This window comes from Tyto alba, unplaced genomic scaffold (genome assembly GCF_018691265.1).
Source record: "Tyto alba isolate M040663 unplaced genomic scaffold, T.alba_DEE_v4.0 Super-Scaffold_39, whole genome shotgun sequence".
NCBI classification, from domain to species: Eukaryota; Metazoa; Chordata; class Aves; order Strigiformes; family Tytonidae; genus Tyto; species Tyto alba.
Genome location: NW_024881314.1, coordinates 7,865,477 through 8,962,282, shown reverse-complemented (window position 1 = coordinate 8,962,282; position 1,096,806 = coordinate 7,865,477). Strand labels below are relative to the sequence as shown.

General features: G+C 50.2%; 45 protein-coding genes, 5 long non-coding RNA genes and 1 other non-coding gene across 158 annotated transcripts; 29 read left to right on the top strand and 22 right to left on the bottom strand.

Moving 5' to 3' along the window:
• Window positions 1–53,107: 53,107 nt before the first annotated feature.
• Window positions 53,108–122,565, bottom strand: MGAT5B (alpha-1,6-mannosylglycoprotein 6-beta-N-acetylglucosaminyltransferase B). 3 transcript variants are annotated; one of them, XM_033002391.2, is made up of 18 exons: window positions 122,281–122,565; window positions 115,813–115,925; window positions 97,924–98,068; window positions 86,543–86,655; window positions 85,128–85,201; window positions 83,472–83,642; window positions 82,474–82,638; window positions 81,637–81,806; window positions 70,782–70,913; window positions 69,927–70,060; window positions 69,143–69,273; window positions 68,508–68,513; window positions 66,698–66,853; window positions 65,828–65,974; window positions 64,141–64,257; window positions 57,122–57,196; window positions 56,330–56,604; window positions 53,108–55,165 (listed from the first exon to the last, which is right to left on the bottom strand). In XM_033002391.2, exons 1-18 carry the CDS (start codon window positions 122,346–122,348, stop codon window positions 54,967–54,969), a joined length of 2,391 nt encoding a protein of 796 aa, XP_032858282.1. In that variant the 5' UTR covers window positions 122,349–122,565; the 3' UTR covers window positions 53,108–54,966. The 3 variants fall into 3 exon arrangements, with proteins under 3 accessions (XP_032858282.1, XP_032858284.1, XP_032858285.1); XM_033002393.2 differs by lacking the exon at window positions 68,508–68,513; XM_033002394.2 differs by lacking the exon at window positions 70,782–70,913.
• A 29,842-nt stretch (window positions 122,566–152,407) lies between these two features.
• MFSD11 (major facilitator superfamily domain containing 11) lies at window positions 152,408–173,278 on the bottom strand. 3 transcript variants are annotated; one of them, XM_033002497.2, is made up of 15 exons: window positions 173,225–173,278; window positions 170,696–170,855; window positions 170,300–170,471; window positions 168,696–168,751; window positions 167,569–167,676; window positions 167,057–167,136; window positions 166,862–166,958; window positions 164,662–164,720; window positions 162,192–162,333; window positions 161,304–161,344; window positions 160,084–160,149; window positions 157,364–157,489; window positions 156,225–156,399; window positions 155,090–155,225; window positions 152,408–153,758 (listed from the first exon to the last, which is right to left on the bottom strand). In XM_033002497.2, exons 3-15 carry the CDS (start codon window positions 170,393–170,395, stop codon window positions 153,585–153,587), a joined length of 1,356 nt encoding a protein of 451 aa, XP_032858388.1. In that variant the 5' UTR covers window positions 170,396–170,471; window positions 170,696–170,855; window positions 173,225–173,278; the 3' UTR covers window positions 152,408–153,584. The 3 variants fall into 3 exon arrangements, with proteins under 3 accessions (XP_032858388.1, XP_032858387.1, XP_009966284.1); XM_033002496.2 differs by lacking the exon at window positions 173,225–173,278 and adding an exon at window positions 172,652–173,154; XM_009967982.3 differs by lacking the exon at window positions 173,225–173,278 and having other exon boundaries at window positions 170,696–170,913.
• Window positions 173,279–173,494: 216 nt separating this feature from the next.
• SRSF2 (serine and arginine rich splicing factor 2) lies at window positions 173,495–178,023 on the top strand. 7 transcript variants are annotated; one of them, XR_006166319.1, is made up of 5 exons: window positions 173,507–174,178; window positions 174,541–174,851; window positions 175,217–175,320; window positions 175,975–176,086; window positions 176,585–178,023. XR_006166319.1 is itself a non-coding variant. In XM_042802705.1 (3 exons), exons 2-3 carry the CDS (start codon window positions 173,817–173,819, stop codon window positions 174,842–174,844), a joined length of 666 nt encoding a protein of 221 aa, XP_042658639.1. In that variant the 5' UTR covers window positions 173,495–173,611; window positions 173,785–173,816; the 3' UTR covers window positions 174,845–178,023. The 7 variants fall into 7 exon arrangements, 3 of the variants coding, with proteins under 3 accessions (XP_042658639.1, XP_042658640.1, XP_042658638.1); XR_006166317.1 differs by lacking the exon at window positions 175,217–175,320 and having other exon boundaries at window positions 173,510–174,178; XM_042802705.1 differs by having other exon boundaries at window positions 173,495–173,611; window positions 173,785–174,178; window positions 174,541–178,023.
• METTL23 (methyltransferase like 23) lies at window positions 177,833–179,567 on the bottom strand. Its single transcript, XM_042802707.1, has 5 exons — window positions 179,377–179,567; window positions 179,198–179,302; window positions 178,884–179,121; window positions 178,486–178,570; window positions 177,833–178,177 (listed from the first exon to the last, which is right to left on the bottom strand). The coding sequence occupies exons 1-5, from the start codon at window positions 179,440–179,442 to the stop codon at window positions 178,009–178,011; spliced, it is 663 nt and encodes a 220-aa protein (XP_042658641.1). The 5' UTR covers window positions 179,443–179,567; the 3' UTR covers window positions 177,833–178,008.
• A 322-nt stretch (window positions 179,568–179,889) lies between these two features.
• JMJD6 (jumonji domain containing 6, arginine demethylase and lysine hydroxylase) lies at window positions 179,890–192,591 on the top strand. Its single transcript, XM_042802703.1, has 7 exons — window positions 179,890–180,135; window positions 180,884–181,272; window positions 184,246–184,532; window positions 185,860–185,995; window positions 186,118–186,256; window positions 186,919–187,046; window positions 188,732–192,591. The coding sequence occupies exons 1-7, from the start codon at window positions 180,007–180,009 to the stop codon at window positions 188,766–188,768; spliced, it is 1,245 nt and encodes a 414-aa protein (XP_042658637.1). The 5' UTR covers window positions 179,890–180,006; the 3' UTR covers window positions 188,769–192,591.
• Window positions 192,592–199,224: 6,633 nt separating this feature from the next.
• On the top strand, window positions 199,225–229,574 carry MXRA7 (matrix remodeling associated 7). 6 transcript variants are annotated; one of them, XM_042802477.1, is made up of 6 exons: window positions 199,227–199,706; window positions 207,167–207,262; window positions 209,867–209,927; window positions 213,901–213,994; window positions 216,545–216,625; window positions 223,598–225,309. In XM_042802477.1, exons 1-5 carry the CDS (start codon window positions 199,341–199,343, stop codon window positions 216,576–216,578), a joined length of 651 nt encoding a protein of 216 aa, XP_042658411.1. In that variant the 5' UTR covers window positions 199,227–199,340; the 3' UTR covers window positions 216,579–216,625; window positions 223,598–225,309. The 6 variants fall into 6 exon arrangements, with proteins under 6 accessions (XP_042658407.1, XP_042658411.1, XP_042658406.1 ...); XM_042802475.1 differs by having other exon boundaries at window positions 199,231–199,706; window positions 213,895–213,994; XM_042802473.1 differs by lacking the exons at window positions 216,545–216,625; window positions 223,598–225,309 and adding an exon at window positions 228,404–229,574 and having other exon boundaries at window positions 199,225–199,706.
• Window positions 229,207–260,321, top strand: ST6GALNAC1 (ST6 N-acetylgalactosaminide alpha-2,6-sialyltransferase 1). Of its 5 annotated transcripts, none has more exons than XM_033002216.2 (12): window positions 229,207–229,316; window positions 244,734–244,877; window positions 246,904–246,939; window positions 247,222–247,320; window positions 250,090–250,723; window positions 254,896–255,064; window positions 255,261–255,432; window positions 255,810–255,948; window positions 256,328–256,431; window positions 257,019–257,108; window positions 258,397–258,496; window positions 258,919–260,321. In XM_033002216.2, exons 2-12 carry the CDS (start codon window positions 244,792–244,794, stop codon window positions 259,087–259,089), a joined length of 1,800 nt encoding a protein of 599 aa, XP_032858107.2. In that variant the 5' UTR covers window positions 229,207–229,316; window positions 244,734–244,791; the 3' UTR covers window positions 259,090–260,321. The 5 variants fall into 5 exon arrangements, with proteins under 5 accessions (XP_032858107.2, XP_032858108.2, XP_032858105.2 ...); XM_033002217.2 differs by lacking the exon at window positions 229,207–229,316 and adding an exon at window positions 239,420–239,521; XM_033002214.2 differs by lacking the exon at window positions 229,207–229,316 and having other exon boundaries at window positions 244,794–244,877; window positions 246,396–246,939.
• A 1,179-nt stretch (window positions 260,322–261,500) lies between these two features.
• Window positions 261,501–265,340, top strand: LOC122154391. Of its 2 annotated transcripts, none has more exons than XR_006166287.1 (2): window positions 261,501–263,428; window positions 264,245–265,340. XR_006166287.1 is itself a non-coding variant. In XM_042802591.1 (2 exons), the coding sequence occupies exons 1-2, from the start codon at window positions 263,138–263,140 to the stop codon at window positions 264,703–264,705; spliced, it is 735 nt and encodes a 244-aa protein (XP_042658525.1). In that variant the 5' UTR covers window positions 261,501–263,137; the 3' UTR covers window positions 264,706–265,340. The 2 variants fall into 2 exon arrangements, 1 of the variants encoding a protein (XP_042658525.1); XM_042802591.1 differs by having other exon boundaries at window positions 264,262–265,340.
• Window positions 265,341–267,866: 2,526 nt separating this feature from the next.
• On the top strand, window positions 267,867–280,553 carry ST6GALNAC2 (ST6 N-acetylgalactosaminide alpha-2,6-sialyltransferase 2). Of its 3 annotated transcripts, none has more exons than XR_006166301.1 (11): window positions 267,867–268,171; window positions 273,708–273,800; window positions 273,921–273,978; window positions 274,616–274,790; window positions 275,563–275,728; window positions 275,814–275,952; window positions 276,130–276,233; window positions 276,394–276,477; window positions 277,079–277,178; window positions 277,422–277,743; window positions 280,404–280,553. XR_006166301.1 is itself a non-coding variant. In XM_033002477.2 (10 exons), the coding sequence occupies exons 1-10, from the start codon at window positions 268,047–268,049 to the stop codon at window positions 277,587–277,589; spliced, it is 1,212 nt and encodes a 403-aa protein (XP_032858368.2). In that variant the 5' UTR covers window positions 267,867–268,046; the 3' UTR covers window positions 277,590–278,739. The 3 variants fall into 3 exon arrangements, 1 of the variants encoding a protein (XP_032858368.2); XR_004408527.2 differs by lacking the exon at window positions 280,404–280,553 and adding an exon at window positions 278,557–278,739; XM_033002477.2 differs by lacking the exon at window positions 280,404–280,553 and having other exon boundaries at window positions 277,422–278,739.
• Window positions 279,920–283,490, bottom strand: LOC122154401. The gene is made up of 6 exons (XR_006166303.1): window positions 283,422–283,490; window positions 282,516–282,613; window positions 281,368–281,457; window positions 280,560–280,623; window positions 280,138–280,270; window positions 279,920–279,997 (listed from the first exon to the last, which is right to left on the bottom strand). It is a non-coding gene; the product is annotated as an uncharacterized LOC122154401 (long non-coding RNA).
• Window positions 282,681–282,756, bottom strand: LOC116964094. The gene has a single exon (XR_004408550.1). It is a non-coding gene; the product is annotated as a small nucleolar RNA R38 (small nucleolar RNA).
• Window positions 283,491–300,637: 17,147 nt separating the features above from the next.
• LOC116964084 lies at window positions 300,638–309,326 on the bottom strand. Of its 3 annotated transcripts, XR_004408540.2 has the most exons (5): window positions 309,312–309,326; window positions 308,589–308,836; window positions 302,690–302,773; window positions 300,831–301,891; window positions 300,638–300,652 (listed from the first exon to the last, which is right to left on the bottom strand). It is a non-coding gene; the product is annotated as an uncharacterized LOC116964084 (long non-coding RNA). The 3 variants fall into 3 exon arrangements; XR_006166321.1 differs by lacking the exons at window positions 300,638–300,652; window positions 309,312–309,326 and adding an exon at window positions 309,211–309,244 and having other exon boundaries at window positions 301,237–301,891; XR_006166320.1 differs by lacking the exons at window positions 300,638–300,652; window positions 309,312–309,326 and adding an exon at window positions 309,156–309,170 and having other exon boundaries at window positions 301,237–301,891.
• Window positions 309,327–316,951: 7,625 nt separating this feature from the next.
• CYGB (cytoglobin) lies at window positions 316,952–334,329 on the top strand. Its single transcript, XM_033002445.2, has 3 exons — window positions 316,952–317,475; window positions 328,252–328,483; window positions 329,115–334,329. Exons 1-3 carry the CDS (start codon window positions 317,333–317,335, stop codon window positions 329,277–329,279), a joined length of 540 nt encoding a protein of 179 aa, XP_032858336.1. The 5' UTR covers window positions 316,952–317,332; the 3' UTR covers window positions 329,280–334,329.
• Window positions 334,330–344,897: 10,568 nt separating this feature from the next.
• Window positions 344,898–367,010, top strand: RHBDF2 (rhomboid 5 homolog 2). 4 transcript variants are annotated; one of them, XM_042802664.1, is made up of 19 exons: window positions 344,898–345,005; window positions 355,231–355,379; window positions 357,666–357,812; window positions 357,930–358,054; window positions 358,617–358,809; window positions 358,881–359,093; window positions 359,646–359,771; window positions 360,151–360,284; window positions 360,553–360,765; window positions 360,913–361,024; window positions 361,435–361,509; window positions 361,927–362,088; window positions 362,232–362,332; window positions 362,794–362,920; window positions 363,024–363,118; window positions 363,367–363,442; window positions 363,883–363,983; window positions 364,238–364,391; window positions 365,066–367,010. In XM_042802664.1, the coding sequence occupies exons 3-19, from the start codon at window positions 357,690–357,692 to the stop codon at window positions 365,483–365,485; spliced, it is 2,550 nt and encodes an 849-aa protein (XP_042658598.1). In that variant the 5' UTR covers window positions 344,898–345,005; window positions 355,231–355,379; window positions 357,666–357,689; the 3' UTR covers window positions 365,486–367,010. The 4 variants fall into 4 exon arrangements, with proteins under 4 accessions (XP_042658598.1, XP_042658600.1, XP_042658599.1 ...); XM_042802666.1 differs by having other exon boundaries at window positions 344,907–345,005; window positions 355,256–355,379; XM_042802665.1 differs by having other exon boundaries at window positions 344,907–345,005; window positions 355,252–355,379.
• AANAT (aralkylamine N-acetyltransferase) lies at window positions 359,298–370,058 on the bottom strand. Of its 2 annotated transcripts, XR_006166294.1 has the most exons (4): window positions 369,784–370,058; window positions 368,814–368,968; window positions 367,859–368,419; window positions 359,298–359,308 (listed from the first exon to the last, which is right to left on the bottom strand). XR_006166294.1 is itself a non-coding variant. In XM_033002230.2 (3 exons), the coding sequence occupies exons 1-3, from the start codon at window positions 369,938–369,940 to the stop codon at window positions 368,114–368,116; spliced, it is 618 nt and encodes a 205-aa protein (XP_032858121.1). In that variant the 5' UTR covers window positions 369,941–370,058; the 3' UTR covers window positions 367,453–368,113. The 2 variants fall into 2 exon arrangements, 1 of the variants encoding a protein (XP_032858121.1); XM_033002230.2 differs by lacking the exon at window positions 359,298–359,308 and having other exon boundaries at window positions 367,453–368,419.
• Window positions 370,059–370,152: 94 nt separating this feature from the next.
• LOC116964029 lies at window positions 370,153–378,604 on the top strand. Its single transcript, XR_004408506.2, has 2 exons — window positions 370,153–370,620; window positions 378,309–378,604. It is a non-coding gene; the product is annotated as an uncharacterized LOC116964029 (long non-coding RNA).
• Window positions 375,071–378,302, bottom strand: LOC122154399 (collagen alpha-5(IV) chain-like). Its single transcript, XM_042802668.1, has 2 exons — window positions 377,209–378,302; window positions 375,071–377,170 (listed from the first exon to the last, which is right to left on the bottom strand). Exons 1-2 carry the CDS (start codon window positions 377,444–377,446, stop codon window positions 376,401–376,403), a joined length of 1,008 nt encoding a protein of 335 aa, XP_042658602.1. The 5' UTR covers window positions 377,447–378,302; the 3' UTR covers window positions 375,071–376,400.
• A 2,571-nt stretch (window positions 378,605–381,175) lies between the features above and the next one.
• Window positions 381,176–447,237, top strand: UBE2O (ubiquitin conjugating enzyme E2 O). Of its 4 annotated transcripts, XM_042802661.1 has the most exons (19): window positions 381,176–381,577; window positions 415,981–416,040; window positions 416,654–416,719; window positions 421,267–421,377; window positions 422,326–422,423; window positions 423,896–423,959; window positions 425,730–425,873; window positions 426,527–426,636; window positions 427,505–427,655; window positions 428,455–428,957; window positions 431,760–431,914; window positions 433,362–433,474; window positions 434,581–434,706; window positions 435,896–435,985; window positions 438,338–438,995; window positions 439,921–440,057; window positions 440,584–440,787; window positions 441,505–441,562; window positions 443,152–447,237. In XM_042802661.1, the coding sequence occupies exons 1-19, from the start codon at window positions 381,215–381,217 to the stop codon at window positions 443,913–443,915; spliced, it is 3,975 nt and encodes a 1,324-aa protein (XP_042658595.1). In that variant the 5' UTR covers window positions 381,176–381,214; the 3' UTR covers window positions 443,916–447,237. The 4 variants fall into 4 exon arrangements, with proteins under 4 accessions (XP_042658595.1, XP_032858330.2, XP_042658597.1 ...); XM_033002439.2 differs by lacking the exon at window positions 416,654–416,719; XM_042802663.1 differs by lacking the exons at window positions 381,176–381,577; window positions 416,654–416,719 and adding an exon at window positions 403,904–403,922.
• A 1,669-nt stretch (window positions 447,238–448,906) lies between these two features.
• On the bottom strand, window positions 448,907–456,963 carry SPHK1 (sphingosine kinase 1). Its single transcript, XM_042802679.1, has 5 exons — window positions 456,384–456,963; window positions 451,506–451,655; window positions 451,121–451,215; window positions 450,756–450,871; window positions 448,907–450,235 (listed from the first exon to the last, which is right to left on the bottom strand). The coding sequence occupies exons 1-5, from the start codon at window positions 456,799–456,801 to the stop codon at window positions 449,452–449,454; spliced, it is 1,563 nt and encodes a 520-aa protein (XP_042658613.1). The 5' UTR covers window positions 456,802–456,963; the 3' UTR covers window positions 448,907–449,451.
• Window positions 456,964–464,464: 7,501 nt separating this feature from the next.
• Window positions 464,465–491,393, top strand: PRPSAP1 (phosphoribosyl pyrophosphate synthetase associated protein 1). Of its 6 annotated transcripts, XM_042802470.1 has the most exons (12): window positions 464,465–464,628; window positions 465,200–465,221; window positions 465,351–465,462; window positions 474,000–474,052; window positions 475,672–475,738; window positions 479,965–480,137; window positions 480,575–480,690; window positions 481,753–481,808; window positions 482,342–482,487; window positions 488,710–488,780; window positions 489,458–489,604; window positions 490,284–491,393. In XM_042802470.1, exons 3-12 carry the CDS (start codon window positions 465,380–465,382, stop codon window positions 490,440–490,442), a joined length of 1,071 nt encoding a protein of 356 aa, XP_042658404.1. In that variant the 5' UTR covers window positions 464,465–464,628; window positions 465,200–465,221; window positions 465,351–465,379; the 3' UTR covers window positions 490,443–491,393. The 6 variants fall into 6 exon arrangements, with proteins under 6 accessions (XP_042658404.1, XP_032858102.1, XP_032858103.1 ...); XM_033002211.2 differs by lacking the exon at window positions 465,200–465,221; XM_033002212.2 differs by lacking the exons at window positions 464,465–464,628; window positions 465,200–465,221 and adding an exon at window positions 464,677–464,797.
• Window positions 491,394–493,733: 2,340 nt separating this feature from the next.
• QRICH2 (glutamine rich 2) lies at window positions 493,734–504,502 on the top strand. 5 transcript variants are annotated; one of them, XM_042802464.1, is made up of 20 exons: window positions 493,734–493,771; window positions 494,033–494,436; window positions 495,425–495,529; window positions 496,027–496,095; window positions 496,294–496,338; window positions 497,302–498,643; window positions 498,785–498,879; window positions 499,019–499,110; window positions 499,229–499,343; window positions 499,517–499,720; window positions 499,978–500,103; window positions 500,337–500,411; window positions 500,701–500,865; window positions 501,107–501,228; window positions 502,267–502,332; window positions 502,586–502,687; window positions 503,279–503,432; window positions 503,630–503,717; window positions 503,844–503,951; window positions 504,290–504,502. In XM_042802464.1, the coding sequence occupies exons 2-20, from the start codon at window positions 494,080–494,082 to the stop codon at window positions 504,487–504,489; spliced, it is 3,630 nt and encodes a 1,209-aa protein (XP_042658398.1). In that variant the 5' UTR covers window positions 493,734–493,771; window positions 494,033–494,079; the 3' UTR covers window positions 504,490–504,502. The 5 variants fall into 5 exon arrangements, with proteins under 5 accessions (XP_042658398.1, XP_042658400.1, XP_042658399.1 ...); XM_042802466.1 differs by lacking the exon at window positions 493,734–493,771 and having other exon boundaries at window positions 493,887–494,436; window positions 495,443–495,529; XM_042802465.1 differs by lacking the exon at window positions 493,734–493,771 and having other exon boundaries at window positions 493,887–494,436; window positions 499,981–500,103.
• A 2,521-nt stretch (window positions 504,503–507,023) lies between these two features.
• On the bottom strand, window positions 507,024–512,047 carry UBALD2 (UBA like domain containing 2). The gene is made up of 3 exons (XM_042802759.1): window positions 511,808–512,047; window positions 511,089–511,151; window positions 507,024–507,632 (listed from the first exon to the last, which is right to left on the bottom strand). Exons 1-3 carry the CDS (start codon window positions 511,925–511,927, stop codon window positions 507,312–507,314), a joined length of 504 nt encoding a protein of 167 aa, XP_042658693.1. The 5' UTR covers window positions 511,928–512,047; the 3' UTR covers window positions 507,024–507,311.
• Window positions 507,641–509,844, top strand: LOC116964087. The gene is made up of 2 exons (XR_004408545.2): window positions 507,641–509,269; window positions 509,606–509,844. It is a non-coding gene; the product is annotated as an uncharacterized LOC116964087 (long non-coding RNA).
• Window positions 512,048–516,288: 4,241 nt separating the features above from the next.
• On the top strand, window positions 516,289–541,387 carry RNF157 (ring finger protein 157). 13 transcript variants are annotated; one of them, XR_006166282.1, is made up of 21 exons: window positions 516,289–516,530; window positions 522,051–522,169; window positions 525,053–525,073; window positions 526,676–526,764; window positions 527,341–527,487; window positions 527,910–528,027; window positions 528,142–528,208; window positions 528,352–528,395; window positions 529,269–529,316; window positions 529,603–529,674; window positions 530,229–530,388; window positions 530,644–530,756; window positions 531,066–531,304; window positions 531,393–531,501; window positions 531,711–531,822; window positions 532,168–532,439; window positions 532,605–532,670; window positions 532,969–533,017; window positions 534,507–534,617; window positions 535,229–538,303; window positions 538,766–538,849. XR_006166282.1 is itself a non-coding variant. In XM_042802556.1 (21 exons), exons 1-20 carry the CDS (start codon window positions 516,443–516,445, stop codon window positions 538,301–538,303), a joined length of 2,085 nt encoding a protein of 694 aa, XP_042658490.1. In that variant the 5' UTR covers window positions 516,291–516,442; the 3' UTR covers window positions 538,766–538,877. The 13 variants fall into 13 exon arrangements, 9 of the variants coding, with proteins under 9 accessions (XP_042658490.1, XP_042658489.1, XP_042658496.1 ...); XR_006166284.1 differs by having other exon boundaries at window positions 516,291–516,530; window positions 532,243–532,439; XM_042802556.1 differs by having other exon boundaries at window positions 516,291–516,530; window positions 538,263–538,303; window positions 538,766–538,877.
• A 1,904-nt stretch (window positions 541,388–543,291) lies between these two features.
• FOXJ1 (forkhead box J1) lies at window positions 543,292–548,992 on the top strand. Its single transcript, XM_042802593.1, has 3 exons — window positions 543,292–543,361; window positions 544,580–545,154; window positions 547,919–548,992. Exons 2-3 carry the CDS (start codon window positions 544,651–544,653, stop codon window positions 548,717–548,719), a joined length of 1,305 nt encoding a protein of 434 aa, XP_042658527.1. The 5' UTR covers window positions 543,292–543,361; window positions 544,580–544,650; the 3' UTR covers window positions 548,720–548,992.
• A 12,012-nt stretch (window positions 548,993–561,004) lies between these two features.
• On the top strand, window positions 561,005–584,097 carry EXOC7 (exocyst complex component 7). 12 transcript variants are annotated; one of them, XM_042802484.1, is made up of 22 exons: window positions 561,005–561,190; window positions 561,991–562,056; window positions 562,894–563,078; window positions 563,767–563,872; window positions 564,397–564,619; window positions 565,915–566,082; window positions 567,105–567,116; window positions 572,087–572,179; window positions 573,172–573,240; window positions 574,581–574,726; window positions 575,053–575,205; window positions 575,911–576,009; window positions 576,582–576,644; window positions 576,921–576,987; window positions 579,712–579,750; window positions 580,810–580,875; window positions 581,575–581,695; window positions 582,116–582,211; window positions 582,503–582,566; window positions 583,098–583,139; window positions 583,321–583,454; window positions 583,843–584,097. In XM_042802484.1, the coding sequence occupies exons 1-22, from the start codon at window positions 561,131–561,133 to the stop codon at window positions 583,943–583,945; spliced, it is 2,175 nt and encodes a 724-aa protein (XP_042658418.1). In that variant the 5' UTR covers window positions 561,005–561,130; the 3' UTR covers window positions 583,946–584,097. The 12 variants fall into 12 exon arrangements, with proteins under 12 accessions (XP_042658418.1, XP_032858271.1, XP_032858272.1 ...); XM_033002380.2 differs by lacking the exon at window positions 579,712–579,750 and adding an exon at window positions 579,418–579,456; XM_033002381.2 differs by lacking the exons at window positions 567,105–567,116; window positions 579,712–579,750 and adding an exon at window positions 579,418–579,456.
• An 8,519-nt stretch (window positions 584,098–592,616) lies between these two features.
• On the bottom strand, window positions 592,617–596,004 carry GALR2 (galanin receptor 2). The gene is made up of 2 exons (XM_033002485.2): window positions 595,470–596,004; window positions 592,617–594,136 (listed from the first exon to the last, which is right to left on the bottom strand). The coding sequence occupies exons 1-2, from the start codon at window positions 595,808–595,810 to the stop codon at window positions 593,356–593,358; spliced, it is 1,122 nt and encodes a 373-aa protein (XP_032858376.1). The 5' UTR covers window positions 595,811–596,004; the 3' UTR covers window positions 592,617–593,355.
• A 3,977-nt stretch (window positions 596,005–599,981) lies between these two features.
• SRP68 (signal recognition particle 68) lies at window positions 599,982–616,142 on the top strand. The gene is made up of 16 exons (XM_042802595.1): window positions 599,982–600,137; window positions 602,119–602,185; window positions 602,667–602,780; window positions 603,741–603,936; window positions 604,734–604,816; window positions 605,655–605,764; window positions 606,137–606,219; window positions 606,461–606,601; window positions 609,889–609,987; window positions 610,305–610,369; window positions 610,686–610,845; window positions 611,530–611,624; window positions 611,864–611,993; window positions 612,407–612,482; window positions 613,328–613,380; window positions 613,859–616,142. The coding sequence occupies exons 1-16, from the start codon at window positions 599,996–599,998 to the stop codon at window positions 614,084–614,086; spliced, it is 1,842 nt and encodes a 613-aa protein (XP_042658529.1). The 5' UTR covers window positions 599,982–599,995; the 3' UTR covers window positions 614,087–616,142.
• Window positions 616,143–622,745: 6,603 nt separating this feature from the next.
• Window positions 622,746–650,701, top strand: EVPL (envoplakin). 4 transcript variants are annotated; one of them, XM_033002531.2, is made up of 24 exons: window positions 622,746–622,836; window positions 623,485–623,578; window positions 625,598–625,740; window positions 631,965–632,064; window positions 632,574–632,728; window positions 633,375–633,498; window positions 634,129–634,254; window positions 634,533–634,571; window positions 635,306–635,467; window positions 636,065–636,172; window positions 636,817–636,912; window positions 637,380–637,505; window positions 638,426–638,572; window positions 638,712–638,866; window positions 640,362–640,459; window positions 641,301–641,482; window positions 642,241–642,419; window positions 642,854–642,992; window positions 643,534–643,727; window positions 644,261–644,411; window positions 645,029–645,112; window positions 645,198–645,308; window positions 645,931–646,023; window positions 646,881–650,701. In XM_033002531.2, the coding sequence occupies exons 3-24, from the start codon at window positions 625,667–625,669 to the stop codon at window positions 650,328–650,330; spliced, it is 6,093 nt and encodes a 2,030-aa protein (XP_032858422.2). In that variant the 5' UTR covers window positions 622,746–622,836; window positions 623,485–623,578; window positions 625,598–625,666; the 3' UTR covers window positions 650,331–650,701. The 4 variants fall into 4 exon arrangements, with proteins under 4 accessions (XP_032858422.2, XP_032858423.2, XP_009972321.3 ...); XM_033002532.2 differs by lacking the exon at window positions 623,485–623,578 and having other exon boundaries at window positions 622,747–622,836; XM_009974019.3 differs by lacking the exons at window positions 622,746–622,836; window positions 623,485–623,578 and adding an exon at window positions 623,816–623,876.
• Window positions 650,702–654,407: 3,706 nt separating this feature from the next.
• Window positions 654,408–659,563, bottom strand: CDK3 (cyclin dependent kinase 3). Of its 3 annotated transcripts, none has more exons than XM_033002378.2 (7): window positions 659,436–659,563; window positions 658,402–658,479; window positions 657,924–658,044; window positions 657,219–657,389; window positions 656,706–656,807; window positions 655,704–655,907; window positions 654,408–655,307 (listed from the first exon to the last, which is right to left on the bottom strand). In XM_033002378.2, exons 1-7 carry the CDS (start codon window positions 659,561–659,563, stop codon window positions 655,182–655,184), a joined length of 930 nt encoding a protein of 309 aa, XP_032858269.1. In that variant the 3' UTR covers window positions 654,408–655,181. The 3 variants fall into 3 exon arrangements, 2 of the variants coding, with proteins under 2 accessions (XP_032858269.1, XP_032858270.1); XM_033002379.2 differs by having other exon boundaries at window positions 654,408–655,281; XR_006166346.1 differs by lacking the exon at window positions 654,408–655,307 and having other exon boundaries at window positions 655,877–655,907; window positions 656,013–656,807.
• A 1,908-nt stretch (window positions 659,564–661,471) lies between these two features.
• On the bottom strand, window positions 661,472–666,123 carry TEN1 (TEN1 subunit of CST complex). 2 transcript variants are annotated; one of them, XM_042802786.1, is made up of 4 exons: window positions 666,100–666,123; window positions 664,037–664,143; window positions 663,760–663,917; window positions 661,472–662,406 (listed from the first exon to the last, which is right to left on the bottom strand). In XM_042802786.1, exons 2-4 carry the CDS (start codon window positions 664,120–664,122, stop codon window positions 662,270–662,272), a joined length of 381 nt encoding a protein of 126 aa, XP_042658720.1. In that variant the 5' UTR covers window positions 664,123–664,143; window positions 666,100–666,123; the 3' UTR covers window positions 661,472–662,269. The 2 variants fall into 2 exon arrangements, with proteins under 2 accessions (XP_042658720.1, XP_009971004.2); XM_009972702.3 differs by lacking the exon at window positions 666,100–666,123 and having other exon boundaries at window positions 664,037–665,054.
• A 29-nt stretch (window positions 666,124–666,152) lies between these two features.
• On the top strand, window positions 666,153–686,499 carry ACOX1 (acyl-CoA oxidase 1). Of its 2 annotated transcripts, none has more exons than XM_042802785.1 (14): window positions 666,153–666,351; window positions 667,478–667,637; window positions 676,500–676,660; window positions 678,388–678,495; window positions 679,019–679,138; window positions 679,698–679,813; window positions 680,008–680,177; window positions 680,531–680,693; window positions 681,399–681,589; window positions 681,823–682,002; window positions 682,654–682,759; window positions 682,847–682,990; window positions 683,801–684,007; window positions 684,907–686,499. In XM_042802785.1, the coding sequence occupies exons 1-14, from the start codon at window positions 666,225–666,227 to the stop codon at window positions 684,955–684,957; spliced, it is 2,004 nt and encodes a 667-aa protein (XP_042658719.1). In that variant the 5' UTR covers window positions 666,153–666,224; the 3' UTR covers window positions 684,958–686,499. The 2 variants fall into 2 exon arrangements, with proteins under 2 accessions (XP_042658719.1, XP_042658718.1); XM_042802784.1 differs by lacking the exon at window positions 676,500–676,660 and adding an exon at window positions 673,397–673,557 and having other exon boundaries at window positions 666,162–666,351.
• A 1,563-nt stretch (window positions 686,500–688,062) lies between these two features.
• On the top strand, window positions 688,063–704,679 carry FBF1 (Fas binding factor 1). 2 transcript variants are annotated; one of them, XM_042802783.1, is made up of 31 exons: window positions 688,063–688,367; window positions 689,016–689,128; window positions 689,457–689,484; window positions 690,171–690,212; window positions 690,528–690,618; window positions 691,051–691,111; window positions 691,649–691,699; window positions 691,839–691,983; window positions 692,400–692,480; window positions 693,296–693,394; window positions 694,279–694,432; window positions 694,630–694,763; window positions 695,182–695,284; window positions 695,403–695,792; window positions 696,463–696,540; window positions 696,839–696,933; window positions 697,613–697,662; window positions 698,437–698,481; window positions 698,567–698,701; window positions 698,902–699,002; window positions 699,440–699,646; window positions 700,164–700,271; window positions 700,578–700,717; window positions 701,012–701,130; window positions 701,262–701,384; window positions 701,760–701,945; window positions 702,687–702,863; window positions 703,049–703,186; window positions 703,292–703,424; window positions 703,750–703,904; window positions 704,483–704,679. In XM_042802783.1, exons 2-31 carry the CDS (start codon window positions 689,126–689,128, stop codon window positions 704,564–704,566), a joined length of 3,456 nt encoding a protein of 1,151 aa, XP_042658717.1. In that variant the 5' UTR covers window positions 688,063–688,367; window positions 689,016–689,125; the 3' UTR covers window positions 704,567–704,679. The 2 variants fall into 2 exon arrangements, with proteins under 2 accessions (XP_042658717.1, XP_042658716.1); XM_042802782.1 differs by having other exon boundaries at window positions 688,066–688,367; window positions 693,281–693,394.
• Window positions 704,680–705,306: 627 nt separating this feature from the next.
• On the top strand, window positions 705,307–709,927 carry MRPL38 (mitochondrial ribosomal protein L38). Of its 2 annotated transcripts, none has more exons than XM_033002395.2 (9): window positions 705,307–705,398; window positions 705,615–705,794; window positions 706,324–706,479; window positions 706,562–706,770; window positions 707,157–707,229; window positions 707,791–707,836; window positions 708,217–708,375; window positions 708,774–708,910; window positions 709,260–709,927. In XM_033002395.2, the coding sequence occupies exons 1-9, from the start codon at window positions 705,332–705,334 to the stop codon at window positions 709,394–709,396; spliced, it is 1,164 nt and encodes a 387-aa protein (XP_032858286.2). In that variant the 5' UTR covers window positions 705,307–705,331; the 3' UTR covers window positions 709,397–709,927. The 2 variants fall into 2 exon arrangements, with proteins under 2 accessions (XP_032858286.2, XP_032858287.2); XM_033002396.2 differs by having other exon boundaries at window positions 705,308–705,398; window positions 706,351–706,479.
• An 88-nt stretch (window positions 709,928–710,015) lies between these two features.
• Window positions 710,016–716,669, top strand: TRIM65 (tripartite motif containing 65). Its single transcript, XM_042802546.1, has 6 exons — window positions 710,016–712,287; window positions 712,785–712,880; window positions 712,955–713,188; window positions 713,576–713,747; window positions 714,123–714,203; window positions 715,526–716,669. The coding sequence occupies exons 1-6, from the start codon at window positions 711,841–711,843 to the stop codon at window positions 716,059–716,061; spliced, it is 1,566 nt and encodes a 521-aa protein (XP_042658480.1). The 5' UTR covers window positions 710,016–711,840; the 3' UTR covers window positions 716,062–716,669.
• Window positions 716,670–718,116: 1,447 nt separating this feature from the next.
• TRIM47 (tripartite motif containing 47) lies at window positions 718,117–728,259 on the top strand. Its single transcript, XM_042802544.1, has 6 exons — window positions 718,117–718,865; window positions 720,708–720,803; window positions 721,367–721,597; window positions 722,175–722,370; window positions 723,019–723,093; window positions 724,317–728,259. The coding sequence occupies exons 1-6, from the start codon at window positions 718,158–718,160 to the stop codon at window positions 724,940–724,942; spliced, it is 1,932 nt and encodes a 643-aa protein (XP_042658478.1). The 5' UTR covers window positions 718,117–718,157; the 3' UTR covers window positions 724,943–728,259.
• A 2,235-nt stretch (window positions 728,260–730,494) lies between these two features.
• WBP2 (WW domain binding protein 2) lies at window positions 730,495–738,640 on the top strand. 2 transcript variants are annotated; one of them, XM_033002493.2, is made up of 8 exons: window positions 730,495–730,624; window positions 732,374–732,482; window positions 733,033–733,168; window positions 734,750–734,842; window positions 735,171–735,287; window positions 735,514–735,636; window positions 736,784–736,860; window positions 737,026–738,640. In XM_033002493.2, exons 1-8 carry the CDS (start codon window positions 730,566–730,568, stop codon window positions 737,077–737,079), a joined length of 768 nt encoding a protein of 255 aa, XP_032858384.1. In that variant the 5' UTR covers window positions 730,495–730,565; the 3' UTR covers window positions 737,080–738,640. The 2 variants fall into 2 exon arrangements, with proteins under 2 accessions (XP_032858384.1, XP_032858385.1); XM_033002494.2 differs by having other exon boundaries at window positions 730,519–730,629.
• Window positions 738,641–741,310: 2,670 nt separating this feature from the next.
• On the top strand, window positions 741,311–762,248 carry UNC13D (unc-13 homolog D). Of its 3 annotated transcripts, none has more exons than XM_042802769.1 (33): window positions 741,311–741,595; window positions 741,862–742,093; window positions 749,684–749,716; window positions 749,988–750,095; window positions 750,460–750,519; window positions 750,791–750,857; window positions 750,942–751,119; window positions 751,485–751,529; window positions 751,971–752,039; window positions 752,261–752,330; window positions 752,661–752,765; window positions 753,103–753,195; window positions 753,451–753,554; window positions 753,822–753,939; window positions 754,523–754,647; window positions 754,924–755,014; window positions 755,310–755,366; window positions 755,773–755,870; window positions 756,100–756,151; window positions 756,467–756,597; window positions 756,931–757,051; window positions 757,650–757,793; window positions 757,979–758,077; window positions 758,333–758,539; window positions 758,708–758,776; window positions 759,133–759,212; window positions 759,403–759,508; window positions 759,591–759,662; window positions 759,783–759,866; window positions 760,166–760,286; window positions 760,885–761,008; window positions 761,399–761,604; window positions 761,717–762,248. In XM_042802769.1, the coding sequence occupies exons 3-33, from the start codon at window positions 749,684–749,686 to the stop codon at window positions 761,821–761,823; spliced, it is 3,144 nt and encodes a 1,047-aa protein (XP_042658703.1). In that variant the 5' UTR covers window positions 741,311–741,595; window positions 741,862–742,093; the 3' UTR covers window positions 761,824–762,248. The 3 variants fall into 3 exon arrangements, with proteins under 3 accessions (XP_042658703.1, XP_042658702.1, XP_042658701.1); XM_042802768.1 differs by having other exon boundaries at window positions 741,770–742,093; XM_042802767.1 differs by lacking the exons at window positions 741,311–741,595; window positions 741,862–742,093 and adding an exon at window positions 747,318–747,514.
• Window positions 762,249–765,275: 3,027 nt separating this feature from the next.
• On the bottom strand, window positions 765,276–811,299 carry UNK (unk zinc finger). 8 transcript variants are annotated; one of them, XM_042802288.1, is made up of 17 exons: window positions 811,092–811,299; window positions 792,376–792,585; window positions 790,552–790,728; window positions 789,981–790,111; window positions 789,716–789,851; window positions 787,442–787,559; window positions 786,350–786,434; window positions 784,308–784,450; window positions 782,956–783,003; window positions 781,861–782,061; window positions 777,565–777,633; window positions 776,700–776,874; window positions 775,457–775,558; window positions 773,762–773,950; window positions 770,766–770,947; window positions 769,964–770,221; window positions 765,276–769,570 (listed from the first exon to the last, which is right to left on the bottom strand). In XM_042802288.1, the coding sequence occupies exons 1-17, from the start codon at window positions 811,187–811,189 to the stop codon at window positions 769,415–769,417; spliced, it is 2,478 nt and encodes an 825-aa protein (XP_042658222.1). In that variant the 5' UTR covers window positions 811,190–811,299; the 3' UTR covers window positions 765,276–769,414. The 8 variants fall into 8 exon arrangements, with proteins under 8 accessions (XP_042658222.1, XP_042658226.1, XP_042658223.1 ...); XM_042802292.1 differs by having other exon boundaries at window positions 770,766–770,863; XM_042802289.1 differs by having other exon boundaries at window positions 781,897–782,061.
• A 3,522-nt stretch (window positions 811,300–814,821) lies between these two features.
• LOC116964072 (histone H3.3A) lies at window positions 814,822–816,616 on the top strand. Its single transcript, XM_042802287.1, has 4 exons — window positions 814,822–814,952; window positions 815,448–815,589; window positions 815,671–815,824; window positions 815,916–816,616. The coding sequence occupies exons 2-4, from the start codon at window positions 815,462–815,464 to the stop codon at window positions 816,042–816,044; spliced, it is 411 nt and encodes a 136-aa protein (XP_042658221.1). The 5' UTR covers window positions 814,822–814,952; window positions 815,448–815,461; the 3' UTR covers window positions 816,045–816,616.
• A 782-nt stretch (window positions 816,617–817,398) lies between these two features.
• LOC116964051 lies at window positions 817,399–824,099 on the bottom strand. 4 transcript variants are annotated; one of them, XM_042802547.1, is made up of 16 exons: window positions 823,990–824,099; window positions 823,555–823,662; window positions 823,398–823,470; window positions 823,095–823,251; window positions 822,954–822,999; window positions 821,974–822,032; window positions 821,832–821,867; window positions 820,754–820,806; window positions 820,339–820,471; window positions 820,042–820,238; window positions 819,776–819,821; window positions 819,610–819,675; window positions 818,983–819,042; window positions 818,752–818,834; window positions 818,476–818,570; window positions 817,399–817,767 (listed from the first exon to the last, which is right to left on the bottom strand). In XM_042802547.1, the coding sequence occupies exons 1-16, from the start codon at window positions 824,024–824,026 to the stop codon at window positions 817,628–817,630; spliced, it is 1,389 nt and encodes a 462-aa protein (XP_042658481.1). In that variant the 5' UTR covers window positions 824,027–824,099; the 3' UTR covers window positions 817,399–817,627. The 4 variants fall into 4 exon arrangements, with proteins under 4 accessions (XP_042658481.1, XP_042658483.1, XP_042658484.1 ...); XM_042802549.1 differs by having other exon boundaries at window positions 817,399–817,753; XM_042802550.1 differs by having other exon boundaries at window positions 817,399–817,640.
• A 662-nt stretch (window positions 824,100–824,761) lies between these two features.
• GALK1 (galactokinase 1) lies at window positions 824,762–829,801 on the top strand. The gene is made up of 8 exons (XM_033002375.2): window positions 824,762–824,940; window positions 825,625–825,814; window positions 826,141–826,260; window positions 826,788–826,923; window positions 827,314–827,495; window positions 827,737–827,887; window positions 828,337–828,499; window positions 829,597–829,801. The coding sequence occupies exons 1-8, from the start codon at window positions 824,773–824,775 to the stop codon at window positions 829,666–829,668; spliced, it is 1,182 nt and encodes a 393-aa protein (XP_032858266.2). The 5' UTR covers window positions 824,762–824,772; the 3' UTR covers window positions 829,669–829,801.
• A 302-nt stretch (window positions 829,802–830,103) lies between these two features.
• ITGB4 (integrin subunit beta 4) lies at window positions 830,104–866,303 on the bottom strand. Of its 4 annotated transcripts, none has more exons than XM_033002372.2 (41): window positions 866,214–866,303; window positions 855,537–855,628; window positions 855,135–855,217; window positions 854,519–854,620; window positions 853,848–854,052; window positions 853,216–853,312; window positions 852,587–852,758; window positions 851,649–851,912; window positions 851,148–851,237; window positions 850,861–850,983; window positions 850,546–850,713; window positions 850,181–850,257; window positions 849,816–850,027; window positions 849,422–849,525; window positions 849,153–849,251; window positions 848,340–848,466; window positions 848,078–848,197; window positions 847,464–847,570; window positions 847,118–847,151; window positions 846,468–846,656; window positions 845,837–845,940; window positions 845,332–845,390; window positions 844,662–844,685; window positions 844,348–844,496; window positions 844,088–844,267; window positions 843,353–843,501; window positions 842,801–843,005; window positions 841,695–841,855; window positions 841,160–841,340; window positions 840,802–840,939; window positions 840,074–840,256; window positions 839,738–839,869; window positions 838,516–838,716; window positions 837,426–837,599; window positions 836,760–836,933; window positions 835,655–835,804; window positions 834,787–834,975; window positions 834,354–834,509; window positions 833,735–833,899; window positions 833,190–833,306; window positions 830,104–832,590 (listed from the first exon to the last, which is right to left on the bottom strand). In XM_033002372.2, exons 2-41 carry the CDS (start codon window positions 855,616–855,618, stop codon window positions 832,448–832,450), a joined length of 5,589 nt encoding a protein of 1,862 aa, XP_032858263.2. In that variant the 5' UTR covers window positions 855,619–855,628; window positions 866,214–866,303; the 3' UTR covers window positions 830,104–832,447. The 4 variants fall into 4 exon arrangements, with proteins under 4 accessions (XP_032858263.2, XP_032858262.2, XP_032858264.2 ...); XM_033002371.2 differs by lacking the exon at window positions 866,214–866,303 and adding an exon at window positions 860,430–860,923; XM_033002373.2 differs by lacking the exons at window positions 836,760–836,933; window positions 866,214–866,303 and adding an exon at window positions 860,430–860,923.
• Window positions 866,304–869,924: 3,621 nt separating this feature from the next.
• Window positions 869,925–900,621, bottom strand: LOC104368460 (SAP30 binding protein). Of its 4 annotated transcripts, none has more exons than XM_042802303.1 (11): window positions 900,461–900,621; window positions 900,211–900,320; window positions 897,119–897,166; window positions 883,134–883,176; window positions 876,486–876,574; window positions 873,900–873,991; window positions 873,378–873,438; window positions 872,845–872,896; window positions 872,386–872,444; window positions 871,084–871,168; window positions 869,925–870,442 (listed from the first exon to the last, which is right to left on the bottom strand). In XM_042802303.1, exons 1-11 carry the CDS (start codon window positions 900,579–900,581, stop codon window positions 870,261–870,263), a joined length of 942 nt encoding a protein of 313 aa, XP_042658237.1. In that variant the 5' UTR covers window positions 900,582–900,621; the 3' UTR covers window positions 869,925–870,260. The 4 variants fall into 4 exon arrangements, with proteins under 4 accessions (XP_042658237.1, XP_042658238.1, XP_042658239.1 ...); XM_042802304.1 differs by having other exon boundaries at window positions 900,467–900,620; XM_042802305.1 differs by lacking the exon at window positions 897,119–897,166.
• LOC116964083 lies at window positions 892,854–896,684 on the top strand. Its single transcript, XR_004408539.2, has 2 exons — window positions 892,854–893,254; window positions 896,516–896,684. It is a non-coding gene; the product is annotated as an uncharacterized LOC116964083 (long non-coding RNA).
• A 34-nt stretch (window positions 900,622–900,655) lies between the features above and the next one.
• Window positions 900,656–939,940, top strand: RECQL5 (RecQ like helicase 5). Of its 3 annotated transcripts, none has more exons than XM_033002318.2 (20): window positions 900,656–900,735; window positions 901,315–901,445; window positions 902,680–902,801; window positions 904,616–905,131; window positions 905,850–905,955; window positions 906,428–906,539; window positions 908,693–908,855; window positions 909,223–909,305; window positions 930,888–931,115; window positions 932,585–932,684; window positions 933,187–933,223; window positions 933,999–934,057; window positions 934,205–934,281; window positions 934,753–934,846; window positions 935,310–935,450; window positions 935,910–936,583; window positions 936,796–936,874; window positions 937,744–937,995; window positions 938,500–938,572; window positions 938,697–939,940. In XM_033002318.2, exons 2-20 carry the CDS (start codon window positions 901,325–901,327, stop codon window positions 938,795–938,797), a joined length of 3,138 nt encoding a protein of 1,045 aa, XP_032858209.1. In that variant the 5' UTR covers window positions 900,656–900,735; window positions 901,315–901,324; the 3' UTR covers window positions 938,798–939,940. The 3 variants fall into 3 exon arrangements, with proteins under 3 accessions (XP_032858209.1, XP_032858210.1, XP_032858211.1); XM_033002319.2 differs by having other exon boundaries at window positions 900,682–900,780; XM_033002320.2 differs by lacking the exon at window positions 900,656–900,735 and adding an exon at window positions 900,800–900,899.
• Window positions 911,027–927,734, bottom strand: SMIM5 (small integral membrane protein 5). Of its 4 annotated transcripts, none has more exons than XR_006166246.1 (5): window positions 927,063–927,734; window positions 920,871–920,956; window positions 918,492–918,645; window positions 916,774–917,099; window positions 911,027–911,861 (listed from the first exon to the last, which is right to left on the bottom strand). XR_006166246.1 is itself a non-coding variant. In XM_042802307.1 (4 exons), the coding sequence occupies exons 3-4, from the start codon at window positions 918,616–918,618 to the stop codon at window positions 916,978–916,980; spliced, it is 249 nt and encodes an 82-aa protein (XP_042658241.1). In that variant the 5' UTR covers window positions 918,619–918,645; window positions 920,812–920,956; window positions 927,063–927,715; the 3' UTR covers window positions 915,855–916,977. The 4 variants fall into 4 exon arrangements, 1 of the variants encoding a protein (XP_042658241.1); XR_006166245.1 differs by having other exon boundaries at window positions 920,812–920,956; window positions 927,063–927,715; XM_042802307.1 differs by lacking the exon at window positions 911,027–911,861 and having other exon boundaries at window positions 915,855–917,099; window positions 920,812–920,956; window positions 927,063–927,715.
• A 955-nt stretch (window positions 939,941–940,895) lies between the features above and the next one.
• Window positions 940,896–970,605, bottom strand: MYO15B (myosin XVB). Its single transcript, XM_033002434.2, has 48 exons — window positions 970,535–970,605; window positions 970,027–970,151; window positions 969,773–969,890; window positions 969,100–969,275; window positions 968,562–968,655; window positions 966,747–966,824; window positions 965,106–965,163; window positions 963,436–963,566; window positions 963,235–963,330; window positions 961,194–961,429; window positions 960,931–961,109; window positions 960,709–960,781; window positions 960,065–960,271; window positions 959,878–959,957; window positions 959,575–959,672; window positions 959,306–959,393; window positions 958,851–958,880; window positions 957,888–957,998; window positions 957,610–957,704; window positions 956,798–957,022; window positions 956,206–956,302; window positions 955,709–955,855; window positions 955,221–955,410; window positions 954,996–955,086; window positions 954,239–954,446; window positions 952,638–952,750; window positions 952,045–952,104; window positions 951,729–951,804; window positions 951,099–951,217; window positions 950,758–950,876; window positions 950,173–950,314; window positions 949,925–950,036; window positions 949,430–949,590; window positions 949,043–949,155; window positions 948,863–948,926; window positions 948,552–948,624; window positions 948,094–948,170; window positions 947,631–947,707; window positions 946,919–947,049; window positions 946,220–946,314; window positions 945,861–945,938; window positions 945,433–945,541; window positions 944,937–945,085; window positions 944,420–944,547; window positions 943,288–943,421; window positions 942,689–942,822; window positions 942,093–942,233; window positions 940,896–941,823 (listed from the first exon to the last, which is right to left on the bottom strand). Exons 5-48 carry the CDS (start codon window positions 968,622–968,624, stop codon window positions 941,764–941,766), a joined length of 5,046 nt encoding a protein of 1,681 aa, XP_032858325.2. The 5' UTR covers window positions 968,625–968,655; window positions 969,100–969,275; window positions 969,773–969,890; window positions 970,027–970,151; window positions 970,535–970,605; the 3' UTR covers window positions 940,896–941,763.
• A 31,980-nt stretch (window positions 970,606–1,002,585) lies between these two features.
• LLGL2 (LLGL scribble cell polarity complex component 2) lies at window positions 1,002,586–1,036,008 on the bottom strand. Of its 9 annotated transcripts, none has more exons than XM_042802625.1 (27): window positions 1,035,870–1,036,008; window positions 1,028,349–1,028,456; window positions 1,021,995–1,022,092; window positions 1,020,914–1,020,995; window positions 1,019,534–1,019,649; window positions 1,018,754–1,018,912; window positions 1,017,813–1,017,975; window positions 1,017,490–1,017,622; window positions 1,016,667–1,016,721; window positions 1,016,319–1,016,473; window positions 1,012,750–1,012,967; window positions 1,012,185–1,012,252; window positions 1,011,022–1,011,175; window positions 1,010,809–1,010,913; window positions 1,010,275–1,010,567; window positions 1,009,865–1,010,018; window positions 1,009,382–1,009,532; window positions 1,008,574–1,008,690; window positions 1,007,880–1,008,046; window positions 1,006,865–1,007,129; window positions 1,005,987–1,006,137; window positions 1,005,205–1,005,242; window positions 1,004,685–1,004,732; window positions 1,004,120–1,004,162; window positions 1,003,830–1,003,887; window positions 1,003,333–1,003,394; window positions 1,002,586–1,002,956 (listed from the first exon to the last, which is right to left on the bottom strand). In XM_042802625.1, the coding sequence occupies exons 2-26, from the start codon at window positions 1,028,421–1,028,423 to the stop codon at window positions 1,003,341–1,003,343; spliced, it is 3,120 nt and encodes a 1,039-aa protein (XP_042658559.1). In that variant the 5' UTR covers window positions 1,028,424–1,028,456; window positions 1,035,870–1,036,008; the 3' UTR covers window positions 1,002,586–1,002,956; window positions 1,003,333–1,003,340. The 9 variants fall into 9 exon arrangements, with proteins under 9 accessions (XP_042658559.1, XP_042658560.1, XP_042658562.1 ...); XM_042802626.1 differs by having other exon boundaries at window positions 1,002,586–1,002,953; XM_042802628.1 differs by having other exon boundaries at window positions 1,003,830–1,003,884.
• Window positions 1,036,009–1,037,594: 1,586 nt separating this feature from the next.
• Window positions 1,037,595–1,048,087, bottom strand: TSEN54 (tRNA splicing endonuclease subunit 54). Of its 4 annotated transcripts, none has more exons than XM_033002535.2 (12): window positions 1,047,993–1,048,087; window positions 1,047,734–1,047,892; window positions 1,046,330–1,046,393; window positions 1,046,102–1,046,185; window positions 1,044,036–1,044,134; window positions 1,043,677–1,043,729; window positions 1,043,226–1,043,324; window positions 1,041,459–1,042,093; window positions 1,040,845–1,040,905; window positions 1,039,987–1,040,103; window positions 1,038,725–1,038,898; window positions 1,037,595–1,037,974 (listed from the first exon to the last, which is right to left on the bottom strand). In XM_033002535.2, exons 1-11 carry the CDS (start codon window positions 1,048,019–1,048,021, stop codon window positions 1,038,748–1,038,750), a joined length of 1,551 nt encoding a protein of 516 aa, XP_032858426.1. In that variant the 5' UTR covers window positions 1,048,022–1,048,087; the 3' UTR covers window positions 1,037,595–1,037,974; window positions 1,038,725–1,038,747. The 4 variants fall into 4 exon arrangements, with proteins under 4 accessions (XP_032858426.1, XP_032858427.1, XP_032858425.1 ...); XM_033002536.2 differs by having other exon boundaries at window positions 1,037,595–1,037,954; XM_033002534.2 differs by having other exon boundaries at window positions 1,037,595–1,038,898.
• Window positions 1,048,088–1,079,594: 31,507 nt separating this feature from the next.
• LOC104357446 (melanin-concentrating hormone receptor 1-like) lies at window positions 1,079,595–1,084,988 on the bottom strand. The gene is made up of 2 exons (XM_033002500.2): window positions 1,084,711–1,084,988; window positions 1,079,595–1,081,232 (listed from the first exon to the last, which is right to left on the bottom strand). The coding sequence occupies exons 1-2, from the start codon at window positions 1,084,766–1,084,768 to the stop codon at window positions 1,080,184–1,080,186; spliced, it is 1,107 nt and encodes a 368-aa protein (XP_032858391.2). The 5' UTR covers window positions 1,084,769–1,084,988; the 3' UTR covers window positions 1,079,595–1,080,183.
• Window positions 1,084,989–1,096,806: the final 11,818 nt, after the last annotated feature.

The window sequence follows — 1,096,806 nt, the reverse complement described above, 5'->3', positions numbered from 1 at the left end:
TTTCATTTTCCCTCGGTGTAATACTACCAGGGCTGCAGCCAGCTTTAAATGTTATGTATCTCATTTGTACAGCTGAACCTGTGCTGTCTGGCTGATGGCAGGGACAGCTCTAAAAACAAACTATTTTTTTTTTTTCTCTTTTCGATAAAAGAAAACATTACCTTTCTGAGATTTACACACTAGATCAAGCATAAACTTGAATTATCTCCCTCTTCTTTTTTTCCAGGGAGCAGATAATAGGTAGATCTATCCATCCGTCTGCTTTGTTACACATCGCCCAGCTTGGCAGCATTTCTGTTGCTATTAAACCATGCTCATCCCCCCTTGACATTTAAAGGGCCGTTATATGATTACTGTCACAGTCTCGTACGTGAATCCTTAAACCAATTCTCTCCTTCTCTTCCTGCTGATGATGGATTTGCTCGTTTATGCCATAGTAATTTGCCTTTTTCATGCTGTGCTCCAGCAAAATGCTTTCACTGTCAAATGTGGTTTTCTGTACAGCCCTTCCCTGTAGTGCCATGTTACAACTGAGCAGCTCCAGGCAAATTGGAGGTGCCCTGTCTTTCAACAGCGTTAGCAAAACAAAATAGTGTACACCTTTGGGAGGCTGATCGGGCCAGGGTTGGATCCTCCTGCGCTCGGAGTCACTGCTGCCACAGTGTGAAACGTGGCAGACCACAGTGCTACGATCGATTCCTGTTGATGGGACCATCAGCTACCACGGCTCCATCGCCCACATGCAGGATGTCCTATGGGACACGGGGACATTGGCTCCGTGGCGAGGAGCACATGGCACTCGAGAGCAGGGAGTCAAGGCTTCCTGCCTCTTTGGGAGCCTCTTTTCCAACTCTTTTAGAGTGGGAAACGTTGTCAGTTTGAGGGATTGCAGCTCATCCATCAGGTCAGCGCACACATGGGGGGAATGTGCAGACCAGAGGGTTTTTTTTTTTTTTTCACCAGAGATTTTCCAGATGATCTGCAAAGGGGAGAAACATATCAGTGCACCAAGTCCTGAAAGACCCTTTTGGCCTCTCCTGTGTTCTCCTGTTGGCAAGATGAGAAACACCAGGGGTGGTACCCAGCTCTGGTGGGCAGTTTTGCCAGAAAGTTGGTCTCTTACCCATCCAGGCACTGAGTTAAATGGGTAAAAGCGCTTACCAGAGAGTGGGAAACGTAAAGCTGAGCCCTTGTCTCATTCATCAGTTTGTAATTTGGGTGTCTGATGTGAAAACCTGGCTCTGTACATGCTCCCAGCCTGCTCCCACCACACACAAACTCCTGCCTCTCCTAGGGCTGCTCATATGGACAGACTTCATCTGCCCTCGTGAGCAGGAGCATCCATGTGCTGTGGTTCCTGCCACCTCAGAAACAAGCCGTGAGCGGGGCTACCCTGCCCCATCTTGCACTTGGAAAATACGGCCAGCAGAGATCAAAATGCAGGTGTCCCCCTTGGAGAGCATCACAGCTGGTGGGGTGGCAGGTCATGTCACTCGGACACCTGAGCCCGAACTGCTCGAAGCATGCCTGTCCATCCTGCCACGGGGCTGCAGCAGAAGCTTGGGGATCTCTGGCTTAACCTGAAAAACAAAGTGAAAATTTCCTTCTCCACAGAGCTCAGTTTTTTCTAGAATTACTCTCATCAGCATCTCCTCTGTTCCCAATCTCGTGCTACAGAGAAGGTTGCAGAGGTTCATGTATCTGATGAATTGCTATTCAAACCCACTTGCTTGTAGAGAAACATCCTCGAACAAATCCAGCTGTGCTGGGGAAAGATGTTTTCTCTCTCAGGCACTTGTCACTGTCCCCAGCTGGAGGTTTCTCTCCCATCAACCTGCCAGCAGGGCAGTCTGTGTGCACAATTTAGACGGAGCCAGCTGGGCTGATGTCCTCTACTCCAAAGACGATAAATCAGAGAAGCAACCCGATGAGTAATGCTACAGTGGCCAGGCACGCTGCTGATCATGGCACATCCACGCTGCTGCCTCCCACCTGCCAGGGGCTTTTTTGAAGAATAACTCATTGTGGCAAAATTTTTGCCAGATCCGGTATCATATGGCTGTGCTTCCCTCCTGTTAGATGTACCAGGTATTATTTATCCTCCAGCAGACAACATCGAGCTGCCAAGCAGTATGTCACAGAGCTTGACTAACTTCTCAGGCACAGACTGAAGCTGTGCCCAGCCCCGAGCTCCTCTCTGCTGCCTGGTGGCTCAGCACTGCGTGCATGAATTAATGCCTGCAGAACAGCATCCTCAGACCTCTTCATAGAGCTGAAACAAATCCGAAAGTGGGACGGCGAGTCCTCCCCAAACTGCCCAACCAGCACACCTGCAAGGGTAGCAGTGCCCACGCCACAAGCTGCTGCAGGATGCTAACTCCTTCCACTGGCACAGCTGGATCTCAGCGATGATTTTTCTTGGCTGTGTGCATGACTGCAGGGCAGAACCCAACACCAGCAGTAAGTCAGCCAGCCCTCCCATAAAAACTGTGCAACAAGAACAGCACTGCAGGCTGGCAGGGAGGTGTTTAGTGTGCCTGCACGTTTTGGGGGTAATAACCAACTTTAACAACAGCAGACCCCTGCTTAAGTAGGAGGAAGTCTGGGCAGTGCAGAGATGGGTGGTAGCTGGGACCAGCCCTGAAAGGACCACGGCAGTCCCCTTTATTCTGTGCTCAGGTAGCCACACTCTGAAATTCCTTGAAATACTCCAGAGCACTCCTTTTCCACCATGTACCCTTGTAAGCGAGGTGAAGTCACAGCAGCAAACAGGCAACCGGAGGCACCCCCGGAGCTCTGATCACTGAAATTACCCCAAGGAAATTCCTCCATATTGCGTTCTGGGGACCAGCACTGACCCCCTCTTGCTCTGCAAAACCCACAGCTCTAAACATCCCCCATGCCCAGCCAGGCACTGCCACTGCTCACAGAGCCCCCTGCCCCCCCTGCCACCTGCCCACCGCCCCGACGAGCTGTTTTATACAGCTGCAGCTGCACCACAGGTGCTTCCAACACAGGCACCTCGGATGAGTTGGTGCCCTTTGCAATCTCCTTCTGTTGCATTCCTATAGAGTTTGACCAATTTGCATAACAAACGCGATATAAATGTCAAAATTGGCCACATCCATATCTTATTTTCACTTCAGATTAATTGCATCATTTTGACTCTAACTTGCTTTTGCAAATAGCTGTAGCCTGGCACACTGGGGACGTTGCCTTCCCGGATCTCTGGGGCTGTGCTCCGAGAGCCCAACATCCATCTTACTTACGGCCACCCGAGAGCTCCTGCCTTTCCTGCAGATGCAATTAGCTGCTCTGCCACTACTGCCCAGCACAAATAGACCCAGGGAGGAGAGAAAAACACATGTTGAGCCAGGAGACAGACCCGCATGGCAGCCCGGGGAGGCAGATGGCCTCTTCTGCATGCCAAGAGGGAAACCGAGGCAGAGACATCCAGGGGTCTGGCTCTCCGTTGCAGATCCACGCTGCAGATCCGGGTTCCCGGTGCCACCATTGTCTCACTGATTCACAGTTTCTCACAACGTGCCTTGAGAACGGATGAGCTCAGGGTGTTTTTGCAGATGCAGGGTGAGGAGAGACGGCTCCAAACCCTGGTCCCTTCCAGACTTATCCACGTGCTCCATTCCTCCTCCTGCCGAGCTGTGGATAAACCCTATACAAATCCTATATAAACCCACCTGCTGCTCTCCGTGACGGCCCCAGTGACTGCAACCACTGCCTCCTGTGGGGCACAGTTTGGGCTTGTACCTCAATGTTTCAGAATCCCTAAAGCACCACTTTTCACTTAATTCTGCAAATGCAAATGAGGATTTGCAGGAAACCATTTGATTCAGGGGTTCATCCTTTATTTTGGCAGATAGCATCAGTTAAACGCCTGCTTATTTCTGCTTTGTGAGAACAATATAAACCACTTAAGTACACATACAAGATAGACTGATCCATAAGTGCTTATGAGCTGTTTGATTTACCAGGGCGTCTTTATCTTTGCTGAGTATCTTACAAAGTCATTTATTATTTAGCAGTAAATTAAAGCAGAGGGTCTGTGATTTTCAACAACAGAAATTAATATCCCAGCACTCCTTTGTACCATATATATCTATAATTTACAGCACTGAAATTGGCCAGATAGAGCTGCGAGACAATCCTTTTCCCCTTCTCCCTTGTTACCTCCTGATTACTGCTGCACAGGGGGAAATAAAAAATGGACTCGCAGGAGAGATGCTCAAGTCAGTGAAGGATAGTTTTAAATTAAAAGTCCAGTTTTTGTGGCTCTCGTGAGATCCCCTTCGCTTCCCACTCTGCCCTCCCACACACATCACTTACGGATAATATATTGAACATGCTGCAATCTCGCCTTGAGACCGCAGATTTTTAACCTCACTGGTTCTATGCTCAGGGTTAATAACAATAATAATAATAACAACAACAATAACAATAAATAATAATAATATAAATAAAAAATAATATTAATTCCACCTGAAAGCCTCACAAACACATGCTGTGGCTGCTTTGCCCACCCCTTCACAGTGCAGGGGTGGCCATGGTACCCGCAGAGCTGGAGCGAGTGGTGTCTATCCAGAGACACAAGTGACAGCGAGGACAGAGCTTTGCCCTCTGAGGCTCCATGGACTCATAAAATCTGTGAGTGATTTTAGGAACAAGGGTGGGGGTGTCACACTGGAGAAAAATACATCCTCTGAGCTGGCACCCCCATCCTTTGGGTCTGGGCCAGGTCGCCGCCAGCAGCCTGGAGCCACGTTCAAGAGCAATAACATGGCCAGAAAGTTTTATGGGCTGTGTCGGGCTCCGGCTGACACAAAGAAGCTAATAATTTATAGCAATTTCATGTACTACAAAGGCAAACCATGTCCCTCTCGGATGTAGCTCTGCAAGCCGCAGGGATAAATCAGCTCCAGCAGGGAGCAAATATGAGAAAAGCAGAAGAATGACCCCAAACTTTCCACTTGGCTTCTCTGGAAGGAGGAGGGTGAAGGGGCCCTGCAGTCGCCCTCCTGGGGCAGGTCACGTCCCGACCGACCCGTACGGGTGCCCGGGCTGTGCCGGGGTTTTGAGCCCTGCCCTGAGGCACCGTGCCGTGAACCCAGACAGCCGGCACGCTGCCTCCAACATCTCCTTTTGTCCGTGCCCGCAGGAGCCCCCAGTCCTTCTGGAGCCCACCTGGGCTGCAGAGTAATGAGGTTTTGCACCCCAGGAGCTGTGCAGAGCCATTGGGGTGGCAGTGGGGGTGTGTACACCAACCACTCCTCACTCTCACCAGTGAAACGAGGCGTCTCCACAGCAAATTCCTCATGTTTGGGGCCTCCACGGGGGCAGGATCTGTGCTTTTGGCCCACAAATCCATCTTCTGGAATAACCCCAGGAAACTCAGCTCTGCTCTGGATGCTGCCAGCTGGGAATGGCACCCACGGGCAGCACAGATGCTTTCCCCCTCTCTAACATCTAACACCCCTGTGTTGGAGCAGCACAAGCCAACCTCCCAGCATCTACCAGAGGTGTTTCACCGCACCAGCAACTGGGGTGTCACCACGCCAGGACCGGGGCCACTCTTGCTGCAATTCTGCACAACATTCTGCCTCAAGAACCAAAGTCCCTGGCCCGGTGATCCTGCAGCATTGGACGGGATGTGGTACCCCATCACCTTATTTTCACCATGCTCACTTGCTGCAGTACCCCAGGCAGCCAGCTGGCTGGACCACTGCTGAATTATACGGGCACCCTTCAACTTAGCTAAATTAAGAGAGTCAGTTGTCTTGCAGCAAGACAGTTAAAAAGGAGGAAAGACATCAGGAAATTCAGCTTCAGCCTTTAACAGGTCACGTTTTCCCCCTCTCTTCTTCTCAATGTGGAGAAATTTCCAAGGAGAAACTGTTGCAGTATTGTCTGTTTTGGGGAAGAAAAGCAAGGTGATTAAAAGCAAACATAAAGCAAGAGCTGTGGGCTCCCCGGGGCTCCATTGCCTCTGGCCAAAGGAAAAAGGGAATAAAAGTCTGGAAGCATTAGAGCAAGACATTTAAGCTTTGAAGATCATATCAGCTATGGATGAATTAAAACACACAATAATTAGCACCGAAAGCCACCATACCTTAAAAGATGGGGAAAACTGGTTTCTTTGTGCTCATCAAGTCCTTCCAGCGATGCTCGTGCCAGGCTGGTTCGTGGTCCAGGCTGGCAGATCCTCACCGGCAGCGTCTGCGTGTCGCGGCTGAGCCACTCGGGCTGGGATAAGGGTTATCGTCAGGAAACACGCTGCCGTTTGCATTTCTTGGGATGCAGCCCACCCTTGGAGCCCCTGCCCAGCGTGGGGCTGGGGACAGCAGTGTTCTGTTCCCCCCCCGGGGCCTGCGCTAAGCCCCGAGATGACGTGACCTGGAGGTGGAGATAAGGTGGGAGAACAAAACTCCTCCATGAGTGTTGGGAGGCACCTGAAGCTTATCTCCTCTGTGCCTGCCAGTTGGAGGTTACAGGCTTTTATTTTCTTCTTCCCAGGGGTAAGGGAAAAAAAGAGAAATAGGAAAAAAACCCATCCTGAATGCAAAACATGAGCCTCAAATAAATATCACGGCTATGTTATCCCATTAAAAAAGCATTTAGCTTCAAGCTCTGAACACCTTGGGCCTTACAATGCTGGGCTCTGACTGCGATGAGCAATGGGAATATATATCTGCCAGCTGCTCTTGGCTCCTACCTCCCTGGCAAACCATTTCCTCTTCTCTTAGTGCAGAATTTTTTTAGCAGGGCCACTTGGCTTCACACCTGCCCAGGAGTTAATTTGCTTGAAAATCAGCAAATTAGATTATGTACTTCTGTAGATCAGGGGTCATGGGCATGGAGGGAGGTCCCAGCTCTTCGGGGGTTTCACCTTCCCCTTTGGAGAGGGGTCAGGCTCCCCTCGCTGTGCTCCTCCTACCGTGGAGCTGGAAACGGGGATTTTGAGCTGCTAATTTCTATCCTAGTTCTGCAGAAAAGGGATGGCTGGACCATTGTGCTCTGATAGTCCTCTGAGGGCAGTCAATCAACCAAATCTTCTGCAGATGAATGGGAAGGAACCACTTTCCTGCGTGCACATGCACAACCGGGGCAGCGATAAGGATGTTCAGTGGAAAGAAAAAAACCCAGGCAGATTCCTATCAAATAATACGTTCCCGTATAAGCGTTTCTCAGCAGCCTGGAGGCTGAGCTGAGCTCTGTGGCACTTCGAGAGGGAAGTTCAGATCAGCATAGATTTAAAAAAAAGCTGTAAAACTGTGTTTGCACTACAACAAAGTGAATTAGGTTTTGCTTTTTGGTGGAGGAGGTAAAATTAGTCCAGGCAGCAAGGGTCAGCTCCAGCTCCAAGAGCCACTCCACCCATGGGCAGTGCTGAGACATGGGTTGTACTGGGTGGTTGCACCAGCTCAGGATTTACAAGCTGTGGTTTTGGGCACAGAGCAACATCTTCCATTGTTCTTGGTGAGGTGACAAGACCAGGTGTCATGTCACCCACCTCCATCGAGAGAAACCCACATCTGTGGAGCTGGGCACATCCCAGCCCCGCCAACCTCAACATCCTCCACTCTTCAGCGCTGCCTCTCCTGCTACTTCTGTTTTTCCTCCCTTTTACAACTTTTAGATCAATTTGAGCAGACCAAGGCTGACCCAGGCTAGCCCCTCCTGCCAAAACTTTTCATTCCTTTAGATGGAAAAGATGTGAGAAAGCATGTTTCAAAAGACAGCAGCCATGCTCCTGGCTGCCAGAGGAGAGAGGAGAAGGGCGACAGGGTGGGTAACCTGCAGCTGGCAAAGGTTTACTGTTAGATATATAAAAAGCCCTGGAGCAAGCCTTTTCACCCTGGACCATATATTTAAAAAGCCTTTTCACCCTGGACCATTTAATGACTCCAGATATCCCCATCTGCAGAGCCAGGGAGGTGACTGGGACACTATTTGCAAGGTCCCTGCCTGGTGCATGCAGCAAGGGGGTGGCTTTCCCCAGGCGGGTTGGCATCCCACCAGGGATGGGGACCTGTAGGAAAGGCTGCACCCCTTGTTTTGGCTTCAAGCAGCCACCCCCCCTGCCAGCTCTAAGTGTCCCCATTGCCACTAGATGTCAGTGAAGACTGGAGCTGTGGGAAGGGATGATCCTGGCAGCAGTGCTGGGGAAGCAAAAGTCAGGTCCTTGGATATATGAGCATCCCACTGTACCCCTCCCTGCAAAGTATGGGGACACCTAGTGTGACCTGCCACTTCCAGGCATGGGTTTGGAGGTTTGCCCCGTATCTCCTGAGGGGCCAAAGGCTGGGGAAACCTTTGAATCTTGCAGCCAAAGGAGTCCCAATTCCCCGTTGCCAGCACTAAGCAGACAGCATCCTTCAGCCAAGCAGGCAACTGCTCCTCATCAGGCAATGAGCAGCATGTGAAAACAGCAAGGGAAAGAAATCAGGCAGTTTCTTTGAAGGATGTGCTACAAGCAGCATGTTAATGTGCAGGGAGGGGTGGGACACAGGGTTTTCGAGGGAGCTGCACGGACCATTCTGCAGGCTGGCATGGGGTGAGCTGTGGGGTCAGCTGTACCCCAAACCTGGACTCTGCACTGCCCCCAAAGCCCTGTTACCAGCAATAATGCATCAGCTATTTAACACCCCCCTTAAAAGCATCCACCCCTTCCTAAATCAACTGTTTAACACTGTGCTAAAACATCCTCCCCTTCCCAAGTCTTGCCAGATCCCCTGCTTTACCATTACAACAGGCTCCACGCCAAGCACAAAGAGCTATTTCGTCTTTCCTACTGGGGATGGACCATGTCAGAGCCCCGAGCTCTGCCGGGATCTCACGGGACAAGGGGGGCCGAGAGCAGCCCCCGACCTGGCTCCTCCATCTCCAGAGGTGCAGACCCGGGGCTCTGCTGCTGCCCACAACTGCAAAACCCACATGGGAGCAGCTCCCCTCCCCAGCAGGCTGGGCTCACTTACAGCATCAAAACATAACAAATAAATAACAAATACCTTATTTTCATGGAATGGGAGGAATAGTGAAGTTACTGAGCTGAGTGGAGCACTTTGATTTTGTACTTACTGAATTACGACACATTGGCTTCAACCTCCCAATGAGGAGCAGTTTCCCATCACCAGTGGACGATTATTTAGACAGAGTTTGAAATAACTTCCCAGCCTCCCCCAGCAAAACTCAACAAGATCAACCCTTTTCCCCACAAACATTCCCTGGAATTACCATTGTCTAATAAAAAAAAGGTGCTTTACATCAAATTCTCAACTACTTCTAGTTGTGGGCTGGAGGTTCACAGGTACTAAATAGTACAGGATGGTAAAATTCCCATGCTCCTGCCAACTTTCCTCAATGCATATTTGGAGGCTCCCTTTGTTCTCCCTGTTTCCATTTCCAACACCCAGCCACTATGTGCTCCATCCCTTAAATACAAAAAGTGCAATTTCCAATCCCATTTCCATTCTTACAAATGTCTTCTAGGATTCAGAGGGCTGCAGAGGAGCAGCCCCTGCTCTGCAGGGCCCACACCCAGAAATCCACCCAGAAGTCCACACTGATTAAAAGATACTTGATTTCCACTATAAGATAGTATAGGTTTGGGAGGGTTGGGGGTTATTTATTTTTTCTTTTAGTTTGGTTTAATTTTTTTGGTGTTACTTTTAAAAGGTCTATTTGCTGAAGGCATTCTTGCAGAAAAAGATTGCCTCGCACTCACCCGGGTTGGATGGAGATTAGTTTGATGGGCTGGAATAATCTATGCTGACCTGGGGCAGAGCAAGGTGGGATGCTCTGCCAGATTTCACAAGATTTTAGCCAGCGTGCACAGGGATGTGAGGGTCTCGGTGCAGGGCTCAGCAGCTCTGCAGTCCAGGCTGACAGGGAAAAGCCAGAACCGAGCAGCTTTGCCGCGGCCTCGAGATGCTCACACGGATGCTGTGAATACTCAATGGGATTTGCAGGGTATTAAACCCACCCTGAGATGCCTTTTGGAGCCACGGGGGTTGGGGGACGCTCTAAAGAGACACATTTGGCTGAGCCCTGACTGACAAATTCCAGGGTGGCCCCATGGCACAGTGGCGGGGTGTCACCGCTCCTCCCTGTCCCCTGGGGGACAGGACAGAGCGAGGCCGCCCCGGGGCAGCCACCCTGCCATCCCTGCCCGGGTAATCACCCATGAAATAATAGCTTAATCTTCAGCAGCTCCATCGGTCCTGCTCCTGGGCTCAAGTCACACCCGTTGTTGGGAAGGGGTAACAAAAACCCGGCCGGCTCCAAATCCACAGAGCTGGGGAAGGCAGGGGGCTGCCTCTGAGTTAATTGCATGAAAGAAAACAGCTATTAGACTTTCTGAAGCCTTCTGAAGAGAATTAAAAGGGAATTAAGTTGCTCACTTCAGCTTAGTCAGTACAAATAAACCTTCAGCTGTTGGATTAGCAATGCTGGAGCAGGAATGGGAGCAGTGGCTGCTGGAATTTCTTTGGTGTTTTTTTTTTCCCTTTTTTTTTTTTTGATTCTTGTCATTCAGGGCAACAGAGTGTCAAACCTGCCTAGATCCTCTACAAGAAAGGTCTGCCATTGCATTGTGATGCTATTGCTTCTATTCCTCATGGAAATAAAAGAGGAAGCAAAAAAAAAAAAACAACAAACAAACAAACAAAAAACCAAACCAAACCCCTAATCCTAAATCACACTGATACCTTTTATTCCCACGAGAGTCCAATGCAGATCTCATTTTCATATAATATTGGACAAAGAAGAATACCTGGCAAATAAAGAGATGCTCTCTCCCCCATCTGCGTGCAGTTTGCTCTGCACAGTTGAACTCATGCTGCACCTGACAAGCAAGATGAACCCAAGCAGAGAATGAACTGCCAAATAACCGCCGCCTGCAATCGGACTTGGAAATAAAATTAAATTGACTTAATGAACAAATGCTCTGTTGATGGTACCAAAGCACGGTTTGAGAGGAGTGGCCCCCTGAGCACCACCACACACCGGGGATGGGTTTGTGCCCTGAAAGCATTTGCAAACAGCCCAGCCTGACCAACGGGTGAGGCAGAGGAATCAGGCAGGACGGGCACGAAAGCAGCTGGGGGCAGGGGGGCCTGGCCCTGCCCCTTCACTGGGTTATTTGTATAAATGTGAGGAACCTTCATTTCTTCCCCCAGTGATTCCAGGTGCAAGCCAGCTGGCTTGTGCCTCAGTTTCCTCAACTGCAAAATCACACTGTTTTCTACAGTGCATGACTGGGTAGCAGCTTGCAAATCTGCCTGTTATATCTCTCTATATATGCACACACATATACTGTTTATAGTGGGAGAAAGAGGAATTTCTGGCTAAGATGCAGGACATCCCTCCCTCCCTACAGACATCCTAAGAGGGGGTCACAGCATCGCAGCCTACAGCTGTGTTTGCCCAGTTAAACCCAAGCAGAAGGCAGGACTGAGGCGGAGGCCGGGTGCCAGATCTGAGTGGGGTCAAGCGAGCCCAGGGGGGTTTCCATCGCCCGGGCTGGCTTGGAAGCAGATGTTCTGCAGCACATCGACAGATGCTGCATTTTTGCTCTGTTGGTGTGCAGGCAGTCAAATGCCGGACGCCAACTGAGGCCACTTTGACTGGGATTTGTACGGTTTCCCTGCGAGGGGTTTCGGTGAGGTTAGAAGCATTAAGCAGAACCTTGAACCCCACCAATGTTAGTAAAGCCACGGTGCTATGAGGGGGGGAACCCTGCAGGTCAGGTTTACCCATCTCCAGTTCCCTCCCAACAGGGTCCAGCTTCACCATGGAGCCAAACCCCACACCCTAAACAGGAACCATCACCTTGGCCCTATTGATAACCAGCTCCCCACCCCCTAATGAGGATCTTGGCCCAAAACTAAGTGTGTGGGGGGTGAAGGGAGGGTTGCAACAGAACAGGAAAGCATGAACATGCCTGAGCATCCCGGCTGAGCGGTGCCTTGCCACCTCATTCCCTGCAAGACAACTCTTCCCGAGGAAGGAGAGGGAGCTCAGGGAGCTTGTGCACACCAGGGTGGGCTTTTATACCTTCATGGAGGGTCTCGGGGGGACCCAGGCGCCCTGGCTCCCGTCCCAGCTGCCGGGCACAGGGCAGGGAACCCTCACCAGAGAGCATCAGCCGTGGCGGGGTTTGCACCGAAGGAGCTGCAGGTTTCATACCCGGCGTGAGCGAGCAGCCGGCCCGGCAGCAGTGGCTGTTTGCCTGCGCACGCTGCAGACCCTCACTGCCTGGGAACCAGCAGGGTACCGGGAACGTGGGCGCAGCTGAGCAAATACCGTCGCTACAAGCAGTTATTAATTGGATAAATCTCATACATTTTGATGCTTGTGGAGCTCTTTCAGGGAAGTTTCAGTGGCTGAGAGGTTATTCCTCCTTGCCTAGCTGCTCTGGGAGCACCCTGGGGTGCTGGGTGGTTGTGGGTGCTGTAAATCATATGGGGACCTTGCTACACCCAGACACTTGGGGAAGGAAATCCCGCTGTGCACGTCTGCATGAATATAATGGCTTGTGGCAGAGAGAGGGCATGGGGGGAGAGAAAGGGGAGTTGCCTGAGGGCACAGGACACCCACAGCCACTGTTCCCTTTGGTTTCACAGACCTGAACACAAAGGCTGCAGCCTGCTGTCCGCCCCAACATCCTGGGTCCCCCAGTCCCTTTGCCAAAGAACTATTCCAGCTGCTCTCAGTGCTACTCCCTGCTAGCCCAAGGTGTTTTCCCAAACACCAGCCCGAAGGAGAGGTTCAAAGACAGCCAGGGCAAACACATTTGAAAACGGCACAGGTAAATACTTACGGCCCCAAGTGTTTGCTCTGGATTAGGCAGCCAGCACCAGCTCTGCCTGTGCCCCCCAAGATCCTCCTGCTCTTCTCTCTCACTCCACATCCCTCCCACTGCTGAGAGACCCTCATGCCCCAAAAAGATGGGCAGTGGGCTGAGATCAGGCTGCACTAGAAAAAAAAAAAACAGCAAAAGGTTCATGTGACAGGTAAAACCCTACAGCACAGTCTGGGCTGGATGCTGATGCTGCCCAAACGCCCCACAACATCTCAGGGGCTGGCAGAGGGGAGAGCTGCTGTTTTTCCTGGCTGTAAGGGGACATCAGACAGTGGAAGAGTCAAGAGCAACACTCAAATGAAGCGGAAAAGGAGGGAGATACCAAGCCTTGCTCTCCAGAAAGGTCACCCACGCAGCATCTTTATGCACAGATAATGATCTGCACGGGTCAGCGCTTCCCACCCCGACCCTGTGTCCTGATGGCAAATAAAACTGCGCTGTTAGCACTGTGTTACTCAAGCTGAGGGCAAAGCTATCAACCAATTTTCCTCTTATGGAGCTTGGAGACAAGGGGAGTAATTGCAACCCCAGCCCGTGCAGGGAGAAGGCTGACACGGAATGAGGGTGGCAGAGCAAAGGGGAGAGGCAGATCATCCTTGGAGCATTTTCACTGTCACCAAAAAGCACTGTGATTGCTGCGGACCCAGGGAAGGGAGCACAGGCAGCCCAGGGCTGGGATCACCCTGCGTTCAAGCCAGGGGCTGGCTGGCTGCAGCAGGAGCATCACCCCAGAACTTTAACAGAGGCATTCCCACTGGGGAGAAGAGGAGTCACCTCACAGCTGACCTCTTACCAAGCCTTTCTACATTTCTTATTTTCCAAGCAGCTGCTTTTTTGCATGCAAATAATACTCTCCATCTCCACGCTGCCACTGCAGAGAGTGGACATGTCACACACATGGGGACAAATCCCACAGCAGCCACCTCCTACAGCCCAAGAAAGAAGCTGACCCAGCTGAGCTTCAGGGCTGGCTTCACCCCAGCACCCTGGGATAAACCACTCATCCACTGACCCCCCAAATCAGTGGGACCTGAGCTGCCAAAATACAGGTTAAGACAGCAGCAGCTGGACGCTGCTGCCACCGAGATGCCAAGCCTGGGTGCCTCTCCCACTGATGCTATTCAGCCTGATAAAATCCTTTTGATTAAATTTTCTGGCTTTCAGGGTGCTGCACTGTCTGGCATGTAACACTTCGGCTGTTAACGGGGTGTTTCATCTCTGTGTCCCCCCTCCTCCGTGCCGCTCGCCTCTGGGCATTACTGAGGTCTCCAGGTGCTCCCTTCCCTGTTTGGATCCACGCAGTCCGTAGGTGTTTTTCTTCTCCCTAGCTGCAAGACAGGGGTAGCAGGGCCCTCGAGGAGTCTGAGCCGTACCTTGGGTTTATTTGAGGGTGGCAATAGACCAAAATTGCTTTGTATGAGCCCTCTGGGATGGACGGTGCAAGAAAAAAGGACAAACCAGGGCTGGCAGGGGGGATCCTGCCACCTCCTGTGTGATGTCCCAGTGGGTCCCACCAGCCCCTGTAATGCAGCCCAGTGCGCGTTTCATCTTTGCCTCAACTTTGTGTGCAGAGAAAGCAAAGCACGAGCTCGCTTTACCTTCAGACACTCATCTCCATCGCTGCCGGGGCCGTAGAGAGCATGCGAAGCCTCTGAGCTCCTTGGCACATGCCTTGCCCCAGCAGCATCCCCCGAGGGACGGACCCCTGGAGAAATTTCTCAATAACTGCTGGGACAGCTCCTGCGGGCTCTGGCTCGGGCGTTTATCCGGGCAAGAGGCGTTTAAACACAAAACAAAGGCTGGTGGCAGACGAGATGGGGAACGCGGCCGGCGTCCCAAAAGAAGTTTAACCCTTGATCATCCTCCGTTTTGATATACTTTTTTTTTTTTTTTTTTAAGATAGAGAAAATATAAATTCCTTCATTTTAAGCAGCTGCCATGTGGCCCTGGCCAGTGGCGAAGGCAGAGGCAGTTCAGAAGCCCTGGGGAGGGGGACGGGACCGGAGCGGCTGCTCCGCCTGAGTGAGCAGCATCCGACCCGGCCGCAAGCACCGACCTGCTGCACCCAGCCCGGAGCTGGTGCACGGGGTCACTGTGATGAGCCTCGTCTTGCTAATAAAATAATGGAACATGATCGCCTGCCCTACTCTGATCATGGCCAATATCCATCACATCAACCTCACTCACCGAGAGATTTATTTGTTAATGAGTGAGAGGAAAAAAAAAAAAAAAAAAAAAAAACAAAAGAAAAGCCTGTGCAAGGCTCCGTTCTGCTCCAAGTGATGCTGGGCTGGTGCTGCAAAACACGGCCCTGGAGCTCATGTGGGTTTGCACCAAGTGAACTGGGATCAGAAGGTGCCTGAACCTTTCCTGGTAAGGCTTGGGCTCCTGCTGAGCTGGGGATGGTAGTTTGTTCTGGGATGATAGAGCACTGAGGGTTTAAAAGAGGCTTGTTAGGCAATAACTCAGTGCCCATGCTCCAGCTCTAATTAACAGGGTTTGCACCCTGCCCCTCATTACCCAACCGGTGAGGAACAACCCAACTGCTCCAAAGGAAAAATGAGAAAATAGAAAGAGAAAAATGCCTATAGTCTAACTTTGCTAATAAAAGACATGACAAGGTTAATAAATGCAACCTTTCCTCAGCTGCCCTTGATGTTCCAGAAACCATCCCCTGCTCTAAAGCACTGGATGAATTTTTTCTCCTTTTCAATACTGAGCAGATTTGGCTGCCTGGCACAGCATTTTTTTTTTTCCAGATTGGTGCAAAGCATCTGGGTCTGATCTCAGGGGTTCAGATCCTCACGAAGGATGGAAATTTGTGAGCGCATGGGGCAGGCAGCTGTCACTCCTCACGGGGCCATCCAGGCTAAAAAAGAAACTGCTGCAATCATTGTTTTGGGGGCATTTAGAAGGATTTGTGTGTTTTCAAGTGACATCCTCTGGACTGGGGTCTAGATGTTTTAGATTTTGATATTGTGTATTAATTCTTCCTGGATGTTATCAAGGTAACTAGTGAAATGCAATCCAGAAGCACAACCCCATGACTCCAAGGCTGCGATGAGAAGTAAAAGGTTTCTACCCTGCAGGGAAAATCCCTGTGTTCATACACAAACAATATGAAAAACACAAGTTTTTTTTGTAAATGAGCAAAAATCCTGTGTTTCTGCCTCTCAGAGATTGGGCAAAAACCTGGGATTTACTGGAGGTGTGGGCCATTCCAGGACATCAGCTCTTGGGGCTTCTGGGGGAGTCACTGCCTGGGATGGGCCATGAACCCCCCAGACAACAAACCCACTGCCTGTGGCTGAGTTTCCCATCCATTAATCAATAAATATAGGGTATTTTCATGGAAATCAACCAGTTAATGAACAATTTGCAGGTGGAGCAAGAGGCCAAATGCCTCCAATAACAGCAGCAAACTCCTCTCACCTGCCCCGGTTTTTCCACAGCCCCTTTTCCACGAGCACCCTTGGCTTTCCTCCATGTCTGCATGTCACAGACACATCCCTCCTCTCACCCCAGTGTGGTTTAGGCCACAGCAAACTATACACTGAATAGGTCTGAAACATCAGTTTGGATCTTCTTTTCCTGTCTCGGAGCGTGGGCAGCTCTGTAGGCAAACCCTGCTGGGCAGGAGGTGGGCAGCCAGGCAAACCCAGACTGGTCCCCAGCTCCCCTTGTCCCCCAGCCTTCACCTCGCTGTTGAAGCCAAGACCAAAGGTGAAACCTGCCTGAAACCATTTTTCTTTCTTATTTTCTATCTTTCATATTCTTTGCACAGCTCTTCTGTCTGGCAATATGCTAACACTGCCACCAAATTGAAGTTGGAAGATTAGAGCAATCAAATCCATTTCCACAGGGTACATTTAACTGGACAGGTTTTGCTTTAAACCTAAGTACCCTACTGGGGATTCATTACCAAAATCCATCCGCTTCCCATTTGTTTCTAATGGGAGGGAAGATGAGTTTTGAATAATTAAAAGCCAGCTCCTCTCTGCCTGCCTGCCGCTGGACAGAGCAAAGGTTGTGCCACTGTCCTGCCCGCTCGGCCCTGATCCAGGATCCGAGCTCAGCACTATGTAGTAACCCTACAAACCCCCTAAACTATTTAATAACCCTAAACTATTTATGATCCCTACAAAACCCCCTAAATTATTTATAAAATCACGGAGTGGTTCGGGTCGGAAGGGACCTTTAAAGGTCTGGTCCAACCCCCTGCAATGCCCAGGGACATCCTCAACCAGCTCGGGTTGCTCAGAGCCCCGTCCAACCTGGCCTGGAAAGTTTCCAGAGATGGGGCACCCACCACCTCTCTGGGCAACCCGCTCCAGTGTCTCACCACCCTCATCATAAAGATTTTTTTCCTTATATCTAGTCTGAATCTACCCTCCTTCAGTTTAAAACCATCACCCCTTGTCCTATCACTACAGGCTCTACTAAAAAGTCTGTCTGCAGAAGAGTAACCCTACAGCCCCCCCCCCCCCCCCCCCCCCAAGCTCCTATTTGCAGGACACACGCAGGATCCAGGCTGGGACATGAGCTCCTGGGATGGGCGCTGGGCTTTGCAATGCACCGGCTGCACGTCAAGCTGGGCACCAGGAGAAACCAGTGCTAAAAAAGAAATCCCCCTAAAAAAAGGAGCCAGGGAACTGATGTTGCCCAGATTAAAGCTCTTCCACATACTGGTCTGTAGTTGCATCACCTCTGAAGGGCTGGGCTGCCCAAGCACATCGGATGGCAACCGCTCTCCCTGCAAGGGCAGTGGGGGAAAGTGATGACAAATTCCTCCAGTTAATTAAAAAGCCCCACTCCACAACGTAGCAGAGCTTTTGAAGTAATTTATGAGCATTTATTCATTTTGTCCCAGCACAATCTCTGTGGAAATGTAAAATTCAGCTACTGTATTATTTTCTCTTTGCATTGACTGGAAGGAGAAAGAACGAGTAGATTCTGTTAAATTAATTATCAGCATTGATTTCTTGTCTTTTTTATATTTTTATCCCGAGACAGAGCCCTCGGTAACTTTGAAGAATCTCTAGCACTCAGGCTCAGAAAATTGATCTAGTGGTTTCTGTGAAGAAGCATTTCCAAGCTCCCCTTCCTCAAAATACACTCTAAATGTTAATTTGCATGCTCGAAAGGAACTGGGTGATTTGTCATTATATTTGCCTCCTCTCCCAGATGTAGCTACTCGTTCCCTTCTTAATTGATTTTCATATTTAGATTCAGTTCTAGGGAAAGTAATTTGGGGACTGAATCGGAGAGAGAATTAATAGCTGACAACAAACAGGAACTTCGATGGGACTTCATTAGGCCATCCGAGCACCCAAACTGGTCCTCTCTTCCTCCAGCAGTTTAATTTTCTTGATCTATTATAAATCATTATATTGAAAAATAGCTACTAAATAGAGACTCCTCACTGCTTTTGCAAAGCAGAGGCAAAAGCTACCAGGGAAGATGGAAGAAATTATTTGCAGACATTCATTGGAAGAAAAGCCCTGGAGGGTCTGTCCCTGCACCGCCAGGTGCCGGCAGCAGGTCGGGTGTGCGGGATCCCCGCACCAGCGCAGCCTGGGGCTGGACCCAAAGCACAGTGGGGTCACTTCCAGCAAAAGTGGGTGCCACGGAGCCGGGCGTGATGCATGTCCCCACCCAGGCATCGCGGATTCACCTTGGGATGTGTCTGCACCTCCAGCTGCGTACGGCGGGAGCGGGACCTGCACCGCGGAGGGGAGAGAAGCCCGAGGAGGTGTTGTGATGTGCCCAGAAGTGATCCCCTGTCCTGAGGGCACCCAGGGGAGCACAAACACAGAAAACAGCACAGGAATCTCCCGGGATAATTGCATTGCAGGCCTTTTACAGCTGGCACCCACAGCTTGCAGCACCCCTCGCTGGCAGAGGCCACCCAGGCAGTGATCGTGTCCCCTCCCCACTCAGGGACCTCGAAGCACACGGGGTGCTCGTGACGGCCAAAGAGCTGCTGGAAGAAGCCTGAAGCCCCGAGACACCCTGGTGCTGGCGATCCCGCCGGCCCCTGGGGCTGCTCCGAGTCTCTTGGGCAGCCCCCAGGGATGCCGTAGCACAGCCACCCCTTTGATAGTCTCTACCATCCCAGCCCTCTCGTTAACGTTACTTAATTAACAGTGACAAGGACACCATGCAGTGTAGCAGTGCTCCAACTGATGAGAATTACCCATCACCAAAAAGTTCCCCTGGTTGACCAGCCCAGGGAGCTGCAATTCCACTTCAACTCTGGTTTTACTCACTGCACTTGTAGCACCTGAACTTGTAAAAAGAAACCCCATCTCTTAAGGAAGAATTGTTTTTCTGACAGTGTGTTTCATTTAGGGCCACTCCGAAACTGGCTGACTGGAGAAAGTAGTTTCTTCCTCTCTCCTACTGTTCTAAACACAGTTAATTCTTTTATAAATTAACTTGCACAATGTCACAGTACATTACCTCACCTTGGAATATTTTTATTCTGAACTTTGCATGGCTGATAAATGGAACGATGCTTGGATTTTCTCTGGGGATGTTTTACCCGTAATGTAACTTATTAAAATACAGCTGACTGCAGAAGAAATAGCACTTTTTCAACAGGGTCCAGGTTATTCAGCGAAACATGGGCAATGAATAATGGTTTAGGGCAAAACTGATAATTCAGCAGCTATTATATGGACTGGCCCTGTGGTTTCTTTTAATCATTGGAAATTGTTAGGCAAGGTGCCATGGACCACCAGCTAGTTAAAAAGCAGAGATGTCCAGGAGGGGAATGGCACAAGGTCACCTCCAGGGGTGACAACTCAGGGGAGCCCTGCCAGCGACGCTATCCCTGCCCACGCGCTGTGGCCAGGGAGCTGTACCCACTTTGGCAGCTGCTATGGTTTATTCCAGCATTTTATCCCTGTCTGTGAAATGCTGCTTTACTTATAGCAGGGGCGGTGAGGTAGAGCAAGGCAGTTTTATATCTGTGTGCATTTGCTTTCTCCCATCTGTGGGGCAGGATGGAGCAGCATCATCTCGCCTGGCATTGCCGGTTGCTCCCCTGGATGTGGGGGTGCCCATCCTTTGGGGTACCCCATCCCCTGGCAGCCAAAGGAGGGGATCCCAGCCCTTACTGCCTGTCCCTGGAGGGTGGGAAAGGACTTTCCCCCCTCCCAAAGGTTCAAGGATGCTGGGCACATTTCTCCAGTTGTTGCCTGCATTTGCAAAGGCTGCCCTTCCATTCTGCATCGGCCCCAGCTGTGTTAGGTGCCACCGTCAGCCCGCAAACACCTGCTGCCCTTCAGGGCCCCCAGCCCATGCCGTGGCAGAGGGGAGGTGGCTGCTCACACTGTCCCAGCCCTGCTCCCAAACCAGCTCCCATTTTAGCCACTGGCAAGCCCAACTTGGGCCCAGTACACACCAATGGCCAATTTCAGGGGCCAAGAAGAGAGAAGGTGGCTCCCACCATGGCTGAGGGACAGACATAATCCCTGATGCTCCAACCTTTCCACCTTTCTAGAGACAGACATGGGCCACGTACCTCAGAGCACCGGGGAACGAAGGCACTGGGATGCCTCCAGCAGCATCACAGCTCCCCTGCAAGGTGGGGCTGGGGGAAGCTGTGGGGCAGGCAGCCCTGAGCTGCTCAGGAGCAACACCTGCCTTTGGTCTCCTCCCTCCTCCCAGAAAATAGCAGCTGCCAACCCTCTTTCTCCCTTTCCCTCCCTTAACCCTTCCCTGCCTGCAGGCCCTTGGCTGTAACCCAGCCGCTCCCCAGGCTGGGCATCAAGGGGACATCTTGGGGAGAGCTGGCACTTTCGTGTTGGTCCCGTCCCATTCCTTCCCTTTCCAGCCCCCCCATCACTACCCAGGGTATTGCTTGGATGCTACTGGCGGTGATGAGAAAAAGCAGATGATAAATAAAAGCATTTTCTGAAGCAGGGTTAACCCGGAGAATGAGTGGCAGAGGGGCGAATGGAGCTGTGTGAAGGATCAAGGAGTAGGTGTGGGGGGGGATGGGAAGGAAGGTGCAGCATGCCCTCAGGTGGAAGGGGAGAGCAGGCTGGCATCACTCCACCCAGCCAGCACCATATCATCCAGCAGGCAAACTGCAGTGTGTCGGGAGGCTTGGGCTGGCCCCAGCCCAGTGACATCCAGGGATGCTGACAGGACTGCCACAGGCTCCAATGGGTAATGCTAAGTGACCACTTAAGTGCTGTGCCTCAGTTTCCCAACTCGCCCCCCCCCTGGGCTAGCCTCAGATACCAGCAGCGTTGGTAGTGACATGTCACATGTCCAAAGTACAGTGAGAAAGAATCTCTGCAGAGAGCTGTAAATCCAAGTCAAACACTTCTTCAGATCTCTTGGGAAGCTCAGACAGTAATTAGCTCTGACAGCAGGACCCCAGCTGGCAGGAGGGCGGGAGCATGGTCTCACAAGCACTGGGCACTGCTTGCTTAGAGCTGGCTCCCCAGTCCTGCCTCATGCCAGAGCATCCCAATTTCACCCACGGTGAGGCTTGAAAAATCCAGAGGTTTGCACTTCTGGAGTCTGCTCAGTGTTTAGTCGGGCTTAAAAAAATCCTCTTGGTTTCTCTGTACCACCTGCATCTGAGCCTGGCCGGGCTGCCTGGGATGGGACACGGTGAGCAGGATGGCTGGAGGTGACAGGGTGCTGGAGGAGGGCAGCTGCCCGAAGGATTTCATGAAAACCTCCTCTGCATTAGTTACCCTGTGCCTGACCCGGCACAGCCCCTTACCCGCAGCACGAGGGGCTGCAGCTTGCAAGGCTTGGCTTAAACTGCCCCAGACAGCACCCAAAGACCTCCCTTTTACTGATTAGCAGGCATCTCTGCTTACGGCTCCTTGAGACTATTCCTCCTGTCTTAAATAAATGCCTCCTCTTCCTCCAGTGAAATCTGCCTGTGCAGGCAGGAGCCCCCAAGGCCCGACCGCGGGAGCTGCTGGGGCAGAGCTGCCCGGGAAGCGGGGCAGCAGCCGCTGCTTTCCCAAATACCTTCTTAATTATGAATGATGAACACTTGAAAATCTGACCCAAGGTGGCTGTTGTTGAGTCATCCTCTGTTTAATTGCTTGCAAATATTACACTGTCTCACAGTGTGGGCTGTAAATTACCAGCAAATAAAGTGTGGAAGCTACTTTACAGCTAATATATTGCTTCTTGGAAAAGTTTTTGATTAAATGAGTCTTTTTGCTGAGCTAATAGGCCCTTCCCTGGGGATCAGGTTCCAGTGAGGGGTGCAGGAGGATGCGGAGTGGAGGACTGGGCTGGGGGATGCTGCTGTCTCGCTGGACCATGCCTGCACCTTGCAGGTGGGAAGAGCCACGGGGGGTGAAGCACAGAAACATCCAGTCCAACTGCTGTGACGATGTTTGTGCCACTTGCTGAGAGCCTCAGAAGTGCCAAGTAATATTTATCAATATTTCCCAATACCCCCCAAGGTGAGTCTTTTTGAAGATTTCAGCATGAGGGTTCATTAAGTGACTTCAAGTGAAAAAGAAAAAAAAAAAATTCAGCAGTACAGATTTCCCCGGAGGCATCTGTTATTATCGTCTTCCCAGTTATGAGTGATTTATCCCTGATGTTCCTGGCTTGGCATACACTCTGCAAATTATTGTTCCCATTGTGAAACCAGCCCATCTTGACACTCGGGCAGAGGGGACGCAGCCACCACGGGTGCCAGCATCCCTCTGCCTTCGCCAGCAGTCCCCAGGGGTCTGGGCTGTCCTGCTGGAACATCACCCGTCACTGGTGTCTCTTAAACTCCAGCCATGGGCAGCCCTAGATGATTACAAATTGTTGCAGGAAATTTTGAGATTGGGATGAAGCTTGAAGGTCTCTGCTGTGGGTTGCTGAAGCCTTTGGGGCATCTTGGCTGGTGCCATGTGGATCTTCATGGCCGCAGTTGGTGGTGACCCGAGTCAGGCAGGACTTCTGCCAGCAACCAGCCCTATTAGGAAGGTCTCCAGGAAGAAGACTGTTGAAACTGCCCCCAAATTTAACCTAATTTTTAAATTCCCATCTCTGGTCAAAGGTTCTCCGTCTACCACCAAAATTCATCTGTCCCAGGAGAAGGAAGTGACAGTCGTTTGGGAATCAGAGGAAAGGTGATGAAAAGCAGAAAATACCAGCAATGCTGCTGAGCCACATTCCAAAAATAGATGGTGTCTGAGCAAAGGAAGAAAAAAGTGTCTCCCCTCCCTGCCTTGAGCTGTCCGGGTTTTTTCCGGGCATGTGATTAAATGAATTAGAGGATTTCAGAGAGTCCCAGGGCTGAGCTGCCAACAGGGAAAAGTCCCACTGGGGATTTGGCCCCAGCACTGGCTGGTGATGGCTCAGGACTGCAGCAGGATCTCCAGTCACATTAAAATGACAAATTTCCAACCTGTGGCAAGCATGAAATCATGACTTGGATGTGGTTTGTCCATGACTAACAGGAAATACGATTTCACATAATTTCTAGATCGTTCCCATAGTCATGCTGAAAGGAAACTGTACTCTTTGAAGCAAAGCATCCCCCCAAGAAAATCAAGGTTATTTCAAGGTTTTATAACTTCCCATTGGCTATCAGAAAACAGGAGGCAAAATCAACAGCAGCCTCAATCAAATATACCCCAACTCACTGTATCCCTCTGATTTCCTAGAAAAGGCAAATTGTGTTAAGAAGCGCTACTGATTTTTCTCAGTCTTCGCCCATAACTCCAAGTTGAAGGATAACTAACTGATGAAGGAGCTTCTTTCTATGAAGGCACTTACTCTGCAAAGAAATGCAAACTATAATTAGCAGGGTTTTTTTCTTTTGGTGTGCACAACCTGCAAATGCTCATCAATCCTCAGGGGCTGCTGCATGGGGAGATGGGTTATTTATAGGTGTTGAGCAGGGGTCAGTCCTTCAGGCATTTCAACAGCAGGTGGTGGCACAGATGAGGATTTTTTTGAATCAGTCAGTGGGTTTAGCTACATTTAAACTCAAAGCAGCACCCCGAGGCGGAAGGAGATGTGTCCACGGTCTGTCAGTCCTGCTGTCCCCAACACTGATGGCTTTTAAAAGTCCTGCATGTTCCCCCCTCCTCCCCATCTGCTTCAGGCACCTTGTCATGACTTGAGACTACAAAGGAAAACCACAGTTCCTATGAAATCTAAATGGGAAATTAGATTTATGTTTATATCAAGGATGAGGGATAGAAAGACTGTGGTTGTTTTTTTGGAGTGCCCAGTTGGGGTGTTCCTTGCCTGGGCTCACCCAGCATCTCCTGCAGACCAGTCGCCCCACTGGGCACCCACCTCATTCTTTATTTGGAAAATATTAACCAGCCCTTAGAAGAAGCCTAGGGCAGCCAGAAAGCCATTTCCTCTACCAGAAATACCTAGAAGAGAGCAAAAGAAGTGGGGAGGAAGGAAGTTGTAAAGCAGAGGAAACTGTAAGGCGTTCAAAACCTCAGGACGGCGACGCTCGGGAGCTGGAAAGGCATAAAAGAGTATCTGGTCTTTGTTCACCTCTGGAGTCACAGCTCTGGCAAAGATGAGCAAGAACAATAAAACTGCCACCAGTCCTAGGTTTTCCTTGATGAATGTTAAGGATTTTCTCAATAAGAACTCTGAATAGTGTGAAAATAATAACGGAAAATATTTTTGTGGTCTCCAGGGAGGAAGATGCACATAAAATGGTTTTTCCTGGCTGGGTCATGCTGGCAGTGGCCCTGGGTGCAAATAGCTTCTGCACAGATTTCAGGAGCCACCCTTGGAGAAACACTGGAAGGAAATGTGTCCTTCCCTCCTTCCCTCTCTCCTTCAGTTAATTTTGTATTTCTCTTTCTGGCTGTGCTGCAGAGAGTAATGAACGTGGGTGATTTGCCATCAGATAAATTGCATGCCATTAGCTGCCTGTTTAGAGACCATATTTCCTCTTTGTGATGGGAGCTCAGTATCTTTCCAATGAGTTATTACGTGGAGATCTTCTAGACCTGGACTTTAAGTACCGAGCAATTACTGCGCCGTAATTCCAGGGCTGCTCGCCTCCCTGCTAGACAGTCTCTTAAGCCTCATCAGGTTGACTGGAGGAAGCTTTTTTAGTTTCAAAAGAATAGCTTAATGGCAGCTGCTTTGAGCAGCTCCCTTTTCCCTTCTCCTTTTCCATTCAGCCTTTTTCAGTCACCCACTGCAATCTCCTCGCCCTTCCCAGCAATGCTGGGTGGTGAAGGAGGAGGTTGCTGGGGCTCCAGGGTTGTACCTTGCAACATGAGTGTATTGGAAATAACAGAAAAGTGGCCAAAACCTTGTACCTACATGTGCATTAAAGCATAGCACTGCTGCCCTGTCATGCCCAGGCTCTCCGGGGGGGGCTGGCACAGCCACACGTCCCAGCTTAGCATCTCCCAGGGGTGCAGCTCACCGCTGACCCCGCTCCCACCTCACCTGCCCGGTTCCTCCATCACCGCCTGCTCCAGTGGCCTCCAGCAAATTCCTCCCTGCTCCAGGGCCGTCTGCCCTATTTGCAAAGCAGGAAGAAAAATCCTTCCTTCCCTTTGGGAAAAGCTCTTTGCCTTGGGACACAAGTCCAGAGGCCCCTTTGTATCTTTAATACAAGCAATTTTTGCCCTCCAAGCACCCAGTCGAGGCCAGCAGCAGAGGTTCGAGTGGTGGTTTCGACTTTAAATCTCATTATTGGGGGAGTATCAGCTTATCCTGTCCTTTTCTATACCTCAAGGGAGTAATGGGTGATGTTGAGGGCCCCATTTGGAGATGTTTGAAAAAAAGGTTCCCAAGATAGGCCCATTTTCCCCTTTTAAAAAATGAATTACAAAACTAATAGGTGCTTCCTCAAGCTTTGAATGGAGCTGGAGTTGAGCCTGGCTCTTGTCTGACATGATCACAGCGTGGGTTGGAGGGAAGTGCTGTGGTTGCGAGAAACAGGTGCTCTAAAACTGAAGGAAAAACACCAAAGCTTTGCAAACAGACTATGCTGCTTCCCTCAGGAGCTGGAGGCTGAGGGAGATGATGTACCTGGAAGCATCATCCCTTTTAGCGAGCACAAGCAGCTCCTCTGCCTCCAAACCTGTACAACCACTGTCAGAGATTTGCTCCCCAGAAGCGCATTTCTTTTTTATTAAAAAAATACGGCAACAACAGGCATAAAACTCAGGGCTAAAGCTGTTAATGCAGAGTTCACGGTGTCTGGGGCATCTCATACATTTTTAAATGTCTCAACCTGTAGAAGTGGAAAGCAAGACAGCAGAGTGCCCCGGGGCCACCCCGCTGCCCATTCGACTCCTGACCCGGGCACCTCCTCTTCCTCCCAGGGCACCTGGGCTCCCCACTGTCCCCAGCAGCCCGGACCACAGGACAGGAGAGGGTGCAGTGGGCTGGGATGTAGTGGGATGGGATTAGTGAGGTGGGATCAGTGGGATGGGATATGGTGGGATGGGATCCATCAAGATGGGATGCAGTGGGGTAGGGTCAGTGGGAGGGGATGGGGCAGGATGGGATCGGTGGGAGGGGATGGGGCAGGATGGGATCGGTGGGAGGGGACACAGGGGACAGGGTGCAGCGAGCCATGATGCAGCAGGAAGGCCGAGCACCTGCGGGTGCTTCCCCAGCCCTGCTGGGAGCCCTTTCAGGAGCGGGGCCCAGCTCTTGCAGCAGCCCCAAACATAAACTCTCAGCAAACAAGTTTATTCATGAATGACAAATAATATTAATTAAGGAAGAACATTCCTGATGAGCAATTAACACCTAAGTAAGCCTCAGATAGATGGAAAGAGGGAGGGAGGGAGGGAGGGAGGGAGGGAGGGAGGGAGGGAGGGAGGGAGGGAGGGAGGGAGGGAGGGAGGGAAGGGCGACAAGCTCCATGAACCCCTGATTTATGTGTAAGGGCAAATGCTGCCTTATAGTAGACATGGTAAGACTGAGCTAACAGGAAACTTGCTTTTTTTTTTAATCTTTTTTTTTTTTTTTTTTTTTAACAGCTCTTCTTACTTTTGACACCTCTCCACCTTCAGAGCTTGGAAAGTCTCCCAATACACTCACAAAGGCATCGCATGCCTGACAGGCTCGGTGGGGTGACCCTGGCCGCTCTTGGCTGCAGAGCTGCTTGTTTGAATCAAAATCTCTTCCTATTCTTCCTATGACTTTGTTCCCCCTGTCAGATGAAGGAAAAGCATGCTGTCCTGGGACAAGCCAGGCAAGATATCCCACACCACGGTCAGCTTTGTCTCTCCCTTTCCCTTCCCCAGAAAGAAAATAGGATTATTCTTTGCAACATTGGATTTTTTTGAATGACCAAGTAATGGAACAAACCTACAGGATATATTTCAGCCTCCCAAACTGCTGACGTTGAAATGTATCCAGGAGACCAGGCTAATACTGGGAGTATTTTAAATAGATCAAATAATCATTGCTTTGCAAAGCCAGATTTTTATGTCTCAGGCCTCAGGCAGGTAGAGTTCAAGTGTGTTTCGATAGTGTATTAATAGTGTATTAATGAAGCCCGCATACACAGCTTGCGATCTTCAAAGGCAGTCTTGTTTTTGAATTGTAATTGTCCACTGAGAAATGACAAAACAAACAGCAATTACATTGAAAAAGGGATTTTAAAAAATTATGCCAGTGGGACTGGAGCTCATAAAACAGCGTTAGTGATGTATACACATTAAACTGTTGCCAATTGCTGGTGAATTGAAAGCACAGAAGTGCCTTGTTTTCTTGATTTCTTTCTTTTGCCTTTTTTTATTATTAAATTTCCGCAGTGTGAGTGATGCCCAGGGATGAAGGCAGATGGTGCCTCTTCAGCCAGACCCACAAGGAGCTCCCAAAACATCCCCAGAGTGAGATGGGGACCGGGGCTGGTCCCCTGGCACCCCTGAGCTCACAGGAGACAAGGTCCCTGGAAATGCCGAATAATTCCTCCTCACCCAAGGTGCCCACTGGAGCTGCGGCACCAGGAGCTCCCTCCCAGCATCGCTGCCCTTTAGGAATGAAGCTGCAGGCCACACCCTGAAAACTGCTCCAGCTTCCCCAAAAAGATGAGAGCTTACCTACCCAGAAGACATTTTTATTAGGATGATGCTAATAATCTGTTATTTTTATTAGGGTGGCACTGTCCGTCTTTATGTGCAATCTGCAAAATTCTTTTTCACGAGATAATATAACCCACGCTGGACCCAGTGTGTAGAAAACTGTTGATAACAACATGGGGCCATTTATTTTGTGTGGTATTGTTAAAGTGAAAACACCAGCCAGACAGCAGTGTCCAATTACTGTCAGCTCCTACCTGCAAATAGGGAAAAATTTCCCTTCCTAGGAAGGAGAAAGAGAAGTTATGGACTGGACTCGGTGCTGAGGCAAGGCAAATAATAATAATCATTTCTGTGTCTGGAAAGATGAGGGGCTGAAGTGCTCCCTGCCGGCTCTGCCACACTGGGTTTCCACCTTTATTTTTGGAGCGTTTCTAATTTCAGACCGGTTTCTCTTTACCTTAAGTACACTTTTCTATTAAAAATGGAGAAGTGTATTGTTGAGATCTAACCTACTGTAATTTAAGTAGCTTGTATAAAAACGTTAAGCAGCACATGGTTGCTGTCAGCTCTAAAACCACTGAAGCATTAGAAGGCTCTGGCTGAAGGGCTGGATCCAGTGCCTGCCAGCATCGCTACCCTCCAAAAGTGCAGGCAAAATAAATACTTCTCCGCATTGACATTTTCCACTAATTTAGTCACTGCAAAACCAAGGAATTTGGGATGAGAAAAAATGGAAAAGCTCATTTTCCTTTTCCTGCCTGTGAATAAAACCTAAGTAATATATTAATTTTAAAACCATAAAGAATATGAAAATCAGGAACAAAGTGCTCAGCTCCCTCACTGCAGATAGCACTTATCTTGTTTAGAAAATCAGTTTTAAATGCATGCTCAGATAAGCTTATTTTTCTGTCTGTAGCTAGCACATTTTAAATGGTTTTATTCAACTAATAAAAAAAAAAAATATTTGATGCTGATTTTTGGGCGTCTTAAATTGAAAACCAATTTCCATCCGAAAAGACCATGGTACACATTGTGAGTCCAAAATTAATAATCATCTCATAAAAAAGAAATGCATCATTCCCTATATTATAACATAATAAAGTGCAAACACGAAGAATTGCAATAAATGTACATTTAGCTACATAATTACTTAAGTAACCTCTCATATATAAAGTGTTTTCTTCTGTTTAGCAAAAAAGGAGTTGTAAAAGAAGTAAACCTGCAGATTAGTGGTTAGCAACCAAGAAGAATTGAGTTAAGAAAATAAATAAAACGTACAAATGAGAAACAAGATTAAAGCTGATCATTTAAACCAAGCTTTCCTCTTTGATAATTCAAATCATGATTAAAATGGGTGGCTGAAATCGATCGTCTCTGAAGCCTTTGGCTCCAAAGCTCCTTCCACCCCAAGAAGGGCTGGGGCAGGGTGGGGGGCAGCCCTGGCATGCTGAGGGATGCAGTGGGACATGGTGGGACAGTGGTGGGGAATCCACTGGGTTCCATCTCCCCCTGCAGCTCTCAGGCTGGTGCTGAGCTCTCATGGATTAAAAAAACCTAAATTACATGTGCCCAGAGCTGCCCAGGCTCGTTAAATCCTTCCCAGCCCTGGCTCCGTCAAATGCCACACGCTTGGAAAGATGCTTGTTCTGCAGTTGTTCCTGACTGCATGGGCTGAGGAAAGAAGATGGGGATTTGGAGAGAGCCAGGGGCATTAGAAAAGAAGCAGCTCGGTGGATGATGCTCTGTTTTGATGCACATCCCATGGTGTTCAGGAAACAATAAGTGTCCCAGAGCCACAGAGCGAGGAGATGGGGTTCCTGCACCCACCGAATCCATCCCCTCCTGAGTTTTATATGGGTGGGATATGCAAGTTTTAACAGGGTTCCTCCCAGGTAGGCTTTCTACACGCCGGGTAGGGGGAGAGGGGGCAGCAGGTGTGTGCCAGCCCCACAACATCTGCTAACCCACCCCACCTCGGTGGGAGATGGGAACCACCTTGCCGCTGCCAGGGCTGTTAGGGTGCTGTGGGGAGCCCAGGGATGCTCTGTGTTCACAAAGCCTTATGGCAGCACCACGCCAGGACCCCCCCCACCCATGGCCATGCCACCACCCGTGGGTTTCCCACTGCTGGGGAGCAGTGAGGGCTTCACATCCCTCCATGACGGGCTCCTGTTGTCCTCTATTCTGCTCCTGAAGCAGCACAGTCTTCTTGGACTGGATGGGGAGATGTCTGAGGAGATGATTTAGGATTTTAGCAGGGCCTGGGGCAGCCCAGGGGACGTGCAGGGCCATGGAGGTGCAGCTTCCCACTGGCTATGGCAGCATCCTGGAAAGACACTCAGAAAAAAAATCCAATTTCTTCCTCACATCTCGCGCTCTGACTCGCTTCCAAAGCACACCCCCGCTCCCAAGCAAACCAGACCATCTTTCTTCCATACGAAAGAGAGAGGCTCAGCAAGATGTAGCAATAATCTGTCGTTTTCTATTTCACTGCTCAGTGAGGAGCCTCTGGGGATGGCGGGGAAGGAAAGGGACCTCAAAATAGCGGCAGACTTTCTGTGCAGCTGGAGAAGCTTTCTGGAACAAAGAAAAATTTAGAATAGAGCAAACATTCCCCTTCCCCATTCCTACAGCAAGGAAAGGGTTCGAGTGCAAGCGAGATGAAACACCCTGGTTTTGCTTGGTTGGGAACTGCTAGCAGGACCCGCTTGGAAGAGCCAGGAGGTTTCAGAGGGGCATCTACCATCATCAGCCAGCTGGGACATCCAGAGCTGGGACTCCAGGGTCACGCCTGCTTTGGAAGCTGGGTTCATTTCTGCTCCCCCGCCAATATGTTGCCCAGCCTCATGTCTCGGCATCGATTGCTCCATCCGTGGAACAGTCAGCTCTCATCTTGCCTGGGGACCGCTGTGCAGTGCCCTGGCAGCGCAGGGCCAGCGCAGCCCCGGGGTCCCACCCGCTCTTTGAACCCTCCAGAAACTCATGGCTTTGGAGTGAAACCTAAAAGGGCATTGGCAGAGTGCTGGGTCTGAAGGAGAGGCAATCCTTGAGCATGTCATCCAGGGGCTCCCTCCGAGCCCTTGAGAAAGAGGGGAACGCTAAAGATGCCCCCATCTCCTCTGGGAGGAGCATCCCCATGCCAGTAGCCAGGCTGGCTCCAGGAGATGAGCTGTGCACGGCTGGCACAGGAGGAGCAACCCAGCAGCACCGTGCCAGACCCTCCCTGCTCTGGGACTGTGAGAGGGACAGGGACACCCGTCCCCACGGGACAGCTGCGTGCCCGCAGGGCTCGGTGCTGACTGCCAGGGCGCAGGGGAGGCAGCAAGGGCATGGCCAGTTTGAAGCCCGTTGCCTGCAGGTGACACCCTGCCATCGGTCCCCTGCCGTGCCTCCAGAATGAGATCTGAGCATCTGAGCTTCATACTCTTCATCAAACACTGTAGGCCTTCATCCCCTCTCCCCATCATCCGCCTGCCCTCGGAAAAGAGGGGAGATGCCTCAAGCAAACACAGGGGACGGTGCCCTGTAGCCGGGGCTGTGGGACTTGCTCTTTGCTGGGGATGGAATGGTGGAAGGACCAGGAGAGTGTAATTCCTTCTGCTGGAGCATACAAGCAGAGATTTGGTCTCTGTAAGGGGTGAGAGGCACCTTTGCATCATCCAGCCTTGAGGAGGACTCAGTCCCGGGAGGGTGCAGACCCCACGGCTGGTTCCCTGCCCAAGGAGCAAGCAGCAGGGACCAAGCTGCCATGAATTTTGGTGCCTGCCTGACTCGAGCTCTGGCCACATCAGTAATTTCCAAGTTCCTACCACCACCTTGTTAAACCAAACTAGGCATAAGCTGAAAGCAAGCCGTGGCAAGGAAAGTGTTTGCAAAGCACCAGCACCAGATGTCCCAGGTCCCAGGTGAGCCTTGTCTACAGTAAAATGCACCAGCTCAAGGCTTTCTTTGTCTTGCCAAAAAACAAGCGCTAAGGCTAAGCACAGGCCTCACACTGCCAAGGGGTATAAATTGGCACCTATTAACCATCCTGAAAATAACTCTAGCTTGTTTGACATAATGAGGTGATTAAATCAGCATGAGAAATTCTGCTTCTTGAAGCCAACAGGACACGGCGAGAAAAATTGTGTTTCAGATCTCAGCACAATTAGGGAAAGGATGGAGCGCTGTTTGTGGAGGGGGACATCTGCGTGGGCTTCATTGAGCTTGCTGCACCACGCCAGCAGCAGCAGGCCAGGGCAAACAGGGGGTCTGCATTGACCCACAGCCCTGCCTCCTTTGTTAGTGCTCTGAGGACTGGGAAAACACAAAGATTGCCTAATGTGCCTGATTTCATCGATTTTTCAGCCCCCCCTCAACCCACTAGGGCCTGCAAGGACATTGCTGCCCTGGGTGCCAGCCCCAGTCAGTGACCTGCCACCATCTCCCACACCTCCTGCCCACGTGTTTGCCTGCTGCCAAACTCCTGATGTAGAAACTCGATGTGTTAAATCTGGTGTTAACACAGACAGGCTGCCTCAGGACAGCCTCTGTTAGCAAAGAGGGTTTCAGCAGAGTTTGCTTTTGCTTTACCAGACAGGGGAAAACACCCAAGAAAGATGCTGCACAGCGTGTAGGCCTGACAGTAAATGAAGGGAGTTTGACAAGTTGGCGAGAAGCATCCAAGCAGTGTCTCAGGTTGGTGTCCTCAGCTGCTGGAACAGGAGAGCATCTCCATGCCACGATGTAGGAGAGGATCAGCCAAGCATGAATACATGGGTGAGAGCTCCAGAACTCAACCTTCTGCCAACACCAACTCCCCCAGGGCTCCTTAAGATCCCAGGGGAGCTCTTGGACCTCCCAGCCCTGTGCTGCTTTGGGCGAGCTTCAGGGTGTCCACATCAGCATGGATCTACAGAGCTCCAGCAAGCCATCCACCTCCATCCCCCTGTAGAAACATTTCCATCAGATGTTCAGTGACCTTTAAAGAGTTGTCTCTGCTTGGCCAGCTCTCATCTCCAATGATTCGGTGCCTCTCCAGTTCCTGTCATGCAAATGGAGGGATGGTAAATCTTTGGCCAGCAGTAATTCACATCTAGACATCACAGGGACTGAGGATAATGAAGGTTTTTGAAATCAAATAGTCCCTAAACACTTTCAGGTGCTGCCTTTGCCTTTCTATCTTTATGCTTCAGGGACAAATCATTCCTTACAATCTGTGTTCCCAGACTCTTTTGCCTGAACTCTGGAGAAGGATTTCAGTTCGGTCTAGCACGGTGTACAGTCATTTGTCATAAAATTATTTTTGTTCATTTATCTCCATTCCGCCTTTTCAAGTCCTTTTCTTGCGTGCTACTTCGGCCAAATTCCCAATTCCCTGAATTTATTATCACTATAAAATGGTTGCCTGCTCCACAGCATGACCTAGACGCGCACCCCACTGCGATGCTTTAGAGGCCTTCGTCTGTTCCTATGGCAACCGGAAAAAGAGGCAAGCACTGCAACCAGCACAGGGATGGATCCTGCACGGATGCTGACACCCCGCTCCCAGATGGGAGGCTGCGAGGAGGCCAGGAGAACGTGGGGGGATATGCAAAGGTGGGATGAGTGGGGCAGAAACACATCTTCCTGGTGTTTTCTGTTCCCTCATAGCAGGTCCCTGCTGGGTCCGTGGGTAGCCAGGAGGACACGGCTCCCCCGAGATGCTGGATGGTGCTTGGTGCTTTGCTTGTCTCAGGGGGGCACAGCGTGCTGCGCTTGAAGCTGGGGTGGGATGGAGACAACAAGCGCTCAGTGGGACGTGGATTTAACTGTGGGGACAGGGATCTCAGCACCAGGTCACCAGGGTACCCGCGGTGCTGCCCACCCACCGAAGCCAGCACGGTGCAGGGACCTCATGCCCCATCATGGCACAAAATCCTGTGCCCTCCTGTGCTGGCCTTGCTCTGGGTTCTTACTCTGGTTGTCCTCCAAGCAAAATACCACGCAGAAATCCACTCTCCCCAAATCAGCCATCTTTGCCACAAATAGATGCTTCTGCAAAATCTACTGCCTTTAACCTGTTGATAGACATTAACACCTTTACTTTCATTTACTGATGTTATTCTCTCTTAATTCTTTATTAATCAATTCCCACATCAGCCACTCCATCAGTTTGCCCAGGATCAAAGTGGAGTTGACAGGCCTGTAATTATCCAGGTCATCTCATTTATTCTTTTTAAACATTGGCAGAGACCTCACCTGGGAAATCAGTGGAGCAGATTCAGCTCTTGTTGTTGACACGGTCATGATTTTGGTTTTCCTTCTGTGATGGGTCCCTCCCCTCAGGCTGGGGATCCTGGGGGAGTTGCCTAACCAGCACCTTGCCTACAGCCACAAGCATCATCCTTATCTCCCATAGCATCCCAGCTTCCATTAAAAACTAGAAAAACAGCATGGAAGGACTGTTAATGTTTCCATTAAAACTGGAAAGACATCCTCTCTGCAGTGTGGGGACCAGCTCCTCTGCTGCCTGCAGAGCATGAGCTGAGCTCAAGTATGACAGCTTTCAGACATCACCACAATGTACAGTGTATTTCCTAAACACTCCCTGGTCTGGGGTCCATTAGTCACCTCCTCACACAACAGGATGGTTTTCCCCCATTTCCAAATTTGAAAACAAATGTTCAAAACTGAAGCAAATAAATCTAAATCAGCCTCTGGCCTTGCCCCAGGGGGAGAATTGCATTATTTTCTTCTGGAAATAACCCAAAGGGGCTACAGATTCCCCCACCCCGGGTGTTCACTGAGGTTCCTGACCTGGTGTCCCCATCCAGGTCAGGGTGACAGCACATATGAGCAGCCCCACAGAGTTGGCCACAGCCACAGGGCTCAGCCCTGAGGGGGAGGTGATGGGCAGGACCCTGTGTGCCCCCTTCCCTACCGAGGGCAGCAGTGATGGGACCAGAAGCTGCCCCTGCAAGGACTCACAGCTCTTTGGCCCAGGCTGAGCTTTCCCTGGTCAGTTAAAATACTGTGAAGCTGCAACAGCCTCAAAGAAAATGAGAAAAAGAGCATTTGCAGACAGAAAACATTCATATCGGGGCTCCTTCAGCAGATAACTTATAGCCACCTGTAAACTACGTGCAGCATGTCTTCCGAGGCCAGGCTGCTTTTAACACCCATCAAAAGATACTGGAAAAAAGTAAAGAGGGATGAACGGAAGAAGCAACACTACGGAGATGCACCCTGGCTGCATCGATGGGGAGGCAGCGCATTTACATGTGCCTATTGCCTCTGATCCAGCACTCCTCGTGCCTGATTTTACACTTACAGAGGATGCTGCTTCTCCAGGCAGCGCCTTGAGCAACCTCCCGAGCCCCGCGCGTAACTGCTGCAGACAGTACAGAGCACTGGGGAGATGGATGGGAAATAACTTCTCTGTCTGCAGCCACACGATCGTGACATGCTGGCAGGAGAGACGAGCAGAAAAGCCTTCGCTCACTGCCATCTGGCAGCTGGAGTCCAGGGAGCTGGGGCTGGAGGTGAAGGAGAAAATAGCTTTCCTGTTTTCCTGCTTGTAGGAAGAAGCAGAAGGTTAAGTTGGGACCAAGAGCCGGTTTGCAAGCCTGGCGGGGAGCGCAGAGCCACATTCACGACCTCTGCTCACTGCTGCAAGAGCTTCTCCCTGAAGACGTGTGAAAACATGGGGATTTTTGGTGCTGGGAACCAGAGTGGATATCACCAGGCTGCATCCAATGTTGATCAAAACCCCTCCGGGAAGCGGCTCTATACCAAAGGATTTGTGTGCGATTGCTGTTCAACGGCAGAAGGGTTTGTTATGAGCAAAGGCACCGCGGCGAGGATACCAGGGGATGAAAATCCGTTGCATTTTAATGCCCAAGGCTGGCTGAGGCTCAGTGGCCTTCCCCTCTATGCTTTCTAATCCTGGTTTGTGCTTCCCAGCCTCCCAGCAGGACACTGTGGGAGACAAGAGCATGAAGCAAAAGGACAGTCTGCTTTGGGGAGGAGGTGGTCCGACTGCAAGGGATGCTCTGCAGGGCTCAGCACCACGGGGACTGCTCAGCGCTGCTGAGAGGAAGGAGACAGCAGCAAACCCCACAGCAGCGTTTGCCAGCCCGGAAAGCTTGCAAAAAAATAACGGCCTCCAAGTAAGTGTTTGAATGCAAGTTGCAGAGCAAGTGTTGCTGCAAGGCCCTCACAGAGGAAGCTGAGCACCGCTCCAAAAATTTGGGTCAAGGAAGGGATTGAGTCAACCATCTTCCTTCCCTCCTCTTGAAGGCAGATTTGCAGGGTCCTCGGGCATGGGAAGGGACCTGTGCTCCAGGGCAGCCTGGGGGACACTGTGGGGGCTGCTCCCATGCAACACATCAAGCTCCAGACAAGCAGACCCAAGGAGCCCGTGCTGGGCTGGCAGGTGAGTGGCACCGCTCCCACACTGGGAGCAACCTATGTCAAAGCAACACCAACATTTCCCACCAAGATTTCTGAAGGTGAAATCACTGCATATGCCCAGGCTACTTCGTTTTTCATCTCTCCTGGCTGCGAGCTGCTCTGCTCCTTTCCGGCTGACCTTGGGCTCCTCTTTCTGTTTGCTGCCTGCCCCATCCTTCTACCACAGAGGTGGGATGCACCTCTCTCCAGCGACGCGAGGGGATGGCCGGGGGCAGCACGGACACCAGAGGTGGGGGGGACCCCACCACGTCCCTCTGCCCACCACAGCCACGGCAGAGCCATCGGCAGGGAACGGTGCGCAGGGCCACAGGTTGCACGGCCCCAGCCAAGAGCATCCTTGCCAGTGCTGCAAGCCAACTCACACTGCAATTTGGAGAACCACCACCGACACGGAAAGGACAAACACCAACCACTTTCTGAGCGTGACAGGCAGCATTTCCATATGTCCCTATTTCTGGCACAATAAACCCCATCACATTATAAGGAGGGAGCACACTGATGTCTGAAAGGCTTTTTAAAAGCTTTGATACACGGGTGGTTGTTAAAAAGCCTGGCATCGATTCTCCTTGCACATCCCTGCCAGCCCATCCCTCCCTGACCTCCCAAACCCGCAGCTTTGCCAGCAGTAGGATCCCTTTGTATGGCAGCATTTTATATAATGCACTCAATATGACGAAGCTAGGCAGTAGGACCCGCAGAAATATTTTGAGCACATCTAAAGCTGCTTGTTAACCAGAAGACAGTTACAAAGAGCACAAACTACTTACTGGGATATTACGGCTTGCATGTGCTGCTTGAGCGCAAGACTCATTGCTACCCGGCAAACTTCTCAGGAATTCAATAGCACCGAGGAATTAATAGCTGCGGGGATGAAGCTGTGAAAAATAAATGGGCTTTGTTTGGTAGCTTCCTGCCACTTATGGAAAACAAAGTGGTTTCAAACGCTGGGGACTTGAAAGCTGGGTATTTTTAAATTAAAAAAAAAAAAAAGAAAAAAAAATCTAAAGAGATTTCCAGCTGACATCCAAGCAGTGAGATGAGCTTGTTTGGGAAGTGTTATGGAAGGAGCTGGAGGTGTTAGAAATGCTTGGCCCTTCTTCCCTCCCGTGATAGCATGAGGACAAACTGAAAGAGCCTTCAGCCTCACAGGGTCTGCATCACACCGCCTCGCTTCTCAGCACTGCGCTGGGCTTGGGTGGGACATTACCACTGGGATGCCAGGAGGTGAGACTTCTTGCAGGAGCAGAGGCGTATGTGCCATGGGGTGAGCATCACCCCGCTCGCCCCACACCGAGGGATGGGGCAGGACAAGGAGCCTCCGACCCTCAGCAAGGAGGCTGCAAAATCTGCTCACCTGTGGAAATACAGCCCAGCAGCTGGAGGAAGGCTTTCTCTTATTTACAGCAACTTTCCGGGAACCTAGGTCTGAACTGAAAGCTTTTCCTTGCTTTTCAAGAAGCTATTTAGTCCTCTAAAGAGAAACACACGGCATCTCCATAAATTTCGGCAATGTCCAGAGGGCAGCAGGATCAGAGAAAATGCCCTGACCATGAATGCATCAATCTCTTCAGGAAAGAATCAATTTTTATGTGCTTGTAGCTGTGGAGATTATTGTTGACCTTGTGAAATCATAAAAAGAAGGCATTTTTGGCACAGTCCCTGCTTTCATCTGGCTTATTTTTCTCTTCCTCTCTCCCCCACCTCCCTGTTTTTGGAAGGTAACTGCCTACTTTGCAGGCAGCCTGCCTACAGCAACCTCCTTTGGAAATATCCACGCATCTTTTTTTTTGCTGAAGGGAGAAGAACCCCTGAGTGTCCCTGGGATCCATCTCCTTCCGGGGGAGCTCACCCAGCCAGTGCTCAGGTTGGCATCAGCAGGGCACAAGCACAGGGCAATTTCTGCCGGTGAGATGCACCCAAAGTCATTAGCATGCTCATTTAACAAATTCTTACAGCTACGTTTTTTTTCACCATGCACCTACAGGCTTTATGTTCACAGGTCAAGCTGGGCTGTTTAGTCATAGAGGGTCAAATAAAGTGTATATTTCTGTAACAAGTGACCTCATAATTTAAGTCCATGCACTCTTAAAGACACCTGCAACATCAAATTTTGCTCTGAATATACCCTCAACACCCTTTTATGGGCTCTCAAAACATCTGCTTGCATGGGTGCATTTCTACAGAAGAACAGACCCCCAAGAAACCATTTGGAAACAGGATCAGGAATCTAAGGGTTTTTTACAACAATCTTCCCCCTGCTCTGCCACCTCCCAAGCCTTGCCACAGGAAGGGTTACGGGGTTCTTCCTACAGCAGTGCAGATGATAGGTATTACAGCATCTTGCACCAAAAGTGCCTGAGCAAAACTCCATGAAGAAAACCCCTCCTCATCTTGAGTTTTCACAGTGCCTCCCTGAAGCAGCAGTGTGGGATGCTCCAACAGCTGGTCCAGCCTTGGATGGGTGCCTGGTCCCCGAGCTACGTTAGACAGACAGACACTGAGACTACCAACGCTGTTCCTTGGGCCATTTTCTTTGCCTTGCCAGCTAAGGAAACTGTAGGGATGCTCTTATATATTGTAGATTGCAAAGCTGTTAAGCTTTGAGGATGACACAAATGAAGAACTAACAAACTGAAAACGTTGTTCTTTCCCCCCGTTCCCTTGGAGCAGTGCTGTCAGCTCACTTCATGCAGGCTCTCACTTGGACCAACGCCCTGGTTGTCAGCACTGTGACACAGGGAGCAGCCAGGCAGCACAGGGTCCTCCCCTCAGATGGACCCATTTTGCCTTGTCATTAATTACCCATCTAAGGAAGCAGCAAATATTTTTCCATGTAGTGCTTTGGTGGAAAAAAAAAAAAAAAAAAAAAATTGATAGCAGAAGCTCTAACATCCCAAACCAGCAACTAAACCAGATCTCTTGCCTTTTCCTAGTTGCACAGGCTCTGGACACAGCAGCTGTGGATATGGGGAAACACACTCATGCCATGAACATTGCTTGTCACCCCATTTCTTACCTGCCATAGCTGCAAGCCAGGGCCGCCTGGGACTAGCACTTAGCCTACCCAAACTTGACATTTCCTTCTCTTTTCTCTCCCCCTCAACTCCCCTCCCATAAAACAGCAAACCTAACATTCCTCCATGCAGCTTTTGGCCCCCAGCACCTTTGCAGACCCCATCCTGAGCTCAGGTCTTTCTGCCAGACAGCAACACTACTCCCTTACCCACAGTAGTGATAAAAACAGGGCTCAGACCTTCATAGGTTTTAAAGAAAATGATAGTAGAGTTTGACCCTCGCAAAGGGCAGGACTGGTGCTGGGCTGCTGCTCCCCTGCATCCAGGCTGCCTGGCTCACAGTCATGGGCAAAAAGCTCTGCTCCTAAATGAAGGCAATGCAGTGCCCCAGCAGAATATGATGAAATTAATAAACAAAATGCAAGGCAGCCAGTAAGAGCAGCGCTTTAATCAAGTCAGATGAAAAATTAAGTTTTAAAATAAAAATTCTCAGATTCAAATCTCGTTTTTCCCATCAGCAGTTCATGAGCTGCTCATCTCTGGAGAATGAGCAAGAAGAGAGGACGAGGGCTCTGCCGAGCATGAAGAGATGTGTCTGGGTCGTGCTCCCCTCTGCTCAGCACAGCACCAGCTCCTGGTGCACATCCTGAGGAACGTTCAGTGCTGGGCTTTGCCTGATCAAGCCCACCTGCAACCATCACCACAGGTCCTCTCATGGGGACCACGAGCATCCCACAACCAGGCTTTAAACCCAGAATTGCCCGTTGCCAGATGCAAACCCGGATCTGGCAGGAATGGCCCCGAGCAGCACCCCAGGCTCCCCGTGGGCATTGGGTCATGCTGATCCAAGAGCTCTCCTCCCCCGATCACCGACCCCTGGGCATCCAAGCACGGGAGCTATCCTAACTGCTTCTGCCGCTCTCCTCACCTCCAGCCCCGCAGCTGTAGGATCCCTGCACGACCCGTAAGATTCATTCAGTCCTCATTAACTCACGGCCACTATCAGAAAACAGGGACAATTGCAGCAAGCCAAGCCAAGGAGTGGCAAAGATCCATCATCCAATGACCAGGAGCATAGCGCCAGCCCGCCCTGTTTTTATTTTGGATACACAGCCCAGGGCTGCCTTTTCTTTTTTCTCCAGCACCCAACCAATTAACTAAACAGGAAACAGCAATTAACCTGGCATTGGCCTCTCTACCACCCTGTTAGCAATCCTCCCTTGAAGGAAAGCTAACAGATTTCCCTGCCACTCCAGACAGCTTGAGGGCACAAAATCAGCCATAATTTTTCATCCTCTGACCCACTCCAGCATCCCATCTGTCCTGTGGTTCCCAGCCCCTCCAGCACGCTGCCCTCACCAAAATGTGCCCAGCAAATGCCTTTTAAGTGAAATCAGATCTGAAGAGTTTTGCTTGGCCAGCACCTCTTAGCCGCTTGGCCTGGGAAGATTTGCAGATGCAAGTGCCTATGGATGCGTCTCAAGAGCTGGCCGAGCCCCCAGAGACGATTTTGCACGGTGCCCCCCAGCTCTGGGGGTCGGGGTTAGCATGGCCAGCGCTGAGCAGTGCCGGGCAGGGGGTTAGTGCCAATCTGGGAGACCCGGAGCACACAGATGCACATGGAACCCAGCACCACAGAGCTGGGCGGTGGGATCTGTTTTCTCACCCAGCCCTGGACAGGCTTTGGGGCTCGCTGGGGTCTGATGAGCATTTAATCTCAGATCAAGAGCGAGCTGCTGTTTCCTTCCTTCACTACAACCATTTTCTGAACTAGAACCGAGTCCCCAGCCAGGCCAGGGCATCCCCAGACCGCCTTGTTCAGTGCCCCATCCCTGCATCAGATATTTCATGGGTCTCAAGTCACCATGGGGCAGCCCAGCCCTACAGCACCCCAGATCAGGGCAACTCTCCAGCTCTGCCCCCATCTGCCAGCCCCCACGCTAAAAACATCCCCCACCTCTCCCCAGGCTGCTGAGGGCTGACAGTGTGCCCAAGAACCCCTGGGACAGAGCCAGGCCCCGCTTCAGCCAAATCTGTCAACATTTCAGCAGCCTCTGTCCCTGCTCCGATTGCTCAATTCAGTTAGCTGGACGTCCACCCCATCCCTGTGCATCTCCAGCTCGCCCATCACTCGTGGCATCAGGGCAGCCCTTCTCCACTGGCACAGACACGTGCCTGGTGAGGCCGCTCCTTCCACCCACAACCTGTATCAGCCTGAGCTTCCCCAAAACCCAAGGACAGGCTGCTCCGCAAGGCAGCTGTGACCTGGGGTCCTCTGCTCTTCCTGCACGTGAAGACACGCTGCAGCCTCTCACCAAAATACCTCACCCACTTCCCGGGAGCATCGCAGAAACTTTACTGCTCCGGGATGAGCTGCAGGGCTGGATCGTGTTCCCCACAAAGCATCACACCCTTACAGATCCCACAGGAATAGGGCAAGGCACAGGTTTTGTAAAACTACTAAGGGGAAAAAAAAAAATAAAAAATATATATATATATTTTCAGACCCATCTTCTACACAGACAGTCAGCTCTTTGAAAGCCAAAGTGCCTTGTAAAATCTGGGTCAGTTTTGTGAGATTATTTTGAAGGAGCGGAAAATCATTTTGACAACTTCAAACTATCCCATTTTGGCCTTTTTTTTTTTTTTTTCTCCCCTGAATAAAGACAAAAATGACTTTTTGTCTTTATAATCTACTGAAGTTAAATCAAAGTTAAGACCCAAATAAAACACCCCAAATGACTGGTGACAGAGCTCTGTGAACTCTCCCTGCGGAGCTGGTGGGGAGCAGCAGGTCTCTCACCCAGACCAGCGCTGCCACAGCTGATTAACTGAGTTGTTAAATCTCTCCTTGTCTCACCAACACTCATCATTTAAGCCCAGTTCCTTCATATTTCCAGCCCAGCAGACATCACCCTAAGGGACAGAGACCAGAGAGTTGTGTTCCCATCCAGGAACCACAGATGCACGGTATATAGGAAGGGGATGAGAAAATATTCCCACTACAGCAGAGGAACATCCCTGGCGCAGGGATGGAGCTGGTTGTACCCCGTCCTTACTGCAGGCTGCTGCCCTGCCCTGTGCCCCAAGGGACGGGCTCGCTGCCCAGCCACAGGCAGAAGCTGCCTTCAAAACCCACCCCCACCCCCCCAAAACTGCCAAACCCACCATCCCACATGTGATGAGAATCACTTGGGGACATAAATCTGGGTGACAGCAGCGTCACAGTGCGCCAGGATTCACCTGCTTCAGCAGAGATCTCATCCTAATCAGCATCACCTTCCCTCCTTACCCCACCACTCCCATTTCAGGAGTGACTTTCCCTAAATACAGCCCAAACGGTGCAAGACAAGGCTTTGATGGGTGGAGAGGTGGTGAAGGATGTCACAAGCCCACCCCACGGGCAGCAGATCACCCCCAGGCCCCTCGGGGGGGCTACACCAGCCCCACCTGCACGAGAACCTGCTCCCACAGGGATGATGCCAGAACTCAAATGGGCTGCGCTCCCACGCCGGGGTGCTGGGTGCTCCCAGGGCCACCCGCTCCAGCACCCTCCCGCACAGCTCATCAGGCTCGGCGGCATGAGGACTGCAGACAGAGCAGGTGATAATTTCATTTCCCTTTCAAATGAGGCCCTGTTCCTTCCCCATCCCCAGCACCTCATCAGCAGAGCCGTCATCTCCACCCCCCTCCCCACCAGCCCTCGCCGCCTCCTCCACTCACTTCAATTTGTTCACCCAGCCCTGACAAACAGCCATTTCCATTTCGCGAGGAGCCCTGGCTGTCACTGTGTTCTTACAGGCTTGTTGCAGACGGTTGATCAGACAGGTTTGCTTATTAATGAAGTTATGACAGTTAACTATTAATAACAACAACAACTCGCTTTTTCTAGCGAACAGTTCCCTGAGACCTTACCCGATGCCAGTTGCTGAAGGCCATGGCTGTATGGCTATGCTTCTTAGGATGGGATGTTGCAATGGGCTGGTGCCTGTGTGGAAAAGGGGCTTTGTGGATGTGGGAGGAGGTCTGAGGTGTGGGTGCAGTGAGCTGGAGAACCCCAACAGTTCCCATCTCAGCACGATGCTTCCCCTGAACCCCCACTCCTGCAGCCCCACCGCTCACTCCTGGCAGGGAATATTTTAATCCCCCCGTTTCCCCCCTCCTTGAGCCCCTTCATCGAGGCTTTCCCAACCCCACTGTTACCCTGTGAGGGGTGGGGGTCCAACATCAGCCAGCCTGAGTCCACAAGCTTTGCCAAGACACCGACTCATTTGCTATATTTAAACAGCCCTGGGAGCACTCTTGGTCTCAACAGACCCACTCCCCAGCAAAGGTGCTTTTGAGCTACACCATGCCGTAGCAAAGTAATTAAAAGCAAGCCTGAAATCTTCCCAGGGAACTCAAAGCACAATTAAGGCTACAGAAACCTCCAGAAAGCAAAGGCTCGGAGCTCCCGAGGCCCCCCCCAGGCAGGGGATGGGTGAGGGCCCTGGGTGGGGGGGCACAGGGGAGCAGCCACAGGGTCACGCTACCTCCTGGCATGGTACCTGCCTCAGTTTCCCCACTCTGGTTAATGCACAGTCTCATGCAGCACTGATTCAGATCACAGCAGTCACTGACCTCCCAAAGAGACCTGCACCCCATGGCTGGGATCCTGCACGGCCTCGGCTGGAAATCCTGCAGGGAGCAGAGAAAGAGGCTTTTACTGGGGTTCCCCCTGAACCTCTCCTCACCCAGCCCAGCACACCGGTGCCTCACACTGGTGCCCTCCCAGCCAGGATCCCCCACACCTCTACCCTGGCTGGTAGGGCACACAGTCATTCCTGGGTAGCCAGGAGGCACCGGGGATGGGCTTCATCCTCCCCCAGCCCTCCTCCCTGCAAAGCAGATAGATGCTGGGCCTGCTAGAAAAAACCAAGACAGCCAGCAGGATCCAGCCCCACTTTCATTAATTTCTGTTGAATAATTAAATCCTGGGAAGTTAATACTTTCTGCTTAAAAACTCAAATTGCAGTGTTTGTAATTACTGTTTTATTGAAGCATTAAAAATTAAAGGCCGTCCTGAGGTTGCAGTTAGCGTGAGAGCTGTGTTCAGCCCCGGGGAAGAGGAAGCTGAGCTCTTGGGCACCAGCCCAGCAGTGGGGGGGGACACAGCCTCTCCATCCCTCCCCCTGCCATAGAGGGCAGGTTTTGGGGATCAGCAGTTACAGGAGAAGTAAGCCCCCCAGACCTGGGGGTCCTGGCCACAAACCCTGCCCAGCTCAGCCTGGTTCCTGAGACTCAGGCTGCCTATCTCAGGATGGGGGGGGGACTCCTGACAGCCCCCAAAAGATCACCCGTGTCGTTGCCAACACCACCCCAACCCTCCCCACAGAGGCAGGGGATACCAACTCACCAAGCCAGTCTTGGAGAAGCCAACCATCCCTCTTCCTGCAGCCAGGCTCCAGGACCAACCCAGACCCCCCACCTGCAACAGCACAGCCTGAAACACCCCTAACAGCCCTTTATAGGCTCCAGCTGCTCCCACTCTCCCTGTGCCCTGGGCTGGGCTCACTGGAGCCTGGGCTGGCTCGAGGCTGCTCTGGCTGGACCCCTGGGAATAGGTAATGAGGGCAGAAAGGTGCTTTTAGGACCACAACTGCAAGAAACCCCTATATTCCCCCTCCCAAGTCTTATGTGCTCCCATCTCTTCACTATCACTTCATCCCATCCCCAGTGGAGATACTCAGTCTTGAAATTTGCAGCCAGAGCATCCACTGGCCCCATGGGACATGTTGGGTGGGAGGATGTCGTGACGTGGGGTGCCTTGCCCTGCCCCAGAGCAAGGGGGCAGGGCTGGTGTGCCATGTCTGACCAGCAGCTTCAGGGCAGACACTAAATGGATGGAAATGTCAGCGGGTGTTTTTGTGCATGTAAAAAGGTGAGCAGGCAGGTTGGAGAGTTACCAGCTCGTGGCGAGGTGCTCATCACCTGCGCGTGGAGCATCCCTCTGCCAGCTGCTGGCGGGGACATGCAGCTGGATGCAGGGGAAAGGTGGGGAGAGGACGCGGTGAGAGAGGGAAGAGCTGCTTCTCCTCTGTCGTGGGTGTCATGGAGCCCTCAGACCCCACCACCTCACGTGTGCCAGCCCGATCTGTGCCAGGAGCAAGGCTGGAAGGACCATGGGGGCACCCTGGGGTGTTTGAAACTGCTGCATGGCAGAGTGAGCATGGCCCATGGGAAGGGTGACAAAAGCCACCTCGGTCCCCACTAAGGACACCTCTCTCTTGCAAAGGAAAGGCTCAGCCCAGGGGTGAAGAGGCCTCCCTTGTTTTCCCAAAGTCCTATTTTAGGAAGGAAAACAAACATCAAACCCAAACAGGAGATGCTTTATTGGTTCTGGATGAGGAGGAAGAGCTATTGAGCGCTATTCACATCACCTCACTGCTGCCAAGCCAAGAGCATCCCCCATCCCTCCCACTGCTCCTGCTGACCCCTCATCCCAGTCCTGCTCTTCCCCCCCAGCCTCTGTGGAATTTCTCTCGGGAAATGTGGCTCGTGTCACATTTCCACCCTCAGCCACTTTAATGATGGTGTTTCTGTGCAGTTCACAGTCCTGAGTGTTGGCAGATTATATGTCCAAGAGCCCAGAAATATCCACCAGCTCTTTCCCTACCAGCCTGCATTATTCCAGTTTGGGATGTTCAGTTCCCCAATTTGGGGCCACATTACTCCAGTTTGGCTTCCTGGTAGCCCATTTTGGGGATGCAGTGGTGCTCAGCCCTGCTCTGGAGCTCCAACCGTCCCAGGCATCCCATGCTGCATGGACCAGCACTGTCCCCACAACCTGGGGACCAGCCCAGCTGGATGGTCCCACAGACTCCCAGACTGGTTTCCATGACAGCCAGTTTTCAACTGTTTCATCGGTCTCCATGACAATAAGACTTTTCCCTCCCTATCCAGGGTGGTGGGGTGTTGCTCAGAGGTTCCCACAGCAGCTCCCCCTTCTTGAGAGTGTCCCCCCGTCCCCAGCAGCTCTCCCAGCTCTCCCCAGCAGCTCTGCCCTCCAAGCAAACCAGTACAACCAGTGCAGCTCGCTACACCTGCTCAGACAGCATCTACCCGGCTACCTGAGCAGACAGATGGGGCACAAGCTTGCTGCAAACTCAGTGAGAGACAACATCCGTTTTTCTTCCTTCTGCCCCCACCTCACCCCCAGCCCTGAGGGTTTCCCGCTGCTGTCTGCTGTAGCTGGGGCCACCTGGCAGGTACTTGGCACGCTCTCAAACTGAGACAAACAGTGTTGTAAACCTGGTAAGAGAAGGAGACAAGTTTTGTAAAAATGACACACGGCAGATGCAGATTAATTTTATTTTACAGTCCTGTTGAGGATTTTGAGCGAGTCACCGATACAGGACTAAAAATACCTCTGGGGTCCTCGAGTTTTTATTTTTCCCGTTCAACAACACTTTTAACAAAAACACTCAACCAAAATAGCATCTGCAAAACCGGATGGAGCCCCGCGCGGGCGATGGCGGGAGCTGGAGGTGGGGAGGTGCGAAGGCACCGGCTGCGCGTGGGGCGGCCGGGGGAGGACGCAAACAGCGTGGCCCTTCCTCTGCGGCAAAGCACGCTTTCGTTGAAGATAACCCCCGAGATCTGCAGGGCACAAGTTCTCTGTGGCTTTGGATAAAGCTGAGCCAAATGGAAGAAGGAGCATAATCCTGTATTTTCTGCGCTGCTAAATATTGACAGTAATGATTCCAGGGGCTGCTGCAGTGAGTTTGTCCTCCCTGGGGCATTTAACAGAGCTTTGTCCAATGGCTTTGATGCCTCCAGAACACCAAGCATCCAATATTCCCTTTGGGACCATGCTGGGAGCCAGTCCTTGGGGTGAAGCCTCTCCAAAAGTTCCCCTTTCAGCCCCCCAGCAGGTCCTCAGTAGGGCTGGAAAGGACCTGAAGCCAAACCAGTACTGACAGCATCTTTCCCAGTGCCCGGGCAGGAGCGAGGGGAGGGGGAGGGGGGTTGGGTTGTGGGTGCTGGGCATGATTCTCACACTGTGGCCCTGAAAGCAAATTCCCCAAGGTAATAGCAGGAGAGGGGTGCAAGGAAGAGGTGTTGGGAGTTTTGCTGGGTGAGCTTTAGGGAACAGTGGGGGGAAGCAGGGTGGATTTGGAGCTGGGGCTGGGCTCAGTCCTGAGCTGCCGCTGGGACTGGGAGGAGCCCAGAGCCCACCAGCACCCGTGGGACGAAAAATGAGATGAAGAGTGGTGCAGGAGGAAAGGAGCCTGTATTCCTGCTGTGACCAACCCGCCACAGGAGGACACTGCTAATTAACGTGCTCAGCAAAAGAAGAACAAGCAGATGTTTTCATTCAGGCTCTTTTTAGCATAAAACAGCAGTGGAGAAGGACAAAAACAGTCAATGAAATCTCCCCGCAGTTCGGTTTTCTGCGGGAAACGGCTCAAACAGGAGCATGAGCAGCGGAATTCGCAGTGTTTGTGGCAAAGTGGCAATGATGCAATCCAGCGCATCACGCCCTGGCAGTTGCAGGGGGTCACTGGGTCACACAGTGCTGTCCCCCCGCCTGTCCCCCATCCTGGGGAGCAGCATGTTGAGGGGACCAGACCCAAATCGATCCCCTCGGGATGTGGCTGGGCGGTAGCAGTGGCTGCTCTGGTGTCAGGAACACGTAACTCCGCGTCCTCTGCTTTTATAATAAAGTTAAGACAGATAGTGCGGTTGTTGCTTGAGGGGGAAGGATGATTAACCACTATAATCCCAATTACAGCTTCTAATTGGGATTAATTTGTCGAGTTAATTAAGTGTGGAAATCCATTGCCTCCCAGATTTCTTTTATGAACTTCTTGCTCCCGAGCCCAGTCCCTGCCTGGCCACATCTGGCCACAGCTGGAAGGACAGAGGAGCGGTCACTGCTGTGTGATGACGCGGAGATTGCTGTGGCACTGCCACCGCCAGTGACAGCCAGCTGGGCTCCACTTTAGCACCCAGTTGCTGCTCTTCATTTGAGCTAGATGGAGAGCTGGGGACAGGAACCAACGTGGCTCAAACCTCCACACCAAACCCGAACAAGCCATTGCAGAGGGACAGAGATGTTGCAAGAGCCTGGGGACAGCGGTGGCCGAGGAACATCATTGCAGCTGTATCGGAGCTGCTGCACGGGGAGGCTGGTGATGAAGGATCCTTGCAGGTAAAACTGGTGCCACGTCCTCCCTAGCCTCCAGGACAAACCGTGCAAGGAAATCCCAGTGGTGAGAGCAAAGAACACGGGATGAAGCACACACAGCAGGGATCAGTGGACAGTAAAGGTGTAGGACTGGCAATGCCAGGAAAGGGGAGACGCAGAAGTTCGAGTGCCTGGACTCTGTCCGAGTGTTCCTTTCCCCAAGGAAAGCATTGCCAGAAGAGTGTGGACTGGGCTCTGCCTGGCTGCAATCGCTGTACAAAAAGACATGGACCTGCTCGAGCGGGTCCAGAGGAGGCCACAAAAATGATCCGAGGGATGGAACACCTCCCCCTTTGAGGCCAGGCTGAGAGAGTTGGGGTGGTTCAGCCTGGAGAAGAGAAGGCTCTGGAAAACCTTCTTGCAGCCTTTCAGTACTTAAAGGGGGCTACAGGAAAGATGGGAGCAGACTTTTTAGTAGGGTCTGTTGCAATAGGACAAGGGGTGATGGTTTTAAACTGAAGGAGGGTAGATTCAGACTAGATATAAGGAAGAAATTTTTTATGATGAGGGTGGTGAGACACTGGAGCGGGTTGCCCAGAGAGGTGGTGGGTGCCCCATCTCTGGAAACTTTCCAGGCCAGGTTGGACGGGGCTCTGAGCAACCCGAGCTGGTTGAGGATGTCCCTGGGCATTGCAGGGGGTTGGACCAGACCTTTAAAGGTCCCTTCTGACCCAAACCACTCTGTGATTCACATCTGCCCCAGCACTGCATGGCCGGGCTCATCTTGCTCCCCTGAGATACATGTACAAATCATGCCCCTGTTCCCACTGCCGCACACGGCAAGACAGCTGGCAGAGCTGCTGGTGCTTCCTATTATTTTTCTCAACACTCTGCTGAAAATTAATTAATTCAATTAATTGATTAAATAAACAATCCTCCATGCTCAGCGGCACTGAGCCAGCTGTGCACTGTGTTAAGCTGCAAGAACATCACCCGTTCCAAGGCTGACTTGCTGGGTCCCAGTCTCAGTGACATGAAGTTGGGATAATCTGGGAAGGAACTGGGGCTGGCAAGTGAGGGATTCCAATGCAATGGTCAGCAAAAAATTGCATGCACACCTCTGCAATGGCTGCATTTCCATGGAGGTTGCAAAGTCTTTCCTGATTTCTTAGAGATGCTGGCAGATGCTTTGAATCCTTAGATGAAAGGAACAAAATTAGGGCAGATCATTATTTCCTGTTTTCTGGCTTATATTTATAGAAAAGCTGACACATCTGGCAGCTCACTCTAAAACTAAAAGCAAACCTCTGACCTGTCTCCAACTGGTCTTTACTGGTTGCTGAGTTCCAGAGGGTGAGAGGCAGTAGGAGCCTTCCGAGAGATGGTGAGGAGAGGGGCTGCACACCCCCCAGCCCCTTTCCTCTCAGCTTTCCAAAGCCAGCAGCCAGGTGTTGGGAATGGCCACATTATCCATATATTTTTGCCCTCCTGAGGCTCTTTGCAGGCAGCAGTGGCACCTGCACCCAGGGGCCCTGGCTGGAGGACAAGCCCCACAGAGGCACCTAACCACCACCAAACAGTTCCCCCTCTCCCCATCATCCCAACCTTTAATTTTTCCCACTTTCCAGACAACCTGGATGCCAAGGTCTGGATCCCAGTTTGGCTCCCACTCTGCCCAGACTGGGGGATGTCCTGTCCCTGCCACCAGCACTGGCAGGAGAAGCTGCATCCTCAGCAGTTTTGCTCTGCTTTGTGGATGGGATGTTGGTATTTCTCTGCCTGCCTGGGGAATAATATTCAATGGGCCCTATCTCTCCAGAGAATATATCGATCTAGAGTTTTAAGAGCTTTCTGCTAACGAGCCACAATGAGTGTTTCTGGGCATCGCTGCTTGAGCTGGTAAGAAAGGGAACACTCAGCCCCACAGCTTTGAAAGGGGGTTAGACACACGCACACACACATGCCAAGTCCTTCTACTGGCAAAAAAAAAAAAAAAGAAAAAGAAAGAATAAAAAAGAAAGAAAGCAAAAAAGGCAAAAGATTTCACTGCTCTTTTCACTCAATAAGTCTGAGGACAGATTTTCAATTTGCTAACTTGCTTTATGGCTCTGGCTTTGCCAAAGGGAGCGAGAGATGAGGGAATAGGACAGGAGATTAAATGCATTCGTTTATTGTGGGAAGTCTTTCTAAAGGGGGAAAAAAAAAATTAAAAAAAAGGAAAAAAAAAAAAAAGAAGAAGAAAGAAAGCATGACACCAGGGAGACAGGACTCAATTAAAGCAAGACCTTGAAATACATGAGCCAGTAGTCCTGACCGCGGGTCCATTAGACATCCCTGTCAGGCGGCGTGCTTTGGTTCCCAGAGGCTGTGTGGCAGCTAGATCCATCACCTGGGGAAATAACCACCGGTGCTTACATCTTCAGCAGCTCCTTGATCTAGCGATAAACCCGTTAGGGAAAATAAATGGGTTTCTCTTGCCTGGACTGTCCGCATCACGGATGCAATTTGCCAATTTGCCATTTTACCGGGTTGCTGATAAGCAGGGGATCGGGAGGGAAAAGCCGCTTAACGATTTCCTAATAAAGCCCCAGATAAGAGCGGAGCCACGCTATTACCTCCCTCTGGCTGTGATTTACAGCCCAGATTGCTGCTCCAGGAGCTAACGGCGGCTGAGCCTCTGCAGAGGAGGGTGCTGGTGCAGGGAGAGGCGCCCAGCCGGCAGCGGGATGCTGCGAGGGGACGCTGGGGCAGGGACCACCCGCCCTCTCACCAAACCCCCCCCGCTGCCCCAGCTGCACTGGCAAGGGAAGGTTTTGATGCCATTAACATTAAAAACAGGGGAGAAAAACAGAACTCCAGAAGGAAAGTTCTGAGTGTAGTTACTAAGAGCAAGGCTCAGAAACAGTAGTTACTAAGAGCAAGGCTCAGAAACAAAAATCACCCCTGGCTCCATTTCTAAGTACAGAAAATGGATTTCCGGAAAAACATCATTCTTTCGACACGCCTGTCCTGGTTTCACAGCTGTCAAGAAGAGGAAAACAGGCTAAGAAAAAAACAAAACAACAAACTTCCAGAAGGCTCTGCCCGCTGTGATGCCACCAGAGATGCCATCAAAAGGTCCACAACCCCCCGCCCCAAGGAGACCCCAGGAGCTCCCTACACACATGCTCTGGGTTGTTAAATAAACTGTTTCATCCACCAGCATTGGAGGGTGTATCTGACAGCTCCTCATTTGATTTTTAATTGTTTGATTTTATTCAGAGTTTTAACACTGTTTCCCCCTCTTTTCCCCCTCCCAACTGGGGATTTCTTCTTTGTAATTAGTTGTGGTAATTAGAAACTCTTTCATATGCCAGCACCTTGGCTTCTCTTTAAATCTCTTCCATGCTCCTACTTAGTAAAAAGTTAATTTAATGTCTGTATCATCCTCAGATCTCCCTTCCAGATAGAACTGTGTCCTGGCTGGGGAGATCAGGGCAAGTGCTGGAGACTTGCTTGGAAAAGGGCTTGGGAAGGCAGCGGGATGCTCCAGTGATTGCTCGGGCACAGCCAGGGCCAGAAACACACAGAGAAAAAGCATTTCCAGGTGACAAAGTCCCTTCTCTTTTACTCCATCTCCTCTGGGAGCTGCTGTTGACCCAGCTCCTCCAGCCCTTGCTGCCACCTCCATGTCAGGGTGCCCAGGACCAGCAGCGCTGCAGGAGTTGATATGCCCCACGGCCCTGGCACACACACCCCACACAACAAACAATCTGGTGCCGATTCTGCCCCAAAACCACCGTTAATACCCAGCGTTGGCGTTACCCAACCAGCCAAGACCCCCCCCTTGCCCCTGCGTGGGGTGTTAGAGACCGAGGCATCACCCTGGGGCTCCACACAGGCCGAGGCACGAGGGGCTGTCCTGAGCACCCGCACTCTGGTCCCTGATACCTCCAGCGCCCGCGAGCGATGTGCAGTCACCGATGGGCCAAGAACGGCTTTTGCCCAGGCAGCACCCACCGAGAGCAGGACCTGGTGCCAGCTGATGGGGCAGAGACGTGACAGGTAATACCAGAGCATCGCTCAGCCCCATCACCCAAATTTACAGGCTGGCTTGAGATCCAACAAGCTTCCAGACAGATCATTATTTCCCATGACAGCGGCAAAGGTGAGCCAGCCGCCTTTTATTTCAGCTTGGAGAAAAATGCTCCTGCCAGGGGATAATTGGGACTCTGCAGCGGGAAGCAGGCACTGGGCTGCCAAAAGGTGAAGGCTATTTTAAAAGCAGCTGAGCAGAACCAGTGGAGAAAGCTGCCAGGGGAGCTGGTGCAATGAGCACTGCCTTGAGAGGCATCCTGAGCCTCCCGGTCTTTAAAGCTTGCTTAGATCCCCAGCAAAACCAGGTTTTATTTGGTCCTTACAACCCTGGGAAGTGAATCCCTGGTGGTTTCTGCTTACAAATCCCCCGTGCCTTTCCCGGGCCGGCTCCTGCCCACCCAGCACTCGCAGCAGCCGGGGCGAGTGGCGCGGGAGCCTTTGCCAGGCAATGCTTTGAGACCGAGATGAAAGGTGCCATAGAAAGGCACAAGGTATTGCTGTTCAGCTCTGCAAAGAGAGGTTTGCACTGCTTTTATTTATACACATGCTGGCTGCAAGACACAAAAATTACTTAATCAATCCTTCCCCTTGTCTGGTGTTGCAGGCGGGATGGAGGCTGCCTATGCAATTTTGCGCTGAAGATGACAAATTGCTCCGGGATAATGGCAGCGTCTCCAGCTCCCGCCTCATCTGGCGCAGGATGCGGCTGGTCTCGCCGCAGCGGGCTCACGGGCTCGGCTGAAGGGATGCCAGAAGGACACAAGCACCATGCGTGTCCCCCTTCCCGGGGCCAGAGCGGGGAGATGGTGAGGGAAGCTGGGGTCTGCCTGGTGTCGTTGCAGAGCTGAAGGAATGACATTTTCTCCCCAAACCTGGCTGCAAGCCACTGAGCCGCGGGGAGGATGGGCTGGAGGTGCCAGGGCTGCGTGGCACAGCTCCAGCGAGCAGCTGGGTCGTGGGGGAGACCTCGTGTACTCACCCTGCCATGGCACTGCTCGCCATCAGTCACCTCGAGACGGGGGGAGGACAAGCCTGCCGGTGTCTGGGACGCAGTGGTGACCCTGTCAGGACAGGCTGCCACCCCACCGGCTTCCCTTGCTGGCTGGGCCAGGAGCTCTTCCATGCAGAGAAGGGCTGGGAGGGAATTCCCAGCCACGTGTTTTACAGGATGCAGGAGTCTCACCATTGAACGCTTCCAATCAACAGAAGGGCTGAGCACCGACCTTACAACAATACACTCAGCCTTGCTCCAGTGAGCAACCCTACAAAAACAAACCAGGTCACCGAGCAAACCTGGGGACATGCCAGGAAGGGAAATGCTGGCAGCAGTGAAAAGTCCCCTAAAGTGAGATGAATGGCATGAAGAAAAGTTAAAGAAGCGAAGACCATGCACGGTTGCTTGGAGCTCACCTCCTCCTGTGGCTGCAACATCTGGGGCACGCAGAGCCACGACGGTGCTTTCGCAGCTGCTGTGTTGCCCCCTCTCCCCTGGCCTCGGTCTGTGCCCACCAGCAATTCCTCTCGGCTGCTGCAGCACATCCTCCTTCCCACCTGCTTATTCGACCCCCGAGCAGCCCCTGTGCCCCCGCTGCCACCTCCGATGCCTCGTTCCCTGGAGGGATGTCCAGCTCTGTGCACAGCCCAGCGGGGCAGAGAGCAGCCGAGGGGCTGGGGGGCTCGCTTCAGCATTGCCCTGGGGACCAGCATCCTTCCCGGGACCCCTCCCCAGCCCCATTCTGCCCTGTGCTTCCCAGGGACAGCTTGGGGGCCACCCAGCCCCACCGGCTTCTTTCTGGGGGCACCATGGGTGCAGACCCCGCTGTGTCCATCCAACCCAGCCGCCCTCCTTGGGCTTTGTCCTCCCCCAGCTCCGCAGCCAAGGCAGGCACAGGCAGTCCCCCCGTGTCCCCCAGCACAGCTCTGCCCAATAACTCCCACAGAAGGGCTGGGTGTTGCTTCCCCTTTAATTTACCACTTGTCAGGGGGGAGGGTTAAAAAAAAAAAAAAAAAATCAATAAATAAAACAACCTAGGATGCTTGAAGAGGATGAAAACCCTGAAACTGCAGTCTGCTGGTGGCTTGTCCCATCGCCAGAAAAGGGGAAGGGTGTCCCCAGCCCCCACCTCCCCACCACCCTGTCCAGGTGGGTTCGGTTGTGGTCGGATGATGCTCCTCGAGAAGAAAATGAAACAAAAGGTCAGGACACGGTCATTCACAGCTGACTGGCAGATGAAACAACCCCCAGAGTCTGACACCCCCGGCTCACCCGCCGGGAGGGACCTGTCCCACCTCCCTCATCTATTGCAGAAGCTTTCAGAAAAAGCCACTCGTTGCACGTTGCGTGTCACAAACACGGAGGGGGGACACACCAAGTCACAAGCAGTCCCTGCACAGAGCCACTTGTCCTTTGCGGTAGTCGCGGCAGGGGCAGAGGCGCCGGTACTTGGTGTTGTACCCTGCACAGCTGAAGAGCAGCGGCTCCTTCTGGAGGTAGCACTCGTGGACGTTCTCAGCCACCGCTGGGTAAAGATGGTTCATCTCGTACTCGGTGCTGTCGCAGGTGATGCTGAGCCTGGGAACGAAGACAAAGGTGGGTTGGTTCAGGGCAGGAGGCTGCCTGGGGTTTCACTGAAGGGCTTTTAGTGCTGTTCTGTCCTTCCCAGGGAGGTTCCTTCACTAACCGTTGGGCCAGATCTTTGCCGGTTGCACCAGGAACTGTAAGTGTTCTGTTTGGCACCCCCTTGGCTAGACATGAATGCTTGTCACCACCCCAACACAACATGCAGGAAGGGGTGACCCTCACTACTCAACCCTGAAGCCCAGAGACCACCCCAACCCTTGCATGGGCCATGGATGGCTCAGGAAATCACACACGGAAATCCAACCAAATCTTTTATATCCCTCCTGCTGACCAACAGGTCTGTCTGCTCTCCGTGGACACCTCCCACAGCAGCTAATGTCCCCTGGAAGGGCACATGAGTTCAGTGGATGCCCATGTGGCCCCTGCTAGCTGGGATTAGCCAGAAAAACTGGGGTGATCATCAGTGAACACCCTGAGGAGCAGCAGAAATGCCCGGTGTGGATCACGGCATCCCTCTCCTCCCACCTGTGCCCGCATCTGCAGATGGAGCAGCAGTACTAGCATCACCCTCCCACCAGCCCCTCTCAATCAATGAGTCCCTGAGCCAGCTCATTTTAAGGTCTGGAGGGGGGCATGGAGGGCAGAGAGTGAAATCCAAGCCCCAGCTGTAATTTATCACATAAAAATGTCAGTGGGACTCACAGCGCCTGCCTGACCAGCATGACAGCAATGGTAATGCTTGCATTTTAATTGCCCACAGAGCAGCAAGGAGCCCAGTGGCAGATTTATACTCTATTAAAACTTCACCACTGTGTTCAAAATGCAGTTTTATAGAGAAAGACATAAAAAAAGAGAGAAAGGGAGAGAGCGTGGAGGAGGTGGAGAGGAATGGGGTGGGAGAGAGAGAAAAACGTGCCTGGAAAGGCTATCGTTGCCTTCTGAAGTGTGAAGCTGGTCAGGGCCAACACATGCAAGCAATGGGCTCCTTTGCGGGCAGTGCCCTGCCTACATCACCTTGGGCACGAAGGCACCTCCATGGGATTTCGGGAGGGAGAACACAAGGAAAATGGGTGCTGGGGATGGGGGGAGCAAAGGGAACATCGTCTGGCTGATATCCCCCCTCTCCCCCACCTCGCTGAGAAGGTCACAACTCACTGGAGAAACACCTCCTTCTTGTTGAGGAACCTGAAGAAGGTGGGCTCGCAGACCAGCCCGTGCCGCCGGCACGTCTGGGTGCAGGTGTGCCGGGTCTCCGACACCCACACCTGCAGCGAGTCCACGGGGGGCCAGGCGTGGGGGTCCCGGCTGGCGCTGGGGGACCACACCAGGTGGGTGGCATTGGGGGACAGGGCCAGCGGGCTCGGAGGGCTTTGCATAGCAGGACTCTTGGCCTTGGGAGGCAGAGGAGGAGATGACATGTTGCAGAAATCCTAGTGGAAGAGAGGACAATGGGTTAGTGCCCGGAGGGACAGGGTGAGACGTTGGGGATAAGGAAGGGAGGCTGCTGGTGGGACAGGAGGACACTTGGGCTGCTGAGTTTGCTCCTCAGGTTTTGGTCACCTGCATGCACAGATGGCATCTCCTACTGTGGGACATGAAGGCACCAGCCACCTCTTCCTTCTCCCAATGCTGCCTTATTTTCTGCAGCAGAAAGGCCTTGACCCAGCCCCAGCCGCCCCGAGCCACCTTCCACCACCCCCCAACACCTCTGGTTCATGACAAACCTCCACCAGCCCCCATCTATCTCCTGGTGCTTTCTGCAATTAGGCTGCACAGGGCTGGGACCTGGCGTCCCTTGCTGGGGACCTGCACTGGGTCGGTGGTTGGTTGCCCAGAGGAACAGGACTGGGCCCATGGGAGGGCAGGGATGGTTCCCCAAGGAAACCAGGGATGGTCGCCCAAGGAGGACAGGGATGGCTGGCCAGGAGAACAGGGATGCTCCCCGACCTGGTGCTGAATGTAGGCATGGATCCGCTCCAGCATCCCCTCGCAGGTGTACTCGTAAGGCAGGTAAGGGTCCACCTGTGAAGGGAGAAGAGCAGAGCACAGAGAGCAAGAGGGGACAGCCTTGCACTCGCCCTGGGCCCAGTGACCCGGGAGAGCAGTGCCCCGGGCAATGGCTCTCCCCACGCGCTGAAGCCCACAGCTTGTGTCTGTCCACCAAAGCACGTAGATCAGAAAACTAGGACTGGAAAAACTTCACAAACCATAAAGCGCTAGAGAAAGACAGTAAAGGATTAATTTGTGTTCAATCTATGTATTGGTGAAAATGAAGTCACCCTGTTCTATTTTAGCCTCGCTTTTCTTCATTTTTGGTAAGTTATAAAATAAAATCAGTTTTCATGCAATAAGTCACTTCCAATTAAAGTCTGAACTGTTTTAGCCCAAGAAACACTCCACAGCTGCGGGCAAGCAGGGGGAGTAATTTTAAAATACAGGGGAAGAGTTAGGACTGGTAAAGATGCCAAGGTAATCCAGAGCAAGGGCATCCCAGAGGTGCCTTGGGTCGGGTCCAGCATCCTCTGTTCCTCTGCTCCTGCGTGCTCTGACCTCGGCATGGCTCTGCCTGCTCAGCGAGGAAGGTCCAGGCTTTGCTGCCCCGGCACCACGACCCACCAAACCAGCCGGTGAAAAGCCCAGGGCTGGGACTGGCTGTGCACAATACAGGGAAGTAAAAAAAAAAAAAAAAAAAAAAAAAAAAATCTCTCTTTTCTCACTGCCACTTTGCAGGGAGTTTGCTGCCCAGTGTGGACGGCTCTGGTGGGGTGGGAGCCAGTGTCTTTCCCCAGCCCCAGGGCTGTGGTGGTCCCCACTGCCACCGGCACGGGCTGGCACAGGGCAGGGAGGCAGCAGCCGGTGGCACACGAGGACGGAGCAAACGTTGATGTCGGCGCTGTCGCTGCTCCCCCACGTTGCTAACTGCTATTTATACCGAGCCAGCAGCACTTAAACTACCGTGTATTTTTAGCGTGGGTTACGAAACACTGCCGGTCTTTGGGAGACTTCTGCCCGCGCTCACTTCCTGACATCGCACCTCCCTGCCCTGAGAGTCACCCTGGGGTCCTGCCAGGGGGAACCCCCTCCTCTGCACAGCACCTCAGCAGCGTCCCCCAGCCGAGCGCGTCCCTGGCACGGCGGTGGCACAGGTCCCAGGGCGGCCATAGCCCGGGGTCAGCGGTGATTTTTCCCATGGCAAGAGCATTGCCATGAGGGCTGTGCCACTGATGCACCCCTTCCCTCTAGAGCAAACTATTTTTTAAGGAACTTTCTGCCCTGGGAAGACAGATTTTTCCACACCGTTATTTTTCCAGAGAGGTTACACGAGGCACAGGACATCGGTGCGTGGAAGGGGCTGGTCCTGAAACCCCTCTTTCCCCTGTGTGTCTCTGCAGAGCTTCATGCAAAAGAAGGATTATAAGCAAAAACACTGCAAAGATAATTAATCTGGAAAACACCATTTCTCCTATTTTCTGAGATCTGCACCTCCAAAATAGCTATCTCCTTTTGAAGTACCCATCAAATCCAAGCTCAAAGGCTCAGTCTGCTGAGAAGATCCCTCTAAGCATTTCCCTGCCATAAATATCCCACCTGAGATCTCAGCCAGGCTGGAAATCACAGCTGCTCGCTCTAATTACAGATGTGCACGCTAATCAGGGCTGACACAATGACAGGCACCGATCTTGCCTCTGAATTGCTGATGGGCGTTCAGTTAACTGGGACAGAGTCCTCCACAAAGCAAAACTGCCCATCTCAATCATACAAAGCCTGAACCGGGCTGGGTACTGGGCACTGCCTGGCACCATTTCGAGGGAGACAACCACCCCCTTGCTCAGCATCACCAAGGCTCGGTCTCGCCTTACCACTGCTTTCATGGCTGTAATGCTGGGGGCTTTTCCCAGGACCCCATTATACCAGGCACGGCGCAGATGTAATTCTGTAAAACAGCTTCTTTCCCGCAAAACCCCACTGTGGTACCCGGCAAGATGCGGCACATCCACAGTGGGGTGGAGGCAGGTGATGCTCTGGGCACAATCCCACCTGCCCCCAGGCTCCCAGGAGCCCTGTCAGGTCCAAGGGCACCAGGAAGCTGTGGCCGGAGCCCCCTTCGGCCCCTGCTTCTCCAACCCTGACCCCCGCATGTGCCCCTCTCCTCCCCAGGGGCTCCCCTAAAGGCTCTTGCTCCCCCGTGCCCCTCTCCTCCCCAGGGGCTCCCCTAAAGGCTCTTGCTCCCCTGTGCTCTCCTCTCCTGGTCTCGTTAGGATTCAGCTCGTGAGCCCAGGACCGATAGAAAATGCCAATTTTGAGAAGATAATTGTTTAATTAAAAACTGACAGGCTCGGCCACCTCTTGACAGCCACATCATTAATGCCACTCCCCGTGCTGGGAGCTCAGGATCTCCCTAGAGCCCCAGGGGGGAGGAGGAAGGGGGGCTCCGAGGGGGGACCACTGCATCCCGCTGCCTGGCGGGGCAATGCACGGGATGCCACAGCGGGGAGTGGAGGGGGTGGTGGAGATGGACTTTGCTGTTCTTTCCCTCAGGCGTTGGTGGGGAACACAGGGCCAGAGCTCTCCAGCCCCAGTGCTCTCCATCAGCCAAACGGGGAGTTACTGGTGCCCCATGGGGACAGCGCCACAAGACCCCTCATTTTATAGTTTCCAGCAGGAATCCCAGAGTTGAAGAGAACAATAAGTCTCTCCCTTGCTCAAAAGGAAAAGGGAGGAAAAAAATAATCCAAACATCATCAGACAAATAAGTAGAAAAATAATGCAATTCTCTGCCAGCACGTAACAGCAGGCTGGGAACACTTTAACCAGCTATTTTCGCTGTGATGTTTAATATGCCACTCTTTCAAGCATAGTCTGAAATGTATAATTTTCTATTATATTCCTGTATGTTTGACTTTAATATAATGAAGCCTTCTCCCTTCACTACACCAGAATATTGGGTCTATTAAATTGCTTGTGTGAGGACTATATTTGACAATGGAAAAAGCTGAAGGCCAAGAAAATGGTGGTGCTTGCAAACCTCTCTCCTTCTCCAGCCTCCAACCCCTGGCTAACAGCCATCACCCATCACCAGCACAAGAATCCCGCCATCACCTTTCCCGGGGGATGCAATTTGTCTCTTGGCCCTGTGCGACTGTGCCAGGATTTGATCTCTGGGGTAGAGAGGTTTGGTGCTTCCAGGATTTCAGTTTTCCTTACAAATAGGTCAGGGATGTGAGCCATCGGGGAAACCCCAAGCAGCTCCAAAGGGGGAATGAATGGCAGAGGCGCAGCTTGCCAAAAACCTTCCCCAGCAGTTGCAGGGTGACCTGGAGTCGGTGCAACCTCCAGAAGGATGAAGGAGGAGAACACAAGTGCTTTTCTTGGGGGGAAAAAAAACATATTGCAAACCCAAGCCATGTCCAAGCCAGATCTCTCTCCAGAAAGAAGAAGTTTCTTTCAAGCAAATCTAGGTTGGGTAGGGCCACCGGCTGCATCTCGGCTCCTTTATTTGCACAAATACGGCAGGCAGCCCTGCCAGCAAACCCGGCTGGCTCCGAGCACAGCAAAGGAAGCTCTGCCAGCCCGGCCGGAGCTGCAAGGACAGCACATCCCGCCCCGAGGTGCTGCCCCGGGTGTCTGCAATATAAATCAGGATGGCTGTACAGCCACACCGGCAGCGATCGGGCTGGAGAGCCATGGGCAGGCTGGGGCAGCCGCAAAGTAAGGCTGAAACATTGCTGAAGCATCATCCAATCCCCCAGAGCCACGATGCTCTAAACCAGGGTGAGCTGGTTGGACAGCTGGACCGTATCCAAATTAACTACCAGGTTCATGAAAGCAGCTCCCAAAGCCCTTGAGGGGTTGCCAGCACCCCGGGTCCCAGTCCCTGGCACCCCAGTTCCCAGCACCCGTCACAGTGTGGCTGCCACTGGGAAAAGCTGACGGCAGAGGCAAAGCAAAGGAGACATCTCACAGCTTCCCACAGCATCCCATATGCCCCAAAATATTTTACTGAGTTTTGCCTGGAAGATGCAAAACTAAAGCTGTGAGGTAAGTGATTTTTCAGTCTTACAACAACAACAAGAAAAAACAAACAAACAAATGACAAACAAAAAAAACCCCAAACAAACAAACAAACAAAAAAAGAGATAAAAAGAAAATCCATTTCAGGTCAATTTTCAATTTCCAGCATTTCCACCCATCAAGGAGGGGAAAAATGCTGTGTTTCAAGTTTGGCAGTCTGTTTGGGTTTGTGAAGCAAAGGGAAATGCATCGTTTCGGGTACAAGCCTTGCTTTCAATAAACTGGAAGGGTATTTTCAAACAAAGGCAGGCATATGGGAAACAAAAACATATTATTTCATTCTAGTAACGTTGAAATGAAATGTTTTCACTGAAAAAAATAAACTGGTGGTGATTATTCTGAAACACAGACAATTTTGTTAAGATATTCTGATAACAAAACACCTCATTCTGCCTTCGGGGAAAAAAAAAGGAGTCAGTAAAATAGTTACTCTGAGCTCCAGTACCTGGCTAAGAACAGCAACACTAAACAGCCCAGCCACCAGCTTTCTGCCACTCCTCCTGCCAATGTCATTGTTTTCAATTCCTGCTGTGACACACTATTTTAAAGACAAGATACCAAGGGATTCCTGAAGCCAAAGCACATAATAAGGTTTTTAAACCTGTAAGGTAGGTCAATTTTTAGGCTTAATTGCTTTGACAGCTTTTCTAATAAAGCAGACCTTTCTATTTAAAAGACTAAAAGGGAAAAAAAGGGGAAAAAATGAAGTTGCTGTAAGTTATTCACACTCACTCCCTGCTCTGCTTCGGGAGGATTTATACAGTATTTTTTAAAAAACCCAGAGAGGTGAGTTGTGGGATTAACCCAGCACGCTTCTCGGTGGGAAGGAATAACGTTTCTCGCGAGCAACTGCACATTTTCAATGCAAGTGGGACGACAGCACATGTTTTTATTAATTTGAGGCAAATTTAGGACTTCAACCTCCCAGCAGTGGAGGGTAATTACAGCAGTTGGGCTCTTCGTGGTAGGGGGCCTCAGGGTGGGGGTCCCTGGTCCCGCAGAGGTGGGTGGCAGCTTTAGCTGCCCCGTGGTCCCAGAGGAGACAGAGTTTATCCGGCTACATGGGGTGTCATGCTGGGATGGAAAACAGAGAGCAGCCGCTCTGGGATGCCCGGCCACCGTTACAGACACCCTTGTTCCAGCTCTGCTTTCCCTGCCCTCCATCAGCTGTTTAGCAACTGAAGAAATGTTAAATAAGGGAGGGAGGCAGGACGTGTTGCGACTGCACCGCAACTGCATTTACAGAAAGAGTGGGAACAAGGAGAAAAGCTGAGGTGGGAGCTCATCTTTGGACAAAACAGGGATCGGCACAGCAGCAGCACGTTCCCAGCGAGCACCCGGTGCTGGAGACAGCAGGTCCCCCACACCAGCTCCTCCTGCCTGGCGCCCATCACACCACCAAATCTTTTCCTAAAATCCTTCTTTCTTCTTTTATTTTTAACCAGAGATTATCATTAAGCATCTAAATGACCTGGTGCACATCCAGTTGACATTGCAGTGCAACACGGCTGCTCAGGAGCCAGCAGAGCCCTTTCCCCTCCCTAATTCTCCAATCATTTTAAAATTATTTTAATGGCACAGCAGCACCAGGCTTCACTATTTTCTTTCTCCTTTCTAGAAAAACTGAAAATTTCCTTCTCTTCTCTCTCCTGAAACAGAGACCAGCAGCTCCCGGCCAGCCGCCCACGGCGTTGCCTTCGCCTCAGGGCCATTTCTCCAGCCCAGATGGTGGAGGGTCAAGCACTGACAGCTGGCCCGGCAGCATAGCAGCAGGGATGTAATTATTTTTAATTTAATTTTAATCGAGATACGGGAATGAATGTGCAAAACAACAACTGTTTTCATAAGTCGGGTTTGTCCGGTCTTTGCAAACTTGTAGAGAAAATCAGCGCGAGGTGAAAAGCTGTGGCAATCAACCACGATAAGGTCTGAGACCTGGGCAGATGGCATGGGCACATCAGCTGAATAAAGTCCCCAGACTGCCACAGACACACAGTTCTGCAGTCTCTAATTCAGGGAAAAGTAAGGATGACACCTCTCTGGCCAGCACCACCCACGTCCCCCCCAGAATCCCACCCAGCACCATGAACCCCAGAGTCCTGCAGCCCAGTGCAGAGCCCTGGTTTCACAGCGCATCGCTGTCCTCACGAGGGGACAGCTCATCCCGAGCGAAACAAATTGCAAGCAAAACGGAGATGAGCACTTTTCTCCCCTCGAGGAAAATTGACTTTAATAATTTGGACAACTTGAAAGGCTCCTGCCACAGGGCAGGAGGTAAATATTCATGAGGGAGTGTTTCCAGGGCAGGTGCAGCAGGAGCGCTGCCTTCCCAGGGGGTCTCCACATCCCCCCCCCTTCCTTACACCCCTTCATCCTTCACAGAGGCAACTCCTGCAGCTATTCCTATTGATTTGCTTGATCTGAATGATAACAGTGAACAGAGAAATTGGGGAACAGCAGGCGCAGAGGTTGTCAGCTCTCGGGGTACTTGCAGGGAGTTGCTCTCTGGGTTTATCTTTGCTTCATGCCAGGTCCCAGCACTGCTGTGCATCTCCAGCAGCCTCAGCCTCCTGGTCCCAAACCTCATCTCCCTTATCTCAGCTTCCCCTTGCTCCAGCTCTGCCTGGAGGATTCCCAGGGGATCCCTCAAAGGCACAGTGCTGCCCTGGGCAAACACCAACAATGCTCGGTACGAAAGCACAGCGAGAACACAAGTCCCCCTGAAGCTGCAGGAGAGGAGGATTTCTGCCTTGCACGTGCAAATAATTTCAAAGGGGAAGCAAGGAGGGAAAAGCAATTAACACTCAAAAGGGAGAGCCGGGCACCAGCAACCACTGCTGATACCTGTTCCTGCAAACCCAGCAGATCGCCCTGCCACCTCCTCCGAGCCGTACCTGGGTCCTCATGATGGTTTTGATAGCAGCTTCAAACTCTTCGGAGTTATTGTAGTCGACAGTCCACACATGTGGCTTCCCGATGAAGTCTTCGGCATATGGGTGTTGGGAGGACACCTAAAACACAGCAGTGGGGGCTGGTTTTGGCAATCCCTGCCAGAAGAGCTGCTGTCTACTGCTTACACCCATGACAGCAGAGTGGAGCAGCAGGCTCAGGCACAGACACCTTGGGTTTTAACCCACAGCACATTGAGATGTGCTGGAAAAAGGTTTCCTCTGAATCCAGGTGCCCCCCGACATCAGGCTGATGCTCTAAAATTCCTGCTGGGTTGGGATGCCCCATTCCCATCAATAGTGAAATTGCCTCCACAGCCCTGAATATCTCAACCTCCATAACATTGACCTGATCCACTTGTGGGTCTGGAGTGGCAAAACTGGACCAAAACAGCAAAGGTCTCTGAAGGCACCATGTCTCCCAGGTTTTCCAGCTCCAGAAACAAGGGTAAGAGAAAATCCATCGCCACTGAAAGCTGGGGAAGTCTGGCACTGGGAGAAAGTGGTGCTGAAAGCTGCATTGCCCTGATACCGCAGGCAGCCCCACACACTGGTACCCCATAGCTACCTGCCTCTCACCAGGCAATTTTTGGGGATCTACTTTTTTTGTTTCAGCCCCTGAGATGCCTTTTCACCCCTACACTGCTGCGAGGCAGCCAGACCCACGATCTCCTCTCAGGAAGGGAAGAGAGAGGATGCTGAGCAGAGGAGGTGTTTTGGGGGCACCACAAAGCACTGCAGAGGGGCCTGAAACCCTGCCAGCTGGAGGAGCAGAGCAGTGTATGCTCTGTATTTTATTCTCTAGCTTGCTGTCCTTACCCATTTTTTTCCTAACAGATCAATCACCTCTTTCCCCTCCAGCATATAAACACCTTGGGGCATTTCATAACCCTCCCCCCCAGCTATCCTCCCAGCTCTGGGCTTAAGCACAACCACAGCACCCACTCGGGATGGGTGCTAACACCGGCACCTAACTAGGGGGGTGCATGGGACAGACACAGGGGTCCAGGGCAGCCCAGTGCCCCCCACCCCATGATGGATACCACCAAGCTGGGCTGAGCCGCATGGCCCCCCAGCAAAGCCCTTCTCGGCAGGAGTGACCGTTGCACTGCATTATCCACTTTATTAATAATAAAAGAGGCAATTTTCTCAACTCTTTAACTTTTAAAGAGTTTCTGCCTCACTTGGATTGAATTCCCAGTGACAAGCAAGTCTGGGAGGGATTTTGTACCCCTGCAATACCACAGAGGTCCCAGTGTCCCTCTGGGTGTACAAAAGGATGAACAGGGGAGCAATCACCCCAGTTTGGGAGCAGGGTGAAGGCTGTGTGTGGATCTGGGCTGATGGGGAAGGAGCTGGTGTTTGTGGTCTGCAGAAGTCGCCTGCACCACGTTCTCCTTCACAACCCCAAACCCGCCACAGGGCCCCTTGCATCCAAGCGCTTTGGATGGAGACCATGTGAGGATGGGACTCCATCTGCAGGTATCTGCAATTCGGCATTTGGAGGAATTCTTGCCAAAAAAAAAAAAAATAAAAAAAAAAAATTTCTCAGTTTAACAACTGCTTTTCCACCGTCTGGCCTGAATCCCAGTGGTTCCACCCAGCCCATCCACCCACCTCCTGCCAGACTCACCTCTCTCGACGTCGGCTTCCCACGGAAGAACTCATGGTTGAGGGAGCTGTGCGGGGGGTTGAAACGTGCCTGCAGGAAAACGCAGCCATTGGCGATTGCCTCCAGCGGGGCAGGACCCTCATAGGGGAACCCAAAGCCAATGAAGAGCTGCAAGGGAGAAACCCACGCGCTGGTGAGTGAACGTGGCCAACCCCCATGGGAAAGTCTCCCAAATAACCCACCAGCATCCCTCTGCGCTGCTCTGGTCCTGCACACCAAGCCTCTAAGGCAGCTCCATGTGGTTCAACACGCCAGAGCTTAGATGTGCTAAAAGCTCCCCTTGCTCCATGGCTCACAGCCCGTTTGCACAAGGCAGCGGGGTGTTCAGGAGCTGCGAGTTCCCCCAGAGTGGCTACGACCAACATACTGGCCCTGTATGGAGAAATACTGTTTTGCCAAAGCCATTTGGGCTAGTGAGTCAACCACACTTCCCCCAGACACCGGCTGAAGGTGACCAGGATGTGCCCGCACCCCACATACCCGCTTCAAGAATCCCATTTATTTTTATCACGGCTGTGGGGAGAAATAAAAAAAAAAAAAAAAACAACAAAACCACCCCACTTAGTAATAAATTAATTAATCAGGTAACTTTGTGCTCTGTCTGTGGACAGTCTGCAAGGAGAAATTCATCAGACACATCTTGATTTGAAATTATGTGCTCTGCTCAGCTCCCGGCTAATTAGCCCTGCTGATAACGCCTGCAAGCCTTGGAGGAGTGCAGATAACGGCCTCTCCCCCCTCACACCTCCCCCTTTAATTAGGTTTTCTTTCTCAAGGCAGCTGAGTCCTCGCTGCTGGCTAGTTAACGGGGTGCAAGGCCCTCTCGCCCACCTTCGCCTTCCTCAGCAGCTGCTGAAACTCGTGCTGTGGCAGCAGCCCGTGGTTCTTCACGAACGCCGGGACCTCGGGCGGCCGCTGCGTCTCGTAATAAACCGTGCCGTGGATCTCCATGTACTTATTGAGGATGGCCAGGAACTTCTCCTTACCCTGGGGAGGAAGGCAGAGGTGTGAACCACACCAGAAGATGGGGCTGACCCCCACCACGTTTACAGGGGCAGATTTCACTCTCAAACTGCCGTCCCTGAGCACCCGCGATGCTTCAGCCCGACCCGCAGCCGTGCAAAACCCGCACCCTCCCGTCTGCATCCCTCGGACACACAGCCTGGACCACCCCAGGCTCCCAACAAGCCCGGACAGCTGCGGGATCCAGCACCCTGAAAATCATCACCTTTGCAGAATTTTTTTTTGCTTGGAAAAAACACACAGGGACCATCCTTGGGATGTTGCATTTTCAGCTTGTTCCAGTGCTGCAGTGGGCCCCAAAAGCATGGAGACCAGGAGGGAATAAGGAGGTATAAATGGGGAATTTGAGAAAACTCTGCATGTTGCCTTAAATCCTCTCCGAACACTATATTTCTGCCCTCAGCCACGTATCCCTGGACTTCTCTGAGGCTGAAAACAAGCGCTTTTGGTGAGGTGAACCTGTGACCACTAACCCCCAAATCAGCACCATTTTGATATCAATTCCTTAACGCAAAGGGTTTGGGGAGATGGGAGTGAAACACAGCTTATAGTCCCTGGGTAGCTCCTGGCATCACCGAGCACCATCAGAGGGGACCGATCCCGCTGCACAGTGCGGGGGCTGGCATGGGAGATCCCCTCCACCCCTGCATGCGAGCACCATGAGCTGCTTTGACCCATGGAAGCTGGGCAGCAGCCTGATGAAAACAGCCTTTCCCAGCTTATTAAAACTTCAGCTCCTGTTGCAAGCCGGAGGTGAGAAGTTCAGAGGGGTAGGAAATGAGAAATAATGGGAAGGCAGGTTTAATTAAGTGTTTCTAAATGTCAAAAAGATCCTGCTCTGGGGACAGCGCCTGGTCCAAGGCTTGTAAATAAGCACCCAGCCCCAGAAGATGGAGATGCTCTTTTCCTTCCTAGACCTCAAAATCACTCAAAACAAGGAAAAGCTTCTCTTCCCCCTTATTTTGTTACATGGGGTGGCACGAGACACAAAATGATGCCCAGGCATCCTGACCTCAATGAACAGCCACCAGCAAGAACTAGCCCCAACCCCTTCACGCAGTAATAAGTTACCCCAAATATGCAGTTTTGGGGAAACTGATGCTGTTTGTGAATTCTGGCTAAAAGGAGCAAACGCTCGTAGCACTAAAGATGGAGGGAAATGTCCATTCTGAGGTTTTAACTCTCTTTAGCACCTTCCCAAATTAACCTAACTAAGCTCAGATAAAACTTCTGGATAAGAAAGGGTGGGGGGAATGGTAGAAAAAGAAGACAAGATATTATAGCTCTCCCTCAAATGAGATTTAGTGGGTTTCAGTAGGTTTTTTAGGAAGCCACCAAGCTAGGGGGATGCTGGGGGGATTTGGTCTCAGATGTGGGAAGTGATGGAAAAGCCACAGACACCAGTGAATAGGACACGGTGTGGCTGGATCCTGGCCCACCGCAGGCTTCCCTGTGAGGGCAGAGCCGCTCATCAGGAAAGGTGGGGATGGGGAGGAGACACGGCCGCCGGCTGCATCAACCTGCATCGATCCCAGCAAAGTCAACTCCAGCGAAACCTTTTCTCTCATGAGAAGACGTGCAGAGGTAAAGCCCAGCAGCAGCTGGTGCGGTACAATACCTGCAACTGGAACAGCCCCAGGCGGCATACAAAGGGGAAAAAAAAATAGAAATAAATCAAGAGACAATGAGAATTAGCTTCTTTTTTTTCAGAAAGGAGCTGGCTAGCTCTGGATAGGCAGGGAGGAGTACAGACGTCCCCTGGCCGCTACCGGAGATGCAGGGGGGATGTTTTGGGGTATTGCCCCCGTGCAGCTGTCCACCCCTCTCCCCAAGGTGTTACAGGCGTGGGTGGGCAGTGGGGCAGCACAACCCCCTTTCACAGGGACAAACCATCTGCATCATAACACAGGAAACCACCTAACGGCAACCACAGTAATTAATTACATAAAATAATTGATATGAAATCCTCAGTCTAAGCAGCCTGTTGGGAGGAAGCATTGCCCAGAGCAAAGACCAGGGGACGGGGTCTCACCAGTCTCTGCCCTGTTTGCTCAGAGGCGCTGGACATGTCACATCAGTGCAGCAGCCTCAGCTTTCCCTCTACAAATGGGATAATGATGCTTCTCTACAAACACACCGAGACCTGTGCTTCAAGAGCTCGGGGTAAGAGGCAGAGGCTGCTGCTGCCTCACAGCTCTGCCTCCAGCTGCCCCTGCCCGGCTGGGTGCTCCCCCCAGCGCCGAGGACACCCACCTTCCAGATGCTGGCCTCCTTCCCGTACACCACTGCCATGCTGCTCACTTTGTTGGACTTGATGAATTGCCTCTCCGTCTTGTTGAGCTCCTCCGACACGAAGCCCATGAAGGAGTTGTCAGGGGTGTGAGCTGTGGACACCAAGAGGAGAAGACACGTGGCTGGACAAAAGTTTGCTGAGATCTCCTCAGGGCTGAGGACGCAGCCCCATTGCAACACAGGGGCTGAGATGAACCCAGCTCCAGAGCCTTGCTGGAGGCTTGGAGGAAAAATGGCATGAATCCAAGCAGCTCATAAAATACAGGCTTTGGAACTCACTCAAGCAACTTTTTAAAAAGTAGGGCATTAAGGCTGCCAAATGGGCTTTATCCAGCCAGGAAAAAGCAACTTTTGAGTCACCCAGCAGCCAATAGGTCACAGAATCACTGAGCTGCCTCTCACCTTTAGAACCCCAGCTGAAGTAAAACCAGGTTTTGCAACCAAAACCATCCCATTTCCCCTCCCGGGAGCTGGAAGCTCCTGGCTGTGCCCTGTGTTTGGCCCTGACTGTGCTGGAGCCAGCAGCCCATGGCAGAGGAAGGAGCCAGGTCTCTCTCCCCTGAGCATTTCCATAGCCCAAGAGATGGCCAAGCAGATTTGGGAGCGAGCAGGCGGGGAGAAGCAGGAGCGGAGCGGGATACGACAGCACTGCCCGTGCATCACCTCCTGAAGGAGGGGAGACCTGCTTCTGTGGTGCCTGTGAGCCCCCCGACACCGCCCCGCCGTGTCCCTGGCCCCCACTTACGGAACATGGTCATGAACTGGGTGGGCTGCAGGTTCCAGTAGCCCCAGTTGGTGCGATAGCCGCGCAGCGTGGCGTACTCCTCGTGGTTGTACGCTGGCTCCGTCCCAAAGGTATCGATGACCCGGACGCGGCACCTGGGAGAGGAGACAGGACCCGAGGACCTCAGTTTGAGAAAGTCCCACTGCCGGGGACATCTGGTGTCCCCAGGCAGCTCAACCCTTGTCTGCTCCTCGAGCGGAGGGTGCGGGAGCATCCCAAGCAGGCTTTCCCCACCCACTGCTCCCTCATGTAATGAGCAATTTCTCCTTGCAGGGCTTTCATCTCCCTGACGGTTGCAAGAATGATGTATCTCCTGAAGACTTGTTAATGCTTTTCCCAATATCCCAGCAATGCTGAGGTAGGCATTACCAGCACAAGACCGAGGAGAGAAGGGGAGCATCAAGCAAGGGAAGAGCAAAACAAGCTAAATGTGAGAGCAAATGCATTTATAATAAAAGCAATAATACTGCTTGTCATTTTTCTCTCTAATAAAATTGTGTAGGATAATGGAAGAGATGGGAGAAAACATAATAAATAGCAGGACTATCAGCACTAAATTAAATTGCATATTTTCCTGGATGGTGATGTACCAGGGGATGATGACATTTGTCTTGATGGCGAAGGAGCCAAGGATGGGGCTTCTTGCAAATACAAAAGGCTTGCAGTTCCCTCTGTGCTATGGCCACCCCTGTCTGCAGGCACAGTACTTGAAGCACCGACACACTGCAGGCACACCCAGGGTCCTTCGAGGTCATTAACATTAGTCTCTGCCTGCTAATTAATGAAATGGGGAACAGGAGGAGTGGCTTTGCTTACCTGTATTTCTTGAAGGAGAGCCCCATGTGCTGCTTCATCTGTTGGAGACCATGGTAGTCGGTGTAAATCAGGTCGAAAGGCAAAGGATTGGTCAAGGGGCAGTTTCCCCGTCCTGGAGGCACCCCTAAGTGACTGGGGAGAAGCAGGAGGGCCCGATCAGCCCCCCAGCACCACAAAATCCCTGCAACACACACACTCATTTCCCTGCTGGGCGTTTAACATAGGCCATCAACCAGCTCCTTAGTTGGTGGAGGCGGAGGCAGATGGTTCTCCTCTCCCCAGTCTTTATTTCCTGGGCCAAAAATATGAGGTTCGGGGAGTCCTGGTCCCTCCCCATCTTTTCACCTGCTCCAGCCAAGTTCCTGCTCCTCCCACGTGGATGATGAGGCTTTTGCACAGCATTCCCAGCCAGGGCTCACCAGCATCTCATTCGACACAAACATTCCCCTGGACCTCTCTTGTCGAAGACACCAGATTTCGTTTGCTTTCATTGCAATCACATCAGTGACAGACTTGTAAAGCCATGTTTCCCCTCTTCCCTGCCTGCAAGGCTCCCATCTTAGCTTAAATCTCCCCGTTCCCAGCCCCATATTCCTCCCAGCACACACCATGCACGGTTTCTGTTACTCCAGTCCTTACAGGTACCCACCACATCCCAAAGCACCCTCAGCTTCTCCTTGACTCTGCTGGCACTGCTTGTCCTCAAATGTTGTGCACATTTCATTATTATTTCTCATTTTTGTCCCACTTATGAAATAGTTCAATAAAGCCAGGGCAGCCAGACCCTGGGTCTCACTCAGTGGGTTTTCAGCCAGTTCCTTACAACAGCCATACTAAACCCCTCTTGCCTCCTCCAGCAGATAAAACACATTATGAAAATCCAGATAAACTACATTGACTACAATCTCTTTATCAAGATCATCAGTTACCTTGCTGCCAGGGTGATATGCGATTAATCCAGCATCATACAAGGCTGGTAAACCTGCGGTATGTCTCCTTCCATTTTCAATTACCTCTGTGAACTGATGAATCCCTCTCTGCAAAGCTGTTTCACTAAGTGTACCACTGATGTCAGCCTGACAGCCCATCTGCTTGCCTGGACCACGTTTCCTCCTTCTCAGAAAAAAACCTGTGACACCTTCCAGCTTCAGTAGGTTTCTCAAAAATCCTTGTTACATGTACTTGTGATTTCTGAGTGCCAATTTGCTCAGAAATACAAATGATCCACCCCTCAGTTTCAATGCTCTTGCATATTTTTCCTCCTAAAGACAATAAGTCCTCATCCTCACTCTCATAACTCCACTCACACCCCAAGAGCAACAGAAACATCCTCATGGAAAACCAAAATGTTGAGCTGATTTGGTTCACCCAGGCTCTGCCCCACTCCTACCATGCAGTCACCCCATTTCATTCTCAATCTTTCTAACAGGGATGAGGAATTTCTGTTTTATTTTGCAAGTCTGAGCTCAGACAGTGTGAAATCTCACCCTTAGCTCCTGCCTGCCAAGATGTCTGTCTTTGTTTTCTTCTGGACTCTTCACTTACTCCTAGCACCTATTTGGAGATGGGAATTTATCCCAGACATCCCTGTAAGTATTTTCCCTTTTCTTAGGAATAAAAAGTCCAGACAGGTTTTACATTCCCAAGCTTTGAAGCTTTCCCCCTATGTGACCTCTCTTACTCATTCTAATCTCTCTGCATTTCCCCTTCTGAACATGAGAATCCTCTTTCCAGCCCTACCTAGGTTTTCTGTTGCTCAGTTGAAGCTCCAATGGACCCACAGTCCAAGGGTCCATTCTCTGAAGAGCACTTCCATAAGTTCCTCATCGCTTGCCCAGACCTACAACTATGCACAGCATTTCATCTATTGATCCCATGGCTGTTTGCAGAGGAAATCAATGGCTCTCCCACCTGGGGAACAGCCAAGCAATACAGTTATCACAAGCATTTCCTCTCCAATCTCTCACTAGTCTTCACCAACATCATCACAAGGGGTCATACATAGCCAGTGAAATTGGTTGGCCAATAGATATGAAAAAGGGCTCTTGGTCTGCTCCTGGCCATATCTCCCTCTTCTTCTGATATGGCTTGCAAGCCCTTGAGCGTTGGGCACCACGATCTTCCTTCCAGCCCCACCCTGACCTGAGACTGCTGAAGGGTCATCCCAAAATACTGACCATGACTCCAGAAAACAAGTAAATGTGGAACCACATTGCTTGCTAAAGCCAGGAAAAACACACAATTTCAATTTAAGGCGAAGAGCTGTGTTTGCAGCTGCTTCATTGCTCTTGTCAAAAAGAATATAAGCATCAGCTCCGGGCAGCCCGGCTGGGTCAGCCGCAGGGGAAACAGGTTGCCGTTTTATCACTTTTATGCACAATTTTACATGACATGGCTGATTGGGAATATGACAGGAATAGAAGGACTCTCACCTCCAACAGTCACCTCAGTACAGTAAATAGGGCAACACGGAGACCTACCCCTCCTGGGGAGGCTGAAGGGGAAGGGGAATTTTTAAGCCAGTAAAAAACCCCCCAGGATTTTATAGAGGTGCAATACTAAATACCACATTTTCTCACATACATGCTGCATTTTCCTCAGTGATCAGCCAAATGGCAATGCTGATTTACACCAACTTGGCGCTGTGGTGGAGCTACTCAGCTGATCCATAAACCTTGTATTTAACTAGAAATCCTCAAACCATAACATGTCTCTTGCAGCATACCCCGTCCTGTAGCTGGCACACATCATGCAAGCCGCTGCATTACAAAATAATCCGTAATTTTTTGAAAGCCCTAACCAAGCTTGACAAGGGGCTGCAGGAGACAGTAATTGGTGTATCTCATACCGAAGCTTCCAAAAAACTTTCCACCGCTTATGTAGAGCAGGTCGGGCTCCCCTGGCTCCCGCTTGTCACCACGATCTGCCACACGTCCCCTCTCTGGGTGCCCAGGACTTGCCACATCCAGTTACGCTCCCAGCGCCAAGGCTGCGAAGCAGGAATAGATCTAAAAGCAGGACCAGCGTCTTTGAAGCAGAGCATCTCTCTCATTTACCTCCCTCATCCTTCCTAAACACTTTATAACCACTGATCTTAATATTCCAATCATGCAAATCCAGGCTGCACCTCAGAGATGGGGGGGATTTTTTTTTCATTCCTCCTTATTTAAACATTCTTTATTCAAGCTTTCATCATTTGCCAGTTAAGTCAACTAATTTTCTGCTAAACCCAATTTCACTCATGGTTGGAGTGAGATTTCCCTGATTTTTCCTCATGCCATGTACTATTAATGGCGCTTGAAATTATGCAAATAAAATTGATGAGTGCAAATGCCTTCTTCTCAGCCAGTGCAGCCAAGAGATTTGTTTTTGAAAACCACTTGATCCCAGCTCCTGGAGAAACCTCCCCTCCCAGACCAGCCAAGGGTGGCGAGCAGCTCGTGCCCGGGCTCAGCACCTCCAGAGCCCCAGCAGGTGACCCAGTGGCTTGTCCCATCCCGACAGGCAGGATTAGTGCAGCGGCTCAGCGCTCGCTCCTCTTTGGGAGAGAGCAGCCGAAGCAGCTTCCATCCAAGGGATGGAAGCGCTGAGCTCGCCTCCCCTCCAGCTGCCTCCACCAGCTGTGCCTACTCCAGAATAAACCCACAGCAGCTCCTTGTCCTGCTATTTTCCCCTTGTAGGTACTTTAATCAACCAGGGGACGCATTTCTTTCCCAAGCACGGTGCAGGATCTCTGAAATCAGATGACTGCAGGGTTATCTTTACATCCCATTGACCTATTTTCATATCAACCCAACATTTCCTTCCACGTTATCACTCCTGGGGCTGAAAAGTCCAGCACTAAATGGATCTCGTGGGCATCTGCTGGCAGGTTGGGACAATATCCTGTATTATATTTAATTGCATCTTCTCTGCCTGCATCTGATGTCATCAGCAAGGCAGACTGCAGCAGGGGAAATGGAGGAGGGCTTCTTTCCTTTCTGCTCCCTCACCTTCTCCTTGTCTACAAGAGCCCAGCAAGAGCCCAGCAAGCACAGGGCCATCATCCAGGGGACGAAAGGTGCTGGAGTCAAGCCCGAGCAGCTCCCAGGGGTCTGTGACAAGCCCATCACAAGCAATTTAAAGTGCAAATCGGAGCCCACGAGATGGAACACCCCACTGCCTGGGCTCTGCTCCCAGCTCTTCCTCCTGCTACAAGGGACACAATGACCTCAAAAGGGAGGTTTTTCAAGCTATTACAGTATGTTTTTTAAAGCCACCTGCAATGGTTTTACTTTTGCAGTGTGCATTTGAACTGTTTTCTCTGGCCCATAATCAATCCTGTGGGACACAGCCCTACCCATCTGGGGGGTGAGGTCTAGCAATCAATTTATTCATTTCCAAGGTTCAACAAAACCCTGTTTTCCCATCATGGCAGGATGCAGCGCTTGCTGGAAACCTTAGCAGCACGTCCCCAGAAGACAGCTAATGCTCAGATTTTGTCACTCGTCTGACCAGCAGCAGCTCCATCGGGTCTGGGCAGGGCTCTGCCTGGAGATGCCCTCCGCTGGGAGTTCCCCAGGAAGGCATGTTTTCCGGGCTGCAAAGATAAGCCATGAGGAGTGAAGAGTGCTGGATGCTTTGCATCTTATAAAGGGATTGAAAGCCTCCAGAAATGGGGATTCAACAGTTCTGCGGGGCTGGAGGCTGGGTTTGATCCAGGGGATCCCCGTTGGACCATCTCTGGGTCCACTGAAACCTCCATCCTCCCCAACCTCGCCAGCCCAGAGGGCTCCAAGTCCCCGCAGGGAGGATCAACCCTCCCCACATCAGGCATAACCTCTTCTCACCTATATAAATTACCCAGCAATTAATATGGTTATGATAATCTTTATGTGACAAAGCAGAGGTTTTCACAATGGCAAAGAATCCAGCGAGCAAATTGTCATTTGGCTACAAAATAAACATATTTCATGAAAGAGTGTAATTTAACAGCTCGGTAATTCCTGCTAATTTGTGCACCTTTCTCTCCTACAAAATAAAGCCCTCAAAGGTGGAAGAAATCCCTCTCTGTTGCTCCTCACTACGGCTGGGCAGCTCATCCCTGCTCCCCATGTAGCTGCTGACAGCAAAGCTCCAAGCCGCCTCCTCGGAGGCGCCAGGAAGCCACTGTAATTAAAGGGAGAAGCTTTTGCAGTCTTGTTTCGATGTACCCAGATTTTACTTGTGAAGCTACACGGCTGCATCTCTGCAAGCAGCTATATCCAGCTGAAGAGGGGAGGAGCAGGGAAGATGATGGGATCCACCACTCCCCGGGGCAAGAGCCACCCTCCCAGCCGGGCAGGGTCAGCCCCTGGGGATGCACAGGAGGGTGCCAGAGCAAGAAGGTCTTTCTGGTCAGAAATTCAGCAAATAATTAAGAAAATTCCCAGGAAAGAGAAATAATTACTTGGTCTCCCCCTGGGAGCAGCAGAAGCTGAGCACTCACGTGCTCACGGTGCCTGGGCAGACCCTCAGATGGGCTGTCGCCTGCTGTCCCAACTGCCCCAGAAGCTCAAAATGAAGGGACAGTTTTAGCCAAATCTTCGCTATAGCAAAGCCAATTTCTACCCACTAAAGCCCCACACTCCTGCCTAACCCATCACCTAAGATATGGCTGCTGGAAACGTTTCCCGCTTCAATTACAGACTGGAGAATCCAATAAAGCTCAGACACACCATAGTGTGTCCAGCGTTTGTGTAACCTCTTGGTTCAGACTTTATCACCTCTGTCTTAGCAAGGGATTGCAGCGGTCAAGTACCCACAATCAGGGGCACCATCTTCAGCTCCCACCGAGACCTGTAACCAAACCCTCAGCCTTTCCAAAACCCGTAACATCCCATACACAACCATCTCCCAGAAACATCAAAGCCTGGCCAGAAAAAGAACAACCCAGTAGCCCTAACAGCTTACAGAAACACTCACTTTCAAGTAATGGGAACATCTGATACTACATGAAAGGATGAGATTTCCTCCCCACCAGTGTGGAGCTGATAAATCCCACAGCCACGCCACGCAGCTCCATCAGGACTGCACAAAACTGGTCACTTCTGGCTGTTTCCACACGTAGTTCCTGGCTCGCCCACAGAATGGCAAGGCTGTATTTGCCAGCTGGCGAGGGGAGGTGAAGCCTGGAGCCTGGACATTGCACAGGTGTTCATGTGAACAGATGCAAGACAGAAAGATAGCTTTTACCTGCCAGAAAATAATTAGAAATGCCTTCGCCTGGACATCGTATTTCCATTTGAACAGCCCTTTTTGCAGCCTGAATACACCTTGGTGGCTGTGGAAAGCACAGGAAAATAGCAACGATAATTATGTGCCAGGCAATGAGAGGAGAGCAGTGGCAGCAGGAGCTTGTCCCACTGCGGGGCTGGCCCTGCCACAGCCCGCCCATGCCACCCTGGCACACGGAGGGTGGCTCCTCACCCAAACCACACACCGGCCACAGCGACTGCTCAGCAGGCAAAGGGCTGCCAGCGTGGGTTACAAGCTTGTGTTTAAAATTAAGTGCCTTGCCAGGGCCAGTATAAGGAGTCCAGAACTTGACACTGGAGCAATTAAGCTCCGAGAACACTTTGTAAAGCCCTGACCCCACGAGGCATCAAATCCTGTTTTCTTCGACTTTCTGTCCTGCCTTATGAGCAGTTCATTTCAAGGGGACCATTGCAAAAAGCACCTTTCAGCATCGCCAAGATCAATACTCCCCGTGGCTCCTGCAGCTCGCAGCACCGCCCCCCCGCCCCCCCGAGCCTCTCCCTTAGCCCCCCAAAAGCAGCTGGAGATGCCGACATGACCATTCCCGTGACCTAAGGATGAGGGTAGAAGCAGGAGGTCCCATCAGTGCCCGTTGTGCCCCTTCTCCTGGGGGGAAAGGCTGAGCACATCCCTCCCTGCCTGCCCCTGGGGCGCGGGGGCTCTGGAGGAAGAGGCTCAGTTTATTGTGGCTTTTGCACTGGCGCAGCCATCGCTCTGAAGCGCTGCTTACAATTTCCCAACATCTCCTTCTGAGCTGCCTTGTTAACAACCCAGATCAGGTCTTTCAGGCACTTCCCACTCCTCCCCTACCAAGCAACACACACATGTACACCCGCCTTGATTCTCACTTCCCTGAAGCACATTTTGGCTACCAAAGCAGCACAAGGGGTCTTCAGCAAGAAGAAAATGTTTTCATTCAGATTTGGGATGTTTCTTCCTTCCCTGCTTCAAGACAGGGCTCAAAATGCTGCCAGCTCCCTCCAACACACCCAGCACAAGCCTCGTATGGGAAACAGCTCCTGACTCCCTGCTCCAGCTTGACACTTTGCTTTTCTCCCTGGGGAGCTGCACATGCCCAGCAACGCGTTGCGCCAGCCTCTAGATAATCCCATGTTTCACCCCTTGCCTGCCAAGACGCATTGGAAGAAGTTCACAAAGTCACTGCGAAATGCAAAAGAGGACAAACATCTGCACCGCACTAGTTCAACTACAGGAGAAAAATTAGTCTCTGGTAGGACACAGCAATGGGATTCACAGGTCTTTAAGGTCAATAGTGGGAAAAAGATAAACTGGATAAACTAGCTCTGGAAAACCAGAGCTGAACTCAGCAACTTTCATCTCAGACCTCACAGGGACATTCAGACAGTGCCCAGCCGAGCCGTGGAGCAAGCCTGCAGATCCCCAGAGCTCCCTGGCTGTGCTCCAGAATAGCACTTGTCACCTAAACTGGGGGAAGAACCATTAAACTCCCCTGCTATTCACAGCTTGGCATCTGCTGCTCTTCCCGTTGGAGCTGGCCAGGATGGAGAGGTGTCCAGCACACACAGTCATGCTCCTGACCTGTTCGTACTCCCAACCCTCCATCACCAGTTTTTTGGATCAGGGACTTACTTTTCCTCCTCATTTCCCTGATCCCCAGCATTTCAGACCCAATCCTGACCACCACTTCCAGGCACTGCTGCATTGCAATCAATATAGATGCTAATAATGAACAGCTCTTAGATAACTACTGGCTGAATTGTACACAGGCAAACCTTCCAGTGATCTCTTGCCAATGATCAATACATGTAGAAAAATCAGCTCAGAAACTTGAAGAGACAAAACCAAACCAGGACAGAGCTTATTCCGTGCTGAATAATTTATGGACAACAGCATTTGCTCTGTGAAGGCCATGCTGGGCAGGAGCAGCCACAGCTTTGAGCCATGAAAGGAGCAGGGGGTGTCAAAGAAAAATAAAACAGAAGCGGACTCAACATTTCACGTTGCCGGAGCAAAGTATCCTCAAACCCACCCTGACATTGGTGCCAGCCCCACTGCAAGCTCAGCATGAGATACCCAAGACAAGAGAGGACAAATTTAGTCCCAGACTTCAGCAGAGAAAAGCTTTGCTGTTTCAAGAGGTGGCATGGGGGCAGGAGGAACAAGAAATCCGAGTAATTGGGCTGAACCTTCTATGGCAACAAGGCTTTAGCTTTGCTTCATCCCTGCAGCCCAGCTCCAGCCCTTCATGCACCCCCTGACTCTCTGTGTACCAACCCCTGCCCAAAGCTGTGGCTACAAGTAAAGTCTCCTCCAGGCTTTTACGAAGAACCCAAGATTAACTATTAGCACAACTCAGGATTAATTACACGTGTTCTGCTAAGCTTCCCGCTCGCTGATGTTTGGGCGAAGGCTTATCTCAGCACTCCTCAGAGCCACCACTAATGCCATACCAGTCTGACAGCAGGGATGCTGCTGAGAGGTCTACAAGCACGGAGCAGGATCACCGGCACCGCTCGGTTCTCCCCTCGGGGGGGACCTCTGGTCCCCCTCCAGCACCCACATTAACCCACCTCTTGATGGGCAGCAGGAAGGGCCCAGCAAACACTGGGCTCAGTCTCCAAAGGGAGAGAGGGGACCCAGCTACACCCCCAGGTCCTGCTTCTGCTTGCCCCAGCCCCACCAGCGTGGAGGTGGACCCACGACGTGGGTGTCCAACACTTAAAATGTCATCAAATCCAGGCACAGAACAAGCACTCAGGGAGGCAGGGACAGTTTCTATCACTGGGACAGAGAAGTGCAAGATGTGCAGCCCCAGCCAGGTTCGCTCACTCCCCATCACAGCTACGAAAGAGAAAAGACAGAGGTGCCATTCCCAGGCATACCAGGGGACACCTCCAAATCCACATGAGAAGAGGAGGTCTTATCACGGCCAACCGATGTGGAAGCTCCTGCACTTCTGAGAAAGGTGAAATACTACAGGCAGCAACGCAGCTCTCTCCAGAGTCACTTGCAGGGGGAAACGGATGCTGCAAACCCCCCCGTAAGACTCAATCAGTTCCTTCCCCTCGTTAAACAACCACCATGAGGCTCTTCATTAAAAAACACAAACAAGAACCACACAACAACACAAACCTCCCAGCCATTAACTTTTTTCATCTTTGAGTACACAGATATTATTTAGCATGTCAATTTAGCTCAGCACGCCGCGCAGAGATCACCGTGATGCATGCCCGCCTCTTTGAGAAGCTGCTGCTTTTTGCATTAGGACCAGGATTATTTTTTTGAGTTAATTAGTCGGGAGCTAATTCCATTTGTTAATTCCGAATGCCGCAGGGGCTGGGTTGGGTTTTTTTGTTGTTTGTTTGGTGTTTTTTTTTTTTTTTTCCCCCAGGATTGTTGGTTTTTTTCACTCCCTTCTCAGCACGGCTCATTATGCAGCCGATGCTGGCTTAGCATCGCCCAAAACCTGCCCAGTCCCTGAGGCAGCTTCAGGCTTTTCTCAGTTTATAACCCATCTTAATTTGCATTTTCCCTGGCACTTGCCCTCCACTCAAGATGTCTCACAGGAGGCAAGAAAATCTTATGAGGTTACAGGAGGCAGCAGTGTCAGCCTGGTAATAACAGAACTGCATCAGCAGAGAGGAACGCAGCACACAGTTATCTTCTCATTCTTACTTTTTCCATCTAATATTGGTCCCTCTTGGAGACAGGGTGCTGTCTAGGGACACTTGTAGGGTGGTCTGGCATAGCTGTTTGCATACTCTCACCTTGCATCGCCCCATATCCCATGGCAGAAAAAGCCCATTCCTCTGTGGGAAGTGCCCCAGCAGCAGCAAATTCCCCTGCAGGTCCCCAAGCCACAACCAGCACCTCCTGAGGAGGCACTCCTTGGTGGCTGCCACCTCTCTGCAAGGGATGCACGTTATTTTTGGCAGCCGCCCCAGCTGCCTGCCTTGCAGCAGAGCAGGAAGGGAGGGAGGGACGGAAGGAAGGAAAGAAAGAAGGAAGACAGCAGCCACCGCTCCAATAACACTGGCAAAGCCACTGGGGTCGGGCACAGCCGCGCACAATGGGAAGAGCCAGAGACCTGCAGGACACCTGCATCCTGCAGCCACGTGGCCACCAGCCCTGCAGAGACCATCGCTGGGGAGAAGGGGGGTAAAAGGGAGCCCTTCCCACACCCAGCTCTAGGCAGGCATCTGGGGACACAGGTGATGCTGTGTGCTGACAGCAGGGGACTAATGCTGTCCTGATCCAGCGCCGGGACCAACGGGCAGAGCCTTGCCCCAGATACCTCCACATCAGCCCCATGCAAAGCCCTGCTGCAAAGCCTTACTGCAAAGTCCTTCCCACTCTCCTGGGCTGCAGGAGGGATGGGATCGATCCTAGCTGTGATGCTGGTGGTCTGCACCCACCCAACACTTGTACCAGTACGGCACCAGTGCTGCCCGAGATGCAGGTGGGGGAAAAGCCACCCCTGAGCCTTTGCAGACCTTGTGCCTTGATGCATGACCTCGATGTGATCCACACACACACACGGGGGGGTGGGAAAACCCTCTTGGGGGGTACCGCGGACCCATAGCACTGCAGCACCCACCTCTGCAGCTCCTTCAGGGAGACCGTGACCCTCAGGCTGTGTCCCAGGAGGAAGAGGGCAGCCAGGATGTCAGCCCACTGCACCATCTCTCCCAGAGGGCCCCCCTTCAGCACCCGCGGGCTGAAAACATCCCCCGACTCCTCCGTCAGGAAGCCGATATGGATCAAGATCTGGAGAGACATGGAGAGGGGTCAGTGCTGGGACGGGTGGCGCTGGAGAAAAGGGACAATTTGGGTTTTCCAGCCCAAAATGACTTATGGTCCCCAATTCCCTCCAGCTCCTTTTGCATGCTGTAATTAGGGAAATCAGTTGGGTGTAAAGACAAGTGATCTATGTCCAATTAGCAAAGACCCAATAGTCAGAGTTTACCAGCTCCCATTGACCGGGACTCTGTATTTTGGGACCAGGCTCACGTTCCTGATGTACATCACAGTCCATCCCACAGACCAGAGCCAGATCTCCCGGCACACAGGGACCAAAGGACAGGCCACCACAAAATCACCAAAGGGAGGGCCAGCAACCTCATCACCTCTGCAGAGACGTGCCAGACTCCCTGCCCGCTGCCGTTGGCTGTCTACCAGCTGGACACTGTCTCCTACCCACCAGGACCCGCCTTCAAAATTCACCCCACTGTTCAGCACCACCAGTCCTGTGACATCCCAAACGTGTACAGAGTCACGCCCACGTACCACAGCCCAACCCTGCAGACCCACATGCTTCCATAAATGAATTTTCCTCCCAGCTCGCTCACATCCCAGCTGTCTCCACTCCCTGTGCTCCCAAGGGCTCAGCTTTCCCATCTCCCCACCATGACTTCCCCATGCAATTTGCTCATACGTGTTTCTGGTCCCTTTGCTGGCCCTTCAGCTTCTGCTCGAGGCGCCGAGCCGCCCGCAGCCACTGCTGGGCCAAGTGCCGGATCCTCTTCTTCATGAAGCTGAGGGACTCCTTGCCCGTGCCGATCAGCTCCAGGAGGCGAGCCAGGTCGCTCCGAAAAGCTGCCTGGGAAAGGAGCACGCTCTGCATTTTGAGTGTATGGAAAGCAGCTGCGAGAGGAGCCCCTGGCCTGGCGGAGGTTTGTCCATCGCAGCTGAGATGCTGTGGGTCCTTCCTGGACGGACAGCTTCCCCTGGTGCCCCCAGACCTGACAGCAGAGCCCCTCCACTTCATCCACCAAATCCCAGGGGCCCCGTTGTACCCAGAGCATCTCATGACACCCCAGATTCCTCAGTACAGGAAAGACATGGACCTGCTCGAGAGGGTTCAGAGGAGGCCACAAAAATGATCCAAGGGATGGAACACCTCCCCTTTGAGGCCAGGCTGAGAGAGTTGGGGTGGTTCAGCCTGGAGAAGAGAAGGCTCTGGAAAACCTTCTTGCAGCCTTTCAGTACTTAAAGGGGGCTACAGGAAAGATGGGAGCAGACTTTTTAGTAGGGTCTGTTGCAATAGGACAAGGGGTGATGGTTTTAAACTGAAGGAGGGTAGATTCAGACTAGATATAAGGAAGAAATTTTTTATGATGAGGGTGGTGAGACACTGGAGCGGGTTGCCCAGAGAGGTGGTGGGTGCCCCATCTCTGGAAACTTTCAAGGCCAGGTTGGACGGGGCTCTGAGCAACCCGAGCTGGTTGAGGATGTCCCTGGGCATTGCAGGGGGTTGGACCAGACCTTTAAAGGTCCCTTCTGACCCAAACCACTCTGTGATTCTATGAAAACCCACGTGAGGCATCATGGCCCTGCTGACACTGGGAACATTTATTTCCCTCAGCCTTCAAGCCAACGTCTCCCCCCTCAAGCCCCCCAGAGCCAGCAGGACACAGGCTGCCCCCACCTTACCTGCGCCCGGGGCAGCGGCGGGGGGGAAGGCGAAGCCGCCGTCCGGTTTCGCCACAGCAGGGGAGGGCAGAACCACTCGACTTCGCTGAGGTAGATGAGGAATGAGCACTCAGTGCCGTCCACACCAAAAAACGCATAGCAGGGGTCGGAGGTCCACCTGGCCCTCATCCACTGCGAGGGGACAAAGAAACACGTGGGGCTCGTCCTCGGGCTGGGAGGGGACGTGGCAGTCCTGCGAGCTGCCCCTGCTATGAGCAACCTCTCTCCATCACCTTTCTCTAGCTGGGAGCTGGAAATGAAGGGCAGAGGGTGGATAAAGGGCTGCAAACCAGCATGCTCCCAGCACCAGTGCTGCAGTGCTGGTGTTTGCCCCCCCCCCCCGGCGCCTCCAGGGCACATGGGGCAGAGAAGGAGCCAGAAGGGTTTGCTGGGGGCTCCCCGGGTTTCTAGCACTGGTTCCAGCACCACCACGTGCCTTCCCCAGGGGCACAACCATTAATCCCTAGGAAATTATACACCACAGGGTTTTCTTCTCGTTAGCTTTGCTGGGGAGCGAGCCGAGCTGCTGATCTCATTGCTCCAGGCGCAGCAGGGCAAGGAGACAGATCCACCAGTGGTCCCCGAGGATGACTTCACATGAAGGAGAATAACCAGCAAGCAGAGCAGTGATTTATCATCCCCTGCAACGGCTCTTGCCAGCCTCTTCCTAATTCAACTACAAAACCAAATCTACTCGGGAGACAGGTCACTGCACCCAATATGTAAAATGCAGCAATCACCCAGATAGGAGATCGAATTACAGCCTTCCACGATTAAATTACATTCCGAATTTATTCAAATTGTGGAAGGAAAGGATGCCTAGCACCAGGGGAAGAGGAAAATACAAAGTCCCTAGTATCATTTTAATACACATCTTTTCAGGGAGACTGAGCCCTACAAAAGCCTAAGCTTGAAGCAGAAGGCTAGGAAGAGGAGGGAAGAGAGAGATGCTTTTAATTAGTTCCTGTAAATATGCTCTCTGACAAAGCAGTCACGCTCTGGGCCAAATGTCAGGCTATATTCAGGTTTAAAGAGCAGGCCAGGTCAGGCAGGACATCCTATTTGAGATGGAGGTCCTGGCCACCTTAACAAGATACTCTTCTGTGCAATGCTGAGATTATTCTCCAGACATGACCTTACACTCCAGATATTTAAAAACGATGTGACAGCACTTTCTCCTCACCACGCTTCTGTCTTTAAACACAGAAACTACAGGCAGAGAGGGCTGCAGGCACAGGCGGTCTCACAGAGCTGGTTCTGCTGCTGCCTGCACACCTCGGCACCATGTCTTCAGAGCTTCACACGAAGGTATATGCCTTATTATTGGGGGAAAACAGTTACATTTGTATAGCAAAGGCTCCCAGAGGAGCCTGGACACCTCCCTTGTGTTTTCTCCTCACAGCACATCCATGCTTTGCTTTCCACATCTTTGGCTCTGTTCCTCTTTCTGCAACAGGCTTCACCTTTCTCATTTTAAAGCAAACAGTTTTATTCTGGAAAGAATCCCTCTCCCCACTGCCCTTCCCACTCTAACCCCCAGAGTCGTCGCTTTGTGCCCTTCCCAGCAGCTCCCACCCCAGGTCGAGACCCTCTCCCAGACAGGGAACCCCAACTCACCTCCACTTTCCCAGCGCAGTCAGGGTACTTGGGGTCCCTGGGCACCTCGCACTGGTCCCTCCTGCCTTCCACCACTGCAGAAAGACAATTTTGGCATGGGGAGAGCTGGGATGTGCTGGCAGAGCAGCGGGATGGGATGGGGCTGCCAGCCCCCAAGCACATTCATCGGCACCGCAGCTGGGCTGGCAGGCAACCCCATCCCACTTGATGTAGCAGGACAACAAGATGTGAAGCATCTTCCTCAAGGTCACGGAGGAAACAGAGGAAACCCCCCAGCCCTGCTTCGATGCTGAGAGCACACTCCCCTTTCATAAATCTCAGCAGGTCTCTTTACAACACCTCCCTGCAGCTCTCAGCCTGGTCCAGACCCCAGGTCTCACCTACCCATGTTCCTGTTAATCATCCATAAGCAGGCTGCAGTATCTAAGGAAGCGCTTGACAGCCTTTACACCATAAACTTGCAATAAAAATTGTCCTGCTGAGCAGATGAGAGAAAACTAATCACTCAGGGTCAACCCCAGAATAAGGCACAAAAGTAGCTAAAAAGGTAATAGGATCTTTTATTTCTCTGTGGTTGGATCAATAAAAGACACCACCCCTCCCATAAGTCCTCCTTTGCCTATAACGGGAAAAGAATGAAGTGGAAGAGGCAACAGAAGCATCTTCTACTTGATGATGCCAGTCCAAACCCCAGAAACCATGCAGCCATGTGGATAAACATCTGGAGAGCCCAGCTGCTCTCCCAGCACTACCGGCGTGGGATGGGAACATTTCTCCTGGCACTGGATCCCAGCCCCTATGCTTTGGATCCAAACCACCACAATTTTCTATCCAGGTGTTTGTACTGGCACTGCTCCTCATCTTTAATTCTGCATTTAATTCTGTGGCATTTATTTCTGACAGCAGTTCAGATTTGTCACCATTCCTCCCCCTTGCAGGCATAAGTTTCCAAGATCTTGCTCCTCTACAGATTGATCTCCCCCCGCTCTTGAGTCCTCTTGGGCCAAGTGAGGCTACACTTTTAGGAGAACATCACTGCTGTTCAGAGACCATGGAGCAGGGTTCCCTATGCAGCCTGCTTTTCCAGCCTTCCTGGCTGTAATAGCAAGATGAGAGTCCTGGAAACCTCCGAGAAGGCTCAGACCACACTCAGGACCTCTCCTCCCGCAAAGAGATGGTGTGACCATATGCTGCAGCTGCACAGAGCTGGACACAAACAGCCCTAGGAGGTCTGCCAAAGAGCTTCAGGTGCCCTACTTAGTCCTGCAGAAGGAGTGAGCTGGGTAACCTCAGACCAGCATCCATTTCCCTGCATTTTTACCAAATTTTTTGTGGTAGGTTTGGCTGGATCTCCCTATTGCAACTGCAAAATGCATAAGGAGGTTTGGAGCACGGGGACCCCTGGGGACACTCACCTTTCCCGTTCAGGAGGCTGTTCCGGAGAATCTGATCTACTTTTATTGCGATGTCTGAGACATTTTGAGCTATAGCTTGGATCCTCTCCATCAGCCCGGCTGCTGGCTGGAACCTGGGAAAAAACAAACAAACAAACAAACAACTAATAGACCCTGAAAACTTGATGTTTCCCAGTGGTGACATGACCCCCAGGGGTGCTGACAGCAAACTTGCCATCCTTGGCATCTGCCAGCAGGTTGAATTTAGCTCCAGGAAGGAACATGGGAACGCCTGGTCCAGTGTGCACGGGGCAAAGAGGTCACTGCCCTCCAAGAGGTTTCATTAAAAATCTAAGTAAATCAGTACTCCGTCATTTTTCATGGTGTGCTGATGATAAACACAGACACATCTGTGCATTTTACATGGGGAAAAATTAAATAGGCTGGAAAAAATTGTTTTTCTTATTTCAGATGTGCTACGTTTGAAAATCCTCCACTGTGAATATTGGCTTTGTGGTGCATGTAGGAAGCTGTGCTGGGAAAAAAAGGGATTTAAAAAAAAAAAAAAAAAACAGAGAAAGGAAGGAAAAACCGGAGGAGGGCTGCGGATGCTTGTGGGCCTGGGGCAGACTGTCAACAGATGCAAAACACGCAGGACACGTGGATGCCCTGAGCCAGACCATCCACCAAAGATTTAGGCGAGCAGATTTCCAGGTCCTGGGCCAAGGGCTGTGCAGGGACAGGGTGCTGGGGCGAGCACTGGCAGCACTGCATGAGCCAGGCTTGAGCTGGGCATCGCAGCCCCAGCAGAGCCCGCAGGCACCTTCCCACCAAGGCTTGAGATCAGATTCCATCGCTTTGAATCGCTGCATATGCCATCTCTCAAATTAAACCTCGCAATCAATACCGTCCTGGGTAAACAGCACCATTAAACTCATCTACATAACACATTGTGTAGGCGGAGCGACAGAGCACTGTAAAGAGGCCAGGTGTCAATTAAAACCTGGTGTAATATATAAAAGGGTAAGAGAACTCAATCCATCAGCAGCGGTGCCCTGCCAGGCTTGACAAGGAGCAAGCTCTCCACCCCCAACGCCTCGCCTGCCACTTCCACCACAAACAACCACGTCTCGACGAGCACGGTTACCGCAGTAAATAATTTCCCCTTCTGCAGCATCTGGGTCATAAGTTTTTCCTCCTGCTGCTGCCGAGATCATTATTATACAAGGAAATATCATAAGCAGTGAGCACAACCGAAAGGGCTACACCTTGAATACTCTTGGCACAAAAAATATGTGCTGATGTCAGGCCCTTCCCGGTGAAGTTTTATGTTTGTTCTCCAGCAGATCAGTGAACCCAAAGGCTGGGATTTAAAGTACCTCTGTCCTCAAGGCTAAAAAAATCCTAGTTTTATGAACCGATACTGCTTCGGTTGTTGATTTAAAGTCCATTCGCTAGCAGCAAGCAGCCCACATTTTTCCTTCTGGCATGGTTTATGACCATCAATATTCAGCCTGCATACCTCCACAGGGAGCCACATATCTTAGGCTTTTAAGAAATAATAATTAAATGCAGAGGACACCATTGCCCCCAAGTAACTTTCAACCTTTGCAGAGAATAAACCCCAGGTATCCTGCCAGCTACTGTAACGGCAGCAGCAGGGTGGTTGCTCATGAGACCCTGGTAAAATATGGGCACAGAAATGACCTACGATAAGCTCTGCCTATCAGCGTGGCTCTGAGGAGATAAAATGCTCCCAGTCTGAGGGCTGCACGGCTCAGCCAGCTCTGAAATCTTGCAAACCTCACATTTCTGCAACACTTTTTCCACCAGCAAGCAGCCATCAGACCATGCGGGTGATGCACAGACACTCAGTAAACCCAGAACACCTGGGATGGGCAATATAGGAGCAAATGTCACAAAGACGCAGTGAGTTTAGAGCCAGTGAGCCCAACCTCCTGCTCCAACAACAAGAGAGGGATGTTGGCTTGGTGGAGATGTTCCTCAGGTTTCTTCATCACTCGTGGCAAGGAGAGAGGACAAGCACAGCCATGGCAGCCCTGCTCCCACTCTTCAGAGCACCTAGATTAGCCCACAATCCAACTTCTGCCTCCTCCTAGAAGCTACCCCAATTCTCACTGGGGTCCAAAACCGCTCCCAAACACCCAAGTAATCAGGCAAACCTCAAAAGTCAACAGCAGCCTTGGTCCCCATCTCCTCTCTGACGACCTCCAGACCTCAGCTCAGCCAGGGCTCAGCACTGGGCACCCACAAACACATTCAAACAAAAATCACGACTATTAACCTAAATAAATGGCTTTCTCCCAGGCGCAGCCTTGCAGCCAGCCTAAGTCCTGCCAGCACTCTGGCCACAGCAGTGGTTTCCACTGGGTGATGGATCTGGCCCAGCATCTATGCCAGCTTGCCCACCTCTTGTGAGCTGCAGCTGCTCCCCAAACACAAAGATTTTAACTCGGACACCTTTGGTGTTAAATATATGTCTGATCATTGCACTCAGATAGCACTTCCAGCTCTCGCAAAGAAGACAGCCATGTCACATAGGCTCCGTGAGGCTTTCCCCAAAACACAGAGGGTTACTGCAAAGTGACACAAAAAATGTCCAACATGGTTCTTGGCATATATTAAGAAGATGGAAAACTGGCAGAAAACGTCCCTCCAAAATAAGGAACCGGGGTCAAATTTCCCACTGCTTGCATACTCATCACCCTTACGCGTCAAACTAGTTTTCTCCAAATCCCCATGACTTTGAGCGAGGGATTTCATTCTTGGGGTGAAGAGCCATGCTCCCACGTCGGGAGCACTGACGGCCTTGGTGTTAGCACTAGCATGGGCAGCACAAAGTCAGCTGCCTCGGTGTTGCTATCTGCTGGGCAACAAGGACCTCACTTGATAAGAAAATTACATTTAACGTATTAAAGAGATGACAAAAAGGTTAAGAGTAAGTTACATCACCTATCATTATAGTGATTTGTCATCTGGGCAGAGGACAAGAAAATAAGACATTTAAAGCAAAACCTCAAACACAAAAAGGCTTTCTGGAGCTCGTCAGCATTTGATGCCTTATTCTTAGTGACTGGAGACACTGGGAAGGACAAGGTAACTGGCGGCTTCTGCTCAGTGACAGCTAAGCAGAAGGGGAATATCCCACCACGTGCCTCCATCCGAGCTGGGATGGCAGCACGGCCTCCGCCAGCCCAGCGGAAAGAACAGCTTGCTTCCAGCGCTACCACTGCACAGGGAGCAGCAATAGGCTTTTTTTTTTTTTCCTTGTTGCTTTTTAAATTTTTCTATAGTGACAATATAAATGCCACCAAAATGTGCTGGGGCTGTGCCAGCTATTGAAACTATAGTAAATTACTATGGGTTTTCTAGAACAAATTTTTCCCTGGGACCTTAAAACCGTTTACTACAGCAAATACAGTACTTTTACTTCTAACCATCAATATTGATTTCATCTTTATTATTTTCAGATTTATATTTCCCCATGTTGATGAAGATTCAGATCACACTGTGCTTGATAATGCACTGTATACAGTATTCATCTCGTTTCAAAAACTGATATTAAGATGTATCTTTCCCCACTGGCAGATCATTTGCCATATAATATAGCCAGAGGTTGAGTTTTCCTTTACTTTTTTATGCATTAATTTGGTTCCCTTCACTTTGTCTCTTGTCCCCAACTCCACGGCAGCAGCTCAGATTCAGCCTGTTTATCTCTTTACAAGTCACTGTATTTTTATTGCCTTTTATAAAAGTGGCATTATGAAAAGATGAATCTCTTTCTATTTGTGTGTTGTCTTCATAATACAAGCCCTAAACATATTTGCTTGCTCATCCGATATTTCTTGCTATTAACTGGTGAAAGCAGGGACTTTGGGAAGACCAATACAGATGGAGAAAAGCAGATGTTCTGAAGATAATGCATCAACAAATGCAACATTCGCACAGAGCAGTTTACCAAAGGATTTCAACTTGCTCATTACAATGCCTGCACTGGCATTTGCCTCTCTAAAGACTTTTTTTTTTTTTTTTTTTCCCAAAGACCCAAGGCAGAGCAGAAAGCAGCTGGGGAGGGTGCACAGGGTTGGTGCTGGGCTCTCAGCGCTTCCCTACTCTGGCAACACAAATCACTCCCCAACATCCAGCCCCACGACAGCCTCGCTCTCCAGGCCAGGGAGCTGAGATCCCAGAGGCGGCACTGATGGATAACCCTTCCCAGCAATGAGAAAAAGGCCTTTCCCGTCCTCCTGGCTCCTGTTGCAGCTTTTGAGGCACTGCCTGTTAAAACAGCTGGGGTACGTCCTGGAGAAACAAACCCCCAGGGCATCTCCAGCCAGTCACCCATGATCTTAGGCTCCTCTCCCCATCCACCCACCCTGGTGGGATGAGCTCAGAGTTGCCCAACAACCAGCGGGGGACAAGCTGAGGAAAGCCAAGTGGTGCCCCCGGGGACGTGGGGAAAAGCCTGCATCCAAGTGCTGGATAACTAAAAAAGGTGATTTGAATCTTTAAGAAGACAGAGCAATTAAAAGCTTTGCTCCTCTGGCGTAACAGGATCCACGCAGAACTCATTGATGCTGGAGGCAAAGCTTTTCTGGAGAATTCACGTCCTTGTGCTCATCTCTGCAACCTCTCTGAGGTGGCTTGCACACGAAAGGCTGGGAGCCAGGGCTGCCCACGGGGGAGAGAGCAAGGACACAAACACGGACACACAAGGGGGTTACCAGGCAGCTGATGCTCTCCCTAAAACCGGGGTCACAGTCCCCTGACACCGATGCTCCCCATGGGGGGTGTAGTGGCAGCGATGGCCAGGAGGGTGCCCTGCTCATGAGGCTCAGCTGTGTGTTTTCTGTTTATTTGACTTGTAATCCTGGTTTTTAATCCTCCTAACTCTGGTGCTGGAGCTATTACCCTAAGCTTGGATAAACAACCTTGGCTTGGTTTGAGCTGGTGGTCCGTGCAGTGGGTGGGGAGGATGCAGGATGCCGTGATGGGGAGCACAGGGAGGGTCCCATGCCCTGCTCCGCTTGGGGAAGGCTCAGACCCCCAGAGAGCAGAGCAGAAACCTGAAGCCCTGGTCGCTATCAGCTTGGCAGAAATTTATAGCAATATTGGGGGAAAAAAAAGTGCTGGGGCTGAGGCACAGGACTTGCTGCTTTGCTATCGCCAGCGCAGGCTCTGCCAGCTTGTTCAGCTCCTCGGTACCTTTCCTGACATCAAACAAGGACAGGGATGTTGCACCTAGCTTTGCAACCTCCGAGAGCCACGTATAAGAAGCCCCATACCACTGATAAATGGTCTTACTCTTCATAGGCAGCTCCAGCCAGTCAACTGGGTAAAAATTTAAAAAGAAATAAAAATATTCCAAAACTCAAAGAACAGTGTATTCTGCCAATATAATTTCCAGTATCTCTGTATACTGCAATCTTTTCCACTACATCTCAGGGCTGAGACAGACAGCTCAGTCTCCTCTCCATGAACACCTGAATAAAGACCTGAGTACACTCTGGCCATGTTTGCGCTCGCTGGAAATTTACCCTGGGCAAATATCCCAGAGAACATGTTTTGGGATGGGAATGTTCCTTGGAAACTCATCTGAAGCAAGTATCGGATGATGCAAGGGCCTAGCCCTGCCTGAACTCCTCCAACACCAAGTTACATAATAAATCACGTAACAAATACTGGAGCATTTTACTCACCAAAGTACACCCATTTATTTTAATTTCAGTTTACTGTGGGTGACGTTTCTCACACAAATGCATTTAGAGGACCAGACCCTGAGCTAAGCCAAAGCCCACAGCTGCACGCCACAGAGAAGGACGCTGACATTTTAACAAGTCGGCAATAAATTTCATGAAAAATATTATGAAAACCAACTTTCCAGTCAAAGCCAGTATATCGCCAACATAGGGAGAACTTGCCAGCAAAGTATAACTGAGATTATTAATTAAAATATTTTATGACTGCTATAAAGTGCTCTGAGCTCCTTCCCAAGCAGAATACAAAACCAAAGCCACAAGCTCAAACCTTCGCTTTCCTCCCGACTCCCAGAGCAGACCCGAGCCGAGCCATATGCCCAGGCAGCAGCGGGTTTTATTTATGTGAACACGAAGGGTGACGGACAGGAGGGTTATGGGATCAGTCACTTTTATATATGTTAATCTTCACTTGATTGGAGCATAAATCGGATATATTTGCCTAGGTGCTTGAGTAGCCTGATGCAGGCTGCGAGAAACCACCTTTGGTGAGCTGTGAAGACATTGCCAGCCTCGGCAGTCCTGACTAAGAGGGACCTGCCCAAAAGTTAGACCAAAAATACCCAGTTTTGATCACGATCCTGGGGATGAGGGATTGCCTGGATAAGATGCTCTCCCAAGCCCGTTCTTTTCTACAGTCCCCAGCCTCACATTTGCTTTGCCAGCTGGGTGTTCCATGGGCATGCTCCACTTCATTTTGGAAGGTTTATTTTGGCAGCCTGTGTTTCCACCATTGGCACTACAGACTCCCCAGACACCCTCTTCCCCCTCACCCATGCTTCCCCCAGCTGCAAAGCCCCCAGGCTCACCCCTCCGGAGGGGGCTGCTTGCTCCCAGCTACTCCAAAATGAGGGACACCCAATGGAGGGTTAACAGGAACTGATTTTCCTCATAGGGTGAATCAGACACACAGCCTGGGCAAAGGCACACTGGTGCCACACTCCTCCCCACCCCACATCACCACCCCCCCAACACTGCCCCAAAGCCCTGGGCTCTGCTCGCCCCAGGGGATTGGGAGCCAAGGGCTTTGCCTGTGCAAGCCACCCGAGACAACACAACCAACCACGGCACAAAAACGCCAGCAACAGCAATTTGCCTCCATGTGTTAACGCATCAGGGAGCCTCATTTGCAAAGCCCTGCAATAAAGCAGCCTCCGGCGTTTCAGTGCTTCCAGATGAAAAGGCACAAAATAAACAGAAAGCAAAGCCTATCGTAGAGTTAGGTCCAGCAAATCGAGCTGGAGGTTTTGGGGGAGATACAAACCTGGGAGCAGGGCGGGGAGGGTGTGAGTGACCTGGACACACATGAGCACCAAGACCCCTACCACATTGGTGATGCCCATCACCCTCTGGCTGTGGGTCTCTCCCACCAGACCCAGAGCCCCTCGGTCACGGTGGAGGCACAGTTCCCTGGTCACCCTGCTAGTGGTACATAGCCACCTCTCCACTCTGCCTTAGAGAGAAAATTAATTTATCTCAGCTGCCCAAGCATGAATTTCCCCACACATCATCTCCCTTGAGTCTGATGGGGACCCCAGACTGTGGGGTCCTCAGCGACCCCCTGCACTGTGCCCATCCCCTCCAAGCTAACACAGAAAGCATCCAGGACCAGGCTGGAGACGTCCTCAGAAGCTAGCAAGAAACAACCCACCACCCCTGCCAGGCTGAAATGGGCTGCAGAACATGCGAGGAAGGAGAGCACCAGGGAGGAAGGCTCCCGCAGCGCTGGGCTGTCCTGCCCAGCTGCATCCCCGACGCTGTTCCTGCAGTTGAGCTTTGCTTAGCAAAACATGCACCCAGCAAAGCTGGGCTGGATCACAGGATGGGTCTCCCCTTCCCCACAGGCTCTGCCCGCTCTGCACAGCTTTCACCCCACATAGCAGCACCTTCACCTGGCAGATGCCTTCGTTAAGCGCCACAGCATGCTGAGGAGATGGGGAGACGGTGCACAGAGGGGTGCAAGACCGCTCCGGGCTCACCTGGATAGCAGGGGACTGTGGCATCTGGCAGCAATTTCACTAAAGCCAGTTTATCAACGGCAACAATTCAGGAATTAATAGAGCCAGGCTAGCAGGATGCAGGAACATCACCCATTTAGTGTCATATTGTAAGCCTTTTAATTACTGGGGGAATATGGAGTCATGTAATGATTACAAGAACAAATACTTAAAGTGTGTGGAAATTAACTGAGCCTTGGCAGTAATTAAGCTTGAAGATTAATCAGTCGTTTGCAAATAACACCCTTTGCAGGCTAACCACTATGTGGGGAAGAGAGATGCCCAGGGCTGAGAGCATTGCAGACCCCAGCCTTCCCCTCTGCCACCCCCTGGCAGGCATGGGGGGGCAGGGGCAGCCCTGCTCCTGGAAAAGGGCTTTTCTGAGCCCCAGTGCTGCCAGGTTTCAGTGCCAGCTTGGGTCAGCCACTTCAGACCCCCTCCCTCCCAAGCGCTTTCCAGTGGGGGACCAATATTTCCACTGCAAACTAATATTTCCCTTGCCCAGTAAATAGCTTTCCAGGAGGCTTCCATAAGTACTTCTAATTTCCTTCCCCTCTGATGATTTACGAGGGTTGCATTCATTAACAGCAGTATTGATTTTTCTGCAGCTGACTGGCAGGCTGCTCGCCCTCGTTAGGGAATCCATCACTTACCTTCCCAGCACGGGCAGGGTGCGGGCAGAAGGGATCCAGCAACACCCAGGCACAGAGTAGGCTGGTTCACAGGTACAGCCTGTGTCCCCTTACCCCAGCACGACATCCCACAAAACCCCTGGGAAGCTCTTCTAAGGAGGTTGTTGGACATTTGGATGGTCCAAGAGTTTTTTCCAAAGCACTGCAAGAGGCTGGCAGGTACATATAGAAGCATCTATAGAGTATTCAATCAGACAACACCTACAGAGCAAGAACGATCTTGGAGTAACATTCAGCCACATAAAGCTGCCTTCCCTGGCAGCTGGGAGGCTTTCCAAGACAGGTCATTAATTACACCCCATATATTTATATTCCTCCTTGAACTTTCTAAGGGGAAAAGCCACCCCTGACCTCCACCGGAGTGGTGCTGGAGTGGGACAGTGCTCATGGGCTATTCCATAAAGCCCACTGAAGCCTTCACTTCCTTCGTCTTCATTGGGGCTCTGCAAACCCAAGCCCTCCCAATTTAAGCTCCTATGTTAAGCAGGAGAGTGCTTTGTGAAAACAAGCATTAATCCACTTTTGTGCAGGTGGAATTGCAAAGTCTGCGCTCGGGGCTTTGCCAAGAGGGGAAGGAAACTAAGGCAGCCACCATGCTAACCACAGATGCTTTAAACAATAAAATCCCTTTGAAATTAGCACCCTTTAATTGTATTATCTTTTGCTGACAGCTTCAAGTTGGTCACTGGTGATCAAAGAGACAGAGAGGGAAGGCGGAAACAAGCATTTGGTGGAGTCCCAGGGTCCTAATAATGAACAGCACCAAGGCATCTCCACGGCCACGGGGCTGATCGGGGCTCAGGAGACCCCGCTCGGTCGTGGTGCAGTTGGTGGTGCCCATTCCCCCTCGGCACAGGGCTTCCCCAGAAAAGGTACCCAGAAAGGGTACTATGGACGAGGTAGTGTGTGCGGCAGCAGAGACGGAGCCACTCAAACCCGCTGAGACCCAGCAGACCTGTAACACTTCCAACAGGTCTCCTCTGACCACAGACCTCAGCCAGACCCAGGAGCTGCAGGGAAGGAGGGCAGCGCTTGGGAAAGGCTTCACAAGTGTTTGCAAGTGCTGCCAGTGCTTCTTTAGAGACCGTCACAGCAAAAATCCATCCACAAGAAACCCCGCCATGATGCGGGCATCTTCATCTGGAGATGCTCTGCCCCATGAGCAAAACCTGATTTTCAGAGACTAGATGGGAACAGGGAGATGACACAGATGGGCTTTGATGCAGGATCAAGGGAAGGGACTTAAATGCATTTAAGACGTAATTTATAAAGAGCAAAAGGTGATAAACTAGTTGTCCCCAATTTTCTATTCCTGAATATTAAGACATCTGCAACCTCAACTGCTCAAGCCCATCCCAGCACATACACAAAAGCTGAGGCTGTTTTGATGTGTTGGATCCATAAGCTCCCATCCTCTCTGGTCTCTCCAAGCGATGGCCCCAGAGTCACCAGCCACACAGCAGATCTGAAACGCAAGATCCCCATCTGCAGCAATTGCTGCCAGTTCACATAAATGCTTTTAAGTTTATCTCTTGGCTGCTGGTGTACAGAAATTACCATCACATGAAATTATTGGTTCTTTTAACACAAGATTGGCCAAGAAAATCATCAAATGTGAGCAAGCACCTTCCAGTCACTGGCTGTAATAGTCCTGTCCATTCCTCTCTGGGATTACTGTTGTCCAACTTGTATGCTTGGGTACCAGCCAGTCTCGTAATGACAAAATCCCCAGCACCTGCCATTACCGAGGTAAATTATATTTTTCAGTGGTTGAAATTATGTTACTTAAAAGGCAAGACCATGCTCTCCAAGGCTGCCTGTGCAGCTTTAATTCATGTGTGCACGCAGTATGGCACAGCACAGCCTTTAATTACAGGCTCACTTACTCTATTTTCCATTACAGGCAAAAAAGAGACTCCTAAGGAAAGCAAGGGAGAGAAATGGAAACGATGATGGAAACAGGGAGGCACAGGAACTCGGGTGGGCTGTGGAGCATGGCCACGGAAGGAGGCAGAGGTGGGAATGCCAGGCGGGAGCACAGAACAGGGCAGCGGTGACCGCTGCATGTCACATCCCTGTCACCCACCACTCACGTGTCACCTGTGACTCCACCTGAGCAAAATCCATGCTGGCATCTTTTCCGCATTGCAAAGTTTATCCCAAATGCTGCCCCTCATTTTTTTCATCTCTGCTCCTCCACATTCAAGTCACTTTAGTTACTGTTTTTGCAGGGCTTGGTGTGACAGCCCAATTAGTATTAACATATATTTAAAGGTTGTCAAAGCAAAGGGAAATGTCTCTTTAGTAAAACAGCATGTCATGACGGGAAGGTCTGACAGCATCTCTCAAGCTGCGAGCTGGGATGGATGCGGTACGTGCATCACAGGCAGCCAGGACACCAGCTCTGTGCAGCGAGTGTTCCAGGGGACAACAGTTTGCTCCTATTTTATTTGAAACCTTGCTCAACTCCAAGGCTGGGCATGTCAGCCCCGGATTTCAATCAACAATCATTTCAACAGGTACCTGAAGCACATGGGCACAAAGAAACCGGCCTGAGCTCTCTTCAGGGTTTAATGGCAGAGGGAGCACAGGCCATGCACCAGGTGCTGCTCCAGCCATCGGCGAGTCCCACCGCAGCACGGTGGTGAAGAGACACCCTCCCACACTGCGACACTAGCAGCTGGGACAGGTGCTACAAGTAATTGCAAAAACGACGGTAATTTCAGAAATCCCAAAAGAAAAGGGTCCCAGAAATGACAAACAACAAGACTGCAAAACATCTGCCCGAGCCCCATGCCCTGGTGGGCTCCACCATCCCCATGCAGCAGCTCAGCCCGACACCTCAGAGCACATCAGGGGTTTTTGTTCCTCCAACCCCCCCCGAGCCCGGCGCCGCTCCGCAGGGTCTGCATGGGGCATCGGCGCAGCCGACTGACCTGTCCAGAGGGAATCGCGCTTCATCCCCTTTGTGGAAGTCAGTGCTATTTTCCAGCCTGGCCAGGATGTCCATCCTCTTCATCAGCATCTCCAGCATGTCGCTCATTCGCCGCAGCACCCCTCGGGACTCCAGCGCGCCCATCACTGCAGGCACACAAAGAGCAAGCGAGACACGGTCACGGGCTGGGCGCTGTCATGTCAGACCAAGAAAATCCCCCTCCCCACAGCTTCAGCCCCAAACCTGCCTGCGGTCCTGCCCTGCTGATGGGCTCAGTGCTCTATGGACCGTCTCAGTGTTGTCTAGTCCCCAAAATCCCCTCCCTGGCTCTGCCAACAGTCCCCTAGCCCCATCATCCTGCCCAAGCACTGCTTAAACTGTGACTGTGCCCAAATCCAGCTGGGCTGCTACAGCTCCAGACAGCCAGTGCTTATACCAGCCCTGGATCCAGCTTCCTCGCCTGCCTCTCTGGGCATAAACTCCTGGCTTGTCCACCCGATCCAGCCTGTCCTGAGTGCTTACGGGAAACCAACTTCATTCTCAAACACTAACCAAACAGCCTTTCATTTTGCACTTCTATTTTTCACCCTCCAAGACACACCTAGCCCAGCATCCTGCCTTTGACAGCAGCCTGAAGGGGATACTTAAGGAAAAACATGGGAAATGGAGCAAATAGGTAGTCCTCCCCCAGCACATCCTCTCGGCAGCACCGTATTTTCCTGTTGCAGAGAAGAATTTCTTTTCTACCCAAATCTGCTACAGGGTGGGTGCCCCAGCACTGGAAATACCTCTGTCTCAACCACTGCATCTCAGCAAACCCACCCCAGCAGGAAAGGCCCCCAGTTCCCAGCCCTGTTTAACACTCTGCTTCCTACAGGTCTGCACAGCACCAACCTGCTGCTGTGTTGAAAACACTGGGTAATACACAAGCTCCTGGCTCCCAGTTTGATCTGCTGTCTAGTGACAGGCAGCCCTGAGCCTGAAGCCAGGGAACAGAATATAAAGCTCCTGTTTCATCTCAGCGTGGCTCATTTCACATTAGTAATAACTTAATCAGTGCATAATCCCCTGAACTTCTCCCGTTTAGCTTATCTCTGCTGTTCCACTCACATGTACTTTTCAAGAGGCAGCACATATTTAATTTAGGGAGCAGCAGGAGCCGGGTGGGCGACACTGGGAAGGCAAGCGGCTGCTGGACACCCTGGGTGGCTATAAGGACTTACGGACAGCTCATGCATCTCCAAACAGATGCCAAACCGGGTCTTGCAGAGCCAGAGGGTGGCTGTGCTGGTGCATCCCCTGGGTCCCCCCCCCCCGCACAGCACCCCACACCCAGCTCAGCCCGGGCGGTGGGATGGAGTGGGGCATTCCAACAGCTTCTCCTCGCCGCAGGAGCCAACTCGGGCCACGGTGCACATCAAACAGCACGGAGACCGGCTTCAGTGAGAGATCTAGATGGTTTTGGTATTCAGATGAGAGCGGTGCGTACGGCCACGGTGGGAACCAGCTCACCGCAACGGCTCCCACGGCTGCAGAGATGCAGCCCCGGCTCCCTCCCCACTCCCCCAGTAAATCACTCGCTAACCCCAGCTCCTGGCAGCTGCAGGTCGGTTCTCCAGTGCTGAGGGCAGAGGGCTGCATCGGCACCGCAGCTGACCCGGGGGCTTCGGCCAGGCGCTCGCCCCGGCAGGCACTGAGAAAGCCTCGCATCGCCGCGGCTGCCTGTCGCTGTCGGACACGCAGCACGTGAACACAGGGCTACAAGCCAAGCCCTAGTCCCCCCCGAGAAGCTGACACCAGGCCAGCCAGATCTCACCAAAGGCTGTCTTCCATGCTTGGCTGAGAGTATCAGCAGCACATCATTTTTCCTGACACTATCTAACAAAACGGAAGAAAAATTGAGAGCAAAAGCAATTCCTCAAAAAAAAAAACAAAACAAAATTAATGGAGGCTGAAACTGGGCTCTTCTCCAAATGCTCCCTGTGCTCCCATGACAAGAAGTTGGTGATTTCTGCTTGAACCGGTAGGTCCCCGAGGTCCTATGTAGCCCCAGACCTCCCTGGATGGGTCTGGGAACACAGAAGCCACCTTTGTCCATCCCATCAGGAAGGTCTCCCAGTCCTCTGGGTGGGACGCAAGTCACAGCCTGTCCCATTAAAGAGCAGAAGTGTTAATGAACTCACAGTTAAAAGATGCTATGGGGGGGAAAAAAGTGGAAACTTGGACCCTGGAGCTCAGTTTGAACAGAGGCCTCCCCAAACACAGCTGAGCAAACCAGGCAAAGGAGCAGCCAAGAAAAACAGAAAATCTCTGAGATCAGCTTAAGTCAGAAAATGCACATCAGTTATTTCCCCATGGGACTGAGCCCACTCCAGTGACATCCCTACCACGGCTGGGCTGTGGTCCCAGCTCATGGCCCCCAGCACCCCAGGCAGCTTCCAGGACTGATCACCCCCTGAATGGGGATTTCTGTTCAGGATCTGCTCCTGCTCTGACATCCCAGCGCTGCCAGCGAGTCAGAGCTGAGACCTTGAACTCAGTCTTTGAGTGAGACGGAGACTGCGTGTCCTTCACGGGAAAAGGTCCCGACACAACCCCTACAGCTGGCCAGAAGGGCTTAAACCACAACCACCACATTTCCATGGACACAGTGGCACCCCTGGCTCAAGGATTTGGATCCCAGCTTCTTTTGAGGACGTCAGGTCGTGCTGGCTCATTGTGAAGGTGCAAGGATCATGTCTGGGAAGGCCATGGAGACGACCGAGAGACGTTGCTGCCTTTGCCACTCAGGGCTGGGCTGTCGCCCCAATTTGTAGCCAGGCTGCATCTGTTTAATTACAAAGGCCTGTTTAGTGGTACAGCTTATTTGAAATTTAAATGGCTGCTCACAAAGCCCAGGCAGAGAAACAGCTCTGGCCCCCAGATTAAAAACCCACACACACGTATTGAGCTCATCCCCACAGAAGAGACCTGAGGAAAGCCCTTTCCTGAGAGGCTTGGGATGGGTCCCAGGAGCCTCTCCAGCTCTGCTAATGGAGCCTAATCCTACCCTGGGCAGGAGGACAAGGGAAACTGAGGCACAGAGCTACAAATGGCTCGTGTTTCCAGCAGGCAGCAGCGAGCTGACATCTGTGCCAGGCACCCAGGGGTGCTCAGCGCCGCATCCCCAGCGCCTGGGCAAAGCTCCCCGGGGATCACCCTGCGCTCGAGCAGGAGCAGGAGATGAAGATTTCCTGCTGCTCAGGCTACATCCACACCCCAGGCAATCCAGCCAAGGATGCCTGCTCTGAGCCCTCACTGCAGCAGCACAGCCGACAAGACAGCTCTGCTCCCAAACCCCTAAGAAGGGATGAGGGTATTCCCACTGGGGAATTAAACCATTTCCTACTGGATCCTGGAGAAGCCAGCAGAGAGAAGAGCCGCAAGCCCTGGCCCCGCAGCCGAGCCCCCAGCACCAGCCCGGCCCCCCCGGCTCTCGCGCTGGCTTTGCTGAGATTTCCTCTCGTGCCACTGCCACTATCCAATTTCACAGTTGGTTTCGAGCGCTTCCAGGATGCTTTTCAACAGCAAAGCTCTGAGTTTTGCTGTCAACAGCGAGCAGAGATATTCCTTCTCCAATAAAGAAATTAAAAATCACTCAAAATTCTAAGCAAAAATAGTAATAAAAAAAATCCCAGCCTTCACTGGGTTATCTTTTCAGGCACCCTGCCAGAAAGCAGAGCTGTCACGGAGCACATCTCCCCCCAGCCCTCCACAGACTCCTGGAGATGAAGTCGAAGCCTTTCCTCGTCAACACCTCTATTTTTCTGTTCTTGGTCTTTTTTGTTGTTGTTGTTGTTGTTGTTGCTCCAGAAGCTTAAAGAGGATAACAAGAACGATTTGACATTTTTGGCAATGATTATTACATCCCCTGGAAAGTGTGTCTCATTAAAACCAAAAGAAAGTAGGAAAAGTGCTGAAGCGACTCTTTTAAAAAATGCAAGAGCCAGGATTAATTTGTTAACCTGAAGCAGAGACCCAGACACCCGCCGAACGGCTGCTCGGCTGCCTGACAGCACACGCCAGCGACAGGGATGCGGAGGATGGAGACCAGCCCGACCGATACCCCCAGCTTCTCCCCTTAAACCAGTGCTGATGATCCCCAAGAGACTTGCAAACGGCACTGCAGGCAGACAGGATAAGCCCAAAACCAACTCAATAGCATGAAGACCCAGTAAAATAGTCCTGCAAACCACTTTTTTTTAAAAAAAAGCAAGCAAGCTGCTAATTACAAAGGAAAAATATTCTAATTATCCTTGATAATCAGCAATGATGGGAAAGAAAACATAAGTAAAACTGCTCAACAGATTAATTGGAGTTTGCTAAAGTATGACAGGTTTTTGACAGTTTTCCTGAGTGGCAGCCACTCTTTAAAGGCAATCACTGAACCTGACAGAGGTTTTCATAGCAGCACTAGGAAATAATGATTGCAATCAATCATATCTTACTGGATTTCATGAGACATGCTGGTAAACACAGCAGAGGGAGGAGAATTATTTATGGTGCTTCAGAAGAGCATACAGCTAAGTAATTGGATGAAATCAGGGGAAAAAAAGAAAGCATCCCCTAAGGGTGATGTTGAGTGGAAGAAGAAATAGTTTTTCTGCGAAATCAGTGGAATAGTCAACAGACAATATGCTCAAATTTGGTTGGGTCGAAACCCTGGGGAATTCACTAACGATGCTCTCGTCTTTGAAATACCTTCTTGGAGTGAATACATCCCTGGGCAGGCGTCCCACCTCCTGCCACCAAAACCTCCAGGAACGGGAGTCAGGACAGACGTGCGGGTGAGTTTTGCTGCGTGTGCAGACTGCCCTGGACACGACTGTGAAGTTCAGTGCCAGATGCCTTGGGGCAACCGCACAGGAGCGGAGAGCAGCTGAGAAAGCAGAGTTTCACACAGCATCTCCCAGCGCAGCCACGGAGCGGGGGGCTCTCTGCCAGGCAGCCCAGTACGGGGGCTGGGACCGGCGGAGATGATGTGAAGTGGTGCTGGCAAAGCCCATGTCGTGCTGTGGGGGAAGGAGCCGATGGGAAGGAGTTTCCATGCTCAGATATCATGTTTTGGGATCCTGAGCATCCTCCCCACGCTGCCCCCCCCATTGCTCACACGGGGACCCACCTCCACCCAGCACTGCACAAGCACAGAGGGGGCATGCAGGATGTCACCCCATCACGCAGGTTTGTGTGTAGCTCTGGGACACTTGGGCTGAGGTTTTAAAAAGGAGCTGAAAGCATTTGGGATAAAAAATTGCAGTTTGGGGTCATGTACCCTTTACCTGCTTGGACTGATTCAAAGCTCCTTGCCCTAGATGAGAGCTCCCTGTGCTTGGGTCACTTGGCCCCATCCTGCTCAGGGGATCTCACACTGCTCATGATGAGGAGATAGGGAAAGAGGGGAAATGGTGTTTGAGCTGCACACCAGCACTCAGCCCAACACATCCCTTGTGTTTTCCTCCTAGAGGGTGCAGGACCCTGGTGCCACCCCATGGGTGCAGAGGTGCCACCTCGCCCTGGTCACTTACAGGAAGCTTTTCCACTCCAAAACTGGTCCAGTTTCAGTGGGAACAAAAGCCTCCCTAACCCAGCAGCCACAAGAGCCCATCTCCCAGGGGGAGACCGAGGAACAGCCTCAAGCCACACCGGTGTGAACGGTGCTGAAACATCCCCCTGATATTTAAAATGCATTTCCATAATATATCTCTGCTGTTCATAATACGGCTGATTTGTTGTTGATTTTACCACCCCCTCTTCTCAGACATAAGTCTTATCCCTGCCTGGCTATCTCGCAACAGCTGAACGCTCGAGTACAAGAAGGGAATTTGCTCAGAGATGGTAAGATATTACTTACGTCCATTGAAAATACCAGCTGAATTAATTTCAATCTAAAGCATCATTTGCTTTGCTTTGGTTTTCTCCTTTAAAGGACAACTCCAGGCTACTTAAACCCCTCAAAAGAACAACGTACTCTTGAACAATTTTTCTTGGAAAAGAAACTGGAGGATCTCTACTGCTGCGCAGCCGGATCCAGACCTCACCGCCCAGCTCTCTGGGTGGCTGGTACCCGGGCCTGTCCTGGGGACCCCATCCTCCCGGGAGGGCACCCACCCCAGCACCTCCCCAGTTCCCAGGGAGCAAAGCACCAGCCCCCTGCTTCTCTCCTCCTCCCATTACTTTCACTATTGATTTTGATTCAAGCAGATTAAAAGACCAAAGAGCCAACTAGCCAAGGGCTTCAGCTAACCCTGACACATAATCCATTACAATCACAGCCCAGGGACCCAACACTAACTGGCAACAAGAAAGTCCAAGGCCAGGCTCAGGCTGGCAGCGATGGCCACCTCCTGTCTCCATCCCTTCGGCACCCACACTCAGGCAAAGCTGCTCCAGGGATGGATGAGGTCCCGCTGGGTGACTGCACCCCTCGAGGGCACCCACTCACCAGCATGGGCACCCAGCCCGTTGTTGCCTCCAGAAAGCCCACCCACACTTGCCATAAAATAATAAATCCACAGAAATTTAAAGTTATACAGAGACAATATGGACCTGCTTAGCCAGTGCCCCAAGGCAAACAGCACAAGGAGCTGCACAGGGAGCTGTCATGCCAGCAGCAACAATTTGCACCCACGAAGCAGGTTAGGGGCTGCCAGTGAAGCAGACGCTTCGGTACAGCTCCAGCTGCACCACTGATCTGCTGCTGAGCCGCTGGAAATGGCCGGCAACAAAGTGGTTCCCCAGTAATCAGCCAAATTAAGCAGCCTTAAGTCACCAGCTGGTAAAATAGATTACGTTCCACCTGCCTGGTATCATCCACCCCCTGGATTTATCCATCCCTTCATCCACTGTTGTGCAATCAGCAGCAAACGTGCAGCCTCAGGGACGCTTTCACCCCCCTTCACCACATCTGTGGGCAGGCAGAGCCCACCAGACCCCGTGTGCCACTGCCCAGGCCAGGCAGGAGCTGCCCCAGGACTCTGCTAACACAGCCGTGTGCTCAAGAGACCCCCCCCCCAGCTTTCCTACAGCCCCCCCCCACACACACACCTGGGAGTGAACCCCCACAGCGCGGGGACCGATGCGCTGCAGAAGTTTCCCGGCTGAAGGCGAGAGCCGGCTGCGCCGTGGCACGCCTGTTGCCTAAAACAGCACCAAAAGATGGGAAGCAACCCCATTCGGCCCCATAAATGGCTCCTGCAAGCACCACCCCACCCCGATGGCCAGGCACTGCTCTGCCCACCCCGCACAAAGCCTCATCCTTGGGCCCCGCTCTCCCAACGGCTTCATGAGCCTCCCCCCCCCCCCCCCCAGGAGGGTGATGCCCACCCCGGTTTCACAGAGGAGGTTGGTTGGAAAGAAGCCACAGAGAAGTCCTGAGCAAACCTCAGCTTCCACCCAAGGTCCCACCAGCCCTCCTCCCCCCTGCTGCTGCGCAGAGCAGGGAGAGGGGTGCCAGCCGGCTGCCCCCCTACCAAACCCACTGGGTCTGGGGTCTCGCTCCCCTCCGCCCGGGCAGCCCTTCGGCTGCAGGACCCCGAGCTGAGCCTGCAGAAGGGGCTCCGGCCTCTTCTCCACCCCAACCACCTCCCCCTGGCCCCTGCACAAAAGGAAAGGCCCTGTAAGAGCAGACTGCAGCTCTCTATCTCCACCCTAACACATGTTTGCTCCCTATTTCCATATAAATAAGAAAAGGCAGGAAGCTGAGCAATACAAATAGACACTTACTTTCACAGACAGGAGCATTTCATTACCACATTGGAGAGCGCGGGGCTGTTCCTCACCAACTTTTATCACTCCTTACCCCCCCAAACACACACCAGAGACTTGATGTTCCCTATGGGACACAGGGATGGTCCCACAAGTCCTGCCACAAGCTACCACCCTCCAGGCAAAATGATCTTGGTCATGTCTTCCTCTTCCCAGCAGACCCCGGAGATGGGCTGGGGGAAGCTGGTAGCTGGGGAAGAGGAGACTAATATGCCCAACCCCAGCACAAGCCACAGTGCAGGTTTTATTTATTTTTTTAACCTCATCTTTTTCCCCCGTCTCGTCCCCCTTCCACTTTTTTTAAGAAGTACCAGTAGGATATTTTTAGTTGCTCCTCTATTGCCAGCCAGCACTATTTTAAATTGCATTTTAAGCTGTTCTGCAGTGCTCCAAACACCTCATGCTGCAGGCAAGGCTTTCAAACTACAAGATTAACATTGATTTTAAATAATTTCCTAAAACATAAGAGCTCCAAGCACAGGGCTCACTCAAGGGCAGTTGCCAGTAGCAAAGCCCAGAGGACACTGGGGGTCCCAGGGCACAGCTGGACCCTGCACCCAGCTGGATGCTGGCAGCACCAGGGGCAAAGCTGGACCCCAGTTTTGCAGCCGGGACCCCCCAGCTCCAAGCAATGAGCAGCACACATGGGTCCCACGGCAATGGGGCAGCCTCAGAGTGGCCCCACAGACCCCCTCCATCACCAACCCTCAGTTTGGTTCTTGGTCTTTAGAAGAGAAGCATCTCTCTAAGGGCATCAGCATTTAACTCGGGTCATTCTTATAACAGTCCCCATTGCTGGCCTGGGGAAAACTGTATTATCAGGAGATAATGCCCCAAGGATTGCAGGAAGGCAGCCCAAACCCCTTGGGCAGGGGAAGGATTTGACCCAGCATGTGTGCGCCCCAAGATCAGCCAGAGAAAGGCTTTGGGGGGCTCAGCACCACCATCACTCCCCTGGCTCCTCACACCCAGCGCTCGAGCCCGCAGCCTTATTTACAGCTGCCCCAAAACGTTACGTTTCAGAAACAGCAAAACTCACTAATTTAACATTTCCAAAATTACTACCATTTCTCCTTCAGCCAAAAATAGTGGCCAAACAGTGCTGGGCATCCTGCCACTCTGTTTCCAGGGGCGAATAAATCATCCCCTTCCTCCAAACCCATCAGCCTCCGCCAAGCCCAGCGGCCGGATCCTTCCAGCAACAGCAGCAGAACAGGACCCAAAGCAGAGCCCGCAGGAGCCGGGGGGCATTGGCAGAGCCATGGGACGAGCCTCAGCTAATCTCTGCCCAAGCTGAACTGAGCTCTGGTCTCTCATTTAGGCCACAGAAACAAATAAATCAGTGGAAAAAAAACAGCTTTTACAGAAGCTGCTATGGTTCCCACTGTGCTAGTTTTATTTTCTGAAGTATCTGCTGCCTCCCGGGCTCAGGATGAATTTTGATTTAGGAGTGAAAAGGGGTAATAAAAGCATAAAGAGCCAGTAACATTCCTCCTGGCCATGGTGGGGTGTTTGCTCATCACACATTGATGGAAATGCCATTTGACTTCCTTATGAGCTATAGAAAATCAATTCATTGATTTAATCATTCCCTGGGAGTCGCTGCTCATGGGGATAACAGTGCGGAGGCCAGCGGGATGCTGCTCCTCCCTCCTCCGACACGGCGGCGGCAGGGAAAGGGCCAGCGCACATCACTGCACCCAGATCTTCATCTCTGCTCCACCAGTTTAAGACTTGTGAATTCACACTTCCATCCTCCAATAAGTTTGGTGGCATTTTATTTTTTTTTTAGTCTTCAGACATTCAATTCTGAGCAGCGATTGTACGAAATGGGCACTTCTTCAGCAAGAGACATGTTCCCTGGGTAGATTAAGCCTTAACTGCTACTACAGCAGCCCTTACACTTTCTCTTACCCCTCTGTGCCCTGCAAAGCACCAATCTGTATTTTACTCCCCCCAGCACATCCCTGCAGAAGTGGGCAGTAACCCCTGGTGTCACGTGGAGCCCCCACAGATGCCTTCATTTTCCTTATTTTAACAGCACTCATTTCCCTGCCTGCAATAGCAATTTAATAAGAGCAGTAAAGTTTTACATTTCCACATTAAACTCCCTTTCCAAGGGTGAGCTGGAGATGGGAGCACGGAGCACGTTCACCAATCCGACAGGGATGCAGCACTCTGGGATCAAAGTGGGATGGCCCATGGGCACACCAGAAGCAGCTGGAACAGGAGAGGACACATCCTTTTAATCAACCCCCACTTTTACCACCCAGGCAAAGCAACGGTCTGCTCCAAAAAAATTAAGATTAAAGACACCCCTGTGATGCCCACGGGGGTACAACCCATGCACCAGCCTCTCGCTGGTGGAGCCAACAGCACTCGCACCCCGGGGGTGCTGCACGGGGTGCAGCGGGGCAGCTGACACCCACCATCACTCCCAGCAGCACCCACCACCATCGCCAACAGCCATTCTTCAGCACAGAGCACCCACTTTAACCCTTAATTAAAGAAGTCTCCTCATACTCGACAGGAAGAGCAGAATAAGTTGTTATTGCTGCCACGTACGGCATTATCCCTTCAAAAGAGGCCCTGGAGCGACAGAGCATCTGGCAGGAGCCGGCAGGGATGGGGGCTGGGGGGGACACAGTGTCTGAGGCAGAAAGCCCTCACCCTGAATCTGGGCTCTGCCTTGCTTTGGGGTCTCCATTAACCCCCTTCTCCCCACCACGAGACAACACTCCTGAGCTGCTAGAGCACAGCATCCCTGGGCCAGCTGGAGAGCCAGCCCCACCGCCCCAGCATTTTTCCATGGGAGGAAAAAAACAAAAAGCCCATCTTTGCCAGCACAGCTCCTCACCAGGGAGGTGCTCCCAGTACCAACCAGCTCAGCTTGACACCAACCAGGCAACTTCTTACAGCATCAGCTGGCTGCTCCAGCACCTGAGGCTGCTTGGAGAGGCTTTGGATGGGACGGATGCAGGGAGGCTGGAAATGAGTCCCAGGCACTGAAATGCTGCACAGCACGCTCCCCGCCATGGGTCTGCCCTGGCTGGCACCCCGCCAGTGGCCAACAGGCTCCAGGAGACTTTAATCCAGCTCTGGATGCAGCAGCAGAAAAACTGAGCATTGGAGATGGGCAGGATCTGCGTGTCCCAGGTGGTGCCAGGGAGGTGACACCCACTCACCCACACCCTCTCCGTGGGGACCTGGGGACACGCTCCAGCTAACGGCCCCACAGGCACTGCGGGAAAAGGGGAATCAGAGAGGGGAACCTCCTGCTGCCTTTTGAGAGGGTTTTGCATAAGCAAATTCTGGATTCAGATCATGAGAACAGCCTCATCCCTCCGCCTGGACAAGCACCCCAGCCGCTGCCTGCACCGGCCGCTGAGACGTGCTCAAGCAGCGAGTCCTGACAAGCTGCTTACAAGGTGCTGCAGACAGTTATCCAGAGCTGCTCAGCAGACAACATCAAAACATAACACAGGCAGCCCAGGAGAAGGTTATAACTCACTCAGGAAGAAATGGGGAATAATTAACACTGTGTTTGCACAGCAGAGTCTGCCCATGTTTCCCCCTGTCACTGTCACTTGGTTACAGGAGTCTTTGCAACTGGTTCTCTCCTGTCACCTTCACCGTGCATTAGAGGCAGCAAGATAAATTTATAACTTGCTTGACTTTTTGAAATTAAAGGAAACATGAGCATCCCTAGAACTGCAAGTCTGTGCATCACGTCTCAAGGAAGCAGCAGCCCAAGCTTTCCCTCCTGGGTGCTCTCTCCAGCGAGGTCAGTTAAGAAAAGGGATTGCCAAAGCCACAGAGCAACTTTTGGGTATTTTGCCCAACTAAAGCTCTTGTCAAAAGAACTATGTGCTCTGCTGAGAAGAAATAACTGAGGAGCAGGTTGGGATCTGTCACAAGTGGCAGTCACCCAAGGTTGCAAATGGGTCCAGAAATTACCTTTCCCAAGAGAGAGGAAACTGGGATGTGAGGATGAGCACATCTGTGTTTTGCTTTAAAGCTTCCTGCTGTAGCCATGCCCTCTCTGACAGAGCTGAACCAAGCTGTCCCCTCCTCTGCTGTCCTCCCTCGCGATGAGCCGCATGCAGCAGGTCAGGATCATGCACACAGACCTCCTCCTCCTCCCCTCCCAGCACAGCTGACTGTGAGGGAAGATGACAGAGTTATTCAAGCTCACTCTGATCGTTAGCAAAACCAAGCTTGACCTTTCTGCATCTTCTGTGAGAACAAACGGCGATGGTACCTGGCCACGCTAACCCAGCTGGGATGCTGCTGGAGCAGAAGAAAAACCAGCAGAGACAGGAGCAGGAGCAAACGGCCACTCTGAGCAGATCATGTAGTTTCTCACATTTCTGTTTGGCCTCTTTGCTCCACTCCTCAGGGAGCAATTCAGGGGACTGAAATAACATGAGATCCCATTGCTTCACAGTGCTATGACTCTGGAACGGTGAAGATGCCCTACAAAACCCCAAGCAACCTTCAACATTATCTTCTGCAGCGCAAATCTCATCCCTCCTCCCCCCTCCACCAACATCCCTGCTCTGGAAAAAAGCAGAAGCTACAAACACCAAAGTATTCAGCTGTGCTGCACAGCCCTAAACAATCCCCCTCTCTCCTATTCTGTGCTCATTGATGGAAGAAATTGCTTTAAAGCAGGTGAGACTCCAGGAACTGGATCAAGCAACAGCCATGGGAGAGGCAGAGCACTCCAGTAACTGGAACACAGGAGGGGTGCTGGGTTTGGGGAGAGCAGGGCAGGATTTCTGCCTGGTGATGTTAAACACCATTTCCAGTGCAACATGCCTTGGCTGTTGTCTGCTGGACCTCCCCTGAGTGTCCTATACCCCAACACAGCAACCAGAGCCATTCTGATGCCCCAAGAAAGCTGCGGTCCTCAGCTTCACCCACAGCCTGCATCCAGCACAAGATGCCACAAACCAGCAAGGGGGGCTTCCCCAGCAGGCTTTCTCCATAACTTTTTCCACATTTCTTTTTCTTTCTCCGCAAAACGAAAGCAAATGACCAAATCTCAGAGGCTTTTGAAACAGAAGCTGGAGTTTGGCCACTTGCACTTTTGCTGTGCTGCAGTCCAAGGGAAGTCCCCGCAGGCGCTGATGCACTGCCCACCTCCAGACAGATTCCAGGTCAAGGCAGTCACCATTGCTCAGCTGCAGGAAATCCCAGTGGCACGGGACTGCCCTGGTCCACGAGCTGTTTAATATCCCATCAGGGTTCATACCCTGAAGCCCCAAGGAGATCAGACCCCAAGACACACCTCAGCAATCTGGAACAAGGTGCAACAGCCTTGCAGAGGATGTGCTTCACCCCTGCTCACTTGCATTTTTCAGGTTGTGCGCTAAAATCAGCTCTCTCCCGCTCTAGTCCTTCATCCGGCCCCTGTCCCCACTGGTCCTGTTTCCAAGCCAGTTGAGGAAATGCAGCACAGGAGCTCCATTGTGGTCACCAGCAGGAAACCAGCTGGAGATGGTTCTGGGAGCTCATTTTGGGGTGGAAAAAGGCAGGTGTTGAGCTCTCAAGCTGAGCACCAATCCAGGCAGGAAACACTTGAAAATGGGTTGAAAAGACAGTTATGGGAACAGTAAGCACACAACTCCAGTGCTCAGCAAACCACCACTTCCCAAAGGCATCGAGATTCAAGGGCCTCAGCACAAGAACTGCTGTTGCAGCACACAGACCCTGAGATATCTATATGAACTACTCAAAGCATGTGTATCAAAGTACCACCAAGGTCAGCTGAAATTAAATCAGAGCCCTCTTGCAAGAATCAGCAGCCCACAGTGAGGCCAGAGCTCAGCTCCAGCCACTTCAGGTCATCAGGACTTGTCCTGCAAATTCCTCCAGCACCTCGTACCCTACCATACAGGAATCCACAGCAGGAGAAATCAAAACTCTTCCCATTTTTTAAACTAGCTACAGCAGTTTCGGGCAATATTCTAGCCACCTCTAATCATGTTTTAACACTTAATAGCCTATTTTACTCTGCTAATCCTCTGCAGCAGCAAGCTCCACCAGCGGGGATGTACATCACCACCAAAACCAGACTGGGGCAGAGCCACGGGCGGAGGGACTGCTGCCAAATCCCTCCCCAGCTGCACCACAAGCACCACAATCAAAGATTTTGGTGCTTCTTCAGGATCAGCCCCTACCCCAAGACAGCTTGACTCTGTCAGTAGAACAAAATCTAAAGAAAGATGCTCTGAGAAAAAACAAACAAACAAACAAACTCACAAACTTTTTAAATTCTAAAGAGAGGGAGAGAAGAGGGCACAGAAAACTCAATCTCTCGAGTCTAGAGCCCTTCCCAAAGCGTCTCCCACATTCAAAATTTATAGACTTGCCTGTTTTCTTTTTTTAATCTATATCTTTGTTTGTAGAGCAAATTCTCTCTGTGGCCATTTCAAAACAAAGGAACCTTTGTCTGTGTTTACTTGACAGCAGTGGATTAGGATAAAATAACTTGCATTTCAGAAGATTTTTTTATGTATTGTTAAGAAGCAAAACCTCTGCTGCATCAAATCACCAAGCAGAGAATCCATCTGAGGAATGATTTCTGGCACACACCAAGTAACTTGATTTTGGAGAGAGCCCCTGAGAAGGGGATTCACATATAAAGATGAAATTTTAAATGGGATTAACTTTTGGACTGTGACATTACCCATTTCTCCTTTTCATGTTCCTGTCTCACATCTATCTTCATTTTGGTTTGTGACCAGCTGCTTGCACAGTTCAGAAGCCAAGAAAGCTCTGGGAAATTCCGGGGCATTTTCATAAGCTTCCACTTGGATTGCAATATCCGAGGTTCAGTGCTGGGCTGGTCAGGACACCCAGGAAGAAATAGGAACGGCCCCAGACTATACTGGACCATGAACTGTGAGCTTTACCACTTATCCACAACCCAACAGGATTTCTCCAATGCCAATGATTTTTAAGTGCTCAGGGGCTGGGTTTGACCCCCGGGCTCTTTGCAGCCACCCCAACCCTGCAGGCATTTAATCGCACTGGCAGCTCCGCTGAGCCCACGGGACACGTGGAAACAAGGACCAGAGCAGAGAGCCACAAAATCCCCTAGTTAGGGCCACAGGAGCAGACCCTCGCTAGCCACAGCCATACCTGACTAAATACACCAGCCATGCTGGTAAAGCAGCCCACACCCAGAGCATATGGGGAGAGGATGCTGCCAGCTTGCAATGCAAAATTAATCAATTAACGAATAATGCTCAAAAGGGCCCATTAAACCCAACGCTTCAACGAGCTCATGCACAGAGGAGAGCGGCGGCAGGGACCAGGCGCCTTCCCCGGGCAGGCCCACCAGTGCATCCCAGAGGGTTTTACACTGGGAGCCCGGTCCCAGGAGACGTTCAAGCCTGGGTTTCAATGTATGGCAGACCTGAGGCCACACACCCAGTAACTCCTCCAAAGCCAACAGCCCTGAATCTGTCCAGGTTTGTGCAAATGCTGGCCCGATTCCCACCATTACTCACATCAAGAGCTAATCAGCCCAGCAAAATTAACCTGGTCCTTTGAGCTTGTCTTCAGACCAGCATTGTGTGCTTAACAGCAACGATAACAACCAGCAATATTTCTTGGGTTTCCTTGGGATCCATAACGCATGTTAATTAAATGCCAGTTCGTTATTCAAACAGACCTACTGAGACTTTGCAGCACTAAGCAGCAGCATATCCATTCCTGTTCCCACCAACCCACACCGACTTCAGCGTGTATTCGGTGCTCCTGCACGTGAGCTCAGCGTCCCCCCAGCCAGGAGGGACCCCGCCTGCCCCAAGCACAGCAGACCTGGGGGTCAGACCAAGCTGCCCACAGCCTCACACCAGCCAGATGTGGTTTAAAAGTCTCCAAGGATGGAGTTTTCCCATCTCACCAGCTTCCCGGAGGCTCTAACTCCCTATTTCCCAGTGGCGTTGCCCAGCATGCATCATCCCTCTTGCCTTTTTCCATGGGTGTGATAGTTGGTTTTTCCAGCCATCAGAGTCTCCCCCCAACAGCCACAACCTTTCAAAGGTGACAGAGTGGGCTCTGAAGTGACACTGGCCAGCTCCTGGCCAGCCCCAGTCTTGTCCATGCTCTGAGGTCTTGGTTCTGCTCTGCTTTCGGGGTTTCTCACCCCGTGTAGCTGTGTGCAGGGAGCCCTGCTGAGAACAGCCACATCTCCATGCGGGACAGCCAGTCCCTATGTACCAGTATCACAGGAAAGGCTGAACCCTAAAAGCCTGAACCCACTGTTAGACAGCTAGAAAAAGCCTCTCGGGTTGTGCCTGCCAAGTCCTGGGGACAAAGAATACAACCTTCTTCCAAAACAGCATCCTTCTTCCAGAGACAGGAGAGAGGATGCTTTGTGTTTCAAAACAGTGTGCAAGACCATGAATGAACCAAATCTTCACACAACAAGCAACACAGCAACAGCCAAATTTGCAGCAATTCATCTGGAAGCAATACCTTGCTTGGCAAATTTATCCAATAAAGGGGAAAAAAAAAAAGGTTTTACATTTAATTTCTGAGCTTTCTAACAAAGCAGGACTTGCCTCAGCCAGTTACAAACCTAAGAGACTAAAAGCCTGAAAAATTAGCGGACCTAAGTCATAATTTATTTCTTTTTCTTCTTTAAATGAGACCAGCCAGCCATTACCAGAAGCGACATCCAGAGCTGCGCAGCCTCAGAGCATCTCTCCTGACCAGCAAGGCAGGCGCTCAGAGCACGGGCCCTGGCAGAGCCAAGGGGGCCCACCACGACCCGGAGCTCAGATGCAAGAGGGTGAATCCATTTACACACCTTGATTTAATCCCCTAAAGCAGTAAGCGTGGAGAACTCAGAGGTGTGGGAGCCTGAAGAAGGAGGTTTCTTTTGATCCAGCTCCAACACTGTGCTGACATTGTGCCCAATAGACAAGAGACACACAAGGATGGGAATTGGTGGACTTAAAGATCTGGGTTGAATCGATGACAAGTATAACGATGGGGACCACTATTCCACTCCAAGGCATCCCGAAAGGGGATAAAGATGCTGAATAATTGTATTTTTGCCATCATTTCACCACAACTTTAGAGTCCTCTCGGGTGGGACCAGGGACTTCTGCAGGTTTCTGGAAACCATTGCTGATGTTTGCAGCACGACCTGTGCCACCGCACAGCTCGGGCTGGTCCCACAGTTAATCAGTCCCTCTGCCTTTCTTCTAGTTCTCTGCAAACTCCCTGGGGGCTCTGGGGCTCTCCTGGGACAGAGGGCAGCTGTAACAAGTGAAACCTTTTATTCCAGACTTAGGAATCTTTTCAGGGCCCATATCCTCAAAAGCCAAATTTGGAGAAGGCAGTGGTCTGGGGGATCCTGCCCAGAAAAGCCAGGGCAAAGCTCAATTCAGTGCAGCAGCATCCTCCTAGAGCAAGGGTTTCCCACCATGGAAGCCGTCTCCTGTACTGACTGCACAGCTCACCAAAAAAGGTGTTTTAAAAAATGTAACAGAAAGCACGCTTGCTGAAAATCAGAGTATTTCTCTTCTACATTCCAGTACCTCCAAGAAACCACAAAGGCCTTCTATTTTTCCTGTCCCTAAGGAACAGTTTCCACTCCCTACAGACCAAAACTGCCCAAAACCACTGAGCACTCCAACCACTTGAGCCAAATCCTCAGCACATCAAACCGGGTGCAGCCCATGCAACCCACACCACCACCACCAGTTGAAGGTCTGATTCCATCAGTCCCAGTCACCGGTGTTTTCCCATCACTCTGCTCAGAGCCAGGGTCAGCATCCACACTACGGCACACACGAGCCCACCGTGCCCGTACACCTCTGGGTGTGAGCACAGCCAGGTTTTAGCCACGTGGCTGCAAAGTGCCCCGTGCCACGGCAAGAAGGGCCAACAGGACCCTGAGCCATCCTGACATCCCTGGAACGGGTCGGGAGGGAGCTTTGGGAATGGAGGCACCCGAACACCATCCTCCCTGCATCCCTGGTGCTCATCAGCTCGGCTGAACCATGCGTGTGGGGGTCATGGAGCATCACACGGGACGGGACGGGCACGGAGCTGCACTTACCTTCGGTCCGGATGGTGAAGGGCGAGTCTCCCAGGCGCTTGGCTGAGAATTGCCCTCCCAGCGACGTCATCAGGAAGCACAGGGTGAAAAATCCAATGCCCAGCACAAATATCCTGTGGGAAGAAGGAAAGCAGAGCTGTAACGAGGAACCAGTTCACTCCTGGGACAGCGCCACCACCCTTTTCCCCCCTGGGGTGACCCCTCCACACAGCAGCAGGAGCTGCTTTGCTTTGGGGTGTCAGGAAGACACAGCTGGGACAGTCCCTGCCTCCTTCCCAACTGCTCCATCCCCGTGGCTCACCCCATCCAGCCCAAGCAAGGAGCACCTCTGCGATCCCAGCCCCACGAGAGCACCCCAGTACCTCACCCCAACCACGGCCAGACCCACACGTGCTTCATCAAGAGTCACAAGATGCTTCTGTGCAACCCTGGCACCGAGCAGGAGGGTTTTCCCTGAGAACGCCCTCTGAAATCCCTGCAGCCTGCTCTGATGGGCAGACCTCGGGAGGGAGCGGAGGACTTGCACCTCAAGTGGGAAAGCTGAGCCAGACCACGACTGCTCTGACGATGCTCCACTAGATCCAGCCCAATAACCCAGACCACATGAACTACTACAATAAACAATACCCATTTTTCCCCTGGGAGAGCCCAGAGAAAAAACTGACCTTGTACCTTCCCTTCCTCCCAAAGGATCTGAAAAAAAGCCTTTTTTTTTTTTTTTTAAAAAAAAGGTCTTTTGTTCCCTCTGTAACTAGGCCACCGGTATTTCTCATTGTGTCCAGCATCACCTGCGCAGCGTGGGCAGCCCTGTGCACAGCAGGACGAGGAAGGGACCCACGCCTGTGGCACACACAGTGGCCTGGGACCATCCCATTGCTGCTTTGTACGTCTGAGCTGGCAGGAAAGTGGGTCCCACAGGGACACAACAGGCAGGATGCCGACCCGCACGTCGCTCCCAGCTCAGCTCGTGGTCACCTCCAGCTGTGAGAGAGGCAGGAGCTCTCAGCACCACCCCTATTCAGGCCAGTAACTTTTTGAGGGGTGGAAAGGCTGAAGGCAGGAGCTCTGTGCAAGCAAGAGGGTTATTGTGCCCCATGGAATGTAAAGCCAAGCCTTCCCATCTCCCTGGTGTGCAAGAAGAGCACGCTGTGCCAAGGGACAGATGCCCAGCCTCTTGCACTGCTCAGAGATGCTGCCGTGGCCTCCAAGGCTCCGTGGAGGTGCAGGATCCTCCAACAGACACACGGGCAAAGCCCCAGCAGAGCCGCTGCCAGGCACCGTGTACGACAGCTCCCAGAGCCGTGGGGATCCCAGGCAGCCAAACCCAAAGAAAATTTCAAGGAGGAGAAGGAGGAGACAACTGCCAGCCAGCTTTGTGAAACAACGAGTTTGTCTTTAAACAGATAAGTCCTATGTGGGATAGGGAGCTGGGTAAGCCCTTAGGGGTACCCGCTGGCATTTCTGCCTCGCAGCATCCAAGCCAACGAGGACAGGAACCAGTAGCTCTCCTTTACAAGTTCACAGCATTATCCACGGGGCTCAGGAGCAGCACACAGAAACACAGCACAGCCACCCAGCACTGAAACCAGGCTTCTGCAGAGAAAGGTTTGCAAAGGAACACCACAGCTCTCCATCTAATCATTATTGTAGAGTTAAAAGGCAGAGGATTAGGAGCCAGCCATTAAGTCTGGGCTACAACATGCCAGCATTGCAATTATCTGTTGCTGGAAAAGGCTGGCAAATGAAGTAACTTGCTTCAAAGCACTCATTAGCTACAGGAAATGTTGTGGAGAGCTGAAGTACAGCATCAAGCAGCTCAAGAAGGACTGGGTTTCCCCAGGGAGATCTACTGGAGGAGCTGCCAGAGCAGGTCCCTACTGTCCCAGCACAGCATGGACAGGCTTGTCCTGCCCAAGGAGGCTCCTGGGCAAGACATGGCACCTTCATGGGACCTCACGAGCTCCCTACCTTCATCCCACCAGCTCCAACACTGCTCTCACACAGCCAACGCACACCCGAGCCCCAGACCCAGGGCAGCTTTGCTCACTGCATCGGACAGCTCAAGAGCAAAGGATTTTCTCTGCCTGCTCCAAGGAGGGTGCAGATGAGCATCTAACCCCCATCCATCCCCCCCACCAAATCAGCTTTGCATCAGCACCAGCTGGGTCCCAGCAGATCCAGGTCACTCGGCCATGGGCTCTGGACAAGCAGCTCCCAATCCCCTTCTCACCTAATCAAGAGAAAAAGCAACACCCTGATCTTATTAGCATTAACAAGCTCTGCCAGCAGCACGCTCAACAACAGCACAAACGTTCACTAACCCTTTTTCAGCCCCACAGCCGGGCAATGGGAGAGCTGACCCACCTGGGAGAGGGGATGTTCAAGTGCACCAGTAAAACTGCCTGCCATCCCTCTGCAGGCCCTCCAGGAGTGAAGCAGCTCAAGTCCCTTTTATTTCTGAATGAGCCTGCCCTGGGGGGTGGAAAGCAGTTTAAATAAACTATGAAAAGCATTGTGCACTTGGCTAATCCAGACTCCCCTCCCTAAAGGCCTGGCTGTAAGCATGGTTGGCATGCCCTACAAGCAACCGCCGGCAGAGCACAGCCATCCCCTCCCCAGCAGATGCTGATGAACCATCCAGCTGCCGGCATCTGCGCACAGAGATGACTACGGGCCTCAGCCCCTCTCCCAGAGCAGACCTTGGAGATGGGTTTCCAGAGAGCTGTGGTCCAGCTCCAGAAGGGAGGTGATTGCAGAGGCGGCAGAGCATCCCTGTGAAGGAACATGGTGTCCCATAAATTGCTTGGAGAGGGAGTGATTTGGGGACATCAGTCCATTGCCATTATCACACCCTGCGCCCAACCACACAGCACAGTGCTGGGTCTGGAAGAGGCTCTTGGAAACATAACGGAGGAGATTGCAGCATCCAGCTCAGCCTCAGAGAGCTGAATTTGTCCTTAGAGCAGGAGGGGGGGGGAAACACTGTCTGCTGTGGCACCTCCCTGGCCAGAGAGGACAACAGCACAGTGGAGAAGGCACATGCTGGAGGACATCAAAGCCCAGCCATGCCCCACAGCCAAGGGTCCTCCCTGGGAGCACGTCATGGTAAAAACCCACCTGAAGGCCCCATCCTGCTGCCAGCTGCTCCCTTCCCCAAGGGGCACTTTAACGAAGCATCACCTGATTAAATAATCAAATCTGATCCTGCTCTTCATTCTCACCCTTCCTACTGACAATATCTTCATCATTATGCAAGACCTTTTTTAATGCATTTTAATCTTCATAATTATACTCTAGCAAGGAGTGGTTGTTAAACACAAGAAGAAAAAGAGGAAGGAAAGAACAAGAAAGAGGAAGGAAAGAACAAGAAAGAGGAAGGAAAGAACAAGAAAGAGGAAGGAAAGAACAAGAAAGAGGAAGGAAAGAACAAGAAAGAGGAAGGAAAGAACAAGAAAGAGGAAGGAAAGAACAAGAAAGAGGAAGGAAAGAACAAGAAAGAGGAAGGAAAGAACAAGAAAGAGGAAGGAAAGAACAAGAAAGAGGAAGGAAAGAACAAGAAAGAGGAAGGAAAGAACAAGAAAGAGGAAGGAAAGAACAAGAAAGAGGAAGGAAAGAACAAGAAAGAGGAAGGAAAGAACAAGAAAGAGGAAGGAAAGAACAAGAAAGAGGAAGGAAAGAACAAGAAAGAGGAAGGAAAGAAAAAGAAAGAGGAAGGAAGGAAAAAGAAAGAGGAAGGAAAGAAAATTCATCACCTGGGCACAGTTCTGGTGCCAAGTCCCTCTCCACATCCTTCCCAAACTGAAATGTTCACAGTTCTGGGTTCTGGCTTGGTGCCCAAAAGAGAAGGAAGCCAAATCCTCTGAGCCTTTAGTGAAAATTGGAAGTGATGCCCCAGTCATTGCAGATTGTGGCCCATGGAAGTGAAAGCTGGATGCAGCCAGGAGGGTCTGAGCGATGAGTTGGGAGGTGATGGGGAGAGGGTGGCCAGCAGCACCCAGCTGGACAGGGCTGTGACACTGGGACTGTCTGTCCATAGCGCTGCATCACCCAGCTGGGCCCCACAGCAAGAGTATTACACAGGTGCATGGGGAAACCAAAGGCTACAGAGACTCAGAACATCCTTTACTAGACAAGTTTTCAACACCAAAGTCTCTTGTGCCCAAAAGCTGCGCCACAATTTCTAACAGCAGCAGCAGTCGGGCTAATAAAAGATGCTCCCTCTCCTGCAAACCTTGTTTTGCTCAGAGCCCGACACCGTCATGCTGCTGTTGAAATGATGCGCAGCCACAGGAATCATCCTCCACAAAGGGGACCAGAGTGAATTCTCTTACTGGCCAATGTTCCCGGCGCACAGAAAGCCTGGCTTTGGTTTCCAGCTGGCAAACGCCTGAACTCCCCATCTTCAGCACAACCAAGAGCTGGATAAGTTGGACCAGGGCTCCACAGTGAATACTTGCCTAAATCTGGCCCTGTCACAAATTAAACACCCTTTGCTGCTGAGATGAAGTCAGAGCCATCCTTGGGTGTTTCTACAAATGGCTTCTACGCTGATTTGCTCCCTCTCCGTATTTGCTGCAAGCGCTTTCAGAGCTCAGGGCTTTGCATTGCTTTGCTAAACACGTCTGGAGCATGGTTAATGAAATGTTTTGGTGCAAGGGGTCAGGTTTCCTGTTCGCTGATGGCACCACAAGTTTACACCAGGCAGGAGCTCACACCATGGGCTTCCCTAGAGCAGCGAGGCTCTTCCCAGCCAGCAATGAGCACCCAATTTACAGGACCCATCCTGATTGCCAGTATCTTCTCCCACTCCTGTAGGTCATCCCTGATTCACACCAGCTGAGAATGTGGGATACTGGTTTTAGGGGAGCAGTGCTGATTTGCACCAGGTTACAGCTGGAGTGGGGCAGTGCCAACGCTTGCGCACGCTGGGCTGGCAGCAAGGGGACACGGGACCGTGACATGGAGGGGTCATGCTCAGCGTGACACCAACGTGGAGGGAGTGCGGAGCTGGACACTGCAGGACAGCTAGGAGAGGGTCTTGGGAATTCCTCCTCTTACACAGGGAAAGCTTGGCTGGTCAATAGCTGGTTCCAGTGGCACCCATACTGGTCTGCACTGGTTTGAGAGCAGAAGCCAGCCCAGGGCACACAAACAGGATGGTGCAGGTACTCTGCCGTGGATATCGGGGACCTTGCAGCCTGGTGCTCTCCTGTCATCACAAACCCCTCGCTCACACACATCCCAATCTCCAGGGGGACTTTGTGACTCGCTCCCTGAGCCCGATCCCAGGTCACTGATGAAGACGGGCTTCCCCTGCCCCCGGGGTGATGCCCAGGGCACGGGGGAGAGGGGTGCTCAGGCCAGTCACTTCCTCACTACAGACTTCAAAAACCCACTTAAGAAAGCAAATAGCTGAGCAAAGAGCGTACCCCTGGGGTGCGTGTGTCCTTCCCACCTCTCTCACTGTCATTCCCCACCCCACGCTCGCAGCAAGCCCAAGCCATGGGGACCCTCACAGCCCAGCTCCACCACCGCTTTCCACCATCCCCTCGGCCAAGTTCCCCAGCCCCAGGGCACTGCCGCGGGATCCAGCAGCAGGAGTCCCTCCAGGCAAGCAGGGAAGAACGTGGCAGCTCCCGGGGAGAGGCAGACAACATCTACAAACCTGAGTGCAAGTGGCACAAGCACAATCCCATCTTCCCTTCCAGCTCCGGGCGGTAGCCTGGGCTAAACCAAAAGGCAGCGGGCAGATCCCAGGTGAGTCCTCAAACACAGCGGGGAGCGCTGACAACCACCTGGCTGGGCTCACCCCACCCTGTGCTTTGCCCATCTGTGGGTTTTTGGTCCCTCTCCCCATGGGAAAACCAAGCAATTGGCATCTCCCATGTGTCTCAAACCTGGGAGCAACCAAAGCGTATCTCCGGTGAAATAAGGAAGCTGGAGAGCAAGGATTGAAGAGGGGAAGCGAATGTATGGAGGCAAAAATGGGGAAGAGTTACACCAAGGGGAAAATAGCAATAGGTGAGCACAGTCGTGCTGGAGCCAGAGGGTTTCAGGCTTGAATATCAACCCCAGTCCGACTGCCAGTTCAGGGTGGGTTTCAAAATCCCCGTGAGCACCAGCAGATTTAAAGCAGAGGAACAGATTCCCCGCAGGTACCAAGATCTCCAAGAAGGATATTAAAAAAAGAGACGGAGGCAAATAGCCCTGTAATTAACCCCCAAAAGATACCGGCGTGAGGAGCGAGTCAGGAGCCATCAGGCAGCGAGTGCTGCAGGACCAGCACGCTGACCTGCGGGCAAACTTGCCTGGATCCCCGACATCCTAATCTGGGCTCAATCCCCCCCACCCCACGGCGAGCTGCAGCCTCCCCACGCAAAACGTGCTCCGACAACCGCTTCCCACCCCGCAGGGACCGAGCAAGGCGGGGGAGAGCCGGCAGGAGGGACAAGAAAATACCAACTTTACCTAAAGGGTCTCAAGGTGACGAGGCATCTTCTGACCATTATCTTCCCATCCGCGTTGACTGTGATCATCGTTCAAAGTTGCGGGGGGGAGCGGGGAGGGGCGGCCCCCGCACCCCCCCCACACCCACCCACCCACCCAGCCGCTCAGCGGGGGGAGCGCGGGGCTCCGCGGGGGCGCATGGCCGGGCGCGGAGCAGCTCCCCGCCCGCCCTCAGCCCTCCCCGCTGCCGGCCGAGCCCATCGCCGCTCCGCTCCGCGCAGCCCGTGCGGGGCGCCGCGCCCTGCCCCGCGCAGCCCCGCGCAGCCCCGCGGAGGCAGCTCCGCCCCGCACCGCCCCGCGGAGGCTGCGCTGGGCGCGGCGTGCCATCTAGCGGCAGCCCGGCTGGGGAGGGGGGGGGGGGGATACCCGGGGAGAGGGGGATGCTGAGCAGAAGGCGGGGGGACGGCGGGGGGAGAAGGACCGTTTCGCGGGGGGGGGGGGGGGGGGGGGGCGGCCGCACCCCGGGGCAGGTGACAGCCCCCCCAGCGTGGTGACTTCGGGAGCTGGGGACGGCCCTTTGTTGAGAAAAGGGGGTGGGGGGTGTCAAAGCACGCCACCGCACAGCCCCTCCCGCGGGGTCTGTTTGCTTTCGGGGGCTGCGAGGAGCAAGGCGAGCCCCGCTTCTGGGGAGGGGGGGCGGGGGGGGGGGGGGGTCTGGCTCTGGCAGCACCGCCCTGCGGCTTTGCTTCCCCATCACCCTGTTTTCTTTGGCAGGGGGTGGGGGATTGTCACAGTCACGGCCCACGACGTGGCTTCCCAATGTCCCCAGGCACCCCTGGGTGCTGCCGACGGGACCAGGGTGGCGTGGAGGGGCCGGGGCGGGGAGACAGGGAAGCGTCCTTGGGAAGACAAAGAAGAGGCCATGAGAGCTGAGACAGGAGAAGCAGCTGCTGAGCTCAGCAGAGGTGTTCCCGGCTCATGCATGAGAGGTGACAGGCACAAAAACCTCCCAAAGCTTGGGACTTAAAGGAGCCAAATGTACACAGAGCCCCGAGGCACCCCGTTTCCAGCCCCCGATTCGAGGTGCGCCCCACCAGAGGTGAGGGAGGGGATGCATCGCCCCGTGAACACAAAATTGCAGAGAGCTGGAAGGAGTCTGTGGTCCTCGGGCTCTGGGACAGGCCCAGGCTCTCGTCTTGGGAGGGGGGGGTGGCTGTGGTGCAAACAGGGCCCCCTCGTGCCATGCTGGCCCCGTGGCTGCCCGTCGCTCTCTGCGCTTGGTACCACCGTGGGCACCATAAAGCACAGGGTGGCACTGGGGAAACCTGCCCCTTTGCCTTCCCCATGGTGGGATGCTCTCCTCCAGGGTCTTTCCCAGCCCTTCTCCATCCTGCTTGCTTCCCAGGCAAGAAATGTTCCTCCATCCCCAACAACCCTGCACGGCTCAACCATCTACCTTACGAGTGCTGTGCAATTACAAGGCCCTCCCAGCACCAAGCAGCCACCCCTTCTTTTATAAACCAGCTGTGGGCTCTCTGCTTTTGCAGAATCCCAGCGTTTTCCCATGAGGCTGATGAAGAGGAAATACCGTATTATGCCTGTTGTCATACCGTAACTCCGATTTCCATAGGGATCCCAGGCACTCACTCTACTTCCTTCTCCCTGATGGAAACCAGGGGTGGCTTCGGTCAGCAGAGCTCCAGGTAGCATATGCTGCAACAGCATCAGCCACAGGCGAGCTCAGAGATGAAACACAGCTGGAAATTTTCCACGAAACAGCAATTTCTCCCCATGAAACAGCACTTTTTGCTGAGGAAAAGTAAGAAGAAAAACCATATCCTTTAGTGTTTCATATATACAAAAGGAATTTTGTGTTCATCCACATTCTTCATGGGCTGGGAACAGGGAAGGAGTCATTGCCGCACCAGTTCTGAGCAGGATAATACCGGGCTGAGGCAGATGGACACACAGACTGAGGATTTGCAGAAAGTGTGGCTCAGAAGCAGCAGTCAGCACCATCGAGCCAAATTCAAACCCTTAGGTCAGTTCTCCCTGATCTTCAATACAGGCAGCTCAGCATCTTGGCAAGGGCAGCGCTCCCCGAAGCCCGTCCCCGGGGACACTGGACATCCCCATGCAGACCCCCTGGGCTGGACAGACACCGAACTCCAGCCAGGGTGGCTCAGTCCTTGCCATTTTGGGTGCAGTTGGGAGTCTTCTGGCGCATCTGGCCTCTGGAAAAAGTACCTGGTTTTCTTAACCTGGATTTTGGGCAGGGAGGGAAGCAGCAGACTGATGAAGGTGCTGTGGGCATCCTGTCACCCCTGATCTCTTTGCTCCTGCATGCTTCCCCCATTTACATTTCCAGCTCCTGCTCCTCTGACAGGTGACCCTTAGTCCCCATCGGAGCTGTAAAACCACCTTAAAACCAGGTGTTTCCCCACTTGCTGCTCTCAAGAGCACTGAGCCAGCCAGCAGCAGGAGGCAGACCCTTTCACTCGGAGACCAGCTCAGCATGATGGGGCTGGAAACCCTCCTAATGCACGTAAACACACAACATGAAGTGGTCAATGGAGCAGCCAAATCACTGCCTCCAGCATGCCAGGAGCCAGCTGTGCCTTCCTGAGAGGCTGGAGGGGAAACAGAGCATCCTGTGCCAGGGAGTGAAGAGCAGGGGGGCTACAAGAGTTCCAGTGTGAGGTGAATTTTGCTGTGGGATGGGACCCCCCTCTCACCTCCGTAAGGGTAGCGCCAAGGTCCCTCTGCACATCCCACAAGTTCTGGGTGGTGCCAAGTGGTAGCTCTTCCCTGAGGCCAATGGCAGCAGCATCCTAGCAGGAAAAGGCCGGGGTATGGCGAGGCAGGACACATTAATTTTGTAAGACTTAGGGGTGAGGGTCATCGCAGGGGAAAAGGGACCGGGGAGGAGATGGTGCCCCCTCCATGCATCCCCCCAGGGCTGACCCCAGGCTGGAAATGGCTCCCCAAGGACCTGGCCATTTCTCCAGCAGGCAGAAGGCAGCTCAGCCACTTTGGCTTCCTCCAAGTCCCTGCTACAGCAGCAGCCAGCAAAAAATAAAAAATAAATTAAAATGCAGAAATCTGCTCTTGGCAATCCCCATTCAACAAGCTTTTATTTTGGCTCCAATCAGCATATTAGACGGCAACTCTGCATTATCCTGCATGGTAGCACTCAGACATTAGTGAGGTAGTAACAGCCCCATTAGCAATGTGCAAAACCCCATAAACCCGGCAATTAGCGGGGGAACCCCGATGTGCAGGGACAACTCCGTGGCCAAGCGAGGGAAGGAGTGGGGGAGGCCCCCAGAGCCCACTGCTCCCCTTGCTGCAGGTCTCCTGCCTCTCGTTGCAGAACATTCAGCCTCAACCCGAGTCCATGAGGCTGCGTGGGAGAGGGATTGTCCGGAGATGGGGAAAGGCATCTCCCACAGCCACAGCCTGGGAGGGTGCTGGGGTTAGCAGGGAGCAATTGCTCTCGCAGTGCTGGCCGGGGAGCCAGGCAGAGGTACCTCTGCTGCTCTCAACTCCTGCCAGTGACATCCCATGCAGTGTCCATCACCCCGCGGATGAGAATGTGGCATTCGCTGACCCCCCGGGGCCCCTGTCCCCGAGGAGAAGTGTTGCAGCAGACAGTCCCTTCCCTGTGCTGCTGCTTGAAACAGAAGCTTAATTAACTGCCAGTTTTCTGTCTGTTGAACGGGATAAATCTAAAATCCAAGGATGGTAATAAAGCTGTGAATTATCTTCTTCAGCAGCTGAGAAGCAATGGCCCCAAAAATCAATACAGTGAAGTTATATGTACACACACGCACACACACACACGTGTATATATTTGTTATTATTTCAAATCAGGCAGCAGCAGGGAATAGAGAGAACCAACGCAGCAGCCAGGTGGTATGAAAGAAACCAGTTTTCCAACAGTTAGAGCCCCTGCCCAGCCAGAGGTAGACATGGAGCATTGCTGGTAGAGGCTCCAGCCAGCCACCTCCACAGTCGTGCCAGTAACCCGGGGCAGAGCCACGGCTCCAGCTCCAACACCAATACATCTTCCAGCAGCCAGGACTCACCCTGTGCCACTGGCCCAGCAAAAGACCTCGAGGATTTTTAACTGATCTTTAGTAACCCTGTTACCATGAGTCCCAAAGCTCCCTAACCCAGCCACTGCTGGGCAGAACATGATGGATTAGATCACCACAACTGGGGAAAAGGGGTTATAAATGCAAGGTGGGCTGCAAACCACCATAGATAAAGCTAAAATTATCATGTTCCAGTAAAGGGCACAGACTGACAGTCATCACTGCTCAGCTGCAGGCAGCACAGCCACGGGTACCTCTAGACAAGTCACAATGACTGCATTTATGTTGGCTTTTGGCGAGTGATGTCCAAGTGCTGCCAGGGCTCCAAAGGCAACCCAGGACCCTCCAGAGAGTCCCTGCTCCAGCCCAGAACCCTCTTTAATGCTTTCCAAAGCCTGGGGCTCAGACTCTGCCCATGTTTCTTCTTGGAGCCTCCTCTCGAGCCTCAAGCTACTGGGTCTTCATGGAAAAATAATGATCACAGAGGAGGAGAATCACAGCAAACCACTGAGTTGTAATGTGCTATGACAAGCTACTTTCTCAAGTTCTCCCCGCACACACTTTTGCCCTTGAGATAAGAAATATAATTTGATTGCAGGAGTTGCAATGCCTAAATGCTTTGGGCATAAGATCACTTAGTCACAGTAACTTCTCCATCCCCCTCAAGCGACATTGCTGGGTACAAGGCACTCTTTATTGATATAAAACAACTTCGCTCCATCACTGGCTCAGCCTCAATTACTGCATTCACGCCTCTGTCCATCTCTGTAGCAACAAGGCGGTAAGGCTTCAAGCCTGGTTCTGATCTCCCGCGCCAGCGAGCATCCCCAGCCGCCCCGCCGGCACAGAGCTGCCAGCACCGTGGTGTGCTCTGGCCGTACCGGGGGCTCCTGGACAGGCAGCCCTGCTCTACCCCTGCAGCGGATCCAGGCTTTCTGCCTATTCCCAGAGACATCAAAAACAGCCCTAAATTTGCTCCTACGTTGATGTTTGGAGAGGGCACTGAGCAAAGAGCAGGGAGGGGGTTGGCAGTGTCCTAAAGCCGCCTTTGCATCCCCACCCACAGGGAGCCCAGGAGCCACACGTGTCCCCAGGACCACTGAAGGGGGGACCAAGAAAACCTGGGAGGGGTCGTGGCTGGTGGGACATCTCCAACAGCAAGCAGCTGCCAGCACACTGAAGCCGTGAGTGTTGAAGACTTACCCTCTGGTTTAGGATTGCAGCCTCCAGAGGATGCAACGTTTCCCTGCAAAGCTTAAAACCCCAAGTGCTGCTCAGCTAAAAGGCAGCTGCGAGGGGGCACCTGGCATGACCCTGGGGAGTGTTTTACCCACCTTGAGGGACCCAGGGCTGTCCTCGGGTCCCTGGGGCTCTCTGAGTGACTGAGGTTTTGGTTGAGTGCAACATAACCCCAGGCAGATGATGTTCTCTGCCCCCTCCTTCCCTAGGACAGCAGCTGGGAGCCCAGCGGTGACACACAGCATTTTTGCATGGCTGAAAGGTCAGAGCCAGCAGCATCCCCCCGGGGGACAGATCTGGCAGGGATAGGGGCTGGTTGCAGCCCTCAGCAGTCAGGCCGGGCTCTCCCAGCTCACCGGCTCATTCCGTGCTGCTCGGGGAGCAGGAGGGACATCACAACCCTCGCTGGGCTGGGGCTGCCATCGCCACGGAGTGCTGCAGCCCACGGTGCTGGTAGCACAGCCCAGGAAACACAGCGCCGGTGCTTGGGTACCTGCTGGAGGTGCACAGCCAGGTCAGGTGTAAAACGTGGGATTCTACAGCTCCCATCGGCACAGGGCAGTGTCAGCACAGACTCACAGGGTGAATTCAGGCAGCTCCTGCCCTTGCAAGCCTATCAGCGCTGTGAATCCTGCACTTCCATTAGCTGCTAATTCACTTACAACAAAGGAAAATAATAGAGGTAAGGACCACTTCTCAGCTCCCAATAGGATTATATGTTTTGAGAGCAGAAGGGAAGCTGAATTTCCCTTTCTCTACTCGGAGAAAGAAATGAGTGCATTTTTCTTACAGTGTTAATTAAAACCAGCAACGACCCTGGCTTCACCAAGAAGAAAATGCAAAAGTTAAAAGGAAAGACCGAACCAGCTTTATCAGTCAGAAAGGTTTCCTGACTGCCCTGCTGCAAAGGGACATGCCCAGAAGAAACAAAGGCAGCAATTAAAAATTAAAGAGCTGTACAGCAGATCACTGAGATGTATTTGTATCCCTGCAGTGCATTAACAGGGCTGCAATTCCCCTGGGGGGAATTCCTGACACCCTCTGGCAGCTCTGCCCAGCTCAAGTCCAGGCAGGGAAGAGGAAACAAAGGAGGGACCAAGCCCGGGGTAAACGAGAGCAGCAGGGCAGGGTGGAAGATGCTGAACCACAGCTCCCAAGGGGAAGAGAACATCCTTCCTTTGGGTGAGGTTATTTGAGGCTAAACAACCCCAAGAGCCTCCGCCGGGAGGAGGACAAGGCAGCACGTTCTGGGTTGGATCCAGACACCTCCAAAAAAAAAAAGTCCGACCCGAGGGCTGGATCTGTCCCTTTGCCGGGCAGATTTCTCAGAGGTGCCAGTTCAGGTTTGCCTTCTCCTCTGCCTTGCTGTCACACTCAGCTGAGCAGCATTTTCCAGCCCGGTGCGGTCCCGGGAGGACACTCCGTTGCTCAGCCATTGAATTAGCATTGAAAGGACATCACACAGGGGAGGCCGCAAGAAAAATAGTCTGGAGGAGCCTCCCAGGCTTATTAGCACGTTATACTGAGCTCCTGCAGCAAGTGCTGCCTCCCTGCATATGGGGGGTGTCCAGGGGCTGCCGGTGCCCTCCCAGCCATCCTGTGGGGTGGATTTTACATCCCCTGTGCCCTCAAGGCTCGGCCAAATGATCTCACTGACCTGACGGCATCATCATGTGCAATTTGGAGAAGTGTTGGAGCTCAGAAAAGAAGGAGGATGCAAAATGGTGCACCGTGGGGCTGGGAAGAAGGGAGAGCTTGTAACCCCCCCATGACAGCCTGCCGCATGTGCGTGGACTTACACAGGGGCCCAGGGTTCATACCGACAGCCCAAAGTGAGCCCAAAGAGCCTGAGCAGGACACTTCCACCCCCTGCAAGGCATGGGGGAGTGCCAGAGCTGGGAGTCACTGCAGTTAGCAGCTGGCTGCTGGAAGGCTTGCACCAGCATTAGCCAAATTAAGAGGGACAAGGCATGTCGAGCTTCAGCTGTAATTAAAGAAAATCAAGTCCAGGGTTAGGAGAGCAAGAACTCTTCAGCCTTTAATTACTGCGGGAGAGTCACCGCTGCTGAGCGGAGCTCGCAGCCCTTCCTGCTGGGGGTTGTAAGGCGTTTGCCGCCTCTGCCCCTCCGGCACAGTGTCCCCGAGTCCAGCAGCCACAGTCCGAGCACCCAGCGGGGAGCTGCGGGCAGTGGGGGTCTGTGTCCCCATCCCTTGCAGCCCATCAGAGGGGAGAGAAGTGCCGTTGTCTCAGCCAGGGCAGCCCCGCAGCTCCTCCAAACGCTGGCGTGCCCCGGGCAAAGCGCTTCTCCTGCTGACATACAAGCGCAGCTCTGCAGCCGGGCAGCAAGCACGCCCCTCTGTGATGGGACCCGTACTTCCCCATATTTCATAAACCCGTCCTGCTCCCTCGCTTATTCCTTGGCTAATGAAGCCCCAGCTCTCCGCTGGTGCTGCCTCGGCTGCCGCATCCCAGGAAGGAGGGCTGCAATGCTGGGATGCCCCATGGCAGCACCCATTCCTCTCACCCTGGCTGTCCCCAGGGAGGGAGCCCAGGAGGGTGTAGAGCCCACACCATTGTAACTGTGGAGGTGATACAGCTCCAGTGGCAGCCAGGGCTCCACAGGCTCCTGCATTGCTTATTAATGCAAGTTCATTAGCCACAAACAGAGCATTCGCGCATGGCATCTCCGCAACGCTGACCCCAGCATCTCACTCACCTTATCTCACGTTTCTCACAGATAATGGGGTAGAAGGCTCAGCTTTTGTTGCTGTTGGTCCCTGGGAGCTGGCAGGGGGAGTTGGGGGAGACGACAGCCCAACCACACCAGTGCTGAGCAGGAATGCCAGCGCTTCGCTCCAGTAACAAGCTGGGAGAGCTGCGTTTTGGGGATACCTGGGACACCTCTGTGCTGGGGACTGGGTATGGCAGGATCAGACCCCAAACAGGGTCCTCTGCTGTCTTGCTTCGGACACAGCCTGGAGCAGAGCAGGAGAGCCCAGCACAGTCCAGGGCTCCCTGGGGTACCCTCACTACAGCGAGGACATCGGGAGCCTCCAGCTGGGTTTGGGGCTCCCTACCTCCTGCTGGGCTTTCCTTCCAGTCACCCCATCAGTAAGCAGAGGGACAGAGCCACTGCCATGCTCTGGATGCTGCCCAGGCCCATCTCTCACAAGGCTCAGCCAAGCTACTGCACCCCAACACCCCCAAAAACACACAGCAAGCACAGCAACAGGATTGCACCAAGCACCCAGTGCTCATGGAGGCAGACACAGATAGCGGGCACAGGTAGATTTTGTTATCAAAACTCTTAACACAAAGCACCTGGTAGACTCTGGGTGCCACGAGCACCTTCCTCACCCTCCCAGCAAGGCCAGCTCCAGGCCCAGGGCGCAGCCCCAGCAGCTGCTGGTGCTGGGGATTATCCAAGCATGGAGCAACTGGGGATTGAGAAGGTGACACCAATGCACAGACCTCTCCAGCCAGCACGGGGGGATTGCTCAAGGTGATTTCTTTGGGTCCTCAGCAGCCCTAGCTATACTGAAGATTGGCTGCTATGGCTGGAGGCAGAAACTGAGGGAAGTCTCATTTTGCAGCCCCATCTCTTCCAAAAGTCTTCAAAAATCACCTAGGAAATCATATATTGACTTATTCAAATTCATAAAGCAACAATTGGAAAGCCCCCAGCTATAGGCTGAGATCATGCAATTAGACCATTAAAAAATAAACCTCTGAAACCCTCAGACATTTAAACCTGATAGGCCATATGAAGAAAAATGTTCACTTTTCATATACAATGAGTGGAAATCACTTTAGATTTTTATTATTATTATTTTAGAAGGGAAATAAGCATATTTCAATCCAGTCAAGAGTGAAATTGAGTTTAACAACAAAGCAATTTCTATTAGTGGAGACCCAGGAAAAAAATATAGATGAATAGAAAACTCACAGAGAAATGTGTCAGACAATGGTGGAATTAGGAATTAAAAGTGACTTTGCTTTACTGCTGATAATATAAGCACATAATGATCTACCTCCTCACTAATGTGCTCCCTTCCCAGATAAACACTGTAAAATCACAACAGCAGAAAAGATTGGGATTTAATTCTGCTCCCCTCCCAGCAGGGAAGGGAGATAGTGCTGTGCTTCGCTGGCCCCCCTTGGGGCTGGTCCACCCTCTCCTAGACAGTGCCTGGAGCACGATCCAGGACTTTCGGATCCGCAGCAGGATGCTTTAGCCTGGGCTGAAAACGGGGTGGCTTTCACCCCTGCTGAACATCTGGAGTCGCCCTTCTGAAAAAACAGCCTGGTGGGGATAACCAGGGGGGCGCGGGGTGCCCCTCCGTGCCAGCCCGGCCCTGCCAGCCCCCCGGCTGCCCCGACTGCGGGCAGCAGCACAGGCAGCAGCCTGGCAGGGCTCGCGCTTCCCAGAGGCAACTGCTGTTGGGAAAGGATATCTAATCCCCCAGGACATTTCCCGGTGTGCCTCTCCCCCCTGCTGCCCAAGGAGACCAGTCCTTGCACGTGTCTGGGAACTGGGGCTGAGCTTCCCAGGAGGGACGAGGAGCCATTGCAGCCCTCTCCTCCAGCTCCCAGCCCCAGCAATCTCTTTGGTGAATAATAACCTGTAATTAGCTGCTTTGTTTGCTTGGCTTTGGTGTGTGGCTTGCTTTCAGGGTGGCCTCCTGCCCCTTTACCCCAGCGGGGACAACAGAGAAGGGAGAAAGGTGTTTCTGCCTCCTCCAGCCTCGATGCCCCGGGGTGGATCTGGCCGTCGCCGATGGGGGCTGTGAGAGGAGAGGACCCCCCGTGCTCCCACTACCCACAACTGCAGGGTCTGAAGCAGGGGGTGTTCAGCAGCGGCAGATGCACGGGGCAGTGGATGGACAGCATCCCTGTCCGGGAGAGAGGCAAAGGAGAGCTCCTGAAGCTGGGCAGACCTGCCAAAAACCACCCTCATGAACACCAACTCCTGGCCAAATCCTGCCCTAGCAGGCAGGTTGTGCGTTCTCCTTCACGTCCCACTATATTCTTTCCCATCCTCCTCGTCACCTTCTCTACTCACTGCTCGTGCTTTTGGGGACGGGCAGCATCCAGCTCTCGGGTGTCCCCCACCACCACTGAGCCACAAGTGACCCCGAGGGGCCGCATCCCAGGGCGCACAGCATCACCGTGGGTTCTCTCCAGGACACCATGGTGTCATCACTCCTTATCTTGAACCATTTCCATTGCCAAGGATCTAGGTCGTTGGGTTAAAAATTGAAAGTTTGAATAGTCTAAAGTATCAAATCCTAAAGCAATTACACTGTCCTAAATCTTTATTGGCTTTAAAGATTAACTTCTCATTTCCAACGAGGCAGCTCCACTTGTTTCTCCTCAGCAGGATTCACAATTTGAATATGGAGACAAAGGAATATTGATCACACCAAAAAAATTACTAAATTGAATTTTTTGCACCATTTTCTTTCATTTTTCTTTCTGCTGTTCTTCTGCTATAGACGAACCAGTGAAGTTGAACTGCTGCAGAAGCTGGAGATGGGGTCACCAGGCGCTCTGTCGTGGAGGCTGAGAGGAATGCAAAACTCAATTTCAAGCAAGTCCTGTTCCCCTGTTCCCTTTGAAGTCAATTAGGCAGCTCACAAGGACCTTGGCTGAAAGGAGACGGACGGAGGCAATCAGGGGGAGAAGCAGCTGAGTAAGAGAGCAGTAAAAGCACGGAGCAATTCCCTAAAATGTTGCTGATCCATCAGCTAAGAGGGCCTGGGAAGGAAGACAGGATCCCAACACTTGATTTTATACCAGCACTCCATCCCCAGCCCAGCAGAGCATGGCTGGAGCACGCTGCCAAAGCCACCCCAGCCACGGGATGCCAACACAGTGGGATGGCTGTGACACGGCACACGGTGGGTTTTCCCTGGGGTCGGATCCAGCCATGCGTTAGGAACACAGATGTGTCCATCAGGGACAAGACCACAGCCAGCCCCAGAGGGCACTGGTCCCCATCCTGGGGGGATTCCCCTTCCTCCAGGCTCAGGAGTGCCCTGGCACAACGGGTGTCCAGAAAGGGGCACCACAAGGAACACGTGGTGACATTCGTGTGGCCCAGAGGGGCCCTGGCATGGATGGAAGGCTGACAGAGAACAGGCAGTTCCTCAGGGCACAATGGTTTGGGTTTTTTCCCCTACATTTACTTACAGATGAGGGAAGAGTGTGCAGCTGGCAGAGAGCGTGTCCCCACATATACTCACGTCAAAGCTGCCTCAGGTCCTGTCTCTTCTGAATTTCCCAAACCAAGAGGAGAAAAATCAGAATCAGCACATTGAGGAGCAATTGAAGCTGTGCTTGGCATTTGTGAGGATTGATAAATCTCCTCCAATACCATTAAATAACCAGACTTCACTCCTCGCTCAGAGGAGGGAACATCCCCCCTCCAAACAAACACCTGCAATAAGACACTTGCAATTACTACTTTGTCTCCTGGAAACTAGTAAATAATTCAAACCAACCTCTTTTTTTCCTTTTGTTTTTCATTTTAATTAATCCACATAGAATTTTGTCCTCCAAACACAATCACAGAAGCACAGGAACAGCAGGTAGAGAATCTCATTACCCAGCTTACCAGCCAGATCCTAGAGCCATTATTAATAGAGACTTCACCACGCGAGGAATTAATAAAACCCGATGGTGAGGGGGAAGGGAAACGCTCCTCCTGGAGTGCATCACCCTCTCCACCCTGTCCCCGATGTCCAGCGCTTAGGGGTGCCAGGGGGTTGCCGTGCTGTAAGGACAGCCAGCACCTCGCCTCCTGCAGCACCCAGTTGCTTGGCCCTGCAGCAAAGTGCCACCTTCCCCTGTCAGTGCACGTGGTCCGGGAGGAGCTGCCGGGTTCAGAGCGAGGTGAGGAGATCGCGAAAGCTGCCTCAGCGTGTGCAGGTCATCACACAGACTCTTGGCAGGAGGCAGAGCCCAAATGCTTGTCTTCACGGTGCCACGTTAATCCTTCCTTTCTCTCTCGCTGCACCAGTTACACCAGTACCAGCCGCATCTGCAGAACACTGCCTTGGCGCCAGGAATTACTCTCGTCTGGTGGTGGCATTACAGAGATGCAAACGCCTGGGCCCTCCCAGGTACCTGCACTGGGAGGAGAGAGCAGGACCGTGTCCCCCCAGCCCCCCAGCTGTGGGGGCAGACCCCTGCGCCCAGCTGCTTTTGGGGGTTCGGATCCTGCCCCAACACTCACGCCTGCGAGCTCACGGCTCTCCCACAGCGAGCACCCAGCCTTCCGTCCATCCCTGGGCGGCTTTCTGGGTGCTGGGTCCTCTTTCTGGGTGACCCCATGAAAGAGGGAGGTGTTTTTGTAAGTGCCCAGAAGCAAAAACCTCCTCCTTGGAGCACCCACTGTACCAATGGTTTCTTTCCTGATACAAGGCAGTCCCGATGGGGCAGTACTGAATATAGGCAGGCACACGAGGGACACCTTCTCCCAAGGGATGCTGCATGCAGTCGCATAACAACTGCCAGAGAGGAAAACACCAGTATTAGCTGGAGCTGCTTGCATGGCCATGGCTGGCTAGCAGCACACACTTGCTCTGCGCTTTCTTTTCTACCCGACTTCTTTTCTCCTCTTTCCCCCAGACCTGAGAAGCACCGTGCTGGGCGTGCAGGCTGCTGTGCTGCAAGGCAGGGAGGTGCGATTCAGCTTGATGGCTTCTCCGTCTTGATCAGCTGCACTTAGACAAACAGCAGTACATCAATAAGCAGCTCTAATTAGAGGTGTTAATAGTGCCGGGAGCTGGGGGAAAGCATATCGAGGCAGGAGGGAGAACAGTTTGCAATCTAAGGAGAGTGATGGGAGGAGCTGGGAGACCTGGGATGCTCAGGACCTTCCCTTTCTACTGCACACCCAGCGGGTGGGACAATCAAGCTCCAGGAGCCCACGTGAAATTGTCAGGGAAATATTCCCCATGCTGATTTTCTTGAATTATTTATGCAGATGTTATCACGCATTCATATTTTATGGAAGTCTTGCAAAGCCGTGATCATGGTTATTCACAACCACTTGCTCCCTTCCAGAAGTCTCCATCAGTGGTGGGTGTGGGGACAAATCCACTGTGCAGGTCACACCTTGGGGACCTTGGCTCCCCACAGCACCGGGGACAGGGCAGCCGCATTCCCAGAGCACCAGCACAGGCTGGGTTTTACCCCTCCATCCCAGTATCCATCCCCCCAGTAGCTCCAGGGCACAGGCACCCCAGGGCAGAGGGGACAAGGGACACTGACAGCTACGGATGCAGCACAGCAGCACTGCTCCCACCACAACCCAGCCCCTGCACCTGCCACCTCGGAGCCCTGATCCTGCAAAGCAGAGAGGATCTGTGGCCCCAAGGAGGGACCCAGCAAAGGGTCCGTTCCCGCAGCACCATCCCCTCTGCCCAGGAAGCTGTCACACAGCGCTGCTGAGCAGGACAAATGGACAGGAGCTGCTCTCCCAGTGGGTGGGATACAGGCTGGGGTGGAGGGGACCCCTGGGGCACCCGCTACCTGATGGTGAGCTGTGCCATCCAGCCAGCTCCAGTGCTTCCACTGCTTTCCCAGTGGCTGTCTCCCTGGAAACTGGAGCCCGTGCAGAAGTGGGAGGCAGGAAGGGGCATCCCCTTTCCTTTAGGAAAGTTGGGTGGATCAGCTGCACAGCAATTCTCTCCAGTAAGGGGGATGGATGGAAGGCCATAGGGCTTCTGCTGCCTGGCTCGAGGTGCAGCGGGCAGTGACCCCTCCTGCCCAGGGCTCCCTGAGGCTGCGGAGGAGCATGAACCATCCCCACATCTCCATCTCCTTTGGGGTCATGAATACTCAGGACCCTGACTCAAGGCCATGTGGAAGGGTGACAGTCTCTGCAGGAAAAGCAAAGGACTTTGTGGGGAACGAAGAGGGAGCAGGAGGAGGAAGGGGCAGGGTGTGGGTGGGGTAGAAAAGAGTAAGGGGAAAATTTGAGGAATCCGAGAAGAGGTGCTCAGAACATGCTGGAGGAGGATGGGGCTGCAGGGAAGCCTGTCAGTACCCAGCAAAGCAGAAAGTCAATTATATTAAGGTAAAGACACTGGATATTTTAATTCCCCGCAGCTCCTGCTCCTCAGAGGACAGCAACGATGTCTGAAACGCAAGCAGAAATTAAACAAGAGGCATCTCAATCTGATTGTTCAGCCTGCAGAAGGCCTGGGGAGCAGAGCGGAGACACGGCTCAGAGGGGGGGCAGAAAGGAGCAGCACGTGTCCCCAGCCAGCCCCAATGTCACCCATCTCCAGGAGGTGCCGCCAGCACTGCCTCCCCACCATCACAGTCTGGTTTTTGCTGTTATTTCTTCCCCTCTGGGGACACCCCGGGAAGCCTTTACTCAAACCAGGCTGCCTCCACCTGCAGCAACCTCCATCTATTTCAAATAAAGAACCTTCCCCAAAAAGGGGGCCAGAAACCTCCGTTCTTGCAAGGCAGAGCAGGGGGATGCAGACAAAGGGGCTCTGCCACGCTCAGGGCTGCTGCTCAGAGCCTCATTTATCATCTCCCAACGAGAGGGGCATGGCCAGCCTCCCCGCACCGGGCACAGCATGAGCAGCACCCCAGCACCGGCCGGGGTTAATCACATTTGGCCTCTGCCAACAGCATCTCGCAGCCTGGAGAAGGAGCAGGCTGCGTCTTCAAAGGCAAGCAGGAGCCTGGGGACTCACCCGGAGCTGAATTTCCTCGGGGAGCTTGCATCAAGCTCGGAGAACCAGCGATTTATTCAGGGAGCTACTCCTTGGAGCATCTGCGAGCAGTAAAGCTGTAGTACAGGCATCTGCTTCAGCAGAGAGGGGTTGTGAACAACACGGGGTGATTTATGGGGCAAAAGCTGCTGGTTTAGCACAGGGTGTACAAACACAGGGTGACCCTCGGGGCTGGCTGGGGCAGGAGAGCTGCCACCAAGCCCAGAGGGTCCCTGGGTGATGAGGTGTGGGTGGCCAGTGCTCCGGGACAGGGACACCCCCACCTCCCCACAGCCCAGCCCGCAGCACCACGCCAAGCAGGCTACGAGCCCTGCGGCTGGCAAGTCAAGAAACAGAAGAGGCAGGGAGACCACATCTCAGCTCCAAACCGACAAACGACCCTTTTTTATCTTTTCTAGGCAAACGGTTTCTCCAGTTTTTGTCTGGAGCAGCCAATCAAACATAAAGAGTTGCATCTGACTGTAAGGGGAAAAAGAAGAAATCCAGGTCTATTAAAAATAATGAAGGACACCTTGACAGTGTCCTTTTAATGTAATTAAAAACCTATTTAAGGGCATGCCAAATGTTTACTAATTAAACAAGCGCTTCATTCTGTACCCATAATGAAAAAAGTAATTGTGATACTTTTTGCAAATCCCAGGTTTTTAAAGAAATAATTACATTATAGCAAATCAGGTACTAAATTGAACCATTCTTTACCTGCTGTTATTTTTGCTCTTTTGCTCATTTTGTGCAGCAAACTGAGTCCTGAAATTACCTGGGACAGATTTTTATTCTGAATAATGAATATTTCAAAGGAAATAGGAATAGAGAAAGAAGAAAAGCAGAAACCGTTAGTGGGTCCTGAAACCTTAATATGTGTCTGATGTGGTTGGAACAGACTGAAATGTGTCCATGTGGCTGTACCCCCGGTGCACAGATGACAGGTCCCCAGCAAACCTTCCCACCACTGTTCCATCACTACCACCAAGGCAAATGAGGGCCAACAACAGAGGCAAAGCCTCTGCAGCTTGGGCACGAGGGGTCATAGAATAGTTCAGGTTGGAAGGGACCTCTAAAGGCCATCTGGTCCAGCTCCCCTGCAGTGAGCAGCGACACCTTCGACTAGATCAGCCCCCCAAGCAAGATTGTCATGCTGTGCGTTGAGCCAGCCATAGTCGATGCTGATCACCTGAAGATGGTGGTTTCCATCCTTAGAGACATCCCAAACCCAACTGGAGGTAGTCCTGGCCAACCTGCTGCGGGTGGCCCTGCTCAAGCAGGCAGTTGGACCAGATGACCTCCAGAAATCCTTTCCAACCTCAGCCTGTGATGACCATCCTGAGGAGCAGGAGGGCAGGAAAGATGGTCTTGTAGGAAAGGTGACGCTGCACACCACAGCCCTGCCTGCAAAGCTCAGCTCCGTGCTCAGATGCAATCGAGAAGTCACATAACATCTTTGTGCCCTACCTGCAAAACAGGGTCCTCAGCTTAGACCACCAATTCCTCCGAGGCAGGACTATCCCCTTGGTGAGCATCTACAGAGACCTGATGTGCTGGAGCCACACGTCCCAGGGCTCCCCAGACACTGCCAGGCTGCCAGTGCTGCCCCCCAAAACAGCTCTGAGCTCAAACGTGGAGGGAGGAGTGAAGGAAACCAAGCACTCCCAACCATGTCATTAATAAATACACATCACAAGAGTTTCTCTCTGCCTCTTCCTCCTGCAGATACTCTCAAAAGCAGTCCTGGCCAAGAGAAGGCTCTTATTTCTGTACCAGAGCACACAGCACTAAATTGAACATGGCTCTATAAACCGCCCAGCACTTGCTTTTCAGCCAAGGTGCGTGCATGTGCTTCAGCCCACCGGCTTTACCTGCCTTTTTTCTCAGACACAGACTTTGAACACAAGCCCACTAATCTAAGATGACACTGGGCTCAATCTAGAGAGCAGCAGGGAAGGCGCGGCGGTGACCAAGCATCTGTGCAGGCAGGCGGCGGATGGCTGGCTCCCAGTTGTCGGGTTGCAGGGGCCTTTGATAGCAGATGGAGCCTGATTGCATTTGCTGATAATGGATTAGGAGGCTTATCTCTGATCTCGACTTTCTCCTGGTTAGCTGATTTCTTGAGGGGCTCTGCAGGGAGGTGTTACAAGAGATTTATTAACAAGATGAACTGCAATGCCAGGAAAAGCTACTTCTGCAAAATGCACTTTCCCTCTCACGCATGAACAGGCTTAAACCCTCCCCCTGTTTGAATGTACTCAGCATCTTTCCTCCTCGGGGGACTTGAGCAGATCTGCTCCTTCCCTCACGGTGGGCTGGCAGAGTTTCATCAATGCAATGGGAAGCTGCTGCAGTCCTTGCCCAGCGAGCCAACAGCCTCCAAAATGTCCTTATTTGCCAACAGCATATATAAGCACCTTAAAAGTTCAGCACCCAGGACAGAAGAAACTGTAGGTAGAGGTGGTTTGTCCCCAGCACCATCACAGCCTTTCCGCAGGACCAAACTCCTCTCGGCTGCTCTTGCAACAGGATGCAGGAGCCCGGCTCTTCCCAGGGCCAGGGAACAGGCAGCACCTCCAAAGATGTCCTGGTAAGTTCAAGGATTGGCTTTAACACCCAGGGGTTTTCAGGAGCTGGGGCTGACTGACACACCAGCCTTTTGGCTCAGCTTCTGCAAAAAAAGGCAGATGCTCCCCATTTACCTCATGCAGCCTCCACAAATAACTGAGTGCTTCCAGCAGTGTTGCCTGCTCCCCGGCAGGCCAGCGAGGCATGCTCGAGCAGCGGGGAAGGAGCAGACATGCAGTCCCTTCCTGGGTGCCAGGCAGCTTATTTGGGCTTCCTGAAAGCAAGCATCACATCTGGAAACCCTGCCTGCCCTCCGGAATGTCCGATGCGGCCCCAAAGCAGGGCTGTTCCTGCAGGGATCGATCCCAGCCCAAACTAGAGCTAGCTACTGAAGCCACACACTACTGGCCAGCAAGTCTGAATAATTGATTTTTCAACTGGTTTTCCTTGAATCTGATCCACCAAGCACGCCTCATGCTGCCCCAGAAGTGGGCTGCTTTAGCAACAGTCCCATCCTGCGGCTGAGGAAGCCAAGACCTGCTCCAGGGCACCTGTCTAAGGCCAGCAAAGGAACCAAGGTTAGAAATTCAGACCTCAAAGCTCAGCTCACTAGACTGCCACATCTGGACATGGGATGAGGTGACACCGCTGAACCTTTGAGATAGATGTGACCACAACCACCTACCAAGCAGTAGCTACAGGGGAAGGAAGGAGCAAAGAGAGATAAGGTGATGGGAGAGGGAGACAAGAAACAGAGACAGAGAGAGAGGAAAGCAGGGACATAACCCACACATTCGTCACCCCAAATCCACCATGGGAGTTTTTGCTTGTTTTCTCTACAGGCACAAGTCTTTACTGCTGCTTTCTGCTGCTAGGGAACAGGGTTGACCTGGTGGTACTGGTGTTGGGCTCAAGCAGAGCGGTGCAGCCACGCACAACCTGTGCTGCCACCCAGGCTAGAGCCTGACCTCAGGCTGGACTGTGCACAGCATTTCAGAGAGTATTTAGCTTTGGGGAGAAAAAAGCAGGCCACAACCAGCCCTGCTCTTTCTCCTAGATTTCAGGATCTCCCAGAGCACCTCCTGGAGCAGAGGCAGGAGGGGGAGGTAGTGCTGGCCATGCGCCTGCTCTGCCCAAGAGCCATGTCCTGAGCTGCCTGCTGCCACCCAGCGTGTCCCATTCTGGCCAGCATGGTTTACCCTAAACCCTTCCAAAGCAAACACAACAGGTGACAATAAAGCAGATACAGCACCTGGATGGATTCTGGATTTTCTTTGCCAGCATTTCTCATCAGCTGCTGTTTCTCTGTGCTTTTGGAGTCTGCTGCTGATCTATGAACCCTTGGCTAGTGAGAGAGCACAATTCCCCCGTCCACACAGTCCACGGACACCTCCGAGTGATGCAAAGCTAAAGCGCGCATTCATTTTCCCCAACAAAACCACCCACTGATCCACAGCACCGCTCTGCACAACAGGACATGCCATTTCACATTAACATAATTACTTGTATTGCAACAGCATATGGAAAGCCAGGGCCCAGGTTGTACAGACACTGCTCCAAAGCATCAGCAATTCAACTCAACAGTCATTTATTCAGCTCTCTGGTGCTCCTGTGACATGCCTGAGCCGCACAGCAGCAGCCAGCCTGGAGAAGGGCTTTGCATCTGACCCCAAAGGCAGTGGTGAGGATTCAGCCAGAACTGGGATTCTGACAAAAGGATGCAATAAGTCAGCACAGGCATATGGGAGCAGGAGTCTCCCTTAAACAATAAGCAACCTGCTGCATGTTTAATCTTATGCTTCACTACAAGCTAAATAAATTGGCTTTTTCCGAAACGATGGCCACAGTGCATACCAGCACTGTGCCTGGGAGCCTGACAGCATCTCAAAACCAACATCCAGGATGAGCTGTTGAGATTAACCAAACCCCAGGTCGGATCAGAGCAGTTGTGCTGCCTTTTAGCAGCCTGCTTCCTTCCCGAGACTCAACCCCTTATCTTGTAACCTTATCTCCCTGGAGACCACTGTTAGACTGTCTAGTCACCAAATGCCATTGCAAAAAACAAGCGCAAGTAACCCCCAGGGATACAGACCAACAAACCTTGGTCTTCCTCCATCAGCACATGGGATATTTGCAACAGATGAGGCCCCAGGCAGTGGATTAGCACGGTAAGTGTGCTGCTCAGACTGCACAGGAGCTATTCCTGTGTCTGCCTTCAGATCCAAGGATGAAAAATGAATTCAGCAACCAAGCCACAATTCATCTCAGCTGGCTAAGGTCTGCCTTTGCAGCCAGGATCCAAGCACAGACACCACTTAGCCCGGCCAATTTCCTGTGTTGATGCTTCACCCAAGACCCTGGTGGGAAAAAGTCATTAATTACAAAGGCTGGAATTGTCTCTCCACTAGATAAGGCGGAAGCCAAATGCAGGTCAGCAGCTGTACGTGCCCAACAGAGCAGTAAATTCTGCCAGCAATTGCTTCTACAAACCAGCCCTAGCAGGAGACGACACGAGTGCTGCGTGCTCCAGCTACGGGCCCAGCTTGGTGGGTGGAAAAATGATGCCTTGGGGAGGAGAGATGCTGCCACGTTCAGAACTTTATTGCCAGCTGTAGCCAGCTAGAAAAGGCTTCCTCTGCTCCCCCTGGGCTCGCTGCATCTGCGTATTTCCACCCACTCATCCACAGGTGCTTTGCAAAGGAGGTCAGGAGCTCTGCGGAGGCACCGTGCCCCGTGGTCAGCCAGCAACCACAGGGGCAGGACTGATTCCCACTGTGTGGCCACGACATCCCCACCCAAAACAGAGCAGGTATGTGGGACCTCATCTCCTGCACCCGAGGCCCAGCATGGGCCACGTAACTTCATTGTGCCGGGCTGGCTGCCTGTGCAGTCATGCTGGGAGGGTGAAGGTGCTATCAGGGTCACACACAGCCACCACCCCCCCCAGCCAGGCTTCTGATGAATCACTTAAATGCAAAAATATCACAAAGTGCCTCCCATTCCACACAATATCCTCAGAGGGTAATACTCGGAGGCTCTTACTCACCTTCCTGAACCAACTGGATGAAGCTGCCACCCCACGAAGGGCAGGGGAAGTTTACGGGATCAATCCACATCCAGACCACCATCCTGTCCACCAGTCCCTTACCAGGTGGCCATGAATTTCCCACCAACGCCACAGCATCTCCACATCCCTTCCTGTGTTCTTACACACCCTCTCTCCAAACCTTTCTCCTCCACAGCTAGAAGGATTTGCTTCAAAATCCAGTCCTTCCCAGTGGGGAGGAGGTCAGCCCCTCACCTCTCCCTGTTTGTGCCTCGGTTTCCCACCCAAGCTGACCCCACACCCAGGACCTGCAGCCTCCACAGCCATTCAAACAGGGACAGCAGCTCCTGCTGACTCTTAGCTGGAGCGCAGAGTTACCTTTACACCAGGGTGCTGATGCACCTGAACTTGCCAGTTTGCTCATCACAGGGGGCCCAGTGCCTCTCCCACCCCATCAGCAATTCCTGGTTTATGTCTTGTGACAGCAGGAGAACGGGACCCCTCACATTTAGTGCCTCAAAGCAAACATCACTTCATTCCTTTCCTTTTGCTCTGTACAAAATACGCTCCAGAGGCCTCAATTATAAAACTAAACCCACATCTTCCATTTGTGCTGCACAGTACCAAACACCTTCTTATTAATGGAGGACAATTACCATTATTGACACAGAGATAAATGCAGAAACACCATCAGAAGAGCTCATATGAGAGCAACTGTATCCCACACCCTGAGCCACAGAGCATTGTGTTCTGGCTGCTTCAGGAGGCTGCAAGAAACCCTTTGCAAACACACGGGACAACCTGCTGTCACTCAAGCCTCTTCCTGGTCTCTAGTGCTTAGAAATTGGCTTAAATCCCCCAGCACAAGGTCTGAGAGCCCTTCTGCTATTTCCGAGGTCATTGATTATGACAGCTGGGTCTATCAGGGTTTTACATGCTGGAAGTGATGCAGGTACAACAGCCAATTAACATTATGCACACTCTGTCACCTCTCAGTCCCCACAACCTCCCATCCAAGCCACGGTTCTGCAGAAAGAGTTGCTATTGAGAAGGACAGCGGAGAAAGAAGAAAGAAAAAAAAAAAAAAAAAAAAAAAAAAAAGAAAATTATCTTGGATCCCAGCCCAAGCTTTTCTCTTTTTAAGATGCATTTCAAGAATGTGCTGGCTGGTAACCTCCTCGAGTTACAAGGGAGGCTGCTTGTCAAAAGCTGACCTGAGCTGGATTTAATTGAAAGCCAGTTGCTGGCGATGGGAGTGAGATGGGAAAGGGCACCTTGGGGAGGCTCGCAGAGAGCCAGGAGCAGTCGGGGTGGGCAGGAGCTGTGCGAGCAGAGAGTACCCTCTGCAGCTACGCCGGGGAGAGCCAGGCCCTGGGTTTGGAGAGTCCGGGCTGGAGACTCAGGGCTGTTTTGCCTCAGCTCCTGCCTGTTAAATCAGACCCAGCCTGTTTGCTCTGCAGTCAGCACACACCGAGCCTTCCGCAGGGTTCATCAGAGCAACGTAACCCCAGACCCGGCAGCGAGCGCGCCCGAAGGTCTGTCTCACAGCGCCTGGCCGTGGAAGCCCATTTCAAGGTGTCTCTCCGCAGAGGTTTTCCTGCAGAGCTGCCCGACCCGGCGCAGGTACAGTGCATTTCTCTCCGCTTCCCCCAAACCGCACAGCTTCCTCCGCTCAGGCCGCACGCTCGCCCTCCTCATCAGCGGTCAGGCCAGCAAAACAAGGGCAAGAGCTAGCCAGGGACCAGCCGGGGTCACCCCCCGGGGATGCTGCTGCAGGTCCTCCGACAGCTTCACAAACCAGCGAGTCCCTCGAGCGCTCACAATCTGCCTCTGTTTATCATCCCATAAAGATGTAACTCTTCTACCTCCCAAGCCTCAGGCAGGAGGGCTTGTGTTAAATTTTTGGACAGTATTTTACATCTCGTGGCGGGAGAAGAGCTGTTTACAGCTACAAGCAGCTCCCAGGATGGCAGTGCTGTCTGGGGATTTGCAAAGTGGATTAGCTGGGAACAACCAACTGCTAATCCCAGCTCCAGCGCTGAGGATGCCTGTTGCCTTGGGCATACCACTTGACTTTCTGTTTCAAAATTTGCCTGTTTCGCAATATTTATCTCCTGCATTAAGGTTTGGGTTTTTCTTTTTTTTTTGGGGGGGGGGGGGGGGGGGAGAAGGGATTTATTAGCAGAGGAAAACCAAATCAAGTATTTCACAGCAGTACTTTGCAGTAAAAAATATTGAGCAGTCTCCACATCTAAGTATTATCAATATTCTAAGCCTTTAACTCCACCAGAGACAAAACAAGTTCATCTGAGAGTTTCAGTCAGTGACCCAGGAACATTATCATTCTTGCTAAATATAGCCTCTCATGAAAATATTGACCATCAAACTGCGCTTTCCTCTGCTTAGAAATTACCAGGGTATTCCTGCTACTTTTCTCTGCAGCCTAAGCCCCTGCCACAGTAAGGCTTCTTCACCACCTAAAAAGAAGTTGAATTTTTACTGATGCAACATGACCCTTCATTCCTCTCAAAATGAAGTGACACATGTATGCACATACACCAAGTAAAACCGAGCCCCGCCACAGCACACTGCCAGTTGAAAAGCCAGTGAAGACAGAGGGCTGCTCCTGCGCTCTGCACAAGCCGGGCCTACAGGTTCATCTTCACGGACAATCAAATCTGAGCTTTGCTGATGGCTCGTAATTGCTACTTATCAACACATTCCATAACTCCCAGTTGCCTAAATATGAAAATAATCCCCTCATTTTCCTTCTACATATTTAAGCGCTCACCCCTGCTTCTCACTTGGCTTGTTACCAACCTTGCCTGGCCACGGATAACTCCAGCCTTTGGCTCCCTCAGACCGAGATCATTTGCTTTAATCCTGCAGCGAATCCAGCCCACGGTGGGGTTGACCTGGTGTTGGAAAGCAGACGAAGACCCCCCTTTCCCCCCCCCCCCCCCCCCCCCCCAAATTTGGACCAGTGTGTGTAAAACTGCCTAAGCAAAAGCAGCTTATGCCCTGGGAACCCTTTCCCCAGCCCAGTGACAAATGCCAAGCAATACTTTACTTGCCTGGTGAAAAAAAAAAAAAGCTCATGGTGGGTAAAAAGAACAAGGTCGGACTGTCGATAGCCTGTGGTAGCCTCAGGATGCATCCAGCAGCCCAGAGCTCCGTCCCCAGCAGGTCCCCTGGGCTCCCCAAGCACAGACAGTTATTAAGGCGGGTCGAGCTGCTCAAGACGTGGGAGCGGCAGAAGCGAGGGCTCTGGAAGGCAAGGCAAGGGAGTGGGGTCACCAGCGAGGGCCCAGGCCCTCTGCAGTGTCCCCGGGGTGCGACAGGCACTGCCCTTAACTAACAGCACTGCAGGGCACGCCTGGGTCACCCTTGGCACAAGGGTGTCTGACCCGGGAAGCACGTCTGGTCCACGAAGCTTCCAGTGCTGCAGCATCTCCAGTCCCCCTCCCCTCCCAACTCCCGGCACGGGTGGTTTATTTGTTTGCTGCAGAACATCATAAATATTTTTATCAGCTAGCAAACTTCTAAATCCAATTGCTTTCTGCATGAAATGAAACCCAGTGTGCATAATGCCCTTTCCTCTCCCTACAGTCATTTTTTATGTGTGTATCAAATCACAGCAGCGCTAGCATGAAAAGGCAGCGAGCGCTGTCCCACGCTGATCCCGATGAAGCACTGTCCTCTCTGCCACTGACTGCAAAAGGGCAGCACCTCGTGCCTTACCAACACGTCTGAGAATTTGCAGAATTAAGCTCTTACGAAGTATAATTATTATAATTATTCATAAATGTCATTGAGCTCTGCCTGTGATTGCTGCTCAGTTTCACTCTGCAGTGAGGTAGGGATGGCATATGAATGTGAATGCTGGAACACTCATTTTTCAGACTCGCTCATGGCCTGTTTTCACCAGAACTTCCAATTACAGCACAAGTGCCCGTTGTACCGGTGAGCTTAGCACTGCCCCGTGTCCACCCGCCGCACCACCCCACGCCCATGCCGTTAGCCTGCTGCCTCCGAAGGCAGAGGAGGAACCCCAGCCCTGTGGGGAGGAAGAGCAGCTACTTCCATCACGTTGCAAGGCTGGGTCACCTACACACAGAGAAAATACCTGAATGGAAGCGTCAGCTGATGAACACGGTGGTTTCACCCTGTGTCAAGCTGAGCACAAGACAATGTGACAGTGGTGGTTTATAGCCCATATAAATATTTTATAGGAATATGTATAATGGAAAGTAGTTTAGAAGTTTAGTCTGCGAATTTTAGATGAACATCTGGAGAAATTTCAGCAAGGGGAAAGGCTGAGTGCTCGCTGCCATCCTCCACCTGCGTTTTCCTCCATCGATCATGCTGCTTGAACAGGACAGAGGCACTCCAGAAACTTGCGATTCCACCTGCTGCCCTCGCTTTTAGCCCCAGACACTCCGTCTCACAGCAGCGGAGCACAGCACGCAGCCCTGAGCATCCTCTGCTGCTTTACTGCTACAGAGGAAATACTTTACTTCGTTAGCACAATCATTCAGTGCTGGAGCTCTTAAACGCTCTGTACCACAGTTCTACCTCTGTGAGCACAAAACAAATAATGATGTATGGTGGTGAGGATCTTTTAAACAGGTTATTATCTGTGTAATTGTTTTTTTTTACAAAGATTAATAATCATAACAGACTCTGCAGGTCAGGCATTACCACAAGATGAGTGGCTCTGACAATAAGCAGTCACCACTGCATTTAGTAAGGATGCTTAATTGAAGCTAATTTCACCAAGTGACCTTAACAAATAGCAATTTCCCTTTAATATGACAGAATGAATGATTCTTTTTCATTTAAGGCACAAACCTTCTATTTTTTCCCCCTTCATGATCTAACTTTGAAGTGCAAACTCCTAAATGTCCTTTTATCCAAAGATTTAAAGGACTGTGCACAGTAAAAGCTAACCTGCAAGGTTCCTTTCTATTTGTTCACATAAAGGATTTTACAGTCAGCTACTGAATACAGATTTTTTCTCTCAGAAATCAGAATAGCAATGCCATCCAAGGATCACACTAGGGGAACCACAGTGGATTTTGTTGCATCTGCAAATTACTGAATCTCAAGGGAAAAATGAAGCAGGCAAAGTTTGTCTGTACTGGCCTCCTTGCATAAAGCACTTGTTACCTTCTTTCAGCATCTTCATCTCTGCAATCATGTTCTTTCTCACACAGCCCAGCCAAATGATAGCCAGCAAAGCTGTTCCCTGCTGCTGCCTCCACCTCCTTTAATTGCAATATGAAACCAGATTGAATCATGCCTTTTAGCCTCACAATTTCTGACTGAACAATAGCCCTCCACATCTACATTTAATTTTAGATAAACAGCAAGCTATAATCCACAATTATGACAAATTTTGTAGAGTCTGAGACATACAACACTTAAGCTAGGAGAAAAACATCCAAAGCCATGGGAAAGGATACTGAAAGAGGAACCCACAAAAAACCAAACAATATTAGACATACTCCTCTTGACAAGGGGCTCAGTTTTCAGAAGATGGGCTTTGAAACAGGGCAGGGAAAGCAAACGACGGACTGAAGCAGCCACCCTGATTTCCCCAAGACATTTCACTAGCCTATGCCACAATTAGAATTAAGTGGTTCAAAGGGCTGTTGGCACTAAACTAAACATTTTCATTTTCCTAAGAAGGACCTTACAGGTGCCACAAAGCACCTTCGAGCTCCATCAGTTAAGACTCTCCCTTTTACAAAGCCCCTGGCACGACAAGAACAATTCTGACACAAGCGTATTAACAAAAAAACTGTCTGTGATTCACTTTCATTTGCACGGCTGTGACCACAAAAAGAAATATAGTGAAGAGTCAGGTACACTCACTTGAAATCAGCATTTTCATTAGGATAATCACTGTGTGAGCCTGTTCTCAATTACCACCAATTCTAAACAAAGACATCTTTTATTAAGGTAAAATAGTTTCAATCATTTACATTAGACTTCTGCACAGTGTCAAAATGTAAACAAGAGAAAGGATAGCTTGGAAGAGGACATGTCAACAGCTGAAATAACCAAGATAGCAGAGAAAGTATGAAACAAATACAGTCAGTGCCAGTAGCAGTTAAAACACCCAAACTCAGTTGAACAAAGCACCCCCTTCAGGTGCCTGCTGACACTTAGTTTCAGACTTGCTCTCAATTGCACTTTTAAGGATGTTTTTTCTGCTCTCTCATTAGTGCTTCTCTGTGGTACTGACACCACCTCTGAAGTTAAACTTATCAAATCATCATTCTGAATGTATCAGTGAAAACTACAACAGTCTCAACATTGCTTTTGAACCAGTGTGGTCATATCAGAATGGCAAGTATCTTGTTAAGCAGCTAACTTCTCAACTTCATCATCATCTTTAAATTCTCCCACTTTTTAATATTTATGCCAGTGTTAGAAGACTTACCAAGGAACAAGGAAACATGGTATTAACTACTGTTGCCATTCAGTTAGCTTAAGTGGGGTATGGATAAAGTCTCTGAATTATCTATTAGCAATAGTGGTGCGGATAAAGTCCTGGAAAATGCATTTTTCTAGAAAAAAAAAAAAATATGGTCAAGATTGTAAGGTCCTATCTTAACTAACACACAGTTCAAGTCAAAGTTGAGTATTGTGTCTACTGGCATGATGTTCGACATAGTGGTTCCTATTTATACTGATAGCAAACAATTAATCGCTGCTCCAGAAAACAATCACTGAGGTTCTCTTCATACACGCCTACTCTTCAGAGGCAAGCTGCTATGCAACCTCTGCAGAATTACTGGCACTTAAGACAGGTTGGTGTCTGGGAAACCACATTCCCCAGCTGAAGTAAACTCATGGAATTCAAAGAAAGCCAAGTGGAGCTTTCTCTGTCTGGTTAACCGGCACACAGTCCTGAATTTATGGTCTTCTGCACTTAAAATTACTTTTCCATAAAGTTATACCACCAAACTCCACCAGGAAGTTATTTTTCCAGTATAAAGTGGCCACAAAAATTAAAGAACTATACCAGCAGAAGACTTCTTGATTTTAATAACTCTACCACAGGAGGGTTTTCTGCCAAGATAGGGACCTCAGCAAAGGTATGGAGTTTGGTTCTGGTTTGGTTTTCACTTTTGTTATATCCCTTATGAGTTTAGCTGTATCTGCAGAAATTTATAGATTAGAATTACTTAATAAAGAACATTTTATAAGTAGTATCCCTCCTTATCTCAACTTACTAACATAGATTGTACCTAGTGAAATTAACACAGCAGAACTAAAAGCACGTTACTTATGAACCAAGTCTATAGTTGTAGAAATTTTCTCTTTCCATATATTCATACATCAAAATTAAAACCAACTGACAAGACAAAAATACAGATTATATGCTTATATGACATGCATTAAAGACTAATTTGTAGCCGCTTCTTTGGCACTCAAATGTCACGAATAACAGTTTTCATTTCCTCTTTAGCGTTTGTTTGAAAAATTTGGGATGTGCTACGTCAAGATATTAAGCCTGAGTAACAATCTAAAAGGATGAAAAAAAAAACAAACCAAAACAAACAACAAACAAATGAAAGACAGCTTCTTTGCAGTAAACCCAAGCAACTTAATGTGTAATTTCCCTTATAAAGATAAAATCCCCAATATAAAACAAACCCACAATATCACAATTACAGCAAAAACTTAATTTAACAGTAAGCTCCCAATTCAGATTAACATGAAATTGTTCAAAGGCCAAGGCAGTGGAATGAATGAGGTGCAGTCTCAGGGCTGGTAAATGCTGATAAAAGATTAAGAGATGGAATCATAAACGGATGTCAGCATTACTACTCTTGATAATGCTATACCAAAGATTTTGACCAAGCTAACAATTGTGTATAGCTGGATTTTTCATCTCCTGACAAATCAAAGAAATATGAGTAAGTGAAAAGCAATCATGTGTCATCATCAGCTTGAATAACTGAGAACTGTCTCCTAAGATCAAATGTCAATAGCAATACTTATACAGTTAATAGTAAAAAAAAAATTGGCTATCCATGATGTAATTTTGAGAATTTCACGATTTCTTGTAAAACTTGACACAGAACAATAATAATTCATTTTAACGACCCAATAAATAGTTCTGAACAGCCTTCTAACATTATCTGATATCGAGCTGGACCAAGCAGAACAGAGAAAAAAAATAATGCATCAGATTCACAGAGGCACTGAAAAATCCACAAATCCTAGTTCATTAGTATCCCTGAAAGTTGGTCTCAAAATGCTTTTTAAAGCTATGTAAACTTAGCAATTTATAATAAAACAGTTGATATAATTCTTATATGGCAGATGAACAACACAAGTTCATCATTAAAAGGAATCAATTTAAAAAGCCACCTCATGAGAGATGTAACCTAGCTACAATTAAATGGCAGTTTTAAAAACACAATTTACCCATCACCATTAGACCCAAGAATCACTTTTTCCCCACCATGTACTGTAAGATAAAATTGTTCCTGATGAAATTTCAAGTCTTTCTTCTCTTGTTGGTATGTAGGGGAAAACAGGTCCCAGGAAGAGTTTGGAGACAAAAGTCAGTAATTCCCTACCTTAAATAACTTTTTTTATCCCTTTCAGTACTTGGGAGAAAATACAAATGTGTAGCAACAAGAGAATTCTGATCACTGACAGAATCCTATCAACTGTATCTTTTACAGTGCTCAGTATATAAAAATAGTATGCTTCAAGTTACAGGATAACACAGGAGTGGATAAGAAAGAGGCATTAGAATGTTGCTAGTCACATTAATCATATATATTGATTGAACACTGAATGCTTTTTCAGTTTGTCTGGCAAATTGGAATGGCTTTGGTAACCCCTCACTCAAGTGTGTGTTCTGCCTCATTCTCTTTTACATCATTCATTAAATCTCCTGGGAATACACAAAGACTTTCTCTCCTGGCAGTCCTCAAAGACTTCTTTGCTTACCAAATGTTCAGGTGCCCTCTCATCCTCCCATTAACACCTTACTGATTACACAGCAAAAACCCCCAGTGAATTTAAAAATCCCTTTCTATATGCATGTAAAACAATCCCTCTCTGTTGATTTACTGTGCATGAAGAGGGCTGTGCTTCTTGGGAGTTGTATGTTACCTGCCCTGTGAGAGCAAAAGTGGCAGCAAACATCACAGGAGATACCCTACTCCCTCACCAAGTTTAACCTTGGTGAGGAGCTACTGACACCTACCAAGTCAACCTTTTTTTTCACTTATCTTTAAAGATAAAACACTAACGTCCTGACTGTGCATAAATAAAAAGGTCAGTGAATGGTACTTTTCTAAAAATAGTTACATGGAGTGTCTAAAAGCACCTTCTCAATGTTCCATATCTGCTCTCAGTTGCATCTTGTTTGCCCACCAGACAGAAACATAACTGCAAGTACTACAGAGTCATGGAGACATAAAAATCAAGGTGAGTTGCATTCACTGTATTATATAATCTGTAACAGTTTTGGATTAAAACATAGTTTACTATGCTAGTATCCTTATTTTCACATTTGGTAGAATAAGATTACAATACAGTCTTCCTAAAGTATAATGAATGAAACAACTTACGTCAAGCGTTTCAGGTATTTTTAGACTATGCAGTAGAATAAACACTGCAAGATTATTCTTACACTTCACATTCTGAGTCTATTTGCACTTTTAAAAATTATCTTAGACAATGCTCCCAACTCAGATTTTGATGAAAATTTAACTGAAGTGCAAAGAATTATTTGGGAGTCTGAGAGGGAAGCAGTGTCTTACGGTCCTTCATACAGCATTACCCTGAGAAAGTTGGAGCAGCTATCCCAATACAGCTCAATTCTGTGATGCCAAACGAGGACACTGTTTTCTATTATCAGTACTTCACAGATCTCAGGATCACATCCTCAAGATGGCTAGGAGTAACTTCTTCCAATTCTTGTAAAATCGTTCATGTCCCATTACAACCTAATTCGCTTCCTTCAAAGAAACCCATGCATCTGAGAGAATTTAAGCACATGGAATAGATTAATAAACAAACAGTTGGGAAACAAAGAGCTAGGTGATACAGCATAAGGCAGCAACATTTCCCACAGAAATACTTCTGCATATCTAATTGTTGAAAAAGTCAATGACAAATTGATCTCTCAGTTGTGCAGACACACTCTGTGATATAATGTACCTTATAAAAATATCACTCATTCAATACAAGAATTCAAGTGTTTGCAGAATTAGAATATAGGAAAAATAATTTACAGGGAAAAGATGAAACTGTAATTCTGTAGTGCATGGTAGAGTTAAATTAGGCAATTACATTCTGAAAGGTACATCTCAGAACAGAGTTGTTCAATACATAGATCTCTACATTTCCTTCCATTTCTAATACTGGATTTTTAAGAACATGCATACCATGCTCGGTTGATTAAAGCAAGAAAAAAGCCTTTCAAATTGGCATTTTTTTTTCTCTCATGTTTCACAATCTTTTAGACTGACAGTGATTTAGTAGTAGCTTCCTCCATCTTCATCTCTGCAGCAGCTTGATCTTTTCACCTTCTCGCGTCACCTCACAATAAATGTGCTCATGTTTTTCCTTATGTTGGACTAGGCATGGTATCTAGATCAAATGCTGCTGTAGTCTGAGCCACGGGCAACAGGAGCTGCTGCTGCTGCTGCTTTCCACTCCACTGTAAAGAAAGTAATTGTTCCGAAGAAGCCCGCAACCACCATGATCAGGAGTTGCCACTGCAGAAGGAAGTAATTGCTGTAGAAATATGCAACTGCAGCACAGATGGACTGAAAGAAAGAAAAACACAGCGTAAAAAGATTGTAAGTGGAGATATCCAAGCTAGTATTACTTACAAGGATTATTAAATTGACATACACACAGTTTAATATGCAACTCTAGTAGTACGCTGCTGTAGAAGATATATAATCTTAAAACTTCATTACACCTCAACATATGTCTTAATGCGATGTACAACAGATGTAGTTTTTACTTGTTATTTAACTAGTGTTCACTGCAGAAAGTGAAGACAAAACTCAAAAGTGTTTGCAGCATTGCAAGTGCAGGTCTCTGGTACTTGAAAGCAGTTTGACTAGAAACAACACTGTCAAGGCTTTAAGAAAAAATCCAGAAAATTATTTCTAGCTTTACAGCATCACAAACTAGTCTATATCAGAATAGCTAGAGGCTTCAACAAGCAGTGTTGCTTACTTGCAATCTATCCTTTTTAAAGGTAAAGTTTTCATTAGAGCTCATATAAAGAATCTTTGTATTCTACATCTATCTCAAATTCTTACACATCACTGAGAATGATATACAAATGGAGCTGTGCATAAGGAAAAATAAGTATTTTTCTGAAGCAAGCAGCTGTCATCTTCTAAACTAGACACCCGCTGACCTCTGCTCCCAGCACTAGCTTGCTATTAGTGTGACCATGCATGAACAGTGTCAATGCTTTGCACCACCAATTTTCTACCAATACCTCTGATCAACACAGATCTTGGCCTGGAAAGTTCAGTACAAAAGAAGATTAATGCCTGTGAGTTAACTGATCTACCCAAAATACAGCAGTTGTATTTATACTGTGTGAAGACTTTTCATCAAGTCTCCAGCTAAGGTAGATGCAGTCATTCTGGCATTCCGACAGCTTAAGGACAGATAAACATTACTTAATTCTTCTTTTGTCTGTGTACCCACCTGATAACTCCCCATGATATGCCACAACACCCACAAACTCTTCAACTACTATTTACACAACTTGTTTCCTTTTAACTCACACCCCTCTGTCAGAGACTTCTTTGAGTAAGTAAATTCAGTAAATGGTTATTTAAATAAAATCCAAGTCTGGTTAACGGCACTAGCCTTTTGACTTTAAACTACAATTCCCAACACTTCTAAATTCCCTCAAAACTCTTAATAGCAGTTTGATTATATAATTACACCAAGCTATGCAACCAAGCTACTCGTACCTAAAAACATTCTCTCCTGTGAAAGACAAAAAAGCCAGGCTGAAACCCTTTGCAGAAACAACGTAATGCTTCTTAGCTCATTAAAAATCCCAGCCCAGTATTTCAATAACATTCCAACAGTCATACTTCCAAGAAGTTGTGTCATGTAATACCTGAACAAACTTAAAAATGGCAAAGGCAGGAGCACTGTCTTCTGAATACAGGAATCCTAAAATACTGAGGAGCTGGGTGTTAAAGCAGCTGTCCCCCAGGCCCAACAGAAAGCTGCAGAATATGGCCACCTCTTTGCTGAAGGAGAAAAGAAAATTTAAAAGCCATTCATTCAAACAGCTTACACATCTATAAACTATTTTTGGCAGACTTATTTGGAAACTGAGAAGGGAAGAAAGTTATCAAACTTTAAATTTCACTGGAAAGGATCTGGGGACACTTGGTTTGGCAAAAGAATAGTTTCATCAGATCTCAATTTCTTGAATGCTAAACCTTCTGTTATTGTTACCTGCAGTCAAGCCTACACTGAATTAGAACTGCTAGAACAACTCATTTTTGTGCCTGGAGCCACAAAGCCCACAAGGCAGTGATTAAAAGCTGAGATACACATGGTGAGTTCATAAAAACTGCAGGAATAATAGAAATATATCAATTCATTTTGCAGAAAAATACTCCAGTTAAATAAAGACTAATCACCAGCACAGGCACAATTACTTATAATTGCAAGTTAGCAGCTGTATCTATACAAACTGACAACACTGTATTTTCACACAACGTGGCAAAAATACACCCCAAAAGAAAGTTACAATGATGAGATAAGAAAGCTCCCTATATTCTTCCCCTAACACTGAGTGGTATAACAGACAGGCATGGCATGGCTCCAGACCAAGTGGACTTTGACAACAAGAGACTTTGGAAACCAGTGCAACAGCGCAAGGCTGGTGCTTCCTGCTGTAGTAAAACTGAGCCCAACAGTGTTTTAAAATAAACGGAATTCCTGACATTTAGCACAATAGTTGCTGGTCTCACTATTGTACCAGATCTCAGGAATGTCGGTTCTTAGTGACAGGATTACTACCAAATACCCTTGTTGTTTTTATTCTTACGCCATTTAAATTCCTAAATTGGGTACACACTGGTAGAATATCTACCTTTAATAAAAACAGAATTCCTAAAAGCCTTTTCTATGGAGTTAGTCACTACACAGAAAAGCAGCTTCAAGGAGTTTTCTATTACAGGAACAAGCTCTTTATATGCATCATGAGTTGTACCAGCCAAAGGAAAAAGTTTACATACCTTGGAATCATGTAAGCAACATCATCTGTTCCTTCCATAGGAGCAATAGGAGCATCATTTGGCATGTTGAAAAAAATTAAATAAAAGGCTATGAAATGGACAATGATGCCTAGCATCACAACAGGGTTCCTGCCAAAACGATTATTCTTGCTTAGTAAACCAAACAGTCCTCCACCTGTATGAGTGGAAAACATTGGATAATTAAATCAGAACTGAAGATGTAAAGAACAGAACCAAATACTAGAAAAAAAAAATGCTGAAGACTTAGATTATAAACTTCCCCATAATGGATAACAAATTGACAGACATGAAAACAGCCCCAAGGAGTTTGACAGATCTGCCAGCACCATTTGCCAGATGACATAATCTTTGAGTTGCTAGAGATGTCTGAGAAATGCAGGAAGGAGATTTATCAGATGATTGCTGATGAAGACACTTAACCTTTTTCAAGTATCTTCCCAGCAGCCACTGCTTCCGCCAGTATTGCAACACACTAAGTGAAAATGGATACCCTTGTGCTTAGCTCTTAATTGCAAAAACATGCATATCTCTATAGATCCAAGTCGCTAGTGAACAAAGACAGTGGGGGCTTTGTTGTTGTTCTTTAAACACTGCAGAACTTCAGTTTTAAGCAAAAAAAATTGAATGAATTACCTGTATTTAATTTTATTCAAATATCAGATCATTTAACACAAGCTAGCATTTTTAAAAACATCTTTAGTGCAATACTTTAATAAATTTTAAATAGTTATGATATCACTTAAGAAATAAAAATGCAAACAGAACACTATTTAAAAACAGAATATTGAAACACTGACAATTCCCCAATAACACTGTAGCCTAATGTTTCTCTAATTCTAAGTCTTAGGTATTTCTTTGCACTAACCCAAAAAGAATGCAAAATTTTAGGATTCATAGTCATCAGTATTTCACACCCTAGTCTGCATTCACTGTACATGGTGTAATGTATAATTCACAGTGCAATAAGGAACCACACTGACAATTTTATTTCTAATATTTCATTTTTTGTTTACATAATCATTGCTGGAAGATTGAAAGACACTCTTCAGTTAAATACAAAAAAACCATTCTGAGTAACTAAATCTTTTTTGTCTATAATGTGGTAAATTTAGACTCACCTAAAATTTCTCCAACACCAATAAAAATTCCAGAGAGACCAATAAGACTTTTCTCTTCACCGCCAAACCTATTTACAGCACCAATACATGTTCCATATACTCCAGAAAAGAACGTTAATTCCAAACCTTTGAAAGAAAACAAACAAAATTGATAGATGTACTCTTATGAAAGTTATTTAAAAATTCTTTATGTCTAAAGGCTGTTTTTTCCTAAAGTATCTTTCAAATACATATATTTAAATGAGATATGTGTAATAGAAGCAATTAGGGAGTTTTAAACTATGTAATTAGGATATTCTCCTATGCCAGTTTACAAAAAAATGTATTAGAAAAAACAGTGTCACATGCACTTAGGTTCAGTACTGCTTCTGTTGACTACAGAATCTCTACATAGATTGTAATTTTACTTTTCAAGAATTCTGGAATTTCACATGTAAGGGTTTTTTTCTCCCCAATTTATGGCATTCCTAGGAAAGACTCCTTGTACCTCCAAATACCAAAAGAGCTAAGATTCCTAAAATGGACAGCTGCTTTTCTATACATAATGAACTAAAACTGAGGAAGAACAACTGCTATTTGTTTAAAGCTCTCCTTTCTACTGTCATTACTGTGAGGAAAAGTAACATAGCTGAGTCCATCAAGCAGGACTATAAGCAACCATCAGTGTAAAAATACCAGTTCCGTAATTGAAAGCATATTTAAAACAATGCAAAGTGTTATGCCTAAACAGAGAAAAATAGTTCAAAGATAGAACCATTTCTAATTTACATCCTTTGCTACTGCAAAAATATGCTACACCATATCCTGGTCTATAGGTAGCAGGCTATCCAACATGCTATATGAACTGCATAGCCTCAAAAAGGGGTGAACTTTGAGCAATCTTAATAATCCAATCATCCATTTTGCAAATAAAAGCTTTTGTTGGCTTCATGGGATTTTGTATTTTTCTACATAAAGTGGCAATATTGACCAAGAGCCACCAGATGGCAGCAGCTATTTTTTCCAAACTGGACTGATTTTTTTTTCCTGCTACCTCTAAAACCAAATTTCAGATTAATCAAGCAAAACCTGACTGACTTCCTTCCCTTGTTATCTTGCTTCACATTCCCAGTGCACTAAACATCTAAGAGGAATTCAAGTTAGTTAATTTACATTAATGCAGCACTGGAGATGCTGTGAAGTAACTTGTAGCTCTGACTAGTAGCGAGTGCAAGCTGACTTCATAGCTACTATTTGCTATTTCTCTACAAGAAGCTGACTGCAAACTTCAGCAGAAGTTATGGAATTGTTTATAGCTTGTTTGCATCTAGGTCTTGCTTTCTGCCTACCAGAGCTAACAACAATTTTTCATAACAGTGAATCAGAGCTGAAGAGCTGAGGTTCTGAATATGCAGCTATGCTTCCTAAAACTTAATCTGATCATTAACAGAACTACATCTGAGCAAATAAGGAGCAAGAACCCCCCTCAAAAATCTGTTAAAGGATCCCAGTAACATTTTGAACATTTTACAGTTTTTTTGTGGAAGAATCACTCGAGTATATGGCAAAAATAAATGTATTTTTATTTTACAACTCATACCTTGGTCTAACAGTGGCAGACGTGATTTCAAGTTGCTAAAAAGAAAGCAAGCTTTTGCCACAGCAAATACTAGTGACAAAAAATAATTGAAAATGGCTAAACTTTTTCCCAGTAGAACCAAGACTAAAATGAAGACTGTTAGTAATCTCCCACACTTCAGTGGAGGGGACACTAAAAGCATACTGTACAAAAATAATTTTAATTCAACAATCTACTAATCTATTTTAATTAAATAATCTACAACCTATTAACCCAAATCACATACAAATCAGCTATGTAAGTTTTGCCTAATCCTCAGTTTGAGTGACCCATTACTGTGATAAGTAATAGAAGAATTTTGCTTTCCCTAAAAGTAATTAAACAATTACTTCCTAGGCTAAAGCTATTATTAGTACAATGATCCAAATTTTAAGAAAAGTGAAAGACTTTACTACTGGGAAAAGGGGGGAATTGATCTGAGGAAACACCAACCCAACAGCCCCCCCTCTTGGGATGCTCACCAGATGATCCATATCACAGGGTGGTAACTCCTTTGCAATGGATTGAGAAAGAACAGAATGGGCCATCTCTGGTATCCCTTGTCCTTGAGATAAGAGAGGAACTGAAACCACTGAGCCATAAAAGACAAAGGAGCTGCAAATTGGCCCAGACTTGAAGGACAAGGTGTATGTGACCACAGGACTGAAGAAAGAAGATAAGATTGTAGAAGAAGCCAGGAGGCTGCCGAAGGTGTTGAAACCGGCAGCTGCGTGGATAAAAGGGGGTTTGAAACTTAAACAATTTGGTGAGCCTGGACGGAGCTGCGACTCCTCGGCCACCCCAGCGGGGCATTTACTCTCTTACCTTAATAAAGATTCATTAATCCATATTTGGATGTGATTGGCCTTAATCTACCTATAACAATTACTGTACTGAACCAAGCATTACTACATCTGTCAGTATTTGCAGATTTAGGTGCACCCCTCCTCCCATACAGAAACACTGTCCAGAACACAGGAATGCCATAGTAACTTGCTCAATGTTAACTGAATTATTCAAGTAATATTTGCAGAGATATGGAATTGCAATCCTACTCTGGGGTTAGAATTCCAAACAAAGCCCTGGCACTGCTATATGATTATACACTCTGCTTGCTTCATACCTGTGTAGGCTGTTGTAACACTGAGAAGCAGAATCTCTTTGGTGAAGCTCAGCTTTATAGATTTCTCTGTAAAGACACAGTAATGGAAATTAATATGACCAGTAACACTATTAAGCGCTTCCTTTTGCTCTTCACAAAAATAGGTTAAAATTATACAAATTTTTGTATAATTTTATATAATTTTATGTGTGATTATTACAGGAAACAATGCTAAAAGAAACTATCCCTGACTTGCCCTTTGAAAGAAAAGCTGTTATCTGAAATCCTATTTTGTAAGAAATGCAAGGGGGGAAATATCAAAGAAAAGATACAGTTTTCAGTTAGCAGACAATTTTCTGCTCATTGTACTTTTGTACTCTCAGTTCATGGCAATTGTCTCCTAAAAGGATAAATAAGTACTTAGTGAAGATCACCACTCTCAAAACAAACTTAATAGTCACAGGCAGACCACATTAAACTTCCAATTGAAACTGAAGATGCTCCAGTTCAAAACTGTTGCTTTTAACTGATTTCATTTGATGGCAAAATAAAACAACATGTAACTTCATCTTGTTATGTTAGTGAATTTTAAATTTTTTTAAAAAAACTTTCATGCACTAGCTTTTCCAAGTGGTGACTTGCTCTTTTTGAGCTCACCTGTATAAGGAAGCTGTTGTAAAGTAGCTTGGATCTGAAACTACATCAAAGAAGTACCCCTCCAAACTTCTCCTGGACTATACTAGTACATAATTGAAGCGAAGTCTATGCTTGTAGTCAAGCTTTGTCTGCATGGTATGGTCACCTGAAAGGAGCACTTCTCAAGTGCAGACAGCCAGCTCACACCAATCCCACATCAACAGTAATTTGCCCACACATTAGCTCAGTGGTTCCCAAGCTTTTTCAGTTGCAAACCCCATTATGGCTAGGCTCAAAATCACAAATGTTCACACAGACAACTGAATTCCTATCAGTCTCAAAACTCATCCATCCTGTGTCCCTATGTGAAATGTCATCACTGGTCTGAAAAACACTGCCACCTGGCAGTCATTTTTCAAAGCAGGACATTGCTGAAGGTCTGTATTTGATGTGGAATAACTGAAATGCATTCTTAACACCTTATTTGTTCACAAATTTTTATTTTAAGTGATTTGTCCATGATCACATTATCAGCAGAATCATGGAGAGCTGGAAAGGATATGTCAGTATTTTTTGAAGCAAGTCTGATATGAAACAGTACTTACTGAAGGCAGCCACTGCTCTTGTCATTTTGTTTTGTGCAGACCTGGGTAAATAAATGACTTAAGTCAAAATGGAAAGAGAATAACCACACTGTATCACTATGCTGGAAGGCAGCTTAACTTTTCAGATTCTCTGTACGTCTTCTAGCCCAGCAGTAGATACTGGAACATGTTAATATATTATTAAAAATTTCTGAGAATCTAAACTACTACCCAGAAAACTTATTTGCTTTCTGTGCTAGTGAATGCCATTCAAAAATTAACCCACTTAATAGAATCTTTCTTCTGAGCATTTTTAGCTTTGAACATTTTTTCACTGGCATACTTACTGATGTTTTTCAAACATTTCCATTGTTCTTTAAATAAAATAAAAATATTTAAAATGATGCCTCAGGCAAAACTGTACTGAATCTATCTGTGTACCTACACATTTCTGATGTATTTATCAGGGTGGCATATATATATATTTAGAGAAGATATGAAAAAAAATATTTCAGTATATAAAAGATAACCTATAAAAAGCAAATAATGTCTGCTTATTCCAGCCCTTAAAATGGGCAGATAAGGGCAAGACAGACTAGGAAAGGCAGATATGTGTTTAATAATAATCAGTGGGAAAAAGAGATAAAAGTTAGCTCTCCAAAGACATTTACTAATGGAAAAACTTAATGTGCAGTACTGCACTCCACCCTTGAAAATATCTCATATAAAGAACATTAATTCTCACTTGTTAAAGTACAGACACTTTTCTATTAAATCTGTAAATTCTACAGGTTGTTCATAACATTCATGTTTCCACTGTAGAGGGGAAAGTGAATGCACGATGTTCCATTGAGGAGTAGGAGCACAAACAAGTATATGTGACAACATGTTATTGCCACGAGCACTTACGAGCTGTCCCTCAGGATTTCATTAGCAGAAACTTCCTCCCCTGGAGCTTTTGTGTCCTCTTGTTTCCTAATCAGAAAGAACAGAACTGTGCCCACAAGACTGATAACAGTCAGAGCAATGAAGACAGTTCTGCGATCGCTCTCTGTGGAAAAACAAAGAAGATTCATAACCAGATGTGCAAAAGCAATTAAAACCAATTCAACTACCTTCCAAAAACTAATACAGACATACTACGTAACAGCGCTTAAAATGCATATCAATTTTCTAACTTACCATTCACATGGAGCAAAAGGTACCCAGCTGCTGGCAAATTCCTATCTGTTTTATGGTGCTAATAAAATACCTGCATATTAAAGAGTGTCACTCACATTTTCTGCCATGCAAATGCTATGAGCAAGGAGGAGCCAATTAACAAATGACATGCATAAATCATTAGCAGAAGAAAGTATATCTTTTAAGACTTTGATAATTCAGAGTCGACATAGCAAAGTACACCAAAACTCTTCAGATTTCTAATAAAAAAAAAAAAAAAAAACAACAAAAAACACCAAAAACCAAGCCTCTCAACAAGCATCAGAAATATTAGCACTGTACTGTCATGAACTGGTAGGCTTGTAAGCTACAAAGGCCTTAAACTCACTGAAATCTAACTGACACAGCATACAGTGTACAGCTGGAAGAAGGTAATTGCTGCCCTATGCACCAGCTCTGCTGCACCAGCCGACCTGTTTGGCACAGGAAAATCTGTATTACAGAAGTTTTTCCCATGCACAAATACTAAGCAGAAAAAAGCCAAGAAACGGCTAATAGTTGTGATTGAACTAGTGTATGATTCTGAAGATATTGTCTACATTTGTATTTACTTCCCCTTTAGCTTAAAGGTAAACATAAAATTGTTCTACATCAATTAAAATTAACCTGTATAATTACAGATCAAAGAGACTATGTGTTTCACCTTGAAATACCTGTAAAATTTTCATTTAGGTGGTAAAAGGAAGGAGGAATTGATTCTTAAACACTGTCAGATCATCTGATACCATTTTTTAATAAAGAGGAACCTCAAGACATTTAAAGATGTAAGGAAATGTAACAGCAGAACTCCCTCAAAGTTAAGTGCTCTATTCTGTGGCTAGAAAGAGCAATGAAATTTAGAATGCAAAGAATTTCAGACCCACCAGATCCAAAGTGTCTCCTGTACTTTCAATAACATTTCAGCCTTTGTGTTAAATGTGAGGGAATGCTGGAGCTGACCTTTAAAAATTAACATTAACGTGTGCTGAGCTAGCACACCCAAGTCCGTGGGAAACCTGAGAAGGTGGATTTAACAGAGACATGGACTATTCATCTCAACAGAGCAGTGTTTCTGAAGCCTGATAATTATAATTTAAAAATCAACATCTTATTCCTGATTGACTACAGCAGAAATATCCTTATCTTTTAAATGTTAAAAGGCTTGACCATTCTAGTAGATATTTTACTTTAACACTACAATAAAGAGTCTCACAGTCATTACAGAACAGGACCGTGGACCCTATTTATTTACACAATGTTGGTTTTCCAGCAATACTCAGGTTTTGTAATTAAAATCTTACATTTTGCTCTATTTTCACCATTGCTGTTTTCTTAGCTGATACCACCCCACCCTGCCTTGTTTACTTAAGCAGAAATCTCTGCTTTAAAACCAGTGAGTCTCAACCACTATCCAGCTTCTTCAGAATATGAAGTTTACTTTTCTCTCTGCTGCTCTTTACCAGTCTGGCATGATGTCAAATGAAAAAAGCTATAGAATTAATTACAATCCCATTAGAAAGTTAGTCTTCATAAACTACACCAAGAAAGGAAAACTGAGTTCTTTACACACTCTCCCAGCAGTGCTGCTAGTTCAAGCAGCAGCAGCCCACTCTCAGTCCACCTGCACGTCCCAACCTCTGTCTTGCTACTGCTCTGTTCTAGCACAGTGATTAGTGCAGCCATGAAGTGAACTGCGATGGTTTTCCTTTCTTTTCCTTTATTTCATAGGTTAAGCATTCTCCCATCTGATTCAGGACAGTCTACACCAAGAGAGTACTTTGGAACAGGACAGTGTGTATATTAAACATACAGCCATTCCAGAATAACTTTCCCCAAAGAAATGTGTATTTTGGCGTAAGTGTATCTGCACAGGAAAAATCCCTGAGTAGCTATGGTGGAAAAATAAATTCTGAAGAATTTCATAGACAATATCCTAAAAGAAGGTACTCAGAAGTGCATTGCATGCAGGAAAAAAAGTATACATAATACAAGGGCCATGAGTACCATGGAACACAATCAAAAACATGCTCCAAAAATACAGTCTATCTAACAATAAACTGGAAAAAAAATGTCTGTTATTGTACAAGTTTATTGCCACTTTTCAGTTCATTATTTCATCTGTTTATTCATGCTACCATATTTTAAAGGATAGCGTCCCATATAAACAAGCAATACCCACCTGATATGTGAGTTTTTCCTTGCCAAGCAAAGTATATGTAGAGGTTTCCAAAAAACAAGCTGTAATCAAAAAGGACAACAAGGGTGAACAGCACTTTCTATGGTAAGATTAAGGTTGTAGCATCATGGTAATACTATTCTATGCAGAAAATAGTACTGTGCAATCATGAAAGGAATAAAGACACCAGCCACTATCTGTGTAAACTGCTTACTCTATATAAAACTTCAAACACAGTAGAGGATTCTTTCCCATAATGTTGGCTTTCTATTTTAAGCAATCAAGACAAGGTGGTAGCACAAATATGGACATCTACATCTAAAGTGCCTCTGTCTCTAATTTTGGAAGGGTATAGGTTAGAAAGCTGACATATTTATGGAGATGATTTTGTAATACTGCCTTGGAAGAGTCATGTGTCTTGTCTGAAGTATTGCCCAGCAATGCTAAAGTGGTTAACAGCTCAAGGGAAGTTCTGTGTTCCTACCTCCAGTTTCTTGAAACACAATAATTCTGATAGCGATTCAAAAGAGCCTTACAAGTTTCCTTATATAAAGCCATGCATTTTACTCACTGTAGAACACACGATTAGTTGGGTTTGTGGAAATTGCTACTCTGATAACATCCTGATATGTTAATGCTGAAACCTGAAACTTAAGGAACACAGGAAGTGTGCCACTGGTTCAGAATGATGTTCTACTAATCCAGTATTCTGCCCCCACAACAGCATTAGCAATGCCATCTAGCGCACACTTACCAGCCTAAGCACTTTCTGCAATTCAGTCTCCTCAATATCTCCCAATATTTAGAATTCATAGAATCACAGAATGGTTTGGGTTGGAAGGGACCTTAAAGATCATCTAGTTCCAACCCCCCTGCCACAAGCTCAAAAGTTTAATCACCCATTGTGTAAATAAATACTTGATCTGTTTCCAACCAATCATCTTCTGATTTCACCAGGCGACCCAAGTTCTTGTACAGCAGCATTTGGTGAGCAACAGTTCTACACTCAGCTCACTTATTACCTTCATGTTTTAGTAACCCATCAGTATAATCCTCATCAGATGCTTCTTCTCCAAAGGAAAGAGTCCTAGACTTTTTACTCTCTACAAGTCAGCAGCTCTATCTTTTTGTACAGTTTTGTTATTTTTCCCTATACCCCTATTTCATTACACTCTCCCAAGAGGCATAAACCATATCTGCACTAAATACTCCATGGCAGCAACGCAGCATCCACTACCTTGTTTTCACTACCTTTCTTGATGCTGAGCCTTTTGTTAACTTTTTTGGTTGATGCTGCACTCGAAGTTTAGTATCGGAGAAGTATCAACAAGACCTCTTTTCTAACTTCTGACTGCCAGGTCCAACTTTAGTATCTTCACTTCAACTTCTCAGTAAGCAAGGTCTGGCTGCTCCCTCAGGGAAGGAGGGCCAAGAATCAAGGGGTATAACACATCCAGCAGAAAAGGTGCCTTGTCAGGTAGAGACCAGCCCAGCAGTACTTGAGCAAGGCAAGCAGGGCAGACCCAAAGAGTCAACCAACAGTCCAGACAATCCTACAAGTTTATGTTGATGAGGCCGGTCTGAGGTCAAGCTGGGAAGTCCATCCACAGGCCAGAGACAGGTCTGGTGATTGCCATGCAGATCCACAGTGACAAAACAGAACAAAGCCAAGCCAGGAAGTCAGTCTGTGGACTAGGGTCTAAACCACCAAGATCCATTGCAGAGTAGGGGCATGGCTGTGGCTAAGCTGCAGACTAATACTCCTCCAACAGAGCTCCAGAAGACTACCAGGCCCAGGGCTGAGTTTAAATGGGGCTCCTGGGCCCATGGGCAGATGGGAAGGGTGTGATGGAGGTCCCAGGTGAGGTTTTTCAGGACCATCAAGGCTTATTAGTGCACTCATCATCCTGACACAAATTAGCACAGCCTTCCACAATCAACAAGATTTCTGTTACATGTCAAATGCTCCCCTAACAGAAATGTATCTTTCGGCATGGTGAGAGCAGAGGCTTGCAATATGTAACTTTCATTCATTGTTCTATAATGCACAACAGCAATAGAAATGTCGCTTCGAGCTGTCCCTCCCATTTCACTGACTGCAAGGTACCAGTGGAGTATCTTTTGATGCAGTGTCCCACTTATCAAAAAACGTAAAATGTAGAATGTGTACACAACCAAAAGAGGATTAACAAATAAAGTTTACCTGGACTGCAAGAGCGCCCAAAATATGCCACTGTTCCTTCCAATGGTGTTTTCATCAGAATTTACAGTCAAGCAATTTCCCTGTGCTGTCCAGAGTACTGAAATATACAGAATATATTGCTCAGGAAATAAAAATATTTTAGAGATATAGTCAAATATAGCAAAGAATAGTAAGCAGAGTAAGAACAATGCTTACCAGCAGCTGCAATGCCAATAAAAACAGAAGCCGTGTAGAAAGCCCATGTAGCAGGTTGGATAAAAACTGCAATGTATAGGCTAGAATAGAACAGACCAGTTTATTGAATACAGACTTAAAATGGACAATGGCCTTTAACAATCAGGTATCTTACTTAGCTTCTTCTAAATCAGCTACTCTTAAGTGACATTGGAAAATAGTTTAGGTTGTACATGAAAAAAAAGTAACCTTTTTACTCCACTAAGCACATAGAATTTTTTTTCATATTGTCATTAGTCTGAGACCACCACATGGACTCCGCAGTCAGCAAAGTCTGGAAATACTGTGGAAAAAATACACTCTGTTTCCAGTAGGCTGAAGTACTCTGCGGTTACACCTCTACTGATACAGTATCTCTGCAAGATGCCTTCCTTAGACAGTACAATTTCATGTGTGGCATGATAGCCTTCAGTTTGATAAAACAAAAGAAACATTTCAAAGGAAGCAGACAAAAATTCAAAATTAATACTTACCTATAAAATATGCCACTAACAACCATGGCGAGTTGAGGTCCTACTATCGCAACCACTGAAGGCGATACAAGATTTGATGCAGAGAATACTCCATAAATAATGGACATGCTACATAAATAAACAACAAAGACGATTCAGTATTTAAAATAAAATACAGGGTTTACGTGCAACTGATTTAAGAATGTTCAGTCAATTCCAAAATCTTGAGTTTAGTACATACATAACTTAAGTAACTGCGTAACTTTAATAACCTTCCTTTCTTCTGTTACCTTCACCCACTGCACTCTATAGGGGAATATAGGGGTGTACAGTGTTTTTTGGATTGCTGAATAGAGTCCCAAACTATTGCAGGAAAGCACGTCTTGTAATTTACAATATGCGCTTGTCAAACTGTGCCTTCACAATAATTCCTGTATTTTGTGCCCAGTACCTCTGGAGGAGAATGTTCTAGAGCCTCATGTCTATCACTGAGGTTTTCATTTTCTCCCAAATACACCACAGAAATTTTATACATGTATTTTGTGCTAGTTGTATTTTTAGTTTAAATTAAGACAGTAAACCCTTCAAAGCAGCAACCAGGTTTTCCTTTATGACAGATTATTTTGGCATACAAAAGGTCCCTGATGATGCTTTGTGAGTTTGGCTATGCCAGTGCAATAAACAAGCAGAACGGCTTTTTGTGGCTTTGCTTCTTGTGTTTCTGACTGCTCCTTTCACATTTCCGTTGCAGTATTTCCTGGAAGTTGATGCACACCACCTATCCTACACAAACACACAGAAGTGTACAAAGGCAAACAACCAAGGCCTTAGCTAGCAGTTTTGTTTATTTTAAAACTTCCACATTCTTCATCTCCTAAGACAAAATGTTGAGAACGTGATGACTGTATGGTATTTGTTCTCCCTACAGAGAAAATATGCAAAACAGATGTGTAGTTCAACCAGAAATAATTCAGAGTAGAACGAGAGTGAGTGTGAGAAGCCTACGTTTTAAACTGTTTTAAGTATGCTATTAAATTGTGAAGTCAACAGGACACTACAATCTCTTGAAAGTTTATCTCTACCAGACGGAATTATAACTAGCTTCACCCTGCAAGGAGCAAAGTAATAAGAAGATCTGTGTAAATTACCTTGTGTAGCCACTGCCATGAAAATCTGTGCTGTTCAAATTTGTAATAACAGTTTGCTGTGAGAAGAAAATCATACATTGTAATATGTTAGAATATATCTTGTAGTTTGAGAACACTTGCATCAGTTTAAAGTCAATATCGAACATAAGAATTAATCATTAATAGAATCTACAAAGTACTTAAAATAATTTAAAGTATTAATTACAACTCACAACAACTCCACAATGAAAGTGAAGGAAATAATTGGCACAGAAACATCTATGCTTGAAGTAGTAATCAGTACTTTAGGATTTTATCATGATTTCATCAGAGACTTTAAAATATTTCACAAAACTTGTTTCACTAAATGCCCCTCTTAGATGGATATGTATGACTAAATTTAAAAAATGGGAAAAACAGAAGTCTAAAAATGCTCTTAACTTGACCAAACTATGAGCTGCTTGTAAGAGTTTCCGTTCTTTTCAGCTTCCTGTTATTTCCCTCTTCCTTTCTTTTTCCCTTGAATCAGCTTTAGTGATCATGAGACCATGTAATTAGTTGATTGGCAGGCAGATCTGATTGAAAGTCACTTGTAATGACTTTAATGACAATAAATTACATGATTGCATGATCACTAGGTCCAATTCAGTGAGTTGCTGTGAATGCATGGCAGAACTTCCAGATCACTGGGCTGTACTTACATACTCATGTTCAGTATCATGCTGTACTATGACTTTTTATCCTAAGTAGTTATTTCTGTAATGCAGTGCAGGATGTTTATATGTCTGAACCCAGCAAGGATTCCTCTTGCACACAAGAAAAGAGAAGCTGTAAGACCTGTAGGCTCAAGAGGTATGTTGAAATCTAACAGTCCTTCAGGCATATAACTAATATGGGAAGCAACGTCAGCAACTCAGGAAGTTAGAGGATCTGGGCTGAGTATGTCAGTAGCAGGATTGTAAAAACGTAAGTAGTAAGAGTGCAATCTGTTTTAATAGTAAATTTGGATTATGTTATGCTCAATTTTGCTTCAGCACACAAAGAGATACATGACACTAAAGCAGTAAATTACTTATTCAGATGAAAGGTGACTTGGCAGTTCTAGCAATTGTGGAAGTCTGACTACTTGTCAGATGATATCCTCACACTCCCCCTCAATGTCTAGTTTGTTAGAACAGAAAAAGATGCTCGATTAGGAAAAACACTCTAGGAAAAACTAGTGACATGGTTAATAATAATAACTTGGCCAAATATTTTGAAAGGGATTGCATAGAATAATAAGAAATATGAAAGGTCCAATGTAATTCAATTGTTAAATATTGCAAGTGTCAAACCAGACATTATTTTAAAGTTCAGACATTTTATAAGGTTAATTTCCTACTTTCTAAGCAATCTGGCACAGGTACATATGCAGCTATGCTATCTTAAAGAAATAAATTGCTTAATTATCCAGTTAATCAACTTATTATAGTTAACACTAAACCAAAATAAGAGACAAAATGTCAAGGTGTCTTGCACATTAAAAAAAACTGAAATAAAGTAACTCTTATATTGGAGTACATAAAAGACAAAAAAGGACAAATCAGTGTGATAGAAATGTGACATGTTTTGAAATTCACACCTACCGCAATATTTCCACATGTTTGGAAAGCAGTGAATATAAACATAAATGAGACTCCCAAAATAATTATGTTGAAAAGTTTTTTTGATTCTGGAGACATTTTGTGGTTTCTTGCCAAGTCCTCAGTCCTCAGTCTGGAAAAACTCTATTTCCTTTTAAAAGTTTCCTCTTAACCTCTGTTAAAAACAAACAAGTAAAAGTAATAAAACAAACAAAAAGCTTCAAAAATTACAATTACTAGCTTCTAGGACATAACCATCAACTAATCAAGAAATCTGGTAACTTTCTTAAATAATGTACAACAAAATCAGTAACTCGAGGGAGAAAAAAAAAACACACAAAAAAACAAACAAGCAACCAATGGTCTAGTACAAAAGGTAAAGACCAAGATTCTCTCTACCTTTTCCCATGAAGTTAGCAGAGCAGACTGCAGTATGCTACTTCTTCCTGACATCACTTTCTCCCAAATGAAGCAGTTTTCCAAGTATCAAGCTAGTTAATCAGCTTAGTTTCTTGCCATTCTTCTAAATCAGAATTCTGGTCCACAGCTTTTAAATCACCTGACAAGGGAAAGATGAGACATTCGTACACACAAGTCATTTCCATGCACGTTAGACAGGAAATAAGGAACATTTCACAATCTAGATCAGCTGATCCAGCCTAGAAAGCCCTTGTGCACTATGGGAAATGCAGTTTTATGAAAGTACACTTTTTCTACTTGAAAGAGTAGAAATCTTCTAATCCTAAAAATATTTATACTAGTTTCTAAGAATTATTATCTCCATCCCCTAAATAATACCCATCAAGTTAAAAATAAAAGTCTTAGAAAGTCATCTAAGAAAACTGCCAAATTAGCTGAACTCAAACACGCAAATAATCATTCCAAAGGGAAAACAACTCCCACCTTGGAGAAACTACATGCTACCAACACACATGCTCTGCACAGTGCTTCTGCCTTTCATGGTTTCAGTGACTCAAGAGAGGAAAGAGTCTCCATAATCTTTCATTGCTTTGTCTCAAAGAACAACATTCGTTTTTAGTAATTACATACCTTTGATATTTTACTTCATAGTACTTTTAAATAATAAATTTAAGATCAATTGATCTTTAACTTTTTAAGATCTCTGTTAAAACATCAGCAAAATTGAAAGAGGCTCACATATTTTGTATCAACTGAATGGCTGCCTTTTACTGTTACTATCTTCTGTCCAAGTCAGGATTGGAGCATTCAGCTAAATCAGCTCCATTTAACTGCTGGCCAAAGAGGAAGGGGAGGAAATCCAGAACTTACTGCAATAAATGACCAAACAGCAAATTTTATCTCTGCTATCTACAGTGCAGGACTTAAAATCTGCATCCCTGCTATTGTTGCATATTTAATGCTTTTAATTCCAGAGTTGTATTTTCTAAAAAATGCGTTTTTTTCAAAACAGTGTTTATTTTTCACTTGTGCAAGAAAGTCAGGATGATTATTCAGAGGTTGCTTTATAAGGATCCAATTAGAATGTCAAGGTGGGTTTTTTTAGCACGAGCAAAGCTGTCATGTTATGTATTTAGTGTAAGATTTTTAAGATCCTGTAGGCACTGTGTCCCACTCATGCCTTCTTCCCCTCATGCCCGCATAAGCATTCATCTAGCTGCACAGCAAACTGGGCTGGTGTGCTGGGCCAATTCTTTTGGCAACAGCAGAAGCTTCTACTGAAATGAGTGAAACTAGAGAGGAAGGGACACAGGAAACCCCCTGTCGTTCCACGGAAACCATTGTAAAGATGTATTTCAAATTTATCCTTAGAGAAAAAGTTTCAGCAAGTGAATCAGAAAATTTTTAATCAAGATTCTTGGGGAAAGAAGAACAAACAATATATCATGACCAATACAAAATATGCTGTACTAGTTTATTTTACTTTTTTGTAGTAGGAAACAAATGGTTGCTTCTGGGTTTGCATTGTTTATTTTTATACTTCTGTACAAAATATATTAAACAGTTACAGTAAGAATAAGGATTTATATTCTAATTCTGAATTTGCTTTCTCATATAAATACTTCCATTCCATTCAAGAAATCAGTAGAGAACTGCCTCTTCTCCGCTTGTATTCTTTTTTTAACACAGCATTATGAAACAGATGGGTAGAAACATCACTGTTGTAAGATGAGAACTAGGTATGACTGTTTATGCTTGGAGCTTGGCCATTTTATTCAGTGCCTTAAGCGACAGAGCAACTTTTGGTGCGGGAGTGCAACTTTCACTGAATTCCCTAGACAGAACTCGGGGAATCTCCTTGTCATCCTTACACAAGGGCTGTGCTAGTCTTCTCCCTCATTCCAATTTTACCACGCATGCTACCAAAACACGAACTTGCAGAGAGCGCTGTGTGTAGAAGAGGGTACCTAACGTTTCCCAGCTCGACTCACAGCTCCCTCACAGGCACCCGCGCAGCCGGTGGAGATCGCCTCGTAGCACCGTGCGGGCAAGAGGCTCTGCCTCCATCGCAGCGCGCCTGGAGCTGCACGGACCGCGGCGGCTTCCCCCGGCACCGCTACCGGCGGGAGGTGACGGAGCGCCCGCGAAGCGCCGCGCCGGCCTGCCGGGCCCCTCGCAGCGGCAACCAGAGCACAAGCCCGGCTGCAGCGGGGGCAGGAAAGACACACAACTCCCGCAGCAGCTACCCCAGGAGAACTGCCCCCGGAGCGGCCGGGGCCCAAAGCCCCAACCCGCCTCCCCTCAGCGCGCTCTCCCCTCCGCGGCCGCCATTTTAAACCGTCAACCTCCCCGCCCGCGCGAGGGGCGATTCTCTTCATTAACGTGGTTGGTTTTTTTTTTTTTTTTTTTTTTTTTTTTTTTTTTTTCACGCGGCAGTTGTTGCCCACCTCTCCTCCCCCCAACAGACAGGGAGGTCGCATTATTTCCGTTTTTGTTTTTTTTTTTTACCGTTTTCGGCACACATTGTTCAAAATTTCCCCGCCTCCGCCAACTCCTTCCGGGTCACGGCGGAGCCGCCTCAACGGCCACTCCCAACAGCGGGCGGGTTGATAACTTAGAGGGCGATTTTCTGCTCGCCTTCCCGCGGCCAGTGAGGAGAAGAAAGGAAGGGCAAACGCCGGGCGCTGCGGGCGGCCGCCGCCGGGACGCGGGGGGCGGGCGGGGCAGCGGGCGGCGCCTTCACTTCCAGGTCGCCGGCGGCCATTTTGTGGCGTTAAGTCGGCGCGCGCGGGCGGCGCCCCGCTCATTTCCTCCGCGGTGGCGGGCCGGGCTGGCCGCTCCTGCCGCTTCGCCTCCGCTCCCGGCCTCAGGCCGCTGCCCCCCCGGACCCCAGAGGTGGGTGCCTGCCCCTTCCTCTCCGCGGAGGACCTCGCGGCGTTCCCCTATGCCCTGTAGCTCTCTTCCTTTCTGGACTCCGCTGGGCCACCCTCCGGTGTGAGGCTCTTCTCCCCCTCAGGGCCGCGCCGTTTCCTGACTCGCCCCTCTCCCCTCGGGTTTCTTCTCCTCAGCCGCCGCCGCCCCTCAGGGGCTTTTGCCCGCCATGAGTTACGGGCGCCCTCCGCCGGACGTGGAGGGCATGACGTCCCTCAAGGTGGACAACCTGACCTACCGAACGTCCCCGGACACGCTCCGGAGGGTGTTCGAAAAGTATGGCCGCGTGGGCGACGTCTACATCCCCCGGGACCGCTACACCAAGGAAAGCCGCGGCTTCGCCTTCGTCCGTTTCCACGACAAACGCGATGCCGAGGACGCGATGGACGCGATGGACGGGGCGGTGCTGGATGGCCGGGAGCTCCGCGTGCAGATGGCCCGTTACGGCCGCCCGCCCGACTCGCACCACAGCCGCCGCGGCCCCCCGCCGCGCCGCTACGGGAGCAGCGGCTACGGCCGCCGCAGCCGCAGGTGAGCGCCGGGAAGGGGGGCGGCGGAGTTTCGGTGACGAGACGGGACTTAAGCGTGCGCCCGGGCACCGAGGGCCGCGTGGTTTCGTTTCCTTTTCCGTGTGACTTCGTGGCGGGCTTGGGAGCGGGGGTTTAGTAGAAAAGGTGCGTGGAGTTTCCTCGGAGCGGAAGGGTTTCGCTCTGTAGTAGGTTTAGCCCCCGGCCACTCACTCTGAACAATGGCGCCCTCAACGCTCGTTTTCTTGCCCACGTGGGTCCCGTTCCACCCTCCCTGGCCCGAAGTAGTTGCTGAAGTCTGTTGCGCTGCCCGTGTTCAACTTTTTAACACTTTTTTTTTTTTTTTTTTTTGCTGGTGTGCTTTAGCCCTAGAAGACGCCGTCGCAGCCGATCTAGAAGCAGGAGCCGCTCTAGATCCCGCAGTCGGTCCCGCTACAGTCGATCCAAATCCCGGTCTCGCACACGCTCTCGGTCTCGCTCCACCTCGAAGTCCAGGTCTGCCAGGAGATCCAAGTCAAAGTCCTCATCTGTCTCCAGATCCCGGTCCAGATCAAGATCCCGGTCCAGATCTAGAAGCCCTCCCCCTGCCTCAAAGAGGGAATCCAACTCTAGATCTAGATCTAAGAGCCCTCCCAAGTCTCCGGAAGAAGAAGGAGCTGTATCCTCCTAGGAACATGGTAATGTACCTCGGGTTCAGCATATGTTGCATGTTACTTTATTGTAGCACTTAGATGGGGTGTTGGGTAGTTCTTAGAGTATTAATAGCCTGAACCAAGTGAATCCTAGTGGGGCACATTGTTAGATTTTTTTGTTTTTGTTTTAGTTTTTTTTTTTTTTTTTCTTGAGCAGTGCTTTTTGGTTATTGGTTTAAGGAAATTAATACCAAAGGGCTTTCTACGGAGAAATTTTTTTTACAGAGAAAAATGTTTTGTTGAGAGATTAATGACTTGGTTTTAATAAAATATTGTATGAGACGCAACCTATGATGAAAATGACTATTTCTTACTGTATTTATCCAACATCTGCATTTTCCCCTTTAAAGCTGCGGTCTCCTGTTTGCTAAAAGAATATTGGCCAGTATTGCAGATTTTAACTGATTTGGCTGATCCTCCAGGGACCAGTTTCTGTGGGCGTGTATTGGAGCAGGTTTGTCTTTAAATGTTAAAGATACACTATCCTTTTATAATGGAAGATCGGTTCAGTGGCCGTTATACTGACTGGAGGTAATAACCGTTCTAGAAAAGTGGCAAATTCCTTGCAACGAGAAAACCATGGAAACTAGTTTTTCCTCAAGTCGACATCGTGAAGAGGCGTCTAAGGATACACTGGGTGGGGAAAGGATAGTGTGTCTTTAACCCTTCAAACTGTTTGGTCCTATTTTTAAAAGGAAAGGGCCTAAGCTAGCTCTGAAGTTAGATAATTGTAGCAAAATTAGTCATACTTTGTTTTGAATGCTAATTAGAGTTTAGTTAAGTCTTTATGAAGAAATACTAGTTTTATAACTTTTATGTAACTTTTAATAATCTACGGTTGAACAGGCTGAATTGAAGTTAATGGTGGCTTGATCTACAGCCTGATGCTTATTCTTCTTTGTAACTAAATACTTTGTCAGAACCTTACATTTGGCCTCTGAAGTAAAAGCAACACATGGGGGGAGGTGGAACACTATGGAAATTCCTAAAACTTAATTAAATTAGGCAAAGCCAGTTGAAACACAACTAGAAGTATACCTGAAGTCATCCACACAGCCGAAAGAGACAAGGTAGAAACGTGGCTGAACTTTTCTTTCTTCAAACCTAGATGCATCAGATAAATGAGAACCTACATAAAGGACGCCTTTGGGGGGAAAAGATCGCTTGAGTCTTCAGTCCATTGGAGAGACCCCTGGCATGAGCAACCAGCTGTTGAAAAGGTTATTTTGTAACATTTTGTCTAACTTTTTACTTGTTTAAGTTGCGCCTCAAGTGGCAGATTTTACATTTTATGTGCCATTTTGTTGCTGTTATTCAAATTTCTTGTAATTTAGTGAAGTGAACGACTACCGATTTCATTATTGGCTTGGATATTTGAGGTAAAACTTCATTTTTGTTTATATAGTGCTGACTTTGATTTGAAATTAAAACCGATGGTAACTTGCTGCGTCCAGTTTCATACTGAGGAAACATGCAGCTAGTATATGCTGAGTAGCTAACTGTCAAAAAGTATTCTCAATTTTGTCTTCATTCCTTAAATAAAATTCTGCAAAACTTCAATTTGAAACTTACTGTAAATGCTTTATTACTTTGAATTCAAATAGTATATCTTCAAATTCAAATTGGTAGAAATCTTTTCAGGTGACAGTTGATATTTGAAAGGATTGTTTTATCAGACTCAATTCTAATCTCTTCTCTTATGTATTTTTGTGCACTAGGCGCAGTTGTGTAGCAGTTGAGTAATGCTGGTTAGCTGTTAAGGTGGCGTGTTGCAGTGCAGAGTGCTTGGCTGTTTCCTGTTTTCTCCTGATTGCTCCTGTGTAACGATGCCTTGTCGTGCAGAAACAAATGGCTGTCCAGTTAATTAAAATGCCTGACAACTGCACTTCCAGTCACCCGGGCCTTGCGTAAAAATAATGGAGCATACAGTGAGCACATCTAGCTGATGATATACACACCTTATTTTTTCCAGAATGATAAAACATACCAACCTACATATATGAACTTGCATATGAGAAATGTAATGTTAAGAAAAGAAATGGTTCATTCCTTTGTAAGTACTGATTGGTGTATCTTTTGCTTAAGACATTCTGTACTATACCCACTGTCTCTGTAGTTTAATATTAAACATTTTTCTGTGTTAACTTTTCTCAACTTAATGTCTGAGTCAGCTTATTTTTAGCTTGAAAAGATTTCTGCAATTACACTGTCAATGTTTAACTTCTATATAGTAACTGAATGCATTCAACTGCTTATAAATTTTATCCACTGGGGGCTTTTAAATTACTGTGGGCAAACTTAAGTAGTGTTGTGACTAACCCGAAGGTTGTATGGCGAGTATTGCACACCAGACTATAAATAGTCAGGTCCAACAGACGGTGTTACGGAAGATACACACTGAGCAGTACTAATTGCATTTGCTGTGTGCTTGCCCTGACTCAATAGGCTGCTGCTTGCTGGTAGCTAATCTTACCATGATGATTTTTTTTTTTTTTATTTGGATACCAAATGAATTGTAACTTTAACCATCATGTGTCAAGGGTTATTGTAATGCGTTGTTAACTTCATGCATGTATGTTAAATGGGAATGGAAACATTTGAATATTCGCAGTCTGGCTTGACTGGGGATTAAAAGTACTTTTCTACGTATTGAGGAGTTTGTATGTTCCAGGACTGTGTGGCTAGTGGCAGTCTACGGATTCATTTTAAAACAAATGGACTGGCTTCTGTATATGAATCTTTGGCAAAGAGCTTCAGTCCTGGGAAACGGATCTTACGGGGATATTTTTTTATCTTGAAAGAGTGCAGTTAACTTTTCTTCATAGCTGAAGTTGTGAATTTAAATTGGATCTTGTGGATTGTCAGGTGGTTAACCTATTTTGTGTAGTGGCTTACATAATGGAATTGAGTCTTTGAACTAATACATGGTCTTTGGGGAGGAGCACAAATTTCTCAAAAGCCATAGCTGAAAAATTGAACAGCTTTATTTTTACAGTGCATGTTTTAAGAATTACTGCTAAGGGGATCTGCTTCCCAAAAAATACACATGAGGTTTGCTGTAAACAGGACTGTTTTCTGCAGATCTGTGCTACAGTGAACAGTTAAGTATCATCTTGTATTGGAACCAATAAGTGGAATAAACTTAAGTACCATCTGATTGTGCTAGTGAGATGATCATCATTTCAATCGTATGTCTTCCTGGTAGAGAAGAGCTGGCCAAGTGTTCTTTGTCTGCATTGAAAGAATGTAGGGGAATGTGGGTATGCTTCAGCTTCCATTTGCAGAGCAAAGCTTCGATAGACCAGTCGGCACTGAGGGGAGGAAATACCGGTGTGTGAAAACATCATCCAAGTTTTTAACATACAGTAATTACAAGAGACTGTCACCAAACTTATTCAGTTCACAAAACTGAGTTTATAAGTTTTCTAGTCAACTGTAAATTGGTGGTTTTTGGATTATTTTCTGTTTGGCTGCTACTTGGCTAATACCAGCCTGACTCACAATGTGTGAGGAGCTTCTCTGGAATCGGTGTGGTGGTGCTTCTGAGAAGTTACCACTAAGAGCTAAAACAGGGAGACAGGAATTAAGATTTGACTCTTAAATATGCAAAAGAGTTTACCTTCGGACTTGGTAAGTAGTCCAGAATTGAGCATGTGGATTCTTTTGTAGCAAGAAGTAAATTGTAGTTAAAATATCTTCAAAGTCTGTGTAGTTTGGGGAGATGAAGTAGTGTTGGTTAGTCTCTGGATTCTAGGTACAATTAAATATGTCTGGTTATGTGAAAGAGTAATTAAAAATCAATACAGGACTAACTGCCTCTAGGAGATTAATTATTCTATTTTCTATTTGCCTACCCTCTGATGGTATTTATGACAGATTGATGCTAGGTTTACCCCAAGAATAACAAGTTCAATAGCATATTATCACCTGATCTCTTGCCAGTGTTCCCAGTACAGCTTGGATAAGAAATCCATGCCGTTTGTCACAAATCAGAGATACCCAAGAGTATTAACATACCTTTTGGGTCAAAAAAGACATCCGATCCTAAAATAATATCTACGGGAGCGAGAGCGAGCAGCTGTGGTGACACGCGCCCCCAGGTCAGCCCCAGGACAGGGACGTGGGGCAGGCGGTTCAGCAGGCAGCTGCTCCGACAGCGCTGCAGGCACCGCGGCAGCTCCTCGCTGTCCGACAGCGTCACTCGGGCTCCGCACTTGGCCGCCAGCACGCCGGGGAGGCTCACGCCGGCACCGATCTGAAAGCGGGGGGGTGTTCAGGGAGGAGGACAAGGGAGGGGGGCGTGCGGGGGGGGGGGGGGGGGGCGGCGGTACCTCCAGCACTCGCTTGCCGCGCAGGCTGCGCCGGTGCACCCAGAGGTACTGCGCCAGCACCACGGCGCAGGGCCACACGTACAGCCCGTACTGCGAGTCCAGCACCTGAAACACAGCGAGGGCAGCGCGGGGACGGCGGGTCCCGCCCCGCGTGTCCCGCCCGTTCCCTCTCCCGGTACCTCGGGGATGCGCAGCGCCAGCGCCTCCGGCCCCTCGCCGAACCGGTACCGCCGCGGCTCCCCCATGGCCGCGCCGCCGTCCAATGGCGGGTGGAGACGTCACGCGCCGAAAGCCGCAGGGACCCAATCGGCGGCTTCGTCCGGGAGTAGCGTCACGCCGAGCACCGCCTCCTCCCCCACCCCCTCCGAGCGTCGCGGTTAAACCGGTGCCCTGAGGGCGGCACCGCGCTGGCCCGCACGAAGCTGGCGACGCGCGGCCGCGCCCGCCGGCTGTCAGAGCAGCAGCGGGGCGCTGCGCCCGCTGGGGGAAGCGGAAGGGCGGCGGGGCGCTCCCGGGGCGGCCTCGGTGGCGAAAGGGCGCGGACAAGGGCGACCGCCGCCCCTCAGCGCCCGCCCTCCCAACATGGCGGCCCGGCCGCACCGCGTCCTCGCCTGGGCCAATCGGAGCCGGGGGGCGGGCGAGGCGTGGCGGAAAATGGCGGCGCGGCCAGCCAATGGGAAGGCAGAGGGGGCGGGGCCAGGGCGACAGCGGCGGCAAGGGGGTGAAATTTCTCGAAGGTGCCGGGGCCGGGCGCGGAGCGGGGCCGGGGGGTGGTGACGGCCCCCAGCGCTGCCGCCGGTACCGCCGCCATGAATCATAAGAGCAAGAAACGGATCCGCGAGGCGAAGCGCAGTGCCCGGCCCGAGCTGAAGGACTCGTTGGATTGGACCCGCCACAACTACTGCGAGACCTTCCCCCTCAGCCCCGCCGCCTGCAAGGTGCGCCCCGGCCGGGCCCGCCCCGCCCCGCCTCGCCTGAGGGGAACGGCGTGGGGAACGGCGGGGGGGGGCCCTGAGGGGAACGGGGGCTTGTGGGGAATAGGGAGGCCCTGAGGGGAATGGGGAAGGGGGGCAGGAGGAGACACACGACTGAGGGGGGGACCCGAGGGTGTTGGGGAGGCCTGAGGGAAGTGTGATGGGAGCGGGGAAAGGGGTCTTTCTTAAGGCCGGGGTTGCTTCAGAGCTGGTGGGGCTCCCTGGGGATGCTGGCCCGGGGAACCTGAGGGGGAGGGGGAGGTCAAGCGGCACCCGCGGTTTTTTCTCCTTCCACGTGGCGAGGAGTGCGGGGAGGTCAGGGCCCCGCCGGCGTGGGATGGGCACCCTCAGCGCCGGAGCGCCCACGTAATTCCCAGGCGCTTTCCCCAGGATCCCGGGGGCGGCGATGGGGGGGGTGAAATGCAGCAGGGAATGTGTCAGCTCTGGGTGACACCCTGGGTGGAGAGGCCACCTAGGATGGAGGAGTGCCAAATGGCTTCAGCCTGCTGCTGTTACTGATGGGTGTGTGGAGTGGGGCATGAGAAGTAGGATTGCAGCCTCAGGGAGCTTAAAATAACACGTAGGCAGCTTGGTGCCCTGGTGATGCGTGGAGCAAAATACGAGTGTGAAGCTCCTCCACACTTAGAAAGCTCAGCTCTAGCATGCTAGTCTCTTGTAATATCTGTTCTGTATTCGTCTCTTGGTTTCACAGGATAATGTGGAGAGGGCAGATGCCCTCCAGTTAACAGTGGAGGAATTTGTTGAGCGTTATGAAAAACCTTACAAGCCTGTAGTCTTGCTGAATGCCCAGGTGGGCTGGTCTGCCCAAGAGAAGTGGACTCTGGAACGGCTGAAACGCAAGTATAGGAACCAGAAGTTCAAATGTGGGGAGGACAATGACGGTTATTCTGTGAAGATGAAGATGAAATACTACATAGAGTATATGGAAACCACACGCGATGACAGCCCGCTCTACATCTTTGACAGCAGTTATGGAGAGCATCCCAAGCGCAGGAAACTCCTGGAGGACTACAAAGTACCAAAATTCTTCACTGATGACCTCTTTCAGTATGCAGGGGAGAAACGAAGGCCACCTTACAGGTATAGTACAGTGATAGCAAGATAAAAGTAGGTATTTTCCATTCCATTAGCGATTCCTAAATAGGTATGGTTGTCTTATATGGAACAAAGCAAAAGCTTTATGTTTGCTCTTCTGAGATGAACATACTTCCATAACTCAGAGGGAAGGAAGGGCACATTTGTGTATCACAGTTTCTGGTTCTGCCACCAGTGTTGCTACAAGTTTGGGTTTGTTTCTTTTTTTTTATTAAGTCAGTTTACCTCACTTAGATTTTTTTAAAAAATTACATAGTTACTGAAAGTTATGAAGGTTCATTTCTTGCTATATGTGCCTTCTGGCTTTCAAATTTTACGTACCTCAAGACTAGCTCCTTGGTTTTGCACCAATGGCTTATGTACAGTGGAATTTTGTTTAATTATGAGTCAGGCTTTTTTAGGTCAAGATCTTAATCTAGATTAGTATGAAGTGTGGAGACTAGTTCTTAGCTTCCCTTCAAATGATTTTGAGAGAGAACAGTATTTCACATCTGTGTAGTCTTTTTCAACTGTTTCTTTGGAAGGATTGAAAGATCTTTCTTCTGACTGGAGGATTGAAATGACACTTCGTTCCCGAAATCAAGTCCGACAACCTTGTATTGAGGCTGTTAGATACACAAGGGATTTCTGTGTTAATGTAACACTTCATAGCAGTATGAGCATAAGCTCCCACGTAATTAAAATCTTTACAGTGACATTATAATTGTCAGAGAATGCCTTGCCCTTTGAGTGACAGGAAACTGTGATGTGGGTTTTCTAATTTTTTGGGGTTTTTAAAATAAAATGGAACAAGTAGTGAATAGTGGTACTCTTCTCTGCAATCTCTTATACTTCTGTAGTCCAGTTGTACTTTTGCAGGAGTGAAGCATGAAACTCATTCTATTTAAGATCACTGAAGTAGGTGTGTTTACAGTGTCATAACAGACCCTTTTTATAATTCACTTCTAAGAAGAATGTACAATGCTATGATCAAACTCAAAAGCACACCAGTAGTTCCTAGTAGAAACTGAATATGCTTACAGAACTGTCAATCATTTATCCAAGCTACAGGTAAACTAGATAATGTGGTTGTGACTCACTTATATTGCTGTCCCTTTCCCCCACACCCTCCCAACCGACAGGTACGTGCTGAGCACCTTGCCTGTGAGCTTGGTATTCACAGTTCCTGTACTTTGTTCTGGAAAATGTGGGTTTGTTTGAGACTGTTATCATTTTCTGAGAGATGAGTGATGCAGGAGAGCACACTGATGCCTCCTTGGAGTTAGGTGTTTCATCTAGGTACAGAAACAGATTAAGAGTATCCAGTAGTATAAGCGCATAATTGAAAATCCATCAGGAAGTGGTGCTTTCTCATCATATGATCAAGATAAGAACTGTACAGAGTGACCTCTGGATTGAGAGGTGTGTGATAGCGTATAGATCTTAAAGTAAGAACTAGTGCTGTTTGGAGCATCTTTGTTCGAGTTGTTCCTCTTTGCAGTAAAGGCAGTAATTTTTGGAAGTCATTCACTGGAGCAGCTATTTTAGTTTGGTAGAGTGTTGGGGTTTGGGTTTTTTTGCTTTTAAACTGAAGTTACAGGTTGTGAAGTTTTTAATGGTAAATTTGATGTCTTGTGGCAAACTGGGTTATGTTCACTGTAAATTAAACATCTGGAGGAAGATGCTCTAAATGATAGTGTTACTAAATAAGGGGTTTTAAATTTTCTGCACACACAGATTTGGGTTATAGTCAGAAAAATTATATTGAACAGTGCGTCTCTATACCAGGCAGATTTCTATGTGTTTCATTTCTTCTGTCTTCTTAGAAAAGCCTTTGACTGTTTTGCTTGTGGTTTAATTAGCCTTCCAAGGCTAATATGAATCTAAAGAGTAAATTGACAATAGAAGTGACAAACACCTTCTTAGTTACCTTTTTATGGCTCCTTTGTGAAGTAGGAAGAGCACAACTTGATAACCAAACTTACAGTTCTACAACTGGTGCTAGTAAATGATACTTGAAAACCATCTTAGTTTACACCTGTATTGGAAGTGGGAGATGGAGAGCTTGCTGACTTTCGATATTCTCTGTACCTTTGAACTCCTCTTGCTGGGTATCATCTGCCTGTCAGCCACACAATGGAGGGATCTTGTTCGTGCATTTAGTTTCTACGCTCTCTGCTGCCCATTAAACAATTACTGCCATATTTTTCCTCTTGACACCTGATATTAAGTCACCTCACTTAGACTGCTTTATCTGGTATGGTAGATCTTGCTGTTCTGTTACAGGGGAAATGAGCAATTGAAGGTGCTGTTGCTGTTAAAACATGTAGAGTAGATAAAGCTCTCCATTGGGAGAAATAGACCTTGCAAATGGCAATGAGAATATACACACCAAATCCTGAATGGTCACTGGAGAATGAGCTCCATCTAGTTAAATGTTAGAATGAAAAGCCTGTTGTAAATGAACAGAAGGCGCAGAGGGAGGCCAGGGTTGCGTAACTTTGCTCTGTTCCTTACTTGTGTTGCCTTTTGTTTGCTTCTCACTGTTCTGCAGTTCTGGATCTGTTTGAATAGCAAATTTTAGAAAAACATAGCACTAGGAGGATCCTCCTGCATAGTAAGAATCCTAACGCAGACTGTTGTGACTTGTATAGTGATGTCAAGGTTTATGAATGTGATTATTTTATTGAAGAACTGTTTAAAATAAAATACAGCTGTGAAATATAAAAAGCTATCTTCACTTTCTTGTCCCAGAGTCATTCCTGTCCCAATTCATGTTGGTTTTTAGGTTAAACCCATGTTGTATCTTTTTGCTGTAGTGTGAGCTTAACAATCTCAAGAAGGTAAATGAAGGAACTGTAACTAACTGAAAGACGATTTTTTTAGCTGGATGTGAAATTAACAGCTGTAATTTTCTTTCTAATATGGTAGCTATTTGCTTGCTCTATGACTAAAGGACTTTTGTTTTCCCCCATGCAGATGGTTTGTGATGGGCCCACCTCGTTCTGGAACAGGAATTCACATCGATCCCTTGGGAACTAGTGCGTGGAATGCCTTAGTCCAGGGACACAAGCGTTGGTGCCTGTTCCCTACCAGCACTCCCAGAGAGCTGATCAAAGTGACGCGAGAAGAGGGAGGGAACCAGCAGGATGAGGCTATCACTTGGTTCAATGTCATCTATCCTAGGACGCAGCTCCCCACCTGGCCTCCTGAATTCAAACCCCTGGAAATCTTACAGAAACCAGGCGAGACAGTCTTTGTGCCAGGTATGTACAAAGCTCTCCAGTAAGAAAATCTGGAAGGCAAAACCATATTTTTAACATTTGTGTGTGGTAGAGATTAAGAGAATATTCCAGCTTTCTTCTGTGGCCCCTCTCTTACAAAAGAAACTATTTGAGATGTTTCAAAAGGGATATATATTGCAAGGCACATTTTGAGACTATTCAGTTATTTTCTGAATGTGGTGAAACATATACAGCCTGTAGCATAGGATTGCATGTGGTAGAGATGACAAAACAAATGGGACCTGAGTTGCAGCACCACAGGAATGTGGTCCTGAACTAAATTGCAGTAATAGGAAACTGTCAAGACATAAAATAATAGAGGTGTTTGAATACTAGTAACTCTTAGACAAAAATGTTTGAGTTTATATACACTGTAGCAAATTTTTGACTGAATTTTGTAGCCTGGGTAATCTGACTGCATATGATTTTTCTTAGCTGTGCGTAAAGAACTACTTAGGGCACTGACACCTTCCACCCACCTATCTGTGGTTATGCTTCATCTTGCATTTGAAATCAAAAGCTAAAGAAAGATCTGATAAAGATGCCATTCTTTTTGAGCGGCTGCACAGTATGTGCCCATTATTACTGGGAGATGAGGTGACTAGTGGATAAAGCGGTGAGTTCGGTGCCAGATTTTAACCTCTAAATCTGGCATCATTTTGTGCAGCATGGTCCATAGCTTCTATCCACATTGCTTGTCTCTAACATACAGCTGCCTTTGTGTTTTAAGATTGCCTTGTGATTGTCTTGGCACTTATTAGTGACTCCTCATTGTACCTTCTGTTAAGATTTTGTAGCTGTTGGGTTCCATTAAATTGTTTCCTTAATCTTTTTTTGAGGTTATAAATGGGTTGTAAGAGCACCTTGACTATTTTTATCTTGTGTGAGGAAACAATTTTGCATCTATTTTTAAATGGAAGGCTACTCTGTAGTCATAAGAACCTTACTAAATCAGCCTGGAAAGTGCTCTCCAGCTTATCAGAAAGGGTCTCTGTGTGGTCTGGGTTACCATAGCTCTTGCTATTAAATAAACCATCAGTAGCCAGTGTGTTGCTGTCAAGTCAGATGTTCCGTACCGTTTGTGAGCTGGATAATTTGGTCAGGGTGTTGAGCAGCCTTCTGTAACAAGACTGTAAAGCATTGGAGCAAATGCTGAAATAATGAGGAAAGATAACATGGTGGCAAACTCACCTGGGTCTGGGTGATAAGTTCCAATTTCCACCTGTACTGCGGTAAAAGTATACATGGCTGTTCTTGAACTTGCTTTCTGCTATGTAGCCAGAAATGGTCATTGCTGTTGTGTTTATAGGTGGCTGGTGGCATGTAGTTCTCAATCTTGACACAACTATTGCCATCACGCAAAACTTTGCCAGCTGTACCAACTTCCCTGTGGTGTGGCACAAGACGGTAAGAGGGAGACCCAAATTGTCACGGAAATGGTACAGGTAAGAGTTTTAGTAGCTTTCTTTTTATATTCTCTATTTAAAACAAAAAGCATAAATACCCTATTCATTTACATGCAGTGGTATTGTTCAAAGGCTAACTCTGAAATTTCCACTGTATTTAGGATCCTAAAGCAGGAACATCCTGACTTGGCAGCCTTGGCTGATTCAGTTGACCTGCAGGAATCTACTGGTATTGCTTCCGATAGTTCTAGCGATTCTTCCAGTTCCTCAAGTTCCAGCTCCTCAGACTCTGATTCGGAGGTAATGCTTTTTACTTCAGAAGGTGATCAATATCCTGTAGTTATATTGATATTTTTCATACCTGATCATGTGTCTTCATCCTAATATTCCTGTCTTATGGATGAAGTTAATAGAAAGCAGCTAAACAAATCTACATGGTGGAGGAGCCTGTGGTCTTAGCAGGTTCTGTTTGCTGAAGCCTCTTTTTGTATTGCTAAATGAATTCTGTTTGTTTGATCTATGTTTATATTATATATAAATCTGTCACCCACTTAGCTAAGCCATGCCTCTGTAAAATGGCTGCAAAATGAATGTGTTAAAAATGAGGAGAGGGAACAAGATCTGAAACCGAGACTGTCAGTTATGACAGGGGACTTTTCTAGGCAGCCAAGTGTTTAAGAAAGCACTGAGTCTGCTCTTGGAAAATTAGGTTCTTTTAAGGAGCCAAAATGAATGCATCAATTATCTTGCCCCAAGCCAGCTTAGTCAGTGATGAAATCTAAGAACATACCTGTTCCTGTTTTTTAAACACTTAGATTTTATTTCATGTGTCTAATCTAAAATAGCACGTTCTTTGAATATTGATTATGCAGGGTTGCTGAGGTAGCTCTTACGGTGAATTCCACAGCAGTAACAGTTCAGTAGGTTTCTCTGAATTCTGGTTTAATCTCTTTGTACTTCAGTGTGACTCTGGCTCTGAGACAGAGGGGATGATGCACCGGAGGAAAAAGAGGAGAACATGCAGCATGATGGGTAACGGTGATACAACTTCCCAGGACGACTGTGTGAGCAAAGAGCGCAGCTCCTCCAGGTGACCTGATGGCAACTGTTGTTTTTAAACAAGCAAAAGACAATGCAAGGCAGAGCTGGCAGACTTCAGATAGGGTGACTCATCAGGATGGAGAGCAAGGGGTTCCTTGCAGAACATAGAGCAATTGGCCAGTGGTGATATCTTCCCTCCGTGAATTATTTTAATTGCTCCAAACTGAAAACTAAGATTCTTGGGTTTTTTTTTTAAATTCATTTTTTAATTTTATTTAATAAACAGTTTTATTACTTTTTCTAGTTGTCTCCTTTAATAGAGAAAGCATTTTATTTTATTTTTGGTTAATGGGAGAGGTGGGATATTTTAACTCTGCTCTTCAGAGACCACAAATGAATAGTAAACAGTTAAAGATGAGGAATGATCAGGCAAGACTCAGGTTTCGATGTCTTGTCCAAATGGAAAACCTTCAAGTAGTTGTATGGTTTCACTTATTTTTGCTTGAATTACATCAATTTGGCCCACTGCTTTATCTGTTAAAGGCAAAAGTAATCTCAAATACCAAATGTCTGTGTTTACCTACTCAAAAAAAAAAAAAAAAAAGGCAAGTTTGTAGTCAGTCTGGAGGGAGGGAACATTAACATTGCAGAATCAAGAATAGGTATCGCTTAGGGTAAAGTTGCTGAGGAAGGAAGTTCTCTAGTCTTGCCAGGTTAAGAACAGTGAAACACTGGGAATCTGAGACTGCACCGCAGGGAGGAACTTAGAAATTCTCTGCTAAATGAAGCATTTTTTTCATATAGCAGAGGCTTGCCAAAATTTGTAAGCAAACTCCTTGCCATTTGGTTAACCAATGCTGCTGGTTTAGCCGCCTGCCTGCGTTCGGGCGCTGTAGTTACTGAGCTGTTGGATGCTCCTGGGCTGGCACGGATGCAAGCGCTGTGGCCTGCTAACGGTGTGCAGTAGTAATTCACCCGAGGAAGTTCAGGTTCCCAGTATCACACCTGACTTCCTGGTGTAGGGTTCTGCCTAAAGGCCTGTTTGCTCCTGTACGTGTTGCCATTTATCTCACTGTGACATATTGCTCTCTTGTTTTCAGGAGTTGCTCATAACTGAATACAATTGAATTACAAGTAGAGAGCATCATTAAACAGTTGGGAGACAACTGTACTGACTGCTTCTTTTGCCCTGGAGGTTTTAACAATTTGTTTGTTATGACATTGTCAAATCCCATTTCAGCAGTCAGTGTGAGTTCAGCCATGGAATGAGCAGCAGGAGATAACAAACCTTAATGCAGATCCTGTTTTTAAAGAAAAACCCTACAAATAGCTGTAAAAATGCAGAGCACACATGCAGATCTGTGCTTCTGAAAATCCTGTGCATTTTAAAGATGTTTGCACTCCAAACTTTGGAATGAATACCTTAAATATTAAGAATTAGCCCATTGCCTAAAACACTTGCTTTCCAAGGTTCCACTGTTCTTCCTCTTGTATGTCGTTTCACTCTGTGAGGACAGGTGGGTTTTCTGCACCAGCTGTGTGATGGATTAGTTGATACAAGCAGTTCCAAACATAAAATCTTACCTGGCTTGTACAGTTCTGTAGGAAGAATAAGCATACAATTAACCTGCATGCTGTGATATTTTGTTTTTGTTTTTTGTTTTTTTTTTTTTTTGTCCTGATATGAGGGGAAATGCTACCATTGTTGACAGGCAGTTATACTTTTTTTGACAGGATTAGGGAATCTTGTGGAGGCCGCAGCTACCCCTGAGAGATAACAACACCCGCCTAGAGGCAGCTGCCGATCGAAGCTCCGTTAGCAGCCAGCCAGCTCTGTTCCTACTCCCCTCTGCTTCTATTTCTCACAGTCCTTAAGTTTTTGTCACTCTTCCTCAATCCAGACATCTGTCTTCATTATGTGCTGTCGAAGGTTGGCTCCTTAATAACTTCTAGGGGAATGCCCCGACTCTACGTTATTGTGCAATGCTTTGTCCCCTCTGCGCCCCGAGTGAGTGCACTAATCACCCAGCTTTGGGTAAGGACATGCCAAGTATTTAATGGGTCACGTAACTGGCAAGGAAGACAACGGTCAGTTTTTAAAGAACTCTTTTTAAAACCAGCAGGTAAATCTAAAAACCTGCCTTGCTTTGACACTGTCATATGTTTACATGTTGTCCTGTACACTTGAGGAAAGGAACACCAGCCCTTTTGGCCTATCTGAACGTCCAGCGGATCTCGCACCAGAATTTCAGGAAGGGAAGGTGGTATGAGTGCTCCAAACACTGAAGCAACTTCAGCGGAGGTGACCACCGACCTGAAGCATCTTTCATGGTCCTAATCTACATGCATACATCTAAAGTGCAACACCTTAACCAGCAACGGTCCATTTACTTTTGCTCTGTGTCTGTTATGATGACTGATAACAGAGATGCACTAACACCTTGCCACAGGAAGCGTGATGGAGCAGGAGAATCCTGGAGTTTCTTGGACAGCAAAAACCGTGGGGGGAAAAAGTCAGCATTTGCCAGTAATTACAGTCTTTCAGGTGCAGGCATGATGTTTAGCACTAGGGAACAACTGACAAAGTCTGACTCTTGTATGATAACAACAGTTGCTGGGTTTTAAATACCAAGCAGTTACAGGGCTGTGGGCTCATTCAGGACAGGGTAGTTCACACGCCTACCTGGCTTTTCTTTGAGGTCATGGGTTCAGATATTTCCGGAACTTGCGGTGCCAATTGTAAAGGGCTGGGAGGGGGGCATATTGTTGTTCTGTGCTTTTTAAAAATGCAGTGTGTTGCTTAAGTCTGTGTAGATGCATCTGTTTTATGCTGGGTAAAGCGCTCATCCCCAAGGGATCTGTTGGAGCTGCTGGGGTTTTTTTAGTGGAGGCTTGTGCTGGTAGCGTCAGCAGAGGTCTGTGGCTGAAGGTGCGCTGCAAGGAAATGATCCTTTTTCTCTGTCTGAACAGCACAGCCAGAAGCTAGCTGTGTTAGGGTGCTTCCTTGGGTGCTCTGCTGAGACCGAGGAGGTGGGTATTAGATCTCACCTCAGCTGTTCTTCTTTGGGAGAGGAAACTTGACAGCAGAAGAGGTGTGCATGTAGTAAACATGCAATAATGCCCAGGCACTGGTAGCAGAATTAGAAAGCAGATTGGCAGCTTTAACTGTGACTTTCTTACACATGGTAGATATGATGGAACCCAAAACACTGCTTGTCTGGGTTTTCTGATCTCTTTTTTTTTTTTTTTTAACCTTGTCTCTTCTTATTTAAACACTCTCTCCCTTCTTAGAGACTGGGCCGTATCCTGTTGTACAAGGGAAGCTTAAATATGTTTGTCAGGATCTCTGTTTCTGAATCTTCTATGCCAGTCACTTTGTGTAGGAGCAAGCGTGGTGGTGGAAAAATGGAGAGAAGGAAGGTTTTTTGATAGACCTTTAGCTGTCCAGACTCCTGGATTTCCTGTGATAGCCAGGTGTAAGTGGGCATGCTTGCTCTGTAGACTGCTGCAGATTCTTCCACAAGATTACTTAATATAAAAAAAAAAAAAAAACTTCTCAAACTCCTGGCATTTCTGGCCAAGGTTGCCTTTTTTTCCTGCCCGGTTGAACAGCCTGGGAGCCTGCACAATCTGTACATCTCGGAGCAGGCTGCAGGTCCTGCCTTTCGGAAGAACATGGGGTCCTGGGAAGGCGAAGGCCCCAGAGTTTGAGCTCTGTCACAGCGAGAGGAGCCCTTAGAGAATGGCCCACTGCCCTCTATGGTGGCTTGACAGTTAGTATGTCAGGAAGATAGCTTATGCTGTAGCTTGCAATTGCATTTAGCATGCACGGTTCAGTGTAGCAGTCTTAAAATCTTACATGCACATGAAAGCCTGATCGCTGTGCCAGGAAAACCCCACCTCTACCACCAGAAGCACAGTGTGAAGATCCAGAGTGCAGTGTGTTCTTCCGTCCCTCTGAACTCTTCCATGGTGTGAAATAAAAGTTTCAGACTGAAGCCGGTGTTCGTTTGCCATCCCTCGCAGAAAAGCAGTGTGTTTGAAATGGACTGCAGGCATCGTGATACCAGCAACGTTCCACTGACTTCTCCACGAGGCACTTTTTGATACGAAACAAAGGTGTGTCTGTTTAGGCTACCTGGGAATCAGGACTCCTGGGATCTCTGGTTCTTCCGCTTTCAGGCTCTTGCCTCAGCCAAATTGGTCAGCTTCTGTCTTTGTTTTAGTCAGTGAGGAAGATACCTACCTCACAGGGGTGTTGTGAGGCTGAAACGTAATTACTGTGTAAGATGCTTTGAAGTCATCCTCCCACAAAAAGTGTTCCAGACATCCTAAGCAACCTGAGACTTCCGAACCTGGTGTAAGCTTTCTGTAGCAGAAAACATTGGGGATGTTGTTCAGCACTCTTGGCCACGTGGTGTTCTGTGGTGGCCCTTCCAGAATTGCTGTGTGGTACATAAATTGTAGCAGAACAAGGCTTTTTGTTTTCACCAGAGTTTAACTGTTGGCATTTCATGGTCTGCTCTGAATGGGAGGTCCTGCTAGATCGGGATTTTTTAAAATAGGACTAGATTAAATTATGTCTCATCAGGGAGTCAGCTTCACTGGCCTTACAGGAAGGGAGCGAGCTGGTACTTCCCAGGCCCTCATTCCAGGCCATGTGAATGAGGAATAAAGTTAAAAACTCTGCTCCCCTTGTGCCTAGCTCCATGCTTGTGGGAGGCTGACTTGGGAGAGTGGGGTTTGTGCTCTCCCTTCTCCAGGCTTGTGCTTCTTGGGGCGTCCATGTCTTTTGTTCCGACCCCACTGCTTTTGTGTACTGTAGAGCCCCAGGACATAGCAGGCTGCCGGCCCAGCACCCGCCGGTGCTTTGTGGGCTGCCCCGTTCCCGGGGGACGGGCCGAGAGCCGCCCGCTGGGCCCCGACTGCACGCTTCCCCGTTGTACTGGGTGTAGGGGTGTCATGGTCCTGCCTGCTCTGGCGAAAGGTAAAGGGAGTTGTGAGCTCTGGCCGTGCTTTTGAGTCCAGTAACGAGGACAGGCTTGTCTGCTATGACAGTGCAGGAGCAAACGAATAAATACCCTGTCAGGACTGTAGATGGGAACAACAGGCGCGCCCATCTCGGCACCTGGTCCCTGCACAAGTGCTGTGGGAGCAGGTGAGGCCGTGGAAGCACTGGCTTACCTTCCTCCCCATTCCAGCTCGGGAACGCTGGCTCCAGTTTGTCTTCTCAGTTACATTAAGCCTCTCCAAAAGCTTAGAAGAAAGACAGCAACCTCTTTCATCATTAACCTAGACCCTTTTCCTCCCTGAATCCCCAGCCGTTGAGGGGCAGGAAGCAAGACTGTTGACTGAATCACATCTGAAATGCCTGTGTGGGCTAAATGTAATGGGAGGCTTTTGGCATTCCCCTTGCAAAGGGGGGAAGGAAAGAGCTTACCGATTCGTTTGACAGTCACCCCGTCTGCTCCAAGCCCTGCCACTGCCGATAGCTGCTTTTATCACGCCATCCAGCAGAGCTGGGATACTCTTGTCTTGTTCGGATGATTGTGGTTTTGCTTTTTATTTTAAATAAAATCAATTATTTTGCATTACCCTGTTGGCTAGTCACTTTTTATCATATCATGCTCTGAAAAGAAAACTACAGGTGTACTCCTCTGTTTCCCAAAGCACCGCCCTACGCTAAACAGTGTTCAGGTAATGGCTGTGGGGGTGCTTTGGGGACTTTCCCTAGTTCTTTCTCATGTGGTTAGTACGTCTGTGTGGTGTGGGGTGTGCTTTGGAAGCTGCTGGGGCAGCTTTGGGAGAAGGTTTGTGTCAGTAGCTTGGTTTCCAGGCTTCAATGTGTGCTTTTTGCCTCTTCCCTGTCCTCCCCGGGCTGCATTACGAGAAGCCTCGTGTTGTATTTCTCTTGCCACCTAATACTGGCAAGAGGGAGTTCTGTCTTCCAGGTGTCACATGCTGCTTTCAGCTTAGCTTCTCGCCAAGATGCACAGTGCAGAGAGTTGCTGTGGAAGGGCTGGGCTCCAAGCAGAGGTGACCGACCTTCCCCCCCACACCCCGGGGGCTCGGGGGGCAGAGCTGCCCCCCAAGGGCGCTCCGGAGTGGCTGGAGCTGCCTCGGAACAGATTTGGCCATGTAGTGGAACAAGGATTGGGAAAGTGGAAAAACTTGTATATTTTGTTAGTGAGGTTTGTTGAAACCAGTAACTGTAAGTAAATAAACTGAAACACAGTGTGGGACAGCAGCCTGGAGGCTTCTGAAATATTTATATCAAAATACTGTAGAATGAAACACCTTGAAGGATAAATGGTTTTGTGGCAGCAGACAGCAAGTTTGCTCGTTTCTGCATAAAACTCTGTCCTTCCCAAATGCTGATGTAAACATTCTTCTTGTTTATTGTCACCTACAAAACCGGTTGTGTTTTTTTTTTCTCTTTTCCAACTGCTGTTCAGAAGATCTCTCCCCGGGCCCTGTTCACATCCTCTGCTAGACGCTGTAGCTCGATGCAGCCAGGCAGTCACAGTCAGCGACTGAGCCCCTGCTCCCCTTGTGGGCGCGTCCGTGCTTGGCATTTAACAAGACCTAATTCCAGAAAATGATATGAATTGTGGTGGCTGAAAGCTATGTAGAGCCTTTGTAGAAATGCTTTCATAATGCATCTCTTCTGCTTTTCATTCCCAAGAGAGGCCCCTTTGCGTGCTCCCAGCTTCAAGATATTCCCATTGTTCTTCCTAATTTGCAGGTACTGCTGGTATCTCCTTCGGTGCCACTGTTGCCTTGCAATCTGGACTGGATTAATTTTTGTTCCTCTGATTTAGCTACCTATCTTCCCTTTTGTGACAGTTGCAACCCAATACCTCATTTCAACAAGGAGGATGGCATACTGATCTTTTTTAACGGCTACTGGGGAGCCAACAGGACACGGTTACCTGAGTGGACATGTGGGGGTTGGATTGTCTGTGCTGCACCCTTGCTGGTGTTCTTGCTCCTTTTCTCTAGTTTGATGCAAAAGCAAATAACTACTGCCATTGCTTTTATGGCAGTTAGAAAGCAAGTCACAAAGAGAACCGGGCTGCGTTCCTACTTGAGTGTTAGGCACGGCACTAAGTAGCTATGTGTTTTAAGACTGATTATTGAACTATTATGCTTGCAGCATCTCATCTTTTTGTTTCAAGACACGTAAAGACTCCTCTGTGGGACTGCACCTCCTCTGTTTCTGGAGAAGTATAAATTGAGGCAGGTAGACCTGATTTGAAATGCATTCACAAGGAATTAATCATTCCATGTCCCTTTTGGTTTGAGAGCTGGCAGCTCCCACCTCTGTGTGATGCCTGTAACTGTTGTGTGTCCTCTCTTTCAAGAGAAAGACCTGAAACTGTGGGGCTGCCACCGCAGCGAGCGTCTGCAGCCTGCTGGGAGGAGGAGGAGGAGGAGGAGGAGGATGGGGCAGCTGGAGGAGCAGCAGCTGGTCCGGCCATGCCCCAGCTCTGCTAGCAGGGAGGGCGTTCCAGGGCTGGAGGGGAATTTCAGCATTGCTTTCCTGATGCTGTGCTGCCTTGTTTAGACCCAAGGCTGTGGCTTCTCTCAGCTGTTCTGCCGCGGTCAGGATGGCACTGGCTGCCAGTATCCTTGAGCTTTTGGTTCGCTTTTAGGACTATCAGCTTGTCTTCAAGGGCAAGGCTGGTTGTACAGCTGGCTCAAAACTTTGAAGACCATCAGCAACAACTCAGAGCCTGCCCTAGCTCAGGGATTAGACTGGAAAATTAGTTTTAACATGATGGAAGAGCTGCACTGGGTGCAACCAGCAGCCTGGCTAGCAGAGGGGTTAGTAGTGGGAGCCTGGGGAGAAAGTACAGCACCCACAAGACAGCTTTTTGGTAGGATCCTTCCTTTCAGTGGGAGCCAGGTACAGCCATCCCCGCCCTTCTGCTGGCTCAGACCTCTTGGTGAGCTGAACTCTTCTTGCGGTGTTTAGTTTTCTGCCACTTGTGAATGGAACCAGTTCTCTGAGCATCACTGCGGCATCGGTGCTAGCACACAGCTGGGTGTGAAAAAGCAAATGAACAGGCAGCCAGAAAGGTCAGTGGCCTCCAAGCCTCTGTCAGGTGAAGAACAGGGCAAATACGGTGGCGCTCCCTGGGACAGCTTCTAGTTTCTGGCATCAACGCAGAGAGGATGTTGCTGTTCCTGGCAAGGAAAGAGTGGTATTGGTGACTCGGAGCATGACTTGGGGCTTGGAAAAATAATCTGAGTTTGGACTGGTTCTAAAACCAGTCGGTGCTCAAGCTTTATGTGAGGGGAAATGGGCTCTTGGAGGACCAGGGAACACGGAATCATCTGTCTGGAACAGGCGCTGCCTGAAGTCGCTGAGGTCTGTGCAAACCAGCAGCTGCTGCTTTCCCTGCTAGAAACCCACTGGTATCTGCTCACCTCGCTTCAGGATCTTGTACTCCCGTGCCTGGGTTCCAGCTGTGGGGGGGGAGAGGGGTATTGGAACTCCGCTTGCTTCAGCCGCCTTTCTCACTTTGGGGGGGAGGGATGCACCCGTGCAAGCAGAGGATCTCGGAACAGCTACTGCCTGCACGGTTCGCGGGAGGGAGTGAGAACATGCGATGTGGTAAGTCAGGTCTCCTGTGTGCCTGCAGAAGGCTCTCCCGGCTGCTCTGCGCGTTATGCCTGGGAGCGGTGCCGACCGCAGCGGCCTGGGCTGTGGGGAGCCAACCCAGCTAAATCCCTCTCGCAGGCAGATTTGCAGCGCAGCATTTTCCGTGGCGGGGGATGCTTCCCGGAGCAGTTGTCACCGCAGCTCTCCTGAATCCTCCTTTGTTGGTAAAAGCTCTTCAGCTGTCACCCAACCCTTTCCGCCCCACCCCACCCCACCCCCCCCCCCCCCGCCTCCGCTGCGGCCTGGAAAAAGCCCTGGAAAAGCAGCTTTTGTGGGGGGCTGGGGCTCAGCAAGCTGCTCCCCCCAGGCAGCCCCTTCCCTGCCCGCTGCCGGTGCAGAGCCGCTCGGCTCCCGAGCGAGGGCAGCCTGCTCATGCGCTTTCCCAGCGCTGGGCGGCCCACGGCAAGGCTGGTACCCCGGGCTGGGATGGGGATGTGGTACCCGAGGAGGCTTGTCCTCCCCAAGCCCCCCCCTTGTCCGCAGTCTCTGTGCAGAGGCTGTGACAGCCCCTCCGCAGCTTGTCTCTCCCAGAGCTGGCGGGCAGGAGCAGGGCAGAGATCCCGGGCTGGGAGCCATCCCTGGCGTGTGAAGCCATCTCCTCCTGTCCCCAAGCCTGCAGCCGCTGGAGCCAGAGCTCTTAATCTTGCTGTTGGGTTGCAGTCCCCTCTCCTTAGTTTTGGAGAGGCACGGTGACAGCCGTCCTTTGGGAGTGCAGTCCAGGCAGCTGTGACACCAGCCCAGCTCCAGGGAAGCGCAAGTGAGACACCACCAGCTTCCACGGGCTCTGCTGGACATCAGGTTTCCCATCTATCTTGGCAGTTCAGAAACACAGCAGCATATTTTTATGAGTGAGTTGATGGGAGAACCCTACAGCTAACCCCTGTCCCTCCCAGCGGGAGCCTTGCTGCATCAGGACAAGTTTACACCATCCACTTGCCTCTGGAGAGCCACAGAGGGGATAAGTGGATATCAGACGGGACCTGCTGAGCCTGGTTTCTGCTTGGGGGAATCGTCCCCATCACATCATATTCTGCAGAAGAATCTAGCTTCACCCCAGGTCTGGATGTGGGGAGCTGAGCCCAGCTGCTGATTCTGCCACCTTGTTTCTATATGAAGTTAGCTCGGTCAGAGCAAATGTTCTTGCAGACGTGTCCTTGATGCTCCTGGCTGTTGCTCTCAAGACCAGGAGTGGTGTTTTTCAGAGGTGTCTGAGCCCTGCAGTTCTCATGACTCCTACGAGAGCGACAGGTTCCAGCAACCTGATAGTGAATCACTGCAGGGCCAAAGGCAGAAGCTGCTAAAGGTCGACTCTGGCTGTAGCTCCTGTTTGGTTCCCCCATTAGTGACCCCCACCTCAGAAGCCGTGAGGGCCAGTGCCTCGTATTTTAAGGCAGTGATAAATCCTGCTTGGGAGGGTACCCGCTCAGTGCTCAGTCTCTGCACTGGGTTAATACAAGCCACATGCTACTGTGTTCCTGCGTGGGCAAACACCCTCTAACACTTCCCACCAAGAGCCATGGAAAATGTACAGTGCCAGGGAAAAAGAGCAGGAGATGTCCTGGATGTCAGCAGCAAGCGAGGGCACTGTGACAGCCACAAAAGTGTGTAAGGCCAAGTCACTAGCAGACCACAGTGGCCAGTCTCTGTCAGTTTCACCCAAAATTCCTCCTTTTCCCCAAACCTGAGAGTCTACCTGAGCACAGGAGCAAAGACCCAGTCCCACGAGTTTCCCCACCCTGGTTCTGTCTCCTGCTGTGAAGAATTTCCAGGGCTCGGGGGAAGTCTCAGAAGGCAACAGATGCATTGGATTTGGGACGATGCCTTCGTGGCTATCGCAGGTGGTCAGCTCAGCTCTGAGGTTACTTAAAAAACAGAAGAAATACAAACCAACCCGATTAACTGCTGATTCTCAAACACACAGCGTTGTATCCCGTACCCGAGGCTGTGCCAGGCTCTAATCAACGATCACCCTGGCCTCTCAGACAGGCTCTGTCATAAACCCTTTGGCTGAGGCTCTTTAGTCCTTCTGCCCCTGGAAGGGTCTTCCAGAAGCTGCTTGGGAGAGAATTTCAGTCTCGCTGCACTCCAGACCTGTTTATACCCCTTTGTATCTACCTGGTGGAGCAGTCCTGGCTGTCACATCCCTCGTGCTTTTCCACTACTTTCATCTAACGAGTCAAACTTTTGGAAGCTGGTAGCTTCACCAAGCTAAAGCATGACTTTGGACAGGAAGGGAGAAGAAGGGATCAAATATACATCGAAAAAGATGCTAAACCAAACAGCACTGTGGTGCTACCATCTCTAGGTGTTCTGGCTGAGCTCTGGAGCAGCTCTGATGATCGGGGCCCAGGAAAGCAAAGCTATGCAGGAGAAGGGAAGATAAGTACCATGGTTGGTTGTTACTAAGAATACAATTATCTGTATGCTAATGATTGCCTGCCTGATAAGATTACCAATAAAGACAAAGTGCAGAGAGGATCATGGCTTCACTTCCTTCCTCCCACCCTGGGGATTTAATCCCATCTTTGTCCATGTTTTGTTTCTAGCCAGTCAATAAAAATCTCTGCTCTCAGAGATATCTTGAAAGCCTTTTCCCTGGAGGAAAATTTGGGGGCAGATTCCCATGTCTGCTCCCCTCATGCACAGCTGGGAGAAAGCTCTGTGGTGGTTTTACCCTGGCAGGAATAGTTTAGGCCTTCTAATTTCAGCCTGCTTTGTAAAAGGTTGGCTAATCCTCCCAGCAGTCTCAAGAGGCAGGAAATCCTTGGTGGCAGAGTCTGGAAGGATCTGCCAACCCCTTGGCCAGTCTCCTTGCCAGCTTGAGATGGCTCTTAGGCACCTCCCAGTTTTTGAGCCTGTTTTTCAGACACCCCAGAACAAGGGGCTGGGGGGGCAGGGGGAGGCTCTTGCAGCCCAGCTGCTCTCAGCACCTGCTTACCTGCTGCGTGTGACAGCAGTTTATGGCACAAATGTGTCACCGATATCGCCCGCAGCTCCTGGGGAAGCTGGAGTGATGCTCTGAAGCTTGGCGTAGACGTGCTGGCAGATGCTCCGCACCGAGGAGAGTCAGGACAGCCCTTCCCTTGCCCTGCCAGCTCCTCTGCTACCCAACCGCGGGCTAACATGGTGTAAATGCTCATTAAGCACTACGTGGAGGCCAGCTGACACCCCAACCTGCACAGATCTGCAATCGTGCAGAGCTCACCGAGCCGTGGGTGCCCGTCTGCCCGCAGCGAGCATCCCAGGAGACGGAGACCTGCCCGAGTCAGAGAGTTACGAACGGTGCAAGTGCGTGCGCAGAACGGTTTGGGAGCGATGGTTTTGGATATGGGGCAGTGTCTAATGCAGGGTCCTCCTGTCCCAAGCCGGACGCTGGCATCAGGCGGAGCCGGGCTGCCTGCAGCGCAAACCTCCCTTGCCCAAATCCCACCCGTGGGTGCGGGTGTGCATCCCCGGCGGGGTGGGGGGGATGGCTCCGGCTGCCGGCTCCGTGCGGGAGGGGGGTGCCGAGGCCGGGGCGAGGGGGGGGGCCGGGGCTGTGGGCAGGGCCCAGGCAGATGACGCCGGGTAAAGCCGGCTGAGAGCCTGCCCAGCCCCGCCGCAGGCCGAGCGGGCTGGGCGCGCACCCTCCGCGGCCGCGCAGTCGGGTCGGGCGGGCTCCGGCAGCAGGGCGGGATGGACGCGGCTTTTGACTTGTACCTGGCCGTCCCGCTGCTCTTCACCGTCCTGGCCCTCGTCCTCGCCTCCGTCTTCGTCAGGCTGCGGAGAGGCGAGGGCGAGCGGGCGGCGGAGCGGTCCCGGGAACCGGCAGCGGCTGAGCCGGCCCGGGAGGGCGGCCCCGGGGCGGCAGCGGGGCCGGAGGACGAGGGGGGCCGGGTGCCGGTGGAGGAGGTCGGGGCGGGCGAGGAGGGGAAGGAGGCGGCTGCCGAGCAGCGGGAGGAGGCGGCGGAGCCGGGCCCGGCGGCCGAGCCCAACCCCGCGGCGACCGAGAGCATCCCCCGGCCGCCGCCCGCCCAGCCCCGGGAGGATGCGGGCAGCACGGTAAGGCCGGCTCGCTGCGGAGCCTCCCCCCGTCCCCCGGGGTCCTTGCAGCCGGTGTCGCGTCCCCCCACCCCCCCCCCCCACCCCGCAGTGTCCCTTCCCGCGGGTGGCAGGGCGGGAGCGCAGCGCCCGGGCTTTGCCTCTACGACGAGAGCGATCCCGGTAAAAGCCGCGCATTGCCCGCGGGTGGGGACGAGCCCGTTGCCCCCGAGGGCGGCGGCAGCAGGGAGGTGTTTCAGGTTCCCTTCCGCCGCAGCCCCCCCCTCCCCTTCCCCCCCCCCCCCCCCCCAAGGTATACTCTTAAAAATAATCAGGATAATGAAGATTTAAGGGAAGAGAAGTGTATGTCGGTGTGACCCCCTCCTGGGTGCACATCCAGCCCCTGGGAGCCTTCTCCTTCTCTCAAGAGCTAATCCAGGTGTTGGGGGGGACACGACGACAGTGTGTGTTTATTCTTGCTCTCTGCATCCTCTTCCTATGGGCTGCAGCAAACTTGCCAGCACAGGGTTCCTTATGCTGTCCCCAGCCGTCGGCTCTCCTTGCCTCCCCCAGGGGAAAGGATTGTTTTCTCCCTCCCTCCCAACCCCAGCAGGATGCTGGCCCCGAGGTCTGAGCCCTGGCTGAACTGGGGGGGGGCTGGTGGTGACAGCAATGCCTATAAACACCCAATAAATCCTCCTCCTGCACCGGTTCTTATTTTAAAATGAAAGGGGAACCCAGACTCTGTGGAAAGAGCTTGCTCTGCTCTTGCCTGGTTTGGATGCGACCCGGTGACAACCCGAGGTGTCTGAGCACTGGTGGCTTTCTCCCAGGGCGGTTCCTTGTCCCAGTGTGGGGGGAAAGTGAGTAATGGGGTGGCTCAGAAATGCAGGAGTGTTGCGTCGTCTGTGTGCAGACAGCATGTTTCGGCTGGGGAGCGCAGGCCTGGGGCCCAGGCGCCTGCTGGCTATTATTAGCAGCATTTGTAATCCTCAGCGACTGTATCCAGGCTGCCGGGCAGCACGCAGCCAGCCCTGGCCTTGGAAAGCATTGCCACTGACTCACTGGACGGCCTTGGGCAAGTCCCAGGGGGTTGCACACTCCCCTCTGTATGGGTGATGCTCTGCAACGCCCAGGGGTGAGCCCTGAGCCGCTCCCAGGGCTGGGGTGTGGGTCTGCCTCCCTGTGCCCCTCCTCACCTCTCCTCGTTGTTTCTGAGCCTCAGAGCTCTCCCTCTCCCCTTCCCAGCACCCCTTGGCCATGGGTACAGCTCTCCAGCAGCCCCCCTCCCTCGTCGCAGCGTCCTGGAAGCCACATCTGTCCGTCTGCCCCGTGATCTATCGGTGCATTTGAGTACTGGGATCTCTGTCAAGCTGGAGAGCCCCTGGGCTGCCGTTAGCCAGCTGGGGCCCGGCTGGGCTAGCTCAGCACCAGAGCTGGCCACCCGGCCGGAGCTGCTGAGGGCCCGGGGCGCACCCAGCGCTCTCTGATGAAGTGCAGCACCTTGTCAGGACAGATGGCTGTATGCGGTGCTGCCAGAGCTCATGGGTTCATCTGCTGTCTCGCTAGCTTGAGTCTTCTCAGGAATGTTTCTCCTCCCCTCTGGCTGCTCCTCAGTCCCGATTTCCTTGAGCAGGCGCTGCTGTAATGCTGCTTGCCTTCAGAGATGGGCTCAGCTCCTTTATTCCCCACTCGGGCACGGGTTGTGGTAACGGGGTTTGCATGTCTGGAGGCGAGCCCTTACTCAAGGCACAGGGGTCTTGTGTCCCCCAGAAGCCTGGCTGGGCCCTGCGGGACCGGGGTCTCTGCTGTGCCACCCCTCGTACAGCAGAGCAAAGGGGACGCAGGAGCTGAGTAGGGTCCTGGCCAGTTTTTCCTCCTGGGAAAGGGTTACCACACTGCAGGAGTAAGGCTCTGGAGCTGAGCGGCATCTCTTTGGGAAGGACAGTGACCAGGCGGTGGCAGGGAGCAGGGGGAAGGGGGAGGGATGCTTCTCACTGCTGAGTAAGTGTTTGGGAGCGCTGGCCCGCGCGTGATCTCGCGGCTGCCAGGGCTGCTGGGCGCAGGCTGCCCGGCCGGGGCCGGCGGTGCTGGGTGGCACGGCGGAGCGAGTACGTGCATTTCCAGCAGGCACCACACACGTGGGAGCGGGGAGCAGTGCCCGGGCTGCTGCTCCGCGGGCCAACCCTGCAGGCAGAGTGGGGGACACCGTCCACAGCCCTGCAGAGTCTCCCTCAGGTTCCCTGGTTTTGCTCCCTGTAAATATCCTCCAAGTTTTTTCATCCTCCTCCTCCTCCAGCACCGCTTTGGCCAGAGCCCAGCAGATGTTACATGCAGGGATGGGACTGGCCTTGGCCAGAGCAGTGAGTGCTTTGCAGGCGGCTGCTGGTGGAAATGTGCCCTATCAAACCTGCCTTGGCTCAGCTGAAGGCTGCGGTCCCCTGATGTGACTCAGCAGACGAGGCTCCCAGATGCCATCCGCTCGGCCCCGGGCTCCCAGCAGTGTCGGGGCCGCTGCAGGATCAGGGCTTCTCAGTACATCAGCAAGCAGAGGGCTGTGCTGGACACTTGGAGAGCTTGCTTTCCTTTTTATTTGTTTTTGTGTTTTGGTTTTGTTTTTGTGTTTTTTTTTTTGTTTGTGTTTTTTTGTTGTTGTTGTTGTTGTTGGTTTTTTTTTTTCCTCCCTCCTGTTTGCTCAGCACATACTGCACCAGGCTGGTTCAGATTCACTGCAGCCATTAACCACTCGACCAAAATGCTGATGGATGAACCCATTTGGGGAGAGCAGCCTTGGCATGTTTAATGGCTGGCTGGAGCTGTGCACCCTGCTGCTTCCTTCCTTCCCTTCTCCCTGCCTCTGCAAACCGATATCAGCTGCGTGGCTCAGCTGCCCTCCTGCTACCTCCTCCTGCAAGGGCAGGCTGCGATGTGAAGCCAGCTGGTAAAATCAGAGTAGGTCGAGGCTTCCCTGCCCCTCTCTGGGAAGAACAGGCTGTCACAGCATCGTGCCCGCTGTTATAAAATGAAGCAGTGGCAGAGCAGGGAAAGGAGCCCAGGAGTCCTTGTTTCCATTAATTTCTGGTAGTGGTTCCCCTTGTCTCTGCTGGCTCTCATCACTGAAAAAAAAGTTAATTAATGTGTTGCTGTCTGTTCTCATCCCCATCCCCAGCTTGTTAACGCATGAGGCAGCGCTGTCAAAGCAATCCCCTAATGAAAAGCTGTTGGGTGGGAACCACAGCGACGCTGGAGCTACTGAGTCTGGTGCTTGTGAGAAACAGTCAGAAAACTTCAATTCTGTATTAAGTACTTCTGTTCTGGAAATGGCAGATGGCCGGGACCGGGCAGGGTTTTCAGTGGTGGTCCAGAGCCACCCCTGGGATGCCATCCTGGCCGGGATGCTCTGGGGGTGGGGAGGGCAGTGCCAGGCTCTCTGCCCGGCGCAGCGGCCTGGTTGGTTTGCCAAGGGTTAACCACAGCTGGTGGCTTCAAATAGAGCAGGATTAAATGGGTGACACTGGGGAGAGAGGGGCCAGCTCTGGAGGTGACCCAGAAAGGTGGAGGGGGCCTCACACTCAGAGCTGTCCAGCTCGCCCCAGCCAGGGAGTCGTGCAAACCCAGCCTGACCAGGGCAGCGGGTGGTGCTGTCACCCGGACAGCAAAGGCACGAAGGGGATGTCACCTCCGCAAAGCTCCTGGCACCTTTGTTCTGTGCCCCCCCCCCCCCAATCTGTGCCTTCCTGGGGTGCTCCCGGTGCCTCCAGACACCGTAGGCAGCAGAAGCACAAACCACCCAGCTCCTAGCAGGGACCTGCTTTACGTTTAAGAAGTCCGCATCTCCCTCTCTGATACCTCCTGCCTGCCTTAACCATGCTGGAGGGGAGAGGGTGTCTAATTAGTTTGGCTTTAATTGGCAGCTGTGCAGGCTGGGGCAGGAGCTCTGCTGTCCCACAGCGTGGTGGGGAGGGATACGCTGATGTGCTATCCCTTGTCGCAGCCTTGGCAGCAGCACAGGCCCCTGCCAGCAGGATATGGGGCTCTCCAGCCGGACCCATAACTGCTCAGAGGTGCCCCAGTTCTCACGCAGTGCAGCCTGTGCCGATAACGAACGCATCATCTCTTACAGTGGCTGCAAACTGGGAAGGGAGGCAGGACGTGTGTCACCCCCCCAGGGAGGCTGTGCACGTGCCGTGACCCCCGTGGCAGCCCAGCCGTGGGGTTGGAGCGCAGGGCTGCTGCTGGGACACGGCGTGGGGCACGGTTGTGTCGGGGCTTTACGCCGTGTCCTCGACAGCAGGTTTGGGAGGTTGGGCTGCTGCCCTCTCCCTTCTGGGCTGGGTACAGCCCCGGGAGCCTGCCCAGAGCTGGTGGGCTGCTGGAGCAGAGGCCATGGGGACTCTTTGCCTTCTGAAGTGCCCACCCGTGTGAGTGGCTGCCAGGTAAGCCTTCAAGGCAAGGGCAGGCTTTGCCTTCCCCTGCTCCCTGCCCAAAGCTGCCATCTGGCTCGTCTGTGGCAGCAGGAGAGGTCCCGGTGTTGGTGCCTGTGGCGTTTGTTTGCCGGAGGCTGGGGCAAAAAAGGGAGAGCAGCAGCTGGGTGCAGTGCTGGGGTGCTGCAGCGGGGCGTGATGCTGCTGCAGGGATGGGTGCTGCCGAGCCGGGACACCTCACCCTGCTGTGAGACCCACCGGTGTTTTCCTCATCGGATCTGGCGCTGCCCGACCCCTCGCTGGGGACTGGGTGGCCCCGGAGCTTCCGCAGGGCTGTGGCCGCTCTGTGGCTCGTCCCTGCCCACAGCAGTGACAGGGGGACGGGTGGGAGTGGGTGCTCCCCACGCTTTGGCGGGGGGTCAGACCCGTGAAGTGCTGCCTCCGCACGCGGCGCCCCCCCAGCCGGGCTCCTCGGGGCTGCCGGGGCCAACTCCTGGGGTAGGAAACTGCTCTCGTTCTGTAGCAGCTCCTTCTCTGGCTGGTGTGAGGATGGAGAGCTGAAAGGGAGCTGCCAACGTAGCAGCTGCTTTGCTTTGCTAAACTCTGCCCCAAATTATTATTTATTCTTTCTTTTGAAAGGCTTCTTCCTTCCCCTTTTCCTCCTGGCTTTTCTCTTTCTGGCTGGCTGTCTCTTGTCTGCTTTCTTTCCCTCTTGCAATGTCTTGCATCAGGCTTGGAGCAGAAAGTGCAGCCATAAATGGCAACACACAGGGCCCGGGAGTTTAATCCAAGACAATTTTCTTCCCCTGCTTTACAGCTTGGGATCTTCCCTTTTCACAGAGCTGGACTGGGGCACTCAGTCGTCTCCCTCCCGCCCACAGATGCTGGGGCTGTCCCTATGAGCGAGGACAGGGAGAGGGACACACCAGCCCCACAGCCTCCTCCCATCCCTTCTGAGAAGGGAAACCCGTTGCTCATGCATGGAGGAAGCGGGGAGGAAACGGGCAGAAATAAGCTGAAAACCAGATGAGGCTGTGATGAGGAGCCCGGCCTCCATCTTCTGTAGGGCTGGGAGAGGGCTGGCACGGTGGCAAAGCCCTGAGGGGGGATTTTGGGGACACGATGCCAAGCTCTGGCATCTGAGCCATCTTCCCGTGGGAGACTTGGGGCTGTCTGTGCCCAAAATGTCCCTGGAGGCCTTGGCCTTGTCCCTGCTTTGGTCCAAAGCCTCTGCTGCCGGAGTCGGCTTCGCGCGCGGGCGTCTCGCTTGCTGGCCATGGAAGACAAAGGGCAAAAGCACGTTTCTGATGATCCAACAAATGCTTCGGCTCTGAAGCCAAGAGCTGCCAAAAGCCAAGACAGATGTATTGCTGCATTGTTATTTAAGGTAAACGACCTGCTGGATTTTAACCCTGCGGTGGCGGGTGCTGGGCTTTCCAGTGCCCCTGGCGAGCTGTGCAGAGGTATGCTTCAGACGTCAGCAGGCAGGGGATGTGCTGGGGAGAGGGCTGGGGCCACCCCACCCACCAGCAGGAGCAGGCAGGGAGTGTTCCCAGCCCTGCGTGGCCCTGGGGCCCGGCAGCTGCTGCTGAACGTGTCCCCTTGCCGATGCCGGCGGCAATGCAATCTTTGTTTGCTGCAGCAGCTGGTCTGGGCGGCCCGTGTCAAGTCTCCTCCAGATGCTCCCGGATAATGACGTGCATGGTCTCCCTGCAGTGCTTCTTGTTGCCTTTTTTTTTTTTTTTTTTTTTTTTTTTCCTGTGAGGAGGCTTTCTTGGTCAGCATGCGACCGTGGAGAGATGCTGGCTCACAAGCTGGTGGCTGGAGCACTCGGGTCCCTGCTTCTCCAGCAGCTCCTGCTGCCATCTGGCCCTGGTCCACCAGGGTCCTTCATTCCCCACCGCTCCAAAAAGTCTCCCTGCATTGCCCCTGGGCTGTACTTCTCACAGAAGAGCAGTGCCCAGGGTGCCATAATGTCTTGTTCGGTTGTCAAGTCTCCCAGCATTGCCCTAACACCTTCCCCCTCTATTTTTTAAGCTTCAGGGCACTGTCCTCACCTCACAGAGCAACCCCCAGCTCAGCTGCTCTTGCCCCACGGCTGCGAGGGAGCCGGCACAGCAGCACTCGCCAGCCACGGCAGAGCTGAGGAGCCCTGAAATTTGGGAGCAGGCTCCCTGGAGGTGTTGGGGTGCTATAGGCAGGGAGGGCTCTCCCTTCCGCCCCGGCTGGCAGGGGCTGCAGGCACAGCCAGGCTCGGGGTGGGGGTTTTGTCCGTGTTGACAGGTTTTCAAGCCAGCCCAGAGGCTGCTCCCAGCCCGGCACTGGTATTTCGCTGCAAGGCTGGTGGACACGATGTCCCTGCTCCCTGCCCACGCGTATCCTCCTCCGCGGCTGCCCTCCCAGCACAGCGGGGAAAGGTTCAGCTGAGAAGTGTCTGGGCTGGGAGAGGGCAGGGGAAGGAAGGCTTTGCACGGGGATCGAGGCTTCGCTGCGTTCAAAGCTGATGTGGGGCTGAGAAGGCAGAGAAGCCCCAGCTCCAGGATTGCAGCGGGGGGGGGGGGGGGGACGGACAGGAGGGTTTCAAGGGGGTATTACCCAGCAATGGAGAAGGCAGCTGGCAGAGCAGGCCCTGCAAGTGTTAACGAACTGAGCGTATCGTGCTGTTCCTCTCCCCTCCTGTGAGCCCTGATCTGCTATATCAGCATCCTGGGCAGCTGCTTCCAGCCCTCCCAGGACACCCCAGGTAGCTGGCCAAGCTGCTTCCCCCTCGCCGACGGCTCCTTGCAAGGGTCCCGCGGGCTGGGGCTGCCGCAGAGGGCAGCTCAGAACTCCAAACCCTGGCTCCAGGGCTGGGCATTGAAGGTCGCTGGTGTTCCTCGCTCCAGCAGCCATGCCGTGGCTCGGCACGCGGATGGGAGGCAGCTCGGGCACGGGGCAAGGTGGGCTGCCGGCCACAGCCTGAGGTTTTTCCGCGTGTGCTGATGCTGTCTGGGCTGGTTGTTTGAGCCCAGGGAGGGCTCGGGGGTGTTTGTGCTCAAAGTTTTTGCCTCTTTCCAGATACCACCTTCGGATGCCTCACCTGAGTCCAGCCTCGGGCACGTGGGACAAGCGGAGGATGAATGTGGCCATGAAGCACTTCCCAACAAGGCAGAGGTGCGTGGGATGGAGAGCCAGCCCAGCGACGTGTGCTGGTGTCCCTGCGTGGAGGGGACATCGTCCCAGGGTAGCAGGGGCCGTGGAGGGGGGTGGGTGGGGGGGCAAAGCTTGCCTGCTGCGCTCCCCCGAGGGGGTTTGGGTGGGCTTTTAATGGCTTGGTCTGTTGAAAGCAGAGTGCTCCAGTTGCAAATGTGCTTCTCAGATATGCAGGGAGCAATGCTTGGCTCCTGGGGGGGGGCCTGGGGGGCTCTGGCAGTGGGGCAGCGATGGGAGCGAGCAGCCCTGGCGAGGCGGGGGGCTGCAGCACGGGGGGAAGGGAGGTGCTGGCACCTGCCTCTAAGCCACCCAAGCAGAAGAATGTTGTGCAGCAGTGAAGCTACTGGCTGCCACGAGCAGGGGGTTCCCAGCACAGCCACGGCACGTTGCTGTCACCTGCCAGCCTGGCATCCCCAGCGGCTCCCTCTCTGCTCCCGTCAAAAGTTTCTTTGCGTTGAAGCAGAGATATTTTCCTTCCTTGGATGTTTGGCACCCAAACTTCTCACTCGATTCCACTGGTAAATGCTCAGAAATGCTCAGTTCCTAACGCCTGGGCAGGGAACAGGATAAAATATCCCTTCTGTGCCAGCTCACAAGGAGACGGATTCGGGGAACTGCTGCCCCAGGCTTGTGGCCGAGTCCCCAAGGCCAGGGCTGAGCATCCCCTCCCTGCACCCCCATTGAGGCCGCTCCTTTGGGTGCTTCCCGGCTCCCAGCCGTCCCTGGGGGAAGCCCAGGTATCTGGTGGGACGTGCCCCTGTTTGGAAGCATGGCCCAAACCAGCTGTGGCTGTGGGGGGCCAGAGTCTCAGCAGCTTGTCCTTCTGGGGAGCCGGAGAGCTGGGTGGCAAGAAGAAGCCAAATGGCTGTGAATAATGTGCATTCCTCACTGATGACAAACTAACCTAGTTCTGGGTCGGAGCTGCATACCACACTCCAGCAGTTTATCTAAAACTGTGCACTGCAAAGCCAGTGCTCGGCTCTGCCCAGGTTCCTTCTTGGATCATCTTCGTTTCCCTCAGGTCTCCTTCGCCCCAGCTTTTCCCGTGTCCCCCTCGATAGCGTGGTGGCTCGCCAGATCCCCCCTGTGCTCCCTCCCCTCTCTCCCACGTGCTTTACCCTTTGCACGCCAGCCCCTTTACTTTGAATGGGATGCATGGGGCCAGGGAGGATGCAGGAGGATGCTCCAGGGCTCGGCTCACAGGGGTTTGTGGCCAGGGTGCTGTGTTTTACGGGAGGAAAGCACATACACAGGGACACTGCCACATGTCCCTGTCTTATCAACAGAGCTGGAGTGTTCCTCTCCCTCCCTGCTTGCAGTTTGCGTGACTTTCTGCAAGGGGAAGGAATCTGAGCTTGATAAAGCTTGTCGTAGCTTGTAGGAGGCAACCCCCAAAACTTCCAAAATCGCTTTGTGTTTTTTAAAAAAAAAAAAAAAACAAAAAACACAACAAATATGCTGCTGCTGCTCTGGTCTGTGCTCCAGAGATCAGCTGTGCCAGCACAGCACGTGTGGGCAGGCCTGTCTTGGAGGAGCAAGGAGCTGGGGGTCCATGGGCTGCTGCCAGCCGAGGCTGGGAGGGGTCCCAGTGGGGTCCCAGCACAAACCCCCCCCAGTGCTGGCTCTGACCACTGGTCCTGGCTGGCGAGCGCTCCTGTGCTTCGGTGCAGCCGCTCGGCCCATGGCTGCAAGGTGGCTTTTGCTGGGGACCCACCTTCTCCTGGCCTGGGGACAAAGGAGAAGCCCCTGCCACTTGTGGCTCAGACCCCTGCACGTCCCCGGGGAGGGATGGTGCTGGCAGGGGGGTGCTCAGGCACAAGGCTGTGCCTGGGGATACTGAGATAGCAGCTGCTTCTTAAAAACCTCATCTCCCCTCAGTTATGGGGAGGCACTTGCAGTTTGCAGCCTTTGGGTGGGACTGCAGTAAGAAAGACCAAATCTTCCCCCCTGCACTGACCAGTGAGAGGAAAGCAGATTAACGAACCTCGCTCATTAGCGAGCATCCTTTCGGCCCGTTCCATGAAGGAGGCAGGGAAGGGTTACCCAGCCCCACCACAGGAGCTCTGGTCTGTGCCTCCCTGCCCCGCCGGCTCTGGTGCCCTGACTGAACACGGGTGATTTAGCACAGCTAAATTTATCAAACACATATAATTTATATAGGTTTCTTTTCCGAGTTAAGTACAGGTGGCCCGTCCACCTGGGTCCAAATTGGTGAAAATTTAGTCAAGTCCAATTATTAATGTCAATTTCTGTTTTAAAGACGTGTCATGAAAAGAACAAGTCCCCACCTACTATGTTAAAATTCCAGTACTCTGATCATTTTCCTACCTGATCTAACCCCCCTACGATCCTTCCATGTCAGCTCTTCCTACCATTTTATTTTTTTTGAAAGTAATACAGTGTACAGATATTACAACTACAATGTGATGATACAATTAAACATTTTCTACAGTTCTTACTTTACTACTAAACATATGGATAATGTCAACAGAAGAAAACAATGCACGATTAGACAATCGACGTGCAACTTTCTCCTCATGGCTGCTCGGTTTTTAATTCCTCCAGGAGGAAGATCTGGACTCAGAGAACGAGAAGCTGGTGGTGAGAGAGCCAGAGGATGAGGATGGTGAGTGCCAAGCAAGCCAGCACCCTGCAGGGAGGGTATGGATGGGTCTGAGGGGCTGAAGCACCGAGTGCTTGGGGTTGGTCTCGTTTCTTGAGGAAATTCGTACCCCGGCAGCAGCCCCTGTTTGCTTCCCCTGATGCTGCCCTTGGGCTGTTTGCCACAGGGTACCTTTGTGATGGAGCAGCTCCTTGCTCACACTCAGGACGATCTCCAGGGGCTTTAGTCAGAGCTGTGTTTAACTGATTAGCCAATTAGTTGATTGGAAAATGATTAATTGACTAATTGGGGTGATAACTGTTGCGCTCGTAAGAAAATGAACCAGATGGTGCCAAGCAAGTGTGTGTGTCTGAAGGACACTCTGCTCTCCTGAGCAGCCCGGGAGATGCTGGGATGTCCCCAGGAGCTCTTGCCCAGGGGCAGCAGGAGAGCTCGGGGTGTTCCCCCTTCCCTGCCCCACTTTCTGCTTGCCCTTTTTAAGGTGCTGTGTGGCAATCCCCCGGCCTGGGAGGATTACATCTAATGCCACAGGGAATCAAATTTTAATCCTGGTGCTGTGCCCGCGAGGTGGGGGAAGCGCCTTTGGAGATGCGGTTCCCAAAAGACACTTATTCTACCCCATTAGGCTTCCTCACAGCACCGGTGACGGGGGATGTTACCCTGTGGGAGACCTGGTTTGAGGAATGATCCTGCCAAATAGATGCTCAGTAACTCTGCTCAGCCAGGGCCTGCCTCTTTCAGTTCAGCTCTATTTCAGGGCTGCTCTGGCACCTCGGTGCATCACCCCAAAGTGGCTGTGGCTTGGGATCAGGAGGAGATGACAGTCCCTGGCCATGAGCCATGGCTAGCCCAGCATCCTCCCTAAGCACCTCCTGCAGACAGCCATCGACTCCTCTCCTGAATTGTTTACACCATTTCTGAGGTGTTTTACGATGGGACCGGGTAAAGCAATGGCCCAGCCATGATGAGGCGAGCAGAGCGCAGCTGGGAGTAACGGCGGTGCCCTGGCTTCGAGGGGATCAACCTCGCTCCTTCCTTCACTGTCTCTCCTGCGCGTCGCTTGGCCCTGGCCCAGCTCAAGCTGCTGAGCCGCTGCCCGGCAAGCCTGCCAGCAGAGATTCCCCTCGGGCATATGGGGATCGTGCAGGCAGTCTGTCACCAGCCCGGGATGCTGCTGTGGTGGCCAAAACCACCAGAGCAGCCACCTCCGGGCGTCGGGCAGGGAGCTGGCAGGGAGCACGGCGGGAGCGAGCCTGCTCGGGGCAGAGGTGTGCTCCGGGGGCTGCCGGCACCCTGCCAGCCCGGGGTCACCGAGCTGGCAACGCGAGGGCAGAGAGATGAAAGACAAATGTTTCCTTTAACATGAACTCACGGAGGCTCTGAGTAAGTAGGTCACCTCGTATTTCTGTAGTGCTTTTGCTGTCCACGTGAAAACCCAACCTCCCCTTTTCTGTGTGTTTCCTGAAGTTTGTTTTCGGTCTGCAAAGTTCCTCAGCTCAGAAAACAGCCAGTGGTTTCCAAAGCCACACACTGGCTCCTTTTTAATCACAACATGTGGGCAGGGAGGTGGGTAGCTTCCTCGCCTTGCTCTTCCCCTATTCTTTTCTGGTGGGATGGCAATTAAACTGCCCTTTTTGGGGACAGGCAAAATCCCAAATCTCAATTTACTTGGCAGAAAACCATGTGAGGGAAATGATCTTAATTGTCCTTGAAATCAGGCAAGCTATACAAAGGCAATGAAACAGGTCCTGCTCTGCACCGGGGTAAGAAACAGGATGTTACACCCTCTTTTTTTTTTTTTTTTTGTCCTTTTAATATCTTCCAAAGCAGCAGCCAGCTGAATTTTCTTTCCATGCACTTTTGTGGCCACCTGAAGGGCTGATAAGCCACAGCATTACTGCTTGTTTCCAGCTGGCCAGCCTTGTTTGTGTGCCCGTTCAGAGGGTTTTCCCACCGAGGGAAGTGGGATGTGGCCGAGCTGAATGTTTGGGGCTGCAGGACAGGAACATCAGGGTGCTTGTGTTCGGACATTTGTGAAGATGCTAAGGGAAAGGGTTTGCCTCATCGTTCCCCCAGGAGCCCTGATGGTGTTTTGGGATTAGAGGAACACTCCGCATCGGTAACTGAGCAGTAATCCACCAGGACTTCCCAGGGAAGCTCCCCAAGCTCAGGGATGTGGAGATGTAAAGAAGAAGGGAGGAAATGTGCCTATCTGCAGGGAAGAGGTTTCTGTTAAATTCCCAGCCCGCTACCACCTCTCCGGGCACACTCCATACACAGCAGCAGTGACCTTGCAGTGGTCGGCACGCTCCATCCCGTTCCTGCCCGTGCAGCCTGGCACAGCTTGTTTTTGAGATCTCGGGTTTCCCCATCTACAAAATGAAGCTCTGACTTGCCTTTTGCGTGGGGGTCCCCGAGGCCTGTGAGAGCTCTGGCAGCAGCTGAGTGCGTGCATGAGCTTGGGCTGGGAGAAATCGCTAAATCAAGCAGCTGACCTTGGACGCAGGGAGAAAATCCTTAAGAGCAGTACCGGCAGGAAAATAGAGGGAAGCTGCTGATGCTGAATTCTTCTGGGTGTGAGGAAGGGAGGAGGGGGGCTGTGGGGTGTTTTTAATTTGGGCAGGTGGAGGAGGGGAGATTTTCATTAAGGTGGTGCCTGCAGTAGCAGCAGGGAGGGTTGGAAGCGGCTTCCCTAGGTGGCTGGGGACAGGCGATGTTTCAGGGGAAACTCGGGGGAGTTTCACCACTTTCGGGGTCTTGCTGATGCTGAGAGGTATCATCCGGGATATTTGATTTGTGGATAATGTGCAAACTTTCAGGGCCTTGAAGATGACACAATAACATCTTCCTTTTGTGGACCCCTTAGAAGTATCCTCAGGGCTCTGAGGGTCGGTGGAAGTGGCAAATGTTTCTGGGTGGATGGGGAAAGAGCAATGCTAGATGGCTGGATGTGAAGCAGCTGAGTCCTGCAGTCCTTGGGAGATAAAGGCTCGCAGATAAACAGCCCACAGACTAACCAATAAAGGCAACTACCCGAAGCAGCCGCTCTTCCTGGGCTGCCCTTCGGATTGACCTCCACTTCTGTTGTTTTCTCCCATCTGTAGGAAGATAAAGCAGGGGAGAGGTTTTTAAAAGCAAATAGTGCTCAAACAAAATCCGATTGAAAAAGGATTGGCTTTGGCTCAGAGTCCGTGAGCTTCGGTGCTTTAATTAGCACAGGGCTGAGGCCACCGGGCCGGGTAGCAGACCACCCAGGCCTGGAGAAGGGGACCTCAGCTTCTTCTTCGGGTCTGTCGGCTGGTGACAGAGGGACTTGGTGCTCCTGGGGCTGCCTCGGCTCAGCTGTGTGCAGCCCCGGGATTTGAATGTGGCACCTCCTATTTTCACAAGCTTTGCCAAGGGCTGCAGGAGAGCTGCTGGGCTGCGTGGCCCGGGAGAGCTCTGCTCGTGGGGCCATCCGTGAGCCCCAAGCATGGGAATGGGCTCCTGGACGAGGAGAGGGAGCGGGGAGGAATGCAAGTCTGGAGAGGAGAAGTGGAAAATGCTGTGAGCTAATCAGGGCAGGATTAGCATGTCTTGATAAGCCAAGATGGGGCTGCAAGGCTTTGAATCCAGGGAGAGAAATAGCATATGGTTCCCGTGCTGTAGGATTTACTTGTATCTGCTTCCAAGCAGGGCTGCTCGCTCGCAGCTGTCCTTGCTGTTTCCAGAGCTAGCTGCAGCCAGGACTCCTGCCAGCAACACCTTGGCTCTCCCCTGCAACCCACACAGCTTCCCCAACACCGCCCAGGCCTTCTGGAGACTGGAGCTGACTGAGGAAAAGCGTTTTGTGGTGGCCGTAATGTTTGGGATGCGTGTGCCAGAGCAGGGGTCAATGAGCATCTCGAGGGAACAAGGTCACTGCTCTCAGGAAGTCCCTGGCTCACATGATCTCTTGCTCTTCTTTGTCTCTCCTTCTCCTACTGTCTAGCTGCAGATGAGAGGTTCTCTTTTAAATACAGTCCTGGAAAGCTGAGGGGAAACCAGTACAAGTCAATGATGACCAAAGAAGAACTCGAGGAAGAACAAAGGTAAGTTGAGTTTCCTTTTTCTTCTTGCCCAAGGCTACCTGGTCAAAGAACACTGGGTGTGTTCAGACCTCTCCCACCCCATACTGCCTTAGTCTCATTGCACCGTGGTCCAGACTTCTCCCGTTCAAGAAGACATGAGAACAAATAAAGTCATGCTGATTTGGGAGATGGAGACCCTGTGGCCCTATATACATTTGGAGCTGTTCAAGCTCCTGGATGCTTGGACCAAGTTTTCCAGCTGATGCAAGCTGGTGTAGTTCCCCTGATTTCGTTAGCACTGTGTTGATTTACACCTGTTGAGGATCTCTAGCTACTTCCCCTCCCTTTACACTGTGGATGGCCTCCAACCTGTGGATGTGGGCTTAGCTCAGAAATACTGGAGCAAAGTGAGTAAGTGTGGAGCTTTAGAGTTCCCTGTGATGGGTCTGAGACTGGAAATGTCCGTACTCAGGGCTGGCTCCTCAGCTGTCAATGAGGATTTGCCGTGTAATGGGCCGGGTAGAGATGGAGAATTGCCCATCTCACACTTTTCGCTAAAGTTCCCTCCTCAGCCCAAGACCTGCATGAAGAAAGCAAGAGCCTGTCCTGTTACCAAAAATGAGATTTCGAGCTCAAGAATTCGCAGCCTATACATGGGAAATAAACCCCAACCTTGCACCTTGAGCTGCAAAGCCCTATCCAAAGCCAGTCTGGGCTGACAGTGTGAAGTCTCTGCCCATGTGCGGAGGGAATCCTTTGGCCCCCAGGCATGCAGAGCCCACACTAAACTAGAGATGTCAAACCCCACGGCCAAGAGCTTTGCTCTACAAGCAGGCTCTGTGGCAGGCTGCTCCCTTGCAGATGTGTTCAGCTCATACCCCTTCCCTCCTGGGCAAGTTTCAGGGAACTGATTTCCCAGGGGTGGCTCAACAAGCCTGGGAGATGCTGTTCCCTCCACTGCTGTCCCAAGGGCTGTGGGACCCAATTCTCCACCCAGGGGTGTGCACTTTCTCAAATGATGTGGGGGAATCTGTCACCCCTTGCCTGTGATGCTGTGGCCTAAGTACCACCACAACTAGCACGGTGTAAAGGCTCGACACGGACCAAGTGGAAACTTGAGCGCAGCAGGGAAGGCAAGGATGGAGGGATCACACCTCACCCCTGGGACAGGCATGTTCCTGCTGGCAAGCCTTGCCTCGAGGCCCTTGGCCAACATCTCTGCGTTGCCAGCAGCTGGGCCGGCCGAGGTTTGGCTCTGGCGTGGGCAGGGCACCGTGGTAGGCAGCGTAAATCCAGAGACCTGCCCAAGGGCTGGCACTGACACACGCTCACTCTGGTCCTGAGAAAGGCTCAGGTGGTGCTTGGGGCTCTGTACAGGCTGCCTTCACTAGCCAGGCCTGCAGCCATTCTTTCCACATAAAACCCAACTTTCCCAACAAGAGATGTATTCCTTTCACCTCTGGCTTCTGGGCTCCCAGTCGTCCTCAGATCTTGGGCTTCACCTGCCTTACGGCACTGCCAGGAGCAAAGATCTGCAAGGGCTGTGCGCTCTGGGGTCAGCAATGGAAATGAGCTCTCATTTTCTCTGGCACAAGATTGACTCTGCATTGGTGGCATCAGGAAAAATGTTTTTTGCTTTCTTCCTTTTGTTATGCCTTTACCGTGCCTGAAGCCCCCAACCTGTAAAATGCTAAGCAGGTTTGTTAGTGTCACTATATTTTTCACTTGGGGAAGGTGGTGGTGGAAGGAATTCACTGAGTGAATGTCAGAGAAAACCGTGGGGCTCAATGGGAATTGCTTTTCAGGATCCTGCTAAGCACCAATGCAAAAATCTACCTGCAGCAGGCAAATTCAAACCCTTTGCACCAGCAGCTCCATCCAAAACAACTGAGCAATTGCTGGACGGGTTTTCAGGGCCAGGAGTCCTGCAGGGCCTTGGGCTGGTTCCTCTGTGGCAACAAATGTTCCTGCTGTCACCTGGGGACACCGAGGGGACATTGCCTACGGACTGCAGTGGGATGGAGGTTTTGTACTCAGGACTGTAGACCAGGCTCCAGGGGGTGATGGACCTTTCCTGGGCACATCGGGCCCCCCAGGCATCGCTGCTCACATCCATCTGGAGCAGTCCCAGGGCAGGACAGTGCACCTAGAACTGATGGCCAGTGCCTGGGCATTGGGTGCACTGGAGGCTCTCAGCAGCCTTCCACACCGAGGGCCATCGGGAGACGTGTTTTTCCTACTGCTCCTTTATTTTCTTTTCTTCCATATTTGTGTTGTTCATCTCTTTAAGGCAGCTTTGTGAATTTTTTTTTTGTCTTGCTTTGTTGCTGGCTTACTTTCCCCCCCCACCAAATCTTCACTGCGGCATCAGCAGCTTTTCATTCCAGGCCTCGCAGGCGGTGTAAGGGGGCAGGGCTGCTGCAGGTAAGCTCCTGGGCAAGCTGAGCGCAGCGGCTCAGCCCAGTCCTGCATCCTTCTCCCTCGGCAGACCCATCCCTCTCCCCAACCTCCGTGCACCCCAACCATGCTGCTGATCTGCTGTGACCCAGGTTTGCCACCTTTATGTTGCAGGATTGAGCTGACCTCTGATCTCACATCTCTGTAGCAAGTACCTTAGGTCCTCGGCCACAAACATTCTTGCAAATCTTCTTGGTAAGGACACAGTGTTTCTTAGAATTAGTGGTACCACTGATAACATCTGCTAATGTGGATTTTTTTTTTTTTTTTTTTTTTTTGCTTTTGGGTTTCATTTTCTGGGGGAGGGTTTGTTTCTGAGCTACAGTTGACTGCCTGTCCCACCTCCCTCCGTCCCCACCTCCCTCCCCCTTCCCTTCTCATAACAGATTAATGAGTCTGCTCCCCTCTGTCTCCATCTCGCTTTCCACGAGCGCTCCAGGGGGAACGTGGGCTCTCATGTTCAGATGCTCACCTCTTCTGTCTCAGATGCTTGAAGCTGGACATCCTATGACCACTTCTGTTTACTGATTTGGAAAACTAGGGCTGCTGAGTGAATGGGTAGTTATCCTAAGGTGTGCTGCCAAAGCAGAGACAGGCTTAGTCTTTGCTTTTGGCCCTGTTACTCCTCCAGTTCTCCCATGGACCAACAGGTTCCCATGTGAAGCAGGTTGTAAGCAACATCTCAAAAATGCAAGTGGATCCCCCAGACCCCCTCAAGGCTACTTGTTGTGTTGATCAGAAATACGAGTCTTAATTTAGCAAGCCCTATTTTGGAGGTGCCACCAAAAGAATTACTTGCCTTTTCCAGGAAGAGCTATAGGACTTCAGACAGGAGAGGACAGGCATGCAGAATATCGGATTATTTAACCAAAACCCCACTTCTGCTCAAACCTGCATCACTCCAGAGGTTGTGGCTGTCTTGCCTAGTATTCACTTGAGTTTTGTGGCTTTGAACTGGTGCTAAATCTGGACTAAAAGGGGAAGGAATGCGACCTTTACTGAGTGATGCAACTTCCTGCTTCTGGTTACTTCAGTCTTAAAAAAATAGAGGGATTGTTCAGTGAGGGAGGACAGTTAATCTAGTTGGCAAATACATTTTCTCGGGTGGTGGCTGTGCTCGATCGCACCTGGTGGGTGACCAGTACTAGAACAGAAACACGTAGCGTTTTCTCCCCTCGGGGAGAAAAACAGTCTGGGCAGGAAGAGGAAGAGTGCAGGGGAAGGATGCAGCCCTTAATCAGGCCAGCAGAGTGAATTTCCCAAATCCTTTTCTTCTGCACCTGAGGCTTTTGGCCATGTATTGCCAGCTGTAGCTGCCAGGGTGCAAAGCACTAGTTCAGGCTGAGATATATGACTCGTAGCGGTGCAGCTTGCCCCTGTTCAGACAGGGCTGAACTGTGTAGGCATGAGACACAGCCCACAAGGGCTGACTGGTAGGTGTTGCTGTCCTGGCTGGGCACCTCATGCAGACGAGGGAGGAAGAGGAAGGGCTCCCCAGTGTGCCTTCAGGGCCTGGCTCGCATGAATGTATTGAAGTGGTCTCTGCCAACTGCTCTTCAAACCTCCCTTGGGGTTGACAGAGGTTATTGGGTTTTTTTGCAGTTAGAAAGGAGTATGATCAGAACTCTGTTGAGCACTGGTAGCTGCAACAAGGCTCCACTCAGTAAAACAATAAGGAGAAACAACTCTTTTAGGTCTCTGCTTTCAGTTCTCTCTTTCCATGAGGCAGAGCAGGTCCCAAACAAGTCTTGGTTGGCCGTGGTGATGCTCAGGGGTTGAGCTGTCTGCAATCTGTCCTTCCCACTCTTCACTAGGTGTGTTGGCTGGAGGAAGGAGAGCAGATCCCATCTGATGGTATGTGGAAAAGTCTCTCCTCTCTGTCCTCTCTCTTGTTTCTGGAATTTAGGAATCGGTGGGGGTGGAGACCCAGAAGCTGCCCATGCGGGGGCCCTCTGCTAGGGCACCCTTGCAGACCCCTTGAGCAGGGTCCAAGTGAATGGCCCCAGACTGCTCAGACACACTCTGCTCTTTGCAGGTGCACTCATGGATGGAGTGGGTGATCCCCCAGACCACAATCCAATCTCTGTAAGACTGAGGAGAAGGTAGGGATGGCTGCCCAGTTTCCTTGGCTAATGGGCCTGGTTCCCATAGCCAGGCAACCCATTCTAGGAGCAAATTCTCTCCCTGCCTCTCAATCCTCTCATCTGTCCAACCATGGATGGGTTGAAGAGACACTGCTTGAATGCAGACTAGATTTAAGCCTGGGGCTCAAATGCAAGTTGGAATTCATGCAAGGGGAATTGGGTGGCTGTAAATCTCATCGCAGTCCTTTTCTTGGTGGTAATTTAGCAATGGAAACCTGTCTCCTCCCCAGCTGGGTTCACAGTATCTCTTGCTTATGAGGCACTGACTAAAACTGGGCTTGGACCCTGGAGTTTTCAGCAAGGCAGGGTGCCCTTGATGGACCCTGCCTCTAGGGAATGGCAGAGAGGAGAGACCTTTCCCTGCTCTTCCAGACACCCCAGATCAAAGATGCAGCTGTGGCTTGAGGGAGACCCGTGCTGAAGTTTGGTTTTGAATGAGACAATGCTTGTGATGACAACTCTGGAGCACACAAGGGCAGGAAGCAGCTGCAGGGGTTTAATGACCGTGTTGACAAATCTTGACCTATTTCAAACATCTCCACTACTGGCCCTCCAAAAATAAGTGGGTGGACTGGGCTGGGGGAGGTTGCATTTCTGGAGAGCTCTCCATCGGCATCTGTCCCTGTCCACCCCCTGCATTGCCATCACATAGCCCTGGCTCACTTGCTTGCTCCCCCTCTGTAGAGAATGGGATCTGGGCCTTTTTCTCCTCTTCTTTTGCTAACCTTCACACCCAACCCAGTGGCTTTGCTGTCCTGTCCTCTCCAGCATGGTGCTTCTTTTGGATGGGGGAAGCTGGTAAGTTTGGGCTTTCTTTGGGGTTTTATTATTTGTTTGCTTTTCATCTTCTGCAGCACGATAGTCGTCCTGGGCTGAGGGAGGAGGAGGAGCAGCAAGGGACTGCAAAGCCTAGGGCCATGTGGGATTCTTCAGGTCAGGCTGGCCACTGCTTCACTGCAGCCACCAGCCACGGGGATGGCACCGACCATGGGCAAGGCTGCTTTCAGCCACAAAACACCCAGTGCATGAAGCACATTTCCCTCCTACCTGCCCCGTGTAGGAAAGGGGCCCTGGGTGTTTGGGGGTCCCTGCTGAGCTCCCCCTGCTCTGATGTTCCCTCTGTAGGTGCCAGACTCCACTTGTATGAGGAGGGAGTCTCCTGGTGGCCCGGTGCTGTTCCCTGCCTCCACCATATCCCTGGGGAAAATGTCCCCTGACCTGCAAGATGTCAGTGGGATTGAGCTCTGGTCCTATTTATAGAGCATCCGATTGAGTCACGAGTACCCATCAGCTTTAAAAACTGAGCAAGTCAGGATGCCTCCCTCAGAAACCCAGGGAAGGGGAGGCCAGGAAGCCCCTTCCCCGTCTCCTCTTCTTCTGTCCCAGAGAGGAAACTTTTGCAAACTCCCCCGTAGCCTTTGCAGGGTGTGAGTCTCTGACCCTGCCCTGACATGAGATTTCAGACCAGACAGCAACTCTGCTTGAGCTCCTGGGTTTTTTCTTTTGGCTCAGGTCCTGAATTGTCCTAGCTTGTGGCTGCTTCTCTGTGTCTCCCTCACCCAACGCTCACAACTTGTCTTCATCTGCTTCCGCTTAATCCTGTGCGACATGAGCATTTTGCCGTTCTCTATCCGCTAACTCGCCGGGAGCCGGGCTCTGCCTCTCCTGCGGCCAGGGCAGACCGAGGGCTGCGGGGAATCAGGGCATCACACCAGGCTGGGTGCAAACTGGTAGAGAGCAAGCTTGAGCACAAACACTGATGGAGGAAAGCACAGGCTGGCCCATCCATGGCTTTCCCCACCGCTGCGGCGTTGGCTCGGGGGGTCAGGAGTGTTGCAAGGGGCTGGGCACACAACTGGAGGAGGTAATCGTGGCCTCTCAGCTTAAGCCACCTTCCTGGCTGTGCTCTGTCCTTTTGGGCTGTTGTTTCTGTGGCTGGGAAATGTGTGAGGCTTCCACCTTGAAACAGCAGTGGGTAAGGTCTGCTTGGGGGTGGCACAGTCCCCAACCCAACCGACTCCTTGCCAGCCCCGATCCTAAAGGCCACAGGACTTGTGCTCTCTGGTCGCGCGGGCTCTGGCAGCCTCGACTGCTTTCCCGGTGTTCCTGAGGAGCAGCAGCTATTTCCCGAGGTCGAGTGCACCTTTCAACTTTTCTGTCCCACTGGAGGAATTCTGGATTTGTGTTGATAGAAGCTCCCTTTGGTACCTCTCACTCTCCTGCTCTTCTCTTTTCTAAGCACTGACTGTCTCTCACTGTTCTGCATTTAAGTCCTCTCTCTCTGTGTTTTACCTGTTGGCTGAAGCAACAGGCCCACACTTTTGGGACCACTGGGAAAGCTAAGATTTAGCATGTCATTCCTGACATTTTTCCTGCGATACCCTGATCCTGGATAAGGCTGGATTATGATCACTACCAGAAATGAGAGGGTAGCTGTCCCCACAGTAAAGAAATGGGAAGCAGCGGTGATGGGACCATCTCCAGCAGTGAGATGGGAGGGAACTGCCTGGAGAGAGCTTGACCACCCATTGCCAGGTCTGCCCAGGGCCTTTCTTCACTGCTTTTGATCCTCAAGGGGATCTTAGCCTGTCTGGAGTGAGAAGAGTCTGGAGCCAGATTGCTACCTGCCCTCCTTGCCAGGATTTCAGACCAGAGGACTGATGGTCCTGACAAGCCAAGCACCTTCTCCATCTGCCAGGGGAAGGAGCTGGGAATGCTCCACATTTCTGAAAATCAGCTTTCTGAGTGAAACTATTTGTGAAAAGGGCACAAGCAATTACCGGAGGTGGTTACAGCAAGATGCTCTGGGATATCCTTAAAGTGGGTCAGGATTCCTCTGGAAAGCTACAGTCTATGGATGGGTTACAGGATCTCCTGACCTGCTACGGATTTTGCACACATGAAGGATAAATGCACGTGGGAATGCCACCAGCCCACCCCATTTGTCAGTGCTGGGATGCTGTCTGCTCTCAAAGGCAAGAAGTCTTGTGCCAATGCCATGACTGAGTTGGAGTGAGGGGAGTGCTTCTGAGGCCAGTTTCCATGCTTCAGGAGAAGCACAGTCTTTTGAAACCTTCAGTACCTGAGCCTCCCTCATAATCCAGGACCTGCTCTTTATGAGCTTCCCGTTCTCTAGCTGTTCTTTGCACGGAACATGTCCAGCTGACAAATCATACGATTCTCTGATTTGGCACTCAGCTTAGGCCAGAGCAAAGATATTTGGATAATCTATATCTGAAGAAAGAATATGGACTTCCAGCAAAAGAAGACCCTAACCTGGTTTGATTGATGTGCTGCTGGGGGAAAGCACGCCGATCAGGTTGATTTCATTGTCCAAGGTGAACAGAGAGGAGGGAAGAGCCAAGCATAAGCAGTGGCTCAAAGCTCTCAGCCTCCATCCCAAGCTAATTAAGTCTTTCAGGCTCCATGGCAGCAATGCCAGAGCTTCGCAGCCTGAGGGGGTTATATGGCCCTGATGTCCCCAGTGTTGGACTGCCTCATTCTGTTTAGTCTAATCCCCCTCACAGCTTGTTCCAGGAGCAGAAAGGGGTATCCCTGTTGTGCAGATGGGGAATGTATGGCTCTGACAGGCATCCTCCATTAAGTTCATGCTTGGTTCAGGATCTTCTCACCCCCGCTGTTGGCCCTGTCCTGGAGGTGAGTATCCCTGTGAAGGGCTGCAGGCTGCAACTGAGCCTCATCCACCGCCCTGACATCCTCCATCCCTTGCCACTCCAACTTCGGCATGCTGGAGGGGACCTCTCCTGGGCCCCTGTGGCAACAAGCTTATGCCCTCACGCGTGAAATCTGATTATGCTTGCGTGACTTGAGCGGGATGATCCGATTCTCAGCACTGCGAATCCTGCAGAGTGATTATCCACTCCAGAGAATTTCTTTTCTTTGTCCTAATGGGCTGGCCACTGAGCCTCCGCAGCGTTGCTTGAGTAACCCAAGTCTCACATGGTGCTTCACCGTGCATCTCCCATCCAGGATCTGGGTTGCTGGCTGCACTTGTGAGGCTGCTGGAGAAGATAACCTTTTGCAGAAGAGGAAAAGATGAGCCTGTAACTTGCCTTCATGCTGTGGCTGGCAGGAACAGAGGACTTTCAGATGGGGTTCAGGTGTTACAGACAGTGAACCCTATTCAATTCAAGAGGAATTAGGCTGGGGTGCATCTATGCATAAGTGCCCAGATAATGTGTGTTGTAGCTTCCCTCTACCTTAGTGCAGGTCTCTGTGCCCATGGGCAGCTGCCCGGCCCACTGTCGGGTGTTTCCCATAGTGGATGGTGGGCCATGAGAGATGCTGGGGCAATAAGGGCAGAGTGTCTGAAGGGTTCAAGCTGAGAACAAGGGACCAGGCTGTTCAACCCTGGCTTTGCTAACAACATGCTGCCAGACCGCAGGGAGTGCCTGGATGGCCCCACCCATAAAACACATCTAATCATCTCAGCCTCCTTCCCTGGGACACTGGGAGGGCTTCCCATCAAAAGGAAGCCCCGTGACCTGCAGAGAATCTTGGGGGTTTTGCCTCTTTCCCTTGAACAGACACATCTGTAGGAAGATTGAGAAAGGTCGACCTGTTCAGGCACACTGCCCTGTGAAACTGGTACTTGTTCCTGGATCATCTGGCTGCAGGTGGGGAGAGGAATCTGGGCTGGACAAAGGTGCCAGCAGCCCAGGGAGGCTCTGCACGGGACAGTGAGGCAGTAACCCCTGGAGCTAACAAAGGCTTCCAATTAGCTGGGCTTCTCCCAGGGTTGTAACTTAGATTGGTGCCAGACGAGAGGATTTACACGTCTGAATGGGTTTCGACTATCCTGCTGCAGGTGATGAAGCGCCTCTTTCTTAGAGGTGTGAGGTTTGCAAACAGTGGCTTGTTCTGCCCTGAGGTGGGAAGTTGCCTTGCCTTCCCTGCCCACACACACACTGAGTGTTCCCCCTGCTCATTTATGTGAATAATAATGAACCAACCTGAGGGGTGAAATGACTGAAATGATTTCTCTCCCTGTTTCTCTTTGCAGAACTGAAGACTATATGAAGTTGTCCCTAGCCTCCTCCTAAAGGCATCCCTTGGCATCTTTAAAGGCTTGAGAAAAATACCAAAACCAACCAAACACACCCATAAGAGAAATCCATAAACCCTCAAAACTTGGGATCCCCTCTTGGTCTGAAGTTGAGTTCTTCAAAAACTCCTGTGGTGTCAAGTTTGAGGAGATCCTGTTGTGTGGCTCCATGGACTGGGGCTGGGCCCAAGCAGTGACTTGAGTTGTGTTTGGGGGGCTCGGATGAACATTCCTCCCTCTCCCCGAAACAGAACCCAAATTGGACACTGTATATGCAGCAAGCCTACTAGTTGTGTTCATTACCATGTATTAGGCCTGCCATGAAATCTATGTTGTTCCTTTATTGGGGTGGGTGAACCATAGCTCTTCTCCCAGACCAGCCTGGACCTTATACCAGACTATCAAGTTGTTTCTTCCTGGGGCCAAACTCCTCATTATTGCTGGGGGGTGGGAACTGCCTGTGATTCCAGATGTTGTACAATGCTGCTTTATTCGGAGGGGCGGAGGTACAAAGTGGGGTCCAAGTGAGGGATGGCAGATGGTAGCTGGACTGACTCAGATCTTGCTTCTGTAGTTATTTTAGCAGCGAGCTGATTCTGTAGGTAGACAGAAGACTTAAGAAGTGACAAAGACTGGTAGTTCAGCTGTTCTGCTTGTGGTGGAGGTTTAGGAGATCACGCTTTGGCTGCTGATAATATCTGGATTCTCACTTTCCCCCTAATCTGGTTCCCAACAGGAGAGACCCAAGGAGGTAGCTACGGCATCAGAGGTTCCCTCTGGCTCAGGTTGAGACAGTGGGGGTCCTGGAAGAGACACCCTCCCCATTCCTCTGCCTGCTTGCTGTTCCAGTGTCCTCTTCTCGTGCTAGCCCTGTGGCTTGTCCACTGGAGCCAGAGCTGAGTGCATATATCTGCTTCAGACATAGCAGGTTTCAAATCAAACCTGGCTTGTTTGTGAGAGTGAGAAGAGGGTCCGAGTCCTCTAGCGATGTTGTAGAAACACCAGGCTGGGTAGGGATGTGTCCTTCAAAGTTTCGCTTTCACTGCCGGACAACTGCCTCTTAGCTAACGCTGCAAACATATCAGAAACCCAGCAAGCTGCTTTTCTTTTCCCCCTTTTTAATTCCTATGCAGACAATACTTGAAACCTTGTACACAGTTGTCCTTTCCAGCGCCTGGGGTCAGCAAACTCTTCATAAAAGGGCTCATTTAAAGAACAGTAGGAAGCTTCAGCTTTAGGAGAGGCTGGGCTGCCTCTTCCCAGCTGACAACTGCAAGCGTGTTCAGTGGTTTGCATATGAATTTAGGCACATCTGGACCCTCTGCTTCAACATCCCGCTGGTACAGCCGCTGTCTCCCCGCAGTGCTGGCTGGCTGACTCTGTGTCCCAAGCACCCAACTATGCAAAGAATGCCTTATATACATTGTGTTTAAGTTACATGGCAATATGTACATTAAGCAAAGTCTATAGTCGAGTCCAGATTTTTGCTAGTGGCAGCGAGTCAAACTATTTCTTCAACTCAAATGGCTGTCTGGGTATTTTTTACTTTTGTCTGTTTTGTTTGTTTGTTTTGTATCTGATGGTGGCTCTTATACAAAGGACTGTAATTCTAGTGGCTTGAATCTGTAAAAATTGCCTTTGTTTGGTCCAATAAACCTTTGAATAGTTTATTTGGTTTGTGCTTGTTCTCCCTGCCTCCAGCAGCTTGTAACTTCTTTCTCAAGAGATCTGTGTTGAAAATCTGGATTTTAGGTTAGAGGTACATTCTGTCTTCCTATGCCTTTTAGTCCATAAATGATTCCACTGGCTTCCTTAACAATAGGGTCCGACCAGTGGCAAAAGTCAGGGATTTTCCCTTATTTCTGCTGGAGCAACGCTGTGTTGCAGCTGGATCCTGGTCTTGTTTGGCTGCAGAGCAATTAGCAACTCAGAGCTCTGCCCAGGATTTCAGCTGCTGTGAACACTGGTGCCTAGCAGTTCCTGAAACAGAGATCTCCTCTGACATACTTATGGCTCACTGCTCCAAACCTCCAGTTAATTGTAAAAATCTTGGACTGAAATGTCTGAAAAGAGCCTAAGGGAGTTAAGTATGAAAATTCAATTGCCTATCAAGAAGAATTAGGCTGCTTTGAAAATCTTTAATTAATCTATTTTGTCAGCAATAAGTAAAATCCTGTTTGAGCTCCTGAATCCAAGTAGTTTTGAGGACAGCACTTACGGGACCAGAGAATGATTTTACTTGTGAATGGGGTAGCTTTGATCTGAAATCATCAAAAAACCCCCCAACCTGGAGCACTACAAGGTTGTTTTGCAAGGTCACCTTTGATAGGAGAAGCTCCTTTTTGAAATCAGTTTCATATTTTTGATGCCTTACTCTTCCTTCCCAGGGTCTTTTCTCTCTTTATCTTTGTTTCGCTCTCCCTTTGTTGTAGATTGGGTATCGCAGAGAAGCAACAGCAGTAAGACCTCTTTTTCATTTGTTTTTCAAATGCACTCATGTTATTTGAAGTTGAGGGGAGAGCTAAAATGCATTGATGTTGTGCTTAAAAAAATAAGAGTGAATATTGTCTGTGATCCTGATTTTGGAGGTTTGAAGACAAGGAAACAGGCCTTTAGGGGGTTTCAGCAGTGTTAATGTCTGTGAAATAACAAGTGAGGGATGCAGACCTGTGCGGAGCCCTCCCAGCTGGCATGCATTTCAGGCACGTGAGGCAAAGCTGTGTATTGAATTTCTCCACACCGGACTGGAAATGTGCCCTCTGGTGCTCAGCGGTGATCTAAAATAAAATATTGATCACTAACGACTGTGCTTCCCTTCCTCTTGTCTGGAAAGGGCAGCTGGATGCCGTTCATGTGAGCACACAAAATTACAGAAGAGACACACAAATCCAGGCACCTGACAGCCTGTGGCCAGAGCTTTCATAACCAAAAGATCCCACATCATTATGAGGTTATGTTTGGCCTTAGGACAACTGCATTTTAATTGCAATAGAAAGAATTTGCAAATGAGCTTTCTCTTGCCAGGATCTGCTTTTTTCCTGCCCTGCCTGCCGCAATGGTGCAAAGGAGGACAGCCTGCTGTTCCTGCTTCTGCTGGGGCTTAGTCCAGGAGAGGGGAAAATGCAGAGCCCCACTTGGCAGGAGCTCAGCATGCAAAGGCTCCTCTGCTCCTTCTTGGCTGTCTCCTTCCATTGATCTTGCTCATGGTGCTGTTGCTTCTGATGTGTTGATGCTGTCCTCTCTTCTTTCAAGCAAAGACTGTGTCCTGGTTTTGCATGTCAATAGGTATTTCTACCTCTCCTGTTACTGGAACAGCTAATATCTTGTCCGCACAGGACTTGCAGAAAGACTACCAATGGCGTACATTTAAATGGATTAACTACAGTGCATTAAAGCCTTGCGCAGAAAGCTGGCTGTAATGGGGACAGAGGACTCTTGACAGGGTGACCATGTGGAAGTAAAAGCCAGACTCTATCTCTCTAGCCTACGAGAGGTCTAAGGATGCTAAACAACCAGGAGGAGCTGGGATTGCAGCAGATCTGTGCTCTGAGCTGCTGAGCTGCCACTGAATTCTGGCCCCACAGTCATGTAGGGGCAAAATGAGCCTTGAAGTAACGGAAACTGCTTCTCCCTTGTTACAGCCATAAAGCACCACAACCTCATTGGTTCTTTTAATCTCACACAGGAGAGTCAGGTATGAGGTGTGCTAGGCAGTACTGAAATCTGATCCCAATCAGGTAAGAGTCTGGCAATGAGAAAGTACCAGCCCACAGCTGACCCTGACTGGAGCCAAGGTGCACATTCATTTTGCCCTAAAAGAGGATTTTTTTAGACAGTTGTAGACAGTTCATGAGCTACTTGGGGACAAATGACACTTCTGTGCTGCCCACCCTCCTCTATTCCTGAACGATGATCATTAGATGTATGACCAATATAAGCCCTCCCATAAAGCCTCCTCAAATAAAGCCCTGTGACAGAAACAGATCTTTGTGCTGCAGAACATATAAACTGGTTAACTGCTTCAGATTAGGGAAAAATCAGGAAGGATACCTCTGCTATGCAGAGAAGGCTGTTAATCGTCTACCAAGGGACTTTCTAGGGATGGAAATCTGAGCTAGGTGGTCCACTGGTCAGCCTCTGCCCGCACAGGGATTGCCTCATTGCTGGACTGGCTACATGTGTCCATCTCACCATCTGACACTGGCAAACAAACCCTTGAATCAAAGCTGATTTCTATCTGTGATCTTATCTTCCAGTGGCTGATTAGTCATGTCCACACTGGAAGGTAGACTAGTCTCTAGTTTTAAGGTAGGGTATGCATTTAAAATTGAATACCTGTTCCTGAATTACTCTGTATCTACATACTGTCATTACAGATAGAAAGGACACTGTGCTGATGAAGCTTAATCCAGTTTCATTATGGAGTCTGCTAAACTGGGACATGTTGGTCTTATGGAATTCTACAATTGAGTTACCTTGAAACTTTAAGCATAGATAGTCTCTAAGGAACTCCAAAGCTATGTTAAAGCAGTCTGGTTTATCTCCATATTTAAAGAACTGCAGAGAGACGTGCAGGATGATTGGATGGATGGGAAGGTGGAGGAAGGAGAACCAGAGGTTATCGCCTTCTTACATAGGCAGATTTCCTAGTAAGGCTTGTAAAATGACCTGTGTTTGGTGTCATGCTTCATTTCACCATGCTGTTCTTGCTCAAAGTGTCTTCTGGGGACTGGCTATTCCTACTTCTCCTTTTCTTCTTGACAGGGTTCAAAGAGAGCAGCTGGCTGCCATCTTCAGGCTCATGAAGGAAAAAAGTGACACATTTGGAGAAATGTCTGAAGGAGACATGAAGGAGCAGCTTAGACTGTATGATATATAACCTTGCAGCTGGTGGAGACTATGTCCAAAAGTCATCCTGGCCCTTATTATGCAGGACACTTGAGGCTGTAGTGCTATATACATGTTTCCATAGTTATTTTGCAGTTCCAGTTTGTTTGCAAACGCATATAGGCCTGTGATATGTATCTCAAAAGACTTTTAATTTCTCACCTTTTTTACTGTTTTCCCCTGAAGAGCTTTCATGATATTTTCACCTTCTACAGAGATTTTTACTTCTTTCTGGCTGAGTTATATGTCTCAGCCATACAAAGCAGTTAAACTTGCAACTTTTTTCTCACCATGCTTTATAAAAATGAACTTTCAAGCCTCGTCTTTATCAGTTTGATATCTGAAGAAAGCCAAGATGATAGATATAAAATGGATGAAAATAATAGAATCATAGAATAACTCAGGTTGGAAGGGACCTAAGGATTTCTGTAGTCCAGCCTCCTGCTCTAAGCTGCAGCAGCTGTGAGACCAAGTCAGGCTACTCAGGGCTTTATCCTGCTGGGTCTTGAAAACCTCCAAAGACAGAGACTGCACAACCTCTTTTGGCAAAGAAGCTTCCAATCCTACAGTTAGAAAATGAATAGCCAAAGGCAAGGCATTAGTGCTCCGATTAGAAGCAAGTCACTGTTCTCATCTCCTTGGAAGGAACACTTCATCCTCCTTCATGCTGGCTTTTTGAAACAAATCCAAGTCAGTTCTGGCTGACCTTGTTGAGCTCATCTTCATGCCTGAGAAAACAGCAGCTAACTTCAACCTGGAAACACAAACATCTCTTCACCTCTTGACAATGGTAAAGTAGTACAGAAAGGTGGCTGGCTTTTTTACAAGGATGATTGTGTCCAACTCAGATCCTGTTTTCCTAATATAAAAATTATGTGGGAAACTACATACTTAGGAAGTATCTGTGAATTTATCAAGTATTTTGAACAGTTTTGACCAACTCTTGGTGGTTTGGATAGAGTAAAACAATGAGCATTCCTAATTTTAACTGAATGTATTCTGGTGTACTTATCTCTCCTATGAAATCCTATTAAATACTCATCAGGAAGGATTTTATCAGTTTTAATAACTGCTAACAAAGGGAGGCAACATTTTCTGACCCAGTTTTAGGGAATGATCTCTTAAAGGATTAGGTTTGCTTTATTTTGTGTAATCCTTTTGAGTCTGGGAAACCAAATATCTCATTATCTGGTCACTGTTTCCCACTACAGTATATTCCATAACACTGTACTATTTAAGAGTAATTTTATCTTCTAACTGTTTTCACTTGAGTGAAGATTAAACTGTTTTTACTACCAGCCATGATTTAATCTAAATCTAGTGTCTGAAAATTACCTCTTCTTATTCAACATGAAGGAATTAAGTAGGAAGAGGAGTCTCATGATGTGAAACACCACACTATCTTGCTGTCTCCCTAGGCCACAATTTCCTTTGTCAATCTGTTCAATGAAAGAAATGTAGAAAATTTGTAAATGGGACTTCTGCCCAGTTTAAAATTGAAAGCAGGATCTTCTTCTAAACTCTTCTTGAAAGTGAGCAAGGGAGAGTTAAGGTTTAGTTGATTTTTAGTCTTTGTCTCATAGACTTTAGTTTATTTCCAAAATATTTTTACATTTCTTATGTTCGGGGCTTCTCTGAATAGGAACATTTCCGGGGAAAAAAAAAAAATCCTCAAACCCCTCAGCTTCACATTATGCCAGCAGTGATAACACTGATTAAGGCAAAGCAGCTGACATGAAACCTGTCCTGCTTGCACCAACTCTGAGCGTGTCACCAAAACGTTAAGAGGCTGTTAATGACAGCACAGTGGTAAAAGATCTGTCATTTACAAGGCCCAAATTTAAGGCAGAAATGAAGCTGAGTAAAAAAGCCTCTGCCCAAGCCAGGAAAACAAAGGGATATCTGGATGTAACCCCCCTGGTTTTTCAGTGTTACATTCTCTCCGCATGCCGTTGCCAGGCTGTAATACAGAGGAGCCCCCCGGTCGCGCCCGTGCGGGTCGGGGGCGGCAGCAGGGAGGGGGCGTTCGCAGGCTGCCTCGCACGTCCCAGCTTGGCTGGCCAGCTTCTGATTTCCTTTGCCCTCAGGGCTCATCAATATTTATACAGGAAATTTCACCAGTTGCTATGGCAGGATCTCCCCTTCTGGGTATTGTCCTTTAAATATCACCGGCTGCTTTTCCTCAGCCTCACGCAGGGTTGGAGCGTGCAAGGCGGCCGTATGAACACACCGCGGGTGGCAGGGCCGGGGGGGGGAAGGCACCGGGAGGGCCCCCGGGGAAACCCGTCTCCCCTTTGACTGGGGCTGCACACACGGGCGGCAGATCCCGAGTCAGCGCCTGCGGTGAGCGGCCTCTCAAGGCCCGGTGTAACACGGGGGCCACGGGACGGCGGAGCGCGGGCAGGAGGCAACCAGCCCCGGGGCCCACCCGCCGCCACGCGGAACGGGACTCGTTTGTCCCCGGCCGGCCGCCGTGACGACGCGACACGGCAGGGGCAGGTCGGGACAACGTCAAAAAAAAAAAAAAACAAAACAACAACTTTTACGACGCAGTGCGCATGCGCGCTGTGTGGGCGCAGCGCGCTGCCAGTGACGTGACGCCCCCGCCCTTGCCAGCAAGATGGCGGCGGTTGCTCTGAGGGTGAGGCGGGGCTCGGGCGCCATCATCCCGCCGGGAGCTCTCACCGGTGTTTCGCCTAACCCAGAGCCCGCCGGAGCCGTCAGGGCGTTTGTTTCAGTGGGTTCGGAGTGGGAGTGCTGTGGCGTCAGTCGAGGTGACCGTGGTTTTAAGCTGTTTTTTAGTAAAACCACGTTCAGTGATGGATCTTGGTATCTGCCGCTGCTGGCAGCTTGGGAAGTGAGCCCTCTGTCCCTCTAAAAGTGCCCAAAGCAGCGTGGGGTGTGTGGTGCTGCCCTCACGGGCGTGCTTGGCAAGAACAGTTCACCCGAGATCTTTGCCAAGGTACTTTGTAGCCATGTTCTTTCAGGTGTTCTCAGGCGTGTTCCTGACACCCCACAGCATGCTTTAGTGCAGTCTAGTGGTGTGGCTCTTCATCCTGCAGATAAGGAATAGATTTTGTTGTCTTGATCTAACCTTGGGTAGGTCAGAGAATGAGAGAGTTTTGGTTGGCATCCTCGGTGTTCCTGGATGTGTTTCTCGTTTCTGACTCAAGCAGTATTTGAGCACCAAAGATCCAGGTTTAAAAAAAGACCTGGAATGATTTAGTTAAGGAGCTTTAGTAAGTGGGGGAAGGTAAAGGTAGGGGAAAGAGCAAGCAGAATTCCCCTCCTCTGCCTCTGTAGGTAGCTTTGCTAGGGATTTCAGGTTTGGAGACTTCCTTTGTAGATCATTTAAATGTGCTTTTTTGCATACATTGCTTCTGGAATTGGTATACTTCGTGCTCCATGATGCGATAGCATCTGCTTTACACTCTAAAGCTGTTGTAAGTTACATAAATTGGGCTTGGCCCAGTGCATGAGCAGTGTAGACAAAGTGGATGTACCAACAGTACGAGGAATTGTGCCAATGGACTTGGCAAGTGTATCTGATAGTGAGGAGGTGGGTTTCCACTGTCCTTCCCTTTGAAGGAAATGGGAATAGTTACAGATGGGAAAGAGTGGCCCCATACCCACCGTAAACCCCTGCTTTTTGCACCTACAAGGTTACTTTCCATCTTATGCTGCCTTTAGCGCTGTTCAGGGAAGTTACGGGATTCTTTGCAAACTGCACCAGATATTTTGAATAAATTCCTCAGGGGCATTTCGCAGAATGAAGGCAAAAGTATTCATTAATATCCACCAGAGGAGAACAAGTAGGAGTTTCCAGACCAGCTTTGGAGTTAAATAAGACTTAATTAAGACTTAACCCCCCCCCCCCCACTACTTCCCACTCCCCTACCCCAGTCCCTCATGTCTCTTAATCACTGTATCCAGGCCACATACATTTGACAGGGAATTAAATCCAGAGTCTCTGAATTTATAATAGACTGGGTTTATTCCCATAAGAATAATGGGAACAAGGTTTAAAAATCATGTTGTAGATATGAATCCATTTTAGAGAATATAATTTCCTCTGGGGAGTGAAATAACTAGTTCTGAAACTTGCAGTAACTGGTGACTATAGGGAATTTGTGTAGTAATCAAGCAGTGAATGTGTGGCACAAGCATCTCCTGCTTTAAGAAGACAGCTTCACCTTTATTATCAATGACACTTGTTGGTGAATTGCACTTTGATGTAAGGACTGTACAAGAAAGGCCAAAGAGACATACCTCTATAAAACCCTTCATATTGTAGCCTTTTCTACCTACGTTTCTCTGGAAGTTGTCTGACCAACATAAGGTGGTGGGAAATGTGCAGTGGTGTCTGCTATCTTCTGCTTGTGGGAGGTGAATGGTATTTTGTTTTATTATCCTTTCTCCATAATATGACTAAAGCTTTTCTCACAAAGGTGAGTTTTTATAGGGATTTTGACATGTTCTAGGAATGTAATCTTTCTTGTGAGTCCTCTCTAAATGTCAAGTGAAGCAGCAGAGATTCTGATCTGTGAGAACTGAGTGTTCAGACTGAGTTACGGAAGCAGCACTAGAAGGTAAGGATTCATAAAGATAAGCTCAGAAGATGGGGATGGCGTGCTAGTACCATGGATTCGAATCTGGTTTTCTGCTAGGATGAGAACGGAGCAAAACATGGAAGTCCTTGTGATTTATTTGTTTTTTAAAAAACTTTTAATAGATCTATTGGGCATCAAACACATCCAATCACTGAATCCCAGCCAACAACTCTGGAATAGCTGTGGGACGCTCCTTTCTCTAAAGGGGAAAATCTCTTGTCTGAAATGCTTTCTTAATTCCCAAAGTAGGTCAAGAATGCAGTCATTGAGATACGTATGTGTAATGAGTGAGTCATGGTGTGATCAGCTGTTGGGAATGCTGTGTACTGCTCCCATTTGTTAACTGCTAAATTGCATTGGGAACAATAAACTAACAGAGGAGGTATTACATAGTTTGCTTCATCTTCATTTGTCTCAAAGAAAGGGGATAATTGATTTTGTTTTCTCTGAGAGGGTAGTGTCAAACTTACTGTGGGGATTGCAACTGTTTCCAAGTGTTGAGCCAAATTGTTAGGAATGCCGCCATAGAAAGAGATGAAAGAGCCAACCAACATTGTCCCGGGGAATCGTAAGTAGTCTCAACACATCTCCAAAATTGGCAGTGTGAACTGGGCCAGAGATGGCAGGGAAGGTTGCGTTGCCTTCATGTGATCTCGTATGGACTCACTGCAGCGCATCTGGCTGCGAAGTTGTTCCCAGTGGTAAAATCCAAGGGTGTTGTACAAGGAGTCTGTCTGTCCATTGGGATCCATTTTTCCTTCTCTGCAGTGGTTAAGAGATTGTAGCCCTGGTGCAAGGAAAGGTAACACTTGGAGAGAGACGGTGCTGCGTAATTTGCTGCTGGCAGAGCTGCCTGGCAATAGAAAGTGTGGTTCTTTTTGGAGCTATCTTTTACCACTCCCCTGAAACGGCTCACATTTTCTTACCCAAGGCTAATGTAAATGCAGCCTTAAAGTGCTCACAATTGGAAGAATGTTTATATACTGCATATTCTGTAGATAATTGTGGGGAAACATGAGGTGATAGGAAAAGAGAGTACTGTTTACCCACTGGATGGTGCTGTTGTTTTATACAAATAGCAGAGGGGTCCTGCAAAGCTCCAGCTGAGGACTTCCAAGTACAGTTTTGCTTCAGAGAGAATTAAGAAGGATATGTACAGTCCTTTTCTCCTTAGCAAATCTCTCACAAATCCTCCATGTTGTGATCTGCCCGTTACCCAGCATTCCTGAGACTGGCTAAACTTAGCTAATGAGTACAAGTGGGAAAACTCATGTTTTCTGAGCAATTCCTCCTGATCAGGATGAGAATTTTTCTAAAAATCTCATTTAAAACTTCCCTCAATCCCTCAGCCCCCAAGAGTTACGCTTTGTTTTACCTGTGGGGTGAGTGGTGGCTCAGTCAAGTGTAATAAACTAGCTAAGAGTCACCAGAGGAAACACTTGTTTTCAGAGCCTGTGGTTATACTTCATTGTGGGAGAAAGGGAAGACACATTCCTTTGATGAAACCACCTTTCCAGAGGCCAGGACCTGAGTTTGAATTTTGTTTACCTGCCATAGCATCAGATAAGAGCTGAAATAGGTATTTGTGACTTTATTCTAAGGTCTTGTAACTTTTTATTGTGTTGTTTTATAACTCTCTCTTAAAGTTACAACTGCAATCTTTATGAAGGAGAGAACTTTGTGCATCATTGCCTCTGTAATTTGTCTTCCTTGTCAACACCGTTACAGCCTTCTGCTGGAAAGGAAGCAGGGAATAGTAGCCTGTGTGGTGTGAGAAATTGTTTTGCAAGCTCTGCCTATGACTCAGTTTCTGGAATTCTGCTACTGTTAATTGATGGAAGTAGAATTTAACTCAAGATGCTAGTTTTAAGGAAATGGGAGAGTGGGAAAGGAAGTGGTGAAAGTGTTTAGTTTGTAGTGTGTGAAGATGGCTGCACTGGTTCGGTAACTTTTCTGAAAGGTGATACTGTTAGTGCCTTCCAGCATCAGAGGACTGGCTGCCAGCTTCTTTCAGTTTCCAGATACCCCAAATTCTGGTAGCAGAGGAGAACTCTGCAGAGAAAACTGCAGTCTGCTGGCAGTAGATGTTTCTGACAACCATTGCTAGTCTGTGGAATCCAGGTAGAAAACCCTTGTGTGATAGCATGGGTTCAGCAGAGCATTGTGTTCTGTGTCACTGGCAGGGCTTTTGTTGGTGCTGGTGCTCCTGCAGAGATCATGTCTGAGTTAATGGAGAGCTGATCTGGTGGGAGGCAAGCATGGGTGTCACTGACCAGGGTCTAGAGAGTGACTGGCAAATGCGGGGAGAAAGCAGAGGTCAGAAGAGAGAGTATCTTATTTTGAGGATGCCGGTGGTTCGAATAACAGCATCAGATTCATGCCTTAATTTCTCATCTTATTGTAAGCTGTTTGGACTCACAGTAGTGCTTCCCCTTTTAAAGCACAGGATCTTGCTAATCCCTCCTGTCACCCTGAATTCCCTTTAAGCTGCCACTCTGTGTGGAGTGTGTCCTTTCATGTCAGAAAAGACCATTTAAAAATCCAGCTGTTTCCTTTTGGAGAAAAAATATTATAGCCCAGAAGCTAATGAAGATGACTCTGACCTTTGGAGGCAAGAGGGATTTACTGTAATGTGACTGGATGGATAAACCAGGACTGTCTGGGGAAACAGATTTGCAGGGAGATGCAATGACTGACTGCCTAGCCTTATCCCAGAATCTGACGTTTGTACTAAGTCAGATCTATGTCTTTTGCGAAATCGAGGAGTTATACTTTCTGGATACTTCTAAGATGTGGTCTGTGTGTGGTCAGAATGCCTGGGAGACAGGCACACACCTGTTGATCTCTGAATTTTCTGTTTGCATTGGCTTTTTGTTAAAAGATCTCTGTGTGTGTTTATGCACTTCAGTTTTGATCAGCCTGGGTAGATGTTGTCTGTTCCTCTTCCATGGTGTTTGTTTTGTTTGTTTTTCCACTGTGATGTGAAGCTGTTGGATGAGTTACAGAGGGTGTTACCTGCATATTAACAATAGAAAGACCAGTGGAAACCGGATGGAGAAAATAGAAAACCCAGCTTTTCTATGTATAGACTATGCTGAAATTTTCACACCCACACACTTAAATCAACTTTGTAGTGGTGAAGTTTGACTTTTGGCATGAGCAAAAAGACTTCTATTTCAGGCAGTGCTGCATCAAAATTGTAGGCTGGGTATTGCCAATTCTTTCTCCTCTGTGGGCTGTGTTTCTTTGTCCTGCAATAAAAGATTTCCTGTGTCTCATCCGCCGTCCTTGAGGCAGGACAGAGCTCTGTGACCTTAGTGAAGAAAGGGAGTACCACAGTGTATGAACCCAGCAACCTTGAAATAGAGGCAGAGGCATTCTGAAAACTTTTTAGTGGGGGATTTTATCTTCCAGCTATTTTCAAGCTGTCCATGAACACCCAAGAGTGTTGGGCCTCAGTTCTTTATTCTCATTTTGTGTGTAGACCATGACAGTTTCAACAACGCTACAATCACACTGTTAAATTGGCAGTGCTGTGAGTGGGTTGATGAGATGGTTCCCTAAAATGTCTCAAGAAAATTGCACACTGTCCTACACACCTTCTTTGTTTTTTTAAAAAAATGCTGTCAGCACAGTTTAGGTTGGAATTTTTCTGTTTGGCTGTTTGATTTAACACACCATTCAGGCAGCTGGAAGATCCAGCAGTCCTTTGTGCTGCCCCTGAGATCGGCGAGGGACTCTGGCTCCAAGCTTTCCTTTATCCCCTGTTCTCACAGGTGAACATCCACATCAGAAAGCAGAACTAGGGGAGAATATAACTTACTGCAGCAGAGAGGAATTCCTGTGTGATACAAAGTCATAAAAAGAAAACCCTGCACCAGTGGCTCTTGGATCCGAGTGTTGATCTTGAGGAAATACCTCCTGGGAAGCTTTCAATGCTGCAGTGTTCTGCCTGGGACTCAGTGCAGTTGTGGCTGTGAAGATCCTGCTAACTGTGGTGTTCTGAGGGCTGAGAACTTGTGCAGACAAAATATGGGATGGTCCCTCTCCTCTTGCACTTTGCCATCTTCCCTGCAGCTCAGCAGTCACCTCAGAGATGCTGCAGGTTTACGAGAGGCCCCTTAATGCGTGCTGGGCTGCTAGTGGAGCTGCTCCACTGCTGGTACTCATGGGGAGTGGCATCTTTATTTCTGCAAAATGCTGGGTGCGCAGGCAGAGAAGATGATGGATGTGCATCCAGTACCTTTATACTGGTGTCCCACAGAAGTGCTGTCATGGGAGGCCCCTCCATTTCCAGGCTCCCTCATGACAAAGATCTGTCTTTGCAGCCGAGCAACACTGCCTGTCCCGTGGAGCTGTGGGAGCACCTCCTGCTCCCTCTGGCTCCCACCATCCTTTTTTGCCATCTCCTCCTGTAGCCTTTTGTGGCCAGTGGTTTCTTAGTAAAGGCTGGGTTATTTGTGTTCGTACACAGATATTCTGTACCCAGGAATGATCTGCATCGTGCATGACAGTTTGTTAATATTTATACTGGCAAGCCTATGATGACGGTGTTGATGGTGTTGATGCCGCTGCTCACCTTTCTGCAACAGGAGATGAGGCAGACACCCTCTTACAAATTGTATCAAAATATGGTGGGCTTTATCCTGACCTCATCAGTCATAGCAGGTGACTCAGCTGAGAAAAAGTGACTGCTTCAATGTCTGTGGGGTCACACACATGCAGACACTTGGGGTTAGGATCTGGGAGCCCAAGACTGACCCACCATGTTGTCCTAAGGTGGGAGAGCGTGTGGCAATGGCAGAGTTCTGTCCCCTCAACCTAGAGGCTCATCAGCACGTGATGGGATAGCAGAGCTGTGACCTGAGACCCCCTCAAACAAACATTCTCTCTCTAAACAAATCTACCAGAGGACAGGACACTGCATTAGCTGTCTGCCTCATGTTCTCAATTGGTTTTCCTTCTTTATGAGCATAAAATATGACAAAATAGCCATATGTAGAGCTAGTTTTGGAGAAAGGTATGACTGGGGTACTGAGAACATGCTCCTCAGGTCACTTAGCTGACGGTATTGACAGGTGTGTTGTTTAAAGTTGTGTTTAGGTGCACATAGGAAGGGATGGTGTAAGGATGGTCAGTTGTTTGCCAGTTCTCATCTCCATGCATTGATTCCACTTGCCTATGGCAGTGTCAAAACAAGGTTTGATCACCTGGACTCTGCTCCGAGTCAAACCAGGTTAACAAAACATGAGTGTGACTCGATTTGGCCTGCAGGAAGACCCTGGTAATGTTGGTGACCACCAAGCCTGTCTTGATTTTGGGATTTCAGGTGCAGTTAGCAGAGCAGGATGGTAGAGCAGGTATCTGTGAGCTAGCATATTTAACCCAGGGTCCCCGGCACAAAATTAAGAAGCCATAAGATACAATTTTTGTTGACTTTCCAGACTGGTGGTTCACTTCAAACTTTGTAGCTGATAAACTTGCACATGGGGTATGTGCAGTGAACGGCCTTTTTACTGAAGCGTGCACTATTTATTTATGCATAAATAGAACTGCAGTCTTCTGGTTTACTTGAAGTTGTAAGGCCAGACCTTGCCAAATGCTGATATTAAGAGAAGTGAGCGGCTGGCTCAATAGAGCGTTCTACAGTGAACAGTAAACAACTGAAGGTACTGGCCTTCTAGAAGAACTGTCTTGCAATTCAGCTGCAATCCTTAGGCAATAAATTGTTTTACAGGATAACAGAGAACCCAAAGACTAACCACAAGACAAGATGGCAATTTTTTTTTTTTCTTGGATAGATTAGATAGCAAACCATGTGAAATTCCACAAGTAAAATGCCACCTATTTATCTTGAAAGAGAAAGAGACAATGTGAGTTTTGTAGATGTGAGTTATGAGCGAGATAAAGCTAATTCTCAAATCATATTTTAGGGAGGACCTGAACTTCCATCCATGAAACAGTGTAGTTATTTTAATGTGCTTGTGGGGCACTTGACATATCCAGATGTTTTTAACAGATCAACCTCCCGAATAACAGTGAAATAGTTTGGCAGTGGCAAAAAAAATAGCCCACCTTAGACTTGTGAGCTGCCAAAGGATTGTGGTTTCAGCTGTCGGGGTTCTGAGGATGTTATAGTAGGGCCACCAGTGCCTAGGTGAAGCTGGAAACAAAAGAAGATATCCATGAACTCTGGGCAAAAGCGGACTGTTGGCACCATCCTAGTTAAATTCTCATGTGATTAACTGCCTTTTACTGCTCTGTCTTCTTTCTCTTTATTTCAGAGACATTCTGTTTGGAAAAGCGTGGGGTGCTGTAGCATGGCTCCTCATATTCCTCTCAGCAATGACTGCCTTTCAGTAGCAACTGAAGGAAACACAGTAAGGTAATTTGTGAGTGCTTTAGGGTAAATTACATAATGTTTATAAACCCAAGGTCTTGTTATTTGCTCTTGGATTCTCAGAGCGCTTTATCATATGGATTCACAGAATAGCGCACACAGTTAAACAACCAGAAGAGTTGTGTTCCACAGTCCTCATTTTTCTTCAGAACTCTTGGTGTCCTCTGCTCTTGCTTATTCTGTGCATTTACTCTTACGATATTAAATAATTTAGATAACTGGGCTATGTTTACTTATAGTTAAAATATCAAGGGGTAAATACAAACTCAAACGTTGACCAAGCTGAAAGGTGAGGTGGGGCAAAGGGGATGCCCTAGATGACAGTCATTGGAGTATGACATAGTGGTGCAGATTGCTTAGGGAGAGGGAGGGAAACCTCAAGTGCTGAAAGATAGGCAAGCCCCAACTGACGCCTGCTTAAAGTTACAGGGTTGGTGTAAATATCACTGAAGCTTGGAGCTGCATGAGATGACCTTTCAAGTTGTCTCTTCAGGCTTTGTTGCTGTGACTGCAGTGTAACTCATTCTAGATGAATGGGTAGTGTGTCAATGAGTACAGAATGCCTGCTACAGAGGAGAGAGCTGTGAGGGCAGGCTAGTGGAAATTAGCACAAGGGCTGGACACCACCTGAATTTGACATCATGCGGTTAACAACACAGCTTAGACTGTTCCTGTTGTAGGCCTGATCATTCTCATTTGGCAGATTAAAATGAAGACACAAGGCTTGAGATGGAAGCTGCAGAGCTAGGAACAAACACACTCAGTGTACGTCCTGCCTGACTTCTCCATGCCATGCTTTTCACTGCAGTGACACCCATCTTTAGGAAGCACTGCTCACGGAAGGCGATGAATGATGTCATCATGCGGCATTATTAGAAACAGGATTATTGTGCAACAGGAGTGTCCTTCCTGGAGATCTAAGGCCTGTGAGACAAACCCAAATTGAACAGATGTTAAGCAGCTTCCAAGGAACCAGGAGAGGAAGGCTTGCCTTTCCTGAGTGCAAATATCTCCCATTTCTACCACACTAACACAGTGTGCTGCTCTCCTGCCCAGCAATTACTTTGCCTGGGGTTTTCCCAGTATGAGGTTGATAAGTGTTGTGTAACTACGGTGGCAAAGAATTACATTCTCTCCATGGCTGCCAAAATATTCTGTCAAATTAATAGGAGGAGGATGGAGATAAGTAGCACAGGACCTTCTAGGTATCTAAATAAAGTAGGAGAACATCTGTTAAATAGATGACCAGACAAAAGAGAGAGAAGGAAAGAGAAGCATATGATTTCCAGCAGTAAATCGATCGTGCTTCTCACAGGACCCTGTGGCTGTGCTACTCCTGCAACTAAAAATGTGACTGCACTTTTCCAATGCATCTGTCAGTCAGGAACAGAGGAAGGCATTCTCTTCCAGAGAGGAGGCCACATTTTTCCAAGTGTGAGTCAGGGACACAGTGATTTATACCACTCAAGAAGCAGGCTTCCATCTTGCGTTCCTGTAGCACGTTTCACCCCCAAAGGATGCCAAATGGCACATTTGTCCTGCCAGATGTCAAGAGGGATGGTTTCTGGTGTTAAGTCAGTGGGAAGAATATGAGAAGGACCGTTAGCAAGAAATATTTCACTTCTGGCTCTAAAATTAGTAGACCCACACACAGATATGCATATCTGATTTTTGCAGCCAGATGTGAAGTGCTGAGATAATATGCCTGCATTTTTTTGCCAGGGGTACAGAGAGGGATTTGGGCTTTATGATTCTTGTGTTTTTCTCGCTCTGGAGTAGTGGAAAGTCCTGAAATGCTCCTACTCCTGGCAGCTGTCAGGGACAGGAGCTGGAGAGGCTGCTTTTCTGATGGGAAGCCAGCTAGCCATGAGTTTAATAAATTATCTCCTCACCTGTGTGCAGTACTGCCCTGTTCCTTGGGGGAGCAGCTCTCTGAGAGATTCCTAGTCAAGCAACAGAGTATTTTCTTCCTTTCCATCAATAGATTTTAAGGGAGAAAAAACCCCACAACACATATCTGCCCTGAAGTGGTGTCAGTTTTGTGTCTGTCAGCTCTCAGGTGATATGCTAGACTTCCTGCTGGGATGGCAAAAGGCTGAGGGAGGCATTTGGATAAAGGATCCCTGGTTCTCTTCAGCTTGTGTAACTCCAGCTGATGTTTCCAGCCATTGTCACTGGGAGTGTATTTTTCTGGTTTGTGTTTTTTTTTTTTTTTTTTTTTTTTCTTGAATTCTATTAAATGAAGTGGCTCATTAGTCTTCTCAGCTTTGTGTATCTCAGAAAGGAATGCTGGGACCAGAGCCATTTCAGTATTGCAGCTTAAGCAGGATGGGGTGAACGGTGAAGAGCTCAAGAGGCAGAAAAGCAGTCTGATGGAAGACTTGGTCTGCTTCATGCAATACAGAGAGGTTAACACCTACAGCGGTGGCCATAGGGAACATGCTCAATAGCGAAGTAGTCATCGTACTTACAGAAAGAACTAAAACAAGTTCTAGTGACCAGAGACTCTAATCTGGCCAAAATCAGAGCACTTACACCCCATGTCCCAGTGATTGCTCCAGGCAAGGACTTTCCCTTGTACTTGGGAGGCTGGAGGAGCCTGTCTATGGTCTTGTTACCACCTGGGAGAGGGGGAAATATTCCAGCTTGGATCCATATCATCTGCCGTCACAACACAGATTCAAGGTAGTTTCTTTACTGGGGCATTAGCTAGTTAGGGCTGGATACCAAACACAAAACAGCACTAATAAAAAACCAAGAAGTTTTGCATACTCTGTTATGTGGACACTAAGGAGGCACTTGCTAGTGTTTCACCATGAAAGCCACTGTCTGTCTCTGTCCTGGGGCATTTCAGCCCATGGAGAACACAGACCAGTTGGCTCACTAAGCAGTTCCCCACCTCCTGGCACAGTTCTCTGAGGTTTTGCTCTGTGACAGAACTGGGGGTATTCTTGCAAGTGCAGCAGTAGGAGGGGTGGGGGCTTTGCCTTGATTAATGCTCTTGTCTCTGGTTGGTTGTTGTGTTTTTGAGAGATTTGGTGCAGAAGGGAAAGGACTTGATGGAAAATGGCCAGTGAGTGTGCAGTGAAGGCAAGCTGGAGAGTTTTTGGGCTATCAGTTTTGTTTGGTGAAAGTGAGACAAATAGCTGTGCAGAGTTTGCCCTTGTTATTTCTTCCCTCACTGGATTCCCAGCCTGAAAGCATGTGCCCTGAAGATGACTGAGAGCAAAACAAGAACCTACCATTTCCAAGCCAAGCCTTTGCTAGCTTAACTTTTGCTAACCCGCATGCACGACCACTGAGCAGTTACATGCTGCAGGCAATGTCATTCTTTTTCTCTCACAGTTATAACTCACTCAGTTCTTATATCATCAAGTAATACTGTGGACAGGCCCAAACAGCCCCAGCTTCTTTAGCAGCTCCTTATTCCACAGGCTTCTAGTAAAGTACTGGGTTTGATATGTTGTAGGCATCACTGAAAGACAGATTTGTCCTACAGTGAAGCTTGATGAATTTGTAGAACAGCTCTGTTCTTAAAGCACATCTTGTGTGCCCTGTTCCCTTGCCCAGAGCCATGGGAAAGTGGAAAGCACAAAAGTCACAGGCAAGTAAACATGATTTGATACACAGCCCTATGGAGAACATGCACACAGACAAATTACTGTCATATTTCAGACGCTGGCCAACACCCACAACACACACATCTTAAAATCTAATGGAGATAAAGTTTGTTTATGAAAAAAAACAAAGCAGAAAGCTGCCTTTTATCAGTCCAGGATGTAACTAAGGATGTAGTTAAGTGGATGTGGAATTAAATAGACTGTTGAAAATGGAAAAGAACTAACAGTTAACTGTCTTCATTTGATGGCCCCAGGTGCAGTTTGCTTAAAAAAAAAAAAAAAAAAAAAAAAAAAAAGTCTTGTTTTCACAGCACTAAAGAAGAAGAATTTCTGGTGTGGGCATTGATGTTGGTAGCTGGACACACTGAACATGGAACAGCAATGCTGGGCTCAGAGTCTCTATGCTGTGAGAGAAGCAGCATCTCCTGGGATTGCCAGTAGGACTTCCAGGGAAACATGCAAAACCTCTTGTTTGGAAAAGGAGGCTGGCATCTGGCCTGTGGCCCTGGAGAGGTTGCCAACCCCTGCGTTAGGTGCAGTTTTCGCTTATTTTCCTGTCTGTGGGCTGGGAGCCCTGTGTATCCCAGGAATCATATTCTTCATAGAGCTTTATAAGGGAGCAGCTCTGCTCTTGGCCTCAGTTTTCACCAGGTTATCTCTCAGGAGTTACAATACATCCCAATTTCCCAATCTGACCTCGTGTTTGAGCTAACCAGCCTGGCTGCCTGAGCTCTGGCAGACTGATCGTAGCAGTAGAGGTGGAGGATGGTGAAATAATACTCCAAGGAAGTGAAAGCCAGTACTCTGACAGGGTTTTTTTTTTAGGTTTTCTTTTCTTACACCAAGAAGGTGAAAAACTGTGTGTTTTGCATAGCAAGCCTGGTTTTGGCTAATGTTCTTGCCAGAGATTTGGATATCCCCTCAAGCAGAGTCTTTCCTGAACATAAAGTGCTACAGACATGTTCTCCACAATTTCCATCCCAGTTCCTTAAAAGCAAAGAAAGCTGTCTTTTTCTGGTTGTAAGAATCTTGCTATCCTTTGTGGCTCTTGGTTTCACAGTCATGTTCCATGGAGGAAGTTGAAGGAAAATGTTTGGTACCTCAAGAACTTACCTTTAGGGCTCTATTAACAAAAAAAGCCTTGTAGTTTCACACAAGCAGCTTCTTCCTGAAGAAACATAGTGCTTGAAAGAGGAAGGCTAACATGAAGCCGTTACTATGTATGATGCATATCAAGTGCTTCAGGACTGATAGTTGTTCCTGTAAGAATGTCCTGTTGGAGAGCCTGTGGACACAGAGTTGCTACTTCCCTGCTGCACACCCAGACCCATAGCCCACCTCTCTGGAATTGCCTGGAGCTAATGGGGGCTGCCCAGGAATATGGCAATACCCTGGCTGATCCCTTTTTCAGTGCCTGTAATTGTTCAGCAGATCTCCTTTGATCCTAGGCTCAGTTCAACCAATAGTGAAATGTTTTGCTGTAGATGGAGGCAGGATTGTACCCTGGACTAAACAGCCTCCCTCATATTTCTTCAGGGGCTTTTCAAACCTGTTATTGTTTAATTTTTCTCTCCTAGGTCCTCTGATAATCAATGACTTGCACTTAAATCCAGAAAGACTAACTTGTCAGGAAGTATGGACAATAAAGAAATGCAGCTACTGCTGAGCCTTGTACAGGGAATCCTTGCAGCTTTTTGCTGTGATGCATGGTGGGGTACAAGGTAGGTGTGAAACCTGTTCACTGGCTTTCTTGTAATGTAAAGCAAACATCTTCAGTTCTCTGTGTACTCAGTAACAGTGTGTGTGCTAGCTTACGAGATCTGTGATATTGTCAACAAAAGCTCTTTTATATCTGAGCTTAATTTTTGATAAGAGCTGTGCAAAAGCAGCCTATGTTCTAAGAAGCACAGCCATCTCCCCTTGTAACTGTCAGGGTTAGTATTTAACAGCTCCCCATGAGTTAAAATAGCCCTTTGCTGTAGCATGTAAAACTACATCTCTGGTACAGGTAAGCTTTTCTCTGGCTGTGGTGTTCATCTCTTCTAATCTTTCCCTCTGCTGGTGGGGAGATGTAGTCTGGACTGCCAAAGATCCGTCTCCAGGCAGACCACTGATTTTTGTGAAGAGGAGAGGATGAGATATGTATTGTGGAACTTGGGGTGGAGAGAGAGATTGTCAGGTGCTACTTATCAAAGAGAAGCAACGTATCCCAGGTCTGAATATGCTCGTGGCTCAAATCGAGGGTAGTGCAAACCCCTAGGGTTGCAGCAGGGATTCATTACCCTTGGAGTGTTTTGTGTGCACATGGCATTAGTGAAGCTCTGTTTTAAACTGACACTGTTCATGAGCAAAGCCTGATTGTACTATACAAAACCCAAACAACCAGGGTCCCACTAAGGGCAGTAGTGTAAAAGGCGCTTATCTTCTGTCTGTGATGGCATGATTCACAGATATGAGAAACTTAAAATTTATTTTGGTGTTATGTGAAATAAAAATTCAAATGTATTAAATGCTCCCTTGAAACCAGCTGAATTTCCAGGGGCTGTATTGCGGGGGTCTCCAGGGTCACCAAGTTCTTTTAAATTCTACAACTAGCCACAGACTCAAATCCATCCAGGTCCTATTTTGGTGGTGAACTGACATAGCTATCATTTCCTGGCCACTCAGTGATCCCTGTGAAATGATGGGATGGTTCAAAAGCCAAAAGTAAAAGACCAATCTTAGCATTGGTACCAGAGGCAGCTTGACTGAGAGCCCAAAAAGAAGAGCAGCTGAAGAGCGTGTACTGCTGCTATCTGTACAAGCAGCTTGGAGCTAAGTGGCAAACTCTTGATTCAGCTTGGGAACCTGAGCTGCAGGCAGGCCTGTGTAACGAGTTTATCAGCAGTAGCATGGTTAGATTGTGATGGAGTTGGCACCTTTCAGACAAGTGGAATGCTGGATTGAAGTTTTTCCAGTTGCCCTAAAGGCAGGTCAATTTTATTAGAGAGGGAGAGTACTGTCTGATTCTAAGCCCTGTACTCTAATGCTTTACCCAAGCACTAATCTGCCTTTAAACACAAACTCCTCTGTTCTATGGTGGGTTTGCAAGGAATCTGACTTGTTTCAAAGCAATCACAAGGTAAAATGGATGTGTATCTAGCTGTCAGCTTTTGGGGGCAGGTATTGCTTCTGGATTGGAACTACAAGCAACTACTGCATGAAGAAGAAAATAAAGATCTGTTTATGGTTATGTCTAGAGCCCTTGGGAAGGTGGTGGTGGTCTGAAAGCTGATTTCTTTGACTGTAACTGTGGCTACTTCCATAATTCACACAAATGTTCCCAGTGATGCTTCCGCCCGATTAGAGGTAAAGAGTTTCCTTGTTATACTGGGCTAACCTCATTAAGGAAAATACAGGAAACTTCCACTGTTTGCAGTAGAAGGTGTTTCTTTCCCAACTGTGTGTTGCAATAACCTTAGGGTGATAGAGGGGAACAGGGCAAAGCTGCTGTCTTGTCTGAGAAATGTTGGGAGAGAGGGTGTGCATGTTCTTGTAGGGAAACGCAGAGAGAAGACCAGCCCACTCATTCAACACACCTTTGGAAAGCACTGCGTAGCAGGTACCTCTGGGCAGCAGCAGCAGAGCCTCTATTGCTCTCAGGCATCTCACCATGTGGTTTTTCAGGAGAAGGCTTCCTAAAATTCCCAGAGCCTTCATTTGGCTCGTTGTTTTAATACACTTTTTCATCTTCATTGCTAATTTCAGCTCCTTGTTTGGCCTGTCAAAGACAAGGATTTTCAGGTAAGAGACCTGCTTCCTTGTGATATGCACTGTCTGGATAGAGTCCTTGTGCTCACTTTCTCTGTCTCTGTGTCTTTCTACAAACTTGCACTTCTGAGTTAGGTGAGCGCTTTGTTTTAGCAGACCACATTGTGTACAAGCAGAGCACGGTGTTGGAAGATTCACAGTCAAAAACTTGCTTCTGCTGGGTTATTAGTTTCCAGTGTTTCCTTGTATAGCTGTTTAAGAAAGCAATTTTTGCTTTACTAATGCTACCTGTTTTCATACTTTGGCACTGCATAGTATTTGCTTTTCCTGGTGGCTCCCAGAAGGACCTCATTCAGCCCTAGTCCAGATTGCATTGCTGGACATTGAATTTGCTGGGATACCTTCGAATTTATGGTGAGTTCAGCATCTGCTTCCTAATAAAAATTCGCTGCATACTGGGAGACCAATGTCATGCAGACATGATCAATATATATATAATTTTTTATATAAGTGGTCAAGTAAATCCTACAAGAATGAGTGTGGAGGGAGTTGCAGTGTATACTGCAGTAAAATGTCTCCAGCATTGTTGGCAGGAAGCACTGTTCCTTGCATGAGTACAGCAGATATCTGAGCTTTTCCTACTACAAGCATGCTTCGCTTATGTGTTGGTGCCCTGTGTTGTGTAGAGGAAACACCACGCCCCAACCTCCCCACCAGCCCTCATGGTCCCAGCTCTCACAGTGAGCTCAGCTGTCTCATCTTGGTGGGGTTAGTTTCCAGCTGATGCCTCAGGGCTGATATTGTGGGGGCAGGCAGGAGGGGTGAGGCTGGGAACACCTAAATCTGTTCTGGAGGTGGCATGAGCTCAGATCCAGTGACTTGAGACCACACCCTGGGGACAGCTATCAATTTGGAGAGGTTGGAATCTGCACAGGGGAGGTGGGGGGGGGGGGGGAAAGGAGAACAGGAGGAGGTGTAGAGAAGTGAAATGAGTTGTCTTTGATCACAGAGCCCATCAGTGGCAGAGCTGGGACAAGAACTGGCTCTCCCTGCCCAGCTGCTTGAAGCGATTTAATTCTGCCATAGTTTCAGATAATAGAAATGTCTGTATTTTTGCAACTTAAGTAAAAGACAACTAGGCATGAGCTGTATGTGGTTATGTGTGTGTCAGGTTTTTTTCCGTACCTTTATGTGTAACGTAAAATACACAAAGCAGCATTTTTATGGTTTTATCCTCTATTTGTCCTAGGGCTTTGTAAATGGAGAGGAAAATGACAGTAAATGTCATTGAGCTTCTGCAGTTGTTTGCCAGCTGGACTCTAGAGCCTGAAATTTGATGAGCTGCTTTGACCATTTGTCTGGATTTAAAAAGCTGGTCAGGAGAGCAGGGTCCTGTGCAGGCACAAGTGCCTGGCCATGTGGGTCTGACTGCAGGGAGCAAGGTTTTGGATGTGAAGGGCCCTTGATTTTACGTTTTAGTCTCTGTATGTTTGGCACAGTATTTGAAATGAAAGTGTAATAGAGATGGGTTGGAGTCTGTACCCTGCAAGACAGCACATGCGGAAAGTCTGGGGCAGGGGGGGTTTGTCATACTGTCCTGTTTTATTTGTTCTCTGCCCTTTAATTTCAAAATTTTAAACAGCATCTTAAAAATACAACAGAAAACCATCCAGGGATTTAAGAACTTCCTCAGCTACCTTACCAAATTTCTCTCTATTTTGAGTGTATATATAAAATCTTTCCTCTTATTAGGCAGTAAACAGTAACACAAGTTTATACATGAAGCACTGTGATAGAGAGCAAGTGCTGTGTACTTGGTTGAAGCTGGCTAATGATTATGGGGGGAGGTAGAGAAAGAGCTGTTAGGCCACTTACCACAACCTCTTTTGCTTAGAAATAGCATTGGAAAGGTTCAAGTATTTATCTGATACAAAATGATTTTTAAAAGCCTTAGTTGCTAATTTCCTAATCACTGTAATGAATGCCATACCACTCTGAAGGTTCAGCAGCAATTGAACTGTTATCTATAACCTGTTATCTGCAGCAGTGCTTTTTTTCCTGTTTATCACCTCGGAAGCAATCCACAGCTCTCTGAAAGAAATGTGTTATGCAAGAGGTGAACATGAGTGTGAAATCAGACTGCCACGACTACACCACCGGTTTATCCTGAAAAGCTCTGCTGTACATAAAAGCTCAGCTGCAGAAATTTTTCACCTTCCTTTTTCCTGTTCCACCCTCCAGCCATGTGCAGATAAGAATGAATGTTTGGGAAAAAACCCCACTGCTTCTGCCTTGATTTTTTTGCTGGGTTTCAGCCCAGTCTTGTTGCAGGTGGCTCTTCTGCTGTTGGCAGCTGTGTCCTCCTATGATATCCTTCTACCTGCCTGTGCCTCTGAATTGGGCAACAGAACAGCTGCAATATTAGAGGCAATTGCTGAAAATGCAGAGATTTTACATTTTTAAGCTTCAGAGTATATTTTAATAGCTTCAAAGTGCCTAAGACCTGTACCTGGCAAATGCTGTGTGATACCATTGCACTGGCTGGCTGAGAAGGAGAGGAAAAAGTGCCTTGTGGCCCCCAGTGCTCAAGAAGCAATGTACAGTAAAGGAGTTTCACTTCTTAATGTCTAATATTGTCTCTCCCTTACTGAATTCTGTAAGATCTTCATTCTCTGTCACTGAAGCACTTGGCTCCACTGGCAAAGAAGAGAGCCAGATGGCTGTCTTCATGGTGTGTGCTGTGTCCTGAACTCAGGATCTCCAAAACAATCCTGCAGTGCTCCAGGGACATTGCCAGGGGTCCTGCCCAGGGCAGGGCAAAGCCTTTCTGTGCTGGTTTGCAGTTACTGCCAGTGTGGATGTTTCATGAGCCAAGTGCTGAAGAGGAGTGTGTAGCTTCTGGGATTTGCTTAGTGGAGAGATAAGCAGTATTCAGGCCAGAATGGTGTGGGAAGTTGAATAACACTTCGGTGGTGAAGTGGAAAATGAAATTGAATTCATACAGCATCCTGCAGAAACTCGGTGGCAGTTGCCAAGGCAAGTCCTCTGAGTACAGTGGCCATATGCAGTGGTTGCTCCGAAGCGCAGAGAGGAGCTCAATGTCAAGAGCACTAGAAATGGGCTGGGAGATGTTCAGTGTTAAGTGGAAAGTGTGTGATGTATCTGCTTTTCCTTTGCATTCAGGCATTTAAGCATTTTCCAACGTGCCCGAGATATGATACAAGCAGACACCCAAGAGCAACAAGGTTTAAACTATTCTGATAATGGGAACTCAAAGAGCTTTTTAAAGGTGACTTTGGAAACAGACATCACAAGACTTCAACAAGATATGGTTGAGAGGACACCAAGATGGGAAAGAAAGGAGGAGCAGAAGAAGATGAAACCAGTTGCCGGGGTGGAGGAAGCCAAGGAGAACATGACTGTGAAGCCACCCCCTGGGATGGAGGGAGTTAAGAAGACAGCAGTGAAAAAAGTCCCTAGGGTGCAGGGAAACAAGGAGAAAACTACAGTGAGACCAGCCCCAGGGGTGGAAGAAGCCAAGGAAAAGACAATAGTGAAACCACTTCCCAGGGTGGAGGGAGCCAAGGAGAAGACAACAGTGAAACCATCCTCTGGGGTAAAGGGAGCTCATGAAAACAACGTATCCAAAGACCAAACAAAGCCAAAAGAGCCTCCTGCAGCAGTGAAAACTGTAAGACCTGTTCCTCAGGCAGCTGCAGTGACAGAAAAGAAGAAACTGAGAGCTGCTGACTTCAAGTCTGAGCCGCGGTGGGATTTTGAGGACAAGTACCTGCTGGACAACTCATCTCCACCATCGGTAGGTGTGATGGTCCTGTGTGTTCACCAAGCATGATGCTTTCCTGTTGAACTCCGTGTCTGCTGTCCCCTGGGCATGTATGCCCTTTGCAGTTGAGGATGATCTCCTAGCTGGTGGGTCAACTCCCTGGTATATGCAGATGCTGCTGGGACTCAGAGAGGGAGACCTGTATGTATGACTCAGTAGCCCTGACCAGTCTTCCACCATGTTCCAGTATGGGAACTTGCTGCAAATGCACACATTTCCATGGGTTCCTTTGAAAGTCAGCCTGAGCAGCCCTTTCTGGAGCTTAGATGCATCAGAAGCTAGGGAAAATCTCTCTCCTCCTAGATGTGCTACAAGGTGGTCCCACTCTTAGGTGCCTTGATATATTGCATAGGGGACTTAGGCACACAATGCAGTGTATATGTGACATGGCACCCTAAGGTAAGTTGGGTCACACCTGGGCTTGTGATGCCTATGGGCAGGCATTAGGTGTCTGGCCTTAAATGACAGTCCTCATACAGGCATCCCATTTCTCACCCGATCTCTTGGGAAACTGAACATCTGCATACCTAATAAAGATTCAGGATTCCAATCCCCAGATTTGCCTTGATCTTTGTTTTATGCAGAAAGAAAGCAGGGTCATGGTGAGGGAACAGGAATAGGAATGCCTCCATGTGCCTGTTTACCCAAGCACACACATACCAAAGCAAGTCAAAAGCTTTGGCAGCAGTGGGGCAGCAGTGACGCTCATGCTGTGCTGGGCTGTGAAGAATGACGCTGGCAGTGGTGGGGAGGAGGGTCTCAGTGCACAGGAACAGAGCCTTTGTTAGTTGCTTGTATTAAAGTCAAAATAAGGTCAAAAAAAAAAATGGGTTAGATGAGAATCGATAAGCATGTACCTGCCTGCTTTAGAGACAGTAGGGTGGGGACCGTTCCCATTTTTAAGGTTTTCTGTCAATATTGGCAAAAATTCAACTATGTGTATGTGTGCCCCATTGAAGAAATGATGGTTAAAAAGTAACTTTTTTTACTGTTCTTGTGGTTTATTATCAACAAAAGGAGAGTCTTTCCCAGGTGTTGCTAATTCATATTTTCCACCCTGCATGTAGATACCTGTAGTGAGCAAGCAGATTCTGTACCCATTCAGAGCTCCACGACTCAGTGGTCCCAGCATGTTGGGTTGTTATCTGGGATTTTCTTGTTCTGCGTTGAACCATCATCACAACAGAGCAAATAATTTGTAACAGATCTGGCACTCAACAAGGCTTGCTTTGTTCCTCTTTGTTAAATAGGAGCAACTGTAGGCCTGGTCAGCACACATAACATATTTTGGTAGAGATGAAGATGAGAATCTCAAATGATACAGTTGTACCTGTCAGGGCAGTAGCACTTGCACAGCTACAGCTTCTAAGTTTTCTTACGGATCCTGTTTGTTGGGAGTGTTTTTCTGTAGGTTAGTTCTTGTGGTCACCTCTGCCTGTGTAGGTCATATTGCTGATGAGATCTTCCAAAATGGTAAGTGTGGTGCCCACCATCGGGATGTTTTAACAGTCATGGAATTAAAAGCCTGTCTTTTCTGTTTTGCACTGAACTCTTGTTCTGACCATATTTTTGACCTTTCCTTTGTGTAGCTATGAGGGTTTGGAACTAATTTAAAAGGAGATTTGGGCACCTCATAATTACTCAGGTCTGGGACCAGGGCCTTCAGGAAAGTCGTAAACTATAGCAAAGTTCTCAGCAAGCAGATGGGTCAAGCTGGGGTGCACAATACTGTCCCTGTCCCCCATCTTATGCTGGGAACTTTTTGTAAAGCTTACCCAGAGCAGTTTTCCATGGCACCCCTGTTGCTAGAAGGCTTGGACAGGCAGATAACCCTCTCTAGATTGAGGAAGGTCTTTACACATGGGTGTAAGTGGCCTTTACACACTGCTGGTGGTCAGAGAGGAGAGAGGGTGTAGGCAGGTGAGCAGAGGACAGGAGAACACGTTCTAGCTTGGTGGTCTTAGATGAGCCATTTGCCTATTTAAAGCCTCAGTGCCACAACCTTTCACCATTGCCATGTGTCATTTTGGTGGTATTACGGGGAATGTAGATGCTGCTCCAGGGGAACGTCAGGGCTGCAGGCACCATGCTGTTCTGCCCAGACCTCTCCCGATGGAGCAGGGGCTAGTCTTGAAAGATGTAATCCCATTCCCCCACCCCAGGCTGCCCTGGGAGACATGCAGAGAGCAGAGGTAGAGGAACTGGGCTGATAAAAACTCCTAAGGTGAGTTTTACTGTTTTGATGTTTTATTGTTGAGTTCTCTCTGCCCTGTGGTATTTTGATGTTGTTCCCCCTTGCCCCTTTTGGCAGTGCAAGCCATTCTTTTGCTAATGGGATGTGCTGTTCAGTGTGGCATTGAGCTACTTGAGAGGAGCAGCTGGCCCCAGAGATACCTCTGTTATCCAAAGATCTGTGACTATTAAATGTGGAACTTGGCTGTTAAACACTTGAGCTCATGCACTGGCCCAGCCTTACTGAGTCACAGCAGAAGGGCCTGACAGATGATCCAGTCTGTGGTCCAGGATGTGCATCCTTCTTCCTGGGTTCCCCAAGGTCTTGAGGCACCCACAATACAAATGGGAGTAGGCAAATTACATGGCTAAGAGCACGCATGCCACATGAGACAGTACCTCACTTCTCCTGCCCTGCGTTACCACCTGTAGACACAGTGAGGTTAGGTCACCAGGTTCCTGCTCATTGACTGCCAGGCACTCCCACCTTCTCATCTGATGAGCTGTGGAGCACGTGTGACCATCTAAGAAGTGCAGAGCAGGAGCTGGCAGAAGAATGTGAGACAACAGTTCACAGCAGAAAGCTGAGGATATCCTCCACTGTAACTGAAGCTGCAGAGGATCTGGGTGTGCAGAACAGCTAAAACAGTGGGGAAAACCCTTCCTCAGTACAGAAAAGAGGAGAAAATGCACACAGAGGGGTCTAGTGAAGATGTGGATCCAGACATCACATATGGGGTCTTGCTCCCAAACCTGATACCTAATTCTGCAGACAGAGGGAGTGACTAGAAGCACTCCCACCTCCTTCCTTTCCTAAATGATCAGACTTTTCCCTAGTTCCTCTGGTACTGATCCAGTCTAGCTGTGGAGGCACAAGAAGTACCAAGCCTTGGACAGTACAGAGTACAGCTTGAGCAGGAAGGGAATGTCCCTGTCTCTGGACATGAACTGTGCTGCAAGTGAAAGGATGCCAACATGAAACCGTCCACAATGTTCTTCTCCTTGCACTCCTGTTGTGACAGGCAGAATGTGGGCTGTCTCCTCAGGCTGTGACCAGGTTGTCATCCTCACCTGTAGCAGAGAGCCCAGCTCAGCTGTGGAACACATAGCAAGGCTTTGGCAGTACAGTCTGGTCATTGCTGGGGATTTGAGTTGGACATGTGGGCCCCCTTGGTCTTCCGTTTTGTATTGCAGTAGGTATTGCAGTAGGTATTTAGGGAAGATGTCTAAGAAAGTAGAGCCCAAATTGACTCAGTGGAAAATCCAGCGCAGTAGAGTTGTTTGCTCTCCATCTGCCCACACAGCCTAACTCTTGCCAGCTGCAGTGATACCCCTCTTGTCAGAGAGGATAAGCTGGCTTGGATTCCCTTCTCAGCTACATACTTCTTTGTGATTCATTTATGACGTTGAACAAGTTGTTTGCACACTTTTTCATATCTTTAAAGGGAGTGATAATGGTGATCTCATCTCGCATGTTCCTCAATGTGTTTGCAAATGTGCACTCTGAGTCCAGGACGTTGTGAGGTGCGTTGCCAACAGGGACTGCTAGCCTTATTTGGTACGTTTAGGTTAGACCTATTACAGATATTAATTTGCGTCAGTTAATGAGACCCAAAGCCAGTAAAACACATGAGCATCGCAGGCCTGTTGTTCTGAAGAGGAAAGTTTCAGGGACCTGGAGTCACTCAGGCTTTCTTCTTGGTGACTTTCCACCAGCTAGTTATTGATGTAGTGCTGAAATTATGCCTCATGTTCACAGTGGTGGAGACACTGAGGGGAATGGATGATATACCACTGGAGTTTTTGTGCTTCTTTCCTATACTCTCACACACAGGCACACAACCACTAGCACTCAGTCAGGTTTATCAGCTCCCTTCTAATCAGTCTTTATTGTTTTCTTTTTGTTTTTCAAGACCTGCTCTGAATCAGTGAGGGCCAAAGCTGCCAAGTCTGACTGGCTGCGAGATCTTTTCCTGCCCAACATCATGCTCTTCACAGACAAGAGATACTTCAGTGACAGTGAGTGGGACCGCCTGGAGCATTTTGCACCTCCATATGGCTTCATGGAGCTGAATTATTCACGTGAGTCCATCAGGGCATGTCAGGATGGGACTGTCAAACTCCAAACAAGAACCTTATGCCAAGTAGCTGGAGGTTTGCAGCGTCTCCCTGTCAAAGGCACCAGGCTAGGTGGATCTCGTGGTGGAAACTGTGGTGGTTTCGCTGTGTCCATCCTGAAGGCTCTTGGTGCTAACTCTCCACCATGTTTACTTCACAGTGGTGAAGGAGGTCATGTCCCTGCTGCCTCCGAATCCCCACCAGCAGCTGCTCCTGGCCAATGGCAACAGCAGCATGCCAACATGTATCAGCTGTGCTGTCGTGGGGAATGGAGGAATATTGAATAACTCTGGGATGGGCCAGGAGATTGACTCCCATGACTATGTCTTCCGGTAAGGAATTCTTCCTTCTTAGAAGATACACAGCTAGCTTATTCTGGCCAGCAGATAATTATGGCTGGATAACTTCACCTCTTCTAGTATTGCACTTACTCCCAAGTGCCAAAATGACTGATGACAGGAGGAGGTGAAAAAACAAAAAGGAAATGAAAAGTTCCTAAACACGCAAGAAGAGCCTGGATTCTCAGATAAGCCATAAAGAGCCATCTCCAAAGCAGGGGCTCTCCTGCAGATCAAGAGTTGTAGTTTAAAATGGGCCTAATCCTCCCTTCCTCCAGACTAACGCTGTCTTTTCCTGTTATAAACATGGATGAGAGGGTTTTCAGTGGTCACCTTCTGACTCTGCTCCTCTGTTTAATTTCCTTGGACAGGGTGAGCGGGGCTGTAATCAAAGGTTACGAAAAAGATGTGGGAACAAAAACCTCCTTTTATGGATTCACAGCCTACTCCCTGGTGTCCTCTCTCCAGATCTTGGGACATAGAGGTTTCAGCAGCATCCCACGGGGAAAAGTAAGTCAGGTCCAGGCTGTACGCATGCACAGCTTTGGCAGGATGCTGTTAGTCTGTGGCCTGCAGTTCTGATGTTGCCATGCACAAGGAGCAAAGGGGCTGAGTTAACGCTTTACCCTTACTGAGGGAACCTGCATTGGCTTGGCTCAGACTGAGTATTTGCAGTGGCAAGCTGTGTCAGTCCTACTCCAGCCTTTTGGCCTGTAGAAGTAGCTGCATATCAGATGTTATCTCCATTCTGCTTCTGTGGGATAGTTAAAAGCTGCAATCTGAAGATATGTATCCAAGAAACTCAGTGAGCCTAGATGCCTGCTTGCTTTTTGTTTTTAAAAGATGTGTCTTTCTTGTGCTGTTCAATAATGCTTGCTTGTTTTCTTAGCATGTCAGATACATTCACTTCTTGGAGGGAGATAGAGATTATGAGTGGCTGAAGGCTCTTCTGCTGAACAAAGACATCAGGAAAGGATTCTTGAATCACTATGGGTAAAAGAAATTGGCCCCACCTCTACACCCTTCAGTGCAGAGCTCTCTGTTGTGCCCTTTCCCTCTCCACAGTCAGTGCTCAGCCCTGCTGAGGTGCAGGCCAGGGTAAAGCCAGGTTAAAGCCTCGCTCCCCTAGGAGATTTGTCTAGAGAAATATCTTATTTCCTCCATAGCTCTGAGCACTGCTGTAACCAATATACCTCCTTCCCAGAAGGAGCTGATTTCAATGATGTGTAGCCAGAGCTTGGAGAAAGCTCTGTGGTTCTCTGGGATAAGCACATGCTGTTGTCTGGTCTGGTGTCTGTACGTGGTGGCCTACTCATGGGTGAAGGCCTGGTTTTGCCAAATCTTATCTCTACACACACATGCTTTTGATATTGCTGTCTCCTGCTGTTGCCTCTCCTTCCTGATCGCTTCTTCTTCAATGTACAAGGTTATGGAGGTTTTGTCATAATCTGGGGAATGTTGTAGAATAATTTAACAGTGTTTGTGGTTCTTTCCTTATCACTGAGTGCATCGGGGCTGATGCTTTCCAGCTGTGATGAAATATAGGTGCTTGTCCTGAGTCTCCCCATTCCTTTCCTTAGGCAGAGGCCCCGGGAGAGATTTGATGAAGATTTCACAATGGACAAATACCTGGTGATTCACCCTGATTTCCTCAGATACATGAAAAACAGGTGAGCTGGCAGTTATGTGCTCTAACGGACTTAATTTTTCTGTCCAGCACCATCTCTGTCTGTCTCTGGGCTCTTTCTTCCCAGATCACTCCATTGTAACTGCAATTTAGCCACACCAGGAGATTGGGGGTAAGCTTCATCAGTGCACAGTTAGTTAAATTCTCTGTGGTGCTGCAGTGGGGTGTTAGTGGTGGGTAGATGTCCACCATCTGTGAGCTGGAGAAGCAACAGTCATCAGACAGTTTGGCTTTCTGCATCCAAAAGAGGTCCTGGGCAAATGGTAACTTTAGATGTGGGAAGAGTGTTGCTAAAGTTCCGGAATAGTTGATCTAGTTCAGGACCAACCTCTTGCGTTCCCCGTTCCTTAGCTCCTTGGAGGAAGGCTCTGTAACAGCCCTTCTCTCCCAAGATCCCTTCTTGACTCAGGAGGTCGTTTGTGCTCTCAAACACATTAAGAGGCATTTCTTCAGTATCCCATTTTCCTGGCCTGGCTGCTGCTCTTTGCCTCTCTAATCCTGTTCACAAGCCTGCTGGACACGTTCACTGTAAGATCTGCCAATCATGGGCTACACGTGACCAGGAGATGTAGGAAGAAGAGCTTCTGTTGTGCCGTGCTTTGGCTGTGTTTACCCTTCAGTCTCCTTGAGAGCTGAGTTATGCCTTCTCCGAGAGAAGGCAAATGCAGTGCCAGATGGCGTGCACCTCCCTGCTCGTTCTGCCATCTCCCCTCTGACTTGGGTCCTTTCCAAGGTCAGGAGGGCTCAAATGCTATTTTTTCCTGGTGTGGACACCTACCTGCCTCACACCTGCTGGCATAAAACACTGCAGCTCCTAGCAGGTTTTGTGACACTCCTCTGTACCTTTCCTGTGTCTCATTTCACTCCTAAATGTGGATGGGGAACAGGATATACCAGGGAGCTTCAAAGCCACTTCTGCACTGCAAGGCAAAGGACAGATTTAAGAGTGGGCTTTAACATACTAGATCCGTTAATCCACCCCCTCTTTATCTCCACTGCCTCAAGACCTACCACTTCCATAAAGCTGGGGCAGAGCTGGGCTTAGGCTGCAGTGCAAGTGATGGAGCATTCTGGGCTGGCCTTGTGCTTTACTGAGTGCACAGCAGTACCCACACATGTGGGCATACTCAGGGCTTGTCTGAAATGTCTTCTATGGCCACAAACTGCTGCAAGGAGGGAAGATGCCACACAGGCCACAGGGGGACAAGGTGTGCCCAGCTTGAACTACCACACCCAGCAACTACATTGTGCTTTCTTCTCTCCTGCTGCAGGTTTTTAAAATCTAAGACTCTGGAAAAGCCCTACTGGCGGCTGTATAGACCCACAACAGGGGCCTTCCTGCTGCTGACTGCCCTCCACCTCTGTGACCGGGTAGGGGCATGATGATTCTTGCACACAGTGCTGTCTAGAAGGGGGTAGGATAACAGGATGGAGCAGGGGTGGCTCTGACCCTGCCTACTACCTGCCTTGAGGGTATATGGGTTCTTGTCAGCTGCGGAGGAGCAGATTGAAGACAAGAGAAACCGCCTCAAAATAGTTTACATAGAAGCTGTGAAGCTGCTGTGGCCTGAGAGCCATCCTGCCCCCCAGGGAGGCAGTGAGAGGACAGCAGGAACTCTGGAGCCAGTGTTCATAGTCTGGTCCTTCTGGAGTCCCATGCAGAGTCACCCGGAGGAGCCCGGACTGATATTGCTGTCCTGTGCTCCCTCCCGCTTTGGGAACTGTGTCCTGTATTTCACTTGGCTCCCTCCAACCTTGGTTCCTCTCCCCAGTGAGCCCTCTGTCTTTTCCAGGTGAGTGCCTACGGCTACATCACGGAGGGTCATGAGAAATACTCAGATCACTACTATGACAAGGACTGGAAACGTCTGATTTTCTACACTAACCACGACTTCAACCTGGAGAAGCAGGTGTGGAAAAAGCTTCATGATGAGAATATCATGAAGCTTTACCAGAGATCCTGATCGTGTGACAAGGGCCATTGCCTGGGAAGTCTCAACAGCACCTCACTGGGAATGGAAGAGGACCACCAAAGCCAAGGTTAGCTCTGAGCTTCCAGGCACATTTCATCCCCACAAAGATACTTACCTCCTTCAGCACCCCTATTCTCTCACGACATTTCTACAAATGTGCAAATGCTACAGACCATGAGAACAGCAAGAAAAATGCAGCACACCAGCAAAGAACTCTCATCTGGCTGTGCTGCAAGACTGTTGCTGATGGTTGTAGACACTGGTGTTGGGGGAGAAGAATCCAGGATGGATCTGGATAGCATATGGTCCAGTGTCCTGTATCTTCATTCAGGTTTTCTCTCTGTGCAAGGAGATGCTCCTCAGGATGGGGGCTCCTTCTGTTCTGGGTGGATCCTCTCCATCAGTGATGCCCGTCTTGGGGCTGGGTGTACTGTCTAAGCAAGCTCCCTCAGCAGCCAGCGAATGGAGGTGGACACATGGATCCTGCCTTAGGTTGACTTCATTCCTGGAGGTGCTGCTCTCACTTTGCTCCCTGCAGATAGAAAAGATGACCTGGACACTTTCAGGTGACTAATTTGAGAGAGGATGAGTCTCACTTCTGCTCCCCAGTGTGGCCTCATCATGACACCTCGGAAAGAGCAGCACCATCAGCTCGAGGGCAGGCCAGTGCTCTCGGTGGCACAGCAGGCATACCAGACTTAGTGCCTCTTGCTCTGGGGCTCCCCCAGCTGCAGGACGTGTGAATGTTGTGTCGTGGTCCTGATGTGCCAAGTCCTTGTTTAGCTGGAATTTCACATGCTCGGCTCCCAGCTGTGCCGGGAGAGCCGTATTTGCCCTCTTGCCAGGGGAGGGAGGAGCTCTCCAAGTCCAGGGGTGGGTGCTGTCCGTCCTTGCTGCTGGCTGGAGTGCCTGTGCACCATCGTGCTGAGAGGAGCCCCGTTGCAGCCAGCCAGCCTGCAGCGTATTGGCCTTCCTAAAGGGGTTTTGCAAGCAAAATAAATGGCACTACTTTGGCTGAGCTGATTTTTCATTGCAGCCCTGTGGGTTGTGGTTATTTTGTGTGCATCTAAAGCAGCTGCTTAAAGGCTGAGATAGTGGATGATGAAGCCAAGAAGGGTCAGGACTGAGTGTTAATGAGAGCACCTCCACCTGCAGGTGCTCTGCAGCTTGTGTGGACGTACTTGGGCATCCCCAACTTGTTCACCTTGCTATCACAGGATGGGGATCAGAGCTGGCCCTGAGGAAATGGGTAAACACCTGGTGAGTTTGTCCTTGTCCCAGTAACTGCTCTCCAAATACATCGGATGCTGGAGGCAAATGCCTGAAGGGCTGGATGTTTCCCCTAGGACACCATGCAGGCAAAAAGCCACTTCCAGTGTCCAGGCAGGTCTGGTGCATCTCCCTGGGCTCATCAGGCTCTGGACTGGGGCCCAGCTGTGCACTGACTGGTCCCAGTGCACCCGTGCTCGCTGTGAGTGCTTTTCCTTTTGTGCAGCATTTCTGTTGGGGGCCGCAGTGTCTCCAGGGACCCCCGGGTTCCGAGGGAGGCATTTCAGCACAGATTGTCGGCAGGGTTTGTGAGGCCTGATTTCCTTTGTCCCTTTTCCCTTGCGCTTCAGAGAGCCCAAGCAGTTTCTCATGTCTCACTAAACTTATTTGCAAAGGACAACCCCCACCACCACTGATAATCTAAATGAAGAATTCAGTTTATCTGGGAGAGGGTGTAGCCTGTGTTTGGCTGCTCTGCCCATACAAGCGCCGCAGTGTCTGTGGGAGCCGGGAGTTATCCGGAATGCACCGTGCCTCTGTTGGGTACGATGTATGTAGCTCCGTGTGAGCACCAGACCCAGGGGGAGCCGTGGGCTTTGGAGCAGACCAGAAATCCTTCTTGAGCAGCAAACGGCCTCCCTGTGAAGGAGGAGCCTGATGGAGGCTAGTCACTCTCCAGAGCTGACCGAGGACAAACTCTGCAGCACCCTGGAGCTCTGGACCCGCCTGGATGTCTCAGCCACTCATGGTGGCTGTGCACGGCTGGTGTCCCCTGTCCCCAGGCCCTGCAGGCTCTCTCTGTCCAGCACTTGCTCGGCTGGGCTCTTGGTGGGCAGTGAGACAGCTTTGTTCCTTGCTCCTGCATTGGGCCATACCAAATTGCTGTGGGTTGCTTAGTGACCAGCTCCGCACGGGTATTCTTCCTGCCTGAATAGGGCTTTTCTCTTCCTGAGAAGTTGGAAGAAGTTTCTCTTACACCCTTCCCTTCCCCCTCCTCCTCTTTTGTTTCCCCCTCCTCTGGGAAGCGGGATGGGGCTGAGTCTTGCTGAACAAGGGGATCATGGTGGGCAAGGAGGCTTTGGGGATGGGCTGGCAGCCCCCAGCCCACACTTTCCCCCAGTGCCCAGCTCCTCGGTGCAGCTGAGGCTTCCCAGAGTCAAAGGAAGGAAACTTCCCAGGAGGCTTTCCCCACCAGCAGAGCCTGTTCTTTCCAGGCTTTCCTCTCAACACAGCTGGCATAGTTTGATGTTATCAGGGATGACCTTGGCTGGAGAAGGGCCTTTGCTGTGCTCTGGAGTTTCCAGCAGGCTCAAATCCACATTCTCTCTGGCCTCAGAAAATCAGCTCTGACCTGGCTGTCCTCTTCATCTCCTCACTTTGCTCCTGTCTTCCCTGCACCAAGGCATCCCATCCCACCGTGGGCTGGCCGAGGGGACACATCTGGATCACGCATCCAGCTGTGCCTGGCCAGAGCCACCTGACCTTGCGGCATCAGGTCCGGAGCAGCCGCAGGAAGTCGAGGGGGTTTGGAAGTGGCATTTCCCAGCCAACTTCCAGCCTGGCACAAAGTAGCGCAGCAAAAGCTCTGGAGGGCAGCTACGGCTGGAGCACCCTTGGTGAGAGGCAGAATTCAGGGCTTGGGCGAGTCCCCTGCCAGGGTGGGTGTCCCAGGGCGAAAGCGGCGATGCCAGGCTGTGCCGGAGGAGCCTCAGCTGAACGCAGTGCCGTGGGGCAGGGTCACCCCCAATGTCCCCATGCAGGGCCTGGTGGCCAGCAGGATTGTCCCAGTGCCACCAGGTGGCAGCTCCTGTTCAGGGACCCGTCAGCACCGCGCCATGGCTGGCACATCCAGCTTTGGTCCAAGCTGCATCCGAGGGCTGAGCGCAGCCCTGCAGCTGCCCACGCTGCATCAGACTACTGTCCCCCGGTGTCCTTCCCTTTATAACACCCGCCTGCCTGTAGGATTTATGGCCTGGGAGCTCCATGGGGTGTGTAGGGACACGCACAGAAGAGGTTTGGTACCTGCAAGTGCCACTCTTGCAGCTACAAAGTGTGTGCAAAGGTGCAGCCTCGGCTTGGCATGGTGCTGAAGGCAGCACAACTGGAGGGACCAACGGCAGCGTCGGGTCTGATGTCCTGAGAGATGCTTCAGACACAGCAACCTCTCCTTGTGCATGGACATGATTCCCAGTGCCAGCCAGGAGCTCCGGGGTCTGCCAGATTCAAACAGGGACGTCTGATTTGGGGATGAAATACACAACTGTGCTTTAACATGTCTGGAAGCTGCTGTTGCCTCAGCCCTGCTTTTTTGGGAAGCTATTGGTGAGTACCATGAGCCATTATTACAGCCACATCCGACTCCTGGGCTTCCCCAGGAATTAACAGCCTCTAAATATTCCCTGCCAGGTTGTGGGAAACAAATCCACTTGTCACCCAGGAACTCTTGAGGTGTCACCTTCCTGGCAGGGCTTCGAATCTTTTGTTTGGTTTCCACCTCTTCCCTTATTGCGGTGTGGCTGCTGGCCTGCCTAGCAGAAGCAGGGGCTGTGTCCTGCTGCATGTTCTCATGCACGTAGCTCCTCGACTGGGGCAGGGGCTGAAGCAGGAGGAAGCGGACGGGCGCTTGCTGGGACGGGGATGCCCCGTGGGGGCGAGCGGGCAGTGCAGAGCCCATCTCGTCCCTGCTTCTGGTCAACCCTGTTCTCCGGAGCCTGGCTGTGCAGAGCAGGGTTGGGCTGACCAGGGGTGGGGATGAGATGGGCTCTGCACCATGTCCCGGGGCTTGGGGTGCCTGCGAGCGCTGGCAGCCAAGACCAAACCCAACCAGGTGCCGGAGGGAGCCACTGCACGTGCCACACCTGGCTCCAAGGCAGCCTGGTGCCATGCTGGCACATCCAGATTGTCAACCTTGTCTCTCTTGTTCCCAGGCAAGAATCAGAGGCAACGAGCAGCCAGAGCTGGACACCAGCGCCCAGTTGCCCAGCCTGGAGCTGGTGCTTTCTCTGGATGCATCACGCTGAAGCAGCTGTGGCTGACCGGGCACCATGGGAGCGCAGCAGAGGTGAGTGCCAGCTCCAGGTCAGCACAAAAACCTCTATGCTGGTGACTTACCAGATGCTATTTATGTTCCCCAAGTGGAGTGAGGTTTGGAGCAGACCCTCAGTGCACAGGGGTTGGGGGGTTCACCCTCCTCACCTCCGCTGTTGGACCTTCTCTCTTCGTTGGGGATGTGGCAGCAGGGAAATCCAGTCAGACCAGAAAAACTATTGATAATAAGGGAGGGAGAACAAGATAAAGGAGCAGCCCATGGCTTTGTTGTGCAAAAAGCACCAGGTGACCTCCAGGCACCTCCCCTGCAGCCAGCCCTCATCTCCAGGTGCCCGGGCAGGGCCCTGCAGGCAAACACCTCCTGGGCATGCAGCAGCCCCTGCTTCTCACGCCAAGGAGCTGTGGCAGGCCCTGCTCCTCTGCCAGGGTGAGCAGCAGGACCCTGGGTGCTGTGGGGCTTTCCCAGCTTGGCCTGACCCAGCCCTTGGGGTGGTAAATGCTGGAAAGACGCTTGCTGAGTCCTGAGGACATCCCCAGGCTCCCTCCACCCGCCCACAGCAGCCTGGCGGTGTCAGGACTGCACAGGCTGGGTGCCCACCCGCACTCAGAGATGGTGTCCCCTCTCCCCAGCTGTGGGGACAGAGCCTGGCCCGAGCCCTGGGCCATGTGGTTTTGAGGCTTCCATGTTTCATCAGACCTCAGGGACCGTTTACGCTGCTCAGAACAGGGCAGGATCTGTCCACATCCGCTCTGCCTGGTCCAGAGCTGGCAAGAAAGGGGAAGGCAGCGTTTTGCATTGTCACCCTAATTTCTCAAAGGTTTTTCTCAGCTCTGCCGCCCCTCCAGGGCATAATCCAGAGCCTCGCAGGTTGCATCACGCCCGGCGGAGAGGAGATGGCCTTCGGACTGTGTGTTTGGCTTATCTGGGTCCCGGTCGACGGTCCGGGGCTGACCGACGGCTCCGCCGTGCGCAGCCGTCTCGGCGATAAGAGCCGGGCTGGGCCCCAGCAGCGCCGGGGGGGGAGCGAGCCAACGGAAACCGCGCACAGCCACCGCAGCCGAGGTCCCAACCCGCCGCCTCGGCCCGTGGCTCGCCCCGTCCTGCCACACCGGCCCAAAGATGGGGCACGGCAGCTCAGCGCCGCCGCACAGCCCCTGCCCCTGCCCCTGCCCCTGCCCTGGGGTTGCAGGCAAAGGCAGAGCCCATCGCTGCGGTTGCCGGCGGGCGGTGCTGAGCTCAGCCTTGAGCATCTCTGGTCCCGCCTGGGGTGCCGGGGTCCCCACGTCTAAGCATCCTCCGTGTTGTCACTTACCTGCTCACCTTGGTTGCAGTAACGCCTACAAATCCAAGCCGAGACCCTCGGGGAGCATCCACAGCACCGCCCAGGCAGCCTTGGTGCGGGCCGGCGCTTTGCCTGACCCCGTTTCTGCGGGGAACCTGGCGAGAGGAGGCTTGGCCGAGGCGCTCCCGCTGCTCTCCCGCCCCATCGGGAAGGGGCTGTGCGTCAGCCTCCCGAGACATCTGCTGACAAATTCTTCATTATGCCGTGGCCTTGCCTCCACAGGCAGCCATATGGCCCCATGTTCTCCAGCGGGGCTGACACAGCAGCGCGTTCCCAGGTCCAGACTTTGCATTTCAGGGAAATTTCCTATGAACAGATTTTTGGCACTTTCTTAAATGCACCTCTGACCCGTGCTGAACAAATTAGGATATATAAATCCTCCAGGAGATTTCTGGAGAACTCTTTCTCCCAGATGGACAATTCATCATGGCAAAGACCACAAGACTTTGCTCCACCAACCCATAGCCAACAGCTAGCTGGTGCAAAATGTGCTTATTTTCATCTTGCTTTCTCTAGCCAGGTGGATGGCTTGGGTTTTGTTTCCAAGAAGTAATCACTGGAATAAAAAGCTCAGGCTAAAAATGATACTTGCTGGTTTTCATTGTAATTTCTTTTGTGTTCTTTTCCTAATCTTTATTTGGCAACTATCATCCTAAAAGGTTTTTGCACTTATGTAACTTCTAAATAAGCACCACTTAATTTTGGGGCATGGGCCAAAATGCATTGTAGCACAAAACAAGTAGAGCAGATGAAGAACTGTGCATCTCATTTTCACCCCTTTGAAAAAAAATCCAACAGTAGAAAGCCATATATCATGGAAACAGAGAGATGAGAGCAGTGTGAAGAAACCAGCTCCTCCCTCCCTCTGGGCACCAAAGCTGCCACTCACCAGCATTTGCATAATCGGGCCATAAATGTCTCCAAATGGCAAATTCCTGACTTTCCTCAAGCCACTGGATCCAGACCGATGTCCACCCCCCGGGCCAAGCCTCGCTATGTCCCCTGTGACTTACTAGAACAGTTGGTAATAATTAGCTGTGATGAACAAAGGGCCAGAGTCAAGAGCACACGAGCGGAGGCGCTGGGTCACAGGGAGCGAACCCATCGGGTCAGAGCCAACAAGGGCGATCCCTGAGTCACACCGGGAGGGGACAGGCTCCAGGCTGGGGCACTTTTGGGCAGGACCCCAGACTCTTGTCCCCTCTCTGCTGGCCCTGAGTCTTCTAGACAACGCTGGTGCCCCGGGGGGCTGGGAACAGGCTTTACTGGTAGACGCAAAAAGCAGCAAATTCTTCCATCAGTGCACCCACATTTCTCTGAGCTGCCATTTGCTGCTGGGGTACATGTTAGCTCCCTCCTCCTGCCCTTCCTTTTGTAGTTTTAGCTCCAGCTGAGCTCTAGACCTGATTTCATCCCTGGCTGTCCAAGCGGTGATGGTCTGTCCTGTCCCTCCTGCTCTCTCTTTCCCCGAGACGCCCCGTGCCCAGCCAAACCTGCCTGCCACAGCTCCCCAGCCCCCGGGCAACAACAGGGCTTGTTCCCTGGAAGTTTGATTTTAAATCAGCCTGGCCACCATCCTCTCGTGGTGACCCGGGTCCAACATCCACTCTTCCAGGGGGACGAGGCCAGCGTTGCCCCGCTGCCAGCCTTGGGTCGCTGACCTGCTCCCGTGTTCACACCAGGGCATTGCCATCGGTGCAGCCGGGGCGCTTCCATCCCCACGCGGCCAAAATTCCCAGAGGACCAGGGCCAGCAACTGGGAGACCTGCAGAAGTGCAAGGATATGGAGACTGAAGCAAACTCACATGAAACGATTTTTTGCACTTCTCTTCCTTTGAACGAGTGGCATCACTGGAAGCACGTCTGTGCGGGAGGAATGGAAGTGGGGGGTGGTTGGATCTGGGGGGGATGAGTGTTGGGGGAAAATGCAGCTGTAAATACACCGGCCTGGGGGTGTGCGGGTGGGAGCAGGGATGGGGTTTAGCCCCGGGGTTTCTGGGTCTGAATAATGACAACGGGTATTTGGGGAGGGCTGGAGGTGGGTGACACCCTGGGGTGACATGTGGGTGCTCGGGGAGCCGCAGGCGCAGGGCTGAGGGATTGGATGGAGAAGGGCTCACCGTGCTGCTGCTCCCGGAGGCTTCCTAAAAAGCCAACCTCCTCCCGCCCCCCAGATCACTGCAAATGAACTGAAAACACTTGTTTTCCTTGCTGAGTCCCTTCCCCCGCTGTAACAAACATTTTGGTATGCATATCCCTTAGTTCGCACGGCTGTTTTCTTTTTTTAGATGAGTTTAACTAAAGTAATGTTGAAATATTCTTTCAAAAAAGAAACCGAACCACTTCCCTTCCAAAAATGTCAAAATGCTTCATTCAGATTCCCCCCCAAACCCCCCAAACCCGTTTTGCTTTTCCCCCAGCCCAAACTATTTGTTGAACGAACTCAGCACAAAACCCTAAACGGTTTTGTGTGCTGCAAAACCCCGTTGTGGGGGAGCGATCTGTTGAGCCAGAAAGCAGCCAGGGGCCCAGACGCAGCACCCCCCGGTGTCGTGTGTGTGTGTGTGGGGGGTGTGTGTGTGTCCCCTTTTTCCCTTTTTGCAGCAGATTCGCTCCCACAGCGGCGGGTTTGCCTGCCAGGGGCTCGGTGCGGGTATGTGCTGGGGCGCTGCTGTCGGGCACCCCAGAGCTGGCGCTCGGCTTTACTTCAGAGTCTGGAGTTTCTGATAAACTTCTAATAAACAGCAGATGCCTCCGGCCACGCTCGGCGCTGGCTGCACCGTGGGGTCGCCGGGTGTTGGCGTGGGCTGTGCGTGCTGCCGGTTGTGAAGCAGCCGGCGGTGAAAGCACATGTTTTAGTCGAACAAGAAAGTTACAGAAAAGGGGAACCTCCGTGCTTTGTGAGCTGTAGGTAGGTGGGTGGCATGAAAAGGAGGCAAAAAAAGCGCATTTCCCTGCTGGTCTGAGTAAATGTTTAATCCCCAGCTCGGAGAAAAAGGAGCTCAAAAGTGCTTTTTTTCTCAGCAAGTCTGAACCAGTCAGCCTGGTGCCTCCTCCCTCCGGCTCACACCCTCCCTCCCACCGCTTCAGAGGAATATCCCAGCCTGCTCCAAGGTGCAGCTGGGCACCCAGGGCAGGAGGGACCCAGGCCAGAGCCGTGTCTGCACCCACCGGCCCGGGAGGGAAGTTCGCAGGGCCCGGTGAGGCACCGGCGGGACGGCGGCGTGCCCGGGGCAGGCAGCGCCAGCTCCCACGCTCCCGCTGCTCCAGCGGTTGAAGTGCCTGGGGATGGGGTCCCCGCACTGGAAACGGATCTGCCTTTTGCTCCTGGCAGGTTTAACATCCTCCCTGCTCCTCTACGGGCACTACTACGCTACGGTGGAGTCGACCACCAGCCAGCGGATCGTAGCCAGGTAAGGAGGGATGGGGGGAAGGGGGGTGGGAGGCAGGGATGTGCAAATCCACCGTGAGGCACCGTGCACTGGGGTGGGGAGGGGGAATTGGGGTGCCGATGCGGGCCCCTTAGTGCAGGTTATCCCAGCTGTGCCCCTGGTTGTTGGCTGATCTGAGGCTCTGCTCCCTCCCCAAGGGGTCCTGGGCACCGGGTCCTGCCCACGGCCGCCAGCCGAGCCCCGGGGGGCCCAAAGCAGGACCCCAGGGCCGTAGGGGGGGGGGGGGGGGCTGCAGGGATCCCCGCGTGGCTTCAGCCCATCACAGTGCAAAGAAACCATTGCTGAGACCAGGGATGGCTGAGGGTGCTCAGCCCCCGGCAGGATTAAACCCCCTTCAGCATCCAGCCCGATCCGCTGCGAGCCCCGTGTGTCCCCGCTGGGATGATTTAGGATCGGAGCTGGCAGATTGTCCGGGGGGGGGGATGTTTGGCCGCCGTGGAGCTGCACTGATCCCCCCCCCCACTGCAGGAGCAGGGTAAAGCTGCTCGCAGCCCACTCGGATCCCCGGGGCTGCCCCCCCCCCCCCCGCTTACAAACTCCCAGAGGCTGCAGCATTTCCCAAACTCCAACAATTTGCATCTCCCCCTTGTCGGGCATGTCTGCCTTCCCTGCATCCTCCAACCTCCCCAAGCCCCTTTCTTATTCTCCCCAGTGCCAGGCTGGTGAGGGTGCTGGGGACCCCCAGGGGGCCCTGGGGAGCCCCGGGGAGCCCCGGGGAGCGCAGCTAAGTGAGCAGGGTGTGCGGGAGCCTGCACAGCACTTGGCCTGCGGGACCAGCCGCCCTCCTCTCCTGCAAACATCAGGTAATGTGCCAGGAGAGTGCCACGGGTGCCCCTCACCCCCGCGCTGGGTGCTCTTGGGTGCTGACGGTGCGACAGAGACCAGCTGCCTGGGTGCTGCCCAGGAATGGAGGAGGCTGTGGGGACCGGAGCCGGTCCTGCACGGAGTGAGCTGAGCACAGTCAGGTTTGCGCTGGGTGTTGCTGGGATGCAGCTGGCTGGGCTGCCCTGGGGTCCAGACACTCTCTCTTCCCCAGCTGGGAGCCAGGGGCTCTCCCTGTCCCCTCCTGTCCCCCCCAGGGCAGAGGTCCCCTCTCCTGCCGGGTTTGGGGAGCAGAAGTATCCCCAGCAGCCCGGGCAGAGGCTGGCTGTTTCCACCCTTGGCCGTGGCGGGTGGGCAGCACCGTTACCCCATACCGCCCTGTGTTCAGGGCGGGTCGCAGCTGGGGTGTGGAGCAGCTTCCCACAAAGTGTTTGATGTCCAGAGAGGGGAAACTGGCCCGTGAGGGTGGTGGGACATGCCTGAGGACCATGCTGGAGCTGGGAATGGAAACCAGCCGTGCCCTGGCACGCGGACCATGCCCATACCCGGAGCAGGGTGTGGAGGAGACCCAGGGGAGAGGAGCCAGGAGTGGGTTCCCCCCCCCCACGTCAGGCTGCAGGTAACTCAGCTCCTACCTGGATCTGCCCAGCCCTGGGTCCCCCGACGCAGAGCCAGCCCAGGATCCTGACCCACAACTGATGGGACCCGAGGGTCAGCTTGTCCAGCCCCAGCGAGGAGCCCAGGGTGAGGTAACAGGGAGCTAACCTGTGCTCCAAGCCTCTCCTGGACTTTGCCTCTTGGTTTTAATCCAACCACTAAAGCGAGACCCAAACTGGAGCGAGTCCTGTTCGCGCCGATTCCCTGTGTTTACAAACACGCCACCCCGTGATCGCTGCTTGGCTTGGGCCACGCACCCGGAGGAATCGGCGCTGCCGATGGGCACGGCGGGTTGAGGCTGGAGGTGAAACTGGGACGGCTGGGGTTTCGCACTGGGGTGGCTGCTGCACCATCACGGAGCACACGCTGCCTGCTCCGCCTGCCGCCGGGGCAGAGAGGGAGCGTCAGGGCTGCTCGTGCGCCGGCGGCCGCGTTTCGACGGGGAGGTTTGTGTGAGCAGCGGATTTACGGGGGGACGAAGGAGGTCAGGAGGAAGCTGACACCCCCCACACACCATTGATGCTGGCTGCTGCCAGCACTAAGCCACCCTAGGGCCAGATACCCACGGCACTGCTGAGTCCCTCTCCAGTTCAGTGCAGAGCAGGTGGCAGTGGTGAGGATTCTACAGGGATGGGTGAAATGTTCCCGTCCCCCGAGAGAGCCGCCCACCCTGCAGTCAGTGGGGCTGGAGGGACCCGAATCCCTGGAGCCCTTGGGGTTTGGCTGGGCACAGCCCCGACCCATTCCCTGCCCAGCCATCTCTCTGAAACCCACCAGCGAGCTGCTGGCACCATTTTGTGCCTTTATTATTAGGGCAGACGGATGAGCGCGGAGCTCAGCCCAGCCTCACTGTGCTGCTCTGGCTCTGCGCCGGGGAAAGATGCTTTCTGGAGCTCGGCCCTTTGCGGTGGGATGGAGGAAATATCCTTCAAGAGTGGGTTTGCATTGCTGCTTCGGCTCCCTCAAATGACTCTGCAGGGCCTTGGGAGTGTTTGCTGAAGATAAGGCTGGAGCGTGTGCTCACAACACTCGTACACAGAGTTATCTTCTGGAAAAGGGGGGTGGCCGTGGACCAGGGACGTCATATTTGTGAATGCCAGGGTGATGAAAGAGCGTACCCGGGCTTGGCTGGCTCCGCTGCTGTGGCCAGTGCCCGGGCAGCCACGGGCCACTCCTTCCCTGGCGCCCTATTGTGCATCGGCCAGTCCCAGGGAGGGTTGTCATCTTCTGAGTCAACCAAGCATCACGAGGTGCTTCGCCACATCCTGGCAGGTGACGTCAAAGCGTTTGGCTCCCCGACGTGCTGCTGAGATGCCATCTGGCAGTGGGGGGCCCAGCCACCCCACTCCCTCCCCGGCAGGGTTTGGGCTGCGGCGATGCTGGGGAGCTGGCTCCAGCACCCACAGCTGGGATGAGAGTTCAGGGAGGTGCTGACACGGGGATTGAGTTTATCAGGTCAGCACAAGTCCTGGAAGAAGCGATGAGCAAGTGCCACGTGCTGTGTCTGGCCACGGGTGGAGGTGGGAGCCAACCTGCCGGGCTGCCTGCACCCACCTCCCTCCAGCCAGCACTAGCATGTCTGGGTCTGAGCCCCCCACGCTGCTCCGGGTGCTCCCACAGCACCCTTGGAAGTTCCCAAAGTAGCCCAGCACCCTGCTGGTACTGGTGTGTAGGTCTTTGCCTTGTCCTGCAGGGACTGGGATGAGCCAGGGAAGGGTCTGTACCGAGAAACAAGAGTGGGAGAGCTTGGAGGGCTGGGGAGGGGCTGGGTGGGCAGAGAGGTGCAGCTGGGGCTCGTGATCCTGATGGGGAAGGGCTGGGAGAGGCGGTTTCTGTGCAGCTCCTGGGTAGCAAGAGCCTGGGTTTGGTGTGTGAGGGGAACAGCTTTTGGGGTTTGGTGTGGCCTGTGCTTCTGCGTCCATGAAAAAGGGAGGGTGGCCAAGCCAGGGACTTTGTGTGCAGGGGGGTTTGCTGCTGCAGGAGCCGGCTCTGGCTCTGGGTTTGGAGCAGGGAGGTTTTTTCAGTCCCTGGTCTATCTCTCGGGTGCTGGTAACATCGATAAGCTCCTGGTGGTGAGGCGCGTGGGCCAGGGATCTCCCACGTCGTGAGATGGAGGAAGCAAACAGGGCTGGGGCAGCTTGCTGAGGGTGAGCTCCCCGGGCATCCCATGGCAGCTTGCCGCCGCTAAGCTGACTCAGCATGCAGAGCGCTCCTTGTAGCCGTTGTGAGGCTCTTGTGTGGGTGAGCTTTGCTCTGACCCGGCTGTGCTGCCTGTACCTGGCGGAGATGGGCTGGAAGAGCCACCTCCAGCGTAACCAGGAGCTCTTGCAGAGCCTTTGCATGGCCTTTCCAAGCCGGTGCCTTGGTGCGCACGGATCCTGCCGGGGCAGCTCTACTCCTCTCCACAAGCCGAGGGAACAGGCAAGTTTGCTTAGGCTGGGCTTATTTAGCTGCTTGCAGTGATAACGCCACAAAGACCCTGCAGAAAGCTGCAGCTCTGACATCTCCCGGGGGTGGCTCAGTCCCGCCTTGGTGGACCCTCCCGGGGATCTGCCCTCCCTCTTCTCCGCCAGCTCTGGTGCTCCTGGGATGACCCTCGGGGATGAGGTGGGGGCAGCACCGTGCCCGACCCCTCTCCCAGCTCTGGGGCCAGCCCCAGGGAGCAGCACTCCTGTACTGGACGCAGCAGGGCGGCTCCTTGCAGGTGTTTGGAGGGCAGGATGTGGCCATGGGACAGGGCTACGCCAGGGAACTTGCCCCTGGGCTGGAGCGGGTGTGTTCTGAACGGTGGGGGCTCTGCAGGGCAGCAGCTCTTGCTGGGGAGCTGCCTTTTTGTGGGACACCGATGCCAAGATGTACTGGCTTGATTTTAAAAGCTGCCCTGCTCTGCTGGCAGTGCTCAGCCCCCTGATTACAGAAGGGATGCCTTCGCCCTCGGCATCCCCTGCCCGGAGCTGGTGGTGCTGGGGTGGATGGAGGCGCTGGACTGGCCCCTCGTGTCATACCATACCCCCGGGGGTGGCACGGGGCAGGGTTTGGGTGGCAAATGGGTCTGGATCTGCTCCCGGGCAGGGCTGTGGATGCTGTTGGTGTTGACAGGGGCCGTGGCGGGGATGGAAACCCAAGGCCCAGTGCGCTGGCGGGGGCTCAGGGGGGAGGCAGAGCTCCGCTCCCCACCTGCCTCTACCTGTCCCCGGGCTCCCAAGCAGAGATCCCGTAACAAGGGGGCCCTTGTCTCCTCCACAATACCCCCCTTCTGGCCTGAGCACCTGCCGGCTGGGCTGGAGGCAGCGCCGGGGGGGCTCTGAAGGGCCCTTCTGTGCAGGGATGAATGGGAGCCTGTTCCCCTCCGGTGGGCTCCCACCTCCTGCTTGCCAGGCTGCGACCCTGCCTGCCCCCAGCCCCCAGCCCCACACCCCCCCAGGAGGCCGGGTCTGCTCTGCCTGGCCCTGTGGGGCTCAGGACACCCCGAGATGCTCAGGGTGGGAAGCCCTCTGCCTCGGTCCCCAAGTGCTAAATGAAGGATCAGGGCATGCCCCAGCTGGTCCTGTGGCAGAAGGGGGTCCTGTACACCCCAAGAGCCTCCAGATCCCAGTTGCTGTTTGCTTCTCCAGTGTGGAAACTAAATGTGTCCTGCTGGCCTGCCCAGCTCGTCCCAGCCCCATCCCCCTCAGGCTCAGGAAAGGTGGGATGGTGGGGAGAGCCAGGGAGGTCTTGGCAGGGTCCCCCTAAGGCTGCAGGCTGGGCTGGGTGCAGTTTTTGGTACACGGGTGTCCTGGAGCTGGGACCCACCAGGAGTCAGTGGCTGCTTTCTGTATAAACACGGTATTTTGCAAATCCGTGGCTCTCTGCTTGCAGAAACGTGCACAGACAGGGGGGGTGGGGGGGGTGGGGGGGCGTGGGCAGCGGTGGAGGTGATGTGGTCCTGCCCCGTGGCCCTCGCAGGTGAGGGGGTGTCGGGGTGCAGTGGCTCAGTGTCACCTCCCCAGCTCAGCCCCCCACCGGCTTCTCCCCCCAGCCTGCTGCAGCCGGAGCCGCTGGACCTGGCTCCGCCGGGGACATCGCGCCGAGCCACCAGCCACAGATGGGCCCTTGAAGGCGGCTTAGAGAGGTAAGGGGAGGTGGGCTCAGCGGTCCTGGCATGAGCTGGGAGCCCCCTGCCCACTCTGGGCTTCCCCAGTGCTCAAGCGATGGATTTTTTTACTCCGTTATGTGTTTTTCCCCTTTCCAGCGGGAAGTCCTTCAAGCCTTCTGCCAAGCTGGAGAAGCCCAAGCCCAGCCCAAAGCAGGTAACAATTAGCACTGTATGGTTAGTGTCCCCAGTGCCCTCCTCGCGGGGTTTTATTGGTGGAAGGTCTGTGTGGGGAAGCTGAGGAGGAGCAGCGTTGTCTGGAAGGGGTTTTGTGTGTGTGTGTGTGGAGGAGCAACCTCCTCCGTCCATGCACGTGGGGCTCCCCAGGCCTCCCTGCTGTGGTTGCAGCACCTCCCCGAGCAATTCCCCAACGTGGAGGTTGGGGCCAGCATCACCCACTCCCTCCAACTCTGTGGTGCTTGGGCCAGGACCCTGGGCTGGAGGCTTGTGAGAGTGGGAGGAATCAGCCCTGGGCACTGCGGCTCTTCTCAGCCAGCAGAGGCATTTAGTGGGGTGCCCTCACTAGAAATTGCTGAATTTTTCCCGGGGTTCATGCTCTCAGGTGACTGTAAGCCTCTGCTCCTCCCAGCCCCGGTGAACTGGGTACCAAAGGATGTTTTAGAGCAGAAAACTGAGGCACGAGGCAGTGCCCTGCCTGGGTGACCCAGCAGAACTTACGATGGACAAGGAGCATTTCTGTCCCTGGGTTTGTCCTCTCCTTGGTGCCTGCTGTGGGGTGATGTCGGAGGAGACACAGACCCAGGCTGGAGGCTGAACTGAGGTCTTCCTCCCAGCCAAGCACGTGCTTCCACTCGGTGATGGCCAGAGCAAAGGCAGACCCCAAGTTTGGGGAGATCTTCCGCTTCGACACCCCTGTGCTGATGCGGGACCGGCACTTCACCCCGGAGACCTGGGACAGGCTGAAGACACGACACGTCCCCTACGGCTGGCAAGGCTTGTCCCAGGCAGGTACGGACCCAGCTGGGATGGGGGTGGCAGCAAATGGGGCGGGGGGAGGTCTTCAGCAGAAGGGACTGAAGACACGGGGCAGGCAGAGGAGCCCTGCAGAGGAGCCGGGGACCTTGATCTCTTCTCGCTCGGCCTCTCGGGGCGCGGGGCGGAGGGGACTGCTTTGCAAATGCCGCTTGCTGCATCTTGTGACATTTTCCCCGAATAAAAGCTCCAGTGTGTGCATGATTATTAACTGGGGCCAGAGGAGCTCGGACAACCCGCTCCATTGTTGTGGATGGAGATTGTTTCCCTTCCTACCCCAAACCCACTCTCTGCTCTCCCCGGCAGCCGCTGGCTTCAAGCCCTGGGCTGGGAAGTGCTGGGGACGGTGCGGGGGGAGTGAACGGGTGGCAGTTGCAAGGAGACATTGTCAGGAGGGGACATGGCCAGCACGGGCAGCAGCATCCGCAGGGCTGGGGCCGGAGGTGCCCAGATGCACCCCCGTGCCTTGCACAGCCTCGGGTGGCTGCCGTTTGGAGCAGGCTTAGGAACGTGGGGGAGGGGCTGCGAGGGTGACACCAAGCCTGGGAAAGGAGGGACTGGCTGGTGTGCCCCCGTCCCACCTGTAGACCTCTCTCCCACACGAGCATGGCGTGAGCTTTCTTGTGTGCCTGCTCCTGGATGCGCTCCTGCGCAAGCTTGTCTGCGTGTGTGCTGTTGCGCGCCTAAGCGCGCGCGCTCGCTCCCGCACCTTTTCCACACTGACTGGCCCCATCCCGCTCCGTTCCAGTGGTGGGCAGCACCCTCCGGCTCCTCAACACCTCCGCCAACGGGCACCTCTTCGACAGGGACACCTTCCCCGGGGGCTGCGTCCGCTGCGCCGTGGTGGGCAACGGCGGCATCCTCAACGGCTCGCGGCAGGGCAAGGCCATCGACGCGCACGACCTGGTCTTCAGGTGGGGACGGGTCCCAGGCAGGACGGGGCCGTGGGTTCTGGGGAGAGGCCAAGTCTGGACACACGTCCTGTGCTTTTCCCCACAGGCTCAATGGCGCCGTGATCAAAGGCTTTGAGGAGGACGTCGGGACCAAGATCTCCTTCTACGGCTTCACGGTGAACACCATGAAGAACTCCCTCATCGCCTACGAGGAGTACGGCTTCACCCAGATACCCCAGGCCAAGGTGAGACCCCGAGGGCTTGTTGGGGAGGTGACCCCAAATTTTCCTTGAGGCTGGGCTTGGCCCCCAAACCTTCTTCCCACCTCAGGAGCCCTCAGTCCTTGCCATGCTGGGGCGGGCAGTGCCCCAAAGTCATCCCCCCCCCCTCTCCCAAGTGCCACATCTGTGTCCCCACTGCAGGACCTGAGGTACATCTTCATCCCCTCGGATGTCCGTGACTACGTCATGCTGAAGTCGGCCATCCAGGGCAGCCCAGTCCCCGAGGGCTCGGACAAGGGGGATGAGTGAGTAGCCCCCCAAGATCTCCCCAGAACCTTCGGTGAACAACCGGAGGAAGCATGACTTGCCTGCCCTCACCCCACATCTGTCCCTGGCGGGATAAACCCCAAGTAGCTCCAGGATTCCCGTGATGTGAATTCTGCCCTTCTCCTCGCCCCGCTGCAGCCCGAAGAAGTATTTTGGACCGGAAGCATCTGCAGAGAAGTTCAAGCTGCTGCACCCAGATTTCTTGCAGTACCTGACAGCAAGGTGAGGATGATGAGGACCGTGGCTGCTGCCCAGCTCTGCTCTGGGCTGGGCCCAGACCACCTGCCTCCCACCACTGCTCTCTCCAGTACTGACCAGTGGCTGCCCAGCATCAAAGCACAATTCCAGTCCTCCCCAGGCACTGGAACCACCTCTGCCCTGCTCTCTGCAGACAAGGCAGGGGCTTCTCTCTCCGGTCATTCCTATTCACTGCAGCACAGTTCACATCCTTTCCTACAGCTCACGGTGCTCACCTTGCCTCCCGTTTCCCAAAATAAATTAAATTTTGACCTAGTCTAATGGGAACAGAGGTAGGGCCTAAAGGGACTGCCTTTTCCCGCCTTTCATGAAAGCAGGCACCTGGGTTGGGATGATTTCAAACAGTAGAAAGGTGCCTTTTAGCAACCCACAGCGAACGCGCTGAACCTTAGCAGTAGCCATCAAAGAACCCGCATGAGCCCCGTGTTTCACTCGGTGCTCCGGCGTCACCAAACGCGCAGCGGGGGGGGCCGGATGGGCGCCGGGTGCTGCTGGGTCTGGTGCTGGGGGCCGTGGTGCTGTGCCAGCCGTGAGCCCCCCCCCGACCCGCCGTGCCCACCGGCAGGTTCCTGAGGTCGGAGCTGCTGAACACGCAGTACGGCTCGCTCTACATGCCCAGCACCGGTGCCCTCATGCTCCTCACCGCGCTCCACGCCTGCGACCAGGTAAGAGGCCACGGGGCCACCTTCCCCCTGGGGACAAGGAGGGGGGGAATCCCCCCCGCCCCCCACTTTGGCAGCCAGGGGCTTGTGAAGAGCTGCTGTAAAGCTGGTGGGGACCAGCGTGTGCTGGTGGCTGTCCTACATGTGCCACCCCCGTCCCTGGACGGCGCGGTGGTGGTGCACGGACCGCCCGAGGTGGAGCCCCGACCCTGTCCTGTGTCCGTCTGTCTCGCTGCCTCCCTGCAGGTCAGTGCCTACGGGTTCATCACCGCCAACTACGAGCAGTTCTCAGACCACTACTACGAGGTGGAGAAGAAACCGCTGGTGTTTTATGCCAACCACGACATGATGCTGGAGGCGGCGCTGTGGAGGAGCCTGCACCGAGCGGGGATCATGACCCTCTACCAGCGGTGAGGCCCAGCGGTCGCTCGCGGGGACAAGTCCAAGGACTCCTGTGGCTTTTCTCCTCTTTCCTGAAGGCCACCTTCTCCTTCCTGAGGGCTCTCCCCAGCCGGCCGGCCAGCCCAAGGAGCAGACCCACGGCACCGCAGCCGGCAGCGGTGTGATGGTAAGGGGCAAGCCAAAGCTGGTAGAGAAATGTTGCATTTCCTTGGGGATCTCCAGCGATGTTTCGTGGCTCAACGTGATTGAACGTGGGCCTTTGGGGCATGAAGAAGCACCATGGCATGTGGCTGTGACCCTCCAGCCCCACGAACACAGCCGGGGGGCAGCAGTGGTCCCTGTGAAGCACAGGAGGGGCAGCGTGGTGCTGGAAGAGGATGCTGGAGATGTATGTGACAGCCTCTGGCTGGAAAACACTCTCCACCTTGCCATCACACACCAGCTCAAATGCTTGTCACCGCGGTGAGACAACAGGCACGATGAACCCTTGGACTGGAGACAGCTCACCCGGCCAAGAGGAGGGTGGTGTGTTTGCAGAACACTTCCCTTCCAGGCTGCGGAAAGTCCAAACCTCCGCCAGCTCTGGGTTGACATGTGCTGTTTTTTAGGATGTTTGCCTCTGTGGTCAGTGGGGAAGTCAGCAGCTTGTCTGTCCTCTCCTGCAACAGACGCACAGCCACACCCTGTCATCTTCCCCTTCTCTATGTCACGGTGTTTTCAAACCAGGAAGGGTCTTAAAAGCCATCAGCTAAGAGTAGGGTTACTGCAGCTCAGCGGGGACCTCAGAAACATGGGTGGTCTTTGAGCACCCTGGAGATGAAAGGTGGTGGGTTTGTTGGGTTTTTCTTGCACAGGGACCACGTGGTGCCCTCTAAGTGCTTTGAGAAGGCAGCCCCATGCCAGGTGGGTTAGGGAACCTGCTAGCTTGTTGGGGGAAATCTAAGGGATCATCACTCTTAATTTTTTTCCTCCCCCAAAGAAATGAGGGAGGTGAAGGTCTGGAATGCTTCAGCCATCCCCTGTAAGCCAGCACTGCCAAGACCTGCTGGAGAGGCTACTCCAGGTGGTGGTGGCCAGAGGGTTGATATGGCACTGTGGTGTAATCTGAAACACTTTCCCACTTTGAGTAATTACATAAATGTTGAATGACGGTTTTCTTTTATGCCTGTTTCTGTTGTTTTGACAAGCTGGGTGGGGGCGAGACCCCTTGCCTCCTGCAGCAGAGGAGCTGTAGCACGTAGGACAGGGAGCTTTCGAGTGGGGAATGGCCCCAGGAGCCGGGATGGGTGTGGGGTTAAAGGGTGGAGAGGCTTGGGCTGGAGCTCTGAGAGCAGCTCCCAGCACAGTCTTTTCCCATTTGGGATGCTACGTGCTGTACGTCAGCTGGGGAGGAACCATTTACTGCAGAGATGGCAAGAGATACCCTGGCCGTGAGCCAGGGAACCTCAAAACCCCCTCAAGCTCACAGCAGGCTGCTCTCAGCCAGTTCGAAGGAGCATTATGGAAGGTTAGTCTCTTAAACCCATTTCAGATGTAATCTCTAGCTTGGAGCCCATCTTGTGTTCCCAGGTCTCAAATTAACATTTGTTTGCATCAGAGCCACCTTACAATGGTACCAAGGCAGCCTGTTAGGCCTGTTTTTTATTCACAAGCACTCAGCAAAACCTCTTTCACAAGAACAATCCTGATCCTCACATCACCTGACCAAGGCAGCACCAAAACCTCCTCTAACCAGCTCTGGCCAAGCCTCGGCACAACCTATGCAGGTGACCTTGAACGTGGCAGGCACCAGCACCTTGACTCACACAACAAAAAGGTCTTAAAAACGAGTGCTGTCACAGTGCAGCATCCTGCCAAGAGTCCCACCCAGCTCACGGACAGAGCTGTTTGTGCACATCAAACTACTATGCACACCCTCCATCCCCATTTCAAAAAGGGAGGTTTTCTAGCCAAGTGTGGAGCCCAGCCCTGGAGTTAAACACACTTCATTTTAAGGGCTTATCAGACAAGGAACCTGATGGCTGCACTACTGCCTCTCACTTCTCCCTTATCTTCGAGCTTCCAAGCAGATCACACGAAACGTTTCAGCCACCAGTCCTAGCTTAGCTGTAAGTGGTTTTGTCACACTTCACCACAAATTGCTTTTCTTCAACATTTAGCGCCTGTAGACACTGAAGTCTTTAGGGAAGAGCAGATTTTGCTACGAAGGGTAAGCTCAGAACTGCTTGAATTTCAGGAAGTGTTTTAACCCAAAATCCTTTCTACCTGCTCAAACCCGTTTCTGTTCAAGCAGATAACCTTTACAAAAATAACCAAACAAAAAGCAACTTCAACTCCCAAGATTTTTCAGAACTTATTTTACTCTGGAACAGAAGACTGCGGGGAACCACTTTTTCCTCCAGCCAGATGTAGATCAGGGCCTAGTGGAAAAAAGACAGTGTCAGCTGCAAAGTTCCCGATTTGCACTATTTGAGAGGCTAGGTCTCAGGAGACAAACCCTTATTCCCCCAAGCCACTGGCACCAGTATGCAAATTCTCTTTAGCTTTACTGGTAACTTACCCATGATGTGGCTGCAACAACCGCCGAGCAGGAGCCTGTAGTTATGCACTGGTGGCCATTTCACACCGTTTCAAATGACGTATCAGTGGCCATTTGTGAGACCCACTCCAGAACAATCTTCCTTCCTTTGCTTCTAAAGTCGGGAGATACCACAAAGAAATACTGTTACTCTCAACTGTTTTCCTTAAGAAGTTTGTTCTAAAACAATTTCTGCACCTCTATTCTCAAAGCACTGAGTAGCTTTTACTTTTCCTGTTTGTCATCAGGGTGCCCTTTCACATTTTTACACTTATTCCTTGGAAGCCAGAAGCCCCACGTGCTCCTCCCAGTGACCAGTCCTACTTGGAACACAGCAGTGGCAAGAGAGCAAACAACCTGGCTGCTGGTTTGTAGCACCATTCCCTCCCCTTTTGCATACCAACCTTGATTTCTTAAGTCCACTGTCACCAAGTTTGCTGGTTCAGCCTGTCAGTGAATGTTACTGATCTGCAAACAAATACAATTCCTGTTAAATAAAGCATGAAATTATTTAGCAGAATACAGCTGTCAGCTACCTAAAGTGCTGTTGCAGCACGTGTATTCAATGACCATACATCAGGTGAGATAAAAATGAATTTTGTATCTGCCCTTCAACCTGCTGCTGTGCCTCACTCTTAGGATCAGCAACTTAAAAGCTCTTCACAGACTAAGCTGTGCTATGACAACAGCAGGCAGCACCTCCAGCCCCTGTTCTGAGCCCTGCTGTATCCGGGCTCTGGAGAGCTGGCTGCTGAGCAGGCTGTGTGTATGGGGCTGTGCTTGTGCTGCAGTCACACATTGCAAGGGCAGGAGGAAAGGGGAGACGCTGCTTTCGCCCTCCTGGTGCTACTTGTGTCATCGGAGTCTTTGCAAGGCTTAAGAGACCTGCTAAGGGGAAACATGTAAGCCTCAGTGGACAGTTGCTTCTCCCTCACAGCTGAGGTGTCAGACAGGGATAACAGCACATCACAGGCTCAGTTTCTCTCCTGCCCTTGGCTATATAAACTCAAGTTCTACAAAATCACATACAGCAAAGACACTCAGATGCTGAAATGCTGATGACCAGCGTTCTTCCTGATGACTAGTATTTTTCCTAGTAACTGTTCAAAGACTAGGTATTGTGGTCAGCAGATGAGTCATGCTGCCTACAGATCTGACGTAAAATTAATAAATTAAAAATGAGGAGCATGCAATACTGAAGCATTCTCTTACCAGCTTGAAGCTCAACTTAGCAGCTGCCCTCTCACCAAAGCTGTCTTTGGGCAACAGTACAAGCGCAGGACACTGCAGGACGATTTCCTCCTAAATACAAGTTACATTGAACACTGTTATCAACAGTAATTCTCACTCTGTGATCCAGTGCTGTTTTTTTTTTTTTTTCAGAAGAGGTAGAGAAAGAATGAGTGGAGGACAAACTTTGTTTGAAGTAAAGACAGGAAGTTTTATGTTCAGAGGCCAGCAATTTTCGTCTCACAAACTTAGCACAGCAGAAACCTGTCCCTCAGTGACAAAGGAGCATGTTTGTCAGTGAGTTGTCTCACTCAGAAATAAGAAACTTCGGGAGGTGGATGCTATTTAAATCCTTGCTTAGAAAAAAACCCCACCAGCTCTGAAACTTTGGTGGTGTAGACCCTCTTTAGCTGTTAAGCGGACACCCTCCTCCTCATCATACTGAAACATCTCAATCCAACTCCCTCCTTGCACACAAGAATAATCCATCCAGGATTTAAATTGCCTATGGGTTTATCTTGAGAAATGCATTCAAGCAGACCCAAGGCAGACACATACCTTCTGGGGAAGGATTCTTCAAGGTGTGTCCTTTCTAGGATTATCCTGTGGTGTATGTGACCCGCACTTCCCCATCTCCAGCAACCTGATCCAAGTTTGAAACTGCCCTAATGCACCTCCAGTAGGCAAACAGAACAATTATTCTTTCACTAGGTCTATTTCTGTGACAAATACAGTTATGAGATGAGCTGTGTCAAGTGTCTCCATAATGGGCTGTCATCCAATCCCTCCTACTTCTAATCCTTTCTACTCTTGCTCATCTTTGACCACGCTGACAAGCAGGTGCTCTACTGGACACCAAGAACAGTCAAATTCCCATTCATTCTGTGCTGCCTTTCAACTTGTGCTCCATGGCAGCAAAGGGCTGCACACTCAGGTGGCAGCTGCAACAAAGCTGCAGCCTTGATTGGCTTAATTACATTAATCAAGCCACCGGGCTTTTATACCTCCTCCAGGTAGCCCCTGGGACAAGGGAGGATATCATCTGACACAGGAGAATGAGTCTTAGTTCCATAGCCTGGCAACAGGTGAGAAAAACAGACTATGACAAGACAGATGCTAATATTCCTCACCATTGTGCAGCTGGTGCAGGTTTACTGTCAGACCAGTGAAGGAATTGGCTTCCCTGGCAGGTGAGTGTTTTTACCCTTGCCTGGCACCACTCCATGCTCTGAAACAGAGGAAGGGGACAGTTAGTTCGTATAACAGACTCTTCTTTTACCTTTGTGCTTCTAACACTGAGCCTCAGAGTCACGCTTCCACAGAGGAAAGATCAGTTTCAGACAGGGATAACTTTTATCATCACTAGCTCAGCTTCCCGAGCAGCCAAACCTGGACCAGGCAGAGCCATCCCGAAAGCCCCGGCCTGTTCCTGGCTCCGCGCCCGGGCAGCGGCGGTACCCGCGGGGCACGGCTCGCCCCACGGGCCGCCCTCTCTGCGTAGGCACTCGCTCAAGGGGGACGGGTAGTGCGGGATCAGCCCGCTAAAAAAAAAAAAAAAAACCAAAACAAAAAACCAAACCAAACCAAACAAACAAAAAAACCCCACAAAAACAAACACGAAACACAAAAATGTCAAAGCCGAGCCCCGACCCTGGGCTGATGGCAGCGGTCAGGCTGAGCTGGGCCAGCTGCTCTATTAAATGCTGCCACACAGGCGCTGCTGGGGAAAAAAAACGGTGTAAGTGTCGTCAAAATCTGCGCGCCGAGCGTCGCCAGGAGCATCCCCCGCAAGGAGAGGGCCGCGGCCCCATCCCGGCGGCGAGGAGCCGCGGGGCCCAGCGCAGCCCGGCCTTGTCTCCCACAGCGGAGAGGGGCCACCATTACGTCCCCGCGGGCAGACATCGAGGCCTTGCCGCACCCCTCTAAACAGCCGTGGCGGCGCGCAAGAGTGCCCCGCTCCCCCTCCCGCTGTCCCCGCGCCCCCGGAGGCCGCCGTGCCCGCGGATGGCTGGCGATGGCGCCGCCACCCTACTCACCCCTCGCGGCCCGGCCGCCATCTCCCCGCGGAGAGGGAGGGAAAAGGGGGCGGGCTGCGCGCGCCCGCCTCGCCCGCCAAAGTCTCGCGAGAGGCGCGGGGCCTGATGGGAAGCGTAGTCCCGGCCCTCAGCCGCGGCCGCTATCGCTGCCCCCGCCGGGCCGCGGGCACCGCTGGAGGCTCCGTGCCCTCGGGGCTGGCTCCCGGGAGCGGGGCTGGGCTGCGACAGGGACACGGCCCCTCCGGCAAAAGCTGCGAGCAGGGCCGGTTCCCTCTCTCCAACCTGTGTCCAGGGTGAAGAAATAAGAGAAAGACGTAAGCGTGTGTAATTTAGCCCTAGGGTGAGGGCCGACTCCTCCAGAGGCCAATTCCGCAGCTGTAGCCGTGGGCAAGGGCTCAGCAGCCCACTCAGGGAAGCATGGAGGTGGATGGGGTTGGCCACGGTGATACAGGCACACGGGCTCGGAGCTGGGCCTGGGCTCAGTACGCAGAGCTTCCGCCCTGTCATGGTGCTCATTAATTGCATTTGTTCGTTCTTCATGTGCCTTCTTTACTAGGGAAACACGCGTGATTGTACTTAGTACGCTAAATGCTTCAAAAGGCCGAACAAGCGTTAGCTCATGTAGGAAGGGGGCACACTTCAAAAAGGCTAATTAGCTGGAGATTGGGGATTAGTCAGAGATTAGTTAGTAAATTTATGTGCTGTGCTTTGAATATGTGGTGCTTCCAGTATGTACTATGATTGGCTTTCGCTGTTAAAACCTGCCATGAAATCTATAGGGTCCTTTTTAACTTCTGAATAATAATAAAGTGTAAACAGAACCAAGGGGAGGAAAAGTAAGAACATCTAATATCCACTTTCTTGCCCCAAAGCTTTATCCACCCTTGTGGTGAAAGGCTCCAGTGACTGGAAATGGAAAGGAGACAAACCTGAGTCTGAAAGTGGAGAAGTTAGAGTACAGATGAAAGCCTCGTATTTAACTGAAATGTCAGAGAAGTGGGGGATTCCCAGTCCCCTGGGGCAGTGGAATTGAAGGTGTGTTTGTGGAAAGTTGCCCAGTTCCCCACAGCAATAACAAGAGCAAGCTTCCTAGGCCGGTGGTGTACAGCACGGCCAGCTCACCGTTGTCTGGCCTGGACTGCCCAGTCTGTGAAAAAACACCTCGTGTTATCCTGAAGAGCTGAGTCCCATGAGCCGGAGGGAAGCGCTGCCAAGGAGCTCCGTGTCTCTGCTCCCGGATTCCCTCTGACAGCAGGGAGAGGGCTCCGCGCTGCTGCTGCACCGGCCGGCCCTGCGTTCCGGGAGGCCCCTCTCCAGACAAGGCAGCTGAGTTCCCTGGGAAAGGCAGTGTGACTTCATGTTTATTTTTAATGCTTGGATCTTCCTGGCCTTGTTCCTATTTTAGAACCTGATTTTTTTTTTTTTTTTCCCAGAGCACATATTTAACCCAACTTGTGAGTCCTTTGCTCTATAGAATGGCCCATGTTGTTTCTTAAAAGTCAACAGACTGCAAGAGGCACCTTTTTTTTTTTTTTTTATAGTGGTACAAGGACACTGTAAAGAAATGCCAACATGCTGTTAAAAATAAGCTGCTCACAACATAAGTGGCTGACTACAAGGTGTTCCCCAGCCCTCTGTGCCCTCTGCTAGCTGCAGAAAGCCTAGCAGGCTGCCCTGGCAGGTTGGGCCTGCAGTGAATCCAGTGCTCTGGCGTGAGGACACGAGAGCTTCAGCACCTTCCTGCCACGCAGGAGCCTGGTGCACGAGTGTTTGGCCTGGTGGGAAGGCAGATAATGTTACAGAACGGCAGTAATTAACACAGCCTTTATTGCAGCGGCCTTTGCTCTGTGAAGATGCGGCTGGCAATCTGCCTGACTACTTTTAGCTTTCCAAATAAGCAAATACATAAAACCCCACAATGAGAATTAGTCCTTTAAGTACCCAAGGGACATAAGTTTGTTTTGTTTTGGTTTGGTTTTTAATATAAATAAAACAGCTAAAATCCTGCCTTGTGCAAAATTTGGATCCTGGAAGGAGAGAAGACATGGACTTGGGTGTGTTGAGGGATTTGCCCTCAGAACCTTTGATTTTTTTGGGTGGAAGCTGTTCAGGCTGTAGAGTAACTGCTTGTGCCTACAAATGGATAAGCTCTGCCAGGTACTAATTTATGAACTGACTCAACAATTAAAACCTCAGGAGAATGGCATGAGCTAAGTATGCAGTAGATTGGCTGTAATTATTAATGGTTGAAGTGCACAGATAATATTTCAAAGCATATTTCAGAGGCAGAACAAAGACTGGATGAAGAGATATGGTCATCACCTAGCCCATGCCCACGCTCTCCTAAATCTCTGAAATTTCTGTGTGGGCCTTAATCTCGGCTCTTCCCTTTAGAGGGCGTCCATGCCACACACATCTCCGCTGTGCAAACTTCACCCGGGAGCTGCAGTACAAGGCAAAGTCTCCCAGAGGTCAGCAGAACATGGTGGCTCTTCTGAAGAGTCTGTGAACCTTCCTAGGGATGTGAAGGAAGTTGCAGTCTGGCCTGAACAGTTCTGCTTGAACATACTCTCCTTCCTCAGGCAGTTGCAATGATGCTCCCAAAGGCAGTTTAGACATAATTTTGGTAGATTTCCTGTGGCCAGTCTCTATCAGTTACGGTATTTTCTTGCTCTGGTCTTTGAAAGGTTGAGCAAGTAAGGAAAGCTATTAAAAGGGCATGGAGATCATCTACATGTGAACACTTTGGGGCTGCTCTCAACTTCTCTGCAGAGGATCTGGCGGGGATTGCTTCCTCCAGCAAATTGTATGCTATGTTAAGTCCCCATCTTTCTGCTTTCTCAAGGCAATTCAGTATCAGTCCTGCAAAGCCATAATTACTCTCTACAAAGAAGTCGGAGCTCTTTTATAGGGTATTTAGTTATCTCCAGAGCAGATAACAGGATAAGGGCCAGAATATGTGACGGAGAAGGGAAAGGTGGGGAGACAAACAGAAATCAATGACGGAACCACTCCAACTTCAGCTAGGCTTTGATCCCACGCTTAAATTGAAGGACAAGGTCTCCTCCCAGTTTCCTACCCACTTCCCCTCTTGGCTGCCTGTAAGTCCCTCCAGGGATAAACTCTTCATGCTAACTGACAGCAATTTGATTTCCTCTTGATTTCCCCCCCCTACCTGTCCTGGTCCCACCTTGCAGACAGGGTTCCACAAAGTCTGGAGAAACAAAGCATTTATTCAGAGATGCCCTGCTCTGGTTATCATCTTCCACATATGGCTGGGGGAAGTAACCAGGGTATTTGAACACATTAAAAAGCTGGTTCCCCCATTGCTAATTGCATCTGGCAGGCACCAGCCCCCTGCATGGCTTGAGCATACGAAGCACGAGGAGATGCTGAGGTGCAGGGGGTAGCTAGATTAATGCTTGTCTCTGTTACATATGCTGTGTGCACAGCAGTGCACAAAGAAAAGTCCCTTAGGATATGGCTGGAGATTGCTTGCTGGTATTTCAGGTGCCAGACTTTGGAGAGAAAAGATCCACAGTGTTAAAAAAAGCCTGCCATGAGGTCCCAGATCCTGGTGTCTGCTGCTTCAAATCAGTCCCAAGAAATACCAGAAAGGCTCTTTGGAGCTCAGTAGCAGGCAAGCAGCATCTTCCCACACAGGACAAGGCATGCTGCAAACAAAACATTCTTCTCTTCTCCCAGCAGCAAAGCTCTTAAGCCTCCGTTTAATGTTAAATACACGCATAAACCCATTCCTCCTCAGCATGTCCTATGTGTTTATGTAGAATTTCAGCAGGCTCAGAAATGCTCTGCAGTAACTGTGGCCTATCTAAAGGCTGATCCTTGTACATTGAATAACAAGAGCTTTATCTTTACAGAATATCTGTGCAAGAAAGGGATGGCTTTTCTGGGAGCATGGTGGTATCTGCAGGCAGGGCTGATATGGATTCCCAAAGGTGAAGAACAGAAAAGTTTCCCCTTTCTACTCCTGACGGTGCTGAACAGCAAAAGAAATGGCAACATCAGCCACTCAGCTGTTCTTCCCACTTCTTCCCCCTTTCCTCAACTGAGTTTTGGGCACAGTGCAACAAAACCAGCCTTAAGATCCTGTCTTCAAGTCCAACAGGGAGTGGAGCTTGAGGAGAGCATGTCAGGGGAATGGAGACAAGCTAATCGACTGAGTTGGTGGCTTCAGGTCTGCTGTCCCAACTAGGCAAAGTGACCATCTTGTCAGAGCGAGCCAGGTTGCGTTCACAGCTTCGTTCCTTGGAGGAGCTGATCAGAACAGAGAGCACAAAACAAATTGTTCTGATTGCAGCGCATGCATAGATAAACCTAAACCCTGGGGCCAGACATATGCACTTGTTGAACAACAGCAGTAGGAATCCAGCTTCTTCATGGATGAATATGTTTAATTAAAATATATATCCTCAGAGCATACCCAGAGATGGAAGATGTGTACAGCTATACGAATGCACTCAAAGACAGTAGGAAAACCAGAACACTGTAAAGCTAGTGAAACCAGGTGTAATATTTCCATCACAGAAGGTCTTTAAGGCCAAGCCAGATAAGCAGTTACCAGGAATGGAGAGTTGACCTTGCTTTGGGCAAAGAGATGGATCCTCTCTATTTTTTGTGTCAGCCTGAGAGATTAAAAGCATGGTAAGCAGAAAAGGAGTGAGTCGGTATAAAAATATCTCGGCAATATTAATGACTAACTTCTCAGGTCCTCTTTTATCACAGACAGTATTTCTGTTTGCTTGGATTACTCGGCCAACCAGCCGTTGATTCAGTCAACCCAATCTGCACTGTCATATAAGCAATATTTCATCTATCAAGCTTAGATACAAGAAATATGCTAGGCATGCATGGAGCCAACAAGCATATTCTTGCAAGTAATTAGCATAAGCTGCACTGAGGTCAAGTGGTTGTGTCAGAGCACAATACAAATCACCAACATTTCTTCCTACTGAAAATGGAGAATTGCAAATTCCATATCTCTGGCTTACCTCTTGCTTCCCATCGTTTATACCAGAGGAAGGAGATAATTGTTTTGAGGTACTTTTGAGAATAGCATCTCTGCTACTTTCATTGCTTAATGGGAAAAACCATGTTTAAGTGATGGAAGGTTACATTATTTCAGAACCTGGTAGGTCATCTCTCTTGCCCTTATGCAGGCAGGGAAAGCAGGCCAAATGCCTAATTTGGTGGAGTCCACAGTGGTAAACTGAGGTCTCACTAGATTACAGAGGGCAGTTGGGTAAAGGCCTGCAGTTACTCCTGCTGTCTGTAAGATCTGCTGAGGGCAGCCTTCAGCTGACTTCTTACAGGACCCCTGCTGCAGGGCAATAGACCAAGGACCACTCAGACTAACGTAATTTTTCCAAGAGATGTCCAAAGTGGAGGGTGCCAAAGAAAGTCCAAGAGCAGGGTGATTACATACGGTACATCTCCCAGTACATTCCCAGCCACCAACCATTTGAGGGCTGCGAACTTCAAGATGTCAGTTCAGTGCCTCCACTAGCAGGTTTTCTCTGTGATGGAGATTTTGATAACTTTCTTTTCCAGGAACTTGCCCAGTCCCCGTGTGAACCTGTAGCAGTCATTCCCTCCTGTGGAGAGGACTTGCACAGGTCAGCCCATGCTTTGAGAGGGACCAGCTTCCATTCATTTGTTCTGTGTCTGGCTCCTTTTAGTTTTGTTTGATGGCCCTTCCTACCCATCCTGTCTGTGTGGGCAGAACTTACAGATCTACTTATCTTTCCTTTCTCTTCAGGCTCCAAAGTCTGATCTCTTCAGAACAGATCAAAGAGTGAGGGTAGCATTGTTTTAAACCACTGGTTTCCTACAGAATGTGATCTGTCCACTTGCAGATGGCTTTTATGGTCTCTAAGTCTCCCATGGATTAGCCCACAGTTGACTGTATAAACATTTTCTCTATCCCACATCCTGCTTCCACAGCATGTCTCGTACACCTTTATCTGTTTTTTTTGTCAGTCCAAACATCCTGCAAGAAGCCTCCAGCTCCCCTCAACAGTCTTCCTCACCCCCTTTCCCCCCAACCTCCCCAGCCTGTGCCAGGTTGCAAGTAAAACTCAATCAGCCCAACACAACCCCCAAATTCTTGGAGACCTGCCCACGAGGGAGAGACTCACGTGCCTTGCTTTCTGATTTAACTACCAACACATGTACTGCTGCTTTGCTGTTGACCTAATGCTTCTGCTATTGCATAAAGGTCGGTCTGTCTTCAGCCGTCTCTCCCCCTGCACATTTCAAGTGCTCTCCGTTCTCCCCTCAGCTGTCATCTCAAGCAGCCTTGCTGCTGAAGGAGGTGGGCGGGAGAACACGCGCCACAGGAGATGGCTGATCTTCCGTAGCACTTGTGCTCAGGGATGGGAGAACTCAGCCGCGGCGGCATCCTCCTCCACCTCTCCTCGCCACGTCAGGGGGAGAAAGCCCCACCACGGCTGTCCGGCACGTACGTGTGCACCAGCACCGGTGTGCGAGCTTGGGGAGTGCTGCTGGGGGGGCAAAGGGGAGGCTGCGTGGGGGGAGCTGGACATACACCCCTTTATCTAGCAAACCAGGGGCTGCACTTGCCGGCGCTCCTCCTGCACAGACACACAGCCGAGCCTGCAGAGGAGAGGGAGCTGCGGCAGCTCACCAGACTCAGGGTGACCCCCTTACCCGGCAGCTGGTGTGGGCATGGCTGAGGCTTAGGGGGGCCGTGGGGGGTTCCTTCTGCCAGACCAGCTGGGGGGCAGGCAAACTGAGTCAGGGGTAGCCAGGACAGTGTGGGTGGTACTGTCTCAAACCACAGCACCTAATTTACCAGAAGTTGTGGGTGAGGTGCTGCTGATTCGGAGCAGCTGGCAAAAAAGTAAATATTATTCCCCCCCACCACCCCCTTCCATCATTATTTAAACAGTATAAAGGTCTCTGTAAATGTTTAAAACAACAACATGGTTGGGAGGGGAAGGAGGAAAGACAAACAAGTTTGCTGTTTCAGCTTTGCGGAAACAGATCTTAATTTTTGGCAGGGTTTTATTCATCCAGAGGATCCAGCTGCTCACATGCTTTGGGCAGCTCCAGATTCATAATCGCTTCCCTAATGTTTTCCTCCAAGAGGCTGCAGTTTGGCACAGACACCACCTTTGATGTCTGTGTTTGGCCAGCACCTCATGCTGTAGGATCCAGTTCATGGCCAGGGCATCTATGCTAGGAGTCAGTGGCTGTGAGTGCTCCCAACGATGTTTTTCTTTCCCAGACCTGAGGTTCATGGTGGTCAGAGCTCAGCAGGAGCCAGGGAGTTCGATGGAGCCAGGTGCTGTGGGCTGGCTGACTGCTGGGGTGCCTTACCTGCACGTGAGCAGGGCAGGACTCAGGAGCCCCTCTTTCCCCTGAGCACTTTTCTCAGGAGATGGGGGCTCCCATTTCCCAGCCCACCGCCCCTCCTTCCTCATCTGCCTTGATAGCACTACCAACACCTGGTGCATTACCACAGCAGAAACCCTATGTAATCTCTCTTTAAATACACAGCTGGCAACATGACTTTAACTAATTCAGCTTTTTACTGTTGAAGAGCTGGAGCTGTATCCTGGTTTGTCTCCAGGCTGAGAGGGACTTGATGTGAAGCCCTGGGTAGTGCAAGGTGCTGGAGGTCAGTGGCTGCTCTCCAGCCTCCCTGAAGATCTGATGCTCTGGGTCCCAGATCCCAAGCCCTGGAGCGGCTGCCCTAGAGCAAGACCGTCATCTGTGTGAGATCTCAGGGGAAAAGGGCATCCTTCTCAGCGTGGGGGAGACTTTGGGCTGGGAAAATGAGGGTGCACCTGTGAGGAGGACATGAGAACAAGGTTGCTGGGGAGCAGAGGAGGACTGTAATCCTCACCAACCTGCCTGATGTCCCAGCTGGTCACCAGCCCCAAGTCAGGGCTAGATTCTGCCCAGTCCCATCTGCTCTGCTCCTGCCCAACCAAGGAAAGGGCTTGTGCTCCTGCCCAGTCTTGTGTTTGCCCTGGTCTCCTTCTCGCCCAATTCTGCTCAGCCCCATGCCGTAGCTGGGTAGCTGCTTTCTGCTGTGAGATGTCTTTGCTGTGAGTTGCTTTGGCTAGTGTGTGCAACCTCTATTGGTATAGAAATGAGCTCTAATCTGCCATATTTGTTCTACAGTCTCTAGAACTATGTTCCTGCTTCAGCTGCTCAGTCTGACAATGGTACTGAGCTGTAATCTGAAGATGCTGTTTCCAGAGAAGCTCCAATACCTGTTGGGTGGCTTAAGAAGCTGACCTTGCTGTTGCTGCTGGCTTGTGTGTCACTGTACCTCTGTGCAGATTTGTGAGGGAAGATGTATGCAGTAGTACCTCATGCAGCTAGTCCCAGCCTAGCTATTGCTTCTTCTGTTGCTGGAGTGACCTGATCCAAAGCAGAAAGACCGAGCTCAGCTGGGCTGGCTTATCTCTTGAGCAGGGCTGCTTCTGTTGCTAGGGGCTTCATGCAGTTTGGTGGGGGAAAACCCTGGTACTACTTTCAACAAAAGCCTGAAGAGTGATATGAGGGACTGGCCCGAGTGTGTGCTGCCCTGCCTCTCTGAAGTCCTGTTCTAGTCAAATCAGTAACTGCCCACAGACAGCACCAGGAAAAGCTTTTGCTGGGGTCTCTGCTTTTCTAACTTCAGCCAGCTCCTGTGCAGAACCTACACTAAGATAAAAGAGACTGACACAGTGTGAAACCTTCCTCCTCTTCAGCAGATGGTGTTTGTGACAGTGGACTTTGCTTGTGTTGTTATAACAGAACGGCCTGGTCTAGCCAAGAAATAGAAGGAGAAGCTGCAGTCTAGTCTTGTTGAGACTGGCTTGCTATGTAAACCTGTCCTGAAAGCCTGGATCACAAATGAACTCTTGCTTTTTCAGGGATCGGACTTTTCTGCCATCTTCAACTTGCAAGCTAAAGTGCTGTCATGACTTGCCTGCAGTCAGTAGCTCTAGTCACTCTGCAGCATTCACGGTAATCTCCCAGGACTCTCAACAACTGAGGACGTGATGTGTGTTGGAATGTGAACTTCATGTTACCTTCATAGAAAACCTAAATGCATCTTAACTGAGGTTATCCTGGTGTCACTGCCTTAGGCTTTAGCAGATCAGTGCTACATCTGTCCTAGCTGTGAACTCTACATGCTTCACGCCCGAGAATCCTCACAGTTGGAAAAACAGTGCCCTTACTTGAGTGAACCACTGAGCTGGTGTGAGTTAGTGGCTGGCACTGCTACTGACTGAGCCTGTTCCAGCATATCCTGCTAAAATGATGCACTGAGAAGGTGAAGCTGAACCTCCATTAGGCCCACTGCTATCAGACTGAGACTGCTGAGCACTATCTGCAGTGGGTACTTTCAAGATAAACCTTGGTCTCAATCAGAGTGAACAAGAAAAAACATATTGCCTTGGTGTTGTCTGAAGGCTGCCTTCTGCATCTTGATTGAGGGTAGAACCTGGTTATCAGCAAAAAACAGGCATCAGCTGGTATAAGCCCTCCAAGAATCTGGGTTACCAGTATTTCTGACCTTATTCTATCTGTCGCATTCAAGATGTCAGCAAACACAGAGCAAGTGTTGTTCCTTCAGATGGAGGGGCCAAGAAACCCTGTGCTCCGAGGCTGCTTTTGAGTCTCAGCTGGTCCCAGGCCTCCCAAAAGTCTTTCCTCAATCCCCTTCTGGCTATCCCTGGCCATCTCCTTGTTCCCAAGCAATGCTGCTGCTCCTGAAGCATTGCTGGAGCTCTGCCCGAACTGCATCAGCTACCTGAGCTGCTCTGCTCCTTGCTCCTCCCAGCAACCAGAGACCCTGTACACCAGGCTTTAGCCTCCACTGAAAACCTTGCGGAGCCACAGCAATCTGAGAAGAGATGGATGAGTGTGGCAGAGAGACCACTGCAGGCTCTGTCCCACATTTGGTTAATACCTGGGGAAGATAGTAACCTTCATGGGGAAAGGAGTTCTGTCCATCTGTCAGCTCTGCTACTCAAGCGTGCAGCAATCCCATGGACATAGACACCTCCACCTGGAATCTGAGACCCAGCTCGGCCCATGCAACCCCTGCGTGCATTCCTCCTCACTAGTCTGACTCTGATAGCACCAGGTTTTGTCACAGATCTTGGAGACAAACCTCACTTTGCCCTGACAAGCCTCAAAAGCTCTTTCGCAGCAAGCCATGTGTGAACTCGGCATGTCCCATATCAACACCATCTACCTGCCTCTCTCCTGCCCAGTTACAATAGGCACAACAGGCCTGGACAGGTAGGATACTGGGCACAGTTGGACTTGGATGCAGGGGCTTGGGAGGTTCAGCCAGGGTGCACAGTTTCCCACAGCACTCTGCCTTCAGCTAAAGAAGAGATCTCTAGCTCCTTTTTCACTCAAAGCTTTTAAAGAGGTACCGTATGGATGCTATCATGATGTTCATTAGTCTCTGCCTGAGCCCCCTCATGCTGCAAAAATCCCTGGAGGGGACGGGATGGAGTGGGATGGGTTTTGCTGCAGCTGAGCTCTGGTAGTTTTTCCCCTGGGGTTTCAAGAAGTTTCGTTCCACTCATGAGAAGTGCCAGGCGTCAGGGGAAGATTTGTTTCTTGGCAGCTGTTCCCATTTTGCTGTAGAAAACTGATGCTGTGCTAGGAATGCACCGTGACTGAAATTCCTCTGCACTGCTCAGGTCAAATAGCAAATAACAGTAATAGGGGAAATGGGGGGCAGGAGAGCAGTTTTGCTTAGCAGAGAGCAAACAGGAGGGCCGAGCCCTTTCTTTTCCTTTTCATCCTCCTGAGCCAAAAAGCAGGAGCTGAGCGGTTTGAGGGAGAGGAGGAGGCTGGGGGTTAGCAGGCTGCCTGCCTCCCGCCTCTGGCAGCCACACAGCACAGGCATGCACGCTTGGCTCTGCCTGTACCTGCTCTGGGGAGCTCTGGCATCATCAGCCTTGTTGCTTTTGAGGTGGTGTCTGATCCCCTTGGAGAACAGACCACGCTCTCTCCATTTGTTTTGCAGAGGGCTCAGAGAAGCTTTCAGCATCAGAGATTTAAACAAGGGGTGTGATGAGCAGTGACAGTTTGGGAAAAACACAAGCAGCAAAAGGTTTTGATACTGTCAGAGAACATGACAGGCAAGTTCACAGCCCCTGCGGGCCTTTGGCTTCTTGTTTTCTTTTGCCAAATGGGGAAAGCAGCCCTGTGTCGCAACAGAGTCGCAGGCAGTGACCCTGTGGCAGGCAGGGCAGAGCTAGAGATGCTGAGAGCAAAACAGAAAGCCTAGGCAGGGGCTGGGAGGAGGGGAGATGGCCTGCAAGGGTTAGGGAAGCTGGGCACCTCTTTTTTTAGGAGGATGCTGTGAGTCATCTGGAAACTTGGGTCCCCCAATGCCCTCAGCTCAGTCCACTGCACTCTGGATGCTGAAGTTGCTCTCAGGGCATCTTTTCCTGCTGCCAGGACCTCTGGGGCTGGAGAGTGGGGGGTGAGAGGTGCGGGCAGCCCCAAGCCTGCCTCCTTGCCCTGCGCTGGCTGAAGGGGCCGGGGCTGAGGTTGCCATGTCTGCCCAGCGAGCCCTGGGTGGGTGGTGAGCACAGTGTGGACACAGCCCTGATGCTCCAGCCCCTTGACGCCACTGCAAAATGGGTCGCCCCATAAAAACAGACCTTGCCTTGTTCCCAGACTAAAAGAAGGAGTTGTGTGATAAAAAGCTGCAGCTGATCTCTCTAATCTTCCACCAGTGTCTGCATTAACTGTCAAGACAGTGACTTCCTTGATGCTGGGCAATTTTTTTCTGTGCACGCATCCAGCTAATCAATTAAGTTTCTCAGCAGCTTCCTCCAGCATTCAGGCTTGAAGGGTGGAAGGAATTTGTTATTCTAGGCACTGTTGGAGAGGCATGAACTGTACTAAAAGCAAATTGCTTGCGCTTTCCAAGCACTGACACTCTTCACACACTGCTTGGCTTTCTGGTCCTCCTCCCTGCTCTCCTGAGCACCTCTGGGTGCAGCCCTGGTCCAACCAGGTCAGTGCTACGCTGCACCCTGCCATGGTGGGGCTGGGTGCTGGGAATGCTCTGTGTTGCAGCAGCGGCTTGGACATTTTCCTTGGGGCAGGGTCTTCGTCCAACTGGTGCAAGCTGGTAAGGCTGGGCACCAAGCTGCAGTCATGGGGACACACCGGGGCAGGCTGGTTTGTTCCTTAGCTTAGCCCTCTGCTAAAAAAATATTCTCTCATGATGCTCTTTTCCCTTTCCCCATCTTGTTTTCCTCCTTCTTTATTGTTCCTTGACCTGCCTAGGCATGGTCCTCTGCATATGGGAGGGAGACGTTATGTGATGTGTTCACACCCATCCCAGTAACCTTGGGCTTTGCAGAGCTAAGCACTGGGCTGAGAAACGGACGTGGAAGGATCCAGCACAGTGGGTGGAGACACCAAGAAATATGGGGTACTTGGGGTGATCTTGGGAAGATTTATGGATGGTTGAGAGGAACCGTGTCTCCTGCCAGCTCGACTACACCCTGGGTTTCTGCTAGTAGGAATGGGGATATTTTTTCTGTGTGTTCAGCGATGCAATGGCTTCAGCATGAGAGCGGCAGGATTGCCAGAGTCCGGAGGGCCACAGAGGTTTGTTAGGAGCTCAGCCAGTTGTGTAAAACTCCTTACTCCCCACACTTGGGCCTGTCAGGATATACTCACACATCCTCCCAGGCCAAGGAAAACTTGGCCCAAGCAAAGCAGAGCTGCTGTTGTGCTGTTGACTGGGTGGCTGGTGGGTAGGGATGGCCACAGCTTGAATCCCGCCTGGCCTGGAGGTGGTTGAAGTCTTTTCCATTGGGTGCTGCCTGGCAGCCTCGGTGATGCCTGCTCAAAGGGGGTGGGCTTGTTGCCCCAACATGTCATCCTGCTTAGAAATCTCAGGAGAGAGGATAAGGAGGAACTGGGTGGAGAAATGGCTCATGCTTTCAGAGGATTATCTTTATCAGCAGGAGGATTTCAGCCACCTCTAGTCCTGTTCTCCATAGCAAGATAACCCAGTGCTAATGGCATTGCTTTTGTAGGATAAATCCCATAGATGTTCTGCTCGGGAAATAATTCGGTGAACCAGGAAAGAGAACCCAGGATGCCTGCTACCAGTCTTCTTTCCAAGCCGTTACACAATACTACTCTGGGGTTAACAAACTAAAAACATCTGGGAATAATCAAAGCTATTTAGGCTCTGGGAAAGCATGGCTGGAGAAAGTTTGAAGGAAGCATCTTGAAAGCTCAGCATTGTTAAAAACAGTCTGGAAGCCCTGGAAATTAAAACTGGGGTAACATCTACAAAGAGTGAAGAAGTATCAAGAGAAGGATCTAATATCCTCTGAGGAACACAGAGGAGCCAGAATGAATTGTAATGCTCAAGCCTCTGCTAAGCTACAGGGTATTAAAAATTGCTTTGGAACAAACAGATCTGCCTTTCCTGTGGTTTCCACTGGCAAGGGAGCAGAGGGAAAGACCAGGGGTCTGTCTTAAAAACAGCCTAGGGAGTGGAAGTACGATTTAATGACAGATAATCACAATCCTCCAAAAGCAGGGTGATGCCAATGCAGAGCCTGCAGTGAGCCGTACCTGCCAGGGCTGGCTCAGGGGGGATGCAGGGCACGCAGCAGAGGTTTGAGGCCAAGTTGCTTCCCTGGCTGGGTGCCACCAGCCCGAGCACTGCTGTGGCAGGGAGGAATGTAACCCGCAGGCTTTGCTTTCCCAGCGGCAGGATGCGTGCTTGGGCTGGCCGATGGCATCGCCGCGGGATGGATCGTGGTTCCCGAGACGTGATCCCCACGGAGGGTGACGATGCCTTGCTGCCTCCCACTGCGGGGAGCGTGCTCAGGCCTCCTCTGGGGTGGCAGCAGAAATGACTGTGGGATCGTCCTCTGAGCTTGGTAGATAACCCAGGGCTGGCAGCTGGAAACACTGTCCGTGGGGGTGTCCGACTGGCAGCAGGGACTGTGGCACTCTGTGTGCTGGCTGAGCTATATCCAGCGCTGACCCTGCTCCTTTTGCAGGAGCCTGGGGGGCTGCTTCCCCGGAGTGACTCGGAGAAAGGCCACGGAGCCAGCTCTCATTGATGGAAGCCCCCTCTTCTAGCATCACTGGTGAGGGAAATCTATTGCTGGGAAATCTCGCTGCTACTGATTTATAGGAACTTCAATCTTGAAAGGCCTCTCTTAGTGCTTTCCATTCCTTCTCCTACCACTTTACATCTTCTCCTCCTGCCCCTGGCTGGGTCTGGGGTACAAGCCCCCAACATCTCCAAGAGACGGAAAAGCAGCCTGGGCATGGGGAGGGTGGGCATACTGGAGGAAGGACAACAGGACAACCAACCACCGCAGGAGCCATGGAAATGGTTAAAGATTTGGGGAGTCCAGATCTGCCGCATCTTCCGTGACAATCTGGTCTCCCCAGCATCCTTGTAAATGAGAAACCGCATAAGCCTCACACTCTATTATTGCTACGGAGCATTAGAGTCTCTCATTTAGGATAAACATTCTCATCTCCAGCAGAGCATGAATAACATTAAATGAGATAGTTAAAATGTTTCAGGCCAATTATAGCCCTGGTGTAACTTCGGCAGAGTTACACCAGGGATTAATTTGATCCGGAGAGCTCTGCCTCCTGTTCTGAACTGGGATTCCAGCGCGGGTAATTACATCCTGCCTCTCTGCACTTCCTCTGGAGTTTTAATTGGGTTGAATGGACCAAATCCGCAGCAAGTGTAAATCAGTGTAATTGAGCTCTCTCTGGAGAGGAACCCTGCTGATTTACACCCTCGAATCTGGGCCAGTCTTCTCCCTTTCCTCTCCACAAGGCTCCAGCTGGAGGCTGCCTGGTGAAGGGCAGCAAGGGCTGAAGTTGGTGCAAGGAAACCGCCCCAACCCAGTACCAGCCTCCCTGCAAAGGGACTTCTGCTCTTTTCTTCAGAAAGTCACCAACTTTCCAAACTGCTGCTGAGAGCTGAGGGAGCTCTGCCCTGCCTCTGTGCCGTGTTAGCGCGGGTCGGGTCTGCTCTGGGGTGCAGGCAGCCTGCACCCCACTGTACCTTCTGCCAGTAAACCCACCGCCCTGGTCTCATGCTGAGGGGACTGACCCTCACCTCCCAGCCTGGATCCCAGACCAGGGAGCACTGAGACAGGCGGCTGGACTGTCTCCCTCTTCCACTTCCCAGCCCTCTCAGTAAATCAGTGTTAATGAGGGACATTTGACCCTCTCTTTCCCTGAACAGCCTTAAGAAGCATTTTTGTTCCATGAGATAGTTAAGAAACTTGAAGCAATTTCCTCCCTGTGCTTCTACTTGATTTTTTTTTTTTTTTTTTTTTTTTTTTTTGAGAAAAGGAAAAGTTATAGGACACAAGCAGCCTTTAGGATGCCTCAGAAGCGGGAGCAGAGGAGAGACAGCAGTGTCTCATATGGAGGGGATGGGGCAGACAGGCCTGTTAAGATGGGGTGACCCCAGCCCTGGTCCACTTGATCCGTCAGAGCGACCATGAGTGCAACTGAGACAGAAGGGCCGGAGCTGGGAAAGTGCACTTGCTGGCTGCAATTAGGAATTTAATTGTGAGTCGTTATCTCACTGAGTTGGAGCCTATACGGAGCTGTACATCCTCCATAGCCAATTGTATACAGGGGCGACGTTGGAGGGAAGGGTGCTGGGAACAGTCTCCCTCACAGATTTCCAGGACTTTCTGCTGCTGTGTGGTCCCTTTCCCTTCTCTCAGAGAAATGATGAAAACAGACAGTCAGATAAACCCTGGGGAGCTGGGCCCAGCAAGGCCCCATGGCTTTGCCTCTTCCTCCAGGCTGCGTGGGACTGCTGGTTCCGCACCCCCTCCACCACCCCCCAGCTGTGTGTAGCCCACTTGCTGTTTCATTTCCCTTTTGTTTTTTTCCAAATCGTATTTTAATGGGGACAGAGATGGAAGGAGGAAGAGCAGAGATGTCACAATCCTTACTTCCTTCTCAAACAAGTGACATCTCAGCAGGACCACGATGGTGGGATAATGTCCTTCAGCCTCCAGGCCCTGAGGACACCGTCAGCATCCCATCCCTCAGAGAACCGCCGGTGACATCGTGCCTGGCCTGTGAGGGCTGTCACTACTGATTCTGTGTTTCTTGTAAAGCGGAGGGTGGTTTTGGCCAGCAGAGAGGACACAATTAATGAGGTTAAGCGAATTCCCACTCCCACCCACCAAGGGCCTTCCGGGACCATCACAAATCTCAGCGCAGACAGCAAACACCTTGTCGCAGCCAGCAACCCTCACGCAGCCACTCGCTACAGGCAGGCTTGCCTGCTCTTAGCTCAGCTGCTGGCTGCGGCTGATTGAGTAAATAAAGAGCATTTCTCACGAAATCCACCCTCTCAGAGGTCCCCAGGCGAAGAGCTGGCCTTTCCATGGCTCAGGAAACCTTTATTCCCCAAATCTACAACACCCCCATGCAGTTGATTTAGCAAGTGATGTTTGCACATCCAGGTTTGCAGTGCAGTGACCCTGTTCCCGGCAGCACTGTGACATTTGCAGACACCATTTCCAGCTGGCCCCATGTTGTCCTTTGTGGGATTTTTTGTGTGCTAGTCCAGATGGGGAGAAAGGTCAGAATTACTGATGGTAAGGTCCCGACTGGAATCTGGATTTTCCCTAAATCCAGGATGACTGTGCCTGGGCTAACCCTCCAAATCTGGGCTCCAGGCAGCTATGCTCAGTGGGTTACATTAGGCTCTGCTCCTAGTCTTTGGGGCTATTGTAGCTCCAGTGTATGTGCATCTTTCCTGGGGCTCCTCTCCATCTCATTTCTGACCTTGCAGATCCTCCTTGTTGCTCATCACTGCCCACCCAGAGATGAACAGCCTCAGCCCTGATGCCTCCTCTGCAGCTAAGCCCCTGACCTTTGTTTTCACTTAAATCAATACATAAAAGCCATGCTACAGCAATACCCGTGTGTCAGGGGAGTCCAGGTGATTTATATCATCTAAGGAGCTGATTCTGCTTTTGGGGCTTCAATCCTGATAAGCTTTTGTCTTTCCAGCCCCCCAATCACTTCTGTGTTGCCTTCAGTGCGTGTACATTGTATTCATCCCGATCCCCCTTTCTGACATTATTGACTCTCCATCTTGCTTTTATTCTGCTATAAAATTAAGGCAGCTCCAGGTAAAACAGCAGTTTTATTCTTCCTGATCATAATATTTCCTTTACCAAAAAGAAGAAAAAAAAATTGGTTAAAGTGAGTTAAAGTTGTAAAGGCTTAATTAAAAAGCCTCAGGGAAAAAAAAAAAAAAACTATTAGGAAAACTCTATAGGCACTTTTGAAATTCTTACTGTGGAGAACCAAGCTGCTGGGAGCTCTTGTCTGTCTGTCTGGCCTTACCTCGGTGGCAGAGGAGGTGACCCTGCAGCCTCTGGATGGAGAAGAGGTGCTGCCATCAGCCAGGAGCATCCCGGACAGGAGCCACATCCAGGGCTTCTTCCCCCGGTGCTGTGTCCTGCTCATGGCCCCCAGCAGTGGCCGGCTCTCAGACAGGAGCAAACAGCCTGTTCTGGGTGCCAGGTGGGTGTATTTGGCACTGAAAATTCATGTCAGCTGTGGTGAGGCTGGCACAACTGTGCCCGCAGGAAGGATTCTGCTGTGTGACTATTCCACTCACACAAAAAAAGACCTGTCTCCTTCTGCCTTATATGTATTGGCAAAAGCTTTGGGAGCTGCTTTTTCTGTTAGGTTGAAGCTGACGTTTCCAACTCCACCGGTCCCAATGACTGATCAATGCATGCTGATAGACTTTTCCCATCAGAACATTTATTCTTCCAACAGGACACCGAGTTCTCAAACAAATGAAGGCTTGCACAAGAAATCATCTGCATCAGTTTGGCAGCAAACAGAAAACAGGAATATTTTTCTTTATTCTAAAACCAAATTTTTGTGGCTAAATAGAGCCAAAAATATATCTCCCCCCCACACTTCTCCCAGACACGAGACATCTCTGAATGCCGAAAGCAACTCTTCCCTGCCGCAAATGGACCAAATAAACCCAGCACGAGACTGGCGCTTAGTAGAAACAGATGCGCCTCTAATGCTGTCATCTACAGCAAGCTGCGTCTGCAAACTGATCTTTTATTAACGTATTTATATAGATGGGAAAGCTGCGGAGGGTGTGTGAACCCCACATGCTCACAGGGTGCATTTCGGCTTGCGGAGGGCATCGCCGTGGGGCTGCCGGCCACCCCCCCAGGGCTCAGCCTTAAAGACAGGCAAATTTATTTTCTGTGCCAGCATTTAACCCAGTGCCTGGTCCTCCCTGAGCTGGGGGGGGGGGCGCCGGGGTGATGTGGGTTCACCAGTGTGCAGGTCGGCATCGTGGGTTGTTTTGCTGGGGGTTTCAGCATGTGCTGAGGCCGGGATGTGCTGGGTGCCGGCTGCAGGGCGCAGGGGAGCTGCAGGAGGAGAAGGAGTCACAGTTAATCATTTGCTGAGCTGGGATGGATGAGGTTATGAGCATTGGGGGATCTGCTGAAAGGAAGGCAGGGCAAGGTGAATGCCTGAGCTGCCCATGGGCATTCAGCAGTGCCTTGTAGGCTGGGGGGGATTAGGAAAGACAGCCCTGGCCTCAATTCCCCCCCGAACCCCACACGTGCCCCAGCCCAGGTCAGCATCCCCTCACCCTCAACACCACAGGTTTCTCCCCAGAGCCAAGACATTGGTGTGAGTTGCCCTACCTTTGCTGGCAGCTGCAGATGAACAGCCTGAGCCAGCCCTCGCTCCCTGGAGTCACCGTGCAGGACACAAAACCACATCAGTCCCAGATCCCCCCGTCACACTCATCCCATGCCCACCCCAGCTGGACCACCACTGGCTCTGCTGCCTTTTCTGTCCCCACGAGGTGCTTCTGGCATCCAGGCAGTGGATGGGAGGCCACAGAGGAAAGGCTAAATGTACCCTCACCTGGGAACTGAGCTGCTATTGAAAGTGATGGGAAAATAGGCTTTTCCCTTCCAATCTGGCTGTTTCGGTCTCTAATTTCCTTCCCCCAGTGCAAGCCACTTTTCTAGAGCCTTCACAGCCTCACCAGTAAGGCAGAGAGAACTACAAATCCTGGGTGAAGTAGGAAGAAACCATCATTAAAATGCCTGAGGGGTCTGTGATCAGGCCAGAAGGGGGCTTTTTACCCCAAGCTAGCACTTTCCACAATTTCCCCAAAGCTGCATCTAACCCAGATAACTGCTACATCCCACCTGGCTTTTTCTCCAAAGCAGTGTTACGTGGTGCGAGGGTCAGAGCCAGCCTCTCTCCTGGTCTCTTCTTCTCCCTCCGAGTGCCTGGGGACAGAGGAGATGGGGTGAGCTGTGGGCAGTGGTGCCGACTGCAGCCCTTTCTAAATGAGTGGTAACTTGCTGCAAGAAAGGGTGGCTTTGCATCAAAGGAGCCGAGCCTTTGGTAACAACAAAAACCTCCTTTTCACCACATCCCCCAGGCTTTGCAAAGCAGCATGCAACAGGCAGGGGTGAACGCCCCTTGCAGGGGGGCCAAGCACCTCAGCTCAAGACCCACAAGGAATTGCTGCAGCACAGTTTAGCCTGGAATATGGTGATTTTATCCAACATTTTTTTTTTTTATTTCTCTTTTGCAAAGAAATAAATCGTGCAAGTCCTTCATTACCTACTCTCTCCAACCAGCTGTCCCTTTATCACGGACCATCCTTCCCCTGGGCTTTGGAACTGGGCAAGTGAGGGACATCTGGCAGTGGTTGTTTCCCACTGAAATTCATAGAAAGCAGATATGGCCCCTTGGTGCTTTCGAGTGGCCCAGCTTTGCCTTTTTGGCACCCATCTCAGCCAGGCCGGAGTGGGGTGGCCAGAGGAGCAGGCGATGTCCAAGCACAGCCCTCAGAGGGACCCAGAGCTCTGCCAGCAACACTTCCCTGCACCCCTCTGCCATGCCAGTGCTCATGGCTTTGCATCTTTGCTACCTGGTAGGGACTGGGTGTCTTTGAACCTCTATCCAGGGCCAAACTTGGCTGAAATGAGCCAACAGGCTCAAAAGGCATCTGGGGGAGCAGCCACACGCGTGTGTGAATGTACACACACACACACACACAGAGCATGATGGCCCAGCACTTACTGCCTGTGGAATCCAGGCAAATGAAGGAGCAGCTTCATCCTGTGATTCTTGCCCTTGCTCTGCTTTCAGTATTATTCCCAGCCTGGTTACACCTGATAGTAAAAGGGAATTTTTGGGGAACAGGCCTTGGGACAGAGCTCATCTCATCCTAGGGAACGTGGCTGAAACAGGCCCAGGAGCCTCCTTAAGCTGCCCAAGGAGCCCTGCAGAGATGAGAGGTGGGTAAAACCCATCCCCACCTCCAGGTACCCAGCTGGCTTTTCCACTTTTGAAGTGCAGCTCCTTTTCAGTGCTAGAATTTGGGGTCACTTTCAATAACTCACTCAAAAATCAGAAGAAAAAGCTGGAGATGCTCTCTGAGTCACTGGCATGTTGTTACCAAGGACACTAAGGTTTCTGATTCTGAAGAAGAGATTAATTACATTCTACAAATAGACATTTTATCTGCATTGAAGAGCAGCAAGAGCGAGTTCTTTTAGTGTAACTCATTATGTATCAGCAGGTAGTATTGTGACAGATGTAGGAATCCAGTCGTACTGTCACTTGGGTTTAATCATCAGAAAGCTGTCTTCCCCGGTCAGCTTCTAGTGAGGATTTGTAATATTTACATAGCACTTGGGGCTGGCTTCTTTATTGCTGGAGTCTGTATTCACTCGTCAGTCTCTCATTATGCATGTGCCAGTATTAATTGCATTTAGAAATGAGATTCTAAAGGAGAAGTGAGAGCTATTTAGACCTCCATTCAGCTTGAAAGACAGCAGCTTTCTGTGTGACAGCTCTCGAGATGTTCTTGTGCTCGGCTTTCTCTCCAGCTGAAAAGCAGGTGTTGGAGAGAGTTGGTGTCGGAGCCACTGTATCAGCACTGCCTTTTGTGCATGCCCAGACATTTATATAACCGACAGTATAATGACTCCGCAGAAGTGGCACAGAATTGACCCTTCTGGTACTGGATTCAAACACAGCAAGGTGAAGAGTGGATCTGCTCAGTTGCTATACAGCTATAAAGGGGAAAGTGATGTTAAGCCTTATCTCCCATGGAAAGAGGGGGGGGGGTATTTTCTTGCTGGTGGGTTTGGGGGGTGATTTATCAGCTTGGCTGTGCCTGCAGCACTTTGGAGCTGTGTTTGTGGCCTTGCTAATGTATTTAAAGTCGTACAGAAATTCAGCTGACACTTGTCTGTGCATGCCTGCTGCGCACTGATTGCTCCAGCCCGGAGATGCAGAGCCGTGTGCTGCTGCTGCCGGCTGCCAGCCATGCCTGGGTGGTGGAAATGAGGAGGTCACGTCCTGCTTCCCAGAGGGGACTAAGCTGGAAGGCTAAATCCAGATGATGCCAAGCTACCGGCTCTGTTTTCTCCAGCCTGAGGTGCAGAGGGTCTGTTCTCGCCTTGCAGCATGGTGTGTGGGGTTGCGACAAGGGTGTCCTCGTGGGGGGAGATGGGCACAGGCACCAAATGCTCCCTCTCTCCATGCCCTGGCTCCCACTCCTAGGAGAATAACCTCTGTGGGGCCCAGGGGATTCGTGTCCAGCCTGTTGTGAGGGGGCTGAGAAAGCAGCAGCAAAGGCAAATCCACATTTCACTTCTCTTCTTTGCTTTTCCATAGTCCAGCCCTGCCCCACCAAGCCCCCGACCTGGTCCCTCTCCAAGAACTCTCCATGGGGAACATCTCCCCTTGCAGACCTGGATCTTCCCAGCAGGTTCCTTTGGGTGCTCCTGCACCATCTCAGGTGCTCACTGCCCTGTGTCCCCCCATGCTGGACCAGCACCGAGACCAATCCCCTGGCTTGGGGTCAGTGGCATTTCTATCTCCCCAAACCCACATATCCCTCAGGAGCAGGCAGTGAGCAGCTCCCACCAGGGAGGGACCAGAGGGGAAGAACATGAGAAAGGCAAACAGAGCAGGCATCCATAACCAGCCCTGGCCCCTGGCCAGCACCTTCTTGTTAAATATCACATAAAACAAAGAATAAATCGCTGCTTGTTGAAGAAACCCAAGCACTGAAGCTCATGGGGTTCCCCTTGACCTTCCTGCCCCTTGATGGGGAGGTAAGTCCAAGGTAGCATTTCAGTTTGCTTTTCACCTCCAGCAAGAGGGGGGGATAGCAGACCCCACAGCTGGGCTGTTAGGAGGAAACCCTTCAAACCTCTCCTTTCGAGACAGTGGCAGCCAGCCCCAGGGGCCAGCCCTAACCCCACGGACCCACGGCTGAGCCCCCCAGCCCTGCGACTGTGGGCTAAGGACAACCCGTGCTGTCCCTGGCAGCCCCAAGGCATATAAATAGAAGATGGGACGTGAAGGAGGTCAAGTGAGCCAGGGATTTTGCATAATCTGATCTTGCCTGTGTTGTTCATTTGTGTCCTTTGCCCAGGACGCACACTGTGCTTCCCACACGGGGATGTCACAGCCAGAAGGGCGTAGCTGCACCGAGACAGTTTTATCCCACGGAACATGCGGGTTTCTGCCTTTTTCTTCACCGTGTGCTGGTTTTCAGGGATGTCTTTAATCCAGGGGTCATCCAGACCAGTGCACATATGGGAAATCCTGGTCTTTGTTGCTGTATAGGCTGCTGATGCCTGTCCAGCCTGGTCCTCTAACTCACCAAAATCCAGTTGGGGCTCTGGTGCCTCGGGTCTGTTCGTGGTCTGGAGGATGCTGTCTGCCTTCCACCGTGCCCATCCAAAGCCTCAGTCCTCCTGCCCTGGTCGCCTGTACCACTTCTCCCCAGTCCCTGGTCAGCTGCACTTCTTTCTCTTGCTTCTGCTACTTCTCTTTTCCAAAATACAAAAGCCTGGAGACAAATCCTCTCCTGTTATAAAGCTGCCAGTAGAACTGCACTGATTTATGCCAGCGCAGAGCGAGGTGGGTAGATGGGAGTCCAAACCGGAGCAAATAGAAATCCTGTTAATAACCACTGGTCTTTAATGCTGAGAGCAATTAATCACCAAAAGAACTAATCTGGTGGTGTGTGGCTTCTCTACCGGCTGGTGCCTTTGCACTGGACGAGGTGCCTGTCTGAAAGCTGCAGCAGGGCTCGGAGGAAGCTTCTCCCGGGCACCCAGCCGTGAGCGTCCCTGGTGCTCCCCGGGCCCCCCGCCGTGCCGGGGACCCTCGTGCCGAGTCCAGCCCCGGGCTGTGGGTGCTGGGCACTCTCCCTCCCCGCGCTGCGTTGCTGTCTCACCGGCCACACGCTGACGATGACGGTGGTGGTGATGGCAGTCGGGTGCAAGGTCTGGCTGGGCTGCAGGTTTAGACGTGGTGGAAGGGGTGCTGATCCTGCCGTGAATGGAGATAGCTAGGGTGGCTCCTCTTTCCCTCCCAATCCCAACTTTTTCGGGTCCAGGCTCCATCCTACCTCCTCCTGTAAGGTTTTGTGCTATTAAAAAGCTTTTTTAAACTTTTGTGCTCGCTCCTAACAGCAAGGAAACGGTAGCTGAGCCACAAACCAGTCCTGCAGCCCTGACACTTTCTCCCACACGCACACGGTTTGCTTGTTCCTAACAGGGTGCTGAGCCGGCCGCAAAGCGGCCCCTGCACCCTTGCCCCTGCCACCCTGACCACAGCTCCCACCTGCTCCCACAGCTGGATCTGCCTCCCTGGGGCCCTGAGCTGCCACACGCTGCCAGCACCGGTGCCATCGCTCCAGGTGACCTGTCCCCCAGCCACCTACCTGCCCTGGGTGCGGGCAGCGCTGCTTGCTCACCAAGGGACAGACCTGCAGGCTGCCAGCTCTGCCAGCCTTGCCAGCCACCCCCGTGCCCCCTGCCCAGAGACAGCTCCCACCTCTGCAGCGAGCACATGTTTTCTCAGGCACTTAATGAATCTTTAATTTGGCTGTTGCTGCAGGTAGCATGGGGAGGGCCAGGGACACGCAGGCCAGGAGATGCTTTCCCTGCTTCCAGTCTTGTTTCTCCCTCCCCTGACTTAATTGGCTCATTAAGTGCCAATTTGACCTTCCCACTTTCAGATGTCTCCAGTCTCCACTGGTAAATAGATTTGCCCGTCTCCAGCGGAAACCTCCTCGAGCTGAGCCTGGCGTTCAAGCAGGCGGCTGCACAGCAAGCGACAGCGATGCTTGGCCCCGCCGTGAGCTGAAGCCAAGTGAGTGCTGAACGGGAACAAAACTCTGTCCCGAAAGACACGGGGAGCTGCAGGTAGTGGAAGGGGGAGCTGCAGGTAGTGGAAGGAAGCCGCAGCCGCCGGCACCGTGCCCGTGGCGCAGCGGGGATGCACCGAGCAGGAGGTGATCCTGCGCTCCGGTCGCGGCTTTGTCATTGCCTTGATGCGGGACTGCAGCAAGTCCCTTCCCATCTGCTCCCGGCCATCGCCTCGGAGCCAGGATGCGTGCAAGCGTGTGCGTGGGCACGGAGCACAGAGCCACAGGGCCACGGCTGCAGGGTGGGGGCTGCTGGCTCTTCTGACAGCCAACATTTAGCTGATGCTCTCAAGTATCCTCACCCAGACCCTCATCCAACCTCCCAGCACCCCAGGGATGGAGCGGGACCTCCCCAGGGCTATTTTATGTCAGATGAAGGTTTGCCAGTTGGGTGCTGCTGGGTGTCATTGGCAGCCTGGTGATGTTCTCACGGCTGAGAGTACTGCTCAGTCTCCTCCCCAGCCAAGGCATGAAGACAAACAGGCAGCCAGGCTGCTTGCCTGGATGGATAGCAGGGTGCTGGAGTGCTCCACTTGGGAAACACCTTAATGGGTGCGTGTAAAAGCATCCCAGGAGTTCAGCCCTTTCCCTTTTCACCAGAAAGACAGGGAACCAATCCTGCATTTCCTCCTTGCTCTCACTGGTGCAACAAGGAGAAGGTGACAGCGCATCACAGAAGTCTCCCTTCTGCCCAGCACAAGGAAACATCTCCTGGTGTCACCCAGACAACCAAAACTAGAAGGAAATCAAGTATCTCTAAGGATGGGTCTTAGGCTGAGTAGCGAGATCCCCCACCCCAGGGCCAGCCCTCACCCTGCCGCCCCGAGGGGATGGGAAGGGGGCGGGAGAGGACGTACGGTTCGACTTTGTTGAAGAAGTGTCTCCGCAGCATCATGACCAGCGTGCCGAGGAGCAGGGCGGTGGTGCACATGGCACTTCCTCCATCACCACGCAGCGCCGCCTGCCCCTCGCGTCCCCCCCGGAGGCACCGCTCGGCCCGGGGCTGTCACCCGCGCCCGGCTGGCCCGTCACCCTGGCTGGCGGGCACCTCTCTCCACCTGAAGGCTCTCAGGGCTGGTTTTAGGAGGAATTAAGGCAGGATCAGCTGTAATTAAGAGACAGCAAATGAGGACGCTCTCCTCTGACCTTCGGACGGGAGGGAGCCGAGCGGCTGGTCCGTGACTCGTTGAGCACTTAATTGGTTTCTGTGCCCGGTGCTCCCGCCCCGGCTGGCCCCCCGGCCCTGCATCTCGGCCAGGCAGCTTCTGGGGGTGACCTGTGATGGACCAAGCCCATTCCCACCCCATCCACCCCATGGTTCCCCCAGCCCATCTCCCCCCCGCCAACAGCCCCATCACCACCGGGGCTGGCTGCTCCCCTCTGCTCCCCCCTTTCCCCTGAGCCTCCCTCCCCTCTTTGCCCACCTTCCCCCCTCTCCTCCCTTTCCCTCCAGCTCCTGTATCCCTCCTCCTGCCAGACCTGCCTCAACCCACTCCCCCCTTCCTGGCTCCGGTAATCTGACAGGCTCAGACCTGCCTGTAATTCCCCAGGGACACATCTCAGCCAGCTGATCCCCAGACCTTGTCTGCACCCTCCCCTCGCCTGGGGCTGGGTTCGCCTCCTCCTTCCCACTCTCCCATCGCTCAGCAGCAGGCACACCTCTCCCCACGGCCCGGCTCTGGCCCCATGGTCTCCCCCCAGAACTCTGTGCCTGTTTCCATCGTCTCACCAGGGAAGCCTTTCCCTCCCCTGTAAGCTCCTTAACTGTCCCAGTCCACGGGCAGCGAGGTGCCTTCACTCACCCTGTCCCAGCTCAGCCCTTTGCAATGCAAAACACATCTTCTGGAGGCGAGTGAGTTTGTGGGTTTAGGTTAAAGAGTACAACTGGGAAAGAAACCTCTGTAAGAGGGGAGGGTGAGGGGAAAACAGTCGTGTGTGTGTGTGCACATGCATGCCGGTGAACGCACACATTTAATGCTGCATGAAGATTTAATGCTGCATGAAGGTTTAATGCTGCGTGAAGGTCCTGACCCGGAGCAGGCGGGGAGCAGCGGGCACTGGCTTTTGGGGCAGCCGTGGGTCGGTGCCCCTCTGGGATTTTGCCCCGTGTGGGCTTTTGCCCCCCTGGGTGGGGTTTTGCCACGAGGGACCTCGGGTGGATGCTCTCTGCTGCCCACACCCCCAGCGCTGCCCGCCCCACACGGACACCGCGTCAGTGGGCCCCGAGCCACGGAGACCCTAGGGGGTCTAACTCTGGTGCTCACCAAAGCTGGGATGTGTCTCCTTTTGGGGCTTTTCCCAGGGGTCTGCATGCAGCCCCATGGGTTCTCCATCTTACGTTGGCTCCAGTTTGGCCCTGAGGAGCAAGGCAGGGACGGACGTGGGATGGATGCTGGCTGCAGCAGGACAGCTGAGAAAAGCCCCAAGCTGGGCATTCCCATGAATTAACTGGAAAACAGCTTGCCCCTGCAGAAGGATTTTGAAACCAGAACTGAATCCAAGCAACCTAGATCAGTCCAGGTTCAATGACTAGGTCTGAAAGAGAACACAAAGCCAAGCTTTCCAGTAAGCCTGGCTTTCCAACCCCAGCCAGCCAGGGCCAGAGATGCCCCCGAAGTCCAGCCATGGCAGGGGCCTGGGGCGGCTGTGGTTAATCCTCTCTTGGTGGATATGTCCACTCCAAGTGCTTCAAACCCTAAAAACAACAGTCATGAGCAGCACTTAAAATGTCAATAAACCCAAATCTCTCTAAGCCCATCCAGTAAACAGTCCCTGTCCCTGAAATCGGGGGTTGGCTGGGGGCAGAGGGGATGGCTCCAGCCTAGCTGCTGGCACCGGCGGGATGGGAAGCCTTCAGGAAGGCGATGGAAGAAACATTCCAAGCAATTCTTGCAGCCGGATGGAAAAGAGAGTGAATAATTTCTTCCCAAGTAGAAGTCAGCCTGGAGGGTGCGGAGCTGCCTTACGCAAAGCACTGGGAAGCGCGTGGGGCGGCTGAGCCCGCCGCCCCGGCCCGCCGTTCTGGCACATGCTGGGCCCCCAGGAGCACATTTCGGGTAAGTGATTGAAGCCAAATAAACAGCGGCTGCTGGCTGAGCTGGAGCCCAAGAGGCTGGAAGGACCTTCTTTTCCCTGGCAATAGGCAGCGTGGCTTTCGTAATCCCTGGGAGGACATTGCTGCTTGCAATGGGCTGACCAGCAAGGTCCCTGTTCTTGCTGTCTGAGGCCCTGGGAAAGAGCAGCCGCAGGAGATTGCTCCTTCATGGGCTTGTTTATAACCGTACAGTCCTCTATAACTAAACAGAGGAACGTATCTTGGGCTGCTCCACTCTGCCTCTGTAGACACGAGCCCTGGGTGGTCCCCGAGTGCGAAAGGGAGCCTGATGCAGGGACCAATGCCTAAGTGCCTGTCCCTCCACTCGCTTGACACTGGGTGACCTCACTGGTCAAAAATCGTCCCGTGTGGGAGTGTATCACTTCCAAACACTCTTGATTGACGCTGAGAGATGCTCGGTTCAAAGGCAAGGTAATGTGAGCAGATTAGTTAATGCTTCTTGCCCTAGCCCTTGAGAGCAGGGCTGGAACAGCAAGGCAGACTTAATGGGTTTTGAAGGCTTTTCTTTTTAAGATATGAATCAATGAAGCTGTATGGGGAGCATGGATAATGTGATCGGAATAAGAAACAGGGCTTGTCTTTGAACTGGAGCGAGGTCCCTGACGGTGTTTACTTCATGTCCTGGCACCAAATGCAAGATGACATGAATATATTAGCTTGCTGGCTTTCCTGAGCAACCCCTGCCATGCTCAGACCAGCTTCAGGAAGGAAAAGAGCAGCAAAGAGAATCTGTTTGGAAGTGTCAACTTGTTTCCCAATAACCCTGTCATCCTCGCTTGCCGCTGAAGGGTCAGGCTGTGACAGGGACTGTGCTCTTGGGCGGGCGGCCGGTTCCTGCCGGCGGGGAGAGCTCAGCACGGGGGGGGGCAAAGGGGAAGGTGGTGATGCCGGAGGCTGTTCAGCATCTGGGGAGGTTTAGCAGCTGGCTGATGCCTTGCCCATGCAGCCTCGTGGTGCTGGGTCTGTCACCTGCTTACTGAGCAAGCGCCTCTTGCTTCATCCCTCCTGGTTGCATCACAAGGTTTGTTTCCTCAAATCTCAGGGTGGGACTGGGTGTTTTTGCAACAGTTCCCAGGCCGGAACCAGGTTGGTCTGGGTGGGAAATGTTCTCCAGGGCTGCCTTGGAAACTTCTTACCCTGACCTGTCCTGGCCTGCCTGTGAGCACCAGGCAGCACCCAGCCCTGCTCCCAAGGCCCCTCTCTGCTTCCTTTTGTTCCCCTGGATTTCCTAATCTGTGGGGTTTTTTAGGTTGTGTAGGTTGGTAGGGATTTTTTGTGGAGGGATGTGGAAAGATGACACAATGTCTGAGAAGGTCATGGGGAGGCTGCGCTGTCCCCGTCTCACCCACCCGCCGTCCCTCTGCCCACTGCTGCTGAGGGTCCTGGCTGGGTGTCTTCAGCCTGTGCTCCCTTCCCAGGCATCACCCCCAGCGCTGCTGCTGTCCCAGTCCCCAAACTGGTGTCCCCAGCATCCCACACCATCCTGCTCCCACGCGTGGGAGTGGCGAGCTGGAGGTCGGGGTGGCCCCAGGGGTTGGGGTCCCCTCTGGGAGTTGGGGGCTCGGGACAGGGTCCCACGGGGGGGTTTGCTTCGGTGGTGATACAGACCTCGGTCTCCGCATGAAGCCGCATCTGTTGGACTCAGACCCCAGAGCAGACAAACCCTGTTTCCATGTAAGAAGGAGAGCTTGGGCTGCTTTGGTTTAAACGCATTCCCCCACCAGCTCCGGCAGCACCGCCTGAGGTCTGGTTTCAATCAGAGGAGGAATGTCTGCCCCCGGCTTTGCCCTGCACAAGCAGCCTGGGTTTCATTTCTCCAGGGCTGCCCGGAGCCAGCGGAGGTGGGGACACACACACACACACACGACAGCAGCACCCCGAACTGTCACCTCCCTCACCCAGCTGTCCCCAGCCACACCGAGGACATGGAGCTGGGGGAATCCCAGTCTCTCAATACTACTGGTCTTTATGGGTAAATTAGCGACCGAGCGTGCCAGCGATGCGGCCGATGGCTGTGTGATTCAATGGCTCACGGCCCCCACGGGACGGACATACAGGCAGTGGTGCAACCCCAGCTGGATCTGGGGGGTCCGGTTGGCTTGTAGCCCCTTTTAACACCCCTGGCACGTTGTCCTCCAGCCTGTTCCCGCGGTGGCAGCTCGCAGGCCACCGGCACTGCCGGCGCAGAGCTGGAGCGCCGGGATTGCGCACGGGTCTCCTGGGATCAGAGAAGCTGGGGGAAGGAAACCTGCAATAAGTACAGAGCATTTATACAGGATTTAGGCTAAATCCTTCCCTCCCTGGGTAGCAGGCACTGCAAAGCCATTTCCTAAAGTCTCGTTATTCCTTTTCAGGCCAGGATTTTGCAGTTGGCAGCCGGGCTGGATTAGGAAGGGGGAGAGAGGCGTTGCACGCTGGGGGCAATGCTGGGTGAGCCGGGCTGGCGACCAGGGGTTTTGTTTCAGCAGTGTTCAGGGTGACGAGTCCAACATCTCCGGGTGAGATAGCACAGCAGCCTGGAGCGGCTCCAGGAGGAGGATGAAGGAGGAACACCCAACCTGGCACACACATGTGTCCTTGGCCATGTCAGTGGGAGCAAAAATGACAATGAGCCCTATGAGCATCTTCCACCTCCCACCTTGTCCAGCTCAGAGGGAAAAGGGGCAGAGTCAGGGCTGCTCTTCTGGATGCCTTGGGCTTTACCACACTGGTGCCTTCAGCCTTATTTCGCTTAAAATCCCAGGATTGCTCCTGTTCTGGCCAGGTCGGTGTCTCGAGGGTCTGGAGAAGGGGTCCTTGCTGGGGTCTCGGCATCACACCAGCACCAAGGGCTTGGGGCAGCTCCTGCAGCTCCTTCCCAAAGCACTCCCTGAGGGAGCTTGCAGGGTCTCTTCCTGGGGCCACCCCAACTAATGGTGTTTGTCAGAAGGTCCCAGGGAGCTGACTTTGCAGGGGACACAAGAAGTCACCCATTTTTCTCCAGGAACTGAATGATGAGGCTGTCCCCACGCATGAGGGAAGGTGGGCTCAGCCCCAAGGGTCTGGATTTGGGGTTTCCGCCTTCGCCCCAGAGACAGTGGAGGAGTCAAGGGTGGGGATCTGCCATCATCCACATCCCACACGCTGTGGAGCTGAAGTCTCGGGTTTTTTTGCCTTCACCTCCCACTCGAGGATCGGGAGCCAAGTACATTTCTCATTGCACCCAGCGCACAGGGAGGAGGAGAGGCAATGTGGGAGGGCACGGGGGGGCGTGGGAGAAGCCGTCAGCAGGCGGGTACAGACCCCGCAGGAACACAGCACGGTGCGAGCAGAGGCTCGGAGGGGCTGGAAACCCATCCTCACCCCCTGCAGCCGCGCAAACGGAGGGCGGCTGGAACGGGCACTTGATCTCTCCCTGCCGTGCAGATCCACGGGAGGAGCAGGCTCGGGCTCGGCAGGGCCGGGGCCTCGCTGGCAGGGCTGGGGCTGCGGTGCCACCCCATCCCAGGGACAGGTCTGTGGGAAGGAGGTGGAAGGCAGGGAGGCTGCGAGGCTCAACTGGAGAGGGGAGAGGGAGCAGGGTGTTGAAATGATTTGGGATCTGAGCGAGATGGAATGATTTCTTCCATAGGGATTACTCAGGCTGATCCCATCTCAGCCATCCCACTGGCCGTGGGGACCAAGTCCTCTGTCCCCATCCCTGAGTCCCCTGGCCCTGGGCCACCCGGCTACGGCAGCGGGCACTGTGCTGAGCTCCCCTCCGGGACAGCAGGCAGTGACCACGGGCAGCTTGGGCTGGGCAGGGCGAGCAAATACCATCCCAACCCTCAGGGCTGCCACCTCCCTCCGCACAGCACCTTGCGCCAAAGGGACCTGGGGGGTCACCCGAGTCACTACGGGGCCATAGAGGCTGGCAGGACATCACAGGACGATGCCGCCTGCCTGCGGTGTCATCCCCAGCCGGGATTTTGCGGCAATGGTGTCAACACAGCAACCTTCTCCTTCTGGAACAAGTCGCCATCTAACCCCGAGCCCTCAAGAGCAATAGTCGCAGGAAACCATGGAAACGGGCGTCTGGCGCGTGACGGCGTGTGCCTGCGCTCCTGCCCCTGATTTATGTCCCACACCTGGGACGAGACGCAGAAGTTCAGGGGCTGTTGGAGTTCGTTCGGGATTTTGAGGCAGCGGAGCATCGCCGCCGCTTTACTCACCGCCTCCTGTTTGTGGAGCGGGACGGCACGTGGGAACGGGGCCAGGGCCAGATGTGATGTCCCCAAAGAGGGAGGCAGAAACCTAGAAAAGGCTGGGGGATTTCTCACTCACTTTTCTAATATTTTCTAATATTCTTATATTTCTAAATGGAGACTCGAGCCAAGACCCTTTGACTCCTGGTGCTGGGGAGCGAGGCGAAGCACTCGCTGCAGCCAGGCTCCCCATGTAACCCCATACCAGGCTGTGAGCCCACTATTGATTAAGACACAACATACGAAAGCTTTGAAGAATCCTTTTCTTTAAACACAAAGCAACTAATAACCAATGCTCCACTTAGATTATCACCCAAGCATTCCTATTTGTCAGAATTGGAGATTATTCCCTTTTTGAAAGCACTAATGCTGCATTGCAGTTTTGTTCTGGTTTTAAGCTGGGTCTAAGCACAGCGCCTCTTCCCCTGCATTTTTAAGGGAGGGTGATAAGCTTGGCCATGCCATCCTGGGTCCAGAGGGGTTTCTCTGCTCTGTGGTGGCCACCCAGGGACATTGTAGTTAATATTTGAGCTCGGGCTCACGGGTGCTAATCCCAGTGGCTAATGGACAGAAGGCAAATCCAAACTTCAAGCTGCTGGGTGAAAATCTGATGATTTCGAAGCCGGTGGTGGTGGTATTTGGGACCTGAATGATGCCCGACCTCTGTCCAGGTAGGGTTGGCCACGCTGCTGTGATTTTACACTGGTGGGTTCAGCAGCTCCCAGGTGAGCCGAGCTTTGTGTCCCCGAGCCAAGGGGTTCGCAGACATGCGGGTCTCCCAGTCCATCCCAGTGCAAATTGGGTGGGGGACCCACAGTGGGGGACCTGTGGGCAGCATCTTCTCCGTCAGCTCTCATTAGATCTGCAAAAGCAAATCTGCTGACACCACTGGTCTGGCTGCTGTTAACGGGGAGGTGGCCGAGGCTGGTTTGCAGGAGAAATAGAGCAAAAAGCCTCGACAGATCTGCAATAACAAAGCTCCAGCCCCCCAAAAGTGCTCAGCCACCCCCCAGCCCCTGCCTGCATGGGTGCCAGAGCTGCAACCTCAGCCTGTCTGTCCGTCTGTCTGTCTGCCTGCCCTGTGAGGGTGCACAGCGGGTGCGGGAGGCGGCTGTGCACACCAGGCTGCTTCTCTTGTCTCTGATCCCCCTCTGGGGGATTGTCGGTTATTACAAGCCTCCGTAGTATTTTCCTTCTCTCTGTGCAAATGGACTGTGCTGCGGGTTTAACATGCCGGATTGTCAGGGAGCTGGAAATGGCATTTGGGTAAAAAACAGCCCAAAAGCACACACACGAAGGCAGCGGGAAGCTTGGCGTGGAGGTGTTCCCGCGCTCCTCATCCCTGCCAAGATGCTACCAGGAGCGATGCAATCGCAGAACAACAATAATATATTCATTTCACGAGTGCCTTAACTCTGAATCCCTTTACAATGGGGTCCTGCTGTGAGAAGGGAGAGCAAATTCTCATAATTGAAGAAGTCCCCGTGGGACAGACCATGATCTTTTCTGGGTGGCAGAGAGATGCCCGTGGGTGGGGGTGCCTCACACTCCCCTCTCGCCCCGGCTCTCTGTGCAACCCAAGAATCAGAGGCCAGCGAGGGTCTGTCCTTCAAAACACAACCGCCTGCAAAATAAGGAAGCACAGGGGGGAGAGCCGAGGCAGAGCTCAGCACAGCCAGCGGTTGCGATAACTTCAACTTTGGATTCTGAATTTCCTCTGAGCTGTTTACAAGGGCTGAAAAAAAAACTTCCAGCCCTACCTCCCCCCCACCAGCACCGTCCTGATGTTGCCCAGAACATCTCCCTCATCCCTCCCTTTTGGGGAGAAAAAAAAAAAAAAGGGAAGGAGGGAGGAGTGGGAGAGAGGAGGAGAGAGGGAGAAAGTGAGCTCACGTTCACACATTGGTAAAGAGGCTGGTCTTGCAATGCCTTTGAATATTTTACTTTTAGGCAGTTCCCCATCAGTCAGCCACACACATCCGAGCTGAGCTGAAGCTAACTACAGCCATGGACAGCACTAGGAGATCTGAAATCTAATCGCATGCATCATACCTCCAGGATATTTTTTTAAATTACATATATAAACACGCTGACAGGCAGCCGCGCTCGCACACACACATATACATCCACACGTCGGCAGAGCCGCCAGCACCCGCACGGCCGCTGAGCAAACACCTTGTCTCTTCTCGCAGGATATACCCGCTCACACACATCTCTCTTTATCTCCTCCTGGCTTCCCGGAGGATCGTGCCGGCTGTTTTTCATGGAGAAAGTCCAGGGAGAAATGGAGATTGAGAGATGGGAAAGAAGTGAAGAGATTTCAGACGCAGAAAAAAAGGTTATTCAAGAGACATGGAGCAGAGTATATGCAAACTGCGAGGACGTTGGGGTCTCCATACTCATCAGGTATTTAAAAAACACCAAAAAAAAAAGAAGGAAGCAGCAAATCCAACTAAATCTCTATAGCTGAGAAAGAGGCAGAACAATATATATAACTGAACTGAAATGAATGACAGCGAGTGGGGAGCTGGCTGGATGTATTTGCTGGCTGGGAGCAGGGAGGGTTTCACAGCACTCCTCTGATTTCCACACCTTTGAGCCGGGTGGTGATGGCGGGGGGAGCGGGGGGAGCCTCGCCGGGGACTTTGGGGAAAGCTGCTTCCCTTGCAAAGGTCACCTTAGCCCTCGGACGGAGCTGGGGGGTGGCGGCGGGTGGGGGAGAGCCGCGTCGGGCTTGGGTGGGTTGGGGTATATTTTTTTTTTACAACACCCCCCCCCCAGCTAGCTGTGTGTGGATGGCATCGGTACGTAGCAGGCTGGCGGGTGAAATAATGCAAGTTGGAAGCCAAGATAAAACCCAAGCAGGTGTGTCTCCGAGGGCACCATCTGTCCCTCCGGCGGCAGCGTCGGCGGGAGGGAGAGCGCTGAAGTTGGCGGCGGAAGGGGGGAGTGGGGGGCACGGGCAGGAGAAGGGGGCAGGGATGGGGGCAGGGACCCAGCCACCCCGGGAGTGGGGTGTGGAGCATCTCGCGACGGCGTGGGGCTGTGCGGCAGAGACGGGCAGCTCGCAAACCCCGTGCCTGGAACCAGAACGGGGGAGATGCTCTTGAGGTGGGGAACAGAGGCAGGTGGGTTTTCTTGTGTTGTCCGGGGGTGCGACCCTTGTCTGGGTACCCCAGGAAAGTGCCGAGTGGGAATCCCACGGGGTCCTGTGGGCACCAGGAGTTTGGGGTATCAGTGGGGTGCAGCACCAGCAGGACAATTCCCATATTTAAGAGGGGAGAGGAGGACGGGGAGGGCGAGGAGGGGGGCTGGTGAGATGCCCGCACTGAGCTGTTGGCAAACAGCAAAGATGCTCTCCAGAGAGACAACGCTCCCACCACCCGTCCCGGGGACCTGCCACGCAGGGATGTCCCTGGCCAGGCTCCTGCCTGGACCCAACCCCAGGCACCCCAGGTGGGAGACAGGAGACTGGGCTGCGTCCTTCCCATTTTACTCCTCCAGCAGGGGACTGTGGGTGCTCGGAGAACCCCTTGGATGGGTGCACTGTTTATTAATAATCATCTAAAAGTTTTCCAAGAGGCTGAGAGCTAACACCCCAACCCCACGGGATCTGCAGAGAGCAGCATCTCCCTTGGACGTACTGGTGAGCAGAGCCGGTTCCCCTCCAGGCTTGCTGCCAGCACTGCAATGGGATTTTCCTAGCAAGACCCCTCCGCAGAGAATCCAAAATGACATTTGAGTCCCCTCTCTGCCTTCTTCTCAAACATTTCCTTCTCTCAGAGCCAGCTGAGGGCTGAGTCCATCCCCCCAGGGTCCCCCACTCCGTGCAGCCGGTCTGGAGATGCCTCAGCCCTGCAGCTGGGGACACCAAACCCACCTGGGCTGGGTTTGAAACCCACTCATGGCAGAGGTCTGGGGGAATTAAAAATTCCCCTTTTTCTCCATCCGATGAGCTTCGGCACGGGGTTGGCCAGCAGCCATCCGTGACCAGCTCCTTGCCTGGCACCCAGGTCATGCCATGGCCCCAATCCACAAGCGCAGCCAGGTGCCCCCCCGGCTCGTGAGCACAGGGAGGGTGGCCGGGTGCCCACGGCTGACATGAAGGTGGCAATGCCATGGGGGATTCACCCAGTGCAGCCCACTGCTTTTGGTGTCTCTGGGTTCAGTCCTGGGGCTCAGAGCAGGGCTGGGGACGAGGGGCAGTGAGGTGCGGCAGCAGGGACCATGTGGCTGAGCTCTGGTCTGGACTCAAACTTTGCCAGTAGAAGTTTCTGGCCCAGTTTTGGTGTTTGTTTTTTTTTTTTTTTTGTTTTTTTTTTTTTTTTTTGTTGTTGTTGTTGTTGTTTTTTTTGTTTTTTTTGTTTTTTTTTTTTTTTCCAGGATGAGTTCTGGCACCATAGTGAGGGGTTTCCCCCCCGCTGTGCCAACAGGACAGGGCTGAGCTGGCTCCCAGGGTGAACCCCAGCTCCTTGGGAGCCTTTACATGCTTGGCCATGGCACGTGTCCTGGCACGTCCCAGCTAAACCCACCACCCGTTCCCTCAGCCAGAGCTTCCCTGGGATGCTTAAAGTGAGGTCTGGACTTTCGGTGCACGTCCCCGGGGACGGCAGTGTAATCTGGGCGAGCTGCCATCCCCTCCAGCAGCACCGGTCGGAGCAGTGCACCGGCCTGCATCCCCGTGCCGTGGCTCCGGTGGCTGAGCTGCCCCCCCTGGCAGCGACCCCCCCTCCCCAAAGCGGGCTTCGTGCCTCTGCCCTGAGCCCCGCTTCCCCCCGCGAGCTCCGACGAGCAAAACCTGAGCTCCCCGGGGAAGCGTGTGCCTGGCCGAAGCAGGGCAGCCCCGGCCGGGGTTGGGAGAACCGGCGGCCGCCGCTCTCCCGGCCGCGATTCCCAGTTGGCTTCAGCCGCCGGGAGAAGTGGGTCACGCGTGGAGGCCGCCGGGAGCCGCTTCCCAAGACATGATTCAGCAGCTCTGGAGGTCGGGGCTGGGGAGGGGGGCGGCAGGCGGGCGACCGCCGGTGCGGTGCGAGCTGATCTGCCCGGCTCGCTTTTGGGGAGCCGAGAGCTGTCCCAGCCAGCCGCCGCGCTTTACTGGTACGGGGCCGGTGTTGTTCATCGCCTTGCTAGGGAAACTGAGGCAGAAAGGGATGTGCACAAGGATGGCTGAGGAGAGGGAAAAGGGGGCGCATGGCTGTGGGCCTCCCCTTTGGTGCAACCCCGCTGTGCAGACTGGTAAAAAGGGGCGAATCTGTTAGCAGCCACATTTCTGTTGTGACCAGGGAGCTGCCTGCGTCTGGTGGCCGAGGGTCTCTCCGTGCTTTCCTGCTCCATCCCCTCTCCACCCCTTCGGAGCTGCTGAGGGCAGGGAATGATGTTTTCCCATGTGGGAAGGGCTGCGGGTTTGCAGCACCTGAAGGGTCGAAATGAATCTGGGGCCTGATCCTGTGCCCTGAGGGCAGAGGCAGGGAGGCAGCGATGCCCACCCAAAAGGCAGCGATGGGGAGGGCTGCAGCACCGGCAGCCCGCTGGAACCCAGGCTGGCTCCCTCTGCCCCTCCTTCAGCCTCTGCCCAGCCACCTCCTCCTCCGTGCTTTCCATGCGTTGCAGATGGGGAAACTGAGGCACGGAGCAAGGCATCAGGTTCCCAGCCCTCGTGGCTGCTGCTAGTGCTCGGAGCCACAGCAAACCCCTGCGGTCCTGCCAGCAGCACGGCGGGGACCTGATCTCGCAGGGCCCCTGGGCTCCCAGGGGACACAAACACCAATAATGGGGACTTCTGGCTGAGCAGCCACCGGATCATGGGAATCTGCGCTGTGTGGTTAAAACTATGTCGCTAATTGACAATTTCCTCGGTGGGGGAGCCTCGCACCGGAGGAAGCACAGTCTCCTCGCCATGCTCATCTTCCTCCTCCGGAGCTCAGGGGCCTCTGCAGGCTCCATCTCGCAGCCGCCGCCTTAACCCTTGCTGGAACTGGAGCTGGAGCTGGAGCTGGAGCCTCGACCAGCACATTTGGGGCCGTGCTGTCGGCTGGGTCACTCCCGAGTGGGCACACCAGCCAGCACGGCTGGGAGCCCTGGGCTGCAGCTCGCCCATACCCTCCCCATGCCCCCAGGCTCACTGCCATGCCTCAGTTTCCCCATCTGTAATTTAGGAATCGGTCCTTTTTGAAACACACCCCCCTCCCTGGTGAGCTCACAGCTGGGGAGCCCAGGCATGCGGGGGGAGCAGGGCAGGTCCAGCACCTCCAGCACCTGCATTAGCCCTCGCTGTGCAGTGCAGGAGCCCTTCGAGCACGTGGCCGTCGCTCCCCGAGCATCCCCCTTTCTCTAACGTCCTCACGATGGTTTATCGCCAGTACCCCAGGCTCTGAGGCTGTGCTGGGGGATGCAAGCACCCAGGTGGCTCGGGCATCCCGCTGCCCACCCTCCGTGGCACACAGGGGCACCCAGGTGAGCAGGGGTGAGCGGCAGCGGGGGCTCGGGACCCTCGCTCCTTGGCAGACACGGAATAATGCCGGGACGCCAGGGCTAAAACCGCAGCCTGTCCTGACCGTCACATGCATTCGCTCCCACACCCACACACACGTACCGCAGGCACAGATGTGGGACCACAGAACTTTACAGATCCCATCAAGGGATAAATCCCAGGGGTAGTTTCAATGAGCTCCCAGGCAAATCCGCACCAAATGTTAATGCTGTGCCAAGCGGAGACAATGCAAACTGCCACAGCCACCGCAAACTGTGCCGCGTCCGTGGGGTTTCTCCATCACTGTTCCCTCCATCTCAACTTCAGACCCATTAGCTTTCCAAATTTCCAAGATTGTTACCTTCTCCATCACTCCTGATATGCTCTTTCCCTCTCAGGAGGGGCAAGAGGGGAAGCAAAAGGATTGCCAATGCAGAATCAGGCCCCTGGATTCTGACAGCTGCTTAGTCTGAGCTAACACACCTGGATGCAGAGAGTTTGCAAAGAGCTTTGAAATATAAAAGCACTCCTTGGATGCCAGACAATATTGTAAGTTTTAGGTTAAAATAGCAAAGAGCCTGAGTAATGAGTCTGGCAATGCAGAAATCCCATTTTTTTTTCAGCTGAATCTGAAAAAAAATGGGTAAATCCACCCCCCAAAAAAAGGCATTTAAAGAAATTATTTTGCAGCTCCCCCCAAAGCCAACGTGTGTTTTGTGGAGGCGTCCATAGGGAAGGGATCCATCCATTCCTGGCTGCTGAAGGGCAAATTTTAGAGCAAAGCAGCTCTGAGAGATCGCCCTGATGCAATATCTCGCTATGAAAAGGGCCCAATGAAAAGACCGACCTCCTGTGTGGCACCGTCCCTGTCCCACAGCAGCTCACATGCTCGTGAATCATTGCGGTCAAGCTGGAGAGATGTTTTTCTGGAGCCAAGGAGAGCCTGAGAGCAGCAGGACTCTGCTCTGTTGACGAGGACACGCACGAGGGGGGAAGGGGGTGAGTGTGGGTTTAATACGGTCTGCCCAGAAACAGCCCCTTTCCCCGCGGCTGTGTTTTCTCTCCGATGGCAGCACCTGGAACCAGCCCTTTTGGGTGCTTCACGGTGAAGGCGGCTGCGTGGGGATCCCTGCGGCACATCCCTCACCAGCCGTGGCCTCGAGGCTGCCAGCAGCTCTCGGGGTGACCCGAGAAGAGCCTTTCCCACATCCCCTGTCCCAGGGCTGCCCTTGCATTGCTTGCGAGCTGCGTGGGACTAGAAAGATCCCACTTGACACCCCAGGAGCTGCAAGGACATCCCTAGCCAGGGGGGTTGAACAGTTTCCCTGGATGATTTCCCTGGCTATGGCTGAGGACGTGCTGGATGTGTTGGTACCAGCCCTGAAAATCCCTCCCCCGGATTTTTAGCAGTCTCCACTCTGCTAACCGGCTCCGTTAATGAGGCTGCTGCAGCGGAGCGGGGCCGTATCTCCGAACGCGGCTCGGCGAGCGCCCGTCTGTGGAGTTTCAGCGCTCATTAAAGGCAGGGAAACGTCAGGACAGCCCTCGCCGGGCTGGCAGGCGTTGAGCGTGGCCGGGGAACGGGGAGTGCTGGCTGGCTGGCAATCCTGCCGGAGCACAGCACCGGGGGCGAGCGGCCGGCGGAGCTGCTGGAAATCGGCACGGGAGCGTTGGAGAGGAGAGGTGGTGGCGGACGCCAACAAAAATCGGGTTTCGGATTTTTCTGGGTGGATGGCAGGTCCTGACACAGAGACCATGTCGTTGTGAATCTGGGTCACCCCTCCTCTACCCAGCCAGGGGTTGTCTTCCACCCCTAAGCCCCTCTGCTGTCCCTGGGCATCAGGGACACACAGTTGGGCTCCAGCAACATCCATCCTCCCCGTGCATCTGCCTCAGAGGCAAGAGTCACATTTTAGCATCATTTCCTAATATCCATGGCCCCTGGGGGGGCCATGCTGACCCTCCTTGGCAGAGCTGTAGGAAGGGTGGCTGGTGTGGGGGGAGATGGTGGTGGTGGGGTGGAGGGGGCCGGCACAGCCGTCCCTGCACGCAGGCAGGGACAGCAGTTTGTCAGCGTAGAGGGACAGGGACACACCTGTGGAGGATGAGGATGATGCCATGGATGAAGGCACTGAGCAAAGGGGATTTCAAGGGCCATAGGAAACCGGAGGGGTGTGGGGAAGCCACTTTGGTGCCATTAATTCATTTATCTGATCAAAGTTGTCCTTACTCCTAGCCTAAAGGCTCATCTACGCAGCCAAGAGGCTTTGGGCTGAATCCACAGACCTGGTAGGGGAAGATGACAACAATGAGGGCTTGGAGGTGTGAGTTGTGCACACACGAGCGAGCAGGACGTGCTCCCGGGGGTGGCCAGCTCATGCCCAGATGTATTTGGCTGCATCTTTGCTGCTGGGTCCTCTCCCAGCCTCCCTGGGGTGTCCTGGTCCCTCTGCCCCGGGGCTCTGCGGTGCCCCGGGGATTTAGGGCCTCCCAGCATGGCTCAGCATCATGCCAGAGTCTGCTCCCGAGGCTTTGCAGCGGGATGTGGGCTTCACCTGGAGGCAGGCCAGCTACACCTCTGTTCCCTCAGCTGCAGAAGTTGAATTTAGCATCGGTGTGGAGACCGGGGGCTTGGCCCTTTTCCCTCCAGCCCTGGAGCTGGAGGTGCTGCCCATCACCAGCCCGCGAGCCCTCGGAGAGAGGACATGGACAGAGCCGTGCTGCAGGAGTAAGCAGGCACCATCCTCTTATAGATTTGCCTTTTTCTGTCTTGTTGGGCAGTGGCATTGACATGGCTGAGACCTTTTTCACCTTGGGCTGGGAGCTGTAAATACAGGCAGCACCCAGGAACCCTGCCCCAGCCTGTAAATAGGATGATAGACTACAGGTGGCTGGGAGGAGCAGGGGGAACGTGCAGGCGAAGCGGTGAGACAGCCCTCAGCATAATAAATAGCAGCACCACACACCACCTGCCTACCCATTATCAGCTGCTTTGTAGGCACCCGAGCAGAAAGGAGTTGGAAGGAGAGGTTTGAAAAGGGACACGGAGAGACTCCAGGCTGCGTTAGAGAGAGTTTCTCCCACGTAGAGGGACGAGGCGAGAGAAAGCATGCACGCATTGGTAGGAAAATCTAGCAAAAAAGTCTACAAGTGCTGGCTGGGGGTTCAGCTGAAGCCTCCCAACAGCTTCAAGTGCTTGCTGCCATTTCTGCCCTGCAGTTTGCAAACAGGGTAAATGAAGGGTCAAGGGTTTAGGTGCTCAGGGGGACCAAGGGAGCAGCTTTCTTCCTTTTTTCTATCTGGGAAAGGAAGGAGGTGGCTGGGATTGAAGGTTTCCTCCATGTGGGGTTTGCTCTGTGGGGTCTGGCGGGGGGGGGGGAGATGGGAGAAGTGGTGTCTCCTCCTGAAGAGAAAACAAGTTGCCAGTGACTGCAGTGGTTTTGCACCTTAATTATTTCCTTTGGCTCTGCTACTGGGGACAGTTTTGTCCTTAAAGTTGTTAAAAGGGCAAAAAGAGAGGAAAAACTATCCTGACATCCTGTCCATTGGGTCCAGATGTAGCTCACAGTACAAATTAATGGGTGCAGAATGGAATCACTTAAAAAGAAATTTAATGAGATCGGTATGGAGGCATCTGGTTTCTATCAATCATCATTTTGTGTGATATGCAATGGTAAATATCATCTTTTTAATGACTCCGATGAAGAAAGAGCCCAAAACACATGCACGCATAATGAGCCAACAAAATTCCAGAGCCTGAGATGTTTGAACTCTCAAAAAATGTTCTGTAGATGGAAAAACCCCAACTGACACCTCTTCTAATTCGCTATTGTTTGAGTTACTTTATTTCTTCTTTTTTTTTTTTTTTTTCCTCCCTTCCTCTGGTTATATTTAACCTTTGTGTTAAATTAATCTTCTCTGTTTATTAACAACTACCACTGAGCGAGCCTCCTTCCCTCTTTTTCTCAGATCGACAACTCAAATATTTGCTCCAGGCCAGAAGTTCTTGCTGCAGGCGCCTGCCTTTCCCCAGCCCTGTGGGGAGGCACTAGCCAAGGAGACACGGCTGCAGGTCTCTGGCTGACCACAGATTTGCTTTTTGACTTGAAGCCAAGATGGTTTGGGCTCCTTGGTTTCAGTTCTCCAGCAATGAAAGCAAGCAGACAGCACACAGGGATGAGCACGAGCCGGGGGTTTGCTGATTTTACATTCTTCTCCCAGGTCCCTGAGGAAAGCTCCCACGGGGCATCACCGTAAGGGTCTGCAAAGTGGGGAAAGGTTGGAAAGCAAATATTCAGATCCTTCACTGGCCTGGGATCACCCGGGCTGGGGACTTCCTGGGGTTTAATCAATCTTTGCTCCTGATGTAGATGGCTGAAAGCGGCAGAGAAGGTGGAGGTGATGCTGTAGGAGAGGTGTGAAGACTCTGCTCCTGCTCTTGAAGGGCATCAGCCCCCGCAGATCTTTCAGCCCTTCTCTTGACGGGGGGATGCTGCGATTCCTGGTGATGCTGTGCACCTTCTGCTGAAAGAGCCTGGCTCAGACCACGATTTTTTCTCAGCTCATTCCCTGGGTCTTCACAACATCATGCCCTTGAGCTAAAGATCAAACAGGGCTTTTCAGGGAACTTCCGATGGTTTGGGATTCAGAGGCTTAGGCAGCCGCCGACCAGTTGGCAGCCTCCATCCTCTGCATTGGGGTAGCCTGTGGGCAGCAGATCCCACTTCCAGCAGCACCCCCTGCTCCCAGCGCCCAGGGGGATGCCTGCCAGAGCCAGAAGGCAAGGGGGAAAAGATCTGCTAGCAGGGATGGCAAACCCCTTAGCTCCGACCTCGGTGGGGTGTCTGCTGTCGATAGCTGGAGGGCTTTGATTTTGGGGGCCGGCTGGAGCTGCGGAGTCGGGGGCTGCAGAAGCTTGTGCAGAGGTAGGGAGGGATGGGATGGGAGGAGAAGGATGCTGGGGCTGGATGGCCAAAAGGGCCCCATTAAAACAGAGAGGAACATTTGCCCTTCTGTTGGGAAATGCTCAGGTCAGGAAAACTTGACTGCTAGGAGTGGTGCTATCTGTGTGGCCCTGGCTGGCTCCATCCCCTGGCCAGGGGACTGGTGTCCATCCCCGACCACCTCTCTGACAGCGCCGAGCTGAAGGGTATGGACTGAGCATCTCGGTGGTGACAGGAGCTGGAGACAGCTGGGCCTGGGAATGATTTCTCTCGACAGGGACCAGATGTGTCAGAAGGAGCTTTGCCGGGGAGGAGGCTGCACAATAACAAGAGGAGTTTTGTCACGGGTCCCCTCCGGGTTTTAAAAGCAACACCTTGTCTCCCCCTTCCACCTTCCTTCCTCCCCCACCCTTTCTGCCACACACTCTTCACACCTCCAAAACCTATTTTGGGCCGTCTGATGAATCCCAGATGCCTCAGGGAAGCAACAGAAGCGGCGGTGCACTCCAGGCGCTGCTTCATGCCGCTTCCTTGGCAATGCCCCCAAGCTTTCGCAAGCCAAGGGAGCGGGGGAAGGAAGTGAGGGGGGGAAAAGGAGGATAACAAAGTGGTAAATGAGCCTGGTCCTCAATATTGCAAATATATGTGGAGTGGTGAGCAGGGAAGAGGATCCCACCTGATCGTGGAGGGAGGTAGTGATAGTTGAGAAAAGAGGTGGGATGCGTTCACGTGGTTTGGGATGGTGCTTGGGGAGGGGGTTACGGCAGCCTGGGGGTGGGGATGATGGGGGGCAGCTCTGAGAGCCTTCTGCCACCTCCTGAGCATCCCTCACTGGTCCAGGCAAAGGGGGGCCCTGTCAGAGGGAGGGAGCTGGGTGAAAGTGGGGAGCAAACGCTGGCATGGTTCTGTCCTGTGTAAATTGGGTGGAAGCGGGTGGTTAATGTGACTCGGGTGTCAGCCCTGGCTGCCGAGAGCCACCGGCTGCAATGCTGGCATCGGTGGCCCCAGCCCTGCAACCCCATCTCCTTGTGCCTTTCAAACCCACTCCCCGGGGAGCTCAGCTCATCAGCTGCAGCCACAGCTTCATTTGCTTCAGCTGCGCTTCATCGGGGCTGATTTAATCCTGCAGAAAAGAGGGGCCTCAGCACCACAGAGGGGCTGGCTGGGTGTTGGGGGCATCTTCGTGCTGGGGGAAATGGCTCCTGGCAGAGATGAGCAGGGACGTGAGCTCAGGGCTGGGATCTTGTGGGAGACTGGTGATCTGTGAAAGGAGGGGACAGTCTGGGCGTGGGGGGCACTATTCTGGGTGGAAATGCAGCAATAAAGCCTCTGGGGTCAGGAAGCTGCTGTGGGACTGGGGAAGAGGGGCAGGGAGAGGCTGGCTGGGATAAAGAGAGGTTTTTCATGCTCATCTCCAGCTCTCTGAGACAGGACATGAGGTTTTGATGTATGTGGGCACGTACACAGCATCTGGCATGCCTGGGTGGTCTCTGGGTATCAAGAACTCAGACTTGCCTCTGCTTTGTAGATGAATATCCGGCTGTGATGCCCTTGTAGCAGATAGGGAAGGTTGGGGAGAAAGGCATTAACCTGCTGATTTTTAGGCAGCTGAATGCCACAGCTCCTGGGGAATTCAAGGAGAAAACCAGCCGTGGCTGTTTTAGATGCAAGTGGGTGGTTTCCAGCATCTCCACCGCTCCATGCTTTGCTTTAACCCCTCAGCCTGCGCTCACCCTCCTGATGGTATTTTGTGTCTATTCTTTCTTGAAGGTTTTTTGTCAACTTCCCCTCGGCCAAGCAGTACTTCAGCCAGTTCAAGCACATGGAGGACCCGTTGGAGATGGAGAGGAGCTTGCAACTGCGTAAGCACGCTCGGCGGGTCATGGGTGCCATTAACACTGTGGTGGAGAACCTCAATGACTCCGAAAAGGTCTCCTCCGTTCTGGCCCTGGTGGGCAAGGCTCATGCCCTCAAGCACAAAGTGGAGCCCATCTACTTTAAGGTAAAGGATAGGAACAAATAAAAATAAATCTCTGGGATTCTTTAGAAATTAGGGAGAGGGAGCAGTGGTGAGCAGAAGCTGGCTGGTCTTGGGGGTCGCTCCACATGTAGCTGCAGTGCCCCACTGATGTGCTGTCCCACGCAGACCCCCCCCCCCCATCCCCAAACACAGCCCACGCGGGAGCATCGAGCACCTCGCCCCTGCCTGGGGAAAGCCACCTGCCCGCAGCCCCTCGGCGTGGTTGTGGCCATATGTCCCTTCTTTTAGAAATCAAGCATGACAGAAGGGGCTAAATAATTTGAGGTGCCCAAATTAGGGAGGGGCTCGAACCTGCAAGCAGCACGGCGTACTGCCGGGGTCTCAGCCTCCCCCCTGCCAGGGCAGGCTGGTAACCAGTCCCGTCTCCTCTCTTGGGGTGTCAGCAGACCTCTCCCAACCTCTGTTTGTCTCACAGAGGGCTGTCATTCCCAGAACTCAGCAACAGGATTAAATTGGGTTGTTGTTTTTTTTTTTGTTTTGTTTTGTTTTTTTTTTCTTTCTTTTTTTTTTTTTTTTTTGTAGGAAAAACCTACATTTGCTGTTAGCTGCTCCCTGGAGAGTTATTAACCCTTTGCTGTCCACCTCCTTCCAGAAACTCACTGGTGTCATGCTGGAGGTCATTGCTGAAGAATACGCCAACGACTTCACCCCGGAGGCACACGGTGCCTGGACCAAGATGAAGACCCTCATCTACACCCATGTGACGGCGGCGTACAAGGAGGTGGGCTGGGCGCAGTACCCCACCGCCACCCTGTGAGCGGCCAGCAGGGCCAGGCGAGGGGCAGGGAGGGCTTCGCTCACCCCAGGACTTCACTCTGGTCTCTTCTCAAGATCTTCGCTCAGTCTGGGGAGCCCGGTAGGGCCAGCTGTGTTAGCTGCCAAGTCACAATTTGATCTCCATGGGGTTTAAAAACAAACTAAATAAGCCAAAAAAAAAAAAAAAAAAATAGAACCATGAAGGGTGTGGGTGGGTCGGGGTGAAGCAGTTGTAGGGGACGCTGGAAGGGGATGCAGAGTGTGAGGGGAGAGCATTGGTTGTTGGCTCCATCTTACTGTCCTGGCCTGTCCATCACCACCTCCCAAAGTCCTGCACCTCGCTTGCGCCAACTCCAAGTCCCTTGCACAAGCTCTGTTGCACAGCAGTGACGTGCAGCCCCGTCCGCTGATGAACGACACGACCCTTGTTTTCCATGCAAAAGCCCCCCAGGTCAACCTGGCTCGTTGCTTTTGGGGGTGCAATGCTTACAGGGACCGCTGGCTGCCTGGCTGGCACCAAAACCGCTTTGCTTTGCACTTTCTGTACCCACCTGGCAGGGTGGCAGGGCTGATGGCTGTAGCCTCACCCTGGGCTGGCAGCAGCCCTCGCCTCTCCCATCACCCAGAGTCTCTCTCCTTGGCTGGATGCTGCAAACCCTCCTGGGGCTGGTGGGAGCGAGGGGGTGGGAGAGACATCTTCCCCCAGCGTTAGAAGGCGGGGAAGGAGAGGGATGCTTTTGGGCTGCTTCCCCTCGTGGCTTGGAGCGCGGCGTGTAGGTGGGATCCCTGTGCCAGATTCAGGCTGCTGGTGAGCCCACCCACCTCCCCTCAGCTCCCGTGGGCAGCAGGGATGTGCTGAGGCTGGGCTTGGGTGGCACACCTTGTGCCGTTGTCCTGGGAGCTGACGTGTGTAGGTTCTCCCCGCTCGGTGAGAAGAGGGGTTCAAGCTGGGATCAGGAGCGGGAAGGATGAAGTGGATGTAGCAGGAGGGATTCCTGGGTGAGAAGAAAAGTCCCTGCTCTGTTAAAATTCATAAATCACTTGTTGCATAGAGCCTATTCCTGCCCCCTTGGTGAAACTGGGTTCCTTCAAATAAAGTGCCTGGTAGAAATCCACCCACGCAGGAGCTGTGTCCCTCCTCGGGGCCGGCAGTGCTCCTGCCTGTGCCTGGCAATGCCCCCACTCATCCTGCCTCCAACACTGACTCCTCCTGAAACTGTGGGCGAGTCTGCTTGGCTTCTGCCTCAGTTTGCCCCTTCGGTTACAAAAAAAAAGGGAGGAGGAGCAGCCCTGTTGCCTCCTGCACGCACGTGCTTTGATTTATAGGATGCTCTTGGGACTGATCAGCAAAGGATTAGGGATGAAGCATCAGGTGTTTTAGGAAGCTTTGGCGTCCTTTTCACCCAGTATTTCCCAAAATGTCTCTAATTTTAGAGCTCTAGCATTAAGGACAATGTTACCTATTGAAGTGTGCATGGCGGGGTTCCCTTCTGAGATTTCCTCTGGCCTCACTTCACTACTGCCCTGGAGAGCTGGCAGCTTTCTGCGAGAGACCAGCTCCTCTCCTGGATGTTGGCTTGGGATCCCTGTGGCTGCCTTGGGGACATCCCCCCCGCTGTGGGGACACTGCTGGAGGGGGCAGCAGTAACTCTCCCCGGGACTGACCTCCCTCCTCTGGAGCAGCCAGCCAGAAACTCCTGCTTTGGTCTACTGCAGCCAGTTCATATGTGCTTTTAATCATCCCCAGGGAATAGTGTTTTGGGGTTGGTTTTTTTTGGTTGGTTGGTTGGTTGGTTTTTTTCCCCCTGTTTCTGGTGTTTTGCTCCTGTGCCAATGGGGGCTCCTCTGTCCCCCAGCCCTGGCACTGCTGGGGGGGTGACAAGCACCGGGTCTGGCGTCCTGGCTCTGGGCAAAGGGAATTTGGGGAGGGCTCTAAACCTCTTGGCTGCCTTCCCCAGTGCCCCCTCACCTTCCTGCAGAGCCCTAGGACTGGGGTTAGTCCCGAAATAATCCCAGGACTCCACTAATGCCGCTACAGCCGCTCTGTCTGGCCTTGCAGTTCTTCCCTCCCTGTGTCCCACAGTAAAATGGGTGGAGAGGGGTGATGGAGCTGGGAGTGATGGCACGTCCTGGGCAGACACAGGGGCTTGGGTGGAAATAACTGCTCGGGGCACGGCTGTCCTTGGCATGGCAGCGTGTGAGGTCAAGGAGTTTATAAAAGGAAGGGACAGGCTCAGGGTGACAAGTGATGCCGCTTCACTGGTGGGGCGGGCTGTTGTTTAGAGCCAACACCCCCGAAATTCAGCCCAACAGCCTGCACCCGTGAGGTGCCAGAGGCTGATACCTCCGGCTCATGTCCGAACGTCAAAGCTGCTCATCCCTTGCGTGGCTGGCGGAGGCACCCTTCAAACAGCAGCCCCTGGCTGGGGTCAGGATTAGGCCCATGCAGATGGGATGAGACCTGTTCAGTCACTGCCATTGCGCCAGTGCAAGACTGGAGAGCGATTGCTTGGAGCAAGGCTGTTAGATATTTTTTTTGGGTGCATCACAGGACTCTCATGAACACAGCTCCAGCAACTTCTGCCAAAACCTCCGGGCCAGCAGCGCATATTTTTAATGAGTTCATGTACTCCCCGTGCTCTGTGGATGTTGGGCCAGGGATGTTTCTGTACAGGGAGGTTTCATCTTCGAAGTTCACACATTAACCTTTGAGGTTAATATATTCCAGGTGGGAATTTTATTTTTGCAAACCAAACCCTTCCTCTCCCTTCCCACAACCAAAACTGGGCTCAGTCATGGCCAGCAGGAAAGTGATTTTGGGGTGGCTGGAAAGTCCCTGTGTTCATGCCCAACGCACCCGAGTGCCTTGGTTTCGGGGGGAGCAGCAGTGAGGTGTCCCCCCACCTTTGAACAGGCCTAGGTTTCTTCTTTGGTTTTGTTGTTGTTTTTTTTTTTCATCCCTAGAAAAAACTGACCCATGACCTTGTGCGCCCACGTGTGTGTGTGCTGGGCTTGGGTAATTTTCCAGGCACATTTTTCTAAAGCAAATCCAGATGCGTGCAGCTGCTGTCCCTTGAGGAGCCCCCCCATCAGCCAAATTACAGGCCAGTCAAATATATGCAAACAAAAACATGTTTATTTTTACCAGCTCTGTAGGAAGTAAAATGAAGCAGAGAGGGCGGCCAGGGCAGAGCTCGCAAGGGGGAGAGACAGAGATAAAGCGAACACCCCCTCTTCGCCACCCGCAGCAGAGGAGGCATTGCTTAAATCAGGGAAAAATCTCATCTGGGGAGAGATGAAAATGAAGAGAAAAAGGAAAAAATACCATTCCGGAGTGACAGGGCTGATAAATGCAGTGCGGAAGAGCAGAAAGGGAGGCCGAGTCCTGGCTCTGAGCGTGGCTCTCCGGCACACACGCCTGCACAGCTGCTCCCTGTTACTTCCAGCCCCACTGTGACCCCCCCAGAACCCCCCTGCAGCCGGCTAGGGACCCCCTGATGCCCCCTTCCCTTTGGGCCCTGCTCACTGAGGCTCCACATTTCCTTTCCCAGCACACTGGGGCTGAGATATGGGCGCTGCCCACCCGCTCTTTGGGCTTGGCTTTGCTCTCCTTGGTGGTGGCAGGTAGGGACTGACTTAGTTGCCCCCCCAAAATTCACAAGTGAGAAGCTGGGGGCTCAGGGCTTGGTGCTGGTACATGCTGGGGACCAGCTGGTCCCTCCCCTGCCTTGGGGGGAACCCCCACGTCCCCCAGCCCCATTTGCCTTCCCAAGGGATGCTGCCAGACTGCTCCCACTTGCTCTGCTCCTCTCGGATGCCCATGCCATTGCAGCTGCCCCCATGCAGGCCAGCCGAGCTCAGCTCAGAGCTGCCGCCCCTCTAACCAGGGCAGGATGAGGCCCCTGGCTCAGCACCTCTGCATTAGCATCAGGGCTGGGCTTGGTCCTGGGACCCGGGTGGGAAAGTCTTTGTGCCCCCTGCCAGCAGCAGATGAATGCCAAGTTTGGGGGGGAGGGGGGGGGGAGTTGTTTGGTGTTCTGGTGGCAGGGTGTCCTTCCCCCCAAGCACCTCATCCTGGCTCTCTCTGGGGACACCCGCTCCTATCAACCGGCTTGTGTCCCCCCACCCCAAGTTCAACACTGCCTTTGGTCAGAGGGAACTCAGCGCTGGGGGGAATGAGAAGTGTTGGGCTGGGATGGACACAGGTCCCGTCCACCCTGTTCCCCCCCCACCGTGGCCAACGCTCAAGGCAGGTATAGCTCCACATACACCCGGCCAGCTAGAGAGACACCCCAATGCCACCAGAGCTGATCAGACAAGGAACCCTTAAGGACCTTGTGCCACCACCCTCATCATCTCTTACGGCGAGACAAATCCCCAAGGCAGCCAAGCTGCAGGCTCTCCCGGGGGAATCCTCTTGCATCTCTGCCAGTTTGCTCCAGTTTGTCCCAGTAAAGGGGATCCCAGCGTCTCCCCGCTCTCTGGGGAGGTGCCCAGTGACTTCAGAGGGGACCAGATTTTTGGCTGGCTGGACTCTGGTGCCAGGGCTCAGCCGTCCCTGCCCCTTGCCGTGGGGAAGCCGCCCTGGTGCCCTGATGTCAGTGCGGTGACTGCTCGGGGCCAGCACCAGCGATGCCAGGCAGATGGGTGGAAGGGAAACCCGTGAGCTAAACTTGGACCAACTTACAGAAAGGGAGGGATAAAACTACCCGCCTGGGTCTGACCTGTTTAACAGACTGCGACGCTAATTATTTTCCGTAGCTGAAGTTGTCTCTAATTGTTAGTATGTCTTAACCAGTCCCACCGTGACCCACAGACATGAGCTGGCGTGGTCTGATGTAACTCCGTGTCTTTCCTGTTACTGCTGCAGATACTGTTCATGTACGTGTTTCTCGGCGCTTCCATGCTGGTTTTATACATGCCGTTTCGTGTACGATGGGTGTAACTTGTTTTTCTTTTTGTAGGTTTTTAGTATGTTTGTAACCGGACAGAATGGTGTTATTAAACTGAAACTTGTATCTTCAGTGGATAAATCAATCAAACCCCTCCAACTCTTCTTGGTTTCTTTCTGGTGGGGTGGCTGCGAGGTGGGGGGATGTGGGGAGCTGCCCCATGGCCAGATGGGTCTGTGAGCTCCTGCTCACTCCAGGGCACCAGAGAGCGAGCTTTGGGGCTGGAAAGCAGCAGCAAAGGGAGGAGATGTGCCCTTCACTGCTCTTCTGCACCAAGGATGGTAAAGGTGGCCGGAGGCATCTCGCTAATGGGCTCAAGTCAGAAGGGGAAGGTCTCCTCCTCCTCCGGGATATTTTCTTGGCTTCCAGGTACGTTGTGCAAACCTCTGGGGGCTCTGCTTGAATCAGGAGCTGTTCCCAGGCCTTGGCCAGCCCTAAATGCATGCAGGGGGGATGAGCTGCACGGGCCCGGCCAGGGACTTTCCCTGACAGACGTCCTAAGCCTGACGCACACCCCCACGGCATGTGAACCTGGGCCAGCGCCGAGACGCGATGTCCTCTCCTCTGCGGGAGGCAGCGGGGCAGGACTGGATGTGAAACCTGCAGTGGTGATGGCCACAAGACTCAGCAACCACGACCACCAAGGACTGTGAGACAGTTCCCAGCCTTTAAAAATAACAAACAGCAGCAGGAGCCAAGTTTTCCGTGGCTCTGTCCCACGCGGCTCCTCCCGTGCTTCTCGCTGCGGCTGAATCACGTTGCAGTGGGATGGGTCCCAGCATGGTTGGGTCACACTGTGGTTTCCCTCCACGGGTCCTTCCAGCTCCCTCTTTTGCAAAACAGGCCTGCGATGTATTGGAGACCTCTGTCAAATTCGGTTGACGCTGGCCAACCTTTCCAAAGTTGTTGGCAGAGGACGGAGGGACAGACAGACAGACGTGTGTTATGGTCCCATAAGCCCAGTTTCCGTGGGATGCAAGGCTTGGAAAAGAAATCCGAGCAAACCTTTTTATTGCCTTCCTCTCTATGGATGCCAAGTACATCAGCACAAGTCCAAATGGGCTTTCAGGGAAGGGAAAGCTCATCCCACCAGCGTGGTAGAAACCACCAGCACCTGGCCACAGGCAATTTTAAGGCAAGTAATCCCAGTTTAGGATCCTGGTCTGAGGCTGGGGGTGGGGGATCAGTGGGATCTGAGAAGGAGGAGGGTAGAGATTGGTGCCTTGGAGGCTGCCCAGGGTCTTGAGGAGCTCGATGCTGGCTTGTCTCCTGTGGGGCCAAGGACAACAGTGATGTTCTTCATCTCTGCATGTGGCAGGGTAGCTCTTGCATGGGAAGATACTGGAGCTAGTCTAGGGTCCCCAGGCTACAGGGACTGGAATGGCCATGCAAGGGGAATCTATTTCTTCCCCTACAACGTAGCCAAAGCAAGCCCAACCAGCCACAGCCAGGGAGAAGGGAACCATAGGCCATCCCACGTGGGGAGGGGAATAACTGCCTGGTTCAATCTGTCTTCTCGCACTGCATCTTTTTTTTTTGGGGGGGGGGGGAAACCTCTTGGTGCTGTTAATGCGATTAATAAGCCATCCTCAGAGTCCCCGCCACATCCTGGATACACTTCCCGGCAGAAGTGAATGGTCAGCAAAGCCCACACGCTGCTATGCTCCAGGTGGGAAACATTGGCTTGGAAACCACGAGCCAAAGGACTGGCCAGCTCAGGAGTGGGGAGGTTGCTGGGGGGACCTGAAGCTCTTAGACCTTTGCACACTGGGCTGAGACTAACTGGAACCAGCGATGGCTGGAGGGTGCTGACATGGGGCTGGTTTTTCTGATGGCTTGTTGAAAAGGAGCCTGGAATTTCAGCATTACCTTGCAGGGAGAAAATATGTGCACAGGCCTTCACTTCATACTAATATTTACCCCCAGGTCCTGTCACTTCAGAGTGGCTGTGACGATCACGCCGTGACCCAGACTCCGTGGCCATGCCAGTGCTCTGCAAGCGCTGCTGGAAAAGGAGATGGGATGGGAGGACAAGGCTTGTGGCGCACTGGAAAATCAGCCGAGGGGCCCAGGTGATGGGCTCACACCCTCCTGCTTCCCTGTGCCCAGGGAGGGGCTGACCCCATCTTGTTTCCAAGTGTCACAGCTTGGGGATGCTGCTTTCCAGGAGGCACCCTTCACCCAAGGGAGCTGGCAGAGATCCAGCTCTTGGACACCACCTCGGCAGCCCCGGTGATGTTTTATGGGCTGGGAAATGGAGGGAAAAGAGAATTTGATAGCCAAGGCATGGCATGGGGGGTGCTCCCAGCCTGTCTCCCATGCTCCAGCCCCGGGAAAGCCCATCTGCCCCACACCGCTGGCCACGGGGTCCCGCGCTCCCTGCCCAATGCCTCCCCCGTGCTGGGGGAATTGCAGCTCTGCAAACCTGGTGCAGATTTGGCTCAGAGGTGACGGACCTTCACCGTGTGTCTGTGTCCTGCCAGCACCCGGTGACAGCCAAGGGGAGAGCCAGGAGATTACTGTGAGAGACAGACAGAAATACATCTGCAAGGAGGAGATTAAAAAAGGGAATTTGCAATAACTGTGCTGCACAAATACCTATTAAAAGCCAGCCCGCGGGAGCTGGCAGTAAGGAGAAGTCCTCTGTTGTGTGCTGGGTGGCACAGGGTGAGAAATCTCGGAAAATTGAGCCCGCAGGCTCCCACCAGTTTGAAGGACACGTCCCTTCTTCTCCAGTATCTGCATCGAGATAAGAGCCAGGAGCTCCCGGCTTTGCTGTACCAACCACCCTATGGCCACCCTCACTAGTGTGGGGTTCTTGGTGGCTCCTTGCTCAGAGCAAAACCCCCAGGAGAAAAAAAAAAAAAAAAAAAAAAAAGCACGAAAAAATCCCACCCCGGCAGGGCTGACACTGAGCAGGAGCCAGCCCTTCCTTCCGCGCCCGGCTCCTCTTCAGCTGCACAGGCTGATATGGTTTATCTGAGCAGCGCTGAATGTAAACTCTGTCAGAGCCGGCCGGGATTAATTCCCGGGAGTTTGGCAGCCGTGAGATGAAATAACAGCGCTGCAGGGGGGGGGAGTGCACGTCTCAGACTGAAAAATCCTCCCGGCTAATTTACAGCCAGGTTTCTCTTCTCCCAGGCACTCTTGAGAGAGAGCAAAGCCAAGGGCAGAGGGAGGATGGGGGAGAGGAGCAGGAGGAGGAGGAGGAGGAGGAGGATGGCTCCCAGGGGGGGCAGGCTGCCGCCTCCTCCTCTTCCTCCCCCCCAGGACCCAAGGGAGTGGGGGTGATTGGGAAACCACACTTGCCCCATGCGCAGGACCCAGCCCCACGGTGCCCAAAAGCGCTTGGCCCCACTGCCAGGAACCCAGGGGGTGATGTGTGTGTGGGGGGGAGATGGGACACGACCTGCAGCCCCCAGCCCAGCCAAACCAACTCTGGTTTCGCAGCCCCCCCCGGGTGCCGGCAGAGGAAGCAGCATCGAAGGCACCGAGGTGGTCCCGGGCACCGTGCCCGAGAGAGGAGCCTCCCTCCGCTTTCTGCTCACTGCTGGGTCATAGCCGGGGGGGGGGGGCAATTACCAGCCCCACACTAATGAGCACCCGCTCCCCTCTTTTTGGGGAACAAACCCACAAAAATCACGTTCCTGTCACTCAGCACGTTGAACACCACGGAGATCACCCGAGCCAAACTGCTTTGCTGCTGGGGGGAATTCCCAGCCCCACGCAGATGGGACAGCTACTGCTGTTTATTACAAATCCTTTTTATTAATTGACAAGTATATTTGCTTTAAGGCAAAGATTTAGAAAACTGCCCTGTGGATGGTCTTGTTTCACTCTTTGGTCAGGTTTGAAGCTGATGTTCCAAACAGCTCCTGAAATAAAATAATCATCAGGCTCTGCCACATTGTTGTGGGTTTATGTTTATATAACAGAGGGATTTGTTTTGGGGATAATTTTCTAAGCAGTGGTGTGATTTTCATTTACTTTCTTTAGAAACTGCAGTAAACAACTACAAATACTTTCACTTATTTTTACTGTTTTCTTGGTATTGGGAAAATTGGCTGAACAAAAAGCCCAGCAGAACATGGGCAGGTAAGTTGGTTTATTTTAAACTTAGGAAAACCCATGTCTCATCTGTCTGCCAGGAGCTGTGCACCACTCAGGGCTCTGCTACAGCAAATTATGATTCTGCTCAGGATTTAACAATATATTATACAGCTACCTACATATAATGCAGTCCTGCAGAGGTATTTTGGGGTCTCAGGGCTGCTGGGGAGATGTGTGGTTTTTTGTGCCCTGTGGTGCTGCTGTTGTTCCCCGGGGCTGGGGCTGGATGCCCATTCCTGCACCCTGCCTGCTGCCAGGATGCGGCCGGGTGCTTTCCGCTGAGCTGCTGAGTGACAGAGCATCCCTGGCCCGTCTCTGCCAGCACACCAGGTGACATCTGCTCTGTGGGTGACAAAGGGGTGCAAAAGGCAGGGCGCAGGTCCTGGAAATCATACTGTCAGCTTTGGGAACCTGATTTTCAAAATAATCCTAGTGATGACGGCTGGGCAGGGAGTCAGTGAGACAGCGGCCGTCCCCCTGTCCCTGAAAACCCGTCCACACCCTGGTCCACTTTGGGACCTGTTTTGACAGTCCTCGCTATCAACCAAGCACCCACCCTCCCTGGGGTCCCGCATGGAGGGTGCTGAAGCCTCCCTGGCCCCCCCAGCTAAGAGGGGCCGGGGTGGATGGAGCTCTGCTCCCTGGACCAGCCCTGCTGCTGGATGCAGCTTGGCTCGGCGCCGGCGGCAGGCAGGTAACCTCTCCGAAGGTGAATGCAGATGGCTGTGCAGGTAAACACCGCGCTGCAGCCTCCGCTCAGCCAGGCATGGATCCACTGAGCCCGGGGAAAACTCATCCCGCAGCCTGAGCAGCGCAGGGGGGAGGTAAACAAGGCAAGGGGACGGCTCGGGGACAAACGGACAGCTTCTCCTCCCAGCTCGCTCGCCCAAGGACACCCGGCAGGCAGGAAGATGCAGGCTCTTGCAGAGCTGCTGTTCCAGCAGTAAACATTGCATTCAGCTCCACAAACCAGAACCACCCCTGAACAGGAAACAGCCCCAGCTCAGCACCAGGGCAGCCCAGCATCCCCCAGCCTGGCCTGCACGTACAGGGTTGGGCTCGGCAGAAGGAGCCGCTGGGAAGGCTGGATAAATATCAGCGGGCAAGGAAAATTGCTTCTCAAAGGTCACCTCTTCCTCCACGCTGCTGTGAATTCACCCGCTTCAATCCCTCCTCCTCTCCACGGCAGCATCCTCTGCCCTAGCCCCTGTCCCAGCAGCTCCCACTGACCCCAGCCCCAGTGCTGGGAGGTGAAGCAGCCTCCCCATGAAGCCAGGATATTCCCAGCCTTATCATCTGACTGGGCAGTCATTTCTACTGGAAAGAAAATCCCCAAGGCTGGACCATCATCCTATGAGATTTTCCAAAGGGAGCAGGCGGCTCCCAGCCTCCTGCCCTTTCCTGCTCCACTAAATCACCCCAGAGCCCTCCCAAATGTTTATTCTTTGGGAAAGCAATAAAAGAGAAGGAAACCCCAAAAGACAAACTCCCACCAGCCTGCCTTTGATTGCATTTGATATTGTTTTATTTCTTAATGCTTTCCCACCGCAGGCTGACTGAAGAAGGAGGAAGGGAGGGAGGGAGGAAGCACTGTTTGAAGTGGGTAAAAATACAGATTTCCCACTAATATCTGTGTCTGGAGGGTTCTGTGCACTGCTAAGGTGGCTCGGTCAGGATCTGGGGGTGACAGGGCCTCTGAGGATGGGAGCTGGGGTCCCCCAGCTCCCCAGGCTGTGGACTGGGGGAGCATCCCTGCATTTGAAAAGGTGACCGAGCGTGGGGCAGCCGCAGAGCACGGCACGGGTGGGTGATGGGTGCTGCTCCCCATCTCCCAGCCCCTCGATGGCCGGAGCAGGGGAGCAGCGGGGACGGGCAGGTGAGGACACTGTGCTGCACAGACGGGTAGCACCACGGCCACCAGCACCATGCTGCCAGTGGGAAAGGCTGGGGTTGGGAGCGGGGGGGGGGGGGGGGGCGCTTTTCCATCCACGCTGCCCTCCCAGAACCGGACTGGGGTTCCCAGTTTGCCTGATATGACAAACTTTCCCCCGTCTTTGTGTGAAGCACCAAGAGCCACGTGGTCCCAGGGTGCCCCGTGTCCCTCGGGGGCTGGGCAAGGGTGACAGCCGTGACACCCGGCATGGCACCGGTGGGGACGGGGGATGCTGGTGAGATGGAGGTGAGAGGGAGGGGAGCGCGGAGAGATGGCAGAGGCTGAGCATCCTCTGCTGCTGCCGGGAAGAGCTTCCAGCAGCGCCCAGCGCGGCCGCGGCCTGGCCTCTGCCGTTCGCACCGGGAACGGCAGCGCTGCGGGCAGCCAGCTCCGACACCGGCTGCTTTTTGCACCGGCACAGCAGGCAGCTGCCTGCCGAGGGGCTGCGCTGGCTTGCAGCAGGCCCGGGTGATGGTGGCAGCAGGGATCGGCATTTTTTAACCCTGAGTGAGATGAGACAGTGTGAGAGCAGCACATGGTGGGGTCCAAACTGGTGGTGAGGGCTGGGGCGAGACGTGTCCCCTCCATGTAGGGCTTTTCCCCCAGGTTGTGTCCCAAGAGATGAGGGGATAAGGGGATGGGGGGAACAGGCTCTCAGAGGGGCTGCGGGGACACAAACCCATCTGCCTGCGTGTGGGAGCAACTCAAGACAACCCGGGGGATCTCACATCCAGATGGGGGGCTTGCAGAGAGCCAACAATGAGAAAAAAATTCCTGGAGATCCTGGACTGAGACGTTTTAGGAAGTGGTTGGTATGTTGGAAAGACAAGAAAAGCTTGGACTGCAGCCCCGGGATGGGAGCGTGGCGGTTTTTATGACACAAAAACTACAAGGTTGTGAAAACCAGCAGCCTTTGCCCCAAGCGTCCTTGTGACTTTGCCTCTGACAAGTGTCTGGAGCTGATGTCAGACTCCCAGACCCCTCCGCAGGTGGAGACCCACCCAAAAGGCTGTTCCCCAGCTCTATCCAGCCCCAGAACATCCCATAACGCTGACTCTGTGCCCCAGCCAGGGCTGGAGGGTGCCTGGTTGAGCGGGGAAGGTCAAACCCCGCAGGAGGCAGGGCTCCCTCTCCCTGGGGAACCAGCAGCCTCCCAGCTCCATCACCCCTCCCACAGTGGGACAGCTGGGCTCATGCCACATGCCACAGCCCCATTGGCACCCAGGTTTATGCACCATCGTCCTTGGGAAGAAAAAAATGCAGCTGCCCTGAAAGCAAATGCCCTCTGCCACACATACTTGAATCATCTGAAAAGAAGTCCTGCTACAGGGAGGCCAAGACCAAGGGAAGCGGGGCTGAGCTTGCCTCTGAAAATCCTCTTTAAAATGCCCCGAAACCTTGGCTTTGGTTTCTAACGACGCCCGACACTGCTCAGATCTCCTCCCCGCCGGGTGCTGCAGTGTGTCTCCACGTCCAGGGACGGGACCTGCCCCGGCAGCAGCCACCTCCCAGCCTCCGGCGCGCAGCGAGCAGCAGGACCCTGCCTGGCCCCGAGCTGCTTGGGTGGATCCCGGCCTGGAAGATGTCATGGCATACCAGGGAGGGATGGCTCCTGCCAAAATGTCCCAGCCCTGGGCCCAGCACATCGCACCGGGGGCTCCCAGCGAGTCACCCAGCAGCACCGTCGCAGGGTGCACCCTGCACAGGACGGGTGTCCCAATGCCGGGGTGCGCAGCGCTCTGTCCCCTCCCTGCTTTCCTTTGGGGAGGGGCCAGCTGGGACATTTTTGGCCAGGTCGGGCTGCAGGGCAGTTTGCACAGCAGAGGGAAATGCTCTGCAAAGCATCTCACCGGCGCGCTGATGCAATGCCCTGACGTGGCTGCCTTGGGGCTTTTTCGGTCATTTCTTTCGCTTCCTTATTGCCCAACGCTCCGCGGGGTTTGCACAGGTGGCAGTCACCATCCTCTCTTTCCTTTCGGGCAGCCCACGCGGGGTTCTGCCCGACTGCTCCACACAAGGACACCATCCTGCAGGTCCAAGCCTTGGAGCGGGATGCAAGGCAGGACCATGGCAGCGATGGGTTTCGTCGGCCGTTTTTTGTCCCAGCCAAAGACAGGCTGATCTGTCCCTCCCAGACACAGGGAGAAATCGGTGCCTGGCACCTTGGCACAGGTCCCTGCTTGCCACCCGCCCCACCTTGCAGCTGGGGACACCCCCACCTCAGCCCTCCCTCACCCCTGAGTCACGGGCAGGGAGCACCCACCCGCCCCACGGCACAGCCCGCGTTGGGGCTTCGGTGCTCAGACACCCACCCGGGCGCTCACTGGGCTCTCCCCTTCTCCACCCGCTTCAAAACACAACTTCAAAGGAGCTGGGAGGAACCGAAAGCTTTTTCCACCCTTTTTTCTACCAGGAACCGGGAGCAGATTTGCTGAGCAACAATCCATGGAAATGGAAGGTGCAGGGCCACTGCGAGCATGAGCTCAGTGCCCTACTAGACAACAGTGAATCCAAGCTGGACCTGAGCTGCAGCACCCAAGGACAGTTTTAGCACAGTGAGCTTGCTTGAAGTGTCCCTGTGTGGGTAAGATAAATATAAAGGAAAAATGCAGTTTTGAATAACGAGGCAAAGTTAATTGCTGGTTCTGACTGGTCCTGGCTGTAAATTCAGTCCGTGCTCACCTGAGACCTGCGAGTCGTGAATCCAGAATTTATTTTGTGGCAAAAAAACAGGGCATATTTTCCCATATAAAAGCCTCAGCGTTACAGCCATGCCAAACCCAACGTATAAAAGTGTCTCCTCAGCCCCCCGCGATCCTGCCAGCACCCAATCTCCTCCGCGGGGATGGGGGGAAGCAGAGCAGCCCGGTGCCGAGGGCGGTGGCGCTGGCGGTTCCCCGAGGGGCTCGGCTCTGCCAGGCTCCGGCCGGGGCACGGCTGTGAAAGCCATGGTGGCCAGCTCTGTGGCCACTGCCCCGGCCTCGCCACGCGGCCCCCGGCCCGGCCGGCGGGATGTGCCTGGCCCGCGGTGCCCCCCGGGCTGGGCCAGCCCACACCGTGCCCACCGTGCTGCCCGGCACACCGGGGTCCCCACGGCGGGGGAGTGGGGTCAGGGGAGCCGTGCCCTGGCATCCTGACAGGGACCGGCCCGAGTCGGGGACAGTCCTAATAGTGACCGGTCCTAATACTGCCCAGTCCTAACAGTGCCCAGTCCTCATAGTGCCCGATCCTAATAGTGACTGGTCCTAATACTGCCCAGTCCTAATAGTGGCTGGTCCTAATAGTGACTGGTTCTAATACTGCCCAGTCCTCATAGTGCCCAATCCTAATAGTGAATGGTCCTAATAGTGCCCAGTCCTAATAGTGCCCAGTCCTCATAGTGCCCAATCCTAATAGTGACTGGTCCTAATAGTGCCCAGTCATAATAGTGACTAGTCCTGATAGTGACCAGTCCTGATGGAGACTGGTTCTAATAGTGACCAGACCTAATAATGACCAGTCCTAGCAGTGCCCAGTCCTAATACTGCCCAGTCCTAATAGTGACTGGTCCTAATAGTGACTGGTCCTCATAGTGCCCGATCCTAATAGTGACTGGTCCTAATAGTGCCCAGTCATAATAGTGACCAGTCCTGATAGTGACCAGTCCTGATGGTGACTGGTTCTAATAGTGACCAGACCTAATAATGACCAGTCCTAGCAGTGCCCAGTCCTAATACTGCCCAGTCCTAATAGTGACTGGTCCTAATAGTGACTGGTCCTCATAGTGCCCAGTCCTAATAGTGAATGGTCCTAATACTGCCCAGTCTTAATACTGCCCGATCCTAATAGTGACCGGTCCTAATAGTGCCCAGTCATAATAGTAACCAGTCCTGATGGTGACTGGTCCTAATAATGACCAGTCCTAATAATGACCAGTCCTAGCAGTGCCCAGTCCTGATACTGCCCAGTCCTAATAGTGACTGGTCCTAATAGTGCCCAGTCATAATAGTGCCCAGTCCTCATAGTGCCCGATCCTAATAGTGAATGGTCCTAATACTGCCCAGTCCTGATAGTGACCAGTCCTGATGGTATCTGACAGAGCCTGGTTGTAACACTGACCAGCCCTAATAGTGACCAGTCCTGATGGTGACTGGTTCTAATAGTGACCAGTCCTGATAATGACCAGTCCTAGCAGTGCCCAGTCCTGATACTGCCCAGTCCTAATAGTGACTGGTCCTCATAGTGCCCAATCCTAATAGTGAATGGTCCTAATAGTGCCCAGTCTTAATACTGCCCGATCCTAATAGTGACCGGTCCTAATAGTGCCCAGTCATAATAGTGACCAGCCCTGATGGTGACTGGTTCTAATAGTGACCAGTCCTGTTAATGACCAGTCCTAGCAGTGCCCAGTCCTGATACTGCCCAGTCCTAATAGTGCCCGGCCCCCGGTGCCCCGGGGCAGCGGGCCGGGGGCGGCCGCAGGGGCTCAGCCCCCGCCCCGCGCAGGCCGGCGGCTCCCGTGGCCGCGGGGGGTGGGTGCGCGGCCGGCGGGGCGGGGCCCGCGGGAGCACCCACGCGTGACGCCGTGGGCGGGCGTGCAGCGGGGCGGGGCCCCGGAGGGGGAGACCACGCCCCCGACCGGTTCCGCCCACCCGCGAGGCCCCGCCCGGCCCAGGTGGAGGCGGCGGCGAGCGGCGGCCGGTGCCGGTGGGACCGGGACCGGGACCAGAACTGGGGCTGGGGTCGCGCCGAGGTGAGCGGGGCTGAGGGTGGGAGCGGAGCGGGGGGGCGGGTGTCCCGGCGTTCCTCCGCGCCGCTTCTCTTCGTGACCGCCCGGTTTGTTGCTGCTTTGTGACCGGGCTGCGTCCCGCCAGCTTCCTCCTCCGCCCCGCGACTCCCGCCCCGGCCCGGCCCGGCCCGGCCCGGCCCGGCCCGGCTCGCTCTACCGGCCCCGCCGGGGGTGGGTGCCTGCCCCTGCCCCGCCCCCCCCCCCCCCCGCCCAGGGACCCTTTGGCGGGGCGGGGCGGATCCCCCTGCCCGGGCTGCGGCCGTGCCCCTCACCCTTCCCGGCGCCCCTGGGGCGGGCAGCCCGGATGGACGGCGGAGACACCCTCCTCTTCCTCCTCTTTATCACGGGGGGAAGTGGGTGCGTGTCCCGGCGGGGTGACCCGGCCGTGTGCCCCGGGCGGAGGGGAAACCGCGGGGCGGGGGGGGGGGGGGGCTCTGCCCGCTCCCCTGCCCGGGCCGGGGAGGAAAGCTCTAACCTACTTTCTGGAGCCAATGGCCCTATAAACAAGTGGGTGTACGGTTTTGTTTTTTGTTTTGTGGGTTTTCCCCTTCCCAGGCGAGCGGGGCTGCCCTTCCGAAGCGGCACACGAAAGGTTCGCCGGGGCCCCCTGCCCACTCCCACTCTGCCCACGAGCATCGTCCTCCCCTCCCGCCGATGCCGGGGCTTTGTTGCTCTTGTTGGTTTGAGGTTTGGTTTAAAAGCTCTGGCACGCTCACATGTGCTGCCTGAAGTGTCGAGTGCTGCCACCAGCCCCTTGCAAACAAACAAAACCCTTTGAGATCAGAACGGTCCCGTCGTCCTGTACCCACGTGTGCATCCCACAGGTAGCAGAGGGATGCCAGGTGTGCGTGGTTTAGCCAGTTGGTCTTTTGCTGGTGGCTCTCAGAGGTTTTGGGGCAGAGGGATAAGGCTGAGCTTTAGTCGGGTCCTGTCCTGCCTTGCTGCCAGCCCAGCAGGACCAGGCAGAAGCCTTTCCCTCCAGGCTTGCCTACAGCCTGATTGTGGTGCCCACAGTGGTGTGAGACCCTGCAGCTCTCTCTCAGCTCCCCATGCCCACGTTCTGCAGGGAGCAGGGGACCTGAGAGGCTGCATTGTCACCGCCGGGTCCCTGTGGCAAGAGGAAGTGCCTGCCCTCTTCCCCAGCGCGGCGTCATCCTTCCAGCTGTGAGGCCGCGGGGAGTCGGGACGTTCTCCTGCCTGTGTGCACCCAGATCCTGGACAGTCGCTCCTGGGGATTTCTAGGGTGAGCTCATCATATCGCCTCTGTCCCGGGCTCGCAGCATATCAGCCCAGTTGGAGAGCTGGGGAGCACACCCCACCACTGTGCCATGGCTGTCCTGAGCGAGGGAAGGCTGCTCAGCTCTGTTTGCTCTGTCGTGCCCTCTGAAGGAGTCGTCCTTTGGCTCCCGCCTGTTTCCCAAGTGGCAGATAACCAATTTAGAAATGTCTCACCTCTGAAATGAGCTGGTGGGTTCAACTGCAGCCATGCCCAGTAGAAACCAGAGCTGCCCCTGCCTGCTCTACCCCAGCCCTGCTGGCTTCACATGTGGCTCCCCGGCTGCTGCGCCTGAGCTCCTTGGCAATTAGCGGGGTGATCAACACCTATTGCTGCTCACTCATTTGGAAGGCAGCGCCTGCCTGGTTTGCTCCTGTTTGCTTGGTGACCAAAGGAAGCCTTGGTAGGCACCCCGCTTCCCTTGGCTGGGGGGGGGGGGGGTGTTTCTCTGTCATCGCTGCAGCTGCGCTGGAAACTGCACCTGAAGGTGCTGCGAGCCCCGGGGTGAGAAAGGGTAAACCACAGTGTGGGGGAGGGGGGTTCAATGCCGAAACAGCCACCGTGGTACAAATTCTGCAAGAGGGGGGCTGAGTCTGGTGTCGCTCTCAGATGCACGTGCGAGCGCGATGGGAGAGAGCGGCATTGCCGGAGCGGGGATGCCGGCAGGAGGAACAAAGGATGCCAGCTGGGGATGGGGAGCAGCTTGGGTGATGGGGATGCGGAGCACCAGGGTGTGAATCTGGAGGGGAAGGGGGCTGGCTGTGTTGTCTGCCTTCGGTGTGTGGGGGGGTAGTGGGGGTCTGCACTCCTTAGGATGCACTGGGGGAGCTGGGGAATTCAGGTGGCGTTTGGCTGCGCTGGGCTGAGACGAGCACGTGGTCTGTGTTTTGTCCTTTGATGCTGTTCCCATTTAACTCTTACAGTGAAGCTGGGGGATTCCCCCAAATAAATCCTTATTCCTTCCCTTAGGTTGTTGATCTTGATCTGAAAACAATGCTCGGGATGAGCTTGGAGTCAAAACAGTGCTCGTTGCCAAAGAAAGTGGGGGGCGAGTGATGGAGAACCGGCCGAGGTGGGGAGAGTGGAGTGGTGGGAGCCCTGGTCCCACGTCCTAAAGCATCCGTGGCAACGTGCCACACTCTGCAAGGAGAGGGCTTGTCCTTCTCCCGCTGTCCCTTGTCTGCTGTGCCCCAGGCTGGCACCGGGCTCCCAAGACATTTCCACGTTTCCCACGGGCACTGGAAGCCCTGTGGGGACCTGAACCTGGAGGAGTGAGCATGGGCTGGGTGCTGGCAGGGGCTCTGAACCGAAGGTGTCAATTAATGAATGCCAAAACCTAATTACTTAAATCTATACGAGCCCAGAAGTGATGGGATAATAAACTCTTCCCTTCCTGAAGAGCTTTTTATCTAATGACTGCTGGTCCTCACTGTCCTGCCCAGCCAGGAGATGTTGGACATGATGAGAGCCTGGTGGGGACGGGCACGATCCCTTTTAATTACGAGCTGTGGTTGTTTGGGAGCGTGTGGTGCTTTGGGTTATGGTCGTTTCCTGGCACCTGAGTGTGCACTGAAAGCTGTGCACGTGCTTGCGAGTATGGAAGAAACCCTTGGCGCTGGTGGCCTTTTTCTCACTTAATCCCAGTTTCTTAAAAACCACGAAGTGGTTGGTTGGTGGTTGCTCTCTTAATGAGGCATTTGGGGTGGGGAATAGACCCGGGGAGGATGCCTTGGGGAAGGTCCACGTGCTGAGTGGCCCCGGGACCAACCCTGCCCTCTTCTTGGCCACTGCAGAGGCCCCCAGTGTCCCCCTCGTCCTCGGGGACCTGCAGCCCGAGGGCCAGCATTGCGGGGTGCTACTCATGTTCACAGGGCAGGGACAACCCCCAACGAATTATTTTGAGAGGGCAGGGGGGCAGCCTGCACCCCTTGTGGAAATCAAATATTTATGGGGTTTGCATGTGAGGGCTTCCCCCCTCCTCCCTCATCTTCCAATAAGTTAAATCTGGGGGAGTTGTACGGCCTTTGATAAAGTCCTTACAAGCTGCCCAGGGAAGAGACCAGCTTCCCGCTTGCCAGGGCAGCGGAGGGGTGGGAAGGCAGGGAGTCTTACCGTATTCAGTGCCTCAGTTTCCCCACCTATGAAATGCCACAAATGAGTCAGAAAGCGTGAAGGTCTCCTGTGAAACCCACTGCTTATCACCTCAAGGTGAGTTTGAGCAGCTACCGGTGCAGGGTTTGCCGCTGTGGCTATACCCTGAGAGGGGGGGAACGTGGGTGCAAACCAACTCTCTCGACACCCGTGGTGCAGGAGGCTGTGGTGGGGCACAGGGCAGGGGTGGGGAGCAGGGTGAGTGCCCAGTGATGCTCCTCAGCTTTTTCCCAGGCTGCTGCCATTGGATGGGAGGGAGAAATCAGCCAGTGCCGGGGGGACGTGGTCTCTGTGCTGGATGTCCAGCCCTGCATGGCCGGTCACTCCTCGGTGGGATGCACCTGCCCTCTGCTCCCATCCTGGGGGCTGCTGTGTGCCCAGCCATCCCCCCCATCTGCAGGCACCTTTTTGGGGTGCTGTAGCACTCAGGGCAAAGGGCCTTTCCTTCTAGCAGTCTGTGGGTTTGTTGTTTGTTTTCTATTTGAATTGCCTTTTGCTGAAAAATAATAAATCCTGGTGAATTCACCTGGCCTGACAGCCCTGCTCGGGGCAGGGGAGATGTGGCTGGTGCCCCCCGAGATGCCCAAAGTGCCAGTGCCGGCCTTCGCTCCCCGTGCGTCATGCAGCAGCTTGTGCCGGGGATTTGACGTGCTTATCCCCGTAATTCGCCGGCTTGCAGGAACGCCGGGGCAGGGCTGGGAGTGACCTGTCGTTGCGTGTAAGCCCGAAGGCTGCACGCCATGCTCCTGGGCAGCCGGGGCGAATCCCCGATGCCCGGCGTTGGCGTGTCCTGCCCTTTCTTCAGCTCCTCCACGGCGTGAGCAGGGAAGTCTTGCCGGGACCAGCACCGCGCTGCTGGCGTCAGGCTTTTCCAGGGGTGATGGCATAACCAGGGTGAAGTTGGCTCACGCAGGTGGTGGTTTAACCCAGTCCAAGCGCTCCTGGGGAAGACGTGGAGACTGCTCCTTAAAAATCAGCATCGCCAGCTTTCTGCAGTGAGCTGTGTGGCTTCCCTGTGAGCGCAGCACCCCTGGGGTGGGATGGGCAGGCAGGAGGAGGATGAGGATGGTGGGGGAGACCGAGAGGCTGCAAAGTGCATCGCTGGCACGGATCCACGGCGATGCTGCGGTGGGGAGGGGAGCATCACGCGGTTTCCGTAGGCACTGGAGAGCGTAGGATCCCCAGTGCCGGGCTTGCGCGGCGTTGGGTGGGGATGAGCTGTTCCCGGTCAGGCTTTCCTCTGCGGGGTGCGACCCTGGGTGCTCCTGGCCTCGGGGCAATCGGGACTGAAGGGAATGAGGCCGAGGAGTGGCCCATGTTTGGCTGCTGGTGTTTGGGAGGAGGGAGGTGGGCAGGGAGCACCGGGGCCAGGGGAGCACTGAAGCTTAATGGGGTATCTGAGGGGCACCCGCTGCTAGAGGAGGTGCCACCTTCATCCACGGCACAAAGGGACGCCACAAAGTCCTTGTCCCCTCTCCTCAGGGAGCTCCTGGCCCCAGGGGGGATTGAAGGAGGCTGCTGGTGTCTACCCAGGCCTCTCCCTTTGCACAGGGGGGGGCGGTGGGGAGAGCAGCCGCATTGTACAAGCCTTGAAGTGGCTGCGTTGAGATAAGGAGCCTGTTCCCAGAGATAGGGGCTCGTCCTGCTGCCAGCCTGGGGCTCATCTTGTGCCTGGGATGAGCCAAATTTGTACATGGGGCTGAGCACCAAATCCCACACGGTGTGGGGGTGCTCAGAGCTCACAGCAAGGGGACCCTCTGCAAATACGGGGTGTTTTGCCCACCCTGGTGCTGCTCTGCGTGGCTCGGTGCTCTCGGAAACAGGCAGCGGGGGATTGGGGAAGTCTGCAAATCTGACCTGAGCCCTCATGCCAGAAGTTGCTGTCGAAATGAGCGTTTTGCAGAAGAACCAGAGGAAGAAATGTACCCCCGCATCCCCATTGTCCTCTCGCACCAAGAATTTTGCTTTGAAGAGGGAAGTGAGAATGAACTCAGTAACAACCTATGGCATGGGGGTCACAGGCAGATGGCCTGCAGGCAGGCTGCTCCTCTTGCCTCAGGTAAATAACGACCCGGGACCCCTCATCCCCTCCCAGAAGGTGCAACCGGGGCTGAAGCACTTGAACCATCATGCCCATGCACCCCCATCTTTTAACCAAGCTAACGAGGAATCAGAGTAGCTCTGAGTAATTACTCAGTTCTTTGATAAAACCAAGTTAAATCAATCTGGGTAGCCTGGGGAATCCGAGCGGTGCCTGGAAAAGAGCTTTCCTTGGGTCTGGAGTGCTGCAACCCTGCCTGCAGGGCTGCCAGGGAGCAGCCGACCCCTCTGCACATTCACCCACGGAGCTGCCCTTGCTTCCCTCACTGCTGGTGGAGACTTTTGACCTTTGCTCTTTCCGAAGTTGTTGGGGTGACTCAAAGCCACCACGTGCACGTTCCCCACTGGGCTTGGGCTCCAGCCTGAGGAAAGGGCCGGTGGGCTGGGGGTCCCCCTGCGCGGCCACGGCCCCTCCGGCAGCACCCACCGCCCCAGCCGGCACGTCTGGGCTGTGGGAAGCAGAGAGTGGGTTCGCACAGTGCCGCCTATTTGGGGTTATTCTGCTGTGGGGGTGCACAGACCCCCCCAGGAGGGGGGAGCAGGGAGGTGTGGGGTGGGTGGGGAGCGGCACAGAGGGAGTCTGGCTCACTGGGGCTCACTGCCCACCCCAGCGGGTCAGGAAACCTTTGGGTGCTGGTACTCGCTCTGCTGGGGCGGGGGGGGGTGTGTCATTGCACTGCTAAAAATTAATGAGGGTGGGAAGCAAGCTGTGGCTGGGATGCAGGAAATCCTCTGCGTGGCTCTTCCCACCCGCTCCCCGATCCCGCAGGTAAATCCATCCCTTTCCGTGCCGATACCGGCCGTGCCACCCAGGACTGCCGGAGAGACCAGGGCCACGCACGCTCCCGGCCAGCAAACCCTTGCTGCGGGGAAGCCCAGTACGTGGTGGTTACCTTGTGCGATGGTTCGAGCAGCCAGGCACCCCCCCCAGCATCCTTTCCCCGTGGGCAGGCAGGGCTCTGCCCGCTGCGCCTTTATCAGCAGCACCCAGCGCGGTCCCCCCGGCCGGCACGCTCCGTCTCCCCCGGTAGCTTTGCCTCCTCCCAGGGCGTGCCGCACACTCCAAGCTGGTCCGGGCTGAACAAACTCGCTGCGGTTTCCCAATGTCCTGCCCGACGTAGAAAATGGGAGAGGATTTCCTAATGGCAGCGTGGGGTGGGGGGGGGCCGAGGTGCGTGTCGGCTGCCTGCGTGTCCCGGGGGCTGGCTGGGCTCTCACCGCCCATCAAACATCCGTACCCCGTCTTGCTACCCCAGCAGCCGTGCTGGAGATGGGGATTAAAGCTCCTGAGGGTGCTGGTGCAGGAGGGGGCGGCTTAAAATACCCCCCTGAAACACAGCTGTCCTCTCTGAAAACTCAGAGTGAAATCCTGCAGGTTTGCTGACCGGTCCCGTTGCAGAGGGGTTGGCACATGTAGAAGATGGAGTTGTCTTTTCTGTGGTGGGGGAGAAAAAAAATAATCGATGTGATGTCACGGTGCTGAGGTGTGAAATGGCCATGCGTGGGCTTGGGGGATGTTTCTGTGGTGTGGGCATGGGGCTGTACAGGGACATTAAGTCTCTTGGGGACAGGAGGGTTCCTGCTGTGGTACCATAAAATGTCCTTTTTTTTAAAAAAAAAAAGCCTAAATACTCAAAGCACAAAAGATAAGCAGAGGTTGGGATGAGGGAGACAGCAGACAGAGCCTGGCTGCTCCTCAGCTTGGGGGTTGGTGCTGTCCAGGTCTCCCCATTTGAGTGGGTCCATGAGGGACTGAGACACACATCGGTCTGGGCTTTCTGAGAAGAAAGAAAAATATTAAGATACTTAGTTCCCCAAGTTCCCCATTCCAGAAGTATTTTTCCTTTTTTTTTTTTTTTTTTTTTGAATCCTATCTTTTCATTTCAAGAGCTGTTTGTGCTAGGCTGCTTCTCTCAGATCTGAAACTTGAGACTGGAAAATGGTAAAAAGCTTTTAGAAGGGGAGCAGAAGCAGGGGAAGGTGCTGGGCGGCCGCTCGGGGTCTTACACGCGGGTGCGAGGCCGCAGGGGCTCAATGCTTGGAGCGATTGGACTGACTGACTTTCCTATCCGGGGCTCTTAATAACCAGGAGCACCTTTTAACGGGGCTCCAGCCTGGAGAAAGGTCTTTAACGCGCTCATGAATCATTTATGGCAGCCGTTAGCGCGCAGCAGCAGCACGCTCTGCCTGATGGGCTCTTGGGTGCGAGCGTCCGCGATGGCTGTGGGGGTGTTTTGGGGGCTCCGCGGCATCGCCAACCCCTTTCTTGCTCCCCTACAGAGATGGAGAGGGAAGAGCAGGGGCTCAGGGTGATGGGGGTGATGGGTGCTCGGGTGCTCACGGGGGTCCCACTGCTGGCCCCGCGCCCTCGGGTGGCTCAGAGCTGCTTTCTCCTCCCACCTTAATTGCACCAGCCTGATGCACTTATATTCCAGCACCAGTAATGTTGTCTCCCTTCACACCAACAGGCTCAGGGAGAGCGATTCTGAGCCTCTATGCGCTCGCTGTGCGCTGCATACATCCCCCTCCAACCAGGGCTGCTCTGCAGGGTTGTCTCCGGTGCCTCGTACGACGGTTGTGCTTGGTTGTCCCCAGCTCTGCTCTGCAGGCTGCCTCTCGGCCTTGCTGGCGGTCCCTTTGCATTGCTCAGAGCATCCCAGTGTGTCCCATGGTGACACTTGGTACAAGCCACATCACTTTTTCCATCACCTTCTTCCTTGGGTGTGCTTTGTTGGGTCAGTGTCTGTCGTGATTCACCTCAGGGCTGGGAGCCAGCCCTGGTCACCCTCCCTGTGCCTTGCCTGGCTGAAAAGTAAAACCTCATCCCAGTTGCTCACCAGTGATCCCAACACATCTACCCTCTTGGGAGGGAATGGGGGCTTTACCCACCTGCTGCTGGGGCATGGGCCACTGCTGGATGCCAGGTTTTGGTGAGCTTCAGTGGACAAGAGAGCTTTGAGAGGGAAAATGGTGATGGTGGGGGATCTCTTCTTTGTATTGGCCAGACCAGGTTACCCCCTCCACCCCCCCTGCCCATTTATTGCTCCCCCACGGGTGATGGCAGCATCCCCAGTGCATTTTCTCTCTCCCTGGAGAGACACTGTGCTATCCTAGGACCCCTCTTTCAGCTGGAAGCACAGCTCCTACCAAGCTCAGCATGCACTCGTGGGTGCCAAGTCCCGTGTCCATCACCCCCCCGCTGCTGTCACCACCTTGTCCCCACAGCAGGGTGTTGGTGCAGCTGCCAGCTCAGCGTGTCGCCTCTCACTTCCCTTTCCTGTCCCTAAGGCAGAGCCACCACATCCACCCCGAGTGCCTGGGGACCGGGCTGAGGCTCTCCGGGGAGCCGGGCTGTGCCCTGAGCGTGAGTTTGCTGGGCAGAACACGGTGCTCCTGGTGGCATAGCCCTCCGTCCCGGGGCTGGGAGGGTGAAGGGGACAAAGGGGACCTGAAGGGCCGGGCTCGTGGCAGGTTTGGTCTGGATGGGGGTGCTGGCTGATCCCTTCACCTGCTGAGCGCATGGGGTGAGAGCGGTGCCAGTGCCGCCAGGGTCGGTGCCAGGGCCAAACATGTGGGGAGCTGGAAAATGCCTTCCCAGCACCGTCCCAGGGGGATTTTTCCAGCTGGCACAGGGTAAATCTTCTTATAGCTCAGGATCCGTGCTCGGGGGGTGGCTGCTGTCCCCAACCCATGTGGCCAAGGGGACTTCAGCCCTCAGGAGCTGCTCCCCTCCTCCTCCCTCTCTCTCAATGCCAAATATTGCATTAAGGCACAGAGCCGTGAAAACTGCTCCGGCTGCGTGGCATGACCGGGACGGCAGGTGCCCGCTGGGTTGTGCCAGCTCCCCCGGGATCTTGGGGGAGGTCGGGTCCATCCCTCCACCCACGCTGCGTGGGGAGCCCGTGGGGAGCGGGACCAGGCTTTTAAATGTGCTGCAAACCTCCTTCGCCAGGAAGCACAGAGGTCCTTTTCAAGGGCTGCCTGGGGTGTGGTGAGAGCGTTAGGGATGGGATTTCAGGCCAGGGGTGTAGAAGCAGGGGCATGCACCATGTCCTCTTGCACTTCCGAACGATGCAGTTCGGTTCCAATTTCTGTGCTTCTGGCTGCTTCAGGCCCTGCCACTGAGAGCTGTTCCTCAGGGGTGAGGGAAGATGAGGGTGCCTCAGGGCTCCCTCCGGCCCCGGTGCGTTCCCATCCCCAGCCCTCCAGAGCAGCTGGCATCTCGAGCTCATTGCTGGCTGCCCTGGGAGGAAAACAAACAACATCTCCAGCTCACCAGCGGGATGGAAAGTTTTGCTTGCTGGGGCTGGACCGCCCGGCTGGCGTTCTCCCAGCTTAGCAGCTATTAAATACCTCAGCAAGGCACTCGCTTTCCGTGCCCGCTCTCTGTGGGTGTCTCGCTTCCTGAGAGCTTTGCCTGGCAGGAGCAGGTGAAAAATCCTTGCCTGTCCTGTGTGGTTCCCCTGCCACGGAGCAAGGTGCGTCGCTGGAAACAGCGGCTTTTCCTCCTTGTGCCACTCTGTGCCAGCGGCTGGTCTGTGTCCCCGCTGTCCGGCCACTGGCAGCCCCAGGGCCCGGGGAGCACTGAGCTCAGCTCTCCCTCTGCCCGGGATGTTCCTGCAGGCCCTCGCTTGCTTTCCCATGCGTGGCTTCTCATTGCAGGCTTTCTTCTCCCCGGGCAAGGCAGGAGGAGTTTGGCCGTGCTCCGGGGCTTCAGTGCGTGAAGGACGGAGGAGGAGGAAGAAGAGGAAGGCTGCTGCAGGTGTTTGCTATCAAGACGTGCTGCACAGGATCCCTGCCATTCTTATGAGGTAGGGAGACCCCGGCGGGGACCAACACTGGGTGAGCCCCCAGGAGAAATCTGTGGGCTGGTTGTTCCCAGCTTTGGTGCTTAACGGCAGCGAGGGGTGAGGCAGCAGCTGAGCTGCCGGCAGCACCCAAGGGTGCTGCTTCGGTGCCTCTGGGGAGGAGGGGAGGCAGGCAGCGTGCCGGGATGCTGCCTGCAGTCACAGGCACTGCCCCCAGCAACATCTTGCCGGGTCCTTGTGGCGTTGGTGTGATGGCTGCCTTGCGCCTTCCCATCGGGATCCCACCATGAACTGATTTATTGCCGAGGTCGGAGAGGAGCGGGGCTACTTCAGGAACGAGGGCCCTGCCCTGCCACCAGCCAGGGCTGCTGGTGCCCCTCGACCGAGGGGCCTTAGTGAAGCCATCGCTCAGGTGGCATCTGGCATTCCCCCTGCCACACACGTGTCTTGTGTCTCCAGCATCTCGCCCCGTGCCTGCCCTGTGGTAGCCCAGCTAGCCCAGCAATGATTTTAAGCCGTGCAGGGGCAGGCAGGAGCAGCGGGCTGTCACCTGGCCCAGGAGCTGGCAGAGAGCAGTGACACTCTCTAGTGCCACCGGCTCCGGGCTCCCATGTCCCCAGGGAGCTGGTCCCATGGGGACCCCATGCTCCTAAAGCCAGGCTTTGCTTGTGGTGGGGTCTGAGGGGAGGGTCGTGCTTGGGACTCGGAATGCTGGGCGGGGGGGCACAGAAGCACCCCTGTGCTTGCCTCCTGCTGGGGCACGTGCTGCTGAGGGGGACCCCACTGCAGAAGGGGCTGAGGGGGTCTCGATCGCCCAGCTGACTGTTTGAGCACCCTTACCCGATGAGAGCAGAGCAGAGTATGAGGCCAGATGGCTGGGCTGGTTATGGGGGTCCTGGGCAGAGAGAGGAGCCAGGCCCATGGGTCGAGGTGGAGGTTTGCAGCCAGTGGCACTGTTGAACTCTGAGCTCCAACTTGGTGGTGGTGGGTGGCAGCAGAGGAGCCCCAGCAGACACCGGGTCCCCCCAGGGGACTCTGCCATCCCCCTCGGGTGGAGAGGGCCAGCTCCCATCTCCCTTTGTGAGCAGGTCCTGTGGGGATGCCGGTCCTGGTGGCCAGCTCTTGGCATCCTGCACGGGGTGAGCGTGGCAGATGGCACCATCCCCATGGCCATGGCTGTGGCGGGGGGGACAAGCGGTGCTTGTAAGACCAGTGTGAGTCCCCTGAGCACTGGCACGTGGCTGGCGGGGATGGGAAGAAGCCAGAGGGGGCTGTGACTCCCTTCAAGAGAGAGCCGTCGTAGCCCCTAGTAGGATCTGGGACTAACTCCCTCATGCTCAGATGGAATTACCTTTCCTGCGAGGTCCTGCCAAGTAGAGACAGACCCTCGGGAGGGGATTTCTCAAGGAATTAACCACCTCTTGGCTGTTAAGCTTCCCCCTCCCTGCCCGTGGTGCCGGGGAGGAGTCAGTCTCCCAGCCTGGCGTGTGCATGCACATGCCAGAGGGGAATGTCCCTCATCTCCCCTCCCACGGGGCACCCTGACACGTGGGGGGTCCCGGCTCCATGGCCAGAGGTGGCACAGGTTGCCCCATCCCCTCTCACTGCAGCAGGACCCGTCCCCCACGGGAGGGCTGTGGTGTAAATGGGGATGTGAATCAGGTGCATGCCCCCTGCTTGGCTGTGTCCCCTCCCTTTCCCACCCTGCACGGTCAAGGTGAGCTCTTTGTAGACCCCCCAGGAGCGCCTGCGATCCCCCCTCAGCTCCCTCACTGGGCTGAACCGTGGGTGCTGGTGCCCCCGTGTCCAAGAGCTGTGTCTGTGTGCCAGGGGCCCGGCCGGGGCTTGCAGGGATCCCTCCCACGTCTCCCATGCACATGCTGAGTTGGTCAGGCTCATCCTGACAGGGGTGTGAAACCCGGGTGTCCCACAGGCACGTGCTGGGGTGGCAGGGATGCTCTCACCCTATCGCTCCTGCCACCCCTCGCTCTGCTCCCAGCAGGTGGAGGGGAGGTGCTGCTGGTCCCAGTGGACTGGGAGCGAATGGGCAATGGAAGCCCTCCTGTCCACCCAAACCTGGGGAGGGGAGCAGGTTTTGGGGGCGCAGCGGCTGGGCTGATGGTGACGAGGTCTCAGCAGCATGGCCAGGGGCACAGGAGGCTGAGGCTGGTGAGATCCCACTGGTGAGGCCCCATCTCCCACTGGGACCCAGCCTTTCCCCACACACAAGCTCCTGGGGAGCTATTTCTTCCCCTTTGGCTGACTCCTTGCACCAACCCCCCCCTGCAGCCTGCCAACCCCCACCAGCCCGAGATGTCAGGCAACAAGAACGGGGGCAGCCACTCCAGCAGCAGCCGCCTGCAGAGCAAGAAGCCCCCCAACCTCTCCATCATCATCCCCCCACGCGAGGCGGAGGAGGATGGCGCCCGCAAGGAGGTGAGCAACGGGGAGCTGCATCCATCCCACACTGGCCTTGGGGGGGGGGGGGGCTGCCGTGTCCCAGAGATCCCCCCCCATGCCATCCTGTCCCTAACTCTCTGCTCTGCTTTTCAGCCCTCCAAAGTCCCCATCTACCGCAAGAGCAAGAGCCTGCAGGAGCCCCGCTCGAAAGGATGCGACAGCTCGGAGCGGCAGCCCGGCTTCCGCCGGCAAACTTCCCTGTCCCAGAGCATCCGCAAGTGAGGGCTGGGGAGCGGCAGCGTGAGGGCAGGGTGGGCTCTGGCAGCGGCTGGGTCGCCGGAGGGGTTGTGGCTGTGGGTGCCAGCAGAGGACTTGGGATGGGGATGGAGAGTCGCAGCTCAGAAGGGAACGCCTTGGAGGGTTTCGTGCAGCTCTGCTTTGACTCGCTGGTGTCTGCCTGGGGATAGTCCTGCAGCAGAACTGGTTGGTGCTGATTCACACCGTTGTTTGGCACATTGGGGAAGTTTATCAGCCCTGTTTCCATAGGGCCTTCACAAGCACCTTGAGCTGGACGTCTGCTGCAGCCCAGAGCTGATGTGCCATCCCGTGCAAGGTGCAACTCTCAATGGAGTTACCTCTCCAGAGAAACCCAAAGGCCGTCAACCCCTCTGCTGCACCTCTTCCCTTTCCCCTTCCCTGAGACCCGTAGCCAGGTCAAAACTGCTGAGCTGAGACACCCCCAACCCAAATCACCTGCTGGAGCGGATGGTCGGGTGGGGTGGTGGTACCCGGGTGGGGGGGGATCAGCTCGGGTGACAAGTGTGCCCGTCATGTGTCCAGGGGCACAGCGCAATGGTTTGGCGTCAGTAGCGACTGGGAGGGCAAGCGGCAGCAATGGCAACGCAAGAGCTTGCAGCACTGCAGCATGAGATACGGCAGGCTGAAGCCTGCCTATCGCGACATGGAGCTGCCCAGCCAGGAGGTGCCCTCCTTCCAAGGCACGGAGTCGCCCAAGCCCGCCAAGATGCCCAAGGTAGAGCTCAGGGTGTGGGGTCCGGTCCCCCGCTTTGCTCTCCCAGCACCGACACCTCTTCCCTCCCCCAGATCGTGGACCCGCTGGCCAGGGGCCGTCCCTTCCGCCATCCCGAAGAGACCGACCGTCCCCACACACCCCACCACGTCCTGCCCCCGCTCACCCCCGGCGTCGTCTCCTTGGCGTCCTTCAACAGCATCCGCTCCGGCTACGGCCGCCTGCCACGCAGGAAGAGGGAGTCCGTGGCCCACATGAGCTTCAAGGCAGCCGCTGCCCTTCTCCGCGTGAGTTTTGGGGAGCTGGGGGATGCCGTCAGCTTCCTGACCAGTGTTTCAGCTCTGTCCCTCGCCCGTCTTCTTTGCTTCTTGGCTTTTTGCTTTGCACAGAGATCGCTGTCTCTCCAGGGTGGGTTTGAGGTGGAAGGTTGGTGGGATTTAACTTGAGCTCTGCTTAAAAAGAGAAGTTTTGGTGAAAACTGGACATCCCTAGAAAAAAGTGGCTTCTGGGTTTCACTGCTGAGGAGCCAGGAAGCTTCTCCAGGAGCTTTCTAGCCCATGGGCAAGCCTTGGGGACAGGTTTGTGGAACTGAGACCAAATGGGATTCGGAGTTCATTTGTCATGCTAACATGGTCATGGTCCAGCACTGGCTGTGAGGAGCTAAAGGCAACATCTGCTGCCTGCTCCTGCCTGCCCTTCCCACGTGGCGGGATAAGGTGGTTGGTTGGGATTTAATCCTTGCCACTCGGCTTTGGCGAGGGAAGCTACGAGAAACCCTCAGTGCTGCAGAAACTGGGGGTCTTCTGGTTGCTTACCCTCATTTGCTTCCCATGCCAAAGGGACGCTCTGTCCTGGAGCCACTGACTGCCAAGCAGAGGAGCAAGAGGAGCTTCATGTACCCCAGCTTCATGGACGAGGACATGGTGGATGCTGTGGATACCCTGGACTCATCCTTCTTCAGTAAGGCAAGTGCTGTTCCATGCTGGCTGCCGGAGCTGGGGGGGGGTCCCGGTGCCCCTGCCCAGGGGTTGGATGTGGAATGGGGCTCTGACAGGGACCCCCGTGTCGGTGCTTCACCCTGCCTGGGAGCAGGGACGTGGGTGGCCACTGTGCCCAGTGCTGCAGAGCCCCGGGCTCAGTGATGCTCCTTGGGGGTGGTGGGAAGCGATGCCGCCATCCTGGGCGTGTTTCACACTCTGTGACGTGCAGGTAATGGGCTGTCAGTGGGGATCCCCCCTCCCCAGGCTTTGGAGCTGGGCTGCCCCGGTGACGGGCACGCTCAGGCAGAGGGAGGCTTCTCACCCGTCGCACGTGTCCAAAAACACGTCTCTGTCCTCCCTCCAGATGGATATGCACGATGAGACATACTCCATGCCTGATGATGTCTTCGAGTCGCCGCCTCTGTCAGCCACGTATTTACGCATGCACCCGGCGGGGGAGGATGCCAGGGTGTCCCCCGAGGTGGAGCAGCCCACCCCGTGAGTACCAGCTCTCGGCCAGTGCTGCCCCCGAGGCCGCCCAGGTCTCCTGCCACGGTCAGGACGATGTCCCTCGCCATCCCTGCTGCGGGGCACTGGGCACTTTTGGCATGCTCCTAGGAGGACGAAGCCAAGACGTGCCCCGAGCCCTCATCCCAGGCATCCTCCGGCCTTCCCCAGCTCTGAGCTGTGGCCATGGGGTTGCACGTGAGGAATTTCTCAGCTGGCCCCTTTCGGCAGGCGTGATGGGTTTCTCCTCTCTCTGCAGGCAGGAGGGTGTCCGGCTCACTTCGGCCCCCGCGGGCGCCGGCCCGGCTCCCCGGCGAGGCAGGCGCATCGCTTCCAAAGTGAAGCACTTTGCCTTCGACCGCAAGAAACGCTACTACGGGCTGGGGGTGGTGGGGAAGTGGCTGAACAGGACGTACCGCCGCAGCCTGAGCAGCATCGTGCAGTCGCAGCTGGAGATCACCGACAGCCACCGGTGAGGGGGGACCGATGGGACGGGGATGGGCACGGGGCTCCTCAGATGTAACTCAGATGCATGCGCCCCTCAATGCTTGGGGGACTGCAGCATCCCTTTGCCCAGCCATCCTTGAGCGGCTCAGATTTTGGGTCCTTTCCTCCACAGGCCATATTTCACATACTGGATCACCTTTGTCCACATCCTCATCACCTTGCTGGTCATCGGCACCTACGGCATCGCCCCCATCGGCTTCACCCAGCATGTGACAACAGAGTTAGTAAGTTTAAGAGCTGCTGGCTGGGGCCGTCCCCTTCCAGCCTCTCTGGTGACATGTCTGGCTCTGAAATGGCAACCAGCCAGCTGCCGAGGAAATCAGGGCTGGTGTCTGGGGGATCGACACCTTGGAGGGGCTAATCCTGTGAACCTGCAGCCAGCTGCGTTGCTCCCCTGGCACCCGGGCTGCAGAGAAGAGCAGGCATCCATCTTCCTGGGGGGACAGTGACCACCAGTATCCTATGCTGTTGTGCTTCTTGCTGGGGCTGGGAGCATCTTGGGGTGCTCTTTGAGAGGCTCCATTAAATAACCAAGGCAGGGGGGTCCGTGTGTGCTGGACAAGCATGTTGCAAGTGGCAGGGGATGGGGCTGCACGCCAGGGGATGGGGAGCTGACCCTGGCCTGGCTCGGCAGGTGCTGAGGAACAAGGGTGTCTATGAGAGCGTCAAGTACATCCAGCAGGAAAACTTCTGGATCGGGCCCAGTTCGGTAAGAGCCCTGTCAGACCCCCAGCCCTCACCCCCCAACCTGAGGCTCTGCCCTCCACCAGCCTCTGCTCCCCCTGCCCTGAGCTGAGGAGGGTCCCTGGGTGCTCCTCTCCCCGGCGGGAGAGCTTGACCCCTCGTCCCAGCCTGCTGCCCCAGGCCCTCGGTGCCCCCATCCCTCTGGGACCTGCTGCCCGGTCCTGGGGGTTCAGCAGTGCTTCCCAGAGCTGCCACACCACGGTGGGATGGTCAGAAGGAACCCTGTCCCCCTGCCACCCGCCTTCACTGGGGTAACAGAGACGCAGGGCTATCGCCTGTGGGGACCCCCTGCCCCTACTGAGCTCTCCCCAGGGGCAGCTGGAAGGAGGGGAGGTGCGGGGGGGCCACAGAGTATCCCCCTGGACCGGCATCTCCCTCCCAGATCGACCTGATCCACCTGGGAGCCAAGTTCTCCCCCTGCATCCGGAAGGATCGGCAGGTGGAGCGGCTCATCCAGCGCGAGCGGGACCGGGAGCGTGGCTCCGGCTGCTGCGTCCAGAACGACAACTCGGGCTGCATCCAGACCCTGCCGCAGGACTGTTCGGTGCGTGCTGGGGCTCCCTGGGAGGAAAAGGGGGCGAGGGGGGGAAACCACCTCTGCCTTGCACGGCACCGGGGCAGGGTGCCTGCGGCGTCGGAGCGGTGCGTTTGCTGCCGCATCCTCGAGTCTCTCCATCCTCCCCGCAGGAGACACTGGCGACGTTCATCAAGTGGCCGGGCACCAACGCGCCGACCATGGGCTTGGGTGAGAAGAGGATATCGGGGGCCGTGTGTCACCAGGACCCCAGGTAGGAGTGGCGGCTGGGGGGGAGGCGGCGCGGTCACCCGGCTGTACACAGGGCACGGCAGAAGTGCTGCATGGGGCTGTGTTTCCAGCCTGGATGTCTCGAGTCCTCCAAGGGGCTTGGGGGTCTCTTACACACCGTAGGAGAGTGATAAGGGCGAGGGACGTGGTGGGGGTCTGTCCTAGGTGTAGGCAGCGATGGGTGACGCTGCTGTCTTGCGCTGGCCCCTGCCTGCCCTGCTCTGCTGGGATGGGCGATGCTGCGAGGGGGATCGGTGGGGTTTTCTGACAGATGTGAGCGCTGTGGGGGGGTTGTAGGGCGCCACAGGGCACGATCCTGCCCAAGCCAGGGAAAGGGGCAGGTCCCAGGGCTGTGTGCCTGCAGGGGTGGGGTTTGCTAGTCTGCAGGGAGGGATGTGTTGGAGGGGACCTGTCCTGACTGTCCCCCTCACCTCTTCCCACCAGGACGTGTGAGGAGCCGGCGTCCAACCCACCCCACGTGTGGCCAGATGACATCACGAAATGGCCAGTAAGAGCCCGGTGCCACCGCGAGCTGGGTAGCACCACGGTGACAGCCTCTGTGGGAGATGCAGTGGGTGCTGAGCCCGGGGAAGGGGGGGGGGGGGGGGGGGGGAGCTGCGGGGAGAGCCTGGGGCCGGACCCCTGACCACGGCTCCTCTCCCTCCTGCTCGTAGATCTGCACCTACGAGACCCAAACCAACCACACAGGCTTCACCCACATGGACTGCCAGATCAAGGGCAGGCCCTGCTGCATCGGCACCAAGGGCAGGTGGGTCGCAGCAATGGGGGCACCCGGCCCGGGCTCGCTCCCCGCTCTGCCCTGCTGCCTGTTGTCACTATCTCGGTGTCTGGAGCTGTGCGGGGTCGGGGGGGAGAGGGAGGTTACGGAGCCTCGGGGAGGGTGGGAAGCAGGGTGGCAGCAGGACCGACTGCCAGGAGCGGAGGGGGACGCTCAGGGGAGGGGGAATGGGGAGCGAGCCCTGCCCCGAGCGAGCCCGCTGCCTGCCCTCTGCCCAGCTGCGAGATCACGACGCGGGAGTACTGCGAGTTCATGCACGGCTACTTCCACGAAGAGGCAACGCTCTGCTCGCAGGTGAGTGGGGGACACCCCAAAAGGATTCCTACCAGGGACGGGACGGGGTTGGGATGGGTGGGAGTGGGGGGGATGTGGGGCGCGGGGACTTTTCCCAGCTGTTGGCCGGACTCCTCCTGCCGCTGTGTTGCCCGTCTTGCTGGTGTGGGGCGGGAGGAAACGTAGGGCTTGAGCCAGCCTCACCCAGGCAGCACCAGTGTCCGTGGGAAGGGCACATCCCAGGCAAGGAAGTGGCCCTTCAGCATCTCTGGGGGCATTGGGGATGCTCAGCTGCTCCCTCCCCAGCACCTGGGCAGCACGGGTGGCCCATACCGCCCAGGTTCCCCCCACAACTGACACGTGGCATTGTCACGCGTCCCTGTGACCCCTCCGTTGCTTACGGCGGCTCTGGGGTGTGGGCCGAGTTCCCGTCACCCCCCCAAACCCGCCTGCCTTTGCAGGTGCACTGCCTGGACGAGGTCTGTGGCCTCCTGCCCTTCCTCAACCCGGAGATCCCCGACCAGTTCTACCGCCTGTGGCTGTCCCTGTTCCTGCACGCTGGGTGAGCCACAGCCCCCCACACCCCCAGGGGTTGGGGGGGTGACTTGAGACCAGAGTATCCATTGGGACTGGTCCGTGATCCCCAAGGGGTTGGGAAAGAAGAGGGGAGGACACCCCCAAGCTACAGTGACACGTGCCGTCGGTGGAGGGTGTTTTGTAAGATGTCTCGTGCCGCGGGGCAGCGGGTGGGAGGGCTGAGCTGGGGGGCTCTGGCAGGGCAGGGGGGGGTCTCTAACACAGGGTGTCTCCCCCCAGCATCATCCACTGCCTGGTGTCGGTGACTTTCCAGATGACGGTGCTGAGGGACCTGGAGAAGCTGGCGGGCTGGCACCGCATCTCCATCATTTTCATCCTCAGCGGCATCACGGGCAATCTGGCCAGTGCCATCTTCCTGCCGTACAGGGCGGAGGTGAGGGCTGGGGGGGGGGGGGTCAGGGAAGGGGGGCTCTGCCCCTATCACCCCAAACCCAACCAGCTCCCCAGGGACCAGCCACCCTTCCCTATGCTTGTCCTGGCAGAGGTTTGGGGAGCGGGCTGCAGCACAGAGCTCTCATCCCCTGGCAGGTTTGCTGCAGGGGGGGCGGTGGTGGGAGGTTGGTGCCCCCGCAGTGGGGGGGGGGGGTGGGGTGTCTCTGCCCCACACATGGGGTTCACACATGCTGTGTGGGTCACGTGTCGCCACATGTTGGTGTGCGTGCAGGGAACCCGGGCGGGCAGATGGCTAATCTGCTGGCAGCAAAACCCTGCCGGGCTTTAAATGAGATCACACCGAGCGCCCTAATCCCCCCCGGGGGTGCGGATTGGGGGGGGGGGGGACAGGACGGACAGACAACTGTGGCCTGGGAGGGGGTGGTGCTGCCTGGCTGCTGAGTCACCAAAAGCACCGGCTCTACTGGAACAGCACCAGCGTTCTCCCCTCCTCTTCCTCCCGTGCCAGGGCTCCCACCGCTGAGCCCCACACCGGTGTGAGTGCAGCCCTCAGAGGGATGCGGGACCCAAATGTGTTTTTCCAGAGGAGGAAATGGTCCCTGGGAACATGGGGATGTGTCCAGGGTCTGGCCGTGACTTTCCCCATCCCCACAGGTGGGTCCTGCCGGGTCCCAGTTTGGCTTGCTGGCCTGCCTCTTTGTGGAGCTCTTCCAGAGCTGGCAAGTGCTGGAGAAACCCTGGAAAGCCTTCCTCAACCTCTTTGGCATCGTCCTCTTCCTCTTCATCTGCGGGCTCTTACCATGGATAGATAACATCGCTCACCTCTTCGGCTTCCTCAGCGGCCTTCTCCTCTCCTTCGCCTTCCTGCCCTACATCACCTTCGGCACGGTGGACAAGTACCGCAAGCGAGCCATGATCATCGTTTCCTTGCTGGTCTTCGTGGGGCTCTTCGCCTCGCTGGTGGTCTGGCTCTATGTCTACCCCGTGAACTGGCGCTGGGTGGAATATCTCACCTGCCTGCCTTTCACCAGCAAGTTCTGCGAGAAGTACGAGCTGGAGCAGGTCCTGCACTGACCCCGCCGGCGGGGACGGGGCTGGGAGAGGCACCGGCGGTGATGCTTCCCGTGGGGTGGGTCTTTACCGGCCCCCAGAAGACGGTGGCTCCTCTGGAATGGGACAGACCCTGGGCACGGCTTCATCCTTGGGGCTGGTGGGTTTGGGGTCACCCCTGTTAAATGCTGGGGATGCAGTGGGGAGCGGGGCTGGGGCCACCCTGCCTTGCTGCACCCCTTTGGGGCTGCCTCTTGGCACTGAAAAGCCATATCTGGTTTGGGGATCGATCCTGGCTGCTGCCTGCGTGGGGAAAGGGCCAAAGGAAGTGGGATTTTAGTGCGTCCTCAGCCAGGCTGGGTTCCCAGCCCCTGGGCAAGGAGCCTCGAAAACACCCGGGAACAAAGCTACTGAGGTCTTCTGCCTGCACCCCTGCCTGCCCAGGGCCCCATCGTGCCTCGGTGCCCTCGAGCACTGCAGCTCATACTGTGAACACAACCCCCTTTTTTTGCAGGGGCACTTCTTCTTTTGCCTGCAGTTCTTTAGGCTGAGGGTTTCCCCACTTTGAGCTCCCCAGGGCCTCTGCCATGACTCCAAGGTGTTCAGAGCTGAGCTTCAGAGGTGTTTCTCAGTCCAGCTCTCGCATCTGATGCTCCCCTGAGTCCATGGAAGGAGGCTTGTGCTTCCCCACCTGGGCTCCTCACTGGATGGAGAAGCAGGACTTGGCACTCGAGGGCTTCTTTTCCCCTTATTTCAGTGAAATTCCCTTTTCAGAAGCGGAGAAGTGGCGTGTACCGCATTCGTAGTGCCATGCTGGGAGGCAGGTGTGGAGAAAAACACCCTGAGGGGGCTTGTGTGGCTGCCCCAGAAGCTCACAGACCCCTCGGGAAGTGGTTGGTGCTCCCACCTTTCATTTCTGCCTCAAGTCCCTGCTGTTACCCCTTTCTCTTTTCCAAAGCCTAGAGTCCCAGATAACCCTCCCCACCTCAAACAGTGCTGGGCAGACGGAGAAGCGCAGGATGGGGCAGACGCCTTCCCCTTTCCGTACCCAAGGCTGCACGGCCCCCTGCCCCCAGCCCTGGGCAGCTGCTCCCCAGCATCTCCTCCTCCCTCCCGCCGGCCTCAGGCACAAAGGCAGGTCCTTCCCGGGGGCCGGGTGATTCCTCTGGGCTGGTTTGGACACAGGCTGGTGCTGGGCTGTCTCTCCCCTGATCTGTGTCGCTTTGGCACGGGTGGCTCTCGGTGCTGTTAAGTGGGGAAAAGTGTGAATCCCCCAGCTGGGATGAACTGGGATGAGTAATCAAGGGCTGGGAGCTTGGCTCCCTCTGTCCACAACCACTTTCCAGGTGACCCCAGGAGCTCTGTGGTACCTGCATCCCTCCCTGTATCCCTCCTTCCACCTCAGGCCAGTTTTCAGCCCCACTCTGTCCCTCTGGTGCTGCTCCAGCCAAAGACAGACACTTCACCTCATTTGTCTCTTTTTGATACTTTTTTTAAAAGCTGTGGGTTTTTTCCCCCCCTAATAAATTTCTACCTGTATTTAATGAGACGTACAAGGCTTGTCTGTTCCTGGGTGTGGGGACGTGGCACTTTTAGGGAGTTCTGGTTGTTTTGGTGATGGTTGATGTGTCAGGGAGAGGCAGAGATGGAAGTTCCAGGGGCTGGTACCCTGATGTGCAGGGCTGCACTGTCCCCTGGTACCCCTCAAAGCCCTCCCTGGGAGGGGGACAGGTCTTAAAAGGTCTCAAGCAGAAGGAGGAGCCGAAAGCCTGGAGCAAAAATCCCTGTGGAGCCTCCTGACCCTGCCCAAGGGCAGAGCCACCACCCCTGCCTCTATCCCACCCTTCATCCAATGACCCAGGGCTGGATTTGCCCCAACTCCCCCAACACTGAGATGCCCCAAGGGGTGTTGGATGTGAAGGCTGGTGCCTCCCCTCCGGCTGTCACAGTGAGGTGATGGTCAGAGCAGGGCAGGAACACACACAGACCGCTTAGAAAACTGCCTCCACAGCTTTATTTGCTCCTTCACAACAGCCCGAGGCATTTGCAGAAGGCTTGTCCTGGGCCAGTCTTGGGTCTGAGGGTGGGGGAGACTGGTTCGGACTGGTCCCCCAGGGAGGCTCTGCAGGGAGCAGCTCCGGGGGGGGTGTCGGGGGGCTGTTCAGGGAGGGCTTGGCCGTGGTGTGCTTCACTCGTGGTGTTGGTGTTGATGGTGGGAGGGGGGGCAGGGCTGGGGGCACAGGTACGGACGGGCTCTGCTGCGTGTCTCAGCAAGACGGGGCTGTGAGCACCCCTAAATCAGCGGAGCACACCCCCCCCCCCCAGCTGCTCCTAGGGCAAAGCCTTTCCCTCCCCAGGGGGCACAGGGCCCTGCAGCCCGTCCCGGCTTACTGGCACAGACCTGATGGGGAGGGGGGTGTCGGTGCTTCCAGGGGGGCCAGGCTGGAGATTCCTGTCCCCAGCCGGGCTGGCACGGGGCCGGGCTGATCTCCTGGCTGGAAGGCAGATGTGGCAGAGGGAGCAGCTGTAGCCAGGGAAGATGTATAACCGTGGAGGGGATGGAGAGGGGTCGCAGCCCCTTATCCCCCCCTCCCAACAACCTCTCTCCAGCCCCCCCCCACCCACCCCCGGCAGGGCTGGACCGGAGCGGGCTCAGCAGCCGCTGTTCCTGCGCATGAAGGCATGTCCCCGCACGGGATGCTGCATCTCGATGAAGGCCAGCTCCCCCACCGTCACCTCGCAGGGACCCAGCGCCTCGAAACCGCACTTCTGGTAGAAGGGCACGAGGAAATCTTCGCACATGAGCAGGGCGCGCCGGGCGAAGGGCAGGCACCGCAGGTACTGCAGGTACCGCCACATGAGGATGGAGCCCTTGCCCTGCTGCCGGAAGGTGCGGTGCACAGCCAGCACGTGGATGTGCACCGCCGTGCCCCGCGGCTTGTGCAGGGTCAGCGCTGCCTGCCGAGGGGGGAGCGGGGGGTTAGTGCGACCGGGGGGTCCCGTCCGGCGTGTGCCTGCCTTCCCCACCCCGATGAACCAGGGTCCACATCCTCCCCGCAAAGGGAAAAGGGTCCCGATGCCGTCCCCCCCTTCACCTCCCCCCATCACCCTTGGAGGCTTTTTAGTTTTAAAATTAATGTTGAGGGGAATTACTTGGCATATTTTTTTTAACAGCGTCGGTAAAATTAATTAATAAGAAAGTTCATTTCCACCAGAGCAGCCTTCTAGCAGTTAGTCTTGGGAGAAGGTTTGGTGAGTAGCCTCGGGGGCCTGGGGAGCTTCTCCTTGTCCCCAGGCTGTGGCAGGGTCTCTCCCAGGGCACAAGCTGGGAAGAACAGGGTCCGGCTCTTACCTGGCTGAGCCTCTCCTGGTCCCAGAGGGAGCCGATGATGAACGCCACGAGCCGCCCTTCCTCAAACCAGCCGAGGGAGAGCTCTGGGCACAGGTTCAGAAAGTGGCGGATCTCATCCAGGTGGAGGGGACAGTCCCCAGAGACAGATATAAAGGCTAGAGGGGGACAGTGGTGAGCACAGTGAGGGAGACTCAGGACACCCAGACCCAGAAAATCTCCCAGCACCGAGGTAGGGGAGGAAAGTGGGATGTGATGGGGAGAGATGGCATGTGTCCTGCTGCCTGCTTGGTCTAAAGGAGCTCTAAGGGATGTGGATGGCTCCAGGGAGGCAGCTCTGCTCCCCCAAAGGCAGCCCCCCACAGCCCAGGGACCAGCTCCCCGCTCTCATTGCTGATTCCAGAGCTACAGCAGTGGGTGCTGAGATGAGCCCTCCCTCCCAGCATCTCCTCGGCTGCCCTTGCCCTTTGGAGAGGAGGGGGAAATGGGCTGGGTGAGGCTGGGTGAGAGGAGCTGAGGGTGTCTGGGACAGAGGGGAGGGGGGAAGGTTGCTGGGTGTGCATCTCAAAGTGCCTCTGTGCAATAGGAGGCTGAGCATGGTGTCCTTCCTCCTACCTTCCCCCTGTCCTGTCTTCTTGCCTCTGGCAGGGCTGTTTGGGAGAGCTGCTCCCCACTCCCCCGGTCCCGCTCCGGGGTTGTATCCCACCATCCCCACCCCGGGAAGCTGGGTCAGCTGGGGGCCGTGGTTCTCCACCTCCTTAATCACAGCCTCCTGCACTTTGTTAGGGACCCCACAGTGGCCTGGCCACAAGTGACCGCCGCTGGGTCCCTCCCTCATCACCTGTGAGCACAGACGTGGGGGTTTTTCCACCACGGGTGTGCCCTCGAGGAGCACAAGGGACCAGCGAAGGAAAGGGACAGGTCATCTCCAGCCGACCCCACCGGTCAGGACCTCCCCGAGGCAGCCCCTCACCTTCCCGCTCGATCTCGAACACGCTGACGGCGTCCTCGGGGCTGAGGCAGCGAAACTCACTGGCGGGCAGCGTGTGGCGGCGCTGGCCCCCGGGCGAGCTCCGGGGGGACCTCAGGTGAACGGGCTTCAGGAAAGGCAACGCGCTGAGTGCCGACATCCTCCTCCTCCTGCCCACCCCTCCGTCTGTTCGGGGCAGCCTCTGCCAGCTCCTGGCCCCGGCAGCGTCACGGCACCTTTTAGCTCAGCCAATCTCCTCCAGCGCTCTTAGCTGCTGAAAATACCTGTTCATCACACATAGGATTAGGCTGCTTGCCACCTTTTTCCTATACATATATATCTCTCTATATACAGCAAAAACCTGCCCACAGTGATCCCATTGCGGGTCTGCTGGCACTGCAAGCTGGGGCCAATGCAGGCACCTGGCACCACCCATGGGTTGTAAAAATCTTGTAGTCCCAGGGACACAGAGGGCAAAAGCCTGGTGATCAGCTGCCAGCAGCTGGACAGAGCAGGGACAGGGGCTGGTAGAGCTGGGGGGAGCAGGCATGGGGCCGAGCATCCTGCCCCACATCTCCCGAGCCAGCCCATGGCAAAGCCGGATGGGCAGGAGAGCCCCGGGGTAAGTCCAGCCCCTGCCCTGGGGGCAGGCAGGGTGGGAGGTGACTGCGGGAAGCTGAGAGGCTACAAAAGAAGCATCTCTGGGGGAAAGCTCCACGCAGTGCTGCGTGGTTGTACGTGAGCGAGCGGTCAGTGACAGACACGTCGGGCAGCCAGAGCTGCATCCCAGAGACAGCCCGACCCACCGGGATTTGCTCCCTTCTCCGGCTCGCTCAGCAGGTGAGTGACACAGCTCAGGCCCTGTTGGGCTCTCGGGTCACGTCCACGCTCACGGATGTAGCTGAGGTGAGCCGGTGGCAGGATGAGTGGGTCCCTGCTGCCACGAGCCTCGGGCATCCCACCTGGGTGAGGTGCCCCCAGGCTTTGCCCCCTGTCCCGGGAGCTTTGGGCAGCGTGATCCCACCGGGCACAGCCCAACCCAGGACATGCCACCTGTGACGCGGGACCCCAGACCCCTCCGTTCCCCCAGGAGGGTCACCAGCACCCGAGCTCCCCGAGCTCAGCCGGCAGCACCCGTCCTGCACAGCCCAGCCAAATCCCTCAGCCTGGATCAGAGCCTGTAGCTTCAATCTGCCTCTGGTTTTGTGTGTGAGCAAACCAAGTTAATATATACAGAGAGAACCACAAAATGAACAAATAGCTTTGCTAAGCACATGCATCCCACGGGCAGAAATAGTAGGAATTGCTCCGGAGCTGTCCATCCATCCCCGCTCAGCCCAATATTCAAGCAATTTGCAGCAAAGCCAGTGCAAAGCCAGGTCATTTTTGAGTATTGTTTGAGAGGTGCCGGCTTTCCCTGCTAATTATAGGCTTGCCTCCAGCTAATAGGATTTATAGAAATAAAGCATTACCAGCACAAACATTGCACAGGGCAGAACCAGCACAAGCTGGGAATTTTCCATCCTGAAATGCCAAAGACTGGGTGCTTGAAATGCCTGTTTTATCCAGTCTGAGGTGCGACAGGGTGTTGTTGTGATTTATTTTCAATGAATTGCTGGTTTGGCAGGGGGTGTGTATCTAAGAGAGCGGGTCTATCAGGGAGAGGTGGTTTCTTTGGCAGGGGAATTAATTAGCATCCTCAATGCACATTCTAGTCACCAAGAACTAACTAATGATGCTGGGAATGGGTGGTTCATGCTCCCAAAAACATGTAGGAGGGAAGTAAAGGGGTGGCTGAGCTGGAGGGGACAGAGGGGCGCTGGGCAGGTTTGTAGTGTTTTTGTACATCTTACTATCAAATCTTCTGGAACTCCTCATCCTGCTAATTGGATTGGGGGCTCATCCACCCAGATAAATCCCAGAGCAGGCAAGGGGGTAGGCTCTGGGCACCTAGAAAATGCAACGGTGGTTTGATCCTGAGTGGTGCTGAGTGCCTGGGGCAGGTTCTGGGATGGCAGGGCAGAGCAGCCAGCTGAGTACAATCTCAGGCAGGGCTGGTGTTGCAGCTGCCATGGGAATGGTGGAGCAGGATCATGGAATCATAGAACAGTTTGGGTTGGAAGGGACCATTAAAGGTCATCTAGTCCAACCCCTCTGCAATGAGCAGGGACATCCTCAACTAGATCAGGTTGCTCAGGGATGTCTTCTCACCCGTAGCCACTGTTAAACAGTTCAATGTCCAAGAGCAAGTCTTTATCTCTGATCATACAAAGGCTGGAAAGAACTGAATAGTGGAAAGTCTCTACAGGACATCCACAGAGCTGAGGGAGTTTCAAGATTTCTTGTGCACGTGGCTACTCCGTTCCCATTAGAGATAACCAGGAAAGGGGAATCAGATCCCTCCAACTATTTTTAGAAATTTCTTGAGACCCCAATCAGCAACAGCCTGGATCAGCAGGCAGTGATGGGGAAAGGCTTGTTTTCCTTGTATTTTTTCCCCTCTGGCACTTTATTCCTGGCAACCCAGGTTAAACCGCTGGAGGACTGGTATATTTGTGTTTGTTTTCTGGAAATGAACTTTTTGCTTTGTTTCTCAGCTCCCCGCAGATGCAAAGGTCTTCTGGGGTGGGGGATACATAGAGCCTGCAGAGCACAAAGGATCCATCCATGCTCCCCAGCCCATCCCCAGAGCTGACCCCATGGGGGTACCAGCACTGCTGGTACCCCTGGGGCCCGTCCAATCTGCAGAGGTGAAGGAAGCTCTCCCCAGGTCACAGAATAGGTGAGAACCAGAAAGAGGAGGAAAAATCCTCTCTCTGGCTCAAGATATCTGCCTTCCAGTGCTCCAATACAGCCTCCTGTATATTGTTCAAGTCACTTATACCCCAGGCTAAATTTTGTGCTGCAACTCCTTACCAGATCTGCCTGAGACGAGCCCAATACATTTGTGTGTACGTAGCAGGGTACCAAAAGCTCACACTGTACATTTTTCGCCTTGTTTGTGTTTGTGCACTAGAGATCAAAGCATCTGCATGGTCCAGAGAGATGCTCACATGTCAATAAACAGGTAAGTATGCAGTACCCCCCCCCCCCCCCAACAGGACCTTTTTATTATGTTATGAATGTCTGCCTGGATTTGGAGCTTGAATTCTTAAATGAGTTGGCAGTAAGGAGTTATTCATCCAGTTCTGAAGACAAATATTCTTTGCAAAAGAGCTTGAGCTCTGCCCACACCCTGAACATGGAGGGTTTCAGTGAGAAGAGTCCCTGCACCCAGGTTTTGATAGCGTGTGTTGGAAGTGTAGGGATGGGACACAGGCTGTGATGACAGTCACGCTCTTACCTCCACCAAAGTCACTTTTCAGGCAAGCTAAGCTCCATGCACCAACCTCCGTTCCCTCTGGGGCAATTCCACCCATCCTGGGATACTGGACCTGGCAAGTCACAGTGGTCTCAGGACCACCAGCTGTCCCCAAGGCTGTTGGTACCACCAGGATGCAGCAGAAATGTGGGTGCTTACCGGAGGGGACCCCGCGCCACCCCGCCGCCCGCCTGGCTCCAGTGGTGCTGTCTGGCAGCTGGCAGGAGAGGAGGACCCAGGGTTTTGCCTCCCCTCCTCTGTCTGCTGTACCCGCCGCAACCCCTGCTTATATATATTTGTAATTTCTGGAGCACGTGATGACAAACTAAGGAGTTTATAATCCTGATGAAAGATAGGGAGAGGTGAGAGGCTTTAAGGTGACAGGCCAGCCAAAGGATCCCATCAGGCACTTTTTTTTTTGCCTTTTTTTTTTTTTTTTTTTTTTTTTTTTTTCCCTGGCATGACAGCCTGCAGAGGGATAAAGCATTTAGCTGATTGCTCTGCTCTGAATCCCTGCTGTGAGCTGGGCAGGGAGAGCAGAGGACTTAGCTAGGAAAGGAGAGAAAAGTGTTGTGCCTGATCCAGACCCCTCTGACGGCCTCGGGAGCCCGTAGGAAGGTGAAGGCAGCGCTGCTGGGCATGGATGAACTTTCTTTGCAATAAGGATGGGACGGTGAGGAATTTCTCAGGGGAATCAGCCGGCTCCTTGTAGGATGGGGGGCCAGATCTAAGGTTTGTGCCCCCAGGAAATTACTCCAAAGAGCAAGCATCTCCCCCATGCAGCCCTCGGTCCCTGGGAGCTATTATATAAGAAAGTGGCTAGGCAAAGCTGGCAATATTGGTCTCCATCAGGACATGTGTAATAAAAGGGGGATTATCCCAGGCGTGAGGATGATGTTGGCATCATCATTATCATCATGAACCAGATGCAGCCCTGAAAGAAGCCCAGAGCAGGAGGCAGAGCAGGAGGCAGAGCTGGCTTTGCTCCACTGGAGACATTTCCAGGGGAGCTCAAGACCTGCTTTAGTTTCCAGCCACGGGCAAACTGACCTGGGGCTACACCCTTATCTCCTTCTTTTAAGTTTTTTTCATGGAATTGAAAAAGAAATACAATCCAGAAGCTTTCTGCTGTTCAGAAATGGAATTTCAGAGCAATAAAAACTGAGCCCAGCAGAGCAGAGGCTGGCCCGTGGCTGGAATAGTCAAGCAGGGATGCTGCTCTCTGTGGTTTTATCTGGGTCTGTCTCTCCCTGCTCCTACACAGCTGCAGAGGGTCAAAAACTCCATTAATCCAGAGCCACAGCAATGTGCTGAGATTTACATATTTAGCAGCTCTCTCAGCATCTTCAAAGAGCCCCGAGCTGTCACTCCGGCTCCGCAGCCAGACTGGTCCCTCCGTTGGGGTGCCCGCTCAGGAAGACAGCAATTATCTCCGGGTAGGATTTGCAGCGAGGGGCGACACGTGGGAGGCAGATGAATCACGACTTGTCCCCCGCTCTGCCAGGACTTGGGAATGAAGCGACACACACACAGAGCCCAGGGGCTCCTCAGCTGTGCTGTGCTCTGCCTCCAACCCCGCTGCAGCGCCGGGTTATCCCGGTGCTCAGGGGGATTAAACTGCTTTTGGTGGCTGCTGCCTTCGCAGCCCCTTGGCCTCAAGGAGCAGGGTCTGCCATCACAGGGGACGCAGGTGGCAGCAGGGTCCTCCCCTGTGTGGCACCATCAGGGAGGTTTCTCTCCCAAACTCGTGTAATTACTCACATAATTGCCAAGCTGGACACTGCTCACATCCCTGTTTTACATCTTCCCCCAGCTTAGCTATCGGGACCCACGTATCCAAGAGGGTGACACTTTTCTCCTGGCAATGGCATATCGTGGGTGGCATCAGGGCTCTGCAGTTTGGCATCGCTGCAAGGTCAGCCACAGCTCTGATTTCATCCTCTCTCGTCTCCTGCCTTTTTATCAGCTGCCACAGACTGGCAGTGTGTGAGTGCTTGTCGTAGCTGTAACTTCACAGCAGGATGCAGCTCTTTGGGCACACTCGGTATTCTCAGCGCTTGCCAGACCGGCTACCTGATGCTTTTATCCCTCAGTGCTCCCCTCTCGTGCTGCCAAGAGCAGTTCAAAATCACCAGCAGGTCCTGTGAAGCCAGTGTGGCTCCAGCCTCTCCACCCAAGCGGGGATTTGGTGCGGCTTAGGAGCCTGCGAGCTGGTGCTCTTTCAGAATAACAATACAGGGCTCCTGTGGATGGTGGCCAGACCCCAGCCCCTAAATAGACCCTGGAGGGGCTGGTTCTGCTCTATGTTCTGAAATGTTAGCATGTATAATATATATATAACATACATATACATAGCTTTCCTCTGGCATATTTCTTTTGGCCCATTGGTGCAGCTGATGCCCTTTCTGCGAGGGTGCAGGGCCAGCTCCCTCTGCAGTCCCAGGGAGCTGGGTGCTGCTGCACAGCTTATCTGGGATCCCAGCGATGCTCGGGGGGGCTTTGAATGCTGGCTTTGACCTGCGCTAGATCAACACGTGCCTTTGCAGGGATGGTGTATCTTGTTACTGCTCTACGTGAGCCTTTGAGGAAAGAGTACAAACACTCTGGGGAACAGTTTCACCCATGTCTGCTTGGCCAGGGCAAGCTCAGCCAAAAGCAGAAGGCGGAGGGCCAGGACCCAGCTGGAATCTTTTATCCCCTCCCTAAAGCACAGGTATGGCAGTGATTAACCACCTTTCCTTTTCTCTGCAGGGCTGTGGGAGTTTGTCACTAGGTCATGGCCACTAACAACACAACCCCCAGGAGGAGGAGGAGGTTCAAGGGGGGTGCGGGGGCTCCTGTGGGAGAAGAGGGCCAGGCAGGTGGGAAGGGGCTTGGCAGAGTCAGCCCTCACCCTCCAGCCCCAAACTTGCAGGCAGTTTAGATCAAGTTCTGACTTTGGGACATGGCAGTTGGGTGGTCGTTGCTGGGGCATCCTGCTTCTTACAGCCCTGCAGCTCTCCTGCCCTTGGTCCAGCCCTGGCAGGGCTGGCAGGAGCCAGGGTGACCCCATGGGGAGGGGTGGGGAGCAGATACCACCTACGGGGAAGCCAAACCCTGCATCCCAGATGAGAGAGAGAGGAGGAGGATTGCGCTTCCATAAAGTTGTATGTATACAAGGTGACACCATGCTGAAGGCGTTTGTGGGGAGGGCCAGAGGTGTTTGGTCAAGGCAGAAAAGCGAGGAGGGAAGGGCCAGGTAATCCCATGCAGGATGGGGTCACCATGCACTGCCAGGGGCCCCTCTCACAAGGGAGACACTTTCCCCTGCCCACCCATCCTCGGGAGACTTGCTGGGCTCACCGAAACAGGATGAAAGATTGCCATATGCTGCATGGCTTGCTAATATTTCTGTTCCCTGATGTGATCGGGCATCAGAAATTCTTGCTAAGCTCTTTGCTTGCATGGTGGCAATAAACTCCCAGCCTGTCCCTGCGGGAAGGTCTGGAGATATTTCCTGGGGTCTGAGTGGCAAGCTTTGCTCCGAACCGCTTTTTCTGAAGGCATCAGCTCTTCCGAGCAGCTGCGAGGGGTGGTACAGGAACACGTGTGTCTCTGGGAAGCAGCAAAGGAAGAAAATATTGGCAGGATTAGCCAAGGAGGAGCTGCAGAACCGAGCAGAGGGGTGCTGAGCGCTGTCCTGCCGCGGAGCTCCAGCAGCCGCCCCGGGCCGGCGGGCAAGCCCCGTCTGCAGGCGCTGGGCTGCCGAGCAAAGCTGCTGCTCCGCCGCACCGACAGACCGGCGCCCCCCCCCGCTCCCGCCAGACCCAGACCGGGCCGGACCCTGCGCGGCGGCGGGAGGCGGCAGCCCACGAGGTGGCACCAGAGCCCCGCCGCAGCCCGGGCACCCCGGTACCCCCGGGCATCCTCGGTACCCTCGGGCATCCCCGGTACCCCTGGGCATCCTCGGTAACCTCGGGCATCCTCGGTAACCCCCGGGCATCCCCGGTATCCCCGGGCACCCCGGTACCCCAGGGCATCCTCGGTAACCTCGGGCATCCTCGGTAACCCCCGGGCATCCCTGGTACCCCCGGGCACCCCGGTACCCCCGGGCATCCTCGGTAACCTCCGGGCATCCCCGGTATCCCCGGGCACCTCGGTACCCCCGGGCATCCCCGGTACCCCCGGGCACCCCGGCATCCCTGGGCATCCCCGGTACCCCCGGGCACCCCTGATACCCCCGGGCATCCCCAGTAACCCCCCGCATCCCCCATAACCTCCGGGCATCCTCAGTAACCCCCAGGCATCCCGGTAACTCCTGGGCATCGCCGGTACCCCCGGGCATCCTCAGTAACCCCTAGGCATCCCCGGTAACCCTGGGCAACCCCAGTACCCCCAGGCATCCCAGTACCCCCAGGCATCCCCGGTAACCCTGCAGCATCCCCCATAACCTCTGGGCATCCCGGTACCCCCGGGCATCCCCAGTAACCCCCGGGCACCCCGGTACCCCCTAGCATCCCAGTAGCCCTGGGCATCCTCAGTAACCCCCGGGCATTCCGGTACCCTCCAGGCATCCCCCATAATCTCTGGGCATCCCAGTAAACCCGGGCATCCTGGTACCCCTGAGCATCCCCAGTACCATCTGGGCATCCCAGTACTTCTGGACATCCCTGGTAACCTCCTGGCACCCCAGTACCCTCAGGCATCCCCAGTACCCTGCAGACATCCTAGCACCCTGCAGGCATCCCAGCACCCTGTGGGCACCAGAGCCCCCTGCAAGCACCCTAGTACTCTGCAGGCATCCTGGCACCCACCCCCATAACCCCCACAAGGCCCGTGCAAAAATGTCCCATGAGAGCTGCCCCCATCACCAGCTGGGTCCTAGTGAGGAAGGACAGATCGTGCTTTTCACCAGTATCCTGGCACAGAGGCACGAGAGGTGGTTAGATCACACAAGCAGCTTGCTTGCAGGGAGGATGTTCTCCTGCAAAGAGATTAAGGGCCATCGCTTCCCAAAACAGCCTAACACCAGGAATTGTCCCTGAACAGGGGGGGGAAGCTACTTGATGGGTATCACTTTGCAGAAGAAGTCCTTCATGTTCAGGCTTCCTGCTGAACCAGTCTCATTCACCAAAGCAGTCATGTGTGCATACAAAATGCTTCTTGCTTTTGCCTTGATATTTTGCAGGGTGGTCTGACTTGTCAAGGTCCCTCAGCGGAGATCTGAGCAGCCTGGCGTGTTGAATAGGAGATGCTCTTCTCGACACCCAGGGACTGTAACGTGCCCAAAGCATGCCAGTGTTGTGGCAGTCGAGGCCCTGGGCTGTGTCCTGAAAAAGCACTGAGTTCTCCTTCAGTGCCACTTCCCGATGGAAGCACATCAGAGCCCCAGCTGGGATCACAGTGCAAAAACACACCCGGTTCAACTCCTGCTAACAGGCAAACAGCCCTGACTTGTCCCCATTAAAATCCCCCTGCCGTGAACCCGCTGGTTGTATAATGTGATTGTTTGCATGGCTATTTGTGGCTACCTGAAACCCCACTGCTGCTCTTCAGCATGTAATTGCTCTGAAGAGGGACAGTTTCCATCTACACACATGATTATGCCCATTATGTGTATCTATATTTTATTAGTGGCTGTTACAAGGTACGTTAAGGAGATGATGAGAAGCATCGCCATGCTGGATAAAGCCATGCTTTGAAACCTTGAGAAGAACATGCTGCCAATACCAACGGAGCCAGAGGGCAACCTCTCCCCATCCCAAAGGCCCAATCCTGCTCCCACCGAGGCACAATTCTCCCCATCTTCAGAGGGAGGGAGGCCAGCACCTTACCCGCCGTTCTGGGTGGGCTGGCTGTATGCCTTGGGAAGGGGTGCCGTGCTCCCCGCTCCAGCACAATGATGGTCAGACATCCTTGTGCTGGTGGCATTCACGTGTCACCTTTCCATACCCCACCTCCTCTGCTTTACAGAGGTCATGGCTTGCAGACTTACTCCCAGAAGCACATCCCTGTAAACAGCTGTCTTTCCCCAAGGCTATGCTGTTATTTTCCCATCCAACAGTCCCTTTTAGCTTATTCTGTTCCTTATCCCTGGGGTGGATGCTGAGCAATGCTCCAACAGGGAACTACATTAACACGATATCCCTCTGATTAAAATGATGCTGTTAAAAGTGCTGAAATGCTGGCGTGGAGGTTGGGCTGACCCAGGGCCTGGGGGAAGGCAGGCGCTGAATGCTCGCACCGCCTGCAACTCCCTGGTTTGGAGGCAAAACGGAAATAGTTTGTACTTCACCATCACTTAGAGCATCCAAGGAGATGGGCAGAGTTGAAATGCTGGCTGGCTCCCAGCACATCCCTCACCCACACCCCCCCACCACCTGCCCCAGCCTCTTCCCAGCTGCTTCCCAGGGTTTTGGGGCCATAGGGAAGGTTGGAAAATCCCAGCAGGCCTGAGGGGAGGGTCCCTGCTCCCTCCTGGGGTGGTGAATCTCAGAGGTGATTAGAGGCAGACCTTTCTCCTGGTTGTTTTTCCTAAAGAAGAAACCTTGTAAGGAGAACTGATAGCCAGCTGAGCCACCCATGGCAGAGCAGCCTCACGTTTGTGGGAGTGGGAAGGAAGGAAAACAGTGCTCTGCTGCTCCTGGGGTCTTTCCTGCAACAAAGCAAGTCAGGCTGAGATTTTCAGGCATTTTCCTGATATTCCAGACAGCACTACGAAGGTGGGGAGATCCAGGGAGTAAAGAGGTGGGATATCTTTGGGTAGAAGACAGGCAGTGAAGGCTATTTGGGATTCCTTTAGCCTTTGACCTGCCAGAGCAGCAGGACCCACTCAAGAAATGATTTCTATTTCAAAAATCCCTGCAGACTGAGGGGGAAAAAACCTCTTAGAGTCAATGAAACTAAACATTTGGCTCATTTGCACACCCTAATGAGGGCTTCTAGGAGCCATTAAAAGCAAGACTGGGCTTTGCTGTTGGCTGGAGAGCACCTCCCAGCAAAGCACAGTGCCCAGAGGCAGGGTGGCCCCCCAGCCCATGCCCAGGGTGGCCATCCCACAGGGCACGGGGGGGCCTGGGTGGGGGTAAGGGGCGCTGGGTAGGTTTTGTACCCCCACCTCGTGCAGATCCCTCCATCTGGGTTGCTGTGTCGAGGCTTTTTATAGTACAGGCACACACATTTCTGGGGTGAGAGACCCATCGGCTGCTCCAGCTGGGCACTGGGGCATCTCTGCCCCCCCATGACTGGGGACCTGGGGGTGCTGAGGTGCAGGCCCCCACGACTGGGTGACCAGGCATGATGCAGTGCAGCCCACCCATGACTGTGGACCAGGGGCAATGCAGTGCTGCCGCCCACGACTGTGGACCTGGGGGTGATGCAGGGAGTGATGAGGTGCACCCCCCGGTGACTGTGGACACGGGGTGACGCAGTGCTGCCACCTGTGACCAGGGACCCGAGGGTGACTCCGTGCCACCCCCCATGACAGAGACCCAGGGCGATGCCGTGCAGCCCACCTGTAACTGTGGACACTGGGTGATGCCGTGCTGCCCCCCATGACTACGGACCTGGGGTGATGAGGTGCACCCCCCATGAATGGGGATCCGGGGGTGACGTACTGCTTCCCGCCATGACTGTGGATCCGGGGTGATGAGGTGCAGCCCCCCACGACCGGGGGGGACCTGGGGGTGACGACGCGCACCCCCCCCCGTGTCTGTGGACCCCGGGTGATGCAGTGTCGCCCCCCGTGATCAGCGACCCAGCGTGACTCAGTGCCGCCCCCCCCCGTGGCTGTGGACCCGGGGTGATGAGGTGCAGCCCCCCATGACCCCGGGGTGGTGCAGTGGAGCCCACCCGTGACTGTGGACCCGGGGGTGACGCAGCGCCGCCCCCCCCCCCCCCCCCGCCCTCCTCTTTCCCGCGCAGTGGGCGTGGCGAGAGCGGTGGGCGTGGCGAGAGCGGTGGGCGTGGCGAGAGCGGTGGGCGTCTCCCCCCCGCGCCCCGCCCCCGGGCTGTTACTTCCGCGCAGCCCGCCCCGCCCCTCCCCTCCCCCAGCCCGCGCCGCCGGCCGCGCGCTCTCCCGCTCAGCCCGGCGCCATGGCGGACCAGCCCGCTGAGGCGGCCCCCGCCGCCGCCCCGGCCCCCGCCGCCGCCCTGCCCCTGCCGGCCCCGCCGGGCGGCTCCCAGCGCCTCCTCTTCTCGCACGACCTGGTGTCGGGCCGCTACCGCGGCTCGGTGCGGTTCGGCCTGGTGCGCCTCATCCACGGCGAGGACTCGGACTCGGAGGAGGAGGAGGGCGGGCGCGGGACCGGCGGCGGCGCCGCCAGCTCGGGGGGCTCCGAGTCGGGGGGCCCCGGGGCCGGCGGCGCGGAGGAGGGCCGCGCCAGCCCGCTGCGGCGGGGCTACGTGCGGGTGCAGTGGTACCCGGAGGGCATCAAGCAGCACGTCAAGGAGACCAAGGTAACCGGGGCGGCCCGGGGCTCCGCCGGCTCCCGCTGAGGGGGGGGGGGGGGGGGGCTGTGGGCCGCCAGCCTCGCCCCCCGCGTCCCACCCCCCCGGGGGGGCCTGGCTGCCGGCCGCAGGGCCGGGGCTCCGCCTTGGAGGCCTCCCGGGGCAGGGGCCTGCCGGTTTGCGGGGCTCCCTCCCCCGCGGTGTTCGGCTGCTCTGCAGGCTCCCGGCGAGGGGGGTTATCGCTCCGTTAACTGTATCCCCCCCCCCACACACACACCTCGTCCTCGCCCACCGGTCTGAGTGTGGGGAAGGTGGATGGAGTCCTCCAGAGGTTGAAATCCCTTTCCCTCCCCTCATCACGCTCCTTCTGGAAGGCCAGCGCAGATGCCGCTGGTGGCAAAACGCGCTGGGGCACCGGGATTGAGGGGCATAAGGAGAGGCCTGGCTGTGAAGGTGATTTGAGCGAGCTGCCAGACCCCTTTTGCGGGCTGGGGATGTGGGCCAGTATCTCTGCCTTTATTGGACAGTGTCGTCATCGCCTGTTTTAAGGGAGTCAACAGCCGAATAGGGAAACCTCGTCTAGATAAAGATTCCAACGGCAAGTAACCACAGTTTGGATCCGCTCTTATTTACAGGAGCGTTTACCCCTCACTGATGAGGCATATGTAAATCTGTGACTCCTTAATTATATCCGAAGAGCCACAAGGTGCAGGTCTGCGTTAGGATATTCCCACTTCCCAAAGTTCGTCCGGCGTGGGGGTTTCACGCAGACTGACTGACAGTACAGAGACAAAAGCGAGCGAGGGGGCACTGTGATATAACACAAAGGGGCCTGCGAGGGATGGGCGTTGCACTGAACAAAACAGGCGGCTTGCACTGTCCTTGCAGCGGAGAGGGTCCCAGTGCTCTTCTGGGGTGGCAGGGCGAAAGCGGGAGGCTTCTGGTATGCCGTCTGCTTTGCTGTTTTAGTAATGGCCCCGTATGCCGAAGGAGAGAGGGGAGACTGAGAGGAAGAAAGGTGTGTTGCAGTCCTACAGGCATCGGTAGGATTGCAAGTGCTAACAGAATGAGCTAAATTTAGGTGGTAGTGTCATTGGACACGTGACTGCTTGGAGATAAGGAAAATGAAAACAGGTATTCAGAAAAGATACTGCCACGTGATGTATTTCTACCTGGAAAAAAAAAAAGCGCCTTATTTCTCTGAAGAACCACAGTTCAATCACTGTAGCCTTCCAATAAAATCTTTGTGTTCTGTTACAGTAAAAATTTGCCCCAAGTTGAGTGCGGTTCTTAGCACCCAAACAAAGCTGCCTCGATTTGGGTGAGTAAACACAGAGTTAGGAGTTGTTACTGGGTTCCCAAATGCAGAAGTGCTAGCTCTGACTTTAGTCGCTTGGTAACTACCCTTTGCAGTGTTAGAAAAAGCTAGAATGGGGAGGATCAGAAATCAGAGACAGTTATGTAAATAAATGGTCTGTCTGTCTTCCGTTTTCCTTCTCCTCTGGTGTCTTCACCACTTGGGTAATAGACCCTGGGGAGAAGTGTCCGAAGTGCTTGAGGAATTTAGGTGTACTTACATTGATTTTTTTTTTTTCCCCATTTGAAAAGCTGACCACTAACAAAATTGAGGCATTGTGTATGATCTGTGCTTCAGCTCAGGGTTGCTAAAACCAAATCTGCTGCCATTGGAAACATGTTTTGGGGCTTACCATTTTGTGGTTATAATCAGAATTTTTTAGCTGTTTGCTGACCCAGCCCTTGGGTTACACCTGTGTGTGAGAACAAGCCAGGTAAGCCTCACGTGCTTGTCATTGTCCAGACTGGGAGGGGTACAAACCATAGGCACCACATGGTTGTCCTGGGCCTAACGCCTGTGGCTTTTGGGTGCTGTTGCCAGCTGTTATCTGCAGATACATCTTTTGGCTCTGACTACCATCTTTGGCTGTGAGATTCTCGCTCGACATCCTTAAAAGTGTGAACCTGTTCTGGTTGCAGCTAAACAGTGGATTCAAGAGGGTGCTTGCTGCACCCTTTTTTTCCCTGAGCTCTTAATTCTGAAATGAGCAGGGAGCAAAATGTGCTCCTGGGGTGAGGGCTTTCACCAGCCCCATCGTGTGCCTGGTTTGTGTGTTAGGTCCTGCTTTCATGTAGAAGGCTGTGTGCCTCTCTATCTCCCGTTTGTCAGGCACTTTAAGATCTGTGAACCCTGGTGCTGGTATTAGATAGAACAAGTGTTATAACAGAGGGAGAAATAGTTGTTGCAAATTTTGAGGATAGTGAAACACCTTTGGCTCCCAGTGCAAAGGTCAAAAGCAGCTTTCTGTACCTAATTATAATCCTAGGGCTTTCCTTTCTTTTCTTTAAGCTATGGGCTGTTCAATCATTTATTTTTTTTTTTTCAGCTAGGAAATAGGTAGGCTAATCATTTTTACTGTTGCTTCCAGAAGCTTAATGTTTGCTGTTGCTTTTTCCAGTTGGAAATGGTAGGTAGACTGCCATTTATGCCCAAGCGCAGGATTACTGGTGTTAATAAGTAATAGAAACTTTCTCTTGAAATAGAGCTAGCAGTTGGTACAAAGGCCCCCAAGCTCCTCCAGTAATAAGTGGTATATCTGAGTGGATTCCTGCCTTTGATTCCCACATTGAGTGTTATTAGCTGTATCATGACAAAGATGTGAATAAAAGCCAGAATTTCTTACCCTCAGGCTCTGTGTTCTCCTTTCCCACCTTCCATGACCACCTTCCCCATTTAAAACACTGGGAAATCATTTTTGCTGAATATTATAAAACCCAAGCAGCCCTGGAAGGAGAAAGCTTCCCCTTCCAAATATGTTTGCCATTATTGTCTTGCTTGAACCAACAAACCTGAAGAGCAGTTCCTCTGGCTAAACCGTATCTCCTGTCTTCATGTTACTGTTCAAATGCTAGATGTGATTTGCAACTCAGGTTTTGAAAGTGCTCTGAGCTGGTGTGAGCACTTGATTCTTTTTCTAGCAAATTAACAGGAGTACTTGAGACCCAGCTGAATCTTAATTTCAGGACTTCTCAGCCATAGGTTAGCATTTGTGCTGCACACTTGAGCTGCCTTTGGGAACTTTACAAAAAGTCTTGAACATATTAGATATTAGTAAGGCTCATAGGGTGCTTTAAAATGCTGCTACCCTTCCTCCTGCCTCTCATCTGAAAGCCTCAGAGCTCTTTGCTACCTTTCATTTTCACAAAGCCTGTGCAAGGCAGATATGCCTCTTGTACAGCTGGGGGAAATGGAAAGTGCAGGTGTTGTGTTTCAGCACCTTATCTAAAGGCCTTCAGCTGGCCAGGCTGCTGGGCTCCTGCCTCCTGCTCTGCGTCTGCCTCGGGGAGCGAGCGCTTGTGTTTGTGTCACGGTGTGATGCTGTGGTACGCACGCAGTGCTGATTGATCTATGTGTAGGGGACCCTTCAGGGCCCCAAGATTGCTGTAAGAGTCGAGGTGCAATTTTTTTTTTTTTTTAAGTTTGTAGCAGCCTTTTGTTTTGTGTGGTCCAGAATACAGCTTGGTTTGGGTGGCTCTCTTACTGCATCTAGCTTTGCTTTGGAACCAGATTCATACTATCAGGGCTCCTCAGACATAATCCAGTGGCTGATCAGTTTGTTAGCTGGAAATTATCTGATGTTATCTCCACAAGTCTCTCTGAATTCAACTCTGCTTCATCCTACACAGCTCTTCTGTTCCTTTCCACCCTTCACTGCTATAATTTCTTGACCTCAAATACTGAGTCATGAATATAAGGTTGCAGGAGACGTTTCTGAAGATGTTATACTCGCATCACTTCAAGATTTTAATGAATATTTTATTTCTTATCTGAATTCTGCCATGAGCCTTAAAAATTTTCCATCTTCAAACCTGGCAAGGTGTTTGCTGTCTGGGAGGGTGGTGATGGGGTGTGGGTACGTTAGAGTGGGTGAAGGTGGATAGCTCTGCTTTGCCCAGGCAGGGTCCTTTTCAGGAGCTCTGGGGAAATGCTGGTCACAGTGCAGAACTCTAGCTTTGTTGCAGCACACAAGTTCCATGCCCATAAACTATTAATATTTGCTTTTATTTTGTGAGGGAGCTGTATCTAACCCTCCTCTTGCATCTGATGTTTCAGTCTCCCAGGGGGGTTCTTTGAAACCACCTGATGTTTGTAGCGGTTAGAGACAGGAGAAGAGAAAAAGCTTACTGGAATTTTTGCAGTTCTGTGTAAAATAGAGCCACTTTAATGGGTGACCTTTCCATCCTGTGGGTATCCATTGCAAGGTCACGTACCCTTGAGTCAATTCCCTATTTTACTTTGATTTGTTTGGCTCTTGCAATGTAGACTTGGGGATGATCATTAATATTTTACTGCAAAAGTGGAATCCTGCACAATTCACAGTATGGAAATCTCAGGAGTACTAAATAGTGTATGCTGTTACTGTATGGAGAGTTGTTTTGTGTACAGTGTGCAGAGTGAATTGATAATTCAGGAATTGCAAGTGGCCACCTGGGCTAAGCAATTAATTATAACTATTCCGAATCTAGACAGGAGTGTTATTTTTAAAATGGACAAAACTTCTCCCCAAACAAGTACTTTTTGTGATGTGTTCTCTTTCAAGGTGTACTCACTTTCAGTGTGCTGGTATAGCTTAAAAAAAACACCTGAGTAATACTCTTAGGACTAGTAAACAAACTAATGTGTACTCAAAGCTTTAGAAGGAATCAATCAAAGTCTGTGTCAGGTTTTGAAATACCTGTGCGAGTGAGGTATTTTGCTGAAACTTTCTCATACGAGTTCTTTCTTTGCTGATGTGATGCAGGTCTGATGCAGATTTCTGCAGAGAAGTGGCTTTAAGCAATATTATAAAGTTACTTTTTTGGTTCTTCATTGAAGTTAAATGTCAGAAGCTTTGACAGATGCTTTTTGGGGCAATGGCATCTGTCTTCAGCTCCTCTCTCTCTTCCGAGGAAAGACAGTATTTTTAATGTTCAGCATCTGTGTTGGTGCTGGGAAATAATTGGCATGTGTGAAGCTAAAAGCCTCTTCTTGTTTGACTGTTTGTTTAATTACTTGGGGGATTTCAAAGGCTCAGAAGGTGATGACACCTTCCTAAATGCTACTTAGGAAAAACCTGCCTGATTGTTTCCACTCTACTGTTACCTCCCACCATGTGCTGGGTTTTTGTCCAAATGGGTTCTTGTAAGCACAGGACCTGATACTTTAATCTGAAATCTTTGCACTTGCTTATGAGGTTCAGTCCTGAGTTTCCTGGAACTGAGAGATGTGAGATGATGGCTTGGCTTTCTTCTTTTTAAGTACTTCTCTGGAGCACTTGACTTGTAACTCAGTTCAGGCTCTACCTCGCATAACTGGTGTGTCCCACTCCTGAGACCTTTAGACCCGTGGCAAGGTAGGAGAATGCTAACTCCATCTTCTAGAAAAAAAACACCCATAGGGAGATACTGTGGTAATGTTTGGGCTCTTTCCCATTTGCTGTTGGCTATTAGGCTGCTAAATAGATGTGTGCACACTTGTGTCTAAAACCAAAATATTCTGCTAACTTTAATTTGTGAAGTTAAACTTCAGCAACAAGTCAGCTTCTCTGCAAGGTCCTGGGACTGGGAGGGGGATTTACCTTTGACGGGGTGGATAAGGTGTTTTTCTTTGTGAAAGGTAAGTGTTCCTGTGAATGGAGTAGGAGACTATGTGGGGGGTAGAGTGATGATGATTGTATGGACTGATTAGAAACATCAAATACTATGAAAAACGTTGTGGTTTTGGCAGTGGAGGTGGTAGGGATTGCTGATAGCTGTGATAGCTGCAGTGCTTGCAGATGTGCCTGAGGTTCAGGTTGATGGGTGTTCTTTCTCTTTTAGTTCTCTTTTTGGTTTGTGCTGAATGAATTGGGTCCTCTGCCTGTGCTGGGTGAGGGATCCTCTGCCTGAGGTGGTAAGCCCAGAGCACATGCAGCCCAACTCTGCAGTTAGGTGTGTTGTGAGCTCGGCTGTGTTTCTTGATAGAAAGCATCTCTTACTGTGCGTTTCAGGATTATTCTTACCTACCTCATGCATTTGACTACATGCCTGGCAAAAAGAAAGGTATGGAGGCATGTCTGCTGTTCTTTCTGCCCCAGCCTTTGGGGAGTGCTTGGACCAGACAATGAAATGGCCCAACTGGAAACGGTGAATGTTTACTGTGCTGATGGTGTGGTATAGATGGAAACGAACATATTCATGGTGGATGTGGACTTGATAACTGTATGTTGGATATGTGCTTGTGCGGGAGAGATAAGGGAAGTACAGCTGATACTACATGTGTCTTTTGCCCTTAATTGTGTGGGGTTTAAAGCAACTTAACAGAAAGATGGATCCAATAAGCACCCAAAAAGCAACTTAATGGAAAGATGGATCCAAAAGCTGATGGAATTCCTCCCTCTTACAGAATATGACATGTAGGTCAAGGCCAGAAACACAAGTCGAGAGTGGTGAGAGTTTAACACTAAGAAATCTATACCTCTGTACACTAGACTTTGCTTTTTGAGTTTTGTTTTTGTTTGTCTGTTTGTTTTGTTTTGGGTTTTTTTGTTGTTGTTGTTTTTTAAAAGTGACATCACTGTTATGTTTTGTTCATCCTCCTTCACTGGTCAGGTGTATGTTCCTTCACAGTCACAGAGCTTCTCTGCTGCAAGTTGCAGTTCAGTTCAGGTTATGGGAAAGACTTCAGCTCAAAAGCACTAATGCCTGTATGCTGTGAGCATAGAGCGTACACCATGTATCCTCTAACCTGCTGGTCTAAACTTTAACAAAGGAATAGCTAGAGATGTGTGGAAGTGGTGTCTAGAGCAGTATCTTGATAAGACTCGGTGGTTTTAAGGGTTTTTTGACTCGCTCTATTTATTAGCTTCTGGCATGGAGTAGAAGGTTGCTTGGGTGCAATGGTAGCAGGTGAAAACCAAGATACAAAATGCTTTTTGTGCACATATGCTGAGATCTTGAAAGTGGGACGTATCAAGATACATCTTAAATAATTTGCCTGTTTTTTCAAGGGATTTGAACAACCAGCTACCTGCTACAGATGTATGTTGGATTCTGTAAATAGGTAGGCTTCTTTGTGGTTGCAAAGCTGATTTATGTTTAAAATCATGACCTCTGTTTCTTCAACACCTGGGGCTGTAACTTTGTGAAATGAATGGGCAGTGTGAAGGCTGTTTGTCAGTAGGAGGTGAGACCAGGACTTGCAGCAAAGTAGGCTGGGGGAGGACAGGAGCACTTGGTATCTTACTGTAGCTTCCAGGCCAGGAAAAAATTTAATTCACGGGAGTGAATTTGAAACAAGGAAACCCTGCTCAGCTTGCATGTGCAATGGTATCACTTCACAGCTTCTGGTTACAGTCTCTTGAGTTGAAGAAAAACTAGGTAGCTGTGCCCTTGGTCTGTTAAGCAGCATTCGTTTTGTACAATAAAATTGTAACACTGGTACCATATGGTTCTGTATTCAGCACGCATCAAACACAGCCTTGGTGGTTTGTTCTTACTGCTGCCTATAAACCCATTAGATTTTCTGCTTGTGAGGGAGGGGTTTGGAGAGTGGCAAGTGAAGAGCACTATTTAACCACCAGCTGAAAAGATCAGGAGCTTAAGGCGTTTAACTGTGTTACTTAGCCCAAAGCTGGGAGTTCCTGGTGCATCGTTCCTGTTGAAGTGACTGGGTACAGTTTTCACTTGTCAGTGGATGACGAACCTTCTGCTTAGTGAAATACGCTCATACTGGGAGAGCTGGAATTAGTTCCATCATGACTGATTTATTTTTTTTACCTACTTTTGAAAGGATATAACTTCTTTGAGAATAAAAGAATTTTGCATATGAATCATTTTGGTTGCTGCTTTTCTGCTGATAAGGTTACTTAGCAAGTAAGTAGCACTTTTCATCTTCAAAGCATTTTCTGGTCTCTGATGTGGCAGTACCTCTTTGGCTGTGCCTGTTGGAAAGGTGACAAAAACTTCCTCCTCCAGTGACTCTGAGTAAGACAGCCAGCATCAGTGCTGCCAGGCGCTGGTGGTGGTTTCCTGGTGTGTGCCCAGTGCCTTCTCTGTTTGACCCTTTCTGATCAGGGCTGGAGAGCATGAGCTGTCTGCTTGGTGGAAAAACCTTCCATGTTCCTCAGTGCAGGTATAGCTAGAGACTGCTGGGCAAATTATTCTCACCCTTAACCATAATACATTGCTTATTTGGCATATGTGTAAAATGGGATGCATGGAAACTAAACGGCATACTCTATCTCTTGCTAGTGAGGAACTCAAGTTTGGTTTGATTTTACTCATGTGAGTAGCTAAACTGAGTAACCTAGCATTTTTAAAGGTTAGTTTAGGTATAAATCTAGTGAGCTGTGGGTTTTGCAAGTCTGGGTTAGAAATGTAGTGAGTGAAGAGCAGCCTAGATGTAGGCTGTTAGTTCACAGCAGCATTTCTAGAACCAAGTGTGTGTCTCAGGCCTCTTGGCTCAAGATACGTTGTTAAATAACTGGTCCTAGATCTCAATCCTTTGTTAAATAACTGGTCCTAGATCTCAATCCTTTGTTAAATAACTGGTCCTAGATCTCAGTCCTTGGCTAAACTGTTGACAGCCGCTATGCTGAAATGTGATTGGAGCTTGAGTAGCGTTGATCACCAAGGAGCCTTTGTATTTTCCTTTATCCGACTTTATCCCACATGGCCCTAAAATGCCCATTTCTGCCTTACCTGCTGCTGGAGAGGGGTCGGAGGTCTCATCCTCTGCAGCATGGGGCTCTGCTGTCCTGCCCAGCCCAAGTAGCTGGTGCTCCCACTGGCCTCTGCCCTCACACCTTTCCTTTTCAGTATTTGAGGTGAGTGTCCATGGAGCACTGCTTAATATTTTTGTTCAGGGTTGATCAGATTTCCAGCAAGGCTCTACTTGTTCTTTGATTTTGCTCTTCTGTCTGCTCTTGAAGATGAAAGTTGATTATTTTTTTTTTTTTTCCCTTGGAAAGTGGGTTACTTATCTAATCCAAGTGAATAATTCTCATGACTATTACAAGAAATATTCATGCTTCTGTTCAGTGTCTGAGTCCAAGTTCCTTGAAACAGCATTAGTCTTGAGACAAAATAGCCACATTTTCTAAATTTAGAGTTACTATGCAGTTGTGTAACTGGCTGGAAACGGTACATAATGAACTGCCTCTTCATATTTGTTTTGTACTTAATATGTGCAACTTCTGACAGAAGTCTTTTCACTGTCTTTGTGCCACAGGTTGTAAAAGTTGTTCTGGTTTCCCATGCTGAAGTATAATCTTGTCTAAGCGAATTGTCTGTGGGCTTCAGATTAAAGCAGAAAATGGGACTGAGGGAGAGGGAGGAATCTGTGTCCTTCCTGGAAAACTGGTTTTGTGTTTTCTTTTTAAAGTCTGCAGATGTGGATGATTCATTTGCTTCCTGTGAGAGGTGGGCTGGCCAACATTTCTGGTGTATTCCAAAGAGTTTGGGAAGCTCTTAAGGAGGTGGTGTAGTATATAATGTTTCCTCCTTGGGGCATATTTAATGCAGCTTGTGACTGATGAACACATACCTGATTTATCCTGACAGTGGAAGCTTTCTGAACTGGAACAAACTTAACAGAATGAAGCAAGCTGCATCCTGGACAAAGCAAGTTGCTTCCCAGACTATGCACCTCTCTATATTCCTGAAATTTAAGAAAGAAGAGAGAACCTTGCAGAATTACACAGCAGGGAAGGTGATACTGCACAGGAAATACCAGAATTCATGGCTGCTTAGATAAGGAGGAAACTTCAGGATTTTTTTAATACATTAATTGATATTTTTATCGCCCTAATGTGCCAGCTGTCAGTGTTTTGAGATCTCACTTTATGTGTAAAAAATAGACAATCAGCCTGAGAGTGTGTTACTGCCTCAGTAACTACCTTTTCACCCAGAACATCTGACCTGTGTAGCTGAATTGGCTTATTTGCCCCTTTTGACTCTGGGCCTAGAAACCTCCTCTATTTAGTTTTGTGTAGTGTTGGGGATTGTGCTGGTACATGACAGAAATATCTCATTTGGTTCACAAACGAAATCTGCCCCGTAATGGTAAATCAAAGTGCTAAGTAGATGGTGACTTTACTACAATGGAAAGTGCCAGGCAGGAGCTCCCAGTCACTAGTCATGGGCACCCCTGGCTAGTACTAGTCAGGGCGTCTTAAAGAGTTAATTGTTTGCTTTGATTCCTTGAATTAAGAAGCTGTGCCGGTCTTGATGAGAAAATTTGTAATTTCTAGCATAAACGTGCAAGCAGTTTACACCCATTTCTTCTTGTAAAAAGCAAACCTAGCTTCTAAATAGCTTCTTGTCTTTATAAATGTGCTATTATGTGGTGAAGCACGATCCTTTTCTCTTTTTTCACCCTCAGACTGTGTATCACTAACTTCCTTTGCCAGATACGCTCTTTCCCTGCTCATCTTGCAGCCCTTGTCTGCACCCACTCCAGCTCAAACTGTGCTTTCTTGATCAGAATTGGCTCAAACTGCCCTGATCAGCCTGGAGTACCTTGTTGAATGGTATTTATGTTTCGTTCCTGAGGCTGCTTTTATCTGAGCCCAAGTATTAGATGAAACTTAACACCTCCCATATCAAGCACTTTGCATTTCACAGGGGTATTATGTGATCTGCTCTTACATTTCTTGTTTTGTTGGGGATCTTGGAGAAAGGTTCATAATTTATAGGAAATAAATATCACAAATATGGTAATTGATGTGGTCACTACAGTGCATGTGTAAAATCCTTAATTGGAGGAATCTTTCTGGGTTTTTTCCCAGTGTTGACACTTTGAGCTTTGGAAGAAGTCCAGGCTAGGTTCCTGGCTTCCTATTAATCATGCTGTCTGTATTTATATGTATATTTTGTTCTGTTCTCAGTAACATAATTTAGTACCAGATTGCCATGCATAGATACTGGCTACCATTTGGAATCTATCTGCTCTTGCACAGTGGTTAAAGTAATTGTGAGTTGAATTATGTCTTATGTTAGCATAGTGAATGTGACCTGAGTGTGTGTTGCACTGTGTATTCTACTGTTTAATTGGCATTCAGGTGCAAACACACATTGTGTATTCACACCTAATGTCTCTCTCCCAGTAATGCTTTGGCTTTTGTTTCTGCCCCACACAGTTGCTTTCTCTTCAGATTACAGAAGTCTTTCTGATTAGCATACGTACAACCATGCAAGCAGGGCAGTTTTGTAGAGAAAATACTCTTATCTGAGAACTCTCATAGCTGGCATACTTGTAAAGTGAGCACTCACTGCAAAAGCTGTTTTTTTCCTTTAGTGGTTGTGGAGATGGTTGAAAATTGATGGTGAGCTCTACCTGTTGGGTTTGACAACCTGCATTTGACCTTCTTGGCCATAGCCAGTTGGGTAGACTGGTCTTATCACCCACCCTACCTCTGATAGTTACTATTGAGTGTACTTTACTGCCTGTGGTGACTGACATGAATGTTAACTTTCTCTTGTAAGAACTTAATTAATCTATTCTAATCTGGCATTGATAAGTGCTTGCTGTCAGGAGAGCTGTGATTAAGGGACTGAAAAGATCAGCTTTTAAAGGTGGTGTTTGGAGGGCAGATTCCTGTTTCCCTGCTCTTGGACCTGCTTCTCTAAGTGTTGTGCTCTTATGCTGCTAAGGGTGAGCATGTGGAGGGGGAACAAGCTTGGGGTGGAAAGCTCTTCCTTTCCAGAACGTGGATCCTTGACTGCTTAGTACAGTTTGGGCTAGTAAGCCATTTTGTAGAAGCATTTATGAGCAGCTTTACAAGTCTGCTGTGTGGCTTCTGTCTGCATCTCCTTGGTGCTGGAACAACCATGTTGATGTGATGATGGCAGCAAACCGAACACCCCAGGAGCTGGGGAGTCTGTGATACTTGTTCTGGAAAGCAGCCTAAGAAATCTTTTATGAAATGCCGTTTGTTCTCATTAATGCTGTTAACTTAGCTCAGCTACAATTCAGTTCAGATTGCCTGCCTCTGATATATAGTGCTGGCAGTGCTCGAATGAAGGCTTAAAACAAAAGATCAAGGATTAGACACAAAATGACATTTGCAGCATTATTGTCCAATCTGTACGTACTACTGAGCACGATAGAAAAGACATCAAATTGCAGTTCTTAAGTATTTGCTAGTTTGGCTCTTAGTTCAGCTGGTTCCTGCTGTGCTGTAAGAGGATCAGGTGTGTTACTGCTACTGCAGACAAGTTTGTTGTGATAGAAGGTATTTTTTCATAGCTCTTTCATTTTTATACCATTCTGCTGCTTCAGAGGCCCTTAAGTGTTCATGCCCTTTGATTAGGTTTCCTTTTCTCCCCACACCAGGATTTCTGGAACCTAAAGACCCTTTCTCCCCACCCATTTATCCTCACATCCCTTATCTTTGCTGTTTTCATTGTTTTCTGGGAGTTAGCATGTTTTCTGCTCATGAGAGAGAGGTCCCTATCCTGCTCTGGGCAGTGGCAGACCTGTCCGGTACTTTGCCTCTCTAGCTGGCAGGGCATCTGTTTGCCTTCTGTTTTTTCCAGTTTCATCAGGAAGAAAAAAAAAAAAAAGTAGTCCCTGGATGTTTTCAAAATGCTTAATTGGTTAAGTATGACCTTCTAGCTGGAGAGTGTTGCATCTGAACTGAGGAGTGATGTTGAGCTGTTTTTTTTTAGGCTTTCCTGCTAATGAACAATGCTGGTACATGAGCTAAAAGGGTGTATTTTCCACTAACTTGATTTAGGGTGTTTGAAATGAAGCAGGATTATCTGTGTTCTGAAGAAGAGTAACACAAAGGATGTTTATTATGCTCCCATGTGGAAATGAGGCTCCGGTAGGAACATTGCAAGGTTAGTACATGCTATTTGCAAAACTAGTACTGCTGCTTCCAGCTTAGCCTCATCCAAACATTGCTTTTGAGTTTATCTTACGCTTTCAGGAAAAGGCGGCACCTGTCACATTCAGCTACACTCTGATTTAGCAAAGTGGCAAATCTCCATTAGAGCTCAGGAAGAAGAAGAGCTTTTAATCATAAATGACAACATGAGGTCTGTGATTTGCACCCAGGCCTCAAGTGATGGGTGAAATTACCCTTCTTGACACCTACCTTACTATAAATAGCTATTTTAACTGGGGGCAGGTGCTACCAAAATGTCACTTGGGTTGAAACATGAGTGACGTGTTGAATGCATGTCTCTGAGCAGAGAGAGGCATTGTCTTGCTTTGTCTGATATATAGAAAGCTGCTCATCTCTGCCAAGAGATGTTGTAATGGTGAGATAGCTATTTATCAGAGCTGCACTTAGAAGTGTTTTGAAACTGTAATATTTTCTTGAATCATCGTGGTGCTCCATTCACAAAAGCTGCTGTTGCTGAAATGTCATGCTGATAGATGTGTATTGTTTTAATCCCACCTTACTCTACCACAAGTGATTGTATTTTGGGGGGGGGGGGAAAACCCTACACTTTTTCACTTCCCTACTTTTGTGTATATCACAAGGGCTTTTTTCCACTGTTATGAAGTGTTGTTTGAGTGCCCAGACTGTTGGTAACATCTAGCAATATGCTTTCTGGTGCAGTGTTCAAGTATCTTCACAATTCTCTTTTCATAATTGTCCTTTGAAAGAGTAAGCTATGGTGACTTCCCCATTGAAATACTTACCCATCACATGCCATCTCTGCAGTATTGCTGTGGGACTAGGCTTCTGATGGTGAGGTTTTTTGCAAGAGGTAAATTGCAGTTTGTCTTGATCCATTCAACCCTGAAGTGTTACTTGAACTTTGTGGAGAGGTCTGTAATTGGTGCATGTGGTAAAGAGAAGTAGGATTCAATTGCAAATTTTACTTGCCTTTATCACAATCGCTTTCAGAGATCATCACTGACTCTTGAGATGAGAGCAGCCGCTTCTTTTGAAACTTCATTGGCATCTTTTTTAAAAGCTACTGTATCAAAATCATTTCTGCTAGTTGAAATAGATCTGGGACTTCTGAATTACAGGCTTTGACTTTTAAGCCAATTTCTGATCTTCAGGCTGTTCCTGTTCAGAAGGTGTATGGCACTTGAATGCTTTAACACTGAGGTGCTTAAAGGCTTCAGGTGGCTGGTTGGAGAAGTTGTCTGGTGAGTGCCTTTTTGCAGTTACCATTATTGCTTTGTGAGCTAATAAAGTATTGATAAAAATCTCTGGCACCCAGAGCCTGCAGAAGTTATCTCTGTGTTGCTCGGCTTGTGACTGTCAAGGAGTCTTAGTGGTGACACCTGTGGGTGATGTAATTGTGGTGACAGTGTAATCCCGAAAAGGTTCTGGAATGTGACTGTGGCAGAAGACTCAAGCATGATGGGCAAGCATGTACCACACCACCATATAAATGATTTTTAGTAATTCCCAGTTTTGTGTTACCATCTCAGCCTCGGTTGCTGACCAAACTGAAAGCTAGGAAGAACTCTGTATTTGGGGCTGAATCAACATGTATGCTTTGTCCATGGAAGACACGAGTGTGGTAAGAATACAGTTGGAGGCTTTATCCTGATGGGTACAGAAATCAGGGTGGTAAGAATTGGAGTTTCCTTATTAAAATCATTTCACCCAGAAAGGTGGCATTTGCCTCTTGTCTTGGGTTGAAAATGCAGATTTCTGCTAGAACTGTATGGCTGTCTGCTATTCAATTAATAATTTACTAATTATTGCAGTACTTCAATACAAACCATCCATCAGTGCAACCCTTGCAGGCAGGGGATGGTTTCAGAGATGATTTGTATTTCTGCTGGGACTCTGCCACAAATGGTTTGTGTTACTGCTGATCAGGTACACAGAAGGAGACCCCCTTGTTACATTTCAGCTTAAATATAAATGTTGTCTTAAGTTTCCCTAAAAATCTGGAGTTAAACTTCTGAAACAGGTGAGTGGGCTCTTCATATTTTTAGGTAATTAACTTTATCTTGTTATAAACTAAACATTGACAAAAGTAAAGAGGTAAGATCAGTTTATGGCATGCTTAGTATATTCAGTGGCCCTTGAGGATGTCATACAACAGGCTCCATAAGTCCTTCTGTACAGATTTTCAGTGAGATTTTTTATTTGTTGTTGTGTAGAGAGTAAGTAGCTCTGTGGGCAGACAGCCCCTTATGGGTTGAAGCCTTTGGAAAATCTATTTTCCAAAAAACTGCTGCCTCCAGTTGCTTGTACTCCAGGCCAGAGTAGTTAGTTAATGGCTTTGTATTCACAGGTTATGATTCTCTGGCTGAGATTTGGAAACAAAACACTTACAAATGGCAAGGGAAATGGCAGTTCTGCAAAGGGCTGTGTGAGGAAAGGGAAGAAGATTAGCAGACTTCACCTCCTTGTCCCTTGCTGAGACTGTCGTTCTCCAGTAGAGTATGGTGTGAGCACATGTTTGCGCACAGCTGCGTTGGGGGATCTTTGCTTCACTTCCCCAAGTCCGGTGCGTGGGATACAGGAAAGTTTGGGAGCAGATGTGATGCTGAAAGGGCACTGGGAGGCTGAGAGGTGCCGGTGCTGCAGCCAGGGAGTGGGATGTGGTAGGAGGGGTGCCTGTGGTGGTGGTGGGTCCTGCTGCAGTGCGAGGCTCACGCCGGTCCTGCGGTGGGTAGCCTGGATCTGGAGGTGGCTCCGCTGCCAGACCTGCCCTGTCTGCTGGCAAGTGCAGGCAAGACCCTTCTCATGAGCATCCACCAGCCTGTCTCTGTAGAGCTGCTCTTTTGAAAGAAAAGGAGTTTATACTGTAACAAAGGAGAGGGTGTGCTTGTTTCCTTCCAGCTGGAGGGAACTTTAGGCTTGGTGTCTCCTTAAGTTTGTTCTGTTTGGGATGATGTGAACAAAAGGGAAAATCGTGGGATTTTTTTCATCTGTGGCTTTCTTAACACACCCCTGGTGATCTCAAACCTATTTCTGTGCAGCATAATCCTGGTTGTTTTATGACAGCTTATTGTATGCACATTCTCTGTGCACCTGCTGATCTCAACTGCTTAGTATACCAAAACAGGAGTTATTTTTACTGCTGTCAGTATTGCTGAGCTGTGCAGCGTTGGGCGTATCCTGTTCTGCATCATGCATCAACAAAGCTAACAGCTTTCGGAGGTATCAGGGATCTTTATTGCTGGAAGTGATGGAGAGGGCAGAAAAACTATGTGGTTTAAAAGAGCAACAGTTTTTACAAGCTAAATATCTAAAAGTGTTACAGGATTGAAAAAAAAAAAAAAAAAAAAGTAAATCTGAAACATGTCCTGATGGAGAGAATACGGTGATTGAGTTAGTGTTTTCCAAAGGCTGGGGCGGTGTGGTGTGTGATTCTGTCACTGCTTTTTCTAGCCCTTCTCTGTTCCTATTGCAGCCCTGACTCCCATGGCCTGAGCTGTTGTCCCTGGAGCCTGATGCCCTCCGGGCTGGCGGTGTGCCTGCGGGAAGCCCTGGGCAGCTTGGGGGAGCCCTGAGGGTTGGGGCTGGACATGCTGCCCCAGAGCAGCTTTGCACAAATTCCTCCTCTTTTGAGCCTTCTCTGGTGCCTTTCTGTTTTCTGGGGTTTTCTTAGGGTGTTTGGGGAGGATGTTGGTGAGTTGTTTTTTGGTGGGTCTGCATTAGTGGAGAGGTTGTATATTGGAAGCAGTTTGAATTTCCCAAAACTTTTAGGAAACAAGGGTAAAATGTAATCCTTACATGTGAGTTGCTGCCCCCCCTTTTTGTATTTTAATGCAGCCGGTGAGTGTGTTTGTATGTTCTTTTTACTAATGGCTCATAGGCTCCTTTCCTGTGAAGACAAGAGTTAAGGTTGCTGACAACCCCAAAACCTTCTCCTGATCTTGACTGCATTACCATCAGGAGACAACCCCTTACACAAGATAAAGCAGCCGGCCAGGCTTACTGAGGGTATGTGGAGGCTTTGGTATTCATGGACCCCAGTGGCCTCTGGAGCAGAGGGTACTGGTCAGATCAGGCTCCAGATACTCCCTGCCCTTATTTGAACTTTGTGGATTTTTTTACCACTCTCTTGTGGAGCTTCTGTAAACTGTGTGTTATCTGAAGAGACATGAGGCTGCTCCATCCATCCCTGCTGAACCCTGAAAAAATGCTGGAGCTGATTAACGTGGCACGTTCCCTCTGGAGATGGGCCTCCTTCGAGCAAAGGAATGTAGGTCATGGTTAAGTATATAAAATGAAAAAAGACTCCATTGTAATAGCAGCATTTCACCTAGATAATCCAGTGAGGTCCTTGCACTAATAGAAAACCTGTTCTTACATATATGCTATTTAATATGACTCATTAAGCAAACCTAATTAAGTAGCAGCTTCAACCCTACCTAATGCCATGGCACATGTGATTCTTAAGGCTTTAGGGCTGGCATCCTGACCAGTGCATCCTCCTGTCTGCCCTGTTTTCTCTGTCCAAATCGATATTCTCAGCCTTCAGTGCCCAAGGCAAGGGTAAAGGAGGGAAGCAGCAAGGTGTGAGGCACCATTAAATACCTGATAGGATAAAGGTAATGTTGCATACATGGCTACCCAGCCAGGCACATAGCTCCAGGGTAATAAGAAATGAATCCAGACAGATGAATTAAGTGGGATGGAAGCTGGCTCTGCAGAGAAGAGGGTGCTCTGTGTTCACTGCATGAAACTGTTGCAAAGGCCTGTGTCCTAACATGCAGGAGATCTCCTAATGCACACCTGAGAAGGGGTGTATCCAAAACCAAATATGACAGAAAGACAACAAATGTGTGTCAGCAGTGAGTCTGTGGCTGGTGGTTATATTATGCAGATGTTCACAGTTGATCTTTGGCTACAGGATTCTGCTGCATCAGGTGCTTTCTGTTTCTTTTAGTTTGTGGTGAAAGCACCGTCTGTCACTTCATAGCAAAAGTATCCCTTTTGCTGCTCTTTCTGTATACTCAACATACTATTAAATCTCAACAATATATTGAGTACTTAAGTATATATTTGAATATATGCAGAGTGTATACCTTCAAAGGGAGAAGTGCTGTGTTCTTGGCTTATTATTGCCCACTATCTAACAGTGCACCTGATTTTTCGTAACTACCATGTTCAACCACAGCGCTAGCTGCAGTTCAGTGGCTGATGACACAGTACTTTTGCATGTGCATAGCCTGCAAAGCTGGAGAATCTTTTTCAAGTAAAAATCACTGTTGCAAGCACAGGAGCATCCTGTTAGTGGCTGGTCTGACTTGGTTTGAGTTGCTGCTGGAGGTTACACATCCTGTTCAGGAGCCTGCCAAATCTGAGGAGTATACAGTGGCAATTAATGACTAGGGGCAGCTTTAAAGAAGAGCTTAGTTTGTATGTTTAATTAGGAATGACAGGCCATATAATGCAGCCTAAGGCTTACCAACCCATGGATCCTTCCCAGAACGCGGCTGGGGCTCAGCACCTCGAAGCAGTTCTGCTTACGGTCGTGCTAATGCTGTTCAGTTCATGCCACGTGGCTTTTCAGTGACTGAAATCTGCTGTCCAGTCATTCCAGTCTGCAGTCGCAGGCCTGCAGCTTTGTCCCCCTTTCAAGGGTTTGCAGGACAGTCCTCACCATGGCATTTTGGCAGTGCTCGTTAGAGGCAGAGTTCAGTTAACATCCATTTTGCTGGAAGCAGGGAAAAGGAGGCAGAGCACTGCTCCAGCTGTCAGGAGAGCAAAGCGCTCTAAATCATCTTGCGAGGGTATTTTTATAGTGTTTGCAAACCTACTCTAACTGTGTTTATGGCTCAATGTTTCACTGAGGGTGTGACGGGCTGAAATCCCTCTATTACAACTGAAGTCATTAAAGCAAAATGTATATGGCACATAACAAAGAGTCGGGTGTTAAAGCAAAATGTGTACTTTTCTACTGTATATGTGCATAGCAATATATCCTCAAAAGAGGTCATTTTAGGAAGTAGACATCAAGTGAATTACAGTTCCAGGAAATATGGAGCTTCCTGTCAAAGATAACTGACTTGGTTTGAGGTGGTAGAATGTATTTTGCAGATGGGGCTATTGATTAGGTGTTCACCAGACTGTATTCTTTGGTGTGTAGATGTGGAGGCATCCACACATACAAAGCATACATTTGGACTCATGACACTGTAGGGCCAGGAATCAGTGGCTTTGTAATTGATTAGCTGCATCATTTGTCCTTAGTATTTTTATTTCTTTAAGATACTCCCAAGAGGCTTGTCAGCACAGGTATGATGCAAGCCTCACTATTGCATCTGTGCTAGAAATCTAGTGCCTTTCTGCTCTGAAAGGCAAATGCTTTTTTTTAAAGGGCAGGGTGGGGAATAAAAAGCCTCTCACTGACTAGCTGTGTGTCTGGAGGCAGAATTGCTGACTTCAGGCAAACAGGCTTTTACTGCTTTTTGCTCATGCTGTCTGGAGTGACCACTTATTCCTCTAAGGGCATCCTCAGCAGAGCTACTTGCATCCAGTCAGGTTACACCTGAGAGAGTCTGCGGAGGCAGTGAAGATGCTTAAGATGGAAGACCTCAGCTGATCTCAGACCTTAGGCTGAGCTAGCAGGTCTGAAGGAGGGGTGGAAAGGATAGGAGGAGAACAAATGCAGTTTATAAGTGTACAATATTTGACAGAGCTGCTGAGTCAAACATTACATCCAACAATGCCATTTTGGCATCTTTTCTAACCAGATCTGCACTGAAATACCTTACAGGTGATGCAACTATCTGATGTTTGTCATATTAGGCCAGGAAGAGAATAGAGCCATGTTCCTGTGTTCCTGCTGAAGGGGTACAAATTCAGAGAAGGATTTTTAAAAGTATCTGCTAGAAGCAGCCTTCTGATATATCACCAGAGGTGAGGGATGCAGCAAAAAGTACCTTAAAACAGTTTTAAACCCCAGTTAGGAAATTCTGATACTTTACTCTTGGGCATTTATGTGAAGATAGTCAGCTCTGAGGTGAGTTCTGTTAACAGCCAATCTCCTCTTGCTTGCCTGTAAGAGGTGACCTTTTAGAAATGTTTTCAGTGAAGGGGCAGTTCCAGATTTCTCTGATACATTCCTCATGTTAAAAATGGAAGATTTCATGGTTTCCTGCTTGCATTAGAAGTGTGTTACTCCCCTGGGGACTCATCCGATGCTGGGTCTCCTAAATGCCTAAGCCATTCTTGAAAACTGTATTTGAGCATCTTGGGAGATACTTTTTCCCAGTAATATGTGATTGTGATTGTTGGGTTGTGTGGTGCTGTAGAGCATGTGTGGAGTTCAGAAGTGTAAAGATGTACTCCTTCAAGAAGTTTACTGTTGCCTGTATGCCATGTCCAGAGGAAAACCTGACCGGCAAGGATTAATGCAGGTATAAAGTATTTTGCCCATAAAATCAGTGTACAGGGAAGTACTTAATAATCAAACTTTAGCAGGTTTAAAATGGGAACTGTGTGTACTTCATACAAAACCAGGGAACATCTGGCTCTATTGCTCCTGATTTCTATGCCATTGCTGTAAGCACTTACTGTGTTTCAGTGACTTCTATGATCCATCTATATATGTGCTTTTTGGTTGTTCAGTTGCTAAGGAAGGGATGAGGGAGAAAAGATGATTCCCTGTGCTATAATCTTGAATTACTGTCACATCAAATGTGCTGCTGAATAACTGAATGGATACCTGTGGAGTAATGAGGGGAGGAGAGTGGTGTTTCCATGCAGATGTTGGCTGTTTTACTGGGTAAATGCTGTGTTGTCTTAGGTTGCTGGCACAAAATTGGAGAGCTTATGAAAAATGGTTTAGAAGTCAGCCTAGAAAACACCTGAAGGCAAAATGATGTAGTGTTGTATGATCACACTAATGGGTTTTAAATATGATGTTGAAAGCTTTGTGCTCTGGCTGAGATGGTAAGGAAGAAAAAGTCCACTAGACGTAGCTGTGCAAGGGGGGGTGAAACAATGCTTTGCTCTAGGAGTATTACATCAGACTCTGAAGGACTTTTACACTTATGTCCCTATTGCATCACTGCTATCATCGATCCTGGTGAGATTTTTTCAGAGTTACTGAAGTGAATTGAAGGTTGGTTGCTTGCTTCTGTACTATGGAATGCACAAACAGGAGGCAGTGAAGCAGTGAATTAAGCCTGCTGTGGCTAGGAGATGTTTTAGTCTTCCCTCAGCCATTCTGCAAGTGGTGAATTCACTCCTTGAATAAAAAGGCATGTAACAGTGCAGGGGTTGCAGAAATTCAGTCGTTAAATAACTCGGTCTCTGTAGCCTGGTGTATGGATTCAGTAGGGGCTGTTTCTTCTCTTTGTAATGGCCAGTACAGCATTTATGGGGGGGGTGGGGGGGTGGGGTGTGGAGGTAATTGAAACTCTCAGTGAATAGAAAATGCAGCTGAGGTTTTTTGGGCAATGATGCAATTGTGCTGCATTGTCCCAGTAGCATTCACATACTCTCTTCTGCAGTGTGAGCTGGGGGAGTGGCTTTGCTGTTTATCAGGAATAAATGCATGCACGGGGAACCCACACTGTCACTGAATTTTGGGTGGATTCTCTGTAGTGTTCCAGAGGTTGCTTGAACTGGTTGTAAAGGCTTTGATTTTTTTTGTTTAAACCAGTATCTGACTTAACTGTGGATTCAGCTGGTTCAGAATGCATGTTATTTAACAGAAAGCCTTTGCAGAACACTTGCAATGTCTTGCAGCTAGTGTTAGCCATTATACCTCTTAAAACATGCTTGTCTTCACTCTGTGAGAGAGATGACCCTGGAACTCTAGCCTGGCTGTGACCTGGCAGTGATACTGGTTTTCTTGAGATCTAAGCTTCAGAGTTCCCCCTGAACACTCATAATCACTCACCACAAAAACTGCCCCCATCTCCAGCCTGAGCATCCTATATTTCTCGGCTAAGCTAGCAAATGTACCCAGGTCCTGATCTGCTTCATTGAATCCACTGCTCTGCTTCTCCTTGGGCTTCAGACGGAAGCAGAGCATATGTAGCAGAGCAGTAAGGCGCTGCAGTGTGTTTGGGGAGTGCGTTCTGCATGTGATATCAACCCAGAATATTTCTCCAGGGGGATGATCTCATTTTGGAGCAGACATGAAACTCGGAGAAGCTACAAGAGAGACCCGTCAGCTCCATGCACTCACTGCCCAGGACTGACTTGGGAGTGTAGCATGACACAGCATTTGCTGTGCTTTCAGCTACAGCTATTTATACATTGCTTTTCAGTGTTTGTCTCCTCTAGGAGATTCTGTACTTGATAAAATAATCCGGCTTAAGTTTATTACATTTGCTACAGGACCTAGATGAGTATTTTGGCTCTGTCAGCGCTGTAGCTCTGCGTCCAAACGTGGCTGAATGTGAGGGAATTTCATTGTTAAGGTACGTCGGGATTCAGTCCCCTAAAGCAATTTGACCTGCAGACTGAACCTGCATTGGGTCTTAATGCGTGAACCAAAACTGGCCCACTAGGGTTTTAAGGATAATAGGCTAATATCTTCCCTCTCTCCTACGAGAGAAAATTGCTGCAATTGTGAAACATTACTGTCTGTGTTGGGGGGAAGGGACTCCTGTGAGGGTGGTAGTGGAGGCTCTGGGTGAAAGAAAGGGAAAGAAGAGTGGGCTGTATTACACTAACCATCCTGTGTCAACCTCCTACGTTCGGGTGTCGCATGGCTGACATCCTATCAAAGAGCTCTGTCTGTGTCCAGAATTTTAAGCAGCTTTATAAATAGTGTTGCTCAAACTGCCTGTGTGTGCAGTGACTGTGAACGACTAGGGTAGACCAAAATATTATTGGTTTAATTTTGAACCAGTCCAAAAACTGGAGCAATAAAGAGTAGAAACCTGAAGTGCAGGAACACCCATGGGTTATGTTCCTCTGCAATGCAAAGCACACATCTGGGGGAGGGGGGGGTCTGTCAGAGGCAGCATTGCTGGAGATTGCAGGCTGTGAGACTTGCAAAGCACAAATACATGAATCTTGTTAAGGCATCTTAAAACCATCCTTTCTCTCCTACTTGCCTGCTGTCTTAAAGCTTCTTGCAGGTTATGCTGTCTCTGAATAATTGTGAACAATTAGAAGCTAATTTAAATGGCTGGTTTGTATTCACAGCAGCAGCATATGAGCTAACCAGCTGGAAAGCAGACACGGTGATTTTCTGTTGATGTGTCTCCCTCTTGTTCCCTGGCAGTTTTTGCGAGGTGGATTTTCGCTGTGGGTTAATGAGGAGTTCTTCCTGCACACTGATTGCAAGGGGAGAGGGGATGCTTTGTTCCTAGCACAGAGTTACCACCAACCTAGCAAAGTCCAGTTTTGGCTCAGCAGAAGAGCCCTCCCTGGTTTGCTCCAGGAGTGGAGCAAAGGAATATTTTTCATGGATACATTCTTTATGCCTATTCCAAAAGATGCAGAAAGGTGTGATGCACTTACTGTGCCTCAGGAGTGAATTGGTCAGCACTAGTCACACGGATTTCCTCGCAGCATCCTTTTTATCCTCTGGAAAGGCAGATGGACGTTTGAGCAGCCCCACTCTTTCTTCCAGGCCTGGCAGTGTGCCCCAAATGGCACTCAGTGGCGAGTGACTAATTTCTACACCGCTGATGCTGTCCAGATGGTAACCCCAGCCCAGTCCAGCAAGAAGGTGGAAAACCTGTTGCATAATAACTGCCATCTCTCTCCCAAGGCAACAATTTGAGGAATCCTTTTACTTCAGTTAAATGAAAGAGCTACTGCACAGACTCTTTGCATTCAGAGGAGCATAGCTTAATTGGCAGACTAAAACAGTGCACTGTTGGGGATCCCAAGAATCGAGACTGGTGGCTGAAATGGGCTTCTACTCTCTCCCTGTCACAGTGGTTGGTGTTAGCATCCAGGTGAGCTTCTCCTTAGGGGGAGTCTCTTCTAGCAGTCAAATGCATCACAGACCTTGTTAGATACTGCCAAAAAGATCAGCACAGCCATTGCTTTCACCCTGGACGGTCAGGTATTCACTGAGGCTTCCCCAGCCATCCCCTTAGGTCCTGTTTGAACTGGGCACCGCTTGTCAAGCTGGGCTTGGGCATCTGTAGGGGTGCTGTGCTCCTCACAGCTGTTTCCTTCTTGGTGGGGTTTGCTAGCTCTGACCTGTGTTTCAGATGAGGCTTTACTCAGGGAGTGTTGAGACAGTCTGTCTGTGAGAAGTGTTGGCTGACGTAGAGGCAAAATGTTGTCTAGTTTTCTGCTTACTGCTTCCAACCAGCTTCTGCTGTGTCTTTAACTGCAGTCTCATGTGGGTTTTTTTCAGGTAACAGTGCCATCTGGTGCTGGAGCACTGCTCTTTATCCAGCTTTTCTCAAATTCTTGAGCAGAGATAGTAGGACAGTATTGCTTTTAATCAGCCATCTTACTATAAGAAAATGGGAGGAGGGATTTCCTGTAATAATCTGTGTTGTAGGGACGTTGCACCTGGAGGGGAGATCCTTTAGGCATCTCTTGTCTTTTCTATTAAGCAACTGATTTTCCCAGAACTGCTATACCCAGAAGACTGGGTACATGAAGCAAGAAGTATAAACACTGAGAAGGGGGATCATACCTTCTATGATAAACTGCTGCTCTGAAGAAAAACCCTATGTTTAGATTAGCCCTGTAATTGGGGACATCTTGAAAGATTCCCCATAGGACTCTTAAGTGGCTTACTGCTAGACTTACTAGTCACTAAATCTTCTTTTACAATATCTTTCCATATTTTGTAGTCACAGAGGTGTATTTTTAAACTTTAGCCTTCCATATCTTTATGCTAAGCATCATGATCGTGTTCATTCTTTCCGAATTACTTTTCAGGTCTCCTCTATGGTTTTGTAAACCTCTTTGCACACACAGGGTTTACTATGCATTCCCAGATGGAAAGACCTGGTTATTGGTTGATATGAGTGAGTTTATGGGATGTAAGCCCATTTAAACAAGTAATTCACCAGCGCTTGATGACAAGATTGGACAGAGTCAAACTTTTCAGTAACTCTTCCCAACTGCACTGAAGATAATTCTTGACTGTTGAGTCTAGAAAGCTCAGTAGGCTGTTGACATCCTCTTCCTTCAAGCCAGAGCTGTCACTTTAGGTACCATGTTGTCTCTGCTGCTTTACCCTTTCTTCAGACATCTAACTCAGGCTCACATGCGAGTGGGTTCCCTGTTGCCACATCCCTTTTGTGATGAGTGGTGGTGCTCAACTTTTACACACGTGAGATAGAAATGTGAGGCTACAGATGCTGAAAAGCTGAGAGTTGTTGCTGCTTATAGGTGGGATTCACCTTGCAAAGCAGAGAGCAGGGTGGATTTCTGTAGCTCTCCTTGTTCTACTTCCAGGAGCTCCCTGTCTCCCAACCACATTGCTGTCTCTGCTGGGAAATGCTCCCAAACCTCCTTCTTTTCTGTTAAACAATAACCCAGTAACCTTGATGTTGTCCTGTCTTTCTTCTCTTCTACTTTGTCTTCATTTTTAGTTGGGTACATTCTCCAGGCCAGGGCATCTGTCTTGCAGTGTTTTACAAAATGGCATGTAAATTTGCAGAGCTACAGAAGTGATTTATTGCTGATATAATAAATAATGCTTGACAGTCTTAGACAAGGGAAATCCAAGTGAAAGATTTACTTTTACGAAGCAAAAGATTTACGTTAAAGCAGCCAGATTCCTCTGCTCCTAAAGCATAGCATTTACCCACTTTATAATTAAACTGAAATTTTGTTGCATCCAATGATTTGTTCAGACTTTTTAGCCAAATTCCACTTCTTGGAAAAGGAAAGTAGAGCCTTTCAGTGTTTTTCTGCCAGAAGGCTCCAAGGTGATATTTGTTGGGGGGGGGGAAGATGCTGCAGCATATGGCTGAGTGAAGGACCAGACTGTGCTGCGGCAGGAGTTTTGTACCTACAGAAGATGGAAAGATATTCTGCCACCACAGAATTTTACTAACCAAAAATAACGGGAAGGGGGAAAAAAACCCAACAGGTAGGGCGATTAGAAATGTGGACGTGGACAAAATTAGATACAAGTCCACTGCAGATTCTGGGAGCTTCTGCCTGAAGCTGCAAGGAACTCAACTGAGTGGCACAACTTCAGGTTTTTGTGTCTTCATAATATGTCATAAAGACAAATTAAAGAGCTGTCAGTTTATCTTATGAGAGCTGCAGGTCCCTGGGGAGGCTTGCTCTGTTGGGAGATTATAAAAACTAATGACACAGCTGGATTTGGAAGCTGCCTGTGTAACAAGCCTTCCTGCACTACTAGCAGTGTTGAAAGGAAACAGTGATGTGGAGCCAATGATTTGATTCTCGTTTTTCAGATTGCCTGATCTCCTGTGAGTGTTGCAAAGGTTTCCTGCCTCTGCTGCCTTCCATGCAGTCACCTGCTGGGTATTTCCTAAGTGACTGTAGAAGATCACAGGTGCTGCATCTCTGGCAGTCCAGTAAACAATTGGTGTGAAATTTGATAAACATTCATGTTCTCTTAGTACAGAGGCTTTAAAGCTGTTGTAGACATTCAGCTGGTGACAGGCAAGTTTATTTTAGTTAGAGCAGCGTGCAATGGCCTGGGGCTGGAAGCTGCTGTGCTTAACCCTACCAGTGATGGGATCTTCGTGAGCTAAATTAGGAAATCCTACTTTAGATCATGTGTTTTCCTTGTTTTCTGAAAAAGTGGTATGTCCACACACTGTAGAATTAAATCCACAGTGGTATGCTGGTAACAGGCACTACTTGGGGTAGGCTTAGTGGTGAATCTTTTGTGCTGCTAGCTGTGAATGTGCTGAATGTTGGATGATTGGCAGATTGAGATCTGCTAGTTGCACAAACAAAAGAATTGTAATATGTTATCAGTTGACTGCCTGCAGGTAGAGCTACATGGGATGTGAAGCTGTCTTGATTTCATCTTGGCTTCTGTAAAGTCCTTTAAAGTATTTATTTCAGCTGTGGGCATTGTAGCATTTCCCTACCTGTGCTGTTCTTCCTGCAGCTGAAGTTAATCGTCAGCCTGACCTTTTGCAGAAGGGTGTTTTGCACTGCCCAGAACAGCCTCATGAACAAGCTTTTGGACTCTTGCACTCAGTATAGGAAACAAAAAATCATGCTCACTGTCCTTATCCTGCTTTGACCAATCCAAATGGGGAACTACATGTTCCTGAATCAAGGTTTTTTTGTTAGTTAGTTTAATACAGGCCATGCTGAACAATTTTTTTAATTTCCTGGTGCAATTCCTAAGTAACTCCGAGTATCCTTTTGTAATTCTGTAAGTGCTTTGAGATGACAAGTGATATCATGATATTATGAAAATTCAGAATGATGTTAAGAAGCAAAAAGTCTAAACACCTAAATGCATCTAAAGGCATTAGTTACGTGGCAGAGCGGGGACCAAGCCTGTCCTAGGGTGTCGGGAGCTGCATGCCACTCTATCTGCTACTTGATCAGGCAGAAGCCTAGACCTTGTCCCCAAAGGTCATGGTTCTTCTGTAAGTAATGCAACAGCCTCCACAACCTTCTGTCTCAAACAGATTTTGAACTTTTGTCTGGAGGAGCCACAGACTGTGTTCCTCCCATATAGGAGTAGCCAGGAGCTGTCATGGGCTGAACTCCTGTGCCAATCAGTGCAGAAGATTTAGTCTCATAGTTTTGCAGCTGCATCCCTCAAGGGTTGTTTTTAAAACTCTCCATATTATCTAGCTCATTGTTCATCTTTTCTAGGTAGCAGAATTTTCGTGCTCAGGAGTCTTACGTTTCTCTTAGACTTTCTTTTGCCCCATTCTCCCATCTTCCTTCCCCATAAAACCCAGCTTGGTTGGAAACCTCCAGCTGTTAGAAGTGAACCAACTTGTGCCACTTATGTCACAGTGTGAACGAAATCTGAGCTTCAGTGGGATTCTCTGCTCTTGCTGCTTTATCCTCTCTCCTCCTGCTTTTTAGATGGCTTGTGTTCAATGTGATATGATCAACGTAACAGAAGTCTTCCAAGGGAAGTGAACTTCTTATGTGGAACATATTTTCCTGAGTAGTATGTGATGCCACTAGTAATGTGTTGATACTGAAATTATATTAAAAATATCTTGGCTTCAGATCTTCTGGGTCTTTGAATTTCTGAACCTTTGTCATCTAACTCTGTGTATCCATGCTATATTTGGACAGCTGACTTGCTATTTTAGATGCCTCATTTGGATTTATATAAAAACAGCTTGTGTTGGGATGCTTGCTACACTACTGTTTTAGCTGAAGTGAATTTGGGAGTATAATCAGACCTTAAGAGTTCAAAAAAAAAAAGGAGGGGGGGGGATGGATGTTGACTTGGGCTGGGTTCTGCCAAGCCCACTGCCAGCTGTGCTCTCCCCTGCCCTGCCTCCATGGGCACTGGTCCCACAGCCGCCCCTGCACCAGGGCTGCTGAGCTGCTCCAGGTTACAGCTGCCCACAGTATCAGTTGGCACTGTTTTTTCTCTTAGTGCCCAGGACTAGAGCTGCTGGTGTACCAGGATCTGCTTCATGTAGGAAGAAGGTTTCCCCTTAACCGCTGGTAAGAGCCCTTCTTTGGAGAAAAGGACCTAATAGTTTTCAGGTTTAGAAGCCAGGCATGGAAATATGGTACACCATGTCCTGCTTCACGTGCATTTCAGGTGCTGAGATGCAAGGTCATTTGAAAGACCTATGAGGAGCCTGTCTGTCAGCTGAATGAAACAAGACTACATATTTTCACAGCACTGGCCCTTTTGATTTAGCTTTAATTGATTAGGGAGCATCCTCTGAGTGGGTTCCTGGGTTTGGAGGGCTCTGTGTGCCTTGTTATATGTTGCTGCAGTAGAGTGCTTTCCCTATGATTTGCTCTTAACCTGTTTTTTTTTCTTTTTTCTCTGAGCATTCATGCTACAAGTTTCCATGACAACTTCTAAGCTAACATGTAGGTGCTGTCCCTTCAAAACAAAAATACTAATGTGGAGATTGTAGGACACTGGCAGTTGGAGTAGGTGACCTGGAGGGATGTCCCAGGAAGGGGATTAATTTTTAGCTTTAGAACAGATTCAGTTGACTTGTCAGGAGCACTCTAGTGCAGTTTAAAAAAACCTTGATATGTGTGAGACTAAAATCCTAACTGTTAAACTTGGACAGAAACCAGATATCTAGTTCATCTCTCCTCCATCACGACATTTGTCCGTTAACATGCTAAAGAAAAGACAAGTGTGATGTGTTTTCTGTGTATAAAACCTTGACTTGACTAAAAAGGAGGCCATAGAATGGTAGTACATCCAAAAGGCATTATTTATTACTTCCTCCCCTCATTCTTTTAGTCCCACTGAGAGAACTCACCATCCCTATTACAAGACAGGCTTTATAAAATTGCAAGTAATTTTTTCTTTTTTACTTTTTTGTTTGCAAATGTAGGAGGAGAGCCTGGGAACAGTGACTTAGATGAGATCAGTTACACAAAATGTATGAGGAAAGTGCTGGGACATATGAGATAGAGAAATAGCCTGGAATGAATAGCAGTTGCAGGTCTGTGAAGGTCAAAGCCCAGCTTCCCTGCCCTCATGGTGGTGACCACTGCTAGCAGAGTCCTTGCTGAATTCAAATGGCAGAAGCAACTTCCATAATTGATAATCCACTTCTGACTCTTGAATAAATATCTCAACCATCATATAGCAGTTCAGGTAAATGTATAGAGTTTCATCTCCAGCACTGTGCTTGCCTCCATTTTTTTGTGGTGCCTTGTATTCCCATTTTTATAAGCAGTTACCAAGGGAGGGTGGGTGTGTGCTGCTTTTTCTCCTCCATCCTTATGTGCTTATTCCCAGAGCTCTTGTTTTGGAGGATAAAATCTGGAATGTGTCTGGAATAGAAACTGATGTTCTCCTCATCACAGTGATTGTGTTGGAGGTAGAGGCTGTGGGATCACACTAACGCCCTCGAGCCAATTTTATTCTTTATTGGTCAGACATTGCAGTTAGATGAGACAGCACTCGCTGAGCCTGAACTTTTAACAGTTTACGTTGGTATTGGCAAGCTTTGTACTGGATCAGGTGTCATCTTCTGTAGCCACGGTGCACTTCTGTAGCCAGGGTGTATCACTGGGTAGCTGAGCAGAAATGCAGTTGTAAATCCACAGCCGATCCAAGTGGAAGGTGTGCTCCCAAGTCCATGTGTCGCTGGGTGTTGAAGATCAAGGAACTGTGATCTGAAGTTCAGCCTTGGGCAATGATGAATCAGTGACAAAGTCTCCTGTCTTTCCTGGTGTCCAAGCATGGGTTGAACCTGCAAGGTCCACTGAGTAGTCAGCTCCTCTGAAAGCTGGTAAGGGAGCCTGTACAAAAGCTGTGTGCTGGTGTATTTGAGACTGTATGTAGATGTATTCAGCCTTTAAAATTATGGTTCCCTTCTGCGTTTAAGCTTGTCTCCCAGCTTTTCTTCTTGGGTTGTTCAGAGCAGGGGACAGTAATTATCTCCTGTGGCAGCACTGCCAGCTTGGAGTTAAGTGTGGCAGTAGCAAAGCCAAATGCTGCCATTTGCAGGCAGAATTACCTTTTATTTCTCCTAAAATAAAATATCAAGACTCCTGCCCCATGCAGAAAAGAGACTGTATGGGAATAGGAAAGGAAGAGATGTGCTGGCAGTAAGCATGTATGTGTTGTATTTTCCCTTTGGTGGATAAAATATTGCAGATGTGGGAATGAGACTTGTAGCTGGAGCCTGTGTTAAAGGTGTTTTTGTCCACTGTTAGGTACCAATGATGTTACAAGCAAGTCTGAGCAGCTACTTAGTGAATTTAAGCTCTGCTTTTAAATATGCAGATAGTGACCATGGATTTATGCCACTGCTGAGTACTTCCAGTGCTGGTTTTGTTTGGTTACACACCAACCAGGGCTACTTGTCCTTATATCAATCCCAGCAACTGCAACTCTTCTATTATTTGTCGCTAAACTTCAGAAGTGATTGCTACTTACTTATCTGGCACTATACTTGGCACTGCTGGCTAGTCCAAATCATCAAAATAGATTGCTCTGGTTTTGATCTCTTGTCAGAAGGTAGCTGTTGGAGAGGAAAATTGGCCCCATGTGTCTCATTTGCTTTACAGAGTTGAGAGGTTAAACCCAGAGAGTTACAGTGTGAGTTTAGCCCACCCCTGCCCAGGGATGCTTATGGCTAGCTCCTGAATTGTTTGCTAAAGCAAGGATCCAGTTTACTGTCACAGACATATCTCCCAATCTCTGCAGTTAATACAAAAAAAAAAAAAAAAAAACCAACACCCAAACCACAAAGATTTTTCTTCAAATGACAACTTTGTGATAAGAAATTAGACAAATGGTTTCAAGCAATAAACTACCAAGGTTTAAGGAGTCAATTCTCAGCAGCTAGGCAGAAATGTCTGTCCTTCTCTCCTAGTCAACCTTACTTCATTTTCAGTGAGGTTACTCAGCTGAGAAGGGGGACATTCTCCTGTTGGTGCTTGTCCTCTATGCAGAAATGAAAATTTCTGTACTACTGCTTTGTTGGTATGAGAGCATTGTCAGACCTGGTGCGATATCAGATGCTCTCCAGATTGCAGCTGGTGCCTTTTGACTAGTAGATCTGCTGTGGAGCTCAGGCATTGATTCAGTGCTGAGCACCAACAGAGCATCTGAACAGTGGAGGAAATAAATGGGTGCCAGAGCTATTCTACCAATTCCTTTTGTAGTTGGTGCTCTAACCAAAGTAACTGACTCCTGGTGGGTGTCCCTTTTTGCCTAGGTTAAATATTTGTGCAATGATGAGTGACTTTGGTTTGCCTTAACATGCATAAGCGTGAATTGATTTTTTTGAAAAGGCAATACAGATCATGTCTTGTGTTTGAGGTGTTTGGAGGGTATTGAGCCCAGTTAGGCGTACAGTGCTGCAGGACTAGCTGGGAGTGTCTCTGGGAAACTGGTATTTCTCATTCTTGGGGCTATTATCAAGGTGCATGGCTAGAACATAAAACTAGTTGTGTTAATACTGACTTTCATAGAGGTAAATATAGCAACTGAGCTGTAAGTACCTATTTTGAAAGTGCTTCTCCAATATTGAGTTCCCTCGCTGCTGAGTGAGGGGGCTGACCTTCGCCTGATGATCACATTGCTCTGGGTATAACAGATGAGGGGAGGAATGACTGAACTGTCGTGTTCATCAGCAGTCATTCTGGTTTCCTCTGGTTGGGTTTCTTCTGGGTTTTTAGAGTCTTTTGTGTGATGACAGACCTGCTAAGTATTTATTGTTGATGCTGGCATTCTGCCTACTACTTGGCTTGCTTATCCTAGCAACTGAGGCAGGTGGGTCTGGCACATGAAGCTGAAAATAGTTGTGCTGCCTTTAAAAGCCAAGAGATCTGAAAATAGGTTAAATGTAGACCCCCTGCAGAGAAAGTTTTATGCCTTCCTTTGGGAAGAATTTATGTGATTATATCCTTCGGGAAGTATCACCAAATGGGAAAGCTACTCATTTACAATTTTTATGATTTACCAGAGTTGACTAACACATAAATACTGCTGCTGCCAGGTAGCATCAGATCATCTTGTCAGTATGGGTTCCTCAGATACTGTTTAATACAGAACAGAGCAGTATGGCTCAATTATATGTTGAAACATAATGCATCAATTTAAACACCACGTGTCAGAGATTAAATTGCCCTAATGCATGCTGAAATGAAAGTCTGCAGCAAGAGAACTCCAGTTAAAATACCCAAACTGCTGCTCACGTGTAAGTACTTACTGGAATGTGAATATTGCTGCCTGGTTCTGGATGTTTAGAGGCTATCTATACAGTACTTACTTTAACAAATAATTTTAGAAAGCTGTATAAAAATTGATGCGTCTCTGTATACCCTGGTGGGATGTGGGAAGCAATGAAAACACTTCCACAGTCTGGAAATGGGCTGTGGGAGGCTTCAGGTTTCCCATTCCAGTGGAGTTCTGACTCCAGAAGTTAGGTCTAAAAGCCTAGCTGGCTGGTGCTCTTCCTCTCTTACTGAAAAACGCAATCAAGAAGGCAATAAATAGTCAGGTACTTTAGTTTGATTCCGGATACTGTCCTTGGATTATAGATTTATGTCTAATTTAGTAAAGCAGGCTGTAAGCCAGGGCATGGGTTAGGATGAAATGCTGACAAAGCACAGTGGATTTTGGGTTGGGGATCACCAAGGAAAAGCAACGAATGCAGCAGTAGTGGAGGGGTGGATAATAAAAAATGGAATATGAAAGAGGCTCTGTCCCTGATACTGCGTTCACATGGTGCTTCCCAAAACGTATGGTGTGTCCTTAGTGTATTTCCAGGGCTCAGAATGAGGTACCAATGCAAATATGTTCTTGACCACTGAAATGCAGATGAGACTTCTCCCTGTTCAGCAGAAGGAAATCTTAACTGAGTTACTGTGAGGCTGAGCAAGCCTGAAATTGGGAGTTCCGCCTTGTGGCCTCCCTGTTAGTATGCTTAGGACATTATCCCTCATGTAGTGTTTTAGTACGATGGCAACTGCATTTTGTAGCTTTCAGCTTGTTGATAACACTTAATGAAACAGCCTGCAAGTAGTCTTGAGATCACTGAAGCAGCTTGGTGAAGGAAGGACCGCTTTTGGAAGGACATCACTTGGCTTACTGACCAGTAATCACTGGAGATTCATGAAGTGATACCTCCCCTTACCAGTAACGACTCCTGGTGGCCACAAGTCTGTATGAACTAATGTAGAATATGTGATAACGGTCCAGCCACATCTTTTGTTGCCAGCTCTTCGCCAGCAAGTGCTTTAGCAGGAGCTGGAGTATGAGCAGTGCTTTGACTTCATCCATGCTCTTACTGACATTTTGTGTTACCTGCATGGACCTCGGGGCTACTAAGTGCAGAAACAGCAGTTTCTTTTCCTTTTTTTTTTTTTTTTTTCTTCCCAAGGCAAGTGCTTGCTGCAGTGTATTTGGCACCAATTCCCCTGCCAGCCGAGTCTTCTTAATGTACAGTACACTGCTTAAAATGTTCCAGGCCAAACAGAATTTCCACAGACATTTGGGGGTACCCTGGGTGAAAAGCATGCAGGATGGGCCGAGAACTCTGATGTGATGTTATTCTTCCTGTGTCTTCTGTCTTCTCTAGTACATAGACTGGATGTGGGTAGGAAATGATGCGTGATGCAGATGAAGGAAAAGGAGAGGGAGACTTGAAGTGATGAGTCAGAATGTCTGCACCTTTTTTGGTGTGTCTTCTGACTTAAAGGACAGTCATGGACGGATCGACTGGTTGCTGTCTTTCAGATCTGTCAACTGTATTTTGTGAACGTTTCAAGGGGGTTAACTCTGTATGGAAGTGCCTCAGCATCTTCTGCTGAAAACTTTCTCAGTCCAGAAGACTGGGATACTGTGTATTTGTATTTGTCGAGTTATTTCTGACTAAGTATCATCTGGGGTCACTAAATTCAGTGTCTCTCTCCCCTTAGCTGAAGCTTGAAGATCGCTCTGTGGTCCCTCGAGATGTGGTCAGACATATGAGCTCCAGCGTAAGTGCTTTTTTCTTTGTTCCTTTTTGATTGTGATACTGCTGCATGGATTTCTAAGGCTTGCCAAATTGCCTGAATGGAACCGAACAGTAATACTTCGAGCATGTTCTATTTTTAGTGTGTTTGATAGACCTAGGTGCATCCTTTGAAAATGAAATGCTGATAAAGCTGCCTCTCTACTGTTGCATATCTGCAAAGGTCTCCTGAGCAAGCAAGCCTGATAATGTCAGGTAATGAGACAAGAAGCTTGTCTATCCTGCCATCATTTAAGTTTTAAATCAATCCATTTTGAGATGTGGGAAATGTGGACCAGCTCTCCTGGACCTAACAGGGAGGCTGGAGTAGAGGCAGATCGCATTACTGCTATGTGCCTTTTGGTGTGCTGTGATAGAGAACTTGAAGGAAGTATTTTCAGGGAGACCTCTTGATCCACAGCGAGTACCATCTTGTCCAATTTCTCCCAGAAATACAGCAAGTCCCAACACTGCTGAAGCATCTGACACAGCTAGATCAGTGGAAAGTAAAGTGGTTCTTCAGCAGCAGCCTGTAATCATTACTTTTACTCTTTCTGGATACTACTTTAAGTCCTAGTCATTCTGTTCTGGTTGTGCAGCATTTGTGCTTATCGGGGATGTGCAGATTTGCTTTTTGTGTAGGAAATACCAGGAACATTGTTCAGGTAAGATGTGGTCTCTTTAGGAGCCTAGCTAGCTTGGCAATTTCTTGCTGTTGCTCATACCTAACCTATAACCCCAAGCCATATGGCCTGCCATGTGCACGCCTGTATCTTCCCTTGACTTGCTTCCAGCAATGTGGCTACCAAGGCTGTGATGAAGCAAGCAGCTGGCCACTAACTGCTGCAGTGGCACCACATGGTGTGCAGCCTGGTGCAGGGATGGAGAAGGCCATTTTCTGACCTGGCTGTTTTGTTTCTTTAAATAAAGCCTTTTTTGTCAATTAAAAAAAAAAAAAAAAAAAAAAAAAAAACATAAAATCCCATTTTCACACAATGTTCCAAAGAGGGGAAAAAAGGGAGGGAAAACTTGAAGAGTAATTTGAAAAATGCTGAAACAAAATATTTCCTTAAGAAATTTAATCATTGTTTGAAATGGAAATTTGGGGTCAACATATCTTACTAAAACTGCAGCTTTATTGAAGTATTTCAATCCAAAACAATGAACAGCTAGCAAATTGAAATATCAGCTGTTCATGCTATTGTACCTGGCACAGCTGGACTCTGTAGTATATCCTTCTTGCTCAGAGGGGTGCTTTGAGTCCTACCTCTCAACTGTTCTCCAGTGCTTCTTAAAGTTGTCATTTTAAGCTCTTAGGACAGCAAGTAATTCTCCTTTTGGCAAACATGTATGTGCTGCTTTTGTTTGCAATTTCCATACTCATCTGAGCAGAAATTGCATTCTGTCTTGCTGCAGATATATTACCCTACTAATCAGTAGATACATTACCCAGTAGTTGTTTTTACACTCATTTATTGTCTGTTTGCATGTTTAAACACTGGCTTTTACTTAACCATTCATACTAGTGGCCGATAACTTAATTTTTTTAATTGATGGAATGGTGAGGATATAACTCAATTTTTTCTCTTTATTCAAAATTATAGCGAGTCTGAAGATGACTTATGCTTCAGCTTACCCTCAACTATGTTTTAAATGTCAGTGGTAAATGAAGCAACAAACCCCTTCTATCCCAAAGAAAACCTTCACTTGTTAATCAGATATATTCCAAAAATTACAAGAGCATTTAAAATAGAAAATCTGCAAGTGTCAGCCTGCCAAATTCAGGATGTGGGATGGTTGCCCTGCACCAGTTGGCCTGGCAAATGCACAATGTGGAACTTATTTTGTATTCACCACACTCTCTTAGGGCTTGTTTTTAACCTTGAGCGGGAAGGACTCGAAATCCTCTGTTCCTCAAGAGAAGAGAACTGACTCAAATTCATGTGCTTCTCATCGAGCATTGAATGTGGGGAAAGACTGCTTCAGGGGGTAATGCATAAAATGAGATCCTTTTCTCTGAATGCAATTGGGCCTGTAAATCTAATCCAGCTGGAGGAGAAGTGGTAAAAGTGGCAGAGTTCATTTTTCCAGGTGATCTGCTAATTTGAGGGGAAGATTAGAAGTAGGTCTGTAATCTGTCAGACACATGAATTTTGTTGTGTCAAAGGGTGCTGGCCTATGCTGTCCCTTTGAAATAGTGGAATAAGAGGTTGATGTAAAGATCTCATTACAAAGAGCATTGAGGGAAAGAGTAGAAGGATGGGAGGTAGAAGATAGAGGATTGAAGCCTGCGCTTGCTGAGCTGCTGTTGTCTCAGGTGGGAGTTTGCTGGTCTGCCTTAAAGCCTTGTCTCTGAAGGAAGAGTCACTTCTCCATCCGTTCACCGCATGAATATTTGGTATCTGCAGCATGATGTGTGCTGTCAGGGTACTAGAAGAACCAGAAAGAAAGTCTAGGGAGCACACTTAATTCTGATGTGAGCGGGGTTTGAACCCATCAACTCTTCTAACAAAGATCAGTCACTTCCCTTTTCCAGATCTGCTGTTGGGGTTGATGGAAATTGATTTTTGTAACAGAACTGAAATGTCAGCTCGTTTTGTTTGGCCCCTCCTTTAATGGCAGCATCTAGTGAACAGGAGGGGGCAGTTGGATTTGAACAGGCTGGTGGGGAGCTGTGCTCTGGCTGTAGACCTGCTCTGGAAGACAAGTTTGGCGACTTCTCACTCCAGGACTGCATTGCTGAGCGCTGCTATAATCTCACAGAGTGATTCAGCAGAACCCCTCAGCCTGCAAATCTGCCTCCCCTGTTGCAGGCTAATGTTTCATGTGACAGTGAAATAAATAAACTCATAATAAACAAAGGTTCAGTGACAGGTGAGGGAGGAGAGCTGTTATTCAACAGCCCTGTAGCTTCTGGGGCAGCTCACAACAATGATCTCTGCTTTCTTGGCCACAGACACTGCTCTGTGCTTGCTCAGGTGTTATGCAACTAGGAGAACCTAGCCAAGCTAAACCTGGTGCTCTTGCCCATGACTAACAGTACCCAACTGTTAGTTGGGAGTCAGGCTTGTAGGGTGGTGCAGGTACCTTCTACATGGGGAAACTGTCACTTAGAGAATGGGCAGAGGGTGTTGGTATGTGTCAGTCACCCTGATCCTGGGTATATTACTTGTTATTCTTTCACCGTCAATAAAAGAGGGGATTTAGCCCCAGAGACAAGATCATCCACCGAATCCATAGGTGTTGGATTGCATCATGTCTCAGAGCTGCTGTTGTGTTGGCTACTGATAAAGGAATAATTAATTCTGAACTGCTCAGTGTAGGGCAAGGAATTTTTCTTGAAGTTTTTTTTGTTCTGACTACAAGGCAATCTAACACAGGGCCTGAACTGCAAAGCAAGGGCAGAGGATGAACTGGGTATACTTAATTTAGCTTAATCTGGAGGAAAAGCAGGATGGCTGGCTGTGCTCTAGCCTGCAGAAGCTGTGGGTTTGTTGAGCAGGTGCCACTTCTAAGCAGGCCTTGCTCATCCTGTGGCTCGAATTGTGCTGGCAACAGCAGTTGTGAATCTGGTGTAGTTCTGGCAAACTGTTTGCAGGTGAGAGTTATGGTGCAGCTCTGCTGGGCTCTTTCCTGGCAGCCTGTGCAGGCTGCAAGCTACGTTAGGCTTAGCTGCTGTCTGTCATCATGAGCTATAGCTGGGAAAGGCTCCTTTTTCTTTCTAGAAAGGCTGGGAAGCGATGGGAGTGATATGTGGAGCAGCTGGAGGGAATGAGCCCCTACTGCTTCGGGCCCTGCCAGCCTGGCTGTCCCAGCCTTCCTGGCCATGCTGGCACAGCTACACATGGGTGATGTGTGGGGCAGGACCTGCTCTCCTCACCACCACCTCCTTGAGAGCCCCAGGAGGCTGTGGAGCACAGGGCTTGCGTGGTGTGAGGAAGAGGACTTGCAGCAGGCAGGAGGGAAGCAAGCCAGCCAAATGGGCTGAGCAATCTGCCCAGGAATTATCCTGGACTGTGGGTGTCTGTAGGGTGTCTTTGCTCTAACTACCAGTCCCCAAGATCAGACTGGATAGTTGAGCACCAGCAAAGTCCTGAACTCCCCAAAGGGCTGCCCAGGGCTCCAAGTGAAAGCCTTGAATAAATATTTAATGTGGTCAAGAGAACAGCATGTTTTTAAGTGGACTGAGCAAACAAATCCGCTTCTCACAGGCTATAAGCCCTTCGAGTGTTTTGCTCAAGTGCTGTTGGAGCAAAGACCTTGATGTTTGAGATAAGGACAGCTTCAGAAGTTGCTGATACCAGGGCATTTGTCATGCTGGCCCTCAGTCAGCTTTTATAATGGACTTGTGGTCTTTAATAAATAAGAGTATCGATTGTCCCAGCTGTCAGGAGGCCAGGGCAGCTGCTGCATTTGACAGTGTTTGGGTTAGCAGCCCTTCCTTGCAGGCCTCCACCATATGTGTGGGCAATGTCCATATTGTGTGCTCCCTGCCAAACGATCCCCAGAAGGCTCTTGACAGCATGCATTATTTTCTTGGGGACAAAAAAGAACAAACAAACAAAAAAAAAAAATTAAAACTTTGCTAAAAAGTGAGGAGGAGAATGACAACCATCTTGTAATTGGACCAACTGTAAATTATCTGGCTTCAAACCTTGAAATCTGACTAAAGGTGCCAGGTTTTTTTTTTAGTATGGCAGCAGGTGAAGACCGTTTATAATGTCCTGCAAATCAAGCTTTACGTGAGAAGTCACAGACAGCTTTAAAGAATTTCTCTTTTGTTATGGGGTTGATTATCTGCCCCTGTCTTTGCTGACTCGGGGCAGTACCTACAGGATGGTCCTGTGGAGTTGCAGAGATCTGCTCAGTTGAATGGACCAAGAAACCAGGCAGATTTTAAAGCAAGTAAATACTAATCACCTGACATAGCGTGGTTTTATTTGACCAGATGCAGGGGTGTCTGGGCTGCTGCTTTAGCAGCCATTGCAAATTTTAACTGGGAAGAAAACATAGGTTTTTAATAGTAATCTCACCTTCTGAGTTGTCTTAGGGTCGTGTGAAATACCCCTTCAGAACAAGGGTCTGAAGAGTAACAGAGGGGTTAGTCCTGAAAGTTCACTAGTCTCTGCACTTCTGATTTGAACACAGAACATGTACGTATGTGTGTAGGACCTTCCCTAGGGGATAAACCCTTTTTCTTTTGCATTTTCAGGACAGCCAGTGTGGAACTGTAATTGATGTCAACATAGAGTGTGCTGTGAAGCTTGTAGGAACCAACTGCATCCTCTACCCTGTCAACAGCAAAGACCTGCAACATATCTGGGTGAGAACACAGCCAAAATACACATGGGAACCAGGGCTTGGTGGTTTGGAGGGATGCTGCTGTATTTCAAGTAACACATGCAAGGGAAGCATCCATGTTGTGCAAGATGCATCTGCAGTTAGATTTTATTTTAAACTTTCTACAAGCATCTTCCTTGGAAGAAGATGATGCAGCATCGCCTCATCTCCCCATCTGTTCTGTTTCTGATCACATTGCTGAGACCAAATTGACTTGAAGGGCCTGGTTGACATTAAATTGTGTGAGAACTTCACTGATATGGGCTGGTATGGCAACCAGATTGGGGCAGCCCCATGGCAGTGGCACAAAGCTTTTGAGCTGCAATATAATTACTGTTTAAACAGGCTATAAAAATGCTGAGATGAGTCCAGCATCTTGCTATTGAGCTGGAAGAGTCTGAAATATATCTGGTTCTCCCTCTTGAGCTGGGTGGGTGATTTCCAGAAACCAGGTGGGATAGGATTTTATCATTCTCTTTCCTCTGAGAAAAAGATAATTTGGGAGTGAAGAGCAGGAATGTCACAACCCTTCTCAAGAAACAGCCTGTGGAAAGGCGATGGGATTGCAAGCTTCTCTGAGACGGAAAATTAGTCTCAGTGACAAAAATTCATTGTTAATATTAACTGAAGGCAAGTACAAGTATGCCTCTAGTTTGCAGAGCACCTCTTGAATGGAACAGGACACTTAAGTTTAAGATCTGAGGACAAAAAAATCCCAGAGAAGGCCCAAGCTGTCTAACTGGAGAACCCAGGCTATGTGCTGACTGTCAAGCAAACTCTTTGATGTACCTTGGTTCCAGATTACAGCGAGATCTGCAGTTGCTGTCGTAAATGCCACTGAGATTATCTAGTCCGAATTGTGTGAGGACTTGGTGGCCCAAAGTACTAAGAATTTGTATTTATAAGGTTCTGTTTCCTGCTGTCTTCGCAGCCTTTCATGTATGGTGACTACATAGCCTACGACTGCTGGCTGGGCAAGGTCTATGATTTGAAGAACCAAGTCATCCTCAAGCTGTCCAATGGAGCCAGGTACTTCTTTCTGTTGAAGAATGTTCCCCTTGGTATTCATAATCCCAGTCTATTTTAGAAGAACTCGAAACAGGCTGGGCTTCATTCACACACTGATAAGTTATCTGCTTATCTTATCTTTAGATGTAGAGTAAGAATACATCTTTCTCTGAAAACACTGAGATTCATTGATGACCCTCTGGAAAAGCTGTTGTCTGAAAGGTGACAATTTTTTTCAGTCCCAGCAGATCAGTGCTCCAGAACTAGAGCATGTTGGTCTTTAAACTGTGCTTTTCTCCGGAAAAGTAGCTGTTTAAGATGGATCACTGTTCCAGACCTGTTCTCAGTAGGAGGATGTAACTTCACTGAGACGCAGGGAGGATTATTACCTTAAAAAACTCTGCAAAGATGTATAAACTTGCAGGCTAGTGGTTTTTATTAAAGATGAAAAAGCAGCCCAAGACTGAACACCTTTGCTTTTTCAGTGTTATTTGCAACTGTATTAGGAATGTTTTTCTCAATGAAGACATAATCCAAAGTCATATCTCTAGAGAGAGATTTAACTGAAAATAGTGAAAGAAATATATGGTTATCTTCTTTCTGCAAAGCCAGCAGAAGGATCTGAATTCTGTTCCTTATACATGTCAGTTGTGAGCTAAACCCATATGTATTCACTACATTCACTCTGTTACTGAGGCCTGTCTTGTCCGACAAACTTTTTTTGCTGATGCAAGGGAAGGAAGGAACCAGTGGATGGCCAAGAGGCTTATGGGCCTGACAGCTGGGCAATAACCCATCTGTCTTGTAAATTGAGTGTTGACATTGATGTTTAAAAAAAAAAAGGGGGAAGGGGGGGGACCCACAAGCTTGCAGCCAACTCTGAGTCTGAGAAGCGAGTAATGCAAGAGCTATAACAGATGATTGGTGGGTGTGTCTGATTTTGATTGTTTTAGCATTCGGTTAACCCAGGCTGGAAGGCTTACGCATATGTTAAACTGGGAGTGAAAAATAGCTACGCTTCTCTATCTGTATCGCCTGCACTTACTGGTGCAATTTAAAACCCTGCTTGGTATGTTACCAGCTCATGCATAGCTACGTAAAATGAGGTAACTGTTTTCAAAATCTCTTCCTAATGAATCATTTGAAATCCCACCAGAACTCACTCTGGAAACGAAGCTATTACTGAAGCAAGTATAACCAAATTGCCTTTAGGTTCTAGCATTGGTGTGAATAAAAAATAGGACCTCTGCAGCTGACAAATCTTTGCAGCACCCTGCATATTACTTTATTACACGCTGAATGGAACCTTTAGATACCAGGCAGTGCTTTTATAGCTTGTTTATAACCAGCTTTGTTCTGGACCATAAAGGCTCAGTGATACACTCCTGGACATACGAACAGACCTGCTCAGGCAGTGTCAGTTAATTTGGTGCTGTTTGCTTTTGAGGTGGATGGCTCTGGAAATGTGGCTGTGTCTTTTGTCTGTTTTCCAGGTGTTCTATGAGCACAGAAGATGGAGCCAAGCTGTATGACGTTTGTCCTCATGTCAGTGACTCGGTGAGCTCCTGCTTCTCCTGAGAGTCTTTTTGATCAACTTCATCTTGTAAGCTTTTTGTGCAGCAGGGAGGGAGAGGCAAAATTATAGGCCCTTGATAATCCTAAAAATTAAACCATGCATTGCAGCTGAAAAACACTTCACTAGATTTTCACTTGAAGTAAGTGTAACAGGATGTAGCTTAAAGGTAATGTTAGTAATGAGCAGGCTTTGAGGAGGTATTACAATTAGTATATCCAACTGCTTTCTTTGCAAACAACTTGTATAATGTGCAGTCAGATGGCTGATGTCAAGGCAGTTCAATGTCTGCTCATTGTACATGCTTGAAAAGGCTCTTACTCCATTTAATGCTTTAAAAATTGTTCCCCTTCTGGAAAAGGGCAGGTTGTTTAAAAGGTGTTCTGCACATTTCCAGATCACATAAAATACTGCCTCTCTTGTTATTATAGTCCATCACATTATCTGAATAGAGACCTGCCACCATACTGGCATTTTCCAAATCATGTGGTGGGGAAGGCTTTGCTAGCTTTTGGGTAAAACAGAGTTCCCTGTGTGATAATGGGGTCTAACCTCTCTCCCCTTCAAAGACTGACAGCTTGCTTGTTCTTCCAAATGGCATCAGTAGGGCCTCGCTGCACTCTGGCAGCGGATTTGGGAGTTGACTGAGAATTGTGTGTGATTCTTAAACTACCAATGCAGTCAAGCCTTATTTTTCCCAGCCTTCAAAGCAAAGGTCCCTTTGATCCAAAACTGCACTTGTGTTCAAATTTGATGCTTCTTTCTTGAAGAGCAAATGGAATATCAGTTTTATAGGATGTGTTGCTGTGGTTTTCCTGTTATATACAGAAAAGGAGTGGTCTGTTACTAGGTATTCTCCAGTATCTTAGTCTCTGCTACTTTGGATTGTGCACTGTGTTTTCCACTTGCTAATTGGATGTTGTAGCAGCATCCAGCTTCTTGTTACTCAATTTTGACATACCTTGTTTTGAGTCAGGCTGCCTTTAAAGTGTACGTAGTCCTCTGGAGATTGCAGTTTGGTCTGAAACACGAGTTGTCTCCAGTGTTACTCTTGATTCTGTACGTGGAATTGCTGTGTGTTAGATACTTGCCTGATTTAGATCTTGTTGCAGTTTTTACCTTTTCTGACAAATTACGAGACTTGATACAGTTTTGTGTTTGGTATTTTATCTACCCTAAACTGCTCTGTCTGCCCCCCACATTAGAAATCTTTAGCTCATCAAGTCACTCTAAATATCAGTGGGAAAGAGCTCTAGGAGAGCAATTGTTGTTTACTGTCCTGTTTTGTTTTCAAAGAACTGTTGTATTAACTAATCCACTTAAGACAGCAATAATACTTAGAAACTTAATGTGATGAGCAGGGGAGTGAGGGCAAGCATCCTCTGACTCTGAAAGCTGTGGGTGCTTGAATTAGAGCATGGAAGAGACGGGTGTCCTTGCTCAAGACTCAGCCCACCTTGGCTACCTTGTTACTGAGTGATTTGTGTGGAAATATGCATCCTTTTTTTCTTGCAAGTACCTTTGCTTCTCCTTCACTGAGTCATAGTCCCGTTTGGATGTGTGTCAGAGCATGTTGCTATAGGAACTGCTGGGCTGACTTCAGGAGAGGAATGAGCTTTAGGAGATGGGCAACTTGCAGACTTTACCTTTATGGTTAATCTTACTGATCATGAATGAGAAAAGAGAAATGCTGGAATCTTAAATCTTAAGAGTCCTTTATGCTGGTGTTTCTACCTTCCTCCTTTCCTGCACAGGGTCTCTTTTTTGATGATTCATATGGCTTTTATCCTGGGCAAGTCCTCATCGGGCCTTCTAAAGTCTTCTCCAGTGTGCAGTGGCTCTCGGGTGTGAAGCCTGTTCTGAGCACAAAGAGCAAGTTCAGAGTGGTGGTGGAAGAGGTAAGGACTGACAAGCTGACACATGGCCACCTTCTGCACAGAACGGTCCCTGGCTGGCATTTTGGAGTAGAGTCAGCTTGCCATGGTAACCTTCCAAGAGCAAATGCACGGTGGCTGTGTTGTTCTGAGGTGACAAATTTCTCATTGTGGACTGACAGGACTTTTGAGCGTGGTTTGGCTTTTCCTCCCAAGGGTCCCTGCTGGCACCCTGTAAGGGGGTAGCATGCCAGTACTTAGAGGCCAGTACTGCTGATCATTAGGGTAGTAGAAGCACCTCTTCTATTGAAACTTAATGCTGCATGCTATCCAAAAGGGGAGAAATACTGCTGACTCTCTGCTGAAAGAGAAAGCAGGTCCAAGTCATTAGCATGTCTCTCTGTGACATTGGACCACTGATTTGTATGCACTAGAGCTTCCTTTCCAAGCCAGATGTTGTCTATCTTGAAGTTAAAAACTGTAGAAGCTCTCAGGGCTGCCAAGAGCCATGCTATGGGAACGCTGTAGTGGTTCTGAATGTGTTGAAACTGCACTTGGTCATCTTAAATGATAAAAGCAGGTTTGCTGTTTTCCTGTGTGCAAATGTTCAGATTCTAGACACTGGTCTAGGAAAGCCTCTGAAAAATTAAATTGCTTTCTCTCTTTTTACATTGTAGGTACAGGTGGTAGAACTAAAGGTTACTTGGATCACTAAAAGCTTCTGTCCTGGAGGTACTGACAGTGTGAGCCCTCCTCCCTCTGTCATTAGCCAGGAGAACTTGTCCAGGTGAGATCAGCTGAAAACCCCTTTTCACTCCCAGCACCCAGGGCCTGCACAGGCTTTGGGCAACGTGCCCACCAACTCATTAGACACGATGCTGCTGTTTTCCAGTGGGTTTTTCTCCTTGCTGTATGCCTGTATATTCCAGAGCTTCAAAAATGTGAGCAAATAACTTCCAAATTAGTTTAGCAGACACTTGAGCTACCAGCACAGGGGCTAGCATCCCACTAGTCCTCTCCACGTACTCTCCAGATGAAAAGTATGTAGAGGAAAGCAGTGTGTGGCAAAACTCCCTTCATCCATTGTCCTTCCCCTTGGTCTTGGAGCAAGGCTGCATCTTTTGACTGTAGGCTGCTACAGTGTCTTGCTCTGGACCCAGACTGGTGCTGAGGGAGCAACTGGTGCCCTCTGCAGGCTGCAGCTGTGAAAGTGGGCTGGACAAAACTCAAATAAAAGGCAGATGAGTAATAGCACTTTGCAGTGTGGTTCCTGCCTGGAGTTTATAAGCTGGAGGAGAGCAGCTCTCAGATGATGGGGGGGGGAAGGAGAAAAAAAAAAAAAAAGGCCAAACAATGCCAACTTTAAATGCTTGAAATGTCTCTTGGCAGCTGTCTTTGGGAGGGGGAGCTAGAGGGAGAGGAGTGACTGGTGTCCCACCCAAACCCTTTGTGTCCCCACCCAGTCCCTGGTGAGATTCCCACTCCTCCTTTAGAATTGTGTGCCTGGAAAAGATTTGGTGTGGTGTTAGCTTCTGCCACCCCAGAAGAAGTGCAGTTGGCATGAGATCATGCCAGCCTTGTGAAGGCCCCGGTCACTGCTAGGTTCTGTTACTGCTTTTGCACTTTGCTAATGGCTGTCCTCCTGTTGTACCCAGGGTAAAGCGTCTGGGGTGCTTTGACCATGCCCAAAGGCAGCTTGGGGAAAGGTGCCTCTATGTGTTCCCAGACAAAGTGGAACCTGCAAAAATCACCTGTGAATGCCCTGAGAGAAACTGTGTCCTGGGTGAAGGATCAGTTGCCAAAAAGGTGAGTTGAGGGGTCGAGGGAGACACTTGACTTCTCTAAGCATTTCTGTTTGCTGTGGCTTCTAAAGCAGAAGGCTTCCTGGCAGTCATGTGATCTGAAATGTGACTCCTGAAGTGGTTGTGAAGAGTAATGGCTTGTTGTTGCCAGCAGCGAAGTCACCTTGTACAGCAGTCTGACTGCACTTGGTGAAGCATGCAGCTAATGCCACAAGAGAACGTGAACAAGACCTTGAACATAGAGGTGTCACCTTGCAGGGGTCGAGCTGTGTCAGAGCTGGTGTGCTCTGACAGCCGGGGCTGTTAGACACCTGCTGTTTTCATTAGCACGACCTCAGGTTTCTCATGGAGCTGAACTGCTCAGTTACATCCTTGCTATAGAGAGACAAGAAAGAAGTCTTTGCTTCCTAGGCCAAATGAGTCATGCTATGGTTTCTACATGCTGGCTGTAGAAGCAGGAGCGTTCCTAGAATAACAGGATATCATCAGTGTGGATGGTGACCTCCCTGCATAGCTGCATCTGTTGCATAGATTAACTTGTACAGCCTCTTGTGATCTTCCATAACAAAAAGTTCAGAACATGCTTAAAATAGACTTAAGGAGCAAAGCTCACTTTCCTCGCACTAGTCCAGTCCTGCTCTTGAGTAGAGCAGTGGTGAGATGCTGGTCTGCAGAATACTCAGGTGCAGGTGGAATGTGCAGAGGCCCGTGGGGTGCCATTTTCCTCTGTAGAATTCCCCAGGCTGCCTGGCAGCTTGCTGAGTGTACAGGCATATTGTCTGACCCAGGTCCGCTTTCTCTAGGTGAGGAGGCTGCTGAAGAAGCAGATAGTGAAGATCATGTCATGCTCCCCAGAGTCTCAGGGTACCAGTGAAGCCCCTGACAAGGAGCCTGCTGCAGTTGCTGACCAAAAATCAGAAGAGCTTAAGCCTGGATCAAAGAGTGAGCTGGATGACTCTTCCAACAGTGCACCAAGTCCTGGGGAGAGGAAGGAGGAACAGCCTGAAGAATCAGGGAAGGAGAAAGGGGGAGCAGCAGCACGACAGCAGCAGCCTCCCTTTCTGCTGAAAGACGAAGGGTCATCCGACTACCGGCTTCAGTCGATGGAGCAAGATGCTGACGATGAGGCAGCTGATGACACTGATGACACCAGCTCTGTCACCTCCTCTGCTAGCTCCACTGCCTCATCCCAGAGTGGCAGTGGCACTGGCCGCAAGAAGAGCATCCCTCTTTCCATCAAAAACTTGAAGCGGAAGCACAAGAAGAAGAAGACCAAGATTTCACGAGAGTTTAAGCCAGGAGACAGGTGAGTTGAATCTCCAGACCCAGGTATGCTTGCCAAAATCTCCCTCGTCGAAGTTCTCAGGTGTCAAGCACCTCCTCAGCTTGTGTGGAGGATGATGGTGCACCTCATGTTAGGACACTGCATAGTAGTAACCAACAGCAGTTATCTTATGATGACTGTGCAGTGGCCCGTGTGAGATCAGCTTGGTCTCAGTCCAGCTTCTAATGAATCTGGGGCCACGTGATACGACACTGATGCTATTCCATTTCATCTTTGCCTCAGGGCATCGACAGAATCTGTGCTGTGCTAGACTCTGTATGCAGGGAAAGAGACAGGTGAATAAAGATCATACAGCTTAAACATAGCACTAATTGGTTACCTCGCTGGCAGCTTCTGCAGAGAGGCTGAGGGTAGCCCGTGCTGGCAGGAGTGGACAGCTTATCCTCAGAGGGCTGCACTGGCAGGGTTTCACGCTGCAGTGGTCTCCATTATCCTTACCCTGCTCTGGAGAGAGATCTGCAACTTTTGCCAGCAGTATACTTTTTATTGGTTTTTTAATGAACAAAGTGCACTTCTTGAGAGCCCCGGAGGAATTGACTTCAGTAGCTTGAGGGAGGAAGCATTGCATGTATCTGCCCGTTTCTAGATAAAACTGGATCTCAGCAGCTTTTACCTTTTAACTTGAGAATGTTTAAACTGTTTTCAGGGGTTGCAAACACATCTGACAACTGGCTAGCCTGTCTTGCTGGCTTCCCTGGGCTACTTAGTTGTGTACAGATCCTGCATCAGAAATGAGCTAGCACAAAATAACATGTGAGAATCCTCTCAGAAAAGTGACATTATCGGGATTCAAGGGATCTGGTAGTTTGAGAATGCCAGGAACTTCATTCACATTTTGTTTAGGTATTTTAGCTTCACCTGTATGCAAGGAGAACTGTTTCTTTTAGTTCTTGTGCGCTTTGGAGAAATTGGATTTGAAGGTCACAAACCTCAGCAGAGCACTATTTAAGTGAAAGAAAAAATGGGAGTGTGTGATGGAGTTCCTGGGAACTGATTCTCTGTTCACTTTTCACTTCTCAACCCCCTGCTGAGTGCCTCTACTTCACTAAAGGTTTTGTTAAGGAGTGCTTACCTATTAAACCTGGCAGCTTTCTGCACCATACAGGCAGTGGGGATAAATCTTTGTGATTCACGGGGAGAGATTCCTGTGCTGGGTATGGACAGCTCTATACAAGGAAATGCAGAGATCAGATGTTGGGACAGTTTGCAGAGATGGCCGTGTCACAGAGAATAAGAAATAGAGGTTTTTTCAGTACAGAATGTGAAGCCCCAGCTGATACTTTAAAGGGCATATGTGACAGCTGGTCACAGCTCAGTATGAGTGGTCTTCACTGTTTGAATATTCAGCTGAAGCTGGTGAGACCATCAGTAGATGTGCTGCCAAGCTGAGAAATGCAAAGTAGACGGGCTTGCTGCAGTTAGTCACCAGCTCTAATGTGTCAGCTCATGGGCATCTCTGACTGCAGGGGGCCAACTCAGCATGTGGCTTTACCATCACTCAGTGACCTGCTGCAGCTCTCTGGACAGCACATGAACTTCTGGTTATTTTTTAGTGAGGATATACAGGGATTTTTATTAATGTCAAGTCATGATTTTTCCTTCTGAAGCCACATAAACTGCACTGCAGACAGGCCTGTATCATTTCCTTGGGTGGCCTGCCTTTCCACTCTCACATGCCCTCACTTCCCCCAAGGAACCATCTGTTGGCATGTCACCCACCACACTTGACCTCTTACACATTTCCTTCTCTGACAATTTCTGCTGTTGAGTGCTGGCCCTACTAGAAACTTCAAATTACTTCTTAAAAAAATATTTCTCTGACATTCATAAGAACAGTGCTGGAGGAAAACAGTTGTATTTGCCTATTGTATCTTCTTTATGGTTGGACTTGAAACCAACATAAATGCAGCACTTGTGTTATGTCTGGAAGGCCTGGCCAGCAAAATAAAGACAGAATTTAATATCAGCATGGGATTCAATGTGTTTTGTGCTGTAGGAGACATGAAAATGGTGGAGGGCTCATTAGAAGAGCCTGTCTAGCTAGACTGCAGCTCTGTTCCTCCTGCCCCCAAGCAACTTGCCTCTTCAAGCAACTCTGTCAAGCCCCACAGTGGAGTGCCAGCATGTGGTCCATTGTTGCATGTTTGGGTTTCATTTCTGAGCTGCAGAGACACACATGTTTGTGTTTGAACAGCTGGGAAGGAGACTTGTCTCTCTCAAACAAAATCCTTTTGCTTTACCCACATTCAGTGTGTTGCCTCCTTTTTTTCTTTTCCTTTCTGGAAGGGCTGAGGTGGATGCTGCTTTATCTTTCCTTTCCAGTCCCATGCTCCTCTAGCTTCAGAGACTCCTCAGAGCTGCCAGGCTAGAAGGTGCTTCACTGGAAAAGTTCTTAAGTTTCAAAGTATTTGAAGCTCCTGTTGTGCCTCTGCCAGGGGTAGAAAGTGGGTGCTGGTAGATGTTAATTTGCTCCACTAGGAACAAAAGTGAGCTCAGCATCAGCTCCCTGGAAAGTCAGTCCTCCTGCAGCACAGACTTGCAGCAGTGTAACATCTGCAGTGATTGAGAACCCATCAAAGCAAAGCTTGCTGTGTAGCTGCTTCCACTGGGACTAGATGGGGTTTCCTGACTTGCTTCCCAGCCTGATGGTGTGTGCCTTTGTGTTGCTGAGATCCATCTTGATTCCTGATTTTGGCAGCATCACGTTTTGGTTGTGCTCATGCATGTTCCCTCTGGTAACGTGTTGCCTTTCTGTGTTTCCAGGGTTGCTGTAGAAGTGGTGACCACGATGACTTCAGCTGACGTGATGTGGCAGGATGGCACTGTGGAGACAAACATTCGCTCCAACGAGCTGATTCCAGTGCATCATCTGGACAACAACGAGTTCTGCCCTGGGGATTTTGTGGTGGACAAAAGAGGTATTGGGTGTCAAAACAATGCTCTCCTCAGGGAACAAATATGCTCTTAATTGCAAAGTATTCTTCAATATGGATCTCCTAATGTACGTCGTAGCCCTTTTTATGACAGCTGTTAGTGGTACTCACTTGAGGTAGGCACAAGAGCTGAACAAGGCACAGACAGTGATTCAAGTGATTTAAATACCAAAGTTGAACTATGAGAACGTGCGAGGTGTGGAAGGAATAAGTGCAAAAGAACAAAGCTGGAATTCTCCATATTTCTGTAGAGCAGGGGTGGCCTACCTTCTCCTTGAAAGTGCAAATGGCTCTGAGCTCTCTTGCAGAATGAGGGGAGAAATGAACAGCTCACCTGAAGCTGCTTGGTATGGCTTGTCTATCATGACCCTCCATTTTTTCTTGGAGGGTTTTGGGATCCAGAGGCATCTTTTGCATCCCTTTTCTTCACCAAACCAATTGGTGACACTTGTGCGAGGGTCACGGTACAAGTTCAAGGAGACTTACAGCTTTTGGATATGAAATATTGATGTCACACCATCTGGCTCTCGGCTCCTCTTCTTTTCTTGCAGGGGTAGACCCTCAACAGTGGGGAGCACAAGGTGATGTCAGGTTGGGAAGAGAGAAAGCTGGCTTGACAAAAAAAGTTGCTGTTTTTCATGGCCATTTCTGATGAGTAACAGTCTGACTGATCTTGTGGGTTAGACGTAGTTTTTGGAAACTAAAGTGATCTATCAGCTCCAGCTCCACCATCCTAGCTTGGCCTCTGGGAATCTGTATTCCTCTGTCAAACATTCTCTCCTAGCAGTCTGGGATGCCCACAGTTCCTCGTGTCCCCCTGCTAAGGATGCCAGGAGGTGGATCCTGATCACCCAGATAAATCTGAAAGATGTCTGGATACCAGTGTGCTGAATAACAGCCCAGGCCTAGAGAGGTGGTCCAGGCCCAGCTTTGATGCTGTTGGATCCCTGATGCATGCATCCTGCCTGCCTTCCACCTTTGTCCAGTTTATTTTTCCAGAGGTGTAAAACTGCTGTGGGTGACACATTTCTAGATGAAGAGCTTGGCAGCCAGAGCTGCTCTCAGGGAGCTCTTGGCCAGCCTGTCCAGAAACTCTGACAGTCGTGGTGCGGAGCTAATTCAGAGAGCAGAGCGCTAAGGTGACAGCGTGTTTTCTCTTGGTGGTAGAGCTCAAAATTGGTCCCAAAGTGAATGTGTTCCAAGTCAAATGCAATATAATCTTACTTTATGATCACTCCATGCCCCGTTAAAATGCAACTCGCTAGCTGAGTACAATTTTGACTGTGTAGGAAGAACTGTTTTTCCTCATGCCATTCACAAATGGAAGGTTTCAGCCGTGAGAACTTGGGAGCTGACAGCCTCAGTTGCTGTGTGAAGTCTGTGCTCCTCCACTTAACTTGTCTGTTTTCTTCCCTGCCACTGCAACCAAAAGCTCAGAGCTCCCAGGACCCCGGGTTATATGGAGTTGTGCAGTCTGGTGACCACATTGGCCGTACCTGTGTGGTGAAGTGGTTCAAGTTGAAATCCAGCGGAGATGATGTGGAGGTAAGTGCAGGAGCCCAGCCTGTTGAAACCAGCTAAGAGAAGGCAGCCACAAAACAGCACAAGCTTCACATATAAGCACAGATAAGCCTGGGAGTCAGCTCTGCAGTGGAGTTTGTCCTTGAGGCTGGGAACAGCCATGTGCTTTTGGGCTGAGAGGCTTAGCTAGAGGTGGTGTCGCTTCATATTTGTATATGCCTGCAAGGCAGCAAAGACCAAGCAGAGGGTTTACATCCCATAGTCAACATCAGGCTCTGGAATGGATGAAGATTTTTGCTGAAGTCATCACAGACAGCTGATATCTTGCGTTCACTATAAGGATTTCTCTTTCCTGTGTCTTTGCTAGTTCATGGAAAGAGAATCAATCTATTGCAGGTTGTCCTGCTTGCTTCTGCCAGGCACTATTGCCTGTAGTCAGCCCTAATACGTTTTTCTCGGAGCTTGCAGGAGCACTGTATTCTACACAGTCTTGATAGACTACAGCCTAGTTGGAGATGAGAGGGGGACTCTAACCACACAAATCTGGTGTACTCCTTTCTGCCCTAGGAGAGGAGGCCACATTGTCATAACTGAGCAAGGCCCTTTACATGCAGAAGCAGAACATCGGGCTGGCCTGAAGTTGTGCTCCATTTTACTCATTTCTCATTATTTGTGGGCTCCTAGCTCTCTTCCTTCAGGAGAAATCAAAGCAAAGATGCTTCCCATTAATTTACAAGTTTTCTGTCAGACACTTCCTGTTGCCTGGGATCATTTAAAAAGTAGACTCTAACCCTTTGGGCCCTAGTGAACTGCTTTGAGAAATCTGGGTGTTCAGAAGGGCATAAATAATTGTTCTTGCATGTCTTGTGATCATAGTGACAGGGAATCTGAAGCAAAGGTGAGGGTGAGCAGATGAGACAGAATATCTGCTTCCTTTCATTGTTGTGCCTTAATTGATGTGCTACAGGATGAGGTGGCAAGAAGGGGACATTAGTAGCTGCTTGCAGGCTGTTGGAGCAACTGAAGGTTGACAAAATACCACACAAAGTACTTTCAAGTGTTGAAGGTGTGCTCTGAAGGTCAGTGCAGCATCCTGGAGCTGACATGTTTGCATTCTGTCTCCAATGCAGCTGATCGGGGAGGAGGAGGATGTGAGTGTGTATGATATTGCTGATCATCCAGACTTTCGCTTCCGCACTACTGACATTGTGATTCGCATTGGCAACTCAGATGGAGCCACAGCTAAGGAAGATGAGGTGGGTTCTGGGCACAGTTATGTCACTGCATTGTCACCAGGTATTAGTTGGAGACACTTGAAAGGATCAATAGGAGAGCCTCTGGCCCCACATAGGCATCCGAAACTCCCTAGCTTGCTAGTTTTTCTGTCAGTGTCCCCTGCTGTCATGAGTAACATATCAGATCTCTAAGTCTGGTGGAGATAGAACCTTGAAATCCTTTGACCTTGGTGACAGTGTCTGTAGCAGAGCAAGAACAAAGTTGAGACAAGAATTGAACATATGCCTGAGGGTTTTTAATAAAACTCTTGCTTAGGTTTCGGAGTAACTTCTAATAATAAGTATATTCCTTGGGCTCCTGAGCAAGATTGAAGGTGGATCTGTCATGAAACCAGTTTCACTTGGCAAGAGAAGACTGGGGTTCTGGTTTTTATCTGAGTTATTATGTACATATTAATTTTGTTGAGCTGATTTGATCTCCTAGGGAGGCAGAGGGAACAATTTATACTGTAGAGGGTGTGCTCTTTGCTAGGAAACAGGCTTCCTTACCGTGCAGGGAAGACCTCCAGCTTTTGAGGCTGCTGCCCTAAAAAAAGAGTTAAAAGGTATAGTGTGGCTCCTATTGCGGTTCTAGTTTCAGCAGCATGAAACACATCCGAGCTTGCTCAGCTGACCTAAATAACCTTCTTCCAGTGCAAGATGCTCCTTACTGCGTGCACCCTGTGCCAGCTGTGACTTGTCCGTTCACGCCTGCGCTCGCTCTGCTGGGAGAAGCTGCTGGGAGCCCTGGCGGGGGTGCGGAGGGCAGGGGCTGGCTGTTGGCACCTCGCTAGAGGGCAGCCCCAGCCAGGGAAGGTCCTGTCCCCTTGCTCCTGTCCCCTTGCTGCCACAGCCCCTGCAATGGCCCTGGGCCTGATCAGAAGTCAGGATCTGCTGCCAGATGTAGCCCTCCAGGTTCTCCCCTCCTTATGGGGAGAGTTTTCCCCATCTCCGTGGCAGTGTTGTGGGGTTTCTCATGGAAACCGTATCTGTAGGATTCTTCTCCCCCTTGGCATGGGACCCCAGGACTCCTGCCACTTCTGCAGCAGGCTGCAAGTATTGCTCTAGGTGGTTCTCCAGCTGTGGAATATCTGTTTCTCAAAACCTTCCTGCTCTGCATTGAAGTGCCTGGGAAAGAAAAGGGACTGACAGTTTGCTCTTGTTTCCACAGCCTTCAGTTGGACAAGTGGCTCGTGTGGATGTCAGCAGTAAAGTGGAAGTGGTGTGGGCTGATAACTCCAAGACTATCATTCTGCCTCAGGTGAGGTCCTGTTCCAGCTCACAATATCCCTGTAATTCTTAGTGACAAGTTTTGGTTTCAGATCCTGGGTGCAGAGAGATTCTAGGGTGACTTCCCACTTCTGTTAGCACAAGAAAATCCTTCCCTCTGTCAGGAGGACTGAGCAACTAATTGGTTGTCACTGCTTTTGAGTGTAGAGAATAGGAAGTTATGGGCAGACTGTTGCTTCCTTCACATGCTGCACTGCATGGTCACAGCCCTGCTCCTGGCCTCCAGCACCCGCTGCTTTGCAGAGGGGGTTGCAGAGCTCAGGGATCATCAGTTCTGCCTTTAGCCCAGGTTCACTGCGTTGCCCAACTAAGGCACTGCTGAGAGGTGATTGCTTGTTCTGTCTTCCTTGTGAAATGGCCCCATAGTGTTTTCTCTGGCTAAATAAAGAAGCTTTTTCCAGAAGCTGGACTACAGCCACAAGTTGTCACCTTTAGCTAACCTGGGGATCAGACGCAAATCTCTTCCCGGAGCTGGGAGGGAAAAGGGTTGAGTGCAAGCTTCAAAATACAGATATAGCCATACTGCTAATCCACTGAACCCCGGTGATTTGTCTTCTGCATTGTTCTAAGGTTTTTGTTGTACTGTCTTGTAATCTTATTCGCTACTCCACATACAGTTTCATCCCATGTCTTTGCTCCCTGTTGCTTCAAATTAAGGCAGACAGCCCAAAGATAAGAAACAGCCTGCATCTGTAGGGTCCCATCTCCATCTCTGTGGCAGAGAGCACCACTGCCTCTGCTGCAGAGATGCGTTTGTGAGTAGAAAGTACTCGATCAAGATTTCTTTTTAAACCAAGCAGCTCCGCATTAATTACAGTAGAATAGTCAATGCCTGCACTATGACAGGGGACTAGAGCGTTACAAAGCAGGCTGCTGTCTCCCTTCCCCCTGTTGTCACATGTGCTCGGATCACAGGCACAATCGGAGGTCTGATGTGCGCTCCACAAAGGGCTGTTCTCACACTGCGGTGCCGGGGCTCTGCAGCAGCTCCTGCTGTGTCACGCCAGTCCTTTCGATTCTGCTCATCTGCGTAATTATGGGAGTTGAGGAAATGTCAGGAGCGTGAATTATCAGTTGGTAAAACCGTGATTTATCAATGCCTGTCCGTGTGCCCAGAGACGAGCTGTCTGGGTGCTTTTTCTCAGCTCTAAAAATAAAGATGGAATAACTGGCTAATTAACTTTCCGACTCAGATTTGGATTAGCTTTGAGGGCAGTGAGTTTTGATGGCTTTTCCAGCCTGCAGTCACTTGCGTTGAACCCAACTAACCTCTGCTGGCTGCTTGTCTCTGGGTGGCACAGGACTGGCTAAACAGTGCTGGTTCAGTTCGAGGCTTTGACAAGATGACTGAGCGTCCGTGCGCTTTAGCCTCTGGGCTCGTATCTTGCAAGATTAAGAGGATTCTTGGGCCGTCATTCAAATGTCAGAAGCCTGGGGATAAAATGCTCCATCTTGTAACTCCTAACACAGCCCTATAAAGTTGTTCCTGCTCCCTTGCTTCTACGTTGGTGCTGGTAGCTGGGGTATGTCTGCAAGCCTCTGCAGGGGGACCTTGTGAGAGACGTAGCATGTGCAAAAACAGGATTATAAGAGGTGAGGCTAGATAGAGGGTGGATGGGTTCAGCTTCCAGTAGTGAAGGGGAAGAGAACGTTTTATGTGTAAGAGTTTATTCAGCAACTTGGGTTAGGCTTCATTGTCCCAGCTGAATTTTAAGCAATAGTGACATAGAACAGCTAAAGCAGCGTAGCAGGGCTCTGAAGGCAAGTTGTGTGTGCTGCAGAAGAAAGCTGGTATGGGAATGTTTTCCTGGTTCCAGCATTGTCTCTGTGGAAGGACGGAGCGTGGAGGCAGCCAGACCAGGGCTCTGTGCCAACACAGTTGCTGGTGCAGAAGCAGGACCAGAAATACTAACTCCACACACGATACCCAATACCTTCTGAGCTAGCTCTGCCTTCAGAAACCCTGGGGCATCCAGGTAGCTGCTTGGCGGCTGCGTGCTCTCCTTGGTCGCTGGATCCCAGCCACCAGGATGGCTGCAGCCTGCCTAGAACTTGCCCTAGTTTTCCCCCAACGCCCTACTTTGAAAGGTGGAGGATGGGGCTGTGCTGATTCATAATCTCTGCTGGTCATCGATGAGCGTGTTGTTTGGATCAAACACAGTCCGCCCTGTATAGGTGGAAGGGGTTGAAACAACCCCGCAAATTCTGGCTGGGAGCTCCCTTTTCATGGGGAGGACTGACTTGCCTGCCCTGAAAAAACAATTAAAACCCTGTGCTTCAACTTAACTACTCTGGTGTCTTTTGTAACTCTGCTCTCCTTTAGCACTTATATAATATTGAATCAGAAATTGAGGAGTCGGACTACGATTCTGTTGACGGCAGCACCAGCGGGGCATCCTCTGAGTGGGAGGATGAAAGCGACAGCTGGGAGACAGACAATGGCCTCATGGAAGACGACCACCCAAAAATTGAAGAGTTAGAGCCTGAGGAGCCGGCAGCAGAGGAAGTGAAAAAAGTAGAGGAACAAGTCCAGGGAGCTGTGGCTATGGCAGTTGCAGATCTTGCTGCAGAGAAAGCTGGCAAGGACGGAGCCCCAAAGAGCTTCCGGGAACTAAAGGAGGCCATCAAGATCTTGGAAAGCTTGAAAAATATGACTGTGGAGCAGCTGCTGACTGGCTCTCCCACCTCCCCAACTGTGGAGCTGGAAAAACCCACTCGGGAGAAGAAGTTCTTGGATGATATTAAAAAGCTACAGGAAAATCTAAAGAAGACCTTGGATAATGTGGCTATTGCAGAGGAGGAAAAGATGGAAGCCATGGTGGAGACGGAGAAGAAAGAAGAAAAAGCAGAGGCACAGACACCAGTGCGGTCGGAGTGGCCCAGTGAGACACCAGTGCTCTGCCAGCAGAGTGGAGGCAAGCCTGGAGTCACCTTCACCAGTGCGAAGGGGGAAGTCTTCTCTGTGTTGGAGTATGCTCCAGGTGAGTGTGTCAGGTCAGGCCAGTGTGGGATACCCTGTCCTTCTTTCCTGCCCTGCAGTGTTTCTCTCTCTCCAGAACGTCTGCTTCCCAGTCTTTTGGTTTGAGTATCCTCTCTTCCTCCTAGTCCTTCTCACAGCTCATTAACTGGGGAGGAGAAATTAAGACAACTTGTGTAGCACAATCTGTTCTGGGACTTATGCCACCTAAAAAGCCAGGTTTCTCTAGGCACTACCGTAACTTCTCAAGCCACAGAAATAGGCTTCCCCTTCATCCACACTGGTAACTGACTCTGGAGGGCTCTGGAGATCAGTTGCTTTCCCTTGCAGATACTTCCTTGAAAGCTCCGGGATTTGTTCAGGCTTTTTTGCAGGGATGGATTGGTTAAGAAGCAGAGCAGGAACAGCTGGTGTTCTTGTGCAGGGTGTCCTTGGTGGGTGAGTGTCCTTGTTCACTTGTGCTAATGTTAATCAGCCAAAAATAAAAAAGAGCATCTGGTTTTGTGGAACACTGGTGACAGAGAAGCCCAGGGTGCTTGGTGAGCCAGCAGGCCGGACCTGCAAAGGAAAGGTGGCCAAACTGTTCTGGACCTGCAGGAGTGTATAAATAAAGATGGAGAGCTGTGCTTAGGTTTTGCAGAGAACGGTTCATCAGATTGTGTGATGATGCATCATTGTCCTGGCTGTGGGACAGGGCTCCTTCTGAGGCACGGGGACGACGTTGTGTGGGACCATGAGAACAGGAGATGCAAGTTGTGGCAGTGGGGGAAAAAAATCGAATAATCTCTAGGCTGCCTCCTGGCTCAGCACCAAAGCAAGTCAACTCTTCCAGATGATACGTTTAACACATGGGTCAATTTGCCTTCACGAGGAACCTGTGACAGTTTCCAAAGGCAGGCTTTAATCCCATTCTCCTCCTTGCCCCACAGATACCCATGCCTTCAAGAAAATGGAGTTCCAGCCCCCAGAAGCAAAGAAGTTCTTTAGCACTGTGCGGAAAGAGATGGCTCTCCTGGCCACCTCCCTGCCTGATGGCATCATGGTTAAAACCTTTGAGGATCGAATGGCAAGTGTCTGCTCTCAAATGCCTGTGTTAGTGCTGGGCTCAGCATCCGGAATCGCTTTCTTTGGAATTCCCTGCTTAGCCTTAATCCTTTGCATTAGAGCTGCAGGAATGTGTGCAGCCTGTGAAATATGGATGTAATTACCATAAATGCCTGCTTTTGCATTCCCAAAGGCCGGGAGGCAAACAACGGGGAGCTCCCCGTTGCAGGAAGCCTATTTTGGGTGCTTTGCCCACTGGACTGGCAAGGCAAGCGGGCAGCCAGCGAGAGGCTGGTGTAACCAGTGGGCAGCTTGGGGATTGCTGGCCGTCCTCTGAAGCTTTGCTTCAGATCCGAGGGCTTGGATCTGCCGTCAGGCCATGGTACAAGTGCAGCTTCTAGGGGGAAGGTGCCCCGAGAGGTGTTGCTTGAGCTGACTTTTGCAAGGGCTGAGTTAATCACATCCCCTCTCTCCCTCTATGTAGATACAACCCTACCAAGGTAAAAGGACATTTCACAGTGCCTTTCCTCTCTTGCCTCTCTCCACAGGATCTCTTCTCAGCACTTATAAAAGGGCCCACGCGCACACCCTATGAAGATGGCCTCTTTCTCTTTGATATCCAGCTCCCCAACATCTACCCTGCTGTCCCACCTCTGTTCCGCTACCTCTCCCAGTGCAGTGGGAGACTGAATCCCAACCTGTACGACAACGGCAAAGTGTGTGTCAGCCTCCTGGGGACGTGGATAGGGAAGGTAACGCCTTCATCTGCCCGTCTGTGGGGAGCGGTGGTTGTGCTGGGCTGTTTCTGGAAGGAGCCACTTCCTACCAAGCCAGGACTCCTTGGGTGACTTTTGGTCGCAGGTGGTGCTTGAGCTGGGGGCGACCTGGGCTTTGGGCTCTGTTTTAGATGTCTGGAGCAGGTAACTGGTGTAGTTTGGCTTCCTCTGTGACTCTTTGCCTCTTGCCTGTCCTTCCTTAATGAGAAGCCTGCGGTCAGACCAGCCGGGCTGGGTCACGGTTGGGCAGATCAGAGGTGCCAACACCAGCGTGGGGTGTTCTCCCAGGGTTTGGGTCCCTGTCTCCTGCGCTGCAGATGAATCATGCGGCGTGGCATGAAGTCCAGCTGGAGACTTGGAATAAGCAGAGCCAGGGAAATGCTGTTTGGGGCAGGTAGATAGACAGGAAGAGGCGGGGGAGTGGTTGGAACTGGTGTCTGGTATGTCGGGTTACATGGTTCCAGGTGGAACCGGCCTGATGGGGTGCGGTGATGGCAAAAAATGCAGTGGGCTGGTACAACGGGACACTAGCACATCACGTGCTTGTCATGTCAGTCCCTTGTTCCTGCAGTGAGCCAGAGGACTTTAGTGCTAGGAATGCGGAGAAACTGGGGCCTTGCTTCATCTAACAATTATCACAGAGCAAACCGGTGGTGCTTCAGCCCTCTTAACACATTTGCATGTGCCTTTCAGGGGACAGAAAGGTGGACCAGTAAATCCAGCCTGCTTCAAGTACTCATCTCCATCCAAGGTAAATGGTCCTGCAGAGCCTGCGGGACAGGAAAAGGTGGAGGGAGGAGGGGATGCAGGTTTAGGGGGGGCACGCAGTTGGGGTCTGCCACCCCAGTTGGCATAATGCTGCCTTTTGCTCTCCCCTTGCTGGACAAAGCAGTGTCCTTATCTCTCCAGTTCAGTTGTCAAAGCAGGTGCAAGCTTTTCCCATACTCTGATTTTTGGCTGCATCCCAGGTCCCTGACACAATGCCTTCCCTTCTTCCCACCGCGGCAGCTAAACACAGAGCTGTTTTGCTTGTTATTCTGAGCTGACAAAGGTGAACCGCTGTGTGCTCAGCCGGTTACCAAAGTTAGTTGAAGTTGCTAAAACTGAGCTTTATTTGCAGAACTGTTTTTTATACCCACTGAGTCACCCGCCCATCCTGCATTGGGCATGCTTTTGCACACAGTGATGGTGTTTGTGCTCCTTCCGAAGCAGAGAATAATCAGGGGTGTGTCTAGACCAGCCCCAGGGCTTCCTGCCATAGGGCTTTGCCCTGCTGTATCTAGTTTGAGAGCAGACAGACTAAATCACATCTCTTCCTCAAGGCCAGCTTTCTGTGCAGGGAGCCCTGGCGTGTGACTTGAGAAACCTTTGACACAGACCAAAGGCTCCTGCCTCGAGTCAGCAGGGCAGCTCCTCCTCCGAAGTCTCACAGTCCACCTGTATCCTCCTGTGGAGGAATGACACCACCAGAAAAGCCTTTTCTCGTTTACGAAGCTGAGGATCCGAATTGAGAAAATTAAATACTAAATCTTTTACTGGAGCAGCTTGGTGCTAGTGAAAAATCTCTCACCCCCTCCTGCTGCCTGGGCTTTGAGAGACTCATGATCTCACCTCCACCGGCTCTAGTGCAGTTGGTGGCAGGCTGCCAGCAGCCTGGCAGTATTGGTGCCATTGCTCCATACGTGTAATTGCGTTAGACCAGAAGCAAGCAGGAGAAAGCTGGTGTGGGTGACTTGTCACAGTGTTCACTCTCAGAACTGCGCTGGCTGATGGGACTGTGCTGGGTAGGCTAGGACCTGGCCAGCTCAAAGCCTGTTACTGAAGATTTGCCTTTTTTCGAAGAAGAGGGAAAAACCCACTATGTAAGGGGGGGGAAAAAAAAAAAGCGTTGGGTGTGTTTGTGGGGTTTTTTTGCTAGGAGGGGAAGGGAGCTGTGAAACCTTTCCCCTTTCGATCTCCTCTGCTGCTACGTGCCCTCTGCACTGCACTGGTGGAAGACTTGCTCTCGCCAGCCAAGGATCCCGAGTGCCACTCGTGGTAACGTCCGAGCTCCCCGCCGCCCTAGCAGGAGGCCACAGACCCACTCGGACGAGCGTTCCCCTTGCGATACCAGTCTGTTGCATCTTGCAGGTTCCTGGTTGTCCAGCCTGGCCTCTGCTACCTGCCTGAAGCCAAAGGATGGTTTTCCCGGGTCCCTTCCCTGCGCTGCGGGTGACGCTGGCGTGATGCCTCAGCAAGGCAGCTCTGTCACCCTTGAACCGCGACACCCTGGCAGAAATCAGGGCCCAGCCGTGGGTGAAGTTCCTCCCTTAACCCCTCGCTCTCCCCTTCTCTTGGCAGGTCTCATCCTAGTGAATGAGCCCTACTACAACGAGGCGGGCTTCGACAGCGACCGGGGTCTCCAGGAGGGCTATGAGAACAGCCGCTGCTACAACGAGATGACGCTGATCCGGGTGGTGCAGTCCATGATGCAGCTGCTGCGCAGGCCGGTGGAAGTCTTCGAGCACGAAATCCGGGAGCATTTTCGCTGCAACGGCTGGCGCCTGGTGTCCCGCATCGAGTCCTGGCTGGAGACGAACGAGCTGGTGGAGCGCAGCCACGAACAGGCCAACGGGGCGGATTCCGCCTCCCTCCTCTCTGCCTGCGGCGCCCTGGCCGAGAGCCCCGGAGGCTCCGCGGGGTCGCCGGGGGGGGACGGCGGCGGCTCGGAGCAGGGGGCGGCCGCCGAGCTTTCCGACTCGGCGCTGGACGGGAAGGAGGAGCTGGACGAGTCGGAGTTCGCAACCTCGACACCCGACGCCGGTGATCTCCAACAGTACTCAGACTCGGAGAGCACGGGCCAAGCCAGGGGGGTAGACCTGGCCAGAGACCGAACGGACGAGGGGAAGGCTGCCCAGGACTCTGCCTTGCAGCCTAGTGTGAAACCAAAGAAAAGGAGAAAGAGCTACAGGAGTTTCCTTCCGGAGAAGAGCGGTTACCCCGATATTGGGTTCCCCCTCTTCCCTTTGTCCAAGGGGTTCATTAAAAGCATCCGCGGTGTCTTGCAGCAGTACCGGGCTGCCTTAGCAGGGGCCAACATCCCGGAGTGGACAGAGGACAAATAAACTGTCAGGTTAGGGACAGGCAGGTGCAGGGGAGAAGGGAAAGCAGCAGAAAGGAAATTGGCAAACGCTGTTACCAGTAAACTGGCTTCTCCTTCCAGCTTTTCTTCCTCAGCTTGGTTTGTTCCAAAGAAGGTGGTAGGCCTGATTTGCTCCTCCAAGGAAAGGTTGTCTAAGCATGAATAACTCTTTGCCCCCTGCCCTTCTTCCTTCCCCCTGTCCCGTGTACGTGCTCCTCTTGAGAGTTTTGACCCTGCAATGGTAAGATTTGAGACCTGCACAGAAGCAGTCTTGCAGCCACGTTCCCTCTGCACTTTCATCTTGGGGCACCTTTCCACACAAGGACTCTTCCCACCCAGTGCTACACCCGGCAGTTTGTTCTGGTGGGGTTCAAGCCAGGATGAGTGATTGCTGTAGCACCTGGAAGCGAAGGGCAATGCCCTCCCGGTCTTTCATTTTTCTCTGCATTGCCATGGGTTTTGTGAAGTCCACCCCAGCTTATATGTACTTAGACATCGGATTGTGTTTGCATTGAAGTTGTCTACACCATATGGAGTTGCTCTAGTCTTAGTTGTTCACCGATAGCTACAAGGTTCTTCTGATCAGGACTTGGTAGGCAGAACCAGAGCTCTGCACTAGCACTTGTGCTGCCCTGGAAGCACCGCGGGGTTTCCATCCAGTTCTGCAACTTCTGGTTGGTCTTCTGGAAGCAATTCTAGCCATCCCCACTTCTTTTTCTCCAGAGTAAGGCAAACTTCCTTTTCCCCACCGTGCATGCCTGTCTTCTAGAAATACATGGGATTCAGGGTTCTGCCCTTATTACTTAGGTATCCGCGTCTTTCGTTCCCAGCCATCCTGGCTGTCACACAGCACTACACCTACCCCTGTCTCTTGTCCTCGCCTGGGCAGGCAGCAGCGAGTGATTTTTTTTCTTTTTTTTTTTCTTTTTTTTTTTTTTTTTTCTTTTTTGAGGGGGTTGTATTGTAGATCTAGCAGCTAGTCTGGATGGTGAACCTGGCACGGCTGCTGCTTCTCCGTCGTTTGGCTGTAAATTGGTATTTTCGGAGCTGTTTGAGCCAGGGTCACCCAAGGGAAAGAAGGAGCTGTCTTGTCGTGACGAGGTCCCGGTGCAGCCGCAGCAGCCTGTGACTGCTCCCGCGCTGTCGCTCAGCCAGCGGCTGGAGCACGTCAGACGCTGGTGCGGACTGTTAGCGCTTCCTTCCCTTGCCAGCCGGGTCCCGGGGCGGCCGGGGAGCGTTGCGGGCGCAGCACGTGCTCTCCCTCATCTCGGCTGCAGCGCTGCCGCGCCGCGCGGGGAAGCGGCTGGTGAACATCAGCCCGTGCTTCAGCAGCAAGAGGGCTGCCTGAGCTGGTGCCCGCGAGCACTTTGAAGCAGTGACTTGCCAGAGTCCTCCTGGTCAAGACACCTTCCTGAAAGCCTCTTTTTTTCTCTGTGCATGCACTTACTGTCACTTCTGGAGCTGGGAGATCACGCTCCAGCACCACTGCATTTGCCCAGTGGTTCAGGCATTGGAGAAGCACCCACTTAGCATCCATGTGGAGCACAGTCTGTCAGGGAGTGTCCGTTGGTCCTGCCAGCCAGCGCAGGGAGCCGGTGGTGCCAGGCTTCCCAGGACGGAGCCGGGCTGAGCAGATGGCTCTGCCACAAGTCAGGACGGAGCCACAACTCTCCTTTGCTCTTGCTCGATACGGCTGTGTCCCTTCCCCAACCCCGGGGCCAGGATCTGACCTTCTCCTTCTGAAACAGAGACCAGCAGGCGAATCTCAGCACGTTTGCACAGTGCTTTCTGCTCCTTGGAACACCCAGGTCTGCACCCACTGACCCAAATCCCCTGTGCCTGTTCTTTCCAGCTGCCCCCCCCCCCCCCCCGTGAGGCTCCGGAGCCGCCCTCCTGTCCCCCACCCACCGCCGGGATTGCGGGAGGCACGTCGTGCTCCGGAGGAACCCGGGCTTGGCTGTGAGCACAGACCTGGGCCTGCAGAGCTCTGGGAGGCCCCGGGAGGATCGCCTGGGCGGCAGCTCCAGCCCTGCACTGCTGGCCCCGGGAGCCCTCCCTGCCCCACGGCCGGGGGGCTGGCAGGGTGGCAGACCCCAGCCGGGCTGCGGGGATGACGCTTGGAGCCACGGGCAGCGCGAACCGCAAGGCCGAGCTCGCCGCCGCTTCCCGGCTGTGGCTGGTGGTAAATGAATGAATCCCTTGGAGCGAGGAGTTGGGGGGGTGTCTCTGAAGTATAAAGGGCTGATTGGGGCAGAGGGGTGAGGCGGTTGCTTCGGGGCAGGGGAAGGGCAGGCGGAGAGGCTTGTTCCGCAAATGATTAAACCTCTTGCTCACCAGACAAAATTGCGGTTGGTGATCTACACACGCCGACTTCCTCTGTTCCCCCCCCCCCCGCGCCATGCCGGGCTGTGGCTGTCCTCGGCCCCTCCACCAGCCAGGGAGGGAGAAACCCCCTCAGGGCCGAGCCAGGGCTGGGGCTGGAGGAGCTCTCGGTTCCCCGCTTTACCCCTCTGCAGCTCTGGTCTCGGGGGGCCGGTCAGGCTGCGCGGGAGGAGAGCAGGCTGCCGGCCTGAGCTGCTCCAGTCCTCCCCTTCGCCCAAGAAGTCTCTTCTGTTTCCTCTGATCGTAACCAAGAGCTTTTGCACAGGTTCCTGGGGCTTCCTTGGCCTTCTGGAAGGGGGCACCGCTCCCCGGCTGCCACTACCCCTGGCACCGCTCGCTCCCTGTAGCTGGCTGTCCCAAACCAAGGCTTGCACAGAGGTTTACAAATTTTCTAAAGCTTTTGATAATGTGAAGCTCCTGGGTGATGAGGTTGGTGGTGAGCACACTGCAGCTATGTAATTTTTTGTGTATGTATGTAATATTTAAGGGTAACAAAATTTAAAAGGCTAAAACCTTTAAAAAAAATTTAAAAACACACAAAAAAAGCCAAAGCATGATGCATATTGTTAGCCTTAAAACTGGCTACATGACTGTGTGATGTACAAATGAGAGCAGCCTGTAACTGTTTTAAGTGCTGGGGTTGGGGAAGAAGCATTACAAAATCAGTTTGTAGCCTTGATTCTGTACAGTATTTAATGAAAAAAAAAAAAAAAAAAAAACCTGACTATTGAGGCCATGCTTAGAGGTGTGTTGTTCACGTGCAGATGTGGATGCTTGGTTGCTTACAATATATGTATAAAGTGCTGTGTGACCATTAAAACTTTTTTTACCTGCAGAATTTTTTTTTTTTTTTTTTGTTTGGCTAACCAAGGTGTAATAAAGGAGGGAAGATGACTTGCCATTAAATTTTGCCTCTGTGAGTAGATCTGACTGTTGTCTCTTTCTTTCCCCCCCTCCCAGCCGCCACGCTTTTGGCCCTGGCTCTGCCCCACGGCCCTGCTCGGGGGCCGGGGCTGGCCGGGGTCCCTCTGGCTGGCGAGGCCGGGGGGGAGCTGGGCGGATTGGGGGCGAGGGGCTGCCCCCCGGCTCCCCGATTCCCAAGGCAGTGTCGGTCAGGCTGCGGTTTCCTCTCCCCTGCTCTTTGCTGGCGTGGGGTGCGCGCCGGCGGACAGGGCCGGACCCGGCACGAAGCAAAACTCTTGGCAGAGCCCCCCAGCCCTGGGGCTTCCCCCCCAGCGCCCAGGTAAGTGGTGGGATGGGGCCAAGAGGCTCCTGCGCCTTCTGGGTGCTGGTGGGGGGTTTGCCCCCGTGGCTGCCCGCCCCCCCCCCCAGCCTGCAAGGGCAGGCTCCAAGAGGAGCCAGGCAGCGCTCTCAGAGGTGGCTCTGCCGGAGCTGTTCAGAACCAGCGCCCATCTGCCCCTCGAGGGGGGAGTGGTAGGAGCCGAGGGGCTGTCGGGGGCTCCGGGTTTTGGAAGCACTTGGCTCAAGGAAGAGATGGGTGCAGCAAAACCTGGGAAAGGGATGGTAAGGGTGCTGCCAACCGCCCCGCTGCTGGGAGCAATGCTGCTGCGCTGGGGGAGCCCCGGAGGAGGCTCCAGGGACCCTTCGGGTGCTCTGAACCCCAACAGCTCGGCACTGGTGCCCCATCTCACCACCCCCCCCCCTCCCCTCTCACTTGAGGAGGCAGCCAAGAGCTCTGAGCGTACCCCCCCGGGCTCTCCCTGCAGCCTCCCCCGGCAGCAGCGGCTGTTCCCCGTGCTTGGAGAGAGTTCAGCGAAGCGTGGCTGAGCCTGTTTATACACCTGGCCCAATACCTCAGGAGAAATAACTTTATTTTGGGAGGTGGTTCCCAGCTGCTGCCTGTCTTGCTGGCCCGAGGAACAGGAGCTCTGCTCCCCCACCAGCGAATGGGGATGTCGGAGGAGGGGGGGAGACAACAATCGTGCTCTTCTTTTCCTGGTTCTGCAATCCTAATTGCATAGTTTGCAGATGAATAAATGCAAACAGCCACCACTGTTTACTCTTCTACTTTGTACTTGAGCGCTGTAAATGAGGTTTAATTACTGCAGTTTTATACAAAACAGGCTCAGTAATCCCCCTTCAGGCAAGCCCCCGGGCAGGGACCTGTTGCAGAGCTCCAGCTGGCCCCAGGCTGCCTGGGAAGGGGGATGCATGAGCTGCCCCCCCCCCCGCCTCCCCGCTCCCTGCAAACCAAACCCCTCGGCTCCAACAACTCCCTCCTCGAACCTCTTTGACCCCTTCCCCGCCCTCTCTTGGAGGCACTTTAAACCCTCCCCAAGACAGCCCAAAGCAGCCCTGCGGGGCCAAGCTCCCTGGATTCCATCAGCCCCAGCACAAGGCTGAGCAGGGAGGCACCGGCACACCCCAAAAAGCCGGGGGGCTGTGACAGCAGTGCCCCGGGTCCTGCCTCTGGGGCCATCGCCCTGTCGGGCTCGGGCAGCGCGGGCAGGTCCCGGGGCCCTAAACCCGCCCTGGCAGCGTGTGAGCCCAGCCCGGGGTGACAGCACCACAGCCTGCCCCTGACAGCAGCCCGCAGCTCACATTTAAAACCCAAGGGTTTTTTGTTTTTTGTTTTTTTTTTTTATTATTTTTTTATTTTTTTGCAAACGCTAGATATTTATTGCATTTCTCACAAGAATAAACTCTGCTTCTACAGGAAGCTTTGGGTAGAAACATTTTTTAAAAAGTCAATTTCTCGTATTAGACATATTGGTCCTGACTGTCTCCGGGGGTGGCACTGGCTCTGCGGTGGGGACAGGAGTGACGCCACCGTGTGCGGCCGAGCCGGGGAGGGGACAGGGCTGTGCCGGCGCAGCCGCCCGGGGCCGGGACCTCGTACCGGGATAAAACACGCTGGCGTCTCGCCGGCACCGAGTACCTGATGGGGCTCGCAGCTCGGTTTTGGGACAGTGCTGGTGGCTGTCCTAAGGGGGTAAAGCTAAGCGTGGGGGCAAGGGAGGGGACGAGCACCCGCAGCCCCCAAGGGCTATTGCTGTGGAAGGAGGAGGAGGTTCCTGAGTGGGAGGAAGGCTCTGCCGCCCTCATGCTGGGCCGTGCCGGCAGCTCAGCGCTGCGGGGTGGGGGGGGGGGGGGTGTGGGGGGGTGAACCCGGCCGCTCAGGAGCCGCTGAGGACGCGGCAGAGGCGGCCGTGGATCTGCCCCTGGACGGGCTCGCAGGCCAGCGCCTCGCCGTCCACCGTCATGATGCCCGCGGCCGCCCGCGGCTCCAGGCGGAAAGCCCGGACGGGGACGTAGCGCAGGTGGGGACAGTTCAAGTCCAGGTGGGTCCCCCGGGACATGGCCAGGAAGAGCTTCAGCAGCGCCACGCGGCTGATGCCGGCCTTCAGGTAGAAGAGGTGGATGCAGCCGTCGTGCAGCCGGGCCGCCGGTGCCATCAGCAGGTTGGTGCCCAGGTGGGACTGGTAGATGGCGTAGACGGAGACGAACTCCTCCTCGGGGACCACCGTCCAGTGCGCCGGCACCGGCTGGCACAGCGGCACCAGCAGCGAGTCGGTGGGCAGAGCCCCGGGCGCGTCCGTCCCCGCCGGTGGCGCGGTGCGGCCGGCCTGGCCGTTGGTGACGGGCGCGTGGGGGGCCCTGGGTGCCGGGGGGGCGCCCTGCTCGGGGACAGCGGGCAGGTAGGACAGGCGGCCCTGGTACACCCGCAGCTTGGCCAGGCACTGGAGGGTGCCCAGGGTGAAGCGGGCATTGCCCAGCCGGCGGTACTTCTCGCTGTCGATGTCCACGTCCGAGATGAAGCCCCAGCCGAAGCCGAGGAAGGAGAAGAGGCGCTTGCCCGAGGCCGTGCTCAGCGAGACCAGGTCCATCTGCGTGTGCAGCCCCTTGCACAGGATGAAGGTGCAGTTCGTCAGCAGCTTCTTCTTGGCGACGTGGTCGTTGCTGCGAGGGATGGAGAGGGTGAGTTTGGGCTGGACCCAGCTTGGGGCCTCTCCTGTGCAACCCTCGCCCCAGTCACGGTTGGGACGTAACCCAGCTGGGTGGCAGCGTCCCTCGGGGGCAGCTGCTGGGAGAGGGTCTGCTGGGGCTGGGAAGGGTAAACCAGCTCCTTGAAAGAGCAAACTGAGTTGGGGTTGCTGGGCCAGGGCAATCCCAGTCCCCCTCGCCCACACAGCGGATTCGGCTGTGCCCCGGGGTGGATCCTTTAGGGTAAAGATTTGCCAGATTTAGAGCCCAGAGAGGAGAAAGGCTGCGGGGGGAGCTGGGGACGCAGGGACGTAAGCTGAAGGGACTGGCTGGGGCTGGGCAGCACCAGCCTGCGGGGAGGTGGGGACCCAGGCAGGCACCCCCGTGCTGGGCATCCCGGCACCCTGCCCCTGGGCTGCAGCCACCCTCAGCCTTTCGCTTCCCCGGCCCCGGGCGCGGTGCCGGCAGCGGGTGCCGCCGCGGGGTCGGGGCTCACCCTGCGTAGTGGTTGATGGAGGCGGCCAGGGCGTTCCCGGAGCCCCCCGGCAGGATGCACAGCGGCTTCTTCATGGCGTCCTCCCAGTCCGGCCGCTCCATGAGCCCGTTCACCACCTGCGGGGACACAGGGAGCCGGTGGCACCGGGGGCCGGGCCAGGAGCCCAGGAGTCCCAGCCCTGTTCGGGAGGAGCAGAACCCGCGGTGCCAGGGCAGGACCGAGGCCACGGCTGCCCTGCTTTGCTCCAAGCTAGCTGCCATCTCTCCTTTGCCGTTCCCTGCCTCCGTGTCTCCAAGTTTGGCTCCTGCCCCACGCACCCCTCCTCTCCCGCCTCGCTGCCCCTCCTGGCCGGGGGGGCCCCTCACCTCGTACAGCAGCCCGTCCCCGGACATGACCACCAGCGTGTCCCACTGCGACAGGTCCTCATCCCGCACCTTCTCGTGTGCGTGGTGGGGTCTCTCTGCGGGGGAAAGCGGAGAGAGTCGAGCATCGCCCTCCGTCACTCCGCCCTGCCTGCCGCCACCTCCCAGACGGTGACCCCAGCCCCACTGTCCCCACGGGGGTCCCAGCCCTGTTGAGTGCAACCAACCCACCCATCGCATCGTCCAAGCCAGCCCCGCAGCAGCCGGAGCCACGGCGATGCAGGAGCAGGTACGGCGCCCTTGGAGGAGCCTCTCCCAGGGCAGCAGCACCCAGCTAAGCTCCCGGGAAGGGAGGAGGAGGAGGTGAGGGAGCTGCTGGAGGACTCACCAGTGATGAAGACGGTGGTGGCGATGTCGGCCTCGGCCAGCATGGGCTGCACCACGGCCTGGAAGTCATCGAGCGCGCGGCCGGCGCCGCTCAGCGGGTTCAGCAGCACCAGCGCGCGGCAGGGCCGGGGCAGCACCCCGTAGCTGTCACCTGGGCAGGGGGAGAGCGGCGATCAGGGTGCTGGGGCCCTGGTGCTGCCCGGGGAGGGCTCTGCGAGCCAGGACAGCGTTCGCCACAGCCCCACGGGAAGGGGAGCTGCCCCCCCGACCCCCCACAACCTCCCTGGGCTGCGTCCCTGCCCAGAGGCAGCGGGAGGTGAGCAGGGATGGAGGGTCCCTGCTGGGAAAGCAGGGGAGGTGGCAGAGACCGGGACACAGGGTTGTGCGGGGGCTCCTCTGGAGCTCTCCTGCAATCACCAGAGATGTTTGATGCCCGGGCCGGAGCCCCGCAACAACCCGGCGATGCCACAGCAGAGCCGGGGCTGCGCAGCACCGAGCAGCCCCGTGCCACGGCGTGCTGCCGGCCACGCTTTCGGACACGCCGAGGAAAGAAAGGTGGAAGCAAAAGGGGAGGTTTGAAACCCAACCTCCTCCCGGGGCACCCGGCCCCGAACACCTTCGGTTGTGAGTTCTCCCTGCTGAACCCCACGGCTCACGACACGGCTCGGTCCCAGGGAGCCAAGCACGGGGGGGACGAGGGCCAGGGGAGACTCGAGGTCCCAATTCCCCACATCCAGCCCAGATGGAGCGGGGCCAGGACAGACACCTGCGCCGACAGACGGACGCTTCTGCTTTCCCTGCTCCCCACGGGGCTCAGGTTTCACGCACGAGGGCCCTGGCTGGGCTGTAATTACAAGCCTGGCAGGGGTCTGCATCCCTCTGCTCCCCCCAATTCGCTTCCAGCTCCCCCCCACCAAGCCCAGTGGTCCCTGCACAGGGGGACGGGCTGAGCCCGGGCTGCAGATGCCCCGCGAGGGAGGTGCAGGGAGGAGCAGTGACACAATGGCACCCGGGGGAGCTGGCAGCGGCAGGACCCCTGGGTGCTGCTTGGGCACCCCGAGCCCCAAAATGAGCAGGGCAACGTGTCTCAAGCTCCCGCAGCGGCTCTGGAAGGCTTCGGCCCTGCAGGGTAAAGCCAGTTTTGGGAGGGTGGGGGGTATCCCCATCAGCTCTGGGCCCCCTGAGCTGTGATCTGGCCCCCATAGCGGGTTCCCGCTCCGGCACACGGGCTCTGCGGGACAACGCCGGGACTGCGCCTGCTGACTCAGCAGAAAGAGCTGCTCCGTCAGGAGCTGAGTCACCAAAGCAGATGACTTTTCCTGGCATTTCCCCCCCAAGGCCAGGAACCCCCCCCCTTCTAACCCGGGGCACGGGGGCTGGGGCCGGCCGCCTGCCACCCCCCCGCCTTGTCTGCACACTTGGATTTGAGCTGTTTGAACACCCAGGCAGTGTTTTTCCAGCTGGAACCCCTCCTGCCGCCCACACCGGGGATGGAGGCCGGGAGAGGGGAGCCTGGGGCGATATGGAGGTCCCCACGTGTGCCACCTCCCCGGGGTGACGCCCGGCATCACCCCGGTCACGGCCACGCCAGGGCTTTCCCTCCGGTTGGCAGAGCTCCATCAGCTGCCCCGCGGGGAGACGTGCCTGGAGCAGCCCATCCATCCCCGTGCCCATCCCAGCCCCGGGGAGCACGCTGCTGATTTCAGCGCCATCAGGTTGATTTTCTGTCCCTGGGAATGACCCAGGGGAGACTGTCACCCACCTCCTTGTCCCCACGCAGGCTGCTTGGGACCTGCCACCGAGTCCACGGCAGAGCTCTGCCCGTGAGAGCCCCGCCAGCCAGGGCTGAGCCTGGGTGCTGGCTCTGGGCTGGCCCTCCCCGCTGCCACCCAGGGCGAGGGGAAGCCACCAGCTGTCCCCCACCTTCCCCGGCCCCTTATCAGTGGGCGCCAGACGCGAGGGGACCAGCTCCCCTTGGGGACAGTGGTGAAGCGCCACGAGCAGTGGCCACTCCAGATCAGGTCAGGGATAACGGGCAGCAACCCCGGGGCTGGCCCGGCCCCATTCCCTCCCCCCCCCCCCGAACCTTCCCCAGTCACAACCAGCACTAAAATCCCTTATTGACAAACGCAGCTGAGCCCCCAGGGGATTCATGCTCAAGTCCCAGCTGCCGGAGGCAGGTGATAGGGGGGGTTTCTCTCTCTTTCTCCCCCCCTCCACAACCCTGGAGGGTGCAGAGCGAGAGCAGGAGGCACTTTGAGAACCTAACTATAGTTTTTAAACCCACAGTGTTTCTAATCAGCCACATGGTTTCTGACATGAGCACAGAGCTGCAGCCAAAATCCTGCCTGGACCCATCGCTGCTGCCCCGTGGCCTCCGCTGGGCAGGGGGGTACGGCTGGGACCCCCGAGGATCCGCTCCTCGGCTGGAGGGGGAAAGGTAAACCCTGCTCAGGGCACGGCGGGATGCCGTGACTCCATCACAAGGGACAGATCACTGGTACCAGGGTGGGAATAGAGACGGGGACACAATCCCCAGCAGCGCCGGGCTCAGCCCGGGCTCCCGTGGCAGAAGCGGAGGGTGCTGGTTCAGAGCCGGAGCCCAGCAGCGGCGATTCCCCGGGGTGGAGGGGACAGATATCAGCAGCATCCCTTCCCCTTGCGCAACACCGGCCGGCCCCTGGCATCTGGAGGCTCAGCCACTTCCCGGCACAGCGCGGTTGCTTTCAGCCTCAAACGCTGCGCGGAGCAGACACTGAGTCAGCAGGAGGAAGGGGCTCCAGCTGCTGCCAGTGCACAAACTCTGCTCTCCCTGCCCTCTGCCCACGTCATCCCCCCCCCCCATGGGACATGTATCCCAGCCACGCTCCGGCAGCGACCACGCTGCCATCAGCAGCCCCAGCTGCTCCGTGGTGTCCCCGCATCCTTCTGGAAACCCTCTGGGCACAAGGAACAAGCGTGCCAGGCTGGCAGGGGGACAGGGCTGTCCCTCCTGGTGACCCGGCTTGGCGTGAGGCTGGGCCAGACCGGGACATGCCCACTGCGTCCCCCCTCTGCCGACTGTCACCTCCGCACCCCGAGGGGATGAACACAGCAAGGGAGTGTGTGTCCCCCCCAAAATGGGGGCTTGCGGCAGGGCCAGGTCCCGCTCGCTGCCGGCAGCTCGACGGCAGCTTGCTGCTGCGGCCGGGGGCTGGATTTCCCCACCAAGACACAACCCTGGGGGGCAGTTTGCTCCCTCCCAGCCGGCTGCAGGGTGGGACCCTTCCCTGCACGCTGCAGGTAGCCCCAACTTTGGGGTTATTCACTGCTGAGGGACGTTTGGTTGTTTTGTTTTTTTTTTTTTTCCCCCCTTGGGTTGACATAAGGAGGGGGAAGCTTCCTCCCTGCTGTAGCCCTCCCCAGGGCTTTTATCCCAGGGGATGCTGGAGCTGAGGCAACACTGGGCCAGGCTCGCCGGCGGCCCCACGGGGATGGGGTGACAGGATTGCGTCGCAGGGACTCGCACGCAGCTTCCAGACACGGCCTTATCTGTCCCGCACACCCGGGTGCGTGTGAGAGCAGGGTGTGGTGAGAGGCATTTTTAGCTCGGTCCCAAACTGGGGGAGGAGGTTTGCAAATCCTGCCGGCCCTCAGCTAGAAAAATAACTGCAAAATCCTTCACCGCCTTCTCCCGTCCTCCTTCCCCGGGCTCCCCCGAGGCCCCTGCCGTGCAATGAGCTGCTCCTGCCCCGGCACCCTCGCACCGCCTGCTAAAAGGGCGAGGGTTTTAAAATGCCTGGAGACTTACAGCTGCAGAGTTCAGGCTGGAAATAGAGCTGAGGAACTGGTTTCGCCCTCACCCCTTTCCACTGGAATTTTTTTTTATTCCTTAGGAAAAGTAGCAGAAAGTTGTTTTGTAGCTGCAGGTCATGTAAAAAAGCTGCATTTTAAAATCCAAGCAGGGAAGAGCTGGGCTCAATGTGACTTGACAGGATCCCTCTAACCACACACCTCTTAATTTCCAAGTCTGATCAGTGCAACTGGACAGCTAAATAAATGAAGTAGTGCATATAATTGAATCTCTGCTCAGATGCTCAAATATATGCCAGCCCGCCCTGCCCTGACTGCAGGAGCCGGGGGACTTGGCCCCCGAGCCAGCCGCCCCCCTTCGAGCTGGCGGCAGCTCTGGGGGGAGAGGAACTGAACCCCGAAGCCCTCCGTGCTGCCCTGGGACCCCCCAGGGGGGTCTCGGGTGGGGTCCCACGGGGATTCGCTTGCTCCCCAATGATGCGTGGGACCTGCCGGGGACTCTGCCTGGCTCCCGTCCTGCGTCAGCAACGATGACTTCTTTTTTTTTTTTTTTTGTTTTCCCCTGGGTTAATGCTGCCCTTTGGATCTTTGCTAGTTGTTAAACCAAAGTCATGGGGGGGGGGTGGGGGGGGTGGGGGGGTGCAAAGGGCCCCCGTGGTGTGACCACATCCCTGTTGTCCCTTCGATTTGTGTGCAAAAGGGGGGACAAGCCACCCCCGGCCCCGGGGCTGTGCACTGGGATGTCCCTGTCCCCAGGCTCCAGGTGACCCTGCGGGGATGGGGATCGCCCCCCCGTCCCCGTGCGTGTCGTGTCCCCCCCCCGCGCTGACCCCGACCCGTCCCTTCGGGGCCGACCACCGTGCAGCGCTCCTGCCCCGCCGCCAGCCACGTCCCCACGCCGCCCCTCGGGGCCATTCGTCCCGCGTGGGGACGGGGCAAGGGAGAGCCGCCGGCCCCCACACCCCACGCTCTCGGGCGGCTGCTGGCCTCGGGGGGGAGCCGGGGTTCGCTCTGTCGGGACCTGCGGGGGAGCGGGGACGGGGGCGTGTGTCCCCACTTCTCCGGGGCGAGCCGGCTCGGTACTCACCGTCCTGCGTGGGCACGGCGGGCACCGACAGCTCCCGGATCCTCCGGCTCCAGGCCTGGGCGATGCGCAGGTTGCCCTCGGCGTCGGGTCCCTGAGAGACGCGGAAGATCCGCTCCAGGCGCTGGCGGGCGGGCGAGCCCCAGCGCGGCCCGCGGAGTGGGTAACACACCACGGAGAAGCAAGCGGCGGCGGCGGCGGCGGGGAAAGCGGCGGAGCCCACGCAATCGGCCAGGCGGAGCGCGGCGTCGGGACCGGCCGAGCCCCCGGAGGAGCAGCCGGGACGCCGCACCTGCAGCTCCCGGGCCGTCAGAACCAGCGAGCAAGCGGCAGCACCGGGGCTCGGTCCCGCCCCGAAGATCCCTTGAAGTAACACCGGGGCCCCCCCGGGCTCCGGGGGAGCGCGGCGGCCGGCGGCCATCGGCGGCGGAACGGGAGCGGGACGCACCGGGGAGCGCCGCCCGCCGCTGCTCGCTGCTGACACCCGCCGCGCCGCCCGGCAATGGCAGGCGGGGCGGCCCCATTCATAAAAATTTAACCCACACCCCTCCCCACACACACACACCCCTCCATGGGGCGGGGGGGTCCCGTCCCGGGGCTGCCCCGACCCCCCCCCCCCCCCCCTCCCCGCAGCCTGCCTCAGTTTCCCCAAGCGCCGCCCCGCGTTCCGGCCGGCAGCTCCCACGGACGGGCAGCGGCGTGGGGACGGGGGTGGGGGGGGGGAACCCGGTCTGCCCGGCTCTGCAGCCACGCGAGGGCAAAGCGACGCCGTGGGTTTGTCAGGGTGGGTGTCCAGTGTCCGGCGTGGGTGCTCCCACGGGATGGGCACGGTACCGACCCACGCTCACGCTGGCAAAGTACCGGGCAGCCGTGCCAGCCCACGCTGGGCTGAACAGCGTTTAACGCCATTTCTGCGTCTCTCCAGGCGGGACAGAGGCGAGAGGAGCGGAGCGGGAACCTGGAGACGTGGGGTCACGGCGAGGGCTGAGGGGGACAGCAGCCGACAGCAAGGGAGCCCTCCGGAGGGCTTGCCATCAGGTGTGGGTGACGGCTGGGGAGGTGCCGTGGGCGTGGAGCCCCGTGGAGGGGGGGTGGGCTGTGCTGTGAACCCCACTGCGGGGCACAGAGCCCTGGGGACAGAGCCCGAGGGATCTGCCTGGAGGGTGCCAGCACGGCTGGGAGCTGCTGGCAAAAATCACCGACAGCAGCTTTTGGTGGCGACAGGACCCACCTCCCCCTCCCGAGGGGCCGCTGGGCTCCAGAGCTTCTGGCCCAGCACAGTGATTTTTCTTTTTTCCCAGTCAGACCCCCATGGGTGTAGCTCTGCTCCACATGCTCCAGCTGGCCCTTCGCCCACCCGAGGCCCTACCCAAAGCAGAGCTGAACTGGGAAGAGGGTGATAAGCCCCCCCAGGAGGTCTGTGGGAATGGTAAGGCAGGCGGAGAGGTGCCCCACTCCCTCCCTCCACCTCCCCCCCCGGGGTCTTCCTCGCCCCTTCTTCATCCCTCAGACCACCCTTCGTGGCAATGCTCACGCGGGTTTTGCACACCACGCTGCTGGGCTGGCAGCAGCCTGAGACCCCGTAACCTTGAGCTTGCACCTCGGGGAGGCATCGCTCTTCACACTTGCAGCAGTTTAATTAGCGGTGAGCCCTCAGCCTTCTGTCCCCGGTTAAACCCGCTGGAACTGGCCAAAAATTGCAGGGAGGGCACGGGATGGGCGGATAATGTGGATAAAGTGGTTAAGCCTTGCTTCCCCAGAGTGACCTAAACCGAGAGCTGAGGTGCCATGATTTGGAGCATCGCGTTTTCCAGCAAGACTCTCCTGGGGGCTGTGGGTTTAAAGAGATGCTTGGGGGAAGGGGCGGAGGGGGCAAAACGTGGTCCCAGCCATTTTCTGGCTGATGCTTTTGGCTGGGGAACCGCAGCACCCGCACCTGATTCCAGGTGAGATTTGGGCACGGCCGCTTCCCCGCCACGGTCCAGCGTTTGTAAACAGCCGCGGGGTGCTCGGCAAGGTGTCACGGGAGGAAATAGCTGGATGCTGAGGAGTGCAGCATCCTGACCTGCCCCTCACCCTTCTTGGTGACTAATCCACTCCCGATTTCCGCTCAGGAAGGCACGAGACGTGGTGGGAGGATGTGAAAGCAGCTGTCACGCTGCTGCCGGCAGGTGCTCCGGGACGATGGGGCTGCTTTGGGCTCTGTCCTCACCACGCTACATCCGTCGGTGGCCCCGTGCCGCGGAGATCCCCCTCGCCCTGCCTGCCTGAGCTTTAAATAGGAGTCGGATGCCCAGCTGGGCTCCACTGGCCACGGCCGTGCTGTGGGCTGGGGAAAGGGGCTGAGAGCGGCTTTATCATGAGCAGTCGAAGCCAGCAATGCCGCTCGGGCTTGGGAAGGGTTAGTGCAGGGATGCCCGCGGGCGGGATGCCTGGGGCACGGAGATGAGGGGGCTGCAGCCAGGTTTTTCTCAGATGGGGAACGGGGCTGGCAAAATCTCAGCCTCTGTGATGGCAAGGGACACCCAGGCAGAGCTTCTCCATCTTAGTGCTGGTCTACGGGCACTTCACGTGAGCCCGTCCCGATGCCACCCTGGGTGGATGCCCACTTCGTGCCACGGCCAGCCCAGTGCCCACCACCAGCCCCGCACGGGTCCCTTTTTCCCCTCAGCCACAGGCTGATTCAACCCAGTCCCGCACAGACGCCGCTTGTTTGCCTCCAGATGCGATGTCTAATGCGGAAGCGGGATTGCTTCTGTCACTGCTCAGTGCTGATAAACAGTTGTTCCGGGCTATCTTAATTACAAAAGTCTTAACGAGCTCCCTTGACCTGCCTGGCAGCCCTTTGGCTCTGCAGCCGGGGCTCCCGTGCCACGGGCAGGCGCAGTGCCGCAGAGGCCGTGTGCGTGGGAGGGCAGCGTGGGGACGTGGCCCGGGGATGCGGCGTGAGCCGGCGTGAATCCTGCCACCTCCTTTCTTATTGGAAAAGGGGGCTCACCCACGGTGCAGGGTGTCCCGTCCAGCCGTGACCACGGAGGCCACCAGTCTCCCTTTGAGAGCAAACAGCCCTCAAACTCCTGTCCTGGAAGGGCCTGTGGGGTATCCCAGACCCCACAGACATCATTTGGGGGAGAAGGCTCCTATGTGCAAAGGACCATGCCCAGGGCTCGCTGGAGAAGGTGATGGATGCTCTGTGTTTGGGGAAACTGAGGCAGAAGCAGCAGACAAGGTTTGCCTTGAGTTGTTCAAGAAGCCAAAGGTTAAACATGTCAATTAAACAGCCCCTCAGCTCCCTCCTGCTCCCGGGCTCTTCCTGCTCCTGCCCCCAGCTGCCAGAGGAGCTGGTACCCCCAGAGAACTTGTTGCGGGGGAAGAAAGCAGAGAGAAGCTGGGGGCTTCTCGGCCCTGCTGTAACCCTTCGCCCCGGGCTGATGCATCCTGGCTGCAGGGCAGACCCGAGGCTCTCAGTGTCAGGGCAGGTCCGGATTTTGGGCTCCCGCTGCCTGCACAGCAGGCAGCCCCGGAGGAGGCGTGCAGAGGACGCGGCTCTGCTGCAAGATGAACTGCAGCGTTTCACATCGAGGCACGCAGCTCCTCCAGATCCCTGCCCGCTCTGCCGCGCCGGCCGGCAGCCGCCTGGGCACGGGAGGGGGATGCACTCATCCCGGATCCGTCTCCTGTAGCATCGTTCCCACTGCTGAAGGTACATGTCTCAAGGTGGAGCCAGAAATAGCGCGGCTCCGCGCTGCATCGGGGCTGGCAGGGCTGCAGGGTTTGGCAGGGGGACAGGCACCGACTGCAGCAGTGGGAACTTTCCAGCCAGCGCCTGCGGGAGCGGCCGGTGCAGAGATGGAGCCATTTCGGGCCAGATCCAGCCCGGGGATTACAGCTCAGCCCCCCTCAACCCCCAGCCCTGGGGGCTCCCCAGGGAGATGCTGGTGTCGACACAGGGGACCAGCACAAAGCAGGAGGGGACAGAAATAACAGAGGTATCTCTGTCAGGAGAGTGATTGGGATTGTATCTCACCTGAGATGCACAAGCCAGCTGAGACACAGGTTTTGATTCTGCCACTGATTTGCTGCAGAACTCTGGCAAGTGACTTGCACCCCCGGTCTCTGCCCCCATGACCCACGGGCAGCAGGTATCACCCGCAATCCCAGCTTCACACGGGGCCCAGGGCTTGACCCGGGAGGTTTCTCAGCCTCTGAGGAGCGGGGGGTTACGGCAGCTCCTAAATCACAGCCAGGCTCTACAACCTGTTGGGGGCTGCTACCAGCCCTGAGCTTCCGCTGAGCTCTCAGCAGCCACGGCACAGCGCAGGACCACAGGGCTCACCGGGAAGCACTGGGCAATGCCGGCAAGCTGAGCTCATGCCTCCCAGATGATGATTTACTCCAAAATATTTCTGAGGTCAGACCTTCTCAGGGGAAACTCTCCCATACGCCCCACAAGAAGCTGCTGAGTCTGGAGTAACCACATGCACCTCTCGCTCGGCTGAAGAGTCACCCCGATGACTAGCCCTGGCGTCAGAGGGATTGAGGCCAAAGTGCTGCTGTTTGATCTCCCCCTTTGCTGGGGGAAGCCAAATTTCAGGCAGTTGCAAGGGTTTTCACCACTTCCCAGTAGCGGTTTCCTGCCATGATGTGAGCACAGGCATTTTTGGGAGGTGAGTCAGAGGCTGCAATGAAAACCACCTGGCCATGCTGGGAGGCTTGATCCCAGGGTGATCCCTGCTGCCGTGTGCTCGGCGCCTGCGGGCAGCATCCCCGGGGCAGAATTACTTCTGGGGGGCACAGCGTCCCACCACAGCCCCCCCCATTTCTGGCCGGGGTAAGAAGAAAAGGAATTTACTGCCGCGGTTCCCACAGCTTCTCTTTCGTCTCTGGGCTGGGATCAGCACGCTTCGGCCACCCCACCCGGGCTCCAGGGAGAAACTCAGTAAAGGAGAAATGGCAAAACCTCGTCCAGCTCTGCAAGAGGCTGCCTGCAGCGGCTGTCCTGGCCCTGTGCCGGGTCAGCTCCGTGCAAGAAACCGCCCCAATGCACCCGGTGTGCACAGGGCAACACCGAGGCCCTGGTTTTCTCCAGGGAGAGATGTAGGTCTTGGCAGAGCTGAGAAGCCGCCCTCCCTGATGGTTGAAATTCAGCAAATAAAGCCAGTTCCCAGCAAAGGAACCTCCCAGGTCTTCCCCGCTGGGCTTTACCATTTTTTGCTATTAAAAATGCATGACCCCCTGCCCCCCCCCCCCCAACATTACTCAAACCTCTCTACTCAGCAAATAACAGCATCGCAGCCAGCGTGTGAGACTGAGCTAGGATAAGCCTTTTCAAAGGAGCTAAACCTGCTTAAAGCCCGTGCTGTTCCCTGACCCGCCCTCCTAATCCTGCACGGTTGATAATGAAATAATAAAGGGCTGCAAAGCCTTGCTCTCCACGGTTCTGTGGGGGAGGTTTCTGCTGCCTCTGTACATGCCAGGAGCTGGGATATTAATTACTCCCTAAGTAAACAGAATTGCTTTTTTCTTCTCCTTTGCCTGACTGTAAACCCAGGTGTGACTGTCAGCCCGCAGAGCAGAGTCGCTCCGCTTTCCAGGGGAAAGGTTGGTTGTTGCAGAGATAACAGCCGCGACCTCTGCCCGCTGCCCTGCCCGGGCTCCTTGGGGGCTGATCCCAACCCCACAGCTCCACCAGCCATCCCAGTGAGACCCGCAGGGCCCTCCCTGTGAGGCTGCTGGGCCCCTTCCTGCAGGGCTGAGGCTGGTGGCACTGGGGAAAAATCTCAGAAACATGAGAACAGGGTGGTTTTGGGGCAGGGTGGGTTGTCAAGCCCCTCCAAGGCGACAGCGGAGGTGCCGCCTGGGGTCTGCTGTGCCAGTGGCTGCCCTGCAGCAGAACGCACAAACTTGTTGCATCTCAGCCTCAGCAGCCGGGAAAGCGAGGGGAGGTGACAACGCAGGCAGGATTTGTCCCCTGTGGTCAGGTTGGCTCTGAGCACCCCATGAAGCAGCAGGAATGAGGACAGGAGGATGGTGCTGGAGGATCTAGAGGGCAAAGCAGAGGCTGAGAGCACTCAAAGAGGCCACAGCATCAGCCCTGGGCTGGTGTGTTGAGGCTGCTGAGTGAGGAGCCACCTAACCCTGGGTGGGAAGGGGTTAAACAGCCCTTCCTTCTCTGGCACACCTGAATTGCATGGCAAGCCAGGAGGGAAGGGCTTTCAAAGAGGAAGGCAGCAGCAAGTCCCTTCTCCAGGGGCCTGGGAAGGAGCTGGTGGGAGGCTGAGCACCCTGCAGAGGTGCTGTGCCGTGGGCCCTGCCGTGCTGGGTCTCCCTCCCCAGTCCCTCCTTGCTCCCCCTGCCTGGGTGCTGCGCTGGGGTTTCACCCTGCAGCTGCTGCTGTCCTCACCAGGGTGTCCCACAGGAGCTTGTCCCTGTCCCTTAGGGTGTCCCTGCTCCCCCAGAAGCTGCCATTTCTCTGGTGGGTGCAGGAGTCTCCTCAGGAAGCAACCAACTTCCTACATCCCCAAAATAGCCTGACGCCTGCCCCCCACCCCAACTTTTTTTCCAGCATCTTCCTTTTGAAATACAAAGCCACCAACGTGTGACGAGTGAAGGGCTGTAGTGTGGATGCTGTGACCACCATCAAACGGATGTGCCTTGCAGGGCAGCAGCACCCATCACTAAACGCACGCTGGCACGTGTGGCTGAAGGAGAGCCTGGACTGGTGTCGGGGGTGCTCGGTGAATGGATGCTGCTGATTTAGCCCAAGCTGCAGGGTTACAGCCGGCCTGACCGCCCAGTTAGCATTGCACACCCGGCCGTGCAGCCTTCTTGGAGGCACGAAGTGAATCCGGGCAGCTGATGCTGTTAGCTCTCGGGGAACAAGCAGGGATGCGGGAGTGGAGCTGGAATAGCCCCTGCCAAGACAAGGCATGGATGGGGACCAGCAGGGCTACGGCTGTGATGGGGAATCCATGCTGAGCCCCGTGGCCTGATCCTGCTGCAGGAGCAAACCCAGGTGGCTGATGAGGTGAAAGTGGGACAGTCCTGGCTCATACACTGGGTAAATAACCACGGGGTGGTCTTTAATTAGATTGTGGAAAGAGATGTGGGGTTGGAACCACACCGCAGGGACAGATATATGTTCACCAGGCATGGTGAGATAAAACTTGCCATCTTGGTGCTCAGGAAGTGCAGCAGTGGCATAGGGAGGTGACACTGATGCATTTCTATCTTGTTTGCATTGAGGATGCTGCATCTTAATGAAAGCTGGAGAGAGACAACCTCTAATGAAGGTGTTCGGTGGAAGGGGACTGATGGTGACGATGCAGCTCGCAGCTAAGCATGAAGTGTTTCTGACAGGAGTTGTTGTCAGAGGCACCGCTGCCACCGCACACCCGACCCCATGCTCCAGAGCAGCCCTGCAGCACGGAGAGTCACTACTGAATAATGGAGGCGTAGAGCCTCCACGTCCTGAACGAAGGCTGCCATGACTTCCTCCACCTTCCCCACTCTCATCTGAGAGGAAACAGGCTGAGGGATGACCACCTTGCACAGCGACTTAGAAAAGTGCCAGGAAACCTCTCCCTCCAAGGGTGAACAAAGCAGTGCAGGGCGATCCTGGTGATGAAATTAATGCCGTCTGCCTTCCCTGCGATACAAAGCACGCTCTTTGGGCCCAGAAAGGACAGCACAGCTCTGCCAAATGGGTTGGGGCAAAAGTTTTCTGCTTAGGTAAGTCATTTAGTGTCTGTACCCGAGAGGGACTTTGTTCTCACATCCAAGGAGCCCGGAAGACCTTGGAAAGCCTGAGTGTTTGGGGAACGGCGCAGAGATCACGTCTGGCTCCTGCAGCAGCTCCTCAGGGCCGCCATCCCACTGCCATGCTGGCCCTGGGGTGCTAAGGAAAACCCCTGCCCCAGAACGCGGCCTGGCACCTGTGCGGCCAGGGACGGGCTGGCAGAACCCCTGCAAAACACTGCGAGGCTCCGGGAGGGCTCGGCCTTGATCCCCGCGGGGTGTGAGGGCTGTGGGGCGGGCGGGAACCGCAGCGCTCCCCGCCCCGCCGGCCCTACACAGCAGCGGCCGCCATCTTAGGCGCGGGCAGCGAAGCCGCCGCATCGAGGCCGTGCCTCGCAGAGCCGGGCAGAAGGGAGAGGCGGCCGCGCTGCCAGCCGCACCCAGGAAGCGGTCGGCGCATCCCCTCCCGAGAGGAGGGAGAGCGTTCGCCGTCCTCACGCCTCCTCCTCAGGTACCGGCGCTGGTCGGGCAGGAGCTGATACCCCTCTCCCGCTGTGAGGGGAGAGCGCGGCCGCCGTGCCCTCACCTAAGATGGCAGCGGAGGGCGGGCTCTCCCCGCGGAGAAGATGGCCGCCGAGGCCACCGGCGCTCTAGCCGGGTGGCGGAATTGGCTTGGCTGGGTGAGGGGAGCGGGAGGGGACACCCCCCCCCATCACCACAGGGGCCCCCCCACCCCTCCACAGGGGCGCCCTTCTAGCCTTGCTGCCTCACAGGGGACCCCCTCTCCCCCCAAGCTTCCCGCGCCCCCCTCAGCTCACCCCCACCTTCCCCAGCCGAGGGAGCCCCTCTCTGCCATGCTATCCCCCCTATTTTGGGGGTCTTCCCTCCTCTGGTGCCTCTGAGTGAGCGTGGGGCGGGTGTGTATTGGGGGAGTACTCGAGGCCTGGCTCCTGGGCGGGGGTGTGTGTGTGTGTGTGTGTGTGTGTGTTCCTCTGGAAGCAGTGCGCTTTCCCCTCCCCCGGATGCTGCATTTTATTTTAGTAATTGTATTTTCCACACCCTCCTTTTCTACTTTGCCACAGGAGTGGACCAGCAAGACCATAGGTAGCGGAAGGGTTCCCCTCCTCCTCCTCCTCTCCACCCCTTAAGGGGCGGTGATCGTGGCGGAGAGGAAGAAAAGGATGCCACGGAAGCTGTTGTTGCCTTATAAATCTGTTTTTTCTCACATTCGAGCTCCACGGAGGTTGCATGACTCTTTGGCGATGAACGCAGCCAGAAGTGGCTACCGGGTCTTCTCGGCCAACTCCACGGCAGCCTGCACCGAGCTGGCGAAGAGGATCACGGAGTAAGTTCCCTCTCTTTCAAGTTTCTTTTCCTCCCCCCAGAGCTCCTCTGTGCAAGCAGGCTTCCTTCAAAGCGGATGGAGAGGCTTTTGGCGTCCTCCCGCCTTTCTAAGCCAAAGGTGTCTGCTGTGAACTGCTTTGCTGTGGAGGTTTGCGTTCAGGCTGTTCAGCAGCTCTGCCCTTCTCGGTGCCAGCTCATCCCTCTCGGTAACTCACTTTGACCCAACGACAAAAATGGACCAGCTGCTTTCTGCCTTTTGCGTCTGTGACATCCATTTCAATGCTGGAGAGGCTGGGTTGCAGCAAAGGCTGTTTTGGGGATGGGGAAGGCGAAACTGGGCTGAACAAACCTCAGCGTTGTAACTGGTTTGGGAGATGCTCAAAACTTTATCCACTGCTATTTGTGGGGCTGGGTTGGTGACCTTGCATGCTCAACAGCTTTACTTCTTGGGGCACAGGGAGCATTGCCTGTGTGGACCTCGGTGCAACACCATCAGTTGCACCAACTAAAGTGGATTAATGAATCTGTGTTTTGGTGGGGTAAGAGAGGTGGTCAGTACATGTTAACAAAAGAGAGTTTAGTTTAGGGATAGAAGTGTGCCCGTTTTTTTTTCCCAGCCCATTGATTTGGGTAGATTTTGACCTTGACTTGGCTTGGATGGATGCGTGGGGTCCTGCTGAAGGAGGTGTGTAACAGCTGGCTCCAAAATGGGGTTCTTGCAGCACAGAGGAGCACTGAGATTATCCCAACACTCGATCTTTTGTTTTGAATTAGTTTGGTTCAAATTGGAGTGCTCCCAGCCAAAGGGGTTTTTCTGAGGCAGGCATCTGTGTGTGGGGGAGCTGTCATTCTAATGCAGGATTTGGATTTCCTTTCTGCTTCTTATCAGCTGCAGTTCATGGAAGCTCTCTGAAAATTGAGGGGGCTCAGCGCTTGTTTGTCTGCTGCAGCAGACAAACATCCTTGCTGCTCCTTAGGCAGCTGCTGGCCTGTTCCTGTCTCCAAGGGCGTGCTTAAATTGGAAACATTACTAAATACAGGTGTGCTGCCACCTTTAAACTGCAAAAACATTTTGCTATTTGTCCAGCTAGCTTAATAAACTGTGTGTTCAATCCTTAGCAGAGATTATCTCTACGAAGCTGACTTGGCTATTTGGCTGGGATCTCTGGTGTTGGTAGGATGTGTGTTGGGTAATAGTGATGGACTTCTTTGGGTGTGAGGTGGAGAGGAAAATCCTTGTGTTTGGGAGTGGAAAGCTTATTTTTTAGTTCATGTATTTTTGCTATATTTGGTCAGTTCCATATCACTTTCCCTTCACTGATACAACTTTGAAAATAAAGTCTCTCTCTCTAAAAAAGTAAGTTTTGCTGCAACAGATGGGACACAGTTTTACAAGGCTTGTCCTGTTGCGTCAACACAGAACGTAACAGAAGTCCCCTGGGGACAAGCTCGAGTTCTCAGGACTGAAAGAGCAAACGGGCAATCTTTATTCTCTGCTCTTTGTCTTAAAAATAACTCACTGTTTTTTTAAAGATGTAATGAGAATAGACATGGCGCAGGCTTCCTGGGGCTGTGGCACCATGCTGCTGTAACCCTCTGCGGGGTTCCCAGTGATGCTCTGAGGGTGAATGACAGCAGGATCCAGAGAGTGACCTCCTGGCTGTCCTTCACGAAGTAAACTTTTAATAGAGGCGATGTGGGCTTTTTGCCTTCACTCTAATGTCAGCGAGGAAGTTGGATGCTCCAGTGGTGATATGAGCATAATGGTGAGATACGCAGCTTCTGCTTAAATGGAGACTTGAGGACATGTAGCTTTACTGTCTGTAAAGCTACATGTAGAGACCACTCTGAATGGGAAAGGTGTAAAGCGTTATACACAGATGAGCTTTTGTTGGAAAGGGGTGCAAAATCTGGAACCACTATTAGCACAGATTTGTCTGCAGTATAATGTCTCAAAAAAACCCGAAAAGGTGTTTGTAGCATCTTGTGTGGTGGTTTTGCACTGACTTCCCTTAGGAGCTCAGGGGCTGTTTCAACACATTTGTAATATATCCCTTGTTTTTTCAGGTTGCAAAAGATGCGTGACTGCTGGCTTTCCCTCTGTGTCACATCCCAGCCTGTACTTTGCTGGGGAAGTCAGTTGCGCCTTTTAATAGAGTTGGAGCAGTCTTATAAGGGTGAGTCTGTCCTCTTAATATTGTGCGTTCTTTTTAAAGTTTTTTTATGATCTTTAGTATAAATAGTAAAAGAACTTTAAAACAACACGCAATATTAGGAGTAGGGCCCCTTGAGACACTTGTCTGTTCAGGCTCTATTGCACTTTGCCTGTGGGTATGATGTTAAAATCAATTCTTGAAGAGTCCTGGCTTATCCTTTTGTAAGATCTCAAGCCTGGGGAGGAGCAGTGTGACATAAACCAGACATCTGAAAGCTGTTCAATCTCCTTGCTTCATTTCATGCAAAACTTCCAGAGTTGCTTTCGATTCAGGCTCTGAGCGTGGCATTCTGGCACGCTTCCCATCTTTACAATTTCCCATTATGTATTGTTGTCTGGTTATAGGATGAGTGACTAAATGGTTAGTCTAACTTTCACTTTGAGTTTTCTGAGCTTTTGTTTATGTTAGCATCTGCCAGGGAGAGGATATGGTGTTGGCTTATGAGAACCAAATACCTTGTGAATCTTTAAATAATAAAGATGCTCCTTAGATTCAGGACCACTGAAGCATAAATAAAATCATGTGTTTGCCTGTATCTTATAAATAGAGAGGGATGATTTTTTTTTTTTTTTAAAATTCTTTCCCAGATGGAAAGAAAATTCCTGCTATAATTAGGACACTTGGCACTTGATTACAAGCTGCATTTGCAGTGAAGAAAGATAGTTTCTGTGACCAGTGCTGATGCCTAATAGGCCTTGTGTGCTGCCGGGGGGAGGGAGGTCTAGCAAGTCTTTTTAGTTTCTGGAGTCCAACAGATGCATTTAGCTCTTCCTCTGACTGCAGTGTTTGGCACAGAGGGTACAAATATTACATTCCACTCCCTGCTTGTGTGTTTGGGTTGGAGAGGATTGCTGATTGAAGCTTGATAATGCCTCCCCAGTGCTCCTTGGTTTCTGATTGCTGGTCACAGGGAGCTGGGTACACCCTAAAACCAAGGTGATGTTTTCTGTGAATGAGTTGGGAAGTGAGCCCTGCTTTTGGAAGAGACAGTATGGTAGGAGGACTCGCAGCAGCCTTCCTCAGCTGAAGGAGAATTTCTGATGGGATGGAGGAAGAGTAATGTCAGCCTTCCTCATTAGGTCATCTTGCCAGCATATGAGAGGATGGCAAAGGGGAGTCAGATCACAGTAACCTTTGGGATGCTGCTCTCCCTCATTGCCAAACGCTGTTCTTGCCTTCTGGAAAGAGCTCTTGTGGTGCTGTGGGAGGAGAGGAGGTAGCACCAACTCTTTTTCCATCTCAGAATATGCAACACTGTGGCAGGAGGCTAACAGATACTATAGGGTGAAACTGCATCAAAGGATTTTGGAAAAGGAGAAGATTAACCTGCTAAAAGCAGTAGAGGTGGGGAGGGTTACAGGTGGGGGATGGTGCTGTAGTGGGGCAATTGTGGAGCAGTTGGGCTTTGAGATTTTCTGTGCAGCTTAGATGAAGCATGTAATGTGGCTGAGCAGATTGGCTTTGCGTGGTAGCTTTCTGTGCTGGCCGGTGCCAGGTTTAGTGGAAGTTCCTTCACGAGGAAGGGACTGGTAGGAGCAGAGGAAAATCTGTGTGGTATTTGCCAGCAGTTCAGCTGCACAGCTTTGGCATGGCTGGAACAAGTGATGCAAGTGCTGGGTAGCTCTGGGTACGAGTGGCAGGTGAGCAGCAGGGACTGTTCTTCAAGTATCCAGTCCTGCTGGGTGGATGGAGAGAGGTAAAGGAGAGCTCAGAGAGTTGCAGGATATCTGAACATATTGTCTTATATCCAGGAAGCTGCCGTTTCCTTTCCCATTCCTGGTTTGCTCTTGTAGTGGGAGACTGGGAAATATACCCTAGAGCTGCCACTGTGCTAGCTGGGCCCGTTGGCTGATCATTATTTAAAGATTTACTTAAGTTTGAAAAGCAATTCAGAGTCAGGCTGTGGCTTGCTTCGTCCATGGCCAGGCACAGAGCAGATCTTCTGCTGTCAGCTCCAGCTCCTTCTGGAGTCTGCAGCAGTTCATGGGGTCTGTAGGTGTGGGGAGAGTTGGGTATTTGCAGAGCTGAGACCGGTGAAAGTGTTTGTAATGAAGAGGGTAATGCCAAAATAAAATCATATCATAGTCATGGGCTTCATCTGTATGCAGATTTCTCTTCAGACTGAATGTTTGCACTGGAAGCTTCATTTGGGGATAACTTTACAAATGTCTTCTAGGTGCTTGTCACAGAGTGGGAGAAGGAAACGCAGCCCAGTCCAAGAACCACCCTCCCCAGTGGTACATGCTTTGATGGCATGAAATACTGCAAGTGAACTTGCCTCTTGAATTTTGATTCAGCTAAACCTCAGACTTCTTTTAACCAACTGTCTGTTGTCTTGAGAGCCTGGTACAGTGATTTTTTTTTACAATCTTCTGAGGAGCATTTTAAAGTAGAGTCTAATACAACCTCATGACATTTCCTGAAATACCACAGTGTGTCACTTGCTCATTAAACTATAGGTGACTTCTGAGCTGTTCACATTTAGGCTGTGAATCTGAGATGGATTTTATAAACACTCTTGTATCCACAGCTTCATATCCTCTTGGCATGTGTTGAGACTGCGGAAAGTTAGATCATCTTTCCTGGGCAATGTTTACAGAGACAGATATTTCAGATCAATACAAATTTTTATTGGCCAATTGCTCTGAGTAGGATTTTTAAAGCTGTGAAGAGGATTTTTCTCTTAGATGCTATCAGATCCTAGAGCAGTCAGTTTAGTGATGGAGCTGGTGCAAGGACAGCAGAGCAGAGTGAGGAGCAGGGCTTTTACCATCAGGAGCGGTGGGTGGTCACACAGGGAAAGCTTTTACTGAGATGGCATTAAAAACTTTAAAAACTGGGAGTAGCCTGGAATAGTAATACCTTGATTGCATTGTGCCCAGTCCTCTGCACTGAGTTTGGCAGGACTGTGGTGTGTGCGTAGCTTTTTAAACAGATAACAGTTCTGAAGACTGATGCTTTTGAAAACAAAAATGACACCAAACTGAGTTTCTGTCTCTCTTGGATGGAGAAGGGAGCTTCCAGAAGTGAACTCGTGCTCTGTCTGCACAGGGCTGGTTAACAAGTGAAATTTCTGCAAATACCATAACATCCTGACCATTCTCCAGGCTTAAACACTTCAGTACCAGCAAAAGCCCCCCGTGCTTCCCTGTAGCCAAATACTGCACCACACAGCAGGCCTTCTGTCGATGAAGCGCATTTTGCCTAGAGGTGTGATTTAGCTACAAGACCTAAAGTATTATTTTTTCCAGAAGATGTATCTCTCTGTGGGGGTGTGTGCTCTGGGTTACCTGTAGTGGCAGCCTTTTCTTTCCTAGTGTAGATCTGCCCGTGTCTGCAGACAAGTGATGCAGTAATTGCGATAGCCCCTGTTCATATGGTTATGCTGCTAGTCCTGTAGCCCAATGCAAACAGAGTTCTTGCTGTCAGTGTAATTCCTCTATTGCCTAAAGCAACAAGCAATTGGGAGCTTCTGTAACGAGAGGATTTAGAGAGAAAAGAGCTGGGGATGGAGAGGAAGAAGGGAGGGGTGGTGGGAAAGGGAACCTTATCTTTGAACTCTGTTACAAGTGGTTGCTCCTAGGTTGTGTGGTGGCTAAGGCCATGCTCTGCCCTTGACTTCAGTGCAGATCTCCCTTTTGACACAAGTTGTATGGAATTCGGTGTTTTACAACAGCAGCTGCACAAAACATTGCTTCTTTAATAGCTTTGACTAAATCAAGGTTTTATCAAACTCCTTCACTGGCTGAAGTCTTGGCTTATGCAAAGCTTTCGGAAATGGATTTAATGGAAGGTGTGCCCCTTGGGTAAACATACCTGAACTGCTTTGGTGGAGCTGCCTCTCAGTCCATCTGCCATGCCCACAGCTTGCAGGACTACAGAGCGCTGCAGGCAGGGTTGATGTATGACTTTTACGGGAAGTTTTATCTCGTATCCTTCCCATTGCCGCCCCTCTTGTTTACTTGCAGTCAACAGTTGGAGCAGAGATGGGATTTACTGTCTGAGCAGGGCAGTCTACTACTACTCATGCCTTTAAGTTGGCAGCTGCTTGCTTACTGTCTCTTCGGCTGCTGTATGCACCCAAGTTTGACAAGCTGAGTTGTTCAGTGTCCCTCTTTCCATTGGGGAGCAAACGTGCCTTTCCGATTTCTTCTTTCAGCAGCACAGCTGTGCTGCTGCTGTACGACCTGAATAGGGGACCACTGGGCTCTGGTTTCTTCTTGCCAGCTACATCCCCACAGAGTGTCACAAACTGTTCTGTGTGTTTGCCACCTCTTAACGTTGGAAGTGCCACCCTCCAAAGGGTGTCTTGCTGAGATGTGTCCAGCTGGACTGTTTTTGAAGCTTTCCCTCCTTCCATGAATGCAGAGGTGACTAAGGGCACTTGCACAGTCTCGCTAATGGAGGCTTTTTCCCAGTAGTGTGGTAGGAACGTGCTGTCTGCAGTGAAGTCAGGGCACACGTGCCTCCAAAGGGAGCTGCAAGACTTGCTGTGCAGTTGCGGAGGAACAAGTGTGAGTCATTAAACATTTCTCCACACATACTGGTTTGTTTTGTGTATGTGATTCTTGAGCTTGTTTCAACTTGGATGCCTTGGCAGCGATTAGGCCAAAACTTAGTGGTTGCAAATGCCTGACTGTCATTGGAAAGACAGTGGGATCCCAATCAGCTGTAAGATCTTCCATCTGCAAAACTCACTTCTACTGTGCTTCCATCCTGGGGTGTGCCTTTGCTTGACCAGGTGCCGGCTCTCTTTTGAATATACTGAAGATACTGAAGATGCCTTTGTATTGCAGCTGCAAGCTCTAACTCAGGAGGGCTGATGATCTAGAATCTGAATTAGAGATTTGGGTGATTTGCCTGCCCTGGACTGGATGATGCCCAGGTGATGCTGCAGTTGGTATTCAAGCCGGGCTGGTGACCACCATGTGTGTATGATTCTTGTTGTGGGAGTTTGCTCACCAGCCCCAGCCATGGTGAAATGTGCTGCCAGACACACGATCGGGAACGTGTGTGTGCCAAATACGTGCTTCGTAGCCAGCTAAGCAAATATATCACATTGCATTCGGGTATCTGTTATCGCAGCTGTCTTGGGCACAATTTCCAGGTCAGCTTCTAGCTCAGACCTCCAGCTTGTGGGCTCATATCTGAGCCCAGCAGTTGCTGGTGGCTCAGCAGCGTGTCAATGTTGGACCATTTTGCTCATTGACTTCTGAAAAAAACAAATCTTTGGGACAGTTGAAGTACAAGGCTGTGTCAGTGGCTAAGGAGATGGAGGAAGACTGACTGCTGAAGGAGGTAGACTGGGGGAAACCCAGTGACAGGTTTGGGCCCTTTGTTTAGGGATAGTCCCAATTCACATAATTTTGGCATGTGTCCAGGTAACTACAGTATATGTGCAGACAGGAAACTACTGCTATAATCAACGCGTTGAACAAAGGTATTTTGTAGGCATAAACTGTTTGCTAATCCAGCGTGTGGGCATGGCCACCAGGCAGACCCTAGAAGAGAGGAGGGACTTGCCTTGTGCTCCAGCCAGCTGAGCTGCAGCAACACGTCCCTCCCGAGCATCTCACTGGTGTGGGGTCTCTCAGCTGAGGCTCATGGTTAAAGCACACGTGCCTGTAAATACTTACTAGTGGAGTACTTGTCAGTCCAGTTAAATACAGAAGTGTCACCTGAGGGAATAATCTGCCTTTTGGAGCCTTTTAAAATGCTTTTCAAAATGAATCTTTCTTATATAATGAAGACATTTTTTTTAAAAAATGGAGGGACTGTAATCTTTGTTGTGGTGAATGTTGTAGGTTTGACAGTTGAGAAGAGGAAGGATTAATTTGAAAAAAATCAGAAAAATTTTTTTTGAAGTTCAAATCTCTTCAATCAAATGAGGTATTTCAGAAGGAAGGTATGGGGGAAGAAAAAAGAACAGACGTGGGAGTAAAAAAAAAAGTGACTCAGTTGCAATTAATCAAGTCTGAGTAAATCATTAATGTTTAGTTCCACAACAGATCCTAAGGTGGCATTGCACATACTAGGAATATGTCCTTTGCCATCAGGAGACACAGCCTGTGCTCAATTGTACAAGCACTGCCTCTTTGAGTACAGTGTTGTGTTGACCTGGGGCAGGGCAGCATGCCCCAGGGGCATCGGAGCGAAGGAGACCCCCCCAGGAAGGGGAGGATGTGTAGTTCTGTGGTCTGGCTGGTGCAGTCAGCTCCCTGTTAGGCAATACTGGGTTTTGTTGGTAATGTTTGGTCCAGTCTCTGGTTTGGATCATGAGCTGCTGGGTTCCTTCATTTTTAATTTCCTTTTTTCTCTCCAGGCGTCTCGGTGCTGAGCTGGGAAAATCTGTGGTATACCAGGAAACCAATGGAGGTGAGAGAAATCTTTACTATTTGCAACTGTTTTGAGGTAATCTTAGAAATACTGGCTAACTCCATCAGCCAAACCAGTCCAGTCAGTGGATGTTACTGCTGCTCCTGGCAGTGCTAAACCTCAGTCTCTGACCTTGGACAAAGCAATTAACTGTGTTCCTTGTTTTCCCCTGTTATCTTGTTTGTCTGCCCATCAGCTCTCATCTAAAGGAGAGTCCTACCTTGGGTGTTAGCTGCTGTATGCTCTTGTGCTTAGCAAAACATCTCACAGGTTTAAAAGTGATGGCCTACTTTCTAAGTGTCTACCTTGCAAACTTTTAAATTATCCCCTTCTTTCAGCCCTCCTCTGCCACAGACAGTTTACAGCTGTCCTAGCAAGGACCTGTGCACTTGCTTTAAAGAGTGCAAATTCAGGGCTGTGCTGGGGAGCATGTCTCTTGGAGCTTACTTTCATCTCTTTAATGTAGCAAGTGTCTGTTTTCAGATACGGGCTAAAACATGAGGATGTTGGCTAACAGAGTTCAGTGGCTAAGAGTCATTTACTGATTCAAGACCTCGATTAACTTATTTGCAAGAGAGACTAGAACCAGAGAGCTGATACAGGCAAGAGGAAGGGATGGAAATGGTGCTGGATCATCGTGAGGATTTAGGATAGTGCTGCTGCTCTTATAGCCAGAGGGGGCCACAGTGTGTGTAAGCCATGGTGGTTATGGTTGGGTTGGCTGTTGCGTTCCCACTGCACTTGGGGGTTAGTTGCTACAAGGTCTGAAGTCGTTCTTCATCACTGCACTGCAAATCAGTCTGCTTTTAGCAGAGTCTCTTAAGGTTACTGCCAGTGCCCAGGCAATTAGACTTTGAATTCTGTATGTAGCTGGGTAGATGTTTCTCTTCTTTTGCTTATCCCTGCCCTGTAGTTCATGACTGTGTGGGAAACAAGTGGCTAAGACAGGCAGCTCAGGAAACCTGGTGTTACTGCTTTGGCTTTGCAGAGCTGCTTGGGGGCTCAGCTTTAGCATTTGAGTCTGGGACTGTAGGAGTTGTGTTCAGCAGAGACCTGGGTTTCTAGCTTGTCTCAGTGTTGAAATGTCTTGACCTTGATAGTGAAATTGGGGAGTTCTGCCTCTGAACTCCATGCTGCTGGTGTTGCCTTGGGCTATCCAGCCTGCATGGAGCTAACCCAATGATAAGCTGAAAAAGAGCCAAGTTACCTTCTTGGTAAGTACTAAAGGTTATACTGCCTTGGTTGGTTTATTATTTGCTAATGCATGTGGTATTGACAGCTTTCAGCACTCAGCAGGGAGAAGTGAAAAGGATCTCTCACTGAGAGATAGGTAATTGTCTTCTACTTGTAAGCAAACAGCTATGTAGTCTGATTTTGCATTGTAAATACAACTAACTCACTGGTATATCATGCCAACTCCTTACTTTCCAGGACCAGCCTTTGGAAAATCCCTTTGGCTCATCTGCGCTTGTGTAGTTGGGTGTATGTGCACAAAGGGCAAAGGAGCAAGTCCTCATCTGCCCTGACCAGTGGGTAAAGTTGCTGCTAAAAAATGGTGGTTTATCACTGTAAATCTGATGTTTGGAAACAAAACTGACCATGTTTTCAATCCTCTTCAGAAACAAGAGTTGAAATAAAAGAATCCGTCAGGGGACAGGATATCTTCATTATACAGACAATCCCCAGGTAAGGGACTTGTGGCTCAGTTTTACAGCTGTGATATGCTTTGAATTTCTGGTTCAGCAGATTGTTCAATAAGTTTGCTCACCATTAGCCAGCATGATAACCAGTCTTTTTCCAGTGTTGTCATTGCTTTGACTTAATTTAAGACTCCACATAGTGTTAAGCTGTTAAAATTCCCAGAGGATCGCTTGTGCCACAGCAAACAGAAGCATCCCATCAGATAGCTTGTGTGTCACTTGAGGCAAGCACATGTATGACTGATGACTTCAAGTGAAATATCCATGGTCTGTGTGTTGAAGTCCTTGCAGGCTCAGTTGCTTCATGATTTCTGACCAGCATTTCCATTTCAGGATGTGTAATTTCCTCTGCCTTCCAATTACTAAGGAGCAGAGCCAGTAACACACAGCTGCTATTGCCTTCATTACAGGCTAGGTTACTCTTCCCCTTTCACTGTGGTGATGTGAAACTGAGCTCAGGTGGAAGCCTGCAGCTTCCCTCCAGTACTCTTACAGTTCTTAATGATGTTGGGCCTTTTCTTAAGTGGGCCTTTTTGGCTTTCATTTTGGGCTGTTCTAGCCTTGGAGTAAGAGGAAAAAGAAGTGCCGCAAGTAACCAGGGGGCTAGAAAACCGGCTGCTCACTGACTCAGGAAGAGTGTAGCGAGATAGCACTAATATGGTGAGAAGGGAGCCTACAAACAACTGCAAAATGGCCAACTATGAGAAGTGGAGGTGCTGTGTTCACAGGTGAGATATTGATAGGATGCCTTTTGCACAGTTTGCAAAACAAGGATATTCCTTCTCTGATAGCTTCTTCCAAGTTACCAAATTCTGTTCAGATTTTGGAGATCACAAGAACTAAGATCACAAGTACCAGAGCTCAAACAGCTATCAGAATACCCTTGAACCAAATTTTTATTTGCTTGCCAAAGAAATAGAGCCCTGTGAGAATTCAGGTTAATTTCCTCTTTGTAGTGCTTGGTCCATTGTTGAAGAAATCAGTAGGACTACAAGATCAGCTTGCTCCCTTCTAGAGTTCCTCTTGCAGGCTGAGACATTTTCCTAGAGCTCATCTCTCTCCAGAGAGATGATCGAAGTGTTTCCTCCCTCAGGGAGCAACTAAATCTCCACAAGATGAAAATCCAGTGATGCAGGATTATGTTTCGGGTGAATAGTGCCATTCTCCTGTCCCACGTGAGAGAGTTCTCTGAAATAACTTGTAACTGAGAGCTGTGTAAATGTGAAACAGATAAGGTGTTCGAAGATAGATAACTCAGAGCATTAGGGACAGCAGTAGTTTTGGGAGGGAAAAACCTCCCCTGATTCTATATTGTCAATCCCTTTGTTTTTCCATAAACTGAATTCAATGTTGTGGGCCAAGAAATGGGTCCTTTTTAGCCAAAATGTTCAAAGCCCTGCAGGTGAGGAGCCACTGTTGTGCAGCCAGGTCATCTTTTATTCTTAAGATGCAGCTGTCCCTTGCTGCGTTGCTTGAGAGGGACAGGTTCAAGGGCATCTCAGTTTTGCAGTGGTTTCAGGGACCCTTTCAGGAGAGTAAAAACAACTGTGTTGAATAATCTAAGAATAGGACTTCCACGTTCAGTAGCAGTTTGAAAATCAAACAAAATATTAGGACTTGGTAGGAAAAGAATAGAAAGGGGAAACAACCTTGTTATGCTGCAGTGTGAATTCACAGTCTGCATCTTAAATGCACAGAGAGAGAACAGAAAGACCTGAATATTTGATACAAGCTCCCTGTCCAAAAAGCATATACCAAAACTAAAAAAGCTACAAAGACAGGTATTGTCCAAGTCTGCTGGTATGTGGACTAGCATTTGTGTGAGGGAAAACCAAATAGCTCATGTTTAGGCTGTAGAAAGATGGAAGAATTGGTGATTTAGTGATACACTAAAAGCAAAAGGAGTCTTTTAGTGCTGAGTGTTGGTGCTGGTTGTTGCAGAGTTGACTGGCAGTTTCACATAAGCAATTTGCACAGCCCCGAGAACAGGGATCTCCAGGAATGGCTCAGGCAGGGCTGGGGAGCAGCGAGGGAGGCTCCGGGCTGCTGGAGAGGGGCGGGAAGTAGAGTGTGGGGGATAGCTGAGCTGGCTCTAAGTGTCCTGGTAGTGAGCTTCCTGTGTGCAGCCTTGGCTCAGGCTTTCCAGCAGTAACTGTGAGCATGGCTTCAAGGCAGGAGGTGGGGAGGGCAGCAAGGAGACTGGGATGCTCTCCTGGGTTACTTGTATTGGAGATGCTGTGGCTGGCATTCCACCGCAGATGTTATTTCCCCCAATTAGTCCCCACCTCAGGCTGGGCCCTTGGCTGGAGTCCGTGCCCCTCACGGAGGAGTGGATCAGTGTGATGGCTGGCTCAGCATAGAGCATCCAGGAGCTCGATGAGCTCCCCCAGCCCCGCTGGGCCCTGCTAGAGGGACAGACACGTCCACCTCTGCCTGTGCTGGCTGGTCTGCAGGAGCTTCCCAGAGCCCAGCGTGGCATCCTGCTTGAATATTGAGAGAGGTGCTCCTCCTTAAGTAATTTCTCCGTGGATATGGCTGCCAGTGTCCCACAGCAGCACTGGGACTGCTGGTGCCTTTTGAAATCAGTGGTAACCCCTTCTCCCAGGAGCAGTTTTGTTCTCTATCTGCTTTCCATATGAATATATATATTTTTAAAGAGTAATTTGAAAAATAATGGTGGAAAATATTGAATTTCTGGGATGAACTCTAAATAGACTTGAACTTGGCCACTTTGTTTTTATACAACACTGACAGTACCATCTTTTTCTCCTTATGGCCCCACTGGCACAGCTAAAACACCAAAGGGAAGAAACAGTCCTTTGTTTGCCCGTTGTCCTGTGTGGCAGGGGGCTATGTTTTATGTAATTCTTGGCTGGGTTCTTCAGAGCTAACAAAGCTTTCTTGTGTGTAAGCGGCATTGTGCATGAAGGCTGGTGGGGCCAGCGGGAGAACAGAGACCCAGAGTGCTCACGAATGAAGAGGCGCAAACAGAGGTTAATTTCTGAAGAAAGGGGGAGTGTTGGAAGAACAGAAATGATTAGAGGTTTGTCACAGGTTACACAGACAGAGGCTTGGAAAGCGGTATCTCAGAGGTTTTGGGGAAGCCATCCCCAGCAGTCAGGAGGGAAACAGGTCCTTGAGCAATGTCTCGGTAAGGTCTAAAAAGCTCTGCAGAGCTTTAAGTTGCTCTGTGCTGTTTCTTCCTCTGCTGCTCTCTAGAAGGATGGCCAGGTCAGCCCCTGCTCTGTCACCATAGGCTCCACAGCTGAGCCACCGCCAGCGGTGTCCTTCTGGGGGCCAGTCTGGGGAAGTGGTGTGTCAGTTGAGGCTGTCCTTGCTGAAACCCCCAAGCAGGGGTGTCTGCATTGTAGGAGGATTGCCTGTCCCTCTGTCTTCTCTGAAGTGCATGTTCTTCAGTTCCCAAATGGTCTCGAGTCAGTTTGTACTGATGCAGGCAATGTCTCTTGGTGTAGGTTTTAAGGAACTAAAAGGGCTTGTTTTTTTTCCCCTTCCCAAAATGAATTAAAATGCACATGACTGGGCCATGCCAGTTATCATTTTGAAGCTAACTGAAAATGGGGTTTTATGAATATTCCTTGCTGTGGTCTACAGATATGTTCTGCCTATGTTGCTTTTTGTTGCTTAGCATTTACTGTGCTGTTGTTCCCTCCATCTCTAGATAAGCTAGATAGCATGGAGATACTGATCTCCACCAAAGTGATGGACTTTGTATTGCTCCAAAGTACAGTATTTCTGAAGGCAGGAAAAATAACCTGTCTTACACTGTTAAAAATAAAAATACCTTAATAAATCCAGCGTGGTTGAAGTTGTGTTGGCTGCAGGTGTGCTACTTCTTTAAAAGACTGTTTCAGATACACTGTATGAGGTGACATTTGTTGCAGCATAAATTAAAAAATGCCCTTTGTTGTGATGACAGAGGGAAATCATTATATACCTCATGTTAGAATACAAAATCAAATTTCAGTCAGCAGCTCTTGAATGCTGGAGTTGTGTCCTGTACGTATAACAGTTGATTGTAATGTGCTGTGGCATGATGGAAGGAGCTGTACAATTACAATCTGAGTCTTGCATACATTAGCATAAGATGTTGCATTATTTGCTTGGAAGTTTGGTGAGGAGAGGTATAAAAGGAAAAAGAGTTGCATTGGAAAAACACCTACTGATGCTTGGAATGGTTTTCAAATCTCCTAGAGATGTGAATACTGCTGTCATGGAGCTGCTGATAATGGCGTATGCACTGAAGACATCCTGTGCCAGGAACATCATTGGGGTCATCCCTTATTTCCCCTACAGCAAACAGAGCAAAATGAGGAAGAGGGGCTCTATAGTCTGCAAGCTGCTGGCTTCGATGCTCGCCAAGGCAGGTGAGCGTTGCAGGGAGCAGCAGCGTGGCAGGCTTGGATGCCGCAGTGCACCTGCCTGCTGGGCGTCCCGGAGGGCGTCTGTCCTTCCATTCTTCCCCCATTCAATGTGGGGACTTGCTGCCGAGCCCTTGAGCCACTTTGGGGGAATTAGTTTTCTTCAGCTTAATTTTATTTCTTTGTGACTCGCACCTGGGGAAGTGGCCTAGAAGTGTCGTATTGAAATACAGTGTCAGCCTAGTGCTGTGACTTACCACATACCTGTTTCTCATTAGGTCTTTGGAACTTTTTTTACGTTAACCTGTTTATGCTTATTTTATCACACAGAATAATAGTATGAGTAATAGCTAAAATAGTCTGGAAGATGGAGATATTCGAGGAACTCCAGCCATGTGGGAGTCATCTCAATGAATTGTTAATTTTTTTCTTTTTCCCCTTAGGTTTAACACATATTATCACTATGGACCTTCATCAAAAGGAAATTCAAGGATTCTTCAGCTTCCCAGTAGACAACCTGAGAGCATCCCCTTTCTTGCTTCAGTATATACAGGAAGAAGTGAGGTTACTCTAGTTCTATATCTATCAACTTGTCTTAACTCATCTTAATGTGATAGCAGCATTGAGCCTTAGCTTATGCAGAGGTTGTGTTGTCAGGCTAGGTCAATCATTCTGTTAATGAATTCTCTCTTAGGGGGTACCTGTTGCATGTTTCTTAGGAAAGTGGGAAAACATTATATTGTATGATTGTACCTGGATAGAAATTGAACTCTTGGCCATTAGCAGAAGATGAGCTTGTTCTCTGTAGGCTTAGTGCCATTTGATAGATGCTATTTATGCTTCTGCCTCTAATCACCTTTTAAATCCTGTTAAACTGTCTCCCCTCACCCTTTGTTCTGCGGTGGATATCTGACTGCTCTGAATTATTGATAGACTTTGTCTTGGGCTGAGTGTAGGAATGCTGAGCACAGCAGGGCTGGGGGCAGGGCACGGAGGTTTTATTTTCCAAGTGCAAAAGATGATGATTTATGCCCACACAGTGAGAGCAAGGCTTCCCCATATGGGGAGAGCAGGCCCTGGGTTCAGACCTTCCCCTGCAGACAGAATTAGCTGCCGCCAGTCTACGTAGTGTAGGTTAAACACAGTGAACGTTCCCGTCTTTGCCCGTTTTGAACACAAGGCCAGCACCTGCTCTGAGCGGGTGCTGGGGCTCCCCATGCTGACCTCTGCAGAGGTTAGATACCTCCAGCCCCCAGGGCCCCTCACGACACCATCCCCTTCCATCCCTGCGCCGTGTGCCCTGCCCTGTGTCTCGGACAGCTGCGCTCAGTGCTGCAGGCCGGGCCGTAACCTGTGGGCACCAGCAGGGAAGGAGGCACAGAGCTGCAGTCGTGTGGAGAGTAGGGCTTGCAGTATTGCTGTATTAAACTTGCTTGTGTTGCATTTGGGGCAGAATACACAAATATTGGTGTTGAAAATGAGTGCAATTGCCTCTCTAGTTTCTTGCCACAGAATGAAGATTTGGGTCTGGGGAAGGAGAGTGGGTGCGATTATTCAGCCATGTATCAAATCAGTTACTAGCAAGAAGGTCTTTACTTAAATAACTTTTTATCACATCCAGATTCCAGATTACAGAAACGCAGTTATTGTAGCCAAATCTCCTGATGCAGCTAAAAGGTAAATGGATGCTTTACTAGCTGGTTAAAAGTAACTTGGAAAAGATCTGGGCTGATGGGAGATACACCAGGGGAAATATGGGAGGGTTGCAAATGGATCGGCAATCCAGTCCATAAGTCCTTTGTGGCTGGAAGTGGAATGGATGTCTGTAGTGGTGCAGATGGGCAGCTGAATTTTGCAGTCCCAATCCTGTGGGAGTAAGCTCTGGAGGTGTCTGCTACTGCAGAGCTAGGTGGTTCACCTGGGGCCAGGATCAGACTAGCTGCATGAGTTTCAGCAGTGCCTGACCGTCTTGGAAAGCATTTAGGATATGGAGGAACACCAGGAGACCCCCATGGTGGAGCCAAGGGGTGGAGTGGGCTTTGGGATATTAAGGAGGCACAAAAAGTCATTTCCAGTGAAATGCCTTGCTGGGGAATGGAACGGAGATGCAGCCTTTGCTTGCCCTGTTGGGTCTGCGAGAGGCCTGCTGCACTGGGCTGTGGAGTTGCATCGGCTCAGCATCTTCCTGACGTGCTGTGGTTGTCCTGCAGGGCTCAGTCTTACGCTGAGAGACTACGGCTGGGACTAGCAGTGATCCACGGAGAGGCTCAGTGTACAGAGCAGGACATGGATGATGGACGTCACTCCCCTCCAATGGTCAAAAATGCAACTGTGCATCCTGGCCTGGAGCTGCCGTGTAAGATTAAGCTTCCCTGCTTACCTTTGGGGGGAAAAAAAAAAAAAAAAAAAAAAAAAATGTGTGGTGGGAAATTACTGTTGGTTTAGCTGTGTAAGTATATCCCAGCCTAATGGTAGTTGGACCAGTGGAATTTTTTTCATGGGAAGGTTGATATCAGCAAGTTGTAGGAGAAGGTACAGAGGAAGGTTTTTATTTAACTCTTTCTGGCCATGCAGAGCACCAGTATTGTTCTCCTTGGCTGTGCTCACTCAGCAGTGTCAAACTAAAAAACCCGATAAAGGTGGTGCTTTTATAGTTCTCAGCAACAAAACTCATTGAGCTAATGAAACATAAAAGAAATGTAAAAGTGTAACTAACACGGGGACAGCCACTGAGACAGGCTGCTGTCCCCATCGTGGAGGGCACGGCTGGCCTTTGTCTTCCCCTCCTGCTGCAGCCATTGCTACTGTTGAAAATTTTCTTCACCTTGGCAGCCAGGTGATCATGTTCCAGTGTCTGTTTTGACAAGGTTTTGAGGTTTGTGTGGCTAGGGTGAATAAGTGCTCCAAGAGCACTGATGAGCTGCTTCCTGTGCTCTGGCTATCGATTGATAAGCTGCTGATTTGGGAGCACAGAGCAAAGGAAAAAGGAGGAAACCTGTGTTCTGGGAAATGCTGTCCTCTTAGGATTGCTTGTATTCCTGCAACAGTCAAGTAACAACAGTACAATCAAAATCCATCTCCCTTTTGAGAGGATTTTTGCTTTCTGGGTAGTTGGTGGTGGGATAGAAATTGAGTGCAGTGAATGTGGCTGAGAAGTGCCTGTGGGAAAGGATGCATACAGCTGTATGTGGTAAGGAGCTATCCATCATGCAGCCAGACTTAATTATACCAGCAGTGGCTAGGGCTACTGATGAGTGTCTCCTCTCATCTTTTGAAGTTTAGGAAGAATATCCACCCAGTTTGTGGGTAGGACGTGGAGGGAAAGCAAGTAAGACTGCAGGCATTTTATATTACCCCCGTCGTCGCCGCTCACTATAATACAGTCAGTTAAACAATGCTTCTGTTGCTGGTGAAGCTCTTCTTGGGCCCTGGGGGACAGGTGGGGTTTGGCAACGAAGTTTGGGACTTCATCTTGATTGTTCCCCTTCTGACAAGGGGATTTTTTTTATACTCTTCCAACAAAACAAGAATTTGCATGGTTACTCTTGGCCTCTTCCTTCAACTCCTACTCTGAAGAGGATGCTGTCCTCCAAAATATCACTAGCTGACATTTATCTGCTACTGGGGCATTGATGCGACTGTATTTTTATTTCCAACCATGTCACTTTAAGGAAGCTCAACTGTGGGAGCTTGTGCTGCTGGAGAGCCCTGTAAATGGAAGCTCATACAGAAATGTGCCCTTGTCCAGTTTAGTTACAATTCCAGTGGAAAATTGTTTTCAGTCCACAGCTATCCAAACACATACTATTTTGGTGCGTATCACCACTTTCTTATTTTAACTCTTTCAGAAACTCAGCACTTGACTAATGACCATACATTCCTGCGTGCCGAAGTTGCAACTGTAAAACAATCAAGCTGTGGCTTGGTAGCCGTCTGTCTGGGAAATGTGGGGTGGAGTATGAGGCAAACTTGTCCAAAACTCTCAGCAGAAAGTTGCTTTTCTCTCCAGTTTTCTAATGGAATAGATACCTGGTTTTCAGTGAGCTGGGCTCTGTTGCTGGAGGTGCAGAATACTGAGGTAATATCTGTCTAAAAGCAGTCTGTAAGCTGCTAGCGCATCCTGGTTGTGTTGCAGCCTCTGCCATGAAGCTGCACTCTGCCAGACAGAGGTGAAAATGCAGCTAGGGTTAGGGATGGCAATGCTGTGAGTGTCTGTACTTACCCTCTGTGCTACGCTTCCTTTCTTATCCAGTTTAGTCATTTGAAAAGTGTCTTCTCACCTCAAGTGGCACATCAAACAACACCCTTGATTGGCTCTTCCTGCTGTGTGTACCATCACCAGCAATCCCGGTGGTGTCAGGTCTGATGGCAGAGTGAAGCAGGGTTCAGCTATGTCCCTGTATTGTTATTTATGAAAGATGGGACACATGCTATCCACCCAGAGCTGTATGCTTCCTTACACCAAAACTGGCCAGAAAAACCTCCAGTTGTTGAAACAGAACTGGTCTCTAGGTCTGCCTGGCTCAGTTCCCACAAACCTGGGTCTGGGCAGTTAGAAGGTGGGGGTACTCCCAGAGGGCAGCTGAGACTAATTGTGGAGCATCCTGCTCTGGGCTACAACCAGATCGGTGTGGAGCATCCTATCCTTCCTCTCTAGCATCTGCAGTTCAGGTTGTGTTACAGCCAGAAGAGAGGCAAAACCCATGGCTGGGAGCAGCCCCAGAGCCCTACAACGATGACTTATGCTTTATGCCATTCTTCATGGGCTTCCATGTTCCTGGCATGCACCTTTTCTCCCTACTTTAGTTGAGATCATGTGCCTTTAGTTAATGAGTCTTATGCAGGGTGATGGCTTATTTATTGTCCTGAGAGTGTAGACTGATGTGATACTGATTTGGTGTCATATGGAGCTGTAAGAGAAAAATGCCAAAGGTGCTTCCAATCGCACGTCTTAAAGTGCAGTGCTAGAGCAGCAGCAGCAGCTCATGTCTCTCAAAACCCAGAAATCGGAGCCTTTGAGACAGGACGTCACTCCAAGGTTATTCTCTTTGATTGTGTGCTCTTTGTGTCTCAGAGCTTGCAGCTGGCTTGGGGCTGTGCTTTAACAAATGCATGTGGACTCTTCGTGCTTTCCCGTCCTTGAGAAAAGGGGTGGAACACCATCTGTTAAATGGTTTCAGTGGCTTTGAAATTCAGTACTTTATACAGATAGCTAATGATTTGCTTCAAACCCAGAGCCCTGCAAACTGCCGTGAAGGAAGAGAGTTCGAGTGTAAAACTGGAGTGACTGCAGGTCTGTTACTCCTTCCCTACCCCCATCTCTTTCCTGTGTTTAAGCTGGGCACAGGGATGTTATCTGTCATTCCAAGTCTATCTCTTCATGAAACAGTTTGTTCTTGAGCAAACTTTTGCTCATAGGCTCTGTCGTAAATGCAGTATTATTTTTCTTGGTGATTATCACTTTGTTGCACACTGTCAGCTCCAAACAGAATTTATTTTAGCATTTCTTAATCTATTTTTGACTGCTTAAGTAAAGCAACAGGTTTATGCACCTGGGAATGCTGTTTCTTCCTGCCTGTGATAATCTCACCTTTAACGTATGGTACTTGCATCAGAATGAAAGTGCAAGTTAGAGTGTTTGGCTGATGTATTTATTTCTCTACCACTCCTCAGTGTTCTTCGATATTCTTGGTTTATAGAAATGGTGGTTGGTTTATTTTTTTTTTCCTCTTTTCTTTATTTCCACCCCCCCTCAAAGCTATAGATACCACAAATATGTTTTCTGACTCTCCAGGGAAAAACAACAAATCTTTTAACCTAAGGTCGTACATAATCCAAGGGGTTACACCAGGCAGAAGTACAGCTGTGGCTTACTTCGGTTGCCCTCTTTTGTCTACACACAATTAGAAGGTTTGTGCCTGGGAGGAAAATGTTCTTTATTATTTGAATAATTTTTCAAGCTACCTTCTTGTAGCAGTTCTGACTTGCACATCTTGATATGTCAAAAGATTTTTGAAGAAAAAGAACCTGGCTGCAGTAACCCTTGCATAAGTTCTCACCACATTGGAGCAGTTCTCTTGAGATTTGATGTGGTTGTGGGTAGATCTTTGGCTTGCAATTTTTTTCTTTTCTTTGCAGAGAAAATTGAACAAGAAAAAGGGAGAACATCTCTTTAGGATCCGGGTAGGTCGACACGTTGCCTACCATACTTTAAAAATAAAGCAAAATTGAAATACAGCATTTGAAAACAGAGATGTGAAGCACTGCTAATGTTGCTAGCTGCTGTGTTAGCCTTTAAGCATAGCAAGGAATGTGTCTGCTTCCTTTATGGAATAGAAGGATACTGATGTGCTGAAACTTCATGTGCTTGTGAGTAAAGTAGTGCTGAACTTCAGCTCCCTAGGCCTGTTCACCATTTGCTTAGAAAAAAGTTTTCCCTAGCCTGGCTGTTGTAAACAGAAATGGTACTCATCTGTGGATGCACAGGAAGGATGGGATAGCAGCCCATTTCACTGGTATTTCACAGCTCCTGCCAGGAGTTCTGTTACTGTCCAAACTAGATAATAAGCTAGTAACTAATCTAAGCAGCTAGGCAGTGCCTGTAATTGAAATTTATGGTCTGCTTATCTCTTGTGACTCAATCTGAGTTTATTACAAATACTCTTCCTTCTCATAAGAATATTTTCCCTTCAGGATTTAGACGTGACTTTGCATTTGATAGGAGACTCAGAAATACCAATGCAAGGGAGGCTGGGGAATCTGTGCTCCAAAGAGCAGTTAACTCTTAAGTTTGAGGTAGCTGTGACTTTAACTGCAAAACCTAGCAATGAGTAACGTAAATTTGGTCAAAACAGAACTGTTGGACACCTTTTATACAGTTCTGGTAGGCTTACAGAAAACCAGTCTGAGTAGGTTGTGTATATGAAGAACAGCTCTACACATGAGTCTTCGGAGCTGTGGTCCTTATAATTGCTTTCGTCACTTCCCTCAGTCCGACTCGCTCACCCAGCTGTGCTTGCACTCTAAGCATTCCCAGGCACTGAGCTGTGGGAATAGTACTGGATCAGCCTGCTGTGCAGGATGGGGAGTTTTGTGTAGGACTTTTCTGACCCAAGGAGGGCAGAAATCAATATTCAGACAGGCTTTTTGATGGGCAATGGCTTGTATTCTTATGCTGCTCAAGTATTATATTGAAGTAGGTTATCTTAAAGGAGAAAAATCTTGCTATCCAGGGTGTCCAAAAGTCCTTGGCATTTGAGAAGCCTCTGTGGCCAGAATCCTGGCAGGACATGAGCTTATGAAGAGGAAGGGCACAAAGTGCATTGGTAGGACACTTTGCTGCACTCCCTGTGGAGAGCATAAAATCTGGGGGAGTGCAGGTGGGCCAGGTAAGTGTTACAAAATGTTGGATGCTGCTCTTTGCTTCAGTGGTTAGATCAGCCCAGATTGTCACCTAATGACATGTGCATGCCCACCACGGTGTCCTTTCTGTTCTGGGAGTTTTTGTACAGCACTCGCCGTATGAACCAGCACCTTCTGGCAAGTGAGAGGTTTGGCTTATGGACAGCAAGTCCCTGGGCTGTATCAGAGGCTGATCAATGTCTGGTGCGAGTCTGAAGACATCTGGACACTCTCAGTGCATCCTAGTTTACACCTCTGTTATTTTTTTTTATGCTGCCTGTGAAAATTCTTCAGGATAAAGGATAAAGCCTACTACACATGTAGTTTTTCTATAAACCATATTAGTGCAAAAGTAGAGTCAGGAGGGATTGGAACTTTATTTCCCAGTACATCTCTTCATTATCTGTCGGATAGTACAGCTCATCAGTGTATCCTTTTGCTTCCAACTGCTGGTTACACTGAGCTTGTAGAACTGAGTTTGAACTAAATTTTGTCGTGTTCTTTCCATTAATCCCCTTTAAAAAAAAAACAAAACAAAACAAAAAAAACACCGAGTTTGCTCCTGCGAACTTCCTTAAGCTTTCTTGGCCTGAGCAGGTATTATTAAGATCCTTATGCCCTCTGAAAGAGCTTGTGTGTTTGGTGATATGAGAGAATGCAAGCAAGCTGCAGTATGAGTCTCAAATCCTTCAGATGAATTAGTGAGTCCAACCAGTGAAAAATTGCACCTTGTAAAGCACATGCCCTTTGAGAGGTGTTGCTCAGAGAAGCCCGTTTGTTTTTCCCAATCATGAGATACCTTTTTTTTTTTTTTTCTCCCTCTGCCCAAATCCTGTTCTGGAGCACAAAGTAAGGCACTGACATTTCCCATAAACTAGGTGCCACTTTGTAGCTCTCCTTGCACAGGGGTCTGTTAAATGTATGGATTTTCTTACTGTCTCTGAGGTACAAGGTTCCCACAGAAACTGAGAGTTTCATCTTTATGCAGCAGTGCTATTTAAGGAGGAAAACAATAGTTAAACCAGTGGTTACCCACTTAGGTGGGTGTCAGGGTAATGTAAAGCACATGCCTGTATCTGTGCAGCAGTAAGACACAGTTAAGTGCGGGGCCTCTTGTGTGGTGGAGCTGTTGCAGTTTGACTCAAGGCCAACTGACCTGGGATTTTTTTTTCTTTAGTGATGATGGCCAAGGAGAAACCGCCAATAACTGTGGTTGGAGACGTTGGAGGAAGAATTGCCATCATTGTGGTATGAGTGTGATAGAGAGGAGGTGGGGGGGTGTGGCTTCCTCCCAGCATCTTTTCTCAAGTTGCTTTATCCCAGAGGGTAGGAGGGACTGCTGGTATAGGGCTGGGAATATGATTGCTACCACTGTTTCCAGTTTTGCTGGTGGCTTTCTGTTGAAAACCCTTGGTACTTCAGTGCTTTAAGCCCTGAAATCTCCTTGCTCCCTTGAATCTACAAATGTCAGATGTGTACAAATACTCAACAAATCCAGGACATGCAGAGAAATCTCCTGAAGTATTTAAAAAACCCAACCAAACAAACAAAACTTGCTGAGCTTCTCTACTTGCTGTGCCAAGCTGCAGTGTAAGTAATCAACATGCAGCTACTATCACTGTGAAAAAAATTGTCTTGCTGAAGATAAGCTCTGTTTGTGTGTGAGCATGTGCAGGGACTAATTTGTTTCCAAGACACAGTATTTGTTCTCCACACTAGCAAAATGGTCTGTAAATTAGGGAAATGGCGTTCACAGATTTAAGTTGTGCACATGGCTGTCCTTTCATCTCAACAACAGCTGAAGTAGCCAGGCATTATTTTTTTTGGCTGTGTGCATGGCCAAAGCTGCAGTACCTTGCAGATCCACGCCTGCCCTGCAGGCATGGTAAACTTCTGGTTTTGATGTTATTTCTGTCTCTTCTAAGGATGACATCATCGATGATGTGGAAAGCTTTGTAGCTGCTGCAGAGATCCTGAAGGAGCGTGGAGCCTACAAGATTTTTGTGATGGCTACTCATGGGCTTCTGTCCGCAGATGCCCCCCGTCTCATAGAGGAATCCTCCATCGATGAGGTGTGTGGGCTTTCTGGACTGCAGAGGAAGGGCTGGCTCTGGTGGCTGGGTTGATTTAAGGCACTAAAAACCACAAACTGATGTTCTTCCCCTGCCACACAGCTCATCTCTGAAACAACTGGTTGCATCAGATGCTTTCAGTTAGCTTGTTCTTCATTGAAAAAAAAAAAAAAAAAAAAAAAAGGCATGTGTGATTAATACTTGTTCAGTTCAGATTTGCTTCTCTGTGTATGTTTTCTACTTAATGCACAGATATTAGTCATCCCTGCCTGGATGCTTCTCTTACCACAGCTGGGTGCATGTGACTGCTTTCTCACTGTACAGACCTTCTACCTGTACCTCTCCCCTGGCTGATGCCAGGCTGTCGGGTACATTAAGAGGATAAGATTTCAAACCTCACCCTTAGTAACAAACATGTCAGATCCTGTGATCTAAACGGAACTGTCAGCCTGTGTGGAGGTGGCTGTTGTAGAGTGCTGGTTATGTCGGGCCCCTCAGCAGATTGACTGTCGTGTGGGGGAGACCATTTATTTTTTTTTCTAACGTACAAGGATTTCTCCCCCTGAACTGTGAAGCAGTAGGTACACACCACTCGTGGAGTTAATCTAGGATAGCTGTTCAGTGAGAGTGAGTGTATCAACAGCACAACTAACGGTCTTTTCTTTCTTACTTCTACTAGGTGGTAGTAACCAACACAGTTCCTCATGAGGTACAGAAGCTGCAGTGCCCCAAGATAAAGACTGTGGACATCAGTTTGATTCTCTCTGAAGCCATCCGACGAATCCACAATGGCGAGTCCATGGCCTATCTCTTTCGCAACATCACTGTTGATGACTAGACCTGGCGCTGCCCCTGTCCTGGCTTCCACCAGAGAAGGAAACATGCATGAAACGGCAATACCATAAATTATAGGCATAACACAACTGTTTATTCTTGTAGGAGCGTGAAGGTTTTCAGAGTCTTGAGCCATGAGATCTAATAGAAAACATCAACCTGACCAGCACTTTACAGGTGAATAGAAGAGGCCACTGGCAATGGGGAGGATTACATCTTGAGAGGGATGGAGAAATGAGGTGGTGTGGAATTTTTAAGTTCCCGCCCCTTTTTTTTTTTTTTTTTTGGTGTGTTATCTCTTGCCCTATGGGGGGTGGAAAGAAAGTCAAAAAGAAGTAGCTGTCAGCTTATGAGAAGGGAATAGAGACTGCTCACTGCTGCGTGTGGGCAGCAAAAGGAGGCAGCCTTTGGGTTTCTGTTTCTGTGACTCGCCCGAGAGCGCAGCAGGGAGTGCTTTATTCAGGCAGCTGGGCAGGACTGCTTGCTGCTGGCAGGGCTGATCAGCAGAGCAGCTTCTTGCCAACTGAGTGGCCTCTCATCTCCTGCACAGCATAGCACAGACTTTCATCAAAATTAGGTTAGCAGAACATCCAGAAAGGGCAGCTTGAACCATTTGCAGGCCTCCTCACACGCCTGTGTCGGGGCGCTGGGAACAGGCTCATGTGTGTCTCCCAGCAGGGCAAGGGATGCTAGTTAATGTGCTGGCCTTTTCATTTTACGAGCCTTGCATCATTATTGTTCTTCGGTGGCAAGTCACATGAGGATCTAGGTCCTCACTTGAATTCTTGTCTGCACTGCAAAGCCAGGTGCAATTTCTGGAGTTGCATGGAGCTGATGAATTGTGGCAGTCTCATGGGGAGGGGGAGTTGGAACAATATCTGCCTCTAGTGCAGCTGTGCTCTCCAAAACACTAACACTGAACCTGCAATAAAAAGCATAGAATTTTTCGTTTTTAGTGGTTCCCCTGAACAGCTGCTGTGTCTGTACCATGGAGCTCTTGCTGTAGTCAGGCTCACTTGGAGCTTGCAGCCGCCTTCTATAGGGAAGTAGGACTCACTGCTTGCTCCTTTCTTGAGTGACACTAGTCTTTGGCTGGAGGGGACACTTGAGAAAGCTGCCCAAAGTGCTTGTGAAGGCCTTTGTCTCCAGGCTGATAGAAGGCTAAATTCCCAAACTGCAATCTTCCCCCTTGATGAGGCGGACAAACAGACTCCAGTAAAATCTATACCACTTTCTAGCCCGCTGACGTGAGGAGCAAATCCTGTTTGGAGGGAGTTGCTTCAAAAGAGCACTGTTGCTGAGGGCTGTCTCTGGCAGGTGGTTGTTGAGTTTTAATTATCCTTCAACTTCTGCCTACGTCCTTCTCTTCCACACCAGCATCTGAGCTGTGCACGGTGCCAAGGGGCAGGCAGTGACTCCGTGTGCAGGACAAGCCTTGGACACCAGGCAAACAAGCGTGCCTCGGCCCAGGGGAGTTTGTCTTGCAGCATAGCGTCCTGTCTTGTAGCTGGTGAGGGTATATGGAACCCCACAGTGGTTGGGTCATCTCCGGTATCCAGCACGGATTAAACCTCCAAGCCGGATTGCACAAGGGATGTGCAGGGCCGCATGAGGTTTTAGGGCTGTTGATGGTTTTCCTGCATTTTCAAAGCCCTGCGAACAGGTCACAGCTGTACTTTGTGAGTGCGGTGTGGCTCCTCGGCCGGGTGCAGTAACACAGTGCTGTGCTGTGTTATGGAACGGATCGACTGAAGCGGGTGAAGCCCTTGCAGGTGTCTGCGTGCCCCCTTATTCTGAGCCGGTACTGTACCACGCCCTTCACATTTTTAACCCTGGATTCCAATGTGAGCAGCGTTGCTCTTCTCTCCCCTCCAAACTGCTTGTCAGACCTGCCAGAAGCACGGTCAGGGCTTGCCGAGTGCTCCTGCCCTGATCAGGCTTGCTTGTACTGGGCTGTATTTGGGTAGAAGCTGGAAGCACGGTGCCAGTGAGCAGAGGGTTGTACCAGGGACCACAGCCCGAGTTATCCTCAGGCTTTGCTTCAGACCTTACCCTGACTAGAAGCCAAAAGCAGTTGGCTAAACTGAACCCAGATGTTCCTGTCTCAAAATCTCAAACTGCTTTAGGAAAACTGGGCCCTTGTGTTCCCCTGGGGGGGGGTCAGGGCACACGAATGCTGCCCCTGCCTGCCCAGCCCTGGGTTGCCATCCCATCAGCATCGCCCCTCAGCATTTTCTCTGCTGCCCCACGATCCTCCCTTTGCTGTTGTTGTACCACTGTGCTATTTTAGGGGTCTTACAGCTTTTCCTGCATGGCCCCAGCCCTGCCCCGGCAGCCTGAGCCACCCCTGAACGGAGCTTCCGCGCTCCCGAGCTGGCGGCCGAGTTGAGGCCTGGGGTCCCTCTGAAGGGGGTTAGCTTCTTGCCTCGGTGCACCTTGTTCCCATCTCTTAATCTTTCCACTCTTTGAATTCAATCCTCCTGGTCTGGAGAAGGAAACCACGCAGAAGGGGTCTCTGTGCTTTGGGTTTGATGCCTGAAAACGGGGCTCTGCTATCGTCTAAAGGAGCGCGGCGTCTGTTCCTGCCAGCCCACCCTCCTCCTGCCTGGGAAATGGCCCCCCGGGGTGCCTCTGACCCTGTGACAGCCCGACCGCGAGGTTCATAAGGGAAAAAGAAGCTCTTGTTGATTATTTTTGCAAGTACTTGTCTGATGGATCACTCGGGTTCAAGGATTTTTTTCCTAGTGTTTGAATACTTCCTAGGGTTATCTGGATGTGTGTGTTTATCTGCGTTTCTTTTTTTTTTTTTTTTCTTCCTGCTTATACGGCTCTTTGCTTCGGAGCAAGATGCTAGAAATCTGTGTGTTGATGCAGGCAGCAGCAGCTTTCCACCAGTCCCAAGGCTGAGGGTAAAATCTGTCATGCTTTTTGATACCTCAAATAAATAAACGGAGGCGCTTCCCGGCCGGGGCTGGTCTGCTCCTGGAGGGTTGCGGCGGGCAGGTATTGTGTCTGCACAGGGCTCAGCCGGGGCACGGGCGTCAAATATTAGACGTCACCGGTTGCGTTTTGGGTTACTACAGCGGAAAAGGCCGCGGGACGCGCGGCACCCCCACCCCCCAACCCCGCCGTCGGCTCGCGGGGGCGGGGCGTCGCCTAGCAACGGGAGACGCGACGGTCTCCCACCCTGTAAACACGGACACGTGGGCAGCGGGCTCGGCCAATGGGCGGCGGAGAGCGGCGGGTGGTGGCCAATGAGGGAAGGGAAGGGCGGGCTCAGGACGTGGGGCGGGGCCGGTGAGGCGCGGCGTGGCGCGGCGGGGGCCGAAGGGGGTAAGGCGGGGCGGGGGGGGTGTGCGGGGTCAGGGGGTTCAGCGGTGGGGGAGATGGGGGAGAGCTGGGTATGGGACTGGGGGTGACTGGGGCGGCGGGGAAGGAGACACACCACACACCCCCCTCCTCCCCAAAAAGCCATACTCTCGGGGAGTCACCCTGCCACCCACCTCCCCCCCACCGCTTTGACCGCTTTCTGCGGGGAGGAGGAGGAGGGGGGGCGCTGCCGGCTGCCCACCCCTCCCACACACCCCCCGCCAGGTCCCCGCCGCGGAGGAGGCTCCGTGTTTTCGGGCAGGGCAGCCGCGATGGCCCCGCTCAGCCTGTCCCAGCTGCTGGACGTCGCTATCGGGACGCCCGAGGTTGGGGCCGTCAACTTCACTGCGCTGTACAGCCTGCTGCAGGCCATGCTGGGCCACTTGGGCCTGAAGGACCTGCCCGCCCAGGAGCGGGGGCACAGCCCGACCCCCCTCCTGGGACGGGACCAGCCCCCCGAGGCAGACCCCAGAGAAGAAGGGGGACAGGGAAGCGGCTGGGGCACAGGGCATGTGTCGCTTGGCCCTGGGAAGGACCCGCTGCGGGGGACCACGACCAGCCCCCAGGTCACCTCTGTGGATGCCAACGTGGGGCAGATGAAGATGGAAAAGGAGAGTGGCATCGCCAAGGTAAAGGCTCTTCCCAGTCTCCCGAGTGCTCCCCTGTGAGATGTCCCCTCCTCCGGGGTCCGTGCCACCCTTAAACTGAAGCCTGGTTTGAGCCCACGGTCGTGGTGGTACACGGGGCTTCACTGCAGGAAAGGGATGGAGTTTTGGGGAAGAAGAGCTGGGGCTGAGATGCTGCTCTGGTTGCTCTGAGTCCTTCCCACGGTGCTGTCAGCAAGCCGTGGGTCCGATACAGCACCTCAGTTCCACCAGCCAGAGGCTCAGCACCTGTGGAGGTCCAGCCCCACTGTGTTCCCCACCCCTGCCTTCCGCGCTCTTGACCTACAGCCGGGTGCCATGTCCACTCCTTGGGAAGCAGAGAGGCTCCGTCAGCACCTCATGAGCCTCATCTCCCGCCGCAAATCCCCTTGGTTCACCCAAGGGCTAAACCCAGCGCTGGTGGGGAGTGCAGAGGGGCCTCATCCTGCACGGTGCTGGGCTATTCACAGCTGTGCGCTGCCCAAGGATCCCCAGGGGGAAGAATAAGCTCAGGTTCAGGGGAACGGCCCCTTTCAGCGCTGCAGGGCCGGATCCTGCCGGGGCTGGGACACGCAGGGAGGAGGCAGCAGGGAGGGTTTCTCCAGGCGGCTGAGCAGGGAGTGCTCGCCCTGCTTGATCGCTCCCCGCTTCGTTAGCAGCAGGCCAGGCTGCGGTTGAGAGGGTGGCAGCAGCTCTTTGCCTTTTGGATCAGCTTCAGTCACCTTGTGTGGGCAGGCAGGGCTGGGGCTGTCCCTGCTGACTCAGCAATGAGGGAAAACCCCCCCCCCCCCCCATCCCCCGTGGCAAGGTGTGTGGGGGTCTCTTGGGGAGCTGCTGCCCCTTCTTAGCTGTTGAAGGTGCAATGTTGAAAGGCATTGCTGCCCTTCTGCTCTGTGCAGAACACAGCAGGGGTGAAGGTCCCGGTCCCCGGGGACCCACCCCTGGGCTCACCCCCGTCACCTCACTCTCTCAGCCCGTGGCTCTCTCCCAGGATCTCCTCCAGGAGATCGGTGGGATGAAGGCGGCGCAGTCCCGCATGGAAGAGGACATCCGGACGATCCAGGAGGCACTTGGCTTGGTGAGCTGCTGCCGGTGCCCCCCGAGAGGGAGCTGAGCCCTCGCCCCCCTCACTGCATCGCCCTGCTGCCCCTGCCCCACGGCCTGGGTGTCACCCGGCGTGAAGCGTGCCAGGAGGGAAGAGTGGGAAGGGTGTCCCAAGGGGCGAGTGGAGAGCTCAGCCCACCCCACCGGGACCCCCCCGTCCTCTGCCTTCCAACACAGCCTGGGGAGGGCAGAAACCAGCACCACTGCCTGCAGCCGTGCTGGAGCTAGAGACACCTGTGTGCATCAACCATAGTGATGCTAAGGCACTTTTTAACTAAACAGCCATAAAAAAAAAAGAAATATGGGTGCTGGAAAGGAGAGAGAAAGATCTACCCACACAATATAGCCACAGCCCCCAGGCACAGCCCTGCCCGGCATCCCTCTGTCTTGTGCCCAGGTTAATTTCTGGATGCTCCTTTTAAATCCTGCTCCTGTGTCCAGGCTGCCATCCCTCTCCTTGTCCCACTCCAGGGGAATCTCCAGGACGCTGTCGGGCGGTTGCCGGGCCTCCGCGACCAGTCAGAGCTGGACAGTGACGTGGTACGGCCGTGAGCGCGCCCGCGTCCTGCTCCAGGACAGAGGTGGCCGCATCCCGGGGGGACCAGTGCAGCCGGTCCCTCCGTGGCAGGTCCCCAGCAGTGCTGGGCAGCGATGCTGCAGGGGGTCAGAGCTCCTGCAGGTCCCACCCGCCCCCGGCTACACGGCCAGGGCTGACCCCTTGATCCCTTCTTTCCCCAGAAAAGGCTGAAGGAAAGGCTGAGCCTCTACCCGGCCCCGGAGGAGGTGAGCAACATGGTGCGCTGGGAGGTGCTGGAGGATTGCCTGGTGGGCAGCAAAGCAGGAGGAGGAGGAGGAGGAGGAGGAGGAGGAGGAGGAGGAGGTGGAGGAGGAGGAGGAGGAGGAGGAGGCCGAGGTCTATCAGTGGTGAGTGTTGGGGCATCCCAGGACCGCAGCCCCCGGCTCCTCCAGCCGCTGCACGCCCCAGGGGCCTCGGCGGAGGTTTGCTCAACGCTTCTCTTCCCTGCGCATCCCGCTGGGAGGCAGGACCTGGCAGTGGCAGAGCCAGGGCAGCTGGGCAGCTCCTCGACTGGCCAGACAGACGGGCCTCCCCCATCATCTGTGCCCCTGGCAGCCCACGCCAGCCCCGCCGTGGGGCAAGCGAGCACCCGAAACCCTCGGGGTGCCCCGCACAGCCCCACGTCCTTGCTCAAGGTTGGGTAGGACCACAGCTCCCTCCCCTCCCAGCCTCCGTGGGGCTGGCAGGTGGGAGCAGGGGGACAGCGGAGGGACATTGTGGGGCAAACCTCAGTATCTTGCACTGTGAGATGGTTTCCAAATCCCGCCTGGGGCTGCCGCTCCTTAAACACAAGCACAGTCCATTGGGCTGGGAAGCGGGTCTGGACCAGCAGGTCTGGAGTACAGAATTCCATTGCTGGCGGAAAGAATGCCTAGCTGTTGTATGAGGTGGCATCAGTAGGGTGTTTGCTGGTCCCCTGGATCAGCTGCTAAAATGACTCCACAGGCACGGAGGCAGCCAAAGGGCTGAGAGGGCTGGGGAGGGGCTGGGCAGCTCTGGCTGCGGGAGCTCAGGGGGCTCTCTTGCAGGGTGGGGAGTCTTTGCCTTTGGGGTACTTGAATTTGGCTCCATGAGCTGGGGGGCTTGAGGACAGGGCAGGTGGCCCTGGGTCTGCCCTTGCTGCTGCACTTCTGCCCATAAACCTGCTCCCCTTTGCCTCCTTTTCCCAGGATGACAGTGGGGGCCAGTCTGCCCCTGCTGAGCCCCCCACTTTAGACATGGACACCCCGCGTGGAGCAAGCTCAGCACTGGGACCGAAGGGACCAGGGACACAGCCTGCACCCAGGACCAGCAAAGGGACAAGCAAGGGGACTCCACAGACACAGCCTGGCTCCCTGGGGACACATGCAGGGATGCAGGGAGCGCCAGTGACCCCTGAGAAGGGGGCAGGCGCTCCCTCAGATCGGATGAGGATTGCTGATGCCAGTGCCACCACTCTGGGGACACAGGCAGGGAACTCTGGCATCAAGACCACCACCCCAGGGATGCAGCCAGGGACCCCTGGCACCCAGACCACCACCCCAGGAATGCAGCCAGGGTCCTTTGACACCCAGACCACCCGCCCAGGGCCACAGCCAGGATCCCCCGGCACCCAGACCACCCCCCCAGAGAGGCAGCCAGGGACCCCCGGCACCCAGACCACCCGCCCAGGGATTCACCCAGGGACCCCTGGCATGCAGAGCATCATCCCAGGGATGCAGCCAGGGATGCCTGGCCCCCAGACCACCCCCCCAGGGGCACAGCCAGGATTCCCCGGCATCCAGACCATCCCCCGAGGGGTGCAGCCAGGGACCCCTGGCATGCGGATGACCACGCCAGGGATGCAACCAGGGACCCCTGGCACCCAAACCACCACCCCAGGAATGCAGCCAGGGACCCCTGGCACCCAGACCACCACCCCAGGAATGCATCCAGGGACCCCCGGCACCCAGACTACCCACCCAGGGCCACAGCCAGGATCCCCTGGCACCCAGGCCACCCCCCCAGGGATGCAGCCAGGGACCCCTGGCATGCAGATGACCCCCCCAGGGATTCATCCAGCACCTCCAGGGACCCAAGAAGGAGGAGCAGGGGTTCAGCCAAGCCCCTCCGGCATGGACTCCATCCTTCTTGGTGCCGAGAAAGTCCCTGCTGAAGCCACCCCTGCTGCCTGGGGGACACAGATGGATGGCACAGGTCCCAAGGAGGGAGGCAAGGCTTTGTCCAGCACACAGCTTGCCTGGGCAGGCCACCCAGCAGTGGGGACCCTCTTGCCGACAGCTGAGGGTTTCGAGATCCCGCTCGATGCTGATGCCGGGTCCGTGTCCCCTTTGCAAGAGCTGGCCATGCCCTGGGGGACCTCAGGCTCCAGCAGCGCCTCCGACCGCTACGCAGAGACGGTGGAGGCTCTCCGCCAGATCGGGCAGCTCGGCCACCACTACGCTGTCCTGAAGGAGCAGGTGTCCCAGCTGGAAACCACCAAGTCAGACCAGGCCGAGATTGAGAAGCTGCGCCTGATCTTCCCGGAGGGAGGTGGGAGCCCTGGGGGGGGCTGGCAGGGGGGTGTTCAGCATGAGGACTCCCTGGGTTGGGGGCTCATCGTGCTCAGAGCCTGGCCCCAAAGGCGAGACCCCCCGACTGACAGTGTGTCCCCCTTGGACCACATCCCTCCAGACGAGGAGAGAATCTCCAGCATCCTGGCCAACATCCAGGACTGGGCGTCCTCCCTGCAGAGCCTGAGCAGCGACCTGCAGGGCGAGAAGGGGAAGGTGAGCAGTCCGCAGCGGTCCCCGAGGGGGCTGCGGGGATGCTGGGGGGCTTGGGTAGGGAGGGGGCAAGCTGAAGGGCCCCTGTGCTGGGATGACACATGGAGCCATGCCCCGACACTGCCACCACCACCGTTCCCAGATCAGGCAGCTAGAGGATGCCCTTGGAAAGCTGGAGGCGTCTGAAGCCAACTGGAAAGGGGATGTCAGCGACCAGATCACCCTGCAACTGGGGTAAAAAGATGGCAGAGGGTTTCCCACGCCATGGGGCTGCAAAAAAGCCTGGAGAGGGGTCAAGGGGCACCCTCTGAGTGGAGGCTAAGCCTGCCTGTGCCCCTGTCTCACTGGCCAGATCCACGCTGCAAGAGGTAACGTGTAAGCTGAAGGAGCTGGAAGAACAGCAGGAGATGAACAAGGCCACGCTGGAGCAGTTAGTGACCAAGACGGCCGACCAGCTGCAGGAGCAGGTGAGGTCCGGGGGGAAGTGCTCCCACTGCCCACAGCTCAGCGGGGTGGTCCTGGCGGGGTTCCTGACCACATCTCCTGGCCGGCTGGGGCCATTGAGCTTCTGAGGCACCCGGGCTCCTTGGCTACATCCGTCCCTGCATCTCAGAGCTGATTCCTTTTCCCTCTCCTGCAGCTGGACGAGCTGAGGGCGGTGGTGGGGAGCACGGGGCAGGAGCAGGCAGAGGTGGAGGCAGCGTGCCCCATCTGCAGCACGGACATCAGCAAGCAAGTGGGGCAGCTCCTCCAGCGCTACGAGAAGCTCCAGGAGCTGGTGGACTCCTTCATGTCGCGGCGGGTGGTGGGCAAGGTGGTGAGGCAGCTGCCAGGGAGTAACCAGGTAGGGAGATGCCGGCATTGGGGGGCTTGGGACCCCCCGCAGCTGGTTGTGCTTCACTGTAATGTGGGGGAGCCCCTCGCTGCCCCCCCAGATTGGCTTGTACAAGTCAGCAGCATGGAAGGAAATTAAAGCCTTGATGTAAATGTCCTGCTGGTACTGAGAGCCCGTGGCCACCGGCTGAGTGACCCAGGTCTGTCCCTGTGGGGCAGCCAGCCCCCCCCTTGCATGGCACCACCTTGTCATCTTCCTCCCCGAAGCAGGACGAGGAGCTGCTGAAGCGCATCCAGGCCACTGTCAGGCAGGTGCAAGGGGACTACGAGAAGCTCAGCTCTGTCACGGGGAACCTCCTGAATGACCGTCACCAGAAGCAGAAAGATATCGAGGTAGGTGGCTGAAACCCCCAGGGGGTCAGAGCATCTTCTGGGCAGACCCCAGGCTGGGGACCGCAAGGGATTTTTCTGTCCCCCTGCCAACCTGCTCTCAGCCCTGTGGAGGTTCAAAGTACCTTTTCCTGAAGGTTTTTTGGGGGGGTGGGGAGCAGGAGGGGCTCGGCTGGCTGGGAGGCAGCTCTGACCGTGCTGCGGTGTCATGGGAGGGATGCTTTCTGTGTTGGAAGGCTCTGTTCCAGTCCCTGGAGAAGCTGGAGAAGGAGAAAGCTGACAAGGAGGACCTGGTGCTGGGAATCAATGTGGTATGGCCTCTAGGGGGTCCCAGGCAGGGGGACAAACACCGCTGGTCCCCTGGGGGCTCAGTGGCAGAACTCCCCTGGTGGAGGGAGGATTTCCAGACTGGCCGTGGGTCCCTCACTGGGTCCCCCTGTCTCCCCCCGGGTCCCTTTAGCTGGTGTGACCAACCCCACGGGAGTGATGGGGTGAGCGGGGCCACGTGGCCACTTGCCCCTCTCCTCCTGCCACGAGCCAGCCCTGCCCATCATACCTCCATCCTTTCCCCACCGCTCTCCTGCTTTTCCCCGTTGCTAGAAAGCAGACAAAACCGCCCTGGCTGGCAAAGTGAGTCGCAGCCAGTTTGACGCAAGCATGGAGCGGCTGAATGGGATGATCCAGGAGATGCTGAGCCGGGTGATGGGCCAGGAGCAGGACTGGCACCAGGTCCAGCAGCAGCTCAGCGAAGAGATGGACTCCAAGGTGAGAGGTAGCTCGTCCCTGCTGCACAAAACGGGCACCTTCGGGGTTTGGCAGCCTAAGGCAGCATCCCTCTGAGGATCCCTGCTCCTGGCTTTTCCCTGGGGACCGCGATGTCCTGTCCCGGGGCAGCTGGGTGAGGGTGTGTGTCTGTCCGCAGCTGGGTGAGGGTGTGTGTCTGTCCACAGCTGGGTGAGGGTGTGTGTCTGTCCGCAGCTGGGTGAGGGTGTGTGTCTGTCCACAGCTGGACCGCCTGGAGCTGGGGCCTTTCCGGCAGCAGCTGGAGGAGCACTGGAAGAGAATCCTGGAGCAGCTCAGGGAGAAGGCGCAGCCGACAGAGGCTGATGATGCGGCTGGGATTAAGAAGTGAGTGTGGTGGGCACGGCGATGGCTTTGGGGACAGCACTCGCCCCGTTCCCTCGGGCTATCCCGGCCGGTGTCTGTGTGGCACCCCGGGACACAGCCCGCTCAGACAAGGGAGACAAGTGCCACCCCGGCATCAGACCAATTTAGCCAGCGGGCCGTGGGGATGCTGACAAAGGAGCTGTGCCACCTTCTCCCCCCAGCAGCAGGTTCCCGACATTAAAGGAGGTGTGAGGAGGGGGGACCTGCAGGACAGAGCCCTCCCGCACCAAAACTGGGGTGTGGGTGCAAAGGCTTTCAGGAGCAAGGCTGGGGGACGGCAGCTTGTGTGTGTGTGTGTGTCCCAGGCAGGGGTGGGACACCGCGGCAGAGCTGGGTTGTGACCTGCCCTCCTGGCATGGCACAGGCAGATAATTAGCGCCGACAAAGAAGCGATGAAGCCGGGTGCGAGGGCTGGTTTGGGTGGCAGGCATGGGCTCCTGCGCCTCGCCTCCCTGCCCACCCCGGGGAAGCTGCCAGGTTTTGGGGGTGCCAGCGGGGCCGAGACGAGCGCGTCCTGGTCCTCGGGGCAGCAGTGACAAAGCTCATCCTAAAAAAATGTGGCAATCCTGCATTTGCACCCCAGCCAAAGGTACAGGAACTGCCTCCGTCCCCCCCCCCCATTTTGTCCTTGCCAGGACCCCCAGTTCCCATGGGACTGGGGTGCTGTGTGTGCCCGTGGGAGTAGTTCCCACAGTGGGGGTGGGTTTTGGGCGGTCCCCTCTGGATTCTCCAGTGCCCATATGAGGTGGAGCTTGTTCCCAGGTGGGAGCCCACAAACAACCTCTCTCCCCCATCGTACCCCTTTTATTTTATCACCAGCCAGCGGGTTGCGACCTTGCTGGGGTGAGGGGGAACAAACCACGCTTAGCCCCCCGCGGTTCCCCCTGCAAACGCCGTAACTCAGCACCTCGCTGCTGCCTGCGAGCTGCCTGCCCGTGCACAGGCAGGGCTGCGTGTCCCCCCCGGAGCTCACCCAGCCCTTTTGTCCCCCCTCCCCAGGCAGCTGCTGGCCCATTTCCACTGCGTGTCCTGCGACCGGCCCCTCAACATGCTGGTGCCTGGCCCGTGAGTAGCACTGGTGTTTGGGGGGGCTGAGTGGGTGGGATGGGGGGGAGGTGGGTGCTGGTGGACCCCCGCTGTTCCAAGCACAGGGGTCAGGGTGTCTGCCTGGGAGGGTCTGCCCCTGCTGAGCCCCCGCTGGGGGCAGCAGGTAGGGGGGATGCTGTGGGGTGCAAGCCTGTGGGTTTTGGGGCGCTGCCCCAAGCTGGGGTGGGTTGTTTGTCCCCTGCCACCCACCCGCAGGTCCTGCCCTCCCCAGGCACATCGTGGCCATCCCATCCATGCCACCGCTGCCCCCCCGCTTTGCCGGGCGCTCCCATACCATCCTCGAGCTGGAGCAAACGCAGCAGCACGGCCACAGGTAGGGGACACGGGGACCCAGCCCCTGGGGTGCAGGGTGGCCCTGCCCTGGCAAGGGAGAGCTCTTCCCCGGGTTGGTGTGGGAGGACGCGGGGGGAGAGAAAAGATGTGCTGCAGAAGGTCAGCTGTGCTTGCCCCAGGTCTGTGGGGTGTTACAGCCCTGCCTTGGGCTGCCCTGTCTAGCCCGGGTCTCTCCTAACGGTGCTGAAGCTACATGTGATGAGCTGTGTCTGGTCTCAGCCTGACTTCAGGCTTGGTGGGGAGTCGGGTGCCTCCTGTGAAACGTGTCACCAAAATTAAGGACTGCAGCTGGGACAGCCCAGCTCCTGGCTCCTGGTGTCCTTCGCGTAGGGTGCAGGGACCTGCCGTGGCTGTGACCAGCTCACCGGGGCCGCGGGGGAAGAGCAGATCCAGCACGGTTGGGTGGCTGTGGGTCTCCTGCAGCAGTCGGTGGGCACCTGGGAGGGACATACCCCACCGGGGAGCACCCCCCTGGCCCCCTCCCTGGCGTAATAGGGTGAAACATGGGGTGCCACGGTGCCGGGTGCTGAGCACTGAGCCCCCCCCCCCCCCCCCGTGCCCCATCCCACAGGGAGCGGGCGCCCGAGTGCGTGTACCCCAGCGTGCCGCGGCACTGCGGGGGCCGGCACACCCTCACCCACCCGCTGCAGCGCTGCCCGCGCCTCCAGCCCCTCCCGCCCAGCGCCCCACGGCCGGTCCAGCCCCCCACCCTGCTCCCCATCAAGGTAGGGGCGACAAAGGTGGGGGTTACGGCAGGGGTGACCGAGGCTGGGAGGGTGATGCTGAGCGTCCGGGGTGGGGGGGGGCGGTGGAGGGGGGAATCTGTGCCTCAGTTTCCCCAGGGAGAGCCGGGTGCGGGAGGGTTGCCTGGGGATGCTGACTTCGGCCCGGTGATTCAGCCAGCCCGCTTTCTCCTTCCCAGCATGACGAGATGGAGCTGCTGGGCCAGGACGGCCACATCTACAGGGGCCGGCGGGACGGGCAGCTGCCCCTGCTCGTGGGCAAGGAGGGTACGGCCAGGGCACGCTTGGGGGGGGGGGCTCTGGCGGGTGTGGAGCGGACAGCGGCGTGGGCAGGGTGCCCACGGGGTGTCAGGTTTTCCCCCCGCCCCATCTTCCTCTCCTCTCTCCCACCAGGCTTCCTGAGGGACAAGCCTAAGCTGTCCCCAAGGCAGTGGGACGCCCGAGACACCGGCCGCCTGCTCTCGCGCCCCCAGAGCGCCGGGTCCTCGCTCAGCCAGCCAGGTATGGCCCTGTCAGGGCACCGGGGGGGGAGAGGGCACCTTGCTGTGTCCCGGTGGGTGAGGGCGAGCAGGGGGGGTTGGGGGTCTGGAGTGGGCTGGGGTGGAAGCAGGATAGAGGGGAAGGACTGGTGGATGGGGTAACCGGTCCCCGTGTCGGAGCCGAAGCAAGGTGAGGGGATGCGGGGGGAGCGGTCCTGGATAGTGTGGGACAACAGCCTGTCTGCTTCAGGGTGGGGGCCAGGACCCCGTTTCTGGGTGTCTCTGTTTGGGGAGGTGCCCAGAGCCGGTGCCTGGCCTGGGGGCTGCAGGGGGGGCTAACCCCTGGCCCCTCACCCCCAGGCACCGCCGCCTCGCCAGAGCCCAGGCCAGCCTCGTCCCACGGCCGCCTCTCCCAGGCCCGGGGGCTCCTCCTGCCCCTCCAGTCCCCGCAGGATGGATCCAGCGCCCCAGCAGCTGGGCAAGACTGGGGGTCCCCGGCCGAACCCCCACCACCCCAGCCATTGAGCAGGCGAGCAAGCAGCTCCAGCCAGCAGCAATAAATGGCGATGGGCAGCCAAGCATCTGTGTGGCCTGAGGGGGCGGTGGGGGGGGGGGGGCCCTGCATCGGGATCTTCCCATCATGCACAAGGAGGGGTCGGCAGCATCGCTCGTCCTGCGGCCACGTGTCACCAGAGGAGCTGAAACCAGCCCCTGTCCAACCCCCCTCCCCCAGGGTCTGTGCCAGCCCCGTGCTGCCGCGCTCCCCTGACACCCCCCGGCCTCCACAAACCCCTTTTTCGGCCCCGATGGCACTTGCTGGGGGAGCTTGTGACCCCAGAGGGGATTTGGGGGGATTTGGGCAGTGCAGTGGGAGGATGATGATGCTCCGTTGCTGCTGAAGGCAGTGGGAGATGGGGACCTCAGTGGGAAGGGTGGCAGCAGGACATGGCTTAATGCCAAAAGCAAATCCCACCCCAAGCCCAGTGGGGTTCCCGAGGGGTGGGCACCACCGAGTTCCTTCTGTCACCCCCTTGTCCCTCTTCCAACGTGGCCATCGAGGGGAAGAGGAAGGCCCCAACCCCACTGCTGCCCAGCCCGGGGCAGCTGATGCTCCCCACCTCCGGATTGAAGCACCATAACCCCTTCTCTGCCCCCAGCCTTGGGGGGGTATGTCCCCTCCTTTCTCTTATGCCACCCCCGTGGCTTGGGGCTGCTTTTCCCCAGCCCCCTCCTGCCACCCACCCCCTCACCGTCACATGGGAGAGAGGCCCGCTGCCTGCTGAGACCTAACACAAGTTATGTCACCAACTGAGAGGTACCAGGAAAGGGAAACCACCGTGGTGGGGGACCTGGGGGGTGTCACAGCTGGGGACACATTGTTCGGCGCATGGAGGAGCCGGGGCTGTCCCCAGTGCAAAGAGCTGGGGATGGCCCCGGCTTCCCCCCATGCACACATGCAATGACACATTTTTTTTTGGGGGTGGGGGAAACAGGACACACACAAAGCTGGTGGCACCTCCAGGGTGAGTGGGAGGGTGAGAAACCCTGAGGGGAACCCCGGAGGCAGGCTGGGGGCACTCAGGCATGGGGGGGGGGGGGAGCATCCCCTCACCCCCCCATTGTGCGTCCCTCTGGGCTGCCCACTGGAAATCCTGCTCTCCTGGTGGATCTTCTCCCCAAATTCTGCAGGGGTGGAGCCCCCAAACCTCCCCCCCGCCCCGGCAGTCCCCATCCCTGCCCGCCCCACTGTGGTCTCCGGACACCTTATTCTGCAGGGAGCCACCCCCGGGGATGTTTTTCCTGGTGGGTTTGTTTTTTCAGGGGGGAAAAAAAGGGCGCTAAATACCCACTTTGGGGGTGCCCAGGTGGATCCAGCAGGATCTGGGGTCCCGCCACCTCCAGTGGGATAACTGGGAGCACCCAGAACAAACCAGTGGGAACCAAAGCAGAGCCAGCTGAGGACCATCCCACACCCCATGGTGGGGGGGCCAGGCAGCAATGGGCTAAAAACACCCCCCACACCCCCCCAGGTAATTGCATTTGCAGGATACAGCCCAGCTGGGGCTGAGCCCTTTGGTGCTTGTGTCGTGTCATGTCGTCTGTGTGTCCCCCCCTTGCCAAGCTGGGGGGCGGGGGGGGCTCATCACCCAGGTAAGTGATGGGGCTGGGGGTGACAGGCTGCTGGGGGGGGTGCGTTGCAGGCCGCAGTATTTGGCGTGTGGGATGGGGTTTCGGTTGTGCTCCAGCACGTGGGGGTCCTCATGTGGCACCCCCACAGCTGCGGGCTCTCCCCTTCCTGCTGCCCCCCCCCCCATTTGGGGACAGCAGCGGTGGCTTCTGCAGGCAGCGCATGGGGGGAGCAGCTCCCGGGGGGAACCCGTCCCCACTTCTGATGCTGTGGCATGGGGGGGCTCACCCCCAGTCTCGGTGCCCTTCCAGGGATGTCCTCCCAGCAAAGAGAAAAGGCAGGGACAGCTGATGTTAAAAAAGTGATTTTTTTTTTTTTTTTTATTTTTAAATTAATAAAAAAACCTTCAACCTGTTTTTTTTTTGTTTTTTTTTTGTTTTTTTGTTTTTTGTTTTTTTTTGTTTTTTGTTTTTTTTTAAGCAAGATTGAGTTGAAAACTAAAAAACTCCCCACCTCCCCTCTCCCTGGGGAAGGGCCACGAACAGCAGTCGAAGGGACAGGGAAGGGGCATCACCTTGATAAATCCACCTTGGCCCTGGAGGTGCTGAGGGAGGATGAGGTGGGGGGGGCGTTTTGGGGGGGTCTGTGCAAGAAGCCGGGCTTAATTTCAGAAGCCAGAGAAGAGGCGCATTTGCTCTGGGCGCTGCAAGAAGCGTCAGGAAATCCAGAGCCGGAGGGGGGGGGGCAGTGGCTCTGCACCCCTGCGGCCATGATCTGGGGTGCTGACAGCTGCCTCCATCCGTTTATTTTTTGTTATTCCCTCCCCCCTTTCCTTCTCCTGCCCTGCAGCAGGGATGCTGGGAGGGGGGGGGCAGCCACAGGGAAACCCCCCCCCCCCACACACACACCCAGCAGCCACCTCCGTGCTGCTGCTTCTTCTCTCTGGATTTATATACATTAGATATATTTATATATTATAGTTATATATTTAAAAAAAAAAAAAATGGGGGGGGAGAAAAGACCAGCTAGTGACTCTTGCAGAGGCTCTTGTGGGCCGGTGCCCTCCCCGGCAGCCTGTGTGTGTTCCCCCCCCCCCCTTAAAAATAATAATAAAACCTAGAAAATTATTCCAGTGCGTTCCTGGGGGAGCCCCCGCTCCCAACGCCCTGGCCTGGACACCCCCCCGCCCTCTTCCTCCCCCCCGTCCCCCCCAAATTTCTCACTCCCTGTCCCCCCCCCCCCACCAACCCAGTCTTATCTCTGGCCGTCCATGGTGGCCACGGCTTTCTGTGGGGGGGCAGCGGGCGGGGGGGCGGGGGGCCAGGCGGGCTGCGGGTGGTGGAGGTGGTGGTGGAGGCCGTGGGCGGTGGGTGAGGAGGGGGGCAGCCAGGCGGGCTGGTGGCTGGGGGGCGAGGAGGCCCAGAAGGGGCTGAAGCTCCCGGGGGGGGAGCAGGCCATGGAGGTGATGGGGCTGTTGCTGCTCTGCAGGCTTTCGGAGGTCCGCAGCTTGGAGAACATGGCCAGAGCGTCCGGGAAGTTGGGCGGCGTGGCCGGCGTGTTGCTGGGGGTGCACATCTGCGGGGGTCAGAGGAGAAGGTAGGTGTGTCAGATGGGGCACGGGTGGTTTTTGGGGCGCCAAGCTGTCCGCAGGAGCCCGATGGGGCTGGGGATACTGACTGCATCCCGCACCCGGGACCTCCCCCACCCAAAGCCCCAGGGGATGCTCACAGCTCAAGTCGAGCTGGTATTGGGGGGTGTGTGTGTGTCCCCCCAAAAAAAGAAGCGGGGGAGATGCCTGGGGAAGGTCTCCAGCCCAGTTTGGGAAGGACATTTTGGACCATCCAGGGTGCTCCAAGCACAGGTCTGGGGAGGGGGACGCTGCTCTGATGCCAGCTGCCCCATGGAGGGGAGCAGAAGGGATGGGGCTGATGTAAAAGGGTCCAGCGTGATAGGTGGGGAGGGTGTTGGGGTCCCTGGACCCACAGAAGCCCCCCCCCCCGTCACCTCTTTGCACCCTATTAGGGCAGAGGGAGTGAAAAGCAGACAGGGTCCCCCCTAGGGATGCGAGGCGGGGGGCCCGGGCCCCGCGCAGTTCCTGGTACAGCCCCTGCCTTCTGCGTACCCAGCTAAATTTAGCACCCTCCCCCCGCCACCACTGCTCAGCCGGTGCCGGATCTGGCCCTTCTTGAAGCCAATCTCACCATCAGAGGAAAATCCGGTGGGGGGGGGGGGACACAGCCCCACACTGGGGCTGGTGGCACCAGGGACCCCAATTCAGCAAAGCACTTGCTACACTCAGTATGGGGGGGGTGGTGCTAAAGCCCCCCAGAGGTGATGTGGGGGGGGAAGGACTTCACCCCAGCGGTGCAAAATTGGGTGGGCACCTGCCCTAATGCCCTTTCCCCCTTTTTTTATCTCTGGGGGTGGGGGCACTGGCAGGGAGCAGGGATGTGCCATGGGCTACTCTGAACACACATGACAGGGGGGTGGTTAGAAATAGCAGCAGTGGGGGGAAACGGTCTGGGGGCGCACATCCCCCCCACTAGACCCCCAGAGCAAAATTCCCCTGAGGCTGCACGGGGAGGGGGGGTAGGTGTATGGGGTGCATGCGTGGAGGGGCTTCACCCCACCGGGTTAAATCCATCGCGGATCCCTGTCGCCCTCGGAGCCGCAGCTCCCGCGGGATGCGGGGCACAGCCGCGCCGCTCGGGGGGATGCCGGGGCAGCATCTGCTGCCTCCAGCAACGGGGGTTCGGGGAGTCGCTTCTGGTGGGGGACAGCTCCTGCACCTCCCCCTGCCCGGGGGGTTATCCCAGGATTTGCCCTAGCCGGTGCTCAGCAGCCCCGGCTGCTCCCCAGCGCACACAAGTGTCCGAATCCTTCTTACAGATTCCTCCTCACCCCCATCCCAGCGACTGCTGGGAGCAGAGGAGCAGCCGGGCACACTGCAGGTGCCCCCCGCTCCCCACTGCTGCAGCCGGGGGGGGGTCCCAGCCCGGCCTATTCGAAGGTGGGGTGCTCCTCCAGCCTTGGGGAAACCCGTGCTGGCAGCAGGATGGATGAGCTCCCATCAGCGTGCAGAGCTGGTGCACCCCAAAAATGCAGTTACAGGCAGGCTGGCACTGAAAGGGCTCGTGGCAAGTGGGGACGTTCCTCCTTCACCACACACAGACTTTGGGAGAGCTCATTTCAGAGATCACCTCAAAACAGTGGTAAGTCAGCTATTTTTGGGGTTGTTTTTTTTTTTAAATAGCCTATACATTGGGCACTATCTGAAAAGATATTTGTTGCAAAAAAAAAAAAAAAAAAAAAAAAAGGAAAAAATACAAACAACCAAAACCTTTAAGTGACCGTGTTTTGAAAAAAAACAAACAACACAGCCACACATGCAGCAAACACCAGCCCTGGACTGAGGTTGGATGTGATGTTGGAAGCTGGGGGGGGGCACAGCTCTGAGCTTCTGGGGTGCCGTTTGACAGATTAATTTAAAAAAAAATAAGAATAAGAATTGCCATGTAATTATTGCCTTCCTCCTCCAACACTTTAAGGAGCTGCTCGGTTGTCAGAGGGTCAGTCCCACCGTGAGCTGCTGCACCGACACACCAAACAGCTCTGGTGAGTCCCTTCCCCACAGCCCAGACCCACGGGGGTTTTGCCGGGTGTGGGGAGCCTCCCCTCTGGGGGGGGGGGGGGGAGGTGACGTGCCACCCCACGCCATAACACTGCTGCACTCACAGCTTTGTTCTCTGCCGCTTGAAAAAGAAATAAAAAAGGCGACTGTGAAGCCCCTCGTCTCCCCCCCTGCCCTGAGCCGTGCGGGGCATTTTAAGCTGCAGAAATCAGGATGCTGGGCGCATGTGGGGGGGTGGATAGCAGCAAAAAAATGCCAAAAATGCGAGGCGGGAGTATTTGGGGATAGGGTGAAAGGTATTTTGTCACCGTGTGGAACACACGGTGTTAGAAAAACACCCGTGGGGAGGGGGAGAGCCGTCCAGCTCCAGGCCCTTCATGTCAGGCTGGGTGGGGGTGATGGGGGGGGGGGGAACGGGGGGATCCCCGCTCGGCCCCAGGGAGCGCAGGGGTGAGGAACGGGATGGGTTTCATCGGAGCTGCTTTGCATCCCGCTTCCGGCAGCCGCCCGACGGGAATTGCCCCGACGAGGCTTTTGGTGTGAAAACACAGCGAAGCCCGGGGCCGGCCGGCAGCTCCCGCCCGCTCCCCCGGCCCTTCTCCTCCCGCGAAAGGGGGTTTTCTGCAAGAGGACCCTTTGCAAGCTGCCCGAGGCGGCGAGAAAATGTGCAGGGGGAGAAAGAGGAATTAAAATAAAAGGGGTTTAAGTGGGAGCCGGCTGGCAAAATGACTTTCTCCGAGAGCGAGCGCTTGCTGCTGGCGATGCTGGGCTGGCTGGCAATTTCCTGATGGCAGGGAAAAAGGGGGGGAAAAAAAAAAAAAAAAAAAGAAAAAAAAGAAAAAAAAAAAATCGCCTTAGCCCAGATCCTCTCCTTCCCCCGCGTGCGGCACTGTTTAGTTCCCTCAACAGGAAAAAAAAAAAAAAAAAAAAAAAAGAAAAAAACACCCCAAAAACACAACAAAAACCACCCAGAGGGGAATAACTTCCTCCCCTTGGCCAAGGGGATGTGCCCTCGGCCAAGGTCAAGCGGCGTTTGGGGAAGGGGGGGGCAGCAGTGGCCCCCCGGCCCAGGGAGCCCAACTTCCAGCACGATGCTCACGGAGACAAACTATTTCCTGGCAGACATTTTAGCTCGTGTTTACATTCGCCGGCTGCGTGTTCCTCCGGGCGCTGAGCAATATGGCTGGCAGGGGAGCTGACAGCTCCGCGGCCCGGGGGGGGCCACAGACCCCTTGGGGGGGGGACTTGGGGGGGTCCTGAGCTGGGTGGTGGTTGTAGGTGTGGGGGTTTGGGGGGGGGGGGGGGGTTGGTAGCTGCTGGGGTGGGTTTAAAGGTGGGTTTGGGGATGGGCGGGGGGTGTTGCGGAGGGGCGGGGGGGGGGGGGGTCGGGTCCCACTTACCATCTGGGGGGGGTGGTGGCTGCTGGGAATGTTGGTCTCCTGGAAGAAGGCGCTCAGGGCCGTCTGTGGGGACAAGCTGTCAGCCCCAGCCCACCCGAGACAAAGTGGTGGTGGTGGGGGGGGGTGGGAAGGAAAACATGGGCCCCCCCCCCCCATCTCCTGTCTGCCCCACGGCCCCCTGCTCACCCCCACCCCCGTGGGACCACGTCGGGGAGGGGAGGACATCCACGGGCGTCCCACCCCCCCTCCAAAGGATTAAGGCAGAGGGGAGCAAGTGCTGCCCTTCACCCGACCCACTCGCGATCGTGTCCCACCCTCGCGTAGGGGCTCCCCGCGCGGGGTGGGGGGGGGGGTACAGCTAACCCCCGTTGTTTATACGGGGTCCCCCCCCAGCGGGCCCACCCACGGCCCCCCCGCCCTCAGTTCGGTATGGGATGGGATGGGGGGGGGCGCTGGGCCGCAGCTCGGGTTACGGCCCGGGTATAAATAGACTCGGGGGAGCTCGGAGCCGGTTCCCTTCCCCCCCCCCCCCCCCCGCCCCGCCGTGGGTGCTTGAGGGGTGGGGGGGCTGCCCACGCGTGTCGGTGGGCCGCGTCTGAGCCGGCCTCTCCCCCCGCCTTCCGCCCCGTGGCTCTGCGGGCACGGGGGTGGCGGGGGCTCCCGGTTAGATGGGGGGGGGGGGGGGGTGGGAATTAGGGGAGGGGGGGGCCCCCCCGTACCTCGAACTGCCAGTGGGCCGCCTGCAGCAGCTGCTTGGCCTGGTCGGCGGCGCAGCCGGCCGCCAGCACGAACTGGTTGATCATCACCTGGTGCCGCAGCTCCTCCATATTCACCGACATGGCCGGGGCGGGGGGGGGGGGGAGCCCCGCCGAGCTGCCGGCCTGGCTGCCCGGAGCGCGCCCGCCGCCCCGCTCCGCGCCGACACCGGGGGGCGGCGGGGGGGGGGGGGGGGAAGGGAAGGGGAAGGGGGGGGGAAAACACACGGACAGACGGACACACGGACACACACACACGGGCACGCCCCGCCCCCCCCCGGCGCTGATTGGCCGCCGCCGCGCCGCCCGCCCCGACGGGCGTTCGGTTCGAATCTTCCAGCTGCCCCAGCGCCGCGCCCCGCCCCGCCGCCTCCCCATTGGCCCACGCCTGTGTTTTGGCTGCAGGCGGCGCCGCCATTGGCTGCGGGAGCGCTCGGGGGGCGGGGCGGGCGGGCAGAGGAGCGGCCCGATCGCTGATTGGGTGCGTCGCGAGGTTTTTTTGTGGGTTTTCTGTGGGTTTTGATTTTTTTTTTTTTTTTTTTTTTTTTTTTAATCCTGGAGGCGTTGGTGACGTCACGTTCATTGAGGAGGTTCATTGAGAGGCGCGGGAGGAGGAGGGGACTCCCCCAACCCGGGGTTGAGGAGCACTCCAGGCGGGGTGACCCCCCCCACTCCTTGCCTCTCCCTGCTGCTGCTTCACACCCCCCCCCTAATTTCTTGGGGACCCTGTTGCCCCTCAGGGCAGGGACCCACCCTGAGACCGGGGGTACCCGGCCTGAGCTCACCTGCACGCCCCTCCGGAGGAAGGCACCGGCAGGAGGGGCTCAGGCAGAGCTCCCAAGTTTGCTTGGTTTTTTTTTGTGTTTTTTTTTTTTTTTGTATTATTATTTGTAACATAATGTTTAAAATCCTGGTGATTCCAAGCTTCAGCCACAAGCCTGCAAGGGTGAGCAAGCTCCCCTGTGATGCGTGTCCCCCAGCCGGGTTTGGGGACCAAACGGGACCAATGCAATGCACGCCTGGAAGGCTTTAATTAAGAAGGGGAAGAGCAGCCTTCAAAAACCAGAAGAGAAAACGGGGCGCTTCGCAAATGGATGGCGCAAAAATAGACGAAGCTGAGACCTAAGCGTGGGTCAGAGGTCTGGATGTGGCGGTGGTGACCAGCTGGGAGAAAGAATGAAGAGGCAGCAGGACGGAGACTCGAAGCAGCATCTGCGGCCGGGGTGCAAGAGCCTGTGTGGGACTTGTGTGAAGTCCCGATGGTCCCACGCAGGTGGGGCTCCGCAGGCAGCGGTGCCGGTGCCTGGTTTCCCTGAGCTGGGTATCGCCCCGGGGTGTTCGGGGGGGATCCCGCTCACTTGGATGCAGCAACGGATACGGAGGGTCCTGTTTGCCCGGCTGAGATTTTTAGCAGCTTTATCCTCCCGGGGCAAAGCCAGCGCTGAGGCAGGGGGAGGTGTGAGAAGAGCAATTCCAGAAGCCGGGATCCCAAACCCACCTGCCTCCTGGACAGTGCTCCGGACCTCCCGCTTGCCAGAAACACCCGCTTGTGTGCACGGCGCGGCTTCTAGCTGAGTTAGCAAAGCTGCGAGCAACCGGCCTCGGGTAGGGCCTGCCCGTGAAACCCAGGGAAACGGCGCTGCGAGCCCTCGCGTGCAAACCAGCGGGGCTCACACAGGCAACGGCTGTCCGAGGCTGTGATAAAACACAGTGTTAGGGACATTTGGAAAAGCAAGCAGGACCTTCAGTCCTTCGGAAGGAAACTCTGCGCCTAGCCTGGCTGTGGAGCCACAAGACTGCTGCAAACGCCTCGGCTATTCCCACCGCACCATCCAGCTGGTGGAAAAGCCCCTTTTTGGGGCAGGATTTACAGCAAGGGCAGGATTTGCCATCGACCCTCCCTGGCCTGACCCTGCCTGAGATGCTCTGCCGTCCTCCCATCAGTCACGCTGCCCTGCCACCCCCCCAGACCCACGGGGGCTGTGGGGTCACCCCTCTGGGCAGGGTGTGGGCTCCCAGCACCCTGCTGCACCCTCCCAGCCAGGACCTGCTCTGGGAACCAGTCTGGAGGGACTAATGATGCAGCAGCTCATTAGGGGCTCAGCACCCACTAACAAAGGGCCCATTCCTACCCCCCCAGCCGTTGCCACGCTGCAGGGCCGGGGCAGCCTCTCTGCTGAGCTGCACGGGGCTGGGGGCCGAGCCAGCCCAGGGTGGGTTTTCGGCTCTTCAGCATGTGCTGGAGGAGCTGGGAGTACTGGGTGTACGACAAATGTTTACTGCCATGGGTGAGCCGTTTGCTCTCCTGTTTAACCTTCGAGCAAATCCGTTGTGCCTTCCTGTGCCTCAGTTTCCCTCTCAGCACAAGGAGGCAGGAGCAGGATCCCGTTTCCCTGCCAAACACACGCACCAAATCCTGCAGCTGGGCAGCACAAGTGCTTCAGACTGGTATCTTCCCCAGCACCAGGTGTGTTTTGGGGTTAAATATTGCTTTTTTTTTCTCCATGCATTGGATTCCCCTTCCCCACATCCCTGCCAGGTCAGCCCCTCTGGGGTTTGTCCTGGTTTTACATGTGCTGGAGTCCAGTGTGGATGTGGCCAGGCAGGACTGGGAGGGAACCTGCCCTCGAAGCCGTATCGTCACCCAGCTCCTGCCTGCACTCCACTGCGGCACTGCCCTACAAAATCCTCTGCTGCAGTAATACACCGCTGAAAAAAAAAAGCAAAAGGAAAAAAAAAAAAACAAAACAACCCCACAAGCCGTGCATGCACACAGCAGCTCTGCATGTAATGACTGCTGGGTTATGGATCTGCACGGGGATAACTTTGAATTATTATCTGCACTAAAACCCTGCAGTCTGTTGTGTGCCGGTAATGAAATGTGCTGGCTCCTTCTCCCAGGCTCGTGTTTCTCGCTGTCGTCGCTGGCTGGAGTGAGGCAGAGGAGTGGGGCCGTGCCGGCAGCTCAGCAGTGCTGGGCTGGGCTAGATTTTTAAATGATCCATCTGCAGAACAGGCTCCCCGAAACATTGGGGTGAGCGGGGATCAGCCCCTGGGGTCTCAGGGCTGGGTGTCAGCTCTGAGAACCGGAGCAGGCTCCCGGTTGTTGGTGTTGCCCTCGACTCCTCTTCGGCCAACGCTCCCGTTGACGCCCAGCCCGGGTGTGACATCCAGCGGTGCGGACACGGTGTCACTGCCAGGGCTGCGGGTCCCCGTGGGACGGCGGCAGGCTGACAAAACGGGGCACAAGGCTGCCCAGCACGGTGGCCACTGCTCTTTGGTTTGGCTTTTCTCAGCCGCCCCTGGGGCTGTGCTGGTAGAAAGGAATCGGGGAGGGAGATGCGTGTGGCCCTTTGCAGGGAGGGTGTGAAGGGGGGAGCTCCGGGGACGGCCTTTGCTCATCACCGCTGAGCAGCCGACGACATCGGGGCAGCTGATCTGCACATCTCCCGTCTGATATTTATAGCACTCGTGTTATCAACTCAAATCAAAATCATGTGATGCTCCACTAACTTGCACTGCAAGACGAATTCATCGCCAGCGTTTTTAAGCGGGAGGTCAAAGGGTCCATCCTTCACCTCCATCCCCAAGGGGAAGATGCAAAGGCGCTCAGAGCTTCCCAGTAGCTTCATACTGGGGGAATCTGGGGGTGCGTTGGGGTGCAGAGGAGCAGACAGCCAGCTCCCGGCCTCCAGAGGCTGCGCCTGGCTGACGCGGCTGCTCCTGGTGCAGGGCAGAGCCGGGAAGGCAGGGTGGCGAAGATGGAGGTGTGTGCTGGGGGGGCTTTTAATCTGACCCCCCCCTCCCAGCTCTGTGCAGCCCTGGGCTGCTGCCGGAGGGGCTCAGCCCCTGTGCCAACGGCTGCTCCATCTCCTCCCCCCTGCGCCAGGGAACCTGTTGGGAAAAGGGGGGGACTTGGCCTTCTCCCAAGGGACACCCCAACAGCTGCGGGGAGAGGGGGGGGGGGCTGTACAGCGACAGAGAGGCCGTGCTCTGAGCCAGCCTGGGGGGCCCAGGCTGTCCCTGGGGGTCCCTGGGATGGGGGTGCTGCTCAGTGTCACCCAGCTGGTGGGGCTGGGGGCAAGGGTGGGAGAAGGGTCATACTGGGACGGGCTGGGGTCACTGGGGTGTGTGACTGGGGAGGGGGGGGCAGATGAATGGTATGGGGGGCAAGGGGAACCAGTGAGCAGTACCGGAGGCAACCGGGTGCCACCAGGGTGGGTGGCACTGGGGGACACGTTTGTGCTGGGGGGGCAGGGAAGTGTCACCTGAGGGGGGGCCCTGCTGTGCGGGTGGGGGACACCGGGGCGATGCCGGGGCCGGCGGCAGCGCCGTGTCCCCTTGTCCCCGAGCCGAGCCGAGCCGAGCCGTGCCGCGGCGGGGCGGTGCGGGGCGGTGCGGGGCGGGGGGGGGCCCGGCCCGGCTCGGCCCCGCATTGGCGCAGCCCCGGCGCTAGCGCGGAGGCGGTGCCGGGCGCGGCGCAGAGCGGAGGATGCTGCGGGCGGGGGCCGCCGCCGCCAGCCCCGGTCCCGGTGCCGGTGCCGGTCCCGGGCGGGAGGGCACCCCGCCGCATCTCGCCCGCTGAGCCTCGGCCCGGCCATGGGGGCTCTGACCAGCCGGCAAAACGCAGGGGTGGAGGAAGTGGATATCCCCGCTAATTCCGTCTACAGATACCCCCCGAAATCCGGTGAGCCCGCGGGGGGGGTCCCGCGTCCCGGTGCCGCCGCCGGGCTGGGGGGGGGGGGAGGGGAAGCGAGCAGGGCGGGGACCGACTTTGCTCCGGTCGGGGGGGTGCCCCTGCGCACCTTAAAGCAAACCCTGACCGCCCACAGCTGGGGGGGGGGGGGGGACGACGACACGACACCCTTAAAAATATAGGTCTGGTGCTGGGCACCCTGGGTCTGTGCGGCGCGGCAGGGATGGGGTCACCCCTGGGTCTGCCCGTGGGGTGCCCCCTCTCCGGGTGCCCCCTTGCCAGCCAAGCCCGGTTCCCAAACTTGGCTAAGTTGATGTGACTTTAATCATATTATTGTTAATTTTTGTACCCGCGGTCTGCGGCGCCAGGCTGGGAAAGCCGGAGCTCTTTTTATAGCTGGTCGCTCCGGTGCTGGCTGCTCGGGGAAAAGCCTAGGTTTAAATTCCCGGGAGGATGAGGGAGGCTGAGGTGGGAGGGATTGGAGGGGATCCCTCCTTCCCATGGCCCTGCCCCATAGCAGCACCCCAACCTCTGCCGTGGGGAGACTTCACCTTCCCCAGCTCCTCACCCTGCCTCAAGGCTTGGCTGCGATGTCTCTCCGGCTCCCGAAGCCAGCCCTGCCTCAAACCTTGTGTGTGACCTTGGAAAATCTGTCCTTCCCCTCTGTGCCTTGGTTTTCCCTGCAAATGGCCGGGCTGAGCGGGTGTCCTGGGGGGGAAACATGAGGGGGTCACAGTGGGGAGAAGTGATGGACTCTGGTCCTTGGGTGGGCAGCGCTTCAGAGCTGCAAAAATACTGCTGTCAGCGGATGATGCCCAGGAGCACCGTGTGTGTGCCCAGGGATTGTCACAGGATCCTTGCGGCACTGAATATTATTAATAGGTAACTATTTTGGTAGTTAATAGGATAAGGTAAACGCTTGGATCATTAGTGCCATGACAAATTGCTCGCTAATTACAAATAAAGACCTCCTTAGGAAGAATTACAGCCAACAGGAACCTCGCTTGTCCTGGAAAGCTGTGCTTGGCTTTTTAAAAAAATCTTAATCCAAAATCGGTTGCACAGCTGGCTGGCACATCTGCGGTGGTGGGGGTTAACTGGGGCACTGCGGGGTGGAGACGGCCAATCCTTGGCAGCCTGTCCTCCCGAGGGGCTCCCCCCAGCTTCCCCTTTTACGTGGTTTCAAGGCCTTTGTCACCTTGATGCCAGCTGAAGCTGGACCACCCCGTCCGTGGGTTTTCTCTCTGCAGGGACTGCAGCTCCGTGCATTAAGGAGTTTTATCTTGGGACTTCTTCTTATATAGGGGCTCTTGAAATATCTGGGTACAAAGGGCTGCAGGGTGCCAGTGTGGTGCCCTGCTCTGGGGGAGCAAGTGCACCCAGCTGAGCACTTCCAAACTCATCTCAGCTAGCAGAGGACACCGGGCTGATATTTAACTCCGGCTTTCAGGGAGAAACTGGGGCTTTTGGGTGCTCTTGGTGGGGCTGGTCCCACTGACGGGGCCTGGGCAGCACTGGGTGGGGGGAAGGGTCCTGGTGCTGCCTGGGGTCCTCGGGGAGAGTGGCAGGAGGTGCCCAGGTGACCTGGCCATCTGCACTGGGACGAGGGCAGGCTGGTGACTGTGGGAGATTATGGCTGTTTTGCTTTTAAGCCAAGAGGGGATTTGCCTTCAGCGCTGCTGGCAGCCGGGAGGGAGGCAGGGGAGGACGTGCCAAGCAGCAGAGCTGGCTCCTCCATGGCAGCAGTGCTTCTCTCACCTTGAATTCTGCTTGGACACAGCCACTGGCTTTGGAAACGTGGCCCGGGGGGGGGGGGGGGAGGAGGGGGTGTCTCACAGGACCCCGGGGCATTTCCCTCTCTCTGCCGATGTGGCTTGTTTGGCTGCAGCCTTGCTCAGGATGGCTGGTGCAGCCCGTGGGAATAGGGCAGCCACATCTTGTCCCAGTCAGGCATCTCCCCTTCCCACCCTGAGGGTCCCATCCCCTCCAGGCAGGGTGCAAATGCGGTTAGTTAAACCAGTAGTTTGAAGCAAAGGCTGGGATTTACTTCAGTGGCTCTAATCTCATGCTGGCAAAGGCGATGGGAGGGAGAACAAGTCGAGGCTGTTTATGGAGCCCACTGCCTGGCTAGTGGGATGGCTGTCGGGGCAAGTCTCCGGCTTTCAGCCCCTGTCCCTGGCTGAGGCCAGCACCCAGCTCCCCTGAGTCACACGGGAGGGGGAACCGTGAGCAGGGCTCTTGCTGGGAACCAGAGCGAAGGGGTTAACCAGGCAGTGACACCCCCAGTCCGGGGGGCACAACCCCAGGGTGGTGGCACTGCCATGGCCCAGGGTGCAGCCCGGGGGGGCTCCTGGGGCCGCAGGTGAGGGCTGACGCAGCCGTGCCGGGGGGGTTTGGCTTTGCCTCCGGCTGCTGCTGGCTCTGGCTGCCTGCTCTGGAGCACTGAATTAAATAAACTGCAGTGTGCCAGCTCACCGAGCGGCCCTGGGGGAGAAGCACATTGTGCCTTTTAACCCAGCACCCACTGCCGTGGGGTGTTCCCGTGCCCTGTGCCGTGCCACGGCCACCGAGCTGACCCCAGGCTGGGCGAAACTCAGCGCTTCCCGCTCTGGGAACGTGTGGATGGGCTGAAAATGAGCTTTTTTATTCTAGCTGCTTTGGAGAGCCAGGCTGTGACCCTGCAAAAACATCCAGGCTCTGACTTTCAAGAACCAGAGGCTGCATTACCAGAGCTGAGCCAGACCCCAGCCAGGCAGCGATGGCTCAGGGGACGATGCAGGACAGGTGCCACCGTGTGCCAGAGCCATGGGCACAGCCACAGCACACACCAGGGTCTGCACCCACGGGGTCCTTGCCTGTCTCAGGGCATCTGGGCAAGGTGGCATCCCAGGCACTCATGGAGAAAAGGTGCTGACAGTGACGGTGACAGCATCACCGGAGGGTGCCGGATACATCCCCCCGCATGCTGGTGCTAGCAGGCATGCAGGACACGCTTTGTCTGCCAGAAACCTCAGGCAATTTTGGTTTATTCCTCCTTTCCAGCAGCCACTCTGTTCAGCCCTTCCCACATGCTCGCCCAGCCTCTGAAGTTTAAGCTCTCATTAAAGCCCGGCTTTCCTTCTGCGATGTGACTGTCCTTGATGGGCTTTCCTTCCCTGGGGGTAGGCGTTGGTTAAGGATTTATAATTAGCTGATAATAAGGTAGCTGTGGTTGGAAAGGTGCTTCCCTCCTCTGCTACCCAGTCGCACCCATGGGTTCACCAGCACCCAGTGGGGCTGGCACACTCCGCTCTGCTGATGCCCTGGGCTCTGCTGATGCCCTGGGCTTTCCCGTGCTGGTGTTCCCCTGGCAGAGCCCAGAATGACCCAAGGCTCTTGTTTAATGGCAAGGTTTTTGGAGGATCTTCCCTGGGAGGGAGTGTGAGGCCAGTGCTGTCTGCTGCAAAGCAGGAGCTGAAGCCCCTGGGACATGCATGGGGTGCACTGGGAGCCTGCAGCACCCAGAGGGGCTCCCAACCCCCCGCAGGGAAACTGGGTGATGGCAGTGTGGTCCTCGCCTGCTCTGTCCATCTTATGGGATCCCCCAGCACCCACCAGACCACGATTGGGGCCATCACAGAGAGCTTTTCCCCAGTGCTGGGATACCTTTTCTGCAGGTTTAAATATAATTTTTTTCTTCTGCAGGTTTAAATATAATTTTTTTCTATCTCCTGCTCTCACCCCAAGTCCGTGCCATAAAAAGCTCCGGACGGCCCCATTCTCCCCCAGCAGGCAGCTCTGAAGGCACTTTGCCCTTGGATTTTTTTTTTTTTTTTTTTTTACGTGGCTGTGTCCTTCCCTGGGGAGCTGCCTATAAATTATGTACATGGAAAATGGGACCAGAAAGCAGCAGGCATCAATAATTGATGGTCGACGTTTGCTAACGGGCGCGCTGCATCCGGGCATCCCTGCGCAGCGGGGCCTTCGGGTGAAGCTGTGTGGCCCCGCTCGTCCCTCCTGCCCCGGCGTTAGATCCCTCCTCCTCCTCCCCTGTGAGCTTTGGGCTCGGTTTTGTTTTTTAAATGCAATATTAAGGCCCGATCCAGCCCTGGTCTGTCACTGCATCTGCTGGAAGGTAACTGCAAGCTCTGACTTGAGTCCCCACAGGCAGAGCTGCAGCCCAGGCTTGAGCTCCTTTACCTGTGGACCCCAAAGGTTTAGTTTCAGGATGTCCCCAGGGGGGCTGTGGGTGGCTCTGTGCTGTTGGGCTTGGGGTTTTTGCAAGCTGGACCCTGTTCCCTGTGACTGGTGGGATGCAGGGTACCGTGCCCATCCTCCATCCATTGCCTCTTCTGACTCCTGGTGCTTCTGCTCACCCCTCGCCATCCCTGATCACCTCCCCCTTTCCCTTCCTTTTCCCACCTCATGGAGAAGTCCCAACCTTCCTGCCCCCAGATCTTGTGGACAAGGAGCAGACATCAGTCAGCTCCTGGCTGAGCTGGTATGAAAATCTCTCTTGTAGTTAAGAAGTGCCTGGCCTGGGGCTGCTCCCAGCTTGAGGGGCAGGACAAGCCAGTGTTTTGGCTCTGTGCTTTACCCTGCAAGGGAAGAAGGGACACTGGTCACTGCCCAGTGTTCATCAGGGCAATGTGGGGTGCTTTGCAGGGGCGTTGTTGACAGCCCCTCAAAATCCTCCCTCCTGTAGGCAAGTCCTTCCTAGGGAAGGCTGCAGGCTGAGAACTGACAGAACTCAGTTCAGCTGTGCTTTGCCTGCCTTCCCGGCGGTGGTGGCAGCAAACCCGGGCAGGTGTCTGGCTGTGGACGCGCTGCCTCAGCTGGCACACGAGGTCCGTGATGCTGGGCTTTGGGCAGGAGCAACCCTGCCCGTTTTGAGGGTGCCTGGTCCAGAGGATTAGCACCGCTCTCCTGCTCCGCCGCCCTGGGAACCATCTCCCCTTCCTGCGTGCAGACCAGGGTTTGGCCGCCCCTGCCAGCGCGGGGACGGCTGAAGGTCGGGGTGACCTTGGGCAGCTCAGGCCGGGCTGGGGCTCGCAGGGATTTCCCGAGCAGAGAAAGGGGAGCAGGCGCTGCGCTCGGGGAGGGACGCAGCCAAATCCCCGCGGGGTGATCCTGCTCCTGTTTAAATCCCGCTGGATGGAGCAGCCCCAGGGCCAGGCGGTGCCGTGGGGCTGGACCCCGGCACCAAACCTCTCCCCGTCCCGGCTCTCTCTGCCCGGACTTGGGCCATCGCGGCGGCCGGGCAGGGCTGGGATTGCCGGCAGCGGGGGGATGCGGGCAGGGAGAGGGGAGGGCAGCACGGGCAGGCCAAAGGCAGCTCGGCAGCTCCCCCTCCACCTCTGCCTGCTTCGGGGCTGGCAGCGCGTGAGCTCAAACCAAAAGGCTCCCAGCAAGGTGACCTCGGGGACAAAGCCACCTCTGAGCCATCGATTCGGTGGCTTCGTGCCGCTCCGTCGCCTGGTTGAAGCCCCGTCCTCCCCCTCCGCTCAGGAGGTCTCTGTGTTTTCTTTCCAGGGAGCTACTTTGCCAACCACTTCATCATGGGCGGCGAGAAGTTTGACTCCACGCACCCCGAGGGTTACCTCTTCGGCGAGAACAGCGACCTCAACTTCCTGGGGAACCGGCCTGTGGTGGTGGGCACTGGGGGGACACAGGGGGCTGGGGGGGGACACACACACAGGGCCCAGGCATGCCCCATCCCAAAGTGGTAGTGACTGTGTGTGTCATGCTATAAGGCTGTTGGCTGCCACCCCCACCAAGGGCAGAGCCAGCCAAGCACACTTGGGGTGGCCTGAGTGGATTCTCTGATGTCTAATATAAGGTTTGGCTACTTGCTGCAGCCCCTCGTCCATCGGGGACTAACCCAGGTCTCCTCTCAGCCATCCCACCCACAGCCACGCGCTCCACAGCAACAAAATGTTATTGCTGTATCTCTTGCCTCGCTGCCAAATTGGAGCTGCAAGCCTTGCATAGGTTTGCAGGTGCTTGGGAATGGACTGGGCGGTGGTGTGACATCTGCCTTTGGGTGCTGCTCTCTGCAGCACCTGTGTCACAGGTCATTGGACCTGCACGTATTTTACAACCTGCAAGGGCTGCTTGCATGCACAAACCCGCCAGCTTAATAATATCAGCTGGTGAAAAAGATGGTGAGGGGTAACGGGCTGATTTAGCCCAACTCCCTCTTTCTCATTCCTCCTCTGATCGCTGCTTTTCCACTTGCCTTTCCCAGCCCAGCCAGGAGCCACCTCCCAGCCCAGGCGGCACAGGGTGGGGGACGTGCTGGGAGCCGTGCTGGCGCGCTGCGGGGTAGAGTAGCTTGGACTGGAGCGGGCAAAAGTATTCCCCAAGCTTTAGCGAAAAAGGGGGGAAAAAAACCCAAAAGGTGGAGTTGGTGGGGGCAGTGGGCAGCTCCGATGGGTTTCGTGGTGCTGGGTGCTGCTGGCTCCAGCTGGTTCTAGGAATCCCGGCTGCGGGGGAGGTCCCTGGACCCCACAGTCCTGGAGATGTGTTTTCTGCTCGCTGCCTTTGGAAAGGGAGGAAATGAGAGCGGAGCTGTCCCCACGGCAGGTTTCGGCTGCGGGGGCAATTGTCCCCCAGCTTGTCCGGGTGCAGCTCTCCAGCATGGGCCAGAGCAGTGAGGGGGGGGGGTCAAGTATTAAAAAAAATTCAAGGTGAAGAATTAACAGGCCACAAAGCGTTTCTATTGAGTCAAGATGAATTTACCTGCTGCTAATGGCCCAGCCCTCCAGCGCCGCCTGCTCTGTGTGGGGCTGGCGAGGCTGCTGCCGTCCCGGTTTGTGTTCCCTCCTTGAAATCGGCTTCGGCAGCATTTTGGCAGCATCGTGTGGCCCTTCAGCGGGGAAGCGCCCGGCCCTGGGCTGTGCCAGAGCAGAGATCCCAGCAGAGCCAAGGGCAGGATCACACCCCGCCCCCCCCAAAACCTGTGAGCATTGGGTGGGCAAAGCCAGCACCTTTCTCTCCATCCTCCGTGCTTCCCTAGAAAATGAAAAGTCAGCACTTGAGCTCTCCCTCCAGCAGCGAGTGCTGAGAAATCCTCTTGATTACAGTAAAAGCCTCTAAACTGCCCAGCGAGCAGTTCCCGAGTCAGGCGCCCTGACAGCAGAAGCAGCGGGGAAGGTAAAAGAACAGCTTGGAAACAGCAGAAAGAATTAATATAGCGTTGCAAACTAAATTGTTTTGCTCCGGCTTAATTACTGATGGCCCTGAGCTGTGACCGAGGTCCTGTCTTCCTGGGGAGTGGCGGGTGTTTTGGGGCTGGGCTTTCGGGTCAGGTCAGTTTTGGGGGCTCAGGGAGGGGTCGAGGGGGACCCGTGTTGTTTCTGGTCCAAGCCTGTGTCCAGGCAGCGTTTGGGCACCTCTGATGCCGCCTCCAAGTCCTGTCCTGATGCTTCTTGGCTGCGATGCTTTCTCATTCTGGCATGCTGTGTGAGCCCTGGCTGGACTGGAAACATAGGAGATGGCCTGTGCTTTTTGGTGGGGGATTTATTTTGGGTTCCTTGGGTGTCGAGGGCCAGAAAGTCTTGGGAAAATTGTGTCCCTAGTCCTCTCTGAGCCGAATGCCTTGGCTGAGCTAGTAACAGCACTGCTGCGGCGGGGATGTGCTGAGCACCCGGAGGCTGTGCAGACCCTCCCCGCCACAGATACGGGATAATCTGGATTTTCCAGCTGGGGACTGGTTCCCAAGGGGCTGGGAAGGGCGTCGCAGGTTTAAGTAGCTGCCACCATGCTGGGACACCTCTCCAAGGGCCAAGAAGCTGTTTGTGGCACCCAGAGAACACGGGGCGTTCCAGGGAAGCTGGGGACTGTTGAAATGTGCCGCTGGGTTTCCCTGCCCACACAAACCAGCCTAGGTCTGCCTGTAGAAAAACCCCAAGAGAGGTTTTTGAGGAGGTTATTTTTCACTTTAACAGAAGCCAGTCTGGACCAAATGTCGCTATAGATGATGTTTTTAAATGGGTAACGGTTGCAGTGAGGTTTTCTTCTGTTGTTTTTCAGCTTGATTTAAATTGAGGACATGCAAAAAGTCCTTTAAACAGCCCCTTTCTGATGTGCAAATCCGGCTTGCAAAACTTCATTCAAGAAAAAGCCCCAGCCCCCCAAAAAAGAGCCCAGATGTGGGTGTGAAAGAGCCCAACCACGATAGCAAAGCAGTTTCTGTGGCAAGAAATTTGCCTGTGGCGCTTCCCCATCCTGCTCAGCCCAACGGCCCCCGCAGGGCTGCACCCAGGGGACCCAGCTGCCCCTTCCCCCCTCCATTGCCCACCCTTGGGTGCTGCGGTGAGAGGGGGCTTGCACCCATGGGTGCTCTCCCTGCCAGGGCAAGCTCTGACATTCACTGCAGGCTGGTTTGGGTATGGCTCAGCTGGGCAAGGTGCAAATGAGATTGGATTGCTTCATTAATTTGAATAGCAGAGGAAGTATCACGATATGGAAGGGCATGTCACAACACGGCTCAGCTCCAGCCTCGAAGCCTTTTCTCATTTGTTCCTTTCCAGCTGCAACAGGAGATTCTGCAGGTGCGCATTTAGTGACTCGTTAAAAACCTTATTAACACCAGATTAATGACTCAGCTGCCCTTTTCCTCTCCTGGAGGGGAGGGAGGGGGCGGCAATTCCAGGGAGCGGTGGATTCATCTTCAGCGTGTGCCATCGGCCACGCTGGCTCCAGCCTGGGCTTTAACCTGCCTTTCGATGCCACGGGTGGGACCAGAGCCGTGGGATGGTGGGACGCAGGAGGTGACAGCCGGGTGGTGGAGGAGGGATGGGACAGGACTCTGCCTGCACTGCCTGGTCCTGTGAGCTGCCTGTCCCATCCCGTCCCGCTGAGCCCAGCACGGGTTCCCCCAGCCCCATCCATCCTGCTCTGCAGGGCTTTGGGGACGGGGAAGGTGACAATGGATTTGGGGATGGGGACGGTGGCTTTGGGGATGGGGAAGGGCACAGTGGCTTTCCCACGTGAGGGCGCCAGGGACATGGGAAATGGGCACCTGGCTCCCCGCGGGGCATCCCCGAGTGCCATCTGCAATCTAGTCTTGTCCCCCTGGTATCGGGGTACATCGGGTGCCTTGCTGTTCCCAACCCTCTCCCATCTGGGCTGGAGGCATCACGAGGGGATGAAGGGACCCAGGCAGCCTGGTGTGGTGACACATCCCCTCTCCCAAGGCAGCGCCTGAGCCCTTTGCCTCTTGTGAGCATCTGCCATCCCCGATGGCACCTGATGCCCTCCTGGCTCTGGCTGTCCCCTGGCACACGGTGACAGCTCCCCAACAAGCTGGGCATTAATCCTGGCATAAGCCTCTGCCTCTCCAACACGTGTTTGAGTCGTCCCCTGGGGTGGCTGACCCCTCCCTGGAGCTCAACCTTGCTGGGAGTTGGCGGGAGATGGGTCCTGCATCCCTTCCCCTGTGCCCTCGGTCTCCCTTGGGTGGCTGCAGTGCCAAGGAGAGGGTGTCCCCTCTCCTCAGCAAGCCCTGTAGCCCCCGTGGTGGCTGCAGGTGGACAGGAAGGACCAGGAAGGACAAGGTCATCTCGGAGGATGGCTCGACACCTCTCTCTCATAGAGCTGCTCTCCGCCTGGTGCTGCCCACCCGCCCCATTGGCTCCCTGCTCTGGGCACGGGGCTGGCAGAGACCCCCCACCCACCCAAATCCCCTCCAGCCTTGGGAGGAATCAGGGACAGGTTCCCTGGCTGCTGGGCAGGGAGGGAGCTTCGGCCTCCCCCTGCCCAGCCTCACTCCACACTGCATCGGCAGCCTAAAAATACGCCAGCAGCCACCTGCCTGCCCTGTGCCCAGCACCCCCCTCGCCTTCCAGCCACAGGGACAAGGAACAGCCACTTTCTACGTGCCCCCCTCAGTGAAACTGTCCCCTGTAAGGGCTTTAGGGCTTGCTCTTTGCAAAGGGATGTGTCCCCACCATCACGCTGCCTGCTACCCAAGTGCCAGCGGGAGCTGTGGATGCTCAGCACCCATGCGAATGCACAGCCCACCCTGGGTCCCTGTGTCATACGGGGGTGTCGGGTTGGGGCTGGGTCACTGGGGGGGGTCCAGGGACAAGGTCCATGGCCGCTGTAACCCCCTCCGCGTGCGTTTGCCTTCACCGGTGTCTCTCTCATCCTAGTTCCCTTACGCTGCTCCACCTCCTCAGGAACCCGTGAAGACCCTCAGGAGCTTAATCAACATCCGCAAGGACACCCTGCGCCTTGTCAAGTGAGTCCTGCGGGGGGGAAGCTGGGGCCAGATCCCCCCCCAACCATGAGCCTTGGGGAGGGAAGGGTCTGGCTGGATGCTCCAGGGGATGCTGAGCACGGGGATGCTCTCATCTCGGCACGGGCGGGTTGAGGGGATGAGCCACTGCTGTCCAAATGTGCCTCTTCCCCTCCTGGCATGGGTGAGCTTCCCAAAGCCGGGCACTGGCTGTGCTGGCTCCGCTGTGGGATTAAAGGAGTTTAGTGCTGCCTTTGAAGTGCTTTGCTTTTTCTTCCTCCCCCACCTTCCAAAGGCTTTGTTGGAGAGAGGCTGGGGATTGCAGCTGGGCTGGGAGATTCGGGATTACAGCTGGAATCTGCCTGTGGTGCTCCCCAGCCTGCAGGCTTGACCTTGGGCATGCCAGGCCCTCCTGGTGTGCCTCAGTTTCCCCTGATGGAGGGGGCAGCCCTTTTTAGGGCCATCAGTGCTGAGGGGAACCTTGCACTGGGGGACCTGGCTTTGCTGGGGGGATAGACCTGGGGCACCCCGAGCTGTCCCCGAGGGGTGCCCATCTCCTGGACCCTCTGCACTCCCCAGGTGCTCGGAGGAGGTGAAGACCCCAGGGGAAGAAGTCAGCAAAGCCAAGGTGCACTACAACGTGGAGTTCACCTTCGACACGGATGCCCGTGTAGCCATAACCATCTACTACCAGGCGAGCGAGGAGTTTCACAACGGGGTGGCGAGGTGAGGAGCCCCAGCCTGGCATGTCTGTCCCTCCCCGCAAGCCCGGTGTGGGTCTCTGTTGATGGAGATGGAGCGTCCCCTGGGTGCCACCACCAGGTCCCTGCCAGCCCCCACCACCTCCTTCCCTGTCCTGTCCTGCTCCTCTTGTTACCCTCCAGGTCAGAGCTGAGAGCGGGAGAAACCATTGCCCGTCCTCGTCCCCACCAGCTTGTCTGTGGGTTTTTCCCTGTCCCACGTTGGCTGCCCTGGGGTTATTTTAACCCCATGGATTATTTTAGTTCTTTTTAGGACTTCTTGCCTTGTCCCCACGAGGCATCCAGGAGGGGAGGGAGGAGTGACCCCCCTCTCTCCCATCTTCCCGGCATCTCTGTGAGCCGGGGGGGACCAGGACCCCCTGACTCTGTCCTCTCTCCATGGGACAGCTACATCCCCAGGGACAACAGCCTGCAGTCGGAGACGGTGCACTACAAGCGGGGGGTGTGCCAGCAGTTCTGCGTGCCCTCCCACACCGTCGACCCCTCTGAGTGGAGCGAGGAAGAGGTGGGTCCCACCAGCTTGTGGCATCAACCACGGGGCCAGGTACGGTTGCGGATGTGGGATGAAGCCTCCATCACTGCTGCATCTCACCAAGCCTCTTCTCCTGTCTCTCTCCAGCTGGGCTTCGACCTGGACCGAGAGGTGTACCCCATGGTGGTGCACGCGGTGGTGGATGAAGGAGAGGGTGAGGAGGGGGTTCCTTGCTGGGTTGGGCTTTCCCAGTTGCTGGCATTGTGATGCCAACCCTTGAACCAACTGGATGCCACCTCGCTGCCACTGTGGCCCTGCCCATCCCCTGAGCCCTGCCTGTCCCTTCGTGTCTTGCAGAGCACACCGGGCACTGCCACGTGCTGCTGGCCACCTTTGAGAAGGTAAGTGCCAAGCTGGGGCTGGCCCCTGCCTCCTGCCCCTTTGCCCACCGGGTGCGAGAACCTGGAGAAACCCCACAGGGCTCAGGATGGTTCTGCTGGGCTGGGGCTATTTTGGGGTTACTCCTGAAATTCTGGAAATTCTTGAGTGGGTCCAGAGGAGGCCACGAAGATGCTGGGGGGGCTGGAGCAGCTCCCCTGGGAGGCCGGGCTGAGAGAGTTGGGGGGGGTTCAGCCCGGAGAAGAGAAGGCTCCGGGGAGACCTTCGAGCAGCCTCCCAGGGCTTAAAGGGGGGGCAGGAGAGGTGGGGGGGGACTCTGGATTAGGGGGTGGGGGGATAGGATGAGGGGTGATGGTTTTGAACTGAAAGAGGGGAGATTTAGATTAGACATAAGGAAGAAATTCTCCCCTGTGCGGGGGGTGAGGCGCTGGCCCAGGGTGCCCAGAGCAGCTGTGGCTGCCCCCTCCCTGGAAGGGTTCAAGGCCAGGTTGGACGGGGCTGGGAGCCCCCTGGGCTGGGGGAAGGGGGCCCTGACATGGCAGGGGGGTGGGACTGGATGGTCTTTGAGGTCCCTTCCAACCCGAACCATCCTGTGATTCTGTGAATATCCCCCAAATCCTTGATTTTAAGCACCCACTTTTGAGGTGCTTGGTCTCAACTCCCTCTTCCTTGCTCTAACAAGTCTCCAGCCTTGCGATGTGTGTGACATCCCATGCCTTACTGGTACCAGGGTGTCAAGAAAAAAACCAGAATTGCTGCAAAATGGGCTGGTTGGGAGCGAGGTGGGAGCTGCGATGGGGCGGGTGGGTGCTGGAGCACAGCAGTCCCTGGGGTGCTCAGCCCTGGTGCCCACCCCTCTGCTCTCCTCCCTCCAGCACAGCGACGGCACCTTCTGCGTGAAGCCCCTCAAGCAAAAGCAAGTGGTGAGTGTCCGGGTGTCCCTGAGGCGGTGGCACCCCCGTGGGGAAGGCAGCGAGGGGCTTTCGGGGAGCAGCAGACCCCGATGTGGGCAGCAGCCTCCCCCTGCCCCGCTCCTCCCTCCCAGGCAGCTTTTCAAGTGCAATTTTTGAGTGCATTGATGCAAAAATGACGAATGTTGGGGTGAGGAGGGCTGGCCTGAGGAGGGGGCTGGGAGCTGTGGTGGCTGGGACACACACACACACACACACACACGTCTCTGCTCCTCACCCCTTCCCCGTGGGCTTGCAGGTGGACGGTGTGAGCTACTTGCTGCAGGAGATCTACGGCATCGAGAACAAGTACAACACGCAGGACTCCAAGGTACGTGCCTCCATCCCATGGGTCTTCCCTTGTCCCCTCTTCCCTTCCCCTCGCACGGGTGCCCCTGTTAAAACACGCTCGGGGCAGGAGTTTGCAGCCCGACACGGAGCTGCCGGGGGCGTGCAGGTGTGTGGGGGCACTTTGTGTTGGCATCAAAGCTGCTGGAGGCAAAAAGCTGAAGGATTGAGCCTTTTTCTCCCCACCCTTTGTGGTCCTTTGGGAGGGTAGTGGCCTGATCTTGCTGGTTTAGGAGGGGACTGCGGGGTTCAAAGCATGGGATGTGCCTCGTGCTCTGCTCTATATATGTAAAAATTGGGGTGAAGGGTGCATCCCTCCGTGGGGTGCTTGATGCCTCCAGCCCCATCTCCCAGCCTCCAGGAGCGGGAGGGATAAGATCCCAGGGTTGTGTTTCAAGAGCAGGCAGCCCAGGGACACGGGCAGGACCCTGCAGCGAGCTCTCGGGGCACCCAGCCTGTATTTTAGGGTACCCACCCTCCTGCCACACGGGCTGGGGACCCCGAGGCCAAGCGGTTCCCGTCTCTCCCGTGGGGCAGGTGGCTGAGGACGAGGTGAGCGATAACAGCGCCGAGTGTGTCGTCTGCCTCTCGGATGTCCGGGACACCCTCATCCTGCCCTGCCGCCACCTCTGCCTCTGCAACACCTGCGCCGACACCCTGCGCTACCAGGCCAACAACTGCCCCATCTGCAGGCTGCGTAAGGGCCAGGGGGGGGCTGGAGTTTTGGGTGGGGGGGTGGCTGGCATCTCTAGAGGTGGGCTGGCATCTCTGGGAGGTGGGCTGGCATCTCCCATCCTCATTTTTTTGGGTCCCCTCAGCCCCGCGTGCAGTGATGCTGTGCAGTGCAGGGGATGCCCCTCCTGGGAAATGGGGTGGCATTTTGGAGGGAGTGGTGTGTGTGTCTCTTTTTGGTGCTCAGTATTCACCCCGTCCTTCATCCCCGCTGCCGCAGCTTTCCGGGCCTTGCTTCAAATCCGAGCCATGAGGAAAAAGCTGGGTCCCCTCTCGCCCACCAGCTTCAACCCCATCATCGCCTCGCAGACCTCTGACTCCGAGGAGCACTCGGTCAGTGCTCGACTGGGGCTGGGCCAGGGAGGTTTGGGGATGCACATGCTTCCAGGGGCCAGGGTTTATTTATTTGATGCAAATTGATCTTGCAAAAAAAAAAAAAAAATGCAAGTTTGATATTGCCAAAAAAGGGCTTTCAGCCGGGTGGAAAGACGGTGGATTGGGAGCTTTCATTTGTGCAGGTAGTTTGCCTGTTCTCTGGGGTTTGGCTTATCCCCGGCGCATCCCGATCCTGCCAGGAGCAGGGGTGGGGGGCAGCGAAATGGCCCAGGGGGGACCCTCACCCCATCTCCCCCCTCTCCCCAGTCCTCAGAGAACATCCCCCCGGGCTACGAGGTGGTGTCTCTGCTGGAGGCTCTCAACGGGCCGCTGACGCCGTCGCCGGCCGCCCTGCCGCTGCGCGGGCTGGGGGACCCCCCGGGCGCGGGGACCCTGCCCTCCTACGGCAGCGACGGCCCCCTGCCCGCCCTGCGGGCCCTCTCGCCCCTCGAGCGCCTCCCCGACTGCGGCCCCCCGGGGCTGAAGCTGAAGAAAAGCCTCTCCAAGTGAGTACCAGGGTGGGAACAGGGGTTCAGGGGAGTCTGGGGGCTGCGGGTGGGGATGAAGCCCTTTGCTTTGCCCCCCTCCGGGCAGGTCCATCTCGCAGAATTCCTCCATCCTGCCTGAAGAGGAGGACGAGAAGTCGTGCACCGAATCGGAGCTGAGGGTCTCCAGGAAGAGATCCCCTGCCCGGTGTGAGGAGGTGAGCACTCTCCAAAATGTGCTGGTGATGAGCCAAGCCGTGGGAAGGGGGGGGGTGTGTGGCAGGTTTGGGGGAGGCTTGGGACCAGAGGGTCTGGCTGGGGTTTGCCCCTCCTGGCTCTTCCTCCATCCATAAGGATGCCCGGAGGAGACGGATCCATCCCTGCCAAATATCCCCCATCCCGTCATCCCCACGGGCTCTTCTTCCAGGAATGCGGCGCGACGCCGGAGAGCGAAAACCTGACCCTGTCGTCGTCAGGAGCCATCGATCAGTCCTCGTGCACCGGGACCCCCCTCTCCTCCACCATCTCGTCCCCGGAAGGTACGGCACGGCGGGGCTCACAGGTTTTGGCATGGCAGGACAGCAGGATCGTGGTCTTGGGTCTGTCCTGCTGCGGAGTGGGTTTGCACGGCCCCTTCTACCCTGTCATGGGCGTTGCATGAAGCCCCAGGGTGTCAACTCTGCTTTGTCACCCCATAGACCTGAAGATGGGGGGGTACGGGGGCACTGATTGCCCCTGCTTCATCACCCCATAGACCCAGAAACAGGGGGCTGTGAGCCCCAGGGACCCGTTGCTGGCAGCTTTCCACCCATCACACCTCCATGGCGTGCAGCAGGTCCCTGCTCCATGCCCTGCTCATCCTCATTAGCCCTGTTTTTAATTAGCTGGTGCTGTGCTGCCACTCCCACCAGTGGGCCGGGGGGGTCCATTGGCTCCGCTCAGCCCCTGCTCTCCCCCAGAGCCCGTCAGCAGCAGCCTGGCTCAGTCCGTCATGTCCATGGCCTCCTCCCAGAGCCAGCACTCCCAGCTCAGCACCGACACCGTGTCCTCCATGTCTGGCTCCTACGTCGCTCCCGGCACGGAGGAGGAGGAGGAGGAGGAGGGGGACATGATCCCCTCACCCGTGGCCGCCAGCGCCACAGCCTCTGATGGAGAGGTAGGGGCTGGGGGGGTTGTTGATGGTGCCCATAGCCCTCAGGTTTGAGAGCTTCCCCATGGGGTGTAACTCCTCCAAAACATCCAGCGCCAGACTAATTTTTTTTTTTTTTTTTCCCTCCCCCCCCCCCCCCCCCCCCCCATCTTTTGCACCTTCTTCCCCCAGTCAACACCTGTGGAGTCCCTGGATATAAACTTCGTCAGCATCTCTGCCGAGGAGCGTGATGCCGAGGTAACCGTAACCACCCCGTGCGTGGCGGGGGCACCCCACTTGCGCCCAACTCCGGGTGCCCGTGGCGGGGGGAAGCTGGGTGGCTGTCACCGCGTTCCCCCGGGGCTGGGCTGGGGAAGGGGCTGCCCAGGGGATGGACGGGGCAGTGGGGCTGTCCCCTATCCAGGATCATCTTCCTGTTCCACGGAAACCCCCGGGGCCAGGGACATTCCCCCAAAGGGACCTGGGGACGGCCCCCGGCACGGTGCTGGGACGCCGCGGGGCTGCTAACGCTCGCTGCCTCTCGCCTGTGCCGCAGGGCAACGACATGCTGGAGGATGAGGACACCTCTCCCACGCAGGAAGACGGTAAAAGGCCCCAGGCCGTTGTTGTCCCCTCGCTTTCAGTTCGCTGTCACCGGTGGGCAGCCGAGCGAGTGGCAGAGGCCATGCTGTCCCCAGCTCCCCTGCCTGCTGGCTGCCGTCGAGGAGAGCCCTGGGTGCCTCCGCGGGCACCGGGGCTGGGAAAGCATCCCTCACAGCACAGCCACCCACGGGTGGGTTGAACACCAGTGGGTGGGGGGAAGCCAGCCGGCCATGGGGACCCCGGTGAGCACGGTGCAGGGCACAGCGCAGGTGATGGCTGGTGTGCAGGATCCGAGTGGGAAAGAGGCTTATCTATGTTTTTCCCCTCACCAAGGTCTTTCCTCACATCTCTGAAAGTCTCCCACTTACAGAACCCTCTCTGGGCTGGTTCCCATAGGAAGGGGCTGCAAAAATCTTCCCTTTGGGATGCTCTCCCAATTTTTTTTTGGCCTCTCCTCAATGTGCTTTTCTAAGCCCACTCGTGCACATTGAGAGCTCCTCTCAAAGAAAGACGTGGTCACCCCCATGCCGTTGGCCTCCTTGGATTTCTTTTGGGTGATAAGGAGGCCCCTAGTGTGCCCCCTCCCATGTTTGCAAGTCTCTGGTTAGCAAAAACATACCAAAACTCTTCCCCCATCCAACCTGGACGCTCGGCCGAGCTGGAAAGCAGGAACGCCCATCCCCAGAACATGGCCTCTGCCCTGCGGGGAGGCTCTTGCTGACGGGGAAACTCAAATATGACAACTGGGGAGTAACTGGGGGCTGTGGTGGACATCCACGGGCATCCCAACAACTCCGGGAGCTGGATGGCCTTTCTCCTTAGGACACGGTCCTGCGCCCGTTCTCAGCGGGGCTACTGGTTTATTTGGGAACATCCCTCCTGAGGTTTAGTCGCCTGCATCTGATGGATGCAGGTAAGAACCTGGGGGCTGATCTCTCGTACAGGTGATGCTAAGAAGCAGAGTTACCTCCCTCAGCCCCGAAAGCCTCCACCCCACCCACCCCCACCCCCCCGCAAAGCTTGGCTACGGCTTCTTCTGCCCCACGCATCCAGTCGCTGCCTCCTCCCGGCATCCCCGCGGCTCTCGCACACGCGCCGATGGTGCTGGGGAGGTGCCGGGTGCCACCGCGGCCCAGCTCCACCGACCGGGACCGCTCGGCCGTGCTGGGGGGGAGGTTGGGTTGAACCCCGGGCAGGCGGTGGGGGGAGCAGGTTCACGCGTGCCGGTGCCCTTTGCCGCATCGTCGCTGTTTCGTTGCCCTCCGATGCGGCCGGTGCGAGGAAAGGAGCAGCTCGGACCATGCCCAGGCGTTATTGTCCGCTCTTCACCCACTCCTATCTAGATGCATCATTTTTATCTATTTTTTTTTTTGAAAGAGGGTGGGGAGGGGAGAAGGAAAAGACCCAGAAATCCCACACCCCACTGCTAAAAAAGGCAATGGCAAGCCCCAGCGCCGAGCCGCGGCGTTAACTGCCTTAACTCCCTTCCAGGCCCGAGGACAGGCGCTTTCCTCGGTCTGAGGTGTGACAATAACAATGACTTGGGCATCGCACACGTGAAAGCGCTGGACAATAAACTGTGCTCTGAGGCCTGCTTACCTGGTGAGTGGCCGTCTGCTGAACATGAACTTGGGGTGGGGGGGACAGTTCCGCTCTGCCCTGCATCACTCCCAGCCCTTTGCATCCATCCCCCCACCCCCAACCCCCCCCCAAGTTTGTCCTCACTGCACCCCCCCCTGCCCATCCCTCTGCGGGGCTGAGCACCAGCCACGTCACCCCCCCAGCAGCCGTAGGTCAGGGTGACCTGTCCCCACTGGGATGTCCCCGCAGGGTTGCAGACTTGCTTTGCTGGGATGTTTTGCCCCTTGGCCAGGGGGCTGCTGGCACCCCGGGGGGCACCAGCCCCCTCCCTGTGAAGGGGGGGGTGTGTGGCACGACTCCAGCCTGGTCCAGACTCATGGTGGGCGCAGCAGTATTTTGGGTTGGGATGTGATCTACAGCCAGCTCAGCCTTACTGCAGGGGCTGCCTGCCTCCCCCTCCTCTTCCGCCAGGGCTGGGGGGACGGGGCACGTCAGGTCAGGTTGTCCTTCCGTAGAGCCCCAGAGTTCATCCCTCTTTCCCATTTCTTCACACTTTTTCTCCCACCCTCCTTCCACTTCTGTGTCCTCCCACCCTCTTTCCATCCCTTTTTTCTTTTCTTCCTTCCTCCCAGGCTCCTCCGTCCGCGTGAAAGTTCATGTTCGCTCTGTGCCAACACGGTTTTCTCAACCCACGCTTGTGTCCCCTCCCTGCCCAGAGCTGCCCAAAGGTGACAAATGTATTGGTGACCCCCGGTCCCAAGGGCCAAGGGGGGAGCTGGCTGGGGACCCTGCCCAGTGCTGCCAGCTCCTCTTCATCTGCCCGTGTTGGGGAGAAACAGGGCAAAAAGCCACGATGAATCCCTCTGAGGGTCCAGGTCTGCATCAATACATTTGTGAACAAGCTGAAAGCAACTCTGCCCCTGTCTTGGCCCTTTGGCTAAATTTGTGGCAGGTCCCAGACCCGCAGCGGGTGCTGGAGAGCCAAGAGGGTGGGTGAAACCCACCAGTGGGAGGGGAAATCCTTTCTTCCCCCTTCCTCCTCCAGGAAAGCTTCCCCTCCTGCTGCCTTGCCTGTTCCTGGTGGTTTCTGCACTGCAGAAACACGGCTGAGGCTCTTGGGGAGGAACAGGCGCCTGCCACAAATGCCCCGTGTCCCCTCCATCACCCTCCGGCAGCAGCTGACAGCCCCACCAGCCCGGAGGGACTGGGGAAGGGGCTGGGGGGTCCCAGCAATGCCTCTGCCTTTGCTGGGGGTCCCAGCAAAGCATCCCCCGGCTGCGGCACCAGCCAAAGCTGTCCCTGACTGCATCCCCCTTGGTTGTGCCAGGGCGAGGATGAGGAAGGGAGAGCTTTGCAGCCCAAACGGCCCTGCCATGGGGTCAAATTCTTGCTGTGCTGTGAGGACTGCAACGGCCTCATCCCCTGCCTAGGCTGGGGTGCAGAATCTGGCCCCTGGGCCGAGCCCAGCCGAGGATGCTCTCTCCATCCTTTGGCCACCACATCTGTCCGTGTGTCCGGCAGCTGCACTGCTGGGAGCCACGCTGCCGCCCGCATGAGAGGGGGCGATCCGGCCTCGGCATTTGCTGGGAAGAGCAGGGGGCTGCCGCTTGCACGGGGGGCAGAGGAGGTGCAGAGTGGGGGCTTTGGGGCTGCCCGTGGTCCCCTGGGGATGGCAGAGGGACCAGAGGAAATAACTCTGGGGATGCAGAGCTCTGCCCTAAAGGGGTTGGAGGAAGATTGTCCTGGGGTGTCCTAGGGTGCTGGGAAGAGCCTGAGGGGCCAGGGGGGTGAAGGCCAGTTGGTCGTTTTGTGGTTGCAGTTGGTGTTTTGCAACATTGGTTTTATTCATGAGACTCAGGGCAGCTCTTTCCTTCCCCAGCCCTGTCTGCTCCCCATCAGCATCCACCCGCTATCCGGACTCGGCCGCTTTGCGACAGAGTCGATTTGAGGCACGATTTGATACTGGTGGTGCTGGACTGCAATCGCAGGGCTGGTTTGCATGCACTGAAAAAGTCCTTTTTGGCAAAGGTTTCTTGCAGATCTGGGTGTAACCACATCCACGGGGCCGGCAAGAACAGGGTGGACTTTTACTTAAGGGTCAGGTGCAGTTTTCTTGAAAGCTAAAAGAAAATCACCTTGACCAGAGATTATATTATTACTATTCCTCCCCCAATTTCTCTTGTGGGGAGGTTTTGCCATGGTCAGATCCATGGGTTGGTTTCTGCCCTCTCTGTAATGGATGAAGGCATGGGACGTGGTTCCTCAAAGTGGAAAGGTTTGCTCATCCCCAGCGTTGTTGTGAAATCTCTGCAGATTTCAATCTGGTGGGAAAGGGCTTTGGGAGGAGTTGAAAGGCCACATCCCAGGGATTTTAGGACAGGAGGTTTAAAGAAAATCCGCAGACCCGTGTCCTCAAGGGGATCTGGCCAAGCCCTGGGGTGTGCAGTGGGTTGCAGGGGCTGTTCCCGGGGCTCAGAGCACCCTCTGGCCGTGGCCACATCCTCTGTCAAGGACAGAGTGGCATTGGAAAGAGAAATTAGGGAAAGGCGCCTGCTGAAAAGGCTGGCAGCAAGGCAGGGAGGCCTGGGGAGCGGAGGCAGCAGAAGACCTGAAATCCCCCGAGGGTTTTTGCTGGTTTAAACCCGCGGATGATCCGAGCTGTAAGCGATATCGCAGTGGGCTGGGTGAGCCGGTTGGGTTTCGCTGCGATGCTCTTTGGGAGCTGGTCTGCACAGGGCAGGTCTGAGGGCTGCTAACGGAGGGGGGGAGCCCCCCTCCTGCACCCAAGGGGAGAAGAAGGGGGTGGGCACAGGGCTGGGTCCCTGCTGCAGGGCCAGACTGTGCCCTGCTGCCCCCAGCCCCACTCCTCGGCAGCCTCCCAAAGGTGTGCTGAGCTGAGCTGGGTCTCTGCACCGGCACGCTGCAGTGACTTATGCAATATAGAGCTCTTAATGGGATTTTGGAGTGTGTGTGTATACGGGCATGTGTATGTGTGGTCCTGGTTAATTCTCCGTTCCCTCTGGGATCTGCAGACTTAACGTGCCTTGCTCTCCAGCCTGAGCTTGCCATGAAAAGCCAGTCAAAACGGCAGCTGTCACCTCCCATAAATCAGCAGGCAGCGGGTTTTTGTTGCTCCCTCTTTAAAGAAGCCTCAGTACTTGCCCTTGGCCTTGGAATGCCCTTGCAGGGCCCCCCAGGCTCAGAGCTGCCCCCCACACCTGGGCACAGGGCTTAACCTCGCTGGTGGGAGCAGCCGCCTTGCTTTAGGGGTGCACCCCCTTCCTAAGGGCACCACGGAGCCTCTGATGGTTTGGGTGGCGGGACACAAGCCGCAGGCAGGCAGGTCCCAAGCTCTGCCCATCGCGCTGCCTGAAGCTGGAGAGGAGGCGTGGGGGGCCCCGGCTCCCCCCACGCCACAAGCATGCCCACCCCTCGGTTTTCCTCGCCACAAAACTCCGGGGCGGGGGGGGGGAGAAGGGCACCACGCATGACGGCCCCCTCGCTCTGTGCCCACCGGCGGCTCCCTGTCCTCATCCCAGACCCGTTTGCAGGCGGCGAGCCCCCCGGCCCCCCGCGGTCGCCCCGTTTGCTCGCTCGCGTGCATGCCCCCGCGCCGCCTCCGCTCCCACCTTCACCATGTGCCTTCTGGTCTCTCCTGCCACGCAGCCGCCAGGCCGGACTCCTGCCCCATTAACATTGAGGAATAGGTATGAGACCCCCACCACAGAGCTTGCGCCCTCCTCGCGCCCCATTGCCCGGGAAGGTGGGGGGGAGGGTTGGCACCCCTCGCCCCGGCATTGCTGGCAGTCCCCTTGCTGTCCTGGGCAGCTTGACGCCCCTTAGTGCCCAACCTGCAGCCCCCACAGGGCATCTGCACGTGCCCTTTCTCTGGGCATGGTGGGGCAGAGGCAGCCCCCTTCCATTTGGGTTACTAAATCTCAGCCATGGTGCGCCGTGCTTCTTGAAATTGGGGGCTTAAGGGGCTCCCCTGGCCTGGAGAGGTAAGTGCAGGCGCTCACCAGCCCTCACTGCAGCCAAAACCCAAAGAAGGGCTGGGGAGGTGGGTGTTATTTGGGGGGGACTAAATTGCATCCCCCATAGAAAGATGAGCCGAGCGCACTGGTGGGCTTTGGGAGCCCCTAACCCCTCGTTTTTTCCGCCCCCCCCAGGCACAGAGGCAGCCAACAACAATGTGTGGCTGCGGCCGGCGCCCTGGCCCCGCCGCCCCCCCGGCACCCGAGACCTGGAGCAGGCAGCGGCCACCCTGCCCATGTGAGGGCTCAGCCTCGGTGGGGGCACGCACCCCCCCTGCCCACCCAGAGGGACCCCTGTGCCCGGGCGCTGTGGGCATCACCATCTCCACCCCTCGGCTGTAGCAGGACTGATTTTTGAAAGAAAAGACGGTAACCTTGACTTTTCCTCTCCAGCCCCACTGTGCAGAGAGGGGGCTGAGAACCACGTCACTTCAGAGCCCCCCCCCATCAGCACCTTCCCATCCTCCAGCCCTGATGGGGACGGGCTGGGGTCTCCCCCTGCCCCTGGCCATCTCACATCCCCGGGCTCCTCTCCTCCAACGTGCGGAGCAGACGGGATGGGGTCACCCCACAAAGGGGGTCCTGGGAGGTGGCCGAGGGAGGGCGATGGGAGGAGGGTGCCCAGGGGTGCGGGTTAAGGTTGAGTGTTGGCATTGGCATCCTCAGTGCATGAGCCAGTGACCTTCATGGGGGGCCAACCCCCACCAGGTTTGCCGGCCCGTGCCCCTGCCACGCTGTGGGATGTCCCCATGCTATGCCATGGGATGTCCCCAATAATGCACTGGTGGTAATGGTCCCCCTCAGCTCATCTCCCTCCGCTCTCCTCCTGGGCAGCACGTTCTCCTCTTGGGCCAGGCCCACGAGGTTGCTTTTCCCCAGGGGATGGAGCAGGGTGGCAGAGGTGGGCAGGGGACCCGGTACCCCCCTCCCCAGTCACCAGCCCCTGGGGCATCACTAATTTATCCTCACTGTCTTCCGCCCTGCTGTGAGCTCGGGGCTCGGGGCTGTGCCCTCTTTCTGGAATAAGTGCCAAAAGTGTCACTCCCCGTCCCACCCGTCCTGCCCTCTCCATCGCACTTTGTAGCAGGGGGTGGAGAAGGGTGCGGGAGCTGCTCCCCACCCATCCGTCCCCACTCCTCGGTCCCCATCCCTCTGGCCAGTGCTGGGCTGACAGCATAAGTGGGTTTTGCTCCAGGGGACAGGCACACAGGGACACCAATGGGGTAGGGACGCAGCCATGGACCTCGGGGACCTGATGGGGTCATTGGCAAAGGCCAGGCTCCACACTAGAAATTATCAGGGACAGTCAGAAGCCACTTTGAGGAGCATCAGACCCAGCATCCCAATCTAGGGAGCTCTGGAGCTGTCTGGGCCAGCCCGGGGTGGGAGGCTGAGCCCCCCCTTCTCCCCACCTCGTTTTGTCACACAGATGTGGTAGCAAAGGCCACCTCCTCTTTGCAGGAGGAAACTGCGTGTCAGAGCTACCTTAGGACAGAGTTGTACATCCAGTGAAAACAACATCCCGCAGCAGCCGTGGGGTGTGTGTGGGGAGCAGGTCCCCACCACCCATCCCCAGAGCAGGATACGGGCTACAGCTGAGGCTCCTAAAGGGGGATATAAATCTCTTTTTGGGGCTGGGGGGTATTTTCTCTGCCTGGCTCACAGCTGGGGCTGCGGTAGCTGCTCGCTCCGTGGCCCTGGAGTGGGTCCTGCCGGAGGTGGGGTTGGTGTCGGCCACCCCACTGCTCCCTCCTCCGGGCTGGCACCCCACCATGTCTCCTGTAAGCTCACCAGGGCTGGGTGCTTGATGGGGGGTGACAACTCCAATCCTCCATCCCATGGGATGGGAGCTGCTAACAGCAGAGAGGGCTGGAGTGGCGGGGACGAGCCTCACACCCTGTTTGGGGACATGTTGCATCCCCCCATGGGGACGCGCTGTCCGGGGCGGTGGTTTGGGTGTCCCAGTCCCATGGAGCCAGCAGCACTGCACCAGGCACGGGGAGAGCTTTGGGGTTCACCATCATGCTGAGCTGAGAAAACCAGGGAGGCTGCAGGAGGCTGGCTGTTCCCTAATCCTCTGGCATGGGCAGGGGAGGGAAAATGAGGCTGATGCTCCAGGGGCGGCTGGTCTACCAAAGCCGAACCTTGTGGTTTCAAAAGGGACAAGAGCTTTCCAGGCCTGGCCAGGCACCACGGCGTAGGGCTGCGACGGTGCTTGTGGCTGCCGGCAGGTCAGGGCAGAAGAGGCAGGTCCTTGCTCAGAGAGTCCCAGGAGGTGACCGGGAGGGTTTTCTGGCTGCTCCGAGCTGTGTGTCCCCAGGGCTGCAGGAGCAGCCAAGCAAGCTGACGGGGTGGCTGCGTGCGGGCGCCTGCCGCTCGCTCGGAGGGACCGCGGCTGCCGGCGAGAGCACGGAGACGGAGAGGAGCCAGGAGGGTGCAGCGGCCAAGCAGCGTGCTGTTGCCGTGGTGTGAGCAAATGAGCACCTTCCGCCGTGGCTCAGGAGAGATGGGATTCGAGCGTGGGTGACACCAGCGCCATCCTCGCCCACCCAGAAGGGACGAGGGGCGGGCAAGAGCCTCCAGTGCCAGCAGCGTGGGGTGAAAGGCAACAGCCCTTTTGTCTCACGGCGCAGCCCCTTGTTCCAGCGATCCACACGTCAGGGATTTAAGGAAGGAAACCAGATTGCTGCTTATGACTTTGCTTTGAGCATGTTTTGGATTTTAAGAGTATGTTTAATAAAGGGTATCTTATGTCGACGAAGCGTCCAGGGTCGTTTTGTGGTTACAAGGTGAGGGTAGTCGGGGTCTTAGGGGCTCCGTGGCTGGAAACCCTTCTTGGCCAGGAGCATCCACCCACCCACCACCCCGGCACCTCCCCAAACCAGCCCAGCTGCTTCAGATCTCCTAAAACACTTCCCAAGGATCCTACCAACCCACATTACCCAACCATCCTCACTCCTGCCTCCTCTGAGCCCTGCTGGGATGGAGAAGGTACAAATGCAAGCAAAATCTCTGGAGGAAGAGTCTGGCCTGGGGTAGCAGCATCTTCCTGGCGTGGGGTGCAGGTGGGCGAGCAGCATGGCACTGGCTCTGTGGCCCCTGGGACAGATGGGGACACCCTGGGGGAAACTTTTCCTGGAGGAGGAGAGGAGCACTGAGGAGCTGGGTGCTTGTGCGGGAGAAATCCCTGCAGTGCTGGGGAAGAAAATTCGTGCTGGTAGCTGATTGCCTTGAAGGTGAAGAGGGCTGTAAGGGGGGGGTTATAATTTGGCTTTAATGAAGGGGGCTGATGCATGGTGGGGGGCAGCTGCGGAGGGAGGGCTTGCAGATGGCCAGATCCTGCAAAGGGGGAGGACGGGGATGGGAGAATTGAGGCCTGAAGTGCTTTGACCCAGGCTGCTCAGGAAAGCCCTTGAGCTCTCGCTGCCTTTGGGTGCATTGTTGCAGGGGCAGGTCCCGCTCCCAAGGGAGCTGACTTGTTTAGAAGGGCAGAAATCTGAGATTTGGGGTTGTTTTCTGGAAAGTGAAACAGAAATTTCCCCTCTCCTGGGAGTTGCCTCCTCCATACCCCATCCCAGCACCCACCACCTCCAGGCCTGTGGCCAGTGGGGACATGCATGGGCAGAGGGGCACTTGCCCCTGTGCTGGGGAGAGGGTTTGACCCCCCCTCAGCCTGTCTTGCCCAAATCCTCAGGGATCCTGGCAGGAAAATCCCTTCTTGTACACACCACGTCAGGCAGCAGTGACCCTTGAGAGTGGGTCTGGCTGCTCACCTGCCCCTTGCTCTCAAATGTCCTTCCCCAGTGGGGCAGTGGGCAGAAGTGCCTGGTGTTTAAACCCCCCTCAGACACCCCAAAGCCCCCCATGCCCCTAAAGAGCAGGCCTTGCGCTGTGGGGTGAAAGCAAACAGGCCTCCCCTGGGTTTTGCAGCTGCTTTCAGCCCCCCTTGGTCGGGGAGGGGGGGGTCGGGTCCTTCACCGGTCTCTGTTAAAGCCCTTGGGCTGGCAGTGGGGGGTCAGGGATTTCTTACAGGGGCACGGGGTTGTAATCCTTCTAATTAAATAAGGGGGTCTACCAGCCCCCCCTTCCCTCTCCAGCTTTGCCCTAATTGCTGTGGGCTCCTCAGGGGTCGGGAGTGGAAGGGGCGGGGGGCCCAGGTAGGAGGAAAGGGCTGGGGTTGCCCTTGTGCCAACCCTGGGGTGGGGGCCCCGGACACAGGTTTTGGGTTTGCTGGGGCCGGAATCGCCCCCCGGGTGCGGGGGGGCCCCGCAGCATCCCTGGGGGTACTACACCCCATCCCGGGGTTCTGTCCCCAAACGACCAACTCTCAACCCAAACTGGCAGGTACCCTCCGCCTCCCCATAGCAACGCGGGGACCAATGGCAGGCCCGGAAGCTGTTTACGGGGCGGAGCGTTGCCGTGGCAACGCGTGAAGCCTTTCGGAGCAGCTACTTAATCGCAGCCCCTGGGCGGCCGCGAAATCACGGCGGCAGGGCCGGGCGGGGGGGCAGCGCTGCCGGGACCGGGGCCCGCTCCGATCCCCCTCGACAGACCTACGACTGCGGCTTATTTTTTTTTTCCCCACCCCCCCCCCCCTCCCCTGCTTTTTTTTTTTTTTTTTTCTCCTTCTTCTCGTGTTTTGTGTGGTGGTTGTTTTTTTTTTTTTTTTTTCCAGAAGCTTCCTGCTCTCTCGTGAACTTTGGAAGTTGGGGGACGCCGCCGGGACACGGGGTGAGGAGCGGCGGCGGTGGCCGAAAGCAGCGGGGAGCGGTGGGCTGGCCGGGGAGGGCGGTGGGACAGGCGGGCAGCGCTGCCGGGGGCTCGGCCGGGCAGCTCGGGCGAAGCCGCCCATCAGGAGCCGTAGGTTTGCGCTGGGGGGGGTGTGTGTGTCTGTCTGTGTGTGTATTTATTCATAATTTTATTCTTTGTACTCCCCCCCCACCCAACCCGCCCCCCCGCTCCGCTCACTTCAGCGAGCATTTCTGGGATCTCCCTTCCTGCGGGCACAGGAGTTTGCAGGCGCTGGGCGGTGACACCGGGCGCCAACCTGGCGCTGCTCTAAACCTTATTTTGGGGAGGAAAAAACCCGTTTTGTGAAAGCGGGGCAAGTGGTTCCACGTCCCCCCCCCCCCCCCCCCCCCCCGCGCGGCTGTTGAGCCCGGCATTATTCAAACGGTGGAACCCCCCGCCCGAGCCCCCCCAGCGCAGCCGGTGAGCGGCTCCCCGGCTCCGGCTGGTCTCCGGGGGCGTCTCTCCTCGCCCAAAGACCCTGGATTTTGGGGTTTCCAGCCCAGCAGAAAAGCCAGAAGTCGCATCCCCAGCCCCGGAATAACCGAAGTCTGAATCTGCCGGCTCGCTCTGAGTGAGGCTGTGCTCGGGGTGGGTCCGCGCCCCCCCGGCCCCGGGTTGTTTTAGGGGTACCAGGTGAAGGGAGGAGCAGAAATAGGAAACCGAAGGGAGCGGGTAGCCTAGGGGGAACTTCAAGGTACTTTGTCGAGGTGCTGGATCCTGAGCTTTTGACCTGGTAGTGGTGGAGAGGAAAAACATCCTCACTTTGTGGGATGGCAGGGCTGGATTTTGGTGGTTTTGAGAGTTTTCTTCTTGTGTTTTTTTGGGGTTGTTTTGTTGTGTTTTTTTGGTTTTGGTTTTTGTTTTGTTTGGTGGTTTTTTTTTGTTTTTTTTTTAATTCTTGCTTCAGCCAAAGGCTTTGCTGGGCAGCACCAGTCAACCAGGGTTTGGGTGACACTGGGGCATGGGGGTTTGAGGGAATTTCCTGCAGGTTCAGGGCTGCTAAAGCACCCCGGGGGAGGCACTGAAGCTCCAGCGTGCAGCACCCCAGGAATGGGGCTCACCCAGCAGCACTGGGAGCACCCATGCCCAGCCCTGCCTGGGTGCCAGAGAGCGGCTGCGCCTCGGGGAGCCTCAACCCTCTCCCTGTTGTCATTGCAGGATCTGCCCCGTTCCCCTCCCTCCCCTTCACGTGCACCCCACGAACGCAAGAGGTGCTGCAGCGCCAAGGCATGGCTGAGGGGTGGCCGAGCTGCCAGCGGGCAGGGAAGGACAGAGGGCAGGAGGGCAGCATGGGGGACTCGGACGACCTGGATGACAGCCTGACCAGCCTCATGTGGCTGCAGGACTTCTCAATCATCAATGCCAGCATGGGCAAGTCCTCCTGCTTCCCCAGTGGCCCGGACCCACTTGACTGTCACAGGATCCCCAGCTTTGCTGCCCCGTGCTCGCCCCTGGCCGCTGACCCAGCGTGCATGGGCATGCCCCACACTCCCTGCAAGCCCATCTCCTCCTCCACCTTGAGGACGGCACACCACGCCGTGGCCATGCACCCTCAACTCGCGGAGGACATTGACTACAAGACCAACCCGCACGTCAAGCCGCCCTACTCCTACGCCACCCTCATCTGCATGGCGATGGAAGCCAGCAATAAGCCCAAAATCACTCTCTCTGCCATCTACAAGTGGATTACTGACAACTTCTGCTACTTCCGACATGCTGATCCCACCTGGCAGGTAGGAGCTTTGGAGACCTCTTGCTTGTCCTCTTTCCCCACAGGGCTGCGGAGGGCTTCCCACAGCCTCCACTGTGCAAGGCAAGGTCCTGCGGGGATACTGGATCCCACTGGGAGCAGAGTGGCACCAGCAGCTGGTGGGGAAGAGCTTGGGTGTGCAGAAATGCCACGGCCATGAGGGCAGTGGAGGGAAGGAGCCGTTATGGGCGAGAGCCCAGGGCCATTTTGAGCGTAGGGAGGTACCTGTTGGGCTACTGGTCTCTGTGGCTCCTCTTGGCTCCGGGGTGAAGGCGCCTCTGTCCCTGGCTCCACCTTTCTGTAGCTCTCGTGGGGTCCTGAGTCTCTCGAGGCTGAGCACATGTGAAATCGCCAGGTTGAGTATCTCTGGGCGCTGAGGACCAGGTGTAGGAGAGGGATGGAGAGGCCCCCCAGGGAGATGCTGCTTGTTGGACAAATCCCTTGCTGGGGAGGTTCAGAGCAGAAATGCTGCTGCTTTCCAAGCAGGGCAGAGGGCAGGTCTCCTGTCCCCTTGGACAGGCAAAGGAGGCTCCATCGCTGGGATGAGCTGGTGAGGCCTCAGAGGGAAGCCGAAGAGAGATCAAACAGGGCTGCTGTCCCCAGCTAGCACAAGCGTGTCCCCAGGGAGCAGGGGGCAGCCCCCAGCTCCAAAGCTCACCAGCTCTGGAGGCTTTTCCCAGCCACCTTGGCTCACTGCCCTCCTCCGTCACGCGAGGGGACCTCTGGCATGTGAGGCTTCCTAGGATGTGGCAGGGCAGGAGGGACACGGGTGGCTCGTCCCTCCGCCTGGGCGATTCCCGGCCCAAATCTGCAGTGTGCCAGGGACCCCGGCCACAGTGCTCACCCAGGCAGGGCTGGGCAAAGCCGCTGCAAAGCCCCTGCCCAGGCATTGCCCACCTTCTCCCCAGGCAGGTGGGTCTCCAGCAGCTTTTGAAGCCCATCACGGGGAAGGGAACCCCCCGGTCCTTCTCCAGGGCCACCTGGGTCCCCCAGCCTCCCCTGTACTGGGGGGACATAGGGGAGTGATTGGGGAGGAGGAGCTGTGTGCCAGCGTGTTGACTTTCTTCTGCAAATTCACGGCTGGATAATCACCACGTTTTTAATTAAATGTGTTTATTAAAAAAAAAGAAAGGTTTTCAATCCCTCTCCACAGAGATGCAGGGGGTTCACAGGATTGTTGCAGGCAGGAATGATAAATATGTTATCCGACCGGGTAATAACGGAGAGCAGCCCAGGCTGAATGAAGTTTGGGATGGGGAGGGGAGATGAGGAGCAGAGAATTCAGCTTGCAAGTCTCTGACCCTTGTAAAATTTTGTTAAACTGTAAATCTGGAGTTACCACAGCCTGGATTGTTTGCAGAGCTATCTGTGTTCCTGCTGCTTCTTTCTTCTTTCTTTCTTTCTTTCTTTCTTTCTGTTTCTTTTTTTTTTTTTTTTTTTTTTTTTGTTTGTTTCTTGCTATTTTTTTTTTCTTTCTTTCTTTCTTTCTTTCTTTCTTTTCGAGGCTGTGTTCTCATCCTCTATTCCGATTCCCGTACGTGAAGACAGCCTGGAAAGGTCATGCCACCCATACTCCAGGGGGAGATGGATATATTCCTGTGGGAGCTGAGTGCTTGGAGAGGAGCCAACACACCCAAGGAGCTTCAGCCCAGAGGAGGGTTTTGTTGTGTGTGTGTGTGTGTGTGTGTGTGCGCGCGCGCGCGCGTGTGTTTTTCAACAGCTCTAAGCATTCAAGCCTTGTTTTTCCTATTCGGCACTACGGATTATGGATGAATAAGCATAAAGATATCCAGGCAACATTAAAAAAAAAAAAAACCCTCTACCATATCCAATCTCTTAATACAGTCTTGGCTTTGTGGAGTCCAATGCTGGGTTATTTACCCAATAACTGAGTTTCCTTTCTGATTATTCACATCACTCCAGGCACATTCAGTGTTTCAGAACAGCTCAACGGGAACAGAAACTCCTCTTTTTCTTTTTTTCCATTTTTTTTTTGTTTTTTTTTTTTTCTCCCCCCACCCCCCTCCAGCTCATTTAAGCAGTGATGAAGATGCAGTGATATCACACCCAGCTTCGCCGGGCCAGGAGGCACCTCTGGAGACACACAGGGCTGCGGTGGAACAGCCCACGTGTCTCTCCAGTTTTGCCCGTCTGGTTTGTGTCAGCCTGGCTGCAGGGAGCCATGGCACCTATTTTTTAGCCAAGTATTTTCCCCTCAACACTAGCAATAGGCACAAATGAAGTGGGGGATGCAAGCAGGGCCCTGATGATACCATCCCCCATGGTGCTGCCACTTGTAATGGGGCCTTGGCCACATCGATGTAAAGACCCTTCTCAACCATAAAGGAGGACCTGACCTCCTCCAGCTTAGCTCCATGCTTAGAGCAAGTTTGGCTGGTTCCTCCCAGTGCTCTGCATGATCCAAGGCCCCATGGTCACAATTTACAGCCAAGGAGAGTTGCCCAAAAGTTTCCTGTTGGTTGGCAAGTCCTAGCCTGAACCCCTTGGCTCCTGCCACCTCTGCCTGGATTAGACAGGAGGCAAGAAAACTCCGCTGGTGACTCGGGGCAGGGGAGTTTCTGCTGGGCATGTAGCCCAGGATGTCTTGATGTTGCCATTTCTGCTTTCTTTTTCCCAAAGGTCCTTGCTGAAAATGTGCTTTTCCACCAGCCTCCCCACACAGGTAGTTGCTGCGGCAGCAGGCAAGCACTCAGCCTTGGGGTTTTTTTTGTCTCTTTTGGGTCTAGAACTCCATCCGGCACAACCTCTCCTTGAACAAGTGCTTCATCAAGGTGCCCCGGGAGAAGGGCGAGCCAGGAAAAGGTGGGTTTTGGAAGCTTGACCCCCAATACGCCGACCGGCTGAAGAACGGCGCCTCCAAAAAGCGGAGGATGACACCAGTGCAGATCCACCCAGCCTTCACCAAAAGAGCCCGGCAAGAAGCACGGTGCGTCACTAGCCCGGGCTCTTTGGCTTGCACCTCCAATAACATCCTCAACGTCAACGTGGAGTCGCAGCAGCTCCTGGAAGAGTTTGAAGAAGTCACTGGCGACCAGAACTGGAATTCAACGGATGGCAAAGCAGGGCACACGCGCAAGCAGCCCTTGCTCAAACAAATGGCCAAGGCACCTCGGCTTTCCAACTCCACCTTGCTGACCCAGGAAGAGCAGACTGAGCTGGGATCGCTGAAAGGTGACTTTGACTGGGAAGCCATTTTTGACACCAACCTGAATGGAGAATTCTCCATTTTTGAGGATCTGGAGCTCACGCCTCCAACCAACCCCATGACACGCGACCTGGACTTGACGATACATGGGCACCACATCGACTGTCTCCAGGGGCAGGAGCAGGTCCTCACTGAATCCAACCAGAACAACCTGGACTTTGATGAAACCTTGATGGCCACATCTTTCCTGCAGCATCCCTGGGATGAAGAGACAAACGATTACCTCTCCAACTCCGTCAACATGGAGCAGTTGTTCGACCTCAACGACGCCTCTTTGCCAGCAGATGTGAGCGACTGGAGCAGTCTGGCGTCCCTTGTATAAGAGGCCAGTCACTGTTCAAAGCCCACACAGACTTTAGTAGGATGCTCCCCCCATACTGCTCGGATTTACAAGGGACAAGATTTTCTAGAGACGGAGACACCCACATTGAGTTTTACCAGCTTCATTGTAAGATTATTTACAGGAACAACGGGGGGAGAAAAAAATACCACCACAGGAACTGCTTGACATATCTTTAAAGGACACATCAGAAGTCTCTAGTACATGAGTTTCCTCAAGAGAAAAAATATAACACTACTTATTTTTTTACTTTTAAAGGAAGAAATGTGAATTATCCTTTTTTTTTTTTTTTTTTTTTTTTTTTTTTTTTTTTTTTTTGCCATGGAAATGGACACGGCATATGTTCCTTCAGGGCTAAAGGAGAGCACCTGTTAAATCCCATACAAGACATGAGATTCCTGGTGGCTTAGGATTCGATAGACTAAGTGCAATTTCCTCACCCTTCATCTCTGTTTCTCTTTCCTTTTTCTGTCTAGAGTAGTTGGTAGGTATAGTGTGATAATTAGCTAGCAAGTAAATAGAAATCCCTTCTGGATACTCCAAGTTCAACCTCCCTCCTGACTTGTGCCTAGGGAAGAAGAAAAGGTTTATAAATTCAGCAAGTCTGCCTCTTTAGATGTTTTTATATAATCTATTAAATGTTATATATTCAAAGAAACCTATATTTTTAGCACTAGCTTTTCTTAATAGTGGGGGGATATGGGAAATGCAGTTTGGGAGTTGGACTGGGTTTGTCTGGCAAGGCTTGGGTAGCAGGGGAGGGTACTACAGGGGTGGCTCCTGTGAGAAGCTGCTAGAAGCTTCCCCAGCTCCAAGTCAGACCCGCCCCTGGCCAAGGCCGAGCCTATCAACAGGGGTGGTAGCATCTCTGGGATAACATGTTTAAGATGGGGTGGGAAAAAACCCAAAGAAACTGCTGGAACACCTGCAGGAGAAAGAGGAGTGGGATATGAGAGAAATACCTCTGCAGACAGCACGGGCAGTGAGGGAGGGAGGGGAGGAGGCACTCCAAGTGCCGGAGCAGATTCCCTTGCAGCCTGCAGTGAAGACCACGGTGAGGCAGGCTGTGCCCCTGCGGCCCCTGGAGGTTAATGGTGGAGCAGATCTCCACCTGCAGCCCATGGAGGTGCTCATGCTGGAGCAGCTGGCTGCACCCGAAGAAGGCCGTGACCCTGTGGGAGACCCACACTGGAGCAGGGGAAGAGTGTGAGGAGTCTTCCTCCCTGAACAGGGAGGAACAGCAGAGACAGCGGGCGATGAACTGAGGACACCCCCCATCCCCTGCCTCCCCTCCCCGTGCCACTCCGAGCAGAGGAGGTAGAGAAAATCAAGAGTAAAGTTAAGCCTGGGAAGAACGGAGGGTTGGGGGGAAGGTGTTTTTAAGATCCAGTTTTATTTCTCATTATCCTACTCTGATTTGATTGGTAACAAACTAAATTGATGTTTTTTCCCAAAGTCGAGTCTGTTTTGCCCGTGACCGTAACTGGTGAGCGAGCTCTCCCTGTCCTTGCCCCGACACACAAGTGGCCTTGTGGTGTTTAGTTGTCTGCTGGGCCTAAACCATGACAGAGTTGTTCTATATTTTCACTGTTTAAAGGCTTGTGTTAGTTGTTCTGTAAATGAAGACTATGTGAGGGAGGATTCCTGCAGCAGCAGCAACAGGTTTTGTTAAGGATCCAGGAATTGGCCCCAGCAGGAGAGAGGCAGTGGGGACCAGGGCACTCTCAGAACCGCCTTTCTGCTTTTTGTACCCAAAATCCTTGCTGTGGTTGCCAAAGGGTCTAGACCACTATATACCCCCTCTCTGTTTTTTTGGCCTGAGACTATTGCTCTCCACCACTTCTGCTCATCCATCAGGTTCTGAGTGGCTGCCAGGGCAACACAGGACCCCGATGAAGGATGTGATTTTGGGGGACCTGTAAGGAAAACACTGTGGTGTGGCCATCAGCTGGTGGTGACAGGGTCACTCCACATCAAATGCTCGCAGGTGGGACAGAGGAGGAAAGAAATCCACATCCAGGCTTCATCCAGGAGCTCAGGCCAAAGAGGGGCCTGGGGATGGCAGCGGGGATGAAGTCCCATCCAGCCAGGAGCAGCTCATCAGCCAGGAGAGCTGCTGGGACTGATGCAGGCTGAAGCTTTGGCCCTTTGGCTCACTGTGCAGCAAGAACGTGGCAGAGTCTCTGCAAAGTAGCTCAGAAACATTTCAGGACCAGAGACAAACTCTGCTGAAACTTGAGTTGAAGCCCCCGAGAACTGGATTCTTTGCCTCTCCTTCACTGTAGGTTATTAGAGGTAGAGCAGACATTAAGTAGGAGTAAGCAGAAGCTGTAGTTTTAATGGTGTGTCTTAGACTTGCCAAAAAATGGAAGATTGTAGAGTTTCCTTTTTGGTTACGAAAGCACTTGGAACCTTTTAATATGAGGTCCTATAATTTAGCAAGAGTATACTTGTAGTGGAAGAATTGATAAACAAGCCTTAAAAAATATATATAAATTACCCTTGGAGTAATTTGCACCCCAAGTCAGGGAAAGGGTTGGAGCTGTGGATGTGAGAGTGCAAGTCCCGCATCCCCCCTGGTAAAGTGTGGGGCAGGCTGAGAACCAACATCTTCAGCTCATGCAAGTAGCAGCTGGGGCTGCTGCTTAGCCCAAGTGCCAGCATCTGAAGTCCCCTGGGATGCCACCGCATGGCTGGGGACAGTGTCCCAGGGCTGGGGAGCAAGGGCCATGTCTCTGGGGGGTCTTGGGGGTTGGTGTATTATCTGCATTGGCGATGCTGCTTTTTATTTGTTGCTTTTGTTACATGTTTCTGTTCAGGGGCCTCTATACTGATGCTGAGGAACTGCAGAGATACGTGTGCAATCTAATCTTTTTCATGGAAAGTTATTTACAAATTAAAAGAAAAAAAGAAAAATAGAGAAGAAACCCCCCCTTTTGCCTCCTTGTTTCCCTCCAGCACCACTTGGCTCTGTCTGACCCTCTCCCCCAGAGGTAGGGGACATCTCACCAGCCCAGCCCTGGTACACCGGTGCTATCACCCCCCTCTCTGTGGCGGCACAATTCCCCACAGGGAAACCGAGGCACAAACCACCACGTGTGTGGCAACGGTTACACACCTTCTGCATGGCACGAGGGTGTCTGTGCCTGGTGTCCCAAGTCCTGGGAGCTGCTCCCGACCCCTGGAGCATCCCTCCATGTGGGCACCTCCGGGGGGTGACACGGTGGGAGTGCCTGGGACTATCCCTCTGCTTGTGCCATGTCCCCAGCTGGCTCTGTAAATGCCCTGAGAAACACAAGTGGCTTCGGAGCCCTCCTGGGTACAGGGTGGCAAGAGGAGCTGCACAGAAGCTGTGGGAAGGGCTGAGCCCTTGCCAGGCCAATTACGTCGAGGAGCAGTTGGGCTCTGCCAAGACAGGGAGGAAAAGCAGCGGTATGCTCAGCTGCCAGAGGGGCAGCAGGTTTGGGGAGACCCATGGGGAGGGCAGGGTGGCTCAGGGATGTGAGGCTGGCCGGGGCACCTCTCTGTGTCCACAGCTGTGGGGCGATGCTGCCACTTGGGATGGTGGGAGAAAGGGGCTGGAAGAGGACTCTGGAAAAGGGTGCTCTGGCCCCTGCTTGGTGGCTGCCCAGCCCGTCCCGCCCCGTCACATCTGAGCATCTCCAGGGACAGAGATCCCCTTCCAGACCCCTGCCTGGGGCTCATCCAGCTTGGTGCTTCAGCTGGACTCACTCCAGGATGTCCCATCCCTCTTGCACTGGAGACACAGCCCTCCCTGTCTCCCCAGCACATGAGGAGCACCCTATCACCTCCCCAGTGATCTACCGGATCCCATCAGCATGAGGCACTGCAGCAGTCAACCCCAGAGCTGCCTGTTTGCTCTGTAGTGGTCACAGCTGCTCCAAATCTAGCCAATCTCAACTCAAAATAAGGGCTGGGCTGACTGCAGAGGTTGGTTTTGGCTCGTGCGTACTTCGTGCTGGGAGGGCAGGATGCAGCCCTTGGGATAAGGTAGGGTTATCACTTGGCAGGGGAGGGGACCAGCTTTGATGTGTCTTGGGGGAGGAATGTGTGAGGCAGATCTAGGCTCTCCTTTCAGCTTGGGGACATTGAGGACCATGAACCCCAAAAGGCAATAAGAAATTCCCTATCCTGGCTTCTCCTCTCAGCTCCCTGTTGGTAGCACCTGGGGATGTGCTCTCCACTTTTTCCTGGTAGCAGTGGCACTGGCCGGGCTGCAAAAAGCTGGCAGCTCCCTTGTCCCTTGGTCCACTTATTTATTTTGTTTTGCCAGGCACAAGTGTGTAATTTCTGTCTTAAACCCCCTGGAAAAAGAGGAGCCCCCAGCACCCCCACCCTGCCAGGGGACTGAAAAAAATGACCTTGCCAGGAAAAAATATTCCAGCCTGCTGGAGCCAGTCGAGGGTTTTAAAGTGAGAAAGGGTGAATATAAAGGAGGCACCAGGCGAGGCCTGAAACAACCTCGTTTTGTTCAGCTTCTGAAAGCAACAAAACCAACTCGGACGTGATTTTTTTTTTTTTTTTCTTTTTTTTTTCTTTCAATGAGATGGTTTGGTGTGTGGGGGGGTGTGTATTTTTTAAGCAGCAGCCGGGAGGTGCACAAGTGGGAGCGCTATGGGGCGGGAGCATCGCTTCCCGTGGGCACGGAGGCAGGCAGGACGCCACGCCGCTGCCCGCACAAAGCCCGTGTGTGCTCCGTGTGCTCGGGGCGAAGCGCGGTGCCAGGAGGGAGGTCGGGACCCGGCAGCACCCGGCCTGCCCGGGCTTGCCGGTGGCAGCGGGGTTGCAGCTTGGGGCTGGGGCTGGTCCAGCCCTGTGGGCTGCCCTGGCTCGCCCGGCACAGGGGTGGTGATGGGTTGGGGACCCCTGAGCTGGTGGTGTCCCCCCCCCTGCTCTACGCGTGGGCGAAGCACCGTGCAATGAAAACCCAGACCAGTGAAGCCCAGAGCCGGCTGAGTTTTGGGGCATCCCACCGCCAGCATCCACCAGAGAGGGTCTGGGAAGTGCCCAGCTCTAAAAACTCCCTGCAAAGTCAGCTTTCGCAGCCCCCGCCAGGTCCTTCCCCAGCCAGTTATTAAGCACATGGCAATTATTCCTTTATTATTTATTTTTGCTATTCCCCCAGCCGTCCCCTCATCCATCATCCCTCCCTGATGGGCAAACATTGACACCTCAAACCAATCTCCCCTTCACAGAGGGGGAAAAAATATACACATAAGCCCTTTTTTTCTCTCCTTTTCTTGCCTTGTCTTTCTTTCCTCTCCATTGAGTGCGGGGCTGGCATGGAGCCATTCTGGCAACAGCCGGCTTTCACTTGCTAATCATCCTAAATATTGAAAATCAACGCCTAGAATAAACAGCTCAAAGATTGGGGCCATCTCTGCTCTGTTTGGAAATGCTAATCTCACTGCCTTTTGTTTTCCTTGTGTGGATTTGGTGCTGTTCGTTTGGAGGAGGTCACAGCTCATGGGTTCTCCCTCCACCCCAGATTTTTTATTATTTTTTTTTTCCACCCCTCATGGTGAAAAATTCAGCCCATTTTAACATCCCAGGCTGGGATGGCCCGAGTGGTGAGGGGGGAGAAGGGGGAGACAGGATGGAGGAGGGTAAGGAATGGACTCGCCTTGCATAGCAATGAAAGAACCTCCAAAGTTTGGGAAAAAACAGGTTCCCAAACGTGCATCCAGTTCACATGGATGAGAAATCTCATGGGAACTGTACTTGGGCAGGGAGCTCCATCCTTGGTACAGCAGGTCCCTTGGGGGGGACAGGGATGGGGATGGCATTGGGGCAGCCTGGCCCCCAGCCCTGAAATGAGGGGCAGAGCTTGGGGTCTACCCTACCCTGTGACACCAATTTTTAGAGGGTTTTCTATCTGAGGGAATGGAGGTGCTGTAGCAAACCCCAGACAGGCTATGACGGGACTGGACCCCGATGTCTTTGCCTGGAGGGATCAGGCTGGATGCAAACACCTTTCTGCAGGGTCACAGGGGCTCTGGGAAAGGTGGCTCGGAAAACAGAAAGCTGGCAAAGCCCCTTTTCTGTTTTTCCAGAAGTGACTTTGCACTGCTAGCAGAGTCCAGCGAGGCCTGCGGCATTCACAAAGCTTGGATGGTTTACAGCACCCTGATGGGGAAACTGAGGCGGGGCAAGGCGGTGGTCTGATATGGACCAGAATCTGATTATCTGGCCCAAAGTACCCTGTAGGAAAAACAGTGCCACCCTGGGGACAGTCCCCACGCTCTGGGCATCCCCCTGTGTCGCAACCCCTGGTCTCGCTCCCCAGCTGATGCTGCTGAAGCTGGGTTAGGTCCCTCTGCGGGGAGCGGGGGCTCTGCCGGGGGCTGCATCCAGCCCAGAGCAATGCTGGGGCAGCATGTGTGCACCCTCGAGTTTTCGGCCACGTTTTTAGGTCACGGATAGGGGGTCATGTACACCCAGCAATGCTCCCTGCCTCCCTCCACGCCCCAGCCAGCCCCGGGCCGTTGCCAGCGGCCGTTCCCGGCGGCGGGGCTGGCACAATGCTCCGGCAGGCCGGGGCTTGCCCTGCGGCGGGGGGAGCACCGGCAGCCGCTCGCCCAAGGCACAGTGCAACAGCCCCTGGGTAAGGAGATGCTCGGCATGCTGCCTCTTCCTCCTCCCCGCCATCCCCCCCTCGGACAGGTGTCTGGGTAGGGGGCTGCAGCCCTGCAGGGCTCCTGCTCCTCCAGCCCAGCCCACGCTACGGAAAGTAGCCCCTGCAGGCGGGGGGGGGGGGACGTATCCAGCCCCCTGCAGCGGAGGGGCTGAGCCGCCGGAGCAGTGCCAACATTGCCTCTTTCTTTGGGAAACCACGTCACGCCGAGGTCGAAACTTGGCCAGTTTGCAAACAAGCACCGGGGCCACGGGGATTTCTTTACAAAGGCTGTTTTTTCAGGTGATTTATTTCCAGGTTTGGAGCGTTAGGGCCATCCCATGTCCCGAGATATTTTTTTTTTTTCACTGCCATCAGGATGGTAAGAAACTCACTTTAGAAAGCCAAAGCAAACACCCTCCTTTGGTGTCTGACTTCAGGGGATCGGCCTTAACATCTTCTCTCCCCATCCCTCCCCCCCCCCCCCCCCCAAAAAAAAGTGCAAGCTGGGGCAGGCTGCAGGCTCTGCACCCTGCAGATGCAGTTCACCCATGGGTGCTGCTGTGGGCAGAGCTGGGCACCAAAGGCAGCATGAGGGCAAGCGGGTGCCTTTGGGGAATGGCCTGATTCAGGGCATGTGAGCATAAGCCCCGAATATCCACAGGATACGGATGGGGCCAGACAGGCTGAGTGGTGTGAGGGATGTGGGGTGTGGATCCCCTGGGATATTCCTATCCTGTGCATGGGGATGGCTGGGCTGGAGGCCGGCGCAGGCAGCAGGAGGGCTCGGGGGCATTACGAGAGGCGGGTGTTGACCTAGAAATCGCAAAGAATTTGGCCTGGTGTCGTGCTGGTGGGCGGTGTGCCAGCCTGGCAGCCAAGAGAAGCACGGCTCCGCTCCGAAATGGCGCTCCTTTTCCCCGCGCCTGGCCGGGAGAGGCAACTGTCTTTTGCCCTGGCAGCAATGTGGGCATTTTGGGCTCACTGGTGTTGAGGGGTGGGATGCTCGTTGCTCCTAGCAGAGACATCACTGGCTGAGCATGAGCCGGGAATTTGGTTTTGCTCCTTTGGGGAGTGTGTGCTCCCACCCCACATGGAGTTGGTGCCGATTCCTGGCTGGAGAACAGGGAGAGCCAACCAGCAGGTGCTGGGGGGGAGTATCGCTCCATCCCAGCAGCTTTTGGCCGTTACGAGAGACACATTAACAGGCAGGAATGTGCAAACATCCAAAGGTCGGAGCTGTTTTAGTGGCAAGGCGGCTGCAGCGGCTCCAGCCCCCTGGAGCTCAGCAGGCGAAGGCAGGACCCCCAAGCCCCGCTGCAGGCAGAGAGGGATGGCAGAGGAGGGTCCCGTCCATATGGGGCTTGTTGGATCAGTGGACCCTGTGGCCTCACCACACAGCTCCTCATCAGCCCTGGGGTCACCAAGCGCATTCCTGCCAAGGTGATGGGGCCAGCTGCAGCCTTGCACAGCCTCCCCATTCCCATCACGTGGGGGGACACGTGCCCGAGACCAACCCACATGGCAAACACCCCCCTTCATTCCCCAGCAACGTGGCACGGAGAGAAAATGAGTATAGTCCCCAGCCCGGCCCCTAGCTCACAAAATACAGTGACCCGTAGTTCCTCTGTCCCCAGAACTGACTCTCCTGGTGCATGCACACACATCCCACCCATTCCAAACCCAGCTGGGAGCCTCCACTGCTGCTCTGGAGAGGAGAGGAAGAGCTCGGCCATGTGCTGGGTGGCACCATGTTGGTCCCCCATATTTGACAGCTCCTTGGTGGCCCAAGGGGTTCAGCTGGAGGAAGGGGTCCCTGCTTGGTTCCCCCCACCCTGGTGGAGCACTAAGTAAACAGTGATGAGGGGAATCTCGTTAATCCTGATCATTCATTTACAAAAAGCCATTTAGAGCTGGCTATGCAGGCAGTTATCAGAGCACGGGGGAGTTTTTCCCAGCAGGACCTTAATTCCCTCTGCAAATAAAGCTGGAAGGAGGGAGAGCACAGCTTGTGTCTGTGATGGATGAGGGGTTGGAGGGATTTTTGGAACCAGCCTTCAAGGGGCTGATCCCCATGAACCCCCTTCCTGCAAGGAGTGGAGGGTCATTGAGGGATTCCCTGTCAGGCGATTGCTCAGGCTCTGTTTCAGTGCCACTGCTGCCATGCCGCATCCTTTCCCTGGAGCAGTGAGGCTGACATGGTCTCAGTCCCACACGGGAAGGACTGGGAAGCTGCAGGAGCTCAAACACCAACCCTTGTCCCACGTGGATCGAGTTTTCCGGGAACACTGAGCATCCCTACGGCACATCGCGATGCTTCGGACCCAGGTCAGGATCAAAGCGAAGCCGATGGGACTTGCAGACATTACCAGGGAGGCAAAGTCCTTTGGTGGATTTAGTCCCCGTCTCATCCTGTCAAGTTCATGGGCACCGTAACAGCCAGGGCATGTGCCTGGGTGCATCCCATGCCCTGTCTCTGCACGCTCGCTCCCTCTTTCAGAGGCTCTCCCCTTTTTGCCCCACCTGGAAGGGAAAGTTGGGGACTTCGCAACCAGCTCAGAGCCCCTGGTTTTTCTGGCTGAAGATTAATCTGGATAAAGATTAATCGCTTTTTCTATCCGGCTGACCTAAGGGGAGACAGAATAGGCTGCTTCTAGGGAGGAGGTGAGGGCAGTGCCACTGGCAACGGTGTTCCCACGCGTTCTCGCAGCCCGGGGCACCGACAGGTCACACCATGGGGGCACGCAGCCCGGGACAGCCCTTCAGCCCATAATGAAAGTTTCGTAATTTTATGTTAATCCCAGCTCCTCCATACTCTGATCTCTCTTCTCTCCCACATCAAATGCAAAGCCCTTTCGGAGGCTCCTGGCTGTATTAATCTTGTTTTGCCCTCGCCACTACACGCTGCGTGCCTCGCAGGCAGCTCCTGTGGCTCGGGGAGTGCCGCTGCCCCGTCGCGTCCCCACTGTCCCCTTCGTGCAGGAGTGAGATTAACCCCGCCAGTGGGAGGCAAGGGCAGGCATAATTCATTTTTTGCAGTAAAAAGACTATTTTTTAAGCAGGAACTGTTCCTGGGGTGAACAGTACCAAGCCACAATGAAGGGGACAAAAAGTCTCTGCTTTGAGAGCTACTATTAATTGAATTTACCCGAATCTTGTCAAGATTACACCATTTGTGCAATGACCTTTGTTACCATAAAGGCAGCCAATAAAAATGTAGATTTGGGGGATATCTGAGTCATTCCAGTGACTCGGAGCCAAGCCCTGAGCAGGCAAAGCAAAGCCCATCCCTGCCTCAGTTTCCCCACCTGCAACTCAGGTCGATTCTCTTTTCTGCAGTGTTTTGGGTGACCAACGCCCTGAACACCTTGTCCTCAGAAAGAAGTGACTGTCACGTCCTTGCGAGCCGGAGCCACTTCCTCATGCCTGTGGCAGCGAAAGCTCCTGTTGCTGAACAACGGGGCCATGACGTTGTTTGAACCCCACAGTCTCCACACCCCAAAGGTATTGGGCTCCGATCTGATCCCGTGTCTTGGGTTTTGGAACACTGGAACCAGCTTTGCTTGGCAAATGCTGCAAAAGGGACTGATTAGCTCTCTCGTTACTGCACTGAAACCCCAACTGAACATTGCACTGAGGAGGCAATCCTTATTCAGATGTGCTGGCTGCATTTTCCGCCTTCTGTGCCCGTGCTGATAGTGAGTGCAGCCACCTGGATGAAAATCCCTTCTCTGGGGGAGACGAAGGGGCTTTTTCTCCCAGTTCTATCTCACGGAGGGGGAAGCAAAGAGCGACTCAGCACTCCTCTGCGGCCACTGCAGAGTCACCCTTTTCATCCCCTGCAGCAGCTTCAGTGCAGAAAGCGATTCCCCCCGGGCCTGCAGGGACCCTGCAGCTGGCGGTTTGCAGGGCGGGAAGGGCGGCACAGCCGCAGCGCTCCGGCGGGAAGGCGGCGGGACCGGGATTGTCTTGGCGCTGTCATTCTGCCAGCTGCACCCACCTCCGGAGAAACAGTCAGCAATGAGCCAAGGGGGTATTTACAGCCTAGAGATCCCAGGTGTGCTTTGCGACCTTTTGCACAGTATTTTAACACACGTTCAATCTGCAGTGTTTCTACCCTTTCTTCTTAATTTTACCAGAAATAACCCCTGTTGCTTTGACTCTTTGTATTTGACCAGCACGGCAGGCTTTTTCTGCTGCCTCCCCTTGGATGTGGTGTTGCACCTCACATTTGCACAGACTCGGGCAGTTTTTATGTGCTTTATTGCCAGGCTGACTTTCTGCACGTTTATTCACTCCTTAACACCCCCACCCGGCAGCTGGGGTGTGGGCTGGGTGCCTCTACCCCAGTACTCCCTCTTTGCTCTGAGGGTTCAGTCACCCCATGATGGGATGAGGGACCCTTTTCGCTGGCTTTTCAGGAGATAGATAGCATTGTTCAGGGGAGCACACACACGTGTTCCCCAGGCTCAGCAAGGGGAGGTTTCCTTTTGGCTCTGCCTGCTCTTTGAATTAGGAGGTGTTAGCAGAAAGAGCATGGATTGGTATAATTGTACAGGGGAAAAAAACCTTCACAACCACACCAGCCCAGCGGGGAAGAAACACAAGAGGCGCTGGATGCTAACCCCGGATAGGGATCTCCTCTCTTATACCCGCAGGACAAGATCCGCTCTAGCAAATGTCCCCATAAAACACAGGCAGGCAATCATGGCCAGGCAATATCACACACAGAAAATACAGCTCCTTGGCTGTGCATTGCCCCTCGCAGCAGCCAGAGCCCGGGCACAGCTGTTTGCAGCATGATAAGGTGGGTTATGAAACACGCTAAAGTTGTTGAACAAAAGAGGCTCTTTGGGTTGTTTCAGCTCTTTTCCAGAGCCTGGGCTGGTTTGACAAGGGGAAGATGGATGGGAACAGGCCGGTCCCTTTGCGCAGCAGGAGCCTTGCCTCAGAGCAGCACAAGGCAGCGGGAGGCTGGGACTGTCTGTACTGATAAAACCAGCTCCCCGCTCTGCGCTGGACATGGTTTATGAAGATGCAGAGCCCTGTAACTGCCCCAGTGTATGATAAACGCAGCCCTCCCCAGCTATGCTGCAGGAAGGAGATGGCAGCTTCCCTGAGGTGGTAGCCTTCTGAAAAGTGGATGCAGGACAGCGGTAAAGTGACCTGGACACCTGCAAATGCTTAATTTCCATAATTCATATACAAATTTCTGTAATTTCTTTTCCCTAAGACCAAACCCCCACTACCTTCCTCCACACCTTATTTCTACCCCCAAGTGTGTGGCAGTGGGCCTGGCCGCCCCAGCAGCTCAGCGCGGAGGGGAAGCTGCGTGGCTTTGGACCTCCCTCCGACCCCCCCACGTCCTGTGGGGACGTCGCTGACATTCAGGTCGGTGGGGTTCGGTTCGGCCGGGCCGCCCCGACAGAAAAAGGGGGACCCGCCACACCACCGCCAACATGGCGGCGCAGCCTTCCCGCCGCTCCCACACGGGGGGGAGGGGCCTCGCGCCTCTAACGCTGGGCAGTGCGCATGCGCTGGCTCGCCTCAGGGACCATAGCGCATGCGCACCGCGGCCGGAGCCCGCCCGCCCCCCGCTCTTAGCGAGAGGCCACTCTCTAGATGGCGGGCGGTGTTGCCGCGCATGCGCAGTGTGCGTCGCCGCTCCCAAGATGGCGCCGTGGCCGTGACGGGCCGCGGAAGAGGTTGTCCGCAGTGGGATTGAACGGCGGAGCGCGGCCCCGGTGCCCCGCGGCAGGATGATCCCCAGTGAGGAGGTGTCGGTCCGCAGGAGGGAGATCGAAGATAAGCTCAAGCAGGTGGGACTGGGCTAGGGACTTGCTGCGGGTCCTGCTGGGGCCTTGGCCCGCGCCCGCAGCCCCGGCGCGTTGCCTAGGAGACGGGGCTGGGAGCTGGCCTGCGGGTCCTCACCGGGCCCGGGAGCGTCCCGGGATCCCCTGAGGGCTTGCTCACCCCGCTCCGGGCCTGGCAGCATCCCCAGCTCCCCTTCAGAGCCTAGGGCCTTGCTTTTCAGGGTCAAGGGGTATCTCTGCCCTCCTCTTTGGGCCACGGGTCCCCCTCTTAGGGCCTGATACCTTCTGGGGACTCTCCCTTTAGGGCCTCAGGTCCAGCCTATGAGGCCAGCCCTTGTAGGCTGATGTTTCCCTCCCTATCTTTGGGCTTCGGTAACTTGAAAACAGCCCTTGGTGGTTGCTTTGCATTGGCCACTTGAGTTCACAGCCATGCGTGGGATTTGGATGGTGCCAGTGCAACACCTGTGTTGTGCTTGTGGCAGGGAAAGGTGGTGTCTGAGTCAGTGTGCCTCTCTGGTAAAAGTGTTAATTTTATATTGTGCTGTGACTTTAGTGTGCTAAGGCTTGTGGTATTGAAGGAAACAATCTGTAAAAACCTTGCTCATTACATTATGTGTTTCTCGCTTTGGATTAATTGCCCTGATTTCTGTTATGAAGTGGCATATTAAAATGAGGCCTCAGCATCAGACCAGACGTGGTTTGCTGCAGGGTTTACCAGGACGTGTAAAAACCTACATGTAACGTTTAGAGACTTAAACGCTTAGCATTCAGAACTGAAGACTATTTTTTTTTCATCCTATGGACAGGAAGAAGAAACTCTGTCCTTTATCAAAGAGAGCCTTGAGAAGAGTGACCAGCTTACAAAAAACATGGTAAGGAGGTCCCTGAAGTTCAACCCTAATGCTGGGACTGGGTTTATTTTTTCTTAGGAGAATCTGTTTTCAAGGCTGTCATTGTGCCCATCTGAGGAATGCAGAGTAATGAACCATTTGCTCTACGTCTGTGTTTTACACTTCAGTGGCTGGGCAGAAGGGAAAACTGATGAATGTTTCAATCTTAATCTTCTCTCCTGGGGTTGATGAGGGCTCAAATGAACTGTTGGCCTTATCTCTTTGCAGTCTGTCTTCTCTCTCGGGAATAGGTATTAATAGACTCCAGACTAGTTTGTGCAACAGCATCATGTTGTTGCTTCATAAAGCCAGGTCTCATTTGGAGTTTTATTTTGGGAGTGCTCTGTTTAAGAGGTGGAAAGTAATTATTGTGCTCTAATTGATTGTAACCCCTCAACTAGTATGTCCAGTTTTGGGCTCAGTGCTTTAAATAAGTCATAGAGGAACTGCCAGAGAATAGTGGAAAACATAACATAGGAGTGAATCTTGAAAGAATTATGTTTTGGCCTAGAAAAGATAACATTAAAGCACACTTTATGAGTTTACTAAGGTTTTCCACCTTTCAGAAACAATATCACAGTCCCTTATAAAAAACAAATTTCTATGATGAAAAAGAAGGTTCTCACTATACTGGTTCTGTGCCTTCATGTTGTGCATCTTGTGTTTGGGTTTCAGTGATATGAAGCAAAGTGGCTGCTGGTTTATCCCGAAAAGAGAAGCTGGGACCTGAAGGTCCCTGATTGCCCTGCTCTACTACACTACTGTATGGGTCCATGTGGAAGGATGTCCTCAGTTCTCTGTTTCTCTCTTGGCATGTAGGTTTCTATCCTCTCCTCCTTTGAAAGTCGTTTGATGAAACTGGAGAACTCGATCATCCCTGTCCATAAACAGACAGAGAACCTGCAGCGCTTGCAGGAGAACGTGGAGAAGACCCTGTCCTGCTTGGATCATGTCATCAGTTACTACCATGTGGCTAAGGACACAGAGAAGATCATAAAGGAAGGGTGAGTTGAGCAGCTAGATCTTGCTAGGGAGCTGCATCCTGTTGAACTTTTGGGATAGAGGTAGGGGAGCTGACTCCACAGATAAACCATAAAGTTTCTTGTACCTTTCTCACATTCTTTCCCACCATCAGTCCACAATAAAGCTGCCTGATCTGACCTTCAGCAATCCCCAGAGGTCAAAGTCTGCTCAGACTCTGCACCGGTGTCTCTTCCAGGTTTTGCAGACATGCTGCTATGTGAATCTTATGAGCGTTGATGGCTTCTCTTCTTTCCTCTGCCCTTTACCCAAAGGTTCTTCCTGCCCTGTTAATGTTGTTGCTGCATCCAGGATGAACCAACTGTTCTGGAGCCTGCTTTCAGTCTCTGGGAGGGTGTTGTGCTGGCCCTTCTCTGGAGTGGGATGTGCAGCTTCCTCTACCTTCCCATCAGGGCCTGACTGGGAGAGGAAGTCAAGGCTGAGATCTGTGTGCTGCTCAGTCATCAGTACTTCTGTATTTGCTGCATGGATTGGGTATTCTGCTGTGGCACTGAGTGGAGGCAAAAGGGAATCCTGTGATCTCCTCCTAGTTGAAGAAAAGAATTGAAATTTTCCTTGTTATTCTTATCCTGAGTTTGGTCTGGTGCTTTCTTGATATCTTCTTTCTCTGCTTCTTGGGGCACTGCTTTTTATTTTTGGTTTTATTTTCAGCCCTACTGGGAGGCTGGAGGAATACTTGAATTGCATGGACAAAATCCAGAAGGCAGTGGAATACTTCCAGGACAACAATCCGGACAGCCCAGAGCTGAATCGTGTGGTAAATCGTGGAATCTGGAACCTGGCATGGGTGAGGGAGGGATAGCCGTGGCCCTGCTGCTTGCCCTCTTGCTGTGAGAGGCTGATGGGCTTGCTGCCTGCTGAAGGAGGTGTTTGGGCACAGATGAAGAAACAATTGTTTTGGCTTCTGTTTAAGTCTGCACTCAGCAGTATTTCTGCTTGGGCCGTTTTGTTCTCTCTGCGTTGTGCCAGTAGTACTTCTGAAAGCGTATCTTACACATATGGTGGAGTTGATTGAACCTCCTCCTGAGTAGCTTTAGTCAGTCCTTCAACTGCTTGAGCAGAATGGTAGATCTGTTTAAATCCCACTCGAAGACCGAGCAACTCCCAAGCACTTTTTTCTATTTAATTTGCTTTAAAAGTCTCGTAGGTGTTACTGGAGTTTGAAGCATGTGTTACTTGACAGTGGTTAGAAACACTGCTGAAAGTACCTTGTGCAGAAATACTCGTGAGTGATGGATTACAGAAACATTGTGCTGCTTCTGTCCTTCTGTTTTGTGCCAGAAATCCCTCTTTGAGAGGGGCAAGGAGTCCCTGGAATCAGAGTTCCGAAGCTTGATGACACGACACACCAAGCCAGTCCCACCCATCCTCATTCTGGACCTGATCAGTGGGGACGATGAAATGGAGACTCAGGAAGAGATGTCTCTGGAGCACCTCCCAGAGAGCGTCCTGCATGATATCATCCGCATTTCTGGCTGGCTGGTGGAAAACGGCAGGAATCAAGGTTTGTAGTGCTGCATGCTGTTTCCTCATAGCTTTGTATCAGGTGAGTGCTCTCCAACTACTTAACCACATGTAGTTGTGACCAAAAGTAAGTAGAGTGTTGAGGGTTGTGTGTAGCACTGCACAGCTTGGCCTGTAGATCGCTCACCTTCAGCCATGAAGCCTCTGCTCAGGTGCTGCTGGCTAACAAACTATGAGTTGCACTGCTGTTGGTAGCCAGCAGCATGAGCAGAACTAGTGACTGCCTTAGTGGCATCTTTTAGGTGAGTACTTCAGTCTCCTTTCAATCACGTTCAGATCCTGCTTTTTTTACAGCATCTGTAGCGAGACTGAAGTGATGGTTTGTCAGTTGAACAGAATGATCTCCTGGTGGATATGATGAGAGAAATTGCTGTGTAAATAAAGCACAAATATCTTAATGCATAGTCTGTCCTATAGCAGAAATCCATTTGCCTTGCATCTGTAATGCCTTATGATGGAGCCATAACTATCCAGTGCTCCGATATTATAAATGTGAAAGACACTGGTCACTCACTCCCTTTAGGAACTATTTATGAACAGAACTTTTTGTATTAAATGTGACCAAGGGCAGGGGGAAAGCAGCACAGAAGACTTTTCTTCAGTCAATACATGTTTCTTCTTTCCTGTTCTGAAGCGTCAAAATATGCCTATAGCTCTATACTCCTTTATTAACTTTTTCTTTGGGAGTGAATGGCTTTGTGGACTTACTGCAGGAAACCTATACTTTCACATTTATATTGCTACTGGAATCACCCCCCACCTAAATGATTTACTTCTGAGTGGGGATTACTGTGCTTACTAAGTATGATGAACATCTTTAAAAGCTTCTTAAGGATTTTTCTGTGATCAAAGGCGACTCAAGCATATATAGCATATTTTGTCAGTCAGTTTATATTCTGCTTTCAAATGATGAACACCTCATTTAGTTCCTGAGTGCCCTGAATCCTGAGAAGTGTCAAGTCTCTCATGTTAGCAACTGAGCATTTGAATCCACATGTTTTGCACCAATGTCTCCCATCAGTTCCACAACTGCTGTGCTCTTGGTAGTGGTGCACAGACTTAATGTGTGTGGTAGGAGGGCTGGAATGAATACTGCAGGGGAAAGAAGTTTTTGAAGAAAATGGGAGAGGCTCTGGGAGGGAGAAACACTTACTTGAAGTCCCACATCAATGCTAGTAAGTCCCCTTAGGGGCACAGAGTGTTTCAAGAAAGATTTGTTTTGCCATACAGTGTTCCCTGTTTGCTTATAATCTTGTTTCTACCTTGACTCCTTAGATTTCATGACTGTTTACTTCCAAATCCGCTCTGTCCAACTCGACCGTTCCATCAAGGGCCTGAAAGATCATTTCCGTAAGAACAGCTCCTCCACAGGAGTGCCATATTCCCCTGCCATTCAGAACAAAAGGAAGGACACCCCCACCAAAAAGCCAATCAAGAGACCAGGTGAGTCCCCAGAGGGATCACTGTACTGTGTATCCTCTTGCCTGGGTATCGAACGCATATCTGCAGGCCTTCTCACTGCTGAGGAAGCCTCTGTGTCTAAAATATGCTTTTAGGACAGGAGCAGGGATGAGATTTTGGAGATAAGCGCCTCTTCTCTGCCCTGGATTCAGCACTGAGATTACAGACATTTCCAGTCATCAGGTCTGTTCTCTGGGCGATGTAAAGGGAGAAGAGGGGCCCTGTATACAGGGAAAGAAAAGGCCATAGCCTTAACAAAGGAGATAAATAAAAAGAGACCCGAGAGGGCTATAAAAGGATATAATCTGAGAACACCTGTCCTCAGCCTTGGAATATGGAATATAGACTGTGCCACAGCAAAATAGAAAACTCCAATCTGATAAAACGCATCACTTCAATGATTAGTATTGAATAAGTTATTATTGTGTAGGAAACTAAGAACTCATCAGGTGTTGAGATGGGGACTAGGTAGATGCCTACACAAATGAGATCCAAAGTTTTCTGAATTTTGGAAGGGCTGTTAAAGCTTTTGCCTCAGCCTGTCTTCAGAAGAGCTGTGAATGTGGCTGATGGGTTATTCCACCTCTCCTCATAGTGGAGTTTTGCTGCATTTTCTGCAGCTGGTGTGGCCAGTCACTCCGGTGTACGGGAGCACAGAGCTGGCGCACCCGTCTCTGAAATGTGCCATCTAGTGGGAGCAAAGCCAGGAGCGCCAGCAAAAGCTGGCACATATCTCCCCCCAGCAGCACAGTGATATTGTCCCTCTGTGTCACAGAACCCTGTTGTCTCCTTTGTAATAGTTCATATTTCTCTGGGTTTACCTGGCCAATACTCTCCCACCCTAATATTTTTTCCCTGTGTTGTCCAAGTACTCTTACTGGGTTCAGGAAAATAGTGAGAAATGTGGGTAGTAATTGGGAACAGATGGGATGGGGAAAGGGAAGAAAAGAAATATCCATTTTAATTTTGTTGTGTTTATTTTTATAATCCTGATGTGAATGCAGTCCTCATCCCAGGTAATGTGCGTCTATGTGTACATGTGCTGGCCCTGGTGCTCGCTCTCTTCACTTCTGTGCGTGGAGAGGCTTTGCTGGGCCTCTTCTTGCTAAAGCAGGGGGTGTGCCTGGGATATTTGGAGTGGGAGGTCTCTCTGGGGAAAGGTGTGACATCCAGAGATCACCTATCTGGTCTTTTAAAATCAATCTGTACCATTGCTGCTGTGCCCTGGAGCTGTTCCTGAAGGCTGATGTGGGAGTTGCAGTTGGTGAATGCAGTCAGTCTGCGAATTTCAGTGGATTTTTCCCTGTCAGCAGAGAACCACCCGACAAGCGGGTGTCTCACCCCACGCTTGGCTTTCCTCTGGAGTTTGGCAGGTAGTTATTTGCATAAGAATTTGCCCTCAGTGTTGGGAGACTTGTAGAGGACAATATCCTGCTAAGGAGAACTAGCTATTCTGCAGATGGAAGAAAAACAGTTTTTAAAATTGCTCCTAAGCATGATGTCAGTCATTTGTGTTCAGCTCCTGAACAGTGGTTCTTGCCCAGCAGCGTGATTACAATAGGTAGAAATTATTTTTGTGTGGTTCAGGAGCTGTCAACTGGAGAGATGCCAGGTGGGGGTCTGTAGTTGGGCCATGGGGAACTCAGGTTGTGGGTGCTTCAGATTTGGTCCACAGTTTTCAGTTATCACCTGATACTGTGAAAAGATTCCTGGGTTTTGATTGCTGTGAAGTCAGCATGGTCAGCACACGTTTGAGCAGCCTGCCAAATAACATCACCACTGTGCTCTAGGTAAATAGAAGGTTTGTTTTTTTTTTTTCTCATGGGCAGATTAAAAAGAAAAAAAAAATCACTAGAATTTTTAAAATGAGTCTCAGATCTTGCGTGCTCACATAGAGAGTACAGAAAGGAGCCACACGTTTGAGAGCACAAGCATTTGTTCACTACAAACAGGGCTCCTCCAAAATGGATGCATTTGGGCATCCAAAATTACTTGTCATGATGAGTGTCTCGGCTGTAGATTTTTTTCAAGGGATTTTCACATCTTTTTGCCCCATTTAATTGGAGTTTGTGAGATGGGCCAGGTAGAAGGCGTAGAACACAGTCTGAATGCACTTAGAGCTGACAGTGTGTGAAAGAGAGAGCATTTCAAATGATCTATTGAGGTATTGTCAATCTCAAGAAAAAATAGTGGCTAATTTGTCTCCAGTCTTCCATGAACAAGGACAGAGAACCAGACTGTAGCTCTTGAAGGACAGGGGTGGTTAAACCTCATACACCAGCCATCTCTTACGGCTACTAAATTGTACTAACATTAAATTAAAAATGGAGGAAAAAAAATACAGTCTTTGAGAAGATTCACCATTTTTTCTGTAGTTCATCAGCTTTCAAGGACAGCTCTTGAGGTGGAGGTCTTATACCCTCTTCGTACTGGCACAGTGGCCCTCTTCATAGCAATATTCATTTGGTGGTGTGTGATTCTCCTGGTTTTAGCCTTTGTTTGATAATGGACAAAGAAATTTTTTTTCTGTGCTATCACTTCAGTAAGTAAAGTTCTGCCAGTTTGGGTTTCAGACAAGGGGGTTTTCTCATGGTTTCAGCAAGTGAGTTGATTTCCTTAGTCCTTAAGGAAAAATATCCCAGTGCACACCCCAATGCACACTTTAACCTGTTGCAAGGGATAAATAACAAACTAAATCTGATGTGCTCTAACTTGTTTACCCACAAAGCAAAGTGCAAGAGAGGTTACAGCTAAAGGGAAGGCGAGGTATTAGGGACAGAGTAACAAGGCAGAGACCCTACCTCTCCCCCCGGGGTACTATGTTGGATTCTGGAGATCGTGCTCCATATCTATGTGTTGTTTGAGGGTCTTCATCTGTCTGTTACTGTTTCATTTGTTGGTGTACCCTGTAGGGTCTCCTGTTGTTACAGCATGCAGTTGAAAATCTGACTGCTGGAGTTGACTCTCAAGCAGAGTTGTCTCCTCTTAAATGAAGCTTGCCAAGTCAAGTTGAACTGATAAAACAATCTGTGGGCTGCTTTTTTTTTTTTTTTTCTTAGTAGTTTGCTGTTTGAAATGTCTGCAGACTGTCTCAGGGGCCAAGTGTATTCTGATTCACAAATTATCCTTCTGCAAACATATGCACATAGAATACCACTTCTTTGTGATGCCTGTAGACCCAGTGCTATTTTGTCGGTTTGAGAGCAGCAGAAGCTCAGAAGCTCTACATTGCCAGGAAAGGATAGGGCCAGAAGATGCTGGTAGGGGCCAGTTTTATACAGATTCTGCAGGTGGTGCTTAAGAAAAGATGATGCATTGCCTTTCTGCTTGGTTAGAAAACTGCTTAATGGAAGAGAGAAAGAGGAGAGCAACATGCAATTGGAAAACGCCCTAAAGCCACTTTATTTAACAACTGGGCCACAGGAGCGAAAGTTTCAGGTGTTTTTTGACTTTCGGGGGGTGTGGGGGCTCTTGTTAAGCCATAGGGGAGCCCTTTTCCAGTTTTCTTAATGTTCCAGTTTATGTAGCAGTGAGGTGCTACCTGAAGGCAGACTGTGGAGTCTTTGTGTGGCAGAATAAAGACCCTGTTCCTGCTTCCCATATTGATCACTGCCTAGCTTGAATGTGATGTTTTCATTAGTAACTGAAACAGTCCCATTTGGTTTTCAAGCTGCCTTATAGGGGAAAACAATCATGGAACAAAAGCATTTGGCTTCCACTAGAATCCATTAAAGCCTAATTACAATGCTAAGTAAGAGGGATACAGCAGCACTGAAGTGGTGCCCATGAACACTGAACACTCGTGTGTGTCAGCGTAAACACAGGTAATTGTGCTTATGCAAATAAAATGCAGCAAAGGCGTTTGCTTTTCAGATCTCATCTGAGAAGAAACTGTCAGGGGTGGGCTGTGGAGATGTGCACTGCATACCTGTGAAGTGAGATCCTTTTGACAGCAGCAGCAGTTGTACTGTCTGCTTGGTTTTCACACCAATTTACCCTCTTTTTTATTCTTCCTCGTCCCCCCGCCCCCCCCCCCCCAAGATTCTTGAAAGTGGGAAAGATGAAAGAACTGGTAGACCAGTACTTTGGTTGAGGCTGCTCTGCATCTGCTGGGCCATGGTAACAGCAGTAAGAAAGAGCTTAGTGCGTATCTCCGGAGCTTGCTACAGCCCTGCTTGCTGAGAGGAACTTGCTGTTGTGCCCAAGCTCTTAAGGTTTCTGAAAGTATCTAAGAATAAAGTGGAAGTGTTGGGTGTGAAGAGCATCAGGAAGCTTGGAAGAAGTGGCATAGCCCTCTCATTTGATCATATGGCAGAAACTAGGAGCAAATGCATCAGCACAGGAAGGGTGTAAGTCTCTCCCTCCCTGGTGCGGCTCTAGAGGGGAGAAGTCTCCTGCTAGAAGAATATGTTTTATGGATATATATATTTTTTTTTTCTTTAAGTGGTTGAGAAGACTCTGAACAGGTAGAAGAAAAATGTTGCAAGTGAAACATTATGCTTTAGGAGCCTTCCTCTGTTATTTAGTAAGTGTACTAGGTTACAGCAGCTTGGTGATTCAGTGGGAACTTCTCTCTCCTGTTCTCCTCCATTAGAGATGCATTGTCTGGGGGACTTGAAGCTTCCATCCTCTGCCGTATATTCCTTCATGGGATGAAGCTGCCCTGCAGCCCAGGATGCTGTTCTGCAGCAGTGTGTACCTGGGCTTCCCCTCAGGATAGCAGTCCTCAGCATTTGGGCAGCCAGTGCTCATTTCCAAGCTGTACTGTGGCTCTCAGTTACTGGTGGTAGTAGGGATTTTCTGCACGTTTTAAGTATTTATTACTTTAAAGCGGAAGAACAATTCTTAATTTTGGTAGCAGCATTTTTATTTCTTGGATCCTTCTTCATTTACTCAGCCCAGTTCTGTTTCATCTGGGTCTCCTATAGAAACTTCTTCTACCTTCCCAAAACTTTCTGTTCCCTGTTGTGCAGGCAACAGCAAAGCTCTGCTGTGAGAGGGTGTCCATGTGCTTGTGATAATTGTAGCTTGTTGCATGACAACTAACCTTTTAATTTGGAAACAGTGCTTAGTCTTCAGTTGTCACATTAATGCTTTGTTTTGTGCTTTCTAGCTGTATATCCAGCATTGGCTTTTGTTCAGTTCTGTCTGTTTTTTGTGTGTGTTAAGTATAAATCTTTTAACCCAGTGTTATTTTTTTTTTCCATGGTTTTAATTGATTTGCAGTTCCTTAGAAGAGAAGTGTCTTGGGGATTAGGGTGACTTAATGCGAGTTAGACATGGGTGGGCAGCATCCATTATTCTATGATTCCTGTGATGGGAATTGCTGCTGCAATTGCTCTCTCGAGCCCAGAGGTTGTCTCCCTTTTATCGCTTCCTGTAACGCCAGAGATCATTCCTTGTCTTGGCTGTGGGGCTCCTGATGGGTCTGTGTCGAGCATGCTCAGAAAATACCCCTCGGAAAGGCACCTCTTTCTGCAGCTCTAATCAAGCGGCTGCAATTGTGGCTCTGGGGAGCAAGGAACATGTTGCCAGACAGGAGTTGTCCTTACTGCAAAGTTGTCCTTACTGCTTCCACAGATGAGGAAAAACAATAAACCTTGTACACTTGGATGCATAGTATTGGCTTAAATAAACTCATTACAGCGAAGGGTGCTCCATTGCTTCCCTTCTCTGGTGTTTTGTCACCCAAGCATACCACCTCTCCAGACTGATCCAAGTGCTCCCTGACTCTGTATCCCTGGCTAGAATTTATGCCCCTACCCTCAAAGCAGGGAAACAGTGTGGAAGTCTGGAAATACCATTGTAGCTGCACACTTGGATATGAGTTTGGGGTTCACGTTCCTGTGCTGAGCATGCTCATTGGTGCCCAGCATCCTCTTGATGGGCCCAGGTGACTTGCTGGTGGAGGGCTGGTGTTCTGGGTTTGTTTTCTTTCACTCATTTTCTAGGTCTTCTTGTCTCTTCTCTCTGGCTCTGGTGACAGGCACGATCCGTAAGGCTCAGAATCTTCTGAAACAGTACTCTCAGCATGGTCTAGATGGGAAAAAGGGGGCCTCTAACCTCATTCCTATGGAAGGTAATCACAGCTCTAGCTACTTCACCCTTGACTTTCTCTGTGTATCAGCCTTGCTTTTCCAGGTGGGACTTCCATTAGCCTAGTGCTTGGTGGACAATGTTGATTAGGTATAGCTATCCTTGGGGAACCAAGGAGATGCTGAAGGGCCAAATTATTTTTCTGAATTTAGTGTCTGAATTTCAACATCTCTGTAAACATGAGTACAGGTGGAGAGGAATGTTACCTTAAAGCAGTTGACCCACCATAGCCACCTGGCTAATGGAAACTCTGCTCTGATGGCATCTGCTTGTGGTGTTTCTGTTCTCTTCTCTTTTTGCCTGGACTTTGAGACATTCAGTTTCCTAGTGACCTTTCCAAACCTGATGCTGAAGTGTCATACCACAGCTAGCTCAGCACGTCGTGCCTGTACATCACCTATGTGGAGACCTACCTAAATGGTTGTCTTCCATATTCTGAGCTCCTCTGCTTATGGAGGTTGTACCAGATAACAGAGAAGAGGTCACTTGCTTCAAAGCATCTGTAAGACCTTTCTGGCCCCTGCTATGTATGCATTCAAAGTGGATCTCTTCAGTGCCTGTGTTGTAGCCTACTAAATCCCAGATGGTGACTAACATCACTCATTTGGGGGAAAAAAAAATTCTTGTACTAAGCAGGGGATGGGCTTTGAATTCGGGTTTGTAATGGTTGTGGGTACAAATTGGACTTCTGGTGCCTGCTATCCCATTCAAAACTTATGGCAGGAGGTTCAAGCAACTCCTGTGGCCCAACAGAGGACTTACTCGCACTTCTCATCAGGTTTCAAAGGGTTGCTGCTGCTACATAGACCAACAAAGGGATTTGGTCAGGTAGCATTCCTGGGACTGTGTAGGGAAAAGTGTCCCACAGATCAAATAAGCCAAGCTTGAAGCAGCTTCCAGCCAGTGTGAGCATCCATGCTGTAACCACCCTGGATAAATTGCGCCTTCTGTTTGTGCCGGCTGACATCTCACTAGGTCATGAGCATGATTTACGAGTTAAACACCTTTCCGATACGCTGAGCGACAAGCATGGGCCGGCTGCTGGTAAGTACCATGTTGTCACTTCATAACAAGCTGGCTAACATCCCTTCTTTTCAGCATGTTTCACAGTAGTTTTGTAGCCAGTGGCTGTTCATCTACATGGGCAGTCCTGGAGCACGGGCCTTGTCTGGCTAAGAAGCTCTGGCTCTTCTCAGTAGAATTCATTCCTACTAATCACGCACACCCCAAGCCCTCAAACAGGGAACCCCAACTTTGTCCAACCAAAGACTGGTGGCCATCATGCTAAGGGCCACTTTCCTATAGGTAGCTACTGGCTTGTTCAGTGCTGAAGTGAAGCAAACAGGAAAGGGATCACATGTGGCGTGAAATACAGCGGGCCACTCTCCACTGTAGGCAGTCTGTAAAACCACATCACGTTTGTGTTCCCTGCTGACCATAACTTTTAAAACATCAACCAGAAGGACCTGTCAGTGTAGGGAAGAATTGGTTCTTTCTCCATCAAAAGTTGCTGATGTTGCTGGGAGGAGAGAAGCAGCAGCAGCAGCCCATAGCTTAGAGAAGGCCTCTCTGTGTAATCTCACTGTCTCGTAGTGGTTACTACAGGGGTCTGAGTAGTGCAGTATGGTGCGAGTCCTGCTGACACATCCAGGTAGTTGTTGGCATGAGTTGGTATGGGCCCTTGTATCATACCAGCACTTCTCATGCCTACCACATAGGTTCTTTGATATATCTTTGAAATGTTCTGTATGCTAAGACTTGAATATTCGCATTTGTATGCAGCGTTGTGTGGCAGATAGCTCACCTAGCTGTGCTGATATTCCTGCCTCATAGGATTTAAATGTTCATCTGCCTGTTTTTTTATCTTCTGTTTCTGCCTGTGGGAAGAGACTGCCTTCCAGGACAGCCTTGATTTCCCAGAAATGTTGATGCAAAATGGCAGTTCTTCATCTGCATGAGGGATGGAGATAAAGAATTCTAAAAATACGAGCAGAGATGTTGAATAATTCACCTCAGACCTTCTGGAGTTTAGTACTCTGTGTTCAAGCCTTTGATTAAATTTAGTCTGTATCCCAGAAGAGCTCCAAATGTGCCCTCTGTCATGAGGCCAGAAAGAGCTGGTGTCCTGATGTGCCTGTTTCCTGAACTGCGGGTGACTTTGCATGCCTGCTGCAGGGTATGCATAGCTTCCCATGCACAAACCCCGGGGGCAGGTTTGGTGAGAAGATGACTCTTGTTCTCACGAAAGGATGGGTGCAAAGCCAGAACCACCTTTTCCAGAAGAACCTTGTGCTCCTTGTTTAAACCAAGGCCTTGGAGTGAGCAGAGTTGCTGGAAGTTTAGTTCAAATTTTGTTCTTTCTTAAAGCCATCTTGCCCTTACAGGGAGGGATGACGTCTTCGACATCGAGATTGATGCCTATATTCACTGCGTTAGTGCCTTTGTCAAACTGGCCCAGAGTGAATACCAGCTCCTGACAGAAATCGTCCCAGAGCACCACCAGAAGAAGACCTTTGATTCCCTTATCCAGGTCAGTTGAGCCTGCTTCGCTTCTCTTGTAAAGGATACATGCTAAGTCTTTTTCCCTTCCTCTTCACTGTGAGGTTGTGGATTCCACCACTGCTGGTGGTGCCCAAGAGCACCACCGCTACTAGGGTTGTCCTGCAGGACCTGTTTTGGGAACCAGGGCCTGTACAGACCCTGGAGAACATGTGCTCAGAGTCACTTGCTGGTTATCGCAAATGACCTCTCAGCTAAATTGACATCCTTAACAGGTATCCTGCACTGACCCCCTTGTGCTGCCTGGGCAAAAGTCATGCAACTTCCTTCTGACTCTCTGGCTCCTGTTTGTTGCAGGAGTCATTAGATAATTTGATCATGGAGGGGGATAACATTGTCTCAGCTGCCCGGAAAGCCATCATCCGACACGACTATTCAGCTGTGCTCACAATATTCCCCATCCTTAAGCATCTTAAGCAGATGAAGCCAGAATTTGACCAGGTCTTGCAGGTAAGCGTGATGTGATTGGAGAGAGTCCTATGGCGTGGGTTATCTGGAGAACTTTTTGAAAGGGATTATCACAGTGGCTTTGAACAAAGCAACACTGCTTCTGTCCTCCAGCATGGACTGGAATTGGCACCAAATGCAGCTTGCTCCTTTCTGGGATGGTGAACCAGCAACTTGGCATCTCTCTCTCAGCAGCAGTTCTTTCCAGTTCAAGTCATGACCCAGTGATGGATCATCTACATTATTCTGCTGTATACATGGCCTCTGAGGTGTTTCTTCTCTGATATTGTTTAGCTTAGTTTAGACTATGCTCACTGACATCTGGAAGATGGACTGCTCTGAGGAGGGCCTGCTTGGACCATGCCACAAGGGTCTCCAGATATCAAATGTGGCATTCAGGTTTAGCAAGGCTCCTTTCCATCTGCTTCCAGCTGGTGACTGTGATGTACCAACCTCCTGTATCAGGTTGCATAAGAGGAAACATGAGAGGTAGCAAGTCCTGGTCACTGTCAGGGTCACAACATCTTCCCTTTCTGACTGGCAGTAGAATGCAGAATTTCAGATGTTGTTGATGGTTCTGTAAATATTCTCCTGGCACATGGGAATTGAGAATGAGATGCTGAGGTGAGGATCAGGAAGGGTAGGTGCTGAATAAAAGTTCAGATACTGTTTGTTTTCCTTCTCTGATCTGTTATGGAACTATTCCAGGGAACTGCAGCAGGCACTAAGAACAAGCTGCCAGGACTGATCACTTCCATGGAGACCACTGGTGCGAGGGCACTGGAAGAATTTGCAGACAACATTAAGGTAGGACTCTCCTCAGTGTTCTCTCTGGCAAGACCAGCAGGCTTGGAAGAGGGGTTTTCTGAGCAGAACCCCTAGTTTAGCTTTCAGTTTTCCATGAGACCATATTGTTAATGACTCTAAGGCAGGATCTTGCTGGATTGCTTTGGACAGTCAGCTGGAAATACCAAACAAATGCCTGGTGCTGATTTCAAATACAGGAGGCCTCTGCCTAAGACCCTTAACAGGCATACCACAAGCAATTTGAAATTAACTAAGGAAAATTGCTGACTTGAAAAGTTGGAGAACTCATGTTAAACTGTCCCTGTGTGAGGTGAGCTTGGTGAACGCACTGCCCAGTAGGTGAGCTGAGCATTTGATGGTCACATGCTGAACAAACCCCTGTGGTTCTGAGCTGCTGGTGCATAGGAGCTGTGGTTTCTGAGCACCAGGAGATGGCACTGCAAGAGCCGGGTCTGAGAATGTTTAGGGAGGTTGGATAAACAAGCCTGCAGCTCACTTGCAGCAGCAGTTGCGTTGTAGGTGCCTTCAATTTCCTTGCATGCTTACCTTACGTCTCTCTTTTCCCTTTTTAGAATGACCCAGACAAGGAATATAACATGCCAAAAGATGGGACAGTTCACGAACTCACCAGCAACGTAAGTGATGGTAATTTGAACCATCCTTTGTGGAAAAACAACTTCTGAAGAGGTTTTAAAAAGAGCAGTGGGGAAATTTCTTAAGTTAAGCTGTGTTGGTACTGGAAGGGCAATTAACTGGCTTCCATGGAGAGATTAGCTAGTTACCCTTGCTAAGCCGTGATGTGACTATGGGGGTAAAACACAGCAAGTCAGAGGAGCGTGGTGATTTTTGTTTCTTGCAGAGCATAGGAGACACAATGTCAGTTGCTTTTAATTTCCCTTCCTTGCTTCCAGGCCATCCTTTTCCTACAGCAATTGTTGGATTTCCAGGAGACGGCAGGTGCCATGCTGGCATCACAAGGTACATACATGCATGAGGCTTGTTTCGGCATGCAGCTCCTTCCCCATATTGTCTGGATATCTTCCCTAAAAACATCAAACCTCAACATGCACTGTGAGCTTGTTCTCCTCCTGTCCTTCACCCTGTGGTTTGTCTTATCCTCTGATCTGACATGACCAAGTTGTTGGTTATCTGGAGAACTCCCAAGGGATGCAGAGAGTTTCCCTGCTGGCCTTCCACACTTGCTCTAATCAGATGCTCCTGGGATGGTGTTTATTTCCTGTGTGCTCTGTGGTATCAGGAGAGGATGCCTTAGTCATTTAGCTTCAAATCTGACACTGGGCTGATCCTCTGTGACTGTACTGGAGTGAGGGTGCTCGATCCAGCTGCGTTAGCTTTAGTTAGGCTGGGTGTTGATGAATTGCCACCTTTCTCTGCCACATCCTCTGGTCAGAGTGTAACAGAAGCTGCAAGAATATTCTCCTCAGCATCTGAACATGGTCAAGCTGGGACTCCTGAGCCCACGTGCCATAACATTGACAAGTTTTAACTCTGGTCTCCAGGATGCTGGGGAGTGATTCCAGAAAGAAATATATAGATCAGAATCCGAGAGCTGCTGCTGCCTCATGTAACAGGATGCTGCTGTGTATCAACTAGAGCATGATTCTTGGTTCTGTGTAGAGCAGCAGCCCCCATCACGCTAGTTAGCCCTCAGCCTTGGCAGAGCTCATGCTTTTAAGTAGGTTGGAATAGAGCAGGCTGAAGAGGTGGAGAACTGGAGATTCAGGGGGTGCAGGGACCTGAAGAGGCACAGGCCACTAGCTGGTGTTTGGAGAGGGTTAGGGAGCCCATTAGGAGCAGGGGAAGGGGGCAGCTTACAGCTGCCTCCAGACTTTTGTCTGCAATTCCTGCTTGGAAAATTCTGCCAGTTCTAAATTAACTCAAGCTGGGATGTCTCTGCTTCTTGCCACATCTCCTCTAACCACTGACTTGTGCCCTTGCCACTTGCAAGCTCAGTGTGTTCAGAGCCTCCCAGGCCTTGACTCCTTTTCCTCAGCCAGAGAGGTTGTCTGAGTTCTTTCTTATAGAAACCAACTGTTTCCCATGTCCTTCCCTGAATGGTGATGTCAGCACTGTTGTTTCAAAGTCTTGATGTTGTCATGCAATAGAGATCTGTTGCAGGAGCTGATTCAAAAGGTAGAACAGGCTTTTTTATTTTTTGTATTGGTCATATAAAAAAATGTGGCTATATCTATGACACACAAGCCATTTCCTTTTTAATTGTGGCTAGTTGTCCCATTGAGGGTATGGAGGGCTCCTGCTGTGTAAAGACAGCTCGAAAAAAATGCTTCTTTGCAGTCTGTTCAATTGTTAAAGCTTGAAGTCAGTGTGATTGCAACAGATCTGGTAACTTGGGCTGACATGTAGTACCTCAGAGCCATGCATGACGTGACCCACAATCCAAGTATTGTAAATCATCTTCTTTCTGTCTGCAGTCAGGCCTCGGGGACCATCTGCTACCAGATGCTCCCTGCTTTCTGCCAGCGTTGTTCTCGTGCAGAAACAGCTCTGTTACTTGCTCCAAAAGCTAGGTCTGGCCTGATACAGGGCGCCCATGCAGGTCACAGCTGTTCTTATTCTGGGTGATGCTGGTTACTGAATGTTGGTGAAGTTGTGGTCCCTGTCTGGCTGTGTACCTGACATCACCCTAGACAAAGTATCGTTATATCAGAGGTGATTATGTCAGTGGAGTTTAGGGGGGAGTTGATTCAGTGACCAGAGGCATCTGCTTTGGGATGGTGACTTGCCCCCGAGGGTGCCTCTCTAACAACAGCTCCCAGTTGCTAGCTCAGGTGTGGGTGTCTGGAGTTGGGTTAGATAATTCCCCCCGGTGATCCCAAGGGGTGGGAAATACATGCATTTTTTTTTCTGTGATGTTTGCCTCAAGTGGTAGCAAAAGCAAAGTTGATCAGTTCAATGCAGTGGCGCCAATCCCTTGCTCTTGCCCACTGAGCAGCTCTGTGGGGCCCTGTGTAGCCAGGGATGCTGAAGTGCACAGTGAGGGTGGAATGGCTTTGCTCGGGGTCCTGGGAAGGTTATATGGGCTGTGCAAGGACCAGTAAACTGCTGTTGACATGAGGGGAAGCTTTCCTTTGCCTTGAAAAGTGTGTTTGAACTGATTTGGAATGAGGTGTCTTGCTAAATACAATGACAAGACAATGTCTCTAGCAGGCAAAGGAAGTTAAACTCTGACTTTCCTCTGTGATCTCCACTCTGTGGCCTTGGAGGGGCTCCTGCCTGCTCTCCTGTGTAGCTGTCTGTGGCTGCTCTGTGTTAATATCTGCTTTGTTCTCAAAGGAATGGTGGTCTCTAACCTGTCTTTTTGTACTTTGCGTTTCTTTTTCTCTCTCTTCCCTCCCCTTTTCTCTCTGCTCTGCCTAATCTTTGTAGTTCTTGGGGACACATACAATATTCCTTTAGATCCCAGAGGTAAGCAGACATACCCACATGTACCTGTTCATATTGCCTTGGACTCTGATGTATGTTAATTCTTTATCCTCCAGGAGTGGTAAATAAATTAACACGTAATTGAAAAGGGAAAAAGGGGAGGGTAAGTAACTCTTGCCAGTGGGTGGGAGAGAATAGGGAGGGCTTGGCACCATCAGACAGTGAGGGATGCCACATGAGCATTTCTTTTTTTCTCTCCTCCCTCCCTCCCCTTTTCTCTCTGCCTAATCTTTGTAGTTCTTGGGGATACATACAATATTCCTTTAGATCCCAGAGATAAACAGACTTACCCATACGTACCTGTTCACATTGCCTCGGACTCTGGTGATGTATGTCAATTTTTTATCCTCCAGGAGTGGTAAATAAATTAGCATGTAATTGAAAAGGGAAAAAGGGGAGAGTAAGTAACTCTTGCCAGTGGGCTGGAGAGAATAGGGAGGGCTTGTCACCAGCAGACAATGAGGGATGCCACATGAGCTGAAGCAGGCTAAAGGCACTCTCATGGCACTGAATCTCTTTGGCACAGGTAGCAAATTGGCCCAGCTGGTATCATGCTTTATCCCATGTGTGCTCAGCTCCTTATTGTCCAACTCCCAGCAACAGGAGCCTCGAGGCCTTTCCCATGGGGTGCCTATGAACTCAGACCACCCGAGCTAGACCTGGCTGCCAAACTCTCTGGTGGGGGGAGGAGGAGTTAGCTACCCCACGTGTCGTGTGGGACCCCTGCCCACAAGCCCTTGAGGGCAGAAAGCCATCTCTTGTGCATAGACAGAGGAACATGTGCCAGCCTGCAGTCATTGCTTGTAAGGGCAGGCTCCCATGCTGGCACAGTCCCTCGTACAGAGCCACGCAGGCTCTATCAGCAACCATGGGGATGGCTGAAACTTTCCAGAGCCTTTCTGCTTGTTTCAATTCCTGTTGTGTGCCTGCTGTTAACTGCTCCAGCTCATTTGTTCTCTGATTGCCAATTTCTAGTTGCTTCCAAACACTTTTCAGGTGGTGGGGGAAGGATGGGGAGGATGTGTTTAATGACTCTATTTCTGATCAAGAGGGTGTCCTCTGAGCATGAGGAAGGAAAGGGCAGGTTTCTGCTGGGGTGCTCAGCACTTGATGCAGATAGAAGGATTGAGGGGTGCATAGCTCTTCCACCCTCACCCTGGCGAAGCCGCTGATAGCCAGCACTTTAGCTGGGAGCTAATTCCACTGTCGATGGGAGCTCTGTGCTAATTCCATAGCAACAGGGACGAGGCTTGTTTGAGTAGAGGCAGGCTGACCACACATACCCCCCTTCCCAATGGCATGTTGACTGGCCTAAGACTTTTTTTTTCTTTTCAGAGACCAGCTCTTCAGCTAGTAGTTACAGTTCAGAGTTCAGCAGGCGGCTGCTGAGCACCTACATCTGTGAGTACTCAGCCTCATTGGCTGTCCTCCACTTAGCTCATTCTTGGGTGAAGAGCACAGGCTGTGTCCCTTACTCCATGTGATCTTTCCCTATTTGAACAAGATTCTGATGGGAGGAATGGGAAAAAGTGTCAAACTGGGAGTTTCAGACTGTTGCAGTTAGACAGGACAAAGCACAGTGCAGCAGCTTGCAGCGCTGCAGAGCTTTTGTGATCAGTTGCCTCGAACTGTTCTCACCCAGTGCTTTGCACCTTCAACCCCAGAGGCTCCCAGCTGCCAAAGGGACTCTGTAAAAATATCAGTGCTGTGATTAAGATGTTGAGATGAGTTCATGGTATGACCTCGTGATGATCTGTTACAGTGGGGATCAGGTCCTTTGGTGGCTTTGAGATCTGAGCCTGTGTCTGATTCCCCATGCTGGTCCTGGGACTTATTCTGAACACAGAATGCGACTGTATTGCCAGTTGCAACAAAGGCACTAGTTTGCAGAGAGGTTTTGGTGTCTCGCTGAGGAAAGATCTGTGCAAGGCTTGTAGGATGAAGTACACAGGATTGTACCCTTGTCTGCACACGCAGTTGCGGCTGTGCTGTTCACTTCACTGTGGGCCCACAGCGACAGTACAGAGTGCTTGGTTTGGATTGTCAGTAATGAGGAGTTTCAATGCAAAACTTTTTGTTCTCTGTTTTTCCCCCTTTAAGGCAAAGTGCTGGGCAACTTGCAGCTTAACCTTCTTAGTAAATCCAAGGTTTATGAAGACCCAGCTTTGAGTGCCATTTTTTTGCACAACAACTACAACTACATTCTGAAATCTCTGGAAAAGTAAGTGCATATCTGGGTAAATCTCTGTGAAGTCCAGGCTGATTCTAAGCATGGTTTTGGAGCAGAGCTCAGCATTTAGTGCACTTACTTGCTGGCCTCTCTCATCTCTGCTCTTCCTTCCATTCTTGAAACTGCCCTTTTGAAAGTTTTGCAATATTATCACATTACATAAGAGTGGAAGATAAAAGCATCAGAGATGCTTTAAGTTGTAGAGAATCCTTTGATCTTGGGAGGACTAAAGACATGGTGTCGGAAAGTAACTTGGAGTAGCTTCTGTCTCCCAGGTTGTGTATTTCAAGGTCCCTTTTATCGTAAAGGGCAGAAAAGAACTTGTTGACAGGGACTTGAAATGTTGCCATCCAGCTCACAGCCCTGAGAGCAGCTGGCTCCCGTGCTTCCTCAAGTTCTCTGTTCTTTCAGGTCTGAGCTGATCCAGTTGGTAGCTGTGACACAGAAGACAGCCGAGAGGTCTTACCGGGAGCTCATTGAACAGCAGATCCAGACCTACCAGCGCAGGTCAGGTGACACCCTCTGCTCTTCTCTTAGTTTTGTCAGTTCGAGAGCTCCTTGGGAGCCAGTGCTGCTGGAGCAGTGGGAGAGATTAGCCAAAACCAGAAACTTGTCTAAACCAAACCCAAGTATTTTAGTTTCCAAGTGATTAATCTAACTTGGGGAAGGGGTCGCTGTGGAAAGTTTTGGGGTGTGTATTGTCTGGGTTGACCCTTGGGTCATGGGTGAAGACACAGATATTCTGGTGAGGCATGAGTAACTCCTCTTTACCTCTTTCCTATCTCATTTCACATGCAGCTGGTTGAAGGTGACAGATTACATCTTGGAGAGAAACTTGCCAGTCTTTCAACCAGGAATGAAGGTGAGAGGATGGGCAAGGATGGTTTTGAGATGACAGAAATGACCAGAAACATATTCTCCTTTTTTCATACTAAAAAATTCCCAGAAACCTTCTTTATGTTTCATGTGGACTGAATACTGTGGCTGGGACAAGATGGAAGGCAGCGCTGCCTTCTAATCAGCCCTGCCCCAGATTCCTACAAGTCTTTTAATCTCTGCCTCCATTCTTATATTTTCACCTGAGCAGATGCTTCTATTTTGGATTTTCAAAACCCTGAGATCTTCCCTTAGAACAGGCTAGAAGCATAAAGAAGTCTATTTTTATGTCTGTTCTGTCTGAAAATTACCCCCGTTAAACTGACTTCAGATGAAAGCCAGTTGCTGAATGTAGGGTGTGCTGCTCACTGCAGCTTTCTCCTCCCTGCTTTAGGAGAGGGAATTCAAGACAAGTAGGTAGGATATTACTTAGGTTGGATAGAGAGTTGTGGGCAAACACTGATGCTGGAAATTTATTTCTGGAGATGAAATAAAATCCTTTCCCTCCTTGTTACAGCTCAAGGATAAGGAGCGGCAGATGATAAAGGAACGCTTTAAGGTAAGGAGGTGTTAGGTGGCAAAAGAATATCCCCTAGTTTATTGGTACAGACAGTCAGACCAAAGATCTGACTAAGGAGGAGATCTCTCTGTTGGTAATCACCAGTGGAGGGGAAGAACATCAGACTCAGTGTAGAGAAGTGATTGCAAACAGGACACTCACGGAGTTTCACTTTGGACAGGGTTTTAATGACGGGCTGGAGGAGCTATGTAAGATCCAGAAAGCCTGGGCAATCCCGGACATGGAGCAGCGGGACAAAATCCGCTGGGCACAGAAAACCATTGTGAAAGAGACCTATGGTGCCTTCTTGAACAGGTGATGACCTATTGCAACGTTGTCCTCTCTTCTTTGGATTTACTGAGGTCTTTGGGGCCTAGAGTAGCGTGAGCTGAGGTACTTTTTCTACTGTCCTGTCTTAGCTTCTCTACCTCGCACACTAAAACGTCCCCAAGCTGAACTCTGCTAGTTGTGACCATCTGCTGTCACCCTCATTCCTTGGTCGGGATGAGTGCAGATGTTCTAGCTAGCACAAAGCTCTGAACTACGCTGGGCTATTCATGTAAAACTCAGGAGACCAGTTGTAAGCGGGTCACTTGCTCCCTACAAGATTCTCTGTCACATTCAAGTGGGGTGTGCTGGAGTGGAGGAGGGGTCTCTGCTGTGTTCCAGTTGTTTGCCACCTGGGGGTTGTCTTCCTTTGCAGATATGGCAACGTGCCCTTCACCAAGAACCCTGAGAAGTACATCAAATACCAGGTTGACCAGGTGGGGGAGATGATCGAGAAGCTGTTTGACACATCGGCATAAATCTCCAGCTGTTGTGTACTCTCCAGCTGCCAAGTACAAGTCAGAACTATCTCAGCAACCTTTGGGACTCCCTTCCCTTCTCCCCTGCCCCATTGTGGTGGGCAGGGTGTTATACTTGTATTTATCAGATTTATAAACCTGTGGAAACACTACCTCCTGGCTGTCTTTGCCTTCTTCGTGGAGCCGGAGAAGAGGCTGCACTGTGGACTCTTATGTTAGTGCATCTTCAGGCCTGGGTACAAATGTTAATGCTTTGATGTGCAGCAGACATGGTGTGTAAAAAAAGAAAAACAAACAAACAAAAACAACAACCCCAATCAACAAACACACACACACAGCCCCCACCCCCTCAACCTTATGGGTACAGCCCGTTTCTTAAGGGCAGGAGGCTGTGAGCTTCAAGTGGTGCTGCCTGCTTCCCTCATGGGATTTGGGAATCTGAATTCTGTAGGATCCCAAAGGATTTTCACTTCATTACTCTTAACTGTTACTCAGTTCAGTGATGGGGCAAGATGCTGATTCTGGGGTATGGTGGTGTCTGGCTGTGTGGTGGTGCCTGGCCGGCCAACAGCCTAGTTACATCCAGGGGCTGGTTTCCCCCAAAGTTTCACGAGCTGTCCCAGCAGTGGTTCTCTGTCCTGCATCTGGCAGCGGCAGGGTGACGACAGGCTGCAGTCATGACAGAGCAGTGGGAACCTGAGGGAACTCTGTGGCGTCCTGGCTGGTTGCTGCTCCTCATTGACCTGAGGGAGAGCATGTGTAGAAGTGTTCCCATACTGATTTTTGCAGAGCACCTCCTTCCCATCCCTGTTTTTCTTTGTCTCCTGTCTTGTTAAATCTAATGAACCTCTTTCCTGCAAGCAGCTAAGTCCATTCCCTTCATTTAACCTGTGGGCATCATGTTAGAAACCAGTGCTATTCTCCCATGTGCATTGGAGTGATACTGGCAGGCTTTGATACAGGAGCTGGGCTCTGGCATCTTCGCACCGAGGCTTTTCAGCGTTTTGGGGCACATATGTTGTTTCTGGTCTGGCCAGGCACCTCCAGCTCCCATCTCACTCCTGCTGTTTGCTCTATTATGGGATCTTCTCCGTTATTTGCCTGTGGTAACACTTGAAATACAGGGTTTCCATAGAGCTGGGAGTGCTCACAATAGCTGCTACTTTGCAATTTGGAGCAAATCCATTATTCACCTGAGCCCGTGTTTACAGGAGTGAATGTTTGCTGGTGTCTAATTAGCCCAGCAGTGGAAGAGCTGCTGTGTCACTGGCCAGGGCACTGCAAACAGCATGGGGAGCTGGAGAGAGCAAGGCAGACCTCAGCATGAAACAGGGAGTGAGAACAGATGGCAGAAAAGTGGAGTGCTGCGTTTTAACCCTTGTGCTGTTGCGCATCCCCCAACCCTGCCTTTTCCCAGCAGGGGAGGCTGCTCTGCGGGGTCAGTGTCACAGCCATGAGGCGGGCTGTGTCCCTGGGGAAGTCAGGGTTCCATGTCCTGGGAAGGGTCTGCCCCGGGCAGTTGTGGTGCCAGTGGATAAGAGTAGGGGCCAAGTGACAAAGGGCAGAGAGGTGATGGCCCATCTCCCCCCACGTCACACAGGGTTGGATGTTAGAGCCTGCATGAGAAGATGGGTCCTGCTGTGGCAGACCCAGCTGCTTGCCCGGGCTGCTGCCTCCAGAGACAGCTCTGTTTTGGGTAGCTCCTGGCCATTTTGAACCCCTGACCTCTTCTTCCTCCTCAGCCTGTGACCTGAGCATGGCCTGAAGCGCTACCTGCTCTCAGGTGTGTCCAGCCCAGAGCCTGACCACTGTGTGGGTTCAAATTGTGGTCACACTTGCCTGGCCGTGCAGGCTCACAGTACCCACCCCAGAGGGGTCCCCGGCAGGGACCTTCCCTCCTGCTCTCAGATCTCAAATGCTTGACGAAACCTGAGACTTTAGTACTAGCTGTTCTTCCTTCTGCCTGCTCCAAGAGCCTCTGAAGGCTGGCAGGCACTGGACAGAGTGTTTTTAAGCATAAGCAAAGCGCTGCTGGCTTATATTATATGTGGCATCAAGCCTGCTGGATGCACACACTGACATTCACCAGACGGAGCTGGATTCCATCTTTCTGGATCTGTTTCTGACACAGCAGTGGTCTGATCTGAATTTTCTTCTCCAGGAGGGTGTGTGGAATTCATTGTGCACAGGCTGAGGCTGTAAAGTACGTTTTACTGCAGCTGATCCCAGGGTGAGGAGATTCACCTGGAACAGCTGCAGGCAAAGCTGGGGGAGGGAAGCAGGGAGCTTTGCCTACAGCGTTTCTGGAGCATCTGAACTTTAGTGTGCGGGAGCTGGTATCCTCCCTGTGCTGATGCTCTTGTGCTAACCAGAGCCTGGAGGAAATGCATGAGATCCTTTAGGGTCTGGGATGGGGCCACATCCCGTTTTCCAGAGGCTCTGGGAATGCCTCTGCACGGCCTACACTGAAAGAGGCATTTTGGGGCTTTGCTGTCAGCCCGTTCCCCCAGGAAACCTGTATCAGTCTGGGGTTGGCGAGGAGCTGGTCCAGCTTGGCTCACAGGTGGGGAGATGCACTCAGAGATGGGATGTAAAATGTCCCACTCCCTCCTCGTCTCTCCTTTACCAACACCAGAAGTTGGCTGGGTTGTTTTCTACCCCAGGGGTGCCCTGGCCACATCTGGAGGAAGGAAACAGAGTGTAAGAGGCTGCTGGCAGCTGAGAGCCTAGCTTGGTGGCAGCCGTACAGCAAGGAGGAGCTGGAAATTATGAGTACCTGCGGAAAGAGGTAGCTTCTGCTGCTCCTAGGTGTATGGCTCTTAGGTGGGAGTCCAAGACCCTCATTTTCCCTGAGCTAAAGGGGAAGTGGAGCCACCTGGTCCCACTTTTCCCTGGTTCTAACCCTTCCCACACCTCCTGTCTCTCCCCTGTGCAAGGAACGAAGGTGGGGGAGGTGGGACGGGCTCTCAGCCTTGCGGAGCAGTCGCTGCAGCAACCAGACCTGTGTTGGGAGCAGGAGCACGCTTCGGCCAGAGCCACCCCTTCCTCGGGGTGGGAGCGGGGAGAGCTGCTCGCCCCCTCCGGGCTGACCTCAAGTGTCCGAGTCGCGCCCGATGCTGTGCAGCGCTGGGGAACAGCTCCGCATGCTGCTTGGCTTTTTATGGTAAGGAATGTCCTCACGACGTGTTAATTAAGAGCGATCGTGGCAGCCAGCACCGTCCCCGACACTCTCGCAGTTGAGCACTTCACACCCCCTGCTAAGAGCTGAGCACGGAGCCACAAATGATGTTGAGACCACAGGAAGGGGCCACGGACCCGAGCCGGGGGCTGAGCCCCCTCTGCCTCCCCCTTTGCTTCCTCCAAGGCTCCTGCAGGGTTTAACACCCTCCCCTCACCTCCTGTTCTGTTCTGCCCGTGACTCCCCTGACACAGATGGGGACAGGTTGGGGAATGTGTCTCTGATTCCCAGGGTTTTAGGGCTAGAACCCCATTTCTCTGGTTTTGGGGAGTTTTTTTGCTGCAGTGGGCCAGGCTGGGGGGATATGCCAGGGTCTGGCTGTCCTACCTGTTCTCATGGCTTCCTTGGCACTGACCATTATTTTAGGGCAGCAAAAGGGGTTTGTCAAACCCTGCTGGGACAGGGACAGGCTCAGAGGCCCCTGCAGCCACCCCAGGGCTGATACTGGTGTGATTTGCAGCTGTGAGCAAACCAAAGAGTGGGAGGCTCAAAAGCCTCAGCCCCCTGTACCCCTTGGCTGCCTTGTCACACTGGGGAGCAAATTTGGCAGAGTAAGTGTTTGAAAACAAAACAAAATCACAAACCAAAACAACTTCTTCAACCCCAGTGATGAATCTGTGAGGTGGAAAGCTCGCGCTGACCTGAGGTTTCAGCCAAGTGCCACTTGTCTCCCTGCCCGCCGTTGGGCTTGATGGGAGCTGAGTTTAGCCTATTTATTTTCCACTTCCAGTTGAATCTGCTTTTATTAAACTTTAACTGGAACATGGGGACTTGAAGTGCTGTTTACTTAAGATAAAACCTCCTAAAGTGACGGACTGGGAGCCTGTCCCCACTCAGCTGGGAGAGTGGGGACAGGTCATGATGCTCTTATTTTTTCCATCTGGGCATAAGATGCTCTGTTATTTGGGGGGAAAGTCACTTCCCACTGTGGTTTTGTGTTGGCAGCAAAACCTTGTGCTTTCCCTTGAAGGGCTGATCAAGGCATGGGCTGGGTGGGAGGGTGATGGTTTCATCCTCAGATGAGCAGGGGCAATGGCAGATAAGCTGGACAGTGTTTTTTTTTCTCTGTTTCTGTAGAATCTTGTAAATGGCGTAATGATCCAGCAGCTGGCCCAGGCTTCACTCTCACTGCCTGCAAATGAGTAAGTACCAATCGATGGGTGAGGAGCCATAAAATGGGGAGGGCATGTGGGATGTGTCACAGCAGAGATCTGTAAAAGCCCAGACTTTGCTGTCTAATCATGGCAAAGCACTATGTTGCTCCTGTGTGAGGGTGAGAGCAGCCACGCGAGCTGCGGGGCGTGCCAGAGGGGATTTGGGGGTGCTGGAGGCAGGAGTGAGGTACAGCCCCCCAAGCTAGGTGCTGTGCAGAGCCTGCCCCCAGCCTGCTGTCACGCTCTGGGGTCTTGCTGCTGAACAGTGACCAGAATTGAGCCGGTGTCAGCGGTGCCTGGGGAGAGGGGACACAAAGATGCTTTGGGCTGGGAGCTGTTACAGGTGTCCTGGGATTTGTCTTCAAAGAGGTCACAGGGGTGGCTGGGCAGTTCTAGAATAGTTAATAGCATAGGGCAGGGCTCAGCCACGGGCTTGGGAGGCTGTTGGAAAGGCTGGGAGCAGCTTTGCACAGACAGGAGCTGTGCTTCCAAACTCCTTCCTCTGTACTTTCATTTTCTACCCTTCTCTTAAGCCATTCCCATTCAGAGCCTGGACCCTGCTGAGCCTCAGCATGAATGGCACCCAGGGAAAAGTCTGTCTGGGGGTGGAGGGCAGCGTCCTCCCTGGCTCTGCCTTACACACCCCCTCAGGGTCTCACTCCCCAGGGACCTGTTGTGCCTCCAGAGTGCAGCTCCCAACTCCGTCAGTGCCTGCCTGGCACTCACCAGCAAGAGGGAGCCAGGTGGAGATGAAGTCAATTTACGGGGGGGTTGTGTTAAATGTAATTAATGGATGTGCTGTAAGTCTCTGCAAACCACCTTGTTCACACAAAATTATTGATGCTTAAAAAAAACCCTGCTTGTCCTTTCTTTCCTGAGCTTTTTTGCATGGCCACATACTCACTGACATTGATTCTGTGTGTTTGACTGCAGCATCACAGTGCTGCTTTTGTGTCTTTTCAGCTAAAGATAGTTCTCCAAGTCTCTCCTTTGGGGAACCATCTCTGTCATACTTTGGTGAAGGATTTACTTCAGTAATGCATTGCTTCCTTCTTATTTTGCCCTCTCTCCTTTCCCTTGCTTGGGAAGATGCTGCTAGACCATGGGGTACAGTGGTGGATGCATGGCTGGTGTGGTCAGGAAGGTGCCCAGGGCTGGGTGTCCCCTGGGGTGGTGCAGGAGGTGGATCCTGTGTAATTTAGGGCAGAAGGCAGTATGGGCAGGGTGTTGAATAGGTACTAGCTTGCTCTTGTACACAGCTATTTGTCTTTTGCACCTTCTCCCAGTGTCCAGGCTGCCATTCTCAGATGCAGCTGGCAGACGAGCCGTGGCGTGTTCTAGCCATGTAGTACTTGCAGCAGTTGGCAGCTTCTTCATGAAGTTGTCCCTGAAGTTGTCCTAGTGCCCCACAGCCTGCACCTCCACCCGTGGGATTCGCAAAACCCACCCCTTTTCCCACTGATTCATTATTATTGTTATTATTACTGTTGTTGTTGTTATTATTATTACTAATTATTGTTATTATTATTTTAAATCTGTTTCTGCCAGGGCTGGATGTGAGCCTTGCAATGGGGTGAGAGCACCTGCATCCCAGGGTGTTTGCTGTGCTGGTATTATGGCAACGCTGGGGCTCCTCAAAAAGACCCAAAGCTGCAAACCAACTAGCTGCCTATGGCAAAGCCGAGCCGAGGCGGAGCAGCGAGCGGCAGTGTTGCTGACAGTGTGTGTGGTTTTGGTGAGCTGTTTTGAAGAGGTGACCTGTCCCCTTTTCTCCTCTGGCTGGTAGTCACAGCTCTAAGCTGCTAATGCTATTTTGAGCATCCTTTCCCATGCAATTCCAAAATAGTCGGAAACAAACTGAGTTTACAAAATCTACAGTAATTTATCACTTTTTTCCTTCTGGTTGCTGTGAGCCTGCTTTTGCCAAGGTGGGTCTGTGGGATTCAGCCCAAGTGCTGTCAGCCAGGTTCAGAGTCACCCATCAGAGTCATCTCCCTCTTCTTCGGCTGTTTCATGGTAGCCACGCTGTTGCCCAAGGATTCGAGATGGCTGTGAGAAGTGGGTTGCCAGAGACACAGCTTTGGTGCTCAGAGTCATCCCCCAGACTGGGGACAGCTTGGTGCTGGGGGTTTGAGAGGTCGGTGGCCCCAGTTTTTCCCATGGCCAGGCCAGGGATGGCACCAGGAGCCCTCCCTGGGGCTGGGTGAGGAGTTTGGGGCACCGCTGGCCCTGCTCCCTGTGGGTCCCCCCGGGGCCAGGCACTGTGTGCTGGGTCATGGTGAGCATCAGTAGCAAGAGCAGCAGCAGCCCCAGTACAGCCCCAGGGGGTTGCTCCTCCTTTCTGGTCCTTCCCCCAACACCCCAGCTCTCACCCCACAGTGAGATGAGGTAACTGGGTACCAGCCTGGTTCCTTCCTCCACCCACCCCCGCATCTTGCAAGTCTCAAAGCAAAGGCTCACTCTTTCTGGGTGGATTTTGAGCCCCTTGCAGGGGCACAATGCAGGGACTGAGGTTTGCTGGCTGGCTTGTACACCTATGAGACAGTTATTTTTATTTTCTTGTGAACACTATAAAAAGATGAACTCAGGAGCAACTCCTGTCCTTTCTGAGAAAATCAGCCCTGCATGAAGGGGAACAACCTGGGCTTGAAAGCGGGCACTGACTCCGTGGGGCTTCCTGGGGTGTGGCTCCAGCACTGGCACCGTGATGCCCAGTAGCATCTCAGGTTGAGATATGGGGGTGCAGCCGGGTGTGATGGGAAAATGAGTCTGGGGGGTGGCAAGAAGGAAGGGAATGGGGTCAGTGTCTCCTCTGTGATGGCACAAAGAGGCAGGGGACATTGCACCCCTAGCCACACCAGTACAGGGACCCCAGTCCTTGCGTAGTTCAGAGGTGGTGGGACATCATCTCCAACCCCAAGGTGAGGTGATAACTGTGTCCAGGAGAGGGAACTGAACCCCTCGGTGTCAGGGGGATTCATCAGAGCCAGAACTCGTGGCTCTCCGAGCAGAAGTGGACGAGGGCAGGAGGAAGATAAAACTTTTAACCATGTTTGCATGGCTGGTTCAATGTTTTCCCTGGCTAGGAAGGGTTGAGCAGGGGAGATAAATGCAGCTATAAGTAATGGAACTGTTTATACACTCACTCTCTGTGACTTATGACATGAGCAGGGCTAGACTAAATATAATGGTTATTGATATGAGGCAGTGGCCGATTTATGGCTCTCTGTGTGAGGACAGGAAGATCTGGTTATAATAACACCCAGGAGGGAAAAACAAATCTTTTACAGCCAAAAGCTTTCTCGGAAGAAAAGCCAAGTGCTGGGGATGAGTGGAGGGCAGTGCAGTGTGAAGGAGGGCTGTGTCAGCACCCAGACCTTGAGGAGAGCCAGTGTCTTGGACAGAAACAGCCTCCTGCACCACATCCCAGTCCTGGGGATCTCTGCCATGGGGGTCCACAAGGAGGGAAATCTGTGCAGACAGACTTAAACCCTCTGTAATGGCAATTTATAGAGACCTGATTTTCACAGGTGCTTGTGGTGCTGTCGGGGTACAGACCTGGGAATTGCAAGGCTCCTCAGCACAGCTTGTCCTAGCTCCTGTGCGCGTTCACCACCACCTCTGGCTGTGCTCTGCCACAGGGTTTTCAAAAGAGTTAATTGATCCTATTCTAGTGATGTTCTTCTGGTACAGAAAATGATGGATCTTTAGATAAAGCCCTGGGCTGCTGGCGGTGGCAGGGCTCAGCTGCTTGTGGAGCCTTTGCAGTGTTCAGAGTTGGGGTGCATGAGTCATGTCAACCTCTTTGGTGTGGGTACAGCTTCACTGGGGGGTGCAGGGCCATTCCCCACACTCAGACGTAACCCACACCCTCCACCCCCCCACTGCCCGCAGCTTCCCTCGGGTCCCACCACCCCTCCAGCACCCCTCTCTCCTCGCTGCAGACTGTGGAGTGTCTCAAGGGAGCTGGACACGGGATGGAGGGTTTTATTGAGGCTTCCCCAGCTGGCTGGGGTCCCCCAGCACTCACACAGCCCCGGCTGTCCAGCCCCTCACCGCGGCCTCAGGAAAGCAGTGCCAATGTTCCGCTTTGCTCTTCCCCACAAGCACCTCGCCTGGTCTGAGCCGCTGAGCTGTGCCCAAGCTGTCTGAAAGCATGACAATCCTCACCCAGCGCTGACCCACTGCTGTGCCCCTCCACTTCCCCCCGCCAGCACCACCTCTCCCACGGGGACACGGCAGACAGCCTCCCACCCCGCCGGTCCTCGGTGACCTCCGGACACTCTGCAAAGCCTCGCACGCACCAAAATGGGGATGAGCCACAGGCAGCAGCGCGGGGTGGTGCCCTGTGCCCTTGAAAGTCCAGTACTTGAGCTACGGTGCTTGTCTTGGCAACAGATCCTGCTTCCAGCCACACTCCATCTCGGAGAAACCTCCCCCAAGCCACGAGCCCCAGGGAGATGTGAAAGCCCAGCCAGCACCAGGAAGGTTTTTCTGCTGATTTCTATGCATCTCTCCTGGATTTTCTTACCTGAGCCAGGTTTGTTCTCATGTGGCTGTGGCCGGCGCTTCCCTGGGACACAACTCCTGAACTGGGACGCAAATGAACCAAGACTTCCCAAATGTCCCTAGCAGTTCACCCTGCTAACTCCAGCCAGACACTGCATTGCTTGGAGGGATCACAGCTTTCAATAGGCTCCAGGTGTAGATGCAACAGGGTGTCACAGGGTGTAAGTACGTCCATGACAGAGAAACGGGTGATTACACATGAGAGTTGATTTGAGGGTTTGATCTCTCTGCTCTCAGCAAGTGCTTGGTGGAAGCAAATCCTGCCCTTGAATCCTCGGTCACTTTCTTGGATGTCTTTAGTCAGCAGCATTTCTTTAACAGTTATGATATCTGGATGCATTTGAATGAAAAAGGGTGTGATCTGACGCATTTCAACCCAAAATGTAGCCCATCCCCAGGCCTGCGATGCCGTGGGAGACTGCAAAGCCATGGGGTGGGAAGAAGCTCTGCTAGGTGACGCTGAAGGTGATGAAGGAGCCATCGGCTTTCTGCTGATGTCCCACCAGCTCTGCCTCCTCCCAGGGCTGGGCTGGGACCTGGCAGCGCACGGAGGAGTGGCCAGGAAGGGCTTCACTGACGTGGGTCACCTCGCTGAGCTCTGCCTCCAGCGTGCTGACGGTGTTCATCACCTGGGCCACGTGCACCTTGTTGGCCACCTTCCTGGGCAAAAGGCAGATGAAGATCTTCTTGAAGCCCTTGCGGAAGTGTTTGGAGACCAGGGCATAGACGATGGGGTTCACACAGGAGTTGGCGTAGGAGATGAGATGCGAGAGGATGCGGAGCACATACGTAGCGTGATTGAGGGGGAAGTACCCAAACCAGACACAGAGGATGACCAGGTGATGGGGCAGCCAACAGAGGCAGAACAGGACGGCTACAATGATGATCATCCTGGTGACCTTCCGCTTGGCCTTCTTGGATTCCGACATGTCTTGGAGAGGGTCCACAGACCTCCACAGGTAGCGAATAGTCCGCACGTAAGTGAGGCTCAGAATCAGCACTGGGATGATGTAGCTGAAGATGAAGGTGCAGATGTCCATCACCTTGCGCTGGGAGATCTCCCAGATGGGGTGGCAGACGGTCAGGTTGGCCAACTGGAACTCCTGGTAGTAGCTGAGGTAAGGGCTTGAGAAGATGAAGGAAAGCCCCCAGATGAAGCAGATGGCCATGAGGGCATTCCTGGGTGTCCTCAGCTCCCTCGAGTGCAGGGGGTATCGTATGGCCAAATACCTGCACGGGAAAAGGGGAGGGACATGACTGCAGTCCTGGGGAGGGCACAGAGAGATGCTCCAGGAGCAGACTGGAGAAAGGGCAGAAGTGATGGATTTGAGCTTTCCAGAGCAGTTAGTCACACAACTGATCCCCTGGTGCTTCTCAGGGTCCCTGTGCAGCACGGTGGAGTGAGGAAGATCCTCTCCCCTGACCCTGTCCTGTCACCCTCTCTGCTCCCAGCAGTGCTTGGGGGGAAGATGGGGATGGTCCCTTCTGTCCTTCTCCCTAATTCAGCAGATCCTCACTTGATCATCAGTCTGTCTGGCACAAGCATTAGCAGTAGTGAGGATATGAAGGCGGAAGCAAGTCCCCCCCACACCATGTTCCTGACACTGGCACATGTGAAATCACATCACCCATTTTCAGTTCTGCAATTAGCAGGTTCCTTAATTACACCCAGATCTGGGGGCTTTTGCAACCCCCTATTTAACACCTCTGGTCCTCCCAGCTCTGGGGGATGCAGGAGGAGAGACAAGGGACTGTGTTTTAGCTCCCGGGGGGGTGGGGGGGGGCGCTGTCCCGGCAGCCAGCGTGGTGCTGGGATGGGATGGCAGGACACATCCAGTCTTCCCAGGGGACTTTCATGGGGACTTTCCACATCCCTTCTCACAGGTTTCAGGCACTGAGTGAAGCAGCACTAGGAGTTCTCTGCCTCTTGCTTGCTGCAAGTTAGTAACTCACCAGCCCTTGCAGAGGCAGGGACTGAGCTAACAGTGGGTAAAACGCAGGCAGCAGCACCAGGCTGCATTTTACAGAGCTTCCTGGCTAAAACCCTCACTGGTACAGTCACTAGGACAAGGGGCAGCATGGGGATAGAAAGGGGCTTTTTACTAATAAAAGGGGAGGATGGGAAAAACAGTGTCCCAGCTCAAACATCCCCGTGTCTTCTCCTCGAGGTTTGCCTGCTTTGGCAGGCGGGCAGGGGCTCTCTCCACACATCCCAGGAAGAGCTGGGTCTGTGCGGGGACGGAGCTTTATTTCTCTCTGATTTTCTATCCCCCTTTCAGCTGTGGACAAACCCCAGTCCTACAGCTTCGGGGTCTGAAAGCTTCCTCTGGCTGGGTACTGGGGGCAAGGGTCCTAATCCAACCCTCTCTGCTGGACCCCATCCTTGGTGGTTGCATTTCCTTGCACACACGAACTGGAAAATGGTCCTGGATCTCCCCGGGAGGTTGCAGGAAGCAGGGCTTGGCTCCAGGGGGTTCTGTCCCTTCTCCTGCCCTGGAGGGGGGGGGGACCCAGAGAAGGGGGTGCCTCAGTATACAGGGAGCCCCTCCATCCCCTTTCCTACCTGTCGAGGGAGACGGTGGCCAGGGTGAAGCTGCTGGCGTACATGGTGAGGTAGATGAAGAAGTGGACAGCCTTGCACATGAATGGCCCGAACACCCAGCCCTCCAGGGTGTAGATGGTGGCTTGGAAGGGGACGCAGAAGAGGATGAAGCAGAGGTCGGCCACCCCCAGGTTGAGGATGAAGAGGTTGGTGGTGTTCTTCACCTGCCCGTTGCGCAGCAGCACAGCCAGGACCAGGCAGTTGCCCACCGTGCCCACGAGGAAGATGATGAGGTACACCAGTGGGATGATCACCGACTCGGGCTGCCAGCCCCCCTCAGAGCCCACCGCTGATCCGTTCATGGCTGAGAGCGCGTGGAGCGTGGAGCAGGGATGGAGAATGTGCCTGGGAGAGCGCGGCGGGGATGCACGGGAAAGGGGGTGCACAGGGAGTGTAGCTGGGGGTATATCAGGGATTGCACGGGAAAAGGGGTGCACGGAGAGGTCAGGGGGGAGCGCACCAGGGAAAGGGGGTGCACGGGGAGCGTGCTGGGGAGCGCAGCGGGGATGCAAAGGAAAAGGGGGATGCACGGAGAGCGTGGCGGGGAGCGTACCGGGCATGCACGGGAAAAGGGGTGCACGGAGAGTGTGCAGGGGGACCCGCCGGGGCACACGGAGGGCCGGCTGGGGTTACACGGGGAGAGCAGGCGGGGGTGTGCCCCGGGGGTGCGGGGTGGGGGGATGATGCCGGGGGGAACCGGGCGCCCTTCACCTTCTCCGGGTCGGCTGGCAGCCCGCGGCCGCTCGGTGCGGCTCCGCCGGCGCGGCTCGGCGCTCTCCCTCCCGCCGGCGGAGCGGGGGGGTCCGGGGGGGCTCCGGGGCGGTGGCTCCCGCCCGGCCCCGCGCATCGCGCCCCGACCCCGCTCCCCGCGGGGAGAAACACCGGCCCTCCGAGCAACGGCCACAGGAACCACCCCCCCCGGGCATTGGGGTTCGGGCCGGGGCCGGTTTGCTCCGGGGGGAGGGTGGTGTAAATTCAACGGGGTGAAATGTCTTTCGGTGCTGTGACCCCCCCGGGAAGGGGCTGGGGTAGCCGGGCTGGGCACCCCAAAGTGGTGTGTCCAAGTGGTTTTCCTTACTGTTCCCCCCCTCGCTGCGGTCACTGGGAGAGGGCTTGTCTAACCCCAGGGGCTGTGGGGTTGGATTTTTAGGACTCGAACTCTGAGCATGTCCAAATTGTACAGTACACAGCTAAATCCTTGCACCAAAACACCCCAGAGGTGAGCTCAGGTTTGCAGGAGAATCTTTATTTCTTCTCTGGGATGGGGGATCAAGGTAATTCACTGCAGTGAGAACAAATCTTTATCACATCTGTCTTCCTTTCCTGCCTGCAAAATTGCCTGTTTTGTTCCTTCAGAGCCTTCACAGATGGAAGTCTCAGGACTGGCCAGTGCAATCAGCTCCCCAAGGACACTTCATCTGGCCCCCAGGCTGTCTTGCTTTGTTCCTGTGAAGAGAGAAATATTGAACTTATCAATTACTCCTATAACTAACCCACTCCACAGCTTCTCAGTTGTCTTAATGACCATTCAGATCTAAGCCCGCTGGCAGTGCTGGGGAGGTCTGGGGACAGTCACAGCCCTGTGACATTGCTGCCACACGATATGAAGCCCTTTTCACCCTTGGCAGCCCACAGGATGCCCCACCGGTCCAGCTCCCGTTCAGCTGCACAGATGAGGTACGTGGGGAAGTGAGTACACCACTTTGGTGTGAGGATGCTCTGCTCCTGACGTTATCTCGCAGGGAAAAGCAGGCAATTAGGAGAAGCACAGAAGAAAGCCGGCCATCCCGCAGGGCACAGGGAGGTGCTGAGACACAGCAGCACAGCACTGCCTTCCTCTCCTGGTCCCAGATTGGCCACACGCCCTTGGGGAGTCATTCCTGCCCTCGGCGAGGGCTGTGCCACGTCCCCAGCCTTAGCCACGGAGGTTTCAGGGCCAGCTCCTGGGGAGAGCCCAGCCCCAGGGAGCTTGCACCATGCGGGAACTGCCCCAGCTCCCTGCGCCCTCAGATACCCACAGCAGGGCACTGGCATTTGGGTTTATTGGCATTGGTGGTGTCTTTGGTCTCCCTTGAGCTGTGGTCAGCTCACAGAGAGGCCAGGTCTACCCCCATGCTGCGCAGGGAGACTATTAAGAGAGATGAGGGAAAACCCTCAGTTTCTTCCCAAACACCAGTGCAACCTGCAACCTGAAGCACTGTATGCAAAGATCAGCAGCAGGATCCCTCATCCAGAAACTGCAAAATAATTTCCTGGCCTGAGACATAGATGGGTTATGTGGGCAGGGGTGCAGCAGGCTGGGATCTGGCCTCCAAGGGTGGCCAAAAGCAAAAGGAAAAGGCATGTTGTAAGGCTACTAGCCCTCCCAGGCTGCAGGGGCTGGTGGCACAAGAATGGTCTATGCATGGTGGGAGTCTCTGGAGCCAGTAACTCAGTGGATTTATTCTACACAGCTCTCCCTGAGACACCAAAGGCAGCTCAGACTCACCACCTCACTGCAAGGCTCTCAACCAAGGCTCTGATCGATGCAGTGCCACAGGTTTCTGTTGTCCTCCACTCCCTCTGCCGTGGGGGAAGAGCAGAGCCAGCTCTACATCAGGAATCTGTGCACTGAGCCAGCAGTTGACAGTTTTATCCTCCCACTTACAGACTCCAGAGGAGCAGCAAAGCTTTGTGCCAGCATATGAAGAAGGCAGTGTGGCAGAAACGTGCCTGTGATAAACCTCATGGCTGTTTTGCTGTTGGAGCAGGTCCCCTGGTGTGCAACGTGCGCGTGTTTGCATTGAGACATCTGAACATGGGTGCTGCAGTGCCAACCTAACCCAAGTCTGTCTGAACCACTATGACTGTGAGAGAGGAGCTGTTGTTTATAAAACATGCTCCAACTGACATGTCTCTGCTTGGCTCAAGCATCATCCTGAAACACAGTTTGGTTTAGATCGGGAATGGATCCCTGGGAGATACGGTGGAAACCCAAAGCAGACAGAAGGAGCTTAAAAGATTTTCAATGGAAAGCTCTAGCTTGATGACTCGGGTTTTCTTTTTCCCCTTTGAGCTTTCATGTCCACAAGAGGGAAAGGACAGCTTTGAAATCAGAAATAAGAGGTCATAGGTGACCCCTCAAGGGGAGAGGAACAAAAATTGCTGCTTGCTGTAGCATGGCAGCAGCAAACCGGAGCCAGCCTCGCTGGCCCCAAAGTCAGGCAGAGCCCCGGACTGGCACAGATGGGTCTGGGGGGGTGAGCCCACTGGGAACAGCTATCGGAGCAGTGTGTAATGCTCAGTGTTATAATGGCTATGTTTGCATAAGTATTTAGGACAGTACGTATTCAGAAAACAGTTTGATCTTTGTCCCTAAAGAGGTATCTCTAAGTTTGGTTCAAATATTTAAAGCCCTCGTGCGAGAGGACCTGGTCTTAACTGCTTCCTTCAGGTTTATACCTTTACATTGCTGCAGATAAATGCTCCTGGATTTGGGTGTGTTTGGGGCTTTTAAATAACAACAGGAGGCCTCTTCTTTTACCAGGTATACAGTCAGATGGGGGTAAAAGTGCTCCATGCCGCCCTATACATGCAGTGGCTGGAGGTGGGAGATTTTGGCTAGTGCTTGGCCTGGGGTTGTTTAAACTTGCTCTCCTCGAGGGCTGCCCAGACCAGCACGCTTGAAGGTGTCCCAGGAAAGGTGCGAAGGGAAGGGAAGGCTCCCCCTGGACTTCTGCAGCGGCACGGACAGCCCTGCACTGGTCAGGTACAGCATTGCCCAAACCAAGTCCTTACTCCCAGAGTCTCTGGTGGGGTCTCTGAGGACCAGGGTGGGTACATCTACCTTTGCCCCTTAATGAAGGTGCCGTTTGCTCAAGCTTCCTCCAGTTGGTTCTGCCAGCTCACGGTGAAAAACCTCAAAGCCAGACCAGCAGGGCAGCTTTTCATTAGTGTCTCCAAACCTACATCCCAAGATCACACTTATTTTACTAGGAAAGACACGGTTTCACAGAGTTTCAGCTGCCTGGCTGGTGCTGAGTGGGACGGAGCCACCCTTTTAGCCAGGGGTATGAGGAGGCTTGGGGGCGGGGGAGCTGATCCTGGGGGCTGATTTGGGTCTTGAGGCGTCAGCCGTGGGGTGGCCGGGGGAGGCTGATCCTGGGGCTGGGGGGTTAACCCCGCAGCATGGAGGGTCATCCCTGGGGCAGAGGAGGGGAGATGGGGGCCCGATCCTGGGGGCTAGGGTGTGGGGGGGTCAGCCCTATGATAAATGAGGGGGGCAAGGGCGGGAGGTCCGATCTAGCCGGGCGGGGGGGGATGTACCCAAACCCGGCGTGAGACCCCGACCCGCATCCCCGCCATAGCCAGCCCCCCCCCCATCACGCCCCGGGTCCTCCAGTATCCCGACTGCCCCCGCGGCGGCCGCGTTGGCCACGGGCGCTTCTCCTCCTCCTCCTCCTCCCTCGGCCCATGATGCAGCGCGGCGGCGGCGGCCCGCGCACAAGATGGCGGCGGAGCGGCAGGGAGCCGGTGGCGGCCGCGGCGGGGCGGGAGGCGGCGGCGCGGAGGAGAACAAGGAGAATAAGGAGAACGAGAGGCCGACGGGCCCGCAGGCCGGTAGCCTCGGCGACAGCCTGGGCTTGGAGAGCATCCTGCGCGGCGGCGGTGGCGGGACGTGGCAGGCCTGGCCCCGCGGGAGGCGGCGGGACGTGGCGGCCGCTGTGGGCGGCGGGGGGACTCGCAGGCCCCGGGCGGGCACGGCCGACTCCGCTTCCCCACGGGAGAGGGTTCGGCGGACAGGCCCCGGGTCCGCCCGGGCGGCAGCCGGGTGTGAGCCCGGGGGTGGCCCTGGCGGGGGGGGTTTGGTTTGGATGAAGCGGGGCAGTCTGCTTTCTGTCTCTGAATTTGTGGATTTACACTTTATCCCTGCAGCTCCTTCCGAACCGCGTGGTAGCTGTCATCAGCCAGAGCTCTGCGTGCTTTAGTAACGAGCAGGCTGTCAGTAATCTCCTGGCAGTAACATTAATGCTTGAAGTAGGCAATAGTAGATAAAATAAATCTTAGCAGGTACGCTGAGATGGCAAACAGGCTCGTCCAGATTTAGCACTTATAAAATCTGCCATGGCGTGTAAAGCTTGTGGCATTTTTGTATGTGAAACTTTCATGTGAAACTAGTTCAGCTGCACAGCTGTGATAGAGCTGAGTTTTATCTTCTGGATAAGAGGAAAACCCAAGTGAAATAAGGTTGCCGTTTTCTATTTGTCATGTGGCAGGTGTTGTAAAGTTAGTAACTACTGAGTAAGATGTGAACACAGTAATTGCCCTGGTAATGTTAGGAATACCTTATGTTAGTGAACAAGAAATAATATAGGGAATATGAATGCAGTGAGTAACTGCACAGGTAAAAGACAATCTGAAAAAAAAATCTTAGGTGGACAGCAAGGATGAGGAGTGCTGTGTTGAGACACAGTTTTACTTGTTTGTTTTACAAATGCAGACTAATTCAGTGCAATAACTATTGATGCAAGTTTTTAATACTTAAACTAAAGAGACTTTCTCTTAGGTGTAATTCCAAGAAAACGCTTTGATAGACATCTGCCATTCTAAACTTTAAAGGTCTGGTAGTTTCTTTTTTTCTAGCTATAGTAATAATGTGTCTTTTGATGGGGTCATTGTATAGTTTGGTTTTGGTTTTGTGGACTTTTTTTTAATGATTCTAGGTAAAACTTAAAAGGGAAATTTTGGGATACAAATACATACAGCACAGAGATTTTTATGATGGAGATTTTATTTCACAAAATAATTTGCCTTGTAAACTGAATGAATAATATCAGCAAATTTACTAGAATACAGCATTATTTTATTTGGTAGTGTAACTAAGTGAATAAAGTAAGTACAGGATGCACAGAAATCAGCAAATATACTAAGGAATGCAGAGACTGGATGGAAATCGAGTGATGCTTTTGCAAGTGACAGGCCAGAGCATCCTGTCATTGAGTACTTGTTACAGTGATATGCAGTAAGACTAGAAGTGTGTTGAAAAGTTGAGTAGAAAATAAGCCCCCTCAGTACTTCCCAAAAGCTCTTTTTATGAGGCTCTCTGTGTTCAGAAAGCTGACTATGGAAGCTGTGTCAGGAAGGCAGCAGTGCTTCTGCTCAGTGTACTCTGCTCTTCTCCTGAGAGATGGGATGTTTAAGGGCAGAAAAGCTGCTATCTATTTCAGTTTGCTAACAAATCTGTGTCGCGAGTATGACTGGGGGTGCGACGTGGTCTAGCTAGGGCAGGGAGTTATATTAGCCTAGATGTGTCTGTTGGTATAGCTTATTATCCTGAAACGAGCTCTAGTAACAGCAAGACTCATGGTTCTCTGTCAGGGGAGGTGCTTGTGGCATGTCTTATTCCTGGCACTGATGACAGTCATAAAGCTCTGAGGTAAGCAGTGCAGTCATGAGGTCTTTTAGGACCATCAGTTCTCTCAGCTCTTCGTTTTTAGGAGGTTTTTGGGTGCCCCTCTGTGAAAAGTGCATTTGCTTAATGGAACCTATAGAGTTCCCTTCTGTTATCTTGGGGTAGAACAAAGAACTGGTAACAGACTGTACTGTCAATCTGCCTTAACGCAAACCGCAGTCCTTCAGATTGTGAAGGAGTCTCAGCAGCAGCATGGTTTACGACACGGAGACTTCCAGAGGTACAGGTGAGTAAACAGTGTGGATGTCTTGGAGTTACTACTGTTACTTGGCTTACTTCATTTAAAATGTAAACCTGGTGTAGCAGGCAACAAAAATGACCTGCCAAATAAATACCCCTTGACGAGTTGCTTTGTGTGAAGCAGTGTATGCTTTTTTTCATTGGATGTAATGTGCTGTGACTGTTTTGTTAACACCTCACCGATAATCACTATACTCTTCCAGCACTAAGTGTTCAATAAACATACGTAAAGCAATTCGACAGTAAGGAGAACATCATTCTGATTTTTCAAGATCAGGAATTATTACATGTCTTCTTATCTTTCTTGTGTTCTGTTAACCACTGGTTTACAGGTAGTTTCTGAACTACCTCTTACTATATGTCATATATAGAGCTTTTAGTAGTTAAAACGTTTCCTGTCACAGCCTTAAGTAAACAGAAACATAGTTGTTCTTTGGCCAAACTGACTGTGGTCATCTTTTCTTTAGGGGTTATTGTTCCCGTAGGCTGAGGAGGCTCCGAAAAACTCTCAACTTCAAGATGGGAAACAGGCACAAGTTCACTGGGAAGAAAGTAACTGAGGAGATTCTTTCAGACAACAGGTACAGTCACTGGATGGAATTGAGCATTCAGTATATTAGTGAATAGTTTCTTTCATTTCAGTAATTTGTTTTCATGGGGGTATGGTGGAAAACTGTTCTTTACAATATACTCATAAATGTTTCTTTTCAGAGATGTGTGTTGTTGATATTAATAAACAATGAAAGTTCAGGCCGCAGTGTGGGGGGAAGAGGCCCTACTCAGTTCCTGCTTCATCATGTGAACAGGTGGGAGAAGAGGGAGCAGCAACAGCCGGTTCCTTCTCTTCCCTCATAGTTGCTAAAATGCATCCTTTTCATAATCAGTGAATTACTTTGGTATTAAAGAAGAAATGCTTATTCAGATCTATTGCAAGGTAGCTGTGTGAATGCTGATAATATAAATGGTGTAGCCAGTAAGTTTGTGGTTGGAGCCATAATCCATTGGATTGTGAGTTTTACTTAGATTTTCAAGATTTGGCGGGGTGCTTGACTGACAGAATATGTGGAGAATAGCCAGGATCTTGGGCTCATTCCCTGTCTTTTAGAAACACTTGAAGTGTCTGCTGTCTTATCTTTTCTTATGGGGAAAAGAAAATATGATGCCGTCTTCACTTGTGCTGTTAAGAAGCCAGGCACATTGGCGGCATTAGTGGGTGGGAAAACAGACACGTTTATCCATATTGAACCAGTTTGAAAAGCAACTTAAAATCACAAATGCCTTGTCTTTGCAATGTCTGTGGTGCTACAGAATAATACCAAATTATCTTCCGCAGTGGGTAATTACATTTATATAGTGAGAAATACAATAGAAAACAGTTACAAACAACGCAACTTTGTGTTCTTGGAATGTTAAGAAATAAAAGCATCTACCTCTTGTTGACCAAGCTGAACTTCTGTTACCAAACTTTGCAGATCACATGGCAAAGAACTAGTGGTGGTGTGGTAATACTTGTTTGAATGTTGTCTTCCTCTGCCCCGTAGGTATTTGCTGCTGATTCTGATGGATGCAGAGAGAGCCTGGAGTTACGCCATGCAGCTGAAACAGGAAGCAAACACAGAGCCTCGCAAACGATTCCACTTGCTGTCTCGCCTGCGCAAAGCTGTGAAACATGCTGAGGAGCTGGAGCGACTGTGTGAAAGTAACCGAGTAGATGCCAAAACAAAGTTGGAAGCTCAGGTAACCACTGATACTTTGATCTTGTTTTACAGCAAAAGCTGAACAAGAAACCTTTGGGTTTTTGGTGAAGATATTATTCTTGTCTAGCAGTAAATAATCAAAATTGGCTGATTCTCCAACTGTATAATGTATCCCTTTGAATAGCTTGGACTTACTGTTAATGCAGTTGCTGGAATTTCAGAAATAACCAGTGGCACCAGCCAAGTTGAAGACCTGGTGTTTAGAAGTTAAATGTATCAAATGATTGTCCTTGCTTTGAAGAGCAGTATGTTTACTAAGAGTAAAAAGAATTGAGAGAGACTATGATGAGGCAACACAGCCTAAGAAACTATGCTTATCTGTTGAGTTACCTATTTGTTAAATGCCCTAAAGTAGCCACCTAGAACCCAAGACTTGTGGCTTTGGTTCCTGGAACACAGAAAGGAGGTGTGTTGTGACACCAGCCTCTTTGAACAAGGGGCTGTAGTGGTACTCAGTTAATTAAAACTGCCATTTTGTAACTTATTACTGGAAAAAAAAAAAGTTTTGTGACATCAGTGGGCCGTGTTGATTGCATGAAAGAAAAGATATTTCTTGATTGTTATCTCCTTAGAAATGTAGCAATGTAAGTTTAAAAGAAGAAAAGCTAGGTAGCTAGTAACCTGTAATCCAAATCGGTTGTCTTCTGTGGGAAGAGCAAATGAAAAGGACAAGGCTTAATCACTTACTGTGGGCGTTGCAGCAGCCTTCATGCTAAAGGTTGTACAAACTAGACTGTCAGACTTCGGGAAATTAACTTGGCCTTGTGCTGTCTGCAGGCATACATGGCTTACCTCACAGGAATGCTTCGGTTTGAACATCAGGAGTGGAAGGCAGCAATGGAGGCTTTCAACAAATGCAAGTGAGTTCCACCGCTTCACCAGAGTCATTTAGTAACTAGTATTGGATCAGTCTAGTAAGTTGTTGTGGTTTAAACCCGGCTGGCAGTTACATACCACACAGCCACTTGCTCAGCCTTCCCTGGCCCCAGGGCTTGGGGGAGAGAATCGGAGGGGCAAAGGTAAGGAGGAGATTCATAGGTTGACATAGAAACAATTTAATAATTTAAATGAAATAAAATGAAAAGAATAATTATAATATTAATAGTAATAATAGAATATACAAATTCACACTGTGATTGCTCACCACCTGCTGACCAATGCCCAGCCCATTCCTGGCTAGCGATCCCAGAGGAGGGAAAATCCTGAAACTGCAATCCCCAAAGAGAGAGACAGCTTCCTGGCCAACCTTCATCTATACACTGAGCATGACATTATATGATATAGAATATTCTGTTGGCCAGTTTGGGTCTGTTGCTCTGGCTCTGCTCCCTCACAGCTTCTTGTGCACCTGCACACAGGCAGGACATGGGAAGTTGAAAAGTCCTTGATTTCTTAGGAACGGCCAGAAACATCAGTGTATTACCAACATTCCTCTCATAGCAAATCCCATGCTGAATCCAAAACACAGCACTGTTCTAGCTACTAAGAAGGAAAAGTAGCTCTATCCCAGCCAAAACCAGGACATAAGTTTCTATACTGTATGTACAGAAACTCTGTGAGTTGTTCAGTTAATTACACACTTAACTGGGAGGTACTACTGAAGGGATAGCATCCTCCAGAGTAGAGACACAAGTTCTTTCCTTAAGCATCTCACAAAATGACACATACTGCAGTGTTAATGTTTATTCTTCGCTGTAGGACCATATATGAGAAATTGGCTAATGCTTTCACAGAAGAACAGGCCGTGCTATATAACCAGCGTGTGGAAGAGATCTCACCCAACATTCGCTACTGTGCTTATAATATTGGTAAGGAAAGGGGGGGTACCTAACCTCCAATGAAAAGCAAGGCTTGTTCACAGGAAAGGATTATTGACTTGATAGTTAAATACTGGTCTAAGTGACATTGCAGTGAGTCCATAATATTTTGGGCAAATTCTGCACACATTGAGTCAGTTTAGCAGTGGAGAAATGCACTCATTTTGCAACAGTGCATGTGGTTTTGTGTAAAAAGACAAAATACCAGTTTGCAGTAGTTCGCTTATGAAGTCAGAATGAAATTGCAAATTTATCCCTTTTGTCCCCAAATTGCCAGTATAAAATCTATTCCTTAGCTTTTCTGTATTAAAATAATTTGTGAACTCAGACGGAAATGTGATCTTGATTTGTTAATTCTCTCAGGTGACCAGTCTGCTATGAATGAGTTGATGCAGATGAGACTGAGGTCTGGTGGCACTGAAGGTCTTCTTGCAGAAAAACTGGAGGTAACTTAATAGCGTGCTTCAAGTTGAAGCATTCATTATCACTCTGAGCATAAATATTCCTCCAGACCACCATTCAAGAGCCAGAATATATCAGAAGAGAGCAAACCAGCCTGGGCTCTATGGGAAACCACTTTCCTAAAAATCCCTTTGCTTTCAAAATAGTCAAGTTTAATGTGAATTGAAAGGTTCGGTTTTAGATACCTTAAAGTTCAAGCTCTTAAGCTCAGTCTGTTCTCTACAGGCACTGATTACCCAAACTCGAGCAAAGCAGGCAGCCACAATGAGTGAGGTGGAATGGAGAGGAAGAACCGTTCCGGTGAAGATAGACAAAGTGAGGATCTTCTTGCTGGGGCTGGCTGACAATGAAGCAGCGATTGTTCAGGTAACCCAGAAGTCCTCTCCAGTGCTGGTGTTCTAACTGTCCTCTTTCCTTCAATGTGCAAGATAATATATGATACCTGGACTAAAGGCTTTTGAATAATTTTTTCTCAAATTTGGGGTCGGAAGGCTAAAAGTAGTAGTGGGAATATTAACTATAACCCAAAGCTGAAGTGTCAGTTGGGGATAGCTCCTGTAATCTACTAAATGGTAGTCAGGGAGATCTTTCTGAGTCTTACTGTTCTTTTGAACACTGCTGCCCAGAAGTGCTACCTTTCCATGGCAGGCTGATAACCATTACTATTTATTTGTAAGTTACTTGGAAGTGAAGGTTACGATTTTAAGAGTAACTGGTTTTGAATTACTGTTCTGATTTCTTTATCTCGCTCAAATGCTCCAACTTCAGAGCAACCAAACGAAAAAAGATAGATATTGATCGCTTTTTTCAGCAACAAAAGCAATTTACCAGGTGAAGCAAGGTGGTATGAGATTTACAGCATTTTCTTGTTGATTTAGGCAAATCCTCAAAAGCAGCAGGAGGATTACTAAATGTCAGGATGTAAATCAATTTCAAATGTAAGTTCTAAAACACTTGCAGTGGCACATACTGTGCATGTATTTAGTACTGCAGACAAGTTTTCCACATGGGGCTTTTCCTTGGAAATGGTGCCCAGATGGTGTATTCTGCTTCCCAGTGGTTCCATACAGCGCCCTTGCTGTTTGAAAAGGCAGTGAAAGGGTCTTTAGTAACAATTGTTGCCACTAATGATGCACTTTTTGCAGCATCAAAACCCATTTATTGTCATCAGAATAATGATGATAAATAGAAATTTAAATGATAAAATGAAAACCCTACAAAGGTAGAAGGCAACTGGGCAAGAGCAGGAGCTAGTGCTAAGAAGATAGTGTGAGCAGGATAAGCAGGATGTGGCTGAGTAGGAAGCATTAGTGTTAACCAGTCTTGTCATAATGTTGTGAATTGCATGTTGCTGGTTACTTTTTTTGAGGGTAGTACATTAGTATGGCCAGCAGGTGGAAGTGCAGCTTAGAGTGATTAATTTCCATCCTGCCAGGCTAGCAGTTGGACCTTTTCAGTTTAGTTGCTTTCTTTGTGCCATAAAGCTGTGGCAGGACAGTGGTCTGATTTGTTTTCATCTGTCTTTGTGTTCCTTGGAAGCTTTGACTAAACAGAGGAGTTTTGTGGTACCAAATCACAACTAGTAATGGTGAGAGCTGAGTGTGCAGCAGCAGTATTTACATTCCCAGAGGGCTAGAACTTGGCCTTTTGAAAGCTGTTCTGCAGTTGCTGTGTCGGCTGTGATGGGCAGTCCCGCTTCAGCTAAATGCGTTGTGGTTCCTGGGATCTTTGGCACTTTTCTGCTAGTCTTCACTAAGTTGAAACCCTAACGTAACAGCAGTGCTCTTCAGGGTTTGATTAGAAGCAAACACAAATGTGTGTTTTGTGTCAAAATGGATCTTCTCAGTGCAATTACACCATTGCCTTCAGTGTCTTGCTGGTAATGGGAGAAAGAGAACAAATAAGCCAAACTGAATTGCGAATCCAAGTTTAAAATTACTTATGTCAGCCCTTTTGTAGACCTGAATGCATGACTTCAAGGGGCTGTTGACTCTAACTGGGTAGAAGGGAGGAGGCTAAACAGTAGAGCAAGGGAAGTGTGCTCCTATCTGGTATTGCCTCAAGCATTCTGTGGTCATCTCTGGCAAATAGTAGCAAAAATGGGTGGTAATAACTTTCTGAGATGATACGCCATATTTTAGAACAAAGAAAAAATTAGAAGTGAGCACTCGTAGACTTCCAGAAATCAGTTCAGTGGGATCGGTTCCTTTGATCCTTTTAAGATGAACCTGTGCTGCTCAATCAGGACACTTGAATCACCACCTGTAGCACTTGTATCTCAGTTTTATGATCTGATATCTCCCAAATTGGAACATGTGTATTTATGCATAGAATCAGCTTAACCTTAGGAGTTTTTACTTAGGCAGGAAAGCCTTTGTTTCATTGCATGGCCCAGCCCTTTTCCCTGTTTGTACTTGACTGATGATCTATGTTTTCATTTTTGTGCATACGGTGAAATTGCTGCGCTCCTCTGGGTGAGGTTGAGAATGCTGTCAAACTTGTCTCTGGTTATTCTCAGTAGTTAGTCCCACCTTAAAAATTCTTATACCAAATTTAAAAGAAAGAAAAAAAAAAAAACAAAAAAACCCCAAAACAACAACAACAACAAAAAAACCAAACAAAACCAACAACCCACCAAAAACCAAACCAAACCAAAATCCAAAAACCACCTTCATCTCGGGTCAAGAAGATACCTGAGGCTTTGTGAAGGAGTAAAAATAACATTCCTTAATGGGTTTGCAAGTCTCAGGAGGGGCAGAGACTGTAGAGCTCTATGGAAGATCAGCAAGTGAGCATGTTTTTAGACAGTTTTTTTTATTCATTTGGACAACTGCAAATTTGTTGCAGCGAAGTTAATCTTGTATTATTACATGACATGAGAGTGTTATAACACAGTGCTGATACACTTAATCCCTCCTTCGATTGCTAAGGTTGAGGTTTGTTTCTGGGCATTTTTCTCTTAGTCTTGCAGTCCCCATCTGGTTACTTTCTCAGTCACCTGCATAGAAGTTGAGTTTGATTTTGGGTGCATTGTTTAATTGGATATATGATATGCCTGTCCACTAGGAAAAGCTCAGAGATCAGAGGCTTCAACTTGTTTTTTAAAAGTTGTTTTCAAATTTTGGTTTTGAGGCAGAAGGCCAAAAGCTGCTTAATTTTCTGACAAAACTTGTGGTGGCAGCAGAAAAGCACTCAGTCACTCCTGTTACTAAAATACAGGGTTACTCTTAAAAATACTTCAAACAAACAAATTATTGCCACTGTGAGCATTACTAGAGTGGGAGTGTAGAAAAGATAATCATCTGCATGCTCTTACCACATGAGAAAAGTTAAATCAGCATAACAAGAGCAGTGTGCATTGGTAGTTTGCCAGTTCAGTAATGCTCAGCTGCTCTTCTGTTGCTGGGCCTTTCCCACAGTGCAGCCCAACCTCAGCTGTTCTCGGGGCAGTGTGGGTGCCAGCCTGGAAGGGAAGGGAGTTGCTGAGGTGGCTGTTGCAGGGCTGAGGCGATCAGAGCTGTGTGTGGTAGGCCTTCAGTGCTGCTAAATTCTCAGCACTGACCATGTTCCCTGCAGTTTCTGGCAGTTTGTTGCCTAGAAGATAATACAGAAATTTCTAATAGATACCTGTCTTAATTTTCCTTTGCTCTTAGGCAGAAAATGAGGAGACAAAGGAACGTTTGTTTGAATCTTTACTCAGTGAGTGTAGAGATGCCATTCAGGCTGTTCGGGAAGATCTGAAGCCAGACCAGGTAAGCAGCAAGCACCAGTGTTTCTACCTTCAACAATATAACGTTTCTTTGGGACTGTTTTGTTATTGTTAAGCTTGCTTAACAGTAAAAGTGGCTGGGATTTCTTTAATAAAAAGCTGCAAAAGAGTATCACTGTTGATTTTATTCTCTTCAGGACTGGAGAGGGTCAATAGCAATGTAGAAGCCATCATTCTTTTGTCTGGAAGTCTGTTAAAACTTCCCTGGTTTACCCAAACCTTGAGTTGTTTCTGATGTTTTCTTCCCTCAACTGCCAGTTGTAAGTAAATCATTCAGTGTTTTGTCCACAATTTCTGCAGAAGCAGCGGGAGCACTCTCTGGAAAATGATTCTGGGAAGGTATCCAACATCCAGTACTTACACAGGTAATAGGCAAACTTTACTGCCTGTACTAGTGTGAAGAAGTCATGCTCTTATGTGAAGATTTTATTTTTGTTTGGTTTTGTTTTATGGGGTTTTTGTTCTGGGCCTCTCAGATCTCAAACGATGACTGTACGGGTAAGGATCTGATTCATGCTGCTTGAAAACATTTTACTTAAGACTCCCATGTTCACCTTTCAGATATTTCTTCCCCTACTAGTATCAGCTTCGACTGGGGGGAGAAGTTTTTTTTGGAACAAAGAGTAATGTCTGAGTAGCTCTGACAGTCTGCTAATGGTATTTTGTCTTTTATCTTTTTAGTTATTTGACTTATATCAAGCTGTCAACAGCCATCAAGCGCAATGAGAGCATGGCAAAGTCTCTGCAGAAGGCACTGCTGCAGCAGCAGCGGTCGGAAGAGGATGGCAAGCGCACACCACGACCTCAGGACCTGATCCGTCTTTACGATATCATTTTGCAGGTAATGCTGGGAAAACAGTCAGTCTTTATACTAGCTGGAGAACTTTGGTACAAAAAGTTATTGTAGAAAATATAGCAGTACAGGTGACCAGCCTGTGAAGTCTGAAGAGCAGCTGACTACCTACAGTTACCTTGCTCGAGATGTTCAACATCTACATGAAACACAAAACCCCCCAGTTGCTAACAGAAAATGCTGCTAGAATGGGTGCCCTTGGTTGTACACTAATGCAGCTTTACAATAATTTTTCTGACTATTTTATGCATAAAACTGACTTAGTTTTTGCTGGCTAGAGAAAGTAGCAGCTAAAAATACTTAAAATGTATTTGTTCTTCATAAGCAGTTTTTCAGTTTCTCACATAAATTTTCTGTTGACTGTGGGAGCCTGTGGCTGAAGTGGTTGTGAATGGGTAAGAGAAATGCATTATGAAATAATTACTTTGTGTGAAATCTGAGGAGTCTTTGTCCTAATTCCTGTTTGTGTCAGGAAATCTGTCCTGAGGGCAGACTTGCACAAGTTTCAATGACTGTCCTTCACAAGGTTAGCATACTGATAATTAGAAAACTAGAAACTATTTCCATGGGAGTGTACTGTTGACTTGTTAAAAGGGGCAGCTTTCTCTTACTCCAGCAGATTCCAGAGGAAAACAATGCCTGCATTTGTTACTCTGACTGTCTTTTGCACAGAACCTCGTGGAACTGACACAGCTTCCTGGCCTAGAAGAGGACAAGAACTTCCAAAAAGAGATTGGATTGAAGACACTTGTGTACAGAGCTTACAGGTGACTGAGAAACAGCCACATTTTCTTTAGCAGCTATTACATCTTCAGAGGTGGTTATTCCAGAGCTCTGTGTGCCACACAGGACTTTGATGCAGCTTCCTCTGCTCTTTTGTGAAATTAAAACTGGATGCAAAAGGGAAACTGGCCAGTGCTACTTCATATCTCCTGTTGACAGTTGTTTGAGTTGGCAAAAGGTATGGATAACAAATGTGTCAAGGATCCACTCTTTACTGTTGCAGGTGTTTCTTCATTGCACAGTCCTATGTCCTGGTAAAGAAATGGAGTGAAGCTCTTGTTTTATATGAAAGAGTGCTGAAATATGCCCGCCAAGTTCAGTCAGGAGCTGGAGCTTATACAAACAGCTTGAAGGTAGGAACCCAGTCCTGTGTGTAGAAGGAGTTTATGAAAAAGCTCTGTCCCGGTACTTACTGTCAATTAGGTGCCAGGCCATTACAGATCAAGACTGATCTTTAAGTAGGGAGAAGAGTAATACAAGTGTGACTTCTTGACACATTGTAGTAGAGACTGTCTTGTGATGTGGAAATGCTTCAGCTGGCCACTTGCTTTGGAGAAGGGGAGACTTGCTGCAACGGCTCCGTAACACTTTTTCCTCACACGTACATTCTCTGTTATATAACTTCTGTAGTGTCTGAAGGACTGTATTGTAGCTTTTCTTCATCAGGGAAGGCTTATCAGCACTAGGTCTTAATTTCTTAGTTCTTACTTTGTCAGGTTTTGCTTAAACTGTCACATTTCAGTCTCTGTTTTCTTTAATGATCTAGGAGCTGCCTGATGTTCAGGATCTGATCACTCAAGTCAATGCAGAGAAATACTCCTTGCAAGCAGCAGCTATATTAGGTGAGTTTTGCAATTATACTAGGGGTCTAATGTATCTTGAATAATGCCCCTGCAGCTATTTAATTCCTTTTATTTAATTTCTGAAGTTCCAAATGTTTTTTCCACTTCACACTGATCTATGTGGGCTCTGGAAAGTGCTGTGGGTTCCCCCCCCACCCCGTATCGGTTAATTCTAGCTGTGTGTAGTAGTGCAGCTAGACAACCAGTGACTAGACATTTGGCATCTTGCTCCCAGCCCAGAGATGTGAAAACACTTCATGAGGATGTGCACCTCTTTGGGTAACCTGCACAGAACACTGTTTAGTGTTTGTTTTGCTGCAAACAAGTTGGCCTTGCTCCTCCCAGTGTTGCCAAGCTGGGAGAGCTACTGAGAAAGGGGAGAGCAGCGATGTTCTGCTCTGTCAGTGTCAACCAGGTTAGAACTTTGGGGGAATGGATGAACTTTGAAATCTCTTGGGCTGCTGTTTTTGCTGTTGCCTGCTGCTGGAAACCCAAGATAAGTAACATGTTGCCTTGTCTTCTATTGCCTTAAGGTTGCTTTAACAGACCCCACTGGGGTCCTGTCTGCTGCTTTGTGCTTAACTCAGAGTCTTTGCTTCTTTTGGGAGCTTCTCACAACAGTGTGAAGGAAACACTCTCCATCACTGGAGAGCTGTGTTGGCTGTAGATGAGTATGTGTGATCCTCTTAGTCTAGAAAGCAAGTTGATTCTACTGAAAATACTGTCTTGCATATTCCCAAAAGCAAGGTTCATAGCTAGACTTAGAGGACAGCTGACTCCTGAGAGTTTTACTTTACACCAACATCTAGCCTGTTATTCTTACCACTTTTTCTTCAATTTTGCAGATGCAAATGATACTCAGGAGACTGAATCTCCATCTCAGGTCAAGGATGGCAAGGTAAGAGCTGAGAGCTCAGGCAAATTCCAGTAGTGTTCTTAATGAACGTTACTTTTAATCTGTTACCCGAGTGTCTCTTGCAACTCAAGAAATGTCATGCTGAAAGGAGTTTGGTCATGACTAGTGTATTTAAGAGATTTTATTAGGCTTGTTTTCCTTCTGCAAGTCCTGAAGGTGTCTGACACAGTGGCGTTCCTTGGGTAGGAGCTGGGCAGCTGCTTGCAGCTTCTAGTGTGGCATCTTCTTTTTTTGTTTTAGTTTTTTTTGGCTTTCTCCCTGCACATGGGAAGTTTTTCCGGAGATCCTGGAGTGATGCTTTGACAGGGGCTCAAACAATTTTCAAGGGCCCAAGATGTCACACAAGGGAACTTCAAGTTCTGTTATCTGAGTTGCTGCTTAATCCTCCTTGCTTGTTTGACCCCTGTCAGCTTTGATTTGACAGGTGTTTAATTTGTGTTTCTGCATTGGTCTCTTTCAGCCACTCTCCGAACGGTTTGAGACTTTCTGTCTGGATCCTTCTCTTGTCAGCAAACAAGTCAGCCTCGTGCACTTCCCTCCGGGCTTCCAGCCCATTCCATGCAAACCTTTGTTCTTTGACCTGGCCCTTAATCATGTCGCTTTCCCACCTCTGGAGGACAAGGTGGAGCAGAAGGCCAAGAGTGGCCTCACAGGATATATAAAGGGCATCTTCGGATTCAAAAGTTAACCAGGACCCCGTGAGGAACAGAGGTTTTATTCTGTATTGAAGGAAAAGCTCCAAGAGGTTCTAGGACGCAAATATCTGCACCTGAAATCAACAGAGGGAAGTTTTGCCATCATCTTTCCTGTGTTCTGTGTATATGTCTGTGCACTTACATTCTCTCCCAGTGTATTAAAGACAAACAATCTATCCAGAAACATACGTACACTATAAATAGCTGAAAATAATCTGGAGCACAGAGAAATTCCATTCTGTTTGGAGAAGTGGGAGCTTGCTTTGTGACCAGTGGCCTGTTCAGGGCCAGTACACATCTACTTACCATGGACCAGGGCATAGGTATAATTTGATTCCTCCCTCCGACCCATTATTTGACACTATAATTTGGTATTTTTGTCTAGAAATCAGGGTGTGATGGGGAAACAGAGGCAAAAGTAGATGGAGAACTAAACCAGCAAGGTGAGGCTGCCTACAAGAAGGCTGTGAAACAGTAGCCAAGGGGACTAACTTCTTCCCTGTCAACTCCCAAGTCTCTGTATTTTGTAAAAATGTAACATTCAGAATTGACAAAATAGAGCCTCTTTCCTTATCAATAAGGATGGCAAATACCTTACCAAATGTTAACGGTTACCCCAGCTGTGGTGGAGTATAACCTAATTTCTACTCTGGGCCAATAGGATCCTTCTTTATTGATAGATGTTTGGTTAAATACCTAAATACAGTATAGAACCTATTCCTACAAGGCTTTTTCCTGGGAAATGAACTTCATGGATGGCTTTAGAAATAGCTACTTGCTCTTCATGGGAAGTTGGGTCTCTCAGTGTTTGTTTTCTCTCTGATCTAAACCTTGCCTGAAAAGATGTTGTTCTTTTTCTGGAGTTCATCTCTTGCTTTTTCCCTCATCCTCAGTCAGTAGCTGCACCTGAAATGAGGAATAAGCAACAGATCATCAGTAGGTTCTTGAGTGATAGATTTTCTCTGTCATGCCAGACAGCTTTTTTTATAAAGCGCCCAGGTGCTATGGTGATAGGCACTTACAAAATGCGGGTAATTTCATAATTGTGATCATTTAAACAGGAAAAAACCCACAGCACACGGGCAGAACTGTTCTTTAAGAAAATATTTGGAAGTTTCCACCAGCGTTGTTTGGGTTTTCACTCAGTCTGTAGCTGGAAGGTGAACCAGCAATTTGTTCTATCTGCCTTAACTGTTCTGCACCGATTGTCTTGACTTTGCGTTGTTTCTCCATTTTTGGGCATTAGAATTAATAGGGGTGGAAACAAGAATTGTTTTAAATGATTCGATTGTTGTTGACATGGGAATTTTCCATGCAAGATGCATGTCAGATGAATGGGGGGGAATTAACAATTCCCATTATTTTAATATGAATGTTTGCTGCTTTGTTCCAAGTTGATCTGATTTGTGAGTTCTCAAAGTACAAAGCAGCTTTCAAGAGGACTCTGTGCTCAGAAAGGGGTAAGAGCAGGAGGAGCAACTTCTTGTTTAATTTTTGCAACATGGAAACAAAATGGGCATTTCAGGTATTCTCGCTAATTCAGTTTACCTCTGGATGCCAGGGGGATTTTACAAGAGAAAAGAAGAGTGTAGAGCTGGAAGAAACATGGAAGACTATTAACATATCGTATGACAAATTCTGGAAAACGTGGTCTTGAACAGCAGATTTCACTTCCCCATAAAGCCTGTTTCCTTTTAGATGAGGTCATACAATAACTGGCGCAGGCATCAGCTGGTTGATGGGCTTCATGGTACCTCTGTCCGTGTACGTTAATCTGAGCTTCTCTCTCCTTTTCAGCTTTTGTATCAAATCACTTTGAGGACTGTGCTGTTTGGTTTGCAGACCAAACTCCTCTCTGCTTTCCTACCACAAGTCTCTGTGGTGCCTGGATTGATTCCAGGGAAACTTGTACTGTGGCCACTTTCTACTTGGTTACTGTTACAAAAAGCTGAGAGCAATTGGCCTCTCTGTGTCAAACATCCTTTGACAGATAACTGATTTGTTTGAACACAGATAAGAATTCTGAAAACAATAAAGTTTTATTCCTGACCTCTGAGGCGTGTAGTTTATGTTGAGCGTTGAGAACACCAAGCACTCTGCCTCCGAAGCATTCGGAGATCAAGGTCACACCATCACCTAGGGCCACTTAACCCCTGGAGAATGGCCACCTCGTTCTGGAGGAGGATCTCCTTCCTGAGGGCTCAGGTAGCAATGTGCACCGCTCTGGGAGGTAACTGGCTTATGTAATTTGATGTCATGTTAATGGAAAGCGAGTAGAGTGGGGTTTGTAAGCACTGTTGAGTTAAATCATGTGGAAGGCACTGATGAGGCACTAGGAGAAAATCTAGAAATGTAAGAAAAGGGAGGGGAGAGGGGGAAAGTGCTATTATTCAAGTCACGTGTATGGTGAAAACCAGACTCACAAAGTTTTTTGAGGCTTTTGGCCCTGCACTGGAGCTTGGAATGGTGAAGGTGAGGCTTAGCAGATCCAAGCGAACAGTGCAGGCAAGTGAAGAGTCTGATGTACGGAAGAAACCGAGTCCCGGGGCCTGGCGGGCCTTCGGCGTGCCTGACAGCCCGAGCAGGAGGCAGAGCACTGCTTTGTGGTGCTTGGAAACCGGCTTCCTCATTGCTCTCTTCTCTCATTAGGCCGCACTGTTTGCTTTCAAGTGTTTGCTCTCTTTCCATGAATTAATTGGCAAGTAGGCCACACGATTGCCCTCAAAGAGGAAGCTCCAGCAGAATGGTCGAGGTTATTGCTCGCAATCAGCTTTTCCTATGGAATATCTTTGGGCCTAGCGCTGGAATTTTAATTACAGGCTGAGCTAGCCTTGCCTGGTATCACTGCATCAATTAAAATAGGAATGAGATGTAGATCATGGCCCTTGGCCCCACCACCAGCAATACACCCATGTCTCGGGTGATGCTCAGGTCTGGTCATGCACTCTGAGGGGTCTAGTGCCAATCGCTGGGTCTCGAGGGACTAATGCGACACAGGGGAAGTGATTAGTGCGAGACAAACCGGGCAATTAAAAGAGAGAAATGAGAGGTGGTATGTGGGATAATAGCCTGGCCTGGGAGCTCCTAAATAGCAGTCTCTGCCTTATTTAAAACAAGGAGTATTTTAAGCTGAAGGTATTGTGTTAATAAAAATTTTTTGGCAACCGCTTGGTGAGAGCTACAAGCACAAATTGCCCCATGGTGTTCAGCTGGGGCTGTAAACTGGGAGCTCGTTCCTTTAAAGGAGTGATTTGATGTGACCCCGCTTGTGCGGGACGGGGATAAGGAGCTGGAGGTGGGTTTGTGTGCCAGAGAAGAGCCCTTTGTGATCCGGGTGGGAGGAGTGGTGGGTGCCCCCGGGGGCAATAGGAAGCTCACGAGGAAGGATATAAGAATAAGAAGCAGACAAGGAGGATCTCAGAGGTGGGCTGGCAGCAGCCTGCGTGCTCTGAGCTTTGCCAGGGCTGAGGCAGGAGCAGCAGCAGCTCTCGGTGGCGGCTTTGCCTTCTCCTCCCTCCCCTGCTCCGAATGGAGGAGGTGCTGGGCAGCTGCCAGTCCAGCCCAGCTCAGAAACCTGGCTCGTTCCTCAAGTCCCTCTCGTTCCCCAGAGCTGCCCCTTGGGCCCTGGCCCTCGGAGGGTTTGGCGTGGGGCGACCCTCCGCTCCGGGAGCTGATCGCGCAGCGGTTCGGAGGGACGCGCCTACGGCGGAGCTTCGCGCTGGGCTCTCGCTTCTCGGGCTCACCCAAACCGCGCCGAGGGTGAGCAGGTTTGTGAAACGCAGCCGCTCCCTGACCCTCTCCCTTCGGGTGAGGTCTCCTTGGCCCGAGTGTGCTGCTTTGTGGCGGAGGAGGAGAGGCTCGCTCCTTCGCGAGCCTCCTAGAGTTGCCCCAACTGCGGGTCAGGTAACTGCTGCTGTTGCTGCAAAAACCCCCTCTCCTGTGGAAGAGGATCGCGGTGGGATTCGGCTGGGGACAGAGCTGGCACGTCCTTGCTCTGGAGCATCCAGCCCAAATACTTGGAGTGTCCTCGCTTTTTGTTTGTGTTGGGGATTTACTACTTGCGCTGGGAAGTGAATGATTAGTGCCTCGCTCTGTGCCAAGTGCCGGATTACAATGTTTGGGTTAGAGCTAAACCCAATGTTTGGGTTAGAGCTAAACTCAAGTGCAAATTCCTGCGTGCGAGGGTTGCGAGGGAGGGAGGTGGTTGTGTCCATCCCCCTGCCATGGCCCCAGCCCTTCTCTGGGCTACTGCAAGTAACCTGGGGTGAAAACCTTCCCACCTCTGGCCTAAAATGCAGTAAGGTCTCAAAGGGGGAGGTTTAAAACCACTTTCAAAGGGTATAGTTTGCATGTCTGTTGTGCGCATGTGGCCTTGGGTGCAGCTTTCATGTTCTCCAGTGCCACTGAATTCAGATTTGGACCCAGGTCCTCGCGTGTACTTGCCATTTCTAGGCACTGCTGTACTATGATCTTTGGCAAATCCCTCCTCTGCTGGGCACCCATGGTGTTGGGGTTATTAAAGGTAAAATTCTTGCTCTGGAAATAGTCTTTTTGTCCCTCCCTTCTGGGCTGCACGATGGTGGTGTCCACGCACAGAACAGACACGGCAGTTTGCCCGAGGCTCACACTGTGCATGAGGATTTGTGAGACTCATCCCCAGCCCGTGGTCAGTCCAGGGAGCGATGCCGTGGCTGTGGTGCCCGAATGACTAAAGAGCAGCATCAAAGCCTCTGAATTACCTTCAGTGCTTGCCTTTTTCCACAGAAGCAGGAGAACGTCTAATTTTCTCAGAGCATCAAATTAAGTTGAGGAAGGCAAAGTCTGGCCACGCAGAATTAGTTGTAGCAGACAGATTCATCCCTCTCTGGTCCCTGCCTGTGACACAGACGCACTCGCCAATGAATTAGGCAATAGCAGCTCAAAACTGGAGCTTTGCAGATTTATATCTGATTGAAAAGCAGTCGGGGCTTCTGGGCAGCAATGCTACTGGCTGCTGCACCCCCTGCCCCAAAGACAGGCTGGGCTCCGGCACTGCCCTCCCGCCTGGGAGAGGCTTTGCAGGGGCTGTCACAAGCCTTGGTCACCCAGGAGGGATTTTTCTCCTCCCCACTAGCCCTGTGCTGCAAGTGGAGCCCTTCCATGGGCTTGGTTTGGTTTGGAGGGACTCTGAAAGCACCATCTTTCCTAGCTGGTGTGTCAGGGCGTGTGAGCATCCTCCTTCCTAATGCCCTTCAAGTCTTGCCAAACGGGGTGCTCCATCTCTTCTGAACGCCTCCTCCTTCAGTCAGCTCTCTCTATTGAGGCCAGGGTTTTTTTTTTTTTTTCCCAAACAGGCACACCTTTGAGGTGTTTCAGCTGGCCACCACCTACAATCCAGCATCCTGCAGGTATTTTGGCACCCAATAGGGCCTTTGTGTTGCACTTGAGTGTGGAGGCACAGAGGATAGCAAACCTGTCCTCACATTGAACTTCCCATCACCCTGACATGGGCCGATAGCCCATCCTGTGCAGGATGATCCCTTCTCCGGGGCGCTGCCATTTGAGCAAAGCAGCTTTTTCAGGAGATGTTAAAGAAACCTACCTGAAAAGCTCTGATTTCAGGGGGTGCTTCTCCAGCTGTGTCATGCAGGTGAAGGTTGCCTTTCCAGACAGGTGTTTAATTACCTCTGATTGCCTGACTAATGATCTAGGACACATCTTGTTCAGATCCAATCACTGCGTTTGGGGAGCAGCTCCCTTCAGCAATGTCACTGGATAATAAAGCCAAATTTGCAGGCTGCATCCTGTAAGTTATAAACAAGTTTTCCAGACAAAGTGTCTTGAGAATCTGCCATTAGTGAATTTATTTAGTGCTATTACAGCCTTGCTAATCCTCTGGGGAGAGGAAAATTAGGCTAAGGCATTAGCTGCTGTAGGGAATTGCCGTGATGTCCTGCGCGTTAGCTCTGGGGCTTAAACTCAGAAGAAGCTGTGAGATGATGTAATGAGCCTGGAGAGGCGATGGGGTGGGAAGCAGGTATGTCCTTTTGATGTCTGAAGGGTCTAGGGATGAGTAGTCCATAAAAGCCCGGGAACTGAGCTGTTAACGAGATGGTGTGGTGCAAACGTTCTCTGTATTTAGAGAGATACAAAGGAGCAGGACCCGGATTTCCCATTCGTGCCAGGGGAGCTGTGCTGGATTCGGGGAAAGGTCCCTCGGCGCTGAGCCGGCTCTGAGGCCAAAGCTCACTTTCCTCTGCTGAATCTGGTAGGGTGCTAAGCCCAGCCCCGTCCCAGGAAGCTTTTTAAATGGGTCTTAATCAGACCTGCAGGGAGAAGCGGGGGCCTTTGCACTTCCCCTCTACTTATAAATTGGTAAAGATAAAACAAAGCAAAACAAGGTTTGAGGATTGAGTAATTTTAGACTTAAGAAAAGCAAGCGTCCTATTTTCCCACTGGGGAGGCATTTTTTTTAAAACAGGCTATTCTAAGGCTCTGGAGTTTCACTTTGGCTTGTATAAAAACTGTTCCACAAGGAGGAAAAAGGGTTGGGATAAAAATTGCATAAAAAGATGCTGTCCCTTGTGCCTGCGAGGAGAAAGGAGGCTGACTTGTGCACAGTGGGAACAGGCTCTGATACCTCCCGAGGTGGTGAGTGTCTGGAGGCCTGTGGCTCCCAACTCCCATGGCTTTCCTTCATGCTCCATTGTTCCCCATGGCTTTGGAGATTCTTAGGAGGGTTCCCCGCTTGCTGAGGACAGCTCAAGTCTCCTAGTCTCTGTCTCCAAAGACCATGTATCCTTTGCAACAAGTCTTGGGCTGGGCTGGCTGTAGCTGCCAGTCCTGTTGCCAAACAAGCAGCATCTCTGCATAGCATCTGTCCCTGTTACAGAGGGCTCCTGCCTCCATGCAGCCTCATGCACCTCTCAAAGTATTAGAAATAAAAATTAGATGCTGAGCACAGACAGGAGGGGCTGTGACTTACCTCTGCTTTTTCATGGGAGTGAAGATGAGAGGTGAGGTGAGAGAGTGGGGAACCTTTCCCCTGCTGTTGGGTGCTGCCTCCCTGACCCCGCGGCTGTGAAATTTTTCCTTTGTCCTTGGGGATGTGGTGGTGGGTGCTGCTGGACAGGGCAGCTGGCGAGATGGGCCCTTGGTCTTACTTGGTGTAAATTAGGGTGAGGAGATGCATTAACCGCTCTTCCATAGGTGGTGTTTTATGAACAAATCGAGGCTGTTTCCAGGTGTGTTGAAGACTAAACCCCAACCACCCTGCTGCATCTACATTCACTGATGGTTCCTGCTTTTCTCCTCCCACTTGTTCAGTTTGTTGTAAAGGTCCTTTCCTTGCTCTGCTGTAGGTACCTGCCACTTTTGCAGGGTCATTTAAGACCTTAATGGTGGAGTTATCCCCAAGGTGCCTGGCCAGGAGCAGCTCTTGGTGGTCTGAAGTGGGAGACTTGTGCAGTGTAAGGGCTCTGCTCATTGCTTTGATTGTAGTATATCACTTCCCAGGAGAACGATTTCAAGAATGAAGTTCAAAAACAAGGAGGTGAAGCAGGAAGAAAACTCATCCAGAGAACTGGTGTGCAGAGGGTGGTGAGGAGGGGCGCAGAGGAGGCAAGTATGTTGTCATCCAGAGGGCAAATGGTCTTAACAGGTAGTAGTAAATCATTTATGGGTCATATATAAGCTGTCATCTCTTCTGTAAAAGCTTAACAGGGAGGCCTGCCTGATAACAAAGGCACACCACCCTCTAAACATCTCCTCTGCCAATTTCGTGTGAAAGATTAGTCCAGGATTGTTCCTGAAATCTTCCTTCCCTGTAATGTTACCTGCTCACCAAGGTCCTCTACGCAGCTGTGCCTGCTATCTGTCCCTGCAGGCGACCTACTCATCTGTGTGAGCAGCATCTGGTTATGTGACTGCTCTGTAAAACCAGGCATCTGCATCCTGGCACAGCTCCAGGCTACTGGGACGAAGCCCCAGATCCTGTTCTGGAAAGCAAATAAAATGATTATGATGTGACTTCCCCGTACCATCTCCTGCTGTGCCTGGAGCAGTGCCAGAGCGGCCAGCCCCAGGTCTGTGCCCCCCAGGAGATACAGGGGCACAGCCCCCAAAGTGAGCTGTAGCCTAGCTGGGGACCTGCCTGGGCAAGACACAACCTCCTCCTGGATTGGCTTTGTCTGTAGATCAACAGCAGCATTTCAAGGCTGGTCCTCCTGGAATGAAATAAAGATCGCCCACCCCGATTTGTCTCCCCATGGATGATCTTGCTTGGGCAAGGCAGCTCTGCCAGCAGCAGCAGCCGGGAGCTTAGTCCCTGTTGCAGTGCAGGGTGATCCTGTTGGAAACAGAGCTGGGATGGGGGACTGCCTGTCTGGGGTGGGGGTGTTGCCCAGGAAACAGGAGACCCTTCGTAATGCTGTTTTAGATGGTATTCTTGGCGACCTGTGCTTGGGCTTGCAGCTGAGAGGAGCAAATACATCTCGGGGCAGTCCTGCCCAGGGTTTTGGGCTCAGGTCCAAGTGCCAGGCACAGCTGTGTGGGTGGCTGTGGTGGAAAACTGGTTGAACTGGTCTCCTTGCCTGTTGCTTCTTGCAGGGCCTGGGTTAACCATCGTACTCTGCCCTGGCACGGCTGGGGCTGGTCTGAACAAAACCCGCTGCAGATCTGGAAGTGACCTGGGCTGGAGCAAGCAGTGCCCGATGCAAGCGTTCCCCTGAGGATTCTTGCAGCGAGATCCCCTTCACCTGCGCAGGTCGTGGTGGTTATGGGAGCGTGGGGGGAGCCTGGGCTGGCAGCAGGCAGAGCATCCCTCGCTCGCAGCAGGCGTTGGGCTGCAGCAGAAACTTGTTTTGGGGCGGATGTGGTGGCAGGGGTGCGGGGCCAGCAAGACCTGTCACCCTGGAGCCATCCTTGGCTCTACCCACGGCTTCCCCCGTCACTCTTGTTTCCTGAGGCTGGGATGGTGACAGACCCCTCGGGGCTTTGCTGAGGGCTGGGCGAGCCAGCAAAGAGCTGCCCCCTCACATGGGCTCGGTGTGGGACAGAGGGTGCTGGCTCTGCCTCTTCTCCTCCCACCACGTCTGCCCGAGCGAGGAGGAGGCAGGTCCCTTCCCCGCAGTGGGGCAGGCTGGATGCTCGGCATTGCTCCCGGACTGGGGCTCAAGCCCAGGCGGGATCTGTCCCAGCTCTCTAGCTTGTGACTCAGGCTCTGCGAGCGGGCAGGCGCTCCTCTGCCAGGCACGCTGCCTCTCCTCGCATCAGCCCCGGGATTCGCCCCGTGTTTATCTGTCCCGTCTGCATATGGCGCGGAGCTTGCTGCTGCCTGCCAGAGCGTGCGTCTGTGTGTGCGCAGGGCTGAGATCAAAGAGTATTAGCTTTCAAAATGCTCTGTCTTTCCAAGGGATCCTTGCCAGGTGGGGACTTGGCCGGGGGAAGGATCACACCTCTGCCTTGTTAAACAGAGGAGAGGAAGGTGCTGTTCTAAAGCTTTGCAGGTGAGAAGCTCCGGCCCTCGGCTGCGGATGACAGAAGGCTTGGGAAGCAGGTTGTCTGGGGTGGCGGGGGGGGGGTGGGTGTTGGTATGTGCCTGGTTTGCTTTTTGTGTTAATTCTTAGAACTTCCTCTACATGAGAGCATGCTGTCTTCTGGGCGATTACAGGCAGTCGATCTCGTTCAATTCATTTTCCTTTGAATTCACAGGGGATTAATCCCCTCCTGGTTTGTCCAAACAGCAGTCCTGCAGTGAAGGGGTTGTCCCATGCAGCCACGGGCTCCTGCGTGCTCCTGTTTTGCGTGGGTACAAACTGAGGTTTACTTGGCCTCAGATGCTCTCAACTCCTATCCCTGGTGAGGCTGCATCTTGCTTTAAGCCTTTGAATGTAAATGCAGCAGGGTCTGGCCCTGTGGGCTACAGGTGATGTGCTGTGCTGGTTCCTCTTCCCTGGGGCCCTCCAGGAGCTCAGATTGAAGAGCATCATTAGTGTCATTGGTTGACTGGATGTTAATGGCAAAGGGGTGATCTCTCAGCAGCCGCTTTACATCTGTCTGTAGACCTCCACACAGCAAAGACCGGCCTTGAAGCAGGTCTCCGTTAACTCCAGTCCTCTTGGAGGAGAGGTCACCCCTCCTCCTAACGTCCACACCAGCTGCTTCCCAGTGCTTTGAGGTGGGGGGACCTCCTGTCTTCATGCTTTTGAGATCCTGGTGTGAGAAGAGGGGCCCAAGCTATCCTACCACCATGAAAAGGTTGGGCTTTGCAGCTTGTAGAGGAGCAAAACCATGGCAGAAAGCAAGCCCCTCACAAAGGAGCCTTGTCCCATGTGTGTCTTTCCTTCTCTCCTGAGATAATGGCATTTTTTGTGCCAATTTAAAGAGGAGCAAGAGGTCACCTGAGAAGTGATGATGGACCCCAGGCCTTTGGTTGTCCTTGGGCTACAGGAAATGGGGTAGAACAGCCACAAATCTGTGTCAGCATCACAGGTGGTGGGTGCTTACGAGGGGGCTGTGGTCCCCGTCTGCTTATGTCCCCTTCCTCCTCCATTCTCTGCTCTCCCTCCTTGGTCCTGCACTGGATAAGGATCCCGTGTTGCTGTGGGATCTGTGATGGGTCAGTCTGAAACACAGGGTTCCTGGTTTGTGGGGAACTTTGAATGATGCTTTATCTGAAACCAAGAGGATGTAGACAGCAGCCAGCCCTTGCTGTGGTTTAGATGCAGTACAGCCTGGACGGGCATTCCCAGGAGCCACGGACATGCTAGGGTGTTGTTGGGCTGTACTGGGAACCAGCTGGGACTCTTAACATCTGCTCCACAGGGGAAAGAGGCATCCAGAAGCCTGCTCTAAGATCTTGGGTGTCTAGGTAGAGTCTCAGACCCAGGTCTTTGGGCCTTTGATACCTGAGTTTGTCCCAGAGCCCAAATCCCACTGGCTGAGGCTCCTCTGATGCTGTGCTGGAACTTCATTCTGCCATGAGCCCTCAGTGTTTTTCTGGGAGCCAAGGCCACCTTCCACCTTGTGCTGAGCCTGGGCCAAATGTTTACTGAACTGTAAAATAACATCACATTCTACAAATTGGTCGTTCTCAATCTGGTGCTGCTGCCTTGAAAAACTCTTGGTTGGCTTCATCTGTAGGGCTTCTGCTACTTCTCTAGCATTTTAAACAGCTAATAAAAGAAGATGCTTTAAAATGTGTTTCAGTAGTCACAGTGCACTCCCTCGAAGTTGGGTTTGCAGACTTTTCCTCCCTGCAAAGGCCATGTTCTCTGCCCCTCTGTTGGGAAGCTGCTGCATGGTTGTGGCTGTGTGTGCCAAAACACTCTCCAAGCCAGGGCGAGGTCTCCCGTTCTCCCTCTGGGGCTCTGCTCTTTCCACCCCAAACTGGTTTTTCGAGTCATTTTTTCATATGTGCCTCCATCTCTGCTGCTCACCTGCATTTGGGGAGGAGCCTCCCAGAAACTGCTCTTTAGCGCGCCACCGACCTTCCCTCGCTGAGTCTTGTCATTCCATCCTGACAGACCAGAGCAGAGAGCCAGCACCCACGACGACTTTGCAGACTCTGGGAGACCAGCTGGGACCTCACCAACATGTTTAAGGGGGTGAGCAAAGGCTCCCCGAGCAGAAGTTCCCCCAACAGAGGTTCCCCTGTCAAGTCTAGCAAGTAAGTGCAACTCTTCTCCTCTCTCTAAGCTGTCCTGTGGTCCCTGGGGGAAGATGAGGGAAGAGCACTCTATGTCTCATAAGCCACCCTAAGAAAATTTCCTCTTTGTGGAGCAGACAGAAAGTTGGGGCTTTCGGGGAGGTGATGCCAAAAAGTGCTGCCCCAGCTCTTGTCCTTGTCTTTGGTGGGTTTTGTGCTCCAGCCCAGAAGTACCTGTGCAGCCCCTGGGATGTGCAGTGTCTGAAGATGTGCTCAGAGCTCTGTTAATTGAGCAGGGAGGTGCAAAGCCCTTTTGGGGCAGGTAGGAGTAGGGAGAATAACTGCAGCCTCTTTGCTTGGGTGGGGCAAGATCTGCTTGATGGTGAAGCAGATACCAGCCTGGATTTGAGATTCTGGGACTTGCTGGTTGCGTGAGGTTGATGTGATGCTGCCCTGGAACCTGGGGTACCTGGAGAAGGATGCTCAGCTTGGTGCTGCTCAGGTGGTGAAGATGGGTGAGGAGTGGGTTTGCTGGTGACTGCTCTAATCCACCCTGGTGACAGGCTGGGTCTCTGCAGGTCAGATAGCCGAGGTTGCCTCTGGCAGGCCTGTCTGAGGCATCACCAAAAGGATCTGACAGCCATGTCCCCTCCAAAAAAATTCCCTAAGCTCTGAGGAACAAGATGTGTGATGGGACCAGGATGCTTCCCTAGGAGCAGGGTGTCCTCTGGGACAGGGGTGCTCCTGCAGAGCGAGCACTCATCCCTCCCTTCAGCTGCGGTTGCTAACTCAGGGTTATTTTCTACCTACATAACCAATTTTGCATTTCGTAGTGTTAGTGGACTGATTCTGTAGGAATCCATGTCCCCATCAGGGTTAGAGGCTGAGGAAATTGCAGTGGTGTTCTGAGGAGAAGGGGACCTGCAGGGACAAGGCAGTGCTAGCCCAATCTCTTGGGGCAACCAGCAGCAGCAGCCCGGGATGGTGTGGGTACAGACACCCAGGTGGACACAGCCCGGTGCTGGCACCCAGCTGCAGCGTTTATGGGGGCCAAACCCAACGTTAGCAAACAGCCACCGAGGAGGGTGGTGGCCCAATGCTGCTGGGCAGGGCAGGAGGGCCTGGGGAGAAGGTGGCCCTCACAAAGGCTGAGGTTTCCCTGTGTGGGTGTCGGGAGCTGGACCCCTACCATAGGAAGCTTCTGCCTCAGTGGAGCTGAGCACTCACAAACTCATCTCAAAGACAGATCTGGAGGCTCTCTGAACACCAAGCCTTCGTCAGGGCCTGACTGCAGTGAGACACCTCCCCAGAAGCCCTGGAGCTGTGTCAGCCTCTGTTTTTAGTCTTGCTAATTCAATTTGTCCACCTCCCCAAGCTGGCTTCCAAACCTGAGCTGGGGATTTCTCATGCAGCTTCCTGGGGCAGCTTGCTGCAGCCCCCACTGTGCCACAGGAGGGTTTGGGCCATGTTCTCCCCCAGCGTGAGCCTCCCGGGATAACTGGAGTCATATCCCAGCGAGACCTCACACCCCTTCCCTGTGCAGGATGGAGGCTGGAGCCAGAAGCGTGGCAATTACTGAGCTAGTTGTGCTTGTTTTAGGAGGCACCAACCATCAGACAAAGGCTAATTCATTTGGCCATGGCCCGGGGCTTGGTCAGCACCCATATTAGCTGAGAAAATGAAGGTGTATGAGCTGTCTCCAGAGCAGCCGCCAGCGCACACTCTGCAGATGGCCCCAAGAAAATGTTGGTGGCCCATAGCTGCTCTTGGTGGCCCAAAGGCCAGAACCTCAGCAGCAGTTGAGGCTCCCTGCCTCCAGGGGTTCGCGATTAGTGGGTGCTGCTGCTGGCACAGACCCCTAGAGAGGTACCTCATCTTGGTCCTCAGGACTGTGGTGTTGAGCATCCCGGCTCACAGGGCCCTTTTGCTGTCTCCACTTGGTGGTTGCATCCCAGGGAGGCAGAAGCAAGTGCAGGTTTATCCCCGAGGAGCATCCTTGCTGTGCCCTGCTCTAGGAGGAGGCACGCTGCGGGGCTGAAAGGGAAAACTCATGAGAAGGTGGAATTGAATCAGATCTGGCTGGACTGGCTGCCCGGGTACGATCTTGACAAAGGCTGTGGGTGGTTTTGGAGGTGGATGGCAAGTCATGTCCTGGTTTAATCGTCTCCTGGGATTGCTGTTTCTGCTCCTGCCTCACTCTGCTTCTCCCCAGTCAGCCTAGAGCAGCAGGGGACTAACCCAGCATTGGCAGGGCGTTGTTGGTGATCTGCTGTTTTCAGCTTGGGCTGGCAGATCAGAGAGCACGAGGACTTCTGTGTGTTGGGGAGAACAGACCCAGATTTGGGGTCTGCCTTGTGGCCCTAAATCAAAGTCCCCGGGAAGGAAGGGACGGAAGGGGTCAGGGTCTGAAGTGGGTGGGTGCTGTTACCCTGCCCAAACTTGCTGTGACAGGGGTGACCGGGAGTGGGGGACAGTCCTGCTCCTGCTAAGAGACACTGTCCCTTGCATGCGGTTGGACTGTCTGGGAGGCAGAAAGTGGTATGAGAAATGAACAAATTAATAATGATAATAATAGTGCTCTGCCTCTTCTAGGCATGAGATGGCCCTAGGGAGGAGGCCTGCCCTGGCTCTTGAGGAGGAGGAGCTCTGCTGAGCCTTGCCCTCAGCCATCTCGGCCAGCCCGGGGCTGTGCTGTACGTACACACCGTGCGCGGGGTCGGACCCGAGCCCCGGGAGCCCGAGGGATCCCCAACGTGAGCACAGGCGAGCTTGTGGCTCCTCATATCCCACCCGATGCCAGGCTGCCTCTGCAGCCCAAGTGTCAGCATGTTCACCCCGAAACGTGGGGCCCAGCCGCGGCCAGCTCTTGTTGAGTGAGGGTTTCTGCCCAGGGGCAGCAGGGACAGCCCCAAGGAAGGACAGTGATGCATCCGTGTCACCACAGGCTGTGTGCGTGGGTGTTGACGCTCCTCTCGGCATGGCCTGTGGTTGGGATAGGAGGGTCTGTGGTGGTTTGGGCACTTTTCTAAGTGTGCATGGACCAAGCAGGTTCCTCAGCATCGCTCCCACCTTGACTGAGGAGCATGATGAGGTAGGATGCTCAGCTGAGGACAGATGGCTTCTCCATTTGTGCAGCAGGACTTTTTCTGGCCCCCAGGACAGCGTGTAGACATCCTTCTCCTCCCCAGGATGTCCCTACCTGGCTTCAGTGTTCCTCAAGCATCCAGACTTACTCTTTTGCAGACTCTGACGAGGTTTGGCTGCTTGCAGGGCTGGAGAGCCATTTCCAGCCTGGATGCTGGTCTCTGTCTCCTTCTCTGACAGGCTTCCTCCCTTGGCCAGCACAGAGACCTCCTGGCTCTCCACTCCAGGACACACAGGGGAGACCCCCTCTGCTCCTGAGATGGTGTTCTCCAGGAAGATCACTTCTTCCATGAAATTCAGGTTGTTTGCAACAGCATCCTTGTTTCTAACCTCAGGTGCCCCATGCAGTGCAAAGGCAGTGCAGGGTGGGGATGGGCAAGGCTGAGTCCCCATGACTGGGAAGTTGCTGAGGTCTTTTCAGTCCATAGTTTCATTGTGGCTTGGCCTAAACAAAGCTGATTCGTGTGTCCAGACTTGTGAACCGACAGATGGGGTGTGCCAGTGTTTCCTTCAGCCAGGAAGGGGATGCCACCAGGACTAAGCATGATTTTATTGGCGATCTACCCTCTCTAGGAAGAACTGATCGGCACGTCTCCCCTCTTGGAGCAGCACGGAGGTATCCACATTCACATCACAATGGAGCTCAAACTGGACACCCCGTTCATGCTCTTCCCAGGCGGGAGCTGAATTCAGCCAGACCTCTCGGGGCAGATGGGCTCCCCCCCACACACGGGGAGAGGCGTCCATCCCCTGGGATGGCAGCCAGCCCGTGACTCACTCTCTCCTCCCTGCGCAGAGAGCCCGGGCAGGAAATCTGGGTGGTGCTCAAGTATTTGCTCATGGGACACCACCTCATTCCAGGCGTGCTGGGGATGAGTGGGAGATTGTGTAACCTCCTGGGGAAGGGGGACCTTCTAGAGCTTCCAGCCTGCTGCACGCTCAGGCTCATGAGGACAGAGTCCTGACTCTGTGCTGCTCCCATCCACCCTGTTGTGCTGGGATTTGGGGCCACCATTCCTCTCCTAGAGCACTGCAGCTTATTCCAGGAAAGGCACCTATGGGGCACAGATGGGGTAGGAGGGATGTTTAATTGGGCTATAAAAGACAGGTTGTAGCAGACAGTGAGGTTTTGATGATGATGAATGCCTTGCTTGGGCTCTTTGACTCCGTGATCCCTGGAATCAGACCCCGTAGAAGAGGGCACTGCCACAGCACAGCAGCCCCCGGTTTACTTTGCTGACATGCGTTTTGCGGGCAGGGAAGCTGAGGCATGGCCGGGAGACGCTGCCCAACCTAAAGCTCCCAAGGGAGCTGAGAGCTGCTGCGTCGCAGGCCCACGCCACCCTCTTGGGAAATGAAAAACAAGGGAGGTGTCAAGGAAAAGGGAGAGGAGGATGCTGTGAGCAGGAGCGCTGGGGCTGTGCCTCCTCCGGAGTCACACGGGCTCAGCTGTGGTCAGCATGGGCTGAGCTGACTTGAAACATGAGCTCTGTCTGTGGCATCTGAGTGCTTGGCTTGGGGTGACCATAACACTCACTGGCACTTTACAGTCACTTGGGGCTGTAATAAATGAACAACCCGGCATCTGCTCTAGCCTTTGGTATGAGCTGTGGAATAGCTGGAGCCACAATGAGGAGCTGGAGCAGTGACAGAGCCGTTAAAGGAACTGCTTCCCCCTGTCCTTTGCTGAATTCAGGGGCTAGGAAGGAAACCGCATAACTGGAGTGCAGATGTGGGTGGCTCTACTGCAGGACATCACATTTCTCCTACCTTCTTCCTCCACCACAGAGTTACCAACCAGCCCTGAAAAAGTGTTCCCCCACCTTCAGCTGACCCCTATGCAATGTCCCATTGTCACTGCTCAAACTCTTTCCTTCTGGTCTCAGACCCCAGAGTCAGCACATAACCAAGCTGAGCCTCTGCTGAACTTTGTCCCATCAGCAGTCATCCAAAGGCTCGAGCCCCTGGGTGATACTATCAGTCCACACCCTCCCGCCTCTGCTTGCCCACATCCTGGCAGCACCCCACTCTCCCTGCCCGGAGGGTAGGGCCGGCACTGTCCTCAAGGGCAGATGCTATTAGAACCAACAGGACACGAGGACAAAGGTGACACCAAGGCTTGTGCTTCCTTGTCTGCAGGGAGCTTTGGGAACCATCCCATGCCTTGCTGTGGGCTCTGGAGCCAGCTGTTTCAGCAGGGCTCTCAGTGCTCATTAACAATAGCGGTGATGGAATAAGGGCTGTGATGGTACCCATCGCTTGTGTGATGGCCCCGAGGAGAGAGACAATAGGAAATGGTCTGATGGGGGCCTTCAGTGAATCTTCACTGGGGTGTAAGGGCTGGGAGTTAGTTGTGTTATGATCTTGAGAATTTTGTCCCCAAGCCCTGAAAGCAGCATGGCTGCAGCAGCCTACGCAGTGCCCAGATGGGCTTGTAGTCTGCATAGCAAGTCCCTGTCCACTGCAGCCCAGTCCTGGGGTGGGACTGGGCTCTCCAGCATCTCAGTGGGCTGAACTGTAGGAGCACTTTACATGAAACAAGACCACAGGGTGGCAGCTCTGGGTCAGGCTGAAAGGGCCGTCTCGCCCACCTCTACCAGCAGCCGAGGGCAGACACCCAGGGAAGCATCTCCAAACAGGGCAAGCATGTTGTGCTGCCTCTGCAGGGTGCTCTCCTGGCCTCCAGCCATCTGTGGTTTCCAGTCTTCCCAACCCAGATGTTGTGCTGGTGCATTTAGGAGTCATACAGCGATTTACTCATTTATTCCCTCCAATGCTTTTTGAATCCACGTGAACTTTTGAGCATCTGCAGTGTCTTGTGGCAAGGAGTTGTGCAGCTGAGCTGCGTGGTGTGCAAAAAGCCACCACCCGCTTGCTCTGATCACACCACCTCTTACCTTCGCTTGGCTGAAGGTAACAGCCAGGCATCAACCACTTGTTTGCATTCATGCCCTTGGCCACAGCTTAGACTCTTTCTCTGGAGACCAGGAGGACAAGGGGGAAAGGCCTGAAGAACCATACCTGTGTCACGTCCTGGGCAGTGATGAAGAGGGTGAGAATTGCCTTCACCCACCCATCTGTTTTGTTGCTCCCTCTCTCAGGTCCTCAACAAATGAGCTGGCTGTGCTCATCTCCCGCATGCAGACAAATGCTGACCAGGTGGAGAAGGACATCCTGGAGACACAGTCCAGACTCAAGCAGGTGAGTTGTGGCAGAGGGTGGTGGGAAGGTGAAAGGCTTTGCCTAGAAATGCAATGTTCTAGGGTAACAGGTCAGGTGTCTGCTCTGTGCATCAGCTTCCTGGTGCAGGTTTGGGGGCTGACTCGAGGCTGGGGAGGAACAGAGCACCCTGCAGAGCCTCCCAACCCCTGGGGCTGCATACCGGGGCCTCCCAAATCCTAGCCTCTGTGCTTTCTGCTCAGTATCTCATGCTTCCCACCAGCCAAGGCTGTTTCGCCTCCAGCAGCACAGCCCTGTGCCTCCCAGCAACCCCAGAGGCCGGCAGCCAGCCTGACCCACGCTGGTTCCCCAGGTGGGAGGGATTCTGAAGCAGGTGGCTTGGCTTGGGTGTGTGCTCCCCAGATGCACCCTTGCACCAGGGTTCCTCTGTGGTCGGTGTGTTGAGCATTCAGGCCTTCCGCTTTGGCCAAGTTGTTGTGAGGTCTGTGTGGTCCAACCAGGTTTTTTCCTCCATCTTCCCTGGTCTCCAGGATGCCATCAATCACCAGAAGAACAAGGCTTTTGAGTTTCAGCCAGAGAATGCCAGGAATCTGAAGGAAGCAGAGACTCTGCTGAAGGACCTTTTTCTGGATGTGGACCGTGCCAAGCGGCTGAAACACCCTCAGGCTACTGAGATTGAGAAAGAGTGAGTACAGCTGAGGGCACTGCTGTGATGGGGTCACTGAGCAATTGGGAATCCTGCTAGGATCTAGACTGAGCTCCTGTTGTTGCCGTGAGAGGTAAAGTTTCACCCTTCTTCCCATACACTGCCGACATACTGGAAAGCTAGTGGTGTGCAAGGTGGCTGCCAGAGTGATCACTCAGTTTTATTTGGGAGATCTTGTAAAAGGTACCAGAAAAATGCAGAGCTAAAATGTGGCCCCGCTCCCAGGGCAAATCCCCTTTTCCTCTGCCTTTCCTAAAATGAATGCCTTCCATTCAGGCAAGCACTGTTGGGTGTTTGAATGGGAGAAGAACTTCAGTTGGCCTTTGGTGCTTTGTTCCCCTTCACTCTCCAGCCCTTCTAGGTAGAAATCAGGAGGGAAGAGTTTTCTAGCTGAGAAGGGACCGCCCTGATCTCCCTGCAGTTTCCTCCTGAGGTGTAATTCCTAAGACATCCCTGGAGATGGAGAGCACCAGGACAAGTGCCTCCACTGATGAAGGAGGCCAGTGTCACAAACGGACAACAAAGTAGCCCGGGTCTTATGTGTGAAATCTGGGCTCCACAAGCCCCACCTTGGTTCTCCCACTTCCAAACTCACACAGAGACGTGTGCCTTTTCTCCTTGGCAGCATCCAGCAGCTCCACGACCGCGTGACACAGCTGTGTGCAGAGTACCGAGCCCTCTACGAACAACTGAACATCCCTGATGTGGGGCCCAGGGTAGACTGGGCCAGGATCCTCGACCAAAAGATGGTAACAGCAGCTGGTTTTAGATGTATCTCCCAACTCCTACAAGGGCAGATAATGTTCACTATTGCCCGTAGGGCTCTGCCAGCCATTGTGTGCTCAGCATCATGCAGGGGCATTGGGGGTGCTGGAATTAACTCTAGGTAGGAGAACTCTCCTCTCGCCTCTTAAAACTCTCTGGAGGACCCTCATGATTGACCCTTCAGCTCAAGAGCTACTGGAGGGGGATTAGGCAGAGATGCCCTGCTGTGGGATGGAAGGCTGTAAAAGGTGATATCTTCAAGGACTTACAGCCCCACATCTTAGGGTTTCATGCTGCAAGGTCTTGGATATGTGCAGTGCCCAGCTTGGAGTTAACATGACTCTCTTGAAAGCTGGATGGTAACTATGCCCATCCACTGCAAGCCACTGTTCAGCTTAGGTAGGAACACCAGGGTTTTATGGCCTGTTTATCTGTGCCCCTGTGTGTGTCTGGGGAAATGGCAACCAACAGCAGTCACAGTAGACAACAAGAAGATTCCTTCCCTTCCTTCTGGACTGATATCAGATCTTTTCATAACCTGCCAGCACTTACTGGGGGTTTCTTCCTAAAATAAAGTCTTTTGTTTTAGTCTCTGCCTAACTCCTTTTACACAGAAACAAGTCAACGCGGGACAGTATGGCCCCAGCATGTCAGAGCTGGAAAAGCAAATAGCTGAGCATAACATCCTCCAGAAGGAAATTGAAGCCTATGGCCTCCAGATCAAGAACCTCCGCTCTGGGGTAAGATACCCTCTGTCCCCTCCTTGTTCCTGTTGGCTTTACTCAGGACTCTGTGGGCTCTGCTCACTGTCTGGCCACATGTCCCCGAGGGCAGGGGGACACCTGAGCTTGGACAGATCAATCCATGTAGGGGCCAGGGAGGTGGTTCCTGAATTGTTTCTAAAGGACCTTCCATAAATCAGCTCATGAGCATCTACCACATGTTTTGATAACAACTTTTTTATCTTTCTTTTTTTTTTTTTTTTTTTCTCTTTGGTCTTGGCCGTGTTGCAACCCAGGATGTGGCAGATTTAAAAAGCCAGTACAAAGACTTGCTGGTAAGCTTCTCAGTGGTTTTCCGGACAGATGGGGTCATATAGCAGAATTACACCATCCCTGCTCAAGGCAGGAGCTGCCTCTGGTCTTGCACAGTGAAGTTGTGTCCCTCATCTTCTTTCCCAATTTCCTTCCCACCTTGGAATGGGTATAAATTGAGAGCACGCTCACTGCCCCCCAGGGCAGTGCTGTGGGTGAGATCTGTGTGTCTCCTCTTCGTGGATCTCTGATCTGGAGTTGCCTGTGTGTCCATGAGGGCAGGGTTACATATGCGGTAGCAGGAAACCCTGTCCCAGCCCACACACTGTTCCAAATCAGGATTGCAAATGTTGAGGTTTGCACTGGTCCCTAACAAAGACTCCAGAGAGGAAATGAGCAGCCGGAGAAAAGGTGGTGGCCAGGAAGAAGGTCTTGGGTTTAGCCAGCTGGGCCTGTAAAGGTTAATGCTGAAGAATGGCATTTGTGAGAAATATAACAGAGCTGGGCCAGCTCTCAGACTGCCCGAGGCACCAGCCCACACCTGAGATTCTGGTTAGACAAACATATCCTGTCTGTGAAGGAAGAAAAGGGAACGAAGCCCTATCAGATAAGAGCAGGCGGGCAGATGTCTCACCAAGGTCTCTGGGAATCTCCTGGTGGATGTGCAACATGAGTGGGGTCCTGGGGAGGAGGAGGAGAGGAAAGGAGCTGCTCAGTGTGAGCACCAACGGTGTTTCTCTCCTGTGTGCATGGGCAGAAAGCCTCTATCTGGCGAGGGCAGAGCCTGGGTAGCCTGTACCACCACCTCCAGGGCTGCACCAAAGAGCTGAGCTACCTGACGGACCAGCAGACCAGGATCCTGAAGCAGGACTGGAGTGACCAAATGATGGACGTCCAGAGCGTGCGTCGGGAGTACGAGGTGAGCTCTTGGGGGATGGCAGTGTGCCCTGGCTGTCAGGCTGTTCAAGCATGGCGTGAGAGATTTGCAGGGTGGATCCCAGCCTCCCAGACATCCACCACCAGCCCTGAGCCTGGTGCTTTCCCAGGACGGCCTGATAGTTTTGGGCACAGAAACAGAGGTGGGAGAGATGCTCTGGGTCCACACTGGAGTTAAGGATGAAGCCACTATGTGTATCCCCTGAGCTGGCACGTGGAATCATACATTAGAGAGCTGTGAGTGAGGCTGTCCATAGTCAGAGGGAAGGGAAGGGCTCAGCATCATGTCAGCCTCAGTGTCCAAAGTGCAACACCCAGTGACTGCTACATGCTGCAACCAGGAAGAAGAGAGGGATAATTGCTTAGGAAAATGTTCTTTGAATGAATGCCTAGATGCTTTCTGAGGCCCAAGCGTGTTTAATTTGTTGTAGCTTTGCCTAGCCCCTTCTTTTTTTAGAAACAAAGAAAGACATCTATGCTTTGGGAACCTTTTCTCTGCGACATGGGCTTTGGTGCCCCAGGAGACCACTCTGTGCTCCCTGCATGCTCCCACACTCATGAAGTTTCTCTTCCCTTTCAGGATTTCAAGTCCAATGAACTGCTCAGCCAGGAGGAGTTTGTGAACCATCTTCAGGATGATGGGGATAGGATGATTGAGCTAAAGCACCCAGCTGTCAAGCCTATCCAGGTAGGAAAATGAAGAGAATGAGGAATGCCTCTGTGCATCAAGAGCCAGGAGGTGGGTTGGAAGAGACCTCTTCTGCAGAGCTGTTATGTTACTCATTCCTCCCACACCGCACCAACTGTGTGGCAGCATCTCTCCACCTGATCCAGCCCTATGGGGAAGCTGAGGCCAGTCCAGGGTCTTCATCCCTTCAGAAATCTCCAGGAGATAGTGGCTAACATCTGTGTGCTGGGACCAGCTCCCACCCTGGTGCTCAGACATGTGGTTGGTGCAGCCACATTCACACTGCTGTGAAACCCTAGCTATGACATGGCATGTCCTTTCCCAAGTCAAACCAGCTCCCAGCCTCTGAGATTGTATTTCCAATCCCAGAGAGACAGTGACAAGCTGAGGTGGGCTCTCAGCCACCCACATCACTGGAGATGGAGCTGAGACCCCTTGAGAAATGGTGGCTGCTCTGTATGAGCCAGGTCCTTGTGGAGCAGTGTCCTTGCTCAGGCTCAGCATCAGGCAATGCCTGGGAATAGCTTTGCCTCTGCTAAACAGCAGTCTTCCTCTGATCTCTGGGACTTCTGGGGAAAGGAGACCAGTGGTGGAGGAGGTAGGACTAGCTGGAGCCCACCTAGTTGTGCTTTGTCCCACCACAGGCTCACCAGGAAGCCTTGAAGAACGAGTGGCAGAATTTCCTGAATCTCTGCATTTGCCAGGAGAGTCAACTGAAAAGTGTGGAGAGCTATAAGAAGGTAAAAAGCAATGAGGATAGCATGGTTCATGGGGCTGCAGGGTCAGGCCAGAGTGGGCAGCCTGGGAGGAGAGACAGCAAAGGGATGAGGATAGGATATCCTTTGCTTGCACTAGTCAGGGTATTTTGGGGAAAAACCTCTCAAAACATGGTTATTTAGTGCTGCAGTGAAGGACTAGCTCTCCGCTCATCCCATCACCCCTGTGGCATTAGCGTGCTGGCTTGGAGAAGAGGTGCAGGGGAGGGTTTGCTCACTGTCATTACTTGGGTCTTGTCTGTTGATTGGGATTATTTACCTGTGACTCAGGTGACAGAGAGTCCTTGTCCATGCACACATTCAGGGTGGCCTGTAGGGTTTTGTGTGCCCCAGACAGGTTGTGGGACAGATGCTGGGAACTGAGAGACCCCACTGGACTTGGAGATAGTAATGTTCTCCCACCCTGACTGTTTTCCTACCCACACCTCCAGTTCCAGGATGATGCTGAGGCTGTGAGCCGCTCCCTGAAGAAGATGAACTCTGACCTGGACACCAAATACACCAAGTTCAACAAAGACAGCCCTGGCGTAGTGTCAGATCTGCTGCTTCAGCTGGAGGTGAGGTCTTCAGGGCTGGTGGCACTAGCCAGACCTAAGGGGCAGACTAAACATTACAATCTCCCCAGTAAATAACAGTGGGGAAGGGGAAGATGTGGGTAAATAACCTTACTGAGACAGCTCATCCCAGCTCTGTGCTAGGGAGGGGGAAGCCCATGGCAATACTGTGCTCTGGATGCTGAGGCCCTGTAGTCCCAGAAGGTCCACGCTGTGGGGAAGTTACCCCTGGGAAGACGCTTATCTCCATCAGTGACACACAGCCAGGCCCCAGGTCACCATCAGAGTAAAGGATAAGAGCAGGGAGGAGCTGCATGTTGTGCTAAACATGAGACACCTGTATTAGAGGGCCCACAGAGACCGTGAGCTGCTGGCATCCATGCAGTGGGGAAAGATCCGCCCATCTCCTCAGCACTCTCTGAGCCAAGGGCGAGGGAGGGAATAAAGAAATCTGACCTCAGGGGTGAGATGCAGATAGGAAAGGAACGTTTGCCTGGGAGAGAGGGAGGGGACATGTTCAACACAGTATCTTCCCATGCATGCAACTCATTTTGCTCCCAAGAGGTGCTGGAATCTCAGTACCTTCTGACACTGGAATGTAGCCACCTCTTGTCAGGTCTCTGTTCCTCTTCTGAGAATAAAAACTTCTTCAGAAAATTTAATATGACAGTGTGGGATCATCTAAGGTTAGCTCAGGCTGTGCCTTCAAAGGTAGGTCTGCTGTGAGTGAAGGAAACCAAGCAGAGCATTGATAAAGAGAAGGGGAGGAAGAATGGACATGAGGGGTCAAGAATGAAGATTCTACCCCAGCAGTGACCACACAAGGATGGACAACTGGCTCCAGTATACCCACTGTAGTGTGACTGCCTCCTTCCTTCTCATCTAAGCCTGATTACAACCATTGTCTTCCCTGTTTTATCTAGAATGAAGAAAAGGTAGTGAAGCAGGCAGAGAAGAGCATCACTGACCTGAAGAGAAGGAGCAAAGAAATCAGCCCACTAAAACTGCGCAGGATGCATCCCTCCCAGACCCTCACCTTGGACACCCTCTGTGACTGGGATGCTGGGGAGGTGAGGGCTTGACTAGCAGTCAGACGAGGCAGGCAACTGGATTCTTCTTTGGTTGCTCTGGATCTTGGCTTAATGGTGGGAGGAACTGGCCTAGTGTCAGAAAGACACGCCTTTCACTGGGTTTTGTCTTTGTCCCTAGGTGCAGCTGACCAGAGGTGAAAAATACACTCTGAAAGACAACAGCAACCTGGAGATGTGGGTGGTGCAGAGCAGCACTGGTGTGGTCCAGGAGGCACCTTCTGCTTGCTTCTCCATCCCTCCACCAGACCCTGAGTCCGTAGACAAGGTCAATAGGTGAGTTTGCAGTGGAGACCCTGACCCAGAGAGACATTCAGACTTGCTCTTAGGTTTGCTGCCAGCCTGCTTGCCTCAGCTGCAGAGAAATAGCAGATGGGAACAGACCTCTTGACTGTCTAGTATGAAATACCATCTGGAGAGGGATTGTTCCCTGCACCCAAGATATCATCTCATCCATGTTCCTGCCATTCCTCGACAGCGCTGCACGGACCTTGCTGTCAAAGAGTTTTCTGGCAGTCAGGCTTGATTTCTTCACTCAAACATGTGACTCGCATAGGTTTGACTAAATTCATTGCAGAATCAGTCTGGAGCTTGGGACTTGCCAGACAGGACAGAGTTATCTGTGGTATCTCCTCTCAGCCAGCCCCAGCTGGAGACTGAGAAATGTTCCTTGAACCACCGTGTAGTCTACTGCCTGGTTGCTCATTCAGCTTCTGTGGTTCCCACAGGATGGGGCGGTGGTGCAGGCAGCTTTGGCATTACCTTTTTAATCATGTCCCCGGGTGCTTGGATATGTCAGTGGTGCTCAAGAGCTGTGGAAAGGCCCACATCCCAGATTCAGAGTTATTTGGGCAAGCCCGTGGTGGGAGTTTGGTTCCCCAGTCACATAGATGTGATTATTTCATTGCGTTGCGCTTCCTGAGTGTGCACCCCTCTTTACATGTCCCACGTTACTGAATACTTTGGATTTAGGGGTTTCATGTGTGATTTAAAACATCAAAGAAGAAGTTTGCAACTCCTCCTGGATAACAGCTCTGCAGGTGTTGCCTGGAAACTCTTCCTCTTTTTAGGCCATATCTGTCACATTGTTTCATTTCCCAGTGTTTGTTTCCCTTCCTAAACACACAATATGTCTTTGTTTTATTTCCCAGCCTGCTCTACCATTCAGTCCCTCTGCATGGAGCTAGGTCCTGGCCCCACAGAGGGACAGTCCTCATCTGACAACATCCAGTCAAACTGGGACTAGCTGATTTTAGAGCATGGTGTTTAGTTGGAGCAGTCCATAGTAGGGATGTGAACTAGCCTGGTTCTTCAAAGGCCCTTCCTCCTGGTTCCATCAGTCTTTTCTGACTGATAGATTTGTTTTGGTCCTTCCAGCTCCTGCTGATCCCAGCTCTAGTTCCATTTGAAGGGAACCATCCTTGCAAATGCGTTTCTAGTGCAGGAGCCACAGAAGCAGCTGCTTGTCCTTGTTTCCTGCGAAGCTGCAAAGCACTGCAGCAACATGAAATGAATTTCCAGCTTTGACAGCTTCTGCTGAGAGTTGGCAACACTGACTGCAATGGGAGAAATCAGTTGCTCTTGTTGCTGTTCCCTTTCCTAAGGGACATCTCTGAGTTACAACAGGCACAGGCTCCCAGCCTGCCCCTGCCTTTGGGAACACCTTCCCCGGCAGATGCACGGAGCTGCTGCTGAGCTGGACTCTGTCAAGGCTTGCTCAGTGCAGCAGTTTCCCATCCTGTTGACTGATTATGCTCCTCTCTGCTCACAGGCTGGAAGGGGAACTGAACACGTTGAAGCAGAAGCGAGCGGCGGTTCAGAGCACCCTGAGATCCAGCCAGAAGGAGCAGGTTCAACCCAGTCAGCAGGGTACGTCAGCTGGTTAGTCAATAGTCAAGCCCTCTCCAAATCAAGCCCAGGCACCTCCCTTGCAGAGCTCCCAAACCTGGCTGGAAGCAGAGCAACCCCCGGGCAGGCAGAGGTACCCACAGGTCGGTGGGAGGATGCCTTCTGCTCTATGGAAAAGAGCAGCTGATGGGATAACCTGACTCCTGGTGCTGCCAAGGAGTCACTGTGTGATTTCAAGCAATTCACTTAAACTCTCTGTTCCCTTTCTCAGACCTCTCAGACTGGCCTCCAGCTCCATCAACAGTTGCAGAGTGTTTAGGGCTGCAGGGGGATGTTCCTATCCAGAAGCCTTAATTAAACCTTCTTTGGGATCTGGGTCCCTCGCAGTTCCCTTGCCTAGCTGGGGCCTGTGGAATAAGCAGGTGGCCATGGCTAAATCCCAACCCCTGGCTAGCTGTGTTACTCCCACAGCTGTGGAGTTCAAAAGCTCCCACCAAAGCTGAGCAGGGATGTGTCTGCATGGCAGCATGTGGCTGTCTTTGTCCCTCCTTTGGCCAGAGCAGAGCTAAAACCATTTTCCTCAGCCTTTTCCATGGGTAGGCACATGCATGTGCATGATGCTCTGCAGGTTAGAAATGTTAACGGAATCACTTACGGTTGCATCAAAACTCCGTGCTCAGGAGAAGCCTGTGTGCTTCAGAGCTGGCAAAACACAAAGGGCAGAGCTTTGCAGCAGGGCTCTCATGAGAGGGAGTTGGAGCTTTAGGGACCATGTATGGGAGAGCTTGGGGAAAGAGCCGTGCACCAAGATTGGGATGACAGATGAGAAATGGGGATTAACCTAAAATGTGTCTCACTGCAGCTCTGTCCAGGAGCCCTCCTGTAGTCCAGGATGATCCCCAAGCTGACCAGCTTCTCGGTAGCCTGGATCTTGTTGGCAAGGACCTAGTTCAGGTAGAGAAGGAGGTCTTGAACCGAGTGAGGTCTCCAGTGAACTACAATGACCCCACAGATGACCTTGCCAGGAGGATCAAACACCAGCAGGTGGGTGCTGCTGGGGGCAGCTTGGAGCAGGGTGAGTTTGGTAGCGCTGTGTCCTTGGCCCAAACCAGATTGACATAGGAATTACATGGAAGATGACAGCTGGTGCTTCGAAGGAGAAAACCACACTGCATCTGCAAGTGTTTCAGGCTGGCTTGAGCCCTTGAAATGGGACAGCCAGTCCCTAGGAAAATGCAGGCTTTTCCCTTGGCTCAGCTCTGTAGCAGTATGGTCCATTCGTTTCAGAGCTGTGGACCAGGTGCCAGTCTTGGAGAATCCTCAGCCTTGTCGTGGGGATGCTGTCGCCCTTCACCCTCAAGTCTGTAGACAAACAGGGTAGAGACAACTAATCCAAAGACCAGCTTTGGCTCACCTGATGGGGAGCACAGACTGATAGATGTGAGGGGGACAGGAAAAGAGGCAGTGCCCTGGAGCCCCCTCCTTTCCTCTGGGATAAGGTCTGGGTCTATAGTAGTTCACCTTGTTTACATCTTCATCTGTAGGTATTTATCTGGCCCTGGCAGAAGGATGGACTTGGGTAGATAGGCTTCTTCCATCTTTGTCTATTTGAATCTTTCCCATACCCTGCCATTGCCAGACAGCCACAGTCTGGATGGAGCTGTGCCCCAAGGGCCAAATCCTTATGAGAGGGCTACCGCACCCTTAGCCCCACAGCAAAATCCGCCCCTGAGGGAGATATGTTTTCGCAACAGCACTGTTATGACTGTGTTGGGTGACTCTGCTCCCATCTGATGTGCCAGGAAACAACAAAGAAACTTGAGGACCTGGGGGCAGCCAAGGATGCCTTGCAGAAGGAGTGCGAGACCTACCTTTCCAAAAAACCCACCAGCACCTCGGCTTCCCAGCTCCCTGTCACATTGAATGCCCTCAGGAGCAAATACAACGATGTCAATATGCTCTCCAGCCTGTACAATGAGAAGTGAGTGATGATGGCAAGGCCTGATGGGGATGAGGGAAGGAAGTCCTCGCACAGAGGTGTTGACACAGAAGCATGAGAGAAAATGCTTTTGGTCTCTATGTGCAATGGTTGAGGTCCATCCAGCCCAGTGCAGGTTGGAAACCTCCTGTCCATCTGCAGAGGCACCTCTGAAGGAGTTCCTATATATAATCAGATCCCCCCACTGTGGAAAGTTCACCATAATGGGTGTGGGTCCCAGCTCTGCTGTGTTGATGAAATGCAACATACCTGACTTCTGGGCAGCATGACAGGGTTGTGAGCGCATATTGCTTTTTCTCTGCTATGCTGCAGAAGCTCCAGCGTTAAATAAGCTTAAACATGCAAAATCAGAGAGAAAAGGGGAAGAATGGAGCCTTCTGTAGCTAACCTTGTCCTGTTGTTTTTCCCTTACCCAGAGCTAAGGCTGCCCTGAATCTGGAGACTCAGATTGAGAACACAGACAAGATTGTCAGCACGTTTGAGGCCAAGCTGGCTCAGGATAGCATCATTCCTGCATCCCCCAATGCCCTGCAGGACCGGGCCAATGATCTGCAGGTAAGGGAACATCAGGACCTTCAGTGAGGAAGGGCGATCCCTGAGCTCAGGTAGAAATGGTGGGGAGAGCTGGCCTTCGCTTATTTGAGCACCTTGAGGTGACAACGATGATAGCTTTATGAAGGTTGGTGTTGCAGGCTGACCTGTACTCACTAGCTAGTAAAAAGCTCTGTCCCTCTCAGGTTACCTTTGGGGTCCGTTAAGATATGTGATGAATCCCTGAGCATCTAACCTCTGTTGTTCTGCCTGACACCCATCCCTGTTCTTTCCTGTTCCCAACTCCCTGCCCCATCATTAGCACTCACAGCGACCCTTTTTTGCCTTCCCCAAAATTCCTTTCTGCTTCATGCACTGTCCAGCCCACCTTGCTTCCCACCTTCTTTACTGAATAAGTCTCACTGCTACATCTCCTCCACCTTACATGCCTATCTTGGAGAGCCTGACTAGCCCACAGGTGCTGCACAATTAGTGACAGTGTTAAGGAGGGTATTTCTGGTTGGTGCATCAGCTGATGCAAACGTGGAGGTGTCTTCCCCTGCAGAAGATGAAGCGGGACCTGGTGGCCCAAGAGGACTGTGTGCTGAAGCTGAACCGAGGGCTCAAGGATGCTGAGCACAGCTGCAGCGCCGTGCAGAACAACTTCCAGGAGTACTGCCCTGACCTGCCCCGGCAGAAGCGTGAGGTGCAGCTCCTCAACGATCGCTACCATGCTGTTGCGGACCAGCTGGATCAGCGGTGAGGAACTGTGGTGTCTTCTCTGCTTCAGGAGTCATAGCTTCCTCTCAGCTAATGTGGATCAGTGTTTGTCAGAGTCCCAGGGGTATGTTCTTCATTGCAGAACTCCGATCCTGACCGCTGTTCTGTAATACTGAGGACCAGGTTTGTCCTGCTGTGCAGTTGCTACCTTCCTACAGGCTTTGAGCTTCCAGATAGCTGCAAGAAGGCAGTCTTAAGTAGCTGGCTGTTGTCCTCTGCCTCACACAGTGACCTTACTCAGAGGGACTGTGGTGCTTAACCCTTCTCACAGGCATTGCTGTTGGTTGCCTGCCTTTTTCCTTGTCTCATCTCCCAAGTTGTGTTCAAGCTGCGGTAGCAAACCTGATGTGCACAGAGTTGTGCTCCCCACTTGGGCACCAGTCGTCACCTCCTTGTTTTCATTATCTTGGTGTTTGTTGTGGTGACATCCTCACCATAGTGTCTTTTTAGGAACTTGCACATGAATCTTTACCCTTGCCCTTAATGTTCCCGTTTACCTTTGTGCTGTGCAGAGAGAAGACCCTGAGAAACATCAGCCTCACCTACCAGCAGTTCCAAAACTCCAACGAGAACCTGATGTTCTGGATGAACAACCTACCCAAGCACCAAGTGAAGACCACCGATGGGCCAAGCCAGATCAATTACAAGCTGCAGGCACAGAAGGTGTGTTCCAGGGCAATCATCATAACCTGTAACCTTACAGGGATGGGGAAATTTGCTTGTGAACAGTATGCAAAATAGTACCAACCAGCTCCTAGTTGTGTGCTCTGTCTGTCATAGTGAATAAACGAGAACAAGGAGACTTGTTCTCTGCCATGTTGGGCATGCCGCTCTGTGGGACTGCAGCCCACAGAAGATGTATCTTGCTCCACTGTGTTCATCTACAGTGCTGGTGTCCTCATCTGTGCTAGTCAGCCCCAGGCTGACATCCTCTCCACGGCAAGGACACACCCAGATCCTGAAAGATTGCACCTTGGGCTGAGATGTTGCATCTGGGTCCTGCATCTTTCTCTCCTTGAGCAGATCCTAAGGTGACTAGCTCATATGGTGAGATGTGGAGGTCTCTGTGTTGGCTGGTATTTATCTCATACATGATAAATCAGTGTGGCAGGTCCTAGGCAAGTGAGAGTGCTGCTGAGATCCTCTAAACCCCCAGAGACTCTTCCTAGATGTTGTATTGTTCCCTCCAGTACTAGGCTGAGATACTGCTCTTGGCTGCAAGAATATTACTGGGTTGCTGTATTTCAACCTGTCCCTAACATCATGTGTCTCTCCTGTAGAGGCTGGTGGAGGAGATCGAAAGCAAGGAGCCTGAGAAGAACGCAGTGGTCAGACTATCCCGGAACGTGCAGTCCACGCTCAATGTATGGCTGGGTTTTCCCATGTAACACTCGCTTAGTGTTTCACCCAAGAGATCCCAACTGATTCTTCTGTTTCTGCTCTGAACAGGACTATGAACTCCAAGCAGGCAAATACAGCTCTTCTCTGGACCCTACCCTGACCGACTTTGCTGCAAAGAGGCTGCGTGTGACCCCCCTACAAGAAAGCATCCGGGCCCAGGTAAAATGTTAAGATGAAGGCATGGAAACTGTTGCCTAGTTCCTTACCTGAGCCCCATGTCCTCTGCAAGGCCTTAATCCACTCTTACAGCCACAGCTGATCATGGTCCTAATCCCAAGGACAAATGTCATCAGGCATCTCTTTGTTTATGGGTCAAAGCAGCATGTGAGATCCAGAATTAAGGGTGTGTCTGGTACCTTTGGCTGAGATTACTGATGATAACTCCTTACCATATTGTGTGTGAAGATAAAACTTAGAGGGTACGTGTGTGGGGACAGGACTGAGCCAGAGCTCTTGTGTGCTCTTCCCAATTACACCCCAGTTCTGCATCACCTTGGGCTATTTGCCAGTTGCCACCCATGTGTGGCCCAAGGTGAATTTGGAAGTCTGGACCCTGTGTAGGCTAGCAGGCAGCTAACAGGCACTCACATAAAGGGGACAAGATCTCCTGCATGAATCCTTAGACTGTGGTTCTAGAAAATCAAATGTGAACACCCTAATCCCTGGAATAAGGCAGTACACAAAGTGCATCCATGTGAAAGGAGGGGTGGGAGAGTGTGCCATCCAACACAGCTGTGCCAAGGTGAGGGAGACAAGGCTCTCACTGCTGTTTCTTTTTCAGGAGAATGATGTGACTAAGCTCTTCATGGAGCTGACAGCAGAAAATAAACAGCAGCTCAGCCGGCTGGAATTTGCCAAGAAGATTGTTGAGAAGGTACCAGCTAACAGCAGCTCATGGCAAGATTGGGGTACTCTAGATCAGGGGTTGAAATGATATTTCCAAATCTGTCAGTGATCTGTTCAGCCTGGGATCCTTCCACCCTTCCCTGCATCTCCACATTCATCTGTGAGGAAGGACAGGAATGGAAACCCCTGTGAGAAAAAGACCATTAGTGACCCCAGTTTCACGGACACTGATCTTAGGCTGTGACTTTCATCAGCCCTGTGGGCCCTTAACTCTTCACTGAAGCTTTAGTTTATGCTAGGAAAAAAAGATTAGGGCTCTTAAGTCCTGTTCTCAGCTATATCTAGTCAACGTTCACAGACTGAGAATTTCAGATTCATCTGTGGATGTGGCTGGAATTTAGTCCTCACAACCTTCTGGAAACACTTCAAAGCAAGAGGGCTTTTATAGGACTTTTATGCCTTTCTGGGGCTTGATTCATCTGTAGGGAAGGTCTCTGGTCTGGATGACTTTCAGTGTGCTTAGGAAGGACAAGAGATTAAACCAGGGTGCTCTGTGATGCTGACATGAACCAGCTGCACGTCGTGGGCTGGCCGTGTTACCCTTCCTCAGCTGCAGATACAAGAAGGCAGCACAAAGCACCTTTGTGGGCTGCTGCAGCACCTCTGTGACAAGGAGAAGACATAACAAATCAGTTGCTTGAAAGGGTGAGAATGTGTCCTCATTTGCCATTTGCAAACAGCCTTATTTCGAGGCTCCCTGGGGATTCTGTACCAGTTCTGTCTCCTACCATGCCTTGCCATGGAAAAGGCCTCTGCACCAGATTCAAAGAGTGGCTTGCTTTCCCTGCCTGTTTTTTTAAATTCTTTTTTGTTTTTCTGTTGCAGAAGGAAGTGCATGAGGACATTGAAGCTGTACATGAGCAAACCCAGCAATCTGAAAACAAAGCCACAACAAGTAGGGAATCAGAGGGGCTGAAATCACAGCTGGAGGAGGAAAGGAGGAAAGTGGGCAAGATTGAAGAGGACCTGGAGGAATACAGAAACAAGCTGCTAATGTTGAAGACTCAGAAGCCCATTGAAAGAGTGGAAGAAAAGGAGGTGATAGAATATTACAGAGACCCACAGGTGGAGAGCAACCTGTCTAAGATGGCACAGCAGATTGAAGAGGAAGGCAAAAGGCGGCAGAGCCTGCAAGAAGACATTGAAGTGATGAGCCGGAAGCTTGCCCAGATGGAGAGTGAGAAGAAGGTCATTCCTGCCCAGCTCCTCACCAAAGAGATCACAAAAATTGAGAAAGATCCAAGCCTGGATATCCAAGCAGCCAGTCTTCGTCAGGAGATCAAACGTCTCCAGGAGGAAAGCTTGGCTGCTGCTTCCGAACTTGAGCAGCATAAGAGAGAACTGCACATGCTGGAGCGAAAGCAGCCCAATATCCGAGAGAAAGTGGTGGTGAAGGAGCTGATCAAACTGGAGAAAAATCCAGAAATGCTGAAGTCCGTTAGGACTCTGCAGCTACAAATTGATGAGGAATCCTTCAAGAGGAAGTCTGCAGAAGAAGCAATAGTGAAAGTGAAGAACAAGATTGAGGAGGTGGAAAGACTAATTGAAACAGCAGAACCCAAAATTATTGTTAAGGAGGTGAAGCAGGTAGAGCAGGACCCAGAGTTATTGAGAGAGTCTTCCAAGCTTAAAACTCTGATTGAAGAAGAGAGGAGCAAAAACTTGATGCTTGCAGGGGAGCTGGGAGAGCTGCAGAGTCAGTACAGTATTGCAGAGAAGCAAAAACCAAGGGTAGAGGTTAAGGAGAGGGTCAATGAGATTTTCCTGGTGGATCCTGAAACAGAGCAACAAATTGCCCACCTGAAAAGGGAGCTGCAGGAAGTTACTCTGAAAAGGACAAAGATTGACAGTGAAGTGGAAGAGGCCTTAGCAGAGCTCAATGTCCTCAGGTCACAGAAACCAGTAGTGGAGCTTAAGGAGGTTATAGAGGAGGTGGTGAAACATGAGAAGAGTCCAGAGATTCTTAGAGAAATTGATAGGCTGAAACAACAGCTCAATGAGCTAGTGAACACCAACGGCAGGACCCAAGAGCAGCTCATTAGGCTGCAGGGTGAAAGGGATGAATGGAAGAGGGAGAGATCCAAGGTGGAAACCAAACTGGTCAACAAGGAAGTCATCCGATATGAGAATGATCCACTCTTGGAAAAAGAAGCTGATCGTCTCCGTCAAGAGGTGCGTAACATGTCTCAAAAGAGAAGAGCTGCAGAGGATGCGATCTATGACTTGCAGAATAAATATATGCTACTGGAGAGGCGAAAACCAGAGGAAAAGGTAGTTGTTCAAGAGGTGATACTGACTCAAAAGGATCCAAAGCTCCGAGATGAGCACAACAGGCTGAGCCGGACTCTGGATGAGGAGGTGAGCAACAGGCGTCGTCTGGAACGTGACGTGCAACAGGTTCGTGCACTGGTGGAGGAGCAAGAGAAGTTGCTTAACTTTCAGGAGGATCGAAGCAAGAGGCTTGCACTAGAGAAGGAGATGAGACAAATTACTTTGAGAATAAAGGAGCTGGAGGAAAGCCCAGCCCCAGTGCAAGAAAAGATCATTATGGAAGAAGTGGTCAAGTTGGAGAAGGATCCAGTTCTGGAACAGTCTGCCAGCAACCTGCGCTTGGAGCTGGACCGTGAGAAGATGGAGGTGCTGAACTTGCAGAGAGAATGCAAGAACCTGCAGATGCAAGTCGATGTCCTGCAGAAAACAAAATCCCAGGAGAAGACCATCTACAAGGAGGTGATTCGAGTGGAAAAGGACAGAGCACTGGAGAGTGAACGTGCACGAATCTGGGAGCTGCTGAACAGGGAGAGAGGAGCCAAACAGAAAGCAGAAGAGGAGGTACGGCGGCTCAGAGAGAAGATTGAGAGAGCTGAAGGCATGAAGAGGACATGGGCTCGTGAAGAGACGGAGCTGCAGAAAGCCAGGAACCTGGCCATTCAGGAGAGAGCCAACTTGGAGAGTGAACTGCGGGAGCTGGAGAGGCAGAAGCAGCAGAAAGTCCTCTTCCTTCGGGAGGAGTCCAAGCTGCTCAACCAACGGACTGAGAATGACAGGCAGAAGAAGAAGCAGCTGGAACATGAGTTTTCCCTGCTGGAGGCAGACATCCTTAGGGAGAAGGACCAGATCTACAACAAGGAGAGGTTCATTCGAGATCTCCAGTCCAGGGTTAACCGGGAAGAAATCAATCACGAGACCCAGATGAGAGAAACAAACCTCTCCACCAAAATCTCTATCTTGGACCCTGAGACAGGGAAGGATATGTCCCCTTACGAGGCCTATAAGAGAGGTATCATAGACAGGGGCCAGTACATCCAGCTACAAGAGCTGGAGTGTGACTGGGAGGAAGTTACCACTCTGGGCCCAAACGGGGAAATTTCAGTTCTCCTTGACAAGAAAAGTGGGAAGCAGTACTCCATTGATGATGCGCTGAGGCTGAGGAGGATCACAAAGGAGGAGTACCAGCTGTACCGGGATGGCAAGATTCCCATCTCTGAATTTGCCTTGCTGGTGGCTGGGGAATCCAAGCCTCCCCCGTCCCTCTCTATTGGATCCATCATCTCCAAATCCCCGCTCTCATCACCTACCACCCACCAAACTCAAAGCTTTTTCCCCCCAGCCTCACAGAAGGGCTTCTGTGATGACACATCCCCCATCGCCGGAGTGTATGACACCACCACTGACACCAAGTACAACATCAAGACTGCTGTTACGAAGAAGCTGCTTGATCCCATGACAGCTCAGAAGCTCCTGGAAGCACAGGCTGCCACTGGGGGCATTATAGACCTCATCTCTCGGGACCGGTTCTCCGTCCATAAGGCAATCGAGAGGGGGCTGATTGACAGGACCTACATGCAGAGACTACTCAATGCCCAGAAAGCTTTCACCGGGATTGAGGACCCAGTGACCAAGAGAAGGCTGTCTGTGGGGGAAGCAGTTCAGAAGGGATGGATGACCAGGGACAGTGCTTTCCCCTACCTGGAAGTCCAGCACCTAACTGGAGGGCTCATCGATCCCAAGAAAACAGGTCGCATCCCCGTGCTGGAAGCTGCCCAAACAGGGATGATAACAGGCGACCTGGCCAACAGGCTCCAGGATGAGTCCAACTATGAAAAAGATCTCATTGATCCTGTCACTAAAGAGAAGATAAATTACAAGGAGGCCATGGCCCTCTGCCAGAAGGATTCGCTGAGCTGCCTCCTGCTGCTCCCAGCCACATCGGAGGGCTACCAGCGGTACCACCAGGCGAGCCGTTCGCCCAAACTCTCGCGGTTCAGGCATTGAATGGGTTCAGGAATGTACTGCATCTGGTTCCTTCACGAGTTCATCCCTTCAAAACACCTCTCCCTGTGGAGGGAGCAGCGATCACAGGAACGGAGCGTCTAGCATTTAGGGCTGCATACTCTTCTATCTTAGCTATCTCTGCTTCCCAACGCAGCTTGGTTGTGCGAGGAAGAAAGCGTGATCGTGAGCGTGTAAGGGCCTGACACACAGGGGTCCCCGCAGTCCCCCGGGTGCTGCTGTGACAGCAAAGGGGGTTTGACTGCAAGAACTCCACTGACAGTAGGTTAAATGTGGTTAGAGACAGGAAGGGGGGAGAGCCAGAGTGTTTTCCAGTTGGGTCATTCTTCTGCTTGCAATAAACATAGAAAGTACGTCTCTGTGGTTGTGTTGTCTCTGCAAGCTGAGGCTGCAAAGTGGCCGAAGGCATGGCTAGTCCTTCCCCCATGCAGTCCTAAGCCCCGCAGCCTAGGACTACAATCTACAAAGGGGTTGTAGGCTCTTGCTCCCACTGATCTCACAACACTGAACCCCCTAAATCTCTTTCTGCGTGTCTGTATTTTTAAAGATTTTGTTATATTTGTCTCTAAAACTGAAAAGCAATGGGGCTTTGCTCCCTGCTCATTTGGAAACCTCTGAAGGAGGGACTTGGTCACCAAAGGGTGCAGTTCCATTTGGATTTGATCCAGTCTAAGTGTAGGCAGCTACTGAATGGAGCAGCCCCTGCTCCTGCCCCCTCCAGCTGCCTGTCCCTGGTGCCTCTCTGGCTGCAGAGCAGTGGTGGTGTTGGCTGCACAGTGACTTGGGCCATTTCACTGAGGTGCTGGCAGAGGAAGCCAAGCCCAAAGCAAAACCAAAGCCTGTTGAAGTAGATTTTGGGGATTTGTCCTGTACCTGGAGAGAGGTAGATGTGCTGCAAGGGAAGGGATGACCTTTAGTAGCAGACTGATGATGTGTGCAGCCAATGGTGATGTGAAACTGCTTCCTACAGCCCTCAGCCTTGGCTGCAGGATCCACCCAGCAGTACTAGAAAATCTGCACTTGCTATTTCTTCAGGTGAGCTTTCACTCCCCTGTGTAGTTGTAACTGCTCAGCCCTTGCTGAAATGCTGAGATGAGTCTCATCTCCCAGACATTCTTCCTTAGTATCTACCCACTGTGGAATGTCCCCTGGCTTTGTGGGATGAGAAAAATTTCATAGACATGAGCTGCTCTACCCCCTCTCCCAAGGGTTCTTTTAGCTGACGCTGTTTGGGAACTCCAACACACCCAAAAGAATCCATAAGGGTAGAGGCTTTCTCCCCCTTCTTCCCTCATCAGAACAGTAGCATAGCCTCTATTTCCATATAGCCTAGCTGAGATTTGAAGTCTGGGCTCCAAGGAGAAATTGTTCCCATGCTGGCAAGCTCAGCACAGTCACAGGTCCTGTTACCTTCCTGCTGGTAGGTGGTGTTCAGCATTCACAATCTGAGCCCAGATTGTGGAAACACCAAGTTCCCAGTCCAAGATCTACCCGGGCTTGTGCTCTGCTGGGTCTGTGCTTATTGTCAGGCCTATGGCTGGTGTCCGTGGCCATCTCAGCTGCTGTGGTCAATATGGGGCAATTTGTTGGCTTACAGGGGGGAAACTGTTGCACGCACCCTAGAGCATCCATTCCCACCCTGTCTCTTCCTGGTAGAGCACTTCTGGCACATGGGGCACTGCACCTGCCTCCTGGCTGGTCTGCACCAACAGCAAGGGCTGGAGCTGGGCTGTGATGGACCAGGGGACACATCAGGAGGGAAACTCTGGCCAAACCTCCTGCGAGGGCAAGCCCAACAGCCCTGGGAGCACAGGAATGCAGCCAGGTGAGGGTTGTGTCCCAGTGCAGCCAAGGAGCCTGGGCCCAGTGTGGTTCCCAGCAGTCCTTGGGTCCCAGCTCTTCAAAGGTGCTGGGAGCAGCCTTGCTGTGCTTTGGCTTTGCTCCCCTCGGCTGGCTGAACGAAGGGAGGATCCATCTGCAACAGGGCCGCGGCCTTTTCCGCAGCTCTGCCCCACAGGTGAGTTTGCTGTCAGCCTTCCCCTCGCCCCGTGGGGCAGCGTGCTGGCTCTAGGGCTGCCCTCCTCCCTGCTACTCCCCTTGCAAATGAGGTAAAACAGTGCTTGTTTTTAAAGCAGTACAGTGTTCACATAGTGACTCTTTCCTGAAGTGCTGATTAAATGCTTTTGGGGAATGCTCTGTAACTAAGGGACTTGTAGTTCTGGTAATTAGACAATCAGTTAATCATTTTGGATAAAGTGCTCCCTAACTGCATGGTGGGAGGTATTTACCTAAAGCTGGGTGAAGGCGTTAAGACATGATCAGGCGGCTGAGCTGTCAAGCTGGCTGAGCAGTCTCACCTGAAGGCTGGCCTGCCTTTTGTTTGTGAGAAAAAAAAAAAAACAACAAAACAACAAACACTTAAAAACAATCCTTTTTTTTCTGCTATAAAGTGGTCCTCATCTTCAGAGCCCAGCTGCCTGCCGGGGTTGTGAGCTGATATGCAGGAGCCAGGTAGTGCCTTTCCTCCCTTCCCGGGCACAGGGTGATGGTGCTGTGTGGAAGCTTTCCCAGAGCGGTTATTTCGACACAGCTGCTGTTGGTTCACTTTGCTGGCAGTGGTGTTGGGTCATAAATGTTTGACATTCAGCCTATTGCTTCATTTTGTTGGGCTAGATGAGCTGTAGTATTTTCATTTGTTTCTGAACTGGATGAATGTCCTTCACATGTATTTCTTAAAGCAGATTAAAAAAACACCACCAAACCTCTTCTGCAAACAGCTTGTCTGGTATAATATGAGCATTTGTTTGTATAAAGCAAACAGAGAATTGTCTGTACAAAATGAATTGACTTTAAAACATGTATGTAAAGGCAGGGAAATGATTCCCATAGCAGAATTCATCCATGTCTCACAGACGTGCCCCTGCGAGCTGGGTGTTACTGTACAGAGGCCACGAGATGCTGCAGGAGCACAGCAGGGCGTTGGTGTTCCTGCCACGCAGCTCTCGAGAGGCTGCCTGCTCTGCCCTGCTCAACCACAAAACCATTCCTCCCCAATGTAAGCAGAGCAGCTTTTTCCAGGCAGCCTCTCCAGCATGACTCCTAACAGATTCAAAAGCAAAGCAACCCCCACCCACTCCCCCAAAAAACCCTAATTTGTGCAAATTGCAGAGGTGAGCGAGCTCCCCAGGTCCTGGTGGCTTCGCTTCTAAATCTGCAGGGGAAGTACAGCCAGGCAGTGTGGCAGGGCCCGGAGGGAGGTGAGCAATAGGTCCCAGGGTTTCACTGTCAGGAGGTGCGGCTGCTGCAGCAGGGATGACAAAAGCCTTTTTGATGTCAGGAATTAAGCAGAGCCACCCTCTGCCTTTCGTTGGGCGGGGAGAGGGAATGAATGATGGAGGAAGGCAAAGGACAACAGAGCTTGGCTTTAGAGAGGCAGGTCTTGGGCTGAGGGGCTTTTTCAGGACGGGCTTTGAAGGTTTCTCTCCCCTGTGCACGCTCTCTGGTATCTAGTAGGTGGGGAGGGAGGTTTGTGCTACAGCTGCGTGTGTAGCCACCTCTCCTTTGCTGCATTGTTTATCTGTCATGAAACTCTAGGAATGCAATCGCTTCGGACAGCTGTCAGGTTGTGCTGAAATCACTTCTTAGGATCGCAGTTATTAGGGGGGGCACGTATGTGCACATGCATGAAAAACATTAGTGTAGAAGATTGCCTTCCCTAAATTAAAAATATATCTTTTGAGTATCTGAATAAGTAGAATATAACTCTGAACTGGTTTGTGGCAACCTCTAATGGAAGTAAATCCCACCTTACCCTACTGAGACAGCACGGGGCTGCAGCACCATCAGCCCCTCGTTCCACAACAGAATTGAGAGCACATCTCTGCAGCTGCCGAGGATTTAGGCTAGAAAGAATAAAAGAAAGAGAGCAGGAGATGGTGAAGGGAGAAGAGCTCTGTGGAAAAAAGGACCAGTCAAACTGTCCTACGTCACTAGCCTGATGGGCTGTGCCAAACAATATACACCAAGGTTTCTGAATAAATGACAAGTCTTTATTTTTCTTTGTACTGAAAGAAAAAAGATGTCAAAACCACACCAAAAGTTAGTGACAATTCTCCAAAAATTTGAACAGCAAAAACATTTCCAAGACCATAAAATGAAGAAAACAGCATTGCATCTGGACCGATGATGGAAAGCCAGTGTTTTAGCTGTTACTGTTTCCAGCCATATGCAACACATGCTCTATGCTAACTGGATCTTTTGGCTTCTCAGTCTCAGCTAAGGCACAAATGAAGACACCTGACAGAGCTCTGCACCTTGTGAAACAGCAGAATGTCAGCTCTGTTAAACAGCTCAGATCAAACAACTTGTCTAGTGCTGACAAGTCCAGTCTTTCGTAACAGCAGCAAAGGGCTGAGCAGAGAAGCGCTCCCCTGCCCAGTGTGGAGCTCCAGCACACCCTGGTGTCAGGAACTGCCACCGACAGACCTGGGGATGCTCCAGTGGACAGACAGGCATCACTGTGTGCCACCTTAGCTCGTTAACTAATGCAAGGACAAACCTCTGAAAGATGCAGAGATGCTCTCTCACCTACATTTCAGTGTTTTATGGTGATAAATACACCCCCATGACCTCTTCAAAACAGCTCTGCTGGCTGTAACCCACACAAACTTGCCCCCAGCAACAGGCTGAGAGTCTCTAAATGGAAGAATGTCCCCCTCCAGGTTCCTCCTGCAAAGTGAGACCTTGGGTCCCAGCCAGCCCCCTGATAAGTGTCCCAAACCAGATCTGCACTGCTACCTGGAGGAGCAAGTGCACACGGAGAGCTGTGTCTTCTCATCTGCGATGTCTCTGCATTGCGCACCGCTCTTCAGGGCTCCGAGGGCTTCTCCAGGAGAAGTACTGGTGATTGAGGGCTGCCTTGGCTGAGATGCGCCTGTTGGGGTCATACAGGAGCAATTGCTGACAAGAGAAAAACCCAGCAGATTTAGGATTTTAAAAAACAAATGATTGATTGCATCTGCACGCGGCTGGGCCCAGATGGAGATTGGTCCTGCCTTTTCCCCTCTCTGGGCTTCAGGAGTAACCCACAGTTGAAGTTACCCTGTAGATTATGCCAGAAGGGTTCCTTGACCCTCAATGTACTGGTTTCCTTGAGGAACCTGCGGCAACAGTCCTGCTTCAGAGCCAGGACTGAGCCCTACTTGATGATTGTGTATTTCTGCAATGGCAGACATGAGTGCTAGAGCCAGATCAGCTAACGCACTAACAGGCAGATCAGTCCCAAATATCCTTATTCTTTGCCCCATTTGAAAAGGTCCTGCCTGTCCTTAGGTCTTGTCCTAAGCCCTCACTTACCACCAGTAAGTCTCTACCATCTCGATCTAAGTTGGGAACAATTTCCTTCATCTCCTTCCTTGACCACCGGGGAAAGTCCTCCTTGTAGTCAGGCAGCTGGGTCACCCCAGGCCAGGTCGCCTCAGTGGGAGTGCCCAGGGTGCGAAAGATCCGGAAAAGCTGATCAATCTCAGAGTCCCCTGGAAACAGAGCCTTCCTGGTCACCTGCGGGGAAAAAAAAAAACGGTTTCCACCTTTCTATCAGCTGTGTGCACTATTTCCTGCTGCAAGCAGCCCTTTCTCCCAGCAGATGCAAACAGCTGCACTGACCAGGGCAGTTACAATGCAGTGATTCTGCCAGGCAGTGGTTGGGACAGTCACAGGTGTCTGTTTGTCTCCAGTTCCTCTCTGCTTGCCTGAGGCTGTCCCTCCTTCAGCCAGTCCCTTAGACTGGCCCCAAAGAGGGCTTTGTCTCCAGTTTTCTAACACTCACTCTTTCAGGCTAGCTCCCTCCCCACCTACTTGCCCAGGTTCTGCTGATCTGCAGCTTGGGGGCTTTGGGAGCTAGGAATAGTGCTATTACACCACAAAGATAACAAAAGCTCTTCAAAGTGGAGTATGGACCCCTTGGAGATCCACTCTGCCATGCTATGAGAATGTTAGTTCTCTGCAGGCTACTGTGGGGACATCTGCAAGAGTCATCTCCTCACAGGATCAAAATGTTGCAGCAACATGACTGAAGTTACCCCTTCTGCAAGGAGAGGCATCACATTCTCATGTACTTGAAACTGCAACTGGACTACAGAGGATTCTTTGCTTTCTGCCAGGTCCCTGCTGGTGGCAAATTTCCTTCTGAGCCCACAGCGAAGGATCAGCTAACCCTCAGCATGGGCTTTGCATAATGCACACCCCAGGACAGGACCACAGAATCACAGATCTTCTGCATCTTGTCCCTCCTTCCCCACTTCCCATTGCAGCTGCAACCTCCCTGCTCATTAAAGAGACTATTTGAATCCATTCTACCATTTCTGCAAAGATGCAGCCGATGCTCCAGATATCCACAGCAGTCGAGTAGTATTTGCATCCCAGCAGTATTTCAGGGGCTCGGTACCACAGAGTCACCACCTGGTAAAGAACCAACAAACAAGCTTTGTCTAATTTCCCTGGGTGGAACTAGAGGCATTGGATCCTCTCTTCTCAGCTGTAATGCAGTGACTGTACAAATCAGAGTGCACCAAGGCCACGCTAAAGTAACAGACACCTTAGTGACAGCAAGATTGGGATTAACAGATCATTCTTCAACAGGACAATCTGGAACAAATAAATATACCCTAGAGAAGGTGAGAATCCAGCTTGCAGGCAGGCTAGGCTAGAAGCAGTCAGCACTTTTGGTGGGGACATGAGGTAACCCCTCAGCTGTAGGTTAGGTTAAGAGCATGTGCCCCCATTATGGATGAGTAGCTTGTGATGCTGCTGTTGCTCACCCCCTATGGATTTTGTACCCCACCCTCAGGTGGCAGGGAGCCTCAACAATACCTCATGAGTGTATGTGCGCAGGGGGACCCCAAAAGCTCTTGCCAGTCCAAAATCAGCCAGCTTGATCGCTCCTGCTTCATTAATGAGCAAGTTCTGTGGCTTCAAGTCCCTGTGGATGACTCTGTGTGAATGGCAGAAACTCACGCCCTGCAGCAGCTGGAAAAGGTAGTTCTAAGGAGAGAGGAGATTTCAGACAAGGTCACAATGAAACCACTTTGAAGGCTAGATCACATGAACCAACACACTTTGGATCATTTATAGACCTGAATGGGAAAAAAGACCCTGCTATAATGCAACATCAGGCTTGCGGGCCACTACTCAGACATGCACACGAACTGCTCCCACCCTACATGGGGACAGAGACTCCAACCCAAGCAGTGGCAGTCCCTTCCACCTATCCATTGCTCTGTACAAAGGCAATTAGCAGTAGAGCCCTCAGTTGTCCTCTTAACAGCAGTTTGTTCTGTAGCGAGACAGGCTGGGGGGCCTGGAAACAGCTGGGAAATAAATGCACTGAGCAAGAGTGCCATGAGGTTTTCCCAGATGAAATGTTTGAGATGTGAGAGGTTGAATGCCTCCAGCCAAAGATCAACCTTTTCCAGATGCAGTCTGGGCACAAGCAGCTCAGTGCTGGCTCTGCCCAGCAGAAGGCACCAAGGACACACTCTGTCTGCCTTGCCTGTTAGCACTCCTTTCACACTGTACCTTGACCAAGCTTAAAGGAAACTCTCCAGTTCGGGATGAGTCCATGTATTTCTTCAGGTCCTGATTCAGATACTCAAACACTAGATAGAGCTTCTTCTGTCTGTGTACGACATCGAGGAGCCTGCAAAAGAAGTGCAAGCATTCCCTGTAGCACCTTTCAGCACCTTCTCCATACCTTCGCAAATACCCAAACATCCCTCCTCCTACAGATGCCTCTGCTCTGAGTCCCCTGGAACAGAGAAAGGCAGATAGAAAAGCAGCATTTAGTATGGGGCAGCTGCAGCTTGGACCAGCCTGCGTTGCTGGAGTGAAGTGGCAGTGCTGTGAGGTACTGCTCCCAGGGAAGTGCAAGTAATCCTGCATTTTCCTGTTTATTTTGTTCCTGTTGTGCAGTCAGGGAAGGACAGGAAACCCCCTCTTGGTGCCTGTACCCAAAGCTCAACAATGAGCTGGTGGGGAGTGTTCATCCAGGTCTTACCTGACTATGTTGGGGTGCTTCAGCTCCTTCAACAGTGAGATTTCTCGGATCGCAGTGCTGGGGACACCCTCCATCTCCCTGCAGCAGAGACAGGCTGTACAGCACTCCATCACCCAGTGGGATCCCACAGTCCATCGTGGTCCTGTGGGTCCTGTGTCCCTTCTCCCTTCCATTGTACCCCATCACCTGCCCAGGGGAGGGTGTCACACCGGGCACCCTGAGTTTGGGATGGAGCCGTGCATGGGGTGGGCTGGGACGAGGCAGGGGGAAGTTGAGCCGTGGGGAAGGAGAGGGAGGGGGTCACCTAGACAGTGCAAGCTCTGGGGCTTGTTTGGAAGCACCTGAGGGCGCATTTGGAGAAGCAACAACAGTTTAGATGCCCAAGCCTCACTTTTCAGAGGTGGGGGGGGAGATGAAAGCTCTTTGCCCCTCAGGCAGCCACCTCCACTGTCCTGAGGGGCCACAATGGGGTGCAGTCCCACCACCATGGCCCCCAGTCCACATTGACACCCCTCATCATGGTGACAGCCCGAGGCAGAGCCAGGGGAACAGTAATAAACTTTTATCTGCTCAGTCCTCACCCTGGAAGGGTTGGAGTTGGCCCTGCTGGGAGGCTGAGCCTCACCAGGCCCCAGCACCGTACCCCTGAGGGAGAGGCCACCTCCCAAAATGGTGGCTACATCACGAGGCCGGGGCCAGGTAGCGCCATGCCAGGTTCTAGCTGCTTGCATGAGCCAATAGAGATATTTTTTTCCCTTGTGTCAGGCCTTTTTTGAGCCATTTTGGACACTGGACATCAGGGCCCTCCTGCTTACTCCCCTGGCAGGGCTGGGGCACTGCTGGCGGCCATCTCCCCACCGACGGCACTGCCAGCCTCAGAGGAGCCATTCGCCTTCCTCGCCTTCCCTCTCGCCTCGGCCACCCTGTTGCTATGGCGCCGAGGAGGCAGCCAGCCTGGTGCCATGGCGGGCCGGGTGGGCGCTGGGCCGGGCCAGGCCATGGCAGCCCCAGGGCCAGGGCTTTGCCCCACTCACGAGTCCAAGCGGATCTTCTTGAGGGCGACCAGCTGCCCCGTGCGCTTGTTGCGAGCCTTGTACACCACGCCATAGGTGCCCTCCCCGATCTTCTCCACCTTCTGAAACGCCTCCTGGAAGGCATCCATGGTGCTGCCTCAGACTTGCGGTGGCTGTGGGAGCGGCTGGTGCCGCTTTCTGATGAGAAAAGGAAAAAAAAAAAAACAAAAAAAAAAACAGGTGAAAAAACCCAAAACCTCAAACGCACAGAAGGTGTTTGCTCTCCCCGTGTGCCTCTTGAGCTGCTTTTGGGGTGTGGGTCCCCCCTTGCTGCTCACCCAGCACAGGGACCTGCCTTGAACTGAGGCAGCCGCAGGCAGACTGGGCTGACTGGGCACGCTGGCGGGTGTCTGTGGGGTGTGGGGGTCTCCGGGGGGCTTTGGCCAGACCCAAAGAGCCAAACATGCAGTGCTCTAACTGCCCAGGACTGGTTGCTTGTGACCCAGGTCATCTGGTGTTCTGGCTAAAACAAAAATTGAGCAAAATGGATGTAAAGAGGTGCTCCAGGCCTGCGGGAAAGGCAGCAGGGACTGCACAGAGTCAAGGGAAACTCTCCGGCTCTGTTTGTACAGTGCCTGGTGTCAAGGGGATGTGGTGCATAACTTGGGTTCCCTGGGACACGCTGAGGTACAACACACAGAAGAAATGTCTTTTTCTGGGTTTCTTTTGTTTGGGTGTTTTGTTTCTTTTGGTCTTGTGAAACTGTCCCTTGAACCTACCCACCATGGGCTGTGCCGCTTGGTCAGCCTTTTGGAGGATGTCCTTGGGGGGGGATTAATCATTGACTTGACAACCGACAGATGACAAGATTAACAAAATATTATGCCTAGTGTCAGCAGGAAAGGTAGAGCCACAGGGACTGTCTTCTGGAGGGCTCTGGGACTCCATGTTTCTGGGTGGGCACAGCAGGACATGGTAGCCCACTGGCTGCATGGGTCCACAGTGCAGACCCCAACTTTTAGGGTTTCAAATTTTGCCAATTTGAAAGAGCCAAAGCATGGTTGATCTGTGGCTGGAGTGATCCACATGGCCATGGCAAGCTCCTGTGTAGGTTCTCTGGTGGCTTGTAAAGGTTGAGTTTGCACTCACATCTCTATCTGGAGTCACTGTCAAAATTGCTCTCCTCTTTCTGGCTTTGGGTTTGTGTTTTTATTTTTCATAGCATTCGTAGGAACCCTGGTATTTTGCATATTCCCAACTCTTTGTCAAACCTGGCCATTTGGATAAAATGTAAGCACAGGGAGGAAGGTAGGAGAGCATACAGGAGGTGAGGTGTAGAGATAAGCACATTATGACAGACTCATCATTGTCTCTCACTAAAGCAGGTTAAAATCTTGCGTCTTGAGATCATGCTTTTGGACCTGGGCTGAACAGAGTGTGCTGAGGCAGGGCTTTTGGATCTCTGAAACTGTGTGAAGAAAAACATAAGGCTAAACTATAATTAAAGATTATAGCAAGCACTGTAATTACTGAGCCATCTCAGGCCCTTGAATCAAGCCTGCTGGTACCAGGGGACTTTGCCAACACCTGTTGCATTTTGATCTGCTGCTGTGCATTGTGTGGCTTCAGTCATTATTTTCTGAACATTTCACCAGAGAATCTGAGTAAAAAGCAGAAAAGGCTGCAGGTGGCTGAATTTCCATGCAAAACACAGTCACAGCACATTCCAGGTCCATGGATTCCTACAGCACAGGACAGTCTTCTCTCTTTTGCACTAATATTTTATTCTCATTTCACATTAGTAGTTTTCTGTGTTCTTCTTCACGGTTTAATTCTGCTAGGTGAGCCTGGCACTGTGTTCTTAAACCAGAGTGGCTCTGATGTACTTCATCTCCTCTTGCAACTTTTTCAAAGCCAAGTACTTCCTTACACACCCAGTATGTAGAAGGAGGAAAACTGCATACTTCTAAATTTTCTTATATCATCCATGGGGATTCTGCAGGGCCTAATACATTTGCTTTAGCAAGAAAGAAGTTTTTAATCAGTAAAAGACATGCTGCCATCTCTTTTCATCTTTATTTAGGAAAATATCAATCAAAATCTTTAGACGCTTAAAAAAAATAGTGACTTAAGGTCTCCTAAGCTTAGTTGTATCAAGGAAGAAAGTCAAGTGGTTGTTCTCAGGGCACTGCAAACATCTATTTTAGAGCTAAAGTCAATCCCCTGCCTTGGACACCAGGTCCTGAAAACCTGAAGAGGAAGGTGCTACTAAAGATAGTAACTCTTTGTTCTTGTTTCTTCGTTGGTCAGCCCAGATATGAGTGTTTTGCCAGGAACGCTCCTGTGTGACAGCTGACTCACGGTAACCAAATGCATGCACTCATGGACCCGCACCCACACAGGGCTAACGAACTTTGCACTAATGCCCTTTACCTCCGATCTGCCAACAGCGCGGTAACCTGCTGCGCTTTGGCCGTGCATGCAGGGGTGAGTTGCTTAACTCAAGATTCAGACTTCTCTTTTTTCTGATGTCTCCGAGCCTTGAATTACAAAAGGACCAGTATAACTCAAGCGCTACCGCTGCTTAAGCACCATTTTAAACAAACAACAAACCTGCTTCCCAGAGCTATTTTCAGTGATGACAGCTGGCATGAATGGACAACCCACAGTCACATACCAACCCACAGTCACATACCGACCCACAGCCTTCAAGTGTTTCCTTGCCTAGTGACTTGACTTTGCTATTTACCATGGCAAAAAGCAGTATATTGCAAACCCACCTTCTAAATTTACTTTTAACATTTTTTCCAAATAGCAGTGCAAGGACCAGCGTATGGCGGGTCTCAGAGCTACTGTCAGGACGTGCTGCTTCTCATCCACTCCTGCCTCTCGTTGAAGTATTTCCTCTGCTCCTGTATGGCTTGTTCCAGCAAGGGCACATTCATCCCTTCCACACACGTCAATATTCGTGCCTTTACCACAGGGCCCTCACCTGGGAATATAAACAGGTATAGAAATATGAAAGAAAATATAATTTTTTTTCTCTGTAGAAAGAAAAACAGACAGAGCAGCTCAGAGGCAAACAGAGAGGTTTCCTCAGGTAGCATATGGCTCCAGCTGGCCCAATAACCATAACCTGAGAACCTGCAGGAGACCAGACCAGCCACATGCCTCCATCGATGGGAGCAGCAGCCTGGGAGCAGGTTAATTTGGTGACGTCCTTCCCCTCTTCCCTGCTGGCTACAAAATGCTGGTGACTGACACTGTGCTCTCCTTGCGCTGGGGAACGCTGAGCTGTTGGTGTCAGTGCCTGCCATGCAGTATCTGTCTACTTCATGGCTGGATAAAGTTTGGTTTTCCCTGTCTAAAAAGCAGCAGGGATGGGTCTAAGCTCATTTCTGAATGCCTCTGTGCAGACAAGAAGAGGACAGAACAAAGCTGGGCTTAGAAGAGGCTCAATGCTGACTATAACCAACAGTTCATCAGTAGCATCCAAATGGTAACACTGAGCTGAACGAAAGGGGCCAAAACTTGGTTGACACAGCCACCATCTCAGCCTGCTCCCCTTCCACCCCTGCAAAATGGAGCCAACACTCTCCTAAGCTGTGATGACCAATATAACATATCTTTCTAAAGGAATTCTGCAGCAGCGGCTTAGCAGGACACTCACTAGATGCCACGTGCAGTGTGGCTTTCGACATGCCACTGAGGATTTCAGTGGCATGAATGTGAATCCTTGTCATCAGGTGTGGCCAAGACAACACTTGGGATTTGCTTTACAACCTTACAGCCCAGCCCAAATCAACTCCCTGTGCAAAGGACCGTGCAGTTGGAGTAATGCTCTGGGCACCCCAGGAAAGGACAACAGGGTGCCCTGCATGACAGAGCCTGTCTGCATTCCTCATGGCCCGTGTCTGAGGGCAGGGGTATAATTAGAGCCTTTCAAGGATGGCAAAGACCAACCCAGCCAGCTCACAATGAGGTATTGCTGCAATTAGCCCTGTTTGGAGTGAAGACAATGTGTTGGCTGGAAATGATTCCAGAAAGCTCTAGCACAGGTTTGGTTTCACAAGATCAGTGATGCTGCTGAGGCACTTCTTGTTTCTAACGAAATCTGTGCCAGAGCACCAGATTTTCACCAAGGGGCTCTTCTCATGGTCAGTGGGGAGAGACAAGCTGCTCCTGCCCTGAAGCACACGCTTGTGTGACTGGGGGCAGCTGCAGATGAACCTGCCTTGGCCAACACTAACCTCCGTGACAGTGCCTCACCATGCACCCAGGGAACCACGAAGGAGCTGACGATCCATGAAGAGCCCCAAAGGGCACTGGTTTCTGGAGCATTTACCTTCCCTGTGTTCAGCCTCTCCCAGGACCATGTAGCAAGATCCCAGCTGGGCTTGGAATGGCTCCACAAACTTGGTGTCGACACAGACCCGGTACTGAGCTGAGCTGTGCTGAGCAGTGAGAACAGCTTCGGACCTGGCCAGGTTGTAGCAGCATAACCTGGGAATGATCAATTTGGGAAGCTCAGTAGTGCACAGATACAATTACAAACAAAGGGAGGGGGGTGAGCCAGTGAAGCAAAGGCCTGGCCTGCAAAGAGAGTGGGATACCCTTCTCACTTGCCAAACGTCCTCAGCACCTCCCCCTCTGGGACTGAGCTGTTGATCTCCCATGGGAAGTAATAGACACCAGCACTTGGCAGCATCTCACACAACCGCCGTTGGGCCTGCAGTAAAGCAAAAGATCTGAGTTCATGCCAGCCCAGCATCTGTTCTAGATACTAGGTGACAGTGCCCCAAAACTCCTTCTTTGCCCAGGGCCCCCCATCCAGGGGCTGCAGGAGCTTCATAGCTTCCCTGCTGAGTCCTGTTTGCAGCTCAGTGCATGCAGCAAGCTCTGGGCATCCTGGCATAACAAGGGGCTACCTTCCTCCACCACAATCCAGCATAAACAGCAACAGGAAGCCCACCAGATCCTCCAGATTTCCCCCAGGCTACGGAAGGGTTGAGAAAGGTTAAGGAAGCGGGGAAAAAGGTGACTGAGAAGTTCAGAGAGTGTGACGGACTGAGATGCAGGAATAGACCCAGCTGCTGAGGTGATGAGGTACCATGCAGCAAGATTTAAGGTATGATCCCAAGTCTGTTCTCCTGACACAGGATAAGAAATTCTGGCAGTGTCTGATCCTTCAGCTGGAGAACAATTACTTGGATACAAGCCAGTCTGGTTTCTTCAGTAGTCTAGTAGGGCTTATAAGACAGCGATGAGTGAGAATGATTCACCCCAAGCCAAGACTCTGGTGGGACCTCCTGGGAGGCCCAGTGGTGGAGCAGGACTGGCACAGGCAGGCCAGCACAGTGCAAAGCACATAGAAAAGCAGGAATGCAGAGCAGCTTCGGCAAGTTTTTAATTCTGTCCAGCCAGTGCCCTAGCCAGGCTGCTGGCTGGGCCCCAGAGTGATTTCTTTTGGTATCATTTTCCCTCTGATCTCCCTTGCAGGGTGTCCATGTTCAGTGTGTTTCCATGGTCTATTTATCACTCTTCTCTCTGGTTTCTTGCCTTGCTGCAGGGGACTCCAAGAGCTGCACAACGGCCCAGACAGAGACTCCTGCAATTCAGACAAGGGGGGCCACCCCAAAAGGTCTGAGGACCCCCCAATACTGATTATGCAACAGTGGGGACACAGAGCTGAAACTCTGTGGCTTTAGTGCATGGTGCCCCTTGCCCAACCCGTGCATTGCTCAGGGGGTTGCAACGTTGCAAGATACCCCACCGCCATCCCACAGAGGGCTGTCATGGGTGGCCACCAAAACCTGGGCGAGGCTGGCTCACCCCTTCTCTGCACAGACTGGGGCTCTGTGGGCAGTGAAACCCTTCTGGCAGGGTCTCAACCAGCAGTGCCGGAGGTGGAAATCCACTTCTCTGCACTCTGCAACTCCTGCATCTCTGCCTCTGCTAACCCAGATTTAAAAAGCAGGTTCAGCTCTGCACTTCCCATCACTCAAGTTTTGCTCCCGCATCACACTGTGCAGCAGGATGGGATCAGCCAGGAACCCAAGATGCTCAACGTGCATCAAATGCACTTTTTAACACATGCCCAACCCCACCTGCAACATGCGCCGTGCCCACTCAGCGCACCGTTTTGTGCATCTGCAACCTCAGCTGCAGCACGCTGCAGGCACGTTTAACTCACGCTTGGCCCCACATGCAGCACGTTATATGCACATCTAGTGCACTACCTAATGCAGTGTTTAACACGTGAACAAATGCAGCATGCTATACGGGCATTTAAGGAACTATTTATTTAATTAGCTATTAAATTCCCGACTGCAGATGCAGCATGTTATGTGCACTCTCGCCGTGCTATTTAGTGCACGCCGAGACCCAAACGCAGACCATTACGCGCACACTCAATATGCTACCCCACGCATGCCCAGCCCCACGCTCTGTGTCTGCTCAGCACACCCCGTCACGCAGGATGCGCGCCCGCCTGACTCCCACGGCACTCCCCGTTCCCGGCGCAGCCCCGCTACGCGCACCGCTTTAAGCGCCGACGCGCAGAGCTTAACGCGCAGCATAAAGTGCGATGCCGCCCGCGCCCCCCCCCCCCCCCCCCCCCCCCCCCCCCCCCCCCCACTACACGCGTGTTTAAAACCCGCTGGAGCCCGGCCCCGCCGCCGCTCACCGCCCTGCAGCGTCCCGCGGGAAGGCGGCGGTCACGTGGTCGGGCGTGACGTCGCGCGCGGGGCGTGGCCAGCGGGGTCCGGTGCGGGCAGTGGCGGGGACGGGGGGGGAGCCGCCGCCGCCGCGATGGTGGTGGTGATGATGATGAACGCGGATCTGCGGAGGGAGCGCGCCGCTGCCGCCTTCCAGCCCGAGCTACTCACACACATCCTGGACGGCGGCGCCGAGCGCACCCGCCGCCGCAAGGAGATCGGTGAGGGAGGCCCCGGGCGTGCCCTTTCCCCTCCCCCCCCCCCCCGCTGAGGGGGAATGGGACCTGCCCGGGCCGGAGGGCTGGGGGGGTTTGGGGGAGGCTGAGCGGGAGGGAGAGCGCGGTGTGGGGAGGGGAGAGGCGGCGGCGGCACAGGGAGACCCGAGAGGAGGCCTCCAGGGCTAGGGAGGCTGGGGGAGTGGGACGGGGAGGGGCGGTGTTTGCTGGTGGGAGACCGCGGGGGAAGGGATGAGGAAGGAAGCTGTGGGGAGAGGGGGACCCGGGAGGGAAGGGGAAGGCACAAGGGGGAGCTTTTGGGGAGAGGGGAAAGCTGTGAGGAGAAGGTTGAAGGAAGAGGCTTTTGCCTCATGGGTTTGAGGGGAGCAGAAGCAGTGTTATGTTCCTGATCCCCCTCTTCTCCCCTCCCCAGAGAGGATTTGGGGTGGCCCTAATAGAGTAATGTCCTTCTTCCTCTGTCTTTCCCCTTCTAGAAGGTGAGAGGTAGCTTCCTGTGGACATTTCTCTCGAGCCCTCTCCCCTCCTTTTTCCTTCCTAGCATGCTCTTGCCCAACAGTACAAAAATGACCTGTTTCTCACCCAGCACTCCATGATATGTGAGATTAATAAAGTACCTCCGTCCTTTTCCCAGGCCATGCTGGGGTGGGACTGTCAGGCTGATGTTGTGTGACTTCTGTGGCAAAGGAGACACAAAGTCAGCGGTACCTTGGTTTCCAGTCAGCATAGTAGGAATAATAGCACTGCCCTTCTGGAAGGAGTTGTATGGGAACCAAAGTTCATGAGGCTGTCTGATCCAGCAGTAACAATGAGTATTTGAGTATTTGAAATTGTTATTGAGGGGCCTGCAGGTCTTGCATCAGTGAATTAACCTCCTGCCAACTCCACAGTCCTCTGAACTTAAAAACATGGTTTACATGTGGAATGGGAGAGTGCTCTGTTGCTAGAGTCCCCCTCTCCAAGAGCTTTGACTTTTTTCTGATTTCATTAACTTTTAATTTTCTGGTATCAGTACCTTTAGGTACAGAAAGTGAAATGCTGAATTGTTTCTCACTCGCAGTCTGTCAAAGTTTGTGGAAACTGAGTTTGTTTTGCTTTTCTGCTCTGTCCCCAGAGGCTTTAGTTTTTAATGACCCTGACTTCCAACACGAGGATTTGAACTTCCTGTCCCGTAGCCAACGTTATGAGCAAGCCATCAGGAAGAGCTCTCTGATGGTGATGAAGTTAAGAGAATATGGAATTGCAGATCCGGAAGAGATCTACTGGTTTAAAAGGTACCTAGCTGTAGAGTTTACTTCTTGTATGTACTTTGATCATCACCAAAGACATTAGAGTTGTGCTTTTTTTCCTGTGTTTGCTGTCCAAAGAAAGCTAAAGCCCTGCACAAAAGCCCACTGAAGTGAATTTCAGATGAAAACCTGATGTCCTGAATATTGTGTTTGCTTAGATTTTTGACTAGAAATGCACCATTAATAATGATACTCTTTTTATTATATATGGTGTAGATAGTAAGAAATGGGACTTGTAGCCTGACTTTTTTTTTTTTTTTCAAAAGGAATAAAAAAATATACTGAAATATTTTGAATCTGAATAGGTCTGATGAGGTTGCAGCTTCTAATGAAATCTCTTAAAGCTGATTACTTCACATTGCACTTAGACCTAATAAAGTTGCATTACAGGCATACTTGAAAATGTTCCAAGATAGTTACAAACAAGAACTTACAAGCTATCTGTCCTGTCTCCCTCCTTCAAGCTCATGGTGCTATAGTGATTCCCTTTGCCCTAGAGGCTTTTTGTTATATCTGACCTTTTGCTTATCTGATAGTATTACCCTTGGATTAAGTTAATAAAAATAAAACTATCTTTACGTATGAATTTCATTCCTTCTAGCTTGCAGGGAACGTAGATCCTGACTTAGAACTAAGGGGAGAAATACATCAGTTAAACTCATTCTCATATAATCAAACAGAAACTGCTTAACAGTGAAATTGCACAGCTCTAGAAATCTGAATATAATACCATGAATATATCCTCTGGCACACAACATGAACATAGCACATTAAATAATGCACCAGCAGAATCACAAGCCCCTTTTAATTGAATTTGTAGAAAAGCTGTCATTGGCCTCACGGCATGAATATTGGGACTAGTTAGTTGAAATTATCCTGACTGCTATAGTTTTAATTTCAGAGAAATTGGTCTACAGTGATCTGTATCATGAAAGTTCTCATGGAAGTAATTCATATGTTCTTTTGAAACAATGTCATTGTTTCAAGATTGATAACAAGAAAGAGGTTCAGTGACTGTATTAGATTCAGGTACTGCATGGCAAAAGCTAATCATTAGTTTTTCCTAGACAAGGATTATTGGAGGTGATGGGGAGATTTCTTCAATTATTTTTATGAAGAAAATGCGGAGAAGTCTATCTGATATACCAGCTGGCAGATTTCAACAAAGCTTGCAATGTAAATGCTGTCTTTTGGTAGCTTTACTGACAATATTTTATGAAAATACGACTTTTCTGAAGTAGTCAAACAATAGAGTCCAGTTTTGTCTTTCCATAAATTTATTTGGAAGTCAGCAATTCTTAACTTTAGATGGGTGAAAGCTTAGTATTTCATATAGGTACCAAATAATACATCCATATCGTAGGTGATACGAAGAGTCAAGTGTGACTAGTCAGAATTCATGAACCAAAATAAACTGAAACAATGAGCAAGGCTTTTTTCAGTTAGTTCTAAATGCAGACATTCAGCATTTCAAAAGATAATTGCAATTACTGTAGGCAGACTGTATTTTCCAGTGTATTATGTAATAACATGTAGAAGACTAAAGAACAGTACCTGTATTTCTTACCTACAAGTGAATTTTATTTGCTCCAAGAACTGTATACTGTTAATATTCTAGATTTGAATTCTTTACTATCATGTCTGGTGTTTTTAAGGGAGGATATTGGCCTACTGCTTAATCAATGGAAGAAATTAAAGGATTAGTCTTTCATGCTTTGATTGCATTTGCATTTTAACACCTGTCCCCACCTTCTCACCTGTGGAGTGTCAAACATGTTTTTTAAAATTGGTGAACTCCACCCAACTTGCAAAATTAAGTTTGTTTCTGTCACGTGTCCAAACATGCTAATTGATGCTAAATAGAAGGGACTTCATTTGTGTAAAACCTGGCCTGGAAAAAACGTTTGTGTTTATTTGTTTTTCCAAAATAGAAAACTGAATGGATATGGTGTTGTGACATGAAATTAAGTTGTATTTACTGTGACTGACCATCAGATTTTTGCATCTGGAAGCTTAAACTATTTTGCCAATAATCCCTCATGCCTTGTGATTATCCCCAAACAGCAAGGCAAAATTTATTTACATATGTAGTTTTTCAGAATTTTGAGCTAGTTGTTTTCGTGTAGCTTTTATATATTACCAGAACTTTACTAGGTAGCTTTGTATCATGACTGACCAACTTTATAGCTTGATTTATGAATAGGCAGGGAGAAATGATTCTTCCTTCAGCTGCCCTGGAGATACATTTAGACAGTTGTTGCTTCTGTGACATGCTGAACTGAATGCTCCTCCTTCGTGTTTCCACAAGGGCTTTGTTGGATGCAAAAACGTAAGAGGATCAATTAAATATATTTAGAAGCCATTTTAATTGCTTCACATCTAGTCAATTCTTCCTGTGTCTTAACATGTATCAACACTGCAGTTGCTGCTGTGACTACAGCTTTTGAAGGCTTTAAAGTACCACTACTTGAGATTTCTTTTACAATCTAACTGCAGCAAAATGTAAGTCAGCATGAAAAATGGGAAACTCTTCTGATGTGCAGTGCTACACAGCTCTTTGAAGAGAGCAATTCGGTCAGTTTTAATTAATCTTCAAGTTTAAATAACCTTCATTGAGGAAAATGGGATTAAATGAAGAAGTGTAAAACAGTTGGGAGAAGCCAAGTCACAGAAGAGAAGATCTGAGAGCTGCAAGTCAACAGATGATTCCTGTGTTCATAAGCATTTCATGAATGTCCACTTTCCCTCTGAAAATGTGTCCTGATTTTAACACTGAGGTTAGGACCTGGAGTAGCTTGCAGCAAATCAAACCAGATGAACTATAGTAGGGGTCCTACTAGCCACTGCTAAATTTTGAGTGGATGAGTCTGACTTTAGTTTTTTGATACAGCTAGAAAAGGATTTTTGTATCATAGCATTTTTTAACTCTGAAGCCCAGCGAGCATAGGTCAGACACAGTGCCTGCTCCTTCTCCACTGAGGCAACACTTCACACTCTTCCTTGAGAGAGTTACTTCAATAACCACAAAAAGCTAGAAAAGTTTGCTTTCAGATTTTGCTTTAAAGTAAGTGACCTTATTCTGTGACCCAGTTCTGCAGCCTGAGAATGTCTTTGCATTTGTTCGTTTAGCTTTGGAGTCTCTGAAAACACAGACTTTGTTTCTGTCGTACTCTGTTCACTGATAGATACGCTCTCAAACTCGCCTGTCAAATACAGATACCTTTTACTGTTTGGGTGGTGTTGGTTGCTGTGAAATCTGGAAGGATCTGTGTTGCCAAAGTAGCATATTACTACACATCCTTCTCCTGTAAGTGGATTTGAAGTGCAGCCCTCCTCTTGACTCAGTGATTTTCGTAGCAAGTCTGACTTCAGACCAGCAAGGTGATCATTGGCCACTGATCAAATGGCTAGTGCTAGGTGTAGCTAGCCCCATTCAGTCATGATGTAGTAAAGTAGTTGAACAGTTACACAATGCAGCCTTTGGAGAACAAGTTGCATAGGTACTGGGAAATGCCGAGTGGGAATGTAGAAATTGGGAAGGGAGGGAGTAAGAGTTCAGAGAAAGAAAAAGGGGGAAAGAAAAAAAACCAAAACCAAGCTGTTATTCCTTCCTTCACAGCTAGTACATCTTCTATTTGTCCTGTGTCATGAGGAAAACAGGGTTCTCTCATTGTCATTCAGAAGTTGTTAGAGGGCATATTAAGAAAATCCTAATCACTCTATGTAGAGTATGCAGAGATGAAAAGATTCTGCTGTAAATTAGCTAGCTTTCAGTTCTGCTTTCAGCTTTGTTAATGCAAGAAGCTGTTACAATGCTGCATGCTTAGTCAGTGAAATAGTGTGACCTTCTCACACTGGGATGTTAAAGTATCCACTTGCAAAATGTCCTTCTTACTCCTATCAGAGAAGGTGCTAGTTAAGCATGAGAGATCTGGCACCTGTGATTGAACTTACTGATAGGCAGTGAAAGTTGCTGGTGTGACCTTTAAGAATACTTTTTTTTTTGGAGCATTACCTTTAAAGCAGCAGTGTCTGACCTGATTTTTTTGACAGCAAAGCATGTGCTGCACCTTTTTCACAAATTCTTCCAATGGTTCCTGAAAAGACACAAAGAACTGGTCAAGCTCTTCCCAAGCTGACCTGAAATAGTGTATTTCAAAGTCAGCACTCATTTTCTCTCTGTAGGTTTGTCCTTTTTGGGCCCAAGGAATAGATGGACAGTAATTGTGCTTTTGGCAGGGATGAAGTAAGTAATGCTGCTATTCCTATATGGGCCCTGGACTAAAAGAATAACCCATGTAGGAAACCACAAGAATACTGAAAAATATTCTGTCTTGCTGTCTTTTTTATGACTTTGGTCACCCTGATAACTTGGTCTTTGTAAACATGTGCTGCTGTAGGCAATAGAATATCTTCTGGTAAGAGAATGGTCTGCTTCAATTCCAGGAATGCTAGGTACTGTACCTGCACTCTCACCAGGTTAAAGCACAGTTAATACATTAATCACCAGCATTAGATTACTTGATTACAATAGTTTTGCTCCTGGAAAAATCCATGGCTCGTTCAGTCTTGTCCATTTAAAATAAGCATCTTCAACATGCAGTTCAGTGGTACTGAAGAAGCTTTGTCCTGCTTTCTCTCACCCTAAGGCTGAGTTTCACAGTTTGTATAGGGATCTAGTTTTGAACTATCAATTATTTACTATCTACTCCCAAGCAGTCATTCCAGGTGTGGTGTAAAATGCCAATCACAAATGCTGCTGTAATTTGACAAACTATATGCATAGCATCTGCTATGCAGTGCAGATCCGTGTTGGCAACAAACTCTTAAATGTATTCCCTGGGCAGGTCTTAATACCTTGAGATTGAAAGATACAGTTCCCTTGTAGGCTTCTTGGATAGGTGGGAGAGATCTTGTATGTAGGTGTTTATGCAGAGCACTAATTTTTTCTTCTTCCATCTACAAGTTTGCATGGAATAAGCATTAGTGTACAATAGTTTGAAGATGAAAAAACTGTTCAGAATGTTGAAGGGAAGATGCTGTCATTTACTACATAACTTTTACACAGTGGAACTTTCTAGCATGTTTGTGTTATGGAGCTTGTTTTAATTGAGAATGGACTTTGCCTGCCATTGTGGCTGCTAAATTAGTAAAGCATTCTCGTGTGAAATAACTTCTGTTTTGATGAAGCACACATAAAATGTCTGATTTTCCTTCCATTTCCTCTAGTACTAGCCTGTAACAGTAATTTTAATTGAAGGTGAGTTCTTGATCTCACAACTATTAGAAGTGGCTACAGGTAATACAGAGCTCTTCTGAAAAGCATTTAGTCACCTAAAAAGCCGTTTCCTTTTCAATACATAGTGCTTCTAGCTAATAATGGCGTTGTTCTAGGCTATCAGCGGCACTGAGATTTATTCCCATTAAGCCTGAGAGATGGGGGAGAAAATAATTTGGCTTCCATGTCCTCAGTTTTAAGTTCCCCATGAATCTTTGTAGAATAATATTTTTCCACTTACATAGCAACAGCAGGATTTACAGGGTGAAGAAAACATCTGAAAGAAACACTTATTTCCCCGTTAGCATTGCTTCTGGTGCCTCCATATTTGGAAGTAGTTTGTGGGATAAAAAGGGTTGAAATAGGTGAAGAGATTATTTATCTTATGCTACAGTTGGAGAAAAGCCTTTCAGGATCACAGTAACAGTAAGACTGAGATCCAGATCCCTCTATTTCTCTCCTGTAGAGCATGCTTGGGCAATTTTCCTGATCCTCTCGGTCTCCACTTCAGCATGTTTCAAAAAACCTTAGAGACCCAAACGACTGATGCTCAGAAGGAGAAATGGCTGCCCCTGGTCCATGGAGTCAAGATAATTGGCACCTACGCCCAAACCGAAATGGGACATGGTTAGTTCCCTTCAGGGATCGATGGGTAACCTCTTTTCTGTAACTCCAGTTTGTAAATTGATGGTGCTCCCTAGGTAAATCTAAAAGGGGAAAGGTAAAATAGTTTGGTTAACTGTTGATGTTTCCTGCCCTACAGCCAGACAGCCGCTTCATTTCACATCCTGACAATCACAGAGTTAGTTTTGGTCTTTTCCAGAATGCACCTCTTAGCTGATCACTGACTTTGTAGTTGTTTACCTTTGTTTTAAGATGAGGAGATTCTTCGAAGCCCTTGGAGTCTGAATTTCACTTGAACTGGTTGGAACGTGTCAGTCAACAGTACTGTGGTTTTTATTTTTACTTTCATTTGGAGCATGTGTATGTCACAGTTCTTAGTGCATGACTGGCCTGCATAAACAGGTCAGAGGTATACTTCTAGGTGTAATGTAGCATGGTGAGATTGTGCTTTTTTTTTTTTTTTTCTTTTTGAGAGAAAGTGCCCCAGGCACTTTTCTTCCAGATGCTACTCCATTGCAGCTGTGCAACATCATGGAAAGATCTTGGTTTCAAAGAAGAAAAACATCTTATTCCTACTATTGTTGAAAACAAATTTCACTTCTTCAAATGGAAGAACATTTCATGGATTAGAAAACAGTCTTTATCCCAGAACCTGGAATTATGGATATTAAGTACTAGGAAGAATAGTTTAACAAACCAAAGACTCCAGTGCTTGTGCTGGCATCTAAACTGGGAAAGCATGATATGTACAAGTCTGGACAACTGCAAAAGTTAGATGGTAATGCCAATTGGCTGGCTGTTCAGTTACAGCTACTCAGGGTAGCTGAAATGTTTGTAGAAGATGCAACGGAGGAAATTCTGTCACCTGTTGTGCTTGGGAGAGGTGGTGTGAGCAAACCAAGCTCAACACCAGAAGCTGAGAGACGACTGAATGGCAACAATAAATACCTGCTGACCTTGTTTGCTTTTTCACACCAACTTCTTTAAATCAGACACACATCCACACTGAAGTGATTTGTTTTACTTGATATTTCACATTAGATCATTGCACTTTCTTGCCTGGTGATGGTCTGGTTTGCTTATAGTTCTCATGTTGTTTGATGATAAAATTAGTATTTTGACACTTAATAGAATTCATATGGTGATAGTATGGTAAACATACTGTCCATACTGCATAATTAAAATGCAACCATTTGGCATTCCTGCTGTGAATGTTGAGTATCTAACTACTTCATCAGTAAAGCTTTTGCACTAATTGTCACTGAGCTCTGCCTAATGTAATCTTGATGTGTAGAAACTGGTGATGGGGAAACAGACCTCTGGATTATTGAATTGAATCCTAGCCTGGATGGGTAGTTACTCAGTTTTATCTTAGTGAGTACCTACTTGGTAGCCTGCGTTGATTTTAACCTACACTGTCATAAGTCAAGAGACATAAGTCTCTTGAAAAAGTGAAAGAAAGAAAAACCGCAAATAGCACAGGGCTGAAAAGAAAATAAAAAGCAGTAATGAAAATACTGTGCTGTTTCTACCTGGTTTATAGCTATTGCTAGTAAATAAGGATTTTTTTTTCAGTCTTTGACTGTGAGCTGTGTACTTCTAACCAGTACCGAACTCACTTAAAATCTGGTATTCCTGATAACCCGTTATCCCTCTGTTAAGCTTGGTCATTGTTCAGTCAAACTTTCAGCTTAGAAAACATCACTACTGGGTTTATTAGATGGTTGAATTTATTTGTAGGTGCCTGAGAATATCAAAGAAAAGAACTACCGTTCTTAGGAAGCTCTAGGGATAGAACTATTTCATAGTACTGTGTGTTTAGAGGTAACACAAAAATGCATTCTTCCCAGTTGATAAGAATGTCAGCTGAGTTTGAGCTCAGCTCAGCTCAGTGCTCTTTCCATAATCCATATCTCATTTAAACACATATATTCCTGTTGAAGACCAGTTGCATTATTTCATACATAAGTGGGCCAGATGGACAACCTTTGTACAGAAGATACTGATCCTCAATCTGTATCCCCACTATTTTAATACTCAAAGTTATCAATACTGAAAGATTTAATGAGCATTTAATTCTTTTTATCGAAAATCTTAATGTACCACTTAAATGCCTGTTTGATTACTTGGAGGAAGAGTCGTTCTACCTAAACACGTTTAATTGGAGACACTGTGTGCTGGTGATTTACAGGTTGAAAAACATTGGCTTTCTTGCTAAGTTGTTTATGTTCACAACTTTGACTTACACATGCAGAGCACTGTCCTTTTGAGAGAGCTTTTAAAAATAGCAAAAGTTGGAGGGAGTTGAGTTGGAATGTAATATGTGCTAATTGTATCTGATCTTTAATAAAAAAAAAAAAAAGTAGATAGTGCAGACAGTAAGGACTTTCCTTTTTTTAAAAAAAGAAAATTCAGTGAAAATTTAGCTCGTTCAGAAAAGTAAACTGGGACCTCTACCAGGTTGTACCCTTAAACCATGGGAGGAAAAAACATGCCTTTTGTATCTTTGCATGAAGGCTCACTTCATCCAGCTGGATCACATCTTCAACAAACTGACACTCTGATTCAGACTGCTTAACTTAGGGATGTTCCAGTTTCCAAACCGTAGTGAAGGTCTGGTCTGTCATTTGGTTTGGATTCATCCTTTTTTATCAATCAGGGTACAGCAAACAGGGGAATGTTGCCAATGCATTTTATGTATTATTAGAAAGAAATGCATTGCAACATATGTATTTCAGAGTAAGTGTAATTGCTTATTATTCAGGCCTGAGAAAAGGACAGTGCTCTGGCTTTCTAAAATACACTTGCTGAATTCTAATTTACACATGAATCTTTTTTTTTTTTTTTTTCTTTTTGTCTCTTCCTGAATCCACCATGAATCCTCATGCTTGCTTCCCTCCTATAACATTCCCTTCACACTCCCATCCCATGACACTTCTTCACAGCTTTGTTCATCGTGGACGGCCTGAGCCTCTGGACCTTCATCTGGGCATGTTCCTCCCCACCCTTCTCACCCAGGCAACCCCAGAGCAGCAGGATCGCTTCTTCATGCCTGCCTGGAATCTGGAGATCATTGGCACTTATGCCCAGACTGAAATGGGCCATGGTACAGTACATTCACTAAATGCTATTTCTAAGAATGGCTTTGTGTACAAAGGTTTCCCCTGCCTGGGAAAAATGGTGTGTGTTTACCCCACAGTCTTTTATGCATGCAGTTGTGGCTATAGGGAAAAGTGGACTGTCTCTGAAATTTTTAGTAGCTCATTATGCCACATGCTGCTTGCCCTTCTTTTCTCCTATGGGAGAGTTTGATGTCTATATATGAGCAATACCGAGTGCTCCTCTTGTGCCATTCAAACCAGTGTAGATTATTGCATATGGCTATGGTGATGTCCATTTGATGACATCTGTTCATTTCTACACTTACCATTCTTTCCAGCGTGATTTCTGCTATGCTCTACTTAACATTCAGTGTGAAGACAAAAGGACAGAGCTTTAAGCTACTGAAAGAGATGCCAATAAAAAGTAAGAGTTGCGTGTCACCTTGGGACTGACCTTGGATCAAAGAACATGTGGATGACTTGGTTCCAATGCTCATGTTTTGTGGAGAGCTTTATTCCCTCAGTTCTTTAGTTCACTCCCATGCTTTCTTTTTAATTGAACCATGAAATGTTTGGGTTGTTTTGTTTTGTTTTTTTAATTCTCTGCCTCAAGTAGACTTTGTTGGTATTGCTTTGCTTTCAAGATTTGAAATGGATTTTGGTATCTCCAGCAGTATTGTTATTGCAATGCTTTTAATTCAAGTTTCAAAGGGAGGATATTATGCCTTGGGAAACTTTAATTTTGACATCTGAGAGCTGCAGGTGAGAATTATTTTTTTAAAAGTGAACAGCATTCACCTTTGTGCTGAAGTGAAATGTAGAGACTGAAGCATAAAGTAACTGCAAGTCTGAGGAGAATCTCACAACTAGTGAGGCTTGAAGATCCTTTACCAGCAAAGTAAGTCTGTGTTAAGCTGCCTGTGGACGTCTACCATTAACTCCATGCTTTGGAAACATGGTTGCATCAAGGTGATAATCCTTTTTCATTTTGAAGCTCTTGCATAGAGTCTAGTTTAAGCAAGTAGGCCCAGTGAGTTGGGTTCTTTTTAACGCATGCAGGGACAATGCCACTGCTGAGACAGGTGTGTGTGAAGTAAAGAGTTGGGTGCAGAAGACAAAGACTGTTCTTGGAATTGTTACCTCCATCTTTTTGCCATCTCTTCATCTACCTGCATGAGTACCCTAGCATATACTTGCTGTCTTTGAGTGATTGATGATCTTGTTTGGGAGAAGCTGTTCTATCAAGTGAAGAGAATGTAGGCCTGATGAGGGAATGAAGATATGATGGGCACCATTTATTTCATCTTGTGGCTGATGTAAAAAGTATGTGATTTTTTTATTTTGCAATTTAATCAGATTGCAGTTTTAGCGAAATCCAGGTGAGCATGTTTTTGTGGATCTTTTTAACTGAGAAAGGGCTTCTGGTGTGTAATAGCAAAAAGGTGTCAGATTGGAGGTGCTTGGAACACTAGTCTTAGACCACTGGGTAAAAAAAAAAAAAAAAAAAAAAAAACAAACACATGTTTTCTGAGAAGAGGCTTCAGGTCCCAGAATATGGTCTGACTTTCACTTGTTCTTCCTTAATTGGTTGATATCTAGTCCTCTGTATAGCCTAAAAGCAAAGTTAAAATTTGTATGTTACTACTGGAATTCAATTTTCCATTGTCTAATTCTGTCCTTGTCTCTGTTTTGTGACTGACTTTCTGCCAAAACAATGTTAATTTATTTTCAGGAACTCATCTTCGGGGTCTAGAAACTACAGCTACTTACGACCCTGCTACCCAGGAATTCATCCTTAACAGCCCCACTGTGACCTCCATTAAGTGGTGGCCAGGTGGACGTAAGTGCATCATTGTGTGTCTAAATCTGGAAGATGTATGAAAAAGCTTAGGGATGTGATGCCGTGTGTATAATAGCTACAGCATGATGATTGAAAGTTGATCCAAAGAGTTGGCTGAAAGGCAGTTACTCTTACAACAAATAACAGACTTAGTAGAGCCTACTAAACTTTGGATTATCTGTGTGCTGTGAATTGTTTCTCAGAATCATTCATGCTATATGGATTTGGTGTAATTTTTGATCAGTTGTTTCAAAATCTTTATACTTCCTTCAGCTCCACTGGCAGGTTTGCCAAGGAGTTGGTGTTGTACAGTCAAAAGAATCATATTGTGCAGCTTTCATTGACTTGAGCAAGACTGTTTATCTAGCTGTAGAATTTGGGTGATAACCAGTGTTGTAAACCTGATTTTCTAATGCGTGATGTGGTTAAGGTAATCTGAGATCCTGCTTTAAGGAAAGAGACTCTTTGTATATAAGTATGTTTCCTGTTTGTCTTTTCCTTCTGATTCCCACTCCTTTTGCAGTTGGAAAGACGTCGAACCATGCCATTGTTCTGGCTCAGCTCTACACTCAGGGCCAGTGCAAAGGGCTGCATGCCTTCATTGTTCCCATACGGCAGCTGGGCACCCATGAACCTTTGCCAGGTAAAAATTAATGTTAAGGGTTTAGCACTCATGCTATATGTTAGTTCTGTTTCTCTCCAGCTATACACAGCTACATGTGTCTTGTTAACGTACATGGCTTATTTCACTAGCTGATTGCAGTGAGTAGTTGGTAGATCATGGGGCTTATACAACTGAACTACCACTAAGTTATCTTTCATGTTACACTTTCAATGTGAAAGTTAGTTTGGGATTTGATTCTGTCCCCGTGTTTCCCAGCTATGCATTCTGTGAGGCAGCATGTCCTGCTTTCTGAAAGGGAAAGAGAACCTTTCATCATCATCTAGCTAGAAGTGGGCAGGATGATCTTTAGAGACAGCTCCCCCGGTGACTGGATAGTAGGATTGCATGTAAATTATGAAGATCCCCGTGTTTTGATCTCCACATTTCCATCAAAGAGGCTAAGGTCCTAGTCAGCTGTTATTCCAAGCAATGCCAGGACTTGCTACAAAACTAACAGTCTCTTTACTGGAGAAGGCTTGAACCTCTTGTGTGGTGTTTAGTTCCTATTCCTTAATGCAAGCGGCTTTGTCTGTGGCAGGTATTACAGTGGGTGACATTGGGCCCAAATTTGGTTATGATGAAATGGATAATGGCTACCTGAAAATGGACAACTTCAGAATTCCTCGGGAAAACATGCTGATGAAATATGCCCAGGTAAAGCAGTGAATTTCAGCATGTGCTGTTAGAAATGAACACTTCAGATGCTCTTGTGTGGTTGAATAGTGTACCAGCAATCTTTTAGGTTGCATCTAACTGCTACTTGATGAGTTTAGAGCTTGAGATGTGAACATGTAAAAGGGAAGACACTTTTAAAATCAACAGGCTGTTTGTTTGTTTTTTCTTGGTAGGTTGAACCAGATGGCACCTATGTGAAACCAGTCAGTGACAAGCTAACCTACGGGACCATGGTGTTCATCCGATCTCTCATTGTAGGCGATGCAGCTCGCTCCCTGTCCCGGGCTTGTACCATTGCCATCCGCTATAGTGCAGTGAGACACCAGTCTGAGCTAAAGCCAGGGTAATTGCCGTAAAGTAAAAGGGCAGCCTTAAGTGCTGAGGGAAAAATTCTCAAATACTGGAGGGAAGAGGGACTGTGGTTGATGTTGTTTGCTGCATTTGATAGTTTCAAAACACTGTTTCATCCTGGGAAGGGACTAATCTTTAATTCTTGACTGCCACTAATCTTTAATTCTTGACTGCCAAAATGCCCTCCCCTCTGCCAGAGACTTTTGCTGTATGGTCTTAGATAGTCTGGCTTGATATGGATGCAGCTTCTACTGTCCAAGTAGAGAATCTGCTAAGAGTTGAATAGGACTTCTGCAGCCATTTGCTAGCCTCTGGCATTACTAACTCATCTGTATTTTGCTCTAGGGAACAAGAACCTCAGATCTTGGATTATCAGACCCAGCAATACAAACTCTTTCCTCTCCTGGCAACAGCATATGCTTTTCATTTTGTGGGAGCTTACATAAAAGAGACCTATCATCGTATTAGTGGAGACATCAGTGAAGGGGATCTGAGTGAGCTGCCAGAGGTACTGTGTCCTCTCTTGATTTTATGTAAGGTTTTCTTACAGCATGGGAGAAAAGGCATCAAGCCTTTTTGGCTTTCACTCCTGAGACATCTTGTAATTCTTTAGATTCAGAGATCCCAAGCCCAGTATGTGCTGGTGACTTTTACTTGTGTATTTGCACTATTCATTTAGCAGCCCTTTACGAAAAAAAAAGTAGGGAGTGATGCACAGTGAAAAAACTACTGATTATATTTTTTATAAAGGTGTCTTTCCAGGAATGATGGCATATCACTTGGGAGTGGAGTTAAGACTGGTTTTATGCTTGTGTTGTAGCTTCTTGATTGTTCTTCCAAGTCACTGGGGTAGAACTGGTGTGTTGATCAAGCTATCAGTACTATACTGAGGGGTTAGGGTTCTAAAATGTCATTTTTCAGTTAGCGATTCTGTCTGAGAACCTAATGTGACAATAGGCAATTGAAAACAGTCTTGTACATAATGTGTAGAGACAGAAAGGATGGTGTACTCAAGAAATCTTTACATGTATAGAGGCCTTCCAATAAGTAGTTCAGCTTAGGAAAGAGCCCTTACAAGAACAACAAGACCCTGTGGGACACTGGAAGGATGCTGTTGACTCTATTTTCTGGGAACTTTAGTACTTAGCATGTATGTGTGCAGGCTAAGAATGGAAAACAAAAAATCTCAACTGGCTTTGCTTTTGTCCATCAGCTCCATGCACTGACAGCAGGGCTGAAGGCGTTCACTTCCTGGACTGCCAGTGCTGGTATTGAGGAATGTCGGATGGCATGTGGTGGGCATGGCTACTCCCGCTGCAGTGGCATTCCTGACATCTATGTCACATTCACCCCATCCTGCACCTATGAGGGAGAAAACACAGTCATGATGCTGCAGACAGCTAGGTATGGTAGCTTCTCTCCAGAGACATTCTTGCCTTGGCATTTTGATCTTCATATCTGAAGTGATGAGCAGAAGAGTACTCTGTATTACCATGAACCTTGTCTCTCATGTTTCTGTCCCTTGTCCTATTTTTGCCTACAACTGTTCTTTGCTAGTCTGACCCTGGGTAAGATGACTTCTCTCCATTCGAACAACTCATGAGTTAAGAGTTGCTTTTTGTTGTCTCTATTTTCAGGTTCCTTGTCAAAAGCTACACCCAAGTTAGTTCTGGGCAGCAGGTTACTGGCATGGTGTCCTACCTTAACGATCTCTCCAGACAACGCATTCAGCCACAGCATGTGGCTGCAAGGGCTGTGACTGTGTGGATCAGTGATCCAGCCAACTTGGTAGAGGCCTACAAAGCACGTGCTGCCCGGTGAGTTCACACTTTCACACTTACTAAACTGAGCCAAGCACCTATAAAATTGTGTGTCTTGGGAGATGGTAGTGATGTGCTGCCCTCTTAATGTTTGATTCTCAAGAGGTGGTTTGAAATGCTTTGCTCCATGTGTTGCTTTCAAGAAGTGACACACTTTAGTAGGTCAAGTCAGTATTAACTGCTTTGAGGTTACAAGAGGCTACATACAGCCTACTCATAGCCTAGTTACTCTGCTCTGTTCCATTTTGAAATATCTTTTTCTTATTTAATTGTAAAGTATATTTGAGCATACAAATACCAACAATGTTCAAACTGATCCGAGATCTATGTGGAAAGAAACTATCCTGATATTAAAGCCTGTGGTGAAGGAAGTGTGAGATTAGAACAGATACCTACATGTGAGCAAGTACCCAACCACCACTGATGCGCTGTCAAATGTCATCTTAACCCTCTGTATCTGTGTACTAGCTGCAGCAATGGTAGGGGCTTGGGAGACACAACTGTTCACTCCACACATTGTATTCAGTCGTGGCACACAACCTCTGAGTTCTTGTGATGCATTACACTGTAATTCATATGAATGTAGTGTACATAATCTTATTAATGTGGTGCTATTGTTTAACCTGGTTTTCTCCTTTTATGAAATAGGCTTGTAGAAGCTGCAGCAAAGAACTTACAAGCTGAACTGAACCACAGAAAGAGCAAGGAGGATGCCTGGAACAGAACTTCTGTTGATCTTGTGCGAGCATCTGAGGTCAGTGATGTGCCTGATAAGGAAATATGCTACACAAGCTTCTCATCTCTTCATGAACCTGATTGACCTTCCCTTAATTTCTTGTAGGCACATTGTCACTATGTGATAGTGAAGCTTTTCACAGCAAAGCTGTCTGAGATCAGTAATGCAGCTGTCCGTGCGGTCCTGACTGACCTGTGTCTCCTGTATGCACTGTATGGGATCAGTAAGAACACAGGGGACTTCTTGCAGGTTGGTGTCTTTCTCCAACACTTTAAATGTTGAGCCTGAGTCACTGCTTGCAAAGATGCTTTAAATGCAAAGTTGCACGAATGCTTAGGTATAAGGTCTTGACTGTTGACTTATAGAAGGCCTTTAGCAGTGTGGGTCTGATGGAAGGCTCTTCTCAAATTTCCCTTGTGATCTGCCAGAAGCAGTTGGATGATAAATGGTAACGTGTTGTTTGTCTGGGTTAGCTTAGTATGTTAAAAAACAAGGCATTGATAAAGGAGAGGTATGTTAGACATGCTCCGAGAGCTGTATGCATTTGTAAATCAGTGCACAAAATGGGGATATTGTACTCCAAATCTTAACCCATCCTTCAGTGAATGGGTTTAATTTGTCAGGCATTACTTCTCTTCATTCAGCTTGAGAATGTATTTGTGCAGCAGCATTTTGTTTTGTCTTCAGGCAGATGTGGTATGTTTTGTATTCCTATTTTTCTCTTTGGTGCTTACCAAAAAGTTCCCTGAAACCAAGAATTTAGTATACACATATGCACATTCTTCAAGAAAACTTGCTGTGGAAGTTAACATGCAGGCACTCTAAAGAATGAGTCTCCCGTCAAAGATTAAATAACTAGGCAGTATGGTGGGCTATGCTAGGCATCTCCTTTTGCTTGTACACTATGGCAGATTGCCAATTTGATTGCTTACACTTAGAAAAAAGCCCGAGTGTGTTATGAACTGCTGCATTTTTGTGTGGGGGAAGGCTGATCTATGTTAGACCATAGGGGAAGGGAAGGTTCTTGCGACTTTTCTCATAATCTGTTTTTTTTCCAAGGCGGGTATTCTGACTGATGCCCAAGTTACTCAAGTGAACCAGCGTGTGAAAGAGCTCTTAGCTATAATTCGTCCCAACGCAGTAGCGCTGGTAGATTCCTTTGACTTTCACGATGATCATCTTGGATCTGTGCTTGGCCGGTATGATGGCAATGTCTATGAGAACATGTTTGAGTGGGCAAAGAAATCCCCACTGAACAAAACAGAGGTAAAGAAACTATTTCCTCATCTTTAGGTCATGTGTCCAGAGAAATAACCCAATTTAGGGTTTTTAAATTTTGATCCAGTGATCTTAACACATAATTGTTGAAGGGGAAGGGGTAATAGTCACTAATAATAATGGACCGAAACCAGCAACCTCTTCTGTGCATCCCTGTTGGGATAGTTTTGAGTTTCACAGTTGAGGGAGTAAATCATAGTCTCCCTAAAGAAACAATCGAATAATCTCAGTGAATTTAAAAGAAATTATCACTTGCTGTTAATTATGCTTAGTAAAGGTAGCTGTGAAAGTCTTGCCTGTTTTCTACCAAATCTTCTAGTGCCTTCAGGCAGTAGTAGTGACTGGAGAAGAAAATAATCAGGTGTTGCATATCTGCCCTAAGGCTGTAGCTACAGCAGAGCTAATAAACTGAGTTGAGAAGAGTCAGTGTCCCTCTTCCATCAGTCAAAACAGAACTCTAAATCCTGTCTTGGTGGCCTTTACTGCCTTTGATTTGGACAGACTATCTCCTATGAAAGGGTTGCCAGATGCTGTGGTTGTAGTTAAAGCCCACCAGAACTTGCTCAATTTTTTGTGCTTCTGAAGTCAGTGGGGCTTAGCTTCATTACAGTCCCCTTAGGGAGACCTCTTTCAGTTTTCTTTGAATTAAAATGCCAAAGAATTGTCTTGCATTCTTTTTTCTTATAAGAAAGGTAGTGGCTTATATTCTCATCCTTTGTGTCATATAGACACTCAAATAGAGGATTTAGCTGGCTGTTATTAAATCCCCAAAGTGCCTCTGATTCAAATTTCCCTAGTATAAAAACACACTGCAAGATGTAAAGAGCCAAAACTGTTTTAAAGCTCAGGCCTAACCTTCTTGTAACCACTGTCTTGTCCTCTTACAGGTTCATGAGTCTTTCCACAAACACCTGAAGCCGATGCAATCCAAGCTGTGAAGTCTGCTGGTTTTTTTAAATGCACACTTTTCCTGACCTGAAAACTGGGTGTTTGCATCCTTTCTTCAGGCACATAAATCAAACCTTTCAAATTCTGGTAGCTGTAGGACAGTGAATAATTGTAGCCTTTCTTTCCACATTTATAAATCGAGGAGGTGTTTGGGGAGAGTGCATAGGGATTTATGCCTGTTTTTAAAGTGCAATTATAACGGTAAAACTAACCTTTTAAAAATCTGGGAATGCTTTATGGATTCATACAAGGATTGCTTTGTGAAGCTGCTAACTAGAGAGAAGTTACTGTCAACTGGAAAGGTAGCAGAATTTTTTTTTTTTTTTTACTGAGTAGTTAACAGCCCTCAGGCAATAGCTTCTGATATAATGAGCTTCTGGAATAATGAGCAGTTATATCCTCCCCCCAAAAAGCAACAATATCTTGATTTTTTTTTTTTTTTTTTTTTTTGAGGTTAGCACCACCTCTCTCCTTGTTTGATAAATATTTATGCTGTCTAAAGCCTCCTGCATAGTTTTGTGCACATGAAATTTGCATGTGGCACTACTTTCTGATGTAGCTGGGAAATAAATACCCATCCTTATCTGGAGCTCTGCTTCATTCATCTTTCCAGAAGACATCTTCATGTTTTCCAGTACATCCTTCTTTCACTGCCCTGCAGAAACTCCTTTTGCCTGTGTACCATCTCTAACACTGGCAGCTTACTGTGTTAATAGGAAGTCAAAGGAGAATATAGTGATGCTGCTCTGAGATAAAAAACAAGTAGTAATAATCAGCTACGTGCTGGTAATAGATGTTCTGCCCTTTTAACAGTTAGTATTTTCATAGCACTATCTCAAAGCACTTTACCAATGTTAATTATGGTGATTTGATGTGAAAAACCACAGGTAGTGGTAGAAACTGCAAATCTGACCTGGAATGATGAAGCCAGTATTTGAGGGCAGAAATCAGTTGACCAAGGTCCTTGGGTCTTCAGATTGTTCTGGGATGTTGTTCTGGTTTTTAAAGGCATTCATTCTTCAAGAAAACAACAATCCCAAGTGATTTGTCCAGATTTTTTTCTTACCCTTGCATTTCCAAGGACCTTTTTCCAATTTGCTTAATTTTGGTTTTATATTGACTTGGGACTTGCACCGTGCTGTCTGGATTTAACCGGTAAAAGATATAGCTTGTAACAACCTCCTGATGCCCAGTGAAATCAGTGCAACTACAACGAAGGAAAATCATTGCTGTTTTTCAACACCAGTAACTCTGTCCAGTAATAATAAAACCTCTCTTCATAACAAATAAGAGCAACTTTGAGCTTAAAATGACATAAAGCTTCAGCATAAACACAAATCCTGCAGTTCTGAGGCAGCATCTGAGAAGCTGGTTCTCTGACAGCTTTGGTATCTGTTAGTCTCTAATTTTGGATCAGTTTTCTTGGATGAATTTTTCCCGGCACTAACAATGATCAGACACAATGTCTGGCTCCACACGCAGTAGCTGAACAGAAAGAAATGTTTAATTTTAAATAAAATAATTAAACTTGCCTTTTGGCTGCTGAGTCTTTCAGGTCGAATGGAACCACTGCTGTTCAGGATACCAAAGGAGGCAAATGGCTTTGCCTTTCCTTTATTCAATAGAGCAGACTGCTGACCTGGGGAGGGATGATGGAGGAGCAGGTTAAAAATATGATAATGAGAACAGTACTAGATAACTATGTACAGATTTAATAAATTACAAAAATGTATTTTCAGACAAAATGTCTTACAAATTGCCTTCAGTGGATCTCATTTAAAGTAATGGGTGAAGTAGAATGAAGAATTCAAAAGACCTTAAATTATTTGGATTTTATTTGTTTTATTTCTAGTCTGACCTTCCTGGCTTTGCTCTGCAGCAGTATAGGGCAGGACCCCGGTCCTACAGCTGCCCTTGCCTCTGCTGCTGCTCACACCCACGGCGAAAATAAAACCGGCAGAGAGGTGGCACATTGCTCGCTGTTGTTATCAGAGGCCAACAAAAGCTGGTCACTGCCAACAGCAATGATTTAACAAGTGTTTGGTAGCAGAAGCTTTAATTCATACAAGCTATTTCTTTAAAATTGTTTCCCTCTGGTTTTTTTTGAGCAAATAGTGATGTAATGGCACACATTGTATTTCCTTGCTGTTGGTGAGGATATGGTACACTTGTTTTATCTCCTGCTGCTGTTAGTGGTAAAACCTGAATGCCACAACCTGGTCTGACTTGCTGTGTCTCATGGTCAGCAAACAGCGTTTAAACTGTCAGATGGCCCTTGGTCCTTGTTTAGGACTTGTTCATCTTTGGACAAAATGTGATGGTGCCATTTCTGCAAGTGTTGAGCCTCTTCTTCCAAGTATAAGTGATTTCAGTGTCAAGTAGTGACACCTGTGATCTGCACCATTCTTGCAGAGTACTGAAATGAGTGCTCTTGATGACCTCTTAAAACAGCCACCTGGTGAAAGCCACTGGCAGATGGGGCTACAGGTTACAAAATCTCAAAGGCAGATGTTTCCCCAGGAATCTTCTGGAAGTAACTGCTCCAGTACAAGCAAATAAGGCAGGAGCAGGACTGGCTTTGTCCTGTACCCAGCTTTGGCAAGTGTGAGCTTTTTTTTTTTTAACCTGAATAATTCCAATTGGCACTGCTGGTAAACGGTAAGTGCGCTACGCTGCAGAGGCTGCTGCGGTTGGCTTTGATAAATCTTGCCTCTTCGGAGCAACAGTCACTAATTGAAGTTCAATTAATTACTAAACTGCCCCAGATGGGCTGCAGGGTGGGGTGTTCACAGCTTCTCCTGGGCTTTCCTGCACCAGGCTGAATCTCCTCTGGCTGAGTGGGGAGGGGGGGCCCCCCACGTCCTCCTTGAACTTTCTGGGTGGCCCGGAAGGAGGGCTGTGATTACCCTTCATCAATTAAACACCGAGACAGAGCTTTAAGGCTTAGTAAGGCTGATTATTAGTGCCAAAGCCAGCCTGCTGTCTTTGAACGTATGTCTAGGGGGGGCGGTAGCAAAACCCCCGTCCCCCGGCTGTCCTCAGGTGCCCGGAGCCTCACGGGGCCAGGGGACCCCGCTGGGACGGGGGTGCAGGGTGTCCGGGGAGGGGTGTCGCAGCCATCGGGCACCTCGTACCGCCCGAGCTTTTCCCGCAAAGTCCGGCGGGGGGCGGGGGGGGAGCAGAGCCGCTGGGCCCCCGCTGCCGGGGGCTGTAGTTCGCGGCCTTCCCCGGAGCCCGCCGGGGACTACATTTCCCATCGCCCCGCGCAGGGAAGGGAAAGGCCGGGCCGGGCCTTCCCAGGCCAGGCCGGGCCTTCCCGGGCCGGGCCGGGCCTTCCCGGGCCGGGGGAGCCGCGGCCTCCTCGGGGGAGTCTCCCCCGCGGCTACAGGGACGGGACGCTGTGAGTACGGGGCCCGGGGTGCTGCGGGCGGGGGGCCCGGGGTGCTGGGGGTCGGGAGGGCAGCGGGTGCCGTGGCAGCCGGATGCAGAGAGGCGGGGGTGGAGAGCGGGGGAGCCTTTCATCCTGCTTACACCGCGAGAGGTGCGTGCACCCCTCACCTCCAGCACCGATTTTTTATTTTTTTTTTTTTTTTTGTGGGGGGGGTGGGCCGCAGCAGCCGCCGTCTCGCTTGTTTGAGATCCCCTGGGTGCTCCAGACCCCAAGAGATGAGGTTTCCTTCCCCCTAGCCCCCCCTGGGGTGTTTGCCGGGCTTTGGGCAGAGCAGGAGCCACCCCGTGGGGTCAGCATGCGCGTGGGGCAAGGCAGGTGGTGCTTGCTCCCTCTTGGGCTATTTTGCAAAGCGATTCCTTGCTGTTGGTGTGATGTTCCCCGTGTCAAACTGCTGCAGGAGTGCAAGACTGTTTGGGGGAACGGGGAGTTGTTTTTAAGATTCAGATTGAGCCTTATTTAGAGTTGCTTGGAGTGGTCCAAGGGGCATGGAGACAGCCTGGCAGGCTGCAGAGGGGCCCTGAACAGGAGAGAGAAATCTCTTTAAGAGAGGTGCTGCTGGCCATAACAGCAAATCAAGAAATCTTCCTCTCCCTGCAGGTAGGAGGTTGGTGTGGATGTGATTGATGGTGTTAAAACACCCTGCAACGTGGAGGTGAGAAGAATCTGTAAACACCCTTGCCAGAGCAGGGGAAGGCTGGGACTCTGCGATGGTGAGTGTGATACGGTACTAAGGCAGGCTTGGGAAATCTGAATTTCATTCTCACGCACCTCTGTTTGGAGGCAGAAGTGATCCCGAGGGCTGGAGGCTTCTGCCCAGCAGGCAGTCAAGAAGGGCTGGGCTCACTGCTCTCTAAAGTTGTAAATATCTCTGTGGTTCCCCTGCATTTCACGTGGCACTTCCCAAACAGCGTGGGCAGGAGGAGGGCTTCGTTGTTGCTTATGGGATGCTTTGGAGAAACCTACCTCTGGCTTTAACGTGACTTGAGAAGGTCCAGACCTGCTTAATTTTCTAATGAGGGAATTTTTCTTTCTCCATAGGCTACAAAACCCAAGAAAAGTATAAGAGGTACGTACACTTGCATGCATTCCTTTCACTGTTTATAGGCGCTCTGATCTGCTGGGAGCACATGGGAGAGAGGATGGGGGACAGTGGGATGAGGTGGCAGTCCTGGCTACTGAAATGTTTCATGGTCCTTGTCTGGAAGATGCAGTTGAGTGCATCGTATCATTCCTGAAACAGAGATATTCACCTGCCTCTCACACTGAGTGGATTTGCTTACTGGAGTCCTATATTCCTTTCCTGTGGGCTTTCCCAAATCCAGGGGAGAATAGATGCGTTTATGTCAGTTCTTCCCTTTATTTAATCCCTAACTGCTTGTTTGGAGGCCTCTTGCAGCCCCTGATACTGAAGCAGGGCTTTTGGGGTTGCCCAGGGACTCTGAGGTACTGTGGGGTGAGAGCTCACAGATTAAGTGCTGCTTGTGGCCAGTGACTAACTGAATAGGAAGCAGCTGGCCCACTTGATAAAGAGATCCCATTTCTGGCTAAGTGAAGCAAAAATTTTTATCCATAAAATACTGCATCAAGTCCTGTCAGTTCTCTCTAGACTGGTGAGGAAGGCTTTACACTGGTGATGCTGAGCCTTTATTCTTGGGGTATTTCAAAAGAGCGAGCCATATTGAAATTGTGTGCTTTTCTACACCTGCTTGGTGGTCTCACCTGCCTCAACACCTTTAATTTGTCTCATTTCAGACTCCATTGATGATGTGCTTGGTGACCTCCTGGGATACGATGGTAAAATGAACATTCTTTGGAGCTGAAAGAGCAGCATGCTTATACTCTTACTTCCTTCTTGGGAGCAAGAGGTGCTAGTGCAGCAGCCATTGACCTGTGAGGGTGGATGAAGCAGAGAGCAGTATGGAGAGCAGGGTTTCCCAGAGTCAGAGGCCATTGAATAGGCTGGACATCAGCTTGGGGAGGTGAAGTGAAGTTCATCTCTGATTAAAAGCCTCTGTGGCTCATGGGGAGACAGTAAATCCCCCCTTGGAGTGCCTAGGTCAGGAATATGCCTGTGTCCATCATCCTAATGTCTCCCTGTCATGTTTCCAGATGAAAGCCCTGTTAAATCTGCCAGAACTTCCAAGCTGGCCGGGGGCAGCGTTGGGAAAGCCCGGGGCACCAGCTCACAGGCCAGCAAGAAGTGAGTGCCTTTCAGACACAACCTCTCCCTCTTGGAGATCTATCTGTGCTCCCCAAGTCCTTCTGAGCTGCCCCATCCTTGGCTTCTCCACCTCACTCCTTGACCTGATAGCAATTGCCTGGGAAGGCGAGTTACCTGTGATGCCTTTGGGAACTGGGAGCCCAGAGCCTGAAGCTTTCCAGCAAGAGTTGGGTGCCCCCAGCCCAGCACATCTTCTGTAAATCTCCCTTATAACAGTTGCTTGCTTAAATATAGCAGCCCTAACACTACCATCTTTTATCCTGGTGCTATTTTAGCCTCATTTTCTGTTGTGTGATGTGGCTGCTGCAGCGTGCCCATGTGGTTGCCTCCACCTCCCACCACTTGGCTTCGGCTGTCCCCAGGGCACCCTTGCTGAGCTCACATGTGGTGCTGCTAACCCTTGTGTCACAGGTCCTTTCTAGAGGATGATTTCTTCAGTAAACTCCATGCAGAGGACATTGAAGCTGCAGAGGTGAGCCTGAATTTGGGGCGAGGGCTTGGGTATCCTGAGGGCTGAGACTGAGCCAGGCCAGGCTCACCCCTGCTGTCACCCCATTCAAGTCAGCAGTGGGGTATCAGGGATGAACGATGAAGTCTGGCTGCAGAGGTGACCCCTCTCTGGCATGGCTGTGGGGTGGGGAAGGTGGGACAGGGAAGTGGGTGGATGGTAGGAGAAGGTTTCTGGGTGCCCTGGATGAGATGGAGCAAAGCCAGGGGGCCACGTTGTACTGCAGCCCAGCCTTGCTGGGTCCGCTTCGGATGAAGTGTCATAGGATCGACCCTTATGCAAAACAATGGCCTTGGTGTTCCTGATGCTTCTCCCAGAGGTAGCAGGATCTCAGCAAAGGAAGCAAGGCACAGGGCACAGTGAGGGGGACACCAGGAGGAGTCGGGCGTGTATTTTTCCATTCCAAAAATTTAGGAAGAAAAGGGGCTGGAGTGTGGAAGCGAGGGGTCAGGAGTTTCCAAAGTCTGCTTGTCTCTGATCTCTGCTCTCCTTGGCATGCAGGGATCCAGTGCCTCTGACACAGACCCACAAGCTCTGCTGCAGACCCTGAAGGTAAGTTCATAAATACCCTTCATCCCAGCCCCACAAGTGCTGCAGCCACAGCCTCCAGCACCAGCCTACAAAGGGAGAAGCAGCGTGGAGGCATGAGCAGCACTCATCCTGCTCTTGTCCTCGTCCTCTTGCTTTCTAGGATATGGATGACATGGAAGCTGATCTCCTGGGAATATCAAAACCCAGTTCTGGGCCAGGAAAGACAACCATGAACGGTCCTGGGAAATGTGACTCCTCGGGAGGAACAGTAAAAGCTGCAGGGAAGCTGCCAGCTCCTGAGAAAGGTAAAAAAGGAGAGTGTGCTCTTCTTTTCACAGCCTGGTTCCAAATGAGCAGGGGCATTTTCTTCCACGATAGCTACAACAGCCACGCTGCCACCTCCCACCAAACACAGTTTGGCCGTTCCCTGGTGCAGGTTAAAGACCAGTGATCTGCCTGGTCTGGGTGGAAGGAGGGCCAGAGGGATGTATTTAAAATATGCCAGTCCCCAAACTGTCCTGCTCTTCCCCAGACCCTTTTCTCCTTCTCTGCTTGCAAGGAGGCCCCTCCAGAGAGATTCCCGCTCCACAGGGCTGGGAGGGGATGGTGGGTCACAGCATGTGCTTTTAGGGAACTGCCACCAGAAAAGTGACCTTCAGCCAGGGTGGGAAAGGGACATCTCTGCAGTACCTTGTCTCTGAGAGCTGTGGGCTCTTTCTAGGAGAGTCTGTACCTGCGATGGAAAAGAAGCCACTCTCATCATCCCCTGCTTCCCGACAGTACAAGAAATTTAACTTTGAAGGTAGGATGTCGCTTCACTTCAGCACATAGATGCACAGGGGCAGCTGAGGACTTTGTCCTTGCTCTTTGCCTGTAGCTTGCCTCTTCTGTTATTCAAAGGCTTGGCTGGTTAATGAGAAACAGAGTCCTTTACCCCTACAATGGCAGTGCAAATCTAATGCCTTAGAGGTGACCAAAGGGAAAAAAAATGACTGCTTAGTGTTTGAGGACCTCCCCTGGATGGGGCTGGGAAATGGATGGTTCCTGAGTGTATTTGCTTTTTCACCTGTGCTTTGGTTTTTAATGACTGTTTGTAGCAGTTGGAGACCCTTGTATTGGGGAGGAGGGGATTCTGTCCACCTTCCAAACAAGGAGGCTGGTTTCCTGGCACAGCTGAGATCTGGTTGTCAGAGCCTGTGCTTTAATCAAGATCAGCATCTGTTAAAATCATTAATTGTTTTTAGGTGATTTAGGTGGGCTTTCTTCTCTCCCTTTTCATTGCTAAACAGTGGTCAAGTGTTAAAGCATCCAAATTTGGGGTTATTTTCTTCTAGGTAGAAAGTAAATATGGAAAAAATTAACAGAAATGTGGCTACTGAGTGTTTGAAGTTCAGGGAGACTCAAGGGTATCCCAGGTCTGTACAGAATCTGTGTTCGTGGCTTTGGGTACATATGATCTCCTGTCCCCATGTGCATATGGTGGGGAGTAGTGTTTGGCTTAGCACAGAACTGTTCTAAATAATGTTGGTTTTGTTGTTTTGTTTTGGTTTGTTTTTTTATTATTCTCCTTTTCTGCCCCCATGGGATAATTCCCACATTTAGATGATCCTTTGTCAGGGCTTTTGTCTGATGAAGAGCGGAATGCTCCCAAGAAGCAAGCTCCAACAGGCACTAAAAGCAGCTCTGAGAAAAAAACAGAACAGAGCAAAGAGAAAGGTAAGCAGGGTTGCTTGATGTATCCTCTTTGTATTAAATGAATTGGCAGCTTGGAATAGTTTGTGTGATGCCCAAACATTAAATTGAAAGCCACCTAGTCACATCTTTTATTAAACAATATGGTCATTTATAGACCAACTTGGTAACGGGGTTAATTGTGACACAGCTTACCAAGTGCTTAATATTTTCAGTGTGCTACAGGTTACAGAACTGACCTTTAATTTCTGGGAATGGAGTCTCAGATCTTACCTTTGAGCTCATCCAGCCTGTTCTCTACCTTGCCAAATGAGAAGAAGTTTTCTGGGTCAGAATTTGGATGGCTGAGAGCATCACTGGTCCATGCCAAACCACAGTTGGGGCACCTCTGGGTGGGATCCAGCTGCACTGTGACTGAGTTACAGGCACTAATCTGTCTTGTTGCTGCAGCAGGGACACTAATGGATCTGATAGTCCCCTAAAATCTCCTTTCACCCTGATAAATCCACTCTGGATGCAGGTAGCAGATGGTGGGTTAGGGCAAGAACTGAGGTGCATTGGTGGAACAGGGACTTTGGGTGAAGGTGGGCAGCAATTATCTGATTGGAAACTTGCAAAGCTAAAAAAGCTCCTGGTGTTTGCCAGAGCTGGAAACCCCAGTGTTAGTGACACCCAGCAATGACATCCAGTCACTGGATGCACGGCCACAGCCCAGGCAGTAGCAGTGTGTTGCCACTTTGCCACTTGCTGTGAGATTTGGTCACTGAAAAGAATTATTTTAAAATGACTTTGTAAATGGTCCTGAGAGATAAGAGCAAGCAGGGCTGCTTTGGTGTCTTGTTTAAAAAAAAAAAAAAAAAAAAAAATGCCCTGATCAAACTTCCTACCATGTGTGATCCCACTCACAGAGCCACCCCCACCCCAGACGCCCCTGCATGTGGTGGCCCCAGTCCGGAGGAGGGAAGAGCTCACGTTTGAAGATGATGGTGACGACCTGATGGATGCACTGGGATTTGGCAATGGCCCGAAAGGAGATGAGAAGCAGGGAAAGAAGGCAGAAGAGTAAGGGCAGTGAAGAGGCAGTGGGAGTAAAGGGGAGGATGGCTTGTGCATTGAGGTGGTGTCACCACGCTGGGTGGGGAATGCTGGAGGTTCTGCCTGTGGGTCCAAAAAAGGGGCAAGAGCAGCCTGGCAGGGCTGTGTGATGAGGAACAGTCCTGCCTCTTGGAAAAACCCATCTGTGGCTGTGTCCCCAACAGAGAGGAGCTCCGGCCAGCCCGCTCCAAGCTAGACGAGTTGCTGGGACGAGGCTCTGTGGCCAAAATCCTGGAACAGCCAAGTGTGGGAGAGTGTAAGGAGTTCAAACTGGACAAGAAGTACCAAAAGCAACCGGGTGAGCACAAGCTGGGAGGCTGGGAAGGTCTGTGGAGGTGGCAGTGTTGGCTTGGGAGAGCAAGATTGATTTCGAATGCCCTGGCAGGGGAAATACCCTTTCTGTGGTGGTGAGCACGGTTGCTAATGGGCTCTCCGTGTCAGGGGGGGAAGGTGGCTAATGCAGAAGTGTTGTATTCTGCTCTTGAGGCAGCCTGGGAGCATTTCCACAGTAGCTGTAACCCAGTTGCCTTTGGACGTGGGCTGATTCCCAGCAAAAGCTTTTCCGAGGCACACTGCAGGTTTCTGGGGAAGACACTTCCAGCTGTGTTTTCCCAGAGGCAGCAATCCTGGTGGGAATTGCAGGGGAGAAGGAGGGCTGGTGTCTTTGCAGCCAGCTGCTCCTCTGGGCGCTGACTCAAGGCTGCTTGTCTGAACAGAGAAGGAAGAGGGTTGGGACAAGGAAGATTTTGTCTTTGGAGCCTATCAGCCCACAGTGGCCTCCACGCTTGAGGGCCGGCCATCGAGGAGGCAGTCTGTGAGGTATTATACTCTGTGTGTGTCTGTAGCTCCAGCCACCGGCCACACTGCCCCTGCAGCAGAGCAGACAGGGTCCCCAGGGTCCCCTCACAGGCAGGTATGTGACTGCTTTTCCTTGCAGCAGGTTTTCAGCTGAGAACAGCAGTGAACTGAAACCAGAGCCCCGCTCCAAACCTCCTCCTCCAGCCAACCGGAGCCCTGTGCGGGGCAGCAGGGCTGGAGGCGACTGGTTGGGCTTGAAAGATGAGGATTTTATGGACTCGGAGCCACCGTCTCCAGTGAAGGCCAGTCCTGCACTGAGCTACCCCAGCCCTGCTGCAGCTGGGCGGCCCAGCCCCACCAGCCAGCTCCCAAATGCAGAGGAGGCAGCACCTAAACCCGACCCACTGGAGGAGGAGAACTGGCTGAGCGCTGCCTTGTCTCGCAAAAAAGCACAGGCAAAGGCCCAGGAGAAAAATACCAAGCCCTCGGAGGCCCCAGGTGAAGGACTGGATCCTCACTCTCCTGTCAGGTAAAGGCATGGTTGGTGGCCGCAGCACTCCCGTCTGCTCCACATGTAGCTGCTCCAGCAGAACCTCTCAGAAACCCTCAGCTCAAATTTAAGAAATTAATTTTAAGTGCTGTCTTGTCTCAGGTTGGGGTAATAACGTGGGGCTTTCTCCCACTACCCAGTCCGCAGCCCCATCGCACCTCTGGGCTCTCCTTCCAGTTGTAGCCAAGATTCCACACACTACCCCGGGTCCTGCAGCGCTGTCGTGGATCAGCACAACCCCACGAGCTCCCACCCTGTGCTCTTCATTCCTGCCTTCATTCCCATTTTTTCCTCCTAGTTCCAGGCAAACCACCGCCTCCAGTTGAGTTTACACAGACACATGTTCAGACTTTTGCCATTGAATTGGACTCAGAAGTGAATTGCAGACAAACAGCCCTGTGGCGTGGGCAGGGGTGTGTTAGCTGGTGCTGCTGCTGCCCAGGGGAAGGTGGTGGGTACAGCAAGGAGGAACACTGGTGATGGAGGTTTTGAGGTGTCTTTGCTCCCTCTGCAGCCAAAAGGCTGAATCCTGCCGCAGCTGAATGGGATAGAGGTTTTCACCTGCGAGGCAGGAACTGGTGTTGGGGGAAAGGGTCTTGTCTTTCATCACCTCCTCGGCTCTTCCACATAAGATGCTTTTTGCTCGCAGCCAGCCAGCAGTCCCCACAGGAGCACCACAGCAGGCAGCTGCCCCGCAGGACAAGGCAGCGAGCGCAGACGGCTCTGGGTAAGGCCACCTTCACCTTTCAGGCATCCTTCACAGGAGAGATGTCCTGCAGAAAGCAGCTGAGTGGGTGAGATGGAGGAAGAAGGAGGGCTGATAGCCAGCAGTGGTCACATTGGTCTGGGACCTTTGTAACTGGGAGGGCAGGCAGCTCTGAAGGATAGTCAGGCTCTTGCTTATCTGGTCACAGTGGGACAGCAAAACTTTAAACTTAAAGAAATGCCAAGCAGGATAATGTCTGTGCGCCTCTCCCTGAGCTGCAACACTGCTGTGCATCACTCGTGTCTCTGTGTCCATGCAGGCAGCTGGTCCCTTGGCTCAGCACCACGAAACAAGCCTCAGCTCACCCGTTGGAGGCTGCGAAGGGGGACCCCTCCAGAGATGCCAGTGCCTTGGGTGCGTTTTGTGTGGTACAATTCGGGCAGCAGTATGCAGAGAGGGTCCCCCCACCCTGCAAAAACAGCAAATAAAAAAAGCAGGAGCCACAGCATCGCCCTTAGCCATGTGAATGCTGCCCAGGCTTTGACCAGCCGTTGTCAGAGCGGTCTGCCAAGCTGCAGGATCCCACCATCCCCATTTCGTGGTGTGGTGGGGACATCGTGCTGGGGTTCACTGAGCTCCACAGTGCTGCTTTTGGGGTTTCAGAGGGCTGCAGGAGACTTGCTCTCTCTGAGCAATGGGTGGGTGTAAGTTCATGCTGTCCCTTCTCTGTCCCCCTTCCCTCCTGCTGCCCCCACACGTGTCCCACTAGTGCTGTGTGCTGGAAGACCCCTCCTGCCTGAGGCTGAGGCTGTGGCTTAGGGGACCCAGCCTCCTCCCTAGTTGATGGAGGAGGAGCCATGCTTTGCCCCCAGAATTACTCTGCAGAGCAGAGTCCCACCATTGTACAGGGGGAGGGGTAGGGGTGTGGGTATGGACAAGCTTGTCTGACCCTCCATCCCCATCACCAGCCACCAGAGTGGAGCAGGACATTCCTCACTCTACCCAGGAGATACAGGCCCTCATCCTTCTGTGAGGGAAAGGTTCCCATTGCCATGTCTGAATCACAGACTTACTCAATTTTCGGTCTCCACAGCCTTGTTCCCAGGAGAGCAGGAGATGCAGGGCCCTGTCCCGCTCACCCAGGTAGGTCTGCTGGGCCTGTGCCCTGAGAGGTGCAGGATCAGGGTGGTGATTGTGAGACCCCCCCTGCCGACTCACCCTCATCCAACTCTGTCCGTGCTCCCTCAACAGAAGGAAGGATGTGCCCCACTTTGCATCTCCGGGAGCCCGTGTTCATGAAGGCCAAGTATTTGGAGAGCCCCTAGATGCCACAAGTTGTATTTACCAGGCCAAAGCTTGTGTGCTATGAATGCTTTGTAAATCATGTGCATTTACAACCCTGCATTGCCTGAGCAGCATTTACATAGTTCCTCAGGCATATATATATTATATTAATTAGACATCAGAGGGTCCAGTTGATAAAAGGACTGTTGCTTTAGCTGTTTTTCCCCAGTATGGTGGTGAAGGTGCTCTGAGATTGTTTCTAGGCAACTGAATGGAAATCAGAGCCTCTCACAGAGAGGGCAGCTCTTGCTTGGTCTTGGAAGCCTCCATTTCTCATCTGTCTGGGCCTCCTCGCCCTGCCCTGGTGGCAGGACACATGCAGTCTCCCAGGAGACTCGTCATCTTATCCTTGAGTCTGTCCCCGGACAAGGAAGAGCCCAGCATGCCTGTGCTTGGGGTAGGGGCTGCTGAGCATCACCAGGGGAGAATGGACCCAGGCCAGCAATGGGGTTGGGCTGGAGATGGGTAGAGGAGGGACTGCAGTAGGCTGGGGACGGATCACCATTCCCAGGCTAGGAGGAGATGTTCTCTCCAGGGCTTCACCTCCCTGAGAGCATCCCTGTGTCTCCGCAGGTTACCACGCCCAGGGCGCATCTCCAGGCCGTGCCCCAGCTGCAGGTGAGGCTTGTGCCTTCCTTTGGGGGCTGATGGCCACACCATAAAGCCACTTGATCCTAAAGGGCCTTGATCTTCTCACCTGTAGGCAGACTCCCCAGCCCTGGGCTTGCTGCGTGAGAGGAGGTTGGGGGCTCCCACTGCCCGGCTCTGCGAGGATGTGACGGGCTGTCAGGCAGCGCTGCTCAGTGCCCAGGCCCGCGTGGCAGAGCTGGAGAGCCAGGTGAGCCCCATCACCTGCTGCATGGGGGACCATGGGTGACTTGGGGGGGAGGAGAAGGGGCCACATCTGTTCCACGTGGCATCAGGGTGACAGGGGAGAGAGGAGAAACCTCCCTATCCAGAGATCCATGTGGCTACCAAGTGCTGTTGTGGGAGCTCTGTCCCCTGGGCAGCACAAAAACCTCGCTGGGTGTGCTGCAGGTCCGGACACTGGAGCTGGAACGGACACAGCACAAACTGTTGCTGGAGAGTCTCCAGCAGCGGCACCAGGAGGACTTGGATCTTCTCGAGAGCGCCCACAGGTACGAGGCTTTCGCCTGTGCTCTGTCAGGTCCCTGCCTACAGCCCTGGGCATCACCCCTGGGGTGGGAACACTGGTGCACTTCCCAAATCCATCCCTGGGGTGGGCCAGCACAGAATCACGTTGATGTGGACCTGGTGGAGGCAGAGAGGAGCCCCACGGGTGAGCCACGGTGGGGATCCACTCTCACCAACACTGTCCCAGGGGTGGTGACAAGGAGAGGAGGGGCCAGTCCCATTGCTAGCACGTCCCCAGCCAGGGCACGGCACCGGGCAGTAGCGGGAGGGTTCAGGGCTCACACTGCAGAGAGCCTGCGTGTTTCCCCACGCACACAGCAACACCAACCTGCTCCTAAATCCCCGTGCACGCTTTGGGTGGAAAGCGCTGGGTATTGCTATGGAAGTAGCACTTCTTCCTGGCTGTGACCTCTCCGGGCAGGAGCCGGGTGAAGGTGGTGGAGGAGACCTATGGGCAGCGGGAGGAGAGGCTGCGGCAGGAGAAGGAGCAGCTGGCAGCTCAGCTCCTTTCGCAGAGCAAGGACGCGGAGCAGGCGCGGGCAGAGCTGCTGGGGCAGCACCAGCAGCACTTGGCTGCGCTGGAGCAGCAAAGCACACTGGAGCTGGAGCGGCTGCGAGAGCTGCAGAGGTGAGTGGCACGAGCAGCACACACATGGGGTTAGGACCCCTGGTCTCAGCAGAGGAATCTGAGAATGGTTTGGGGACACAGGGAAAAGGGAAATCAGGCTCCAGAAGTACTGGGTTGTGGGCAGCTCAGTGGCTTTGGGAATGGGGATTTGCTCTGTAGGTGGACGCAGGGAGATCTGGCTAGAGACATCATTTCAGAGTGAATGCACTGTATTTTGAAATGCTGAACCCAGTGTTTTATCTCCCCCAAACCCCTTTTATTCAGGTCAGTGAGTCACTGATGTCCATGTAGTTTGGGTCAGAGACATCAGTTTTTGGTAGAGAAGCCCCTAATCCCCAGATGTGGTCCATCCCAAATGTGGGTGCCTGTCAGCAGGATGCCCTGTGACAGACCACCATACCGGCTCAGCTCCTGGGACCTGGTTCTCAGCCCCTTGACCCAGCCTTTTCCATAGTGCCCATCACAGGAACACCAGTTTGTAACAGCCTGTGCCGGGCTCCTTCCCCGTGTCCTGCAGGGTGTCTGTCCAGGAGATGCGCAAAGACCACGCAGAGCAGCTCGAGCGGCTGAAGCGGCTGAAAGACCAGGAGATTGATGCGGTGACCAGCGCCACTTCGCACACCAGGTACTGATGGCCAGCATCGTTTCCCCACATCGGTGCTTGGCCACGATGTTCCCTGTCCTACGGGGAATCAGCATCCAACCAGGGCAGTAGAGGCCATCCCCTCTCCTATCCCCTGCCCCCAGAGCTGTTTGATAGCCATCAGTACTCCCTGAAGCAGCAGCTACATCTTCCTACCGCTCTGCTATGCCCCGGAGAGGTTCGGGCTGGGGCTGCCCGGCCTTTGGCTCACCACACATCCCCCTCTCCATCGTGGTGAGATGAAGTGTCCCCCCACAGGGGTGACCCTCCCCTCGATCCTCTCCGCAGGACTCTGAATGGCGTCATCGAGCAGATGGAGAAGTTCTCCAGTGACCTGCACGACCTCTCGCACAAGGTGGAGGCCACACACCACACTACCTCCCAGGAGCTGGCCATGGAGGCACGGCAGCGGGACAAGCAGCTCAAGGGTACGTCTGCCATTCCTTTGTGCTGCAACCTCTGCAGGGTCCCCGCCGGGGCTGGGGGCACCCAGAAAACAGGGAGAAGTTTCCTTGAGTCATCCAGAGGCTGGGAGCCAAGTCTGGCAGAGCCTTGTCTGCCTTTGCCACTGGATATCTCAGGGTCTTCTCTTCACAAAACATCATCCTGGGGATGTGCAGAAAGTGATGAGCACAAACGCATGCAGTTTTTCTGTGAAAATGTGGACAGAGCGGGGCTTCCCTCTTCATGCTGCTCACAGCCCTCCTGCTGTCTCTCCCCAGTGCTCCAGGACAGCCTGTTGCAGCAGCAGCGGGACATGGAGGAGGAGCGGAGTCGACTCCAGGAGGTGATCAGTAAAATGGAGGCTAGGCTGAATGAGCAGACTCGGCTGCTGGAGCAGGTGAGCCCACACTGTGTCCTCTGCTCGGGTCAGCCCTCCTGCCTGGGTGTGGGGCATAAGTCTTGCCCACTGGAGGTCCCTGGCCTGGAGTCTGTGCATGGCATCTGTGTCTCCTCTGTGTCTGAACCCAGGAGCGGTGGAGGGTGACAGCAGAGCACTCCAAAGTGGAATCACTGCAGCACTCGCTGGAGGAGCAGCGGCGAGTCATGACTCAGAAGCTCTCCATAGAGCGAGCAGAGATGGAGAGGGCAAAGGTGAGGTGGAGCAAACATCTCCAGGTGCTTTTCACATGTCCTGTGAGTCTGACCGGGGCTGCATTGTGGTGAGTAGTGGAGGAAAAAGCTGGGTGCTGGGCTACATCACCCTTCCTCTGCCTCCTCAATCCCACACCCAGTTGCACTGTAAGTCACGATCAGACCAGCCCTCTGGCTCATGATTGCAAGAGGCTTCTGTGTGTGTGCATGATGCACGCTGGTGTGTGCATGGAGCCAGAGCTTTCCACTCTGGATTCACACCAGGTGCCATGGGCTTGAATCAGCCTCTAGATGTTGTGTGGGGTTAAAGGAGAAAAACCCTATGGCAAATGGGACTTGGTGCTTTCTCTCTCCCTCTCTGGCGATGCTTCTCAGAGTGCTTTGCTGGAGGAGCAGAAGTCGGTGATGCAGAAGTGCGCGGAGGAGCGACGGAAGCTGGCGGCCGAGTGGGCTGAATTTCACACCCAGCAGCAGCTGAGCAAGGAGCGGATGGAGCGTGACATGGACCGAGCCCTGCAGAGAGACTCCCAGAGAGAGGGCACCATCATGAGCCTGGCCAAGGTACCGCAGCAGAGCCCCTTCCCGTGGCCTCCAGCACCGCCTTGGCAGGCTCACGGGTGGGTCCTGCCTACAGGAGAGACATTCAGTGGTTTAAGGCAGAGTCGTCACTCGTGCTGGTGAGAATCAGGCTATTCCAGGAACAGCCTCCACCAGCCTGTTTTAGATGTTGACTGAAGCATAGGTCGCCTCTGTCTCTTCCCTTTTGCCTGCGAGGAGTTTGGGCAGCCAGACCAGGCGCAGTCGCCTCTGTTGTAAGTCTGGTGAGAGGAAAGCCCCATGGTGACTTAAGCAAAACCTCCCTGTGCTATGGGGTTGTGTCCAGAGCCAGTTCTGCTCCCACCTGAGGCTGTCCAGAGGGGATATGTGGCACAGACAGTGCAGCAGAGCTGCATTTTTAAGGGCTACCAGGGTGGAAAATAACCACTCAGGCTGGGTATTTCCACTGCTGACAAACTGCTGTGCCTTGAGCATGTTTTAGGGTGTGCATTGTGGTGAGGGGCTCCATCCTTCTCAGGGTAGGAGTGTGTGTGTGTCTGTACAACCCCAGCTCTGCCAGGCCCTAGTCCCCAAGCGTGAGTGGCTGAGGGTACCACTTAAATACCTGGTGGTGTTGCTCCGCTTCCCAAACTGGCACACACGAGAAGCTCAACAGGTTCAGATATTTCCCATCACTTGGGAAGACATGAGAGAGTGTCCAGGACGGGGCAGGTAATGCATCAGTTTCTCCTGTGCCCATCATAGGAGCAGGCAGAGCTGAAGATCCGGAGCCATGAGCTGAAAGCCAGGGAGGAGCAGCTGGCGAGGGACAGGGAGCTGCTGGACGAGGCCTGGAAAGAGCTGAAGCTGGAGAAAGAGAAGGTGAATGGAGCTGTGCTGCGTGTCCAGCAGCAGGAGGAGGAGATTAAAAGCACGACCAAGGTAAGCAGAGCATCCATGCTGCAGCTCGCAGCTGTACACAGGCTGGCAGCAAAGCTGGGGTTTCACACACACACACACCCCCACACACCCCAAAGTTGTGAATCCTAATCCTGTCCCGGGAGCGGAGTAAGGGGATGCACAAAGGGTCCCTGTCCCCCAGCCTCACCAGCTGCTCTGCCTTGCAGCTCTCATCCCAGAAGTATGAGGAAGGGGAGCGAGCCCTGCGGGAGGCATGTAGAATAGAGTCCGAGCACCAGACCAGGCTGCAGGTCATGCAGCAGCACTTGGAGCAGCTGAAGCAGCAGGAACAGCATCTCCACCAGGCAAATACACCCTCGCCTTCCCTTCTCGGCCTGGGGCTGCCATGCCAGCAGCCTGAACCTTTGCCAACAGCTTCTCTCTCACCCTTTCTCCCGGGGCTGGGACAGGAGCGGCTGAGCATGGCTCACCAGAGGAGACAGCTCGAACAGCTACGCAAGGAGCTGCCCACCAACCCTGTCATGCTGCTGACTGCAGACCAGGACTTGAGCACCCCTATGAAAGGCCTCTCCAGCATGCTGTGTAAGGCTTTCTGCATGCTACTGGTGGGAAGGGACATGCTAGGGGGGCAGCTGCACTTGTATTCTACTTCTAAGGAGGCTTAGGATGTTCCTGGGGGCTGTTTTACTTCCCCTGTGTATAAACTTCAGATGTGAGTTGGCCGCCTCATCCTCTGAAGGAGCTCAGTGAAGCTCTCTGAGCTAGGACAGTGCCAGGAGCAGGTAGAGGGGCCAGAAAGGGAGAGGCAGGTGGGTTAAAGTTTGTGTGCACTGGGAGGTTGGGGAAGACCCTGCTGCAGGGACATACAGACAGCAAAAAAGGGGTGCTGTGTTATCTCTGTTTGCAGTTCCTGTAACAGCAGCACCACCACACAGTCGGGCTCTTGTTCCAGGCTTTCCGCCTCCCATCAGGAGCCCGGGGGATGGCAGAGGAACCCTGGCCATGGCTGGCGCCACCGAGCTCTACGCCAAACTGCTGCTGCTGAAGCACAGAGCCCAGCAGGTGAGGTGGTGGGAGACTGGGGATGGAAGGGGCTTCAAACCAGCTGGGTGGGAGCAGGGCTGGGTGAAGCCTGATTTGAGCCTGATAGCCACAGGGTATGATGTGTCCTGAGATCATTACTGAGCTGAAGGGCTGGGCTGGCTTGTAGAAGCCCTGGGCACCTAGAGGAGTGATACGAGAAGCAAGGACGGGTCATCACAGCTTGTCTCAGGTTCATCGATAACATCCTTGGCTCCATGAGGTTGCCCCTCTCCTCGCCCTGTCCCTGGGTGGGAGAAGACAGCTCTGCTTACTCTCTGGTTTTGTGATGTTCCCATCCTCTCCTGTCAGCCCCTGCTCCCCTGCTGGGTCCTTCCCCAGGCAGGGATGCTCTTTGAGGCTTTGGCTGCGAATCTCAGAGTGTGAGGTTATGGGCTCTGGGGGGAAGTCCATACACCCCAGGGGTACCACAGATGCGTACCTGCCCACTGCGTGAAGGAGGGTTTGGGATACTTCCCTCACTCATGAGCAACACCCTGGACTGTGGCCCTGTTTCTGTGGCACTCTGATACACATCCCGTCCATCCCTCTCTTGACAGGACCACGATTTCTTAGAGGATGAGCAATTTTTCCTGGAGACCCTGAAGAAAGCATCCTACAACACTTCATCTCTGTCAGACTGAGGAGGTGGCATCCCCAAGCGCTACCCAAGGGATGGCTGTGTCCTTCCTAGCAGGAGGCTGCTGTGCCTTCCACAGAGGGGAGGAAAACAAAGAATAAATAGTTCCTCAACTAAGAACTGGGATTATCTTTCTTTAAAAGCCGTCTGGGAGTGTTTGGAGTGTGAAATCCATCCCTACAGGCTCTGAAGCCGCAGTTTGTCTGGCCTCCATCCCTCAGGGCGAGTGCCACTGGCCACCCTGTGGGCACTGCAGGGAGGATGACTTTGGGGTGGGTGCAGTCGGCCATGGACGTGTTGGCATGGCTCTGGGACAGGCAGCTGCCCTCCGCAGGACTGTGGCGTTGGGGGGATCACGGGGCTTTGGCCAAGCAAAGCAGAGCTGCCGTGGCTTTGCACTGGGGCTGTGCTGAGGCTCATCGGCACCCTGAGAATGTTCCACAGCTCACAGGCACCTCTATGTGGCGTTTTGGGTCTTTTTCTGAGGAAACCTGGTGTTTGGGCTTCACCTCCCCTCCCTGCTGCCCCGGGGTGCCAGCGAGGGCCACTCCGCCTCTTCCAGCGGGATATGCCCGGCGACAGAGGAGCAAGGGCGGAGGTGGGGAAGGAGGGCCCGATCCTCTGAGGATGTAGTGACGTTTCTAGCCAGGCGCTGCGCGGGGCAGCCCCGTTGCTATGGCAGCGCGGGGGCTTTCCACGGCACGCCCTGCGCGGCGCGGCTCCCGTCGCTAAGGAAACGGGGGGCCTTCCACAGAGGGCGGTGCGCAACATGGCGGCGCCCTTGCTGAGCGCGGCGCTGTACGGCCTCCGGGGCGGGCGGGCCTTCGGCACGACCGGTGAGCCCCGGTTGCCCCCCGAGGGGGCAGTGGGAGTCGCTTGGAGTGTGTGTGGGGGGGGAGAGCTCTCGGGAGTCCGGGTTCCTCAAGCGTACCGGGGGCGGGGGGGCGGCGGTGTCAGCGGCCCGGCACCGCGCTCCCCCTCTGCCCGCCTCGGGTTCTCTCGGTCTCTTTTCTTGCTTTTTATATAAAAACGGGAACTCTCCCCGCTTCCAGCTGCGCTCTGCAAGCGGGCAGCCCCCCTGGGGCCGATGCCCAACGAGGATATTGACGTCAGCAACTTGGAATTGCTGGAGAAATACCGCAGTTTCACTCGCTATTTCAAGCTGGCGGAAAAGGAGAGCAAGAAGCCCCACTGGTGGAAGACGTACCGGCAGCACACCAACCCCCAGCCAGGTATTCGTGGGAGGAGCTGCACCGCGCAGGGTTTTGCTGCTAAAGGCTAGAGAAGCAGTTGTTGGGGCAATGAGGTTGCCCTCAAACCTGCCCCGTAAAGGGCTGATGAGGTGCTTTGACACAGGGTTGGCCCTTTTCCAGTGTAGCAGAGCTCAAATGCCTTGAGGGGAAGTGGATGGCAGTTTTCTGGAAGGTGGGAGGCTGGCCAGGACCTGCCAAAAGACATGGAGCAGGGTAAAATAATGAGTCCTTGGCACCCCAGTGGTATCAGAGAAAGCAGATCTGGAACCAGAGCTTTAGACCTGCAGCAAATAATAGTTTGCCAGCTGCAGAGCCTGGCAAACTTGTGGGTCTGGGAGTGCAACGAGTCAGGGAAGGAGGAGGGAGCAGGAGCCTGGAGGTGCAGAGGGAAGACAGAGCTGGTGGAATTGAGTCTCCGATGTCTGGAAGCTTGCATCTCTTTCACACACTCGCTAACATTTTGCAGGGTCTTTGTGTTTGGGTATTTGGGGATTCATGTTTTTCACAGCCATGATTTTTTCACCTTTTTCTGAAGAGCCAAAGACCGACATCAGCCTGCCACATTGTAAGGTGCCGCGGGCAAAGGAAATCAAGGAAAGAAAAAAGATCCTGAGGGAGAACCACCAGAATGCCGAGATGGAAAGAGCAGCACGGCTCCGGACTGGTCTGTGCCCCACCACCTCCCTCCCTGCCCCGGCCACTCGGGGCCCCCGGCTGTCTCCTGTAGCATTTCTCTCTCCTTGCAGTGCTGATTCCTCTTGATGAAGTCAGAGCGGACTGGGAGAAGACCAGCGGCCCATTCCACAAGCAGCGCGTGGCAGAGCACTGCGGGATATTTCGTGACTTGTTCAAGGGGGCCACATTCACCCCCTGGGTTACCTTGAGAGTGGAGTACAGCCAGGAAGACGAGCACTTCGTGCCGGTCTACTATGGGAACATGGTGACTCCATCAGAGGTGTGTGAGGGGAGCTGGGAACAACTTCAACCCCATGGGAAGCCTATGTGGTTCTATCAGATGCTTCTAACGGGCACTGTTCATTCTGGGGATTTCTTTTACAAGGGTATTTCCTGTGATGAAGGAAATATGTTTCTTGGGCATGATAAGGACTGAGCTTTGCAACAGGATCATTGCTGGCAGGCTGGTGTTTATTAATGTTCTGGAGGGCTCTCTGGGTGGAGCTGAATCACTTGGTGGTGTGGCTGTGCCCAGCCTGTGTTGCGTCCTGGCTGTGCCTGTGACAAGTTCATGTTCTTTGCCTTGGAAATCGTGATCTGGTCTTAATGGATCACGGATCACTCAAATGTTGAGTAATTTACATTCCCTTTACATTGCTCTTTTAGGCTTCCAATCCCCCTGCAGTGTCTTACGAGGCAGATAAAGGCTCCCTCTGGACTTTGTTGCTCACAAATCCAGGTGAGTAACAAATTCTTTAAAAAAACATGTTTAAACTGGATTATTCCACTCTGCTTTTGCTTAGCTCCTGTTTCTTTTGACTACACAGCCAGAGCAGGTGGGATATCTGCAAAGCAGGGACATATTACATATGCAAGAAAGATTGTAGCCTCCTCAGATCTCTAGCATTTGAGAGGTGGGACAGTAAAGCAACAGGACCTGTGCCACAGTGTAGAGGAAACAATTTCCTAACTCCCATCTTGTTTACCCTCAATTTCCTCTCCTTTGGCAGTCTGCCTGGGAGGTAGGTTAGCTGATGCTGTTTGCTCTGAGAAACCAAGGCACACTGGTGTGAAGCAGCTGACCAAGAAGTTCTTTTAATCTTGGAATTACATTTGTAGTATTCTTTCCTCATTTTAAGCTCAATCCTATAAGAATTAGTTACTTTTCTGCTAGGAAATGAATGCTGGGATGCCCTGAGCTGCCCCTCCATTCAGAGCAGGTCTGGGTGTTCTTACTTTGGAGTTGATAAAAACATCAGGGTGTCCCTAAGTCACCTTTCTTTGTTGTGTGCATTTGCAGATGGACATTTAAGAGACACGGAATCGGAGTACCTCCACTGGCTGGTGTGAGTACTGCGCATCGGAGCCGTGTGCTGCTCTGCTCAGGGAAAGCCGAGGCAGGGGGAGCAGAAACTCCTCCAACAGAGCTTGGGAATAAGCGTTTGCTAAGGCGGTTCCTTGTCTTTCTCTGGTGCCATTAGCTTTACCCCTGTTCTGGGTCCTGGTAAGGAGGCAGTAATTCCAGGTGTTGCTGCTGTTTGGCATTCAAATCACTGGGTGTGATTTTTTTTTTCCAGTGAAAGCAGCCTCTACTATCTATTCATCTGTCAAACAGGGTATAAGTCATGTCAAAACATAGCACAGAGTGATTTGCAATCCTGAATCTGCTGGTCCTATTGGAGGAAAATTAATGGATATGTAGCAAAGTAAACTTCTTTGTGTTCAGGACAAACATCCCAGGCAATGACATCAAGTCGGGTAAGGAGATCTGTCATTACTTGCCCCCCTTCCCTGCCACGGGAACTGGCTACCATCGCTTCGTCTTCCTCCTCTTCAAGCAAGACTGCCCCATAGATTTCAGCGAGGATGTTCGGCCGCTGCCATGGTAATTTGAGCTTTCACTGGGCAGTTTCACACTTGCTTGGTTTGGCTGTTATCGCTTGTTATTATCTCATGCTTGTTAACTGCTGCAGGACAGCAGTTCCTTTTCATCTGCAGGGTGGTTTGGGGCTACTTTGAGTTTGTGTGTCACCTGAAGCCACCACCCCAGCCCTGTAAGCACTGCAGAGTCCTGTTGCTTTAAAACAGGATGTTAGGAAACCAATTTGCCTTACCTGGGGCAGAAATGTGCACAGAGCTGGAGAAGCTGGGAGATTTTCTTTTGGTGACTTCCTTTTCCACCTGTGTTTTATAGACTGGGGTGATATGGGGAAGTAGTTGCTTACCAGGGTGCTGCAGGAAAAAAGGTTCACCTCAGCTCTTGTGCTTGTGTCTTGTTTCCAGCCACAGCCTCAAGATGCGAACCTTTAGCACGTTTGATTTCTACAGAAAGCACGAGGATGCGATGACCCCGGCGGGGCTGGCATTTTTCCAGTGTCAGTGGGACAAATCCGTTACTTGGGTCTTCCATCAGCTTCTCAGTAAGAAATGCAGCGTTCAGGGATGCCGGAGGGGGCCTGTTTGTGGGCCAGGACATGGGCCCTGAGTGTAACGCACAGGGTCAGTGGGTGAGCTGTGGCTGTAGGCTCTTGTTTGGTCTAGGATCTGTTACAGCACAGACTGGGTACTTAGTTTGGTGGGAGATGGCTCGCTAACAGCAGTCTGAGGGGACAACTTGTAAAAGGCTCTTTTGAATGAGCATTTTAAAATAACACTGAGAGAGCCCCTGCATGCTTGACCAGCCCTGGTCCCGTGTGTACGTGGGGGCCCTTGCTGGTGAAGGGGAGAGCCCGGGGTTTGGATCTTGCTAACTGCACTGCCCCTTTACAGATATGAGAGAGCCCATGTTTGAATTCGTGAGGCCGCCCGTTTACCATCCTCCACAGTTGAAGTTCCCGCGCCACCAGCCTCTGAGGTACCTGGACAGATACCGAGACACCGAGGAGCCCACCTACGGGATTTACTAGGGACCTGGCACCCTCTCGAGGTGCTCTGGTGTGCACTGGGATGCCGGCCAGGCAGATGGGGCTGCTGCCTCTCCGCATTCACACAGCAGAGCAGCTGGAAGCCACCTGCACCTCCGGAGGGAGATGACACAATCTCAGCCCCTCAACACCCAGTTCCCCTGCGCTGGCAGTGCTGGGAAGTGTGCAGCTGAGGGCAACGGGCATCCATAGTGCTGACAACTGTGTGGTCAAAAGACTACTTAGAGAAGACGTTCATAGATGAAAGCAAATCCGTGGCCAGGCTGAAATCTTGCCACTGATTTTGTAGCAGAGCTCTTCGGTAAGGGTGGCAGGGTAGGGTCCCCCGCAGAGACGCCCTGCCTTGTTTCTCTGCAAGGATCACAGTTCTCCTTTTGCCTGTTTATGAAATAGAGCCAGGCCAGCATGGATTTCCTCCTCTTACAGCACTGTGGTTCAGGACTCTGTCAGCTTTCATTTGTGCAGTCTTCTTAGAGATGAGTCTGATTAAACACACTCTGAGTGATGCTGGCAGAGCTGTCTTTATCGGGAAGGGCTTGGTATCCCAGCCAGTCGGCGCAGAGCTGGGGAGCTCAGCAGGGTGCAGGGGAGAAGGGCAGTCCTTCCCCTGGCCGCAGTCGCTTTTCCCTCTTGGATGTTGTGAAGAGTGTGGCTACGCAGGTGGTAAACTTGCACAAGGTCAACGTTTGTGGAGCTGGCTTCTCCCAAGCACATGGACTTCAGTCTCCTTCCCCTTGCTCCCTGTACGTAGGTGGAGCAAAAGCAGAGCTGCCAGCATTGGGGCAGAGGTGCAGTGTTGGTGCTGGTCTTGTACCCAAGCTGTGGAGAGACTCTGCAGAGCTCTTGGCGCATCCTCTGTTTGCATGTTTAAATCCCCAAACACCGACATGCTCTTGCTGTTGCAGCTGCCTGTTCCCAGCCACTTTATCTGAGGTTTCCCCCTTCCTCAGGAAATAAGAGCTGCCAGCAAACAATTGAGATTGTGCTGAAGTGCACCCCCAGCTGCTGTTGCTCAGGTCCATCGCCAGCTATGCCTGAGCTGCCTGAACTTTCCTACCCCAAAGGGTTCTGGGGTCTGGTTTAAGCCGGGGTGAATTAGCTGGTGAGGTGACCACAGCAGCAGTGCAGGTGTCCTGCGGTTCCAGGCAGAGACGCAGGTTGTGTTATTCCTCTCTCTGAGCTTTGAATATTTGGTCAGAATCTGCAGATTCAGCCCAAAGATATGTTTTGGGGGGCCAAAGCTATTCTGGGTCATGCAGGGAGGTATGACAGATCCCAAGTCACCTCCTGAGTCCAGGGACAGTCTGGGGGGTGGCTCTCAGCCTGCCTGCGACACGGAAACAGCTCTGACCCCCCAGCAGCCTGCCAGCGAGCATCCCAGCTGCAGCGCAGACCCCCTCCCTGCTTGCCCTCACCTGCACAAGGTGAAAACAAAGCCACGTGTTTGGGGTCTGCAGAACCATTGTAAACTGAGGCTGCCCTGCCAGAGCTGAGCTGCCTGGGCGTGTGTGCACAAGCAGTAGCACGTCTGCAAGGGTAAGGAGATAAGGTTGGGAGCTTTTTCTCCTGAAACTGAACTGTGTGAAGATAAGGTGAAGGTAGGCGGTGCAGATACCACTATCACCTCCAGGCAGAACACTCCACCTGCCACCTGAGCAGGGACTGATGGCCCAGATGAAATCCTTCTTGTGTTTTGGAGTAGTGGTGTGCACAGGTGTTGCAAAGAACTTAGTAGGAAAAGGAGTGGTGGGTGTGCACAGGGGCATGTGCAAACAGCAGGAGCTGTAGTTTAAAATGGAAAGATGCAAGAGCAGAATGTGGCCCTGGCTGGCTGCTGGCATGTGCCACAGCCCTTGTCACTGCAGAGGGAGGTGACGTGTGGCTGCAGCAGCAGTGGGTGCCCCGCTCTGCTGGTTCCCAGGCTGGCAGATGCCAGGAGCACTGTACTGAGATCTCTCTGCCAGGGAGGAGTGCCACTCTCTGCTTGGGGACCCAGCCCTGGCAGAGGTAAAGATGCCAGGAAGTTCCCTCAAAGGGCGCAAAAGGCGTGAAATCAAATTACACATCACATGTGTACCCGTGCAAATGCATTCGTGGAAACACTCATTGCTCTGACCCTTGTCAGCCTCTTGCACGTGTCTCTGTGCTGTCACTGCAGCATTTCACCCTCTCCGGGGTCTCCTGCTTTGCTTTGCAGCCCTCCCTGTTGGGGGGGGGCGCAGCTCCAACCCTCCCCATTGTCTTCCCAGCATGGCAAAGGGGTACCCACTGGGTGTCTCTTTAAGAACATGCCTGGCTCGGAGCCCTGACCCGCCTCTGAGCTCAGCGTCACCATCTCTTCTTCCTCTGCACAGCTGAGTTTCTATTTCCCCGGCTTCTTTTGTTGGCTTCTTTCCCCCATCGCCCCGATCCCCGGCGCAGGCACGATGGCATCACCCATCTCGCAGAAGCTGGAGGAGAAGCTGGTCTGCTCCATCTGCCTGGAGCTGTTCAGAGTGCCCGTGACCTTGCCCTGTGGGCACAACTTCTGCAAGCGCTGCATCGGCGACCACTGGCACAAGCAGGAGCAGGCGCCCGCCGGGGCCAAGAAGGGCTACACGTGCCCCGAGTGTCGCAGGGGCTTCGAGCAACCTCCGGAGCTGGAGAAGAACGTCACCCTGTGCAGCGTGGTGGAGCTGGCACGGGATGGCGAGGCGCGGGCCTCGGGCACGGAGAGGTGCGAGGTGGCCCACGGCGAGCTGTGCCCGCAGCACGGGCGCCCGCTGGAGCTGTACTGCGAGGATGAGCAGCGGTGCATCTGCTGCGTCTGCACCATCCGGCAGTGCCAGCGGCACCGGCGGGTGCTCTTCGAGGAGGAGAGCTCTAAAAAGCAGGTGGGGACACTGGGTGACAAGGCTGGGGTAATGGGGTGGGATGGGGATGGTGGGCAGGGGGAGCTGCAGCAGGTCAGGCTCGGCAGAACATCCACCTCCACCGTCCCGTGCCCTGCTGTGGGCGTGTGATGTGCCTCCACGCACAGAGCTGTGCCCGGTCTCAGCTGAACAGGCGGCTGGCCGGGGAGATGCTACCAGTGCTTGGCTGCTCCTTGAGAAACTGGGGGCTGTCGGGAGCAGCAGAGAGCCGGGTAAATCCAGCAGCACTGGATGACTGGTGCTATATGTGGTTTTGACCCCTGATCTAGAGGAAACAGCTAAAAAAGTGGTGAAAGCCAGAACAAGGTTTCACTTCTCAGTGACTGTGGATGCAGCCTTTCCTCTTCCCAAGCCTTCTCCTTCCCTGCAAGCCTTGTCCTCCAGCCCCGAGAGGGCTCCTGGGGGCCAGGCAGACAGCAGTGTGCTGCACTGCAGGACATTGGTGCCTCCCTACACAGGCTCTTTTGAAAGACTCCCTGGAAAAAGCCCAGGAAGAATCGGAGAGGATTGAGAGGGTGATGCAGGAGTTGGAGGAGCGAACGCACAGCATCAAGGTAACGCCATGGCTGCCTCGGTGCTGGGCTCATGGGTGGGAGCGTGCTGGCTCTCACAGCTCTTCCCTGCCCAGGACTCTTCTGAGGGGCTCAAATCAGTGATTCTGAGCAAATTCGCCCTCCTGAGGAAAGCCCTGGAGGATTTCCAATGGCAGACGGTGGCCAGGATCGAGGAGGAGCAGGCGGCGGCACTGGGACATGTGGAAGAGAACTGGAGCTTCCTGAAGGACCGCCTGGACATCCTTGGCCAGCACAGGGAGAGGGCTCAGGGCCTGCTGGCCTGCCCTGACCACAGGACCTTCCTCCAGGTACCATCCCAGTGCTGAGTCCCTCCCCGTGCCCCTTCGGTGAGAGCAGAGACTTGGTCGACCCCTTCCCCACAGGGGATGCATCCTCAGCCCAGCTCAGGGATGGGATGGGGCTGCGGGGAAGAGCTGATTTCAGGGGTTCCCTGAAAAGTTGGAGGGTGCAATTCTGGATCGGAGCAGATGGTGCTGCTTGTAGGGGCATGGGCAGCATCTCCCCCCCCCAAACTGCTCAGCAAGGCTCTTCCACCACCAGCAAAACACAAAGTCCTGTGCCACAACCCCTCTGCTCCCCACAGCCTTACGCTCCCGTGTGCCAGTCACAGCTAGTGGTAGCTGTTTTGGGGATGCCCCCAGCCCCCACTGGGGTGTCTGTGTGTCTGTCCGCAGGAGTTCCCCCTGCTCCCGTCCCCGGAGAGCCCGGGGGCGCTGGTCCCCATGGAGTTTGATGTGGCTGCCGTGGTCAAGCCCATCAATGAGATCCTCGCTAACATCTCCAGGCTCCTGCTGGAGGACCTGCCCAGCTCTGTGGCCCCCAAAACCCCCAACCCCGCTGGCCAAGGTAACTGTTCTGCTTGCAGAGCCACCCCGAAAGGCTCCAAGTCATCCTTAACCACAGCCTGGCCCATATCACCATGGTGGGGACACAGCTGCCAGGCACAGGGGTTTGGGATGGGGACACACATTTCCTGTTCAGCGGATGGGATGGGATGGGATGGGATGGGATGGGATGGGATGGGATGGGATGGGATGGGATGGGATGGGATGGGATGGGTGGCTTCCCTGTGGCTCCCTCCTTGCTGGCAACGCCAATCGCAGTGTCTTGTGCCTGCTCTCAGGCTTGGATACAATGGACTTCCTCCTCCTCCCATCGAAGCCAGGAAGGACCAAGTTTTTGGGTGACATCACTCAAAATGTCTGTCCCCATCCTCTGTAGATCCAGTGCACCCCCAGGGGCCGGCGGTGAAGGTGGTGGCCCCTCTCCCCAAGTGCCATCTCCGAGCTGAGCTTCTGAAGGGTGAGGAGCACGTGGGGCTCTGGAGGGACAGCACCCCGCTGGGGTCCCCAGCAGGCTCTGGGGACCAAGCCAGGCTCTTCCCTGGGAGGAGGGTGGTCATGACTATGGGCACAGGGGCTCCTTCCCTGGCTCTCCCAATCCCTCTCCCTAAATGTGGAGAAGGGTGCTGCAGGGCTGGGGTGGATGGGCTGGGGGACACTGCGTGGCCTGGAAAGTGCTTGTTATGGGGATTAACGGCACCAGGGAATGCTTTCCCACGGAAACTGGGGTTGCTGGTGCCCGGAATTGGGTCAGCCGCTGCCCCGGATCTTGCCCTGTCTCCATCCTCTCCTTTTCACCCACCTCAGGCATCTCGCCCGAGCAGGAGCACTGTGCCTGCTCCCGACAACCCATATTTAGACACAGTGCTTTCCCACAGGCCAGCAGGCAACGTCAGCAGCTGGCAAGTGAGCAACTCCAGGGAGGTGTCACGGGCTGCCCCAGCCACCCCCCTCAGAACTGGTCCAGAGCCCTGCCTGCAGGCACTGCTCTCTGTCCAGGGATACGGCCCCAGTGCTCCCAGCCGCAGCCCTTCATGTCCCCTTCCCTCCCCAGGCCCATGCCTTTCCAATTCCTTAGGAATTTCCTCAGAGCTTCTTTTCCCATCTCCTCCCTGTTGGAAAGAGGGTTGGATAATGTTTAGGGCATGTTGGTCATGTCACTCCTGCCAGGGAGGCAACTGATGCTTATGGGACCTCTAAGGATTCCTTCAGTCAGGCCCCAGAAAATGTTCTCAGGGTAATTAATAGGAAAACAAATGTTATTTGTGAGCAGCAGGCATGAGCCCAGCATAGCTGGCCAGGCTGGGTTGCTGCTGGAGGAAGGTGAGGTGCTGGTGGCCGGGGGCTGCCCGTAGCAGGAAGAGTTATAGCAGCCTGTGCAGAGGTGAGTAGCTACCCACAATACCATGTTAGCTCTCTTAACACCCGGTTTTCTCCCCCTCTCCCCACCCATGCTCATATTTTTTGCTCTTAAAACCAAGCACGTCTCTTTCAAAATGACTGTGGAGCCGCTGCTGCCTGTTGGCCATGAGCTGGGCTGTGCAAGGGCTGTGCAAAGTGTTGTGTCTCGGTGCCTCGCCAGCTATTTCTGGGCTGTTTCCATGCCTTGAGGCAAGCGGGTGGGCAGGTATCGCATCTTCCCCTCCTAACATGCTACAATTTGGGAGCCAGCCCTATGCAGTTTAAACCATATCGCTGTTGGGGGGGGTGGTGTGGCTCACAACAAGGGTGTAAAATTCTGATGAAGCATTGCAGCCCCATCCATGCTGTTTCTCTTCCCAGACCACCGCAACCTGACCTTCGATCCCAAGACAGCCAACAAGTACTTGGAGCTGTCAAAAGGCAACCGGAAAGCCAAGCACGGCCCCAGTGCCATCTGCGGGCGGCAGGAGGAGCAGGGACCCCGCTTCGAGCCCTGGCAGGTGCTGTGCACGCAGGGCTATGGCCACGGCCACCACTACTGGGAGGTGAAGATCTCCAGCCACTCTGTCATCCTGGGGGTGACCTACCGTGGTCTCCCCTTGGAGCGACAGCAAGGTCACAAGTTCAACATCGGCCTGGACGGGGGCTCGTGGGGGCTGCAGGTGCGGGAGGATTGCTACCTGGCCTGGCACGAGGGCCGGGCGGAGAAAATCCAGGAGCTGTTGTATAAGAACCTGGGGGTCAGCCTGGATTACAGCAAGGGGCTCCTCTCCTTCTACGGCCTCGGGGAGAGGACGCAGCTCATCCACTCCTTCCACACTGTCTTCACCGAGCCCCTCTACCCCGTCTTTTGGCTGTGTGAGGGGCGAGCCGTGACGCTGTGCCAGAGGGACTGAGCTGGAGTTGCTGGGCTGGCAAACCCCGGGCTGGTGCCGTAGCCAAGCTGCAGCCAGGGGCTGTCGCAGTGTGAGTGGGACCCCAATGCTGAGGCAGGAGTGGGGCACCATGTTTTAACAAAGGCTGATGAGGACAGGCACGCACATTAACCCGCTCAGGTTTGCACATGCAAATATCACGCTGGTGACACAAGTTAGGGCAAGGGAAAGGATGCTGTGCCCCTCCCGTGGGGATGAAGCCCCCGGTCCCTGTGCATGGGGACACGTGTGGGTGCCTGTCCCTGCAGGCAGGGCAAGGGGGGGTGATAAGGAGGGCGCAAGAATTAGATTTTTCCTCTTTCTCCTGTCCTGGCCCAACATCCCAAGCCTGGGGGAGATTTGGGGTGAGTGAGACCCCAGAGAGGGGTGCTGCAGCCACAGGGTGCTGTGGAGCAATGCAGCGGGAGCCCTGTGCCCCCCCAGCCCCACATGCAGGCAGGTCCTGCTCCCAAAGCCCCTCCTGGTCGCCTCTTGCCACTCTCAGACACGATAGAGCAACTTTTTGGAGTGCCACGATCCGGTTGCTCTTTGTACAATGCTGTTTTCCCTAATAAAGCTCTATTTTCCTACTGGTTTCACCTCGGTGCTGGTGGGAGCTGTGGGACCAAGCAGCACTGGGGGAGGGTGTCATCTGGGTGCCCCTGCTCCTGCACCCATCCCTGCAGGGCCCCATCCTGCCCTTCCGCATCCTCACGGGGCCAGCAGCAGGGACCAGCCCCAAGTAGTGACCAGCTGGCAGCAGAACTAGAAAGTGCTTTATTTAGAGTAACACTGCGATAAGGAAACCTGATTTCCTATGGCTCTGCCCCAAGGTCTATCTGGAGCAGAAGAAAATCTGAAGCTTTGATTGAAGCTCTTTCAAGGGTGTAGACGGCAGGTCCCGGCATCTCCCCCTGCCCTCCTGGGGATGCTGGTGAGGACTAACGGGGTGAAACTGGGCACCGGTTTCAAAGGTGCTGGAGACTTACAGGTGAACGTGTAGGAAATGAATCACATCAGCTTGTTTCCTTTAGGGAAAAAAGGTTGAAAGGGATCAATCCCCTTCTTCACAGACAGATGCAATTTGTCTTGCTGTGCTTCCTCCTTCACTCCACACCTCCCACTCCTGTTCCTTGGGTCCTTGGGTGGGACCTTGGGCCAGCATGGACCTGGGAACTCATCCAAGTCAAAAAATTGTCTGTGTGCTGTTGCACAGGAGGTGGCTGGAGATCCCATGTTTACCAGGCAGGTCCTCATACCGAAAGCACTTTTGTGCCTCCCCAGCCCCATCCCTGCTGGGTGCCTGCCAGCTCCTGCCAGGCCCTGGAGCAAGAGGGGACAGGGACTGAGCCAGGACCTGGGCACTGTGACCCTTTTTGGCCATGGGATTGGCCGACGTGGGTCCATGGGCACCAGGGCTGGTAGGAAAGCACCTCCACCCCTGTACTGCAGAGGTGTCGGGGGGGGGGCGGCTCAGGACCCTCCATGTAGCTCCAGGGTGGGGAGCAGCTCCTGGAGGGCAGTGAGGTGGCAACAGGTTCTGGGGCAGCAGATTCTGGGGGGCCAGGGATGCTCGCGGGAGGCAGAAGACCCCTGGGAGTGGGATTGGAATGGGCTGGCAACAGCTTCCCTGGATGGGAGATTGAGGGGTGCGCAGCAACTACCCCCGGGGGGCAGCAGAACCCCAAGGAGGGACTTGGGTCCCAGTGGGGCCGATCCTTTAGGACAGACCCTGGGTGAGTGGGAGGCAGGACATCCTCAGCAGGGTGGCATCCCCCCGGGGGAGGGGGGCAGATCTATCCAGAAGGCAGCAGATGCCGAGGGGAAGGACTAGATGCCCGGTGAGGGGTGAGACAGAGAAAGACAGACAGGCACACACACCTCCACACCGCGGGCGGATGGCGGGGCATTGGGGACCAGGTCCCCCCGGGAGGCACCAGACCCCCGGCAACCGGCCCCGGGCGCGGGGAGGCGGAGCGGGCGGGGCGGGGCGAGGCGGCCGCCCGCCTCCCGCCGGGGCTGGGAGCGGGGCCGGGGCCGGGGCGGGCGGCGGGGCCGGTTGGTCGGGGCTCTCAGGGATGGAGACCGCGCCCGGGAGAGCCCCGCCGTCCTCCACCGTGGCGTTGAGGCTGGCGTTGGCGGCTCCGGGCCTGCCCGACGGTCCCTTCGGCTGCCCCATCTGCCTCGACCTCCTGAAGGACCCGGTGACGGTGCCGTGCGGGCACAACTTCTGCCAGGGCTGCCTTGGGGCGCTGCGCCAGCGGCCGGGCCCCCCCGACGGCAGCGGCGGGGCGGGTGGGGCCGCCCGCTGCCCGCTCTGCCAGGAGCCCGTCCCCGCGGCCTTACGGCTCCGCAAAAACCGCGCCCTTTGCGAGGTGCTGCCGCTGCTGGCGGCCGCCGCCGGTTCGTCCCCTCCGTCCCCAGTCGCCGGAGCCCCGATGGCACCGGGAGCCGAGGAGGAGGATGCGGCGGGGGAGGAAGGAGCGGCGGTGCTGTGCGACGTGTGCCCGGCGGGGTCGCGGGTGGCGGCGGCCCAGTCGTGCCTGGTGTGCCTGGCTTCCTTCTGCCGAGCCCACCTGGAGCCCCACCGCCGCGCCCCCGCCTTCCGCGCCCACCGCCTGGTCCCCCCGCTGCGGCGGCTGGAGGAGGGTCTCTGTCCCCGCCACCTCCAGCCCTTCGACGGCTTTTGCCGCGCCGAGCAAACCTGCGTCTGCGCCCGCTGCCGCGCCCACGAGCATCGCGCCCACGACGTGGTGCCCCTCGAGCAGGAGCGAGAGCACAAGGAGGTACGGGGGGGGGGGGGGGGGGGGGGGCTGGGAGGGTGCGCGGAGGTCCCCACGCGGGGATAGACCCGGCAGCGTCTGTGCTGGGCGGGGAGGGTGCTGCAGCCGTATCCCCACGCGGGACCTAACCCTGACATGGGGGTGTCCATGGGGGGTGCAGTGCTGGCGGGGCATCTTAGGTGGGGTGAGGTGCAGCACCCCTGGGACAGGTCCATGCTGCACCCACATCCCCACGGGGGACCTAATCCCCATGTGGGGGTTGTGCAGGTGTGGCACTGGTGGAACGCCCTGTGTGGGGTGGGTGCTGCAGCCCTTTCCCCCACAGGGGAACCCACCCTGGCATAGAGGGACGGGGTGCTGTGCCATCAGGACACGCTGTGGGGTGGGGACAGGACAGGCAGCCTGGGACAGACATTAGGGGCAGACCCACTGCCAGCCAGCCCGTGGGGTTTGGTCCCGCTGTGGGGCCAAACTCGCAATCCCTGTGGGCGTAGGGCTGGGGGCGAGGGCGCCTGGGACACCCTGCAGTGGCCGCCCCGCAGTCACGGGGCACCCGTCTTCTCCGTCTCGTTCCCACAGTTTCGTCAAGGCGGTTTTTCTCTGCGTGCTGGCAGCCTGCCCGGCTTCTGCTCCCGCTCCACCAGCCCTTTGTATCCCGGCGCTTTGGCAGCGGGGATTTTTTCCATCACTCCCATTCCCAGATGCGGCTGAGTCACCTCCCAAATTCGCACCCACGAGCCTCCCGAGGAGCCCCGGCACAGTGCTGCCTTCCTGGGCACTGCTGCCTCGAGTGCGTGGGGCCTCTGCAGGGCTGCAGGCAGATGGCAGCCTGCAAGGCTCAGGGCGTGGTGGCATCCTTGCCTCTGCATGGGGCATTTGGGGACCTTGGAGGGGGGTTTATTTTTCTGGGGGAGAGCCCAGGGGCTGCAGACATGCTGGCAGGGAGCACAGCAGCAGCCCCGCGCCAGCTTCCACTCCCTCACGGGCTTTCAGGGCTCCAGGAAAACCCTTTTGCCGGCGTTATTAGTCATCGGATGCCTTGAAATAGAAAGCGCGTGTGATCCCAGCCCCGAGGAGCTGTCGGGCCTCGCAGGCGCTGCTTAACGCCGCCTGCACGGCCTCTGCGGCCGCGCTCTGCCACCGCCCTCGCGCTGCGGGGCCAGAAGGATGGACGGGGCCTGTCCCCCCCCTCGCCAGGCAGGGAGCTGGGAGCTGAGCGTGGGGTGGGGAGCTACTCTGGCTGGGGAGTGCAATCCCCTCCTGGCTCCCAAGGGACCCGTCCTCAGGATGGGCAATGGCTGGCGCTAACAATAGCGCGTCAGGAAACGCCGCGTTCGGACAGTGCTTCCTTTGCAGCCACGCAGCACCCCGTGCTGCCGAGCTGCTTTGCTTTGCTCCTAACGAGAGACCTCCAGGGGACTCAGCGCTGCATTTCCGAGTGCCCCAGGTCTGGTTTCAGCTTCCGCACTAGTCCCAGCTTTGGGATACACCCTAAGAGCACGCGGCTTAGCTGCGCTTGCTGCAACCACCGCCTGATAGTTTTGCTTTCAAATTCCTATTTTGTTTGGTTTCCTCTGGGACCGAGGTGGAGCTGGGCATGACCCTTTACAGCCTGGCTGCTCCTTTCGTTTTCCAACTGAGTGAGAAGGGATGTTTGCAGGTTGGATATTGCAGGGGAGGAAAACAACTCGTGATTCCCCTTGCACCCTTCACCTGAAGCCTGATAGCAAGGTTACGGTCAGAGAGGGGGCTGTGGGTTGAACGTAGGGAGAGGCAGGGTCCCCTGTGCCTCCCTGCCACCGGGATCGTGGCGCAGAGCTCAGTGTTTGTCCCTTGTGTCCACAGGCCCAACAAGCTAAATTCCTCAGCGATGTGGATAACGAGCTGGAGGAACTGGCAGTCACCATCGCGCAGGCCAAAAAGATGGTGGAGCTCGTTAAGGTGACTCTGCGATGGCTTCACTCTGTTAGCGTGGCTCTGCTGGGCCAGGGAGCGGAGGCGAAGGGGCCATGAGCTTTTGGGGCGTGTGGGGGGTAGAAGTGGTGCTCACAGGGAAGCATGTGCCCCATAAAACATAGTCCCTGAGTATCCGTGGGTCCCTGAGGATCCTTGTTTCTCATCTCTGTTAACCCTCACAGCATCTCTGGTTGCTTTAGTTTGCAACCTGGAAGAAGGAATAGGGCAAGGATCATGCCAGGGCATCTGCTGGCTCTTGCACCTTCTCTCCCCAGGCTCACGGGGTTTTGGTCCCCTTTGGCCCTTGTGCAAACACATCACTTCACTGCCTGGGGACACGAGACATGGTGGAGCAGTAAGCAGCCGTGCCCAGTCAGGTCCCTTGACACCTGGGTTGTAAAGTGCTCCAAGCTATTGGGTGAAGGGGGTGATGGGGTGTCAGGGGGACCCCACAGAGTTGAGAACCACGTGCTGGACAGGGGACAAGGGTGCTTTCCCAGACCCTTGCCTGTGGAAGGTGACCCTGACCCCTCTCTCCCTGTGCTTAGGGCGCTGCCATGAAGGAGAGGGAAGGAGTCGAGAAGCTCTTTGCAGAAGCCTCCGAGGTCCTGGCGACCTTCCAGAAGGAGGTGGCCAGCTTCATTGAGGATGGGGAGCGCTCCATGCTGGGAGAGGCTGAGGCTGATCTCCGCTGGAAGGAGGAGAGACGAGCCAACCTTGCCCAGTGCAAGCAAAACCTGGAGAACGTCCCCAGCACTGACACCGTCTACTTCCTTCAGGTGCCCGAGTGGGATGGGGCAGGGAGAAGGAGCCGATAATATTGTCATTAGGGGGTTTGTCCCATTTCATGTGGCTGCCAGGAGCCCTGGGATGTGAGGGCTGCAGGGTCTCACTTGTGTTGGCACAGTCCTCTCCCCTCCCCAGTCCTGGGGGGACCGGGCGGCCAAGACTTTCTCCTCCACCCCCACCTCCATCCTGGCCATGGCTCAGGAGAAGCTGATGTGCTGCCCAGACTGCGTATGTAGGTGTGGGGGACAGAGAGCGAGAGATTGGGGTGCCCCACTGCCCCCCATCCAGCATCTGCCCCCTCTCCAGCAGCCCAGCAAGAGGAGCCCTTTTTGGGAGGAGATGCTGCTCCATGCGAGGTGGGCATGGTCTGGGTCCAGGTTTGAAAGGGAGAGAAGGCGCCAGGAACGCGTGGCCAGGAAAGCTCTCTCCTCCCTTATGCAAGGCTGTCCTTGGGCCAAGTCCTGTGAGCTGCCAGTTCCCAAATCCTCCGGGGCAGGGTGGGGTTGCGGAACAAGAGACAACTTGAGCTTGTTTAAAACCTCCTGAAACTCTGTCTTTTTGGCTCAGGAATTTCAGGCCTTAAAAGTAGCCATGGAAGAAAATCTTTCCCCGGCTGTGAACTTCCAGAATGAGCTGAACTTCACCAAGTGCACCCAAGCTGTGAGCGCCATGAAGGATGTGCTGTCTGCTGCCTGCAAAAAACAGTGGGATCACTTGCAGGGAAAAGGAATTGATGGGCTGGATTTCCAGGAGATGGAGGAAGGTTTGTGTTCACCCAGCCCCTCTGCCCGGAGGTCACCCCGTCACCCTCCATCCTCCCTGCGTAGGTGGGAGGTGCCTGCAGGCTCGATGGCTCCTCTCCCGCCAACCCTGGAAGCTGAGCGGCACGGTTGCGCTGCACGTTACACAATCCCAGTCTGGGCTTACGCCTCATCCTTGAGGTTTTATGAATTTTTCCACGGAGACTGGAGAGGCAACAAACAGCCTGGGAGTTAGGCAGGACCCTGTGGGAGGGGGCAAGTGGCCAAAGTGGCCTCCCATGAAAGGGGACTCTTTCTTCCCAGGATAGATGATCCTCTTCATGGGGCAGGCTGTGGTCTCCCAAACCTGCCAGGGTTAGAAAGCCACCACAGCAGCCTTCTCCCAAGCTCATTTAGCCTGAGCTCTCTCCTCTCTCTCATTTCCTCGGATGCCCATGGGAATTGCAGCTGGTTCTTTGCCCCCCCCTGCTCCATCTCCCTGGGGTGGCAGAGGTGGCATCTGTCCTTTCCCGTGTCCAAGCTGGCAGGGATGTGCAGGGGGAGCTGGAGATGCTGGCTGGGGCTTGGGGTACCATCAGGGTGTCGGGCGGGGGGCGATGGCCAGTAACACCCTTTGCTGATGGCAAACCCTTCTGTCCCTGTCTCTGCAGCGTTGGCCAAGTCCCAGGCTCCAGACAACTCAAACAATCCCACCTGCCGGGAGAGCCGTGATTACTTCCTGAAATGTAAGCGAAGGACTTTTGCTTTGACAGTTGTTGCTAAGGTTCATCTTCCCTTTCCTCTCTCCGGGCCAGCCAGCTCCTTCCCGCACGCCTGGCCAGCGCTGGTCCCGAGCCGACAGCTGGCAGGAGCACTGCCGCCACTGGAGGAAATATTGCTCAGCTAACAGGGAAGTCTCCTTGCTTTCCTGACAACAGTCATTATCTGTTTAGGTGATATTTTTTTTCCCTTGTCTGTGGTTCTGCCATTCCAGCTGCCAGAGGGGGCTGCAGGCACACCACGTAATTTCTGCTGCCTTCCAGCCCTTGATGAATTGGATCCCCCATTAATTAGATCAGAGTTGGTGCATCTGCCTTGTTTTCAGTCTGATAAGAGTCATCTCCAGCGGCAGCAAGCAGAGGGATAATTCAGTGGCTGAGCAGAGACAATAGGGCTGAAGGGGCTGAGGTTGGAGGGTGCAGGGCTGGCCTTGGGCTTCAACACCCTGCGTGTCCCCACCCCCCCCCAGCCTTACAGGGATGTGGGGTCACCTACTGAGATGTCCACAGGGGACATGATTTGCCTCAGCAGCACACACCCGGTGCACCCCGCTGGGAGCCGGGCAGCAAAGCCTGGCCTCGAGTGGGGTGTGCTGTGCCACTGCTAAAGGGTTTGGACATGCTGTGGGTTCAGACCTGCAACACCACTGGCACCGATGTGTGTCCAGGGCTGTTCCCACTGGACATCCCCTGTTCGGGATCCAGCAGCGGTTCTCACGTGGCCCCGCACGCTGGGAGCTGCCTCTGCTGCTGCGGGAGCTGTAGGGCAGCGAGAACTGACTGCAGTTGGTTCGTAGCTGTGATGTGCCTGGCTGTTCTCCCGTCTTCTTGGGGTCCCTCCCCGCTGTGTTTGTCTGTGGTTGCCTGAAACCCACTTTTATATGGAATGTTCCTACATTCTCCAATGTCTGATATCAGGGCTGAGCTCATCTAGCAGCCCTTCTGCTCTCTCCTTTGCCCGGTTACCTGTATTCATGCTGCTGATGGGAATGTCACCTCTTGCGGCTCCTTATGTTCAGCAGATGAAACCAGCGGTGGGATTTAAAAGCATGGGGACAGAGCAATGGTGGGAGTCAGAAAGGATCATGCTAATCACTGAAGGCTGGAGCAGGGGATCAGAACAGGGTGGGCCACGGGGATTTTCTCCTGTTTCCCTCCTCATTCTCATGTCTCCTTCTTGCCCCACACAGTTGCCTTCATCATTGACCTGGACAGCGACACAGCTGACAAGTTCATCCAGCTGTTTGGCACCAAAGGGGCCAAGCGGGTGCTGTGCCCCATCCCCTATCCGGAGAGCCTGATGCGGTTCATCAACTGCGAGCAGGTGCTGGGTGTGAACCTCATGAACCGGGGCAACTACTACTGGGAGGTGGAGCTCATCGACGGCTGGGTCAGCATCGGCGTCATCACCGAGGACTTCAACCCCCAGGAGTCCTACAACTACGGGCGCCTGGGGCGGAATGAGAAATCCTGCTGCCTGCAGTGGAACGGACAGAACTACGTGGCCTGGTTTGGAGGCCTTCAGTCTGTCATCCAGCAGCCATTCTTCCACACAATTGGGGTCTTCCTGGAGTATTCAGAGAAGGCACTGACCTTCTATGGAGTCAAGGACTCCAAGATGACCTGCCTGCAGCAGCTCAAGGTCTCCCATCTTGCCAAGGGTCAGTTTGACCCGTTCCAGAACAAGATCAACAACAAATTCACTTCTCTTTTCTTTCACAAGCTGAAACCAGCCTTCTTCCTGGAAAGCGTTGATGCCCACCTGCAGATTGGGCCACTGAAGAAAGATTGTGTTTCGGTGCTAAAGCGTAGGTAACTGCCCAGAGAGCGGGAGCATGGGAAGACCCAGAAAAGTCTCTCCTGCAGTGTATTGTCACCGTCACAGCTTCTCTTTGGTAGCGTTTTCTTTCTCTGTGGCAGCCCTTCCTCCTCGCCCTGTGCTGTTGGTGACCCAGGGGTGGATGAAGCTGTCTGGTGGGCAGAGCTGTGGGCTGGGAGCTGGATCCGAGTGCTGGCTCTGCTGCTGGGCTGCTGAGTGAACTTGGGCGAGTCTCTGTACTGCTCCCTGCCCCTCAGTTTCCCTTTCTGGACATCAGGGACCATGATACAGCCTTTCTTGGTAAAGCGTATTGCTCAGGAGAAGTGCCACATAGATTTGAAGCTGTATGTTGGCCAGCTTCCAGGCTGCCTGGTCCCTCTCCTTAATATCTGCTTGCACTGCCCTGGTGACTTGCGCAGATGTTCTGCTTTGTGCCTTATCTCGGTCTCTGTGTCACTGCTGCTTTTTTAAGCGCAGGCTCATCGATGCCTTCTTCGTGCTCCTTATGAAGTGCCTTTGAAGTAGCAAGCCCAGCATGGACCGGGCGAACCCCAAGGCGGGTGCGGTCACTTCCCCAGTGCCCACATCACCATCGTGCCTTGGCGTGGGTGAGCAGGGTGCTCCGGGGCGGGTGGGATGCAGAGGAGCAGTGAGGTGGGGTGCAGGGGCGACACTGCGGTGACAGAGTACCTCTCCTTGCAGGGCTGACCACCCATTAGTTCTGCAAACGTGAAACAAGTATTTTTGCCCTCATGCTGCGGCCACTGGGTATTTTGAACACTGGTCTGTGGCCAGGCTCATTTGAGAAAAGCCATGGTCCCACATATGTTAGAGCCCTGTGGCTGCAGGGCTGCTCCCCACCACAGGCAAAAATCCCAGCAGGGAAAGGGGAGAAACCTCCTGTCAAGAAGCAGCAGCACCATTCCTGCCTTGAGATGGTGAAGCAAGCAGCACAAAATCATTTAGAGGATGTTTTTTAGAAAACATGTTCCTTGGGAACTGCTTACAGAAACTTTACAGTCAAATTTCCCCCTACATTTTTGATGACCCTAGTATTTTAGGGGATTTTAATACTGTTAAACTCCCAACTCTTAAATTACCCTGGGCACACTTGAGCTGTAAATGTACCCCTTAGCTTAGAGAGTTTTTTAAGTGACAAAGAGGTGCTGTGAATATGTCCCAGGGGCATATGGTCTGTTCTAGGGACACTATAAAAGGTACAGCATCAGTCAGTAATGAAATAACCCTTTAGACCCTGGCAATAAGTAACAATTAACAAAAACTACTCTCAAGCAACTGTCCCCTCCAGGAAAGGTGGAAACTTGAGGCTGAGAGCCAAAAATGCTAGTTCACGTGTCCTAAGGGAGCTTTTTCAGAAGAAAAATACAGCCTGCAAGGGCGGCACAGTACAGCCCCTGTCTCAGCGCACCACGTCTTTCCACAGGTTTATTTTTTCTGGGATTAGTTTGCTACCTACCTCCCCTGAAACTTGCTTTACAGAATCGTAGTGCTCTGTAATATATACGTAAAGAGAAAATAAAGAGCTCAGGTTCTTCACTGGCATGAGTGAGTCAGTGATGACGCATCAACGGTCAACAGGAATAGAAAATGGCCCATTTAGCTAAATATATGAAATATACATATATTCCCCAAAGGATAAGTTGAAAACCATAGTGGTATATTCAAGTGGAGCCAAGGGAAAAAAGTGAATGTGAATAAAAAGGCAGCCACAAAGCCAAGAGGTTTAAAGTTAAAGCCACGTTTACATAAACACTGAGGCTTAAAGAGCTCCTTTACTGTAACTTGTTTGCCAGCACTATGAATTCCTACTGGTGTGGGAAGAGGTGCTGGACCCCAGAAACAGCTGTCGCTGTGGGCTCTCACTTGAGGGGCTGAAGGGTCCAAATGCAGCCGCCCCCTCCCCAGGGCAGGGCTGGTGAGTTCGTCTGGGAGGGGGACCGCTGGGATGTGTCTGCAAATCCCTTCTCCTCCCCCCCGCTCCGCGTGCTGCAATTCCTAAAATGCTGCAGAGGTGGGAAAAGGAGAGGTAGAGCTGCCAGTGTGAAATCTTCAGAAGAAATCTTGGCCTTTCCTGGCTGGTGGGAATACTGCCTAGACTTCTGTCCAGATGGGAATTCACACCCCATGTCCTGAACTCCTACCTCAAAACTGCTTTGTTTGGCTCGTGCCCGTCGCTCTCCTGCAAAACTCAGCCTTTGCACGAGATGTCAGCGGTGACACAGTGCAGGCATCGCTGCTGTTTTGCTAACACCAGAGAGGACTTGGTATCAGAAATGCGTTACCAGATAACAAAGGCAAAGACGTGCAACAGCTCGTGCGTGGTCACGTCCCAGGAGGAAGAGGAAGGTAACCTGGATCTCTGCTGCGTGCCTGCAGGAAGAGATCTCACATGCAGGCTGCCATCTCTTCTCTCTCCAAGCCCTAAATCTCATTTATTCAGGCAAAGCTCCCACCATTTGCAGCAAGGAGTTTTGCCAGAGTAAATACAGCAGATCTGGGCCTTTGCCCCATTTCATTTCACCGTAGGCGGATTGACTGCTCCGCGGGGAAACCCAGGCTCGAGCCACACATCCCTCCCTTCTCCATGTTGCCCAATGCACAGATGCAAATCTCTGAACTCCTTCAGGGTTTGGGGTGGTTTGGAAGGATCCTACATCTTTCCCTTTACATCCTGTAACTTTATGGGAGCAGCTCAGGAGGACACGCCTGGTGTTTGGGCTTTGCTTCTGCTTGTGCCGCTGCTTTTGCTTAATTCACCTCTGCCCCGAGAGCTGGGATGCTGATACACAGCTTTACGGTGCGTTTTGAGGCCTCTTATAGACACAGTGCAGTTGGGAAGTGCTGCCCAACCCTCTTCTTCCTGCTGCTTGCTTTTATCCTGGTTGGAAGCTCTATAAATCTTCATGGTTTGGGGCATAAAGCAAATCCCAACTGATTTAAGACGGGAGCAGTCCCCCCAGGGTGCTGGATCAGAGTTTGCTCTTTGTTGCCAATAATTTGGGGTGTAAACTGGAATGATTAGGAAATGTGCACTATGCCAGCTCTGGATTGCTGATTTTGCTACAAACAAAGGGCTAAATGTGATGTGTGATGAGTTTAGATGGATAGATAGCACTTGGCAATTTAAACAGCCTTCTCGTGTTCCCATGATTTATTTCTGCTGTCACAGAGTGTTCCTCTTTTTAATTAGGATTTTAAAAATATAGTTACTGTAGAGTATTTTACAGTGTGTGAAAAAACTGTAACAGAATAATATAATGATGTTAGACTATGATTTACCATTAAATATTACACACGGATTGCTCTGGGTTGTCTTTCCTTTAAATACCAAACCTTTAGAGTTGTCGCATTGTCTTGTGTTTATTTTTCCGTGTCCTCTATATCTGGCATAAAATAACACAGATTTTATTTTCCAAGTGTGTCTAAGGGAATTGTGCCAAATACACATTTTTATTGCTTGACTGCAAGCGGAGCGGAAGAATCCTAAAATCCAGTAACAATATTGTCAGTGCTGGGCAATTCAAAACAATGAATTGTCTCAGTTCTCTCCTCTACCTCTGTCCTCAGCTTGGAAATAACAAAGATGAAGAGATTAGGCACTTTTTCCTTAGTGTTTTCAGTTTTTAGAGTATAAATTTCCAAGGTTTCTATGTGACGTGGAGGTCTAGAGCTTCCCACGCACACTGGCACTTATACCGGCACTGCTTTTAAATGAAGGCTGTGTTTCTTAGTACCAAATATCAGATGGATCTAGAAGAAAAACATTATTTGTGTCTTAGTTCATGCAAGGTGGTAATGCTTCAGCTGGGTGCTTCAGTGGAAGCTGAGTGGCTCTCTGCTACTGACTTTAATAGGAGAGGAATCAGGACTGTTTGTTATAACTATTTCTTAAAAGGGAAACTTACAGCTTATTGAAAAAGCGGATATGAAAAGCACAAACTTGCTCTTTTCTTGCCAAGAACTGTACAGATTATGTCACTGCATTTATTTAAAGCTTGTTTCCATTATGTAGTTTTTCTGCTTTTCCCCCTGCACCCCATCTGGTTCTCAGGCATTCAGACAGGGCTGGGCTGCAAACCCTACAAGAAAAAGGTCAAATCCATATAAAAATATATGATTTAGGGAAATATATGCTTTTCATATATATTTGTAACTTATTGATATACAGTTGTCAGTTATTGATATGAGGAGCGCTTCAAAACAGTTGATTAGTTTTGCAGGGCTCCTATTTTTAATTAAATTATGCAGTCGTTGATTTTTTAAGAGTTCCTCCTGCTTGTGCACCCGGAAACAGAAGATTAGACCCTTACTGTAACTGTGCAAATGCTGCAGGTATTTTCCTGCTCCCTGATTCCCTCTCTCCAGACACAAAGACACGGTCCTGACTTGTTTATAAAGTGACTGGTTAGCCCTTTCAGTTTAACACTCTCCAATATAAAGTGGTAATTTTAGGATGTGATTGACTCCAGCATGGAGAGCAGCCAATAACAGGTTCAAAAATCCATTTGCAAGTGTGTGAAACACAAAATGTGCACCAAACACAAATTAAAAAATTGGTGGAAACAGAGCAAGCATCTTCGCTGTTTAAGGGGATAAGCCTCATTTTATGTGCAGTATGTGGGATGATTTTTATTCTACTCTACTGAACATCTGAATTTTTCCCTGTCCACCTACTGAAAGTCCAATTTTGTCTCCGTTTCACTTAATTCTGGGCTTTTCCATGGGAGATCCCGCCAAACAGCATTAAAATCACTTGTGGTTGCATGGGATGTGCGAACAGTCCCTTCTTACATGCAAAACTGGACAGCCTCCTAGGGAAAACGTTTTATCCGCTAGTGAGTCAGCCAGGAAATGTCTTCAGGATAAAAAATGAGGTGCAAACCACAGCAAAATACAGGGTTTTAAAACAAAACGTCTATGTGAATGCCGTCGGGGTGCTCTGCGAACTCCCACCCGCAAAGCGCTGCTATGCCAGAGCGCCCTTGTGAGTAGAAGTCAGAAAAACTGCTGCCAAGTTCAGGCGAGCTCCAAATAATTTAAATCATTTTATTATATATGGTCAGCGGGACATGTAATTGGATGATTGACGGGTTTATGAACACGTTAAAGAGCTCTCCCAAACAGGAGACTGTCTCTTTGGATTACCCCTATGTATTAGAAAACTGAGCAAGCTTAATAAAACCTAAGCTGGACTGAGCTCAGTAAATTAAAATTGATCTAAATCGTGGTGGAAGCGGGGCCAGGGGCTGCAGGTCTCCTCTCGGGGACGGTCAGGCCGGGGACGGCAGGTGTTCCCGCCGCCGCTGGGCTCGGGGCGATGGAGGCAGGGAGTGAGGGCTGGCACCCCTCAAACCGGGCAGTCCCCGGGGGTCGGGGGGGGTGGGAACCACCACGACGCCCCTCCGAGACCCCACCGCTGAGGAAGGGCGGGGGGCGGTGTCATGGCGGCCGGCCGCGGGGACTACAACTCCCAGCATGCACCACGCAGACACGCCGCCACGCCTCGCTCCGGCCGTGACGTCGGGAGCCCGTCTTCTGCGCAGGCGCAGAGTGCGCGTGACGCTGTGAGGAGGAGGAGGAGAAGGAGGCGGCGGCGGCCATGGCGCTGAACAGGAATCACTCGGAGGGCGGCGGCGTCATCGTTAACAACAGCGAGAAGTGAGGTGCCATCCCCTTCTCCCCTGCTGCGGCCGCCGTCGCCGGGCGGCAGCGGGGAGCTGCCGTGTCCCCCTCCAGCTTCCTTCCCTCTCCGGGGGAGCGGTTGAGGGGGGAGGGGTGCCGCGGGTCACGTGGTGCCGAGGGGCCTACGAGGTGTAAAGGGGGGGAGGCTGGTTTAACCCCCTCGGTGCCGGCGTGGCAGGGCTCGTCCTCCCCACTTCTCCCTGCAGGGTTGGGGCCTGTACCTATCCCCCTGCCCCTTCACCTCCCCGGCCTGCTGCTGCCTCTTCCTGCTCTCCCCAGCCTCTTCCCCGCCGCTCTGTGAGGGCTGGCAGAGCTCAGCCCTGAACCAGGTGGTTCTGGCCTGGACCCAAGCCTCACCCCTGCGGGGGAGCTCGGGTGCTGCACCTGCAGAGTGCCTCTGTTCGAGAGCTGCCCGTTGGGGAAGCGTTAGGCCACCCGCCTGGTTTGGTTTGCTGGGTTCCCTGCGTGCACACCCCTGCTGTGTGCTCGAAAAGGAGCAGCAGCGTTAGAAAAAGTTACTGGGATATAGCCATGGAAACAGAAAGCCTCCACAGAGCTGCCTCTGTCAGCGTGGCAATGGGCTGTTCTTGCCCTCTGCCTGCCAGCGTGCTGCATTTCTGACAGGGCAGTCACTGCTTCTGGGACAAAGGAGTAGTTCATTCTTCAGGGCTTGCTTCCATGAGGCTAGTGAAAGATTTGTGTAGGAATTCTGCACCTCACTTCCATTTGGGATATGACCCTTAGAAGAATTCAATAAGATCAACTCTGGGGCTTAAATTCTCATTCTCTGGAACAAACAACTGCAACAGCTTAACGTGTTACTGTTCCCAGTCGTCACCCTGCCTTGGGTCAGGGGTCACCTCTCAGCGGCAGCCCAGGCTGTTTGTGGTGGTTGCTTGAGCTGGAACACTGTAGCCTGAGCAGAGCTGCTGGCCCCTGTGCCCTTCGGAGCCTTTGCTGGTGGGATGGGTATTTTCTGGCAGAAGGGAAAGGCGAGTGACTCACGATGGTAACATGTAATCTGCCAAAGGTAAAGGTGGTGGATGTTTCTCCAGCTTTAGGGATGAGAGTCCCTAATGTGGATGGTTACATTAATACAGTTTACCTGCTGTATCCATGCAAGGGTATGGCACTGGCTTAATCAGGTCAGGTTCTAATTGAGAATGAAGGAGTCGGTACAGACAGCATGGTTCAATGAAATCTAGTGGCAAAAAAGGAGAGTTATTCTTGATCACATTTTTGTGGCAAAGATGCTTAAGCTGTGGTTAGGTCTTCAACAGCCGTGTTGCATAAGCCAGCCTGAGCATTTCCTGCTTCAGCAGTCCTTCCTCTGTTGTGTTACTTGTGGTGAACCAAATTAGGGAACTGATCCAGCAGAAATGCAACACAAATTTAATAAATAAATAATAAAAATAAATCAATATATGTCTTGGGATCTTGATCAGTTCAGTTGACTAGATTCACTGCCTGGCTACGCAGATAGCAGTAGGTGTGCCAACACGCTGAGGAGGGAACACAGGTCTGAGAACAAGCAGTCAGTACTACTAAAGTTGCTATTGCTAATGAGAAAAAAAAAAAAATGCAAGCCAGACTGATTTTCTCTGCCGAGCACTGGCCTGAGGTTAAAGGCAGTTTTGGTAGGTCAGTAAACTTATATGCATATTGCACTTCTGCCCTGAGCTGTGACACTGTAATACCGTGTCTCTTTTCTCATCTTGTTTGCAGCATATTGATGACCTATGATCACATAGAAATTACCTTCAGTGATATTGAACCTATGCCAGATGCCTTCAAAGGGACCAAGAAGGGGAGTGTTTTTTTGACTCCCTACCGAGTAAGTAGTAAAAGGCTTTATCTTGTATAAGGAGATAAGGGCTCTTTGCTGTTCCGTATTTAAAAGTCCTCAATGCATGAAAGTCAGGATAATCTACTACCCCTTGAAGTATGGCTCATCCTCTCCCTCTGGGGAGCATTATGAATTCATTGCATATCCTATCTATTTGTCAAAAGATAATAAATCTGATTAGTTCTTATACCAGCAGCTGCTTAGTCCATCAGGCAACTTCAAGATTGGAAATTAGCAGTGGTCTGGAAATGCTGAATGCAACAGCACAGCTACTAAATCATAGCTATGTGGAGCAGCAAGTTCTCTGGAATCTGGGAGTGTTATCTGAGCAAGGGTGGCCTTCCTGGAAGACTTTACTGCCTTGAAGCTTCAGTTTACACTTGTGGCTGTTCTGTGTAGCTTTTGGCTTGCAGAACTGACGAGGAGCTTCAGATGTGGGAGGGAGTTTCAGTTCATCGAAAAGTCTCTTCAGATAATAAATCAGGGCTGTGTTTCCTGTTTGTTTTAAATAGTCTCTGTAATGTTGTTTTCTTTCCAGGTTATCTTTGTATCGAAGGGAAAGGATGCTATGCAGTCTTTTATGATGCCCTTTTATTTGTTGAAAGATTGTGAGATTAAGCAGCCTGTCTTTGGAGCAAATTATATCAAGGGTACAGTGAAAGCAGAGGCAGGAGGTATGTATAGTACATATGTACGTTCTGTATCTTGGTTCAACTACACAATTCATAGCAGAGTATGCAGTGTAACTGAAACTGGATACTGACCAAGTGCATTTTTACAGTACTGCTAAAATGTGTTTGTTTCTTCGAAACTAGCAGCTAAAAATGTTCCCCTTATCTGCTCCCTGTACAGTTACAATGAACAGATCTGTTCTGCAACTGATCTCATTCCTGCCCTCTGTGCAGAATACTAAGTTCAGTCAGCCAAGTGATCTCACTGAGTAAACATCAGAGCAGAGTTGGCGGGAGTGAGGGTGTCCGTTTGCTTTGGTCAGTTGGGGCTACCTGTTAATTCTGCATCTGGGTCCTCTTATGCCAAAGACTTGTGATCCTTTCTGGATCTCTTTGGGTTTTCGGATGCAGATCTCCAGAGCACTGTTCTTCATCATCAGTTTCTTGTGCAATTCAAGGAGAGGCATGCTATTGCTGTAGCGCATCTTAGCAGTAAAAATGACACCTGAAAGACAACCTGGGTTGTCTTGAAATTAGGGAATCTTCAAGGGCCGATTTCATATTATGTTCAATGAGAAGGTTGCGGTAGGCATTTTTAAGAATAATTTTTTTTTTATCACCATTTTATTCTTTTTTAGTAAAGACACATAGTTCGGTAAACTCTCTCATTCCCAGCTTGATTTAGTCCACTGTGATTTCAGTGCCACAATACAGTGCTTAGGAGACTTTAGCTTGTAATCCTGGAATCGGCATTGTAGCTTCTGCATGGGAACAAAGTGGGACCATTCAGCATGAGAGGAAGCCCGAGCAGTAATGACAAACTCTGTAAACTGTGTGAAAGGCAAATGGCTTTAGCTAAATCTTTGTGAATTTTCCCCAGAGACTGTCTCTTCTAACGAGAATGTTGCTTTAACAGCCATGAGAGTCTGGTTTAACTCAAAAGGCTTTTTAATGTACATGTCCCTGTTTCAGCACTGACACAGCTTCTGCTTTGGTGCATTGTTGGGATGTGCATGTTTCCCTTTTTCAGTCTATAATAAGAAATGTCACTAATTATTTTTTTTTTATTATTGTTATTCTGACTTGAAATATCTTCCATGGACTCTAATGAATTTATGTGGACCATGTTTTTCATTAAGGTCTTTGCTTCATTGGGCACTCAGACTCCCAAATTAATTTATAGCTGACAATTAGGTGTGGTTGCAAAGGCTTTTTAGCAAACGGGATTAACAAAATCCCTGTCTTCTGCACTAATCTTATACAAAGCTAGAGCAAATCCAGCGCTTCTGATAGCTTGGTCTGCTGGCAGCTGCTGTGGTAACAGGCACAACTTCAGAAAGCTTTTGAAAGGTCTCCCTTATTGATATTTCTTCTTCAGGTATCTTTTGACTTGAAAATACCCCAGTATGATTTTTTTTCTGATAATAGGGTAATTCTGCCACTTTATCTGCATTTTTTCCCTTGGATTTTTGGAATAAGCTTTTTAAAGAATTATATAGAGGGCATCTATAGATAAAGCATGGAAGCTAAATAGCATTGAAATGGCTTCTCCTTGCTTCTGAATTCTGTCTTTCCTCCCTGCAGGTGGCTGGGAAGGATCTGCCACGTTCAAGATGGCCTTTTCGGCTGGGGGTGCTATCGAGTTTGGGCAGCGTATGCTGCAGGTGGCATCGCAAGGTACGGGATCCCGGCGAGGTCTGCCAGACAGTTCTGTGGTTTCAGGAGGCCTTGCCTTCATCTCGCAGCAAGGGCAGTTTTCGGTTGCGACAGGCTGGATTCAAATTTCAGGATTCAGGTTTCAGGACTCAAGAAACTGCGAGTTTCAGGCTGTATTTGGAACTTGCTTTAAAGAAATACTTTTTTCACATCCAATGAACAGCAGATATATTGAGGTGGAGCTTGTTTGTTTTTCAGATAAGGATTCTTTATGTTTTTTGGAGTTCTTGGCCTGCATTTGATGCAGGCTTGATGTTTTGATGAGATCAACTTATCTTTTCTGTTCCAGTCTCCAGAGGTGAAATACCCAATGGAGCTTACGGCTATTCCTACATGCCAAATGGATCCTATGCTTTTGCACCAGCTGCAGCTAATGGGGGCTATCCGTACCCCCCACCTCCTCCTGGTAAGCCTGGGAATTGAGGATGGGGTTTATTCTAGTTAGCAAGAGTTAAAGTAGGTAAAAAGGGAGAGAAAGTAAAATTTTACATAGTCTTTCAAATTGTATCTGATGCCTTGTGCAGCTTCTGTTTCTGAGCTTAATTATATTTGCCTTTGGCTTGTTTTGGCTGTATGCTGTGACTCACCCAAAGGAGTTAAGTCTTTTGCTGTGTTATTTCCTTTCCTGACAGAGTTTTATCCTGGGCCCCCTGTGGTGGATGGAGACATGGGTTACATGCAGCTTCCACCCCCACCGTACCCTGGGCCCATGGAACCCCCCGTCAGCGGCCCAGACCTGCCCACCACTCCTGCAGGTAGGAACCCTGTTCAGGTCAATTAGCTCACCATGGTTTTGTTACCCATTAATTAGACGTTTCTTGTCTTTTATCTCTTGGGGAACTTAGAGTCAACTTAGAAGGTCCACTTAGAAGTTAAAACTGTTTAGAGGAGGAGTTAAGGAGCTCCCCTAATCCAACCTTGTAAATTTAGTTCAGTCTGGAGGCCAGCCTGATTCTCTCCCGGGTAGATACCATTAGTGGATATTTTGCAGCTGGATTTATTCTTGTTGTGACAAAAGAAATACAGTTTGTGATTCTCTGTTGTTTCAAACTTGCTCTAATAGATTAATAAAAAGAAACCGATGGTGCAATGTGTTTCTAGTCCATGTCAGTTAGCAAATGTGGCTTTGGTGATATTCACTCCTCTCTTTCCTTGTTTCATTCTAATCTGATTAATTTTGCTTAAACAATATAGAACAGAGGAATAGATGGAAAAGAGCTGGGGAAATATCAGTCTCATTTTCACTCATTTGGGATTTGTTGAAATGATTTTGAACGTGATCTTAAGGTCTGCATGTAGGGGGGAAGAAAAATCTTTTGTGATTGGAAACAACCATAGATCTCTCACAGGTGGGGATATTTGTCTGGATAAGGATGTAACTTCTCTCTGGTTCAGATAAACAATGAGGCATCTTTGAACTATTATTTGGAAAGTGGCACAGATCCAGATGGTTTTGTATTTTGCAGAAATAAGGAATCTGGATTATTTTAAGTTACCATCTTTAAAGTATGAATCCTCTAAGCTGCTATAAACTTGTACTGATTTTTTTTCTTCTCTGTTTTCACTCCCAAGAAGGATGGTTTGTTGACTGCTTTTTTTAAGGGGCATTGTCTGTGTTCAGGCAAAACTGTTGTTAGCGTTTATTTGTTAGCTAGCAGGCAAGTCCCAGGTGACATTTCCAAACTGAATCTTGGCCTGCTTCGCTTGGGACTTTGCAATCCTGTGGCAACTGGAAGAGATAATGCTCAATTGTCATGTTTGTTGTAGCTATTTTGCAACTCCAGTATTGGTCAAATAGTGCTCTATTAGTAACACTTGATGGCCAGGAAAATGTGGAGTTTCTGTTCCACTGTAGAAGTTCTCTGTGTGTCACAAAATCTGTAACTTCTCTTTCTGTGACAGCTGAAGCAAAAGCTGCCGAAGCCGCTGCCAGTGCTTACTACAGCCCAGTCAACCCCCATAACGTCTATATGCCCACGGTAGGTTCCTGTGCCACTCTGCATTTGCAGTGTGAGCCCAAGTGTGTGTTTAGCAGTTCTTTTCCTCAGTGACACAGCAAAATTTGTCTGAATTGATTTTGGTGTTTTGTTTTTGTTTTGTTTTTGTAGCCATGAACTGATGTTCTTTTATTGTTTTTATTTCAGGACCAGCCACCCCCTCCTCCATACTTCCCACCAGAGGACAAGAAAAACCAATAAACTAACACAGAACTCCACAACTCGTTGCTTTCTTACTTCCCATTTTGGCAGAATCTTGGCGCTGAGGAATAGAGCCTTCCCCCAGGGCACCTAGCTTTCTTGGACTCTGGTGGTAGATATCTGCAGAGCAAGGGGAGAGATTTCAGCAGCCTGGGTTACCTGGTAGAGCTCTGAGCGTTTGCTGTCCTACTGCAATATTCCCTTCTCCCTGTGCGCGACATCGCTAGAACTGCAGGTTCTCTTCATCTGTGATTGTTTCCCTTGTGTATGTTTCTTTTGATAATTTATACCTCTTTACAGTAAGTAACTGCTCCAAACTGATAATTAATGTGCTCATAACATGGGAACAAGGCTCTTGGGAGAGTGGGGGGTGTCTTGAAGTTACTTCAGTGTAGAGTGAAGAGCATGTCTGGGTATTCCTTTCAACTCAGAGTATCACATCCAGCTTTTCCCTCTGCTACCGAGAAAGAGCTTCAAAGGGAAACTTTGGTATCTTGAAGGAAATAGATATCTATTAATTTTTCCAGATATCTATTAAACTTGGGGTTTTTTGTTTTTTGTTTTTTTTGGTTTTTTTTTTAGCAAAATCATTCCTGACAATCGTAGCAAATAATCTGGTAGCCCTCCAAATTCTCCTGCTGTGCACAGTGTATGATGATGGTGACAAGCTTCCCTTCTTAAGAAAACATACTACTCTTTACAGGGTTGATTAGTAGCATGTAACTAATTATAGATCGTACGGGAACACTAATTTTCTGTTGTCTCTTTTTTTTCTGGTTAGATTTGTGGGCTTGAGATCACTAAGTCCTGACTATTCTCTTTATAGTCTATAATGCACTTTTTTCTTTGCTGTAACACCAATTACACTTTTTGGCCAGTGAAGCATCTTACTGCTGTGATTTAATGGGTGAATTAATAGCTAATGGGGAGAAAATAGTTGCTTTATTTCTGCCCTGGAAGCACTCGAGAGAATATGCAAAATGTTGGAATAAGCTGTTAGGTACAACTGAGCTGCTCATTTGTATGTTGTTTAATGCTATTAGTGTTCCTGGATCAGCTGTGAATTTACTTTGGGCTCCTTGGACTGAGAGTTCAAGCGTTTTCCTTCTGTAGCACTGATTCATTGATATCATTAGCAATGACCCCAGTATGCAGAACCTCTGCAGGACGGATCAGATTCCAGGTTGTAAAACTTTGCATTGTACAAAGCTTTGCACAAACCAGACTTCACTGAATTCTGACAGCTGAAAGAAAATCCTTCCCAGCAAGTGTGAAGAAAGATCGTGTGCTAGGAAACTGCTGAGACTGGCTGCATGCAACCTGCTTGGAGAGAAAAAAGGTCCACCTCTTGTTTTCTTTTTGAGTTTTGCTGATTAATCAAATTGCTACTGTCCGTGCACTGACTTTTCTAGAATTGCTACTGCAGTGATGTAAAGAAATGGTTATTTTAAAAAAAATATATTTATTTTGAAAATGTTTGATTAATATATTAATGTGAAATGACTTTTGAATGCAGATTTGTTTTGCCAAGACTGTGAAGTAAAGAGAAATCAGCTCAAAACTTAAGGTGTTTGTGCATTTGTGTGTGTAGGCAAACTTTATGGTGACTTAGTAGCTTTGGATGGGAGGAGGGAGAATTAAACACCAAAATCACATGGATTTTGTTGCTGGCTATTCACTGGTGACATTAGTCACTTGATTTCTCTTGATTGACTTTGTGAAATGAAAATATGATGTTAAAATCTCTTAACAAATGCCTGTTTCTCAATTTCTGTTGTATACTGGTGAGGTGGCTGCTTAACACTTCACCCAGATGTTTTTTCCAGACCAATTGTCCTTGTAAAACTTGCAACCTATCGCTGGGAGAAGTAGTCGAGGGACATGGCATAGTTGTTACCTCTAAAACATGTCTCTAATGAGCAGCAATCTATACATTTATCCTTTTTTGTTTGTGTGAGCGTGTGTGCAGAGATGCCTGGGTACTTCTGCTCAGTTAGGTCTGAACTCTCCAGGGTGGTGTGGTCCACGTTGCAGCGTTTCTCCCTGGAAGAGCAGGGAGTTACTCTGGCATGAAGCGCTCCTCCCGGCTGTGCTCCGGCAGCCGCGCCAGAGCTGTTGCTCCTTAGTGTGAGCAGAGCGAGGCATGTCGGCATTGTCCGCGTGGCAGGAGGGGCTGCAGTCCCTGTGGGGTCCTGTCCTGTGGCTCCTGGGATCAGGGGAGTCCCTCTGGTTTGCGCTAACGTGTCGAACAGAAGTTACTCAGAAGCTGCTCTACAGGTAGCATCCGAACCTTGCTTGGGTTCATTCCTCTGCGCAGCTGCCACTAGCTGCCTTAATTCTCTTGAACTCCGTGACTAACTAGGGTGGACATCTTCCAGATTCTGTTTTCCTCCTACATGACTTTTCACTCTCATGTCCTCCCACACAACTGTTTTACTGCATTTTGAGGCTGGCTCAGCCACTTTTTTTTTTTTTTTTCTTTCCTGTAGAAAGAGGTGGGTGGAGAAGGAAAGCATTAAGAGGAAAAAATGTTACAGCCCAGTAGGAACCTAATAAACCCTGTTTTCTGAATTAAATTACTTCAAATGGAGGTTTTCTGAATCACATCAGTCCAACTGTAAGATGCTGCAGAAACCTATTTGTACTCTGGTCTGTTTTAAAATGGCTCCCTCCCAGTTACCCTCTCTTCCCAGGCAGATAATCCTAGAAAATGAAGACTGCATGAAGTTTCCAAGTCTCTTGCCCAGCTGCACTCACTGTGCAGCTCTCATGCCAACAATCAGCACAAATCCACGAGGTATTTTTTTTAAATCTTTCCTCAATTAAGCGTGCATGAGAGAAAAAAAGACATTTAGCTATCTGTTCTGATGGGAACTTGGCTCCATGGTTCAAGCTGAGTATCTTTCCTGCTAGTGTGGGTAAGTGGTAAGGTCTGCAGTGAGACGATGAGTTTTGCTGCCTGGAAAAAGGAAAATATGTTGAGAGGATGAGTCAAGCTGGAATAAATGAAATATTCTCAACTTTGGTACTAGTGAGCTAAATCAGCAGCTTTTGAGCTGTGAGCTTTTTACAATGGTTTGTTGGTGAATGTCCCCATTCCTTCAGGCTAGAGCTTGGCATGGTCTATGGGGAGGTGAGGAGGTGCAAGCTAAAAGAGAGGTTGGTGATGGTGGTCTTGGTGTGTTCGGAGCACGCTGATAAGTGAAGCATGTTTTGGGAATGCTGAAGCCGTGGGGCCAAAAGTCTGGGCAAGACACCCAGTCAGCAGGGCTCGTGCAGGTGTTCGGTTGAGTGGAGCAGCACGATTCAGGAGGGTGCAGATTTTGGCCAGGCAGATGCCAGCGAGAATCCCTGCCTCGCTCGTTAAAACCTGAAAACCCAGATTTGGCTTAGATACTCAGCCCTTGCTGCCGTCTCCCTGAAGGGAAGCGGGAGCTGTGCTCTGCCTTGGAAAGGGCTTACAGGGGGTGGAAGGGTCAGCTGGTCCTGCTGCTCACATAGAAGATTTTAAATATTAAAGCAGGGAAGTGCAATTGAAAGTCTGCTTCTGCTCTGGAAGGAGCAGGGCAGGAGGAAATGTTGTGCATTAATATGTCTCCAGATCTGGTCCTTGCTTGAATGATTAATCAGCTATGCAGCAGAAAGGCTGTCATGTGAAAGCTAGATCAGTACCATTAAATTCCAATATTTGGATGGTATTACACTATTGAAGGAAAAGAAGGGGGCATAGGGAACAGTTAGTGTTGGATCCAATTAATCTTTTGGCATAGACAGATTTTCTATGACCGTATATGGTTCTGTCTCCTTGATGTCACTTAGGCTCTTGATTTTTAAAGTTTCCCACTGCACCTCGCGCCCGCTTCCCCGCTCTGACTACGCGGCTATTTCCCTCCTTCACGGCAGTGTGGTGAAACGAGGTATTTCTAAAGTGCTTTGAGGTCTTATGCAAAAAAAACTGTTGCTGCAGGAATTGCAGGTACTACTTACAGATTGCCTACTCTTGGCTTTGAAGTCTTGCTGATGTCCCAGGGGCTGGGGAAGGTCTTTACCCTGGAAGGATGGGGCATGTGTGTGCCTGCCCAGGATTGCCTCCAGCTGAAGGAAGAGACCAAGCCTCCTCCTCCTTGCCCAGATTTTACGTCGAGCACACCCACTTTGTTCAACCTATTACAAAAAACATAAAGAAAAACTCGTTATTTCGCATTAATTCCTTCATAGCTGGGGGGACGTGCTGAGCAGTCCTAGGGACTGTGGTTAAACCAGCCCGGCCAGCGCCTGCTTGCCCTGTGTGTGTGTCTTCCTTCGGGAACCGTGAGGACTCCCCACCGCTCCCCAAGCAGTAGATGGTCAAATTGCATCTCTGCCACGTGATGGACACTGTGATTTATGAGCTACGGCTTTGCAGCAGCGGCTGCCTTCGCGAGTGCCGCTGGAGGTGGCAGGAGGCGCGGGGCGAAGTTCGGACCCGGCTGTTCCCGGAGCATCGCAGGCACCTCCAGCTGTAAACAGCTGCCAGGTTGGTATTAGAAGATGGGGTTTGCTAAGATGTGCTGTGATCAAGAGGTGGTTTCAGGTTTAAAGCTGTACAAGTAAGCCCAAGTGACAAATGTGGGGGGTTTTGTGGGTTGCTATGAAATGCCAGGACATGCTGGACAAAGATCTTCATTTTAGGCATGGGATTTCTTTGCAGCCGTACTGAGTGTTACTCACCCGTCTGCTCTGCTGCGTGAGTCAGTTCAAAGAGCTGCCATGGTGAGGCTGAACTAGAAACCGGTATTTCAGCACCCTCCTTGCTCAAGGGCCGTCACTGTGCTGCCGAGAGAGGCAACAGCGGGATGTGAAGAGACCCACACAGCGGTGAGCAGGAGGGGGGACTCGTACCCGCCGGCGGGGGCTGCTGGATCTCACACCTCAGGCTGCAAACAGCCCGGGATCCATCTCTGCTGAATCGTCCCAGCTGCCCGCCTGCCATTTCCTACGCGTTTGCTACAGTCTCCGGATACTGGAGCAAAAGGTATCGGTTTGGACTCCGTGTGTGAGCTCTGTTCAGCAAACCCCCGTCTTTCTAAACCTTTCCTTTCCCTCTCTCAAGTTCAGCCCCTCCTCCTCCTCCATGTACTTTGCTCTGCTTGGGACATGGTTGCTCTCCCCACAGCACGGATCGGCTGCAATAATATTCAGTGTTTTGGTGTGTCAGTTGTGGATCCAGGGGTGGGGGGGGTGGGGGGGCTCAGCCCTCCAGCCTTCTCCCGTCGTCCAAGTGTGTGGCTCCACAGGGCTTGGTGGGCTCCTCGGGGGGCTTTGACACACGTGTGAGGAGAGATAGTGGTGAAAAATCCAGGAAAGGGACTGTTTTGGTATTGAAACCGGTCAATAATTTGGTGTGGGCACCCCAGGATAGACATGAAGGTGCTTAATAAGCACCATGGGACATGCCTGGAACCTGGGTATCAGTCCCAGGTTCTTTCACCTTCACAAGCATCTACCCTGGTCCCTCCTTGGCTCATGCACATGCTGTAGGTCCGGCTGCTCTGAACTGGGTGCCCCAAACCAGCAGATGAAATGACCTTGACATTTGTGTCCCCCCTTTCCTGTCCCTGCAGTGAGAACTGCCGCTGCCTGCCGTGAGGGGACGATAAATCCAGTGGCTGACACTGAATTCATCTCACCGGGAGAGGGAGGTGGATGAAATATTTGCTGCATCCACGTAGCATGTGGCAGTGATGGAGAAAATGCTTTAAAGCTGTCACAGGGTGCCCCAAACTAAACAAATGGCCTCCAGGTCAATATATGAAGTTTGTGACCTCCCGAAGGACAAGTTGCTGCCCAGGGAAGGGGGCTGTGCTCTCCCCCTGCCTTGTGCTGGCGTGCAGGGAGCCAGACGCAGCGTTTGAGCCGGGATGGTGTCCGGGCAGGTCAGCCCTGTGCCCTGGGTCCCGGGGGGGGATGGCAGGGAAGGGGTATCAGGGTGGGCAGGACACTCCGTGCTTTCCCCTTTGAGCCCCAGTCACCTCCCTGGGGAGCTGGAGCAGCTCCGAGCAGCGGCCGGCAGAGCTCGGCATCTCGGCGGCGTTTTCTCTGGAGGGGCTGGGGCTGGGGCTGGCGGGTGAAGCCCCCCCCGGGGTGACGGGGGTGCTGACTGCCTTCGGGGGCCACGTGCGGCCGGAGTCATCCTCGCACGCCCCTGCCGTGGAGCCGGCGGGGCTTGTGCCAAACTCGTGCTCCCGCCCGGGGCTCCCGGGGGGAAACGCAGCTTTCACAACCGCCCTGCCCCGCGTAGGTGGCTGGAAGTCCCCTTTGCTCTTCACAGAAGGACGGGGTTTGCCTTGACCTCCTTCTAAGAGGTCTCAAATGGGCCGGGCGGGTGCTGTGTGTCCCCCCTGACCCTTCCCAGGTACCACTGCTTTTTGTGCTTGGGAGATCCTGGGGAAGAAAAGATGTGGGGTTAGGGCAGAAATAACTAGCAGGCCCCGTGGTAGACAAGGAAAGGAACTGACTGACATCCCTCCTGGGTATGAAATCGCTGGTTCCAGAGCGCACGGCACCCGCAGGTCCCCGGGTGGATGCCCCGGCCAGGCAGCCCCAAGGAGGGGGAGCAGGACTGTCCCTCAGCTCATTTTGAAACCACCTTCATCCCCTCCACGCTGTGCTTTTGCTGTGCGCCTTGCCAAACTCTGGCAGGCGCAGCCTGGTTTTGCAAAGTCATTGGACCCCGTGTCTAAAAGCAGAAGTGAGGGAGGGACATGTTGAAATCAATTTTTTGACTATTTGCCCATTTCCAGTGGAGAGATTGAGATAAAAGTGGGTGCAGGCTGCGACTCCAGGATTACCAAGAGGTAGGGAGATAAACTGCTCTTAATTCTTGTGGGGGGTCCTTTCATACCAGATTTTCCTTTAAATGGAAGCTGATACCCTTTAAAGAGGGTGATAATGCTTGTTCTTTGGAGATCTCTCAGTAGCACCTATAACCCTGTGCACAGTGAACTGTGGACTTTATTTATACTGGGGGCAGCCTGTAACCCTGCAGGAGTACAGCCCCATAGCCTGTAAGGAAAAGGGGTTTTGTTTTGGATTAGTTGTTCTTAAAAGGAACGGAAGGCTTCACTGTATATTGTGCATATATATGGTACATGTCCCTGGCTAGTTATTTTGGGATTCAGACTGATGTTGTGGAAAGGGAGGGTTATTTTGGGGAATGCTGACCCACACCCTTTGGAAAACAAAGTCATTTTGCAGCTAGCTCCTGGCTTGGGGTGTCTGGGATGTTTTGCTAGTTGTCTGCAGGTTTGGGGCACGGAGTTTATTTGGATTGTCTCTACTAACCAGAATTCTGTGCTAATTCTGGAGCCCCAGTTTTAGGGCTTTTTTATTGTTTCCTGGACGAGGAGTAATTTGAGGTGCAAAGATGATGATATCTATGAGCTCAGTGATTTTTGTCACTGGTATTTTGTGGAACAGGTGGCTGCTGGTAAAAGCCAGGGCCAAAAAAAAAGGCAATTTGCTCTTATTGAAACAGAATCACCGAACTCTCCCTTTGCACGCCCAGAGGCTCAAAACCAAGCGCGCCCTGCACAGGGACCTTCTGTAAGGACCATGTTGGCTCCTGACAGGAGACGTGTGCTCCCACCCTGCCAGGCTGTGCCTGAGTGTCTCCAGCAAACTGGCCCCAAGCAATGCAGTGATCAGCTGGGGAACTTTTGGGGAAAATGCTTTTTAACAGACACTTCCATACCAAAGCTGAACTTTTTCTTTCTAAAACCTGCAAAATCCCAGCACAGCCACCGGCTCCCAGCTGGATACTTAGCAATATTTATGATTGCAGTGGATTTTATTTCTTCAGCATTACAAGGAGAAGGGAGGTGGATTTGAGGTTTAACTAAACTCTTAGCAGTTGTTCTCTCTGTGCTGGTTGAGGTAATAGACATTTCTTTGGCCCCTGTTGTATTTTGTTGGCAAGAGGCAGCAAAAGGTGTGAGCAGCTCAGAGATGCTGAGTCTGTGTCCTGCTTTTATCTCTGTGGTTGCTCTTTGCTAGGCCAGATTTTGCTTTTGCAATCAAAGCTAAAAGCAAAGACAACAGCAATAATTTTCAAATGCCATTGTGCACTTTACATCTCTGCTTCCCACTGACAACACTTCGCAGTGGAGCACAGCACTAATGTCCCAGATCGATAAACATCATTTGAGTGTGTTGAGGGAGAGGGATGCAGAACAGAAATCAGTTCCTCCGCCGCGTCCCCCTCCATCAGCAAGGGAGGAGATGCTTTTAAACTGTTTGCCCATGGTGAAGCAAACGCTAGGCTGGTTAAACTTGAGGCTGGTGGGGCTAGGCAAGCACCTCTGAGTATCTCTGCCAGCAAAGGGGATGGACACCCTCGACATGCATGGGGTGAGGAGGTGGCTCCACCACCAAACTGGGGAGAGCAGAGGAGGTGATGCTGGAGCCTGTTTCCTCTGGGCTACTCTGCTGGTGCCTGGGGACAGCTACAAAAGAGCCCTCCTGACATGGGGGAGAGCAGAAGTGTAACGAGGAGCTTTTTTCAGACCTCAGGGGATGAGGCTCAACCATCGCTATGAGAGCAGGGGTGGATTTCAGCTTTTTGGTGTCTCACTGCATCTCTGGATTTTTATTCTGTAGATTAGCTCAGCATCCCCCTGTCTCTGGCAACTCACTGTGTGTGTGCTGTGCGGCCCCTGTCCCGTGCTGGCTGACCTGGATAAAGAAAACCTGGCCCCCACATCAACCCACTGCCAATGCCAGCAGCCCTTTTCCGCCTCCTGCTCCCCCAACTTCAGGGAACCCCTTTTGCTCTTACAGGGCTTAAGGGCAAAGGGAAGTTGTGCCTCTCCTAAAGCAGCTAAAGCAGTGCAACCTGCCTTAATTAAAGGACTAGATGATTGCAAGGATGAAAGGGCCTGGCTACCTGCCTCCCCACCATCCTCCCACAGGGGTGTTGCTGCCAGTGTCCTCTTGCAGCTCTTCGCAGCCCTGGTTGGAGCCAGTGTGCTGCAGGGTACCCCTGTGCTATTGGAGTCATCCCTTTGCAGTGCCTCATATGGCAGTTAAGCAGACAAACTTTCCAGGGCAGTTTCCATGTTCATGGTTCCCTATTTGGATTAAGCAGAAATCCCTGGCAGGCTGCACATCACTGCTGAACCTGACGTCAAGCCTCTGCCCCTGCGTTGCATGTGAAGCATCTTGTTTACAGCTTCCAGGAGTGTCTGGGGGCCACAAATAGGAAGGCTGGAAAGACAAAAACTCCCCTTGATGGAGAGTGCAGCATCAGCCACAGTCACAGCCCTGCTTCACAGAGCCTGCGGCTCCTCAGCAGCCCCAGCAGTGACACATAAGTCTTGAGCACAGGCTGATGTCCTTCCCTGGGCGGTGGGTCTGTCCGCTGAGCCGCAAATGCTTGCGCAGCTCAACAGCCCCTCCGAGCCCAAGGTGGCTCTTAGCTGTGCACGTAAGTATGTTGGACATCCAGGAGCAACCCAGCTCATCCCCTGGCCATCTCCTGCGGCTCTTCCTGATGCCACCCGTGCCTTGCCCCCCTCGCTGTTTGCCATCAGCGCAGGCGTTTCGATAGGGATCTTCGCGGGGAGGGCGCTGCTGCCGGGCCATGATAGGCAACTGCCTTGCGAGTTGCAATCAGATAAAGTGTTTGCAAGAATGAAAGCTGACAGTAGAGCATAAGTTTTTAAATTCCATTTCCTGCTGCTTTTTTTCGCAGTAACCAGCTCTGCCTGGACAGCCCATTTGGGAAAAAGGCTGCGCACCCTTTCCAGTGCCATCCCCAGCACATGCGCTGACTGTATCAGTTCTCAGCCCAACCTTGTCCAGCGTGCCTGGGTGCTGCAGAGATTTTCCCACCCTGCAGCTTTTGCACCAGGTTTCAAATTCCTTCCATCCCCCAGGGCTGAAGGTGACTTCTGCTCTCTGCAGGGCACGGTGGATCCCAAATATGCGTGTCGGAGCCTGGAGCCTCCATGTTGCCCCCACCCATCCTCCCCACCACCCCTTTCCCTGCTGGACTTTGCCTTCTCAGGACTATTTCTGTCCACTTCCTCCCAATTTCTTGCTCGAAAATAATAGCAGGGACTGGATGTGACACCTTTCTTTTGGCCCCATCCTGTCTGTGCCACAAAGTCCCCATGGGTGAGGGGCTGCCCGCGCAGGACAGGGTGGGGGGAAGCAGGGCCGGGGTGCCTGCGTCCCCGTGCTGCTCTTGAAGGAGGCCTGCGCACATTTCCGCTCGTTGAAATGGCCACGGCGAGATAAGGTCTGTGGTTTCCTTTGAGCAGAGGAGTGAGGGGGAGAGGCAGCAGAGGCAGGCAGAGCTGCAGCCGCTCCCCTGCCCCACACTGAGCCTCCCCCGGGGATGGATGCTTCTGGTGAGACCCCCGCGGGGATCCTCCCTGGGGAGGAGAGCCCCGAGGTAGGTGGCCGTGACCCTGGTGGGGCTGGGGAGCATGTTTGGCGCTGGGGAGTGTGTTTGGGGTGCGATGGCCCCACGGAGGGGGTTGGGGTGGCTGTGCCCGGGGGACCCTGAGGTGCAGAGCTGGGTGGTGAGGCTGTGAAAGGGGAATGAGAGAAACGTGGCTGAGTCCCTGAACTGGTCAGGATGTTTGGCAAGGGCGAGCAAGGAGTGGGGGTGGGGAAGCGGGGGTACCGTATCTGTGCAAACGTGCACCCTAGAGCTGCGGGGGGGGGGGGTCGGCTGCAGCTCTGTGCCGGCACCGAGGGTCCTCTCTCAGCTCGGCTACAGCTTCCCAGTGCCTCCCAGCCCCTCTGAGCTCCCTGCTGCCAGCAGAGCTCCCAAAGCCCTGCTTTCGGCCAACCCAACCCAACCGACTCCCTCTGCAGTGGCCAGACAGACGGCGTCCCTGTGTCTGCCCCCATGGAGATGGGACCCGCAGCTCTGCACGCCTCTGCCTGGTGCTGCTGGGAGCACAGAGGCATGATTCCCCATGCTGGACTCCTGGGATGATCTGTCCCGGTGGTTCCCCCACCCACGGACTTGTTGTCCCTCCTAAGTGTCACCATCTCTGCAGCCAAGCTGGCTTCCCGAGCCAGTGACGCTGCCGCAGCTAACGGGGGGGGGGGGGGGGGGAGATGCTGGTGGCTGCATCCAGACCTGGATTTAAGCATCACTCCTGGATTTGAGCTGGGCTCTTGGTGTGAGGATTAACAGCAGTACACACATCCTGGTGGCTCAGCTCAGCTTTAGCTTAGCCAGTCCTGTGAGCGTATGGGCGAGCACGAGGGTGGAAGAGTTGAATTTAATCGAGGTGGCTGGGGAATTATGCCAGCCATAGATTTGCCATAAGCAAATGTCAATGTTTCAGCCTGAGGTTGGTGGTTTTTTTATGTCAGGGGGGATCCTAAGGTCATTTTGGTGCCTGGGCTGACCCACGGATAGGGCTTGTCAATCTATCCATCCCCACTAGCCTTGGCTGAACGGATCACTGAGGCCGTGCTTGGCATATGTCCCTCCGCACAGAAAGAGCCAAACTTGTTTCAAAAATTTCCATTCCACTTTTTGGCATCACGCCCTTGCACTCCCAGAAGCTCCTGCACCAGGAGCCATAACGGGTGGCACAGGGTCACTCGTCCCACTCCCTCTGGCTGCGTCACCCGGCTCGTGGCAGTGGCAAAGTCACTGTCACCCGGACACACTCTGCGGCAGGAACAAGTTGCTCAGCCACAGTGGTGGCCAAATCCAGACCGTGGTTAGAGAAGCAGATGCAGGATGGGCTCAGCCTTGTTGTCGGGGAAGAAAAACAGGGTGAGGGCAGGCTGAGAGCTGGCGTTTGTCAGGGAAAAGGGTATTTTTGGCAGAGGTGGTTTGATCTCCCAGCTGGACCCACGCAGAGCCAGGATGAGTGGGAGGTGACATGTGAGGTGGGGGCTGCGTGGGCAGCAGGACCCCCCTGCCCAGCCCCGGGGCTGAGCACCACTGGAGCCAGGCTGTGCCTCATCACATGGCACCATTTTAACTTAATTGCCTTTTGGAAAGTAAATGCTACTGCTGGTCATCCTTGAAGTGGAGAGCAGACCTTCAGCTCAACAATGAGACATGTACCATTGCAGCAGTGCTTTTTTTTTTTCTTTCTGGCAAGGGGACTCGAGTCATGAATCCTGATGGTTTTTTGGCATCTCCTTGCCCATAGTTGTCTTGCCCAGCCTGCAGTTCCTTGCTGTGCTTTGGCCACCTCCCTCACTTGGCTGGTTTGGTCTCCAGCCTGGTCCTGCTGGGCCTGGCCGGGCCAGTGAGCAGCTCTATGGGGCGAAAGGTGGCTGGCTGGCTTTTAAAGCCTCCTATGGGTCACCCCAAATTGCTGTTGCCATCCTCGCTGCCCTCTCCTCAATTAACGGAGCTTTGGGGTGAAGCCTCCGTGATGACTTACTGGTGGGTGATGGAGGAAGAGGTCCCTTCGCCGTGGGACATTTGTGGGGTGTTATGGCATCCTTTGGGGCATCCCACCCCGATGGTCTCTGGGCGATGGCACCTCTGCCCAGCCCTGCCTGGCTGCAGTTTCCTCTTAAAACCACCCTCTACCACAAGACCTGATGGAAAACCTCTCTGCTTCTCTTCTTTCTCTAGATGGATCTGTCCCACCGGTTCTCTAAGCGAGAGGTACGAGCGTGGCCCCGCCGTGGTCTCCCTTGGTGGCACCGGAGGGGGTGGCAGCGCTGCTGGGGCTTGGGAATGTGGCTCAGCTCCTGGGGATGTTCCCCAGGGACAGCCGGTGGTGGCCGGGCAGGGCTGGATGCTGGAAAGTGGGTGGCAAGGACGGGCGAGGAGTTTGGGGGCGGATGGGGAAGGACACCCCCCTAATCCTAGGGGATGCATGGTGCGTGTCCCCACTGGGCTGGCCCTGCTCGAAGTGTTGGTGCTCCCTTCACAGCTGGCCCTGCTCTACGAGGAGGTCCTCTACACCATCCGGCACCGCCTGGGCAAGCCTGAGCACCACCATGTCGCGGACTCCCAGGACCTCTACACCTATGTGCAAAAGGTGGGTCCCCAGCTCCCCAGTGGGGTCCCTAAAACCTGGCTAAAAGAGATGAGGAGCCCTCCGAGGGAGCTTTTAGCAAGCATCTTAAAAAGACGTAGCAGCAGCGTCCAGCTGGAGGGCTGGAACAGCTTGCGGCTGGGAAATCACAGCCTTAGGGAGAATTAATCTTGAGCTGAAGATGGTGGGAAGAAAGCTCTCCTTTGAGGGCTTTCAGCTGGTCCCTAGCCCTTCTGCTGGGCTTTTTGCTCCTCTCCTCTCCCGCCGAGCTGCAGCTGGTTCCTGGGGAGCAGAGGGAAGCCCCTGGCTGCTCTCCAGCCACCATTAACAGGGCAACATCCATTACTGGCCCTGATGTCTACAACAGGCTTTCGGCATGGATGCGGAGGAGCACAGTGTCATCATGCAGCAGGTCAAGGAACTGGAGGTATGTGGCGAGACAGCATTTCCCCAATATGCTATGGCCGAGGCGGGGTCCCCACACTGGGGTGGTGCTGGGAGGCTGCAGTGCCTCCCAGCCCCTGTGTTTGGGCTTTGGGGTACAGGGTGACCCAGGCTGTGCTGGGGGAGTTGCTCAGGAGCTGTTTGCTGGCATGAACAGGAGCTGATGATACAATCCTTCTTGAGCCCCATCCTTCTTCATGGCGCTGGTGACCCTACTTTAAGCATTTTAGTTTTTTTTTTTTCCTTTCTTCCAGAGCCCAATTTTTTGCCTGAAAGCAACCGTGAAGGAAGCCAAGGGGATTTTGGGGAAAGACGTCAGTGGTAAGTGGAGACGGATGGGTGTCCCAGTTGGAGAAGGGACAGCTGCTGCTCCTGACAGTGACTTGCATGCCTCTGCCCTCGCAGGGTTCAGCGACCCGTACTGCCTGCTGGGCATCGAGGCCAAGAGCCAGGAACCGGTCCACCCTGACCACAAGAAGCGGATGAAGGCTGTGGTCAAAGACCTCATCCCCGAAGACCAGATCCATCGCACACAAGTCATAAACCAGACCCTCAACCCGGTGTGGGACGAGACATTCATCCTGTAATCTGCCACCTATTGGCTTTGTTCATTATGGGGGGTGGAAGGGGTGCCCAGAGCTCTTGGGGGTGGATGGAGGGGTTCACCACTCGCCCCAGCTAGGATATGGGGCTCTGCCAGAGTGATACTCACTGAAGCTTGCCAGGCTTCTGGTCTGACTCATGCAGCAGGTCCAGGGAGGTGAAAATTTAAAGCATGGCAAAAATCCCTCCCTTGGGGGTCTCCCACCACTTCCCCGGGCTGTGCCAGGGTGGTTTGGGGTCTCCCCAGGGAGGAGCTGCCTGCCTGTAATCCCCAGCTGAACTGCCTGCTTGCTGCCTGTCTTTTGGATGCTGCTCGAGTAACAGCATCCCACTGGTGCCTTGCAGGGAGTTTGAAGACATGGAGACAGCCAGCTTCCACCTGGACATGTGGTGAGCAGCAGCACCCCCCGCCAGCAAGCCTGACCCCCCCAGCCATGAGCAGGATCCTGCCTCCTGGGAGGGTCCCAGGGGTGATCCTTCAACTTGCACCCTTTAAAAATCCCCAGAAACCAGCTTGGGACCCCTTTCCCCATTGCTTTCTGCTGGAGCAGGGCACAGTGCAGGATGCAACCAGTGTGAGCAGAGAGAGCCCAGGCTGGCTTTGCCCAGGTCGAGCTGATCCTGAGTCCTGATTTTATTTATGAAAAGAAGCCATGTGCTAGCAGATTTTGGCTGGGCAGGCGATTTTGGGGGTGGCCTCTGTCCCAACACATTCCCCCCCCTCCCCAGCACCTTCCCTTCTCCATCGTCATTGCAACTTCCTGAACTGTTTTGCAATTGCCTGAATTTCCTCCTTTCCCCGGCGGTGGGTTTCTCTGTCTGCCCTCGCAGGGACTCGGACATGGTGGAGTCGGTGCGGCACAAGCTGGGGGAGCTGACAGACCTCCACGGCCTCAAACGGTTGGTGCTGGTGTGGCCCTAATGGCTGCCAGGAAAGAGGATTTGGAAAATGCTTATTTGCCAGATGGATTTTAAAAATTGTCTTTGGAAGGAGGGAGGGAGGGAAGGAGGGCAGGAGGGCAGGAGGACATCAGGTCTGTGTTGCCCTTCTTTGCCCCGACTGTGGCTGGGTCATGGCTGCAGGAAATTTTTTCACTCCCTCCTTCATTCATGTCTTTCAGGATCTTTAAAGATGCTCGCAAAGACAAAGGGCAGGACGATTTCCTGGGGAACGTGGTCCTTCGGCTGAAGGTGAGCACCATGGTGCATCCTCTCCTCCAAGTGACTCCCTGGACACCGGTTAAACCTCGAGGGGTCTGAGCAGCATCCAGCCCCCCAGCAGCACCAGATTCACTCAGGATCCTGGCTCAGAGCTGCAAATTAATGTCAGGTCCTCCAGCTTAGTGGGAGGTGCTCCGGCCAGTCCAACATGTTTGCTTGGTTGTTATACATCTTTTTTTAAATTGAGTATTATAGTTGCCCAATACAGCATCTTCCTGCCCCATTAATACAGTGGGACCTGAGCAGGATCCCTCCCCTGGGAAGGCTGCCCAGGGCTTCACCCCATTTCTGTGTGTGCAGGATCTGCACTGCTGGGATGACCGGTGGTACCAGCTGGAGCCACGGACAGAGACGTACCCCAACCGGGGACAGTGTCACCTGCAGTTCCTGCTGACTCACAAGAAGGTAGGAGGGGATGGGGAAGGGAGTCCCCTTCCATTGCCTTGGCAGGACAAGGCAGCTGCCTGTCCCTTGGGGCCTATCTTGGGGTCACAGATCCCTGTCCCAGGACCAGAGGTGCCGGCACCAGGATTTGCACATGCTGGAAACCTGCTTGACCCTCCCCCGAGCTCCATGCCAACATGGGGGTCTTGCTCCTGGTGCACCTGCACCCCTTGATTTGGCTTCAGATGGAGCCCTCTGGTCCCACGCTTTTGGGGTTCCTGTGTCCCCACTCTCTGACTGCATTCCTGCGTGTTCAGGCAAATTATGATTATTGCTTCTATGTCTTGTCCCTTTTCAGAGGGCCACCACGAGCAGCCGGACCCAGCCGAGCTACACTGTCCATCGCCACCTCCTGCAGCAGCTGGTGTCCTATGAGATCCTCCAGCACCAGGTACCGCGGGGGAGAAGCAGCCCTCCAGCAGCTGGGCTGGGGTGAGGGCTTCCTTTGGAGCCCACCACGCCTGACACGCTGCTGCAGTGTCACAGGGAGGAGGGTCATGATGATGCCTGCCCATGCCTGGCATCCTTACGGGGCACCCATTCCTCTGGCGGTCCTGCAAACACACCCCAGCGGGGTGCTGGTCCCCCTCCTCACTCAGCCCAGCTTGCTCCAGGACACGTCACCCTCCTTTTTGCATCCTCGCAGGCCGGCAGCATCGCCTGGGACGGGGAGCTGAGCCGGCACGCCAGCACCGTGCTGTACCTGCACGCCACGCAGAAGGATCTCTCTGACTTCCACCAGGTCATGGCGTGAGTACCCCCATGCCTGGGGAGCCACGATGCAGCAGCAGGAGGGTCAAGGGCCCCAACACCTTCCCTGGAGCTCTCTGCCTGCAACTGGTCTCTCCCATCAGCTCTGTGTGGCTGGTCTTGCCCCCTGCCCCAAGCAGCACCAGGAGATCTGGGCCCTGCCCCTGCAATCCCAGCTGGAGCTTTTGAGGAGGGGAGCCCTGTTCTGACCCCTGGGTGCCCCCCCCAAACCCGAGGGGCTCAGCCAAGCCTCTCCCTCCTCCCCAGGCAGTGGCTGGCGTACAGCAAGCTCTACCAGAGCCTCGAGTTCAACAGCAACTGCCTGCTCCACCAGATCACCAGCATCGAGTACCAGTGGGTGCAGGAGCGCCTGAGGCCGGAGCAGGTGAGGAGGGTCCAGCACCACCTGTGGGGCAGAGATCAGGGAAGTGTGCCCCGTGCACCCAACCCCGAGCCTCTCCTCCCAGCTCCTGGGGCCATTTCCCTCCCTATGTTCCAGGAAGAGCCTGGGAGGTACAGGGGTGTCAGGGCAGCTGGAGGGCATTTCTGGGGAGAACCAGTCACAGGGACCAGGACAACCCATGGGTGAGGGAGCCCCTTTGTCCTGGGAGCTTATTCCCCCTCTCCACAGAGAAGCCCTTACCCTTTGCACCAACATTACCCTCTGCCATCGCTGCCACTGAGTCAATCACACCCTCTGCAAAACTTAAGTATGACCCCATTCCTACTTCCCCTGCCCATTTTCCCAAGGCAGCACCCTACTGAGACCCCGAATTTTTCATGCATAGCAATGAGGTTTATGCACAAAGCTCAGTTCAACCCCTCCAGGGCATCAGGGGGTTTTCCCATCCCCGGGACAGGCTGGAAAGGAACAGAAGCCACCAGCTCCCTCCACCATGGTGCCACAGTCCTGCCGGTATCTGTCCCCCACTGAGGAGGACAGTGCCTGTTTCCTTCCTTCTCCCCAGAAAGCAGAGCTGGCTGAGTCCTTCCAGTCCTTGCTGACATATGGGGTCTCACTCATCCGGAGGTACCGCATCATTTTCCCCCTCTCCATCCCGAGGTCCACGGAGAGGCTCCAATCCCTGCTCCGGTGAGTCAACAAGCACCGGTGCTGGCTGAGCGCGGGGTCTTGTGTCTTGGCCGCCACGACGGACAAGCCTGTAAGCTGGAGCAAAAACCTGTGTGAGCCCTTTCTGCCCCCTTCTAGGCTGCTGTGACACTCGTCCTGTCCTGTCCCTCATCCTGGGCTTCCCGTGGGGGGACGCTGTTGGGAGGGGAGGGTCTGTTTGGGTAGAGTCTCTGGGCGGAGAGGTGGCTGTTTCTGATGAGCTAGTGCTGGGTTTCACTCGAGGTTCTTGCTTTGCAGGGTCCTGGTCCAGATGTGCAAAATGAAAGCTTTCCATGAGCTGTGCACGCTCAGCCCCGACCTCCCCCAGATGGTCTCCACGGCGCTGAAGGTAGCGGGGGACCAGGGGTCTCACCCTCTCCAGCCCTGGGGAGATGGGACCTCGTGGCTCTCCCTTCCCATCCATCCCCTGCCCAGTGCTCACACCTCAGCAAAGCTGCGTGGACTGCCATGGCAGGGGGGAAAAATACCTGCCCCTCTTCAACCTAGTGGTCCCAGACTGTGGTTCCCACCACATGGAGCTGGGTCCTGATTGGGCCCAGAGGACAGGGAGAGTGAAGGAGGTGACAGAGCTGGCTTTGCTCCTCCTGCTTCCCTGCCATCACACCAGGACTCCTCTCTTGCAGTCAGGCACGACGGAATGGTTTCACATGAAGAAGCAGCACCTGAAGCCCATGGTGAAGGTCAGTTCCCACCTCTGCATCTCTGGCATTATAAGAAGCAATTTGCTGGGATTGGGGTGGAAAGACAAGACTGAGATGAGGCTTCTCCACTTTTCTGATACAGGCAAGGTGTTTGGGTTTCCAGCTTAAAAATACCATAAGCTATGTTACCTGCAGCTGCCAAGGTGCATTGAAGCTTAAGGCCTTGGTGTGACGCTCAGGAGAACAGGAGATGATCCCCAGCCCAGTCAGGAAAGCATAGGGTGACAGTGGATATTACTGACAACTTCTTGGTGGATCTAATGTGGATCTAATGATAGATTGCTACCCTATGAGAATAAATCATAGAAATAAATCAGAGTAGAACGAAGCCCGGGTCATCTCAAAACCACTGAGCATCCAAAACAAGCTGTTCCTTCCTTTGCAGAGCATGGAGGAGAATGGAAAAGCCTTGTCTAGACTCCTCCTGGAGGTGATAGGAGATCTCCAGCAGAGCCAGAAAATCTGGAATAAATTCTTCATCAGGTAGGTGTCAGAGTTTGATCCCTCCCTTCATCCAACTTCCCTATGGTCAAGAGCAACAGGGAACTTTGATGCATCACTCCTTGGCTCTTGGGCTCCACAGATAGCATCTGTGGTCCCATCTCTGCCTCTTAGAGCTGTACTGTCCTCACACTTACAGCAAGGGCATGGCCTGGGAAGGTTTGCTGGGCTGGGGCTGTCAGAGTCCTGACTTCTTGTTTCTCTCTTGCAGCACCCTGAAGTTGAATCTCTTCTCCATTGCCTATGTGGAGCTGGAGAACCTGGTGAGCAAGCCTGGGCTGCTCTGCACTTGTGGGACTAAGGTCCAAAACCAGGCTGAGGTTTTTTGGCCACCCTTCAGGTGGCAACTCATTGTTGCAAGCCTGGAAAGGGAGCGAGCCAGGGAAACTCTCCATCTTTCCCTGCGTGCCTTAAAGTGACTACCGTCTACTTACTTGACCCAGTGAATCTCCTATAATGCCACCCAAAAGGAAGGGAGTACACCCTCACCCCGTGGCTCCAGAGAGCCCCTAGCAGACCAAACCTTCCCGGACAGGCCCTCACTAACGGCTCTCCCCCCTTCCCTTGCTGACTGCCAGGTTGCGGAGCATGTCCAGGAGCAGCTGCGTGAGGTGGACAGCAGCATGTCCAAGCCCACGGCTGAGAGCCTTTTCCAGCTCTACATGAACCTGCAGGAGCTCTATCAGATGAAGGACTTCCTCCCAAAGAGGTATCCAACCCAGAGGGAGGGGAGATACCAAAGTGAGGGAATGAGAAGTTAATTGAGAGGAACTCCAAATCCTTCCCATTCACCTACATCACTAATTACACACAAGGCAGACCAGGCTGTTGGTGTCTGAAGTGAGCATCACCAGAAGGGTTTCAGACTTGTCTGAGTGGGGTTGATGGAGACCTCAACTTCCAGACAAAGGGAGGCTTCTCCTTACCCTGGTGCTACCTGCTGCCTCCGCCTCGGGGCAGTTTCTCGTATGGCAGAGCAAGGCAGGGTGATGGTCCTGTGCTGCTGTTGTGCGGTTGGAGAAGCTGGTGCCTTCATCCACAGGGATGGACCTCTGGCTCTGAGCAATTTTCACCAGTGGTTCAAGGAAGCTGTGCCCCAGTGGCTGCAGAAGGCCTACACCATCGCGCTGGAGAGGGCACAGAGAGCCGTCCAGATGGACCAGGTAACCTGGGGAGGAGTACATCTCCCTCCACCCTTTGGGGACACTCAGCTCCCTCCACGCTTTGCCACTGTGCCTGGCTCATAGCGCTGAGACCACCATGTAGGTGCCTCTTGCAGCCCAGGTGCAGGCTGGTTCCTCTCCCAGATCCCTTTCACAAAGGATGTGGTTTCCTGGACCAGTTGATCCCACCCTGGTCCCACACCACGTCCCCACGCCCCTTCCCTTGCTGCTCTCTGGCAGCCCGAGCAAGCTGATAAGCTTGCATTTGGCCATGCCGTGAGCATCCCCTTCACTTCTGACCTTTAGGAAGAGGGCAGGGAAGGCAGCCATGGGGCTGCAGGCTCCTCACCCTGCTCTTCAGTGCAGTCCAACAACGCTGGCTTGGAGTATGAGGGAGGACAGCCTGATGCAGGGACCTCAGGCTGCTCCATCTATCCTCATCTCCTCCTCTCTCCAGAGTGACTGGGTGATGACACTGGGGCGACGTATAGAGCTGATGGTGGGCCAAAGAGGCCCAAAGTGAAGGAACAGCTCTCTTGTTCTGAGATGGCTTCTTTCTGTACAAGTGAAGCTGCATTTACTTTCTTTGCCCTCTCAGCTGACGCCCTTTGGGGAGCACAACAAGTACAGCACATCCACTGTTGACCTGTCCACCTGCTACGCCCAGATTGTGAAGACCTGGCAGCAGCTCAACTGGCCGGACCCTGAGGAAGCCTTCATGATCATGGTGAAGCTCGTGGAGGTTTGTACTCTGGGTCCAGACAGCAGATACCACCCTCACAGGCATGAGCAGCCGGAGTTTCCTCTCCTTGCTCTTGGACACGTGTCTGCACAAATGGGGCCAGTGTCCCACACTGATGTGGTGGGGTCTCCTGGCACCATGGTGGTCCCTGTGCTGCCCAGCTCAGTCCCTTCTCTATCTTGCAGGACATGTGCAGAATCGCCCTGATGTACTGCCGGCTCATCAAGGAGAGGGCTGAGGCTCTGTCGCTGAGAGAGCAGAACGAGGGCGAAGCGGCCAACAGGGTTGGTACCGGGGCAGGGTCCACTGCTTAGGGAGAGGCAGGATTTGGCCACGGTTTTAGAGCAGAGAGGGAGATGAGCTGCTGAGCACCCAGCCGACATCCTGGGTTTGGATTTCATGGGGATCAGTTGGCCCTCGAGAGCCGTAATCCTGGAAAATCAGGAGGGAAATGATACAAGCAGGGGGTGGAGATGGGGATGGGGGACGGAGCCATCAGGGGGTGTGGGACACCCTGAAGCAGACCCACCTCCCCCCAGCTCTGCATCGTGGTGAACAACATCAAGCAGCTGCGGCTGCTGATCCTGAGGCTGCCGTCGCAGCTGGACTGGGCGCAGCTGGAGCAGCGCACGGGGGCCGTCATCGACCGGCAGCAGATCCAGCACACGCTGCACAACCAGCTCGACAGCACCGTCTCCTGCCTGGACCACGAGGTCCGGGATGTGGTGCAAGCCCTGGCCACCAAGGTGACCACCTGCCACTGACCCCCCCTTGCCCAGCCCAAAGCAGGGAGGTTTCACCTAAGGGGGCCTGGAGCCCGCAGTGCTCCTGGGATGGAGACAAGGTGAACCTGGGCATGAAGAAGCCGGTGCAGAGGGTGACTGTCAGTGCCTCCTTGCATTTCTCCCCGGCAGCTGGAAAAAGGCATCGCCAGGCACATCCAGGAGCTCTCATCTTCCAATGACACCCAGGAGCCTGAGGATGTAAGTACCTGGCCCAGCACCTCCAGGAGTATCTTTTTTGGGCAACTGTGAATAACCCTTGTCTACTTGATGAAGACCCCCGTCACCCTTCTCCAGCTCTCCCTGCCCCACACCTGGGGCACAGGACACACCAGCAGCGGAGCCCAGACCTCCATATGCTTCGTGTGATGCCTGTGTTGCCAGCAGGACCAGACAGGGCACAGCCTCTCCATGTCCTCACTGCGGAGGGAGCCCCTCTGGGTCCCCCTCTGTGCCCTGCTGGCTCCAGCCAGCAGTGCTCTGCCCCTCTCCCTACTGTGCCCCTCTGGGTACGGCCCCCCCATGCCTTCCCCAATGCCCCTCTCCTCTCGCTGCAGTCCATCATCCCGCTCATGAAGTTCCTGGAGTCGGAGCTGCAGTATCTCAATGAGCATCTGGTCCAGGAGAATTTCAAAAGGTGACCAGGGAGGGCAGTGGGGATGTACCATGTGTCACCATCTGGTGACATCCCACTTTGGAGCTGGCTGCTTAGCCCAGGGGATGAGCCAGTTCCCTCTGGGGCTTTGCAAAGCCCCTTGGCTGAGACCAAACCCCGCAGCCCACTCCCCTGGACCCCCACTCACAGCCTTCCTCCCTTGTCCCTGCAGCCTCCTCGCTCTCCTCTGGCATCACACCTTGGCTGTGCTGTCGGCAGCCGCGGGGCAGCAGGTCCCCTCAGCCCAGTGCTACAAGAAGCTGCACTGTGCCCTGAAGGTACTGGGGGGACTGGGGGGGACAGGGAGTCCCTGGCAGGGATGGGTGTTTGGATGCCAGCTAACAGCATCCTTCTCCCCAGAGCCTGGAGCTGTGCTTCCACGCTGAGGGCTGCGGGCTGCCGCTGGAGACCCTCCACACCGCAGCCTTCCTGGTATGGGGTGCTGGGGATGGGGGGACCCCAAGGGTTTCCTTTGGGTGCTGTCCAGGGAGGGCATCCCCAGGCTGCAGACCTGTCTGTGTGCTTGACTGCGAGCTCTTCTCCTGCCCGCAGTCGCTGGAGACCCACCTGGCCCTCTGCTCCGCCACCAGCCGTAAACTTATCCAGAAATACTTCAGCAACAGGATCCAGCAGCAGGTAGGAGTCAGGATGGTGCCCCCAGCCCCTTCCCACATCCCACGCTTGCACACATGAGGCTACCCAGCCCAGCCTGCCTGTGGAAATAGGGGATTTCCCCACCACCCTCCCAGTCCTGGGGCTGTTGGGGCTGGTTTTACCCCAGCGGTGGGCAGGAGAGGATTCAGTTGCATCCTGGAGGATGCCCATTATCCCCCCTTGTACCCCAAAATGTCCACTCAGCCTCCAACAGACCCCAGGCATCCCCTCCACCAGCATGTCGAAAGGCAGCACCCTTATTCTTGTACCCCACTTCTCAGCTGGACACCCGCTCGGAGAAGTATGGGGCCGTGACGATCAAAGCACTGTACCGTCCTTCAGAGCAGAAACTCCGCGTGGAAGTGCTCAACGCCGTCAACCTCATCCCCTTGGACTCCAACGGTGGGTGTGGGTGGGCTGAGGAGCCCCACCGCTCCGGGACCCGCTGTCCTCAGTCCCCGATATGCCCCTGGGTAGTAGATGATGGCAGTGGTGGAGTAAAGGGGCTCGGTCTTGATTTGTTTTTGCATCCAAGGAGGTGGATTTGGGGCAGAAGAGGGGTTATTGCACTGGCCTGGGGTGGCCCAGTGGGATGTGGCAGGCAGGGCCAGGCAGGACACTGTGCCCACACCCCACTGCCTTTTTGTTTGCAGCACAAGCAAGCAGCTGGGGCAGGCAGCTTTTTTCCATTATGGAAACCACGTCTCAGACAAAAAAAAAAAAAAAAAAAAAAGCCAGGGTGACAAGGGACAGTCTCTCGAGTTGGCTGTCATTTGGGGAGGTCTCCAGGAGAGGTCACTCCTCTTGCAGCCAGCTGTGGCCGACCAGTGTGTGGGCAGGGTTGGGGATGTTCTCGCACCCCCCCAGGAGCGTGGGCTGAGCTGGGCGGTGGTGGTGAGGTTGCCCTGACTCCCCCCCCCTCAGTCACCCCAGTGTGTCCAGCCACCCCGGCTGGGCAAAGTGGGGTGTCGGGAGGGGGCTGATGTCTGCACCCCACCAGGCTCGAGCGACCCCTTTGTCCAGCTCACCCTGGAGCCCCGGCACCAGTTCCCCGAGGTGGTGGCCCGGACCACCCAGTGCAAAAGGAACGAGCTCCATCCCCTCTTCGACGAAGCCTTTGACTTGTACGTAAGGGCTGACACCCACCTGCCCCCCGCCCCCCCCCAATCCCCACAGCCCCCCATGCTTCAATTGAGAGCCCCTGCTATGGGGCTGCTCCTCCGGGAAGTGGAACCTGCCCTGGGATTTCACCCTCTGCACCCCACTGGGGGCTCAGCTGTGGGGTCCCACGGTGGGATCTGGGGTAGGGGCACCCCAAAGACCTGGGTCCCGCAAGCTGCTGTGGGGGGCCCTGTGCTTTGAAGGGGTTGGGGTCAGTGCGGTGCAGGGAGAGGGGTGCTGGTTCCCCACAGAGCATCACCCCGGGGAAGCCTGTTTGGTCCCTGGAAGGAAGGTTGAATTTTGGGACCGAGGGGGTGGGATGTGCTGGTCCCTTGCATCCTGTCCCCCTGCAGCTTGATCCCCCCGGAGAAGTGCCGGCAGGAGGGGGCCTGCCTGCTGCTGACTGTGTTTGACTACGACACGCTGGGGGCCAACGACCTGGAGGGCGAAGCCTTCTTCCCCCTCTGCCACCTGCCCGGCCTCGACGCCGATGAGGACCAGGCTGACACAGGACGGGTGCCCCAGACCCGCCTCCCCCTCACCCACCCCAAACCCACCGGTACGTGGTGCCGCAGCCGGGCAGAGCCCTGCTGAGCCCCCGCCGGCCCCGCGGTGTGGGGAGGGGGCTGTGGTGAGCATCTCCCACCATCACTCCCCTCCTTCTCTGGCAGGAGATGAGATCCTACAGCTGCTGGCGTCCAGGAAGGGGGACAAAGAGGCTCAGGCATTTGTTAAGCTCCGCAAGCAACGAGCCAAACAGTCCAAGGAGACGGAGTGAGGGAAGTGGAGGAAGAGGGTCCCAAAATGAGGGGGTCTGGCCAGTGGGACCCCGGGAGTTTTGCTGGTGCTGGAGCTGGACCATCCGTAGGGACCAAGGGACAGAGGGGGTCCCTGTGCCCTCTGCCGCCTCTCAGCACCCATCTCACCCCCAGCTTCAGGTAGCAATGCTCCCGTGATGCTGGGGAGGGTGGGCACATGGTATTTCAGGGGATTTCCTTGCCTGTCTGGACTAGCAACACTACACGGGGGATGTGAAGGTGTGGGGTTGTCTCTGCCTGTGCCCCATTAGCTTGTCAGTGCCGGTGCCACGTCTCCTGGCCGTGACCTCAACCCTCCTCTCTGCAACACTGCGTCAGGGCAATGCAAATGCATCGTCATTTATTTGGGGTGGGGACAACCTGTGGCAAAACCTGCCTCTTTTTTTTTTTTTTTTTTTTTTTTTTAAATTGTTTTCTTGTGGTTAAGCCTCTCATTTTAAATTAAAAGCCACAACACAGATGTGTGGGCTGAGTCTGTGCAGGGAGTGCTTTGGGGCAACGGCCCTGGGCCGGGAGCAGCAGCGCTTTGGGGTGGGCATTTGGGGTGCAGTGGGGGGGTGCCCCTCTCCATGGGGTTAAGTCAGGAAGGGGCAGCCGACTGCAGGATTTCATCACATGAGTGATTTTGTCTGAGCTTCCCACTGGAAACAGGATGGGGAGCTGGGATGGCGCTGAGCCCTGCACTGTGGGCAGGAGATGTGGCGGCACCGGGAGGCAGCCGGGCCCCTGGCCCAGGGACCGGCAGCACCGGCTCGGCGGCGGTTGGGGCACCGGCAGCAGCTTTTTCCTCCCCTCCCAGCCCTGGCTGGTCCCTGCCGGCAGCTGAGGCTTTGGCCATGCTGAATCGGCCGGGCTCATTGCAAAATAGCACCTGCACCGAGGTAGGAATCAAAGGGCCGGGAAAGCTGCTGCCAACCTGCCGAGGGAGCTGGGTTTTGGCCTGTGAAAGAGCCCGACAAGACACACATAAGGCCAGGTCTGGCAAAAGGCTTTTGGGACGGGCGGTGTGTGGTGGTTTGGTCATGAAGAAAGCGCCTCGAGCAGATCTGTGTCCTCAAGGCTGAGCAAGAGGGGGTGGGAGCAGGAGCCATCCCTGCCCAGGCTGGCACTGCTGGATCCAGGCCTGACACCTCTCTGTGCAGCCAGTCAGGCTTTACTGGGGCTTTATTTTTTCCTTTGTGGGTTTTTTTGTTTTGTGTTTATTTTTTTTTTTTTCCTTTTTTAAAAAGGTGCATAGCTCTCGTGTGTGTGTGTGTGTGTGTGTGTGTGTGTGTTTTTGTATTTTACCACCCATCGTATCACCCTCGGGGTGCCTGCTGGAGCCTGGGCAGCAATAACAAGCGTGGCAACCCCGTCAGCCAAACCGTGTGGTGCTTTGGGCTGCCAAGAGCCCGGGCACAGCGGGCAGGGCCCCGGCGTTGCCCCGCAGCCCGGGCCAGGGACATGGGTCCCTCTGGCTGCAACACGCAGTGGTGGGCAGCGCCGCAGGGTTGCACCGCATGGGGGGTGACCCAGGTCTAACAGCAAAAATGCCTGGCAGGGCAGGTGGCTGTTTACTATTTGCAGGGGGTTTTGGAGCTTGTTTTAACTGCAGTTATTACGAATTATAAATCTGGACCTCTCTCTGCCTCCACGCCTGCAAGGGGGTGGCTGTGTTTGAGCTGCAGCAGGTCCCTGGGAGCTGTCATGTCCCAGGGAATTATAAGCATCACCCTCCCGGGTGCCTGAGCACCAGCTGCTTTCTCAGTGGGAAAAGCAACCACCGGGTCAATTCAGGTCAAGCCCTCGATGTGAGGGTGGGGGGGTGAAAAAAAAACAAACAAACAAACAAACCAACCAGGAGCCAAGCTCCTTTGGTATCTGTGTGGCACGGCCATTAAGGCGCTGCTCGCCCACAAGGAAGCCATTTGCTGGCCTAACTCACTCGTTTCAGCTCCTCCTTGTAGCTCTGCAGAGAAATGATTCTGGGGAAGGGTCCCTGCCGTGGAGCAGACGCTGCCCCAGGGTGTCATTTCAGCCAGGGTGCTGCTACTGCTCCCAGACAGAGGAACACCCCTGCTTGCACTCAGCAGCCAATCTGGTGTTGGAACTTGCTAGCAACCTGCCTCAAGCTTTATTGCAAGGTTTAGCTATATGAGGCTGCGGGTTTGAACGTGTTTTTTAGCTTAGTTTTAGATGCAGATTTAAGAATTGCTGCGCTCTAACTTGCTCTGGGCTGACCATCACCCATGCTGCACCAGGCAGCATGTTCCAGTGAGCAGGTGGCATAGGTTGCCTCTGTTTTGAGGTTGTATGTGCTATGTCATCCAAGGTGTTTTAGCTTAATTCCCGGCAGTTGTGTGGGTCTCTTCCCACCCCAAAAGAAATCATACCATTTACAGAGAAAGACTAATAAACCTTAAACAATCAGAGCGTAACTAACCCCATGGACCAGGAGGGGAATAGCCCAAGCATTCAAAAATATGGCTTGAAGCACACAAAACCAGCTCCTAGCAATTGCAAGACTGAGGAAGAATTCCCCATCATCATCCTGGTAAAGAACCTGGACAGAGGCAGGCTGCTGCAACACAAGGGGGAAGGGGGCAGGCACTTACATCTACCAGTTTTATTGCATTACTAATAATCTGTTAGATAAATTGGGTGATTCAGATTCTTGTTGTGATTGGACCAAGGGTAAGTGTTTGATGGATCTTTGAAGCATTAATTAGACCAAAAATAAAAGGTAATTCTTGGATCCATATGTAAGGCATGCTCTTTTGGGTGCCAACACATAAAACCATATATGTAACCACTTAAACGTTCGTAACCCCTGCAGTTGGACAGACACACGGGCACAGGCAGCGCTCCCCTCTGCCCAGCCCGGCTCCTGCAGGAGGAGATAAGTTCTTGTCCAGACCAAGAATCTGGGTGATAAAACCACTCTTTGCGGTTCTGCCATTTCCAAAAGAGTCTCTGCCTCACTTAACCACACCGCATCGACTCCCGCCCTCTTCCACTGCACCTCGATCATATAGATGAAGGGCATACCCCCCCTGAAAAAGGGGGGCCGGGTCCAGACAGGAGCTCAGAAATAAATTATTCTTGACCGTGGGAAAGGGAGAAGGCAAAAGTGGCCACAGAAATTAATTCGATCTGTTATTTTGAGGGCTTCACCGCACAGACTTGTCCACACCTCCCCAGTCCTCAGAGCAGGGCGCGGGGCTGCACATACACCCCGGGCACGCATGCGCGCACACACATGCACACACTGCTTTATTATATATATATTTTTTTTTCTTAGCAAAAAAATAAAAATTTATTGTCCTCTAAAAAAAAAAAAAATCCATCCTGCCCTTGGAAACTGTGACACAGATTGAGTTCTTTCCAGCCCCACATGCAAATTCACTCTGCCAAGAAAAGAGTCTAAACCAGGTTTCCGACAGCCAAAACACATATTTACAGAGTACGAGAGAACGACAGCTGAAATCACAGTTCTATACATGGAATCAACAACACGTTTTACACACCACCGATCACCATTCTGCCAACTTCTACACAGACTAGGGGCGCTTCTGTCCAGTGCCCTTCCTCCTGGGGAAAGTGGGGAAGGGACTGGTCAAGAATTGCCACCAGAAATACTGCAGTGTGTATTATTATTTTTTTTTAAAACGTATACTGTATTTATTTTGTTTTAACATTGGAAGCTACGGAGTGGGGAAGCCCCAGAAATCTCTCCGATGCAGTCACTAGTTTGCAGGAATACTTCACCTTTACAATACTAGGTTTTACATCAGTAACATCTATTTTGCTGTTGGCCATCACTCCAAGGATTATTATAATTCTGGAGGAAAACACTGGTAATATTCTCCCCTCTCAGATGGGGGAAAAGGAGGAAGAGAGGAGGTTCGGAGCCTGGTGGAACAGCAATGAATTACTGAGTCCGTTCAGCGTTACGGACTTCCTCACAGGTTAAGGACTTCTCTTCATTGTCTCAGCTGCACAAGCCTTGCAAGTGGCTCAGGTTCAGCTTTGGAGATGTACAGAAAGTGTAAAACCCTTCAGCAGGGGATCAGCTGCAGCAACCCCCGTGGAGGGGGGAGGATCTGCTTAAGGAAAGTTGTGCTCCAGCTCTGAGACTTTCCCCCAGTCCCTCCTGTGCCACCGTGCCTTTGCCACAGCTGGCATGTGGCTGCATCCTCTAAAGCTGGAGATGATCTAAGTGTGGTCCTCTTAGCCCAAAGCGATGCCAAAATTCTTCAGCTCCTGGCTATCATCTACAGCTCTAGCCTTGCTTTTTGGTATCTATCTACCCAGGATAGTGTTGTCTTAAGCCATCTGCTTCTATATTGTTTTTCCATAATAATGTAAAAGTTTATTGACCTTTAAGATACTGTGGTTTCACAACACCATTAAGACCCCCTGCCCCCAGCTCTTAGCTCGGAAGTGTCCAACCTGCACAATTAGTCACCCAGGTCGACAATTCCAAAGCTCCCAGAAATTTTGGGAGGAAAATGTCATTATCCAATAAGGAGTCTGTGTGAAGAGGCAGAACCCAGACCTGTTCATGGCTGTTCAGCAACAGCCAGCTGGGCTGCTCGTCAAGAAGCCTTGTAGACCAAAACTTCATTTTGAAGCGTGACTCGGCCAAAAAAGCCCCCTTGGTTCTGATGTGTTACTGCGTGTCCTGTAAAAGGGAGTTCCTGCTTCAGAAGGAAGCTTGACAGTATAGTACAGGGGCTGTACTTCTTAGCACCAGGTTTATTTCAACAAGACTCTTTTTACACCATACAGAAGCTGACCCTAGAGACTCTTAAGCCTTAAACGCAGTGCTGTGATGACGGTTTATCTTTCCTGCCTAGGGCAGGCAGCAACAACTGCTGGAATGGGTCAGAAATGTTGCCCTTTGCCCCTGCTCCCACCTCACTCGGTTATGAAATTGTCATAGAAGTGGCCCCCAAAACCTATTCACAAAATACTTAAAGATGAAGTTCTCTTTTCCATCTGATGCTTAAGAAAATAATTCACATTTCAAATATTTTTTTTTTTTTTCTTAAAGCAGCAAATTCATAGAAACCTAAATTTAGGAAGTGTTTCTTGAAGAATCAGAGGAAAGTGAGAAACAGCCTATGTGCTTGTGCAAAGAGAGTGCTGAGATACATCGGGGCGGGGGCAAGGGAAGGGACTAGTGCTAATTCCTTCAGGCTGTTCTGCCATGAGTGCACTGTGGCAATGGAAAGTTAAATTTTAAGGGCCACAAATGGGTGAAGTTTTGAATTCTTTGGTCCTTCAGTGTAAGTTTTAAAACAGAGAAACTGTTTTACTCAAAAGGGAAAAACGTGCTTTCTCTGGCCTGGAATTTTCCTTCTATCCCACCTGCCTAAACAGTGTGCCCCCATGGAAACTGAAAGCAAACCTCTTTTCCCTCTAGACCCGAGAGCCCTGCATCACACCGCAACTGGCAGTCCCATCGAGGCTGCCATCAGGGGACAAGTGTCATCTGCAGAGAAGGGGCACAGAAGAGCCCCTGTGGGAATCAGATGCAGTCACACAGCCGGGTGCCGGACAGTTCTGAAAAAAAGAGGGTTGGCCAAAGGCAGTGTCACCTTGAACAGTCCCACGGGGCGGCAGAAGAGCAGATAAACCACCACGCTAATAAAAAGTAAGTGTTACAAACCAATAGCCAAAACAGGCTGATCAGCTCTGGTTCTTATAAATATTAAAGACCTGATTCAAGACTTTATTTCCTATGATTTAAGTTAGTTACAAAAACTTTTTAGTAAATTTCTATCTTTGTTGGGCTTTTTCTTCCTCCCCCCACTTTTTTTTCTTTTTTTTTTTTTTTTCTAAAAAAAGAAATGTTCATGTATTTTAATAAAAGATCTTTCCTTAAGATCAGACCAAGGCAGATGCGCTGCCCCATGGCACAGACATTCAAAGGCTATAACCAAACAACATAGCCACAATAGTCACTCAACAGTGTCTCTCCATAAAAAAAAAAAAAAAAATTAAAAAACTGATGCTAGTTACAATAAAATACACATGGAAAAAAAGCATTTTTACCAAAAAACCCAAAAACAAGTTAATGGGAAAAAACATAAAAAAGAACTACACAGAGCTGCACTTAAGAGATCATCTGGGAATGCATATTAACGCCTTCCGTGTAAAGGAAAGGTGGAATTATGGAAGCAAACCTAATTACGTCTTTGTATTAAATATGAAGCTTTCTGAGAGGCTCCGGTAAAAATTCAGTTTTCCTACAACAGTGGGCTGCTGGAGGTTCCAGTGCTTTTCCAGGTCAGGGAGGGGTAGCACAGGCAGCATCCCTGTGCAAAATAAAAATGTTTAGTCAACCGAGCAGCCTTTTGGTTGAGATCCCAGCAGGTTACTGCAATCCACCCGATGTAAAAATCCAGTGGACACACTGGTAAAGAAAATCACAGGAAAGCTCAGCTACTGGACAGGTCTAAGTTGGTGGCATTTCTTTGTCACACTGGACTTTCTCAGTCACCACAGGCATGCATGATCTCTAGCATGAGGGCTTCTGGACCCAGGAGTCCACAAACCATCCTTGAGGTGCTGACATGGACAACATGGACTCTGCTCAACAAAAGTGTCCTCAGACTACCTGGAATTGTTTCCTCCATTTCAGCAGCGACTGTGAATCGGGTTCCTGTGGCTAAAACAAAATTAATCTGGTCTGAAACAGTAAAAAGGCTCTAGACAGCCACCAAAGGGGTGCCTGGAGAGAACTAACCTCTGCATCCATATTTCTTTCATAAAGGGCTTTAGCTGACACAAGGCTGCTCAGACCTGAAACATTTTAGCTGTATCAGCAATGAACACTAGTCACTCGATTTTGGGGCTTGACTTGCTCTAGGTCCAATACATATTTCCCCACTTTTCTTCTTTTCATACAAATATACAAAGAGTGTAAAAAAATTTAAAAAGCGAACTTTGCTGATTAAATGACAGACAAAGTTCCTGCACATTCAGAGATCGGCAATGTGAGGCCCACCAGGCAGGCACCCAGCAGAGCTTCCATCAGGGAGGACGGCTTTAACCAAGCTGGGTCAGTGAAAGAGCAGGGAGACTGAAGACAGGAACAAGTCTTCTCAATCCACCTTGATCCTCCCCGTGATCTCAACTCTTCCTCTGGAAAGCACATGGAAGCCCCTCTTGCCCACTCTAAATCCTTCTGGAAATAGTCAAAAATTTGTTATTACCTAAATAGAAAAGAGGAGAAACACAGACTCTTTGCAAATGGCCCTTTGATCTGTATTAAAAACAGCTCTCAAAGTTCCTCAAGAGTTAGAATTAGTGAGGCCACGGGTGAGGGGCAGTTTAGATACGGGATGTAAAATATTAAAAAGTGCTCTGCAACTAATTTTTGTTTTATGTGTGTATGTGCATGTGTGTGCATATATATATACATACACAAACATACACATCCACACACATATATACATATATATACACATACATATATATATGTACACATACATATATATATGTACGTATGTATAAAGTTAAAAAGTTCTATACGATATGATTAGAACAAGTGTCCTTGGAAGGTCACGACTGGAGAGAGTGGGGCCTGTTGGGATGGCAGATGGGGCACTCGCCCTCCTCGGCGCACGTTTCACACAGCACTGCGTGTTGGCACGGTAACACCACCCGGTTCTCCTCCTGACACTTAAGGCATTTCACTGACTGCATCTGAAATACCGCCTGCAAGAGAGGGGGACAGGGCAAAACATAAGCATCAAAATCACAAAGCAAACAGGCTCCCGTTCTGCGCTGGCGCAGTTTGGGGAAGGACTTGCAGCTATCTGCCCATTCATCTTCTGAGGCAGAAGCAAAGCAGCCCAGCATGGTGTCTTTTTAGGACCTTTAGGATCAACAGAGCAGCTTTGATTGACTTAAATTCTGTATTTCAGGCACAAAGAAGAGGTAGGTAGGTATTTTCCTGTAAGCTGGCTAAAACTCACTTTGGCTACATCCACATGTAATGGCTTTAATAGGATTCTGATTTCTGGCTTTATCAAAGAAAAGGGAAAAAAGCTGCGCTCTGTAGGAGCAGAGGGAGAGCAAAGCCCTGCCCTGCAAATCCCTGGCACTCACCTTATCGACTTTCTCCAGGTTTGCCCGCAGCTGTTTCTGTAGGGTGTAAAGTGAAGAGAGCGAGAGCGTTTCCAGGTCAGAGAAAGAACGCAGAAACTGAGGGTCCTGGCCTGTGTGGATCCTCTCCAGCTCCTCCTGCAGTTTCTTCACTTGCAGCTCCAAGGCTTCCCTCTGCTCCCGGGCCAGTTCACATTCCATGTTAGCTGTGTTGGCGCGATCATTTGCTTCCTCTGCCTCCTTTTTCCAAGCATCACAAGCCTACACATTTCCAATAAAGTGCGTAAAAGAAGCAGTCTGAAAACTCAGTCAGCCTCCAAGAGAGAATCCCAGGCAAAAATACATTTCCATATACTTCTCACCCGAGGCATTTTCTGTCCAATCTGCCCTGTTCCCCAATTCAAACATCCCTGGAGCTTTCCTTCAAAGCACTGCTCATTCCAGATACCCCATCTGGCTGGGCTGTGGTTCTACATATCTGGCTCACACTGTTAAGTGGATGAACTTTGCACACCAGCAAATCGTCACAGATCTAAGTCAATTGGCAGGTCTATATGACTGTTAAGCACTTCAGTGCATCTGTTATGACACCTGGCCTTGCACTTGCAGCATCTGAACACATCAGGCACAGTGATTCAGACCCTCTTTCCAAGGCAGAAGGGAGAATAAGAATGCTCAAGCGTCTGTTTGCAAAACCTACAGTTCTTTCTATCACCTTCATGTCTGGAAAGCTTTTTGTTAAAGGCCAACCCTCTCCTACTCCTTTATACTCACTAATCCCTCTTCCTAGTAGTTGCTCGAGTACCTGTTTGGCTTGTTTCCAAGACTCTTCCCACTGCTTTATTGTGCCGTTGGCTTCATCCAGTTCTTGTCGTAGCCGTGCCAGCTCCGCAGCACCTGGACCTGACAGAAATGCAGGTGAGGTACTGGGCGAAAAACTCCCCGAAGCAAAGTGTTCCCATATGCTGCTGTTCATCCCATTTAAACCTGTTTCACAGGGAAATAGAGAGGGTTATGTCACAGGTGCTGGCAATTTCCCCATTTCCTCCCTAACCCTGTGAAATCCAGGATTCAAAAATGTGTACATAGGAAAAAGATGATCATAAGAATTACTTTTATCCCCAGGACCCGGGAATCCACCACAGAGGGACTTTACAGGGGAAGCTTCACACCATTAGGCCTCATCTTTAATGATACAGGGAAGACCCAAGAAACTGAGTTGAGGCAACTTTTGAACCTGGTTGTTTTTAGAAGCGTTGATTTTAGAGAAGAGCTGACTACCCGCTTGAATCTTCCTTCTCGTATGAGAGCCTCTGAACTGCTTACTACCTTCCCACTTTTCTGGGCAGCCCAGCCATGAACAGATTGGTTCACGCAGCCAACCCAGGTAGTGGTTCCTCTCACACTATACCCCAGGAAAACTTCTGCTTTTGTCTCCTCAGCCTGATGCTTAGAAAAGCAGTCTCACTTCTGAAACAGTGAAATTAAAATGCACCAACTTCATCACTGTTTGCATATACAAGAAACAGCACTAACTGGAAAACCCTGTTTATAAACAAGTGGAGGTGATAGTATATACATCAGCTTCATCCCCTGCAGAGTTCTAGCAAAAAGCTAGTGATTGGCACTGGGGAAGACTAACTAACCACTTCCCTATTTTAGCTTATTCAAATAACTTCTCTTTTCGGAAAGAAATTCAAGGCTTGGGAGACAAAGCAGTAGAAAAACAGTTGTAAACAAAACTGGCTATTTTTCACAGACTCCAAGGTTTGTACTCTTTTAATAATGAAAATATTTTTACTCAAAGTAAGCATCCACACTTTGCACTCAGGGGAGAACTAGTAGGAAAAAGCTCATATCGAGACAGAGCTACTGAGTGATGTGGACTCTTGCGCACAAAGACAGGCACTAGTTTGATGCAGCACTCATTTTCATTCGGTGGTGCTTATCATGGGGTGTGGACATTCCTGTATTTAGTTGTGTTTGATAATTTTGATCTTATACGAGCAAAACTGATGGTGTCTGCAGGCATGGCCTGAGGCCAATGGCCTCTCAGTGACGGCTAACCCAACACCGCTAACTTTCCATTTAGTACCCGCAAAGACCAACAGTTACAAAAAACCACAGTTGAACAATAGTAACTTGGCTTCACTAAGAGCTCAGGTGCACTAACACGTCATTTAACAGAGCAACAAGTGCTCTTCACTGGCTCAGGCCACTTACCATAGATCTGTGCCAGCTGCTCTGAAGCATGCTTGGTTAAGGGCAAGAAGTTTTAATGGAACTTCAACTCACATCTTGTTTTTAAAGCTTCAGTCTTCTTGAAAGGGAATCTAGCACTAAGCAGGATGCTGGCAAGCCACAAATTCTGCCATAATGCTGACCAAGCTTATCTTGTTCCTTTTTACTCCCTCTTTGCACCTGTGATTCTCATTTCATATTGGAAGTAGCAAGGCCCTTCGGTCAGGAATGCCTTCTCTGCACATTTTGCATCTAGCGCAGTGGGAACTAGCCCAAGACTAGGTATTTTTAACTCAATTGCAATACAAATAAGTAATAACTACACACACTAACTTACGTGCATCAGCAAGTTGCATGGAATACATAGATTCCAGATTCCTAACAGCTAGGTTACTATTTAAGTATTTTATAAAAATCTCAGCAAAAATAGTTTTGCTGCATTACAGGAAAATATCTATTTTTTTTTTCTTACACCTCAAGTATTTTGATGCATTTGTGAATTTCTTGCAGGCCTTATCAGCAAATTTTCCTTTTCTTACTGAAACTGGGATGAACAGCCAACTTCAACACTAATTAACAGCAGAGACGCCCTCTCATGTCTCTCTTCTTATTACAACAATTGTAAAAGCTGTTAGAGCCAAACAAACAGCAATTGCAAGGCATGGAAGGATGGTTTGGCCTACGCAAACAAGGGATGCAGTTACACAGATAAGTGCATGCAGAGATAGATTACAAAAGCATGTAATCATTTTATTAGTTTAAGCTGAATATTAAACATTAAAGTGTATCTCAAATTTGGAAAAACACTTACGTCTAGTATCAATAGAGAACTAACATTTGCTGTTCCTAACAAACGAGCAGAGCCAGTGTCACTGTAGTTTTGAGCCCAAACAGGTTTATTTCTCAAGGTAACCCGGCATCTTGATAATAAAATAGATTTGGCCCCTCAGTTCCCAGTTCTGTCTGATACAGATGAAGCTCCAAAGCAATTTCTTTTCCCTTCACAGTCCCTCATACAGGAAACAGATCCTCAAGGAGGGCGGGGTGGGGGGGTGGGGAAGGAGCAAAGGGGACAAAGCTGGAAGACCGTAACTTTTTGCAAAGTCCATACTGCAAAACTACGTGCAGATTGCCAAATAGGAGAAAAAAAGTACAATGACCCAAGCCTGCTCTACAGCCCCCAGAAGCCAATGTGACAAGCAGTCCCAAGGGCAAACTGAAATCCCCACCTTAAATAAGCAAAGCCGAGGACCCAACTCCAAGTTTTATGTAAAGTCTCAGCACAGCATTGTTGGCAGGAAAAGTCAGAGCTCTTTTCCCTGAAAGGTGTCAGAGCAAGTCACTTAACCTATCTGTCCCTTTTTCTCAGCCTCCTCTGTTCACAAGGTATTAGATGATTTTTGGTAAAGCAGCTTCTAGTACTGTTGCTGTTCTCATGGAAAGAAGAGATAACAAATGGCAGCAGTGAAATAATACATTAAAATTAAAGCTAACTTAAAAAGAAAATACTTACATGGCACAGACAGGCATGTACATGGGACACACACACTGTGCATTTACCTAATGATCCATGAGAAGCTGATGTCCCCAGGAATGTGTTTTCTGATTGGCTTAAGTGTCCCTGGGGCTGATGGAGGAAATGCGATGAGAGGCTGACCGGTGGAGAAGGAGAGGCAGAGTGAAAGGAGGCAGAGCTTCCAAGGGACCCGGGGATATTTACAGGAGCAGAACTTTGCAGCAAACTCCCACCTGGACAAAGAACACACAGAGAGGATGGCTATGTGTGACCATGAAGTATGGGCCAGAGCACAGTGCAGGAGTTCAGAGCAGAAGGTGTTAGCTTCCCTTTCTCTTTCCTAAGCCCCTCGGGATTCCCTCCGCTTCTCATCATGTTCCATTCCCCTCTCAGCCTTTAAGAGGAGCACTGAAGCTGCTGTCCCATGAAATACATAGGTTAAGACCCTCCAGAGCTCAGTGGCCCACTCTTTCATCGGCCAAAGCAACAAAAGGTTTTCTGAGCAGAGTGCAGTCCCTATCAGTCTAGAGAAGATGAATATGGTATCTGGTGAAATACCTTGTAATGTAAGATTCACTTCTAAACCACGTGCCTCTGCCTTTAATACTTCCAAACGACCTGTAGTGAGAAGACTATCGTGTTGGGTCAGGTCAGGATCAGGATCCTAACCACTAAAACTCAGTGACTGGCTTTAGTCATTTTAGACTTGCTTAAGTGCCTGGATCTATTGGTAATAATAAAAAAAAAAAAAAACAAAAAAACAAATAAACAAAAGCCATCCAAAGACATCATACTTCCCTTACACAAGAGGTCATTCTGTCTGCCATGCACAGACTGAGAGAGATCTCGGCCCTGCTCCCCACTCTCTCCTGATCTCCCTTCTTAGAAGATCACCAGGTAACACCCAGACCTGATACGAACAGAGGGAAAAGCAGTGTGGAGGATTTCTAAGCCACTGCAGATGGGTAGCGGCAGAAGCAGGGCTATCAGCAGACATGCACAGTAAACTCTCTGACTATGCTCTTATCTTTGGCAGGGAAGTGGAAGTGATATTCTTTAGGGTTCCTTCCACAGGCCTATCCTACCTTGGTACAGCTCCAGGCAGTGTAGTTCCCTTGGAAACCTTCAGACCACCAAAGTTAGCTCTCATTCAAAACCTGCCTTACACAGCAGGGGTAGCCAGAAACTACAGCAACTTCCAGAAAGCTATTCTTTTTCCCTGGACACTCATTAGAGACAGGTAGAAGAGGCCTTAGCCTACCTCCACATATTAAAATGAGACAGACATTACAGGAATCAAATCAGCAGACCATGATGACACTCTGTGACAGATGGATAGCATTACCAGGTCAGTGAGTTTCCTGTTACTGCTAGGGAGAGTTTTCTGCTTAAGATGCAAATCGTTATACTTTGGCCTGTTTTAAAAGGTATCAGATGCCTTCTAGAGTCTACTTGCACACTTAAAAAAAAAAAAAAAAAAAAAAAATCGAGCAAGTCCCATTCAGTCTCAAGAAACATCCCCAAGACACCTGGGCCCAATGGCAAGAACTCAGCTCTGCTAGTCAATAAGGGCAAGCTTTCACTTCAAAGATGCTCGGCGGTTGCCAGAGTTTGTTATAATTGCTGTTTTAACCAATGTTTTGGGACTGGTTTTAGAGCTTTGTTGGGCTGGCTCCACTGAGGTGACTGGGCAACACTGCTTGGCAGAAGATAAAGAAAGCTCTGTTGCTTTCATGTACCTATCATGATGCCACTCGTGTGGGGCACTGTGCTGCTGTCAAATGTCTTCTCCAGGGCAGCCACTCCGAATTCATTCAGGTCCAGGTCATCCAAGGCAGACTCTGCCAGACACAGAGGTACCAATTATGTTATAAAGGACCAACAACTTCAAGAGATAGGATGGCCCAAAGAGCCTACATGCAGAGGAGCCTTTGCTCTCTATTTGTCAGTCTGCACGGCCCTACTCTCCGCCCTGTGCAACGCTGTTCTTAAGTGGTTTGGCAGAAGTGTCATGGGCAGCTTTTCAGTTCAGGTTCTTTTGCCTGATCTGATGTATCTTTGTCTCAAAGTATTCCCAAATGTTATATGAAAACAAAAATTTGATGAAGTAACAGCAGTTCCCATAAGTCTTCCCCAAACTGCTCTTTCAAGTCTGTCCATAATACGCAGTAACACCTGCTTATGACATGTCTGGGTCTGGCTTATGCTTTGTCCCTACTTTGCTGAAGAGCCACTCGGAAAAGAAATACCAGTAGAAGGGAACACTTGAAAAACATCTCTGAGGTTCAAAGATAGGGTAAAATAAAGAAAGCTTATGAATGTCTTCAAATGTTGTATCTATTTGAACATGCTTCATCGCTAATCATGATCAATATAATTCCATCCCACACATGCCCACTCATTTCTATTATTATTTTTAACCAATTAGTGAGATCACCTCAGAAACATTACATTAAAAAAGAAAAAAAAAACAAAAAAAAAACAGGTAACCAAAAAACCTGTACCTATGTAAGAGGATTGATTCAGTGATTCCACTCTCTGGACTCTTTCCTTACAGCCCCTGTCCTACACTCTAGGAAGGGCAAGTCCGTACAATCTACCTGGTGGTAGCTATAAAATTGTCATTTAGAATGTAAGGGGGTTGTAACTGTGGAAAGTGCCCCTGTGATTTCCTGCCTATTCCAAGACCTCTTTGTCACTCTGACAAACCTAAAACTAAAGCCCTTTACACCATCTGACATTCTGAGTAAGTGGCTCAGAGGCCTTCTGTTGGTCCCGTGGGTGAATTTCATCCATAATGACCTGCAGAAAACATCAGATGTATCACAGTCACAGAAAAAGCTTACAGCCTCAGGAATCTGCCAACACTGACAGAGATGAAAAACTGGAGTTCACTGGAACACCCACGCTATTCCAATTCTCATACCTGGTGATCCACGTCTGAGGAAGCCCTATTAGCTTAAGTAAAAAAGGCAAAGTTACCTATGACAGACTCAACGGTGTCACTGGTTGGGTAGAAAGGAAGGGCATTGGCATTCATGCCTGGTATACTGCTGGTGCCGGCAGGGCTTGGTGGTGTTGCAGCCAGACTGGAGGTTATACTAGAGGAGATGCTGGATGTCAGTGGGCTTCCCACTGGAAGAATACCCAGTATGTCCTGAAACAAGAGTTTTAAAATGGAAAGAGGTAGGAAATAAAACATCTTTGTAGAAGAATCCCTTCAGAAACATGCAGGAATGAGCCAAAGATCAGCAGCAAACCTGTTCCTGTCTGCTTCCAACCTGACAGATGGCTGGTGCTACTACTGGGCTGGGGGTGGGGGAGAGATTAACAGCTTTTCTTTAATTTCTGCCAACTGTTCTCTGTTCCATTCCACCACCCCCACCCCCCCAGCATTACAAACATCCTTCAGACTGCCCCAGAATTAACTCCTGTGACCCACAGGTTGTATGCAATCATAGGGATGGGTCACACAATCACTCACTCAGACTTAGTTCAGCACACGACTTAGAACCTGATATTAAATTCTCTTTGCCAAATCCTTGAACTTAGATGACTCTAGAGATCCATTCCAGCTCAATTTTCTGTAATTTGGAGACTCTCTCCAGCACAGTCCAGGCCTATAAATCTATCCTGAATTCACACAGGTCTAGCCATTTACAAATAACACCTCCTGCAAATCATCCCATCTTCATAAAGTAATCCCTCAAACTGAGCATCCCTAATGGTGTCTGGACTGTCATTTACTTCCTGCAGAGTTGTCTGGATCCACAGAGATTTCTCACGTCCTTGTCTGTGGTGGTGCAGGCACTGAGCTAGGTTCAGAGCCCTGCCAGCAGTACCGTACCTGTTTGGGCTGTAACAAAGGTTGCTCCTGGCTCCTGTGTTCCAGTGAGTGGGACTTCATTTTTGCTTGCTGCAGTAAAGAAACAGAACAAAAGATAAGCAGAGGAATTAGCAGTGAAATTAAAAATGGCTGCCTGCCGGCTTTGGAAAGGCCATGGGAAACAGAGTCCCCTCCTCTCTTACAGCCTGCTCTGGGCACTAGAGAATTCAGAGAGCGGGAAAGCATAGCAAACTGAAAACACTCTAAGTAATTTGCTTTCTACATACCAGGACATCACCCCTAGAGTTATGCAAAGACTTGTCACAACTACATTTGCCTTCAGTACTGCTATAAGTCCTCTGCTGCACAAAGGATGTCTTAATTTTCGATTCTGGTTCTTAGTTTGCCTTGCTATAAGTAACTCATCATCCCTACTAGGGTGGGAGGCATACTATAGTTTTTTAAATTATATAAACATTTTTCAGCTTTGGGGAAATTATGTAGATTATGTCTTCCCTCAAACTTTTCCAGCTCCCAATTAAGATTGCAAAGTAAAATACAGTGATAACTAACCAATTTTAAGAGCAACATCATCAAAACTGATTTTTTAAAAAAATCCTTTTCCCATCTGTTAACATAGAGATCTCAGAGTTATAAAACATGAGGTCAAGGCTGTCTGGAATTGCAGAGCTGCATGAACACCAACATGCATTTAGAATTCCACTATCCAGCCTAAAAATTCAGCTTAAGGACCTTCCAGAACTACACCCATAATAGAGAGCAACCCTCTTGCCTCACAATATCAGTCAATTCTGAGCTACAATAACCGGAGTTGGGAAGTGGCCCCATGAGCTTGTCAGTGTGTAACGGTCTGTTCTGCAGGCCTTGCTCTGCTCCTCTCACGCTGCTCCCTACAGAAGGCACAAGGAGATCTGTCACACCCCCTGGACACACAGGGGGAGCAAAAAAGTGCTGAAAGTAAGGGCTGCTTGTTTACTTGCTCTCCAATCCCCCCAGTCTGAATCAGGGACATATTCCAGGCATACATTTCGCTCGATTGTTTTTACCACAAATGCAGGCAGTGCCCATCTCTGCAGGGGAGATTCAGGCATGATGTATGACAGCAGTGCATGAGATGCCACACTGATCTGAAGTGATATGCCTTGACTTTTTGGCTCAAACAGTCTTATGAAAAAAATAAATGATTGCTGGAGAGGGATGACATAACCAGACAGGCGAAAGAGCAGTGGAAGAGTTCTTCCCTTGGTTTTACTCAGTTAAATAATTTTCTCTGCTCAGCTGTACGCCTATGGGCAGATGGGGAGGTCAAAGCCTGGCAAATAGACAGTTGAGATATGGACACAAAGATCCTTCTGTGGTGGGTACTATTCTCTCACGCTTCCCTGAACAACATACAGAGCGTTTACACACAGCAAAACTACCACTGAACTGATCACAGGCTTGTTTTCCTTTGTGTGCAATAGATGCATTACGTTAGTGCATCTGTGTGTGTCTGATAACACGCCTGCTAGATTATCCAACACATCCCTACCCTGTTTGACACTCATCTGAACACAAAATGTGCTATCAACAGACGTCAGCAGCTAAATTGAACGCATACACCCAGCCATGCCCCCCCCACTGAGAGGCTTCCTGCCAATGTAGCTAGCTGACTCTGGTGCAGTTAAGTCTTACTGGAAGGGTTTTTTTTTTTTCTTTAAGGAGGAAAAAAGTGAACACATTTCTAAGCTAGTCCCAATTCATACTGCCTCGAATTCATGTAACACCAGTGAAAAATAGAGCAAATCGACTGTCACCACTAAGCCAGCCTCCTTTAACTCTGAATAACATTAAAAAGTGCATACATCAGGACAGAAATTCAAAGGGCGGGCTGAAATTCTCCAGCTCACTCTGTTGCAGTCAGGAAAGAAAACGGGACATAAATTACAAGTGAAGCTGAATGTTTTCTGACCAGCATGGAAGAAACCTACTGTACTGTGTGTCAGGACTTAGGAACACCGCCTGGTTGTGGCACTCAAGTCATTCCAGTGCAGCCAACATTTTTCCAGCTTGCTAAATCTTTCGGGACTCGGGAAAAGTATTTTTAGCTTTAACTGATGGCTCAGCCTTACCACAAACTATGTGGAACCTAATAACATAGAAGTTGCATTTTTCATTCTAATAAGACAGAAACTATTTGTGCTAATTCTACAGAGGAAAAATGAGAAGCCTATTGCAGAGCTGAGCCAGAGTGCCTCTTAAGTTTTCAAATACGAGTGAACAAAGTTAAATGCCTAATTATTGGTCTAATTTACAGGGTATATGAGAATCTCTGGTGCCCACTGCCACCAAAGGGAATTACAGAGAATTTTAAAAAGTAAGTAATTACACATTAAAAGAAAATTAAATCAGGACACTTATGAGACACCTAATTTTGTCTGTAGAAGGCTAGCATAAGGCAACTGTGATTACTTCCCTCTACATCTTAATAGCTATTTATTCCAGTCATTTAACACAGGCTTTTGCTTAAAGCTACATAAGTAAGAAGCTACCTGAATACAGTCTCTTTGTAGCACAGCCTGGACTTCAGACATAAATGCTCATCATCTGGCCCTCCTTTTAAAAAGTCCTATTCATGCTCCATCCCCTTTCTCCTTGGCTTAGGCCTGCTGCCCATTTTCTCTAAAGCAGGGCCTCCCTGGCACCCTGCCTCTGCTGGCAGGAAACAGGGGTTCTCTCAGTCCTTCGGCTTTGGGTTCACTCCTCCTTTGCACCAGAGGCAATAGAGAACTAGCACGTTTCTTCTTTTGTTTCTAAACAACTGCTACAAGCTGCTGTGCCTGCAAGAGGTGCCAGGATCACAGCATGGTCTGCTCTTTACCCCCAAAGACGTGTTGCATCAATTTGCAATTTCCTAAGCTACATCCACGTTAAGCAAGACAATGAAAGCATTTATAAGAAAGCATACATGCATATGGCTTAATCTGTATTTGTCACTAAATCATTTTAATTAGACTAAACAGTGTTCAAGACCAGTCCTACTGCAAAGTTTGGTCACATTTTCCCAAAGTTGTAAAAATAAATAAAACAAAACCCACAGAGTCTGCTTCTAAATCCAACTACTTTATGCAAGATCCTGTCTGGACAGGATATTTCCACTGTTTTCTCACAGCAGTGCAATACTAACGCAGTAGTATAAGCTTATTAAGGCTAGCTTTTTTAATATTACAGAGAGGAGTTTAAGTGTGGCCAGGTTGAAAGCAGCACTTCTCGTCATCTCTGTTTTCAAGCAACATAGACCAGGTAATTTTATTCCTTTTTATATTTTTTTAAAAAAAGAACTTGTAGGAAATATTTTTGCAGGCACCCCTTCATAAAAGTAGCTATTCCTTCCCCTAAGCTGAGATATTATTCTATTACAATTACAGACCCAATGAGGAATAAAAATTGAGAGCCAAGCTCTGAGTTGGACTCAGCTGACTTGGAAGAGATGGTGTAGAGAAACTATAAATTGTAACATCAAGGAAAAAAATCACAGTAAGAAGTTGATTGTGGAAAAGCTTGCATGTGGCAGAAGAGATGGAAGAGACTGTTCTAGGCTTAGGGAGCAGTCTAAACAAGTCATAATACCAAGAAGAAGACTGAGGAAGCAGCAAGGCAAGACTGGGATATCCAAAAGGGCTAAGAGGGAATGCCATTAGAGATGTGGGTTGGGTAAGATTGCAGAGAGTTCTTCAAATGAGTATGAGGAATTCAAATTTAATAGAGAGGCCACAGGAGAAAGTCAGGGATCAGAATGAAACAGCTAAAGAAGCAAGAGACAACCAATATGGCATTTTTAATACACTGAAGAAATGAATGGTGAAAACAAAAGACAAACCAAGTCACGGACACCAAGGTAAGAATTGGAGTGAGAACAGAGAAGGAAGGATGAGATTCCATGAGACAAAACAGCAAAAGAAACAGCAACTCTTGGCAAGGACCTAAATAAGGAAAAAGAAAGAGCAAGAAGTGATATGTGGGAAGCTACTCAGGGTCAACACAGGACAGAAGCTGTGAGGAATTAGGAAAACAATCAGCAGCTCAACTTCTACAAACTGAGTGTGTGATGGCAACCAGGCAGACAAGAACAGATGTAAGATGGAAGAGACTGAAAGGGAGGCTGAAAGCAACAGCAGAGGTCTGAGAACTGCTAATGAGAATAGTGCCTTCTCATTTTTGTTCCTTGAAAAATAAAAAAAACCATTCAAGCTAGACTGGGCAGTTTCTCATTCTTCCTCATCCCCACAACTCTTCCAGCCAATATTCCCTACTAACCTGGCATTTGAAACTCTTCAAATACTCGGCCCCCACCTGATCTTCTCGCTCAAACCCCGGTGCTTTCTTGTAGCTGCCGGCTGCTGTTACTGAGTCTGGAGGAAAACCAATGGTCTCCAAGCTGTGTGGCTTTCCAATGGCACCAGGAGGAGACCCACATATATTAGATGGGCTTCCAAGACTGCTGTTCCTACAAAGAATCTAATAGAAGGAACAAGTGTCAGGAAAGTACAACCAGCCAGTAGCAGCAACAACTCAAAGAGGAGAGGCATCCCACGGAAGAGCTCATTCACTTCACTGTGCATCGATTATACTGACAGTCAACACAAGCATACAAGCTTCCAGTAAACAGTAATTAAAAACCACAAAAAAAGCTACAGTAGATACTAGATTTATAGTCCCACGATTATGGTTTTATTGTCATTACTTTGTACTGGAGTGCAGTATTATAAAAAACAACCTACAGCTCTAGTGACATTTATTCTTTTTGAGGCCTCAGATGTGACTGATCAAGTTTCCAAACCTGACCAAAACTCTCTTCACTTTCCTTAGGGTACAGTGGATCCTGTCTGCACTCTGAGTAGTAGTGTGAAACCTGGAAAGGTGCTATGGCAGTCAGAACAACCAAGCATATCTATGTGTAATACTATCTTTTGCTTTCCAGTTGGAAATCTGAAAGTTTTAATGCAGGCACAAACCAAGTATCAACAGCTGCATTAAAAAAAACAAGGATTTCCAACAGTTCCATACTTTAGACTAATACCAGGTATCACAATCACATGCAACAAGGCTAGTTTTGCACTGTAGATGAAGCCACAGACAGCAGCAAAGGAGATTAAGGCGAGTTTTAGAGAAAGCGCCTATCTGGATCAATGCAGATATCCCATTTCTCTGGGACAAGAAATTATTTGCCTGCACTAGCAAGCACGACCGTGCTTCAGACATCATTTAGACAGCTACTGTTACCACAGCTTCAAATGTGGCACAGTCTAGGCTGGCATTAGAAAGAAGGAGCATCCTACAATGTTTTGATTTTATTTTTATACAGACATTCTGCTGTCCACGCTTCCCTACAGTTGCAAAGATACTACTCACTGTGGTGGAGGTGGGGCTAGTTGGCAGAGTTCCTGCTTTATTCCACACCTACAGTACAAATACAAAACAGAACAGGCCACGTGAGGCTGGCTGCTAGAGGGACCTTTTTCTCTGATTAATTCATCATGTAAAATGATCACCAGCAAAGCCATATTTGTTTGCAAGCTACATACAGATGCCCTGTGGAGTGCTGAAGTCACAGAAAGACATGTGTTGCCATTTGGCATATATCCAAGGATTAGGAAAGACTGTATAAGAGCTTGAGATAGAAAAGACCTAAATGGTCTATTAAGTGGAAGATATCTTCAATTTCACTGCAGTTTTCAGAAAATTTAGATGATACATTCGTAAGATGAAGGGGTTTTGTTTTTAACTGCTTTCCACAGTGTTATTTAGCGAGAGAAAACATTATGTCCACACTGTTCAAGATCTGTTCGGAATTCTAACTGCAAATAAATTCAGGAGAGCTTTAAACTGTTAGGTTGCTTTTATTAGTTCCAAAGCCAAACTATCAGCTTCTTTTTTCAGAGAGGAAATAAGATAAAAGAGAGGTCCTAAATGAGTTCACCTCATTGTGACCAGTTTCAAATGAGTTAAACTCATGTCATTTTACCTTCCCAAAACCTCAACCATTTGAAAAGATTACACACCTTATCAACAGTCGTGCAAACAGGAAAGACTTAATGAACAACAACAACAAAAAAAATCTCAGCAAAAAAGAAGTGGTCTAGCATTCCATGGGCTTCTTATCTATCTGTGTGTATCTGTTCAGCATCTAAAGATCTCCCTTCTTGTATGTACAATTAAAATAAAGTACTACCAACAATCTGGGGCATTACTTAAACATATTCCAGAGTTAGCTGTCTCCAGAAGTAGGAGAGGAAGGGAATCAAGGATATCCTATAATGCAACACACAATATGCACAGGCTAAACCTCTGAGATTACATATGTAAACAAACTCAATTGTAGTTATGTACTTTAGATGTTATTGGCTCACAGCCTTTAATTAGACTACTTGGAAACTAAGCCCAATATGTACCTCCAGACAGGAAGGAGTTGGACTTCATGTGCGGATGTATTCCACTTTCCTGAAAGTACATCAACAAACTCTGCACAAAAAGGAAGGCTTAGAAATTTTATAGGTGAGAGGACAATACTAAAGCCATTGAATTGTATGTTCCAAACAAATAGATCCCTCTAAAACGTGTCAAGCTGAGATCTAAAGAAAAATGCCATATCCTTTGGACTTTTGGACACTTAAGATTTCTCTTCTTGGGAGAAAGAAGTACAGTGACTCAGAGAAACCCAGATTTATAAAATATGGACAAGGCTTCCTCACAATGCTACATACATTGCTAAGGTCTGGGGCATGTGGACTGGAAGGGCTGACTGGAACAGAATCACCAGCTGCTGACGGCATATACATCACAGGGCCTGTCTGTGTTGGGCTAGACACAGCTGAGGATTGCTGTAAATCTTCATTGAGAGCAGGCTCTGGAAGAAATAAAAGCACACGGAATGTTACGCAAAGCTGTATGATTGCAATGGAGCACAAGATGTTTAGGAACAAGAATATCTAGATATTCTTGAGAGAAGAAACTTTCCACAAGCACCTACTTATAACTATAGAAGCAAGGAAAAACCTTATCTGGCAAATGGCTACTACTTATCTAATATTCCTTACATTATTACTGTCATCACTTGTACACTGTGCTGCTCTTTAGTCCATTAACGCTGCTCCAAAATTATCTTCTCTGCATGAATTGTGTGTTATTCATTCAGCTGTCTTGAACTAAGCAGAACTCCCGTTATTGCTAGGCACAAAGTTGATGGGTGCATTATAATTAGCTGAGGGAGATAAGTTTCCATCTGTGCTCACTACAAACCATTACCAAGAAAAAAGTAACACATATAGAAAGGCATACACAAAATTGCAAGTGCCATTGGCTTGGAAGGTAGAGATGCTGTAGATTTGTATTTACATCTAACACAACTCAGCATCTGTTACAAAAACTATGTAACTGATACTATGCCTGTATTGAAATATCCTTAAAGTACTGGTTTTGACACATTTCTTGCTAATGATCAGCAAAACTCACGCTAAGAGCAGATACAATAAACGGATAATAAATCCTGATATTTTTAACTAAATTAGGTCCTTAGTATTCACCTTGCTAGGAAATGACTAAAAGATACAGTTCCATAAGACAGCACAGTAAATAACCAGGTTGGAATGACCTAAGTGCCACAGAATGTTACTCTGGCTTTAAAATAGAGTAGTATCAAGTGTAGTAATATTGTTAGGAATAAGGCATCTCCTGAACAAAAATATTACCTTATATACAAGGGAGTTTGCTAAACATTGTTTCTTTATCAAGATTTAATTCTCTCAAATTTGCTGGATTATACTGTGTAGTTGCACTACTGTGTTTTAGGCCATTATAGCCCACAGCTCTAGCTATAATTACTGTTTGTTGACAAGGCTTCCTATAAAAGGAACTGCACAACCTGTAGGGAATTCATTCTCACCATCCCTTAACAAAGTCAGCAATTACTAATTTCACCATTTATAAAGGATAATCAAGTATCAAGAGATTTGCTCAAGGCCATATAGTGAGTCAGTATCAGAGCCAATCTATTGACTTCTGAGTAACCAGCTCTAATTGCTGTAAATTCAGCAGTGAGAATGGAGTGCAGAAACTGAATAGGAGCCATAGGACCAGGAGCTAACCACTGATCTATGAATGTTAGTACCCACCTGAATACTGAACTCCCACAACCAAAATAGCATCACTAGCTTACAGATGATGAAAGGGAGGATTGAAATAATGCCCTATAAATCAGGGGGCTATTGAGAAAAGATTTGGGGAAAAGCAGACAAAAAAGCTGCAGTTTTTCTTCTCCAGCCTAACTTAAAGATTTAAACTCTAAGCAAAACTTCGTAAATAGTAAAATAGTACTTAATTTTTAAAACAGATCAATACATTATCTATAATCAGCAATTTTATCCTCAGCTTTTTAAAATACAACACTTTGTGACTTAGCTAGGTACAGTTCATCCATGTACAGAAGAGAAGAAGTTTTCTCTGCTTCCATCCTCTTAAACTGACATACAGAGAACTGAGCGAGTGAGAGGAACAGCGGGAGATACTTCACAAGTCAGTGCAGTGAGAGCTAAGGGCTGAGTCCCACAGACTACCTACTGCCTTCAGCTCTGCCAACACCTCCCACAGTAGCTCAGTTTTATAGCGTTTGCCAGAGTTAATACTTTGTTTTACAAAATCCTTCACAGAAGCTCTAGTTTAGTGGCCCTATGCTTTAAACCATCTATTTTGCCCAGAAACTCTCCATAGCTCAAATATCCATGAAAGACAAGAGAAGCAGCCCACGTACGTTCTACATGTGCAAAGGCACAGAAGGGTCCTCGGGGACAGCTGCCAGACTGCTGCATATCATTGCATTTGGTGGATTTGTAGATCTAAGGATGGGAAAAAAAACAAACAAAAAAAAAAAAAAAAAAAAAAAAAAACAAACAAGACATGAACAGGAAAAAACAGTGACCGGCAGCCCAGGTACAAAAGTACTACAAAGAGACTCAACAGCAAGATAGGAACACAGATAAAAGGCGCAAAGGCCAGCAGAGTTCAGGGTGACCATTTCAGTGCTTTGCTTCAAAGAAAGGAAAACCCACTATAGTTACAGAAACACCAAAATATACCCATCACAGCTAGAGCTCACCCAAAGATAAACCCATCACAAGTCAGCTCACCCAAAGGCCACCATTTGCCATAAAGTCCCTCAGTCTCACTGGAAGCTCCATGGATATTACAAATGGTAAAAGGTAGGAAACAGCTGACAGATAACAGCACAGAAAGTTACAGCCACATGTTTGCAAGGAAAATAACAAACCATTGACAATGATTGTAGGAAATGGATTATTCCCCTTCCCCCCAGTTTGACAGGCGGTGACAATGGTTACTTTGCAGATACAGGCCCAACAAAGCTTTTCAACACTGTAACATGAAGCAGACTAGGACAAGGTATTAATTACACTTTCTGTAAGGATATTGGAATGCTCTGGGCATGCTCACAACTAAGAGCTTGGTGGGTTTTAGCACCGGTTCATATCTATAGTTTAGTGCAATCATCACCAACCAAGAATTCTTCCTTGAGGAAACAGATGCTTTATGCTCACCTGCAAACCCACATCATGCTTTCAAAAGGACCCCATACATGAGATTGCTCTTACACTTGAGTTTTCCCCTATGTTTCTTACCTCCTCCCATATGACCTACTTAACAAAAAGGCACCCCTGTCAAGCAGCTGAATTTCAGCTTACTTCCAACATGCAGTTTCTCTGTATCCCAGGACCACACTGCAAGCAGCCCACATACTCTCCCAGCTGGCACACTAATTTACTTCATATGACTGGAATGCTTCCGCTTTTCTAGTCAGCTACCAAATGGAGCAAGCAGGTTACTATACCTCTGGATGGAACTGCTGCTCTGTGCGAGTGTGGCAGTATTGGCATGAGTCTCCATTTTCACACTTACTGGGATCTCCCCACTCGTCTCCATGTTTCACACTTGGACAAGGTGAAGATCTGTGTAAATAAGGTAGCAGGAGAATGCATCAGACTCACAAATATGCTTTGAGCTTTGCTTCCTTTGAGCAAGTCAAGGGAGGTGATTCTCCCCCCTACTCAGCTCTCGTGGGGACACCCCCCCCACCCCCGCAGTGGTGTCCAGCTCGGGGGGGCCCCCAACAGCAGAAGGACACGGAGCTGCTCGAGCGGGGCCAGAGGAGGCCACGGAGATGCTGGGGGAGCTGGAGCAGCTCCCCTGGGGGGCCGGGCTGAGAGAGTTGGGGGGGTTCAGCCTGGAGAAGAGAAGGCTCTGGAGAAACCTTGGAGCAGCCTCCCAGTACTTAAAGAGGGGACAGGAAAGGTGGGGAGGGACTCTGGATCAGGGGGTGTGGGGATAGGATGAGGGGTGATGGTTTTAAACAGAAAGAGGGGAGATTTAGATTAGACATAAGGAAGAAATTCTCCCCTGTGCGGGGGGTGAGGCACTGGCCCAGGGTGCCCAGAGCAGCTGTGGCTGCCCCCTCCCTGGAAGGGTTCCAGGCCAGGTTGGACGGGGCTGGGAGCCCCCTGGGCTGGGGGAAGGGGCCCTGCCCATGGCAGCGAGGGTGGAACTAGATGATCTTTAAGGTCCCTTCCAACCCAAACCATTCTAGGATTCCTCAGTCGGGAAGCAGGTTTGGCCACCCATCCTCAGCTGTACAATCTGTTTGGCTGGCTGCTACTCCCCCAGCCCCCGCCCTGGCTGCTGTTGCATCTTCTTCCAATTTGCCAGTGAAAGAAACATGGTTTAACTCTCCATTTGAAACTGAATACAACCTGAACCAACATTACTCAACAATATTAGCAGCTGAACTTAACAACGTTAGCAGCTGATGTGATTAGTGTCAGAAATGCTGGGTCTGGTTTCTGTTTTGGAACTGTACATTCATAGAAAGTTCGTAAATTAATTGGCTAATCCTAAAACACACAATGCCCTTACAGCAGTATGTTTTGAGGGTTATAGTGTGGCCATGTGGAAAAGAGGCTGAGTCAGGTCACTGGGGAAAAGGCAAGTCCACTTGCTTTCTCCCAGCCAGGAACAGTTCTTTTTCCCAGTTCTGAATTTTTGTCGTGACCTACTTCCCCTGTTCTTCATGCTCTTAACCATTCCCTCAAACAACAGCAGAGGGAAGCAGATAGCAGCAGCAGATGCCTGCATGAAAGGCAGCCACATCAGCTGGGGGTGGGGAAAGGAACACAGAAGCGAGTGGAGAAGCTTTTACCTCTTCCCAGAGGGCCCAGTCAGGAGCAGAAAGCTGCCTTAGGACTGGCTCAGTGTTTCTCTTTCTCCTGAAAGTGTTGGGATTAACGTTCCTTTGATTTCTATTTGTTTAATTTTTTTAATATGGGATTTCAGTGCCAATTCAAAAATTTCTGTAAATGTTGGGGGTAGGGAAGGGAAGTGAGAACATCCATGGTATTTTCTCTCCTGGCTTTCTGGTCTACTCTTATGTTTTTGAAAAAGGAACTAAGGAAAAGCCCCACTGAGACCACAACAAAAGCTCTGTTGTGTTGGAGGAAATGAGGGCCTAAAACTTGGATGAAACGCGTTCAGGGAGACACGGCATGCTGAGAAATCCAGCGACAGATGAGTGACAAGAACACCCTGGTGCCTCAAAAGCACAGTCTTTAGCAGTTGGTTAGGAATGCATGTCCAGATACAGTACTGGTCACACTGTGCCTCACGATCCCCATCACCAGGCACACACAAGCAGCAACTTGATTCCGAATGCTTTACCACGAAAACACTGTTGTGCAAGTTTGTTTCTAGATGGGGATTAAAACTTTCTTTTGTTTTCTTTTTCCTGCACTGCTTTCTAAAGTAGGAGTTTAGATGGTAAGGGGAAGCCAGACACAGGTTTTATTTGCTATAAAACCAGAGTTGTAACATGATTTAGCAACAGTCATTTATTAGAGATACTGGTTGCTATATACAGGAAAACTCCTTGTTTCGTTGGTTATCCTTCTCCTAGGCAGAAGTTAACGGTCTATCACATCTGTCAGTACATGCCTTGGAGACACTAATAAAAAATAAAAAAATCCTATCTAGCAGATAAAATTCTAGATCCCTCATTACAGATTTCTACTATATTTCACCACTCAGCTGGGAAATAGAATATCCAGGATCATGGTACCTGTATTTGTGTTTTCTTGGGCTTCTTCTTCTGTCTTTGCTATTGTGGTAGTAGGGACAGGCATAACCCTGACGACAGAGACGGGGGGGTTTCTTACATTGCTCTGTCTTGTAATTTCCTAACACATATGTTGTATCTGCAAAAGAAGAAACTGGTTAGTAGGAGATGGTCGTGATTTTTATTTACTATGCAAAAGTTTTGACAGGAGTGGGCAGTCCACAAACACCCGACCTTCCCAGCACTACAGACCCTAAGTGACACTCACCTTGCCACCTTGGCTCCTCACTGAGTATTTTCTCTATCATAGCATGGCTAGCAGCAACTGCAGACTGACCCTCTATGCCACCTTCTGATGTAGTCTGACCATTCTGCAAAGCCTCCATCGCCTGAAGCTCCCTTTGGGGACAGAATTAAATGAATATACAGACTGAGCAGATGAAGACAGATAAATGTGTATAAAAACCGACATACTGGGAGTGTGGTAACAATTCCTAAGTGGGTGCATCATTCATGCTTTTTTTCTGTCAGAACATCTTCAGTCAAACAGTAACTACAATACATGTTCTTTACTCCCTGGGAATTCCAGATGCGTTACTTTGACACACTCCCCCATCAGACTCCAAAGCACAGTACAACTAGCTTAAATTATGGTCCCTTCCCCCATTTTCAATATCCTCCCCGGAGATTTTGTAGATTTGCCTTACTAGGAAGGGATACATCATCATCGCTCCAACATTAAGCATTTCACACTGAAATACTACTGTCCTTCAATCATCTGACTTTTCATTTGGGTATAGAAATTATCTTTTTCATCCAGAGTCCCAATCTCTACTAACCTGATGTCATACACCGGAGAGCGTAGGTCATGGGGGCCATGAGCAAACGCGCAGTGGACTCCATTCTTCGTGCAGTTTCCCTTGGAGTCTGTCTCATGAATGCAGATTCCAGTTTTGTAGTAGCGCAAGTGATACCTCCTCTCCGTGTCTCCAGTAGTTCTATGCAAGAAGGGACATCTGAAGTACAAAAGAAGGGGAAGAACAGACAAAGTTCAGTCATACAGGTGATGAACTCAGCACTACCAGAAGACATATTGATGATACAGGATACTGCAGCTGACAACACCTTTGCTAACTCTGCCCCTTCTCTTATGCTGTGCCTTCCAATGCTACACAGAACCCCTAAACCTGTCACTACACAGTATACAATAGCTTCCCTCCCAAAAAGACAACTGGATTATTAAGACATCAGCAGCTCATTATTCTAATCTAGTGACTGCCAGGGACCTGGAAAAGAGCAAGGACACTGTCAAGGTGTTCTGATACACTAGCCATGATTGAAAGGACATCACATGGCACATACCATTTCCTCAGCAGCCCATCTAGACTTCGTGCTGTTACTGTTTCCTGCTGATGTACTCCTACAGGGCTGCGACAGTCTATCTATAGCCAGATGCATCCTTTATGCAGAGCACAGGATAAGAAAGGAGAATTACAACACTACCATTTTAACTTATGTTTTGTTACCCCTCTTAGGCAGAAAAAGAACAGTCTACACTGAGAAATAAAAAAAGAACAAGATGGAATAGGTCAAGTTTAGATATTGCGTCATCAAGCTAAAAATACAAATCAGCAAAAAGTTCAGAAATGGCAACATTTTTCATTCACTGAGTTTGAGCCAGATATGAACCAGTGATCCAGAAGTCAAAGGCCCCAAATATCCTATTTCCAGTCCCTTCCAGTTCTCTTCTAACAAGGAAGAAAGTATTGAAACTGAGGCTTCAGGCTGAGGGATTACTCTATTCTGCTGTAGTTACAAGAATTTTACTTAGTTGAGTAAAAAAAATATTTTTGTCCCGACAAATAGCATTTTTCTGTGTGTTTATACTGGCACCATGAAAGGGAACTGAAATTCCATCTTTCTATAGCATCTCTACATAAAACACTCCCTATATTTGACCACAGTTTGGCTACACTATTTATTCTTCCATATCTGTCACGTGGCTAAAGTTATATTACTTGGTTAACCCTTTAATAGCTGGAGTCTGCTACATGCACAGCAGAAACACTTGCATCTCTGCTCCAGTTAAACTTATCGCAGTCACAGGGAGAGAAGACCCAAAAAACCAAACTCTTCCCCATGTTGCCTTATTCTGGGTACTTGTCATTTCCCTACTGGCTTCTTAAAAGGTCAGGAAGACAAAATAAACTGTCAAATAACCAGTATGATTTAAAAAGCTGGGTATATACTTAGGGAGTGGACTAGAGAACAAAGTTCCTCCTCTTTCTTCAGTCTGTTAAAAACTAAGCTCCCCTGCTAGTGAGCAAGAGCTATTATTTGACAGTCAGGGACTTATGGGAACAGAGCCTTTCTGAGCCCATTCATCAGCGAGCTGTCTTTCCCACCTCAGCTTTGCTGAAGGTGCCAAGGCTCATGAGGACAGTGAACGATGCAAGATCCAAACTCTCATCTAAGTCACCCTACGGCAGGCCTGGAGCACATGGGGTTGCTATTACAGTTTTTACATCTGTTCTCATGTTACATAGGTTACAAAGCTGCTTTACCACTGCCTTGCCTCATCTCTACAAGAACTGGCTGGAATAATCACCTGGACTGATCCCAAAAGCCTAATGCCTGAAAAGCAGGGTGCAGTCTTTACTTACTCATCTCCTTCTGGGCAGATTCCTGTGGTCTCGTCATACTTGGTACAGTAAATGTCAGGGCTGTAGTTAAATGTACCATCCCGGCGGCGGATAGATCTGCGACGACGCTGGTTGACAAAGTGCCAGTGGAAGCAAGTGTAGGGCCGGTGCTGAGTGCACTTGTGCTGCACGAAAAGAGGGCACTGCTCCGTGCGGAACTCCTTCAGGTAACTGCAGGCAGAAATCCAACAGCAGGAGATTAGGACCAGGATTCTGGTCAGAGGCAACATCCAACCGCCCCGCAGAGTCCCGGCCAAGCTGAGCCACATGCATCACGGAGATGCCTGCTGTCCTTCCCACACCCTCCCCTGCTTTCCCTCCAATAACGGAGCCTGGAAGCCGCTGGTTGTCTGTAATGGGAAGAGATCAGTTACCAGGCCAGTTAGCACAAACATGAATGCTAATGATAGCTGAAATCACTTTCTATTGTGCCTTTCAGTATAATTTTGAAGAGGCTTTTTATGAGCTTAGAAAATAGTTTCTGAGAAAATAGAATTCTTCTTCAGTACCTTTATCCATTGCTATCACTAAATCTGAGACCTATCTGAGCAAAACCAGGCTTCCTTCCTATATGTTCAGTTTAAAAAAAAAAAAAAAAAAAACAAAACCAAACAACATTCCCTTGTAGCAATGTTTAAAGCTTCAAGTTTCTGAGAGAGAAAGATTTTTAAAAGACTCTTTCATGCCTTGTCCTCCTGGTTTAGCTCGGCTGCTTTAGTACATGGTGAAATTAAATTTAAGCAATTTCTCTTGCAATCTTGTGAATTCAGGACTCAGTCTTGAAAAGTGGGATAGCTATCCTCAAACTCCTGCATGTTTATGTTGCTTTAATTTTAATATGCAATTCTCTGAAAGTACGTGTCTTCTTTTATCCTCAAAACTAAAGATGTCACAAGCTTTTATTTGTGACACTAATAACAGTCACTAAACCCAGATTGTAGAGGATTACAAAATGCTTTAGATCAACATAATGATCTGACTGTGATCTGTGTGTAGGTGCTTACAAAGTCCACGCTGCCTGAAATCCACTAGCTGCCCTGTATTTGTAGGCAACATATAAACAATTCGAGTAGCTCTAACCTAAATCCCACCAGGTTCAGTCTCAGAGACACCTCTAAGAACAACACAGAATGCTCAGAGCATTCTGGTCTCTTACATTTAGAGGTCAGTTTAAACAGCAAGTAACAAAATTTGTCGGTCAAAATAAAAGTGCTAGTATTCTGCTGGAAGCAACAGGATGATGTAAGAGCAGATACGGACTCATTTCAAACTGCGTACGTACTGCGCAGCAACAAAACAGAGTATAAGAATTTGTCAAGTATTCATTGCCATATCAGACGATCTTTCTATCATGTTTCCAAATAAATGGAAACACGTCTGATGCCCAGAGATGTATTTTCAGATATCATCATCATGCTAGATTCATTCTGAAAGCAACATCTCAAAATAAAGCCTTCTTTCCTCTTTACCCCTGGCTGAAGAGAAAGCCTCAGGAAAACCAAAGTGGTTTTATTTGTTTGCTATGAAGAGAAAACATCACTGGCAAGAGCTTTCCTACATTGGATTTCATAAGCACGAAAGGATAAAAGCTCTTCCTCCTCCTCTTCAACCTCCAAACACGTGAGACTTGCAGGTTCCACTGCTTCGGATCTGCAGACGCTCGGAGAGCCTCCCAGCTGGCTGTAAACCCCTTTCAACCCAAGCCCATCTGTCCCCTGCAATCCAGCGTGGCTGGAACAGTATCTGCATCGGGGCCCAAGGTTTAACATCAGAAAAATCAGAGCCAACAAGCAGAAACAGGTCTGTCCGGGGTAGGTGAGGGCTAACAACATCACTTTGTTCCTTTTCACTTTTAAAAAGCTGGCTCCATTCAAACAGAAATCCCTACTCCAACCACAGCAGCAATTGGTCCAAAACCTGAATGCCGCAATAAAATTAATACATTCTTGAAAAGCTTTCTAAGCTGTTGGGCCAAGTACAGTTGTAAAAGGTAGAATATTATTTTATCTTATCAGCACACTAATAAGACTTAGAACAAAAGTGACTGTAACAACATTTAGGTTAGAAATTGAATTAAGTAAACTTAAGCAGCATGATACTTAAGGCTGCTGTCCACAGATACTACACAGTCACCAACCAGTCCCTTCCACCCATACACCTCCACACACACCTGAGACATGAGGTTTGTTACTCCCATTTTATATATGGACAAACTGCAAAACAGCTGGCTAGCTGCCCCAGCCAGTATCATACATCAGTCAGGGTTGGTGATAGAAACCAAGAGCATTTAAAGTCCTCCATCCTTCCTGAAATGAGTCCTGGGCTTAATTTGAAGAACAGCAGCCTGAACCTCTTCAGTGTTCTGGAAACTAAGGGGAGTATCAGGCCTACAGAACCTGGGTATCAAGCCCAGCAGGCCAGACTTGTAGTGACAGGCATGTATGAAACACTGCTAAAAACCCTAAAATTTAACAACTGTACGATCATCCGAGCTGAAACAGCTTCCCTTTAGCAGAAGGGTTTAAATATGTACACAGTGACTAGGGATTTCAGTCTCTGGAGTGTCAATTGTTGCTGAAGAGCATTTGAAAATTAATTGCATTTCATGATTGGCTAAACTCCCTGGAGAAACATTTATTATAATGTAAATGAGAGATAATTACATAAGTAAATGGTTCACCTGAAAAGTGTTTAACACCTAACTTGCTTCATCAGAAACGCATTCTTTAATGCTGTCTATTAAATAAATGATCTCTCACTCTTAATTTCAAAGCAAGTCCTGCAAACAGGTACTGTTGAACTCTGCGCAACACATTAACTGTGCATGATCACCTCTGCACCAGACCCTACAGAGGAAAAGGAGAGTTGTCACATTAACTCAGTCATTTCAAGCCTTTCAATCACTGCTTGCGGTTTTTCTTTTTTTCAAGCCACTACAACATTTTAAATCACCCTCCTTCAAAATAGCCTGAATGGTAAATTGCCTTATAGCCCTGTATTTGCTTGATCCATGAAGTGAGTTTTGGCTCCTCTGGGAGAACATGGACCACTCAACCAGCCACTTTGTATTAAAATATATGAAAGGCATCTAAACCACATGTGTTTTGGGAACACAGAAAGGATACACAGACTGCACTACCGCAACATGATGTCTCACAAAGCAGAAAGCTATTAATATTTCAGTAGCTTCTTTGCAAAGGCTCTAAACAAAAATGCAGAAAACACTGTCATGATGGATCCTTCTGATGTCAATGGTCTCTATAATTTTTTTCCCAGAACAGCTGAGAAAAGGAATTTCTGAATGACCCTTGAAACTGAAAACATGTTGATAACTGGTACACATTTCACAGCATGCAAGCCAAAGGCTGTGTCTGTACAGGAAGAGGAAATCCAGCAATGATAACTTGCATTTTTCAACTCTTCTCTACAGATATCCGGAAACTCTACAGCCCCCACATGTGGGGAATTACCATCCCCATTTTAAATAAGAGTTACTTCTATGCTTATTAAAAAAAAAAAAAAAAAAAGCTGAAACTAATCAGTTCTGTGTTGGTCTACTTTACATGCACTTTCTTTTGTGTGTGTGTAGACACATATTCTCAAACCCATATAATTTTTTTTAAAAAGTGGAAACCATGTAGCACAGTCTTCTTCTGATACTACATTAACATCAACAGCAACACCCGAATTCCTGGAGGAAATGTTGTATCATTTGAGTCCTGCTAAACAAAGACAAATACAATTCTAAACAAATAGGATGAGATCGGCCAGAACAATGCTGATCAAAGTCCCCAGGCTGAATTGAACTTGCTGCGGAACAGGATGGACGCTACTGGCAATGAAAGCTGCTTTCACTAGGAAGACAAGAGGAGGGGTTCTTAGACTAGCTTTGGGAGCTCTTAGAGACAGACAGGAGTGGTAAAGTATTAGAAAAAAAACCCAATGCTACTTTGCTGAAATTCCACTTCCTCTGGCGTGGGATGTGGGAAGGGGCAGTAATTACTCTGCAAGAATTCACACTAGCAGGGGGAACTGCTAACTGTCTTTAATTGCCAGTAACAGTTCGACTCTCCAGGGCAGGGCAGCAACGATTTGTATTTGCAGCTAGCAATTGCAGCTAGTTAGTTCCCCCTCTGCCCTGGACGAATTGAGTGGCAACCTGCTCTGGGAGCTGCAGGAAAAAAGACCAGTGGGGTGGGGGGAAACAGGAAAAAAACCTGTACTTTCAACTACCACCACAAAAAAAAAAAAAAAAAAAGAAAAATACCAAACCTAGAAAGAAGAAGGAAAAAAGAAAGAGAAACCAAGAAGAAGCTCTAACCCAGAAGCTTCGTTTTTAAACTCAACAATTGCAGCCTTGTCCTGGTCACATCCTTGCCTGCTGTTGCAGAGATCTCTTGCTTTGCTGCAGCTTTACTGGTCTGGCTCTGTTCACACCTGGTGCGCTCAGGTAGCTCAGTACAAGAGGATACCTGGATCCGCACCGTGTTCCAGGGCTACAAACTTCTTGCCAAACCTGACGTAAGTCATGCATGCAGTGGTGTGAGCTCAATTCAGAAAAATTTGCTGGTAATGTACAAAGACAGCTGAACTCTAAATTCCTCATTAAAAGCCATACCCAAAGCTCCCTGAAATCACTGGAAGACACACACTGATGCCAAGAGAAAAGTCTCTGCTTTGTAACAGAAGGATCAGGAAGACTGGGGAGAGAAAATATTGAGCAGCATGGAAACAGAAGGATCAAACCCAACTCTTCCAAACCCTCGTTGCTCCCATAATGTAAAGCTCAGCCCTGCTTTGCTTCTGACATCCCCTGCGCTATTTGAAATCTCTGCGTAGGCCCCAAGATGAGCTCCTCTGCTTTGCAGGCCTCCTTGCTCCTCCCAGGCAATCTCCTTCCTGCCAAAATTCCTCTTGGGCCCAAAGAAAGCGCAGAGGCTCATAAACAGGATCTGAATCTTCTGCAGCAGGACGACACCAGAGAGAAAACCATTAGATAATTGTTCGGCTAATCCAGACTAGGACACTATCTGTAAATGTAGGACAATAATGAGATCTAACACCACTGTCATCTAGATTTTGCATACAACTGGGTGTGTGTTTACAGGCATGAAACTATGCCACAGCAGCCTTAGTAAAGGCCTGTGTTAAGCAGTTGGTACCAGTGCTGTTTTATCTGGTGTTAGATACTGTAAACTACAGACGTCTTCCTCACTAGCAGGCCAGGCCCACGCTCAAAGCCCTGGCCGTTGGCAGTGGGGCTCCATCCCTGCATCTGCTTCCTGGCCACGAGAAATTAACCCAGAGAAGGTAGCCCAGGCCACGTTCAGACAGCGCAGGCTCCGATCATTTCTGTAAAGTCCAGCCTGGCATGAACACTTTATTATTGGCACTAATATTAGAAATTAGTAGTTCAGGGCTGTGTAAAGATTCTTAGTACTAGCCAGTGTCCAGAACAGCTCACAGAGGCAAATCTAACCAAGACATCTACAAATAAAAGTGTTTGGGTTTGTGTTGTTTGTGGTTTGTTGTTTTTTTTGTTTGGCTGGTTATTGTTGTTTTGGTTTTGTTTCTCTGTTGGTTTGCCCTTTTTTTTTTTTTTTTTTTAATTAAACAAAGGCTCAAGTTCCTGGTAAGATTTCAAATATCAGGAAGAAAATGCTCTTCTGCCATTACCATTTATTTTAGTCCTGTCTGCCTTCTCCCAGCAGAGGATCACACTGGCAAAGACACAATTTCATCAGCACAAAAGTATATGGGGATGCTGGAGACTTCTGCTGGCACTTTTATATCAGTCATGTCCTGCTGTTTCAGACAGGACTGCATGAGGCCACAGACCTCTTTGTAAAGTTCCAGGTGGTCCCAGTTCACCTCACTTGTAGACAGACATCCTTTCTGAAAAATGCAGCCTGAATGACAGAGGTCACTGCTCTCAGCTGCTCATCAGTTTTCCTTTGCTGGAAGCTCCTGTTGGCACCAATGTGTCAGACAGCAGGATGGAGAAAGTTTTCCTCATTCAGTTTAGGCAAAAAAGAAAAATATTAAAAAAAAAAAAAAATCACCAGCTTAGCTTTAAAATTTAAATTAGGGGTTTGAACTAACACAGATAAAATTATCCGAAGTAAACCAGGGTGTGCTTGCCCAACAGCCTGCCTGCAAAATAGGCAGCATTGCAAAACCCAGGAGAAAATATCTAACCATACAGATATTTCTAATTCAATAATGCTTATCTATTGAAAATATTTTCAAAACTGCTATTTTCTTCTTAAGCTCAAAGAGCCACCCCAGCACAAGAGGAAAAGAGCTGTCCATATTTAATCAACTCTCTAAATTCATTTCACCCTCATAAAATTTTATTGCGAAGGATGATATCAGACACACTTTAAGTAAGAAACCCATGACTCAATTATTTTCTTTTACTGAACTGTGGTATTCCAATTGAAATGAGTCAGTGGTGCATGACAGAATCTACTTATTCCAACAGGATACTCAATAAAAATCCTACTAATGCACCTTTCGTTTAACATATCATTACTGATAGAGAAACCCCATGATATGCAGCCCTGACATTGCTCAGGAGTTTTTGCTCTTAGGGCAAAGAAGGTATTTCAGAACTGGGGGGGGAGGGAGGGGGGAAATGGGGATTTAAAGAATAGTGTAATTCCAAAACAATTTGGAGAAAGGGTTTAATACCAGCATTCCCAAGACATCTTATAAAATGCTGGTATTTCAATACAAAGCAAGCTTCCCAACAGGGAACACAGCCTTCGACTCTTAAGATTTCTTGGGATTTTGGAGAAAACAGTGAAACAAGCAATCTAAGTTCACAGGAACTGTAGTTCCTTGCTCCCAGGGGTGGGCACAAGGCAACCAAATCCCTCAACCCACAGCTGCAGACTACCAGCAGCTTGGTTTACAGCTTGCCTAAACCTCTGCAAGGAAATGTTTAGCATCCTTCTAATAAGGGCAGTAGTTAAGACAAGACTGTTTCAATAAACAGTATTTTGTACTTACTGGCAGATGTAATCTAATATTGATACAGAGCCTCACACCAATTACTGATGAAGATCAAACAATAACAAACACTTTTTGCAGCAATCTTGAAGGTTTTAATCATGATTCCAGGAAAAGCTCTGGCCAGGTTTTATCAGTAATCTTTATCAGTTACTGTGGCTCACCACTATTGGATATTTCCTCTTTTTCCATATTTAATCGTCGTTTTCTAAATAATCTCACAGACCTGACCAAACCCTTACACTTCACATCAAGGCTTTTGCATATGCCATGCATCACTTGACACAAAATGCAGACATCTCTCAGTAAATCTCAACAACTATCAGTCTATTTGCTTTTCCATAGCCCCAACAGTCGGGTGCAGTTCTGTAAACCTTGAAAAGATTAGAAAGCATTTAAACCTCAAAGAAAAATATATGGATCACTTTATAAAAACAAAAGGCTAACTGTGAATGCGGGGAAGGAGAAAAAGATGAGGAAAAAGTTTCAGTATGCTCACATCTGTCAAGAAGATAGACTTCACATGCCTCAGTCTTTTCTTTATCACCTAAATAAATTGAACCATCAACTGGAAAAAGGTCACACAGCAGACAGCACTGTGTGATTTTAAAGCTGTTAGATTTCCCCTTCTCCATTAGAGCTTGACAAAAATGTCAGTCTAAGGTCAAATAAAGAAAGTGAGAGTTGGAGAGACTTATTAGAGATGCATGGAGTTGGGCTTGTTGATTGTGGAGGTTTTTTTTGTTTTAAGAGTTCATATAACTCATTGTATACCTTAGAGATCAAAAAGACAACTGCTCACATACACAGCCCATGGCTCCCCATTTTTTGCTACAGAAATAGGTAGACAGCACTCTTAAGTTTTCCTTTTTCTACACATCTGATCGATTTAGCAAGTAAAGTTGAGCTGGATGCTTCCAAGTAAATGCTAAGGGATGTTGTGCACTGAAGAAGCTAAAATACAAACTGCTAAAATACAAACTGCTGGATTACAGTAAAGTAAGGATAACACACCAACAAGTACAACAGTCATATTCAACAGTAACCTGATCACTACTGTAACTCTATTTCTGGGTTTCAAAGGAGATCACGAGGTGGACAACAAGTAGCTAATTCAATTCAACCCCGAGGGAAGAACTATACACTAGCAATACTTTACAGATAAGAACTTTGACTGAGTGACTGCAAAAGTTCATGCTAAAAATAACACGTGTTGGCAACTGTCAGAAATGATCAGGACATTCTTCAATTAAAAGAAAAATGTCAGACACAAACAGTTGTGTCTTGTCTCCCCTGAAAAACTAAGAAAAGAGAAAGAAAGAGAGACACTACAGGATGGTGCCAGTCCAGCACAGGAAGACAGCCTTGCACCAGCTTCAAGCAAAACATTGTTTGGTTTCCACAGATATAGCAAAAATGGCTTTGTTTTGAGAGAAATACCATGCTGTAAACTAAGTAGCTCACCAATGCTCTGTCTTGATGAGGAAAGAAAATCGAGGCTTTCAACTTGGAGTTAATAAAATGAACATTTATCACATTTGTGAACAGCCAAGACACAAGCTCAGCTGAGTTACGATTGTGCTGCAGTCTGCGGGTGTCAGGGGAAAGAGGTGCTTGTTCAGACTTCCCTCGAGCTGCAGATCCCTTAGGCTTGGCACACATCGACTTGTGTCATTCAAACCCAACAAATAAAACAATTTGAGTCATTTTTTTGGTGGTGTGCTCCCTTTAAAAAGCATAAACCTGTTGCGTCAGTGGACCATGAAATGTATATGACCAAGCCGTACCAATAAAATCCATTTTAAACACAAGTGTTTGTTTACACAGAGCTTTCACCTTTTTAATCAAACCAATCCAAGCACAGGCATATGCAAACATTTAACTGCACAGCATTTCAGAGAGGTTTCCTTAAAAGCCATTCAGCAAGATCCAGAACTCTGCAGAAGTCTTGCTTTTACATTTACATTTCCTTGAATTTTTTTTTTCCCAAATTACTTGGCCATGAATATGTATTACTTGACATGACCTCAAAATTAAGCTTTTGGATAGTTCATGTAATGTTTTAGAAACACAGCCAGTTTCTTCCAAGTTTAAATGACATTTTCAATTGAACACTGCTAGTTTATGTAAACAACACAGCTGTGCCTAAAGTACACCTCCCTGTTTTCAAACATGTATCGCCCCCAATTGAGACAACCCTCATCACACTGTGGGTTGGTTTCTGCTCTACAAATTATTTAGCTGCCATTAATCCTTCCCTACAGCACCTGTGTAAGTGCCAAGTCTATGAAAACAGGATCATATTGAAATAATTATTCTTCAATAACATATGCATTGGGCCTAACTGTTTCAGTGAAAATATTGGAGCTTGCTGCATTCTGACAGCTGTACACTATTGAAGGTTTATACCTGGTTTAACTGTCAGCATAATATATCAACATGTGCTTAGATATGAGCAATTAAATATTTTACTACTAATTACTTCACAAAAACATCCATCCACAGATTCATCTACTATGGTCATTTATTCAGCTTATATCCTGATAAATTCTCTATCTTATATTAACCAGATTGGATAGATGATCCTTTTTTATCCTAGCGTGAGTTTTTGTAGCCTCGGCCACACGGATGTCTGCAGAAAGGTAGAGTTCAAATAGCGTTAACACGCACCAGGTTTGCTGCACTAGACTACGATGAATCAAGGTCTGAATAATGCACTGATGTCCTGTGCTGTAAAAATTAAAGGTCCAGCCTCCAATAAAGTTTCTCCACACTGTACTTCTCCCACCATTGATGCAACCATTAACAAAGCCTACCCAGGACTAGGAACTGCAGAAACACTAGCAAAGGCTGGGAACAGGGCTGGGCTGTTTTAAAACTTGTGTTACTCACTCTGCTAGTTCTCTAAAACAAAACATCCCACATGCAAGAATTCATAAAGGCTAATTCAGAAAAATATTATTTCCACACAAGCCATTAGACATAGCTCAGGGTTTCAGTTACAGATTTTTATGAGCATTTTTAGGCAGCTAACCTTCAACATCTTGTCTCACAAGAGGTGCTTCAGAAATACAGCACAGTAACCTTCCTTCTCCTGACCACAAGAAGAACCCTCATGATTTAACAAACAGCTCATAGATCAGTTGCAGCCCCATACTCACCAACAGTTTTAAGACAGTACTTGAACTGTTTGAAGGTCTACACTTACACTGGACCAAAAGCACAATACCAGAACTACACAAGAAATGACGGCTCTATAGTGCTCTCATCCAGAGCAAGCTACATTTGAAAATGAAATGACATCTGCTTCTTCTCAGGTTAAATGCCAACCAGATTTGCAGCAGCCTCTTTGGAAAGGCTCACGTTTGTGAACAGACATTTTCTGTTGTGAGTTTGAAACAAAACATGGTGATTACCTAACAAGCATGAACCTGCATCCCACAACACATGTGCCAGCACAAAGATAAGAGACAACTCTCACTGACTGATTTTGAAGAATCAATGTTAGCCATTCAGTCGATTTTCTTATCCATTCAGCACTCAAGTCAGACTTCACCCATGTCTGCTACAGCCCAGGGGACTTTCAACACTCCGTAACTGCCTTATAACTGAGCACACCTCAGAATAAGTCTTACACACACAGGTAGACTGGTCCAAAGCACCACCATTACACAACCCCACACGAGACTGAGCTTCAAACAGGTAGGCTGACATCCAGATGTTTAGCAGCTCTCTGCCAAGGGGAATGCAGTCAAATCCCAGGCTATACCACAGTTTCTCATTTTCCATTTTGACTAATCAATACATGAATAAATCTGGTGGCACTCTCAAGATATTTTAAATGTGCAAATGATTTTCTTTTGTTGTTGTTGCTGTAAAGCTGCACAACTGCCCTAAGGCATCTGCTGGTTTTATTTCTGCTATGATGGTAATATGCAAGTGCTATTAATGAAAGCTCACAGTCTATCAAAAATTAGAGGAGAAAAAAAATCACCTCTGAGCAGATCGGGTGGGAACTGACAGCTTTTTTTGAACTGTGGTGACACGCTGATGAAGATGAACAAGTAAAACAATACTGATTTTAATTAATTCAGATTTTTGCAGATATTCATCAGGTATAGTTTCAAGAAAATATTTCCTTTTCCATATGTGCATGACTGCTTAATCATCTAAAGAATCCTAGGCATACAATGATAAAAAGCATTCCAATATTAATTTCTTAACTGTAGTTAACAGAGTCAACATTCTTAATAAGTCAGTATGCTCTACTAAAATATATTTGCAATTTTTGACCAGCAGGTAGCTAGAGATTGCCTAAGATTTTTCTTGTCTGACCACAAACTTGGTATAAGTTCCTCTTTTGCCAGTGCTCTAACAATCATATTCAATTAAATGTCTCTGCCTTTTAATAAGAGATAAGAATCAGGCCAGTATCAAGCACCTCAGTGAGCTAGCCCTTCTATTGCCACCATTGCACTTTAGCACTTAAAACTGAAATATTTATTTCAAATAAAACCTAGAACTTTTCTTATTGTAACAACAACCTTCTAAACCTGAATGAACACTCCAGCAGGGTGAAGGTGTATGAGTCAGAAGACTGCCTGCAACAAACCTCAGAGAAGAAATTGTTGGTATTCATTTTAAGGGAACGTTCATTCCAACTGATATTTCAAATGTCAAACTGATATTAACTGCATCAAGCACTGATCAAAATACACAAGACAGAGGATTGCTGAGAAAATTATCACAAGCATCTAAGTTGGCTGTCATCACTAGGTGGAGTTTGAAAAAGTACAAGCCTTCCACATCTCTCTATGTACCCTTCTGGTGAGGCTTTGTATTTTGATTGCCCCAATACAAAAGACAAACTGTTTCTCCATAAAGTAGAGAAAAAAAGGTAGCTAAGAAATTACACTTGCTCTACAGCCTGCTAGCACATTCATTCATTTAGGACACCAGGGGATCTGCTGGCTGGCTCTGTGCATGCACAGGGCACTGCCTTCAGTACCAACTTTGTACCTGATTTGCAAGTGAGGTGCTGAATGCTACAAAAAGTTTATAAAGCCTTTGTAATACAGAAACCTCTGACTGTCTCCCTCTTGTAGCCCAAGATTTCATCAAAACCTAGTTTAGAGAGTTTTTCACGAGGAAACTAACTGACACAATACTAAAAAAGCAACAATTAGACAAAAAATTTTTATGAGAAAGTTTAGATGTAGGTGATTCCATTAGGCAAAGGGATGGACCAGGTAACTTGTCACCACCTCCTTCAGCTCTGTCTCTTGCACTTTCAAAAAGACTTACAAAGTTTTTAAAAAGCAAATAGTTAAAGGAAGGAACAAAACACCACCTTGGCATCATCTGAAAATGAACTCAGCTCTTAGGGTCCTGACAAGCAGGTTCTCATGAGTCTCGATGCAGTGATTTAAGACATTATTGCTCCAGCTTATTATTTTGCTCCTCTCTCAGGAATTACAGCTCCTTATAGCAGAGTTAACGGAAGGGAACGTGTGCCTGCTCTCTGGCTGCTCCAGTTCACAGCCTGGTATATTAACACAGTCTACCAGTGACACTTAGCTCATGCTAATATGCTACACAATAAGTGTGATTAACTGATGTACTGACACATTCCCTCCCGCCACGCTGTTACAGGGGCAGCAGCAACCAGCAAGCAGCTAGGCAGAAATGCTGTAATGCACTGTACGAAGACTTTCCAGAGGACATTGGTCAGACCCTTTGTAACAAGAAAGCTGCTCATTTCTACTGCTCACAGAAGTTAGAAAAACCTTATTCTGGTGCAAAGAACAGGTCTAGAGAACACTAAAATACTGAATTCCAACAGAATTTTCCTTAAAATCAAGCCACACAATATAAAAAAAAAATAGACAATATATAAGCCTACAAAATGAGAAAAATTGATATAGTGGGAAACTCTAAGCTCTGAGGTTTTCTAAAAGTATTATCAGTTTTAATTTTGTCTCCTATGCCACAAAAAGTTACACTACTGTAAGCAATGTATAGGCATTAACACAATACTTTTTAATCAAAAAATTGAAAGAACCATTTTCCAAGTTGGAACAATTCTGCATGATTTAATCCCTCTCCTCTTTTTCAGAGTTTTCGATTTTTGAAATACCAAGCCTTGCCGAACCAAAACTAATTCTGAAAATGTCAAAGCGGTACATGCAGCTTTTCACTCTGCAAAATATGTATATGCCACCTATACAGCAGTTATCTGTATGTGAGTTCCCTGTCACTTTTGATATCCAAAAGTACTCACTTCAGAGTATATGTAGCAAGCAAACACAGCTCCAGTCCCACTTCAACACAAGGGAGAAAAAAATACCTTACTGCCTCAACACACGCGCTAATCGGCAGGACAGCGCAGTCCTGCACAGAGCCTCTCTGGTCGGGCCCAAACAACCCACATCACCCATCAGCCCATCTCTCAAGCTACAGGCTTGACACTCATCCTCTGAAGAGCCAAAACATCTAGAATGTTATTTTTCAGTGTATGTATTCGGCGGTAAGCACATACTGCGAAGGCAGCCCTTCCTGTTCACACTCCAGTACTTTATATTTCCAACTTCCTGTAACTATTCACACTTCCTAATAACAGTTTGCGGTGGACTTGTGTTAGTGGAGTTCACACAGACTTAAAAAATAGCAATAAAAACCAGCTTATACTTCCCTGACCAGCTGACATTTACAGGTAATGATGTAGTAGACTGCTGATAAGCCCCTGGTTTATTCTGTGCTTTCCTAACTATCTCCAACATTATCACCAGATACAAAACCTAAAAACGCATAGGGTTTTCTTTGTTGTTTTTGTTTTCTGGGCTGTTTGTGGGAGTTTTGGTTTGGGTTTGGTTTTTTATTTAAACAACGGGGCTAGTTTCTATTTTTGTGCAAGTCCATATCAGCTTATTGATCTAAGAGTTGTCATCAGTAAAACCGAAGCAGAATTAGGGCAACAGTTTGTTATTTTAAGAGCCCTGATGGTTTAAAAAGAACACGAAAGGTTTCTAAAAACAGTTTCAAAAGCCTAAATGTATTTGCTAGGTCGTGAAGACCACCCAATTCAAGCACATCAAAAGTATAATCTAACAGACTATGCAGACATACACTAAGGGTTCTAGAAGAGCAAGCCACTTACAGAAAAAGCAACAACTGAGAACGTGTTAGCTACACATCTGGCTTTTGGTTTTCTTTCCACAGACACTCAGTCTGCACATTTGAGATCAGACATGCTGTGTTCACCCTGCCAGTGATAAGACACTATCCACTGATAAGAAGATAAGGATTACTCTCTGCTACTACAAATGCTTTGAGGTGCGTTTTTGTGTGCCATTGGTTTTGAGTAAGAATTTAAAGACAAGATTTTGAGATAAATAAGACTGTGCATGCCAGCTCTTCATTGAAATCCAAGTCCACCTATGATTTTGCTATTTTCATTTCTTCTTTGCCCATATTTCCATCGCTGTCCTAATCAGAGATCCTATTTAAGGCTAAGAAACTACCAGACAAGGCACTACTCAAAAACATGCAGATACAGAAATGTCTTGGATGTGAGCTGTAACTAAAGCATTGCACCAACCTGATTTTCATCCCCACTTAAAATGTCCTTCACTCTCAAGTGCACCAGTCCTTCTACCTCTAAACGGCTGGCATCAAAATGGTTGCAAGATAAAGCTTGGGTGAATGCAAGCCAGCAGTCACTAACATGACAGCACGGTCAACCTGCAGGTCTAGCACTACTTACAGGGTATACTAATCCTTCAGGAATTTCCCACAATTCCTCCCCTCACGCAAAAGGAAAGACACGTTTTTTTGTCTTTTATACTGCAAAGGCATAATCGCAAAGCTTATCTTGCTGTAGTATAAAGGACAGGATGTGCTCCCAGGCATCTCAGTCCAGAACTCAAGTGAGGGTACAGCCTGCAGGGACATGGAAACCTGAAGTTTATTTACAGGATGGCTGCTCATATTTAAGATGGGCACACTCAGGAGAATTATCTCGAATGGCGATCATCTGGGTTATGTCCCACAAATCTGTGTCCCAAAGAGTTTATCACCTAAATCAGAATAGTTTCAACACTGCTTTTGAGCATGTGTATTTTGAATAAGCTAGAATGAAGGTACTCTTCAGGTTCTTTTTATTAAATGGGTTAATTTATCTTCACCGGAACGTTTGCCTTCCTGCAGAGTTATTAACCTGTCTGACTTTCAGGTGAATGCACAGTGAACAAAGGACTGCTCCACTTTCACTCATCTAAATTCTGCCAGATCAATAAACACCCAAGCAGTGGATACAATCTTTACAATTCGCAATTAAAGAGACTCGTCTGACTGAAAAACCAATGAAAACAGCAACAGCCAAATGGAGATACCATACTAAAACAAAAGTACACCCTAGTACTCAGTATCTACAACTCCAAGTGACTGATCACTTGCTTTCAGTTTCTTTGAACTCAGCCTCTATCCACATTTGTAGATAACACATTAAAAGACAGAGATAGATACAGACAGAAACAACCGTGCCAGCTAGAGCTAAGAAACGGCACGAAGCCAATTCTCACTTGAGGTTTGATGGAGCATACCCAGACCAAATCCACTTCCCACTATGAGCAATCAACTAAGCCCTGCACAGCACATCGCCCAAAGCAGATCAAAGCCACGCCGGCCCGCAGGTGCCCCAGACAGGAGCCCAGCTCACCCCTTTGTTCCGAGGAGCACCCTGACCTCATCCTGCTACGTGAGCTGTGGGATCGCAAGGAACGGCCACGCGCAGAAGTCTCTAATCCAGCAACCCAGAGGTGTTGAGTATTTCATTACTCACATGACGTCTACAAACCAAATACCAGATCCTCAGATGAGAAACAAGCCACTCATAACTAAATAGAGAAGTTTGGCATATACCAGAATGACTTGGCCTCCAGGAACATCCAACTGCACGCTACAATTACTACCAAGGACACAATCAAAGGGGTTTTTTTAGGCTCTTCTTCTGCCAGCCAACTGCCAAAGGTGTGAGATAGCATCACTAGTTCTTTTTTTTTCAGCTTTTCTTTTGCTGTATATCTAGAACAAATACAAAGGCTTACTGACAGGACCTAGAACTGCAGTTCAAAGTACCTAAAAGTCTCATGCAAATAATACCAAGAGTTTAAAAATCGACACTAATATGGAAATTGGAGCATTTCCTAACAAATACAACCAAAACTTTCCAAGACTGAGCTCCCCAGCACCAGATTGCCTGTCCCCAGGGAACAGCAAAGTATGCAGATAATTAAGCTTACTTGAGTTTACAACTTGTAACCTTCATGTCATTTTACAGAAACAAACTATATTTAAGGAAAAAAAAAAAGGAAGAAAATATTTACGTTTTGACAACATACAACTTGTTCACATGCACGACCACCAAATAAGTTCCCATATGTTATCAGAAGGAGGTTTACAGTATGATGTGACCTAGTGTACAAAACCAAGACTTTCAAAGTATGGCTCGCATCCTGCTGTCAGCACTCTGCAGCCCCCAAACCCATCCTTCACTTGTGGTTATTCAGCTTCTCTGCAACTGTTTTCACTGAAGTATTTTTAGCATCCATCTGAAAAATGCATGTTTTGCCCATTGGAAAGCAGCTAATTGCACCACCAACTTTGTTCCACACTGTTCCACTTTCTTCCTCTGTCCTTTTCAGCTACTGGGTTCCTCCTTCTCCTCCCATTTCTTGAACTCTTTTCTTCCACTGTTTCTTTCCTCATCTTTGATATCCTTGTTTACAAGGTCATGCTTAGCCATGTTACCACCTTCATCGTCTTCTACCTAGTGTACGTATAATCTCTCTACCTCATTCTTCTTGTCACTTGGGTTTTTCCCCCTCTCGCTTTTGATTGATTCTTGTGTCATCGGTGTTACTCCACCTCTCCCTCTGTACTCCACCTGTACCCTCTTTTACCACTACAGCAACAGCCCTAGCAGACTCCTTCATGCCAATTTCTCCTATAAAGCTGTCAAACTTTAACTGTAGACACCACTAGAAATAAAGCAATCCATGAGGCTGTAGCTTGCCACCTCCCTGAAGATCGCAACAGGATCTTCACGATGGACGTAAAACCTAGAAGCCCTCCTGCCACAGACTCGGTACCCTGAGCAGTCTGAAGGAAGAGGATGTCAAACAGCCTGCGATCCCTGCAGCAGGCATACGGGTTCTACGGATCCCTGCCTCTGCATTTGTTGCAGCTCTTTTTATTCCATGCATCATAGTGTGAATGCAGCAAAGTCCCTCAGCAGCTTTATGAAAATGCGAACTAAAAGAACACAGACCACACTCTGAACCTGCCCTTCTCATTGTGGGTGGGGGCATCAACACAAGTGAGAGATACGGGTAATTTGTATGACATTTTTTCTGTATGTAGACAACACCCTATAATGATAAGGGTAGACAGTTCAGCACACATACTTTGTTCACAAGGAACAGTCCCAAACTTTTTCCTTTTAAGGAGGACAGGGAACACCTGACCTATTTCCATCCATTATAAATCCATCACCAGCCCATCGTCACAAAGACAACTCTCACTATCAATCCACCCCGTTATCCCTATTGCAAAAGAACTAAATCTCATCGCCACACCTTCCAACCCAAACAACTTATTCCAGGCCAACTTCACACAGCACAAACTCCAGGAGGTTGTATATCCTTGGGACAATACACTGAAACGGTATTTTTTGCTTAGGGAAGCCACATTCCAGCACTAAGCCTCCAACTGAGGCACCGAGGCGATACACACCAGGAGTGGGTACGCACCGTGTTTCCCTCAGAGAGGGATCGCACCCGAGCGGTGTAAAAGGCGGGAACAGGACAAACACTTCTTGTGACTTTCATGTAACGTGTCCTACAGGGGATATTTCTCATACACACGTGTAAAATGTTCCCGTAGCTCACCCGTGAGCAGCTTCTCACAGCCGCCTGTCCTGACGAGGGGCACCCCCTCAAGCCACCCCTCGCAGTGCTGAGCCGCAGGGGTTTCAGCCCTTGGGGTGAACGCGGCGCCCGTCTCCCCGCGATGCCCTCCCTCACCAGGCGCCCCAGGACACCCCCCCCCCCCGGGGGTGGAGAACTGGGGTGACAACCCCGGGCTGCCACGACGCGAGGAGCCCCAGCACCCCAAAGTGCCGCCACCACGCGTGTGTCACTTCCCCGCCTGAGGTGCCACACGCGTGGGAAGGAGCCAAGACACCGGCGTGAGGGCGCGCAGGGAGACCCCCCCCCCCCCCCCCCGCCGAGGGTGGACGGCAGGGCGCAGAGATGACAACCGGCCGGCCGCCCCCTCGCAGGGGCCGGGGATGGCATGGCGGCCGACAGCCCCCCCCCGCCCCTCCCCAAACACACACAACCGGGGGAGGCCGAGGCCGCCGGTGCGTCACGGTCGGCGCGACCCGCGGCGGTGGGGGGGGGGGGGGCGGCTCATCCCCCGCCCCTTCCCCCCCCCTTGCAGGCGGGACCCGCCGGCCCGCGCCGGTTGGGGCCGGTTCCCGCCGGTGCCGCGCGGGCGGGCGGGCGGGCGGCGGGGTCTCCGTGCGCGCGTGCCGCACGCCGCCCGCTGACGTCAGGCGCGTGTTGGCGCGCGGGCGGGCGGCGGGGAAAGCTCTCGCTACGTACGTGTAGTGCTGCGGCTTCTCGGGCTGCGCCTGCAGCGCGCTGGCGGCGCTCGCCGGCCCGGCCGCGGCGGGGCCGCTCGCCACCGGGCCCTTGGACATGCCTCCCGCCTTCCGCTCCCGCCGCCGCCGCCGGAGGAGACCCTTTATTATTCACTGTGCGCGGTCCGCACGGAGGGCGCCGCGCGCAGGCGCCGCCGCCGCCATTGCCGCCCCGGGTGCTACGGGGGGGGGGGCGGGGGGGGGGGGAAGAGGGAGGGGGGGGGGGCGGGGTGGGACTTGTAGTCCCGCCGCGCGCGCGCGCGCCGCCAACCCCGGGCGCGGCGGGCGGCGGCTTCCGGCCGGCGGGGACTACAACTCCCAGGGGGCTGCGCGGCGGCGGCCCGGCCCGGCCCGCGCTTCCTGCCGCGCGGGGGGGGCGACGGGACTTGTAGTCCGGGAAGGAAAGGATGAAGGCGGGGGGGGGGGGGCGCGGCGTGCCAGGGCGCCCCCTGGCGGCGGGGCGGGATTGCGCCCCCCCCACCGCCACTCCCCGTGAGGCCGCATCGCCGGGGCCGGCCCGGAGGCGGCACCGAGCCCCGAGAACGGCACCGAGCGCCGGGAACGGCGTGACCCCTCCGGGCAGGCAGGGAAAGGTGCGGGGGAGGCAGGGCCGGGAGACCTGCGAGAGGATGGGGAGTTATTTGTGGCAGGCGGCTTCGCTTCCTTCCTCCCCCCCCCTTCTTCCCTCCACCGCAGGGACGGAACGCGGACGCAGGAGCGCGGCGTCCCGGCCAAAGGGTTATTTTAGTGTTGGCATCTCTCGTCGCTCCGTGGCCTTCCCCACCCACGGGACAACGCCGTCCAGGAAGTGCCCGGGAATAGCACTGCGGTCCCGAGGAGGAGGAGGAGGAAGGCCCGGTGAGCCGCGTGGAGAACCTACCTCCGAGGGGGTGACACCAAAGCCCGCCGGACACTGGGTCGTCAGCAGCTCACACGGGCTCCCTGTCCTCTCCCCGGGGAGAAAACCCACCCTGAAGGAGCCGTATCCGAGGAAGCTGCTGAATTCCCATGCAAAGAGCTTCCTCTCTAAATTACCTTCTCTCCCGGGGGGAGGAAATGATACCGGTTTCTTTTAATAGGACTTTGATCTCTTGGGCTCCACACAGAACCACATCCCTCACTGGGATCCTCGAGCTGTGTGGCAGAGGTCAGCGAGGATTTATAAGGCAAACACCTTTTTTTAACTCTGCCAGCACGCGCAGGGTGAACGATGTTAATAATAAACTTTTGGGCCTGGTCTGCGTGCTGCCTGTGCAGCTGTTTTGGGAAGGGAAATAACTTTTTAAATTCCCGTTTACATGGATTCAGCATTCACTGTGGGCAGGCCTTTACTGGGGTAATTTAATAGCCTATTCCCCTGGATTTGCAGAAATAAGTCACAGAATATTAATAGCTTCTTATTTGTCTAACAACCCTCCACGAGAGACTGAAGTACTGTAATCATGTAGCTCTTGGTCAAGTAGGACAATTTTTCATAAGTCCATATGTGTGGAGGTATTTCAGTTAATGTCTATACATACACACCTGTATAGCCAACACAAAATCACTGTCAGCGATGAACCTACAGAAAACACCCTTTAATTATCAACTAATTGCACTGAAAACACCATCGTCATGCACATCACAGACAGGGATTCAGAAACCACAGGCCAGAATCCTCATACACTGATATTTACGATCTGGTACTGACACCGTTTCTTCTTCCAGTTCTCTTGTTTCACAGAGGGGGACAACTCAACCCACACTCTGCCAGGCAGCAGGGACACATTTGGGAGGTGCCAGGTACGTGTGCCCAGGGCGCAGTAACTTCCACCTCTGCGCAGATCCCGCTCACCTTCTGCTCCTTTGCTCTCTGCAGCTTTGGCGTGTACGCCCATCCCTCAGCCTGCTTCATCCGAGAGGATGCACGGCTTTTCTCCAGTCTTAAAGAGAGCAAAAAATCAAAAGTCTCTCTAAAATTAGAAGCGTAAGCAGCCATTGCTATGAAAACATGAGAAAGGAAGTATCTAAGGAGCTTCTCAGCTCCAGGTAACAAACATAAAGTACTGGTCTCCTGGCATTAGTGACAGTGGAAAAATAACACATTTAAAGTATATGCTGTTATCATCAGAGGAGGCGTCTAGATTTCTTCTTCCTAAGCACGGACAACTCAGATGAAAGGGGAATTCTTTACTTCAAATTTTCTACAACACGGGCAATGCAAATGATTGTTTACTGACACCTCCCAAGTCATTCCATTGATATGCAGCTTTTTGTCTGATAAATAATTAACATTTTCCTTCACAAGAGAGAAAATTAACCTGAAAATAAGGACCAGAGGCAGAGGAGACGACGTCCCTCTGGCAGCCTGGGCCCGGGCACACGTGATGGTCCTGTCGCACCATATTGGCGGGCGTTTGCTTGACTTACCGGAGCAGGAGACACTCTCCCTACGTGCCGAGCTCTTGCGCCACGGCAATCCCGGCTTTGCCCGCAGCACCGGGCATCAGCCTGAGAGACTTACACATTCGGGGAGGATGCACAACCTCACGCAAAGTCTGTCTGACTCCAGCTGCGCTCTGGTTTGCGGAGGTCAGGGATACCTTTAGGAGCAGAGGTTAAGCAGGCGTCTGTTTATGTTCACTATATATTCTGCATGCTACAACCGCGGGGCGTGTGGGACCCGTTCTGACTGTGGTACCCTTCCCATGGGGGCAGGGACCTGCCTCTGCTCCCAGCAGTTGCTACAAGTACAATGCAATAGTAATACATAGTCAGGTATCACTTATGGCAGCAACTTCCCCCAAAAGACAGCCTTTTTTATTTAATTGCTATTTATCTTCCTCGATGCTACCACGCATTCTGGCATTCTACTTGCAGCGAAACTTTGCCACTCGCCTTTGCATTGAAGCAGAAGCCCCCCCCGAAACCGGTGGGACTCAGGGAAGGGAGGCACAGCGGGGCACAGCCCCAGCCCCTCCTGCGCGCTGCCCGCCGGCACCGACAGACCCCGCTCCCTTGCGAGGGGCTTCCCCCGTCCCCGCCGCCCCGGGGGGGGGGGGGGGGGGGCGCGGGCGAACCGCCCCACACCGGAGGCTCCCCCGCCTCAGCCCGAGAGCCGCCGCTCCCCACGGGCTGCGGCTCCCGGGGCGGGGGGGGGGGGGGGGGGATCGGACCCACCGCCCCCCGTGCCCGGCCGGCCCCGCGGCCTGGCCCGGCCCTCGCCGCTCGCAGCCCCCCGCCCGGCGCCTCCGCAGCACACGCCGGGAAAGGCGCTTCCAGGCGGGGGCGGGGGAAGCGGGGGGGCGGGCCGGGCGGGCGGCGGGGGCCGCCGGGGCTGTGCCGGGGGGGTGCCCGGGGGGAGCCAGCCGCCCCGCCGCGCCCCGCCGCCGCTCGCCCCGCTCCTATTGACTTCCCATTGTGGAGCTTTGCAACAAAGGGTAGGATCCAAACCGTGCCCCGTTTCGTCCAATCAGCGCGCAGAGCGCCCGCCCGCCGCCGATTGGCCCCTTCTCGCCTCACAGTACCCAATCGGGCGCCTACTTTAACAACCAATCAGCGGCCGGGCATGCGCCCAATCAGCGCCGAGGAACCGGAGCACGGCCTTTGTGTGTCGTGACGCCACGGCGCCGGCGGCGGTCCCGACCAATGGTACGGCGCGCTGCTTCCAGGCATTGTGAGGTCACCGCGCCGTGTGCCGCCCCCGCTATAAAAAGCGAGTCCCCGCGGCGGGGCGGGCGCAGTGAGGGGGTGGTTGGCTGCGGAGCGGCTGGGCGGCAGCAGCAGCAGCGCAGGCTTCGGTGCGCAGCGCTACCGGCACCGCGGCTTCCTTCTTCTCTGAGCGGTGAGTAGCGGCGGGCGCGTTCCGTGGCGGGGCTGTGCGGCCGTTAGTGACCTTGCTTCCTCCCGCTCCCTGGCGGGCAGGCTGGGCCTTGCCTACGTGCCCGGAGTCACGGCCGGTTCCCATCCCCCCCCACTCCCTGGGGCGGCCCAGGAGGAAGCGGGAGGCGGCATGACTCAGTCCGTTTACCCCCGGGGAGGGGAGCGGCCGGGCCACGACACGAAGCGGGGGCGGGGAGGGGGGGGGGAACCGTGACTCCTCCTCCCCCCTCCCGGGGGAGGCCGCTGGCCGCCTGCCCGCCTTAGTGGCGGAGGAGGAGGGGGGAACACACAGTTCGCCGACATCTGCCGTTTCTGCGACTTGAGGGGGATTGGACGGCGCGGAGGTGGAGAGGGGAATGGGGGTGGATAAAAAAAAATTTCCGGGCCTGGCGGGTCCTGCTGCCGCGGGGCTGGAGAGAGCTGGGCCCTGTGCGTGACGCCTGCCCTGTCTCCCTAGGTAAGTGAAGAAAAATGGCCCGTACAAAGCAGACTGCCCGCAAGTCCACTGGGGGGAAGGCTCCGCGCAAGCAGCTGGCCACCAAGGCGGCCCGGAAAAGCGCCCCCTCTACCGGCGGCGTCAAGAAGCCTCACCGCTACAGGTAAGGCTCGGCCCGGCCCGGCCCAGCGCTGCCGCGGCCCCCACCCCGGCTCACCCGCTCCCTCCCTCCCCCTCCACCCAGGCCGGGCACCGTCGCCCTCCGTGAGATCCGTCGCTACCAGAAGTCCACGGAGCTGCTGATCCGCAAGCTGCCTTTCCAGCGGCTGGTCAGGGAAATCGCTCAAGACTTCAAAACGGACTTGAGGTTCCAGAGTGCAGCCATCGGTGCGCTGCAGGTATTTAATGCTCGCGGCCTCGGCACTGGCGGTGCTGAGCACGCTTCACTGGGGGTTTCTAACGACGTTTCTTCTTGTGCTCTTGAAACAGGAGGCCAGCGAAGCGTATCTGGTGGGTCTCTTTGAAGATACAAACCTGTGCGCCATCCATGCCAAGAGAGTCACCATCATGCCCAAAGATATCCAGTTGGCTCGCAGGATACGGGGGGAGAGGGCTTAAGTGAAGGCTGTTTTTATGGTGTTTTGTAGTAAATTCTGTAAAATACTTTGGTTTTAATTTGTGACTTTTTTGTAAGAAATTGTTTATAATATGTTGCATTTGTACTTAAGTCATTCCATCTTTCACTCAGGATGAATGCTAAAAGTGACTGTTCACATAAACCTCAGTGATGTTGAGCCTTGTTGCTCAGGAGTGACAAGTTGCTAATATGCAGAAGGGATGGGTGATCTTTCTTGCTTCTCATGCATGTTTCTGTATGTTAATGACTTGTTGGGTAGCTAAACTTGTAAGGTACTAGAATTGATATAAATGTGTACAGGGTCCTTTTGCAATAAAACTGGTTATGACTTGATCCAAGTGTTTAACAATTGGGGCTGTTAGTCTGACCATACATCACTGTGATCAAATGTGGACTTTTTCAGAGGGTGAAACTACAAGTCTTAACCACAGTGTAACTTACAGTTTCCTAAAAACGTAAACCTGGCAGCTATAGAATACACTATGTGCATTTATAATAGCTATTTTATATATTGTAGTGTCAACATTTTTAAATTAAATGTTTTACATTCACATGTGAGGAGTCTTTGTCATTTGGTTTGTATGGGCTTGAAGAAGCTTCCTCCTGGCTCCGTAGGTCAGCAGTAGGTGCCTGTAACCCTGAAGTGCTGCTCTGCCAACTTACATTTTTGTCAATAAAAAGGAGACCTGGCCCTGGGGGCTTTCGGGGGCTTCTGGAGCCCTGGCTCTGGGGTTGGAGGAGGGACACCCTGACAGGCACCAGCCTGCTGGGGGGGCTTTGGCTTGGTGTTTTTTTATTCATAAATCTTAATTAGTGCTTGCTATTCAGGCACAACTCTGGAACTACACTGCTTTTTTTTTTTTTTTTTTTTCCCTCCTCCTTTCCAGTAGATGCAGGGGAAGTTTATTTTGGTGGTGTGACTGCTCTGCCTGAAGCAAAACCCAGGCGAGTTTCTGTGGGATCTGGCTGTGTGACTAAGTCCTGGTTAATAACAGCAGCCAGCACGGGAAGGCATGAAGTGGGAAAGCTAATTATACAACCTGAGAGCAGATGGGCTGTTGAGCAAACTGGAATGGGGCGCTCAATAAGATTCTCATTTCCCATCTAAGCTTTTTTTGATGAAATGGGATTATACACAAACCTTCACTTCAGAACAGCTCTTAGGCCTCTGCTAAGACAGGTCTGGTTTTCTCAGCAGGCCTTGTTAGGCTGGGGTAGAGGAAAGCTGCTCGGACTGCAGCTGAAACAGGTAATTAACATTTAAATTGAATGGTGAGGCCAGCTCTTAACGAACAGGCTGCACTAGTAGGGCTAGAGTAAAGTAGCACAGGGAAGTAGTTTAGCCAGCTGAGCTTGATTTATTTCAATAAAATTCAAAGTGCTGTGGCAGAAGAGGCGTTTCGGGAGGAATAACACGGAAGGTTTGTGCCAGGGAGCGCCGGCCCTCGCTGGGGTGGTGGCTCAGGGGCGTTCATGGCGCTTCCTTTGTGCCAGCCGGGAACCTGTCCTGCTGCTGGGGGGGCTGGGGCCAGGGCTCCCCTCTCAGACAAACCACTGCGTGTGCTTAAATCCTGCAGCTGGAGGAACAGGCGCTCCTTACCCTGCGCTCTTGCGCAACGTCCTCAGCACCCTGCCCTACGCTGCTCCGAGGGTGCTCCAACAAACGCAGATACCGGCATCTGCCCCGGAGCTGCTGAAAAGGTGCTAAAATGGTGCAAAGTTAGGTTGCAAACAAGTATTTTCCTCACTGCTAAACGTGTAGGGAAACATGTACATGCTTTTTAAAGGCCTGGATCAAAGTTAAGCGCTGTCTCAAGCTTTAGCAGATGCTGAGTGATCACCAGTAAATCACCTGGGCAGGTCTGTCCTGGGAGTACAGCCCGTCCAGGGGACACCTGACAGGGATGTCCCCACAGAAACAGGGTCCTCGGTGGCCCAGGAGCTGTGGAATTTGGGAAGTACTATGCAGCTTTGCACTGAGGAAGGTTAAAAATAAGAATTCCAAGCGATGGGATTTGTGAATGCTTGATTTGGTGCTGAACTGCAGTAGCAGGCTGGGCTCCTGCAGGAAAACTATGTTTTAAAATAACATCCCTCGAAAACAATGCTTCCTCCAAGTTCTTAGTGGAAACAATGAACCATCTGGGAATGCCTAGAAGCTGTTTCTTAAAATAAAATGATTGTCTAGCAGTTCTTACAAAAACAAAACAAAACAACAAAAACCCCCACACAACACAAAACCCAAACCCACCAGAAAAACCGTATCAAAGTGTATCAAAGTATCTATTAATCTTCGTAACCTCAACAAAAAGAAATTAAGTTAGATTTTGCATGCGGTGGACCAGAATAGCACTTCTCGGTATCCCACGATCTCCCTGTGATGATATCTGAAGACATAAACCGTTCCCTTACCGACCCTCCTGACAATTTCCTCACATTCCTGCTCGGAACGCGATGCAAACACCAGGCAGTCGAACATGCTCCCGTCGGGGCTCCCCGGGGAAGCGCTAAAAATGGAAACACATACAGGAGCCGGCAGAGAGAGCGGCTCTGAAATCCCAGCCCTGGCTTGTAACCGCACCAGCGACCCCGCGGCTGGGCTGGATGTCACTTGTTTATTTTTTAAGACCCCCATCCTTCTGTATCCCCCCCCCACCGCTCCTCCCAGGGCCCGGAGGCAACACTTACACCACGCAGAAGGCAAATAAATTGCTGCTGTCCACGCAGCGTCCCACGCAGGAGATGGCGGGGTAGGGGTAGCGGCACAGGAGCTGCGCGGGGGACGGGATGGGGGCTGCAGCCGGGCCATCATCCCCATTCCTGGGTTAAACTGGCCCCACGATCCATCCTGCCAGGCTCCCTGTGCTGCGAGAGCGGCAGCCTCGGGAGTCACCCGGCCCTTGGATGTCACTCGTTTACCTTGGAAGAAGTCTTCTCCTGCACGAGGACTTCTGCTTCCTTCACATCAAATAAAACCTCCTAAATGGGGGATGGAGGGGGAAGAAGTCCCAGTCATCACAGCATCTGAGCTCTAGTTTTAATCAAACACTTACAAGACATTGTTCAAGAGCAGAGGTGACAAAGCCCAGTCAAGCGCAGCTTTTTCAAGGACTTTTCTCTGTGCTGTCCCTTTTTTCACCATCCAGTGCTCTCACACCTGAATCTTTTCACAAACAACCCTGCCAAAGGCTCAAGCAACAGTGACCTTAAGCACCCCTGGAACCAGGCTCAGCCTCCCCACCGTTTTCCAAGTGCTTTCCTGCAGGTGCTTGTATTTTATTTTTTTTTTAACCTTAATGCACTTTCCTCTCCTGGCTGCAGAGATGCTTCTAACCAGAAAACAAAACAAAACAAAAACAAAAACAAACAAACAAACAAACAAACCCAAAAACCAAAAAACCTCACAGAGGCGGGGGTTGTGTCAAATAGCCAGGCCAAATGAACCTGGAGCTGGCAGAAAAAAATATCCCCAGGCAGGGCCCTTATTATTTCCCTGCAGTTTTCTCAGCGAGCCCTTCCCCGGATGCCCTCAGCCCCGTCGCTCACCCGCGCGGCCGAGTGTGTCTCCAGCACGGCGGGAATGGCCTGGCCCAGCACCTCTTTGCCACCATACTGAAACGAAGCGGGAAGGAAGGGATAACCCACGGGCATGTGAAAAGAAACCCAGAAGAGACAATTCACCCCTAAGACCATCTCTGCCCCATCGCCTCACCTTCCCGACGCTGGTCCGGCCCAGGTACTGCAGGTTGTAGAGCAGCCTGGGGAGAAAAGGGCTTGGGGGCATCAGAGCAAGGACCCCACGCATCCTCCCAATGCTTTTTGGAGGGGAAGAGGCTCACAGCCCCCCTCCCCAGGACACAGGGGCAGCTTTGGCCCCGTAGCCCTGAGTGGAGATGGGGGGGGTAGCGTGGGCACAGGGCTGTCCCGACGCCGCGACCCCCAGCCCAGCCCTGGGGCTCCCCGTAACGCTGAACCTACCTGCCCCCCTGCAGCCTCCGCGGGTCCCCCGAGCCCCTGCGCCGGGGGCCGTGCTGGAGCTGGAACTGGGGCTCCTTCTCCTTCAGGACCTTCAGGTAGGGCAGCAGCGGCTCGTAGACCCCCCCGTCGTGCCACCGCCACCGCAGCAGGCGGAAGCTGAGCGGTTGTCCCTTCAGCTTCTGCAGCACAGCCCCGGCCTGGAGGGATGGGGGGGAAGCAGAGGGGTGGATGGAGGGGGGGAAGGAGAGGGGTTGATGCGGGGGGGGGGACACACGCCAGCCCTCTGTGCCCACCCACCTGCCCGCTGTAGGCGTTTCTCAGCGAGCAGCCGTTGATCTCGTCGAGGATGTCGCCGGCCAGCACCACCTCGTCCACCTCCGCCTGACTCTTGGGGAGCACCTCGGTGACAAAGACTCGGCCGTCCACGTACCTGGGGGTGCAGCCGAGCCCCGGCTCAGCCCCCAGGGACCCAGTCCGGCTCCCCAGCCCTTTTGTACCACCAGTAACGTTTCACCAATACGCAGAGTCAGGGAAAAGCCACCTCACGGACAGCAGATACTGGTGAGGCTGAGCAGATGGGGAGAAAAGCACCCGAGACAGCCCCAGTGGTCTCAACGGGCTATTTATCTCCCCTTTTTGGGGGGGGGGGGGATTGAGTGCTGTGGCGTGCAGAACCTGCTGGAGAGCAGAGAGGAGGATCAAGGGCTCCTACCTGAGCACCATGCCCAGCGCTCGGCACGGGACCGTCTCGTAAGTGATGCACACCTGGAAGAGAGCGGCCGGTGACAGTGGCCCTGGCAATGGCCACAGGACACCCCAGGAGTGTGACCAGGCTGAGAGGGAGGATGGGGACCCCTCGCCCTGGATCATTTCTGGCACTGATGCTAAATCAGGGCTTCGGGAGCCCGGGGAGAAGCTGGTCCCCCGCACCTGAGGCTGGGTTGGGACCATCGGTGGCTGCTTGTCCCTGTCCTCTCCTGGGATTTGGCTGTGCTCAGACCCTGGAGGGACAAACCTGCTAGAGGGATGGGATGGTAAAGCAGCAGGTAAAGCCATAACTCAGCAATGAGCCCTCGCCCCACACATCTCCACACAGTGCTGCCACTCCTCCCCAAAGCTGCTGCCATTTGTGGTAGCACTTACTGTCACATCGCATTAGCCAGGGACCCAAAACGTGGCCAGTTTGGCTGGGAGCAGTTGCTGTTAGAAATATCTAAAAGCCAGCAGGATCCCAGCCTCTGCAGCAGCGCTGTGGCTCGGTGCACGCCATAACCAGCCCCAAAGTCACCTCAAGATTTTGGGGGGATTTTTTAGGGGGTTAAAAAGGCAGTGGAGGAATGCTCTTCATTTTTAAAAGACATCAAGGCATCCCCACTGTTGTCAATAAATGCATCAATATTTCACCTAGCAAAACCAAGAGTGAAACCAACTGACACGCAATCTATGTCAGCCCAGGGAAATGGGGATTTTTTGGCAAGAAATCAGAGAAGGGAGCATGGGAAAACATCATTTATATCAACAATTTAGGCCTGGGTACTATTCTTGCTTGGTTTTATTAGGAACCCTGGGATCTGCTCCTGGTGATAGCACAGGCACCCAGCAGAATCCGACCTCGGTGGCAGAGGCGGCTCCTCTCGTGCTGGTGAACCTGAGCCAATTCACCCCCGGCTGTGGCCGGGTGAGTTGCGTGGCAATCCCTCCCCACCAAATCATTCCTTATCTTCCTCATTTGACTTTTCAACGAGGGCCAGGTGGCGGGAGGACAGCTCCGGGGAGAGACGAGCTCTTACCGGCAGCAGCCAGCTTTCGTCCAAGAAGCTGCAATTCTGCAGACAAAGGGGCATCAGCACCATCGGTCCCGGCGAGGAAGTGGCCGGGGCCCCACGCCGGCAGCCGTGTGCCAGCCACCACCCCGCCGATTCGTCACCGTACCTGCAGGTCCAGGGAGAAATCCATCTCTGTCACCACCAGCAGCAGCGAGAGGAAAGGCTCTGCAGAGGGACAGAGAGGCAACGTCACCGCTGGGTTCCCGGTAGCCACAGCCTCACGGGGACATGGCAGAGGTCTGAACAAAGCCATTTTTGACAAAAATAATGAGCCCTGGGGAGCGAGGCCCTGAGATCATCCCAGCACCGCAGCACCCAGGCTACTGCTGGAGGCTCATCCCAGGCTCCTGCTGCCAGCGTGGGGAGAGAAGCACTGCAGCTCAATGCCTGATTTCCCCAAATTCAGAGCAAGGCTCACAGCAAACGCTGCTGCTGAGCAACTTTCTTTCCATTCCTTCCCCTAAATGCAAAGCAAAGCTGCCTGGACTCTCCTGCACGAGCCTTGCAATTACACTGATGGAGATCTGCAATCTGCTCATGCACCAGCAGTGCGGGTGATTTATAAGCCATCTAGGTACAGGTTTAACATGGGGTTATTTATCATAATCAAAAGATTAAAGGCTTTCACCCTGGCCTGGCCCCCCCAAGGAGTGTGGCTGTGGATGGTGTGGTGCAGCCTGTCAAGGCAGCGCAGCCATTTATCGCACCGAACCCCCCCGTGTGACCCCTCATGCAGGACTGCAGCCTGGGCCCAGCCTCCAAGGGCTCCCCTCGAAACCAGGCTGCTGGCTCTGCTTAAACCAGCGTCCTTGGTACAAAGAAATAATATGGAAGACACTTCAGAAGCAATTTTCTTACCCCATGACACTAAAACCAACCTTAGATGGTTTCAAACCGTGTTTAAATATTTACACCTCTTTTTTTCATCACTGCAGCAGCATATTTAGATTTTACTGCTAAGTTTGGCTTAGAAAAATCACAGTGGGCTGTTTTCCTCCCCACACGCAGCAGCACGGCGCCGTAACGCCTGCGACAACCACCCCGGGGGGCAAGTTACATCCCTCCTCGGAGGAGCCACCATCCTACCCAGGAGGTCTTCGTTGCCGAGGATGGAGCTCGCCGGGTCATAAAACTGAAATGCAGAGACACGCCACCATGACGCCGCCGTTTTGCTGCCTGGCACCCACAGGTAGCGGCTCCCCCCCCACCCCCCCCCGTGTGCTGCACCTCCAGGAGCTGGGGGGTCTGTGCCAGCTGCCGCACGGCCGCCGCCAGCACCTTCTCCTGCAAAGCCAAGCGCAGAAAGTGCCGCCCGCGGCCCTGCGCTGTCCGCGCCTTCCCGCAGCTGCCCGCCTTCCGGATGCTGATGGAGAGAGGGGTCGGCCTGTTTGGGGAGAGGGGAAGCAGCTCGGGGCCGAAACTTTGGCAGCTCATGGGAGCATCCTCCCCGCGCCCTTTGGGGTGGACGCACCGCGATGGTCGCCGCCACGGCTTGTGTTTTTATTCCTAGATTGGCTCGGGGTTGCTCACCTGCCGCCGTCCCCCGTGGGAAGCTGCTCCAGCCAGTGCCAGTAATCCCGTCTCCTGAAGCCCCAGGCTGGCTCTGGGGGAGAAAAGGAGTGCGAGGCCCCTCGCCACGGGCACCGTGACGCTGCCACCCCCCGCCCGGGTACGAAGGGCCACTCACGTCGGAGCCCCTTGCGCAGGATGCTCTCCAGCAGCTGGCAGAGGGAGGCGAGGTGCGGCGAGGTGTCCGTGCAGGGCCCCCCACTCTCCCGCAGCTGCAGCACGCTGCCTGTGGGGAGGGGAGCATCAGCACCCATGGGTACAGGCCTGTGCACAGCCCCAGGGTGGGTCGCTGGTGCTCGACACCCTGGCAGGATGTGACCCCTCCGCAGCCGCACGGGGCGGAAACTCAGGTAAACTTCCTCAAAGTCAAGGGCAGGTACGGCAGCGTGGGTGGAAACCCCCGGGTCAGGCGGCGGGGTCCCAGCAGCCCCCCCGGCCCGAGGAACCCCCGCCCGGTCCCGCCGTCGGTCCGGTCAAACCGGTGCAGCGAGGGGCCGGGCCCCCGGAGGCGGCGGGTACCGGCCCCGGGAGGGGAAGAGGGGGGGCTGCTCACCTTTAAGGGCGCTGAGCAGCGGCTCCTTCCTGGCCATGGGCTCGTTCCCCCCGCCCGGGGGGTCCCGCGGGAAGGGGAAACCGGGAAGGGGGAAGCGGGAACCGGGAAGGGGGAAGCGGCCCCGCCCCGGGAGCGCAGCGGAGCCGCCCGGCCCCGCGGGGGGGTGAAACCTCCCGGGCTCACACCCACCCGCCTCCGCCGCTGCCCGCGGGCCCGGGCATGCACGGACCGACAGCGGCATTCGGGCGCAGACAGATGTATCTATACCTTACGATGTACTTACAGCACATCGGCGTATGTATATACATATAGGTATGTACCTGTGCATGTATCAAAAGCCTAGAGAGACGTTGATGAAGACAGGTATAACTCGGCCATTGACACATATATACCTATATATCTGTACATACATAGGCATAAAGCGCATATATAACAGAGACATATATATATACGTATGCGCCTGTGCTGATATTAGGACCACGCAGGCGTTGGGCTAGGGCTAGGGATATAGATATATGTATGAAAAAGCCCCAGGCGCTGGCACCGCCGTAGGTACACCCAGCGGCGTGTGTAGGTGCAACTCTCGCCTTGTCTATAGGGATGCACACGCGCGACCGGCGCTGCCGGGGGCGCGCCCGGCCCGTGGGAAGGGGCTGCGTGGGGTGGGGAGAGCCCCCCCCCCGGAACCCCTCAGCGCCGCGAGTTCGAGCCCGGCCGCGGGCGGAGCGGGGCCGCGCCCCGGCCCGGGGGCGGGGCGGGGGCCCGGGGCGGGGCGGAGCGGCCATGGCGGAGGAGGCGGCGGAGCCCGGGTGGGTCCCGCTGCTGGCGGCCGCCCGCCGGGCCCACGGAGCGGCTTTCGGGGGGGAGGCGGTGCTGGCGGCGTGGGCCCCCGGCCGGGTCAACCTCATCGGCGAGCACACCGACTACAACGGCGGCTTCGTGCTGCCCATGGTAAGGGCCGTGCTCCGCCGCCCCGGCCCCCTGATCCCTCGGTGTCACCCTTCCGGGTCCTCCCTGCAGCCCCCGGGGGGGTCCCCCCGGGATTCCCCCCCCCCCACCACCGGAGCTCGGAGCAGGACCCGGAGCATGGGGGGCAGCACCCCGCTTCTACTCACTGCGGGTTGATGCGAGTCCCCCCTCACCGACGGCCTCTTCAAGGGGCTGAAGTCTCCTTTCTGCAATCCCATCGAACAGTCTTCCATTCCTGGAGAGCGATGCTTTGGTGGCAGAAAAGGTTCGAAGCAGCTGGGGCTTCCTGACCTCCTTCAGCTCAGTGAGCGAGCCCCCGCTCAATCCTAAATTAAACCCGCAGCTAATTATTTTGAGGCCGAGGAGTGTGGGAGCAGGTCAGCAGAATTCCTCTGCGAGCAAGAAAACTTCCCAAAGCCTTTTACGTCCTCATCGTGGGTTTCTACTCCCCCGGAGCCCAGCACCCTGGCGCTGAGCTGGGGTGGTTGGTCACAACATTTCAGTGCTAAGACTGACCCTGCGTGGCATTAAATAGCCAGAAATTTTTAACACTGTGACGAGCTGCAGTGTGCAGTGGGGGCTGGTGGCTCCACGTGGACAGACCCAGGTGTGGGGATGCTCCAAGGGATGCCGTGGAGTCTGAGCCCACCTTCCCCACCTCCCCAGGCCCTGCAGCTGGGGACGGTGCTGGTGGGATCCCCCACGCAGGACGGGACCATCTCCATCCTCACCACCTCGGCGGAGGCGGACGAGCCCCACAGGGTGCAGTTCCCGGCTCCCCGCCACGGCAGCCCCCTGAGCCCGGGACAGCCTCGCTGGGCCAACTATGTCAAGGGCGTCATCCAGCACTACCGGGGTAAGGCCCAGGCTGCTGGGAGGGTTGGAGCCCCCCTTCTCGCAGGGCTGGTGCTCAGATTTTGGTGTGCTCCAGGGGCTCTTTCAGTGCTGGTGCAATCCCATAGCGGCTGCCGGAACCGGGCTCCAGCAGAGACACTTTCAGCTCCAAAGACCCCTGTGGTTTGGGCAGGGAGGGGGGATGCCCAGGTCACATTCTGCCGTGGGTCACTCTGTATTTTAAAGTGGGAAATCGGACAGGGGCTCCTCTCTGAGGAGCTATGGGGCAGGGCAGCCCCCAGCCCTGCAGGGGCTCATGGCCCCCCCTTCTCCCTTCTCTTCCCGCAGGTGGTCCCGTGCCGGGCTTCAGCGCCGTGATAGCCAGTGACATCCCCCTGGGTGGGGGCCTCTCCAGCTCGGCTGCTCTGGAGGTGGCTACTTACACCTTCCTCCAGCAGCTCTGCCCCGGTAAGGCAGCAGTTGGTCCTGGCCCTGGCCCCTCTGTTCCCAAGTTGGAGTCAGGATGAGGGGGGTGCCCTTAGCAAGATTCCACACCCCTGGGGAAACACCTCTGTGGGGTGGGTCACAACCAGCTGCTCCAGCTGCGGTGGAGCTGCAATACTGTGGCTGCGGGGCTCCTCCAGCTCACCCAGCCTGATGTGCCCATGCCTCTAAAACCCACGGACCACCCCTGGGACTGGCCGGGGTTGATGAGAAGATGTTCCCTTGGAGGCATCTTCTCCCCACCCTATATCCCCAAAAATGGAGAGATCTAAGACACCAGTGTCAAACTATCGCATCCAGCTGGATCCAGGGACCCACGCTGGCACGGGTGTGCTGCACTGGTGCAGGAGCAGGCACCTGCAGCTGATGCTTTAGCAAAACCCCATTCCATGGGAAAGCAACCTTTTATCTTTGTGTTTGCTCCCCCTGCTCCAGGGCAAAGGGGCAAAGGTCCCAGAGCTGCTAACCTGCATCTCTCTGCTCTGGCACAGATGACGGTGATTTGGTAGCCAAGGCACTGGCATGCCAGAAAGCAGAGCACACGTTTGCCGGCATGCCCTGTGGGATCATGGACCAGTTCATATCTGTGATGGGCAAGGAAGGCCACGCGCTGCTCATTGACTGCAGGTCAGGGCTGAGCTCCTTGGGCAGGTGGGGACGAGCTAGTCCAGTGGCCATGAAATAAATGCAGGAGTGCAGGGAGGGATTAAACCCTGAACCCAGCCCCAAATCTCATCGTGGGGCTGGGGCTCCCTCTGTTTTAATTCCCATGTTGTGATTCCTCCTCCTGCATCCATTCTGCTACTCGCCTGGGCTGCCTTTGCTGCAAAGTCATTAGGGTCTATTATGAGACTGATAATTGGGAGGGAGTAAAATGCTCAAATGAAATCCTAAACCACTTGGACTTTGCCTCTGCAGAGGCAGGAGCTGCCTGCCCTGTGACCTCACCCGGATGGCCGAGGGGTGGAATGGGCAGGGGGGACGAGCACAGGGCCTGTGCTGAGCTCTTCACTGCAGGTCCCTGGAGACCGTCCTCGTCCCACTGACCGATGCCGGCTTGGCTGTCCTCATCACCAACTCCAACGTGCGGCACACGCTGACGGGCAGCGAGTATCCGACGCGCCGGCGGCAGTGCGAGGAGGTGGCGGCAGCTCTGGGCAAGGCCAGTCTGCGGGATGCCACCATGGCTGAGCTGGAAGGTGGGGACAGTCCCTCCCTCGGCTCTGGCCGCTCCTCGGGGCAGCAGGAGCTCAGTGCCCCATGGCACGGGCTGTGGGGCAGCACCTGGGGCAGGTGGGTGGGTGCACTTACCGGGATGGGAGCGTGCTGCAAGTAGAGAAGCTCTGGCAGAGGAAGGTTGGAGGATGCAGCCGTGCTCACCCCCAGCAGCATCCCACAGACCCGAGTGGCTTTGCTGCAGGGACATGCGTGTCTCCGCAGCGGCCAGGAGCCGGCTGGGCGAGGAGGTGTACCGGCGGGCCAGGCACGTCGTTGGCGAGATAGCACGGACAGCCCAGGCAGCACAAGCACTGCGGGACAGGGACTACAGGACGTTTGGGAGGCTGATGGTGGAGAGTCACAGCTCCCTCAGGTGAGGAGGTACCAACCCTGGGGTAGGGCAGGCTGTGTCGGGGGCACCAGCGTCAAGTCCTCGGGGGGGGTTGCCCTACCTGGGGGTGCAGCACTGGGGACAGCCAGTACCGTGTCCTGCCTGGCATCTCTCACAGCTCAGCCTGCCAGGGAGTTTTAAGAAAAGCCTCACAGGCTTCTACGCTGGGGGGTGCTGGGATGAGGCAGCCCACCGTGTACATTACAGCTGTGTGCTGCTTACGGCAGCGCCCAGCGAGTTCCCGATGCTCGCAGCCTTGCTCACGTACACATGCACTTATAGGCAGAGAGCTGGACCAGCATCTGCAGCATCCTGCATTGCTGCAGTTTGCTACGGTAACGGATACACCAAGATACAGGTTTCAGCTGCTCATGATGCAGGGGCTTGGCCGGGGTGCAGGACAGGGCTGACCACAGGTCTTCTCTCTCCAGGGATGACTACGAAGTGAGCTGCCCGGAGCTGGATGAGCTGGTAGCAGCAGCCCTGGAGGTCAGTGGGGTTTATGGCAGCAGGATGACTGGGGGAGGCTTCGGAGGCTGCACGGTGACGTTGCTGGAGGCTGGGGCTGCAGAGAGAGCCCAGCACCACATCCAGGTACATGGCAGAAAAGAGCCAGGAGATTGTCTTAAAGATCCCTAGGAAACACTCAGGGGCATGGCCCGGGGATGCCGTTGAAGCTGCGTCCTGAGGCACTTGGGGCTGGTGTAGCCCATCCAGTGCCACGCAGGGATAGCCCTAAATCTGTTGATGTTACTAAGCTCTTGCAGGCAGTTCAGCACCATGCTGGTCCCAGAGCACTGCCCAAGGACCTCACTGCATTGAGAAAGTGAGCGAAAAGATGCCGCGTGAGCTTCAGGAAGGCTAAATCTATCTAGGGAAAGGTAATCCAAGACAAGCTTAGGCAATGCTGAGCATAATGCCAGCAGTTACAGCCCGGGAAAGATCTCAGTGTCGTCATCAATGTTCTCTAAATCAGCAGCTCAGCGGGCACTGGTAGCTGAAAGTGCCAGCAAAATGGGGGTGTCAGGAAATAGGGGCTGTGAATAAGGCGGAGACTCATTCTGCTGCTCTGTATGATCACAGTGTGTGCCGTAAATGGAGGTGAGGGGGATAAAGAAGGGTCTGAGGAAGGTGTCTGAAATGAGGAGAGACCAAAAGGGCTGTGCCTCTGCCATCTGGTGAGAAGCTGGAGAGAGGGAATGTGACCAGGAGTTACAAAACAGCAAAGGGGGTAGGATAGGGTGAGTGTGGAACTGACCCTCAAATTCTCCAAAATAAGAACCAGTGACCACTGGATGAGTTAGGAGAAAAACAGAGCTGAGAAAGGACTGTGCAGAGCTGGCAGTGAGTTTTCTGCTGTTGCCAGAGGCTGTGGAGGTCGACAGCATCAGCAGGGTCAAAAAGGGGGTCGGAAAAAGTCTTGGAGAACAGTCCCTAAGGGCCTGATGAAGGATCAGCTTGGGGATGTGTTGATAGCCTCCCTGCCCCATGCTGTGGATGGACCAAGGGACCCCGGGCAGTGGCCAGGACAGCCTGCTGTCCCCGGGAAGCATCTCATGTGGCCACTGGCACACGGCCGGGCTGACCGGCATGGCCTTTCTCCCCTGGCTCTGGCATCCCCCAGCCCGGCCTCTTGCTTGGTGTGGTTCAGCCCCAGAGCCCCAGCACTTACTGCTCCTCTTGTCTTTTAGGAGAAATACAGCGGCACGGCCACCTTCTACCTCACCAAACCCTCCGGCGGGGCAAAGGTGCTGCCCCTGTAGAGGAGCGACCACCTCTCCCCCGCTGGGATCAACACCCCCTCCCCGAGAGGTGGCTGCTTTCCTCACTTCACAAGGGAATAAATTTGTCTGTCTGCATCATCTGCCTAATAAATGCAAAACATTTACACAGTCATTCTGCACCCACCTGAGCGGAGCTCTGGCACCAAAGTCACTGGGGACCTTGCCTCAGAGGAGACTGGTTTAACTCCAGTTTGCACTGGTGTAATGAGCCATGACCAGGGATGCCGGGTCCAGTAGTGCCTCGGGAGCTGCAGTCAGAGGGTGGGACAGCCATGGAGCAGCAGCAGGCACTGACAGCAGAAGCCCCTGCTTGAGTATCTGCTTCTGGCACATGTCCTTCAGCTGCTACTGCAGATGGAGGGTATGGGAGAAAGATGATTTTATTTATTTCTTAAAGAAAAGGGAAGAGAGGCAGACAATAGAGAAAATATTTATTGAGTGCAATAGGAAGGCATCTGATCAAAGAGCCGCTGTCAGAGCGGGCTGCTGGATCCGCCTTGGAAAGACTGAACCACCACCAGCCCTAATGACCAGATGAAAATTAAAAAGTGACGCTGTTTTCGTGCGAGGCATCGCTTAGGTGCACAGCCACCTTGTGCGTGGGGATGGCATGAGACGCTGGTGAGCAGGAGCTAAGGGCTGTGCTCTTCTCTTGGATAACAGGAAAGTCTGGTTAAAATGCTTGGAAGGGGAGCTCCATTTTTAAACAGTTTTCAGTGTTTTACCCTGGACCACAAAGCACAGGAAAAGGGTCACAGAGTCCTAGTGCAGGAGGAGACGCATCAGCTGGAGAGGAAACCCCAACCCCGCTGGTGAGACAGGAAAGAGGAAGCAGGCAGGCTAACACCATTGGTACTTTCTCAGCAAAAATAACTGCTTCTTGAAGGCACAGTAAAACCACAGGGTTGGTGAAGTGTCTCTTGCCCAAGTTCAAAACTGACCAAGCTCCAGCTGCAGTTCTGGAGACTCCTGTGGACATTACTCACGCATGTGCATCTTTGGTTCAAATATGTACAACCCGTCCCACTCAAATGAACAGCCCCAAGAGGAGAGGGAGCTCTCGGTGGTGTCAGTGCTGACAACTCTTCTTCTGAGTCAAAAAAAAACAAACAAAAAAAAAAAAAAAAAAAAAAACAAAAACAAACCAAAACCAAAATCCCCAAATAAAATAGCCAAGGTCCAGCATCAGATCAGATCAGGCAGGCGATGGTGCCAGGGAGACCAGGCAGCTGCTGTTTTGGTTGGAAGTTCTAACCCAGAACGGTGGCAGCTGCTGCTGTGGGCTGGATCCTTGCGGCAGGTTCCTCGCTGGCTCCCGGGCAGCTGAAGCACGCCAGGGAAAGCCGCTGCTCAGCAAGACATGGAACCCAGTTGTTCTCATTGGCAGAGGGCAGCAAGACACCAGGCATCGTGCCCAGAGCCAGGAAACAAGGCCCAGCAAGGTCTCAGCTCAGCCCTGCACCCAGCACCGTGCGAGGACAGCTAAAGCTGAGCGTCGAAGGAGGCTCAGAGACTTACTCAGGATGATTGGAGAGCCTGCTGCTCCCAGGCTTGCTCTTCCCTTGTGTTTACTGAGGGATCACATGTCCCTTTATGGACATTGCTGTTGGGCAAAAGGGCTTTTAAACAATACCCAACATCTTCTGCCCAAAAATCTCACGCTCTCCGCATCAGCCCCATAAGAAATCCCAGGCAGCCCTGCCTGTGCCATCCCCAGCCCTTCTGCGCTGTGCTGGGGCTGGGGAGCGCTCGGCTGGTGGATGCTGTGCAGCGAGGGCCACTGGCTGCTTGCAGCCTTCTGCTGGGGTCCCTGGTGCTGCAGGATACAAGGCTCAAGGCAGAACCCATCAGCTCATCAGCAGGCTTTCCACAGGGTTTAGTGGCCTTTGGATCAAGCCCTTAACTCATTTCCTCCGGTTATTCATGCTTCTCCGCAGCCACAGTCCCAGCGTAGCCTCCACATTCAGCACAGATCTCATCCACCTCATTTTTTTTTATAAAATAATAAAATACATTTATATATATTTATATATATATACTACGAAAACTGTACAATATCGTATGCAAAAAAAAATATGCATCAGAGGCCATCATCAGTAATGCTATACAAATGAAAGGCTATACTTTGCTATCGTGGTACCAAATGTTAGCAGCGAAAGATAGACATAAATAGGTGCAGTAAGAAAGCATAGGTTACCCCCAACCCCCACCTTGCAATTCTCATGTAAAGAACCCAAACAGAACAAAATAGCCATCTCCATTGGACAGGCAAGTTGTCAGAGACCCTGGAGCAATGATGGAAATGATGACCCTCTATAAATCAGGATGTTGCCAGCTGGGATCCTCTCAAAACTGAGGATGTGAGAATAAATCATGCTGTTCCATTTATCTGGGGAGGCCAGAGCCATCGAGACACCCAAATGTCGGCAGATGTATTTGGATGGATGGGCACTGAAGAATGGTATTGGAGTAAGTGGTGATTGTTCATGGAAGACATCCCTGTGGACTCTACAGAGCAGGACAGGGTGAGCAAGCTCTGAAGGATGAGCACACACCTGATGACCCAACCGTGCCAGAGCTTCGAGTGCGCTGGGCTCCAAAGGAGAGGTCCAGAGCTTGAAGTGCCATGGAGGGTCTCTGCCCACAGGAGGAGCTGCCCAGGCACCGTGGCAGTGTCTGGATGAAGCACCCTTGGAGCTTTCCACAAAGTCCTGCCACCTGAACACAAATGTCCCGCTGGCAGGCAGCCTGCCCTGGATCAGGCCTCATAGAACTGCCTCTCCATCTGTTTGGTGAGGGTCCCACTGGACATCATGGTCCGGCTCACAAACTCTTTGGTGACCTGTTTCGTGAGGGTGCTGCTGGCGCTCTCCACTCGTTGGGTCGTCAGCAGCATGCTGTCTGCAATGAGAAGCTCAGTGGTCAGGACACCGTGCCAAGTACAGGGTCACAGGGAATAGGATCTGCTCTACCTGGTGACTCCTGGCAGAGGTTTCTCCTTAAATACCACTTTCACTGCTGGAAAACCTCTCCAGATCACATGATTTGGTGCTTTTCTATGTCAGTCAATAAGATGGATCTCCTAACAGTTCCCAAACTCTCCATGGTGCAGCATGAACCCATGAGTCCAGGAACTCAAGTGGGACAACTACACTCATGTAATTAAAGGTGGTCATCACATTTCTCTGTTTTTGCCTGCTCTGAAGAGATCTGACCTTGCGGAAAGAGCTACAGTCTGGTCCCTAGTGATAGGCCCAGGGGACTCTGAAAACTCATCATGCCTTTCATGACCGGGCAGCACATGGGGAAACAACTGCAACTGCCTTTGGGGCAGAGCAGGGACACGATGTAGGAAAGGGTCTGGTCCTCTTCATCCATCCCGCCTGATGGACTCTCCCTCCCTGCATCTGACACTTGAGGTAAAAGCGCCCTCAGACCTCTGGACAAGCAGAGTTATCCTTTGCTTTCTGAAGGTTTCAGAGTAGGCAGCGAGCCCTTACCTGTGAAGTGGGGATCCAGAGAGGAATGGCTGATGCTGGTTTTGGTGGTGTATTCGGTGGGGAATGTGTACACTTCTTCTCTCATATACTGCTGTCCTCCAAACTGGGAGAAAGTGCCTGGGGAGAAGGAAAAGGGACAAATCAGCCAGGAAATGACACAGAACTTTCAACCCTGCACAGTGAGAAACAACAGACAGCTCAGGAGGTTTCTCTTGACATCAGAGCCAGATTTAGGAGGAACTGGGAGGACTGGGGAGGTCTTACACCTGTGCAGTGTAAGAAGCTGTCTCCAGGTATGTGTACAACCAGGCATAAGACAAAAATGTCATAATAGATTAGACACTGTCAGGTTCTCACAATCCTCCCTCATTCAGTGCATCAGGATTGGGACAGTGCTCACAAGGCACAGCATCGTCTTCATGGAAGACAATGTCTTTCATGGAAAATGGAGTCACCACCAGAGCTGGAAAGGGACTTCAGGGGTTGTGTTTCCTGCTATGAGAGTTTTCTTATCTTTGTGCATCCTCAGAGACATGGTACTGTACCTCCATCCTGAGATTCGATGGTGATGATGCCTTCTCTCTCTGGCCCAAAGCCTTGGGTGGTCTTGGCTTGTACTTTGAACTTGTATGGGACATTCTCACTCAGGTGGGGCACAGTCAGGGTAGTTTCCAGATTGTCTCCTTCGACATAGATATTCCTGGGCTCCCCTAATCCACAGAGACATGTCAGCGATGAAGACAGACACCAGTCACTGTCCCTCCAAACACACTCCCCCCAACTCTGCCTGCTGTCTGGGCTTTCCCTAAGCTTTGTGACACCCACAGACTGTATGATTACACCCAGTTCTACTAAGGGTTAAGATAACCCTATTTTATTACAGTGAGCCTCAACAAACAACCTCCACCGGGCTTGGGCTGTAATAAATTACAGATCCTTCCTCTTCCCACCACATTTGTTACACCAGACCCTGCAATGACACAAAGAGTCAGGGTCCAGCAGCTCCCAGGCCTGCACTCAGCCTCATGTCCCCCCTTTGCCTGCACAGATGTAAGCAGACAACTTTGTTGCTGGTCCCAGCAAAACCACAGCAAGTTGCTGCCCTTGCTGGAAGTATCTTGTGCTCTACACAGAGAACGGGGCTTTCACAGCCTGATACTATACCTCCTCCATGCAGCATCTCACAGGTGACCATGTAGCCCAAGATGGACCCATTTGGTTTGCGGGGTCTCTCCCAGCTGAGCTGCAGGGAGTCGGGGCTGAGGGCAGTGAAAACCAATGGTCCAGGAGCACTGGGTGTGCTCAGCGTGAAGGGTGAACCTGCAGGGACACGAGTGAGAGGTCAGTGTCACAGAAGGTGGTGAGGAGGAGCCTGGGAAGAATCTGCACACAGCATTTGTGAAATGAGCTTGAAGGTCTCAGCTATCTAGACAGCGAGTGGAAGGTAAGTGCATGGGGAAGAAGGTCCTGTTTCGAAATGAAAGGAAGGAAAGGGGAGCTCAGGATGTGGTAAGGGGAGACGAAACAGCAAGGCCAGCACTGTAGACAGCAGCAGAGATGTCAGTGCTGCCCTCCTCCTGCCACCCATCCACCTCACCTGGCACAGGGCTGAGCGGGCTCTGTGGGTCCACCTGGGACTCTATGGTGATGACTCCTTCCCTCTCGGGGCCCCAGCCTTCCTCACTCTGCGCCTTCACCTTGAAGATGTACGAGTGGTTGGGCAGCAGGTCCTCTACCACCACTGAGTTCTGGTTGGGGTTGGGGATGGTGAGTCGGTGCACCTCTCCTGGGATGCACAGGGAAGGGGGACATCAGCACCATGTTGCAGGCACAAAGACAGAGCCATGGCTTTCACCTAAACTCCATCTCAAATGAACTGCCTGGAAAAGTCATCCAGGGCCCCTCCCCAGCCACCTCCATCACACCTTGCCACCAACAACCAGTAGTGCAGGATGAGATGTTCCAAAAAAAGCTTGGGACAAACAACAGCTTCTTGAAAACTCCAGGATTTTCATCAAAAGAGGATCACATTTTTACTAATGCTGCGCAAGTTTCATGTAAAAGTAAGAGATTTTCATTCCAACCCTCCCTCCAAGTCCAATGCGATGAAAAAACCTTCAGCTAAGATGTTGAGGCTGGTGGATGAGTCCAAGGTTTTTTGGAGGAGGAGTGACTCCACAAGCAACCTCAGGAATTGTGCCTCCAGTGGAAATGGGCAATGAGAGCTGTGGGGTAGCTGAGACATTTCCTCAAGGCTACACATAAAGCAGAGTTGGGACCAGTTCCTGAATCCCAGAATGGTTGAGGATGGAAGGGACCTCTGGAGGTCAGCTGGTTCAACTCCCCCTGCTCAAGCTGGGTCACTCAGAGCCAGGTGCCCAGGAGAAGACCCAGACCAGACTTCTCCACCACCAGAAACTCAGACCACCAACTGCCTGGTGGGCACCGACCTCCTGTTCACTGACCTCCATTGAGGAGCTGGTACTGCACACTGTAGCCCTGCACCTCCTTCTCACAGTGTGGCTCCTGCCAGCTGACCTTCAGGGAGGTGGGTCCCAGGGCGGAGAACACCAGGCGTGTGGGGGTGTCGGGGATGCCCAGTGGTAGCCTGGAATCTGAGGCAAAAAGGCAATGTCACAGTGGAGATTTGGGGGCTGGGGGCTAAGCGGGCTGGGGGAGAGGAGGGGAGTGGCACGCTCAAGCGTGGGATGGTCCCGATGGTTCGGGGGAGAACGTGGCGAGATGCCATCTCTGCAAGCTGGCCTGTCATGAAGGGGGACTGGCTAGCTCTGCGCACCTACAGTGATGTCCCGTGGCCTTAGGGTGCCAACCTTAGGTGGGACAAATCAAAGTAAGCTTCAGGCCCCCATGATAGAGAGACCAGACCAGGGGCCCAGGTGCTGTGTGTGGCCATCCTCGCTCACCCCGAAGCACCCTGTCCAGTCTGCCAGAAGTTTCACAGACATCTTCAGATGTAGCTCAGTTAAGACTGGCCCTAGTCTATAGCTAAAGCGGCCCAACACCTCCAGGAACGTTTAAGGGATGGGGGCAGCTGGGACCAGGACTGACTGGGTGCTCTGTTTCCCCCCCAACTCAGCCCACTGGGACACAAGGCTCATGGTGAGCACAGCATCCTCCCAGGTGACACTCAGAGACCAAAGCCCCTCACTGACGTGGGCTTTGGCCAAGGAGCTTGCAGAGGGACATCTCTCATGGAGCACACGTTCTCCCCAAGAGTCTTCCAAAGGCCTGTGGGATAAGACGGAACAACAAGCATGTTAGGAACGAAGAGGTCAGGGACAATGAGCTGATCAGCTCGTTAGAGCATGGTAGCAGTGGTGGTGAGTGTTAATCAGCCCAGGTGGGTTGAAACACAGCTGAAGTCACCTGCAAATGGAAAGGTGGTGTGATGGAGGCACAGGCCAGGTCAGGAGGAAGATCAGTGCGGCACACAGCAAGCCATGGAGAGAGGGTTTGGGGCGAGCAGTGGATGGCAACAGCTCATGGATGGCTGGTGACTTGGCTGTTATGGGATGCATGGCTGGGAGGAGACACTGGACAAAGCTGTACCTATGTACTTGCAAATCCCTGCGGACCCATCAGTCATGATTATAGAGTCCCGAAAGCCAGTGCTGGGGTAGTAACCCTTCACCTTTGCCCTGCTCCTGAAACCCACATCCCGGGGCCGGGGGACTGTCCTCCCAGCATCTTCATGGATGGGAGGGAGGAGCCTCCCCGGGTAATCTACAGAAGTGGTGCAAGAGAAAGAGAGAAAAACACCATTGGAGATTTCAGAGTGAGTTTAGCCCGTGTACCGGCTCCTGCAGAGATGACTTTTTAAGGCTCAGGTTTAAAGAGCTTTTAACAACCTTCTGTCAGTGCCAGCTGATGTACACGTGTAGAACTGAAAGGCAGCCATGCTGCTGGATAGAGTAAGAAGAAGAGACATGTACTCTTTCTGAAGTGTTTCACGGTGTAAAGATAAAGATGTAGCTCCATTTCCTGAGCACTCTGCAAGTGAGGGATGGGAACCCTCTCCAAACTGGTTTGGGAGCAGAGTGGCTTCAGCAAAGCACCTACACATTTGTGGTGAGGACATGACCTTCCAGATCTCTGGTTTGTAGGCCCTATTAGCTGTGAACACAGTTGTCACCCCAACAGGATTTGAAGGGCATGGGTCCGAAGACAGTTGTGGAGGTGGAAGGGAAGAGGAGGTCCCATAACCACAGTACTCACCGTGCCCCATCAGCATTGTGGAGTAGTCTCTCGTCAGCGAGGAGCTCCCCATCACCCTGTGCTCCTGCTGCATGTGTGGGCTCAGCTGGTGGTAGCTGGTGTTCGTTGTCCTGGTCAGCGTGCCGCTGCCGCTACCAGGGAAGGAGAAGTCCACGCGGCCATTCAGTAAGTTCTCTGTGAAAGAGAGCAGATCGTGAGGAATCTGGCTGTGGATGGGGATGCTGCCCCAGTTTCCGTGGGGACGGAGCAGGAGGCATTATGGTGCACCCTCCCTTGGCTGCATCCTGGCTTCAGCCACTCTGGAAGCTTGTGCTGGAGCACTACATCTAGAACAAGACACAATCAGCCAACGGGATGATGCAGAAACAAACAGGTAAACGGAGACTTTACCCTACACCCAGCACCAGAGACACCCATGGTGCCCAAGGTAACTCCAGACCTCGGCCTCGCTGGGGCACTGCCTTGTGGTTCTTGCCATGTTCTCTCACATCTTTCCTTAGACGCAAGCACAGGTTTATAATTTCAGATTAAAAAAGAAGGCGAAGAGGGAAAATAGCCCTTTATGGAGGCGGTTTCTCCAAATCTCACTCTGGATCCCATCTCGGCTGGATCTGAAAAGCAAACTCTGCTCCGTTGTTCTGGTCCTGGACAAGCCCCCATCCCTTCCCAGCAAGCCAGGAGAGATCAGCTACCCATGAGGGAGTGATTTCTGTTTAACAGTCCAGCAGATCTGCCCCAGAAACTCAGGGCACTTAATTAAGGTGAGGAGCTGCCCTTGGAAGTAGCACTTAGCAGGTATCATCCGAGTTTGCTCCTGCCTTGAAGGTCCAGCTTTTTGTAGAAGCAGCTTGCTAGCAGGCTCCCAAGTCCATGCCGAGATGGGGGTTACCTTGACACTCTTGTGAGCAGACACACCAGGACAAGGTTTTGAAGCAGACTACAGCACGTGAACAGTGAATCACGCCAACACGAGGATGGGCACACAAGGGGAGGAAGGGGACACGTGCTAGGGCAGACCCCAGCCGCCGGCCCCTCGGCTCAGAGCAGGACGAGACAGGACACTCAGTGCCGTAACGAAGCCGTCCTTCACCTGCTTGGGGCCGGGGCGTCCCGCTCCTCCTCAGGCTGCCAGTAGCCACGTCGCCGTCCTCCTCGTGGAGGAGACCCTCGGTGTCTGAGGAGAAGCGGCTGCTGCCAGAGAGGCGGGGAATGGTTTCAGGTGGGAGCCTCCAGGTGATGCGTCGAAGATCCAAGTCTTCTCCCAGCAACTGCACATATTTCCACCTGGAGCCTTTTGGGACAAGGCAAGCACTGGTGTTGGCATGATCTGCAGGGGACAGAGTGGGCTACCCGCTACCTTCGTGCTGCTTGCTGGGGAGGGGACGGGGCAGGTGCCAGTGGGAATGACACCCTTTCACAGCCCATCCCGCCAAGTGGTGGCCGATGAGTTCAGGTGGTGCAACCATCGTGTGACTGGTAGATGGAGGATAGTGGGAGCATCACATGCATGGGGTTTCTCAACCTCAGGGCTGTTTTCCAGCCCTGTGTCCATCATGACAAAAGGTGAGAGTCCCACCACATGCCTGTCCCTGTCACGAAGAGTCTGCAACAATTGTCCTCTGCTCAGGAGAGGTTTTCTCACTCCTTGATGTGCGCTCGGGATGGTCGGACTCTTGGTGTTCCCATTACCTTGCTCTCTGAAAGGACCAGGGACTCACGCCTGGATCCCAGGACCTGGAGAACCCCCGCAGGGAAGACCCTCCAGATCCTACTGGCAAGCCTCATTTTTTCATTTATGGCTCATCTTCCCCTTGTTGTCCCAGTACAAGACAAGGGAGCCAGCCTCATTCAGAGAGGGAAGTGATGGAGGAAGAGAAGCCAGTGCCTTCCCAGCGCTCGGTGAGTTCCCTCTTGTTGGCTTGGCCAAGACCCTGAGCATCCAAGGGACTCGGAGGTCTGTGCCTTGCCAGTGCTTGTTTGCTGACAGTAACTCTTGTGGTCCAGCCAAATGGCAACAGGAAGGGAAGATGAGCAGGGGGAGACATGAAAAGCTTCTCTCCCTCCCTACACTGGGATTTCTCCTTGCTTCATGGCTAAGACAAGGAGGGACTGGTCTTATTTACATTGTGATTAGCCAAGTGTTCCCATGGATGCAGCTACTGTGCTTTGGAAAGGTTGATCTCTGCCATCTCTGTGACTTGGATCTCCCCATCTCCATGAGGAGGAAAGGAGCAGTGAAGCTCATTGCAGAAAGCTGTTGTTAAGGAAAATGAATGTTAAAAACGACCTTTGCAAAACTCAGAGCAACGTACCTGAATCATCAGAGACACTGGGACGCTTGCTGCCAGCTGGAGAGCGAAGCACATCTGCACTATACATCAGGTAGCTGTCATAGTCCTCACCTCCCTCTGCATCAATGATGGGGACATCAGGGATGATGGGGACTGGAGGAGAGGTGGAAAGTGCCATTAGACAAGCAGCTCGAAACCAGAGAGGCCTCTCACACTCAGTCTGGCCTTCAGCATTCACCAGGGTGGCTGGTGCAGCAGAGCAAACAGGATGTGGAGAAGCAGCTGGGGTGATGGGGAGAAGTCCCCAGCACTGCTTCTTCCCTCCCAGCTCCCCACCCAGGCAGGGCGGTAACTCACTGGACATCGGGCGCTTGGGCTGCGTAGCAAGGTTGATGGTGGCTTCTCTCTCAGGTCCCCAGCCAGCACCATTTCTGGCCTTCACCATGTAGCGATAGGGCTGGGACTCCCGCAGGTTTTCTATCAGCACCATGCGCTTCTTTGGGTCTTCAACCAGCACCTTCTTCATTGGACCAATGGGTACTGCAAACATGGGTACGCCTATCACACACGAGGTCACGAGACACAGAGGACCCCACAGCACCTCACCCTTGGCCAGCAGGTTCACTCAGGTTTGGTGTCAGGACACAGCCCGGCTCTGGGACAAGGTACGGCAGCTATTTGAGCTGCTCATGACAGGCATGACAGGGAAATTCCCCAACTGAATGCTGAAGTCAACTACAGCAGAGGTCTCCTGTTGCTGGTGTTTCACCAAATAGCATCTTCCTGGCACCCTAGTCCTAGGTCTACACCTACGAACAAAGTTTTTAAGACGAAAACCAACACAAAACACTATGGAAGTAAATGGGAACTGAGAGTGCTCTGGGCTTTGCAGGGTTAAATCCTAAGTGGTGATGCTTCTGTACTCCTTCCATCAAGAAGTGACCCCTCCAGATCCAAGTTTTCACAAGAAACATGATTGGAGCTGTTGTGGTTCTGTTGCTGCTTGGGACTGGCCCAGCCTGCAGAAAGTGCGCTCCAGCCCTTCAGCCCGGCCAGACTGCCCTGGTCAGAAAATGAGTTCTTACCATTGTCCTCATTGACGAGTCCATAACTGACTTCGTAAGCTGTGATCTCCCCATTGGTTTCTGCAGGCTCAGCCCAGCTCAACTGCGTCACGGTGGAAGACACAACATTGAAAGCCAAGCGGCCGGGCTCGCTGGGGACTGGAAAGGCAAGAGCAAAGGGTCCAAGTTACTGCAGGTTTGGATCCAGTGCACACACATGCCCAGAGCTCCCTGGATCACAGCTGGGTTGCACTGGGAGCTGCTCAGTGCTTGTCCCCAAGACCATCGGGAGCTCAGTGCTGGAGCTCTGACCCCATGCTGGGTGCACAGGCACCAACTTGCTGCCACATGGTGGGAAGCAAAGTGTAGAGCTGCTCACCATCCTCAAGTGTGCAGCAGTGGATGATGTCAGAATAAGCCCCTTCACCCATGGCATTGTAGGCGCAGACTTGCATCTCGTAGTCACAGAAGGGGTAGAGGTTACTCAGCTCTGCTGATGGTGTTTTGACATCGATGAGATGGGCTTCAGACTCGGGGTCCCCTTGGATCCAGTATTTTACCTGGCAAAGCAAGAGCAAGCCATAATTTCTTCAGATCCTCTCCACAATGGGTGAGAAATTCCCTATCTCTTATTAGATCGGCTCTGGGAAAGCCAGGGTGTTGTGCCATTCCTCTGAAATAGGAGGACAGGGCAGTCTGGGCATTTCATGGTAAGTGATGGAAAGGGAGATGAACCCGCCAGGAATCTTTCCTGCAAATCCCACACCTACCCAGCACTGGTCCCTTGGGGATGGAGGGGGGCCAGAACCTTGTTCCCTTCCTTTGACTGTCTTCTCCCCATCCCTTTGGCACAAATGACTCTGTGTGTGAAACACCTGGACCCACACCCTCCCCAGGACCCACTCACCCCTTACCTTATACCCCAGAGGTTTTCCTGGTGGAGGAAACCAGCTGAAGCGGATTTCCTTGGAGCTAAGAGCATGGGCATTGGGATTGAGCGGAGCACTCAGGCGGCCTTTGGGGGACTGGGAGACCTGGCTCAGGCCAGTCATCGAGGGGACACCATCCACGACCTCTGCAGACACAAGGAAGAAAGGTCACATCAATGCTAGTCCCTCACGTGGAAGGAAAAGAAGGAAGCGTGCCTCTCTCCAGCACTGCCCTGCCATTCTGAGTGAGCCTCTCAAAGCATTTCTTGAGGGGTAGATCCATGTCGTAGGGAAGGGAAACTGAGGTTCTTGATGATGACATCCCCCAAAGCCACACAGCAAGCTGGCATGAGAGTTGGGCTCAGACCCATCAAGTCCTGCACCTCCTGCTGCTTCTCACAGGCTGCCCAGGTAGGAAGAAATTAAGGGACCACCTTTTTGCCTCTGAAAATCTTTATCTCTGTCTAAATGTATTTCATATTGCTTCAACATTTTGATCACTTGCCCTGTGCAGCCATGAGAGAAGACAGAGATGGGCAGAGTCCTCCTGAGTTGCACAGTTGCTTCTCCTGTACACCCACGAAGTCCAGCTGAGTGCTGTCTGGAGCCTCGCCAGCCCCAGTGTCTGCCCCAATGTGGTTCTGGTTGGTCCCATAACAAGGAACTTTCTTGTGCCCCCACTATTCATGATGAGTACTGTGACAAATACCTTTACGTTATCAACCCACTTGATGTCAACCCTTACAGTTTTTCTTGTCCAGCCACAGAAACCACCAAGAACAGCTCATGGCAAGTCCCACCTCTCTCCAAGCTTTTTATTCAAATCCCCAAGGAAAAGGAATGAATAATCCACTCTATTTCCTTTTGTGAGGTAGATTATCCATCTTCTTCTCACCCACTGTCTATACCCACTAATGCCTCTAGAGGGAGGCCCGAAACTACCAGTAGGAGCTGGAGGAACCTCCTCATTGCCTCTTTTTGGGTGAGGAGCAGGGCTGGAGCTGTATACACCACCTCCGGGTGGGCTGGTCTGGTGTGGGGGTCCCACACCCCCTGCTGCCATTCCCCGCTGCCTGGCTGCCAGCCCCTACCTGGGTCAGCGATGGTCACTGTGGTCTGGGGGAATCGGCCGATCTTGGCGCCGTACTTGGGATGGAGGAGGTCGATGGCGAACTGCTTGAGCTGGTAGTTGTGTAGGAGGGTATCTATTTCAGTCAGCTCCAGCAAGGGGACCTGCACCTCCTTTCGGGTCTCCCCGGGCTGAAAGACCAGGTCGCCCTCTGTGAAGATGTAGTCCTGGAGGGAAAGGAAGAGGTGAGTGATTATAGCCCGTAGCATCCATGAGAAGGCTCCCAGAGAGCTACCCCTCATCTCCCAGTGAATCTGCACTTGCGTCCCAGTAGCCACAGCTCAGGGGGCAGCCAGTGCCCTCCGCCTCAAGTACATGCAGCCTCTTGGGTCCCTGAGGCACAGGGAGACGGAGAGGAATTTCTGCCCTTGTGCTAACCTCAAGCCTTGGGTCTCCCCTCTCCCAGCCACATCCCCTTTGAGCCTCATCAACTGCTCTTCTGCAGTCCCAGGGTCAGTTCCTTCCCAGCTGCTCGCTCGTTCCTGCCTGCCGAGGCCAGGAGCATCACCCTTACCCTGCCATTCTTGGCGGTGAGATCCCGGGTCCTGTAGGTGATCTGGGATTTCCCGTTGTCTATGATCTCTCGGAGGACGGGGATCTTGGCCAGCTTATCAAAGCGGCTGTGGGAGTAGGCTGGTTGCAAGAAGGTGATGAGGCTGCTGGCTGGAAGGGGCAGGAGAGAAGGAACGTGTAGAGCAAATACATGAAGAATCACACTACAACCACACACATGTCCTCCCTGAAAAGAGTTCCTATCACCCATGTGTGTGAACAGTGTATGAAATATTGCTCCATGAGCTAGAGACTTTACCACTCCTGACTCATGCTCTCTGCTCAGAACCACCAGATGGGAAGCAGAGGCAAACTGCTGGGGACATTCACCTGCCCCAAGCACTGTATAATTGCAAAGGGGTTTTACTTTACTCCAGCAAGCTATGAACTGGAGCAGCAGAGGCATATGGCCAACCCTGGATCTGCCATGGAATTGGTAGCATCTAAAGTTGTGATAGTCAAATGTTCAGGTCTCTGTCACAAGGGATGATGACCCTCCTTTGGGTGCTTTAAAAGATACTCTAGTTTAGACCCAGGTGACTTGAGATAGGAGTCATCAAGCAAGTGCCTGGTCTGTGATCTGGGGGAACTGAGATACGCAGGCTGTGCCTTCCTGAGAAGCCACGTGAGTCCATCTGGCCACGGGACACTCCAACACAAACGACCTTCATCTTGTGCCACGGTCGCAGCCCTTTACCTTGTTCTTTGATGATGGTGATGTTGACAAGCCTGCGTCCAATCTCTGCAATGCCCGTGGGGACATCAATGGCCTCCACCTGCAGCTGCTTCTCATCATCATCATCCTCCCTGATGAAGAGCGGGACACGGACATCCACCAGTTCCACGGCCTCTTGGAACTCCACCATCCCGTGAGCGTCTGGGGGAAGGGGCAATGGTGAGAGGTGGGAAATGCCCCCCCTGCCCAACCTGGAGGCTGAGCTGGGCTCTGCTCCCTACCTTGGTCTGAGGTCACAGTGTAAAAACCCGGTGAAACCTTCAGGTCATTGAAAGCCTCATGGGAAACGTGCTTTTCCATCACTTTGATGATCTCTGGCTTGGCTGAGCGAGGGGCAGTGAGCACTGTGTCCACAATGGTGTGGTCCTGCCTGTGACCAGTGGGAGGAGAAAGGTGGGGAAGAGCTGAGACCAGGGCTGCTCATCTCACATAGCAGCTGAAGGGGCTAGTGGGTGTGCAGGGCATTTAGTCACCCCACACGTGTGTGTACAAAGCGGGAGAAGCAGCACACGAGAGGGCTGCAAGTTCCTCTTACCTTTTTCCAGAATTGGGCTGTAACCTGGGGGGGTGAAAAACCCAAAAACCAAAAAAAACCAAAAACAACAAATCAGAGTGACTAACGCATTTGGGGAGACAAAGTGCTGCATGAATCACAGCCCTGTGCAGGTCTGAGCTGCAGCAGCTGCCCTGCGGGTGCCAACCCATCCCATGGCCCCATCACATGTTCCCTCCTGCCTGGCTGCTCCCTCCAGCCCTGAGTTTCCCAATGCAATGAGGAACATGCCCACGGGGGAGATCACATCTGGTCAGAGCTGTGGGGAAGGGATAGCACTCCCTGCTCTGCACCGGCATCCCCAGACTCCTCCGTCCTGCACCAGGCACTCATAACTTTGCACAGGGTGGACACTTTTGAAGTCAGTGGGAATTTTGCCACTGAGCACCACGCGACCAGGATTTGTCCCTGTCTGTAGGAGTCTCAGGACCAAAGCCAGATGGAGCTGAGATCACTTGCTTAGTTGGGTGGGCTCTGCTCTGCAGCCCTGGGTGGGTGAAGCACTGCACCAAGCTCGTGCTGGGGATGTCTCACAGACCACAACCCCTCCCGGAATCCCAGATTTCACACAGAAGCCCTCTGGTCCACCCCCTCATCAGCGGGGCCATGGGGGAACCCTCTCCTGCAGGAGGTCTCTCCCCCAGTGACTCACCTGAACTTAGTCTGTTGGAGCTTGTGGCATCCAGGGATGTGCTTGAAAATGTCGTTCAGCTGCAAGGAACAAGAGGGACTGTCACAGCATCTCCCTTGCTGAACAGGGATGTGTTCAGCGAGCAGATGCTGCTTCCAGCAAACACAAGAGCCCTCTGGCCACCCCCAGGTCCTCCCGCTCGCCCTGCCACACCAGGCAGAGACCACCCCACGGTTTCTCCCCAGGACATGGCAAGAAGCTGTGAACTGAAGCCAGACAGGAGCTTCAGACCGCGTGCCCCAAAGCAAACCTGAAATCTCATCAACATAATGCTTTGATAATTCTCACAGTTGTGATCTTAAAACTTTTGCTTTCTTTCAGAAAGCGGGAAAATTGCTTCTTCCTTCCAAGAGCTGTCTGTGTTCGCAGGGAAGGGGCACCCCTTCGCCCCCAGCATTGCAGACACTCCCTCAGTGTTGCTGTCCCCCACTCCCATCCCAAGCCCCCCCCATGCCCGGGCTCGTACATTCTCCTCCACTTCCTTGCGCAGCTGCTCGCACTCCCGGGTGTCCGGCTTCACCAGGTTCTGCGTGAACAGCCGGGTCAGCCTCAGAGACAGCCCATAGGGAACTGGAAAGAGAAATTCCCAAGTCAAACTCCTTCCTTTTTGGTCAGAAGCCAAAAGCTGGAAAGCATGAGGATACCACACATGATGCTCGGTGTCTAGATCTCGTATCACTAGCACCCAAACTCCATAGCACCAGCAGAGAAAACCTTCTGAGAACTGGAGGGCTAACTGAGAAGCTCTGCCAGATGCAGTAAAGGAAACAGTGTCCAGTGGTGGCTCTGGATTGATGAGGCAGCGAAATCAAGACTGGGTCACTGAGCTAATGAGACAGACACATGCAGGGTACATCCACCATGCGGCCAGGCTGTCAGGAGGTCTCCAAGGCTGCCATGTGTCCTGCTGCAGGGCTGGACACAGGAATGTGCTGCTCAGCTTCCCCCAGGATGGAAGCAGATGAAGGAACAACCCTCCTTGCAATTGGGCCTGGAGGTAACACCATGGCTGCTGGAGCTGGGTGCCACCACCAAGGGTTTGTGTCCTTTAAGTCACCCACAGCATCTCCTCTGCATTCCCCAGACGTGGCACTCACTGAGATCTTTGGGGTTGGTGGCGGCGAGGGAAGTGAAGCCCTGCTTGTGAACATTGTTGTTGATCTTCCAGCGGACTGTGTCCCGACCCTTGAGGGACCCGCTGCGGACCATGGGGGTGTCCAGGTGGTCGGAGGACATGAGGCTGTGGCGAAGCATGTAGTGGTCCTCCTTGAAGCCAACAGTGCGACCTGCAGAGCCAGGGGCAGGGTCAGAGTCGGGGAAGACTGAGACAACACCAGCCACCAACTTCCCAACACTGGAGACTTTTTTTCTGGGGAATCTTTAGGGCTTCCACCATGCTAAGGCTGCTGGGATGTCAGGAGTGGAGTGGGGTGGAGAGGGCAAGGGGATGTCCATGAGTGGGGAGAGCACATCCCACCAGCTAGGTATTACAAGGGACAGTGGTCAGTGGAGAGCCAACAGTGGGATTCCCAGTAGGACACACACCAGGGTGTGGGGCAGGGAGGAGCAGTGGAGCAGCAGCTCAAGGACTCCTTGGCTCAGGCTCTCTGCTAGGAGCTTTTACCCTGATCTACTTCCTCAGCTGAGAGGGGAGGAGAAGAGACACTTAACCCAGCATGCCCTACCCAACCCAAGAAGGCAGAGAACCCCACAGACCCCTCTCCCCCTAAGTTCAGAGGGCTGGTACCTCGTGCGCAGCAGGGAAGCAGGGCCAGACAAGCCTAGAAAACAAATGACCAAAGACACAATCACTTTGTGGCCAAGGGCAAAAACCCCCATGTCTCCAGCTGGGAGGATTCACATCAGCAGGGATGAGTGGGCAGTGGATGGACGTGGCTCTGGAAGCTGATTTTAGCCATATATCCCTTCAGTGGGGGAAATCCCACAGCAACTCATGTCAGCAACAGCAGAGGTGCTGGATACCACTGGGACCCAACCCCTGCCAATCTGGCCATGGATTCGGGAAATTTTTAATGGTTTTGGCCTTTACCTGGTCCTCTCCCCACGCTGGGGCAGCCCGCTGAGGCACTCACCTTGCAGCAGGCACAGAACTTCCAACAAAGCAGCAGCAGCAGCCCCAGGAGCAGGATGAGGAAGATGAGCAGCGGGATGAGCCAGAGGAAGCTCCCCGGTGGGCACTCTGCAAGCGACAGCAACGTCACTCCCGGGCATCAGCCCCGCTGCGTGGGGTGTGCAGGCAGGGAGTGGGCAGGCAGAGGGGAAAGGCTGGACCACAGCTCTTTGGGGGATGAAGCAGCCCAGTTAAGTTTGGGAACTTCTCTCTCGGAGCTCACAATGAAAAGTGCTGTTCAGGGAGAACTATCCCACCTCTCTGCTCATATCCAGCCACCCCAAGGGGCTATTCAGCCCCTCGCACCAATCCTTGCTTGTGCCAGCAGTGTAAAGGCACTGATCTCTGAACGTGCTGGTCTCTGAGGATGCTACACTCCCCGCCTTGCAGTTCATATGACAGCCAATGTCACCCACCCCTGTCACGCAGGAAGGTGGGCAGGGAGGTACTGCCTGCAGCTGACCCTGCCCAGGGGCACAGCAAAGGGACAAAGTGGGGATCAGAGGTGCTGTGGAGCAGGTCACTGCTGATCCAGACCCCAGGCCGGACATCCCCTCCTGCCGGGTCCCTGCTCACCTTTTTTCTTCTGCACATGGACGGTGGTGTTGGGGAGGACACTGGGGTCTCCCTCCAGGGTGTAGTGGTATGTGCAATCATCCTCCTCATCCTGGAATGAGCAGTACTCACTGGCCTCCTCTGCAGAGAGAGCAGACACAATTGTAAAGTCATAAGGACCAGGAAAAGCTTGGGAAGCAGCCCCACATGCACACACACATGGGGCAGGGCCCGTAGGAGACACACCACACACGTCTGCACCCAGCTCTGCTTCGCCCAGTACCTTTCTTCAGCTCTTCCACCATCTGGATCTGGAGGTGGCAGGCGCTGCAGTTCCCTTTAGTGTTGCCCGTTCCCCAGGCCTGGCAGCGAACGCAGTCCCGGATGCTCTCGCACACAGCCTGGAAGCCCTGGGCACAGAGACAAGGTGGGACGGTCAGGAGACAGCCCCCGGGGTGCCAGGGGGGACATCGCCTCCGAAAGACAGAGCTGGAGAGGCAATGCTGCCTCTTCACTCTGGTGCCAGGGCAAGCTCAAAAAGAGGAATCACAGAGAACAAGCAGCTAATGAAGGATTTATAAACCCAGGAGCACAGCACAGCCAGCTCCAAAATCTCTTATACCAACAGCTTGCGTTTGGGCAGCCATTAGATCTTTTCCAAGGGTTTTAGGTGGCCTTTCCAAAATACCACCAAGCCAGCTTTCTCCATTCCCACGGTGGGATTAGCCCATGTTTGTCAGTGGGGAAACTGAGGGACCGGATCATTAAATTATTTTTTCTGGTCTTGATGCAAATCAGAACAAGCCAGCAGCCAAGCTTCAAACCTCTGCCCTTCACCAGTGTGCAGATAAACAGAGATAGACATTCAACAGTTGCTGCTGGTGAACTGGAGGGCAAAGAAAGCCCATGGCTGCAAAGCAGCTCCCATACCAGACCTTTCCAGGCCACTGAAGTCAGGACAGGCAAGGCTAACCCCTACTCAGGATTTTGTTCCTGACCAAGATGTGCCTTCATCTCTGGTTTGCTTTCTCTCCCTGGAAGCTCTGCGTGGGAAGGAGAAGTGATAAACCCAGAGGGACCCCAGGCTGAGCCTCACCAGGGAGTAGCTGATTTCACAGGTGGAGCTGGTGTACAGAGAAGCCTTGTCACAGATGCATCTGCCGCATTCGCACCTCCCATGGTTATTGCAAATGCCCTGGGGGGGAAAAGGTGTCAGTCGGTGTCTGAGAGCAATCACGGACATGCAGCAGTGCTGGGAGTCAGCAAGGTGCCAGCTCCCAGCGGTCCTGAGCTTCGGGAACCGGGGCAGTTTGCTACAGCCCTGCCTGCTCCGGCCGTCCCTCAGGCAGGCAGGGCAGGACATACCCCTTGGCTGTCGATGCAGGTGTCGTTGCTGGTGGGACACTCGCAGCCCGGACCCTCCCAGCCGCTCTCACACACGCACGCGCCCTTGGAGCAGCGACCGCGATCTGCGACGCGAGAGGAGGAATTACCCAGGGCCCGGTGCTGTGCCGCTCCCCTGGCCCTGTCTGCAGCTCTCCTGCTTTTTTTTTTGGGGGTGCTAAGAGACTGCAGGTATTCCACAGCATCTTCCCTGCACATTTGCAAGCACAGACACCCCACAGCCCATCGCTGGTCACTCAACCCCCTCGTACCATTGCCACCAGCCCAGGGACACCCTCTCTGTGCCACCAGGACAGAGCAGAGCACAGCTCACCCCACAACTGGGGGATACCGGGGACGGTGGGGCTGCTCTCACCGTTGCAGAGGAAGCCGGAGGTGCGCGGGCACTGCAGGATGTCGTACTGGCAGAACGCCCCGTCGAAGCGCTGCGTCAGCTCCTCGGGGTAGCACTGGCACTTCCCGCAGAGGCACTCGCCCCGGCCCGAGCACGGCTCCACATCCCCGGGGCGAATGCAGGCTTCGTTGTTGGGGGACGACGCCGGCGAGCAGTCACACGTGTCCCCTCGCCTGGTGGGAAGGAGATGGTGCTGAGAGAGGCAGGAGTAGAGCAAAGGACAGCAGGGTCCTGGCAGGATGTCCAGGGCACAAGTGTGTGTCACTGGGGGTCACCAGACCCAGCAGGAACCCTGGGAGGGGTACGGAGCTGGACCAAGTCCTTACCAGCCTGGGTGGCAGATGCACTGTCCACAAACAAAGTCCCCACGGGAGCTGCACTTGGGTGAATTAAATTCTTGTTGCTGTAAGAGAAGTGAGAAGAGCCATTGCTGAATGGGCTCAGCTGCCTCCAAGACCATTTCAGGAATCAGAAAGGCAGACCTAGGGGGAAAGTTTTGCCCACAAGACTGAGCTCTGCCATGGTACGTGCCCAACTCGGTACAGGCAGTGATGAAGATCTCCTCGACCAGGCTGAGCCTCCACTGAGCAACAGGGAGGGGTTAAGTGGGACCCAAAGTGCTAGCCAACACGTTCCCATCCCAGGCTGGCCAGGAGGAGGACACCTCTCTGCAACAAGCACCCCCATGTACCTGCTCACAAGGACACACATCACAGATGACAGAGGCTGTGACTTTGAGGCTGTCGCTCAGGGACGTGGGTTTCACGTGGATAACTCCCTGCCGGTCTTTTTCCGGGAGGCTGCAGACGTGCTGCCCACCAATGTACTCAAGTGCTTTCAGGCGCACGTTGAACTTGCCCTGGAAGGAAGGGACATGGCGCAGGGCTGGGCCAGCTCTGCTGGACCACAGCTCAGCCCAACCGACCCTGGGGGAAGGAAAGAGGGATGCAGTGAAGGGCTCAGCCCCTCACACACACCTTCCCTCCGGGGCCACCCAAGGACTTACCACTTCCCCACGGGTGATGTGGAAGGAGCCAGATTCTGTCTTTTCATACATCAAAGAGGTGAACTCTGTCTTCATGGCTTTGGGGACGAAGTCAGCCCGGATGTCCATCTTTGAGTGGATGCGCTGGGTGACAGAAGATAACCACAACACTGATTTTCAGCAGTACACCTGCGACCACCCCATGGCCTGCCCCAGAGCGGCTACCTCCTGCCTGCTCTCCTGGGCAGGAGGTGCCCACCCTCTGCCTTCCCCGGGAGCAAGAACGAAACCCCAGAGAGCTGTGTTACCTCAAAGGCTGTGCGGAGCAGCTCCACGATGTTGGAAGAGTCCTCCTGGAGCACCCCAATCTCAGAGATAGGGAAATATTTGTGCAGCTTCTGCAGAGAGAAAGGAGCCCCCTGAGCCAAGGCCTTGAGAAACCTCCTCTAGCACTGAAGTGGGCTCTGCTTTGAGCAAGGCTTGGACCAGAGACCTCCAAAGGTCCCTTCCAACCTAAATTACTCTCCAGCTCTGTGTTCCTACTGCTTTACAAGAAACAGATGCCAACACTGAGATACCTCTAGGACCCCAAATTCCTGCACCCAATAATACACCCTGAGACCTCCCATGACCCAGAGCAGCCCCCCAACACACTGTGGTACCCTTCAAAAGTGTCGGGGCATTGGTTTAACACTTGGGGACCAGAGGTGGGAGAACATTTTTTCCTCACATCCAAGTTGCAGGCAGAGGAGCACTGGTCCTGGAGGCAAGGTAAGCCCACATGGCCACCACCACTGTGGTCTCCTCACCTCGTAGTAGCTGTAGGAGTGATTGGTGACAGCAAAGATGGGGATGATGTTGTGCTGGCCCAACAGGCGCACCAGGGTGGGCACCGAAGGATAGTCCTGCTTGGTGTCATACACGTAGGTGCCATAGGTGTCTAGGTGGCACTGCTCATCATTTCTCGCCAGGATCCCTGCCAGGACGTTGGTACCATCAGCTTCATAGTGAAAGGCAGATTCGGTGGAAAACACAAGCAGGTGAGTGCTGTCCTTCCTCCAGCCGATCTTATCCTACAGCCGTGGAGGAGGAGAAGAAACCTTTATGTCTGTGCCCCCCAGACCACTGCACAGCACTTGCAGCCGTTGGCAGGCCAGCACTGTCAGGAGTTGGAAAACCAAAAGGACAAGGCACCACCTCAACTCGGCAGCAAACACAACCAGCTATGTGGCCCTGGGAACCCACACCAGCAGGTCTCCTCCTCCCATCTGCCCCCCCACTGCATAGGATGTCTCCCAGCAGCTCAGTGCCAGGCACATACAGGTACAGGGAGCAAGCACACACTTTTCTGGATGTGTTTGGAGCTATGATCACCCCTCAGCCAAATGGCCAAGCCCAAGAGGGCTGTTTTCCAGGGAACAGTTTCACCACTGCAGGTACAGAGGGACAGGGCAAAGAGCCCATGCAGGGTGCCCAGCACGCAGCTCCTGTGCTGGGGATCAAACACCAGAGATACACACACAGATGATCTAAGACCTAGGAAATATTGGAAATGCAGACCAATTCAGCACCAGGAGCATGTGGCTGGGAGGGCAGGGACTGACTATAGCTGAATGTATAACCTGGGTTCCCTGGCTGTGCCGTCAGCTGCCCAGCATGCTGCTCTTTTGCTCATCACGCAGGATCAGGAAGATCCACTCATTAAGAACTGAGCCTTGCCAGCTCCTGCAACCCTGACCACCATCACCTTGCAAACAGCTGTCTGCAAGATGGCATCAAAGCCACCCTCAGGGGCATCCAGGTTGCCGGAGATGCGCTCTTTCCTGAGCTTCTGGCTGAAGTGGGTGATGTTGTCGGTCAGGCGGATGACATTCTTGAAGGAGAAGGGGGAGTCCGCGTTGTTCCAGGGCTCACGCAGCCTAGGAGAGAAGGGAAGAGCAGAGTTTTTGTAGGGGCAGGAGCAAAGGGGTGCCTGGGTGCAAGGAGGGAAAGTGTGGGGAAAGCAGCCAGGGGCTGGGGAGTTGCTCAAGAGAAGACATGATGTGGAGTTGGCAAGCCATTGGCACTGAGAGGGGGGGTAGGAGTGGTAGAAGGGAGGAGGGCAGAGATGGAGGAGAAAAGACATGCAATCTGTCACGTCAGAGCAGGGAAGGTATGTAAAGCAGAGGAGGACACTGCTGGCATTGGCACGGTGCTACAGCAAGCCCTGAGCACAGGGTGGGGAGGCCAGGGGAGAGAGGTGGATGGAGGCTCTCACACCACAGACAGCAAAGATCAGGAAAGCCATGGAGAAACAGAAGGTGCCTGCCCTCCCCTCTGCTCCCATCCTGGAGACCCACTGGTCCCCGTGGGGGGGACCCTGAGACCCTCACTCACTTCTCAGGTCTCATGTCTGTCTGAGGGGATGAGACTTTGTCCACAAACTTGCCGAATCCAATGGTGTAATTGGAGGTCAGGGCTTGCAGGAACTCCGCTGGGAGGAGACGAAGGGAGGGAGGAGACACGTGAATAAAGAGATGCCTGTGAAGTCGCTGCCCTAGAGAAATACTTTCCAGGGCATCTTCTCTGCTGGTCAGGTCTTCGCTAAGGCTCCCAAACTGTCAGCTTTTAAGCTCTTTAGGCTTAGAGCTTGGGGTTTATTTAGGATAGAAACCTATACCACCTTTGGCAGCCCCTTTCTAAGACTGGAATTTCTGCAATGGCGCAGACCACACCTATAGGTTCAAGATGCCAAAGCCACTGCACACTTAACTCTGCAGGGCACCAATCCCCATGCTGGGCTGAAAGGAGAGAGCACACATAATGATCCCTGCAGGGCCAGGAGAGCCATCCCCCCACAAAGCCGTGATTATAAGAAACTCTAATTAAAGCAGGTGCCTCTCAGCCCTTTGCCAGTTACATCGCTTTCTCTGATCCTGGCAGAGAACTCACAGCAGCGGGCAGGAGTGACCTGCCTGCCTTCATCAGCACAGGAGCTGGTTCCCCTCTTCTCCCAGCTCTGGTCTCACCTAGGTTTTGGCCCATGTTTTTGAGGTTGTCCAGATCATCAGACATAGAGTAAGAGAAGTCCATGAGGATGTAGAGATCCAAAGGGCTCTCCAAGGGCTGGAAGACATCCATGTTGAAGCTCATCTCCTCCCCAGCTCGCAGCCGCATGAACATGCCCTGGGGGGACACCTGGGTCCTCTGCAGGGATGTGTTGATACTGAAATTCTGTGAAGAAAGAGTGATGTGAAGGGGATGAACTCCATTTCCTGGGATGGGCTCCATCTCCTGCGCAGATGCAATGAGGAGGTGGCAAGGAGCAGGGAGACACGTGGGAAGTGGAAAGGCAGGGGTGATCACACTCCCTTCGCTCGTGTACAGCCATGGACAGAGGCAGCCTCCCCCATGTCCACACGTGCCCAGCTGGGCGCCTCCTCCAGACCTTGGCATTTTGCTTACATCTGTTTTGCCTGCAGAGCCACCCCAGCCCTAAGTGACCAGGACTGGTTGCTAACTGGTTCATCAGCTAGTGAAGGCAGAGCGTTGTTTTTGAGTACACCCTACGTAGTAAGAGGTCTGGCCTTTGTATTTTTTCTGCTGAAGACTCTCGAGGAGGATGAAGGACGTGAAGGACACTGGGCATGGTGGGACTCCTCAGAAGCAGCCGAGCAAGGGCTGTCTCCCCAGCACCCACCTTCTGGGTCCGCATCTCGCCCCTGGTGTACACGACGCTGGCCTCCCCGCAGCCGTACCGCAGCAAGTTCTCCCGCAAGTCGCAGCGAGACTCTTCAAAGCTCTGCCAAGGGGGCAAGAACAACATTATAACCACAGAAAGCAGCAAATCCTCCATGCAAAGCAGGAGGGCACTTGTCAGAAGTCAGGGTCCTCTGCTGAGACCATTAGCAAGAGTTTGGAAACAGGAGCGATGAGGATGAGTCTCACACAGAAAGGCTGATGGTCCCCCAGCAGCAAAGAAATGCAACCACCAGTGAGTTACTGGGCTGTCTAGGATAAGATCCTCCCTCCATGCCCTGCACACACCATTTCAGATCTGGCACACTGGAATTTTCTGATAAACCCCTGTATTCCTGCAAGCGTGCCCCAGGACTCCTCTTCCTCCCCACTTGTCCGCACCAAAGGAAACTCATGTTTCAGTGCTTCCCACCCAGCCCAGTGCTTCACAGAGAGAAGCTGGAGCTGGAAAGCTGACCCTGCTCTCAGGTCCCTCTCCCAGCTTTCACTGGGGGTGGTGGGATCCCTCCATCGGCAGGGTGGGAAGTGGGGCCCTGGGCTCCCCTGCAAGGTCTCACCTCGTCAGTGCAGAAGGAGCAGTCCTTATCCACTCGGATGCACTCAGTGCAGCTCTTCGCCCGGGACAGCACACAGTGGTTATCTACCAGGAAAGATCAGGACATCAGGAATAGAAAAAAAAAAGTGAGCTGTGGGAGGGCATGAAAAAGGCTGATCCCGTTCCTGGGGGGAAATGGTGGAAGCTTTGCCTGGGTGGTTAGTAGAAGCTGGCTACAAGACAGCAGTAGGGAAGCAAGAGAGGGGCCCCAAATGTTGGGGAGATAGAAAACAGGAGGAAAGACACACAACAGGACTTATCTGCATGAGGACTGGTGTTTCTGGAGCCCAGGAGGGGTGTGCACAGTCCCCACGGCACAGCACCAAGGGGAGACTGCAGACAGACCTACCGCGGCTGCACTCACTTTTGTTCCTTTGGCAGAGGCCGGTGGCACAGAGCAGGGACAGGAGGAGCAGCCCAGCACGCACCCGTGGCAGCACATCCATCCTCTTCCTCCTGAAACACACGGATCGCTACATTGTGGAGAGCTGAGAGATGAAAACAGCCCCGGAGGCGATGGGGGCAGCTCCTGCGGGGCCCGTGCCCAGCCCCGGCGGGGTGGGACAGCGCTGCCCGCCCAGGGGAAGCTGATGCCTGGAATCAATCTCTGATCTCAGCAGGGCAGTGCACAAAAGCCAAACCAAGAGTAGCTCGTCCTCTGCTCCAGCATCTCTGAAAGGCTCAAAGGCCCCGGCGATACCAGGGCAGGGCAGCTGCCACGCCACAGCACCCCTGTGCCACAGAGTTGGGGTGCCCAGCTTGCTGGGTCCCCCGAGGCAGCGGGGTGGGTGCAGGCAGGCAGAGCCGGGGCTGCTCCCGGTCGGAGCCCAGCACCATCTGCACGTGCGAGCACCGACCAGGTCAAGACCTTGCTTTTCCTGGCAGGTTAAGGAAAAAAGAGAGGACGAAAACAAAGCGACTGTCTGCATCTCTCCCCAAAAACAAAACAGACCCCTCCCTTCAGCTATTTCCTATCACACTAAGAGTTTCCAGGATGGTCGAACCAACAATAAATAGAGGGTGAGGCCTTGGGAAATGCCAGACTTGGAGCTGTTGAATTAATCCACGATCTTGAGCACTGGGCAGTTGCCCTTTGTCCTGTCCAGGGCAGCAGGACCCCTCACGTGGATCCAGAGGCCAAATCCTAAACAGCGTGAACCATTCTCCCTGCACCCACATGTGACTCAGAAAACTCAGTGCCATCCAGAAGTCAGCATTTGGATGTGGTAAACAAAAGGGACAAAGCTGGAACTTGAGCTCTGTGGCTGCTGTGCCGGAAGACAGCTCTGACTCTGGCACCCAGCAGGGCGAGTGAGAGCAGTCAAGGCAAAAGATTTGGTATAAAGATAATTTTAAAGCACCTCTTTTCTGAAAGATGAAAGTGTGAAATAAAAGATGCAAACAGATTACCTTGTGGCTTCTTGCTGTGTAAGCCCTGATTCCAAAAAAATTAGAAGAATGTGAAAACCACTTATAACAGGGAAGGAAAATGGGAATAGTTGTGTGCAGTGAAGATGTCCAAGTTCCCAGGGGGACATCCAGCACACTTGGTGATTTAACTGCTAATGGCCTGACCTGGGGCCCAGGGAAACCCCTGGGACAACCCGCTCTAGTATCAAAAACATTGGATCACACCGTATTCTGCATCAGCCACTGGAGCCAATGGAAATACATTGACCGCATGAAGCTGAGCACTTGCAGAAAGCATTGCAGCCCAGGACTCAAATCAACATAGCACTGACCCCAGGAGACATCTGCCTTGGTGTTCACACTTTGTTCTTTGTGATGGTCACTGGACACTCAGGTAACATATGACAAGATGTTGGTACCTCATTTATCTTGTCAGCTGTGCTCAGAGGGATTTATCACCCAGTAATTAATCCCCCGTAGCTGAAATGTGAAAAATACAGAAACCTCGAGGCAGCATCTCTGTGCGGGACACCTAGGGAAGCTCTGTTATTTGTCAGGACCTGGTAGCCAACGTGATGTTTTTCTTATGGGTAAAAGTTACCAGCTGACCAAGGAAATCCCTGTATTTTCCTCCTGTGGCCCCTGAGCACAGGTTACTGCAACACCAACTGTCCCCAGCTCAGGCTCTTGGGAGGTTCGGCGTGGGGGGGTCCATGTGGCTGGCTCTGAGGCTGGCAGTTACCCCTGGACACGCCCGTGACCTCCTTCAGCAAAAATCCTCACGCCACCAGTCGCTGGCAAACGCTGTGTTCCTCACCACTGAGATGGGAAGGTTTTCAAGTCAGGAAAATCCCTTTTTCCCTTGCTCCGCCCCAGTGAGCCATGCCAGCCGCAGCGACGGGTGCTACAGAGATGTGGGGAGATGCCAATTAGAGGCGAGATGAAAGGATAGGGAAGTCCTTTGAGCCCATCAAGGGAAAACACAGCGAAAACATCCCCCAAGCACTTGGCAAATCCCATCTTCCATCACAGCAAAGGCCACGAGGAAAAGATTGAGTACAGGGGACCGGAATGCTCAGCTCACACACCCATCTTCCAAGGTAGCCTCAAAGCACAGACCTAATTCATCCTCCTTTAATCACAAGTCAAGAAAGAGTCACCAAGGGATGGACTGACACACCCTGGGCCTTGGACACATAAACGGCTGTCACGTCTTTTGAAGTGTTGAGATAAAAGGCCATAAAACTCAGCTCAGTATTAACATCCTGTTGCCCTGTGAGCTGCCAACCTCCAAGGATTTAGCTGGGCAGTTGCCGGCGGGCAGGGCGTTGGTGGCACAGAACATCGCCGCTGCCACTCGGTGCTGCCAGCTGCAGGAATGCAGCCTGTGATATTTGTGCAAACTGCCATCCCTCGATTTCAAAAGTGCCCTCTGGAAGGGAAAACGCCACTTTCACTTTGGAAAAGCTGCAGGGACCCGGTTGGATTTTCATGATGATGACAACAACAACATAAAAAGCTGTTCAGTCATGCAAAACTAAGGAATGAAGCGGAGCAGCTCCTGGCTGCACACAAACATCCTACTCCACTCCAGACCATCACTCCAGCATTTCTTCTCGGTCTCCTCCTGCTCCCCAGACTTTGCCTGCACCTCAGCACCACTGACAAACCTGATCCAGAAAGACCCCAGGAACCCCCAAGCTTGGAAAAGCTGGGGCTCAGTACCTCATTCCCCCAAAATGGGATGCTCCAGAGAAACCACTGGAATAATGAGATGGGGGACAGGGTTGGAGTAACAGAGCTTCATCACCCTGTCCAATCCCATCCCTACCCCATCCCCACCCCAGCAGCTCCATGCTGGGAGGGACAAGGTTGAAGCTGGGCATAGCCACAGGGTGGAGAGGGGAGAAGGACCAAGGAGCAGGTTATGATGAGCCACAAGCCCATGGTGGGAGCCTGGTCCCAGCTGCCACACAGGGGACACCCATCAGGCTCAGGACACGGGAAAAGGAAAGCCAGGGAGATGCTTGAGCTCCCTGGAGTGGCCTTTCCTCCCTCCTGTGGGCATCGCCCTTTCTGTGCCTGCAGACCCCCCGTCCCGCTGAGGGGTTCACTGGGGCTGTGCAGGGGACTGACAGCCCAGTAGACGGTGAGGCATGTGGAGGAGTATCTGCTTGCCCATGTGTGCTGAGGACCACAGTGCTTGCAGCGTGCTGGGCAGGCAGGAGGTGCTGGTCACCGTGACCAGCTCAGCACGGGGCTGGGGGTCCTGAGGGAGAGCTAACAGCGATGGAAGCAAAGCAGAAAGGCAGCTGGGTGCTCCCCCAGGGACCCCGATCCCGCTCCCTCCTGGGCAGCACAGTGACAGCCACGGCAGCTCACGCAGGCTCAGTTCTCCTGGGGCAGGGCTGTGGGTGCGTGGATCAGGGCCACCACGCACGATCTCTCCTTCCCTGGGGTGCTCCCTCCGTGGCACACGCAGCAATGCAGAGCTGCCAGAGAACACGCTCTGAAACTTGGAAATTACCAAGCCAGACCCCTAGAAAACTATAAAAAAAACTTGACCCACAAATCAAAGCATCACTTAAACATGAAATAATGTTTGTCTCTGATTTTGTTTGTCTTCCCTCTCTGTTCCCCCTCCTTCCCCAGGTGTGCCTCTGCAACTGGGAGGCTCCATGTGAGTGTCACCATTTGTCCTTTCCAGCAAGAAAGGGAATCTCAACTCCCAGGTCTAGCTCCAGACTCCAGACACGGCCCTCAGCATCCTCCAGCAAGGGATAAAACACAGCAGGACCCAGCCCGGGGACCCAAACAGATCTGCCGCAGCCAGGGAGTGGCTGACACCACCCTGTGCCGGCAAAGGGCCCATGGCTGCAGCACCATCTCCTCCCTCTGACCCCCAGGTTTGGGCAGGGGAAAACCCCGAGGGACAGGCAGGAAGTTTGGGACCCTGCCCGTGGGGCTGCCCAAATGCCAGCACAGCCCCAGGACCCTCCTGTCCCCCCCATGCCTCCCCACGTGCTGCTCCCAGCAATTTCTCTGCTCCTTTAGCCCCATAGGACACTTTTCTTCTCTCTCCCCTCCATGGGTGCTCCTCATCCCCCTTTTCCCCCACCTAACCCGTGCCTGTCAGCTCCCTCACACCAATCCTTCTGTCCATTTCCCTATTTCCCATCCATTTCAGATCCACCAGCTTGCAAATACCCCAACGCCTGCAGTTCGGCAAAGCCCACCCTGAACCCCCACTCTCCTGGGGCCTTTTCCTCCAAGGACACCCCCTCCCCTCGCAGGGGCTTGCAGGCAGCCACCCATTCTGCAAAACAACCTCCATGGGTTCAGCGGGTTGGAGACACCCGCAGCCTGGCCGACCTTGTGCAGTTTCACCCGTGAAAACTTTCCTTGGGTGCCAGCTCCAAGGCACAACCGCCTTTTCCCCTGCAAGCGGGAGGAACGGAGAGGGCAACCTTTGAAACCTGCAACAAATGCTCCCCAAAGGGCTCTGCTCTGCCTTAGCACACTGTGGTACCCCCGCTTCCACTTCACAGCCCCCCACCCAAATACCTTCAGAGACAAAAAAACCCACCCTGTGCAGCCCTGCAAAGCCCTGCTCAGTCACGAGTGTTGCCCTTCCCAGCCGGTCGAGAGGCACAAGACGGTGTCCGACAGCCAAAACCAGAGGAAAAAGGGGGAACAAGCAGGCAGGGAGCTGAGCCTCCTCACTCCATGCCCTGCCTACCCTCTCATGCAAGGAGCCCCGCACCTTATTTCACCCCCAGGTTAATCAACACAGCAAAATTAAAGCAAGCTGGACGCTAAAGAGCACAGATGAATTAATTCCACAAACCTCATTAGCGCTGGGTCTGACTCAGTGTCCAAAGCCTCTGCTGCAGCCCGAATAACAGGCACCCACACACCAAGCCAAGAAATTCTTTCGAAGGCAGAGGGGGAACGCGTTGCTTCGCTGCTGCGACTTGATTTCCAGCTTTGGCCTTTTCTTTCTTCTTTTTTTTTTTTTTTTTTCCTCCCTCCTCTCTATTTTCTGTCCCTTTTCTCTTTCCGGTTAAACGTCAACTTCCAGTCCGGCGGGGAGGGCAGGCAGCCCGTAATCCCACATACCTCCCTGCTGATTTCTGCACCCTCCAGTCAAATATCAACTTTGTTCTCACTCCCCTCGCTGTCCCGGAGCTGCCGCCTCTCCCTCCCGGGGGGGGCTGGCAGGGAGGAAAGGTGGGAACCGCGATAAGTGAGATTGGATCCCAGGTGAGGACAAGCTTTATCCCGGCAGGGGAGGGAGGAGGGGGTGCCTGTGACTCAGGGGTTGGCATTCCTCCCTCGCACACCTGGACGGGCAGGCACAGCCCGCGCAGCCGCCCCAAACCCTCCCTCTGCACAAGCACCGTCCCCTGGGAAAAGGTGGGAAGGTGCCCGCCGTGCCGAGGGTGCAGAGGGGGCTGCGGGCAGCATTGCCTGCCTGGCTTTGCCCATTTGCTTGGGGCAGAGCCAAGGGTGCTCTCCAGCCTCCCTCGCCAGGGGTTTCTCCCCCAAATTTTCCATTGGCAGGAGCGGGGGGTGTCACCCTCAGTGCCCAGGTAGCTCGTAGCTGAAATATCAGGTAAGTTCCTGCCGCAAAAACCGCCCAGCTGCCGAGCCCAGCCTTGGTACCTTGCTCACAAAGAGGACAGATTTGCATCCTGCTTTATCCAGGGCACGAGCATGACAGCCCACTCCTCATCTGCAGTTGATCCAGCTCATCAGTACAACCCCTTGTGAATGATACTCATCCACATCTGCTCCTAATGCACCCTACCATGGTCCAAGGGTGCAAGGAGCAGCAATCCCACCACCACATCCAGCCTTTCTGCTGGGCTGGATCCAAAAGCCCTTCCCCAGTCAGAGGAGGGTTTGGAGTTCGGGTGAGGTTATTTTTTTTTGCCCCACAGCAGCCTTTTGTTTTAGAGTCTGGGGTCTGTTATGGCTCAGAGCCGGTCGCATCCCCCATGGTGCAGACTGTACACATACCGGAGCAGATGCGATGGCAGTGGTTTCATTTTAGATCTCCAATAAATCTTCACAAGGAAAACTACATCCACTCAGCTTCAACACAAGCAACAGCAACAGCCAGATGAAAAAGTTGCATATTTCCTGCCTGTCTTGGAGATTAAAAATACGAGCAGGGCAATTTTGGCCTCTTCATTATCAATATAACATCACAGAGGCTGCTGATCAACTCCCTAGTGATAGTGACTGAGCACTGATTCAAATGAAAGTGAGGAGCAGGAATCCTTTCACTACAAGAAATAGGAAGCTCAAGTGAATATGTATAAACTGATTAAGCCCCAGGAAAAAGGAGGATGTGCTCGTGCCATTAAAAGCTGCAGCAAATGGGAAACAGGCAGGGCGCAGCTGAAGATGGCCGAGGCAGCTTAAGTCTGGTATTTCCTAGTTTCTGAATGCTTGACTTGGCAACCTCAGCATTACCCTGGCCCTTTTGGAGATGCAATTTCCTATATTTAAACAAAACCTCTGAAAATGAAAGGGGGTTGTTGCTGGGTTGTTTTAAACTGCAACAGACCTTCACTACAACTGTGAGCTGGGATGCAAGGCTCTAATGCTCAAGCTACAGCCGTGGCTGCTGGCGAGGAGCAGATCATTACCACTGAGGGGCTGAATGCAAAGGGTCCCACACTGCCCCTGGGAGCTACAGAGGCAGCAGATGTTGTAGAACATTGGAGACAAAGGAAAGCTGGGCTTCAGTTCCCAAGACTGGAGTGGAGTGTGTGCTGGTGCTTGCAGACATTGCTTCTCCCCTCCCCTGGTCCTGTCCACCAGCAGCACCCAGCTCACTTCCCACCACCACTCTCCTCTGTTACCACTGGGGTAAGTGATGCTGCCAGGCACTAGAGTTAAAAAAGACAATTTAGGCTACAAGAAAGAAACGTATTACTAAAAAAAAAAAAATTTAGTTATAAATTCCCCAATAGCATCCCTGGAGCCAACCAGATAAGCTTGGGAGCAGCCAGTTTCCACCACAATACTTGGTGTCCTTTGTTTCTGGATGTCCTCCTTTCTCCACCTGGGATGGAGGATGTTTATGTTGCCTCCTGTAAAGTATCTCTGGTTTCACCTACAGACATTCTGACAGCCCCAGGGCTGCTCGGCACCGTTTTCCTCCCCTTCATCCCAGCAGCCTGGAGCAGCAAGGCAGGACCAGCTCTGCTCAGCATCTCCAGCTGTGAGAAGCAGCCTGGTAACTCACCCTGGGTGCTGCCAGAAGAGCCCAAGATATTAATTTTGCACCTTTCTTTGAGACGTGTCCCCCCAGCCCCTAACAGATTCCTGAGCACATGGAGCATGAATTTTCCCAGAGATTTGTAACTGGGTTGCATTCAAGTAGACACCTGCAGGGCTGATAAAAGGCACTTTTCTAGTATCAAGACAACTCCAACACCAAATTTTAAGGCAACAAATCAGAGAGAAATTAGAAATTCTCAGTAAATGGTCATAAGAATTTAACCAGTTTTCACTTCATCTCACCTTTAAAAAAAAATATTGCTGTTATATATGTTGCCTTTCAGGCAATTTCTTCAAGGGAAGAATACCTGGTAAACTCAAGTTTTGCCTTGGTTCAATACCTTGCACTCACTGCCTGCTGGATTAGGCTTTTGCCACACAGATTTGCTGTTTTAAACAACAGAGAACAGGGACTTCAGAGAGGAAGGATCAGCAGATTTCGCTGCAGTTGGCTCTACCAAAGCTCATAGCCACATACATGGTGGAACTCACATTTATAAATCAGTGATTTTCTGTTGTGGAAATGTGGCTTAGAAATTTTTGCCCTAGGAGTGAAAACGGGGCATTTTATAGATCACACTGTATTATTGCTCTCTCTGCTGAGAATACCTGTCTGAGTGCCAATTACTGGTAATTAAAAGTGATTTTAGTGTTATTTCTTTTATTTCTTTTTTTTAATACCACATACAGAAGCTTTCTTCTTTCTGTCCTGCTACTGCAGTGTGCCCAGAGAGGGCTCTGGGGCTTTTTCTAGGTCTCTGTTGAGTGGTTACAGCCAAGGTCCTGCTGCCAGAGCACATTCATTCCCTTTCTGAATTCTGTAACAACATACACTACTAGAAGAAAAAAAAAAAAAAAACAAACAAAAAAACAGACTATCCCATAGCTGCACTGTACCTTATATTGACAACATCCTGCTATCTGGTGTAAATTTAAGGAATGCTTAATAATGTCTTAGTAATGTACATTAATGTGCACAATTTATTGCTCTAAATTCTGCTTAATATGATTACCTAGGTAATTAAAAGTGCAAGATTAAATCCTCCCATATTCTCTTCCTCAGCATTTCCCCTAAGATAGCATTAACTATACATGTCCCTTGGTCTGCAATGGATGTTCCTTGTCGTTAACACATACCTAAAGGGAAATCTCTTTGCTGAACATCACTGATGTACGTTTGCCTCCAGGATGGACTGGCAGCAAGAGGTAAGTGGGCCACCAAAACAACACAAGAGGAAAATGTCGATAAAGGATCCAGGATAAAACTTCAGCCTACGACAGTCCTAACATCCATCCAGGGAAAACAGGACCTTCCAGGATTACATTAGCATCTTACCCAGCTGCCAAAGGGCTGAAAGCACACTGATGTTATGTTTGAAAGATCTAGCAAGATAGCCCACCTTTCCTCCCAGTTTGTGTTGGCTGGCCCCATACAAGACATTCAATAGTGTGGGTGAGAGTGTCGTGAGGAGCCAGCCAACACAAACAGGGAGAAAAAGTGGACTGTCACTTTCTGTCATGCTCTCCAAGCACTACAAGAGGCTACACAAATAGGAGAGAGGTTAAAAGTACCAGTAACTTCACCTTTTATCACTGCACCAAAAGGCAGGATTGTTTTCTTCCTAATGCTGGTTCGTACAAACATGGTAGAGGACAGACAGACAGACGCCTTCTACGTGAAAAGGCAAACCCTTCTCTTGTGAAATCCTGGTGCTCTGCTGTTTACTGGCAACCAAAAGCACAAGCCCAGCCCCAGCCAAAGACAAGTTCCAGATAAACAAAGACTAAATATTGGAAGTCATTGGTGTCCATGGTTCTCGCTTAGAACAAAAGGAAGGAAGTTAAATATAAACAATCAGAGGAACAGCAGCGCATGGCAAGGCTTGGAGATGGAAAACTGCTCTGTAAGAGCAATGCATGAATATGCTGGTATAAATGTTTCCGAAAAGGAAACCAGGAGATTTGTGGTGGAACCTCATTGCCCCTGCATGGGTCTTGCACCTCAACAACAATTTATTTATTTATGCTGAAGAGCATCTCTCTCTCTCCGGAGGTAGCAGCTCTGGGCTTTCCTGGGTTCACACCATTTAACAGGCGGGAGCAGCCCATACCCTTTGATAACTTTCCGGGCACATTGCAAAGATGACCTGTTTGAAGGGCTTCACAGAAGTTACAACTTCTTCTCCCCTGCCATGATGAAGAGCTGGAAAGGAGCTGCTGCAGGTGTGGGCTGGGCAGACTTTGGCTGAAGCAATCACCTTCACGCTGCTAGAGCTGACTGTGTCATCAGCAAAGCCTTGGCACAGCCCAAAGCCTTGGCAACGAAGACTTTTTTTTTTTTTTTTGTCTCAGTACATAACTCTCATAAAACAGACAGTACAGCAGCAATCCAACTAAAACATAGCTTCAGGTGCTCCCATTTTACAGTTTGAGGTGGGGCTGGCAAGGGCTGCCCCTCCCCACCTGCTCCTTCAGTTAGGCAGCACCCAGTGAGACATAAAATAAAAAGCAAGTCCTGAACACACAAAATCCCTTCCCACAGCAGCATCAAAGGCAGGCAGATCTCTAAATCACAACAAGCAAATAGGAAAGAAAATCAACACCTCAGGGCATGGAGTTGGGAAAAGAGACTTCAGAAGGGAAGGCAAGAGGAGAACCAACTCTGCCAAGGATGACTTCATTATGGCAGCTCTCCTCCCTCCACTGAGTAGCTCAGTGTGGCAGACACTCACAGACTCCAACGTGGAGTTTCAGTTAAAACAAGCCTACTCAAGCTAGGAGACACTTAAGCTTAAAAAGATGGTAAGCGGAGAGAAACCCCATGGTTTTCAAGGAGCATAAACCTGTAATTCTCAGACTAAGGAATAATGAAATGGGACTGGTTTTATTCTCCTGGGTACAGTTGGTCTCCCCTTGGGAGGAGAGGTAAGAATGAGTATCTACAGCTTTTAGGAGTCATAAGTGCAGCCTGAGCAATCACTACTGCAGCAGCAGCATAAAGAACCTTTTAGCTGTGTAAGCTGTGAGTTTGCATTAGTGCAGCTTGGCTGCTGCTTGCAGTTCTTAAGGGCTATTTGAAACACAGGCACTTAAACGCTCAGCAGCTCCCTCCAGCCCTCCTGCACTCAGCAGCCACCACACAGCCCTGGTATGATCGCAGCCATACAGATTTTTAACAAGCAAGCTAGTCAAACCTCACGTTCCAGGGCTTCAGGCTGCAGCTTCCCGGGCCAGAAAAGCATTCTTTTCCCTCAGGACATCGCTCTTGCACGCCTGAAGCTCCCTCCACCTTCCTTATGGTGCTCTGGCTGACCACAGCCGAGTGCAAGGCACCAACCTGTACGATCACGTTCTCAAAGGTAGGAAAGAGGCTTTTTCCTAGAACTGTAGTTTCCAACCTGTGTATCCGTCTATTACTTCTGATAGCAACACACAAGATAAACAAGAGCAGGGAGCTATTATACTGGCTGCAAGTTTGTTACACAATGGTTGGCTTCTCCACTCCCAACTTTTTGGAGAGAGGAAAAAAAAAAACCCAAACAAGTCATGCATGTTTTAAGTTGCTTTCTCCACTGTGGACAGCAAATACTCAAGTCATGAGTTCAGGAGCTAGGTGCCAGAGCGCAGCCCAGTTCAGGCAGGTCTCTTGCAGAAGCCTGTTACTGCAAGAGTTTGAAAACTGCTGCTCCAGGCGCCTCACAGCCATCTCTGCTCAGCACGCTTCTGCAGAGCTAGTTTTAGGAAGTTTCCTCCTTATCCCCCTATGTAGCATCATCAAACCCTGCTGCTCAGCATTTCCCCATTGCTCCAGTCACTGGGCAGTGTCTCTCCCTGCCTGCTGCACCAAGGCAGGAGCTAAACGAGCAGCGTGTCTTACCTCTGGTTGTAAATCTGTAGAGAAATCCAGAGGTTTGGAATGACTATGGATACTGCAGAGCAAGAAGAGGGTGCACGAAGAGGAAGGGGTGGGGTGCCAGGATACGTGATATGAATAAGATACTTGCACTTAAACAATGTTCAGTAGCTTCTGTAGCTAAATGATTCATCCCCAAGAACTTCAGGGGCTGCCGTGTGCCAGGTGCCAAGTAGGCTGGAGCTCAGCTTCATATTCACAGCTACACGTGGCATTTTCCGGTTTTATTTATTTTTTAATCAAGTCCTTTTTCTCTTCCTGCAAACCTATTCCTCTGGTTCATGTTCAGCTGCATTCTGATAGCTGCTTTCAAAAAAATAAATTCACACACACACTTTCATTTGCTACTCCTCTCCCTGATACAGTAGGGCATACAAAGATATAAGTGCTGACATGCTTAACTGAGTGTATAAATAATATTTCCTTGTAATCAAAGCTAATTCATCTAGCACAGTTGTTCCTGGTTAGGATAAAGAACTACTTTTACTAAATTATAAGTCAGATGTAGTTATTGACTTCCACGGAAGACAGTCTTTCCAAATTACTAGAGAAACTGAGCAGAAGCAAGAGTCAGGAAGAAGTTTCACATCGCTAGTGTCAACAGGCTGAGAAAAAATACCTCTTCAAGGGTGTTTTGTGTGCCTGTCAGGAGACAGAGTGACCACTTCTGATCCAACTTTACAAGGACTCGTAAGACATGAGGCAAAAGAAAGTCAGTTCTTACAAAAGGCACAAAATCTTTTCCATTACACTTAATGAATGTGTAAATTTAGTTAAATTAACATAGTCTCAGACTCTCCCACTAGTTACAGTTCTAGACAGGACAGAGGAAGGGGATGCACAAGGCTGGCTGCTACCTCTGGCACCAGGCTGCATTTCCATGTACTGGCACACATCCCATTGAGATACTTAATCTCGCTCAGCTTCAGACTTGCTCACAGCCCAGGTATTAAGGATACTCATTAGAGGAATGTTGTTCTAGAAGCCCAGATGCACCTCCCACTCCTATTCACAGGAGTAGACAATTGCAGTGATCCTTCTGGTACCCAGTTTGCCATCATCTGTAGTCGAAGGGAAACTGCAATGGCTGGTGCCCACTTTGCTGCAGTTTTACACCCTCATAGTACACCTGCATCCAGGTGTTGTTCAGCAGGGCTTTAAAATAGGTATTTCTACCATACAAGTTTTAAACGGGCTGGAATTGTGTAAGACATTCTAGACAGGAGAGTCACCTTACAGAGCTGCAAAGTTACCTAATGGCTTGTGTTTCCCCTCAGCCGCGGTGTGCCGTCCTCTGCAGAGTACGCAACAGTCCCCAGACAGAAGATACCCCTCAGCCAATGGAGCTGTTACCATTTTCCATAGGGTGAGGATGGAGTTAGGAATCAAGTCAGAAGCCCAGTGCAAAGTAATTTAACAGAAGAAATGTTTCCATCTTGCTATTTTAATGCCTTTCAATATTTCAGATTTCATTGCCTTTTTTTTTTTTTTTTTTTTTTTAAAAAAAGGGCAATTCTACCATCTCCCCCATTCCCATTGCTACAATCTCATCAGTCCCCTGGTTTCTCCCCCATAAGCATTCCTATATACACAGATGGGTTTTTTTTTAAAGCTAACATGACTGCCAAGACAAAGCATTTAACACATTTTCAAATTATTTAAAATCATGAAACCAACATCTTATTTCTTCCTTAGGTCTCCATAAATGCAAATCCTGGATCAGGAGTGACATACAGTATATAAAAACCTGAAAAAGTAACACTGAATTCTAAGCAGCTTGCACTTTTATTGATCTAGCAGCCTTCTCTCCTATCACTGCTTACGCACTAGAAAAAACAGGCTCTGGCTAGAAATTTAACTTAAAACAATGGGAAACGGAAAAATTACTGAATCTGAAAATCATGATCTAAGAATTAAAGACCTTTTAAATAATCTGGAGTGACCACTGCAAACAAGGAGAAAAAGTCCTGGTTTCTGTACACAACTGGAATCATTCAAGTTATTTGTTCCACCCAACTCAAAACAACGAACAAACCATTTCACATTTGCTGTTGAGCTCATTTTTAGAAGACTGGTCTCTGTAAATGAAGGTTTTATGAAAGACCCAGGTGCTACTACTGAAAGATAACTTTTGAAGAAGTTTAAAGATGCAGGAACAAGTTTGAGAAAATCAGCATTAAGAACAGCTGAGTTACCAAATATTTCAGATCATCCTCTACAACAAAAGTATTTCTAATCAAAATCAGTTTAATGCCCCATTTTTTTTCTCCTGGAGCCTGAGATTTTAAAGAAATCCATAATGTGAAAAAACCTTCATGCCACCTCCACTCGTGGAATTATTACACACTCACCTAATGGTCTCTGTAACCCAGAGCACCATATGGATACAGATTCTCCCTCGCCAAGATGAGAAATGCAGACACATCAATGATGCCAAGGGTTTTTTTAAAGACTTTTCCATTTTTATAATAATATTTTGCTACACTGGTAAGAAGATTTATACAATAAAATTTTCAACTGAAAATACTTTTTCACAACAGTGGAGCAAGCAGTAACTGCCATGTGTGCCTTTCACAGTACATCACTATCTAGTACAAAGATGGACAATATCACAATTACGATCAGACACTCTCCTCTGCTTATCTGCTGTCCAATCTCATTCCATGGTCATGGAAGAGTTCTCTGCAAATGAGTTCACAAATCAAACCTCTACAGCTTACAAGTTCTGCATAGAAATCTCCATCCCTACAAGACGGTAATAAGACTATTTCAACAGTTTCCTCAATGGTTCAATTCTTTTAACATGTGGTCTCCAAGATCTATACAGATATGCACAGGTACAGATGTCAGTACTATAACAACGAGTGAGTCTACATTTGTAGGTGTAGATCGCTTCAAGCCTCTGCTACACATCTGAAGATGGACACTAACCAATTGTCTCTGCTTTAATTCCCTCGGAACTGAGTTAGCATATGTGAGAGAGGGAAATAGCACAAGCTGTTAGCAGCCTTTGAGCATGACCAGGAATACACTAGAGTAATACTGATATTCCTTCACTAATTATCCGGTTTGTTTTCTGTTTGTTTTGTTGCTGCATTTTTTTTTTTTCTTTTTTTTTTTTCCCCCCCTGCCCCCCCCAAAAACAGACTTGCAAGTAGGGTAAGACCCTAACACCGTAATTTAATAAGCTAACTTTTACAAGCTGACTCCACATACCACCTTCTTCCAGCACAACACACAGAGAGTGGTTCTTCCCACAGCAAGAAGAGGCAGAGGCATTTTTCGGCAGAGGTCCATTCCTGTGGGCACACAGCTGGCATGCCTGCTCCTGCCCCCATTATTTCCAAAGGGAACTGTGGTCTGTTTCAAAGAATCTTGTCATCTTTTACCAAAGGCGAAAGCTACCCCTCCCTTCCGAGAACAATGGCTTCAATGACAGTTAAATCCAAAAATCCAGGCCCAGCACACCAGTCACTGTTTTGCCTTTTTCACAATGGTGCCAACAGCTGATATGACTGTAGTTTTGGATCCACTTGCGCTGGTTGTCACTGTGACAACCCCCGGCAGTGTTGCAGTAGTGGTGAGGATGGTGGGCTGAGCTATCGTTGTTACAGGGATGGCTGAGTCCCACTTGCTCTTCCTCTTCTGGGCATCTGTGAATTTGATTAGATGAAGCAAATGAGGATTAGCATTACGTTAAAGGTCACCAACCCCTTTGTAGCACCCTGTCAACTCTTAATATACCGCTGCTTGACTAGACAATTTTCCCTCACATTAATTTCAGCATACACTTACAGTAAATGTCGAGGAGGAAAGACCTCAAAAGTAAAACTCTACACCTCAACTCCAGCCAAATGGGAGACAGGTTCACTCCCTGCCCCAAAGCATATTTAATTTTAACGAAGCACACGTATCTCAGTTGCTCAGGAACAGGCACAGGGCATGCTCAGCCTCCAGTGCTTTTTTTCCCTTCCTTCCAGTTTAAAAGCCAGGCTATAGGCAGGAGAACGAAAGACTTTCAGTCTTTCCAAATCCCTTGAGATATATCAGTCCCAAGAACACCCTACAACCATAAATATCAGTAGGCTTCTTGACCCACTAATAAACCTCTCCACTACCCAACCTGTCTCCTCAGCTTTCATTGCAGAAGGACAGCCATGGGATATAGGGACTAGAGAAAAGACTCCTGGAAGGAACACTACACATTAAAGACACAATCAATAAGAAGCCTTCAGTGTTTCCAGGAAGCACTAATCCCAGCATTACTGCAGGTACAGTCACAACTGTTCTTTACCTCCCACAGTGGTACTGGCCGTTGTGGTGGTTGTAGAAGCAGCACTTGTTGTTGTACCCTTTTTAGTGCCAGTCACAAATTCTATCTGGGAAAGGAGAGACACACAGGAGAAAGGGGAGAAGATAAAAATAAAATGTTAATATACACAGTCTTTTTTTAACCCACATCACTTCTTTATGTTTTTAAGAACAGCTTTAATGTCATGTAAGACATTGGCCTCCGAGCTGACTGTCATGCAGGAAGAAAGATGAAGACCTCAGGCCAAAGCGTACTGAAGTCATGATCATGAAGGATTCCTGCAACCCGGCTCTTAAGTCAGATACAATAAAAATGTGTTTGTTAACTGGCATAAGCACAGGAATTTGATATAGCTCAGAAAGGATAGATCCTGGCCATTAAAAATTTTATTTTTACAGTTAGAAGTTCCTGTTCTTTTTGCTTTAAGAAACGTGCAAGACAAGTCCCTACCTGCACAATTTACTGTGATTGCATCATAGCAAGAAACCTAGCAATAAGAGCTACAACAGCATGCAGTCTCATATTTTCAAAACTGCAGATATGGGCAAGGACGTAATCAGATACCTGGGTTACTGTGCAGGAAACAAAACAAGTAGCAAGACAGAGCATGCACTGAAAGAAAAAAAATAACTCCACATACTGAATATGGAAGGAGCCTTCTGCAAGGTTAGATGGAAATTTCTAACATTAGACAGTTTTCTAATGCCAGCCACTAGTTTAAAGGCAACAGCACAGAAGGACAGGATTAAAATCTTCCAAAGCCTGTCTGTGTTCTTTTTGAGGGGTACATAAGAATGTACATATTGCAACATGACCAGTTAAAGTTAAAATAGGCCAAATATTTCTGGAAATTAGATGCAAGAAGGCAATATCAAAGAGAATGGAAAGCAAATATTGTCTCACAATGAGATACGGTGAGGAAATTAAGCTGTAACTAGGCAAAATGTCATAGATTTAAGAAAAAAGCTGTTGTTTATGCATTATCTTGCCTGTGTCTGGCTTAATGAATACCCTTTTAAGAGGTCTGGTTTAAAAATACTGACAAAACAGAAGGAAATCCAGTGGAAAAAACTACTTAGAGAAATGGACCTATCAGGAAGGGCAAACAACTTGATCTGTGCAGTTTGGAGAAAGACATGCAAGAAGAAAGGACAGACCCAGGGAAAACCAAACAGTATCAGCACAGAGTACAGTTCATAAGAAAAAGCAAAGCAACAAAGTGAAATTCAGCAAGAAGCAGACAAACACTCTGGATCTCCATCTCTTTTGGTTTTGAATAGCTACCTTTGTGCGTTCCTTTTTAGCCTTCTCCAATTTGTCCATTTCAATCTTCTGGGCTTTAGCTGAGAAAGATCAGAAGTTACAAGCAGCACTAGGAACAGTAAAAATCTAATGTTCTCACACTCACACATTTCCCATCATAAACAGTCAGAAACTTCAAATGGTGTATAGAAAATTAAATTGCCATGAATCTAGCTACTGCTTTTTAATCAAAGCATTACTGCACTAAATTAATGATTTGAGACGTGAAAACACTGAAGAACCAATTTAAATGAAAAGGCTTTCCAGACTGATGAAGCATCAATAACATTCAGGCACATCCAACCAGAATGAAGTAGTTAAAGAGCAGCATGTGATGACTTCTCATTTATAAAGGGAGTGAAGACTCTAGAGCAGTTAATTAACTACAAAACACAAAGAGCTAAGTTAGGACAAAAAAAGAAAAAGACTTGCTGGAATTACCTAGTGCCTCATAATACGAATCCTCTGACCAGCCATGAGGATCGAACATATCCTGAAGAAAAAAAAATATGTCAGATTGGGGATATTTCCACATATACACAAAACCCAGTTCAAAAATGTTTTATATACTTCTGTTCAGTGATGATACTCATTTCTGATTTTTTTCTTGCATCCCAGTAACACAAAGATGACATCAGACCTTCTGTTATAGGACCACGTTCTGTTGTGATCAAAGAAACAGCTCTGAAGCCAAAAGGATGCTGGCATTTTCCTGCTGCTCAGCTTCTATCCTCCCCAAGGAGTTTTATGTATATCTATCTATACACTTCAGCAGTTTTTATTCAGAATCATTATAGCAAAGTTGGAGGCACTGAGGCTCAGTACCAGACAAAGATGTTTGCTTCAATGCAGAGGATCAGAATAAAGTTCCCTTAAAGGGCCTCTTAAACAAACTGCCTTAGGAAAGTCTGAGGTAAGACCTTACAGCCCTGTGTTATCTTTCACCCTTGCCAGCGAGAAGGACCGCACCTCACCTTTGGATAGTTTGTACCGAGTTCATCAATTGAACAAAACTGGATCAGCTTTTCATAGATGCTGCAAAGGAAAGACAAGAACAGAGACAGTGAGCTAGAAGTAAACAGAAGTGTTTCAGATTTGTTCGTAGAAAGAGGTTGTCACCTCTTCTCACTACAAAAGTAAAAACAGAACCTGGGAAGCTATGCTTGCTATGATGGATGCAGCCTATCATTAACCACATTATTGCCCACTTCCCCCAAATTAATCTCCCAGCTCCCAGAACAGACACATCTTCTAAAATACTTCATCCAAAGCCTGTACATTTAAAATCTAATCAACAGACCAACTCTAGTGGTTGACTCACAGAACACAAGAGTTCTACTGTTTCAGCTACAATCAAATTATGTCTTTCTCATTTTTTTTTAAGCAGTACTACTTCTTATTCAGGATCCTGTTTCTGCTACAACTCCAATAAAGAGGAAAATTCTTGGAATTTGCTCCATAGTGCTTTGGTCACACAGGAAAAGATGGTGGCTCACCTGGGGTTGCGGAACTCCTTTTTCCTCTGAATGATGTAGTTCATATCCATGCCTTCTTTTATTTTCCTCTCATATAGTTTTTGAATTTTATCCTAAGGGAGAAAGATTACAGGGTGAGCCAGTTCAAAAAGGAGGAGCACACCAGCTATCAAAAGCGTACATGTGGACAGAAGCCAACTAAACCAGTGACCTCCTTGCATGGAGCAAGGATTCTACCTCCTCCCCTAAAGCCTGGCAGACTGCTTAATATAGACATTCCCTCCTTTAAGGTCAGAAAGTAGCTTCATGAACTGTCTGGATGGGTAAGGGAATCTATCTTTGCACTTTCTGAAGGCTTCAGTGATTAAAGATTTGCATTTGAGGCAGTAGTGCACACTCCTTCCCAGTCTGTTGTTTCCCTTCATAGCTATGACTGTAGAGAAGTAGAATCCAGCTCAGAGGGACAGGTAACCTCCACAAAGGTTCTCCCACAACTTACAGTGACCATCACACCCACCTTTGGACTCAGGCATGCACCCGAAAAACAGCTGCTGGGCTACACTGCACAGAAGGCCGGGCTCAGGGCTATGGCCGGGTTATGGATAAGCAGAGCCAAGTTCTGCTGGAGAATTAAACCCAATGTGATCATCAGGCATTGATGGTGGCATCTGCTGGCAGCCAGATGCTCTGGGGAAGAACGAATGCACTTGTAAATCCCTGCTTGGGCACAAGTGGCCAGTTCAAGGGAATCAGCTTCTCTGCAGATCTCTCACGTAGTTATGAAGTTTATGGATATCTTATTGAAGCCACAAGCCCCTGCAAAATGCAACTTAACTGGCTCAGACTGGAAATGTCAAGAAGTCTACTCTCTGAAAGACTGAAAGATTTAAAAATAAACACGATTTTTTTTTTTTCCTCATCAATGTAGTGAAAGACCTTAAAAGTATTGTTACCCTGGAGATGCTGAAGGGATAGCAAAAGCAGAAACCTTCAGATGGAACAAACTTTAGTGGTACTACTGTAAGAATACTCTCCGTGATTTCCTTCACCTTTTCTTTTTGACACAAATTTCTCATGTACAAGAGGCATATAAAATAAGACCAGAGGGCTAGGCCTTCAGTCTTGCAGGATGAGTTGAGTCAATTTTCCTTTGTAGCTTGTGGGTAAGTCACTTCATGACAGTCAAACACAGCATTGACAGTTGTCTAACAGTTTGCTGACGCCTGAATAAAAGAGGATTATTAAGAGCCAGTACAAAATTCCTATTTCATCAACCTCAAAGAAAGCTTTATAATATAAATTTTCATCAGATCCTCACAAAATTAACAAGAACAAATTACACAGTATCCATATCCAGTGCACACATCGTGAGGTTTGAAGAACAACAGCAAAACGGTGAATCTGAGGAATAGAAATGATTGAATGGGTGTTTCCTTTCATCCCCTCCCCATGGAGGTAGCAATAGGGTTCACAAAGTCCACAGATGGGGAAACAGTCCATCAACTTTATAATAAGAAATAGTCCCTTTGCCAGAGTTCAAGATACAGTATATCAGAGGAAGAATCTGACAAAAGGAAAGAGCAAATCAACAGTGAACAGCCTAGAACATTTTGCATCTCTAAAGAACAATTGCATCTCCTTGCTCAAAGTGCTCTAAGATGTGGTTTGACCTGCTAACAGAGGACAATTCTTCTTTGATTTAACATAGTAAACTGTTGTCAAAGGGGAAGAAAATCTGCTTTATTCTGTCTACTCTCAAGCTCTGTGCATTCCTCAGATCTAACACACTCTTAAGTCATTGATGTCAGAACAGTAAAATCCTCCTACAGCACAAGAGGAGGAATGGGTGTGCCCAGGTACACTGTGAGGAGAAGAAAGCATGATCTGAACAGTGAATCATTATGAATCACCACTGCACACTAGTAGCTTACTTGACAGAGCATTCCAGAAGTGATTCTTTACTCGTACTGGGCATATAACTGCAGTTAAAACTCAAATGGGTGGTAGGAAACAGCAGCCCCTGCTCTTTCCTTTGCCCTCCATCAGGAGGAAGAGAACCAAACAGAAGGTTATTGCAAAATTGGTTACTGTAGTTGTTTGGGTGTGCACCAGAGAAAACATCATTTGTTTTCTTTTGCTGCCTCTAAGTTACTTGCTGTCCCTCTAAATGTTTATCATCTAGAGATACGTAGGTGGAAAAGGAATCCAGTTAATGCTGTCTCAACTATTCCAGTTAGGGGATTCTTAGGCCTCTATAGAAAAACAATGATTTGTTCTTTCCTATGGAGCTGAATTTGCTGAGGTAAGAGGATAGCAGTCTTCACAGTAAACATTGCTTCTATGTCACTGGTGGAATCAAGAGCTATTTTAAAGCGTAAGTGACCCACAGCGACTGGAAAACAGCTTTAAGCTACTTTGAGACTCCTAAACTAGAACCGCTGTAAAGTCTAAAGCATTAAGACAGTGCATTCATAAACTCAGTGTGGTAAAAACCCAGCTTTAATGCAGGATTTTTGACTTGTGGAAAAATACTGAGCAGAGTTCGCAAATATCCCTCTTCCCTACTGAATTGCAAGCCTTTTGAAAAAAAAGTGGACTTATACCAACCTGCAAGTGGTTAGAACATCTGCCAGGAGGCTCAGGAGGGATTTTAATCTCATCTGGAGACATGTTCCGCACTCTCTCTGAAAAAGAAGCTGTAGAAGCAAACTAGGCATGAGTCCTGGCAACACGGAAGGGAATTTAAGCCTTGCAAGTTATTAAACTCGTTTTAAGTCCCTAGTAGTGCTACTCCATCATTGAGAATTCCTGGGTGAAGGTAACAGGGGAAAATGTTGCCAACTGGTACTTGTGGTGTTTCCAAAGTGCTGAGCAAGAAGCAACTAACCCAAAGGCTAGATCATTAGAAGAAGGATGTGATGGTTGCTTTATTGAGATCTACCTTACACTGTGGCTCTGTGTCACACCAATGCTTAAAGCTTTATTTTCAGGAGTCTCTCTACCCCAGAATGGAAATGTGAAAAGCTAAGCTACTTCCCACTACAGCTGCAATTGTCAATTTGCCTCAAAGGCAAAGGATCTTCAGAGGAACAAAGGTTGTTTCATGGAATATATCCCTAAATCCCTGCACTGCGCGTCACATACCAAGCCCTCCACTACTCCAGGTCTTCCATATGCACTTTAAAGTCCTGCTCTGAACAGCTCACGTAAGTTGGAGTCTCTGACAAATCTTGTGCCACGATACTCTCAGAGAGAATCAGACTGTGTATGTGGAAGACCATGAGGTCAATCTGAAGCAGCCTGGCTCATTGCCATTTTTGGGGAGGTAATCACTTTGGGTCCTATTTATTTCAAGACTTAATCCTACAAGAACCAAAATGGTTCAAGAAGGTAAGAACCCTCCCCAAGGCTGTCAGCAGTTAACCACGAGAAATTACATTTCATCCTTAAGTTAACGTTTCCTTAACGGGAGCTTTGATCATTGCTTAGAGTCAGACTATTGCTAGAAAGACCAACTCGTTCTGCAGGACTGCGAACAGACCAGTACAGACTGCCAGATTTCTATAGCTGTTTGTTTTGGGATATACTATTAGAGTACCTGATTGCCCTGTGAAGATTAGTTTACAGAGCTATCAGCAAAAGAAACTGCCATGTTTTCCCCTATTGATTGCTACTTTCCCATTATTATGGGAAACCCGGGCTGTTTTCTAGCCAAGTCCTAGAGCAGAGATCTGTGCCACATTTAAGCAGCTGGGATTGTTTTCAACCGTAATTTGTACAGGGAACATATTCCAGAGTCGTACTCTGTAGTGGATAAAAGAAATCTGACACCAGCACAGTAGTCATATCAACCAAGCCATTCACACTTGTAGCTCCACAATTATACATTTCTCAGTAAAAGCTGCCTGAATTGCATGCAGTTCCAGCATGCTCAAGTTCAGCTCCTTTGACTAAAGCCCAGAAAGGCCCAAAGGACAGACAACGGCATTTGAACATTGGATCCTGAGGTCACAGATAATCAATGCTACACATGTTCAGTGCTACTACAGTTTCCATTTCTTTTGTAAAAATGTAAAGCACTAAGGACAATATCCTTTGGAGATGCAGAGCTGGCAGGCGACCACTCATTCTCTTTGATCAAGATGTTGCTGAGGGTTAAATTCTTCAGCAGCTGCTAGTAATGAACAAAAAGTGTCCTTTGGCATTTACTAAGAGGATGCCTCTATGGAAGAGGGAAAGCTTGCCAGAGCCCCTACAGAAAGGCAGGCAAACTGGAGCTCCCTGACAACAAGGCAGACATTTGTTATAGGTTACAGCTGCTGGTGGGATGGGGAAGCCTCTAGTTTAATTAGTTTCAGGAACCCAGAAAGACAGTAGCAAATACACAGAAGTGTTCATAATAGATGGCACACTAGGCTTTCCGGAAAAGGTGAAAGCTGATTAATGGCTTAAGAGATTCATAGCATCAGCAGAAACATTAAAAAGGAAAAAAAGGACACCAAAATCCATACTTCATAAGGCAAAGAAAGGACCAAATAAATAAATAAATAAATAAATCAAGTCTAGTTCCAAGTTAGACATCTGATAGGCTCCTTATCTTTGCAGCTGACCAGAAGAGCCACATAGAAACAAAACATTTATGAGAATAGGAAATGTGGGCTCACACAAACTCAAGAACTATGGGCAAGAACTCTGTCTACCAAAGAAGTCAAAGTCCTACGAGTATGTTCAACAATCAATTCAAAGCTCCCTTGAAACAGAAATAACACTGGAGGAGGAACAACAGCTCCCAATGAGAATATATTTTGACCCATGACTTTTCAGATTTTGGTGTTCTTTTGTTTGAGCCACGGGAAAACAATAACTTATCAACATTATACTAATGAGGGAAGGCATCTCCTTAATGCTTTACAAGAAACTGGAACTACAGCATCTTTGTCTACTGCAATCCCACCATAGCTGTGTGCAGCTGAAGACTGAGTCAGCAGGGAGGCTACGTGCACCCTGTTCCACCGCACAAACTGCGCCCAGACATACATTCATCATTACTCAGTTATTTCATCACATCCAAACCAGACTGAGATACCATATCATTGGGAAGAAAGGGATGAGTTTAACCCCTTCAGGCTTATTTTACAGAAAGGAAGTGCAAATTATCCATGCCCTCAGGTGGTCCTCAAACTTCCTCCCCTAACAGATAGGTGAGTGGCCCACTCCACAGCCTCTTCCCACCAGGTCTTTTCCTTGAGAAAGGGGCAGCTGGGATTATCATTCAAGGTAATTATCCTGGATATTGCGCTTATGTGTATTGGCTCTTATATAAAAGATTGTGTTTTCAAAGTCCCAAGAACAGCTTTCCGCTGTCTATACAGCAGTAAATGCAGATGGGCAGCTAACAACAAGGTGTGTCCTCACAGGATACATCCAACTGCTTTGTGCATCCTGTTATTTCTGCCAAGATCAAAGTTTTACTTTTACATGAGTCACAGGTAGTGACACTGGCTGCAGTCTGTAATTGGGCCTGTGATTTGCTGGCTGACAGCCTAGAGGATCTCCATGTGGGGACCTCAGGAAGTTGGCTGTTGGCAGGATTAATCACTACAGGCACACCCAGATTCTGGCTCACAGTATGTAAATATCTTCCTCTAATCAGATTCACAGTCCAGATAAAGAAGCAAGGCCATAAAGCAGATCCCATGACTCCGAAGGGAGTTCAAGAAAGTAGGAGCCAACGCATTGCCAGGTCTGCAACTCAAGCATCCTGATGCTTGGATATGGCCACTCATGCTTAGTCTGTACATTCTCCCTTCACAAGCTGATGTAAAAGTTAAAAATTCAATCAGCACAATCCATAGGTGCTTGTAGATTTTTTTGTGCAGCCAGTGCATGCACTGTGGCAAGGCAGAGATGTTCAGCTGCTCCCAGGCAATGTGTAGGAGGCCAAAGCACAGCCAACTATCAGGGTGTACTTAGGAAAGACTCAGCATCTCAGTAGTCAATGCAAGTTATTTGCCTGTCAGATCTTGGTAAAACAGGTAATTAAATGGAAATGCTACAATTAATCTGTTCCAGTTTCAGATAAAAGGGTTATTTGACCAGGATATCCAACAGTACAAAGATATACTGTATAGCAGGAGAGAAAGTACCACAGCACAAACCGTGGACTCAGTTCCTCCCAGACAAAAACGATTGCTTGCAGCCCAAGGGCTATGCTGGAGACATGGACGGGGGGCACACAGGAGCTTTGTTTCCTACAGATGGGTAGGCATGCTTTCCTAGTGCAGAGAAAACCAAAAGAATAGAGAGCATAGGAACAGAAAGCTGGCTGTACCTGGCCAGATTAGGGTATGGATCATCTGAGGTCTGGTAAAGCATCTTGCCTCAGTGCTCCCAGTGAACAACACTGCTCTCCAGGCAGGATTAACAACTCCTGTCCCTTTCAAGGTTCCCTTGTATGCTGTGTTTTAAGCAGCCACAAGGGATTACAGGCAGTATCAGGTGCCGGTTTGTCTATAAAGGTCACACTAGGCAAAAAAAGCAAGCAGAGACCTGGAAAGGGTGATCAGAGGGGCATGGCTTTCCCCTGGAGACATGCAAACCGGTGGTGCCTGGTCTCTAAAACGGCATTCTTTGGCATTCTAATCAAGACTGCTTGGCATAAACCAGGTTGTGTGGGTTTCTGATTTCCTGGCACCAGAACAGCCAAACAAGAGGGAAGAACTGGAGGCAACAACATGCCAGTGAGTCACCCATCCATGGAAGGACACTAGTTCCCTTTCTGCTCTGTGGGCTGAGAAATGCAGAAGAGAGACCTGCAACTCAGCCATATTTTCTGCTCTTATGAACACTGACTTTGTGCTCAGATATCCTAAGGGCTAAAGAGAATATTTCTTGTAGTCCAAAAAGTAAACAACCATGCTGCAAAGAACTTCAAGGCAAAAAAACGCATCCTGAGAGTATTATTTTGCAAGGCTGCAGGAAACAGCAAATGCGATGTCCTGTCAGCACCACGTACTCTTTGGAGTGGTACAAAAACCCCAAAAGGACAGCACCGATGCAGAAATCTATCAAAATAGGTTTCACATATTCTTCCTTGTCAACCACAGGACAATTACTGCTGAAACTTCTCCTTACGTTCTTTCAGGCTTTGATTATGTGATCACCACTTGAGCCTAAGTCAGGACATCCATGCCCTTCCCAGCTGCTCATCCCTACTGTTTTCTTTGTGTGAACTCTAGTGGTCACATAGCATGCACTAAGTGGATCAAGGAATGGATCCAGCTGGAAGCCTCACAGGAAAAAAAAAAAAAAAAAAAAAAAAGAAAGAAAAAAAAAGCAGTGAAGGTGGATCTCAGCTGGCTCCAACTCCCAGACCAGCTCAAGGCACACAAACCTTCGCACACGTCCATGGGAGGTAAAACTGAAACATTATTTTTGGCAGAAGCTTACATTTATTCTGTACTTAAGCAACTGCATAACCACAGACTTTATTAAAGGTGACGTTGAGCAACATAAGATTATCTTCTGAGAAGGGCAGGCCCACAAGCTTTTAATGCAAAAAGCAGTTGTGAAAAACTGTCTAAGGAAGACTTCAACTTTCATATACTGATATTGGACAGAACTTTAGATGCCCAGATTAGAGAAGTTACTTGCTGGGTGTCAGAAAATCCTGCACCTTTTTCCATTCAAGAATTCTAATTCTAGAAGTCTAAGTTTCCAGAAAGGGAGTGGTTCCCACCTTACACCAACCATAAGGCTTTTGCAACAGTTCCTTTTCAACTTGATAAAATACAGACTAATGCAAAAGACCTACAGAATCCAGCATGGCAAGTATGCTGACCTCTAACAACTTGGTTCTGCACAATTTAGCCCACATGCTACTCTGTGCATGCTACTATTTATTGGGAAAGGATATTAAAGATATATTGCAAACCTTAATCCAGGTCTCAGACTCACCAACACTGTCCATTCACTAGTGTGTGACACTGTGATAAGTGTCCTCTGTGCAGCTTTTAAACCTGCATGCAAGTGTGGGCTATGATGAGACAAATGAGATTCAATCTACTAATCTCCTGTGGATGGGGCAGTCACCAAGGGAGAAAGAGACTAACAAAATTCTAACCTGAGCCTTACACCTTAGCTAAGAAAGGACTTCCCACTAGACTGCTTTACAAGTGTAGAGCTTCACCCATATGTAAAGTAGAGAGCAGGCTTTCAGATATTCTTCTTTACTTTCTACCTTAAATGCTGTCACCTCATCCGTGTTTCTAGTTTACATTGAGGCAGATCAGTAGGTTGGAGAAGGATCTCTGTTGAATTCTATGAGGAAACTGGTTAAAGCAGTTTTGCCCTCTAAAGGCTGAAAATTCAATATAACAGTTGGATTGGTACAAAGTCTGGGCAGGCCAACTGAAAAGGACTTAAATCCAAAACATCAGTGATGGCTGTTGTAGGAGTCACAGCTCAGCATCCTAGTATTTACTGTCTTATTTTACTTTTATCACACTGTATGGCTGAAATAGGCTTGAGCCTTGACAAGCTGACTTGACAGATAACGAAGAAACTTCTAAACTCATGACTTTTTTTTAATGATATTATTACATGCTACTACATAACCATACTAGTAACCTCAGAAACAAAGGGTTAGTCCAAGATAGTCAGAACTTTCACATAAAATACACTTTCTGTACAGCTCCACAGAGACAAAGCAATGGATACTATTTCAAGCTGATGACCCTGGACTTCTCAAATCTAACAGTGGTGCAATGAATAAGTGAAATGTCACAAAAATCAAGTAAGTTTCAGTAACCATTAAAAAACATATGGTATGCTATGTTAACACAGCAGCTATAAATTGCCATGTGGATCACATTTAAGTGGGGATGTTTTAGGTAAGTCTCTGAAGCCAGAGAACAAAGTATTGGTCATCATCCCTGGTTATACAGGCTCTCACAGAGGTGTCTGGACAAAGCTACTGCTTTATTGTTTTTAAGCTCATCTAGAAAAACATCAACACCACACTTTACATATATGTCTTTGGCTGGTAATATATGAAAATATTTCCGTATTTTTAAGCATGGTACCTTTCTCCCAAAAGATGACTTCACTGAAAATATTCCACTGAGATAAAACATTGCAGGCAATAATTGAAACTACAGCATTGTCAGGACAGAGTGAAGATGCTTTTTACAAAGGGGGACCCTAGAAGGTCTAGTTTGAAAAGACATGTAAACATATACTTCCGAGTGAACTTACCAACTAGCTCCTGAGGATCTCTTTTCTCCAGTTCTGAGAATTCCTGGGAGGAAGGGGGAAAAAAACAGATTTTAGTCAAGGTATGCTTCCAATCTAAAAAGCTATACTGTCCATTTGCTTAGAAATTTACACATTACTTCTGAGACAAAAGAATAAAAATTAAGGATGAAATACAAACTATTAGTTAATAGGGCAATGTTTGTACCATGGAAAGTCAAAGCCTAACAGGATGCTCTGTTTCCTTTCAAGGCTAGAGTCTAAAATTTAATGAAAAAAATTCAGGCTCTGTTTCTATGATTCCTGGACACTCAGCTCCTTTTGAATTCCACAAAAACTGCTGTGCTTGAAGCCTTTCCTCAAATCAAACTGCAGCTTCTTCATTTTTGGTGACTGGCCCTTGGCACAGGCCAAGAGTCAATGTTTTAGAGCATAGCTAGCTAAGCACAAGCTGAATCCAGCCCACAGAAAGCTACTTAAGCCCTGGGCATGCCTACCACAGGCCTGTGCAACTTGCAGCCCTCCAAGCCAGGCCAGCAGGATGCATTCACCAGGGTAACATGAAAACAGCTGAAACGCTCCCAGAGCCAGCAGCAGAGCACAACTTCAGCGCTGCATCTTATCGGCCTCTCTGCAGACACCCAGGGCTCTGCAAGGTCCCGGGCTACAGAAGTTTGCCACCTGGGCGTGGTGCCAGAATTCACTTCTGTAATTGTGCCATTCAGGACTTTGGCTGATAAACCCTCTACGAACCAAAATGCCAGGCACGATGGTGGTGATGAAGATCCTGTATTCCCATTTGGGAAGAACGCTCCCACTGTCAATTCTCTCTTGGCTGCTACTTTCCAGGTGTGATGTAGCCAATCTGCTCTACCAGAAACTCAAGGGCAGCCTCCACTGGCTTGTAATGCTCTGTTTGGAGATCTTCTCAACACAGCTAATCCCTTCTTAGCTATATAAATTAAGGCTGCTTCAGTTGCGGGAGCACAGCAGATGTTTGCACCAGAATCTGCCGAGCAGGAGGCGTTATGTAGGATAAGACAGTCTTAAATAGGCTTTTACCATATTGAGACCAATGTTCAAATATTTTGGTGCTTCTGAGAGACCCCCAGGAGAGTCACAAGCAATATCAAGTTCAGCACAAATAAAGTTTCTGAAACAGTATCAGCTGTATCCCAACATTGCCCTCTCCCCCCTGCCTCCCTCCCAAAGACCTTTTGTGACTCACTGGACTGTGTGTCCAAAATTCCTCAGTGCCTCCAAACACTGAAGCTATTCATTCAACCTGACACAGACATAATGCTGCCTCCTTGCTGCTTGGTAACCACTCTCTTAACCCCCTCCTTTACTCCATTTCCAATCAGGTGAGAGATGCATAAGGTAAGGAGAAAGCAGCAATGTCACCAAGCTAGATCTGGGAACAGGCTGTGCCAAATTCACTGTGAAAACCCACTGACTTCCAGAGAAGCCAAAGCCCTCTGAAAGCAGAAAAACAAATTCTTTGTGTGGCACTAACTGCCACAGGGCACGTTTTTTATAGCCATTCGGGGGGGTGGGGGGGAGTTAAAAAAAAAAGCAAAGCACTGTTTCTCCATAAGTACACTTGGATCACAAAAATACAAGGCTAAAGCTATTTCAGAAAAAAAACAAAACAAAACAAAAAGAAGTACACAAAGGAACACGCATCTTCTCACTGGCCAGCTGGCAAGGCCCCAGGCCCCTTTGTGAGCTGGACTGTAGCGTAACAGCTCCAACCTCTCTAAGCTAATGCACTTGTAGTGAATTAACACCTCTTCTCCCGGGACCTTCAGAAAGAACAGCACAAGCAGAAAAAAAATTAAAACAGAAACATGACATTTCAAAGCAGAAAACATATGCCTAGAGAAGGAGCTCTTTTTGGTGAGAGCACTGGACAGGAACCCAGGGAATCTAGGCTGTATTCTCCACAAACCTACGCCGACATGGCATTAACACGGTGAGCCTCCACCACATCGACATGGCATTAACACGGTGAGCATCAGGTTGCCACCAGAGAAGTGGGGGCAATTCTGCAGTAGCTAACAGGTTGTGAGGACAAATTCAAGTTAATGTGCAGGCTGGAGAAGTTCAAAGAGCTACAGATACAAGGTAAGCGTATGTCCAGGCAGCATACAATGACTCATTAGGCATTAAACACATGCAGTCAGAAAGCTGCTTTATTCCATTTTGGGGGGAGAACTTGGTAGATACATAAATGTGTTTCTCGTCTTAGTTTGCGACAACAAGCAAATGTTTGTTGAGGTGAAAGGAGGGAACTACACTCATCTTCTGAAAGTTTTAAGTGGATTGAGAGGGAAGAAGAAGAGATGGTCTACATCCCTGAGCACCTCTTGATCCTTCCTCTTACCCAGCACTGTATTCATTATTCCATTATCCCCCGCATCTTCTTCTGCTCACTTGTCCTCTCACCATACAAGAATGCAAAGGCAAGAGAAAAAAAATCCCCCAAATGACCAATATTGCCAAGCAGGCACTTAAGCAACCCAATGGTACAGTAAAATTCAGATGCTTTAGACATGTGCTAAATGCCCTCAAGAAGGCTGTCCTCTTATTTGGCCAGTTAACAGGGTTGCAAGAGTATCTACTGTATTTCTGAAGTTTTCATAAGCCATTTTCAAGTCTCCTGTAGCTGTTTGGAGCCAGCACCAAGGATAAGCACACAATTCTCAGGAAACAGGAACTAATATTCTGAGAGATAATTTCATGGCCAAAACCCCTCCTGTTATGTACCTTACATTAGACAAATATCTCTAAAATGACAGATGCATTAAATAGTATGTTTTATGAATTTGCACAATCATCAATAAGTTTGCTTTCACCAGAAGTAAGTTTGTTCTTTAATTTGCATTCTTTAATCCTAGAGCTACAGCACAGGTCTGCCCCATATATAACAAGCTAAAGAAAGCCAGTCCTATCAAGCTCCCACTGTGTATTTACCTGGCTTGATCGCCTACACCCATTTCACCACAGCCACTCTAGCAAGTCTAGTCTCCACATCCTCAGGCCATAGCCAAGACATCAGAAACCCCAGAGCTACACCAAGCAAAAGAAAACAAACTCACTAATATATTACAGCCACACCTCACTGCCCAGAGGATATGAATTTTGCTTACTGATGAATTACTGCGTACCTACACCCACTGCTCCATCATTAACAAGCTGAAGACATCAACACAGCTTTTCATTAAGTCAGACTACTTTCAAGCCTCTTAAATGCCTTCAGAAAACAAAGGGATGACCGACTCCTCCTACAGTGCTTGTTCATATTTGCTCAGTTTACTGTCTAACACTATGGCAAGGCAAGTATCAACAACTTGACCAAAGATGTACAGTTTGGCCAATGTGAGATTTAAGAAGTCTTGTTCAAATCTTTGAGTACCTACCAAAGATCCAGAACTTAAGGACAGCCTAAAAACCTCTGGTGGACTAATCACCCAAGAACAACAGTCCTACACTCCTTTAGCTAATTTAAGCCTGAGACACACATTTTAATCAGTTCATTGTATTCAAAGACAGCATTTAAAAAAACTTCATCAGCAGATCTAATCCAATATAAAGTTGAGTGAAATGGAGAATCACCGAGTGAAGAAACAAGGTACAAAATATACCGCAGAGTTGGTATCTTTTGGTTGTGAAAGGAAAGGAATATTTATACATGGATATGAGATTTCTAAAGAGATTCCAAGGCATTTCAACAATGGAAAATGTGGAAGGTAACTGAATTTTAAGTAGGGAAGTTACCTAAATCCATTCAGAGAAAGGTTTTTTCTTTTTGTTGATTACTACATAATCAATACCCACCATGCTATGTATCAGTACTTCACATCAAGAGCACAAAATCATGCAGGTGAGTGATTCCAACTAGAGGAGGTTCTGTCAAGTCTATCAGAGTAAATATACGAAAGCTATTAGAGCCTTCAAGTATCCCACAGCTACAGGCATCATTTAATGAGTTCATTTCCATTTGCATCCTGATCACTTTAAAAAAATAACAAGGTTAAGACTCCACCAGTGGCATCTTCCAATACTGCACAGTTTTCACAAGCCTGACTTCTGAAAGCCTGTACAGGAGCACCTCTGAATTTATTTTTGCAGCCAGTTTCCCGCTACTTGTGCAAAGGCAGGCTGGACACATTAGTATTTCCATGATGGTAGAGAGAATTTCCAGCATAACTAAACTCAGGCAAAACCAGTGTCCTATGTTCATTCTTCTGTCTAGAAATTTTATCTCATTTAGTATTACATGATGACCTCTAAGAATGGGTAGATTGAGTTAAAAAAAGCAGTATTGCGCTTTGTTCCTCTCATGCATTCAGCAAGTTGGTTTTCTGGCTGCTATCTATTTTGCAGCCTAGATCTCAGAGGATCAACTGTTTAAGGGCCTAAAGCCAGACAGCCTTGCTTGAACGGACCCACTGAAAGGAGTCAAGGGATGCCATTGTGGTTCCGAGCCAAGTTGGAAGAGAACTGAAAGACAGTAAGACAAGCAGGAGGCAAACTCCTTTCACCTGATCTGGAAACTAACAAGAGCAGCCTCTAAAGAGCATGAACTGTTACAGGCAAAGACAAAGTATTAAAAAAAAAAAACCAAAAAAAAAAAAAAAACAAGAAAAAACCAAAACAAAATGGTTGTTAATAGCTAACTGGACCACTAGAAAGTCACAATTTCTGTGCTTCTAAGGGCAGTTCTGCACATCAGCTCAGCAATAGCAGAAAACAGTTCTATTACTATTCCTGCGTGCATTCAGGAAAAGGTTTTCCATTTTTTCTACTTCCCCAAGACAAATGCCTTCTTCAAGCCCTGGGCAAGACGACGCTGCCTGCAAGAGCCTGGCTGATATGAACCCAGCTTGATGGTTCAGTTTTTATGTATCGTAATCAGCTACAGAAGAGCAAGCGAAAGGGAGGGTGGTGTGTGTGTAAGTACACACATCAGGAAAGTGCTGCACTTTGGCTTAAGATTTCACCTTGCTGAGGTGAAATACAGACCGCCCTTTTAGTTGTAGTGTTTCCATTCAGTTACATAAAAAAGTCTTTGCTCAGGTTCCATGGAAAATAAAAACAACTGAACACAATCCTCACAGTGTGGAACACAGATTAAAGGAAGGAAGCAAACCCAATATGAATCTGATGAATTCAAGTTTGTTCTGGGCAAGCCTTTCCAGCTTTATTTAATGGAAAGAATGGACTGACTTACAACAATGCTCGCTAAATCCTTCCTGAAACAAGATCCATAAATCCAGTACAAAACTCACATAGAACATAACTGTTGGTGTTAACTGTCATAAAAGAGACAAATTCAACCATGAATTTCTCATAGAAGCAGTTCCATATGTTAATGCAGGCGTACTTCAAACTACATGAAGAGATGGTTGAGCAGGGTGGCAGAAAAGATACAAAACCAGAAACTGGTTGATTTAAATTAAGATGCAAATTGTAAGAAGTGGAGAAGTTGATGCCAGATTTGCCACTACTCGACTGTGTTCCCAGACTTGCAGCCAACTTAGTCCTACAACTTCATTTTTCTGCTGGCTTTCAGTTAGTATTAAAAAGTAACTAGGAAGCTTCCACAGTATCACTCAACATTTTCTCTTTTTTTCCCAGAGAATGCTTTTGCATTTCAGAATTTCTTTTCTCCCCCAACTATTTCACCTGACTGCTTGCATATAAAGAAATTTAATATCAATTCAGAATGACAGCTGAAAAAATGTATAGACCAGTCACACTGTTGGTCATACTAGTGGATTATCCAAAGATACTAATGCAGATAATTTTCCAGTGCAGTCCTTCTACTAATAGCCAGTGGACCTCCTGCTGCAATAGTTGTTACAGTGAATTTCTCTCATCTGTGCAAGTGCCTGCAGTAAGTCTTTGTAATTTTTCCTCCCTCTCTACAATTCAGACTATCTCCTATAGTCCTAACATACCAAGTCTCATCTGTCTGAGTAAGACACAAAGAAACTCTATATCTTAGCATAAATTGTTAGAAGAATAATCTAAGCTGACAGTGAACATGGCCTTGGCAGAACAAGCAGGTGAAATGTTTATATTCAGGTAGCAAGAGAGAGACCTCTCCAAACCATGGATCATGTGCTTTTGCCTTTTTTTTTTGTTGTTATTTTTTAAAGGAACATGCTAGCAACTATGTTCTTGCTTTTCTACAAACATCAAGAGTGCTTATGGGGAGAGAACACCAGAAACTTCTCATTCAAAAGTGTATGACAAAAACTACTTAATTTCTTGCTCACAAGATCTGCCTGATGCTGGTGTGCTACAAGGCTGAGGGCAGCAGAACACATGTCAAGTGTATTCAGAGTCTGGGGAAGAAAAAGCAAGGGAACAGAAGTACAGTGCTTTTATTTCTCCTCCCTCTCTTTTTTCTTGTATTGTGAGAGAAGAGAATCCCAAGAGAAAGCTTGAAACAAGCCCATTTCCTACAGCCATATCCTGTTTGCCAGCTCTGATACATAGCTCCAGGCAAAGTGCCCAGAATAGGATAAGAAATTTAACTTAACTGTAGGGACCATGATCGAGATACATGTTCAGTGACACTTACATACAGCCTGTACAAAGCTACCTATTTTGAGATATTATAGTCACAGAGAAAAAGGGAAGAAAGATCAAGTCAGGAAAGAGTCAACTCCTGAGACATTCCTTAAGCATCTTATCAAAATAAGGAATGTGTGTAGCTGACACTGCCTTTTACTTTTTAAGCTAAAATAAGTCTAAAACTCCACCTTCATTTCATTGAAGAAACACCGAAAAACCCCAACTAAGACCTGGCAAAACATTTCAGGGAGAAATGCTTTAGAAGGGAAGCATTCATAGCATAAAAGCCTTTAAATAGCTTCTTTGAAACTTGATTCCGTTCACCTAACATATGCTATCTCAATATTTGACAAAGATTATTTGTTAGAAGTAATTTCCAGTCAAAGAACTGTGTGCCAGAACTCTCGCTTTCCAAGTGGAGGTACAGTGAATAACATCTGCCTTACGACAGCACCCTGGTCCAAAAGCTCCCTGCTTCTGTTGGCTGCCTCCTCTCTCCCCGATGCTAGGCGCCCTCCAGGTTTAACATTCGCAGGTCACCCTGTGCACGTGTTTCACAAGACCACAGAGCACAGCCTCTCCACGGCACAGACACCAACCAGGGTGCTATAGTGTAAATGTGCAAACCAGCCTGCACGGAAGATTGCACCACAGCCCATGGGAGCACACCAGCAGTTAGCAGTCACCACACTGAGCGCAGCCAGTAGCACAGCTCCCGACAGTCCCCACCAGAAGCCACCGTGGTCTGCAGAGCCCATAAATTCTACTTGTAAGTCAGTTTTCCTTCCTATAGCGAAGCAGGAATTGAGAGGTGAAATATCAGCACCACATGACAGGGCTTGAGGTGTCAAGCTACTTCAATGATTTTATTTTTTTACCGATTGTTGCAGTGCAGAATCAAGTAGCAGGTGAAGCTGGACTGTGGGAAATCTTAAGCCTCACAGCAGCAAAGGCTCAGGAGAGCTGACAATTAACTTTTTGCACGAGCTTTCCTTCCCCAGTACACAGCACTAAAAATTCTTCTTCATGGTTTGGAGTACAGGTAAGGTGTAAAAGCAAGTATCCTCACTGGGATATGCACTCCTCCATGAATTGATCCCTCAGAGTTTTTGCAAATTTTGGTCCTTCTGTACCCAGAATGGGGAAGCTAGAAGCAGCTATTTTCAGATATTTGTTGGTATTTGAGGCAATCATCCATCTGTGCTGACTGTTCAGATTCTCACTCTGACATGCACCGACATGCAAATTCAGAACTGCCTATTTCAGTACAGCAGACAGAAATAATTACAACTACAGAACCGGACTTGAAAAACTTAGACCTTTATCAGGTGAAATAGGCAAGGGGAAGCAGCTCCAGAAAGGACTTTTCTTCAAGTTTAAAGACAAACAGAAAAAGCCTGGCTCTTCCTTTGGAGAAAGGCAAGCCACACCTGTGTCAATAATCTGTGGTATTTAGTACTGCAGGGAGTTAAGAGTCTGCCACAGCATGTATGCCTGGCGGGGAGGAAGGAACAAGCATGTCGGTGGACATGTCTCATCTTCCAAACAGCTCAAGAGCTGGACTGAAGCCAGCAGCTCTAAGTAGGTAATTCAGCTTCAGAGACCAACAATGCTGTGATCTACCTCCCTCTCAGGTAGACAGAGCTGGAGACACAGAAGTACATGGGGAAAGGGGCAAAATAATCAAAGATGCCGAATGTTATTTTGTTTCCTGCATGCAAAACTGTTTAACTGACACTGATATTCTCTGGCAATAACTAAACTTAACCACCTAGTTAAAAAATGGGAACCAGGTATCAGCTGTTTTAATGTCTGAGCACTCACTGTAATAGTGTAGAGGACAGCATTAGGAGCTGAGTTAACTCTACTCCACCTAAAGGCTCTCTGAATGTAATGCTGGCTGCCAAATTGCCAAACTCACTGGTTCCCTCTGCAGTGCTGGAAAACAGTGTGTCAAACCTAAAGCGAGGGAAAAATATGTGGAGTTGGAAGCACAGACAGCATTTTAACACAGTTATATTGAAAGGAAGCTAGAAAACAGAAAAAGATGAATCCAAGACTGCAGCGCTTATCACTGTTACCTTCAGGCTGTGCTCACAGGTAAAGGAATGAGTGGGGAAACAAACCACAGGAGATCTAACCTTAACTCTATCCCTGGAAAGGCACACTTCACACTTTGAAAGTGTTTACAAAGAGGTATGCAGCACAACCATGCACAACACAAGGCCATTTTTAAAATAAAGCTGCTCTTTTGCCAGTTCTACCCATCAGAGGCCAATACTAATCCATAATCCAGATAACATCAAAAAGCAGGAGGGGGGTGGGAGAAAAAGAATTAAATTTTTCTTCTTTCTGATGAGACATTGGGAGTGCCTTTCTGTAACAGACTTACAAACCAGTTATATCCTATCAGATCCAGCTGCCAATTAGACTAATACACAGCCACTTCAGCCACTGCAGAGTGCATTGTTTTTTGATGGAACAGCAGCTTTAATATGTGTTTTTCAGAATATGTTAAAGGTCATATAACTAAGTAAAATTTTTATGACTACCTCTCAACAACTGAAAGCATCAAGGGCTTACATTTCCTAAGCAACCTTAATATTTTACTTTGACAGTGGCAAATTATGAAAATTATTTTCTGAAGCTTATTACTGCCAGCTTCTTTTATACAGCTTGGTGTGAAACACCTAAAAGGAACAGCAGTGCTTCAATGACACAACTTTTCCTAAACATACTTTTTTCCCTTCTTCAGAGCAAAACAGTTATACTTGAGGCAGAAGTTACTGAGTAGGTTCAGGCATCTTTTGAGAATCTGGCTTGATGAATGTATCTTGAATTCGGAAAAATTAATATACCTTATCAAAATAAGAGTTAATTACAAGGATTATACTACAGCACACACCCCCATTTACTGGCTCTTAGCACTTATCACTTTTACTTTAAATCAAGATAATTTTGGTATTTAAACAAACAGGTTAATGGGCAGGCAAGATAAAAAACCATTGCAATCAAAAGCCTCTAAGTATTAGCACACACCTACGCATCACAACACAGTAAAATTACTTTACAGGTATGCTGGATCAATAAAAGCCAAACATAACAAAGAGCTGATAATTATCAAGAGGTGGCATTTAGACATGCTTAAAAACATAGAATTCCCTCCAAAAATTTGACACCCATCTACTAGATCTCAGTTTAGCTCCCTCTCCATGCAGTCCCACAAGGATGCAGAGGGAACCCTTAAAATAAAACCAGAAAAGGAAAACATCAAAGTAGCCACCTGCTTTGAGAAACTGTTACCATGTGTCAGGCATTCACTTGCCAAGGGAGTGGCAATATTTATCAGCTTTGCTGCACTGGCTAGTCCTGATACCACAATCAAGGCTCAAGAGTTAATCATTTCCCCCTGTGAAAACTTCAGAGAGCCAAGCTGCAGGGCTGGGCTCTGTCCTTGATCAACACTTGCAACCTGTTCTTCATCCAGCCCTACAATATGAAGTACAGAACCCCTCTGGTGAATCCTGGAGCACAAGGTCAGTATTTCATTTAAGGTTCATTTTCCTTCTTCCTGCAGGGCTGGTCCATTTAGTGAGCACTGAAGGCTTGTATCTTGTTACTGCATCAAGGCTGTAACCATAGCCAGCTGCTGGCAAGAGCCCAAGCAACTTGCATTCACTGCACAGCCCGTTAACCCTCGTTATACCAAACCAACACTGCCAGCAGAACATCTAATTTCATGCTAATTTCCACAACTTCCTTCATTTTGGACCCATGGCTCCATCACCTAAGGAAAGGACACAAAGAACCCATCCAGGTTGTGGGATTCCATCTTTTTAACACCACACCTTTGCCAGGAGCTTCTGTTGACCATTTATTTTCCCTTCTAAGCAGAACGCTTTGTTCCTGAAGTGCTTTTAAGACAGATGCTTGTTTACAATTGGTGACTGCTCACTTAAAAGCAGGGACCCCTAGAGTGATTTTGGTCACTAACAAACATGTCCTGTTCCAGAGCCTGAGCACATCCATCCAGAGTGAAATTTGGAAGAGCAATTAGTTTTACCTGGATTTGAATTTCCAGTTTTCTACATGTGCCTCAAGCACTTCAAAATGCAGTTGCAAGATGCAACATATCTGACTTTGCTACTTAAACAGGAGGATTCTACTTTTTGCTGCAAACACAGTGTTCAAAACTGGTTCACAGGTGCTCAGTAACAGAGAATCCTATGGGCCAGAAATCTGCTCCGGAAAAAACACTTTCAGATGACTGATGAAGCATAAATATTCTATTGCCAGTGCACCCTTTCCCCCAAACAGGTGTACAGAAAAGTCTCCACCTATCTCTCTGAAGGTAGATAGAAAACAGCAGTTTGACATCACAGTGTTTGAACTTGAAAAGCTTATTGTGACTTGCTACTCAGCAGAAAAAGCACAGGAAAGCTGCAGTCCCATCTAGCCCTTTATGCTGACTTCACCTCTAGGAGGAACAGGGCTGTACAGACAGACAGATGCACCTTCATCAAGGTCAACAAGGGCACACTCCCTGGAATCAAGATAAAAACCTGAGAAATAGAAACACCACACCATAGCTAGGATAGAAAAATATCTCCCCCAGTGGGGATAATTGAGGCAGGCTGCAAATTCTACTCTCCCCACTACTTTACCAGATAGCTTTTATATCATTCCCTGCTTTCAGTCTCCTCAGTGTATACCCACAACTGACATCAAATGAACCTTCTGGAGGTTTTGCATCCGACATTATCCAAGTACAGAATGAGGCCAAAACACAGCAAACTCCTCCTCAACACAACCTGGCTCAAGTGTCCTGGTCAATTATTCAAGATACAATCTCAAAGTAGTTAATTCACCATATGTACAGAGGCAAAACACCAGAAAAATATGCTGAATGTATACTTAGGGCTTGAAATTACTATAATTAACAGATGAATTGCAATGTTTTTATCTCATTCATGCATTTTAAAGGATCTACCTTTTGCATACGGTCAGATTCAGACCCTGGGAAAGCCCCAGTCCTATATAAAGGGCTTGTGATAGCTATTCAAAGATGTTTCCAGGTCTGTGATGTCTTACAATGAAACTCACAAAGCAAGAACTACAGCACTCAGCTGGGACAAAACAAAATAAAGTTATCTGAAAGTGTTAACAAGTTATAATCAAATGCCTCGCTTTGGACTTACAGAACTACAAGTCTTATTCACTTGTCATAGATTTTGCAAGCTCAAAGCAATGAGGAAGAATGAGGTGAACACTGCCACTTGGTGGAAAAGGGGAATAGGAAACATTTACAACTGCTCCAAGTAAAACTACTTCTACAGTGATGTTCCATCTCCCCCCATCCCGAGTGAATTTCTTAACAGCATGGCTAGTGCAGCTCCCTTGGTGCCCCACAGAATGCCACACAGCAGCACAGCACTGGGCTGCCTTGCAGTATGCTGCATACCAAAGGTGTGCTTCTACCTCTCCCCCAAGTGCCAGCTGGCTATTTAGCTAAAAATCACAAAGACCCCAAAAGCAGCTATTGCCTTTTTCCCTTATGTATTAAGAAATCTGTTAAGAATGACTTGGAAGTCTGAAATTGATGAAGTTCAGATTTGCCTCCCTGCTAGTCTTCTAAAATCCTCAGTTTTCATGCCATGCTAGGACAGCAGGAATTACTTTTTACCTTCCTTATTTTTTTAAGTTTTATTTTAATTTACATTTTCAGTTCTTGCAGAGTGTACGCAAGATACCAAATGCTTTTAATACATTCAGTGTTGCGTGCTTCCTCACTGAAGCTGAAACACTGTTCCATGGCCATGTGTAGCTGTTCTTCAGAAGGACAAAACGCACTTGAGCAGTAGCACATAGAACTCACTGAAATCAAGAGCCTTTTAAAAGAAGCCAACATGAAATGTCAGCAACATATTAAAGCAGTAGCCACACAATTCAGTGGTAGGATTTCTGTAATGCATCATTACTCAGACAAGAGCTACTATAGTCTGATTTTGTTTTCTCTCTTTGCCAGATCTTTTCTCCATTGCCCTGAAGTAGAGTCCTTTCAGAGGAGACAGAAATGCATACAGCTACAATAGGGCCCTACTACAGAAGCTGTGGTGATGTACACCAAACTTCTCTTTTAGGGAAAATCCATCTATTCTTTCAGTCTGCATTTGAATCCAGCAGTTTTTACAGAAATACCTCACTAGCATGCTTACCAGCCACAATGGCAAAAATTTACTCGTAGAAAAAGGGCAAGAGTGAGATACTACCTTTTCCTCTCTTCCAAAAAAAAAAGTAATTTATTTTTCTTGTGACAAGGAAAGGAGACAGTACATTCCAAGTGCCTCCTACCTTTATGCCAAAGGCATTAATGATACTTCACACACTGATGCAAGAGGCTTCAGCTGCAGTACAGCTGCCAAGATTTTCAACTGTGTATCACTATAAATGCATAAAAACATTGTGGATACTGGAATAAGGTGCTGCTATAAAACTCATTTAAGCAGAATAGCTAAACACATACGTTTGCCTTCATCTTGTCCTATCAAAGCCCTATGCTAGTTCAAATGCTCTACAGAAGCTGTTTGCAGCACAGTCCTCTGGTTTCCTTAGCAGAGCTTAGAGACTGTCTGCATCCTTGAGGAAGCTACTGGATAAAATAAAGGCCGTTGCAATTGTCATTCACTCAGTATCCCACAAGACTGCTTATAATGCACAGGGGATTGAACTAGCATAGAAGTTTGAGTACAAGTCTCTATAAAGTTTCAAATGGATTTGGTCTTTTGTCTGTCTTCCAGCTTTTTGCCTGATGTATGTTCCCATGTGCTGTCAAACACCTGTTGTTCAGCAGAAACAAGATGTAATTCCAAGATAAAGATGACTTCAACTACCTATGATAGCTATCATCTGGGGATCTTATTTCACTTTTTAAACTTTAAATACAATACAGTTTAATTCAGAAGGACAGAAAGAGACAACTGAATTGATTTTGACACATTTCATGACATCTAGGAGCATAAGATCATTTATTCATTAAATTGTTTTAAACAAAGAAAGTATTCCAACTAACACCAGTCAGAAGAGAATTTTGTACTGAATACTACATCTCCCAAAGCCCTGCAAAATAGGTGAGATGATGTCAGAAAACCTACCTCACATCTAATACACACGATGACTAAGTTCACAAATGCAGGTCTTGATCACGACTCAGCCCGTAGCCTAACTGGTTAACTACCTTTGGCAGAAGCCAGAACTAAAGTTAAAAAAACACATTACAGCTACAAAAAGGAAAGTATGAAACTAGCTACAGAAGATCACAAACAAACACCAAGCCATGCTGTTAAGACTTATTCCTCTTGTACTGAACTTCCCCCCCACCACCGTACCACACTTCCAAATACCTTTAGGTCACCAGCCTCAGGTTTTTCAGTCTCTGAATCGTCATCTTCCTACAAGACAAGAATTTACAGGATTAAGCTTAAAGAGCAGGCTTGGCAAGTAACTGCACTTACAGCAAAGGGCTTGCACTCAGCAGCCCAGCAGTAGTCCAAGACCCTTTCCACGCAAGTTAGTTTTGCCCCCCCCACTCATAACCAGAAAACAAGTCCTACAGTCAGGGAAAGAAGTATTTGTTTGGGATTTTGTTGGGTTTTTTTGGGGGGTTTGTTTTTTTGTTTGTTTGTTTGTTTTTTGGTTTTTTTTTTTTTTTTGGTTAGGCAAAAGCATGACTCAGTAATAGATGTCCCCCGCAAAACACATGCAGCTCCTAAATGCTCAGAACTAGACAATAAGAAGCAACAGAACTGGGAAAAAAGCATTTGTCATTGATAATTCTGTCTCTTCCAGTTGGCAGGGGGGATTTTTACATTTGCCCTCGTTTAGCAGTACTCACAGAAAAAGCAGCATTTGCAAGACCTGTTATATTCCCAAGCATACATAGGCAACAGACACAGGACACACAGTTGGCCTGCCATCCAACCAGACATGCAGGCTTGGTGAGGGCCTGGCCTAGCACCAAGTTCCAAACATCTGGTGATGCCAGCTGACATCACGTCTTTCTTATTTGTGTACCACTGTCATAGCCTCATTTGCAGATGATGTGAACTTGCACACTAGAAAACCGCTGACAAATTTTACTGGTTTAGTTAACAGACATCATTAATTTTTTATTTCTACTCAGAAATAAACCAAAGAGCTAGGCAAATTTCTGCCCAGTGAGAGCTTAAAATATTGAACTCAGCCTTGTGAAAAATTTTATAGTGTGAGAAATAAGCTTCAGCTTTGGTCCCAACCAGTAGGTAAGCCTACTGTTCTACTGCCCTATGAGCTACCTCACTGGGAATCCTAGAGTTACCTATGTTTCTAGAACAAATACATACTCTGGGTTCAAAACAAGTTTGAGGAGCAGAAAATTTTTTTCATCCTCACACAACTCAGTAGAATGTTTTTTTTCCTCCCAAACTTCACCATAAATTTGAACTTTGGCCCCAAAACAAGAACTTGGTGTTTCAGCTTCAAAAAGAAAAAACAAAATGTGAGATGATTACATGCAACCGAAAGGAAGAGTTTGCATTGAAATGCCCACCTGAGAGTATTAGCACACAAGCAAGTTCTGGCAAGGTAAGCTAGAGAATGATCACACAATAATGTCAGTAAGTTTTAATTGCCTGAATTAACATGCATATCTCACAGAAGTGAGACATCAAATTCCTTCACCTCAGCTACTCTCTAGTTTACCTTTCTGAAACATGCACATATGCCAATAATTCAGTCTTAACTGTCAAAGTTCAGTAACAGTGAGTTTGCAACTAGAAAAGAACCACAGTACCAAGTAACTTGGTGTTTATCACAAATGAGAATCCTCTCCCCTCCACACTCCCACCTACAGTGTAAAGGTAGGAGTCATCTTCAACAAAGCCACAATGCGTTGTTATAAACAGATAACTGAAACAGCTCCCAGAACCTCCTAACCTAGCAGGAGACAACTCTGAAACAGTATCAACAAACAAGAAGCATTACTGAGAACTGCCTTTGAAAAACAGGATTTTCAGTCACTGTTAAAGGTAGATAATATCAGCACAGCGTTGTTTAGATAAAAGCCCAGGACAACCTGAGTCCAACTCATACTGCTTTCTAAAAACAACACATAACCAATATGAACTACCAGCATATGCAATATTAAGGTGAGTCTCAGTTCTGGTCAAAGAATATTTAGTGCAAAAAACAAGCCTTACTCTCTTGCAACAGACTGGAGCGGAGGCACTCTGTGTAACCTGCGCACATCTGTACAGTAACTGCAAATATATGCAAGATTTACTGGCTGACACCAGAGTGACTTGATCGGTTGCCATTACTTGACAGCAAGTTGTACCTCCCAGATGATGGACAGCTGCAATCTGCACTAAAAATTGTGCATGCAATAAAGGCTACTCCATTTACCTGCCCATTTGTCAATGCAAAGTAAGCACAGCTGATCTTGACAAGCATCTGGATCACACCTACCACTTTCTTCAAACTAAAGAGATCTCATTGAAGGAGGGTCTAGAAGTATTGGATATAAAAAGAAGAATCACTGAAGCAGTAAAGAAGCATCATTACTTTGCTTAGCCAGAGGCTAGAAACAGACCCTGAATGCTTGCACCCTCTCCAGTTAGTGACAGAACAAAACCAAGAACAAGAGACAGACAGATTTCTTGTCTGCTACTTAGGAAAACAGATGGCACAAACAGTGAGTGTCACATAGGAGACTGATCTAATGTACACAAAGTAGACCTCAATAAGGAAAGGTTATAGTGACTTAGCCCTATTTCTTTCCTCTACCCTGTAGCCAAAACACTAGAACAGGGACAAGATAATATATTCTAAACGTAGCGGTAAGCAAAAGGTTGATGAGAAAGAAAGGAGACAAGAAACTCCCTCCACACTCCCCCAAAACATTGCTTTGCTCTTACAGACACATAACAGAAATATATATCCTTAGTGTATTACAGCTGCACTCATAGCAGTGAACTACATGCCCTGTCTCACAATGCACGAATTATCTCAATATTTAGATGATGTTATACACATACCATGCACCTATGACAAATAAAAGCCACTCATGCCTAGATAGGACAGTATTACATCAAGATACCCTGATGTAGTGAGCAGGTTGAGTGATACACAAAAGAATTATTTAATATATCACAGAACTTTATTATTTTTAATCCTCCAGCTGACCACACAATAGCGTGTTCATTTTACAGGATTCATACGTGTTCAACTACACTTAACAACATGAGCTGAGCCAAGCTACTGATGGGTTTCATGGCAAATACTTTCTAGTTGAAAACAAAGTGAATAGAAGTTTGGAGAGTGCTAAAACCCACACCAGGAGTCAGATAATCGGGGTTCCATCATGGGTTGTCACTCAGGGCCTTTCTTTAGAGAGAGAAAAGCCTCTGCAACGTGTGAAAGGGGTCAGGGGAAGCTCTCAGAGCAGAGAGGTACTTACTGACTGCCTGCTGTTCTCATCGTCCTCCTCCTCATACCCATCCTCATCTCCATCCAAGCGGGTGAAGTCGTCGTCTCCGTACCCAACTGAGACCAGGCCTCCTTTCTCACCTAAGGAGAAAGGGGAAAGGAAAACCATGAGGAAAAGGGAGGTGGCAACGAGCGGGGCCTTCCCCTCAGGCAGGGGAAGGCGGTGGGCCAGGGCGGGTTCCCGGGTTCCGCCGCTCGGCCCGCCCCGGCCCCCGCCCTACCCTCACCCGGGGCCGCTCCCCCATCGCTCCCCGCCGTCCCGGCCTCGCTGTCCGACTCCGGGTCCGAATCCTCCGCATAAACCGCCAAGGAGGAGAGAACGCTCCGCTTCGCCGCCGCCATCTTCCGCCTCCGCGAGCTTCCGGCGCGCGGAAATGACGCGAGCAGCGCCGTCGCCATAACAACGCCGCCGTCCCTTCGCCCGAAGAGGGCTCCCGTTAAACTGGGAGCGCCGCGCCGTGCGCGGCGAGAGGAGAAGACCCCTCGGCGAGGCGGAGTAGGCTTTCTTATGGGGGAGGGAGAGGGAGAGGAGGAGTGAAAGGTGCGCGGCCTCTTTCTAGCGGTGGCTGCTCCTTTAAGAGTTCCTTTTGATGTCATCGCGCGGCGCCGCGACAGCATCTGCCGAACCCCGACCGGCAGCGAGGCTCGGGGCGAGGAGGGGTGCGACGGGGGGATGTGGGGCGGCGGAAGGATACAGTCCGCCTGGGGAGGGGCGGGCGTGGTGATACGGTCCCCGCCTTCTCCCCCTCCCCCCCATGTCGTGATGCGGGCGGGTTTGGGGGGCAGCGGGGTCCCTCACCGCTGTGACCCCCCTCAGCCTCGAGCTGTGCCCGGCCCGTGCCTCATGGGGAGGCCTCAGGGGGGTCTGGCCCAGAATAAACAATGTTGGGTGCTCCTCTAGTGAGGGGGCCTGGATAGCATCTGAGGGGGGGCGGGGGCCTAAAAAAAAAAAGGGGGGGCCGTGACCGGGCAGCCATGGGGGAGGTTGCAAAGGTGGTAACGAGACGGGGCAGACCTCGGCTAGAGGAGGGTGCTGGCATTCAGGTTTAGCGTCGGTTCCTGTCGCTGTTTACAGCTTCTCTAGGATGAGCGGCGAGGCCCCCCCGGGGCTGGAGGGCAGGGTCCGCAAAACGCTGCAAAATGTCTTCGGGTTTGAGTCCTTCAAGACCTCCCTGCAGGAAAGCGCGACCATGACTGTGGCAAGAGGTGAGGATCGGCATCCGAAAGATGTGAAATGTGTCTGGTTTTCCATCTTCTTGTGAGGCGATACTGCAGGAGATGCTGTTGCACCTGGTTTGAGGAGAGGCATTGCTTGGACCAGGCAGGACCTCCAAGCCCTCTTCTTCTCGGAGATCATTTCAGTGGCACAGGAGCACAAGCATGTGCTGCACACAAGCTCTCTGAGCATGACTTTGCAATGGCAGTTCTCCTTTCCATTTGTTTTGTAATAACATCAATCAGGATATAGGAAATGCTAAAGTGCAGTATTGTTGGTATCTCCTCTGGAGGCATCTACCAGTATGTTCATGGTCAGATGAGGTCAAAAGTGTTTACATTTAGACATTTTCTGAGTAAAACTGTTCTTGTTATATCGGTAAAGACTCAGTTTCCTGGCATTGTTTATATCTGTTCTCTGAATCACGTTGCCATTATCAGAAACATGATTTAGCTGGTGTTAATGTATCCCCAACATGACGCTGTTGGTTGGACAGGCAGCTCACACATCCAAGCTGCCAACCGTCTGCTCCCCTGTCAGGTCTCACAATGCGAATCAGAACAGTGTCAAACTCGGCACTTGGGATGTAGTTACAGTTCTCATCTATCACCAGCAGCTACACAGACATGCTGTTGACAACAGACCGGCCAAAAGCGGTGCTCTGTCGGCAGGGTGTCTCTGTTAACATGACATGCACTGGCATCTCCCTAATTTGAAGTGGATACCGCTTAGCGCAGTGACAGTTAGTGACTGCATGATATTATCTATGTGGTTGAGATTTCCAACCCTTATTTCTTATGAGGTATCTTTCTGGAATAAGCTTTAAGAGGATGTGGTAAAGATCTGTCATGGGGCTGGTAGTTTGGTAACTGGAGGTCTGTAAGACGAGTGAAAACAGCTTGTCTAGTAGAGAATTAGCATGAATGAATTCCTTAACTTCTCTTTATCTTGGTTTCTGTGTATCTTCTGGTACTTTTGTAAGGCTGTTTCTATATGTTTACAAAGCAATTGGAGATTCTTTGAAGGAAACTGTTTCAGGCATGCAAAGTATTGCTATGCTTTGAGAACCTAAAATGAAGTGTCTTTTGTTGGTATGCCACACGGGACACACACACATATGCTGTTTCTCACAGATTACAAGCCTTTCTGGCCACCCCTCCAGTCAAAGCCCTGGGAACTCACCACCACTCAGTAGCCTTGAGCTTTTTTCTGTTGTCTTTGCAGGCGAGAAGGATGTCTTTGTATGCATGCCCACAGGGGCAGGGAAATCCTTGTGCTACCAGCTTCCTGCAGTTCTGGCAGTGGGCATCACCATTGTCATTTCACCTCTGATTGCACTGATTCAGGTAACTGTCTCCTGTTAGCTGTGAAAAAGCAGTCAGTGAAGGGGGTTGGGAGAGGCTGGAGGCACACCTGCCTCTTGTCTTTCTGTCCACAAGTCCCTGCTGTTGGCCTGCCCCTGGATTCTCATCTTGATGTCCCGCTGTGTTTTCCTTACCCTGATGATAGGTGAAGAGACTGCAACTTAACTACAGAGCAGAGTAACTCTGGTACGATACTATGCAGTTCTCTAAAAGGAGGTTTTTCTTCTTTAATAATAACCTGGTGGTTTTTATAACTGAGCCTTTCTCCATTTTCTCCAGTTGTCTTTTACCTCCAGTGTGCTATACAGAAGCAGCAAAGTAGAGTACCTCAAATGGACCAAACTGGATCTTTTCCCAGAAGAAAACTGCCATTTTACCTATAAAGTAATAACTCCAAGAATGATGAAGTTGCCTTTGAAGGCATAATTTGTTCTGCATCAAAATGTCTTTTTGTTGTGGCCAGTCTTTTTCTCATGGGAAGAAGCTGCTTTAGCAGAGTTGCTCCTTGAGCACTTTCACTTGTGAGACCTTTTTTTTTTTCCCCCCCTCTATTTTGCCTTTCCTACTGTTTCATCATCTGTTGGGAGAAACACTTCCCTGTTAGAGCAGCTATAGCATTGCTTAGACTTCTGTAAGGCATCTAACTAACATTGCATGATATCTGGTGTTGCAGGCACGGTTTTGTTTTTTGTGGTGTTTTTTTTATACTACAGTCTTAATATAACACATTTTAAGAATTAAGAGCAGGCTTGGTGACACATCTCAGAAAAGTGTTATAAATAGTGAATTTGTTCCAAGTGAGAGGATTTCTAATTAAGTTCCAGCACAGTCAATATTTTATCAGTGAAATGAATGCTAAAAAAGTTACCACTGTAAGATTTGCAGAGGAAGCAGAATGTGTCAGAGTGACTAATAGGTTGAAATGGGCTCAGTGAGTCTTAGGGAACAGGGTTGGAGTGAACCTTCAGAGGTCTTCTTATCAAGTCCTGAGATGGTGTGGCTGTGCCTAAAATGGTCATGATGTATTTCATTGTCACCAAACTTAAAGAGCTTAGTCTGTGTAGTTTATTACAGGGAAATCTGAGAGTTGACTTTGAACAAAAAACTGGATATTAAATCCATGACTGAAACCAATTATTGAGCTAAATAATGAGATATCCATTTCTCAGGACTATTCATATCTTCTGAAATGTTATGTGCTAGTCAAGCGCAAGTCAGTGTAGGGCTAGGGAGGTGAGTTTGTATACCCAGGGTTCATCTGGATGTATCTGAATGTGATGTTGTGTTTTCTTGTTGGTTTTCATGGCATGATTCTCATCCAGACTTGGTTCTGTTGCGGTGGTGATTTGCATGAATCTTGTATTTTTTGCTATCTCAGCTGTGTTTGTAACATCCTTTAGCCATTTTGGAATGAAATCCACTCTTATTGTAGGGTGGTGGTATCCATTTTCTATCTGTGAAAACTTGACAGTGTAAATCCTGAGACACATTGGTGGCTTGTAGCTATGATGAGTTATTCTGCACAGATCCCTGCTGGTGTTCCCTAGCAGCATAAAGACTGTCTTAAAGTGAACGTATGCACAAAAATGTGGCTGGACAGATATGCTTGCAGTTGAAGATAAAGGGCTGTAGAGTTGAAGTTCTAAATACCCAGGCTGTGTGTGTTGTCCTGAGACTTGATCCTGGAGATAGAAGTTGGGGCCTCACCTGGATCTCCCTAGTAATCTTTCTTGGTGATGGTGACTTTCTTTATATACATTTGCTTTTATTTAATTTTAATTTTGTATTTGCTCTAGGATCAAGTGGATCACTTGCTGGCTCTGAAGATCAAAGCCTGCTCTCTGAACTCCAAGCTTTCTGCCCAGGAAAAGAAGACCATCCTGGCTGATTTAGCAAGTGAGAAGCCCCAAGTAAAGCTCCTGTACATCACCCCAGAGATGGCAGCCGCCTCTTCCTTCCAACCTACGCTGAATTCCCTGGTGTCCCGAAACCTCTTGTCCTACCTGATAATCGATGAAGCGCACTGTGTCTCCCAGTGGGGCCACGATTTCCGACCTGACTACCTACGGCTGGGCACCTTGCGCACTCGCATACCCAATACACCATGTGTTGCCTTGACTGCCACTGCCACCAAGCAGGTCCAGGAGGACATTGTGGCAGCGCTTAAGCTAAAGCAGCCACTTTCCACATTTAAGACTCCTTGCTTCAGATCTAACTTGTTCTATGATGTGCAGTTCAAAGAGCTCTTGACTGATCCATACACCAACTTGAAGGATTTCTGTCTGAAGGCGCTCAAAGGGAAGAACAGTGGGGTAGGTTTTACACTTGGAGAAGGAGGCTAAACTTGAACAAAATCTACCTTAATGGTCACTGACCTTGCAGGGGTTGTTGTGGTCCCGAGAGGTCTGTGGCAGGGAAGGAGGTGGTCCCTGGAAGGAAAGTGCTCACATATTTTTTTAAGTTCCTCTAGAAGTGCTCATGTATGTGTTTTAGTTACTCTAAAATAGGTAGGATCTGAAGGCTATGTTGCTTTCAGAGGTGTCCTCAGAAAGGGGTTTGTCTGAAAGAAAACTGATTACAAATAGGCACCTAGCATTTCTGTCTTGGTCTGTCACGTCTGAGGCGATCATTGTATGTTTGCCTGTGTTCTGCTCTTCTAGTGTGGTGAGAGTGAACAGAAGCATTTGGAGTGTTGTATTGAATTTCCTGCTCTAATATTCCCAAAATAGTGCTCAGCAACTCAGCTATAGCCTCTGCATCTGAGTTTATCTGTAAGGCAGAGGGAGACTTTTTGCCTTGTGCCCACTGGGAGAGGATTGGGGGGGACCATATTTGGTCAGTTAGGCCTTGTAGGACTTGTAAGGAAACTCTTTATGGCTGATTTACGTTTGTGCTGCAGCAGTATCTTTCAGTTGCTGGGGAATCAGCTTGGAGAGGAGATGAGCTTTAGGCACCTGCCTCCACCATGCTAATCACTGCATCTTGGTTGATTGGCTTCAGTGTCATGGACTTTCTTTCCTGTCTGCTCAGGTGTACTCTGGTTGTGGCATCGTGTACTGCAGGATGAGGGATGTGTGTGACCAGCTGGCTATTGAATTGAGCTACCGAGGAGTGAAAGCCAAGGCTTATCACGCAGGTATTGGAAGCTGCATTTGCATCTCTCAGTAGCTGGTAGAACTGAACTGTACCACCTTTAAGGCCTGGGTTGGGGCTACCTAGAAAACAGCTTTCCAGTCATGGTGTGCAGTGTTTCTGATGCTCACGTCAGGTCTGTGGGATAAGTGCAGGGTCTTCAACAGAATGGCATTCCCTTCACTCCAGAACTGCTGGTTTTGTTAGATCTTGCATACCCTAATTATAACAACTGCTTTTATCCCAGGAGAGATCTGAATTTTTCTCTTCAGAATAAACAGCTGCTGCTGACTTCTGCTTGATCACAGGCCAATTTCAACATGGACAGAGAGGAGTGTGTACATGCCTGTTTTAGTGAGGGGTTGGCTTATGATGGGGGAATGGAGGAGGAAGAAAATCCTCTTCTTTCCTTTGATTTCTTTTTTTTTTTTTTTTTTTGGTGGTTGTTGTTTCCTTCCCTCTTTTTCTCTTCCCAGGACTCAAGGCAGCTGACAGGACTTCAATCCAGAATGAATGGATGGAGGAGAAGATTCCAGTTATTGTTGCAACCATTAGTTTTGGAATGGGAGTAGACAAAGCAAATGTCAGGTGTGTGAGGCTGCATTATGCACCACCAGAGCCTGAAACCTGAGCAGTGAGAAGGGAAAGTCTCAGTCTCTCTGTTACCTGATATATCTCACTAAGATGCCTGATGAACACTTGCTAAAACCCACAGAACTAGAGGTTTTTTATCTTAGAAGCAGCTAAAACAAACCTGGAAGGGCTTTGTAAAGAAATTAAAAGCAAGTCACTAGAGCTCTTCTTTGCCAGTCATCTTGAGAACCAAGAAAATCAGAGGAATGCTTGTTTTTTGCCACACCCTCCAGGGTTTCAAAAAGAGCCATCTCGATGCAATCACAGCTGTCCTTTTCACTTCTCTTAGTGTATTAGTTGCTGTTAAAAAGCAGTTGGAAGAAAATCTGCACCTAAAATAATTCACACACCCTCTACTAAAATAGTCAGAGCCAGGTTTTTTTAGAGATCTCCTTTTGCAATGCGATGGGGAAAAAGCATTCACAAATGGCAATAACCATATAAAAAAATTACAGCTGTAGTCCAACGACAGAGAATTTGAACATGTTTTCAATTGCTGTTCCTCTGGGACTTCTGTCACTGTCAATTGCTCTGTGTTTTTAGAATTCCTGCACTGCAGTATCTCTATGCTGAGTTAGTACTGTGAGCTGTAATCACTTAGTAGAGGGATAACGCAGGTGCAGCTCACACAACACCCCACGCAGACCTAATCTTTAGTCTAAAATCCACGGGAAGTAATTGCTCTGAACACTGTGGGAGAGGGGCAGGACATCATTGTGACAATCACATCAGTTCACAACTGTGCCATCCTTCTGTCATTGTGCTGCCACATAACAGGATCCCATAGCAGTGACAGAGTATTGTACTGCTTGATGCATGTTGCCCAACAGAGAAATGAGAAGTCTCCTGGGATAGCAGTATGAATTAATGACCTGGTGAAACCGTTCTGCCCTGTTTGGTACAGCAGTCATTAAAAAAGGCAATGAGTAACTGAAATGCATAGGGCAGATTGAGAGTGAAATGTGTTTTTCAAGGAATGGAGTTAAAATGACTCTTTACAGGATGTTTTTTAATAGTTTAGAGGAGGTAATACCTGAGTGCAGGCAACAAGGCACTGCCGCTTAGCCTTCACTCTGTGTTGGCAGAGTTCTAGTATTCATGTGTATGTTATCAAGTGAGATCAGGTCCAACAAGTTCTGGAGGTGACTTTTCTGGACAAAAGGAAAAACAGAGATGTCTGATGAAATCTTCACTGCTAATTCAGTTTTGTTTGAGATTATTTATCAATTCCTTCAGTAAACTTCCTGATGGGGATTAAATGTGTAGGGCTCTGATGCTTCCTGCCTGGCCTGTTCCTGAAGAATTTGTGTTTGAAGAAACGTGTTTGCTTGCTTTTGTCATTTAATCTTTTGCCACACCCATATGCATCATACCTGCCTCTGGGACATACTGGTTTTGAGACAGACTGGTATTTAAAACACTGGCAGAGTTACTGTACTGTAAAATCCTCTCAACACAGGTATAAACTGAATTGCTGAATATTCAGGTACAAGCAGGTTTAAAGCAGTCTTGCAGTTGTATGTTGAAAACCTTCCTTCAGAGATTATGTAAAGTTTAGTAATGATTGTACAGTCATATTTGTTGGCTAGGAAGGATGCCCTTTTCTACAAGTGAGCTTGGTGACACCAAATTTCCCATGCAGACTTTGTTGGCAAAGAAGTGTCTTTTTAAAATCAAGTATTTCCAAACGTGTTCTCCAATGTTCAAATCGTGTTCCACAAAATAAATAGGACTTTTTTATTAATGCTGTATTTTATCGTAAAATCTCCAAAACTCCTTAAAGCAATGTCCTTATTCTCAGTCTTCATAGCCATACAATTGGATGCATGTTTGGGATATTCATGTGCTCATTCTTTTCTGTCCATTTGGAGTGACATTCTGCTCATGTGTTGTTCAGATGCATTTGTTATAATTGCTGCTTTCCATGTGTCAAGTGTTAAGAGGACTTAAATTCCTGTGTGAAAAATTTCTTGCTCTGCTAAATCCTCTGTCTTTTATGCTTTTGCTGCTCTATTTTTTATTGTCAATATCTGTAAACAACACAACAGTGTGTGCAGTGATCTGAGAAACCTGCAGCCTTGTGTTTCCTGTTGTCTTATCACATGCAGATTTGTTGCCCATTGGAATATTGCTAAGTCAATGGCTGGATATTACCAGGAGTCTGGCAGAGCTGGGAGAGATGGGAAGCCATCCTGCTGCCGCCTCTATTACTCAAGGAATGACCGGGATCAAGTCAGCTTCCTGATTAAGAAGGAGCTCTCTAACATCCAAGTAAGATCTGCAGAATAGTATCTGCCTGCCTAGATCTGCAGCCCTTGCTCTGATCTGGCTTGCCTCTTGCCTGCAGTGACCTCTGAATGTGCAAAGATGAAATGAGCTTTTCTGGGTCTAGAGCTGTCTGTAGCCCTGTTTCAGGGGACAGCAGAAGGGTATGAGGCAGGCAGGGAAAGGGCTGCCAGACCCAGCTTCAGCTCTGTTAGAGAGGCATGGGTGAGCAGAAGTGTGGAGCAGAAAGAGGGTGGTGTTTCTGTACCTGTTTGCCGTCTTGATCAGGAGGGTTAGATTTGATCATCACTAGAGCTACTTTATCTGTTTATATTTAAATTGAAGACTATTTATTGTCCCTGTCTACTTTCAGGAAAAAAAAGGCACCTTAAAAGAATCTGACAAAGCTGCGATGACAGCTTTTGATGCCATTGTGAACTTCTGTGAGGAGCTGGGGTGAGTGCACTTCTTTCAAACAGTTTAATGTTGGGGAAACCATGCCCTATATCTTCCGAGGCACTGTTATGGCTGAGATCTTGCATGTCCAGGAAAAAGAAAATACTGAATTAATTGCCTGATATCTTGCTGTCTGGACTGAGGAAGATGTCCCTGGGACATCTCTCGTTCACTCCCACCTCTGAGTTAACTGAGATGTTGGTCTTGGAGCCTGACCAAGTGACATGGTGATGTTAAACTGTAAGTCCTCTGGCCACGAATTTTACCATGTTCTATCTTTAATAATGGGTTGACTTAGTTGCATTTGCATTTGTTTTGACTCTTTCCTCCTTCACTACATCATCCTTCTTCTAAGGAGATAAACAGATGGCCTAATTAGCATGGGATGGAAGCATTTAGATATAATGTTTCTCTAAATCTCAGGGGCTCCACTCTGCAAAGTAGTAGGTACCCATGATTCTCACTGACCTCAGAAGGAGCTGATGGTGCTTAGAATGTTTCGGAAACAGGCCCAAATTGTGGATGTGCCCAATCTAAATGCCGACTAGCAACCACAGCGTGCATTGTTCAGGTTTAGTTCATGATTTGTAAGCTGTAATTGTACTAATTGCTGTTCTGTGCTGGATAAGACATCAAAGCTATAATTTTTCCAGTAAGAGAGCAGCATGTGTTCACTAACTGAAAATGGTCAACACGTGTTTTGCTTTCAAGTTTGCATTTTGTTTCATTTTTCACACTTGGGTCTAAGGCAACTTTTTTAGTGTAAATGTAACACATGCTGCTTTAGTGATGCCTTGGTGAGCACATTCTCTCCTTGTGGTCACATTTGGTAAACAAATTCTGGATTCATGGGGTTGCTCTGGGAAAGTCTTGCTTGTACTGAAGTATGGCACAACACTGAGTCCTGTAGCACTTGAAGGAGCACTTCTTTGCCCAAAGTCAAGGTGATTCAGGGAAATAGCTGCTAAGAGGCTTCTTGCTGTAAGAGTTTGATCCACTTACTTGACTAAGCAGCTCTGCTCCTGGTGTGTGTTACTATCTCACAGCAAGAACGGTCAGATCGCTGTTTGTGTCTGGCTTTTGTATAATCTGAGAGGCAGCTGTATATATCTGGTTAGATGCTAACCTCAGGAAACCTCCTCCGGGTATCTATTTCTCCTTGATTCCTAAGCTGGTTATAAGTAGAGTTAGTTGTGACAGTCATTTCTTGGAATGAACACTAGTGCCGTAAGAACTGGACTGTGATCACTGAACTAACCTGGCGCAAGCCAGAAGCAGTCACAGGGCATTCCGGGGTGGTGTCCCATGAGGGCATGAGTTAGGCTCCATGTAACCATCTCACAGCACCTCCCACTTCAAGCGTGCTGTAAAGAGCCTGACTGCTGTCTGAAGCGAGGAGCTTCTCTAGAGTTGCACTGTACCAGTGAGGCAATAACTGAGCAAGGACAGAGAGAAAACATTCTCCTTTGCTCAGATGAATAGTAATAGAAATAGGAATTCACCAGGTACATAAAAGATACTTTTGTAAGGGAATACCACAGAGCTAGTTAGAAGTTACATCTCCCATACTTTCTCTTCCGTTCCCCAGCTTGGTACATTCTTCCTACTGTATAACATTCTGTATGCATCTCAGCGTCACATATTGCAGCACCCCTGGCAGGTTTACCTGCTCATAACTGTACAGGAGACTAAGATGCTATGTAAAGGAATGCCACGATGTATTTCTTTTTTACATTTTTAATTAACATAGTTCTATTTGCTATTTAAACAGTGAAAGCAAACCTGAAACTCTGACCCTGCAAGGTTCTGAATAAGAACAAATAAAGACAGACTTGTATACTGGCAAGCAAGTTTTTGCATAGTGTATTTAGGCTATTGCCCAGGTATGACAGAAGAACAATGTTATAAGGTGCTTTTAGGGAGTGGGTTTAGACAAAGTTTTTGCTGGCCAGAGTTTGCTGTTGCCCATTTGCCAGACTGAGAAAAAAAACCTATGTAACTGCAGCCACAGAAGACCTCTTTATCAGTTTTAGGTGGTGGTTGACCATTTGCCACGTCGAACCAGTGTTTTTGCTTGAAGGATGAAAATCAGGTAGAGATTAGTTGACTTTGGTATTTGGCTAGTCATGCAGTTCCTGAATACAGACAACCTTATATTTGAGTTTGCCGTGGACTTGCAGAACGAGTTGCTGGCATTGGTGCATTGCTCTTGATACAGCAAAGTTCCACGGTGAGAAATAATCGCCCAGGGAGAGAAGATGAGAAAGCTTTCTGTGAACAACATAATTAGGTTGTAGCTGGGCTGATTCTTGCTTAGCTGCAGGGCTCCAAGTACTGTGTCTCAGCATTGCTGTTTATGCACCACTCTGTTTGTGCCTTGGAGATGAGCAGCACCCAAAGATGGCAGCAAATAAGAGGAGAGCCATAAAAACAAGACAGAAGGTGCCAATCACCACTAGCCCTCCAAGAGACCAGTCACTTGTTACAATCAGTGTCTTTAGGTCTTCCAGAACTGAGGATGCCTCCTGTACTGATGACATGCTGGCTTCCACCCTGCTGGAGGTAGACAAGAACAATATCAGATGTTGATGTATCCTCTCTATGCTCTGAACCATAGTCCTGAAACCAGTATCAGCATACATGCTGTCTGTGCCTGCAGGGCAAAAGGGAGAGCCACCCTTCACGGAAACGGGACCACAAACCAGAAGAAAGATAGCTGAGGCCAGTTTAACAATCAGATCTAGAGATGTAAAGAAGAAAACTTATGGCTTTACAAGATTTTGGCAGTTGAGATTTATTTTAATCATAGCTTATCAATATTTTTAATAATACAATATACTGTCTCTCCCAGCATGTTCAGTATGAACTCTTCATCTTTGTCAACTGTACGGCCTATGCATGAAAGACAAGTATTCAGTGAGAGAATTTGCTTCATACCATTGGAAGGATTGTTAAAAAGAGTTGGGCACTTAAACTTTGAGAACACACTGGAGACTAAATGAACACTATTTAAAAGCAAACACACACACAAAAAAAAGCAAACAAAAAAACCCCACCAAGAATAAGCGAAGATTTTCATGTACAACTTGTTGTTCCCATAGGGCTTAGAATAGTCTAGTTATGTAAAAGGTCTCCTGTTAACAGAGTTTGCTTTAGTAATGCTTTCTGTTACTCTGCAATAGAAGCATAAGTTTTCCTTCTGTGAAATACTTAAGTTCAGCAATAATTTAAACTCGGTTCTCAGTGGGTTCTACACACTTGCTCTTTCACTGATACTTTGCATAATGACTTGGATATTAGCTTTCTAAAGAACATCCAACATCTCTTTGCAAGCATCTTGTGGTTTTACTAAAGCTTCTCAAGGGAAAGGGTGGATTATTTCTCACACTGTCTCTCAAATATGACTGTGCAGATGTAATACAAGAAGGAATCTTTGTTATTTTTGAAAATTTGTCAATATTAAGGATATCTGCATCCTTAATATTGTAAGGAAAAAGATTACTCATGTAAAGCATGTTTCATCCTCAGCAAGTCACATTTGACTAGAAGCACAAGCTTCAGTTTGCTGAAGTTTTTGTTACTTTCTCAGCAGCCAAATATATTCAGTTCATGTATTGTTTTCCGGAACGATGGCAGATCACCATGCCCAGTCTCTAACCAAGAGGCATAAAAGACATGAAAACTGTCCTGCATAGCTTCTTTTGCCTCTAAAAAGGAGGCAGACATAGATATTAGTTCTGTAGACCCAAAGGCAGAAACCCTGCATGACTGTACACCCTAGAAAGTTCCTGTCTCTCTTGCTAACCACAGTTAATCTCCTGAAATAGGAGAGCTGTACACAATTTTATAAATACCTGAAGCTGTTTTGTGTGTAGTAGGTGGTTCTTCTGGTGCCTCCTCTGCACCCACTCCAAGAGATCTTGGCCTATGGTGAGAGACCCCCTTACTGCACCTGGGGACTTGTAGAGGGAATATGGAAGTTGCCTGTTTGTATTGTAGTAAATTATTAACAGCTGACTTTCCTCCAAAGGTGTGGCTAATCTAATCAAAGGCCTTGAGCCCAGCTGAAAAGACCCAGTTCAGCTGTTGCTCAGACATTTCTTCTCCATGGCTTTATCTACTCATGCACCTGTCTCAGGGCTTGTAAAGCCCCTATGTCCTCTGACTGGGGAAGGCTGCAGGTTGTGGTGGAGCGAAGAGGGCTGCTTTGACTGGATCTGTATTGTAAACTCCATTAGGATACTGCCATATCTAAATGAGACTGTGAACAAGACCGCCCTCCAGTCCAAACTTCATCATGACAGTTTAGGTGGATAAACTCATTACAGAGTCTTGCACTGTGGTTAGCTGCAATAAAACTGACTCCCTGTTGCTTTCTGAACTGAAGGACAACAGAGGGATGGTGCTGGAGAGAGGTGGGAGGTGAGGAGGACAGTTTGGTGTGTGAGACTGCATGTGTGTAAAAGGAAACCTGTTTTTTACAACCTAAGAAAATCACTCTGAAACCAGAGGGATGATGTTACAGAATAGAAGCTATTCCATTAAGTCACCAGTAGAACTTCAGCCACTTCTGCTGGAGAGGCTGGCCTGTCTCTTTTAGGTTCCTCAGGGTACAGGATTGAAGTAACTGTATTCCCTTGCAGTTTCTTCTAGGTTTGCTCAGGCTTTTACAACATGTACAGAAGTTGCTGTATTTGAAGCACTCTTGCCTTAATCTATGCTGTTCTGAATCTCCCTCTGCTTTTTTTGAAACAGAGAGGATCCATCCTCACTAGTGCTCAGGGTGTTCCAGGTCCCTTTATGTGGGTAATGATTGAAGCCAAAAATACAAAGGCTTGTGTGAGTGGTGAGCAGGGACCCAGATGTCATGTTTCTAGTCAACAGAAACTGAAGAGCTGCAGTAAGCTGAGGATTTGTTGGGAATCTTTCAGGCCAGCCTGATCTATTGCATGTAGGAAGGTGTCAGACCCAGCCCATTCCAGGCAAGCAATTGGCACATCTGAATACCAAGTATAGGAATAGTCCAGCTGAGTACAAAGCAGTACACTGGGCCTGTGAGGTCCAGGCAAGCATGTAGAAATTGGTCCAGGAATCCCTCCTATATGGGGTAGCTGCTCCTCTGCTCCAGAAAGGCACCTGAATTCTTTACAGAATTGCTTAATTTTCTCTCTTTTTTTTTTTTTTTTTTTTTTTTTTTTTTTAACAGTGCTGTGTTCATTCTGTTTCTAATTTAGGAACTTGCAGTGGCAGAGATAAGACAAGAGCTGTTTCTCTTGTCCCCCTGCCTGGTATCTGTCAGTGGTTTAACTTGTAATGCCACTGGGAAACATGTATTTGTAGCCTTTCCTGTTGAGATAAGGCCTGGCAGCTCGGTCCTAGTGACAGCAACCTGTTAGTTGTTGGTATTTTTCCAGCCTGCTCAGCTTCCTCCTGGCTGTTAGCACAGACTGGTTCCATGTGGCTGAAACATTTCTCAATGGGATTCTGTTAATTCCTGTAGCTGGCACTGTGTAGCACAGGCTAGGAAAGAAAGTAAGCTCTGTCCTTTCACAGATCTTGTGACTAAATTTAGACACAGAAAGGTCTGTTGAGCCTGTCTCCTGCAAAGAGGTTTTGAGACTTCCTATGCCACCTTGATTGCCACTTGTTTGCAAGTGAAATGAGCAAAGACATATCTGACAGAGATGTTAGTGTGATGCATCCTCTGAATGTTGATTAGAGTAAGTTGATGCCACGCTTGAGCTTATCCTACCCTATCATATTGGTTGGGAGTGAAATCTTTGGGACAGCGTAATAAAGGTCAGCGCATTGTTAGTCTTAGTGTAAGTGCATGTGCAGTAGCTCATTCTAGTGCAGTTTTCTGTTGGAAGTTGTCAAGTTAGGGCTTAGATGCTTACTTTTGAAGGAACATCCTCATCTTCTGCTGGAAAGTTTTTCTTCTTACTAATTTAAAAGTAACATTGGTACTTTGAGGAATTTTTTTAAAATTTTTACTATTCTCCATGTCACTGGCTGCAGACATAGTCCAATGTGCAGCAGTACAAAAATGCAAAATAGCTAAATGTAGTTTCTTTGTAAAAATTAAAGTGCATTAAATACATGAGAAGCTACTGATGTAATGTGCTTTTTACTGATTTGGGTGCAGGCATCAGAGAAAGGCTTCTTTATAAAGTTTTCATTTTTTGGTCCCTTCTGAAGTTTGAAGAATGTTTAGAAGCCCACTGTTATAAACCTGATGATTGTTTTCTCTCTAGCTAGATATTGGCTCTGGTATATACATATGTAATCCTTTTGACTCCTCTACACTTAGCAGTTGGAATACAAGAATAGAAGGTGACTTCACTTTCTGCATGTAACTTTTTATATCTTCTCATCAAGGTGGCTGATTTCACATCTGGGGCTGAAAGACCAGTGGTTTACAGAGTTAGGTGGAGGAGGGTCTTTCATTTGGCTGTCTGTTATGAAAGTCATGGCCTGTGCAACAGCCCTGTATTTATATAAATACCTTTCTGAAGTTCACTGAAGTGTAAACCAAACACATGCAGTGGCTGCAGCATGGAAAAGGGATTTATTTGCACTTGTTAACTTCAGCCATACAGCTCATTCCTGTCTCTGCTTTGTCACGGTGCCCATTGTCAGCTACTGCTTGTATACCCTGAAGTGGCAGTTACCATACTGTATGTCACTCATCTGAAATGCCTGTGTGTATGCTAAGAAACATACCTTAGGCATAATATTTATGTCCACTAAAATAAACTGCACATAGTGCAGGGAGTCAGGCATACAAGTCCCTCAAGTAAGGATAGGGATTTGTTCATCTCCTGTGACTCCCATGCTCTGTAAGAACTATTCACCTGTAATAAGCAGAAAAACAGAACCACACAGGGGGTGGGGAGGGAGCACATTTAGCAGCAGAATAATCAAATTAAGCCATAGCATTGGTGAGTTTTTCCCTTTCTGTTTACAAAGGGTATTGCACATCATCTGATTTTTCTCTTTGGCAATTTCACATTATTGTAACACTGAGGAAATAAAGCAGGAAGCAATTGTTACCAGCTGCACTCAGAGCCTCAGCTGGCGTGTCTCGATCACAAGGTCCACAATTTGTTGTTTTCAGCAGACACCTCAGCTAACATGTCTGTTGTAGGCAGCTTTTGAGAGAGCAGGTTTGGGCTTGATCCAAGATGTGCTGAGTGTGTGGACCTCCTAGTGATGTCGTGGGTTTTGCTACTGCCCAGCACCATCCTTCTGGATTAGCCACTTGTGAAGAGAGTAGGTGCTGCCTAGCATGTGGCAGTGTACGTGTTCTCTGCTTTGGTCTGTGGCTCCGTGCTCACAAAGGGAATCCTTGGCTAGCCCAGCTGAAGGGCTGTCATTGGGAGAGCATGTCTCTTTTCTCAGCAGCATGTGTCCATGCACCCCCACCCCACCCCAGAAGAGGGGGACAGTGATGGTAAAGTAGCGTTACCTTTGTGGTCGCACCACGGAGCCTAGTAGTAGCTGTCACAGAAAGAAGGAATTCCATGCTGTGATTTCTGGTCCTCTGAGTCATATTAATTAATACTGTTATTGCCATTTTCAGTGAGCTAGTGTAGACAGTCATTCCCATAGGACTGAATCACGATGTCCATGCATGTCCTTCATAGTAGGTTGTGTCACCTCTTGTTGTACTTCATGAATGGGCAGCTGGGCGGACTTGGATCTTCCTACGTCTGCGGTCAGGATGTCTGTCACGGCTACAGCAGCTATAGCAGCAGCAACTGCAGGCAATGATCATGAGCAGCAGAACAGTAACTGGAAAGAGAAGCAAAGGATATTGCTCCCTGGCATAGGAGAAATCAGTGCAGAATAACCCTATGGCTCCTCCAAGTTTGGTGAGCAAAAGAACAAACAAAGCCTGATTTTTTTTTTATTTTTTTTTTTTTCTCTGTATCCCATTTCCCTCCTTCTAAATTCCTGCTCCCTTGTATTAGTTATCCATTTAATCTAGACAGTCATTACCGGATATTTCATGATCATAAGAGCTATGTACCAACCATGTGGGGGTATACCTTTACCTGCCTAAAGTGCTGTTATTTCAGAGGATGTGTAGTAACTAAGTAGAACTGTGTGCCTGTCAAGGATGGAGATCCCAACTCTCCCCACATTTGTGTCAGAAGCAACTTGAGAGGATTTGGTTAGTCAAACTGGCAGTTGCGTTTCTGAAGAGTGCAATGCAGTGTACCCTTTAATGAGGACAGATATTTGTGACTGGGTTGGCTTTACTCTTTCTTACGTATTTAGCTTGACAAAATAAATACTTCAAACACAGGTGTTTGTTTCACAAAGCAGTGGCCTTACTTACTGTTACTCTATACGAGGCATACTGGTTGGTTTTGGGAGATACACGTTAATTTATCTGGAGTAGAAAAGGATGACATGATTAATCGCACAAAACATGTAAGAGTGCATGAACATGCATGTGTGTGCAAGTGTTACTTAAAGGTCTGGAGCTGGGCCGCCAGGCTACCGGACCTGTGGGGAACCAGCTGTAGGTATGAAAAAAATAAAGCAGCAGGTGTGCCTTTCTGAATTCCATCCCAGGGAGGAGTGTCCAGGCTGGATATACACCCTTCCTTTTGGCTGGGGGCAAAGTGTACCTCTTTGAGGAGGAGGGCCTGCGTGCCTTCCTGCTTGTTTTCCCATTGTCTAAACAAACTTCATGCCCCTTGATCAAGCAGCTGTTTGTTATTCCTTCCATGTCATCCCCACAAAGAGCAGCAGGAGGGATCTTGCCATTACCAGAGGAGAATAAATAGGCTCATCTGAAGCATACTGGCTTCCACTGAATTAAGCACAGGAATGACGCTCAGAGAATTGAAGTGTCTTTTGTGGCAGTGAGATGCCCTAATAATACCATTTGTTGTAAACTGTCCTATGCATCAAAACATTGCAGCAGCTCTGAGTTGGTTAAAATACTGCTGTTTAAACTAGTGCTTAAATATGAGAGCTTTGTTGCTTATCGTGCTCTGCATGCATGTAGAGATACACACTGAATATTAAAAAATTAACTAGAAATTAAACTGGCCCTCAGAGCACAGCCTGGAAAACAACTGCCAACACCGACCCACCACCAAAGACTGAGGAGCAAGCAGCCCCCACTGAAAAGACATTTCAACACCCCTTTGCCTCCACCAGTAAACTCACCGATAAACAGAACCACCACACAAAAGGACACAATCTCCACCGGGTCAGCCTTGGGCAGTTTCTGGAGCTTAAGGAGAAACTTCTCACCAATGGTTTGCATTTCCTTCAGAAAGCCTTCCGATGACATTCTGGCTCAGCCTCTCCAGGCTTTATGCTGTAGAAGAACCAAACAGAGAAAAAATCTTTTCACTGACTAATGCTAGGAAGCTGCTCAGCCCTCTTATAGAGCTGGTGATCACAAGGAAAACAAGTTTATCTGGTCTCAGTCCTTGTTCCCAGTAGCTAAGGTGGAGGACTATTAATTGTCTACGTGTTCTGGCACTGTTTTAATTTCAAAATCTGGCTTTGAGGCTGTTTTTGTCAGCTGCACTGTTGAACAAAGGCAAAACGGTGTTTCTTCTAAAAGGGCACTGATTTCAGCAGGCATAGAGTTAGAACCGGACAGTGCTTGCCCTTGGATTTTACCCGGTGAAAGTAAGATTTTTTTTTTTTTTTTCCCCAGTTGTGCTAACTTGTCCTTCCAGAAAGAAATGCAATTCTATCTCAACTTGAATTCCAAACGATGAACTCCAGTGGTACATAGCTTTCAGTTGTTTTAGGAAGTTACATGAAGTAGAGTCCCTTGAAGTCTTCTTGCACTTTCAGCTACAGTAAGCCCCTTCAAAAACTAAGGCGCTTGACTCAACACCTCACTACAATACCATTAATAATATTTTATCAACCAGTTTTACTGAATGGTGATATTAAGAGCTAAAGTCTGTGTTTGGTGGGGATAGCTGAATGATTTTCAAGTTCTTACAGATGACTGCAAGTTTTATATGGTAACTAAATGTAGCTTTTGTTCTTTTAAGCCACGGTATGTTCTAATTGAGCAATATATGAATTGAACAGTAGATGTCCAGCGATCACTGCTGGTGATAAGCAAAGCAAAAGCCCCTGATCTGTCAGGGAGATACCTCCCTGTGGAGCTAATCCCTCCTGCCCTGCTCAGTAATCTTACACTGTCTTTATTCTCAGAAAGAATGATCACCAGAATATTGTTACTTGAAAATATTATTAGTCTAGTCAAAGTTAGGTGCCTTAGTTTTGACTCCAACATTTGCTCTTCTTTTGCCCCATGAGCAGGATTTTGGAAGGCACTGCAACAAACAAGCTTGCATGAGAGCTGTGGAAGTTCAAATTTTGCTTGAGTCAGTAACTGGAATATGATATTGTTGAGAAATATCCATAGTTTCACCTAAAACAAGTGTTTGGACAGGTCAACACTTGGACCGATTATAACTCTGATGTCATTATGATATCAGAATGCACTAGCTTGTGTGTGTTGTAATAGTCAACGCTGTTTTATGGGACTTGAACAATGCAATTCTATATCCTAGTCTTGATGATAACACAAAGCCACGTGACCACGACAGTACTTCCAGAATAAGCCAGCTAGTTCATTACTCCACATCTGGTTTGGTTACTCAAACAAATGGATGCTTGGAGTTCAGTTTTTCTAAACACACTGAGGACATAGAGACCTTGGCTGTTTCTTTGCATGCTGGGCTTAAATACTACAGTGCCAAGTTAAATTACATTTTGTATGTTTATGCAATTCAAAAAGGGTTTTCTTTGTTCTTTTAAATCCCAACTAAGGAATAAAAATCGGAACCAGCTGGTTTCCTAGGGATAGGAGTGGATGGAAAAATCTACATCTACAGAATGATCTCTGTGTAACTTAGCAGGGAGGCATAGCAGTGGCCTTTTGACCTGGAAAGGTCACTTTTGAGACTAGGGTGAAAAAGTTCTTTCCAGATGATTGCTGTACCCCAAGTGAGCTGCTCCAGAAATGGCTGCTTTATCCTTTGTACAGTGCTGCAGGATTCTATCTCAGCAGGCTTCCAGTTTTGTTTCCATTCCAAGAGATGGTGGTGCAGGCAGAGGTGATTTGTGTTTTCTGCTCTTGGCTCTAGAAGAAACACTTTTTTTAAAAAAAGTAAGTATTTCTGGCTCCAACATTCTGAAAATGTTTGTTCCTTTTGGAGGTGTTTCTGCCTCTCCAGGAGCTCTCCTAGTAAGGAATCTGCTGTAAACTTTTGTGCCATGCTTTGGGCTGCACCACAAGCAAGAAGTATAAGAGCCAGGCTTCTGAAGTTTGGGTGTACAGTGTAAAATTACTGATTAGGATTGTAGAACTTCACGTGGATTAGCAGAGTGCCTAGCCTAAAATGATAAGAGCTTGTCTCAGTAATGGACATTCCTTTTCCCATGGTACCTGATCTGGAGCTAAGTGAAGGAGGTTTTATTCTAAAACTTGCAAGGAATGTTGCTTGTTTACCTTGGTTTGAACTTCTTCAGGATCAAAGTTTGATGGTGGTGGTGCAGTCGTCAACCTACCGGTGAGGAAGCAAATGTTTTTCCGTTCGACTTCACTTCTGACTGCACACTGGACTGAACAGCTCTTGCTGCTTTGGGATTTCTGCCTGTGAAACACAGCAAAAGAGTGAATAATAAATCATTTCTTAAAACAAAGGAAAAAAAAAAAGTAAAAATCCCCCAAGAAATCTAGTTATATTCATGGACTTTTGTATCTTCCATTCTACTTGTGATGTAAAGTCTTTGGTCAGGACTAGTTTTGATTGTGATCTTTTTCCAATTGATTTCAACAGAACCAAGATCTTACCCTAGAGATTAGCATAAGGGTAAGGCTAGTGCTCTGTGACTTAAGTTGTCTTAGGCATCTGCCTTATCTTCCTCATGTACAACACGACGGTGATGACATTACTTGCAAATTTCAGAGTGGAGCCGTAAGAATTAATAATTCCTTTTTATTTATTATACTGTGTTCAAATAAGCTCCTGGTCACCAACAGTAGTAAAGGCCATATTTGGTTGAAGCAGTAACTATAATTATTATTGTTAAAATGGGCAAGTCTTAAGAGATTTGAAATGTAAGGTTGTAGGTCTTAACTGACAGTTTACTTTCTAAGACTGAAGTGCTGTTCTAAAGCTTAGAACAGCCACCCAAGTTAGCAACCCACAGATTCTGTGGGCTTTTGGAACAGACATAATTGTTTGCCAGTGTTTTTCTCAATTGGGAATTTCTCCTTGCTCCTTGTCCTTCCTCAAAACTGCATCCCCTGAGGATGGGAACCCTCCAGAGTAGAGGAGACATGGCTGTTAGGGCAGCAAGGCTGATGGAACTTGTTACTGAAGAAAAGCTGAATGACTACAGTGCAATGTAGGCTTCATAGTGCCTTGTTAGACTAATGTCACGAACTTTTTTTTTGCTCCATAGCTGTAGCTAGAGATCATCTGAAGTGAAAATAGGGTGAAGAGAGGCAAGATGAGAAACTCGCATAGAAAAGAAAGTGAATACAATGCTGATGTCTTGCAACAGGCAGTTTAGAAGTTCCTGCTGGGGTGGCGTGGCAGCCTGAAATTCGTGGTTTCAGCTGTTTCCTCTTCTGGCTGTTCTTTAAAAAATAACTCATCTACCCAGTGTTGCCTGTGGGACTAGATCATCAATTCTTTCTGCCCTCCTCTGTTACAAGGCCTGGAAGGGGAGGGAATAAAACAAATCTTCCAATTTGGGTTTATTTCTTTTTGAGGAAAAAAAAAAGCTGAATCTGCCATGTGCCATGAGTTGTTAGCCTTGGTTGAAAAGAGGGAGCACAGTAATAATGCAGGGGGATGCCTGACATCTGCAGGTGTGCTGCTCAGCTGCAAGGATTAGATGACCCTTTAAATAAGTATGTCTGACGTTTAGGGCTTCTGTAGATTTAGATTCCCAGAAAGTGCTAATACTTGTTTTTAACGCAGATTAATCTTATTGTGCCCACTGAATAAAGCTGTGCAAATTACCATAATAGCACTGAAATTATCTTTTTGAACTGTTTTAATGGACTTATGCCATACTGAAGCACTCAGAAGAAGTTGGCAGCTCAGCCCTTTTAAGAATTAAGCCGTTAAAAGGCCTCAATCTAGACATTCAAGAGAAAACCCTTGGTCAGGGTTTCTTTGCACTGTGAACTGTCTATGTTTAGTAGCTTCCAGGATTGAAGCAAGCAAAAGAGCATTGGGATGACCATGTAAGGTGTAAGGTCCCACATCCCTCTGTCTGCTTTAAGCTAGTCGAGCTGCTGTAAGTGTGTTGGAATTGATGTAAATTGATCGGGTGTTTTTGGACTGACTTTGGTTTGGAAAGCTGTATCCTATTCATGTGTCTACATAGGTGCATCAAAAGTTGGACTGTAGGGAGTGGGTGAGCTTAAATTTACTGCTCAGGAATGAGGCACTTGTTTAGTCATAACCCTGGTGGCGTTTGAGTGGCCTGTTTCAGTGCAAAGAAAATAAATTTGAGTGTGTGGTTTAGCCCCAAGACTGGAATTTGGTAAATGCAGGCAGCCTTCCTGGCCTGCCAGTGATACTTACTGGTTGTATGACTTTGGATAAGTCATCCCATCCCTCTGATGGGTGACCTCATCTCTGCAAAGCAGCAGAATATGTAACCACCATCAGAGGTTTGTTTGCTAATTGTTGTGTGTTCAAGTCTCTGACGTGCTCTGAAATCTTCAGATAAAAAGACAGTAAGTCCCTGGTTTTGCTGCAGTTACAAAATGAAGTGGCCTTTACTTGCTACCTGCTTGTTACACTTCAGTCACTGAGCCTGTTTAGGATGAAGTAGATGAAAGCCTGGCTTCCACTCTTGGTTGCTCCTTACCCAGCCATGCTCCACAGGATTTTCTTTCTCTTGACATGATCCCAGCCCATTGCTTTTACTGTGTCCCCTTTGCAAATTTTTGTTTGAGTGGGTTTGTTGCAATAGTGATCTAAAAATGGAGACAAAGCTTTGTAGGGGGGAATCTGGTGGTGCCCTAGAGCTGCCAGTGCCTCTAGTCCCAACGCAGCAGGTCCCAGTGAGGGTGAGTGGGGTATCCTCCAGTGTGCCCATTGTCTGTATCAGCACTGCTCCAGAGGCCTTACAAAGTAGGACCTCCCTGATGTGCCCAAGCAAGCTGAATGCCAGGGCAACATTCTCATTGCAATGTTGTCTTTTTCCCAAGACTGTGGCTGTGAAAAAGGAAATACTTCGTGTTGTTCTTACTCAAGTAAGTCAAATAAGGTGGTGGAAACTGGACCAATACAGGGACAGGAAGCCTGCATGGACTAGCTTATTTGGTAGAAAATCTTAGAAGGCAATCCCAGCCTCATGGAAGGAGAGTGCTGAGCAGCTGAGGGCGAAGGGATGCTTTTTATTCTGGTCTAAAACTTTTAAAGAAACTCTTGCTGTATTTGGCCACTTCCTTAAGAACATGAAGGCTTGGCCCGTCTGTAAGCCTACCAGCTTTGTTCTTGGTTCCTGAAACGTGTCTGATTTCATATGGATAAGATCTGCAATGCTTCCTGTCCTAAAACAGTGCGGGGCTGCAAGGTGTTGTTACAGTTTAGATGCATTTTGGCAGAACATGTAATAATTCTTTTATGATTGTTTATTGTTCGAAGTTTGTAATGTATTTCTGAGATGAAAAGGGCTATAGAAATGTAGTTGTATTATCAGTGCGTGGTTTTCCCTCATCATTGTTAATGCAGTGTTTGCTGCCATGACTGTAGTTGACCAGCCATGTGAATCTTAACTATAGTTCACAGACAAGCCCTTTTTTCCTAAAACAGGAGCCAATGGAGCCAGACAGACCTATAATTCATTCCCAAGCAGATGAAAATAGTTTCTAGTATCAAGAGAATTCAGCCTTTTAACAGCACACACCCAAATGGGTAAATTGCAGCTCCATGTCATGGGAGAAAAGCTTTGACTTTGTCAGCTGGTCTGGAAAAGGCGGCCACACATTCTTTCAGATTATAAAGCTGCCCTGACTGGGTAGCCATTTGGCTGGAATACCCTGTCATCTCCACCACCCACTATTTGGAGATTGGTTTTGAGGCAGCACCATAAATGTTCCTGCCCTCCCCTACAACCTAATATTAGATTAATATAAAAAGGCACTGAATTCCCTGCAGTAGCAGGTTCAGTAGCTGAGGTACCCACTGGAGCACTGAGCTAAGAGTCTCTACACCTCTACAGAACACCCTGGTTTTCTCCAGTCCATCCCACAAACAAGTTCACAAAACCCCATGAGATAATTCCTCATTACTAGTCCCACTTCTAAGTGGGGAAACCAAAGCACAAAGCCATCCAGGGAAAGGAAAAGGTCAGTTTTAAAAATAAACCTGTAGCTCTTCTGCAAGAGAACTTTTTTTAGGGTTGCTCATGCTTGAATCTAGCCTGAAAGCCTATTCTAATATTAGCAAAATAACCATTTCCCAGGAAGCTGACTGAGAGGTAGCTGTGTGCCTGTGAAAGTTTTGTAAATAATTACTTCACAAACACACCGGGATCTATCAGTAGTTTGGTGTTTGAGGTAAGGCAGCTGGAGCCCCCGGGGAGTGCTGGAAACACCTCCATCTTCTTTCAGTCGCCTCTGTGCCCTGGCCTTGACTGCTCTCAGGCCTACAGGTCTCAGAAATGACATGCATTTTTGAGTTTTTTGAAATACTCTGGTCTAATCCTAGTAAAGATGCCACTTGAGTGTAGGAACTCAAAACTGAAGGCTACAACAGCTGCTTCCTCAGAAGAAGCTGGTTTGAAATCGTATCAGCTGTGGTTGCGCGGGGTGGTGTAGAGGGCTGGGCACTGCTCTCCTCACCCAGCTCTTGCAGTCCGGGCCGGCCAGCGTGCAGCTCTGCGCACTGGCCCACCACAGTCTCTGTGGTCAGGGATTTGTGTTACAGAGAGGATCTGCTCTACCAAATTTGGTTTATTTTGTACCTCTACTCCCATAACCGCTTCTGCATTGCAGTCGGTCTATGAGGCCCGTGCACTACGACAGCTGCAACACAGGCCGTGTCCTGCTTCTTTTATCCAGACATGTGTTTCATATTGCTTATTCCCTCCCGCTGCATATGTACAACACGGCTGTGGCTGGACAAACCCCCAGCCAAAGCCATTAAGATTTTCTTTTGGCAAGGAAAACTTGGCGTGCGTGTTTCTCCCCTCCCTCCCCTGCTCTTCTCCTCTTGCTCCTCCCTCTTTTTTTTTTTTTTTCCCCCCATAACTTTGTTTTTCACATACTTTATTTTAGAAATCATCTTAACTGCAACAAACAACCTACAGAGACCCTTCATTAGCAGGGTGGAAACTTCCCTCCATCCTTTGAACCTCGGGCTAGCCTGGAGGCCTGTGGGTCTTAACTAGTAAATCTCCCACAGGCAGTTCCAATTCAGTGTTTGTACAACACGTAGGTCAGAAAGACCTGCCCTCCCTTCCATGTTAATGGGACTGGAAAGAAGTGGAAATACCTGATCCTTAACATTCCTCCCTCCAGGCATGTGTAGGATCTAGAAGACCTCTTTCTGTGAGAATTGGCTTTCTGCCTCTTTCTCTACCTGTTTGTAAACAGCTGACTGCCTGTGCACCTCCTGGAAGGGGCAAGGGGTCCCAGCTCGGTGCCCAGAGCTGCGAGAGCTTCCAGAGTAATCGGCTTCAGATGGCAGAAAACAAGGGCTTTTATGGTCAGTCTCCTTGCCAGCCCCAGTACCCAGCAGCAAAGTGGAGATGGGAGCACAGGTTGTGGGACACCTCTCTCTGTAAAACCAAGGCTTGGACTTGATGATCTTAAAGGTCTTTTCCAACCTAAACGATTCTATGATTCTATAATTTCATGTATTTGGGGGATCCCTTTCCTCTTCCTTTCCTTCTCACTCCGTTCAGACCTGATGGTCATGTTGCAGTAAACCACAGACCACGTATGTGTATCTATGTGTTCTCTCAGAGCAGTGGTTTCTCATGCTGTTTTGAATAGTAAACCAGCATCTGTGCCTGATACACGATTCTTTTCTTAAAACGCTCTTGTTAGAAGCTGTGTAAAATCTATTTATTTCTATTGGACACAGATGCTTAACTTGCACAGTATGCTCGTTCCCAGACCAGGGTATGTTTTCCAAGCTCTCCGTTTGCTTCAGGATTTGGGGGATAAAACTTAGCTCCAGCTGGGAGGAGCTCTGGAGAAATGCTGTGGCTGGCACCCACTGGGTTTCACATGCGCTTGCCTGTGCTGGCAGCTACTGACCAATGGCACATCCACTACTGGTACAGAGGAGCAAACCCACTCTCTGGTCCACGCTAAGTATTAACGTAACAAGTCATCACTGTGGAGAAAGCTCTCTGCTAGACCTGCTTATCGGCTAAGGTCACATTCTGTAACAGCAACAGAAAAATGAGCAGACAGCCTTTCTAATCAGCAAAGTTGCTTACTCCCGCTCTGACTGGAAGCAAGGCAAGACTGCAGGCTGGCTCCTTTTGTTAGCACTCTGGCTGCAGCACAGCTTTCTGCAATCCCCTTAAAAGCTTTTTTTTTCTCGCCACTTTTGCTCCTGAGTGTCCCTCGCAAACAAATTCAGACTAGCAAGCTCTGCTCAATGGCCGATTCTGCAGTTCGCCATACAGAGAGCTACAAAAGCTCCAGCTACTTGCTAACTAGCTGAACGTTAAGGTGCTACGGCTGACCGAACACCAGCAATAGCTCAGCCTTACCCCAGCCGCGCCACGAACTCTGCTGCTCCTCTTGTTCTTTCTGTCGTCTTAAACTTTCACGTCATCTCTCCCCTCATCCTGGCTTGTGTCTCGCTCCTCGCTCGGCTCCAATCTGCTCTGCTGCTGACAGCCAGCTGTTGTCTCTGCCTTTTTTTTTTTTTTTTTTTTTTTTTTTTGTTATTGGTTGTCCCGGAGATTGGAAGTTTCGTGTTACATGTGTGCCAGAGAGGGCGGGCGGTGAGGAGGCACCGCTGCCAGCTCCCCGCAGCGCCCCGCTGCCAGCACTTGTTGCTGCCTTCCTCGGTGCATCTCCTCCTAGCAAGGGCTTTTACTTTTTTTTTTTTCCTTGAATTACAGCTTTTTTTTCTGGAGCGACACGTGAATTGATTCTCTCTTTGCGATAGTTTGGGGGTGTGTTAAAGCAATTAACTTTTCTTTATGCTCCCCAGTTTCCTTCCGACTCTCGGGGGAAGGAGTTTTTCTCGTGTTCTTCGAAGGGGCAGAGCAGGAAATCGCAAGGACAGTGCCGCATGGTCTGCCACTGACGGGAGCAGGGACGATGCTGCGGTGGCGAATTTGCTCTGTGCCCTTGGCCAAGTCATTTTGCTCGCTTGGTGCCGTGGTTTTTGCTTCTTGTGTTCTGGGGACAGCTGACACCCACTGTCTTGTCTCAGCACGTTGCTGAAGTTCAGAGGATGCAGTCCTTCAGACAGGTGCAAAATGATAATTTCTCATCAGCCTCATAATTTGCTCTTCTCTTTGATAAAGCTCATTAAATGGCTTTTGTTCAGCAACTGGCATCTACATAACTAATTTGTCTGTATATGATTTTTATCTTTTTTAATGCTTTAATTTCTTGGCTTAATTCCAAGACTTGCTGGGGGCTTTTTTTAGGGGGAGCTCTTCTGATGAGTCAGTGTTCCCTTCTTTGGCTCATATGAGGGAATGCTTTTTTGTGGCATATTTTAGGAGAGGCAAAGCTTCTTTTGGAATATGTGACTTTGTTTCTTCTCTGACTGTCCATCTGTTTCTACTAATTGCAGATACAGGGCTCCTGTTTTACCTGGTGTACAAAAGCAATGAGTACCAGAAGGAGGCATGGTGCAGGCAGCTGTGTGGTCAGTTTAGCACTTTCCTGAAATGTATTGCCACAGGCAAAAACATGTTAGTAAACTTGATTGTTGTTTGCTCTTCATTCTATCCCATGATGTCAAATCAGTGTAGGATGTCTCAAATGAAATAATGATTTTCGTTAGACATTTTAAAGACCAGTGGTCAACTCATACATACTCCTGTTAAGGGGTGGGGGAGGCAAAGAATAGAGTTGCATATTTTAAAAATGAAATTATTTTAGGACATGTATAATAATAGAAACTACCATTAATTTATGTAAATCAGATCTCCAACTCATGGACATTAGTCAGGCTCTCATGTGACTTGGGAAGTTTTCTCACCACACGTTAATGCATAACCAACTGTGTTTCAGGACCTCTTGTGTTCAATTAAGCATTAATTTGGTGCTTAGTCCCAGCATCCCTGTGGTAACTCTGGGTTTGGCCTTTTGACTTCACTTATACGACTGCAATCTTAGTTCTGCAACTGAACTTCCGTTATGACCCGACTCGTGAGCACCGTTAGCTAAAGTGGGGCTGTGGCCTCGATTTGGGTAATTCTGCAGGAAGGTGCAGGCAGTTACAGGAGGCTGGATGGAAAGGGCTTGGTTTTACAAGCCTGATGGGCTAGAAACTAGAACTCTAAATTCCAGTGGCTTCAGAGCTCATCTCTGCTTTCAGCAAAGCCCTCCCTTGGGGCATTAGGGGCAGGGGTGCACGTGGATGTCCCTCTCCAGCAGAAGCCTGGTGAGCAGGCTGTAGGGGTGAGGAGAGGGCTTGACCATTACTGTATGCCCCGGTTAACCCTAATACAGATCAGTGTGTGTGAGAGAAAGAGACACAGACTGATGAGAATGCCTGCCTGTTTTCTTTTGGGGAGACAAAAAGCTGACTTGCAGCTCGCTGACATTTCTATAGTCACGTTGCATTGGCAGGACAGGCAGCACCAGTAGCTCTTTTGGAAAGGCGGGACAAGGGGATCAAATGTGTTGTCCCCAGCCCGGTCCCCCCACCCTTCCCCACCATGTGAAAGGAGCTCTTTGAGAGCAAGACGGGAGTGAGTCAGTGCGGCTCTGCAGGGGGATATAAAGCCAGCTTTGTAGTAGCCCTCTCTAGGTTTTCAGTGCCCGAGACCGAGCAGTGTACCGTCGCGCTGTTGCAGCCCTCCTTACCTGAGCAGGGCCAGGTCCTTCCTGCTTCAGCACACACGTTTCATTACTATGGCGACAAGTCTGTAACCTGCTGCTTTGCTGCCGCACTTGCTCTTCGCTTGGTGAATTAACCTCCCAGGCCGTGGGAATGAGGCAGCCAGCTGCCGCCCTGCTCCCTCGCAGGGTCTGTTTGCGATGTGTTGGTAGACGTGCAGTTGTGTTCCCCCCAGACACAAACATGCACGCACACAAGTTAAAAAGCAAACTGCATTTGTTAGATCTCTGGCAAGTTCAGACATGCCTTAAAGGGTTTATAATAAGAATAAATGGAGTTCTTGCACTCTTACTTTTCCCCTCTGTTGACCCACTTTTTGCAGATGAAGTTGCTAAGCCAACTAGGGCACTTCTTGGTAGAGAATAAAAATCCCTACTTTGTTCTTCCTCACAGTAAAATAACTCTTTTCTAAAATAACGCTTGTTGCTGCTTGGCTACAAGATTTGATCTCTAAATGCCTGATGAAGTAAGGGGTTTTGTGTATCTAGTATCAGCATTTTGGTTAAGAGACAAAGAGCGGAGACTGGCCACCGCTGCTGTGAAACAGAAGTTTTAAAAAGCTCCTCTAAATTCTGCCTGCTTCCTTAAAAAAAAAAAAAAAAAAAAGTAACTGCTTGGTTCTTCTTTATCTAGTGAAATCAATGTTTTCTTCACTGGTATGAGTTAAGGAGTGTTCTAGAAGAGAAATTACTTCCTGCCTTTATTGTTAATGAGCAATTCTCAGTCACCAAACTCTTTTTTACATACTTAAAAACACTGATGTCTGCCAGAAATTTTTAGATGATTCCTGGAAGAATCTAATCATCTTCACATGGTTAGTTTGCTAAGGCTGGTAGAACTGGTTGTGCAATACTGTATGAACAAATGGAAGGGGTTTCATGCATGTAGGACTCTACCCGAACTTGGGCTGCTGATCTGAAGGATGTGTTAGCAGATTGAGACCCAAGCTGTTTTATCTGAGTAGTGCTCCCTTGTGACCTCAGTCTGGACTCTATTTCTGTGACTTAATTTACATTCCTGTTTTTGCAAATGTAGATTTCTTCACTTTCAAACTACGAACAAGAAAATTAGAAGCTCTCCAATGTGAAATATGCAGACGTACTCTGAAATCTGAGGTGTAGGGATCAACAGGGCCTCTTTACATATTTATCCTAGAGCCATTATGATTGGACATGGAATATATTTAGCCGATGATGCAGAATTAATAACTGCATGTTTCATTCACTGTGCCTTTTGCAGATCTCAGAGATCTGAAAGCATTTAGCAGAAGAGATTGACGCCACTGTTTGTTTTACATGTGAGGAAGTGGAGGCAGAGAGACCTTAAGCGAGGTGCCAGGAAGAGAGCCCCAGTTCTGTTCCTGGGCTAAACCCCTGTGATTCCTGCTGGAACAGGCATTCTCTGCAAAAAAAGACTCAAGTCCTTATCAAAAGACACCTTGCATTTGGAGGGTAGAGTTCTTGTCAATAAAAATAATTACCAGATCGTTTTACCTTTTGTTTCCTAGATGTCGCCACGCTGCCATAGCGAAGTACTTTGGCGATGTCACCCCACCTTGTAACAAGTGCTGTGATTACTGCAAGAACCCAGGAGCAGTGAAAAGACAACTGGAGTCGCTGGAACGCTGCAGCAACAGCTGGAGCAAAACCTGCATTGGGCCCGCAGGTTCCTCCTGGGATAGCTATGACCCAGAGTTGTATGAAGGCGGGAGGAGAGGTTGCAGAGGTTTTTGCAGGTCTGTACTCAGTAGCTCAAACTCAGCTCATAGGAGCTATCAGCGAGGAGAGAGCATCTCCCAGCTGCAGGCCCAGGCACTCCTGTTTATAGCACACGTTTCTGTGTGGTGGTATTTTCCTGTAACTTCCTGGCAGCAGGAGCTGGAATTTCGTTTTCCACGCACTTTGGCAGCCTTGATCACATTCATGTCCCAGAGAGCCAAAAGCTCTTTTGACTGACCTAAGAATTGCCCTGCAGAATGTAATTGGTTCAAGAAACTAGCCTGGAATTTTTTGAAAGCAGTAAGCGAGCTCAGCCTGTTCACAGTCACAAGGATCAAAACTGTTTCAGTTGAGACCAACGTGACAGCAAAGTATGACATGGTCCAGAGTTCATTCCTGACTTAGTATGGCTGTCTAGGGGCCAGGAAGGTGGGGGGCCACTGACAGGACTTAGTCATCACAGAGGATGTAATGGAGGGCCAGTGTCTGTTAAATTCTAGTATTTCTGTATTGGTTTGACAGCAAAAGGAAGTTGTGCAGTGGGAAACATGATTAATTCTGTAAAATGCTCGGGAGTGTGGAGATGACATCTCTTCCTCCTCATTCTCTGGCCGAGTTGCAGTGATTGTGCAGCTCTGTCAGGATGCAAGTTTTGCTGCCTGCACCGCCCGTGAAGGGTGCGCAACGCTGTGGGCTGGCCTAGCCCTCTGCTTTACCTTAAGCAGCTTAAGACTGGTAGCTTTGTTCTTCAGGCAAGTCCAGCTGAGTCAGAGGAAGCTGGTGTACTTGTGCCCTGAGCCCATGTTTGGTCTCAGGACCTGAGCAGACACGGCCAATGCTGTTGCACAGCACACTGACACTTGATTTGTTGAACATGTCCATGACTTGATTGTAGCTTTGCCTTGGAAGTTGTAGCAGTCAACAGCGTTAAAGCTCTGATTTGTAATACCTGTGAGTTTTGGCTGTGACAGCTGTGGAAGGGAGGAAACTCTTGGGCTACACCTGGTGAAAATCAGCTGCTGTGTTTCATTGTATTAGTGATGGGGATTTTGTTTAACACAACAGCCCGTGAACAACTGAGGCTGAGGAATGGGTGCTTTGCCCTTTTTGCCGTCACTGCTCCAAGGGCAGTAGTGACGGATGGATGTGGTACATGGCACAAGGCAGTGACTCCTCAACCCCAGGAGAACCTGGCAGAGCTTCTGCAATGGAACCCTCCATTCTCAGAGCACTAGTTATCTGATACTAGTTCGTGCTATGGTTTACTAGTTCATGGGATTAACAAATCCCATGAATTTCTGGAGGACACTCACTACTGTCCAGGTAGAGGGATGGTAGTGAAACTAAAAGCTAAGACTTGTTCCGAAAGGATGTAAAATACATCATCTTTTGTAAATACTGGAATGAGCTAGGCTTTCAAAAGCCTGTTCTCCAGTTAATGCTGCAGCTACAGAAATGTCTGTTCTTGTTTTCCTGCCTGATCCAGGTATGATGAAGAAGGCAGTGGGAATGGGGATGAAGCCAATGAAGAGAGTCGGAAACGGGAGTGGAACAACTTCTACAGAAAGCAGATGAGTCTGCGCAAAGTGAGTTGGTATCCCTTTGGAAGAGGTTCACAGATTGTTTGCTGGGAGCTTCTTACAGACGTGAAGGCTTCCTGGCGCTAACAAAAGTAAATTATTGCATCTTGCTGTTGCTTGTTCTGTTTGTTACTTTTTTTACCTCTGCTTTCACTGTGTTCTTCATATTCTGGGTCAGTCCTATAATGTGAAGAGACGCAGCTTATTCATGTACTGATTTCTCTGCAGTGCTAATCAAGAGGATCTTGTTGTCTTTAATACATCTGATATTAGTAAAAACAGATTCCTCAATTCAGCTTCTCTTGCATATTCTTGTAGCAAAGGTGAACTTTTGGCTTTGATTCTCATTCTTCATCTTCTTTCCCTGTTTTGGTGCCTTTTCGATAGCTTTGTAACTTCAGCATTAATTTTCCCTGAAGCAGGGATATAAAATGTGTATTTTGTGTTTCTAGACCTGCATGTGTGTTGTAGGAATGGAAATGTTTGACTGACCTTTATTTTCTTCCAGGGCAAAGAATCAGAAACAGAAGATTTTGTTCCTCCAAGTAAATATCTTCTTTGATTTATAGTGGGGTTTCTTAGGGAGAAGAAAGTCCTGTGTTTTGCAGCTGCGTGTAATTTATATGGGATCAACACTGGAGGTACCAATCCCTAGGCACAGAGGTTAGGCTTTTGGCCATGAAATGTTGGCTGAAGGAAATGGATCAGAGCTTGGCTTTGATTGGGGTGAAGGTATAGAATGCATCTTTGTGAAAAACTTTTCCAAATAAGCAAGAGACAAAGAAAACTGGCTAACCTGACTTGTAGGCTATTTCTGCAGTGGTTATGCAGCAGTATTCAATTGGGCTATAAGGAAACTGCTGAAAACCATTGCTGTTTGTAACTGTGCTACTTGGGGTCCTGTCTAACAACACAGTTCTTATACTGTTGTAAAAGAATACCTGGTAGCTCATGTTACTCTGTTCAGCCCCTTGGGTTTTTTTGGTTGGTATTGTGGGGAGCGGAAAAGAGTTTCGTATGAGCTGGGATTCCTTGAAAAAGGGTTTCCTGAGATGGGGAGGCTTTGGAGAGTGTAGTCATAAACTAGCAAAGTAGATGTTCTCATCCAGAGAGAAAAATCTCACTTTGGCTTCTGCCTGCTCTTTTGGAGTTTGTAGCTTCTCCAAGTAAAAAGGGTGACAGTAGTGGCACTTGGGGTGACTATGCAGGGAGGAGTTTGCCAAGCAGTACTGGACTGGCACCCTCCCAGTGACAGCCGAGATGTTCTCCATCGGCCCCAGCCCTGCTATGACGCCTTTTCCAAATGCTGTTCTGTGGTAGGTGCGGACTGTGCCTTGAAGGATGCTTTCAGCAGGAGAATCTCTAAGCTCACAGTGAAGGTAAGAAAGGCTGGTGAGTGTTCAGTCTTGTTGACTTGCAAAGAACAGCAAAGATTCTGCCTGCCCTGTTCTTACTCCTTCACGGATGGAGGTCCAAGGGGCACTATGACTTCTGTAGAGCATGTCTGAGTATCCCATGTTTCCTAGGGACGGGAACACTGCTTGAAGATGCTGGAAGAAGCTTTGAGAACCAATCAAGAGGTTCCAGTAGCAGGAGGAAGAGGGTATGATATGAGAAAAAAGGGGTAGCATATTGAATCCTTTAACACAGGACCTACTTTTCCCTGAGCATCATTACCACCTTCAGGGAATGCTTTAAGTTACTTGGTCCAAGGATGTAGTTTCACTTAACAGCATCCTTCTTGTAGTAATGACCAGAATCAGATAGAAGGATTCCTGTTTCCGAATCTGCTGAATCAGCTTGATCTTGGGAGTTGCAATTCTTCCCTGTCCCACAAGATGGAGATAGTGTCCTTCTCAAACTGAGCAACTGAACAAGAGGACTTGTTTTCACCACCCTTTCCATGCTCCAGCAATTCACCACTGCATCCCTTAGGACTTAATTGAAAATTATCACTTATTCTTGCACCAGAGAGAGTGAATTTTGTACTTTCTGCGAGATGTTTAAGCGTTAGTGTTCCCTTTGCAGATACAGAAGTGTGTCTTGCCAGAAATCACCCCAGTTTGTGTTACAGGTCAGATCCTCATGCCTGTGCCGTGGAGCTGGAGTATGAAGCTTTCCGAGCCAGTAAAATGGCTAACTCATACAAGGCAGCTGTGCTAAAGAAGGTAGGGCCCTGTGTCTGTTGTTCCCTTGAACGTGGTGTGGCCTCAGCTCATGGGGAAATAGGGAAGAGTTTGTGTGGGAAAGGTGAAGGAGAAGCTTTGCTTTGCTTTGGATGTCTTCCAAATCTTTCTTCTTGAGTTTGTTTCCAGGAGGGCGCAGAATCACATTGGTTTCACATCTTTTTTGGCTTTACAGGCTCTGGAAACTTGCATACCCATGCAAGCTTATCCAGATATTTTCTCGGTCTAGCAGTAATGGGAAGGGGGAGTTCCTTCAGACTGTCGCTAACAACACAAAAGCCTTGGTCTAGGTTAACTGGTTGCCATAAGTCTCTCTGAAGAAGTTTCTGTTCTTGAGATAGGTGTCTCGCCAGGGGAGACATTTGTTTTGCCACTACGGGATGTACAAAGGCAGGAATGTATAAAGGTTCCTGGCCATTAGAGAATATTTCTGTTCTCTTTTCAGGTAGCAGAAATCAACAAAGCCTCAAAGCAAGGAGAGTTGTTCTCAGTCTTTGGGTCTGGAACGGGTGGCAACAGTAGCTTGGAAACAAAATCTGTGTCTCCAGCAGAAGAGGACTTCCTCCCTGCGTCCCAGGTTTACTCGGTGAGGGAGTACAGGTGGGATAGATGAGGAGGGAATGATGTACTTTGTCTATCTGCTTTTTTTATAGTTTTAAGTCCTTCCTGTGGCCATAGCTGTATATTTCTATTGTAATTGCTTTGCCTGTCTGTCCTTTGTTTTTGGAGTGAGATCAATTAGTCAGGCAGGTTCCTATTTATGAACATAATCTATGTGCAGGCCATGCGTTAAATAAGTTTTTTTCATCTTGCTCTGACCAAGGATGCTGCCTGTTCCCTTACTGCAGGCCTATGACTTTAACCTAATCCATTTCCCTGATGTATCAGTTGATGGTTATGATGATAAGTCAGTATTGGAGCCTCCACCAGCTTACGTCTGTACACACTGCTGTATTCTGTACTGAAACCTAGCTCCTCTCAGGGTTCTGGACGTGCTCCCAGGGCTTCCTTAAAGCTCTTATACAAAATTTCTTTTTCTCCCTAGTTCAAACCCAAGCGTGTGGGAGCAGGATTTCCAAAGAAGTCCAGCTTGTTTCAGACAGCTTCAGAGCTGCTGAAGATCCAGGAGGAGAGTGACGTAAAGCCTGTCAGAAAAAAAGTAGATTGTCCAAATGGGCAAGACAACAGCAACTGCACTCTGGAACTTGACACCAGAAACCCTGTTCTCCAGAAGAAAGATACAGGAACCAAAGAAGTGTGTGAGAGTGCTGGGGTAGAAGTACTCCTTCCTAAAAAGAAGGAACAGCAACCCAGTCCAGACACGAAAGCTGCCCTTTGGGATAGCCCTACTAAGAAGTCCAAACCTAGCAAAAAGCAGCAAATGCTCGCAGAAGCAGCTAAAAAAGAATCACAGGATATTTCCAAATTCTTATCCCTCCCGAAAGGTGGGTCTAAAGCCAAAAGTTGCAGCTCAGCAAAGGAAGATGGTTGTTCCGCAAGCACACTACCTCAGGTTTCTTCTCAAAGCATGTGTCAAGAGAAACCAATACCTCAGGAAAACAAAGGTGTCTCTGGAGAAGATGTGTCAGGACAGTCCCAGACAGAGAATGAAGAAATGGGAGAAACAGAAGTAACACTGACTGAGACAGAGGAGGATTTTAAGACCCAGCAGGCTGCTGAATATGAATTCCCTCAGGAAGAAATTGATGTAAAATCCAGGTAAAATCTCTACCTCTCTGCTCCCTGTGTTGTCCCGTTAGTGAGCTGCAGGGCCCCACCAGCCTTGTCCTGGAAACTGGGAATCTGCATTAGATCTGGTGAGGGAGACTCTTGCTTTACCCTGGAGAGTCTTGTAGCCACTGACAGTGAACATGGTAATATCTTCCCTGTGGAATGATTAAAATTGGCCTTTTTTCCATTCTCCCCACTAGTGTTGCTGACAATGTCATAGAAACGGAGCTAACTGTTGTTGGGGAAGGTGAGAGTGGGAAGCGACCAGGATCAGATGAGGTAAGACTTCAATGGATGCTGATTTCCTCTATTTCTTCTGCTCACCTTGTGCCAAGTTTCTTGCTGGGAGTGATGCTCCTAGTCTGAAGTTCTCCCGATAGTGTTATTTATCTGGGGAGGGCCCAGCTGCAGTTGCAGGAGAGGGGAGAACCATAATTGTGTTGCACTGCTGGTGTCCCACTGCGCCAGTGCCAGCAACTCAGCCTGCAGTGGAAAGCTTCCCCTCCACTCTGCTTTGTTTCCTCTTCTCTGCAATGCACGTGACTGTACCTTTGCTGGTGGCTTGCCTGGAATGAGTCTCTCCACCCGCTCTAGATCTGTAACTATAATTAGCAAGCTGCTTTCTCAAGCCGAGGGAACAGCCACAGGCCAGTGACCCACAGGACCACTCAGAAGCAAACCACGCTCGCAGCCTTCGTCGCCAGTCAGTCTCTGGTTCTGCATTTGCCATCTGAGGCTGCTGGCTAGCTGATTCTGCTGAACACTGCAGTCGTCTCCTTGCTCTTTCAAATTGAACAGGAGTGTAACACTCCTGAAATGGTTGATTCTTCCTGAGGGGTGTATCCTCGGCAGCCATCCTGGGTAGTCTTTTCCTGTATAGGATGGGGTCTAACAATTACTTGCCCTAGTAAGAGCACAACGTAATTCTAAATGTCTTAAAGGGTTTTTCTCAAAGTCCCTATGTATGGGAAACAGTGTATTACATCTGCACAGCAAAATGGGTTACATAGATTCCTGCATGGTATTCACTATAGGGAGAGCCTGCAGGGTGCTGCTAAGATTCATGTTCTCAGAAGGTCCTGGCTGCTTGGATGTATAATGCTGTCACACGAATTGGTGGTTTTGGTTTTCTTCTGTCCCATCTCTAGGATATGGAAAGTCCTGCAACAAAGCGGCTACGGACAGTGGTGAAATCTTCTATTCTGTCCCAGCCAGAAAGTAAAAGTGTTGGTCCAACAAAGAAGAAGGTGACTTTTGATCCAAACTTATCAGAGTGTGATAAAGAAGGAAGCAGCAAGACTGTACAGCCAGTGACCAAAGGCATGTCCCTCAAAGAAACAGCAGACATCGTTGTCAAATATTTGACGCCATTCTACAAGGGTGGCAAATTTGCTTCCAAGGTAGGGCACAGCTCAAGACCCTCTTTAGCAGAAGGAGACTGCATGTCCCTAGTGACCTGGGGCTCTAAGAAGGGGAAGATGATCTGGATACCACATTTCATTTCCAAGTCACATCTTGGTATGAGCTGTTTTAGCAACTCACCCCTGCCAGGAAAGAGTTTGAGTGTGATTTAGAGTGGTATCATGTTGATTCCACACTTGTTTGTGATTGCTCATGTTTTCACACTAAACTCTGGCACATTTTTAAGAACTTCCCCCTGTGGAGTGGAAACAGATCAGGTTCAGTTCTGGTGCAGTTTACTTGTGTTCTGCAAGGCAACATGTGTGTGCATGCGCATCTCCAGCACTGCAGGGTCAGGTGTGTTGGGAGGTTTGCAACACTCCCGTAGTCTAAATCTATGAATGGGTTGTGCCTCAGCCAGCCCGTGCTAAGGGTGAGACAAACAGGGAAAGAGTCTGGTGAGGTAACTGATGTCTGCTTTCTGCTCTTCCCCAATTTTGCAGGATCTGTTTAAGGGCTTTGCTCGACACCTGTCTCACTTACTGACTGAAGAGCAGAACCCTGCCCGCAAGACTGGTGAGTTGGCAGCTGGGGAGAGCACCAGGAGTCTCGGGTTCTTTTGATGCTGAATGGATTGATGTCTTTAGAGGGGGCCGATGTCTTAAGTGTCATCTCAAAGGTGATGCTTCCTCTCTTGCAGTGAAGGAGGAAGCACAGAGACTCATCAAGGAGTTTTTCAAAACAAGGGTCAGGTGTGAGAGTGAGACGGACTGGCAGGAGCTGCAGAGCTCAGAGAGCTGATCCTTGCATCATGTTGGCTGCCTTCCTTCCTCCAGCACTGCGACCAGGGGATCTTGAAGAACTCAGCCATGGAGAGTTTCATGAAACTGTAGAAATGAGCTTTCTTTTCCCATTGCATTTTTAGTCACTTCTGTCCTTTGAGACATGCAATTCCAGGAAACCTATTTCTGTGAACTTATGGAGAGTTTCTCCAATAACTAGGGCGCTGAAGTCCTCTAGTACCTCTTGGCAAGGGGTATGAAGTCTGCATCTGCTGTGTGGGTTATGGGCTGCTGCCTCACATGTTCCACAGTGTCTCCAACCTCTACTCCCTGCAGCAGTCTGGGAAGGGCTCGGACTTTCCAGTTGGGGCTCTGCTTTGGGATGGCAACTTGCTTACTTGAGGGCTCCTCCCCTGGCTCCCCCATCTCTTAGTTCTTATTTCGGCGTTACCAGTAGAAGCCTTATGCTACAAGTTCACATGCTTTGCTCAGGGCTGCCAATGACGATTTGATGGTTGAGTTCCTGGATGGAATGTTTCCCCTTGAAGGGCGGGAGGGGAGTGTTTTGTTTTTACCATGCAGGCAATGCCTACTTTCTGAACGCAGAGAAACTTGGATTCCTTTTTCTTTTAATCTGACGGGTTTTTTTACCTTTGTTTAGTTCTGCCTGCCCTTTAACGTAAGCAGTGATGCTCTTTTGGTATTATCCTCTCCAATAGTGGCACCAAGGGTGCCAACACTTATCCAGCATTTGCTTGTAACCCCTAAAGCCATATTTTCTCCCTGTGCCTCACCCACAGTCTGCAATACAGAGGGCGATGCTGCTGTTACAGCTGGTTAAGGTACTGCTGTGGCCCTCCAATTGACACTGTGGTGCCTCTGCTGCTATATTTATATAAGGACCTGGATCTTGGGGTATCAGTGAGCTTGAAAGAACCCAATTCCCTGGTTCAAGTCCTTTCTGTTGGGTTTTTGTTGGGTTCTGCCTTTGTTCCATGCCTACAGAGGCTGGCGGCCCTAGGCACTAGTGCTGTTAGAGGAATCTGCAGCCTGAGAGGCCACCAAACAGGATTTTGGATAGCTGTACTCAACAGATGTTTGGTTTTTTTAAATGTACTGAATAATATGTGCGGAACTGACAATAAAACAATGTTATAGCTGCTGTGGAATCTTCCTGGAAGCTTTTTCTTACCACTCAATCATACAGACTTGTTTAAGATACATTAAGACTCCATCACTGTGATCATAGACATGAAAGCTCATTTCTTATCTGAACAGTTACTAAATGCAAGTGAGGAGGAGATGGATGGGAAGCATGTGCCAGCAGCCACCTCCATCCCTTTATAGCTGCCGGACTTCTCCAGCTGGAATCGGGAGAACCTGGAAATGTTTAACTCAAAAATAACTTTCATCTTCAGCTTGCTCTGCTCACTAGAGCACAAAGGGCTTTACAAGAAGCCTTTTACGCAATGGAAGTATTTTTCAGCTGTTGCCTGCTGGTTTTTATTTTACCTTCCCACTAAAAATCCTGTTTCATCAGCCACTTAAGGGGGGTTACTATCTCTCCACAGTTCAGTGTTTATAGAGTTCAGCTGCTGCCTGGGTGAACGTCCCAGAAATGCTTTGTTTGTCTTGTAAATCAGGGAGCTCCCAAAAGCACTGCCGACTGCACTGGGTTGTGTGACAAAGTGCTTTATCACAATGTGGGGCATTTCTAACCAGCTGAGTTCTGCTTTTAAGTAAGGCAGCAAAATCTAGAGAAAGAGAAGGGGAATCTTCAGCTCTTTTTATTCCTTTCTTTCCTGGTGCTGTGGTGCTTTACCTAGCCTTGCAGTATCACTGCTGAAGGGGGAGGGTGGAACATGCTTCAGTTAAGACCTCAGTGAGAAGCACATGAAGGGAAGGTCCTGCCAGGGAAGATGCTGTAGTTACTGCTGGCATCAGCTCAGTAGCACGAAGCTAGCTGTGCATCATGGCTTGCCTTGAGCACCCTCAGATCTATCCCCTTCCCAGCCACCAGTGATAACCTTTTCCTCAAGCTTTGTCAGTTACTTATAGATCAATCTTCCCATGTTCAATGTAAACCATTATCTGTCACGTCATAGCTTCAAAACATCTCTATGTGATTATTTTATTGTAATCTGAAGTGCAGATACTTTTCAGTTCAATAGGAGAGCTGTAGCAATAAAAATAAATTAAGCATTTTTGTACAACCCAGGACGCTCTCCTCTACTGTAATACAAGTTCCATTTGAATACGCTTTCGCCATGGGCATGGAGCCACCATTGAAGTAGGACAGCTGCATGGACATGACTGGCTTCTTTATAGTAGAGGGAAACATATGCATATAATTATGTCCGTAAGAAATTAATTAACAATAAACTTTCTTACCATTGCAGCTCAATCTGTGCCCCAGCATATGTGTTAACTGTGTATTAACACTGATCTGATTTGCAATTAAGATGCTTTCTACAGGCTTCTGCTTCACAAATCTTGCTACTGGACCTCTTGCATATCAATACAGAGAAAAAACTGGCCTGTGTAAAACACCAGCAGCCAGTGCAGTTATTTCATAGCCTCAGCTGCGCATTGTGATACACAAATCTCTAGCAAGCATCAGTCTTTGCTCATGTTAATTAATTAAAAAAGGAAAAGAAGAGTCCCACACTGCATAGCTTGAAGGCTCAGCTGCTGTGTGTTGGAACAGGCTATGAAAAAGCAGTGGTGTAGAAAGGGTGTCTTTGGGGTTTATTTAGCCACTGCATGCATTGCTTCACAGAAGAGTGCTTGAGGACTGAAGGGCAGGTCAGGAGGGGATGGTCCAAACCATCAACAAACACTGTGGTGGCAGTCTTAGAAAGCAGCTTTCAGAGACCATGGATGTCTTTTGGAAGAGTCCTCTCCAGAAGACAGGGCAGGGAGCACTGAACAAGCTCAAAGAAAGGAAAACAGTGCTGTTCTGCTTGGTCAGTCTTCTCTTAGGCTCTAGTGGTGCAACTCTGTTTTATCCAGGATGACAACAATCATGTGATACATTTCTTTAGCCTGTCAAAACACAAATCAGTGTGTCACTCTCTGCCCCAGAAATGGCTGATTCTCATAATTAAATATTCCCATAAATCACTTTCCATAATTAAATATGAGGTACGTGCTGAGACAAAGCTGCACTTTGAGGACTGGAAAATGCAGTGCCCCCAATCCACTTCTGGGACAGAAGAGAGCAGTAGTGCTGTCCTTTAGCAGAAGCTCAGCTGGGCAGTAGAGGGTAATTTCCAAATTGCCAGGAGGAGGCTGTAGTTCCAGGCTGATCTCACCTGTGACAGTTCAAACCACATAGTCTTGGGGCTGGCAGCCGAGCCATAGTTCAGTTCTATGCCGGGAAGGCCACCATCGGAGACGGGCCGCAGGGTTCGCATATTCTGCAGCTCTTTCAATGGAATGACACAGGAGACCACCTGTGTAAGGAGAAAAGCCACAAAACATTCTCTGGTGCAATCCTCACAAATAAAACCATCTGATTCTCACCAAGGAGGATTCACCTCAGGAGCCTGTTGAAAGCTGAGACAAGGGCTGGGGCACAGGGCAGTGTGTACTGAGTACAGGGCAGGCTCCTGCTGGCAGCATGTCCCTAGAACTCCTGCAAGATTGGGACAAACAGGAATGTGACCTGCACTTAGTTTTACTGTGGACCATGCTTATTAGCATGATCACTGGACTCACAAAAGAGCAGGTGGTAGTACTAGCTGTTCTACCACTCTTGTCACTTCCTTTGGGCTAGGAGGACTGCTGTTAAGAGTGGCTGTGATGCAGGTAAATACAGTCTCTTCCTGCACAAGTTCTTCTAAAAGTCAAAGTTAACATCTGACAGCCATCAGGGCTCTGGATGCTAGAGGGGAATTGTCTGCCATACCTGGGTGGTGTCATCCACCACAATGATCTCCTCTTTATTCACACCAAAGAAACAGGGCACAGGGATTGTGTCATCGCTGACTCTCTCTACAAAGTAGATGTTGTAGCCAAAGAAAGGTAATTTCATCATGTGCTCTGTAAGAAAGCAAAATGGTGGCTTTCAGGCAGCGGTTTCCAGCCTGAAGGTGATGAAAAACTGCAAGTGTTCCCAAGCTTTTCTGCATTAAAACGTAAGATTGACAACAACTCCCAAGCCCCCAGCCTGCTGGTACTCAATTCTCAGAAGCCTGAATGGATGTCCTGTTCTCTTCTGACCACAAAACAGACATGCAGCCAGAATATCAGTTAAAACACAACTTGTACAGAGCTCTGAAAATCTACTGCAGACTTCTACAAAAGAGATGGAACTTCTACCACGATCACCATGCATGGGAAGAAGTGCCAGTCTGCAGGGTGAGGCTGTCAGGGAGTTCTGTGTCATGGCCCATTCCAGGCCCCAAGGATCCTCGCCAACCTCATGAACTGTTCCAAAAGTGCATTCAGAGCAGCTTCCATCATGCTCGGGATGGACAACTCAAGCAGATCTGGATGTCTCCTCACCTATGAACTGGATTTTTGCATCCACTGGCTGGAGGGGCTGCCTGGTTCTCAGCAACATGCCGACATGGTTCTCCAGAGCCTGGAGTCTGATGGAGGACTGCAGGGTCTTTGGTGTGTACTCACTCAGCTCTTCCCTGTGCCAACAAGCAGATACTAATTCATATCCTGCCCGGCTAAAATCGAAAAAATCAACCAAGGGGATTAAGAGCAAGGGGGGGCTGTGGAAACAATTTTCAGTTGTGTGGCTGGGAGTAAGAGTGGAGGGAGAGGGGAAGAGCACAATAGGTTGTATCTGAATTGGATAACGTGGAAGTAAACAGAGATAGTGGACAGTGAGACCACCCTTTTCCACAGAGAATGCAGCTGTGCACCACTGACTAGTGCACTGAAAGATATCCCTCCTTTCTGGAGACAACAGGAGTTCTTCACATAAGGACTGTAGCATGGAAGTAAAGCCACAGGGTGTTTCTTTCACAGGCAGCCTCATCAGAACGCCCTTACTCTAACCCTGTCTTGTTCCTGTGCGTTCAAAGCACTACACAGAGCAGAGTTTCCCATACTCAGCAGGGTTATGCCATTACCTGCTGCTGCTGGTGCTGTAAGAGGATCTGATGGAGACATTACTTCGACTCTGAGTCGAAGTGCAGAAGGATACAGGAAAGAAGGAGTGTGAAAATTCTGCAGGACAGAAGCTTTCCAGTACCCAAAGATGTTTTCATTCCAATTAGACATCACTACAGATTTCAGGTGAACAGGGTTGAAAACTCTGGCACTTGTGAGAAAGAACAAAGGAGCATTCATCCCAACTCTAAGCTCATTCACTTCCTCCTTGGTATTACAAACACATGGCAGTCAAAAGAAATGCCCATGGCACCCTCATGACCCTCAGCCCGGGAGGAGTCACAAAAGGAAATGTGGATCAGAGACAGTCAGCATTAAGAGTGTGAACAGGAGGTGAACTTCCTTGATTATGGGCAGGAGTCAGTCACCAAGTGATATTAATTAGTAGCTTAGTAGCTTGTATTCTCCAGAAGTGTCCATTCCTTAATTATCCAGAGTGTGCTTTCAGGCACCTACCCCTAAACCCTGCGGTGCCAACAGCCATTAGAGACCCACCCTGAGACAGACATACCTGGAGAGAGCAGACTTGTTCCGTTCTGTTTTGGCCCAGTGCTGGAGTGTTGCCAAAACGCCCACCTGCATCTCCATCTCTTTACTACGGCTCAACAGTATCTTCCCATTCAGGTAATCCCACAGCATCTGAGAGACAGCACAGCAAAGAGGCCTTTGTTAAACCTGCCAGAAGGTACAGGCAGGCCTGGGCAGTACCAGCCTGCAGAGACCCACATCCTGCCTTGCCGATGACAAATCCAGCCCAGGCTGATAACTTGAAAGGAAAGGCTTTCTGTGCTCAGGAAGAGCATGCAGAACTGCACAAACCATGTCTGGAACCGTACAGTTTATATGCTAGGGTTACAGGCATGCTGCCTTCCTTGCATCCATGGATTCAGTTACTCGGCATTCCCAGAAGCAGCATACTAAGCTGATCAGCCAAAGCCCTCTTGCTTCTTCAGCCCCCTTGGGACATTCCCATTGGCCTGTGCAGTAACTCTGCCCCTGCTAGGGAGGTTCCTGGCCTTGTTTCTTACCTGTCCATAATGGACATCAGTATAAATTTGGTTCTCAAAGTGCAGAGGTGTCCTCCAGGTGAGCCTGCGTAGAGTCACAGTGACCAACTTGTCCTCCAACAGGTAATCATGAAGATACTCCTCCGATCTTATCGGCCTCACCGTTTTGTCTACATGTTTATGCAGAGAGAGGGTCATCACTCCTGGTGCTGAAACTGTGGGCTGAGCTCCAAGGCCTGGGGCAGGAGCCTTCCTGCACACCTCTATCCCACCCTGCCCTTATGTCTCCAAATATCAGCCATTCCAAGGGGGCACGGACCCACACACACCTCTTTCAGGAACAAGCAACACAGCCCCTGAGCAGGCACAGTCCTTAAGCCTGGTACAGAGGGAAGCTGCTGAAGAGGAACCTCCCCAGAGCCAGCAAGCATGTGGGAACTATCTGAAACAGTTGCCATGGTACTCCGTGTTGGGGAAACTGCTTTAAGAAAGAAGCTAGATGCTAGTCTCTACTTGCCAGGATTATTGCTGTCACTCCTGATGGCAAGAAGAACGAATTCCTGTATCTCTTCCTGTTCGCCTGCCCCCATCTGTTCACAGATCTCCTGCAAGAGCTCCTTGGCCACCTGAAGCAAGGAAAGAAGCAAGTAAATACCATGGCCAGGCAAGCCCAAAGCAGCCCCAGAGCAGTTAGACATACTGGGTGTGTTGGAGGGCAGCAGTATGGCTCTGGCCATTGTGCAAAGAAGCAAGCTGGGTGAGGCATCCCAGCGTTGTGCAGGGCCTGCAGAGATACACTGCTACAGGGATTCCTAGGAAGTGAGTGGGAAACTCTCACAGCACTGTGGGAAGCACAGGCCAAGCCCAAGGTTTCAACAGATAAGGGAATTTCCTGGTGTGGCTCAGAGTGTAGATCAATGAAGAAATTCAAAGCAGAAAACTCACAGTGAATGTCTTGATCCTGGTGAGGTATTCCACACCTCCTGGCATCAGTATCACCATCCGACGGGCACCGTGCCCCTTCTGCAAAGGACAGTCTTTAGGCAGTAAGGCATGTAGGATCCCATCAGCCCCACAGTGATTTCTCCCTCTTCTGCCTCATCTCTGCCTTCCACTGCTTTCCCGTAGTACCTGCCCCTTCCCGCCCCACATCCCTGCCTACTCCATGACATTGCACTTCCCAGTCCCCTTACAGACACATGCTTCACCTCCTCTCTTGGAACACTAACCACCCCTGTAACACTGCACGTGGCAGCTCCTGACAAGTCTCTGCCCTCTTTCTCTTCCCAGCATCCCCTCAATACCAGCAATGCCTCTGTTTCCACAGGGAAAGGAAGGTGGCGACGGCCCCCATACATGAAATTTTTCCGCAGGTTGCTCTGACAGATCTTGGCTATATCTGCAGGAAAAGGAAGAAGCTTCATGTGCTGAGCCAAACAGAGAACTAAGCATTGTCTCCTATGGTGTTGGGTCATTCTGGTTGTGTTGAATTTAACCAAGGGCCACTGTTAGGAGAGCAGAGACACGACCTCATCTCTCACTCTGCCAGGACACATCCAAATCACGAGGGACAAGCCCCAGAGAGCATCCAAGCCAGTGGGAGTACAGAGGAATGACAGGATGGAAAAACTAGAACCAACTTATCTGGCAGGATTCCAACCCAAATACCTCACAGATGATGACTCAGGAAGATCACAGCCTGCCTTTCCCCCAGTGTCTAGCTAGGCCTAAGCCACAGGGCTAAGCTAAGCCTCAGAGACACAATTCCATCTTGCCTGGGTGAAGATACAATGGGAAATGAGCTCTGCAAACAGAAAGACTAGAGATACAGAGCAGTCTCTTGCCTGCAGGCTCAGCTCCATCTCTACCCCACTCATTTCTCCTGCCTAATGGGATGAGATTTTCCCATCAGACCATGTCCCCACCTGGATCCTGTCTTCTTTCCTTGACCTTAGTAAAAAGGGGATAGATGTTTATTTTACAGGACACAGAAACAGTCATACCATGGTGGGTGCTAGATGGATCACTGCTGGCTAGCTGCAGAAACTTGGTGGCATAGGGCATCAGGATATTAGAAGGGAGAAAGTACCCAGTTAGCAGGTTTAGGAGCAACCAGCCACGCAGCACGCTCTCCCTGTGGAACAGAAAGAACTGTGAGCACCTCGGAACAAGACAATTCCTGCTCCAAGCAGCTCAAAGCAAGCCTCTGTCCTTCTGAACACCTGTGGCTGGTGGCAGAAAATGAGGTGGCGGCTCTTGGTCAGAGGTTTCTTATGCTGAGGAAGGGATTAGTTTAGTTATTCTAACAGCAAACAAAGAAAGGGAAGCATCAAAGTCACTCTGATGCCCCTGTTGCCATATCTCAGGGCAGTGTGGGGTCAAGCTGGTCCATAACTGTTGTATCAGTTCCCCAGGACTGTGATGAGGAAATCAGGGCTCTGAGCAGCACACTGTTGGGAGCTACCGGGAATGTTTACCAGTGCCCAGATATATCAACAGCCAGAGATACAAGGACAAACATCCATTGAAGTGCAAATGCAAAATCTAGTGACTGGCTAAATTTCCTGAGTGCTCAGCAAAAGCCCCAGAATCTGAGCAGCTGGACACAACACATCATTAGGGGCAGGCTCTCCCCTGGCCCTGGTGTCTGTGCAGTGGGGCAGATGGTTCCCCTCCAGCTGTGCGCTCACAGGAGCCGACAGTGCTGGTACTCACTGTTTAGGGTTGTGGGTGACCTGTTTGATGACCTGGCAGTAGACCTCATCATGCAAATTCTCCTTCTCCTTGCACAGCTGCATTCACAGAGGAAAAGACAGAGTCAGAGAGGGGACAAGAGCATCAGAGAAGCCCCAGGTCATCTCTGTGCCCTTCCTCTTCCAGCTCCAGAGCTCTGCCAATTTGGCTTAAAGCCTGGGCTTTGCAGCCTCAGGTCTCAAGTGCTATCTAGGCCCAAAGAAGAAGAGGCAGGTTGTTCTCTCATCCAGACAGGGATATCCAGGGAAACCATTTACATGCAACCCCTCACACCCATGTTTTTCAATCAGCCTTTTTGTTTCAGCCCCCTTTCTCATCTAAGAGGTTGCATTATGGCTCTCCCTGCTCTTTCCCTTCCCAGCAAGGTCTTGGCCCTTCATTCCCATTGGTGCTTCAGCGCCTTGCCCAGGGGAAGGTCACAAACCTTAAGGATTTCATAGATGCAGTCAACCTCATTCTGGTTCTTGAGTTTTGATTGATCCCCCATGAACCGCATCAGAGCTGCAAAGCGAAGGCTAGCATTTAGGTGTAAGCAGAGGTGATCCTGCCATGGGGCAGGCAGTAGACTAGACAATGTCCTAAAAGCTTTTCTGCTCCATGGGCTATTACGAGGCTTGCATTGGACGTGTGTAGTTGGTGGGGCATCAGCCCAGGCAGCGTGTGTTCTTGGCTGCATTGCACTTGAGGCAAAGAACATTTTGCTGGATTCTTTCAGCATGGACACGGGTAGTTGTTAATTGCTGAAATGCCTTAGGAGGGGCCGTCCTCGCACAGTTTTCACTCCCCACTCTGGGCCCCATGATGTCTACATGTGGCCACCAAGGCTGTCCCACTCATCCCCACATCAGCCTCTGCAGTGTCGTGTCCTAGGGAGGTACTTACTCTTGAAGTTCTTTGTAGCAAGCTCATTCAGCTCACTGTCAGAGTACCGGAGTAAAGACTCCTGGATTGGGACCTGCAGGGCCGGAATACAAGGGTAAGCTGGGGAGGCAGGTTGCACAGAGCTGTGCTTCAGGCTTCATGAAAAACACAAGCTCCAAGTATCTTGCAGGCAGCACTGAAGGGGACACCTACACTTCAGAGACTGCAGCCAAGGATCTGCCCTCTGCACTTTTGCCATGTGGGGGCACAAAGCTAGAGGCAAGGCTGGAGCTGGGATTTTGGATGTAGCCATGGGAAGAGACTGGGCTCACCTTGGTGTGCTGGACCAGGTCAGCTATGTTCTTCTTTTCAGCAGACATCCCCTTCAGTCCCTGCCTAGACAGAGGAGAGAAAACATGCAATCCAATAAATATCCCCACAAATGGCTTGATGTGCATCAGGCTATGCAGGTCCTGTGTATGCCTGTTCAGGAAGGACCACAGCCTACTCACATGGACTGAGCCTCGCGGAAGTAGGCTGTGGCGAAGTCGATCATGGTGTAACGATCACCAGCAGGGACTAACATGGTGCTGTTGGGTTCTGATGTGAGGCTTGGAACAGAACTCTGCAAGGACAGACACCAAAGTCACCCTAAAAAGTCAGCTGAGAAACTGCAGTGTGTATTCTCCTCACCTGGCAGACATGAGAAGGCCTAATGTGTGTGTGGTGCCTCCTCCTCCCACTATGATAGTATTTGAGTGTCTTCATCTGCAAGGATTAAGCAATCATCTTCTTCCTTCTAGACTTGGAGGTCAGACACTACCAGGGCCACGGACCCACCCTGGCAGGTTCCACAGAACCCATCCATATCCCCTAGAAGTTCCCCAGGGACAACGCACCTCCCTGCTGGTGTTCCTGCTCTCTGGGGAAGCCTTCGTGCTCTTCCGCAGCCCTCCGTGTCTGTCCATGCTGGTGCTGAGGTAATCAGGAGCTGCAGCCAATTGCACCAGACTGGTGGGGAAAATACCACAGCGGCCACCAGTGGAGCCAAACTGCCAGCCTGCAGAAACAGGGGACAAGAGTCAGGAGCTATGGCAGTTACCCAGAGAAATAGGCAGTTAAGCATTCTAGTGGCAAAAGAGAGCATCAGACTGACCAAGCTTTCCTGCATCCTCAGATAAAATCCCCTACAACTATGACAGCTGGGACAGTGTGAGTTGTGGTCAGAGAATGGCAGCGCTGAAGGCTGACTACACCAGCCCTTAACAGTCTGCTTTCCTCTGGTTCCTCTGGTTTACTCAACAGCAGCACGTAGAGCTTCTGGGCACCGTGGGTCCAGCAGGCTCTTGAACTCAGTCCTCACCTTTCCTTCCAATCTTGACAAACTCCCTCACCTGGCTCCATGCCTTGCATGGGAAGTAACTCTATGAGGTCACCCTTCTTGAAGGTAAGAAGGCTCTTGTCATCTGTGATGTAGCTGCGCAGAGCAACGACGTAGTTTGTATCCTAGGGAAAAAGTGATGGGGTGGTCAAATCTCGTCCCCAGGTTGTGAAGGACTCAGGCCACGTCAACCCATGGACCCTCTCAGGTCCGTGTGGGAAACTATCTTAATTCCCGACAGCTCTGCAGCCACTCCCTCACCTGTCTCAGCTCCTGGATGAAGAGTTCCACCATGGCCTTGATGCATGGAGCCTTTGGAGAGTGCAGGAAGAGCTGCTCTGTCTTCAGAGAGAACTCCAGGGCATTTCTGCCCTTCATTTCCACTGACAACACATCTGCAAAACTGAGAACACAGCCAGCATGCTCAAGCTCCTTCTGCCAGAGGTAGGGATGCAGATCATGGGGATGGGAGCTCATTCCAAGGACAGAATGGAGACAGGCCTCAGCATGCTCCAGAGGATGGCCTTTCACCAGCACTGTATTACAAGAGTAACAGCTCATGGCTTTCAGTGTACCACTCTAAGGACCTCCCTTATGATGACATGCATGGAGCTGACTCACACCTAGCACTCACTTATTGTAAGCAAAGCCCAAAGTCAGAAAGAAAAGAAAAGGCCAGATTCATTAGAAGGAGGGTCAGGGAGTCACAACTGGATTAGAACAATCCTAGAGAGCACAGCACAAGCAGGGACATTTCAGCTCGCCCATTCCGTTTGCCTCCTAACACTCTGAAAGCATCCTGCATGTGACAAATTATCCTGCAGCATCCAGTGCCCTTTTGCTCACCTGTAGCTGCGAAGAATCTTCAGGTGCTCAGGATGATAGCCAGCTGCTTTCACCACCTTCAGCAGCCGCACACCCCGGTGAGAAACACCCAGGATTTGGACATCACTTCCATTTTCACCCTGTAAAGGAAGTGCAGCAGAGAGCATCAGAGGCTCCATCCCTCTTGGACAGGGTGCAGCAAGGGAAGAAGATGCTACCACATGTACCATGGAGGCAGCCCTGGGCTGCCAGAGGTGTCAAACCCAGCAAGGTACAGAAGCTGCAGTAGAATGAGTGATGTGTGGCCAGGCAGGGAGACAGCTGAAGCAACTCCAAGGTCTGGTGAAAAGATTAAGACTCACATGAACTGGGAAAAGGCGGGAGAAATAGTTGGCCCAGTTATCCCGAGCAGCCAGTACAATCCTCTTCTTTATCCCATCCTCCTGAATGGACTGGACGTCGTTGCCAACCCGGAACTCCACTAGCAGTTACAAAGCAGATACTTTCTCAGTAAGACGAAGATGGCCAAGTCTTCCTCTGCTCAAAGACTCATTCCCACCAGTCCCCCTCAGTGATTACAGCGCAGCAAATGACATGCAGAGGCAAAAGGATACCACATTACTTGCATACACCAGTCTACTACTAGTTTGTCTCCCTCTCCCCATAAAGCTGCTGCCAAAGAAGACAGCTGGATTTTGAGACAACTCAAAATGACATCCTTGAGCCTCAGTTTCCTCTCCCCACAATAAACATATCAGAACTAAGTTTTTCCGTCTCAAAGAAATTTCAGAGCCATTTTCTGGCCATTTGGAATTAACGAACATTCCTACACTGCACTACGCAGCACACACAAATGTGCTGTCTTGTTGCAGTGACAAACATTTCTCCTCTGCCCTAAGTCCTGCCTGAAAGGGCTTGAAGGCCAGTTTCTCATTTCAAACCAAAAGCTGGGATTGGCACAGGAAGGAAGGAATGGTGGGGCTGTTAATTACTCAGCAGGTCTTTCATCTTGCGCTTCTCCTCCCTGGAGATCCGAAAGCAGGAATCAGAGAAAGTGTCGCGCATGATCTACAGAGGAAGGAAACAGAGGTTTCCATTGAAAGGACCACATCTGATTGTGTTGGAGCATCTGAGGCTGTTAAATGGGCTGAGTTTCAGAAGAGAGTGAACAGGGGCTTGACTGGATAGACCTGGAGAAGAGACTAACACCACTAGGGATGCAGAAGTGAAGGCAACTTATGCAATGTAACTATGGAGTGTTTTGTCTCCAGAGAGACAACAGGCCTTGAGTCATACACCAGTACATACCTGTTCACACAGCAAGTTCAGACAGTAAGGGTGACTAAAATTTTCTTTGGGGTAAAACACCTGCAAGAGGAGGATAAAAACAACAGTGATGTTACAGACATTTACAGATGTTGCAGAAATAGCTCCCCAGGGTTGTTTTGTATTCCATATGCCCTACTGTCAGAGAGGAGTGAGTTCATCTCCAGGGGCAGGCACAGAAGAGACACTGTGAATGTGAACAGAAGGACCAGGAGTGAAGGACCAAAAGTAAAGGGGTGAGACCATGGGATGAACCCTGGTCAGTTCAATGCACTCTTCAATACTTGATTCACATTTATACTCCTTTAACAGGAAAGCACCAGATAACAACAAATTTACTTTATTTGTTGATTTCTCAGTAGGGAGACTAAGACGCAAGAGCCAGTAAGGCAGAGTAGGACCCAGATCTCCCATGAGATTATCCCCTGCCTCTGCTTCCTGTGTCATGTGACCTCCTCCCAGAACTATCTTTGTGTTTTTATATCATACTGGGTCCCTATCACAAAAAATGTTTTTTACCAAATGTGGGACCAGTTCCCTTCCCCCATAACCAGCCCCCAGCTAGTGAACTGTACCTCTTTGCGCAGAAAGATTTTCCAGGCAGGGTTGGCATAGGAAAAGCTGACACTGGTAGTGAGCTTGTACAGCTGGGTCTTGATACCATCGTCTTTTACTGTTACAGCAGAGTCTGTGTGAGGAGAAAGAACAGTGAAGATGGGCTTTGCTAACTACAGGGTCACCTTCCCACCTGTCAGAGACCTACCAAGAAAAAGGGGACAGTGCCATATGCCTGATTGAAGATTACTGTCAGGAACCCTCTTGAAGGTCAGTGATCAGCTAATAAGAATGCGTGCACAAAACAGTCATCATGTGAGTACCAGTGTTTTTGATGGCATTTATACTTGCTGTATTAGCTACAAAGTTCAGTGTTCATAATAAAAACACTCCAGAGATAGGGAGCACACAGTGTCCCGGCAAAATACTAACCCTGTGCTTAAGGTTGAAGACACAAGTTTCACTTTATGTCAGTATAAAAAGGCTGCTAAAGGTTTCAAAGGGACATAGAAGTTCTCCCCCGAGCTTGCAGACTGCAAGGTTCTGGTACAAGGCACCCAGTACTTGTACTGGATTTTCTATCTGCAGGAGATCTACTAAAGACAGACTCAAATTGAACACAACCATTGAAAGGCATTGTTTTATGGGGTAGGAATGTTTTAATTTAAGCACTGCCAACTTTCAAAATGTCCCAGTTCATAGACAAGAAATGTAGTAGATTGCACCACTCAGCTGTTTCTATATCCCTACTCAAAAGCACGTAAGGATTTTTCAGGCTAATCCAGTTACTTCAATTTACTTTTGCAGGACTTCCTTAAAGAAACATTTTTGAAAAGACAGGGAGAGTGGAACAGGGAAAATCTTTTATGCCAGGGAAACTGCTGCAGGATGGAGTCTTTCAGTAATGTGTTTGACTGACTGTTCCTTGCATGTTATAAAATGTGATGCTGATTAGAATTTTAAACAGCTTGAAATATATTGGTGCAAATATCCAAAATAGCAGCAAAGTATACAATGAATTATGGCTCCAGGCTCCCACTGAAATCCAGAGGTAAAACTTAAGACTGAATAACACTTCCAAACTACTGCTGAGAAGCATTAGCTATGCCATTTTTCAGGTGGACAGCATCCAGACACTCTTTATGTGGCCAATGTCCAAGATCTCCTAGGCTCTCATTCCCCCTTTGAGAAACATTCCCTTATTCCTCAGCCTGTCTCTAAGGACCCTCCAGAGGCTCTAGAAGGTAAAATACCCAGCTTCCCATTCCTCCCTGATCTAAAGTCCATCCATTGAATTGCAGCTTTGATAAAGTAATTATGCTTCAGATAAGCAATAAAATGTATTGTGGACTAGACTTTGATAAAGCTGTAGCTCAAAGGTCCTTTCTGTTTTTAGCTGCATTAGTTGGGAAGAAAGGGAAGAGTTAGAGCTGGGAAGTGCTACACTGATTACTGGGCCAGACTGGAACTATGACAGTCTCTGATTTCACACAGCTCACTCAGTCTTTGGCCAGCTGGCCGATGACAGAATGTGTGCTGTGGCTCTCCTGGGTCACTGGACTGATCCCAACCCTGTCCCCTCCCTGCTACTAAATCCCACTTGGGTGAATTCAGTACTCACCCTTCCCTGTGGATTCCTGGCAGCCTTGGTTCCCAGGCAGGAGAGGTGAAGGCAATGGTGGGGGAGGAGGGGGAACAGGAGGTGGGGTACTCTCCTGGCTGAAGATAGACAGGAGAGGCAACTGCTTCTCCTTGATACAGCTGGAAGCTGAGCCTGGCTTGGGCTTGAGAGGTGGAGGTGTTTTCTTCTCTTGTGGCAGGGGTGTTGGCTGCAAGACAGCAAAATCATTTGACCCAGTCATTCTCTGCATTACTGTGCTCTGTCCTGGCACTGTTATAAATCATCCCTAAGGCAGCAGTCGAACCCTGGAAGCAAGATCTGTGTGAACAGCAATCTCAGGACCTTTAAATCAACACACAGTCTACAAACAGATGAAGCTCAACCAAACCCAGGTGCAGAGAACCAAGTATTTGAGATTGAAGCCTCCGGTTGGGAAGGGAGAAAAATACATTAATGGGTCAAGACCTTGGTGCCAAATGTGGGGAACGTGGGTTGTTTGCTTCTAGACCAGCCTTAAACATACCACAATAGAACTTGATGCTCCAGAACCTTTTCTTCAGGACCTCAAGTGACTTTACAGACTGGAACGCAATCTAGGATGGGTAGCACCATGGCATGAGAACACAGCTATCTAGTAACCCAGCAAGAAATCACCTGGATGCTACTGCACTACCAGGTAGATCCCAACCTGTTGGAGACTGGGTATACAGGCCCTCTCTCCTGAGCTCTTAAGGTGACTGGAGAGCAAAGAACTCACTGATTTGGGAGATGAGAGGTTCATCATTCCCAGCTTGGCCAGAGCCTCATTTTTGGGATCATTCTTCTTCATAAATGGCTTGGATACTCTTCTGCAAGGAAATAGAGAATGCAGTTAGAGGGGCTGCAGAGGAGTTGTGGCCACAATGGAGCCATGTGGCAGTGCTGGGATATATAGCCCCACTCATCTCCTTCCTGCCCACCGGGGTGGATCCCACCCTCTCACCTGACAGGCTCGATAGGCTGGGGCTCAGGGGCTGGCCGGCTCTGGTACATTTTGATGATGTTGCGGATCTCCCGGCTGGGTGCAGGCCGTGACTCAGGGCCTGAAGGCTTCACTACAGGTGGATCCTTCTTTGCTTTTGGTGTCTGCTTTTTTGGCTTTGGCTCAGGAGGTGGCAAAGGGGGAGCAGGAGCTATTTGGGATGACAGCTTTAACCAACAGACCAGCAAAGACACAGGAGAAATCCCTTTATCTCATCTGAAACTCCCTGTCTTTCACCCCTAGGCTGACTGGCCCTGGTCTTCCACTGCTTTGCTTTAGGATCCCACTTCCCAAAGCTCAGGCCCTTCTCTCTCTCCTCTCCTCTCCTGTCAAGATGAAGACTCCCAGAAGAGCCAGATCCTTTCCTTCTCTGACTATATCCTGGCCTGATGCTCCTAGAAAGTTCCTGCTTGTCAGCCTGCCTGAGTCTTCACTGCACAACATCTTACCTGTCTCTGTGTTAGGGCTAGGCTTCTCTCCTTTACTTTTCTCCTGCTTCTCTTCCTTCTCCTCCTCCTGCTTTGGCTGAGGATTTGCTGGAGGGGTCCAGGTTTTGGAAGGAGGCCTGACTTGCTTCACTCTGATCTGTTGCTCTCCTGCACAGAAAGGGGTACCTGAGCTAGTTAAACCCACAGCCAAAACCTAGTATTAATGGTATAGTTCCCACACTTGCATCACTCAGCAGAAGCTTATGCTTTCCAGAGGCAAAGGAGGGTGTAACAGTCACAAGACCAAAGATCTCTAGAAAACTGGCAACATAACACCTCACAATCTGAATTGTAGTCAGCTGAGCACGCACCCAAAATTCCTGCTATGCACAGCACCAGCAGCTCCTGCTGGGTTTAGTTGGGTTCCAGACAGGGAGACAAGAACATGTTGTTATGTCAGGGAGGCTGCAGAAAAGGGTGTTATGATGAGTGAAATTCCCAAGGTGGTAGATACTCACCCATCTTCTGAAAATATTCTCTCTTCTGCTGGAAAGTTTCCCTAGGATAGTCATCATCATCACTGTTGGAGAACTGGTCTTCCGTGTAGTCATCAACCTGCAAGGAGTTCACAACATGGTTAGTGAGCACTAGCCAGCAGGTACCTCCATAGTGCCCTTAAGTTCAGAGGTAACCTTCCTTTGCCAATTTCTCATTTAGAACTTCTCCCCATCTGGGAGGGTCCCAAGAGATCAGTCTCTGATCCAATGAATCATCAAACCAAGTCCAGAGAATGAGGAGTATGATAAAGGCCCGAGACAGCTTGCTGGAAGATAAAGAACTCTGAGTGATGAACTTTTCCATGGAATAATTCAGATCAGCTGGGAATCAATTGGCCAACACTGCCACCAAACCTCCACAGAGCCAATGCCACCAAGATTGGATCTTGTGTCTTAAAGACTCAGCAAGCAGAGTTTGAAGGGCCTCAGTATCATAGGTAAGCATAGCTCTCTGCTCTCCACTCTGCCAAACCACTGCCAGTGGGAGGGAAGCAGAGCAAACACAAATCATTAAATCCAAACCAACTTCACCACCACTGTGTGTTTCTCATACCGCTTCTTCTGCCTTAGCTGGCGGTTCTGGAGCCTTTGCTGGTGGTGCAGCATTCTGGTTGCTGGGATGCATCTTGGGTTTGGGGGAAGTGGCTGGGATTGGAATCGAGGCTGGAACTGGGGCTTGGGCTTGTGGTGGACTTGAGACTCTTGGCCTTGAGTTCTCAAGAGACTGTTGCCGCTGCTGCTGGGAAATGCTCATGGCTTGAAGGGTCATCTGCTGGGCCTGGAGGAAGGAATTGCAATGTCCATGATCTCTAGGTTACACAAAACCACCAGTCATCAGCCAGACTGCCCCATTCTTTCACTGGTAATCACAGAACATCTACATGGTCCACTGCAAATTTCCCAGTGTTATGGACAAGACATGCCCAGGGAGTCTGCTCCCACCTAGCCAAGTATGCAGAACTCCTAACAACACACCAAAAACTCAGCTACCAGTGAGATAGCCTGGGACATCCATGCACTCACAAGGCTTTGTACAGAAATCAGAACATCAGATCTGCACCTGTAGCAAATCCCAGCTTAAAAACACACGGGAATTATAGCCTCTTGGGGCCTGCTCTTGTCCCTGCTGCTCACTCACCTATGGTGCTTCAGTGTCCCCATGTACACAAAGGAGCAAAAAGGGGGTTCCCAGGTTTGCAGTCTTAAATAATCCCACTTTATATAGATAACCAAGCACATAAGCACAGTGTTACAGAGCAGGCCTAAGGCAGGAGGGGAGCATGACTAACCCCTTCACAGAACATACACGAGTGTATTGTTCTTCCCCAGTTCCTGGGCCCCTCCCAGTCAGTCCCTTCCACTCACCATTAGCATGGCTTGCTGGTTGATAAAGGCTTGCTGTTGTGCTGCTAACTGATTGGGATCTACAGCTGGAACCACAGGCTGGGGCATAACCATGGCTGTGGAAGACACAGGTATCTGCAAAAGCCCCCAGGCAACTGTTCCCCACAGTCCCTGAGCATCAGCTCAGAGCTGAGTGTTCACTGTGCACCCTGACTGAGATTCAAATGCACCGGCTCTATTATGACACCCACCCTTCCATCCTCTTCCCCTGTATAGTTATTGAAATGCTGTATTATTACCTGGCACAGGTGCAATCCCACCAGCTGCTGGCATCACAGGCATGGCTGCTGGCATCCCCATCATCGAAGGCATGGGCTGGTAAACTGGTGCTTGAGTCATTCCAGAGAAGCCTAAAGGCAAAAGACCACACATGCAGTGCTTTCGGGGAATCGCAGATGTGCAAGCCCTGATCAGTCTCTCAGAGCACATCGCATAGGCTGGATACCTCTGGTTCTCTTCACATGCACCAACCACAGAGACATGCAAATGGTTTACCTCTTCACACACAGCATGACACAGCAAAACTCAGGTGGAAAAGGGAAACCAGAGAAATATGTGGCCTGCCAGACTTTACAATAGCAGTATCCAGACACTGCTTCTGCAGTCTAGCTTAGGACACCACCATCCTTCATGACGAAGCATATGACTCCTGCCTGTGTATGATTACAGAGAAGAGTTTCTCTTGTGGGATAGGCAAAGATCTCTGAGACTGCCACATCCATATCTGTCTCTGCAGCGGGTAGCAAGGGTGAATGAACAATGAGCCCTGGCCTGGGTGGCATTGTGTAATATGTGAAGGAACTGTGGGGAGAAAGGAATTCCTCTGCTCTCAGCAGTCAGGTCCCACATGAGGCCACAAAACAGAAATTCCACTGAGGGCAAAGCCAGTAGAGCAAGGGGCATGGAGATCAGTCTCAGCTTGGAGTGAGTCAGCACACAGCACAGGTCTACTGAATCATGACATCCTCCTTGCCAGTGAGGGTAGCCCAGGGATGCCATGGGGAGATCTTCACATTCCTCACTCATCTAAGTAGCTAGGAGTGACAAACTTGTTCCTACACAGGCATATTTCTCAGTGCCATTAGTAGATGGATGTTTGACTCCACCCTGAAAATGCCTGAGTCTTAGGTCCATAGAAATGAGGAAAAGTAAAGAAACCAAACACATAAACCAGAACCTCTGCAGGGTTCAGACTTACTAACCCAGGGAATAGCTAGAGATGATGGAAAAGTCTGTAAGGAAGCAATAAGAAAGATTAAAACCCTCCCCTGATAAAGGCAGTAACTATTTTGTGAAAGCATAAGGTGAATAGAAGGTGAACATAGGACTTACAAGTATTGGCCTAGGGAAGAGGTGGCCTGGGTCAGAAGCAAGCTACCTGTTGCCTTGACCCCAAGACCAACTCGAGAGAGAAATTAAAAGCAGGACAAGCAGAACAAAGGTGGTACCCTTACCAAGCACCTTCCCCAAAGCATCTGTCTCCCAGCACCTGGGAGTGAGTAGTTCAATTTTTAATGACCTATGTTAAAGACCAATGCTCTTCATGAATCAGCTGAGCCCATGCACTAATCAGCATTTAAGAGACTCCCTGACTTGTGCTCACTGAAGCTTATGTAGCCCCACAGGTGTTCCCAGCTGTCCTCATCCCCTTACAGACCTGTAGAAGGAAAGATTCCTCTCTGTGTGGGTCCAATCTTCCCACCTCCTTTCATGTGTCCAGTCAGAATCTCCCTATTCTCCATATCCTGCATCAAGAAACAACAGAGTTATCTGAGCTCAGAGAGAGAGACTTCCAAGAGGAAGAGCCTTCCAAAGGTATATCTGAGCTGAGTGGAGGCAGAGTGAATAGGCAGAGGCATACCTGAGGGAGTCACAAGGACAGGAGAGCTACAGAGAGGAAGTAAGAGGGAACATCAAGGGACTTACTGATATTCTGGAGCCTTGGTGCAGCACAGGACTGAAGAGATCATCCACATAGTGATCCAAGCCTATGGGGGTCCTCAGGTCATCGCTGAATCTTGGATCTAAGAGCAGGGAGAAGTCTGGTGACAAGGCAGGTAAGGAACATTCCCCTGCTTCCAGTCCCTATTAGACAGTCATGTTTTGGAGTGGAGCCCTTCCTTGCTCTACATCAAGAAGAATCACCTGTCTTCTCCTCTGCTCTCATTGCCTGACTGGGGCCCATCTGACTCTTCCCAGTACCATCCACAGTGCTAGGCAAGAGCTTACCTGGATGGAGATTGTTGAATTCTGGAGGCAGACTAGGTGGTGGGAAGGTGGGGGCCCGGATGCCTGGAGCAGGAGGGATCCTGTTGAAGATGAAAATGAGTTGAGGACAGTGCAGAGTGCTGAGAGAAAGCTGAGCCACTGGGTGACAGGGCAACAAGTGGTGGGACAGAAGGATTAGATGACTTACGAATCCAGGTCAAAGTTCTGGAGGAAGCTTCTGTCCCTTTCAGGAGTGATGGGGTACTCAGCTGAGGACTGAGAGGGGCTGCTGAGGTTGCCGGCCTCCTCCATCTCTCCAATGAGGTCCAGCACAAAGTCACAGCCCAGCAGGTCCTGCCATGTGTTGCCAGTAAACATGGAGATAGACCACCCTCGAGGCTTCTTATCGCAGCCCCTGGTAAAAGGGAAAGGAGGGAGAGAAAAGGTGTCCAGGTAGGCAGAGGAAAGGGAGAGAAAGGAAAACATTGCATTTAGTTTCTTCTTGCCTTGTCTATCCTGGCTTAAGTCCTTAAGATATAGGGTGTGAATCAACAATTAAGTGCCCAGGGTCAGGAAAAAAACAAAAATCACTCAAGATTTGATGAATTTTTTTCATCTTTTCTCTGAAGCTGCTCTGACAGATAACACCAGTGATTCCTCTGTTCCTAAAGAGGCCTGCAGTTTATGCACACAGATGAAAGGATGAAGGAGAGAGCACAAGCTGGGGTGGGGAAGGAATTCCACATCTGACCATGTAAATTCTAGCCTGCAGCCCCAACCAGTCTGAACCTTAGAACTAGTGACAGCCTCTTTCACACCCTCAGATCTTCTCCTCCCATCCTCTGGCAGTACCTTGCACTCAGGAGCCAGCCTGCATACTGCTCCCCAGTCATCCAGGACTCCACCTCAGCTGAGAACTTCTCCTCTAGCACAGAAAAGAAATTCAGTACACACAGCCTCCATAGCAGGACCCAAAGCAACAGCTAAGCTCTGCAGGACACAGGCAGAGCCCAGCTGGAAAGTCTTACACGCTAGAAGACTAGAAGATAGTAGAAGGGCAGAAGCATGAATTACCATTAAAGGTATAAACATCCAGCACCATCCTCCCTCTCCTCTGGTTTGCAGTCCACTCCAGCTGAGTGGGAGGGTAGGCCCGAGAGCATGTAGAGTCTATCTCGGTGTACTGTGCTGCTGTCAAGATCTTGCGCTGGCAAACAGCATTGTAGCCCTCCATGCCATGATCTGACACAAATCTAGGAAAAGGCAACTGCATTTAGGACACTGCTCATCTCTCTTTACATTAATGAAAGTGTAGCTAGGTCTTTTCTCCTCCTTACTTCAGCAATGGCTTCTCCAGTGCTGGTGAAGGGGCAAAGCAGCTCAGCAAAGTTGCCATCAGGACCCAAGCTCTCTGGCTGTGCTCCATGTCAGGGTTTTTCCATGTCTGGGCAACCACCTGACTGAAGATTTCATTGCGCAGAGCCACGTTATTCAAACCTCTCCCAGCAATGTAGTTGCCCAGAAGTACCTCCTGCCAGCCATGAAGATTCTTGTCACCAATGAATCGCAAAATCTAGAAGCATCCAGGGGAAAAAAAAAAAAAAAAAAAAAAAGAGAGCGCTGTAGCTCTAACCCTCTGTTCCAAACTGTGCTGTAAGATGACAACCTGGGTTGTAGATACCAGGGTGTTTGTGAGGCTAAGAAGAGCAGCAAACACTCAGATCAGGATCTATTCTCAGGTTTTGTGTACCACCTAAGTTCTGGGGAATTTGAGAGTCAGTGTTCAGAGAGACTGGACCATGACTAAAAGTCAGGACAACCTCAGTCTCTTCTTAGTTATGCCTCTGACTCAGAACTTGTTCTTGGGCAAAATATTTCCCCTTTGTGCAGAGCTCAGATATATAAGCAAGTTACCATGGGCTATTTGTTATTGTTTCTGAGCCCACAAGCTACCTAGCCATAAAAATATGTAAAAGGAATTGATGCTTAGCTGATCTTTGTGAAAAGCTCAGAGTGTCAGACATGAAGAAACACTGTCTGACAACAGAACGTTCAAAAGGCTTTGCTGTAGTTAATATTATACCAAGTAGTATGAGATGTGGTATCTCAACCCACTCACTTTAGCAATGATTCAGCTTCTTGCCTATGCATATCAACATCTTGGATGCATTTGCAGTTTGTATTTCTCACTCTTTTGTATAAAATAATTTCTTTCAGCCTCTATACTTCAATATGTCATTAGATTGAAATTTTTCTAAAATGTGCCATGGACAGCTTTGGAAAGAACATTTATGAGTGATGGCCTATTTCTTCTCAGAGAACACTTCTTAAAATGGTTAATGGCAGTAAGTATGTCAGAGATTTACTGAGAAAAAAAGGAGATGTTTAGTTCTCATAGAATTTTTTGTAGTAAATCCCTATGTGTTACAGCCTTTGCCAAAGAAATTGCTTGTTTTGTTTTGTTTTTAAGATTAGCAATGGAGAAATACTATCTTTGATCTTCAGGAAAAATAATAGTAGTCTGCTTAAGCATGATCCTATTCACAAGATTATTCTGAAGCTTATGCTCTTCTATAATTGGGACCATTAGGACAAAACAACTGGTTTTAGGTATTACCTTTCCTAATAGGCTTTTTTTAATTGCATGTAATTCTCAAAAGAATTACCAGATTTACTTAGAAATTATCTGAAGTTTCATTCTATTTCCAGTGAGTCAACATTACCATTTTTGAGAAGAAATGCGTGTTTCACATCCACAGAGATGAAATAACACCATCCCCCTCATGCAAATACTACAGAATTAGGGTGTGGTTCCAGATGAGTTTTCTTGATGACAAAGTCCCTGCCTTTTTCGAGCCTTTATACAACAGTTCACTGTCCCCTGTTGTGTACTGGCGCAACTGTATGCCTGAGATACAATCAATATATTTACTATAAACCACACAATGGAAAAAATCTATGTTAAATTAAACTTTTTTATGATGGACAGATAAGAATAAGTGCTTTCGAAGACAGCTCTCCCTTTTACTGCCATTGCTACTGAATCTGGAATGTTAGGAAACTAAGGCTTAGCAGCCTAATTCCTATATGTCCTGCCAAATTTGGAGGCTACATCACCAGGCGATTCACTTTGATCCCATTGGTCTATGGCTGGTCTATGCCTCACCAAGAACACAGCAACCCTGAGGGGCTAGATGTGATCTCTGCCACACTGCTCCAGTGCTCAGAAGGAGCAATTTATTCTGCTTTCCTAACACACCATGTATTGTAAGAACAGTAGCCACCACCAGCATCTTGTTGTTATAAAGGCATCAAAACTTTGCCTTATGCCCATGTGTTCTTCAATAAAGCCCTCATCAAGAAAGATGACTCTCTTACCAGTTTGTTGATCTCAAGCACACTCTCCTGGTATTCAGCATCCAGATGGGTTAAGGGATGCTGCAGAGGCTGACCAGGGACAGGGAAATCTGTCTTCTACAAAGAAACAAAAGGACAGAAACATAGAATTTGTTCCTGGTATTACTAAACTAGTGTCTCCCCGGTGGGGAAGCAATAAAGAGATATAAAAAGAGTTCCCACCTGGAAGTGTGACTTAATGAAGGATGAGAAAGGATAGCTGTTGATGGTGGGTGGGAGGGAAAGGTCATCTTTGACCTTGACTTCTGGAGGCAATGCCTCAGTTATCTGGTTGGCCTGTGCTCTATATTGACCTGCAAGAGAAATAGGTCTTGTAGCAGTTAGAAAGGCAGCCAGAACACATCTGTCTCACAGTGCAACACGGGGCTAACATGCATCTAACTTTGCCTGAGCACCTGTACCAGCCCCCTGGCTCCAGGACCACCCAGTCCACACCCATTGCCCTACAACCCCAAGCAGGCACATCCTCACCTCCTTGAGATCACAAGGCCCAACTTCAGGATAGAACTTTTACAGCTCTGATCTTTCAGACTCATCCCTGGGTAACACCCAGAGGGCAGTCAGCACCTGGAGTTTCAATCCTGTTATGCAGAGTTCACAAAGCAGGAAACACTGAGCCTATGCAGAGATACTGCTGACAATTGTTCACTTAACAAGTAAATGAGAGGTCTTCATGATGAGGCACTGGATGAGGGATTTATCATGGATAATAGAGGAGCAAACATTTTCCTAAATGAAGAGATTTCTCAATGCAGCATAGCTTCTGTGCATTCCTATATCTCCAAACCAATGTCTGTCCTGATGTTCTCCTCCTCCCTGTTTACATCCCATCAGCTTTCATTTTCAGCAGTTTCACTCCTGAGCTCTTCTAGGTAGCATTGCTCACTAGACCAGCTGATAGTCTCTAGAGGGGTATGCCATGAAGTGTGAGGTATTTGGAAATCCAGCACAGTATGCTCCAATTCACGACTCTTCTGCCTGATTGTATCTTTTACTGTACTATACAGAAGGCCAAAGGTAAATCTTTCATTTTGTTAGATGCTATACCACCATAAAGAGGCAAATCCTGCCTCAACCTATTTCAACTTAAATGTATATATTGTACAGAGTTACAGAGGAAACAAAACTGAAAATGACTTAAAGCTCAAGGTCAGGTCAACGACTTGGGAAATTGTTTCAGTTAGTGGTATTTTGGTGATTTGAAAACAAAACAAATAACTTTCCATCCCAAGCAAACGTTTCCCTTAAGTGTTATACTGTTACATCCGGAAGTTGTTACATTGTTTCTACCTACGTCTATTTTAAAATAAGTAATTACTTTTGAACAAGTAATTTTTAATGAACATCCCAAAATATTTCATTGAAAGTGCCAAAATTGTAGTTTTGACTTCTTCACCTTTGATTTCCTTAAGGATTGTTGAGTATCAAAAAAGACGGATTTAAGTTCTCACACCTCAGATATCCAGCTCTGCAAGAGACCTGGGTTCATGAAACAGTTTGTTGTCACATAGCTTTGACCAAAAGCTTTTCACCATTACTCTCATCAGTTCTATCTGCATTCACAAGAGCTGAAAAGGTAGCAAAGATACTGAATTTTAGTCTAGTGTTCTGCTCACTGGCCTGAGTCACTTTTCTGCCCTGTTGTGTTGGGAAACAATACACATGACACCATTTGCCTTTATAATATTTACACTGCAGTAATCATAAATCAAATACAATCCAGGTGATAGACAGCAGGTAGAACAAGCACGTACTTAAACTGCTAGAAAACAAGGAAATAAACAGTAAAGTAAAACCATGCAGGAAAGAGGGAAGGAGGGAGGATTTCTCACCTTCAGCTAACTGCAGGAGGGCAGCAAGCTCTGCAGGGATCTCCAGCAGTCCCACATCCTGTGGAGAGAGTGAGCAAGTCAGTCACTGCACTACCAGCAGTGAAACAACATATAAATCCTGAGCTGTTTGTTGAGACTGTGTAAAGCTGCATTTGAAAAGCTGGCCAGAACAAGGACTGAGCATCTGAGCAAAACCAGTAATTTCTGTCTGTGCAACATTTGGAAACATTACAAATTGGAAAATATCATATTAATACAGGTATATGACATGGGTCAGCAAAGGAGAGAAAGGTGAGTAATTCCTTAAAATATCAACTGCCACAAGGGGAAGTGACAGGAAAGTTGACTTTCTTTGACTCATCTCTCATTACTGACAAGTTTGGCATATTGTACAGAAGAGACTACAGTAGAAGGGTAAGGGCCATTTTCTCCTGCTCCTTTTTCTGCCATTTTTATTTTTGTTTTTCAGTATCCAGGAGTGCTACAGCATAGAGACCTGATTCTGATCTTTGGTGCATGCCACTATTTTGGAGGTTCCTAAGAAAGCTCAGATCTGCACCTGGGAAATTCAGATGAGAATCTGGCCAAAGAGCCTTGATTTTTCACTGTTTTACACCTTGCATGATACATGTATTTGTGCAAGGTAGGAAGTAAATGAGCCAGTGCAACACAGTGTATCAGCATCAATACCTGCATATAACATCAGTTCAGGGCATTTCAGACAAGACTACTCAGATTTAGACACTATGAAACCAAACCAAAGCCACAAAGCCTGAGCTTTTGGGTTTTCTATTTGTTTTTTTAAGATCTGCACAGTAAAGCCTCTACTCACCAGCATGCTATTCTGTCATCTCTCTCTACATAAACTCTCAACACTGCTTAAAGATAGATTCACAGCTTTTTTGATCAGTTTGGTTTTGCTCATAAGAAGGTACTCGACTTTAAGTCTAATTTTTCAATGGTGTGTTCAGGAAATAGACTGTGACATTCCACAGTCCTGGATCCACACCCGAGGAAACAGGTGATATTGCAAGAGCACCCAGTGCTAAATATACCCCTTACTGCTGATGTATCTGTACAAAATTGTGAATTATGTCAATTCGGATTTCCTTGCCACACACATCATAGCAAATGTATGCCTGGTCTAAACATATAAATAATGACATTAGTTAGCAGTGTTATTTATAGTAGTTGATACATGTTAAACTTGTTATAAAGCCTTTTTTACCTCCCTTACCCTACAATATCTTCCATAAATATATTTGTGCAGAACTGTCTCATTCCCACCCTTCCCAACAGAACTTTGTTATCAAAAATATCCTTCCTCCCAGCTCCAAAGAACAGGTCCAGTGCTGTGAACTGGATATTGTACTGTGCCTCTGGACTACTTTATGATGCCTGACTATGCCCAGAGATTGGGAAACAATGAACTAATGAGATAGTTATGTATTAGAAGACTCTATAGCAAGCCAAACTACATTCTTGCTGCTAGGTTTCCTGCAGATACGTGGGCTCTGTACACTGTCCAGACGTTTTGCTGTTCCCCAGCAAACCTGGGCTGAGGAGACATGGAGGAGGGAGAACACCCTGAGAGCCTGGCTTCTTTTATCTCAGACTTTCCCAGACTGTTTGACAACTTACCATTCCTTGGTTGGGACTGCTCTCTGTGTCACCACTGGCCAGGGACCTCCTCCTTGGTTTCCTTTCCTCTAACTCCTGCTGTTAGGAGATGAAAGGGGGATAGGGAATGGGAAAAGATGTATATGAGATCACTTCCATCTACTTCTAGGGGCAGACTGCAGATGGGCAGGAGCTGGTGTCCTGCTCCAGCAGATAAAATAACAGAGCAGCTGTAGAGCCTTCCTGGGACTCAACACAGTGTATTGAGAAGGGGATACCCAGGCAAAGCCCTGAGTTTTGCTGAAACACTACCTGCCCTGCACAACACAATTCGACAGCAAGAGCCTTCACCACTTGCCCAGCATCCTTGACACACCTTGCCTCCCTCACCTAGCATTTGATGTGTTTCAGGACAAAAGCACACAGCAGCTGTCAGAAACATTCACCTGCCTCCTCCAGCATCAAAAAATACAATAACACAGCCTGAAAATGGATGGACCAACATGTCCATGGAAAGAGACCCCTTTAGAGCGGGTGGGAGGGATACCAAAAGCCACAGTCCCTTGCACCTCTGACCTTTCCCATCCATTCTATTGTTCCTGGACTCCTCACTCACCTGACTCTTACTCCGAGATAGAAAAGAAGGGTCTCTGTCTTTCCCCCAAGATGGCAAAGGAGGGTCTCTGTCTCTCCCTCTCTCTCTCCAGCTTGTCTATGTTGCAGAATGGTGTGACTAGATGGGAGGTTTTGAGGGTTGGGCTGAGAAAGACAGTAGGCATGCTGAAGTCCAAAGGGCAGGGCTGTGGGGTGGGGGGAAAGGAGGAACTTTGCAGCAGGTGAACTTTGAGACCTTTATTATTGCTGCTGCATGTACAGAGACCTCAACAAGCAAACACTGGATGAATAGAAACAGATTCAAAAGAGCTGTGCTGTTGTGGTTACCTGGGAGAAAGGAAACCTGGATCATGTCCAAGTAGGAAGGGGCAGGAAAGGGAACAGAAACACTGCTCTGGGCATGGCATGGCAGAATGAACCTCTGCAGTCTTCCAACACCACCACTGACCTTAACCCTCTGCCCCATCCTTTGCTAGTCATGCCAGCAGCTGCACTGGGTCCCTCCCTCGTGAACTCATCCCAGCTATGGGGATGTTAGTTACTACTCTAAGGATGAATGGTCTGATTTCCTGTTTTCAATTTTCTTTTCAATAGCTTGTGCAAAATATATACAACCCATTTGACAGAACTATGGTGCTCTCCTGCACACAATTTTCCATCTTCTCAGATCACTGCCATCCTGTTCTCACCCCAGCTATGGGTCCAGCTTATTTCCAAAAGGCCAGGGACTTTCACAGCCAGAGGTAGGTGTAAGGGGTCAGGGAAGGATCACTGTGGACTGAAATACTGTGGACAGTCAGCATCTGGGAAAACACCAGAAATTGAACTGGACAGCTTAAAGAGCAACGTGAATGACTCCTTAGAGCTTGAATGTGACAGCAGGTCTGGAGGCCACAGATGAAATAAGCTCATGTCTTATGTGGAGCAACCTGGAAAAGCTCACATACAGACATACGAATTGGCTGCATTTGTACCACCTATGCCAATTCTGAACTTCATCTAGGGAGGGAAGGCTCCAGTCTCTGTGGTTCGTTCTTCTGAGTACGTTTATGTCAGTCAGAGAGTGAAGGACACCTAATTGGATCATTTCCAATAAACCTTCTGAAGCCATCCCTTCCCTGGCCTTACCCAGTCACCAGCTCTCTCTGCTTAGAGCAGAAATAGCTCTAAGTAGTATAGCTCTAGCAGTGGTACACCTGGTTCTGAGAAGAGTGTTGTTACCTGGCAGTGTTTCCTCCTTTGAATCAACTGCCTGGAGATTAAAATCATGGTATTAAATTGCATCAAAGTCTTCTTCAGCCTCCTGTAACGTTTCCTAGAGGGATGTGAAAAGGGAAGAATTGATAGTAAGGCAAACATCAACAAAATTTAGGCAGACTGTGGATTCCATTTGAATGGAATGGTATGGGCCAAACAGAACATTAATACAGTCAGTCAATCCAGATTTGGTTTTCCTGTGTTAAGCCTGGTCCTCTCTTAGATATTATCCCTACATCCTATACTCTAGCTATCACAATATCAGCGTTAGCACAGACAAGTTACTGTAACAGTTTTGCCAGCAGCTGTATTTCCCCTGGAACCTCCGCTCAGTCTTGGGAAACAGTCTGGGAAGTCCCTCCTCCACCATTCCAGTAACAGGATACCCCCTGCAGAGCCATCCAGGAGCCAACATGAGGAGGGGCCTGGCCAGGCATATCCCCACCTTGCTGTCCTAGGCAAGGACAAAGGGCCGTAGGTTGTCTGGTCTTTGACTCCTGACCTTGCCTGGTAACCTCGGAAGTGAGCCTGAATGATTGTGACTTTCTCCTGGAGGACACGGAGGCGTCTGCGGCGAAGGAGACGTCGGAAGTTCCTTTGCAGAGTGACAATTGCCCAACTCTGCCTCTGGTTCCATCGTCTCTCCAGAAGCTGCCTGGCCTTCTCCTTTAGAAAGACCTGGGCAAAGGAAACAGCTGCTGACCCACACGGAAAGCAGCCAGCTTCTCTAAGAGTTGATCAGTAATAAAAGCTGCTGGTTTATTTCTTTGTAGCTCTTCAGTCTTCCTGCCAAAGAAACTTCACTCCCTTAATTGGGGAGGGCAGAAAGCGCAGGTGACAGAGATGGATACATTTGTGGAGGACAGAGAATCAGGGAGTGTTGAAGGTTAGTAGGCAGGAAAGCCAGAAACCCAGATCTCCATCAAGGAATGCTGGGTAAACAAAGGAGTTGGCCACGCTACTACAACAGCCTGGAGCCAGGGTCTCCTGTTTCTTTATACAAAATGCTAAAAATCCTTCCTTCATACTTGAGACAAGAAGCAAAGCAAAAGGGAGATGAAGGCATGCAATGTTCTCCCTCTTTGGGCAGACAGCCGAGCTGCTCTGTCTATTGACAGCTAGTGAATAGTTGGTGGGGCCTTTGAGATTAAGATGGGATTCTCTATAGGCATCACCTTTGTTACTCCAATCTGATAGAGATCTGAGGGGTTCCCCACCACATGAGACAGCACTGCCGCACAGCCTTCCCTCTCCTCCAAGCCACTGTGCCTTCGCCCAGCCAGGAGGCCATACCTGGAAGATGAGATGTTGATGTGATAGAAGCCAGGGCTGTAACTGGAGTCCTCAGAGGAGAACAAATCACAATGTGCTGACAAGTTCATCCAGGCTTTGAGTGGCTGGGGAATCCCAAGAAAGTACACCACTGTACCTGGCTAGGAACTTCTGGAGTGGAAGACGGACTGGGTATCCCTCCTTTCTAATGTGGATAGCCTCCAGTATCCCAGAATGTCGCAGCTGACAAGTGACATACTCCACATCAAAGATGTTTGACAACTGTGAATATAAGGCAGAATAAAAATGTAAAACAAGAAATAAATAAAGAAAAAAGAAAGCAGACAGAAGGCAGAGAGTTCAGAAAGGTTGTCCTCCTATTGTCCTGTCCTTGGGTTAGATCTTGCCATGGTCTATGGGCAACAGTACACAAAACCCAACACATCCTTTGGTGTCTAGCTGACACTGTTGTCTCATCTTCAAGCACGTGGTCAGCGCACATGACCACATGGAAGGGTGAGAGACAGAGAAAAGGGAAGAAAAGTTATCAAGCTATCAAATGAAGCAAAGAAGTCCAAACTCCAACTGCAAATGGAAAGCTGCTAGAGAGGACTAGACTTCAAGGAACTGAGGGACTCCATAAAGAGCTCAGGGTGCTGCCCTACCTTTTGGGGATTGGGGGTGATGCACCTAATGAAGAAGGCATGGCTCCTGCAAAACAGAAGGAAGAATCTTTGATCATCCTACTCTCTGTGCTGACCAAGGAAGACTTCACACACTTCTGGGTGCAGCAATCATCCCAGGGCAGGGGTGGCACCACAACAGTATCTCTCACTTTCTCAGCTTGGCTGTGAGGTCCTGCAAAGACTGCTGGAATTTGGACACCAGTGTGGAGGCCTGAGGCTTGAGCCCTTTGCCTCTGGCCCCAAGCTCTCTTTGCTGACTATAGGCAGCTTTAGCCTTCTGGAAAATGTAAGACACCACCTGCAAAAACAAAGAAATTACAAAAGCTCTCTGAACTACATGGAAAGAACAATCTCTTCTACCTGAAACTGGGGGAACATTCTCCCTTGTCCCTAGCAGTGCCAGGAACCCAACTGCATCCTCAGGCAATCTGTGTTTTTCATTTATAAAATGCATCAATCAGGAGCATAAATGACTTGCTCAATTCCCAAGAGTCCTTCAGTAGAACAAAACTTCTGTTTCTCCAGGTTCTCCTGACACCTGACCAGGATCTTTCTGCTTCTCACATGAAAGCAATGAGTGGCTCATTAGGTGTCTGCAATAGAGAGCTTCATCCTGAACCACTACAGTACCTTGAGGCGGCTCTGAGAGAAGATATCCAGCACCTCTGGACGCAGCTGGTCACGGTTTTTATTAAGAAACTTGTGGACCTGCAGCAGCAAAGTCTGATTTAATGCACCATTCAGACCACCAACCAGACAGGCAAACACCCCTCTTACACACACTTTGAATTGGAGCTGACAGCTGGGAGGTGGAACAAGGGGAAAGACCTAGAGAATGAAGCTTGCTGTTGTTACTGCTATCAGGTGGGGGTGGGGGCAAAGACTTCTTTTATGAGGGATTGCTCCTTTTCCCTTTCACATTGGCCAGAAGGTTTTGACCCCTTGCTTTTTTTCAGCAGCAACAGCTTTCCTGGATTTCCAGGGCTCTGAGACAAGCAATGTAGGCTGTTGTGTAGCTGAGGCCATTACCTATTTTGCTTCTGCCTAGAGGCAGCTTAGTTGCCTCTCCTAATAGGAATCATCTAATTTCTGATAAGCTGATGCTCTAGAGGGATGTGCAGTTACAAAGGGAGGGCTTTGTTTGCAGCACTCGGAGTTGGTCCATCAGGACATCTACAGCAGGCTTCCAAGCTGGCCTATTGCTCCAACTGCTCAGAGCCCCCTGCCAGCTCACCTGATAGGTGACAGGGCCTGCATAGTGCTTCACAGTGAAAACTGGCAAAGGCAATCTGGGCTTGGTGTACCAAGGGCTGTTTCCATGATGGTAATGACACTTCTGGAGGAAAGTGTGGTCAGTGGCCTGTAAAGGAAATGACAAACATGTTTCCTGATGCTGTAACAAATTCATTAGGGTGAAAAGCTGCTCCTAAACTGAAGGTAAAAACATCTAGTACTTGTGTGAACACAGTCCCTGTCCAATCTGTATAACTGCCCCACCATAACCACCCTTTGAAAGGAATCACATAAGAGGATAAGAGCTTCTCACCTGAATCAGTGAAGTCTGGTCATCCAGGATACACAAGATTCCATGTGGTTTTGCAGCAATGAAATCTAGGCATGATTCATTGTACATCTTGGAAATAGGAATCCAAGCTAACTGCTCTTGCCTATATTCCTCCTGCATGTTAAAGACCAACCAGTCAAATCCAGCCATGCAAACAAGAACAAATGGAGGAAGTTAGAGGGATTTGGTTTATTCATCAGGAAGTTAGTGTTTCACTGCTGCTAGGAACTTGCCTAGAATTATAATTTTCCTAATTTAAGAGAGAAAGGCTGCTAAGCAGAGTGATAAAGTGAACTGTAAAAGGCAATAAGTCTTATAAATACACTTTTATCTCCAGGACATGAGGAATACATAAAATTCTACAATTAATCTTCCAGTCAGTCTTTAAAAGTACCAGCTGAGGTCTGGGGTCCTTGATCCTTACCAACTCACTTATAAAATCTGTAAAAGGGAGCAAGGCACTAAAAATCTGCCCTTCCCTTAATTTACTACAGACTTAGTAAAAGATATTAAATAGCCAGCTCTTTGAACTAGGGTTCCACAAGTACTGCTTAAGAGGGCCAGGTCTATTCAGCTTCCCGCTTCCCTGCTAAAGGATAGTCTCTAGCTGAGGTTGCCTCAGCTCATTCCACATGTGCTGCCTTTCACCTGCTGGCATCAGTTCCATTTACCTCTTCCTGGGCAATGACAGTCTGGATGAAAAAACACTGGAGATGCTCATTGGCAAAGTTGATGCAGAGTTGCTCTAAGCTGTTCACACCTAGATCCTGCAAAGACAAAAAGGCAGCATCGCTCCCAACCCACAGCCCTCCCAGCAGGCGGTGTCTTCATGCAAATAATGCACAGCACCAGATGGTGCTGATCTGAGCTGCTGGCTCAGGCAGCTTGTTCTGATCAGTAAGTGTGAATGAACCTGAGAAATTCAAATCATCTTATGTCTCCTTTGCAAGCTCTCAGCCTGGTTTATTGACTAGGCTGAACAGCAAGCAGCAAGACAAGCTGTGAAGGAGCACAAAGAAAGAGATCTACTCTTAGATGCACACCGTCACCTGTGTATGTGCCATTGTTTTCAGCGTTCATCAGAACACACAGATTTTTAACAGGAATCCTAAGTATAAAACCCACAGGCCTTGATGAGCACATATCACTTTAAGCCCCTGCTCTGCCTGTTTTTTTACTTACCACAAGTCTGGGAAGCCCCCAGAAGCTCACTGGGGCAGACATGAGTGTATACCTGCTGGAAGGGTAATGATTCCTGAGCCACAACTCAAGGACAAGCACGACTTGTCCTTGTTCAGGCTGAGAATAACAGAAAAACAGGATATGCTGAAGCATGTGAAAAGAAATAAATTGTAAAATATAGTGTTAACATATTTCCAGCTTTATCCAGCTTTATCCAAGACTTCAGGAACAAATGGGAACAGCTAGATTAAAAGAACATTGAAAATATTTTTCTTACTTCTGTTAATAATATCACCAGAAATAATTAAAATGCGATTCATTAATAATTAGCTCATTCAGCTCACCTCATCAGTACAGCAAATTGATACTAAGTATTTTTCTGGGTTTGGTCCATTAAAACAGGCTGATGAGCGATCTGGCTTCCTGAGCCACTGCTGAGAAGCAGAACACAGGCTGAAGGGAAAGGACTCTGAGCTGCTTCTTACAGGAGTCTATGTACAAGTGAACATTCTAAGAAACTTCTGAGGGTTTTGTCAAACCTTCTTTAGGTGGGAATCAAACCATGGAGTTAAAATCCCCACATGTCCTTTCAACATCACATATTACTTGGTTTCTAAACTCCATCGCACTTGCTAAAAAGACAGTTTTGATCTGTATTTAATACAGCATATGAGCTAATTCAATAGGCAAGTTGGCTGAAAGTGCTGGGTTTCTTCTGATTTAAAACTAAATTATTTTCCTCTTCCTTAGAATGACAGAACCAAAGCCAGGGATGTGCATTATCTATGCAGCACGATACTGGTCAGTTCACGCAAAGGTATCAAACATGCAAGGCTGATGTGGTGGGAGCACCAGAAACCTCTCTATTCAGAACTAGATTGTTAACTGCTTACGATTGTTAGGACTCCACTCACACCATTACTACTTGCAATTCATCTAGTCCAATGTACCTTAGGATTCTACCTATACCACAGAGTCATGGAAGACTACAGGGTCCTCCAGATAACAACTCATAACAAGAGTCTATAGTAAAAGTATTAAATCACACCCTAAATAAGGACATCTTTACTGCCATTGGAAAAAAGTACTCCCCTGAACACAGACATCCATGTTACATGGTAAAATTACTGTCTCCTTTCTGGAAAAAAAAAAAAAAAAACCACACCAAACCAAACCAAAACCAAAACAAAACAAAACAAAAAACCACAAAGAAGAAACCAAACCCCACCCATCAGACATCATTCCATTTCTGCCAGTAACTGAGGAGAATCAGCACATGCACTTACAGCCCAGACGATATCAAAAGACTAGAAAAAGCAACCTCAAAACCATGTATGTCCACAATGCCCACAGCACAGTCTGATTCCCAGGGAGCCAACCACTCATTGATTCTTAGCAGCAGCCACTCAAAGAGCAGGTAATACAGAGTCTTGGCAATGGAGTCCCTGAGTAGGAGAGGGGAGTAAAACTAGTTACTGCAAAGACAGAACCCTTGAGTGCATCTCACCAACCCAGACAAAAACAGCAGAAGTCACCTGGCATCGATAGCTCCTTCTACAGACAGAGGGGTGAAGATCCGATCATAAGATGTCACCTGGATACATAAAGAGATTGGGTTGACTGTTATTATCTCACAAATACACATATTTTTTTTAATTCCACAAGGAAATTATCCTGGCTAATAATTTTTTTTTTTTCCTATTTGGCCTGAGAATTTACCCAGATAGCAAAGGAAAAGTAAAAACAAAATTCTGCTGCGACATTTCAGGGTGGGAGTCAGCTGGCCAAAATGTTAAGCCTAAAGCTACCTCATGTCAGAAAAGAGCCCTCCTAGATGTGAGTTCTGCCATCTTTACAGAGCGGTCTTGCAGGGTTCAGCTCATCCCCATTACTGATCCAGTACAGCAATCATTTTATTCCTGCTGTTACCTCCCAGATTTTGGACCTTCTAAGGTGGTGGCTCTTCTGCTGACAGGGACTAGGGTAGGGCATTCCATGCTTCAGGATGTATGAGAAATTGCCAAAAAGGTACTCACAGTGACACGGTGAGTGACAGCACTTTGCAGGAAATCTGCTGAGACACACAACAAATTGGCCACAATCTTAATCTCAGTGTCACTGGCGATGGCTGCATGTTCATAGGATTCTTTCTAAATAATGGAGAACAACAGAATCAATTCTGGATGGAATACTAGAGTTCAACTAATATTAATATTCTCAACAGCACCTCAGCTGCACAGATCTGGTCACAACTTGGTCAGAACACCAGCATCTATGTTCATTTTGGCTCCTCAAAGAGCCACACAAGCTCTAATGACCTTTGGTTGCCTCCCATCTTCTGTCCCTGCCTATGTCAGTCTAGAGCCTAATATCAAAAGAACAGAATAGTCTTCAGGAGGTATCATCTTCAGTCAAGAATAATGTCCCCGGTCCTATCACATGGGATAACAGCAACGTTCAGCACAAGTAGCCCATTTCCAAGCTGCCAAGGGTTAGTGTACCTCATAGGAGGTAAAGCAGATATTCCCCAGTTGCAGAATGGCAGCCAGGACAGCCCAGGTGGCGGTCAGCTGGTCGTCCGAGAGGCTGATTCCCTCCAGAGCTTGCACCAAGACCAGAAAGTCCTGACTGTCCTCCTTCCCCAGGATGTCACATGCTCTGCCCTGAGAGAATAGGGACAGATAATTGTGGTTAGCACCTTTTGCTCCAGGCTGGAGCTGAGCTACCAGCAACAATCTTCAGAGTAGCGTTCAATGTTTTAAGGACTGGAGGAATCAGAAATAAAAAGACCAAAGACACCGCTAGTGGGAGCTCAGCATTCATGACAGACCAGTCTCATGGATGTCAAGGATTCCTCACATGACCACAGCTTCTGTAAAGAGTATGTTCACCTAGGAAAGCTGACCCACACAGCTGAAATAGGGAAGATACCTTGCTATTGTTGTGAATTCCTTGAGTATGGAAAACATGCTTAAATAAAAGAAACTGTGTTCCAAGGTGATGGCTTGCCATCAATCTGGCAAACAGTTTTCCAATTTAAATAGATTGTAATCAGCAGTACTTTTCAGTGGTTTAAAATTTCCACCTGTTGACTCAATGGAGCAAGTGCTTTGCTGAAGGTAGAAAGAAATATCCCCCACTATTTTCAATCCCACAATAAATTGCAAATGCAAGTCAAGGAGAAAATGATTTCTTCACCACAGGGTGGAGCCACGGGCCTACACTATTGCTCCTGTCTTAAAAAGCTTTCTTTGGGAACAGAAAGGGCCTGAGAGGTGAGAAAAGGATCACATAAGAAACAAAGGCATTTATTTCTTATGTCAGGTGGAAGAAGCAGAGCAGATTTTAGCATAGTCCTGTGAGGGACACATCAGGAGGGAAGCAAAGTTATTAGGTGCCTCACTAACAAAACAGAAGTGATGTCTTGGCCATTTCACTTTAGCAGCTGCTGCAGAGCATCTCCTCACCTGACTCACCTGATTCAGGTAAAAGTAAGACTCTGCCTCTTGCAAGTACATCTCTTCTTTCTGCTCCACAGGCAGCCCAGCCAGTAGTTCATAAAACACATGGTAGTTCCTCTCACCACGGGCCTGACAGGAGACACAGTTCATAGAGTTGACTCATACCCAGTTCCAAAACCCTACAGAATACACTCAAAGAGCAGGATGCTGAAACTCTGAGGTCAGTGAGATGAGGCCAGAAGCCATCCAAGAACTATTTCATTTTAAAAGTTTTCAGGGTTTCTCACTGACACCTTAAAAGCATTCCATCTTAGAGCAGTCACTTTCACACAGCTCCAACACCTGACCTTTTCTACACTCCAGACACTAAGAAAAAATAGTTGAGGAGAGATTTAACTTCCAGTAATCCCTAATATGTGGCTCAATTTGACCTATTTTAGACAGAACAACTTCCTAATTTATTCAAATAAAATATGTGATCACCTTGTGCTACACAGAGGGGACATATTTCTTGCTAACAGAAGAAATGGGAGGCAGTTTTCATACTTATTCCCATTCATGTTATTTAACAGTAAATTTAAGATTAAATATGAATAAGGGAGAGAGGGACCCCTCTAGGAGGAAGGGGCTTACTGGTCCTCACCTGAAATACCACACGGGACTTCTCCAGCAGATACTGGGAGATGGATGTTCCCACCACGATGCCACTGAGCATAAGACAACAACAGATACTGTGAGAAGCTATTGACAGGTTTTCTGTAGATCCATCTCTCTGAAGGTTTAGCAGAGGGAGTTGATGCTGAGAAACAAGGGTACGACCTGACTGACTTGGTCTGAATTTTTAAGCTTTCCAGCACTGGTGTTTTGTATCAGACTGTTACAGAGAAAGCAGCTATGAAACATACAGATTCAAGTTTGGGTTCTGAACAGCCTCCAGAGTACAAAGGAGCTTGGACTTGGATGATCCTCACAGGATATGTCCTGAAAATAGTCCAGAGAACATGCCATGTCCCTTCCCTTCAGCCGTATCTGATTGCTGTTGCATTATCACTCCCCATTCTGACCTTACCACCCATTTCATATGTCAGGCTGATAGCCTGCAGGGACAGGGACCACATTTTTGTTTTGTAACTGCATCTTGCACAAAGTGGTGCTAGACCAAAACTAGGATGTCCAAGTACTACAGCAATAATATGCCATGCAGCCAGCAGCCTGGAGTTAAGCTGCATGCAAGGATCTATTGGCTTTTAGGCTTATCATGTGATCCATGCAGATTAGGCAGATGTATAATGAAGGGCTGAATTAGTGGGCATCTGAATATATACAATTGACTTGAGGAGAGTCAATATGGCTTCTGTAAAAGGAGATACTGCTCCACAAACCCTCTGGAGTTGTTTGAAGGGGATAACCAACTTGCAGATAAGAATGATCTAAGGACTACAGTCTACATGAATTTCCAAAAGGTTTTGACAAAGTTGAGGGACTTTCAGGGAACTGAAGCAACCACAGCATAAGAGGGAAGGTCCTGACATGGGTAGGAGTAAATGGCTAATCCGCTTAACAGTGGGAAGCAGCTACTAGAGTTCCACAATGTGTTTGTGCTCTGACCTGTGAGTGTAACTCAAGGTTTGATAAGTGACCTAAAAGAGGAGCTGAACAGCAATGTGACAAAGTTTCCTGATTGTATGAAATTACTCAAGGCATTGAGGATGAAGACTGACTGTAAATACATGCTGACAGACCTTACAACACTGAGTCAATGAGCAAGAAAATGGCACCTGAAATTCACTGTAGATTTCTGTAGTGATTCATACAGGCTGAAGTAATCCCAGCTTCACATATAAACTGACAGCCTCTGAGTTAACCATTGCTGCTTAGGACTGAGACCTTGGGGTTATGACAGACAGTTCTATGAAAATAATATCAGTTCAGTAGTTCAGTGCTTGGCAATAGTCAAAAAAAAAAAAAAAAAAAGAAAAAAAAAAAAAGAAACCAGAAGTTAGAAAGGAGGCAGGTTCAAAACAAAAAAGGTGGTTTCCATGGAACTGGTTAGACCTGTAGAACACTTGCAAATACTGTTGCAGAGTCATGAAGTTTGTATGAGTCTAAGAGGAAACTGGGAAACTGCAAGTCTCAGAAAAACTCCTGAGCTGCTGCAAATGGTTAAGAGCTACCAGAGTGTTAGAGAAAAGCATTATATGTATTTAGTCTGTTCTTTCTTTTGTCTCAGTGAATGCCTGTGGCCAGTGTTGGAGACACAGCATTGTATTAGATGGCTCCTTGCTATAAACCAGTTCGGTCATTCTTAATTTATCACCTATCTTGAGAGGTGAAGGTCTATTCTTTTGTGGAGGAAACCTAAAAGAAAAATAGGGGTATAAACTCACCCACTTCCTATCCTGATGATAACAAGAGTGTAGGGGAGGGAGGGATATTGCATGATCTCTAAGCATTGATAGTCTTTTTCTCATCCAAGCACCCCTTAACAACTGTGAAGGGCATCCCAAGATGTTCCTTTAACTCACTGTCGCAGGTGGACATTCAGAAGCTTTCCAAAACGACTTGAGTTGTTATTGAGGATGGTTCTGGCATTCCCAAAACTCTCCAAGATGGGTAGGACATTGCAGGGCTTGGGAGAAGAGGAAGAGAATGCTTCGGTAGCAATCACAAGTTTTTAAACCAAAAAGGGACTTAAGTAACTGTTAGTTTGAAAATTTAAAAAAAAAAAAAAAAATGGGACTTCATTGAAATAATTCTTGCCTGACTTAAGAGTCTCTTTTTAAATTTATCTTGGTATCATTGACTCTAGTCACTGGTGAGTTGCTCTGTCAGCTCTTTACCTTCACTGCTATGACCTTTCATTTTACTTCTGCTCTGTATTTGTTCAGACTCACCTTCCAGACAGTCACATAAGGTCTCTAAGGCAGATATAATCTCTCTGTTCAAACAGATACAGCACTTTATACAGCATCAGGGCTCCCAGATGCTAAAATACAGAACAACAAATGCATCAGCTGTCCTCACATCTTTACGGGAGCTTCACCTTGAACCACAAGCCATCCAAAGTCCAGCTCAGTTAAACAGGAACAAAGAAATAACATAAACAAGATGGTCTCTTTACCCTGTCTTTGGCTTCTACTCCTTGCCTAACTATCACAGCACAAAGCCAGTCTCAGTTGCCTCTTACCTGTCTGATCCTGTGGCTGTCTGACCTCTGGTACACCATGGTCAGGTATTGCACAATTGCTTTGGCAGCTTCTGTTTTACCTGATCCACTGTGTCCACTGAAGGAACAAGAGGTAAGGAAGCTGGCATCAAAGCAGAACTACTTAATTTAGACATATCAAAGGACTTGTTACAGTAAATCAGTGGAGTTGTACTGATTTACAACAAATTAAGATCTGTCACATGGTGTTTGAAACACTGAGACAACTTGACAAAATAGGCCCAAATAAGCTTCCATTGTGGAATGCCAAACGCCTTCTCTTCCACTCCTCCAAACTGATGTGAAGTTAAATTCAAACTGTATTAGCACAGAGTGGAATAAAAATCCATCTTATTCATGTTCTCTACTGACAGCCTTCACACAAGAGCCAGAATGATAAACTTATGGACAATGAAATACAAAGACGAAAGACTTACATAAGGACATTAACAAGCCTACGAAAAAGTACCATTATTACCTACCTGATGATGACATACTGCTCTTGCTCTGATGACTGGGATAGTGTGTAGGCCATTTCTGCTATGGCAAAGATGTGTCTAGATGTACAGAAAGAAAAACTCAGTTAACTGACCTCATAAATACAGCATCAGAAGGTTTCTCATCAGTGATCTACATCAGAGATGGCCAGTATCTTGATCTGACAAATGTCAGGAACCAGGAAAATCAGAGCCTTGTTCTTTGCTGACATCAGATTAACACCACTGTTACAAGTTATCACAAAGTTCAGGTTCCTCCAGGAGCTCTTCAGCCTAACCCGAGTAAATCTCTGTGCCATGGTGTTTAATATAAGGGACACCAGCAGTATTATCTGCACTAGAGGAACCTGCCTACATTGCCAGCTCTGGTAGAGCTGTACCAGTGGTAGCAGTGGGGACCACATACTGTCAGAACTCCTCTCGTACAATCCCAGCAGGCATTGAATTCAGGATCTTCAAGCAATATTGAAGAAACCTCACTTAAAGAGTTTAGCTCTGTAGCATTACATATCTGAGCAACTACAACATTGTCAAGTGGATTGTTCATTTCCTGTGGCATTTACCCTGCTCTATCAGACAAGCGGAGAAAAATAAAATACTTTCTGGAGCACAAACAGAACACCATTTAGGTTGTTATTTGAGAAAGAAAAACATACGGGGCATTTTTTGAGAGAGTCCCTTGGTGGTACTGGATAGCCACATCTTCACAGTAGATATTGAGGTCTTTGAAAGGATTCACAGAAACCAAAATTTCCCCAATGTAGGTCTAGGACAAAAATAAGAACTTGGAAAAAAAATCTGGTGGCTTCTTAGAATTTTCGGAAAGAGGAGCATAATTGAACACATATATTAATACAAAGATTAAAATTACTTTTAAAGGAATACTGACCCGTTCTGACTATACCACCAGCTTATTCATGGCATAGCAGTTTTTCAATAGTCATTTTCAAAGCTCTGTCATTAATATTTTGCAATAAGTGGGCATTCACTGATCCAAGGTCATCTTCATGGTCACTGTCTATTCTCCAAGCTTCACATGAAATTACAGGCACAGGTTTAAACACCTGAGCCAGCAAATGAAAAAGAGAACAATTAACTGTCCAGAACTAGCTTTGGACTGCAACACTGAAATGTTGGCAGAAACTCTGAAGTTTCTTCTCAAGTTCCACTATTTTTAGTCAGAACTCTTTTGCTAAGACAGGAGAGTTCCACTAGGAGCAGCTGAGGCTAAAACTGAACTCGTGGGTTGGCAACAAATACCAAAATTAAAGAGAAACTCTGGGGCTTTCAGATTTTACCACAAATATTTCATGCTACCCATTTTCTGAATAAAAGCAGTGTATCCTTTTCATCACTGTTCCCAGTAATGAGCAAGCTCTTGGTCTACCTGGTGTATTACTGAAGTTTGATGGAATGACAGAAATTATTTTCTCTTCAAGCTCATTTGTCAGAATGAATTAGCACTAAAAAAAAAAAAAAAAAAGCATCACTACCCATACATAAATAAGATTGCGATGGAACCTCTTCTTCAGACACAGCAGAACTGAGCTCTCACAGACTTCCCTACAAACAGAGGAAAGGACTAGTCAGCCATAAGCTTCATTTGCATGTGTAAATATTAACCTTTTTGCCCTCCCAATGAGTTTGTAGGAGGCTAGGATCTGAAACTATACACTGCTTTCACATGGTTACATGTCTAGGATTAAACACGTCAGAGAATAGAGCAGCCAAAGCTCAGAACATCCAGCCTGTCCATCTCCATGCAATCACACCTCCTTGCACGCTGCCTGTACAGTTGTTCATCTCAACAGGATGGCAAGGTTAGAGGGTGCAGGACACGTGTGAGAAGCAGTGTTAGGTAGGTGCTTCTCTTTCAATAACAGCAATGAAGCCATGATTTAAAAGCTGTTAAAGATGTAGGGCCTCAGTTTGCCACAGCTGAAGGCAATGATATGTCAAATTCCCAGTTCTGTCCCTCTACAACAAAAGTCACAGCCTCTAAACCTTGTTTCCCCTACCCATAAAGTATATTTCATCTTTTTAGAACCCATTACAGGACTGGGAATGATTTAACAGGAGAAGCAGAGTTCCCTGGAGGCATCTGGAAGGAAGTCTGCTAACTAGGATGAGCTGCTCGTTCTAGTGTGTGACTGCAGAAATTCCATGTGCACTCTGTGCAGCAGAGCTTGGGGACACAGTATAGACAACAGTCAGGAGTTCCCTCTGCAGCTGTGCTCGTCCCCATGTGATTTGGTGTAGGTCCATAAGTTAAATAGTGCAATCCAGTCTTCTACTTAGCTTTACTGTGGAGCATCAGTTACTCAGCTATGATATGCATCAAATTAATTCTGTTTTCTCACATGGTAGCCAAAGATCTATAATGTGCTTTCTGTTGTTGGGCCAACAGCAGCTGTGAAGGATAACAAGCAAGCCCCTGTGACCTTGAATTAGCTGCAAAATACTACTGAAAATACATACTCCAGTCTTGTTAGATCTTCAATCTCCTCAGCTTCTACACGGTGGTCTTCATACATGTACACCTGAAATGCATAAATATATTACTGAAAATCAGGAGAAGTTCAGCTTCATTCCAATACTGGAGACAACATCTGTACCTGTTGTTGCATTAATTCCATCTCTAGCATATTGTCAGTGATGTCTTCTGCCTCCCACTGATCCTTGCAGACTTTCATCGCATGGCTGTTGGCTAGGTGTGGGTCTTTGTAGACAGCCCATTTGCTTAGGTTCTCAATGGTTAGTCGTGGCAGCAGCAATTCAGAGTTCAGCCATGCTGCAGGATCACATCCCTGAGCCTGCTGCTGAGACCAGTGAACACGAGGTGTGACTGTGGACCCTGCAGTCTGGAGGACACCTGAAACCTCTTTGACATCTACCTCACTGGAATGATCTGATGTACATATTGGATCCTCTTCTTGATGTGGAAGGAAGCCCTGTTCACTGTTTCTCTGAGGGCTTTGATCTGTCAAAGATCTGGGAAGGTCAGATTTGAATCTGTGACTCTGTTGCACAGGCATAATGGATTTTCTCTCTGATAGAGATCTCACTTTCTCTAGGCAATAACCATTCCCAGAGCCCCTGGATAAGGAGCTCTTTGTCTTAACCCTGCTGTGGACTCTGGGGAATACTACAGCAAACTTGGCATCAGGAGTATTGTTCTCCTCATCCAAACTAAGTAAGTATGGAAAGGAACTGGTTCCATGAAGAGGGGAATCACCAGAAGGTAAATCAGTGTGTCCCACTTCCTCTGCCATTTTAGGACCACCTTTCCCTTCCACTAATGGAGAAGATTCTTTGTCACTCAACTCAGCCTTCTCCAAATGTCTGGCTGTACCAGGGAAGGTTTTCCCAGACCGGCCTACCCACGCAGCAGTGCTCACAATTGCCACTCTACTTCTGAATCCAAAAGGTTTGCTGCTTCTCTTCCTCTTCCCAAATTTCTTCAAGAACCATCTTGAAACACCGATTGCACGTGCCACGCTCAGGAAACGAGCTTTCAGGCTTGCTTTCTTGGCAGGTTTTTGACCAAGCCAGCTGGTGACTTTTCTAAAAGCAGAATGGGTATGTAAGTACTTGGATCCTTTTCCATCATGCACATTTTCTTTTTTAGAAGGTGCCTCTGCAACCACTTCTTCTGCCTTCTCCTTTTTTGCCTCTAAAGTCTGACCTGAACTCAGTTCAACTTTCCCAATAACTTTTCCAACTTTCTTTTTCTTGCAAAGGAGCTGCTTATCAGATGATTTTTTTGTAATAGTGGAGCAGCTTGAAATATTTGAAATATTTAATCTTTCCTCTCCAAAACTCTGACCTATGTTGGGTTCTTTCTGTATACTGAAGCTTTCTGGAGTCGTGGGTTTTGAGCAGATGCTTTCAACATTTTTCAGGTCAGAGTTGGTTTCCAAAGCCATCTGGACAGTATTTGGTTTACAGCTTGTTAATAGTTTGGTCTCAGCATTTTTATATTTGTTTTTCAGATTGAGAAGGATTTGGGACTGAGAAGAGCATTTCTTTGTAAGCATCGTCACTGCTAACTCCTGCTTGCTGCAGTCTGAACTATCCCTCTGTCTATGGCCTACCACTTTACCTTGTTCTGCAATCTCATGCCTCCCAGATTTCTCTTTCAATGTCACCTGTTGCTTGGAGAGCCAAGAGCTATCTTCCAGTGTTCTGCCTTCATCATTCTCCTTCTCTTCCTGTTCAGTTTCTTGAAGTACTTTGCTAAGGCAAACGTGGAGTTTTGCTTTTGCAGCACTAGCTAGTGCTTGTTTTGTTGCATTTTCTTTTCCTTTGTCAATGCTCTCTTCAGTGCTTTTCTCCCCATTGCTGTCAGAATTATCATGTGCATCTTCTGGCATATCTTGAACGTTGTCATTTTCTAATGTATTTTCCTTGCCTACTTCATTACTGCTGTTTTGTCTATTGTTAAGACTTTTAAGTTGGAATCCTGAAATGCTTACATCATCATCTTCCTCACTGCTCTCAGTTAGAATAGATTTTGGTTGTCTTGGCATGTCATCTTGCTTCTTCATTTTCTCTTCTGCCTCCAATTCTGCAAAGTCAGTGCTTTCATCCTCAGATTCATTCCTTCCATCTGCAGTCACCTGCTCCCTTTCAGTTTCAACAGATGCTTCATTGCTTTCATCAAGTGGTTCCTTGTAGCCTTTTCCTTGAGACACAGGAGGATCTTCAAGCGTGGCTTCTTTCTCACTGATGTCATCTTCCTCTGAAGAACTACTCTTCTCTTCACTGCTTGCAGTGCTGTCCACTGCAGTTTCTTTTGTACCTTTTTTATGGGTCCAATCACCTTCATTGATGGAGTCAGAGCAGGAGCTATCTGAGCTTTCCAGTATATTTTCTTCTGCACTTTCAGTGACAATAATCCTGGTATGTTTTCCAACTTGCTTTTTCCCAGTTCTCTCACCTTTTCCCTGTGCCACACTGCCTTGGGACTGAGAAGCTGACTTCTGCACAGAAGCTTCCTTAAAGACACGATTCTCATTGTGCTTTTCCCTAGGCCTGGCATTATGTGCCTTCTGTGACAAGTCATGTTTCTGAAAAGAGCCTTCAACACTTTGTACTGCAATTGACTCTACAGACTCTGACTCAGTGACATTTTCACTAACAGCAAGATACTTTCCACACTTCTTTTTAAACCTGTGTTTCTTGCTGTTTGTGATGGCTTTTTCTTTCTTATCACTACCATCCTCACTTTCTTGTCCTGATGTCATTTCCTGTTGCTTGCAGGCCTCTCCTTTTTTCCCCTCCAAGTTGGACACTAACTGCTCTCCATGTTTTCTCCCTAAACCAGATTCTCTTTTATCATTTCTCTTGTAGGCTTTTTTTCCCCGGAATAACTTTTTGTGGCCATTTTCTTTGCTTCTGTGAAGCCTCACCAGCCTCTGGATTTTTAAGGGGTCTTCTTCAAGGGTCTCGTCATGTTCAGGCAATGACTCTTTGCTGTTCAGCTGGCCTTTACTCTTACGCTGGCCTTTACTCTTGCCTTCCCACTGTCTCCCACAGTGGATCTTTGAATCTCCTGGGGAGTTTGCCTTTTTCTCACAATTCAACACTTTCTCTTTTCCAACTTTTTTGTGCTGAACCTTGGATCGGGAAGGAGGCATTTCTCCAGTGTTCAGGAGTATGTGAGGTCTTATCTCAATTCACCTATGAAAGGAAATATTGTGCATTTTGCTGTGAAATAAGCTACAAAGAAAGGCCAGATACTCCTAAGCGGTAATTTACCTTATTTCTATAGAACCAACCAAACATTTACAGAACCATACCTGTGCAGCTGAGGAGTGCCAAACTGATTGTCCTGTTCCAAGTTAATCTGTTTTATTTTGTCATGAATCTCCCTTATTTTCTTCTTTTATTAGGACTCTTGCCAGAGGCCAGTCACATATAGGCAACTGAACAAATGTCCGTGATTTTTCACAGTTGACAAAGGTCTGGCCACACTGTAGTTTAAGAAAGAATGATTATTTTATTTCAGTGTTTGTTTCTCCAATAAATTTCCTTGTGCTGAAGAAGAGAATAACACATCTAGTGATCTACATCAAATGAATGAACAGTAAACAGTTAACTCAGTTTCCAAGGTATCCAGAATCACAGTTGGACCCATACGAACAACACTGACTTGCAGGATGAATACAATACTGAGTAGATGCTGTATCGCTGAATAGAACTGAAAAGACCACAACTGATTGTTAACACCCCCCAAAAAGATGTAACCCAAATTGTACAAGCTGAATTGATACTGTTGTACTAGAATCTGTACAAGCTGAGCTCATACATAATTAGTAGAAAAGATGCAAAAATATAAGCCTCGTTTTTTGTGTTTGTTTATTATTTAATATTCTCCCCCTTTTCTTTGAGCACTTGTCTCTTAACAAGCAAGTACTTGGTAAATTTAAATATATATTGTAATTTCAGTTAAACAATAGCTGATTTTCCAGGATATAACCTTTTAAATTTTCTGCAGTGCAAGAGAAGGAGATTAATAAACAGATCATACTCAGGATTTGACCTGTCATGAAAACAGGTTAGCCCAAATAGCAAAATTTATGAGGATATCAACTCTCACAGCAAATAACATCTGTCCCTGAACAGCTCTCATGAAATCTTACTGGAGAGAAGGCTAAATAAATAAAGGAATTAATGAGGAATGGGGAAAAGAGAGAAGAAATCAAGAAAAAGAAATATAATAGAGTGGACAACAACAATAACAATCCAATCATGTAAACTGATAATATCTGCAGGAAAAGGCAGCTGAAACTAGGTTAACTTTGTAGCATAAGCCTACATTTCAGAATTGCTTCTGAAGACATAAAATACTGACAGAAGATTACTTTTTTTTTTTTTTTAGGAGAGTGTATGTTACAGCAAAAAGATTTTCAATTCATTATAACTGACTCCACACCAGGATTTTTGTTTATACATAACTGTACTACAAAAGCACACTGCATAAATCCTGGCAAGTGTTTGTACACCAAAGAAAGTTCCTAATACAGACCTGGTGTGTGACTGTAGAATTGCCTGGCTCCATCTTTTCTTTTAGCATGATGGGGCTGGTTTTGAATGGTATGTTCCATGAACAGGCCTTCTGTGAACTGGCTAAACTGAGTAAGAAGTCAAAAGCAAATACTCCTCCACTATGTAATAGATCTCCACACAGCTCCTCCTGAATGCACTGTTATTAGCTGACAGTCTAGGAAATGTTCAGTATTCTAAGTGTTAATCAGCATCACTTATCTCTATCTTTCCTCTAATCATAGGCAGGAAATAAAGGATGTAAAAGTGCCCAAAGGATTAGTCCTGACCTTTCAAGCCTGTTGGAAAATATCACTTCTATCCTTTCCAGCTATAAAGATCCTTTATTTTATGAGTCAACCTCTTGCTGCTTCAGACAGACCAAAATACCACTTGGGCTCCAGACTCCACTTCTACCCATTTGTCTGAATGAAGTGTTAATGGCAGAGCCTAGTTTTGATTCCCTAGTCACTAAACACTTCAAGTCAGAAGTCCAAACCAGAAAACAGGGCATAACTGAAAGGAAATGATGGACCAGAGAAAGGAAAACTTGGAGGTGAATGGAAGAGAAGAATAGGACTAAGAAAAAAAATCTTATAGCAAGGAAACACACCAGTCTGCAACATCTTTCCAAAGAAAAAAAGTTTAAATGCCCCTCCTGTTAGGGGCATTTGTAACTACCTTAGAGATTACTTTAGCTAGTGATGGGTGAGGAACAAACCAGCACACAGCACACAGGGAAACTCCATTATATATTTTGTCCACTCACTTCTTTTTCTGTTAAACTCTTCTCTCCCTTTGCTCCTTCTTTCTCTTTCTCTTTGATTTTCAGACAACTCCATAGATTCCCTACAGGCGGAAAAAACCTTCTGCCTGTCATAGCCTTACAGTTTCTCTCAGTAGGTAACAGAGGACCTAGAAGTCAAGATTTTTTTACTAATTCTTACTTTCATCATAACTCCACAAAGCATTAATTTATTTATTTAAAGGCAGTGTCTGGAGGCTTTCAGTCAGATGTTGGACCATCATGGGATGCTGACAACATATTTACTTGTCTCACAGCTCCAAACCCTGCATCTCAGTGATCATGGCTGCAGCATATAAGTGACAGACATACTCAACAGTAATGGGGACTGCAAAGACACACATGGGCCAGTGGGGAATTCTTGAGAGATAGGATTGAGCTGGGAGGATTAGCTATACTATATGGTACAAATGTTTTCTTCCCCAAAATGAAAAATAAAGCCTTGATGGTTATTGTACACACGCTACAAGCCCAAAAGAGTTCTGGCTTGTTGAAAGCCCAAGGTATGTTGAAACTTTCTTCCATCCACAGGCCTCTCCTTGCCCTAGGATAGGGTGATGGGGGAAGAGTACACAGTCAAGATCGGAATTCAGCATAAAGTTTTAAATCATTGCAGCTACTGCAAAATCTGACAAGGAATGAGAATTTTTAACATACAGTACCTCAAGAAGAAAGCCTACTTTGCTGGGTGGAAAACCATCCACTCTCCAGAATACCTTATGATTTGCTTGCAGACTAAAACTTGTCCAAGCATCCTTATGAGTTGGGTTTTTTTAAAAAAACAAACAACAAGAACAAAAAAAAACCAAACAAACAAACAAAAAAAAAAAACAACAAACCAAACCAATAAAAAGTCATTAAAAAAATACATTCCAATGCTCTGGGAACAAACTGACAAAAATAACTCAGTGAATCAAAGTTTGCCTCACCTCAATCACCCCAAGGAGGGCAGCAAAACCACGTTTGAGATCTACACAGCCCAGGAAGGCTCATGCTCTAAAAAAAGCACACTAGGCTCATGTAAAGCACATGGGTTTATTACAAATGGGTTTTTTTGCATACTACCGATTTTGTACTCTTCTGCATGACAGAACAATATTCCACAACTGGAAAAACTACCTCCCTTTTTCCCAGTTGCAACTCTGATGCTGAACAAAAAGCTGCTGCCCTGCAAGCACTGTTATGTACAGTTAAGGATTTCTCAACAATCAGTGTCTTTAGTGTTGCTTCTAAACTTGTTTTTTTTTCTCTGGTTTATAGTTGACAGTATTCAAAACATCTTGGACACTTATGTTGCATAGTACAGAGTTCATCTCTCAACATCAAATCCTCTTCTTTAATCCCTCTCTTTAAACAGTAGTCTCTATAATATGTAGGTGTCTGGTCACCTTATTTCAGTCCCCCCTCCCTGCTTAATACACCAGTACTAGTGGCTTAGATGTCTAAATCCTGCAACAAGAGTTTTGTTACTGAGATTAATGGTAGCTGAATTAGACCCTAAATCCTCAGTACAGAATAGTTGTTAAAATTCTATCCTCCTGGGTGCTTAAAGTTGACACTGCTTCTCCACAATGCCAAATGCAGTAGAAAAAAAAAAAAAAATTATAAGTCTGCTTTTATGTGCTACTGCTAGATAGTAATGTGTCTGGAAAGATAAAGCCTTCCACAAAACAAAAATGCTGCAATACTTGGATGATGAGGAAGATCAGGAACACTGCCCAGATTTGTAGGGAGCTTAGACACAGGACATCAGTTTGACTCACTGTAAAGACAGGACCCCAGACTCTGAATCTGGGCTAGAGTGAGAAAACTTTGTGTTCAGAATTCTTCTGAGACAAGGTTTGAGAGCAGATTGTTTTGTAACACCACTGTTATTACTGGGAATGGTAAAATGAATCACTGTTTATATAAACAATTCCTTTGACATCAGACCTGCTTTGATTAACTGCCCTGGACCATATGCCTCCTGGACACACTGGAGCAGATGAAAGATCCTCATCATCTGTTTATCAACTCCCCTCACTATACCAACTTCATATAAATCATTACAGGAAAAAAAAAAAAAAACCAAATTCAAATTTATTCTTCCTTTTTAGAAGAAATAAGAATACTTTATATCAGAGAAAAGAGAACTTCAATGCTATTAAAAAACACAATATGAACCTAAAGAAGAGCAGATAGTTATCATTTTAAGACCAGTAGAGATGCAAGTTTCATCTTCCCTACACACCAGGGTTTCTCCCAACTCATACAGAGGAAGAAGTACAATCATTCATCTTAAAGGGAAATGCTTGGAACTTAATTCTTAACAATTTCTATTTTCATTCACCTGTACAAGTTGTTCAAGCTCCTTCTTTATCTCTGCACAGTAATGTTTCCAATGTACCTACGCCGTCCATCGTGATTCCAGTGAGCTTCTCAGTACCGCGTATCATAGGTCATATTCATGTGTACAGTAACATATTCACTCTCCTGTACCTTGTTTCCATGCAGCCTACAGTCTGTTCCAGTGTCCTTGCAAGTCTGCCCAGCTGTGGAGTCTAACATCAATTCTGGTTGGGCTGTGCCCAAACAGCAGATGATTACAGGCATATGGAAGGAAAGTGGCATCAATAATTCAAACTTTCTCATGGCACCTTTGAACTTTTCAACCAGCAATATCACCAGCTGGTTGGCAGAGTTTTGGAGAAAAGAAGAGGTGGGATTTCATGCAGGCAAGAGTCAGGCTCAGACATGGTATTACTAGGTACATCTCCACAGGAAGACTGAAAAGAAGACAGTTCCAATACCAAAACATGTCTGTTACAATCCAAGAGGCTACCAGAGAAGGCACAGTGAATACTATTTAAATAAGAGATTAAGCTAGTGAAAAGGATTAAATCATAGGCCTCTTTCTTCTGCATCCCTGGAGCTTATTTCAGGGAGCCAAGAATGGATAGTTCAGCCTGTGCTCTCTTCTCCTTGCCAAAAGTAGTTTCCAGCTCAGCACTGAAAAGACAGCAAAACTGACACCATTTTTGTCCTTGTTATGCCTAAATCTCAGTCCAAATCAAGCAGAATCTCCTTTCAGCTTGAATTTCCAAATACAGCCATGCTCCCCTTTAAACAAAGCTTTTACAGACAGGTCAAGGTTACTCCCAGCAGGTGATTATATGTATGCAACATTGCTGTCTAATTCAGTGATCATTTTCCCCTTCCTAGGTTTTTTCAATAAAGCAGGTACCAGAACAACACAAATGCACACAGACTAGTCTGTACATGCAGTCTCCCTCTGCACTCACCAGGTCACCAAATGACAGCATGGTTAGTGCAGGATTTAACCACTCTGAGGATGATCCTGGTTCTTTAAAGCAAAGTACCCTTCTACCCCTTCCCCCCTCCCAAAAACTCCATAGAAATGGGAGATTAAACAAGATAAACTCAGGTGTGGCCATCAACCAGAACAAGTGACCCTAACATAAAATGGGATGAGTGCTGTTAAGATAAGATACTAGATGCTTAGCAGCATTAGTTTGGGTGGAGCTTGTTTTCCTATCTCCTTCCAAGAACCTCCTGGCTATTATGTACTATACTTTGAGGGCTCCTCCACTAAGAAGCAAAGATAAAAAGTGGGCACTGAGCTGGAACATTTAAGAAACACTCTTTACCCAAGCTTTCTGTCACTGGATGGTCCTCTTCCCTTAGCTCATAAGAAGGAGGATGTAGAGCAACAGAGTAGTTAACTATTTCATTACTTTCTTTCATTAATTATTTATAAATAACATTCTATCTCTCTCTGCACAGAAGAGAGATCTCTTTTGTAAAGCCCAGAATGACTAATGTCACCTGGATCATGAATTCCTTACCCAATCTTGAAAAACAGCCCTGGGGCTCTTAGTTCTAAGCGTCTAACATATGCATGGTGGGGAGGAGAAACTAGTCTGAAAATCCAACTCTTCACAGTTCCTGAGGAAGAAGTGGCTCTAACAAACTATTTTGCTATTAGCTGGAGCCCCTTCAAGGCTCTGTATACCCCAGGCAGAACTAGAGCCCTCTGTTTCTTTGATTTGTCAGAAGTCTCAGACAGTATGATTGGGTTTTGCCTGAGGAGGATGGCCAAGATAAAGGTACTTACTGATCATGTTCACTTTCTTATCAGACTACTGTCTGCTTTGAGCTACATTGAGATGAGAAAGACTAAATTGAGACTGTGCAAATATTCCCTCTCCACCTCAGTCTCAAGCCTGTCTGCCTCAGCACCTCTAACCTGAATTCTCTGCAGACTAAGAATTGCATTTGTTTGTCTTTTAAAGCACTCCTAGCAAGATCCTGGCAGTTTGTTCATATCTTTTCAAGGCAGCAGGATATAAGCACCAGGAAAGATGAAAGATTTCCAGATTTCAGCTCCAGATCCCTGAGCAGACTGGACAGGGGAGTCTGCGGCCCAAGACTGGCATTCAATGCCCATCTCAACCACTGACTTACTATGTAGTTTTACCCAAGTCAGTGCTTCAATAACAAGACAGAATCACTTCAGACATGAGTATGAATACTGACGCAACTTGCCTTCATGCACAGCACTCTCAACATTTGGTACATGCAGTGCAATTAAGTCATCTTTTGAACTAACATCTTGTTTGCACTTTCCCAGTTTTACTACCCCTCTCTGCCCATTTCTGTCTGCATATGCAGGGTTGAGAAGGCAATGCTGGGTGCAGTAAGGAGCTGGGAAATACTGGTTTTGCCAGCTATATGCTACCCAGGGATACCAGTACCAAGGGGAATTTCCAGCTGGCCAGCTCCTCTGACTTAAAAGCCCTTTTACCTTGACAAAACCGCTTTGACCAGGGAATCCAGCAGGAGATGGAAGGAACAGAAGTCTACATTCCTTGAGAAAGTACAAAGTTCCCCAGTTTCCTAAAGATTCCTTCATTTACACAAAATATCAGGTCCTTTCAGGTGGTATTCAGCCACTATTTTAAAATGCTATTAGAGAGAGATAACACATCTGACTCCCATTTTCACTGCAAATTCTTCTTAAGTCAACTACATAAAATATAATCATTGATGATATTGTGGAAAAGAAAGGCAAGAAGGTAACTCAATTTAAAAAAAAATGGCTAAAACACATGAATAAGATTGTAGAAACTGGTGATGATTGATCAGAGAAATTACACTTTACATAAATTCACAATTTTGTCTGGTAGTAGTTTGGGTAAGGTCAGTGCTGTTCCTAACTATTTTTAAGAAGAAACTTGATAAATGTATAAATAGTGTCTCCTCTTGGGTTCATTCTGTAACAAGTAGAATTGACAATCCAGTCAGGAGCCTGTAGCCTGTAAGGCTGGTTTAAAAATATCTTCCTCTTTTTTGTGGTGTTTTTTTTTTTGTTCCCCCCTCCCCCTAGGTCTCATTGCATTAATATAAAATATCTACTCAGTTCCTTCCATATCACATGCTGACTTACATTGACAGAAAACATCCTCCCTTGAGCCTGTATCCCAGGCTATTGAGAGAGAATTCCTGGTCTTTCCCTGTTTCAAACTGGTAAGCCCTCTGCTCTCTTTTTCTAGCTACGTTAAGATGAACTAGAAGGTCTCCAAGGTACTCTTCCCCAGCAATAACCTGAGAAAGACAAATAAAATATTCATGACTGCAAGAAGAAACCAAAACAATTAAGTTACATACATTTGAAAACAGCCTCTTTGAATATTTCAGAAGCACTTTGTTGCCCAGTTGTCTGCCATTCAATGAGGCTGGATGATCCTGTTACGCTGGAAGCCAGCATCCCATGGCCCCTACCCAGAGGTCAGCCAAAATGATAGACCAACACACTGTACAGATGGTATTACACCCTACTGGGGGGGATGGACTTCATCTGTGCCTGAGTCAAAAGACTCTGCACTATGGTAAGACACAGCTCAGGCTTCCTCCTTTTAATCCCCTGACCTACCTCTGTAGTTAGTGACTAAAAAGATCAAACTGAAGATGCAAGGCTAGGCAAGCCTGAACTAACTTTAATCTTGCTGGTTTGATAACCAGAGTAGGTAACGAAAGTGAATAACTGGTAAAGCAATGACAACACAAGGAGCTCTAGGATAACTGGAAACCAGTAAACAGTCCATTGTGTCATTCTACTGCATCTTCACTGCTGTTGTATCCTGTGCTATCTAGAGTGTAACTAAATAAGATGTGATCTTTGTTCTTCCATCATACTTTCTTTTTATCAGACACACTGAGGTGCCTGGGTGGCCTCAAATAAGGAGCAGTCCTTGTTTCCCTTCTCCTTTTCTGAATATCTGGGAACCATGGGTTTGATACAGAACTCATCTGAGTTGGTGAAATCCCCTGGATTTGAACTGGTTCTCCCATAAGAAATTACTTCTCTGTAGAAAGCATCATATCCCCTGAAGTATAAATCAAAGGATCAAAGTGGAAAGTTAGATTGTCCAGCCTGAAATGATTACACCCAGGTATTTGAAAATCCCCAGCAGATGCTAATAAGCTTGAAGAGATAAAGGTAAAAGGAATCATGCAGCTAGGGGTGAGGTTTCATATTACAGCTCAACTGACTTTATGACTGCCACCTGAAAGGGGCCACTCCTTCATTCCAGTGTCTTCTATATTCCTCAGTTGTTCCCTATGCACCAGTTTTGGTGGTCATCTTGGTGCAATTTGACCTTACAGGTAAGTTGATCTTATGGTGAACTTCCTCTAAATGAGTGAGCCTGCAATTGCTCTTGCTGGTTATTCCCTTACTCCAAATCGTAACACAAGATCATAAGGCATTAGTTAAGTTAACTGATTCAGCAAAATTTTAACATTGTGCTTTTCAATTCTATTTTTAACTAATATGTACTAGGAGAAGAAAGGGAGCAGGAACAAATGACACAGGAGGGCAGTGCAGTTCTTAGCAGTGACATCACGGATGTGAAACTCTTTTAGGGGTCTTAAGATCTGGGAGGGAATGGTGAGGAGAATACTGGGAGATTAGAGTACCTAAAAGAAGACTTGGTTTTGAAACTTTGACACATGCTCTGTGAAAATCAGGTTATTCTATAGTGGAACAACAGAAGCTTCAGTGAGATATTGACCCTCTCATGCTTTTTGTGCCCTGTTATATTGTCTTTACAGTTTTACAAGCACAGGCACTCTTACTATGCTTTGCTACCAAATCTCTGGGACAAACTGGGAGTGGTTTGGCCAGCCAGGCATTAGAAGACACACTCAAAGACTATTCTCAAGGGGATTGCCTCCAAAACTTGCCATTTATTTTATAGGATGATGAACATTTTCTCCTATTTAATATTAACAAGCCTGTCAAGTATCTCATAGTCTATTCTACTGCAGATATATAATTTCTTTAATCTTCTGTAGATAGATCCCTATTCATTTTAAGAGAGGTCTCATCTGTCCCTATGCAGGAGATATCCTCATGAGTAATAAATACCTCTCAATAGATATCACTTTAATAAGGAAATGGTTTATAGAATTTGAGTCACTTCCATGCAGTATACATTCTAATAGGAAGTTCCCTTTCTGTGCATAAAAAGTTCTAAGACAAGCACATCAGTGAGCAACTTAACCTGCTGAACCAAGTCTGTTCAGCCTTATGAAACAAGAAAAGATCACAGCTACTATCTGCTGCTTCTCGTCAAAGAAAATCTACCAGTCTAAACGGTACCCGCCTCTCATGTTATTAACTAATGAGACAGATGGAGCTCTGATACATTCATTCATGGCTGTGATGTGAGCTACTGAGAAATTAGCATTTTTCTTGTGCACTAAAATAAAATGGTAGAGGAAGATCTTACCCTCAAGCAGGGTTTTCTAGTGGTTTAGCAAACAAACCTCTAAGTAACAGTGGAATGGGCACAGAGAACAGTAGGGAGGAATCTGCCTATGCAACATCATTAAGCACAGTTGAAACAGATTAGAAGTGGTTTCTGTCCAACCCAAGGTTAGAGTCTTTGAAAGTGCAACGCACTTCAGAGAGATAGCATGATAGTATTTCACTTTGAACTTATGTCCCACTTACCATAGTCAAAGCAAGTCTTTTTGAGGATGGACTCTGAATGTTGCATGACAGAAGTCATAGTGCCTGGACTCTCAAACTGCTTTTAGTAAAGACTTCTTTCTGTGCTTCCTGAGCTTTCAGGACTGAGGCATTGCCACCTGCTGTGGAGTCTCCAGCAAGTCAACCAAGTATGAAATTAAACCAGTGTTTTTAAAGGTTAATTCCATAGTAGGTGACTACCACTTACTGCTTAAGTTTTATTATTTCCAGAAACTGTGCCTCATGGGCCTAACTTGACAGAACTTTATTTCCTTGAGAGGGATTTTTCTAAGTTTTCATTGATGTTCACTGGCATTCAAGATGTCTTCCTGTAATGAAAGTACAGGCAAATATCATCAGGTCTGAACTGTGAGCAAACTGTCACAGCAGTGACAACATCACAGGTCACCAAACCAATTAAGGGCTATTATACATCCTTTGGTCACAAGCCTGCATTTCATCTGCTCTTATCTGTGTCAGACTAAAGACAGAAGGATGTACTTGTCTGTGAAACAATCACACCATTTAAGAATACCTCTACCAAATTCAAGTGTGACTAACACGACAGACAGTCTTCCAGATCAAATAACCTTCAGACTTTGCAGTATGGAATAAAGCTCCCTTAGCAATAGCTTAAACAGCTTTCAATTAAATACACCACCTAAGGTAGCAGGTTCTCCTAAAATAACACTAAGCCTTTACTTGAATCTGCATATTCTCTGCTTCCATGGACTCTTATCTCCATCAGGACTTGAGCTGTAACATCTGACTTTGGGGTGGCATTCAGCAGCTCGGAGATGTACTTGTGTAGCATATTTGGGTTTTTAAGAGCTCAGCCTGTTTTTCAAGGGCTTGGCACAGCAGTCTCATAAAGCTAAGTTAAGGAAGGAGAATGTAAGCAGAATCCAAGTTTAATTTTCAGAAGTTCCTGCCCTAAGCATAAGCAAAGAAGAGAAGATTGACTTTAAAAAAAAATGAACAATATTCAGAGTCTCTTTAGGAATACTCACATAACATACAGATTCATTTGCCACAGGAGCATACAGGGAGAAGAGATCTGCATCTTTTGAATGTGAAGAGTCCACGACAGGCCAGGCTCTGCCCATGGAGATACAGGTCCTTCCTACCTAGGGTGACTTTCCCTGACTGCTGTCAGCATGTGTTCAGGACCATCCATATTAAAGAGACCCTCCTCACCAAAAAGCCATTTTAAAATATAACTTAGCTCTAGACACAAAAACTATGCCACAAAGAGCTGGAGAGCAGCCGTCTCTACACATTTAGCTGGCGAAGAGGTGTGCAGTGCTAAGCCACACATCCGAGTACCCCTTCCCAGCTACTTTACTGAAACAGGCCACAAATACAAGGAGCCTTTCAGCTCTCCCGTCTTTGTTGTATTCCCAGCAACCCTCCTCCTGCATCCCCACAGTTCAGTAAACATCTATAAAAAGCACATCTTTGTGAAATGTAAGAAGACAATTATGAGTTCGTTTACGCAAGTTTCATTACAAGAAAATCAGTCCCTCTGGAGTCCCTGGCACTGCTGACTGACCTTGCAGGGTATGACTTTCCCCAGCATCAGGGCAGTCTCCTTTTCTGCTCAGAGCTGGTGGTGGAAGAGACCACTCACTTGAGTTCCCCACCTCTCACCTTTGTTGCTTTGTAGCTTTCACGGTCCTATTTGAGGTGGCAAAAGCAGAGGCTGTTGCAAAGGCAGTATAAGGAACAGCATTGCTGACCCTCTGCTGAGCTGGAGATGGACACTGGGGCCCTGCTTGAGTGTGAAGTATCAGAATGGTTAAGTATTTTATGCATTTACACCATGATCAGAAGGCATTCAATAGTGGCAGCCACCAACAGCATCTGGACCTCACCCAGGACACTTCAGCACTTTCCTAGGAGACCAAGGTGCTTCCTGGGACTGCCCGGGACTCCTGTAGCCCTTGCTCTACCATTATCACAAAAGAAAAACTTTTTAGGGGTTATACCTCTAGAGAGACGCCAGTGCCAGTGTCTCTGTGCCCGGGGGAGCGGCCCCGACCTGCCTGAGGGAAGCGGCCATGGCGGGCGGCAGCGCCCTCTGCCGCCCCCGCGAGGCGAGGCGGACGAAAGGGCGGGAAAAGGCTCCGCGTGCCGCCGTGAGGCGACGGCCGAGCCGCCGGGGAGAGCGGGCGGGCAGCGCTCGGGAAGCGCCAGAACCCTACCTCAGGGCTGTCATGGCTCAGCGGCGAAGCAGCAGGAGAGGTCTGAGACCTGCAGCAGCTGTGAGAGGGCAGGTTCAGCCCTCCCACTCCGGAAGCATCTCTGAACAGAGGCTGTGGTGACAGTAAGCATAAAAAGCAATGAAGGCTCAGCTCAGGAGGCTGTGGAGCACCCAGCCAAGGAGGGAAGAAATTCACCACTCTGCTGACACCCAGACGTGGCCTCAGCCCTCTCTCCTGACATGTAAGCCTATGCAGCCTTGCAGCTAAACGCAGCCAGGCGGTGGAAGATGATCACTTGCACTAAGAGCAGCATTTACTTCAGTTGATTACTCCTCATGCCATGGGAAAGACTAACTAGAGGATAAACTAGTTAAGTGGAGAAAACAACCTCCTTTCCCTGCAACCACTGACTATTATCATCGCAGATTTTGCCACTGCCACCAGAGAAATCCAGGCCACCTCAGTCTACCCCTCTTCATAGACACAGCACAAGGAAAAGGTCCTTCCTCAACTAGAAACCACTACCCAGATGTGTTTGGCAAGTGGCTCTGTTTGTGAGGGACCATTTCTACCCAAGCAACAGTTGGAACAAGTTAATCAACAGCAGGATGATCTCAAGGTCCATCCTACTGCTACAGCAGCCTCTTTTCTTGGCCCTCTTGTAACTCGCACCTAATCTGGGAAGCTTGTCAAACACTCTCATCATCATGATGGTAGAGGCAGAGGTCAATGTGCTCTGTGGAAATAATCCAAGCACTTGGAGCTTGTGGCTGTTAGTGAAGGCATCAAGTTTTCTGTGACCAAAGGCAGCAGGAATCAATCTTCACCTGGCTTACCTCAGGGAATCAGCTACAGTTGCAACACAACCTTGGCCTTTGCTTAAGAGAGATCACTAAGTCAAATAATGTGGCTTAGCAAGGACTGTTGGGCTTTAGAAGAAAACTTCCACTAAAGGCTGTCTCATTCTTTAGTCATGCCACTTCAACACCAGACCCCAGTCCTGCTCTTATTAAAGACATCCCAATTCAGGAGGCCACATAGGCAACGACATGCTCTGCAGGCTGAATTTAGGACTACAGTCCAGGCATGCATTTATTCTAGCTGCAATGGATATAAACCATATTCTAAGAAACAGACCAATTAAGCTATAAAAAAAATTTCATTCATTTCACTAACCAGACATGCCTCAGGCCTTAAGACTAAGATGAAAAGTACTTTTCCTTCCCACATTATGTTCTTCTAATAGAATTGTTAGAGAAATTCAGCAAATATTCAGTTGCTAAACATCTAAGGAAAGCTTGCATTACTATTGAAAAAAAAAAAAAAATATAAAAGAACCCCAGGCCAAGCTTTTCTAGGACTAAAGAATTTTGGCACTAAATATGCAACCCTATAAAAAAGCTCATGTTACAAGAAAGCATTTGACCTAAAACTCAGGCCACTATAAAGCAGCGTCCCATATTAGGTACCCAGTATGTGTTTTCAGATGTGGAAAATTTGGGCTGTTCTTTAGTTGTGATCCAAGACTTTCCCCTCTGCAGAGAAACAGGTCTGCAAGGGTTAGAGAACATGCTGCCAGCATGGCTATAAGAAAGGATTTTTTCAAGCACTGGCAGCCAGTGTTAACAGCAACTCAGCTCCTGCAGCAAGGGGCACTTACGGTGCCAGACCCCAGTGAGGCTGCATAAAGCAGAAGGGGAGAACACTGCCAAAACCTGGCTGACAATAATGTTAATAAGGGCCAATGAGCCCTCAGAGTGCTTCCAAGCATTAAGCATTAGCTCTTGGATACAGCAAGCTTCTATCAGATCCCAGACAAGGGAAGTTCAAGTGAAAAGTAGAGGTAGGCACAAAACTCAAGGAGTTTGGCAGCAGCTGAATCCTCTGATCAGAAACAGGCTATTATGATTACTGTCAGCTGATGGGCAGACTAAGGGCAACAGCAAGACTCAGAAGGCAATTCCTGAAAGGGAGAAATAGAGAGGGACTTTTTTCCCTATTACATTCAAAAACTGCTTACAGATATTCACTGAAGACCACATCCTTTATGAACACCTCATCCCACCACTGATTTTACTTGCTAGTGGTTTTCTCACAGCACAAAAAGAAACCCCACAGCCTAGTTCTGAATGTCATGAGGCTTTCCGTCCTCTCCTGCTTAGCTCAGAACATAACTGAAAGCACAACACAGGAGTTCCAGTCTTCTGCTTTGCCCCTTTGCTATTTCTCCTGTATTTTAGGCATGGCAGATCTAAAAGGATTCTTAATACCTCTACTCACAACAATTAGGTCAAGCAGCTTACTCCAGTGAGTCCTTCAGCTATATGTTTCAAAGCACTGCTAGGACAAATCTGCCATATATCAGCACACATCCTAAACTACTCAATCCCATTAATAGTCTGGTTTGTGCTTTCAGGAAAACAACAAGAAGCCTGGATAAAGTTTTTTTGTTTTGTTTTTAAATCTAAATTCACTTTAAGGTATACAAATTATGAAAGCATTTTTGTGACTTCTCTAACTCTTTCAATGGGCCTACTGGATTTTTCAAGTTATGTGGGTGAAAATGGGGAGAAGTTATAAAGTGCCCTTTGAGCAGGACTGCCACATCACTCACCCCAAGCCTGCCAGCAAATGAAATACTCAGAAAAAACATTATAATCAGTCCATCTGCAAAGAGTAGAAAGAAGCAGCTGGGTGCACCAGGATGATGCACGTGTACAGGATCACACCAGCTCAGAAGCTGCGGATTAAATGATAACTTCCTGTAAATTTGCAGCATCAGTACCTGGCATAAGAGGTGGAAAACAGCAGCCCACCTTTCTGTTAGCCTCAATCCTGCAGCAATAGAAACAAGGAAATAATGTAGCTAGTAGAAATGAGGAAATAGAAAATAGTTTATCAGACCATGCTGAGTAGGAGGGAAGGTTCTCTCAAACCTCATTAGCAATAAAGGAGATACTAGTATTCCTAGAAGGAAGGGTGCCTGAAACAACACCTGAGCAACAGCAACTCTGCAACCATATTCAGAAGAAAAAGTGCCACCCTGGCTCTCTAGGAAAGGAAGGATCCATCCGCCTTGCTCAGGAAAGCAAAGAGATCCTAAAATAAATGGGCTTCCAAGGAGAGGTTTCAAAGCATGCCAAGGATGACAGCTCAGCACCCCATCTGGGAGGAGTTAATTCTCACTGACTCTTATAGTGCTACAAGCAAGATGCAGAAGAGAAATCTGAGACTACTCTGTGCTTTTTCTTAGCTGGAAAAGAAGGAAGTGGTGTTAGGTCAGGGACAAAGGAACCAAGAAGTCTGAACAATAATGAACTGCTCTACGCAGAGTTTCAGCAGGTTCAATGCAAAATGCATTGGCTGACTAGTACAGCAGCATTGCCAGATAGGTAACTGTTTCTCCCTTCAGTGTGTTATCACCCAAGTTATTTCAGGACAAACTAGCAGATGACCTGCTAGGGACTATAATCTTAACCAGCGCCCTTTCTTAGCAACAAAATGTATGGATTGCAGGCAGTGATAACAATCAGTTTGCTTGCCACATTTGTCTTCTCCAAACCACCACCTTGCTTAACTAGAACACTTAATCTCCAGGAGTGTTCTTTGCCTCTACAGCTCAGAGGGACAGCTCCACCTTCTTCAAGGGGTAAGTGAGCATGAGACTGCTGCTAATGTAATAGATATGAGAGCAGACAAGGATCACATAAGGGAATTCAGAGTTTTATTTCCAAAAAAGAGCAATGTAGTGTTGAAACAAAAATCAAGATCAATTAGTATTCCTCTGATTTGAATGGCTACAAAAATAGATTCTACCCAAATCCATAAAGCCAGTTAACAGTACCATAACAAAAACCAAAATTACTCATTCAGATACCACATACAGCAGTCACAGGAATCTAGTATATATTATTTAATGTTTTGGTTTTGTTTTGTTTTTTTTTAAAAAGTAAATTTCTAAAATGTTTCCGTTAAAACTGAAATACCCATATGATTTTAAAAAATTGTACAAAAAATAATTTTAAACCAGTTGGAGGTAACAGTGTGCGTTTATTAAAATCCTGCACCAAGGCAGTAACATTTATAATTTAAAACCCAGCCCAGTAGAAAAGAGAAATGTGCAAACATTTAAAAGTTAGATGTACTCAGAGGCTTGTGGTGCATCAGACCTGGTGATCCACTTCTGTCCTAATGCAAGGCGGGCTCCAAGAGGAGATGTCTCTAATGAGGCACTAAAAGGGGAGGCAGAGGCAGGCATGCATACGCATGCAAGTTGCAGCTCACTAGCCTGAGATGCAGGGAGCAGTGGTGGTGCCCTCTCCCCTGGGACGGTTTGCCCAATCAGTAGTGTTATGGCACTCAATCCAATGCCAGAAAGTCTGATGAGTCCTGGTCAATCTGCTTTGGGATAAAATAATGCAAAAAGCACTTTAGAAAATAGAAGTTGAAAGCTAATGTGATATACTCAATGTGATATACTCAGAGCCATGAGCTCTGGCTACCTCTCCAACTTGCTTTACGGTAAGGTTAAGAGTTAGGCAGGAAACTTTAAAGGATTTTTAGCTCTTTAAAAATGATGCAGCATATTTATTCATGTGGCACATAACAGTGCTAGTACAACATTGAGCCAGCAGATTCCTATCCTGAAAATTCTGATCAGAGTTCTGCACTAAAACCAAACCATTTAAATAAACTGAATCTTATAAAGAAACTTAATTCTACTTTCTGCTTCCTTTGGCTACTTCACTGGGCCTGAAGTATCTTTAGCTTCACCTACCTCCTCCATTACTTAGTCCATGACCTAATGGACTTCTTGCCAAATTTCTTTCTGCATAGCTCCTGCAATGACACAAGAAAAGATTCATTATTGCAATGCAGTATCATCCCATCCACTCCCAGCTGCTGACAGAAGACCAGGATTAGGTAGTGTCCAGAGGAAGTGCACAGAGCAGAGCGTGTCAGGCAGTCACTTATCCTTACACACCAGCAGTTACCAATCCCACCAAGCTTCCTGCATCCGTTGCAAACAGTAGTCCTTTGTCTACACTTCCGTAGCCCCTGTCACCTGAACATCAGTATTCTAGGGAGACAAGATAAAGCCCCGCACCCATGGTGGTAGCTTAGCTCTTTTGTATAGACAGAATGGGAGCAGAGATACTGAACACGTCCAAGTGACAGTGTCAAGCCAGGATTAAAACTCCAGAGTCCCATCCTCGACCAACTAAGCCCATGTGGCCTGCCCTTAGATCAGTATGGGTTGACACAAATAGAAACCTGTATGCGAATACTCAGAGTCCTGTTCCTTTGGGATGTGGGAATGTGATCTCTCCTGCTTTTCGGAGAGAAAGAGACAAAGCATTATTCATAAAAAACATCAAGGGACAACATGTGAAAGAGAACCTGCCTCTCTTACTATTGTCCTTTGGTAGTTTGTGGGACACATACATGACCAGATTCCAGCACAAGCATCCCTGTCATGATGTCGGCCATCCCCCTGCTTTTGACTAGAAATGCCCTCCCTTGCTAGCCCCTCCCATTAGGAACAGAAGTTGGTTGATACTCACCCTCTCCCCCCCTCCAGAGTACTCTGGATCTCCTTCAGGACTTCTGGAAAGCAGAGGGTTAAAGCAGTGAGGCAAACCAGTGGAGATCTGCTTTCAGGCAGCAGCCTAGCCACATTCCACCTCTCTGCCTTTAAAACCTGCCTCCCACAATACAGAGGTCAGACCTTATAATACCACTGCCTCTTCAACAGTACCAGATTTTTACAGAACGGGCTGGCATAAAGGACTGAAGCAGTCACTTGCCAGAGGAAATGTTGCCAGTCCCAGTGTACCAGAGCCCCAGACGAACAGTTTGTCCCAGCTGTCATTTTACAGATCCTATTGGAAACTAAAGATCCTTCTCTTATCACAGCAGTGAAATGCAGCTATGCAGAACAACCCCTGCCTGAGGGCATGACTATCTGTCCAACCCCTCACTACTTCTGATTGATGAAAATCCAGTATTTCTACCAGTCTACTGTAATTGGAACTAAGTACTGGAATCCACAAAATTCCCAGCAGCTTGCTTCTTTTCCCACCCAGAAAGGCACCTGCCCTGGCAGTAGCAAGACTCCATCTCACTCACTTTCGTCATTGAGTAAGGCATGTTCCATCAGCCTCCCAGACTTTCTTTCTAAAAAAAGAGTAGGAAAAAAGCTTTTACCTAACAATATTTTCCCTGTTTCATGAAATATGTGCAATTTTGGAAACCCACAACAGAAATGGATTCTTTTTTTTTTTTTTCCCCCTGTTAATACCTTTTGACTTTACTGAATGCTTCACAGCTAATTCTTAAGCCTCTCACATACTGAACTGTATTTTCCAGCAGTCCTAATATAAGATCTCATCTGTAATTTCAAAATTTATCTTTCCACAGCCTCTTCATTCCAGCAGAAACTACGTTCTATCCCTCCAAGGCAATCTGGCCACCTGCAACTTACTTTTAGAGCTAGCAACTACTGTGTCCGGGCAGGTCACAATGTTTCCCTCATGTCCCTCTTTACTTTCACCTTTTTTAGGTAGAAAATATCAACTATAGCAATAGGAAAGATGTTTCAGGTTCACATGTCACCATGATACATCCAGTACAATTATTTTTTGCTTACCGTCTTCTCCATAGTCACCCGAACTCATTCCTGATCCCCTAGAAAAGTAAAGGAGGCAGAAGACAATCAGGGGCTCTGAGGCAAAGGGGTGCAGAGCATTCATGTATACTCCTGGCAGCTACAAGAGGCTGAGGTGCATGCTAACTAAATGGTTTGTTGGGCAAGAAGGTAGGAAGGGCTTCATCACATGTTGCTGATGCAGAAGTTTGCAGGCACCAGAGAACATTTTTAAACTTTTGAAATAAAAGTCCTATAGGATCTCCATGAGTGTCAGATCTACTGTTATTTGGTGATGTTCCAAGAGGACAGGAGGAACACTGGATTTCTCTTCAGAGCAACAGTTCAGCCTCATCAGTAACACGCAGCCCCTGAAGTATGCAAGAGTCCGGTATCAGTCAGACACATCTTAGGGAACAAGTAAAGCAAGCCAGAGCTTGCAGCTTACAACTCTAGCTTAGGGATACCAATTCCAGTGCTTCACTACTTTGTCCCACCAGCTGCACTGCAAGTAGGAAAACCATCAGGGAAAAGGTTACATTTCCTGACGCCAATTCATCTAAGTGTTGTTAACAGACTTCCAAGTTTGTGTTTGTTTTTTTTGTTGTTGTTTTGTTTGTTTGTTTGGTTTTTTTTGTTTTGTTTGTTTTTTTTGTTTTGTTTTTGTTTTTTTGTTTTGTTTTTTTAAATTGCATTCTCTATAAAATACAAAACTTTGTTGGAAACAGCTGAGTAGATCTCACTACTTAGACACAGTCAGCGTGCAAGGGTTTTACAGACTTTACCTGGATTTTCTTGCAGCATTCTCCATGCCAGACTTGTGTACGTGATTGTTGCTTGTAACTTCTGGCATGTCCACAATGCACCGGGGCTCCACTAACCATTTGGTAGAAAGAGAAAACCTCTCAAACTCCGATGGTGAGATCAGATAGAAACCTAAAGATGATTGGGAATTTATAAGCAATCTCAAGTCCAAGAATACAGTTGCAGAACTAGAGGTGATCCAGAAAAAAAAAAAAAAAAAGCCCACAACAAAACCCAAACAGATCTATGTTTGGCAGAAAGGGTTTGCATTTCTTCCTAGCTACTAAACGAGGAGGAATCATTGAGGAAGATATCCCAGTTTCCCAAGGATTGGTTAGTCTACACTGGACAATTTAAGATTATGCTGAGAGATAATTGTATTGTCCTGTGATGACATAAAAAGCAGCATAGAAAAGTGTAAAAACTGAACTGCAAAGCAGCGATCCACCTTCAGCAGCTATAGGATGTTGGATCCCCATTTTTCAATTTGAGTGTTAAGCTACAGGCATGTATAGGAGGCACAATGCAGGCATTTCCAGTGCCTGCTGCCTGAACAGCCATTCTCTCCACCCCAGATAAGAGGAGGGTGGCCAGATGGAAGCTACCTATGGGGCACATCCAACCTGTTATCTGAAAACCAGTGTATTCATTAACAACAATGGAATAAACTCACTTCTGCTTCTGCCAATTCACATGTCAGTACTTGCTGGCAACTAGTACTGGCCAGGAACATATAATGGACATATTTACATAGTATTCACATCTATACCCAGCCAGGTCTAAAGTAAACCCTATAATCCCTTTTCTATTGTCTCAAACACACAACAAAGGTAGATGATTCAGGCGAAGCACACCTTACCTTGGCCATATTTGGTGAAGACGCAGGATGCAATGCCACTCACATCTTCTTTGCGGATGCAAGGGTAGCGGATCTGTAACTTGAGAAAGGGCAGTGAGATGATCTGAATGTCTCCCAGGTTAGTCAGGACAGCCAGGTCATTCTCGCTGTAATCATCAGTCTTGCAGCTGCCAAAGTTCGCAACCGTCACCTTTCGTACCCTACAGCCTTCCAGGGCTGTCAGCTTGAGCTTCAGTTTGGAGCTAACCTTGGGTAATGTGAATACCTGTCAATAGAAACAAGACACTGACATCTCTTTCCTACACAATGGCAGCAGCCGCACCCCAGGACATCTGCTGCTCCCTCCCTTTAACAGTGTTTTCATTCACAGTGACTACACACAGGTGTAATCTGAGTCAACCTGGCTCCCTGCTCACAGGACAAATAGTAATCAGCCACAGTCAGTGTGAGAATCTGTTTCTGTTCCGACATCAAGCAATTCTACCCTTCAGGCTGCAAACTGCATTTGTTCCCTAGTTCTTTCAAAACCCCTGCATATTTGGCTACAAATTATTACAGAAACAGAACAGGGTTTACACTAACTGTATGCTCTTCCACATTAAAAAAAACAGGGCCAGCCTACAACAAGCTACTTCAAGTCGTCTCTTTTATGCTGACTAGTTAGTGTGCAAATCCAGAAGATTTTTAGTTGCTTCATACAAATGCCTACCAATTCCTGCTTCTGTACTAACCACAGCAAAAGATCTTTCCCAAAAGCAGAAGCAGCTTTGTCCAAGAGTATAATGTAATATGGAAATAAAAGGTCTATGTTCAGCGTGTGCACCACTATGCTGAATACCCAATTTGTCAGCACACACCTGATTTATGGACTGCACCAAACAGGAACATTGTCCCAGGGGTGTTATTCAGGCACAGAAGAATAAGCACTTCCAAGAGTTATCTTTCCACTGAGCGCTGCTCAGTGCTTTGACAGATTTTCTGCACAGCCCATATGCACCTCCTGAGTGATATTTACCTTAAATTGCTCTTCAGACACCACCAACAGTTGATGGCTGCCTTGCATATCAGGACTCTTAGAAAGGTCATGTGCTACTTCTAGAGGTTCTGGGAGGGGAGTACTGTGTCCATCCAAGACAAGTATACCCACAACAGGAGCCCTGTGCATCAGCTGAATCTCTTTGGCTAGACAAGCAAGATAAGGAGGAAAAGAAACAAACAGAAAAAACAAGCAGGAGTCTGGTCAGAGACACTGTGTTAGAACCTCAGTCACATCCTCTCAGAGCTGGAGTCTTATACAATGTGGTTATAGAAACCCTGCCTAAAAAGATGTAGTACTTAAAGGGTATTTGGTCTGACCCGGTCTGTGTTAAACAGTAAGTATTATTACATAAAGATAGCAGGTCCAGCTGTCAGAATAAGGTGCATGTGCACTGAGGCTTGATGGCAAACTTCAATGACAGCTGACGCAAATTAAAATTTCTGAAGTCAGTAGAAAATGAGGCTGAAGCATGTCAAGCAGTGCTGGAGCTCACTCACTCCTCAGTTCATTTGCTGTAGTGAGCATTGCTTAGCTCAGACACTGCTCATTTAGCTCCACTCTCACTGATAACAGCAGTAATTGAGCTACCTTGCTTTTCTGTATGTAACTCCTGGTTATACGGGTGATAGCTCAGATCCATTAAGATCTTGCTTTCACAAGGTATACTTACCCTGCTCAGCCCTGACAGGTTCATCCATCCTCCTCTCTGCTGGAGGAACACGTAAACAGAAGGCGTAGACTGTACCTCCATTGGTGCCTGCCCACAAGGACGGGCAGTGGCGGGAGCCTGGAGCAACAAGAAGGCTCATGAGCAAGGCACCATCTGTGACATCCTTGGATAACTGCTTTCCACTAGCTACACACATCCTCCCTCTGTTTACTTCCTAAATATCTTTATATTAGGGCCAACTTGCCAGGCAAGCTGCGGGTTCTTAGCACTTCTCTTCCCAGTGCATGTCCATCAGCTGCTCCGATAAAGGACATGGCATGTGAGTGAAGCAAACACAGGGCTGTTTGCATCAGACACCACAATTGCTACATCCAGTTTTCACATATTTACATCACATATGAGCAGAGTAAACTTATGCATGATATCAGTTTGGGCTCTGATACACAACCAGTCACCACCCTCACCAAAATTAAAAGGCTCTGCTGGGGGCAGAGGTGAACTTTAGAGTAAAGAGACAACAAAAAGCTTATACTAAGAAGTCACATATCATTCAACACATTTGAAAACCATACATAAAGGCTGCATCCAAGGACAAACTACTACTTGCCTTGGATCAGCCAGCAGCTAGAATGGCTAAATAATAATTCTGCATGACAACATATGCTCTTGTTCTATATTAGTTTTTCAGCATAGCACAAAGTAGGACACAGGAGGTACTGAATTTTCCTGGCAGTAAATCCTAATACATTCCTTGGCAGGAGGAAGAAAAATGCATTCAGAAGAAAGGAGAGATGCTTCTTCTACTCACTGTCTCTCAAGAAGGTATCCGCAAAATATAAGGTTCGCACAAAGCCAGTGAAAGAGTCTTCTGCAGACCGGGCTTCAATCTTCCGCTGGACTGGAGCTAGTTCCATTTCCTGCAATGTGTCTTGGTCAAATTTGGCGTTTGCTTCCTGCACCTTCAAAAAAAAGGAGACATTTTGTCAGTCAGATAAAGACATAGGAGAGAGGGAGAAACAGTAAGAGTGGCAGCAGTAGAAAGGGAAAGCAGCATCATACCAGTGAATGCATGTATTCTGCATCTTATGTTCAACAGTACATCTTCTCTAAAAATGTGACAATTTTTATCTAACAGATAGAAGCACCAGAAATTGCCATTTCTGCCCTTATACCAATAGCTACTAATACCACAGCAGGACCGCAGACCACCTCCTGCTCTAGGCAGTCTAATCAGGACTCTGCATGCTCCAAGCTGTAAACAGACAAGACCCCAGAAAGGTAGACCCCTCACCTCTGAGGCATTTCCACTAACTCCTCGTCGCTTCCTACTGGACACACGGCTTCTTCTGATCCGTCTGAATGATTGACGGAGGGACTTCTTCAAAGATTTCACCCGAGACAGTGGGCCTTCTAAGGCCAACTGATCACTGGGATGTAGTGTACACCTGAAAGAGGGAGACAGTAGGCATGTGGTCACTTTTTACGGGGTGGCAATCACTCCCAAGAATCCAACAGGACACACAAACGTAAAAACATGCTTATAGATTCCTGAATATCTTCAAAGACAGAGTCCAGTGAGGCAGGGCTTCTTGCTACACTGACTGCTCTTGAGAAATCACTTCTCATTACTTGCTTTTTTAGCAATTCCAGGCCATCTTTGACAGAGGATTACCACAGACCTCCTAGAAAGAAAACACTTACTTGACAAAGACCAGTCGCTTCTGCTGATGGTCAAAAAGCCCAAAACCATGACTAGTACCAAAGGCCACAAGCTTCCATTCAGAGTGAAGGGCCAATGAGGTGACCACAGCTGGTGGCTGACATTGAACAAGGACAAACGGCTGAAAACCAGCTTCAAATCGAACAGGTCCATCTCGAGTCTTTAGTTTCTCATGACCTTTCCATCGATAGCCCTCTTGGTCCTGCAGGAGATCTGCTTCAGCATGGTCCACAACATGTTCTGCATCTTCATCATTCAGTTCCATCACCAGTACCTGAAATGAAGAGGACAAACTTTGATACAGCTTTTACTATGTAAGCAGTCCTCTAAGCTGCAGGCTTTCTCAGCAGCTGCAAACCTACAGCATCTCCCAGGGCAGATAAATAGCATTAGATAATGTCTAAAATGCAAACATTTCCAGCAACAGATCTATTTACCACTAGAGAAATGAGTATTTCAAATTTTGCAACCTGCACTAAAAGCAAGGTTTATGATGACTTTTTATATTTCAATACCTGTCCTGCTGTGCCAGCGACAGCCAAGTATCCACTGTATTTACACAGGTAGATCTTCTGGATCCCAAGTCTAGGATCATCACTGTAAGGGTCGAAGGTACCAACCTAGGCAAGAGAATACACAACAGCTGATCTTTGCAGATGCATTAACTAGGACAAGAATTAAAACTCTTCAGATTTTCAGAAAGCTTCCACAACCAACAGCTATCTTACCTTGCGAAGTGGAGGCCATTCATCCTCACCCAGGGTGTTCATATTGTCATTGGGATCAGCGTCTGTGAGAAATACTCTCACTGTGCTTAACTTATAAAGGAGATGTAAGCAGACACCAGAAGCATCCCAAAACCGCACAGTGCCATCTTCATGCCTGCATGAGGGAGGATTACAGAAACACACATCATACAGAAGAACAGCAAATCACCCAGAGGAAGATGATATACAGAGGGGAAAAAAAAACACAGTCAAAGATTAAACCACACTGGTTACAAAGCCCTGAGCTGTGGCAACTCAGAGCTTCAAGAGGAAGATTTTTGGGGTTTTTTTGTTGGGCTTTTTTGTGGGTCTTGTTTTGGTTTAGATTGTTTTTTTTTTTTTTTTTTTAAATCCAGTTTGTTCTCAATGATCTGACACCAGTGTACAATTTAATATTACTCCAAAAAGCATTGCAAAGGAAAAAAAGCTTAGTATATAGAAAGAACAACTCATCCTGACAGAAATACTATTATTAGGAAGGAGGGAAAGAAATAAAGTCTTAATCTTAGTTCTCCAGTTGAAAATTGGCAACATTCTTCCAAGGTAAGGGGTTAAGGACTTCTAACAGTGTGCTGCATCAGGAATGAAGTCTGAAGAACTGAAATTCTTAGAAGTGCTTCGAAAAGAAAATGATACATTCTTATGTGATGAGACATCTCTTGCTAGCTACTTCCACGGCTTAGCTAGATCTGTTCAGGCTGATCAAAGCAGACAGAAGTCCAAGCTAACCTCTTTTTTGAGATTCAGAACAGTTTAAAGTGGGGGAAAAATGCTTCAGAACCTGCAAGATTAAGCTCCACTTTTACATTGCTCCCTTTGAACCAGTCTGGATTACTGCCTGCATTTCTACACTGATGTTTGTGGGGGGAAAGGATAACACATCAAAACTACAAATAAACCAACTTTAAAGGTTATCTGTGGACATCACAACCCATTTGCTCAGAAGTAATAGAATCAGTTAGCTTTACAAAGCTAGCAGCCCAGCTTTAAGAAATTGTAGTAAAGTTGCAGCCTTCTCCCTCCAAGATGAGCAGACTTTAATCTCGGGGGAAAGCGTCAGTTAGTTCAAAAGGAACAACAGAAACTGGAAAGGGCTTCCTGGTTGTTATCAGTTAAGTACATACCCTGTTAGAAGCAAGTCCCTCTGCGGAGGATCTGGAGCTATGTTGGTGCCACCATCAATCGGCCACGGCTACAAATACATTAAGGGAAGACTGTGACTTCCTAGGCAGTGACAGTGTGAAGAGAATATGCAGTCAGCAGGAGAGCATGAATTTCAGTGCAAGTGGCAGTGAAACAGTCCATGCTGTTAGCTTTTGTTTGGATTAGATGTTCCTGTTCTGACACCAGCTGTGCTTTTTAGAAAATACTCTACACATTTCCTCAAGAAGCTGTGCCGAAAGCATCATGCTTCTAAACGAGAAGTTTGTTACCACTGACAGCTGGGAACACTCAGACTTTCCTTCTAGCTTGTCAAAGCGTGAAAAAAATATCACATTTAATCCCCCAGTGTGAGTAACTGTACTGGTGGTGCTCTGGGAAAAAGCCTTTCTTGACCCTATTAAGAGGCAGGATGTCTGTTGGGACTCATCCTTCCACATGCAGTCAGCAGCACAGACCACCCACATTCTGAGGAGTCATGCTGTTCTTAAATGCATGGGAACACATGTACATTCAAGGCTGCCATACCATATTTGAGTAGTGAATGTTCTGCTTGCTCCCAGCACTGATAATCCTCTCCCACAGTTTCAGTGGGATGTTGGAGACATGGTGTGAGCAGGTGATGGCTGAGCAATGGAGAGAAGCCAGGTATGGAGGATGGACTGCTGGCCAGCCCGCAGTTTTCAAGTCTATAACTACCAGCTCTTCTTCTGCCAGCACCACCATAGCAGAAGGGTCATCAAACTCTGAAGAAATAAGATTCATTAAGGCTGACAAGCTTCTTGTAAGACTTATTTGAAAACTGTTATCACAGTGCTCTACACAAACATTTTTGTTGGCAAAACCTCTAAATGCTTCTGTCTTAACTGGGCCTATTGAGGCACTAACATTAGTAGATTCTAAGATATTAACAGATTTACTGCAAATTCATATTTCTTTACACCACTCCTGGGACTGTCAGAGTCACTTTTTATAGATTACACTCCAGAACAGAAAATTTGTTAACAACATGAATGGCTAAATAACACAAGTTCATAATCACCATTCTAAGAGCCAGAGCCCAAATGACTTTACCTACAGCTAATTAACAGCATGGAGTGGACAGACATGCATACACCCCAGCAATGATCCATTTAATACTGTGGTAGGACCACAGTCCATCTAGGCTAAGCTGCTTAAACACAGTAATGCCTTGGGTTCTGCAGAATGCTCCTCTGCTTGAACTGACAAGTATGTACAATTCAGCTCTCTTACTTTTAGTTTTCCTTGTTTCTCATATGTTATGAAACATTCTCTGGACTTTCTTTTTTAATGAGTGGGTACATCATCTAATATATATTCATATGTATATTAGATAAGATTACAAACAAAATAAAGCTGTTAATGTAACTTTACAGGTGACTGACACCTGACATAACCAAGAAATTAAGATTTTTCATTGCAACTAGAATTAAGGTGAAAAAAATTTAGTCTACAAGGATAGTACTGCAGTAACATTCATGAGACAGCCACAGTGGCAACTGGTGGGGAAAACCAAACCCACTAATCAGTTCACACAAATAACAATTAAGACAACTACAGACACCTAAGTGAATACACAGCTGTAATGTGTCACATAGGGGGGAGTGATATGATAATCAGTGAGCCATAAGCAAACCAGCATCTTTTTACTGACCTTCCCTGCTAACCTGTACTTGTACTTCCCTTCTTTAGTTGTCTGATTACCTGGAATATACTTGCAAGAAGGCACGTGTATAAGCAAGCACATACCAAGGCTGTTCACTCAGCAAAATTAACTTCAAGTAATTAGTACCTGGCACCATTCTAGTTAGACACCCCAAGTTTCACCTCTGACTAGCCACAGCCATATCACACCACTCATCAGTTCAGTTTCTTCATGACAAAAAAATGTTTTATATTCAGTTTTACTTTGCTTTCTTATGTGCTGTCACTTGCAGTTGCCCACAGGACTTATGAACAGAACAAGTAATATCATACCTGTACTACATTATGCATGATCAGCCCTGCACTCTGTCTGCTGCTGCCAACATCAATCAAAGATGTTCTGTTTTAACAATAATTTTTTCCCTGCAAATGCACACATCTGAGCTCATTGCTTATGGCAAGAATCTATTTTAAGTTGCTGAAGTAGCAAGCATACTAGAATTTGTCATGACTGCCATACACTCATCCACCTGCTAATTTAAAAAAAAAGAAAACAGGAAGGGCTAGCCTTTCAAAAATTGTTTCCACAGCATATTCAGGGTAAAGTCACCATCTACCACCATGCTGCAATGCATAAGCTTTGCACTTATTAAATTAAGTGGCTTTGGTATACAATTAGTGCCTTCTTATTGCCATTGCAGGGAAGACTGCTTGCTTAAGGGCAAACAAGGCAAGCTACATACATCCACTAAGCTTAGGCAATCAGCCACAAGGAAGCTTGTCAACCACAGAAACCTCACTTTATTGTAAAAAAACTTCCTCGTCTAAGTGCAATATCTTCAGCTTCCTGCAGCAGCTCTTGTCTGTACCCACCAGAAGTCATGTTAACTAGATAATTTAATCATTGCAAAGTATAAATATAAAGCCTGTTAAGTTCAGTTGCTTCATCCTGAAGGACTTCTAATTATATCCAAGAATTGAACTTTAAGTAGTCAATCTCTTACCTAAAAAGCTCAGATTTCTTTCATCTTTAAGACATTTGTTCCATCATCTAGAATTTCAGCTCTGACAACTTCATGGAAAGTAAAAGGGTCTAGTTTCTTTAATGATAAAAGCTAAACAGTACCTCAAGTTTAACAGCATTGCTAAGCTTGAAGGTTTAGAACTATAGGTTCTGCACATTCAGAAGATGCTTATAAAAGGCAGTGTTGTGTAGTGAAAATCAATAACAACAAACATATACAGGCATTTCATCTCAGTTACATTCTGTCTATTTCTTTATTGTTTTTTCAGTGACTTGAGGGTCTGTTAAGGTCCAGGGAGAGAGGCAGAGGGGAATCCAAAAGCTGTTGCTTTATTGTTTACTTTCCCAAGATGGTCCTCCTCTGGATCTGTGGTCTGCTTTGTACAATAGGACAGGGGCAGGCAACCTGTATCTACATATTTGAATGCCCAGTATGTAGCTGGGAGCTGTCACCACCATCGCTGGCAGTACCCAAGACAAATAGGTTTGGAAACTAGTCTAGTAGGCAATCCAGAAACTAGAAAGCCTGAGAAGATTCAGTAACAGAAGGTTTGCTTGCAAGCTCCTAAAAAGCATCTAGACTTCTGTGATTTGGTCTGACCCAACTTCCAATACTGCACATTTGTAGAACTTGAAATATCATTTTATACTCTGTTACTTCAAGTAAACCAGAAGCAAGAACTACACCAGCATCAGACAAACAGTTCTTGGGGAAAATCCTTTATAATTCTTTGAAAAGAAAAAATACTATGGCTACTGTGTAAGTAAGAGCAACAAAGCTCTTCAGACAACACAAGAATCTGACAAGCTCTAAGCAAGCTGAGGAATGAGTGCTATTCAGTTTAGAACTGTTTACATTCATGTTCACCAGCAGTAAGTAAATTAAGTTCTCTATATACTGACCCTTGGTTCTGTGTCACCCTTTGCTGATTAATTACCCAGAGCACTAGTCATAAATGCAGGTAGTAATTAAAAGAAACAGTGTCTCAGTGGGAGTAAATTCAGTTTTTAATTATTGCCTCCTTTGAATTGCTATTTCCAAACAGCAATATTCAGATCCTCATTTCACAACATGGTTATGTCCAGTGTTCAGCTTAGACATGAGCTTAAGAGATCTTTTGGCATTAATGGAGTAGCTTAATTTTGAGAAGTGTATGGCATTTGTAATCAGCTCATTCTTTATACCAGTATTTTACACTTCACTTTTAAATGACAAAACTCTTTTACGGTTGGACTCAATCTTAAGGGTCTTTTCCAACCTAAATGATTCTACGATTCTGTTAAAATTGCAGAAAACCCCCAAACAACTGACCTCCTTATCACATTTCATATGCTATTTATACCAGGCAGATTTTCACATGCGTACACAGCTATTCTAATTCGTCAGTAATGCCCTTTCATCACATACCTGCAGTAGGCTCTGAACTGAAGATTATAAAGAAGTCTATCACCCGTGACGTGAAGTCAAAGGCTGTTTGCTGACTGCCATGGACAACTGAGATACTGTGCCGGTCACCATAGCTAGCCCGGGGCATCCCTCCTTGGAATATAATGTAAGGAAGCCTTAAGAGAAAGACAGAGTTAGAGTGGTGTATGCTGAAGTGAGGACTAAGGAAAATTTCAAAGATATGAGGCAAGTCAAACTTTGACAAAAAATTCTTATAAAATTACTCTAAAGGGCTCTTACAGTATTGTGCACTGCACCCTTTAAATGCCTTTAAACAGGTGAGAGTGAAGGGATACACCATGAACTTACCCATTTTTTGTTGTCTGCCAGTAAATCTTGGAGATGGCTTTGCAAGGAAAAGGACCTAAAAGAACAGAGTTATTTGCCATGATTCAGGAAGTGCATCTTTACATAACAAATTCCTTATTGTGCTTCCTCTAGGTCACTTCAGCCTCCAAGTCAAGGGGAGCCACTGGAATTAGTAGGCACCACCTCCGCAGACCAAGCCACATCAGACAAGTCTTCTTGCAAAGCACAACAACTTAGAATCAGGGTAAGTTTTGAACCATGTTGCTGATGGCTAACAAAGAGTGGAAGTGCTGTTGTAGAAGCTGGTTAACTACAAAGGATTGCTAAAAACACAGGCATTCCTGAAACTAACATAAAGGTGATAGAGCTTTAGAAGCTTCTATGTGCTTGAAAGATGAGGTCATCCCCATTTGATGGGTTTCCGCAAATCAGAGGCTTCATTTCATCACTGTTCAGGTTGACAGAAAGCACACTTAGCTCATTATTAATTACAGAAAATCCAAGCAACTCTTGCTGAGCAGGACACTTGAACTAAAGCAAAGAGCTGAATCACCAACACCCTCCTCCATAAGGGGAACTAATTTCTTCAACACATTTGCTCTCCATGTTCTGGACAGACCTCAACAATATAAAGGAGTTAAAAATCCAAGGAAAAAACTGCACCATGATCCCTTAGTCTAGGTCTATGACCCATACAAAAGGCAGCTCTTCATTTTGCCATTAAGTTTAATCACTAGGGAGAACGTGACTTAAATATCCTACACGAGCTCAAAATGAGTTTGAATTTAGACAAATATGCAATAATTAAACCTTACTTACTGACCATAAGGCACAAGGTTTTCCAGAGGCTCAGGCTGCCTGTTGTCACTGGATACTGGCCACTGGGTGTAACTTCCATCATAGTGACAACTAATGAATTTACTGCCATCCCTCTGCCAGTAGAGGTTCTCCAGTTGCTGAAGAGGAAAACATACAATGACTGCCTTCCAGAGGCTGTTAACCCCCCCCCCCCCCCCCCAAACTAATGCATTCTTACTAAAAAATAAGCTTTGTCAAGTTCTCCCCGCACCTACTTGTCTTCAGAATACCCAGATAGGAGAGAGCCTTTCCTTCCCTGCTGAACTGACTTTGGATTGAATTAAATACCTGGCTGCCCAGGAAATGGTGTGTCACTTTGTTATTCTGCAGGTCCCAGAGGACAATCAAACCCCTGCTGTATCCAATCAGGATCTGGTCAGGGTTCTTAGGATGTTCCCGAAGGGCTTCCACCAATTCACATGATCGTCTGTTACAGTAATCTTCCGGTACCCTACAGAAGCAGAAGAGAAAACCAACAAGAGTTTATACCAGTTACAACCTAATGTGACTGTAATAACAGCTAAGGTATAAGAATGAGAAATTAAGCAACAAACATTTCAAACAGATAAGAATAAGTACAATCTTTCCACAAATCCTTCAAGCAGTAGAAAAATCTTACTAAGACATCACATCAGACGTGCCACATGAACATGCATCCAGTCCCATTTTCTTCAGGGAAAACCCAAAGTTTACAATGAATTCCAGGAGTGGATGCCAGGAGTGTAAAGACAATCTGAATCATCCACCCTATTCTCTTGTGGTCCTTACAGAATAAAGGTAACATGGAAATGTCAGTAAGAAGCAACAGCAACATGAAGTAGGACAGTTTTCATCAGCACTTGAATCTCCAGAGTGACAAAACCCTCATTTGGACAAAGCAGCATCAAAAGTTCTTCCAATGGGCAAAATATACAAAAAATGTTACACTTAGCTGTGAAGTAAATACAAGGGACAGGACACAAGGTTTTCAGATTTACTCCACGTGTCTCCTGTATAATTCTGCCTATATGCTATACCTCCATGGTGACAGTACCGGGCTGACCAGGACAGAAACTGCTACTTAACACATACCAGGACCAAAAGCTACTTTCACAGGAGTCATGCAGATTTGTACAATGCTTAACACAACAGTGAGGCCCCAATACATAATCTAGGGTGACATTTTAACAAAAGATATGTCTGCTAATGGGATTCCACCCCTACACAGCAGTGCCTGTTTGCTCACTCACCGCTGCAGCACAGCCTCAGAGGTTATGGTCCTGTCCTCTAGCACTCTGAACGATGGAAGCTCCACTACAAAGATGTTGCCACTCTCTGTGCCAAGATACAGGACTTCTCGTGAGGAATGCGGAAGAACAGCTGTTATCTGCGTGGCACTTGGTGGAGACCTGGCGATGCAAAGAGACTCTCATCAACTGCATGCAAAAAGACTATCGTCACTGAACTTGAGAGAACTAGTAACTCAACAGGGATATTTACAAGTGTCATTTGTTTTATAGGCAGAGATTTTGAGCCAGGCATGACTTTTTTTGAAGAGGAAAACACTAACTTTCAGATAAATTATGTCAGAAGACTTTTGTCAAGCACATGGACAAAGACCCAGATGCCTTTTTTAAAACGCCTCTCTTATTAAGCATCCCCAAAGGAGATGAAAATAGATGACCCAAAACTGGCAAAATCAAGTGAAACTAAAACCATAGCAGTATTTCAAACTCTGACTTAAGGGATGCTTAGAGTTCCTTAACCTTAAGATTTACAGCTCCTGTACACACAGAAGTGGATGCACAATATTAAAAAAAGATGTCACCCTTTACATTGGTACAACACTCTTAAAAGACGGTCTCCCAGGCCCTATCCAACTCCTGTTTGGTTTCCACAGATGCCCCTTTAATGGATTCACAGGAGTGATAGTCTGTAAGAACAGGAAAATCTCTAGCTAGAACAATAGCAGAATTTTCTTACTTGCTTGTTTATCCCCAAACTAGCTCAAAAACACTCTTGCAGATTACCCAGGTGGCCCTTTCAACGTGAAGCGGTGCTCCTCCCGCAGCTCAGATGCTCCACTGTGCTGCTTTAGGCTCCAGAGATGCAAGCTGTTATCATCTAGCAATGTCACCAGCTGGCACTATAAAACCACACAATACGTTTTTTTCAGAATCACAGTATTAAATATAACACAGTAAAATCTAGCGCTAAAGTTGCTGCTGGTCATAATTCTCTGCTAAATCAGGATTGGGGAGCCAGCCACAGTTCTTTATGGCAGTGGATATACCCTGCAGCAGCACTGTTAGCTAACAGCAAGGGATTTGGGGGCTGGAGGGAGACAAGCAATAGCCTAAAGGCTAAAAACCCTCTTATACAGGACACCACTGAGGGGGATGACAAGGATTTACGCCCTTGAAAAAGATCAGCCTATGCTGTAAAGCTCTGCAAGGTAGCTGCAGGATGTTAGCTCACCACCTTCTCCCTCAGCATGGTTTGCTGCAACACACCCCAGCTTTGGGTGGGGCTGATACAGTCTACTACACCACACTCCTTGCATTCTTCATGTCCAACCTCATTCTGGAGGGTTGTGTCAGAGTCCTTTTATGAGCCCAGCCCTGCTGGCTGTATGTTCAAATTGAAGTATTTTACCTGCTGAAGCCACACCTGGTGTAACACTCCCCATGGGAGTTTCAGCTTATACCATTAGTTAAGCAAACAGACACCCAAAACCGCCTCAAGAATTAAATCCCTCTCAAAGAGGCCACTCGTGCTATACTGGGGGCATCAGGCAACAAAGTATGTGACCAAGACACCAGTCTGCCAGTCAAGGGAAAGGAAAGTGGTTAGACAGTCACCAGACCTTTGGAAAATTCTGACTTCCTGTTTTTAGTTTGTGGTGATAATTGTTCAGCAATCCCCAGGAGCAGGATTCAAATACCCCAAAACACAAAGGAAGCAGTCTTAACGGCAGGCGACGTTAGCAGTACCGTTTTGAACTCATGAAAATAATTAAATCAGTTCAGCAGCAGCTACTGTTCTATCTGTTCTGCAGAAGAAAGACCACCCAGTCGTACTGAAAGAATAAGGGCTGCAAAAGGAAAAGGAAGTTCTCGTTCTCGCTTCTGCAGCACATTGCCTGAACTATTCTGACCTTATTGCCATTCCCAATATGTTGTTTGAGATAAATGACTAACAGTTACAAATAATAGAGCTACTCTTAAGTTTTACCGAGCATCTCCACAGCAACAACTGCTGCTAAGAGCACAAACCATACTGGGATAAGCATTCCCGACCAAGCAGCATTTGAATATGCTTGGTAATAGGAGCCCAGTTGCCTGGAACAAACTGAACACCTGTTTAAGAGAGGTTTACGTAAATTGCAGAGGTACTGAAAGTACACTTACCTGATCAGGTATAAAGTGAATCTGCATTACAGTATTGTTTTCTTCATGTAAACCCATGAACTCCACCCCAGGAGCACCATATCTGAAGAGTTTGTTGAGGATCTACAGTATTTAAGATGACCCACAGCTACAAGTAATTGAGAAGAAGCTTGCTAGCAAGCAAGATGAAAAGAAGTTAGTTTGAAACTGTGTTTTACTCTTAGTGATCTGGGCTGAAAAGAACCAATGCAAATCTACTTTGATTTTATATGCTTGTGGCAGGTTACGCACACTACAGGAGAACACTGAAATTTACTTCATCCTTTGAGCATATGCAGAAGAGGTGCCTGGACCCTGTTTTTTCTGAGATGTTTAGTGATTTCCCAGACACTACAATCCTGCTTAACTAATTTGTACACAAGAGACAGATGGCTACTGCCTGCATGTGGAGTCCAGCCTCTGAACACAAACAACACCAGGAATGAATGATTAAGTAGGCAGAGAGAACACCAACTTTTCCTTTCTGGGCTGAGTGATATGCCTGTTTTACAGCTTGCCTAGCTGGTACTGTGCCATGGGAATCACCTCAGTGCCTTGCATATACACAAAAATCAGACAGGCCATCATTAGCTAAAAAAAAAAAAAGTCACCACCTTCAGTGTTCAGGTCTTTAATGCCTGGATGGTCAAAAACTCAGGAAGCTGAAAGCATTTCTGACTTCAGTTTTAACCTTTGAAATAGAATTGCTTTAAAAAAAAAAAAAAAAAAAAAAAGGAACCCTGCCCCAAATATTTAAACAACCCTGGAATTCACAACATGAAGGATTGCTAAACTTAAGCCAGATCTAGTCTGACCTTCTGCATAGCAAGAATAAAGAGTCTTGTCTAATACCTATATCAGCTCAGCTTCTGTTTGAGCTATAGTTCAGCTCTTGGCAAGATAGCCCCATTATGATCAAACCACAATCACTTCAAACCTAGGCAAACTGTTTCAGTAACCCTTCCTTGCAAATTTTTACTTAGTCTAACTTCTTACAGCATCTTCAAAGTTGCACATTCTGATGCAGTCAGAGAAATCTAGTCAAAGTTGTTCAAAAGAATACAGTTTGATGGCTCCTGATCGTGTTCCAATGGCCATAAGGCGGAGAAATGGGCTATAGCCCAGTGCACTGGGTTGATGAGGAAATCCATGTTCCACAGTCTGGTAGAGAGAAAGAAAAATCATGATCAATAGCATGTTTCATGGGTATTGTTGTATACAGATAAAAAACAGAAGTTAAATACGGCATGGTAGCCTTATATACAGCACTTAATGCCAGCTTCTTCTGTTGAAAAGTGTTCAAACACAGGTAAGATTTGCTGAACTGCCTAAGGATGTATCCATTTCAAGAACCCCTGGCTCTGCAGTCCAGATCTGCAGATGTGTAACAGAAATGAAAGAGAAATATTCTGAAAACAGTAACCCAAGCAGCTCTTTATGTTAAGATTAGAAATAGCTCTGCATAAGCACAGCTTGCTTAGTCACCGCAATACACTCCATCACTCCACATCAACTTTACTTCTGTAAACCAACTGTTCAGCACAATTTCAAAGTCTGACACAAATACTGCGAATTGTTAGGTCAGCTTTATCTGCCAAATTCCACACAGGTCAGCCTTCATGACCTCCTCTTGTTGACTGACATCAAGAAATGGTGCAAAGCTATGAAGAATTATTGAGTTAATACTGGTGCTCATCAAGAAAACTAAACAGATTTCCTATGAGGCAATCAGGAAAACTAATGTAACTGATACCCATTTTTCCAGAGGTAGCACAAGGAACACTAGAATTTAATGAGAGCAGGAGCCTGCTAAACCACCTCAGAATAATTAAAAACCATTTGGTAATAAAAAGATGTCAGTCACTATCATGAGGACCAGTATGTTTCTTGGAGCCTAAAGTACAATTTACACTGTGCCAAAGGAAGATTTGGAGCATGTTGTACACACTACACTTAACATGGCTGATGCATTTACACACTATGGAGTAATATTCTGCCATGCTTGCAGGATGCAACCAAACTGCTTGTGAAATAGCCCATTCAAGTTTTTAGAAGTGCTAATGTACAGTTATTATCATTGTTTAGACAAAACAAGTATGCATGAGTGTTCAATAACACATAGCCATGTAAGGACAGATTTGTGCCCAAAGATCAGTAGGGCTACTTCCTGGAAAGCACTTATCCTTACAGTCCCAGCTTCTGGAAAATATGTTCCGTGGCAAGCTGGTCAGCTACAGAATAGAGATTTGTTACAAAACAGCCCGAGGACCACTCACACAAACAAACAAGAAAAGAATAAGCAGAGAACCCTCCATCTACAGAAGTAAGCACTTGTACCTTATCGTCATTTCCATCATGTCTTTGAGACAGAGCTACCACATCACCTGGCTTTATGGTTTATTCAACCTAAAAGTAACACCTGGACTTTATTTCCCAGATAGTGATTTCCCAACTTAATGCCTTGCAGGAGATTCAAATAAAGCCAGTTTCATTTCTATGGTCATGCCATTAGCCTGAGGTGCTCCCAGCTGCTACAAAGTAGTTTAATGTTCTTTTACTGTTTCTGCTCAAAGACACAGTCATAGGACAATATGGCTGACTCCATAGTCTGCCAGATTGCTTCAGTTTTAGGCATTTGATCACAATTCATAAATTGTAAAAATAGAGCTCCTTCCTCCAAATCATCAGTTACCCCAGTCTAAGGTCCTATTATGGTAAAATAAGCCATTTTAGAGGATATAAAATTGGAAACATTGGAGCATTTCTCAATCTTCTGTTTGCAAACTCATAAGGCTGGGCAAAGGAGCAGTTACTAATTTTGAACCTTTTATATGTAGTAAAGTAAGATTAGTATTACTGGCTCCAAGACCAGTGAGTTTATTCGCCTCTATGAAAACTTAATCTCCAGCCTTACTTATTTATACTCTAAGGAAGTAATGTAAGTGTTAAGACTGTATTATTAAAAACAAATTCAGAGAAGTCAATGTTTTTAATGTCAGCCTTGAAGTTGTTGCTAACCAACCTTTGCTTAGCTACATATATAAAACTTCCTAGAGGAGACTGTATGAAATTAGGAAATTATCTGTGGAGTCAGAATTGAAACAGGGCAGCTTTCTAGTCTAGCACAGACAAAGAAGAATTAAGAATTTATCTGTACCTTGATAGCTACTGAGACAACACAGAAAAGTTCCCTAGTTGTCAAAGCTGTGGGAGTATGAAGCTATGGTATACAATTTTAGGAAGAAGATTCAAGGTAACATGTTATCTTAACAATAAATCAGACATTTAATTGAATCAGGTGTAGCATGGACAATACACACCATTCCACTCTCCCCCAAAATAGTGTGAGGAACTTGCTAGGGAGACACCAGTATAATTCCACTCAGTTTTAGTTTCAACTTGCTCACAGTCACTGCGCTGTCATGTCATCAACACAACTAGGTTCCATTTTCAGTGAAACATCAATTAGAAACTGTGTTTATTCCAAGATTTCTTCCAGCCCAGAATATAAGGCTTTAACTATAATTCTCATAATAGAAAACTATGACTTATACAGTAGTGTACTGCCTGTTAGGAAGCTGTCAATACTAGCCTTATATTGGCCTAATTATATCTTGGGTTTAATGTGTTAACTCATAAACACATTAGACAAGTCAATAAAAGCTTTAATTTCCAAGTATCAGACCTATGAACTGCATAACCAAGTGTGTACCATTCAGTAATAATAACAGGAGGGTAATTATTTCTCCAGATTTTCCTTCAATAGAAAATTTGCAGTACCCCTCCCCATGCCATAGACAAGTTTGCAAAAGCTACAGTAACTATTACATCCAGGAGTAAACTGTTAATATTAGAAGGCCACTGCAGAAAATAGTACCGCATGCAGAAGGAAAAGAAGAGAGTATCAGTAACAACCACAACGTGTTACACAACTGTTCATGCAGTGATGTGCTAATGGATTCTGATAGCTTTGAATCTTCAACCAAGATGCCCATAAGACATAACGAAAATAACTCCCTCTTATGTAATTCATTTGTTTCCACATCTGGGCAGGAGAGGCATCAGGATGGCTTTTTGGTTGTATTTGACACCACCAGGGCCAAGCATTCACATTCACTGTACTGGTTACCCAGATCTTTTTCTTGCACTTATTTACACCCAGTTGTTAAATCACATCAAGTCAGCTTTTCAGTTGGCCTTCTTTCTTCCCCTCTCTCAGGCAGCTTTCATCAGCCAGTCCTTTCACCTGCTCAGCAGGTAAGCCCAGCAAGGGGGAGTGAGAGGAGCAGAAGGCAGGAGAGGTTACAATGGAGCCTTTCAGCAGAACTGAAATAAGAAACTAGATTGCCCACAATGTGCCCTCCTTCTCAAAAGGGCCTTTGTTTCTTTGAGGAAAGGTAAGAGCTTTTGTTTTCATTTTCTTCAGACCACAGATTTGTCAGACTCAGTAAAAGTAAGCCTGATGTCAGCAACATTAACTAACAGAAATGCTTCGTGTCAGTCATATTTACTGCAGGAAAAATGCGGCCAAGCTTAACAGTTGTTCCCAGCCCACACTAAAGCTGTGCAGATGAAATTCAGTGCTGTCTTCCTTCTTTCATTTCTCCCCACTTCTCCTCTCAAATTGTTTTGTGACAAAGCAGACAAACCCAACCACAGGCAATACAAACCCTGTACCTTTGTTAATATGCTTTTGAAGAAACAATGAAGCCTGTATACATTAAATCTACTTCGCATAGACACCAATTCAGATTTAAGGTAAGTTATCTATCACACACATAAGTAAAGGGTTAGGAAGACTGAAAAGAGGGGAAAAAACACAAAGCCATAAATTAAGTGCAATGTTCCCAGTTTGGTAACATTCAGCTGTAAGACAGGCTGGTTCACCTGTGTGTTACCCATCATCTAGTCTGACAATGCCAGCCTGAACATGTTTGTTCTGCAGGGCTTGGACTGAGCCAAAGGCATCCAAATACTACTTCCAAAAGCAGGATAAACTTAAAGTAGTAGACTGCCAAGTCCACATACCTTATCCTTCATTCTATCCACTGAGCTAAAAACAGATTCTTGCAACAGGTACACACAAGTATGGGAAGTTCTTACTCATACAGAGAAACAGATATGCAAAGCTAAGTGACTAGCACGATTTGGGAAGGTGTTTTTTGAAACAAACACAAGTTTTAGGACAGTTTGAAGAGGTAGTCCAGTGGTCATATCAGTCTTCTAAAACCACCTGGACCACCTCTTATCTGGAACAGAAGTCCAAGACAGGAACAGTAAAAAGATTGTAACCTATTTATACTTGAGGGAATAAACAAACAAACAAAAAAATCCATTACCACCAATTAAAAAGACTTTTTTAATTTAAGTCCATTACTAGGTCAGCATGGCCAAATACATTCCACTATATTAACACTAAACTTGTGTGGCATCATGCATTCATATTCAACTTCAGTGTAAACAATAAAATGAGGGCATGAATCCCCAGCACTTTTAAGGTACAGACCTTCCATTTAGTCGCTACCAGCTTCACTTGCTTACCAGCACTAATGTGCCTGCTTTACTAACACATTAGACAAGGACAGTCTTGGCACAGAAAGTACTATGTTTCTTGGCTCCTTGAAACCACAACCTTTAACAGGTCAGAATTAAGGTCTGACTTTCCCAGATCTTCTCAGTCTACCTAGCTGTGAGTATATGTTTATTGTATCAAAGGGTAGAGGCTTTTAAATGATCCATTATCTCTGGAAATACTGGAATGGGACAGACAAGACTTGGAAAAAAAAAAAAAAAAAGCTTTATGCAAGAAAAAAGCATAATGTAAAAGATCCTGGTATATATGGTATATATAATGGTATAATGTTCATTCCCTTTCCGATTATTGTTAGAAAAGAACAAGTTACTGTGACTTAAAAGTGCAAATGTGTTTTGCAAGGCCTTTAATTATCAAGTTTTTGATGAGAGTAAACCATTAGGAAGTGTCCAAAGTAGTCACCTCCCTAAAAACAAGATGCAATTTTTACCTTCAGGACTGAATCAAATGGAGTCACAAATCCTGATGCCAACTGCTAATACATTTGGAAGTTCCCCTCTGCTGCAAAAAGCCAGTTCTTTCAACCCTGTTTTGCATCATCCAGACTAGTTTGTCTCTGGCAGGTAAAGTTTAGCCAAACATTCTCATAAGAGAAAGGCATATTCAATGAAGAGACATCCCTGAAATAGCAAAGGTTTTTCCGAGGTATATGCAATTTTATACGCTTATAAACAATTCTGACCCATCCCTGGGACATCTTTTCTGAAGCTGACATCACATTCAGCTAAATGCAAGCAACTCAATCCTGGTCTTCATTTATTGTAATTTTTACTGCATCTGCGCTAGCATTTCCTCATGGTAGCAAGCAGAAAATAATTCTGAAGCACTCGAGTTCCTTTTGTCTCCCCGACAGGAGGGGATGTAATGCATGGAAATGGTGTGGTTTAGTACCAAATTACATTAAGTCATTTATCTCAAATATCCAAAGTTCCACTTTAAGTATATATCTACACTAGAATTTTAATGAATCAAGGAGGTTATTTCCTAGGCTGACTTCATTTATCCATTATACTTTTCAGCAAAATTCCATTTAAACCTTGGAAATAAAAAACCTACAAATGTGTTTCTGATACCCAATGAAGGTGTAAGTAGCCATTAGCTTGGCAAAGAATTAATACTAGGCATTTACAAAGATGAAAGCACTATGTTCCTGGCCAAGGCTCAAAAGAAAAATGCCCAGTGTTGGATAGAGAGCACAGCCATTTCTATTTCCTCTTCACAGAGGGAAGGAAAAAAAAAAAATCTAGATACAGATTCAGACTAAGAAAATAGCAAATTCATTATTAATGCCATTGTGCTGCCTACATGCTACTCTATTTCTACCACAGACTTTTAAATTCACATTTAAAAACAGAGGTATGCTTATAAATCCAAAGTATAATCATGGACAAGGAACTCTGACTTCAGCTACATCACAAGCTGTGGCTTATGCATATCTTTAGAAAAATGTTTATTCCCATAGTGGTAGTGCAAAGACTACCTATAACATAAGTAGTCACAGCACATAGCAGGACAAACTACATAATGCTCAGAGTATTTAGAAGCTGCTGTGAATTTCAGCAAGTGCCACTCAACAGCATGACAATATCCTTTTCCTTAAAAATGAAAGCCAGAATTGAAAACATGTTCATGAGCTTAAAGAAAACTAGTCAGGCACATTGGGGAAAAAAGGACAGAATTGAAAAAAGAGAACAAACCACCGCTCCTAAATTTAACTTTTCCACCCACACTCAAGTAGTTTTTCCTTCCCTTTACACCATGCAGTGGTTCAGGATAGATTTGCCTTGTACTTATATGCCTTGAAGTTTGAGGAAAGCACTCTACCTTGTTGAACTGGAAAAGGTCGCGTTTAAGCCTCTCTCTCACTGGATCATGTCCGGGTCTTAAGAACCTTCTCATCTTCCTCGCTGTAGTATCTTGGCACCAAAAATCCTAACAAAAAAAAAAAAAAAAAAAAAAAAAAAAAAAAGGTAAAGCCATATAAGTGAAAGCAGCCTGAGAAGAGAAGCAAACAGAAGTAGGTTATTTGTTTTGGTTTAGTAGGTAATACGAATCAGCCAGAGCAGAATGAGACAACATCACTATCGAGTAACTAAAACCTGATACCACCACAGAGCGACATCTCTGGTGCACGACTTACACAATACCATTTTCACATTGCTAAAGCAAACCAGTTCAGATAAGCCAAGAGGATTCTAGAAGAGTTTTTACACTTGGCCACTTTATGATCACTTCAGTTGACCTCATCCAAAGAAGAGGCAAGCAAAACTGCAGTATTTGCATAAACATTCAGACAAACCCAATCTAAAGGCTCACAGGCATTATTGACTAGTATCAGTTTTCACCCCAAGTAACCCTCCAGCTATTGAGCTAAAAAGAGAAAGAAACACATTTTCAGCTTGCTCCATGGGTATTGTAGAAAGGGCACGGTGCTGCCTGCAGGTTAGCTGCATTAATTATTAACTTGCTTTTGTAAAATATCAAGCGTAACTCCCTGCTCAAGGTGGGGGTAGGGGAAGGAAATCTTGCACCTGCAGTTCAATGTGCAGCTAAAAGCAGAAGCCTTTCAGTGTATCTCGCTACCTGGTCTCTCACAGCATCAGGAGGATCCAAGCAGGACAAATTAGACCTGACTTGGATCCTAGTAATCAAACCGGGCATACCAGGCTACAGCCTCGTATTCTGTACAGCTCAAGAAATTTGTTATCACATCTCCCCTCTGCAGAGGTGCTAAGTGGCAAGTAAAATTCTTTCCAACTCAAGAGCAAAGGTTTGAATCGCATCCTGACAACTTACCTTGGCATAAGTGCTTCTGCCTGCCCTGGCCATCTTTCACAAGCTCCAGTTTCCAGTGTACAGACAGCTCAGCTGTTCATGAAGCAGCTACTGGACACTCAAGCCAGTATTTTATTTTAATTTGTTGGACAGAAAATTATAGCAATTTACCAGCTACTCTGTACAAAACACACATGCACAGTGGGGGCCAGAACTTCTGAGGTGCAATGAAGAATCATTATAGATATTCTATAGTAACCCATCATCAGACGAGTTACATACACATGTACAGTAAGGTGGGGAACAGGGGGAAGAAGGCTGGTGTCAGAAGGGAAAGAGGGAGCAGGAGCACCAAAGGGACTGTCAAGTGAACAGGGGCCCTTGGGCCCTTGTACAAACTGTGGGGCTAGGGAGTAATTGAGGGAAGAAAGCTTTCACAGCCTATCTGTATAGATGGGAATAGCAGAGCTGGCAAACAAGGTGGCTATCTGTGTGCTCCTGCCAATAATGACAGTCTTTGGTTAATGACTTAAATCAGCCAGTCATTCCTGGGACCTTGAATAGTGTTTCAAATCATTTCTAGCAAGGCTTTACCAGCTGTGAAGGACCAAAAAAAAGGAAATGGTGTTATAAACAGGATGCTCCATAGCCATATTTTGAGAAGTCCCTTTAGAAACTCCCTGAGCTAGAACTTGTACCTCTCTGCTACATTACTCCCCTTTTACCTTTCCTGCTCACACTCCAAAATCTCCAGCCACCTACCTACACAGTATTGTCCAGAGCTCACTGAGATGACTGCAATGCAGTCCTTGTTCAGGGGACCAGAAGATCACATCAACACCAAAAGCCTGAGTCACTTAGTCCCCACCTAGAATCACTAGCATCTCCACTCACAACAGAGAAAAGTGCCACTGAGCAGGCAGCTACAGGCATCTGTATTCATGAACTGTGCCATCAGCACATGCAGGGGTGAAGAATATGCACAGACACACATATAGCAGGGGATCCCAAAAAAGAGAGGAAGAATAGAAGTGTAGTTTACTTGCAAAGTACATTCTTCTATAGTGATTTAGGTACAATTTTTGAAATTTCAGTCAAAGTATCAGATCATAAGTCTTCTTCATCAGATATTCCTGAGAGAAAGAAGGACTTATTTACATGAGGCTATATTCACTCCAAGTTAGCAAAAGTTGCAGAGCAGTGACAAGCTGCTGTGCTATGCAAGGAAAGCATATCACACCCATGTATAACACAGTTTGTCCTTAGCCAGACAAGGAAAGGAAAGTGCCAAAGAGACGCACCCTTTCCCACTGTCAATCAATATCCTGGACTTGTTAAACTAGGCAAACCCACAGAGAAACTCTACTAATTATTCTCCCCACTTGAGAAAAGAGACTTCCTCAGCTGTGAGAGCAAAGACAAACTCACTGTTATGAGAAAAGTAGGGAGAAGAGTGGGCTTGACTTGAGAGACACAACTTTGTATTTAACACCCTGCTAGAATGTTTTATCCTGAAATATTAAGTGCATCTAGAAGCACGCTGTTTTAACCTGCTTATGCAAGAGATCTAGCATTCACACCAGCCCACAATAACTTGCTCAACTGGCTAAGGAGCATAGTAGTTCAGAATCAAGCAGTAACTCACTTGAAGAAACGTCATCCAAGCAAGCGGATGTGTCCATTATGATCAGAGAAAGCATGCTACAAGTGTCATCGCTCATTGACTTGTACCAGGGTTTTATGCCTGACCAAAGAGTTCCTGAGTGTCACAGAATGGGAGGAGATGAGAGGAAAAGCAGTTCTGAGCAAAGGCAAAGAATGAACAGTGAAGAGAATGGCAACCACTGCAGCACAGGTTGTCCCAGCAGAATTATTATTAAAAGTTTGCAAGGCTTTTGTCAATGAGAAGAATTTTATTTTTAGTATAGTAAGCAAGTGCCTTTTCCAATTCTAGAAAAACAAAAAGATTCCACGATCTGTATAATCTTATCTTCCAAATGCACACTTACATATTAGCAGACCAGCTTCTCTCCCACACACCTTCAGTGTCTTACATAAAATTCTAATCCCACGTGCTCTGCAGTTATCTGCCAGTCAGCATTTAGAACCATATGGTAACAGTTGTGGCTACCAATAGCCAGAGAGGAATTCTTCAGTAGCCTCTGAAGCCATGCCAGGTCTGTGTGTATCTAATGTTCTTCTTTTCTAGCAAAACAGTTCTTTCGGCTTTCAGAGATGAGTCTTTTACCAAAAACTATGTGCAACATTCTCTTCTAAGATGCAGAGGGCAGCTGTTTATAGGCAACAATAGCCCACAGCTGAGTCAATCCCAATTTTGCTCATATTCAGTATATGGACACCTGACAGCAAAACTCAGAGCACCCGGTACATCAAGCTTCTGTCACTTTGTTAGCTGAACACTTAGCTAAATATAATGACATACCCTTTTTCATCTCATTTGATTAGATCCAGCCACAAAACAAAAGCTCTTCACTATTCATACAGAAAGGCAATGAAAGCATGAGTTGCAAGATGATCCTGTTTCCAATCACAGACTAAGGAACAGTTAACATCAAAACCAGATTGCATTCTGGCTTCCTTGCTCAGCTCCACTCATTGTAGATGTTGAGATTTACAGCAAGTACACATGCCACATCTCATAAGAGATGCATATTCAATAGAAGGCCAAAAGCTTCTTCCTAGTATAAGCATTAATTGATCCTCACTGCTGTGTGTTAGCCATCACATCAGAGCTCCACGTTTTGCTTTGTCTTCATTGCTTTTGAACACAGCAATGTATCTTGATGCCTGTGCACAGCTTGTTGAGACATTCCAGATTTTCTCCATCAACTAGGCATGGGCTGGGGGGAAATTATCCTTTGTAGCAATTTGTTCCAATTTTTGCTTATGTCCTTCCATGATAGTGGAATTTCTGGCCAAAAGTATAAGAGAACCAGTGTTGTAAGTCCCAATCACATAAAATAATCCAGTCTTACAAGATGAGGAAGCCCAGGTCAGAAATTTTTACTACAAAGACAGTATTAAGCATGGATATGGTCTCAAGTTAACCCCACAACAAAAACATACCCATAATAAGTTTATTTTTCTCACATAAGAGTTGCAAGGTACCATCAGTGTGCTCCTAGGCAACTTTTACTCAACCTGAACAGGTTTGCAATGGAGTATGGTCCAACAGCCCTGTTTTTAAAATGCCATCAAGTATCTCAAGAACTCTCAAATCTTGCCTTGCTTTAGATCTCCTTTTCATTCCTTCCTCATCACTCCTTCCTGCTTACAGGTCCTTAAAGGGAAAACTTCTACCTATGCATCTGATAATACTTTATCAACCCTGCCAAAATAAAAGAGGCCTTATCAACAAGCTTTGTTTGAACTACAAGCAGTTAGTGCTCCTATAACAAACAGTCACTGCCATGGCCTTGTCTGAACTGGGTTTCCTCCCGCACCCAGAAGTTTGCCTTGTCCCTGCTGCCAACACAGTCAGCAGCAACAGAACACAGGCCGCATCAATTGCAAAGGAAAAAGCTATTCCTTAGCACCAATGATCTTGCAACAACAAAAATGATCAAAGCATCATTTAAATACTAGTCTTATCAAGTTTATCGATTACAAGAGCCATCAGACATGACTCACTGTGAAATTACAAGTTTAAGAACACTTTTAGCTTGAAATCGATGAAACAACCCCTAGCTATTCTTTAACTGGGCTGTCACTGTAAAGTTCATCTCTACAATCATGCTTGGCTATAACACTATCAAGACAGATACTCAAGAATTGTCTCACACAGATACTTGGCACAAGTCAAACAGAACAACTAGATCAAAGGAAGGAACAGTTGCAGTACATAGAAACCATGGAAGTGTAAGATACCACCCCCTTTTTCCAGGATAAGTCTTTACCAGGAAGATGCTCTAACAATACTAATCTCAGTTTAATGAGACCATGAGGAGCTCTCCCTTACACAACAGAACTGCTGATCAACTGCTAGCCCCCAGCACTCGCAGGTTTATAAACAGGAGTGTTCAGATGCACCTTGCAGACAGTAGGCAGGCACTAGCACAGAAGTAAACCAAAAGATACTCCTGTAAAAAGGATTTACTTTTGTGAACCTGGAGAGACAGACAGTTAAATGAACAACTGAACAGATTGTGTCAACAGCACGTGCAGGTGGCCACCTTCCCAAAGCACAAAAAATATCAAATAACAGATCAGAGATAGATTCCCCAAGACCTCTTGGAAAATATAACTGAGAGCCAATCATACAAATCAGGCAAGTTCATGTACTTTCAGAGGTTTGTGCTTGGAGTTACCAGGGACGGCCAATTACAATGAATTTACTAATTGTGCAAACCTTGTGTGTCATTATGATTCCTATTGTGTTTCCCTTGTCATGGGAGCATGACAACATGAAGTTTCAAAACGGTACAGCAGAACAAAGTCTTTGCACTGAATAACATTATTGCACATGATGCAAAACTCTTTGTATGCTTCTGCTAAGAAGCATGATTCAAATGGAAGAGTGTCTTGTAACTTTGAAACAGCCTTTTACACCAAACATAGATGGTCAATGGAGTAAACCAGAAAGCATTGCTTCTTAAAGCAACACAAAGAGATCCAGCTAGAAGGAACTTTTAGATGAGAATTTTTTAGATGAGAATTGCAGTTTGCATAGAATTTCTGCACAGAAATCAAACTTTAGCTACCACCAGTCCCTCCTTTGATAAACTATTTTAAATAAAGACCAGGCCACTAGCAGTATCACTTACTTTTATTGCCACGTACTAACTGCATTACATTATCGGTGTTTAAAACCTCTTACTCTTTGACATCTCTCAAGCCTCTACCTCAGCCAAGAAAAAAAACCACAGCTCTTCCATAAGCAATTCCCAGAAACAATCACATTACTGCAGCCGAATGCCACTAGAAGATATAGGACTCACAGCTGGCTTAACTCCTCCAATAATTTTCTCCAGTCAGTAGTTACAGCACATACAATTTGTTCAAAACCAAATAAAAGACATACCTCAGCACCATCCTATAAAGATGTTTGAGAACTCTTCTCCCTTTTCAATACCATAAGCTAAACGGAGCCCCTCAAGTGGCCACAAGCAGCACCGAGCAGGACTAGGGACTGCTCGCTATTTGCACAGATCATCCTTGTCCCCTCTGTGGGCCAGGCCGTCTTTACAAGGAACGTGCCAGGATGCATGAAGAAGCCTTGGGACGTACCACCGCTTTGCATTCCGCTTGCCAGAAGCACCGGCTTCCTGAATCAAAGCTAAAATCACCAAGCAGCTGCTTTGGGCATACAGCATCACCTGGGACTTGGTAAAGCAAGATATTCCAGTTGACTGAAGCGCTCTCAGATGACTGGGAAGAGCAGCATTCCCCATCAAGTAACACATTACAATGGACAACTTTTATTATCTCAGTGAAGCTGTCCTCCTATCTTGTTGCTATCCCCACGAGTGCAAAGCTTTGTGCCTCTACGCTGCAGAAACACAGACCCAGAAGTCTACTTCAACTGCTCTACACCATTAAGAACACTAAGTATAAACACACAAAACTTTCTCCAAAGCCAGGGCTAAGCCTCACCTCCAGGAGAGGCGATGTCAGTAACCAGCTTGCTCCCATGCCACAACAACCCGGCAACCCAGGGCAAAGGCTAAACAACTTGTTTCACTGTCTTGTTCACCTGCTCACTGTTAGAAGTAACCCGCTCTCTCATCCATCAAGCTCTTACAACTTTGGGGAGGAAAAAAACAAAACCAAAATCACAGTAATATGATATATTTAATATGGGCAGGTATTTGAAGTTAAAGCAAAAAAAAAAAAATGCTAACAAAGCGTCCCAAAGGCAACGTTGCAATTCTTATTAATCACATCGGCTCGGAGCCAGCCGCAGCAGACCGAGTCCCCAGCGCCGGGGCCACCCCGGGACGGCTGCCGAGCGGCCGCGGCTCCGGCCGGCGCTTCCGTCCCGGGGCCGCCGGCAGCAGCTCCCGAGAGCGGCCACGGGAGCGGCCCCGCCGGGGGCTAAACCAGGAAGTTACGGAGCCGGCGGCCACAGTCGCGACCTCCGCCAGAAAAATCCCAGGATGTAAAGCTGCCGTGCGATACCCCTCAGCTACCCGCTCCGGCCAGAACAAACGCAACACATCGAACTTGATAAGCCAAAAAAAAAAAAAAAACAAAAAAACAGCACGAACAAACCCAACCTCTCAACACCAGTGCTTGAAGTTTCATGGGCGAGCCGAGGTGGCCCGGGCTGCGCTGGGGCACGGGAGCTTCAGGTGTGGGCAGCGCCTCCGGGCCGCTGCCGGCAGCCGAGCTCGGCGGAGCGGGGAAGCGCGGAAGGTCCGAGCCCCCGGCGAAGCGGACCTTCCCCCCGGGGGGACCGGCCAGCACCTGCCAGCCCCGCCGGGGGAATCCCGCAGCAAACCCGCCGGGCACCGCGAAGCCCCAGAGTGCCGGGTACCGCCCCAGCGAGCCCCGCCGGGACCGCGCTGGCCGGACCCGCCCCCCGCAAGGACCCCCTTCCCTCAAACCTACCCCGGTCCTGGGACCCCAGCGAGCCGCGCTCACCTGCGGCGCCTGGAGCCGGGCCGCCCCGGCCTCGCTCCGCTCCGCGCCCGCTCCCCCTTCGCCTGCGCGGCGGCCTCCCTGCCCGGGCACCTCCGGGCGGGGCGCGGCGGGGCGGGGCTTCCCTGCAAGCCGCCCTCTTCGGGGCGGGGCCTAGAGAGCGGACCGCCCATCGGAGGGGCGGGGGCCTCGCATATGCAACGCTCTCACTCGTGGGGCGGGGTCTCGCATGCAAATTAAGATGAGCCGCGGCTTCTTCCCCCCCCCCACACCCGCTTTCATCCGGCGCGATCATGAATAATTCAGGCACCCCGTTCACTCGGAGCCAATCAGAAAGCGGGGCCAGCGCCATCGGGGCGGCCCCGGGGTGGCGGCGGGGGGGAACGCCGGCTGCGCTGCCGTTACAGGCCCCGGCCGCCCCGCTCTGCCCGCCCGTCAGCAGCAGGGACAGTGCCAACCTTCCTGCAAAAAAAAAAAAGAAAGAGAGGGAAAAGCTTAACAGAAAGTCGAAGCTTTCGTTGAGAAGAGCCACACAACTGCCGCTATCTTGCTACGGAGCTCAGCTGCCACCAGCCCCTGTCCTGCTGCGGGGAACAAGAGCTGGGCGAGGAATCAGTAGTTCCACAGAGCATGATGGCACGTCAAGGTCCACCAACCTCTCCCCATCCATGCAAAGGCTTGAAATTACCTCTGACAAGGGCCCAGCAGCAGTCCTTTCAGCCAAGCTTACAAAAGCGATGCTTTTCAATTAAAATATTTGTTTCTGTCGCCTTCTTGCAACATCCAACCCATCTGCATCACAGGCCAAAACGAAGTGGTGGTATCAGTCTGCATCATAATCCCATCCTGGTAAAGGCACTGTCAGATGTTGTGGTGCTGAGCAAGGCAGCCACAGTTTCTCAATCCTCCCTGCAGTGCTTATTAAATTGTAATTGTTTTGTGCTGAATCAGGGAGTCTCTGCCCCAGCGAAACTCACTGGGTGGCTCTTGAGGAGTTCATCAATACAATTCCACCTTGGCATAAGCAGATGAGACTGATTGAAATCAACAGGAGACTGACCTAATTCCAGGACAAACGTGAGCTCTGTGGGTCAGACTGGAGCTCTTCAGGGTGCGCCTGTTCTTAGAAACTCTCTTCCCACTGCCTTTAATCTGCAAAACGGTCTGGGAGAACGCTGAGGGCACAGACTGGAGCTGCCAACAGCCCCAGCGTTTGAAGAGGACTATCAAAACAAAAGCACTGCTTGAAGGAGGAAGAGGAAGGGGAGGGCGCGTGGGAGGAGCTGCCAGACCCTCACCTCAGCAGAGCCCTGCTGACTTCCAGCATCTGATAACAGGGGTGTGTGCGTGAAACAGGACCAGGCACAGTGCTTGCAGCAGATCCCTGCCACCCTGGGCTATGATACCTCTGACCACGCAGCGGGAAGATGGCGAGGTGTTGTGTGCTGACAGGAACCACACACGGACGTAGGGGCTCCAGCCTCCAAGTCACACTGCCCTCCCAGGACACAGGACAGCGGCTGATCCAAACACAGACAGGCGTAGGAGTGGGGTTACACAGCCACAGGGTTGTATGACCGTGAGCAGGCATTCACCAGCTGGTGCTACTGGGGTTCCAGTAATCCCCCCAGAGTGTCTCCCTCTGCATAACTTAATGTTTCTGGGGGAATTAAGAACCACACTAAGGAGCTTGCATTGTTGGAAAAGGCTTTTTTATTGCTTAGCCTTCTCCCCATCTCCAAAAGGAATTCAAAGATTATCAAATAAAACATATCTAAACCAGTTGGTTTTACAGTTCTGAAAACCTCGATACTGAGCGCAGCCGTGGTCAGCATGCCTCTATGCACTGAGCACAAACTCTGGCACTTTTGCATAGAGGTTAAAGCAAATTGGGTACCTGGATATCCTGGTGGAAAGCACCCACAGTAGGGCCTGGAAAGCAATGATGTCCTCAGTTTGGAGCACAACAGCCACAGGACTGGAAGGCTCATGAGGAATTTGTAGCTTCTTTCTTTACTCAGGGCTCTCTCACTTGCAAAAGACAAGGATCCACAGCTAGGAAAGAGGACGTCAGGCTGAAACAGAGAGGGCCACAATACAGCCCTGGTGAGACTATCAGATACAGTATGCTGATACCGGTGACCAAACTTTAATATGGCATAATGCTGTGTGGCCAAAACACATCTCAGCAGTTGCTACAGCATGAGGCTGGGGTGCCATCTGCAATGCCCTGGGGCTTTCTAGCTGATGAAATAGAGTTCAAGGCAGAGTTTTCTGCTCTCAAGTGCCTGGAAACTTTACTTCAGGCTGCTGAGTTTTATGGCTGTGCCTTTTTCAGATCAGAATCTGATCTGAATCTTGTTGGCATAGCTGAATGACAGAGGCTCAGGATACCACCACTGATCTGATCAGCTTATTCTGACCCTGACTGACCTCAATGACTCTCCAACCACTTGACTGGTGTAACACCATGGTTCTTAACATGTGACAATCATCAGCAAAGTGTTTTCTAATGGTCCACAGGTCAGCCAAAGATGACACAGAAAAGGCAAACTAGTGGTCCACAAGATGAGAAAGCTGGAGAACCAGCGGCTTCGAGAACAAAGCAGTGTGTGTTCCAGTCCAGAAGTGCCCAGCTAAGACATACACACTTATTTGCTGTAAATTTTGCTATTAAGCCTGAGCCATCTGGTTGGGTGAAGTCTCTAACAGTAAATAAAGTGGTCAACTACCCAAGGTTCCAGTTATCACAGGCTCTATTTTCTGCAATGTTTCATTAATTAAGAAAACAAATCCTGAGTAAAGCTCTTCCCTTCATCCCATACCATTTCTGCAAGCATCAGCAACTTCAGTGATTAATATCAACTGGCAGCTTGAACTCCTTCAGTGAATAAAAGGCAATTTCTCCATGATCCACCAGGGCAAAGACCACCGGGACGTCCCCACTCTGATACGTAACCTGCTTCAAAGCTCGCAGGGATGGAATCTGCTCATCAAAGCTGCAGAGAGAAAAATATCCCCTTGTTCTCAAAGCAGGAAGAATACAAAGCTGACCTGGCCAACGATCACAACAGCTCACTTTGGTCTTGGGAGTTGGTGGTGACCCTCCCCACCCCTTTCAGTCACAGCAGGAGGCTGCCAGCCCTGGGAGAGTACACAGTATGCCAGGATCTGGGAGCTGTCAAATCCTTTGCCAAAAACAAGGGCAACTGCACACTGCTCCACACTGTGCCTATTAGATGCAGCTCACAGGGCTACTGGCAGATTGCCAAGCCAGTGCAATCTTAATATCCTTGTGCTAGGAAGATCTTTAGGTTGCTGGGATCAACGTCTGACCTGCTTTTCCCTCCTTTTAATTCTGCAGAGTTTGTTTGCTTGTAAATGAAAATATTTATAAAGCAAGGATCACCCTACTTGATCACAACAGACCTTTGTTGAACTGTGTTAACACCTTCCTTGCTCTGGCTACTACAGATGCAGAGAGTGGAGAAGGGACAGTTTTAGTATATATCAAAATTAGAAAAGGCAGAGACTAAACTTTGTATCTGCCTATGAAGTTTAAATATCAGTTTATGGATCCAGCAAGAAAGGGGACACCTATCCTGTTTGTACTGATCTTACAGTTACATTTGATAAAAATCAAAATATGTTTTTGACATACGGCCCTGAGCCTGTAGCAAGCTCTGGGGAGGTGTACACCTCTGCAGAAATCCACAGGGATCTGCACTGGCTGAGGATTCAGGTATAATACAGCTCCCTGCAAAATTGAGCTCTACATGAGTTTCACAAGCATTGCATAAATACAGCCGTGGCTTCTTATTCCTGGCTCCAGTAATACTCAGACATGAGCAGCAACCAGAAGACCAAATAGCGTGGGCTGAATGCAAGGGCTGGGTGAATTGTCAGCCACAGACTCGAAGAAAGGAGGAACTGAAAGAAAAAAAAAAATTCTGGGCAGGACCACCCTCAAGGGAAGCACTGATATTCTGCAAAGCTCACAAGATGCTGGGTCACTGACAGATCATTAAGACATCATTTCCACAACAGCAACTGCTATGTTTCAGAACACAGTAAGACCCATGAATACCTCCGAACACACATCCTGACATAGGGCTTGCCAGGGTTTGTCTTCTTAAACTTGGCCACAGCATCTGCTTGATACACATTGAAGTCTATGTGCATGCCCTCTGGGTCCTCCTGCAGCCTACAAGAAGAGAGAACACATCCATATGGAATTGAAACACTGTACGGTATAGATAAAGCAGAGGAAAGAGGGAGCAAAGGCTGTTGAAGCATGGCTAGTTTGGGCCCTTTCATATGCTTCACTCCTCAAAGGCCTGACCCTGCAACTGTTCCAATTACTTTCCAGATCTTTCCTGTAGTCAGCAGATCTTTCCTGTAGTCAGACCAGAGCAAGCTCCTGCTCCACATCTGCCACACACCCTTCTCTTCAGACCCCTTTGCAAGAAGCACCACCAATAGATACAGGAGCAGAGCACTGCTCTGCCCTACAGGGACTGCACACAAACACCACACAGCCTCTGAGTCAGGAGCAGAACCAAAAGTCCCAAAGCCAAGGTTTTATAATCACTGCAGCAGGGACAGCAGCACATTCCAGGGATGAGGCACAGGTGAAACCCAACCAAACGTCTGGGAGAGATTACCTGGCTGGGGTGCAGAGAGAGAACAGCAGGAAGACAGCAGCCCTGATGTTCTAATTGCCTGGAATGCCCCCAGCTGCAGAACCTGGTACTTCATGGAAATGTCAGCCCCTCACTACAGATGCAACAGGGTCATCGAGCAGAGCACTGTATTCTCTGAGCATCCTGGATGTCAGGCAGCTCCCAAACTGCCACTGAGAGCATCTCACAGACCTCACAAGCAGGGACAGTCACAAGACACCACCACTCCCTAGCAGCTACGAGCTGGCTGGCTGGATACTAACCGGGAGGCTCCATCCAGGATGTGGGAGGGCTGCAGCACGCTGATCTGCTGGAGGAGCGCAGCTGGAGGGAGAAGGAACAGGAAAGGATCAGACCAGCTATTTCTCTCCCAGGGCACTCCAAGCACTCTACCACCACCCACGAGCCTTCCTCCTCCGACAATGGCTGGCAGCACCACAGTCACCACTGGCTACTTCAAAGACCTCAACTTCCTCATCTCTCCCCAGCACACAGCCCAGAACACCCTGCAATTGCTTTGCATCGCACTGGCCCCGATTTCACATGCCTAACAGCCTAGCAGGAAGGATTGCAGTGCAGTAGGACATGGGGAATGGATTAGGAGACCTCCCAAGGCCCTGTTTATCTTGGCACTTGAGTGGGCTATAGAATGAGATGGAAAGGCAGAGGACAAGCTCTCTTCTCTCTCTCTATGCCCATGGTTGGGCTCCTCTGTGCCTGCTTTGACTAGGCCTTCTAATGACATTCTCCTTCTCAAGGTACTGTCCCCTAAACTGATGTTCAGCTTCTTGATGATCCCTTTTGCTGTTGCATACCAGGCAATGTTTCACAGAGTTGTGGGAGAAGGGGGTCCCTGTCAAGTTCCCAGAGCCACTACCTGATGAGGTAGCTTCAGCCGGCTGCAAAAGCGGCGTGACAGCTTGGTCCCAGAGATGCGGTGGTCGTCTCCAAACCTTCTGCTGGCTCCTCTGCTCCAAAAGGGCTTTGTACTCCTGCCAGTTGGAGCAGCGCCTCACCTCCTGGTCAGTGTTGACACTGCTCTTGTACCTGCTCTCCCTCTCTCGCTGCTCCCTTTCCTTCCGTGACAACTTCTCCTGTTTCTGATTGATGTGTGCACACCAGAAAGCTGCATCAACCTCCCTCCCTGGAACATTCTCTGGCAGGAGCCCGTTGTCAGGTGAGGGCAGATGCGTGCACGGCTGGTCTGGGGCCACATTTGGCAAGATGATGGTAGTAAAATCCCAGCGGGGTGCATGGGTGCCAGTGCTGCTCTCCTTATGGTCTCCAGCCTGGCTTCTGGAGGGGCTCAGGGAGTCTTTTTGTCCTGTATCAAGAGGAACTGGGTTTGGTTCCCCCATTCCACTGCCACCATTTGATCCCTTTGGCTGCTCTGACAAGGGCTTTTCATCCATGGGAAGGCAGCTGGAGTCTCCACGGTCATCTCTGGCTTTTTCAGAGGTCCCTTCAGCTTCTGTAAGGTCCTCAGATACCTTATGTTTCTTCTCATGTGACCTAAAGACAGAAGTAGCAGCATAGAAAACAGGGAGAGTGTGTGATGGAACTTTATTCCCTTTGAATCCTGCTTCCCCCCTGCTAACAGGAAGAATGCAGCCTGCCAAGCCCAAAAGAAGGACAGCAAAGGTGGCAGGAACCCCCAGACAAGTCTGCAAACCCTTGACAACATCCTCTTGGCTGGAAGGAGAGCGTTTGCTTGTGTGACAAAATGAAAAGGGGAAAAAAGCAGGCCAAAACAAGCAGTGAATGCCAAAGGCAGAATAAACTTCTCAGCAGTCCTGCATGAGGTTTGACATCAACACTCAGGAGAACCCCAGTCTTGGTTTGTATAGACACACGTTCCCAACCTGCCATGCAGCCTCCACACGCTCCATATATTGACACCTCCATACAAACATGATGAACTTCAGCCAAACCAGCACAGGCCAGGCAGAAACCTTCCTGCCAGCACCTCTTACTGGTATAAGATTCAGTTTCTGGTCCCAGAGGTGATGGGGCACTTCTTATACCAGCAGTTTTATCTCCCGATTCCCAAAATTTCTTAACCTCTCAGGCACTGATTTACCTGTTAACAGGAAGGGACTTACAGACCAGTCTTGTCCTGTTTCTTAAAGGATGATGCCACCTACTGGAAGCTGTCATAACTATTAGCAAAATTACTAATTATCTCAGCTTCTGTTTGCATTTTGGCAACGTCTAGAGGCCATGTGCCCTTAAGGACAGGACCCAACTACGCTCTCTGCTGTACAGTCCTAGCACGTAAACTGCATTGAGCGGGTGGATAAGTGCAAGGTGAGCACTGTGGTGTCTGCACTCCCTCTAAAAAAGAGCAAGAGGAGACATCGGCCATGTGTCTCTTCTGCACTGATCTCTCTACCTTTCTATTCTGGCATCTCACCACTGCAGCTGGGAGGCTCAGGGAGCAGTTTGCCCCTATTTGCCCTGCGTGAAATACAGATGTGTCAAAAGGGCACACTGCAAAATGTTCAGGAAAAGCACTGCACTGCTTGGGGACAGTCAAGAGCAGCTGTGCCAGACACGTCACCCACAGCACAAAGGCCTGAGGTTGCTGTTCCTAAGCTGCAGAGCCAGGGAGAAGATGGAAGAAGGCTTTGGGCCACATCCTTACCGGGGACTGGAACTCCTCCTCCTTTTGCGATGGTGTTTCCCAGAGCCATGGTAGTGACTTTCCAGGTTCAGTTGCCTCTCATAGGGAGACAGGACAGTGCTGTAAGGAGACACCAACGCTGAGGCTGACAGCAGTGCAGGGCAGCAAAACTACCCTTCTGCTCAGCCCCCAGAACACAGCAACATAAACCTTTTCTTCCAGGCACAGAAAATCCACAAGCAGGACCAGGATGGTCCTCAGTTCACACCCCACTTCATGTGCCCAATCACCTCCTCAAGAGGGAGAAGCAAGGAAGGGTAGAGTGCCACTTTTAGCCTTTAATCCTCCCAAGAGATGGAATGCAGGGTCAAAGTCCTCTTCTCTGTCGTTCCACTGGGGCCATGCAGTGGGCACAGAGCTACTCAGGGTCTTCAGAAAGGAGAAAGCAGCGTGGAAAGAAAAAGCTGGTTACCTGGGGTCGAATCTCAGTACAATATAACCCAGTTGCTTCAAGTGGCTGAACACCTTAGAGCAAAGGAAAGCAAGAGGGTTAAATGACTACCCTAAAACCTAACAATTTACTTCAGTTCTACTACAATTGACTGAACACAGTGTGGCACTGGCAGAGGAGAAAATGCCACGGTTAGGACTCAAAGTAAAGATGGGACAACAGAAACTGATCATCTGGAAGAAGGCGAGCAGGAAAAACTGAGAAAGACTCCCCCTCCCTCCTTAACTGTCCTGCTCCACCCTCAGCCACTGGAAGTTGTGTGGCAGAGGCTGGGCTCTCTGCCTTTATCCTCTCCTCAATAGCTGGAGGTCCCAACACACCTGGTAATGTGGCAGGCTCACTGCCTCCTGGGACAGCAGGATCTCGTAGGCTTCCTGGATTGACAAGGGCAGATCCCTGTAAAAGAGCTGAACAGAGCCCTGAAGGGCAAAAGCCTGGTGTTGAGAAAGTCACGGGGAACAGATCTATACCAACTCACATCAGTCTCTCCCCACTGGTCCTGACAGGCAGTTCCAGCACCCTCCTTGACATGATATCCATGTCTCCTCATGTGCCACATGGATCACTTACGGTCCCTCTCCCACGCCCAGTTCCCCCATGCCCTGGTTTTAGCAGCCAGGTAAGAAGTTCCCACCCACAGCTGTCAGGACCTGCTCCAGCGCTGCATCTGTTTGGAGAATGCAGCTGTGAGCACAATGCTCAACTGTTAGAATAATCATTGCTTTGGGAGATAATTTTCTTTAACTTTGATGATCTCAGTGATTCAGGACACAGGGCAACTACAAAAACATTTAGAAGCAGCACAACTGAGAGCTGAAGCAGAGAAATTAATGCCATCCCACATCTCCCACCACCAATTAGTGGGTCCTCAGAAGCATTTACTGCAGCCCCAGTGATCCCACAGGTAGATTCCCCAGGCAATACCAACTAACCTCCAGGAGGCAGTTTTAGGCTACACCTCTTTTTCCTCTTTTTTTTTTAGGATGTGTTTACTCATAAACAAATAAAACAAGACACTAGGAACCACACCTCTCCTATGGGATGGGCTGAAGGCATCTAATTGGTCTTTTCTGCTTGTGGGGAGATATTTTTGTACTCAGCAAATGACTAAACAATTTTCACCAATTTGTCAAAATGTCAGAGGTAAAAAAGTCCTAGCTTTACAGTTAGGATTTAAGGGATGGCATCAGATGCCCATAATCCGATTAAGTTTTGCTAAGGGAAAAAAGTTCCCCTTTAGATCAGTGCACCTACTCTACTGATAACAGGCTTCAGTGGAGAGACAAAATCCCCCTCTCTACAGCAAAGAAATTCAACTGAGCCCTAACCAGCATTTCTGCAAGCAGAGAAGCACCAAAAGCAACCCGGTCTCACTCCTCTGTCTGACACATTTAAATTTCTCTCTGCCATATATACTGGGAAGACATGCCAAGTAGCAATCCCAAAGATCTCTGCTTAAGTGTAAAGCGTGTACAGAACTGGTTGCTATATAACTGTCTCCCATTCTAACACCCTTCACATGGGAAGATCTGATTTAGTGCCTAAATGTGGCCCTACCAAGCTGCATAATCTCAACAATTCCTATCAGATTCTTAGAGAAGCACAGAAAAACTGTGGTGATGAACTCATGAACCCTGCCATTGCAAAATATGTAAGATACACTGGGGATAAGGGAGGAAGTCAACTTATGAAGAAGGCACTGACCAGTCTCAGATGTCCCCAGTAACTGTACACCAGTTTTAAGGAAAAGGATTTCTCAGTATCAAACTTTTTATTCCCATTAACTCCTGCAAGGAACAGAAGATAATGGTTTGATCTAATTTCCAGAAATTCCCAGAACAGCGAATTTTCCTGGACTGTGGAAGTTCAAGTGCCTATGTCTATAGATTTCGATAAATAAGTAATTGATATATAAATGTATGTTTCATTTCCCCCAGGGCAAGAAAGTAGAAATCTCAATAGAAAACACTGTAACATGTTCCTCATGCTTCTTTTACTCTGGTAAGAGAGCTAACTTATTACTGCTGTACTAACAGAAATTCAGATCAGCTAAAACTCTCCTGGTCTCTGCTGTCATATTTGACACAGAAATGGGTTAAACACAATACCAGCCGAATAAACTGGCCAGCGATTCAACTAACACACACTGTCAACGACAGGGGCTGCTTTAGAGTACAGCATATGAACCCATGGCCTGGAGACAAACAGCCCCATCAGCAACAGGCTAAAAGGGACAATTCCTGGAGAAACAAGTGTTTATCAGCTGCTCAAACTGCAGCAGTGACCAACACAAGTGATTTCAGCCTTCAGTCTAAAGCTGCTACAGGTCTTCCCATCATTCAGGAAGGACCCAATGCCCCCACCCACGCACAGGTGTCCTACTTACACACTCCAGCAGGTACAGAGCTTCCTCAGGCAGCAGGCACTGTTTGCCACGCTCTGTGAACCCCATGGTGTGCCAGAACTTCCCCTGGAACAGAAGCACAAATCCCTATTGGGCTCTGGCTGTTCCCTGCTGACAACCAGGCTCTCTCCTGTTTCAAGCAGCAAATTAAGGAATCTGCAACAGCTAGCAGGAGATGATGGCACTGAGTACACTCTGCAGCAGACTCACCGCAGGGGACTGCAGCTCTACGATGCCCTGTCCTGGCTTCCACTCAGCTTTCACCAGACTCCTCCTGAGAATGTTAAAGATTAGTTTATTACTAGCATGTCCTACAATCAAGTCCTATTGTAGTGACACAACAAGCTCAGGAAGGTATCAAAAGGCAGCAAACTTCCAGGTGGCATTTTTACAGAGTAAAGCCTTAGAAAGGCATCATCTTCTGGACCTAGCAGTACCAGCTGAAGATTTTATCACCAACAACTAGTTAAGAGTGTCTTCAGTCAGCACCACAGACTAGGCCAGAAGAGCCTGCTGGAAATGCATGGCCGAAGCAATGTTATATCATACGATTGCTCTGACGCTGCCAAAGCGCCCTCAGATTGCTGTATTGCACCCACAGGATCTCATAGGAAAAAAAAATAATAGCTGGTAAGTGGAGGGTGACTTTGCAAGAATGCAGACATGCATTTTTAGCAGCTGGCTCAAGGAAATAGAAGGTAAGGCCTGTAGGGTTCACCATGGACTTGCTCTACTTCTTTAGCCAGTACTACAATTTCCCCATCTGAAAAGAAACCTAAATCCATCCAGTCACCCTCCCAGCCTGAAGGTCTCCACCGCTCTCCATCCAGACACATATTTATGGGTGTACTTGAACAAACCTGAATCTGACAACAGTGGAAGATAATGGTCCACCCTGTCTGACCAGCTGGAGGTCACCATTCTCTCTCTAAACTCCCCAGCAGTGTGATTTTTATGTGAGTAGTTTCTGCTGCTACTGATCAGTGCCGACAGAAAAACTGTTATCAGAAAACTGCAGACCAAACAGAGAAAGCATGTGCTGAGAGGTAATGTGAAAATCCCCCAAGAAATTATAAACTCCAGAGACTGGTAGCACTGTTGAAACCACCAAAACTGATAAGTCAGGGACACCGAGAGTCAGTGGAATCTGCACAGGGCCACACATGAGCATCAACAAGGGGCCCTGTGACTCAGGGCATGCCCAAGAAGACAGCGGCTGCTACTTGCAAAGGCTACAGGATTATGCACGCACCTGAAAATAGTAAGGAGCCTTCGAGGGGCTTTCTGAACGCTCCCATCGAAGCCACTGGTGTGCCAGTATGACCCTCTGCTCCCGAGGAAGGAGCCAGAGCGAGCTGCCCTGCAGCTGCCCCAGCCAGGGAGCTGTGAGCTGGCGAGCTGAGGGGATGGGCAAGGGCATTTACCGTGCTGACACCTACCTGCTATTCACAGCTCCGTTCTAATAACCCCCGAATCGCTGGCAGCCGTGCTCCCACCCCCCCCCTCCCCGACACGAACCCTCCCAGGGAAAAAGGAATTTACCGCCCCGTGCTCGGTGGCTGGGCACAGCCCTGCGGCCCCCGGGCCGCTCCTCTCCCAGCCCCGGGGACTTACAGCCGCTCCACACGCTCCTCGGAGAGGAGCTGCCACTGCTCCTCCCGGCACCGGCGCAGCTTCTCCGCCTGCTCGGCCGACCCGTCGGGAATGAAGTCCTTCTGGCCGGGAAAGCGCTGAGAGGCCTTGCGGCGGCGGGTCGGCGGCAACCCCGCCGCGCTGCGGAGCAAGAACGAGGGGCACGGTGAGGGGAGAGCGCCCCGGCACCGGGGCACCGATATCCCCCCACACACACACACCCGACCCGGGCGGGCCCTACCTCAGGCGGCGGGAACCGCCGGGCTCCATCGGCGCGGCGCCGGGCAGCCGCTTCCTCCCGCCGCCGGGCCCTAGCGCCGGCAGAGCGAGGCGGGCTGCTAGCGCGCCCCCTGGAGGCTCGGAGGGCTGCGGGAGGCGGGGCGCCAGGCCCCGGCGCTGAGGGGGGCGGCGGGGTGCTGTGCCTTGATCTGCGCATTGATCTGCGCATTGATCTGCGCATTGATCTGCGCATTGATCTGGGCATTGGCTCAAGGGGGGCCCTGCGCTCAGAGTCTGTGTGCCAGGGCTGTGCAACCGAGCTTTCCCCCCGGGCCGGGTCCCCAGGGCCCAGCCCAGCCGTTCTCGCTCCCCCTCCTCAGCGGGGCCGGGGAGCAAGCGAGGTGAAACGGCGTGTGGGTTGAGATAGAGACAGGGAGATCACTCACCGGTAACAGTGACAGGTAAAACAGGCTCGACTTGGGGAAAATTAATTCGCTGCCCATGCCTATCAGTCCCAGGTGTGGATATCTGCTTTGGCGGGGGCTCCTCTGGGGAACGCCTGCTCCAGCACCCGGACCACCTCTCCTTCCCCTCCTTCTTCCCTGACCATGCTGCTCACAGGGCCATCCCTTACACTTTTTTCCCCACACTGCATTTTGCCCTTTTTTAAATACATTTCTCCAAAGGCATAGCTAGTATCACTGAGACACTCGGCCATGCCCTGCCATGGGCTCATTGAAGCCATCTGGAACCAGCCAGAAGCATCTGGAAGCGGCTGTGTCCGGCACGGGGCAGCCACATCCCCTCCTCATGGAGCTCCCACAACTGGTGCTGTGTGCTCTCATGTGCTGCAGCCCCCAGAGCAGAACCAGCAGTGCTGGGGACGGTGGTTTCTCCCTTCGCCGAGTGTTGAGGTTTCTCGTGGCTCCAGCAGTGGCTGGCACGGTGCCGGTGCCACCAGGCCATGTGGAGCGTGCAGCGGTCTGGCTGGGCGGGAAAACAACAAACCTCCCTGCACCACAGCCTCGTGTCTCTGCTGACACGGCTGCATTTGCTGCCTGGGGAGGCGTGAACAGACCTGATGGGGAAACACACCAAAAGTTCAAGTTTCACCTCAACCCCGGCTCCTGTTGCTGCCAGATAGCTTGCAGGAGTCACTGAGCCTCAAGAAGGGAAAATACAACTTTCTCCCCACCAAAGTCCCTGCTTCCCACCGCGGTTTCCCAATAATAGTCCTTTGACAAGATGCCAGCATAGGCAGATGAATGCAAAAACCATTCCCCTCCATTTTCCACTGGATGGTTTAATTTTTGCTTCCTGCCTGATTATTTCCTCCTGAATTGAGCCTTCATCCTGCAAGGGGATCAGGCAATTTTGGTCAGCAGTGCCTTTCTGCGGCACGCAGGGAGATGAGGACTCACAGGCAGCATGAGGGGTATCAGGCTGTGCAGTGGCAGTGCTTTTTCCCCCCTCATTTCAAAAAAAACCATACATTTTTGAGGCTACTCGGACTGCCTGATTATAACATAATCCCAGGACACCACATCCTGTGGCTTTCAATTTACGGGCTGTCACCCCTTTGTTTAACTCAGCCTTTCTTTAAAATAGATGTGTTTAAATTGCTCAGGGAAAGGCTCTGATCCAGAATTTGCTTTTGTCACCCACTGTGATTACAAGACCCAGAAATGTCAAGACTAATCTCAGCTCACGTTTCGTTTCAATACGGGGATTTTAGCTGTCATGGCCAGGGGTGAGGCGGGGGTGAGTGTCCTGTTCCTCACAGGAGCACCAGCAGAACCTTGTCCATGGTGGGGCTCATGTTCTCCACAGCTGAAGCTTCTTATCAGCCCTAATTGACTGAATGTCATCAGCTGGGTGTGCAGGGTCCTGAGGGCCTGCATTTTCTTTTCCTTGCTTACAAATGGAGGGTAAGGTGGGATTGGTTTTTCTTTTTAGATTTTTTTTCTGAGTTTAGGTTAGGGGTTTTAACATTAATTTTCTATGCAGTTGCCGTGCAACTATGACTGTGATGCTTATGGTGGTTTTTGTTTTGTTTTGCTTTTTTTTTTTAAGTTTGAAGTCCTTTTCTCTTTGCTCTGGGTGGGACCTTAGCTCATATCCAGTGGAGCAGCTGTGCATGGCCCAAAACTTAAAAAGCAGCAGATGAGGACTATCTTTAGCTCTTTGTAGTAGGGTTAGTGAGAAGGTAGATAGCTGCTCTTGGAAATGTTTCTCTTGTAGCTAAAATAAGTCGCTGAGCAGTAGCAAAACTTGGCTTTGTGAGTGAATGATCTGTTCAGGGGGTTCTGAACTGAAATAAGGATGGATGTGGGACTGCAAACCCAGAGGCTGCTAGGGAGGAAGAGTACAGGTGTATGATACCAGGTAGCAGAGCTGGATCCAGCCCTCATCTTCTGGGTGACAAGTGCAATCGTGGAGGAAGATGATGGTGGAAGCCAAGACTGCTCCTCGCTCCCCAGTGGGACCCTGTCCTTGCCCTGAGGGGAACGGGCTTGATTTGCCTGGAGGGATTCAACACTGAATGCACCAGCGCTCTGTGCCAGGACTGTGGGCTCTCAGAGCAGGTAAGTGTGCTGGTTTTGCCTGTGTCTTTTTTTTTTTTTTTTTTTTCTCCCCTCTTTTTTCCTCTCTTTTCTGTTGGGGACAGGAAAAATGTTGATAAAGTGTAGAAAGAGTCTCAGGATTGAAAAAGTGGGCTGGCTGCATCTTCTGAATGGAGCAGCCTGCTCCTGCAATTCTTTCCTGCTGCTGACTCTGGCGCTCCAGGGGAGAGCAGAGCTGTGGAGCGAGGGGATGGGTTTGAGCCCTTTCAGTCCTTTTCTACTGTGTCCAAGTCATGTTTGCACAGTCCCTGTAATCTCAAGTTCCTTGTGGTTAACTCCTGGATGAACTTGGTGTATATAAACTCAGTATTTTTTTGAGAAAATAAGAGAAAGTGTGGCCTTGAGATTGTTTTTCTGGTTTCTTGTAGGGGGCAAGGCACGACCAGGTGGGAACCATGTGCTCTGTGCTTGAGCTGAGCTGCTCTGCTAGGCACAGGTACCTGTGGTAATCCCTGTGTTAACAACTCATGCAGTTCCTGTCATGGTGTTTGGAAATATTTTAGTAACTATACTGAAACCAGCTGTGCCTCAGCTGTTTGTGGTTCAGATTTTACATATTAGCCAACAAATGTTAATGCTTGGAAAATAGTGTCTGAGATGGGTAACATGACCTATCCATTTCAACTTTGTTGTAACCCATGGAGCATGTTCTGATACCAGCAGGTTTTGTGTGTAGGTTCTCTATGTGATTTGGGACAGAAAAGGATGTTACAAACTCCCTAAAACTGGCAGGTGCTTCGATTCTTGTGTGTGTTGCAATATGTGTGGTGTTATCACAATTGCTTAGCTCTGAACTATGCTCATATCATCACTGTTCAGCAAGCCTGTCATCACAGGTTAAGTGTAGTTCAGCATAATATTGTCTAATTATTATTTTTATTATACTTAATTATTATCTAGTGGAAAACATCAGAACTGAGCTTCTAGAGCATCATATAGACGACTTAAACTTCTTGCAGTAGAACATTAGAAGGGAGGGTTTAATAATCAATTTCAACAGGATTTGACAGACTTTAAATATACACTAAAGTACTTTGTTTTGGATGGAAAGCAGATGACTGTGTCAGGTGTTACAGCTTGTCTGGGAGGTGTGGGATTCGTCTGTTTTCTAGCCTCACCTAGGAGTTTTTGGCAAATTCCTTACTGCTTTAGGATGCTTGTGATGCCTGTGATCGTTCCTGCAGCGTGTTACAGCTGGGAGTTTGGGCAGGACATTGTAAAGAGGCTTTTGCCCAAAAAGGAGATTACTGAGAAAGGTTTCTGGGCTAAACCTATGTTGTCACCTGTCAGGGCTGGGCTTGGGAGGTGTAAGGAGAAGATTTTTCAGAAGAAGTTCCTGTCTGAGTACAGGACTTCGAGGATTAAGTGCTTAATACTTCTACATAACCAGTGTGTATGCTGTGGATCACTGGCATCTACCGCTACCTTCTGACGCCTGAGAAAAGGAGGAAATTAAATTTCACCTTCTCACTTCTTATAAGTCTGTGGTAGAAATCGCCTTGGTGTGACCATCCATAGACTACATCACAGTTCTTGGGCCTCTGCTCTGTGGTGGGAAAACTGATATAGTATGGTTATGTAAGTTTGTGGTATACAATAAGTTAGCTAAGGCCCCAAGTAATGATCTCAATCTAGGCTTTTAAACCCCACTATGTGAAATTCTAGAACTGCTGTCTGTTAGTTGTCTAAGGATTTATCTGAAATTATTTACTGGAACCTGCACATTGTTAATTATATGTGAAGAGCCAAGGAACCATGGACTGAATCCAGCAAGATTGATTGCAATAGTCAGGAGTCTTTCTTACCTCAGTAATGCACTGCACTAAGCTGGGAGAAATGCGGAGTTATTTCCATCTGGAGAGAATGGCTGAAACTATTCTCATTTCTCCAACTTGCCTTGGCATCCTGCTTGCAGTTCACATGAACCGATTGAAGATTTACACTGGGATGCTTGCCTTGGGGTAAAGGAGCCCCACTGTTTAGAGTTCAAGGATATAGATTATGCTCCTTGCTCAAGTTTCATAACTTCTCCTGCAATGTGTTTGCACTCACCAGGTTCTTTGAAATGTCTTCCCTGGGCTTTGGTCTGGAGAAGCACTCAAAAACCTGCTGCTTGTTGCTGGGCTTTCCATGAAAGGAGATGTCTGATAGGGACATGCCTTTGGGTCAGAGACAAGCAACTGAGTTGTGACTCCCAGGGTGTCTTTGGCCTGTGCTGAGGACTGAGAAGGAAGAAATATTGTTTAAGGCAAGGAACTGGGAGATCAAGGATCTGCTCTGTAGTGTCTCATTAGCTTGTGACGCTCCAGGCTGTTCCTTACCTGTTCTGGGCACCCCAGGCTTTAAACAAAATGGGATTAATGATTTGTGCTGCATTGCTTGTAAGGCTGAGTCCATAATAAGGAAGAGGCTGGGAGCAGTGGGCAATTAAGGTGCTAAGGAAGGGTGAAGAGCTGCCCAGTGTCTGCACCAGCAGCCCCTGAGACCACTCAACTTTCTTCTGTGTTGCTGCCTGTGTTTCAAAGGTCCTTTGATTAGCTGGAGTGTTGATGTGTGCTCCTCTGGGCACTTGAATTAAAACTGAAGTGCTATAGCAAGAGGTTAGAATAATGAAGATACTTTAACAGCTCCAACAAACAAATCAGCCTTGTGAACACAAAGTCCCATCTACAGTACCATGATGGTGACAAGTTGAGACAACTTCAGTTAGAGCACTACAGTATGTTGATTTGTTTCTCTATGCAAGGCTAAAAAGGATGTTACTGTCTTCCTCCTTTGCTTTTGGGAAGCAAATTGCCAACGTAGTTACTGGATGGGATGGGCAGGGATGTCTCCCGCCAGCAGCTGGCACAAAGCAGGCACTGAGGAGTGGGAAGTAAGGTGGGTTGTGATTATGCTTTGGGCTTTTTGAAAACTGGGTTGTTGCTTGAAAGCTAGCCCATGACAGTTGGCAAGGTTCTTGTGGGATGGGTTGGAGAGGCTGACATGCTCTGGTCTGAGGTGGAAGGTGCTAGGAGGCTTCACGTTATCATCTTCAAATGAATATCATCCCTTTTGCATTGTTAACTACTTTGATGCTCTCTTCCTACCAGCCCCTGTGTTTCTGTACTGCTGCCAGGTACCCAGCTCTCACTCCTGAACATCTCTTGAATGCTGGGATGAACTTTGCAACAATATGACACTTGCAACGACCCCTTAGTATCCCCTTTGGACTGCTGGATGTGTGGCTTCAGGAGCCAAACTGGGAGCCCGGTGGGGTTGATGGGTTGCCCAGAGAGTCTTTGTTCCCAGATGCCCAACTACCTGTGGGATCCTGCAGGATGAGGCCTGTCCCTTGGGGACCTTAAATAGATGTGAAAGACTGGCTGAATTCTTGCCACCCTTGCACAGGATTGACCTTGCCTTAAGGCCATTTCCCAACTGAGTGGTGGTTCTTGCGTTCAAAGTTGTACACAACTTTCAGAGCCTACATCAAGGCCACTTCATGGCTGTAACTCCCTCTTGTTTCAAACTTATAACCTGAGAACTTTCTCTCAGATGTATGCGTGGTATTTTATGTGATTGGATTCCATTTGGACTAAAAAAGCAGGTTTGTAGAAGTGGTACATTTCTGCACTGAAAGGGCTGTGTAAGTGGAAAAACACTCAATGCCTAAGGGCTGTTCCTTTCTGCCAGTCACATATGGGTCTGAACCCAGCTTGTAAAGCCACTTACCTGCTTTTTACTCTTCAAGAAGGCTTTATGCTGAAGGATAGAGTAATTTTCACCTTATCCAGCAAAGATGTGTTTTAGTCACCTAAAAACCTGTTGGCAGCAGATGTGTTAGATGGAGCACTTGGGGGAGGTGTGAAGTCTACCTATGTGTGTGCCGTAGCCCTGGGGCATCCAGATGAGTATAGCATGCTGCAGCTCCTGCCACACATGCAGGGATTGTCCCATAAATGTTTTCCAAATAACCAAGATGATTTGTCCCTCTACCTCCATAAAGTTGCTGCTAGAAATTGAAATAAGTTGATAGCCTTGCTTCCATGCTGGTCTCTGCTGACTGTGCTTGCCTGGGAGCAGAGGGCAGCTGGGGGAGCTCCTGGCTGCTTGGGCGAAGTTGTCCTGATAGCTTCTGCTGTTGGTCATCTTGGGAGCACTGAGCTTCACAATAGCAGTTGGCCGGTCCCTCTGATTTAGAGCTGCAAGAACAGTGCTTGTTCTCCAGTGGTTATTGCAGCCCACCAAACCTCTCGTGAGAGGTGCTTCAGCTTCCCTCAAACACCAGAACTGAGACTTCAGCATGAAAGATGTAGGTGTAAGATGTCTTACAGGAGAAAAAAAGTACCTATTTATATTTGTCTTTAGTCAGAGTGAAGAGTTCAATGTGTATCTGCAATGGGGAATAGAGGACATGATGGAAATGGAGTCTCTAAAGCTTCGTTTGATCCTGGAGTGGCTTTTTGGCTCCTATGCTAGCTGCTCCCTTGCTCGTGTGCTCCTGTGCATCAGGAAGCACAACTTTAGTGCAAGGGCTGTGCCCCTTGATGTGAACCTCCAGACAGCTGGGCTGTGTTCTGCCTCAGGTGTTGCTCCAGTAGTTCCAATTAGTGTGCAACTAAATCAACAGCTTTTATTTCATTTATTCCATTTGGGATCACTGGGGACTGGCATTATGAATCTTTTGCTGTCTATCTATAAGGCTTTAAAAGCTAAAAGGTGTGCTTAGGCTGAACTTGGGCTGGGATGTAATATTTGTACATAGTGCTCTGAACAAGGTACTTGAGAAAGTGAGAGTAATGCCCCTGAAGTGAACAGAAATGTTTCTTTCCCCTGAAAGCCTAATTTTCCTTCTTTCAGGAGTTCTACCTGTTGCTGAGAGCTGTCAGTAGCTGTAGGGATGGGTAGATTTAAGTGCAAAGCTGTTGCAGCAGAAATGGCTGTGCAGTGTCAACTTGAGCCAGGTGTAACTTTATCCTAATGCATTTAGAGAGACTACTTGTTTTTTCCTTGGTGTACTCCTAAAATGAGATTGAATTTATGCTTCTTCCTGAGCTGACTCTGAAATACGGGGGACGGCATTAGGAGCGAATGAGTCTTGTTGGAAGCAATCTGCAACAGGGGTTAGCAATAATCCCACCAGTCTAGCGGGATCTGGGGTGGGAACAGGTAAGGTTAAACCCTCTGATTATACCTACACATCCAAAGGTAACCCTGGATACAGAAACCCTTCTTTTATCAGTGTGCAATGATGTAACAGGATGCCTGCAGCCAGCTGATATTACCAGTGTTCAGTACTGCTATCAAATGAGTGAAATACAGGAGCCTCCATGGGGGTGGAGGATGGGGAAGGTTGTCTTCCTGCTTCTTGCTGCTGAGTGGGAAGGAGGAATGGTTACAGGGTGGCGAGCATGGGCATGAAGGTGATCTCTTTTGGCTTTGGGCAGTGGCAAGGCTAGAGATGCTAAAATCACCCGTACAGCTTTGGTATCGGGGGTTTTTAAAAGGATATTGAAATTTTGGAAGGCATGTAGAAGGAAATGCCTTGGAGGGGAGGGAATTTGAGAACTCAATCTGCTTAGTCCTTATCAAATGAAGGACTGGGTGACTTAATTACACTGTAAGTACTTTCCCAGATAACAAAGAGCACTTTAATCTTGAAAAAAAAAAAAGGCACAATGAGAGCCTGTGTCTGAAGGATAAAATCAGACCAATTGAAGCTAGAAATACAGTGTAATCTGCTAATGACTTCCACCCTAAGGGGGAAATTTTGTCTCCTGATGGGATGGCATGAATTGGCCAGACTTGTATCTTGACTGAACCAAGCACCTCATTTGACTGGTGAGGTGATAGTCACTGGAGTGGGCAGATGGGAAGAGGAGGTGTTTCCCACCTCGGGATGTGGGAATGGGCTCCCTTGTCAGCACCATGAGGCTGCTGTGTCCAAGTATTGGGGCTCCTGGTCACCCTCGGACATTTGGACAACCTCTTCATCCTGTCTGTGACAAGGCAGCTGTGCACTTATGTGGGCTGATGGTCCTGTCCTGGCCTCAACATCCACAAACTCTAGTGTCCAGAGCATGTTCAGTGAGTCAGCAACAGACATGGTCTTCCCTAGTGCCAAGCTTGCCAGAGGCAGTGGGTGGAAAGCAGGCTGTGCTCATACATGAGCAGAAAAATTCCTTCGGCTGGCTCTGTTCTGTTACTTTTATCTCTGCTGCTGGCATTAAAAGGGCATTGTATCCAGATTATTCATGCACTGCTAATAACTCCGGAGTGCTGTATGCTAGATCTTGCTTTCAGTTGCACCCAGCACTTCAGTTGCGCTGAAGCCAAGGGAGCTGTACTGACAGATCTGAGGAAAGTCAGAATTTGATATTAAGTAAGTTTGCATCCATTTCCAGACCATGGCTACGGAACAGGAACAGCGTGATCCCTGCTACTGGCATAACTCCATTTAAATGACATATCTACACATGGAAAAGCTGACAGTGGGTTTGTCTGGTGGTGTACAGAGAAATGGAACACTGGGCATAGAACACCTGACAAAATAAGTTTTTGTCTTCTCTTTTATGAACTGGAGATGATAGGTGTGTGGGTCAAGCAGATCTCCTTTTGCAAGCTGCAAGGAAACAATGGGTTTCTGAAGGAGGATATGGGAACATGGAAATGCCCACCTAAAATGCTGCTCCATCTGTACTTGCCCTAATGCTGGAGCGACAGCAGGTCTGAGCCCTGTATGTAGGGGTGCCAATGGGATGGTGCAGCACTGGGCTATGGCACCACTCCAGGGTGGGAAACCTTCAGGAAAGCATTGCTCCTGATGAGCTCTATTTGCAAGAAAATGGAATGGCTTTCTCTGGCATTGGAAATGTGATCTGCTAACACAGCCCTGGGGGCTGCAGGCAGCTCTGTTCTTCTCTCAGCTCTCCCATGGCTCCAGAAATCTGATGGTGCCTTTGAGGAAGAATCCTTGTTTAATTAAGTTGTATGTGTTGTGAGGTGACTTTGAGTGATTTCCTTTGTTAGCTGCTGTCTTGCTTGGGGAATGTCTTGCCTTGTTCTTAATGAAATGTCTCCCTTCTGCTGAGGATGGAAAACTGTCTGGAGACTAATGAAGACCCACAGCTTCCAGGGATGCCCTTGCTTCTTAGGGACACCAAAGATGCATCTGTTTTTTGTGGGGAACTAGCTATCTAGCAGCAAGATAACCAGCTCCCAGGCAAGCAAGTTAATAAACTGGATGTGTCAACCCAAAGGGTAAATACTTCCTAGGGGTGAATGAAAACAGTGCCAAGAGGTGTTGGGGACCCGGGGCAGGACTGGGACCCTGTTACCTGTTCAGCACTGAATGTCATTGGGTGTAGAAGAGCCCCACCTTTGCCCTTACACTGAATAAGACATGTGACCGATTGTCTCAATCCTACGTGTCAAAACTTGCATACAACTGAAAACAAAAGCATACTTATCCACTGCGTGTAGTGTTAAAGAACAAGGGAACTTGGATTGGGTCACGGGTGGAAGAGGCAAAGGCTCCACTGTTGCAAGATGAGGCTGAAACTACCCACAGCAGGGTGGAGAGCCAGGCTTGAGCCCTGGGCAGGCTCTGTGATGATCCCCAGGGTGATGGGCCTGTAGCTACAGCTGTACAACCAGATGTCGATAAGGATTAAGTGCTACAGGTACTTGCATTGACTTTGGGTGTAGAGCATAGAAAACTCCTCTTTTATTGCTGATAATTCTCCAACCTAATTTATCTTTCTCTATTCGAATCAGCATGTTTCCCAGCAGCTGTCTACTAAATCCCAGGCAGGTTTTGTAATTGGCCCCATTTCCCTGGGAGCTCTGCAACAGCAAAGCAGCTTTGTCGTCTTTTCATTCCTCATGAAACTTTTCTTTCCTGGTAAAGAATTATTTTTTTTCGTGCTGCCTTCAGTCCTTCCAGGCATGGCTCATGGGGCTGTCTGGGGGCTGGAAGATCAGTTTATCTCGGCTCCCCCAGACAGCATTGCTAATTTCCTGATGATGCAGATAATCAAGAGTCATAAATATTTAATTGCGCTTTCCATATTTCCCTTTTTTGGGGTCTTTTAATGTTGGAAAGTAGATAGGGCTCTTGCTGGCTTGTGGGCAAGAGTACTTTGGGTTAAGGAGAAGTTGAGATCTAGGAATGCTGACAGGTGCTGCTGTGTGGCTTTGGACAAATCCTGATACTCCAGTGGAGGGGCCATGCACACAGCAGACCCTTTTTTTGGGAGTATCCTGTGCATCAGGGGGCCTGCTGCTGGCAAAAAGCTGCATTTGGGAGTTAAAGGGAAGGAGCATGATGGAAATCCTGCTGTTGTGGGCAGCAATGGCTGCAGGAATCCAATGGTTTTTTCATCCTGGAGAAGGGCTCTGCTGCGTTTCTGTGCCTGTGAACATGCTGTCAGAGGCAGGTGCAGATCTGCACTTCCTCTGCTTGCCTGCAAGGTCTGCCTCATGTCAAGAGCTTACCGGGAAACAGAGGAGAGCATCAATGTTGGGTGGATCTAACCCTATCACAACTTTTGTTTGGACAGCTGGAGCTGATGCCAGGATCCTGTTTGCTGGGCTGGGCTGTGTTAATGGGGGGTTGCAGGCAGCTGTGCCATGCAAATGTGCTGCTTTTTGCTTGGTGCCTCCAAGGCAGGCAAGGCCACAGCCCTGTGAACAATGTCCTCGTTACTGTGGGGGGTGTTAAGGGCTCCTGGTTTTCCCCAACTGCTCACCATGGCTGAGTGCAAATGCAGCTTGCACACCATGTCAGGTAAGAACATCTCCTCTGGGGAGCCCAGGGGCTCATTCTGGATGAATTGGCAGTATTGGCCCTTGTGTTGCTGAGCAACCTTGTGGGCAGCCTTCTGTGAAGGGGGTAGCTGTGAATCAGAGAAGGATCCACATCTCTTGCTGGCTCTAATCAAGGTCCTGGCCCTGGATACAGATTGCAGCCTGGTTCAGCTGTTCCTCTTAACTTGAGCCTTGGGTGAGTGTTTATAATGCTGTAGTGTTCACAGCTTCCATCAAGCCCTGTTTGCATTTGTTCCTAGCGCTTTGATCATGTTAATAGATCCCAGCTCCTCTGGCAAATTGAGGCTTTAAGCATTGTTAGCATTGATGGACTGAGGTGCTCTGCTGTCTCCTGGCTTTCTCCAGCAAGATCACTTGCTCATTTTGGGGTCACCTCCAGGGAGGTGAGAGGTTTTTCCTCTGCCTCTTGGATTGACTGGCCCAGCAGTGCTGGTGCTCTGCTGGCAGTGAGTGTTTGGGCTGCCAAGGCAGCATGTCATGGGGTGAGAGTGCTGGTGCTGTGGAGGGGGAGAGGTCACCTGGATATCCCGCAGGTGGGTCCTGAGGGTGACAAACTGCTCTTCAAGGTTTAAGCCCTGCTACAGTGGAAAAAATAACTTCTGAACTTTGCCTTGTTGCCAGTTCATCATGGCTTAGAGAAGATAACACACTTGGACCTGCTATTCTAAAGTCATTTCTAGTCTTGAGTGCCCCATGGCCTTGAGCTGACACAATTTAAAAACGAAGCTTAAAATATGGTTCCTCAAAAAGGGAGTCCCAAATAGAACCAGAGCCTGGCAGCACTGAGCAGTGAGGCTGCAGCCAGACAAAAACAGGCAAGAAGTTTCTTTAGGGGTTTGTGTGAGTCACGCTGAGGACAGACACTTGCCTGTTACTGCTCTGACTCAGTCAGAAGGGTGCCACCTGGGACAGCCACTGTGGTGGAAACAGGCTGCTTCAGACCTTCCCTGGTGCAGGGATGTTAGTATTCATGAGAAAACCCAGCTGTCCCCTGGCTGAGGCTGGGACTCGGGTGGGGAGTCTCTTGCTTGTGTGATCCAAGGTCACATATGCTGCCCAGGCCCAGGATCAGCAGGTCAATGAGATCTGCTTCCTCCGAAGGATGCTGTCATGGAATAGCTGTTGTAAGGGAATTGCTTCACAGGACTGGGCTGTCCATGGTGAGATGTGATGCTTCTGAAACCCAGGTCTGTGTCACCATCATCTGCTGCAACCTCATGGTTGGCTAAAGGTAAACCCCCCTGTGATCTGTCCATGTTGCTTCTTGCTAAGCTAGTGAGGCTGGGGCTGTCCTGACCAGTGGCTCATCTCTCCAATCTGCTGTCTCAGCGCTGCCTGTGAGAAATTCCAGCAGCGCTTCCATCATAACTTGCTGGTCTCTGAAAATCCTGCATTGGTTTTGCATGTTGCTTCTGAAGGCTGATCTGAAAGGTGCTAAACATTTTGATCTGTTTGCCACCTACTCCCCTGACCTGCTTTGCACTGTGACTTTCTTCTGCTGGTTGTAGCCTGCAGTTTCCCAACATCAGTCTCCAGTAGGTGACATCTCTTTACCAACATTTACATGCTCAGTATACAATCAGGTAATTGCTGTGCAATTTCACACCCAGGTGATTTATTGCAAGCTCATCCAGTCAGACAGTATAATAATTAATCTGCAAATTAAGATTGCTTTTAAATTAAGCCATGCATTATAGTAGCATGATGGGTAACTGCTAACTCTTTAGATTTAGAGGGCTGTGTCACTTGCTTCTCCCACCCAAACTGTGGTGGCTTTAATGAGGCTTTCATGTGTCCCATCGTTCCCAAGCACTGGGGAGCCAAGAAAAAGATTGATCCTGGGGCACTGAAGACAAAGGGTATGGTGATGCAGTTTATTGGAAACCATCAGTACCAGGAACCAACTGCCATGTGAATCAGACCAGCTCACTCGCCAGACTGAAAACTAATCCTAATCCCAAATTTTGCCTCTAATCCCCTGATGTTGGACTTGATTTAAAGTAATTTGAGAATAAGGGAAAAAAGATTTAATTTTTGCTTGTTTTGCAGCTTCCACAGGGCTACTTCTCCCTGATCCATCCAGGAGAGTCAATAGGTCTTAGATGAGCACTGCTTGTTATAAATACCTCAGTAAATACCAAATGCCATTTTGGTTTTCTGCAACCTTTAAGATTTTAGGAGAAAACTGTTATGATGTGGGTCCATCTTTCAAGGACTTAAGCTGCTGGGAACTGAGTGGTGTCAGCAGCTAGAAGTTCAGCATTTTTGCAAAACCAGCCCTTTCTATGCAATATATGATTGGTCTAAACTTTAAACCCTTACTACCTTTTTCTTTGTTTGATTTCCCCTTAAGCGAATCCTTTCAGAAATGCTTGTTAATTCATCTCCATTTGAACGGGGTAGGGGGGTGTCAGGGAGCCCTTGGTGTCTGTGATGCTAACCACTAGCCCTACAGGTTATCTTGATCTGTCAGTCCCTCACATTGTGGCTGGCTTCCCCCCTTCCTCCTGCAGCTGGGAGCCCAGGTCCAACACATTCATTCGTTAATCCCTTTCATTCCCTGCTTGTTTGTTCATATCCTCTGCAGCATGGGGAGAAAGCTGCAATCCTGAGAACAAATAGGAGTTCGCCTTCTCTTTGGAAATAAAAGCCGGCCCATTTAAATCGTTTGTTCTCTTTGAGATTTGCCTGCGTTCAGATGAGACAGAGGTCTCCTATAATGCAGACGAAGCCTTGGTGCTGGACAGGGACAATAGGAGGGAACCCAGCTCCTCCCCCGCAGAAGGGACCAGTTGAATTTTCCAGGGCAGATGGATCAGTTTTAATGATGTACCTCTGTGCTCCTCTGCCTCCAGCAAACATTATTAAAGAGATTTGTGCTTTTTTTTTTTTTTTTCCTTAAAACTGCAAAGTTACTGTTACTGTGTGGCTCCTGCTGCTGCCACGCTGGCCATGGCTGCTATGCTTCTTTCACCTCACACTCAGGGAGGTTGTTGGGCTCTGGGGCCATGCAATTGCAAATTTGCTTGCCAGGACATTGGCCTTTTTCCTGGCTGTGTGTGCACAGAGAGCCCTGGCAGCTCAGGAGGGGACAGTGTCCACACCCGAGAGCCTATTCCCCTCCCACAGACATGGGAAAGCGTGGGACCTCTGGTCTCTTGGACCTCTGGGAGGAGATGATGGTAATGGCAACTCTCCCAGTCTCCTGTCTCATTCCAGTTGATCTCTTCTTTTAAGCTTCTCTTATGCTGGGAAATCATAAGCTCTGCCTGCAACTTTGCTGGATGAGCAGTTTTAATTCTAGACAGAAGATGACACTGGAGCTTACCCAGTCCAGGCTCCCACCACAGCTGGGCTGGGACAGAGCGTGTGTCTGTGGGGAATGGGGCTGTCCTGAGCTGGGCGAGCTGCAGTGACTGGTGCAGGATGAGCATGAGCCCCAAGTCCTGGTCTGGGGTGGGGACATGGCTACTGGGGGCAACAGACCCCCTGCCGAGCTCAAGCCAGGCTGCTGTCATTGGTGGCGAAAGAAGTTTTGGGGAACTTGCTTTCGTGTCTGTGGGTAAGTAGAGGTTGATCTTTTTTCCTGGAAAAAGTGGAATGAATAAGTGCTCCCAGGATGGATGTGAACAAGCTATTTAGCTACTGCAGCTCCTTAAGTGATCCTTAAAAAGTAAGTTGCCCAATTTGCAGACACATTGAGCTACTCGAGTGTTTGAGGTACTCTGGATGTAGCTGCTGCCTTCTGAAGCATCTCTAATGCTGAAGAGCAGATCCTTGAATGTCTTGTCCCTGTCTCATACAAGGGACTTCTTTTCCATTTTGAACAGTCACCAGCTACATTTACTGTCAGAAGAGGTTATGAGAGTAATGAACTCTGGAAACTTCTTATCTGTCTTCTGAAATAAAAATGGTTTTATCTTGGAAACCAAATGATATCTTGCACTTAGCAAAAAGAACTAAAACATCTCCATCTCAACTGTCATCTGCTCTCAGAACTGCTCTTGAACAACCTACAAAGCAGAAATTGTTTAATGTGTGACTGACTGACAAGGTTTAGTTAGTAACACTTTCTGGAGGGCAATATAGTGAGTGAATTATTGCAAAGTGAGCTGGAGGAAGTTTTGCTTTGGATGGGCCCTTTCACCCCCATCTCATCCAAGTGACGTAGTTCTGTTACTTCTGTAGGATGTAGCTTACCTGAACAGGATAAAGGATACTGTTACCCAGTGCTGGCAGTCCTCTGCCTCTCTGTTATTGCCTTCATCCCCCTGTGTGGTTGGAAAACTAGATAATTTTGCCTATCGGTTTGAGAAAGATATGTCTACCACAGTGCCAGAATGTGAAGACCTCCAGAAACCTGCCCTGCATCTGTCGGTGATGTGCTCAGGCTGGAGATGGGCCACTCCATGGCGGCAGAGCTGCTGCGATCTCCCCAAAGGGGTGTCTGCAGCATGTTGAGCCACTGTCTGCCTGCTGACTTTTCCCTTGTTTGAAACATCTTGGTTTTGCCTTTTGCCGCTTTAATTGTCCATAGGCAAAAGTGAGGGTGTCCAGCTTGATCTGAATGATTAAGCAGGGCTGTCATGAGCAGCTGTCGCTCAGCCTGCAGCTGGGAGCAGGGTTCTTTCTGGAGGATGCAGCACACAGACCTGGGCTGACCTCAGTCCCAAAAGGGCATCTCTGAAGTTGTGCATCACTGACAGCTCAGAGGCCAAGACTCCCCCAAGCCTCGCTGTTCTGCGTGATTCATCCACTTGGGCTCTGCGTCTCGGTGCTCCTGCTCCTCGCCTCTGGTTAGAGGTGGCATGGCAACCGCGGAGCCCTGCACTCTGCAACCACCACCAGTAAATCAGCCAGAAAAGCACCGTTTCCATTTCTTGTTTAAAAACACTGGTTGTACTAAAAATACCTCTGCCCCTGCAACCCAGATGGTGAACGGAGGACTTGTCGGGGGGCCAGGCCCCACAGGCTGCTTAGCATGACAATAGATCTCTCTATTTGTTCATATGCAAGGTTTGGTGCCTGGTGGAGGATATGAAGAGGCTGGCTGGTGATTCATGGCTGAGTCACTGGTCGATCCTTTGGCTGGAAGGAGATGTTGCCCCTCAGTTGGAGCAAGGGGAGAGGACTGAGCTGAGCTCTAAATTTTAAACCACATGAGGTCAAGGGTGTCCTTCCACAAAGGTCTCAGCAGGTGCTTGCTGCTGAAAGATGTCCAGTTTCATTCTTGTGTGGTTGCTCAGCAAAATAAGGACTGGCCTGGGTTGGATTCAGTGTGTGTGAACTAATCTTTAGCTGTTAACCACTGCACAAATGCAGCTCTGTTGCCCCATCTTTAATGTAGGATGACCCGGCCCTTCTTAGATGTGAAGGACTTTCTGGTTTTGTAGCTCTAAGGAAAAAGAACATGAAAGGTTGAGCTTTAATTGCAGCACTAGATGAATTTAAATCTCTTGAAAAAGATGCAGGTTGAAGTAGAGATTTGGGAGAAGAAAATGCTTTGCTGCAGGGGCAGCTGGTTTGGCAGGCTGGAGTCCAGGGTTTGGGGTGTCTATGGAGAGACCAGAGATCAGCTGCCTCCTTGCAGGGGTAAAATTGGATGAGGAGCTGCAGCTGCTGCTGGGCAGGGTCTTTATTTCAGCTGGAAGACTGAAACGGCTGCTAAGGCCATCTCCCTCCTCTGTTGATCTTCAAGAGCAGTGCTGCCTGGTTGCTTTTCCTCCACAGCTTTAACTCATAAGAGAAATGAGTTTCTGGAGCTGTTGCTTAGCGTTTCTTTTGAGAAGTGGGGAAATGCTAATGGGGAAAAGCAGCACTTTCCCCTCACCAGTCCTCTTAAATTTCAGCTAAAATGTATTCAGCCTCCTGGGAGGAAGAAGAGTGCCTCCAATGTGGTAGTTTTAGTCTTGGTTTTCATTTAATTTAACATAATTTCATGGCCTGTCTCAAAAGGCCTTATTAATAAGGTAGAGTGTGAAAGCCCTAGGAGAAGCACTGCTTACAGTAGCAACATGTGTGGTGATGTGGTTCATAGTCCCAGTCTAGCTGGCTGGTTTGATTTTTAACTGCTGCTGTCCTTTCCTTCAGAGGCAGCTTTCCTCTCAAAGTGGAGGAAATTATGTGATCCCAGGGACAGATTCATCATGCCTGGCATGTACTATACTGACGCTGGCCCTGTTATGGCAGAGTTGAAATGCCAGAGGGTTAGAGTTCTGTCATGCCAAGCACCAATAATCAAGGATAAGAACCCAAAATAACGTGGTTATAGGGTGGGAAGTGGGTTGGAGAGTCCTTACAGGTACCCTCCAGGTATTTGGAGAGCTGAGAACCTGCTGCCATCTATACCTGTAGCCCTTGTAAATCTGGTTTCCTACATTGCCAGAGAGATTGTTGGAGTAGGAAGGATGCTGGCCATGTTATTGGGTTATAGATGGTGTCAAGTCTGTCTGATGTTCCTGAATTCTTGGGGGCTGCAGCACTGCAGGCATTAACTGGAGCAAGCCAGGTGTTTATATTGCAATCATGTCCAAAAGGCCAGAACTGGAGAACCAGGATGGGAGTTGCTGTGTCAGATGCACAGTAAGACATAGTGATCCTCTGGGCTTCCAGCCTTTGCTGCTTGCGGGAAGAGGGAGGAAAAAACCAAATCCCAGATGTCTGTATTCAAACCAACAAATGTGCGGGGGCTGCTGTGTGCTGGTGGGCAGGGCGGGAGGAACTCGGTGCTGTGAGGTGAGCTTGTGCTGCTGGCACAGCCCTGCCCGGTGAGCTGAGCTGCCTCCCAGCATCGGTGAAGACGAGGGGATGCACACAGGTCATCACTGACAGGGGATTCAGAGCCAAACTGGGGAGCACCTCAGCTGTGGGCTGGAGGGTCTGTGAGAAGCAGTATGGCCGAACCTCAGCATCTCACAACTGCATTTTTTAAAACCTGATGGAAATGGCCTTTTCTGTCCCGCCTTTGTGCAAAGCCCTAGCTTCTGGGGAGAGCTAAAACTTGCTAACAGCATCCAGTGAGGGCTCTAGTCTCTCTTCTAATGACTCACTGATATGGCTATCAGCTCATTACTGTGTGCCACTCTGCCTAAACAGACAGTTAATTTGCTTGTAGCAGGCACTACTAGTTTGCATCCCTTATCCACTTTGTTATTGATGTAACTGCACACAGCTGCAAATTAATTGGCTGCTACTTCATTGGCCCAAAGCAAATTGCTTGCAGTTATATCATAAATTCATAGATGGTAGACTAGATTGGCAGGGTGCTGGGTGTTCTCTACACCCCTCTGTATCAAACTTGGACTAATAACTTGTAGTGCTCAGGAGGGAGGTGTGCTCCAGAGCAAAGTCATCACAGCCTTGGGTGCCTACAGCCTTGGTCAGGGTGCTTGAGAGGAGTTGAAAATAGGAAAAGGATGGTGCTGGGTAATCTTTGAAGTTAACAGCTCTTTGTGGAAGTATCTTGGTGTCATTTGTCATCACCTCCCCACTGCACACAGTTGGGGTCTGTGATGCAGAGATGCAGAGGGCTGGGGTGAGCCCAGCAGACAGGGCAGAGCTGGGAGCAAGCCGTGGTCTGTCTGCTGTTGGAGCAAGGGTCTTGGTGTTCAAGTGCTTTAACCCACACATGCAGACTGGTTATTTAGCTGGTTTATCTTCACCGAGCACAAGCACAGTATAAGTGAAGTATTTCCTCTTTTCACAGCATTGACAAAAGTCTAACATCAATGATCTTAAATTAATGATATGTTGAAAGCTCAAGGCTAGGGGAGCAGGAATTAATATCCTTGAGACCTGTCTAGTTCTGCCTCTTCTGACACCTCCTAATTTTCCATGTAAATTGGCTTATGGATCTTTGGCTCAAAGGCTGTGTTGTGTGCTGGGGGAGGCTGGCGTGTCTGCTAGGAAATTATCCAGCGTAATGGCAGGGTTATAATTGTGCTGTAGCTATTCAGATCTGCCTCCCCTGTGTGGATGCCCTAGCTGTGACTATCTGAATAATCATTGCATTTATAGCAGTTTAGCGTGCATTTCTGGTTTGTTAAATTCTGTATGCCAGCTTGCGACAGGCCCGTGTGTGCACAGTTGTGTTCATAATAAAACATGATGTTTAATCCTTCTGTTATATTGACTCAACCGTGCATGAAGAGCACGGATAGTTCTTACGCATACACCTAGAAGAATAAGCTCAGGCTTTGGCTTATCCAAGTAAAGTAAATTCACCTAGAATGTTGCAGGAAGTAAATAAAGGTGTGAGCACAGCTGCAGGGATATCCATTCAAAAGGTATTGATTCACTTGATTCTGGATCTGTTACTGTACAACAGTACAGACTGAAGTCGGTTTCTGACTTGATAGAAAATCAAATGTGGGGGTTGCCTTCTAAAACTAATTATACAATAGGGAAAAAAAAAGCTATGCAATTAATTCAATCAGCTGAAATTCATTCAGGTTTTAAATTAAACAAGGTCTATTGACTAGCTGTGCTTTAAGTGCTGCTGATTTGAGGGCTGTGTAGCACAATGAGAACTTGTCCCTCAGCACAAATGTAATAAAAACAAGATATGAAAAGAGCCAGTGTCCCTTTGCACTATGAGTTTGCAATTGGAAAATTCCTTCAATTTGCAGACAGCAATGCTACTTACTTTTAAGGCCTGAGCTGAAGATGGGAACCATAGTAACATCAATAATAAATCCCCAGAAGACAGGGAAGTTTTGCTGAAAAAGCGTTCCTGTTTGACCCTGGAAAATGGTTATGGAAACAAACTTGTGTGAACCAGGAAGCACAGCCAGGCATGTGCCAGCCATGGTGGCTGTGCCTGTGGTGGATGCTCAGGGACGCTGCTGCCCCTTTCTCATATGCAGATCTGCTCAGCAGGTTGCTGGGATGGGCTCAGGCTCAGCCCAACAAAGCCTGGCAGTTGCTTTCAGCTAGATGGGTATAAGGACAGGAACTTTTCCTAAGTCTGGGATTGAAAATTAAGTCTTCTCTCAGTTCAGTCACCCAACTTCTAGGATATTTCAGCAGAGATGCTCTAATCACCAGATTAATTCTGATCAGTTAAAATATTTTTGTCTGTCAGGGAGGATAAAGCTCTCATGTTCAGGAAGGACTTTTCACTGTTATGTTAGATGGTTATGTTGCCAACATCCCCTTGCTGACATTGAATGCTGCTTTGAGCTTTGGTGGGTTTATTTAGTTTGCTGCATGGGGTATTTCAGCAACAGCATGGCTGGGACATGCCTGGGGAGGGGAGCCTGAGCAGGTGCTGAACATATATCTTTAAACAGCTATGGCAGCTAAACAGCAGTATTATAAGCAGGAGTCTCATAAGTAGCCAAAATCAACTGTCCTGACAGAGCTACTAACGAGGCAAATAAGACTGCAATAGATTTTGGTAAAACTCACCTCTGGTTTTAATTAGCTCAATAATTCTATTTTCAAAGTCTGCTTGAAAGACTTGGAATTGACTTTGATGATTTTTTTTTTTTTTTTTTTTTTAATTTACTTTCTTCCCTAGGAGAAAGTAGCAGAAACTAACTTCTGGAAGTGGTCTATTTAAAAAAGAACCAAACTCACAAATTATTTATTTCATAAAACAAGAAGACAATTTCTCTTTGGCTACTCTTACCTCAGTGCCGAAACTGTCTGGCACTCTGAATCTCCAGTGCACATTGCTCCTTTTGGAGCTGAAAACAAGCCCCTCCAGGGGTGCTGCTAGTTTCTCTTGACTATTTCCTCTCCCAAAGTGGCACAAATGGTGCTGACTGGTCTCTTTGCCAAGTCCTTATAGCTTCCTTGCATCTCTTTCCCTTCCCAGTGTCTGTATCATCACCCCTGGTCATGGATCTTTTTGATCAAAGGTGTCTCACTTCTAGTTATTTGATGAAAACTGACCACCTTTGTCCAGTTGACACACTCATCATCATGGTTTCCTGACCTTGGTGGCGGGTGAAAACCTTTTCCGAGAACCTAAAAAGGAACCTCTGAGTAGAAGCCCAATGGGAAAAAGTCAGGTTAGGAGTAAAAGGAGGAAGGAAATTTAATGCTGAACTATTGAGATATTTTTACCTGTTGTCATCTGGGGCAAAGCCTCTGAAGTGCCATCAGTTCATCTCATTTTAAGCTGGAGTGTGGTTTTCCTGTGGGGGCAAACACTGGTGGACAGACTGCTGGAGAGGTTGCTGCTTCATCTTCCAGTCTGCGGAGCAAAGATGTAAATACTCCAGGGTGAGCAAATCACAGGGCAACAGCCATGGTCTGATGTGTTTCACTGGAACACATCACCACCATCATGAGCACCCGTTTCTCCAACTGTAGAAATGGGGATAAATTTATTTCTGCCCCCTCTGCGAGTTATGGGCATGGAGTTGTTAATGCTCATAACATGAGCCACAGGGTGATGCAGAAGTGTCAAGACAATTTTTCAAGCTTCAGAAGGAGTATAGCATCTGCTAATCAATACTCATTCCCACTCCATCTTTCCCCAACCACCTACAACTCAAGTAAGGCTCATTTATTTTTTTTTTCTCGAGGTGTTTGCTGTTCGCACTAATGCATCCTGAAATACAGCCATTGACACAATGTCTGATGTGAAGCAGGAGGAAGGAGTAATATAAGCCTCTTGCAGAGCCACCACTGCCAGCTGTGTCCTTGTCTGTGTGACACTGTCCAAGTGGAGGCAGGTGTCTCACAGGTCACTGAGTGACTCCCACTTTCAGATAGACGTTTTTCTTTTGGGAGTTAATAAGAGTATCCAAGTCATAAAAGTTCCTACTTGGATTTTGGGAGAAATAAACCTGTTTCAGCCTTTCCTTTTTTTCTGTTTCTTCATCCTTCCATTTGATTAAAATGAATATATATTCCAAAATTTCTGTAGTCTTTCTATTGTCCTTTATACTCCCTATTTCTCAAAGCTTCCTTTACCCTGAGATGTATCAGCTTTGGCCTTTCAGGAGTCAGACTTGTTTGATTGAAAGACTAACTAAGCTGAGTTTTGTTTCCTGATGCCCTGTTCTGCAGGAGCCAGCTCCTGTCCCTTCACTACCACCAGTGTCATCCCCAGGTTCCTCCCTCTGTGCAGTGCTTTACAAGTCAAACCCAGTTTGGACAGTACTGCCCTCTTCTAGCTTGTCATCAAGGTGAGGAAGAAGCAGAATAAAGGAGCTGTGGTATTTGCTTAAAACTTGATTAATATCCTAAGGCATTATCCCATTCTAGTTGATGGGAGGGTGAGATAAAGAAGCTTTTTTCCAGCTGGGATTTGGCATTGTTGCTTCTTCCAAAATGAGACACATCTTCAAAGCTTCCTTTGCAAATGACTTGGTGGACATTAGCCAAAAACTTGCAAGGGGAGAAATGTGATATGGATTTTCTGCTTGTGACTCAATGTTGGTAGAGGTATCCTGATATGATTGATCTCATGGCTCTTTCTACTGGAGCTGCAATGAAGGATTTTGGTTGTTAAATCCCGTTTCTCTAAAGTTTGCAGTAGCTGGACTGTGCCCTGCTGTTTCCTGTCCCAAGAGAGCTGTGTTCTGGAGAATGTGTGTGTAGATACATTAGTTTCTGTAGAGTTTTTTTAATGGAAAATATGTTCCAAAATATGAACTGCTGCTTACTAACTTTGTGAACTGCCCGTATTGTCTTTGAGGCCTTCTATCACACTTATAACATCTAACACAATAGCAAAAGGGTCAAAGAATTCCTACGAAGACCTGGTGTTCCTGCAGCATTATTTGAGTCCCTTTACCACATGAAAGTCAGATACAGAATTTAAAATTTCAGCTTCTGCACTGAGCTGTCACAATTGTAGTTCATTAGTATTGATGGTTCCTCTTTAAAGAAGAGATTAAACACTCCTGGAAAACACTTCTGACAGATCTAATGTATCGCAGCTTGTTACAGGTTGCAGAAGCTTGTTTTCTGCTACTAGTTCTGTAAGTCAGCTGCATGTCACTTAGCCAGTCTCATACTCATCTGCAGCAATACTCTCGCTGCTAGGTGATCTCTCCCAGCCCATGGGATGTATATGATATCTTTGCAGCTACTGGAATAAGCACATTTTAAAGAATTAATACAATGAGGTGATTGGGGAGATAAAAGAGAGGATATGCCCTGTCTGTACTATATCAAGGCTCATCTGATCTGCCTGATCCCTCATGCTGGCAGGCTTGTCAGTGCTGCAGCTTTTATCTGTCACTTGTAATGCTGCAGACAAGTGTTTCTGGTAACTTTGTCTTTTCCTAAATCACCCACTACTCTTTTCTGGCTTCCTTTGCTGTACTAAAGGACAGAGTTAAGATAAGCAGTTGCTTTTCTCAGCAGTACTGTAGATTTTATCTGAGATGACAGCTTACACTTTCCAAGGATAAAATGGTCATCATTATTCTCCTGTCTCCAGCCATCATCTGAGGTTTGGGTCATTAATGATTGTAAAGCATTTGAAATTATTAGACTCAGTGAACCAGAGGGCAGCAACATGTCAGCTTTCCTTCTTGGCAGCTCGTTTTGGTGGTGAAATCGGAGCCCCAAGATGTCAAGCTCCACTCTTGGGTAGCCACAAAAGAAGCTTTTGGCATGACTCAGACCTTGTTTTGCTTGGCTTTTCTCTAATCCCATGTCATTAATTTCAGTGGAGGCAGTGGTGTGAGGGAGAGCAGACTCTGGATTTCCTCCTGTGGCCAAGCAGTACAGGGTGTCTGAGGCTGCCTGTGCGACCTGCCCGTTTCCTTGTGTGATCATGGACTGTCCAGTGCCTGCAATTTGCCCAACGAGTGTTAACCCTTGGGTACATGTGTGCAATGTGTAGGGTGCTGTCCCATTTTGGAAGGGATTCAATACCTGTCTGAGCATGGGTGCTGAGACTGGGTGATACTCACCAATTTTTTTTGTACCCTTTGGAGGGCCAGTTTGGTCCCAGGGCATGTTTGGCTGTTCGGGGCAGGTTCCCTGGTTAACTGTTGTTCTAGGAGTGAGTTAGACTATGGGTGTGCAGAAGGGGGGATATAATATGGAAACATGGCAGAGTGCTTGGTGTCTGGTCCACAGCTGCCTTGTGTTTGACCTCTTTCCCCCCCCCCCCCCCCCCCCCCGCAGCATATGTCACAGTTTCTGCATTTAGATCTTGGTTTATAACCTCTCTGCCATTCACTCTTTCAAGCCTTTCCTCTCCAGGCGCAGATGATAACTTGTGAAGTTTCACGAATGTGTGAGTTGGGAATTATTGCTGCTAAAAAAAACTTCTCTAGGCTTGAGGAAACTAAGGCACCGAGAAGGAAAAGGGCAGACAGCCATGAAACAAGGAACTGAATCTACCTGCCAGGCCTGTCTGGAAATTGTTGTAAAGAAATAAGCAGACAGTGATGTAAACTGGGCCAAGTCTCACTGTGCAGCTATGTGGCCAGCTTAGTGCAATCTTGACTGAGACCACAGTGGTGTCCTCCCTCCTCTCACATCCACACACCAACACTTCTGCTATGTTCTTTAGCCAAATCTGGAGATGAGAAAATATAAGGATATCAACAGTGGAGATCTAATCCATTCTTAGCAAGCCTGAGCTGGACATGGTCCCACATGGACAGGGAAGATGATAAATCAGGGCACTGGTGTGGAGCTGTGGGCAACTCAGGTGTTAGCCAGGGGCTGGGAGGTGGGCTGGAGATGCTCCCAGAGCACCTCTCTGGGCAATGGGATCCCCATTGGGGCTCCATAAACCTGACAGCAGAAGGGCTCGGTAGCATCTGCCAGCCTGGATATAGATGCACACCTGTGGACTCTAGTGTGGAAAGGTGAGGGAGATGAAGTGCCTGTCCAGCTTCCAGGAGCCTTGGGAAAGACTCCTATCTGTGTTCCTTGCTACACAGTGTGTGATGCTTTCCAGCCCCAAGGGGCTGCCCAGTCTCTGTGGAAGGAGTCTCAGTTTTCTGCACGTGTGTTTCTTTGCTTTTGCATGTGCTCAGTCTGGCACTGGAGTCATGGGGAAGAGGAGCTGCCCCTCTGCTCCAGAATTTGCAGATAAATAAAGGGGTCTCTAGGGCATGTAGGTCTTTATGCTGGTTCTTCTAAGAACTAACTACCCAGAGCAGCCTTTCTTCCCATCCCGTAGCCATCAGTGTACCAGGAGATCTAGTAGGATGAGAGGAAAAGCCAAAAACATGACTGTACTCAGCACGGCCCTTTTCCCAACTGCGTACAAAGCTAGTCTGCTCCCCTTCCCTCTAAAACCAGAAGTAATTAGCTATGCTGCAGCAATATAATGAACAGCGGTCTGGATTTGCTCGCTAAAGCCTCCCTGAGCATGCAGGAGACATCCTAATTACCCTGACTGGGCCATTACGATGCAGGGTTGATGGGGAGATGCTGGAATGTTGTTTTGCTTTTTTCTTTTACCCTGAGTCTGGGACTGTCAGAAAAAGAGGGAGGAGGTCTCATTAAAATCCCCCCAAGAAAGAAGTGTAATTTATTTCACACTGAACAATTGATCTTTCCCATGCTGCAGAAAGACTGAATATTAATTCCAGCAAATGGGTCCCTTCTCATTGGGCTGCCAGTGTTTGTGCTCTTAAACCTAGAGATTGTGTCAGTACTGGCTGGGGGCCACGGCTTGGCACAACGCGCCTCAGCCAGGGAGCAAATGTTTATGTGTTTTCTTCAGTGGCAGCGGTTGGCTGGGGAAAAGTATCTGGACTTGAATAAAAGCAAAGGACGGGCAACTTGTTCTCACTCTGAGAGGTGACATTTTACTCTTTCTCTTCTGAAGCAGTTCCTGTGTCGATAACATAACAAATTTACATTGCCAGAGCACTTGGAGGTCTAAATTGGGGATTATGGTCTAGGAGGTTGTAATGACTCGGCCTTTAAAAAAAAAAGGGAGGGGAAGGGAGGGAGGACAGAATTTAAATCCCCCAAATACTTTGTACAGTTTGAAATCCAAAGTCTTCATTTATGAGCAGACAGGAAGGAGAACAGAGGGAACTGTGATGTGAACAGCCTGCTCCTGCTCCTTTCAAAACCTGTTTCCATTTCTTGGTGGGAGGGACCTGGCTGCTGGAGAAGGCAGCAAGAACCAACCTCCTTATGGAATAAGACAATAGGAGCTTTAAGTAGCTCCCATCAGTGATAACTTCCCCACCATTTCTATCACTGTGCTTATCCCTGTTGAGTGCTCTATGCCAAAATGTATGCAAAAATGTGTTTGGCTTTCTGTGGTCACGCCCCATGAGAGAAAAGGTAGTGGACCGCATCCCTGAGCCACAGTGGGATGTGGGTGTGAGCAGCATTGCTCCTGGATAAGGCAGGAGTCTTTTCCTTGCTATGGCTGCCAAAGGAGAGCTGTACTTTCTCCTCTGAAATGTCTGGTGGAGCAGAGAGCATGGCAGCCCAATGTTGCCAAGCTGTTGTGCTTCCAGCAGCATGTGTAGGAAGATAATCGTAAGAGCTGCTTCAGATTTAGCAAAGGCAACTTAATAACCAAAACGCCAGAATAATTAAAGTCATGTCATTGACTCTCAGCCTGCCTACCCTGTGGGTGGAAACCTGTAGGGGATCTTCTAAGAGCACAGGTTGTAGGGAAGGACTGACTCATCTGTTAAGTTAGCTTTAAGTGGAAGAAATAAGGTTTAAGGCCTAAACCAAAACTTGTGTGTGTCACTGTTTAACTGAAACTTGGGATAATCACAGCTCCAAAGGTGTTTCTGTGGAGCCAGGCCCTGCGGATCTCCTTTTCTTGTACAGTGGCAGATGATGATGCAGATGGTACCTGGGGTAGAGTCTGCTCCCTGTTGTGCTAAAAACCCTCTGACTGCTGTGGTGTAAACTCAAACTCACCCTGGTGCAATGGGCAGAACTTGGCTCTCATTGTCAGGGGACTAACCCTGTATAGACCTGCAGGACAGGGTCTTGGCCCTTTGGTGGTGTTCATGTTGTTCAGCTGCTGTGCTTGGGGAGGGCAATGCCGATGTAATCTGACTTTGCTTTGGAGGAGGAATCCTTTATACAAAGGCTTGACCTTGGGGAGTGTTGATGTTACTCCAGTAGCATTTAGAGATGGTGAAAGGTACTGAGCTGACAACCGTGGGGGCTTTGCTAACATGCTTGTCCTCAGCAAGTCCAGAAGTGCTTATGAAAGCACAATTCTGCACCTTCATGCCTCATACTGAAGTAAGCCACTTCTCAAGTGTAACTTTGCGGTTATTGAAGCCCAGCTCTACCCTTCAGGAGGAGCCAGTGCTGCTGCTCTTCCATGAACCAGACTGGGAGATCAGGAGTGACAATTTCTATAGCCAGCACAACTGTATTGGTAGGAAGATGCTGTGAGAGGAACAACTATTGGGTCCTGTATGATTGTAGCAGCTGTTCTCCAAATGGGATGTGGGTAGGGCACAAAGGCTCTAAAAGCAAGTATCATCTCTCATGCCCTCCTGCAGTCAGGGTCTACATCTCTTAACAAAGATTTTTCCCTCCAGTGGTGCAATGAGTTCCATGTTCAAATGCTGACCTGTGAATACAGCTTCAGAATACAGCCTCTGTGCCCAGAGGCACTGAAGGGCACCTGTCTGCTCAGGCCCTACAGTGGGAGATGGGGGCTCTAAATGAGACATCCCTGCCCCTTCTCTACTGTTGGTGAGACTTTCCTGCATGCTGTGCCCTCCCCAGCCTCGCAGCAGGGATGGAACAAGTGGAGAGATTGTGGGGGATTGCCAGGGTTTAGCTGGGTTGCTTTGCTAACAGGAGGTGAGTGAGAAAAAGGTATTGCTGTGTGGTCCCTGCATCTGGCAGGAAGACTAATGCAAAGCGAGTGGGCTGGGAACATATCTGTACCTGCCGTGTAGCTCCTCTCCCACTGGTGAGTCTGTTGAATGAAATGCATCCAATTAACAGCCCAGGAGGATTGATGAAACATGATTAGTCAGGTTCTGGCTGTGTCCCAGGGGCCAGTGAGTCACCCCACCTTTCCCTCCTCCCCACCTGGCAGCTGCCAGCATTGTGTTTGCTCTCCATCGTGGCTACAGTTTGCTCCTGGGCAGGTTTGACTGAGCAGAGACTTCAGGAGGAGAAGGGTGTCTGGGTCAGGATGTCACCAGCCTGCTGCCTAGCAGGACTGTGGGAACCTCAGCTCTAGCTTGTCCTTAAGGCTGACTTGGTAGAGCTGTGACTGGGGGGAAGGCAGGAGTATATTTTACTGTGTGGTGTGGACACAGGGATGTATGTGGATAGCGGAAAAGAGGTAACTGAGAAGGCTGAGCTGGTGACTGAATCCCCCAGCAACCAGCCAAGGAGGGCTCTGTCGGTAGCTGGGAAAGTAGGAGTAAAAGTGGGCCATCTGCCTCTTGTGAGAGTTTATCAAGAGCAGAGCTGTGACACGTGGCTTCAGTCGCACCTCTGAGGACAAGGAGGGGAACAGGAGGGGGTGGAGAGTGAACCCATCTGTCTTCCTGCTGTCTGACAAGGCAGCTTGCCTGACACGGGAAAAGTGCCGGCAAAAAGAGCCGAGGAAATTTGTCTCATCCAGCATAGCAGGGTGTTGATCCAAACAACTAGATTGCAATAGTTTCTTTCTATTACCCTTTGGTTTTGGGAGTGTTTCCCTCCCCTGGTTATTTAGCTGGATTTCCGTTAGTTTCTCTCAAGCAAGACAGACAATGGGCTGTGCATGGGAGGCAGGGCTGCAGGGAAACACGTGGCATTATCTCTGTGCCCTTCTCACTGTGCCTTTCAGATGGACCTTGCAGCACTACAGCTGCCTATCTCTGTGCAAGTAGCTGTGTCCTTTTCTACTTAGTGATGGCTTTTATTCAGGCTCTGCCATCAGTAACGGAGGCACTGAGATGGGAGGAATCGAATAATAAATACAAAGAACAGAACAGACAAAGAGGTAAAGCTGAACACAAACCAGAACATCAACAGACTCTCCAGCCTAACAAAGCTGGCTCTGAAAAATAGGCAATAGGGGTAGGATGTTTGAAGTAGGTCACACCAAGTTGCACAGAGACTGTTTAGCAACTGGAAAGGCCTTACCTTACCCCCTAGGTAGGATGACACCTCTGCAGGTCTTTGATTTAAAGGTTTGTCTTCAAAGGAGAGGCTTTTGTTCACCTTGCACTGTGCTTTGGGGTGATTTAGGGAAGATGGCAAAAAAGCTGTACGCTGTCTGCGTTCTTTGCTAGTTTGCTTGCTGTCTTGTACCTCTCTTCCCAACCTCCCAGCACATCCACAAGTATCCACATCCTTGTCTTCCCGAGGTGTGTTCACCACAGCTTTTATGGATGTATCGGGAAAGGGAGGGACCCCACAGATGGTATTTAGACATGTGTACTAGGAAACCCCTCGGGGACAGGCAGGAGGAACATGAGGGAATAGAAATCATGAGCCTTTGCAGGGTGGTGGGAAGGGACAGGTACCTCCCCTGGGACACCAACTAAATGGAAAGCCTTGTTACTGGTGTTGGGTGCAGGTGTCTCTAGCATGGCTTTCCACATCACATAGATGAGATCTAAAAAGACTTCAGCCTGCAAAGTACCTCTGTACTGTGCCTTGACTTCAGCATGATGAGATTTGGAAAAGGTCTACCCCACCAAGACCCTTTTGAGTGTTTCACCAGCCTAGTGCTGGCTTCCCTTCTTGGTTAGCCCGTGGTGCCCCTGTGGTTTTTAGCACGTGGCTTGGCCATTCTAGGTCAGACTGACTCACTTCAGACGGGAACAGACTAGTTCAGCCATGAACACCTTTACTGTGTAAGCAAGATAATATCTTCAATGTGCTGCTCTCTGAGAGCCCTGACAATTCAGCTTGTTTTCACTTCCCTCATACTTTCCTCACTGCTGATATTAAAGGAGGAAAAAAACCCACCCAACCATTACCACCTCTTTTCACAGAGAAGTCTGCCAGTCCTTCCCTTAACTTCCTTATGGGAGAAAGGTAACAATAGCTTCCCTTGTCCTGAGAGCAAGTCTGGCTTGGCACAGCTCACATCTTTCTTGACCTTCGCTCCCAAGCCCTTTGGGGAGAGTACTGACCAAAGAGCAAAGCAGCTCCGTGAAAACCAGCAGGTGAAAATTTCTCACAGTTAAAATGGGACAAAGATTTTAAAGTCATAAAGCTTGAAAGCTCCGTATGTGTGTGTCTGGCTTTATTGCCCAGGGAAACAGGGGCAAAAAATTGACAGGATACTATACAGTCGTGGCGTGGATGCACTGCTGCGATGGGTACAGATTGACAGAGCCTGGGATGAAAATACAGAGAAACCCTATTACAAGATTTGTTCAATGACTCAAAAGGTGATGTCCTGCATCTGATGATGCCAAAAGTGCTGGTGTTGCACACCAGCCTGCTTTGATTGCCATAGGTGAACAAATGACTGTATGTTCTCTACAGGGTGTAGACAGAAGTATTGGCTGTACTTAAAAATAGCTGAGTGTGGGGTGTGTGCGTTAGGTGCACCTGTAAGTATACATGTGCCTTAGAAAAGTCCGATGCAGTTGACAGCTTTGCTGTGTAAGGATGAATTTCTGTGCTGGGTATATTGTGGGTGGTTGGTGGCATGAAACCAGAAGTGTAGTAACAAATTCGTTTGTGCTGTTTGATTTTAATTCTTTTTTATGTTAAATTAATCTACAGTAACCAGTTTCCCCATGTTTGACAAAGTGTTGAACAATGCCTGCACAGTCCCCTGGGAGCCCTGTGTAGGCTATCAGTGTAATCCCCCGCGTTTAGCTGATCTCTGCTATCTTCTCTAGTATTTGTAATGAGAAAAGTTATTTCCTAATCTCTGACTGTTAAAGTCACATATACAAAACACAGACATTTAATTTTCCCCCTTTTAACTTTGTAAAACATTTGTTATTTTGAGGAAGCTGCATAAGCAACTCTGCTTCCTCAGAGCTGCCTTTTCACAGCTTCTCACTTCACAGATATCTGCATTGTGTTTTTCAGTTGTCTTTAAAACCCTCTGCCTGGGGTTCCCCAATGGCCATGCAGACTGTGAGGCACAAGAGCAGCATGAGGAACTAGCAGTGTGAAAATCTGCTCATTGGCATGAAAAGCCACAAAGCTGGTGTTAGCAGCAGTAGTTTTGAGAATTGCTTGCAGTCCCTTGAAGCAGTGCAATTATCTTCCTGATTTTGCTTGAAATGTTTAGGATTAGCCAGTTCTTGAAAATGTCTTGGTTGCCGAACAATATAGCCCACTGGAGGCAGATGGGGTTGGACCAAAAGACAAAGCGACAGACCCAGGTGAGACTTCTGGTCCCGAGATCTCTCGCTGATGAATGCTGCTAGGATATGAGCACAGCCATCAAAGTTTGCAGGTCAGATTTCTTATTAAAAAAAAAAAAAAAAAAAAAAAAAGACACTGTTTCAAAGGTTCAAGTTTTGAATGAATAAGCTTTATATTGACATGTCGCGTAGGAACCTCAGTCAGGACAAGAGGTGAGGAATCATTGGGCGGTGTTGTCGGTAGAGGTTTTATTCTTCCAGGGGTCAATATTCCCCCTTGAAAATCCTCTTTCTGTCCTTTATCTCTTTTCCATCCTCTTTGGGAGCCCAGTGTCTTGTGTGATAGAGTCCTGCTGGGCAGGAGTGGAAAGAAGCAGCAGTATGCAGCATCTCATAGGCCAAGGGCGGTGTAGGAGCACAGCCCTGTGATGAAAAAAGAAGGCAGCTGGACTCTTGGAGGTGGAAGCTTGTAGTTCATACACTTCACCAAGAACTGCCTGAAGCTTCTGCTTCTCCATTGATTTATAGGTCTGAAGGCTTTCTGCTGCGGTCCCGTCAGAGTGCCCTAGTGAACAGCCACAGTCACAGGCAGTGAACGTGGGGAAAAGTCCTCCAGAAACTGAGTCTGCTGGGTGGATTCTGGTGCCAGTTTCAGACATACACTGGCCTCTGTTGTGCTGTTGTTGTTGACAGAGCTGCTGTTGTGACATGGCTCTTTTGTGGGGCGGATGGCCACTAAGAACTGGCGCTTGAAGGTCTCGCTGAGGGCAATGTAGAGGAAGGGGTTGAGGCAGCTGTTAGCATAGCCCAAGCTAATGGCAAAGTTGTAGGCATAAAAGAAGGCCATGGATGGTGTGTCAATGCCGAGGTGAACCAGCTGGAGGATGTAGAAGGGTGCCCAACAAATAAAAAAGGCAGAGCAGATGGCAACTGCCATGCGAGTGACTTTCTTTGTACGTACTCGGAGGCTCCTTTGGGGCAATGGGACCACAGTGGTGGCCATGTGCTGGAGGATCTTAAAATAGACCACACAGATCACAATCAGTGGCACAGCAAAAGCCAGCATGAACTGATAGAGGGTGAACCAGTAGATATCAGTCTCTGGGTTGGGAAGCAAGAGAGCACAGCGGACAGTCCCATCCTCCAGAGGCATAAGACCTGCGTACATCCACACGGGAATGATGGTCAGGAAGGAGAGGAGCCACACTAAGCAGATGACTAGAGCTGCAACACATGGGGTCCGGACATAGGTAGATTTGAGAGGATAGACAGTCGCCAGGTAACGGTCCAGTGTCATCACAGTAAGAATGTTGGTGCTGGTGATCTGGCTGTTTGTGTCCAAGGCGGTGATGATGGTGCATAGGGGAGCTCCAAAGTACCATGAGCCATTGCCTAGGAGCTGGTGAATGAGGAAGGGCATGCCTAGGAGGAAGAGGAGGTCCACAATGGAGAGGTTGAAGATGAAAATGTCAGGCACGGTCTGTTTGCATCTCAGCTTCTTCTTCTTGACGATAGTGTAGATGACAATGAGGTTCCCCACAATGCCCAGGAAACAGATGATGCTGAAGAGGCTGGGCATGATCACATTGGTGTACTGTGCTGGCTTCTCTGCTACTGTCAAAACAAACCAAAGCAGTGAGTGCAACCCAGAGGCAACCTCTTTACATCTCAGTGTGCTTGTCCTGTCCTGCAGCTGGATCCCCTTCAAAGATGTAGCTTGGAATGATATTTAAGACCCTCTGCTGTACTTGGAGAGGCTTAGCTGGGGATTTGACACTTCCTTCTCTGCCACTCAGTACATGCAGCACACCACCCAAATCTGGCCATGTGTAGGCATCTTTCCTCAGTTCTCCTAATGTAATTCTGTACTGCTCTGAAACTCTCCAGCTCTTTTTGGAGGACTAACATCAGGCTGGTGTGTCTCTGCACTCACCAGTGTCTGACAGTTAATAATAACTTTCCTTTTCAGGGAGTGCTGGTGGGTGTCCAACCATTTTTGAGGGGAGTGCGTGAGGCAGCTGGTGCTTTGCACATTGGAGAAATAAAGCCTCTATGTGGGTGCCAAAATCTGGATATAGTCAGTGTTCAAGCTGTTGTCAGAAAGCTTTAGCTGGTCTGTTGGGTGATTTATCCGTGGTACAGTAAGAGACGGAGTTCATTGGCCATGGAGGCAGATAACTAATGCTTATCTATGTTGTGAGACCTGTACCCTGGCTGTGTCCCAGCTCTGTTGTCAGAGTTAGGTCAGAGCATGCACTCCTTTCCACCTTCCTTCCCTGCCCTTCTCCTTTTCTCTAGTTCTTTTCTAGAAAGAAATTCAGGTGTGTGGCCAGACAGGGATTTGGGAGTGTGTTTCAGAGTGGTCCTTCAACAGGGAATGCCCTGGTTCTACAAGAAGAAAAACATGTCTTAAAGCTGCTCTGAGTTCTGGATGTAGGTGGATTTCCAAGGAAAAATTCTTGTCTGATATCACTTAGCTTGTCAGCGCTGATGCTTGACTGTTGCTCTTTGGGGTGGGAGGCCCAAACATAATCAAATTCACATTTTCCTTGTCCCTAACCTGGGTTTAAAATCATATTTTGATGCCACAGGCCTTCAGTGCCAACCAACAGGGATTTCCACTCTTGGGCACAGAAGGTGGTGTCTAAGGCACTGATTATGGTGCATTCTGTTCTGCAAGACTGCCATGTGCAGTGTGAGATAGAGTCTGAAATCATCTTTCTCAGCTGAGGCAAATATAGTTTTATCTCATTACTCCTCTCCTATGGGACCTGGTGGTGGTTTTTGGTTTTGTTTTGTTTGGTTGTTTTGTTTTTTTTTTTTTTTCTTTTCTTTTAGGGTAAGGCTTTGTGTGAGATATTTGTGTGGCTGTTACAAAGACATGTATGACAGCCCCCACGCTAGACTGCATGTGTCTTTTGTGGAATTGCAGATGATTCAATGTGGTGTTAATTGGAAATGCTCTTACTCACTGTACTATTCCATCTCCTTAGCAGCCTACACCTGTAGGAGAAGTGGGGAAGTCTCCTCCAACAGAACTTGGGGAAATCTTGCAAATGAGATTAAGTAAAATAACATACTCATAAGGTGATGTCTCTGTCAAAGTGGTGTCTGTTTGCTGAGGTGGTATTTGCTGAATTTGACCTTTAGAATTCTTGAGTACAAACTTCTACAGATTCTCTTTGGTGTGGCAGAGAAGCGACTGAATTGGCAAGATAACTGGGGCTACACTGCTGGCCTGGCCTGTGGCTGGAAAAGTGTGTACCATATCAATTGTATGTAATACTTCAGTGCTCTTAGAAGTGGGACATGCTGAGCTGCCACTGTCTCAGTCCTTCTTGCTCTAGTAAGCAGCAGCCATCTTAGGCATAAGCAAGGCCAAGGTCAGAATCCAGTAGAGGGTTTGCTGCATCATTTTATCAGAAAGCCTCCATGCAGATGATGGAAAACAGCCAATGAGGCATAGAAGAACTGGCAGGGGCCTGAAGGTGAATGCTAGGCTTGGTTGAGAAGACAAAAAAGCCTGGTCCAGGACATTCATGGTGGTGTAAATGATCCCTTTTCCTCCTGGCTGCTCATTAATGCTAGGAAATGCCCCCTGTTACTACATGGCTTTTGGTAGGTAACATACTGTCATCAGCACCCTATGAGACCTGATACTCTTCAGCATCCAGCCTGTGCATCCCCTGAACTTCTAAACAGATCTCACACCTCCTTAATGCTTGAAGATGGAGGACTAGGAATTGGAAGACAACAACTATGGTCTTGCCGTTCTGCACGTAGCTATTTTGAGTTCTTTCTTTTTAGCCCCCTTTGTTATGAATGTGGTGGGAATGGATTGTATGAGTGAAATGTAAAGGCCGCTTGGTTAGCTGGAAATTGGGACAAAACGTCCTTTTCCTGCAGTATAATCAATACAGCGCTCATGGTGATCCTGTAACATTTGGAATGAGCTCAGCTGGCCTTAAAGCAGAATGTGTGCAAGCCCAAAGGCTTTGTGTGAAAGCTAGTGTGTATGGACCTGTAGCCTCTTTCCTGCTGTTTGCATCTGTACAAACAGGAACTTTAGGTGTTTTTAGCTGGAAGCTAGTGTAAAGCTATAGTTCACGTGTGTATTATAGGTTGGAGCCAGAAGTGCATGACTATCAAATAGTCAAAATTTATCTCTTTTCTAAAGCTTCTTTCATCTTGAGATACCACTGAATCTGAATTTTCAGTGCTGCTTCTGTGCACATCCAAGTAAGTGGCTGCACTTTGTTTACTGAAACAGATACCTCAGGCATTGATTTGTCCTTGCTTGTAAATCTGTGGCTGCCTTGTTACTCTTTTTAAAGTCCCAAAAGGGACTGCAATATGTGAACTGAATGAGGACTGGCCTAATTTTTTTTTTTTTTTTTTTTTGTTTACTGTAAGGCCATGCCTGGATACATAAGAAACTACATCTTTACTGCATTTCAGAAGGAAGCACCTAAGGCACACTTTCAGTTTATAAGGGACAGGCTGGTGGAGAGGGAGGCAGAGCCCACATATCTAACACCTTCTGTCAAAGAGTTTCACCAACTTGCGCCATCGAGAATTGGCCTGCCTGACCCTGAGCTATTGATTTGGGAACAGTGGCAGTGTGGAGAAAACCGGAGACTGATGAGGACCTCAGCTCAGCTTCCCTCTCCAGAGATGTCTCCTGTTCCCCTCCCGGTCCAGCCGGGCTGGCTCAGCTCTTGGCCGCAGCCGGGACCAGTGGGCTGCGGGGGTTACAGCTGTCTCACAGCCGGGAGGTAGCGAATCGCTTCAAGCCCCCGGGGCTCAGGGTGCTGCTCGGGCGTTATTTGGGTGCTGGGGGGGGGGGGGGGGGGGCCGGCACCCCCAGCCCCCCCTGCCCCGCGCCCGGAGCTGTCCGCCCCCGGGTGCTGAAGGCGGCAAGCCCCGGCCGGCAGTGGGGGGGGGGACACGGGGGGGTGCCCCTGTGTTCAGCCTCTCCTGCTTCACAGGGTCCCCGCTGAGCACGACTGGTGTAAGAGCCATGTGCAGGCGGATTTTCCCCCCCCATTCCAAGCTCTCCGTGCCCCCTCAGCCCCGCGCAGCCCCTCCTCACCTGAGCCGTTCCGAGCCTCCGGCGTGGAGAAGTTGCGGGAAGAGTTGGTGGGGGCCATGGCGATGAGTCCCGGTGCCAGGGATGGAGCAAGTTAGGCAAGTTCCCTCGGTGGATCCGCGGTGGCGATGGGGTGAGCCACCTCCACCACGGAGCGGAGGGGCTAGGAGCCCGGCTGCGGCTCGCCCGCTCTTCGCCCCGCTCGCCCACTCCCACTCCGCCAGCCCCCGCGTCGGGTGGGAGGGAACGGCGATGCTGAGCGGGGCCGGGGGCAGCTGCCCTCCGGGGGCTGCAGCGAGCGGCCCCTCACATCACAGCCCCTCGCATCCCCGTGCCGCCCCCGAAGGGTTGGTGAGGATCTGCGCCCTCCCAATTACAGCCAGCCTGCTCTCGCTATCGTCAGGAGGAGAGGAGTAGCAGATTTTGCCTTTGAAGTAGCTCTGGTCTGCTGCCTTCAGTGTGTGTTCTTCTCTCTTGCAGACACACACGCGCTTTTTATCCCTGAGTCACAGGCGCATCCCCACTAGTGAGGCTGGGGGATGTCAAAGCACCAAATTACCCACTGAAAACTGTTGCTTTGACCCTCTGACCCCTCTAACTCTAATTTCAACCTGAGACACTTCACTTGTAATTAATTTTCTGCTGTTTTCTGCTGTTCCACTTCTTGCCACAGCTCATTTGTTTCCTAGCTCCAGAAATTAGCTCTACTGCTAGCTCAGATTTTATTTATGTTCTATTATTTTTTGCCTTAAAAATACTAGGCAGGAACTCCCTTGGGTTTTGAGAAGTTGCTTTGCTCTTTTTCTTTGCCTTGCCAGAGCAGTAGCCTGCTCTTTTCTGTGGCTTTGAGCTGATGATTTTGTTGTGCTTCCTGCCCACTGCTTATATATGAGTTGGATTCCTCCATTATGGTTTGGTCAATCATGTTACCAGGGCAAAAGGATCATTCTGTACCTCTGAGCACTTCCTGCATTGAAAAAGCCACGATACCATGTCAGAAGTCTGCAAGAAACCCAGCAGCAACAGGCAGCTTTTCTTTGTGGTAGTGCAGTGTAGGGGATTGGGTTTGCTTTGTAAAAACTACATCTGTCTGTCTGGAAATCTGCCTTGCTTCTGTGTCTTTCTCTGTAATTGCAAAGGCTGGCGTCAACTGTAGGGACCATTTTTTGGAGCTTCATAAGGCTGTGTCAGTCAGGACTAGAAGTGATACGTACCCTTAAAAATGAGGTCCAACACACACACCAGCAGCGATCCCAGCATGGGCTGTAAGCCAGATTTGGCAGCAGCATTTTCAGTGTGGGCCTTTATCTGTGTAAGCCAAAAGAGTTCATCATTATTAGGTTGTCCTCTAGTGGACCAGCAGCAGACAGAAATCTGGAGCATGCTTTGCCCAGGCATTGTAGCTCTAAAGAAATGGGCCCAACTTGTCTGCTGTGCTGGGAGGTTTTTCTCCAGTCTCTGGAGTTGCGGCAGTCAGTGATTTGCCCAAGAGGATTTTCCCTAACAGGTATCCATGGTATATAAGACAGTTTTGAACCTGTCCAGCTTGCGAAAAAGTGGTGCGTATTGGTCACTTAATATTTTCTTAAAAGACCCTTTTTTTTTTTTTCCCCCTCTCATGACTCGGGCAAATGTTAGTGTTTATCTATATGGAGTTGCTACTGCAAAGCAAGCTCTGGGATGACAGAACTAAGGCGGGAGAGCTCTTGCGAACAGGGTGCTGTCATCTGCAGTGATTGCCTTCGTGTAATTTCACTTAATCCAGTCTTGAAGTACAGAGTATGAGTGTTTTCATGGGAAACTGGTGGGCAGTTGCTATTCCAAACATTTTCCCTGTGTAGACAAGCTCCTACTCACTCTCCCTGCAGAGGAACGAGCTATCTTACAGCTTTCAAAGGAAGAACCTGACATTTAAATTTAGCAGTTTCCAAAGCACAGCATTATTTTTAATTTGCAGTCTCAAATATTGCTGTGCATTTAGAAACCGTCTTGCATTTGAGGAAGCTGTAATTCCTTCTTCTCGGCTGTAGGGGCATAATAAACCTCAGCGGCACCATCCCTGATGCATGTGTCACAGCTGCAATGACAAAGCCGTGCTCAGCACTTGATATTCACTTCACCAGAATGGCTATGTGACTGTTTTATTGTTGGGCTTTTATATTCAGACTTTGACAAGGTTTGGTTGTTCTCCCTTTTGCCATGTCAATAATCTATGGAAGCTCTTGCCCCAGAGGGGCGCTGGTCTGTAAAACCAGCCCCACCAAGTTGAAAGGATAGAGAGACGGAGGGGAATATTAACTGCAGCAACTGGTGATGCACAGCCTGTCTGTGCATAAAGCTCGCCATCGCCAGAAGGAGCAGGCACAGTAATCGGCTCATTATCTGGCTGAACACTTGAAGGCAGCAGCTCTCTGAAGGACTAGTTCAGTGAATGCTCATCTACTGGAAAATGCAGCTGGGACAAGCTCTCAAGAGACCCTGGGATATAGCTGCGGAGTAGTACTAACCATTCCATGTAATTACAAGGAAGATTGAGGCACTAACCCCTTGAAAACACATCTTAAAAGAGAGATACAGTAATTAACATTTAAGCAGGGAACTGCCATCTCGACAGCCTAATGATGTGGATAAAGGTGTGGAAATGGAGCTCAGCCCTTGAACATAAAAGAAAAAAAAAATTACTTCTTCCTACAAACTTGGCATCACCACTATCTTTAGCCTGTCCTGTCTGCAACATCACTGTTATGAAGAAAGATAATAATCTTCCAAAGCTGCTGGTAGGCAAATTCTGTGACTAGGCAATGAATCTGGCTGGTCTAACAGTGGTTTAACCCTGAAAGGCTCTCGTGTTTCAGTAATGAGTTATATTTCCTGCGTCTGTCCCAGCTGGAGATCCTGTCTTACGCAACACAAGTAGAACCACAGCATCCTGTGGGGCAGAAAGCAGTGCTGGCTTCTGTTACTGAGCTACTGAAACCATTTCCCCAGCTCGTTTCACCAAATAATTTCTCATTAAATGGAGACTTTCTCATTTGCTAAATATTTACTTAGCACCTAGCTACTACTATGATTTGCACTCTGGAGAGAAGAGCCTTCACTAAAAGCCAAGTTGCAAATCCTTCCCTCTAACTCACTGGTCTTCTCATTCACAACTCCAGATTTACAGAATGGGTCTCTGCATTTTTCTTGCTTAGCTCCTTGTCTTTGTTTATATTGATCGAATAGCTTAATGGGTGAAGTTTTGCCCTTGCACTGGCCTCAGGGGTAAGGATGATTTCATTCAGGATGTGTTAGACATGGTGTGTCAACCCTCCATACTGTCTGAGTACTTGAATATTGTTGTCTCTGTCTGATAGCTGCACATCAGTCTCACCCCTTTTCAGGCAAGATTGGTAAAGTAGTTTCCAACTACTGATCCGTTTCGCCTCCCTTGATTCTGGAAAGTGAGTCTTTGCTATCACTTCTCGTCTACAGGGAAGGAAAATGTTATCTGGCAAAGTTAAATAATTTCCCTAAAGCCACATGCTGAGCTTGAGGTCAAAAATTGACAGTAATTCTCTCTACAGCAGCGCTAGCTTAGGCAACATCTTATCCATCTTCCTGCAATGATTATCCCAGCACAACTGTTTGTATCCCCACAGAGGGATGTGTGCTGAATGTAATCATTTGATTAAAAAAACCACACAGAAAACCCAAAGGTTTGAAGGAGTAGCTTTGTCAAAGACAACTTGATAAGTGACTCAGGCACTGCTGTCATCGATCTAGATGTGCACTGCATATATGGTCTGGCTGATTGGAAAGAAGTTGCTGTCATGTCTTGATGCCTGATTCGATACATATCAGTGCTACCGTGTGATCTGGTACTACCCTGAGCTGGTGTGAACGAACACGGAGCTATGGCCTGAGACTGAGCCATGAGCAAACCCCTGATTTTCCAACTCCCAGACTCTGCTTTCTCTTATGCGTGTGTCTCTAATGAAAGCAGCAGGGTGAAGCCCCTTTCTCAGCTGCTATCCATAGTCACAGGTGGCTTTACAGGAATACTTAGCTAAACAACCATCTACATCTTCCTGTTATCCATGCTGGATTTCTAATTAATTAGCACAAAATGGGCATTTATCTGAAACCAGATGACCACCTCCTTTCTCCCTGCAGGCTTCCTGCCCTTGAAATGACAGGTCTGAGCTGCCTGGTCAGTCCTGGCTCATTCCAGTCCCACGCTGCTAATTTGAGGTTTTAGCCTTCAGCTTCTGCCCATCCCAGTTGCTCGCAGCCAGCCAAAGGCCGGGGCAGCAGCCTTCTGTGGCTTTGTTTTCATTGCTAAAGGTTAGACGATCCCAGAGACAAAAGCCCAGCCAAAAATAACAAGAAAGGGCCAAGCAGGGCTTGCCCTGTGACAGGGAAGCCGAGAGGCTGGTGGACTCCCCCGGCCATCCACAGCCGATATGCTGAGGTCAGGGATGTGGATGTGTGCTTGGCGAAACAGGCAGATCCCCTCGAAGCTGCCGGCAGCTCCCGGCGTCGGACAGAAACAACCAGGAGCCCCCAGGGAGGCAAATCCTGCTGCAGGGTGTACAGTGTTAGTTACTGTGCTTCCCTTTTACAAGAACAGGCATTAGCAGAAGGAGGAGGCAGCTGTAACCTGAATTCCTCCTGAGTCTTAACAGGGATGGGGGAAAGTTTTGGCTCAGGTCTGTAGCTTGTGGATAGCTGTGACTGGGGCTCCAGAGGAAGCAGAGCAGGAGGATTGATCCAGGGGGGTTAATGACCAAGAGTGGATGTTTGCCCAAACCAAAATGAGCGCTTTGCCACCCTTTTCAATGAGAATGATGAGGTTGAACTTGGAAATGGAAATTACAGCTCAGAGATGAAGCAAAACTAAAAATCCTGAGAGGCTCAAGTCAGGGAGATGAGATAAACTCCAATCAGTGCCTGGAAAGAGATGTCACATGAAATTGCAAATCTAAGCGCAAGGATTTATGACAGAGCTAATGAAAGGGGAAAAAAAAAAAAAAAGGTGGTGTTTTATAATCAGACTGCAATCCTGCTGCCTAATTCTGAGCAGAGGCAGGAGGGAGGAAAGCAGTAATAGCTTATTTTGGAGCTGTGGTACATTGAATCTACCTGAAGTCTAGTAAAGTGTTTGATACAGCATCTTCCAAGAAATTCTTAGATTGGAGAAGACATGGAGAATCACAAAACCTGTAAAATGAATAAGGAATTGAATCACAAGTGACTCTGAAGTGTTGTGTTGAGAGGGGGGCTGCTAGCAGTGGCAGCATGGGATGGGAAACTCCCCTGAAGTAGACCTGCAGGCCCCAGAAAAAGCTCTGCTCAGTTCAGCAGTCAGTTTGCCAGAGCAGCCAGATGTTTCTTTTCTCTCTGCTTCCCCCCTGGCAAATCAGCCATACGTGCCCTGTGCTGCCGCTGGGCATGGGGATGTCTGCCAGGGTTGGAAGCATTGGCTGAGGGTACTGGAAGAGGTGGGAACCTTTTAAAATGATAATGAAAAAGTAAAATAGTCCTCACTTATGAAAACAATAATTGGTAAACCACTTAGCCCCTTGGGCTGTTAAACGCCAAGAGCAGAGACAGACATTTCAGCAACAGCAATCAGCATTTGTTATCAGCTGGGAGTTCATTAGTTGGAAAGACGGGAAAGGAGCAAGGTGTGTGGGTTTGGTGTGAGCTCCCTGTTTAACGTGGCTCAGAAAAAGGCAAATGCGATTCTCAGAGGGACCAGGTGAGATGTTTTCCTGGCAGGAATTACTGCTGTAGAGTAAGGTGGGGGTGAGGTTTCCTCTGGAAACCTGTGTGGATTTTCAGTCTCTTGTGTCCAGGTTTCATAGAAAGTCAGGCTGCAGAAAGACTGAGCAGGTCAGGACAGAGTGGGGGTGCCGGGAGGTGACTGGGGTGATGCGGGGGACAGGCAGACCTGGTACCACGTCCAGTTTTGCAGGTCAAGCTCACAGAACGAGATGTTTTCCAAGATGGTGCTTTCTTTCAGACTCGATGCAGATTTCAGGAGAAGGGTTAAACAAGCCAGAAATTGGCCGTTTTGCTGGTTGCCTTAAAATAATTGGAGGGAGTTCATCTGGATAAAAATCAGCCCCAAATGTTATTTTTGATTGACTCAGTTCCTGGAGGGTTTTGCGGCAGTAGAAGATGCAGATACATCAGTGCAATGCTTTCTAAATGTCCCAGTTTGCCACCAGCCCTCTTTCTCTCCTCTCCCCCTCTCCCTGATTTTTCCTGCTGTGTGAGAAGTGCTCTTGTTCCAGAAGGCAAAAGAGATATTTCTACTACCTCCTGCCCTGAGTTATTCCTCTACGCAAAAGCCCCTTCCCACCATCCTGAGCCACTGTAGCCCTGTGGTTCGGTGCATGCAGATCTTCTTCCCACTGATGCCATGCACAGTAGCCTTGCTCATGCCTGGTTTTTTTGTTTTTTTTTGTTTGTTTTTTTTTTTTTTTTGTTTTTTTTTTTTTTTTTTTTTTTTTTTTTTCCTCCACGTCTTATTTTCTAGATTGGGGTAACAGTCAGTGCTTTTGTAAAGCAAATTGAAATGTACTGTGCTAAGTTTTGTATAAGAGCATGTGTGTGTGTATGAATCTGGACTGCTGAGGTTGCAGCTGGGGTTGTCAGCAGACCCAAGAAACACATCCTATCTCTAGGTCCAGGTTTCTTTCCTGTCAGAAAAACATAGTTAATTAAAGCCTTCTCCTGAAAGGAATTTCTTAGCCACACTAGAGGGATAACAAAGCAAAAGCCGTGTCCTTAATCCTGCCCTTTCATCTCCTGGAAATTCCTTCCTCTCCTGTCTCTTTCTGTGTCCTGATTGTTAAAAGAAATGAGGAATAATTTCCACTTGGAAAAAACCCAAGACAACAAAACTCCAGCCCAGCTGATCGTGGCAGAAGCCAAGGAGACGGGAGCTGAAAGGAGGGAGCTGTTAATGAAGCATCGGTGGCGAGCCAGGGGCAGGAGCTGGAGCCCATCCAGATGGCATCTCTAATTCCCTGCATCCACTTTACATGTGTGTGTCCTCTCGGGGAAGAGCCCGGCCGAGCGGCCGCCCTCCGCAGCGCTGGTCAGCTGCAGCCTTGTCTGCAGCCCTGGGAGGGGATTTGGCCTGGACTATTCCAGGCCTCCAAACTGGCTCATCGGAATTCCATCTGTGGATGAGGAGTGACATCTTCCCTGCTGCCCAAGGAGGGGAAATGGAGCCCTAGACTTTGGGTTTTGGCATTTAATTCCTGCAGGGATGCATCAGTGCTCTAGTTGCTGCTCTCCCTGCGGCCATCCCTGCCAGCACGGGTGGGAAGGGCTGGGAGGAAGGAGCAGAGAGTGCAGAGGGGCAGGGAGAGCGATGGGAATGGAGGGAGCGATGGGAATGGGGAGCAGGGCTGCATTGGCATGGCCCCGATGGCAGAGCGTGCTGTGGCCAGGCCGACAGCACCCTGTCCACAGCCTGAGCGCCCACAGCTTCCCTTCATCCCCCGTCAACCCGGATATTCGTGTTTCCTGGCCTGACAGATAAGGCGGCCTCGCCATTAATCAGGAGGCCTGGAGAACAGGATCAACGTGAGGCAGGCGTGCTGCGGAGTTAATCTCCTTTACTCCCCGATGATGGATGGAGCTCATTGCAGGCATTAATCAAGTCTGTGTGCGTGCACCGGGCAAAATGGATTAGACACTGCTGTTGGCAGAGGTGTTCCCCCAGTCCCTGGGCAATCCTGGAGGATGCCTGATGTGGTGGCAGTGCCAGCCGGGGCTGCAGCGCAGTGGCATGGCATGGGTGACAGGGATTACAGCTGCCAGATCCCAGGGAGAGTTTAGGTGTGTCCCTGCTTCTGCTCTGCCATTGCTGGCTGTGCCTCTCCCTGGGGACCAGCCAGGGAGGTGGGTTCTGGACATGGCTGGACTGTGCTCAGTTGCGGAGCCACTTTCCCAAATAACCTGCGGAAGTGGCTGGGATAGTTTCAGGTGCATCTGAACATCTGCAGTTCTGTAGCCCCCAGGTCTACTTCTTACCCAGAGGAGGCCTGGCTGCCTGTGCAGTAAAGCTCAGATGGGAATGGAGCTGGATCATCAGGCAGCAGAAACTACCTGTGAGCCCCTGGAGACTCCGGGAAAGGGCTGTCCTGCGTGAGCAGGAACAGGACCCACTGTCAGATGCTAGTCTTGGCTGTCAGTTTGCAAAATCCCATGTAAAAGGCTCTTTTCTTCTGGTGTGAGATCAGGGCAGAGAGGAGGGAGATCATGCCCCAGCTCCAAACTGTTCTGTGGGCTTCTTTAGACATTGTGGACTCAAGGAGCAGTGTCTCAGAGTCAAAGCAAGACTGTTGCAGATAGCATAAGAAAAATATTCTTAGTCTGCTTCAGACTGATGTTGGAGGTACTAGCCAATGAAAATAACTCCAAGTCCTTGTCCTCTAAAGGGAGAAGCTCAGGCCCAAGGAAACAAAGAGAAATGCTCGATTTATGGACTGTGCTGTAGCACAAGTGTCACACCACAGGGAGCAGGGTACAGATTTCCATCTTAGCCATCCTGCAGCACCTGCTTCTCCCTTAGAAAGGAGCGGCTTGGTATTCCCGGCAGGGAGCCCTGAGTCCTGATCTCTATTGAAGCGATGCCGGTGGCCCACATGCTCCCTGCCGTGCGGCAGCTGGAGGTTGCAATATTCACTGACAACCAACGAGCTGTGGTTTTCTGATGATTAATGACACCTCCCTCCTCACGGGAGCCATTCAGCCTCCATGCTGCCGGATGATAACAGTCAGGGTGAATATTGGACGTTTCTAGAGACTAACACCCAGTGTTGGCATTGCAAGTTGGTCTATTCCCCCCAGGTTGATGCTGGAAAGGGACCCAGTTTTTCCAGGTAAATGTGCCTGACCTTTATTTCTAGGATGGGTATGAGTGGATGGGCAGAACCCAAGATGTTTGTTAACAGTCACTTTCTTTTTCTCCCTCTGCCTTAAGTGCAAAGCCCAACTGACATCAAAGCAACAGAAAGTCTAATCCCATTTTGAATCAGTGCAAGCACACGCAGCGAATGTTAAACAGGGAATCCAGCAGCAAAAAAAAGGGAGGATTATCTTTAATTTCCTGAGTGGGGGACTAAGCAAGGGAGACGGAGAGAAAAGAAAGGCACAGGACCAGAAAGAAGTGGCTGTCGGCACAAGGAGGCTCGTGGAGGAGGAGGAAAGCGGGTGGACAGGGAGGATTGTGCGAGCAGCAGCACACGTGTGTCTGGAGAGGTGAGTCTGGTGGGAGGCGAGTGCTGGCACGTGGGAAGGCTGTTCCGGCCGGGAGCCCTGTGCCAGCACCAGCCCAAGTTCCCACGCGGATGCAGGGAAGAGATTGTGCGTGGGGTTTGCTGTGCCAGGGCAGAGCCTGGTGCGGGCTGCAACTCCCAGCTCACCCGTGTTCGAGCCGAGGCTGCAGAGTTGCTTTTTAAGGGAGCTTGGAGCTGGATTCTGGCAGAACGATGGAACCAATGGCTGGTTACCTGGTGTCACATATATGTGTGGGGGGATTTCTTTGCTGTAAAAGACTGTAGCTGAGCAGAGCTTCCTAAATCGCCTCCAAAGCCCCGTTACCTGCTGGAGATCTGACTCTAAGTGCGGTTTATGTTGCCGTCTGCCACCAGCTCTGCTAGGGGCAGTCACGGCTGGTGTTCAGGTTTGTGGAGCATGTGCATGTGGAGCTGTGTCCAGGTTCTGGCCTGGGGCTGGGATGTGTCCTGGCACTGAAGCCCTCCTGGCAGAGGTAGCTGGCCAGAGGCTGTAGGCAGCGGCTGTGGTGTGCGGGCAGGAGGTGTCTGAGGCCAAACTGGCCCAAGCACCCCTCTGGCAGAGCCTGGTCCCTGGGAGCACAGCAGACGCCTCCTCCTTGGGGGCAGTGCATCTCCCTCTTTGATCAAACCCCCTCATTTTTCTGCTTGGCCTTCTTCCAGTAGCAGCTACTGCAAGGAGAGTTTAAAAAAGGCGATGCGTACATCAGCACCTTTTGTGCCTGGATCCCCTGTCCTTCTCTAGCTTTGCCCTTGACATTGTGACCAGCGAAGTGGAATGTTGAGCCAGGTGAGAAATGCTTCTCTTGGATGTAACATGGGAGGGTACAAATGCCTGTGCAAGAAAGTGTCCCTGGGGATGGGATGTGACTGCTGAGCATTGGGAATGGGACTGAGACTTGCTGGGCTGCATATGGACAGGACCAAAGCTGAGCAGTGGGGCACTTGGAACCTTTTGGTGCTCAGCAAGCCAGGCGCTGGGGGAATGAATGTCAGGAGCTGCAAGAAGGGCTCCTGGGAGTGACTTTAAATCTGGGCAATAACCTGCTTTCTGCTGTGGCCTGATTCAGTGCAGGAGAGGCTCTTCCTCAGCCTGCACCTTCCTCCCTGCAGGACAGATACCATGGTGCCAATGTGTGGGGTGTCACAGCCTCTGCCACTGTGGTGTTGCCCTCATGGGTGTGCAGGTACCAGCCCCGCTCTGGCCCTGAACTAGGAGTGTCTGGTGACAGTATCTGCACACCCACCCAGGGAAAACAACCCTGTCTGCCTGTGGGAATCATCCTCTCCCTGCACGGCTGCCTTCGCCCCCATGTCAGTTTGAGCATCCCCCTGGATGGGTACAAGAGGCAGCCTTGGGGTTGCAACAGTAAATCTTCAAGCTGAGCTGGGCACGTTTTAAACAGCAGTGAAAGGAGGAGCCTGAGCCACAGCTGAGACGGGAGAACTGTATCTCTATCCAGCTGGCACATAACATACTTAAAATGTTTTGGATGTCTGGTATGGGCCTTTGCAGACCTCCTACCCCGTCAGCAGGGATGAGATAGCCGTGACTTTCCAACTTTGGCTTTGGGAGTGGGAGTCTTGCACTCTCAGACCCTCGAGCTGTGTCTGTCCCGGCCTCACCTGGAGCCAGCGCAGGCAGCCGGGCTGCTGTGGATGCTGCTGCATGTGTTGCTCCTGCCTGTGGGGTTCTTCCCTCCCTGGCAGCAAATGCCACAGAGGTTTTTTTTACCTCATCCTCAAAATAATCTCAGACTAGAGAGGAGGGGTTTGCACAGCTGCTGAGGCTGTGAGATGAGCCAGGATGAGCTGTGGCCACCAATCAGCCATCTGAGACATGGGCTGGGGAGAGCTGGCAAAGCGGTGCACAGTGTCATTTTGAGTCAAAACCACATCACCTGTAGGAGCAACTAACCTGCTCCTCCTGCCCAGCCTCTAACCCAAAAAAGCTGCTTTGGAGTTTTGCACTGAATTAAAAAATAAGAAACTCCTTTTCAATACTTTGCAAGATGATCGTTGTAGCAGGGGCCTCTAGATGGCAACATCGACCTGAAGCAGGAGCAGGGCCCCATCGGACCCCAGCAGCCCAGTCTGGGGGATCCCCCAGGCCCCTCACCTGAAGTAGGGAACACGAATTGGTGCTGCCTTGGGCACCTTTCTGCAGGGACTGAGGACAGGGCCAGCCACCCAAGGGTGCCTGCACCCTGAAAACCCCCCTAGTCTGCAAACATCCTGCCCTGGTGCAGAGAGGTAGCAAAATATTTGAAGATTTCTCTGCATTGGAAACTTAATCGATGCTCTCGGCATCTGCTCTGCGGACATGGGGGAATAAATGTCATGGTGGGTCTGTCGGCTCTTGGAGGCAGACATGGGTGGAGCTGCTGTCAGGTCTTTGTGCTGGGATCACACACCAGCCGTTCAACCTCTGAGGGTCGATGGAAAGCTGTGAGATACGTGATCGGAGATGGGGGCTGCTGCCTGCTCATCCCTGCTCTGCTGCCTGCCTGCGGGCAGGGCCGTAAAGAGAAGGCGTTGGGCTTCGGTGCAGAGGCGGGAGCACCGACACGTGGTTTAACGTTCAAAGGCTGCACTAAAAATTGTGGATTTCTAGTAAATCAGGGTAAAGCCTCCATTCAAAAGGCTTGTGTGACACCAGGAATTAAAGTTTCATTTACCCAGCTCTAACCACATGGGTGTAACTGAAGTGACATAACCTTTGGGTGGGAATATCCATGTGACAGGTCCCCACTGCAGTGTAAGTGTGCTGCCCGAGGTCTTTGGGGTGGAAAAGTCCTAC

Bases quoted from the DNA above. Each gene is read 5' to 3' on its own strand.
- EXOC7 (XM_042802484.1), top strand. From the start codon at position 561,131: ATGATCCCCAGTGAGGAGGTGTCGGTCCGCAGGAGGGAGATCGAAGAT. The intron at 573,241-574,580 runs GTAAGTACCATG...TTGCCCTTACAG, and splicing joins CAAGCATGGGCCGGCTGCTG to GGAGGGATGACGTCTTCGAC. The intron at 576,645-576,920 runs GTAAGTGATGGT...CCTTGCTTCCAG, and splicing joins TTCACGAACTCACCAGCAAC to GCCATCCTTTTCCTACAGCA.
- TRIM65 (XM_042802546.1), top strand. From the start codon at position 711,841: ATGGCATCACCCATCTCGCAGAAGCTGGAGGAGAAGCTGGTCTGCTCC. The intron at 712,881-712,954 runs GTAACGCCATGG...TTCCCTGCCCAG, and splicing joins AGCGAACGCACAGCATCAAG to GACTCTTCTGAGGGGCTCAA. The intron at 713,189-713,575 runs GTACCATCCCAG...GTCTGTCCGCAG, and splicing joins ACCACAGGACCTTCCTCCAG to GAGTTCCCCCTGCTCCCGTC.
- CDK3 (XM_033002378.2), bottom strand. From the start codon at position 659,563: ATGGATGCCTTCCAGGAGGCGTTTCAGAAGGTGGAGAAGATCGGGGAG. The intron at 658,480-659,435 runs GTGAGTGGGGCA...TCTCTGCTGCAG, and splicing joins AAGAAGATCCGCTTGGACTC to GGAGATGGAGGGTGTCCCCA. The intron at 656,808-657,218 runs GTATTGTTGAGG...GTTCTTTACCAG, and splicing joins TGCGCACATACACTCATGAG to GTGGTGACTCTGTGGTACCG.
- TRIM47 (XM_042802544.1), top strand. From the start codon at position 718,158: ATGGAGACCGCGCCCGGGAGAGCCCCGCCGTCCTCCACCGTGGCGTTG. The intron at 720,804-721,366 runs GTGACTCTGCGA...CCCTGTGCTTAG, and splicing joins AGATGGTGGAGCTCGTTAAG to GGCGCTGCCATGAAGGAGAG. The intron at 723,094-724,316 runs GTAAGCGAAGGA...TGCCCCACACAG, and splicing joins CCGTGATTACTTCCTGAAAT to TTGCCTTCATCATTGACCTG.
- LOC104368460 (XM_042802303.1), bottom strand. From the start codon at position 900,581: ATGGCGGCGGCGAAGCGGAGCGTTCTCTCCTCCTTGGCGGTTTATGCG. The intron at 900,321-900,460 runs GTAGGGCGGGGG...CTTTCTCCTTAG, and splicing joins GGGAGCGGCCCCGGGTGAGG to GTGAGAAAGGAGGCCTGGTC. The intron at 871,169-872,385 runs GTAGCTATTCAA...CTCCTTTCCCAG, and splicing joins CTAAAAAGGAACGCACAAAG to ATAGAATTTGTGACTGGCAC.
- TEN1 (XM_009972702.3), bottom strand. From the start codon at position 664,185: ATGCTGGGCTGGCATGAACTCAGATCTTTTGCTTTACTGCAGGCCCAA. The intron at 663,918-664,036 runs GTGAGAAGGGTA...GATCATTCCCAG, and splicing joins GTGCTGAGGACGTTTGGCAA to GTTATGCTGCTACAACCTGG. The intron at 662,407-663,759 runs GTAAATGCTCCA...TTATATTCCCAG, and splicing joins AGAGGCTGAACACAGGGAAG to GTGAGGGCCCTGTGGTAAAG.
- MYO15B (XM_033002434.2), bottom strand. From the start codon at position 968,624: ATGCAATTTAATACCATGATTTTAATCTCCAGGCAGTTGATTCAAAGG. The intron at 960,272-960,708 runs GTACTGCCAGAG...CCCTTTTACCAG, and splicing joins GGCTGGCTCCTGAGTGCAAG to GGGCTGCGATAAGAAGCCTC. The intron at 959,958-960,064 runs GTAAGTCATCTA...CATCTTCAACAG, and splicing joins CAGAACTTTGACCTGGATTC to GATCCCTCCTGCTCCAGGCA.
- UNK (XM_042802288.1), bottom strand. From the start codon at position 811,189: ATGTCCAAGGGCCCGGTGGCGAGCGGCCCCGCCGCGGCCGGGCCGGCG. The intron at 792,586-811,091 runs GTACGTAGCGAG...TTCTGCCTGCAG, and splicing joins GAGAAGCCGCAGCACTACAC to TTACCTGAAGGAGTTCCGCA. The intron at 789,852-789,980 runs GTGAGTGTCACT...CTTCTTTTGCAG, and splicing joins TGAGGAGCCAAGGTGGCAAG to ATACAACATATGTGTTAGGA.
- QRICH2 (XM_042802464.1), top strand. From the start codon at position 494,080: ATGGCCCCGCTCAGCCTGTCCCAGCTGCTGGACGTCGCTATCGGGACG. The intron at 499,344-499,516 runs GTGAGGTCCGGG...CCTCTCCTGCAG, and splicing joins CCGACCAGCTGCAGGAGCAG to CTGGACGAGCTGAGGGCGGT. The intron at 502,333-502,585 runs GTGAGTAGCACT...TGCCCTCCCCAG, and splicing joins AACATGCTGGTGCCTGGCCC to GCACATCGTGGCCATCCCAT.
- METTL23 (XM_042802707.1), bottom strand. From the start codon at position 179,442: ATGGGGGAGCCGCGGCGGTACCGGTTCGGCGAGGGGCCGGAGGCGCTG. The intron at 179,303-179,376 runs GTACCGGGAGAG...GCTGTGTTTCAG, and splicing joins TGGCGCTGCGCATCCCCGAG to GTGCTGGACTCGCAGTACGG. The intron at 179,122-179,197 runs GTACCGCCGCCC...CCCCGCTTTCAG, and splicing joins GCGGCAAGCGAGTGCTGGAG to ATCGGTGCCGGCGTGAGCCT.
- MGAT5B (XM_033002391.2), bottom strand. From the start codon at position 122,348: ATGATCACAGTCAACGCGGATGGGAAGATAATGGTCAGAAGATGCCTC. The intron at 81,807-82,473 runs GTATGAGCAAAT...ATGTCTCTCCAG, and splicing joins AGCAAAGGGACCAGAAACAC to ATCTTGATCCATATCGGCTT. The intron at 55,166-56,329 runs GTGAGTTGTGAC...CTTCGTTCCCAG, and splicing joins AAGAAGGAGGTGTTTCTCCA to GCTCAGCATCACCTGCGACA.
- JMJD6 (XM_042802703.1), top strand. From the start codon at position 180,007: ATGAATCATAAGAGCAAGAAACGGATCCGCGAGGCGAAGCGCAGTGCC. The intron at 185,996-186,117 runs GTAAGAGTTTTA...CACTGTATTTAG, and splicing joins TTGTCACGGAAATGGTACAG to GATCCTAAAGCAGGAACATC. The intron at 187,047-188,731 runs GTGACCTGATGG...TTTTTTTGACAG, and splicing joins AAAGAGCGCAGCTCCTCCAG to GATTAGGGAATCTTGTGGAG.
- TSEN54 (XM_033002534.2), bottom strand. From the start codon at position 1,048,021: ATGGAGCCCGGCGGTTCCCGCCGCCTGAG. The intron at 1,046,394-1,047,733 runs GTAAGTCCCCGG...TAACATTCTCAG, and splicing joins GAGGAGCGTGTGGAGCGGCT to GAGGAGTCTGGTGAAAGCTG. The intron at 1,038,899-1,039,986 runs GTATTCATGGGT...TTCTCTCTGCAG, and splicing joins GTCAGGATGTGTGTTCGGAG to CTTTGATGAGCAGATTCCAT.
- SMIM5 (XM_042802307.1), bottom strand. From the start codon at position 918,618: ATGTCATCGGAAGGCTTTCTGAAGGAAATGCAAACCATTGGTGAGAAG. The intron at 917,100-918,491 runs GTGAGTTTACTG...TTCTCTTTCCAG, and splicing joins TGTGGTGGTTCTGTTTATCG to TTACTGTTCTGCTGCTCATG.
- MXRA7 (XM_042802472.1), top strand. From the start codon at position 199,341: ATGGACGCGGCTTTTGACTTGTACCTGGCCGTCCCGCTGCTCTTCACC. The intron at 207,263-209,866 runs GTGCGTGGGATG...TAATTCCTCCAG, and splicing joins CACTTCCCAACAAGGCAGAG to GAGGAAGATCTGGACTCAGA. The intron at 213,995-228,403 runs GTAAGTTGAGTT...TCTTCTTGACAG, and splicing joins GAACTCGAGGAAGAACAAAG to GGTTCAAAGAGAGCAGCTGG.
- RNF157 (XM_042802555.1), top strand. From the start codon at position 516,443: ATGGGGGCTCTGACCAGCCGGCAAAACGCAGGGGTGGAGGAAGTGGAT. The intron at 528,209-528,351 runs GTGAGGAGGGGG...CGTGTCTTGCAG, and splicing joins GGTGGTGGATGAAGGAGAGG to AGCACACCGGGCACTGCCAC. The intron at 532,440-532,604 runs GTAGGGGCTGGG...TTCTTCCCCCAG, and splicing joins CCACAGCCTCTGATGGAGAG to TCAACACCTGTGGAGTCCCT.
- MRPL38 (XM_033002395.2), top strand. From the start codon at position 705,332: ATGGCGGCGCCCTTGCTGAGCGCGGCGCTGTACGGCCTCCGGGGCGGG. The intron at 705,795-706,323 runs GTATTCGTGGGA...TGTTTTTCACAG, and splicing joins GCACACCAACCCCCAGCCAG to CCATGATTTTTTCACCTTTT. The intron at 708,376-708,773 runs GTAATTTGAGCT...TCTTGTTTCCAG, and splicing joins GATGTTCGGCCGCTGCCATG to CCACAGCCTCAAGATGCGAA.
- LLGL2 (XM_042802625.1), bottom strand. From the start codon at position 1,028,423: ATGAGAAGGTTCTTAAGACCCGGACATGATCCAGTGAGAGAGAGGCTT. The intron at 1,010,914-1,011,021 runs GTAAGATAGCTG...TCTCTTGCCTAG, and splicing joins AATGGCCTCCACTTCGCAAG to GTTGGTACCTTCGACCCTTA. The intron at 1,009,533-1,009,864 runs GTGAGGGGTCTA...TTTTTTTTGAAG, and splicing joins TTAGTGGAAATGCCTCAGAG to GTGCAGGAAGCAAACGCCAA.
- SPHK1 (XM_042802679.1), bottom strand. From the start codon at position 456,801: ATGGCCGCCGGCCGCCGCGCTCCCCCGGAGCCCGGGGGGGCCCCGGTG. The intron at 451,656-456,383 runs GTGAGTACCGAG...CCCCCTGCCCAG, and splicing joins CGCCGTGCCCACGCAGGACG to GTGACAGCTACGGGGTGCTG. The intron at 450,872-451,120 runs GTGAGGGGCCCC...GTGTCCCCGCAG, and splicing joins GGGACGGGCTGCTGTACGAG to GTGGTGAACGGGCTCATGGA.
- ST6GALNAC1 (XM_033002214.2), top strand. From the start codon at position 246,809: ATGTGGTTTTTCAGGAGAAGGCTTCCTAAAATTCCCAGAGCCTTCATT. The intron at 250,724-254,895 runs GTAGGTGTGATG...TTGTTTTTCAAG, and splicing joins ACAACTCATCTCCACCATCG to ACCTGCTCTGAATCAGTGAG. The intron at 257,109-258,396 runs GTGAGCTGGCAG...CTCCTGCTGCAG, and splicing joins CTCAGATACATGAAAAACAG to GTTTTTAAAATCTAAGACTC.
- MFSD11 (XM_033002497.2), bottom strand. From the start codon at position 170,395: ATGTCTCCAGAATCAAAAAAACTTTTCAACATAATTATTTTGGGAGTC. The intron at 168,752-170,299 runs GTAGGTGTGAAT...TTCTTCTCACAG, and splicing joins AAACATGTGGAAATATTGCG to CAAACTGTTATTACAAATTT. The intron at 167,137-167,568 runs GTAAGTATTAAT...GTTCTATTCTAG, and splicing joins GTTAGTGGCATATTTTATAG to CCTATACATTGCAGTTTTTA.
- LOC116964072 (XM_042802287.1), top strand. From the start codon at position 815,462: ATGGCCCGTACAAAGCAGACTGCCCGCAAGTCCACTGGGGGGAAGGCT. The intron at 815,590-815,670 runs GTAAGGCTCGGC...CCCTCCACCCAG, and splicing joins AAGAAGCCTCACCGCTACAG to GCCGGGCACCGTCGCCCTCC. The intron at 815,825-815,915 runs GTATTTAATGCT...CTCTTGAAACAG, and splicing joins CAGCCATCGGTGCGCTGCAG to GAGGCCAGCGAAGCGTATCT.
- LOC104357446 (XM_033002500.2), bottom strand. From the start codon at position 1,084,768: ATGGCCCCCACCAACTCTTCCCGCAACTTCTCCACGCCGGAGGCTCGG. The intron at 1,081,233-1,084,710 runs GTGAGGAGGGGC...TTGTTTTGACAG, and splicing joins GGAGGCTCGGAACGGCTCAG to TAGCAGAGAAGCCAGCACAG.
- UBALD2 (XM_042802759.1), bottom strand. From the start codon at position 511,927: ATGTCGGTGAATATGGAGGAGCTGCGGCACCAGGTGATGATCAACCAG. The intron at 511,152-511,807 runs GTACGGGGGGGC...TTGTCCCCACAG, and splicing joins CGGCCCACTGGCAGTTCGAG to ACGGCCCTGAGCGCCTTCTT. The intron at 507,633-511,088 runs GTAAGTGGGACC...TGACCCCCGCAG, and splicing joins GCCACCACCCCCCCCAGATG to ATGTGCACCCCCAGCAACAC.
- ACOX1 (XM_042802785.1), top strand. From the start codon at position 666,225: ATGGTGGTGGTGATGATGATGAACGCGGATCTGCGGAGGGAGCGCGCC. The intron at 666,352-667,477 runs GTGAGGGAGGCC...CTCTGTCCCCAG, and splicing joins CCGCCGCCGCAAGGAGATCG to AGGCTTTAGTTTTTAATGAC. The intron at 684,008-684,906 runs GTAAAGAAACTA...GTCCTCTTACAG, and splicing joins CCCCACTGAACAAAACAGAG to GTTCATGAGTCTTTCCACAA.
- FOXJ1 (XM_042802593.1), top strand. From the start codon at position 544,651: ATGGCTGAGGGGTGGCCGAGCTGCCAGCGGGCAGGGAAGGACAGAGGG. The intron at 545,155-547,918 runs GTAGGAGCTTTG...TTTTGGGTCTAG, and splicing joins ATGCTGATCCCACCTGGCAG to AACTCCATCCGGCACAACCT.
- SRSF2 (XM_042802705.1), top strand. From the start codon at position 173,817: ATGAGTTACGGGCGCCCTCCGCCGGACGTGGAGGGCATGACGTCCCTC. The intron at 174,179-174,540 runs GTGAGCGCCGGG...GGTGTGCTTTAG, and splicing joins TACGGCCGCCGCAGCCGCAG to CCCTAGAAGACGCCGTCGCA.
- AANAT (XM_033002230.2), bottom strand. From the start codon at position 369,940: ATGTCGGCACTCAGCGCGTTGCCTTTCCTGAAGCCCGTTCACCTGAGG. The intron at 368,969-369,783 runs GTGAGGGGCTGC...GTCCCCCTCTAG, and splicing joins GTTCGAGATCGAGCGGGAAG to CCTTTATATCTGTCTCTGGG. The intron at 368,420-368,813 runs GTAAGAGCCGGA...CCCCCTCGGCAG, and splicing joins ACCAGGAGAGGCTCAGCCAG to GCAGCGCTGACCCTGCACAA.
- RHBDF2 (XM_042802664.1), top strand. From the start codon at position 357,690: ATGTCAGGCAACAAGAACGGGGGCAGCCACTCCAGCAGCAGCCGCCTG. The intron at 359,094-359,645 runs GTGAGTTTTGGG...CCCATGCCAAAG, and splicing joins CAGCCGCTGCCCTTCTCCGC to GGACGCTCTGTCCTGGAGCC. The intron at 363,443-363,882 runs GTGAGTGGGGGA...CTGCCTTTGCAG, and splicing joins AGGCAACGCTCTGCTCGCAG to GTGCACTGCCTGGACGAGGT.
- GALK1 (XM_033002375.2), top strand. From the start codon at position 824,773: ATGGCGGAGGAGGCGGCGGAGCCCGGGTGGGTCCCGCTGCTGGCGGCC. The intron at 824,941-825,624 runs GTAAGGGCCGTG...CCACCTCCCCAG, and splicing joins GCGGCTTCGTGCTGCCCATG to GCCCTGCAGCTGGGGACGGT. The intron at 827,496-827,736 runs GTGGGGACAGTC...GTGTCTCCGCAG, and splicing joins CACCATGGCTGAGCTGGAAG to CGGCCAGGAGCCGGCTGGGC.
- ST6GALNAC2 (XM_033002477.2), top strand. From the start codon at position 268,047: ATGGGGTCCCCGCACTGGAAACGGATCTGCCTTTTGCTCCTGGCAGGT. The intron at 273,979-274,615 runs GTAACAATTAGC...TCTTCCTCCCAG, and splicing joins CCAAGCCCAGCCCAAAGCAG to CCAAGCACGTGCTTCCACTC. The intron at 277,179-277,421 runs GTAAGAGGCCAC...GCCTCCCTGCAG, and splicing joins CGCTCCACGCCTGCGACCAG to GTCAGTGCCTACGGGTTCAT.
- LOC116964051 (XM_042802547.1), bottom strand. From the start codon at position 824,026: ATGGCCAGGAAGGAGCCGCTGCTCAGCGCCCTTAAAG. The intron at 819,043-819,609 runs GTGAGCGACGGG...TCCCCCATTTAG, and splicing joins AGACACACTCGGCCGCGCGG to GAGGTTTTATTTGATGTGAA. The intron at 818,571-818,751 runs GTAAGTGTTGCC...TTCCATTTTTAG, and splicing joins TTATTTGCCTTCTGCGTGGT to CGCTTCCCCGGGGAGCCCCG.
- SRP68 (XM_042802595.1), top strand. From the start codon at position 599,996: ATGGCGGCGGAGCGGCAGGGAGCCGGTGGCGGCCGCGGCGGGGCGGGA. The intron at 606,220-606,460 runs GTAACTTAATAG...TGTTCTCTACAG, and splicing joins TTCTTGCAGAAAAACTGGAG to GCACTGATTACCCAAACTCG. The intron at 611,994-612,406 runs GTAGGAACCCAG...TTAATGATCTAG, and splicing joins CTTATACAAACAGCTTGAAG to GAGCTGCCTGATGTTCAGGA.
- WBP2 (XM_033002493.2), top strand. From the start codon at position 730,566: ATGGCGCTGAACAGGAATCACTCGGAGGGCGGCGGCGTCATCGTTAAC. The intron at 734,843-735,170 runs GTACGGGATCCC...TTTCTGTTCCAG, and splicing joins GCTGCAGGTGGCATCGCAAG to TCTCCAGAGGTGAAATACCC. The intron at 736,861-737,025 runs GTAGGTTCCTGT...TTTTTATTTCAG, and splicing joins ATAACGTCTATATGCCCACG to GACCAGCCACCCCCTCCTCC.
- UBE2O (XM_042802661.1), top strand. From the start codon at position 381,215: ATGGCGGACCAGCCCGCTGAGGCGGCCCCCGCCGCCGCCCCGGCCCCC. The intron at 416,720-421,266 runs GTAAGATGTGGT...TTGCATTTTCAG, and splicing joins ATACCAGGAACATTGTTCAG to GACAGCCAGTGTGGAACTGT. The intron at 435,986-438,337 runs GTGAGGTCCTGT...GCTCTCCTTTAG, and splicing joins AGACTATCATTCTGCCTCAG to CACTTATATAATATTGAATC.
- LOC122154391 (XM_042802591.1), top strand. From the start codon at position 263,138: ATGTCCCGGGGCTTGGGGTGCCTGCGAGCGCTGGCAGCCAAGACCAAA. The intron at 263,429-264,261 runs GTGAGTGCCAGC...CCGCCCCTCCAG, and splicing joins ACCATGGGAGCGCAGCAGAG to GGCATAATCCAGAGCCTCGC.
- RECQL5 (XM_033002318.2), top strand. From the start codon at position 901,325: ATGAGCGGCGAGGCCCCCCCGGGGCTGGAGGGCAGGGTCCGCAAAACG. The intron at 902,802-904,615 runs GTAACTGTCTCC...TATTTGCTCTAG, and splicing joins CTCTGATTGCACTGATTCAG to GATCAAGTGGATCACTTGCT. The intron at 908,856-909,222 runs GTAAGATCTGCA...GTCTACTTTCAG, and splicing joins AGGAGCTCTCTAACATCCAA to GAAAAAAAAGGCACCTTAAA.
- UNC13D (XM_042802767.1), top strand. From the start codon at position 747,458: ATGGATGCTTCTGGTGAGACCCCCGCGGGGATCCTCCCTGGGGAGGAG. The intron at 752,331-752,660 runs GTGAGCACCATG...CTGTGTGTGCAG, and splicing joins ACGTGGTCCTTCGGCTGAAG to GATCTGCACTGCTGGGATGA. The intron at 756,152-756,466 runs GTGAGCAAGCCT...GCTGACTGCCAG, and splicing joins ATGTGGAGCTGGAGAACCTG to GTTGCGGAGCATGTCCAGGA.
- FBF1 (XM_042802782.1), top strand. The intron at 696,934-697,612 runs GTGCGTTTTGTG...CGGTCTCCACAG, and splicing joins CAGAGATGCCAGTGCCTTGG to CCTTGTTCCCAGGAGAGCAG. The intron at 701,946-702,686 runs GTACCGCAGCAG...TGCCCATCATAG, and splicing joins CCATCATGAGCCTGGCCAAG to GAGCAGGCAGAGCTGAAGAT.
- PRPSAP1 (XM_033002205.2), top strand. From the start codon at position 465,140: ATGCTGCATTTTATTTTAGTAATTGTATTTTCCACACCCTCCTTTTCT. The intron at 474,053-475,671 runs GTGAGAGAAATC...AATCCTCTTCAG, and splicing joins ATACCAGGAAACCAATGGAG to AAACAAGAGTTGAAATAAAA. The intron at 482,488-488,709 runs GTAAGATTAAGC...TTTTTTCTTTAG, and splicing joins TCCTGGCCTGGAGCTGCCGT to TGATGATGGCCAAGGAGAAA.
- CYGB (XM_033002445.2), top strand. From the start codon at position 317,333: ATGGAGAAAGTCCAGGGAGAAATGGAGATTGAGAGATGGGAAAGAAGT. The intron at 317,476-328,251 runs GTATTTAAAAAA...TCTTTCTTGAAG, and splicing joins GGGGTCTCCATACTCATCAG to GTTTTTTGTCAACTTCCCCT. The intron at 328,484-329,114 runs GTAAAGGATAGG...ACCTCCTTCCAG, and splicing joins TGGAGCCCATCTACTTTAAG to AAACTCACTGGTGTCATGCT.
- ITGB4 (XM_033002371.2), bottom strand. The intron at 841,856-842,800 runs GTAGGGGCTGGC...TTGTGTCTGCAG, and splicing joins AGTGACCATCGCTGACCCAG to AGGTCGTGGATGGTGTCCCC. The intron at 834,510-834,786 runs GTGAGGTGGATG...GTGTCCCTGCAG, and splicing joins CCCGCTCAGCCCTGTGCCAG to GTTCACCCTTCACGCTGAGC.
- GALR2 (XM_033002485.2), bottom strand. From the start codon at position 595,810: ATGAACGGATCAGCGGTGGGCTCTGAGGGGGGCTGGCAGCCCGAGTCG. The intron at 594,137-595,469 runs GTAGGAAAGGGG...TTTCCCGTGCAG, and splicing joins GCCACCGTCTCCCTCGACAG to GTATTTGGCCATACGATACC.
- EVPL (XM_033002531.2), top strand. From the start codon at position 625,667: ATGTTTAAGGGGGTGAGCAAAGGCTCCCCGAGCAGAAGTTCCCCCAAC. The intron at 637,506-638,425 runs GTGAGGTCTTCA...TGTTTTATCTAG, and splicing joins ATCTGCTGCTTCAGCTGGAG to AATGAAGAAAAGGTAGTGAA. The intron at 643,728-644,260 runs GTGAGGAACTGT...TGTGCTGTGCAG, and splicing joins GCGGACCAGCTGGATCAGCG to AGAGAAGACCCTGAGAAACA.
- LOC122154399 (XM_042802668.1), bottom strand. From the start codon at position 377,446: ATGCCCAGGAGTTACCGGGATGCCTGGGGGTTACTGAGGATGCCCGGA. The intron at 377,171-377,208 runs GTACCAGGGATG...AGGATGCCCGAG, and splicing joins GGGTACCGGGGTGCCCGGGG to GTTACCGAGGATGCCCTGGG.